The sequence below is a fragment of the Pleurodeles waltl genome, chromosome 7 (assembly GCF_031143425.1).
Source record: "Pleurodeles waltl isolate 20211129_DDA chromosome 7, aPleWal1.hap1.20221129, whole genome shotgun sequence".
NCBI classification, from domain to species: Eukaryota; Metazoa; Chordata; class Amphibia; order Caudata; family Salamandridae; genus Pleurodeles; species Pleurodeles waltl.
Window position 1 is genome coordinate 1,031,422,145 of NC_090446.1, and position 1,153,433 is coordinate 1,032,575,577.

The 1,153,433-nt window shown below is 45.0% G+C and overlaps 1 protein-coding gene across 1 annotated transcript; it reads left to right on the forward strand.

Annotated features, from left to right (window-relative positions):
- The first annotated feature begins 222,395 nt into the window (after window positions 1-222,395).
- On the forward strand, window positions 222,396-930,052 carry RGS9 (regulator of G protein signaling 9). Its single transcript, XM_069199876.1, has 19 exons — window positions 222,396-222,554; window positions 423,950-424,046; window positions 498,733-498,783; window positions 522,038-522,144; window positions 539,092-539,143; window positions 547,186-547,244; window positions 563,138-563,214; window positions 569,245-569,326; window positions 620,214-620,276; window positions 699,793-699,822; window positions 701,322-701,383; window positions 702,485-702,598; window positions 723,370-723,485; window positions 740,111-740,198; window positions 749,686-749,824; window positions 756,351-756,433; window positions 840,250-840,364; window positions 895,940-896,436; window positions 926,890-930,052. Exons 1-19 carry the CDS (start codon window positions 222,492-222,494, stop codon window positions 927,044-927,046), a joined length of 2,052 nt encoding a protein of 683 aa, XP_069055977.1. The 5' UTR covers window positions 222,396-222,491; the 3' UTR covers window positions 927,047-930,052.
- The last annotated feature ends 223,381 nt before the right edge of the window (window positions 930,053-1,153,433 follow it).

Here is a 1,153,433-nt window from a genome sequence, read left to right on the forward strand (position 1 = left end):
TGCGAGCTTAGTGACATGCTTACAAAGCAGCTGCAGCGCAATGCATCGTCCCTTTAGAAGAAAACATTCTGCTCCGGTGCTGAGCTTGTCTCTCACTTTCCACAGGAGTGTCATCATTAGTCTGTCTCCTCTTCTTGGAGTCTCTGAAAAAATCCTTCAGTTGGTGATGCTGTATAGCCTCCATGGCCTTCAGTATTCACCCATCCTCTCAGGATGCTGCCTTGATCTGTTCCTGATCCATCACTTTTGGGCATGCTCCCGGCATGTTCAAACAAACAAAGCCTTCAGTGTGAGCGACCCACTCAGTCACTTCTCTGCTTCCAAGTTGAAGGTGCCTTGACAAAAGATTTGCAGTGTTTAGACAAAATACCAAGTTTTAAATATCTTTGGATATAAATATTGTTACTACCAAACTATCATGGGATACAATATCATTGACAAGAATATCATTTTTTTGGTATTTACTATATTTTCAAGAATATTGTTGTTTTAATATTTTCTTTAATATAGTTGTAATAGTATTGTTTTTTAATTAAATTATTATGTTTGAATATATCTATTTTATGTGATAGTATGGTTAGAATTGTTATTAATGTTTTAAAATATAGTTTGTAATTTTAACTGTTTTAGTAATTTATTTTTAAACTTAACTAGTTATTTATAATGCATAGAGGGTTGTTAGCAGTGTAGGGGAATACATTGGGAAGTTCATTAATTTATAAATAATATAAATGTAATGGTAATTAGTTTTCTATGGTAAATTAAACATTTGTTTAATTATGTTAATTGTTTAATTGCTATATTAAATAAGGTGGGAAATTAATTAAAATACATTTAAATTTCATAATAACTTTTTATGCTAATTAAATATTTAATTATATTAATTATGTAAAGCACTTGTAATATTTTATAGAGTGCTTTATTTTTTAATTTGTATTTTTGTTATTAATATGCACTTTTTTTTTTTAATACTGTGCTCTTTTTTCAAAGTAGAGTGGGAATATTGTCAGGCTTGCTGGTGAGTGACCCCGGCCTGCGCACACACCAAGGGCGTGGCTGGGGTCTCCGTCAGCGGTGGGGGGAGTACGCACTGTCTATGAGACCCGTGCCATCCTCCAGGAAGTTGCTTGCCATTCTAATCTTTTGCCTGCAGCTTCCTGGCATCACATCACTTACCCTTTTCCTCCCATTCTCCTACCTTTTCCTTCAGCATCCTCATCGGCGGCACATCTCGGCATCAGATCTTCTTCGTTGCTCCTCGATTGCACAGATTCCTGTACTTTAATCTTGACTTCAACCCGCAGAGAGGTGATTTGACTCTAAAACAAAAAGACAAAACAAGAGTCAGTGCTCACCCTGAAATCAACTAATGGTAACAAGCCCCGTGCTAAGTCAAATGTCCACAATTACAAATAGATACTCATCTGATTGATGAATACTTTGGGGGTTTCCAGCCCTGTGTACATATGGAAGGATCTTGGACCTGACGGTCTGTGAAGAAAAGTATAGGTGTATTTAGTGCCATGCAAAAACTTACATTGGATATATATATATATATATATATATATATATATATATATATTATAATTATTCAACTGCTTAATAAGCCTAATTAACTTCTGTTATTGTTTCTTTGGAAGAAACTCTTTCAAGAAAGGAACATTGTTGTGTTGGCGCATGTTGTTAATTCATTCTGAGAATCAGTTGTGTTGTGTTTTAGTTGTCATTTACAGCGTGCAGTTGCTGGAAAATGGCCCTCTCTGAAGGGTCTCCCCAAACTTTGTGCCTTCCTCCTCTTTTTCGTTGGCTTTAGGACTCTGGACTGTTTACCACTGCTAACCACTCTAAAGTGCATGTGTGCTCTCCCTACAAACATGGTAACATTGGCTCATACCCAACTGGCATATTTATTTAATTTACCTATAAGTCCCTAGTAAAGTGCATTACTTGTGCTCAGGGCCTGTAAATGTAAATGCGTCTAGTGGGCCTGCAACACTCATTGTGCCACCCACATAAGTAGTCCCTTAACCATGTCTCAGGCCTGCCATTGTACAGCCTGTGTATGCAGTATCACTGCCACTTCGACTTGGCATTTAAAACTTCTTGCCAAACCTTAAATTCCCCTTTTTCTGCATATGTCACCCCTCAGATAGGCCGTAGGTAACCTACAGGGCAGGGTGCAATGTAAGTAAAAGGCAGGACATGTACTTATGTGTTTTGAAAAACTTACCAATTTGATTTCCATTACTGTGAGGTCTGCTTCTCCTGTAGACTGGCATTAGAACTACCCTTATATACTTTTTTTGGCTTTGCAATTCTTTATTAAGCATAAGACAAAGGTTAGGGTCAAACATGAATGGTACAACAGAGGGCCTTGAGATAGGAGGCACCCTATCGGGAATACCAGTACATTGTGATATAATCAGATCCAAAGTATAGAACATGATATTGCATTGACATTCCATGTGTGGTTGATAGGTGTAGGTGAAAAACCCTGGTCTGCAGAACACCGTAGATTATAGTCTAAGCATGGGTGGAAGCGTGGCTGCTGGTTTGTGGGGGACAGGCTGCGAGGTTGGAGTGACGGTATTTACATTTCCCCAGCGTAGAGGGGGTGCATATCATGTGTATCTAGATCTCCGGGTGGGGTGGGATCACCCCTCTATCCCGCCGGACTAAGGTGATGAGTGTAGGTGTGGATTGTGTTGTGTGCCTGCGAGTCTGGGGGATAGGGGTCCAGAGCGGTGGGTGGTCCCTTGTTGGCACTAATGCCCCATATAGGGCAGTTTCAGGGATGGGGGAGTATGCCAGAGAGGAACAGGATACTATCTGTTCACTCTTTTGGCCTGTTACTAACAGCATAGGTATAGAGAGATCAGAAGGGGCCAATGTATCGAAGGGTCAGTGATGCTAAAAGGGGGGAGGGGACACTCAGGGGGGCGGGATGGCATGTGTGATGAAGCTAAGGGGGGGGTCTGGAAAGTTCGGCTGGCGAGGTGTGTGAGTGGTTGTGATGGGATTGGTCAGGATGAGTGGAGGTTGGGCATGTGTGGGCAAATAAAAGAGCCTGAGGGTATTAATACGCCATGCCATCTTGCTCAGTCTCTGATGGCTTTAAAAATGGTTCCCAGCTGTTTAAGAAGGCATTGAGATTGTCTTGTAGGCTATAGATAGTGCGTTTGAATGTTGCCGTCTGGTACATTGTTCTGAGCCATTTGTCATGAGTAGGGGAATTCAGGGAGGGCCAGTGGCACAAGACGCAGAGTTTTGCTGTGACGAGAGCGGTATGCAGCAAGCGGGCTTGTGGGCGAGTCAGTGTAGGGATGTTCCTAGTTTCATGTAAGAAGTTTAAGGAGTGCAAGAGTGGGATTTGTGGAGGGAAAGTCGCTTGTAGTGTTTGTCCCACATCTCCCCAGTAGGTTGCTACAGAGGGTCACTCACAGATGAGGTGTATCCAGTTGCAGTGGATGACTGGACATCGCCAGCACTTGGCATGGTGTATTAGTCCTGCGGCTCTGTTTGGTTGGGGTCCAGTACCAGTCATGTAATGTTTTCAATATGCAGAATTTCATATGTGCCTCCCTGGCCCCTCGGTCGCTTGCCTTTATGAGTTCTGCCCAGTCGTCTGGGTCGAATTCTGTTTGGAGTTTTGTTTGCCATGTGACACGGAGGCTATTTAGGAGGGGAAGAGAGAAGAGATGGCGTATGAAGAGCTTGTGTAACCCCGAAATAACACCACAATGTTTGCCCCATACTCGTAGATACGATAGCGCCGGGGAAGACGGTATTGCCATGGGCGAGGTCCCAGGCTTTGAGTAAGGCTGTGTCATAATTGCGTGTATTTCCAGGCTTGATGGGAGGAGAGGCGGAATTCTGCCTCCAGTATATCAAAAGGTTTGAGGGACCCAGCAGCTACGATCTGTCCCAAGTGTGTGATACCTATGTCCCGCCATTCCCTCCAGTCCAGCGTTTTGCCTTCTATGCGGAGCCTGGCGTTACCCCAGAGTGGTGCATGTTCGTGTAGGTGTGTATCCACACTGAATAGAGGGTGGGCGCGTTGCCCGGATTTTGTCATGGCTTGCATGATCGGGTTGGAAGTCCAAATCCTGGCCTTGTCTGTGCCATATATCAAGCCTGTGCCCTGCGAACTACCCATGAGGTTGCATTCTATTTGGATCCATTGTGGCGGGTTTACTGTCCCCGGCATCAAGTAACTGAGTTGTGACAAATGTAGGGCCAGCACGTGGTGTTCCACTGAGGGTAGGCCAAGACCTACGCAGGAGCTGTGCACAATCAGTTTACCATTAGAGAGGCGGGGTCTCGCCGTGCCCCAGACAAATGAGCGTATACTTCGGTAGATGTTGCGTAACAGGGGGGACCAGAGTGAGCAGGGGCAGCATGCCTAGGACATAGGTAAAGCAGGGCAGGGTCACCATGTGCACCGCCTGCACCCTGCCCCAGAGGGAAAGACCGAGATGTGTCCATTCCGCAAAGTCCTTCTGGGTGCTTTTTAGCAGCTGGTCTAAGTTTTAAGCCACAACCCGTTCCAGGCCATTATTTAGGTATACACCCAGATACTTCAGGCGGGACAGTGTACACCGGATGGGAAGCGTCGCAACTGCCACTTTGGTAGTGTGACGCAACAGTGGTAGTGTCTTGCTTTTTTCCCAGTTGATCCAATAACCTGAGAACGATGCAAAGTCAAAAAGAAGATCCCATAGCCTTGGGAGAAAGTGCTGGGGATCTGTACGGGTAAATAAGATAACGTCTGCGTAGAGATATATCTTGGACATGCCCCCTGGTATTGGGACCACTGGGAGAGACGGCTCCTGCCATATGGTCAGCTGAAGTGGTTCCATGGGTAGAAGAAACAAAAGCAGGGATAGAGGGCATCCCTGCCAGGTACGTCACCTGACGGGAAAAGGATCAGGCGCGAAAACCCCACAGTTCACTTGTGCCGTGGGAGACTCATACATCCAGCTCACTTTATCAATGAATTTGTTGCTGTAGGAAGCTGGCTCTTTATATACTATATGAAAATGAGATAAAGGTGGTCATTTTGACATTGGTGGTAAAAAATGCCTACCGCCAGAGTGATGGCGCCAAAATACCGTCACCGTGGCTACCATCCATCTGCCATATTATGATCACTGCTGGACTTCCGCCACAAGAAGGGCAGAAATCCAGCAGTGACGGCAGACGGTGGTAAGCTGGCACTGCTACCACCAGCACCGCCTCGCCAGTTGAACGCCGCCAGCCGTATCATGGCCTGTGCTATGGCTTAGTGGTGTTCTGCTGGCGGGGCACTGCTGATGGTAGCAGTGCCCCTTCCCGTTCCCTGCCAAAGACCTCCTCGACACAGGTAAGTCGGGCTTCCAACAGGGGAGAGGGGTGGGAGGTGTTGTATGTGTCTGGTTGTGTGCATGAATGTGTGAGCGTGTGTGTGAATGCGTCTGTGTTAGTTGTGGTGTATGCGTGGTTGTATGCGTGAGTGAATGCGTGTAAGAACGGTGAAGGAGTGCATGTCTGCATGTCAGTGTGATTGTGTGTAAGAATGTGTGCGCGCATGTCTGGAAGTATGCATGTATGAATGCTTGTATGCCAGTGTGAGTGACTGGGTGTATGCGTGGTGCGTGTCTGTGTGCATGTATAGGGGTAGGAGGGTGTTTGTGTTGATCAGAGGGGGTAGGGGAGTTTGGATAGAGGGGGTTGGGGGGCGTCTGGTGAATATTGGGGGGTGGGGGAGCCGCTTACCGGTGACATGGAAGGAATTCCCTGTCACCGGTAGTGACTACCACCATGGTTTTCATGGCGTTTTTGTGGCGTTGCTAACGCCACAATAACCATGGTGGTAGGCAGGCCCATAATGCCGCCGGCGGTACTGTGCCGGCCTCAGGGCTGGAGATTGACAGCTCCGGTCCGGCGGCTGATACTGCCATGGCCGTATCCAACCCACCATTCTCATAATGTGGCGGTATGTACTGCCAGCTTGTTGGCGGTACTACCGCCACATTAACACTCACCTCCAGGGTCATAATGATCCCCATAGTGTGCGGAGAGTCCAGAGGTTCCCCAAGAGGCTTACAGAAGCAATAATAGATAATACTAATGCTCTATTTGTGGTAGTGTGGCCGAGCTGTTAGGTTTCTCAGAGGGTAGTGTTAAGCATTTGTTGTACACACACAAGCAATAAGTGAAAACACACACTCAATGACTTAACTCCAGGCCAATAGGTTTTTATATAGAAAAATATTATTTTGTTAATTTATTTCTAGAACCACAGGATTCATTTAGCAGGCAAGTACATTAAATGAAAGGTACTTTACACATTAATACTCATAACTTTGAATGGAATCAACAATGTACACAGTTTTCTTTAAAATGGCAAAAAGCTATTTTAAAAGTGAAAACAGTGCAATTTTTAACAGTTCCTGTGGGAGGTAGGTGAAGTACAGTTTTTGATGTAAGTAACATACTTACAGGTTCAATCTCCTGGGCATAGGTAGCCCACCGTTGGGGGCTCAAGATAACCCTAAACACCCAGCACCAGCAACACAGGGCCGGTTAGGTGCAGAGGTCAAAAAGGAGCCAAAATAACGTGGGCCCCTATGGAGACAGGGGGTACTCCGGCCTGCTTGCAGGTACGTACCTGCGTTGTCGGAGGGCAGACCAGGGGGTTTGGAGGAGTACTGGAGGGGCCCCAAGTAGGCACAAAAACCACATCCTCAGCACCAAGGGGCGGCCGGGTGCAGTGTGCAAAAATGGCATTGGTTCTCAATAAAACTCTATGGAGGGACACGGGGGTCACTTAGGCGCTGCAGGCAGGGCACAGGGGGGCCTCTCGGGCAAACCACCAACTGGGCAAGGGTGAGGGCTGCCTGCTGGTCGTTGCTGCACTAGTGGACGGTTTCTCTCTGGCCTGGGGGCTGCGGGTGTAGTGCTTCTCCGGGCATCTGATATCTTCGTCCTGGGCAGTCGCGGTAAGGGGGTCCTCAGGATTACCTCTGTAGGCGTTGTTGTGTGGGTGCAGAGAGGTCAGCCAAGGGTGAACACGTCGTCTGAGTCGCCTGGGGGTCTTCTCTGGATAGTTGGTTTCTCTGGACACGGGCCGGGGGCGTCGGGTGCAGAGTAGTTAAACTCACGCTTCTGGAGTGAGGTGAGAGTCCCTTTAAAGATGGTTTCTTGGTCTTTCTTTTTGGACAGGTCCGCTGTCCATAGGAGTTTCTTGGTCTTCGGTGATGCAGGCAGTCTCCTGGAAGTTTTTCAGGGGTTGCTGGTCCTGTAGAAAGCGTTGCTTCTTTTCTTGCAGCTTTTCGAAGTAAGAGATAGGCCGGTAGGGCTGGGGCAGAGTCAGTTGTTGTCTCCTCTTCTCTGCGGGGTTTTCAGCTCAGCAGTCCTTCTTTCTTGAGGTCATCTGGAATCAAAATAGCTGGGTTCAGGGTCGCCCCTAAATACTAAATGTAGGGGTGTGTTAGGGTCAGAGGGCAGTAGCCTATGGCTACTGTCCCTGAGGATGGCTACACCCTCCTTGTGCCCACTCCCTCTGGGGAGAATATCACATCCCTATCTCTATTGGTCCTAATCCTCCAAAGCAAGATGGAGGATTTCTCAAGGAGGGTGTCACTTCAACTCTGGACACCTTAGGGGTGGTCTTGGCTGAGGGGGTGACTTCTCTTTGTTTGTATCATTATCCCTCTGGACTTGCCACCAAAAGTGGGGACTCGTCCAGGTGGCGGGCATTTCCACTAGCTGGAGTGCCCTGGAGCACTGTAACACCAGGCTTGAGCCTTTGAGGCTCACCGCCAAGTGTTACAGTTCCTGCAGGGAAAGGTGTGAAGCACCTCCACCCACCCAGGACAGGCTTTGTTTCTGACCACAGAGCACAAAGGCATGTGGTCAGAAACTCGTCTGGAAGTGGCAGGCTGGCATAGACAGGTGAGCCTTGCACTAGCAGTTGTGCTACCATACAGGGGGCATCTCCAAGATGCCCTCTGTGTGCATTTGTCAATAAATCCTACATTGGCATCTGTGTGGGTTAATTGTGCTGAGAAGTTTAATACCAAACTTCCCAGTATTCAGTGTAGCCATTATGGTGCAGTGGAGTTCGTAATGACAAACTCCCAGACCATATACTCAGTATGGCTACCCTGCACTTACAATGTCTAAGAATCGACTTAGACACTGTAGGGGCAAAGTGCTCATGCAGCAATGCCCTCACCTGTGGTATAGTGCACCCTGCCTTAGGGCTGTACAGCATGCTAGAGGGGTGACTTTCCTATGCCACAGGCAGTGGTTTGTGGGCATGGCACTCTGAGGGGAGTGCCATGTTGACTTTGTCTTTTCTCACTACTAGCACACACAAGCTGCAAAGCAGTGTGCATGTACTGAGTGAGGGGTCCCTGAGGGTGGCATAATAAATGCTGCAGCACTTAGGGACCTTCCTTGGCCACAGGGCCCTTGGTACCAGGGGTACCTTTTACAAGGGACTTAACTGTTGCCAGGGTGGTGCCAATTGTGGAAACAAAGGTACAGTTTTAGGGAAAGAACACTGATGCTGGGGCCTGGTTAGCAGAATCCCAGCATACTTCCAATCAAAGCTGGCATCAATAGGCAAAAAGTGGGGGGTGACCATGCCAACAGTGGCATTTTCCTACACAATCCCCCACTCCCTAACGAAAGAGGGTGAGACTGACCTTTCCCAAGAGAGTCTTCATGTTCTAAGTTGAAGAACCTAGAAAGGCCATCTGCATTGGCCAGGTCTGTGTTCCACTACAAAGTCCATTCCCTGTAGGGATATGGACCACCTCAAAAGTTTAGGGTTCTCTCCTTTCATTTGCATGAGCCATCTGAGAGGTCTGTGGTCAGTATGAACAATAAAGTGAGTACCAAACGCGTATGGTCTCCACTTTTTCAGTGACCAAACCACAGCAAAGGCCTCCCTCTCAATGGCACTCCAACGCTGCTCCCTGGGGAGTAACCTCCTGCTAATGAAAGCAACAGGCTCGCTAAGGCCATCATCATTGGTTTGGGATAGGACTGCTCCTATCCCATGTTCAGAGGCATCTGCCTGCACAATGAACTGCTTAGAATAATCTGGAGCTTTTAGAACTGGTGCTGAGCACATAGCTTCTTTTAGGGTGTCAAAGGCCTTTTGAAGGTCTAGGGTCCAGTTTATCTTCGTGGGCATTTTCTTAGAGGTTAGTTCTGTGGGGCGGCAGGGGTCATAATAGACCCAAATCCCTTAACAAACCTCCTGTAATACCCAGTCAAGCCAAGGAATGCCCTGACTTGAGTCTGGGTTTTTGGAGCATCCCAGTCCAGAATTGTCTGGATCGTGGTTTGTAAAGGTTGCACTTGGCCTCCACCTACCAGGTGGCCCAAGTTTGCAACTGTTCCCTGCCCTATCTGGCATTTGGATGCCTTGATAGAGAGGCCTGCTGCTTGCACGGCCTGCAAAACCGTATTCAAGTGGACCAGGTGATCCTGCCAGTTGGAACTAAAGACAGCAATATCTAGATATGCTGGACTAAAGGACTCCAAACCAGCAAGGACTTGATTCACCAACCTGTGGAAGGTAGTAGGGGCATTCCTTAAGCCAAAGGGAATAACAGTAAACTAATAATGCCCATCAGGTGTTGAGAATGCGGTCTTCTCTTTTGCTCCAGGTGCCATCCTAATTTGCCAGTTCCCTGCAGTTAAGTCAAAGGTACTCAGAAGTTTGGCTGCACCTAACTTGTCAATCAGCTCATCTGCTCTGGGTATGGGGTGAGCATCTGTCTTAGTGACAGAATTGAGTCCTCTGTAATCCACACAAAACCTCATTTCTCTCTTTCCATCCTTGGTATGAGGTTTGGGGACTAAGACTACTGGGCTAGCCCAGGGGCTGTCAGAGTGCTCTATTACCCCTAACTTCAGCATCTTGTGGACCTCCACTTTGATGCTCTCTTTGACTTGGTCAGACTGTCTGAATATTTTGTTTTTGACAGGTAAACTGTCTCCTGTGTCCACATCATGGGTACACAGATGTGTCTGACCAGGTGTCAAAGAGAAGAGCTCACCATACTGTTGCAGGACTTGCCTGCAGTCAGCTAGCTGTTGGGCAGAGAGGGTTTCTCAATAGACCACTCCATCTACTGTCCCATCTTTAAGGTCAGTTGCGAGGAGGTCAGGGAGAGGTTCACTCTCGCTTCCTCATCAGTAACCACCAGCATGGTTATATCTGCCCTATCATTATAGAACTTAAGGCGGGTAACATGGATCATCCTCTTTGGTGTCCTGCTAGTACCCAGGTCTAACAAGTAAGTGACCTGGCACTTTTTCTCAAGAACTGGATAAGGGCCACTCCATGGGTCCTGAAGTGCAGTGGGAGCCACAGGTTCCAGAACCCAGACTTTCTGCCCTGGTTGGAATTCAACCATTGCAGCCTTTTGGTCATAACCACAACTTCTGGAGTTGTTGGCTGACCTCAAGGTTTTTGGATGCCTTTTCCATGTACTCAGGCATCGTTGAGCGGAGGCCAAGCACATAGTCCACCACATCTTGTTTAGGCTCATGGTGAGGTCTCTCCCAGCCCTCTTTAACAAGTGTCAGTGGTCCCCTTACAGGGTAGCCAAACAGAAGCTCAAAGGGGGAAAACCCTACTCCCTTCTATGGCACCACTCTGTAGGTGAAAAGCAAGCATGGCAGGAGGACATCCCATCTCCTTTTGAGTTTTTCAGGGAGCCCCTTGATCGTGCTCTTCAATGTCTTGTTAAACCTTTCAACAAGGCCATTGGTTTGTGGATGATGTGGTGTGGTGAACTTATAAGTCACCCAACACTCATTCCACATGTGATTGAGGTAAGCGGACATGAAGTTGGTAGCTATGTCAGAACCCAGCTCCTTAGGGAAACCCACTCTGGTAAAGATACCAATTAGGGCCTTGGCTACTGCAGGGGCAGTAGTTGACCTAAGGGGAATTGCTTCAGGATATCTGGTAGCATGATCCACTACTGCCAGTATGTATTGGTTCCCTGAGGTTGTGGGAGGTTCAAGTGGACCCACAATGTCCACACCAACCCTTTCAAAGGGGACCCCAACCACTGGAAGTGGAATGAGGGGGGCCTTTGGATGGCCACCTGTCTTGCCACTTGCATGACAGGTGACACAGGAGCTTCAAAACTCCCTTACCTTCTGGGACATATTGGGCCAATAGAAATGGCTCACTAATCTGTCCCATGTCTTGGTTTGTCCCAAATGCCCAGCTAAGGGGATGTCATGGATCAAAGTGAGGATAGACTCTCCAAACTCCTGAGGCACTACCACTCTCCTAGTGGCACCAGGTTTGGGGTCTCTTACCTCAGTGTAAAGGAGTCTATCGTCCCAATAGACCCTGTGGGAGCCAATGACATCTCCATTCTCCTGTTCAGATGCTTGCTGCTTAGGCCTTCAAGAATGGGACACGTCCTTTGTCCCTGGCACAGCTGTTCCCTTTAGGGTCCTGCTGGGCCCAAGAGCTCTACCTGGTAAGTCTCCAGCTCCATGGACTCAGTTCGCTTAGGGAATAGGACATGTTCCTGGGAAGAGAGGCCCTGTTTCTTATGCTGTACAGAGGCCGGTCCCCCAGCCCTCTTACCTTTACTCTTGGAAGGTTGGGCCATTATTCCAGGCAGTAACACTTCTTTTTCACCCGGTGCTCTGCTTTGTGCTTTTGTTTTTACACACACCAGTTCAGAGATACCCAGCATGGCTGCATGGGTCTTGAGTTCTACCTCAGCCCATGCTGAGGACTCCAAATCATTCCCTAGCAAACATTCTACTGGGATTGCAGAAGAGACCACTACCTGTTTCAGGGCAGTAACCCCTCCCCATCTAAAGTCACCATTGCCATGGGTGAACTTTAGTTTCATTGTTAGCATTGGTAAGTGGATATGTTTGTCCAACCAAATACTGTGATGGGAAAACCAGCTTTTCTGTCACCATGATGACACTGGCACCTGTACCCTTAGGGTTTCTACTTTTGCCCCATTTATCAAGAGCTGCAGCCTGTTTTTTTGCATGTTAGGCAGACAGGCAGCTAGTGTGGTTATATCCACCCCACCCTCAGAGACTAAAGTAGCCTCAGTGTGAACCCTGATTTGCTCTGGGCACACTGTTGATCCCACCTGGAGACTGGCTATTCCAGTGCTAACTGGAGTAGAAGTTGTGGGACTTTTGTTGGGACAGGCCTTGTCTCCAGTTTGGTGTCCATGCTGTCTACAGGTGTGACACCCAGCCTTCTCGGGATCAAACATTTTACCCTTTTACCCATTTGTGGACTGTGAAGAGGCTCTGGCCCACCCTCCTGAGCAAGTTTTTGGGGCCCTTGAGAAGACTCTTTAGTGTTGTCCTTGGATGTCTCACCACCCTTCCCCTGGGGAGGCTTTGTGACCCCTTTCTTTTGGTCACCCCCTGCGGAAGTCTTGGTCACCCTTGTCTTGGCCCACTGGTCTGCCTTCTTTTCCAATTCTTTCGGAGAAATTGGACCTAGGTCTACCAGATGTTGATGCAACTTGTCATTGAAGCAGTTACTTAACAGATGTTCTTTCGTAAATAAAATATACAGACCATTATAGTCATGCACTCCACTGACAGTTATCCAACCATCTAGTGTTTTGACTGAGTAATCAACAAAATCAACCCAGGACTTGTTCAATGTTTTGTGAGCCCCCCTGAACCTAATTCTGTACTCCTCAATTGAGAATACAAAGCCCTCAATCAGGGTAGCCTTCATGAGGTCATAGGATTCTGCAAAGTTACCAGAGAGTGTGAGGAGTCTATCCCTAGTGAGATCTGTTTAGCTTTCTGATTGCACAAGCCCTCTCAAAAGTTGTCAACCACTTGGAGATGTCATCAGCTTCTTCATATTTTGCAACAATCCCTTTGGGGATTTTTTAGGAGGTCAGTATTCTCTCTGACTCTATTTATGTTGCTGCCACCATGTATGGGTGTTACACCGATTTCTGCTCTCTCCCTTTCTCTAGCTAGGAGCTGTTTCTCCAAAGCTAGTCTTTTGGCCATCCTTGCTAAAAGGATGTCCTCCTCATTGAGGCTGCCCTTAATGTTCACAGAGGGACTGGACTCCCCTGTGGAAGAACCAGAGTTTCTGAGTCTGATTTGTGGAGACAGGGGTCTTAGAACCCTGGTCTCCCTAGTTAGGGTAGGAGGGGAGGGAATTCTACCTTCTGATCCCCAACTTCATTCCCATCTGAGGAGAGGTCTTCCCAATCAGTATGGTGGTCCCTGGTGTACTCTGCCAAGAGACCTTGAGCTTGACCTTGGTAGGGTTGAAACCAGTTTTAATTTTTCTTAGCTTATAGAGAGACCTTAGCTCTGTCATTCATATATGAAGGTAAGGGGTGAGGTTGAGTTCGATCACCATATCCTCTGAGCTACTCATTATGTTTCAAAAAGTTGGGATTACTTTTTAGGAAACTAAAAACTACCTTTAGTATTTAAATCCTAACTTTTACAAAACTTTTAAACTTAAAAAAGAGATGCTAATAGGGATTTCCACAAGGCCCTAGCAAATTGGAAAAATAGTCAAAATTAAAAAATCAATTGTAGGAAGTTGGCTCTGTATATACTATCTCAAAGTGAGAGATAGTGTGCAAAGAGTCCAAGGGTTCCCCGTAGAGGTTGATAGTGGCAGAATTGGATAATACTATTGCTCTATTTTCTGGTAGTGTGGTCGAGCAGTAGGCTTATCAGAGGGTAGTGTTAAGCATTTGTTGTACACACACAGGCAATAAATGAGAACACACACTCAAAGACAACTCCAGGCCAATAGGTTTTTATATAGAAAAACAGTCTTTTCTTAATCTGTTTTAGAACCACTAAATTCAGAATTTAGGTAAGTACATAAATTGTAAGGTACTTCACATAGGTAAGTATAGAACTTTGATTTAAAACAGTAGCATACACAGTTTTGGTAAAAATGGCACATAGCTATTTTAAAAGTGGACACTGCAAAAATCAACAGTTCCTGGGGGAGGTGAGTATTGGTTCGTTTTTCAGGTAAATAAAGCACTTACAAGTTCAGTCTCCTGGGCATAGGCAGCCCACGGTTGGGGGTTCAACGCAACCCCAAAGCCACTGCACCAGCAACACAGGGGCGGTCAGGTGCAGAGGTCAAAGGAGGGCCCAAATAACATAGGCGCCTATGGAGAACAGGGGTGCTCCGGTTCCAGGCTGCTAGCAGCTAAGTACCTGCGTCCTCCGGGAGCAGACCAGGGGGGTTTTGTAGAGCACTGGGGGGGACACACACAAGCACACAAAACACACCCTCAGTGGCACAGGGGTGGCCGGGTGCAGTGTGCAAAGTAGATGTCGGATTTGTTGTTGAAACCAATGGAGGGACCCGGGAGTCACTCTGGCGATGCAGGCAGGGCACAGGGGGGCTTCTCGGGCCAGCCACTGACTGGGCTAGGATGAGGGCCACCTGATGGTCACTCGTGCACTGGTAGGTGGTTCTTCTCGGTCCTGGGGCTGCGGGTGCAGTGCTTGGTCCAGGCGTCGGGTTCCTTTGTTACCAGGCAGTCACTGTCAGGGGAAGCCTCTGGATCCTCTCTGTAGGCATCACTGTGGGGGTGCGGGGAGGTCGACTCAGGGTGTCCACATCATGGGAGTCCTTTCTGCAGTGTTGGCTGTCCTGAACTCGAGCCGGGGGCATCGGGTGCAGAGTGTGAAAACTCACGCTTCTGGCGGGAAATTAGAGTCTCTTTAAAGTTGCTTTCTTTCTTGTTGTTTCTGGACAGAGCTGCTGTCCTCAGGAGGTTCTTGGTCCTTTAGGTGCAGGTCAGTCCTCAGAGGTCGCTGATCTCGCTGGATGTGTCGCTGTGCAGGTTCTTTGAGTCTGGAGACAGGCCTGTAGAGCTGGGGCCAAGTCAGTTGTTGTCTCCGTCGTCTCTGCGGGGCTTTCAGGTCAGCAGTCCTTCTTCTTTCTTTAGGTTGCAGGAATCTGATTTCCTGGGTTCAGGGTTGCCCCTAAATACTCAATTTAGGGGTGTGTTTAGGTCTGGGGGCAGTAGCAAATGGCTACTGTCCTGGAGGGTGGCTATACCCTCTTTGTGCCTCCTTCCTGAGGGGAGGGGAGCACATCCCTATTCCTATTGGGGGAATCCTCCAAAACCAAGATGGAGGATTTCTTAAGGCAGGGGTCACCTCAGCTCAGGGCACCTTAGGGGCTGTCCTGACTGGTGGGTGACTCCTCCTTGTTCTTCTCACTATCTCCTCCAGACTTGCCTCCAAAAGTGGGGGCTGTGTCCGGAGGGGCAGGCACCTCCACTAGCTGGGATGCCCTGGGGCGTTGTAACAACAGGCATGAGCCTTTGAGGCTCACTGCCAGGTGTTAGTTCCTGCAGTGGGAGGTGAGAAGCACCTCCACCCAGTGCAGGCTTTGTTCCTGGCCACAGAGTGATAAAGGCACTCACCCCATGTGACCAGAAACCCATCTGGTTGGGCAGGCTGGCAGGAGCTGGTCTGCCTAACACTGGTGTTTGGACTGGCATACAGGGGGCATCTCTAAGATGCCCTCTGTGTGCATTGTTCAATAAATCCCACACTGGCATCAGTGTGGATTTAATGTGCTGAGAAGTTTGATACCAAACTTCCCAGATTTCAGTGAAGCCATTATGGAACTGTGAAGTTCGTGTTTGACAAACTCCCAGACCATACACTCTTTATGGCTACCCTGCATTTACAATGTCTAAGATTAGACACTGTAGGGGTATAGTGCTCATGCAACTATGCCCTCATCTGTGGTATATTGCACCCTGCTTTGGGGCTGTAAGGCCTGCTAGAGGGGTGACTTACCTATGCCACAGGCAGTGGGTTGGGGGCATGTCACTCTGAGGGGAGTGCCATGTCGACGTAGTCATCTTCTCCCCACCAGCACACACAAACTGTGAGGCAGTGTGCATGTGCTGAGTGAGGGGTCCACAGGGTGGCATAATACATGCTGCAGCCCTTAGAGACCTTCCCTGGCCACAGGGCCCTTGGTACCAGGGGTACCAGCTACAAGGGACTTATCTGTGTGCCAGGGCTGTGCCAATTGTGGGATCAAAGGTTCAGTTTAGGGAAAGAACACTAGTGCTGTAGTCTGGTTAGCAGGATACCAGCACACTTTTAATCATAACTACCATCAACAAAAGGCAAAAAGTTAGAGGGTACCATGCCAAAGGAGGCATTTCCCTACATTAATTTTCTAAGGACCATTTTAGAATTTCATCGTGTGATCAGGTATTAGCTGAGTAGGCCAGCAAAATGCAAAGTCTTAGACCGCACCGCTGACCCACCAATGTAGAAAGCTTGCTCTTTATATACTATATCAAAATGATATATAGTGTGTACAGAGTCCAGGGATTCCCCAAGAGGCTTGACAGAGGCAATAATAGATCATACTAATGCTCTATTTGTGGTAGTGTGGTCGAGGAGTTAGGCTTATCAGAGGGTAGTGTTAAGCATTTGCTGTACACACACAAGCAGTAAGTGAAAACACAAACTCAATGACTTAACTCCAGGCCAATAGGTTTTTATATAGAAAAAAAATATTTTGTTATTTTATTTCTAGACCACAGGATTCATTTAGCAGTTAAGTACATTAAATGAAAGGTACTTTACACAGTAATACTCAGAACTTTGAATGGAATCAACAATGTACACAGTTTTCTTTAAAATGGCAAAAAGCTATTTTAAAAGTGGACACTGCAATTTTCAACAGTTCCTGGGGGAGGTAAGTAAAGTACAGTTTTTGAGGTAAGTAACAAACTTCATGGTTCAATCTCCTGGGCATTTGTAGCCCACCGTTGGGGGTTCAAGATAACCCCAAACACCCATCACCAGCAACACAGGGCCGTTTAGTTGCAGAGGTCAAACAGGAGCCAAAATAACGTGGGCCCCTATGGAGACAGGGGGTACTCTGGTTCCGGCCTGCTTGCAGGTACGTACCAGCGTTGTCGGAGGGCAGACCAGGGGGGTTTGGAGGAGTAATGGAGGGGCCCCAAGTAGGCACAAAAACCACACCCTCAGCAGCATGGGGGCAGCCAGGTACAGTGTGCAACCAGGGTGTCAGGTTCTCAATAGAACTCCTTCGAGAGATCCGGGGGTCACTTGTGCGCTGCAGGCAGGGCACAGGGGTGGGGCCCTCGGGCAAGCCACTGACTGGGCAAGGACCGCCTGCTGGTCTTTGCTGCACTGGTGGTCGTTTTCTCTCGGGCCTGGGGGCTGCGGGTGCAGTGCTTCTCCAGGTGTCGTATATCTTTGTCCTGGGCAGTCGCGGTCAGGGAGTCCTCGGGATTCCCTCTGCAGGCGTCATCGTGGGGGTGCCGAGAGGTCAGCCCAGGGTGGACACGTCATTGGAGTCGCCTGGGCATCCTCTCCGGATAGTTGGTTTCTCTGGACACAGACCAGGGCGTCGGGTGCAGAGTAGTTGGACTCCCGCTTCTGGAGTAAGGTGAGAGTCCCTTTAAAGTTGGTTTCTTGGTCATTCTTTTTGGACAGGTCTGCTATACACTGGAGTTTCTTGGTCCTCAGTGATGCAGGCAGTCCCCTGGAGGCTTTTCAGGGGCCGCTGGTCCTGTAGAATGCGTTGCTTCTTTTCGAGGTAGGAGATGGGCCGGTAGGGCTGGGACCGGGTCAGTTGTTGTCTCCTTCTCTTCTCTGCGGGGTTTTCAGCTCAGCAGTCCTTCTTCTTTCTTGAGGTCATCAGGAATCTGAAGAGCTGGGCTCAGGGTCGCCCCTAAATTTAGGGCTGTGTTGGGGTCAGTGGGCAGTAGCCAATGGCTACTGTCCCTGAGGGTGGCTACACCCTCCTTGTGCCCACTCTCTCTGGGGAGGGTGACATCCCTATTAGTTCTCATCCTCCCAAGCAAGATGGAGGATTTCTCAAGTAGGGGGTCACTTCAGCTCTTAACACCTTAGTGGTGGTCCTGGCTGAGGGGGTGACTCCTCCTTGTTTTTCTCATTATCCCTCCGGACTTGCCGCCAAAAGTGGAGCCTCATCCGTGGGGCAGGCATCTCCACTAGCTGGAGTGCCCTGGGGTACTGTAACACCAGGCTTGAGCCTTTAAGGCTCACTGCCAAGTGTTACAATTCCTCTGGGGGGGGGTGTGAAGCACCTCCACCCAGGATCAGGCATTGTTTCTGACCACAGAGTGCACAAAGGCACTCACCCCATGTGGTCAGAAACCCATCTAGAATTGGGAGGCTGGCACAGACCGGTCAGCCTTGCACTAGCAGTTGGCCTAACATACAGGGGGGTATCTCTAAGATGCCCTCTGTATGCATTATTCAATAAATCCTACACTAGCATCAGTGTGGGTTTATTGTGCTGAGACGTTTGATACCAAATTTCCCAGTATTCAGTGTAGCCATTATGGTGCTGTGGAGTTCGTAATGACAAACTCCCAGACCATATACTCAGTATGGCTACCCTGCACTCACAATGTCTAAGAAGTCTAAGATTTGACTTAGGCACTGTAGGGCCATAGTGCTCATGCAGCTATGCCCTCACCTGTGGTATAGTGCAGCCTGCCTTAGGGCTGTACAGCCTGCTAGAGGGGTGACTTACCTATGCCACAGGCAGTGGTTTGTGGGCATGGCACCCTGAGGGGAGTGCCCATGTCGACTTTGTCTGTTCTCCCCACTAGCACACACAAGCTGCAAAGCAGCGTGCATGTACTGAGTCAGGGGGTCCCTGAGGGTGGCATAATACATGCTGCAGCCCTTAAGGACCTTCCCTGGCCACAGGGGGACCTTTCACAAGGGACTTAACTGTGTGCCAGGGTTGTGCCAATTGTGGAAACGGAGGTACAGTTTTAGGGAAAGAACACTGGTGCTGGGGTCTGGTTAGCAGCGTCCCAGCACAGTTCCAATCAAAGCTGGCATCAACACTAGGCAAAAAGTGGGGAGTGACCATACCAACAGTGGCATTTTCCTACAGTCGCCCAGTCCGAAATGATGTAACATTCGAAAGAGGTACCGCCACTCTATTCTATCGAACGCCTTTTCCGCATTCAGAGGCAGGTTGATAGCTTTGGTAGGTAGGTCTTTTGCAGACCATAAAGTGTGTGCAAGCGTTCGCAGATGACTCCTGGATGAACGACCCGGTATGACCCCCACCTGAGAGTGATGAATAAGGGGTGGGATAACTTTCCACAATCGGTTAGCTAGGACTGCAGCCAGTATTTTAATATCCCCGTTCAAGAGGTAAATTGTCTTTTAACTGCAGATAATAAGGGGTTTCTGTCTTGTTTGGGTAGGACTGCTGTGGAAGCCCTGTTGGAAACGGGCCCAAGGGTGCCAGTCAAGGATGCTTCTTGAAAGGCCTCTTACAGGGAGTCCACCACTTCTGCGCCTGTCCATTTAAAGAATTCCGCTGGGAATCCATCCTCACCTGGTGCTTTATGGTATGGGAGTTTAGTGATGGCCTGTGCAATTTCTTCCTTGCAGATTTCTCCCTTTAAGAGTTCTCTGCCCTGCGCCGTGAGTGTGGGTAACCGGAAAGCCATTAAGAATGCGGTAAGGTGCTGAGGATCTTCCACTGTTTCAGGGGTATATAGTTCTTGCTAGATGTTAGCAAACTCATAGGCAATGTCCTGGGGGCGAGTAATGATATTGCCGGTAGGGTCTTGTATAGCTGGGATGGCAAGCACCGCTTCCTGCTGGCATAACTGTGCTGCCAGGGGGTGGCCTGCCTTTTCCCCGTGTTCATAATGACGCCTGCTCATCCTCTGAAGAGGATATCCAGCCTTAGATGTGTACAAGGCGTTGAGGGCCATCTTGGCCTGTTCCAGTTTTCTGCGGTTCTGTGGGGAGGGGTCAGTGGTATGCAGGTGTGTGTAATTTGCTACCTGCATTTCCAGTTCTGTTTCTTGTAAGCGGCATCTGACGTTGGCAAGAGCTGCATCTCTCATAAGTTGGCCCCATAGAGTTGTCTTCGCTGCTGCCCATAGCATGCCTGGAGAGGAGACAGAACCTTTATTGTCGGCAAGATAGGTAGAGATATGGGACCTTAGTTGGGTTTTGCTCTGGGGGGTCCAGTAGCGGGGGACATTTAGTCACCACGGTTTGCGTCCCGGGGAGGTGAGAACTAGACCCAGAGCGGGAAGCACTGGTGAGTGGTTGGAGAGTGCAGCCGGCAGAAGGCGAGAGTCGCCAGCTAGAGTAACTGTCCTATGTGGGGTCAGGAAGTAATCTATCTTGCATTGGAAGCCATGGACTGCTGAAATGAAGGAGTATTCCTTGTCTTGTGGATGGGCCATGAATCAGTTAGTCCGTGGCCCGCTAGGATGTCACGTAGGAGGGCTCTGTCCGCCTGATTGGAGTGATCTAAGGGGCACGTGCCATGTATCGTTCTTCCCACCCAGTCCGGGCGTAGTTTATCAGATTCGAGTTGGGATAGGTGTGTCTCCTGTAGTAGGGCTATATCTGCTCTTTGGGACTGCAAATAGGCCACTATCTTCTCCCATTTAATGTAGTGAGTTAGGCCGTGGACATTCCACAAAATAGCCGTCAGGTTAGAGGGGAGGTTGGTTGTGTTCTGTGACATACTGTCAATGGGGTGTGTAGTCTGAGATGTTGAGGATGTCCCGGTGGAAGGTTGTGGAGTATGGGGGCTGGTGGAGAAGGGGTGAAGGAGGACAACTGGGTAGTATTTGGGGAGGGTTCTAAGTCTTTGAGGGGGAGAGAGCTAGTGCTGCAGGAACTGTGGGGTAAGGTGGTCGTTCCCTGATATGTCAGCCGGGGGTGTAGAGTGCCGGGTAGGAGGGGGAAGTGAGGGGTGGGGGGCTTGGGTGAGTAGAGCGAAGAGGTCAAGGGAGATCGGGAGGGGAGGGAGGGTGAGCAGGGGAGGGGGTGTCACGAAGGGGGGTGATCCAGAGAACAAAGGAGCTCCGGTGTCAATCAGAAGTTGTAGACTGCGGACCTAAGCTTGTGACAACGAGGGGGGGTGAGGCGAGGAGGGTATGACAGTATGTGCCTTACTGTTGGTTTGAGGTTGAGGGCCGGAGGAGGTTATTGTTGGGGAGGGTGAGCACGGGGTGAGTGCTAGATGGCTGAAAGAGGGGGAGGAGAATGACGTGTTGGGGGCGATATTCTTGGGGGTAGGGAAACAGTGCTGAGCCTGTTGTGGGGCCGTAAGGCAGCAGTGCTCCACTCACGGACCCCGGGGGTGAGGGGTCGTCGAGGATGGTTCATCTCAGCGGAGTTCTGGTGGAGGTGAGTCCCGTGTAAGGGGAAGGTCAATAAGCAGTGGTGCATGGTCATATCGGTTGACTTTTTTGTTTGGGGGGGAGTGAGTCAGCGAGTAATGGGAAAAGGGTGGCACCCCAGCCTGGGAGTGGAGGCAGGTGTTGTGTGTCATAGTACGTTATACTTCGTGGTCCGGTCAAAACCAATATAAACAGTAACAATAACAGCACACATAGGGCTAAGCTCTCTATGTATTAGTGAAGGATACTGTCTCAGGGTCTCTGGATCATAGTGCCAGTCGCTGGTTTGCATTGTACACAACAATTCCAAAGAGATGATAGAGATAAAGTTGTCTTGCCCTGGCGTATTCTGTTGCAACATGAACGAGGACTGTTGGGGCCTATACTCAGTCCCCCTCAGGCACGGGTTTCAGTGGGGACCTGGATTTGTCTCTGCCATGGCCGTGGGTAAAATCTGCCACCACTTGGAGAGCTGTTTCCCTGTCTTTGTGTGATAGGAGGGTCAATTGTTGGGTTTATTTCTCCTGGGAGACAGCGGCCAGAAGAACCCCGTCCAGTCGTATTGTGCCGGGGATGTGAAGATGTTTCTTGTGGGCCAAGCGTAGTCCAGCCAGAGGCGGTTGAGGAATCCATGGGTTGCGGTAGCAAGTTATCTAGGAATTGGCATAACGCTTGGGGGTCAAGGAAGTCTTTGGATTTGCCGTCTTTTGTGACCATCATACGTGCAGGTTCAAACAGGCCAAACTTTATGTCCAGTTGGCGGATTTGGGGGTGCATCGCCAGGAACTCTCTCCGCTTTTTGTTGGTGTCTCTGAAGAAATCTGGGGCCATTCTCAGCTCTCGATCTTCATGTCTGTACGACCCATGAGTGCGAGGTGAGGTTAGTAGTTGTCGGGCTTGATCATGTTGGAGAAAGCAGGCTATGATGGGGTGTGGTTTGTCCTCCTGGCCTTAGCGCACAGGGCCTAGGTGATGTGCCCTCTGTAATTCCAGCGGGGGAGTGGGGGAATGCGAGGCCTGTAAAAGTGGGGATGTTGTTAATAAGAAAGGCCTTGACATCCATACCTTCCACCCGTTCCGGGATCCCGAAGAAGCAGACATTGTCCCTGCGACCCCAGTCTTCCAGGTCCGTGATTTTGTTCCTGAGGTACAGAAGTTCATGGTCTCTGTTGGGGGAGGGGTTGAGTTTGTCTTCCACTACGGAAAGACGGTGATCAATGTTCATCACCCTATCCTGAAAGCTGGCAATGTCATTGCGGATGGACCTGCACTCTGCTGCTAGATCTGAGATCTTAGTGTCCATACCCTCCAGCCTCCTGCCAACCACAGTGATTTCCTGTAGGATGCGTTCCATGGAAATGTCTGATTTGGGTGTCTGCATGGTCCCTGGCGGGTCGGTCATTGGGGGCACCATTGTCACTGGTACTGACCAATGTTGGGCGAGGGCCTCCGAAAAGAGTAGCTGGCAGGCTGGCTTGCTAGACGGTTTGTCCTCAGGCATAATTGTTGAATTTGGCAGGGCTGACGGAGGGAGGGGGTCCCTTTCTGGCATGCAGAGCTATGGCTCTGAGTGCTACTGGGGTCTGGGGCAGCACTGGGGGGGCAGGGTGTGTTGTCACTACGATGCCGCAAGAGCCCCGTAGCTGGAGATCGCAATGTTGGGATGGAGAGGTTGCAGCCAGTAATTCAAGTCAGTGGTTGAATCCTTGCAGCCCACGTGGGAGTGAATGCACGGGAGGGGAGCAAGGTCGTGAAGCGTTGGAGCAGGCCCCCCTTGAGGGGGTGCGTATTGTCAGGTAAGACTTCGCTCCACCAGCTGTAGTAGGCTTAGCCCCACCGCTGTGTCCAAGGTTTGAGTGCTGCAGTGTGGTGAGGCTGTGTGGTTCCCTTCGGGTGCCTCGTAGCAATCGTGGCAGGGTGGAGGCTCTCAAGTTCCTGGGCGCAGGGTCTGTCGGATATCGTGGGTTGTTCCACACCCTGCGTGTTGGGCCGATCCTGCGGCCCATCTTCTGCACAGGTGGCAGGTGCGCTGTTTTGTCAGGGCTCCTGGTGTGGGCACCCCTTAGCGAGGGTCCGATAGGGGGTGTCACATTTTTCTTGGGCCCTCTTGCTATATGCTGCTGTCCCCTGGTCAGCTGTGGTTGAGGGTGAGGGGGTAGGGTGAGAAGGGGACGGAGGGTGTGGGTTACCCTCACCTTCGACTCGTTCACCTGTGATTCTTGTCTCCGCCGTCTCGCCGGGTCATCTGCAGTCTAAACCGGTCCCCCGGGTGCAGTTCCAGAATTGGGCCCGCTGCTCCAAACAGGATTTCAGGATATCAGGCTCCACCCCCATCAGGCAGCATGGTGGCACATCCTGGGTCGTAGCAATGTTCAGGCCACTGTGTCTACTTTGGATCTGATCCCACCCCCAGGAGTAGAGTGGTGACCGGGCCTCACTCCACCAGAGCGCACAGGCCCACCCTTGCTGCACGGAAGCTCCCCTGATGTGTGTGGTTGAGGGTGGAGAGGACGGAGCGGGTGGGTGGGAAGGGGTGCCACCGCCCCGCTTACCTGCGGCTCTGGCCTTCCTATCCTCGACAGGTCGTTCGCGGTCTCGGACAGTCCCCCGGGTGCAGCTCCGAAATCGAGCCTGCGGCTCCAGACATGGTGCTAGACCCCAAACTCATCTGGCTGCAGGCCGTCACGTCCCGGGTCTTCGGCTGTGCTGACGCTCGGGACACAGGGGCTGCATCGGTTCCGGTCCTGTTCCCAGAAGCAGAGCTATGTCTGGCTGTCACTCCTCCGGTGCTGCAAGCTTCCTCGTCGCCATCACAGGTCTCCGGCGCGTGAAGCTCCTCAAGCGGCCCTCTCTATTGGCGGCCTGCCATGCCCCCTACCCTCATATACTTTTAAGTAGTAGATTCTGATCTGAAAGGAGTAGCCATGTCATGTTTAGTATGACCAAAGAGATAATAGAAAATCCTGCTTACTGGTGTAGTTGGATTTAATGTAACTACTTTAGAAATGCCACTTTTGGAAAGTGGGCATTTCTCTGCCCTTACTACCATCAGTGCCTTACAGCTTGTCTCCAATCCACGTCTGGTCTGTGCTGGTTGACAGCTCCCCTTGTGCATTCCACCCAGACAATCATAAACACAGGACAGTCAGTCACATCTGCTTTCATCTGCATATTGAATGGGTCTCCCTGGGCAGGAAGGGTGGAGGGGCTCTCTCTTATACTTCAAAGGCCTATGGCCTGCCCTCACACAAAGGACTGATAACCCCCCACATGGATCCTGGCACACATGAGTGGGCTCAAATGGGAACTTGTGCACTTCAAAACCACACTTTGAAGTTTCCCCCACTTCAAAGGCAATTTGGGGTGTATATATACTTGGTCTCTGACCCCACCAAGTCAGACACTTCTGGATTTACACCTGGACTCTGTCAGGGGGGGGACTGCCTGACTGCTCAAATGACTCATCTGAACTGTTTTGCTAAGAAGGACTACTGCCTTGCTTGTTGTCCTGCTGGTTGCTGACCTCTGACTCTGCTGGAAGGACTCTGCCTTCCCCACAAGTGATCTTCAAGGGCTTAGATTGTGCTTGCCTCTTGTTCTGAAGTTTCAGGGCCAACAAAGATTTCATCTACTAGCTTCTAACTAGTTCACTGACTTCAACGACCCCAGCACCGATACCACTGCCCAACGCCACACTATTGCTGGCTCTGTGGTGCTTGCTGCATGCAACAACTGCGACCTGCAAGACAAGTCCGATGTTGCAGGGACGCCACTGACCTCCCGCAGTGTGATAGCGGCACTGCAAAGTCGACTCACCACGTCTTGACCGACAGGATTTATAGACCCCCGCCGGGTCACAAGGAACCGACACCGCATCAGCTCCCCTGTAAACGGACGGAACTGACGCCTTGTCTCCCATGCCTCGCAGTACAGAACCATTGCCTCCCCTCCCCGGATGCTGTAAGGGACTGGGGCTGCACCGACTCCTGCGAAACATCACCTGAATGATACAGTACAACAGCTTTGTTTCTTCATTTTCAGAAGTACTGTGCCTGGGGGTCCAAGCGACTCTGTGGGTGGTGCCTGTGGCATGGGACTATTGGGAACGACTCTGTCAACGACGTTGTGATAGCCCCAGTTTGGTCTATTGTTTTCTAAGTGCTTTTATTGGGATTTAATCTTTAAAAAATAATGTCTTGGCTTGTATACGTTGGATATTTGACATTTTGACCCTATTTTATTCAGATAAATATTTTCTCTTTTCTCTTTTTCTAAACCTGTGTGGTGTATTTTTGTGGTGTTTTCACTGTGTTATTCTATGAGTTAATTCACAAATACTTAACACATTGCCTTCTAAGTTAAGCTTGCCTGCTCTGTGCCAAGCTACCAGAGGTTGAGCAGGGGATAATTTGGATTGTGTTGTGACTTACCCTGACTAGGATTGTGGTCCCTACTTGGGCAAGGGTGTATACCTCTGCTAACTAGAGACCCAATTTATAACAGTAGTCATCTGTACAAGGATTCCACATAGAAGATTTCTGAGACACCTAGGTAGGCCTTAGGAAGTGTGTGTGTGTGTGTATATATATATATATATATATATATATATACACATGTCTGTCATTATCATTATTGAATTGAATGAACATTTATAATTATTCCTTTGCATCATTACATGCTGTGTCATTATTGATCACATCATCATATTATAAAGGAAAAGGGGAGTCTACAACTACTTATTGTTGTCATTGTCACACACAATTATAGGGAAGTTTAAAGGCCAGGAATTAATGGAATTGATTACCCTAATGTAGTTTTATATTTTACTGCAGAGAGAAAAGCACGTAGACTAATCCTAGACTGAAGTATCTTAGACAGCGCTACCTCCTCATGGGCCTTTCTTGTTTGTTTATTCTCTATCTCCCGTCCCCTTTTTCCTGTCGGTCTGATATTGGCTTTGACCTAGTTGGGCCTTTCCGATCAATAGGGAGGTGGGGAGTTTTTCATTGTGTCTTCTGCCTTCGCTCATGGGGAAAGATCAGGTGAGATTGTGTCAGAACAACAAGCCCGAACAAAATTTTCCACCTGAGTGAAAATGGAGGCACAAAAACGTTAGCAGACTTGGCTCATATGCTAGGCAACCTACAGAAGGAGACACAGGTTCTGTCTCAAAGGGTTGATGCCTTGCAGGGGTAAGTGGCATCAGTGGTTAGTGCTCCGTCCACTGGACCAGGGGTCAAAGGCACAGAAGGTACTTTTCCTACTACCTTGGCTACAGGAAGTAGTCATGGAACAGGAGCCCCAGTCGTCCAGGTCTCTAGCCCATCTGTTATTCCACTGGCCCCACCTGACAGGTTTTTTAGGGACCCAACTAATTTTATTTATTTATTTTATTAATCAGTGTCCGTTGCATTTCATGTGTAAAGCAGCCTGTTTTCCCAATCAACAATCAAAGGTGGCCTTTGTATTATCATACGTAGGAGGCACTGCAGCCATGTGGTCCATCCCATTAGTAACAACCCGCTGTTGTATTATCATACTGCATTCAAAGCTGAATTAAAATGGTTGTTTGAATGCCATTCTTTCATGCAGTCGGTTGACACAGAGCTCTTGAATTTGCAACAAGGCAATAAACATCTCATCACATACATTTCCACCTTCAAACGATTAGTGGCTGAGGCAGGGTAGCCAGGAAGTAAAAGAAGTTCTTCATTTTACCGGTGTTTGAGAGATGAGTTAAAGGACTTATTGGCTCAAGTCATAGATTCCCCGAAACTTGTAGTAATCTGATCTATCATGTGGGAAGCTTGATCACCCCCTCACAGAAAAGTGTCAAAATAGGGGACGCACAGAATCTAAACTAATGGTATATAAAGACAAGAAACCAGAATCTGATAAAGAATCTCAACCTATGCCAATAGGTAGTTTAAAAGGCCCATTAGAAGAGGAAGAAAGACAAAGTTGTGGGGACCTAAAGCTATGTCTGTACCTTCACCAAAGGGGCACTTTCTGCAGAATTGTACAGTAAAACCTAGAAAGGGTGAACTAGAATCCCCAAGGCCTGCTGAGTCTCACAAGTATTAGCATAAATCATCTCTGTGCAGGTATCCCAACATTTCTTTGTCACCACTCAAGTAATGTGGGAAGACAGATCGGTACATCTACAAGTGTTAATAGGCTCAGGGGCAACAAAGAATTTCATGGATTTAATTTTAGCAGCTCAGTATGGTATTCCTACGTTGTCTGAAGATCTAGTGGATGAAGTAAAGACCATATATAGCAGTGCTAAATTACTCATTCAGCAAAATCATAGAGAGGTGGTGCATTTTGATTTAATTCAAGCCCCTAGGTTTCAGGTAGTTTTATGAATACACTGGCTAGAAAAACATAACCCTGACATTGATTGGTCCAAACATACATTGACTTTTCGCTCCAATTTCTGTGCTGAGCATTGTTTAGTGACCGTTTACGAATCCGCTTCTCAGAAAAAAACTGCCTACAATTACTGAGTTTGCGCCTTCTGTTATACCTTCATGTTACCAAGATTGCGCAGATGTCTTTGATAAACCTAAGGCTTCTGTTCTTCCCTCGCATCAGCCATTTGACTGCTGAATTGACCTCATTCCAGGGGCTAAGATTCCTTGTAGCCGGATCACTATGCTAACGGAGAAAGAAAACGTTCATCTTTGTGGTTACCTGGATGAGATGCTTCAGATAGATTTAATTAGACCATCTGATTCCCCGACCCTTTTCCTATATTTTTGTATTAAAAAAAGGGGGAGAACTTTGTCTATGTAATGACTACAGGGCCTTTAAAGAAGTAACTATTAAGAATCATTATCCTTTGCCTTTAATACCAACACTGGTAGATCAAGCTAAGAACACAAAGGTGTTCACCAAGTTAGATCTGAGAGGCGCATGCTATTTGATGCGAGTTAAAGAGGGAGACGAGAGGAAAACTGCCTTTTGTACGAGGTATGGCCTATATGAATATTTGGTAATGCCTATTGGCTTATGTAATGCCCTGGCTGCATTTCAAATTCTTTTCAACTGAAGCATTAAGAGTCTATTTGGATGTATGTGCTGTGGCATATATAGGTGATATCCTTGTCTACTCTTCAAATGTGCAGGATCATAGGATCCATATTTGAGACTCTTCAGGAACACAACTTGTTTGTAAGATTGGAAAAATACGAATTCCATGTGTCTAACATTTCCTTTTTGGATTATGTACTGTCTGTACAGGGAATTGGCATGGATCCACAAAAAGGTCTCAGCTATTACACAGTGGAAATCACCCCAGACAGTTAAAGAAGTACAAAGCTTTCTGTGGTTTGCTAACTTCTATTGCAAGTTTATTGACAATTTTTCCACCCTGGTCTCCCCAATGACCAGGTTGTTCCTTAAAGGTGTGAAATACCACTTGAGAGATGAGGCTGAAAAGGCCTTTCAGTTGCTAAAACATGCTATCACCAGTGCTCCTATTTTACGACATCTAGATCCCACAAAACCATTTATTGTCGAGGCAGCTGATTCTCATGTAGCAGTAGATGGGTGCTCTCTCAAAAAGACAAGACTAAAGGGAGGCTTCATCCTGTAGCTTTCTACTCACATATTTTAAGCCCAGCTGAAAGGAATTATACAATGCAAGACATATGTAGAAAGCTGGCCTGGTGTGTAGTGAGCACCTATGTTGTTATCACCTTATACTAGACTAGGTCCAGGTATCCCCTATTAATTAGGTGTAGGCAGTGCCTAGAAAGCCAAGGCTCTCTAGGGGTAGCTGTGGATGAGCAGCCAAGACGTATCCAGGGGACATGCAAAGCATATGCAATACCACTATAGTCACACATCACTTACACACATGAAAGAACCACACAGTGTTACAAAAATAAAGGTACTTTATTACGGTAACACAAATACTAAAATAGTGTGTAGGCAATGCCCCAACTAGAGGTAAGTAAACACACTATTATGTACACATTAGAAGGCAGTAATTATCATAGAAAGCAATAGCAAATAGTAAAAACAATAGCAAGTAGTGAAACTCCTATGGGGAGACCAAACCATATACTAAGTAAGTGGAATGTGAAAAGCAATCCCCCACCCAAGGAAGTGGAATCAGTAGAGGGGAGCTGGAGGAACCAGGAACCCCAATCGGTAAGTACCAGGCTGCCCAGCGACCAGGAGAGAAGAGGTAAGTACCTGGTTTTCCTCCAAACCCACAGGAGGACTTTGAAAAAGGACTTTGCAAGACCCAGACAAGACTGAAAGAAAAAAAAAGGTGGCTCCTGACAGAAGAGGACCTACAAAGGAAGGACACCAAGTCCAGTTCAAGTTGGAGTGTCCAGCTGTGGCAGGAGCCATCACTCACCTTTCTGTGGATGCAGACGGTGGATGAAGAAAGTCCGCAGTGCAGCACAGGAGCAGAAGGGGAGTTCCAGAAGTGATGCAAGTGATGTCCCACGTCAGTGGTCATGAAGCAGTTTGTGAAGCAGTCGGTCAGTGGTGCTGGAAAACCACCAAAAAGCCTTGGCAAATGCAAGAGTCTGAGAAGAAGGTTTTGCAAGGCTGAAGAGGACTAGCCAGATCCAGGGAACTCGACCCAAGGAGTGTAGTCCCAGGTGACCCTCAGCAGCTGGGAGAGTCACAACAAGAGGAGGCAGGTCCCACAGGCGATGCACGGGTAGCAGGCACAGCAGTCGTGGTGAGGGCCACTCAGCACACCTGAAGAGGAGTCCCACATCGCTGGAGTAGCAGGCAGGAAACTGTGCTTTGCAGGGAACAGTGCTGGAGGCTGGGGCTACAAGGAGCCTCACAATCCCTTGGAGGAGCAACAAACAAGCCTCCGTAGCTGCAAGAGATGCTGTGCATAGTGGTACTGTCCTGCAAGGAGAGGCAAGGCTTACCGTCTCCCAAGGTGGACAGCTGGTAAAGAGGACTAAGGGGATCACTCCAGACCACCACATGTGATGCAGGATCCACGCAGCTCTGGAGGAGAGAAGATCCACGCAGCTGGTCTTTGTTGCAGTTGGTGCCTGCAGATGCGGGGGAGTGGCTCCTTCACTCCAAGGAAGATTCCTTCTTGCTTCTTGTGGAGGCTGAAGACTCACCACCCTCAGGGGATGCACAGCTAGGAAAATGTTGCAGTTGCTGGAAGGAGCCGGAGAAGCAATGTTGCAGTGCAGAGTTGTTGCTGGAGTTGCAGATTGTCGGTTCCTGGAGGGTCTAGTTGCAGTCCCGGTGGCCAGAAGATGAAGTAAACAATGCAGATGAGTCCTCCAGGTATCTTGTATGTCAAATCTGAGGACCCACCCAAGAGGGAGACCCTTAATAGCCCAGGAAGGGGGATTGGTTACCTATCAGGGTGACCACCTATCAGGCTGCGACATCACCGGCCTGACCGGACCACTCGGATGCTCCCGGGGGCCTCTACCCACCTTAGAGTCAAGATGGCAGAATCCAATGGCCACCTGGAGGAGCTCTGGGCACCACCCCTGGGGTGGTGATGGACAAGGGATTAGTCACTCCCATTTCCGTTGTCCAGTTTTGTGGCACAGCAGGGACCAGGGGACCCTAGACTGGTGCAAACTGGTTTACGCAAGGAGGGCACCAAATGTGCCCTTTAAAGCGTACCGGTGGCTTGGGGAGGCTACCCCTCCCAAGCCATGTAACACCTATTTCCAAAGGGAGAGAGTGTTGCCTCACTCTCCCAAAGGAAATCCTTTGTTCAGCCTTCCTCTGCTTGGACTGGTCAAGTAGCAGGAGGGCAGAAACCTGCCTGAGGGGTGGCAGTAGCGAGGGCTGCCCCGGAAAACTCCAGAAGAGTGGTAGAGCAATGCGGAGGGTCCTCTAAGGAACCCCAAGAGTGCATAGAATCATACAACCGATACTGGCAACAGTATTGGGGTATGATTCTGACATGTTTGATACCAAACATGCCCAGGTTCAGAGTTACCATTATGTAGCTGGACATAGGTAGTGACCTCTGTCCTGTACATGCGTAAAATGGCTTCCCCGCACTTACGAAGTCCAGTGTAATGGAGCTGGAGTTCATAGGGGCACCTCTGCTCATATAGGGGTGCCTTCGCACACAGATACCTGCACCCTGCCCTCTAGGGTAGGAGGGACTACCATAGGGGTGATTACATTGACCTTTTGCAGTGACCTGTAGTAAAAGGGTTCATGCACCTTTTCACACAAGCTGCAATGGAAGGACTGCAGACACATTTTGCATGGGCTCCCATGAGTGGCACAATACATGCTGCAGCCCTTGGGGAACCCCTGGTGCCCCAATGCCCTGGGTACGTAAGTACCATATACTAGGGACTTATATGGTGGCATCAGTATGCCAAATGTGGGGTGAGTAAAGTCACAAGCAACCAAATTTAGAGGGAGAGAGCACAGTCACTGGGGTCCAAGTTAGCAGGATCCCAGGGAACACAGTCAAAACACACTGATAGCAGGCAAAAAGTCGGGGTAAACTTGCCAAAAAAAGGCTACCTTCCTATAACATAAAATTGTTAGCTATTACAAGAGCTTTTAAAGAATGGAGACACTACTTGCTGGGCTCTTTACATACAGTATTCACAGAATTTTTTTTTTAAATCAGGACGAGCCTTGTCCATGCCTCAGTTAGGCTGGACTCAGTTTTTAAATTATTTTGACTTGGTAAAACAGTTCCAGTCAGATAGGCAGCATGGAAAGTCCGATGCCCTTTTTCATTTGGGTTATGAAACACAGGAACCCATGACAGAACACCCACACATTATCCCTACTGAACGTCTCTTGTGTGCTTTATATTCTGAAGAGGAGTTTCAATTAACTATAGCTGAGGCCCAGAAATCCTAGGAAGCACAAGACATAGCCCAGTTACTAAAATAGCCAAAAAGTACACAATCTTATCTACAGTCACTGGAGTTTATATGTCCCTGCCAAGTCATTACAACAACACGCAGTGGTGTCATACGCATGTAATGGCAGGGCATCCAGGTGAGAAAAAGACCTTGGACTTACGCAAGAGACACTTTTGGTGGCCCACACTTGTTCAAGATGTTAAACAATATGTGCACCAGTGTGGCATTTGTGCCCAAAGTAAAAGTTCCCATCAAGCACACACAGGGCTTTAACACCTCTACCCGTTCCTCCCCCTCCTTGGCATGCTGCTTCTATGGATTTTATCATGGAATTGCCTAAAACTGAACAAGTTAATACCACAGTTCCCGTCATGGTGGATTTATTAACTAAAATGTCCCATTTCATACCCTTGGAAGTTCTACCCACATATAAGAAATTTGCAGGTGTAGTTTTATAGTCAATAATGGGTCTTCATGGACCCTCCTTTTGTGATATCAGGCCGTGACTCCCAGTCTGTCCTCAAGTCAACATTCCAAGACAGATGGTCTGACGGAAAGAGTAAACCAGTGTCTATAACAGTATTTACGAAGCTAACTGTTACATAACGCAGCAGACAGGGATGAGTATTTATGCACAGGAGCTTTTGCATACAGTAATGTGATGCATGGTTCTGAGAGAGCATAGCTTATATAATCAATATTAACATGAAATGTTTATTAACTAATGTGTAATAATGCTGCATAGAAAATGTATTAATGTATTTTGCTGTAATGTGCGCTTAAAATGTGCCCATGGGGAGTGGCCGTCAATATATTTGGGGACTAATGAAACTGACTAATAATTATAAAATGTTATATTAAGAGATGATTTGAACTAATAATAATAAGTTATACATTAAGGTTTTGCTAATAAGTCATTAGGCCTTAGTTAGCATGAGTCGAGGCCTAGCTACCTGGTTTTCATATTAAATGTGTTTTTCAAACGTGCAGTGTGCTGACTTGCTGAAGGACATGAACTCTTGTTTTCTTACAACTAGAAGCTGAATGTAACTGTAGTAGATCTGTTCTCATGAAATTCGACTTGCTTGTAGAAACATTTTAGCTGAATGCAACAGTGTAGATTAATACCAGGTCCAAGGTCGCCTGAACTGGTACAGACAATGGAGCCACTGACTGAAGATGTGCAAAGGACCACAAGAGTATGAGGTCATACTGGACATTCCACCCGCTAAAGACGTCAATCATAAGGACCAATAAAATACGTGTGAACTGTTATAGGTGACATATTTGATGAAGTAATCGGAACTCTATTGGAGGGAGATAGTGGAGTGCAACCCCTTATCCAACCAAATTTTAGGGGAATGTACATCAAAAATGGGATAAAAACCCTTGACACCAGGAAGTAAAACAGAACAGAAGTGAACAGGAGAGAACAGGACAGAATTAGAGAGAACAGGAGAGGATAGGAGAGAGTTAGGGGAGATGCTGATGCGATTTTCTACGACCCAGACACTTTGTCACTCTGAATAAGAGACTTTGCTGTTTGGTTCTTAAAACCATTCTTGCCTTATATTGCCCGTTTACACTTTACCTCCTTATGGGGAAAGTGCCCCCTTTTACCCGATTGCTGAATTCCTGGCTGATGGCGAATCAACTGATGTCCTGAGGACAAAGACCGAACCTGAGTGCTGACCCAAATATGGAGGGTAACTATATGACAATGAAATTGTAATTGTCTGTTTGCTTTTCCTTTCTAGGTACCAACTGCTTCTTTTGACAGAGACCTTAGTTAGATGTTTTCCGAATTGGTGTTACTAAATTGTTTTGCATGAAGCCCAACATGCCAATGCTAATTCGAGGTTAGGAGAGGGATTCACTAAACTGACGCAAATAGACATATGACCAAATCTATGCTTTGTTGAATAACGTGATGATGATACTCTGCTAAAGTGAATCTATGTTGACGTTGTGTTATGTTCTAATAATCGTGATTCTTGCTTTGATGAAATCTTATCAGAGTTGCCATATTGTGACTATGCTAATGTGTTTCTTGGTTTTGAGATTAATAAACTTGCTAGTAGAATTGTAATCAATAGGGAATAAACTTCACAAAATTATATTAAACTGGTGTGGTTATTCATGACTGAAAGGTCATGGTGGTTTGCGAATTCTATTAAATGTCCTTGATTAATTTGAATTGTCGTATTACTGTGAACTTTGATGACATTATTGACATATTGATTGACATGCTGATTAGCTATATCTTCCTAAGGTGTCTTCAATCAGGGTCAAAAGATTAATTGGCCTAAAACGAGTCCCAAAGTTAGTAAATTAGTCATAAAGGAACGCGGTAACAGTTCTGGTAGCAGAGGATGGTTTAGGCCCTTTGGGGCCCTAGGACAGAGGACTATTGTTTAAATTGTTTTTTGAGATCATGCAAATTGGAGGTATGATGTGTTTCTAAATTCCCCATGACTTTCCCGGAATCTCGGAGCTCCCCTAATTGAGTTGGGAATGTTCTCGGCGTTTTAGCATGTGTGGTAGAGAAATTGCGCTTGCTCAGCTTATGCATATTGCAGGTGTTTTGTGAAGTTTGTGTGGATTTAGGCCAGGCGTACTCCGCAGTATGAGAGTTGGGAAGTCAGCGAACTTCATGTGAGTGTGGCGCTTTGTGCTCAAAATTATCCACGTGGTTGTTGGTGATGTACGGACCCGTCATGGTCTAAGACTCCGGAGTATATAGACAAGTGTAGGAGACACTTAGGTTTATGTTGTAATTTGTGCGGTTTAATAGGTCAATCGGGCGTGGTTGACAAGTCAAGATTGAGTCAAATTGTGTGAGTGAAACCTTCGATGGAGATTTGGCAAGTTCTAAAGTGCAATAGAACGAACCATTGACAAGTCGAGAGTAGGATTTGCGGGTTGAATTCTGCTTGTGAATGCGGGAGCTGAAAAGGAGAGAGTAGCGGCCGAGGCTTCAAGAGAAATCTCTGTAAAGTTCTGAAGCGAATGTGTTACCCTTCCTGTAGTAAACCAGCAAATTTGTTTTTTTTGTTGTTAAAGGTGATCGCAATATATTGCATTAGTTTTGTGTGAGGAGGACAAGCCGCAAGACTTTGTCAGCTGCAGTGTGTGTGAGTGTGACGTAAGTAGTGCCGCGCTGGGATAGGTCAGTTGCTGAGAAGGGTCGGTAACGGATTGGCAGCCGTCCGTGAGAGGCAATAGGTTGAGAAAAGTGGGTGAAGAGTGTTCTGGGAATTAAAGTCACTTTCGGATCAGATTCTAAACAAAATGAAAGATGCAAAAATGAAGTTTTTCAAGGCTCTAAAGAGTGCTTGGAAGGGAGATGCATATATTAAAGCGAGTGTGGGAGAGCCTACACCGCCTGAGGGTACTCCAGCTTATATTGTAATGGAGGAAAAAGGAGTCGCGCCATATCTTTGGATGAAGCAGTGGCAAAAATTAACAGAGAAGGAGGGGTGTTTAGCGTTTCCAGAGTATGGAACGTTTAATACAAAGATTTTAGAGAACTTGAGGTGGATGTTAAGTGTGCAAAAACCGCCTCCAAGACCAGCTCAGTATGAGGCATTAGCAATCTGGGAATTGATGGCCATACGACAGAGACAGCAGAAATTTGAAAGGAGAATGTAAAGAGCAGAAAAGACTTTAGCTGAGGCTAGATGGGATAATGAGACCAAGATGTGGAGAAGGGGAATAGTTGACGGACTTAAATTGTTTCCGGCAATAACACAAGAAGATGAGACACAGGGAAAGAAAGCCACTTGTAAGACAGACAAAGGCTCTAGTAAGCCAAAAGAGACTCAGAGGTCTTGGGTAGATGAAGATGACTCAGAGGATGAAGAGTTTCTTAATCAGTTGTTACATGATCGTCCGCCACCATATGCCATAAATGATAACGCACAGAGCACTAGTGTAAGTTCTGAAGAACTAGCGCAGAGTAAGGGCGTCTCAAGTGCAGTGCAGACAAGTGATACAGTTATGATACAGAATGGTGTCAGTGTACCCACTGCGCCAGAGACACAGATACAGTTGCAACCACCACAGATTCAAAGGATTTATTAAGATGTCCCAGTACTGGAGACAAATACGAGTCTGATGGTGCCGCCTGATCCGATATGTACGAGATCAAAATTAATGCAGATTGAGCCAACTCCGCAATTGCTGCCCCAGCCGCAGCAACAGCTAGTTCCAAGTTACACTTCAGTCGCAGGACCGCAGTCAGTAGCTACAGCACCTATGATGAATCAAGCTACGGGAGTTAATACTCCACAGGGTTTGGGACTTGGACAGTCACCAGCTGCCATATCATTGCCAATTACTGTGGGTCCACCAGAACCGCTGTATGCGCAAGGTAAGCCTGGCGTATGTGATCAGAGAGTAATGACCCAAGAGGCGACAAGAGGAGGGTCTACAGGAACTTCTCAAGAAATGACACAGACAGCTGAAGGTTCTAGGTCTCTATTAGACTTTAGTCCGATTGGGGTTCCTTTGGAGACAATGAGGCAAGCAGGGTTGGGAATGCTAACCCCACAGGTAATGAGTACAAATACGACACAGACACCAATGGTGCAGTCTGGAAACATTTCGTTGCAGGGCTTAACAGCGCAACAACTGAACGAGTGGTTGGACAAGCTCAACACTCTGCAGACTACTACAGTGACCGCAGAGAGGTCAGAAAGGGAAGAATACCTGAACTTTGTGAGACTAGGTGTGGAAGCCATGGAACTAGTGGAAGGGACAATGGGGGTGAACAGATTAGAGTCGTACACAGAAGCAGAATTGAGGTATCTGTGCCCCAAAATAACTAGAGAAGTGGGCAAGGTGCATCAGAGGTTGGCAAACCTGGCAGATAAATACGGCATAGACATTGAAAATACTAAACATTTGAAAAGAAGCTACAGATTAGATTTTGAGTCTAAGGACTTCGAGCACATGAGATCTACTGGGATGAAAGCGCATCTTAAAGAAAGACTGCAGAGTGCTCAAATTTGGGGAGCCTTAGAGAAGTGGGAAGGCAGATGGGCAAAGAAGAGAGATAAAGAGAAAGGCGAAAGTCCAGAACCAAGACAGGCTAAAGCTGCACCGGACACAGGGACAATAAAATTTTTACCAATGAGAGAAACAGCCGGAGGGGTTTTAGTCCATGTACCGTGGTCTAGGGGTGACATCCTGTCCTTCACAAATGACTATCCCAGGTTGAGGGGGAAGCCGATAGAGTGGTACCAGCAGACGGACAGGTTTGTGAAGCTTGCGAAATGTCTCTGGGAGGACTTAAATACCCTGTTTGAGATTATAGTTCCACCTGACTTATGGCTTGAGTGCAAGAGGGGTGTGGACTGGCCGACAGAGGAGCCGGCAAGGGATAAGGTGACTGGAGCACCATCCGCAGAAGTGATGAGGTATTATCATAAAGTGATTGGGCAACACTTTCTGCTTCAAAAACTCAAAGTGACTGATTGGCAGAAAATCGATCGAACATCACAGGAAGCCAAAGAGTCGATTCATGCTTACTATAAGAGATTGTTGAAAGCATTCAAACATTACAGTGGCACTGAGGTCATTGAGCCGAAAGACATGAATCATCTTGTGTTCAGGTTTGTTGAAGGGCTGAGACCAGAGATTAGCCAGATGATTAAGAATCATTTGATCTGTTGGCAAGCGAAGCCAATTGATGAGGTGTTGCAGTATGCGAAATACTGTAGTGACGACATTGAGTTGAAGCAAAGAAAGTTAAAAGAGAAGGTGGTGGTGATGCAGATTAAGGCAGCGCAAGCAGGGATACAGGGAAATGGAGTACAGCAGGTGATACAGCCTCAACTGCAGGCGAATGGAGTGTTTCAGGCACAACCGAGAGGTCGAGGAGGTTTTGTGAACCGTGGTCCAGACTTGAATACTGTTGTGGTTCAAAATGATGTGCAGGGAATGAAAAAGGTGTCCCCATGTCACGCGTGGGGCATTGAAAGCGGGAATGCCCAATGGTGGTGCAGGATGGTGTTGTTCAACGAAGCAATGATGTTGGTACTTTTCAAAATGTGAGGGGTCCAAAGATGAGGGGCCAAAATCAGAACTTCCAGAATAACATGGTTCAGATGCAGGGGTTACAGCCCGTGCAGCAAACGCAAATGCCGCGTGTTCAACCAGCACAAATGCAACAAGTACAACAGCAGGTTCCCATGGTACCTAGACAGCAAATGCAGTTACTATTAGCTCCAATAGGACAGCAACAGGTGATGCTTCCTCAACAGGTCACAGGCCAAACAATGAGTCAAAATAACACAGTACAACAGTTCCCATTGCGTGGTGAGGGTGGAATAAATGATGAATGGTCGGATGATTGTTCAGACAGTGAGGAGTGCAGGCTTGCAGTGTCCCTAGAGGTAGATCAGAGGGGTCCCTATGTAGAGGGAAAGGTGATGGGTCATAAGGTCTCTTTCCTAGTCGATACAGGAGCTACACGCTCTACGGTCAGAAGTGCAGAGGTTCCGAAATTGCCACTTTCAGGGCGTACCATAAGAGTGGTAGGAGTAGCAAATCAGTTCTTGACAAACCCGATTACAGACCCGGTCCAAGTTGAAATTGGCAACTTCCAGGGAATACATAAATTTGTAGTCTGTGATTCGAGTCCCGTATCTCTACTGGGAAGGGACTTACTGTGTGAAATGAGGTGTTCGATTACCTGTTCCAATGAAGGGATTGAGGTCCAGACAAACAGTGATGATGAAGGGGACGATGGTCAGTTTCCAGAGTTAGAGACAGAGATTGCAAATGAAGAATACCCTTTAATAAACGTATTCCCAATGCTTACAGCAACAGATTTGCCACCCGAGTTGCAGGGAACAGTGACAGAGAAAGGGCGGGACCTGACAGGAAAGGAAGTGGGACTAATAAAAGGAGTAGAACTGGTCAAAGTGCAGGTAAAGCCGAATGCAGTGTTTCCTCAGGTACCACAGTACCACATGGCACAAGATGTCCTCATTCAAGTAGCACAGATAATTGCGGACTTTGTGAAACAAGGGGTTCTGAAAGAAGTGCTGAGTAGCCTGTGTAATTCACCAATAATAGGTTTGAAAAAGCCTTGTGGGAAGGTCTGCATTGTGCAAGACTTGAGGAAAATAAACAAGGTTGTGGTAAAATGTTGCCCCATAGTGCCAAATCCAGCTGTGATCATGTTTCAGGTTCCATGTGATGCAGAGTGGTTCACAGTTGTGGACCTGCCTCAAGCATTCTTTTCGGTGCCTCTTCATGAGGACAGCCAATTTCTCTTCAGTTTCAAATTCTTGGATAAGGTGTACAGTTGGTGCAGAAATCCTCAAGGGTTTTCTGAGTCGCCTTCCATCTTCAATCAGATATTGAAGAAGGACTTGGAGTCATTAGAACTGCCTTTCAGTTCGACTCTAGTACAGTACATTGATGATTTGTTAATCGCGTCCAGAACAAAAGATGACTGCAGGAATGACACAATTGCCTTACTGAACCATTTGAGAAAGAATGGACATAAAGTGTCCCCAAAGAAGCTGCAATACTGTCAGAAAGAGGTGAAGTACTTAGGTCACTTGATTGAGAAAGGGTCAAGGACAATATCCAAAGAACGAGTGACAGCCATACTGCAGATAAATCCCCCGACAACTAAGAGAGATGTCAGAATGTTTTTTGGAATGGTGGTCTACTGTCGTCAGTGGATTCCCAATTTCTCGATTATCTCTAAACCTTTGGTGAAATTGACAGTTAAGGAAGTCCAGGATGACCTGGGTACCATAACCGGGTCCGAGAAAGAGATGGAGGCATTCATGGAATTGAGGGAAAGCCTGTGCAGGGCACCAGCTTTAGGTATGCCTGATTACACGAAGCCTTTCATACTGTTTTGTCATGAACGTGATGCTTGCTCTTTGTCTGTCTTAACACAGGTCCATGGAGGTGCAAACCGCCCAGTAGCATATTTTTCAGCTACTTTGGACCCAGTCGCAGCAGCCTTACCGGGTTGTTTGCGTGCAGTTGCAGCAGTTGGTCAAAGCCTCACTCTGTGTGAAGGCATAGTGATGGGACATCCTTTAACAGTAATGGTCCCCCATTCAGTTGAAATTCTGTTAGCCCGAACTAAGACACAGCACATGACAAATGCCCGTCTTACAAGGTACGAGACCATTATACTGGGGTCTCCGAATGTTTCCCTTAAGAGATGTACTGTATTGAACCCGGCAACTTTACTTCCCATTGATAATGCAGACATTGATGATGCTGAGGAAGTAGAACATGATTGTCTTGAGGTAACAGAACTATGCACCAAACCAAGACCTGACATTAAAGATACCCAATTGGAAGAAAATGATTACATTATGTTTGTTGATGGTTCATGCTTGAGAGACTCAGTAGGAGTACTGAGAGCTGGTTATGCCGTGTGTACAATCACCGGTATTTTAGAAGCTTCCTGGCTCGAAAGGGTGTACTCTGCTCAAGTGGCTGAATTAATTGCCCTTACTAAGGCATACCACGCAGCTGAAAATCGGAAAGTCACTATCTATACTGACAGCAGATACGGATTTGGAATTGTACATGACTTTGGCCAGTTATGGTCACAAAGGGGTTTCATGACCTCTTCTGGTTCACCAGTGAAAAATGGTGAAAAGATTAAGGATTTGTTGCATGCGATTCAGTTACCTCTCGAAATTGCCATGGTGAAATGCAATGCTCATGTTAATTCACAAGACTTTGTGTCAATGGGAAATGGATATGCAGATCAAGTCACAAGGTTTTGCGCATTGAACTGTATATCGTTCCGAGATCAGTGGGAGTTGTTACCGGAAACTGAGAATGAAACCTGCTTAAACTTTGCATTAAGAGTGGTTGACGCATTAGATGAGCTAAGATCATTGCAAGGACGTGCCGGCAAAGAGGAGAAACGCTACTGGCAGAGAATGCAATGTGTGCAGAGAGCTGATGACTTATGGGTCTCAGAGGAGGGAAAAATGGTTTTGCCAAACAGTTTTCTGTCACAGTTCGTGAGGTTTTATCATGGCCAAGCCCATATAGGGAGAGAAGCAATGATCAGGTTGTTCAAAATCGATTGGTTCAATCCAAAATTCAAACAAGCTGCAGAGGTTATTTGTCACAGGTGCATCATCTGTCAACAGATGAATGCAGGGAAAGGGACTGTGGTGAATATGAGCCACGTTGGGAGAGCTGGTGGTCCATTTCGCAGGATGCAGATGGACTTCATTGAAATGCCTGTGTGTGGAGGACTGAGGTATGTATTGGTGATTGTGTGCGTTTTCAGTCATTGGATTGAAGCTTACCCTACACGTATAAATGACAGCCTCACAGTAGCAAAGCTGTTGCTTAGGGAGTTAATACCACGTTTCGGATTCCCGATCTCTTTAGAATCAGATAGGTGCAGACACTTCGACAATGAGGTGATTAAGCTCTTATGTGCTGCATTGAACATTGAGCAGAAGCTGCATTGTAGCTATCACCCTGAAGCATCAGGACTAGTGGAACAAATGAATGGTACCTTGAAGTCGAGAATGGCAAAAATATGCACAGCTACCAATTTGAAATGGCCTGATGTATTGCCCTTAGTACTGATGTCAATGAGAAATACACCTGACAAGAAAACAGGACTATCTCCACATGAGATTCTGATGGGTTGAGCTATGCGATTGCCCGCAGTGCCTGCAAATGCTCTTGTGAATATCACGGATGATATGGTGTTGGACTACTGCAAGGGTTTGGCTGATGTGGTCCGCTCTTTTTCTCACCAGGTGGAGTCTACCACATTGCCACCGATAAGTGATCCAGGTCACACCCTGAAAGCAGGTGACTGGGTGGTTGTTAAGAAACACGTGAGGAAATCGTGTTTGGAGCCGCGTTGGAAGGGGCCATATCAATTAGTACTGACAACAACTACTGCTGTGAAATGTGCAGGCCTTCCGAATTGGATACATGCCAGTCACACAAAGAAGGTTACGTGTCCAACTGATGAGGAGCTTGAAGTATCCAAAACAACAGCTGCGGAGAAGGAAGTCTCAGGGCCGGAGAGTATTCAAAGGGGAACTGAGACTGAAGGAGAGCCCGCTGAGGATGGCTTAGTCACTCAAAATGAGTTCCAGAGGGGTGACAGTGAGCCTATCTCAGCTGAGGTAACAGGGGAACCGACACAGAGGTTCTCCCAGAAGCAAACGGATATGGGTTTGAAATTGAGCCAGTAACAGACCCTGAAGGCGAAGGGAGTGAGACAGAAGTAAGTCGAGGTGTTCTGACTCATCCTGAGCCGCTTGCAAGTCCATCAAGAGAAAACACCATAGCACAAGAGGAGGGTGCTGTTCAACGTTCTGAAAGGACAAGCAGGAAGAAAACACATAAGGGAGATAACTGGCTGAAGCCACAAGCTGCAGGAGAGAAAGTCGTCCCTAGTGAAACAATAGAGGAAAAAGTTGACACAACCAGAAAAGAGGATCTCAGTGAATGAGAGTTGCAAAGTGAACGAAAACTGAAAAGAAAGAGAGTTGCAAACAGAAGGTACGCAGGTCCTGAATGGGCGTATGCAACATCAGCTGAATGGCAACAAGAATTATTGGCGTTCTGTTTTGATCGGGAGGTTCCAGGTCAATACTACGGCACCTGAATTCAACTCTAGAAAGAGACTGTCTTAAATTGAAATTAAAATGGAAAGCTGAAAAGCTGAGAAAAGAGATTGATAAATTACCGGATGTGACACTGATAACCTGAATTGACTTTGAAAAACCGATTATGACAAGCTGCTAACCTGATTTGACAAAGGGGTCCTGGAGTGAGTGAAATGCTGTAAATACTCGCAGAGAGAGAGACTTTGCACAGAAGAAAAGAAAAAAAAAAGGAGCTTTACATCGTCCTCAAGTTGATTGTTTGTTTTGTATTATTCTGCTATCTGATTCTTTACAGATCATGAGTTACTCTAGGGGTAATAGTAATAAGGGTAGGACTTGTGGTTGGTTGAGTGCTGTTTTAGCTATTGTATGTGCAATAATAATTATAGGTGTGATTGTGGGAATGCCATTGATGGATAAGAAAGTGACTAACAATGCTTCAAATCCTGAGACCGCTACATTAACACCATGGGAGAAGTTTAAGCAGGATGCAAAATACTTGCATGAGGGAACTAATCCAAAAGGGGGACTATCTACTAATGTCTTCTATTGCTTGCTGAATGAGTATGTTGACACAATGGATGCAAAGAATTGTTATGTGTGCACAAAGATTCCTTCGTCAGTACAAGAAGGGGTTACTTATCATAGTCTGCCACTAACATACAGGATAAGTTGTAGTTTGCTGTTAACAAGATTCTATGATCAGGAACATGTGCAATACTTCTACTCTGACTTAGATGTAGTATTCTCCTTTGTGCCTGTGATTGAGTTTCTAAACAAATTAGCTAAAGAACATAGCATAAAATTAGTTAGGGGTTTCGTTGAGTCGACACTGACATTTGGGACAGCTTATGTGCACCACAATAACCTAACCTGCTTACTAACACCTGTAGAAAAGAGCTTATTAGATCACACTGATCATAGATGAAAAGCATTAAAGGAAAGGCTAGAAAAGGGATTAGAAAAACGCACGCTTGCAAATGATTATGCTTACACCGCAATAAAGACACAGGGTATATTAGCTATAGATGCATTACATGTAGGTAGGCTTTGTGTATATATAGGCCAAAATCTGACCATGACACTTTATTTGTGGGAACGAGTGAATGCAGGCATGTGTTTTTGTTTCAGAGTAAATGGACATTCATGTTAAATGGACAGGATCCAGCGATCCCTGGGATCTATTATATATGTGGACTCAATGCTTATTACCGTCTTCCAAAGGGATGGTATGGGACATGTTATTTGGGAATAGTTTTCCCAAAGATCTACCAGATTGATGACCTAAAGCAAATTCCTAAAATGTCTGAATTACAACATGCTAGACAAAAGAGAGAGACAGCGGCTGCTGTCGTTGGTGACATATTTGGAGCCATAATTCCTTCAGTAGGGGTTATTCTAAACTCCATAACGATTCAAAAGTTGTCTACTATTGTGGATAACATGCTGACAAATTTCACAGGGGCTATACTCCTGATGGATACCGAACTTGCTGCAGAAAGAGCTATGGCTCTTCAAAACCGGCTTGCTTTAGACATTCTTTTAGCGAAGAGTGGCGGAGTCTGTAAAATGCTTAATGAGCGCCATTGTTGTGCATTCATTCCCGATGACAGCAAAAAGATTAGAGGTATGCTTACTAACCTAACAAGAGATAGTGCAGATTTGAAAGTGCTGAAGGAATCTGGAGTTTGGGAAAGAGTTGGGAAAGGAATTACAAAAGTAGGGAATTGGTTTAGTAGTATTTGGAACGGGGTTCTTGCAAAAATATTAGGGGGTCTATTGATTGTCCTGATATGTTTATTGGGATTATGGTTATCATGCAAAGTTAATGAAAGAATTAAAAGAAATTTGGTAAAACTAAACAAAAGAAATGAAGAAAGAGAAAAGGAGAAAATGTTCAAAGAAATTTGGGAAAAATCACACGGGGGGACGATGTTGAAATGCGCATATTGAGAAAAATGAAAGGTTGAGAAGGGAAAGGTTTGTGTCATGACAAGTGTCATTAGAGGAGGGACTGACAGGGCGTAGCTTATATAATCAATTTTAACATGAAATGTTTATGAACTAATGTGTAATTATGCCGCATAGAAAATGTATTAATGTATTTTGCTGTAACGTGCGCTTGAAATGTGCCCATGGGGAGTGGCCGTCAATATATATGGGGACTAATGAAACTGGCTAATAATTATAAAATGTTATATTAAGAGATGATTTGAACTAATAATAATAAGTTATACGTTAAGGTTTTGCTAATAAGTCATTAGGCCTTAGTTAGTATGAGTCGAGGCCCAGCTGCCTGGTTTTCATATTAAATGTGTTTTTCTAACGTGCAGTGTGCTGACTTGCTGAAGGACATGAACTCTTGTTTTCTTCCAACTAGAAGCTGAATGTAACTGTAGTAGATCCGTTCTCATGAAATTCGACTTGCTTGTAGAAACATTTTAGCTGAATGCAACAGTGTAGATTAATACCAGGTCCAAGGTCGTCTGAACCGGTACAGACAATGGAGCCACTGACTGAAGATGTGCAAAGGACCACAAGAGTATGAGGTCATACCAGACATTCCACCTGCTAAAGACGTCAATCATAAGGACCAATAAAATACGTGAGAACTGTTATAGGTGACATATTTGATGAAGTAATCGGAACTCTATTGGAGGGAGATAGTGGGGTGCAACCCCTTATCCAACCAAATTTTAGGGGAATGTACAACAAAAATGGGATAAAAACCCTTGACACCAGGAAGTAAAGCAGAACAGGAGAGAACAGGACAGAATTAAAGAGAACAGAAGAGAATAGGAGAGAGTTAGGGGAGATGCTGATGTGATTTGTTACGACCCAGACACTTTGTCACTCTGCATAAGAGACTTTGCTGTTTGGTTCTTAAAACCATTCTTGCCTTATATTGCCCATTTACACTTTACCTCCTTATGAGGGAAGTGCCCCCTTTTACTCGATTGCTGAATTCCTGGCTGATGGCGAATCAACTGATGTCCTGAGGACGAAGACCGAACCTGAGTGCTGACCCAAATACGGAGGGTAACTATATGACAATGAAATTGTAATTGTCTGTTTGCTTTTCCTTTCTAGGTACCAACTGCTTCTTTTGACAGAGACCTTAGTTAGATGTTTTCCGAATTGGTGTTACTAAATTGTTTTGCATGAAGCCCAACATGCCAATGCTAATTCGAGGTTAGGAGAGGGATTCACTAAACTGACGCAAATAGACAAATGACCAAATCTATGCTTTGTTGAATAACGTGATGATGATACTCTGCTAAAGTGAATCTATGTTGACGTCGTGTTATGTTCTAATATTCGTGATTCTTGCTTTGATGAAATCTTATCAGAGTTGCCATATTGTGACTATGCTAATGTGTTTCTTGGTTTTGAGATTAATAAACTTGCTAGTAGAATTGTAATCAATAGGGAATAAACTTCACAAAATTATATTAAACTGGTGTGGTTATTCATGACTGAAAGGTCATGGTGGTTTGCGAATTCTATTAAATGTCCTTGATTAATTTGAATTGTCGTATTACTGTGAACTTTGATGACATTATTGATATATTGATTGACATGCTGATTAGCTATATCTTCCTAAGGTGTCTTCAATCAGGGTCAAAAGATTAATTGGCCTAAAACGAGTCCCAAAGTGAGTAAATTAGTCATAAAGGGACGCGGTAACAGTTCTGGTACCAAAGGATGGATTAGGCCGTTTGGGGCCCTAGGACAGAGGACTATTGTTTAAATTGTTTTTTGAGATCATGCAAATTGGAGGTATGATGTGTTTCTAAATTCCCCATGACTTTCCCAGAATCTCGGAGCTCGCCTAATTGAGTTGGGAATGTTCTCGGCGTTTTAGCATGTGTGGTATAGAAATTGCGCTTGCTCAGCTTATGCATATTGCAGGTGTTTTGTAAAGTTTGTGTGGTTTTAGGCCAGGTAATGTTGTTTTAGTAGGAGTGGGCGTACTCCGCAGTATGAGAGTAGGGAAGTCAGCGAACTTCATGTGAGTGTGGCGCTTTGTGCTCAAAATTATCCACGTGTTCTAATATTCGTGATTCTTGCTTTGATGAAATCTTATCAGTTGCCATATTGTGACTATGCTAATGTTTTTCTTGGTTTTGAGATTAATAAACTTGCTAGTAGAATTGTAATCAATAGGGAATAAACTTCACAAAATTATATTAAACTGGTGTGGTTATTCATGACTGAAAGGTCATGGTGGTTTGCGAATTCTATTAAATCTTTGATTAATTTGAATTGTATTACTGTGAACTTTGATGACATTATTGACATATTGATTGACATGCTGATTAGCTATCTCGTCCTAAGGTGTCTTCAATCAGGGTCAAAAGATTCATTGGCCTAAAACGAGTAACAAAGTGAGTAAATTAGTCAAAAAGGGACGCGTTAACAGTTCCATTAAGTGCTCCCCTTTCTATTGTAATACTGGTTTTCACCCTCACCTTGTTTTGTTCCCAACATCATCCTCAACGGAGGTTCCAGCAGTACAAGACTTTGTAAATCATATACTGGATGAACAGCTCAGAAGAACCTAGAACAAGTTAAAGAGGAGTTTAAAAAGGCTGCAGATAAACATCATCGGCCCACTACTGTCTTCCAAGTAGGAGATGAGGTATGATTATCCACACATCAAATGGTTTTAAAAGGACAATACAAATCCCTGCTCGATACATTGGGCCATACTATATCATTGAGAAAGTGAATGATGTTATTATGAAACTAGATCTACCCTCCACTCTATGGAGTCATCCTGTATTCTACTTCTCTTTGCTGAAAACTGTTGCTCCTGGAACTCAGCAACTTTCCAAGCCATTACCATGGTAAATTACAATACTTGAGTCATTGGAAAGGCTATGGGCAGGAGGATCGTACTTTAGAGCCTGCGGGTCATGCCCATGCCCCTCGTCCACCTCGACAATTCCATTGGCGATATCCTGACAAACCCAAACCGGTAGGAAATTTTGTGGGAGGGGTGAACTGTCAGGTTTACTGACGAGTGACCCCTGCAAGCACGCACAACAAGGGCTTGGCCGGGCTCTCAGTCAGCGGTGAGGGCGGTATACGCTGTCCGTAAGACACGCGCCATCTCCCAGGCAGCTGCTTGCCGTTCTAGTCTTTCGGCTGCAGCTACCTGGCCTCAGGTCACTTCCCCTTTTCCCTCCCGTTGACCTACCTGTTTGTACGGTGCTCATCGTCCCGTCGGCGGCTTGTCTTTGGCAGTGTGTCTCAGCGTTGGATCGTCTTTATTGCTCTTCAATTCCCCGGATTCCCGTACCCTAATCTCGAATTCATCCCCTGGAGAGGTGATTTGACTCTAAAACAAAAGGACAAAACAAGAATTAGAGCTCACCTGAAATCAACTAATGGTAACGCGCTCCGCCCTGAAGTCAAATGTCAAAGATTACAAATAGATACTTATCTGACTCGATGAAGAATTTGGGGGTTTTCAGCCCTGTATAAATAAGGAGGGTTCTTGCACATGACAATCTGTGAACTAAAGTACATGTGTATTTAGTGCCATGTAAATTACTTAGATTGGAGAATATAATTATTCAACTTATTAATAAGCCGAATTACATTCATTTATTGTTTGTTTGGAAGAAACTCTTTCCGTAAAGGAACATTGTTATGTTAGTGCATGATGTCGATGCATTCTGAGAATTAGTTGTGTTGTGTTTTAGTTTGTCATTTACAGTGCAGTCATCTGTACAAGGATTCCAAATAGAAGATTTCTGAGACATCTACGTAGTCCTTAGCAAATGCTAAGTCGGTCATTCCATTATTGAATTGAATGAGCATTTATAATTATTCATTTACATTCCCTATCATTACATGCCATGTCATTATTGATCTCATCGTCATATTACACAGAAAAGGGGAGTCTACAGGTACTTATTGCAGTCATTCTCACGCACAATTAGAGTAAAGGTTAAAGGGCGGAGACTAATGGAATTGATTACCATAATGTTTTATTTTTTTACTACGTGGAGAAAAGCACGTAGACGAATCCTAGTCTGAAGTATTTTGGACAGCGCCACCTCCTCGTGGGCATTTCTTGTTTGCTTATTCTCTGTCTTTGCCCCAACGGTCGAATCTTGGCTTTGACATAGTTGTGCTCTTCCGATCGATAGGTAATACAGGTGATAGGAATTTTTTCATTGTGTCCTCTGTATTCACTCCTGCGGAAAGACCAGCTGAGATTGTGTCAAATATATTAAAGTTATAATATTTTGTGTATTCATTGTTTTGCTATATTTAATAGATTAATTGATTATGTATAATTAGTTATTATGTGTATGTGAATTATTTCTTTAATAAAATGTGTTTTTGTTGCTTTTTTGAGATAGAATAGTGCAAAGGAAAACTAATGTGCCATAAAGCAGTACATTTCTTTTCTGAGTAATTAGTCATATTACGCGTGATGGTACAGTCCAGTCAGATAGCTTCGGCTCATCCTAGGTTGGCAGCCAACTGGATCCAGGGTTCCCAAATGTATTCATATTTCTTGTGAGCCCTTTGGGCTTTGTACACCAGTTTCTCCATTGAGGCACATAGGTTCATCCCATTAGTCCAATCTTTAAGAGCTAGAACACTGGTGTCTCACTAGTGGCACGCAATATCTCTCTTCACCACCAAGTAGCCCATAGCCACCAGTGCTTGGGTGCTCTAAGGCCCCTCCAGATTGTCCATGGTGCCCATCAGTGTGATTTTAGTGTGTATTTGGAATTGACAGTTTATGGTGCTGCTCAGGGCTCTAATAATAGCTAAAAAAATAAGCACAGATTGTTGGGCATTCCCAGATCATGTGGTCGAAGGAGCCCAGCGAGACCCCACATCGAAGTCAAGCTGGCCCACTGGCACATCACACCCGCCATTGGTGGGGATGGTGAATAGTAGAATTTGAGAACTATTTTAAACTGAATGAGAAGAAAACACAATTAAATGGCCAACAGCTTGGGCACCATCTTTATCATTCATCGGCATCTAGACTGCCTAGATCTGCTTACCACTTTGCCCTGAGCATTATTGGTCAGTGATTTGTATAACTGAGAGGTACCTTCTTTGGCCAGGTTGTCTGGTGTTAGGTTACGTTCAATTGGGGCTGTACCCGGGGACCGAGGTGGGTTTTAAGTGCGTGTCTCAGCTGTAGGTATTGATAGCATTGCCGGAGTGAAGTTGGAACTCTGAGCTAACTCTTGGAAGGACCAAATGGGGCTGCTCTTTCAGACGTCTCAAGGGGTAGAAATACCTATTAGATCCCAGCTCGCGAACTTAGAGAAGTACGTCATTTCCGGTGTGCCATTTGATTGTGCCAGTAGAGGATGGGGAGGTGTGAGACCGGGTGCAGAAAGTGTGGTGCAGTCTTACTATAGAGAAAGTAGAGAATTGTTGGGGATGTATGAGGTCGAGTTCTAATCTCATGACAGTGTCATCTCTGTCCTTGTGTAGCCAGTCGTTTGTAGGAATCATTGTGAGGCACACAATAAAATAGCCGGACATCGGTCTAGCCCAGTCGCGTCTCATACTGCATTTGGTGGCATTTTTTGATGGAGACCCGCGGAGTTTTGCCTGCAAAGAGTAATGTGTTGATTTGGCCTGTATCTCCGTAAAGAATGTGGGCAGCAGGACATACAGATAGTGTTACAGGGCAAAATCGAAATTGAAGAAAGCCACTATTTTAAATTAAGCCACCCAGCTTGCCATAGATAGCGAAAGAGACACTCGGATTTCAAAATAATTTTTTGTCTTTGACCGTAGTGGCAATATATTTAGCTCCCAATATTTTTGTTAGGAGAGGGCACTTGTCATATCGAAGTAACTGAAGCTGTCTTCTGCTATCTGAAGCCTTGCTTTCGCAGACGACATCCATCCACCCCCTTTAATTGGGACCAGAATAGATTTTCCTTAGTTCCCCCTAAGTACCAAAGCATCTCCATAAAAACAGAGGTGTTCTATTAAGAGACGAATTGTGGTGTGGAGTTCCTGGACTTATGAGAGCATATCTTCTGTGTAGTGAGAGCATCCTTATGTCCCCATTTCCATTGAAAACCATGCACCTGAGTGACCACGCGGATCAGCTCTCTGAAGGGCTCCATTTCCAGGAACAATACCAAAGGGGACAATGGGTAGCCTTTGGCAGGTGCCTTTCTCTACGGGAAAAGTTGGGTACAGGATACAATTGACGTGAACTTGGGTACACCGGTCATTGTATAGAGTTTCAACCCAATGGAGGAATCAAAGTCAGAAGAGCATATTCCAGAGAACCGCCATTAAAAAAGGCCAGTGCGCTGTGTCGAAGGTGCACTGTATGCTCACCATGAGAAGGGTGCTATCATTCACAAGTTAACACAGGTCAGGGCCAGGTATAAACGAAGGAGGCAATGCCTAGTGCTTCTGTTTGGCATAAATCTATTCTGGTCCTTGTGAATCAGGGAGCATAACACCCCAGCTAGGCGGGTGGCCAGTATTTTGCCAAGAATTTTAGATTCTATGTTGACCAGACAGATGGAGCCACATGAGGAACACTCCACAGGGGTTTATAAGGTTTGAGGATGGCCATTAGGGTCCTCCCTCTTAGGTTGTAAGGAGGCGTTCGCTTGTCCAAGGCATCTTATAATGGCTGCAGATGTGGAACAAGAAGAGAAGAATACAGTTCAAAAAGCTCCAGAGAGAAGCCATTGGGGCTCAGAGTTTTAACCGAGTGCCTCGCTGTGGTGGCCTGCTGGATCTCCCTTTCAGAGAGAGGACGATCTAGTTCCGCCTTGCCCACCAGTGAGAGAAAGCACACCCGAAGATTGCTTATTATGGGGTTCTTCTTTGGTGGGGGGGGACCAATTTTTGATGTATAAGTCACCATAGTAAGCAGTGGACTCAGCTGCTATGTGAATCACAGCCCAAACCATCTCTGCCACGGAAGTGCTCAATTCATGGGCAAAGCTGCCAACACTGTGTACATTCGCGAGCCAATGGAGGAACTTTGCTGCCTTGTCAATCATCTTGTAAACCCTTCTCTGTGAATGGAGCCAGCCCAAGTGGGCTGTCTAGCAGTCATTGTCTGAATGCTTTTCAGGCTGAGTGAAGTTCCTGCCAGGTGGCCTCCGAGGAGTGGGCTGCTTGTGTAGCCTCAAGATGGCTAATGTCCTATTTCAATCGCAAGAGTTCTGCCTTAGGGCCCCTAGTTTTACCGAATATATGGGATAGAACCCTCCCCATATCACTGTTTTTAACTCTTCCCACAGCGTGGTTGGGGTGCCGTGCCCTTGGTTGGGGGGGGGGGGAGACCGTGCACCCATTAAGAGCAAAGTAATTAGTAATGGCATCCTGGATATAGTCGGAAAAAGACTTGTCTTGAAGCCTGTTAGACCGGTCAGCCTCAGAGTGGTTACCCCCCCAAACTTTTTGCCTCTCCTCCTCCATGTTGCTGAACCTATTTTTGTTGGCCTTAGAATTCTGTGCTCTTTGCCACTGCTAACCAGTGCTGAAATGCCTATGTTCTCTGCGTAAAGCATGGTATCATTGGCTTATACCCATTTTGACATATTCAATTTACTTATAAATCCCTAATACAGTTGTGCTACCTGTACCAAGGGCATGTAACTCAAATGCCACTAGTGGGCATGCAGCACTGATTGCGCCACCCACTTAAGTACCCACTTAATGTCTCACGCTTGCCATTGCAGAGCCTGTGTGTGTAGTTATAAACTGCCATTTTGACCTGGCAAAATAAACCTTTTCCCAGGTCCAATTCTTCCTTCTTAATACATATGTCACCCTTAATGTAGGCCCTGGATGGCCCAGAGGACGGGCTGTAATGTATTTAAAAAGTAGGACGTGTACTTTTAAGTTTTACATGTCCTGGTAGTGAAAAACCCTTACATTAGTTTTTCACTACTGCAAGGCCTAGCTCTCCCATAGGATAACATTGCAGTAGCTCTATTACATTTTCTAAGTGTATTTTCCAAATGGAGAGAAATAACCAGTTCATGTTTGATGTTTTTAGATTAGGGGTGAAAGCTCTGTTTAGTGGCAAAGCTGGGTTTTGATCACAATTTAAAAAATGCCAATTTTGAAACTTTTGCATTTTTCTGCCCTTGTCTCTTTCATCCCTATAGCCTGGCCTGGGACACATGACTGGGCGCAAGTGGCCATTATACTATAGAGGGATTAGGTGTACCTGAGAGGGCCATCTGCTGGCATGATGGGGGCAGAGCTGAGCTCAGCCCTACTTACAGCTGAACAGCCTGTGCTCTGCCTTCACACAAAGTGCCTAATGACTCTGCATTGTCACTTCAACCAGCTTGGAGCCAGGGCAGAGGAGGCAGGAAATTCCATGCACTTCAAAGCCACTGTCTAAAAGTTTCTTCCACCTTCTAGAAGTAGGGGACCAGTGTATAAAAGATGAACCTCAGACACCACCACTTCAATAAACTTCTGGACATTTGGATACTCTATCAGGAAGAAGAACTGCTGTGCTGCTGTAAGAACTGCCACTCTGCTGGACTCATTCTCTAAAAGAACCACTGCCTTGCTGTGCTGACCTGCTGCCCTCTTGCATGGGAAAGAAGAACTAGGCCTGCAAATTCATCTTGAACCCAGGACACCAAAGTGACTCAATGGCTAGTCTGCTGGCCTCCTGATCCGAGCCTCACGGACATAAATGGCTCCCCCACAGCTCCTAGGCCCATCTTCAATGAGTTCCTGACCCCCTAAGTGGTGCCTCTCAAGTCCTGGATCCTTGGTGTGGTTCACAGGCTCTTTAAATCAAGCTTCTGGGGTGTTCACAACCATGAATGGGTCCATTTGCACCAAAACTGAACTGCTTACCAGGAAATTCAGCGCAACCTGCCACCAGCCCATCTCTTTACACGGCAAGCATTAATCACCCTTGGAGGACCACCAACACACGGCTCCAGCCTGCCTGTTTGTGACACCTGTTCTGCTCTTCGCGCCATGCCAACCACCGCTCATGATGCTTTCCTTGCTCCCTGTGACCCTCTCCCCCACAAATGGGAATCTTGGCACAAAACTTGAGAAGCTAAAGCTTCAGCTGGGCTAATCTGGGACTGTATCTGACCCGCACTCCACTGCAGTCAGCCTGGTTTTTTGACTTTGATTTGATCCAGGACAACCAGATAGCCACGTCTGGCGCTATATGGTTTTAGGCACTATTTTACACTTTAGTCCTAAAAAAAAAGTCATAGTTCTGGTTCTACTGATTGGATGTTTGCTTTGGTCTTGTTTTGTTTATTAAATTAAGTTCTATTTTTCTAACCTGATGTGAGATATTTTTCTGTAGTGTTTTTACTGTTTTTTTGTTTGATGTGGTGCACAAATACTTTACACATTGCCTCTAAATTAAGCCTGAACGTTCTTTGCAAAGCCACCAGGAGAATGAGCACAGATTCATTTGGGGCTTGCTTGTGCCTTACCCTGACTTGCACTGTGATTGCTGCCTTACCAGGGCTCATACCCCAATCAACCAGTAACCCAGTTTCTAATAGAGCCACCATGTAGGAAATGCAACATGGACTGTTCAGTCCGTCATATGTCCTGCCAATTGTCAACACCACTGGGGAGTGATTTGAAAGTTCCCTCTGGAGTAAACCTGTGCAGGAGATATTACTGACCTCTGTGGAGGGAGTGAAAAAGTAAGTACAGGAGGAGGTGTCTTGAAGGGGAGAGTAGTGGGTGTATTGTCTATCACCAACATGGTGTAACCGCCAAAGGTTAACCAGTCCCAGGGCCTTCAACGATAAATGCAGGTGCTTGGGGGTGACAACGGAGTTGGAGTCCGTGTCACATTGGGCATCCATCACAGCTTTAAAGTTGTCTACTATGATAGTCAGGCCCAGGGCAGAATTAGCCAGGAGTTGTGAGATTGCCTCCAGTGTGGTGTCCAGTAACTGAAGGGGTTCATGTATGCTGTGGAGTGACCAGGTATGATCCTCTCAGAGTCCCAAGACCAGTATGAAGACATCTGAGGGGCCCGAGGATACTTTGTCTAGTAATAGTGGGGACGTTTTCTTTAAGGGGATGACCACTCCTCTGGTGCCCCTAGTGTACCCTGATTGATATACTGTGGAGTACCCATGTTACCCAAGTAAAGAACAATTTGTTTCAATTATGTGTGTCTTTGAAACATCAGGATCCCATGGTGAATTGTATTGACATATTGCATGACTGCCCCCCTTTTAATTTTGTTGTTAAATGTGTTAAGATTCTAGGACTTTATGTTGTAACCCTTAGGGGGGCTAGGATTCAAATGTTCGACAATCGGGGTTGATAGGGACTAAAAGGTACATCAGTGGAGGGCTCAGATCACTCTGGCACCAGAACAGGAATGGGGAAAAAAACAGTAACACAAAAATTGGCCACAGCATGTAGCTGGCATACTCTCATCCCTCCGTTCAATTCTCCCCGTGAAGCATCTGTCGCTCTCACTATACAGTTTAATGTAGGTAATCCAAGCCTGTAAATAAACAATACAAACTAACTATAGATGGAGGAGGCTATGCAAGCCAGCTAGTCTATTAGTGCATATAGGCCCTCATTACGACATTGGCGGCAAATGCCGCCTACTCCCATGACGACGGCCTCCAACATACCGTCGCCGTGGCTACAGACCGTCCATGCCATTATGACTGTAGATGGAATACCGCCAGAAGGCTGTGGGAATTCCGTCAACGGTCATAGCAGCGGACAGCGGTAAGGCGGCACTGCAGCCAGCAGCAGCGCCACGCCAGCAAAACACCGCCTATTGTATCATGTTCCATGATATGGCCTGGTGGTGTTTTGCTGGCGGCCGCTTCCCGTCTCCTGCCGGAGGACCCCCTGCAAGCAGGTAAGTCGGTTCTTCGAAAGGAGAGGGGGGTGGGGGTTGTTGTGGGTGGGTGTGTGTGTGTGTGAATGCGTGTGTGCATGAGAGGGTGTGAGTGCACATGCATGTTGTGTTGTGTAATTGCGTGTATGCCTGGATGTATGTATGAATGCGTGGGTGAATGTTTGCGTGTGTGTATGGGTGTGCGTGTATGTGTGTAAATGTTCAGGGGGGTCGAGAGTGGGAGGGTGGAGGAGGACTTTGGGGAGGGGGCAGGGGGACCCCTATCAGTGCCAGGGAAGGAATTCCCTGGTACTGATAGTGCCTACCGCCATGGTTTTAGTGGCAGTACAAAAACCACGGAAACCATGGAGGTGGGCGGGGTCATAATGCCATGGGCAGCATGGTGACAGCTGCTGGGCTGGAGACTGTAGTCTCCAGCCCGGTGGTCGTTACCGCCGTGGCGATCGGTGTGGTACATTGGTGGTTTGGCCAAACCGCCAATGTCATAATAGTGGAGGTAGGTACCGCCAGCCTGTTGGCGGTAATACCTCCACTATTCCACCAACTGCCATGGTTGTAATGAGGGCCATAGTGTTTTGGCCAGAGAACCTTCCATGTGCAGGGACTCCCATCAGTTCCCTATGAATTAGGTTATCTATGTCTCAGTTTCAGTTTTGTGAGTCTGCCGCTGCTCCAGTATGTAGGTGCTTCTGCTGAGCGTTGTCTCCATCTGCTGTTCTGCGCACAGTGTGGCAGCTCTTTCCTAATGTTCCCTGGTGGACAAATCTGTGGGGGGAGGAATGGAGAGCTTAAACTTCAAAGATCTGGGCGCTCCTCTACCCAGCACCAGGCCCTCTCAGGTGTGTCGAAGAAAGGGACTTGTCTTTGTAGATAACTTTAAGGCGAGCTGGAAACTGTACCATGTACTATATTTATTCTTCATGGCCCGGAGTTTCTCTTTAACAGTGAGGAATGATCAATGTTGTTTCTGGACTTTAACAGTGTAGTTCGGAGATAGCATGCCAGAGGTTGATCCACAGTATAGCTTTCTCTCTTTTTGGGATTCACATAGGATTACATCCCTACCCACAAAATCCAAAAGTCTTAGTCATTGGTCATGGGGGATCCTGAGGGACGGTTGCAAAACAGGACAACAGCTCCGCTGAAAGTAGTCGTGACTGAAGCCACTCCGTAATGAAGCAATGCAAGCTGAGGCCCCTTTACCCCCTCCAAGATCCACACAATGCAGATTTTTTTTCCTTCTAAATGTACCCTACATTTTTTGCTCTTGCCTCCAGGACACATACCTGCTTTCAACCAAGTCCAACGCTCTCTTTGGCATGGAGCCTCCAGTGTGGCCACAGTGTCAGGCCCTTCTGCAACCAGCAGGCAGGCCAGCCAGTCTTCCCTGCTGATATAGTGTCACAGAGAAGACAGGCCTTGTGGGGCCATGACCAGAGGTCAAGCTGCACACCAGTGGGTCGATCATGGTATCCCCAGCCACTATGAGAAACGGAGCAGGCACTCCAATGCCTCAATCCTGGTAGCAACAACCATTATCGGCTGATGTGCCGGATCGTGTCAGATCAGAGCATGGAGCTCAGTTACGAGCCTCCATCATCTTCGGCTGTATGTTTACTTGAATTATTAATTCAAATTCTGTCTGTGGAAGGATTTTGTATTTATATGTTATTTGTTTTTTAGCATTGATTTAAATTAAATAATTTAGAATTTATTTTAAAGTTATGTTGTTTTTGTTTTTATGCAAATTAATATTATAAGTAGCTTTTTTTTATATATTTTTTTTAACTTTATATTTTTTTATATTTTCTTAAATAATCTAGGCTCTCATTATGAGGCTGGCAGTCTCCCTACTGCAGTCCCGGCGGTTAAGACCGCCTCAATATGAGATAGGTGGTTTGGCTGCAGCCGAACGGCCATAATGCCGCCTGGCCGCCGGCACAGTCGTATTACGAGGCTGCAGATCACCAGGCTTTTTGCAGCAGTAACCCCGCATGAAAAACCTGGCGGCCACGTACCCAACGAAAGGAATCCCCATTCCTGTCACCGGCACATACACACACACATGTCCACAAAGCCCCCATGCACCCCCCCACTCATCAACATATATGCACACACCCCCTCTCCAAATTCACACTCATGCACACCCCCCTTCATCCACACACACCCCCACCCTTTCACCCACACTCATCCACACCCCCCCTTATCCACACTCATCCACACACCCCTTCATCCACACTCATCCACCCCCTTCATCCACACTCATCCACCCCCTTCATCCACACTCATCCACCTCCCCTTCATCCACACACATGCGCACACACACACACCCACCCTTTCACCCACACTCATCCACACCCCCCTTATCGACACTCATCCACACCCCCCCTTCATCCACACTCATCCACCCCCCTTCATCCACACACATGCACACACACACACGCCCTCCACACACAGACATGTACTCCCGCACCCATTCAGGTACACATACATACATACATACATACATACACACACACACACACACACACACACACCACACCACACACATGCACCCAACACTTCCCTCCCCTCTTTCGGACGATCGGATTACCTTTTCCGGCGAGATGGTTGTCCAGGAGGGGATGGGTCCTGGCATTTTCCACCGCCAGCACCAAACCGCCGTACAGGACTATGCCACGATGTATTACGTACAACTCCATAAGCCAGGCCGCCTGAGTCGGATTTCTGCCCGTAAACGGGCGGAAGCTGTTTCAGGGCTCGTAATATGGCAGTCATCAGACCACCAACACTGACGGTCTGCTGGCTGCAGCGACTTCAGCGGTCTTCAAAAAAGACCTTCAAAGTCGTAATGACGGCCATAGTATTAATTTTTCTGTGTACTATAATTGAGCATTTTTTTTTTATTAGGTATTGAAATATTTTTTAAATATAACAACTTCGAAGTCCAGAACTTTACATACTGTTGGTTAAACTGGAGTGGGAATAGTAGATGTAATCCCTCCTTAGTCCAATGCTTTCCCTACTGTTGCTTAGACTGAGGTAAGAATAGTAAATATAACCCTTCAGAAGTCCAGCTCTTTACCTACTGTTGCGTAGACTCAGCCAATCAATAAGTACTTCTAGAGCACGGCTTATCACCCATGGGGTCTCAAGGCGCTGTTGTGGGCATGCTGATCACTTAAAGAGCCAGGTCTTGAGATGCTTCCTGAATTGCTTCAGTGATGCAGCCTGTCTGAGGTAAAGTGGGAGATTATTCCAAGTCTGGACTGCGAGGTAGGAGAAGGATCTGCCTCCAGCTGTGTTTTTCCTGATTCTGGGGATGGTGGCGAGAGTGAGGTGGGAAGTCAGAGTTGCCTGGCGGGAGTGTAGAAGGTCAGATGGTGGTTGAGGTATTCTGGTCCGATGTTGTGAAGTGCCTTATAAGTGTGAGTAAGTAGCTTGAAGGTGATGCGTTTGTTAACCAGGAGCCAGTGGAGGCATCTGAGATGGGTGGAGATGTGGCTGTGGTGGGGTTTGTCCAGGATGAGTCTGGCTGCTGTGTTCTGGATTCTCTGTTGCCTTGCATGTAGCTTCTTTGTGATGCCTGCGTAGAGGGCATTGCCATAGTCCAATTTGCTGTTGACAAGGGAGTGGGTGACCATCCTAGTCTCTGTGGGAATCCACTTGAAGATCTTCTGAAGGAGACGCATGGTGTGGAAGCAGGCTGATGAGACCGTGTTGAATTGACAGGTCATGGTGAGTGTGGAGTCCAGGATGATGCCCAGGTCGTGGTCGGTGGGGGCATTTCCTAGGGCGGCTGGCCACCAGAAGTCGTCCTGGATGCAGGGGGTGGAGCCAAATATGGGTATCTCTGTCTTGTCCAAGTTGAGCCTGAGGCAGCTGGGTTCCATCCAGGCAGCGACTGCACTCCCACCGTTGTGGAGGTTTATCTTGGCTGTTGATGGGTTGTCAGTCAGGGAGAGGATCAGTTGGGTATTGTTGCCATAGGAAACAATGTGTAGTCCATGCTGTCTGACGATTTTGGCAAACGGGGCCATATAGATGTTGAAGAGGGTCGGGCTTAGTAAGGATCCCTGGGGTACTCCGCAGCAGGTTTCTTTGGGCACCTAAGTGTACTGTGGGAGTCTGACGCTCTGGGCCCTTCTGGTTAGGAAGGAACAAATCCATTCCAGTGCTTTGCCACGGATGCTGGTGTCGAGAAGTCTGGTGCAAAGGGTGAAGTGAGAGACTGTGTTGAATGCGGCAGAGAGATCCAGGAGGAAGAGGGCGGCTGTGTCACTGTGGTCCACTATGGTGCGGATATTATGAGTGGCTGCGAGGAGGGCTGTTTCAGTGGTGTGGTTGCTTCTGAAACCGGACTGTGAGGGATCTAGGATGTGATTTGACTCCCGGAACTCTGTCAGTTGCATGTTGATAGCCTTTTCTGTTACCTTGGCTGGAAAGGGGAGCAGAGAGATGAGTCTGTAGTTTTTAATCTCCCTTGGGTTGGAGGGTTTCTTTAGGAGCAGGTTGATCTTTGCGTCTTTCCAGTTGGATGGGAAGGTAGTGGTATCGATGGAGTGGTTGATAATCCAGCAGACCTCTTGTGCAATGGTGGCAGTGGCCAGGTTGAAGATGTGATGTGGTTACAGGTTCGAGGGGGGCCCTGAATGGATGAAGTTCATGAGTTTCCAGGTGTCTTCTGTCGAGATAGGGGTCCAGTGGTTCAGGGTCTGTGGTGTGGGGTCCGTGGTGATGCTGGTGGGTGGTGGGTTTTGGTTCTTTTATCCTTTGTAGATGTCCTGGATTTTCCAAAGGAAAAAGGTGGCAATGTTGTTGCAGAGATCTTGAGAGGGGGTGAGAGGTGTCCATGGTGTCTAATCTGGGTTTCGTGAATTTCTTGACAAGGGGGGTAGCTCCTTCCTGTTGTGTGCCATGGTGCTGATTTGTTCTTGAATGGCAGCTTTCTTGGAGGCTCTGATTCGCTCGTGTAGCGTGGTGACTGTGTCTTTGTAGCCCGTACGGTCTGCAGTTTTTTTGCTGTTCCTCGATTTTCGTTCCAGTCGTCTGCAGTTGCGTTTTGGATTCTTGGAGTTCTGTCATTAACCAGTTTGGTTTCCTCTGGTGCTGGATTCTGGCTGGTTTTCTGAAGGGGGCTATGGTGTTGGTGCATTCTGTAAGCCAGAGGTGCAGGTTGCACACTGAGTCATTTGCGTTTGTGGCCTCCAGTTAGGGGGAGTGGCTGAGGGCATCAGTGAGTTGGGCTTTGGTGACTTTGCTCCAGTTTCTGCTTGGGGGTTGGGGGAAGTGGTGGCGTGCGGTAGTCTGCGTAAAGGTGAAGTGGGCTCATCGGTGGTTGGTCTAATGGGTGTGCAATATGGTAATGTTGAGTGGGTGGGGAGGTCGACTATCTGCTTGGGACTAAGGGTGGTGAGGTTGTCCAGGACGGATGTTGTGTTAAGGTTATTGTGGTTTTGAAGGTGAAAGTTGAGGTCGCCGAGTAGGATGTAGGATGTAGTAGGTAGAGGCAAGTGCTTAGGGGGAGGGGAGGTTGGCAAAGGTTTTGCTGAACTGGGGTCGTGGTCCGGGTGGTCTGTAGACGAGCATGCCATGAAGGGAGGTGTTTGGGTTGGTCTGAATTTGGAAGTGTAGGTGTTCAGTGGTGGTTAGCTGATTCTGTGTTTCGATGGTGGTTGAGAGGCGGAGGGTGTTCCTTTAGACTATGGCGATGCCTCCTCCTGGTCGATTGACTCCGTCTTTGTGGACAATTTTGTAGCCCTCGAGAATGGTGGTGGTGATGTCCGGGGCTGAGGTGGGGGTGATCCAGGCCTCTGTGGGGAAAGCAACATCAGGGTCAATTGAGTCAAGGAGGTCCCAGACTTCTGCTGCATGTTTGGCGAGGGAGCGGGTGTTGAGGAGTAAGCACTTGTGGTGTCTGTCTGGACTGTGGGCAGGACGGTGTGGCATGCGGCGGCAGGTAATTGAGCAAAAGCGGCAAGAGAATGGTCCATGAATGTTCTTTGGATCAGCTTGGTGGCAGGCTGAGGATCTATCTGTGTTGAGGGCGTGCAGAGTGCGTGCGTTGTACCGGTGGGTGGTGGGGGAACCAGGGTCTTTTGTGCTGGGCGCGGCTCAGGTGCAGACGGCTTGCCTTCGGTGCTCCAGTGGAGCGGCCACCACTAAGAAGGGGAGGGAGGTGGGAGGGTCTGGTCAGTTTGCCACACTCCATTCCAAGACAATCTGCCCCACTCCAATCCTCTCCACTCCAATCTAACCTACTTGAATCCAAAACAATCTGCCCCACACCAAAAGGCCCCACTCCAATCCACCCCACTCCATCCACTTTACTCCAATCCATTCCACGTCACTCAATTCCAGTCGCTCCACTTCACCCCAGTCAACTCCACTCCAATCCAATCCCCAAAAATCTACTGCAGTCCAATCCAAAACAATCTGCCCCATTCCAGTCTTCCCCAGTTCAGTCCAAAACAATCAGCCCCACTCCAAACCAAAACAACCTCAATCCGCCCCACTCCAAAACCATCCGCCTCACTCCAATCCAAAAACATCTGCCCCACTTTAATCCAAAGCAATCTGCCCCACTCCAATCTGCACCACTCAATCCAACCAATGAGCCCCACTCCATTCTGTCCCACTTGGGTCTAAAACAATCTACCCCACTCCAGTCTGCCCCACAGCAGTCCACTCCAGTCTGCCTTCTCCAATCTGCCCAACTTCAGTCCAAAACAATCTGCCCCACTCCAATCCGCCCCACTCGAATCTGACCCACTCCAATCCAATCTACCTCACCCCAATCCAATTCACCCACTCCAATACACCCCAAAACAATCTAATCCAGTCCACTTCACACCAATCCAATACTCACCCCACTCCACCCCAATCCACCCACTCAATCCAATCCACCCCATACTAATCCAGCTCACCCCACTCAGTCCAGTCCACCCCAATCCAACCTCATTCCATTCCCATTCCAGTCCAACCCAACCGTTCTCTATTCCAATCCAAACCACCCACTCAAGTACAATCCAACCCACAAACTCAAATCCATTCCATCCCATTCCAATCCAATCCACCTCACTCCAGTCCAATCCACTGCAACCCAATCCACCCACTCCAATCCATTCCACTCCAATCCACGTCACCTTAATCCACCCCACCCTGCTCCAATCCAAACCACTCATGCCAAACTACCTTAATCCAACCCACTTGATTCAAATCCATCCCACAACAATCCAATTCATCCCACTCCAATCCACCCCACTCCAAAAAGTTCACCCCACTGCAAAATGTCCACCTTTCTCCAATCCACGCCACAGCAATCCAATTCATCCCACTCTACTCCAGTTCAATCTATTCTCAATCCATCCCATTCAAATCCAGTCTATCCCACTTCAAATGAATCCAGCCCACCCCAATCAACCTCACCCTACTCCAACCCCATTCAAATCCAGTCTAACCCACTACAAATGAAGCCACCCAACTCCAATCAACCTCACCTTACTCCAAACCAATCCACCCCACTCAATCCAATCCACCCCACCCAAATCTAAACCATCCTAATCTATTCCACGCCACTCATTCCACCCCACCCCAATTCAATCCACCCACCCCATTTTAATCTACCCCATCCAATCCACCCTGTCCACCTCACCCCACTCCAATCTACCCCACTCCACTCCAATCTACTACACTCCACTCCAATCCAACATTCTCCAATCCATCCCACTCTACCCCCAATCCAATCCACTCCACTCCAATCCAATCCAGGCCTCCTCACTCCTATCAAGGCCACCCCACTCCTATCCAATCCACCCACAGCAGTCCAATCCACACCACCCTAGTCCAGTCCACCTCACTCCAGTCTAGTCAACCCCACTCCAATCCAATAAATCCAATCCACCCTACTGCAGTCCAATAAATCCAGTCCACCCCAATCCAATCCACCCCACTCCTGTTATATCTAATCCACCCACTCCACTCAACTCCACCCATCTCCAATTCACCCCACTCCAAACCACCCCCTCCAATCTCGGCCACCCTACCCAAATCCAATCCACCCCACCCCACCCCCAGTCCTTTCAACCCAATTCAATCCACCCAACCCAATCTAAACTGACCCCCCACTCCAATCCACCTTACCCTATTTCCATCCACCCCACTCCAATCCACCCCAGCCCAGTCAATCGACCTCACTCTACCTCAATCCAGTCCACCCCACTCTACTCCAATCCAATGTAGCCGACTACCTCTATCCACTCCAGCCACCTCCGCCCTAGTCTCCACTCCACCTCACACTACACTACTCCACTCTACAACACTGCACTCTGTGACACTATCTGCCTCTGAATCACAGAACTCTACTCTCCCTTACTCAACTCTACGACACTCAACTCCCTGTACTCCAACAAATCCACTCTACAACACTACTGCCCCACTCCACATCACTAACTTTTAGCCATGCTGAACAGCAGCCACACTGGTGTACAACGTGGCAAAAACATATTGCCAAGCCAAAAACTCTTGTACAGGTGAGACCTATTGGCTTTGCCAATGCTTGTTGCTAAACGGTTCTTCTTTAGCGGTGCGTGACACGAGGATCATCACCATCCTTTGTATCATTGCCCCCTGGGCCCCAGACTCCAATGCTATGAACAGTGCTCCAACACTTCAGTTATGTTCTGGGAATGACCCCGAATGGTCGAGTCAAAGTCTCTGCAGTGGCGACAAGGAGTCTTTGAACTCACATGTGTTAGCCATCTGCTTAGCTCTCCTACATTAATGTTTCCAACAGTTTCCAGCTCTAGATCATGTCATCTTCTGAGGAAGAAAGGCTAAAAATCAAGGGGCAGAATTAAGAGCCCTTAGTGCCTCCGTGCGCCACATCATTTTTTTACAGTAATGTGGCCCAATGAGGCCAAATTCACAGCGCTAGATTTACAAAGTGATGCAATGCATGCATTGCATCACTTTGTAACCCTTTGTGCTACATTATGCCTGCGCCAGGCACAATGTATGCAAAGGAGGCATTCCTCCATTAGGGGGGCCAAAAAAAGGGCGCAAAGAAATCTAAGAGATTTCTTTGCGTCATTTTCTTTGACACTTTTAATGCCTGCTCAGAGCAAGTGTTTAAAAGGAGGCACACCATTGATTACAATGGGTCTCAATGGCTTTTGCAGGATTAGTGTCAACATTTTTTACGCTAATCCTGCAAAGCTCTGAACTAACATAAAAAATGTTGACGCTAGTTCCCCTAACTACTGCCATGGTGCACTGTATCTTAGATACGGCGGACACATGGTAGCATTGGGGGGGGGGGGTGCTAAGGGGCGCAAGAAAATTGGCGCTGCTTTTTCCACCACTTTTCTTAAATCAGTCCCTAAGAGTGTCTACTTTTGCCATGGTGCAACCTGTTGCCTACAACAATGGTTCCCAACCTTTTGACTTCTGTGGACCCACACTTTATCATTACTGGAACCCCGGGACCCCCACTGAATCATAATTTGAATCCGGGGACCTCCCACTGAGTCATTGCTGAAAGCTGGGGACCTAATCCGGTAATATTATTTAATTTTCTAAGCAGTCGCGGACCCCTTGATGAGGTTTTGCGGACCCCCACGGGTCCCAGGACCACAGGTTGGGAACCACTGGCCTACAATATCCCAGCCGCCATAGACTTGCAGTTTCTAAGTACTTTGCCATGTTTCAGTCTTTAAGGCACTCACAATCTGGGTCCCAAGTGGTGAAGCTGGATAAAAGACTTTGAGATTTATGCAAGCACACTCGGCATTGAAAACTCCATGAACTAGATCTGGTGCCTCATGTACTCACGTATGGAAGTGGCCATATTCTCTTAGGGTTGGTGTTCTCATAGTTTTTTGATTTTGCATAATTGATTCCCATGCTTTAAAAAAATCAAAAGTTACTCATGGACACAGGATTGCATTTTTATGGTCCATGATCGCTCCTTAAAGAAGGGATTCAGTTAATATGATGTCCATCTGGACAGCTACGTCCGTTTCGTTTACCTGACATTTGCCTGCAGCCCACGCGGGGTGTTATTCGGGCATACAGGTAGGTGTGTGTGTGTGTCAAGAATCGAGTGCCATTAAATAGTCTCTCTCCTTTCCAGTGCCACACACATCAAGTTGCAGTAAAATCACAAAAGCATGTCAATTATGTCATTTTTCTCTAAGTAGTACTAATTGGATGACTGTGATTAGCTAGATAAAGGATTGCTCAGGGAGAGACATGTGAAGACTGTCAAAGCACATAAGATAATACTGCAAGCAGATAAAGCCAAAGAGAATTTGGATAGAGTCAGAACAGGTCAGAGACAAAGAGGAATCAATATACACACAATTAAGGGTTTAGATACAGAGAGAAAAGGAACAAAACACGTAACACAATGAGAGGGATAAAAAAATATGGAAAGAGGCAGAGAGGACATAGGTAGAACACAGATGAATAGGGATAGTGACTGCCATGGCAGATACACATTGGACGCATGCAGGAAGGGACAGACTAAAACGGACAACTGCAAACATACAAGAAGAAAAGGAGAAAGGGATAACACAAAACAAAAACAATCTCTAAGCCGCTTCGTTCAAAAGATCAAAACTGCCTAGGATCAAGATTGATCTGTACTTTTAATACTACCATCTGCATTAGCCACCTTGTTTGTTTGCCCACTTACTTTTTGCAAGTTGCTAGTTTGTGTCTTAAACTTTGAGGAATTACAGTCGAAAATTGAATGCAAACGTTTTTAATCTCTTTTTATTTTTTGTATTTTTTCTATCTTTATTACGTTTTTTATGTATTCAATATTTTGTTGATGAATTTAATGAATTTGAACTTACAAAAAAATATATAGAGCAAAAAAGGGAGGGGATGTGCATGGAAAGATGGACAGACAGTGATGCAGAAAGAGAGATGCGAAGAGTCAGGTACCCGCAGAAAGGAACATGGGCAAGGAAGAGACAACCCTGGAAATTAGGCAGACGGCAATCTACAGAAAAGTCCAAGCCCTTAGAGATGGTAAGGCATGCTATAAAAAGGCAAGCAAAGACTAACAGGAGTCCAGTTACTTCAGCAGAGCTACTTTCCTCACACTTGTGTGTGTCCACCACACTGTGTGGACTTTACCCACAGGATGCTGGAGCTGGAATATACATGGCCTCTGTTTCAGAGCCATTGCAAACACATACAAAGTTGTGCCAAAGATGGGCAGACAACAACATAGAAACATTACAGGACAGCGAGAGCAAGAGGAAGGAACATTGAGGGGAAGATAACTTTTCCTGTAGCTGGCTCGTCTGAGTCGCTCTTTGCCGGGTATTATCTGCATTTCTTTATCTAGACTGTGCTGTGTCAACAATAACGATTGTGTCTGATCACAGGTGCTTTTTGGTATGCTGACAGTGACAGCAATCGTTGTTGAAAAAATAGATGATCCAAAGCACAGAATCTGCTCTAGTTCTCAGTACTTCTCTGTGCACATTCTGCATTTAAGTACAGTAAGAAATGGCTTCTAAAATCATTTCTTACTGTACTTATATGTTCACAGACTGGCATTGTATGGTCAACAAGGGTACTTTGCAATCATTCATTCACACTTATATTGTATGCAGTTGCTTGATACATTAATTCAGCCATTGTGGATTGCTTACGAAGTACATGCTCACGACATCTGCATGTCTGTTCAAATGTTCCTTTTAATTTTACTCTGAGATGTTGCCGCTAATTTAATGTTGGCCACAAGGGCTTTCTCAGAAGTGTCCTTGGTAGATTGCTGTTCTCTTTTTCTCCCTTGAGTAGCTGCTCCCCTTTCCTCTCTTAGCTTGCTGCTCCTGTTCCACCTTCTGACTGATTTCTGGAATCCTAAATAGGGAAGTTGAGGCTGTTGCCATCACCGGATGTCTTCTGCATGAGAATCTTAGGATTCATAAACCTTACATATACTCTCATTCCTCATAGCTGGCCTTGAGAGCAACATATTCAGTACCCAAAAGTATTATTATTTGTTTTTTAATGAGTATAAACAAGCTTTGAACTTTTACTGTAAGATCGTATTTGTGATGTTGAGCGCCATTTGGGGGCTAATTCAATAAACCCATTTCTGAAAAGTAAGAAATTCACTATTAGGTTGCCCCCATGGGTATGAAGTGATTTGTTTATTATTTCATAAATATCCCAAGAGCATTAAAATCTATGAATGTTATAGATTTCCATGTGTATGCCAAACCATAATGTGTTACCAAAAATCCGTTGGTTTAGAGTTAGTTTGGAGGTGCAACCCCTCCATGACATTTTTTTACTTCTTTTCTCCAGTAGAGTTTTCTTTATTTTCCTTACACTTTACGCCCTAGATCAAATTTGCAGAGTTATGGCATGCTTGCTTGGCATGTACAGCAGTATTTAAGGTGTGCCATAAGGCTGGAGGAGCAGTCTCTGCCACAACCAGGTCTCCAGATTTAAAGGTGTCTGCTACTTGTAAATGCAAGACAACATGCCTGCTAAAATAAAGTGTGTAGAAATTGTGGGCATGCGAGTCACTTTCCATTTTTGTATGTGTATACATGAAAATATGGAGGTGAAAGAAAATATGTTCAGTAGTAGTAGTACAAACTTTATTCAACTTTCAGCAAGTCATAAAAGTGTCAATTAAAACACATCTATATATAATAACACAATAAATAAGATAAAATAGTAAAAAGAATAAATAACAGAGATAAAATACATATAAATGAATAGTTCATTTACAAATGTCTGGATGACCTTATTTGGTTTGCACCAGTGCCCCCATAGACCTTCTTGCAGTTAATACAGAACATGAAAAATTTGCCAAGGTTCCACACATTTCAATAGAGGATAAAACCTGTAGGCTGACATACGCACTACGGCACTGACGCAAATGAATCGATCTTAAAAGAGGGACTAAAAAACGCTTTCTCTGTTTTATATAAAATTTACAAAATAGGACCACATGGTTCGTAGATTGAGATGCCGTTGCGTCACAGGGGCATACCCTTAGGGTTGTGCTCCAATCATTCATAGTCGGGAAAGTTACTAGACGATGGAAGGTATCTAACCTTAGTCTCGTAAGAACAAAACGGTTCCGAGAGTTTACCACAATTGCCAAGTAGGGCTGTATACCCTCCACAGACAGACTTAGTTGGTTAGACATTACACTGGACTTTTTTGATTCTACTTCCCATCGGCGTTCTTCTAGATGCTTCAATGTTGAGGCCCTCAGTTCCTTCCTAGTGATTCTTTCCAATGAATCTGGGTTTGTATAATATTCTTTACTGCCCATGTTTTCAAAAAAAGTCATGATATATCTCAACCAAGGGACTCTTAACGAATATGTTGAAGCAATACAATCAGATAAAATAGCCTTGTTTAATCCAGTGTGCTCAGAGGTCCAAACTTTATGCCATAGTAGCAATGGCTGTATCTTTATCAGATCTGATAAAAATGAAACCCCTAACTCTGCATGGCTTATAGACGATGATGTGCCATTTGGTACCATTAGCAGGTATCTGAGGAAATCATTTTCCACCGCCTGGATCGGTTTACAATTAATATAACTCCAAATACCTGATCCATACATGGCGGCTGGAGTGCACTTGGCTCTGTAGATTTTTACCATATTCGACGGGGTAATCCCCCCTAGCTTTTTTGACAAAATTTTCAGAGCCACCGTTGTCTTAATGATCTGATCTTTTTTCGTTTTCATACAGTGTGCCCAGGAACCCTTTTTGTGAAAGATTATGCCCAGGTATGAGAATGTTCGAGCTATGTTGACCTTCCCCCCCCCCCCCTGGATAGCAATGTTATTGATCTTGCCCTGTTTCCTACCGCAGTTCATTATAAAAGTTTTGGAACGATTAACAGTAAGACCCAAGTCTGTCATAAAAGTTATACAGTTAGTTAAAAGTTTTTGGAGGGCTAGTGGTGTCCTGGCCATAAGAACTGCATCATCTGCGTAGAGTAGCACCGGGACAGGACGATTACCTATTTGGGGAAGATCTTTACATCTACTTATCAGTTCACATTCTAAATTGTTTATGTATAATGCGAACAAGAGAGGAGCGAGTACGCAGCCTTGGCGAACTCCTCTGTATATGCCAAAAGGCCTAGTGCATTCCCCTCTTATCCCGTACCTTACTCTTGCTTTGCACCCTGTATACAGGTCCCGTATGAACTGAATTATTGTTGGTTCTGCCCCCATTCTGCTTAAAATATCCCATAGCTTCTCATGTAATACACAATCAAATGCTGAAGTTAAGTCTATGAAGGTCAAATACAGGTTACTTTCTCTGGTCCTTGTGTACTTTCCGATTATAATGCTCAAATTCAAACCCTGCTCCACCGTTCCTATTCCTGTGCGAAAACCATACTGTACTGGAGATAAAATACCATTTTCTTCTGCCCATGTTTGAAGTCTATTTAGGATAATTCTCCCTGCTATTTTAGCTGATGTATCAAGTAGGGAGATTGGCCTATAGCAAGCTGGGTTGAGGCGGTAACCTTTTTTTTTTATATATAGGGACAACGATAGAATCTCGCCACGATGATGGGGGGCCTTGTATACAAAGAGCCCTCAGTGTCTGCGTCAATAAAGGGCCCCATAGCTGCGTATTGGTCTTGTATAGATCTATCGGGACACCATCAGAACCTGGCGCTTTCCCCGCTTTGCTTGAATTTATGGCTTCCACTACCTCCTCTAGACTAAACTGGGGTGTTACATTCGGACGTGGGCCTTCCTGGGCATCTGAGTCTTTTATGGAATCTGTTTGTTCTTGATCGCTAGGCTGAGAGTAGATCTTAGAAATATATGCAATCCAGTCTTCTTCAGAAATTGCAATTTCCATCCTAGGGATATCTCTATCCCCTAACACTGGAGTGTTTATTGTTTTCCAGAAGAGGATGTTGTCCTTCATACGACTAGCTTCATGTAAAGTTTCCCTCAAATTTCCTTTCAAAATGGATTTCTTTTTTTTATGTCTGTCTTGTATTCCTGTCTGTACATGCGTATTTCAGTCTGGCACATTATTGGGGAACTTAAAGCCTTTTTTAGTCTCTTATGTGCTTTCGTGCAGTCATGATCAAACTAGCCCATTTTCCTTCTCTGTCCTGCCTTTCCCGTTCTAATGGTGAGAGCTTCTTTCGCGCCTTGCGTAATCTGCGAGAAGGCGCTTAAAGATTTTCCTGGATCAATGTTCTCACTTGGACAGTCTACAAAGGCTTGGTTATGGTCGCATATTAACTGCTTCAGTAAACTCTTTGGGTCCAACTGGGACCATCGCAATGTATATCCATTGCGCAGAGCTAATTCGATGTCATTTACCAATGTGACCTTATCAACTTTGGCCGATGTAGAAGGGGTTAGTGAGAAGTTCAAACTCTGAGGAAAGTGATCACTTATTGCAATATCATGTAATATGTAGTTAGTGAGATAATGTGCAAAATGGGTTGGCATTATAACATAATCGATCACCGTATCTGCACCCCTTCCATTAAAAGTTGGTTTAAACTGAGGTACTTCAGAATATAATTTGTTTACAAAAGACAGATTGCATATTTGAATCATTAGGTTCATTGCGTCTCCTTGAATACTATGAGAGAAGTGAGGCTTTAGGCCAGTGTCTTCAGTGTCCCAGCCGCATACCTTCTCCGAGAGTTCTTTACAAAGGTGAACATTAAAATCACCACCCCATATGATGAGAGTCTCACGTCTATTGTTTGCACATATTTTCTCTAAGTCCTCTCCCATCTCCATTAGGATCTTGGGGACTTCCTCTGGTGGTGCATTATTATAAAAATGAATGATCACTAACTGAATCTTCTGGTCCAAATTGCTTTCTATCATTTGGTAATATGGTCTCGTAGTTTGCACCTTTCAATTCTGTAACCATAATTTATTGGAAATATATGTGCATAGGCCTCCTTTTGGCCTGCCATGTTTGGTCTGCACAGCTGGAGTATGGAATGTCTTATAACCATTTATGTGAACAGGGTTTAATAACCAGGTCTCCTGGACACATAAGCATGAGAAATCTTCTATAAAGTTCACCCAAAGTGCGTTATTAATCTTATTAGTTAGGCCTGCCAAGTTCCAATAAAGGAGGGTTATTTCAGATTTCTGTTGAGTTTGATAATGCACATTATTTATAGTTGGGAAGGGTATGCCTCCATCTATTGAGTGAGTTACTGTTAAAGGGAAATTTCTCTGGTTTAACTGGGTTCCTGCTATATTCCTTTTGGGTTCCGCTTCATCAGGTAAATCTTCCTTATTAATGGGAAGCCCTTCTGTGTTCAATTCTGGGGCCAGTTCATTAGAAGGGTCTTTCTTGTTCATACTGAGTCACTCTAAACCTTCTAAAGTTGTGAGAGGTTGGAATCTGTTAGAAGAAAGAATAGGATCTGGAATGATTAAAGGTGTTTTACTTATTGGTTGTAAAATCTCGATATTATGCCCCACCAGTCTTTGATAGAAAAATCCCAAGGGTAATAAAGAAATTCCTTGGGGGGTAACTTCCCTGGGTCCTAATTTGCGGATAATTCCATCCACCAAATCTGGAGATTTAAATGAAAGAACCACACCGTCTCCCTCGAGTACTTTCTTACTACTTCCTAACCACTTAACTCTTCTAATCATTTTTATATCATCAAAAAGGACCCCCGCCATTCCAGGGCTCAGACGAGTACCTATCCAATTAAGTGCCTTATTCCTCAGTGCCGTCCTTGATTCCCGCTGTTGGTCTTCTGCAGGTGGAACATTAGCCAGGACCACTCCATATGGAGTTGCCTCTGGAGGGAGATGTAAAAAATTGCTTGGGATATATATAGGCTTCGAGGGTCTTATTCCACTGCGATAACTCCCTCCTGAGTTTAACTGAGGCTGATCTGTCCTGGTCATAAGTAGGAAATTATTTGCTGTCTTTGATGGAATATGACTAATGTTTGATACTGATGGGAGTGGTTGTAATTTGGTCAGAGGTTTTGAAGCCAAGTGTAGTTGCCTAGTATTTAATGCTGTTGGTGGTGGTTGTAATTTTCTCAGGGGCTTTGCATTCAAATATAAATCGTCTACCCTCTCTTTCGTGGCAGGTTGAGTATTACTCTCATAATTTGAAGTCAGCAGTGGTGTACTAAAAACTTTCTGCGCATCATGTAAATCCTCTGATTGTAGGGACTTTATGATTCCTAGGCCTGCCTCAAGATTACTTTCCACCACTTTTAGGCGCTCTGACAAAGCGTCCAATGAGGCCCCAATTGATGATTTCAGAGTGTTTACTAGCTCGTGAAGGTTTGTAGGGAGAGTTCGGGTCGTGCCTACTGTATTATTTGGGATTTTCTTTCAAGATGGTTTCTTTAATGGCTGTCTGCCAAGGGTAATTACTGAATTACTTGGTATCCCAATATACTTCGGTGGTTGAGTAGTATGTTCTTTAGGTGTCAGCAGTTTTCCCTCCACATTAGCAATTTGTTTATCTATCATCCCCATCGCCCCTGAGATGTATTTTAATATAGATGTACTATCTTTTAAGTTTGCGGGGTGATTCAATGTTGAATGCTTTCTTTTACCCATGTCTTATACACTATCGGGCTTGTTCCAATCTAGAGGAAAAACTGAGAGGGTGAGGACGAATTAAATGAGCTTACCAACCAACCCTCCACTACACACTACCCCAATTAAATAGCTTAACTAAGGTATTGAAATACACGATCAATAAACACTGGTTATCAAGCTGCTCAAAGAGTCAAATATCTTATAAAGAACATTCTCACTTGTGTGTTCAGTGTACGAAAGAGTCTTGAAGTGCTCTTAGGGCTAGATATCCTTCCGAATTTAAGACGACTCTTTCTCCTCCTCGTCGAATCCCCTATACAGTTAGCGTTGTTATGAAGGGCTGTCCAAAAGGCTCCCCCCAAAAAAACAAATTAAAGAGGGGGGGCCCAGCCTCTTCCTGGCAAAGGACGGGCCTGCCCTTGGCCCGGGCTTTGTCTGGGCGCCGCCTGCAAAGCGGGCGCGCTCCAGAAAGTTAAAGGGTCCTTGGTTGCCCCCAGCAACACACAGCGCGTCCCGCGAGGCGGGAGCGCTCCGGAAGTGAGAAGGGCCTCCTCCGCCCTTCCCCAGCAGCAGCGGCAACAAACAGCGCGTCCCCATATTTTCAGTATGTTATTAACAGTTCATGAGCACAATGTAGAGTTACCCCAATACTGCTGCTTCTGCACCTTTTGGAGGGTGCAATTTCAAGGCAGAGGACAGGATGTGATGGCAGATCCTCAAAAACATTCATGCAGGGCAGATCTAGCTTCACTTACGCTTAGGTCTTGTGCTTACCAGGGCCTTTTCATGTTACAATAATTATATGCGTTATGCTCTTATAGGGGCTTCCAGCTAACCCTCTACCTCTATTGGTCTGTTATTGCATTATTTATATTTTTCTAGCCATTTTGTTTTTCTTGCCCACTACAGCACACAGCATGGGGCAATAGTTCGGCCCACTTCAGCTATTGGTTAACCTCATTGTGAGTGATGGCATTCTGCCTTTTCCCAAGGAGCACATCCATACACTAAGTAATTCTCTTAAGTGCCAGGGATTACTGTAGCAATGTGTGTTTGTCGTGAACAAAAACTGCTTTTGATTTTTTAGCCAACTTTTTTTTTTATAAGATAGATGGGGGCCATCCGATCTCTCCAACAAAAAGGTCTGCCAAAACCATGACAAAGCATGCATTGACAAAGCCAAAAGGGTAGTGAACAACACCGGATCTATTGACTTTGTCAATACTTTTTTATGAATACAGACTCTCACTCTCAACTTATCCCCCAACAAAAGCACAGGTCTTTTTTCAGAAATAAATTGCTAATGTCCCTTACGAAATGAGATGAGGACTTCCTCAGTGAAGAGGCCAGATGGCAGGACTTCAAGTCTCAGCTTGCATCACTCCATAGGGGTGGGGGTCTGTTCAGTACACCATTGGGCGCATTTAGGAAATCCTTGTTACCCGCAACATAGGACTCGCTCAGTAAAGGGCCAGGTGAAAGGACTTCAAGCCCCCGCTTGCATCACCCCCTAAGGGCTGGGCTCTGCTCAGCATGTCATTGGGCATACTTAAGGAAACCTTGTTCCCTGCAGCGCGGGACACGCTCAATGAAGGGTCCAGGTGCCAGGACTTCAAGACCCAGCTTACGACACTCCATTGGGGCAGGGCTGTGCTCGGCACACCATCAGGCACATTTAAGGAATCTGTGATCTCCGCAGCGCGGGGTGCATGCGGGTGCACCCAGGTGACACCCAGGCCAAGGGCAGGCCCGTCCATGCCCGGAAGAGGCTCGGCTGGACTACCCCTCTTGGTTTAACACCTCTGGAAGGTATGTTGCACTCCGTGATTCCCAAGTTTTTCTCTTTTTCTTTTGCTTTGTGACAAGCCCTCTCAAGTTCCTGTGGTTGCTTGCCTCTTTCTTTTCTTATTAGTCCCAACATAGATGCTGTTCTAATTACTGATCACAGTAATAAGGTGTCTCCTTTTCTTTGTGATCTCCTGTTAATCCTCCTCTTTTTGCAGCAGTGTGCCACTTCTGCTCCCTTCTCTGCACTAACTACTGTTTGCCAAGGTAAAATGAGAAAACAAAAGGCAACCGACAAAATAACAGAACTGGGGAACGTAAAAACAACTGAGGCATTAACCTGAAAATTGTGCCCTTGATGAAATTGATATTTTGGTCGAGGTGGTTGAAGACCTCCTGTCTACCAAAAAAAGGGGAAGAGGTGGAAATGATTTGCATATGGCTGGGTCCAAACTTGGGTGACGTGCTGAGCAAAATAACGATGGATTAAACCCAGATCTGTGACTTGGGGTGAGTGTTTGAAAAGTTTCAACACTCTGTCCATCATTTTATTTTGTTTTGTGATGTTGCTTGATCTTGCTAGCCTATCCATATTCACTGTAGTTCAGCTTAAGGGACTGTGTAAGGCCAGGGGATTACCAGCAGCTACTAACCTTAGAAATACAGAACTGGGTAAGTCCCTTGAGGCCTGGGCAGAGTCCCTGCAAGATGGCACAGATGAAGTCCTAAAGATGGGAGGGGTGGGAGAGGATGACCCTATCGACAGCCAGGAGAAGGAAGAACCCTTAGACCTCAGTAAAGATGAGGAAGAATGTTTGTCCACTCATACAGTAACCAAAGCCCTGCCTGGAGCTAGTGGGGTGAGAAAATCCACCACAGAAGGAGTAGTCGGTCTATTTCTCGGTGAAAGAAAGCCTGATGCCCAGTTAGCCTACCCAGCCTTAGAGGGAGAGGAGTTGGTCCTGGAGAAGAAGACGTGGGCAGAGGAAGAAAAGAGAGAGGTTGGCAGTAAAGTTTGAGGTGTCCATGGGTGGTGGGTGTGACCCAAGACTATCAAAGGGGATTGTCCTTAAGTACCAAGAGGGAGATGACATAGATACCTGGCTGACAGCATTTGAGAGGGTCTTTAGAATGAGAAGGGTTAGCCCTTAGTATTGGGGTCCACTTCTGTGGGAACTCATATTAGTAGTTGGTAGGGATAGGCTCCTGACCCTAAAGGGGGATGATGTAGAATCCTACCCACACATAAAGAGATGCCTAATCAGGAAGTTTGGTCTCACCCCAGAGCAGTATATGATGAAGTATAGGGACTCCCAGAAAGGCAGCACCCAGTCCTGGGTGGACTTTATAGACACCACGGTTAAAGCACTAGAAGGCTGGATACAGGGAAACAAGGTAAGTACCTATAAGGGGCCATACAATTTAGTCATGAAGGAGCACATCTTGAGGAACTGTACTTCAAATAAGTTATCCCAGTATCTGGTTGACTCTGAGCTCTCTGGCCCTAGGGAACTGGGCAAGACAGCTGCTCAGTGGATGAGAACCAGGGTTTCCAAGGAACACCAACCAGAGGGGTGATCAGAAGAAAGGAGGATAGGTCCTCTCCCAGAGGAAAGCCCTGCGTTACCAAGATAAAAAAAGCAAACGTAGTCCTCTAAAGATCCACAAACACCTGCTCAAGGAGGGGACGGGGCCTGAGCCATTCCACTTCCAAGGGGAGAGGGTGTCAGAGAGAGCACTTTGATCCTGCAAAGGCAGGGAAGTACTTTGACCCTCCAAAGGAAGGGAAGTGTTTTGATTGCTTGCAGCTAGGATGCAAAAGAGGAGATGCTGTCTGCTCCAAGAAGCCTGGCATTGGTGTGCAGTCCCCAGGGACTGCTAGTTTAGGTATGGGGGTGAAGGTTGTCCCAGAGATGAGAACAGGATATACAGAGGTAAGCTTAGTGTCTGTGGGTAAGGTGGAAGTTGAAGACCTAGTAGCATTACCCGTAAGCGTGGTGAAGTACAGTCAGAGGCCTAAAATCAACAGGACTGTGGTTGAGGCTTTGAGAGATACAGGTTCCAGTGTGACTATGGTCATAGACAAACTGGTTTTTCCAGAGCAGATCTGGCCCAGTGTATTTCACCAGGTGACTAATGCAGACAGCAGAGCCAAGCTCCATCTCACAGCAATGGTGAGTTTGGAATGGGGTGGTGTGACAGGCCCTAAGAAGGCAGCTGTGTGTCCTGCCTTCCCAGTAGTGTCTACTGGGAAATGATCTTGAAGTATCTGAATGGTCAGAGGTGAAAAGAAAGGTCCATGCACAGATGCTGGACCTCCCTGATTCACAAACTGCACAACAGAGAAGTGTGGACACATGGACCATGGAACAATGGGCCAAACCTCCAGAAAGAAGAGGAAGGGCACCTGATCTGGTGAGCCAGCTTAAGGAACTTTAGAGGTGCAGGAGGAATCTAACCCCGAGGGAGAGGATCTCCCTGTGGTAGGGACTCCACCCCTTCCGACTTTGCAGAATTGCAACGAGCTGGTAGACCCACCAGGGAAGAATTGTCAGGGGACAAAGAGTGCCTCACTCTTGAGAGACAGAGGCAGATTGCCTCCAGGCAAGAGCAGGGTGATGTAAGTGGATTCCACAGGGTCTACTAGGAGGCTGAAGTCCTCTATACTTAGGCAAGGGACCCCAAACAAAGGGCAACCAGCAGAGTGATAGTCCCGCAGATGTATAGGGAATTTCTCCTCTCTTTGAGCCATGACATCCCCTTGACAGGACACTTAGGTCAGACCAAGACCTGGATTAGGCTAGTTAACCATTTCTTTTGGCCCAACATGTCTGCAAAAGTGAAAGAGCTTTGTAGCGCCTGTGTCACCTATCAGACAAGTGGCAAGATAGGGGGCAGGCCAAAGGCTCCCTTAATACCACTGCCAGTGGTTGGGACTCCCTTTGAGAGGGTGAGGATTGATATTATAGGTCCACTAAACCCACCAATTGCCTGAGGAAACAGATCTATCTTGTTGTGGACCATGCCACCAGCTACCCTGAGGCAATACCTCTCAGGACACTCATGGCTTCCACAGTGGCTAGGGCCCTACTTGGTGTGTTCACCAGAGTGGGTTTCCCAAAGGAGGTGGTCTTAGATAGTGGCACAAACTTTGTGTGCCTATCTGAAGGTGATGTGGCATGAAAGTGGTGTTACTCATAAGTTCACCTCCTCATATCATCCCCAGACCAATGGTCTGGTGGAAAGATTTAATAAGACCCTGAAGGGCATGGTAATGGGTTTGTATGACAAACCCAGGAGGAGATGGGGTGTTCTCCTCCCATGCCTGCTGTTTGCCTACAGAGAAGTGCCATAAAAGGGGATTGGCTTTAGCCCCTTTGACTTACTTTTTGAGCACCCTGTAAGAGGGCCATTGTGCTTGGTGCAAGAGTCTTGGGAGAAGCCTCTTAAGAAGTCCAATACTAAAACCCTACCAAGGTAGGGCAGACATTACCATGCTGATGGTCACAGATGAAGGAAGAGAGGAAGAGAGTGGGTCTTTTCCCGATCGCCTCTCTACCAATGTGCAAGATGGGTCAGTGGAGGGAGTGCTACTTTCTCCCAAGCTGACAGACCAGCAGCAAAAACACTGAAAGCAAATGTTGCAGCCGGTTGCTGGGCTGTTCTTCCTGACCCCTGGACTCGCCAGTTGGTGTGTCCATGACATTGACACTGGACACAGCCTACCTGTCAAAAACAAGTTGTACAAGTTGCCTGACCAGGATCCTTGACCATCAAGGATGAAGTAGCCAAGATACTGGAGCTAAAGGTAATTGAGCCCTCTGATAGTCCCTTGGCCAGTCCATTGGTAATGGTACCGAAGCCTAATCCTCAAGGGTGAGACAAAGGAGTTAAGGTTCTGTGTGGACTACAGAGGTTTGAATGCAGTCACCAAGACTGACGCTCACCCCATACCTAGAGCAGATGAGCGCATTGATAGGTTGGGGGCTGAAAAATACCTGATTACATTTGATCTGACCTCAAGTTACTGGCAGATTGCCCTAAGACCAGGAGGGCCACTTTCAATTCAAGGTGACACCCTTTGGTTTGAAGAATACGCCTGCCACCCTCCAAAGGATGGTGGCCCTTTCTAGGTTTCTGTCTGGGTTGGAATTCTTTAGTGAGGCTTATCTTGATGACATAGTTGTATTCAGTTCCACCTGGGAGGACCAACTGTTCACCAGACGGAGGTGCTTCAGGCCCTGCAACAAGCAGCCTGACTTTTAAGGCAAGCAAATGCCAGATAGGGCAGAGTTATGTTATGTTATGTTATGTTATTTTTATTTGTACCGCGCACAGCTGCCCCAGCAAAGGGGCGTCCCGGCGCTTTGAGAAGGTAAACACAACACAGCACTAAAAGCGGGCAAAAGAAGACAAAACACAACAGATAAGCTTAAACAAATAAAAAGGTCTTAATAGCCCGCCTAAACTGAAGGAGCTCATCAATGGCCCGGATTTGTGGAGGAAGAGAATTCCACCAACTCGCTGCCAGGACTCGAAAGGAGCGGCCCCCAATTCTGCTCAGCTTAAAGCGCGGAACCACTGCTAAGTTCTGGCCTAACAATCTAAGAGTGCGAGAGGGAACATAAGGAATCAGCAATTTCTCCATGATTTGCGGGGAAGTACCCTTTAAGATTTTAAATGCAAAACAGAGACCCTTAAATCTAATCCTCTGCTGCACAGGGAGCCAGTGGAGAGAGCGCAGAGTATTGGACACCGAACATCGCCTGGGGAGACCAGTCACCAGTCGGGCCGCAGCGTTTTGAACCCGCTGGAGCCGCCGAAATTCTGACTGGTTTATCCCCGCCAGTAGGGAGTTGGCATAGTCCAACCTAGACAGCACTGATGCTTGAACCACCAGCTGTCTTGTAGGTGCATCAAAGAATTTGAGGATAGGTCGAAGTCCTCTGATGATGCCATAGCAAGAAGCCGCCACCTTCTTGGTATGACAGATGAAACTCAGAGAAGAATCAAACCATACCCCCAAGTTTTTTTATCTCTGCCGCTGGGAGGGGAGTCACACCCAACTCCGAAGGCCACCATTTATCATCCCACAAAACCACCTGTTTACCAACCACCATAATCTCCGTCTTTTTGGTGTTTAACTGGAGACAGTTGGATTTCATCCAGTTAGCCACTTCCCGCAGACCATCACAAAACCTGGGAGCCTCCAGGTCTGAGTCCCCACTCAGTGTGACCGCCAGCTGCGTATCATCTGCGTAGGATACCATGGTTAGGCCCCACCGCTTGACGACCGCAGCCAACGGTCTCACATACAGATTGAAAAGGGTGGGACTCAGTGAAGACCCCTGTGGGACTCCCTGGTCTAACGGGTAGAGTGACGACTTACCGGGCGGGATCGCCACCTGGAATGACCTATCCATAAGGAAGGAACGAAACCAGTGCAAGGCGGAGCCAGAAACGCCCACCTCCTCAAGACGGCGAATCAGGATTCCGTGCGAGACCGTGTCGAAGGTGGCACTAAGATCTAATAACAACAGTGCCGCCGTCCGACCGGAATCCATCACGGAGCGCAGATGCTCGACCATCGAGAGGAGGGCCGTCTCCGTACTATGACCCGCGCGGAACCCGTTCTGGGTAGGATCAAGAATGTTAAACCTACCAAGGTGGTCTGTAAGAGTGGCATTCACATGGGCCTCTGCTATTTTCGTGGCCCAAGGAAGAAGGGAGATAGGGCGGTAGCTTTCAGGTTTAAGGGGGTCAAGGGTCGCCTTCTTCAGAATTGGCGTAACTACTGCCTGCTTCCATCTAACGGGAACCACTCCAGAAGAAAGAGACAGGTTGATCAAGGACAGTACCGGGGAGCGGCAAACCGGTGCCAGAGTCTTAAGTTGGGCCGGTTTCAACGGGTCAGCCGGAGAGCCAGACTTAATTTTGGCGCTGAGATAGTCAAACATCTCCAGAGATAAGGGGGGTAAGATGGAAAGACATTCCCCCTCACCTAAGGTGCGACCAACCTGCTCTAGCATCAGGGAACCCGTTGGGAAAGTGCGATAGATGGCTTGCACTTTTTCATGAAAGAAAGAGGCCAAACCCTCACAATGTGAATCCGAGCATATTTCCCCTGCAATTACTCTCTTCGCCATCAGGTCCTTTAATACTTTAAAAATAAGTTTCGATGGATTGGTAGAATTCTGAAACTGTTGAGCATAAAAGGAGGCATGAGTTTGACACACTGCCCTGTGATAAATCTTGATTTTAGCAAGATAACATATTTTCAGATCAGAGTCATATGACTTCCTCCATAATCTTTCGGCCTGTCTACAGACCCTCTTAAGAGATGCCAAGGAAGTGTCATACCAAGGGCTCGGCTCCTTCCGGTGACACTTAGACCAACACATAGGAATCAGAGAATCAAGGGCACCAGAAATCCACTCACAGAAGGAGTCGTATCCACAGTCGACCTCGGTGAGCGGACCTAAAGGAGCCTTCTCGAGCTGATGATAAAAATCCTCCAGACTTAATTTGTTCCAGTGTCGTTTAAGAACAAATCTATCCTGAGATACAAAAGGAGAGTCAGACAGAGAGCATGCCATTTTCACCAGCATGTGGTCTGTCCAGACCAACTGAGAGGAACGAAGAACTCTGAGACCTTCTAAATTTGTGAAGAACGGGTCAAGAATATGACCACCTTTATGTGTGGGGAAGGTAATCATCTGCGAGAGCTGTAAAGCCTCAAGATCCGCCAGGGTAAGGAAGGACAGTCCAAATGGAGATTAAGATCTCCCACAACATTAAAATTTGCGCATCCTAGTGCCTCTATGCTGATATACTCAGGAAGAGTAGCCCTAAAAACAGAATCACAGCCCGGAGGCCGGTAAATTAATAACCCAGAGAAGGTAAACTGATGACTAAACGCTATTTTAAATAGGGCACCCTCACACCCCAAAAGTTCAGCGGCTTTCCACTGACAGGGATAACACCGTTTGGTGACCATCGCAATACCTCCACCTCTAGTCGTACGATTTAAAGTAAAAATAGCATATTCTGGGGGAAAAGCTAAGTTAGTTATCGAGGAGTCAGAGTCCTGGAGCCACGTTTCCGGCAGAAAAAGCACATCCGGCGAACCATCAGCAAGAAGGTCGTAAATCTCCTGATAGTGCTTTACCACAGATCTGACGTTTAAGCTCCAGATACTCAAGTCCCGTTGTCCTATCCTCTTTACAGCAGGCCCTAAGGAGCGTATAAGGGAGGGGGGTTCCAATGACCATACACCGCACCTACAGTGATATGGGCCACACAACGGGCCTACAGGCGAACACTCGCAACGTGTACATTGACCCCGAAGGGCCAGTAAATCGGACCTACTATAGGTTCTCAAACGAACAGTCATGATTACCAGGTCCAGAGTTCTGCCACGAGCCGCGCTTCCTTAGCACAGACGGGCGCAGACGGGCGCAGACGGGCAGGACTCTGGCACGACTCCGGCACAGCAAAGGCACACCCGCTGCGCGTATCCGCTGCGCGTTGGGGGGAGCTTTAAATAGGCGTCCCTCCACTCAGCCGGAGCGCTAGACCGCTCGTCAGCAACCCCACCCAGAGTGATCACCACTCCAAGATGGCGCCCAAAGTGACCACCACTCCAAGATGGCGCCCAAAGTGACCACCACTCCAAGATGGCGCCCAAAGTGACCACCACTCCAAGATGGCACCCAAAATCAATACCCCAGAGACCGGACCCGCCAAACAGCGGTGGGAGAACCGATTAGAGTGCAGGTAAGGGGGTTACAATAAGTCCTATAAAATCAGGGCAATAAACAACTAAAAAAGAACACAAATAGTTATAAAGGTAGCTTTTAAAATAATATCGCAGTATAGAGGCGCATAACGCGATGCAAAGCGCGAGTACCTTCTCAGGGCAGCCCCCAGGGCAGGTCGCCTTAAATAGGCGTCCCTCCACTCAGCCGGAGCGCTAGACCGCTCGTCAGCAACCCCACCCAGAGTGATCACCACTCCAAGATGGCGCCCAAAGTGACCACCACTCCAAGATGGCGCCCAAAGTGACCACCACTCCAAGATGGCGCCCAAAGTGACCACCACTCCAAGATGGCACCCAAAATCAATACCCCAGAGACCGGACCCGCCAAACAGCGGTGGGAGAACCGATTAGAGTGCAGGTAAGGGGGTTACAATAAGTCCTATAAAATCAGGGCAATAAACAACTAAAAAAGAACACAAATAGTTATAAAGGTAGCTTTTAAAATAATATCGCAGTATAGAGGCGCATAACGCGATGCAAAGCGCGAGTACCTTCTCAGGGTGGCTCAGTTCAGTGGTGTACATGGGCCACCTTGTTGGTGGAGGCCATTTAGGCCTCTTCATTCCCAAATCCAAACCATCCTGGACTGGGGGGGGTTCCTAAAACCCAAACTCAGAAGAGGGCCTTTCTTGTGCTGACTGGGTATTACAAATGATTTGTAGGGAATGATGGGACCACTGTGGCTCCTCTGACAGAACTCAACTAAAAAAAGCAGCCAAACAAGGTCAAACAAGGTCAATTGGACCACAGAGTGTCAGAAGAGCTTTAACATTCTGAAGTTCAGTTCAGTGATATGTGTTCAGCACCAGTGTTACTGGCTCCTGACTACACTAAGCAGTTTATTGTACAAACAGATGCTCTCTTTGCTTTGCAACACTTCCCTTGGTGGTGATCACATTCTGGCTTTTTTTCCTCTGATTTCAGTTTTTGTTCCTGCTTTTTCAGCTTTTCCTGTTATTCTTTTTCTGACATTGGAGTTCTGATTTTTGTTGTGTCCTTTTTTCTGTTCCAGGGAGTTCCTGTCAAGGAGGTTTTATCCCTTAGGGGTTTTTCCTCTGGGACTCCTTCTGGAGGGCACGGACTGTTGTGGGGTACCATTGTCAGCAGCATCGTGGCTACCAGAAGGAGTTTCCCTCACCTCGATCAGAGCAGGACCTACAAGAACCGAAGTCGCACTTCAGCTCCATCTGACTGGGCGGTAAGCAGAAGGTAGATTGCTGCAGTTGTGGGTGGAGAGGGAGGGTTTTCTAGTTGTATATAATAAAGGGGATAATGTTGTTTACTTTATTTGCATCTCAGATCTTTAGTTAGGTGTTTTAGACTTTTAATTTGCACTGCTGCTAGTGTAGCCTGTTATTTTTAATCTGCTAAAAAAAGTGATTGCCATTTACTTAGACCCTTGCTCTATTGCCCTCTGCAATAAAAAAATATTGACCCCTACAGGATGATTGCCCTTGCCTATTTTGCCTACAAAAACCCAGTACACACAGACAACATCTTCTTCAGTAGGTGTTAATTACTAACTAAAGAAGTTCACTTCAATCCATATTTTTTCTCTTACCTGAATAGATGAAGCAAGGGAGTCCTCTTACTGCAGGTTTTCTTTCCTGAGGTGGCATCTTAAGGGGGAGGTAGGGGTAATAGCAGGTTAGCGCGCCAACAGGGAAGGCAGAAGGTGCAGCACCCACCTATGCCAACTCCAACTGCAGGATTAACTAAAGGGTTATCCATCTCTGCCAATTAGATTGAAAGAAAAAAGTTATGCTGTGGTTCATATGTCATAACCTTAGGAAGACGGAGACCAGACTACCACAATGACAGCATTAGACACACAACAAAGAAGACCATATGATAATAAAATCTAGCAATATCAATTTCTTCTGAGCAATGGTGCTCATAAACGTAGGAAATGAAATCATGGAGTCAGGAGAAGTGGGCTCAGCCTCAAGAGTGTTTGGACCAGGTTAAGTGTTTATTGAACACACACACAAGGCATGAATAAAGATGTTGATGGGGCTGGTGTGGAATATTGCTCAGGTAATGGATGGCAGAAGGTCATGCAGTGAGTTGGTGTTGCTTTCACCACATCTGCCCCAGCAAGTGTGTAATTCATTTATGGTGTAAAATTAGGTCACACCTCAATAAATCTTACAGCCTGGGGGAAGAGAATAGATGAATAGATGGGAAACTTGTGACAAAGGCAAACACTACACAAAAGAAACCACAACAATATTCACTCAGGCGATGAGCAGCACACCATCATCAATCTGTTGTGGAAGTAAACGAAGGGTAAGTATGACACAGTTCAGTAAATTCATTGGAAACAGTCTTCTGCCCCAGGGAGACCCCAGATAGGATATCCTAAGTGTTATGTCTTCTAGTTTGAAAATATGGAAGACTGAATGTAACCAACCCAGTCCTAAACATTATGATTGTTAAAAGGAAAATGATACTGGATTGCCAAACTGGGTGATGCCTCTTCATTCTTCTTGGAATATCTATCACTCCGGTGCCTGTCTGAACTTGTTTGGTAGGTAAGATGGAGTCTTGAGCTTTCCAAGTTTCGTTCATGTAGGAGAGGACTAGGAAAACACCTCTGTATTGAAAACAATAGTATCTGCATTATAGAGTAAATGAAAAGAACAAAATAAAGCAAGGTAAGCTTCATGAGGAGTTAGGAGTGTACCAAGAAGATTCAGAGGCAGAGCAAGAACATAAGGGGAGTTTCACGTTTGAGCTAGTAATGCAGCAAACACATACTCAGCAGCATTTACAAGGCAACACACCTCTCTCCAGTTCACAGAGCTGAGTAAGTACTAGGCCTCAGAGTCTTCGCTATCATTATGGGTTCTCTTTGTAGTCAGTAACTTTCTCCTTTGTAGCTGTTGAGGTAGTCTGACCCTGAAGCCTTCCATCTTCCTCCTCCAGATTCAGAGTAACTGTGTCCCGGTCCCAAACTGTGCAAGGTAGACCTGTGAAGTGTACTGATATTGAAGAACAAACAGAGAAACAGAAATGGAGTATTTTTTGAATAGATTTGTGTTTGGTAACTAAAGTGGCTGATTATGAGGAACCAAAAAAAGGAGCAGATTCTGCAGGAATTTCACTACTTTGAAAGGGCAATCACTTTCATGAAAAAATGATCTTGCATCAGCCCTCAAACATTGCAATGCATCGGAAACAAGTTCAAAATTTTGTTGAACTCCCTCCCTCACTGTCAGCCACCACATACATCAGTCATCACTCACAAATTCCCAACCACAATCAATCAATATATCTCCACTCATTGGTGCAATATTTTCTTAGTTACCTCTTCCAATCCAAGCACGGAGGTTGAACAAAATATCTCCCGTTTGATGGTATCCACACATTGGCATTAGTTTTCAAAGGATCTGTTGGCCCACTGTTAGTTGACCTTGTGACTCAAGGATTGCTCACATATTCCTTCAGAAGTCACATTTATGCACTGAGTTGGACTTCTGACATTTCATGTGTAGCGATCACTAATCTACTAATTTGGATGATTTATTATGCATCGTTTTTTTCTCTTTATTTAGCCAGCAAAGAGACAATTTTTCTAATGCTAGTAGTTTGGGTTAGCTTACTAACATATGGCACAGAAAATGCTGCTGTTCATTGAAACGACTGGTAATTTGTCAACTTGCAAAATTATATAGGATGCTACAGCAGTATGTTTTACCTAAAAGTGAAAATGCCCGCAAATGTAATGAATTAGTTTTGCCAACCAGCATTAAGAATCTTCATGGTAGGAACTCATTCCAGTATAAAATATCCCCTGCAGGTTTAAATTTCACATAGTACAATATGGCCTTGGTCCTAAACGAAATTCTACTAAACAAATGCAGCGTTTCATTTTGGCTGCCTCTTGTGTACACCAGAAGCAGCAGTTTTGATTGTAAATACTCCCTATAACTACAGCTGACATTTATTTACAGGCTGTCCTTGAGTTGTGATGTTACAGGACCTACATTAACCCTGTATATGTTTGCATAGGTGGTTGGTTAATTGAGTTCTAGTAGAAAAGTCTTTGTCTTTATGTTTAACTAAGTGAAACCCTATTTGTAAAATTAAAAAGGGATAATTTATGGCCCTGATGTTTGAGCTGCGGGTCAAGAGGTGGGACTATCGGCATCTTCAGCATGCCATTCTTCCTCATTTAAAACCAGCCCTCCCACCACCCAGGTGGAAGATCTGAGGATGCGGGAGTGCCGATTTTTAGAGTGGCAGGAATCTTTCAGGAAGGGATGACCTATGAAGTGGAGGATTGTTCATGTATATCAGTATGAGGAGAAGAGGGGCCACGTGACTTACTTCTAGTCTTAGCTGACAGAACAGGTTGGACGACAGTGGATGACTTGGAGCCCTCTCAAACTAAATGCCTCAAACGGAAATACTCATATGTAGTGACTGGAAAAGTTATGGCCCACTGTGCGCCTAGCCTGACGATCTCGGACCACCTCCTCAACTAGCCGAGGAAGTTAAAAACCTTGGAATTACCATGTACTCCAAGTTAACAATGAATGTCCAAGTGGACAAATTAGCACGAACAAGCTTCATCACCTTGAAGACTCTGCAACGTATCTTCCCCCACTTCAAATTTCCACACAAGGTGCAGGCTACTATCCCTCTATCACTATCCAAACTGGATTATGCCAATGGCCTCTACCATGGATCATCTCCATCTGTTATGAAAAAACTACAACGTATTCAGAACTCTGCTGCCAGGCTACTATTGCATGTAAAGCCACAACCCCACATCTCCCCTGCCTTGAGAGCACTACGCTGGTTACCCATTGCCAGAAGAGCCTCCTTCAAGCTGCTTTGTATCACCCACAGAGCTATACATGGGACAGGGCAGTTTTTTATCAGAAACAAAATAACCAAATACATTCAACAAAGAAACCTCCGCTCAAGATTGGCACATCGCCTTAGAACACCACCATACAAGAAAAAGACTATAGGTGGTAAATCCTTCTCCGTTCAAGCAGCCAAACTATGGAATTAATTACCTCCACATGTAAGATCTACAGATAACTATCTTGTCTTCAGAAGACTACTTCCTTCATAACCACCATATTCAAACAGCAATAACTGCATATGTCTGTGTTGATAAATATTTTAATCTGATTCTGTGTATATTCTAGGTATGTTTAGTTCTTTAGGAAATATGTATCGCTACTATGTCATAACAATAAATTACACACATACTCATTAAACCTGTTAAATGTATATTTTCTCATGATTAAATATGTATATGAATGTGAAAATATATATATATATATACATTCATATGTGTGTGTATATGTATGTATATGTGTATATACATATATGTGTGTGTGTGTGTGTAATTTTATGCTTAACATGTTAATAGGTCATTGCATAGCTCCTAGATAAGTTGGTATATTAGACACTTATCAATCCCTGATCTTGCTTTTATATTACACTGATCAAATGTTCTATTATCATAAGCATTTCACTATTCAAAAATTGAGGAAAGAAATACATGTTAGAAAAGTACACTTATGGAAAGATCGCGCACCGGAGCAGCTAAGATGGCCGCTCAGTAATGAAACTCCCGAGCTGCGGAGGACGTTTTTTTTATTGGAGGGAGGCGCTTTTGACAGCTGGCCACTTCTTTTTCCAGAATTTGATGTTGGAACAAACAGGGAGCAGTATGGTAAGTTTTTTTTTTTTTTTTTTTTTTTTTTAAACTCTGGTATTTTACAGAGCTTGATCTTTTCAACCTACTGCTCCCTTTCTGACAGGAATGCGGCCGCCATTTTAAGAGGATTATTTTTTTATTCCTTAAAAATATTTTCTTTTTTTGTCTTTGGCTACTTTAATCAATATGGAGAACTTAATATCTTTATCAGTGACATACAAGATACTGCTACTAAAGTTGATAACTTGACTAAGGAAGTCATACTACTTAAAAAACAGACAGAAGATTTGGAAAATCGCAATCGGCAAAATAATCTTCGCATTTATGGCATTCCGGAAGGGTCAGAAGGCCAAGATTTGATAACATTCCTGCAGTACTCAGATTTAATGACTGTTGTGAATACCGCCAAACAACGTAAACAAATGTTGTGGTTGGGCCAAAAGATTTTCTTTAGCCAGGATGTAGCCACAGCGACCGCCAAACAAAGGAAGGAATTTCTGGAGCTCCCACCAACCTTAAGATCTATGAATGCTAGATTTGGCCTTATTCACCCCTAGGGTCACCTTCAGGGACAGAACAACTACTTTTGAAAATCCCTCCGATCTGAAACAGTTTATATATACTCACAGAGGGGAGGTAATGGAACTAAGCAAGACTTGATTGGTTAATGTGAAATTCTTCAATTATTTATTTCTTCTTTACAGATATTGAAACCGTTGAAATCTCAGGTTGAGAAAATCCCCTTTCCGATTGTGTCTATATTCCTGTATATCTCAACATCATAGTGTTTTTTCCCTTGTTGGTAAGTCACGTTGTCAGTTGTTCATATTGTAATGTATTTATTCTGTTTCCTAGTTTCTCCTCTCTCTTGTTATCCAATCATTGTAGTTCCTCGGGGTACTGTTGCTGATTGGCCTCTTTTTCTTTTCTTGCTCCTCCCTTTCTCCCATGCAAAGTATTTTTCTTTTCTTTAAGACAATTATGACTGAAGCCTCTTGGCTTTTTGTCATTTTTTCTTTCTTTTATCAATGGGGTGCTTTTGCTACCCCTTTCTTTTTCTCTCTCTGGTTTTTTTCTCTTTCTACTTTTCTTTCTTTTATTATTTTTCATGTCTTACAATACAAGATTGGCATAACCACGTAACCTCACTTAGATATATGTTCATCCGTTTCCTTTTCACCTTCTTCTATGATTCACATGTTGTTTGTCTCTTAGGTTTTGGCAAGGTTCTGTAGTCTAAATGTCTTCTACTAGCTAAATGACCAGTCTTCGTATTATCTCATGGAATGTTAAGGGTTTACGTAATCCAGTTAAGAAACAAAGAGTGCTTCAACATCTCTCTAAATTGAATTGTCAAGTTGCTCTTGTACAAGAAACCCATCTTAAAGAGCAGGACTTTAAAAGTTTGAATAGAAATTGGGTTGGTCATGTTTTTGGTTCCTCTGCAGCTCATAATAAGAATGGGGTAATAATATTGTTTCATAGATCTTTACAAATACAAGTTGTGGAGGAGATTAAGGATGATATAGGAAGATGGATTTTACTGACATTTAAGATTAATGGTATACTGTTTTCCATTTGCAATGTTTATGGTCCAACTGGAGTAGAGCCTCAATTTTGGGTTAACTTTTCTTCTTTATTATTATCATGCAACTCTGACAATCTTGTGGTAGGAGGTGATTGCAATCAATTTATGGATCCTTTTGTAGATCGTCGCTCTCAAACTCGTTATATCCCTAATAAAATGCAGAAAACATTTTATCAAGCAATCTCCTCCAGAGGTTTACGTGATGTATGGAGAATTGCTCACCCAGATGTATTAGAATTCACTTTTTATTCTCCAGTACACCACTCATATTCTAGAATAGATTATATATATATATGCTACACAAAGTGTTATACAAACAGTCTCACATGCTGATATTGGGTATATTCTTTTATCAGATCATGCCCCAGTAATAATTGATATGAGCCTTCCAGGAAATTCCTCCTTTTCTAATCGCTGGAGGTTTAATAACACTTTATTGCAAGATCACTTATTTATTGAACAATTTACAAAGTTTTCTAAAGATTTTTTTATGCACAATCTACCTTCTGATACTCAGATGAACTTTATATGGGATGCATCTAAAGCTACTGCTCGAGGCTTTATTATAGATTATGTTGACATTAAAAAGAAAGAAAAATCTAAAGTTTCCTCTCAACTGCTCACACAAATAAAATGTCTTGAGCATGAATATTTATCATCTAACAAACCAGACACCTTATCCAGGTTGATTGATGCTAAATTACAATGCAATAAGCATTCCTTGGAAAGTGCATGTGGAACTTTACTCAAAATAAATTCCAAATTTTACGGGGGGAAAAATAAAGCGGGTAAACTATTGGCAAATTATTTAAAGATCAAAAAACAAAAGTCTAAAATTACTGTTATCACAGACACATTTGGAAACAGACATACTAAAGATTCAAAAATCCTGGACTGCTTTACCGATTGTTATACCACATTATGTACTCCCGAAAAAACTCCTAATATGACTGAAGTAGATACCTTCTTCCACTCTATTCCTTTGAAGCAAAAAGTAAATTTGTCACCATTAGACTCGGACCTATCTGAAACAGAAATCAAAAATGCCATTACCAAGCTTCCTAAGGATAAGGCTCCTGGCCCAGATGGCTTTTCAATAGAATTTGACTCCACTTTTGCATCTATTTTAGTTCCGAAGCTATTAACACTTATACAGTATTTCATATCAAAAGATCAAGCAAAGGGCTCTTTTTCTAAAGCACTGTTGTGTTTGATTCCTAAAAGGGATAAGGATTTATCCAAATGCGGTAATTACAGACCTATATCCCTTATTAATGTCAACTGTAAAATCTTTGCAAAAATTCTGGCCTTACGGATTAATCATTTTATCCCAGATTTAATAGACATTCATCAGTCAGGTTTTGTTAAGGGGTGAAACATATCGGATAATTCTAGAACTTTTCTCAAAATTATCCATCTTGCCTCTAAATCCAGGGATCCTATAGCTGCCATAACTCTAGATGCTGAAAAAGCCTTTGATCGAGTATGTTGGGACTTTATGTTTGGAGCATTAAAATGGCATGGTTTTAGTCCTCATATTATTAAGCTTATTAGACTTTTATACTCTTCAACCTCTACATCAATTTTAGTCAATGGTAAACAATCCCATTACTTCCCCCTGCACAGAGGTACTAGACAAGGTTGTCCTCTATCACCTCTGTTATTTATATTAGCCCTTGAGCCCCTCCTCGAGAAAATACATAGGTCATCTGATTTACATGGTTTTAAGCATAAAGACACAGGTTAAATTCACAGCTTACGCTGATGATATTTTACTTTTTATCTCTAATCCTCAAAAGACTATTCCGGATTTTTTTTTAATTATTACAAGAATACTCAAGTGTCTCAGGTTATAAGCTTAATGTAGATAAATAAGAGGTTTTGCCATTAAATGCTTACTGTCTACCAGACATGTTTAAAGATACTGGGTTTATGTAGAATTCTAAGCATATCAAATGCCTGGGCATATTCTATTCCAACTCGCTTAAATACACTATTCAAACTAATCTCAAAGAGGTAGAGTCAAGGATTTTGAAATTACTTGACAGATGGTATCCTCTTTATTTAACTTGGTGGGGAAGACTGGCCACAATTAAAATGATGTTGTTGCCCATTTAAAATTTGTATTTATCTATGCTCCCAGTTAAACTTCCTTCTAGTTTTTTAAAAACTATAAATGTATTATTTATGAAATTATTAAGGAACAAACGTAAATCTCCTATATCTCTAGTTAAACTGCAGGAATCTAGAGATAATGGAGGTGTAAATTTTCCATGCCTTAGAAGATATCACTCTGCATTTGTTTTAAAACAACTATGGTTGTCCCTCTATCCCACTTTTCATAAAAGGGACCTCTCTACGGAGTCAATTGGAACACTCACAAATTACACCATTTACATTTAGAGATGCAGTTCGGCTCTCAAAACCTCCTAAATCTCTTTTCTGTCCGATAATAACTCATTCTGTTTCTATTGCCAGGCTATTACTTCTTGCCTCTCACTCCTCATACGAGAACCTTAGGCAAACTCGTATATGGTACAATAATGTTATTAAATTTCACAATAGAATTTTGGTATGGAAAGAGTGGATGCATAAAGGCATTATAACTTTAGATCATTTAATTCTAGACAATGCTGTACTTGACTTTCAAGATATTCAACGGACATTTAATATCTCCTCTTATTACGCTGTGCAATATCAAACTCTTTTTGCTATCCTCTAAAACTTATTGTCTCAATCTTTGGATGCTTCCTCTTCTACACAGCCTAATTCCCAACCTTATAATTTTTCCTCAAAAGTCCCAGCGTCTTTTATATACAGAACCCTTACACAAACCAGTCTTGGGAGACCAAAATCTAAAATAGAATTAGCATGGGAACAGGATTTCAATCAAAACATTCCTATATCTACATGGAAAAAAATATGGTCCAAACTCCATACAACATCCCGTTCAGCATCTACAACCCAAACGTTATTTACTTTTATAATAGGCTGTATTATACTCCTGTAGACCTTTATAAATTTAAACTTACCACAGATAGCAAGTGTTGGTCGTGCTCTAAAGAACACAGTCATTATATGCACATGTTTTTTGAGTGCTCTGCAGTTCATACTTTTTGGGAACAAGTTTGGGATAAAGTTAATCAGATTTTCTCCATCAATGTACCTTTCAATATATTAAATATTTTTTTGGGTAGTACTTCATCTATTTGGTATTCCCAACCACTGCTTTGTAAATTGGCTGATTTGCTCATTGCTAGTGCACTGCAAATTATAACTTCTAATTGGAAAGATACTATGAAAATATCTGTTGTAACTTGGTGGAATCTGATCTGTTATAATCACAGAATGGATCTAGCAAATGCTAATACTACTCAACTGTTAATTAAAAGAGACTTGCTTTGGCTTCCTCTCACCTCTTTCCTTTCGCAACACCAGACCTTTCATACTACTGTTAATACTTAATGGTTGCTCTTTTGTAATTATGTGATTTATAATTTGCATTGTTTTCATCTTTCTTTTCTTTTCTTTCCTTTTTCTCTTTTCTTTCTTACCTTACTAAAACATAACAAAAAATGCTATTATTCTACGGTACAATATTTATATTATAGTCTGGTTGTGTATGCAAATTGTTTCTTATAGATATAATTATCATTATGATTTTTATTGTTTTTTCTTCTAGTTACAATGTATTTATTCTTTTGTACCAGTGTATGCTAATTTATTCAATAAAGCATTATTAAACAAAAAAAAAGAAAAGTACACTTATTAATTAACTTCAAATATTAAAAGTCTGTGTTAATACAATACTCCTTTTATTCTCATATTATTTTACCCATTATTATATTCCTTGAACTTATATTCCCTTACTACATATTTACATATCTATTTATTACTCTAGTCCTACTGTACTAGAGAAAAATTATATAAAATTAAAATCTAGAAATAAAATTCAAATGATAAGTAAATTAAAGTTAAAAAAAGAAAATAATATTAATGAATAAATACATTAAAGAAAAACAAAAATAATGATAAGTGTGTGTATGTATCTATATATATATATATATATATATATATATAAATAAATAAAAATAATATAAATTTACCATTTGTCATGTCTCTATCAATCTATCCTCCATCCCCACTCTGACTCATCCCAAACCCATTCTACTACTTTCATCTCTAAAATAACCCTGCCTACGTTCCTCCCTCTTCTTTCACATCTAGCTCACCCAAACCTCAGTTTACTACCATGATACCATGATCTCCCACACAACCCTACTAAATTCCCCCTCATTATCTCACCTTTGACTCATCCAAAAACCCTCCTGCTCCTATGATCTCCCTAACGCTTTCCACAGACTCCTCCCAAGCCTCATCCTATTACTACAAACTCCCAATTCACACTTCTGGATTCTTCCCTCCTCTATCCCTCCATTACTCTAGTCAATCAAACTAACAAACTCACATATCCTCTGCTCAAATTACCTCATAATAATACTAAAACTGTACTCATATTTCCCTATACTAATCTACCACTAATTCCTTTTGGGTTCTGGAGTAGCGTGCTACTCGCCAAAAAGTGCTTCGAAGTCTCGTCAGGGGTAGTAAGTGCTATATAGATACTATTACATTGGCACTGGCAGTCTTTTAATCAACGATCTTCTAGGCCAGCTCTGCTAGGTGATGTAAAAAAAAAAATAGGATAGGTAATGGCATGTGAGGGAGGCAGGCATCATCCCCAACTTCCTGAAGGGTATGTGGAGGCTTCTGCACTGCACATGGGTCCAAATCCAATCCAGGCTTATATGTGACTATAAAATCAATTGTGGGGCAACATAAATCTGACACACACATAATGTTGCACTAGCATATTTTTCTTTTTTTTTAAATGTATTATAATTTTTTTTTGTAAAGAAAGAGTAAAAGAAGCTGAACGAGAAATAATTAAAAAGTTCTATGGTGGCACTGGCATACTGAATCCAGGGAGTAGATTGCGTCCTCAAACTCTGGTGGTTCTCTCAGAAGTTGGTCAGCTAACATACTTGATTCTGACCAATCATCCTCTTCCTCCTCAGGTGGTATAAAATGCTGGTTCATTTTGATCATGGTCAATCTCTCCACATTTTGAGGTGAGACACTGGTCCTTCTCACTGTAACAACTACACCAGCTGCACTGAACACACATTCAGCAGACACCCTGGCTCCAGGACAAGCCAGAAACTTTATTGCAAGCCCGCTGAGCTCTGGCCATTGGTGCATCTTCCCATACAATTACACCAATGGGTTTTGATCCACATACATCTCTTTCTGGTCATTCAGATACTCCTGGAACATCCTCTGAATGGTCATTGGTGCTGCCACCTGCTTGACCACTTTTTCCTTTGCCTCTGCACTGGACTTAAGACCTGTCTCTTGAAACCAAGCCAATGCAGAGGTTGCTGTTGTCACTGGTTTTGTTGTTGCTGGTGGGGTTGGCGGATGTGAGACAAGACTGCCCTCTCTGGAAGTTGAAGGAAGCACCCCAGAACTGCGGAGAGGGACTCCAAGTTCCAGCTGTTTTTCTTCCAGTTCTCCTGCTTGTTCAACAATCCACCTCTTGTATTCTCAAACATTTCCTTCAGAAAAGGAATGAAACCATAAATAATTTATTTGTAGTGTGGATCAAGTAGGTTGGCACAGATGTACTCTTTGGACAAGATGATGTCATTTTGCAGCCTTTCATTACAGGTCAAGCAATAGCTTAGGCTATTAACGAAGGCATGTGCTTATGGGTTTTTGTTCGCACCCCCGAATGCGAACCTTTCAGACACTTACTTTAGCTGCTCCTGTAGCAGAGGCAATAACAGGATAGCTTTGCCCATTGTACTGTCCTCCTTGCTAACTTCACATGTGAAAACCTCAAAAGGCCGTAGCATCTGTGTGAGGCATTTGACTAGGCCACATTTGCCCGCATCCATGGTCATAGCTTTCCCAATTGCACCAGCTCCTCTTTGAATGACAGTCGTAGATCTGTTTGTACTGCTCAAACAGACGTTGCAACATATATTAGGATGAGTTCCAACGTGTTGGCACCTCCTGTATCAGGGCTGTAACTGGTACTCTGTGATCACATTGAATAATCCACAGCTGTTTCCAGGCTTTAAATGAATGTGTGAAATGAGTGCAGATGCATCTGCAGGTGGTCAGTATGTTGCTGACTATGTCTTCTTTTTTAAGAAAGTGTTGCACAACCAGGTTGAAGCAGTGCGCCACACACAGGACCCTGAAATATCCACTGTCTGTCATGACCTTGAGTATGTTACTGCCATTTTCAGTGGCAACAAATCCAACTCGAAGACCTCTGGGTCGCAGCTATTCAGACATCTTGCTATTAAATTCCTCCAAGATGTTTGCAGCTGTGTGTGGTTTCTCCATGGCAAACATACTGCTGAATGCTCTTAAAACCTTCTTCAGGGCCAAGACCTATCGATAGCTTTTGCATTACCCCCAGAAAAGAGATCAAGTGTGCAGTGATGCACATGTAATCAGTCACCTTACAACTGGTCCACATGTCTGTCATTAGATGGATAGTGTGGACAACACTTTGCTGCAAAGCATGTCCAACCAATTACAGCACCTCATGATGTAGCACTGGAACAGCAACTCTGGCAAAATAGGTCCAGCTTGGAACCTCCCATTTTGGGCATAGGGCTGCCACAAACTCTAAGAATCCCACTGCTTCCACAAAAGAAAAAGGAAGGAGGGCCAATGCTAACATTTTTTGCCAGCTTCCCATGGTACAGACATGCCATTGGGTAGTTGTGATCAAAGGGCTCCTTGTACCTAAACATGCCCGTAATTGTAGCCTGGATTTTCTTCTTTTGTCGGGCCACTGACACAGGTGACTTTTGAGATGTAGTTGGTGGTAGACTCAATGCTGTCATGGTGCCATCACTGTATGCTGTGGTGTCTCCATCTGACTCTGAGTCAAGGTGAGTGAACGCATCATCTCATGTGCTCACTAGCAGCCTGGGAGTATCCTTGCGCTCGCTCTCTCTCTATCTCTCTCTCTCTCTCTCTCTCTCTCACCTAATCTCGTGAGTGCAAACAAACTCCACTCTGTGCTGGAGTATGGAATTTGTGAACTCCACACGTATTGTATCGTGAAGTGCCCAAATTCCGCAAACCTCCCAGGTGGAGTTCTACACTCAGGCCTAGTCTGGTCCCTGAAGAAGTTGAGATCATTCCTGTTTGGTACTCACTTCAGTGTTTAGACTCATCACAGACTCAGACGGCTAATGCAGATGAGGGGGGGAAATCTAAAACTGTTGAGGTGGTCCATTTCCCTACGGGGATGGACTTTGCAGTGGATCACAAACCTGGGAGTGCTCATGCCAGTGCAGATGGACTTTCCAGGTTTTTCCACTTAGCTGATGAGGACTACCAGGGTGTAGGTTAGTTACCCATCACCTTTTGTCTGGGGGAGAAAGTTATCATTTTTTCCCTGATCACCCCCATTGTTTGACAAATACTGGTGGTTACTGACTCTGCCCTGAGCTCTGCTCACAAGTCCCACAGCTAGTGCTCTGTTTAAAAGATATATGGTAATTATACATAATTCTAATTGGCTCTGGCAACCTACCTGCAAGTCCCTAGTATATTTTGGAGCTTGTAGGTTTAGGGACTCCAGTGGAGTTAGGGCACTTATGGGTGCACTGCTGTGGTGTCTGATGTCATTGTAAAGGAAGCTCTGCCTTGCTGGCTGCTTTTAAAATAAACTTAAGCCCAAATTTGACTTTCAAATTAAAAAAAACTTCCTAAGTTTTAAACTACCTTATTTTCAAATATTTCATCCCTAAGGTCTACTCTAGGTGCCTCAAGTGTAGGGTGCAGTGTAACCATAAACTGGGACATTATAAATGTTGTTTTATAACCCTTGGTGAGGGAAAAACTGTTATTTCCCCCCCCGTGATGCATTAGCTCCTTTGGCGAAAATGGGAAAGCTTTATATTAAATTAATAAAGTCTTACCTTTGATGGGAGTGAGCTAAACATTTCATTCAAGGTATCAAATTAATAGAATAAATCCAACAACTTGCCAATGTTAGATTTGTTATAACTTTTACAGGGAAATAGTTTTAGAACTCTTTCTTAAAGTTACCTAAAATCAGCCCTGTGATAGCCTTTCCTAGTTGGTCAACCTTTGACTGGCTGAGCCAAGCTACCTTAATGAGGTGCAAAGTGGCCTGGGCTGAGGCAAAGGAACGATCTGTTGGGCTGAGAACTACAGAAACAGATGCCAAAGCAGGAGGGGGGCTAGGTGGCCAAACTGGTCTTTAAAGGAGGGAAAGACATGTGGGACAGAAACCAGACCTCCCCCATTGGCTGCATCCCCAGCCAGATGGGAGCTCCTGTAATTAGATTAGGAAAGGGGATGAATTTTTGAGGACCATTGCTTTCTGAGAGTGAAATGTGCCACACATTGCAGAAAGTGGCCATCACAGAAGGTGGCACTCTTGCCAGCCCAGAAACCTGGATAAAATTGGAAGAGCTGCCCAGTGACTTGAATCCCTGCTGGAAGAAATCAGAAGAATGACTGCCCTGCTGAACCTCCTGATCTGCACCAAGAAACACTGCACCCAAAAATACTGCACCTGCTGGGAACTCTGGCCTCCAGCATAAAAAGGACTTTGCCTTGCTTCTGAAGATTCAATAGTGGACTCTCTGTAAGCAACAGAGCCCCTACATCAAGTCCTGCAAGAAGAGCCCAGCTGACCAGTGTCGGTGGACGTTTAAGGCTGTGACCTGGTGCATTGTGGGGATAGTCTCAACTCCGGAGAAGTGCAACTCTTAGCTTCTGGAACCTTGGATCAAGTTTGTGGACACTTCAAGACCCCAAAAGGACCTTCTGGAAGGAGATCCAGGTGGTTGGAGAAGTTTGGAGCAATTTTGGAAATTAGCTCTACGAGGTGACTGACCCATTGTCAAGAGCCAAGCTTGCGGCATTAAACCGCGAGCCGGCCTAAATTTCAGGTTTGTCGACTGAAGCTCTGGAGCTTTTTGCTGTTGATAAGACCTCCAGGAGTTGAGTGGGGGCCTCGTCAAACCGTAAGCCGGCCTGAGGACGACACCCGCTCGACATTGAAAGAAAAAGCTCTGAAAAAATTAATTAGGGCCTTATTTACGGGTTTGGCAGTCTGACCGCTTGACTGCCATGGTGGCGGCCGCCAAAAGACCACCATGTTGGCGGTCTCACAGACCGCCGTATTACGAGTTGAACAGCCAGGAGCACCAAAACACAGGCAAAAAACAGACACAACCAGGACTCTGGAGGGTGGGAAATAAGCGGTCCAACCACTAGCACCGCCAGCCCGTCAACCAACACCAAACTTATTACGACTCACAAATGGTGGTTCTTCCATGGCGGTGCGAACCGTGGAGGTCAGCGGTCACCACAGTAACACAACACCACATTGGATAGATTCAAAAGCCACACAGCTGACATACATTTACACACACAACGTACCTACAAACTGCACTATAAAACACACTCCTTCACACACCATAATCCTTTGCATCTACAATGCCACACATAGAAACCAGAGCCCAAAGTCAAATACGCAGTACTATCGATTAGGCCCCCTTCCAACTTACAAGTATCAACTATCCCACACCCGCACGCCACATCCACCAATGTAAAATAGCACCTCTACACATCGTTTACTAACCGTTACCCCCTCACCACACAGCACCTACACCCCATCATCCTTTTTCATTCTGTTGCGCACCACCACCATGTCACTACAAAAGCATCCTTATTCCACAGACAATGAGTTAAGAGTTCATGGTGGATGAAATTAACAGAGAAGAGCCACACTTATTTGGAGCCTAAGTCCAGCAGACCACAATTGTGAGGAAAATGGAAATGTGGCAAAGAATAGTCGACAGGGTGAATTCTGTAGGCAGCTACCTGCGCACAAGGGACAACATCAGGAAGAGGTGGAACGACCTCAGGGGGAAGGTGCATTCCATGTCAGCTAGGCACCAGCTGCCGGACCTCAAGACTGCGGTAGTTCCCCACCTCCACCTCCACAGTTCACATCATGGGAAGAGAAGGTCTTGGCCATTCTGCATTCTGGGGCATTGGCAGGAATACCTGGGGGAATGGAGTTGGGTAAGTCACTACACCAATTAAGCCACCAAAATGTATTTTCATGCATGGTCACTGATCACCTTTTGCCACCTTAACAGTAAACCCACTCACCACCCCTGTGTCCAACTGTCTGAATACCACTGTCTGGCATTTCACATGTGAGGTTAACTCACCTGGTGGCACAGTATCAGTGTATGGTGTGGGTAATACAGGGACTGACAGCACTACAACTCCCAGCAGGCACAGTTCTACCATTAAGAAAACCAGAACAGTGTACCATATTTAAAATAGCCTTGCATGTAAACTGAACAATGGAGTATACTCACCTGAATGCTCCACAATTGTGCAGCCTGTGGGAATAACATCAATGCTAAATACATCTTCTAGTACAAAAACACTAACACACAGCTACAACTGTGTCCTCTACTAAACTGTCACTACTACATCCCATTACCTATAGAATTACACCAGTATAGTATAGGCTGTTTCCATAGGACAGCTATTGACAGGATTGTCAAGTACAGCTGCCAGTGACATACCCAACACACACAGCTACAAGAGTGTCCTCTGCCACTCTTTTCCTCCTACCACCCATCACATGTTGGACTCTACTCCCCTGGGGGGATCTCACATATATGCAGTGTGCTGTACCTTATGTAACCTGTCACATATGGCCAGGTAGAATGGTTACACCAAATCTGATGGGCAGGTCAGTGTCCACATGACATTGTGCGGCTGTCTCAACAATGAAGTATTGCTAACTGGGAGATACCATGAAACATATAATGGTGCACTGCTGCCAATATATGAGTCAATGAACAGACATCCAAGTGCCAAGATACTCTGACATCCTCTAGAAAGGTGTCTCAAAAAAGGAAATGTATGTACCCCAAATGTCAGGTCTTTGTAATTGAAAGCAGGTGTCACTGTCACCTAAGGGGATCAAGCAAAGCCAATCTGTGCATGGCCCAAAGCATATCTACCTGTCACATTTGGTGCTACATGTCACATAACAACCCGTACCTGTCTGCTTCCCATTTTCAACAGGTCTACCTGCCTCTGGGACTACGGAAAGCACTCCTGAGACAGCCACTTCCCCCCTGGATGAAGCCCTTAGTGAGGAGAGCACTCCTCGATGTGTTAACGTTGAGGATGGCTCTGGTCCATCTGGGCAACCTGGTCAGATGACAACTGTCAACCTCACCCTGTGCACATTGACTCCTCCCAGCCCTGTTGCATCTACATCCCAGGCTACCAGTCGCCCCCAAAACTGTGTCCCAAGGACAGTATCGACCATCATGTGCTCCCAGTCCAGCTACTTGAGTCATAACTCAAAATCGTTGACAATGATGGACCCTGCACCAGTGGCAGTGGGCAAACTGTACCAAGGGCACAGGCACATGGGGTGTGTGGGAGGGATGATGTGGGCCAACAGCATGAGGCTGTTAGGGATACTTCTGGCCAGGGCACCATCTCCCAGGTCTTGGGAGCCTACCAACAATCCCAAGGTGTGATGGGCCAGGTACTTGCCATGATGGGGAGTTCAAGCAGCTGCAGAGGGACAACCACTAGGAAGTCATGCAACAGTGGGAGGCCCTCAATGCCCGCATGGTCTCCCTAACAAGGGTGCTGAGAGACATCAACATCACCCTGAGCAGGAAACATCCACAACACCAGACCCCTTCCTTCGGCCAAGTTATACCAGCCCCTTCAACATCTGTGGCAGCCAGTGGAATAGAGGCCCTGCCAGGGGAAGGACATGCCTCAGACACCCCTGCTTCTGTAGCTGAAGAACACCCCCCCCTCCAAACGTGGACATCAACCCAAACAACAAGGAGGTTACAAACAGTAACCCCTGCCAGGAAATAACCCACAACTGATAGATTCCCGTTTTTATGCCTCTGATACACCCTGTTGACTTTTCTATAACCACTTTCCAATTTCCCAGGATCGTAGGACACTGGACTTGGGACTTAAGATGTTATGGCAGCTATTCAAACATTATTTCTTTGCTCACATATATCCTATTATCCTGTGCACGACAATAAACACAATTAATACACCATCTTTGTTTGCTAACCATTTTTTATCTTTGTGAGTAGTTTAGTCAGAAATATATTTCATGTTTATGATTAACTCATAGAAAGGAAATGTGAGGAGGGACATGTCACAGGTAGTTTATGTTGGGGTTCACTACCAACACAATGACACAAGTGGACAGTCAGCAATCTCTATTTATTACCCTGTGCAGCACATAGGCTGACCAAATATCAGGACTTTCATAGTCAAGTAATTCTAAACATTTATAGCTCCTGCCTAGGTGTCAGTAAGTAACATCCTGCTGACCACTGAAGTAAGGGACATGTCAGACTGTGTCCCTGCAAATAGCCTAAAAGATTGGTGGAAATTGGCATTAGTTGAACCCTAATCACATACCTCTGCCATGCCTACCAAATCAACATACCCCATAATACAGACAGTGGACAGTACATCAGTCCCTAGTCAGAGAAACTTACAATGGTTAGGGATCTGTAGACATGTTGATCTATGTCAGTGTTGACACACATGCACAGTGGCCTATAATGAGGATACACAATGACGTCTAAATACAAGTCAAACAGTGAAGGTTGAGTGAATTGATTGCACAGGATGACGTGTCAAAGAGACATGACACAATTGGACCCACATACCATGACCAACCGGTTTATTTTGCACCACAGATCTCTGCCATCCCAGTGTCCTGGCGGCCTGGGCATGGAACTCATACTGCCCAAAAATATGTAACACAGCACCTGGATCAATCCATGTCCACCTCACATGTCAGACCAGCTAAAGCCAACTGCCATTGACACAACTCAGGAATGTCCACATGAGGATGGTATTGTGCAGAGACCTGGAAGGACAAAGTGGTAAACAAGGAGTTTAGGCAGGTAAAGGCTTACATGAGCCTGAAAAATTTCTTCCAAAATATTGTTGTTTCTCAGATTGTGCATTTTGACTGCCCCAAACTAAGGAGATACTCACGAGAGTCACAACTCCAGGTCTAAACTTGCCTGAAAACCTGAGCTGTATACTGCAAAGCATCAAATGACCTGTCCGATGGTCACACAGAGGCCCTTCTCAGTCAATCCTGACCCCACACTACCCCACAGAGTCAGTGAAATTGCAGATTATCACACACTTACACTAAGGTGAAGTACTGATTGATGAGATTAGTCTGCCTGCCTGTCTCTACCTTTATCCTCATCACTGCCATCCTCACCTATTAATTTCTGCATTCTCACCCAGTGGAACTGCTGCTCCCCCTCATTTGGGATGTATGGGATATGTCACCTGAGGGCAAGGTTGTGGAGCATGCAGCAAGCTACAATGATCTGACACCCTTTAGCGGGTGAGTAGAGGAGTGGCTCCCCCAGTCTTATCAGTGCTGCAGAATCTTGCCATCAGGAGCCCAAAAGCCCGCTCCACGACACAATGTGTCCTTCCATGGGCCTCGTAGAAGCGGACTTCCCTTGGCATGGTTGGGTTCCTAACTGGTGTCAACAACCAGGGACGGTTTTGTTAGGCAGAGTCCCCTGTAAAGAATCGTGACATGTGTGCAAACATGAGTCCAGGGTATCATCACATTTGGCAGCAGACATAGCAAACAAACACACATGACATATGTAACATGCCAACTATCCAGGCCCTCTCTGGGTACTGTCATGTCATCAGCTGTGGGATAGCACTGTTAGCATGATGAAAGCATCATGGGCTGAACGTGGGTACCGTGCACATTGTTTGGGAAATGTAGCTGTCCACCAAACAGATTACTTGGACACTTATGAAGTGGAAATCTTCCTGTTCTGTTAGACCTGTTCATTGCAATGTGGGGAAACCAAGGCTACATGTGTACCATCAGTGGCTCCCACTACATGTGGAATGTGTGCCAAACAATAAATCTGAGGAAATCGGATGTAGCCGTCCAGGTGTTTCAACCTTGCGGACTGTACAGTCTTCAAGACCAGACTGAAAGTAGGCTGGGAGATCCCTGCAGTTAGGGTCACTGTATTTTGGAAGGAGCCTGTGGCCAGGAAGTGCAGCACTGACATGACTTGTACAATGGGTGGTATGCTATTTGGATGACTGATGGCAGGCATCAGATCTCCCTCCAACTGATGACCGAGATCCTTGATTGTCTGTCTATCCAGGCAGTAAATTTGTATGACATGTCTATTCTCCATGGTCTGCACGTCTGCTAGTGGACGGTATACAGGAGGTTGTCTGACCCTTTTTATTCCAGGGTAACTATGTAAGAGAAAATAAGAAGGTATGTCAATCACTCATTGTGTCCCTTGTAAGTGACACTACGTATATCACATAAAAAATGTGACATGCCAGGAAACACAGCACATACCAATGGTAAAAGTGTCACATTACTTACGTCACCCCCTTAAGATCTATGTATATATAAATGTATGCGTCACCGTGACCAAGTGATACTGACAACAAACACTGCCTGTGATAAAAAGCCCCAAAAAAGTTTTTGGGAATGGCCAAGAGGTTGGTAACTTTGCCACAAAAGATTTGTTAAATTTAGCAGGACAACATGTTCCGTCAATCTGGACAAATATACATCTTTGAACAATGCCAGCACTGAAGATTATGTGGCAGAAATGTTTCCCACATTGTGATGCATCAAAAATTAACTTTTACGACCATTGAAAGGCTTTAAAAACGCGACTGCCTGACCTACTCCACTGGATAATAAGAAACGACTGCGGCCGCCGGCGGAAGTCGTCATGGTGGTAGGTGGATGCCACTGTGGCGGATATTGCCATTGGAATACATTGCTGCCTGTGGCAGTCTTGGGTCAATGGAATTGTCCGCCAACGGTGACAGTTGTGTACATGGTCTCCTGATTAATCTCTCACTTGACTCCTGACACTGCTGCCAGCAAGACCTCCACAACCTGAGCAGCTGTGTACCGCCCCTGTGAGCAATCATGCCATGTCCTGCAGGTGATAGGGCCCCTGTCTTCTCACCAGAAGAACTTAAGAAACTTGTGGAGGAGGTCCTACCCCTGTATGAACAGCTCTATGGTGCACCACAGGAGCAGGTAAGAGCACCATGTGCACATATGTTTCTGTAGCTCTACTAAGCTTTGATCTAGTTATCCCAGGCTTATAGGCAATATGTCAGAATGTGTTCTTGAAGCCGTGTAGGTGCTATCAGTTTGCTTAAATAGTCGAGTTCCTGGGCATGTACCTATGTGAAGTAACAGGCTTGAAGTCCTGAGACATTGTGGTGAGTTTGCAATGAATGTTCCCTGACCCACCTTGTGACTGTTGCATATGGCAAGCTGAAGAGTCATGACAGCCATCACCAGGTAAATCCCATCATCAGATGTGCTTGATGTGTGGTCATATGTGCTAACATGACAGCAGGAGTTGTTGCTTGCAGGTTTCTCACCATACTTACGCCCTTTCTGTATCTCCACATACATCTGTGGCCACATCTGACATTGTTATAGTGTTGTACTTAAGCCAGCTAACGCCACTCTGTGGCAATAAGATCTGCATATTGACAGCCATTGGGAATTGGCTATGGGTTACATGGAGTATTGTGATGCATCTAACCTTTTGGGACATGGAGTTTTGTGTTGATTTGTGTGGTCTGCCTGCAGAGAAAGTTGCATTTCAGTTGCCACTTTCTGGAAATATTGCCATCTGGACTATTAATGTATAGCTTTTGCACTGCAAGTGTGAGCCTGTAGCCATACCCTGTATCCATAAACAGCACATGAAGGTTAAAAATTATGCATCACTACTAAGGTTTGTCGACTTCAGCCTATGCCCACTGTATACCATTATGATGGCATTGGGGGCATGGTGGAGAGCTGTGACAGATGTCCTCAGTACAACTCGTCCATTTGTACTACATATCCTTGAAAGGTCCCAAGATCCCACTGCCCTGTTGGCTCCTTAATCTGGCTCTGATGCGTACTGTGCATGTTCCTAGTTCATTGGGCATTGAACTTCTGCAAGCAGTGTGTTGTGAACTGATGTTCCATAATATTTGACCAAATGTTTTCGACATGATGTGGGACATGCCAAATTCTAAGCTAGGTGTATCTTTATGTAACATAGTTTTTGTGTGCACACATGTTTTTGGAAATATAATTCAACATTTTTGGACTGATACAAAGACTCCACCTTCCTGAAGTAGCAGGTGGGTGCATGTGTATATGCATAGGTGTACACATGTAGAGGCTTGCATCTTTCTGTGCTCAACATGTGACTCCTTTGTCCTGGCAACATGGGCCTGTCTGTAGCCTGACCTGTGGGGACCATATGCAGCTTGTGATCATCAGGGGTTGTGGATGTATGTGTGCAATGTTTGCTATTTGGCGTACCTGTCACTTTCCATTTTGTGTGATATGTTCTATTGTGTTCCCAGTCAATGTCATGTGGATTGCTTATGTCAAATATAACACACTGCCTTACTAACTGCCAGTGCAGGGGCTGAGCTGGTGGTTTTAATGGGTACCCTGGTGGGGAGTGTTAGCAGTAATGTCCCCCTATCCAATGTCTGCTGTGTGCCATAGGTGGACAGGATGGTCAAGACAGGTTGTCATTGGATTACTGGACTGACTTGTAGTTAACTCTGCCTGTTCTGGTGTGGGACTTGTGGACATGATTTTCTTTCTTGTCTTTAGCATCCATGCAGGTCAGCACCCATCAGAAGAAGAAGATGTGGTGTGCCATCGCCAAGAAGGTGCAGACCCTGGAGGTCCACAGCCGGCAGAGGTGTGTGTCTTTCAGAGCTGGCTGGTGTCTTGTATGTTGTTTGGAGTAGTGTATGTTTGCAGCCTTAACCGTCACCCATATGTGTGACTGTGCATTACATTTGTTATTGGTATTGCTTGTCCACGCAATCTGAATGGGGCCTGTTAATGTGGGCATGTTTTTGTGGGCCTTATTCAACATGAGATGTGTCCCAGTACGTCCTCCTTCCTTGTATGGTTTTGCTGCTCCCATCCCTGCTGTGCCGGTGTTGTTGTGATGTGTTGCTTTGTGTGTTTTGACTGTTTGCGTCTCTGTGTATTGGGCATGGCATATTAGGTTTGATGTGCTGTATGTGCGTGATGTGTGTGTTGATTTGTATGATGGTGTTGCTGTGTGTGTTCCACTATACATGGATGTCCATGTATGTTGTATGTGTGTCCAGTCCCTGGCCAGCGTTGGGTGTGAGTGTATGACATGTATTTGTGCAGTTGTAGTGTTGTCGTTAAGAGTTTGTATGTTGTATGGGAATCTGTGACCCTGGCCCTGGGCTGTGTGGCCGTGCGTAAATGTGTGATATTGACGTGTTGTGTGTGTGTGTTCTGGCTGAAGTGTGTGTGATGTGTATGTGTGGGTTTCCTTGATGCAGTGTCTGAGTGTGTGTGTCACTATGTTGTTACGTGTGAGTGCAGCCCTTTTCAACCCCCTCCTTATGATATGTTATGTAACTGTACAAATGTATAAATTTTACATAGGTAACAGGTGAGTGTGTGTACTTACGGTTATGGTCGTCCTCGTCGGCGAAGATTAGATTGTCTGTCGAGGAGCAGGAGCAAAGGGATGAGGTCTAGTTCTGGTTCCAAGGTGGGTTCCTGGAGGTGAATGTCTCATTTTATACTGTTCATTCCGCCTGGTGCTCCGTGGTGGTTGAACCGCAGTGGTCACCTTGGCAGTGTGCAACCTCCTAATGGGTCTGGCGGTAACATGGTTTCTGCCAGACTGTTTGCACCGTAGTCTGTAGTGCCTGGCGGTTCCGGCAGACCACTGGCGGTCTTCTGTGTGCACCATGGCCAAATTCATAATTTGGCAGACCGCTCTGCCAGCCAAACTCATAATGAGGCCCTAAGTCCAAAGGTAAAATTTTGACAGAGGCCTACCGTTTGGTGTATCCAACTTGGTCTCCATCGCATTAAGCCCCAAACTTTGACTTAGACCCGGTCAGGTGCAACCAGATGTCTGCGGTTGGCGCTTTTTTCTTTTAAGCACTAGAAAGTACACTTTTTGATTTAATCTTTAAAAACTCATCTCTCTGGTTCCCGTGGATTTTTGTCATTTGTTGTCATTCTAAAGATAAACATATTCCTATTTTAGAAATTGGTGTTGGAATTTTATTGTGTGTTGTGTCTTTCTTATTTACTGTTTTGTTGATACTAAATGCTTTACACACCTGTCTCCTAAGTTATGCCTAAGTGCTTGTGGGCCAAGCAACGAAGGGTTGAGCAGACATTGACTGGACCTTATTTGTGATTGTGGCCTTATTACTAGGTGTAGCTACCTACCTTCCCTTACTAATAAATCACTTGTCAACATAGCCTTATTAAGTGCAGCTAAATTTGGTGACAGAAGCAAAATGAGGGCAGCGAGGAAAAGCTATAGGGCAACTTTGAGTGCCAATAGACAATCATGGGAGGACACAGTGGGATGATTTGACAAATTCCCTCCAATCCAAAAACCAGAGGGCATTCTGGAAAATATTTGCCAATAAGGGTTGATCAGCTGACCTCCAACCAGATGGTGCCGAGAAACTAGAGATGTGGATAGGATTAGAACCAGTTAAGCGTAAAACTTACATATAAAATTCTGAATTGGATCTTACCCCTCAACACACTCACCGCTAGATGGTCTAAAGATGCCGGTTTGTCTGCTTGCTGCCCCTTTTGTCCTCCTATACCAGAGACAGAAGAACACTTTTAATTCTTCTGTCCTACCTACATTACCATGAGAAAAAGATGGACAGCCCCTTTATGCAGACTTCCAGGCATCCAACACTTTTGAGAGGCCCAGCAATTATTGAGATGTGACACTATAGAGATTGTTAATTTTGCCATCTTGGGGTACTTTAGATCCAATGAAGCTGTCAAGAGTGATAAGTAGCATGGGCTCAGACAAAGTACATATATATATATCATAACTGTAAGAGTGGGGTCAACAAATGACTGTTGTAATATAAATGACCCTTTGGGCTGCTTATCTAGGACATTCATATATATATACATATATATACATATATATATATGAATGTCCTAGATAAGCAGCCCAAAGGGTCATTTATATTACAACAGTCTTTTGTTGACCCCACTCTTACAGTGGATAGTTATGGGCTTTTTCTTTTAATCTTGCAAGCTGTAAAATCTTTGCTGCTGTTCAAAAGATATTAGCTAGTATGAAAAACATTAAATCACTATCATTGTATTGAATGTTCTGAATGAATGTGTGTCCATTTCAGGAAATCCTTGTTATTTGCACTTTATAGCCAAATATTTTCCCTCTCATTCACAAAGATCAGTTATTAACTGTTCTCTTTTAATCGAAGGATTTCATTATGCATTTTAATCATGTATTTATGCTTTTTACAAACCGAAATAAAGTTAATATTTGATTTGTTTTGAGTTGAGATGAGTTCTATTCCAGCACATTTTTAAAATGTTTCTGCCCAGTACTGCTGTGGCTGACATAGCATTCCAAACGTAAATGGAAGCAAGCAGGAATGGCTTTTGAGGAACAGACAACAATAAATCAGTCCCTTCTGCACACTTCCTGTTGGCATCTGGTCTGCTGCAAAAGATTTGCTAACAGCACAGCCAGCAACTACACCCGAAATCGGGAGTACTGTGTTCCGCTAACTGCTATATGAGATAGGGGAACTAATAAGAGGCCAGACAGAAAATCTTTCAATTTTTGGTAGATGCCCTGTTACTTCACTCTTAAAAATGATGACTAAGTGTAGATGCACCAACTGAGTGTAAAAACACGTAGTAAGTTTTGAAACTAATCCTAAAGCTATGATTTTGTAAGTGTTCCCACTGCTCACAACTTATCTCATTTCTAGAGACAACCGTCTTTCCCAAGGCCAGATTGGCTGTACCGGGCAACGGGTGTTTTTCCAGGAGGCTGGAAGGCTGGTTTTATTACTGGTGGCCAGTTTAGTTGCAGTGCAGCAGTTTTAAAAGCACTGCAGACTTTCTTGTATATCCAACAGTTTTTAGGCAACAATAAAAGTGCCAAGATAACTCTAGTGATATGTACCTGATGGAGAGAGATTGGGGTTTTGTCTAGTGGCAGTTTTGACTCATCTAAGGTGGCACAGAGGATTAACATGCCTGCTGCAAAGAACACATAGGCCCTCATTATGACATTGGTGGTAAGTGCCGCTTATCGCCATGCTGACTGCCGCCAACATACCGCGACCGCAGTGGTATACCACTACGGGTATTATAACCCACACATAGAAATCCGCCACTATACAGACACACACACACACACACACACACACACACACACACACACAAGTCCTCCAGCCCAAAGGTCAGTGATAAACTGGCGGTACCAAAACCTACACTGTTACGCCAACTGAAATACGCCCACAGCATCATGGCCCACGAATCACCGCGGTGGTCATTCAACCGCGGTAAACCATTGGTGGTACACACCACTGTGCTCAAAATACACACACACACTAACAAAACTACACCACATTGGACAATTCAAACTACACACACCGGACACATACACACACTACACCCACACAACCCACAACCCGTTACGACTCCAAAGAAATCTACAACAGAGAGAGAGAGAGACACCAACAGCAACCACAGAACCAGAGCCACAGAACACCATCACCCATACACCATCCATGCACCTCACAGCACACACCCCAACACATCACCCCACACACCTTCACACACACCACTCACACTACACCTATGGCACCACAAAGACACCCCAGGTTCTCTGAGGAGGAGATAAGTGCCATGGTGGAGGAAATCATCCGGATAGAGCCACAGCTATTCGGATCACAGGTGCAGCAGACATCTATTGCAAGGAAGATGGAGCTATGGCGGAGAGTCGTGGACAGGGTCAACGCCGTGGGACAGCACCCCAGAACTAGGGATGACATCAGGAACAGGTGGAATGACCTATGGGGGAAGATGCGTTCCATGGTAGCTGTACAGAGGACTAGCGGTGGACCCAAACCTCCTCCCCCACAACTAACAACATGGGAGGAACAAGTCTTGGCGATCATGCATCCTGAGGGCCTAGCAGGAGGACTGGACTCTGGTAAGTCTAATCTATATCACTATCACCCCCCTACCTGCATGCCATCACATACCCCCACCCCTGCCCTCACCTCCATCACTTCACCACCTCACATACACCCCACCATCACAACCCACCCATCCCAATACCAAGCCCTGAATCACAGACCTGCATGGACACCCATCACCACAGCATGCACACTAGTGACAATCACTTAGCCAACAAATCACAACTCACACAAGCCAAAGCTGCCTTGCTAATAACAACCATAGAGGAAAACATACTCATGCACAAGATGACACGCGCAGAAACAATAACCCTGCATTTACATCCCCACAGGACCCCACAAAACATCACTGGAGAGGAGGTGCCAGCAACATCCACCCCCCCCCCCCAGAAGAGGCCCACAGTGATGACAGTAGCTCTGCACGCCTGGATCAGGATGACCAACCTGGCCCATCAGGGACCTCTGAACAGTCAGTGACCCAGCCACATTACAAAACAACCACAGAGCCTTCCCCCTCAGGAAACACCAGCACTGCACCCACCCAGCGGGCCCATCCCTCTGTCCCCAGGACATGTCAAACAGCAGTGTGTCCACCACTACAGGCACCACAGGCAACCCCACAAACACAGGACGATCAGGGACCTGGGGTCAGTGGCAGTGGGCACACAGTTCAGGGGACAGAGGCACAGGACAACAGGGAAGCTGGGAGGACTGCTGTGCGACGGGGAGGACAGACCCAGGGAACTGACTCTCCTTGGGGTACTCACCAACATCCTGGGAGCATACCACCTTTCCCAGGAGACGATGGGCCAGATACTGGCCAAGCTGCAGGGGACCCAGTGGCTGCAGGAGGGACAGTACCTGGGGTTCAGGAAGGACCTGAGGGACATCAACACCACCCTGGTCACCATTGCAGGGGTGCTGACAGACATGGCCAACACTATGAGGGAGGCAGTGGCACACCAACGGGCCCCTGATACTTGCCACACCGAAAAACAGCCATCCACCTCTGCCGACAGGAGGCCCCGCCACAGGAACAACAGGCCACCAGCACCCCACCCTTTGCAGAAGGAGAACCACCACGCAAAAGGTCCCTGCGATCCAGGCAGAAGCCAGCAAAAATTGCCAAGACCCCCACCAGGAAACAGGACTCCCCTGATTGTCACCCTTGTCACCCTGTCACCCTGTTCACCTTTAACTGACATTGCTCCACTTCCTATGCCCCCTTGGACAATTCATCTGTGGTACCAATAGACTGGACTCTATACTGGACAGTTCTCCACCATCAACCCAACCCTTTGCACATCCCCATTTACTTCTCAGCACTGAAATAAACACCCTTGGAACTAGTACAAGTATGGAGTCTGTCAATTGATTGAAATATGTATTATTTCAACAAGCTGTAAATATTGCAATTCAAATGTACTGTTATATTTACATAGGTATGACCTGTAATGGGCAGCAGTAAACACACTAGGAGCCAGAGTGGGGTACAGATATCTGAAAATAGAGATGCCAAAGGGTACAGTAAGTGGCCATAGAACTAGGGAAATCAAGCTGCCATGTTCAATGTCCAACACAAAACTGCAATAGAAGGTGAAGTTACGGTGTCTTACCTGTGTGTCACTGGAAGTACTGTTGAATTATTGTACTTCTGTTGTCAACATCCTCTTCCTCTGCCTCCTCTTCATCACTGTCTACAGGCTCCACCGCTGCCACATGACTATTCCCAGGCTCATCCTCCTGCAGAAAAGGCACCAGGCATCTCAAGCCCAGGTTGTGCAACATGCAACATGCAATGATGATCTGGCACACCTTCTTGGGTGTGTAGTACAGGGATCTACCTGTCAGATGGAGGCACCGGAATCTGGCCTTCAGGAGGCCAAAGATACATTCAATGATCAAAAAGAAAAAAGGGAGCACACTGCTTCACACTCCAGCAAAAAGTTAGCCCCAATGCATCATGGTAAATGCAGTCACTTTGTTTTGTGTTGAAAAAGTAATCAAAAGTCTTTCACCTAAGTAGGTGCAGCAAGTGCTGTGTATCTCTGGACACGTGTTTCTAGGTTTAGCCCGTCATCAGGAGAGAGCAGCCAAGTCTGTGGGGTTGCTTGAAATGGCGCCAAAAGTCTTCTCAGGTTTATGTACCACTCACTGGCGCACAGGTGCCTCACCAGAGCTCGTCAGCCCGTTAGCTCAAGGGAGCAGTCATTGGACACAAAGAAAAAAGGGAGCACACTGCTTCACACTCCAGCAAAAAGTTAGCCCCAATGCATCATGGTAAATGCAGTCACTTTGTTTTGTGTTGAAAAAGTAATCAAAAGTCTTTCACCTAAGTAGGTGCAGCAAGTGCTGTGTATCTCTGGACACGTGTTTCTAGGTTTAGCCCGTCATCAGCAGAGAGCAGCCAAGTCTGTGGGGTTGCTTGAAATGCCGCCAAAAGTCTTCTCAGGTTTATGTACCACTCACTGGCGCACAGGTGCCTCACCAGAGCTCGTCAGCCCGTTAGCTCAAGGGAGCAGTCATTGGACAAAAAGAAAAAAGGGAGCACACTGCTTCACACTCCAGCAAAAAGTTAGCCCCATGATAAACCAACTTATGGTGAAAAACTTTCAAAACTCTATTTAAATTTGTGCTAATGACTGCATTTACCATGATGCCTTGGGTTCACAAATGCTGGAATGGAAGACAGGGTGCTCCCCGTTTTGACTGTTGTAATTAAGGCTCCCGTGAGCCTCTGAACTGACGAGCTCGGGTGAAGCACCTGTGCGCCTTCTTGAGTGGTACTTAAACCTGTGAATACTTTCAAGGCGGCATTTCAAGCAACCCCGCCAGCTACACGTTGCCCTTCGTTGATGACGGCCAAATAGCCAGAAACACGTGTCCGAAGATACGGCACTTGCCACACCAACTTATTGTGAAAAACTTTCAAAACTCTATTTAAATTCGTGCTAATGACTGCATTTACCATGATGCCTTGGGGTCACAAATGCTGGAATGGAAGACAGGGTGCTCCCCGTTTTGACTGTTGTAATTAAGGCTCCCGTGAGCCTCTGAGCTGACGAGCTCGGGTGAAGCACCTGTGCGCCTTCTTGAGTGGTACTTAAACCTGTGAATACTTTCAAGGTGGCATTTCAAGCAACCCCGCCAGCTACACGTTGCTCTTCGCTGATGACGGCCAAATAGCCAGAAACACGTGTCCGAAGATACAGCACTTGCCGCACCAACTTATGGTGAAAAACTTTCAAAACTCTATTTAAATTCGTGCTAATGACTGCATTTACCATGATGCCTTGGGGTCACAAATGCTGGAATGGAAGACAGGGTGCTCCCCGTTTTGACTGTTGTAATTAAGGCTCCCGTGAGCCTCTGAGCTGATGAGCTCGGGTGAAGCACCTGTGCGCCTTCTTGAGTGGTACTTAAACCTGTGAATACTTTCAAGGCGGCATTTCAAGCAAGCCCGCCAGCTACACATTGCTCTTCGCTGATGACGGCCAAATAGCCAGAAACACGTGTCCGAAGATACGACACTTGCCGCACCAACTATGGTGAAAAACTTTCAAAACTCTATTTAAATTCGTGCTAATGACTGCATTTACCATGATGACTTGGGGTCACAAATGCTGGAATGGAAGACAGGGTGCTCCCCGTTTTGACTGTTGTAATTAAGGCTCCCGTGAGCCTCTGAGCTGACGAGCTCGGGTGAAGCACCTGTGCGCCTTTTTGAGTGGTACTTAAACCTGTGAATACTTTCAAGGCGGCATTTCAAGCAACCCCACCAGCTACACGTTGCTCTTCGCTGATGACGGCCAAATAGCCAGAAACACGTGTCCGAAGATACGACACTTGCTGCACCAACTTATGGTGAAAAACTTTCAAAACTCTATTTAAATTCGTGCTAATGACTGCATTTACTATGATGCCTTGGGGTCACAAATGCTGGAATGGAAGACAGGGTGCTCCCCGTTTTGACTGTTGTAATTAAGGCTCCCGTGAGCCTCTGAGCTGATGAGCTCGGGTGAAGCACCTGTGCGCCTTCTTGAGTGGTACTTAAACCTGTGAATACTTTCAAGGCGGCATTTCAAGCAACCCCGCCAGCTACACGTTGCTCTTCGCTGATGACGGCCAAATAGCCAGAAACACGTGTCCGAAAATACGACACTTGCCGCACCAACTTATAGTGAAAAACTTTCAAAACTCTATTTAAACTCGTGCTAATGACTGCATTTACCATGATGCCTCGGGGTCACAAATGCTGGAATGGAAGACAGGGTGCTCCCCGTTTTGACTGTTGTAATTAAGGCTCCCGTGAGCCTCTGAGCTGACGAGCTCGGGTGAAGCACCTGTGCGCCTTCTTGAGTGGTACTTAAACCTGTGAATACTTTCAAGGCGGCATTTCAAGCAACCCCGCCAGAAACACGTTGCTCTTCGCTGATGACGGCCAAATAGCCAGAAACACGTGTCCGAAGATACGGCACTTGCCGCACCAACTTATGGTGAAAAACTTTCAAAACTCTATTTAAATTCGTGCTAATGACTGCATTTACCATGATGCCTTGGGGTCACAAATGCTGGAATGGAAGACAGGGTGCTCCCCGTTTTGACTGTTGTAATTAAGGCTCCCGTGAGCCTCTCAGCTGACGAGCTCGGGTGAAGCACCTGCGCGCCTTCTTGAGTGGTACTTAAACCTGTGAATGCTTTCAAGGCGGCATTTCAAGCAACCCCGCCAGCTACACGTTGCTCTTCGTTGATGACGGCCAAATAGCCAGAAACACGTGTCCGAAGATACGGCACTTGCCGCACCAACTTATGGTGAAAAACTTTCAAAACTCTATTTAAATTTGTGCTAATGACTGCATTTACCATGATGCCTTGGGGTCACAAATGCTGGAATGGAAGACAGAGTGCTCCCCGTTTTGACTGTTGTACATTCAATGATCCTCCCTGTTCGCCCATGTGCCTTATTGTAAAGTTCCTCTGCCCTTGTCCTGGCATTCCTCACTGGGGTCAGTAGCCATGAGAGGTTGGGGTAGCCAGAGTCACCTGTAAATATCGAGGGATACCTGTTAGCCACACACTCACCCTTAGGGCCAACACAACGCCCATATACCTACATCAACTGGGTGGGGACCATGGGCTCACCTATTAGCCACACCCAGTGCCTCTGGAGTTGAGACATCACATATGGGATGCTGCTATTCCTCAAGATAAAGGCATCATGCACAGAGCCAGGATACTTTGCATTGACATGGGAGATGTACTGGTCCGCCAAACACACCATCTGCACATTCCGAGAGTGAAAGCTTTTTTGATTCTGAACACCTGTTCATTTCTCTGGGGGGGGGGGGGGGGGGGCGAGGGGACAAAGGCAATATGTGTACCGTCAGTGGCACCAATGATGTTGGGGATATGTCCCATTGCATAGAAGCCAGCCTTCACTGTGGCCAAATCCCCACCTGGGGGAAAACGATATAGCTGCGCATGTGTATCGTCAGGGCAGACAACACTCTGGTCAGCACGTTTGAGAACATAGGCTGTGACATCCCTGATGCCATGGCTACTGTCACTTGGAAGGAACCACTTGCCAGGAAATGGAGCACTGACAGGACCTGCACTAGAGGGGAGATACCTGTGGGATGGTGGATAGCTCCAATTGGGCATACAGTTCTTGGATTGTGGCCCTATTAATGCTGTAGGTTAGGATAATGTGCCTGTCCTCCATTGTCGCCAGGTCCACCAGGGGTCTGTACACGGGGATGTCTCCATCTCCTATTCATCCTCAGTGGTTGAACTCTAGGGTGAAAAACGTGAGCAGAACTTCATATCCAAACATATACTCTGATTAATATGCAATTTTTGTTTTACAGAAACAGTATGTGAAATTGTAAGTGAGTTGATGTGCCTATGTCTGCTGTGACGCAGTTAGGTGCCATGGCCTGTGCCCCCCTGAAATGGTGGCTGCCTGACCTGTGAGGAGGGACAAGTGGAAATTAGGTAATTCGGCTAGCGTTGTGCGCCGTTGTGGTCGGCGGTCAATGACCGCCGTGCAAAACCGCATTGGTTACCATTGGGGCCTATGAGTTCCAGGAGGCAATGGTGGTGACGCCATTTTCTATCTGTTCACTCACTTGCTACCTGATCTTCAACAGGAGAGGACCTACACTGCAAGTGCTGCTGTGATCTGTGTCTGGAAGTGACCATGGCTCAAGTGTCTGGGGAAAGGGCCCCTGCGTTCACTTCAGAGGAGTTGGCGAGACTGGTGGATGGGGTCCTACCCCAGTACCCTTTACTTTATGGTCCTCCAGACCAACAGGTGGGTACACTGTGAGCATGATGCGTGGGGCATAAATGTATGGAGTGCTGTGTGTGTAAGACTCATGTAGGGGCTGAGGGGTCCTGGGCAGAGAGCTGCATGTATGGTGGTCAATGTATGTGCGTAAGGGGATGAGGGGATATGATGGGCCATGAGTATAACAGTCCGGAAGGTATGACTAATACCTTTTTCTATGTCTCTTTTTCTGCAGGTCAGCACCCATCAGAAAAAGGGTATTTGGCGTGCCATCGCCTGGGGGTCTTTGACAGGCGGATCACCCACTGCTGCAAACAGTGGGTGGACCTGCGCCACTGGGCCAGGAAGACGGTGGAGGCCGAGCTGGGGCTGGCCTCCCAACGAGGAAGGGGTGCCCGTCGAACCCTGACTCCCTTGATGTTCTGCATCCTGGCGGTGGCCTATCCTGGGTTGTATGGGCACTTGAAGGCATCACAGCAGCCACAAGGGGGTGAGTACAGATTCAGAATCATGATTTTGCTTGCGTTAAGGTATTACCTGGGTGGGGGATGTGGGCTGTGGGTGCCCCTAGGCCAGGGCGAACATGGCAGGGTAGGTTCCATGATGTGCAAGCTCAGATGCACTCCAACTACAATTATGTTAGTGGACATCTACTACTGGGCAGGGTCCTGTGGGTTTCAGGTGTGCAGCTAATGGCGTTCGGCATTGTACACCATGGCCTGATGACTAGCATTGTAACTGGTAGTGCATGGCCTAGTGCATAGGGCTGTTCCCTGTGAGTTGTGTACGCCAACGGTAGTGTTGTTACTGGCATTGACCAAGTGTATCCTCTGTCTCTTCCCCCCTTTTTGTTTTGTCACCCTGTCCTTGTGTGCATCAGTATCATCTGGCGGAGGAGCAGAGGCACCGGCGACGGAGGGAGCTGCATCCCACATGGGCCTGGAGGCCGACTCCACTGACGGTGAGGGCACCAGTGGGACGGAGGGTGAGGGGAGCACCATGACAGAGACAGGAGAGGACAGTACCAACAGCGACTTCTCCTCCGATGGAAGCTCCCTCGCGGTGGCAGACACCTCTGTGGCCACCCCAACTACAGGTACAGCTGCCACCCCTGTACCAGCACCGCCCTTCCCAGCAGCCCCTCAGCGTGTTTCCCGTGCCCGCTCACCCGGGAGGGTGGGCATCTCCTTCGCCCCAGGCACCTCAGGCCCTGCCCCAGTTAGCCCTGCTGCCCTCAGTGTGGACGCTATTGACCTCCAGAGATCCCTCTCTGTTGGGCAGTGAACCATACTGAATGCCATCCAGGGTCTAGCAGGGCATTTGCAACAAACAAATGCATATCTGGAGGGCATTCACTCTGGCGTGGCGGCCCAAAAGAGAGCATTCCAGGCTCTGGCCAACTCACTGAGGGCAGCCATTGTCCCTGTCTCCAGCCTTCCCCCTCCAACTTCCTCTACCCAGTCTCAACCCCAGCCTATCCCAAGCACACCTTCAGACCACCATGCACCAAAATCAACACACAGAAGTGGCTCAGGCAAACACAAGCACCACACTTCATCCTACAGGCACTCACACAAGCACCATCCAGATGCAGACACACCAACATCCACTGCCTCCACTGTGTCCCCCTCCTCCTCATCATCCACCTCCCTCCCAGTAGCGTCTCCACTCCCACCTGCATGCACTACATCCTCATCCACTACCTCCATCACCAGCACACCTATCACTACCCGCCCCTCACTGGCAGTCATCACCCCCACATCCATGCACACGTCCCCTGTGTCCTCTCCCACTGTGTCTGTGACCCCCCCTCCCAAAGTACACAAACGCAAGCACTCAGACACCCAACAGCCATCCACCTCACAACAGCATCCAGTCCATGCACCTGTACCCAAACACAGCAGACAGACACCTCCTACAACCACTCCCTCTTCCTCCACTCCCAAACCTTCACCCTCTTCCCACCCCAGTGTCCCTAAGAAGCTTTTCCTCACCAACATTGACCTATTCCCTACCCCTCCCCCCGTCCGTCACTTTGGGCCAGGGTGTCCAGAGCCCGGCCCAGCACCTCAGCCACCAAGTCCACAGCCACTGTGGTTTCTGCAGCTACTGCAGGTGTGAGAGGCTCCAAGGAGGCACCCGTCAGCACAGCCAGTGTGCCAGCACCACCTGCCAAGGGCAAGAAGGGGACACCAGCCAGCAAGGGGAAGGAGGCACCACCAGCCAGCAAGGGCAGGAAAGGAACACCAGCTTGCAGAAGCAAGGAGGCACTATCATCTACCAAGGGCAGGAAGGGGCACACAACACCAGCCATGGCACTGCAGCCGTCCGAGGCTGCAGGGGAAGGGCTGGAGCCTCTCCCACCACCGACCGCACCGCCAGCAGCACCACTGCCAGCAGCAGCAGCCCCTGTGGGCAGCCGTCCGAGGCTGCAGGGGAAGGGCTGGAGCCTCCAACCACCACTGCCAGCACCGCCACCTGCCTCGCCGCCAGCAGCAGCAGCCCCAGTGGGCAGCCGTCCAAGGCTGTAGGGGAAGGGCTGGAGCCTCCCGCCACCACTGACAGCACCACCACCTGTACCGCAGCCAGCACTGCCACCTGCCCCGCCGCCAGCAGCACCACTGTCAGCAGCAGCAGCCCCAGTGGGCAGCCATCCGAGGCTGCAGGGGAAGGGCTGGAGCCTCCCACCACCACTGACAGCATCGCCACCTGCAGGCAACTGCCATCCACTGAGCAGCTGTCACCGCCGGCGAGCAGTGTGTAGTCGTGACTACATGGGCTGCAGTGCGTCCTGGCCCCTGAAACACCTGTAGGTGTGACACCCAAGTGAGAGACTGGGACCTTGCACCATCCAGGATGAAGCACACTGGGCACAAAGCCCTCTCCAAAACCAGTGGAAGAAGGCATTCACTCACCCCCTCCTTGGCAGGATCAAGCACACTGGGCACAAGGCTTCCTCCAGAACCAGCGGAGAAACCATCCACTCCAGAGACTGTGGCTTTGCACTCCCCAGGACCAAGCAGTGGGCAAACCACCCACTTGAGAGACTGTGGCCTTGCACTCTCCAGGAGCTAGCAGTGGGCAAACCACCCACTTGAGAGACTGTGGCCTTGCACTCTCCAGGACCAAGCATTGGACAAACCACCCACTTGAGAGACTGTGTCCTTGCACTCCCTAGGACCAAGCAGTGGGCAAACCATCCACTAGAGAGACTGTGGCTTTGCACTCCCTAGGACCAAGCAGTGGGCAAACTACCCACTAGAGAGACTGTGCCCTTGCACTCCCCAGGACCAAGCAGTAGGCATGGAGCCCCCTCCAGGCCAGTGGCGTTGTACCATCTTCTGGCTGAAGTGCCCCCCATTCCCCGTCCCCCTGAGGTGCCTGTGTCAAGTGTGGCCTTGGTCTATGTGTCATGGCCCCGTGGGCCACCGACATTTTGGAGTGGGCATTGTCCCTCCTTTTGTATATATTGTACATACTGTTTATTGATTTAAGTACGTGATTATCTAAAATTGTACTATTACACTCATTTTAATCCATTCCTTTTGTCCTTGCGTTATTCCTGAGGGTTACGGGGTGTGTATGTAATGTTGTTACATCTGTGTGTATGGTGTTGGGGGTGAGGGTGTTTGTGTGTGTGTGTGTGTGTGTGTGTCACTCTCTTTTTCCTCCCTCCCTCCCTTGTGTGCTAGGTGCAGTACTCACTGTGGTCGTCTTCGCCGGCGTTCATGTTCCTGGTGTATGAGGAGGTACACCAGCATTGGAAAAATGTGCAGCTCGGGCTCCATGGCGTCGTGGTTCTTCCTTGAGTGTCGAGAGGTGAGTCGTTTCCCTTCAGTGTACTGTTTCCGCCGTGCTTTTGATGGCGTTGGTACAGCCCCGGAAAACTGGCGGATAGGCCTGTAGTAATGCTGTGGGTGGTACATTGTCTTCCGTCTGGCTGTTGGCGGTTACCGCCGTGGTGTTTGTTGCTACCGCCGTGGTGGTCGGAGTGTTAAAGTGGCTGTCTGTGTTGGTGGTTTCCGCCGTGGTCATAATTCAATTTTTTTTTACCGCCGGCCTGTTGGAGGTATTATTGCCGCGTGATCACTGACCGCCAGGGTTGTAATGAGGGCCATAGTGTGTAGATCACAGAACAGTATTTTATGTGCATAGCTCAGTGGTATACTGCTTCTGTCACAGAGAGTCTTCGGTTACTGTGCAGTTCATAAATTACAATCATAATCTAGCATAGTGAGTTATGAACTTCCATCAAAGAGTGTAGTGGATACTATTTAGTTTTAATAGGAATCAGGAGTTCAGCTTAGCCTTCTGGCTTGCAGGCCTGTGCCCCCGTGACCCAGTTTAACCTACTTAGCTTGCTCTGTTTTAGCACATTTATTTAATTATTTCTTCCAAGATGGCTGCTATGTTTATAGATTAGGAAGATGTTTGAGTTTCACAATATCAGTGCCACTCTCTAAAAGCGTCACTATCAACGCCAAAGATAAATGAGATACTTAGGTATTCACATCATGTACTTGCCCACTTTCATGTGACAGTAACATAATGTACCTTTTCAGGGAATTGTTTATATAATAGCTGACACAAGCATGCCTTCATATCTATTGTTTGGGAACATACCTGCGTCAGGGCTCTCATAAAATCTGTATAAATACATCTCACACAGACAAGATTATCAGAGGGATTCCTACCAGAGGCCATAAATACTATCTATGCTACATGTCGCCTTGATATAGATCAAGCCTTCATGTCCCCACGGAGTCTGACCTAGAGACGTAATTCTAAGGTAACGAGTGTTTGGGGAGCTCATCTCACGGACATGGTACTGGCAGATTAGGTTTAACACACCTAGCACTCTTTAGGTTAGAGATTAGGTTCATCATGCTAGGTATTAGGGTTTATTTCATAACTACTTTACAAATATGTTATTGCAAGATGGTGGGGGTCTTTGCATTCATGACTCTAGTTTTTACAATTCTGTTTCTTGCATTGTTCATTATCTTAATGACTGCAGCCCATGCAATTTACAATAGATTCCAATAGGTTTTATTAACAAGACTGCAAACTTCACTGCATCTCTTTCATTGCCGGTGTGTGACTGAGACATGTTGCTCATGTAAGAAAAGGGTAATCTCCGTTTAACCTCTACTCCCTGAGATGTCACACTCTAGAGTCCATGCATAGAGAATGCCACAAATGACTTTTCACTGTTTGGGTTTTTGGTGAGGTACTGCTTGTGAGCCAGGAGGGTTGGGCCAACAATTGCGAGTTGTTGTAGGATTGGCCTAGTGTTGCGTTTAGCGTGTGAAGACACAAGAAGTCTGAAGTCATTGTAAACGTTTATTCTCCCAAAGTTCCAGGACAGCAAACGGCCTTCGCACCGTACGCAGCTCAGTCCGGCAGCAACTGCTGTAACTCGAATGTGCCGGTGGAATGTCGTGTGTTGCAATACAGACTTGAGCTTACAATAAAATCATTACACATTCCAACATAACACATCCTCCTCCCCCCCCCCCAATATGTAACAAAACAATCTAGAAGTGGAATAGAGATAATCATAAATAGAACAACGTAAAATAACAGATAATAAAAAAAGGGCGCAAATACAACTAGCAGAGTTCAAACCCTGTTCTAACATGCAATATACCTTAATTCAGCATGTAGTCATCGAAACGTTTTGGTAACCTGATGTTTCTTCTACTTAATATTTTACAATTATCAGGATGTGATATTTTGTCATCTTTAGTTTGTGACAACTGTGCAAAGCCAAACCTTCCAACATCTGTACTGCGTGACTGCTCCAACATATCATTGTCAACATTGCCATCAACAAAATCTAGATTCCCAGAAACAAGACTGGAATCATTCGAAACACTCCCCAAACCATCTCCACCCAACCACCAATTAGAAACTTGATCTGCCTGGCATGGAGACGACGTGATGTCACTGCTGTTCTCGACAATGTCTGGAACATTAACTAGTGCTGTGTTCCTTTTGCTCCACCATTTACCGTTTTCTGCCATAATGGAATGTCTGGAAACCTTACCAACTCTAGTGGTAGGAAAAAGCTTAGAACTACCTTCCTTCAACCCTTTAGGCCTTCTTATCTTTACTAAATGACCAATATTGAATGATATATCCTGCGTTTTATGCAGCGCATCAGCAGGTCATCATAACTGATCTGTTAATTTGATGCTGCAATACTGTATTCCTTATTACACTTACATCAGGTAATCTATTACCAGCTCCAGTTTTATCTAATACCCACTTGGGAGAAAGATCACAAGAAGAATGTCTGCCCTTCATCAAAATGAACGGAGGCACACCCGTGGTAGAGTGAGGAGTGTTGTGGTAACATCATAATCTATCATTAGCCATTTTCATAATTCCTTTTTTAGCGGCAATCACCAACTGAATGGTCTCCTTAAGCCTTCTATTCACTCTTTCTACAATACTATTCCCTTGCAGACTATACAAGGCCACAGTTTTTTGTTGATTTGGTGTTTGATTCCATGCAAGTTAAGAAACTGCTGCATGACCCCCGATTTAAACTGTACACCGTTGTCTGTGACTAATGTTTGGGGATAACCTTCTCTATAAAACAAAGATGAGAGTAAATTAATGACAACCTCTGTATTAGGCTCTCGCAAAAAATTGCACTCCAACCATTTATAATAATAGTCAACCACAACAAGGGCATACCTCATCGTTGTAGGTAATTCCCACATGGGCCCCATAAAATCCATTCCCAGCTTCTCCCATGGGTCCTTTGGCAACTCAAATGGACATAAAGGAGTATTAAAGACCCTAAGAGATTTGTCAGCATGATTACAATCTGGACAGGCACCAACCCACACATTAACTTCATCATCCATCCCTGGTCACCAATAAAACTGTCAAATAACATGCAACCACGTAACACTAAATCATCTAAATTGTGTGGAAGGTTTTTGGCAGACATATTTTGGGAAGATTAGTTAAAAACAAGCCTGATTTCCTGCAGAATTAAACAAATGTGTTTGGTAGCCATATTTTGGGAACTATTTAAAAAAAGAAAATAAGAAGAAATTATTTTGCAATTTTCAAATTAGTTTTATTGTCAACTCTTACAACATGCAAAATGCTAATTTACCACCACCATTTTTATCAGAACCAGGCATTAGGAAATTAAAATGGTTACACTGGTTCCAAAATTTTGATAGTTATTTAACAGCTATTGAGGGTGAAAATTGTACACCTAAAAGAAAATTTGCATTGCTCTACATTTTTCCCTCCTAATCATACCATGACTCTCCAACACATTCAAAACATCTTCCAACACCTTTATATCATCTTGGTCATCTTTTGTAAAAACAAGAATGTCATCCCGATAAGCCAGAACATGCTTATTCTCCCCAAACAACTGAAACATTAGTCTCAAAAACCGATGCAGCCAAGGCTAGCCCAAACGGCAACCATAAAAATTCAAATGCACCAAATGGAGTATTAAATGTGGTTAACTTCCTTGAATCAGTGCACAATTCTATTTAATGGTAAGCTGCGCGTAAGTCTAGGATGGAAACATTTATGATTATCTCTATTTCACTTCTAGATTGTTTTGTTTTGTTATTTATTGGGTGGGAAATGTGATATGTTGGAATGTGTCATGTTTTTATTGTAAGCTCAGTCTGTATTGGAACGCACACGACATTCCACCGGCGCGGACTCGAGCTTACAATAAAAACATTACATATTCCAACTTAACACCTAGTCACCTACAAACAAAATTGCTGTCATCCCTAAACCAGCAGTCTTGCCTAGAGCAAGATTCCAACTTTGACAAGAGCTGCATGCAAACTGCATGATCCAAATTAGAAAAGTATGTTTCTTTCCAAGTCTTTAAATTACCCTAATTTTGCTAAAATTATTTGCTTTAATAAAGTCAACCCTACCCACTGTGATACAATCTGAGTTTATTGCTGTATCCTGGTGCACTGTATGGTCAACATTTACTATGCTTCGAAAACGAATGCAATCGAATATTTAATGAAAAATGTGTTGCAGAATGCAATGTTTTGCCATTTTCCCCAAATTTCTTGGGGGCGGAAGACCCCCGCCCCATTGCAGTGGTCAGGCTCACTCGCTATGCACCCCCTTGGGGGCTGGTCTGACCAAATTTGCCAGGACTGCTTTGGTTTGCCAGTCCGGCTCTGGTCTATCCTCGCCTCCTGTAATGCAGATTGGCTGTGGAGCTAACTTCCATCAGTGAGTGAAAATGTCTTCAGCTTTGGATTCTGAGATTCAGAACTTTGGAACGACACCATCAGATGGTATTTTTGCCCCTAAATTGTACTTGAGCTTGCTAAAACTTTTGTGAATCGGGCCGTAGTTTTCTTCTCACTCTTTCTCTCCTTAACACCATTAAGTCATCCTTCTTTCCCCTATCCAATTTTGAGCAATATAGTATTTCATTTGGTTTGATCTGCCAATGCATTTCACTTCAATCCTTAATTGTTGTATTCAAGTGTATGATGCAAACTATAGAACTGATATTCACCTCTTCCTGATAGGATTATTTTAGTAGCCCAGCACGATGTAAAGAACTGAGTTGTTTTCGGACCATAAAAAAACTTCTATTAGATCCGTTTATGAGCCTCAAGGTTGCGGTGTCCTTGGAGAGGGGCAAACGTTCATTAGGGAAATCCGATCACGCTCCAACCGCAAATATTTCTCAATAACTGCAGCAGAAGAGTCCAGGTAAGGGGACTATTTTGTCCTAAATATGCAAAGTAATTTGCTTCGGTTTGCTGAATTACGCCCCCTTTCGTTCGATCCATTAAATATTACCACTAAACACCAGAGAGTACGAAGGAAGAAGCGCCCAGCAGTTCTCGTGAAAGAGTCGTGTTTCTGTTTGTTTCTATTTGCCAATGCCTTCTGTTTCAAACTCATTTTGCAGCTCGGGTTGCTACGGAGCCTCCTCAGCCAGGTGCAGTTTTGTAATCTGAAGTCCCAATCTCCAGGATATCAGGTTACCTCTGGAGTATTAAAGACACACTCATCCCTTTCGAACCACGAGTATGATGCGGAATCTGGGACGTACCAGGAAGCAAATGAGAGCAGAAGCAACACTGCAGAGGCAGGGACAGCTCAGCATCTTCGATTTTGTAGCCCAAAAGAAAGAAATGCAATAGTTGCCAGAAGTGAGCTGATTAGTGCCAGGCCGTGAAAATACAACATGGACTCCAATCTCAGAATGCAAATGATAAACTTCCTAGATGACAGACGTCCTTGGTGCAGATCGGAAAACAGTCATTTAAAGGATGAACGAAGAAGACAGTATGCAGGCAATGAATAGCCAACGTGTAAGAAGTCACGAGGAGGAGGTCTAACCCAAGAATGTATTCATTGCTAGGAACAATCAAATACACCATAGACACACAGGAGTTCTTAAAGGGATATCTTTAATTTGTGCCTGTCCAAGTTATTATATGCATACACAAATTGTCAGGTCTGCATTGAGTTTTTATGCAGAAAAAGCAAATGCACAAGTAATGTTTGCTGAGGCACAAAAAGGGAGCAAAGGCTCTGTTCCAGTTTTTGCTCACTGCCAACTGGCCAGTTCTAAACAGGAGCAAAGCTGTACATTTACTAGGGAATTATTTTAGAATGTTTTACGCTGCTAATAAGCAATATTGTTGAAAATAAATTTAAAAGTGGGAATTATTTGGCAAAAAATATAATTAGCAAAAGAACACATTATAAATGTTGATGGTCTACAGAAAGTTCTTGCCATTATCTTCAACCGATTTAAGGCAACATTGATGTGGCTCCTTTTGTACCCATGGGCAACACATTCAAGAAGTATTAAGCGAGTTGCACATTGATGCCATAGAAATGAACAAGTTGCACAAGGGAATGCTACCTTACACACCATGGACACGATGCAATTGAGCGAGCTTGCATGGTGCCCTTGAGCAGGTTTCTTAGGTCACCTTTCCTAAGTGGACTATGCACCAAACATTGGCATTTTGCACAAAACATGCATATGTTGTAGCCATATTGAAGAGTGGCTGCCCAATTAGCTCGAAACTTGTTTTGCCAATTACATTATAAATTGGATAAAGGTGACAGGGAACAGTTAGTTTAGTATTTCTTAAAACTCTAAGGATAAGTATAAGAGGAATATATGGAAGAGGACGAGGCAACAGGGAGGAATCAAAGGACTACTCACTGCTGCATTATAGAACTTTCTGGCTTTCTTTGTTTACATCACTCTTTTTGTGAAGGAAGTAGAAGGTAAAATGTGGTGAAAAGATCAATAGTACTGGTGACAAAGGTAGTAAGTTGATGCAGAATAGGCTGTGCTAATGGAGTCGTGCAGTGACACCAAGAAGTAAATTCTGCCTAATAATAGATTTGTTGCAAGGTAAAGTTGGCATTGGATAAAATAACTTCCGGGGTAACTAGCTCAACGTGATGTATAAAATGTTCCTATATTTGCTGTGGGTCTGATTTTGTACATTATGTGTTGATGGACTTCCTGTAATGTGTGTATTTATGGTAATGTGGTTGTAAGGAAAGGCCTTCCTTGGCATGGTTATCCCCTGACATTTTGCCTTTTGTTGATGCCAATTATGATTGAAAGTGTGCTGGGACCCTGCTAACCAGGCCCCAGCACCAGTGTTCTTTCCATAAACTGTACTTTTGATCCCACAATTGGCACATCCCTGGCACACAGAAAGTCCCTTGTAAATGGTACCCCTGGTACCAAGGGCCCTGTTGCCAGGGAAGGTCTCTAAGGGCTGCAGCATGTCTTATGCCACCCTGGGGACCCCTCACTCAGCACATACACCCTGCCTCACAGCTTGTGTGTGCTAGTGGGGAGAAAATTACTAAGTTGACATGGCACTCCCCTTAGAGTGCCATGCCCACCTCTCACTGCCTGTGGCATGGGTAAGTCACCCCTCTAGCAGGCCTTACAGCCCTAAGACAGGGTGCACTATACCACAGGTGAGGGCATAAGTGCATGAGCACTACGCCCCTACAGTGTCTAACAAAACCTTAGATATTGTAAGTGCACGGTAGCCATAAAGAGTATATGGTCTGGGAGTTTGTCAAACACGAACTCCACAGTTCCATAATGGCTACACTGAAATCTGGGAAGTTTGGTATCAAACTTCTCAGCACAATAAATGCACACTGATGCCAGTGTGGGATTTATTGTGAAATGCACCCAGAGGGCATCTTAGAGATGCCCCCTGAATACCAGTCCGACTCCTAGTGCTAGGCTGACCAGTTTCTGCCAGTCTGCCACAACCAGACGAGTTTCTGGCCACATGGGGTGAGTGCCTTTGTCACTCTGTGGCCAGGAACAAAGCCTGTACTGGGTGGAGGTGCTTCTCAGCTCCCTCTGCAGAAACTCTAACACCTGGTGGTGAGCCTCAAAGGCTCATGCCTTTTGTTACAGCACCCCAGGACATCCCAGCTAGTGGAGATGCCCGCCCCTCTGCCCACTGCCCCCACCTTTGGTGGAAAGGCTGGAGGAGATAATGAGGAAAACAAGGAGGAGCCACCCACCATTCAGGACAGCCCCTAAGGTGCCCTGAGCTGAGGTGACTCCTACCTATAGAAATCCTCCATCTTGAGATTGGAGGATTCCCCCAAAAGGAATAGGGATCTGCCCCCTCCCCTCAAGGAGGGGGCACAAAGAGGGTGTAGCCACCCTCCAGGAGAGTAGCCATTGGCTACTGCCCTCCAGACCTAAACACCCCCCTAAATTTAGTATTTAGAGGCGACCCTGAACCCAGGATATCTGATTCCTGCAACCTGAAGAAAGAAGGACTGCTGACCTGAAAGCCCCGCAGAGACGACGGAGACAACAACTGACTTGGCCCCTGCCCTCCCGCCTGTCTCCAGTCTCAAAGAATCTGCACAACGGCACATCCGACAGGGACCAGCGACCTCTGAGGACTCAGAGGACTGCCCTGAGCCCGAAGGACCAAGAAACCCCAGAGAACTGCGGCACTGTTCAAAAACTGTAACAACTTTGCAACTTTAAAGCAGCTTTCAAAGAACTCTCTCTTCCCGCCGGAAGCGTGAGACTTCGCCCTATGCACCCGACGCCCCCGTCTCGAGCTCCAGAGAACTAACACTGCAGAGAGGACTCCCAGGCAATTATGACGACATGAGTAGCCTGAGGCGACCCCCCACAGCGACGCCTGCAGAGAGGATCCAGAGGCTCCCCTGACTGCGAATGCCTGATAACAAGGGACCCGACGCCTGGACCAAGCACTGCACCCACAGACCCCAGGACAGAGAGGAACCACCTTCCAGTGCAGGAGTGACCAGCAGGAGGCCCTCTTCCTAGCCCAGTCGGTGGCTAGCCCGAGAAGCTACCCTGTGCCCTGCCTGCATCTCCTAAGTGACCCCAGGTGCCTCCATTGCTTTCAATAGCACATCCGACACCTACTTTGCACACTGCACCCGGCCGCCCCTGTGCCACTGAGGGTGTGTTTTGTGTGCCTGTTTGTGTGTCCACCAGTGCTCTACAAACCCCCTGGTCTGCTCCCCGAGGACGCAGGTACTTACCTGCTAGCAGACTGGAACCGGAGCACCCCTGTTCTTCGTAGGCGCCTATGTGTTTTGGGCCCTTCTTTGACCTCTGCACCTGACCGGCCCTGTGTTGCTGCTGCAGTGACTTTGGGGTTGCCTTGAACCCCCAACGGTGGGCTGCCCATGCCCAGGAGGCTGACTGTGTAAGTGCTTTACTTACCTGAGAAAACTAACCAAACTTACCTCCCCCTGGAACTGTTGATTTTTGCAGTGTCCACTTTTAAAATAGCTTATGGCCATTTTAACCTAAACTGTGTGTGTTACTGTTTTAAATCAAAGTTCTATACTTACCTGTGTGAAGTACCTTGCATTTTATGTACCTACCTCAAATATTGACTCTTGTGGTTCTAAAATAAATTAAGAAAAAATATTTTTCTATATAAAAACTATTGGCCTGGAGTTAAGTCTTTGACTGTGTGTTCCTCATTTATTGCCTGTGTGTGTACAACAAGTGCTTAACACTACCCTCTAATAAGCCTACTGCTCTACTGCACTACCTCAAAATAGAGCATTTGTATTATCTAATTTTGCCACTATCAACCTCTAAGGGGAACCCTTGGACTCTGTGCACATTATCTCTCACTTTGAGATAGTATATACAGAGCCAACTTCCTAAAGTGGTTTTATCTGAATTCCCTCGGATGTTAATGTTTATTGCTATTATGGGTGTGGTATGGCGCCCGATTTTGTTGTTTGCACACACAAACCCAATAAACATATTTAGAAAAATATGAATGTCAACATATTAAACTGTGCAACACATTAAAATTATATAAAACATTTTTTAGTTTAACATTTAGCATTGGTGCTCCTGGCATTTTGCTGAATTTAACAACTCCCTTTTCTTAGTTGATTTATTGCCAGTTTGAGACTTCAAAGAGGTTATAAATCTGTTCAGTATCAGTATGGTTTAACATCCATATTGTACTGCAGTTAGTTTCATTTTTTGTTTACAACACACAGCACAAAACCCTATATATTTGAATGCAGTTCCTACTGGCTGGACAGAAGATACATGCTTTGACGTGATTTTTTTGTTTTATTGTTGATACCAATTCTTACATATATCATAATGCTCTTAAGACAACAGGCATCTTCAAAGGGCAGTAGACCTTTGGCAGCTCGATTTTAATTTAATCAATGTGAGTTCATCTGAGTCTCCCCTCAAGTGCCCTGGGTTAGTGTGTCCCTACCCCACTTTCTTATACACTTTTTAAAATCTTTTTCAGGACATGGGTACTCAGTCCTCCAGTTCCTGTAATGATTTCAAAACCATTTCATCACAGTTACAGGCAATCAATCAGATTGCATGGTCTTATAGTTCCAAAATGGTTGTATGACACAACCCCGCATGTCCAAACCACACCGTGACGCTTACCACGCATGCCTTTATCACACATGACTTTACACTGAATTTCATTGTAAAAGCATGTTTGGTAAAGGAATATGCCTGGTAAATTGCACCCCCGCCCCTGTCCTAACCCTAACGCCCGATACCCCAGCTCAGCAAACCACTTTGCCACAGAACTTAAAACTACCCTGACCCCCCCCGACCTGAGCCCTGAAACAGACACCGCCCTACCCGTAAATGTACCCCAAACCCCTGTCCTGAGCTCTAAAACTGACCCGGCCCTGCCCTTAAAACTACACCGACCCCCTACCACCCGCCATCCTGAGCCCTAAAGCTGACTTTGCTCTGCCCTTAAAACTACCCGACCTCCCCTCCCTGAATCCTAAAACCCTGCCCCCTGTCAAAAAAAACTACCCCGAACACCCTAACCCCCGCCCTGAGACCTAAAACCCTCCCCAACCCTCCCAAACTACCCCCTCAAAGCAGGCTCCAGCCCCACTTACCTCTCCAGATTCTTCCTCTTCTCTTCTTCTCCGCCCATCTGTACAGCTAGACTGCAGACCATTCTCTGCCTTAACCACGTATATACGTGGTTTAGGCACATGGGTGGTTAAGGCAGAGAACAGGAGATTTGTGGTTCAGGCAAGCACTGTTATGCTTGTGTTGAACCGCCACACTTGGTTTAGCCTGCATTGTTTAGGCCATTTCCCACCAAAATGGCTCATGGTAGAAAAAGGTCCCCGTACCAACCATCCAGATATGCCTATTTAACCTTTTCATGCCCGACATGAACCCATCTTTAAATGCAAATTTCTTGAAAATGTCTGAATGGATTTACATCAAATCACAAAGTGCATTCTTTCTGACTAAAGCTCTGATTGTTTGCCAAAATTAGTGTTATTCTTTTCAGACGATTTTTCTGTATTGGAGAGCAAAGTTTCCCACGGGAACTGACATGGGGAAACCAATGTTTTTGGATCCCCCTTTTTTGGCCTCTGCTTAATGGAATTGGGCAAAACTTTTCATAAAGAGATTTTTGTAGTATACAGGAAATACTCCGAACTGGCAATAAACTGGAGAAATCCCAATCCCAGCTATTCCAGACGGGTAGCTGGGTAATAACCATACACCTCCCGATGCTGCTAAAGATTGCAAACCACCACTTCAAAGACCTGGGAATGTGCATATCCAAAGACAACAGAGCACATTATGAAGAAAACCTGGTCCCACTATTCCATGGGTTGGCGATGGACGTAAAGCACTGGAGAATGCTACTGCTCTTACTTATGGAAAGGGCATCCATCTGTAAAATGATTGCACTACCCCAATTCGCCTGCATACTGCAGAACAGCCCATACGCCTTACCAAATACATTCTTCATGGCAATAAATAGATTACTAGATATGGCTAGATGGTCTGCCCTGGATAGCACTCACTACCCTCCAAGGATCTACATACGAAGGAGGGATAGCATTTCCAAACATATGTAAATACTACAAAGCAGTCCAGGTCAGTCCAGTAAACAAATCGATGTGCATATTCACTAGATTATACCACATTTAGGTTAGACCGGCCAGCAGTGGGTGAGAAAGGCTACCTCCACATATTATATGGAGGCAATATAGTGACCAGCACCCTGACAGCGACCGTAACAGTGCTGTCCATTTGGCACAAGCTGCAAAGGCAGATGGGATAGGAGAAGAGACTGACACCAAAGACCACTCCCTTGGTTGGATATGAGACTAATCCCATTGATTACATTATTGGGTTTCAAGGAGTGGGACAATATTGGCCTTTCCATGCAAGAAGATATGTCGAATGCCAATGGTATTTTACCATTTGAGTATCTCAGGGCCGAATATGACATGGCACCCACACAAATATTTAAATATTCACAACTATGCCATACATTGCAAGCAGGGATGCCATCAGGAGAGGAGACCAAAGAGGACTCTCCCCTGGAAAGAAGATTACTAGGTAGCCACATGACTACAAAGGCAATCTCCCTCACATACAATACACTAATGAAAAAAAAACAGGGTGAACTATTCCCATTGCAGAAAAATTGGCATACTGACATAGGGGAAATAAATAAATCCAGGATTTGTAAAGCGCTGTAAATCACCCGTGAGGATCTCAAGGTGCTGAATGGTAGGCAACAAGGAGATTAAGTGATTCGCCCCAAATCACAGTATGTTGAGCCGACACCGAGTCTTGAACTTGATTCCCGTAGCTCAGAAGTTGGCAGCACAGGCTGTTAGGCTACATCCTCCATAGATGATGATGATTGGAGGTAAAGAAGCAGTAATAAAGGCATGTTTTCTCCTGATCCAACTGAAAGCACTACATAGAATATATTACACTAGTGTCCTGATACATAAAATAGGTAGGGCCAGGAATGATAAGTGCCTACGTGCCTGTGGCTAGAAGGGTTCCTTTATCCATACACTATTGAAATGGCCAAAGCTCCAAGCTTTTTTGGATAGAGTAAAAACAGATTGGAAGATGCCACTGGAGCACATATTGATGGGCTGGCACTCCGAGACTAGGAATATGGAGAGATTCAGATGTAACATCACATAAGACACTGCTGGTTAACCTAGGCTTTCTACTGGCAAAAAAAAGAAAATGCACAAAAACGGGGAAGTACATTGCACCCAAGATTGCAAGACTGGGAGCAAGAAATAAATTTATGTGACACAATACAAAAAATGATACACGAGGGTAGAGGGTGCCCTAAGAAGTCTGACATAATATAGGAAGGATGGTCCCCTGGGAGTAAAAGGTACAGGGACTTTGGAAAGGAGAGTCAGAATCAGAGAACGAGGGAAACCTGTACTACAGCAATGTAGACCAAGGAAAGAATGGAAGGTAATAAGCTATATGGAATAAATAATCAGAAATGAAACAGACTCACCATACTGAACTATGCGTGTTGTAATATATATCCACAAGGACAGGGTGGGTGGTTGGAGGGGCATGCAGTAATGTGCGGGTATTGTTGCAATTGTTTACCTGTTTGATAACTTTATGTCTACTTAAAATTCAAATAAAATGCGTTATAAAAAATAAACTTTCCATAAAGAAGCAAGGTGGATCAACTTTCTTTTGGAAAGATTCATACTAATTTGTCAAATGGCACCAACATTATTAGTGAAACAAAAATGCTCTTCTTATAGACATTTTAATATTAATTACTATGGGGGTCATTACGATTGTGGCGGTCTATAGACCGCCACACTCACGGTGGTGGTCCTACCATCACAGTAAAACCCTGGTTGTTGGGCTGCCAGGGAACCGCTAGGATCTTGGATCCCAGTGATCTGGAGGTGGCAGAGAGGTAACACCACCATGAAAAGGCTGGCGGAGAGCAAGTGCAGGGGCCTCCCTTACCAGCACCATCTCAATGTTCACTGTCTGCTTTGCAGAACATTGCACATTGAATATTGCGAGAGTGCTGGTGCACCCTGCGGGCTACAGCATTGCCGCCGGCTCAATTTTGAGCCCGTTATAATGCTGTAACCTATTTCCTGCTAACTAAAGTTTCTGCCCACCAGCCTAGCAGGAAACTCTTAATGGGGCCGGCGGGGAGGTAGCCTGTGTGGCGGCATCCTCCCTGTCGGAAGTGTGGCGAATCGTGAAATCCGTCTGCTGAACTTATAATTACCCCCTATGTGTCTTTAAATGCTATTGCACCCAAATAAATGGTCTCTATAATGTGCTACATAAGAGACATTGTGTATCAGAATTCTGTCAAATCTGGTGTATAATTTGTCCCTACACTGCTTAATGATTTCAATGGACTTCGGCTTGAGGTCCAGCATAATGATATACACCCTGTGACAAATGAAAGCCCTTTCTGATGATCCTCATTTCTCACCACTCCATTTGTGATTGGGGGTGTTGTGGAAAAGAGAGTTGATCAGAGACAAAACCAGCTGCAAGAGCAGGAGGAAGCAGTTACATATGTCTGACTCTATCTAGGACCAATGACCAGAAAAAAAGCAATTGATTCACTGCATTAAATGCTACAAAGGTATGCTATAAAGTCCATAGCAAAACTCATGTGAAAACACAGGTCGTCCAGGTGAGAAGCAATATCAAAATCCAAAAGTTTGATTTCCAATGCAAAAATAAGTCTCAAGCAAGTCAAGAATAATTTTTTGACACAGCAACTTGTAGATCACTGGAAGGGATGGAATAATCACACAGGTAGCTTGATGGGGAGATGGCCATAAAAAGCCTTGGAAGTAAGGCAATACCAAGATCAGTGATCAACACGTCACTACTGTTGTGTTTCTTTCTGGAATTGTGAGTGTTATAGTGTGATCAATGTGAAGAAGACCATGCACGGCCCAAGGATGATAGAGCAAGACCTATGATTATGCATTACCACCTGTGACATTAATTGTGTACCATTAGTATTGATGAATATGGAAGGATATTTGTTCCACTACTGTGGCCGTGCAGCACATTATTGTGGATGAGGGTCCTTGGACTGCCCAGACACGTGTACCAGTGATACACATACGTAAACCTGGATCAAGAAGAGTCCAAGTCTTGTATGCATGTCAGCCGAGTGCAGATAGTGCACTAAAGACACAGTTGTTGATTGTGTATCATTTATCCAGAGCTATATATGCTCCAAGAGCTACAGGTACATGAACTGAGATTTTCTGTGGTTAGAGAGGGTGGTGCAGTTGCTAGATTTTGTCAAATGTCAGTGGCCTTTGCACTAGCATTGAGCTGGTCTAAACTTTGGTAGCTTCATATTGGATTACATCAGTTTACATTTATCAATTTGAGATAGAAAGAGAGGGGGTATGTCTCCAATGAATGGGAATGATGAGATCTCCCAGGAATGCATGTGCCACAATGGGAAAATATTGATGTCTGCATGGGCAGGTTTGCTTGTTGTATTAGATGGCATAAGACATATTTACACTGATGACATGACCCAGATTCCACCCTTTGTGGGTTCCATTTTTAATGAACATTGCCAACTAAGATTTTTCAGGATAGGAGAAACTTTTACCTTTTCTTAATATTTAACCATTGTATACCACCTTTTAGGTGTACTGATGTGGGGAACTTGGTGGGAAATTAATGAGAAATGTAATCCAATGTGTGGTCACCAACGAGTAAACAGAGGCCCAGTCCTGGGCCAGTAACCTTTTATTTTATCAGGGAGGGTCAGCCGGCAGCATCCCTTTGCCTTCCTTTAGTGAGAATCAGCATGTTTTCACACAAATGGCCAGGCCCAGGCTCTCTGTGCTTCTTCAGCACATCCTCCATCAAGCATCCATCTTCTTTAGTATGCGTCTAGGCTGTCAAAGATTCACCACCAGCCACTCCACAGCAAAACACCAGATCCAGCTAGTTTTAGATTTGTTCAGCTGTGACTTCACCAGCTGCCGCCACACCAGCTGTGACTTCAGCGGCTGCCACCACTGTAGTTCACTTTAGGTGGTTCACAGCGTCCAAAAAGCAGCACCAGCGAGAGGGATCAGCAGTAGGAGCCTCATGCAGAAGTGACCATGCTTGCTGCTTGGTCTTGCCCAACTCCTAGCCATAAATTTCATGATATTTTCCCAGGTGGCTGTCAAGGAAGGCTTTGTATCCCAACATGATTGACAACCATCTTGTTAGGCTAGCAGTTGGTTTTGTTGGTTAAATTGGGAAAGCTGTAGCCTCAGCACTTTTTTATTTAGTTTGTCCAATAATCTGCCTTTTGCCGTTTGTCATGAAACATAAGGGCCCAGTCTTTGTTTTGTGAGCAACATTTTACATAGAAAATCTGCCCTGGATGCCTTTATCCCAGCCAGGCAGGTCTCTGTGAAAAAGAGTCTTGATGCCCCCTGGTTTACGGAGGCCCTTATTGCAGAGAAAAAGCATTGTAAAACTCTATAACGCTCTTGGAGGAGATCATATGACCCCACTCTAAAAGCAGCTCATGAATCAGCTAATAAATCCTACCACAAATCTATCATGAAACCCAAGGAAAAATACTACACTAGTAAAATAAATGGCAGCAAGAACCCTGCCAAAGAAATGTTCAGCTTGGTGAATGGCCTCACAAAGTTTCGGCTCCCAGCCGACCAGACTGTATCCTCCAGTGCACTGTGTGATAAATTAGCCAATAGTTTTTAAAATAAGATCGAGGACAACTATTCACACTTTCCCCCAGCTTGTTCCAGGACCAGGGTGGAGACCAGGACGTCGGCAGGAGGCATGGTTTTGATGGCTGCAGTACAGGTTGCGGACATGGCTGCAACAGCTCTGCTCAGCTTGTTTCCTCCTCTAGGTCTCCCTACCTTTTGTACTCTTTGTATCCAAGTGAATTCTGGATCTCCGGTCGATCTTTTTAAACCAGATATTTTTATTAAACTTCAGGAACAGCTTTTCCCTCCAAGTCTAGAACTGGTCAATCTCTCTTTGTCTACTGCCTCTGTACGTAGTCCTTGGAAGCATGCTTAAGTTATTCAGTCATTTAAGAGACCGTCTTTAGATGCTTCTAAGCCTGAAGATTTTCACCCTATCTTGCTTTTACTTTTTCTGGCTACAGTACAGAGTGGTATGTTAACAGTATTTTACTGAGCTTCTTAGAGGAGAATCGCATCCTGGATCTTTCTCAAAATGGCTTTCGACTGATGCATAGCATGGAATCTGCACTTCTGGCAGTCTCTGAGCATCTCTGTAGTGCCACGGATGAAGGCAGATCATCAGCCTTGATTCTACTTGATCTTAGCGTTCCATTTGATACGATGTCCCATCAAATCTTACTTGCTCAGCTACAGAACATTGGCATAAGAGGCACTGCGCTTTCTTGGTTTTCCTCCTTTCTTTCCCAGCATTCTTTCCAGGTTATTTCTCCTTCATACAGCTCTCAATCTCATGTGCTCCAGTATGGCGCCCTGAGGGTTCGTCATTATGTCCCACATTGTGTAATGTATATATTCAGCCTTAAGCTCCGGTGGTGAAATCTGTTGGGCTCACACTGTATGCAGATGATACGTAGCTTGTACTTTCTAGATCAGACAATCCTTCGCAAGATAGGGCCAAATTCCATAAAGGTATAGTTGCAGTGGCTGATTCTTCTCCTAGGCAAACACTCTCTTGCTGGGATGACCAATGGTGCCCCTCTTGTCTTGGGCCTCCACCAAAACCCAAGTCTTGTATCAAAAACCTTGGTGAATGGATGGATAACACCCTGGCTTTTGAGGCTCAAGACAAACCTGTTTTGGCCTTCTAAGATGCCTCAAACCCATTCTGTTTTATTTTTTATTTTTGCACCAGTCAAACCATCATCCATGCGGTCATACTGTCTTGTCTGGATTACTGTAATATTATTTTCTTGGGTGCTAACAGATCTGTTATTAAAAAATTACAACTTGCTCAAATGCAGCTGCTAGGCTGCTCTTTTCTCTCCCTAAAGTATACTCTGCTTCCGGCCTTCTGTGCGGGTTTCACTGGCTCCCAGTGGAGGAGCAAATCCATTTTAAAACTCTGCACTGCTCATAAGATCCTCTACTCTCAGGCAGCTCCCATTTTGAGCCACCTTATTTGAACTTATTGTCCCACTCATCCCCTTTGTTCTGCCAACCTCAGCCTGGCTTCAGCTCCTCCAGTGAGGAGAACCAAGTGGGTGGGGGGTTGGTCCTTTCATTCTTTGGCTCCTTCGCTCTGGAATGCTCTTCCTCTGCCTGTGAGAAATACTCAGAATCACACTCTTTACAGGAAGTCCCTCAAGACTTGGCTGTGTTCCATCTAGTCTCCCCCTCTGGTTTGTATGTCCTGCAGTGTGTGTGTTTTTTAGGGCAGTGCTGGGAAGCCCTTTTGTTTGGGCAGCTATGAGCTTTACAAATCTGTTAACATAACATAACAAATTATGGGATTGTGTAGAAAAAGAATCTCATTTCTAGAGATCTAATTGCCTGGCAGGAGCCATAACAAATGTGGATCGAAAAGGATCTTGAAGATCCCTGGCATCACAGGGTCAAGTGGTGATTCTGCATTGCTGCAAGATGCTACGGGCTTTGAAAAGTTCAGCTCGAAGAGTGAATATGGAGCAGCTACTATTATGAATGACGGGGTAACCTCCCTTTGCCCTCCCCATATACTGAATCATTTCAGAGAATTTTGTTAGTCCAATTAGTTTATCATCGTCCCATACTTTGTACAAGAAATGGTGGAATAGCGAGTTACACAGCTTTTTGGGATTGTCTGATCTTTTCTTTAGGATTTCTGACGTCAAAGATGATTTTTAGAAGCGTCTTAGATGTACTTGTCACATACTGAGCTTTATATAAATCATCTCCAAAATCTGACAGTTTAGAGAATGATAGATCTTCCCAGGCATGAGTGGGTAATTTTGGTTTTGTTTCTGGAGAAATGTCTAATATTGTTTTGTAATGGGATCTCAACTGCAATAGAAAAATGATCTGTTCACATGAGTATAAATACTCCAGCAATGCATACAGCCCCTTGTCTTGTAAACATGGTGTCCAAGCTATGCTAAGCAGAATGCATGGGTCTCGATATGTGTTTTGGTGCTACATCTCTAAATTGCACGTCAAACCCGCACACGTCAAAACCAAGTATTGAAGATTTTTAGAAGGCAGAAATTAGGATGATTGGGTATAAGGAAGGTGATCAAGTCAAGAACGGTTCCATAAATAATGTTTGATAGGATTGGGAACCCGTAGGTTAGCAGGGAGCAGTATCAAACTTTAGAAGATAGGTTACATCAGTGGTTAATTGGTGCTGGTGAGATCAGCTATCACTTATTATAGGGGACCTGGACTCTTTTACTCCCTCCTGTGGAGATTGGCTTTTTTGACAGCCTATTACTATTCTCTAATAGTACAGCAAGAGCCCTTTAGGCATCATTAATGGACTGCCATTCCCAACTGTGGCCTTCCACTCCCCTTCAGGCTTTTGTCAGCCTCGAGTTCTACCTGTTCTGGCCAGACCTCAGTCTCTCCTGTGTCTTCTCCTGCTGCAGTGCGCTGCTGCTCAACTCTGGTGCTGGGCATTTTGAAGGTAGAGTGTCACCTGCGCAACACTACTCAGACAGGCCAAGAAGCACCACGAGCAGGCGGATGCCAGGGCACACAACACTCCTCCTTCAGCGCACTGCCCCGTCAATAAATTGGCTATGTGGGAGCAGGCTTGGGAAAGGCAGGTGGTAGCGTTGGTCTGGTGCTACAGGGACCGCTGTGTCTCTGGATATTTCTCACTTCACAGCCCTGCAAATTGCAGTATGAGGAAGTTGCTTTTTTCAAATTAAGTGTGGCATAGTAGCTGCTGAGTGAGCAATAATGTCAGATTTTGTTGTTGTTGTGTGTACTGTGACCTCATTCTGTGTGTTAGATAGAGTCAAGAATCACAAGGGTTGTATGTCATACAGACAGCCATTCAATCTTCTGTGCTTTGTAATTAGAATTAAATTATCCTGTCAAATTCACCACTCTGGGGGCATGGCAATCTCATGCCAAAATATGGACACTCTTTGCAGAGTTCCGGCCACCTTAAACCCATCCTTACTTAATTCTGATACTACTGGGGCCCATTTGGTGCTCCTGAGCTCCTTTATGCAGCTCTGATAAGGCTGGGTTCCAAACGGATGCCTCTCCTGGCCTGAAGGGGAAGAACAGAGCAACTGATTCAAGATGGTGACCAGGATCTGAGTCAGAGTAGTGGAGGTGCTTGTGTCACGCGTGGCTGCCTGAAACAGCAGGGGGAAGGCTCCTGGAGACGCCATGACCCCTGGAGCCATGCAGACCGTAGAAATTGCAAGAGACTGACAGACAGCTGAGACCTGCTGGCCCTGTCTGGGAATTAGCTGCAGAGGCTTGGATGCTCCCTGAACTGTTGGTGGACTCCTCACCTCTTACCCCCCCCGGGTGTGTGAGGGCTGGAGTTCACTTTCCCTTTGTGCATGGACTTGAGGCACACGGTGGGGGCCTTACCAAGTGTGCATACAAATTCCAAAGGGACCTTGCGGCTCCCTCCCCATGAGACTTTCCTGCTATGGGCCACACCAGATCGACCAAAGGCCATGGCAGTGGCAACCAGTCGGGCCCAGACAGCCTCCCTCTTCATCTAGGGGAGATGCAGCATGATAGTGAGGGGTTGTACGGGCGGAAGGCAGGTATGGATAAACTGGACTGTTTTCTGGAGTGCCACAAGGCAGGTCCTTGAGGCAAAAATAGATGGTGTAGCAACTGACAGCAAACTTTCAGACAAAATGAAATCTAACGAAACCACCCTGACCAGTGTGTGTGAATGGTAGATGAGATGATAACTCATGCACCTTCTCTTATGGAAAATATAGACATAGTGGACAAAATAGCAGAGGGTAGTTGAAGGCACAATAATGTACGTGTGGTGGGGCTCCCTTAAGGAGTTGAAAGCAAAAACCTGGTGGCCAACCTTGAAATGTTGATTCGAGATGTAGGTCTTTGTCTTTGAGAAGGCACATAGGGTGCTGGCGAGGCCCCCACCTCTGGGGGCAATGATGCACCCTGTGGTGGCCAGACTAATTAATTATAGAGACAGGGACACACTGCTGCAAAAGGCATACTCTTCAGTCCCCTGCAAGTCAAAAATGGTCCAGTAGCCATTTTCCTCGACTATACTCTGACTGTTCAATGTACGTAAGTGAAGAGGGTACTCACAGAACTTAGTCTCCAAAAAACGCTCTTATTCCTAGCATGACTCAAGCTCATTGTGAATGACCACTCGCTCTTCTTTGATAACCTCACAGGTGTGTAGGAATGGGTCAAGCAACACCGAAATGGAATGGATGGAATCGAAGGTCAGTGTTTTCCCTGGCTGCAGAGGTGCAGGTGGAGCTGCAGAAAAAGATCCAAGGGGGGTCACCAATTTAAGTGGCAGGGGAATCTGGGGAGACTATTGCAGCAGCAAGCCAAAAGAGCATCTTGCAACAACTGTAACAAAGAGGGCACCTGTCGGACTCGTCTGGTGAACGCTTGGTTTTGGCTTCAGAGGATCCTACCTGGTGCCCGCACCTGACACCACACACAGATGATGATCTTTAATTTATTCCCTACTAATTTTATTTATAATTGCCGCTGTGGTTCTAAAAATTCTGGACCCATGTAAATTACTTTGCCACAGCAGTACGATTTTAGTATCAAAAGACCGATAATGACTAGTACACTAAGCATGAGCATTTTCGCTCAATTCCAGCAGCGTTTTCACCTCGAAATCGCCATTTTCGTCCTGCACTCGTGGCTCCCATTTTATACATGGCAGCCATTTTTAAAAGTTGCCCTCACATAGGCTTATAATACAGTCAGATTTGATTCCAAGGACACGTACACCTTGATTGACTTTTCTCTGACCTGGGCAAGCTGGAACCATTGCCTCAGGCCAAACCTGTTTGGTCAGTCCCTCTCCCAGTGGCCGAATCAGATAGCATCAAGGCACACCATGCCATAAAACCCTTATTATCGCTCACACACCCTGCCTAATCTTGCTCACACCTGCACCTGCTCTTTTCGTCTTCTTACTTTACGAGGGGGAGGTGCCCGTTTTTATTGGGGGTCCACACTTATCTGATGTAAAATACTAGGCCTTGCCGGGTAATTTATTATGATTTGGATGACATAAAATATGAGGTTTCATCATGACACTGTTTTTTCCTTTGTAGTGAAAACATGTGAATGACCAACCAAAATGTCAAGAATGTTTGCCTGAAGCTTAAAAAACTGTATATAAGGAAACCTGACTTTGCATTGAAACACAGTCTCCTGAGAACATACAAACCGTGCTGTTGTACTTCTAGGACGCTTGTTACTTGGTTGCAGCCAATAAATTTGATCTTTGACTTCACCTAGAAGACTCTGAGTTTCTGTGGTCTGAATCAGGAAAGTACCCAAGGTCTTTGGGTGCACCCTGGCACCACTGGGTTACCGGATCAGTACCGGTTCTGAAAAACCCAGTACCTCAGTTGGCGCCCAACGTGGGGCGATACCAGCGGTACCGGTCCAAGCCTGAGGTCCGTGAGGAGCTTTGTGTGAAAATTCTGGAGGAAGGCCGCCACTTCATCGACCCCTGCATGTCGACGTGGTCCGAAAGTCTTTGCTGCGAGGTTCCCCGCTTCCCGACGGCTACGAAGGACAGCTGCCCTGGCTATCGCCCTGATTTGGACCCTTGATGTTTGGTAGAGCGAAACGATAAGACGAGTCCTCTGGTGACGTCATCGATATTTTCAGTTAAGTATAAGTGGAGCGTCTCCCAGTCCTTAGTTGGACACTTGGTTTGGTCCTTAGTTGGACATTTGGTTTGGTATCCCTTCGGGATCACTTTGATTTGGAACTTGCAAGTACCAAAGCCGAAGGACTCGTGTATTCACGAGACTATCGTAAACGATAATCCTTTGAAGTTTGAAGCTAGACTAGTGAGCGAAGATGCCTGGTCTTACCAGACTTGGAAATTTGTTTTGTCTTGGTTGTAAAAGGGACTCCCGGTTGGAGGACTCATGTCCGGTTCCTCCGATTGGAACTCCAACCTATGAACTATATGTGAAGCACGGAGTAGGCCCCATCACATATAATGAAGTATGGATCCGTTACACCAGAAAAGATGGTGTTTTAAAATGGCCCCAAAATGGTAGCTTTGACACAGAAATCTTAGATAACCTCGAAGTTAGACTTTTTAAGAAGAAAGCCCGGCCGGCAATGTTTGATTCTTTCCGCTTATGGCGTAAGGAAGCCAAGCAAAAGGAAATTAAATTAGCTAAGAAAAATAAGAGAGAAAAAGGTATTTCGATTATGCAAGCTGCTATACAGTTTAAAGATAACGAAGTAGAACAGTTGAATGAGCAGTTGCATAGGCGACATAAAATGACAGTAGATAAATGCTATCCAGTTTTGCCGCCTCTTCAGCAAGATGCAGCAAAAGACTCTGAAAAAGATCCCCTAATGTCGCATTTGCTAAGTTCGCCACCACCCTATGCGCAGAATGCCACGGAACCTCCGCAACCTCTAGTTGCACAACCAGTGGTTGCATTGCCTCCTGCTCCTCCACAGCACCCACCAGCTATTCTTCAGTTGGTTCCTATTCCTCCGGTGCAGCCTCCTCAAGGGCCACCGGCTTTGACATCTGCTCTGCCTTTACTTCCTACAACTTTGACTACTATAGCGAATACCACTCCTGGTATTGTTTCTGACACTGCTTCTGTCTCTGCCTTGTCTCATTCTGTTTTTCCTCCTGTTCATTTGTCAACCTCTCCCTCTATCCGTCAGAGAATGACAAACACTGTGACTAGTCTTTTTTCCCCTCTCTTTGGGTCATTAGCTACGACCCCAGTTTCAGAGCGTAAACAATTGCGTAGCCAATTGCCTGATGGTAGGGAGAAAGAGACACTGAATTATTTGGCGCATAAATGGGTTACTGAACCAGCGAGATATGAACTAGAGTCTGTTATGGATGTCTTCCATCAGTGGGAAGAACCGAAACAGAGATACGTTTTTGAGAAAATGTGTACTTTTCTTTCTGAGGATTTAGAGGAAAATGGCTTGGAGCCCAATCCGCCTAAGTTGTGTCGTGTACGGTTCGATTTTGCGACAGGTTTGATTGTGGGTTCAGATGTCGAGAAAGCAGTTGCGATGTTATTGTCGTTTAGGACTGAAGGTGTTTCCAGGTTATTGTTTAAATATGATTCTTCTGCTAAAAAGAAAGGGAAACAGTACCCCATGAGAGAAGTTCCCCCACAATGGAGGGAAGGGGACCCAAATGCTAATCCACCTGTCCTGCCTCATTTCCAGCGTGTATGGGTACACGTTCCATGGAAACGAGCTGGAGTTTTAGCCCTTAAGCAGACATTGCCTGATCCCCGTAAGAATCCTACAGGGTATTACAAGGAATTGTCACAGACTGCGGGGTCTTGCATTATGAATTTAGCTGACATAGACATGTTGTTTGGGAATGTTGTTCCACAGCCTTTATGGGGAAAGATTCGCCATACAGACCATGCTCAAGAGTTAGGTGACACATGGGCTAATATTGCTGCTGCAGATGCCCGACAAATTGGTGGTGCTAAACCTGAGCCTTTAGTGACAGAGCTTCCTGGTAGGATTATTGATTACATGAAAACTATAATGCCTGCGATGCGTGTAAACTGGGATAAATTGTCTGCATGTAAGCAAAAGAAAGAAGAAACAGTATCAGATTTCTTCACCAGGTTTGAAGAAACGTTTGTGGACCACAGTGGTCAAGATATGAGCACGGAAGGTGGTCAACGTTTGTTCGTCGATAAATTTGTGCATAATCTGCTTCCTGAGTTGTGTAAAAAGTTAAAAGACTCAGAAAGTTCTTGGGCAGTTTCCTCTTCAGCGCAGATATTTGCTACTGCACAGTACTACAAAAATAGAGATAAAGATGAGAGAGATAGAGTAGAGAAGAAAACTAAAGAATTGAAAACGAAGGTTCTGTTACAACAAGCGTACCCGCCACGTGGTGGTCAAAATAGTGGTGCACAGAGTAACTATCAGAACAACTATCAGAATAACTATCAGCCCCAACCGTTTCAGAGAAACTCGCAAAGAGACGAGTATGCTCAACCACGTATCCCAGTAGGTCCCAATCAGTGTTCATATTGCAAGGAAGAGGGTCATTTCAAGTATAGTTGCCCTGCTTTGCTACAGCGCGCAAATGGTACTTCTGGTTTAAGAGGTCGAGGTGTTCCACAAGCACCTAGAGGAAGAGGACGTGGATATGTTCCCCAGAGCGCGCGCCCATTCCTCCCTCAAAACTCAATGAACAGATTTGATCAACAGGTTAATGCATCTGGTAGGACGGCTCAGTACTATACTGATGATTACTATACAGAGGATGAGCATTTGGACAGTAATGATTGCTAGGACAGCCATAGACAAAGAGAGGGAGTTGTTTCAGTTCCAGTAGATCAGAGTGGGCCTTATGTTAAGGTGATTGCATCAGGTGTGTCAGAACCTTTTCTGTTGGATACTGGTGCTACCAAGAGTTCTATTATGCCCTCAAAACTCCCTGGTGCACCTTTGTCTGGCGAAACAAATGTATCAGTAGGGTTTTCCAGCGCCCCAGTTAGAAATCTGATTTCTAACCCTATATCTCTTTCTGTTTGACCGTGTAAATTTGAAACACCCCTTATTTTGACGACAGGTTGTGGCGAGAACTTGTTAGGATTAGATCTGTTAAAGAGATTGTATGCGACATTGTATTGCTCTCCTTCTGGAGTGCAACTCACATTGGGTAAGAAAGTGGTTTCACCAATGTATTTGTCAAAGGACAGATTTCCACCAGAATTTTTGTCTCTTCCTAATACTCTTTGGGCTACTGGACCTAATGATGTAGGTCTTTTGGAAATTCAGCCATATGTGATAACATTAAAAGCCAATGTTAAAATGCCACGTATTCCCCAATACAAGATCTCTAGTGAAGGGGAAAAAGCGTTGTTAGCAATTATTTGTGATCTGATTGAGAAGGATGTAATTGAAGAGACAAGAGGCAACGTTTGCAATAGTCCTGTTTTGCCTGTCTTGAAGCATACTGACCCTACTCAGCCACATGTTTATAGGTTTGTAATTGATCTTAGAGAGGTGAACAAAATAGTTGTGCCACAGTTTCCAGTCGTCCCCGATATCACTGCATTGTTGACAATGATTCCAGCTTCAGCCACTTGGTTTTCAGTGATAGACCTGAAAAATGCTTTCTTCAGCATCCCTATTGCAGAAGAGAGCAGGGACATTTTTGGCTTCAATTTGGGAGGACGAAGCTTCAGATTTAAGAGAGCTCCTCAAGGCTATTGTGAAAGTCCATCTATCTATAGTCAGGCTTTGAAAGCACAACTTGACACTCTTATGTTACCTGATGGCGCCACTCTCATTCAATATGTCGATGATTTGCTAGTTGCTGCAGATACTAAGGAGATCTGCAAAGAAGCAACATTGTCATTATTGCGTCATTTGTCTGATTTACACCACAAAGTGTCCCTTTCAAAGTTACAGTATTGTCAAAAAGAAGTGACCTATTTAGGTCATCTCTTTTCTAAGGAGGGAAGGCAACTGACCCCAGAGAGAATCAGGGCTGTTGCAGCAATGAGTGTGCCAAGAACACAGAGAGAAGTGCGTGCTTTCTTGGGTATTACATCATATTGCAGACAATGGATACCTAATTTTTCGTTAATAGCCAAACCCTTGGTGGCATTAACTTGTAAAGATACACCAAATCCCGTCCCATGGTCTGAAGATTGTCAGAAAAGTTTTGTCGAATTACGTGATGCATTATGTTCAGCTCCTGTGTTGGGTACCCCCAACTACAGCAAGCCTTTTACATTGTATGTCCATGAGAAAGAAGGTTGTGCGTTAGCAGTTTTGACACAACAGTTTGGAGACAGGGAGCGTCCATGCGCCTATTTCTCTTCAACCTTAGACCCAGTAGCTAAGGCACTACCAAGCTGCTTAAGAGCGGCAGCGGCAATTGCTGTTTCTATCCGACAGTCTGCTGGTTTAGTGATGAATAACACATTAATCGTAATGGTTCCACATGCAGTGGACACGTTGTTAAACAGAACCAAGACACAGCATTTAACTAGTGCTCGATTGTCAGGTTACGAGTTGACATTGTTAGCAAGCCATGTACATATAAAAAGATGCACTACACTTAACCCAGCTATGTTATTGCCAATTGTGACGGAGTTAGATACTTCTGAACAACATGATTGTCTCCATAGAACAGAAGAAGAAACGAAAGGGAGAATAGACCTTCTGGACACTCCCCTTGCAAAGAGTGATGGTACTTTGTGGGTGGATGGTTCATGCTTTAAGCTCACGAATGGTGACACGACTGCAGCGTATGCTGTGACAACTTTGTGTACGATTGTTGAAGCTGCACGTATCCCACACAATTCAGCCCAAGCAGCTGAGTTAATAGCCCTAACAAGAGCATGTACAGTATCAAAAGGAATGAAAGTGACTATCTATACCGATAGCCAATATGCGTTTGGTGTGGCCCATAGTTTTGGGCGTTTGTGGAAGGAACCTCGCATGGAACTAAAATACAGAATGGTCAGTTGGTAAATGAGCTCCTTGATTCACTTACTTTACCGTTGCAAGTTGCGATTGTGAAGTGTAGCGCACATAAAAAGGTGACTGATGATGTTGGTCGTGGGAATGCATTTGCTGACGAGGTCGCAAAAGAAACGGCAAGGAATGTGATGAGCCGAATGTATGTCGCGGGCCCTGCAAGATGGATTGGTGATGTTGGAATGTGTGAAGACACGATAGAAAGCGTGAAATCGATTCAAGCTGAAGCCACAGAGAGAGAATTGAGTGTGTGGAGAGAACGTACGGGTAAATTGGATGCGAATGGTTGTTGGGTCGAGTTGTCAGAATATCAAAGATGTTTGCTACCCGATGCGTATGTGCTTGCAGTAGTTACAATGGCTCATGGAATGGCTCACATCAGTGTGAAAGGGATTTGTAAATTGTTGGCCCCAGTATGGCAAAATGCAGGAATTCCCAAATGCGCAGAAAATATGGTTAAAAATTGCATGGTATGCCTGAAACACAACCCTGGTAGAGGAACCCCAACTCCAGCTGGTCATTTTGCACCTCCTACGTATCCGTTTGAGGTTTTGCAGCTAGATTTCATCCACATGGAGAGGTGCAACAACTTAAAATACGTACTCGTTGTTGTTTGTGCCTTTTCAAGATGGGTGGAAGCCTATCCCCTAAAAGACAATACTGCGCTATCCACAGCCAAAGCCCTTGTGAAAGAGTTCTTCCCTAGATTCGGAATGCCGAGAATGATCTGGAGTGACAATGGAAGTGAATTTGTGGGTCAAGTGATGAAGAAAGTATGCGAAGGGCTAGGCATAAACCAAAAGTTTCACGCTGCAAATCACCCCCAATCAGCTGGATTAGTGGAGTGCTATAATGGCACTCTAAAGCTAAAATTGGCCAAGATACAAGCGAGCTCTGGTCTTAAATGGCCTGACGCTCTACCCCTAGCACTCCTATCAACCAGAATGACTGTGCATTCACGAGTGAAACTTAGTCCTTATGAAATAGTCTTTGGCCGCCCGGCCAACATATGGGGAGTGCCCAGGCCCAAGAAGTTTAGCGAGATAGAGCATCCTGTTTTGCTTGACTATCTGTATGAATTGACGGCTAAATTGCGTGTTTTACATCAACAGGTCCACGACACCCTGCCTCTGAATCTCCAGGTCATCCCATTGAGCCTGGATCCTGGGTTTTAATAAAGAACTTTCAGCGAACCAAAAACGAGCAGCCCAGGTGGACCGGACCGCACCTCGTTCTTCTCTCCACAAGATCAGCTGTTCGAGTAGAAGGGAAGAAACACTGGATCCATGGGACCCATTGCAAAAGGGTACCCCTGCCTCTGCCATATGACCGGTGGGTCCAGGAAGGTGTCGCCGACTCAGAGACTGAAACCGTGCCACGTTTTCTGCCTTTCAGCGATGCACGAATAAAAGGAACACTCACTGAGAAAGAAAGTGATGACATTTTACAATCAGCAGTATCACCGTCAGTTCGATTGGACACTACAGAACCTGAACTCCTTTTTCAGGACCACACGATACCTGGGACTAACCGTTATAATCTACGACCAAGAATAAAGGACAAATAAAACAGTTTACTTTTCTTCCCTTTAGCAAAGTTCTCCAATATGGAAAATTATTTTTGAATGACTTTTTTGTTGTTGTTGTGTTTTTCGAACCTCCATCCGGGTTCAGCTGTAGGATCGTGGCTGAAAAGACTTAGGGGGGTAGCCTGTGGACACAAGGTGTACAAGTCTGGTTTGTTCTAGGGCGGCCTGGAACATTCAGAACACTCCTAAGTGAAGTAAACCAACCGCCACGAACGGCAACGGTTAGAGGATGGAATCTTTCCAAAATGGAGAACATGTTGAAAGACTGAGTTTCAAGAAGAGAATATGTGAAACGATAACCAGGAAACGGTTTTTGCTGCTGTGCATTTTTATGTTATTTAGTATACTTATGTTTTTTATGGGATATGTTTTATTCTGTTTTAACGTGATATTGGCACCCACTACCTCGTCTACACCTCCTCCTTCCACTGTTTCCCCACATTCTTTTCAACTCCTCCCTAAACATGAATCTGCTAGGAGACTAGAGTTCATTAATAACTCCTTCATCCAGCTTTTGCACCAACACCAACTAGTGATAAATACAACTAACTGTTGGGTGTGTGGCCTTATGCCTCACACAGCAGATAAAGGTATCCCTTATCTGATCCTGCCTTTCAGCCACAATGGTTCCGTGTGGGCATTCAGAAAGATATTCATCTATGCACACTACCCCCTACGTTTTGCAGAAGACAACCCTAAGAAAAATGCTTTAGTTAAAGGTATCATAGACATGATGAAGGACAATATCTTCTACGAGACTATCCCCAGAGATGAGACAATAGCATATATAGGATGGAACATGACCGGATATGAAGCCACAATGAGTGAGAAACAGCAAGCTAAGATATCTTCCCTGATTTGGGTTGTACCCCATCAGGGTCACCTGTGTCTGCAAGGTACTGGCAAGAATCCCAGAGCTCAGCTAGGGGAAAGCGTCTGCACTGAGACATATGTCTTCGCATCTCAGACCTCCCCTCCGCTCTTGGCAGCTAAGGGTACCTATTTCATCTGCCATGATAGAGCCTTTACATGGTTGCCCCCTGACTTTTCGGGCACATGCTTCGTTTCGTTCCTGTTGCCCCCTACCTACACAGCAGCGGCAGATTACCACAAGACAAGGATAGTTAGAGGCGTCTTCAGTGAAGAAGACACTGCAGGACAAGAATTTGGGGACTTCGTAAAGGGTTTTCTGCCGTTCTGGGGACAAATAGGTAACAGCAGGAGCATAAGGCAATTGATAAGAGTGGTTGAATCCACCGTGGCTGAAACCGCTGGTGCCCTTGGTAACTTGACTGCTGAGCTCCAGTCGGATCGTCTTATGACCCTTCAGAACAGGGTCGCATTAGATGTCATACTTGCAGACCGGGGTGGAGTATGTACATTGATCCAATCGAGTTGCTGTGTTTTTGTCCCAGATAACGCTCCAACAGTATACCAGGCCATCTCCAAACTGCATAGAATTTCCGAATCTATTCATTTAGATAGAGGAGATTGGTCATTAATGGGATGGTTCTGGGAACTGATATCAGCATGGGGATGGAAGATACTGATGGTCATTGGGATGATCTTGGCCATTCTTTTCCTGTTCTGTCTATGCGTGCAGTGTGCTCCTGCGATATGTGGCCTCTGTGTTACATCATGCATAAGGAAACCTGCACCAAGAGACGAGCTAAATACTAGGATGATGTTACAGCAACATCTCAACGACTTTAGAAACATAGACCTGGACTCAGATTAGCATGAGAATAGGTTTATTGCCTATGTAAGGGCAAAAGGAGGGTTTGTGGTTCTAAAAATTCTGGACCCATGTAATTTACTTTGCCACAGCAGTACGATTTTAGTATCAAAAGACCGATAATGACTAGTACACTAAGCATGAGCATTTTCACTCAATTCCAGCAGCGTTTTCACCTCGAAATCGCCATTTTCGTCCTGCACTCGTGGCTCCCATTTTATACACGGCAGCCATTTTTAAAAGTTGCCCTCACATAGGCTTATAATACAGTCAGATTTGATTCCAAGGACACGTACACCTTGATTGACTTTTCTCTGACCTGGGCAAGCTGGAACCATTGCCTCAGGCCAAACCTGTTTGGTCAGTCCCTCTCCCACTGGCCGAATCAGATAGCATCAAGGCACACCATGCCATAAAACCCTTATTATCGCTCACACACCCTGCCTAATCTTGCTCACACCTGCACCTGCTCTTTTCTTCTTCTTACTTTACGAGGGGGAGGGGCCCGTTTTTATTGGGGGTCCACACTTATCTGATGTAAAATACTAGGCCTTGCCGGGTAATTTATTATGAGTTGGATGACATGAAATATGAGGTTTCATCATGACACTGTTTTTTCCTTTGTAGTGAAAACATGTGAATGACCAACCAAAATGTCAAGAATGTTTGCCTGAAGCTTAAAAAACTGTATATAAGGAAACCTGACTTTGCATTGAAACACAGTCTCCTGAGAACATACAAACCGTGCTGTTGTACTTCTAGGACGCTTGTTACTTGGTTGCAGCCAATAAATTCGATCTTTGACTTCACCTAGAAGACTCTGAGTTTCTGTGGTCTGAATCAGGAAAGTACCCAAGGTCTTTGGGTGTACCTTGGCACCACTGGGTTACCGGATCAGTACCGGTTCTGAAAAACCCAGTACCTCACCGCCTAGGGTCCTGTGGAGCTGGAAAATGTCTGTGAGCCTGCCGTGCTAACTATGCGAGACCGAAGATGGAACAGGTGGGGGCTGCTTGGCTGGATATGGATCTGCAATGGGAAATGTATGGAGGCTGCATGTACTGCTATGTGAAGGCCCACTACCCCCTACCAGTGTTTTTGCTGTTAGAGCAGAGTTGATATCATGTTTGTGATTATTTGAGTTCTGGGTACCTGACTGTTGACACAGCGCCTTGGGAAGAGGATGCTGGAGATAATTTGACCATGTTAACTGGGTACAGTACATTCAGGACATGGCATCATGGGTGGATACTCATACGAGCAGGGCTGCCATGGACGCAGGTTGACAGACCTATAAGAACCACAATGCCTCACATGTGAGGCTGGCAGCTAGATTTCTTGAGAATTTATCGGCTATCAAATGGCTCCTTTATTACCTAAATATACCATTGTCACATCGAATGATAGGGGCATAAATTCTGCCACCTAATGGCACCAGGTACATTCGTATTTAAAACATAGAGGAGTGGACTTTGTCCTCCTTCAAGAAACACACTTGGTAGGGTGCGATATCTCAAGTCTCCAATGGAGATGGAGGGGCAGGGCTTTGCTACAAAATATTCGTCATTTCCAGAGGAGCACTCATTTGGATTTAGCGGATTTCCCTTTCGGGTGCACTTTAGATGATAGACAAAAAAGGCAGGTACACTATTGTAGGAAAATGCCTCTCATGGCATGGTTACCCCCTAACTTTTTGCCTTTTTTATGCTACATATGGTTGAAAGTGTGCTGGGATCCTGCTAACCAGGCCCCAGCACCAACGTTCTTTCCCTAAACTGTACCTTGTTCCCACAACTGACACAGCCCAGGCACACAGATAAGTCCCTTGTAACTGTTACCCCTGGTACCAAGGGCACTGTGGCCAGGGAAGGTCTCTAAGGGCTGCAGCATGTATTATGCCACCCTGAGGACCCCTCACTCAGCACATGCACACTGCCTCACAGCTTGTGTATGCTGGTGGGGAGAAAATGACTAAGTCGACATGGCATTGTCCTCAGAGTGCCATGCCCACAACCCACTGCCTGTGGCATAGGTAAGTCATCCCTCTAGCAGGCCTTACAGCCCTACGTGAGGGTGCACTATACTACAGTTGAGGGCATAGTTGCATGAGCACTATGCCCCTACATTGTAAAAGCCAAATCTTAAACATTGTAAGTGCAGGGTAGCCATTAAGAGTATTTGGTCTGGGACTTTGTCAAACACGAACTCCAGAGTTCCATAATGGCTACACTGAATTCTGGTAAGTTTGGTATCAAACTTCTCAGCACAATAAAATTCCACACTGATGCCAGTGTGGGATTTATTGAAAAATACACACAGAGGACATCTTAGAGATGCTCCATGTATACTAGTCCAAACACCAGTGTTAGGCTGACCAGTTCCTGCCAGCCTGCCACAACCAGACAGGTTTCTGGCCTCATGGGGTGAGTGCCTTTGTCACTCTCTGGCCAGGAACAAACATGCACTGGGTGGAGGTGCTTCTCACTTCCCCCTGCAGGAACTGTAACACTGGCGGTGAGCCTCAAAGGCTCATGCCTGTTGTTACAGCACCCCAGGGCATCCCAGCTAGTGGAGATGCTTGCCCCTCCGGATACAGCCAACACCTTTGGCTGCAAGTACGGAGGAGATAATGAGAAAAACAAGAAGGAGTCACCCACCAGTCAGGACAGCCCCTAAGGTGTCCTGAGCTGAGGTGACCCCTGCCTGAAGAAATCCTCCATCTTGGTTTTGGAGGATTACCCCAATAGGAATAGGGATGTACTCCCCTCCCCTCAGGGAGGAGGCACAAAGAGGCACATTGGCTACTGCCCGCCAGACCTAAACACACCCCTAAATTAAGTGTTTAGGGGTGACCCTGAACCCAGGAAATTAGATTCCTGTAACCTGAAGGAATAAGAAGGACTGCTGACCGAAAAGCCCCGCAGAGACGATGGAGACAACAACTGACTTGGCCCCTGCCCTACTGGCCTGTCTCCAGACTCAAAGAACCTGCACAGCGACGCATCCAGCGGGACCGGCGACCTCTGCCGACTCGGAGGACTGACCTGCACCTAAACGACCAAGAACCTCCAGAGGACAGCGGCTCTGTCCAGAAACAACAGCAAAGAAAGCAACTTTAAAGAAACTCCAACTTCCCACCAGAAGCGTGAATCTTCCCACTCTGCACCCGACGCCCCCGGCTAGGGTTCAGGACAACCAAATTGGCCTGGAGTTAAGTCTTTGAGTGTGTGTTTTCATTTATTGCCTGTGTGTGTACAACAAATTCTTAACACTACCCTCTGATAAGCCTACTGCTCGACCACACTACCACAAAATAGAGCATTAGTATTATCTAATTTTGTCACTATCAACCTCTAAGGGTAACCTTTGGTCTCTGTGCACACTATCTCTCACTTTGAGACAGTATATACAGAGCCAACTTCCTGCAACTATCATAAAGGGGGTACTTGATGGGCCACCATTAGTACTTGGAAATACATAAGTCCATAATGTGAACCAAATACCATTCCTAGACTTTTAGCGCCACATTTAAGTGATTCCCCCCTGATGGCCAGACTACTGGCAGATATCTCACTGGACCGTTCTAACCCACCCCTTACTGGATTTTCTGACACCTAGAGTAGCTCTTTTTTTCTGGGAATGGTGAAAGAGAAATAGGTTAGAGTGGGAATATTCATGTTACTCCTTGGTACACGACTTACAGGTCTGACAGCACAAACTTTTGGTTTCCCTACTGATAGAGGGAATAGCTGCACAGGTAGAATACTTAGTCTGCACATTCTCAGGCCACAACCCACTACTGATGCAACTGGGATGGGGGCAAAAGACTGTTTCCAATCCCCACTTGAAGACTACTCCCTGAATGACTACAAGATGCCATATTCAAGGACACTTTAGGGTGTATAGTTAGGGAATACTTCCGATACAACAGTCATACCACACATGGGCACACACACACGCGTCTAAGGCGGTGGTCAGAGGTCATTGTATGAGTTAACTAGTCTGAGTCCACAAGGCTCACCGAGCTGGAAAGAACCCTTCAAGAACTAGAGGACTGCACACTTGTGGACCAATCCTGACATCCAGACCTACTACTGATATTTTGCTTTATCCCCAAGGTGCATAAGACCCTGGATGCATCCCCGGGCAGACCAATAATTTCAGCCCAAAAGGAACTTTTTGAAAATATTTCGAAGTATTTGGATTACATTTTGAGACCATATGAGACAAATTTGATGTTGTACATTAAAGACATGTCAGATTTCTTGGAACACATATTTGATGTGAGCTGGGAAGAAGAAATGCTATTAATACTCTTGATGTAGCCACCCTATATACTAGCATACATTATGAAGATGATATAAGGGTGGTTAAACACTGTCTTAGATCGAGACCCATTAAATATTTTCAACATACAGAGATGCTGTTGAGAATGCTACACTGGTGCTTGAGGAGGTATATCTTTTTGTTCAATGATCAACTGTATGAGCAATTGAGAGAAACCACAATGGCCACTTCCTTCACCACCAGCTGTACGAATTTGCATTTGGGCTGGTGGGAGAAGCAGGTGCTACATGGGTCTGGCAAAGAAAGATGGGATGAGTACATAATTTTTTGAGTTCATTTCATAGATGTTATCTTCGTGAGTTGGAAGGAAGTGAAAAATTGGCGAAGGAAGTGAAAAATTGGCGAAGGAGTGTGTGGCTGAGCTTATAAACAATGAGCTTTATCTTAAGTTTACTACCAAGATCAGTAAGGAAGACATTGATTTCCTGGATGTGAGATTGGTAGTAAGACAAGGGCAGTTGACATCTGCCTTCTATAGGAAACCCACTGCTGTCAATAGCACTTTCCATGCTAAGAGTTTTCACCCTGAACATGTATAGGCCAGTATACCCTACGGAGCACTTGTTAGGCGCCAAAGAATCTGTAGTTCCCAAGAAGCTAATGAAATAGTGCAGAAAGAGAAGGTTGCAAGATTCAAAGAAGGAATATAATGAAAATATATTGAAGGTGACAAAAAACAGAGTGTTGGAGGTACAAAGGGAGCAAGCCCCTTTTTAGGGACCCCAAGAAGCTAGTGCAAGAAGATTTGGTTGAAGCCATGTGAGGGGTTCACCAACTGTTTTGTCAGGTGGGGGGAAATCCAAAGAGCATACAACTCGCCAACAATGAAAGTCAGAAAATAAAGGGTCACTTAACCTGAACAACAGATTATGCAGTTTATGTCCTTAAATGTCTATACCTCAAATTGTATGTGGGCAGTACCATGCTTCAGGCGCACAAAAGGATTCTACAACACTTGCAAGTGATAAGCAATAAAGATACGAGCACCGAGTGGCCTGACATGTTCATTCACACCAAGGTGGAGACCAGAATGTAATGAGATATACGGTGATTGATACCACAGACCTAATTCAAGGAGGGGAGACAGAGAAATAGAGTTACATAGACTGAAGTTCAGGTATATCCTAGTTCTAAATAGTAAAGAACCTTATTGATTGAACATTGATGAGGAGACACATGCCCATTTGTAGATGTAAGAATATGGCAAGCTGGGTAAGGTGATTGCTGTTTGGAAACATATGTCTTTGAAATATAGGGCCTGATTACAACTTTGGAGGGGGTGTTAATCCGTCCCAAAAGTGACGGTAAAGTGACGGATATACCACCAGCCATATTACGAGTCCATTATATCCTATGGAACTCGTAATACGGCTGGTGGTATATCCGTCACTTTACCGTCACTTTTGGGATGGATTAACACCTCCTCCAAAGTTGTAATCAGGCCCATAATGTTTTAATGGTGATTGTGACATTATTTACAGACAACTCTGGGAGTTGAAAACCTTTATGATGTACCTGAGAATCTCTTGAAGTGTATAATTGCAACAAGACGAATAACAGCGCCTTCATGAAGATATGATGTTATTGTGCAAATTGTTAAGCCAATGATGTGTACACTTCGGGATTTCCAATAAACAATATTTTTCAGACTCGTCCGTGAGGGCGAGATCTGGTGGAATATATATATATGTATATATTTAACCTACTGGCAGTTGCATTAGGTAGTTATAATTAGGACCATGTTTCCATAGAGAAACCACGCTTTGCATTGCCTATATCTTTGGCACCGTTTGGCGAATCTTCCCGAAATTTTCCAAACAAAAGTGTGCCAGTGAATCTTGTTGTACATGCAAAGTTTGCTTGGGGTAGTCCGTCAAGTGGGGCTGAGAAAAAAGGGGTGGGGGTCAAAAAAAGTTGTGTTTCCCAGGTCAATTCCCATAGGACATTTAAACACGACTACAGCCCGAACCACTGGATGGAAATACACAAAATTTGGCAGAAAGCTAGTTTTGGTATGGAGATTGTGCTTTTGCTTATCTGGTGTAAATCTGTCCAGTAGTTTTGGAGATATTGAAGAGAAAATACATTTGCAGATCTCTGGTTGTGAATAAATCGTGAATCGTGAATTTTTGTGCATGCTTGTGCAAATAGAAGAGCTGTAATTGGCTGGCCACAAACTAACTAGAAAGTTGCAGCCACCATTTTGTGTTATTGGAGAGGGTCCCCGGGGGCTGAAAATAGAAAAGATAAGTGATATAAGGGGCAAGGGTGGAGATACCCTGACCCCAGGGGTGTGATATAGGAGTGTCCTAGGTTCAAATTATGGGTTTAAAATTACTTTTGTTCATCATGTGCGATATCCTCGAATATTCTTAAATATTTGAGGATATTCGAGAATATTTGAGGATATGAAAAAAAAATAGACTTATTCATACACTAATTTATTCACTCATACAATGCACTCAGAGACTTGTGTGCCCACTCACACACCCACTCAGACACTTATGCACCCACTCAGACCCGCTCATAGACACACACACACACTTTCAGCATGCAGCACGTGGGTTGGGTAGTTATAAGGGCTTGGCTGCAGGGCTTGGCCGCAGGCCAAATGCTGTGCACGGCAGTCATTGGATTAACCTATAGTAATTAAAATGACTTTACATTTAAAAAAGGCATATAAATTCACTGAAAAAACGAATGTAACTTTAACTCACGCCTTTGCCATGCACAGAAAATTACTTCACATATTATATCATTGATGACATCTTCTATGGCATCTTTGATGTTATCACTGCAACATTTGCAATAAAGTTATTGATTAGAACACTGTGCATGGCAAGGCTGCGAGTTATAGTTATCTTCAGGCATGAGTTATAGTTACTTAAAATAACTCTAACTATAACTGCTGAATTTCTGTGGTTTTGTACGAGTAAATTCAGAACCTAACTATAACTTCCCTGTAACCCATGGTTTTTTCAATGAATATATATGTTTGTGTGTGTGCGCATGTGTGTGCGCATGTGTGTATTGTGTACGTATATATATATATATGTGTGTGTATATATATATATATATATATATATTTTATATATATATATATATATTTTTTTCAACCTCAACGCAGTCTTCGAAGCAAAGCACTCTGGCTGCTGGTGCTGGTGTAAGGGTCAAGACCACGACCCTTAATATAGAATCACACAAGAGAAAAACACTGCACTCCCAGGGAATTCTTTAGCAAATTGATTTAATGACAGGCAGAATTTCTTAAGCAGCATAAATCAATCTCCATGACGCGTTTCGACATCTCGTCTTTATCAAATGGTTTAAAGTCTTTTTCAATGCTGTTTTAAAACGTCTGTCTTTAGTGCGCAGAGGCATTGTGGGATTTATACCTTCATATCCCTCACCTGTGAACTTCATTGTTCTGTGAGCAGTTGAAAAGACAAGGCAGGTGGCACGAATAATGCTGGTGCAGTAACAAGTAAGTAGTTTGTACCATTAATCTTCCCAAAATCTGTTCACATTTTCATTATTTCAATAATTCAACTCTCCGCACTTCAACATTCGTGCATATGCTCCAATACCTGCACTGTTATTTCACAGAAATCCATTTCGTGTCTTATTTAACCACTGTGCACAATAACTGTTGGTGTTGAAATGCTTTATCCCCGGACCCTCTATGTAGTTAAAAGGGTCGCATCGGTGCTGTGAATCATGAAATGAAGAGACATATGCTCACCATAATTTAGATAAGTCCATCTCTTCCACAAACAAGTTGGCGCAAAGGCGCTTTGGAAGTTATTAATTACACAGTCTGTTCCAATCTTCCAAGTACAGTACACACGCAGGGGAAATGTTTCTCCTCGCCAATTTTGTTGTAAATTATATCCTCCTTTCACAGAACCGGGTGCTCCTGTTTATAAATATTTTCAACCTCAACGCAGTCTTCGAAGCAAAGCACTCTGGCTGCTGGTGCTGGTGTAAGGGTCAAGACCACGACCCTTAATATAGAATCACACAAGAGAAAAACACTGCACTCCCAGGGAATTCTTTAGCAAGTTGATTTAATGACAGGCAGAATTTCTTAAGCAGCATAAATCAAGCTCCATGACGCGTTTCGACATCTCGTCTTTATCAAATGGTTTAAAGTCTTTTTCAATGCTGTTTTAAAACGTCTGTCTTTAGTGCGCAGAGGCATTGTGGGATTTATACCTTCATATCCCACACCTGTGAACTTCATTGTTCTGTGAGCAGTTGAAAAGACAAGGCAGGTGGCACGAATAATGCTGGTGCAGTAACAAGTAAGTAGTTTGTACCATTAATCTTCCCAAAATCTGTTCACATTTTCATTATTTCAATAATTCAACTCTCCGCACGACTGACAATATTACCACATCTCCTGAATCCAAAATGGGCTGAGCTATCTGATTTGTTTATTCATTATAAAACACGACTAAAAGTCCCAGAATTAAAAGAAAATAACCTGGGCTGGAGTAGCACATCACACAGGGAGCTGAGAAACTTGGCAGCTATGTATAAGTATCCATGAATACATTAAGACTTTAGAATTTCAATACGGCTTCCAGACCGCCTTCCGGTTACTCTCAAAGGAAGACAGCATCACATTCTTGATACTAGGCATTCACCTAACTTCTCATGCTGAGGGCACTTGTTACGCATTTGTCCTCCTGCCTACCATAGCCGAGGGACAAAGTTTTTTAGTAGCTTAGACCGAACAAATTTTCCTTCAACAATTGGATTAGTGGTACGTCTTTATCCTTGTAGGCTTTAATCATAGACTCTTTTAAGGTAAACCTCCCTTAACTAACTTCCTGTTTTTCAGTACATTCTTACACACTCTTAGGCTGTGAAACCCAAACGTGTATTCTAATTCTTTTGGCAGTATGTCTCAATTTACCCACAACATTACTGCTTGTTTACCAACTTACACCCCCTGAATGACTTCATCCTGATTTCTAAAGAGGTATTTGTAACTGCATATATGCTGTCCTTTATTTAAAGTACCCACTCTCCTCTTTATGGATTCTACCCTGTCCCTTACTTACCGTAATTGCAAGAAACTAGGTTACTAGTTGGGAGGTAAGCACCCATCTGAAGTAATAATCAAAATCCTTGTCAGGGTGAACCACTAAAGTCACTAAACAAACCCAGTGCCTAGTTGGTAAAAGAGTGAGTACTGGTGCCCAAAGCTCTGCTCAGACGTCTGTGTCTGGTTCAGTTTAATGTTGGTGCACCAAATAGTAAGCCTGTGTAGTCTTAAATCCAGCTCATGCTTCTTTATTCCACTACCAGACACACTCTTCCCCTTTAACTCATTTTTGCAGGTTCTTGGTATCCACCTTTGTGACTTTTTCCCTGTACTTCTTTTCCTTCATCTTTTTGCTTTGTGTGTTTTCCCTCTCTTGTTCTTGGTAATTGTCTGATCTGCAAAAATAATGTCTGGTCCACAAAAATGAGTGGCCGTGGCCTCTACCACCAAACACCAACTCAAGTTAAGCATTGAATAAACCTGAATAAAACCGGTAGAAATGGCACAGAGCAAGACAGGAGTACACTTCTAAAGATCCTCTAGACCCAGTTGCCTTAATATTTCTTTCTAGAAACTGCAAGTCTTTTATGTTACCACCTAACTCATTCCCTGAATTCTGATAGCAGTCTGTACTACCTTTTAAGAAACACTTCCCTGTCAAAGAAAATTAATCTGCACCATAATGTAGAAAGTAATAGATTTTGCTAATTGACTATTTACATTTGAAATACTTCTATTTGCTAATGCTGTGGCAAACGTAAATACTAATTGTAAACTGTATGCATCGTTGGATTATTTAGTTGATAATGAATGCTTAAAATGTGAATTTTTATGTTGCAGTTCCCTGTCAACTACATTGGAAACAAAAAGATGGAGAATACATTTGTATATAGTATCCAATCTTTTTGTTGTCATAAAGGCTACTGATCTGAATTTGATGACAGCCTCGCTGTGTGATTATTGCAAAGGATCGGGCAGTTAGGGTCTTGCGTCCGGTTCAACAGATGTTATACCCCACAAAAGCGATATAGACATATAAATACTTTAGTTCAATTTAAAGCCAACCTAGTTGTTTTTAATAATTTTAGATTAACCATAAAACAAGAATTTGTGGCATCAAGGGAACAATGGTGGAAACCTCTGGCATAAATCCTGCTCTAGCACATGGATGATAATTCCTAACGTATCGTGGGTATCCATGGGACGATGTTTCTCACCCCAAGCATAATGCTGGATTCAAATACTTGAAATGCAATTGACATTCCGTTTATGTGATGTTGATACTTGTTCATGTAAGACAGATTCTGTCCATGTGTGTCACATTGACATTATCAACAATGTATTTACTAAAAATAAGAACCTAGTATTTCAGGACAAAAATGATGTTCTTTTCACGAAAATGACATGCTTTTTTGGTGACCTTTAAGTTTACTGATCCAAATGGAAAAACGTGTTTGATAGAATAGTGTATATATTACCAGAAAATGACCAGCTGACATTTGAGGACAAACCAATTGAATTCATGCTGAGCTTGGAAGACCTATTGCTGATGATTACTTGGTCCCAGAGGGCTCTATCTACTGTGGCTTTTGTTTCATGACTTAGTAGATGCATTTCATTATTTATATTGAGTACCCCATAGTGATACAACGAGCATTGCTGTTTATCGCGTGTGTTTTAATATTTGAAGAAGTAAATCTGCTGTCAGAATCTTTACGATTGCTCTGTCTCTGTGTTTTTTTGCGTTGTGCATAACTTTTAATTTTTCCACCCTGTCCCTTTTAACTACATTGCCAGTTACCAATATGACAACTGATAATCTACTTGGAAAGGTTAGAATGGAAAAAATAGAAGAGAGCGCAATGTAGAAATTAAAGAAGAGATTACATATATACCTGTGTTAAACACTAATAGGCAAAGTGAAATTGCATACCTAGATTTTTTTAACTGCCTCTAATATTCATGATTTATTTTTAGAAAATATTTTGAGAAATGTGTTGAAAAGTGCAGGTTTACAATAATTTTCAAAGCTTTCTGTGGAAGGCCACGCATCAAACATCACCAATTAGTGTTAGGCTTGCTTGGCATACAAGGTTTTGAATGATTTGTGGTGTGGCACTTAAGAATATATACATTTTGTAACAATTTATAAACACAGGGGGCTAAATTGTGTTGGCTTACATGTCTTCACCACTTGAAAAGGAGGTAGAGTCACATTTAGGAGTGTAAGTTACTACTGCCAAAAAGAAACAGTAGTAAGTCAAGCAACACACATGGCTAACTGCTGATCTTGCAAAACCCTCCCTTAGAAAATAATGGAGATAGGGACATAAAATAAAATCCATAGGTAATACTGGAAAAATAAATTAAATTATTCAAAATAGTTCAAATATGAATAAATATAATTTAATGTTAAAAACATGTCTGAAAAATAGCTGTTTTTAAATTACTAAATATTTTCACACCTTTTTTGAAGTGAAAGTTAATGTAACATGTTTGTTTAAATATAATTAAGCTACTTTTAATTAATTCTATACATCACTTTTAATAATTTATAGTACATGATTTTTTTTTATCCTTAGATGGGAATTTATTTTTTTGTTTTCACATTCAGAAGAATATTTTTTGTTTAATATAATAAAAATATTTTAAATTAATGAGCGTTAATTCACAATTAAGTTAATACTGCTGCAGCATTTCTTTTATTTTGTTCTACATTTTAATATATACAATTCATTTACATTAATATTTAAACATCTGCAATGAAATTTGCTGTTTCCAGAGTGCTAGTGTATTACATAAAGAAACTTATCTGAAGAAACTATAACTTGTGCCGGAAAATAACTTTGGGCAACAAGTTATGGTTTCCTAACATAAGTATAACTACAACTGCTAAATTTTTATGATTTTGTGTGAGTAAAAGGTCAACCTAACTATAACGTCCCTGTAACCTTTGTTTTTTTTCAGTGAATATATATATGATTTAGCATAGTGCCTTCCATGGCAAGCTGGAAAATTACAAACACCTTTGTAAGGGCTTGCTTTTATTCATTGTGGTTGTCTTGGATGTTGTTTTACTAATCCAAAGCTGTAATACTGTGCCTGGAGTCGTAAAAGGCTTTTGTCACAAGTTATGTGGCACTCTAAGCCTGGAAGGGGATTGTCTTTAGTTATCCTGGATTGCTCCCTTGTGTCTGGACAAAGCTATACCTCACTAATGAGCTCTAACTAGCACGCAATACATGCCAGGGATTGCTTCTATTCATTCCACGTTGGTTTAATGGTGTTTTCACAATCCAAAGCTGTAATACTGTGCCTGGAGTGGTAAAAGGCTAAAACAAATATTTCTTTTGAAAAACCACTTGCTCAGAATCTGGCCAAAGTGTCTGTGTACAAAAGGCCATTCCTCAGTGATAGAAAGGGGGTCTTTAGTTAGCAATCAGTTTGCACCCTGTCCAAGTAGGGACCCTCACTAGTCAGGGTAAGGGCGATACACAGCTCAGATTTCTCCTGCTTACCCCCTTGGTAGCTTGGCACAAGCACTCAGGCTTATTTTAGAGGCAATGTGTAAAGTATTTGCACAAACACATACAGTAACACAGTGAAAATGCCACAAAAAGGACTCCACACCAGTTTAGAAAAATAGCCAATATTTGTCTAAAGCAAACAAGACCAAAACAAAAAAAATCCAACATACACAAAAAGAGATATCAAATTTGAAAGTAAAAAGAGTCTTAATCCATTGGAATCAAAGTATGCGTTGTTTTAGGAAAAAGTACCTGGTTTGCGTTAAAAATAAAGCTGCAGGGGCAAGGTTGCGTCAGGAAAGCAAGTGATGTATCAATTCCTTACTCGCAGGGAAAGGGATGCATCGATTTCCGGATGAGCAGCCTCCGGTCCGTGCGGTGATGTTGAAGGTTTTGATGCGTGGAAAATCCAGATGCACGGCAACGGTGAAGTCGCTCTGAGCTGGCGATCATTGATTTCTGCAGCTGTGAGGCAGGTGCTGCATCAATTTTACATATATGAGGCTGGAACTTAATCGATTTTTCTGCTGCTCAGCTCTGGTGCGTGGATTTTCGCTCAGGTTCTACCAGCTTCTCCTTCCAGTGGCCCAGGGACTGGATGTGGCACCACTTGGCAAGTCAGGGGTTCTCAGCAAGAGAGCCCAGGTGCTGGCAGGTGAAGTCTTTGATGTCCCTGAGACTTCTTAACTGTAGGCAAGCTCAGTCCAAGCCCTTGGAGAAACTTCACAAGCAGGATACACAGCAAAATCGAGTCTTTGTCCTCTCTATTGCAGGCCAACCCAGCAAAGCACACACAGCAAATAGACAGTACTACTTACAGCTCTTCTCCTTGGCAGAGGTTACTCTGATCCAGAAGTGTTCTAACGTTGTGCCTTTAAAGCAGGCAAACTTCCAAGGAAAATCTTTGTAGTGCACAAGACACTGCCTCTTCATTGCCTTTCCCCACGTACACTCTAGGGGGGTTAGAGATTGTACTGTGTGAGGTCAGGCACAGTCCTTTGAAGTGCAAGTGTCAGTTCCACCCTCCCACTCTAGCCCAGGAAGACTCATCAGGTTATGCAGGACACACCTCAGCTCCCTTTGTGTCACTGCCTAGAGGGAATTCACAAAAATCCCAACTCTTAGTCTGACCCAGACATGGATTCAGCAGCCAAGGAGAGGCCCAGAATGGTTAAGCAAGAAAATGCCCACTTTCTAAAAGTGGCATTTTCAAACAGACAATCTAAAAACCAATTTCACCAAAAGATGTATTTTTAAATTGTGAATTCAGGGACCCCAAATCCAGATCTCGGTCTGCTACCAAAAGGAAACTGCACGTAAAAGGTATTTAAAGGCAATCCCTGTGTTAACCTATGGGAAAGATAGGCCTAGTAATAGTGAAAAACAAATTTAGCAGTATTTCACTATCATGACATGTAAAACACATCAGTACATGTTCTTCCTTTTAAATACACTGCACCCTGCCCATGGGGCTACCTATGACGTAACTTAGGGGTGCCTTACATGTACTAAAAGGGAACGTTTGGGCCTGTCTAGTGGGTGCATTGCCAAGTCAGCATGGCAGTTTAAAACTGCACATACAGACACTTCAATGGGAGGTCTGAGACAAGGTTACAGGACTGCTCATGTGGGTGGCATAATCAGTACTGCAGGCCCACTAGTAGCATTTGATTTACTGGCCCTGGGCACCTCTAGTGCCCTCTACTAGGGACTTACTAGTAAATCAGAAATGCCAATCAGGGATAACCAGTCACAATCACAATTTAGATTAAGAGCACTTGTAGCACTGGTCAGCAGTGGTAAAGTGCCCAGGGTGTTAAAACCAGCAAAAACGAAATCCAGCACACAGTCAAAAATACAGCAAGCAGAAGCATAAAGACATGGGAAACCACGCCAAGGATGCCAAGTTTAACAATCAGCTGTGGAATAAAGGTTTTAGACTGTGTATCAGAAACCAGGCCCTAAGGATATATATAGAGAGCCTTTGTAAGATAAAGCCTCCCGTCCACTGTGACCGGTCATGTCATCAAGTTGATACCATCATGTGGCACGTCTAGCATTTGAAAATGCGCTGTTTCCCCCCATAACACTCACCGTTCAAGGGCTGGAGAAGGAAACTAGGTGGACCAGAGTGTGCTATCCTTTGACAAATTGAGTAAAGAAAAACTTGTGATGATTTCCCTTACAGAACTTGTCTTTTTGCTAAATACACTTATTGGAGTTTGTCTATCTTTTTCTTTGATTACTCAACAGTGTGACTACAAGGCACACCCCCTCCGGCACACTAAGCGGTGAGAAAGTGCTATTGATCTCGTAGGAATCTCATATACCGGGAGAGAGTGTGGGGTTGATATGGATCTGCCTGACTCTAGTAATCATTAAAATTGCCAGTACTGATCTCTTGAAGAGTGCAACAAGTACCCACTGTCAGTGAAGAGGTTCACAATCAGTGGGGATGATTTGAAAGGAATGAGAGGCGTGGTCTGGGTGTACACTACCTCCTCTGAACATGCAGGATTGCCTGACACTGGAATGACTGCACACATTGTGAATATGAAAAAGTGTACAGCAAAATAAAAAGTAATGTAAAAACCATGAGAACAATGATGTACATACAAACGCATTTGAATTCTTCCTCTCTTTTCCTACACACAGAATACTGAAAAGTCCTTCCGGAATGTTTTGAGTGAATAAGACTAGGCAAAATGTGCTTAGTAGAATAAGCTATTAGTATAAGATTCTGGGGACTCTCAGGATCTGAATTGGCCTTGAGAAAAGACATGTGACCATTTTATCGCTGTAAAGGTGGCTAAAACATGTAGACCAAAGTAGATACTCGAGTTATAGGAAGTCCGATGCGTTTCCTCCCGTTTTTAATCTTGCCACGTGGACCCATGAATCAGGGTAGCACGCCCTGATACAGCTTGTTAAGGGAAGAACTCTAAGACAAAGAATGCCTTTGTAGTGAGTAGTGGGTGAGAGTTCTTTTTCATAAAGATAATTTTTCCCTGGGTGGATTTAGGGCGTTCTTTTTGCCAAAATTAGTGGGTTGACTCTCTCTTGATTACTTGAAACATTGAGAAGCTGAATCGACCCATGCATACAAATGCTTCTCTGCTCTCTCAAACTAATTTACCATAACTGAGAGGCAGGTGGGTGCCCACACTGCAGTTCTGCTTAATTTTCAAAGACAGAAATATGTTGCTTTCGAGACAGTAATGTAAAGTAATGTAGCATCTAGCTGTGCAGAGCGCACTGTATGAAACTTCTCGTCAGAAAATATTCACACACTTATAATCCATCTCTGTGACTGGTACTCGTATTATGATCTATTTATCTTGTCAAGGGATAGTGTGAATATTCAAAGTAAAGTCAGTGTGGTCACGTTTATAATATAACAACAAAGCATATAGCTGCAAGAAGTGATGTACATACTCTGGTGTGGGTTCCAGAAAATCACCAAAGGGTGACACAATTGGGCAGGCTTGTGTACTATTGCCATTCTGTGCACCTATGGTAAGAATTATATGGTAGGTGTCACAGGAGGGTCTTTTCTCTGATACGGATACGGATCTTAATGTTCCATTAGACCATGACTGCACCAGTCTAATATGCATAAAGGTACTACCTAATGAATTGTTTGTACTGCGCAAAATTAAAAGGTTCATAGCAATGATTGTCTTGCAATTGATACTACGTCATACTACTCATGTACTACAAAATGCAATTTGCAAACCTATGTGTAAAGACCTCTGCCTTTCCTATCTTTTCTCTGCGGGGATCTCCCCCACAAGTGATGAAACCTCTGCACATGTAGGTCCACCATTTTAGTTGTAAATGTGAGAGTTACAGGGAGGTAGCTAGAAAATGGGGAATGCTTTACACCTTACTGGCAGGGGTCTATGGAGGGATAAGGAGGGGTGTAGGGAAGGACAAGCAAAAACAAACCACCCACCCAAACAAGAGGCCAATTGCTTTTCACAAACTGCACTTCTGAAGTTATTACAACTAAAAAGGTCCCAAAACAGTTGGAAATGTACTTCTGCCTTCCTGAGAGAAGGCTCAGCACCACACTTGGGCACTAATACCCTCGCAACACACTTGCATAGAAAATAATGGTGGTAGGGACTTTAAGTAACTTCCCATATGAACTATTTCCACTTTTAAAATAAATCTATATATTTTGTTTCATTTTAAAATGTGATACAATATATTGCATCTCATTGCGTCCACATAGTGACTACTTCCACCTATCGGACTTGATGCTTGGTGATAGATGTGACTTGTGTTTTATGTGCAACCAGAAATTCCTAAGAAGAAAATTATACTGGCACTCAAGGAATCACAATAGTCCTTCATTGTAAGAACAGCTGTGATGCATTTCAGCTGTAGCCTTTGTCAAATAAAAAACATGTGGTACACGTCCCTACTACTTCGTAAGTGTCTGCACTGGCAACACTGTCTGCTATATCATTTATAAATTTGTCACAGGCTTCTATTGCAAGACACAGCTGCACTGCCACGAGATAGTTCAAACATTGTGATATTGAGAGAAAAAAACAAAGGTTACAAGGACGTTATAGTCACAGTTAAGTTCTGAATTAGAGTTCTTTCAAGTAACTATAGCTTGCGCCCTAAGGTAACTATAACTCACACCCTTGCCATGCACAGTTTTCTTATCAATAATGTTATTACAATTGTTGCAGTGATATCAAAGATGCCATACAAGATCTCATCAATGACATAATATGTGGAGTAATTAGAAGTGCATGGCGAAGGCACGAGTTATGCCTGCAATTAAATCTGCTGAACAGCCAGGCAGTTGGCTTTTGAAAAAGGAAGGAAATGTTTGTTCTCTGCTGATGAAGGGATTAACCCAGAAACACGTGTCCAGAGATGTTTGTAAATACAAGGCCTGAAATAATGAAAATGCCAAAGAATTCTCTGTAGGTTGCTGACTTTGTTACATTCTATAATGACCAGTTGCGAGTGCGCTTTTGTTCAGGACAACTCTCTCTTGTATAAATTTAACGGCCTGTCCAGCCGTGAAGGCAGCACCACTGCATAAAGGAGAAGTTCTATGTGTGACTGTATGGATGGTCACTTTCAGAGCAGCAGGTTGGAACATTGGCAGCAAAAATGAATTTCTTACCTTGAATTTGCCCACTGGGGTAATGAACTGTGTTTTATTATTTTGTTTGGCTTCAGCAACCCACTTGGGACATAATTTTAAAATGTGCAGGACTACCTTTACCAGGATGCACTTTGCAGCTCACTTGAGGTCCACTGGGAAAAAAACTGGTATTCAACTGATATCAGGTGCCTGAAATTAAATCTGCTGAGCAGCCAGGCAGTTGGCTTTTGAAAAAGGAAGGAAATGTTTGTTCTCTGCTGATGAAGGGATTAACCCAGAAACACGTGTCCAGAGATGTTTGTAAATACAAGGCCTGAAATAATGAAAATGCCAAAGAATTCTCTGTAAATTGCTGGCTTTGTTACATTCTATAATGACCAGTTGCGAGTGCGCTTTTGTTCAGGACAACTCTCTTTTGTGTATATATATATATATATATATATATATATATATATATGTGTATATATATATATATATATATATATATACACACACACACACATATATACATTTAAGTTAATGTGTTGTAAACATTTATTTGATTAATACCAGATTAAAACAAATATATAAGATTATTTCAAATTAATCAGCACATACCAGTAATTTTACAATCTGAAAGGATGAATAGTAAAAAAGTGTAAATCTGCTACTTGATGAAGTAATAGAACTACATATTACATGGCTACATTTACCTTTGTAACTAGGACGCTATGTTGCCTCCCTTGTCTGAAGGCATAGTGGTCAAGTTAGCATTCTCCTTTGGGCTGTTAGCTGTCATTTGTCTTTGTATTTCATTTTTGCTATATTGCCTCTTCTGATTTCTCCTTAGCTTTATGAGCTCCATAGTGAGTGTCACCTAAATTATGAAGTTTGTATCATTATAATTTCAAAGGTACTCAAAGAGGTGAGTAATATGGTGCAATACTGCATGCAAGGGGTTCTGGTGTCAGCATAAAAACTATGAGGCTGAAGGCTGGGATGTTGAATGGTATGTAAAAATCACCAAAACCCCAAGATGACCGATAAAAGCATATTATACATGATACCCATTAAGTATATTTTATATCAATCAATCAATCAATCAGTTCAGTCATTTGTAGAGTGCATTGCTGTTACCCCTGGAGTATCTAGGCACTGGAGTGCGACGTCTGTCGAAGAGTCAGGTCTTGAGACTCTTCCTGAAGTCTGCCAGTGAGGGTGCAGTTCGGAAGGGGAGAGGTAGGTCGCTCCAGGCATTGGCAACTATGTAGGAAATAGAATGGCCACCACTTTGGTTGTGCCGGATTCTTGAGGTGCATGCGAGGGCCAGAGAGGAAGAGCGCAGGTATCTGGTGGGTTGGTGGAAGTGTAGAAGGTGGTTGATATAGTCTGGTACTTGATTATGTAGGGCTTTGTAGGCATGAAATGACATTTCTTCTGGATGAGGAGCCAGTGGAATTTTCTGAGGTGGGGGGGTGATGTGGATGCTCCTCTGAAGGTCCAGGATGAGTCTGGCAGCAGTGCCCTGTATTGTCTGGAGTCTCTTTAGGAGCTGGGAGGCTATGCCGGCATAGAGAGCCTTGCCGTAGTCGAGGCGACTGGAGACAAGGGCCTGGGTGACAAATGTCCTGGTGTTGGCTGGGACCAAGTGTTGTAGATATAACAAACGATGTTAGAGTTTATAACATATTTATGTGAAATTTGTCAATTTCTGGTCCGGGTCCAGGCATAATAGATTCAATTGTCTGACAAAAGCTGCTTAAGAACGGAGTGGAACATGTGATCCTGTGTCAGCAGTTGAGTTAGTGTTTACTGATCTATTGTTTATGTTTGCATACTGAGAGTTTCTCCATTGCTGACTCTTATAAAACTCAAACAAAATCATTGTCACCATCCTATCAATCTTTTTTCTGCAAGTATGCTCCATATCTATTTTGCAAGTCACCATTATAGGCTGAGATGAATCAGATGTTAGTAGTGCAACGTAGAGAGTCGCCTTATGAACCTCAGCCATTAGGAATGTTAGTAACTTCAACCACTAGTGCATCTTCTAAAAGAAAGCTTCCCATGTGGGCCTTCTAAAAGAGGTAATAGGGAGTGGTTTGTTATTAGTTTGTGAATTACGGGCGTCACAAAATTAACCTGCTAAGGTTTACTCTCCAATGACGGCAACTCCCCTCCACTGACCCATCATTGTCATTATGTCTTGTGTTTTTCATCTTGATTGTGCCATTAAGTACAGCATGGAATGCTCCTCTCTGCATGCCCTGTCCAATGACACCCTTCCCATTCTTTATCCCCCATTGCCTGACCTACAGGAGCCCACAGCTCCCCACTCTGAGCAGGTGGTAAAGTTGAGTTAAGTTTTCCTTGGAATGTGAAACACGTATGGGGAAAAGGACCCCGGTAAATTAGGGTCTGCTTGTTATTCCCCATTCCAGGGACAATAATTCACAATATCTGGATTTTAGTTGTGGGAATATCAGCAAGAAGTTTTAGGTCCAGCAACTCAGTATTCCAGTACCTACATCGGCCTCACTTGTAAGTAAGAAGGCCCCTAGAAGCAGCATTCAAGTCAGAAGCTATCAATGCGGAAGCTGCCCAATTCCCATTCAGAGTTGGCAGGCTTGTGGGCAAACCTTGAAGGAACTCACGCATGTGTGGATGCTGCTGAAGGGCCCTGCCTCACAACCATAAATAATGGGCTAGTGGTAATCGATTCTTCAAATCTGGCAACTACAACCTTTGTAGAGACGTAAATAAAAAAAGGAGTCACTTATGTGCATGGTATGCCCAGTTGGGCCCAGGGCATGAAATAACAATATAGGTATCAGACAACGGTGAGGCTGACAAAGAAGTGGATGTCATCTTTGCCAAACGAAAGCAGGAGTCAACCAAGAAGAGTCACCCTTGGTTCAACATCTTTATTCGAAGGCACAGTTATCAGCCCCCTTTGATATTGACACAGCCATAGGGATCATGGCCACCAAATAATTCAAAGACGTTCGCCCCTACAGTCATTCTCTGCCACAAGGATGAGGATCTTTCTGTGCTGGGTTCAAGATCCCCTAAAAGAACATTTACACAGATCTATTGTTCATCGAGGATGACATGCGACGGTCAATATCTGTGTCACCGACATGGAAAATGGAATACTGATCAGTTGTGGCATGTCAAACGTTTTCCATATCATCACTCAAGACCTTACTGGCATCCAAATACACTTACATATGGATGACACCATTTAACCAGTCACCCTGAGACATTGCTGAGTGGCATTACACGTCTGGTAGCAGGTTAAAGAAAACTGGAAACACTTAGAAGAGGCTGGTGTAATAGAGAAGGTACATGGGTAGATCCTATTGGTCACCACATTTGTGGAAAGACAAGCATCTGGACAAAAAGAAATATGTTTCAACATGAGAATACTACACAGGCTACCCAGAGGGAGAGGCATATCACAACCTCAGTGTAAGGAAATGCCTCCTTGACATGGTTACCCCCTGACATTTTGCCTTTTGCTGATGCCAGTTATGATTGAAAGTGTGCTGGGACCCTGCTAACCAGGCCCCAACACCAGTGTTCTTTCCCTAAACTGTACCTTTGTTTCCACAATTGGCACATCCTCGGCACCCAGATAAGTCCATTGTAAATGGTACCCCTGGTACCAAGGACCTTGATGCCAGGGAAGGTATCTAAGGGCGGCAGCATGTATTATGCCACCCTGGAGACCCCGTACTCTGCACATGCACACTGCCTCACAGCTTGTTTGTGCTGGTGGGGAGAAAATTACTAAGTCAACATGGCACTCCCCTCAGTGTGCCATGCCCACCTCACACTGGCTGGGCATAGGTAAGTCACCCCTCTAGCAGGTCTTACAGCCCTAAGGCAGGGTGCACTATACCACAGGTGAGGGCATATGTGCATGAGCCCTATGCCCCTACAGTGTCTAAGCAAAACCTTAGACATTGTAAGTGCAGGGTAGCCATAAAGAGTATATGGTCTGGGAGTTTGTCAAACACAAACTCCACAGTTCCATAATGGCTACACTGAAATCTGGGAAGTTTGGTATCAAACTTCTCAGCACAATAAATGCACACTGATGCCAGTGTGTGATTTATTGTAAAATGCACCCAGAGGGCATCTTAGAGATGCCCCCTGAATACCAGTCTAACTCCTAGTGCTAGGCTGACCAGTTTCTGCCCGCCTGCCACAACCAGATGAGTTGCTGGCCACATGAGGAGAGTGCCTTGGTCACTCTGTGGCCAGGAACAAAGCCTGTACTGGGTGGAGGTGCTTCTCACCTCCTCCTGCAGGAACTGTAACACCTGGTGGTGAGCCTCAAAGGCTCATGCCTTTTGTTACAGCACCCCAGGATATCCCAGCTAGTGGAGATGCCCGCCCCTCCGGCCACTGCCCCCACTTTTAGTGGCAAGGCTGGAGGAGATAATGAGAAAAACAAGGATCCCTATGGTGTCCTGAGCTGAGGTGACCCCTGTCTTTAGAAATCCTCCATCTTGAGATTGGAGGATTCCCCCAATAGGATTTGGGATGTGCCCTATCCCCTCAGGGAGGAGGCACAAAGAGGGTGTAGCCACCCTCAAGGACAGTAGCCATTGGCTACTGCCCCCCAGACCTAAACACACCCCTAAATTCAGTATTTAGGGGTGCCCCAGAACCCAGGAAATCAGATTCCTGCAACCTACAAGAAGAAGAAGGACTGCTGACCTGAAAGCCCTGCAGAGACGACGGAGACAACATCTGACTTGGCCCCAGTCCTACCGGCCTGTCTCCAGACACAAAGAACCTGCACAGCGATGCATCCAACGGGGACCAGCGACCTCTGAAGCCTCAGAGGACTGCCCTGAACCAAAGGACCAAGAAACTCCTGGGAACAGCGGCTCTGTTCAAAAACAGTGTGAGACTTCACTCTCTGCACCCGACGCCCCTGGCTCGAGCTCCAGAGAACCAACACCACAGCGAGGACTCCCAGGCGACTAGCCTGAGACCACCCCCCCGGACACCCACAGCAACGCATGCAGAGAGGATCCAGAGGCTCCCCTGACCGCGACTGTCTGGAACAAAGAACCCGATGCCTGGACCAAGCACTGCACCCGCAGTGACCCTCAGGCAACCCTCTGCCTAGCCCAGTTGGTGGCTGGCCCGAGAAGCCCCCCTGTGCCCTGCCTGCACCGCTAGAGTGACCCCCGGGTCCCTCCATTGATTCCTATTCGAAACCTGACGCCTGCTAAGCACACTGCACCCAGCCGCCCCTGTGCCGCTGAGGGTGTGTTTTTTATGTCTAATTGTGTTCCCTCCGGTGCTCTACAAAACCTCCCTAGTCTGCCCTCCAAAGACGCAGGTACTTACCTGTTGGCAGACTGGAACCGGAGCACCCCTGTTCTACCTAGGCGCCTATGTGTTTTGGGCCCTCCTTTGACCTCTGCACCTGACTGGCCCTGTGTTGCTGGTGCAGTAACTTCGGGGTTGCCTTGAACCCCCAATGGTGGGCTGCCTATGTCCAGGAACTTGAACTTGTAAGTGCCTTACTTACCTGAAAAACTAACCAATACTTACCTCCCCCAGGAACTGTTGATTTGTGCACAGTGTCCACTTTTAAAATAGCTTATTGCCATTTTTAACTAAAACTGTGTATGTTACTGCTCTAATTCAAAGTTCCTTACTTACCTATGTGGAGTACCTTGCATTTTATGTATTTACTTCAAATCATGAATCTAGTGGTTCTAAAATGAATTAAGAACTATTGGCCTGGAGTTAAGTCTTTGAGTGTGTGTTCCTCATTTATTGTCTGTGTGTGTACAACAAATGCTTAACACTACCCTCTGATAAGCCTACTGCTCAACCACACTACCACAAAATAGAGCATTAACAGTATCTAATTTTGCCACTATCTTACCTCTAAGGGGAACCCTTGGACTCTGTGCACATTATCTCTTACTTTGAGATAGTATATACAGAGCCAACTTCCTACACTCAGTACAAGAACTCATCAACCAGGTTCATTGGTTCTTAAATATAGAGCTACGGAAAGTTACCTCCAAATGCACTCTGGCTCACGCAGCATAACCAGCTCAAGAATACCCTTGACATTTGCTACTACTAGTGCCAGAGTTCTGGAATTTCATAAGTGGCAAAAAACTAATGGGGCGTCCTGTGCTCCTAAATGTTAATATTTACACCAGCACCTGCCAGGATCACCACAGCCCGCTGAGGACATCGCTGCAGAGGCTGAGAGAACACCAAACCAGTGCAAATTCCTGAAAAAACACATGGATTTCTCTGGCAATGTCTTCTCCGCTAAAGGAATCCATGGGTTTCACCATAAAGTAAGCTTTCTGCCATCTGTCTTGACTCTTAGTGCCAAAAGTCCCACAAGTGTTTGCTCTCACTCTGAAAATAAAGAAATAAACAAATAAAAGTAAACTAAATAGGATGCTGACCCACCACAAAACGTATCAGAGGTCAGGAGCTTTCTGGTACTACTGATGTTGAGTATTTTCCAACATTGTAACCATTGTAGTCCCGTGAGGAAGCTCATTCACAGGTAGGGCGAATGGACAATGGCAACACCACAAACAGAGGCATTCTTGCAAATAAAGGATGCCTTCAAAGGTCATGCAACTATGAGATATGTTGATGCTTACTTGACACTTTAACACAGAACTACCAGTGAACATTCATCCATCACTTCAGACTCAGTGCCATTCTTATTCAGGCACAACAATCACCCATTTCTGCAGAGCCCTGAGAGAGTCCAAGCAAATCACTATTGAATAGAAATAGAGGCCACTGCCATTCACTAGAGATGTCAGCATTCACACTTCTGCTTACACAGAGACCCCTTAAGCGTGGTTACAGACCAGTAGACTGTGGTTGCTGTTTTTCAAGGGAGTTTTCAATCACTATCTTCACCAAATGGAAAAATTGACTTGATGGAGTACAACTGTGGAATGTAAGTTGAGAAGCAGCAATCTAGCCAGCTACATGTCCTGCCACTTATGGCATGAAACGCCCCAGCAGCAGCAGGAAGCTCAAACTACTGAGGAGCCCCAATGGAAGGCAGACGCGGTCTAGCCTCTCCACTTGAGCTTTTGGGACCGGAAGAGGCAGGTAAGGACAGGGATTGGTGGAGGGGTATGTGGGGGAGGGTATATTAAGGGATTTAGGGGAGGGATCGGCCTCTTCCGCGCCAGCCCACCGCGTTTGGCTGGGTAGGTAGCTTAGGTTAAGCAGGAGAAGAATACACGCAACAGCGGCATGGCTTCAGGCCATGACGCTGAAGCGTGTGGGCCATACTTCGTGTTTTGGGCAAAGCCAGCCGGGCCGACCTGCTCAGACCTGGTGTATTAGACTAGGCCTGGATAGGTGTGGTGTGCCCTACGTGCTGCAGCACGGGGCAGAGCGGCAGCGGTCGCTGCCTGTCAGTCGCCAGGAGAGGCCAAAGGAAGAAGTCAGTGGGGGGGAAGGGGCGCAGCCTGTCTGCCCCACCAAATCAGAAATTGGACACTGTTGCTGTGCCTTTAGGGGCAGTCGACGCTGGGATGGCAGGGATGGGGCCCCAAGTTGAGAGAGGACCGTGGGGCCCCAGGGAGACCCCAAAGTTTGATGGCATGGTTGAACAGCTGAGGCAAGAGCAGGGAGAGGAGGCAGGGCCCTGTGGAGAGTCTGGTCTGCCACTGGATCCATCTGCTGGTAGGAGGACAAGGGGAGCAGGGCTCCTGGGCAAAAAAGGAGCAGGGGAAAGGCCAAACAGGGCCTGGGGCAGGCGCAGCCTAGGTCACAGATTGGGGACATCAAGGAAGACAGTGAGGATCCAGAGGGGCAGAAGAGGCCAGCTGGGGCCATGTTTGGGCATGTAGGCGGTGGCAAAAAGAGTGGCAAGGTAGGGCAGGCAGGACTCCGATTGATCTGCAGTAGATATAGAGGCCACGATCAGGGAACAAAGGAGATTGGTAGCAGAATCAGAGGAGAGGTGTGCTCAGCTATGCAGAGAGAGGGAAGTTGCAATTGGGCAAGAGATGCAGACAAAAAGAAAGTCAGGTGGGGGTGGTCCAGAGGAGACAGAGGACTCCGGGGCAAGCTAAGGTAGCTGGGTATGGGTCCCACATGTGGAGGCAAGAAAGGGTCAGGAGGCCTGTGCGGCCGCTGGGTCCAGCAGTGCGAGGGACACGAGTGGCACATATTGCCAGGAGAGGCACGGAGAGTCAAAGTCAGTGACGGAGTCTGGCAGAAAGTCGGCAATGCCAATGGGGCGCAACACAGCCCTAGGACGTTGGTCTGAAGCACTAGAGGGGCCTTTGGCGGACTTCTCTATGGCACAGGAACGTGGCATTCACAAATATGGCAAATGCCATGGGGCACAGGCACCGGAGGATTGGCGTGAGGTAGTGGATGCTGTGGGTGACGCTGACAAGTGTTGGATGGAAGACGAGGATGTGGTGGAATTTGACTATGAGGATGAATTGGATGAATGAGTAGGTGGTGAGATTCACGAAAGCGAGGTGAGCGGGGAGAAGGGAACGGGGGTGCAGGAGCGGCGCAACCCCCTCTTCACTTTCTGGTTTCCAGGAGCATAAGACAAATGTACAGACACTGGAACCATCACACAAAGAGGATCGTGGTCACAGGACAATGAAAGAAACCGGAGCCTCAGAATCAAGTTTAAAAGGTAAGAGTGAATGGTGGTCTGCGTGGGGTGACCTACAAGGCAATTCCAGAGCTCCTAACTACAAGTCAATAGGGGTTGGAGATCAATCAATACATGAGGTGCATGGAGCAAGTCTGGCACAGGAAGGGGACAGTAATACGGCAAATGATAGGGGGACGACAACTGCAGTGTGTGGAAAGGGAAAAGCACAAGTAGAAGGGACGGAGGTAGAAGACAAAACGGGGGGCATATGAAACGGCTACCATACATGGGCTTAGCGATGCCTTTAGGATTTTATGTAGCAGAGAAAACAAAGGCAAGGATCTGGCGGCACGAATACGTAGATGTTTCCAAGGTTCTTCATAGGGACATACAGGCAAAAGAGGAAGAATGGGAACTGGCACGTAAGCCCAGGGTACCAAAGAATATGGACAACTGGACCACAGCTTTTCTCATATATGCTAGTATTTATTGCGAAAAATATCCAGACAGGGCCATTGCAATGTTTAAATATATGGACATTATACACAAGGCTCAAATGCATCTTGGGGGTTTTGTGTGGCTGAGCTATGATGAGGAGTTCAGGGTTAGAGTGAGTGTAAATCCAGAAAAGCCTTGGGGTGACGTGGATCAAGGATTGTGGATGCACTGGATGACATTGTCACATTCCGCAGCATTGATGCACACTGCTAGCGATCTGCAGGGGTGTATAAGCCTTTTCAGTCGCGTCCCGCCCAAGTGGGGCCGGGTACTATTCAGCGATCCCACACACCTAGTTCATGAGCCTGTTGGAATTTCAACAAGGGGTTTTGTTCTAGACATCCATGCAAATTCAAGCACGAGTGTTCAGAATGTGGGGAGAGACACCCGGTTATGCAATGCTTTTCGCTTGCCAGCCCAGCTGAGCAGTGGAGATCTACCAGAGGCAGAGGGATGCAGGGCGCTCCTGGGCCAAAGGGCTCCTGCGCCAATTAAGTTGGAGAGGTTATTGTCTTGGCTGCGCATGTACCCGGATGTCGACATAGCTCGTAAATTGAAATGTGGTTTCAAAGAAGGGTTTTGGGTAGGTTACCTAGGGCTGAGAGCGAAAAGATGGGAGGACAAGAAAAGCCACAGGTGGTGGTAGCAAAATTGAGTGAAGAAGTGTCAGATGGCAAAATTGCGGGTCCATTTTATGACTTGCCCATGAAGGACCTGATGATTTCACCTTTGGGTGTGGTCCCAAAAAAGAGTAAAGGAGGGTTCCACATCACACACCATTTGTCATGGCTGGAGGGGTTATCAGTGAATGGTAGTGTACGAGTCAATGGATGATGCTATTCAGCTCATCTGTGGGTGTGGCAGGGAATCTGAATTGGGCAAGTGTGACATTAAAGCAGCTTTTCGGCTTCTGCCCATCCATCCTGATGACTGCGCCCTGCTGGGTATGCAACTGGATGGGGCCATATATGTGGACAGAGTGCTACGTATGGGTTGCACCATCTCATGTGTGCTGTTCGAGGCTTTTAGTACTTTCATACAATGGGTTTTCATAAAGGTGAGTGGGCATCCGGAGGTGATGCGATACTTGGACGATTTCCTGTTTGTGGGTAAGTTAGGATCGGATTCATGTAGAAAGGCTTTGAAAGGTTTTGGACAGTTGGCTCGGGAGGTAGGGGTTCCTTTGGATCCTGAAAAAACAGAGGGCCCAAACTGCATGCTGACATTCTTGGGGATCGAACTGGACACAGAGACCATAGTGGCAAGATTGCCGGCATGGAAAGTGGAAGAGATTCTGAATTTTCTGAGACACATTAGGTCATTAAATAAGATTGATTTGTGCATGGCCCAACAGCTCTTGGGTTTCCCAATTTTGCATGCAGGGTGGTTCGGGGGGGGGGGCAGGACTTTTTGGTATGGGGCTAGCAACGTCGGGTGCATCCCTCCTGCATTACAGGATCCACTTGCCAGTTGGCATGAGGGAGGACATCATTGATTGGAAGATGTTCTTGACACAGTTCAATGGGGTCTCAATGATTTTTTGGGAAGAGGACACAGTCTGGCAGGTACAGATATTCTCTGACGCAGTGGGGTCCTCTGTTTTTGGGCTTTTCTGTGATGGACGGTGGTGTACAGAGGCATGGCTGGAACAGTGTTTGATGCAGGGAAGGAGCATTGCTTTCCTGGAATTGTTTTCCGCTGCTGGTGGCTTTGACAGTGTGGGGGGACGAACTGGTCAACAGGACAGTAGTATTTCGTGTGGACAATATGACAGTGGTGGAACTGGTGAACAGACAGATGTCAAAGGATCTCAGGGTATTGAAGCTCCTGAGGAGTTCTATGCTTTGATGTTTAACTTTAAATAACATATTTCCACATTCCACATTCCACATTCCAGGGGTCAACAATGCTATTGCAGATTCCCTGTCTCGTTTACAGTGGCAACAGTTTTGCAGTTTAGCGCCAGGAGCGGAGCAGCACAAGACAGTGGTCCCAGCAGACATTTGGGAGTGTGGGGGTCACTAGCGGAATCCACTTGGAAGAGTTATCGCCTTGCATGGTTGGAGTTTTAGAATTTTTTGAAGGGGTTTGTTGGGTACAGGATAGTGGCACACTGAGTCACGTGCATTGCATTTTGTATTGTTCTTGATTCACAAAGGTTTGTCGCCGGCCACAGTTGGTGTCATGTTGGCAGGTGTTTCATTTTATGGGAAGTTGTTCTTTGGATGCAATCCAGCAAAGGATGACATCTCAGTGAAAATGTTGAAAGGATGGGGTAAAGCTAGAGTGGGGTCTGGCAAGGCTGTGAGGGAAGCCATTACGTTTGCTTTTGGAGCTGCTGCACATGTTGTCAGTTTGTTGTGCTGATGCTCACTAGGTAGCACTGTTTAGGTTGTGTATGGTACGGATGTTTTTTGGGGCATTTCGGGTGTCTGAATTATTGGGTGTGGGAAAGTCTGTGGGAGTGAAGGTGGATGAGGTGTGTTTGCAAGGGGAGCACATGGGCATATGGGTTAGAAAGTTGAAAACTGATCAGAGGGGAAGGGGAAAATGCGTGTGGTTGTGTAAAGGGGGAAATGTAGCTGCATACCCGGTTTTGGAGTGGTTCAGCTTCAGGTCGCAGAGGGTGTGCATCGGGGTAGGTGTTTTTTGTCACGCGAATGGTGAGAAACTTACAGCATTTCAGTTGTTGTAAGTATTGCGTATGGTGTTGCGATGGTTTGAGAGGCAGGTGCTTTATTTTGGAACTCATTCATTCAGAATTGGGGCAGCAACAGCAGCAGCTCGCTTAGGTTAGGACTGAGCACAGATTAGGCATATTGGGAAGCGGAGATCTAAATGCTGCGAGCAATATGTGAGGGCTTGAGTTCCGGGCACAGGCAAAGAAGTAGGGAAGATAAGAGAGGTTATTGGATTGAGGGGGAGTATGTAGAAATGTTTTCTCTTTGCAGGTTGTGTAAGTGGCCCAAGAAACTCAAAAATGGTCACACAGCTAGTCATGCACTTGTTTATGCACTTGGCAGCAAAGTCTGCGGAGAAACAAATTTATGAATGCTCACTAGAACTGTCGAGTAGCCATCACGAGATTTTGTGATGGGGAAAGAGCAGAATGAGGTGAGGTAATTTGCTTCCTTTCTTAACATATATGATTCTGAATTGGGGATGTCCTGATGTCCTGCTGTTACATAGGGGAGAGAATGACCTGGTGCGGCTCTCTGGGCTCACCCTACTGCAACACATGCAACGGGACATGGAGTTGCTCCGACAAAAGATACATGGAACTTGGTTGGTCTGGACTGAATTTGTACCCAGGAGAAAATGGAGAGGGGCAATGAAACATGGGGCTATGGAGAAGGCTCGGAGGAAGCTTAATCGGTCAATGAGGGTTTTCTGCTGGGCTCATGACATTAAGGTGCTGAAACATTAAGAGATCAAAGAGGAGGAAGCGGTGCTCTTCAGGGCTGCCAAAATGAACCTGTCTGATATGGGCAATGCATATTACATTCTGGAGTTTTATTTCTTGTTGGGGGACCTGTGGGGTGAAAAGATGTGGCTTAAAGACTCTATGTAGGGATGTGCAGTGTTGCAATGGGTTCGCTGGTGGGGCAGTAAAACGCCTAAAGGGTTTGTGCTGGGTGGCAGTAGATGGGGGAGGGTGGCGAGTCAGATGCGGGCCTGGCCACACTTCCAGGGTAGGAAGAAAAAGCAGGTGAAGGATGACAGTGTGGGGGATGCCTGAAGCAGGCAGGCGATGAAAGGAAAAGGGTTATGTGTGGGTGAACAGAAGTGGAGGCTTGGTGAACGAAGGAAGAGTGGGAGAATGAGTGAAAAGGAAGACTGGGGGAAGTTTCAAAAGGGTGTAATTTGAAAAATTGAAGCTGAATTTCAGATCTTGTTAAATGTAATGCTTATAAGATGCAATCCTGTCCTAAATAAATGGCCTTTGTGTCACTGACTATGTCCCGAAGGCCGATAGTAAAGTCAGCAGTCTGTGCCATGATAAGCACTGCAGAAGTAGTTGATCAGTGTAAAAGAGGCAAGCATGCAAGCAATTGCATGCTTGCCTCTTTTCAGGCTTTCCAAAAAAACACGGATGGAAGATCTTACCTGAAGGCCTGTAACAGTACATGAGGTCTAGGGTATGATACACATCGTCGACAAATATTTATATTGCCAGAAGAGATAGAGTTGAGAGGATGGTGCATCATCATGTCGGCAATAGTGAGGCACCCGACTGTCCAGCTGGTCCACTGAAGCCACCAGGACTATTTAGAGCAAATGGTCAACTCAGAAAGAGGATGTGGTTAACAGGAACTCGCACTAAGGTCGTACGGCAATGCCCTGGACCTGATTACCAGTGATGCGAGACTCCTGCATCAGTATTGCCAAACCAATACCACAGCGATCGAGATTTCCGGGTCAGTACAAGTTTTTCACTTGTAATTGGGAAATCAATAGTTACTCAACACTGAAAAATAAGAGCTTGTGCGAACACATCAGAAAGGCTAGGAACTTTTCTCACCAACAACTGTTCAAACGTAACCTGGAACCCTGATAAACAAACAACTTCCCATCATTCATGCAGTGCTTACATTAGTTCACTGAGCAATGAGGCCCAAAACTCATGCAGTATAGGCACATACCTTAAAAGCAGACAGCGTCATTTATCATAAACCATGTCCACATTCATTACAAACCATGTCCAATGCTAGAGTCCATCGCAGTGTATTCACGCATAGCTGTCAACTACATAAATATGTAAGAAGCTGTTTAGAGATTTAATGAATACGGTCGAAAAAAAAAGAAAAAACATTCAAGAGGATCTTGAAACAGCATCGTTTGACCAGAAGATGGCGCTACATTACACCACATTGTGTTAAAACGCGGCGAACAGCACCATTTCTTTCCCTATGATTTCATTCGTTTCATAGAAGCGGAAATGGGTCCTTCAAACTACCCTCATTACAATCTGATAGATCAAGAAATATTTCCAAGTAAGATATTTCAGTTAAAATGACTATAGTGGAATTTCGGGTAAAATGGGTTCGTTCCACATAGTATCCCGGAAAATCTTTGTGTTACTGGTGGTCTGGCCTATGACCACAAGAAGTTCGAACTAACTATTCTCTAGGCCTAACATACACAGCCGATTCAGGCGGAAGATTCACGAGTTTTCTATTATTGTTTTAGCTACCTCCCGTGGAAATTGCATTCACTTCCGTACAAGTCAATGGGAAAACATACTCTCCTATTTTTTGTTCAAAATCATCCTCTTTGCACAGAGTACGTCTATAATGAGCAAGTGAAGGATGAAGAGCATGTGCACGTTTACAGGGTCCTCTTCGCTGCAGGAAATTCATTGCACTTCACAATTCAAACTGACTAATAGAATTGTAGTTTACATTGTACTGTCTCTTTAACACTTGTTGACATCAAACACCTGCATTGACACTTCCCCAGGCACCGCATTGACAAATCCTGTCACCCACATTGGTCCTTGCCCTAGCATGTGTACCAGAATCCGAGAAAGTGACAGACTGCACGGATAGGCACACAGACACTGAAGCAGGGAGACAGAGACAGTGTGACATTGGGCCAGAGACACTGGACCACAGAACCACGGAAACTGCAAAAGTTGGACGCACACTAGGACAGAGGGCTAGGGGCACTCGGGAAGAGAGCCATTGGCTCTGGGACAGAAAAATACCTGTACTGGGACAGAGAGACATAGACACCAGGACAGAGAGCCATGGGCATTGCGACAGAGGGCTATAGATACTGGAGCAGAGAGCCACGGGCAGTGGCTCAGAGTGACAAAGAGCTATGGTTGCTAGGGCGGGAAGAGAACGTTATTGGAACAGAGAGACCCAAGCAATGGTGCATGGAGACGGTGGCCGGGAGACTCCCACACTGGGACTGGGCCCAGCAGGGGGGTATGGTAGAGAAGGACATTGGAACAGCAGATATGGGCATCCAACAGTAAGAGACAGGCACGAGACAGACAAGAGGACAGGTACACAAGGCCAGGGAGACTTAACCACCAGGACAGGAAGACCATGTGAGAAAATGACAGATTTTGGGAGAAGAGATACTGTCACTGGGAAACGAAGAAATGGACACTATGGTAGATAAACACGTACATTAGAAGAAGGGGGTACTGACAATGGCACTGGGAAACATGAGCACTTGTGTCAGGGAGGCATAGACAAGGAGTGAAAGATATATCCATCTCAACTCACCACCCATCCCTCTGACATATCTCCATGGTTAACCTCTAGATCCATTTACACCTTCCACCCTCCTCTGCAGCAGATCTTGAACCCACAACCATCCAATCCAACGCTACCCCCAAAATCGCTCAGAAACCGCACTTGCTCTGAGAGACACCACAACTTGTTTCACCTACTCGAGGTTGACCAGATCTTTGGACTCAGTGAGGAGTGTGGTAATCGGATTCATTTAACATAAACCAATAACATGAGAAACATAAAGAAATTTAAACACCATGACCAATTTAACTACAAATCAAACTCAAACTGTACATTTATTACAGCCACAAAGTCAATGTAACGTAAATGGTGCGCAAGACTAAGTTATAAACATACCTGAAAACCATAGGCAGACCAAAATGTCTATAGTGATTATGCCTACTAAACATCAATGCTATTAAACATTTCAAGAGAATAACACAAATTAACAGACTTATAATATGAACACCAAATACAGATTTCAAACAGATGATGATGACGTCAGTAAGTCATCAAAATTAATTTAATATTAATCAGTTTTCAGAACTGGCCCATCCTTATCTCAAAAACGAATTTGGACTTGCATGTGTAGGGACGGACTAACACATGCAGGCAAAACAAAAGAAGAGACAAAAATAATTGAAAAATCATCTAACTAGGATAACTCACTATAAAAATACACTGGTGTAATCATCTAAGCTGAAAAAGAAACAGGAAACCACAATTCGGAATATATACCTCTCTTCATGGGATATCAGACAGGAAAGATTTGTCCGGGAAATTAAGACATGGACACTACTGTAGATAAACACGGGTATTAGAAGATGGGGTACTGACAATGCCACTGGGAAACATGAGCACTTGTGTCAGAGAGACATAGAAAAGGAGTGAAAGATATATCCATCTCAACTCATCACCCATCCCTCTGACATATCTCCCCAGATAACCACTAACTTCATTTACAACTTCCACCCTCCTAGGCAGATGATCTTGAACCCACAACGATCCAACCCAGCTCTACCCCCAAAATCACTACATCTGCAACACCCAGGACTCCACAAGTTTCTTCACTCCTCTCGCTTATTTCAGTTCTCAGTAACAAGAGTTATGGCTTCAATGGTGGCGTTGCTTGTTATGGATGATAGAGCTAAGAATAACATGCAAATTTCAGTGTTTTAAGTTATGAACAAAACTGCCTTTTAACTGTCTTTTTTAGGGATTTTCTTTTTTAAATATTCTTCAAAGTGATATCACCAAAGCTAACCACAACTTTACGTTAACTGTGCTTTTATCAGTGAATCTATGTTTTTTTAGATCATATACCTCACTAAACTGTCTCCTGCACCCAACTCACCAACAGCAATGTACCCTGTTGGGCTTTGACTGTGTGCAGAGGGCTTTGGCCACAGAGCCTGCTTTACTTTCAGTGTTAAGGTTTTACAAACCCCAATGGAGGACAAACTAGTGTCGAAGACCCTTTTCCATGAAATTGCAGACCGCGGGACTGTACTGGGGACCACAAACCCTGCAGCAAAATCTATATTTGGTTATATCTTACAGCTGTGAGGTGGGAGTATCCCTTTGGTGCTCCCTGACCTGATATGCACAAAAGGTGACAGGAGGAGTCCTGGCAAATACCTTAACCACTGGCAAACGATGGGGTAGCATTCAAACCCATTGTTTTTCACCAACTGTGTCATTTTAGGCAAAAGCCTGCCTTATTCAAATCAGTAGTGATGCTGGTCCTCACACCTCACTGACAAGGCCTAATAAGGTTAAATCTAGTGTGGGGATACTTGTGGTCCCTTCCGCAGGGATCCCCTGCTGGCAGGTTGGAATGGACTTTTCCCATTGGGAGCAGGGTTAGTGCTGATTTGCAAAAGGGAGGCCCCTGTCCAGAGAGGCATGGGGCCAAAAACAGTGGGCTGGAATGCTACCAAAGTGATTGCCACTTGCTACACGATTTGCAAGCATTTCTCCTATAAATTACAGTGTATTTGATGTTACACCCTAACTGGCCAAGGGTATGACCAGACATTCCTTGCTGTCTGTGCCATAGGATTCAAGCTACACCTCACTGCTGAGCCCTACAAGGTCGAAACTAGCCTTCCCCTTTTTTCCCCCTGCTTGATGGATCAACATGAAAATTGCCAGGCTCAACCTAAGTCTTGGATTGGCACCGAAGTTAACCAAAAAATTGGCTTTTCATTGGAAACTCTGACCTACCCATAACTACATAAGCACAGCTGTGGCCTATTTAATATATACATTGGTCACCAAGGAAGGGCTATTGATGCTATATATATATATATATATGTATATATATATATATATATGCATATTGTTAGAAATGGGGTTTTTGGTTGGCAGTCAGGTTACCCCCTGTCCAAGCAAAAGCCCTCACTCTAGTCAGGGTAAGTCACACACAATCCAAGATTATCCTGTGCCCACCCTCTGGTAGCTTGGCACGAGCAGTCAGGCTTAACTTAGAAGGCAATGTGTAAAGTATTTGTGCAATAAATCATACAATACCACCATATAGCACCACAAAAATACACCACAGTGTTTAGAAAAATATATAATATTTATCAGGATAATTGTAGGTCAAAACGAATAAAGTTTCAATGTGAATTTGTAGAGATATCACGGTCTGTCGCCTTCGTCATCAGTTTTGGGCGTACACCACCCCACACATCACCTACACCACCCCATGTCACGCCAAAGACATCCCAGGTTTTCCGAGGAGGAGCTCAGGGTCATGGTGGAGGAAATCTTACGGGTAGAGCCACAGCTATTTGGAGCACAGGTACAGCACACCTCCATAGCCAGGAAGATGGAGCTATGGCGAAGAATCGTCAACAGGGTCAACGCTGTGGGACAGCATCCAAGAAATCGGGAGGACATCAGGAAGAGGTGGAACGACCTATGGAGGAAGGTGCGTTCCGTGGTCTCCAGGCACAACATTGCGGTTCAGCGGACTGGCGGCAGACCCCCACCTCCTCCCCCACAACTAACAATATGGGAGGAGCAGGTCTTGACCATCATGCATCCAGAGGGCCTCGGAGGAGTCGGTGGAGGAATGGACACTGGTAAGTCAAATCTTAACTATCATATCCCCCACCGTACCTGCATGCTATAACACACACCCACCCTCACCCTCACCCCCTCCCCTATCACTACAACTCCTCACTAATGTACTAATTACACAAACCACACATCCCAACAACAAGCCCTGCATGACACAACTAAGCATGGACACCCATCACTAAAGCATGCCCACTGCACATACCCAGAACAACCCCCCAACCATCATCACACAAGCCCCCAAACAGGAATGCTTGCACTGGGGTACACGCACACCCACCCATTGCACACCATGACACACACACATGCAATAATCATGCTCTTATACCCCTGCAGGACCACTACGTAACGTCACCACACAGGAGGGTCCAGACATCTCCACTCCACCCACAGAAGAGGCCCACAGTGATGACAGCAGCTCTGTCCAACTGGATCCAGATGACCAGCCCGGACCATCGTGGGCATCGGGACAGTCGGTTCCCCTTGCACAGGCACAGCCCAACACTGACCTTCCACCCTCTGGTAACACCAGCACAGCACCCACCCAGCGGGCCCATACCTCCGTACCCAGGACACGTCAATCAGCTGTGTGTCCACCACTACAGGGAACCCAGGATAACCCACCACCCCAACAACAACAGGGACCAGGGGGCAGTGGTAGTGGGCACACGGTCCAGGGGACGGAGGCACAGGAACACAGGGGAAATGGGAGGGCTGCTGTGCGACAGGGGGCGGACAGGCCAAGGGAACCCACTCTCCACGAGGCCCTCTCCTCCGTCATGGGAGCCTACCACCACTTCCAGGAGACGATGGCTACGGTCCTGGCCAAGTTTCAGGAGACCCAGCGCCTGTAGGACGAACAGTATTTGGGCTTCAGGGAGGAGCTCAGAACCATCAGCTCTGCCCTGGGCACCATCGTAGGGGTGCTGAAGGACATACAAAAGACCATGAGGGACACCGTGGCACTCCAAGGGGCCCCTGACACTAGCCTAGACGATGAACTGCCCACCACCTCCGCCGGCGCTAGTGGACAGGACGCCCCGCCACAGGACCACCACACCAGCACCCCACCCCCTGCAGACGGACAACCACCCGGCAAGCGGTCCCTGAGATCCAGGAACAGGACAGAGCACGATGGCAAGACCCCTGCCAGGAAATGAGACCACCCTGATTGGCATCCCACTGTCTCACTTTGTTACCCTGTCCAGATTGGAACTGCCCCAGCTCCACTTCCTATGCCCATATGGGCAGTGCACCTGTGAGACTAATAGACTGGACTCTGCCATGGACATTCCTCCTCCATCACCCATCACCATTTTACCACCCCCTCCAATAATTAGCACTTCAATAAACACCCTTGAACCGCAAAACAATCTGGAGTCAGTCTGTGATTTTTAAAATGTGTATTACCAATTACAGTGACAAAATGCCTTTTCAAATGTAATGCCAACATACCTATGTCACACATCACAAGTCCATGAAGGATGCAAGCAGATGACACACGTTGGTAACCACACCTGTGAAACCGTAATGGAAATGTACAACTCAGTTACCAAATACTGCTTCTAATTGACAGACAGGATAGAGGTAGAAGTGTGAAAGTGAATGTAATAGTAAAAAAAATTGTTCTCACCTGTGTGTCACTGGAAATATTGCTGTCTGACTGACTCCCTGTTGTCTATGTCTTCTTCCTCAGCTTCCTCCTCATCACTGTCCACAGGCTCCACAGCTGCCACAACACCGTCATCTGGACCATTCTCCTGCAGAAAAGGCACCTGGCGTCGCAAAGCAAGATTGTGAAGCATCGAGCAGGCGATGATGATCTGGCACACCTTCCTTGGTGAGTAGAATAGGGAACCACCGGTCATATGGAGGCACCTGAACCTGGCCTTCAGGAGGCCGAAGGTGCGTTCAATCACCCTCCTAGTCCGCCCATGGGCCTCATTGTAGCATTCCTCTGCCCTGGTCCTGGGATTCCTCACTGGGGTCAATAGACATGACAGGTTGGGGTAACCAGAGTCCCCTAATAGCCACACACGGTGCCTCTGGAGTTGACCCATCACATAAGGGATGCTGCTATTCCGCAGGATGTAGGCGTCATGCACAGAGCCAGGGAACATAGCATTTACCTGCAAGATGTACTGGTCTGCCAAACATACCATCTGTACATTCATCGAATGATAACTCTTCCGGTTCCTGTACACCACATAACACGACACCAAATACAAAACTCTTCCTGTATGTGTGTTGAGTTTAGGCCTAGGTATGTGTGACGTAGTAGTAAATGAAGCCATGTGGGCCCCTGAAATGGCGGCTGCCTGACCTCTAAACTGGGACAATGGGATGTGAGGTATCTGCGCTGGCGTTGTACACAGTCGCGGTAGGTGGTCGTAGACCGCGGCGCAATGCTGCATTGGTTAACATTGGACCCTATGGGTCCCAGGAGCCAATGATGAAGTGCGCCGGTGGTGATGATACGCACCGCCGCGGACGTCACCGCAGCGGACGTGACCGCCATTTTCTATCTGTTTAATCACTCGATACCTGATCTTCGACAGGGAAGGACCTACACTGCAAGTGCTGCTGTGACCTCGGTCTGGAAGAGACAATGGCTGCTGCGTCTGGGGAAAGGGCCCCTGCCTTCACTGCTCAGGAGTTGGAGAAGCTCGTGGACGGGGTCCTCCCCCAGTACACGCTACTCTACGGTCCTCCAGACCAACAGGTAAGTACACAGGGAGCAGGTTGTATGGGCTCTGCTGGGTGGAGAGGGCTGGATGTCAGTAGAAAAGGGGGCAGAGTTCTACGACCATGAAGGACTGTGAATGCATGTGCCACATGGCAAGGGTAGGGATGGGGGCCACTCACTTCGACGGTGCAGTTGCTAATGACTTGTCTTCTTCCCCTGTACATGTCATGTAGGTCAGCGCCCACCAGAAGAAGGACATTTGGCATGCCATCGCCAAGGACGTCCGGACCCTGGGGGTCCACCAGAGACGGGGCACCCACTGCCGTAAAAGATGGGAGGACATTCGCCGCTGGAGCAAGAAGACTGCGGAGGCTCAGCTGGGGATTGCCTCCCAACGTGGGAGGGGTGCCCGTCGCACCATAACCCCCCTGATGTTCTGGATCCTGGCGGTGGCCTACCCTGAGTTGGATGGGCGCTTGAGGGCATCACAGCAGACACAAGGGGGTGAGTACACTCTTATTCTCATGACTTTGCGTGCAGTGGAGGGGTCTGGGTGGGGGAGGAGGGCTGTGGGTTTCCCTAGGCCAGGGCGAGTTACGTAAGCTAGGCCCCTTCGTAAGGCATGGCCCTGTGGCCCTCCACCCCACCTCTGTAGAGTGGCAAGTACAGGTATAGATAACCCTGTGTCATCTATGTGGACAGATAACACTCATAGCCATGTAGGCCATATCCCAGGAATTGCATCTGTAGAGGCCAAGAGCACGGCGTAGTGCAGGGGGCTGCTGTGTCTGTATTGTCCGCCAACTGTAGCGGTAAGCCATGCACTCAACCTGTCTTTCTTCTGTCGTCCCCCACCCTTTTTGTGCTCTCCCCGTCTGTTTGTGCATCAGCATCATCAGGCGGAGGTACTGTGGCACCGGAGCACGAGGGAGCTGCATCCCACATGGCCATGGAGGGCCACACCACAGACTCCGAATACACCAGTGGGACGGAGGGCGAGGGGAGCTTCACGTCGGTCACCGGATCACCGGAAAGTGTTCTCTCCCTTTGTGGACAGGTATCTAGTGTGGGCCTCGCCCATGCATTCTGGGCCCAGTGGTCCACGGACCTTGATATGAGCATACCTGCAGTACTAATCGTGATGTATGATTTTCGGTTGTTTTTATATATCTGTATATATTTGGTTAATGTATTTTGATACATTACTATGGTTGAACTCATTTCCTTTTGTCTTTGCATTCTTCCGGGGGGGTTGGGGGTTGTTACTGTGCTGTTTGGAAATACATTGGTGTGTGTGTTGTAGTGGGTGAGGGTCGGGGTGTTGCGTGTGTGTGTCCGTGACTTTTGCCTCCCCCCTCCCCTATGTCGTAGGTGCAGTACACACCGTTGTCTTCGGCGCCTACGTTGCTGGTGTTCGTAGAGGAGCAGGAAGACAAGCGCAGGGAGTATTTGTAGTTAGGGCTCGATGTTGGCCTCCATCCTCGTGGAGTATGTTGATGTGAGCGTTTTCCCATTGCAAAAGCTGTTTCCGCCGTGTTTTTATCCACGGTGAATCCGCCCCGGAAAAGGTGGCGGATTGGCGGGTTGTGATACTGTGGGCGGTACATTGTCTTCCGCCTGTCTGTTGGCGGTGACCGCCGCGCTGCTTGTCTCGGTTTCCGCCACGGTCATAATTCCCTTTTTTTGTCCGCCGGCCTGTTTGCGGTATTACCACAGCTTTAACACCGTCCGCCAGGGTTGTAATGACCACCTATATGTTAAAAGAAACAACATAGAAATACACTGAAAAAACAAGGATTACAGTGACGTTATAGTTAGGAAATAGAATGTAAAAAAACATAAAATATTCACTTAAAAAAACAAAGGTTACAGGGACGTTATAGTTAGGCTCATATTTTAAATGCACCAAACCATAGAAATGCACCAGTTATAGTTATCTCAAGTAACTATGACTTGTGCTCTAAAGTAGCTATAACTTGCACCCTCGCCATGCACTGCTAAATACCTCCCAAATTACGGCACTCATTACATCTTTGATAACATCATTGATAATATCCATGTAACATTTGCAGTAAAATTTTTGACTAAAAAACTGTGCTGTAAACCCACTTTATGTAATATCTGAACTGTGTTGCCTATGTATCTTCCGAAAGATAAGACTAAAAACCTTCTTCCTGAACCATCCCGAACCCAACACCGGGCAGGACAGGAACACAGGTTTACGTCCCAAATCTAAGTTCACCCCCGTGTCAACAAATGCCACCCGAAGTACTGTCTTGCGAGAAATCAGTTAGCCAGAAAATAGACAATTTGCGGGCAGACCATAGTGAGGTTTTCCATAACATCAGTATGCATGAAATAGCAGCCCTCAATGACCTGAGTAATGACCCCTCGATCGTTGTGAAACCAGCCGACAAGGGAGGTGCCATAGTCATAATGCCTAGGGTCATGTATGAGGAGGAATGCTTACGCTTACTAGGAAACAACCACCACTACAAGAAACTGTCCAAGGACCCTACATCAGAAATGAAAGAAGAGATAACCTTTCTAACTAGGAAGGACCTAGAAAATGGCTGGATAACGAAGCATAAGGCAGCTTTCCTTAACCAAGCAAATCCCAAAACTCCTTACTTCTATATTTTGCCAAAGATTCATAAGAACAGGCCTCCACCACCAGGGAGACTGATAGTATCGGGGATCGGATCCATCCTGCAACCCCTGTCTCAGTTCTGCGATTGGTTCCTCCAACCATACGTGAGAAGGATCCTAACTTACCTTAAAGACACCAAAGATGTCTGGATACTATTTAAACAACTTAGAGTTTGACAAAGATCAGGAACAACTGATAACCCTGAACGTAGAATCTCTTTACACTAACATTCCACAGGAAGCAACTTTAGAAGTCATCAGCTATCTGCTGAACAATAGTGTTTGGGATTTTATTACTCCTCAAGAATTTGTCTTAGACCTTGCACATCTGGCACTAACCAGAAACTTTTTTGAGTTCAACAAAAACTTCTGTCTACAGATACAAGGCACCTCAATGGGGAGTACTTTTGCACCTAGTCTGGCCTGCCTATACATAGACCATTTCGAGAAAGAAATGGTTCTGTCAGATGACAATCCATTGTTTGGTAACATCAAGATATGGAAAAGATACATCAATTATATTTTCCTCATCTGGAAAGGCACAAAGGAGGAAGCCATCGCCTTTGTTACATGGCTTAATGCGCTGAATCCCTTTTTTAAATTCACGTCCACCATGGGGAACCCGGCCATCTCGTTTCTTGACCTTCTCATAACTGAGAAGAATGGCCTCCTTAAAACCGAGGTATACTAAAAGACAACTGACAGAAATAACCTGCTGCAATTCCGTAATTTCCACCCACGTTCCCTTAAAGAGACCCTACCAGTGGGTCCGTTCTTACGTCTGCGACGTAACTGTACAGAGCTTACTGATTATAAGAAACATACTAAAAAGCTCACTGACAAACTACAAGCTAGAGGATACCCTGCATACCTCTTGAGGAGAGCCGAAAAACATGCTTGTCTTAGCAACAGAGAAACATTACTGCAACCCACCATCAGAACCCACAAGGAAGACACTTTGATTTGTGTTACTACCTTTAACCTTGCATCCAATACGATAAAAAAGATAATTAACGAGGACTGGAAAATTCTAACCTCAGGAGGACTACCCTTCCAACCGCCCCTGAATGCCTTCAAAAAAGCAAAGAGTATCCGGGACATGATTGTCCATACCTGACCACGGGACAACCCCGTAAAAAACAGACAGGGAACCTTATGGGATCTACCACCCCCAAGAGGACATTTCCCCTGAGGCAACTGCAGCATCTGCCAGTTCACCAAAAAGACCCTTAAGGTGGAGTTGGGCTTGCAAGCACCCTGGGAGCTGAAGCATATCATAAACTGTAACAGTAAGAATGTTATTTATATGATAACATGTCCATGCGGTCTCAGGTATATTGGGATGACAACCAGAAGAGTAGGCACACGAATTTTCGAACACAGGAGCACAATCTGCTGCAAAAGAGATGCCACGAGACTGACTGAACACTATGTCACCTGCAACCACCACCCCAATGACATGGAATGGGTGGTCATAGATCAACTTAAACTCCCAACAACTAACTTGAAAAATAAGTTACTGTTCTACGAACAGAGATGGATATGGAGGCTACATACCGACATGAATGGACTTAATGACAGCATTCAATGGTCTACACTGGGCTAACAACCCCATCCTGTACCTTTCTGCATTTCTTCCTCTTATAGTGCATTTACGTCTTAACCCATAGTAGGAACACCACCTGATGGGTTTATAACATATTCATTGTGCCCTCTGCATTACCATAACTTTCCAAACCCGGCCAATCCCTCCCGGTTTGGGACCCTCTATTATTCTACCATTTTCCCCTTCTCTTCTCTTTCCCCCCTTCTCTGTTAAAAGTCTCCTTCTTCTTTTTTTCCTTTCCCCCCTTTTTTTTCCCCTTTTCTTCCACCTCCCCCTCACAATTCCCCTCTTTCTCCCCCGCTTCTTCTTCCTCTTTTTTCTTCGTCTTTTTGTCTACCTCTTGGCTTCTCTCTTTCTCTCTTCCCTTAGCCACCCCCCCACGCTCTCTCCCTCCTCCTTCTCTCTCTCGCTCTTTTTTCAAATCTCCGGTTCCTCCTCTTTTCATCCCCTCACCTTCCCCTTTCCCCCTCTCTCGCTTTTTCAAACCCTCGTCTCCTCCTCTTTTATCTCCTCACCCCCTCTCCCGCGTTTTGAAACCCTCGTCTCCTCCTCTTCTATCTCCTCACCCACCTACCCTCCCAACACCACCCCTCCCTTTTTCCCCCCTCCTCCTTCTCTGATCTTTTCTCTCCCTCTGGGATTTATTCAGTTTTCTCTGTTTTTCTTTTTTTCCCCATTTTTTCTAGAGGGCTGCTTGGCTTCAAATTGAGCCAATACTTTGGTTTTTCCTAGCGTCCTACAATCGGGGAGACTTTGACACCCTACGCACAGGGGATGGGTTGCGCTGCGCTATACCTTAACGTGCCGCACAGGTACACACTTCTCCCAGGGAGACTACACTTCCCGTCTTCCCTGGGAGCAGTGTGACGCCCTGCGGTTTCCCGCGAGGCGTCATCACCGCGTGTCCGACTGTGTTTCCACACACGAGTCGTGGCTGCACCTCATCACCGCGCGCCCGCCTGTGTTTCTACACACGAGCCCCGGCAGCGCCTCTAAAGTTTGTCATACGCCGGTAATTTCCAGCGCACTTTTCCACGGCGTGCCTAATTGACTCCATAAACATTCTTGAACACCCGGCACTCACTCGTCCCGGCACTCGATCGGTTGGGCTCGGGCTTTAGGTACACCCTCCGGTAATCCCTTTGGAGTGGTAAGTCGTGCAGAAGCCTTTTTAACACCTTGCCTTTTTTCTTTTAAGAATTACTTCTTCTTTTTCCTTTAAGCATTACTTTAAAACTGAGGCTATTCCTCTCCCCATACAATTTCTTCCTACTAGGCATTTCCCACCCTGCCTACTAGTTTGGATATTGAGCTACCACCTGGGGCACTTCCCTATGCCTACCATCACTATTACAATTTGTAGATTTCGCTTGTTCTCTTTTTTTGTCACTTTTCAATCTCCTAACAGAGTGTGACTACAAGGGATACCCTCCCTCAGGCATCTCCCAGACCAGAGGCAAATCGCCTTATCCTTCGGGGTAAGTCCCCCAATGCATGTTTGCGTGTGTTTATGTTTCTACACTGCATTTCACCACCCTGTATGCTGTGTTGTGTGTTGTGCTTTTTGACACTCATTCACCATCCTTATTATAACTACTATTTTATCCTTCCTACAGACCTACCTAAATACGAACAATCAGTTCAGCGAGGCTTACTATTCTACCTTTTACCACCCACTGAGCATGCTACAAAGCATCCACCCCTAGGGGATCCATGACCCTGACGAATGCCCCTGACCTTCCAGCACGTAGAGAGAGCAGAAACATGTTGGTCCCTGATTTTTAGACTCCGTGAGTCATTAAAACTCAACTGAGTCCCAGTCATAATTTTAACCTTACCTACATGCACCTCTATTAAAATACCCAACTAACCATGATAGGTGACGTGTATGGTAATTTTATTCCCACCTCATCTGGATCCCTGTGAAATATCCAGTTAGATTTATTTCAGCACTCCCTCTGTCATTCCTTTAACACCGAGGTTGAGTCCGCCCAGGTAGTACTATCTTAGGTGGTCAAATGATGAAGCATGACACTATTATGTGTGTGAGACCTCCTAGTCCGTAAAAGGAACTCCCTCTTGTAGACACAGCCACTACCATAGACACTCTCTACACACAGCCCCCCTATATAAATTACGTGCTGAGTCAGCACTAGTCGAGGGTCCACTAATCCAGTTTTACCCTCATTTGATCACCCCACACTTCCAGTGGTATATGGATGTGCTCATTTCTCTTGGGAGTACGTGTGGGGTTGTATTACTCCCGCCACTCTCTTTTGTGTTTTAATAAATGCCTATGTGTAGTGTTCTGTCTAGCGTTCCTCTACATCATGGCTGCTCACATTTTCCAAGGGGCCACAAAATATGGTCTGTGATGTGCCCGCGGGCCACATTGATGCCAGTGGGATGGGAGTGGAGCTTTGGGCACTGTAAAAGCAAGGCATGTACATAGTGTGGTCAGTGAGCCATGGTGCTATTTTGAGGACGTCAGTCCATACTGCCCTCTAAATTAATACCCTAATGCCTAGACAAGTCATAGATGTGACAGTACTGTGTTATGCAGTATCTGAAACGCTATCCCTTTGCCAGCCTTCTCTAATTGCCATCACTATCTCAGGATAGTCAGGTGTAAACAAATAAGTAACTTCATTATTGAAGTGGAATGAAATAGAATTACACAATGTAAAACCAAAAACCTATGATCAATCCCCACATGACCAGTTTATGTGATCCTAGGCAATTGTTTTTTTCACTTTGCCTTACTTTTCTTCATTTCACGTGAAAGAGCACCTTGAAATATCTGTGTTAAGGATATGCACAGTACAAAACCTTCTATTATGTTTGATTTAATAAACTATAATGTTGTCCAGGTATAATAAGAACCCAGGCCTCCCAGTGGGTTCGACGGGACAACTGATTTACCTTTTAGTTTACATCTGGCATTGTTGTCAGGTTGGGAGGAGGCATGAATGTTTCTACATTGATTTTTTAATAACGAATCATTGTAAAAAAATTATTCTGATATGCACTAATAAACTTTTAGAATTTTGAAAATACTTTGTCATTTTTATAGACGTTTGTTGCAAGATGTCTTCAAAAATGAATGTGTTCCGAAGGTATAGTGCTGCAACATACCTTTTTTTTTGCTTCTTTTCTTTTTATTCAGTTATCTTGTAAATGAACACGTGCACATTTATTCACCACCATTTTGATGGTTAGGATTCTCTTGAGCAAACAGCACGCCAGTGCTGCTGTTCTCCAGGGAGCCGCATGTGAAGGTCAAGAGGGCCACAAGTGGCCCGCGGGCCGTACTTTGAGTATCACTGCTTTACATGGCTCTGCAGTCCTCATACGAGCTCTTTGGTGCTCATCTTTATGGAATATCCGACCTGTATTGATGGTTGTGGCGGATGCTGTTCAAGACACAGGAGAGTGTTGTTGTGAATGTTGTAGCACGGTGACTAGGCATTGTGTTGGATGCAAGTGAGGTGCTATTTCAAATGTTTCCTGTTGGATGCAGGGTCCCATTGAGATCTGTTAGTTGTGGGAATATCTTGTTGTGATATTCAGCCATGAATGTCAGCTATAGCCACTACATCTGCTGAGACATAATCGAGTGTGTGAAAACAACTGATAATTCAGATTATGAAAACTGTTGTTGTTTACTTCTCTGGGAAACGATTTCTATCATAGGGACTTCTGGTACCCACCTCTCCTCCTCCTCTGTTTATGTGGATAGGAGTTATGGTTGGCCCACCAGTTTCCTGCCTGCTAGGCATTGCAGTAGTTGTAGCAGTTCAGCTATATTTTCTTGACCTAGTTCTGTCGTTCTCTTTCCTCTGCTCAAATGAATATTTGATTCGCTTTAAAGCTCCACCTCGACAGCTTCTGTCAATCTATCCAAGTGAGACTTTCATTACACTTGCCCTGGACTGAGGCTGACATCAAATATATGAAATCTCTTCACAGCTTCCCTGCGTTTGTTCCTATTCCATCTTCTCGAATCCACAAGGCTTCCCTCCAGCCTTGTCCCTGGGTGACAGGGCTGTGGTAATGAGCATCAAGGTATCATGTATAGTTTTCCAGACACTAAATAGAATTCTCATGACCATATATCTAAAGTAGGGATTCTGATCTTAAATCAACTGCAGACCTGAGAATAGGTAGCTGGGCTTTCGCATCCTAATCCCCACCCCTTTACGATCCCAACACAAAAAGTGCCTTGTGATTCCCATACAAACCATATGCATAATCCAATTATAGGGACACCAGTGCAAAGAGTATAGTCCCATATAGAATATATACAAAGACATCTTAAAACCTCTTTAAGTAAATATCCTTCTATAGGCTTTCCTTCTGCAAGAAAACCCAGCTGCAGAATCTACCCAACAAACAGAGGTGCTCAAGAATCCCACACTCCTGATGTGTAGATGTGTTATAGATCTAGGGGGGGTTATTCTAACTTTGGAGCAGGTGTTAATCCGTCCCAAAAGTGACGGAAAAGTGACAGATTTACCACCAGCCGTATTACGAGTCCATTATATCCTATGGAACTCGTAATACGGCTGGTGGTATATCCGTCACTTTACCGTCACTTTTGGGACGGATTAACACTCCTCCAAAGTTAGAATAACCCCCTAGGTCTCTTGTATAACCTAGGCAGTGTCTGTGAGTGTCCAAGACGTCTACTGGCCACCTGCATACGCTTCACCCATATCTATGGTCTTGAATCCGAGGCTGTCATCATTCCAGTATGCCCCCTCCATGGGTGAGAATCATGGAATGCGTAGAAAGTGTATGTAACCGCATACCACCAAAGCAGATGCAGGAAATACAGAATTAATTGCACTGTGGAGGAGGCAAACTCAGAGTGAGAGGCAAGGGGTCAAGGCTATGGATTCAGCGGTGAAGACAAAGTGAAAGAAAGTGGTTGCCCAAAGTAACGTTTTTGTTATATAATTATTGTATACAACAGACCACACAAATGAAGTGCATTTCGGAAGGAGCATATAGAGCACTCCAAATACCGAGCAGAAATGGAGGACAACAAGGACATACACACCGACAGAGCACAATTGCAGTGTAGTGGGAAGAAACGTGCATCTAAAGATCAAAAAAGACAATTCTTAATTGGAATCAGGCGGAAACCTCTGAAGACAAAGTAAAAATGCAGTCCACAGTACAACATACCAGTAGTGACAACCAGTGCCATGCAGGTAGGTGGAAGCAAGAGATCCTTCCCAACCAAGCAGAAAAGCCCCAGCAAATTTACATCCTTAGACTGTTCCCTGCACACCTTTGCAAAATGTCCTTTTTTACATCAACTTACAACTGCATTGCTGGAAATTGTTTTGCATTTTCCATATATGCTAAACTTCAAAAGCAAGAACAATTAGCAATTTTCTTTCTAAAACATTCTCACTCTTCCTGTCATTCCTTTCAGTTATAGATTTTCTTACCAGACTAACATCAGCAGTCACTTGCTCCTGTCAAACTTCTTGCACATATGTTTCAGACAATTGCCCTTGCCATACTAATCGCTTCCTTTAGCGTTGTGGCATCCATACTAGCCGATAACCTTTCCTGAACCATCTTTAACTTCGTTTTCATTAGAATTTGGTCCCTTGAAATATGTTTGTATTTAATGTGCTCAATATCACAAGGCACTGTGAGAGCCATTAACCGGGACACATATTGATCTATATCTTCACCACGTTTTTAATTCCTAGAGTAAAATTTAAATCTTTCTAAAACTACATTTGCTTTTTTGCCATATTTTTCTTGCATCTGCTTAATGCCTACTTGATACAAATTGAAGTTTGTCACAATCTACAACGGTGGCAAGTTTTTGAACTCTTTCAACCCCACTGCCCCCAATGACAACTTTATGACAACTTTAAAATGGACAAATGTAATTGTGGCGAACTCTCCTCATTTTAAAGACCTGTGCATATGTCTGGAATAGATCTATGCACATTTCCCATTCAAGATTCTTCTGGCCTAGATAACAATAGTGGTGGAGCTGGTACGTTAACAATAATAGTATCTTAAAACGTTTATATAGTTAACGAATACATGTGCACTGTTATAGAATAGGAACACATTTCCTTAAGGTTAACAGTCTCCATCGTCAATACCTGAACATGCGCCTGGAATAAATCTATGAACATGTCACATTCAAGGTTCTCCTAGCCCAGATAAAAATGGCAGTTTAGCTGATACTGTAGACATCATAATAATACAAGTATGTTAAAACGTTTATATAATTAATGAATGGATGTGTACTACTATTGACATGGTAATGTCCTAAAGCACTAATGTAGTTACACACACACATGATGTGCTTATCAAAAAATAAAAGTACTTCGACCACGAACACAAAGTTCCAATCAATAAAATATAGCACAGTTTAAATACAGGTGTGCCCAGCACCGAGTTCAAGCACGAAGGATCCTTGTCACACAGATAGTGATGACAAACGTTTTGTTCTTAAACTCAACAATTAAATATTCTAAGATTAGACTAAATTAGGACTTCACTTGTAAACATAGAGTACGCGTTTTATCACAATAATCCTTAATCGATTACATTAAATCATCCGTATTTTTATGAGAACTTTTTATCCACAACAGCATAATTATGTACCGTTACACCCGATGAAGGAAACAAAGGATGCAGGGACACACAGAGTGCCTGTCATACTAAAATAGAACGGTGGCATACATGCTGTGACGTCAGGACGTAGCATGACCCAGAATCACCTTTATTTCGCTGGTTGGTGGGCTTCTTTTGAAGCAAGAAACACGAGGCCATATGTACAAACACATTTTCCCATAGACACAGAATGGGTAAAACCCTTTGGTACATCTGGCCCACGATCATCCTCGGTGTCAGCCAAAGGCTGGAGCACTCAATAGATGTGTAGGTGTTGTTCTTATGTCAATTCACGTGCAGTCATACACTATCCAATATCTTATAAATATATATTGTTTTCCTTGTGAAGATGCCCAATACGATGGTAGAAAAATGCTCAATCGATGATACAACATTCTAAGACAGGTGCCTAAATGTCCAGACAATTCAACAACGCAGGATCGTGGTGAAAAAATGTCAGCGATTGCTCACACTTTAACTCCCGCTCGTCACCTTTGTCGTAATGAAAAACACTGTCCAGAGGAGAGTTATAAATCTTAATTTGTAATACAATTAAGAGAGCAACACAGCTAGCTCCTTGTCCTGCTTCCTTGCAGCAGTCCTCCTCCTCCATTTCCTCCACACTCAATAACATACGTTACTGACTGAGGAAGGTGAAGGCCTTCTCAAGCAGCAACCACAGTTTCTTTCAGGGTGAAGTCACAAGCAAACCATAAATTAACCTGTGTTCAACACTGGGGTAGCTTGGCACAGAGAAGTCAGGCTTAACTCAGAGGTAATACGTAAAGTATTTATGCAACACTTCAAACAGCAAAACAGTGGAAACATCCCACAAAAGAAGCCCACAACATTGTTGAATAAAACAAGACCAAAACGACCAAAAAATAAATTAGTACAACCAGAGATATTACATATCTTTTAAAAATATTCTAATGTTGCATTTTTTTGTGTTTTTCCACAAAAGAAAGAGAACAATACAGAAAGGGGGGATGAGTACGAGTCATTCTTTGCAGGCTTATTCAACATTTTGTACAGATGAGGATAGGCGTATATTTATACAAATACTTAACTCTGATATCTATACATTAAAAAAAATAACTCAGCTGGTGTTGACTACAGTCGTAGTACCACACCATCCATCGTGTTCTCAGGAGGTAATAAGTCTGAGGAAAATCGTAGAAACAGTGGTCAGAGGTCGGGGGGGGGAGGTGAGACCAGGGCGGGTCGGGGAAACATGCAGGTCGTGCCACAAAACATTGTAGAACGTATTTGCTAACAGGCCGGCCGACTCGATGTTGGTAGAGTTGTACGAAGGGAACGAAGGGATATGCTATATAGAACGTGTCACTTAGGCATGTATACGATTATACAATAGTCTATGAGGGGGTGGGTTCTGGAGGAAAGTACGGGGGGGAAGAAAGGGAAGTAGAGGGATAAATCCGTGAGAGGTCAGAGGGGGGAGGTCATGGATCAGTAGGTAGAAAGAGAAAGGTGGGGAGGGGAGGGAGTGAGGAGTGGCGAGAGGAGGGAAGAGAGAGCAGGAGTGAAATAGAGGAGATAGAGCGGGAGGGGGAAGGAGGGAGAGAGGGGAGGCAGAGGAGAGACGGGGAAGAAGAAAGGGGGAGGGAGGGAGGGAGAAAAAGAGAGAGAAGAGGCAGAGAAAGAGAGAGGGGGTAAAGAGATAGAGAGGGTCGCCCAGGAGCGTGGGGATGTCTGCTGAGGATGGAGTACCTAGCTTGAGTTGTGTTATGGGTGGGGGGAGGGGTAGACGGGGGGAGTGAGGATAGTGGGAAAAATTAAGAATTAGGAGGGAGGACGGGGGTGTGAGTCATAGTGTGTAGGGAGGAGGGGTGGGGAACAGCTATAGAGAAATGCACAATGAATAAGGGCGATAGGATATATGCATGGATGGGTCATGATAATAATTCGCATGGGAGGGAAAGGGGGAGGTGGTATGGGTGAGAATGGGTTCTGAGCCCCAAAGAGATATTACATTTTAAAGTTTTTTAGAGAAAATAGCGACAAACGGCATAAAGCGCAACTGTAGATATCTGCTGCCAGACCGGGACAGTCACAGGTTCAGGCCGACTGTTATAGAGCACGGGCTGGCTAAAGGGACCGACGAATAAGGCCTGATCAACAGAGTACCTTAAATCATGGGTTGCGGAATGTTGCGTGGATCTGTGTCAAAGATGTGCCGTGCAGCTGTGGCAGTGCGTTGGTTCCAAGATGCAGTGAGGCTGTGGTCCTGTTGAGGATATCATCAATGGGGATTGCAATGCACAGAACACCATCAGGGACTCAGCGCACAGTCGGGGCGGGGAGTTCATTCCGAAGAACTGAAAGGCTTCGATACGGAGCCCATCGTCGTCGAGGCTGCTGTTGATGAGAGATGCAAGGGCCTGCGCTTAGGATGCATCTTGCAGTGGTGCTTCCAAAGGCAATGTGAGCTAAGGCAGTGACGCAAGTCTTTGTGATGGGTCCAATCCACACAGCAGCGGAGATGCATCAGTTGTGATCGGGCTTGCGCTGCAAAGGAGAGGTGATGTGTCCGTTCTGATGGATCCACATAAGCTTGCAAAGCACCTTAGGCCTACTTTTCAAGTGTCCAGTACTGGGATGGCACCATTTGGTCATACAGACTCACAGATGGCAGAGTCCAGGTGGAGATAAAAAGTTGTTGGAACCCTGTTATGTCCTAGAGGGTTCAGATTAGGAGGCCAGCCAACCAGGCCTTTGAGTTAGTCTGGGTTCTGGGTTCAAGAGATGCAGGTCCAATCCTTCTCACCCAAGAGATGCAGGTTCAGTCCTTCTCACCCAGGCAGGAGAGCAGTAGGCAGCAGGTCCGCACAGCTAAGCAAGAGTCCACCAGGATGCAGTACAGCAGAGTGGCAGTCCTTCAGCAGTACAGCAGCCCTTCATTCTGGCCGAGTATTCCACAGGTCCAGAAGTGTACTGAAGTGGTGGTATCTGAAGTCTTTCTTTATTACACAGTTGTGCCTTTGAAATGGGGAAAAGCTTCTAGAGGCATGTCTCTGAAGTGCACAGATGTCCTGCCTTCCCTTCCCTGGCTCCAAACTAATTACAGGGGGTATGCAGCCCTTTATTTGGAGACAGGGCACAGTCTATTCATGTGCAAATGAGGCTGGGTCCAGCTCCTTCCTCCCTCCTGCGAGTAATGGTGCATTCAGTCACACCTAAGCTCCCATTGTGTGTGGCTACCTAGGAGGAATACACAACGCCTAAATGCCAACTACACCTTGTTATGTGACAAGAGACAGGTTGCAGGCACTAAATGGCTAAGGCAGGAAAATGTAAACTTTCTAAAAGTGACATTTTCAGAATTGTAATTTAAAATCAAACTTCAACATAAGTTAGGATTTTAAATTAGGATTCCAGAGATAACCAAACATACTGGTTATCTCTTTTCATTTGGAAATGCAACTCCAATGTTACCCCCTGTGGAGAGATAGGCTTTACAGTAGTGAAAAACACATTTAAATGTTTTTCACTACTAGACCATGTAAAACTTAAAAGTACATGCCCAATGTTTTACATACACTGCACTCTGCCCTTTGGGCTGTCTAGGGCCTAACCTAGGAATGACTGAAGGTTTGGACCTGGCAAAAGATTTGTTTTGCCAGGTCGACATGGCAAGGTAAAACTGCCCACACAAGCTCTGCAATATTAGGCCTGAGACATGATTAAAAGAGGGAACATCCGGAACAACGACTCCAAAACCACAATGTTGTTGTTAACGCAAGCGGAACCAGGCTTGGTTAACAACAACTCCCTTTTTCTCTGCCTTAACCTTGCATTTGCTGAATAACGCACATGCGTGGTTAAGGCAGAGAAAAAGGGAGCCAGCATCGGGAGAAGATGCCGTCAGGTACGTGAGGCTGGGGCAGGGATGGGGAGTAGTTTTTAGGGGTCAGGTGGATTAAGGGTTTGGGGTGGGGGAGGTCGGGGTAGTTTGTTTTTTTAGGGGTGGGGGGATTGGGTAGTTCTGGTTTTTAGAGGTAGTGGGATCAGGGCAGTTTTGTTTTTAGGGGTGGGGGTTGAGAGTAGTTTTGTTTTGGGGGTGGGGGTTGGAGTACTTTTGTTTTTGGGGATGGTGTGGGGGGTCGGGGTAGTTTGTATTTTGGGTGTGGTGGGGGTCATTGGTTTTTGGGGGTGGGGGGGTCAGGGTCAGGGTAGTTTGGTTTTTTGGGGGTGGGGGTTGGGGTAGTTTTGTTTTCGGGGTGGGGTCAGAGTAGTTTAGTTTTTGCGGTGGGGGATTGGGTAGTTTTGTTTTTGGGGGTGGGGGGTCAGGGTAGTTTGGTTTTGGGGGTTGGGGGATCTGGGTAGTTTCTTTTTTTGGGGGTGGGGATCAGGGTAGATTGGTTTTTAGGGGTGGGGGTCTGGTTAGTTTGGTTTTTGAGGGTGAGGGGTTGTTGGGGTATATTTGGTTTTTGGGGCGGGGTGGTTTTATTTTTGGGGTGGGGTCGGTTGTTTATAGGGTGGGTGGGGGGTTGGGGTAGGTTTTAGGGCTCAGGGTAGGTGGGGATATCGGGGTGGTTGTATTTTTAGGGCAGGTGGGGAGATGGCATGCGAAAACCACGCATGCCGTTTCACGCATGCCTTTACAACGAAAAATCATTGTAAAGGTATGCGTGGTAAAGGCATTTGTGGAAACAACGTGGTCGTTGTTCCGACCACGTTGTTCAGGCATGCATGGTTAGGGCATGCATTGTTCAATCATACATTCGATTAAAAGGCTACTTAAGTGGGTGGAACAATCAGTGCTGCAGGCCCACTAATAGTATTTAATTTACTGGCCCTGGACACATGTAGTGCTCCTTTACTAGGGACTTATAAGTAAATAAAATACGCCAATTGGGTATGAGCCAATTCTACCAGGTTTTAGGGAGCGAGCAATTTATCACTGGTTAGCAGTGCTAACGTGCGGAGTCCTAAGGGCAACAAACTTTAATTCAGCAAAAAGTACGAGGAAGAAGGCAAAATGTTTGAGGGCCACCCTGCAGAAGGGGACAGGTCCAACACCTACCATTCTACATTCATCCATTCCACTCCGATGACCTCACCCCTCACAGCACAATACAGCACCTAACACACTATACAAGAAGGTTGTGACCAGAATTAAACTTTGGGTTTTTGTGATGATATTATTATTATCTTATAGAGACATAATAAAACAATAGCAAATACAGGTAACTGTGTCTCTCCAGTCACAAGAGCCCAGTATTCTCAAATGAGGATCATTTTATCAGACAATAGCAGATGTAGATGAGTCTCCTCTCACAAATTAACCCCCTGGGTGCCCGGTACGAGCTGGTCTCATCCTCGGCCACAGTTCCCGTGTGCCGAGGACGAGACCAGCTCGTCCTGAACCAGGCCCATGGAGGGAGCACCGCCCCACAGGGGGAGCGCCAGCCCTCCCCGTGAGCCTCCTGCCCACACCCCTCTTCAGGGATGGAAGGGGAATCGCTTCACCTTCAAACCTTGCCCCTGACCCCCAGTGACATCTGATGACGTCAGCGTGCAAATCGCACCTCCCATTGCTCTGGAGGCTGAGCTTCCAGCGCGATCCGGAAGAAAAATTCTTTGCATTTCTCTTCCGACCACGAGGTGGGGGCAGGCAGAAGCATAAAAGGAAAGGCCCTTCCTTTCCTTTCATGCCTCTGTGAGCATCTCTGCAGCCCGATCGTGAAGAGATCGGGCTGCAGAAATGCACACTAGGCACCAGGGATTTTTTTTTTCTGTGTTTACACAGGAGGGAAGGGGCCTCTTGGGGGGCAATTACTTATTAGGCCTTTTCTGCCCCTCCTGGGGGCAGATCGGCCTATTTTAATTAGGCCGATCTGCCCCCAGGGAGGGCAGAACCCACTAGACACCAGGGATCTTTTTTTTCTTTTTTTTTTACAGACGGGAAGCGACCCCTTCGGCAAGGGTCACTCCCCTGGGGGCAATTTTATTTGAGGCCAATTCTGCCCACCTTGGGGGCAGATCGGCCTCTTTTTCCTAGGCCAATCTGCCCTCAAGGGGGGCAGAAACCACTAGACCACAGGGATTTTTTTTCACGTCAGTTTAACATAAGGGGATCGACCACTTAGGCAAATTGGGAGGCAAATTGATTTTAGGCCATTTCTGCCCCTGTTGGGGGCAGATTGGCTTATTTCTATAAGGCCCATCTGCCCCCAGGGGGGCCAGAAACCACCCAGGCACCAGGGATTGGTGTGTGTGTGAGTATGTGTGTTTTGTTTGGGGGGCAGCCCCTTGGGCAAGGGTCGCTCCCCATGAGGGCACATTTCTGTTGGCCATTTCTGCCTTGGGGGCAGATCGGCCTATTTTTGTAAGGCCCATCTTCACCCAAGGGGGGCACAAAGCCCACCAGAGACCATGGAAGATTTTTTTGTAAAAGAGGGTGAGGGTATGGCCATACCCCCACCCCAAATAAATGGGGACAAAGTTGTTCTGCCCACCGTTGGGCAGATGGGGCAATTACCCCTGATCCACTCCCCGGGTGCGGGAGGGGCAGAAAGCCTACTAGATGCCAGGGAATAAAAAAAAAATAGTGGGGTGGTGGCTACCAACCAGTATGGGCCAACTGAAGGAGGTAGCAGTCTTTCAGCTCTCCCCCAGCACACTAAAACATCTAATCCCACAGCAAGCAAGAGCACATTTGATTATTTTGGGTTTTGACTTTACATTTGGGCCATGAGAGCTTGTCTAACTCTCAAAATTGTCCCACTTGGAATGGCGAGGGCTACACTTTTTGGGCTTTAAGACGCTGCCATGTAGAAAAATCAACGTGACCTAGACACATCTGAAAACTAAATATCTCGGTGAGTCCAGGATGGTGTGCTTCACATGCACCCCACAAAATTTTCTTACCCACAATGCCCTGCAAACCTCCAACTTTGCTTGAAATCGCACATTTTCCCACATTTTTGTGATGGAACCTTCCAGAATCTGGAGGAATCCCCAAAATTCCTACCACCCAGCATTGTCACATCTATACCGATAAAAATTCTGCCCCTCTTGCCAGCCTTTTTTTTCAAACTGCCCTTTTGGACCCGCTTTGTTTTCCTCTCAATTTCGACATGTTTTTGGCTCTTCCCTGTCACAGGCACTTGGCCCAACTACACAAGTGAGGTATCATTTTTACCGGGTGACTGAGAGGAACGTTGGGTGGTAGGAAATTTGTGCCATGAGGTGATCCCACACAGAAATGTGGGGAAAATGTGATTTGTTAGCTAAATTTGAGGTTTGCTGAGGATTCTGGGTAAGAAAACACTGGGGGATCCATGCAAATCACACCTCCCTGGACTTTTCAGAAATGTTTGGGTTTGGTAGGTTTCTCTAGATGGCTACTGAGCACAGGACCAAAAACGCAGGTGCCCCCCTGCAAAAACAGGCAGTTTTGTATTTGATCATTTTGATGTGTCCACATAGTGTTATTGGGCATTTCCTGTTGCGGGCACTATGCCTACCCACACAAGTGAGGTACCATTTTTATCGCGAGACCTAAGGAAACACTGGGTAGATGGAAATTTGTGGCTCCCTCATATTCCAGAATTTTGCAGCACCGAAATGTGAGGAAAAAGTGTGTTTTTTGGCCAAATTGTGAGGTTTGCTAAGGATCCTGGGTAACAGAACCTGATGAGAGCACCTCAAGCCATCCCATCTTTGATTCTCCTAGGTGTCTAGTTTTCAAAAAGGCACAGGTTTGGTAGGTTTCCCTAAGTGCTGGCTGAGCTAGAGGCTAAAATCCACAGCTAGGCACTTTCCAAAAAACACGTCAGTTGTCAATGTAAAAATGTGATGTGCCCATGTTGGGTTTTGGGGCATTTCTTGTTGTGGGCACTAGGCCTACCCACACAAGTGAGGTACCATTTTTATCAGGCGACTTGGGGGAATGCTGGGTTGAAGGAAATGTGTGGCTGGCTCCTCTCAGATTCCAGAACTTTCTATCACCGAAATGTGAGGGAAAGTGTTTTTTTGCCAAATTTTGAGGTTTGCAAAGGATTCTGGATAACAGAACCTGGTGGGAGCCCCACAAGTCACCCCATCCTGGAATCCCCTGGGTGTCTAGTTTTCAAAATGCACAGGTTTGCTAGGTTTCCCTAGGTGCCGGCTGAGCTAGAGGCCAATATTCACAACTAGGCACTTATCAAAAGACACAGCAGATTTCAATGTAAAAATGTGATGTGTCGATGTTACGTTTCCTGTCACAGGCACTAGGCTTACCCACACAAGTGAGGTACCATTTTTATTGGGAGACTTGGGGGAACACAGAATAGCACAACAAGTGTTATTGCCCCTTGTCTTTCTCTACATTTTCTCCTCCCAAATGTAAGACACTATGTAAAAAAGACGTCTATTTGAGGAATGCCCTGTAATTCATATGCTAGTATTGGGACCCCAGAATTCAGAGATGTGCAAATAACCACTGCTTCTCAATACCTTATCTTGTGCCCATTTTGGGAATACAAAGGTCTCCTTGATACCTATTTTTCATTCTTTATTGTTCACCAAATGAATAGCTGTATACCGGGTATACAAGGAAAACCCATTGCAAGGTGCAGCTCATTTATTGGCTTTGGGTACCTAGGGTTCTTGATGAACCTACAAGCCCTATATATCCCTTCAACTAGAAGAGTCCAGCATACGTCACAGTATATTGCTTTTGAAAATCTGACATCACAGGAAAAGTTACAGAGTAAAACATGGAGAAAAATTGCTATTTTGTTCACCTCAATTTCAATTTTTTTTTTATTTCAGTTGTTATTTTCTGTAGGAAAACCTTGTAGGATCTACACAAATGACCCCTTGCTAAATTCGGAATTTTGTCTACTTTTCAGAAATGTTTAGCTGTCCAGGATCCAGAATTGGTTTCACACCCATTTCTGTCCCTAACTGGAAGGAGGCTAAAAGCACAAAAAAACAAAAAAATAGTAAAAATGGGGTATGTCCCAGTAAAATGCCAAAATTGTGTTGAAAAATGTGGTGTTCTGATTCAAGTCTGCCTGTTCCTGAAAGCTGGAAGATGGTGATTTTAGTACCACAAACCCTTTGTTGATGCCATTTTCAGGGAAAAAACACAAGCTTTCTTCTGCAGCCCTTTTTTCCCATTTAAAAAAACCGACATTTTCGCTGTATTTTGGCTAAAATCTTGGTCTCCTCCAGGGGAACCCACAAACTCTGGGTACCTCTAGAAGGCCCAGGATGTTGGAAAAAAGGACACAAATTTGGCATATGTAGCTTATGTGGACAAAACGTTTTGAGGGCCTAAGCGTGAACTGCCCCAAATAGCCAAAACAATTGGCCTTGGACCTGAGGGGGAAAAGGCCTGGCAGCGAAGGGGTTAAAGAGGGAATAGTTAGTTATATTATGACCTTTGATACATTTGTTTGTTAATGCCCTGTCCTACAGCCATTGTGACACCTCTAATGGGCACTCAAATTGTATTCAGTTAGGAATTTGTGTTAACAAAGACTCTGAGCATAGAACACAGCCCGTTAATCCAGTGAGAACTACTACATTTGATGGTATATGTTGAAAATGTAAATGTTGATATCAGTTTGGGGTAATCTACACCACCCACATCTGCCTGCTGTCGCTTATTTCCCTTTTGCCTGTGAACTCAGGCATCCTGGATCGGTTGGTGAGGGAACGAAATGTTGCATAAGCATTAACTATAGCACAGTTTGAGCCTAGCATCTGGTATTCTCTCTGGTCATGTGTATGTCTAATTAAAGATATCCCAGCTGCCTGTAGACTGTCTCGTAAACTTACAGACTCTTTACACCCAAACCCTTAACTCTGTGACGTGGAGTGTCTTCGCTAGTAGGTGTCTGTGTGTGGGGCCGTCTATACTAAAATAATGCCTCTGAAAAGGGTTATCTGTGTGAGGTGGGGTGTCTGTTTGAAGTGGGGGACTTGCTAAAGCTGAATAAGTTTAAATGCTTCTTGGGAAACTAGGCTATTCCAGTGCTGCGCAGGTGTACTGGCTTAGTTGACACCACTGTGGTGACCTTGAAGGTAGTTCTGCCCATGGCGTACGTGTCCAGTTAAAAAAGGGACCTCTGTATATACCAGGTACATGGTGTCCGTAGAACAAACAGGTCATATCCCTCATTGAGTATTCATTCATACACTGCAACAGATGCTTGTGAACTAGAACACAACCTTTGTGGTGAGGTATGGGCCTTGTTCGATTTACATGCAACTTTGTGTGTCTTTCTCTTCTTGCGTTGGGACATTTTCCTTTTCCGCGTGAGTCCAGAGTTTGTGCATCCTGTAGGCTCCACTGCTTGACTGGTTCTCCTCCAGGCTGATTCATCTAATTACATCCACTGACATCTACAAGGGTCTATACTTGAGAGAAGTCTTCTGGAGGATCCGGGGGCTCGCAGCACAAATCTGAGACAAGGTGCGCTCTTGAAATAAAACATGTGTACACCCTCCATCTACTGTCTTCTTTGAAGCTCAGCACCTTCCGTGGTAAGGCTCAGTTGCACCAAGCTGACCACCACATCTGACCAACGGACACTGACCAGGGATTCTGCCCAGCTTCCCTGCCACTGGCCCATTCGAAGTTGTTGGGACACTCTCCTCGCAAGCTGCAAAATGGCCCCTGTAGGTAGGAGCCGTGGCCTTGAAGACAAAGTAAGAAGGTCGTAGCTCCTCTACCTGGCAGGTGAAATGGTATTCAAATTGTCGTACTGTGCCAGAGACAGCCTGTTGTACACCTACGCGACTTTGATTGCTGCCAGAAATGCTCTTGTTGTGCTGACGGTTGACTCTGACTTCGACGACTGAAGTAAGTACACTGGCTCTTCTTGTTCTTTCCTTAAAAGTTTATTTCCAGTTATAATGTACAGACAGAGATACATGAGCTTGCCATCCCCAAACCGGCACAACTCTGACCTTTCATATGAAAACATTCCAATCCCCAGTCACAGCCTGCCCCAACATTCCACTGCCCCAACATTCCACTGCCCCTGATGTCATGGCATTCTTCTTTTACATACAAACCAATACATCACTACACATCCCCTTCCCTTAAAAAAAAAAAACACCAAAAAACAAGACAAAAATAAAATAATAATATGTATATAAATAAATATATATATTTTTATTTAATCACACACAAAATTTTCTAATACCTTAGGTTTTCTCAAAACCCTGCCGAAACAACTTTTCTTCACTTCACCACAAACTACATTTTTATTCTGTTCACGCTCATTCACATTACATTCAAATTCTCCCATATTAATACGAGTCTGGACACCTTCCTGACAGCCCCTAGCTCCCAATTCCCCAATAACTCTAGAATCTTTGTTACCATCAATATCACACTCCAACCACCAATATTTGTTATTATTACCTTCCAGCAAATCATACTGCACAAATTGTTGTTTGCAAGGCTTAGCAATAGCAACGCGACTCATGTGACATACACTGCCATCATCCAAAATGACAGTATTTCTCATCACTTTCTTAATTCTTATAGGCTCGCCAAACTTGCTCTCACCTTTAGCCACTTTCCTTACGGATTTCACTCTCACCCAATCTCCCACATTCAAATGTGCTTCTTTAGTGCCATATTTATTATTAAAATATTCCTTGTTCTTTTCTTGTGAATTCTTTATGCACTTTCTTACATGTTCCTTGCTCCAAAGTACTTGTCTGCTTCTTTGCATCCAACCAGGGTTAATATTCGAAAATGGAATTCTACCTCGCATTATATCAAACGGACTTTGACCTATTGTCTCATGAGGTGTCACTCTATAAGCCCATAACATTTTCCTTAACTCAGAATCTATATTACTTTTGTTTCCATGCTTTGCAATTTGAATGATGCCCTTGAAAATCCTATTTATACGTTCCACTACAGCATTCCCCCTGGGATGATATAAAGCTGTAAACCTTTGTTCAATACCAGTCATTTTAGCAAAAGTTTTCATTTCCTCAGATTTAAATTGAACACCATTGTCCGTCAATAAAATTCTGGGAAATCCTTCCCTCAAAAATATTTCCTCCCAAAAATTAATCACTGCCTTGGTATAAATTTTTTGTAACACAGAAAATTCAATCCACCTTGAAAACAAATCAACTAAAACCACAATAAACTTTGAAGTCCCATCATGCCACGTAACAGGACCCATAATGTCTAAAGCAACTTCTTCCCATGTGATATTAGGACAACTTGAAGAAGAAATTGGTGGGTTAAGTGTCTTTTGAGATTTGTCACTATTCTCACACTCCATGCAGTCACGTACATATCTCTCAATTTCTACATCAATTTTTGGCCACCAATAAAGTACTTTAATTCCTCTTTTGGTGCAAGATATTCCTGAATGACCTTCATGTCCAATAGCAATAAGTTTATTTCTAATACCACAGGGGGGAATAATCTTCCCACCTCTACACACAAAATCACCTTCAATGCTCAATTCATCTCTCACTTCCCAAAAAGCTCTTAACATATCACTGCTTTTGACTTTCTTGTCATTATACCAACCGAACATCACTTTGTTTTTAACTTCTTTCAACACTTCGTCTTTCTCATACTCCATGATCCATTCTTCTTTTTGCAATGAGCTTAAAGTATTCTCATCAAACACACCAGCTACACACCAGTCATTCCATGGATGTTGATCCAACTCTCTGAAAGGTAAGGACATTCTACTTAAAAAATCTGCAGTAACATTTTTTACCCCAGGAACATACTGCACTTCATATAAGAAATCTTGTAGTCTCATAGATAGTCTAGCTATTCTCGCAGATGCTCTACATAAACCTTCTGTAGTTAACAATTTAGTAAGAGGCTTATGGTCAGTCCGTATGATGCATTTTTGCCCCCAAACAAATTTCCGAAAGTGTTCTAATGCCCATACACATGCCAAAGTTTCTCTCTCTATTACAGAGTATTTTTCCTCTGTGGGAGACAAAGAACGGGATGCAAATGCAACCACATATTCTTTACCCCCATTGTCACATTGTGTTAATACACTACCAAGGCCCTTACCACTCGCATCCGTAGTGATAATAGAACAAGCTTTTGGATCGTACCCATGCAACATTGGAGCACTCACAATTGCATTCTTAATGTCCTGAAAAGCCTTCTGACAACTTACATTCCATTCAAATTTCACTTTGTTTTTTAGTAACAGTCTCATTTGGTAGGTTTTAGCTGAAAAATGTTCTACAAATTTCGAATAACACTCGGCTAGACCTAAAAAGGATCTCAAATCATCTTTAGATGTGGGGCATGGGGCATTCTTAATAGCTTCCACCAACTTTTTTTTAGGTCTTATGCCTTCATGATCAATCTCATGTCCTAAATACGTTACTTTTCTCTGTGCAAATCTACATTTACTGATCTCTGCGGTCAAACCTTTTTCTTGTAAGATGTTCAAAACATTCCTCAATTCCTTATCATGATGTTTCTTGCTACTTCCCATAACTAAAATATCATCCTGAAAGAATGTAACATTAGGCAAATGTCCAAATAACTGCGCCATCAACCTTTGAAAGACGGCAGCCGCCGACGCCAAACCAAATGGCATACGTTTGAAACGAAAACAACCCCAAGGTGTACAAAAAGTTGTAAGATGTCTGCTATGATAGTCCAACCTAACCTGGTGGTAAGCAGCCGACAAGTCCAAAGTGGAAAACCATTTAGCATCTCTCGTGGCAGACAACATCTCATCAATACGAGGCAAAGGAAACTGATCTACTATGATATTATTGTTCAAACCTCTCAAATCCACACACAAACGCACTTTGCCATTAGCTTTACGCGCAACAACCAAAGGTGAAACCCACTCAGAAGCTTCAACTGGTTCTATAATCTGTGAATTTTGTAACCTGTCCAACTCTTTTTTTACCTCTTCCCTGACAATAAACGGAATATTCCGTACCTTATGAATTTTTGGTTTGGCATCCTTTTTGAGTCTAATCTGATGTATAAAGCCTTTCAGTTGACCTACTTGCCCATTGAACACTCCTGGAAACTCTTGTGTGACCCATTTCTTTGTGTCTTCTTCATCACACATTACTAAGACTTGCTCTACACTGTTAGGATCAAGCACAATATGCAGTTTCTTTTGGTCTTTCCAGCCTAATACCGACGGACCATCCTTAGCCACATATAATTTACATACGGCTTGTCTTTGCTTAAATTTGAATACCAGCACTCTAAAACCAATAATATCTATTCTATCACCAGTGTAACTTTCAGGCGAAATGTCAGAGGTTTCTAAATGTTCCCCTAAACTATGTACAAAATGCTTTTGCCATGTGCATTCTGAAACAATACTGTATGGGGAACCAGAGTCTGCTGCCACCTGCAACATAACTCCCCCAAATGATATCCAACACAAGGGTTTGTTTGACGTTTGTCCTGAAATGTTCAAAACCACAGTTTTGTGACCCCTCAGTTCATAATTTACGTCTTCATCACTGTCATCAGAACAGTCTTCCACCACTTCCTTAATGCAGGCCACTTTACTGTTCACCTTCTTCAGTTGTTTCTTCCTGCACACCCTAGCAAAATGGCCTACAATTCCACATTCCAAACACTTAGCATTTTTAGCTGGACACCCATCAAATTTTGCAGAATGAAAGGAACTCCCGCAACGGAAACACTCATTTCTGGATCGATCAGGCATGTTAGATTTTTTATTTTTTGCAAAAGTTTGATTTTTCTCTTTTTTAAAGTCATTATCCCGCTTATCCATGGACCATTTTTTGTGCTTGCGATCACTAACTTTGGCAACAACTTCTTCAAAGTTCTTATCCTGTGCCAAAGTGATTTTCGCACATCTTTCGGATAATTCTGCTTTCTTTACTAAAGCAATAATATCCTTTAGACTGGATTTGCCTTCAATCCACAACCTCTCTTGAATAGATTTGTTTTTAGTATACATTACAATCTGGTCCCGTACCAGTTCATCATGTAGACCAGCAAACCTACATGAGCTAGCTAAATGTTTTAAAGCAGAAACGTAGCTCTCTATGTCCTCGTGTTTCTCTTGTTTCCTGTGGAAAAATGCGTGACGAGTAACCGCAATGCAAACAGCAGGAGAAAAATGATCATTTAAATCCAAAATAGCACTTTGAAACACATCTTCATCGCCTCTATCGTGTTTTTGTAGTTGATTGTAAATACGAAGACCTTCAGGGCCTAAACAGTGCATTAAGATCCTTTTTTTTCTTTCAGCAGAGATTAAACCATTGCAATCTTCTAAGTTTGCGATGTAATTCAAAAAATATTCCTTCCACTCCTTCCATTGTACAGCTGGTTCACCAGGAGACGCTAAAAATTCCTTTGGTGTACTCAACTGCAAAGAAAGCGACGTCCCTGTACCAGAAGAATCTCCACTCGAAGACATGGTGTACAAAAAATTATAGCTGTAAAATATAACTCTTTAGCTTACTTCTTCAGCAAGACATGTATCTCTGTTATAATAATTTCTGTTAGTTTTCCTTTGTGCCGGATAAACTTCAGCAATGAAGTTGCTAAAAAATGAAGAATAGTAAAAATAATACCATGTACTTGGTACTAATTAACATTAAAAGGGCGCTGTTCCAGCTCCCATGTAACTTCCAGCGCAAGAACCAGCACGTTCACAAGACATTGTTATTAAGCATTATGTTGTCCAGGCAACCAGTAACCAAGCGGGGGTGCACGCGAGGACCGAGGCGATGAAAAATCTAACGTTTGAGCAGTATACACGCGCCTCAAACAAAGTAAACAAACGGCAACTGTATTAGAGAAAGAGAAAAATAAATAAATAATAAAAAAAAAAACTTCCCTCACTTGCTTAAAATAAGTTGCCTTTAACAAAGCAGGTCCGAAAATAGCTGCTCTCCAATCCTCAGTCTGATGTCTGTAGCGTTGCCTTCCAATAATTGCAGTTTTCTCAGTCCAATGCTTGCTGCTTTACGATCCCATGCTCGTCGCCATGTGAAGTAAGTACACTGGCTCTTCTTGTTCTTTCCTTAAAAGTTTATTTCTAGTTATAATGTACAGACAGAGATACATGAGCTTGCCATCCCCAAACCAGCACAACTCTGACCTTTCATATGAAAACATTCCAATCCCCAGTCACAGCCTGCCCCAACATTCCACTGCCCCAACATTCCACTGCCCCTGATGTCATAGCATTCTTCTTTTACATACAAACCAATACATCACTACAACGACCCCTGCATCAGACGTGGGAAGAGATGGGTCTATGAATAACTTTCATGCAAGCCTAAAAGACCGGACAAGCACATGCACCTTACAGGTTGAGGCGGAAGAGATCTGTACGCAATTCATCCAAGGATGAGTCCGCTAATTTGAGATGTCTCCTCCTAGGAGAGCCTTCTCATGGCACTTCCCAGCATGCTTAGGTTAGGTCACTTATTTGAACTGTTGAATATCATGGCCTCACACATTGAATCCATGCTAAAAGGAGCTTCTATAAAACATAACCCACCAACAGGATTACCAAATCAACCACTGATCATCCAACCAAAGTGCGAATTGCTCTTATGTACCTAGCTCGTACCACCCTTATCAGCAATGACGCATCCATCAAAGAACTCTCAGCGTCACAATATCTACCAATCAACTACAACCACTTCATTCTACCACAGCTGCATTTTCTGAAACGTGGCACCCCTACCTCTCAGCGGCATGTTTGTCCCTCCTTTGGCACACAAAGACCACTGTGTGTACATTATAGTTTTCATCACTGGAAGAGACGAGACGAATGGGCGCACTGGAGAAATAAGCACACCCCAAAGGCTCAACCTCCTGGTTTCTAGTACAGGCTCCAAAACGAGACACAGTCAACTCAATGAGCCCCAATTTGAACTGTTATGCACTTGATGGGACAAGATGAACATGGGTATGACTTGAATTGCCTAAATGTCGATGCTGCATGGTTTAAGCTTGTTTGATGTTACATGCTAAAATAAATAAATATTCTTAATATATTCTTTATATATAATTTATTCTTAATAAGTTATTTCAAATACATTATAATAAATTCTTAATAAATTATTCTTAATGCATTCTTTATTTATAATTTATTCTTAATAAATGTTCTTACATTTTTCATCATTAAATCAGGATCTGGGACCGTACAGAGCTCCAACACCTCTAAGAAGCATTGCCTCGTTCAGTTTCCATTTAATGTCAGCAAATGTGAATGAAATTACATTCTCAGTGACTTTTAGGTGCGTTTCAAAGGCATAGAATGCTTCAAGAGCAAGGTGGTATTCCTACACATCAATCACATGTTTAGAATCTGTGGCCATGAGACAGAGGCCTGTTGCATTCCACGTGTGACCCAAAGGTGAGGTCGACGTTGAAAGAATCAAACAGGCCAGCATTATCAAAAAGGTTGATGGCCCGTCCCTTGGTGCTGTAGCCAGAAAACCAAAGCAACCAGATGAAGTCTGCTTCTGTGTGAATATTCACCACCATGAAGTCTGAATACCATGTGATGCCCAGCAGTGATAGTCTGTTTTTGTAGTGGTCAGCATAGCATGCTGGTCCTCCAGTTTAGGATTTCACGAGCCCATGCTTCACTCCTAGTTCAGCTATATAACTGACTGCAAATGCATGCAGGTCTTCAGTGATACAAGCGTTTACACGTCTGCATCTCCAGAACTGCTGAAGTATTCCAGAATTGCATCTGAAAGCCCAAGTCTAGGCACAGTGGAGTAATCAACATCAGTTATGGCATCTTGCTCCATTCTGGAACTATCAATGACCACCTCTCTTATCCGATAATTATGCTGAAGTGCTTAAAAGACTATGGACTCACTTTCCATGGTATGACTTCCTCAATCCCATGATTGATTTCTTTGAATTTAGATTCTCAACAGGAAATGTGTCTCTTGTCTGCTCAAAAGTACACAACATTAAATTGACTGCACCACTCTCATTGGTATCAAAATTGGATAGTTTCTCAGACACGGACAGCTACTGTGGCTGGGCCATTCAAAATATCATGTCTCACTGAAACATGAGGGACTGCCTAAAATGAGTGTCTGTCTGAGAATGGAAAAATGAACAACAGAAAACTTTTCTAGCTGCCAAAGATTTTCTCTCAGTAAATACTACAGTTCAGTACTTTGCTACCAGCAGAGACTGAACTGTCAGTTGGTGCAAATCTGCTGGAATGGGCTGTTCTCAGCAGTCATAATATAAAAACAAATGAATATTAGAAAAACCAAAAACATTTACATCACACAGCCCTATTTCACCTAATAGATCCGCCTGATCCTTACCTAACATCTATGAATACAATTACAGATGGGCAGCAGTGAATTACAGGAATGCTTTTCACCGAGGGGTTTTGAAAGTCATCAAATAGACAATGAGAGCCAAGCTTGAGTTATCTATGAAGTAACTCAGAAATGTAAAGTGAAAAACATCCCTGTAATTCACTTTGTACTCATCCACAATTATTTATGGTCCTCATCCACCCCTGCTTTCAACTGGCATGCAGAGGAGTAATGGTGGGGGTGGGAGGCCTATGTAACATTGTCTCCCCTGCCTTTTCTTAACCACACTCTGTGCCTCCCCTTCCCTCTCCCCCAGAACCTGTGCTCCCTGCTTTCCATCGCTGCTCTGACAGGCTCAAAAGGAGCCCAGCTAGTGCAGCCTGGAATTTCCTTATGACATGACCATAATGGTTAACAGGTTTTGTTACCTACTAATACTATTTCATAGCAGCGAATTACTAGGCTTCGAATCCAGTAATTCCTGCTAATAGCTCTCTATGAGAGCCATGCACAACATACTTATATATGGTACCAGAGTCATGGTTACTATCTAGACAGAGCTATTTATTAGTAATCTCCCTACCTAACTTATGCCAAGCAATGTACCCATCCTCACAGGTCTCAGAAAACTGCCAGGATTGCTGTTGAATAATGGCACTCTGGCATGTCCCCTGTGGCAATTAGTCTTCATGTCTGCCACTTTCGTTTCAATGGTTCTCTGTGGAACGGGGAGGGGAAGTGGATGTGCAGTCTCTTGAATCTGTGCAAACAATACCGCTGCTAGAGATGTGGTAGAAGGTGAGCAACTGTAATCAGTTGTGCTTCCTTTTTCCTTCCAGGCTTGTTCCCTGTGAGGCTGGATGGCCTTGCAGCGCTAATCATTTGATGCATTCCTTTGTGCATGGGGGATTCCTTTCTGTTGCATTTGTGATACTTGAATTAACGCGACTAATGTCAACTTGCAGCTAACATTATCAATAAAACACTAGCTTTCTCTAGGTCATAGGCCTTTTATATGCCCACTTCAAAGTGTCAGTTCCCCTCTTGTTACATACAATCATGACTGGCTTTCTACTTTGGATTTGAGCAGGGGAGGAAGGAGCAGGAGCTGTGGACCCCTTTGAGAGATTGGTTGAAAAGTTCGCACTATCAGTTTTTCTCCCTGGGGCCTTGATTGTCCTATGATTATCCTGCATCTGATCCTAAGTATGCTTTGTGGATCTCATGCAGCACATGCTCGGTGACTCAGTTCTGTTTTCGGGACAGGAGCCTCCGGACAGAGAGAGGCAAAGAGCGTTTGGAGGATGCCTGAGTTCTCTGGGGCCCCCTTGAGTCAGAATATGGTAAATGAGCACAAAAAAAATCATGATTGGCTTGCATGTAGGATTTATGTATTACCAGGAAGCCCTGCCACACAATACACATCACTCTGCTGCTAATGACTAGAACTATATATATGCATTTACAAGCATTTATTGAAAGATAAAGGGTAGAGGTGCCGAGAGTTTGACATTTTCTCCTGAGTGCCTTTCAATGGCCCTGTCCATTAACTTTCCCTTTGTTTGTAAACGAGGACCATCTTCTGTCACTGAACAAAAGGAGGACTTTTCACTCAACCACTGAATACATTCTACATATAGGATATGCATGTGAAAAAGGAGCAAAAACAAGTGCGACAACTCACAATATTGCCTGTCAATGCTATAAGAAATACTTTGACAGACAGGAAAAATATGTACATGTAAATCCAGATCTGACGCTTTCGAATAGAATCATCATTGGCTAGCACATAAGACACGTGAGGTAATACTAAGCTGATACATAAATAACGAGACAGCCGTCGTTTTTTCATTATTTTCCTTTCCTACTCCTTGGAATTCCTTGTTAACTGTATTCTGCCTTCCTGTGAAGTTTGTGCACAGCGTCCTCTAGTGGCAAAATATGGTGCCGCGATTCTCATTCCATTGAATCAAGCCTCTGGGAGCACTGGTCTCTGATTGGCTGTCGGAAAGGCAGCCTCCTTCTCCCAGAGCTTCACTGGATGCTACCCTCAGTGCGAGAGAAGCCTGCTCCCGGCAGCAGCAGCCAGCAGCGGCTTCCCTTTCCCCATCACTTTCCATCCTTCGTGTAAGTTCATTCACCAGGGCTGCAAAGATGACTGTGAAGGACCTGGACCAGGGCCAGCATTACCGGCCGAGCATGGCTTTCCTCAAAAAGGTAAAGTACCCCCTCCTCTATGGCAGCATGTCTTTTCCGTTTGTGATACTGCAATAGAAGAGAGTGCCTCTGGGATGTGATCCACGTGTAATGTGGCATGGTGATGAGTGGCGCTTAGTAACATATGATGACAATCTAGTAACAGTAATACTAACAATGATAACACCAACTTGTGTCACTACCAGGCGTTTTATTTACGTTTTTTTGTAATGCATCGCATTGCAGCTTAGTGGTACTCTGCCTTGAACTGATGAAAGGAGAGCGAGTCCTGCCTGGCTTGACCCTGTTTTGAGTTAAAGGAATGGATGAATGAAGTACGTGTCGTAGCTTTGTTAAATTCTGTTTAAGACAAGTGGAAGGCTGGTCTCTGACGTAGCCTAGCATAGCCTTCTTATTGATGGCAAAAGCCATAGCAGCAATAGCAGTAGATGTAATGATAACCACCATAAAAACATTCATAATTAAAACAACATTAAGGATAATAATGGCCTTGCATATATATCACAACAGAAGTGTAGTCGTCTGTCTCGTGGCGCTGAAATGACAGGTGCCGTCGAAGCCTAAATGTGCATGTAGGCAGTGGCGTAACGAAATTTAACATCCCCCCCACCCCTGGACAAAGTGCCTGCAGGAGGCCCACTCCCTCCTGGACAGAATACTGTGCTGAGGGGGCCCCATACAGCTCGCCGCTCCCCCTCACGCCCTCCCCCCCGCTCCGCAGGGGTTTTAGTTACGCCAATGCATGTAGGCACGTTTGTCTAATCTCTAATGGGATTTAAGATTAGAGCACGGATTTTAGGTGACCTCTCCGTGATCGGGACCTGCCGCTTAGTGCCCCACCACCCCGAGCAGCACACGTCTGGAGAGGAGCCTTCGCTGTGTGGCATTATTGTGTTTCCACCAGGCGCTGGGTGCCGTTGCGGTGCCCGCCAGTGGTACGGTGGCAATCTGACAGGTCTTCGATGCGGTCCATAGTCTGGATTTGTCGGAAACGTGCCCAGACTCTGCTGGTGGGGGCGCCGTGATTAATTTTACGCCACTAAGCGCCTAGAATACATAAGTGACTCCCCGTCGCTGAAATACAACTGCTTGTACACTGTATGAGAGTTCATTCAGTGCGTTCTGTTTGTGGAACTCACCACTTCGGCTTGATTTTCCCCCATTACTGTGGCAGCTGACCTGTTACACCGACGTGCACACTAACAGTGCGACCACCATCCACTCTCCCACATAGATATTTATATGGCGGTTTTCTTCAACTGCACAGCTGGGAAACCCCTCACAGCGCAAATTCGCAAGGGGTCCTCCTCTATTTACAGACCCGACACAATCGCAGTCTTGCAGCTGTAGCGTAGTGTATAAAATTCTCAATAAAATAATGTTTTTGTTGCATTCTGAAGTCATAGCGCTATCACTAATGTTCGCATGTTCGCATTACAGTTATCTATAATGAGAATACTCAGTGGTACTGACCGCGCGCGCGCGCACATACGTCGTTAATCAAGCACACAACGCGAAGTGAAGCATATGCCAGAAATATCCTCACTCCAGTATTCCTCTTTATTCTTTCTGGAGTAAACAGAGGTGGGTGCAGGCCATCACAGATCCCTCTATGTTTAAATAGTTCGCAAAAATCTTTTCTATAATCAAGGGTTTAAGTGGGATGGAAAAGTAGGACGAGGCCTATGCAAATAAGGGCGTGGCTTAAACACATAAACTAACTTTCATTGATTCCCACGTTGTGGCAGCAGACTGGTATTTTGGTTTTCCTCTGAGATTTCTGTTATTGCATTCAGATATATAACATAGAGGTGGGCGAGGCAACAAATCAACAAGGAGAGCAGAGCCAAGGGCGTGGCTTGGATCTCACAGCTAGTTCACTAGGGAGCCCTGAAAATATTTGCTAGTTCAATCATACAACAAACATCATGTGAAATAAGGTGAAGTCTTTTCGAAATGCAAAAAAGTGAGGGGCATATTTATACTCTGTTTGCGCCGGAATTGCGTAGTTTTTTTTGACGCAATTCCGACGCAAAACTAACTCCATATTTATACTTTGGCGTTAGACGCGTCTAGCGCCAAAGTCCATGGAGTTTGCGTCATTTTTTAGCATGGACACCTACTTTGCGTTAATGATATGCAAGGTAGGCGTTCCCGTCTAAAAAATTGACTCCGAGGCATGTGCGCCGTATTTACACTCCCGGGCAAAACTCACGCCCGGAGTGGGAGGGTCAAAAAAAATGACGTCCAGCCGCTTTTGCATCGTTTTTTAGCGCCTGGTCAGGGCAGGCGTTAAGGGACCCGTGGGCTCGGAAGGAGCCCAGAGGTGCCCTCCCATGCCCCCAGGGCACCCCCTGCCACCCTTACCCACCCCAGGAGGACACCCAAGGATGGAGGGACCCATCCCAGGGACATTAAGGTAAGTTCAGGTAAGTATTTCTTTTAAAAAAAATTGTGGCATAGGGGGGCCTGATTTGTGCCCCCCTACATGCCACTATGCACAATGACCATGCCCAGGGGACAGAAGTCCCCTGGGCATGGCCATTGGGCAAGGGGGCATGACTCCTGTCTTTGCTAAGACAGGAGTCATTTCAATGGGGGTTGGGAGTCGAAAAAAATGGCGCAAATCGGGTTGAGGCGAAAAATTTGCCTCAGCCTGACTTGCCCCATTTTTTGGCGCCCAAGCTCCATATTCCCCTACGCCGGCTCTGCCTGGTGTACGTCATTTGTTTTTCACGCACACCAGGCAGCGCCGGCGGCTAACGCCGGCTAATGTCATTGAATAAATACGGCGCCCGCATGGCGCTTCAGAATGGCGTTAGCCGGCGCTAATTTTTTTGACGCAAAACTGCGTTACCGCAGTTTTGCGTCAAAAAGTATAAATATAGCCCTGAATTTCTTTAACACGTGCAAGCTTTAACGTCAATAAGGCACATTACAGCAAAGCACTGAGAAGCAGTGATACTCATATAGCAGGTAGTCAAGTCATTTATCTGAAAGTGCTTTTACCATAATAAAGAAAAACTTATTCTGATTGAATAAAGTATATGCTTAAGATCACACAATTTGAGTGAGCTGCCCACAATTTAGCCAGGTTTTCTGGTTTCACTTTGTACCAATCAGCCAGGAAATGGGTCTCTATTTGTCTTTCCTTATATTAAAGCTTTGTTTCGTTCTTTTAGTTCATTTTCCATAGTTTTTAAATACTGCACAATCTCGACTTGAAGGCTAAGCTGCCTTACACGAGCACCAGTTAAATCACACAAGGTCACGTGCATTATTTATAGGCACGGGTAAAGTAACTGATGTGACAGAATCACAAGAGGCTACGCTGACACCAGGACTCAAACCTAATTCCCAGCACCACACTCGGCTGCTTTGACTGTAATGCCACAACCTGGGTGGAGGGAGGCAGGCGGAAGCCAAATGATAGCTCTGCTTGTTATGGGTTCGAGGTTCTAACAGGACGTAGAGCTGAGCCACGACCAGGCCACAGGCTGAAGTCTGGTTCGAGCTTTCAGTGGCTCGCCCGCCTCAAACTTAACACAGCAACTGGCAGACACCTAAAACCAGCCCGGACTATTGGCTTTGTCAGTGGTTGTTCGCTATTCAAGATAAATGAGCAACAGCAAAAAATTTATTGTAAATAAGTTAAATTGAAAATGTTTCAATTCTGAAATTGCGAGACTATGAATCAAACATTACTGAGGACTGTGGGAAGGTTAGCAGTCTTCAGAGTATCTCAATCACTCCTGTCGTGTTCACTCAGATATGTATGCCCTCATTCTCTCCACTTCTCGTCAATCTTCAGATCTTACACCTTATCTCTTCCTTCTTCAGCACCCTCTTTTAACTCTCCTGAATGCACTTTGCATCTCCCTCACTTCATCACCCACAAACACACAATGCACCCACTCACCTGTAAACACTACATTTTCACATTGTTAATATTTTGATAACTGTGCACCTCCTTCAAAGACCTTTGCACAGAATCACAATTACAACATGAATATGTGCCCATTGTTTTGTGCACCCTACAGAGGGGCAAAGGATTGGATTACCTTGTATACTGAACACATTTTTGACCCACTTAGAGGCACTTTTAAAAATTCATACTTCCTTCGGCCTCAACCTGAATCACAGTATGTAATACACAAGTGAAATATTCCACATGAACAAAATACAGAAACACAACTTTAAAAAATAGCTAACACTCTAGTCAAGGTCAAGTAAAATGTGAAACATAAACAGGAACCAAAGGCCAAATGAACCAAAGGGTTTTACCCATTCTGTTTCGATGGGAAAATGTTTTAGTACATACGACCCTAAATTGCTGACGTGGATTACATTATCGTTATTGCCATTAATTGTTCAGAAGGCAATCAGTTTTTTTTGTTATTTCTTCTATTTATACTAAGGATATAAATATAGGGCCCGATTGGGAACTGTTTAATGTCCATTTTTAATTGTCAGGAGCGGCTCACAGTGCGTGGCCAGGGTGGGGCAGCGCTGTTGGAATTAATAAAAAAAAAAACACAAAAAACCTTAGCTGAATCAACGTCACCACCACCACCACGCTGCTCCTATTGCCTTCGCTGTAGGCACATGCTCCTAGCCTGTTCTGCAGCCAATCTGATCGCTGATATCATGCTGGGAGCATCTGCCTGCTGTTTCCAACCTGGCAACGCAGTGCCAGATTGGAGAGAGCCTAGTGCACATGTGTGTTTGGCCGGCCCAAGACGGCCAGCCAAACATACATGCAAACTGAGCACTCCCCCTCGGTGCTGCTGGCAGGGGGTGATGCTCTTCCACCTTAGCGGAGGAGCCGCTCCTGGCTAAAGTAGCCCTAAGTAGGAAGGGTATGCCCAGACATGGGTCCCATGCTCACTGTGCCACTGGATTCAAGCTAGCTTGGCTGATTAAGGGTGATACCCTGAAACTGGTCCCAGGATGCTTGTTTCCGGTCCAGGGAGGACCTGGCCTGGCAGTTCGGGCTGGCCTGTTTCCATGGGGAACAGGGTCAAGACTGATTTGCATATGGCTGGGTCCAAACTGGGGTTGCATGGTGAGCAGAAGAAGGATGGATTAAACCCAGATCTGTGACTGGGGGTGAGTGTTTGAAAAGTTTCAGCACTCCGTCCATCATCCTTTTGTGTTGCTAAAGTTGCCCTAAGTGGGAAGGGTCTACCCAGACGTGGGTTCTCTGCTCAGTGTGCCACTGGATTCAAGTTAGCCTGGCTAATGAAGGGTGATACCCTGAAACCGGTCCCAGGATGCTTGTTTCTGGTCAATGGAGGACCTGGCCTGGCAGTTCGGGCTGGCCTGTTCAAATGGGTAACAGGGTCAAGACTGATTTGCATATGGCTGGGTCAAAACTGGGGTGGTATCGGGAGCAAAAGAAGGATAGATTAAACCTAAATCTGTGAGTGGGGGGAGTGTTTGAAAAGTTTCAACACTCTGTCCGTCATCTTTTTTTGTGTCACTTGAGGCCCTGTCAGTAGTGTTCATTCCGCTGACAGCTGGTAAGACAGCTCCATGCCTTACTGCCTCATTGGGCAATGATCCTTATACATGCGTACATCACATGCTTTAGTTTTTCATCCTTCCGTGGTGGATAAATATGTAGCGTTGAGCTGTGGAGTAAAAATGAAACCTGCTGTTCACAGTGTGATGAAGCCACAATAGTGGTAGCAAGTGCTAAACGCAATAACAGCTTATACAGGAAACCAACATGGGCTCAAATGTTTCAAAAGTTAATGATCAAGTGTTGTACAGTGCACACCAATGGATTGTCACTGGGGTAAGAACTGTTTTAAATATCACAACTGGTGCATCACCTTTTCCATTTGACCCCGATTGATGTACTGGGAATGTGTTTTCCATCCCCAGCATCTCAACATTTTATATACCTATTGAATAAAAGCACAATTTTAAGTCCTCAAGGTTGCTGGTTTGAGATTAATTACGCCCCCCAAAAGTAGTTTACATTCAAAATGTGACAGCACTAAACCCCCTTTTTCTTTGCTGAAATGTGTTGAACCTTGTGTAGGGACCAAAGTTTTTTTAAAGCTCCATGTAGTCTCTCAGTGGGATGATTCTTTCAAGGTTCATAGATGTGGAAGTTCTTGCTATCACAATATTTGTGGTAGTGGATATTCTGGCTACAATATTTTTGTAATACATTGTCATTGACATATAGCTAGATGGGCATACCTTTTGGTCATTTACACTGCAGCACTGTCAGTTTAGACCCTCTGAAATGTAACATCAGTGCAGAGACTACTGACATCAAGGCATGCCTTTTAGGTCTCATCATCATGATTGAGATTTTCCTGACAAAAACAACAATATAACTACACAAAAAAGAAAATGTATATTTTTTCCTACACTAACATTTTTAAATCTCTTAGAATTGAGCAGTTGTTCCACTCACTTGTCCATGATACTCACAAATACATATGCATCAATGATATTTTTAGTTGATGTAGTCTAGTGGTCAAGTTATAGTCTTTGAAACCGGGATGTCTGCACTCAAATTCTGTTTGAATAACTGACCGAGTTGTGTAATCCTTTGGTATCCTCTCTATGACTCAATTCCTTTATCATACAAAAATTAGGGGTGACTGCTGATGGGCTAAATGGTCGAATGGAGGGCTACGTACAATCCACAATCATTTGAAAATGTGCTTTTTTCGTCTTCTTAATTTTAACACCGGGTCAATAATATGGGGGACACCAAAGTAAATATAGACTCTTGATAAAAGTTTAAACCAAAAGTCTTAGGCCCTCATTATGGCTTTGGGGGTCTTTTTGAAAGTCTGCCTAAGCCGCTGCAGCCAATGCTGGCGGTCTGCTAACTGCCATATTAGGAATCATTGGAGGACTCCGAAGAGGCGGGTGCATCACCAACACCGCCACACCGGCAAGACTCTGCCCGTCGTATTACGAACCATAATAAGGCCTGGCAGAGTCTTGCTGGTGTGGTGGTGCTGGCGGTGCAAAACCGCCAGGACCCATCCCCTCCTGGATGACCAGTTCGCCGGATACAGTAAGGTGATCATCCGAAAGGGGTGGGGAGTGTTGGGTGCATGTGTGTGGTGTGTGCGAGTATGTGTGTGAATGGGGGTGTATGAGTGCGTGTTTGTGAGCGAGTGAATGGGGGTGTCTGTGTGCGAGTGTGCGTATGCAGAGGGGGCGTGTGTTAATTTATGCATGCGTGGAGGGGATGGGGTGTGAATGAATGTGGATGGGGTGCGTGTGTGAGCGATTGTTTGTGGATGGGGTGGGGTGAGTGAGTGTTTGTGGATGGGGAATAGAGGGTGTTTTTTGGTGCGTGTGCATGTGTTTGTGTGAGTGGACGGGGAGAGGGGTACATGTTTGTGTGAGTGAACAAGGGGAGCGGGTGAGTGTATGTATGAGGTGCAGGGGGAGGGCGAGTGGGGGTGTTTGGATGGATGTGTATGGAAGTGTGTGGATGGGTGGGGAGGTGTATGTAAGTGTGTGAGCGGGTGGGGAGTGTATGGAGGTGTGGGGACATGTGTGCATGTGTGTGCCAGCGACAGGAATGAGGATGAGGCCGCCACAGAAAGCCTGGTAGTCTGCAGCCTCGTAATCAGGCCAGCATGCTGGGGCCTGCTGCTTGGCTGGAGGTGCTCACCATCGGCCGCGACGGTGCGACTGCACCGGCAGGCCAGGCGGCGTTCTGGCGGTTTGGTTTCTGCCAAATCTGACAACTTGTAATGCGGCAGTCTTTACCACCAGGTCAGCAGCGGTAAGACCACCACAGCAAGACTGGCGGTCTGATGACTGCCAGCCTCGTAATGAGGGTCTAAGTTTCTGAGTTTTCAGTATTCCCAAAGTAAGGTACAAGTAGAGTCTTAACATCCGCATTCGGGGCAGAATCTCTGCACTTGGGTGGCGATCAACGTTAAGTGTGGAGATTCCACTCTGGTTGCAGAGAGTACATTCCGGGTGCAGAGATTATACTCCGGGTGCGCATCTCCAGGCTTTGATACTTTTTATTGGACTAATTAAACATTATAGGCTAAAATGACACAGTCCATTTTCATGCAAAAACCCAGAGTCAATATTACACATTGATGTTCTTTCCAGCCTACTCCAAAAGAAGGCCATTGTGTGTACAGTAAACATAGCACTGCGCATGCTCTGCCTCACATTACTGTAGCACTCCTCCGGTGTTGCCACACCAAATGGTCTTCAGCAGCCTGTTTATTACCTCCCTTGCATGACTTGAATGATGTCCACATTGAAAGGCTCTCTGTACTCCACATATACTTGGCAATTTACCTCAATGTACGGTAGACTTTTCTGTAACCGATTCATATAAATATTCTGAACATTTAGACATTGTTATCGGCGATGTTGGCTCAAAGATAACCACCAATTTGACTCCCATATTTGTATTCATTGCATCAGAGACATATTGGGTGATTGATACATTAATCATTGTCACATGTTGTAGATGGTCGTTGATCTTCACAATGTGATTCAGGTCAGAGCAGCATCCAAAGGCCTTTAAGCCAAAAGGGTCAAAGTGTTGGGACTCCGCTCTCTAAGAGGGCTTGACTTGTAAAGCATATTAGTCTTGGTCTATGGTTGTAAGAGGGTGTATCCTATCTGCGTTGATAGTCTGTACCTTGTCATTGTTGATGCCTTTGACTGTTCCTATTGCACCTCATGAGAGGTGATGACATCTCAGATGTTGGTGAGATGGCAACAGTTGCCGCTGGTGACTGGGCAAAGTGGCGGGCAGCCAATCATGACGCTGCGCTGAGCAGTGTTATGATTGGCTGAAGCACCATGACTGGGTGCTCCAAAGCAGACTAGGACCCTGGGCCTGCTGTCTCTAACCCAGCAACACAGTGCCGGGTTGGAGAGAGCCCTGTGCGCATGTGTTTTTGGCCGGCCATAATAGCGGAGGAGCCGTCCGTGGATGGCACTGGAGGTTGAGCACTCTAGATCGTTAGTGGTGCTTTGCTTTCAGTGCCTCATTCATCTCTGAGAACAATAGGGAACATAGGGAAGAAACATGGCAAGCACACAGATTGACTTTGCATGTGACTCTGTAGCCTGTGCAGACCTACTAGGAAACTGTACTAATAATTTATAAAGACCCCACGTCACTTGGAAACCGTTGCTTTCATTTTAGAATTAAATAACATATTGGTTTGGAAATTTGATCCATTGGGTCGTATAAGTAGCTGGATTACTGTGTTACATACAGAAATATGCCTTTGACAATCAGATGATGTAGTCACATAAATATTTAGCAAACCGTAAATTCATGAATATGAAGTGAAAATAAAATAAAATGGCAAGTAGTTTTCCATACACAAGAATGATAAGAAAATACTGTGTTTCTTTTGGAACTATAAATTGGTTGAATGTTGCAGCCCTGTAAATACACAGCTGTGTACAGTCACGTTATCCGCATGGCACCAGTGCAGAATACAATTTTGCTGTCACACTCTGCTTCAAAATCATATCTGCCTTTCCTGTTCCCTTTCCTTTTCCAATTCCCTTTCCCTTCCCCGTTGTCCTTTCCCTTTCCCTTTCCTTTTCCACTTTACCCTTTAGCCTCCCCCCTTCTCCTTTTTGCCTTTCCCTTTTCCTTTCTCCCTTTCCATTTCCCATTTCCCCTTCCCCTCGCTTTCCTTTTAGGTTGAGCTTTAGCGTACGACCTCTTGTATACTTTTAAGTATACTTCTTCTGCAGGCTTCCAGCTATTTCATTTGTTAGTTTCAGTGTCATTTAAAAATCCTTGCTTGCTAGTGGTCAGTCATGCCTCTTTGTCCCTCCTTCGTCTGTGTGGGAGCAGGGACCAACTACTGTATAATTACGCTTTGTCCTGTTTATCTGGTCTGTAGGGGACTTTTTTTGTTTGCTTTGTTTCCTGCTCCTGTCCAGGGAAGCTTCCCTTTTAATTTGCAGAGCATTCTTCCCCTGAGCTTAGCTATAAACAAGGCTATCAATCAGGCTGTTATCTTGGTCACATTTTGTCCTTATGGGCTCTCTGCACCCTCTCTCAGATGCCTGGCTCCCGCCCTTCCCTAGCTTAGATTTTCTTCACCAAGTGTGCCTGCCTTTGTGGTGAGAGCTTGTCATTGCTTATAGCCTAGGCACCCAGCTCTACCAGGGCTCTGCAATCCTTTAAGACAGTGCCCACTTTTGGTGCATAGTGGGATCCTACTCGTAGCTTCATCAGTGCACCTCAGTTCACACACTCCAACCCTTCAGTGCTGCCAGTAACCCTACACATTTTGTCTGCCAGAGCACCTCAGTTCTTGCAGTCGGTACACTCTGCTGTTCAAGTACCGGGATCTCGGGCGCAGCTCCATCAGTGCACCGCAGTTCACACACTCCAAGCTCTCAGCGGCACCAGTGCCAGGAACCTCACACACTGTCTGCCAGAGCACCTCCGTTCTTGCAGTCAGTACACTCTGCTGCTCCAGCACTGGGACTTCAGACGCAGCTTCATCAGGGCACCACAGTTCACACACTCCAAGCCCTCAGCCGTGCCAGTGCCAGGAACCCCACACACACTGTCTGGCAGAGCACCTCAGTTCTTGCAGTCAGTACACTCTGCAGCTCCAGAACTGGGACCTCGGGCACAGCTCCATCAGTGCACCTCAGTTCACACACTCCAAGCCCTCAGCTGTGCCAGGAACCCCACACGCGCTGTCTGGCAGAGCACCTCAGTTCTTACAGTCAGTACACTCTGCTGTTCCAGTACTAGGACCTTGGGCGCAGCACCATAAATGCACCTGAGTTAACACATTCCAAGCCCTCAGCCGTGCCAGAACCATACACACACCGCCTGCCAGAGCACCTCAGTTCTTACAGCCAGTACACTCTGCAGTTCCAATAACCGGACCTTGAGCGCAGCTCCATCAGTGCACCTCAGTTCCACCCCGACGAGGTCACTTCCTTTCGTATACTGGGACCCAGCTCACATAAAATCCAATTACAGCAGTTCAGTTCCAATTTTCAGTCCCACTGCCAATCCAATACTTGACCCGAAAGAGCAAAAAACTGCTCAACCAGTGCACCTCAAGTCCTACATTCAACGCCACTGTTGATGTGAACCAAAACAGCTCCGCCGGAATCCATCAATTCTAACACTCAGTACACATTTCTTCTCAGTACTAAGGTTCACACACACACACACACACGCCCTTCAGGACTCCTCGCTTCCGTGGTTCAGAGGCAATGCCACTCCCATACTGGGCCCAACTGACAGCTTCACCAAGGCACCTCCAGGCTAACACTCAGCGACATTGGCACGCCAATACTAGGTTCCACACATAGCTCCATCAACATCCTCACTTCTGACCTTGTATACCCGTTACTATTCCAGTACTGCAGCCCACATACAACTCTCTCAGTGCACCTCAACCCTAACCTGCAGCGCCCCATTATACCAATAACAGGAATTACATGGTGTTCCGTTTCTCATTCCTCACCTGCTGCCTTACTGTTGTTCCAGCACTGGGCCGGGACACAGCTCTGTCTGTACCCCCAATCCTGATTTGAAGCACCCTAATATTGCTGTATTGGGATTCACATACAACTCTGCTAATGCACCTCCTGCTGTTCTACAGTGCCCCCCGCTGTTCCACACTCTGACTTATGCCATCTTTAATTGGGAGGTTCTGTTTCAGCTATCTCACTCCCTTCTTTCCTTTACTCGGTTTACTCTCAATGTTTTCTTTCACCCCCACTTTTGTCTTTCCAGCTCTTAAAATCCACTAGTTAACAGTTTCTCTCTCTTTCGACTGTTTATTTCTACTTCTCTCCCTTTTTTATTTCCCTCTTCCTCTGCTACCTCTTCTTTCAAATTTGCAAAAACATGGTAATTCCTTTCCTTGTTTCATTCCTCTCTTTTTTCTTCATCAGGCGTTCATTCTTTCAGTATTTTTTCTCTTCCCTTATCTTTATTCTTTCTTTGTCTTTTTTATTTGCTTTTCCTCTTTTTTTCTTCATCAGGCGTTCATTCTTTCACTATTTTTTCTCTTCCCTTCATTCTTTCTTTGTCTTTTTTATTTGCTTTTTCATTTGACTCGGTATGCGTCCTTTCATTTTGTTTGTTTAGATCTTTTTTCCTTTCTTTCTCTGGTGTTTTTCTTAGCTTTATCTGTCAACTCATGTTTTACTATAAATCCCTCTTTTTCCCATCTGTTTGTGGGAGCCACAAGTTACTTGTTGGGACCCAAAGTGTCAAAGTGGTTTTCCCATTCTGTGTCTGTGGGAAATGTGTCAGTGCATACATGCCCTGGTTCTTTCTTTGCGTGTTTCTCTTGCCAATTCTCTTTTTGTTCTCTAATGTTCATTTTTCTTTTTCTTTTCACACTTTCATTATATTTTCCTCTTTATCTTTTGTTTGCTAGCTTCCTTTCCTTTTTACTTTTGCCTCACATGTTTGCTCTATTTCTTCTCTTATTTGTGTTTTCATTTTCTTGTTCTTTCTTTCTTTCCTTTCTTTCTTTTTATTTCTTTGCAACCCCTTCTCTTTCTTCCTTGTGCCTGTTGTATTCCTTTCACTTCTCTTTTTCTACCCCATTCGCTCTCTCTCTCCTCAGGCCTAGTTATCAATGGAGCAACAGGTGCAGTGGCACTGGGGCCCAGAGACCTATGGACCTCACTCAACTCTAATTACTGCTGTATTTTCATACCGAAACCATTTTACTTTCTTACTGACACTTTTTATTATGGTGTTTTGAGCATTACACTCTAATGCCAAAAGTTTATTTCTGATAAAGGCTTATATGATAATTGTTATGCTTTAATACTATCTCCTTATTACAATTATCACCATGATTCAGGCCAACTTAACATCCTTGTCACACTATTACTGTTTGAACACTCTTGCTATGTTTGGGTGACACTTCTAGTTTATTTATCCTCTGTGGCTGTCTCGTGTCTTTTTTGGGGTAATTGTGTTAGCCAGCCAGCCACTCTGATGGTGGTGTGATGAAAGTGGTATTCTATTGGAATTATCAGCATGACAGATTTAAGTTAGGTTGCTAAATGGCAACATTTACATTTTTGCTGCAGATAGAGGAAGAAGGTAAATGGAAGTGCTTCAGTTGTATGCAGGGCCGCTGGAATTATATGGCAGAAAAAGACAAAATTATGAGGCAGGGTTGACAAATTTATGTGGCAAGAAAAGTCCCTTTATCAATTTACAGTGCCAATGGCTCTAACTCAAGCAAATGTGAGACCTATTGCATTGCAAATGCTTTTTTCTTGTTCCCATGTAAATGTGTTCCTGCTTCTGGTTTGCACTACATTTTTACATACTTTTGGCAAATAAAGAACGTTTAGTGAAAATGCCTTTCAATTTCTCCTTACTGCTGACTGTTAGTTTTAGAACTTAGTTAATATTTTCAGTTGTTCCATGCTGGATGATACCTGATCACCATAAACAGCATTTGTTTCGGTTTCTGATGGTGGGTGCATTTGTTGCAAACTCAATACACACAGGGGCATAGCTTCAGGGTGGTGTTTGGGGTGCTATACCCACCTAATAAATGCATTTTCTGGAAAATAGTTGGGTACAGATGCTTTCAGTCGGTGTGGTGGGGTGTCTGTCGGATTTCACAAGAAATGTTTACATAAACACAGACAAAAACACACACACACTTCCTCCCTCTTTGCTCTGAATGTCTTAAAAAATGTTGGTTATTTTACAAAATATACAGTTTTCTTCACTTAGTACCTCTGCTAATTCACCTTCGTCTCCCTTGTCCCTGCCTCTATATCAATGCTTAATTTGTAAATGAAAATGTGCTGGTGCCCAAAGCTCTCCTTTGAAACATGCAGCTTCTGCAATTAAAGTCACGTAAGGAATACTGAGGCAGCGTAATCCTAAAACCATCCTGGGCCTTTTTCATCCATTTGTAGCCACTCCCTGCCCCTTCAGGTCGCTCTTGCAGTTTTCTTCTTTCTCCCTTTGTGACGCTTTTTCATTTTTCTCTTCTTCAGTCTTTCCCATATATGTCTTTTGCTCACAGAACATGCCTGAGGCAGGAAAATAAGTGCCGGCCCTCGGAAATAAGTGCCAGTCCCCTGCACCGGAAATCACTGGCTCAAATTAAGCACTGCTCTTTAGTTCCTCTTATGTGCCCTGCTTGTCATAAAATGTATTTTGACATTGTACACTAGGGAGATTGCTGGAAAATCTGAAGTTCACACCACGCCCTCAATCCTACGGACCAAGCTACGTCCCTGAATACACAGAGTGTGTCAAGATTAGGCGTGGGCGGTGAACTCTGCTCTGCTCAATTTGCTGAGCTTTTCCCACTCCACGCTCCCCTTAGAGCGCAGAGTTCCGAAAAACTCAGCATAGTGAAAAAAAAATCTAATTCGCGCTCTTCAACGTTAAGTTTGCGCTGAATTCTCAGCATGGTACAAACACCCGGTGCTAAAATTCAGCATGAGCGGCATGACCTAACGCACGCCACCGCTTGCGGTACTCTGTGTAGCGCAGCAGAGTTTTTTGGCTCTCATAGCGGAACTCCACCCAGACCTAGTCAAGATGATGGTCTCTTACTGTCTCATTAGACCATTACCAGTTATACCTGATTGTCTGTCTGTGTATTATAACTTGTTAGGTCTGCTTGGAAGTTAGCTTGTGCTGTACAGTTTTGGGTTACAGTCACTGTGTTTCTTAATTATGCAGTTTCCATCAACCCATTCCACCCCACAACCGTGAAACTATCTAAGAAAGCTATTTTACCTCTGAGTATTTCTTGGTGATTTTAATCCAGTGATGGAAACCCCTGTATGAATCCCCCAGTTGCAATCCAGTTCATAGTGCACATAGAAGGGTGCTCCTCTGACTTCAGCATCAGGGTTCAAGCACATATGACACATGCATTGACAAAACCAATCGGTGTCACTTGGTGTTTATAATGAACTGCCTTTGTTGAGGATGAAGATGAGTTGTTGGTGGTGAAGGCTTACTAAGGTAATTTGCAACATATACTATTGTGAACGATGGTGCACGTATTACACAGAAATAACGTGAGCATGAGCTATGTTAATAGTTGTGGCAAGAATCTGTTTATAAGCCAAATGATGACAATGGCTTGCAAAGCCGGTCATTACACTTATAACGTATAGCGTAATCTCAGACATCAGCCGTTTGCTTTACCCAGTCTTGCGCTTTCGCGCTCTTTTGCTTGTAGTTATTAGTGCACAGATCGCCAGTTGTAAACATATAATCCTCCTTTTTTCATAAACCCTAAAAACTTCACCGTATGTGCACCCTTGTTTATTTTCAGTGTGGGTAATGACCTTTAAACGTGCCACAGCCATCGAGTGTTACTCTGAACGCACGAGCAGTTTCATCCATTTGAATGTAGGTCATGCTCGTAGAGTGAGTGGGAGCTGACATCAGTCAGATTTAATGGTATGTACGTGGGCATGCCAATTTTACTAATGGCATCTGGTTTTGTTGTTATTATTGCAGCGTGAGTTTATAATATCTGGTAGCCCAGTGCCACGTTTAAACGAACGTGAAGTGAAACTGTGCTTTCCTTCCAACATTTTTTTTCATCCTGTTGGCTGGACTTTGTGGCAGGAATTGACACAGATTGGCCTAAGGTGGTTTGTTAATAACGCTCTGAAAAATAAATAAAAGTGCGCATTCAGATCTTCTTGGTGATTTTGGTAACTTGTAGACCTAAAATTATTTTACCGTGATCTAAGTTTCTAATAATATTTTTGACTACAGAAAAAAATACAGATTCAGTGAAGTCTGTTCTGTTCTAAGCTATGACTGGGTCGGACTTGACGAAAGTTACTGTATATGTATTTTAATTGACCTTCCTGGGAGATCTCAATGAGTTCCATACTTTATACCGCCTAGGACGGCCCCTGAGCCTGGTTAGGTAGTTGATACGTCATAAACCATTTGGCATCACTGGATCAGGGCAACCCTGCAACCACGCCTCTTTGTTGGGCGACATATTTCCCTTTTGAATTCTAGGCAGTGACAAACAAAGATCAACAGAGTTATTTTTCCCCTTTACCTCGTACATTGCATAGCTGTGGCCTCCACTTTGTAGCAATTTAGATCTTGAAGACTTGTCTGATTTCTGAAGTTAGAAAAAGAGAAGCCATGTTTTCGCTTAGGCCAGAGTCCCTTTTGAATGTAACCGGACAGCCAGGCTGGACCTAACAAGCGTTTCTTTGGGGCATGTGGCGTGCTCTGCATTTTACGTAGTCCGGTTGTCCGGTGCTGAAGATCCCTGAATGCCGAGAAGTCTGTGCAGCCAGACAGATGTGTAAATCTTAGTAAAACATCAGGACCAATGAGTGACAAAGACACTGCTGCGTAGTTGAGAGCCTGTGAGCCCTCATTGATGGCTGTGCACAAGGGGTGTGAGAGACTTTTTCTGAAGGTTCCTACCTGATTTGTGGGATTCAAAGTTCACCAAACACCAACTGCAAGTTCCTGCATTGAATCAGGAATTACATGTGGCTCAGCTTTCATCAACAACGTGATCTGATGGCTTTTGAATCCCTGCATTTCTCTTCATCACAATGTTATCCCAGCCTTATCACTGACGCCAACTCCCTGCTTGACCTCAGGCTGTCAGCTGTGCCCACTAGAGAGAGGGGTTTCCCGACTATTGATAATTGAGAAAAGTTGTCAATCAGAAGGCATGTAGAGCTGTTTAAAATGTTTGCATCTTGCTCTTCGTGGAAAGTTGGCCACTTTTTCTGAGATCAAATAGCCCATGCCAAATGAACCCTTGAACCCATGCCAATAGTTATGCTTCCATTTTCTTACGATAATGGCATTACTCCTAGTCCTACTCCCTCGCCTTCCTTTTAACCAATGAGGCCTCCCGCCTCCCCTCTAGACCCTCCCTTCCCCTTTCAAAAACCCCCCCCACCCTTATCCCCTCCTGTACAAAAACCAAGCCCAAGCTGCAACTCGGACAGTCCGTACCGGGAGGGTGGGAGGGAACGGAAAAGGAAGGCGAGGGAGTAGGACTAGGAGTAATGCCATTATCGTAAGAAAATGGAAGCATTACCTCCCGTCCCTCCCTCGCCTTCCTTTTAACCAATGAGACATAGCAAGAAAACACACAGGAGACGGACATCGAGTTGCAAGACCTTTATTTAATATCCTGCACCAAGAACATCCCAAACATCATCTCATAGAGGATAAGACCCGGTGACCTAACACTGACTCCAAACTACCCAAGTCCGACAGCCTATAATGACGCACAAACGTCGAAGGAGAAGCCCAAGTGGCGGCCCTGCAAATTTCCACCACGGAAGTCCCCTGAAGCTCCGCCACCGTAGCCGCCATGCCTCTGGTAGATCTCCCCTGAATCCCTTGAGGAGGAACCACCTCTTTCAAGGAATAGGCCAACAGAATTAAAGATCAAACCCACCGACTCAAGGAAGCCGTGGAAGGTTTCTCACCTTTGCGAGCCGGACCAAAATTAACAAACAGTGAATCCCCTTTACGAAAAGGAGCCACCACCCGCAGATACTCCAACAAAACCCTGCGCACATCCAACGAATGCAAACGGACCTCCTCCCTTGAGGAGGGATTCGGACAAAATGAAGGAAGGATGACCTCCTGCCGGGAATGGAACGAAGAATTGACTTTAGGAATAAAGGAAGGTACCGGAACCAGAACCACCCGATCGTGAAAAATCTTACAAAAAGGAAAGGAACAAGCCAATGCCCCCAATTCCCCCAACCGACGAGCCGAAGTAATGGCTACCAAAAAGAATGTCTTCAAAGATAGATGGCGCAAATCACAGTCCCCCAAAGGTTCAAAAGGGGGCTCCGTCAACACATCCAAAACCAAGGACAGATCCCATGAAGGAAAAGAACGTACCGGGCGAGGAAATAAATTAACAAGCCCTTGAAAAAATCTCGGCATCAAGCGCCCTTCATCCTGAAGATTACGCCATGGTCCTCTGAATGCCTGAATAGCCGCCCACTGCACCCGAAGAGATGCCACTGACAACCCTAAATGAGCACCGTCCTGCAGGAACTGCATCACCTCAAAGATAGAAGCGCAGGTAGGATCTAACTCACGACTTAAGCACCATGACGAAAACACCTTCCACTGTCTACCATAAGAAAGTAAAGTGGAACGTCTCCTCGAAGCCAGCAATGTAGAACTCAAAGCTACCGGCACCCCCAGACCTGTCAATCCCCGTCGTTCAACTTCCAGGCCGTCAAGTGCAACCTTCTCAATGACCCCAATGGGAGGCAGGGAAACTCCAGGGGAGACGGACAAAGAGGCAGAGGCCACATCCTCCCGTCCGCCATCAGCCTCAACAAGGGGAACCAATTCGCCCTCGGCCAAAGTGGCGCAATTAGGACAACCCTGGACCCCAGATCCCTCACACGTAACAGAAACGCCCTGAGTAGTTGAAAAGGAGGGAACGCATACAAAAGGCCCTGCGGCCAAGGACATGACATCCCGTCCACCTCCCATGCTTGGGGACATCGAAACCGGGAGCAGAAGCGATCCACTTTCGCATTCCCTACTGACGCAAACACATCCAGCACTGGAAGACCCCAAAGCCGAACCAGATGCTGAAACAGAGACTTCCGGAGAGAGAAAAGTTGAGAGGAAGGAATCACTCTGCTCAGCCGATCCGCCCGAACATTCACCACCCCCCGAATGTACGTAGCCCTGAGAGAAGGAACCCACTCCTGAGCCCACACAAAAATCTCCCTGACTAGATTGAACAGAGCCCTTGACCTGGTCCCTCCTTGCCGATTGACATAAGCCTTGGCCACTAAGTTGTCTGTGCGAACCAGAACCGCCGAACCCCTCAGGGAATCCTGAAAATGGACCAGAGCCAGGAATACTGCCCGCAATTCGCGCCAATTCGACGACCGACTCGCCTCCCGAGGGGACCAAAACCCCTGAATCTGAGCCGACCCCATCCATGCCCCCCAACCGGAGAGGCTGGCATCCGTCGTCACCACCACGGGTCTCAGAGGCGATAAAGAAACCCCTATCCTCAGGGGGTCTGCATCCAACCACCATTGCAACTCTCTGTGAATCAATCCGGACCCTGGAACCCTGTCCTTCAGAGAACCGGACCCAGGTGTCCACCTTCTCAAGAACCATGTCATCAAGCACAGGAGATGGAAACGTGCCCAAGGAACCAGAAATATCACCGACGCCAAATGACCCTGCAGACGCAACCATAGAAGAGCTCGGGGAGCAGACCGCAACAATACCTTCTTTACCAAAGCCTGTAGGACATCCAACCGTTTTTCTGACACAGTCACCAACCCAAGAAGAGTCTGAAACCGAGCTCCCAGAAAAACCAGATCCTGGGACGGCACTAAGTCTGACTTCTCCCAATTGATTAAAAACCCGTGGTTTTGCAGGACCCCCAGAACATGGACCACCTGCTTCTGCAAAAGGTCTCGTGATTGGGCATGAATCAAAATGTCGTCTAGATAAGGATGCAGAAATACCCCTTCTGAATGAAGCAAAGCCACTAGAGGAGCCAGCACCTTTGTGAAAATTCGAGGAGAAGATTTTAGACCGAAAGGCAGAACGCAAAACTGATAATGGTCCTGACCCACAGCAAACCTCAGGAACTTTTGAGAGGATCTTGCCACCGGTACGTGTAGGTAAGCATCCTGCAGATCCAGTGACACCAGAAAGTCCCCGTGTCTGACAAATGGCTATTCTAGCGGAACGTGGGAAATGGCCCCCTTGACCAGTAAGTCCCGCACTCCGTCCAATAATGCTCTTCTCCGTGACCCCTCTGAAGGCAGAGGTGTGGGACGTACCCCTGAATCTGGAGGAACCACCACAAAATCTATGACATAACCATTGGCCACAATGTCTAGTACCCAATGATCGTTTACACTGTCCTTCCAAGCCGAAAGAAAGTGACTCAGTCTTCCCCCAACCGGCCCTCTGCCAGGCCAACAGTGATTGTCAGGACCCCTTCTTGAAACCACCCCGGGTCGCAGGAGCAGACTTCTTAGGTGAAAAACGCGGCTGAAAACGCCGTTTCCTAAATGAAAAGGATTTAGCATCCCTAGTAGGAGAAGATCTGGAATGTTTCTTCCACCCTTTACTCGAAGAAGAACCCCCTTTATAAGGTAAGGCATGCTTCCGTTCCTTAAAAGCCTTGGAAAGCATGGATGGCAATTGTTCTCCAAACAAGGTACGATCTTCAAACGGCAGTCTCAACAAGGCCGCCTTTTCCCCCGGATCAGCCTTCCAGGAACGCAACCAGAGGGACCTACGAGCCCCAATCAAAGACCCAGATGCCAGAGCCGAAGTACGGACCACATCCGAAGACACATCAGCCAACAATCTGGCCTGCTGCTCCATACCAGCCAGGAGCTCCGAACATTCCGCCCCTTCCTGTACAGCCACCGCCAGTTTATCAAAGTCTTGAACCAATGACTGTGACGCATATGCAGAATAAATCCCTGCCCTCAGCGCCAGATTTTCCGCAGCAAAAGCCCTCTTAAGACCCGAATCCACTTTACGGTCAGTGGCATCCGTAGGCACACAATCCTCCGGATTGACTGCCGTTTTGCCAATCAGAGTAGCCAAAATAGAGTCCAGGCGTACTGAAGGAGGCAAAACCTCCTCACCCTCAAGTAAGTAAAGTTTCTGAAGGAATCGTGGAACCTGAGCCTTATCCACATCCTTCCACTCACGAAACACCATATCCCTCACAGGTCCCTGAAAAGGCATGGCAAACTTTGAAGGTGTCTTATATTGAGGAAATAAATGAGAATCCGAGTCTGCAGGTTGAAACACTGGGAAACCCAAATTGTCCCGAACATGTGCCATCACTTCCCACATATCTTCTCTGGAAACATATTTCCCCCCAGATGACGTCGATGGGGCCTCATCCTCACTCTCCGATGAGGATTTCCTAGTTGCTACCGATGAATGCTCACATTTAGACTGACCAGTCCTGGCCACGCCTGCTTGTAGTGCCCTGGTCACCGCCACCTCAATCATATCCTGAACCTCCTCTCTGGACATGAGGGGAGTACCCCTGCCAGGTACCTGTGAGTTCTCCGGAGTAGTAATGCTAGCCTCACCCCCCTCCTCCTCCGAGGAAGAAGAGACAATCCTACGTCTCTTTGCTGGAACTTTAGGCATGGTAAACAAATAATCACTGACTTGAACCCCAAAAAACTACCCTCTATATAGGCACCTGGTCCTCCCCCCAATCAGGGCTCCACCAATCCCTAAAGAGGTCACCTATTTCATCAAAATACATAAAAACCACGGGCCGAACGCCCGTCCTACCTGAGAGCATCTCAGAGTTGAAGTCCCTCGGTTCCCCGCGGCTCCGCGGCGCTGAAACCCGGAAATCAACGTCCCAGCCACAGAGGGCCGGCTGACCCCGTCAGCCGGCCTCCAGGACACGCCTCTCGAGCAACCATGCTGCTCGTTCAAGACGCGACCCAGCCGTAGCACTCCTCGCGGAGCTCCGCGTCCCGAGGAGTGCCTCCATCGACGACCTCCAGGCCCCGCCGTGCAGGTAAGAAAGGGAAAGAAAACCGTCTAGCGTGGGCTAGACAAAAGAACAGGAGGGGATAAGGGTGGGGGGGGTTTTTGAAAGGGGAAGGGAGGGTCTAGAGGGGAGGCGGGAGGCCTCATTGGTTAAAAGGAAGGCGAGGGAGGGACGGGAGGTAATGTTTTTAAACAGACTTGCTGCACATTGTTACAGTATTGGAGTAGCCAGACTGACCATTTTACTCACAAGTCATCTTAATTTTGGCTCAGGTCTAACTAAAAAGTTCATTAGAAACACATTAGTTTTAATTTTTTCACTTTTGTCTTACACCAGAAATGCATTCTATAGGCACGAGATATCAATCGTTACTTCTGCTAACTTTAATTTAAATGTATTTTCCCTACTTTTCCTTAGGGGTCATATGAATTTTGATAATTATTTAATACATTTTCTTATGTATCTATTAGATTTGAACTGCACATTCCTAACTGGTAAAACTTTATTACTAATTTAAGCTGTTGAATTTTGCACCCCAGCACTTCCCTCAGAGCAATTGTTTAGCTTGGCCCACACTCGTAAATAGAGACAAGAATAATAAAAAAAAAGCCTAGCCTTTCCCCCTGTGATCTGCTTCCAAAATTCTTGTGGATTATTAGCCTTAGCGCATGTAAACACGTTTTGTAACCCATCCTCCCAAGCATTCCAGGATAATTTCTTGCACAGTTGATGGCAAGTGAGAGGGAGGAGATCGGGAGCGAGGCTCTGAAAATCAGAAGCAAAATGGGTTTCGAAAATGTGGGTCACGCTTCTATTAGTGTTAGAGCTTGTTAAATAATTATTAGTAATGTTGCGTGTCTAATGTGGCTGTCAATCATTTGCATTGATGTATGCTAATTAATTTATTCTCTTACATAACAATTTTAAATAATGAGCCTTATGGGGTATGGGTGGACAAATTCATCTTCAATGAAGAATATATACAAAGAACGACTTTGATTAATCTACCTCAAGATATTTAGGGCCTGTAATAATTCAAGTGAGACAACAGTTATGATATAAAATAAAAATAATGAGGACATCTTTGAGTAGCCTGCACGCTGTCATTAAAACCTTAAACATATTAATATAGTGCATAAGTTGCTTTTATAACAATACTTAATTAATTAAGAATGCTAACTTTACTCTTTTGTTAAGGTTTTAAAAACAGCATGACCACTGGAATTATGCGGGAGGAGAGGGCTAAATTATGCGGCATAAAGCAACACATTTTTTAATAGTATCACTTCATTATATAGTTATTTTCAAACTTGGTAACACTCTCTGGACATTGGTTGCACTGCATTAGTACCAATTCAACAGGCAAATATAGCAATAAGCACCAGAAAGGTGACAAGTCTAGCTTTGCAGAGGGAATTCCACGGTGCTGCAACACTTGTCGAAGCATTTTTAGTAACCTTTGAACCGTTTGAACTAGAAATAATTTTTTGTGGTTACAATCTGCAGTTTATGCGCAGATAATGAATTATGTGACAAATGCGGCAAACCTCTAATTATGCGAAAATAGCCATAGCTGCACAATTGCATCATTCCAGTGGCCCTGAAAAACAGCGAAGGCAGAGCAGTGGAGAAATATGCAGGAGAACATTTACCACTGCTCTTTGAGAATGGAGGAATGAACATGAAGACAGGTACAGCATTCATAACTAACTATACTGCGCTTTATTATTTTAACAATTCTGCAATTTTTTGTGTTTTTCTTGCTTTGATAATTGTGTTATCTGATGGTATTGTTGTGAAGAGCCGTTATGGGTGAAGCTAACGTATGAGTGAAGGTAAAGTTTAAAAACACACGTAATATTGCTCAGTTGTATATAAATGACTAGAAAGGTTGTCATTTTAGTGTAATGGGGCACTTCTCCGACCTCATCTTTTCCAACAATTTATGTCGTGCAATACTGCTAACGTGGTACTGTCTGAGAAATATTACACATGGGCAAGATGGGCAGTAAATATTAACCTCTGAGCTCATTAGTACTTATTTGGCATATTTTATTTTCACAACCTGCCTGGTTGACTATTTATGGACATTTTGCATAGCATAAAGCAGTGGTTCCCAACTGTGGTCCTGGTGACTGCTTAGAAAATTAACTAATATGAACAGAATAATAAAGTGTATACAAATAAAGTGGTTAAACGTACAATTGAAAACTTTTAAATGTATTGTAAATGTCAAAGAATTTGAAATTGGAGGCTAAAAATTAAATCAGTATCATCAGATTGATTCGTGGGAGCATTGCAGATGCATCAAACACATTATAGTATGGACAATGTGTGGCTTCAATTGACTTTAGAAAAGTTCCAATCTTCCTAAGAAAATAAAAACATTTTTTTAAAATTTTGTTTGCAAATTTAATAAGATGGGTTATCATTTATGTATGTGTTTGATGAAAAATGCTTGTTTCTGTATTTTATGTGCATTGTTTCGCGCTTCAAATCATCAGCAGTGTTTAGGCCTGGTTCCCTAACTTTCAGGAATGACTCAGTGGGAGCTCCCTGGGCTCCAGTAATGATAAAGTGGGGGTACACAGCAGTCAAAAGGTTGAAAACTACTGGTATAAACTATTCTTATCCATTTGAACTTCTTATTGCTTTTACTGCTGGCTGCCTGTGAAAGTGCAGTACATTGTATTATTCAAGAAGCACATTATTTTCTGTGCTTTAGAAATTGTTAGATATTAGGACAATTCCTTAGAAAGTTAGGCAGGGAATTCTAAAAAACACGATAACTATCATGTGATCTGGGAAAGGCTTGAGAAAATGAAAGGCGAGGCACATGGTATGACATATCACTTGTGATTGTGAAGATAAAGCACTCTGCTGCCTCCGCGTACAGAGTGCAGTTATCTCTCACATACACAGGAATAATGTCTCAAGATGTGTTAATATATAGGAAAATGCTTCTTACGGTTTATGTGCCCTTCGCTACTGCAGTGAGTCTATAGACGCTCTTTACTCTTCCCTGTTAGATTCTCAGGGTTATTAATTATGTATTAAGGGGTACCAGAATTCTGTACATACTGTAATCCTTTCACAAATCCCACTAGAATCCTTATATACAGTGACATGAGCTGGTCCAATAAGCTACTGGTGCAAGATCTATGGAGAGATGATGGTAGATTACTATATTTGTGTTTTTGAAGCCGTTTTAGGTCTGGTGGAAGAAGGAAGTTCTTGATAAGTCCCCAGCAGGAACTGTTTGCTTTGGTGCATTCCAGCCACTACTTAGAGGCAGTATCAGTCATAGTTTGTATAGGGTCATGAGAGTATTTTCTCTCATTGTCATGTTATTGGTTTTTACCTTATGAAGGAGTGCATTGTTTTCAGGAGCTTCAGTAACTACGTAGTGAATGCAGAGACATCTTGAAAAGAAAAAGCAATGTGGCTTGCATGTTAACCAAGTGCTTTCTTAAAGTATGATCTGAATGCTGCATTTTGGTTGTATTTTGGGAAGAGATATTGGAGTGGCATTTTATTGCCTGGAAGCACATTTGAGCAACTACACATCAGTGAATTAACACTTCTGTTTGGATTGAATCCCTTGAATGTTTATTGGTCAGAAGAGGGAGCTCAGCTCTCCTTTTTCCTGATCCCCATATCTGCTACCTCTGAGCCCCCCTCTGCCACTAGTTGAAGAGTCTGCCACATTTGACAACTGTGGAGTTGGTGGCCGAGGGCACCTGCCTCCTGCTTCCCTTCCGTGCCACCAATGGAAACTGGGGCTACTCTTTACTGATACAGTGCGGTGCAGGACACTTCTAGACAGTGAAACAATTCCACACAATTTAACAAAACTATGCAACGCAGTACACTACAGCAATATTGTGTAGTGCATGACAATGCCATGCAATGCATTAGTACTATACAATGCAATGCAATGCTATGCAGCAATACCAAGCAACGCAATACTCTACAATAATATCATAACAACAAGGCCCACGTTGGAGTCATCCACCATGTGGAAAGCTATAAAGCAGCCTATGAGGACCAGAATGGTGAAGTCACCATCATAAGTGATAATTGAGATTTTCCTAGCCTTGGTGTCAGAGAGGCTAGATTTTATTAAAGACACGGAGGCGAGTATTATGCAGTCTTTTCTCGCTTTAATTTTTACAGCAGCCCAGAAAAACTAAATTTCCCAAGAAAAAAGTGATAAAACTACAAGTGACATCACAATGGGAACAGCCAATGGGATGTCGAGTACAAGTACTAATAAATTGACTGCGAACAACAAGTCCTCTTTTCTTGATGCAAACTAAAGAGGTGAATAAGTAACAAGCAAAACAGCATAAAATATAGTCAACATCGTGAAAAGATCCATAAAACAGTCTTGAAACTGGAGAAAATAGGAACGACTCCAGGAAGAAGACGCCTTGATGAAGGATCCCTGTTCAGATGGAAGAAAACCATGTGGATTAGGAGGAACCAACGCCAGGAGAGGGGGTTGGAACTGAAACAGAAGAAACGGTGAAGGGTTAATAAAGTGGTGGGATAGTACTCGCCTCCATGTCTTTAATAAAATCTAGCCTTTCTGACACCAAGGCGAGGAAAATCTCAATTTTATTACAAGACCAGAGGCTCATATTATGCATGTTCAAAACATAGAAACAACAGAATCAGAAACACGTGCAATTGGTTTACAATAAAAAGTTCGAAACGTGTTTTCATTAGATCAATCTGCAGACTTGAGAATATCCTATAAAGAGGCCCCAGCCCAGAAGCTGAAGAGGCCAAAGCTCTCTGGCAGAATGGGCTCCAAAGGATTGTTCATTAATCCCCACTAAGGACATGATCCATTTGACCAAACGGGCTAAGGTAGGGGAAGAAACAGGTTTATGAGGTTTTTGAAAAGAAATGAGTAATTGGGAAGACAAGGATGATCTCAAATCTGCAGTACGAGCCACATAACTCTTTAAACAATTTCCAACACACAAGTTGGGTTGAGAGGGAAAAAATGGATAATGAACAGAAGCCAGATTAGTTTTAGTGCGTCCTCAAACCTGAAAAGAAACACCCAAAGGGGAGAAGAAAAAGGAGTTAACATCTAAAGCTTTAACATCTGAAACGTGCTTGAGAGAAATCAAACATAAAAGCATAGTCAATTTCACCGAAAGTTGCTTAAGAGAAAGGAATGCATTCTCTGGCCAGGCAACAAAAATTTTTAACACCAAACTAACATCCCACAATATGTTATATTTAGGACATGGAGGAATAACAAATCTTACTCCCTTTCAAAGTTGACAAATGAGAGGATGTTCACCAATGGGTCTGCCATTGACCCTGCAATGTTCAGCTGAAATGGCTGATCTGTAAATCTTAATAGTGCGGTAAGCTTTACCCTGTGAAGCTAGAGAAGCAAGGAAATTCATAACCAACACTACATCAGCTGAAAAGGGATCTGAATTCCGGTCCATACACCAGCTGCATGCAGATTTATAGGCTCTTGTGGTACCAGGGGCTCTAGATTGTTGGATGAGTCTGACAGACTCTTCCGAAATTCCTGGGGTTCTCCAGGATGACCCAAAATCCTCCAAGCAATGAGAAACAGGGAGTTGTCGAGGACCATGTGGTGCTGTTGACCTCGGGGATCAAGCAATAAGTTGGGGAAATGAGGAAGCCAGACCGGACGGTCGGTTGCCAATTCCAAAAGAGTTGGGTACCAAGGTTGCGCTTGTCAAAACGGAGTTAAAAGAACCTGTGAAGACTGTTGCGTGCGTGCATGAGCAAGAACCCAGGGAATTAGAAGGAAAGAAGGAAAAGCATAGACAAGAGATAACGGGCAAACTTGGAGGAAAGCATCTGTGGCCAGGGCTTGTGGATCCGGTCTCCATCTGAAAAAGGAAGGAAGGTGTGAATTGAGACGAGAGGCAAAAAGGTCTATGGACATGTTGCCAAAGATGGAAAAAAGGCGATTGAACACTGAAGGGTGCAGTTGCCAATCGCTGGAGTCTTGAAGATGCCTGGAATACCAGTCTGACACTGTATTCAAACGTCCTGGTAGGTAAACTGCCTTGACAGAAATGTTCAGAGGCAGACAATATTGATAAAATCTTGGACCTGGTGCCTCCTAGATGGTTGATATATCTGACAGCAGTTAGATTGTCCATCCTGAGAAAAATGGTGGAACTTACCCTTTCTTTGGTAAAGGCTCGGATGGCAAAGGAACCTGCAAGCATCTCTAAACTGTTTATGTGCAAGAAGGACTCCTTCTGAGACCATGCGCCTCCAGTCGAGAACCGACCACACCTTGCACCCCAACTAGTTTGATTTGTATCAGATTCTAATACAAGATCTGGGGTGGCAGAGAAGATAGTTTGCCCGTTCCAGGCATCTAAGTGAGTTAGCCACCAAAGGAGTTCCTCTCTGGACTCGGGATCCAGAGAAACTGGATCGGAAGAAGCAAGCCCCTTGTGAAGATGTTGAATCTTCAAACATTTGAAGGCGCGATAATGCACAGGGCCTGCAAAGATTGCCTGAATTGAGGAAGCAAGAAACCCTACTAGGCGAGCTAGAGTTCTGAGAGAGATGTGAGGAAGAGACAAGGATTGACAAATTTCTTTCTTTATCAGAGAAACCTTGTGTTGGGGAAGTTGCAGAATGGAAAGAGTAGTATCTATGAGAAAACCTAGAAACTCCAGCTTTTGAGCTGGAACGATGGCAGATTTTTGAAAATTGATGAGAAATCCTAACTTGAGGAGAAGATTTTTACAGAAATGTAACTGGGAGAGAAGAAGATCTCTGTCCTGTCCCATAAGGAGAAAGTTGTCTAGATAAAGGATCAAACGTACTCCGTGAAATCGGAGAAAGGCCGCTACTGGCTTGAAAATTTTGATGAAACACCAAGGGGCCGAGGAGAGGTCGAAAGGGAGGACTTTGTACTGATAAAATGAATCTTCCCATTTAAATTGGAGATATTTCCTGTGAGAAGGATGAATAGGTACAGTAAGGTAAGCATCTTGGAGATCCAATCTGCCCAACCAATCGTTTTGCAGTAAAATATCTCTGAGATGGCGAATATTCTCCATCTTGAAATGGCGATAAACCACAAAGTTGTTGAAATTCTTGAGGTTGAGAACAAGCCGAAACTTCTGGTTTTTCTTCTGGACCAAGAAAATGGTGCTGAGAAAACACGAAGAATCGAACAGGATTGGCTCTATGTCCTGTTTGGAAAGGAGGGACTGAATCTCGCTGTGGAGGAAAAAAGAAGGGGAAGAGGGAAACAGGACTGAATTGGAGGTTGATAAAACTCTAGGAGGTAACCCTGAATAGACTGAATCACCCAGGGATCTGACGTGAGAAGAAACCATGAATTTACAAACAAGGCCAGGATGCCTCCTACTGAAGCTAGGCCAGAATTGAAACAACTTACCGGAAAATTGTTCTCCCTTGTTGGAATAACCTCTGCTCCGGTACCCTCTTGAGCGGCGGGGGTAGAAACGCAGCTTGTATCCTGAGTAATAAACAGGATGGTTCTGCTGGTTGTAGGAGTCTCTGTTGGGATATTGACCCCTGAGGGAGCGGCCGGCAAAGCAACTCCTGCCTTTGCCGGCCCTGGAGAAAACCTGAGATGAAAAAATCTTCTTTAGGGAAAGATGGGCCTTATCCAGAGTGGCAAAGGTAGAGACATACTTGCCGGGCTCCTTGATAAAAGAACCTCTGAATAATAAACCTTTGGCCAAGGGCCCCTCCTCCTTGGAGACAAGAGACCCGAGCTTCGGGTCAATCTTCAATAGGAGACTTTTTCTTCTCTCAATAGACAACTGAGTATTTGCATTACCAAGCATACAAATAGCCCGTTGGGCCCAATTGGAAAGCACTACAGGGTCTATCGATGACTGATCCATTTTGGCCTCTTCTGACAAATCAAAAATTCTAGTGAGAGGACCCACCAAATCCAACAATTTATCTTGGCAACTAGACCAAGCTCTATCTACATCCTTTTTAGGGTCTTTGCCGAATTTTGTAAAAAAATCATGAGCATGTTATGGTCAATAACAGGGGTAGCGGTAATGCTGTTAGGTAAGGAAGGACGGGGACACTTAGACTTTAATTTATTTCTGGTTACCTTGTCCATTGAATGACGTAAATAAAAAGAAACATAATCTGCGACATGGTCAGCAGGAAACCATTCCTTAGAATTAGGGTGTACCATAAAAGAGGGGCCGAACATAGGTTCCCCAGAATGGTCTGCTAACATTTGAGACACAGGGCGAGCGACACCACCGTCATGAGGAGAAATTTTCTGCCTTTTCTCCGGAGGCCCATAAACATAAGGATCCATAGATCCGTCTAAATCATCTGTGTGACTACAAGAGTCATCATCATCATCATTGTCTCTTAACTGTACAATGTGGAGGGGGGCAGGGGGTCCCGGCTTAGAAACCTCTCGGGTGGGAGGACCAAAAGAAACAGAAACGCCTTTAGAAAGCCCAGTTAGGGTGGCCGCACGTTTCTTGCCTTTTGCAGAAGGCACGTCATTAGTAGAAATCATTTTAGATAAAGAGGCTTCCAAATTCTTAGAAATATCCAACATAGAAACAGATACTGCCTGTTGAACAGAGTCTTTAATAAAAGTCTTTAAATTCTCCTTAAAAAGTTGAGACTCTTCTTCCTCAGACATGTTGAGAGGAAAAAACTGTGAATTTGAATGAAAAAAGGCTGTTTATGCAGTGCCACCAACTCGAAACCCGCAAAAAAGTGGTTAAAATGAAAAAGAAACAAAGGGTAGTGGCTAATAGAGGGGTGGACTTGTAAATAAACTAGCCGAGTCCTACCGCAGTAAGGAGGAGGCGGTAACCTGGTGATAACCACTCCCTAGTAGGAAAGGACTGGAAATACTCTGCGTTTTCTAAAAGAAAGCGGAGTGAAAAGCGGCGTGAAGGACTTGACAAGCTGACAGGCACAAGGAAACACGACCGCCCAGCGTGTCTCCAACGGCAGAATGATGACCGTTAGGAGACGCGCTGTCAAAAGGAAACGAGCGCACGAGGGAAATGAATCGAGGCGCCTTGCTCCCAGACATTAAAGGTCAGATAGCATTACAGTAAAACATAAACACATTAAGAAATGTGCATTATATGAAAATAAAAAACAGTGAGAGTACTTATTTTGACTGCGAGCAGCAAGAAAAAAGGACTTGTTGTTCGCAGTCAATATATTAGTACTTGTGCTCGACATCCCATTGACTGTTCCCATTGTGATGTCACTTGTAGTTTTATCACTCTTGGATGCAAGTTATATATATCGGCTTGAGGGGGGGCCAAGTGCGCTCCCCCAAAAATAAACCCCTCTTCTCCCTTGAGCCCTGATCCAAGGGGGCGGGGGAATTCACAAACAAGTGTGGGACCCTGCACTTGTTTTTTAATCTTTTGAATTTTGCCGCAGATTTGCAAATCCTCTTCAAATTTGCTGCAAAATGTAATTTGGCCCCAGGGAGGGAGGTATCCCTACCCTGCCTCCTTATGTCCTTTTTTACTTTTTTTAGGGCTTGGGACTGAGTCCTGAGTACTAAGATGGCTGCCACCTTTTCCTGGTTGTGGTGGTGGCAGCCAATTAGATCTAAGCTTGAGAACTGTCAGGATACATGGCAGCTTCGCATCCCTAGATATACATGGTTTTTGAGCATTAACTGCTCAAAAACTACTGATTGGATTTATACCAAAGCACACAAAGCACTCTTTCTGGACCAAGATCTTGCTTTCTGACAAATTTGGTGCAAATCTGTTTGGTGGTTTAGGTGGTAGCTGTGTCTAAAGTTGCTATGGGAAAATGATTGGGGAAAATGCGCTTTGGAATACCCCCTTTTTGTTCAGCCCCTGCTTAACAGATCGTCCTGAATCTTTCCATGTGCTAAGAAGTTAAAAAGTAGCACTTTTAGGGAAATTGTCATGGAGATTTGTCAAATGGCATCAAAGTTAGCAACACAAAAAATGCATTTCCTATGGAAACATGATCCTAACTGTAACTTTCCAGTGGTGCCTATGCTGATGGTCCGTCACCTCATCCCACACTTTCCAGTGCTTCTCACAAAATAAATGAAGACAGGCACTCCGTGTTGGCAGTGATCAAATTCAGTTTAATCCGCTTGCAAATTACAGGAACAGAACGTGTTTCGGCAATCTCTTGCCTTTTTCAACCTGTATACCACCATATTAATGTGACTTTCAAACCTCTCATGTGACTTCCCCACATTACGTGTAACACTCACATTAAAAGTTCATCATTGCTTTTCAGCTGGAATTATTATAACATTGATCATCATTCAGTAGCTATTGTTTATACACAGTGTCAGCCGTTGTGTATCGTTATTTCTCCATCTCATGTTACTAGGCACCCGAACTTCACATAATGAAATCAACTGGTTTACAAAGTCTCCCAATACAACCCATAACATATACCCAAGTCCTCATTACTTTACAGCTGTAACTAATTAGAACTTTCACATTTTCCATACCTGTTATTTACACTTAGTACCAAAACCTATGCTGCAATATTTCTTTTATCTCTAGGTTCTATGTACTGGTTTATAGTTCATAAAATACATTGACTATATTGCCAATACTCTCCCTCAGTACATTGCCTACTTTCTAAACAAGTCCAAGTGAGCAAAGTCCTACCACACTTTATTGACACCCACTGCAAACAGGATATAAGATAAATAGCTCCTCTGCTTCTCCAATTGCCTTCTCCAATGTTGCCAGCCCTGCAACAACAATTTAAAAACAATATTTAAAATCAGCAAAACAGCTTCCCATATTTACATCATCAATAGCAAAAAGCAATAATCTCTGAATTGAAATTGTGTTCATAAGTGTACATGCAGTTCTTTACTACAGTTTAAACCATTGGGTTCCATACAATCAAATGCTATTATGTACCTTGATTCCAAAGTTCGTAACTTCCTCTCTCTGTTACCTCTTCTCACATCCTTGGGTATGCCATCAATCACACTATACTTCATTCTCCCTGCATGCACTTCCTTAATGTGTCGGGCTGCTGGATAGGTAACATCATCAGGTAGTATCGCTTCAGATGTAGTATGGTGCTGCCTACGTATATTTGGGGCAGCTGCACATCAAAATATATACTACAAAAATCACTTTTGCAGTTGTAGTGTCCTTTAATTTTGTGTAGCACTCTACCCCCATCTCCACTCTCTTAATGTTCTCCCCATTCCTACATGCTTTGCACTTTGAAAATTTCACAAATCCGTCTCCTTATTGCAACCAAGTATCATTTCCTTTACTTTTTCTATTATCTCTCCTTACAATCATGTCCCTCATTGATTTCCCTCCACAAAATGTTACTAGAGGGCGTCTTGATATAGCTTCCCCAACCACTGGGTCACTTCTTAGGAGATGCCAATGATTGTTTAAAATTACTCTCATTTTGGCGTGTGCGCTACTATAGGTTGTTATAAACCTCTGAGGTTTTTGCAAATGTTTTCTATTTTGTTCTTTGAACAGAATCCTTTCTCTTTCCCTCATGCTCACCTTCCTGTAAGCATCCTTCAATGTATTCTATTTGTATCCCCAATTGCTCAATCTTTGCAACATATCCCTTTTAAATTCCTCAAAGCTTTTTTCAGTATAACACATTAATTTGGCTTGGAGTAATTCCCCATAAGGGATGGTCTCAATGAGAGGAAGAGGATGAAAACTTGTGGCATGGAGAATGCTATTCCCTGCGCTAGGTTTCCTAGTCACTGTTGTCTGTAATTTGTTTTCTTCAGTTTGCATAGCTAGGGGCGATAGGAACCTGCTTCGCCCCCAGCGATGCAAATTTGCATTTGGGCTGGTGGGAGGAGCAGGTACTAAGTAATCCCCTGTTGGATATGTGGAACACACATATATTGGTGCGGCTCCGCTACATAGATGACGTTTTTTTGGTATGGCGAGGGAATAGAGAAAATGCCTGGGAGCTTGAAGAGAATATAAACAAAAATATTTTAAATTTGAAGTTCACAAGCAATATCAGTGCATAGAGATTGATTATCTGGATGTAAAGCAAAATTCTAGAACAGCATGTTAATAAACACCTTTGAACTTACCTAGAAGCCCACAATATCCTGGACCCCACGGAAACTGGTTTTATGCAGGGAAGCAGTACTGAGACCGCTTTACTTGCCACCAATTAGGAGTTGAGGAGGGTCCTAGACAGGGATGGTACTGCCATCTTGATCATGATAGTCCTAAGTGCGGAGGAAGTGGGACTTGAGGACCTCACTTTAGAATGGCTTGCAGCATTTCTGACAGAAACTTTCTGGTATGCAAGGAAGACTTTTCCTCTGATGGTTTTCCCCTTACCTGCTGGGTGCCTCAAGGACCTTTCCTGAGCCCCGCGCTTTTTAACATTCATCCCCCCCCCCAGCTGAGATCGTCTGCTCATTTGGCCTGGACCTGGTGTCCTATGCAGACGACACGCAAATCATTATGGTATTAAATCCTATCCTCATCCCCCCTCCGCCTCAGCTCGGCCAGTGCCAAACGAGGGTTACTGACTCGATGGTGGCAGCTGCCTTGAACCTAAAGGCAGAAAGACAGAGGTCATGATTATGGGAAAAAAGCCCTTCTAAATGGATAGAAATTGACTGGCCAGAATACTTAGGGGACAGTCCTAAGCCAACACAGGCCTTAAAAAACCTGGGTTTCCAGATTGATGAGAAACTTAGTATGGAAACCCAGGGCCCGCAAACTATCAGGATTAGATCTTTTTTCAATGGCTTCCTCTGCCTACTACAAGAGTATTGGTGCAGAGCCTGATTTGCGTGAGGCAAGGTTTTGGTAATTCCCTGTACATTGGAAGTCCTAAATATGTTATTAAAAGACTACAGGTAGTCCAGAATGCTGCAGCTAGAACTTTACTCAAAATGCCCAAATATCAGCCAGAGGGTCTGGCTTTGCCAGCCTTTCATTGGGTGCCTGTTCATAAGAGGATTCAATTGAAAGCCTTACGCCGAGCCCACAAGATAACTCATGATAAAGGCCCTCAGATTATCTCAAAATTGATCTTGTCATATGCTCTCCATCAAACATTTCATTCACAATCTCTTGGAAACAGGGCCGGCTTTTGGGCTGTGCGAGCGGTGCGACCGCACCGGGTGCTGACCTCAGGGGGATACTGTGTTTAGCAATTAGTTACGAAACTGGTGATTTAAAAGCACCTGCTGAAACGTTCCTTGTGCGTTTAGCCTTCAAGAAACAATTAAAATGTCAAGATACCTCTTGTGATTAATATTCCTGCTAAAGAGAGAGATCAGAGTTTTGCCTAGTGGCAGCTTTGACTCAACATAAAGTAGCATAGAGGGTTAATATGCCTGCTGCAAAAAACAGAACTATGGGGCATATTCAAGGAAAGTGGCACCCCTTAGCGCCCCCTAACGCCACCATGTGTGCGTCATATTTAAAATATAGTGCACCATGGTGGTAGTTAGGGGGCTAGCGCCAGAATTTTTTATGCTAGTCCAGCGTTTTGCAAGATTAGTGTCAACATTTTTTACGCTAATCTTGCAAAGCACCCAGAGGCCCATTGTAACCAATGGAAGCCTCCTTTTAATGCCTGCTTTAAAAGTGCAGGAAAAAATGATGCAAAGAAATCTGACAGATTTCTTTGTGTAATTCTTTTGGCCCCCCTAATGGGGGAATGCCCCCTTTGCATACATTGTGTCTGGCACAGGCATAATACAGCGCAAAGGGTTACAAAGTGACGCAATGCATGCATTGCGCCTCTTTGTAAATATGGTGCAGCGTTTTTGGACTTCTAATGCCACATTAGTGTAAACAAATGACAATAATGTGGCATTAGAATGGCACTAGAGGCTCTTAAATATGCCCCTATGGCAGTGCTTAAATTGTGCTTTCTGTTCCCGGTGCAGAGAACGGCACTTATTTTTGAGGGCTTGCGCTTATTTTTCTGCCTCAAGCATTTACTGCGAGAAAAAGACACATATAGGAAAGACGGAGGAAGAGAAAAACGAAAAAGCGTCACAATGGGGAAAAAGCAGAAGTCCGCAAAAGTGAGCTGAAGGGGCAGGGAGTGCCTGTAAATGAATTGAAGAGGCCCGAGATGGCTTCAGGATTACGCTGCCTCTGTATTACGTGTTCACACATTTAATTTCAGCAGCCGCATGTTTAAGAGGAGGGCTCTGGGCACCGGCACCTTGTTATTTACAAATTAAGCACTGCCCTATGGGGCATATTTGAAAAAAGTGGTGCCGCACACAATGCTTTGACACTTTTCTTGCACCCTTAGCGCCCCCTTAACACCACCATGTGTGCACCATATTTAAAATACGGCCCACCATGGCGGTAGTTAGAGGACTAGCTTCAGAAATGTATATGCTAGTCTGCTGCTTTGCAGGATTAGCATAAAAAATGTTGATGCTAATCCTGCAAAGCACCCAGAGGCCCATTGTAACCAATGGAAGCTTCCCTTAAATGCCTGCTCTGAGCAGGCGTTAAAAGTGCTGGAAAGAAATGATGCAAAGAAATCTGTCAGATTTCTTTGCGCCATTTTGCTGGCCCTCCTAATGGGGGAATGACCCCTTTGCATACATTATGCCTGGCGCAGGATTAATGTAGCACAAAGGGTTACAAAGTGGCATAATGCATGCATTGCACCACTTTGTAAATATGGTGCAGCGTTTTTGGCCTCCTAACGCCACATTAGCTTAAAAATAATTACACTAATGTGGTATTAGAATGGCACTAGGGGCTCTTAAATATGCCCCTGTGGTCCATATTTGAAAAAAAAGTGGCACTGCACACAGTGCTGCACCACTTTCTTGCGCCCCTTAGCGCTCCCCTAATGCCACCATGTGTGCACTGTATTCAAAATACGGCGCAACATGGCGATAGTTAGGGGACTAGTGTCAGAATTTTTTACGCTAGTCCGGCGCTTTGCAGGAGTAGCGTAAAAAAATGTGATGCTAATCCTGCAAAGCACCCAGAGGCCCATTGTAACCAACAGACGCCTCCTTTTAACGGGTGCTTTGAGCAGGCGTTAAAAGTGCCAGAAAAAAATGACACAAAGAAATATGTCAGAATTCTTTGAGCCATTTTTTTGGCCTCCCCTAACGGGAGAATGCCACCTTTGTATACATAATGCCTGGTGCAGGCATAATGTAGCACAAAGGAATACAAAGTGGCGCAATGCATGCATTACACCACTTTGTAAATATGGCACAATGCTTTTGGCCTTATAACGCCACATTAGTGTAAAAAAAAATGACGCTAATGTGGCATTAGAATGGCACTAGGGCTCTTAAATATGCCCCTATGGCAGTGCTTAAATTGTGCTTGCTGTTTCCGGTGCAGAGCACGGCACTTATTTTTGAGGGCCTACGCTTATTTTTCTGCCTCAAGCATTTACTGCGAGAAAAAGACACATATAGGAAAGACGGAGGAAGAGAAAAACGAAAAAGCGTCACAATGGGGAAAAAGCAGAAGTCCGCAAAAGTGAGCTGAAGGGGCAGGGAGTGCCTGTAAATGAATTGAAGAGGCCTGAGATGGCTTCAGGATTACGCTGCCTCTGTATTACGTGTTCACACATTTAATTTCAGCAGCCGCATGTTTAAGAGGAGGGCTTTGGGCACCGGCACGTTGTTATTTACGAATTAAGCACTGCCCTATGGGGCATATTTGAAAAAAGTGATGCCACACACAGTGCTCTGCCACTTTTCTTGTACCCTTAGCGCCCCCCCAACACCACCATGTGTGCACCATATTTAAAATACAGCCCACCATGGCGGTAGTTAGAGGACTAGCTTCAGAAATGTATATGCTAGTCCGCTGCTTTGCAGGATTAGCATAAAAAATGTTGACGCTAATCCTGCAAAGCACCCAGAGGCCCATTGTAACCAATGGAAGCTTTCTTTAAATGCCTGCTCTGAGCAGGCGTTAAAAGTGCTGGAAAAAAATGATGCAAATAAATCTGTCAGATTTCTTTGCGCCATTTTGCTGGCCCTCCTAACGTGGGGATGACCCCTTTGCATACATTATGCCTGGCGCAGGCATAATGTAGCACAAAGGGTTACAAAGTGGCGTAATGCATGTATTGCACCACTTTGTAAATATGGTGCAGCGTTTTTGGCCTCCTAACGCCACATTAGCTTAAAAATAATTACACTAATGTGGTGTTAGAATGGCACTGGGGGCTCTTAAATATGACCCTGTGGTCCATAATTGAAAAAAAAGTGGCACTGCACACAGTGCTGCACCACTTTCTTGCGCCCCTTAGCGCTCCCCTAATGCCACCATGTGTGCACTGTATTCAAAATACGGCGCAACATGGCGATAGTTAGGGGACTAGTGTCAGAATTTTTTACGCTAGTCCGGCGCTTTGCAGGAGTAGCGTAAAAAAATTTGATGCTAATCCTGCAAAGCACCCAGAGGCCTATTGTAACCAACAGACGCCTCCTTTTAACGCGTGCTTTGAGCAGGCGTTAAAAGTGCCAGAAAAAAATGACACAAAGAAATATGTCAGAATTCTTTGAGCCATTTTTTTGGCCTCCCCTAACAGGAGAATGCCACCTTTGCATACATTTTGCCTGGCGCAGGCATAATGTAGCACAAAGGAATACAAAGTGGCGCAATGCATGCATTACACCACTTTGTAAATATGGCACGATGCTTTTGGCCTTATAACGCCACATTAGTGTAAAACAAATGACGCTAATGTGGCATTAGAATGGCACTAGGGGATCTTAAATATGCCCCTATATTTTATGTGACTTGCTGAGTGGATTAGTAAAGCCAGTCTTTACAAGTGCTTTAAAACACATGAATGTATGTAAAAGGGGAGCGATGGAGAGATGAGATGCACATTTGCCGGTGGTAGTGAGTGAAACTGAGGAGGAGGTCATGGGATGGAGGGGGCACCACAATAAAATGTCGCACAGGGCCCCACCAGTCCTAAAGCCGGCCTTGAGTGAAAGTCCCCATCATCAGAAGAGCAAGATATGGGGGCCGTTCATTTTCCTATTGTGTAGTTAAACTGTGGAACTGCCTCCCCACAGCACTGAAATCCCAACAGTTAGAAGCTAATTTCAGGCCGCTGCTGAAAACATACCTGTTCTAGATAGGTTGCATGTGCTGTCTCTGTCCTATGTGGTTGAGTAAGCGGTGGGTCACCTTATAGGGTAGCCATGCGTGCTACAAAAACCAAGTGGAATAGAATATATTATCTATGTAATATATGTAAATAAATATAGATATGTATATGTGTGTGTGTGAGAGAGAGAGAGAGATAGTCCTTCTTTGAAGTAAAAGTATTGTACAATTATAATTATTTCAGTTCCACTGAGATGTGCTATGATTGTCTGCTCAAATTTCAAGAAGTGCTTGCACAAAGTGCTCAACAGCATTTATCTTTTTAAAGGCACTTCCGGTGGTGAAGGGAGAAGATTCGACATTCAAATCTTATTTCCTATTTTTTATTCAAGGGTATCCAATACAGGACGGATGGTCAGGCTGTCCACATAATACACATTGGCATACAATTAATGTAACGTAGTCATTGCACTTGATCCATCCCTCCTGGACTTGTGTTGTTCACTTCATCTGTCAAGAGTCCTTCCTGCATGACTAAGGCCTCAGTGCTCCTACATTTTAATGAAATAATCCCATACTCTGTCAATACTCACTCTGCATGTTTTCGTTGTAGCCAGATTAATCTAGTAAGAGATGTAACATCATCTTTTGTCAGTTTGATCCTTCGTGGCTCTCATTTGTTTGGCATAGTTATGTACAGATTTTTCCAATTACCTTTTCATCAAGCCATACTTCACTTAAAAGGTAAGCTCAGTGCTGGTAGAAATACACAAACAGCATCAAACGTTGTGAATGGATGAGATTTCATGGAAATGATAGTGTATCCTGATCCAGCAATTCAGTGTCTGCAAACTGATTGGATGACTCATACCAGCTGCACTAAATGAGAAACACAGTGCAACTGAATGCATTAGAACAGGAGGGGGTGGCTTTCACATCTTGGTATGAACTAAACATGGTTCAGTCTGACTTAACATTCGGGCCGCAGTTTCAGATCCCAGCTTCATCATACTTTATGTCCGAATTTAAAACATACATAGGAATATTGTAGATGAGAGATTCAAAGTATTTAGGGCCTGTATTGTACTGTTGCAGTTATGTAGAACTTGGTATCACTTATTGACGACTGAATGGTTACTGCGTTCACTGTGCGTGGGTCGTAGAGTCTGGTTTTATCGAGTGGCCTATGTGGAATTAGTTTTAATGCAGTGGATGAAGCAGGCGTACTTCAAGTGCGTCGTGGCAAACATATGACTGCGCTTAAGCATGAAGGGAAACGCAGAGATAAGACAGAGTTGCATTTCGTGTACTTGCTGTCTCCAGACAGCTGGGTAAGTAGCTATCCTGGGTAGGTTCTATGGGCCTGCAAGAGTGGGACACTCGACGAGCATCTTTACTTGTGTGGGACCGCTATAGGTATCAAGTGGAAAAGGCACATCACTTTTGTTCTGAAAACTCTGACCTCCGAATTGAGAATGGTGGGTGAGGAAGTGCCAGACTGAGAGAGGACGGCAAGAAGTCACTCAATCAAGAGGGAAGAAGGCAGAGGAGGGTGGAATTAAATGAGGGTTATGGGATGGAATGCGGTCTCTTTCAGCCAGATAAACTTCATTAAACTTGGATTTCAGGGACATGAAAGGGGGTGGCGTCTTCAATGACATTAATCTGATGACTTGTCTGACTGGAGTTACCTTGAGGGAAAGAGAAGACAGATGAGAGAGATTAATGGCAGAAAACAGTTTGAGCTTGGAAATTATCAGACCGTGCAATGGCAGGTGTACCCATGTCGACTTCACATAGATCCACTTCTGTAAGTTTGTGACTACACTTTGGACTGCCCGTTCCTACATCTGGTCAGTCTCATACCTTCTGAGGCTCTCGGGCTGTACTCCATTTACACAGAGACACAAGTAACTCCGCTTGTTATAGTACGCTTTAAACTTGTCTCAGCATTAGAGCCAATATCTCCTGCACTAACTGGCAGCTCATTTTCATGCATTGGAGAGCTATGGGCAAGAGACAACTCTGCAATCCTGATGTACAAATACATTGGCATGTACTAACAATTAAGTATCGAGGGCCAAAGAGAATATACACAAACCCTGAAATACCCTTAAAGTGAGGCCTAATATGTGCATGCATGTTAACAGGGTGGGTGGGAGGACATGGGAGAGACACACATGAGGCTAAGGGGATCAGGGATGCAACCTGTTGTAATCCTCTCTGGCACTTGGAGAAACACCTCAAGATTGAAGACTGCTAAAATATCTAGCATGACCAGGGCTGAGATACAGTATATCTGCATGGTTGTCTTAGCCATGTGGACAAAGGCTGACTTCAGCCAGGTAGCTGGCTTAAATCAGTCCATTAAAGAAGTCAGCCCTTTCAGTCAGCCTGCTGGACTGGTGAATACCACCTTTTCCCAAGATGCTGCCTTAAACTGGCAGCTTTTGGCAAGAACAATAGTGAAGACATTAACATTAAGTGCCACATGTATGTAGCTTTTTTCTTGTCGCAAACGGCCCGATTTGTAGAATCGGGCCGTTTGCGACAAGAAAAAAGCATTTTGGTATGTACAGACCCTTTTTTGCGATTCAGTAATCTATTCACCAAATCGCAAAATAGGTTTGCGAGTCACAATTAGGAAGGGGAGTTCCCTTCCTAATTGCGAGTCGCAGTGCGATGTATGATTGTTTTGTGACCGTGAATGCAGTCACAAAACAATTGCAGTTAGCACCAATTTCAAATTGGTGTTAACCCATTCGCAACCAGGAAGGCCCCCATGAGACCCCTTCCCCTTTGTGAATGGTAGCAAAAATATTTTTTCAGAGCAGGCTGTGATCCCATGGATCACTGCCTAATCTGATAAAATGAAAAGAAAACATTTCATTTTTGTTTTTGAAATGCATCCCGTTTTCTATTAAGGAAAATGGGCAGCATTAAAAAAAAAACACTGCTTTATTTAAAAGCAGTCACAGAAATGGTGGTCTGCTGTCCCCAGCAGGCCACCATCCCTGTGAGTGCAGCCATCCAGAATGGGGTCGCAAATTATGACCTACCTCATGAATATTAATAAGGTAGGTCATTTGCAACCCCATTGGGAATCGCAAACAGTGTGAAGTACACTGTTGTACATATGGTTTTGCGACTCGCAATTTGCGACTCGCAAATGAGTCACAAATTGCAAGTCACAAAACTCTGGGTCGTACATCTGGCCCTTAACTCGTTCTTTTCTCTGAAGTTGCTGCACCAGTGCCTTTCTCAAAGACACTGAGATGTCTCTCGCTGAAAGGAGTTTATTGATGAGCGAGCCATCAATGACACCACTCTCACATGACTGCACTTGAAGAGCCATCTCACATCTGTAATTCCACAACCAAATTATGACACATGGATACACTACGTAAATTCCATTTTATTTTCCCTTTCAAGTCAAAAAGCACCACACAGTAACTCCTTGAATTTTTGTGGATCAGACCATCAAGGCATTCTGTTCCCCCAAACCAGGGTTCCTCAACTTAATGTACTGCCTCTCTTGAACAATAAGAGATTGTGAGAATCCAACAACATCCCATGTCTTCCTCATCTTAGCTTGAAGAGAGCACAACCTTCTTCCTCATTTGAACATCCTCATGAGATCTAAGCCTTGCCCTGTGTCTTCTACCCAACCGCCAAGGTACCAATTTCATGGTAGGTTTCCTTCCTCTCAACATTGTAAATGGAATCATTCCCGTTACAGAATTCGGAGTAATCATGTATGATTTCAACATGTCTTTCAAAGATGTTTTGCCAAGAAATACCTGATTTAAGAGCCAATTGAATTGATTCTGTCGCTACCCTATTAAAACACCCCGCTTGGTCATTAGCTTTAGGGTGACATACACCACCTTCATATGTCTAATACCACAATTCTTCAAAAATGTCTGCACTTTCTCAAATGTTAACTGCACTCCATTATCAGGCACTAATATTTCAGGAACTCCCTCTTTACAAAAAACATCTCCTAAAAACTCTATCCTAACATTTGTCCTGATAGTACCAACCATACAAACTTCCAGCCATTTTGAATAGCAGTCCACAAGCACAACAGCAGAAGATTCTCTTGATGGTAACCAAGCGAAAGGACCAATAAAATCAATGCCCACGTTACACTGTGGTCAATTTGGTAATTTAACTGTCTTTAATGGTACCCTAAGCTTTACCTGTCTTACCACTACAACAGCACTCTCTCACCCATTGTTTACCCATTCAATCAATGCCAAGCCACTAAAGATTTCCTTTTGCCTTCCTTTTAGTATTAGAGGTGTCCCCATGACCTTCATGACATATTTCACAATCACTGTACATAAACCTATTGGAGGTACAACCTTATCACTCCTCGGCATAATATCATTACACAATGTCAATTCATCCCTTACCTTCGAAAACTCGGTGCAATTACCTTTCGTTTCTTTTCTCTTGGCCCACCTGAAGCAATTTATTCCTTCACATTTCCTAGTTTAATGTGCTTTGCCATTTTTTACATCCACATCAATTAGGTCTTTCTATTGCAGTTTAATCATCTGTCCAGCTACATGATCATAAGTAAAACTACTTCTCACTCCTGATTTTCATGGCCATATATCAAATGGACGTCTGGATAAACCATCAGCTATAATATTAGATTTACCTGGAACATATTAAATCATGTAGTTGTGCATTTGTAATTTAGAAGCTAATGTCACTAAACGTCAAGTCAAATTCCTTCCACCTCTAGGGCTCAACATATTAACCAAAGGTTTAAGATCAGTCCTAATACTGAACTTCCTTCGCCACATATACATTTTGAATCTCTCCAAAGCCCATGTAGCACCCAGTAACTCTTGTTTAATCACATAATAGTTCCTCTCAGAAGTTCTCTGCATGCGAAAAGCATATGCAACAATCAATCCATCCTTGCCTCTCTTTTGGGATTATATCACATCTATACGATAACCACTTGCATCCACTGCAAACACACCTTCATTCCCCATAACAAAAGGTTTTAAACATGGAGCATGTGTAGTTTCTATTTAAACTAAAGTAAAACAAGTACTTTGCTCCTGACACCAAGCAAATTGTAAGTTTTGTTTTAAACATCGTCTTAATATTTCTATTTTCATGCATATGTTTTGACAATTCCTGAGGAAAATCTGTTAATCCTAAAAAATACATTAATTGTTGTTTCTGTACTGATTCAGCTGCATTAAAAATTGCATCAATATGACTCACTTTTAGTTGAATACCCTGACTAGATTCCTGCGGCCCAAATATTCCTCTTTGTTCAAATTTGTATTTAACATGTGCAACTGTTATTTTTTTCCAATGCCAAAAAAAACATTCTTCAAATTCATATCATGTTGGTCAACATTAGTCAAGAGGCTCATGGTGGTTACTTAAGTAAGGCACTTCATATATATATATATATATATATCTATTTTAATTAATTTCCCTTGATATAGGGTCCACTGGTACCATACCTTCTTGCTTTAGTATTACACCTCAACATATGCGGTTGTTTAGATACTGATTCAGCTGCATTCAAAATTGCATCAATATGACTCACTTTTAGTTGAATTTACTGACTAGATATCTTTTGGCCCAAATATTCCACTTCATTTTGTTCAAATTTGTAATTATCATGTATAACTGTTAATCCTTTTTTTTCAATGCCAATAAAACCTTCTTCAAATTCCTATCATGTTGGTCAACATTAGCCAACAGGTTCATGGTAGTTACTTACGTGAGGCACTTCCTATAATTTATATATATATATTTTTAATTCATTTCCCTTGATGTGGCATCACTGGTACCGTACCCTGCTGCTTTAGGATTACACCCCAACAAATGACCTAACTCTGAGTTATACCAGAGCATCACTGTGTCCTAAAACTGATGTCTGTCTTAAGGACCTTTTTAGAAGTGATTATTTGAAAGACTTTTGGGGTGGTTGACATTGAGGTTTTGTTGTTGTTGTTGACCCAATTTTAAGTGGACGGCACCCCTTTGTCTAATTATCCCTCTCCAGCTCTTATTTTTGTGCTTCCTCTATTTGGCTAGCCATGGTCACATCTGGGTCCACCAAGTACTGCTCCTTCCAGACCACCAGCTTTTCTTCCATCTCCTTTCCCTCGTTTTCCTTTCCTTCTGTTGCCCTACCACACGTACCATAATGTGACTCCTCGCTGCCATCTTGATGTTTCCCATACCGAGGTCTCTGACTTAACAGAGCCTAAGCTTTCTGCTCTGTCATGACCCAGGGGTCTAGTCTCCAGCCCTGTGGGAGTAGGCTGTGTCAATTGCATGGAAAGAGGGGAGTGATCTGAGATTTCACTCAGCAAGTAGGGAACATTATGGTATCTCCTCACCTGGCCAAGTCGGATCTAGAAGTAAGGTAGTCTGGAGAGGGATGCCAGTCAGTTAGTCGAATGGCAGTATTGTTGCTCTTTGAGGTGAGTGGTTCACCATGTGTTAGAAATGGGGTCTTTGGTTGGCAGTCAGGTTACCCCTTGTCCACGCAAGGACCCTCACTCTAGTCAGGGTAAGTCACACACAGTCCAAATTATCCTGTGCCCACCCTCTGGTAGCTTGGCACTGAGCAGTCAGGCTTAACTTAGAAGGCAATGTGTAAAGTATTTGTGCAATAAATCATACAATAACACAATATAGCACCACAAAAATACACCATACAGTGTTTAGAAAAATATATAATATTTATCTGATACGATGCAGGTCAAAACGATTAAAATGCAATAAGAATATGTTGAGATATCACTGTGAAAGTGATATAAGGGGGGTCATTACGACCCTGGTGGATGGCGGTAATTTGGGGAAAGGTACTGCCAACAGGCTGGAGGTACCTTCACCCAAATTATGACATTGGCAGTTTGGCTCAAGCCAAACCACCAATGTACCACACTGTCCGCCAGGGTGGTAACACCCTCTGGGCTGGAGACTTCGGTCTCCAGCCAGGTGGCCGTCACAATCCCACCCTCGGGATCATGACCCTGCCTACCGCCGTGGTTTTCGTGGCAATTCTACAGCCCCGAAAACCATGGCGGTAAGCACTATCAGTGCCAGGGAATTCCTTCCCTGGCACTGATAGGGGTCTCCCGCCCCCCTGCCCCTCCCCAGAGTCCTCCCCCACTCTCCCCCTCCCTCTCCTGACTCCCTGACATCCACACACCCACATGTGCACACATGCACACTCATACACACATGCATACCCACATCCACCCAAGCATGCACACATACACACCCACATCCCGCAACACACACTAACATACATTGTAGCACACATGCGTTCACAACACACAACATACACGTACACTCACATTCATTCATTCACGCATGCATTCCACGTGACTCACACCCGCATGCACGCATACAAAAACAGACACCCCCCCACACAACACCCCCCCCACACACAACAACCCGCGCCCCCCTCTGCTGTCAGAGAACCCGACTTACCTGCTTGCAGGGGGTCCTCCGGCAGGAGACGGGATGAGGCGCTGCTGCCAGCAGCAGCGTCCGCCAGCAAAACACTGCCAGGCTGTCTCATGGCTCATGATACAGTAGGTGGTGTTTTGCTGGCGTGGTGCTGCTGCTGGCAGCAGCGCCACCTTACCACCGTCCGCCGCCATGACCGTCGACGGAATACCGCCAGCCTTCTGCCAGTATTCCGTCTATGGTCATAATGCGGTTGGCGGCTGGTAGTCATGGCGACGGTATGTTGGTGGCCGTCACCGTGGCGGTAGGTGGCATTTACCCTCAATGTCATAATGAGGCCCAAAGTGTCTCAAGTCTTTGAAAAACAAATAAATGTCTTTTAAAAACAATAAAGGTCTCTTGCAAGCACAAAGTACCTGGTTTGCGTTCAAAATCTCCGCAAGGGACCGTCGTTATTTTTCACGCACAGGAAGACTTTGCGTCGATTACCGGTGCTTGGACTTGGTTCCTCTTCCGGTTGCAGGGTTTTCCGACTCCCCGGGGTCGATGCGTGGAATCCTGGGCTTGGAGAGCGAAGTCACAAGTGCTGCCTCGATTCGGTGGGCGTTGCGTGGAAATTTCGCCCACACGGCAGGCACTGGGTCGATTCCTCTCTGGAAGTCGGGCTGCGCCATTCCGGCTCGGCTGTGCGTCGATCCAGCGGGCCGTGCGTCGAATTTCCGGTTGCTACGCTGATCTTCCTGTTGCGAAGTCCGGCTGTGTTGTTCCGGTTCGGCGTGCAGTGAATTTTTCACCACGATGCAGGCTGTCCGTTGTTTTTGGCATGCGGTGTGTCGAATTGTCGCCTCACAGGGAGTCCAGTTGCAGGAGTAAAGTCTTTTTGGTCCTGTGACTTCAGGGAACAGGAGGCAAGCTCTATCCAAGCTCTTGGAGAGCACTCCTTCAGCACAGCAAGAACAAGGCAGCAGTCCTTCTCAGAAAGCAGTCAGGTGAGTCCTTTAGGCAGCCAGGCAGATCTTCTTGGCAGGTTGCAGGTTCTGGTGCAGAGTTTCTTTCCCAGGTAGTGTCTGTCTTGGTAGGGTCAGAGGCCCTGCTTAAATACCCAAATGTGCCTTTGAAGTGGGGGGAGACTTCAAAGAGTGACTTTGAAGTGCACAAGGTCCCTTTCAGTTCCATCCTGTCTGCCAGGGTCCCAATAGGGGGTGTGGCAGTCCTTTGTGTGAGGGCAGGCTACTGTCCTTTGACATGTAAGTGTCAGGCCCTCCACCCTCCCAGCCCAGGAAGACCCATTCGATAATCAGATGTATGCATGTGAGGCTGAGCATCCTGTGTTTGGGGTTTGTCTGAGTGAATGCACAAGGGAGCTGTCACTGAACCTAGCCAGACGTTGACTGTAAGGCACAGAAGGATTTAAGTGCAGAGAAATGGCCACTTTCTAAAAGTGGCATTTCTAAAATAGTAATATTAAATCCAACTTCACCAGTTAGAAGGATTTTGTATTACCATACTGGCCATACTAAATATGACCTTCCTACTCCTTTTAGATCAGAAGTTACCACTCAAACAATATCTGAGTGTAGCCCTAATGTTAGCCTATGAAAGGAGCAGGCCTCACAGCAGTGCGAAAACAAATTTAGGAGTTTTACACTACCAGGACTTATATGTAGAAAAAGGGGAGTTTGAGGCTTGACAAGTACTTTTAAATGCCAAGTCGAAGTGGTAGTGAAACTGCACACACAGGCCTTGCAATGGCAGGCCTGAGGCATGGTTAAGGGACTACTTTTGTGGGTGGCACAATCAGTGCTGCAGGCCCATAAGTAGCATTTATTCTACAGGCCGTGGCACGTGTAGTGCACTTTACTGGGGACTTATGAGTAGATTAAATAAGCCAATTGGGTGTGAACCAATGTTACCATGTTTGAAGGGAGAGAGCATATGCACTTTAGCACTGGGTAGCAGTGGTAAAGTGCGCAGAGTCATAAAACCAGCAAAAACAGTGTCCAAAAAGTGGAGGGAGGCAGGCAAAAAGTTAGGGATGACCACCCTAAGGCTGTCAGGTCTAATACCATGGGACAACAAGCCCCATGGCTTTTACAAATGTGCCTAATCTCATATCTGTCCATGGTGGAGTGTCTCCTTTAGTTACTCTTTCCAAACTCCCCTGTAAAGTTAGGTTAAGGTCTCCCCTGATCACCAGGAGTGTCTCTGATTTTCTCAGGATCCAGTCACTCATAGCTGCTAGTCCCACTGTCTGTAGCCCTGGAAGGAGGTACCAAGAGGCTACCTTCAGCTCCTCCCCCTGCTAAGTGCCCATAACCGCAACCCAGCAACCCTGGGGGTCCACCTACTTTTGCAGGACTTGGAACAGGAGGGATTTGCGGGTTATGTGCCCTGGCACCTGTAGAAAAGCCAGCATGGGCTAGCACAACAACTTTACCACTGCAACAAGAAGCCACAGTTGTTACCTGGTAACTGGGTTTCTTCTAATAAAATAAGCATGGCCAGCTATAAATTTCCATTCCACTTCTTTTTTAACTTTGTTGCCCAACCCACAATCCGAGACAGGATGGTCATTAAGGAGCTAAGGGCCTTTTGTGGCATGTATGGTGAGTCTATTTAAAGGATCAGTGGGGCTTCCCCAGCCCTGGCTCTGATCGAGGGACACCCTGACTACCACCTTAGAGTGTCACCCTCCAATCATCCCCGACTCCCCTTGCCCTATCACCTTGCATGGCAGGTTATTAACTTCCCCCCAATGCTTTAAGTACCTGTCGCCCCTCCCCCCTTAAACATGAAATACATCACCAAACAAAAGATTTAAAAGTCTAGTTGGCTTAAAGAGCGGCCTTTCTCCTGCAGGCCTATACTGTGTCCATCCAGTGGGGCCAGGACACTTATCACCCCTATGGCAGGCCCTGCCTGTATTCCTTTGCTGGTCAAGAACTATTACCCCAGTTCATCAGCAGTCATCAGGATAACCACAGAGGGGAGCTGCCTCATCCTGCTCCTCTCCGGAGGCAGCAACACTGGTACTTGGCTCTGGTGATCCCTCTCAGAGTCCATCACTTATTGTTCATGTATCAGGGGTGGGCCCTCTGGCCCTCTCGCACCACAAGGGCCCTTTCTAAAAAGGTCAGGTCCTTTGTGGGTGTTCTTGCCCTCACCATCTGGCCCTTTGTGATGGTTTTCTGGGGCACCAGTCAGCCTGCAGCACCATTTACCTGGACTCCGGTGGCAGATATTCCTGTGATTATAGCCATTCCCAGTCCTCCTCTGCCACTGCAAAGAACCAAGATTTCTCAAGGGTGGCTATCTGAAGTTTCACTGGGAAGAGCAGAGCATGCTATGAGAGTTGTCACCTGCGATTGCATCTGTAGCAGTTGAGCAGCTGTGTCTTTGACCGCCATTGTCGTTTGAGCCGACTCTCATTCATTGTCCATCACTTTCCCTGTCAGGTTTTTGTAATCAGCCCGCAGAAGGCTGACATCTAGCAATACAGTCTCAATTTCGTGTTCCAATGCCTTTGTCATTTCCTTAATGGCCGTCAAGGTACGTTCTGTGCAGGCAGCCAAATATCCTTCCCACTAGCTTTCAGTGGAGACCCCTCAACTTGTCCCATCTTTCTCTGCTTAGGGTGTACCATTGTTGGGCGCTTTCATGGTGGTCTAACCAGTCAGTGAAGGTCTCGGGCCTCACACCGGGCTACCCTCTGTCTCTGGGCCACTCTCCCTACCAGCCCCCCCAATAGGGGATCTCCATGTGTTGTAGAGAAAAGTTCAGGCTTGAATCTCGCTTACATCCCACATACTCAGGGGAGGGCCAGTAGAAAGTGAGGGGAATCTCCGCCAGCCATTTCCCAACGCTATGTCACAAAGATTCATGATGGGGCCTCAGTTGCAATGGCAGCCCTGTCGCAGTCTTCCTGTCCCCACTAGCAACTGTTTCCAAGTGTCAGGAGTGGTGACAGGGGTCATTGATCTAGCACCCTGATTGAGGTGAGATCCCACCGTCCAAAGACCTACACATGGCCAATTATTTATTTTGAGAGCTTGAGTGGTCTTCCAGGGACGCATACCCCGACCCTTCCTCGGGGTGGCTGCTCGGCTTGGTGTGCCACTCACAACCTGTTTCCCCTGGGGCTCATCCTGCCACCCTGGCTACTCAAGCCCCGCTGCTGATCATGTCATTGTAGGCCCCCTTTAGACCAGGAGGGCCAGTGTTTCTGTCAGACGAGTATCTGCCACTTGGAGTAAGTCCTGCACTCCTGCTGGTGCCCACTCCATCCTCCTGGTCACTTGAGGACTGCCTCCCGCCTCCTGTCTGCCGTCTGAACCTCTTTCACACCTCCAAGGGGTTCTCTCAGACTGAGGGAGCAGTGTGCCACACCCCGTCACTGGGCTCATGTTCAGGAAGGCTTCCCCACTCACCTCCGATACCGTCCAGGGCCTAGATGAAACTGCCTCTAGGTACCGGCCTCTTCTGTGACCCCCTCCCTGAATGGTGAAGGGAGTCACCAACCATCATCCTTGGGTCCTCGTGGCATTTTGTGGTCCTTCTCCATCTCAGAACCACAGTGACACTCCCCCACTGCCCTTGCAGGTGACATTGTCTTGAGTTTGTTATTTTTTAGCATTCATATATCTCATAGTGACATTGTTGTAGTTATTAAGGTTAAATTGTCTTTGTTTTTCAATACAAATCTACACACATAGGTGTACGGGTATATAACGTGTACGCCATGGCGGCATCCACACACTCAAGAGAGTCCTGTCACAAGAATGTGTGAATTTTGAGCAATAACATTTCTATCAACCATTAGACTTGGCTCTTTGCCAAACAATTTGACATATCTGAGCTGGGGGAAATAGACTCTTGTACCTGTAGTCACCTCTCATCTCATCTGCGTACACTGCTCCATGTTTTGGACCCAGTGTGCCACCTTAGGAATGTCAATGCTACCTCATAGCCTTACCACATCCCTCTTGGCCACATTCATGGTTGTATTCCATAACAGAAGGGCATACCTTGGAACTGTTTGCTCTCCCCTTATCCATACATACCACCCTCTAAGGCATCTACCTGTTTCTGTCTTACCCATTCTAAACAAATGTTTGCGAGTGTAGTTGGCTCGGTGCAATATTGGAATTTGTATCAGGCAAAACCCAGATCTCACAGCACCACCCATGGGTCTTTACAGGCCTCCCTCCAATCATCATCTTCCAGGATTCCCAAATCGTGCTCTCCTTAGTTTTTCTAACAGAGATTTGCAGTTATTGAGGAACGTTTTGTAGATTTGTCGAATTTCGTGCTTATGCAGGGGTGCAGCCAACAACCTATACTCTAATAGTGATTCATCTGTCATGTCTTGCAGTGAGGCAGAGTACCTGGAAAGGGCATGCTGCTGGACTTGCAAATATTTGTAACATTGGAATTTAGTTGGTTCAAACTGGTGTCTAAGTTCGCCAAACGTCAGCATGTCCTGGGGTCATCATATGTCTCCTACTTTGGATATGCCCAGGAGATCCCATTTATAGAAGTCCTCAAAATCTCATTAGGTCAGTCAGAATCCTGGAGGCCAATAGAGGTCTCTCCCGGGTAATTTTATCCCTTCATCCCATTGCTCAGTTTTCCCCCTTCCAAATCCCAGTAACCATTGTGGTTGGAGCGTGAATGACCCCAGTGACCCATTTACCACATACAATTCCCTCTGGTGTCCATACGAGGTCATCGCCCTTGTTTCAGCCAAAAGCAAATGTTATCTTTGGTCTGCATATTCCCACTCATTTATCACCAGCAGTTTTGACAATGTACCATTTACTCTCACCCGAGCAATCAGGTTAGTTTATAGCAATTAATTCCATCCCTCAAACTCGGGGCACAATTTTGTTTTTGCAACACTGCCCTTCAATATAGAAACTCAAGGGAGTCAGAAGTCTTTTTGACATTATAGGAAAGCAGAATCACTGCATCCTACACCCACTCTGTCCTGTGTAAGACCACAGGTGCCGAAGGGTGTGCTGAGTAACTCTGTTTGGCATTAGACCTGATTGATCTACAGTGACTAGTTTTTCGATAATTTGTATTAGCTGATTAGCCAACACCTTTGCCAGTATTTTGGCTTCAATATTGAGTAGTGGGTAGTGAAGTTGGCCTGTATGAGGAAAATAATCCACTGGTTGTCCACTTGGGTGTATGAGGACAATTTTAGCCGTTCTAATGTCATAGTAGTTATCACTTCCTGTCGGCCTCCAGGAACATCTGGATGAAGGGCTCACTAAGTCTTCCAATCAGTCATTTAACAAATTCAGTAGGGTATCCATTAGGCCCCAGTGTTTTTACTGACTTTTAATTGTTATTTGGTAACCTCTACCTCACGTCCTTTTCTATCTTTTTGGGTGAGACAGGGGGTGGAATGTCTTGTACAAAACCCCAGACCTCAGCTTTTGTGCCTTTGCCTCTTGGATAAAATAACTCCTTCAGATAGGCTACAAAGGCCTTTGCAATGCCATGTGCAATTTCAGCCATTCCCCCAGTTGGGGTTATAACCTTGCAAACCCATCTTTGGTCTTACTCCCTGTGAGATAGCCAGGTTAGTAGCTTACTCGCCATTTAGCTCTTGCTTCGTCTTCCAGTAGTTGGAGATATTTTTCTCTAGTAACCACTATTCGGTTGGCAAAATCTACATCAGGATTAATAATTGCCTTCCCTTTTAATCAGAGAATTTTCTAACCCTCTAGCTGTCTTTACCTACGGTTTTTATTGATTCTGTAAACGAGTTGGCCATGAATAACTGCATTGTATGCCTCCTAGATCGTCACAGCATACTACACTGGCCTATTTTCTGTCATGTATTTCTCTGTTGCCTCTCGCAAGCTTTTCTTAGTGCCCCAGTCTTTAATATTCCATGAATCAAACTGCCACTCCCCCTTGCAGCCTCATCTCTGTGCATAATCCTGTGCATATGACGGAGTGGTTGGAAATCCCTCTTGGAAGAAAGTGTGTGCCTTTATACCTCCCCACTTGAACCATGGAGACCATAAAATAGTGAAGTCTTGACATTGTCTGCATGTTATTATACATATAAGAGAATTGTTTCACATTGGGTTGTTCCTCCCTCCCGAGATCCCTCAACCCCAGGAAATTACTGAAGTCACTCACACAATTATTTGTTCTTCCGCACTTGAAAATCAGAAGTAAACCTGAGTGCCCCAGCACCTTGTTCCTACCCCATCCTATAAAATTGCATTTATTTTCCACTAAATATGTCTGTTCTGTTGTAGTAATATCAAGTCCAGGTCTTGTCTCTATAGGAATTTCTGTACAGTCCCTCTTTTAACATTATGTCACAGCTCATTGATGTTCCATGTCATTATGGCCATGCCTAAATTTATAGGCCCTTCGCTTTATGTCAGTGTTGATTTTTCCCAATCCCTCCCTTCCTGGTGTATGTCTTCCCTGCCATTCTCACAGTTGTTCAACATTCTAATTGCTAAAAGATAACCCCTGAACCCTCCAACTCCCACCACCCCACCACCTCATGCTGTTGGTTCAAAATTATGCGCCTCCCCAATGCTTGAGGCGTCTATCACCCCCCCATAACACACAGCAAACAAAAGGAATATTCTAGTTACCTACAGTAATTGTTTCAAGCAAGTTGTTTGACCTCAATGATTCCTCCAATTGTATAAGGTTCAGTGTTTCATTACACACCCTGGTCACTCTTTCAGACTGGCATGTCCACACTACTCACATGGTACCGGATTTTCCATGGTGGCATAACTCCCATGGGTATCGATCACTATTGATTCCTCTGTTTCTTGATCAGCACAGCAAATGCCTGTTTCCTTTGTCCATGTGCCCCTATGTCTCTTCCTTTCCATAGGTAACCATCCCACCAGCCACTCCCAGGCTTCATCCAATGAGGCAAAGAGCCAAAATTTCCCCTCCAACTGTACCCTCAACTTGGCTGGGAACCTCATGTTGTATTTCAGGCCTTGTGTGTGCAGCTTGACTATCACTTTGTCAAAACTGCTTTACTGAGTTAGCTTTTCTCATGTATAATCTGGAAAGACCAGAATCGACAAGCCTGTAGGCAGGCTGCCCTCAGGGTATGGTCTCAATCTCTATATTTTAATATACGTGCAATGACTGGCCACATTCTAGCCTCTGGTTTTGGTGGGAGACCATGCACTCTGTGTGTTTGTACTATGACAAAGTGAGTGGACATATTCTTGGGTTTCACAGTGGTAATCACAAAGTTCTCAGTAAAGCATACCAAATTTGTACCTTCCACTTTTACAAGGAAACCTACCAGTCTTATGTTATTGCTTTGGGATCTGCCCTCAGCATCTTCTTCCCTGGTATGTAAATGTTGCATTGTGTCTCAAAGGTGTCTAGCCTCTGAAAGCAGTGACTTAATTTTTTCAGTGGGTTCTTTCACTTCAATTTCCACCTTGGTTACCCTGGTTGTCATTTGCTTCATGCCGGTGCTAATTAAGTTGGTATCCACTGTCACTGTGTCTATTTTGTGTTCTAGAGCAGATCCAGTACTTTTAATTTCCAGTAATAGTTATTTCAACAAAGGTTCCGTTTCAGATGGAGATCCTGCTTTTCCGTATTGCTCATACCATATGGTCAGAGGATTGATGGCCCCCAGAAGTGGGGATGGCTCTCATCCCTAAAAAGGCAGTAAGAAACTTGGCTTTCCTGATAGATGACAACCTTTCTTTGAAAGAGCAGGTTAACTCCACCTATGGTACCTGTTTCAGGACCAAGCGCCTACTTCGAAAAGCTTTCCAATGGTTCCCCTCTAGACCAGAAAATCCCTTACCCAAGCACTCATTGTAAGCTGCCTAGATTACGGCAATGCTCTCATGGTAGCAGCAAATGAAGCTCTCCTAGCTAAACTTCAGGTGGTTCAGAATACAGCTGCTCACCTTGTATGCAAACTTCCACCCTGTACCCCCTCCTTACGCTCAAATCTCTGCATTGGCTACCATATAAAAAAGCGTGCCCTCTTCATACCCCCCGCCTGGTGCACAAGTTGCTATCTGGTAACAGCCTTCTCTACTTACAAAACAAGCTACAACCCTAGCTACCCATGCAGCCTAAGGTCCGGTGGAAAATCACTGCTATGCTCTCGCCGCATACGTATGGCCAGATACGGGGGAAGATCATTCTCATATCTAGCACCCCACCATTGGAACAGACTACCCGTACATATACGGTGCAGCCCCTATTTAAAAAAAACTTCTTAAAACCTGGCTTGTCTGATTCCTCCATATCCATCTTTCCTGTTAATGTGCTGTGGAGCTGAGAGACCGTCTTGGGGATGATTCATTTTTCGCTATATAAATTTAAGTAACTTAACATAACTCCCAGCCCCCTGACTTGGTTCTAGCCTGGTCAGTGCTGTTTCCAATTGCTCTGTTTCTAACTGTGTATTTCTCCAATTTGTTGGCTGCTGGACCTTGAGACCTTTATCTTGACCAATGCATCGACTTTGCAATGTCAGTATAGTGTTGGGGCAGGGAGCATTGGGTTGAGAGGAGGCAGTGTTGTTCCAACTGCTGGCAACCTACACTGTCCCATCTGGGAATCAGCTTCTCTTCTGGCCAGTCGTCTGGGAATCAGCCTCTCTTGTAGCCAATGTGCTTTCCAATATTCCCACTACGGATACAGATTCACCTTATTCCACAATCTATCTCTGCTCTTTTGCCACTGCCTGATTTGCACTTGCAGCCCCGACTCTAAGCTCTCCAGTCACCAGGGTATCTCTTGGCAATAGTGCTGTTTTGCTTTTTCTGTATAACCTACTTTTGTGACCTCTCTGCTTCGAGTGTCGGATGTGGCACTGGTTAATGTCAGATTGATTGTCATGCCCCCCACCCCCCCCAAGGGGTCACCTCGTGCCCACCTGCAACTGGTATTATTACCAATTTCTCAGGGCTCCTCCTAATATTGTGCATACAATGGTAGATGATATAGCTCGCACCATGCAGCTCACCAATTAATATGGACCCCCACCTGATCACATTAACAACTGCCCCGCTGGGCCTCCCTGTCACTTACTCAGTTAGAGCCCATATTAATGGGGTAGTATTGAGCTGAACAGTCTTCTGCACTGCCTGCTCAAATTATGTCTTTGCTATCCCTCGGCACAGGTTGGAGGGTCAACTCTGATCAGACTGCCTGTTCCTCAGCCTCCACCGACGAGTGCATTCCTTTCAGGAGAACTTCTTAGCTGCTGCTCTGACTTCAGTAGGTCAATTGAGTCCTTCCTTGCCTGCTGGGCGCCATCTTGCATGTGGCCGCCTCCATCCAGGTCTTGGCTTTCTCCACTGTCAGGATGAATTGCGGCCATCCCTCGGCTACGGCACCACCTGTGTGCATCACAACCTCATGGGCACCACTATCGGGCAGTGGCATCCAGGGAGACCTTGGATAACTGCCGGTTTTGAACTTCACCAGCTGGAGCAAGCTGCTCATGCACCATCCTCTGTCTGCATCATAGCTACACCACCCTAAATTGTCTTGTTTTATTGTAAAGGGAGGATGTGTGGTTTTCGGTTTGTGTGTGATAATGCTGGGTATGATAGATCTTAGAGTGTGGGTGGAGCATACAGTGTGTAATAAGAATGCGGTTGACTGTGTCAAGGGGTTCGGGAAGGGAGGCAGAACGAGAGGCTACTGTTGATGGTGAGTTGTATGGAAGACTCTACATTGCTCTTCTTGCTGTATACGTTTGTACTCAGAAAATACACAAGAGTAAGTTTGCCTTGTCTGTGATTTCTTCAACACCAACTTAACCGTCAACAATGAAAAAAGCATTGCCGAACTGGAATTTGAAGGAAGCTCTGGCAAATTTGTGCAGACCAGCCCCCTTACTGCATGTAACGAGCAAGTGCAGCAGTGAGAGAGCTCCAAGACATTTTTGAAACAAATGTCCAGTCATTGAATGGGTGGATGGAAATTGCATGCAGAGCTGCATGACTCACTGAATAGTTGGACGGTGAGAATTGGGTGGATGAATTAATTAAAAAATAGGTGACAATGAATAAAGACTTTTATCTACCTGGAGCAAGTGGTTGCAATGCTCTGACCAAAGCTGAGTGCTCTGGTTATCATTTTTGCTTCCACATTAAAACATCACTACTACCACCAATCATTATGAAACATGCACAGCCTGGATGTACCTACCTCTGTGCACTGATTTAGGGCCTGAAATAATTAAACACAAAGCATTAAGAAAGAATGAGATAACCATGTAGTGGCCAAATTGCTCAAAAATCTTGCATCAGTCCTGACTTCCACTTGACCACATTGTGTGATGGTAGGCAATTACTTTTTTCACAGTCGTCTTTTCCTTCATCATCGCAGGATAGCACGTTGAAATACATCAGCTCCTCAGTTCGGGGTGTACGATGCACAAAAGCAAGAGGCCACATATTGGTGGGCACAAGACAGCTTTCATCTTGGTTCACTAAAAGCATCGCCGCCAAGGTGATAACGGGGGCATGAATGTTTCTAAGTTGATAGTTATAATCTTTCAGTGTTACTAATTGCCGTAACAATTGCAAGTCAATGCAATGGTGAAATGCTGAAATGCTGAAATGCTGAGAAATCTTGTCAAAGTTGGATCATAAAGGCATACAAAATAGAATTTTAAAGAGCATCATGTATGTACTGGACTCTTTGTGCCATCAGCCTCTCCAAAGCCCTGTGGTCCAGTGTTGCTCGTGGCGACCATGCAGGAGACAGGAACCCTCACTCTAAAACTGTTTGTGTTGCATTGTTTATTTATAAGGGCTGCAGGCAGGAAATGCAGCCAGTCGAACTCCAGCAACAAAACTGGCCCCCACCGGCAGTGAAACTGGCCCCCATCCTGCCAGTCCACTGGGAAAACGCCCAGTGTTCGATAGCGCCAGCCCAGACCTTAAAAAATGGTAAATATAACAAAATACATGCATAATTTATATTCATTTTATACAACTATAGCTAAAAGACATACTTTTATTTTAATTGGAGCATAAAACATACTAAACCATTATAGTTTCAAATGTTTTCTGCGTTCATTTAAAACTGCTTTAAAATATTCATCAAGCAGTAAGTGATATAATTGTTATGGTCACAGTTGCAACGATTTCCATATTTGGTAAGAACGTATTACGCACACTACAGAGTATAAAAGAAGATTACTCAGCTTTCCCAACATGCTGTCATGCCAGCTGCATACACGGTCCTCAGCTTTAAATCCCACACAGCGACCAATCGTGGCTTGAAAAGGGACCTGGCACTAATCTCATTTGTATTAATTCACGCATGTATCGAACAGATGGTAAGCATTATAAATATTGAGGGTGCTATCTAATGGAAATCAATCTGCTTGGTTCTATGTTAGAATATTCTAGTCAAAAATATTGTTTGACCTAAACGCTGTGTCATAAATTTGTTCCCAAAATATTGTCCCTTTTGGTGTAGGTTTTCTATTATTAACCCTTTAAAATGCTTAATGTGTATAAAACACATTAAGTGCACAATATTTGTATCACACTATGGGCCAGATGTAGCAAATAAAATATTTGCGAGTTGCAAAGTGCGAGTCCATGCGACTCGCAATTTGCAACTCGCAAATTGGTATGCAGTACGGTGTCTCAGACACCGACTGCGACTCGCTATGGGGTCGCAATGACCCACCTCATGAATATTCATGAGGTGGGTCGCAAATTGCGGCCCCATAGCGAGTCTAGGCACTCGCAAACATGGAGGCCTGCTGTCGTCAGCAGACCTCCGTGTTCGTGACTGCTTTAAATAAAGCAGTTTTTTTTTTTAAAAGTGTAGCCCGTTTTCCTTAAAGGAAAACGAGCTGCACTTAAAAAAAAAACCGAAACCTTTAGTTTCGGTATTTTTTCAGGGCAGGGAGTGGTCCCTTGGACCACTCCCTGCCCTGAAAAAATAATATGGGGTCCAGTCACAAAGGGGAAGGGGTCCCATGGGGACCCCTTCCCGTTTTCGAGTGGGTTACCATCCACTTCAAGTGGATGGTAACTGCGACTCCATTTGCGACCGCGTACGCGGTCGCAAATGGAATTGCATCCCACTGCGAGTCGCAAATAGGAAGGGAACACCCCTTCCTATTTGCGAGTCGGAAATGCATTTTGCGAGTTGGTCCCGACTCGCAAAATGCATTTCTGCATAGGAAACTCACATTTGCGACTCGCAAACGGCCATTTTTGCCGTTTGCGAGTCGCAATTCGTTTCCTACATCTGGCCCTAGATTCTGTGATATTCTGTTACTGCACCACCTGCGGGTAACCATTAAATATTTTCTTGTCAGTACTGTCTCAAAATCCCTGTTTGTAGTTGCTCAGTTACCTCCTTTTTCATTTGTGTTTTTGGTATTGGGGTTGGAGCGTTCAGATCCTGTGATCTATCTGATCTTGTAATATATTCTTCAAATCCAGACTATTAAACAGCCTACCTTTGCTCTTTAGGTAGGCCCATGCTTAGAAAATGCCTTTTCATACATACAAACATACATAAAGATGGATAATCATTCTGTCCACAATACTTGTGTCGAGTGTCTCTTTTCAGCAGTTGATTTTGCATATAGGGTAACAGAAAAGAGCACTCATCTCTCACATTCGCACTCATCTCTCACACTCTGAGCATTTCCCTCAAGTATGCGCATACTGCTAACCAGTGTTCTGTAATGAGAGTTAGCTCCAGTAGAATAGACTTCAAACTGCTGAACGAATTCCTTATGGAAACAATTGTTTTTTGAGTGCTCAGTATGTAGGGCACTCCCTTAGCACTAGGCACCAGATTTAACTTTGTCTGATTGTCGGAAAAGACCTAGTTATGGCTAACTACTGTGGCTAGTGTGCAATGCTTTGGTTAAAAAGCAAAGGGGCCAACACACATCCTTGACAAGGGATTTCAACCACTAGGTGCCTTTCTTGTTCAACAATATTTGTACCTAGGTGTCAGTGAATAGTCATGAGACTGAGTTAAATGATCCCTTCGGGTGCTCCCACATTATAAGCTGAACCTTAACAGGGACTGAGCAAGCATATCAAAGGCATTTGTGAAGTTTAGGAAGGCGACCTAGGGGGCACCCGTTCTCCGGTGCTGTCTTTGCCAGTAAGGTAAGGGCTAGGCAGATAGATCTGCATAAATAAACTGTCCTTTTGAAGCCCTGGTGTACAACTTAGAATTTTTGGTGGCTCAAATTAACCAATAAAGTGGCAAAAAAGGACCTTGAAACAACTTATCGGTCTTACCTCCAACAAATCTATCAGTTGTTAATTTCTAGTCTGCCTTCAGCCTTTTTAATTAATGAGGCCAAGCATATTGGCCCATAGTGACTCATAAAGCCACCCACTTTCCAGTATTACAGAATACATGGGATACACAGCTCATGCCCAGCAATTAAGATATTTCACAAATAATGTACTTTTGTAAGTCCACTTGCCTGCAGGCATGATTTTCAATCAAGCTGTCTGGTCACAAAAGACCTATTTTGGGCTTATCAAGCGCTTAGGTGGTCTTAGAGCCTGCCCATTGCTTACCATTGCTTAACTTTATTTTTGATCTTATTTTATTGCTTCTTATTCAATGGGTTTCTGTGTTGTAGCTTGTCAAAGTCGTGTTTGTTTCTACCCTGGAACATAGCCTCTTTACTATATCTCTGACTGGCTGGCTTTTATACCTTCCATTGCTGACTTTTAGAAAACGTATTTCATTCAGCTTAAGACCTCCATATGAGATCATGTGTTTTCCACCTATCTCCCTTGTGTGCTTCTCACTACCTACCACCGTATTGCTCTTTTTTTTACATGTGCTGACATCTCTCCACACTCAACATTGCTTTCTCATGCCTGTGTGCTTCTCTCTGTCCCAGAGATCGTGTTCCTCTTTGCCTGTGTGGTTCCTTGCTCCCGCAAGCTATGTTTCTCTCTCGCCTGTGTGCTTCTCTGCTCCTACACTACTTGTTGCTCTCTCGGCTTCTCTCTACCGGTGGTCGTTTTCTACTCTCATCCAAATGGTTCTCTACATTCTGCTCTTCATGTTGCTGTCGTACTCCTATGCTTCTCCCACCACCCGTCTCCGTCTCGCCTGTGTTGTTCTCCCTTGTTTGCTTCCATCCACGTAGCTTCCTCCCTACCGCCACATAGCTCTCCTGTCTACCCGCTTGCCATTTTGCTTTTCCCCGCTGGCCTCCTGTCTGCTTTGAAAAATATACCTTTGTATTACTTTTTTTTTAAAATTACCACCCCTTCTCGAATTGGTAAGTAAAAAGAAAAAAGTTACCTGCATTATTTTGTAGGCTTGCACGTTTGCTCACCTACAAAATAACACGGTTATAGAGCCTTTTTCTTTTTTTCTTTAGCCATGTTGCACAGCATCGGCGATGATGTACAGCATTGCCAAAAACCATTGGCAAAGCCAGTAGGTCCCAAAGTTGAGACCTACTGACCTTTCCAGTGCTTGTTTATGTTGTCTCAGAAGGTTCAAGATACATTTGCTCTGTATTTGTTTTATTTTCCCTATACAGGGAGTGCAGAATTATTAGGCAAGTTGTATTTTTGAGGATTAATTTTATTATTGAACAACAACCATGTTCTCAATGAACCCAAAAAACTCATTAATATCAAAGCTGAATATTTTTGGAAGTAGTTTTTAGTTTGTTTTTAGTTTTAGCTATGTTAGGGGGATATCTGTGTGTGCAGGTGACTATTACTGTGCATAATTATTAGGCAACTTAACAAAAAAAAAAAAATACCCATTTCAATTATTTATTATTACCAGTGAAACCAATATAACATCTCAACATTCACAAATATACATTTCTGACATTCAAAAACAAAACAAAAACAAATCAGTGACCAATATAGCCACCTTTCTTTGCAAGGACACTCAAAAGCCTGCCATCCATGGATTCTGTCAGTGTTTTGATCTGTTCACCATCAACATTGCGTGCAGCAGCAACCACAGCCTCCCAGACACTGTTCAGAGAGGTGTACTGTTTTCCCTCCTTGTAAATCTCACATTTGATGATGGACCACAGGTTCTCAATGGGGTTCAGATCAGGTGAACAAGGAGGCCATGTCATTAGATTTCCTTCTTTTATACCCTTTCTTGCCAGCCACGCTGTGGAGTACTTGGACGCGTGTGATGGAGCATTGTCCTGCATGAAAATCATGTTTTTCTTGAAGGATGCAGACTTCTTCCTGTACCACTGCTTGAAGAAGGTGTCTTCCAGGAACTGGCAGTAGGACTGGGAGTTGAGCTTGACTCCATCCTCAACCCGAAAAGGCCCCACAAGCTCATCTTTGATGATACCAGCCCAAACCAGTACTCCACCTCCACCTTGCTGGCGTCTGAGTCGGACTGGAGCTCTCTGCCCTTTACCAATCCAGCCACGGGCCCATCCATCTGGCCCATCAAGACTCACTCTCATTTCATCAGTCCATAAAACCTTAGAAAAATCAGTCTTGAGATATTTCTTGGCCCAGTCTTGACGTTTCAGCTTGTGTGTCTTGTTCAGTGGTGGTCGTCTTTCAGCCTTTCTTACCTTGGCCATGTCTCTGAGTATTGCACACCTTGTGCTTTTGGGCACTCCAGTGATGTTGCAGCTCTGAAATATGGCCAAACTGGTGGCAAGAGGCATTGTGGCAGCTGCACGCTTGACTTTTCTCAGTTCATGGGCAGTTATTTTGCGCCTTGGTTTTTCCACACGCTTCTTGCGACCCTGTTGACTATTTTGAATGAAACGCTTGATTGTTCGATGATCACGCTTCAGAAGCTTTGCAATTTTAAGAGTGCTGCATCCCTCTGCAAGATATCTCACTATTTTTGACTTTTCTGAGCCTGTCAAGTCCTTCTTTTGACCCATTTTGCCAAAGGAAAGGAAGTTGCCTAATAATTATGCACACCTGATATAGGGTGTTGATGTCATTAGACCACACCCCTTCTCATTACAGAGATGCACATCACCTAATATGCTTAATTGGTAGTAGGCTTTCGAGCCTATACAGCTTGGAGTAAGACAACATGCATAAAGAGGATGATGTGGTAAAAATACTCATTTGCCTAATAATTCTGCACTCCCTGTATGTGTTACATGATCTCTGAAACCCTACTATTCTGTTTCAATCTTCCCCTTTCTGTTCTAAATTCATATATTTTCTGTTCGTCCTTGGACTGTCCCTTCATTCCTCACAGGCTTTTAACCTTCGTTCCCCTCCCACTTATTGTTTTCATCACATGTTCTCTATCTCTCCCCTTCTCAACTGGCTCTCTGTCCCTTGTTTCTGCCTCCTTCTCTCGCTACATTCATTAATCACACGCCCTCCATCGGCCTTAATCCCAGGAGACTCAGTGAACTGTAAAATCTTCTATCATAACTTTGTGCCTGTAGCAGTGTTTCATTTGTGAAAAAAATAAGTGGTTGGCCTACGTTTTTCTTAAGATCCTGCCCCTGGTGTTGTTGAATGACAGGATTTCCGAATAACATGTGTGCGTAATCTTAATTTCGCCTAATGCCTCATTCTTCCACCACAATCAACCCCCTTTGTCTTTGTAACGATTTTGCAGGTTCTTTTTCATGGCTACCCACCTTTTGTCACAGTTTTACTATGTTTCGCTTCCTCCTTCTTTATCCATTTTCTTCTTTTAGCTCTTTTGTTCTGGGTCAAAGTCCAATAATGAAAAATGAGTCCCGGTCCCCAAAACTGAGTGCTGGTGGCCACCATCGGCATAGTCTGCAACTACGTTCATCAGCATAAGAACGTTATTGGTCTGCAGACCAGCTGAAGAGTGACAGTGATGTCTTCCTGGTAATGGCCAACAAACAGATGCTGTCCAGAGCGAGGAAGAATTTGTTAGAAAACAGAAGCGAAAGTAACAACTTGGGTGTGTAGGAGTGATCTAGAGCAGCGTTCATGTTTTGTTTGGCATTTGTGTAGGTTGAACCAGGCAAGAAGGCAGCAGTGCTGAGAAAAAGATGTAGCCAAGGAATGATTGCAGGGGTAGCTGTTTTTAAGAGTAAAAATGTATTGTTACTGTGTACTGCGATGGTGTTCTGTAAAAAGGTGAGTGTTCAACTCTTTCCTAAGTTGGAGCATGGTTGTGGCAGCCTAGAAGGACACAGGGATGTCATTCCAGATAATGGGGTGCAGATGGAGAAGGCCTGCTGTTGCTTTCTTCTTGTTTCCAGCCTGATGGTGTATTGCTCATGGAGCAGGGTGGGTGTATTGTCAGCCAGATAGGCAGGGGTGCTTGATGTGATGGCTTTGTAAATAGCACAGCTGGTTTTGAAGATGGTGTGGGCCGTTTTGTGTCTGAAGTATGTATTCGAATCTCTGACTCCCAAAATACAAGAGTTTTAGACGGGTGAAACATGCCTGGAGAAAGACTGTTTACAGAGTAAGACAATAATCCAGCTTTTACTCTGCAATCATCGACGCTCATGAGAGCTTATCCTGCCAAAGGAAGTTAGCACAATCCATTTGACAAGGGCAGCTGTCCACTCCCACACAGAGTGCTTTCATGCACTCAGAGAAGACAATCTGAACACATCTAAAGCCTTAATGAACATGTGTTAAACAAAATGTAGTTGTTCCTCAGCTGTTCATTCTTTTCATAACCTTATTCAAATGCACTTCTCCAGCGTTATTAAATTATAGTCCACGTCTAAAATAAAGGCGCCACTGTCAACAAAGATTCATGTTATCAGGGATTGGAAACAAGCTGATTCTATCTACAGTAGAATTCAAGGTTGCTGCAGGTGGTGATAATGATGGAGGCAATGACTTCCTTTAAGTCGCTTATGGATCTTTCAGAATGTGCCCCATTTAAAATGGCTGAATTGGGATCAACACATCGAAAACATTTTGTTTTGGGAATGGGTGATTGGAGCAATGCCACCTATTCGAGTGTCTCCCTGTCTATTCCATATTATTTTACTACATCAGTGATCATGATGGTTCCAGGCATATTTCTGAAGAAAAAGAAAATATGGTGTATGGACGTTGGTTAATCATCATCAGCTCTGCCACTCGTCACTTGTTGCAAACATAAACTATTCTTCCTGAATAGAAAGAGAGGTTGATTAAGATGGTCACGGCTATTACTGTAAGATGGCTATAATCAGGACTCCCCCGTGTTCACCAGGTGTTATCAGCACAATCTTTTTTGTTGAAAGAAAGGCAATGCATGCAAACATCCTTGAGCCTTCTACAGGGGCTCAACCGAAGGGTTATTTATTCTCACTTCAAGGTGGATAATATTTGTTTCCTTCTGGATAGTTTCAACAGAAGAGAAATGGACCACTCATAGGAAGTCCCTGCATATCAGTGGGGCTTTAGAGCATCTCTTATCCCATAGTTTGGTTCCAGGCAAAGGGAGTTGTTGCACCTTCCTGTTTCAACAATATTTCAGTCATTCGTTATATCAACCATTTAGTGGGATTCAGTCCTGTGTCCAAGCTAAGGTAACCAGGGGTTTCCGTTTCAGTAAGAGTTCACTCTGAGCAGAGCACATCCTTGGTCTCACAGACATTTTGGCCATCTGGTATCCCACTTCCTGAAGGATAGCAGCAAGTGGATGCTGGAAAGGAAGATTTTTCGGAGCCTGCTTCAGAAACAGTGTACTTTTGTTGTAGAAGTGATGCTCATTAGTGACACCATCATCAGCTCCATTTCTTTCAACTGAAATACAGATCCTAAAGATGCTGATCTATTTCCATTTTGATGTGATTCAATGGTATCTATTTTCCCCTTTTCTGTATGTAGTCCCTCACGGTATCAGATATGTGATCTCTCACAGGATCAGATCATTTCTTTCAGTTTTATTTTTGGTGTCCTGTCTGTGAAAGTCTCAAGGCTAGTTTCCCTGGTTTCCCTTTCTCTTGGAACTTGCTGTCAATCTACCCATCTTCCAGCCTTTTTTTCTTCCCCTTCTGAGTGGCTGGAGAGTCCTATGCCCTAATTCTTCAAGGCTAACATGAGCAGTTCGTCTGGCGGGTCCACCATCTATATGGCTAAAACCAGTACCTTTGGATTCACCCCCGGAACCCATTTGTACATCCCAGGCCTTAGGAGCTCCACTGTTATTGATCTGCTAGGGAGTGCTGTGTTTGGTGGTGCATGCAAGGCGTCTGGATCTCCAGGCTCCAGCTATAGTGTTGGTCGTTAATATCCTGTCCAGATCCTTTACTCCAGAGAGTGTTCGTTTTTGTTTCACTAAATGTACTAAAACTAGGTCTTGTTTTTTTCCCAATCTTCATTGAAAAGCCAGCTTCATGCGTGGACTGGTTCGGAGGAGTCTAATAGCAAACAGTCTCTACAGTTATCCCAATTTTTGATTTCCTTATATAGCCTTCCTCACCCCCACCCCATCCCCCGACAAACTGGGTGCTCTCATACCTCTTTGGCGGATGGATGAACTCAGGCCTTCAGTTGGTGGATGTTATGAAAGGTAACTTATCATTGTATGGTATTGTAATTGGATTCATATATTGCTTGCTAGCCCTGACGAGGCACTGAAGAACTTTGCTTCAAGCAGCTTCACTTCTGCCATCGCATTAGTAAAATGAAGTGTTTTTGAACATCGATCCAGCGAGCAATCAGAGGGACTGGAACTCTATGCTTGATAATGCTTTTCGTGCCATGTGTTTCTCTAATGGATGTTTTTCTTCCTTTCTGAGTACATTTTGCACTGAAAGACATTAAGACAAGAGCACATAATGTTAATGTTTGACCAAACATACAAATTCATAAGAGGCTCAACTCTAACAAAATTACAGAATAACAGAGCCCTCCCACAATATCACGACCATATACAATCGAAAATGTTTTCCTTTTGAATGAATATTTAACAGTATATTTATATTCTTTCAGGATACACACGTTCTTCAATCATGTATTTTTAATGTTTAAAAAAATCAGGAGGAATTGTAAATGACACACACTAGAGGGTTTGGATCGGTTTCAGAGTGAACAATAGACATATAGTTAATCAATCAATCAATCAATCAGTCTTTGTAAAGCGCGCTACTCACCCGGAGGGTCTCAAGGCGCTAGGGGAAGGGGGGACCGCTACTGCTCGAATAGCCAGGTCTTGAGATGCTTCCTGAAGGAGAGGTGATCTTGGGTAAGACGGAGGTGGATGGGGAGGGAGTTCCATGTCTTGGCTGCCAGGTAGGAGAAGGATCTTCCTCCCATGGTGGCTCTTCGAATGCGTGGAACAGCGGCGAGGGCGTGGCTGGAAGAACGTAGCTGGCGGGTGGGAGTGTAGAAGGTCAGGCGGTTGTTGAGGTACCTGGGGCCCAGGTCGTGGAGGGCTTTGTGTGCGTGGGTGAGGAGTCGGAACGTGATTCTCTTGCTGACGGGGAGCCAGTGCAGGTCTTTCAGGTGTCCGGAGATGTGGCTGTGACGGGGGATGTCCAGGATGAGTCGTGCGGAGGCGTTCTGGATGCGTTGGAGTCTTTTCTGTAGTTTGACTGAGGTTCCGGTGTAGAGGGTGTTACCGTAGTCCAAACGGCTGGTGACCAGTGCCTGGGTGACCGTTTTCCTGGTTTCGGTGGGGATCCATCGGAAGATCTTTCGGAGCATGCGTAGGATGTTGAAGCATGATGATGAGACGGCGTTGACTTGTCTGGTCATCGAAAGGGAGGAGTCCAGGATGAAGCCCAGGTTGCGTGAGTGGTCTGTTGGTTTGGGCGCGCTGCCCAGGGCGGGGGGCCACCAGGAGTCGTCCCAAGCAGAGGGAGATGGTCCAAGGATGAGGACTTCCGTCTTGTCTGAGTTCAGTTTCAGGCGGCTGTTCATCATCCACTCGGCTACGTCTTTCATCCCTTCGTGGAGGTTGGTTCTGGCGGTGGCTGGGTTGTTGGTGAGGGAGAGGATCAGCTGGGTGTCATCGGCGTAGGAGATGATGTTGAGGTTGTGTTGGCGTGTGATGGCTGCGAGGGGGCTCATGTAGACGTTGAAGAGGGTGGGGCTGAGTGATGATCCTTGTGGTACGCCGCAGATGACTCCGGTGGCCTTGGATCTGAACGGGGGGAGGTGGACTCTCTGGGTTCTTCCGGCGAGGAATTAAATGATCCAATCTAGGGCCTTCTCTTGGATTCCGATGTTGCTGAGGCGCTGTACTAGGGTGTGGTGGCAGACCGTGTTGAACGCTGAGGTCTAGGAGGATGAGGGCCGCTGTTTCCCTGTTGTCGAGCAGGGCTCGGATGTCGTCAGTGGCTGCGATGAGGGCGGTCTCGGTGCTGTGGTTGGCTCGGAAGCCGGATTGCGAGTGGTCGAGGGATCCGTTCGTCTCGAGGAAGGCAGCGAGCTGTCTGTTGACGGTCTTCTCGATGACTTTGGCAGGAAACGGGAGGAGCGAGATGGGGCGGTAGTTCTTGTGGTCGGTGGGGTCTGCTGATGGTTTCTTCAGGAGGGCGCTGAGTTCGGCATGCTTCCAGCTCTCCGGTAAGGTGGCGGTGTTGAAGGAGCAGTTAATGATGTCCCGAAGTTGAGGTGCGATGACGGAGTCAGCCTTGTTGAAGACGTGGTGAGGGCATGGATCGGATGGTGATCCGGAGTGGATGGTGTTCATCGTGTGGGTGGTGTCTTCGGTGCTGACTGGGGTCCAGGCGCGGAGGGTGGTGGTGGGGGCGTCTGTTCGGTGGTTGGGTACATGGTCTGTGCGCCGAAGCTGTTGTGTATGTCGGCTATCTTGCGGTGAAAGAACGAGGCGAGTGAGTTGCAGAGTTCTTGTGAGGGAGTGATGTCATTGTTTCCGGCGCTGGGGTTGGAGAGCTCTTTGACGATGCTGAAGAGTTCCTTGCTGTTGTGTGCGTTGTTGTCTAGTCGTTCCTTGAATGCTGTCCTCTTGGTGGTGTGGATCAGCTGGTGGTGTTTGCGGGAGGCGTGTTTGAGGGTGTTCATGTTGTCGGGTTTTTTCACCAGGCTTTCTCGAGGGTGCGGCAGTTCTTTTTGGAGTTCTTGAGGTCGTCGTTGAACCAGGGGGCTGTATTGCTTTTGGGCCTGTTGGGATGGTTTTTCAGGGGTGCGAGGTCGTTGGTGCAGTTGGTGATCCACTGTGTGAGGTTGTTGGCTGCTTGGTTGGGGTCTGTTGAGTTGGCGGGAGGGTTCTGGCGCAGTGCTGTGGAAAGCTGGTCGATCGCCACCTTGTTCCAGCTCCTGCGGGGAACCTGTTGCTGGTGGTGGTGAGTTGTGGTTTTTCTGAAGCTGAAGTGGACGCAGCTGTGGTCAGTCCAGTGGAGTCCTGTGGAGTGGCTGAAGGAGATGTGCTTGCTGGAGGAGAAGACTGGGTCAAGCGTGTGTCCGGCGTAGTGGGTGGGGGTGTTCACCAGTTGCTTGAGTCCGAGGTTGGCGAGGTTGTCTAGCAGGGTGGTGGTGTTGATATCGCTGTTGCTCTCCAGGTGGAAGTTGAGGTCCCCTAGGAGGATGTAGTCAGCGGAGGGGAGGGCGTGTGGGCTGATGAAGTCTGCGATGTCTTCGCTGAATTGTGTGCGGGGTCCCGGGGGTCTGTAGATGAGGGTGCCTCTGAGTGTGGTCTTGGGGTCGGTGTGGATCTGGAAATGAAGATGTTCGGCGGCTGTGAGGGTGTCGTCCGACCTGGTCGTGATGCGGATGGTGTTCTTGTGGACGATGGCGATGCCTCCTCCTGTCTGGTTGGCGCGGTCCCTCCGGGTGATCTTGTATCCGTCCGGGATGGCGATGGCGATGTCGGGCGCTGAGGAGGCGTTCATCCAAGTTTCCGTGAGGAAGGCGACGTCTGGGGATGTGGTGTCGAGCAGGTTTCAAAGTTCCACTGCGTGTCTGTGGACGGAGCGGGTGTTGAGCAGGATGCACTTCAGGTGGTTGCTGCTGGTGCTTGGCTTGGCGGGTGCGGTCCGGGTCCGGATGCAGGAGAACTTGCAGGATTGGCAGGTGAAGGGCCCGTGGGTGCGTCTAGGGGTGGCTCTGCAGCATCCGGGGATCCGGCCGGTGTTGATTGCGATGAGAGTGGCGGCGTTGTAGGTCTTGCGGGTGGGCTGGCCTCTGTGGGGTCCAGGGGGTCTGGCGCTGGGCGTGGGCCAGGCGCGGACGGGCGCAGACAGGCTTGCCTTAGGCGCGCCTTTGGCGCGCCAGCGGCGTGCCCAATGCGCGCGGCCGCTGCACGGCCACTGCGCGGCCTCCATATGAGTGGGAGAGGGAGGGAGGAGCAGCTGGGAGGTGGGAGCGGGGCGGCCAGTGGGGTGCGAGGGGGGCAGAGCTACGGGATGCGGCGGCGGGAAACGGGCGGCGAGGGGGAGACGCGGTGCGCAGGGAAACAGAAAAATAAAGGACCACAATCTGGGCAAAAAAGGTGAGGGGAACAATTCAAGGCAGCAAAAGACACAGGTATAATGGGGGCGAAATACAGGCACTCACTCGTGGGAACAGAAGAGAAGGAGGTACAATCCAGGCAGCAAACAGACACAGGTACACTGGGGGCGAATCTAGGCACTCACTCGTGGGAACAGAAGAGAAGGAGGGCACTGGCACTCGACGCAGGCAGAAGAATACAGCAGCGGTCAGCGGTCACACAGGGGGCTGCGTGGCGGTGAGGGGAGCGACTTGCCTGGTAAACAGGGTCAGAGGTCGCTCTCTTTACCGCTGCGCGGCCTCCATATGAGTGGGAGAGGGAGGGAGGAGCAGCTGGGAGGTGGGAGCGGGGCGGCCAATGGGGTGTGAGGGGGCGGAGCTACGGGACGCGGCGGTGGGAAACGGGCAGCGAGGGGGAGACGCAGTGCGCAGGGAAACAGAAAAATAAAGGACCACAATCTGGGCAAAAAAGGTGAGGGGAACAATTCAAGGCAGCAAAAGACACAGGTATAATGGGGGCGAAATACAGGCACTCACTCGTGGGAACAGAAGAGAAGGAGGTACAATCCAGGCAGCAAACAGACACAGGTACACTGGGGGCGAATCTAGGCACTCACTCGTGGGAACAGAAGAGAAGGAGGGCACTGGCACTCGACGCAGGCAGAAGAATATAGCAGCGGTCAGCGGTCACACAGGGGGCTGCGTGGCGGTGAGGGGAGCGACCTGCCTGGTAAACAGTCAGTCATCTAGGGTCCACCCGAGACTCAAGGCAGTTCATTCGTATGACCTAAGAGTGATAATTTTTAAACAAAAACCTCCAGGTACCTAGTTTTGCACAGCCAGCAGAGTGAGGTTGAGTTAATGCCAACAAGCCTTGCTACAGATGGTCCTCCTTCTGAAATCAGAGCAAGCTAATATAGTGATATGGAACCATTACTATTTGTCCACACAGTGGCTTCCACTAAATTTCCAACAAATACCTCGTCGGTCACCCTGGTGGCAGAGGGTAAGCGTAGATACTGCACAATGCTTTTACAGTGATATAACCTGTATAGAAATGTGGAAAGTCACTGGGTTTTATTTCATATGTGAATCGAATCACATGAGAGGACTCCAAGTTATGCTAGTTGTTAGAAATTAGGTCTCTAGTTGTCAGAGGTATACACCCTTATCCAAGTAGGGACCACAGTCCTAGTCAGGGTAAGTCACACACAATCCAAACTATCCTGTGCCCACCCTCTGGTAGCTTGGCACGGAGCAGTCAAGCTTAATTTAGAAGGCAATGTGTAAAGTATTTGTGCAATAAATCCTGCAATAACACAGTGAAAACACCACAAAATACACCACACAGGTTTAGAAAAATATAATATATCTATCTTAGTAAATTAAGGTAAAAAAATCAAGATTTGATAAGCACATGTTGAAATATCACTTTTGCAATGATAAGAAGAGTCTTAAGTCTTTAAAAATCAACAAATGTCTATTGTGTGCACAAAGTACCTAGTATGCGTCAAAATTACAGGCACGAAGACCGCAGAGGGGGAGATGTGTGGAAAAAGGAAGGTGTGCATCGGAATTCCAGACATGCACAGACGATGCATCGATTCTTCCTACACTGCAAGGGCTTTGCGTTGATTTCTGGCACGCAGTCTTGGATCCTCACTGCGATGCAGGGTCTTTTGACACCCAGGGACGATGCGTAGAAATCCTGGGCATACAGGAAGAAGTCACAGGTGCTGCGTCGATCAGGTGGGCAATGGTTCATAGTTTCTGTCACACGGAAGGCACTGCATCGATTCCTCACGCAGGAAGTTGGGCTGTGTGGTTCCAGCTCGGCGATGCGTCGATCCAGTGGGCTGTGCATTGAACTTCTGGTCGCAATGCTGGTGCTGCACTGATCTCCGCTCGGGGAGCCGGGCTGCGTCATTCTGGGTCAGCGATGCAGAGATTCTTTCACCGCTACGCAGGCTGTACGTCGATTCCAGCAGGCTGTACGTTGATTTTCGCTGTACAAGAAGGTATATGTCCTGCCTTTTACCTACACAGCACCCTGACCTATGGGTTACCTAGGGCCTACTCTAGGGGTTATATGTAGGAAAAGGAGAGCTTGGCAAATACTTTTAAATGCCAAGTCGAAGTGGCAGTGAAACTGCACACACAGACCTTGCAATGGCAGGCCTGAGACATGGTTAAGCGGCTACTTATGTGGTTAGCACAACCAGTGCTGCAGGCCCACTAATAGCATTGAATCTAAAGGCCCTGGGCACATGTAGTAAACTTTATTAGGGACTTACAAGTAGATCAAATATGCCAATTGGGTATGAACCAAAGTTACCATGTTTTAAGGGAGAGAGCATATGCACTTTAGCACTGGTTGGCAGTGGTAAAGTGCGCAGAGTCCTAAGACCAGGAAAAACAGTGTCAAAAAAGTGGAGGGAGGCAGGCAAAAAGTTGGGGGTGATCGCCCTGAGTCTGTCAGGTCTAACACTAGTTCTGGGGAATTAGGTCCAAAAATAGTAAAGGTTAGCTGTCAGAACATGGAACAGCATATTAAACAACCAGTGACATTACATACCAAGTCCCTTTGTGTAGATTTGTTTTTTGGGGCTAATTAAAACTGAAACTGCTTTTGTTGGCTAGCCGATTGCACCTGCCTGCCCTCTTCTCGCACATGGATCACTGCCTGACCTACTGAATTAGGCATAAAGTATTTGGAAAATAGATGTAAAGTCCTTTTGAGAATTGCTTCTCAAATACTTAAAAAAGCAAGTGCCCAGTAGACCTGGTCTTGGATCTGTTTTTAGATTAAACTATCTATCCATGGGTAAGCAAGCTCTGACAAAGCCAATAGGTCTGGCTTGTATTGTGATTTACAAGCAAAGCCAATAGGCTTTTCATAGCAGCGCGGGTAAAGAGCTGGCTGCATGCTCATGGTGTGAGCAGCTTCCAAGCAGCTGAGAAGAGCCACTGGGTATGCTCACTCTGTGAGGAGTGTTCTGCCATTAGGGGAAAGTAGCTGCCAGGAGTGGAGCAAAGCTTATCCACAGGGCAAGCAGAAGAAGAACAGTAGAACAGTGGCCCTAGCAGTATCACACAAGCATGACAGAAGAGTTGCCAACATGGCCGACTTTAGGGCGGTTCGATAGTGCAGATGTACCTGGTGCTGGGCTCAGTGTTCTGTTTAGAAATAGCCTGTGTGTTTAATGGCACCTGCTGCACAGTTTCTTGTGTGTTCAGTAATTTTTAGACATCAATAAAGATGTCAAAATAACTCTAGTGATAATTGTTCCTATTGGAGAGAGAGGAAAGAATTGTCTACTGGCAGTTTTGACTCATCATATAGTAGTGATGTAGAATTTTTCATCCTTCACAGGAATCAAATGTTCACCGAGGTCAATTAATCGTTGGACCCAGTACATAGTGTGGTGAACCATCAAATTTTAACACCATGACCAACGTGGCCACAGAAGGATTGTAAAGATACATGATCACTATGGGTTGCCCAAGTCGTTGGAATACATTCAGGCAAACTAACAATACAAAACTCAGCATTCAAGAAGAATAAAGCATAACATAAATAAAAAAATATTTGAGACACTGCAATAATTTGTTGCTCAGAGTTAACAATCATTGTTCAATTCAAATTTAGCGTAGTAAAAAATCTTTGGCTGGGCACAGGTCAACACTTTAACTAACCAATGGAGGATAATACATATGTGGGGAGAAACACATGCGGGCAAAATACAAAAAGCATAAAAAGGACAAAACTAATTTGGAAAAAGATAATTTTGGGCTGCAGGTCAGTAACCAAGCTTAGCAAAAGATAAATAAAAAGGGGAAGCATCAGCATACTAGATGCTTGGCAGGAGTCTGTTGAATGGGGAAAATGAAAGGATTTTTAAACCTAAAAGAGCATTTCAAAGGGACAATGGTTGAGAGGGATACACCTCTCTAAGGACACAGCATTTAGGGAATCCTCATCTGCAAAGCATTCGGATCGTCTTGCATCTGCAAGTATCAGGAGCTTTCTGCAAACTGCTAGGAACTTCTCAGGACTGCTCAAGACTTTTCAAAGTTCAATTGTCCATCAGTATTTTAGAATTCACAATCCATTCTGATCCGTCAAAGGTTTCAGTTCGCGTCACGTTGAATAAGCATCATCCAATAGGAATTAATCATTTGACTCCAAATTGGATCAGTCCAATTTCTTCCCAGGTCTATCATGGGAACATCTTCCATCCGTGTGACTCCACGCACTTTTGAAACAATTGTATGCAAAACCAGTGTATTTTTCACACTGTTCTTCCATCAAGAACACTAAGCTACATTCGCTCTATGCTAAATAGAACATATTACCAACTAGCTGAGCTTCTCAACCATTAATTACCTAGAAGAAAGTTCAGGTTAGGAAATTAATTAACATTTATAACACAATCACAAATTACAAGCTTCAACAGGCCTCACTCATGCTAAGAGAACATATAAAAGGCATTTAATTATAATGTTTTAATAAAACACATGTAATATGCAAACTTATAAATTCACCATTAATAATATTTAATCAATATGAATAATGCATTTCCTATAAATGGAAAAGCTTTGTTACTGCATTTCATTAACTACAACAGAGAACTACATTTCTCTCACACATATTTTTAAATTCATAATTCATTTACTAATCATTAAAAATTAAATATTGTATCTATATGCACTGTTAGTCTAGAGTCTAAATTACATATTAATGTTAGTTTTAGCCTTCTAACATTTGATTTAATTCAAAAGCCACCTAAGTTGTAGTGTGGTTAGTTTTACGTATCCTTTGCGCATTAGCTTCAGGCTTTAGGCCTTTGTGCACTTTGCCCTGGATGTATTTTATTCATTTGCTTGCAGCTTAGAGCCTCTGTGCACTTTGCTCTAAATGCTTTTTATTAGGCTTCGTACTGTTATTTTTCAAATAGCCAGTTCTACGGTCTTGTTTTTTATTCATATCACACTGTTTAGCCTACTTCAGCACCGGAGTTCTCCATAACACATTCCTGTTCACTCTGTGCTTCAGTCAAGGATACAGTCTGGTACATTGCCGGTAGACGTGGTAGGAGTTTAGTCTTTGGCATTCCTGCGTAGGGACATTTTGTGATCACGCTGACATGTTAGTTATAAAATCACTTCCTTGTCCCAATACACGCAAGAGGGAGTTTCCGACCAGAGAACCACAACTAGACGCTGACTGCCTTGTTGCAGATGCTGAACCAAGATCACAGGCCTTTGCTCAGGTATGAGGGCTGATGTCTCCCCAGTGATTCAGAAAGGCAAGTTAGAAGCTTAACATGCTGTGCTCGAAATAGATCAAGCAGAGGGAGAGTAGAAACTAGTAGACACGAAGATATCTTTGTTCTTATGTTTTACTCTCCTGGTGAATATTTCAATCCTACTGTGTTGTATGGTTCTGGTTATTGCGGCTCACGCCTTATTATCTAAAATACAGTCGTTTTATTAAAATAGTATATAAAACTTATACTGTCTTTGTCATTTGTATATGAGATCATACTGGAAATGAGAGAGTTGGTTCGGATCTGAGTGACCACGACTTCCCTGAGAAGTTCCAAAGATGTCATGCGCTCGGCTGCCCAATCATCTCTTCCCCTTGGGAGAAATGAGGCACTGCTAGTTAGCCGGAGCAAAAAACGGATTTAGGGTGACAGCGTTCCTTACACGTGGGTCAGACTCAGTCCCCCACACCGTTATCGACCCTGCTGCCTAGAAATCCAGTAGTCTCAATTAGGATAATGAGAGCCCACGCGACATGGCGCTGCCAACGATTGGTCTGGCTCTAATATTTAGGTCAGGCTGACTCTCTCGGTCTCATATATATTTTGACTACTCGGTTCCATAAGCGGAGACGTCCGTGGGGCTGAGGATTTCCGCCGCCACGGGGTAGGTATATCCTATTGCTTAGTGGTTGGTTGTTCAAGCTTGAACTTTAAAAGGAAAACCCCGATATTGGTGTGCCTTCTCTGACCTAGTGCTATTTTTTACAAATGGCAAATCCTAATGTAGTGAATATAGCACTCAATAACCGACAACCGCTCACAGGACATCTGATTGCACATGGACTGACGGTCCAAGGGGGTCCGGTCACTTTTGTGGTGGACGCCCATGCAGCCTATAGAACAGAACTTTTTTATTCTTGGGTCGTATTTCCAGCAGTTGATGGGGGTACAAACACTTTTCACGAATACACTGTTGCGAATGTCCCTGGACAATACAGGGCTTATGCATACTTAGAGATACCTTTATCTTATCAAGAACACCATAATTGGCTTGATGGCGCCCTCCTACACACAGTAGCACAAGTTAGGTTAGGTCCACTAAGTAATGAAGGTCCTACCTGGCCTTTATTGGCTACATATACACCAGGGGCCAGATGTAGCAAATTTAAAATTTGCGAGGTGCAAAGTGCGAGTCCATGCGACTCGCACTTTGCACCTCGCAAATTGGTATGCAGTACGGTGTCTCAGACACCGACTGCAACTCGCTATGGGGTCGCAATGACCCACCTCATGAATATTCATGAGGTGGGTCGCAAATTGCGGCCCCATAGCGAGTATAGGCACTCGCAAACATGGAGGCCTGCTGTCGTCAGCAGACCTCCATGTTCGTGACTGCTTTTTAAATAAAGCAGTTTTTCTTTTTTTTTAAGTGTAGCCCGTTTTCCTTACAGGAAAACGAGCTGCACTTAAAAAAAACCCGAAACCTTTAGTTTCGGTATTTTTTCAGGGCAGGGAGTGGTCCAAGGGACCACTCCCTGCCCTGAAAAAATATTTGTGGGTCCAGTCACAAACTGGAAGGGGTCCCATGGGGACCCCTTCCAATTTGCGAGTGGGTTACCATCCACTTGAAGTGGATGGTAACTGCGATGCCATTTGCGACCGCGTACGCGGTCGCAAATGGTATTGCATACCACTCAGACTCGCAAATAGGAAGGGAACACCCCTTCCTATTTGCGAGTCGGAAATGCATATTGCGAGTCGGTACCGACTCGCAATATGCATTTCTGCATAGCAAAGAGGCATTTGCACCTCGCAAACGGCGATTTTCGCCGTTTGCGACGTGCAAATACTTTGCTACATCTGGCCCCACATCCTGTGGCTGCTCAATTGACAGTGGTTGAAGTTCGTCGTTTATATACAGACTTAACGGCTACATATAGACGATTAGTTCAGTTTGTAATGCAGACACTAAATACGAAACGCAGCGCGTGCTGCTCCGGCGCACCCACAAGCAGTGGTTCCGGGTATTATTCTGGCCACTGTGCACTCAGTTATGGGTAAAGTACCGGCTAAGCGTGAGGAGACTCCATTTTGGCTGGCGCAAAAAATTAATACACTGGAAGCAGTATTTCCCCATACGGGACCTCAGGATAAACATAGAATTTTGACGATGTGTTTGCCGTATGGGATGGTTCCTCCGGTGGACCTTTGTAATACTTGGGGCACGGTGTTTGCCGCGCTCTATGCTACGGCACACGGTACACCGACATTAGCTAATTTACCGGAAGTGTTTAAACAAATTCAAGATGAATATGGGGCTGCCCCTGCCTTAGATTTGGGCATGCAGTTAATGGGCAATTTTGCCACAGTTTCTTCTATTATTTTGAGTAATCTCAAGGGAGAGGCAGTGGCACTAGCAGTGCGTATGCGTCTTCGGGACGTTCTGCAGATAAATCAGGAGCGGGAACTTCCGAGAATAATAGCAGAAACATTTTCCAGTATTGGTCGCAATAGCCTAGGGGCTAGACCGCAAAAACCCCAATTACAGGGTAAAAATAATAAAGATAATGCTAAACGACAGCAACCTGAGTGTACCAAAAAGCGCTGGGAAAAGAAACAGCAGACACCTAAGAAAGATGGGGGACAGTCTCCGCAACCGGAGACCCCGCAGAATAGGTATAATCTCAGGAATAGGGATAATTTGAAAACGCCTGAAAGATATCAATATACTGATACACGCCAATCTCGTTCCTTTCAGGACTCCTCAGAGAAGAGAAGTGAGAGAGGTGGGCGGTCAGAGCGGAGAACTGAGTACGTGAAACCAAGACAGGATTCACAGCGCTCAACGGAGGTTTCTGTTAAACAAGAAGAGAAACCACTGCAACAGAAACAGCAATTTAAGAAGAAGAAAGTGGCAGCAGTCTCAGTTAGACCTTTCACTTAAGAAGAGAGTTCTCTTGATGAACAAGACATGGGCGTTAGCACTGTTAGACAGCGCGGCAGAGGTCACAATAGTTCGCCGGAGTCTTCTAGAGCATCTGGAGGTGAAAGCAACTGATGACTTCATACAAGTCGAAACGGCGGATATGCGAGTCTCTGATCCTGATAGAGTATATAACGTGACTCTGCAATTAGAAGGGGACATTGACCGCATTGTACACGCCATCTTTTGGGATTATATGGTGAAATCATATGACGTTCTGCTGGCCGAACAAGATTGGCCGCCTGACTTTGTTCGTGACTGTCCGGTGGGGGAAGAGGTTATTGCACCTTCCTTCTCACCACTTGTTCCGGGAGAACTAGCGGAGTCCTATAGTAAAATATGGGCTCTTGCACAGGCCCCCGCTCTATATAGAAATAATGTGGGGTGGGATAGACAATCACCTTATCATGTAATTCCAATAAAGGGCGAACCTCAGCCGCAGCCGCAGTATCCTATCAAATTTGAAGCAAGGGCATCGGTTAGGAATATTCTTACACAATTGGAGTACTAGGGTGTAATTGAGCCCTGTGTCTCGCCGATGAATAATCCCTTATTTCCGGTTGCTAAGCCGGACCATTCATATAGGATAGTGGTAGATTACAGACATTTAAATGGTCATACACGCACATATGCAATACAGAATTCACATAGCGCAGCGCTTATGAATAATATAGTGCGTAAAAAATACAAAACAACGTTAGATATCTCGAATTGATTTTTCTGCCAAAATATAGCACCCGAAAGTCGGGACTATACCAGTTTCAGTGCGTTTGGCTCTCAGAAGAAGTTTTGTCGTTTGCCTCAGGGGTATAAGAATAGCCCAGGACTGTTTTCGGCTCGTGTAACTGAAATTCTGCATGAGTTGGACCCTGAAGCGTTATCATATGTTGATGACATATATCTGACAGGCGATGAGATTCTGCAACATCTAAGGCGTGTATCACGCATTGTTGTGGGGTTTGCTGAAATTGGCTATAAGTTTAATTTTAAGAAATCGAAGATTGCTTTCCTCAGCGTCATTTTCCTGGGATATGAGTTGTCGAGAGAGGGCAAGAGCTTAGCGCCACATTTTTGGGAGAAATGTGCTTTATTGCAGCCTCCTAATACGGTTCGGAAGCTCCAGTCATTGTTGGGGTTTCTGAATTTTGGCAGAACTTACATTCCTGATTATGCTACGCGTATAAAACCCTTATACGAGTTGATTTGCCCAAATTGTTCGAGTAGATTTTGGACGATTGAGCATACATATATCCTACGAGATTTGCAGACTGATCTCTTGGCAGTTAAACACTTACACACATGGGACAATAAGACACATTTGGTCATCAGGGTGATACCTGGGGCTGTTGGGTTTACGTATGTCACCTTTAATGAGGGTGAGACAGTCCTGATTGCATACAAGTCCCACTTGTATTCTGCTGCAGAACAACGATTTGCACAGACTGAGAAAATACTCACTGCAGTACAGATGGCTGTGATTAAAGAAAGACCGCTTGCCCAGGGCCAACGCATCATTGTCGTTTCCCCGATACCGGCCTTAGAGGCTGTTACAAAATTGAGTGTTCCTAATTCGAAAGCTTTACACCCGCGATGGATTCAATGGGCTACGTCTTTGACAGCCACTGATGTAGAGTACATATTTGACCCTAAACTGCAGACTCAAGAATTTCTTCAAAATGAAATGGAGTACCCAGTTCCCGCTGGCGCATTGCCTATTGACCAATATCAGGTGGTCATGTATACCGATGGCTCTGCGCAACCAGCGGTTGGGACTAAACAACAGTATTCTGCTGCATGTGCGGTGGTGAGCGGCACTATGGAGGGGGAAGTGTTCTTCCCCCGACATACTTATACTAAAACCTTGGGAGATTGCACGGCACAGCTGACTGAGCTCAAAGCTCTATTGTTAGCATTGGAGCACGCGGATCCGGCGATTTTAACATTGCTGGTCTGTGACTCCTACTACTGTGTTCAGTCTTTCAATGAATATCTACACTATTGGAAGTTGAATGGGTTTAGAGATTCTAAGGGCAACACCATTAAACACAAATTGTTGTGGGGTAAGGTTGCGGATCTGAAAGAAACGCTTCCTAAGGTCCATGTTGTGCATACACTTGGACACCAGCGCGTTGGGATACACGTTGCTGGGAATACTTTGGCTGATGAAGCCGCAAAGTCGGCAGTGGCTGTTACCACTGTGGCTGCAGTGACTCGTTCGAGTTCCAAACCAGACACAGAGACTTCGGCTGCCATACAAGCTACGGCTGATGGTACGCCGTTTCCTAAAGGATTCCCTTCTAAATATAGTTACTGCTTGGGTAGTATGCTAAATGCTGTTGTTAATATTCCTGGCATTGGTGTGCGTGATTCACCAAATAAAATTGAGAGACCTCGATTAATTTCTGCAGCACATGAGGGGGCGGCATCTGCACATGCTGGTGTGGCTGCCACAATTTCACTTTTACAGGCTCGTTACTGGTGGCCTGGTCTCTATAAAGAGGCGAAGCAATATGTCCTTTGTTGTGACGTTTGTCAACAAATTAAAGCTTTGTCGGCTAGACGCCCGCAACAGACCCCCCTTCTAATTTCAAACAAACCTTTACAGTGTGTGTACTTGGATCATTGTGGTCCATTGACCCCAGACAATGCATACAAATATATTTTGGTTGCTGTAGATTCGTGCTCCAGATTTGTGTGGGTCTGGCCACAACGCTCGGCTGACGCTCGGACTGTTATTAAAGATTTGCGCATCTTTGTCGATACATTTGCAGTTGCGGCTTTTCATTCGGACCAGGGCCCTGCTTTTGCCTCTAAGGCATTCAGGGACACCATGGCTTCGTTGGGGGTCCAACTCCAATTCTCGTCTCCATTTCATCCCGAGGGAAATTCTGTCATGGAGCGTTTAAATCATGATTTAAAGCAATCCTTAACGGCCAGAGTTATAGGTATGGGTCGTAGTTGGTTAGCCCACCTGTATGGAGTACAGAGAGCACTTAATAACTTGCCTAGAAGGTCCCTGGGGGGTCGTACTTCATATGAGTGCCTGTTTGGAACACAAATGTATGTTCCTGATCTAGATGGTCCTGGTGTGGAGGCGGCAGATACGCCCTTTGACATAAATTATCGTGTCACTGTTTTGCAGGATTTACAACAATTCCGTGAAGATAACTCTTCTGCAAGTGCTGCCTCCTCAGGAATTAAGGATGAGCCAGTAGCTTCTACTGGTTGGATCCCCAGGATTGGGGATCTAGTGCGTGAAAAGGTTGCAGTAAAGAAAGAATTTGGTCCTTCTTATCGAGCACCTGTCCCTGTGTTAGGGATTAGCGGCACGAGAACTGTGATTTTACCGCCGCTGCAAGGGGCCAAAGGAAATCGCTTTGTTTCCATTGATAATGTCAAGTTACAACATGTGGCCGATTCTGCACAGCATACCAAGAGGGACACCCAGTAGTTCCGGAATCCCTCTCACTACTGGGGAAGAAGTCCCGCTGCAGGTGATTTACACCGATGCTGTTTCCTCTCCGAGCTTGGGGAGGGTGGAAGATGATCTTGCGATTGTTCCACAGACGACGATTACTTTGGAATCTTTTGATCAAGTTACTGTACGTTCTACTGATGTTTCTGAACATGTGGTTTATAGCGTGCCTAGGCGAGAGCCTCCATCTGCTTCTTTGTTCACAGTTGCACCTTTTGCAAGAACTGCCTCTGGCTGCTTCAACGACACTGATGATGCCGTGTCAGGCTCCTCGTCCTCCCTGTCTTCGGTCCGAGGTCCATGTAAGCTGCTGTGTTGGCTTAAACGCACATATTTTGTTTTTCCTTGGAACTATTTGTGGCTTTTTATGGCTATAATGACAATTTTTTTGTGGTTGGGATTTGTGGTTACTTTTTTTCTAGTAATACATGGTCATTTTCTTCCTGAACGATCTGATATTGAGCACGTGGAGACAGTGTTAAAACCACATTTTTTGTCTCATATGGTTCGAAGAGACTTGTCCAATGTAAACATTTCTGCAATACCGATTCCGGATGGGATTGTGTGGGATAAAGTAATGTTTGATATATATGGTCCCACTGAATTGATTCAAATACCGTATGTCCTCAAGTTATCAATGAATGATATTGTTATACCGGGCATTGTTTCTGATGATTGGGATGTGAAGACAGTAGATTCTATGCTGACAGACTTGCAATATTATACTGTCTATGACGATGAAGATGCTTACCTATTTAGAGATAATCATGGTGACATGTTTTGCTACAACTATTATGGACACCACTTTATTCATAAAGCAAGTAGCCCTAAGTCCATATTTGATTATGTCCAATGGGAACATTGCCCAACTCCTCCACAAGGGAGTTCAAAAACGTATTATGATAAATGTGCATATTTTTCCGGGCATAATCAACAAAATGCTAAGTCTTACTATTTTAAAGTTACTCCGTATGCTAATAAGCAAATGTTATTGACCGATACTAAATTACTGTATTCAAATTTGTTTGTGTCTAAACTTTCGGTTGAGGGGTATGAATATTGGTTTAAGACTGTTGATTTGAAAAGTGTCTGGGGAACGAAAAATTGGCAAATGCGAGGCAGGGACACATTATTTAGAGCATGTATTATCCCTGTGCAGATGAATTTCCTCAATGACACAGTACAACAGACTAGCTGTTTGGGCTTGGCAACGATTAGAGAGTTAAATTTGCCTAGTATACCTGTCCCTTCCAAATTGAACAATTGGCAGCGATATGTTAATGCTACGTTTAGTGAGTTTACACACTGGGTCCAGAATGGTACGCTTAACACTTCATTGGTACATCCGGGCGGGTGGTTATTGTGGCCTGTAGACACTAATAAGTGTCATCAATGTTTTGTCACCTCTTCAGGGGGGTTCAGGACTAGTAGGGCAGACCCTCGCTACATTTCGCCAGAACATGCTGATATCATAACTACATACAGCGTGGGGAAACTTTGTCAGCAATGGTTGAAGTCATCCATGCTGGATGCAGTTAAATCACATCTCACGTTACTGTCTAATGATACTGACTTACAAGATTTTTTGTCAGGGCCTAAGGTACCACGGAAGAAACGATTTTTATACGAAGTATATAATGAGATTTGGAAGCTTTCACAACAGGAGGCAGCGGCCCGGTTGAGGCAAATTGATCAGGAAAACCTGATACAGGCTTTATCTGTTGTGGATAAAGGCATGCATACCCTTTCTGACCGTGTTTACACTATTCACAGCATCGTTTCCTCTGCTATAGACATTATTAAATCAGATATGTCTTCTTTATATCATGGGCAGAGTCAGACGCGGTCCATCATGCAGCTGGGTTGGACTCTTCAGACCTTGAAGGCAGGTCGTGTTCCGTGGCAGCACATTCGTGCCAGGGAGATCTTTGTCTCCTTTAATTTAACTCGTCAACAACAGCTGATGGCTAAAAAGGAAGCGACGTATGTCATGTTGAATATTGAAAAATTGGAGAAACTGCCTTTCACAGTTGCTGAGATTCCGTCAGCTGAGTGGTTGATTCATGGGGTAATTAATCTGCCTATCTCCACTCTGCAATTTACTTCCTGTTTGAAGCACATTCCGGTGGGTAGATATGAGCGGTTGGGAGACAGTTACATACACGAAGTGTGGGAGCTTCCCTTTCTATACAGATGTATTAATGGTTTGAGGGAGGTTTTTCTTAGCGATAGTGAATGCGAAACTTCTGTCAGCCATTCCATGGTTTGTAAACAGCTGTCCTTGCACGGAGCGTGTAACGCTTCGATTGCTAACTTAGCTTGTTATCTAAAGGGAGTTCCAGTCCCGGTTATTAAAAACACTTTCCAGGTGCTTTCTAACGGCAGTTACATTGTTCTTAACAGCGAACGCTGCTGTGGCATGGGTGCCGTAATAGTTTACGTTGTCGTTGTCACCAAGGCCGTTACGTGCTGCGGGAATGTGTTGTTTCCCCCCACTCAAATTAGGGAGGTAGCGGATATCTGGCTTCATATTGCTACTTCCAAGGTTAATTTCGACAAGTTGAGTCGACTGAAGGCTTTATTGTTTCAAAAGCATGTGGCCCTTACATCTGCTAGCGAGACCTACGCACTTCAGGTGGCAAGGTCATCAGCGGAAATACAGTCCCTTTTGAATACGAACTTTCCGAGTCACTTTGGTGAACTTGTGGGACATATATTTAATGCGTCCAGCACTGCTGGAATTGCACATTTTTTCAAAGCCGTTGGTGTTGGTTTTGCTCACACCTTCTCTTCCATATTCGGTTTGATACCTTCGGTTATACACTCTATTTTCGGAAGCATTTTTGGGGGTTTCCCGATTACTTTGGCTTTATTGGCTGGGGTCTTGCTATTGTTGCTATTTTTTCGCAATGGCTGTCCCGCCACGACGTGATCCTATATTGCTGCTCCCGTCAGCGCAGCTGTGTCGTGAACGCATGATGCAGCATTTTGGAGCGACACTCCTGGGACATTTGGAGTGTGACTGGTCTCTGTCATTCCGACCAGTTTTGAATTGTGTGCAACCCGTGTTTTGGTGCCTTTGGTGCTCGTTTGAACATGCACTGGCTTTCTGTTTCTCACTGCAGTGCCCTCCGGTGGTCGAAACTGATCTGTTGATCTTCCCGATTAGGGTTCATTCCCAGACTTGTGCACTACGGTTGCGTTTACTTCGTGAGGCAGTTTATGAGATTCCCTTCCTGGAGGAAGATGGTATTGTCTCATTCATAGGCCCTGCACGGGGTGCCGCCCTGAATGGTTTAGGGGCTTTGGAACACACCTGCTCCATGGTACTTTGTGGCGTGGATCTTCCGATATTGACATATATCGAAGTGGAGGAGTTCCTACGTTCTATTGCTTCTGTCTGACAATTGGATTTTTTTCTCTCCTACAAAATTGACATTCTATTGAATTTGGCTTTATTGTCACATGTTTCCTAAATTTATGACTTTGTTGTCTTCTGACCTTGTCGAAATATATATATAGTTTTATGTATTGTTTATATTTGGGGCATACTTTTATATTATTGGAACCACTTGCTACCGACAAGGGGAGGGTGTAGTGTGGTTAGTTTTACGTATCCTTTGCGCATTAGCTTCAGGCTTTAGGCCTTTGTGTACTTTGCCCTGGATGTATTTTATTCATTTGCTTGCAGCTTAGAGCCTCTGTGCACTTTGCTCTAAATGCTTTTTATTAGGCTTCGTACTGTTATTTTTCAAATAGCCAGTTCTACGGTCTTGTTTTTTATTCATATCACACTGTTTAGCCTACTTCAGCAATGGAGTTCTCCATAACACATTCCTGTTCACTCTGTGCTTCAGTCAAGGATACAGTCTGGTACATTGCCGGTAGACGTGGTAGGAGTTTAGTCTTTGGCATTCCTGCGTAGGGACATTTTGTGATCACGCTGACATGTTAGTTATAAAATCAATTCCTTGTCCCAATACACGCAAGAGGGAGATTCCGACCAGAGAACCACAACTAGACGCTGACTGCCTTGTTGCAGATGCTGAACCAAGATCACAGGCCTTTGCTCAGGTATGAGGGCTGATGTCTCCCCAGTGATTCAGAAAGGCAAGTTAGAAGCTTAACATGCTGTGCTTGAAATAGATCAAGCAGAGGGAGAGTAGAAACTAGTAGACACGATGATATCTTTGTTCTTATGTTTTACTCTCCTGGTGAATATTTCAATCCTACTGTGTTGTATGGTTCTGGTTATGGCGGCTCACGCCTTATTATCTAAAATACAGTCGTTTTATTAAAATAGTATATAAAACTTATACTGTCTTTGTCATTTGTATATGAGATCATACTGGAAATGAGAGAGTTGGTTCGGATCTGAATGACCACGACTTCCCTGAGAAGTTCCAAAGATGTCATGCGCTCGGCTGCCCAATCATCTCTTCCCCTTGGGAGAAATGAGGAACTGCTAGTTATCCGGAGCAAAAAACGGATTTAGGTTGACAGCGTTCCTTACACGTGGGTCAGACTTAGTCCCCCACACCGTTATCGATCCTGCTGCCTAGAAATCCAGTAGTCTCATTTAGGATAATGAGAGCCCACGCGACAAAGTCGGACTCTGAAATACAAGCAATTGCACATTTAAATTGTGTGTCTGTGTAGCTTTCTAACATTAGTTTTTCACTCTTTTACTTTTATGACCTTAAATTGTCACACCCTGATGACTTATGTGACACAAGGGACACCACAAAATCTTAAGCTCTATCAGTAGCACAGAGGACTAATATGCCTACTGCAAAGAATGTGTACCATACAAATCACAGAACTGTATTTTTGTGGATAGATCTTTTTTTACTAGCGGTTCATAAATTGCACTCCTAATATAGCACAGTGACCTAGGAACTGTCATCAAAGAGCTGCATGCAAACTGCGTGGTAGGGTAAGAACATTATGTATTTTCCTTAGCCTTTCATTATCCTAATATTGCTAAAAGGGTTTGTTCATCTATAAATATATTCATATTAGTAAAACCAACCCCAACCACTGTGATAAGTTTTAAATCCTGAGTTTGTGTTTCTCCAGACCAAAACTCTTGAAATATACTGCCTACTAGTATGGATGCCAAGTGATTTCTACACATTGTAATCCCCATTGTCTGATGTAACAATTCCTATAGACTGATACACACATAAGTATGATTCATTGTCTCTGTATAACGTGTATGTGAGATGTAAAGTGCTCTGACAACCTACACTGTTATGAGTAGCACTGTAAAACAAATGAAATGCTTGTGAGAGAGGGCTATGAAGACACAGTGTCACTATTGGACGGTAATAGTGAGGGAATCCCTGGAAAAGCAGGTCATGGGGAAAATGCACTGAAAAGCGTTGTCGCACCAGGCACCACCAACATTAAAGCCGGCTTTGGTTGCCAGGCCTATTTGGCAGTGACCCAGCAGCCGGGGAGAAAGGGTGATTAAATGATAGCTGCTGGGCAGGCACAATGGATGAGATGGCCTGGTGGCTTCAAAAAGGAGCATTCCAGTTTTGAATGTGTGATGAGTGACTGCATTTTTCTGAAAAAAATAAAATTGTACTTGACGAATGACCATAACTTTCAGATCTTTCTTGTGCATTCTAACAGCGCCAACAGAAAAATGATGAGAACAAATATTGTGGTGTGCTGATCCAAGATGTGATTGACAATGTCTGATGATGAAGGATCACCGCAAATGAATCCATTGGCTAAAGAGCCTGATGTAAAGCTCACAGCTGTGCAAATGCTTTTGAATAGGGTTGCGCCTTATGTCAGACCTACAAAGAACTTGGGGAAAGGAACCAGTCCATGAAAATGCCTGAATTTTAAGTACTAAAGAGACAGAGGCTGACAGTCACTGATGAAAGCAGTAATTGGCAAAACCGAGACACAACAAGATGCAGGACAAAATAAATACTATAGAAAATTCCTCTTCGCAGCTGTACTTTTCAGTAGTTTGTGCTCTAACTAAGAAAGAAATGTTAGGTATTTCTAGTCCTGCTTCAGTGATCCTCGTCTGTCAGTGTATCATAGATGGTGTATCAGACTGTCTCTCTGATAAATCCTGAAAAACCTGACCTATTGTGGGTGAAATGATGTCTCAGCTGATGTCAGAAGACTCTGGATTAATGCCCCTGTGGGTGGTGCTGTGGGAACAGGATCCCCATCCCAAACTGGAGATTCCTGAATATTCCTAGAAACAGCTGGGTATTGTTTTGTTTATTTACCTTTAACAGTCCTTATCCTTCGATATCAAGGTTGATTTCCATCCACTTCATCGGTGTCCACTTAAGATGCAAGAATCTCTCATTCATTAGCTACAGCAGTCAAAGTGCACTAAAAAACGTATGGGAACGGTGCTGCTGCGTGCAATGGGGGCAGGGACAGATAGTGTGGAGGCAGGGTCAAAGGTGTGGCTAAAGAAACAAACAATTCAGTACGTGTTTTGGTCTTTCACTGTCATGTAGATAAATATAAAATAACACTCAGTATAAGCAAAATATTTAAAAAATAAGATGTTACTCAGTGGGAAATGCACTACAGTACATTGGGAAACCTCTATTAATGCACTGCAGAGGTCTGTGTGGAGTGACTTATGTATATTTAGTGCTACGAGGTCAGAGCCTGTGATGGAGAGCACTGTGAATATGTAAGTCATTGTTTTAAACTTGCATTACACACAGTATAAGATAGACTGCTAAAAAATGCTCAAAAAGGTTTAAGATAACATGGTATTTCCAAAATATAGAACTTAGTAATACTTAGACTGTAGGTAATGCAATTTCTAGTAATACTCAGACTGTAGGTAATGCAATTTCTTTTATATAACTGTCCCTTCAACACCTCGTCAGGGGTAGTAAGCACTATAAAAATACAACTAAAAGTATGCATTTCACAGGTCAGTTGGTAACTCTTTACACTACCACTGAAAAATAATAAATCTTTGTCATCACAAAGCTTCAAGTGATTTAATCAATTAAAACCAGTGCTGACTCCCAAGCATCCTTTATTTACATTTTTACATTTGCAGGTTAACTCATAGCGCACAATTGCATTTCTTTCAAGCAAGCAGGCATCCTGGCAGGAATGCTTGTTTAGCTGTCTGCTTGGCTTTGGTTTGACAGCACAGGAAACTCACTGAATGACACTTCAGCTAAAGCATTTACATTTTTGAAATTAACTGTCTAGTGATGGTTGTTATTTTTACAAAAAGGAGGGGAATTGTTTTTTATAAATTAAAAAGTATGGGCACGTCGTGCCCCTTTGATCCCCCTCATTTCAACCTCTGATTTGCTGCAAGCTTTCTTTGTGGCATGTGTTGAAGTTGAGCGACATCTCGTCATCGTTACAATCTGACCCAGCATGTGCTTGTTGGCCAGTGTTATGACAGTGTTATTTTCAGAATTCGCCATGCTTAGCTCCCTACAAAAACACATGCTGAAACTGTTGGGTCTATGTTCCCTTACCGCAGAACCTATGATTCATCATCCCCTCCCCATTCGCCCGTGAAAGAGTTCCAAAATCAGAAAGATGGAAACAGCAAAAAATAAAATGAATTACTTTCCAAAGTCACCATTACAATTTTCCTGTGGAAAGACGCTAGAAATGTTAAATGGCTCAAAAAAGAACCCACCCAGGCTTCCAGATTCCACTTCTGATTTTCCCCAGAGTGGCATACTTGGACACACATAGGTTTGATGAACATTGTCACCATGTCGCTATGGCTACCGAAGTGATTATCTTGGGTGGCAACTTGAAAGAAGCCTTAGAGCAGCAGACTAGTCTTGCACTAACACCTTCAAGGACCTCTAAGCAAAACCAATAGAAAGAGCATCTGTGTATTTGGTTGCAGTCCTTTGAACCTGCATAACACTAATGTATGAGCCGTAAGTAGATTTGCCCTAGTTGGGTAAAGAATAGCAACTCATAATTTTTTGAAAGACACAGAGACTAATATTGTCCTTCCCATGTGCCTACCCTAAATATTATGTAATGTCTCTTTGAACTCATTCACAGGTACTTTGGCCTAATCTCTTCTGGACTGATCCCAAGCCTTCTCTAGGCCAGGGCCGCTTTTAAACATTTTGGTCCTCTGGTGCTCCATCTGTAGCAAAAAGAAGGAATATCTCTGGTTACTATCACCTTTTATTCATATGATAGCTTGGTGATGTCTTTGTGATATTTTATAAACTCTGCTGCCGGTTGAGAGTCAATAAAGAATGCTTATTTGATATTCTTTCATAAAATCATGACTCCTGCGAAAGGCCATGCACTAGGCTGTCTTCAGTGGGTTTACGTAGCCCTTGTGGCTCAGCACGGAGCCCCTTCTTTGTTGGTTCTCTCATGATTCCCATGTGAAAGTCCCAGAAGTTGGTGCAAATGGCCAGGAATGGACTGGAATTCAAAATCATCCCTGGTAAAACTGGCCAAGCCAGCCCCACACTGCAGTAAGGGGACACTAAATTGGGGTCATGGTGGTTTCACGGTTAGACCATGGCAACTCAGCTAGCTCTGAAAGCAGCCCCCTAGCCTGCAGCCCAGTGGGAAAAACCAAGGTAGTAGGATAAACACTTCAGTCCTGCAAATAACCGAGAACACCAACTAACAACCTGAGCCCTCTGTCATTTTGACAGTAGAGCATGTTGCTTGATAGACATTCATGGCCCAAAAGTAACTATTGTAGAAGTTTTTGTGAAGTGGTCTTGTGATAAAAGAGATAGATCAATTTAGGGCCAGGTTACCTTTGGTGCACTTTAGAATACTATCAATTAAAACAGTGTTTGATTATTTGATCTTCAAGAGTTTCCTGAAAAAAGAATACGACACCTCTTCCCCAGGCACTGGAATTCACCAGAATTGTGTCAGTGACCTGCAGGAGGGGTGGAACAGGTTGAGTGCTCTGCTAGCTGCTTTGTCACACTTGCCTGCTATGGTGGATCCAATTGCCTAGATCAGTTTTTCCCAACCTTTTGACTTCTGTGGACCCCCACGTTATCATTACTGGATCCCGGGAACACCCACTGAATCATCATTGGAATCCGAGGACCCACTCACTGAGTCATTACTGAAAGTGAGGACCTAATTTGTTAATCTTATTTAATTTTCTAAGCAGTCACGGCCCCCCAGAGGAGGCTTCGCGGACCCCCAGTGGTCCCTGGACCACAGGTTCGGAACCGCTGGCCTAGATGCTCGTCTGTCTTTGCAGACACAGCAGATCTGGTCATCCCCATCGCCTGCTACGCATGGCTTGTAGACGGCAGCACTGCAGAGTGTCTGCAAGCCAACAGCAGGGCTCAACAAAACACCAAAATGTATAATTAAATAGATTGGCATATATCATAACAATTCATTCAGATGGAGTAACTACCAACGTATACTGGGCACACAAAGAAAAATATAGCGTAATGAACATGTGCCTGAAGGGCCACCGAGCCCTCGGCTTTATCTGACTGGACATGGGCGCATCTGCCAGTTTCACTCTATTTTTTTTCTTGCATTAGCATCAGGGCGAGGATGCCAGCCTTCGGTATTGCATCCTTCCCAGTACTAAGGGCCTGCGGAGGCTGCAGGTCTGCACACTCTGCTGCCATGAAATATTTGTGATAATGAAATCACTGCCTGGAGATGTTTTATTTATTGATGCAATACAAACACACTGTGTGTGCAAGAAGCGCCCTTGACAGATCAAATTGTGAAAGCAATCCTTCGCTCTGCCCCATCCATACATGTGTATTCGATATTTACGGTGCTGCTAACTAACCCGTCGTTAACATGTTTAATTAATGTTTTTTTTTATAACCTGATTGCTGGCCGGAATGCCGTGTGGGATACATGTGCAGTTTCAGCTCACTATATACTTAAAAGCAGCTGTGTCCTGAGGGCCGTTTCTTTCACAGCCCTGTCAAGTGTCATTAGAAATTGTAGGGGAGATTTACCAGGCCGAGACACCCCTGACAAGCAGCATCGCGCACTTAAAGGTAGACAAACATGTGCAGTCACGCCGTCTGGTGGGCTCGTGCGCTGGGAAATCAAAAGATCAGATGACGATATAAAACAAAACCATCAAATCGGAACTCACGAGTCAGTGGTTGAAATGATCGCCTGCTCGAGGGTCTTTATGAGACCTGGCAGCATGCGTAATCCACATGGGGCACGCTCAGCTCGGCTGCCTCTTCACTCTTGCCCTCACGGTCTTTTCAGAGCCTTTTAGTTGCATTTGATCGCTTAGATGATTTGTTGGTAATAAAATGACGATGGTGCTTTTAGGGGAACGCCAAATGCGGCGCCCTGTACTACAACACTGTTCTGATGCATAGACAAAAGCCTGTGCGCTGAGCACAGATGGACAGTGTGACATACGACAATCAGGGGCGCAGCTTGGTCAATATAATTGGGGAGGGTTAGCTTCAGATTTCCCGACATTCAGGCTGGCACATGATGTTGAAATACATGACACAACAAGCGGGGTGCACCAGAGGTGCTTAAGGGGCAGTGGAAAGGGAGACGAACGTGTATTGGTAGGTGTACTAAGTGAGAGAAAGCAAGTTATTTCGTGAAATACCCAACATTTTTTGTCTTTCCAAACAGAGAGAGTGAGAGAGTGTGTGTGCGCTTTTGTCTGTTTGTAAAAAGTCGTGGTGAAATCTGACAGACACCTCACCATACCTGACTGAAAGCACCTGCACCCAACTATTTATCACAAGATACATTTACCAGGAGGGGTTGTAAGAAACCCCTCCCCCCCACACCGAAACTTCGCCCCTGATGACATGTGCACTGTTCCCAATGCGGGGTCCTGCCTGCACTTGGAGCAGCTATCAATGTATGCTCAGTGTCGTGTGTAGATTTAAGTATAGTTAGGGGTAAGAACAGTCATCTTGCAACAAATACCATGGCAGTGTACTTAGTAAAAAGGTCAGCACTTACCTGGGCACAGTAAATGTTCTTAATCTGATGGAGATGCCAATACTATTTATGAGGCGACAATAACCATCTTGGTTATGCCTTGGGTGAAACATGCATAGTAAAACCGTGAGCATTACTATTGTGTAATTATATGTCCACCATAATATGGTATTTTGAAATGATTTATACAATTTTGCAAGTTTTTTGTTATGAAAGACAAGAAAACTCGATCTTTTAAATTCTCAATACAAAACCTACTTGATAATCCCACATAAAAATCCAGGGTGCGACATATGATCAGTAAGAGTAACGGAAGTCGGAAGAAGATCAATAACTAATTAGGTGGCGGTAAAGATGGAACTAACCAGTAATTACTGAATTACATTTTTCCAATTCATTTCAGCCTTCATTGATTTAACTGTAGTATTTGTTCCATCTACTCTTTAGCCACCTGCAAATGCCTGATAGACCACGTCTAGTCAGGACATTTATTGCTTTAATCTCCAGATATGGTTCATTTATTTCATAATTGGAGCTACCAAAGCAATGGAGCATCTGTAGTTTGGCAGCAGGTTCTGTTGTCCTGCCTATGATCTCATATTTGAGTTATTTGACCAGCATAATCAGGCTACAGGAAAAGAAAGAATATAAGACCTTTAATGTACAGTATAAGAAGAGTCCAAGAGGTTAAGGCACTGCCAAAGGGTCGTAGTAGCTAAAGCAACTGAGTTGCTAAAGCAACTGATCCAAGGAAAGTCTGGAAATCTGTAACCAGAAGCAGGGGGTAAATCCATGTAGGGATCAAGAAAAATAGAAAAAAATGAATGGGTCGACCATTTTCATATCACCTTTAAGGAAGAAGAGTCTAAGAAGGATCAGAAGATCACAGGTGCAAGAGAAACCAGGCATTAACACATTGGCTAATCCAATCAGCTCATCAAAAACTTCAACAAACAAATGGTCGAAAAAGCCCTGAGAGAGTTAATGATAGAGAAGGCAACCAATCCAAACAAGACTCCTAGAAGGTTGTATAAGTACTCGCTGTCACACTTGTCAGATATGATAGGCTCAATCTCCAAACAGTTGCTAGAAGTTGGCTAAATTCCTATAGGTCAACAGGCCTAACAGATATAGGGCCTAATTCAGAGTCTGACGGGCGGCGGAGGCCGCCCGCCAGACTTCCCCCCTCCGAAATACCGCTCCGCGGTCGAAAGACCGCGGAGGGTATTCCGAGTTTTCCCCTGGGCTGGCGGGCGGTCTTCGCAAGACCGCCCGCCAGCCCAGGGGAAAACTCCCTTCCCACGATGACGCCGGCTCGTAATAGAGCCGGCGGAGTGGGAAGGTGCGACGGGTGCAGTTGCACCCGTCGCGTATTTCAGTGTCTGCTTTGCAGACACTGAAATACTTTTAGGGGCCCTCTTACGGGGGCCCCTGCCGTGCCCATGCCATAGGCATGGGCACGGCAGGGGCCCCCAGGGGCCCCGTGACTCCCCCTCCCGCCATCCGGTTCCCGGCGGGAGAACCGCCAGGAACTGGATGGCGAGAGGGGGAGTCGGAATCCTCCATGGCTGCGGAGCGCGCTCCGCAGCCATGGAGGATTCCTACGAGCGGCGGAAAGTCAGCGGGAGACCGCTGGCTTTCCGCGTCTGACCGCGGCTAAACCGCCGCGGTCAGAATGCTCGTAGGAGCACCGCCAGCCTGTTGGCGGTGCTCCCGTGGTCGGTGGCCCTGGCGGCCACCGACCGCCAGGGTCGGAATGACCCGCATAGTCTGCAAGCTGCAAAGTAAAATATTTTAAAGGCCATGGAACAAAGGATGGAGGATGAAAGTGCATCCAATCTCATTTAGGATGGGTTTTGTCTGGGCCTCATGACCATTGACTAGATCTGTGTTATTCTCCATCTAATCTACAGAATGAGCCAGTAAGAAAATGTTTTTGCCCGATCTGGGCTCTCATTTACGTTTGACCTGTTCCCAAGGTGGACCCTTTGAAACAAATTGGGGGTTGGCCTAGGACGAATTTGTTCAACAGATGAGAATGTTAATGTATATAAAGGTACCTCTCAGCACAAGTGAAAGTTTAATGTAAGAGAAACTAAGTAGACTTTTTCTACCAAGCTTGCTGGCATCCCTCTTCTTTTCTATTTATATTAATGACAGTTACAATGGTGTCCTTGAAGATGCAGTAGCTGTTCCTACTATTTAAGGCGTTCAAGTTCCTGAGTCTCATAAAACAACACACACACAAGTACACATACACACACTATCTCACTCTCTCTCTCTCTCTCTCTCACACACTCTCTTAAAAGCTGGGGAGGATAACAGTGGTGTAAACAATCTTAAATTCCACCCAACTAAATGAAAATAAATAATGGGTTACTTAGGTGGCACCAAGGGAAAGAATGGTGAGGCAGTTTTAACCAAAAAGCAAGGTCATAGAGGAAGTACAGACTTTTACTTGTTCAGCCTTGAGAAAAAACCTTTCTTAGGTGTCACACTTAAGTGTGCTATGATAAAGGCGGAACCCACACAAAGCTCACCCCTCACGAAGAGGAACATAGATTTTCCAAACAGATTTACACCGCTGTGTAATAATAGGTGGGAATCCTATAAGACAACAGAGTTGAAGTTTGGGGCATGGATGAATCTGGGCTCCTAATTACAGTGATGGAAATGGACGAAGCTTGCTAGAGCACTGATAATAGAATCTAAGGACCTTCTCGGAGATATGTCATAAAGCGATAGGGCTTCAGTACAAACAACCTAGGTGTTGAGCCTGTAAGGAGTATTTGTAACAGGAGAAGGCAACACAATAAAAGTTATGCCGGGAGAAGCTTTAGGATAGGTAGGAATGATGCTGGATTGGACCCAGATGAATACAGTAGTAGTAGCACATGCAACTGTTAACCACCTGAAACTGCAAAAGATAACCACTGTTCCTTAGAGGTTTTCTTTTGAAAGGCCTGATCACCATGCCCTCTATCTAGCTTTTCTGCATAACCCATAAGAGAAAGGATATTTTCATCATGGCTGGAACCAACATTCTCTCACTAGCCACCGAGCTGGTCTTCTAAAATGGGAATAATGAGGCAAGATGCTTTCACAGGATGTAGATGAAGGTAAAGCTAAGATACTTTGTTTTCCTATGTTGACGGTGGCCAGTTAACTCCACCCTCAGCATTTTACAACTGTAGACGTTGATATGCTCATATCAGAAAAGGCACACCGAACTAGCAAACTGTTCTCACTGTAGCTCATTTTTATGTGATGTACTGTTGTCTTTGGTATCATCCCCTCAAATGTTGATATTGCTGATTCTATTATTATAATTCTGAGTTTCGTTTCACATTACTGTTTTTCTCAATCTTACATTTTCTTAATTTTATTAGTGTGGATTTTATTCCTGGATTTTAATACTGTGTAAAATGATAATACAGGAAATGGAATGTATGACTAAAATGTCTAATGTACCCACGTACATTTTTTATTGAAATTATACAAAATTGTAGCATGGTTACCTTCATACAGTTCAAGGCAAGTTGGGGTAGGAACAGGGCTTGCGTTAAAGAGGTTTTTTTTAATCGCCAATGATGGGCGGGTGGTCTGCCACAGGGGTGAATTAAGACTTCGGCGGTCTACAGAATAGACACCGCCGCCATATGACCCCCAGTGTTGGCGGTCTGAAGACTGCCATATTATGAATGATGGCTGCTCTCCGCCACTATTTGGAGGAGAAGCCGCCAGCAGCCATACTGGCCGTCGGTGGTCTAGTGGAACTTCCTCTGCCGCCACGTCACCACAACACCGCCTGCTGTATTACAACATTGTAAATGGCGTGGCGGTGTTGTGTTGACGGGGCGCTGGCGGCGGAGCAAGTGTCATGGACCCCGTTCCCTCCCGGATGACCACCGCGACCACGAGGTGAGGTGATCGTCTGACGGAGGGGGGTGTTGTGTGTTTGTGTGCGTGTGTGTGCAACTCTCTGTGTGCTTGTGTGAATGCATGAATGTGGGGGTGTCATGTGTGTATGTGTGTGAATGAGTGAGCATGTATGTATGTAAGTGTGGTGTGTGCGTTCATGGATCAGGGCGGGGGTGTGCGTGTGTGGATCGGGGGTAAGTATGGGGTTCAGGGGGTGGGGGGTCAGTACGGGGACCAGGGGAGGGCTTTGCTGCTTGGGGGGGTTGGGTGCTTCTGATGGGATGGGGCAGGGAGACCTCCTACATGAAGGGGAACGGTTGGGGAGTTCTGTTCTGTCGCCAGTATCCTTTCCGCCAGGGATTTTGTGGTGGGGCTGCTACCACGGAAACCCTGGCGGAAAGGATACTCATAATACTGCAGGCAGTGTTAGGTGGACCGCCGGGACGCAGGCGGTCAACCTTTGGCCAGGAGGTCCCACCGCTCTGGTGGTACCGGACGTGAACTGGCTGTGATGCAGCCAGTTCACCGCCGCGGTCATAATTTGGCAGTCCTACCCCACCACACTGTTGGCGGTCTGACCGCCACTGCCAGCGTGGCAGGCAGGACTGCCAAAGTCATTATGACCACCTAAGTCTCCACTGTCCCAGGCCCGTCAGAATCAAGGTAAGGGCTGAGCTTCTCCAGTTTTTCCAACAATCTCGCAGGCATATAATGTCAAATTAAATTATAGGACAAGCAGAGTGCATGAGAGGGACTTAAGGAGCATTGTTAAGTAAGAAGAATCCAGATTGGAAGGGTACTAAATTAGGGGGAAAAACAATATTTTGTAAACTAGGCAACATTTTCTAAGACTTTCAAAACAGTGTATGTGCCCCTTTTTCTGCATTCAAAAGTCCTGGTGAAATCCAACAGACACATCACCAACCCGACTGAAAGCACCTATACCCAACTATTTAGCAGAAACTACAATTATTACGGGGTTGTAATGCTCCAAACACCCTTCCCCCGAAGCTACGCTCCTGAATTTAAATAACCCTAAAAGGGGAAAAATGTATACACTTCATGTGCCCCCTGAGGCTAGCCCCTATTTGCACACCAGGGTCTCACCTGTAAGGCTTACATGTTGAGCAGATCTTTGCAGGACTCAAGTAGCACCCTATTAAAACTGGGCATACTCGGGAATGTGTGAGCATCAATGCTAGCAATTTTTCATGTTCATTTACATACATTTGTATGTGCTGTTAACTAGGGTAGGCACAGTGATGTGCATCATGTCGTAGCACAGTGTTTACAAAGGTGCTCCTTCACTAATGTGGGTTTTATATTTACAGTGGTTTCCATTACGAAGCTAGTATTTTGTATCACAAACCTGTCTGTTTTTTATATGCACATTACTTTTTGCAGCAGAAAAAAACATTGTTTCTGGATGCTGTGTATATCCTGGGGTATTTCAATACTCAATTCGTTGCCCTTCAAAATTGCCTGAACACACTATTGCTTTCCAGTCAGCATGGAAACTCTTCTGTAAGACGCACCTCTGGGCATAATTTTTCCATAACTCCCTTGGGATAGAATCCCTTCCTGCAACCTGCTGGAAAGGGTTGGATTCACTCACTGACTTGATGCGAACTGAGACTCGGAATGAACATTTGCCAGGGCTAGTTTATGTTCCAGGTTCAGCCCTGCTTCCTGCTATGTGAAGTGTTGCCTTACAGAACATCCTGGGGCTACATTACACCAAGTGGCCTGGGACCCAAAGGGCTTGTGTGCCCGCTGTCTGTGCGCTGCACGGTTTAGTATTACATAAGAAGCCGCAGAGATCTCAAGGAGACGTTCCTTCATTCAAATGGGGCACGGATCCGTGTAAATAAGGGAACACTTTGCCTCTGCGGCCATGCTGTTTTACAAAGGCTCGGGCAGGTGCACCACATTGAGGCGGCTCACGATCAGTGCATCCCCTGAAGGTGCTATACTGTTAGTAAGCATAAGGGCTTCCCACTGAATTTTATGTTGGACAGATTCTTGTTCTGTTCTACAATGCACTGTGTAATGGGGTTCGGTTTGAACATCTGGTTCCGAGTATCATTGCTCCCATCTGCTGCTTGTGTTACCACGGCGGCAAAAAAGGAGCTTACATTGAAGCTGGAATCCATTCCATCAGGCGTCCCTTGAGAGGGTTCAAAGGAGGTTCCAGGGAACCCCAGATATCCTGCTGCAAGTGGGTGCAGTGATTTAATGCACCCACAACGGGATCCTGGGCCCCTTTAAAACACAGGCGAGTTGCAGCCTGCACAGTGAAAGGCGGATCGATGGCTTCAAACATCTGGTCCGTCTTCAGTAATCAGCCCTTTCACTTATTGTTGGACATCTTGCATGCATGCCTTTTAAACAATATAATCTAATCGAGGCTTAGATTTTTTTGTGGGTGTGTCTCATGGTGCTTAACTGGGTACCTCGTGGTTTTACATTCTCACTTAAGTGATTTCGCTACTTGTTGACGTGTGGACAGACTGTAGTACTTAGTAATTTAAAACACAGTTCAGTTTTAGAACACAGGTGCTCGTAACGATGTGCAATCCCCGATGAAAACCTACAGTTAATTAGCCAATTGGGTGGAAACATTGATTAATCCAAATGGACCAATGAGATCACGAATTTTCTCCCACCACATGAATAGATGTATATATTCTAGTGTGTTGAAATTCGTGTAGTCAGTGTAGCATATGCATATTGTGTAAAGACATTAACCCTTCGCTGAAAACACTTGCAATTCCCAATAGTATGCTTAATTAATTTAATTATTGAGTAAATCAACCCGCCTAAAAACCTAGCAGTGTCCTACGCATCTTCATAATTTCATCTTTTACCCGACAGTTTTTCTGTTCTACAAAATCGCCCCCCGTTTACAGCACTTAACGCGATGAAGATTCTGCCAGATGCTTCATACTGTCTGTGCTAAAAATAACAATGGCATTTTAGCATTAACTGCAATTCGAGTATAATACTGCACTCTGCACATTAATCCAGTATAAATATGCATTTAAATGACACCAGACGAACAACTGATTTAGTAAACAGTACATGATATCTGTAAAATTCACCCACCTCCCATTCTCTGTGGCTTAATCACTCACACACTTTTCATAATAAACTGAATCCCGGGACAAGTCAGCGTAAGGAAATGCGACTTATTTCCACTGCACAATGTCTGTGGCTTTGAAACACATATTCAGTTCTAACTTTCCCAGCTCCAACCCAACTCCCCATTGGTGTAGCGGCCACCATCCCTCACTGTGTGTGCAAATGGTAAAAGTAATCCTGAATTGGTCCATTAATGCGTTCCTTGGAGAGAAGGTAATAGTGGACCACTATGAGAGCCTCACTGAAGCCCCACAACCCTGCTACAAATTACCCTTCGTTAGAGCAAATCATTTTTTTTTTATGGTATGGCTACAGAAGGTGATAGCTGCCTGGCAAAACCCTAATACAACACAATATACAATTTATCGCAAAAGATACAATGTAGACTAAAAGGGCTTTTGAAGCACTTTTTTTCTTTGTGTGTATGCTGCCTTCAGCTTTGACAGCATGACATGTTATTCAAGCAATGGTACTTTTATCATTATAAAGTCTTCACATAGCGAGGCACGGGTCTGGCTTTAAAACACTAACATTTCTAAATGCAGGCATGCTCAGGTGTATATTGGGCATTCATTTTTTGTATGAATTAGCTGTGGGCATTGCCAGTGATTGTTTATATGATGGGGGTTTCATTAATTAATATTAATAATCATGAAAGATGTATACATATAACAATATGTACAACTCTATTTCATTTACTACCAAGCCTTTTCAACAAGAGTTGGTTGCCCAGAAATCTATCTGAACTCACAGCCATTAAAAAACATCTACTTCGACTACAACTTTTTTGGGTTATGCCCCAGTTATGACTCTGGGACAGGTAATGGGACAGGTAAACACTGACACTGTTCATGAAGACACAGACATGGACTAAGGAACAGGGAGGCACTGACACATTATCAGTGAGGTCCTATCACTGGGAGAGGAAGATGCTGACATACAGACAGAGCGACAGACACTCAAAGAAGCACACTGACACGAATACTGGGACAACTGGATGGGGAAACATTATGGAGGGAAACAATGGAAAATAGCATCACTCACAATGAGAAACACAAATACAGAAGAACCAAAAAACAAGAAAACACTAAGGCCCAGATCTAAGAGGTCCTAGTGCCATCTAACGACACATTAGCGCTAAAACGCACCACCAGATTTACAAAGAGGCGCAATGCTTGCATTGCGCCACTTTGTAATCCCTTGCGCCACATCATGCCTGCGCCAGGCATACTGTATGCAAAGGGGGTTTCGGCATTAGGGGCTAAAAAATGGCGCAAAGAAATCTAAGAGATTTCTTTGCATCATTTTTTCTGACATTTTTAATGCCTGCTCAGAGCAGGCGTTAAAAGGAGGCTCCCACTGGTTTCAATTGGCATCAGGGTAATTTGCAGGATTAGCATCAACCTTTTTTACGCTAATCTTGAAAAGTGCCAAACTAGCATCAAAAGTTTTTATGCTAGTTCCCTAACTACCGCCATGGTGCTCTTTATATTAAATATGGCGCACACATGGTGGCGTTAGAGGGGTGCTAAGGGTCGTAAGAAAAGTGGTGCTGCACTAGGTGCAGTGCCCAATGCCACTTTTCATAAATCTGCCCCTAACTGTGTTACAGGATGACACTCACAGAGCAATAGCGAGACTCAGACACTGGTAATTGAGACAGGCAGACTTGGGTTATCGTCACTGACATGGAGCCAGAGGGATGTGCCCCCAGTGGGCTATGAGATATGAGCTCTGGCCCTGAGATAGTGCTAGAAATGGGGTTTCTGGTTGGCTAGGGTATGCACCTCAGCCAGGCAGAACTTACCCACTCTAGTCAGGGCAAGGGAGTTACACGTCCAAGATAACCCCTGCTCACCCCCTTGGTAGCTTGGCACGAGCAGTCAGGCTTAACCCAGAGGCAATGTGTAAAGCGTTTGCACAACACACGTGACGCAATATCTCAACCACAAAGGAAACACAACACCAGATTATATGAAAATATACTGTATTGTACACAAGGCAATTATCAGACCAAACATCACATATCAGTACTATCCTGCTACCTTAGCAGTTGTCAGAACGTTACACATTAGTTACTCTGCAAATTAGCAGTAGTCACACATAACACACAGGTTACTCAGTATTCTGCAACATAAGCAATAGTCAGGGAACACGTTATCACATTAGAACACTTGTCATAAGAATATCATAAAACGCCCATAGTAGGAACATTAGAAAACATATGGCAAGGTAGGGAAACATATTAGCAAGTCATGCCCATAAAAGGAAAATTTGCATACACATATGTAAAAACATCAAACGCAGGTAGGTAATATATGAATCAAACAAAAGTCTGTAGAAAGAACTTTGGATTGCAACTATATTGGTCCTTTAAACAGTACCTGGTTGGATGAAGGCACCTCCAGTGCCTAGAAGGCAAACAATGGGGCCCCCGGCGCTCCTATGCGCAAAACGGGGGCCTCCCTTATACTCTGGGGTCAGAGGAGGGCGACATGCACCTCCTTTCTTTTATAGACAGGCCCCTCTGGGGACCGTGATTACTGGGGGCCCCCCAGGGCCTCAACCGGCCCTCACGAGGGGGGCCAAAGCCAGCAAAAACAACTTAGGGCAGGAGGGGGGCACCACGCACCCCCTCCGGTTTAATGACAGGCCCCTCCCGGAAGCTTGCGATCTCTGGGGGCCTCCACTGGCCCTTCCACCAAGGGGGGGACCACAATAATGCCCATTTTACCTAACAGCAGAAAAGGAGCGTCCTGCTCCTAACGCAGAGGCCAGGGGGAAGGGGGCATTCCCCGCGCCTTCCCCTGGTCCTGCCGGGAAGCCACAAGAAGATCGGACCCCTCCTGGGGCCCGAGCAGACACTCGCCTGCACCCGATGCGGTGCGCGAGTGTTCTTCCAGCTTCCCGGGCGGCTGCAGTGATCTTATTTAAAGGGGCACAATGCAGCAAGGAGCCTACGAGCTCCCAAGGCTTCATAAGCCTGCTGCAATCAGCGCTATGGCAGCCGCAACCACGGAGAAGCACCCCTCGTGAAGAAATGGATGCAGGGGTCAGGGGCCACAGCACCCTGCCCCTGGGAAGCAGAATCTTAAGAAAAGGTCCTCAGGTGGAGGGCCCAGCTACAGGCCAGCACAAGGGAAAGGCAGCAAGTGGCAAGTCCTTCACAGTGACCAGGCAGGTCACAGGTCAGCACAGCAGCAGCAGTCCATGGCGGTTCCTGGTGAGTCCTTTCAGCCTTTGGTGTCCAGTTCCAAGATGATTCCAAGAGTCTCCAAATTGTGGGGAAAATTCCCCTGTACTTATAGTCAGTTCTTACAGTGTTTTACAATGGTAGGGAGAGGAGGTTCCAGCAAGTTACAACTGGTTCTGGGAGTGCCCCCTCTCTCCTTTCAGCACAGGATCAAAACATCAGTGGGGGGTTAACGACCCTATTGTGTGAGGCCAGGGCACAGTCTTTACAAATGCAGGTGTGCCTCGCCTCTCCCTTTTCTCAGCGCAGGAAGACTATTCAGTATGCAGATGCACCTCTGTGACACCTCCACCCTCCCTGTGTACAAGCTGTCTGAAAAGTATGCACAAAGCCCCAACTGTCACTCTGCCCAGACGTGGACTGGAGTCAAGCTGCAAAACACCAGAGTCATAAGCACAGATAAATGCGCACTTTCTAGAAGTGGCATTTCTGTGATAGTAATAAAAAATACACCCACACCAGTAAGCAGCATTTATTATCACCATCACAACCATACCAAACACGCCTACGCTACCCCTCATAAATCAGACAATACCCCTTACACATAAGGCAGGGCATTTCTAATGCAATCCTATGAGAAGGCAGCACTCACAGCAGTGAGACACCAGTTAGGCTGTTTGTCACTACCAGGACAGGCCACGCAACTTGGCACATGTCCTGCCTTTCTACATATATGGCACCCTGCCCATAGGGCTAGCTACGGCATACCTTAGGGGTGACTTACATGTAGTAAAAGGGGAGTTCTGGGCCTGGCAAGTAAGTTTAGATGCCAGGTCCCTGTGGCAGAAAACTGTGCACACAGGCCCTGCGCTAGCAGGCCTGAGACAGGTTTGAAAGTCTACTTCAGTGGGTGGCGCAAGCAACGCTGCAGGCCCACTAGTAGTATTTAATTTACAGGCCCTGGGTATAGAGATACCACTGTACAAGGGACTTATAGGTAAATTAAATATTCCAATTAGGTATAAGCCAATCATACCAACTTTAGATGGGAGAGCACCTGCACTTTAGCACTGGTCAGCAGTGATAAAGTGCTCAGAGTCCTAGAGCCAACCGCGAGAGGTCAGAAAAACCAGGAGGAAGGAGGCAAAAAGTCTGGGGATGTCCCTGCGTAAGGCAAAAAGTCCAACAGATAGGTTGGCCGAGAAGCAGGGATATTGATGTGCAGGTGCTGGGACAAGGCAATACAACACGCAGACTGAGAACCACAGACAAAGGAACATGTAGATCCCAACAGAGGAACAGAGAGAAACGAACAATTAGCCTGGGAGAGGGAGTCATAGGTGTTGTGGAAAGTCATAAGATGAGGCTTACTTACTGGAGATCCACTCTAGAACATAGTTAGCGTTCTACAAATCAAAAAATCTGGTAGCGGTAAAATGTTTTATGCATAAAAGACATTTAACGATGTATCATACAGAGGCTAAACAAATGTTTTTTAAATGATTATTACCACCATTTACTACATTCGAACAATTATCCATATATGAAGTGATCGTGAGAGGCGAAACACAGAAGAGAAGAGAGACAACTAATTTGTTCCAGCTGGGCTTCCACAGCACACAAATTCACCTATTTAAGGCTTCCTTACAGCACTCTTGATATGTTAGATTGACCAAAACATTTTGTCATGCAACTATGATCTCCTCCTTTCCACTCAGGCCTGCCCTGCTCAGCACCTGGATACCCTCACAGGTGATTAGCCGTGCGATACAAATCCACACAACAACAACACCACCATATGAGGGGTTCTAGAGGAGACAAACTTAAGCACAATGTCCTGACATAGGTAGATATGGAAATGCCAAAAAGGCAGAGGCAATGATTGAGCGAGTAGTCCAGTGCCAGGTGCTGTCTATGGTGATAGTTATCTCTCTATACTACTACATAAGGTAAAAATCAAGAAAAAGTTCTGGAAGAGACACCAATATCAGACAATCCAGAGTGTAATTGTTTTTTTGGCTCATACATGTATTAGCTTACTAGATCATATGTATCAATGCAGGTGAATCTATTCATATTTTCATTATTTTATAATATTGAATTCCATTTATCAGAACAACTCAATTTAGAACAAATGGAAAAGGCACAAAGTTAGTGTAACCATACAGCCAACATGTGTTTTGTGACTCATGTTGCTTTTCAGAACCTTAATGCAATGAAGCATCCTAGATGTTGTCAAGGCTAGAGTCTCCTAGAGAAGCTCTAAGGATGTGAATGGGTGAATGAGGATTCATTGTACCTGGTCAGCAGGATTAGAAATATTTGGTTCCTGCAGATGATCTTCGTCCAAAGGAGGACGACTACCTTGGGTAATTGCTGCAGGCATTCACCTAAACATTGGGGTTTCCCAGGTAAATTAATGGAAGAAAGTGGGTGATTCCAGGCAACGCTCGTCGTTTATGTTAATATTTAATGTTACAAATTATTGTTTTAATATCTGGTGACAGAAGAAATGCCAGATCTCAGACACATTACTAATAGGATAATGTCTACGTTCCTCAGTTAAAGTATATCTGACAATTGTTATAAAAAGATTGGGCGCAATCTTGTTAAGTGCACTAGATAGCAAACTGAAATTTAACCAGGACTCCCTCGTTGACTATGGGCTTCTTTTGGCTTTGGGGGACAGGTTCCTGTGTCACTAATGTGAGGGATATTCTGTCTGCCTCACTAGAAGTGCTTTATATGCTACAGCAGATAGGATACTTGTCATGTTTGTGAAAAAGTACCAATCAGTCCCTGCAGGAGGTGATCATAGGAGCTTAAACAGGTGTGCTGCGGCACCACAACTTTACAGTAGTACAGGGCTTTGATCTTTTATTTGTATTTTGAGGCTCGAGACGTGATCTTAGTGCCTTCCTTCCCTTTTGAGTTTATTCCATCACCAGTGAGGTAGTTGAACAAACCGCATCTCGTCTCTGCCGCCATTTCCCTGTGAAACAAAAACAACTCATTTATGTGTCTGTGCGACACCGAGCAGTGACTGCCCGTTACCTTGGTTTCACCGCCGCTTTGTACAACCTTTCGTGACAGCCACTCACCAAGAAACCCTTGCTGACATTTCACCTTCGGAAATCCCCACAGCTCTGCAGCTTGCCGAAGAAATAATTAATTCTGAGCGAAAGAAAGCCTCAGAAACCATCTTTTGTCTCATGGCCTGCCGCACCGCCCACGCTCTGTAAGATCACGTCTAATTATTGAAAGATGAATCAATTACAGATGGAAACACAGAGGAAGTATCTCATGCTTGTTATCTCTGCATTGGTATCAGTGGGTTAGCTCAGTGGGTTGCAAAGCCACCAACAGTTCGACAAGTCACAGACAGTTCGACTCAGCATTTATAACTAATAAGCCTCTCAAAGGATCCCCTGGGAGTTGCACAATATTTAACCTGCTTTGAGGTGCTTAGAAAAATCTTAATTTGTGTTGTGTGCTACGTAAATAAGCAGCGTTGTTGTCAAGTGAGAGCTCTTAGATCATCAGATGGAATAACAGGGGCGGCTCGTAACCTTTGAAAGTGGTGGGGCGAAGGAAGTGCCCCATCCAGTGCTTTAAATGGGCCGGTACTCTCCGGTACTGAGTACCGGCACTTTTTTATTTTGAGAGGGAGAGTACCGGCATATCTCAAGAAAAACGTAATACTTTTAATTGGAGAGTACCGGCACTTCTCAGAAACAAGCAGGTACTCTATTACAGAGTACCTACACTTATATTTTTCCATTTTAAGGCCCCCATCGCTTCCCAAAAACCAAAATTAAATAATCCCTCCCTCTAAAAGCCCAAAATAAAACAACCCCTTCCTCGAAAAGCCCCAAATAAAACAACAAACATCCCAAATGAAGTTAAACAAAACATGGGAAGTAAATGGTAGACAAATGCACATCCGAAAGTGTCCGCAGTGGTGATTTATATTATGAAACGGTGCACGTGGCCGAGTGCCCTACTGCCAAAACGCACAGTTTAGTGTATAAAATACACAGAATTTAATTAACAGGAAATGACCACAGCACTCAACAGGTGTACAAAAAGAGAAAAAAAAAGGAGGGAGAGAAGTATGAGAGTAAGCTTATATGTAGCTATTTGGAGACAGAATCAGTCAGTCTTCAACTCGGTGTTCCAGTAGGTCTTTTATTTGGATTATTGTTCATAGATCCTTAGGTATAACGTAACAGGTACAGCCAACACGTGTTTCGTCACGACTGTGACTTCATCAAGGCTAATTTGACAGTATGAGGTAGGAGTACCTTGAGCGTTGCATGTAAAATAGGCACCTGTATTAAAAGAAATAGTGGTGGGGATCTGATTCCGTATGTCGATCCCAGCTTGTACACATTATTAGTTAGATATGTTCTCGTCCATCATGAACAGGTAGAAACATCTTAGTACGCCATAGAATGTAAGGACCTTGGTAAAACCGTTAGCTCCAAAGTGAGTTTCCTCGTGGGAAGGCGGACTTCATAAAACAACAAACATCATGCAACACAAACACAAGCTAAATCAATACAATGACATTTATTACTTTAATGTTTGTAATAAATAAAATTAAATTTAAAGGTATTTACACATGGGCTGCGTGTCCTCCTTGGCGTTGTTCTGCATTCTGTGGCACGAAGAGCTTCCCTAACCAATCCAAATTCTGCTCTCATGCTAGTAGCAAACAGAGCATCAAGGGGTCCCCCTGCAAAGTACCTGTAGGGGACCCCTCTCACCCTGAACCCAGTCAAGGGCCTTCAGCCCATGTACGGTACTGTGCTGATGGAGTCCCCTGGAGCCCAGGGCCCCACCGCACCAAAGGGGCTGTGGGGGCCTCTGTTACACAACTGTCTCATGCTGATAACCAGCATGAAAGAACCACCGGGATTGGACGGAGTAGGTTTGCTGGATGCTCCTCCAGGCCCTGGAGGACTGTCCTTGCTCTTCAAACTGCGCATGTCAGGCTGGCCGTCATAAGACAGCTTGCCAAACTGACGTGCACTTTGGAAAGTCTGGCCAGCCAAAGCTCCAGTCCTCCTTGCTGCCAATCAGCAGCAGAGGACACGCTCTGCGATTCTCCGAGCTTGGCGCAGGCTGGCAGCTGCAGCATGCATCAGTGAAAAATAAAATAGCAATGAACTAGGTTCATTGCTATTTTATTTTTCACATTTTCGTGTTGCTCACAGTGGATGGTGGGAGGGGTGCGATGCACCCCTGCCCCCATGAAGAAACTGCTGCTGTGGAATAAGGACCTAATTAATCCAATCACTGTAGAAATAGGAAGTTCCAGTATCAATATGGTGTTTTAAGTCTGGTGTTAGTCAAGAGCTTTTGTTTTTTGAAAGGGAATGTTTTAAAAATACGTATCTATCTATCTATCTATCTATCTATCTATCTATCTATCTATCTATCTATCTATCTATCTATCTATCTATCTAGATGGCTTTCTGCCAACCCTCTTCAACAGTCTATTCATCGGTCATTCACATTTTGCCTCCGCCCTCACTAGCACAAAGCATGGGGCAAAAAGTCAGCCCACTTCAGCCACTGGATCCCTTCCACTCTGAGTGACGGCATTTTGCTTGTGCACATTGCACACATGTGCCAATAACGGTCCTCTTTAGTGCTGCTTGCTGTAATACAAGGAGATACATTTGAGGAGTGTTCCTGCATCTTCTGGCCATGATAAAATCAGAAAATATGTGCACCCATACACAACAAGTACCACAGCTCCATTAGAGATCAGTGTCATAGCTTTCAGACCAACCAAGTTCTGCCAACTTGTGCCTTCCACTAATATTTCCACTTAGTGCTTAATTTGTGCTAGTGTTTGCTCAGCACCGGTACGTATATGTGGGCAGGGCCAGCTGCAGTTGACTAGAGTCAAATACCTTTGGTCCTAGCACTCAATTTGTTTTACAAATTATGCACTGTTTCCACCCGTTCCAATCTAAATTTGGGTATCAGGTACATCCATTTACTTATCTCACAGTATTATTTATAGTATATGGTGCAGAAGGGCACTGGAGGTTCCATCTTGTGCCCAGCACCATCCAGGGCGTTCATGACACTACACACACACATGCCGCTCACAAGTAAAACCATTGTGCCAGCTTTCTATGGCTCCTGAGTGTATCCAGGAACTAAGTGAAGACAGGAAATTCTTTCCGTGCCTTCAGGTAGTCATCTAATGGCCTCAGCCTTGGGTTGCGGTATCCTTCTATCTGTGTGACTGGTTCTCTGTAGGCCATGTGTGATTTGTGAAGTGACTCGATTGTTGTTAGCCCGACATTGTTTTTTTTGTGCACATACTCGCTTTTTTATTCCCCGACTCCAAATTGAGAGGATTTATGTGATCATACTGGATACTGGGGGTAGGAAATAGTTTTTTTCTAGCACACAACAACATTTGAATGAACTGTGTGAGTATTTCAGAATATATCAGAATTATGAACGCACAAATGAAGCACATTTTTTTGTTCTTTCTGAAGTGTGTTGGAAACAAATACTTTAATATGATCAAAACAATCATTAAACTAGGTGATGCAGTTTCCACACATTTACATCTGTGCACTGTATACTTTTATTAGTAAAAACTCTATGCCTGTGCAAGTGTAATGGCCATTTCAAGTGAAAATGCTTTGTCTGTAATGGCAGTGTGCTACCACAAGATGAATATTCCACTCTACACCACTCCATGCCACTGCACTCTGCATCAGTCCACTCAATTTCACTGCCCTCTAAGCCATGTCATGCTACTCCTCTCTACTCAAAACTGAACCACTCTACTCGATTACAATGCACTCTTCACCACTCTACTCTACAGCAGAGCACTCTTTGTCACCGCACTCTACACAACTCCAGTTTAGGCCACACCAATCACCTCTGTACAACTTCACTCTACACCACTGTACTCTACAGCACTCTGAAACACTGCACCCTATGCCGCTGCACTCTATGCCAATGCACTCCACACCAATACACTCTACTCTGTAATACTCAACTCTATGCCCCTGAACTCTACACCATTCCACTGTACACCACTCTAATCTTCTCTGCACCACTGCACTCTACACCACTTTACTCTAGGCCATTACACTCTTTGCCACTCCTGCACTCTACCCTACACCACTTCACTCTACGCCACTTCACTCTACTCTGAAACAATCTGTTCTACACCGGTGCACTCTATGCTACTCCACTCGGTGCCACTGTACTCTATGCCACTGCATTCTATCCCATTCTACTGTTAACCACTGCACTCTAAGCCAATGTACTTTACACAACAGCACTCTATGTCACTGCACTCTACTCTGTGTTGTTGAAGCCTCCTTCAGAGCATGAACAAAACCAGAGACCAGCCAGCCCTTAGAGTATAAAAAAAGACAATTTATTTACATGCACAGAGACTGATGGCTTGAGAGGCCAAGTCCAACCAGTCCAAATTGCGGAACTCCAATACAATAATTTATGCATGGAAACCACAAAAATGTGAAAATACATCATCCAATCAGAACAACAGAGAGGTAATTTCTTCATCAAGTTCATGCTGTGATATTGATCAGGTGATGCATGGTGTTACACATATATTAGGCATATACCCAATCACAGTAGAACAACATTTCATGATGGCAGCATGAGACAAGATGCCCACAAGTATGACATTCACATTTCTCAGACGGTTTGGACTTTCCAAGGCATCACCAAACCTGTTTCTTCATAACCTTTCCTCAGACCCATGTGGACATCCAGATGTCTGTCTGTTGCTGGGCGAATGAAGCAATGCATGTCGCGTGAGGTGTCTCTTTGAAGCAAACCTTGCATTACAAGCTGTCTGTCAGGGTTAATTCGGTAAAGGTCATCCAACCTTTTGCATATGTTTTTCAGGCCTGATCAGCATTCAGTGCCACTCCACTCTGCACCACTCCACTCTATGCCACTCCACTATGCCCCATTCTACTGTGCACCACTGTACTCTACTATGCACCACTCTAATCTGAACCACTGCATTCTCCGACACTGCATTGTATGCCTCTGAATTGAGTGCCACTGCAATCAATGCCACTGCAGTCAATGCCACTGAACTCTATGCCACTATACTCTGCAACACTCTACGCCAGTGCACTCTAAACCAGTACACTCTATTATATGCCACTCCAGCGTATGCCACTCTACTCAACTCCATACTGTGCCACTTTAATACACAACACTCTCTGCCACTCCACACTACAACATTCTACTACACTCTTTGCTATTCCACTCTACGACACTCATGTCCCTCTCCTCAGCTATCTCTAACATTTAGCCATCCTGAACAGCAGCCACGCTGGTGAACAACACGATTAAAACACACAGCAAAGCCAATAGCTCTTTTATAGACAAGGCATATTGGCTTTGCCAATGCTTGTTTCTTTTGTTTATCTACCTTGTAGTAGCTTTCTTTTGTGGTGTCCTACCCCCGTTGGTGCATGCTTAATTTTTCAGTGAGGGCGGCAGCTGATCACACACATGGGAGTAGATGGCAGCAACTCAGCACCTCCAAGTTGGCATTGCAGTGTCCTCAGTAACACATACACTGTGATGGGCACATGCATATGTCTTCTCCACCAGGTGCCTTCTCCGCCTCGTCTCTGCAAGTTCAAATAGTCTCACCGACACTAATTATACTTAGTAATGCTGCAGTAAAATTGTAGTTTGAGGAACATACTGATTAGGCCAAGCATTGTAAGAGATGTGACAGCACTGGTCCTTGTAGTGAAGGGTATGCCACAGCTGAAGTTGTACTTGTTTGGATCAGGTTCATATCTGAATCTGTATTCATGCTTATTACTCAGAATCAACAAAGTAATTGCATTTTAGCTCTGAAATGCTCTTATTTCGAAAGGCATGCCTCAATACCCAAAAAGGTCAGGTCTTCCATCTGGAACACGAGTCCAGTCCTTACACACCAAGGTGCATCAGTGGAGAAGGTGGGCCGGATGAGAAAAGGGTGCACAAAACACAAAAGTGCCAACAGGAAGTGACACCCCTTACCTCCCCTTTTTCTTGTTGCTGGGCAGAAAAAAGGGTTGAGGACAAGAGCGCCAAATGGCCAGAGGGGCACAAAAGGAAAGGGCCAATGGGAGGCCTCTCCCCTTCACACCTTGAGGGTGAGGGACTTAAAAAGGGGCTGCTGCGGCTGGGACTCCTTTTCTGACAGTGGGGTGGCTGGGCAGCGATCAGCGACCAAACCTATCCACCCACACCAAGCACAAAGACACCCAGGAAGTTGCAGACTGCAGGGAAATGAAGGCAGCCAGAAAGGAGTGTAAGGAGGATGAGGAGGTCACCCCCAACATGGCAGGGTGGCAGGACTACTTATCTTGAGATGCCTCACGGCAGGGCTAGACAGACAAAAGGCATTCCTAGATACCCAAAAAGGTCAGGTCTTCCATCTGGAACAGCAAGTCCAGTCCTTACACACCAAGGTGTTTCAGTTGATATCGCTAGAAACAGTAACAGTGAGGCATTGGTTGAGGATTCAGGCTCTAATGTCAGAACAACATCAGTGGTCCCTGGGTACGTAAAGATTTCAAGCCAGTTGTGTACCACAACTTAGGCCATTGGTCTCAACTGTCACTGGAATATGAATGACTCATTCATGTGTCAACAGAGAAGAGATTCAGAGTAGATGGCGGGAGAGAGGTTTAACGGCAGGCAATGTGCCTGATCTCTTCTGGCATGGTGGCTCAGCCCTGGACAGCGAGCTGAGCAGGAGGAGGTGGTGGTGCTCAGCATTTGCACCTTTTGAGGCAGTAGCTTAGAGAGTACGGGAGGTGTGGATGGAGAGACAGAGATGGAGTGACCCATTGGAGTCTAGGGCGGAGGCAGGAGGCTGTGGGCTCTGCTGCTGCATTAGGGTGAAGGCCCACGCCCAGATTGGGGGCTAGAGGGGCCGGAGCAGAAACCACACTTAGGCCTGGGAGAAGGTGAGCCGGATGAGAAAAAGGCACACTAAAGACAAATGTGCCAACAGGGAGCAGCACCCCCTACCTCCCCTGTTTCTTCCTGGGTAGAAAAAAGAGTTGAGGACAAGAGCGCCAAATGGGGTGAGGGGCTTCAAAAGGGGCTGCCGTGTCTGGGACCCCCTTTCTGGCAGCGGGGCGCCAGGCAGCGATCAGCAACAAAAAACACCCACCCACACCAAGCACAAAGACACCCAGGAAGTCGCGGACTGGGGGCAAACAAAGGCAGCCAGAAAGGAGTGTAAGGAGGATGGGGAAGCTACACCCAACATGGTGGGGTGGCAGGGCTACCTACACTGGGATGCCTCACAGCAGGGTAAAACAGTCATTGGACGGGGGAACAGGAAACACAGTGCTCGCAGCCCAGGTTCACTGGAGGGCAAGATGCAATGAGTAACCAAAGGCAGCAAGTTAAGCCTAAAAAGGTCAAAGGCATACTCTTCCACAGGAAAGGACAAACGCCAGCTCTGAGATGCAATGGACTCAAAAGACAAAACGTTTGATTGATTGATGACTAAGGGTTTATGGTCATGCGATATACAAATGTCAAAATGATTTACGGTAGGCCTGTCAATAATGATCTATGACCGCTAATTCTCATAAATGTCAAAGTGAGTTGTGACAGGCCCAAATGATTTATGGCCCTAATAAAAACACACAAGGGCGGTATTGCTATAAATCAATGTTAATAAACTGTGCCCAGTATCTTCTAAACTACGTAAAGGCTTCTTGTATTGTTTTGTTCGGGAGTAGGCTGCATGCTGGAGTTTGTAGGGATGGTTTGGCTGGATTGGAAGCTGGACTGGAGCAATGCTGTGGTAGGCTTGCTGCAGAGCGGCTGCTGATAGGTGGAGGAGTGACAGATTAAAGACCACATGGGGAGAGAGAGAGTAAGATCTTCCATAGTATTTTCAAGAGGGGCTATTGAGTGCATTTTGAGGTCCGGTTAGTCACTGCTGGACATGGCCCTGCTTGTTGGGGCACTTTGATGGTTTCTCTTGGGGGGCCTGCTCTGTGCATGATAGAGCATAATACTGGCTCTCCCACTCTTGCTGTGATTATGCGTTTGTTAAAACACTTTTAGAGCAAGTGAATGAGCAAAATTCTGCATTAGGGACATTGAATGGAAAAGTATGCTTGCAACATATAGCACGATCTCTGTTGGTGTCGTACACTTTGGGATAAGAACCTGGAATTGCAAGCCCTCCTCAAGAATTATCTCCCATTGTACGATATCAGGGGCGGTGACAAATGTGAACACCTTTGCTGCAACAGGGGGCAGGTTGTGGCATTCTTGAGGCAGCTGATGGGCACCCTGAGGGGGAAGCCATACAACAGAAGAAGGAGAGGGTCTTTATTGCACTATATGAGCTAATTAACTTCTGTCAATCCTTGTGACTGTGGAAATAATTGTGAAGGCAGGTTGAAAAGGAGGATCTCTATGAAGAAAGGAAAACATTATCAAGGTAATGGCCTTGCGAAATTATGCCAATCATGCAAATTAGGCCCCTCTCTTTAATGAAACCCACAATGAGCCATTCTGAGACCTCTACGGGTTCTGAAGATATATAAAGACTAGAGAATGCAAGAGAACTTGCAAGTGTAGGGGTAAAAAGTGGGGCTGCTAAAAACAGTCTCAAAAGATACAGAAGCTTTTTCTTGCTACCCCTAAATCCAGGGCTCCTTTTAACTAGCTTCTCTGGCAAGTTTCCTGGTGAAATGGACTGCTCTTCCAGAGGGGGACTAGTTCTTACTGTAATGGAATGCCACCATGCTGGTTCACCAGGGGAATGCAGGGCAGATTATGTATGCTCTGCTATTTCTGGTTTGGAAAATTAACTCAGACAACAGTCCTGTGTTGGAACTCAAGCCTTTCAACACGTTTTTGCCCTTTCAGGTGACAGGATTGGAACATCTTTGAAGCATTCAGGGTATTTCCTTGTGTTGACCTTGGGGATGCTTATTTTCATATCCTGGTGCAGAGCAGACACCAGATGTCCTTCACTTTGCAATTTGTCATTGGCATTAGTGGTTTTAGGCGTTTCTTTCTGGTAGGCATCTGTCCCCAGTGTCACCACTGAGTATTTATCTCTTGTGGTTGCCTGTTGCATGGGAACAGCATAAAATATATTTTCTACTTAGATCAGTGTTTCCCAAACTGTGGGGTGTGAGCTGAATTTTGGTGAGTCATGAAAGTTCAAGCAATAGGTAAAGATGTCTTTAAATTCTGTGTTTATTTTGTCATATTTGTCAGTACTTCAAAGACAGAGATCAAATGTCAGGCTATGTCTTCTGGCAATTGCTGCTTATTCTTTAAACATAGTGATTAGTGTTCACTTTTCTTTCTCTGACTGCAAAGTGAGAGGAGTTTGCAACACACAACAAAATGCCAATATCTGTAAATCAACTGTATGCATTCAACAGTTGGGAAAGAAAAAATGAAGCAAATTTTTTGTAATTCTGAAGTGTGCTGGAATCAGAGATTTTAATAGGACCATAACAAATCAAGACACTACTTTGTGATGCACATTGATAAAGATTCACAGAAACCTTATTTCCAAACATTATCAATTATGTGCTATATCGTTTTATCATTAGAACTGCATGTCTTTGCAAAGTTAGTGACTATTTCAAAGGACAATGTGCTGCCTGTAAATAACAATGTGCTACCATATGATGCTTTGTCATATTCAAAAATCCGTCCACTCATGTCCATTAAAGGTAGATGGGTCCCAAAAGATTATTGTTCTAAAAGGTGGGTCATGGTTTTAAAAAGTTTGGGAATCACTGATTTAGATGATTGGTTGACTACAGCCTCTTCTTCTTCAAGACAATGGAAGATCCCCATTTGGTGTGCCAGTCGCCAAGGGGCCATTGCTCCCTGGTCAAGATAGAAACACACACAGGGTGAAGATAGTCAGTCATGGCCTAGCATTGTCTAAGGATTCAGGAATACCTGCCTCAACTCCTCGTCAAGTATAGGTTGTATAATTTCTTGAGAAAGGTGAAAATGTTTCTAATCCTTGGGCCTAAACTTAGGATCTGACCATAAGACCATTCTGTCTGGGAGAAGCTTTAGATAGGGGTAATTGACCTCCAAAGAACGTAGGGGCATGTTTAAGAGCCCCTATCACCACTGGTGTGGCACTTTTTGTGGCTTAACGCCACCTTGTAAATACGGCCCCTTCACACGCAGTACTTTGCGTTGAAGGGGCATGAAATCGGTGTTACTGTGGGCTTGCCAGTGCAACACCCATTGCATTTTGACGCTGCCCCAGATTTATGAGTTTTTGTAAACCTGAGGCAGTGCCAAAATGTAATGCCACCCCAGGGCAAATGCTTTCATTTCTCCTTGTTTTTTGCTGTTTCTATGTGTGCTGCATTTTTCAGCACACATGGAAGGAGCACATTTCCATAGTTTTTGTGCAGGAAGGTGTCCTGATTTTCACTTGAATCTGGCCCCTTGTTTACCCAAACTCTTAGTGACAATTATTACCAACAAAATGGCTACCTTCACTGATACCTATGACATGTCTGCTGTCTCAAGGGGTTTAAATGGCCTTTCTTGTAAACCCTGGAGGGCCACAAACAAGTCCAAGGAAACCTCAGGGGTATGTGCTACTGGTCTTGTCAATCAAAAGCTTTTCAGCAATCTAAATGCTAATGGCAGGTATTTAGCTATATTCCCAAATGGTTCACTGAAACCCCTAACTGCTGCCCATGAGGAGGACTGATTAAAGGGGAATAACCCCAGACAGACGGCATCCCTAAACAATTCTAGGATCAGGAATTGACTGCAAGAACTTAGCACTGCCCTCTTATCTTGACACCATGTCTTGCAATGCCTCCAGTGCCTTGAGTAAACTACCAGAGTTGATGGTTGATGGTTTCTTGGAGGCCTGAATATCGAATGTTAAGTCTTTCAAACAACTTAATACCTGGAGGGCAAGCCATTTAACTTCCATGCACTGAGACGCAAAGTCTTCAACTGAGTTGAAGATAGACTTAGAAATTCAAGAGGTGAAGGGTGTTAAGAAAGGCCTCTTTTTGCATGTTCACTCCCAGATTTTTTGACTCATGCTGTTAGTTTTTGGACTCTAAGAGTGCACTTAGGCCTACTTCTTATAAGTCCCTAGTATATGTTGGCCAGTGTCCCCTGGGCATGTAAAACAGAGCTGATGCCCAGGCTGAAAATAAGGGGCAGGAGCAGCAAATCGATACATTTCTTAAAGGTAAAAAATTACCTAGTTTGACAGAAGACTGGCCCTACCTTGACTTGCTGATCCTGCTCCTTATTTTCAGCCTGGTCATCTGAGTGCAAACCGGTGTAATACTCACTAAAGATTTGTTTAATTTCCTCTACTTTTTCTATAGACTGTCCCATCTGTGGGTTCCTCATTCTAATAACCAGATTGTGATTAACCCTCTCTTTTGCCCTGCAGGCCAAAAAATGGCTTATAAATTCCCCACCCTCACAGACGTATTGCTGAAAGGTCTGATTATTGAGCTATGCCTTTGGTAAAAAAAATGGCTGATCCTTTCTTTTGTAGACATTCACATATCCACTGAAGCGGGTGGAGCCTAGATCCTGAAATGCTCTATCTGCTTCTGCTGGCTCTTCATCATTTTGTCTCTTCATCCTATACATAAATAAAGATATAAATAAATTCATAGAAAAATAAATGACACAAAAAGGTATAGGCTCACAATGGGCTCCACTGCAAGTACAGGTTCAGATTGCCTACCTTTTGCTAGTCACGTACAATCCTAGTCTTATGACCCATTTCTAGGCTTACTACTTAGAAATGTATGTAAAGTCCCACAGTGTCCTGTTCCTGTGTGTGTAATTCTACAAAGAGTAAAATTATGCACCAGGGGAATAGAACCCCCTGTGCAAATGCACATTTTATATTTTCTCCCCAGGAAAACATGTTTCCATGGTAGAAAGTCTTTCCCTACACGCCCACCATAGGTGGGGCAATCCGTTCCTTTTCCCGTACTGGAAGGCCCGGCTGGAGTAAATCTCCAAACATTTTCAGGTTAGAAAGTACCAGGAACGAGCTTTGAAAATACTTACACAGGTTCGTTATTGGGCGATTCCAAACGTCCAAGGCAAACCACCCTGTGGATGCACACTTGCCACTCCTCAAGTGGGATTCAATACTGCAGTCAATATCAGTTGTTGCAAAGAAGTCTATAGTAGTAGGTGCGTTTCTGCCTATTAGGAATCCTTTCATTTAATCATGACAGACGTATATGAGGTCAGTTCTGCCGCAAACATAAATTATGTCCAAAAATGTCTTGTGAAAAGGGCTTGATGTTTCATTTAAACTATATGTAGAGCATTCAGCCATAAATAGCTTTCGCAGCGCTCTTGGTGTATGGAGTAACAATGTAGGAATCATACCATTGACTCAGGAGCCGAAAGCAGGAACGAAAACCGAAGACTTAGGGCCTGATTTAGAACTTAGTGGGTGAGTTACTCTGTCACAACGGTGACGAATATTCTGTCCTCTGAAATCTAAATCCCATTCTATTCTATGAGATTTAGATTTTGGCAGCTGGGATAACCGACACCTTTGTGATGGAGTAACCTGTCTGCCGAGTTCTAAATCAGGTCCCAAGGGCCTGAATTAGAGTTTGGCAGATGCGGTTACTCCATCACAAATGTAACGGATATCCTGTCTGCCATATTACGATTCAATTTTTTCCTATGGAACTCTTAATACGGCGAATGGAATAGTCGTCACATTTGTGACCTGTCTGCCAAACTCTAAATTAGGCCCTAACTCATGGAAGGAGGAGGCATATTGTAATTATAGATGGAAATGACGTGATCGTGAGAGCTGGGCATACAACGACCGGTCTTAGACTGATGATTGGCTGTTGAAGGAGTGAATAGTTTAGTGATGGCTCAGACTTCGTTAGCTAATATGGTGCTAGTTGGAACTGCCGGACAGTTCATGTTACATAACCTCTGGAATTCAAAACCAAGAAAGGAGGGATTGTTGTTATGTTTTAAATCCCAAACCTGGCTTTAAAGTTGATTTATATTTGAGTTCTTAAAATGTTTCAATGCAGAACATTACAAGCTGAATGTTGACGTGTTTGTTGTTATGGCAAATCTGCAATCAAAAAGTGCCCTCCTCCCATGGATCAGGTGACCAGATACTGAAAGCGAGAACAGGAGACGCTGGTTGGTTGAACAGCATTTTGCTGAAAGGACATTACCTCTACGTCCCTCGCCCTCTGCCCAGTCTTTACACCATGAGGTTATCCCCTATCCCGACAGGAAACACTTCAGCCCCACCCACCTTCCAGGTCAGGCATTAAACACCTACCAATAGGAGGACTTCCTATTTTGTTTTCTGTCTGTGATAGGTGCTTGCAGGTGACACTGAGGTGACTGCCGGGCTTTCACCTCCCTCTTGTTGCAGGGGTTCCCCTTTTGCTGGGCTCTAGGGGACCCTATACCCTTTGTGGGAGCAGCATGTGACGACACGACTGTGCTGGGCCTCCTGTACTGCTCTGCAGATATGTATGGACAATGTTCGGGTTGCCGCTGGGGGTATTTTCCGCTGCTGCTGGAGCATGGTGTTCCGCTTCAACAGTATTGCTGCCCACTTCCGAATTTCTGTGCTGACTTTATGCACATCAGTGGTTCTGCCTCTCCACAAGCTTAAGCGGGAGGTTGGGCGGGGTGAGTGGACCTCAGCTGTTTCCTATTGTTCGTGCATCTGTCCTGTTAAATGACTTGTGCTTGGGGCAGTCTTTTTGTATACGTTTCATGTGCATTGCTGGGCTCGTGTTGCTCCTGGTTACTATGGGGAAGCATACGGCTAAGAAGAGGCATTGCTCTCCCAGGTCGTCTGATTCCTCTTCTTTGGCAGTGGGGTTGTCTGCCTCCACTCTCTCTAGGAAGGGGAGGGTGAAAAAGGAGGAGAAGTTCAAGTGATTAATTAAGGAGACCGTGTCTTCCTTAAAGAAGAATAAGTCAGGTTCCCGGTCTTTCCAGGTGCAGAATTTGTACTCAGATATTTCTAGTTCATCTTTCTCTACGGCTCCTCCCACTGCACTGACCGTAGCCGAAGGTATATTTCTAAAGATCTGCTGCCTGCCTTACTGGGACATGTACGAGTCAATATGGGTTTTCCTGAGGACTCTGGGCCTGGTACTTCTCAGGACTCTGTGTTACCTCAGTTTAAGAAACTGCCTAGTGTGGTCCTTCCAATTCATCAGTTTGTTATGAATGTCTTGTTACAGGAACGGAAGGATCCTAACCGTATTGCTATGCCTCATTTTATGACCAAGCTTTACTCCTTGGAGGACATGGAGCAGAAATTGCCTGACTCAGTACACATGGATTCTGTGGTGGCCAGTCTGGTGGGTAGGTTATCCATGGCGGAGGAGAATATTCTGAAGGATGGGGCTGACAAGAAAGTAGACTCTTCAGTGAAGTAAGCTTATGCGGGTACACATCTTGCTTTACGGGCTGGTGTATATGGGGCTTATGTGTCTCAGTCTCTCCTATCTGACTTCAAAACCCTGTTTTCCACCATGCAGGAGGGGGGGACAGTGCATAGATCTTCTGTAGTCTATGGAGCAGCAGACTGAGTTTTTATCTGAAATTGATTTTGACTCTGTGAGGGCCTCCGCACTTTCCTGTGGTGCTTCAGTTGTAACCTGTCGTAACCTGTATTTAAAGTGTTGGAATGCAGATGCTGCACAATGCTCTATGGCCCTACGTCTGCCTTTTACGAGGTCACAGCTGTTGGGCATGAGTTGGAGAAGAAGTTGCATTGAGTGTTTGAGGAGCGTAAGCATTCTTTGTCATATCGGATGCCTCAGAAGTCCAGACCCTCCTTTGTGGGGGTCCTCCTCTAGGTCCCTTCGACAGTCTTCCCACAGACAGCCTGCAGTTGCTGGCAATCAGAAATTCCAAGCTAAAGGATTACGTGGGAAATTTCAGAAGAAATTCCACCGTGATCCAGGGACTAACTTTCAGAGGTCCTGACTATGCTGCTGACACCCCCCATGGGGTTCCATGTGTAAATGGTGGGAGGCTACAATGGTTTACGGACAATTGGCACCTTACCACATCGGACAAGTGGGTCTTGGACATTCTGGATCTGGGTTACCAGATCGAGTTCCTTTCCTGTCCTGCACCCTCGGGTGACCCTTGTACCCACAGGATCCAGTGAAACTTCAGGCCTTTATGTCGGGGATTCAGGGCCTCATAGAGAAGAGAGCTACTGTGCCCGTTCCCCCTCTCCAGAAGGACTCCAGAGTGTATTCCATCATTTTTTCTGGTGCAGAATGTGATGGGGGGTTTCAGGATCATGATCAATACAATGAGCCTGAACTCTTTTGTGAGGAAAATTCCTTTAAAAATGGAGACTCTGCAAGGTATTATTCGATCGATTCAGAAGGCTGCTGTCCTGGCCACATTGGCTGTCCAGGATGCCTACTTTCATGTCCTGGTTGCTCTGGAATCATTTTCTGAGGTTCACTGTGATGGGTCACTATTGGCAGTTGTGTGTCCCTCCCTTTGGTTTTTATCATCCCCCATGGTGTTTACAAAGGTGGTAGCCCCTCTGGTGGCTTCTCTCTATCTTCAGGGGATACCCATATGTTGTCAGCAGTGGACAGGGCCCTGCATCATTTTTGGACTTACCTGTTGGGTTGCAATGTGTTTGTTCATTCAGACAACACGGTGACAGTGGCCTACATCAACCATCCGGGCAGTATGTACAGTCGATTTCTCAATCTGGTGGCATGCTCTGTTGCGCATTGGACGGAGCTCCATCTTCAATCCCTTCACGCTCAGCACATCCGGGGGTGGACAATGTGGTGGCAGACTCTCTGATTGGGAAGTTCCCCTCTTCCCTGGACCTCTCTCCTTGGGTGTTTCACATGATTTTCAGACCGTGCCTGGATCTGTTCACATCCAGGGGAAACTCCCTTCCACCCATGTTCTGCTCCAGGAGCCTGTACGACGGTGCCTGGGTGGTGGACGCGTTGTCAATTCCATGGCCTCGGGCTCTCTTGTATGCCTTTTCTCCCTTTTGACTCATTCAATCCTTTATACTGAAAGTCTGACTGGAGGTTACTCAGTGTTGGCTGTCCTTCCTTACTGGCCCCGCCAGTCCTGGTTCCCATTACTGCAGAGCCTGGCTGTTCTTCCTCCTTGGGTGCTTACGAGGGTCCCCTCACCCTTGCTACTTCTGGTCCCCCTCTACCGACCTCCCTGATGCTTGTGGTCTGGATGTTAAATGGAGAGCATTGTTGAGGGATGACCTGCCTGCTCATCTGGTTTCATTGGTGCAAGTTTCTAGGAGGCGGTCTACTGTTTCCTCCTATTCTAAGCATTGGGCTTATTTTGCTTCTTGGTCTTACCTTCACAACATTTCTCCTGTCTCCTGTCCGGTTTCTGCTATTCTGCAGTTTTTGTGGATGGGTTTGGTAAAGGTTACGCCCTTTCCACCTTGAAGAGCCAATGGGCTGCAATCTGGGGATTTTGGGACCCTACCTCATCGTCCTCCACTGTTTTTACTTTGGTTTCTCAGTTGTTTCGGTGTACTTTTCTTTCTGCATCTGTGGTGAGGTGGTCTGTTGCTCCTTGGGACCTTTATGTGGTTCTTCAGGCACATCAGTCTGCTCCTTTTGAACCTCTGTCCTCTGTGGATCTGAAGTTTCTGTCTTGTAAGATGTCCTTTTCTAGTGGCTATTACTGTTGTGCGGCAGTTGGGGGAGCTAACTACTCTACTCCATTCCCCCCCTTTTCTGAGATTCCTGGAGGATGCTGCGGTCCTCTGTCTGGATTCTGCATTCCTTCCTAAGATTGCTTCCTGCTTCCATTCCTCTCAAGGACTGATTTTTCCTATCCTTTGTCCTTCTCCTTCTTCTCCAGAGGACGTTCTGCTCCACCCTTTGGACGTTAAACGTGCCCTTTCTGTCTATGTGGAATGCACTGCTCCTTTGAGGTCCCCCGACAGTCTTTTTGTGACTTTGGGGTTGCAGATCGGGGTAAGGCAGCATCCAAATTGGCACTCTGCCGCTGTCTTAAGGAGATGATTTCCCTGGCTTATCAAGGTATGGGGTCGCCTTGCTCTGTGTCCATCCAGGTGCACTCCACTAGGGGTCTCTCGGCCTCAGGGCTGCTTTTCAAGGAGTCTCTTTGGTGGAAGTTTTGCGGACGTACCTGGGCTTCGGACTCCACCTTTATCAGACATTATCGTTTGAGCTGTGCCCAGCTGGCTGCTGGGAATTTTAGTCATGGTGTTCTACAGGCTGTTGCAGGGAACCCTTCGATCTGACTGTTTTTGTGTCTTCATTAAATCACTGCATTTCATGTGACTGTGTGGTGTGTGCTTCTTTTCTTTCTGGGCCTACACAAAGGCCTTCTTGTGGTGTTTGCTTTGGTATGCCTCATGACGTCAGGACTGGTTCGAGGACGAGGGACGTAGATGTAATGCCCTGATTACTTACCGGTAATCCCCGTTACTCTTAGTCCTACTCATCTTTGACCCAGTCCTGTTTTGCATTTTTGGTTGTCTCTGAGTTTACCCATTGTTACTTTAAGGCGGGATCTGGCTTTGCAGGGTTACTGTTTCCTGCACCAGATCCATTAGCCCAGTGAGTCATCCTTACCATTTTTACTTCCATTTACCTATGACATATGAGCTTGCTTAGGTGTCCTGGTTAGAACCGTGTTCTTGTATTTGCAGTGAGGGGCGCAAGCTTCAAGGCAGAGAGTAGTTCAGGGACAAGCCTGGCGGACAGCAGGCGTCTTTTGCTCGTTTCCGGTGTCTGACTGTCTTTTTAACAAACCCAATGAAGACCGGAACGGAAAACGCCCACAAGTCCCAGAAAGCAAGGAAAAAAGATAGAGCTGATGACTAATTTTAGACGTCGGGCCACAGGGGTTTATATCAACATCACTGCTGAGTGCCACGGGCTCTCACTCCTTCACAACCAACGCAGAAAGCCACGAGGCAGTGGTAAAAAAAATCGTGTTTGTACTGGAGCTTGCTTTCTGCGTTTGCAGTGGAAACAGAAGCCTGAAAATAGGTGTTGGATTTAGTAAGAAAGAAGCCCGCGTTACTAAATATTGCAGGATTCACAGCTCCATCACTTTAGGTGCAGATATGTATCATGTGCCACATCAGGAAACCTTCACTGTTGCTATTCAGCTCCAGGCACCCATCCCGTGAGGGCCAGAGGCCAGTGGCGGCTGGTGAGTGCAACAAGTGGGGGGGGGGGGGGAGGGGGGTATGGGCATAAGCCCATACATGATATTGCACTCTTCAAGCAAGCATAGTAAGTGGGACCAAACCTTTCAGAGCTAGCTGCTTTTGCCCCATTAGTCACAAATTGGAAGCACAGCAGGTGAACTTTGCCTTTCATCCTCCCAAGCTTAATACAATTAGAACTACTGCACTAGCCTATCTTTCAGATCTGGCTAGAGGCAAATAGTGTGCCTGCCAGAGTTCCTTCACACATTGACCAACATTACCAGGCTTTGGCCCACCAGTCAAATTACTTTCACCTATTCACCTTATTGCTGCACACTCGCTCACCCACACTGACCAATTCTCTCACCCTGACCCTGTTTCTTCCTTCACTTAACGACTCTCGTTCACACACCTACATTACGCTTCCCACTGTATCTTCCCACCTCAAATAACCAGTCACCCATAGTTATCCACCCACTTAGGAGCCCTCTCCAAACAGCATTTTTGGACAGAGGTGTCAGGCCCTATGACTCTGAAAGATGTGCACACTTGACAGGACTACATACTGGCCCTTTAACACCTGTCCTACTGGCATTGGTAGAGTGCTTGGCAGATGAAGTGACTCGCCCATTTACACACACAATTTCCCATAAAAACAAAAAAACTACACGTTGTGGTTTTGCTAATGCTGGTTTTATTTCCTTTCAAGACAGTATTTCTTGAATGTGGAAGTGAAAAAAGTATATGCCCCCCCTCCCATTAAAGAGCTATAATATGCGGGGAAAAAACAAGCACCAGAAGCCATAACTACTAAGCAATTTACACTGACCACATTGTAGATGGAGCGAGAATATTAATTAGTTATGGAAATGGGAGAGAACAGATTTAGAGCTGAAAAATTCCAACTTACTTCCATCAGCTGTTGAACGCACAAAAGAAAATTTAACTATGACCTCAATACCAGCTTTCCTATTTTATAAGAGAATGGGGTTTGGTTAAATAATCTTGGTTCCCACCCCATCCTCCGAAAGATGGCAAAGGCGGTGGTAAAAAGGGCGCCACATGCAGGCTGAGTAGCATGTAGATTTCTCAAACACGGGCTTGAAAGTAAAACGCCCAATGCTTTCTATTATTGGAGATGCAGGAGGGAGGAGGAGTCTGACATGGGACGTCACCACGCGCACTAGAAATCCAAGGGCTGTGCATGGACGAGCCTTCTCATTGCACGAGCACCACATTCAGACATGCGCAGTTTGAAAAGCTGTCAAACTCGCTCACATCAACGGTCAAGCGTAATCAACATGTGCTCATTCTAATCTCACTTTGATTAAGTGAATGAAGCCACAAAATGCTAGGGGCGTGGCCCCAACGCCCTAATGCAAAATTCGCCACTGCCAGAGACACATGTGGCCAGGTTTACAAACATTTTGCCTTGGTTTAACCAGCGCAAATTATTTTCGTTATTTACTTTCCTGCGCTGGAAAGCTGCCGAAAAGTAAGCACTGCTTTGCTTTACTTAGTGTCAAGGATGCGTTCTATGGGTGGTAAATGGGCGTTCCCATGCAACCACCCTTGGTTTTTGCATCAAAATTAACCCCACTTGAAATCAGGTGTTAAAAGGAGAAATGGTTTCATTTCTACTTTATTTTCCGACTTTGCATGTCTGCTACACTGTACAGCACACATACAAAGTAGGAAAAGTTGTAAAAGTTCTCAAGGCATACTATTTTGTACTGGAAGATAACCCTGCATAGACTCACACACACACACATTTGCACTATGGCGCAAAGGTGTTTGGATGGTTCTTGGCAGGAAAATTGAGAGCTGGCGTTAGGAGTAGCTGAGGAGAGTGCTATATCTCAGTAAGTATGGCGCTCTCCTGCTCTGCTGTCTGCCTGTCACGCAACGCAGCATGTTTGAATGCTGCACTGAGTTGGGTGACACTTTGGTAAATCTGACCCATGGTGTGCCCCCAATGGTGGAGGTGAGAGGGAACAAGGGAAGGAGAGCCTGGAAAGACAGGTGGGGTGTTAGAAATATTGGGGCAGATTTAAGGAGGTGGCGCTGCACACAGTGCCCCTTATTGCCCCCTACCACCACCATGTGTGCGCCATATTTAAAATACGGTGCACCATGGTGCAGGGTAGGGGGCAATAGCGTCATATTTTTTGACGTTATTGATGTACTATTCAAGGTTAGCACCAAAATGTTGGCGCTAACCCTAAACAGTACATAGGGGCCCATTGTAACCAATGGTGTGCCCCTTTTAATGCCTACTCTGAGCAGGCATTAAAAATGCTGAAAATATTGGTGCAAAGAAATCTTTTAGATTTCTTTGCACCATTTTTTCACCCCCCCCAATGGGGGAACGCCCCCTTGCATACATTATGTCTGGCGCAGACATAATGCGGCACAAGGGGTTAAAAAGTGGCGCAATGCATGCATTGCGCCACTTTGTAAATATGGTGCAGAATTTTTGCCATAAAATTGCCACATTAGCGTAAAAAAAAATCGGTAATGTGGTGAAGTATGGAGCAAGGGGCTGTTAAATCTGTCCTTGTGTGCTGTGGACCTGTTGACAGAGAAGAAGGTGGAGCAGTGATAGTGGCACACAGGAAGTGACACACATATAGCACCAAAAGAGAAGATGAGTAGAAGTGTAAGAGTGACAGGAAAAGAGAGATACGGAACAAAGAATGAGGACGAAAGAAAGAGGCTGATAGGAACAGCATGTGACAAAGGAAGAGAGGCAATAGGGAAGCCATAAAAATGAAGAGTAAAGTGACAAACTGATAGTGGAGATTGTTTCACAAGGGTACTTTACTAGGTACGCCTCATTGCCCCACTTCATGTGGCCCTGGCTACTTTGCCCCTGCGCCTCTGTTTACCTATGCCCTGATGACTCCACTAACACTTGAGCATCTTTTCTGGTCTCTTTTTTTATTCCCTTTTCAGTCAGTGCCTAATTTGGGAAAGAATGGGTGCCATGCCTGAAGTTCTGCTCAGAAGCCCGTGGCTGGTGCACTTAAATGTCAGCACACCAAATACCAAGGCTGCACAGCTGTAAACCCACCTCATGCCTCTTGAATCCACTTCCCGGCACTCCCTGCCTCTTTATCTAGGGTTTTTAGGTCCCTGCTTTCACTTTCTATCTTTCTCTTCCTCCTTCGTTGGGGTTTTATGTGCTTTTCCGTCTCTTGCACTCCTAAATATGTGAGTCGGTAAAATAGGTAACAGTGGCTCCCACCTGCAACCACCGGCTCAAACTAACCACTGTGCTTAGCACCGCTCTGGTGACTTCACTCCCCACTGCACAGCTGCCCTGGTGGCTCTTCCGCATCCTACACATCTGCCCTGGTGACACTGCTACCTCTTTCACAGCTGCACATCTGCCCTGGTGATTCTTTTACCTCCTGTGCAGCGCTTCTTTGGTGAATTCACTACCTACTGCACAGCACTGACCTGGTGACTCTTCTACGTCCAGCTCAGCTGCCCTGGTGACTCCACTAACTCTTGCAAAGTTGACCTGGTGACTTTTCTACCTCGAGGACAGGTAACCTGGTGGCTTCACTACCTCTTGCAAAACAAAAGGATGATGGACGGAGTGCTGAACAATGCAAACACTCACCCCCAGTCACAGATCTGGGTTTAATCCATCGCTCTTTTGCTCATCATGTCACCCGATTTTGGACCCAGCCATATGCAAATCAGTCTTGACCCTGTTCCTCATGGGAACAGTCCAGCCCGAACTGCCAGGCCAGGTCATCCCTTGACCGGAAACAAGCATCCTGGGACCGGTTTCAGGGTATCACCCTTCATCAGCCAGACTAGCTTGAATCCAGTGGCACAGTGAGCACAGGACCCACGTCTGGGCATACCCTTGCACCGCCTGCTGTCCTGGTGACCCTTGTACCTCCAGCGCATCTGCCCTGGTGACTCTTCTACCTCCTGTGCAGGGCTGCATTGGTTAATCCATTACCTTCTCCACAGCACCACCCTGGTGGCGCTTCCACCTCCTGTGCAGCGCTGCCCTGCAAGCTTTTGTTCTTGCGTATCTCGCTGAGGGTCAATGTATAAAACAGCTTCACAATACAGATATGAAGTGAACTCATTCTGGGAATATAAAGCTGTGAAATATTTGTAATATGCTGCATTAATTGATGCTGTCTCAAATGTTGAGTAAAATGTACCAATCCATTATGTGTTTGTGTTGTCACCGCACAATGTAGTCCTGAGCTATATTTAAGCACCATAGCGGACTCAATTAAGGGAGTCAGATAACTGGATGGAGCTCCTCTTTGGCACCAGGTTGCAAATTGTTTCAGCACAAGGCCAGAAGTTCAAATCTGACCAAGGCCCTTATTGAATAATATTCAATAGGCAGAGCAAACCACGACCTGTGTAATAGGGGTTCTCCTCAGTCCAGAAGTCATTAGTCAATGACAGCTTTGTGAAATCAGTCCACCACCATCACTGGAACTAGCTGGCAGTCTTCTAGAAGTTTCCATACGGACTGTCATTGCTGGTCTACCCTGAGAAGCAAGCTTCCTGCCCACCAGTGGTCACTGGGCTGAGGCCAGGGGTCAGTATCTCGTGTTCTTCCTGTTCAGAGCACACACAACTCAAAGTCTAAAATACTGTGTCACAGGTTAGGAAAACTATGCATTTTGCACATGTTAATCTGAAAACAAATCTTTACATGTGATTACCGTGCTGTAGGCGTGCAGTTTTATTTTCTCACATTCATCTGTTGCAGTACAGGTTTTGTGCTCAGGCTCTGCCAAGCTGTGTGCCAGGAGAAGGTTTCAGTGCACCCTTATTCCTAGAGAGATGTGCTCCAATGTGTGTTTGGCGCCAATCTTTTTCCAACACAGCTGTCCTAACCTACACAGCACTGTCACAGAATGAGTCAGTGATGTGCCCTGCTCCTCTCCTTAGCAGCAGTGGAGCACAGATTTATTTGTATCCCTAATTTAAGGGTGTAAATGCTAATCCAGGCTTTCACATGTTTGGCCCTTTGTGGCCGGTCCAGTCAATGTTGCGCCAAGAGGTGATGGTTATAGAGGGGCAGGACCAGTTAACATTAGAAGACCACCTTCACCATACCTACTCAGGTCACTAGAGCCAATGAAAACCACTGGCTTGTAGTCGGTTTACACCGACTGTTTTGGTATTGATGTCTATCTAGCCTGAAAAAGTAAGGGCAGCATCTACGCTTGCTGCCTACCTCTCCCACTCGTCTGTCGTCATATTTGTGAATCAGGACCTGTGGCCAAAAAAAACCCCAAAAAACAGTTAATTTGTGACTGACATTTTGTCTGTAGGAAATGTGCTTATTAAATTTTAGGTATCTGGATCTCTATTTGCTGAAAATATACAAAGCACCAGAAGTTGCAGTCCAGGTTCGGCTGCTGGGAATTGGAAACTGTTGAGCAGAGAGAAGGAATCTTCCACGCTGTTACTTGCATCGTGCAGGTGCGTCCCATCCTCACTTCTACGCCTTGTCTTGTACTTTGTATTACAAGTGCACAAAGGGACACTAGGAATAATCATAAGCAAATTACGTCATAGCCCCGTGCCTCACTTCAATGGCAATGCATATGGAACACTGTATTTAATTATTATAGAAATAAAGAAGGGACTGCCTTGAACTCTTCCACAAGTCAGAGGCAATTTAGAACTCTTCTTCAGAAGTTCTTATTTTTTCTATAATGCTCTTTTTTTCGGCGGGAATAAAAACTCCAAAGACACTTGAAAAGTCGTATTATCTGTGTCATGAAAATTTTCCCAAGAAGGAGCATATCACGGACTAATGGAATGTACGTATGTTATTGTGAATATTTCAACCAAAGCTCATGCTGGACAATGGCAACATCAGACCTTCCTCAGTGGAGCTGGATAAGCAACCAACGAATTCCCACCCAAGGCCAACGAGAGTACACGGTGAACATCTGGATATGAGTCAGAAATCTAAAAAAAAAAACACAAAAAACAATCTACAAACGTCAATTACTTTTTCGTGAGGGATTTACGAGGTTAAAGTTCTCACTTTGAAAAAAGAAAAAATACTTCAAAAATGAGAAAGAGGCAGGTAATATGGAAACTGAAGAGTACAGAGGGCGTAGATAGGAAAGCTAAAGGGCAAAAAGAAGTATGGAGATTTCCTTCATCTTAAAAACATAGAAACACTTTATAAATAAGAGCAAACAACCTAAAAAGAAGGGACTTAATGTTTCAATTCAATATTAAAACTATCAACTTAAAATTGTTGGAACATATTTGTGGCAAAACGTAGAATCCTCTATCTGCTCTTACAAGATAAATTAAATGACGTCCTTTTATGCCTTACTAAAGGAATGTTTGAAGCATAGGATTTGAGGATTTTGTTGTTCATGCTTGGCAGTAGTACATTTATGCCTCCTTTGTATGGGGTGTGGCTCCTTAATGAGCTGCAGAAAGTGAGGCCTAAATAGTATAAAGAGTAGGGGGTAATTCAGTTACCCCAATATTGAAACATACACTTTATCTGATGAAGCTGACACATGGGTTTGACTCTCGTGCCAGAGATAACTCATCTCCACTGCTTGTCTTCCTATTTGTTAGCCAAAGCCACTTCCCAACTTGCTTTGAAATGTATTTGCTTTATTTAAATGCAACATTGACATCCGTTCGCTTGGGTTTTACATAAACAAAGATTGAGAGAGCAGAAAGCATGAAGAGTTCTTAAACACAAAAACATCCTGTGAACTACATAAAATTCCTCATTTCTTATATTGTTAAAAACTTAAGAACCAATAGTATCATCAGCAGAAGCTTCCAATGTTTGAAGGTTTGTGGACACTAATAAAGCAGTAAACCCTATTTAGGAGTTTGGACCAAAAATTCTAACTCAATATATGTGATGTTTTTTTACTGAGCAGTACAAGTGCGCACTGTAGACTACACTGGTCCATGGGACCCAACACAATTCAATGTATGCTCTGTTTTCTCGTAAATGTTCGGTTCTTTTTTTGGTCCTTATCTAGACTGAAACAACTGTTTTAATAGCATAGACCATCCATATATATATATATCGCAGACAATGTAGACTGATTTGATTGCTGGTCCATAGGGAGCAAGCATTATTAACGCATTGTATTGATGCTGAAAAGATGAAAGATGGGGCACCCCTGCGGACTGCAATCTGAAACCTACAGACCATGTTCAACTCCCGTCTCCCAGCTGTGCCTCTCAGCTGTTGGGACAATGTAGGTGCTGTATGGCAGTGGCGTAACAAGAACCTAGCGCTCCTGCCCTGCAAGATACAATGCGGGGGACTCCACCATACCCCAACTTGTCTTGTCCCCAACTCCCTCTCAGGGCCGGGCTATGCCACAAGTTACACAGACCCACAGATTATGGGTTTAGAGAACTGCTCTCTGAGGCTACGCCTCGGGTGAATCAGAAGTTACAGCCAGTGAACTCACATTCAGCCTTCATGAAAGTTACTGGCTCACACTTCGATTACATCTGTTATCTCTAATGTGACTTTCTTCTATTGCTGAATGTACTCTGCCTATTCTTCCAGTGCTGAATGTATACCCTCCTACTCTTCCTTCCAGTGCTGAATGTATACCCACTTATTCTTCCAGGGCTGAATGTATACCTGTCTATACTTCCAGTGCTGAATGTGTACCCTCCCATTCTTCCTTCCAGTGCTGAATGTATACCTACCTATTCTTCCAGTGCTGAATGTATATCCTACTATTCTTCCTTCCAGTGCTGAATGTATACCCTCCTATTCTTCTTTCCAGTGCTGAATGTATACCTGCCTATTCTTCCAGTGCTGAATGTATACCCGTCTATTCTGCCAGTGGTGAATGTATACTCCCCTATACTTCCAGTGCCCAATGTATACCCTCCTATTCTTTCTTCCAGTACTGAATGTATATCCGTCTATTCTTCCAGTGCTGAATGTATACTCTCCTATTCTTCCGGTGCTGAATGCATGCCTGTCTATTCTTCCAGTGCTGAATGTATACCTTCCTAGTCTTCCAGTGCTTGAATGTATACTCTCCTATTTTCCTTCCCGTGCTGAATGTATACACGTCTATTCGTCCAGTGCTGAATGTATACCTGTCTATTCTTCCAGTGCTGAATATATACCTTCCTATTCTTCCAGTTCTGAATGTATACTCTCCTATTTTATCTTCCAATGCTGAATGAATGCACGTCTATTGTTCCAGTGCTGAATGTATGCCCTCCTATTCTTTCTTCCAGTGCTGAATTATACCTGTCTATTCTTCCTTCCAGTGCTGAATGTATACTCGCTTCTTCGCTCAGGGCTGAATGCACACTCGTCTATTGTTCCAGTGCTGAATGTATACCCGCCTGTTCTTCCAGTGCTGAATGAATACCCGTCTATTCTTCCAGTGCTGAATGTATACCTGCCCATTCTTCCTTCCAGGGCTGAAAGTATACCCACCTATTCTTCCTTCCGGTGCTGAATGTACACTCTCCTATTCTTCCTTCCAGTGCTGAATGTATACCCTTCTATTCTTCCATCCGGTGCTGAATGTATACCCTTATATTCTTCCTTCCAGTGCTGAATGTATTCCTGCCTATTCTTCCAGGGCTGAATGTATACCAGCCTATGCTTCCTTCCAGTGCTGAATGTATACCTGCCTATTCTTCCAGGGCTGAATGTATACCCACCTAGTAAAATCATAAATGTCTCTTGCATGCTGCTGTCTCCACTAACAAGGGCAGACCCTCAATGACATGTCGTGACATGTTACTGTCTCCTGGCACTGTCTTTCTCTCGCCTTACTCTGGTCATCTTTCATCTCTTCCTTTTCATTTTTGTCTATCTCCCTCTCTGTGTCTGTGATTTTTCATTATCATCTCTATATCTCTTTTGAACACCCATCTCCTTCTATCGCCAAGATATCTCGCTCTATTACCTCTTTCTGTATATGTAGTCTCTCTGTAATGTCCTCTTACTCTGGCTCACTGGTCAACATCCCTCTCTTGCTTGTCTGTCAATCTCTCGCGTCTTAGGTATTCCTCTCATCTGTTTGTCTCACATACAGATGGGTCGGTCTGTTGTGTCCTCTCATCCGCTTAAGCCCATTTTCGCTGGTCGTCTTTTCCCTTCTGCTCTTTTTCCCACCTGTCAGCTTGCTTTCTTTCGCTTTCTCTCTTTTTCTTCTGACTCTCTCTGTCAAATGTTTCGACCTCACCAGGCTCTTCATAGCTTAATTACCTCTTTCTCCCTCTGTCTCTCCTCTGCCTGGCCTCTGTCTTTTCTCTCTGGGGTGACTTGCTCACCTTTCCTCACCTGTCTCTTGATGACCTCACCCTCTGTCTCTGCTGTCCCCTACTCTCCATACAGGCACTTTATAACCTGCAGCTTTCTCCCTCCCTGTAACTCTCGACTCTAGCATCCCTTTTTAACTTGTGGTACTTCCACTCTGATTCTGTCTGGTCTTTCTCCCCATCACATGCTCAGCACAGAGAGTGACACAGGGGTCTCCATATAGACAAATCATCATTAAAATATGTAAGTTTGTTTCTTTCTGCTCATCACCGAGCACATCCCACAGAGCGGGCTGTGGAAGGACGGCAGCAGTTGTTTTTCTTTATTTTGCCAGATAACACTGACACTGCGCGGGCGATTTCAGTGCCTAATTTGTAAAAATAATGTGCTCGTGCCCAGATTTACAGCACCACTTACCACAGCAGGAGGGGTTGTCAGACATGTTGTATCTCCTTCTGTTCCAATGCCACTCGAAGGTAATGGGGAGGCCTTGTGGTCAGGTGGCCGGATCTGAGAAATATCTAACGCCCAATGGCTTCCTGATTTTCTGCCAAAGATTGAGGGCCACCCTTTAAACATTTAGCTGGACTTTCTAAAATATTTTTTTGTTCACCAAACCTTTAGCGGAAACCTGTTGTTCCTACGTTACTAGTCTCTAAAGTTAACAGGAAGCCCCAGGTCGAGGTATCGGGGAAGTCAGAAGCATCTGACAATTCTTAATATGTAAAGCGGTACAATATATCCTCCGTTCACGCTGTGATAGACCCCCGACCTATCTCCAATCCCTGCCTTAACTTTGTCCAAGAGAGTCTTGCTGCCTTAGAAGCCCAAATAAAAGATGTTATCCTCCCTTGGATTTTCGATGTAAATTTATTAAGGAAAGAGAGGGAGGTTACTGTTGAAAACATATGTCATCTTTCAGAGGATAGACATTTTTACTAAGTCAACACAGCCATAGATTGATAACAGCAGATTCTTCCATTTAGCCAATAGATGGTCGATATCTTTCACCACCTTCCCCAGATTATATTACGGAATTTCATCCAAGGATGGGACAATGGAGATACCAAGGTGTTTAAGCTCTGTCTTAACCTCCCTGTCAATACATTGCACATTCCAACACATAGGGCCTTATTACGATCTTGACGGAGGGGTTTCCTCCATCACAAATGTGGCGGATATCCCGTCCGCCGTATTATGATCTTATTATATTCAATGGAGATCATAATATAGCGGACGGGATGTCTGTCACATTTGTGATGGAGGAAACTCCTCCATCAAGGTCGTAATAAGGTCCATGATCTCAGATTTGGTCTTATTGGTGCTGTGTCCAGAAAAGCTCCCAAACTCCCCAGTTACCTCCTCCAGTCTCTCTCAGAACGTGCTCCTATTTGGGATTCCCCAGGCCTCCCGGAGTGCCTATTAGACAACTTAAATCTACCACTGAAAGACACTGATATCACCCTTTGGATGAAACTTCAGAGAGCGCAAGGACTGGTAGCATGGGAGGAGCTGAATACGATGACTGGTGGGAATCTCTCCAGATTTAAATATCTCTAACTGGCCTCTTTGTATGCCGTGGAAAGGCAGGACATTGGAGGCTTCTGGAACTTTGAAATGAAAGCACGCGATTCGCACCCTTTGAAGACAGAGGTGACCATCTGGTACTTGGAGCTCCTTGACGGTGAGGAGGGAAAGTCGAAGGCTGCGCACCAGATCGGGGAGGGTTTGATGCCAGAGACTCAGTTACAGCACTTATGGCAAGTATCTTTGAAACTTAATATAGTGCAGTGAAATCTGCCTTAATAAACAGAAACCACTTCTACACCCTTCACAGGATTTATTGGACTCCTCAGAAGATTGTGAAGTTTGCAAAAAAACAGGTGCCATGCTGCAGATGGTGTGGCTGCTCCAAGGCCAAAGACGTGCACATGTTTGCATCTTGCCCTTCTCTTTCTGCCTTTTGGGGCACCGTGAGTACTATCACATCAGAAGTCCTGTCTATCAAAATAGAAGTAAGCCCCATCCTTGTCATTTTTGGCTCGTATATGACATCATACATCCTCCTTGAGCCCCCTCGGAGGAGTTTGTTATTTTACTTGATACTACTTGCTAGAAGGGAGGTTTTAAAAACTGGCCAAGCCGTACTCCTCCTTCCCCTCAGACATGGTTGGAAGCCGTAGAATGTACTTGCAGATTTGATGTTGAATGTTCAGCTAGTAGAAAGAAAGAAGACGTATGGGCTTGTTTCCTATCCTGGAAAAGTAAGTTGAATCCTCCATATTGAAGCACAGTCCTATGATTAAATCACAGTGGCCAAAGTAGTTTGGGCTGCACTCGCCTGAAACATCCAGACTTGACAAATCTTTCACATGAGGCAAATTGTCTTCCTCTCCCTGTGGTTCCACACGGAAACCTTTGCTTGGTGATATGAGGATGAAAAAAACAAGCATTTGCAATGCAAAGGGTCTTGCGTTACGTCGAGTTAGAGCTATTAGCGTTGTAAACTCCTAACCAGACTTTTCTTGCCACATTAAATGAAAAAAAATAAAAAAATGAGTGCGATCGCATCGCGCTGCAAAATAAAGAGAAAAAGTAGTCCAGAAACCATATGGAAGACATGGAGCCTCGTATGTTTTCAGTAGTATACCGGTGCTGTGTAGGTGGGCTAAACACTGGAAAAGGCATGACATATGCATGCCTTTCACAAATGATAACAAGCGGATTTTAAAAGGCAAGTCCACAAACCATTGAAAGTGACTGACGTAACATGGGCGTGGTTAATATCCCCCTATAAAGAGATTAGAAGAGGGACGGAGCGGTAGTAGAACCGGTGGGCCTCGGAAGCAGAGAAGTGCCAGCGCTGCACCAAAAAGGCACCATTACAAGTGGACTATGCGCAAAGCTGATGGTGAACTAAGCAAGTGAACAGCCATGGCTTGCCCCGCCAAGTTGAGCCGTCCCATCTGACCGTCACTGTGCTATCAGGAGTGCCTCTACCAGCCAGGTGTGGAGGGATAGGTGGACAGGACGGACAAATGCATTTTCTCGCAGGGCTTGACCAGACACTGTAGGAGGAGGTGAAAAGAGGTCCAGTCCTCCAAAAAGGTGCCAGTAGTGCCCACCGTCAACCAATGACATACACGAGGTGTTGTGCCAGGTGAACAAATGCCCAGTGGCTGCTAGTGACACCAGTAGCATAACGAAACTTGAGGGGGGGCATGCAAAGTACCTGGAGGGCCCCCCTTTCCCCCTGGACTGAGTCAGGGGACTGCTACCCATGCACACTGCTCTGTACTGACGGGGGCTCTTGCGCCAGCCGCAGATCCCCCCCTGCACCGCGGGGGCTGCAGGGACCTTTGTTACATCACTGAGTGACACCCCAAGGTTAGCTGAGGACAGAAGAGGGCGTCGTGGAAAAGCCGGTTTACGAAACGGAGTTAAATGCGCACATGCGCTACTTTCATAAATGAGCTGCTTTGACGTGTTTGTTCCCAGCTAGAGCTTCAGAATGGAGGCAAAGCCCCTGAACAATAGTAGGAATGTATTTGCATGCATGCAGGATTAAAACATGAAATCATAAAAACGGCGTCATTATAAGGAGAGACATAAAAATAAAAGCCTAAAATGCAGCCTATACAGTGATACAGGGGGATTCCCATGTCTTTACAGGTTTATTGATCTATAATGTCCGAAGGACAAAGCTGAGGCGAGGCTGAGCTTATCTGAAGGACACAACCCCCTCCCTGCTACTGTGTACTTCAACTACAGGCTGGTGATGCACAGGGCGATGGTAACACAAACATCTTTCAGTATTCATCACTCGTTCTTCCATGTTGATCATTTCATGCAAATGTGTTCGAGAAACCACACCCAGGTCTACACACTGCACCCCAACTCCTAAAAAACACAGAACCAGAAAATGAGCGTGTCCGAGTGTAACACTTGAGTGACTGTAAGTATTTTACTCCTCCCTCTCACCTTCACGGTACCCTTAACTGACTCTTCCTCCTTGCAAGGCCACCTCAACCATCCATCCTTCCGGGTTTAGTAAACTGAGCATTAATAAAAAAAAAATGAACATGTAGCTCTTGTTTTTACAGTGCTTAGAAATATCAAAAGGAGGCATAAAGTGCTGTATAAAAATAAGTGTGATTTTTGGACTATTTTCTGTTTAGTAGCGCAGCAAATATCTGGTATCAGTACTACATCCCATGACACATGACCATGGTACTTGGCACATCTCATGTTAATATGACACACTACGTTTACATAACAGGACCAGTCAAGGTGTTCTTTTGAAAATTCCTCCGGTTTATCTACTGTGCGCATACAGAAACATTTGGAGTCACATTCATCTCAGATTATTAGATGTGGGGAGGCAAAATATTAGGCGAACTGGAAGCTACTCCTCGCAGCTTGTTTGTAACATCGAACAATGATGTAGAGGGGGGCGAGCAACTGAAGGCTCGATCCAGATGCCTGGGTTTGTCTCCGCTCAAAGTCCTTATGAGCCCGAAAGCCCAAAATGAGCCGAGCTTTCATGTGGCTTCTGCCTGCACCCTTGTTTGATTTAGTGGATTATAATGTTGTTCCATGCATAATAAGAATCTATGCCCCATGTAGCTTACACATTATAAATCACTTTCCTCTTATTTCACTAATGCCATTGTTTTGGAGGGGGGAATGAATGCTTTTAAACTAAAGTCTAACAAGCATTTGCAATGCAATGGGTCTCTGATTTGCTCGACTTAGAGCTATTAGCATTGTAAAGTCCTAACTGGACTTTTATTGCCACATAAAATGAAAAGTAATACAGTTTTACATAAGTGACACGATTTAAGGTGCCACTCCATGAGCGTGAAGGAGCACACAAAGTGAAACAGAAGTTCGCTCGCAGTCAAATGTATTGGCAAATGTGCAGCGAGATCGCGCTGCGTAGGAAATAAAAATAAAAAGTAGTCCAGAAATCATACTGAAAACATGAAGCCTCGTATGTTTTCAGTAGTTGGCTGGTGCGCTCAAACAGGGCTAAACATTGGAAAAGGCATGACATATGCATGCATTTCACAAATAAAATCAAGCGATTTTTAAAAGGCAAGCCCACGAACCAACGAAATTCATGGGCGTGCGGTGTGGGTGGTTAAAAGCCCACAGAGAGATTACAGCAGGATACAGCGGTAACACACTCGACCCTAAAAATCAGAAGTTTTTTTACTAAATGCCTTTCAAAATAGTGATTTAATCTCTTCTACTTTCACATGTTAAAGAAATACACTCTTTTTCTATTTTGAAGGAGACTTTCGCATATTTTTTACATGTTTGTTGCACAAATTACACGCTGAATCATTTTTATGGATTGAAGCACGTGCACAAGCAGAATCCTTGGCTTGGCTCTACTTGATAGTCTACTGGCTCACCAACATCTACAATTAGACCACAAAAAGTGTTTTTTCCACAACTTACCTTCAGCAGGTGCAGGCTTCTCTTGCCTTTTGGGTCAGCGCAGCGCTCGGATATTCAATGCACTTCGGTGCATGAAAAGCGAGATGCTTGGCAGAAGCCCAGTAGCAGGTGACACCTTTTCCACTCTGATCTGGCCAGACAGGGTCCCTCATGAACAACAATGACAAGTTCCCTCTATGGCGGGTGCTCGCGCAAATGCAGTCATTAACATCACGTGCCTCAGTGACTGCCTGACGGGGGCAACTTGAACCCCCTACTTTAGGATGGGGTTCTTTATGGGCCTCTTTTACTTGCAACTTGTTGGATGAAAGCTCATAATTAACGCTAAAAGAAATAATGAAAGGTTGACGGAAAATGGAAAGCAAAATGTATGCGTGGGTGAAAGGATGGATGGATGAATGGGGTGAAAAATTGGTGGGTGGAAGTATGGATAGATGAGTTGCTGAAAGGATGGATGGATGAGTGGCTGAAAGGATTGATGGGGGACTTTGGAACTGGAGAACCAGGTTGGAGCCCGTCCTTGTCTCAACAGCCTGTGATTTCAGGTTAATCCCTTAATCTCTCCCTGCCTAAGAAATGTCCAGGCCACTTTCACGCTATAACAAAAAAGGTCAAAAGATAAAAACGTGACAGCTCCCTCAAGGTGATGGCTAGCTTATGGGCTGCATGGCTATGTGTCTCCTGCTGGCCTGGTAAGAAACACAATGAGCACACACTAACCAGTGGGTGATTGAGGGCCCCCCTGCAGGGTGTGTGGGGGCCTACCAACACCACAAGGCTGCAGGGTCCTTTGCTAAGTGGCTAACACTTGGTGCTACTGGAATATTAAAAAATGTGTCCTCCTTCTGGTGTTGGAAGTACCCAAAATGTACTCTAGAAATCGGTAAATTGGGATGAAGGTGGTGGTAAAAAAATGGAATTTATCATGAGGGGCGCAGGAAATACAGGTAACTTCAAGAGTAGCTGAAGTCATTGACAGCCTACCTATGATTTAAATACTCTGACCACAACGAAATTTCCGATAGTGAAAAATGTGATAGGAAAGCTGTTAGGGCTTACTTAAATGGTCACAAACAAGCTACATTTTAAAGTAGCTTAATTAGTTATGGCACCTAAAATGTGTCATGTATGAGACAATTCTAGTGGTTAATGCATGTGCTAGAGGGGTTACTTTGCAATGTCCGGTTACAGGTTTGCATTATACAGTCCTCAGATGGTTAATGTGCCTGTTGCAGAGCATAGCATGTAACATTTACGTCACAGATGTATATTTATTTTAGGGAAGAAAGATTGGTGGGTTAATGTTTTTATTGCAGAGAGCCTTGTGTTACCTTCATGCCAAGTTGTAATCCTAGTAAAACAGCTCAGTGAGCTATGCACCCGGTTCAAACAACTCTACATACATGCAAGGCAAAGGTTTGAAAGCGTACACATTTTTAAACTATGTTTGATTATTATGTGACTGATAACATGCACTGTTGGGTAGTAACAAACACTTAGGTCCTGATTTAGAGTTTGCGGAGGGGGTTAATCCATTACTAATGTGACAGATATCCCGTCCACCCTATTACGATCCCATTATAGCCTTTAGAGATCGTAATACGGCAGATGGGTTATCAGTTACGTTTGTGATGGAGTAACCCGTCTGCCAAACTCTAAATCAGGCCATTACTGTTAAATGCCAAAAACATAGTTTGTATTGTATGCTAAATAAAATATGATTATTAGTATAACGGTAAGCATGGAAAGGCGTACCTACCACTCTAAATCTTTTTATGCACATGATCTTGTTCACAATTCATTGATATGGTCTGGCTGTCCCTCTGTATTCATTTTAGATATTAATAATAAAATTACTTTTTTTGAGCTTTGACTAACTCATCGTCTCCTTTTCTATCAGTCCTACCACATATAACAATGTTAGAAACGTACACAATTAAATTAACTTCAAATATTGCAAATCTTGAAAGTCTGTGTTTATATAGCTTTAAATCTCAAAATATTATATCCATTGTTATATTCCTTGCACATATATTCGCTTATTATGTATTTAAGTATCAATGTATTTATTTATTACTTTAGCCCTAGTGTACAAGAGAAAAAAATACCCTCTCGTAAACTTTACTCTGTCTCCCCGTCACCCTATACCTCTATCAATCTGTCCTCTATCCCCACTCTCTGACTCATCCCAAACCTATTCTACTGCTATAATCTCCAAAATAACCCTAATTGAGTTCTTTAATCCTCTACCGCTCCTGACTCACCCCAAATTTCAGTTTACTACTACAATCTCCCAAACAACCCTACTAAATTCTCCTCAGTTATCTCACCTTTAACTCATCCAAAACCCCTTCTACTAATATGGTCTCCCTAAACACTTTCTACAGATCCTTCCCTCCTCCCTCTCTCCTTTAATCATCAAAAGCCTCATCCTATTACTATAAACTCCCAATTAACACTTCTGGATTCTTCCCTCCTCTATCCCTCCATTAATCTCTTCAGTCTAACAAACTCACATTTCCTCTGCTCATATTAACTCATACTAATACTTTACTCATATTTCCCACTAAGCCGTTTGGGTTCCAGAATAGCACGCTACTCGCCAGAAAGTGCTTTGACACCTCGTCAGGGGTAGTAAGCGCTATATGAGTACAATTACAATTACGATGTGAGCCAACTTTTCAATGTATGGCATACTAATTCCAGCTGTTTTATTTTTGTACTCTGGTCCACATCCTTATATTACGTATTGTGTGCCAGGCCTTCCTAAAACTCTCAATAAATATTCTAACATTATATTACATTACTTATCGATCATACACAAACCTACACATCTTACGTAGTTAAAATGACTTCTTTTGTTTTGGAAATTTGTTAAGTGGCACTGCTTGGAGTTTTATTGTTTCCACCTATGGGTTTCTGAGTCTGACGGCCATTTGCAAGATTATAATTTCGAGCTCTGCTCAATTTATCAATAGGAATTAGATGTTAGTTGCAGATAGGAATTATGCAGCCGCTGGGCTGGAAAAGAAAACATGGCCTCCCACTGCGAAGGCCCGATGACTGTCGCAGTCTCGCGGTCAGCAAAATTCTCTAGGGCCCCCAGCACTGGCGTAACGAAATTTTAGCGCCCCCCTGCAAAGTAGATTGAGCCTCCCACCTCCCCGGACCCAGTCACGGGCCTACCGTCGGTGGACAGTGTACTGTGCTGAGCGGGGGCGTGAGGGGGAGGGGGGACGGCGGAGTTCGTGCCCTACCCCCCACCCCCGCACCTTCGGGGCTGCGGGGCCTTTGTTGCGCCACTGACCCCCAGGGATACAAGTTCCAGTTTAAAGATAGTTGCCGAAACCGGAATCTAGTTCGTTACCCCTTCATTCCATCTCTGAACCTTCTGAAGTAATAGCACCAAAACCGAGCTCACACACAGTTTAAAGATATCCATACAATTCATGGGCACAGCTGATCCTCTTGTACAAACAAGTTCTATAATTAAACATTTTCTTAAATTGTTTTAAGTCCAATTAAAGATTATCCAACTCAGACGTTACGCGCAGCCTTACTTAAAAGAAAGAAAAAAGAAAAAAAACTCAAGGAACTCTTTAAATAACGTTTTTTTTACACCAAAAGCCTGGATGTGTGACTGATCTTCTGATACTCATTGAACTGTGCATGACGTCGTTTGCTACAACGAACCAAAGACCACGAGCAGATCTCTGCAGCTGGTGATCAACTCAGTGAACCTTCACGTAGGTGTCTATTGGGCTCAGCTAATTTCGTTGTATGTGGTTTTGCACCATTTGTGCCCCTTGGGAGCTTTCTAAAATGTGTCAGACTCGTGCTCTCGGGATCTCGTTAGTCCGGACACTGCAACTGGAAGCTCATGTGGAAGTAGGACACCAGCTAATGAACATCGTGCAGGAGCTTTGTACCACCAATTCACAAAAATAATGCTTCCATTTTCTTACGATAATGGCATTACTCCTAGTCCTACTCCCTCGCCTTCCTTTTAACCAATGAGGCCTCCTGCCTCCCCCCTAGACCCTCCCTTCCCCTTTCAAAACCCCCCCCCACCCTTATCCCCTCCTGTACAAAAACCAAGCCCAAGCCGCAACTCGGACAGTCCGTACCGGGAGGGTGGGAGGGAACGGAAAAGGAAGGCGAGGGAGTAGGACTAGGAGTAATGCCATTATCGTAAGAAAATGGAAGCATTACCTCCTGTCCCTCCCTCGCCTTCCTTTTAACCAATGAGACATAGCAAGAAAAACACACAGGAGACGGACATCGAGTTGCAAGACCCTTAGTTAATATCCTGCACCAAGAACATCCCAAACATTATCTCATAGAGGATAAGACCCGGTGACCAAACACCGACTCCAAACCACCCAAGTCCGACAGCCTATAATGACGCACAAACGCCGAAGGAGAAGCCCAAGTGGCGGCCCTGCAAATCTCCACCACTGAAGTCCCCTGAAGCTCTGCCACCGTCGCCGCCATGCCTCTGGAAGACCTCCCCTGAATCCCTAGAGGAGGAACCACCTCTTTCAAGGAATAGGCCAACAGAATCAAAGATCGAACCCACCGACTCAAGGAAGCCGTGGAAGGTTTCTCACCTTAGCGCGCCGGACCAAAAGTAACAAACAGTGAATCCCCTGTACGAAAAGGAGCCACCACCCGCAGATACTCCAACAAAACCCTACGTACATCCAACAAATGCAAACGGACCTCCTCCCCTGATGAGGGATCCGGACAAAATGAAGGAAGGATGACCGCCTGCCTGGAATGGAACGAAGAATTGACTTTTGGAATAAAGGAAGGCACCGGAACCAGAACCACCCTATCGGGAAAAATCTTACAAAAAAGGAAAGGAACATGCCAATGCCCCCAATTCCCCCAACCGACGAGCCGAAGTAATGGCGACCAAAAAGAACGTCTTCAAAGATAGACGTCGCAAATCATAGTCCCCCAATGGGTCAAAAGGGGCCCCCGTCAACACATCCAAAACCAAGGACAGATCCCATGAGGGAAAAGAACGTACCGGGCGAGGAAATAAATTAATAAGCCCTTGAAAAAATCCAGGCATCAATCGCCCTTCAACTTGAAGATTACGCCATGGTCCCTAAATGCCTGAATAGCCGCCCACTGTACCCGAAGAGAAGCCACTGACAACCCTAAACGAGCACCGTCCTGCAGGAACTGCATCACCTCAAAGAGAGAAGCGCAGGAAGGATCCAACTCACGACTTAAGCACCAAGACGAAAACACCTTCCACTGTCTACCATAAGAAAGCAAAGTTGAACGTCTCCATGAAGCCAGCAAGGTAGAACTCAAAACCACTGGCACCTAACAGAAACGCCCTGAATAGTTGAAACGGAGGGAACGCATATAAAAGGCCCTGCGGCCAAGGACATGACATCCCGTCCACCTCCCATGCTTGGGGACACCGAAACCGGGAGCAGAAGCACTCCACTATCGCATTCTCTACTGACGCAAACACATCCAGCACTGGAAGACCCCAAAGCCGAACCAGATGCCGAAACAGAGACCTCCGGAGAGAGAAAAGTTGAGAGGAAGGAATCACTCTGCTCAGTAGATCCGCCCGAACATTTACCACTCTCGCCGAATGACATAAGCCTCGGCCACTAAGTCGTCTGTGCGAACCAGAACCGCCAACCCCCTCAGGGAATCCTGGAAATGGACCAGAGCCAGGAATATAGCCCGCAATTCTCGCCAATTAGATGACCGACTCGCCTCCCGAGGGGACCAAAACCCCCGAATCTGAGCTGACCCCATCCATGCCCCCCAACCGGAGAGGCTGGCATCCGTCGTCACCACCACGGGTCTCAGAGGTGACAAAGACACCCCTACCCTCAGGTGGTCTGCATCCAACCACCATTGCAACTCTCTGTGAATCAATCCGGACCCTGGAACCCCGTCCTTCAGAGAACCGGACCCTGGATCCCACCTACTCAAGAACCACGTCATCAAGCACAGGGGATGGAAACGTGCCCAAGAACCCAAAATATCACTGACGCCAAATGTGCAGTCGCAACCATGGAAGAGCTCGGGGAGCAGACAGTAACCATACCTTCTTTACCAAAGCCTGGAGAGCATCCAACCTTTTTTCCGGACACAGTCACCAACCCTAGAATAGGCTGAAACCGAGCCCCTAGAAAAACCAGATCCTGGGACGGCACAAAGTCTGATTACACCCAATTGATCAAAAACCCGTGTTATTGCAGGACCCCCAGAACTTGGGCCACCTGCCTCTGCAAAAGGTCTCGTGAATGGGCATGAATCAAAATGTCGACTAGATAAGGGTGCAGAAACACCCCTTCTGAATGAAGCAAAGCCACTAGAGGAGCCAGCATATTCGTGAAAATTCGGGGAGAAGATTTCAGACCGAAAGGCAGAACGCAAAACTGGAAATGATCCTGCCCCACAGCAAACCTCAGGAACTTTTGAGAGGACCATGCCCCCGGTACGTGTGGGTAAGCATCCGGCAGATCCAGTGACACCAGAAAATCCCCTTGCCTGACCAATGGAAAAATATTCCGAATGGACAGCATGCGGAAATGCACTGTCCTGATCCAGGTATTCACCTCCTTCAGATTGAGCACCGGTTGAAAATCCCCCTGAAACTTTCCGCACAAGAAACAAGACCGCATAAGTGCCCTGACCTCGGTCGTCTAGCGGAACATGGGAAATGGCCCCCATGACCAGTAAGTCCCGCACTCCGTCCAATAATGCTCCACTCCAAGACCCCTCTGAAGGCAGAGGTGTGGGATGCACCCCGGAATCTGGAGGAACCGCCACAAAATCTATGACATAACCATTGGTCACCATGTCTAGTACCCAATGATCGGTTACACTGTCCTCCCAAGCTGAAAGAAAGTGACACAGTCATCCCCCAACCGGCCCTCTGCCAGGCCCACAGCGAATGCCAGGACCCCTTCTTGAAACCACCCCGGGTCTCAGGAGTAGACTTCTTAGGTGAAAAACGCGGATGAAAACGCCGTCTCCTAAACGAAAAGGATTTAGCAACCCTAGTAGGAGAAGATCTGGAAAGCTTCTTGAACCCTTTACCCGAAGAAGAAACCCCTTTATAAGGTAAGGCATGCTTCCGCTCCTTAAATGCCTTGGAAAGTATGGATGGTAATAGTTCTCCAAACAAGTTACAACCCTCAAACGGCAGTCTCAACAAGGCCGCCGTTTCCCCTGGATCAGCCTTCCATGAACGCAACCAGAGGGACCTACGAGCCCCAATCAACGACCCAGATGCCAGAGCCGAAGTACGGACTATATCTGAAGACACATCCGCCAATAATCTGGCCAGCTGTTCCAAACCAGCCAGGAGCTCCGAACACTCCGCCCCTTCCTGTACAGCCACCGCCAGTTTATCAAAGTCTTGAACCAATGATTGTGACGCATAAGCAGAATAAATCCCTGCCTTCAGCGCCAGATTCTCCGCCGCAAAAACCCTCTTAAGACCTGAATCCACTTTACGGTCTGTGGCATACGTAGGCACACAATCCTCCGGATTGACTGCCGTTTTGCCAATTAGAGTAGCCAGAATAGAGTCCAGGCGTATTGAAGGAGGAAAAACCCCCTCACCCTCAAGTAAGTAAAGTTTCTGAAGGAATCGTGGAACCTGAGCCTTCTCCACATCCTTCCACTCACGAAACACTATATCCTTCACAGGTCCCTGGAAAGGCATGGCAGACATAAAAGGCGTCTGATATTTGAGGAAATAAATGAGACTCTGAGTTTGTAGGTTGAAACACAGGGAAACCTAAACTGTCCCGAACATGTGTCATCACTTCCCACATTACCTCTTCTGGAAACCTATTTCCCCCCAGATGACGTTGATGGGGCCTCATCCTCACTCTCCGATGAGGATTTCCTTGCCGCTACCGATGAGTGCGCACGCTTAGACTGATCAGTCCTGGCCACGCCAGCTTGCAGTGCCCTGGTGACAGCCATTTCACCCATATCCTGCACTTCCTCACTAGACATGAGGGGAGTACCCCTGCCAGGTACCTGTGGGTTCTCAGGAAGAGCAATGCTACCCTCCCCTCCCACCTCCGAGGAGGAAGAAGAGACAACCACGTCTCTTTGCTGGAGCTTTAGGCATGGTAACCAAAATAACACTGCCTTTTATTCCAAAACACTACCCTACATATAGGACCCTGGTCCTCCCTAACAGGGCTCCACCAAACCCTAAAAAGGTCATAATCCTTGTAAAAATCCCAAAAACCACGGGCAGAACGCCCGTCCTACCTGACCAGCATCCAAAAATTGAAGTTCCTCGGTCCTCGCGGCTCCGCGGCGCGGAAACCCGGAAACTAACGCCCCAGCCACAGAGGGCCGGCTGACCCCGTCAGCCGGCCCCCAGTACACGCCTCTCGAGCAGCCATGCCGTTCGCTCAAGACGTGACCCAGCCGTAGCACTCCTCGCGGAGCACCGCGTCCCGAGGAGTGCCTCCATCGACGACCTCCAGGCCCCGCCGTGCAGGTAAGAAAGGGAAAGAAAACCGTCTAGCGTGGGCTAGACAAAAGAACAGGAGGGGATAAGGGTGGGGGGGGGGTTTGAAAGGGGAAGGGAGGGTCTAGGGGGGAGGCAGGAGGCCTCATTGGTTAAAAGGAAGGCGAGGGAGGGACGGGAGGTAATGAGAATGACATGGTACCAGAATATTGTGGCTTCACTTATCATTTAACAAAAATACAGTTCCTTACATGTTAATTACAAAATTATCTCCTACTGGAGTTATTTATAGAAATTCCACATGCAATGCAACAATATTTTTGTATATATTTAGGCCACTATATATATGTCAGATGTATCATTCGTCTGACATACAACCATGTAGATGCAGAATTATCATGTTAAGTGCATGGGTATAATCAACGTAGACAAAGAACCCTCGTAAATCATTTTGACACGGTAGACCTACTTGAGCAATATGAACAGAAAGTAGCATGTACATTGTGACTGTCAAAACAAAAGAGCATTTGTGATGTGTGTGACTTAAGAAATTCTGAACTGAGCGCATGAATTTAACTGGCCCTTACCAACTATGTGCTCACTTACATAAGAAATATCATGGGAAAAAGCTGTGCCGAAATGAGTCATGGAGAAATTATTCAGACACTTTGTAGCTGTGCAGAAGACCATCTACTTAAAAGGGGAGGGGGGACATTACATATGCCTAAAAGGAATAATTTTAAGAGTGAATTTGCTAACATGTCGCCGGTCAAACCAAGGCTACTGGATGCTAGTTGCCTTCGCTGAAGAAACTGAAATGGTTCCTGAAGCCCTTGTAATCTCCTATCTGAAAGGTAGCACTGCCCTTCTCCACAGTCTCCTAGAATCCACGCTGGCCCAACTAAGGGCATCTTAAAAGCTGCAGCATTCTTATTATGGGCTGAGGAAGCATGGCCACATTACCTCTATTCTTATTTTCTTATTGGGCTCCAGGGATTCCCGTTGACAGCCCACACCATTTTCAAAAACAGCAGCATCATCTACAATGACCAGCAGTCCTGCTTCCCCGGCTGACATGGTCAGCATCTCCAGGGGCCCTTGGAGCACCACAGCCAATTCACCATCAGAGTGGAGCCTGTTAACTGCTAACAATTAAAAATAAGCTAACAGGGCATCTCCATCTATGCACCTATACAAGCATACTTTACCTGGGCTTGTCAACCGCATCCATAGCCAAGCACAACTTCTCTATGTGGATATGAAATGTGCATGCTAAGTAATATGTAAAAATCAGTGCATGTGTGCCCCGTTCATACATTCACAAATGTTTCCCATGCAGCTGTGATGTTAGCTGCGCACAGCCTTAATGAAACATTGACCACAAGGGGCGTAAGGCAGGCTCCTGCATCCACTGTGGTGCAGGTGGAGACCCAGCTCTCCGGAGGGCACCAACCCTTCAAGGGGGGCCGATTCAGCCCACGGCCAATAAATATATGTGAGATGTGGGAGACATTCTGCAGGTGGTACCCATCATTTTGCACTACACCACTGTCGACAAGTGATGGTTGACTGGTCTAGCAAAGCTAGAATCCTTTGGTCATGCAGATATCCATCAGACCTCAGGGTGACTCAGGGGCGGTATATGAGAGTCACAAGTCTGCTTTGAAAGAGAGAGTAGCTACAACCGCTGGGTCAATCATAGAAAGGGGTGCAAACTGTCCGATTAGTCTGCCCTACTGTCACATATGGAAGAAACATTAATCACAGTGCACATCTAAGCAGCTTGTGCCTGCAACTCAGGATCCCCTTGTGATACCACCTTTGCTTCATTTGGAGATGGAGTTTTTGCAGCTAACAACTCCACCCACTCACCCCACCAACCAGCATTCCTGAGTCATAAGATACACAAACACGTTTTAAAAGTCACAAACCGAGTTGTTACTTCATATTCAAAATATTTAGATTTCAATGTAATTTCCTGAAGGAAGAAAGGATTCGCAGTGTAAGGTTTACGGTGGGAAATTGTCAACAGAAAAAAATGCATCAATGTCAGTTTTAGGAATTGTGTAGATTTGAGGGTCCCACAAATGCATTTTTGAACCAGATTTTGCCTCACGGAGACTAAAGTCCTACGCAAAAGCCGTTCCTCAAAAAAGCGTCATCTCTAGTTTGGTTGGGGTTGTGGTGCTGTAAATACTGCCATTTGCATGGGATTGTGATCGGTGAACACCTTCTGACACAGCTATTGAGTGAGTCATGCTCATAGCAGTCTGCGCCTAGTGACATGGCATATTTCTCAGCTTCTTTCTGTGCAATGTTACATATCACATTGCAATTTACAAAAATTATCTCACAGCTGACATGATGTATGGTGTTAGATTATGAATGAGAAAATTGTGAATCTCTTTCGGCATCGGTTATTATTTAACAATGTTGTTTTTAAGGAGTTCTTATAATGGTGTATATTTTATGAGCTCATGAGCATTACATTCGAAGTGTATAATGGTTTGCTTGGATGGTTTTCGTTTTCAGTCATAGCTGTAACTGTACATTAATTGTGGTTTTTGAAGTGAGATTCATTTTTATGATGTGCGTTTAATGCTAAGAATAAAGGAAGATATAACTTCACTTTAAACGTGGTCTTCCCATGAAATTTTGGGAGTTTCTGAATATAGCTAAGCCCCGACCAAACCCCCATATGTGCACAAAACCTGATGTGTACAAGATTTAGGATGAACAGAATCCTGTGCTGGATTCACCAATCCTGAGATCTTCAGGCAGGTCCATGAGGTCCCGGGAGGATCCATGATCTACAAATTCCCTAAGGGATTGACACATACTGCAGCAAAGTCCACTTTTATAAATTTAAAGTTAAGGTTAAATAGACAAAACAAATCACTGCTGCCTTGGATATTGGTTTGCTGGGAGGGTTCTCATGAATTTATATCTGAAATAGCATTTTTTAATTTTCCCCACATATGATGTTCCTACTATTAATTCTTCGCTAATCATGATTTTTTTTTTTATGAAAAGGAGCTGCGCGGAATGTGGTGGGAGAGCTCCAGTCCTCCATATCAGCCCAAACGATGCTTTGGCTCTCATTAGTAGTGGCCTGGTGAACAGTGTGATAGTATATCACCCAATAAAATCGATTTTGCTGTGTTGGATTTCATCACGAATGTTTGGATGCTGGTGCTTATAGCATCAAAATCCACATGTTCCGGTATTTTTCTGGAATAGATATCAGAAGTTAATGCACATATTACAATTATCCAGATGGCTCATAGTCATGACCTTTGTTTCTGTTCATCTGGAATGACCTGACCCCATACCTATTCCTTTGTCTATACCCTTCCCAAAGCTGAACCCTCTCCCATTAAAAAAAAACAAAAAACCATGCACAGATTGGTGAGCGACAGGTGCGCTGTGGAAGAGTAAGTGTGCCACATAATCGTGGAAGAGGACTGTGATCCACAATCGAAACTAGGACTGGGCTGCATCCTTCATCAATGTCTGTGCAACCCGCTTCCTGTTCCATCACTCACGACGGAAGCACTCATCTTTTTACCTGTTATGATTTGAAGATGGCGTGCCTCTTAATACCCCACCTGTCTTCTACCCTTACCCATATTCCCTGCTGGCACCCACCCTAACGCTTGTGTCTGTAGTTAAGTGCACCAGAAGGAAAATACATAAGTTCCTGTGCCTGGTTAGAATTTGACTTAGTATTTGTTGATTTGTTAGCATGCAAACTGGCGATGTGTCTATAAATGGTTTCTAGACTGATTAAGTAGCGAGATGTCAGGTGGTTGCTCTGGGGTTTGGTTGTTGAATGGTTTTTAATTGCTACAGTAATGGCTCGATGTCGGCAACTCAAGAAGTTATCCGAGAGAGCCAAGCCAGGGCTAAACCAAGGGTCTGGATTGGCTCTGAGCGTCCGTGCACAAGCCCGAGACATGAAAATATTTGGCATGTAAATTATGCAAAAATGTCATTAAAATATGACAGATTCTATTCAAATTAAAAAATATATATATTTCTTCAACACGTGGAAGCATTTACCTTTAATGCATCGGACTATATGAGTGCATTGAGAGGTGTTTATTAAAAGTGATAGTTTTGAAACAATAACTTAGAAACATCCCTGCCCCTCTCGCACACTGACGACAATGCCATTAGTGAATTTAAAAGCAAAGTTAGGATGACCAGATTTTGAGGGGCAAAGAAATGGGACAGGTCAGACATAAAAGAGGGACTGCCGACTTTACACTCACTTTTATATCTGGCATGTCCCGTTTTTTTGCGTAGCTTTGTGAATGTGTGCTTATACATGTGTGCGTTTACATATATGTATGTATGTGTATATATGTATGTATATATATATATATATATATATATATATATATATATATATACACACACTGACATTTACAAAACTACACATATAAAATTAACTATGCCTTGACCTCCCACCCTGCACCCCCAACCTGCCCCCACCCACCTCTCTCTGCTCCCCACTCCTCTCTCTGCTGGGAGCAGACAGGGGACTGTGTTGCCTGACTGTAACAGATGAATTACTTTCAATTTTGCATACCTTCTTTTAAAGGAGAGCATACCTTGAATTTATACTTCCCTAGATAATCTGACTTTTGTCCCAAAAACCGGGACATTTATGTAATGATCTGGCCTTTGTCCCAAAAACCGGGACATTTGTTTAAAATTAAGAGAAGCGTCGGGACACCGGGACAGACCTCTAAAAACCGGAACTGTCCGGGGAATTCCGGGACGTCTGGTCACCCCAAGCTAAGTAGCAGCTTGTTTCACTGTCCCTGCTGCCGCAGCTGACATTCGCATGTGCCCTTCAGCGGCTCCGGTCCGAAGACTGGAAAACGCGGACGTCCAGAAGCAGGACGGAGGTTTCTTTTAGAACTGGAGAGTACAGGCCCCTGACGCACATCATGGCGTCCCTGAAAGGATCCTAACCTCTGTTCCTAGAATAAGGTGCCTCCCAGTAACTGTAGCTATGTTTTTTTTTTACTACACATATTTCAGCTCTGGACAGATATCAGAGCTCTGCAGCTGAGCTCATAACCTTATTAAAACTTATACTAAATACGTTATGTTAAAAACATTACATTTCACATTTGAACCCCACTAGTGTAACACAGGCGAGCGGGGTCGCGTGCACACAAACAAAACACATCACGAGTATCACATTCATCAAAGTCTGCCTTTGAAACCAACATAACTTGGATTTCTAGCACCAGCAGTTTTGATTTCATCATGATTAACTTCAGTTTAAAAGCCAGCAGACATCTGTTGGTTATACACCCAGGAAGGGCACCTGACATTATGCGACTTGACAACTGTGCACACCGCCCCATTCACTCCTTCCCCGGGTGTAGCTGTTCTGTGCGTGAGGGGGTGTTGAGCCTTTAGCACTTTTGTGTGGGGCTAAAGTTTACTCAGCTACTGCCTGCGGTCCACCTGTTCCCGTACAGACAAATTAGTATTCATTTATTATTCATCGGCTGAAAAAATCCATTACCCTCCTCAGCTTCATAAATAGGGGAGAAGAAGAATCTGTCTGTTCAAGGCTGAAGGGAAGGGTTGACAGTGAACTAAGTAACAAGACAGGGAAAGGCAAATAATGGAAAACTAGACAGAAAAAATGGAGTTTTGGATAGAGGTAGAACGAGGGAGATAAAATGGATGAATATTAGAAGGGATGAAAACAACGAAAGGCAGAGCGAGTGAGTATTATACTTGTAAAGTTCAACACCTACCATAAGGCGACTTGGTGCAATGAACTGTGATGCAAGGGAACTGGAGTTGTGTTTCACATTACAAGTGGGTCTCAGTGCTTCTTTCAAGGTGCAGTGGTTGTTAATCTGTCACAGATGGGGAGGAAGACTGCTGAAAGAGCAGAAATCACAGAGAAAGACATCCACCAACCCTGGATTGCTGAAAGCACGAGACAATTAAAACAGAGAGGAAGCAGAGTGGATGTGGCAAGTGGAAAATCAGTTTCCTAAAGGCTTCCAAAATTCTATCAAACTTTGTGAAGTTGTGAACCCGGTGCAATGTGGCCTTTGAAATGAGCAGATGGGCAAGCCTAAATAACATGCATTGGAATAGTCTGGCTGTCAGAGCATTGCAGCGCTCACAGATTTACGCAAATGACGCGAGGAAAGTTCTACTTACATGCTAAGTTTGGCACAGTTTCGTTCCGCCGTTTTTTCTCTATCAACAGAGTGCTATGGGACTTAACATAGGAAATGTCACTTTTGGATCCTCTCTCTTTTTGGCCCCATCTTCACATATCAAAACGTGGCGCGAAGTACACAACCTGAATGTTCTTTGTATTTGAAAAGGTTTGTGCAGATTCAATGAATGGCTTTAAAACGATTGCGAAAACAATAAGACCCATATTTAAAGAAAAATAATGGAGCGTGACGCTGCGCCAAAATTGCCGCGCTCTGTCATTTTCACAATGCAGGGATGCGCTGTCCCTGTGTTGTCTGCTGCGCTGGCACTAAATTTAGTTGCCAGCGCCAATGCAGGCATCCTTGCACTACAGTGCAAGGATGTCTGTGTTGAGGGGTTTGATTGTTTATGTTTGGGAAGGTGTCCGATCCTGCACATAAACAATCACTAATGGCGTAATTTTGAAATTATTGTTTATGCACAGGAAGGGACACCTTCCCGCACATAAACAATAACTTCTGCCATTTTGCTCTTTCTGTGTGTGCTGCAGAATACAGCACATATAGAAAAAGCAAAAAATGAGGAGGAAGAAAAGTATCCTCCTCGTTACGCCTTGGTAACACCACCCAATAGGTGGCGTTAGATTTTTGGTGCTGCCTCAGGTTTACGAAAACTCGTAAATCTGAGGCAGCGTCAAAATGCAATGGGTGTAGCTGTGGCATGCCAAAAGTGACACCCATTTCACACCCCTTCCACGCAAAGGGCTGCCTGTGAAGGGGCCGTATTTACAAGGTGGCGTTAAGCCTCAAAAAGTGGCTTAAAACCACCTTGTAAATACAGTGCAGGGCATAGCGCCACCAGAGCGTCACGCAAAGTAATGCTCCGGTGGCGCTAGGGGCTAGCAAATATGCCCCCAAATGCCTGTGCTGTGAAATGGAACCTTTCACCTAATCGTACGTACACAGGCACTATTAATATCTATCTATCTATCTATCTATCTATCTATCTATCTATCTATCTATCTATCTATCTATCTATCTCACTTCTTTTTTTGACATTGCTGGTCAGCACCAAAGCGTCGATGGTGACCATGTACCACAGTGTCCAATATACAACACTTTCTCCTCCCAGTCCCAGAGAAAACAGGAACTCTGTGTGAGCACTAGGCAATAGATTTATTGCATCCTTGAAAGAACAAAAAGCATTTCGGCACTCAGTGCCTTAGTCAAAATGCAATCTGCCATTTTTCCTGCCCTTTTAAACTCAACATGTGACCCCCCCTCCAACCTGTGAAAATGTGCAATGTTACCAAACAAGCATTTTTTTTTACCAACTAAAGAATTGTAAACCTGCTTTGTTAGGGAAAACTGTCTTGATCAGAACAGACAATCAGGTGTCAAAGTCATACATTCACACATGGGGGGCACAAAATCTCAAACCTTGGCGCTATTGGCATTAGAGATCTAGGGTTGGGCAAATACCAATCTATACTCTTTGAAGGATATGTACATTCTGGGGGTGATGAATGTTAAGGCAGCAGACAGTCTAAGTCGGAACATTGCTTCCTGAATCAATTTACATCTCAGTCAACAGGCTTTTCAGTGGGTGGTAGACACAATGGGTCACCCAACGCTGGTTCTCTTTGCATCCCCGGAGGATGCTCTTTTCCCTCGTTTCAGTACAGAGTCAATGGTCCCGGGTGCATGGGGGGTGGACGCACTATCAATACCTTCGCTCCAGAAAACTTTATATGCATTTCCTCAATTTCCCCTTCTCAAGAAGCTGCTTCAGAGGATTCAGAGGGAATCCACAAAGTGATCCGGATTGCCCCGTTCTGGCCATGCTGGATTTAGTTTCTGCTACTGATGGAGGTGGCCATTGTTCCCTCATTGACTCTTCCTTACAGTCAGAGTCCTCTCCATTTCCCAAGTCTGTCTACATTTGATGGCTTGGAAATTGAAAGGGAAGGGTTCTAGTGAGGTTGCTACAGATATTCAAGCATTGTAAAAAGACTCTACTCTTTATGCGTATGCCAAGCATTGGAAGAATTTTATTTCTTGGTGTGTGGTTTGTGTGGTGAATACAGTATCTGGGGATCCATTTAAGATATTGGATTTTCTTTTTATGATGCACATGCAAAAGGGTTGGCTCCCTCTACTTTGTCATCTCAATGGGCTGTTATTTAGTCTTGTCAAGAATCACGAGGTAACCTACAACTTATTCTTGGTCAGGAAACTCCTGAAAAGCTTCTGAAATTGCAAACTGGTGGTGACCCCTCCAATTCTGTCTTGGGATCTTCCCACAGTTTTGGAGGGTTTGGTTAGGCCTACTTTTGAGCCATTGGAAGTTGCTGACATCTCTTGGATTTCAGAAAAGGTTGCCTTCCTTGTTGCCATCACATCGGCATAGGCGATTGGGGAAATTATCTTTGCTTTTGATATCTTTTCCCGATTTTAGGTTTTTTCCAAATAGGTTAGTTCTTCAACCTGATCCAAAGTTCAGACCAAAGGTTCAATCTTTTTTTTTTTATACCTCTCAGGAAATTATTTTACTGGTTTTGGAGACTGAAGTTAAGGTTCCTTCCCCTTTAAATGTTCGAAGGGTCTTTTGATATTCCTCGACAAAGCTAAGGAGTTTAGAGTTTCTCAATCACTTTTTGTGTCCTATGGTTCCATGAATAAGAGTAAGAAAGTTTCTATTCTTACTCCTAGCAGATGGGTCAGGCAAGCTATTTCCTAAACTTACCATTCAGTGGGCAAGGTGATTTCTAGACATGTGATGGCGTGCTTGACTAGAGCAGTTGCAACTTCATGGGAAGAGGCTGGAGGAGTCTCATTTCAGTAAACATGTCAGGCTGAAGCGTGGGCCAGTTCTCACACTTTTCTTTCCCATTATAAGCTGGACTTGTTTTCCACCATTTCTGACAATTTTGGAAACTGCTATGAAATAAAAGTTTATAGTTTGATACAGCATATAATAGTGTCTGATTGAATTATTGCTTGTGTGTTGGGTATATATTCAGTTCGTTTTTACTATGACGAGGAGGACTGTGTGGGGACATTAATTTTTCACTTACTGGTAATCTTCATTACCCTTAGGAGTCCTCCTTGTTATAGTAAGTCCCCTCCCTCACTCCCTTCCTACAAAGTTATGTGCTTGGTACTTAAAGGAACTGCAGGAGGAGGGAGGGTCCTTTAAGAGGATGCTACACATTTGTGCAGCAATAAAAAAAGGATTTGGTAGTGTCTGTCAGGGGCTGTGCAAGCCCTGGAGATCACCACTTACCTGGGGCACATCTCTCAATCTAATGCAGGGGGGTCTCCACAGCCCCCCACAGCTCAGAGACCACCACCTTCCGGGGGCACACCTCTCAATATAATGTGAGGGGCCATGCGACCCCCCTGCAGCCCCAGGGACCACCACCTCCTTAGGGCACATCTCTCAATCTGAACCGGGTGACTGCCCAGTCCCTCACAGCCCTGGGGACTGCCAGCTCCCAGGGACACAAATTAAACTTGAATGCCGAGGGCTGTGTGCCCCCCGCAGCTCCAGGGTCTGCCACCTCCTTAGGCCACATCTTTTAAAACAGACAGGGAGTCTGTTGTAGACCCCTCGGGTCTCGGGGACCATCCAACTCCCTGGGGCTATTTTCATTGGCTGGGGGCCACTATTGGCCCTGTGGACTGCCACCCACCCCCGGGCCAGCTCCTGCTATGTTTCGGGGGGGCACCCCAGGAACATAGCTGTTTGCTGTGACTTGGAGAGAGCTTTGACAGCTCCCGCCAAGTCAGAGCAAACACTCCGCTCACAGTGAGGGAGAGCTGTCAAACAGCTCTTCCTCACTGCAAGCAGAGGTTTCCTCTGTTTCCCTGCTTCGGAAATGCAGACAGGGAAACAGAGGAAACATTGCTTTCACAGAACGGGAGCTTCCTGTGACAGCAATGCCAGCTCCCACAGGATTTGAGGAGCTGGCTGGGACTGTGGGGGCCCTCAGGCTCTCCCCGTGGTCCCCAACATTGTGAATGGGTGCCCTTGTGGGCAACCAGGTAACATTGCCAGGCCCTGGGAATGGGGTCCTCAGGGATGAGATATGGCCCCCCTTCCTCCAAAAAATTAAATAATTAGGCTGGGTCCCAGGGGTTGGGCTCCCCTGGGGCCAAGATCAGCCTGAGTAGGGAGACCGCATAACCCCCTTCCCACCCCATAAATTATTTAGCCCTGGCCTCTGGGGATGGAAACCGCTGGGGGACCGCTGGGCTGAGATTGGCCTGGGAAGAAGGGCCCCACTTTGCAAATTAAAATTAAATATTTAGGCCTGGCCCTGGGGGATGGCGAAGGTGCAAGTTATATTCACCTCAGGGCGCAAGATATAGTTACTTGAAATAACTAATTATAACAGGTGAATTTCTATGGTTGTGTACTTTTAAAATGTGAGCCTAACTATAACATCACTATAACCTTTGTAAATGAACAAAGTGGGGCTAGAGAGAAAAAGCTCAGCCAATTGGAATCAGGACATATAATGGAGATTCGATCTCTTGCTCCTCTTGGTTTGAACTTGGATGAGGAATTATTTGTACATTTCTTATGAGGAAGTGCCGGATTTAGTGTTGATTGAATATGAATTGACAGGGGTGAGGTACATTCTTCAAAGAATGATTTCTTCACAGCATTCCATTTTCATAGAAAGAAATGACTTTCATTAAAGGATAGGTGAAAAGTGTTGTGCTTTCCTAAAAAAAAAATTGGTGTTTGTTTTTCATAAAATATTTTTTCACATTATTTTTCCCTTTTCTTTTTACTTTATAGTAATGGAAATGTTTTACTTAGATGGGTGGGCATGACGATAAATAATGAAGGCAGCACATATATTAAAAAGATTACTCTCTTAAATTTACAAACATTGGTTGATAACGAAATTGATATAATGTACAAGAAAGGAAGGAAGTATAAGACAGCCAGTATAAGAATGGGTGTGTTAATGTGATTGTAATTGTGATTGTAATTGAATAGATTAAGTGCGTACACCACAATATTGAATTACAAAATTGTGATATTGTAATGTCAGACCTATAGGTAAAATGGTGACTAGTTGGCACTTAAGTCTTCATACTCCAACCTAAATGGAAAATTTGAACACATATTAAGAAACTGGGCACAAGTACACGAGATTTATAAGTGTAATGTTTTAATCATCAGATGTGTTCAAGTTTAATAGTTAAGGTAATCCACAATTGACAATCATATAATTGATAGGTCTTGCACCCAAGAGAGATATATAAATTTGGCAGTCAGTAAAACTTCCTTGCAGGACGCACATAAAGAAATATATAGTTTGCAAATTATGATTACAAATACCACAATGCCATGTGGAATGGTTTTGTGGAATACACAAACGTAGCGAGAGAATTGAGATCATAAGATTTTGTAAAAATCATATGAACAACAGTCATGCTCTTTTTGTAATGCACACAGGTGAATGGCACATAGGTAATCAGTTTTGGAATATCAAATTGATATTTAGATGAATGTTGAGTAAAATAGCACATGCACATTTTGCACTTTGTATATGAACACTAAAAAGGGACCAAGAGGAGATGCTTGTGAACAAAGCCCGGGTGACGAAACTCATCGGGCATTTTTTTTTAGCTGGAACACAGAGCTTTATGATGAAAGACGAGAGTTTGCAGCTACCTCGGAGTGCGGTTTGTTTCTGCACAAAGCCAAGGAAAAGTGTAATTATATTTATGGCCAGCCCAGCCGAAGACTGGCACCACCGAAAATCCAGCAAGTGCGCAGGAGGTTCCCCCGAAGTGGGGCAACGGTAGTTACATTTTTTTTTAATAAAAAAAAAAATATATATATATATATATATATATATCACCTGGTGGTCGCAGTATGTGGGCAGTAGTTATAGTTAGGGCCTAGTTTCCATAGAAAAAGCTTTTTTTGACTCTGGGTGATTCGTCAAGCGGGGGTTGAGAAAAAGGGAGGTGGGGGAAGTGTGTTTCCCATGTTAAGCCTCATAGGAATTTCTAACATGACTACAACTCAAACTGCTGGACGGAATTACACCAATTTTGGCAGAAAGGTAGCTCTTGGTCCACAAAGACCTGTTTTAATTAGTTGGTGTAAGTCTGTTCAGTGGGTGTTGAGATATTAAAGGAAAAATAAATTTGTGTGTCTGGAAAGTTGATGTTCAGATATGCTCTGATTGGCCAATTTAAAGGAGACTATTCAATCCTGAGTGGATGGTGACAACCTGAACAGACTTGGTCCCTGTGTCCTGAAAATGAATTAAAACAAATACCTAAATTGACAGGGTGAGCACACCCATACCCCAAACGGCAGATATGTGGATGCCAAATGGACCCTTCCCCCCCATTTTATTGTTCAGCCTCAACATGGACAACGTTCTGTGGCAGCATTGATATGACTCTGGACTCTGAGGTATGGTCCTCATTGAAATGCATTGCTGAGAACAGCAGGTTTTGAGTATTAGTTACACTATAAATATTTGTTGATGGTACCTTACTAATTTTAGGAATTGTGGTGTGTTCTAAAGTGATTTTACCATGTGAAAATCCTTCTGCAGCGATTTCATAAAGCATGTTTGAGAGAAAAATGTTTTCTCATGATCCTCCGATAGAGTTTATGGAAGGTGCTCCAGAAGCTAAAATGAGACCATACTTTCTGTAAATTCACACTTTCTCAGCCATATGAGAAAGAAGTCTGACATTCTCAGTAAAACATGTAGTTCCAACAGGAGCAGCCTGTCATCTGATTCCCTTGTGTTCGATTGCAGCCTACCAGAGTGTTCTAAAGAACAATTAAAGCGCTAACAGTCTTATCTATGACAAATGTGTGGCACACCTGAAGCCATCATGATGGAATCAAACTTGTAAAACTTAAAACATTTACTTTAGAAAGGAACAAAATGAGAGGGGTTCATTTTGACATAAAAAATTATGGTTAGTGCTTTAGAAAAAATAAGACGTTTTAAGTGAGTTCTCAAATATCTTCCTCTTCTACTTCATTATTAAAACATTCTGACATGCAGACTGAAACATGCACTTTGAGCACCAGCAGCAGACTGCCAGTCAACTCCCTGGTGACTAGCAGCTTTACTACAGTGTCCAATGAACAACTAAAATGCTAACATTCTGAATTTATGCCAAAAGTGTGGCACATCTGAACACCATCTATATGGAATAAAAGTGAAAAACTGAAAGTATTTTCTACTGAGGATCCTGCAGTAAATTATGAGATTAGGGAGCTGCTTAACAAAAAACTCTCCTAGAATAGCCCCCCGAGGAAAAAATAGCCCAAACATAGCACAAATATCACCCAAAGTAGCCCAAGAATAACACAATGACAGAACTGTGCAAAACAGTTAATTGTTTAGTTTTTTTGCAGTTTTATATAGCACAGGCTTGACTTGAAGGTATTAGAGTGCATGAATATCAGATACATTACACAAGGACACGTTCATTTTGGTTTTAGGCATGTTAAGATTAAGTGATTTGCCCAAAATCACAGGATATCAAGCTGACGCGAAACCTGAACCTGGTCCCCCATTGCAAAGTCTGCCACTCTGGCCATAACGCCACATTATATTCCCTAAGTGTAACATATAATCATGTGATCAACTGGATAAACAACCCATCAAGATAGGAAATAAGTTAAAAGTGCTCTGTCATTATTTGAGATCTCAGAAAATATTTCCTTGTTTTAGTTTTTTAGAGCACTAACCATAATTTCTAGGGGAATAAGACTCTCTCATTATTATAATTTTTAATGGAAATGCTTGAGGTATTACAGTTTTGATTACATCAAGCTGACATCAGGCGTGTCACACTTTTGTAATAAATATAGAATGTTAGAAATTTAGTTGTTTATTAGAATACTGTGGGGATGCAGAGGTCAGGGGCATCGACTCGGTTAATTGAATGTAGGGAGGAGGGTGCAGAGGCAGCACAATGGACCATGGAGGGCAGGAGAAAGGGGGCAGAGGCAACAAATCAACCATGCAGGACAGGCAAGAAAGTTTGTGGCAATAAAATAGACCACTGAGGGCAGATGGAAGAGGCAGTGGCAGTACAACCATACATGACTACAGTCCCGTTTGAGGCATGAGACTCCCAATGTTTTTAAGTCCATAAGGGCTTTATTTTTTTCTGTCTCCTCCCTAAAATCTCCTCTTTTGCAATGCAAATCAATAGGGAAAATCAATTCCCCCGGTTTGTTTTTCAAAATCGCCTTCTTACAAAGTTCAAAACATTGGCAAGTATGGTATATTGGATTACGGGGGCAGGTGGAATGGGGTAGGGTCATGGACTCAGAAAAACAGAGGGCAAGAGGGAGATTGTCAGGGGCACCAAACTGACCTTACAGGGCAGGCGTCAGGGATTGCAGAAGCACAATACACCACACAGGGCAAGTGGGACAGCAGTGCAGCACAATGGACCATAGAAAGCACTAGGGAGGGGACAGGGTCATGCACATGGGAGAACAGAGAGCAGAGAGGAAAGAGGCAATACCGCAAGCTGACCATACTGGACAGATAGGAGGGACAGTTGCAGCATAATGGACCATGATGGGCAGGAAGGAGTGGAGCAGGGGCATGACAACGGACCAGAGAAGGCAGGAGGGAGGGGATAGGTGCCAGCACATGGAAAATAGAGGACAAAGGGGGCAGGAGCAGTAAGCTGGCCATGGAGGGCAAGCAGAATGGGCTATGCACATGGACAACAGAGAGCAGATAGGAAAGAGGCAAGGGCAGCAACTGACTATACTAGAAAGACAGGAGAGACAGTTTTAGCAAGAGGGAGGGCAAGAGGGAGGGGGATCAGGGACATGACAATGGACCAGAAAAGGCAGGATGGTGAGGATAGGACCCTGCACATGGAAATCAGAGGTCAAAGGGGCAGGAGCAGCAAGCTGCCCATATAGGGCAAGTGGGATGGGCAATGGAAACACAACACATCCTGGAGGGCAACAGTGAGACTATAATGGCATACACCTAGGCAACGAAGGGAAGATGGGGGTCAGGGGCATCAAGCTGAAGGGCAAGCTGGAGGGTTAGTGGCAGCACAACGGCCATGGTGGGCAAGAGGGAGGGGGCAGAGATGCACAAAGGCCCAGGGAGGACAGAAGGGAGGGGTAGGGGATAGACACAGTCAAGATGTCAAGAGAGGGAAGGTAAATGGGCTTCACAACAGACCATGGAAGGCAGGCAGGAGGAGCAGTTGCAGCACAACAGAGCATGGAGGGCAGAAAGGAGTGGCAGAAAATTGGACCATGGGGGACAGGCGGGAGGGCGTAGGGGCGTGGAACTCATACAGGCAGGGTAGAGGTGGAGGGGCAGGAGGCAGACATCTGACCAGTGGCGTGGCGTGGGTTGTCAGCACCCGGGGCAAGGCAAGTAATTTGCGCCCCCTAACCCGTGGATTTTAGCACTCGCGAGTGCGAGCGCGCCCCCCCCAGATGTTGCGCCCGGTGCGGCCGGCCCCCCCTGCACCCCCCACGTTACGCCACTGCATCTGACCATGCTAAGCAGGTGGAGGGGCAGTGGCAGCTCAACAGAATACTCACTGAAGATAGGACCGGCAGTGGCAGGTCCATGGAACATGGTGTGCAAAAAGGAAGGAGCAGGGGAATGCACACAGACATCAGAGGGCAATGGGAAGGAGGGTAGGGGCAGTAAACTAAGCACAGAGAATAGGCAGGAGGGCAATGATGAGACATAGAATTGGGCAAAGGAGAGCAGGAGGAGTGGGCATGGACAGTGCTAAAAGGAGGACAGTGACAGCACATCATTTGATGGAGGAGAGGAGCGAGGGGGCTGGTGCTTTGCCTCAGACAATAGAGGATAGGAAGGAGATGGATCGGGCAACAAGCTAACCGTTCAGGGCATGTGGAACGGGCAGTGGCAGAAAAATGGCCACACAGGGTTGTAATGAGGGAGCAGGGGCATTTACTTGTACAATGGATGGCATTGAGAAGAGGCCAGGAGCAGCAAGCTGGGGGATGGGGGAGCAGCACAATGCTAGGCCAGGTCCTGCATCCAACCCCCCTCCCACTGTGCATTGAGATGTGCACCTTACCTAACATTACAAAAAAAACCTACACATTCACTGAAAAAACAAGGCTTACAGGGACATTATAGTTAGGGAATAAAATTGTAGAAAAACCTTAGTAATTCAATAAAAAAACAAAGATTACAGGGACATTATAGTTAGGTTCTGAACTTACATGCACAAAACTGTGGACATTCAGCTGTTATACTGTAGTTAGAGTTATAAAAAGTAACTATAACTCATGCCCTAAGGTAGCTGTAACACGTGACCTCACCATGCACTACTAATTACCCCAAATATTACAACACTCATGACTTCTTCTATGACATCTTTGATAATATCACTGTAACATTTCTAGTAAAAGTATTGGTGAGAAAAGTGTGCAACGCGAGTGCACAAGTTATGGCTACCTTGGGACACGGGTTATAGTTACTTGAAATAACTCTAAACATACCAGCTGAATTTCTATGGTTTTGTGCGTGCGATTTCAGAACCTAACTATTACTAGATATATTCAATAAAAAAAACAAAGGTTACAGGAAAGTTATAGTTAAATCCTGTATTTACTCGCACATAACCAGAGAAATTCAGCAGTTATAGTTGCCCCCATAATGCACAGTTTTATCATCAATAATTTAACTTCCAATGTTTCATTGATATTTGTATTGATGTTATAAAAGTTGTCATGAGTGCTATAATATCAGTGGTAATTATCAGTGCATGCCAAGGGCGCGAATTATAGTTGCTTAGGGCAGGAGCTATAGTTACTTGCGATAACACTAACTATAACAGGGGAATGTATATGGTTTGCTACGTTTAAAATTTGAGCCTAACTGTAACGTCCCTGTAACTTTGTTTTTTTAAATGAAGTTCTACGTTTTTTAAAATTCTATTTCCTAACTATGATGTCCCTGCAACCTTTGTTTTTTTCAGTGAATTACTATGTTTTTTTAAAAATAAAGTAATTTTCAGTACTATATGTTAATCCAACCACAACAGTGCACAGCTGGCAGTTAACCGCAGAGCTTTCGGCCAACCCCTATAAGCACCCAACCCTGTGGCCGCAGGGCCTAGCCTGCAGCTAGCCCCGGCACCCGACCCCTATGACAACCCAATCCCATACGACTCCTCCTTCCCTGGCCGATCTCGGCCCCGAGGACCCCATCCCCTGGGGCCCTGCCTAAAAATTAATAATTTTTTGGGGGAGGGTGGCTGTGCAGCCTCCCTCCCGTGCCGATCTTGGCCCCAGGGACCCTATCGCCGGAGTCCAGACAAAACATTTTTTTTTTCCATAAATAGGGTGCTGCGCTGCTCCCCTCCCCAGGCCTAACTATTATTATTTTTTGGGGGAGGGGTAGTCTGTGTGGCCCCCTTCCCAGGTCAATCTCGGCCCTGGGGACCTCATCCCCCAGGGCCTGGCCTTGTGACCTGGGTACCACCTAGGGGACCAAGTCACAATGTTGGGGACCGTGGGGGGAGCCTGAAAGATTCCCGGTCCCAGATGGTCCCCTGTCTCCTGCAGGAGCCAGCATTGCTGTCACAGAGAGGGAGCTGCTGTGAGACAAATTGTTTCCTCTGTCTCCCTGCCTGCATCTTTGCAGGCAGGGAGACAGAGGAAACCTATGATTGATCACAGCGAGGGAGATGGGGGGAATGTGAAGGACCAATCTCTATTAGCCTATTTTGGTTAAGAGTGGAAAGCCAGTTCGGCTGTCTCCTACATGGACATGGGTCACCGCAGTAGCAGTTAAGTGAATTGAGAGGTAGATAAGGGAGTTCCCTTTACGGACTAGGTGGTCTCACACACATTATAGAGTGATGCTTCATCATATGACCACCTAGCCCCTCCCAGGTAAGATGATACTACTTGGGCAGACTCAACCACATTGGTAAATGAACTCTGAGGGAGTGCTGAAATTTATCTGTCTGGAGAAATCGAGGGACCCAGTTGAAAGATTGAAAAAGATGCTAAAATTACCTAACAAATCACCTATTTGATGTAGTACTTTAATGGAGGTGTTTGTTGGTAAGATTAAAAGGAACAATTAGAGACATATTCAAATACAATGATTCAAAATGTCTTAGGGGGAAAATGGGACCAACATGTTTCTGCCCTCTCTAAGAGCCGTGAACGGTCTGGGGCATTCTTCAGGGTCAGGGATCCCTAATATTTACGAGGCTAGTAGGGAGTGCTACTCAGTGAGCAAATATATTAAAATGCACACGGTGCCTACCTGGATGTACTGATAGGTAAAGCCTAAAGTAAGAGAAAAAATGTGTTCCCAAGAATCATGTTGTACATGGGAAGTTTGGGGGTGATCCGTCAAGCGGGGGCTAAGAAAACGGGAGGGGGGGTCTCAAAAAGTGTATTTCCCATTATAATTCCCATAGGGTTTCGAACATGACTACAGCCCAAACTGCTGGACAGAATTATGCCAAATTTGTCAGAAAGAAAGCTTTTGGTCCAGAAAGAAGCCTTTTTGTTATTTGGTGTAGATCTGTTCAGTAGTTTTTTAAAGAAAACGAAATATAGATATCTAGAGGCGTGAACGATTTGTGAATATACTTGCGTCATATTCGCAAACCCTCAAGCCAAAGGAATGCTCTCATTGGCTGGCCACAACCTCATCTGAAAGCTGCCATTTTGTAAAATGGGGAATGGTCTCTGGGGCTGAAATGACGTGGAAAAAATGGGCCAGGGGGTATCACAGGTCAGGGTAGAAGTACTCTGGCCCGATTAATGAAATGGGAAAGTGACATTGTGACAGGTTATGTGTTTTAAAAACACAAAGGTGTTTTTTTCTCACAACGTAGATATCCACAAATGCGGCGTGACGCCTGGCGGGGGCCCCTTTGTGGCATTGTGGTGAATTTGTGAATATCAGAAGCACACAAACAACACACACATTGGCACACTGACCCACCCACTGAAACACTGACCCACTCAGACACTCATGCACCAACTGATAGATCAACTCAAAGATTCACGCACCCTGTGAGAGACCCACTCGGACACTGACGCACCAACTCACAGACCCACTCAGACATATACACCCAGTCACAGACCCACTCAGACACTGACACACCCACTCACAGACCCACTCAGACACTCATACACCCACTCACAGATCCACTTGGAGAGTCATGCACCCACTCACAGACCCACTCAGACAATCATGCACTGACTCATAGACACACTCAGATACTCACACGCCCATTCACAGACCCACTCGGCGACGCATGCACCCACTCACAGAGCTGCTCAAAGACTCATGCACCCACTCACGAAACCACTCAAAGACTCATGCACCCACTCACAGACCCATTCAAACACTAATGCACCAACTATCACAGGCCCCCTCAGACACTGATGCACCCACTCAAAGACCCACTCAGACACATACGCACCCTCTCACAGACCCACTCAGACACTCATTCACCCACTCACAGACTCACTCAAACACTGATGCACCCACTCACTGATCCACTCAGACACTCATGCACGCACTCACAGTCTAACTTAGAGACTCATGCACCCACTCACAGACCCACTCAGACACTAATGCACCCACTCACAGATCCCCTAAGACTCTCCTGCACCCACTTACAGACCCACTGATATTCAGGCACCCAATCACAGACCCACTCAGACACTGACATACCCACTCACAAACCCACTGAGACACGATGGTTGGAAAAAAACATCCAGCTCTAATTGAGCCAATCATAGTTTGCATTTTTTTTTAAATATGATTGACATGGTTTACAAATTCATAATTTGCAAGTTAAAATGGCAGAAATAAACAAAAGAGTTAACACTTTAAGTCCTGCTCGACAACTTTTAAAAGAAAACTAATATCTCAAAAACTATTGAACGGATTTGCATGAAATTAAACAAAGCCCGATTTACAAGTAACGTTCTACTCTCATTCTATGTTTGGTATAGATCAGTTCAGCAGGTTTTGCGATGTCTTTCAGAAAAATTACCTATGGGACCTAAAGTGGTAAATCACTGTTTCTTCACCACCCCTTAACATTTCCATAGATGTATCTTCATGAAACTCGGCATGCCACGACTTAGCTGACTGAGTAAGTAGAATGCCTAAATGAGTAGACTGCCAAGTTTCATGCATATCTGTTCCCCGGGTTCAAAGTTGTATGCAAATCAAAACATGCCTTTTCTAACATCACCTGAACCTTAACCACACAGGAGCTACTGCACTGTGTATTACATATGTTAATTGATTTGCATGTTGAACTCATTTGTGCACCTACAAAATGATATGCAGGTCTTTGTTTTTAGCCATTCTGCACCCCAGCCTCAGGGCTGTACAGCCTGGATAAAAAACTTTGGCAAAGCCGATAACTCTTATAGGCAAGACCTGCTGGCTTTGCCAATGCTTGTTATCATAAGCAGATAGGATGTTGTACTGTCTAAATATCAGACAGGTGCAACTGACCCCTAACCGTAGTGTTTATAGTGATTTGACGCAGGTGTCCTGGGGTCAATCGTACTATTGCTTTTGCAAACTAGGCTAAGTGCACCCTTTCTGCACTTGACATTCAGGGTAATGAGGGTGGGCACACCCTCAGGGAGGTAGTTTGATGGTCAAGAGCTTAGAACTCGACAGTCAACCAAGATGCACAACAATGTATAGCCCATAGCAGTGCCTGTCATTTGGGGTAAAGGTTAAAGGAAAGTGCTTTAATCACACAACATAAAGTAATAATACACAACACAATTAGGGGATTGGGATCCAGGGCTATAATCCTCATTGTGATTCTCACTGAGGTGCTACGCCCTTTCAGTATCCTACATGGCTAGTGGAGTTCCCTATTCTACAATCCATGGTGTGTAACTTGGGACAAGGCACAGTTGCAGTTTACTATACCTCCAACATATTGATGTGCACACCAGTCCAATTAAATGTCACCACTTAGGTTCACCTGATAAAATTCTTACACTTGTATAGCAGAACTCTGTCTGTTTCCTCAGTCTCTCATTCCACTTACAGTCTAGGCCCAACAATTACATTTGCTTTTTCTTTCAGTCCTGGTGGGATGGGTGCATGCAGTGGTCCTGCTCCTGCAGATACAATTCTTTTACAACAAAAGCCGCCACCTCGCTTTTAACTTTTCTCCTCCTCCTCCTCAGCATGGCAGCTCACATGGCAGCACTCGCCTTTGGCAGCTTCAATCAAGGGAGGTAGTGTGAGTGCAGGTGGGGCACTTGGACGAAGGGGGTGCCTTTTGGAGGTGCGGCCTCCAGCCTGATCAGTGTTCAAACCTCAGTGGTGACAAAAAATTTCAACTTCGATGTTGGTAGTGGTTTCATCAGTCTCTTAATCACAGGGCGAGCTGATGATCACACAAGATGCTTTGCAATTTTAATAGCGTTGGTACAGTTCAGAGCAAGAAATGCTCAAGAAGACCGGGGGACTCCTCCAACCATGTCCTTCTCCTCCTAAAACTCCCTAGTAGTTGTCTGAATTTTCTGGCTGTTCCCTATGCCATGAGCACTCTGGGCTCAGTGCTTAAACTGAACCAATGGTTTCTGGCGGGGGCACTGGCACTCATTTTTGGGAATCAACACTTACTTAGCCTCTTCAGACATTTCCAGAGAGCAAGAGAAGGAAAAACGCCCTAAGGGGAAAGAAGGAGAAAGATGAGAAGAACTTGCACAAAAGGTGAAAGCAGGAACTTCTTAAAGTTAGATAAAGGGTCAGGGAGTGTCTGATAGTGGATTAAAGAGGCATGGGATGGATTCAAGACTACCAGCTTTGGTATTTGCTGCGCTGGCATTAAAAAGTACCAGCTGTGGGAGTCTGAGGGAAATGGGAAATGGCACTTATTATTTCACAAATTGAGCACAGTCCGGGCTTCTTCTCTTGAACAGCTTCTCTTCCTGCATGGCCAAGCACAGCACTTCCCTCTCTGCGAAGTCAGGCAGGCTTCTGGGCTCCAGAGAGAATCTCAGCTCCTAAAGCAGAAAGTGTAGGCTTCAGTTTATATAATTTCACCTCTGGCAGACAGGCTGTCTTGCAGCCACCGTCTTGGTCACACCAGTCGCTCCAGTACTCTGCAGAGCATTCTGTTTCATGATCATGAAAACTTGGAAGTGAATCAAAGTTTGGATCCCACTTTTATACACATTTTTCCACTATCGATTGTGGAACCACTGTCTAAGATTTCAGAACTTGTTTGGATTGGTTCTGTTTCAAATATAATTTTCTGACTGTTCATCTGACATAGCCATGTGCAAAGTTATGACAAATTGTGGTGGTACTAGCTTCCAACGGTGTTATCCAAGTCAAGGACACAAGGAAGTGTGAGATCTCTGCACCTGACTGCCATCAGCCTCTGAATGGTAGTGCAAGGATTTGGGGTTCACATATCAGGGGAACTTTACATGATAGGGATCAGTAGATCCCACTCTTCTAACCTATTAAAATTAAGGGGTGGTCACACTAATAATGCACAAGATTGACAACCTTGGTGTGTGCCTACAGGTTATATAAAGTACATTACCAGGGACAGGCTTAGGCTCCTGTGTCCATGCTAGATTAGCGTGACACAAGGGCCAACAAACAGCCAGAATATCCAGTTCAGATGCAATCTGGCACTGGGGGCAGGGTTACATGTCCATTTGCTATGCAGGGGACATTCCTGTGCCAACGTATATTCTTAGTACAAGTAGCTACTTGATATGTAAAATAAGTGAAAATTCATCTATTCCTTTAAATCTGCATCAAATCGTTTGCATGTATGGAGGGCATATATTTTTGCTGAGTAGGGCTTGATAGTTGACTCTGTTTAAGGCAGTGGCGGGGTTAGAGAGAACAAAATGACAGAGAGTTCTGTTGCTGATGAAGACCTGAGCATCATTAACAATTGGATGATTGACATCTCCGTTCTGCATTGTACCCTGCATCTTAGGGCCAGATGTAGCAAAAATAAAAATTGCGACTCGCATTTTGCGAGTTGATGCAACTCGCAAAATGCGAGTCGCAAATTGGAATGCCAGAAAAAAAAGCGATCCGATTTTGCGACTCGCAGCCGGACTCGCAATGCTGTGTGCGAGTCCGCAGTTTGCGAGGTCGCTGTTTGCGAGTGTGCAAAAAACGAACTCGCAATTAGCGAGTGGGTGTCGCAAATTGCGAATACCTTCAAAATTGCTTGCAGATGCAGCAGAACACTCCAGAAAGCATACCAGAACACCCTGGAAACACTTCCTGGCACATGATGATGACATCACAGCCAGGAAGTTAACAAATACACCTGGGAGGAGGGCTCAACAGTGAGCAGTGTCTCTGCCACTCACAGTAGGGTGCTGAGGAGTGGTAGGCACAGCACCATGGACGCAGCAGGGACCAGCCAGGCTGGCAGGAGGGGCAGGAGATCATAGATAACAGCCAGGACAGATTAATGTGGCACATGGCGTTAATGTGCCACATGACTGGTTGGCATTTTCCTGCCCATGGACAATTTCAACTTGTATATAGTTTCTTCATGACATTAATAAAACAGTTATTTTTGTTCCACTTAAGAAATAGTTAATAGGTGAGTATGGTGGGAGTTGACACGTACCGTCCAAAATATTGCGTTGCAATGTGGTCCCGTCTCAGTCTGCCTTGATTAGTTATACTCCTATCCCCATGATGGCGATGTGGTTGTTCTTGCTCTTCATCATCAGGATCTGGGTCTGCAGGGGTGAGAGGTAGCCCACGTCGGGTGGCTATGTTGTGGAGGATGGAGCATGCGACCACAATTTTGAAAGCGGTAATGGGGGTGTATTGGAGGGCGCCTCCACTGCGGTGGAGGCATCTGAATCTTGCCTTCAGCAGTCCGAAGGTGCGCTCGATCAGGTTCCTGGTCCTCTTATGCGCACTGTTGTATTGCCTCTCTGATTCAGTTCTGGGTGTTAAAAACGGAGTCATGATCCAAGGCCTGAGAGCATATGCACTGTCACCTGTTGGGCACAAAAGTACACGGTTAGGAAGTCCAGATTGTCGTGCACAGTGACCTGTGTGTATGTCTGCAAGTATCTGTGGCTCTACCTAGGAGGTAACCGTCTCCAAATTCCCCACGTTCCAGACGTTGATGTATCCCACTATGCCTAAAAATGTATGAGTCATGGGTACTGCCAGGAAACTTAGCTACGATGTCCGTGATGACATAATGGGCATCACAAACAACCTGTATGTTGAGTGAGTGGGTACACTTCCTGTTGCGGAAAATGTGTTCCAGATTAGCAGGGGGGCATATTTGAATGTGTGTCCCATCTACACACCCTATGACATGAGGAAAGTGGGCAATGCGGTAAAAGTCCAGCTTGGTGCTGTTAATTTCTGCCTCATTCCTTGGTAAGTATATGAAGTGAGACATGTGCGTGACTAAGGCATCTAGGAATGCCCTGAGGAACCTTGACACTGCACTTTGGGATACCCCACCTGCCACGGCAATGACCCCCTGATAGCTCCCTGAGGCCAAGAGGTGCAGTGTGCATAGCACTTGCACATGCGTAGGGATGGCGCAGCCACGCAGAGTCTTGTGTTCTAGCTGTGGTTTCAGTAAATCTATTAATTCTAGAATGGCTGCGCTGCTAAGGCGGTATTTGTCATAGATCTCCTCTTCAGTTTGCTGAAAAAGAGTCTGCCTGGTTCTATATATCTTCTCCTGTCTGTGGCCCCTCCTCCTCCTCTGCTGGGCTGCGTAGACTCTCCTCCTCACTGCTATCAGGTATATCTCCGCCATCTTGAGTAACCCAGATGCCTTCTGGGTCCCCTTTTATACTTTGGTAATGGTTACCACCTGCTCTGAGTTAGTGGTAAATGGGACATGCAAACTGGGCTTTTTGCGACTAGTCTCAATTTGCGAGTTGCAATTGCATGAGGTTTGCGACTCGCAAATTGCGATTTGCAATTTGCGGGTCGCAAAACGGGGTCGCAACGGATGCGACTCGCAAACGGGTCCCATCGCTTTTTGCGAGTCGGAAATGGGCTTTTTGCATCCCATTTCTGATTTTGCACTGTCGCAAATTGCGAATCGGCCCGTTTGCGAGTCGCCAACGTTTGCTACATCTGGCCCCAAGTGTCACATTCTTTGAGTAACTATTTTTTTCCCTACCCATAAATACTAAGTAAATACCTTCCACATAAATACTAAGGAAATACTTTTTTCTCCACCCATTCCCATCTCCACCACTTAATTATATTAATATGATGGCTTCTGTGTATCAAATCTACTTCTTGGCACTTCCTCCTACCTGTCTGAGCTAAAGGAGTTCTGTGTTTGCAGATGTAAATAGATTTTTACTATTTGGGTTTTAAAACTCGCCTCCTTATTCCTGATTTCCCTATCTTCTGATCCCTCTTCTACTCTCTTTCTGGCTTCGTTCTCCTTATGGAAACATTAGGTTACTGCAAACACTATTAAAGTATTCCTAAAGAGTATTAGAAAATGTGAAGTTCAATTCATTGCAACAAGTTTTTGATTTAACATTTAAAAATAATTATGCAGTGATTTGTTTGAAGTAATTTGTAAACCATTGCAGAAAACAGCAAATACAATTATTACGAATTTGAGCACAGCTTTTTGAAAGACTGTCAGAATAACATGGCAGTTTTATGTTTGAAGCTGAAATCATTTTTAAGAATCCGATATCTGGAAAGAATTTTCAGTGAATAGAGTATGTAGGAGTGTAGACTTCTGCTCTGGTGAGGTGGAATTTAATTGATGAGTGGGAATTCTCTTTTGGAGTACGAAATTTGAACTGACTCCATTGAGTTTTAGCTTGAGTCATTTCTAACTTTATTGTTTAGTTCAAAGGTGGAGAATTAAACAATCATTTAAAAGTAATCACTCAAACGGTTTGTTTTGCCCAAAAAATAGTATTTATTGTTTAATAGCTTTACACCAAATCAGGCATGTTGCTTAAAGAGGCACAAATCTCACCTCAGTTTTATTTTTCCTTTAGTCTTTCGAGCATAGGCTATCTAGACATGGAAATCCCACTGAAGAGGGTAATTCAGGCTTTTGTCTGTAGCTTACTACAGATCAGATATAATAGCCCCAAAATTATGATTCTTTTAAGGCGGCATCAGACCAGACAGCAAACCAAATTCTAGATACCAGCTTTTATCATAGCAGTACTAAAGATTTCCCTCTACTTGGGATTAAAGATAAGCAGTGTTGGCTGGAAAACTCACATCCTTTCCGTACTTAATAATGCAGAATGAACAAAAAGACCGTAAGCCCCCTCAAAGTAAGACACATCAACATCTTCTCATCAGAGACTGACAAGATTCTCGAAGCCAAATATTCATGTATTGTGGTCTCTGGAAGACACGTGTGGGATCTAAATAGGATCCGTACAGAAAATGGAATTAGAGAATACATTTTCTGAAATAACCTGATGTTGCACCTCAGAGACTTTACAACCATTGCTTAAGACTTAGATCTAACAGCATAACGTTCCATTTTGTCCCAGAGCCAGAAAAGCCCTGCAGGATATTCTATTGGGAGATTCACATATTACAACACAACATGGGGGACCAGAATGGTCAGAATATTTGAGTCTCAAAAAGACACCCAGATGCTAGGTAGCCATGAAACAAATCCCCTGTAAGCTACAGATGGAAGCCAGCATGACTCCTTCAGTGAGTACAAAACGTATAGGCAGCATATGTTGAAACAGCTAAACAAGAAACAACAACTAGATTTTCCTTTGCACAGAATTCTGTCGCAGAAACACTTTTTATCCAATCCTAGAACCCCATGTTTCAGATTTGGGATGCTAGCTGCTAGTTATCTCTCTTTCTAACGTTTTATGAACCCTCCCTACTTAGTGATTTTTGTATGTAGATATACATATATAAAACTTATCAATGCCCTTCCTCTGTTCAGTGCATCAGGTGCAGTGGCGTAGCGTGGGTTGTCAGCACCCGGGGCAAGGCAAGTAATTTGCGCCCCCTAACCCGGGGCAAGGCAAGTAATTTGCGCCCCCTAACCCGTGGATCTAGGGCCAGATGTAGGAAGCACTTTGCGAGTCGCAAACGGCAAAATTTGCCGTTTGCGACTCGCAAATGCGTGATTCCTATGCAGAAATGCATTTTGCGAGTCGGGACCGACTCGCAAAATGCATTTCCGAACCGCAAATAGGAAGGGGTGTTCCCTTCCTATTTGCGATTCGCAATGGTATGCAATTCCATTTGCGACCGCGTATGCGGTCGCAAATGGAGTCGCAGTTACCATCCACTTGAAGTGGATGGTAACCCATTCGCAAACGGGAAGGGGTCCCCATGGGACCCCTTCCCCTTTGTGAATGGACCCCATATTATTTTTTCAGGGCAGGGAGTGGTCCAACTCCCTGCCCTGAAAATTCAGAAACTAAAGGTTTCGGAATTTTTTGAAATGCAGCTCGTTTTCCTGTGAGGAAAACGGGCTGCATTTCAAAAAAAAAAAAAACCTTTATTTAAAAGGCAGGTCGCTAACATGGAGGCCTGCTGACGTCAGCAGGCCTCCATGTTAGCGAGTGCCTATACTCGCAATGGGGTCGCAAACTGCGACCCACCTCATAAATATTTATGAGGTGGGTCTTTGCGATCCCATTGCGAGTTGCAGAAGGTGTCTGAGACACCTTTCTGCATGTCAAATTGCGACTTGCAATTTGCGAGTCGCACAGACTCGCAAATTGCAAGTCGCAATTTGATTTTTTCCTACATCTGGCCCCTAGTCTCTTCCAAGATGATGCGCCCGGTGCGGCCGGCCCCCCCTGCACCCCCCACGCTACGCCACTGATCAGGTGTATCTCTCCAGTATTCAAAGTCTTTGGTCTTTCGTTATCTGGCATCGATGTTCATTATCGGCAACCTTGAATCATCCAGATGAGTAAGATTTGCCAAAAGAACTGTTTCCTTCCACTCTGTATTCTTACTTGTACACTTTGGCGGTATGATTTTCGAAACTCCAGACCTCTGGAAAGTCCTCTCAATATCAAGAGTCGAGTTTCCTGCTGAATGATAGCTTCAAAAGGTCAATGTGACCAAAACCTCCGAAGGACCCTTGCTAAGTTTAATGATATGAAATGGTTGAGTGCACAGGGTATTGGCAATGTTTGCGATTAACCCAAGTTCAATTTCTTCCAAATGTGCATTTCTTTTTAGATGAATGTTTTGATTACAGTTACATTATTAAAACATTTTCTTTTGATAATAGGACCAGATGGCTTTCCTTGATTTGCCAATAGTTTCGCATCCAGTAACTCTTTCAGTTCTCACTCAATGTCTCAATGTCATTATGATATATATTTAGCCTGATATACCTCTTAGAAGTCCTGCTTCCCCATATAGTGAGTATTTCTTTATTTGCTCATGACGTCTCAGGTCATATAAGTAATTATTAATTTGCAACCGCTGATGAATTTATGTTCTTTATCGTACAACGTGTGTTACATATATCATAGACTCTGGTAGTATGCAAGCCCATATATTCATGTTTTCATTAAAATGGTTGCTGTCTAGAAAAGGCATGGTGGCTTTTGGCTTTAATATGATTATTTATGTAAATTGTCATGTTATTTCTCGAACCTGCCTTCATGGGTTACAAGGTCTTATTTTTCTCTCAAGAAATGGTTTGTGTGGTATAAATTAGCCGTTCACAGCCCTGACAGGGAAAGAGTGGAATTTAATTCCACAATAAGGGCCAGATGTAGCAAAGGTTTAGCGACTCGCAAACGGCGAAAAACGCCGTTTGCAAGTTGCTAAAGCCACTTTGCTATGTTGAAATTCATTTTGCGAGTCGGAACCGACTCGCAAAATGCATTTCCGAATCGCAAATAGGAAGGGGTGTCCCCTTCCTATTTGCGAGTCGCAATGCGATGTAATTCCATTTGCGACCGCGAATGCGGTCGCAAATGGACTCTCAGTTACCATCCACTTGAAGTGGATGGTAACCCAGTCGCAAACGGGAAGGGGTCCACATGGGACCCCTTCCCCTTTGTGTCTGGCATAAAAAATAATTTTTCAGAGCAGGCAGTGGTCCAATGGACCACTACCTGCCCTGAAAAATACCGAAACTAAAGGTTTCGGTTTATTTTTCAAAGTGCAGCTCTTTTTCCTTTAAGGAAAACGGGTTGCACTTTGAAAAAAAAACTGCTTTATTTAAAAGCAGTCACGGACATGGAGGTCTGCTGACTACAGCAGGCCACCATCCCCGTGAGTGCCCAGACTCGCTATGGGGTCGCAAATTGCGACCCACCTCATTAATATTAATGAGGTGGGTCTTTGCGACCCCATAGCGAGTCGCAGACGGTGTCTGAGACACCTTTCTGCATCCCAAATTGCGACCCACCTCATTAATATTAATGAGGTGGGTCTTTGCGACCCCATAGCGACTCGCAGACGGTGTCTGAGACACCGTTCTGAATAGCAAATTGCGAGTTGCAATTCGCGAGTCGGAAGGACTCGCAAATTGCAACTCGCAATTTGCCTTCTTGCTACATCTGGCCCTAAGCAGATAACAGATAGTTTCTTGTGAAACTGTACCCCAGCGACCATCCCACAATAATCTTTTCACAGAGACATGATTTGGCTTTATCTTAGAGACACGCAGGCTGTGCACTCAAAAAGAGATAACGTTTAGTTCCACGTGTGTTGACAATTTCTAAATACTGGACTTGCATGATCCGAAAACGTTTGGTTACTGTGTTTAGGTATTCAGGGGTCCTTGAAAATGCACCACATGCTGTGATGTCTGTTTTTTTATCATTTTCACAGGATGTGCTTTTGTATTCACTACAATTGTTTTGATATTTGAAATTATACTCTTGCATTTACTCTGCAGTAAAGCTGGCTTAAAATAAAACCCTAAAAATAACAGTGGAGATTTCATGCACGTGTGCCCTCAGGGCAAAAAGATGCTAGAGCGCAGTCTGTGGCAAGTTCTGTTGTGCACCTTTCATACACTTTCTCCAGGTAAAGTCAGAGAGATGAGTGGGCTATAACTACTCCCCGCTCAGGCTGGTAGGTTGGTACTTACCTGTGCTTGCCTGATGGCCATTGAGAGCAAACCGGCGCATGATCAAGGGAAGTCCCAAATATGGTACACAAAGGTGCCCAGATGTATCATTCATATTTCACGAGCTCCAATATCAGACGAGAATGTGGAAAATTTTACTGACTACCAATATATATGTTGGCCGTCCTTAGAAAACTTTGTTTTGTTAGTCATATCCGCCACGTGGCCCCTTTATGTGTGTCACCATCAGCAGTTCTATGCTTTTAGCCAACCGTGCTTTTCCTGCTTGTATTTATGAGCCAATACTAAAAACGTTGAAAATTAAACTACAACCCTAAAGTATAATCTGAAAGGAATGGCTGAATCAGTCATTTGGCAGAGGGATGCTTGGCAGCTATGCTCTGCTATTCAAAGCTACCCCTTGCTGTGAACCCCTGGACTATTTGATTTACGTTGATGATGTCACCAGCCCTTTAAGGACAGTGGCAGAAACAGCCAGGCCTGAAGCCACATAAGGGTTCACCATGTCAACATTCCGTTGCTGCTTAAGAGTCATTTGATCTGAGCTGAGCACAGGCCCTCCAGGCTGCATTTTGCCAATTTATAGTTCTCAATTTCTTGTTCTCTCAATAAGTACAAAATGATAAGCACTATTGACATGTGGAAGTGGTATTGAAGGTGCTGCAGGCTGTGAACAGAAACACAATCGTTGTAAGAAGTGGAGCTCATACTTCTCAAATCCTAGGTCCATACTTCTAAATACGACTCTCAAATTCTAATGCTGTTTGTTTAGGTCTTTTCCATCTCTGTTTAAGGGCCAGTGGCATGAACTGCAGTGCTTTAATGATCCACATGTTTCACATTAAGGGAGAGCCTCAGGGGGATTCATGGAATGTAATGAGCATAGTTCCCTCCTAGGCAGCAGCAGCACTACTGAATGTTGGCGGGGCAGACATGCAATGTGAACACAGACTGCAATGGACTGGCAGCGCAGGGGCGGGATGAGCAGTACAGGAGTGTGGCGATCAGCAGTAGCTCTCTTGCGTGGAGCCCGGACCAGGAGATTCTAAAATCATCCAAAAATGCCCATTGCTGGGCTCAGGTGCTGGAGTCTGTCAGCCATGTTGGAACGACTACTTGGGTAATGGAGTCTGAAAACAGCAACGAGACGCTCTGTGGTGGCAGCAGAGGTGGTGGTGATGTTGTTATGAGGCGCAGGATCAAGGAGAGAAAAGGGCATACCTTGCAGAGGCAAGCCCGTGGTGCAGGAAGTGACATTATTTTTTGTTTACATTGTAACCTATTAAAATAAAATAATATTGCCCTAAAGAAAAAGAGTCCTACTGCCAGTGAAAGCCTGTGTGGGTAAGATGAACGGTTTGTGTTCTATGGGATGAGGGAATAGGCACAGTGATAAAAAAAGGGCAAATCTTTTTTTAGGATTTTGAAAAGTAAAAAAGTAATAATGAGTAGGCGGCTAAAATGTTGTATTACAACATAACAGAGCTGACTTTCAAAGGAATAAGATTATTCTACTGAGAACAGCTGCCATAAGAGTGAATTGCAAGGCAAAAAAATGGCTTATGTCACTATAATGAAGTTGACAGTATTGCAATGCAAAATTGTCGCCTCTGTTACGTCTGTTCTCACAATATCATCAAGGTAACTACATATGTGCTATTATTAATTCCATATCTTTTTACATTGTGATGTAATGGTTAGGTCGATATACTGGATTAAATTAATTTTTTCAAGTGTTATCACATACAATACAGAGAAGGTTTACCAAAAACAGGCAATAACACTCTTATCTATATATGATTATGTGAAACCTGACGCCATAGTTTGTTTTAAATTACAATAGAATAATAATAATAACAACAGTGCTATTGATGATATATTATAACAATTGCTCATGGTTGTCAAGCAGCAGACATGTTAAACTACATGCAGGAGAACTATGTTTTCTGGCATAGGCCAAACTAGGCCTCAGCTCCATTCATCGTGTGTTTATTTTTTATTGACACCGCGTCAATGAATGTGCACCATTGTTTTGTGAGGATATGTTGTTCTCAAGGAACGCGTTGTTTATGTAACCATTTGTTCTGACACCTTTAATGACATTAGGTCAGAGAGATCACATTATTATTCAATGAGAGGGACAGTTCTAGTATACTGAATTGTGATTTGACAATGTATTGCTACAGATGCTCACCCCACGATGACTGCGTGGTTTCCATTGCTTTTCATTTTAAAATGTATTACAAAAAGCCTTGATTTTGGGAGCAGGGGGGTGTCAGCGATTCTTTTGGGTCTCTATTAACGATGCTGGCCATTTCTCTATTGATTTAGTGGATAATCTGGACTTAGGGCCTGATTTAGATATCGGCGGAGGAGTTACTCTGTCACAACAGTGACGGATATCCCATCCACCGAAATATAAATCCCATTATGTCCTATGGGATTTAGATTTTGGTGGACGGGATATCCATTGTGACAGAGTAACCCCTCTGCCAATATCTAAATCAGGCTCTATGCCTATTTTTCAGATTTTGCTAAACGCTGCAGCTATTCTAAATGCAAAGAGCCTATATGGTACTTAAATTCTGAGCCTTATGATTGACGTATTGAGACTGACTATATCTTTGTCTTCTGTATTGCACAAAACTATTTTAATAAACATTCACAGTATTCTGATTTACTGATCTTGAACCTTTTTGAGTCAATCCTTAACCTTTAAGGGCACATTTCCTCTTCTATTCTTGAGGACAACACCTTACCTGATTTTACATTGGCGCTATGAATATCCTGTAGATTATCTGACAGATAGCACCAACACATGTAAAACAAAGGTTTAAGACTTGGCCAATGTTTACTACTCATTACCACTTATTTCAACTTGTATTTATCTCAGACATCTACTTACACCATCTGCACATACTGGACTTCCCACCATACCTAACCTTGCATAGCTGTCGACCTACCATGCTTATCTAACTCACCTAACCTACTACACCTATCTACAATCCCTTCCATACCTAGATACAATACTTAGCCTACCTACCATACCAACCTTGTTTACCACACCTACCATAGCTAACACATACCATACCTAACCCCTATGCCTATACTTCTAACCACATATATCTACCTATCCTACCTGTAATACCTAACAGTATTTCATACATAACCTCCCGTACCTAAACTACCTACCATAGCTAAGAATAAATAAAAGATGGCAGCGGGTTAAAAAATGGAGAAAAGGAAATGCACCTATTCCAATCACCAGTTTACGTATAATCCTTGTAATCGGAAAATATTGATAATGGAATGTGTGCACTGAACACAGTACCTGCTGCCAAGGTACTTTCTAAATATATATATGTCATGTTTGTCTGTGTATATATATTTAGATTATTTTGTTTGTGTTCTTATCATGTTTGCAGCCCTGAAGAAGTCCTTTAACAAGGACGAAACTCGTTGGCTGTTTTGTTTTTACATCCATGGACACTTTAATAAAGAGAAATTACTCTTGTCACAATATGGACTAAGTGAATTTGATTACTTTGTTCTTTGTGGTGCACGTTCAAAATTTTCTAGATTCGAAACTACCTACAATAGCTACCAAACGTATCTCTCATACCATGGATCAAGTTTAAATGCAATGTACAATTGGTTTAAAAATATAAACAATCTTTCTCTTGCAACAACACGTTCAACAATAGTAAGTGTTACTACATACATAAATACAAATCAAGAACTATTGGCATTGCCAATGTTTGTTGCTTTCTGCTTTTATACTGCATTTTCTAATGAAAATACATCTCTGTGTTTCTCTGCCACAAACAGTACTCTGTACCTGTTCTCTGTGTTAGCTTCCCAAGATATTTACATTTCATGTGGGTGCCAAAAGTATATACCAGCAAATGTTATACACTTTTTAATTTGTCAGGAAGGTTTATCAGCAACAATGAAAGAGCATCACATGAACATTTTTTTCCATTAGTGGATCCATGGGGTTTCACTGTCAGGGAAGCAAAGATGACTGGAGAGTCAGGAATGTTTACAGTTGATGAAGAATCAGCTTGGCCATGTTCTTCTATGCTTTGTTTTGCCAGGCTAAGTTAGAATGCTTCTGGTAGGGGCAAGGTGTTTTTCCTCTGGCCTCAGTCCTTGAACTTGCCCCGCCCTATCATCCTGGAAGAGTCTGTGAGATCCTGCAAGTTCCCTTTGGAAAAACCTCCCTGTTAAAGGGCGAATTGAAGAAAGTCCCTAGTGTGGCCTGTAGTCTAGAAGCAGCAGCAGTTGACTCATTTGCACAAAGAGCCCCCAAATTCATATTGTGGATCACTCCCCTACCTCATGCCTAATGCTCCTGTGGAGACACATTTATAATATCAGTGTGCAGGACATGCTGCAAGCAGTGCTACCAGTGTATGGTGCAGGAATTAGTCACAGATTGTACTGTAATTGGATTTATAAATAGCCCTTTACCCCTGGCAAGACTCCAAATCACTTTGCAGACAGACAGCATGTTACTTTGTGGGAGTGCCATGGATAGAGGAGTGTGTGTGCTACATGGACAGTATGGCTAGTGGTGTGCCATGGGTGAGAAAGAAGCATAGACATTAAGACTTGAATTGCATGTATATGTCATTTATTACCCCTGACAAGGTGTTGAAGTCCTTTACGGTGAGTAGCACTTTAGCCGGGAGCCCAAAGTTAGTTGTCTATCCATTGGTTATTGTGATTAGTCTTGTACTCTCAAAGAAACAGTTCCATGCATTTACTCCAATTTCTTTGTGATACACTAGTGACTTAAGTGTGTTCATTAGAGGAGGTATTGTGAGAAGCAATTGTTAATGTGAATGAATAAATTAATAGATGTTCGTTTGCAGGGATATGGTTTCAAAGAAAGAGAGATTAAGAGTAGTCTACATATAAAAGGCAAAGGATTGCAGAAGGTTGAAGGAAAGGCAAGAGGCGTTCATAATAAATAAGAGAGGGAAGAATTGAAAGTCTTAGTCAAGGTCAAGCTTTCATGCAGGGGTTTAGTAATGTAGTAGGTAGACGTTATTGTGATAGATTGCAATCTATGACTGTAAACCTGTAGAAGCATTATTTAAATTGTCCTATAAAACAATGTGGCATCTAGCAGTCTTTCTAGAAACACTATAACTTTTGAGAGGTGGAATATACTTGCCTCGCTGTAAAAAGAAACCCCATTGCATGTCAAGACTATTTTACAAGTGAATGTTAAGCAGTGACATTTAAGTCTATTCTAGTACCCGTGATAACCATTTCACCTTGACAACAACATTGAGAAAGCTCTTGTGCGCATCATCTTACTGTAGGTGCAATTTAAATACTTGCAAACCAAACAAGCATTGGCATAGCCAATTGGTCTCACCTTTGGGACCTTATAAGTGTTTAATTATGCAGCACATTATAAACAGGCTATGCTTCATAGGAGAGACAAAGACATACTGGACAGCCTAATTAAATAAAGACAGCAAACAGAAATTAAGTAATTGTGAGTTACAAAAACAAAGCCAATAGTAAACAATGGGCAGAATACATTCCCAGGAAGGCTTTAAGAATTAACCAAGGACGTCTGTTGCAACCAGACAGCTGCACTGTCTGGTAGACTTTCACCTAAAAAGAGATATGGTGGTTAGAGACACATGGTCCCAATGTTATTAGCAAGGTATGTGGTGCTGGGGTAAATCAAGCCAAGACAGCAGACAACACTTTTGAGACCTCACTATGATGAGGTGAGGTTCTCACTGGTAGACTGTTCTACCCATTCTTAGGAAATGGTTTTCACATGCTATTGTAACTCAGGATTTTTGTAAGTTAATCTTAATTATTTAGGTATATCATAGAACTGGAGAAGAGGAGAAGGCTGGTGAGCAAAAGCAGATAAAGTAACTTGCCCAGGATCACTCAATGTCTTCGAGTGTGAAGCCAGGATTACAACTCTGGTTTCCATGTTTCACAGTAAACAACTTAATCATTGAAGCGCAACTCCTCTCACACAGGGCATGTTTTCCGTCTGCTCTTTCTTTACTGTTATGCCTTGTATGGTAGGTGTCAAGGAAGACAAAATAAAACATTTACTGATGTGCTCAAAGTTATATTTGGCAAATTGGTCGGAGAAAGGGGGGAAGGGAGTTGGTGGGCAAAAATATTATACTTCTCAGACACAAACTCCGAGATTGCAGTGCATGTCTAACAAATAAACTGTTTTTCACAGAGATGTGACGTTTCTAAGGGGAAGGTGTGAAAGCTGGGTTAACATTAAAAAATAGAAAACATGGACATAAAACCATGAATGTTGTAGGGAAGGGTAGATGCTGGCGATGTATGTCCAACTTTCTGAATAAAGTGAAACACACAGGGGCTGCTCCTCCATAAGGGCGGATGAGCGTTACCACCCTCCCCTCCCCGCCAGCATTTCCAGCTGCAAACCTTTTCCGCAAAAACGATAATGAACTGTGTTTATTATCATTTGTGGGGAGAAGGGTGGGGCCACGGGGGTGATTAGCAATGAGGGGGAGTGCTCAGCACTCCCCCTCACTGCGCATGTATGTTTGGCCAGCCGTCTCGGGCCAGCCAAACACACATGCGCATGAGAGTCTCTCCAGCCCAGCAAATCAGTTGCCGGGCTGGAGAGAGGCTGCACAGGCTCCCAGTCTGCCTGGGCGCACCCTGGCTGGATGCTCCCAGCCAATCCTGACACTGCTCTGAGCAGCATCACCTTTGGCTGCAGGGCAGGCTGGGAGCCTTTACCTGCAGCGTCAACGAGATGGAGGAGCAGGGGAGCGGCGGGGTGTGGGAGCAGTGGTAAGTGATTTTTTTTAAAAATATTTTTTTATTGTAATGTCCCCCATCCTGTGCGCCGCCCCACCCCCTCTGCAACCCATGAGCCGCGACTGGAAACACATCTTTGCAAATGAAAACATTTCCAGGGCTGGGCATTGCTGGATAGCCATCACACTGTGAGACATATGTATGGAGTACAAGGGATGCACATAGTAATGTCTACGGCATGCAGCGCTCAGATCAGCATACGTGTGTCATCCTTAAAAGGTTGTTTAGGGTAAGGGAATGAGATGGGGAAGGGTTTCATCAAGGGTCTTGTTTCACTGTGAGCAGTCCGTAATGATCACAAGTATGGTGAGCCCAAAGGAGAGGGATTTATTTGTTTTCCTTGTGAATAATTAAAAAACAATTCTTTTAATCAAATATGACACAGTTCAATTGCAACAATAATTTTTTATAAGGGGATTCTTTAAGGGGCCAGACTGAGTTAAAAAATTAGATACCTATAGGTAACAAAGTGGAAACTGAAGAAAACAAACACCCGCAGCTGATGCCCTGTTACCGTAAGTAAAGCAGGACTGCACTATCTTCACACCGAGCACGAGGATTGCTGTGCCTTTTTAAGAGAGGGAGACCAATGTTGATATGTGAGTTGTTGGCACTATCAGTGCCAACACGCTTGCAGTTTAAATCTAAACTGACCAATTCAGGCAGTGACTACGTTTGTCACGAGAAAAGCATCCGTCATTATGAGGTAGGAGGAAAGGAAAATAAGCAAGCGTTCACACTGTTTGTGCCATTAGGCAACACAGAGAAAGCCAGGAGGTGCTGTGTATGTTTGGTGAGTAAGAGATAGAGACAGGGAACAATAGGATGGCTTTTGTTTCCAAAATACTAACGAGGGGGTGGGAGGGCTAAAAAGAGAAATAAGGCACCTTGTAAAGCAACACGCACATGCACATTCCCACAAAGTTTATTATAAATGAACTAAAATCTTCCCCCAAAACCTTGCAGTGAGATTAACCACTTGTTTAAAAAGACCCAGCACACCCATCACTCTCTTAACTGCCTAAAGCAGCAAGCGGGCGCCGTGCTGATAAAAGAAAGGGGCAGCCGCCATGCTGAAAGGTGATGAGTGGTGACCGTGAAGCAGCCACGTAGCTTTCTTTCATCAACACGGCAGTAGCTTCACAGCCGATGCGCATCATGAAACTTGAAATTAATAAGCGCTTTATCGATATACATAATGAAAGTGAATGCGGGCTGAATGGAAAATGAATTTCTGCAGAGAGGTGCAATCTCAAGTTTCCCCATGTTAAGTATGAGAAGCCAAAGGATTTCTAGCTTTTACTTGCATTCACGTTTTGTTTGTCCTGCTTGTAAAAACATAAAAACAAGCGCTATCCACAGGCCGAGAATTGGCTTGAAAAGAAAACACCTACACACGAGGTGCCAAGACCAAAGGGGCGTGTGTCATATAGCAAGGGAGGTGTGAGGGAACCCACACAGGGAAATGCATGTGCATAGGCTCTTGGGGCCGAGGCCACCAATAAACACAACAGTCCTAAGCCAGAAGATGAGAAAAAAGAAAAACGTTTTGCGCCAAAACTAATGTATATAGCCGATTGTGAGATGATCCATGGAACAGGGGCAGTCTGCAAGGCATGACCAAAACAGCAAAAGGAGGGACAAATGTAACCTATTCACCAATGAAATCAGGGGAATTTTGAAAAGCACATGAAGCAGCCAATCACAAGCGATGAGGCGTGCTGAACCCAATACAGTAGATACAGCATGTAGAGAGACAGCACATGTACTGCCTAGGCTTGACCTAAAAAGGACACCTGTGTATACTTACTACAGCAGTACATTAAATACTATGAAGTATTGTTACAGTTTATGCATGCAAATAATTTTACACTGCACAAACTACACATATTGACATGTAAATACTCACTAACTTAGTATATAACAAGGCAGTTGATAAACATGTTCAGTAATCATCATTATTAGTGAATTCAGTGCATTCTTTATATGACCCATTCAATACATGGTTGGGAAGAGCGTGGGTAAGTACTGCACACTCTTTTTCTCCCCCACCACCATGGATCAGCTCCGTGCCCCATAGACCAGACACACCATTGAAAGTAAACAAAAACTCTGCCTACCCATAGCTGACTTTTATAACTATTTTCAAATTAGAGAATATAGTGAAGATGGAACATGATGCAAAAAGCAATTTGGGAAGGTTAGGCAATTGGAAAAGCAATAAGTGAACACCCCCCACCTCCCTCAAATGGTCTAAGAATAGGGGATTTGATGGTGGCCTTCATTGGAGTTGGTAACATTTAGTTCGATTGTTGAGTATCCGTACTTTCTTTCTAAGTGCATTCTTTACCTCGTGTGTTTGGGGGTCTCCACTCTAATGATATGTGTCTTTCTCAAAGTGAGCACTCACTCATAAATCTCTAGAGAGGAGAATCAGCTGCCTCTTCCCCGCTATATAAGTACGAGCATTGCAAAGGCAATAGGTCTGCCTTTAGTGTTCCAAGCATTCATAAATCCTTTTTATATGAGAACAAATGTGTTTACCCATTAAAGTATTGATTGCTGAACAGATAGAATGCATACAGGAGATGAAGAAATGACTGGAGGAAAGCTTTCTTCTTGCAAGGACCAGCACTTCCACCAATTCCTCGATGCTGGTCAAGGAGGGGGGGTGGAGGTGGTGATAAAGGAAGTAGAAGTGACTGAGGGGGCCCGAAATACACATAGTATAGACGTGCTCAGGAGTAACACGTTCACAGAAAAGATGGTGAATGCACAAAATGCCTTCTTGGAGGAGGCCTGCAGGAAGCTTTAAGCTGGCGATCAACGACCAACTCTTGGGTTGGATGACACACATGCATGGGGTGGGCTCCTTCAACAGAAAGAAAACAAAATGGTAGGCGGGAGTCATGCCACACAAGCACTCACGTACTTCTCATCTGTGACCATGTCCATGTAGGCAAGCGTACTGCTGTCCTTTGCGTACAACTCGTGGCTCTATTCATGTAACCTTCAAAATAAAATTCCTCCAGTTGCTTCAATCGTAGTCTTTTTTGTTGTAATTGTGCACATAAAACTCACAATATTTCCTGAAATATAACTAATATGTAATATTTTCTTTAAGAAAAATGAGCATTCTAGTTTGTTTACAAAGTACCTTTAGCTTCATGAAGGCCACATAAGTTTTGGTAAACCAGCGCACCTGAAGCACAATAAACTGAATTTTCAGTGGTACCATTTTGATTGACATTTAAATTCTTGAAGCCGGTTATGTCTATTCTTGTCTAACTATCTGCATTTTCCTTCTCAAGTTTTGTTACAGCAGACAACAGTGAGTGTTTTCGCTACTGCATGTCTCCTGCTACAGTTGAAGGAAACGTTCTTCATTCATCAGTAATCACTTCACAAACAAATTACTCGCAATTAACAAATGCAGTTCTAATGATGACTTATTATCTACTTAGTGGTTTTATTTAGCACGGAAAAGCCTCAGAAGGAAGAAGCACTTAAAAACAGAGTTGTGATCAACAAAAGATAAAAAACGGCAGACAATAAACAGGACATTTGGCCTTTATGTCTAAAGAGAGTACAACATTTTCCAGCTTTGCATTAAGAATTTTAGATTCCATAAAGGACAAGGAGATGAGGCGAGGATAATGTTTCTCAAATTTTACTACTCCAAAAAGAGCAGCCAATAAAAAAACTAATAAGCACAGAAAATACACTATAACATGAGGCTTTGAACCACGCCCCTCGTATAACCTTCAAATAGAAGTCCATCACAGTCTATAAACTAGAGAGGCACCAAATGACTTCCTCTTTCTTTGAGAAAGTCCAATATTACTCTCAGATAAACAGTTCCAGAAAGGTCCATCTGAAAAACTTAAACACCAAAACTAATCGATAATCTAGCAAACAATGAAACACAGAAGATGCACAAAACGTATGTCTGCTTGCGGTCTAGAACACCCAGGATGTAAATAGGCCCATCCAAACTGCACCGATTCCAGTGATCCGCATAGCCCAGGAAGTCCACAAAGCATTCCGTCTGCTAAGGATCAGCTCCTCAAAAGAAAGAAAAAATGTGTTCCACTTCTCCCAAAACGGTAGATCAACGGAGGGCAATATCCATCATAACAATCAATGTAATACAATCATGTTACACTCTGCAGGAATATTTTACCTGAAGAGTGGGATAATCATCGCGTCCGTGTCCTTAATAGAATCTAAAATTCTTAACGCAAAGATAGAAAATTTTGTATTCTATGTCAGGACTGGAGGCTCCAATTATGCTGGGTCAAAGGTGATGAACAACCAAAGAAGAAACATGAACAATAGGTTTATAATAAAACATTTCAAACATAGAATCACTAGACCAGTCTGCCGCACGAAGAATATCTTCCAACCTAGAACCCAAGGTAAACTCTTTAGAAGCCATAGCCCCCCTGGTGGAATGTGCACCATAAACAGAAACATCAATGCCTGCTTCTGACATGATCCTGCGGACCCAACAGGCCAAAGGAGCAGCAGACACGGAACAAAAGGGTTTCTGAATCGCAATCAGAAGAGAACCCAAAGGATCACTCCTGTGACCAGCAGTATGTTCCTCATATACTTTCAAACATTTAACAACACAAAGGTAATCATTAGGTGATCAACTGAAGAAGACATACATTTAGGGCCACATGTACAAAAATCCGGTTTTGCAACTCGTAAACTGCGAGTCTTAGCGGCTCGCAATTTGCGAGTCTCAAAACCAGATGTACAACAGTGTACTTTACACTGTTTGCAATTCCCAATGGGGTTGCAAATGACCTAAACTTGTAGTGTGGATTTTCACAATTTTTATTAATATGCACACCACAAACAAAGCATAAAGATTTGCAATTTTTAAAAACTTTGCAGCAGTGCTTTTTGTGCAGTAAGCTTGCTGCTGGCAATGGCGCTTTATGTAGACCATGCAACCAACAGCACAGAAACTTTTCTTTTTAATTTTAATATTTTCTATTTGTATTTTTCCTCATATTTTGCAGCCTACTTAGCTTGGCATTCTAGGCACCTGGCTTTCTTACCTACATCTTGTACGGGCACTTCTAAACATCTGCTGATTGAATGTGGAGATTATAAAAGGCTCAGAAAAAGAGAAGGAATTCTGTTGCCTGTGGATTCGTTTTAAGGCGGATATACAACCTAGAGTTTGTTTTCTCGGATGTGTGGCAGTTGTAGAATATCAGATTTTGACAAAACCTTAATGCACTACCTCCTGTCATTTTGGTGACTAGATATGTTGAAATCGTGCATTAAGGTATAACATGATCCCATATATAGATAAAATAGCACTGCAGAAAGATTGGCACCTTGCGAAAAGGCACAGAAAGAGACTGAGAAAGAGAAAGTGTAAGGGAAAGAGAGGCTGGGAGACACGGAAAGAGAATTTTAGAACTGTACTTGTTGAGAGTGATTATTTAGAAGATAATAATATAATACTTGCGTGGGTTTTGAGCCTGTCAAAAAGTAGTCTACTTTACCCAAGGCTGCAGACAAATTGTGAAGAATCAATATTCAGCAGTCAGGAATTGTGCCTTAAATGTGAAGAGCGTCATCTACAATTTGTAGCATGGTACTAGAACCATGCATGCCACCTGGTTGGAAGTCATTCAGAACGGTATCTGATGTGATGTATACATGGCACGATTGAAATGGCTGGAATAAGGCCAGAAAAGTAGCTATACATCTGTGCTATTGTATAGATCAGAACAGTGGGTCTACCCATATGTGCTAGAGGACATTTTCCTGGAAAGTGTATGCAGATGGACAGACGTAAGAGGGCGTGGCATTCCTAATCCCAAATTTCTAACTTTAGTAGCAAAGACATTATGGTAATTTGCAGTTGGGTAAACAGAAAAGTCTATGGGAGTAGACATTGTTCAGGCTGATCATTAGCAATGCCACTTTTGTGTTTAAAAATTAGACTTTAGCATCATCATTTCTTTTATAAATCTTTCTGATGGCACACTAGGTGGACATAAGATTGGGGAGGCGCCAGGGCTACATTTCTATGTGACTGCTTTTCTAACTTTCTTTCCTTCATTCAGTTCTGCAGAAAACGGTTGAGCTAATTTCTTTGTTTTTATTTTCGAAATCTGCAATTTAATATCAGATATGACATTACTGCTGGTGATGAGTTACTTAATATCCATGGGAATATCACAGCAAGGTTTACCCTGTGAGACACAATTCATGGAGAAAGTGAAATTGAACTGATAAGGGCATTAACTCTTATGGGTTAATCCATTTGAGGTGCTATCCTCAAACACACCAGATTCCGGCTATTCCGACTATTTGGAGGAGTATTAGGTATGGCTACTATCATTTAGGAAAGAGGCCATCTCAGAGACAACACCATCTGATATATCTTATATATAAGTAAGGTCACATAGAGATATGGAAGTTGATTGGATGATCTGCGTGGTCATATGATCCATGAATTGCTCAGCAAAGCACCTATTATCACCTGGAGAACCAAGTCTATGTGAGGATCATATATATAATAAATTTGGAAATTAAGGAAAAAGGGATATTCAGAAGTCTGGAGCTGTCATGAAGAATACGCATTTCTGGACATATATGAGCATTTCTCTGTTATCTTTGCAACTAGAAGACCATCCATGTCTTTCCACTCTAGCTGGAAATATGTTTTAAATTTGTGACAGCTCAGAAAAAGATTGGACCCTCATAAAATATTGACAGTCGGATGAAAGAAGAATCCCATGACTTCATTAACTAATTAAGTTTATTCACCTGAATGCACTGACACATTTCTTCAAAATATTGAGGCTGCGGCTCGCCTTTAACTAAGATCCATTTACAAATGTTCCACAGTAAAACACCTCTAAGATTTTAAAGCAACATATATTTTGTACATAAAGAATCTAAATTTTCGAGTCGCACTTCACAAAAGTATTCACTAATTGTTTTCAGGGCCAGTTCTAGGATTTGTGGGGCCCTGGGCAAAATAGGAATATGTGAGGCCTTTCTAAGATGTAACATCACAGGAAGTGGCATCAATTAACCATTACGTTTCTTCCACTGTTGAAGCAGCTTTGCACTAAGACTCTCCGAAACTGATATGATTACTCCGCTTTCATTAATTATTTCCAGATTAGTGTATTATAAAAATTCCAAGACAGGTTGTGCCAGAGCTATATAGCAGGACTTATATTTCTCCGTTCACACCAGTGAAGTTCGAGATAAGGCAATTAATTTTCAGCAGGGATTGATCATCAACAGAAAAGGATACATGATGAGGGGCCTGCAAGTGCTGCATCAAGCAACAGAAACAGGAATTGCAAAAGATAAGGAGACAACATAAACATCATGCACAGGTATGGTGGCTAATATGTTGGCAATCAGAAGAACCAATGTCTGGACCATACCTGCACACTAAGGGGGTCATTCTGACCCCGGCGGTCTTAGACCGCCGGGGCCAGGGTCGGCGGGAGCACCGCCGACAGGCCGGCGGTGCCCCGCAGGGCATTCTGACCGCGGCAGAAAAGCCGCGGTCAGACCGGCAACACTGGCGGTCTCCCGCCAGTGTACCGCCGCCCTTCTGAATCCTCCAAGGCGGCGCAGCTAGCTGCGCCGCCGAGGGGATTCCGACCCCCCCCTACCGCCATCCAGTTCCCGGCGGTCCGCCCGCCAGGAACCGGATGGCGGTAGGGGGGGTCGCGGGGCCCCTGGGGGCCCCTGCAGTGCCCATGCCACTGGCATGGGCACTGGCATGGGCACTGCAGGGGCCCCCGTAAGAGGGCCCCTACAAGTATTTCACTGTCTGCTTGGCAGACAGTGAAATACGCGACGGGTGCAACAGCACCCGTCGCACCTTCCCACTCCGCCGGCTCGATTACGAGCCGGCATCCTCGTGGGAAGGGAGTTTTTCCCTGGGCTGGCGGGCGGTCTTTTGGCGACCGCCCGCCAGCCCAGGGAAAAACTTAGAATACCCTCCGCGGTCTTTCGATCGCGGAGCGGTATTTCGGAGGGGGAAGTCTGGCGGGCGGCCTCTGCCGCCCGCCAGACTTAGAATGACCCCCTAAGTGCTTAAACACAGCAATTACTTTCAAACCCCATTTTTAACAGATGCAAAGAGCTGTACTAATGTACATATTACTTGTACATATAAAGAAGAGATGGCTAAAAAGGGACAACAGTATGTGGCCAGGGAAAAGGACTACCAAAAGGTACATGGGGAGCCTGTCACAAAAGCATATTACATCACATAAAACAAAAGGGACTTACTAAGTAGACTATGTGAAGTTTACACCTAAATGAAAAATAATTTTAGCAGTGTAAATTAGGTAGGTAGAGGGAGGTGGTGCTTGACTTGCAATGTTGAAGTAACCCCAGAGACTTATTGTTAAAAACATTGAGTCACATGCCCCTATTATCTCAGAAGACATATTGCAGAAATACCAGAACCATGCCACTCTTCTTATAATTAACTTCAGAAGTAATAACCAAGTTGCTCTTGCCCTCAGGTAAATCAATTGGAGATAGATTGCAAGACTATGCCATCATCCACAAGTCACTCAAGTCACGTCCCAGGCAACTTAAAAAAAAGATTTTGTTTTTCCAACCTCCAATGCAAGATCTTACTTTCTTAACCTACTGGTTCTCACATCGACTCAATGATTGGCAGATCAGTCCATGTGCATTGATATACTCAGCTGACCCCACCCACTGCAGCCTTTTCAGTCCCTCTTCTTTTCCTCATCTCCCACAGGAGGCCAATTCTAACTGTGCTCCTCAAAATCAGCTATTATCCGGGCCTCATTGTCACTTACTGAGGTGTGAGACTATTTGTTGTGGGATGAGGTGCACATCATACTGTGTTTGCCGAGGAGGGCCCATTTTCAATCTGTGTGTGACAATGAGGTAGTTGGCTTTTTGAGCACAGTCAGACTGACTCTGTGCACACCAACCCTAAGGCTGCAGCATACTTTTCGGTTGCTCACCAGCGACTAAGCCAGCAACGTTTTTTGCAGTAATAAAAAACCCTTCCCTCCTGCTGGTCCCAGCCATAGGTCTATTGATCAACTGTGGATTCTCCATCTTTCCTATCTGAGCCAAGCCCCTTCCCTGGGCCTCACAGCACTTGAGTCTTGGAGGCTGGACTACTGTCTGTGTTGGGACAATTTGCATGCACAGAGACATCAGAAGAGGTCTGTTGGATATTGGGGGACTATTAGCCACATAACACATTTTTGGGTGTGTCATATCTACCATCTCTAAATCAGTCCCTCCCTTTTAAAAGACATAGGGCCATATGTACAAACACATTTTCCCATAGACACAGAATGGGCAAAACTGCTTGCTACGTTTGGCCCATAGTTAGGCTGACTGGATAAGGTGCTTATCGAGTAAGATTAAAATTACATACTATTTTTGAGTTCCATACTTTTACCTCTTCCTGGAGTAAGCCCTGATTGCTCGCTATTGCCACCTTTTGTGAGACAAGTTTGTAAAGGGAATAACTCTTATCCAAATGAAATGAAATCATCAGTTCTAAAAAAGCAATTGTAAACAATCATAGAGGCTGTCAATGAATCATCTATTGTCCCGGCCCCAAAGTAAGGGTCTCACAATGATCGTCAGTCTTTTTCCTGCTACATATTACTGTGACACTTTTGAGAAAAAGGTAGAAGATAGAGGTCAGAAGATGCTGAGATGTTTTGAGCCTGATGAAGAATTTTTAAGCAGAGGAAGAGGAACAACCACTGCTTTTTAAAGTTGTTTTTTACAATGGCAAGAACTGATGACGAGGCAAACATGATATTGCAAAGTGGAGTCAGATCAAGAGCTCTGATCTCTAGATTTCAGTTTAAAATAGGGGCAGAAAGGGTCCACTGAGAGCAGGATTTATTAGAAACGTCAAGGGGAGCAAAGAGTACACAGAGAACAGGCTGACATTCAGCAAACACATTGAGGATGGTTCAAGATCACAACTTTTGGGGAAGGATTACACATGCATCTCAAAGCTAAGACAATTTCTAAAAAAAAAACAAATCGATGGAAAATAGAGATAGGAAATCGAAAACTTTGGGAAAAGGCTTAACAACACACCTCTTTTCCATGCTATTGTTTGTTGATTCTGCCCACTTGGATCCACCTCTCCCCTCCATGCTCTCCTTTTCACCTTATCTCTTGTCCAGCATGTTAGCTAATCTTGCTGAATCAGCATATCAGCCCCCCTTATATCCACTTCACCCCTTCATTATCTCTATCTTTCACCCATAAACCTACCTTCTCTTTCTTATTCTGCCACTCTAACATCCATCTTTTCTCTAAATGCTCTACTTACGACCTTGGATCATTCCACTGAGCCCCAGATTGACTCTTTTGACATCCATCTCTCTTCTACATGTGTCCCTTCTTTCTGGTTCTGCTTCTCGTATATCCACCTCTCTCCTCCAAGCTCTATACTTCATCTCGGCTATCTTACCTTTCTCACTTATAATGTCCTTCTACATCCACCTCTCATCGTTCCCTGTCTCTCCTCTCTGCTTCATTTCTCCTGCTGTTTATGCCTCTCTTACATCTCCCTTCCATGTATTGCTCTTCACCTCTCATCTCTCTCTCCAACCTCCTATTTGTTTTGCTGGTATGCCCCCTTTACATCCACCTCTCCTCTTTTATACTCCTCTCCCAGGCTCTTTCCTCATTTTTCGCTCTTCTTACATCCACCTCTCCCTTCCATGCTCTCAACTACTTCTCATGTCTCCCCGATCTCTTACCTTTCTCACTGATTCTGTCCCTATTACATACATCTCTCAGCTCCTTGCTGTAGTCGTTACCTCTCTCTCTAGCCTCTGACGTTTTCTCGCTGGTTCTGCCCCTCTAACATCTAGCTCTTCTGTCTTCTCCCCCTCAGCCTCTTACCTGCTCTTGGTGGTCGTGCCGCTTAAATCCACCTCTCTCCATTCCATCTCCCCAATCCCTTTATATCAGCAACTCCCTTTTCCCCAGCCTCTCTGACATCTACATCTCTCCTCCATGCTCTACGCTTCATGATTCATCACTGTTCCGCCTCTACCCTCCTTTTGCTGGTTCTGGCCCATGCTTTCACTGGAGACAATCTGGTCTAGTGGCTATAGCTGCCCACAGTGCACCATGCAGAGCCAGGCTCAAATCCTGTGAATCCAGGCAAATGTCCCTGTTCCAGAAAAAATGTGTTTAACCTAGCCTGTTTCTATTGTGAAGCACTCATATGTTCACAGGCAAAATCTGTGCTGTGTAAAACTGCCAAAAATACAACGTTCACACTCTAGTCTATTCCTCCAAGAATTAAAGACAAATCATGAGGCTTTAATGTCATAAAATGATACCATTTAAGTGACTTAATTACACAGTCAGAAACTAATTGGAAAATCTAGGATCAATCCTGGCTTTCCTGCATGACCAAATCGTATGATCCTAAGCTAATGCTTTATTTTGCAAGCCTCCGTGTGATAGACTGTAATTTTGCTCTATATTTAAGAATCAAGACCACTCATTGGGTAGACATCTCATGCACTCTATGTTGCTATAGTACGTGTTAGCAAAATGCTGAGCCACAGGGTAGTGGGACTTTTTGTGCCTTTTGGCCCTCAAGTGATATAAGATCCCTTTTTTTGCCTTGTGTACAGTACTGCCCACGGACATCAAATTGCGCAGTCATACACAACAAGAAACACAAAACTCTGTGTTGCAGGTCGTGAACTTGTGAATTGTAAACAAACTCTTGGTACTGGGGATCACAAATTCCATTGTATCATAACTGGCTTTACAACAAAAGAAACTTGAATTCTGTTTCCTGGGGATGCCATTTTTGATGTGATTCTTCCTGAGTACATCTTTTAAAGACTGGCTTCTCCTAAATGTGACTTACGGAACTACACTAAGATGTTTCCTGAGGTTATCATCCTTGTGTAAAACATGCCAATGCTTCTTGAGAATGCTTCTGGCCCTTTCTGCTTGTGCAGAGTATTTGGTTATGAATCAAACTTCCTCATCATTCTCTTCCTGGTCAAGTCTCTGCCCATAGAGCAAACTCTGCATGGAAACTATATCATCTCTTTCAATCGCTCTTTTTATAACCCCTTTGGGGTAGCCTCTATCCTCGAAACTCTTGACCATGATTTTCTTTTCTCAAGTAAAAGCCCCTATTGTGCTGCAAAACCCCTTATCTCTCACTAGCTCACCATATGGGATACTGTACACCAGACTCACAGGATGAGCACTATCAGCATGCAAGATGCTGTTGCCTGCAGTGAATTTTCTGAAAAACTTTGTTTCTAACTGGAGGAATATTCTTTTCTAAGGTGTGACAAAGATAGGATTGCCATTTTATATCTGCTCCCCAAGCTACATAAGGGTGCTAAGAACACACCAGAGAGACCTATTGTGTTGGGGAGAAGGCCTTCATTAAAGCACTTTCGAGCAGTCTCTGCAGTGTCCAGGCAGATCTGTGACTACCGGATACTGTGTGTTTACACAAATATATATATATCTGCACATCATGTGGCGTGCTCTTCTGCACCAGAACGCCGGGGGTGCTGAATGTAACGCGCGCCACCGCGTCTATAATTGCCACTTGCCTCCAGGGTCCTCAAAAAGGAAACGGCACTGCAAGAATACTGAGAATCAGTTTATTGACTCACAACGGAACACGTTTCGGCGTTTTCCGCCTTTGTCAACATTATATTATACCTTGATATTTTGATATTTTGTGTATATTACGTTTTGCTGAATAGTGTGCATTGATACTTTTTTAATATCTCAAGCTTGTTTTTTTGCCACTTTGTCCAATTCCTCTTTTACTTGTCTTTTTAATTATGAAATCCATTTACACCTGAGCATCCTGATATGTTTCAATTTCCATATATTCTTGAAGTACAAATTTATGTAAACTAGATGCTGTTAGTCCCTTCATGAAATATCCAGTCCAGCCTGTCTGTATACAAACATATAGGGCCCTATTTCGAGTTTGGAGGACGGGAAAAGCCTGCAGTGACCTCCACGCTGGAGTTAATAAGAGTTTCTTGCTAGGTCGGCGGGCAGAAACCTGAGTGTCCAGCCGCTGGCCTGGTGGGAAACAGGCTACAGCATTGTCTCAGGCTCATAATCGAGCCGGCAGCAATGCTGTAGCCTGCAGGGTGCACTAGCACCCTCGCAATGTTCAATGTCTGCAAGCAGATTGCACATTGCAAGAGTGCTGGCCATTGGGGGGCCCTCCAAGGCCCATGCCAAGTGCATGGGCAGTTTAAGGGCCACCCTGGTGCCCCCCTAGGACCTCGTGCACCCATTCTCTGCAAGCCTTTTCATGGCAGTGCTACTGCCATGAAACCGCTGGTGGAGAAGGGTGTTGTAATCCTGAGGGCAGCGCTGCTTGGATTAGGACCACCACCATCCTCTGGACCGCTGGGATCTGAGATCCTGTTGGAGCTGGCCTTCTGACCACCAGGGTTGTAATGTGGCAGCTGGACCGCCGCACTGACGGAGGTCCAGACCACCACCATGAGTGTGGTGTCCTACAGGCTCATCATCAAGCCCCAAATTGTTGTTCAATTTTCTTAGGTAGCTATGTTTTAGAGTAAAGAGATTCATCATTTAAATATAGTAAGGGGCTACATCATATCGTTGTCTGTTGAACTGTTAGTCAATCCAGGTTTCTTTTGGTACTCTACTAATACATTATATAACCAAATTCTAATTGGAAAGAGGACTATTTCTAAAATAATTATCACGTTTATGTTGTAAGGGACAACCCTCTTGAGTTTATAAGGATTTATAATACCATTCAAGTTCCTCAAAAATGTGCCCATTTGCTACTAAAACAATATTACCAAGATTCCTAAAAACAACTGTAACCATTCCATTCTATTTTTCACATTTTTAAATAAACAGCAACATGTAATCAGATTTCATTTGCTTTCCAAAATATGTAATACTTGGACTTAACTGTAAGGACAATATTATTATCATTACATGTAACAATTGTATTTAAACCCATTTAAGCATTAATGAAGGCAGGCAGCATGGTGGAAGGGTTTGAAGCAGAGCTTAAGTGCTCTAAGTACTACAACTGTGATAAAGAAACATAGGAGGCATTAGGCAAAGTACTTTTCTAAGCAACATATAAAATAATAAACATTATCACTGTAGTTTTAAATGACTCCCTATTGTTGAAATGGAGGAATCTCGGGGTTCTTAGAAACAAAAGCAATTAGTAAATTAAATCAAAAATGTAGTGACAGAAACAACTGATGGATGGAATCATGATCTACCATTGGGTTTCCCAGTACAATTGTAATCTGTAATTGGTGAATGATCAGAGATGAAATATATATGTATAATAATTTCTGACTTTATTAGATCAGCATTAATGAACATACTAGTAAATATCTAATCAATTATTTGCAAAGAGCAGAAACAAATACACATTATTTTAACATTGGATTGCAAATGCACCAGGTGTCAGATAAAGCTCTAGAATTAATATCATGTTTTAAAAGCTTAACAAGTTTTGTTAGGATGAATTATATATTTAAGTTTTCTGTTGTGAAAATGCTGACATTTATAACTGTAAACAAATAATCATTTTTATTAATGGCCAACTTCAACTTACTTTTACTCCAGAAAATCTGATTACACTGCCCCATATACATTTAGCATAGCTATGTCATTTAAAAAAAAATAATCTAAGGAGATCCAGCTGCCCTCCTTGTCATGCTCCGGAGATATCATCTCAATATATATAGATGTATGGCATAGCATTACAGTTCCATCCTTATACGTGACAGCAGACGAAAATACATTATCAAGAAGATGCTTCTTAACTGTTGAATTGCAGCTTCATTAGTGTGTGGGTCTTGTAAATGGGGCGGGAGTGTTAAGCTTAGACAAAAAGATCAAACCTTTCTACCTTTCATTAGGATTGCCCAAATTCCTTAGGCTACAAGACACAATATTAAACATAGCAACATGAAATATATGTAAATTACATGTCACCACCCTCTGATAGAAAAATGATAGAGGAGGACAGAGAACATAATAGAGTTTGGAAAGGTAGCATAAATCTAAGGTACAATTAAGACAATAGAATCAACATGAACAACAAGCTGATTAAACTGTGGATTTTCTATATTACAATATAAATGTAAACTATAGGTCACTTTTTGGAATGATTGGAATAAAAAGGTTAATCCTGAGTGCAGAGTTACTTAAATATAATGACCTTGTTTCTTTTTCTTGATCATATTCTTTCATCAAATTACATAACAATGCCTTGTCAAGATACCTACAACTTAAAAATTCTGTAACAAATTTGAATACCTAAAAGTGTGTTTCTGTGTTAACCAAATTCTAATTTCCATCAATCTCTTTGTAATCTCATTTGGGGCATGCCACTTCTAAAGTGTATACACAATTTAAAGGAATTGTATTAAAACGTGTTTTCAAGAGCAGGCTCCCAGAATCAACTACAATGGGAAAATGATTTGTCTGTGAACCGGTCTACTGAGGTATGACATAATCCGATCACAATGTTTTACATAGTAAGGTCGATAAAAGAGATTAAGGAATATTTCAATAGGTGTCTCTAACATCAATGAAATGTTAATAGCATTTAGATATGCTGTCCACTTCACAGAAGATGTGCTCTTTTCTTGTTATTTGAAGAGTAGCATGTGAAAATAAACATAGATGGAACAGACATAGGCTGCAGAAACATAAACTCTAAAGCATCTATCATTAAAAAATGCAGCCCATAAAAATGTTGGCTTGCATGTTAACCCACCTGCCCACAAATATGCCAGCACTGTTGACGCAACAGTAAAGTCAGCTTTTCAAACAGTAGGTGGCATTTGTTTTATTCAAATCTAGGAATGTAAAACAGATTGGACGTTTTGAAGGAAGATACTTATACATGAAAGACGGTTTGCAGTCTATATTTTTGAGGCTGTTTTTCTCATGTAACCTTATGAAGAGAGTTTGGTCCTGACTGGGAGCTAGGACAGGCTTTAGGTGCTTATGTAGTTGTCTTAATGTTGTAACAACTGAATTTTTAAGTGGCATAAAGGCAATAAATATATTTTGTGTGAAAGAGACTTGCCCATGAAACATTATAACAGCCGACTCTTGCTCCAAAGATGAAACCCTAAATGGATTTTTCCTAGTTAATGATCACCATCAAAACATATGCATTTCTTCCCCTTGTGATACATTGTTTATGACAGCACCTGATCAGGCTTGGTCTCGCTATAAAGATTCTCATTTATCTGTATTGCAGATTGAAGCCCTCATCATAGAGATGCAAGATGCAGATTCAGGGATAAGGACGCACACCCAACGCCTGATGATCACCACCATTCCTCACGCCATAACAGGTAAGAGACTCAGAGAAGAGAGCACGTAAGGAGTGAGGCATGTGTGTGAGTGTCAAGAGGAGATGAGGGTTTTCACTGCAGATAGCAGAACTAATGAAAATACACATTTTGCATGGAGCACATTTCACAGCAAATCATTTCAAGGAATATGTGGTAATGTTTGTATGAAATTATAGTAAATTATATATTTTTTAATGTTTACCTCTACCATTAACTTAAATTCTACAGTTTCATAGTGTGTATGAGTCCTGACATTCATCCTACAGTGTTATTTTTCCTGTGGTAGGAGTCACTTAGGTAGACGTTTGGGCTGGGCTGTGTATAGGGTTGCCACCTGGCTGGTTTTCTACTGGCATCACTGGTGTTTTGATGTCCGACCAGTGCAAGCATAAGACAAATCACCCAAAGCCAGTATTTTTAGCCCTTATCTGTACATATTTCAAACAATAACTATAAACAGAAAGCACTTTCAAATGTGTTCTAGAGCTGCGTTAATGATCTTTGACTAATAATTAAAGTAAACAAAGCCAAAAAAGTAATGTTTCAAACTAAAACATACCATTGTGTTTAAAGTCCTTTTTAGTATCACACCAGGCCCTTGTAGACTCTTAAAACAAGAAATGGCCAGTAATTTTATTTTGGAAATGTGGCAACTCTACTTTTGTACCTTGCCTGAATACCCATGTAACGGTCTAGATGGTGGTGTGCTCTGTTGCTATGGACTTCCATATGGTAGAGTCCAATTTCAGATATTGCAGCCTACTCCAATACATTTTTAAGCCCTGAACCATCACGGACTGCCTTAAGGTAGAGCCTCGAATGAGGGCGTGGTGAATCAGGTTTGCTATCTTCCCCATCACTCCGTTCAGTGGCTTATGTGAGCATTGCTTGCTTGTTGTGGATTTCTCTACCATTGGGTCATGCCAGGGGTGTAGGTTTTTGCCCTTGTCACCTCTGTGTTTGTACTCAGTCATTGTGGTTTCCCCCTGATAGAGTCCCAAGAGGGCTTTAGACTGATGATCTCCCTATCACCAGTGTGAGTATGTACAGTCGGTTGGTGTTGTCAGTCACTTTACGTGTCTTCTTGCCAGTGTGGGATTCTCCTTGTGCCAGTAATTCCCTGTGTCAAAGTTATTGTTTTCAATTACAGTCCCAGATTCCCTTTTCTAATACCTATGTCTGTGTGTCCCCTATTTAAGTGCCTCGGTGTCAACAATTTCTAATCTAAATATCAATGTGTCTTTGAGTCAGTAGCATGGTGTCCCTACGAAACTGTATTTGTCTTTTTGCTTAGTTTTAGATTCCCCTTGTATCTGTGATATCCTGCTCTCATGTCATTGTGTGCCAGTCTTAGGATGTCCCTGTAACACTGATGAAGACTATATCTCGCCTTCTGTATCTCTCTATCCTTGAGTGTCATGCCAGCATCTATGTCTCTTTCCACATGTCTGTGTATCTGTGACTCACCTTTGGTGTGTCCATAATCCAATATCTATGTCAATGTCTTCATGGAACAATGTAAGATTTTCCCTTTGTAACTAATCTTCTGTGAAAAAGTCAGTCTGTCTCTTCCAATGTCAGCATCAGCTAATAAAAGTGAATTATTACAGTTGTGTTTTCTATGTTTTCCATGTCCACAGTGTAAGCGTAACCCTGTTGCAGTGTTGGTATGTCTCTGCCTGTCCCAATATCAATAGGTATTGATTGCAATTTGATGTTCGCATTTTCTGTGTACCACTGAAAGTGGCTCTTGGTCCCTGTGACATGTCCATCTTCCCAGTGCATGTCTGCCTATAAAGGGATCAGTGCTGGAGTCTCTGTAGAATCACTGCGCACTCCAAACTTGCTTCCTCTCTACGAGCATTAACTTGCATTGTACCTCTCGTCATATGTAGGTCTGGTTTGAGACTGTAGTTTTAGTCAATTTCTATGAAGTTCTTGGCTGCTTTCCTGGCCATGCTAAGAAAGGTGGACATGTCTACATCATTGTGATGGTGGTTTTCGCTAAATACCAAATGGCGTGAAGTCACTAGTTGACTGAACCTTAGTTAAATAAAAATGTGACCATCATTAACAAAGTGCACTTCTGTAGGATTGGAAGGAGAAGCACATGCTTAAAAGTTTTCCATTAGTAAACCTTCCAACATACTTAATGGATAATTAAGGAGACGTTCAGATCTATGAGCTCTGTTTTTGTGAGAACAGTCTCCATTGGGAAACTGTTCAACTCCACTAAAATCTAACTTACCAGGTTTAAGGTGCGATAACAACCTTCAACAAACTGTAATAGTAGGTCATTCTTACATTCCCTCAGACTCCAGGCAGTAGGAGAAGTTGGTAAAGAACGGTTTATATTAATTTGTGAGGGCAGTTTGAAATATTAATAGCTCTTGCTACTGGCAGATATCCACTCTGGTCCAGTGCAACTTAAATTCACCGTAATCTCCACAAAACTATGCCATCTTGCTTCTTCAATCATGTGATTCATGGGAGACGCATTCAGGATAGCATCCAATGCTACTTAGACTCATTTCGACTATCTGACTTACTGTTATTCCTGGACCAATCCTCATTCAACATCACCTGCCTTTTACTGTCAGACCTGCAATCACTCCACCATCGAACATGGTTTTGTGCTGCTTGTTCCGTTATGAAATTTTCTCCCATGCCCTATAGCCCAACTCTGAGACAACCACCAGCTTTTCCAAAAAATAAATAAAGAAACTTGCCCAACCAAAGGCAAAGAAGAAAATGAGGAAGCCATCCAGACCATGGTTTCCGTCTTCTAAAATATTGAAAGAGCAATGCGGATGGAAGATAGACATTGGCACAATAGAACGTCAATGCACCTGCGTCAATAAAGGAAAAGAACACAAGAATAACATCAGTGACGTTGAAGGTATGTATGTCAAGGTTCAAACAGAGTGGCTAGTGGTTGCCCAAACAAACTCCATGAAAATCCTTTAGGCAACCACTACGCCTATCCTCCATTAACATGACACTCCCACAGTGAGACTCTACTAGGATGGAAAATACTTAGAACAACCTTGTGACTGAATGTTAAGTGGGCCAATTAGTAGACTCCTACAAAGTGTTGAGGTCAGTCTTCTACTTCAATCATTTCTACTTCTTTACTTGGCACCTTCAATGGCATTTGACACAGTCAATCACAAGACCCTCTGCAATATAGGCTTCTTAACATGAATCTTTTATTGGAGGGTAAATTGCTACTGGGGCGTGTCTGTTGGGGGATAGGCTGTAATGAGCCGGGGATACTTACACAGCATGCAGAGGTCTCAAGTTGGAAGTCCAAGCCTACATAGACGAAGCAGTCAAGCTTTTCTTGCTTTGCATTCTGGAACTCAAAGTGCAGTTAGAAATGAGGACTACAAGTCAAAGAAAGCCAAAAAAACACTGGGCTGGATGCGCTACTCACACATGGACCTGGGAATCTTAAGAGCTCTACATCACATCTTTTCTAGGAAGCTCACCATTTGTTGTCACTCGACATCTTCTTTTTCCTGTAGTAGAAACATGCTTGATGCTGTCTGTCATTAATGTGATTGATTGCAGAAGGCATGCTCATGCGCTAATTGTCACAAACATGAAGGACTTTCACCATCTACATATTTCAGGTTTTAGACACGTGTTAAAATATTTCCCCCTTGAAATTTGAAAACATTTCTACAGATTTTCACTCATTTGTCGGTATATTTTGCCTGCCCTCCGATGTTAAGTGCAAATTATTTGTTAATATTTACAGCTAGTTTAATCAAGACAGTTCAGCTAAAATATGTGTTCTATTTCAGACCCTCAAATAGTGCTAAAGAAATACTCACAAATAAATGAGTTAATAATGTGCTTTATGTTACCCATTGATTACTGGGGCAGGCAGTTACACACCAATACTCCAAAAGGCAGTGGCGGCCGGCAGCTTTAGGAGGGAGGGGGGCGGGCGGGGCACACACACACACACTCATTCTTTCACACACAGACACGCACGCACGCACATCCGCATGCACCAAACATTAATTTTAAAACATCACACACACTCATTCTTTCACACACGCACGCACATCCATTAACAAAATTCATACCATTCAAACATGCACACACGCACCAAACATTCAATTTGAAACATCACACACATACACACACACACTTACCTTCGGCCTCCAGGTCCCAGGAGGGTTGGGACTGCTGCCTTCCCTCATTGGCTGACCTTAGGTCAGCCAATGAGGGAAGGCAGCAGTCCCAGCCTCGTCACAGAGTGGGATGGGGTCAATGAGACTCCTGACCCCACCCCACTCTGTGACGAAGTGTCACTGATTGACACTCGCCCTGGGCACTTCAGGGCTTAAACTGAAGCGCCCAGGGAGAGTGTCAATTGGTGATGCTTTCCTCGTCACCCAGGGGAGGACCTCTAGGCACCTTTGCTGGGCTGAGGAGGTCACGCCCATAGGAGCTGTGATCTCCTCAGCCCAGCAAAGTTCAGCTCAGGCAGCCAGGAGTCTGCGCAAATCGCACACGTCTGATCCTGGCTGCCTGACCTGAACATGAAGAGTGTCTGTCAGGCTGACCTTTGTTCAGTCTGACAGACACTCTTCATGGGGGAAAAAGGTGGGGGGGCGTGGCCCCTCCGCCCTAAAGGACGGGCCGCCACTGCCAAAAGGCCTACCCTAACTTTGTGGACATGGAAAACACAGAGAACCACACTGCACTAAGAATAGTGCTAAAGAAAACCTCGTGAATGAATGAGCTAATACAACATGGGCTTCATGCAGATCATGGAGTCACAGGGCAATAACTGACTCACCACATTTGAATGCGGCTTCAGAGGAGCTGTAAATTGAAGGTAGGTATGGGCGGCATTGCATCTTTTTGACACACTATGCTGGTCATTATGACCCTGGCAGCCTTCAGACCGCCAGGGCCGCAGTGGCAGTCATACCGCCGCCGACAGTACGGCTGCCACATTACGACCATGGCAGTTGCGCCATGGTTGGACCGCCAGCACTGCCAATTTTCGACCGCCCGATGGCCTGGTGGTGCTGGTGGTCCCTATCCTCCAGGGCAACGCTGTAAGCAAGCAGCGCAGCCCTGGGGATTACAAACTCCCTTCTCTGCCGGTGTTTACATGGCAGTTGCCCCGCCATGCAAATGCTGGAGGAGACAGGGTGCAGGGGGCCACATGGCCAGCCCCGTTACGCTTTTCACTGTCTGCTCTGCAGACAATGAAAAGCGCAATGGCTGCTGGCGCACCCTATGTACAGCTACATTGCTGCTGGCTCAATTAGGAGCCTGCGTCAATGTTGTGGGCTATTTCACACTGGGCCAGTGGACGGAAACTCTGTTCTCGTAAAGGGGCCCATGGGAAGGGGACCACACTGGTGGTAACCTGACCACGGGAGATTGGCGGACGGCCTTTTCCATCCGCCAAGCTCTTAATGACCCCCTATGTGTGTAATTTAGATAAAATAATGAAGTGAATAGGTAGTTTGCTCTTGTTACAAAAAATCACCTGAGAAACCTGTTCAATGTATTTTCCATATTATTTCTAGGGACATGCAGTGTGGTCGGTATCACAGCACCTGCAGCAACGACCCACAATCAATTGCAGTGCTCCTGTGAGATAATTGTCTTCAAACCAATCTGCCGCGAGCAGAAAAATACCCAAAATGCATTAGAAAAACAATTGTGCAAGAGTCAAGAAACCCAATTATTGAGCTGGCGTGAAACTAACCTTACTTAAAATATATTCACCCATGCCTTGTTGCAATGAAAAATGTTTGTTGCCTGCCTGTGACCCTTAGTTATATAGATTGTCTGTGTCAGTCGAGTAGTCCTGGATTCATGTCAGCTTGTCAGGCTTACCACCGACAGACGGAAAGATGCCTGTGCTTATTTTTCTTGGATGGAGATACAGCATGACACTCCCTCTGCAGCTCTGTACCACCGAGTAGTAGAAGTGATCTAGATTACCCCGCTTGAATGCCTAGAGTAAAAAGTGCTAGCTATAAACCGAGCTGTCATGGTATGACTGACAGGCTCATCTTTTAATTTCATTTATTTAAGGAAGCCTTCCGTGGATTGAAAGCCCAGGCTTTTCTCACAAGGCTCTGCAATCACTGATATGACATGAAAGGTCATGGTTAATGTCTGCACACCCCTTGACATTTAAAAAGAACAGAGGACAGTAATTGCTTGAGAAACCTTATCTGGGACTGGAGTTTTGGTCGACAGTACTACAATAGAAGCACAATGATTTGTGTATCCGGGTAATAAGCTGCTGCCAATCCACCCCTCTGCTGGTCACAGCGTTAGGAGGATGTGGTAAGTTTTTATTGTTATCCAGAGTTTTGTATTACTAGATATGGATCCAGATCTGTTTCAGTAGGGTGTAAGACACAGTTAACTCCCTGAGGTCCCACCTTACTCATCTAATGGGGTACTTTCTAGTACCAGAGGCTAAATACTAACAGGAAGCAGTAGGCATAAGTGGCACCACGCCAAGAGACAACAGAAAAACATATTCGGTACCACCACCTTTTACTGAGGCGATGTATTTAGTGTAGATTACAAATTAACAATTCACCCCTTTGCTGCAGTCAGAGATCAGGTCTATTGATTTGATCGTCCATGGGCATGAGTGAAACTTATACTATTAACCACCATTGGTGTTTTGTCACCTCATGGTCACCATGGGCAATGCTGGCAAGTAAAGCCTGTTCATAGATGCTTTGGTTTCTGGCATGGGTGAGTCTACCTCAAGATTTCAATCAGAGGACACACATGCTGAGTGTGAGTTGCTAAAATGTTGCTCCGGAAGTGTCCCCTGGCAAGCCATGAATAAATAGCTGAGTAGCACACTGTTATGGTGATATGCCGAAAAGGAGCCACTCCTCTGCACCTGCAGCCTCGTTCTTCTTTATGCCATCATGAGAGAGGTGAAGTCACATAGATATTACGTAAGACTGAAACATTTAAGAATATAATAGGGCCAGCTGTATGTACGTTAGGAATTGTGATTCCCTTATTGCGATTCCATGTCTGAATGTACAAAATTCCCCTGGGCACCCCTTCTCTTTTGCAAATGGGTTAGCACCATTTGTACATACCTTTCAGATTTGGTATTAGGAAGGGACGCCCTCAACACACCCCTTCCTAATACCAACTCGCAAACCTAAATTGCGATTCAGTAACAAATTACCAAATTGCAGTTTGGGCTTCATATATCCCAAATTGCTTTTTTCCAGTCACAAACGATTCTGCAAATTGGCCCATTTGCAACTGGACAAAGGCGTTTTACATGTGGCCATAATTATCATAGTGAATGATCTAATAAAAAACTCTAGGCCTTTTTGGCGAGTGTGGGACATCCACTCAGAAATGTTAGTGGTCCTGTCTGCCCCATTTTCAGTGCACAGGGCCTCTATGAACAATCAACATGGCTGAAGGGGCAGATGTCTCTCATTCTCTAAACTCCAAATGAGGCCCCAAGTCTTTAATAGCTTCCTGAAAGTGCAATTCTATGATAATGAGACAACTCGTTCCTGAGAGTTAGACTAGAAATATCATTTTTATCAAAGCACCTTAAAGGATTATTTTTTTTCTAGCATACACCTGGACATATACCCTGGGAAATAGAAATACTCTTTTTAGCATTTGTTCTTTAACTGGACACCAAAGCAGACTAATGCGTGAAAATGTACTCTTTATATCTAATTTTCTTGAGGCCTTTTCCAGCGTAGCTGAGTGTGAATTTCATGCGTGTACCTGTCATTTATGGAGCCACAGGCTTGTAACTCTGTGTCCATTGTTAGTAAGATAGCAAATACTTTGTACTCAATGATACCTTACCATTCCACTTTGACCTCATAGTAGGTAGGAAGATTCTAATGGTTATTATTCTTAATTTGTTGTGTTTGGTCTAGCAGATCTAAAAATAGCCTCTAGCAATGCCTTCTCCCACGCCCTGAGGGGCATCTGATTTTGTGACCCTTCATCTAGAATCTGTAACTACAGACACCCCTTATCTGTTTCCTGTGACATTCCTGTTTCACTTGGGATAAATTACAGGAATAAATATCTCTAGCAGCTGGTGTTCGACCACTACAGATGTGTTCCTTCTGTCCTTCAATTCAGTGCTTCTCCATTTTTTTAATTAATTATATATATATATATATATATATATATATATATATATATATATATATATATATATATATATATATACTGGAAGATGAAGGATCACAAGAAAACAACAGCCAGCCAGGCAAAAATCTGGATCCCAAAGGATACAATGAGTCACAAGAAAATGTAATATCCAAAAAAGACGTGACTCGAACAGATGATCTCATTAAAGAACAAAAATATATTTCTACTACAACGAGGAATGCAGAAGCTGAAACGTTGTAGTAGAATATATATGAAATATATTTTTGTTCTTTAGTGAGATCATCTGTTCGAGTCACTTGTTTATATATATTTATATATATATATATATATATATATATATATATATATATATTATGATTGTAAGATTGTGGTAGGTGCATATCTGTATTTTACAAACTTTAGCAGCACCCTGTTGCAAATTTTGGATTATAGAGGCAGGCAAGTCAGACTGCAGGACCATGGTACAGAAACTGTATTCACAATTAGAAGACAACCTTTACACTCAGCAATGTTCTCCAATTTATAAATAGTTAATCAAATTTCACTGGTTAATGTGCCTGTGGGTAACACCCTCTGCTCAAAGTCAAATACCATTTTGCACATATAGAAAGCTACATGCGCCCCCTTAAGCACTACTTAAGGTACTGCGAGGAGTCCCCTCTCTTAATCAATATAAATCAATGTTATCGTAGTTTCATTCCATCCGTCTTAGCAAAAAAGTTCCAGTTTTCATGAATCATTCATTTTATTAGTGTTTCCAAATACCTGGACACAGGTGTTTTAGCAGGTAATTTGAAGCCTACTTGTTGGCTACACTTTCCCACTGAAGAAAGGCCTCCTACCCATGAAATGCACTGGGGATTGGGGGAGCATGGGATAGTAAAGCCATCTGTTAATGATGGAAATTAAGGAGTGATGTAGTTACACACATGGAAGTTAGTCACACTGTGAAAACGAAACACTAATAAAATGAATGATTCGAGAAAACTGGAACTTTTTTGTTAAGACGGATGGATTGAAACTACGAAAACATTGATTTATATTGATCAAGAGTGGAGACTCCTTGCAGTGCCTGAAGTAGTGCCTTTAAGGGGACGCAGGTAGTTTTCTATACGTGCATATGGTGTTTAACATAAATTGTTCTGTCAGTTTAGAACATTGATAAGGAGGAGTGAATGTTATATCCAGGTAGTGGAATGTCCTTGTGATCCTCTTTACATGAGCATTAGTTTTGGATTAAGAAAAACAGGGAAAGCCAGAATATGCAACAATACTATGCTCGCTTCTTGTCATGAGTAGGCTACTGTTCTCTATCCAGCAGGGACTTTTTCTGCCTGAGACTAGTTAAACCCGAGCTCTACAGATGCAGACAGTGCTTTGAGTGTAAGCATGTAGATAATGGGCTACCAGTCACTGTGTGGGATAGCAGCTGCTTGCGTTTGGGCACTTAAGTGTGTGGGCCCTGGATGGCTTCATATCCGTGTGCCTGCTGCCAATGAGGGGCTTGTTAGGTATCGCCTAGGAAAGCACATGCAATGTCTGTTGTGAGACCTACTTTGGGCTTAGAGCCCACCCATTGCTTACCATTGGTTGGCTTCATTGTCATTCTTATCTGTCAGCTGGGCTGGCTTTTTTCCTCTTCTTATGTTTGTCTCTCCCCTGGAGCATGAATGCATTACTCTGTCCTTCGGCTTCTCGCTTTTTAGTGTGCTACTGTTTTCTTTTTATTTAAGCACTCTGTGGTAGTGTATGTGGTTTACCATTTTCTCCCTCATGAGCTTCTCTACCCCTCCTTCTCAATCTGTGTTCTCCTTCCACCCTCATTGCTCCGTGATGCTGCTTCCGCTCCTCGCCCCATGTTACTTTTGCCCCTACCGTGCCCTCATGTTGATTTTCTTCCCCAGTGTTGCTTTCCCCAACCACTTCAAAAACCCGTTTCCCTGTGTTGCTTACGCGCCTTTTCTCCAATGGTATTTCTGCCCCCACCCACTGAGGAGACCTATTGGCTTCGCCAGTGCTTATTCTTTAAAGTAGCCTAGTTACAAAGTAGAAAGGGATAACTGTGCCATAGCCTAGATATGTGTCTGATTACAGCCTGAAAGATACTTTCAGAACTGATTCAACAAAAAAATGATTCTGCAAATCACCCAGCAGATGGCACGTAACAACAGCATACAATTCTTTCAAATTCAAACAGAGTTTGTTATTGTCATGGTCTAGTTTGACAGTGCAGCTGTCACCAATCATGGAAGCATCACTAGAAAGGGGCTTTAGATTCACCCACAAATTGGGAACAAGGCGCACGTTTTGATTAGACAGAAGTTGTCTGCTTCCACAAAAAACTGCTTGGTGTCCATACAACTGTGATTAATTTGTTTATTTATCCAGCTGCCTAATCTCGAACTTTCAAGAGCACCCACTTAAAATTAAAATGCTAATATCATGTCTTAGATCTGTAGAAAATGTATATTGTTTTTCTGTGACAGCAGCACAGATGGAAGTAAGGCAGTCGTTAACCTACATGCATTGTAAAATCTGGCTTGACACTGCAACTTTCACCTGATCTTTTAACCTATGGTAGACATGGGGTCTCTAGTTGGTAGAAGTATACACCTTTGTCCAAGTATGGACCACAATCCTAGACAGGGTAGCTCACACCCAATCCAAATTTTCCTGTGCCTGCCGTCTGGTTGCTTTGCAGTGAGCAGTCAGGCTTAACTTAAAAGGCAATGTGTAAACTATTTGTGCAATAAATTATACAGTAACACAGTGAAAACACCACAAAAATACATCACACAGGTTTAGAAATGATAAAGGTCAAAACGATAAAGATTCAACAGGCACAAGCTAAATATCACTTTTGCAGGTTTAAAAAGAGCCTTAAATCTTAGAAATCAACAGTTGTCTCTTGATTACACAAAGTACCTGGTTTATGTAAAACAATACCACACACAGAGACCACAGAGGAAGAGAAGTGTGGAAAAATAGGGTGTGCATCAGATTTTCTTATGCAGCACAGACGATGCGTTGTTTCTTTCCACACTGCGCAGCCTTAGTTTCTCACCTCGATGCGGAGGTCTTTGTTGCACCCAGGGACGAAGCGGGGAAATCATGGGCATGCAGGAAGAAGTCACAGGTGTTGCGTCAATCCGGTATGGCAATGCGTAGAATTTTCTGTTGCACGGCAGGCACTGTGTCGATTTTCCACTCAGGGAATCTGCTGTGTTGTTCCGGTTCGACTCTGCGTAGAATAGGCCTCACAGTAGTTGAAAATGAATTTAGGAGTTTTCCACTACCAGGATATTTAAAACACACATGTTCATGTTGCCTTTTGCCTACATAGCATCCTGCCCTATGGGTTATCTATGGCCTACCTTAGGGGTGACATATGTGGAAAAAGGAGAGTTTAAGGATTGGCAAGTACTTGTAAATGCTAAGTCGAAGTGTCTGTGAAACTGCACCAACAGGCCCTGCAATGGCAGGCCTGAGACATGGTTAAGGGGCTACTTATGTGGGTGGCACAATCAGTGCTGTAGGGCCAATTAGTAGCATTTAATTTACAGGCAAATGTAGTGCACTTTACTAGGGACTCACAAGTAAATTAAAAATGCTGATTGGGTATAAGACAATATTACCATGATTTTAGGGAGAGAACCTGCACTTTAGCACTGGTTAACAGTGGTAAAGTGTCCAGAGTCCTAAAGCCAGCAAAAATAAGGTCAGAAAAAGAAGAGAAGGAATGCAAAAAGTTTTGCGATGACCCTTCAAAGAGGCCATTTCCAACAACCTACATCAATATTATTTTACAGTTCTTTGCTTCCCTACAAATAAATATTTATTCCCATGCTATTTAATTGTAATGCTTCCCATTGTATACAACATTGCTTTAATGCTGCTCTCTCTCGCTCGTGTGATTTTCCTCGCCTCTTCGTGATATGCTCACCCTTGTGTGCGTTCCCCATGTTAATGTCTTGCTCTGTGTGTGGTGCTCACCCGTGTGTGCTTCCCCATTAGCTTCAGGCTCCTCTCTCCAGTCTGTGTGCCTCTCTTCCTCCAGTGATTGGTGTTCCGGTCTGTTGCTTCCCCCGCCCTCTGTAATGCTAACCCCACGAATGTCCTCTGTGTTTCTTCCATCACTCCGCCCTCCGGTTGCTTCTGCCCAACTGAACTGCTTCGTCTCCTCAGCACTGTGTCCTTCCACACCTGACCCTCTGTTTGTTCCCCCTACCAGTACCATCTATGTTGCTTCTCCCCAACCGCACCTCAAAAAACAAAACAATTCCTTCCTCGCTACTTCTTTTTTTTATTTACTGATCCATCTCCAGTCAGTAAATAAAATGAGGAACAAAAACGCAAGCATCATTTTGTAGGTGTGCGCATCCACCTACAATATGAGGTGGGCAGACAAGTCAGAGAACCTTTTTTCTTTTTTACTTTTTTGTTTTGCTGCACAACATCAGAAATGCTGTACAACCTTGTTAAGAACCATTGGCAAAGCAAATAGGTCCCGAAAGTGAGGCAAATTGACTTTGCCAATGCATGTTAATTTTCCATTCTAACCTGGCGGATGGACATTTTAGAACAGAGAGTAAAATGTTTAAAAAGTGAAAAAGCAATACACACATGAAGCAGAAAATGAAACGGGTGGCTGGGCAGCACTTTGCTTTTGTGGACTCTTTAAAAGAATGAAACAAATAAAAATAATGTAAGGTAAGGAGCGGAATGGTAAAAGAGATGAGGAGTCTCAAGGAAGGGAGGGAAGCAAAAGTGGAGCACCCCGGGTGGAAAAATAGTGGAACCCAAGCAAGCAAGCAAGGACATGCTGTGAAAGACCCAGAAATATAATCAAATATAGGCTACCAGGTTTGCAATCCACTTATAGCCAAATAGGCTTTAGTGATCTATTTTTAAATTTGCCTGGATTAACATATAAGGAAAACACTTTTGTGAGCTCACATGAATCCATTAGGCCAAGCATACCTTGAAAACTCTGTTTTCAAATGAATTACTATGGCTTTTCAGCACGTCCTTGTTTGGCATTTAAAATCAGTCAACCATGTTTACTTTTGGTTAGTGTTGTTTTTCTTCTTGAGACTTCGAAATGAGATGAGTTTCATAAAATTGTTTTGCTACAAATTACCGTTGTCTTCCTTGTCAACACTTTAAACAATATAATGAGTTCAAATTAACTTTGTTTTTGATTACTGTTGCTTTCCGCCTTAACATTTCCAAAAAAAATAGGAACATACTTAGCCAGTTCTGAAATGAGCATGGATTGAGGTAGAAGTGACTGTGCAGCGACTTTCTTTGTGGTCGTAGGAATTAATTGTGTAGGCTATGGACTGGACAGTAGCAGCAGAACAGTGTGGTTCTCAAGCAGACAACATACAAGCTGGGCCAGGTCTATGCTGACAGATAGTGGAAATTAAAATAAGGAACGGAGGCAAGAAAATTAAAGCACGAGATGAAATGAGACTAAACGCAGCAATAGGGGAAAACACTCACATTTAGCAGAAGGTGGAGGCAAGGCAGGAGAAAATAAACAAAGGGGCAACACTAACTGCATTTTGTAGCATGTAAAGTAATACTAAAGTAAACACAATTCACAAATCCGTCGGTGGTGATCTCCGCCTCTACCTCTCCTATCTTTTCTGTGACTAGATTGTTGCATATATAAATTTACTACTTGGCAATAAATGTGGCATGGGTTGGAAAATCTCATCTATTCAAGTCAGCCTTAGAGTAAGTCTAGCACCACACATGGGCACTAGTAGTAAGAAGGGATACCTTTCCTCATCAACTGGAAAGTGACAGTTGTCCCACCCCCTCGGAAATGACGTCACACCCGTTACCGGGACTTCCGGTGCCCCAGAGAGCCCGCCCGGAACTGACATAGGGGTAGGTGGGTGTCATGTGGGTTGTTACATCATGGGGTCATGTGTTAGTCAAGTGCCAAGGTCCCTAGCCCCTGTGTCTATGTCTACGGGCTGCGTAAAATGAGGGCCCTGCTGGTGTGGAACCTGTTTCAGAGCCTAAGAGTACAAGTCTGGACATGTCAGACATTCAGGACCAAGTGGCTGCTTGGGGGGCCTCCTCACAGGGTGGAGCATTGGGAATGTGTTGCCACACCTCCACACTGCTGGCTAATCCAAAAAGAGGGGCTGGGCAAATGCTTCAAAGGTCGTGACATATGGTTAGCATTACGTGTAACTCCTGAACGTATCAGAGCCATCACGGAGAGCATGTGACCGCTCTGTGTTGTAGAGGCGTACGCCCTTTTTGAACCATTGAAAACATATAAGGAGCCGGCTAGAGCAGCATGCCAAACCATGAACCATTGCTGAAATAGGTTGTCAAGGCATTATGAAGACATACAATCTGCTCACCAGAAAAGCCGCCTCCTCAGGGGCCCAGAACACTATCAACAGATATTATAGGACTCTAACTCCTCTGGTGTTGGATGAGAATGCACAGCCGGCTGCCCCTAAAGATGGGGCTTCTGATGTTACCGGTTTTCAAGAGGAACTTTGCCAGTGGCTTGGAAAGCTCAGCCTCAAGGATTTGCCACAACTGATATCCCCTATTAAGGTTGACATCAGCGACAGCGAAGCCTCGAAAGACAAATTAAATTAAACAATCAACTTTATCGACACTGAAGATGATGAAGAAGGTATAGTACCACCGAATTCACCAGTCTATGAAGATATGGGCTTTCAGGAGGACCCTGATCCAGGGGCAGTCGTCATACAGCTGGCAAGTCTAAACTCCGAAGCCGCTTATACACCAATGGACTTATGCGACTAGCAAGATTTCACAGCATCCGCTGAGTGTAGCGAAAATGCTGAGGTTAGTAAAAAAAACCTCTATAGACAATTATGATGTATACACTGATATCGTACTTTTAACAAATAGTTTCTCTTTTGCTTTCTTTTTGAACCGTAGAAAACAACCGCAAAAAGAGATGCTTTAGAGGGGTCTATGCCGAAGGTTAACAAATGTAAATTTTTTACTGCTTATGCTGTTCCAGACAGTCTGAAAGTATTACATGCCAGAACAAAGAGCCGTGTAAGAAATGTGTTTGCACATACAATAGCACCGATTTTGAAAAGGAAACTCCAGGCGTACCCTATGATGCCATATGGCCTGTTAAAGGTTTTGCGCCGACCGTTGTGAACACGTGTTAAACTTGACTATTAAGACCTATGTTCTGGGCATAAAATTAACGAGCCACAGCAGGAAGCTCACAACTGTCTATACTAGTGGTACACTGCAAGAACAATTCAGCACATATGTAGCCGGTTAGACCCTCACAAGATATATAAGTTGTTAAGGGTGGAGTACGGGTTGCCAGCTGTGAAGAAATGTGTCCACGCTGATATGATTAAGGTCTTGACAGCAGTGGTCAATGAGATCTGATACTCGGCTGCGCCCTCCTCAAAACTCGAACGTATGCAGGGGCTGTGTACCTATTTTGACAAAAGATTGATAGAAAGGGTGATAGAAAGACGAATGTGTGATATTTATCATAAAAATAGAAGAATGGGGTCTTTCGGCCCACGAAAGTTGTTTTAAAAATACAGAGGTTGCGGACAGTGGACCATAACTGTGTTATTTAACGCTACATACTTGCTCACTTTTAGGACGAGAATCAGAGTGTTGCGGTGCAAGATGTCTATGAGTTACACCCAGGATACATCTGTATTGGGAGATTGATTTATGTGCTGGTTAAAGAAAGAATAGCTGAAATACACCTTGTGAACCTGCGTTGTCTGAACATTTCGGAACCTCCTGCTACGTTGCAGTGCGACAGTCTTGTGTGTATCGCCAACTGGTTTATCAATGCATGGCTACCCACAACGGATAAATACTGGAGCGTGTACAAAGACCGTGTGTGTGTGAGTTAAGACTTTCACCATTGACTGGGCTACGCCGTGCTTTGGAACTTATGACTGAAGATTATTTCACAAATAAAGGTTCTGTATTGTCCGACCTAGAACTGTATGAACTCTTGAATGCTGTCAGTATCATGAGCGTCCAGAGTTATAGGTGGGGGGGAGCAGGAAGTCATGTCTAGAGCTATTGAGTGTATAGCTATAAAAATATCAAAGCTTATGACGCTGAGACCTAGTCAAAGGAATGGCTCTGAATAATAAGTGTAACATGTGTTGTACTATGTAGACGCAGTCAAAAGGCCTCTCAGTGTCCAGCAGCATTGACAGCGATATGCTATGTACTGTGAAATGTCAAGTACACTGTGTTTATGTTGTGCTTACACACATTTTTTAAAAAATATAATGTTCTACCACAAAACAGTTGTCTTTCACTTCATGGGTTGAAGCAATAGCTATCATGTCAAAGGACGTGCTAAGGAAACTTTATTACGATACAAGCGATGTTGGTAGCTTTGGGGGCACCAAAGCATTATTTACAAGGGCTGTAGTTGAAAATGAACTGGTGAAGACCTGGTTATCAGGGGAAGAGGTGTACTCACTCCATAAACCCGCCCGGAAGCTGTTTAAGAGAAGACCTACTATCGTTAATGTGCAAATAGATTATCAGTGGACATAATCAATCTTCAAGATTTAGCAAAACACAATAATGGTGCTCGATATATATTAGCGGTCATACATGTCTTATCTAAGTACGTCTACGCAGAAGCCTTATTCGATAAAAGTGGGAGCAGTGTGACCGACGCCTTTAAAGCCATCTTGAGGAAAGGCCGAACACCTCAAAAACTACAAACAGATGCTGGAAAAGAGTTTTTAAACAGAACGATTCAGAAATAACTAAAACAGCACAATTCTTAAACATTTTGTAATGCACACTGAGGTAAAAGCTGCTGTTATAGAATGTTTTACCAGAATCTTAAAGTCGAAGATGTGGAGATATTTTACGGCCTATAACACTTACCGATACGTGGATGTTCAACAGGCTTTTATAGACGTTTATAACGCCACTTACCACAGAACCATCAAAACGGCACCCATAAATGTAACAGAAGATAACTCATTAAAGGTGTGGAGAACCGTGTACGGGAATCGGATCTCTGCCATTTTTAAAAGAAGGCTTTCAAAGTTAAAAGAAGTCTTCACGAAGGGTTACCATGAGACTTTTAGTGACGAGATATTTATAGTGGAAAGTGTGGAGCTTAAAGAGGATGTATATAATTACAGGCTAAAGGACTATGATGGGGAAAGGTATCGGGTGTCTTTTACAAGGAGGAGCTTCAGAAGGTACCTAATGATCCACAAAAGGTGTATAGGGTTGAAAAGATTCTGAAAAGGAAAGGTAGTGGCGCTAATCAGCAGGTTTTTATCAAATGGTGTGGGTGGCCCGAGAAATGTAACAGTTGGGTGTTGGCTAGTTCTGTGCAGGTTGTGTGAGTATGACGGGGTGTTGTTGTAGACGCCGAGATGGAGATATCATCATTTTATATTACGCTGCCTTTCAACGCCTCACAGGACATGTTCCCTGACAATCGAATTTCTAATTATACAGTGAAATTGGCTAAACCTGTAGACCTGAAAGGGGTTAGGAAGGTGGCTCTGACGGAGATACAGTACCCTAGAACGTGGAATACATTTACAAAGCACAAGGCAAAATTTATCATAAAGTGCTCTCAGGACTTCTTGAGCCTCCCGGTGGGTTTCCGGCACGGGTATTACACCACCGTCGTGGCGGTGGTCGCCGCCATCGACAAAGCCATAGCCGGCATTGAAGAGTATGCGAATATACATCTGGTGTCGTATAACGTCAGAAGAAAAGTGTTTCTTAAAGCCCCGGAGCTCAATACCAGGTTTACCTGTACTGGTAAATTTCAAAGGGTTTTAGGGACTGTGCAACATGTGAAAAGACAGGTGGATCCAGACCCTAAGTGTACTGATATTAACTGCAGATTTTATATACTTTAAGTGTATAGCGACATTGTAGAACCTCAGAGGATAGGGGATAGTTATTTGCTGTTGTTGAGATGGGTCCCGGTGAACGGAGAAAATAACACAATGGTTAATATACAACATCACAAACTTGACTACGAGGCAATTTCGAAAACAATTTTGACACTATAAACATCATGGTCTACGACGATCAGTCAGAGCCGGTGGCCTTTAAATATGGGAAAGTTATTGTTAAGCTTCTTTTAAGGCCACAACGCAACAGCAACTATTAACGAGTCATCATGGTGATTATGAAAACATATTGCGACTCTTCTATGTATAGGGATTATTACAGAAACCAGGCTGGATATGGAGCCCCACCGCTGTACTTTCAACGGGCCCCTGTTCTGTACTGGGCCGGTTTGGTGGGTTTCATCCGCAGTTTGTTTAGAAGAGCCATGCCATTCTTAAGAAGAGGCTATAAAATTGCAAAACCACACGTCAAAGCGCGGCTACGAACATTGCGCAGGACGTTGTGGGGTCCGTGACGTCTGCGGTTGTCAAACGTTTGAATAAACAGCATCAAGAAGTAGCGGGTTTGGTGTACAAGTCTCGCACACGCTTTAAAAGGAAGTGTGCTGTTTCAAAGCGCAGGGGTCTGCGAGCCCCCCTATAAAAAAAGACGCCGTTCTTCAAAAAGCGCTCACAAAATGAAAATCTGTAAGTCGGAAGAGAGCTACGAAGAAGAGGAAGAGAAGGGGCACTAGTGTAAATATTTTTTTTAAAGCTGAACACTGTGCAAACATGGCCTTTGTACACTGTGCTTCGTGTGAATGTGCTAAATCGAAGTTAGAGCTGTTTTCCCTAAAAAACAGGCAGATTAGCATAGAAAACAGTTTTTTCATGGAGGTATCACCTCTAGCCACTTTAACGCCTTTGGCGCCGATAGAGATTTATGTGTCAGGGTCCACGGATATGTATCTGGATCTCAACAATATGCTGCTGCACCTCATCTGTAAAATTGTAAAAGTGGATGGCTCCAACATAGCAAACAACGCTAAAGTGGTGTTGATCGCTTACCCCACAGCAACCATGTTTAATCAGGTGGACATCACCCTTGGGGATCAACTTAATATGCAGAGTGATAACATGTAAGCGTATAGGGCATACCTTGAGAGTATTCTGAATTACAGCTGTGATGCCCTGGACACCCCGCTTTCAGCAGGACTCTTCTACAAAGATCTTATGGTCATTTCGAAGCTACAGTGCTGGATGTGCACAGTCAGGGTTTTGTAAAAAGAGCAAACTTTGATGCCGGCAGTAGACAGTTTGACCTCTTAGGGTGCATACATTCAGACCTCTTCTACCAAGATAAGCTACTAGTCAACGGCATCAATCTTAAGATCAAACTAACCCGCCTCAAGGACTTGTTCTGTCTCATCAGTGGGGATGCGGAACAGTATAAACTTGTTATACTTCTGCCAGTTTGTTTTTAAAGAGAGTGAAAGTGTCACCAAGCGTCAGACTGGCTCATGCAGAGGCCCTACAGCTATCAAACGCCAAGTATGCCATGGAAAGAGTGGCTCTGAAGATATTCAGCATACCCACAGGTACCCGCTTAACCCAATAGCAAAATTTATTTCTGGGTCAACTGCCAAAACGTATTATCATAGGGTTTGAGGACAACACCGCTTTTAGTGGGCTGGCAATTTCAAACACTGCGACATTGACTATGCAGCGCTGGTACATGAGGGTGCTGTGATTCCTGCAAAGCCGTACACGCTGAGTTTTGGAACATCTAATTTTATCAGGGAATATCTCGGCCTGGTGTCGATAACAGGAAAACATCTGAGGGACTCGGGAGTTGCCGTATCAAGAGAAGGGAATGGGGCAGGTTACATCCTTTTCGTTTTTGATCTGACGCCCGACATGGAAGATGGGGATCACTATAATCTAAGAAAACACTGAAATCTAAAAGCTGAAATACGTTTTAGTCAACCCCTGGCTACCAATGTGAACATGGTTGTATTTGCGGTGTTTGACAGTGTCATTCAAGTCAACCACGCTCAGCAGATTATGTTTGACTATCTTTAAAACATTGTACAATGGACACTGTATAGATATGTGAGTTCTTAAGCAGGCATAAATATGCGAAGAAATACTTTTTAGATGTTTTCCCAAGCGATGGGCTCCCCACGGAGATTGGCGTAGAAAGACCACGATTGCTAGTCTTTAACACAGATCCACATTATCAGGGTAGAACACACTGGGTGGGAGTGTTTCAGGATAACAACATGGTTACAGTGTTTGACAGTTCAGCACCATTCCCAGAGCATAGCATTTATACAAATTATATTCAAGTATCTAAAGAAAGTGCCTGTTAGAATCGAGTACAACAAGATGTGGGTGCAGGATCCTCTAGCCAGCACATGTGGGGAGCACTGTATATATTTTATTAGTAAAATGTCTGAGGGTATGACGTTTAGAAATTTTCTAAATTTGTATTTGAACGATTTAGTAAACAACTATAGTATTGTTGTGAAATATACAAAAGAAAACGCTAGGGTTACGTTGCGCACTGTTCAAACAGAATCCGCCATTTGTCAAAAGTGTAAGACCTTGTAATGCATATGTACGTGTAACGTTAAATGACTACAATAAAAGAATTTAAGCTCAATACTAGACTGTACATTTTTATTCAACCGTCATGACATACATTAAAAAAATAAATGCTAAAATAGGACCTAAGAGTGAAGAAAAGGTTAAAAATGGTTTATTACACATAATTTTAGTACAATCAATAAGTATCTAAGCATACTAAGGAAAATAAATGCTGAAAGAAAAGCATTCAATATATTAAGATTTGTAAAACTATACACACGGACACTGTAAAACAAAATACACATGATCACAAGTATTGCACATTTAACCACGATTTATTTTCTGACGACGACTTTTTAGCTGCAGAAGGTAGGGGTTCGGTGTTCCATGAGGGGGATAATTGGGGGGTAGACGAGTGTTGCAAAACAGATGCTGATGGTGTACTTGGAGGGCGGTAAGTAGGATCTTTCAAACTTTCAAACAGCCTCCGGTGTTTGTTATTACCAACAAGCGTAGAAGGAACGTTGAGTTCAGCAGTGGCCTGTAGAAACTGGACCCATCCGCTAAGCACTTTCTGGGGCGGTAGGTTTTTGGGGTGTGTGTAACCTCTGACAAGGTCATACATATGAGACCCCGCAATTGGTTGACCCTTGTAGAGGAATTTACCCCATTCATTCCAAGAGGTTAGATCTTTAGAAGCAGCCATTGTACTTGATAACATTTGCGTTGCACCTCTGGACCTCTGACTTACATTTTTTTAAAGTTCTTCAACAAAGAGGTCTGATGCCGAGGGTGTTGAGGTCGATGGGTATTGGGGCTGTTAATCCTGAAGCATTGCAGGGGCTGGGGGTGGCGGCTCAGAGTCTTGGGAATATGGATTTAAGGTTTTTTTTCCAGAAGTCCATTGCTTATAGGTCTGTATGAAGTTTTGAAGAGCTCTGTAGTAAAGATCGGCTTTGCCGTAAGGTTTTAAATGACTCCTGTTCAAAATGTTTTTAATTTTGGCATCTAGGCGTAGTGTTTTATATTTTTTTACATCCCAAGTGTCACTCGCAGATGGGCACAACTGCTCCACTTGTTGACGCAGCATCAGGTACATCTTTTGGGCATAATCCATCAGTTACTGGTTAGGAGGTTTGTAATTAAAGGTAGCGCTATGCCCAGGAGCGCTCCTATAAAGCCGCCCAACTGTTTTACAAGTTTCTTCCTAGAAATGAGGGATGTCCTTTTATTACTAAGCTTTTTGATAAGGGCATGCCTCTTCTTCAGCACGTGGAACTGACTCTCGGATATAGGGACGTTGCCTTTTAGGGTGTTTAGTGCTATTTATGAAAGGGCTGACACTAAGTCATCCGAAGCCGAGCAAAGGATGGCTTTTCTTTGTTGGGGGCTAGCTGTGACCAGCATTTTTAGGAGTGCTAAGTTACGGCGTACTCGTGCAGACATGGTCAACACTTTATTATTTATTTTTTAAGGTTTAGAAAGTAAATGTTACAAAAGTCTTTTTAGCGAGTCTTTTTATACACCCTGGGTCTGGTTTTAGGGGTGTAAGCTACAGGGAGATCTGGGGGGAAAATATATCAGCACGTAGTCTGTGTCTTCTAGAGTCTTGGGTTTTAAGTCGACCAGCAGGTACCCGTGAGGTTTAGTGGTGGCGTTGTTAAAGGTATGAGGTGTTCAGAGTTACAGAACGACTGCTCTTACCCTTGTAAAACATGTTTTGCACAATGTAACATATGCTCAGGTTATGATGGTGTGAATATTGGGTAAAAGCTTTTTCTATCTCTGGATGACCCCCACCCTCACCCATGAGATCGTCTAGAATCACCATGTTTACAAGGTGTGTAGGTAACAGTGCATCATCATTGAGATTTTCCAGGTATGCCTTCTATAAATTTGATGTTCTGTATAAAGATCTTGCCAGCATGAATAAAGCCATGCAGTGTTGTTTGGATTTTGGGATAGAACATGGGGGGGGGCATTTTCTAGCAACTTCTTTATATATTAACTTTTACCACAATTTGAAGGGCCTGCTAGAACGCGGGAGAACGGATGTTGCAAATGGGTGTCCATAGTCATGGGAATTCTAGAGTCCAATGTCTTTTTAATAACCATACAGCAGTGTTTTGTAGTCCTTAGTGAGGACCCTTTTATCAAACACTACACGTAAGGTTTTATGTAAAGGCTGGGTTGTGATTTCCCACTGTTTTTTGGACTGCAATATGCTCGGCTGATGTACAACAATTGTTTTATTATTTTCACTTTCATACACACGCCGTTATTTGCTGTTTTGTAGGAATAGGTCTTGGGGCCCGATGAACTGTATTCTACTGTATAGTCGTCCTTATCTAATTCGCTGGTCAAATCTCCTAGATAGTCATCTGGGGGTGGGTCTTTGTCGCCATTCTTACTCTCAAAAATAACAGAGTCTGTATCATGATACAGACACCTGTCCTGCAGTTTATCTAACACTCTGTAAAGCTCTAAACATGCATGAGTGGTTGTAAAACATGCTATGAAGATGTTTATATTATTACATGTTGTGGCATACTCTTTAGTGTACTTCCAACACAGAGCGGCTGTCTCATCATCGATAAACTCACAACTGGACACCTCATAACTGGGGGCAAAAAGGTACTTAAACAACTCATCAGGATCTGTTATTATGGTCATGTTTGACAAGTTTGTACACTGTGCAAATTTCCCACATAATGAGTTTAGGCACAGTTTGGCTAACTGGCTGCAGGCAGGGTTGACCTCGATCAATTTGGGTCTCAGGCGTATACCTTCATAAGTGTAATAGTCATCTTTGTACTTTTGTTTAGAGGCCTCATCAACACACCACTCTGGAAACCCCAAAGCCTCCTGTTTGTCTCTTAGAAACAGGTTGATATAGTTAGAAAAGAGCTGTGTGGCTGTCCTTTCAAAGTGCCATATTTCCACTATTTTACCAAGCCTGTATCCTTTCTCTAGAGCCTTGTGTACCTCAATGCTACACCATGTCCTGGTCAGCATCCTTTGTTCTTCACTGTAACTACACAAGTTAGTCCCTTTACTTTCAGCACATGTACGGCATAGTGGGAATATCAGCTTATCGTCGACTCTGTACGGTAGTACAGGGAAGTACAGACGGCGGGTGGGTAGATTTGGCATTTAATGAGCCCAAAGTATTTGCCAATGGGCTTAAAGTCCCTGTAGTGATGGTTGGGTGGCCTACAGGGTATAACTTATGCTTGTTCACAAACTGATACAGACTTGTGAAGTCATAATAGTGTATTTTCTTACAAGCGCCCACAGACCTGTAAAGCTTTATAGCGTTAGTACGCCCCCCCAAATAATGTGTTGCGGGGTTCCATAGGCTATAGTAACTGGCAACTCTTAATGAAAGACACAAGCTCAAAATTTGTTGTTAACATATCTAACCATTCATGCTCCCAAAGGGTTCTCAAGACAAAGCTGTGGTTTTTAGCATATTGCACCTTCATCAGAGTGTGACGGTGTGGGTGCACAAACCTGGTGCCCAACAGCCTTTTAAACTCATGGGGTTTGTAACAACGAAGACAACCGTGGTAAAAACACCTGTTGTATTCAAAGGCAGTTGGCATGTCATTAGTCATGGCATATCCGTCAAGATAATAAGGCCCCAAGAGGTACTCACCACCCTGTAATGCATGATGAATGGCTATATTTTCCATGTCTGAGATATACATGAGCCATTGGATCGAAGGGGTTGAATAGCGCTTCTGTTTACCATTATACAGGTCTAGCGGTACTAGGGCGATGCTGTACGGTTTCAAAAACATATGTTTGTAGATAGACATACACATGGAAGCCAGAGTGATATTCTGGAAGGGGGCTATGTATTATACAGTCTATGTCATCTGGGATGTGTTGGGCTTCAAAACCTTCACCTTTTTGGTCATCTCCACCACTACATCTCTGAAAAGGTTGCAGGCTTTTCGCAAGATCATTACATCGGCCTGACAGTACACTTTCAACTCGGTATGAAAATGAAAGTTATTTTCACGGTTTTCACAGTACCATTGTAGAAAGCTCTCTTTCTCAGCAGGCATCATATACTCGACACCGTAGCTGGAGGGTAGAGGCATGCGACCCTCCTAATTCTGGATGGCCCAATTGTTGAAAAAGTGGGGGAAATAACCTTTACAACCTGTAAAGCCAAAGGGTTTGGGTAATTTACTTAATTTCATGGGTAGAAAATGTAAGGTATCGATGAACCTTATTTGAAAACGCACCGCTGTTAACAGCATCAATTTGGAGCCCTGGGTTATGAGTTCTACAGCCATCTTATCACCAATCATGGTCTGTAACATAAATAAAGAGTTGTATACTTTAGAGTTATGAGCCAGCATAGAATACCCTTTGAATTTAGGCTGCATGAAAGTGGAGAGGAAGTCACTCACGCATGTGCACCCGTCAAACTCCCAGATGTCGTTGGAAGTTAGATGATGAGCATAAATATAATTAGGCTGGTGTACACCTGTCTCCTGTGTACAAACTATATCAAACACAATGTAGTTTTCAGTGTTGGTCTGAGGGAGCCCTTTAACCATGTAACACTTGTTCACTGTCCCTGCCTGAAGTACACCTTACAACTGGGACATTTCATACCTTCACATTTATGCTCATAGGTGGTGTAAGCCCTGCAGTCTGTTTTAAGTATGCAACGCGCAAGTCTGGTGTGTATGCTCAACCAGTTTTGCGAGCGACAAAACAGATTACACGTGCGACACTGGACCTTCTGCTCAACGACATCAATACAACCATCCCGCTGACACATTTTACAGTGTATTTTACACTGATGAGTTGTCTGGGTGTTGTAGATATGGTCGCAGTGGGGCCATACGTACTTGGCTCCTAGAAAACCCCTGTGGTTCAAAAAACCATAAAAGTGGTTTTCATGATGGAGAACATAAACAGCCTTGTTTTTCGCATGCTCCCCTGTTGTGAAGTATTCCAGGAACCGTTGTGGTAAAGAACTTTCACCTTAATGGCAAAATAGTTCTCAAAAAGCCCTAGGCCCCCAAAACCGACGATTCTGTTGTGAGGAATTTCAAGAGCTCTGTGGGCTTCAACAGCTCTTGACATAATATGAGCATCGGCCATAGTTCGGTCCAACAGTAAACCCACTATGCTGGCTGCCAGACAGGTGTTGGTTGCTTCTGTGGTAAAAATGAGCAGACATTGTTGTTTCTTACCAATGATTTGGCTATACAAGATACTCTTTAAAGGTCTGGAAACATGAACCTCACGGCCCCTGACAATGAGGGCAATAACTCTAAAGGTACCGTATGCTACTATTTCTGCCTTACTCTGCAGCAGTTTACACAGATTATCTAGAAATTCCAGTGTCAAACACATCCCGGGAGTTCTACGTGTGAACAAAGGACTGTCAATACCCTGCCCCTGGAAACGGTGTTGGAAGTAATCATTAGTGCCCACATCGTGTAACAACCTTTCTATTAGTGTTTGTAAAGATTGATGGATGGATAAAACACCATGATCAGAAGAATTTATGCGGTCTAGGTTAACAAACCGGAATTCCTCGTAGTGTTCTGTAGTGCTAAACCGTCCTACAGTACGACTGTACCGTCTAACACTTTCTAAAAACACAGGTACTGAATCCTCAGCTTGAGGATCACTACTAGCAGGTATGGCATCTTGAGTGTCATTCGGGGTAGGCTTTGTGCTGAAGTGTTTTTAAGCCTCCCTGTAACACATTGTTTGGCTTTCTTTAATTTCCTTACTAGACACCTACAGTATCTAGCGCTACTAGCCCACTTCTGCTTATTACAAGACCACTTGTTTATAGGCAAGCGCCCATAGCCTATTTGAACAGCTGTTGGTGTATTTACGGGCTGTGTGCCCGCAACTTTACCTGTGGTAATTATTGCTAAGGACCCATCAGGGTGCTGGGGTACTAACGGGCTATGAACAACAGCCCTTGAGGGCCTAAAACAGCCAGTGTTTGGGCTGTTCCTTGCGGTCTTTATGTCTTGAGACCTACAAGGTATCATTATATATATCAAGGTATTGGATTTTGAGGCTTTCAAGGATTTGTTAGAGGGTTCCACCGTCCTTTTTCTTTTGAGTGTGCGTAAGACCCGTAGAGCCTTAGTGAGTATGTCTAGGGTTTTGTTTTTATATTTAGACCTATGGACACCTTTTTTACAAAAAGCAGATAGTGCACTTCTTAGGGGTACACGGTTGCCTAGACACACCAATATATATCCGTGGCTGATTCACAAGCTATAACCACCTCCCTTCTCCACCTTGCTAATTGCAGGATTAACGCTCTCTGGGATGGTCTGGAGGACCCAGTATCAACACCTGATTTCCCCAGTTTTGAGGTCTTGGGTTCAGGCGTGATTTTAGTTTCCTAACGGCCTGTTGTATTTCTTTCAGGTATGTTTCCAAAACCCTGTTGGGGGTCAGGGTGTCACATTTTGTTCCGCTACGTGTGTCATTAGCAGTGTGCTGTATATTACCCATAGCCACCCCGGAGGCCAGATCACTGTTAACTGCAATAAGCCCTTTTTGAACGGGTGGGTCGGGACGGGTCAAAAGAACAGGACCCCAGTGTGAACACCCCGGTGCTTGGGAGGCCTGATCATCGCTAGACGGCGTTCCAAAACAGAGCTGGTACTGCTATCAGGGTATATTGAGGAGGATGGTGAAGACCATTGCATGCAGGCACTTGGCAACGGGCTGGTGGGGCCGTACGCTCCAGGGGGTATAATTGGTGACATCAGACATGGGGAAGTTAAATGTTGGTCATAATAACTCAAGGCCTCTGATGCATATGAAGTGTTGTGGCCTGGTGTGGGTGATTGAGACCCAGGTGATTGCAACCCGTCGGGGGTGCATTAGAAGGGTCACAGGGCGCTGCTGTGGCTTCAGAACTCTCTACCAGACCACCTAGTGCCTTTAGAAGTCCTATACGTGAGAATATGTATCCTCTATAGGACTATCTGTTTTCAGGCGTGTGCCATGTAAACTGGGAGGGCTAGTTATGCTGGCTGACAGACACAACTATATTAGACTCCTCAAGTGTTGAACATTTAGAACGCGGTGGGCTAGGTGGAACAGTCTGAGCCTTAACAACATTTTTTAAAGACAGGTCTAAAGGCAAGGCTTGTACCTCAGGGTCTGCAGCTTCTTCTTGTGGTTTTTTAAGGACAACCGATTTGTTTTAGGCTTGTTGCACTGGTTAGGTTCTTAACCATAGGTTCTACAATGTACAGGATGGAGTGCTTCTGAGGCTGTAGGCGCTACGCTGTCAGATTGTCCAAACCTTTGTACATAGGTAGTTACTGTAGAAGTGTTTGCGGTACTGGGCATAGCCTTTATTACCGTTGATGTGGTGTAGTTAAGGGCTATACCTGGGCCATGACGTCTGTCTGTAGAGCCAATGCACGGATTGTCCTGGTGTCCTGCGTTGTTCACAGATGCTGCTGGTGCCATGGGGTTTTGAAGGGTCACGTTATTGTCCTTTAAAGACGATATCGTCTGCTTTGCCTGATGGCCGACTCCTCCAGAGTTCTTTTGTGATGACTCTAGGATGTAAAGATAACAAAATACATATATTCGGGATTGAGATAGCCACTATATCTTGGGGTGAAAGAGGTTTGAGACACACTAAGGATTGAATTCATCTAGCTCTACAGTTTCTAAAAACTCACCTGAGGTGTTCTGATGTGAGGGGCCTTTCTTTACAGGTGGATCTTCCTTAGATGCTGGGGACTTCCATTTGTGGGCCATCTTTTTAATGCCCCCTACCACATTCTAGGTCGTTACCATGGGAGTCACTTGTACCCCAGGGGGGGCCCGGGGTTTAAAAAAAAAAGAATAAAATGTAATATTTACAATATAATACACTAACTGTACATGATCTGTGAGGGTTCCTTCTATGCTGTTTTTATGGGGGCTTTTTAGGTTTTCACTGCGTTTACACAAGGACTCCTTTGATTTACCCACCAAAGCTGCATCCTGAGACACTGTGCTTGGACCATCTTGAGCCTGGAGGATTTGCCGTAGAGCACCAACAGCCAGCTTTAGTTCATGATTGCAAGGTAGCCGCGCAAATAAATATTAGTTGAAGCGTTACCAATCCTTTACGACTGTAAGCCTTATTAATTATCAAGTATACACACACTTTTAGAGGTATATACTAGTACATATGTCACATTCAAGATTTTTTACATATACAATTAAAAATACAATTCATTTTAAGCATTCTCGCTCATGATGCTAGCCTTTAAGTATCCTCGCAATCCATACATAGGTCCTGAAAGTACAATACAGAAAAAAAAGCCTATTGTTCACATTTCTCAAACACCCTAGCTGTTTATCCCAATAAATAAATAAATAAAAAATAAAAAAATACAGCTAATTTACATACACATATATATATATGTGTGTATGTAGATTGGATTGGCTACTAGAGCCAGGTTTTTACCCTCACTCTCAAAGCTCTTAACCGTGTGCATGGGGTGGGGCTACCTTGCGAGGAAGAAGGGTGGAGCCAACTTAGGGACTGCCATTCTCCCTCCCAAGCACATGGAGTTCCTGATGGCCTCTCCCAGCCCCTTGGAGAATGCTAGGGCCCCCACGTTTGGAGGTCCTGTTTTTGAACCCCTGTACCACAGGTATGTAAAGGTCCCCCATCTAGGGTTACTTTTAAAAAAATTGATATTTTTTTATTTATTTATTTTAAAATGTAATTTTTAAACCCCCACTCGTCAGGGGGGCTATATGGGGACCTAAACAACGCTTCAGGCGCTGTGCAGGCCCCTCCTAGGGTTGAACAGCACCTCAAGCGCTGTTCATGCCCCTCCTTGGGGCTTCAGGGGTGCATGTTGTTGGTTGTGGGGCCCCCTGTTCATGTATGGCCTGGGGGGGCCTGTGTAATCCATATACCCTGCTCGTTTTGTTTTTTTAAATGGCCATGGACTTGGGCCGCTCGCTGGCTAGATCCCCGACCGTCATATACAGCGTTGTTAGAACCACATGGTCCTAATAACGAGGGATATAATGGAGGCTGGAGACTCTGGCCGCGCGCGGCCCTGATCCCCGACAACCATTAAATACAGTGCTGTTAGGACTGCATGGTCCTAACAATACTGTATATAATGGAGACCAGGGCCACGCACAGCCAGGGTCCCCGGCTTCCATTATATACAGCGTTGTTAGGACCATGCGATCCTAACAGTAATGTATATAATGAATGTATGTAATGTTAGGACCCTGTGGTCCTAACAACGTTATATGTAACGGAGGCAGAGGACCTAGGTTGCACTCGACCCGGGTCCCCAGACCTCCATTACAGATAACGTTGTTAGGACTGACCGGTCCTAGAAATATTATGTGAAATGGTGGTCTGTGGACCCCTGCCGCGCTCGGTCCGGATCCCCAGACTGCCATTACGCATAATATTGTTAGGAAAGCGCAAGCCTAACACCTATGTCTGTAATGACGGTTGGGGACCCCGTCCTGTGTGCGGCCCAGGTCCCCGACCGCATTTACAAACATTGATGTTAGGGCCCGCATGACCCTAACAGCGATATGTGTAATGCAGGCCGGGGCTACAGGTCTGCTTTACAAACATCTATGTTAGAGCCATGTGAGCTCTAACACTGACATGTGTAATACAGGCCTGTGGACCTGGACTGTGCACAGGCCGGAGTCCCGGCCTGCTTTACAGACAATGATGTTAGGGACCCCCGAGACAACCATACCAGTCACCAGCACCTTAACAGTAACAGGGGGCAAAGGTGCATAACATATCTCCAAAGCCCCAACATTTCACAAACAATCATTTGTTTTACAGCGTTTGTCATGGATGGTTTTACTAGGCCACACATTTGTCCACATAAAAATATCATTCTGCACTTTACAGTCGGCATAATAACCCTCTGTACTTTATAGGGAATCATAGCTGCCTCTAGACAATACTCCTGCATGAACGTTAATTACAAGCGGTATCTTGACATTATAAATGTTTCCTGAAAGCAGGATACCCAAGGAACTTTTCAATAGTTGTTTTTAAATTGCTAGTTTCATAAGTTATTGCTAAACATCGTGCCCCCATGAGACCTGCGCCACCCAAACCACATCATCATCAACCCTAAAGCAGACCCTTCTAATAACTTTTTTTTTAAAAATACTATGTTCATAAACCTTTAAAAAAAAAAAAAACAGCATAGTAGTAAAATTGTAGGGCCCTAACTATATATCTAGGGCTTTCAATATAAAAAAAAACACTTATGTATCATGTATATTGTGCTATAAGTTTAGACACTTCTATTTTTACCACAACCCTGTTTTTGTTTTGCACCTTTGAACATACTGTACCCCTCTACAAATTAAACAACTGTTTCAACACCTTAGAAACGTATAGCTCAGATAACTCTTAGTAAAGACATCGGCGTTATGCTCTCATGGTACATAGTTGGAAAGGTGGTGGGTGTAATGTCTAGTTTAAACTACAATAGAACATACATGCAACACTTAATTACAGACCTTAAGTAGAAGAGGGTTGCATCACCAGTCTGTGTTCTGCCCTTCATGTTTTCAGCCTTGAGGTCCTGATGGTACCTGCTCTCCGCAAACTTCAAATATGTAGTTCAGAAAAAAAGAGGTCTGTGAATGTGGGGGCTTTTATACCAGCCTCATTGTGCTAATAGTACCTAGGCTTTGTGTTGAGTGGGGCTGAGAAATAGACATCTGTTTTAGGGGGGCACTGGCTATCCACTGTTTGTTTCAAACTTTTAATTGCATGGATAGTTTATAATTTAACCTCTTCTGAGACCTCTTTGATGTCTGTCCTGGAAGGTCCTGGGGTATACATATGTTTTAGATTTGTATTGCTTCTCTATTTCAAAACTTTTTTTAAATTGCCTGGACACTTTATACTATTACATCTGCTGAGCACCTTTGAACCCATGCCTGGGAACTCTTAGGGCTACATCTGTTTTTAGGTTTGCACTGCTTGCCTTCTGTCTATTTCAAGACTTTGTTTAAAATTGCCTGGTCACTTTATACTTTGACATCTGCTGAACACCTTTGAACCCATGCCTGGGAACTCTTAGGGCTACATCTGTTTTAGGTTTGCACTGCTTGTCTTCTATTTCAAAACTTTTTTTAAATTGTCTGGTCACTCTATACTTTGACATCTGCGGAACACCTTTGAACCATGGCCTGGGAACACCTAGGGCTATATCTATGTTAGGTTTGCACTGCTTGTCTTCTGTCTATTTCAAAACATTTTTTAACTGCCTGGTCACTTTATACTTTGACATCTACTGAGCACCTTTAAGTCCTATTCCTGGGAATTTTGGAGCAAGCATCTGTTTTAGGTTTACATTTCTAAATTGATTGGCTGGCTGTAACAAAAGCAACATTTGCCTAGCCCCTCTTTTTGGATTAGCCAGCAGTGTGGAGGTTTGGCCTTACATTCCCAATGCTCTGCCCTGTGAGGAGCCTCCCAAACAGCCTCTTGGTCCTGAATGTCTGACATGTCCAGACTTGTACTCTTGGGCTCTGAAACAGGTTGCACACCAGCAGGGCCCTCATTTTACACAGCCCATAGACTTAGACACAGGGGCTAGAACCCTGGCACATGACTAACACGCCCCCCCATGATGTCACAACCCACGTGACACCCCCTACACCTACGTCAGTTCCGGGGCGGGCTCTCAGGGGCACCGGAAGTCCCGGTAACAGATGTGACGTCATTTACGAGAGGGCGGGACACCTGTCACTTTCCAGTTGATGAGGAAAGGTATCCCTTCTTACTACTGGCGCTCACTGGTATTGCAACACATTCCCATGGAAAACAGTGGAGGCAGGGACTTAATGTAACACCTCATGGGAACCAATGTTAAAATAGTCATTTTGATTTTTAAACTATCTATCTATCTATCTATCTATCTATCTATCTATCTATCTATCTATCTATCCATCTATATATCTATAGATAAACAGAAATACAAGGAAGACGGAAATACAATCCTAGCTATAACTACCCAGTGGTGACTGCAACTAGGGTATTTGTCTAGCTATCTATCTACTGATCTATCTATCTATCTATCTATCTATGTATCTATCTGTCTATCTGTCTGTCTGACAGTTGTCACTGGGTCGTTATGGTTAGGATCGTATTCCTGTCTTACTTGTGCTGCTAAAAATGTTGACACATCTTAATGACTCTTTATGAAACTTTCTAAAAAAGTGGTACATTTTGACTAGTTTACGCATGGAAAATTTCAGGGTGAACCATTAAGCAGAGGATCCATGGACTCGACAGATCTCAAGCTGAGAGCTGATTGGCTGCACCTCATCAACAATGATGTAGCGGCAGCCATTTTACGGCTCGGGTCTCAGCCTGGAGCCCGGAGTCATAACAAAAAAAGAAAGAAAAGACATAATGGGGCAGGATAGGGGTACCCTGAACTCCTAAGCCTGGATTCATGGAGGATTCTTTGTGTGCCCAAAATTTTTAAAAAACAAACATGTTGGCTTTTGCGCTACTCTTTCAGAAACCCTCGGGGTGGGCTAGGGTGTGGAGTAGTGGCACCAAATATTTATTTTGGGGAGAGGGTGCTGGGCTCCCCTCCCCGAACCTCTCTGAGGCCCCAGCGACACCATTCCCCAGGGCAGTTGTATGATATGGGAGGAAGGGGCATACCCCAAACCTTATTAGGCCCGGAGGACACTATCTCAGAGTCTCTGTCCCAAGGAGCCCTCCCGAGACACAGTAGTTCCCCTGCTGGCATCATTGTGGGCAGAAAAACATATATTTGCTTCTGCCCTGTGGGATCATTTTTAAATCTCCCACTGGGAGGGAGCAAACATGCCTTCCCTACCTGCAGGAGTGTGGGCAGGCAAGTCATGTCAGTTCTCACTCAGCAGGAACTTTAAAAATGCTTTACGAGGATTTTTTAATAATATTTTTGAATCTTAGTGGTGCCCCCAGAAGGGCAGGGGCACCACCAAGAATTTTTCTTAAGGTTGGGGTGACTGCATGGACTATAGCAGTCCCAGAGCAACATTAAAAAAAGCACACAAACACTCCAAAGTCATTAAATCCATGACCTCAGGAGAGCCTGTCATATTTTTTAAAGCACTCCAAGCTGGAGCTATATGCTCTTCAACTGGAATTCGGAGACCTCCAGTGGCCTATTTTATAGCTGCACTTTGTGGCATGAAAATGTTAAAAGAAAGAGTCCAAGCAAAGTTACTTTTTAAATAAGGCTTTATTCAAATATTTTACAGATCACCACTTTTTATTAAACATTTCGAAGTGTGAATTTATTTAATATACTTTTGATTACAATTATTTCTGACTTCTTAACAAAGACAACAGGTCTATTGTATACATGTTGTTATGCTGACCTCTTTATAATGCTAACAGGCCCACATTTTATACTTTGGTGTTCTGACACTTTGATAAAGTCAATAGGTCTGCCTTACTTAAAAATTACACCCTTTGCACCATGTAGTCAGCTGTACATGCCCGTACATATTTATGCATATGACCAAGTAGTTGCCGCTGGGTAATTATAGTCAGGTGACGTTAACCTAGAAAATTGATTTTTTTGGTTTGCTAATAACTGTGGCACTGTTTGATGAATCTTCATGAAACTGTCAAAAAAAGTCTCATTCATTTCAGCGCATTCCTAAAAGGTTTCAGGGTAATCGGTCAAGCTTGGGCTAATAAAAAGGGGCGGATCTCAAAAAAACAATTTTTTCCCCGCTGGCATCTCGTGGAAGCAAATAACTCCCACGAGTCCCAAAAGATCTCTTGCTCTGTTTGGCTGACTACAACACAAACAGAAATGTTGCAGCTGCTTTTACAGGTCTCAGGGACTCAATCTCCATGTCCTGAAAATTACAAATAATTGAGTTAGAAGGGGGAAGGGTAACGATACCCTGAGCCTCTAGTCCTTGTAGGGGAGGTCCATGAGTGACCTCCTCTGAGGTCAAGTTTGAGAAAATGTTTTGTTAGGGCACCGTGACCCCGAAAGACTCCCTCAGGGGCCAGTGCTACCCCTTGTGCTCCTGGGAGAGACTTGCAGGAGTACAGGCAGATGTGCTGGCTCCTGAGAGAATCCCGACAGGATTGACATCATTTTTAAAAAAAGAACCTTGCACTGCAGGGTTTGGCTGACCATGGGTGGTTGGGCACAGTCACATCTGAAGGCAGTTGGCCACCCTCCAGGCCATTAGGCTCAACATATGGCCGACAAAGGCTGTGTGTGGTGGGGGGCCTCGGAGTGGGGTTGGAATAGTATATGGTAATAAAATCTTACTTCATGTTAAAAAAGTAGAAATTCACTGACAGAGGTTTAAGTGATGTTATAGTTAAGAGAAAATATCAGTTAAAATGTAACATTTTAATTTAAAAAATACACTGCAATTCACCAATTATAATTACCTGAGGAATCTATAATTCATATCCTTGCCATGTATTGCTTATGACCTCACATATTATATCACTCATTGGAATGTTCTATGACATTATTGATAATAGTACTGATGACATCTGAAATTACTTCCTTAATAACAACACTGTGCATGGAGTGACATAAGTTATAGTTTCTTCAATTAACTATGAGTGACGAATTTCAGAGTTTTTTTATTTTAAAATCTTATGTTTTGACTGACATGTTTGACATAACTATCACATTATTTTCACCTTTGTTATTTTATATTTGTAATATATATATATTTTTTTCACTGAAAAAAATCATAGGTTACAGGGACAGTTATAGTTATACTTATGTATCTAAGTAGCTATAAATCGTAGCTTAAAGTTACTTTCTGGCATGAGTCATAGATTTTTCAGATACGTATAGTATTTCTAGGGTTTTGTGTGGCTTTGTGTGGGTAAAACATGAACCTAACTATAACATACCTGTAACCTTTGTATTTTTAGTGAATTTCTATATTTTATTTAACCTAAAGTAATATATAAATACTGTATGGTAATACATCACTGGTCGCCAGTAGGTAGTTATAATAAGGACCTAGTTTCCATTGAAAAGCGTTTTTTGACTTGCCTGTATCTTCGGCACAGTTTGACGAATCTTCACAAAAATTCCCCAAAAGTGCTCCCTAGAATCTTGTTGTGCATTTAAAGTTTCAGGTGATCCGTCAAGAGGGGCTGAAAAAAGGGAGGGGGAAGGGTGAAAAACATATGTTTCTCATGCTAATTACCATAGACTCTTTAGACACGCCTGAAGCCCAAACTGCTGGACAGAATTACACGAAATTTGGCATAAAGGTAGCTCTTGGTCCACAGATTAGTTTTTTCTTATTTGGTGTAAATCCATTCAGTAGTTAAGAAAAAATTAAAGGACATCCAAATTTGTATATCTAGGGTCATGACAACTTTATGAATACTCCTGATCTCGTGCAAAGATCTGATTGGCTGCCAACACTTCCACCTGGGAGTGTTGGCAGCCATTTTGAGACTCGTCAGCCAAGACTCAGACAAAATGTTTAAAAAAAAGGGGCAGAGTACCGTTACCCTACTTCCCTAGCCTTGGTACAGAGGTCCTCTTGGGACTCCTGAGGGATCAAAAACATTTTTATTTAAAAAATTGCAGTGAAAATCAGGACTATTTGTGAATTTCACTGTGATTTAAAAACAAAAAAAAGCAAGAATGGCCTCCACCTTTGATTTTACTTTTGCTCCCTGGGTGGACCAGGTCCCAGTGGCGTTGCCAAAATATAGGAGGGACAGCACACAGGAAACCCCTCCTAGAGCTTATGAAACCCCCGGAGACTGCCACTTCCCTGGGGCACTGCAAATTAAATATGCGGGCTGGTCCACTCAGCCTGCTAGTGCCCTGGGGACCACCACCTCCCGGGGACAATAGTTCTTTAATGAATGCAGGGGGCCTGCTTGACCCTACAGTAGCCCTGGGGGTCGCCACCTCCCCGGGGTACTGTCAATTATGAATGCGAGCAGGCTCAGTGGGCCACGGCCTCTCCAGGGCAAAAGTTCCTTTATGAATGCAGGAGGGGCACCGCGTGCCCCCCAGCAGCCCTAGGGACCACCACCTTCCCAGAGCTCAAAAACGTAATGTAGGGGGTCCGTTGCAGACCCCTCACCCCAGGGACCACCAACTCCCCGGGTCACTAGTAACTATGCTTGGGGGCCCACATGGACTCCTGCAGCCCTGGATACCACCACTTGCCCGGACCATAAGTATAATATATGGGGAGGCAACCCCCTTGCCCTGGGGACAGCCACCTCCCCAGGGCAATTCATACAATTTATGCGGGGGGCACTATAACTCGTGCCCTAACACAACTATAACTCATGCCCTCGCCATGCACTGCTAATTACCCCACAAATTACAGCACTCAGGACGTCTTGGATAACATCATTAATAATATCAATGCACTGTATGGCAAGGGCGAAAGGTACAATTACCTTAGGGCACAAGTTATTGTTACTTGAGATTACTCTAACTACAGCAGGTGAATTTCTATGGTTTTGTACGTTTAAAATGTGAACCAAACTATGACGTCCCTGTAACCTTTGGTTTTTTAAGTTAATTTCAATGATCTTTTTTAATTCTATTACCTAACTATAACATATATATTTATTGTCCATAATGTATCATTGTTTTACCATTTTAGGACGGCTAACGTTGTGTCTAAACATAGCAGCCATGTTGGAACTTAAAAGCAGTGATTCAACATATACAATACCAATGCAAGATGGATTCTTGCAGCTATATTTCATTTTGGTATTTCAAGAACATAGATGCCGCATTTTGACCGGGCCATGTTTTCCTTTTATACTGTTATTATTTTGATTTACCTGCCATATGCTTTTGAGTTTGTGTGTGTGTGTAATTTGTTGTGGGCGAGTAAGTGGGTGAATGCAAGAATGAGTTAGTGGGTGAATTAATGGATGCTTCATTTCAAGGATGTGTGACAGAGTGGATGTACGATGATTTACTGCATGCCTAAACCCACCAGTGACTGAAGATATACTTTCAGTTATAGAGGCAGATCCAATGGCTTTGGCAGTACTTCTTCTGACTGCACTTTCTTCTTTGGCCCATTTTGTCTTTAGGTTTTTGTTCATTTCTGTCTTTTTATTGCTTTCCTTTACTACATTGTTAATTTCTGTTCCATTTGCCTAGTTATGGCTCCTTCGTTAAGCAGTTTTTCTGTTCCACTTGCCTAGTTATGGCTCCTTTGGGAAGCAGTTTCTTTTCCTTGTCTTCTCTCAACCGCTGTGTGTTTCTGCTGTATTTTCTTCACACTTTCTCTTTTTCTGTCTTCCTTTTTTTCTAGCTTATTTCTTTTCCATTGGCTTCTTTTCATTTACTTTCCTCTACTTTGCAGTCAGTGCTTGCTCTTGACATTCTTTCACTTCTCTTTTTCTATTATTTTATTTTCCCATCCACCTTCTTCTATCTTATTCTTTCTAGTTCCTTGTGCGACAAGCGTAAATGAGCAGCTTCATTTGAAGACATACGAGTGGCAGCTGGATAATGCAGCTACCTGCAGCAGTGACAGGCCCAGAGTAGCAAAGAACTCAAATAGGAGGGGCTGGTGGAGTAGGTCGCATCACCAGGCCTGGTCGTCCTTTGATTTTAGGCTATGGCTATCAGTAGAGTATTGCAGTCGCAAAGACACTACTAAAATTACTGGGATGCAGTACTATGCAGTCCCAAACAAAGAACAAATAGTTGGGCCAATGTATTTGTAATGTATGTTTCCCAGCGAAAGATCAGTTCACATTTGGCTTCAGAAACGTAAGACTGTATTTCACCCACCGATGTGGGAAAGGGTTAACTAAGGTCAAAGCGGTCCCCGCTAAACAACACAGAAAAGCAGCATCAAGGGTCTCGAGAGAAGAATTAACGGGAATATCGTGGCATAAATGCAAATGGTTACGAGGTAGATGGCTAATAAATATTTTAAAAGCAACAAAAAATAAAGATTTTAGTTCCACCTTTAGTCATTATATACGCCATCTCGCTTCTAGCACATAAAATCGGCTCCATTTCATGCAAGGCTCTGAATGCGAAAGCCTCTGACTAAGACAACGCAGGGCAGACAAGAATGGTGCTGTATGAAGACCGCTGCAGGCAGCTGCCTTACGACTTCATTACATGAGGGCCTCAAATTGCATTCTATGTTTTCATTTTTTTCGCTTGATTTGACTCACTTCCGAGTCTGCAGTTGTGAATTGTTGGATTGTGCTGTCGTCCTAGTCCGTCTGAGCAGCCATTTCAGTGCCATTAATCCTTTTTGCAACTGTGCGCTGTTCAAATAAAAATAAATAAACAAATCAATAAATACGTAATTTTGCCAGGGGCTCTGCAAAATCCTTACCCCAGATTTAAGTACATTGCCAACTCAAACATACCTCGGTGCACTTCTCTACCCCGAAATCTTCTTACAACTTGTTACCTGAACACCACAACATGATCGAGGGGGTTATTGTGGGTGCAGGCATGCTAGTGGTCACGCATGTGGTGGCCTGTCTGACTGTGGATCTCCTGACAGCTTGTGGCTACCCGAGGCCTGTGCAAAGCAGTTGACCGCCCACACAGCTGTACTTGGTCGTTTTTCTGCTGCAAACCTGTTTCCCCTCATTCCTGCTTCCATGACCACAGATGGCGTTGGCAGGGAGACCGCCTGTGAAAGAGCGAGCATCACAGGGGCGTCTTGGTAGTTAAAGAACCTCAGTGAGTTCGGGGTACACCTCTTCAGCAGAAGCTGTGCAGTACTATGTCTATGAGTCACTGAAGAGTCACCTGCCTAGAGTGAGAGAGTGGTGGAGAGTTTGTGTTGAGCCGACTGTTCTTAGATTTTGGGTTCACCCCTGTGGGAACAACACTATAACCCCAAAATTTGGACACCCTAAAAGTTACCTCATTCGGTTCTCTTACAGTTACTGAATGGAGCTAGTATTAAACCTCATTTTCATCAGGCAACAGGTGCCCGCAATGAGACACCTCCCAGATCATGAAATTAGAAGAGTAAAAACAGTTCGATAAGGAATGGGGCCCAATCAATAACAGTTCTAGATAAATGAAAAGTTAAAGGGTTTTAATATAAAAATTCAAAATAAGTGGTACAGAGTCAATGCCATAACAGCGCTGAGATTCAAAGTTGTACAGAGTATGTAAAAATCAGAAAATTATCAAAGTCCGAAATGAGCAGCAAAATCAGAAAGAATTTGGGCATCATCTCTAGTAGAACAGGTAAGTATTCTGGCTTACCCTCAAAACCAAGGGGTTGATATATACATGCATAGAAAATTAGTAATTTTAAAAAATCATCACGCTACAAGCAAACGTCCTTCTTTAGCCATTAGAACATAAGACTAATACAAGTCCTAACTTTAACACATAAACACCATCCCCATTCTTAAAAAATGATTGAACACTCTCTTTGCTAATTTCATCTGGAGATGTTCGAACAAGTATTAAACATTAGCCAGTAAGACCTCTCAGTGAATTAATCATGTAAAGAAAAAATTATATAGATACTTGTTGCAATCTTAAATCTGCACCATAGAAAGTTCATCTTGAGCAAAACAATACAGCAATGAAATAAACTAATATGACCTTGGTTTCAACTGTGTGCTCTGGAGCTTGTTGGGAGAGTATCTATGTGGGGGGAAAGCAGGAGGGGGTGACAGAGATGCCATCCATTTTGTCTAAAATGGCATTTAAGAGAAAGGAGGCATAACCGAAACACATTACTAAACACACTTCTACAAATCATAGGACTTTGTTATTAATTGCACTTAAGTTAAATCAGTCTGTAGCTGTAAAATCAAGTGTTAAAGGAATAATGTACAAAATATAAATCCAGAAAACTATTCCACACCCATCCCATGCGTTGTGGGTTTTATCGAATTACGCCCCCTTTTCCTCTTATCCATGCTCCCTCGCCTATCACTTGTTAGTGATTGTGCACATATTATTATACCTTTTTTGCAACTCTTGCTACATGTTGAAATTTTCAAGTCTCCCAGCTATTATTATTGTTCTGTTATTGCCCTGCTTAGGTCTGCCTCATTTTCACAACCCCTTATCAAAATGGCCTCTGTGGGTGCATGTGGATCAGCGGTGGCTATTTTGACTGAGACTTGTTAAAATAAAACAAACCCACTTCAAGATGTCTGCCACACATATGAGCACATGGACACATGCAAGGGACCATATCGGAATGGTCACAAAACCATTTCAAGATAGCTACCTGACAGTAGTACGGTGCTTGGTAAAACATATTAAAAAAATAGACAGAGTGGACACACAATCTGAAGAGGAGGCGGCAGGCAGTGGATGAGGAGGAGTGGACTGAGTGAAAGAATTCGACAGAGAGAAAGAAAGATAGAAAATAGTCCCTACAATGCACTGCAAGCGGGGTTTGACATCAACACTGAATGAATACCCCTCCCATTCAGAACACTGTCAGGTCTGAATGCATTTAGACACAACAAACACAAGAATAGGGAGCAAAACCATTTACTTAGTAGCAAAGAAGCAAGATAGACATCAAATCTAATCTAATCACTAATGAGCAAGGGACAGACCATAAGCCCATCCTAAGAAAATGTAAAGTATTGGAATAAATAGATCTGGCCAACAGACAGCAAAAGGTGCCTGTTTCAGAGGTCTAAAAATATTTGCTGAATATCCCGGAGGGGGCATTTGTTGTGAGATGCATATGATTAGGGGCTCACCCAATTCACACCCTCTATTGCTTCCATTGTAAAGGCTGATGAAAGCTCACCTTGGGTCCAGCTGTACTTGGGTCCAAGTGCAGTTGTACACTGCCGAGCTATTTGCCAGTCCAGGCTCACAAAAATTGTGAAGAGAGTGGGCCAATCTGCATCCCCTCTTTCAAGCATCCTGACTAGGCAGTCATGGGAGGACCAAAGAGACAGTCAATACAATGGGCCTCATCCCCATTGCTTCTATCACTTACTCGCCCCAGCAGTCTGAGTCAGAAAATCCTGGATAGAACCAACTGGAGAAGAAGGAGAGACTGAAAGAGAAGATGATGAAAGGCTAGAGCTGAAAGCCTTACTCAAGAGCTTTGAGGATTGCATGGGTGATGGTATTCACTTATGTCTGAAATGTCCTCTCACACCACCCTCAAGATGATAACATCTTTGACTCTAAGGGGAAAGGGAAGGACTGAGCTTAACTGCACTGCCAGAGATCTTAAAAGAGGCTGGTTCTCCCTAAAATAGATCATGGAGGACTCCATTCACACACCAATTGTAAAAAATGAGTGTGTATTGCAGGAAGGTCAGTAGCAAGACTCCCAGATATGAACTAGAGGCTTGATGTTGTTGGCCAGTGGCTTGGTCGACAACAGACTAGAGGAGATTTCCAGTACAAGAGGCCTAAATTTCACAGCCATCCCTCTCACCATAGAGGCCCAGGTCTTCGTTCCATGGTGACTCATTGTCATTAGTAAAAATACAAAAGCAAACAATCACAAGCCTTGGTGAGGAGATCAAATTATTCATGGAAAAATATTAATGGACGCAGGTGAGCTCAATTATTAGCATGTTAGTGATGCCATGGCAGCACTGCTTCATCCCTGGGAGGGATACAACAGATCATATCCGCCATGTGATAACCCTTTCTGATACAGCGTCAATGTCACGATCCCCCATGGCCTTAATCCTGCTTGATTAAGAAAATGCCTTCGATAGTGTCACCTGGGCCTACCTATCGTATATCATGGGGCGGTATGCTATTGGTGCAGGATATATTGGGGCCTTGCAGGCTTTATACCAAAACCCAAATGCCAGGGTGCTTTTGCGAGGGGGGCAGTCTAGTCTAATACGGATTTAAAGAGGTGTAGGCAGGGGTGCTCCTGCTCCCTGCTGCTATTTGCATTGTACATTGTTCCATTTATTTGGAAACTTGCAGTGGTTCCAGGTATAGCCCCTATGCAGTACCCCGGTTGGGATACCAAAGTTCTTACTTATGCGGATGATGTGGCCGTGGTCACCTCTAGGTGGGCAGAAGCATTAGCCCAGATAAAAGGAGTGGCACAAGCATTTGAACAGATTTCGGGCTATTTGCTTAATTAGAGTAAGACCCATTGGTGGTATGCAATCATGTAGTCCGGTTGAGTGATGATAGGGTAACAATGGAAGCAACCTATCTGGGTGCCACTATCACAGCAGACCTGGATAAGTTGGTGGAAATGAATCTCGCACTGATATTGAAACACTCAGCCAGTAACTTAAATAGGCTGAACAATATGCATCTTTCTATTATGGGGTGGTGTAACATCATTAAGATGATCTTGTTGCACAAACAACTTTAATATTTTTGGGCTATCCCACTTGAGATTAAAATATTGCTGGCTGCAGGCCATGAATAGAGTGACAACACAATTTATTTGGGCCTCTTTTAGGCCTAGACAAGCACTTAGGTATTTAACTCTACCTAGGGAGTGAGGAGGCTGGGCTGTTCCACATTTTAAGTTATACTATTGGGCTGGAGCACTCCAATATATGGGGCCTCTGTTTAGGGAGTCGGGAGGACAGCGGTACATATCCTCTATATACGAGCTTCTGCTGGAGAATGTGCCTAGAGGGAGTCTTTTGAGACAGTAGGAATCCAGTTACTTCACGAAAGTCCAGTTTAAGACATTACAGGTGGCCCACAAGGTTTGAGCTCCAATTTGTAAGAAGCTGGGGCGCTATCATTATTATATACTAATCCGGACCAATCCACTTTTACCAGATGTTTTTGGGGGATACCCAGTAATGGACTGGGTGGCCAGTGGCATTGGGAGATTGGGGGACTTTTTTCTCTTGATGGAATTGTCTCTTTTAAAACAGTACAGGACAATTTTGGGATTCCCCGTAAGGATTTCTTTTAAGTTCTTACAGATAAGAGACTTTTTGAGTTAAAAGGCGGGTGGGGTTGGTGGTTTCCGGAAGTGAATAATGTTAGATTATCTGGTTAAAGGGGAATCCTGCACTATCAGTCAGCTTTATGGATATCTGAGTTCATAGATGGCGGATGACTTTGGTAAATACACTGAGAAGTTGCATGGTGTGTTAGGGGCATCAGAACAGGCTTTTTTGACTCAGTGGAACTTGGGCGTACAGTCTTAATTTCCGCTAATTTACAGGTATAGCATTTTAAGACCATTTTTGATCTGTACCATACTCCCTGAAAAAGTTTCTAGCTGGGGTAGGCATATTGTCCCATATGTCAATATTTAATGGCTGTTGCCTCCCACATGTTTAGTTGTGGGTGGGACCTCATACCCTTTTGGGGGGGGATTGCAAAGTTCTTGTATGCAAGACTCAAACTCAATATTGATCTGACCCCACATCTTATTCTATTGGGAATTGGTGATGACAGGGTACCTGTGGAAGCACAAAGATTTGCATTTAAAGTCAGGGCTGTGACACGCCTCAGTATAGCGTCTTGTTGGCTTGGTATTAATCCCCCTACCTTCCAGCAATTGTTTTCCTGATTCCTGGCTAATTTTAATCTTGAAAGAGCGATTTATAAGAAGAGATGCCATAGGGAACTTAAAAAGGGTAAAAAGATTTGGACGCCATTCTGGGATTGGCATTGGAGTTTGGTACCCTGTATGAATAGGGTTTAGCATTAGTCTGGCCCGAGCAGGATTAGTAGGGATGGGACGAGCAGCTTTAGGTGGTCATTCTGACCCTGGCGGTCTTTGACCGCCAGGGCGGAGGACCGCGGGAGCACCGCCGACAGGCCGGCGGTGCTCCAATGGGGATTCCGACCGCGGCGGTAAAGCCGCGGTCGGACCGGCACCACTGGCGGGGTCCCGCCAGTGTACCGCGGCCCCATTGAATCCTCCGCGGCGGCGCAGCTTGCTGCACCGCCGCGGGGATTCCGACCCCCCCTACCGCCATCCAGATCCCGGCGGTCGGACCGCCGAGATCCGGATGGCGGTAGGGGGGGTCGTGGGGCCCCTGGGGGCCCCTGCAGTGCCCATGCCACTGGCATGGGCATTGCAGGGGCCCCCGTAAGAGGGCCCCTACAAGTATTTCACTGTCTGCTGCGCAGACAGTGAAATACGCGACGGGTGCAACTGCACCCGTCGCACAGCTTCCACTCCGCCGGCTCGATTCCGAGCCGGCTTCCTCGTGGAAGCCTCTTTCCCGCTGGGCTGGCTGGCGGTCTGAAGGCGACCGCCCGCCAGCCCAGCGGGAAAGTCAGAATTACCGCTGCGGTCTTTCGACCGCGGAACGGTAACCTGACGGCGGGACTTTGGCGGGCGGCCTCCGCCGCCCGCCAAGGTCAGAATGAGGGCCTTAGAATTTGAAATCCGGGCTATTGAAGTTGCAGTCTAAATTCAGATGATGGCAGGGCACACTCTCCAATATAAAGGTTAGGAACATGTTATTAAGGACAGTTCACTGTCAGGAACACAAAGTGTAGTTGGGATGGTCATAAGTGGTGAAGGAGAGTTTGCTATTGTCTTTGATATTTTTGTCATTTGATGAATTTCTATGATGCTGTAAATGTGCTGCTTTTATTTTTTCAAAAATACAAAAATAATAAAAAAGGAAAACATCAAATACATGTCTTGCAGAAGAGATCAAAGTATTAAAGAAAGAAATCTACTGTATGAGCCCTGAAAAACGTATGTTGATAATTGGTGGATCATAGATTAAGCTCACTCTGTCAGTATCATCCATGGATAACTAGAAACACCCAGTCCATCAACCAAGGGGAGCACTAGAATTTACATGAAGGTCTTTAAAAGAAAAGCCAAGTTACTGTACCCCACCCCCCATCAGCCTCCCCAGTGGTTTCCTCCAGTAGATTTCTAACCCTGTTTTTGTTGTCACAACAGAACTACACCAACACTCAGACAAGGCAGTTGGACCAGTGAAGAATATGCCCTTCATCTGCATTATCACAAGTAATATAAATAAACATTTAAGCAGGGCAGTAAGACCAAAGAGAGACGTTCACCTATGAAAGAAGCTGTCCTCTACAGGCATTGACATCTCAAGTTCAACCATGAAAATGACTAAATTTTGCCTTTTCAGCAATTAAATTAGGGTTGCAGCGTGAAAGTCATCTATCTATCAGATCAGGAACAGGAACACTTTGCTCCTATTAAATGATACAAGGAAATTAGTGCTTATCAATGTGGCCACACAACCAATAAGGGAACCTTCAGATGAACTCTGGAGTAGAATTCTGTTCTGGCTTAAAAAGATGGTGGCCAACACGTATTTGGGTGAAGGATTTGAAATATGCAAATAGTGTGAAACTGGCAAATTGTTACTAATGCAGCATGATAAGCTATGGGAATAGCAAACTTCCAGTTTTCCTGAAAAGGAGAAAGATACCCTGTTGGGACAGGAATGTTCCCTGCATGGTGTACAGTTATGTCCCCCCTGACCTGTGAGTCCAACTGCATGAGGTTGGTATCCTGTTTTTTTAATTTAATGCCTGGCTCCATGCTAATCTATGCATGTACACGGTGTCCTACACAAGTCTCTTCACATAATTAAGGTTCTGGGTCTATCTTGTGACCTGGAAGGGAATACCTAGCACACCCTTCATTGACAATGGACTACGGTCCCTACCCTGGGTTTAGCACATAGAGCGGCAGTGGCAGGCATTCATTTTTTTGTGAATCCATAGTTGTAGCTACATCTTTTTAGCTGCGTTACTGGAGTGGAGGCCTTCTAGCCACTTGCATGTACATTTCTGCTTCTTAACCAATGCCTAACTCCTAACGCTGACTATCAAAGTGTTTGCCTGTGTAGCTTGCATGGTGTATGAGTGAACCCAAATAATGGAGGACTGGGGGGATCCTCTCATGCAGTGAAAGTATATTGCCAACTTTTCAAAGCTAGAGGGAGAGGACTTAGACTCTGACCAGAGGGAACAAGAGACAAGGTTCCTTTAGAAATTCAGTTAGGCATTTTACTGAGCAAGAGACTGCTAGTTAGTCTTCCCGAAGCCCTGCAGGTTGGCCAATGGCAGCAGGAAGGATGGGATTGCACAGTCTGTTGTGAAAAGTGCAGGGGACCCTTTTGGTGAGGCCCTGCTTTTTTCCATTCTCAGATCAGTCTTTCTGTTTGACTGCTGACAGCCAGGTGAAGAAAGCTCAAACCTCTTTGCGTCTCTGTTGTGGGTGCTCCAGATGGGAGACATCTCTACTATCTGAAGCATCACTCTACATAAAGGCTTTGCCTGGAGAGCAGCCTGGAGAGTACACTTGTAGGGAGAATCACTGCAGACTGTTCTGAAAGTGCATTGGAACGTATCTATCTGTTGTTGCTGTATTAAATGGGGCTAGTTGTCCCAAGTTCTCTATGACCAAAGAGTGTGCTTTACATAGTACTCAATGACTTCAGTGCAACCAGACCTGGTGTCTGTCTTATAGATAGCAAGTTTCCAAAATCCGAGGGCACTTCACACTGGAATTGAAAAAAAGCTACAGCTAGTGCTAAGACCTTTGTAAACACTCTCGGTGACGATGACAGGCTGAAGTGGAGTATATTGAATTAGAAATGTTGTTCCTAAATCAGACACCTGAGATATTGCTGACTGTCTTTCTTTACTGGGACATTAAAATTTTCATCTTTTAAATCCAATGTTGCAGGAAGTTCTGTTTTGACAGCATTTGGAGAACATTTAAGACCATATTTATGGCCTGATTTGTTTTGGTGTTGCACCACGTAACATTGTGCAAGAGCAACGCAAACCTTAAGTGAGTTGTATGAAACCACGCAAGGCCACCTTGTGTGGCACTGTATGGCTGCAGAAATCTCGAGTAATGTAACCCAGTGCAAATGGCTGTGTTACAGTACTCTGCACCAGGGAGGCGTTTCCATTGGTGTATGGGTGTTCCCACCCAACATCCATGGATTTTGACGCATTCCCAGATTTACAAGAAGTTGTAAACCTGGGAATGTGCCAAAAAGATACGCCTCCTCAGGTGAGGCATAACGAGGCGAAATATCTTTATTTCTCTGCAGTTTTTCTTCTTTGTATGTGTGCTGCATTTTGCAGCACACATACAAAGAGCAAGAAGCCTCTCAGGATTATTTTTGTGCAGGAAGGTGTCCCTTTCTGCTCAAAAACAACCCTGCAAGCAACACAGGCACCCTTGCACCATGGTGCAAGGGTGGCTGCATCGGTGCTAGGCTGTCAAAAGGGTGCCAGCCCAGTGAGAAAGGACAGGAATGCGCGGTATTGGGTAAATATGGTGCTTTCCTGCCCTTTCCCTGTGACACGGTGCAGTGCAGAAAGATGACTTGCTGCACTGCCCTGTGCCACAAAGTACATAAATATGGGCCTTAGATCACAAATGTGAACACTCTGAAGGGTGTGTCGCAACCAAATTTGTTGGATATTTTCAAATCTAGCACAGGTCTGAACTTTCCGCCTAGCTTTGGTAATAAGAAAATAATCAAATACACTCCACTGCCACTCTGCCAATCTGGTACTGAGACTATGGCAAATGTCTGCAAAAGAGTCTGTACCTCCAATCCTTGCTTCTTGACAGGGTCTTTTGGTATCAGAGTAGCTCAAAAGTAATGCTCCACAGGATGATTTGAGAACTCTATGGAATAGACTTCCTATGCCAATTGATTCGTCACAATTCAAACTCACTCTGCACGGAATTCCTTCAGATCGGCTCCTATGATCCCTCCAAATAGCAAGGATTTATGGATTGCTGGGTGTCAGACTATGGTCGGGATTTGTAGAAGAGTGGGGCTCTTCATCATGGAGTCCTGCCATGAAAGGGACATTTCTTCTCCTGAGGTGCTTGCAAATGATTTATCTGGAGAAACAATTTCTTTGCAGGAGGGGCTCAAAATGGAAAAAAACATTTTTCTCTCTTCAGTTGCATCTCATACAACCTTTGCGACTGTTTCACAGTGGTGGCCGGCAATTTTAGGAGGGAGGGGGGCGGGCGGGAAGTACACTCACACTCATTCATTCACACACGCACGCACACACATCCATTCATAACACTCATCAACATTCAAACATACACGCACGCACCAAACATTCATATAAAAAGAAAAACACACACACACTTACCTGCAGCTGGGAGGTCCCAGGAGGGTTCTGCTTTATGGGAAGGCAGCAGTCCCAACTTAGTCACTGAGTGGGATGGGGTCAGTGAGACTGCTGAACCCACCCCACTCTGTGATGAGGTGTCATTAATTGACACTCACCCTGGGCGCTTCAGGGCTTAAGCCTGAACCGCCCAGGTCGGAGTCAATGGGTGACGCTTCCCTCGTCACCAAGGGGGAGGTCCTTGAGGCACCTTTACTGAGCCGATGAGGTCATGCCCATAGGAGCTGTGACCTCTTCAGCTCAGGCAGCCAGGAGTCTGCACAAATTGCGCATGTCTCGCTCCTGGCTGCCTGAGCTGAACATGAAGAGTGTCTGTCAGGCTGACCTTTCCTCAGCCTGACAGGCACTCTTCGTGAGGGGCAAAAGGTGGGGGGGCATGGCCCACCCGCCCTAAAAGGCGGGCCGCACCTGCTGTTTCAATATCCAGAGCTCGAGCCACAGTAGCCTCCTATCAGCCGTTATTATCTCCACTGATGTTGCTGCTACCTGTAAGGAGTCAAAATCTGTAATTGAGCTAGAGGTTCTGTTGTTCCTAGTACTTCGGTAGGGTATTTACCCTCTTGCAAACAGTCAAATAATATCTGGAGCCTACGAGGCATATGATGTGAAGGTGTTAACTCTCAAAGCAAAATACAGTGCTGAATATCCTCTTTTAAAGGCACTTTTTACCTTTCTTTCTACACCACCTGGAAGAGAAAACTCCCTGACACTAGAGAAGGAAGGGGATGCCATATTGGTCAATATAGTATTTACTTTTGGAAGCTGAGAAAAATTTACATCAAATTGTTCCAGTGAATATCTTTTTGCAGGAAATTTAGGAAAAGTCAATTTTTCCAAAACATTCCACTCCTTCAGGACCATGCTCTTTACTACTTCATGTAAAGGCAGAGCAACAACCTTCGGAGTCGTGTACAGTGCAAAAAAGGCTCTTCTTTGTCTGCTGAGGTTTCTTGGAGGTTTAGTGTATCTCTATGTGGTCACTTGCATCAACTTCTGTCCTTGGATGTATTTCCCTTCTGGGCCCCTTATGTCTTCCTCAGAATCCAGCATTTGTGTTTTCTTATACAGGTCGGCCAAAGCTGAGTTTACTGCTTCCTTGATCAGAATTTCTGACTCTGGCTTAGTAATTCGAAACGCTTCCTCCAGCTCTGTATCGGTGGCTGGTCCTGATGGTGCCTCTTTTGAGTGGTTTTCTTAAGATCCATAGTATTACCCAGAACAAGAGCCACATCTGAAATTCTGCGCCAGTTTGACCCCAGTTATCTTCTTGCTTTAGATTGTTGGCTTATTTTAAGGGGCCAATAATTGACAAATTTGTGAAAAATAACAGTACGATCATTATTATGTAATTATTATTATTCGTTTTTAAAGATATTTTATTAGTTTGTGCATAACAAACAAACATCATGCCAAATCAGTTAACGTATCCGTACCCTCCAATGGTACATTATATTTTAATTGTACAATATATGTCAGGTTCAATTGAGTTTGCCACCCTTTTATATCTTCGAACAAGTCTCCAGCAGCTGTCATGTCCAGCCCTTGAGTGCCCTTCCCCGGCTGCATGCGCTCCACCAAAGGAAACATGCACACCCACTGTAAATGTCCATACTACCCCATCTCTTTGTCTCCGTTGCCCCATATTTTCTTGTATCTCCGTTCAAAGCCTCTTTCCTGATATACTTCTCTTTCCAGTATTCGACACTGGTCCATGACATCTAACCACTCTTGATGTTGAGGAATTGTTCCCGAGCCCCAGTTCATAGCAATATCTTGTTTGGCTACCATACAGCCTAGGTTAACCAATAATTTATGATATCATGGGTGGTCTGTTTGCTCCTAGATTCCCAACAGTGCCAGACCTGACTGAAGTTTCGGTGCAATCCGGGTAGCAGCCTCTACATCTCTCTCACCGCCCCGAGAAAGGCTCAGTCTTGGGCAAATCAGCATTGGTTTCCCTACCCAGCATATAAGTAATGTGCGGGTGTAATAGACCCGATGTAGAATTTTACACTGAATGAGTATGAGAGATGCAGGTATGGCCAACTCTGCCGGAAACATAAGTGCCTCTCTCTAGTCGTCCTCATCAAGTTCTCCACAATTTTGTGTCCATTTTTCACATAGGTCATTTCGGAGGGTTGCATGTTTCTCATCAGTGTACCATATGTCAGGAATATCAAATGTTCCTTCACTACCCCATCCATTAATCTCATCTCCAGTAGAGAATCCTCCTGTGTCTCTGCATCTGCTGGGAAACTGAGCTGGAGGGCGGCCCTCAACTGAGCATATCATAACCACTGCGTGCTGGGCATCTGATATTACTTCTGTAGGTGGGCAAAGGGGACCACGCCTTCAACATCCCACACCTCGGCCAGAGTGGAAATGCCTATGGTGTCCCAGACTCGAAATCAGGGCTGCTACCTTTGGGAGTCTAGACCACTACCACAGTGGTGTTCTTGGGGTCAATCGGATTTCCCTTCCATTTCCCTAGTTAGCTTCTTCCAAGTCTGAACAACTAGCTCCATTTACGGGCATAGTGTGGAGTCTATTTTACCCCTGTATAGCCAGTGTAAATAGCTTTTATTGCCTAAGGCTTGATGGTCGGCCTGAAATGCCGGGTCCTCCCAGGGGAGCAAACACCCCCTGGGTAACCACACAGGCTTGCGCTGGTTCATAATATTTGTGGATATTCAGGAGTGCAATTCCCACTTCATACTTGGACCTCTGAAGGGTATGGAGAGCCACCCTCGGGTGCCCACCAACTCAGATCAGGGTGCTTACCAACGCTGCGACTCTTGTAAAAAATTAATCTGGGATTCTATAGGGTATTTTGGAAGCAGGGGAGGGCTAGCATCTTAAACATAACCAATTTTCCCATCAGGGAAATCAGTAGTGACTGCCAGTGCCTGACATCTCACTTGAAGCGCGCCAGTGAGGGGGTCCGGGGGGGCAGATTACTATCATAACACTGGTCTGAGTGCCTTGTGATCCAAATCCCCAGATATTTGAATTTGTCCAGCTCCAATCTGAGTGGTAGGACCAGGGTTTGATTCCAGTCCCAGTTGTCTAGTGGAAACAGTTAAGATTTGTCCCAGTTAACAGCAAATCCCCAGACCTCCCGAAATGCCTGAAAGATATCTTTCAGGCATTAAATTGATGAGGGTCAAGTATAGCAAAATATCATCTGCATATAAAGAAATTCGTTCCTCGCTACCTGAGCTGTCCGGCCATCCCCAGATCTGCGCATCCACTTGTATCCATTTTGTCAGCCCCTCTATTGCCAGTGCAAACAACATTGGGGACAAAGGGCAACCTTTTCTCGTGCCCCCATATAACCTGAACTTCTGGGAAGTGCACCCATTAGCCATCACTTTTGTACTGGGTCTCTCACAAAGCAAGCTGACCCATCTCCGATATTTAGGGCCAAAGCCCGTTTTCTCAAGTGCCTCAAACAGGAATGGCTTTCTACTGAATCAAACACCCTATTCTCATCTAGTGAAACTGTACCTCAGCCAATATAGGAAGATTCCACCAGCGCCAGGTCATTATGGAGCCTTCAAAGATTCAATGCAGTTGAAAACCAGGGATAAACCCATTCTGGTCTAGATGCACCGAAGTTGTCATGACTTTTTAAAGTCTATTAGCCAGTAGTTTGACTAGGATTTTAAAGTCCACGTTCAACAGTGAGTTTGAGCGATAAGATCCACACCTATTTCTGGGTTTGTCAGGCTCAGGGACAAGGATAATCATTGCGCAGCTCATGTCTGTAGGGAGCTCTTCTGTCATATTACTCTCTGAAGACACAGGTGGGGGGCTGCCCATTTATTAAGTTTATGAAAGAATTCCGCTGAGAATCCGTTTGGGCCTGGGGACTTCCCTGCTTGTAATTGACCCCCATGGTATTCTTCCTTGTTTGGGTCAACGCTCTTTTCCCTTCAGGAGTTAGGGAGGTCATGTATTCTTTTCTAATGTCAACAGTTCATCCTCCAGTTTAGTCAGCCTCTATTGCTGTTTTCTCCAGCCGCCAACCTCCCCCGCAATGAGGACGCCTCTTGTAGTAGCCTTGTATGCCTCTCAGAGAATAACTCGGCTGTGTACCTTCCCCTTGATATTGTTCATATTCCAACTTCCCCTGGGTGCGCCAGCCCCATTGATCAGTCACACTGTGAGTGGGGAGTGGTCGCTAATAGCTCAGGCTAGATACTCTGCCTCCCCAAAACTAGGCATTAGATCCGTTGTTGTGGAGAAATAGTCTAATCTGGAGTGGACATCATGTGAGCCAGAATAAAAGGAATGCCGCCTATCCTGCCCATGCAATGCTCGCAACACATCCCAGAGTCCCAGTACCTGTGCAAAACTCTCCAGTTTACCTCTTGTGGAGCTCCCTTTTGTCTTAATACTGGTCCTGTTCAGGTGGGAGTCCATTACCAAATTAAAGTCCCCTCACACTATTGTGTGAGTGTGTGGTGTCTCTGTCAGCACAGCCCCCACCTGCTGAAGCATGTTCTCCTGTAGCTTAGGAGGTGCATAGACATTAAATATTAGCAAAGGTGTACTGTCATTTGCACCCAAGGTCGCCATATAGCACCCTTGCGGGTCTGCTGAAGTGCGAATTGTTGGAACTGGAGAGACCTACGAGTGAGCACCATAACACCCCTGGAGCCAGATGTGTGCTGGACATGGCCAATTAAGTTATATTTCCCTTGTTCCATACCACGGTGTTGCACATCCACAAGGTGGGTCTTTTGTAGGTAGACTATATCAGGTTGGTAACTAGATAGCGTCTTGTGGACCAACCATCCTTTTACCTTATTCCACAACCTGTTTGCATTCCATGTCCCTACGAACAACTACATAGGTTGGGTCCTTTTTGTTCTCCAACCCCTCTGTCCACTTATGACCCATGACCAAATGAACCCATCTTGCATCAGTACCATATTGTAAGTTCACACAAAGGAATAAAGATAGAAACAAAAACCCACAACAATCCCCCTCCCTACCTTACTGTGTTGTGATTGTCTAATGAATCACCTCCTAAACTCATGATATGTACAATCCCCAAACCTAAGAAACAAATCAGCAGTGCAGGAGTGTCTCCAGCGTGTGTCCTGTTGCCATCATTATGAAAATAGTGCCAATAAGTATCAAGTTCCCGGGTCATGAAGGGCTGCAAGATCTCTCCCCATTGGAGGGCAACTCCAGTTCCAAGTTGCCCTCATGGATTTCTTTCTCATGACAACCTTGTTTTAGCCCAATTGGTCCACCGCCATCAGTATCACCACTGGCAGTTCTTCTTCCTCGGAGCCTCGAGCCATCACTGAATGTTCTGATCTGCTGCCGCTGCCCTCCGATTTCAGACCTTTCTATCTATTACTGCTTAAGGTATCTCTGTTGTGTTTAATTTCCTGCAAAGTTTTCACTTGTGCAGCTTTTATCTGCTCCTGCATCAGGGCAACTCTATTTCTCCTTTTAGTGGCCTTGCGCTTACTGGTCTGCTTCTTCCACCTTTGCTATCAATCTGCTCCTGACGACTGATCATGACAAAGTCCTTGTGTGTCGAGCCATTCCGAAGTTTCCTGGGGTGTTGTCATAAAATGGGCTTTTCTCCTGTGCTCTACCCTCAGTTTTGCTGGGTAGAGGAGTGCATATTTCAAGTTTAGCTGAAGCATGCCTCTTTTTACCGGGACATAGGCTCCCCTCTGTTGCCGGACCAAGGCTGTGTAATCAGGATATATGTTGATGTCTTGGCCGTTGATCGTCCAAAGGCCATGTTTTCTTTGTGCTTGGAGAATCACATCCTGGTCTCGAAAGTTCATCAATCATGCAAAATTGGGTGAGGGGGGTGCCTCAGGTGGTGGAAGGGTTGCCAGAATTCTGTGGGCGCTTTCCAGAGAAAAGAATTTCAAGGGGTGCCCTACAGCACTCTGCCACTCAACCACTCAATATAGAGTTCCAATGTTGGGCCCTCTACTTTTTCTTGAACCCCTACCAGGCACATGTTATGATGCCATGGTCTGCCTTCTGCGTCTTCAGGTTTGATGGCCAGAGGCCTCAGTTCTTTGCCCATTGCAGTAACTCTCTGGCCAAAGTCCTTCACTTGTGGCACTGTGGTCTCTAGGGTATCCACTGTTTCTTTCATGCTGGCTGCCAGATTTCGTTGATCCTCTCTGAGGAACCACATGACTCCCACTATTGTCGTGATCTGTGCTTCCAGTGTTGTTTTGGTGTCCCTGATCACCTTCAAGATTGCAGCCATGTGAGTCTGCGGAGGCTTCTACTCTCTCTCATGGGGATCCTCGGGGCACACCCTCTGAGGCTATCTCCTTGTCCCCTCATTGCTTAACTATGTTTGCTGGCATGTCTCCCCACCTCAAGGATTCCTGGGGGGTCTCCAGGGCTGCGGGTTAACCAGTGCAATGTTCAGTTCCTCCATTGAGACCCACTGCTCAGTAGTGCCCTGGCCGGGTGTGTCCCCTCTCTCAGCAGTGCCTCCCAGAGCTTTCCCCCCTGAAAAATGCATTTTTAAAGTGCACAACTGCAGCGCACTTCATATATTCTATGTTCATTCAGCCCCCACCTTGGAGGGGGAGAGAGAGGAGGGAGTGTTTGCTCCAACATATAATGTTCAGGGGCATGTTAGCTGTGAGGGCTACAGCAGGCATTTGCTCTGATCTTTATTGGTTCTCCAACCAGCCCCAGTAGCACATCAGGACCCCCTGCCCAGACACTGCACTTCCACAGTACCTCTATCGGGGTACACCCCCCACCAGGCAGCAGCAGGCCCGCCTCCGCAGGGTAGTCGAGGTCTTGGTCTTCTCAAAGACCCCGGGTGACTGTAATCTTGCCCCTGCAGGACGTAGGAGCCACTGTGCAAGGGGTGTGCCAGGGTTTCATTAAGCAGGGGGGAGGGCATGTTGCGACCCCCCCTTGGTTTGCAGTACAATTGCAGGGGGGAGCAGTTTCAGAAGTGGAGTCTGACCCTCCAGTATGGCTTGTGCGCCGTCTCTCCTCCTCCGATGCCCCGCTCCTGTCAGGGTCTTTGCTGGGTGAGAGCAGTCTACTGAGGTCTCCTGTGCCCAGCCACCAGCCCAGGTAAGCCATGGTTGTATAGTTGCAAAGCCTCTGGGGCCGGCAGCACGTTGCTGGTAGCCCAGTAGTTCTCTCTGTCTGTCAGTCAGTAGCTGTGGCGGGCACCATGTTGAGGCGCCCGCGTCCGATCCTTCCTGGAATGGTCTTCCCACAGATTCTACCAGTTGGGATGTCCTTAAGTTGTCCTGTTCTTAGGACTGGGAGCTTGGTGGGGAGGGCAACGCTGGAAAGCCCGTTATCAACATTTTTGCCCTCAGTTGCGTCACTTGTACTGGGAACTCTGGATTATGTCTCCGACTCCATTACTGGCTTGGCCACCCCCCCAATTATGTAATTATTGTCATCCCCTCCTCAGCTGTTTGCTTCATAAGAGCAGGTGCTCGGATAGAACAACATGCAGAGACCAGGAGCCAACATGGACGTGGTTCTCACATGGTGTGGAGCTCGTTGCTGCTGGATCACTCCTTAGCCCAACACAAGAGCAGGGAGCATGACAGGCTTCACTTTGCCACATGCCCTCGTTTGCTTGTTTCTGGTCCAGGGAAGACCTTGCCTGGCAGTTGGTCTGGACAGTTCCCATGGGGAGCAGAGTTAAGACTGATTTGCATATGGCTTGGTCCAAACTGGAATGGCCTGGCAGGAAAATAAATGATGGATTTAATCCAGATCTATGACTAGAGGTGTATGTTTGATTTGTTCAGCATTGCTTTCATCATCTGACCTTTTTGCACTTCACTTTGCCAAAGACAAGGCCAACCCTTCTAGTCACATTACATCAACAAAACATTTATTTTGCTTAGCAATTTATCTGTGGCCACAGACGCTGAGGCCAATACAGGGGATGAACATATGGTAGTGTGAAAGAGAAGTAGGACTACTATCAGAACTCAAAATGGATATTGGGGGGCAGATCCTCAATTGTCATGACTAGGATGTGGAGTGACGGTGAGAAGGTAATAACCATTTATATAAAAATCAATCAACAAATGAGAGTTGCCAATCCACTTTATCCTGGGTGAACGAGGCCCCTCATAGGCAGTTAATTTGAAGGTGAAGGGCTACTACAATGTTCCTGTGGATTTGAAACTCGGACCAGAAACCGCCATCCCATTACATTTCATTAGAAGACTGGACATCCAAACCATTCTAGCGTCTTACTCACTTTCAACTACAACATAATTTATTTAAGCAAATACTCATTTGAAATTTCAACTCGAACCAAGACAATAAATGTATTAAACTCATCATTAACAATACCATTTCATATTCTAGATCACAGCATAGTTATACCAAACAGAATAAGTGATTAAAAAAATATTATTCTTTGGTGACAAAGTTAATATCACCTAAAAACCTGGCCTTAGATTGCTATAAAGATATAAAATACACCAAACTAGGACTCCAGAGGTAAACATTCCATACCATTCGAGGCCACTGATGGAATCTGTTTTTATATACGTTTATTATGGCCTGTATGTATACTCCTATTTCCCATTGATGCATGCAATACCAACATGTCTTTTTCAAAAGAAGTTCTCTACTGATTCTGGATATGAGCAGCTCCAGCTAAACTACTTGAAAACTAAGGGGCATATTTAAGAGCACCTAGCTCCTCCTTGCACCACACTTGGGTCATTTTGTTGGCACAAATGTAGCCCAACGAGGCCAAAAACACTGCGCCATATTTACAAGGTGGTGCAATGCGTGTATTGCGTCACTTTGTAACCCATTGTGCTACATTATGCTTGCTACAGGCATAATGTATGCAAAGGGAGCGTTCCCCGTTAGGGGGGGTCAAAAAAATGGCGCAAGGAAATCTAAGAGATTTCCTTACACCATTTTTTTCAGCACTTTTAACCCTTGCTCAGAGCAGGCGTTAAAAGGAGGCTTCCATTGCTTACAATGGGCCTCTTGGTGCTTTGCAGAATTAGCGTCAGAATTTTTTATGCTAATCCTGCAAAGCCCCAGACTAGCATAAAAAATTCTGATACTAGTCCTCTAACTACCGCCATGGTGCACCGTATTTAAATGCGGCGCACGCATGGGGGCGCTAAGGGGGGTTCTAAGGGGCATAAGAAAATGGGCGCTGCACTGTGTGCACCACCATTTGTCTTAAATATGGCCCTAAATTCTTAGATATTTATACTTCTTTTCGATCTCCAGCAGACCTAGTTCAGTTTCCACCTATACTTGGTCCTCAGTTGGCCTTCTGAGTAGATCATATTTTGCTCAGGTGATTATCCCTGCCACACTTGGCAAATTTATCCAGTTTTGCTGAAAAGGCCATTAGTGGTTTTTTTGGGTGTAACACAATGAAATTGCCTACATACATATGACAAGTATTCACAATTTTCTAATTGGGGACAGTAGGGTTGGCACTGCTGTACCACCAAGTCACCTATATTAAGGTTAAACACTGAGGGAACAGTTGTTTAATTATGTTGAACAATTGCAATGGTGTGGAATATTTCTTGTAACAATGAAATGTGTACTCAGGTAGAGGTATAAAGTTTGATCTCTAAATCTAGTAACTGGTGAGGGATGCCTAACTGATACAGGTATCATAGAACAAGAAGGCTTTACATGTGATCATACATCAATGTCATCAATTTTCAAATTCTGGGCCTGATTAATAGCGTCCCAGAAGGATAGTCAGAATTTATCGCACCTGAAAAAATCTGACAACCAGGAGTTTGGAATTTATCAAGTATGATAAATTGTACCTATGCTAAGTTTTTGGGGAGTAACATGTGGACATTAGTGTTTACCGAAATCCATCAGGGGCGACCCCTCCACGAGAGCAGAGGAGTGATGCCCCGCTAAAGAAATTCCGCCAGGACTGAAAAATAAAATGATAAACTTTATTTATTACCACTTTATTTTTCAGCACCCTGTCCTGAACTGAGTGTCAGGACGGGGCAAGGCAATTGCTGCTGAGTGGCAGCACGGAGCTGTGCGCTATGTTTAAAGTGTACATGTCCCTTTGGCTGGCTGTTCTACGACAGCTAGCCTGACATCCGCACTTTAAACTTCCCTAACCCACCTGTCTTAAGACAGCTAGGTTAGAGAAAGCACAGGCCTCCAGTGCTCTTGTGAGCGCTGGGAGAGGCTGCTCCCTCCAATCCTGACTCTTCTTTCATACTGGTTACCAGCATGAATGCAGTGCCAGGATTGGTTAGTGCAGTTTCCTGGGTCCCTCGTTGGAGCTTTTCAGGAGAGAAGGAGAGACAAGGAGAGCCATAAGGTAAGTGTGTTTTTTTATTATTATTATTGTAGCCCCACCCCCCATTGTAAATACAAGCCAGCCGCCACTGAAATCCGAAGGTGCCAATAAATGCCAAGCCTTTTTCACTTGCTGATTCTGACAGATTTAACCTGTCGAAATGTCGTGGAGAATGGAAACTTTACTGCACCTGCTAATTACTGGGTGTGATAAACATCGCACCACATAATGGCGATCACAATTTTACGAGTCAGTTGTGATCACACCCCATTTGTTTACTTCTAGGCAGCAGTAGAAAATAACAATAAATTGATTTTAAATGGCATTTAATACCGCAGTTAAAACATAATAAATGAAGGTGTGCCTATTGCGTAACTTAAGCTATTGTTCAGCGTCTTTAGGGACTTATACTGCTCTGGGAAATACATGTACCACAACTTACATGTTTCTCATAGCAATTTTATCTCCTGGATCTGAGTTCTGCAGGTCGAAATCATGGATAAGACAGTTTGTTTTCACTGGGATGTAAACCCATGTTTCCCTTGTCCTGACCTGCAAAACTCCCAATCAGCAGCTATTACTCCAGTGTGACCTTCACCAGATACTACCTGGCACAATTTGTGCAAAGAAAAATGACATTGCTTAGGATTCAGAATGTCAAATTGGGAGCAAATACCTGTTGTCACCTGGGTTTTATTTTACCCTCAATACTCAGAATAAGACCCCTACCAATTAATACTCCGTTGAGCAATCCTGAAAGTATGAAAGGCTGATTTTGCCTTGCTGGAATTTAAAGTTTGGTCCTGCAATGCACAGTCCGAATCAATAGCGTATTCACCCAGCTATCTTGCCACTGAATTATTAAAATATTATTTCAATAGTTCAGGGCGGGCTGAAACGTCGAGTGGGAGAAAGGTGAAGCAAATCTTGGAGCATTTTACCTAAATATTACCATCCAAATTCGGATTTCCTCTTCCTAAACACTGCCAGAGCCCAACATCATTATAATATAGAACACACCGGAAGATATGACTTTCTTTCCTAGCCAGTGCTGCTTTATGCAACTAACAATCCATGCCAATGGTATAAACTATTTTTTTGCTATTATCTAATATATGGGGGGGGGGCTTCAATGAAAGGCCTCGATTTTCACCGAAATACCTTACAAGTTAGGAGAGGATGTGGCGTAATGGCCAGAGCTATTGACTTTGGAGCTAGGAAACCAGGTTCAACAGTCATGTCTGCACATCTGGGCAAACCACTTAATTTCCCTATGCCTACCAAAAAAGTGAATGGTCCTAATGTAACTGGTGCTCATGTCTAGCGCTCCAATACCTTCGGGAGAGTTCGCGCTCTATGAAAACTGCAAAGATATGTTAGGCTTTTTGGTTCGTAGATTTCAGATTTTTGGATTATAAAGTTCACATGTAGGGGTTCAGCGCAGGAACAAATAATCTTCCCTTAGGTAATTGTGCTACATAAGCGAGTATTTAGTATTACATTGGTCGCAGTGGGAGACACCCCATTGCCTAACATTAGCCCCCACGGTGCCGAGGGGGGGGGGGGGGGGGGGAGCTGTGAGCTCCAGGGGTCACCTCAGCACAGCACACTGTGCATGAGCGGAAGGTCCCTGACTGGGTCCTGGGGGCAAGGTGGGCTTCCATGTGCTTTGCAGCCACCCCCCGCAACGCCCCCGTTAAAGTTTGGTTACGCTACCACGCCTCTCCTAGTGGGATGCGGCACGATAACGTTTTTTTCTAGCAGGAATATCACAGCGCTGCTGCTAGAACGGTTGTTGAATCATTCATTGAATTAGTTGAATTATAGATGTCTTCTTGATGTTTCAGGAGAGGAATCTCCATCCTGTCTGAATAGCCACGTCAGCTCTACTGACCCTTACCCGCGCTGCGAGAGAGGCTGTGTCGTCGACGCACATTCATGCGTTGGAAACGGGAGGATTGAGACTTAAACAAGGCAGCATTCAGATCTAGCAACGTCATGGTCTACCCATATTTTAATTTAACAAAAATATTCTTGTCATTGGAGGGAGTGTGAATGGGATCTAAGGGGCTCTACTTGAATCTTCAGTCGACGTAAATATTCGGATTCGTCATTCTTGCGGATCTTCTAAAGCAACAGGGCGCGAACACATCTGTAATGGAGAAATCAGTCATTTTCAAGAGGCTCAGCTGTGGCAGGGTTCTCCAAGCCTGTGCAGAAATCGCTCAGCCGGGAACATTTTGCCTGGATGGCAAGACGTGGGTAGAAGCCTGCTGCTGGCAGATAGTTTATTGTTGAAATGAATCATACATTGAATTGCCAACAAACTCGAACCAGTCACCACCCCACGCTGCAAACACTGAGCCAAACTGATATTGTACTGACCATCACGCTTACCATCAGTCTTGTCATTCTGCAGCCCAAACTGTTACCTTCTGTTTGTTGCTGAAGCGGTAGTTACAACTTAATTCTCAGCCTAATTAAAAACGAATACTTTCCCACTGATTCTCGGTCTTAAGACCTTGGTGAGGCATTATTGAACATGATGGAACCCCCTTTTAACATGTGCCTTCATACTTCTAGATTAGGCACTTACATCTCTACCGGATGCAGTGTTTGTTATAAAAGATGTTGTGTTTCAATGATTCATATCATTCCTTTGGGAATGCCCCATCAGCTAAAGATTTGTCCATTCGTTGTACACAACCATTCATGTGACTTGTGCCGGGCTAGAAGGATCCGACAGCTTCTGCAACCCTGCATGGCCCCACATGCAGCAGCCATCAAAATCCACACCCGCTACTACTTCATATATGCTGACAATACTCAAATACAAAATATTATACAGAAAGAACAAAGAGCAAGAAACTCTGCGTTATATGAGAGTGGGGTACCAATCCGCCTGATTGCGACTGGCCCAGTGTTCCCATACACGATTTTTCCTAAAGCTGGAACTCCAGGTCTGATTTTACTGGGCCATTAATCCTGGGTGATAAAATCGTAAATGCAGCCAAGCCCCTGTACCGATCTTCTCCAAGCATGTTTATTTTCAGCAAAGAGGGAGCAGATATTGTTTCAACCTACTAGGGCACCTTTTTCTCCTTCCCTCCACTCACCACCCCGTCCCCCATCCCCCTAGCACCTACCCCCCAGCTCACATTTACCACCTGCACAGAGAAAATCCATGTGGAATTCCACTGAGAAAAAACAGTATTGTCTAGGAACCTAAGAGGAGCAGAGAGGAATTTCGGTCCAGAAGACGTCCTCACTTCATAAACAATTTCAGGCAAAAAAGGTGTGCCGTTCGTTAACAAAAAGTGGCGTTCCATATGGATTTGGGTCTGTTAGGTCATCAGAGGCTGCTCCTTTTAGGAGCACAAGCCCTCAATTACCAGTGGCTGCAGACTTCATCAGCAGCTTCTGCTCCTTGTTGGGTCGGTGCTGCAACGCCCAACAACCCCCTTGAGGGGGCACTTTGCCGGAGATCTTCTCATATTGTCTCTAGGCCAGGATTAATAGTCTTGGTGAGCAGTGAGTCTAAAATAATTTCACACTATATGTAGATCGGTATGAAACTGTTAAAATTAACTAGAGATCCCCTTTGTGCAAATTTTATTCCTGGCGTCCCTGTTAAGCATTAAAAACACTTAACAGGATCAACTTTTCCTAGAACACTACAAATATGGTCAACATACATCAAGCCTAGTCTGTCCCAAAGCACATCAACGGCATTTCATCATGACCTGCCTTAAACCTAATTTACACAAGTAGGCAACTGTAAGGTATGTGAGTGATATTGTCCTACTGTTCTACCTAATCAACTCCCTTAATCTATTGAAGATTAGTGCATATAAACTTGCACCCTAAGTATGGATGGATTTCTTTTGTACCATGCTGATGACCTGAAAATTAAAAAAACATAAAACAACATTCATAAGACACAGTACTGGGATTCCTGAACCCATTGTACTACATACCCATAGTATATTACAGGATTGCTTTTCTTGTGTGGGTGGCAGACAGTTTTTCACTATGTCTATTTTCTCCACGGAAAGTAGAAAAATGTTTTTTTCCTATTTGGTTGTTTTATTGGAAATGGGGGTACTGTTTTTTAAATGGGTGCCATGTTAGGTGGAATAGTTCCATTTAAAATAGTGGTATCCCTAAGTATATATATATATATATATATATATATATATATATATATATATATATATATATATATACATACAATAATGATTAGTATTGTTCCCGAAAGCAGATCAGGAGAGAATCTTTTTGAGAAAAGAATAAAAGCAATTGGAAGTTATTACCAAATGGAAGTGTAGTTTTTTGGTTATAACAGACACCCACTTGAGCACCTTATAAGTCCATGGTTAAAACAGGAAAATCACAGCATTTAATCTGAAGGATACAACAGAGTGAGAAATTTCAAGTGCAGTAAAATGGAAACGAGAGTGGCCAAGAGACTACGGAGAGCGGAATGTTTGTTCTCAAAAGAGAAAAAGACAATAACAGGGACAACTAAAATATTAAAAACGACTGTTACAGAGAATTATTTAAAATATTTGTATATCCAACTGGAACATCTATTGAAGAAGGAAATCACAAAAAGCTGGGAGATCTTAACACTGGAAAAATACATACAAGTTGTTAGGGTTCCAAGAGGGCTAAGGATCTTCACGTTACCAAATCATCCTGATACAAAATCGGAAATGTTTGAAGAATGGGGTGCAAACAGTATGGAATGCTCAAAGAACATGATGCGCATTAACATTAAATATGCCAGGAAGGATTTAGAATCAATCCTGAAGGAAGTAAAGGAAATACAGGAAAAAATTGGAGCCCTAAATAAAGAAGAGGAAAGTATCAATCAATCAATCAATCAGCAAAATGTATAGAGCGTGCTACTCACCCGTGAGGGTCTCAAGACGCTGGGAGGGGGGGATCAAGGGGGGGAGCAGGGAGGGTCACTGTTCGAACAACCATGTCCTGAGGTTCTTTCTGAAGAGCAGGAAGTCTTTGGTTTTGCGAAGGCTGGTGGGGAGGGAGTTCCAGGTTTTGGGGCGAGGTAGGAGAAGGACCTGCCTCCTGTGGTGGTGCATTGGATGCGGGGGACTGTGGCTAGGGCGAGGTCGGCTGATTGGAAGTTGCGTGTGGGAGTGTGGAAGTTCACTCTTTCGTTGAGGTAGGTTGGGCCGGTGTTGTGGAGGGATTTGTGTGCGTGGAAGAGGATCTTGAATGTGATTCTCTTGTCTATGGGGAGCCAGTGAAGGGATTTGAGGTGTGGTGAGATTCGTTTGTGGCAGGGGAGGCCAAGGACGAGGTGTGCAGCTGTGTTCTGGATTCTCTGGAGTTTGCGTTTGAGTTTGAGTGTGGTGCCGGCGTAGAGGACGTTACCGTAGTCTAGTCTGCTGATGATGAGTGCATGGGTGACTGTCTTCCTGGTCTCTGGGGGAATCCATTTGAAGGATTTTTTTGGAGTGCGGAGTGTGTGGAAGCAGGAGGAGGTTAGAGCATTGATTTGCTGTGTCATGGAGAGGGAGGGGTCCAGGATGATGCCGAGGTTGCGTGCGTGGTTTGCGGGGGTGGGTGCGGGGCCTAGGGCGGTGGGCCACCAGGAGTCGTCCCATGTGGTTTTGTTGGGGCCGAAGATGATGATCTCGGTTTTGTTGGAGTTAAGCTTGAGGTAGTTAGTAGTCATCCAGTTGGCGGTGTCGAGGAGAGCAGCATGTAGGTTGGTTTTGGTGGTGGTGGGGATGCGGGCGAGGGAGAGGATGAGTTGGGTGTCATCTGCGTATGTGAAGATAGTGATTCCGTGTGCTCGGTGGATGTTGGCTAGGGGGATCATGTAGATGTTGAAGAGTGTGGGGCTGGGGGAGGACCCTTGGGGGATTCCGCAGATGATCTTGGCAGCGGTGGAGTGGAATGGTGGAAGGCTGACTCTCTGGGTCCGGTCGGTGAGGAAGGAGGTGAGCCAGTCTAAGGCTTTGTGGTGAGTAACACGTTAAGGCAAATTATGGATGTCACTCTGGAAAAATGTGAAAAAATTATTGAAGAGCGAAAACAAAGAAAGTTTCGAAGAGATGAGATTGATTATGAAACTGGAAGGATTTTAACATTTGCAAAAAGATTTGACATGTTGAAACAATAAAATCCGAATATTTCAGATAAGAAGATACAATCTCTGGAAATGTCTATTAGTGAATCAGATGTGGAAGTAAGTTAAGGAGAGGAAATAGCAGCTCCAGTTAGAAAGATTACTTTTTTAGACTAAATTAAACTAGTCTATATGGATCAAAGAACACTAATGGGAGGAGGACGGGGCCAAACACGAGATCGAGGAAGAAAACTCACATGGGATCGAGGAAGTATCGGAAAACAAGAAGGGGGTCTGGAAAGAGTAAAAGACTGTCCCGTGAGAAGTAAACAAATACACAAAACCAAGTAATGGAAAACAATTCAAGTGAGAATTTAATTGTAAATCTTTCAAATCATGAATTGACGCAACAAGAAATGACTCTCCGTAGTAAAGGCCTGCCCTTCTGTCCGGAGATGCACTTTGATCATGTTGAAACAAGGATTGATCTATACAAATTTGTACGTAAACTAAAACTGGCCAAATTTTTCTCTAAACAAACATCATTAGAACAACCACAAGATGAATGAAGCATGCCATCAATCAATTTAACTATTGAACAGAAATCTGATGTTAAAACAGCATACAACTTAATGTATAATCTTGAGGATCAAGAACTGTCTGAGACACAAGTACTGGAAGAATTAGACATTAATATTAGTACACATTGTTGCACAAATTTGAAACCAAAATTGAAATTCTGTCCAACACTATCGCTAGGAAATAGGATGGATATAATCCATGATCTGGTGGTTGAAGATCTAGAAAAATTGAATTAAATCAAACATACAACAAGGGAAAATATTACCAAACAGGAACGTGAGCCACATTGATTGAAAATCAAAGTCTGGAAATTAAACCTGCAGATAAAGGGGGAAATATAGTGGTTATGGAAAAACAAGACTAAATGAAAGAAGCATATAAACAATTGAATATTAAAAATCACCATTCAAAATTTGAGGGGAATCCAATTAACCAATTAATCATGCAATTAAATCATTTGCTGGATAGTTGGTATGATGAGGGCTTGCTAAATAAGGAGGAGAGATCTTTCTTGAGCAATGACAATCCAATCATGCCTACAATTTATTTTCTCCCCAAAATTCATAAAAGATTGGAAAAGCCACCTGGCCGTCCTATAATTTCCAGTTGTGACTCATTATATGAGAACCTATCAACATATGTGGATTTTCTTTTTAGCCCCCATTGTAATGAGCTTAAGCTCTTATGTCAAAGATACAGGGGACTTTCTAAGAGCACTTTCGGGAATTGACTGGGAACCAGAATATAAACTTGTCACCATAGAGGTAGTATCGCTATACACCTCAATCAGGCATAAAATGGGCTTGATGGCAGTGCAGTATTGTTTACAACAATGGGATATTAAGTATTTGAAACACTCAGAGATGCTAATGAAGATGATTGACTTGTGCCTAAGGAACAATATATTTCTCTTTAACCATCAGCTATATGCCCAAGTCTGTGGGACAGTAATGGGAGTTTCCTTCCCACCGAGTTATGCGAACTTGATGATGGGATGGTGGGAAAAACATGTAGCATGGAGTGAAGAGAATGAGGAATTTGCAGCAAAGGCCGTCATGTGGCTGAGATATATTGATGATTTATTCATCATTTGGAATGGAACAGAGAAGGAGTTTGTACATTATTTTGAACGTTTGAATAGGAATTAAGTGGGTTTACAATTTACCCATAACATTAGCTCTCAATTCGTTCAATTTCTGGATGTCCAAGTATACATTGAAAATAATAAAATTTAAACTACATTACATCGGAAAGCCACTTCTACAAATAGTATACTACATGGAGATAGGTTTCACCCGGCATCTCTGAGGAAAAGTATACCATAAGGAGAGTTATTAGAATTTAATACAATTGCTCCACAGCACACGAAATGGAACTGAAATTTAGAGAAACTAGACAAAGATTTATTCAAAGAAAATATAAACTAAGAGACATTAATCTGGGTGAATGTAAAGCAAGATCCAGAACGAGAGCAGAAACATTGAACAAACCTAAATGGAACAAGGATAACAAAGATTCTAGTATAAGAATGATCATGACATTTAGCAAGGAAAATCATGTGATCCTGAAGATACTCAATAAATATTGGGATATCATAAGAAAAGATCCCGATATTGGAAAATTGGTAGGAGAAAGACCGTTGGTGACATATAGGAAGGTGTCATCTATACAAGATCTTCTGGTGAACAGTCACTTCCAGATAACCAAGCCTTTGAATTGGTTACAGACTCAAGACGGTTGGTTTCACATGCTGTGGCAAATGTAAGGCCTGTCGGATAGGTGTAAATACAAGAGAATACTTAGATTTTAAGGGCAAATCAATAAAAATCTTGAAGAGAATTACATGTAACACCACCCATGTAGTTTACATAATTGATTGCGATTGTAGATTACGGTACGTGGGGAGTACAATTTGTCCTTTAAAAAAACGTATACTAGAACATATCAGAGCCGTGCAGAATAATGATGGAAATTATGTCGTGGCAAAACACCTAACCAGGCATAAGGATAAAAAGTGGACAAATATGACGTTTTTCGGCAATGCAACTGTAGAGCATAATAAAAGAGGAGGTAATCGAGAGCTTAGGTTGAGACGCTTGGAATCACGACTAATAATACATCTTAAAACCAAGGCCCCGAGGGGACTCAATGCTGATGAAGAACTTCATTTTCATTTATGATGAAAATTATGCTGTAGTTATAAACAATAAGATCTATAATTTGGTGTCAAGGTGGGGAATAAATAGGTACAGAGAATGATAGTGTCAGGGGAATAGGTACGAAGTGGCTATGCGAAATTGGTATCATGGCTACCAGATTATCAAGGAAGGCCGAGGACATAGAAATGAAATCCACTCACAAGAAGTAAGGAGAGTACTATGCGTATAGAGGTCCGCATATATACTCAGAGATAGAGAGTTATATGAAATAAAAACCAAGATCTTTCACTGATAACTGTTGTAACTATACAGAGTAGACTGACTCATATAAAGCTGCACCTTTTAATAATGTACTATGCATTATTAATACCAAATATCCCTCAAATGAACCAAATATTATAACTACCATTTCAGGTTCTGAGAAAACATATTTTTGCCTGCACACATGTGAAAAATGATTGTTATGAATCTCTGCATATATAATTTTAGATATAAAGCTAAATGCTGAAATTGCCTTTTAAAAGAAGAAACAAAGATGGGTTTGGGTTGTTCACATTTCTTGGCCGTTAGTAGTTTTTTAGGGGACTATGGGCCTCATTATGACCCTGGCGGGCGGCGGAGGCCGCCCGCCAGGATCCCGCCCTCCAAATTACCGCGCCGCGGTCAAAAGACCGCGGCGGGTATTACGAGTTTTCCCCTGGGCTGGCGGGCGGTTCCAGTAAAACCGCCCGCCAGCCCAGGGGAAAACGACCTTCCCACGAGGATGCCGGCTCGTAATCGAGCCGGCGGATGGGAAGGTGCGACGGGTGCAGTGGCACCCGTCGCGTATTTCAGTGTCTGCAAGGCAGACACTGAAATACTTTTCGGGGCCCTCTTACGGGGGCCCCTGCCGTGCCCATGCCATTGGCATGGGCACGGCAGGGGCCCCCAGGGGCCCCCAGGGGCCCCCCCTACCGCCATCCTGTTCATGGCGGCTTTCCCGCCATGAACTGGATGGCGGTAGGGGGGGTCAGAATCCTCATGGCTGCGGAGCGCGCTCCGCAGCCATGGAGGATTCCAAAGAGCAGCGGAAAATCAGCGGGAGACCGCTGACTTTCCGCTTCTGACCGCGGCTGAACCGCCGCGGTCAGAATGCTCATTGGAGCACCGCCAGCCTGTTGGCGGTGCTCCCGTGGTCGGTGGCCCTGGCGGCCACCGGCCGCCAGGGTCAGAATGACCCTCTATATGTCCCACAGTGCACTTGTGTGGTAGTAGGAAAATAACAATATAAATGGAGACTTATATTAAGGTATATTTTTTGTAAACTGTGAACAAGACCGAGAGGTTGAAACGCATTGGTGGTGTCTTTCTGTAAATTCTTTGGATATAAGAAATTAAACTCCTGGAGTGCAACAAATCAAATGTTTTACAATTGTTTGTTTTGGATATATATATATCTATCTATCTATATATATCTATATATATATATATATATATATATATATATATATATATATATATATATATATAGATAGATAGATAGATAGATATAGATATAGATATAGATAGATATAGATATATATAGTATATTTATTGCATATTTCTGACACATATAAGGATTATAATCCCAGGTGGTGAAACACGTTTCCATGGTGTTGTTTTCAGTATCTAGGGAGAACTTGGTATCACACAATATTATATAAATTATCCGTTTGTCAGTTACAGATGAGCCTCATTTTCTACTAGTAGCCTTTGTTAGAAACAGAAGGCCTACTCTGATCATATTACACTCTGCTGTTGCTAATAGTTATGTACCTAGGAAACCTGGACACACAGAGTCCTGTTGGAAAGGGAACAATGATGGGTGTTTAGATTGAAACACATATAACAGGATTAAATGATGACATTCCCTGTCCTTACTGGCAACATGTGGATGAAATAAGAATAAGGGGGAGAAGACTTCGAATATATCTCTGGAGGGCACTAGTAATACTCATATATATTAGGAAGTTTTTTCTTATGGAATGACACACCTTTTTTGCTTGCTACCGGCTTTGCTCAGTTATTTCCCATTATGAGGAGATTCACTCATAATTACATGGTACTGGTGGGTTGTTACTTTGAGGTAATGTTAATTTCGTTCAAAGAGTTTACACTCAGGCAGTACGGCGCTACTCCCAATGAGTGACTAAATGCTATGTGGACGTCAAATTATTGATGTTGACGTTAATAGCACAAAGTGCCTGAGTGATTTTGAAAATAAAGAATTTGTATGTATGCTCTTCCTTTACACCAAGGATACCCTTGGAACACCTGCAATATTATGCCATTTATTCATTGCTCATTTGTGTAAGTCTCTTTTTGCGTTTCCCATCTTAAGCTGGATCATGACATTACTACATGTGTAGTCCAGCCTGTGCTCTCCATTTACCCCCAGGTTTCCCAGTGCCTTCACTGCTGGTCCGTTCTGCCATTTCTTCAAGCTTACTGTTTTGTGGACCCATCTTTAGTTTCTGTCCTCTTATGGTTGTTCTCCACCACTCTTCTGATCACACTTCCTTGCAGCTGTTAGCTGAAAAGTGCACAAGTCACCGTGTGCCAGTTTTGACAGACGCAAGTCTCACAATACTCAATTACCTGAAAGGGTCAAGAAAGTTGCAGGAAGATCCATTAGAAAGAATCTTGCAAATATGGTTGACTAGACCTTGGACATACACCATATCTCAAAACATTAGCTTCTTCTCTTGCCTCCGTTTTAACTTTCAGCTTGTTTTTTTGCTGTCCATCTAAAATTGCCTTTCCAGAAAGAAGTATGGAGTGAATTCTCTGATAAACTCCTTCTCGACACAAGTGGCAACATGGGCAGTGTTGAGTCCAGTGGTATGTCTTTTTGTTTATAGTAGAGCTTCCCTTAATATCAATGGAGTCAGAAGAAGGCTCACTGTCAAGTGTGTTATGACAAAATCTGTTATGTGAAGCTATATACAAAAAATGTGTTATTTTTTGCAGGTCGGTGCCACTGGGTACTGTTTGGTGAGAAGACAAATTCATGAGATAGATCCACACCCAGAATGTAACCTTAAAAATCTCTCTAGTTTGACAGGAAGAGCTGCAATGGGAGTTTCTGCCATCCCTAGTGGAATGCGGGTTCAAAATTCAGTTTTTGGCAAGAGCCAGAAACAACCCCTGTCTATATCTCTGTAGCTCTAGTTCATTTCCACTGTCTGATCCTGACAGTGTGCCCTATTAGTCAAGTGTTCACCTATTGTTTGAGGCTTTGATTTGGGTGCGTGTTCTTGCTCTCGTTTTCAGTGTGCTCCCTGTCTCCTTAACTGCTAACTTATTGCTGAGGTTGGATACCACCACATAAGTGTCCACAGGGGAACAGGAGAATTGTTCTTGCAGTTTACCTCAAACCTGGAGTAAATTTCAGTGATGGTGACTGCATGTTGTACCCAAGGCTTTATCATTGGGAGGTGCTGTTATCTGACAGACACCCTTCATCTAAGTGTGCTGAACAACTTATTTTCGATTGTGAGAGGTAGAATGCAGTAACGTGTTTCTATGAACATCCTGAGTCTTTGGTGGTTGGGTCAAATTCATTAGGAGGCCAGTAAAGAGTCAATATTGAGCATTTTTTGACTGTCCAAAAACCTGGAACTGATTTCCCTCTAGGCAGTTGTATGAACTAAGTGTTTTTGGAAGGTGATTGATTTGGGCTATTAGATATTGTAGTCCACCTTGAGCATGCCTCGGACTTTCAGAGGAGGGAGAAACAATATGTGTTGGCTTAGGCCCACTTTTTTCTTAGCCTCTCTTCAGAGTCTGTACGATTAAGAGAGATTGCCTCTTATCATCTAATCATACGTGAATCTTGGAGTTGACAGGCCTTAGATGGACAGTAGATGCCCTTCATCCCATTGATCTGCAGTGCTGTCCCTGTCTTGTTTTTGCGAGTCTCCTTCACGGTGGATGCAAAAGTGACTCTTGTCAGGATAAAGAATGACTATTTCACGGTTTTTAACATGCCCCAAAAAGCAGCATCTTAGACGGCCACACACGGCATTAAAATGAAAATATGGAGACCTGTGGGCCAGTAATCAAGGAGTATAAAACTGCCTTCCTCTCGAGCAGTGCTTTAAATGGAAATATAACACTGCAGGTACTCAATATTTAGCGTACCTGTTTGCTCCTGAGAAGTGCCGGTAATCTCCTAATAAATGTTTTGCAATAGTGCTGGAAAGTGCAGGCGCGCTCCCCCTCAACTTGAAGAAGTGCGGGTACCGAGTACCGGACAGTACCTGCCCATTTAAAGCACTGCTCCCGAGGGGAAGGAAGGAGAAACATAAGCCACCGATCCTGTTCCCCGTCTACAGAACACTACTGCCAGACTTATTGGCACACACAATGGTCACATCCACTCGGGGGTTTATAATGATCAATGCACATGCATGTGCAATGAGATTCGTTACTTGTAAAGTATTTTTTTCACAATAGTGTGTCCGAATGTCTTGTCCCATTATCATGATAGCCACACCAAAAAAAAGCCGTATATACTGTAACTCTTAATGGAACAATATTTTTTGAAAATCTGGCATGCACCTCGCCTTCCTGTCTCACTAAAGAGGAGCCAGAAAAATACACCACCTCAACGGAACCATACTGCAAATGGGAACAACTGAGCGAGTGTGATGAGCGAGGCCAGTAATTGCTTCCTCTAGGAACTTCTTTATTTTCCTTTCTTCCCGGCATACTCCTTTCAGTTGTTTCAATCGCCCACATCTTTCATTTTTTTCCTGTCGTTTTTACATTATCTATCCTTTTTTGCTCACACCACTTTCTTTTTCAATTCTTCCTTTCTTCATCCATCCCTATAAGCATCCTTTTGCCCTTACCCCTCTTCATCCATCCATTCGTCCATCTTTCTTTCTACATTCTTCAAATGCATCTTTTCCTTCATACATTTATCCTCCTCTGCATTCATCCACTATGTTTCTATCCATTCTCTCATCCATCACCCATCATTCTTTCCCATCTATCTCTACAGCCATCTTTCATCCTCTCCTCCATCCATCGCTCAATCCACCCATTCTTCCATACATTATTCTTCCCCTCCTCCTTACTTCTCTTCCTGTCCTTCATGCTCTCTTGTTTCATTAGTTCCCCCACCCCACTGGCCCATCAAACTATCCACTTATAGCTGCATGTATGAGCTATAGTCTAGGAAAAGGAGGTAAAAACAAAAAAGTCAAACGCTTTATGATAGTCAGAACTGCCCCGTGAGACCTACCCCTGCCCAAGCTACTGAAGTGTTGGTGGGGCGAGGGGCAGAGCTTTGAGGGCCGTCCATAACGCCCCTGATGTCTCGCATATTTGTTATGGATTCCCCAGACAACTGACTGTCGCTGGCCAATAAGCCCTGCCCTAAATATAGGTTGCCGTCTTTCCCAGTGAAAACTACATGCAATTTGTCCTCGTTTTAAGATTCGGCAAAGGACCGGACATAGGACCAGATGTAGCATTTTCCGATTTTGCGAATCGGAAATTGCGAGTCGGTGCGACTCGCAATTTCCGATTCGCAAAATCAGATGCAGAACGGTGTCTCAGACACCGTCGGCGAGTCGCTATGGGGTGGCAAAGACTCACCTCATTAATATTAATGAGGTGGGTCGCATTTTGTGACACCATAGCGAGTCCCTGCACTCACAGGGATGGTGGCCTGCTGAAGACAGCAGACCTCCATGTCTGTGACTGCTTTTTAAATAAAGCAGTTTTTTATTTTTTATTTTGCAGCCCGTTGCAAAATAAAAAAAATAACGAAACCATTTGGTTTCGGTTTTTCAGAGTAGGCAGTGGTTCATTGGACCACTGCCTGCTCTAAAAAACCCTTTTTGGCAACATTCACAAAGGGGAAGGGGTCCCATAGGTGTGACACTGGTGGTAACTGCGAATTGCTTTGCGACCGCATTCGTGGTCACAAAGCAATTTAGCATAGCGATGCGAGTCGCAAATAGGAAGGGGACACCCCTTCCTATTTGCGAGTCGCATTCACAATTTGCAAATCAGTACCGACTTGCAAATTGTGAATGAGCATCGCAATCGGCATTTTGCATGGCACAAATTTCGATTTTCGCAGTTTGCACCATGCAAAATGCTTGCTACATCTGGCCCTTAATCCTTAAACAGAATTCAGTATATAATCTGTATCCATGTTTAACATGGCTTTAGTTTCTTTGTTTACTTTAACTATTAGCCAGAGATCATTAATAGATCTCTAGAATAGTTTAAAAAGTGTTTTCTCATATATATTGTTTAAGGTATGTACTGATAAAGGAAAAATATATTTTTTCCTAATTTTGTACGGGTTTGGGCATTAAATACCGGTAAAAATTCAGGTCGTTGGTAAATGCACATTAGCTATTGAGCTTCTTTGTTGTACATGTTTCATAATTTCGTATCCTGGTGTTTGGTGTACAAATCTCATATTTTCTGATCCCAGACAGTAAAACGCCTTGCAGGTGGTGCCATGCACAGGGTGCACCCCTGCATAACTGTGTTATGTGTTTGTGTTACACAAAGGGTATTCAAATATAATTCAGAAATCAATTATTTTTCTTGAGGTAATTGATGCACGTGTACGTAATAGAACTATTTTAATGAAATCTTTGATTGGGGTGTTCTATTACAGTGAATGCATGTGTTGATGATGCTTGTTTTCATTTTTCTCTTCTTAACCAAAACCTTGCTTTTGCTTTCAGGTCATGACATACTCGAGTGGATTATTCAACGTCTACAAATTACTGATGAAGGTAAATTCTTGATGAAGTTTTCTTCTTTGTTTTAATATCTTTGAGAAAACTTTTAAAGCACATATATGAAAACATATTAAGGGATCTTGCACGCTCCCTCGCCATCCTAGGTGTAAACACATTACTTAACACTTAGGAGAAAAATCAGAATTTCATCAGTCAGAGATGCTTACAGTCGTGGCTGGCAACTGAGCGGGGGAATAAACAAAAATAAAATAAAAATGTAAAACAAATAACTTACCTGAACCTTGTCGCCGCACCGCTGCACTCAAGGCACAGGCTCTCAGCCGGCCCTGCGGCGAATCATGACGCTGCTCAGAGCAGCGTTAGGATTGGCTGGGAGCACCCAATTAGGGTGCTCCAATACAGACTAGGAGCCTGGGCCTGCTTTCTCCAACTCGGCAACACAGTGCCGGGTTGGAGAGAGCCCTGTGAGTGTGTGTGTTTGGCCGGCCTAAGACGGATGGCCATACATACATGCGCACTGAGGGGAGTGCTGTGTGCAGTGCTTGTCACCCTCATGGCCCCGCCCCTTTAAAAATAAAACAATAATAAACATCATTCATTTTCATTTTCATTTTATTTTAAAGGTGTGCAGCTCCTGCTGCTGAAGAGGGGGTGACGCTCCTCTGCCATAGCGGAGGAGCCACATCTGGATGCTTAAGGACACTTTTACAGGTTTTGGTTCTGACATAAGGGATCACTGACACACAATCGAGGTAAACAATATGATCTGACATAGATATTGTGTCAAAAATATCATTTACCAAAATATCATGTTCTTGTCCTTCTAACGGTCAGTAAAAAAATAACGTAAATAAAATATTGTTTAACACTAATATCATCCAAAAACATACAACAAATTATTTTTTTAAAATATACAGTTTAAAATAGTAATCCTTAAATATTTTAGTATATAGCATTAACATAATGTAAATTACATGAATTATAGTCATATCTAACACCATATATAAATATACACTTAAATAAACACATACACATATGAGTATTTGTGTTTATATATATATGTATATATATAGTGTAACACAATTATAAAAAATATATATTATACATTATAATAAATATATTTTGTTAAATGTTTCAAATTTAGTACAATGAAAAACGTATTTATGATACCTACTTGCGATAGACAGTAGGTAGTTATAGTTAGGACCAACTTTTCGCATAGACAAAGTGATTTTTTTGCTAATAACTTTGACGCCATTTGACGAATCTTCACTAAATTTTCAAAAGTAGTTTGCCATTCACTTTAGGTGATATGTGGAAAGCTTTGGGCTGATTCGTCAAGTGAGGGCTGAGAAAAAGCGGGATCCCAAAACACTTCTTTCCCATGCAATGTCTGTGGAGATTTTGAAATTATTAGGCACAGCTACAGCCCGAACCGCTGGACGGAATTACACCAAATTTAGCAGAAACCTAGATTTGGTCCAGAAAGGTCTATTTTTGTAATTTAGTGTTAATCTGTTCAGTGGTTTCAGGGTTATGAAAGGAAAAAATAGAAAATATAGGAACATGGATCCTTCGTGGATTCTTCACGGATCCTCGGGTGACCGCGAGTGTCCACGGATCCAAACCCAAAAGCAAGACCCTGATTGGCTGGTCGCACCCTGAAAGGAAAGTTGTGGCCGACATTTTGTTTCTCGGCTTGGCCCTGGGGAGAAATTGTATAAATAAAAAAATCACATAAGCGGTCAGGATAGAGAGATCCTGCGTCAGTATGCCCATTGTTGGGTAGCGATTTGTGCTTTATAAGATGATTTAACATAACATAGAAAACATGGAGGATTCTCTAAGGGATCCCTTATGGGCAACAAATTGTCCAAATATTTGTTCTGCAGATCTACCTTGGCACTCAGACCGACCCCCAGTGCAAAATCATTAAGGATCCGCCCCAATGAAAAAACATGGTGGTGGTATTAACGTTTAACATTTGGTAATTATATATTACTTTATGTTAAAACATGGTAGAATTTCACTGAAAAAAAACAAAGGTTACAGGGATGTTATAGTTAGGGTCACGTTTTACACACACAAAACCATAGAAATTCAGCAGTCAGTGTTATATTTATACTTGTCTGAAGAAAGGCTGCAGAACTTTTCCAAGACGTCATACGACGCATCATACAACCTGTTGTGAATGCATTTAACTATAGCAATGACATACTGCTTTTTGGAGCTACACAGAAGGAGCATGATAGAACCCTCTCCCAAGTATGTCAATTACACAATGATGCAGGCTTGACTTTAAACGCAGACATGTGTGAGTTCAGTAATACAAAACTGAAATCCTTTGGCCATATAATTTCTGATGGGGACATTGTGGCGTCGAGTGTGGAATGTGGAATGGTGAGTGTGGACTGGGAGACAGAATGTTGGGGGCGATGGTTGATGAGAGACGAAGGCGGAGGTGGACGCGTCTGGGGTGGTCGGCACCGCTTATGTGTATGCTGCTAGCGATTGAATAAATGCATCATCGCAGCCTTACTGTGTCTGAGGATTATTCCAACAGGCATGATGCCTGATCCTGCAAAAGTACAACCTTTGACAAATGCTGAACGACCACAAGATGTTTCAATGGTACGTTCTTTTCTTGGAACGGTTAGCTACAGTTCATGATACATAAATGACATTTCCATTGTTAGTGCTCCATTACGAGAACTAACAAAGGAAAGTGTTGCTTTAAACGGTCACAAGAATGTGAAAAGAGTTTCAAGAGAATCAATTATGCCACAGAAAATGCTACAGAAATGGTGTATTTTAATCCAAAACTCCATACCAAGATTGTAGTTGACTCTAACCCATTGGGTTAGGTGCTATACTTGCACAGCATAGTGGACTCCTGTAGGAAAATGGCTCCCTGTTGCAGTTACCTCCCACTTTTTTCACTAAAAAATGTACCATTGTTTCCACAATTGGCACACCCCTGGCACACAGATAAGTCCCTTGTAAAAGGTACCAGTGGTACCAAGGGCCCTGTGACCAGGGAAGGTCCCTAAGGGCTTCAGCATGTGTTGTGCTACCCTAAGGGACCCCTCACCTAACACATGCACACTGCCATTGCAGATTGTGTGTGTTGTTGGGGAGAAAAAGGCAAAGTCAACATGGCACCCCCCTCAGGATGCCATGCACACAAAATACTGCCTGTGGCATAGGTAAGTCACCCCCCTAGCAGGCCTTACAGCCCTAAGGCAGGGTGCACTATACCACAGGTGAGGGCATAGCTGCATGAGCAATATGCCCCTACAGTGTCTAAGTCTATTTTAGACATTGTAAGTACAGTGTGGCCATATTAAGTATATGGTCTGGGAGTTTGTCAAAACGAACTCCACAGCTCCATAATGGCTACACTGAATACTGGGAAGTCTGGTATCAAACTTCTCAGAATAATAAACCCACACTGATGCCAGTGCTGTTTTATAAAAAAATGCACCCAGAGGGCATCTTAGAAGATGCCCCCTGTATTTTACCCAATCCTTCAATGCAGGACTGACTGGTCTGTGCCAGCCTGCCACTGAGATGAGTTTCTGACCCCTGGGGGGAGAGCCTTTGTGCTCTCTGGGGCCAGAAACAAAGCCTGCACTGAGTGGAGGTGCTTAACACCTCCCCCTGCAGCAACTGTAACACCTAGCACTGAGCCTCAAAGGCTCAGGCTTCATGTTACAGTGCCCCAGGGCACTCACTCTAGTGGAGATGCCCACCCCCCGGGACACAGCCCCCACTTTTGGCTGCAAGTGCAGAGGAGATAATGAGAAAAACAAGGAGGCGTCACCTACCAGTCAGGACAGCCCCTAAGGTGCCCTGAGCTGAGGTGACCCTTGCCTTTAGAAATCCTCCATCTTGGTTTTGGAGGATTCCCCCAATAGGAATAGGGATGTGTCCCCCTCCCCTCAAGTAGGAGGCACAAAGAGGGTGTTGCCATCCTCCAGGACAGTAGCCATTGGCTACTGCCCCCCAGACCTAAACACACCCCTAAATTGAGTATTTAGGGGCAACCCCGAACCCAGGAAATCATATTCCTGCAACCTACAACAAGAAGAAGGACTGCTGACCTGAAAGCCCCGCAGAGACGACAAACCAACTGACTTGGCCCCAGCCCAAACGGCCTGTCTTCAGACTCAAAGAACCTGCACAGCGACACATCCGACAGGGACCAGCGACCTCTGAGGACTCAGAGGACTGCCCTGAACCCAAACGACCTAGAAACTCCCAATAACAGTGGCACTGTTCAAAAACTGCAACATCTTTGCAACTTTAAAGCAACTTTCAAAGAACTCTCTCTTCCCGCCTGAAGCGTGAGACTTCTCAATCTGCACCTGACGGCTCGGCTCGAGCTCCAGAGAACAAACACTGCAGAGAGGACTCCTAGGCGACTACGATGACGTTAGTACCCTGAGTCGACCCCCCTGCACCCACACAGCGACACCTGCAGAGAGGATCCAGAGGCTCCCCCTGACCGCGACAGCCTGGTAACAAGGAACCCAATGCCTGGACTAAGCACTGCACCCGCAGTCCTCAGGACTTAGAGGAACCACCTTCCAGTGCAGGAGTGACCAGAAGGTGGCCCTCTTCCTAGCCCAGTCGGTGGCTGTCCAGAGAAGCCCCCCTGTGCCCTGCCTGCATCACCTAAGTGACCCCCAAGTCCCTCCATTCCTTCCTATAGCAAACCCGACGCCTACTTTGCACACTGCACCCGGCCACCCCTGTGCCGCTGAGGATGTGTTTTGTTTGCCTGCTTGTGTCCCCCCCAGTGCGCTACAAAACCCCCCTGGTCTGCTCCCTGAGGATGCAGGTACTTACCTGCCAGCAGACCGGAACTGGAGCACCCCTGTTCTCCATAGGCACCTATGTGTTTTGGGCACTCCTTTGGCCTCTGCACCTGACCGACCCTGTGTTGCTGGTGCGGTGAATTTGGGGTTGCCTCAAACCCCCGACAGTGGGCTGCCTATGCCCATGAGGCTGACTGTGTAAGTGGTTTACTACCTGAGAAACTTAACAAAACTTACCTCCCCGGGAACTGTTGATTTTTGCAGTGTGTCCACTTTTAAAATAGCTTATTGCCATTTTAACCTAAACTGTGTGTACTACTGCTTTAATTCAAAGTTCCATACTTACCTGTGTGAAGTACCTTGCCTTTTATGTACTTACCTCAAATCTTGAATCTTGTGGTTCTAAAATAAATTAAAGAAAATATATTTTTCTATATAAAACATTTTGGCCTGGTGTTAAGTCTTTGATTGTGTGTTCCTCATTTATTGCCTGTGAGTGTAAAACAAATGCTTAACACTACCCTCTGATAAGCCTATTGCTCGACCACACTACCACAAAATAAAGCATTAGTATTATCTAATTTTGCCACTATCAACCTCTACGGGGAACCCTTGGACTCTGTGCACACTATCTCTCATTTTGAGATGGTATATACAGAGCCAACTTCCTACAACTCCCAAATGCAAGAAAAAATATTGTGGCCTGTGCTAGTAGACGTTTATCCGAAACAGAACATGTTTACTTGCAGCCTGAAAAGGAAGTTTGGCAGTAGTATGGGTTTATGAAAATTTCCTTGTATTGTGTCCGGAATGCATTTTACCCTGGTGACTGATCATCAAGCCTTGCTGACCGTCTTCAGCAATCCAAAAGCCAAGATGCCTCCTCAAATTGAATGATGGGGACTACGATTGCAAGAGTACGAATTGTGCATTGCCCGGAAAACGATCAAAATCCTGCTGACTACTTTTCAAGAGTGCCTATTGAAGGTCATGGCAGTCCATCCAAAACAGCTAAGGTCTACATAATATCATTGTCAAGTCAAGTACCACAGCTGCTGTATGATTAGTCCAGATTGTAACTGCTATGAGCCATGATAGTGACATGCTCAAGTTGAAAGACATAATTACACATCACTCGTGGAACCAAAACGTTCAACCTCTCAGTAATGATGGTGAATATCAAAAGTACAAGAATGTCAAAGATGAAGAGTCCATAACTTAGGAAGGAGTTACTCTGCGAGGATGGAAGATCCTGATTCCAGAGAGTTGATGACCAAAGATGTTATAAGTGGCTCATGAAGGTCATTGCAGTATTGTTGCTACAAAGAGATCTCTCCGACACCACATTTGTTTTTTATACTTAGATGAAAGAGTTGAAAAGGAACACAAGGCCTGTCACATATGCAATGACCTGTCAACCAAAGTCGCCGAACATGCTCTAAATATGTCTTATCTCCCTATACATGCCTGGGAGAGAAAAGTCATAATTTGCTTTTGGTCTACTTGACAATATACATCATTCAATGGTGATAATAGATGAATATTCACCTTTTCTGTTGGTGGAAGATCTCTCATCCATAATAAATGAGTGTGCAATTGACAAACTTGATGGCATATTTGCAACATAGGGTTTGCCAGCCATTGTGATGTCTGACAATGGTCCACCTTTCAAATGCAGATCATTTAAAGAACCTCTCAAGGTTCTGAATGTAAAACATCAAAAGATCACATCATTGTGGCCACAGGCCAAATTACTTGTTGAGTATTTTGTGAGTACGCAAAAAAGCAGTAAAGTGTGCAACTCTTGGAAAGCTCAGTCTAAAAACAGTACTGAACTCTAATTTCTGAGCTTATTGCTCAACATCCCACTCTACCACAGATTTAAGTTGTGCTACTTTGAAGTTCGGGAGAGCAATGGCAACCAATATACCCCAGTGGACCCCACACAGAGAGATACCAATGAAAACCTAATTTGTACAAGGGACTTGGTTCAAAAACAGAAAATGAAAATGCATACAGACAAGAGGAGGCATGCATAAGACCTCCCATTCTGAAAAGGAGATTTGGTGATCACTCAAAAGCTATGGAAAAGAACATTTGATGCTCCTTACGATGATGAACCTTTTCAAGTAGTGTCTTCCAAAGGACACATGGTGACTGCCCGCTGACCTGGAAAGTCCCTTACCAGAGATTCATCTCACTTCAGGCCTGTGTTTCAAAGAAAAGAAAAGAGTGTATGAAAGCTTGCTATAGAATGTTGCAGTTCCCAGGTATACATAGAGGTATAAAGACATGTGAATTACAGCTTCCGGTGTGGCATAGTAATTCAACAGGTATCAGGCTGGGGGAGACGCTTCACCAGACATCTAGGTCTTTAGCCAGTTTGCCATTGCATCTTCACTTTTTTAATCTCAATTCATCAGCTACAGCCCATTATACTGCATCCAACTTTCAGCGCCCCAAGTCGGGCCCTTCACACCTAACCAAGTGATCATAACCCACCACTTGGCGAGAAAAAGCAGTAAATGGAGGAATTTAAAAGCCATTTTCTGACCTTTTTTTACAGCTGATGTCCCCCAAAAGCAGGTCAGTGGCTCAGCTGGACAGGGGATTGTCACCATTGCAGCCACACTCTCAACCAGTTTCAATCAGAAGTTGTGAACCAATGGACAGTACCAAGTGAGGTGTAACAAAAAGGCTGTCGGATGGTGACAGCGGGGGGAGTGCTGGCATTTGGCAGGGTCTATTCTATATGAGTGGTGTTATATAGGTGTGATACAAAAAGTGGAAGTGTATGCGTTTAAACCTGGTGTTGCTGGAAACAGAATGTACCAGGCCACAGATTCTCACCCATTGTGCATCCTCAATGTGCAACCCAAGTTCTCTGTCCCAAGCTCCTCTTGAGTGGGGTGGTAAAATTGGTTTGTTCTTTGACAGGGCCTTGTAAAATTGTGTGACTAGGTGTCACCCTCCCCCCAGCTTCAGAAGAGCCTGAAAGGTTTGTGAAGTCGGAGGTGCTGCTGGGAATGAAGGCCATATATCTGTAATAATAGCCATAAGGCTGGTGTGTTCGCGGAGGTGTCCCATCCCCAACTTAAAGCTAAGTTGGGCAGCTTCAAAGGATACTACTTTGGGGAAGAGGTCTCCTTAGGTTTTGCACCCACCTTCCCGTCACTGGGACATATTCACTGAGTCTGCGAGGTCCCTAAATACTGGTAAGTCCCAGAACACAAATTCCGTGGCAAAGGGGCATTTTTCAGGATCTGTTGGGCAGTTAGTTTCCATATCAGCACCATGTGCCTCACCAGGAATGGAGCATAACCTCTCCCGCCATCATTATCTGACATAGTAGTAGAGGTACTGGTGGTGTCCATTAGCAACTACTTCTCCCAGTCATCCTCATCTTTAAGCCAGTGTGCTGCATGTTTCATTTGTGAGGCCAGGTACCTTTGCTCCAGATTCGGAACTGCCAGCACCCCCTCTGCCAACTGGCAGAACAGAAAGTTCAGAGCTACCCTGCTGCATCCTCCTACCCAGATCAGAGAGGTAATTACGGTCTTCAGTTGTCAAAAGACAAACTGGGGGTCGGGGTGGGGGGGGGGCAGTCAAAAGCATGCTGAATACTATAGAGGCACAGTGGCAGCAGGCCCATTCTTGAGTTAGCAAAGGTCCCCATAATGGAAAGCGGAAGAGTGTTCAAAAATTAGATAGAGGAGCAGAGGCCCTCAATGACCCTGTAAATATTGTGTTGTCGGCGTTTCTCTGTAGTAGGTGCTAACATCATAACTAAGGAACAAAATCTGTCAACCTCCCACCTGAGAGGGAGGACCGGCAATGCCATGGGAGCCAGTGATGGCAGGGCACCCTGTAGGAAGAGTAGAGATTTCGGATAATTAATCCGCAGGCCGGATATCTTCCTAAACTTATCTAAGTGCTCTAGCAGTGGTGGGAGCGAGTGTTGCGGTTTTCCTTAGTAAAAAAGGAAGTCAGCAGCGTAAAGAGACACCAAGTGGGTGGTATTCCCAACAGTAATCCCCTGGGTGAAATCTCTCACATAATGCAAATGGCCATGGGCTCTAAAGCAAGGGCAAAAAGGAGTGGAGACAAGGGCAGCCCTGTTGTGTACATCTGCCAATGGCCAGTTCTCAGAACATAGTCTACCTAGCCTTACCCTGGTGATAGAGTTTATGTACAATAGAGAAATCTAGGACCGATCCCCATAGCACCCAGTACCTGCATAAGGTATTGCCAGTTCACCATAGCGATGGCTTTGGCAATGTCTATAGAAATGCTGGTGAGTTTGTCATCTCTACCATTCACTTTGTGTAAAATATGTGTCAGCCTCCAGAGATTCATAGTAGTGTCGCGACCAGGGATGAATCCACATTAATCCTCGTGGACAAACTGTTGAATTATTGGGCATAACTAAAGAGCAAGAGTTTTACAGATCATGTTGATCATGGATAAAGGTCTGTATGAGGAGGGATTTGAGTTATCGGACCCAGGTTTGAGCATCATGGAAATGCAGCACTCTCACATGTATTCAGAAAGGACCCCTGAGTTATAAGCTTCCAAGTATATTTCAAATTAATGTTGAGTAAGGGAGTGGGAGAAGGCCTGATAAAAATCCGCAGGGAGGCTGTTGCAACCTGGGGCAACATTTCAAAGCGCCACCCAGACCTCCTCCAAATAGAGGTCAACCTTTTAGTCCAGGCTTGCCCCCTTGTCTAGTTGAAGTAGGGGATCTATGTTTAAGAAATTGGCAATGCGATCTGGATCTGAGGGGCGAGGGTTGAGATAGACAGGCTAGAGGTGAGTTTTGAATGTGTCCACTATGCCACACTTTAGTATTCATCCTGCCCCAGAGAATCTCAGAGATGGAGTATAGGGAAGTGAGGGTTCTCCCGTCTAAAGATCCAAGCTAACAATCGTCCAGAGACATCTCCCTCCCTGTGGAAGAGCTGGCAGTGTGATTTTAGAGTACATTTCTCCAGTCTGTTTCTCGCCTCTGTGACATAATGCTATGCGGCCATCTCCCTGGGGGCACAGGGCCAGTGCCCGGTGACAGGTGCTGCAAGCATACCAGTTCTACTTCATCCCTTTATAGTTCGACCTGCATTGAATGCCGTACCCAACAACAGACAGACTAGTATTCTCAAATCACTGCTTTCACCGCTTCCCATTTCAGTTGCTCGACAGAGTGTGGTGGACAAGTTTATCTCGAAGTACTCCGAGAGAGCCCCTGCAACAATCTTCTGCCCTTCTGAGTCCTGAAAAATCTCTGGAGCAATTCTCCATCCAAAGGGCAAGTGGTGTGCCACTCCCCATTTAATCTCACAGAGCACTGGGGCATGGGCAGAGAGGTACCGTGACAGATGAGTGACCAATTGTACTTTCCTTCCCATAGTGTCCAACACTAAAATGTGATGTAAGCTAGTGTGTATGTGGGGAGGAGGGAAATAGCAGGGCGTCGTAGGGTGTGTGGCCTGCCATATATCACAGAGACCCAGATTAGTGACTGCCTCCTGTAAAGAAAGTTTCATTTTGGTGTGTAGGCAGGGAGGAGATCTATCCAGCTTATCATCAAAGACACAATTGATGTCACCAGCCTAGACAACTGGGCCCTCAAAAGCCAGTGAAGCAACATTCTGGAGTTTGAGGAAGAACAGCCCATCATCTATGTTAGGTGCATAAGTATAGTTGTAGTTCATGATGCTGGTGATGTGCGCCCGTGGCGTGACCCCAAGTGGCTGCAAGGGGACCAAGGCACAATTAGCTTGCTCCACTGTGAAGAAATCTGAGAGACCCCTGGGACGTAGAGTCTGCCTCACCATTACTCAAGGAAGATCCCTGTTGACTGGCTCTCAACCCGTTCAGGAAATCCGAAGGAGTCGCACATTATTGCATTGTAAGTGGCCTTCAGCATCCTCCATACGGTGTTCCAGGGAACTGATAACAATGACATGTGTTGCTTGAGCAGACGGACCTCCATTTGTAGGGTGGTTATATTGGTTTCTGCAGTGTCCACTTTAAGTGCCTCCTTGCATAAATCTGCATGCATTAAGGTAACTTCAATGGAGACGTCTGCAATCTGTCCCTTCAATGCCTCACTGGAGCTCTGTATAGCTGCCAATACAACCACCCTAAATGGTTCTGCCCCGTGCTCTGGGGATTGCTGTGGTGACTGTTCCACATCTCGGACCTCTCCGGTTAGTAGCAGGAAAAGGGCCACAGATGTGACGCCGTACCCAGCTTCCCGGCCCTCACCCAAGCCCCCCGCGGAAGAAGATGCGAGTCTGAGCCAGTTCCCGGCCTATTGAAGCAGGGGGGTGGCAGGCACTCAGCCGACCACCAGGGTCTCAAGAGACAGTAGTATGTCCATGGAGGTTGGAATCCCCTACCACTGAGCCCCAGCCGCTGAACGAAAGGGACAGTCAGACAAGTAGGCCCAGCATGCTGCAGGCCCTCAAAATGATTGGTATGTAAGTCGAGTGCCAGGATTTCCTAAATATTTGCCCAAAGCCACTCAGGGTCAAGCCATCAGGCAAACACAAGTTGAATAGGGTGGATGGAGCAGGATTGCAGAATAGGTTGTTGTGGAGATGGAGCTCCCTAAGGGCACATCCTGTTGGCCATCTTACCTCGCCACGCCCTCTGGAGGTAATTGTTATCATATAGACGGCACTCAGCGCAACTTTTAAAAACAATGATGTAAATGTGTGGCAAATATTATTACCACCTTCAGTAATCACCAGCTGCCACTGATAGCCGGGCAACTGCTACAGCTGCGATTATTGGTATGCCAGTGGGAGCCAATCAGTCATGCTTCAAAAGTGCCCCGGTAACCTTGATGAGTTTATTTTAACTGGTTCCCAGGCTAGAACATTGGCTGCTCTAGTTGTAAATCTCTGGTGGACAGACCACATCACAAGGGTTAACTGCTTCTGTCTACACCAGCAGTGAGCTTCTTCCATAAGGGTGGCTGATTCCTTTCCTCTCAGAGGAGAAACACCTCATGTTCCTAGGACATGGCAGGTAGTTCTTCATACGGATCAGACTCCAGGTGATGTCCTGTCACCTTTGGGAAGCTACCTGTCAGACAGATGCCAGCTCTAGTTGCTCAGTAGTCCTCTAGGTTCTCTTTGAAGTACCCCCTTCTTGGTCAGAGAGAACTTGGAACTGGAAAAACCAGTGGGTCAGGAGTTCCCACTCTTATACACGGATGACAGGCAAGGGATGTGGATTCTCTAACCGCCCTTTCAGAACCAGTTTGTATTGGTTCTTATTTCACGTGTTCTCCTGAGGTTGTCCAGACTCAGACTTTATCTTGAGTAACTGTCTTCACAACAGGGTTGTCTCGATTCTGGAGCACCCACAACAGAGGCACAAAGAGCTGTCAGCAGTCTGCAGCCAACTATCAATAGCCGCACCTTACAGTAAACAGGAAGAGAGATGAAGGACTGGCCTCCTTTCAGAGGATCCTTCAAATTCTGACAACAGGATCTGCAATATCATTCTTCACCATTGCAATCAACTCCATGTCAAAAGGACATAATTGAATATCAAAGGGGAAGCCTGTCTTCTCTTTCCCGACTTCAGTGTCTGGGTCCCCTGCTGCCAGACTCAGGAATGTCAGCAATACACTTTCAGTGGCTCAGAATGCAACCTCCCTCCTCCACCCCTCTTTATCTGGTGCTCATGACCAGGTCAGGGGTTTCCAAAATGGAACCCACACACCTGTGTCACTCTGCTTCACTCATACACTAGTGCAGTATGTAACACACTTCGTGCACACAATTTGCATTCCTCTATGCACTAGGGATCTTGGTGCTAGGATTCCAGGTTCGCCATTAGCAGCAGAAATTTACATGAGTGAACCAGTAGGCTTTCACTCCTGTGACACAGGTAAAAGGCACGTCATGATAAGGTCACAACAAAACACGATGCACTGCCACCATACGGTATATGCATAAATCTGTGACAGGGACAGTACAGTCTGTCCCTACTGAGCACTCTCCTGGTGCACCCCTGTAAGGCTAGGACAAGTCTAGCACCAGGCTAATGTCAAAGGCAGGCTAAGACGTTTGTGCATACTAAAAGTTACAGTGAGGCTTGGGCCAAAAAAACAAAAATTAGGATACTATATAATCGCACTTGGGCTCACAGAGTGGGCGACATGACTGTACACCATGAAGGGACATTCTCTTCCCAAAACTAGTGTCACCAACATCCCCTATGATTGCAGGCCACTTCTACAACTGGTGCAGCAGCGACATGTTCACTCTTCTCCCTAATCCTCTGAACCTCAAGAACACACCATGCTAACTAGGCCCCTCCGAGCACATCACTGTGGAAAAAGGCTTCACTCAAGAGGGGCAAAGTTTGGGAGCATATGCGCCTCCACACAAACACAGGAAAGAGGGTGAGGGGCAGATGTTTCTGTGCTGCAGAGTCGATGTTGGTGTATCAGCACTGTGGGAAACTCGCCTGCTTTTGCTCCAGAGTTGCTGTTAACATCCTGTGCCCAGTGCTTTCCCTGCTGCCATTGCCAGACAACGGAAAAAGAAAGGCAGTGCACCATACAGGTTTACACCATACCTTTAACGCACCCACCGATTGTAGTAAAGCTTGTAACTGAAAATGCAAATTAGACCTATTTGCTAGTACTTGTTATGAATTATAAATCATTAACAAACTTCCATGACCTATAGTAATCTGCACATCACACTGTTTCCCAGTATTGGTGGAGGAATGTTACACTACAATCAAAGAACAAGAATAACCTATTGCCATGAAAACTAGAACTAGGAAACAATTGCTTGTGCAAGTTATCATCATCATCATTTAACTTTATTTCGGTAAGTAAAAACATACCATAAAAGTACAATACAAGCATCATAAATTGTTAATTTTTGAAATTGGTAGAGCACTAAAAATTATAAGCACAGTAAAAATATAAAAGAGATAATAAAGAGTTGCTTGTGCAAGTACTCTAAGTTAAATACCTTTTGAAACAAGCAGTGCAAGCCAATATGTGTCACCTGTGAGAAAGCTATTGACTTTGCCAGTGTTTTTAGCCATGTTGCACAGCAGAGTGGAGGTGATTAGAGTAGATTGGTGTGGAGTGGAGTGGAGTAGAGTGGCAGGAAATGGAGTGGAGTGGAGTGCCGTAGAGTGTAGTGGCATGGAGTGAAGTAGAGTGGCTTGGAGTGCTGTAGAGGTAGGTGTGTACAGTGATGTACAGTGGAGTGGCGTACCGTGAACTGGTACAGAGTAGAGTGGACTAGTTTAGGGTAGAGTAGAGTGGCATAGATTGCAGTTACATAGAGTAAAATTGCATAGCGGCGAGTTGCAAGAGTGGAGTGGGATAGAGCGAAGTGGCATGAAGCCGCATAGAATGAAGTTAAGTAGAGTTGAGTTGAATGGAGTGGAATGGTGTAGAGAGATTTCAAGTAGAGTGGAGTAGAGTGGTGTAGAGTGAAGTAGAGTGGCATAGAGTAAAGTGGCGTGGAGTGAAATGGTGTGGAGTGAAGTGGCGTAGAGTAGAATTGCATTGTGTAGAGTGAAGTGGGGTAGAGTGGCTTAGAGTGGCACTGTGTTGAGTGGAGCAAAGTGGAGTGGTGTAGAGTGGAGTAGCATAGAGTGGTGAACAGTGAAGTGGCATAGAGTAGAGTGGCACAGAGAAGAGTGGAGTGTCATAGAGAAGAGTTGAGTGGCATAGAGTAGAGTAGAATGAACTGGCTTAGAGTGCAGTGGTGTAGGGTATAGTAGGGGTAGAGCAGTGCAGAGTAGAGTACCATAGAGTGCAATGACAGAGACTGGAGTGGTCTAGAGTTGAGTAGAGTGGCGCAGAGTACAGTTCCATAGAGTAGACATTTGCTGAGCAGAGTGGTGTAGAGTGCAGTGATGTAGAGTTCAGTAGCACAGAGTGCAGTGGCATAGAGTAGAGTGGTGCAGTGTAGAGTAGAATGGCATAGACTGCAGTGGCGTAGAGTGCAGTGGAGTCGAGTGGTGCAGAATAGAGCGCCGTAGAGGGCAGTGGCATAGAGTGCAGTGGCATAGAGTGCAGTGGCATAGAGTAGATGGGTGCAGAGTAGACTCAATCAATCAATGCTTATAAAGCATGGCTACTCACCTGTGAGGATCTCAAGGCGCTGGGTGGTGGGAGGGACCTCAACCGAAGCCAACAGGGTTGCTGGTGCTGGGTGTGGTCCAGGCACAGACACGTGCGGATGGGCTTGGCTTTGGCGCAGACGCCAATAAGAAGGGGAGGGGTGGGGGGAGCAGTCAGCTGGGAGATGGGAGGAGGGAAAGGTGCTTCGCGGGGTCAGGGGGGCATAGATTTCAGAGACATAGAGTGGACTTGAGTAGAGTAGATTGGCATAGAGTGCAGTAACATAGAGTGCAGTGACTTAGAGTAGAGTGGTGCAGAGTAGAGTGGGGTACAGCATAGTGGCATACATTGTAGTAACATAGAGAAGAGTGGTGCAGAGTAGAGAGAATGGCATAGAGTGCAGTGGCATACAGTGCAGTGGCATAGTGAGAGTAGAGTAGAGTGGCATAGAGTGCAGTGGCATAGAGTGCAGTGGTGTAGAGTTGCAAAGTAGAGCACATTGTTGTAAAGTGCAGTGGCAAAGAGTGCAGTGACATAGAGTAGAGTGGTGCACAGTAGAGTAGAGTGGTGTAAAGTGCAGTGGCATAGAGTAGAGTGGTGCACAGTAGAGTACAGTGATGTAGAATGCAGTGGTATAGGGCTCAGTGGCATACAGTGCAGTGGCATACAGTAGAGTGGTGTAGAGTAAAGTAGAATGGCATAGAGTGCAGTGGTGCATAGTGCAGTGGCTTAGAGTAGAGTGGCACAGAGTAGAGTGGCATAAACTGCAGTGCCGTATACTGCAGTGATGTAGAATTAAGTGGTGTAGTATAAAGTAGAGTGAAATAGAGTGCAGTGGCATAGAGTGGAGTAGCATGGTATAGAGTGGTGCAAAGTAAAGTGGCATAGAGTAGAGTGGTGCAGAGTAGAGTAGAATCGAATAAAGTGCAGTGGCATAGAGTAGAGTGGTGCAGAGTAGAGTAACATAGAGTGTAGTGCCATAGAGTACAGTGGCGTAGAGTGGAGTGGTGTAAAGTAGAGTGACATAAAGTGCAGTGGTGTAGAGTGGAGTGGTGCAGAGCAGAGTACAATGGCGTAGATAGCAGTGCCATAGAATACAATGGCATTGAGTAGAGTATTACACAGTATAATAGAGTGCAGTATGGTGCAGTTGCGCAGAGTAGAGTAGTGCAGAGTACTGTAGAGTAGACTGCAGTGACATAGAGTGCAGTGGGGTAGAGAGTGGTCCAGAATGGAGTAGAGTGGCATAGAGTGCAGTGGCATAGAGTGCAGTGGTGCAGAGTAGAGTGGCATAAAGTTGAGTGGCATATTGTGAGTAGCGTAAAGTGGAGTAGCATAGAATGGAGTGGCATAGAGTGTAGTCATGCAGAGGCGAGTAGAGTAAAGTGCCATAGAGTGCAGTGATGTAAAGTGGTGTGGTGTAGAGAACAGTGGCATAGAGTGGAGTAGTGCATAGTGGAGTAAAGTGGCATAGAGTGCAGTGGCATAGAGAACAGTAGTGTAGAGTGGAGTGCTGCTTAGTAGAGTAGGGCGGCATAGAGTGTGGTAACATAGAGTGCAGTGGCATTGAGTACAGTGGCATAGAGTGGTGTAGAGTGCAGCGGTATAGAGTGAAGTGGCATATATTGGAGTGATGGGGAGTAGAGTACAGTGGAATAGAGTACAGCTGCAGAGAGTGGACTGGTACAGATTGGAGTGGCGTAGAGTGCAATGGCATAGAGTGGAGTGGTGCAGAGTAGAGTAGACTGGCTTAGGGTGTCATGGTATAAAGTGCAGTTGTGTAGTGTAGAGTGGCATATATTGCAGTAGCATTGAGTGGAGAGGTGCAGAGTAGAGTAGAGTGGCATGGAGTGCAGTAGCAAATGTTCTGTGGTGTGAGTGCAGTGACAGATTGGACTTGTGTAGAATAGAGTGGAGTGGCATGGAGTAGAGTAGAATGGCATAGAGTGCAGTGACAGAGTACAGTGGCATAGAGTGGAGTAGTGTAGAGCATTCCAATATAGGGTGCAATAGCACAGAGTGCAGCAGTCTACAGGAATTCAGTCAAATGCCTATGTCAGAGCCTTAGTTCAAGGTCCTTAATCTCTGAAAAAAAGCCACTTCACAGGTTTTGCTAGCGCTTCACAGATGCACTGCACTGGTGAGCACCAGTGTGGGCTGGTGGATTCTAAAAGTGGTGGGGCAGAAAGGTAAGTCTTGGGTTGAAAATGCGAGCAAGCCTAAACTGAAAGGGAGGTATGGGAAGTGCATTCCCCCATACTAGAAATGTTGAAAACATGGGCTTAAATGGTTTATTTTGAGGTTCGTACCAACAAATTATGCTGGACTATGTCTCCCCTGGCCATTTGGTATAAAACCAATGACCAAGGAGGCGACAAACATCCCTGAACAATGCAGCTTTCTTCTATCCAACACTTCATGGGCCACCTTAGCTGCCTATCATGGCCTAAGTGTAGCAAAGCCTTGTGTACGAGTCGCAGCTCATGGCCCCAGTGATTAAAACTCTAAACAGACGCTAAGAGACAGGTTGGGCGAGTCACAGACCCCCTTGGGAACCCTCCACTGCTTCCACTGCCTCTCCTGCTCCCTCTTTGCCTCTAGTGTTTCCATTTTTTCTACTGACACTTGTTTGAAGTTCTCTGTCTCCATAACTGGGCTATGTGTTCTTATTATTCATATTCTTCGTAGAGTTAGAGGGAGCTTGAGGCCATGGTTGCCGCATTTTCCATACACTGCACTCCCCATAGGCCAACTACGGTCTGTCACCCTGACCCCTCACTGCCTGCCTTGTGGAAGCTGTGTTCCGTTTTAGGGGTCGCCCTGCAACGCCTTTTGACTTGACCCCTCTTGGGGGCTCTAGAGTTTGGTGGGATGCAGTGTATGTATTGCTGTGTGGCCTGGCGCTGCTGCTTTCTTCACCTGCCATACAGTGCCCTTTTAAAAACGATTAGCAGCCTCATCACCTCATGCCCCTTTCCCTCCACCTGTGTATGCTGTCACATGGCTTTAAACAGTATTACCTGTGCCCCTGTTACCACGGCTTCCCTCCAACTCCCTGCATTCTGTGTCTGCAACAGAGAGGGGTTCATGGGGCAGCTGGCTCCTCCCATTTCAATGCTTTTTGGACAAGCACCTCATTCATGTCTTTGGTCATTAAAGCAAAAATGGATGGGGGACCTCAGGCGAGAGGGACCTGAGGAGAAGCCTCCGCCTCCAGACTGCAGCAGGCGTAGCTGATGCTGACCATGGTCAATTGGCAGAGGATTAGAGCTGTCCTATTCTTTAGGCTAGGTTTTTCTTTCTGCAATTTTTATACAGCACTAACTCGACCTGAAGGAATTGGAGCTCTTTACATAAGCAGCAGTTACATTTCACAAAGACACATTAATTTCTTTTTGGGCACAATGAGAATAAGTAATTTGCCCAGGATCACAGGATAATGAGCAGAGGCCAAGACTTGCACCTGGTTTCCCCAGATCCAAAGTCAGTAGCTCCGGCTGTAACACCACATCTTCAGTCTGAACGTCAAATTCAATCTGAAAGCAAAAAGCAGGACTGCACTGGCCCAAAACAGGAACTGAAAGGCAGAAATGGCACACTCGCCAGTTACACAATCAGTGCTCCTCTGAAAGTTCAGTGGCCAGCTGGTACTGCCTGCACGTGGCCTGCACGGAGGAAGTCCAGAAATAATGTTGCTGCTGGACTCCTCTCCAGCACTCAACCTCACTGCCTGCCACCATTCACAACTTAGTACTGCTCATCTTCTCCCACTTTATCATCCCGTCCCGCCCTCGCTTGTGCAATCTGCTACGGTGCTCTACAGTGTGGACTTCACCCTGGGCTAAAGGGCTAAACGCCCCAAGGCATGCATTACCCACGGCATTGTAGAATGACCACACCCACTAGGCACTCGGGCCTTTTCCTCTATGGCGAGTGAAACCTCGCCCAGGCATGCGTAACTGAAACACCAAACACCAAATCCATTCCAAGTACACAATCTACATCCTGTTCCATCACCAAGCAGCCAGCGCTTTGTGCGTGATGCTCATGTGTTTTTTTAACCACCACGCACATTTGGCCCATGCATACCAGTCACCCCTGGTGAGCACCGTATTTCGTCAAACTAGAAGAATACAGCAGAAACTATGTTTTACTTTGTAAGTTTCATTTGGGGGCAAGAAATAATGTTGCAGTTATTCTTTATTTGTAAGGCACACAGAATCACAGTCACGCTTTGAAGTGCAAGGTGCACATCCTGTGCCACAACAACAGACCTATTCGCTGTCACAGATAGGCTAGTTTGCGTACATTGTTGGGTAGCGTGGTGGGAGGCAAAAGTAGCAACAGGGAAGGAGGTGGTTGGGAAGGAAAAGAAGCTACATGGATGGGGATATGGAAGATGGGCTGAAAACACAAGCACTCATAAGGAATGCTAGAAAACAACAAACAAAAATGTAATTCCAAAAACTTGAGCAAGTCCTTGGTCCATGCTCCTGTGGAGGGCCAAACACAAGAAGAGGGCATGACACCGGCATGCAGTGACAAATGGGATCGAAGCAAATGAGAGCAACACTAAAGCTAACCAATTGTAAGCTATGGTCTAGCTGTAAGTCCACTGAATGTAAACAAAATGCATCACAGACAGTGCATGCACAATCTATGTGAAATATAAAAAGGGCTGCCCAATGTGAAGGTTATGTCTGTCGATGTAGGAAATTCATGGACTTTGAAGAAAGTAATTTTAGGGCTTTGCGAAGTTGCAAAGGCTGACGATTCACACTTCCACGCAGTGCTTTCTAAGCTCATCAGATCAGGGGCGTAGCTTGGTCAGTAAGATTGGGGTGTGCGAGCTTCAGATTTTCTGACAATCAGGCTGGCGTACAATGTTTAAATACATTCTATGACAAGCAGGGTGCATGAGAGGGATCCAAGGGGCAGAGGAAAGGGTGAAGAATGTGAATTGGTAAGGGTAATAAACATTATTTTGTTCAAAACGGGGAGTAAGAAAGTGTGTGAGCTTTTTTGTCTGTGTGTATGTAAACATTCCTGGGTAAATCCGACTGATATCTCACAATACCAGACTGAAAGCACCTGTACCAAACTATAAAAAAACACAGTTATGGGTGGGGAGTGTAGCACCTCAAACACCCCCTCCAAAGCTATGCCCCTGCATCATATCTACATATTGTGAGGCTAATGCAGCTTTAAAAGGGATATAAAAGATGGGGACCTGTGTATCACCTGTGTTTCACCGGGCTGTACCGAGCTGACGGTGGCAGCAATATACCTTGCTTTCAGCAGTGCCCCTCTCCTGCTCACCTTCCCATCAGGGGGGACTCCTCCGTTAGGGTGGAGGAGCGTTGCTTCCCTGCCAGCAGCGGCAGCTGCTAAACCTTTACCAGAAAACAATAATAAACTGGGTTTATTATTGTTTTCTGATAAAGGGGTGGAGCAACGGGGTGATGAGCAGCGAGGGGGAGTGCTCAGCACTCCCCTTCTGCGCATGTATGTATGGCCAGGCATCTTGGCTGGCCAAAACACATGCGCAGTAGGGTCTCTCCAGCCTGGCAACACAGTTGCTGTGCTGAAGAGAGCCTGCACAGGCTCCCAGTCTGCCTGGGAGTGCTCTGGCTGGGCGCTCCCAGCAAATCCTGACTCTGCTCTGAGCAGCGTCAGGATTGGCCACAGGGCAGGCTGAGAGCCTGTGCCTTTCTGCACTGACGGAGGAGAGGTGCAGCGGTGATGGAAAGTAGATGTTTTTTTTCCAATTAAACAAATGTTTATTCTCCCTTCTCCCCCCAGCCCCGCGCCACCCTCCCCCTTCTGCACCCTGCAAGCGGGTCTGGGTAAAAGATAACATGGCCGAGCAGGAGCCATTTTGTTTTCCCTCTGTCAGTTGAATGGAAGTGGTAAAACACAATGACAACATTACTGTGCTATGTAATGGTTGATATCAGTGAGAGAAGGTTTAGAATTACATATGAGCTCTGTAATGAGTGCTACCCCAGGAAAATTATAGTACTGTTAAAATGTTGATGGTATTATTAGTTTGCTAGTTAATGGGTGCTGCCAACAGCATTGGAATTCTGTTTGTGTGGTGCTGCCAGTGAACAGTGCAGATTACTGGGTGGTGCTTAATGTTACTGAGAATGGACAACCCAGCAATGCACCAATGTTATAGCTAGCACACACAATACGGCATCTTTTCTTAGTGTAAATAGCACTGAGCAGCTCCTGAAAGTTGCTCAAGCTGCATGCTGCTCAGTGTTACTGGCATGCAGCGGAAGCCGCTGCACGTGTCAAGGAGTGGGGCATAAGGGGGTGGCGTTGGACAATGGGGGAAACATTTAAAAAAAAAAAAAAAAAGAAAAGAAACTACTTACCTTTTGCCACCCTTCTCCTGTTGCCGTCTCCTGCATCCTCGCTTCTCTGCTCCTGATGGTGTCCCAGCATTCGGTGGGACACCTGCACAGGCTCCCCAGCAATCTTGGTGCTGTTTACATGCTGGACATAGCATCTAAGCAGTACCAGGATTGGTCTGAGTAGCAGTTGATGCCGGTCCGGCGCAAGCCTGGGGTCTGTGCAGTTTCTCCGGCCCAGCTGCGTCACATTTGGAGTCTGCGAGGAGACCTCAGTTCTAATTCCTGCTTTCCCTGATTTTTGTTATGTTGGTCCACTTTCTCTCTCTCCCTATATTCCTCTTCCATTAGCTGTCACACAGTGCACTCATAGTGCTTAGTGATATGACAACAATACCAAATGTCATCCGCTTGTTAGGGTTTCTCTCCTATTTATCAGCAATAAAGAAATAACAAACAACATAGAGTGGTGTAAAGGGAGTAATCATCCTATGCCCACGCCCAGTAAGAACAGAGGGCATTATTCAGAGACTGGATAGCTGGCAGTAGAGGCACCACCTTCACCACCCCATATGTGGTTGGTCTGCAGCCCAATCTAGAGCCTTACGCTGGGCCTCCAGATGGGACACACTCCAGAACAAAAAACTGTGACAGCAGGTCTATCCAGCTGTTTTCACATACAGCAGCTGATAGCACCTTGTTTTAACTGAAAACAGACCTTCCCAAAAATATATTTCTTTGGAGAACTCTAAACTAAAGTCCTTCAGGCACTGGTAGTTTTCCAGCACATGAGGACATTTGTGGATCTTTTGTGTCCAGAACCACTGTGGTGATGGAGGTCTTTGACATGAAAGATGCCTATCAGAACGACATCAGAAGGTTTACCTCTAATACGTTAGTGCTTCCATTGCTGTTTTCATCAGTTGTCTGCTATGTGCAATGGTATCCCTGATGGAAGAGCCGACTATGGCTCTACCATTGGAAAGCCCGTGAAACCAAGCAGTCGCTGGATGGGAGATTTACACTTTTTGGCATATATACTGTTACCTATAAACAATCCGTTATGTCAGTTTCTTGTGCTTCATGTATTACTTGGGAGTCTCCTGTGAGAAATGGGCCACATACGTATGGAATCAGGTGCACTCTGAAATCTGTCACCTTAGCTGGAGAATTGGGTGATAGGGTGAAGGGCAGGGTGAATATTGTCCTTCAGACTCTGCATGCTTAAGTTCTCGATGTAGCCTAGGCTGTGCTGTCCAATGATTGCTTCACACACACACCAACACACACACACACACATGCACGCATGCACACACACTAGCATGTGAGAGCACACACACACACGTCTGTGTCTCTCTCTTTTTCTATGTCTCTCTCTCTCTGTATAGAGAATCGGTTGTCATGAAACACAGTCTGCAGCGCTGCCTAGGGTTCTGATCTATCAGCCTCTTGTTCTACGACCAATACTCACACAGGGCATTGTAGGGGACTTTTGTTATCCAGAGACATATACAGGGTTGGTGACGCTATTCTGATGAACCTATATGTTTGCCCTCAATCTGACATCTGTTGGGCCTTATTGTTGTCGTAATGTAGGCCCAGGTCGTCCACTGAAGCAGTAGAGGATCATGACACCTATTGGAACGACCATCAATGACTTAAGAAGGACCAGGTGCCCATTTGTACAGGTCTTGGGCTAACCATGTCCTGACCCTGACTGACCATGTAAATCACTACCATAAACAGGAGCTTGCCTACAAATCATTTACCTTTCTAATAATGGCAATCACTCTGGTGCCTGATCACAGCATTCAACTGTCAGTGTTTTTGTTGGGAGGGACTTCTACATTCCTCTGCTGATCTAATATTTTGAGCTGTGCATTTTTTAAATATTGTCTTATGAAAATGTAAACCTTTGTGAACAGGGATCAGTCGGTATATCAAATGTATTGATGTTTCAAACTCAGACACCTATATGCTCTTTTTTCTTTCAGAAGGGCAGCACATTGGGAACCTGATGACCAAATATGGATATTTTTACCCACTGCAGGAACCAAAGAACCTTATTCTCAAAGCAGACAACAGTCTATACCGCTTTCAGGTGAGCAAACAAGTCCAAATTCCTGGACGGGCATGTGTACAAACAGGAGCATTTTGAAGTTTGCTAATAGGCAGGTCCTGCTGAATCATTGGTAGATGCTGGGTTGCAGAACTGGAGTATAGATGATTAAAATAATGGAGAGCTACATTATTTATGCAGGATCTACAAATGTGCATATACTTACTCAGCCGCCAACCCAGTCTAAGGCTTTTTCACTTTTAGGAGCATTGTAGGGGTCTTGTTGATCCCAAGACAAATGGAAGCCTTTGTGAGGTTAGTGATACTGGGGATGCTTTGTTATCTGTTCATGAGGACGAGGGAGTTCAAAATGGCAACTTTAGTTGAACAGTCAAGCTGACAAGTCATCATTTCATTGCCCTTGGTCAGGAAATTCTCCAAAACATATATTCTATTGAGCACCTTAAATCAAAAGGAATTTGAAAATATGAACATATTGGGCATGAATTCCTGCATACAGAATGCACATAAAAATGCGCTGGGCTGATTATATTTTTAATGAGTAGTAACAAATACATTTAAATGCAAAAGATGAGCAAAGTCTGTGTCACACCTGGTAGATCTCCTGAGCTCCAAAAGATAAGTCCTCCCGTTTAGGAGGAAAGGACTGATGGGGTTCTCTCACTCTGCCTCCACTGAGTTGGCTTGAGTAGAAAAGAATGTTGGGAGTCAGACAGCTCTGTCAGAGAAGCTCTCATTCACAGGTAGCATACACAGACTCCCCCATCCCCCTGAAAATTAGTATGCAAGTCAATCGTGGGTACTTCACTAAATTATATGTTGTTATACACTATTTGTCTACATATCATGTGTCATAGAATGATTATAAATGTTGTAAACAGTTTAGCAGCACATATACAAATGAGGTTAAAGGTTAACCATGCTTTAATGATATTTCATCACACACGTATTCTGTTAGTTTTACCTCAGTTGAGTTATATGCTCACATGCCAAGTCATGCAATGCCTCTCTGCATACCTTAGGGTGCATTGAGTCTTGAAGTCAGAGCTCCTTGGTATAGCTCTCTCTAGCACCCAGTGAGTATGTCTCACCCCACCATTGCATCAACACCTTATAGACCTTTCCTAAGCATGGTGAATAATGGAGCAGGTAGGGGTCGGCTCAGCTTCTGCATCATTATACAGGGTTATTTGAACAATGTTTTAGTTTAAAAGGTATATGTGGAAAACCGCTGTTACTTTCCTTCATTCTTCGAATGGGATGGAAGTACCACAAGGTCATCTACCTCGCTGCTATATTTTCACCTGCACCATTTACAAGCAAAGTGTGCACCCGAGAGAGGAAATTTTATTGGTCTTCTTAGCATGAGTTATGAAAAACATGGCAATCCAAGCACAGGCATTTTTTCTCGGTTCTGTTAGAATGAATTATGAAAAACATGGCAATCCAAGCACACATATTTTTTTGGTCTGGTTCGCATAAGTTATTTAGAACATGAGAATTGAAACACACACATTTTAGCTGCATAAAACAAAGTGACAACTTGGCCTGCATTTCTACGCCTTTAACGTGCACCACTCGTACTTCACATACTACACAAGCAGTGGAGGTTTTACTCTGTTTTGTGAACTGGAGTTCACTATTGCCTCAAACCACAGGCAGTTTGAAGGTTAATACAACAAGGCAACCCCCTAACAACCATGAAGTGTTTGTGCCTAAAAAGAAGCAAGGCTGATGTCCTAAAATAAAGTTCTGTTTGCTGCCCCTTGATAAAAGAAGGGACAATGAGGCACATCTAAGTTGAGCAGAAAGGTAAATGAAAAAAGCCTTTCTGCAGACAGAAGATTGCTAAAAAACATAGGGCCAGATGTAGCAAGGGTTTTGCGAGTCGCAAACGGCGAAAAACGCCGTTTGCGACTCGCAAAAGCCACTTTGCTATGTTGAAATGCATTTTGCGAGTCGGATCTGACTCGCAAAATGCATTTCCGAATCGCAAATAGGAAGGGGTGTTCCCTTCCTATTTGCGATTCGCAATGGTATGCAATTCCATTTGTGACCGCGTATGCGGTCGCAAATGGAGTCGCAGTTACCATCCACTTGAAGTGGATGGTAACCCATTCGCAAACGGGAAGGGGTCCCCATGGGACCCCTTCCCCTTTGTGAATGGACCCCAAAACATTTTTTCAGGGAAGGGAGTGGTCCAAGGGACCACTCCCTGCCCTGAAAAAACCGAAACAAAAGGTTTCGGATTTTTTGAAATGCAGCTCGTTTTCCCTTAGGGAAAACGGGCTACATTTAAAAAAAAAAAAAACTGCTTTATTTAAAAGCAGGTCGCTAACATGGAGGCCTGCTGACTACAGCAGGCCTCCATGTTAGTGAGTGCCCATAGTCGGTATGGGGCCGCAATTTGCGACCCACCTCATTAATATTAATGAGGTGGGTCTTTGCGACCCCATACCGACTCGCAGAAGGTGTCTGAGACACCTTTCTGCGTGACATTTTGCGACTTGCAAATTGCGAGTCGCTAGTACTCGCAATTTGCAATTCGCAAAATGTCATTTTGCTACATCTGGCCCATAGATCAGCCATGTACATTCATTTTTCTGAGCTGGCTTTCCATTGTCCTCAGTTGTACAGAATGGATGTCATGGACAGAGTGATAAACTGACAGTGGTATAAAAGAGAGAAGAAGGTGGAAAATAAAGCTGATGATGGGACCCTCATGTGAGGTTCAGCTGCTAAGTGACATTAGGATTTTATTGAGATGTGTTGTGCGTGTTTTGGGGTGTGCTTGTAAAGCTCTGTTCGCAGTGTAGGGCACAACTGATTGTGGTTTTGTTTTGGCTCCTGTTTGTTTCTTTATGATTCTTATTTATGTGTTTTATGTGTAAGGAAACTGTTTGATCCTCACACATTTCTAATGCCTCTGTGAAGTGCACGTGCCAGGTGTAAATATGCCTATTGTGGGAATACCTGGGGCATGTCTCGAAAGAAGTTTGGTTGTCAGTAAATTGATGAGAGACCGAGCTGTGATTCCTTTATGCTTGCGCTAGAAACATTGGGACATTTTTTAAATGTAAATGTGGCTCAAGGAGGCAATTTTCCCAATGCCACGCATTGCGCCACTTTGCAACCCGTTGCACCACATTATGCCTACGTCAGGCATAATGTATGCAAGAGGGGCGTTCTGGGGTTAGGAGGCCCGCAAAAAAGGTGCCGTGAAATCTACATGATTTCACTACACCATTTTTGGTGGCATTTTTAGAACCTGCTCAGAGCAGGGGTTAAATTACGCATCCATATGAACCTATGGGCCTTCTTGTGCTTTGCTCCAGTAGCATCAGAATATTTTACGCTAGTCGAGCAAAGCGCCACAATAGCGTAAACAATTATGACGCTATTGGCCTAACGACCGCCATGGTGCGCTGTATTATAAATATGGCGTTCTTTCCTTTTTCTCTGAGGGCCCAGCTGTTCCACTACACGTTGATTCCTGTAACTTCCTACTTTCCCACTGGGAACTGAGTAGTGAATTGTATAGCTTTTATTGGGGCATCTCCCTGAGTGATTATTCTGTCCCTGCCTGATTTAAAAGCAAAGCCCCTAGAAAAATTCAACAGTGTCTTGTGCACCACGCAGTTCTTTGCTACCGCAGTACAAATTCTCCATTTTACGAGGTTGTATGCTACTTTCACAGGTATATATCGAGTAATACTAGTTGTGTTATCATCGACCAGACCATGCTTATTATGCATATGAGAATTCTAATTTTTGTGGACTAGGATTCCAAGAGAAACTCCTTAACTCAAATTAAAACCTGTCTGGCTTATCAAGGGCCCTTCTATTGATAAGCCATAGACATGCTGTTATGTTATGTTATGCTATGCAATGCTGTGCTATGTGATGTTATGTTAGCTATGATATGTCATGTTATGTTTATTTGTAAAGAACACTATCACCCAGGGGGGCAGGGGGCATTTTTAAGCTGAGTAGGTTTGAAGGATAGCCTCACCAAGGGTAGGCAAAGGGACTATTCTAAGAGCCATGTCTTCAGTTTGCTGTTGAATATGAACCTGAGGTTCTTAGCATGGGTGCTGGTGGTTCTAGTTCACCTGGCCACCAGGTGGCGTCCCATGGCTAGGCGTTCTTGCCGAAGATCATAACTTGTGTCTTGTGGGTGTTGAGTTTGAGACAGTTGATCTTCATCCAGTCAGCAACTTTGATTATGCAGGCAGTGGACCTGTTCCGGGTGTTGGGAGTCTTGTCCGAGAGCTCAAGTATGAGCTGAGTTCATCTGAGTGCCATTGGCACAGGAGAGGACATTGCTGCCATGGGCGTAAATCATGCTGACCTGAGGAATCATGTAAGTGTTGAAGAGGGTTGGAATGAGACTCATGCCTTGGGGGACTCCACAGATGAGGTTGCGGGTCTCTGAAGAGCAAGGGGTCCTGGCTGACTGCTTATGTTCTGTCCACCAGAAAGGAGCAGATCCAGCATAGACCAGGTCCTTGGATTCCAATCTTGTATATGCACCGGATGAAGATAAGGTGGGAGAGAGTGTCAAAAGTTACAGAGAGGTCCAGTGGGATGAGGGCCTCCATGCCTCCACTGTCTAGGATTAAGCAGATGCTGTCTGTGGCTGCAATGAGGGCAGTTTTTGTGCTGTGTTTGGGTCTGAAAGCCGGACTGTGTGAGGTTGAGGAGCTGGTGATTGCTGAGATGAATGATGAGGCTATAGCAGGAAGATCAGTCTGTAGTTAGTGAGTGTAGATGAGACCTCAGAGGGTTTCTTGAGTACAGGGAGGACTGTGGTAGGTTCCAAGTGCCCAGGAAAGTAGCTGAGGGTATGAAGGTGTTAAGGATTGGTGTGAGCGCTTCACTGATGGGTTGGAGTACTTTGGTGAAGGCATGACGGGACAGGGGTTTAAAGGTGCTTGGAATTGAGAGACTTCATAATGGCAGCAGCCTCATCCATGGTGATGGCGGGCCATGAGACCAAGGTCACTTCTTTGGTCGAGATAAGGAGATGAGTTATGAGGTCAGTGGTGTCCGATTGAGGGTTGAAGTTGCTGTGCATGGAGGTTAATTTGCTGCAAAATAATTCTGAGAGCTTGTTGTAGAGGTCCTGTGATGAAGTGATGCTTGGAGTCAGCCACTGGCTAGGTGAAATCTTTCACAATGGCGAAGCCCTCTTTGTTGGCATCAATGTGTTCTGCATTGCAGTGTGCTTGGTGTTCCGGATCTGTTGGTGGTAGTGTCTCAGGGCAGATTTTAAGGTGTTTTTGTCTGCGATGTCTTGGGTCATTCTCTATATGTTCTCCAGTTGTTTTTAGTGGCGTATTTCCATCCTGGGATCCTCTGTGTACCTGCTGGTTTCCAGCCTGGATCTTTTGGCTTTGCCTCACTGGAGTGGAGCAAGGGGGTTGGTACAGGCAGTGATCCAGCTGTTGACTATTGAAGTTGTTGATGGTTACTGGCAAGCTGCTGATGTGTTCGGGCTAGTGTGCAGAGAGAGTGATTGTCCAGTTCTCCTTTAGGATGTTTTTCGAGTGTCGGTGGCAGGTCCAGCTATGGCTGGTCTGTGGTGGTGCAGGAATGCATAATCTGACTAGGGTTTGGTCTTTCCCAGTGATCAATGTAGACCTGTTCACTGAGATGTTGTTGAAGGAGGTGAAGATCGGGTCCAGGAGGGGGACCAGGTGAGTATGTGGGTTCTGTCAAGCTTTGAGTGAGGCTTTACAGTAGAGCTTTTGAGTTTAGGTTGGCACAGTCTTCCAGTTGGAAGTTCAGCTCTCATAGTAGGATGAAGGTATTGGAGTCAAGGGTGAGGGGTGTGATGAAGTCTGTGTTGGTGCTGGTGAAATTGAGGCATGGTCTTGGTGGTCTGTAGAGGAGGGTTCGGCTTAGGGTGAAGTTGGCTGTGAAATGAAGTTTGTACATGAAGTGTTCGATGTTGCTGGAGGATATGCCTGTGAGGGTAGTACAGCTGATGGCACCCTTGAAGATTTTGGCAACTCCGCCTTTGGGCTTCTGTTCATGGGCCTGACTGATGATCTTGTAGTCAGTGGGGATGGCTGTGGTGGTGTTGAGTGTATCCAGTTTTTTTGTGAGGACCAGCAGCTCTGGGGTGTGATAGTGCATCTAGTCCCTTATCTCCATGGCGTGTTTGGTGAGTGAGCAGATATTGAGGATAACTTTACAAGATCCCTTCATCTCATCTCAGGCACTCTATTGCAGAAGAAAAATATTTAGCTTCTTCCTTGTTCTCATTTACAATATATTTCATATAGATTCATTGCATATCCTGCTATCCATTAACCACTACCGAAAGATAGCCACCACAATAAATAACATTAAGGAGTCTGTTTCGTAATGGGAAGACTTTAGATAGAAATGCAGTCAAAGACTTTTCATTTAAGTTTTCAATGTGATTCCACATCTGTGAAGAAAAATACTTGTGCTTCATTGTATTGCAACCATAATTCATTTTTTCAAAACACATGCACTCTCATAAAGTGACTAGATCACGACCTGCTCATCGCACATCATGCTTTGGATGCAGCGTGCTACCCTACGAGACAGACTTCTCGTGTGATTCATTTTCACACCTCATTCCAGACTAGTTTTCCTTTCTTCAAATGATTGTATGGTGGAAATATGAACCTTATGGTCCTCTTGAAGTAAACTAGGACTACGACTCCCAAAATGCAAAGCTTTATCAAATGAAAGCCCATCATTGGAGAACCGTGTCGGGGTGAAATGCAGTTATCTGGTGACCTTACTTTCCGAGTCTGTACTTTTATCAGCATAACATTTTAACTTACAAACGAGGGGCCTATGTGAAGCAAATTAAATGTGTTCTCGCAGGTGGGTGAAATGCACGTTTTAAGTACTGCTCAGACAGCGTTTTGCAAAGAGTCTATTTCCAAGCATTTATCAGTGTTTTTAATCTTAATGTGGCATAATGGCTAATATACTACTAACCATGGATAATATCACAAACAGCACAATGCCTCGTTCTCATTGTATGTTTTTAAGGTGTGGTCTCATCTCCAACAGATAGTTGTTATTACAATACAAGCATATAATATGTTTAAGACAGTAAGGTACATAATAAGACTACCATACTTTGAGGGCATCTACTACTTTGTAACTTATTTAGCTACAGCAAAAACTAACAGACTGAAGCCGAAGCTGAGAGTCCCTGATCAGTTAAAAAACTATATGGGGTTTTTAAGTCTCGGCTGCTGCTTTCCTATAGGTCTGGTTAGAATTCCTTATACCTCTGTAAACCTTTGACCTTTATGTAAGCATCCAAAATATTGGATCTCACCAGTTTCCTTCTATTTCTAAATCTAAACCCCTTTTAAAATGAATGCATTCTACATCCTTCCTCAATTTTGCATATCAATATGCAAAATAAATGTAGTTCACCATCGTACTCCTATACTGTTTAGTCTCTGTTTTAATCATATATTCTCTGACCCCTTTTTCTTCTATCCAGTCATCTCTACCTGATAATTATTTGCATTGAAATGTATCTTCTTTCTCTATTCTTCTTTATTTATCTTGTTTCTCACCCGGGTTGCACCTTAGCTGCTCATGGTTGATAACACAGACCCACTACTTTAGTATCTACATCAAAATACTTAGGATTTAGCTTCAGTGGTTACTTAACTGAGTCCACAAATCGTCTACTGTGGTGTCTATCAAATGTTTCCAGGGTTTGCCTTAGCAGCCTCTGAACTGACTCGAAAGAACCCACAGTCCCTTGACTACGGTGTTTATTTAAAATGATTTGTGACATTGGCGGATTACATATTTTGGGAATGTGCACGTGGGTGGGGCCACTGGTGGCTTAACAGTGCTTCTGTTGCACATGGTTGGGCTCATACCACAACCCACATTGGTGGGAGCTCCTCTACCGTCCTGACATGCAATCCCTTGAATGTTCCCAAGGAGAATAAGGACCATCAAAAGCTGTCAGGAGTACTGTCTGTTTCCAAAATCAGGACTCTCAGTATACTCTCAGATTCCAAGTGATTTGTGTACACAGGCTGTGAAGCTGTCCCTCACATTGAATTGGCTTGGCGCCCCATGACTAAGATGCTGCTACATGGTGAAGCTCCAAGTCTGTAGCGCAGTTCGGCCTCAAGCATGTCTCCAAGATGCACTACTCTTAGCTGACACCTCATCCAATAACCTTCTCAGACTATCCATAACAAAGTAGCTACTTACCCTCGACTAACCAGGAAGAACCTTGGGCCCACGTCAAGAGTAATGAAACAATATCAGCAAAATACACTCTGTTCCCGGTCTCTCCAATTAATTTTTCCTATCTCACAATCAGGAAACCAACCGTTCCGAAGACAGCTATCCCTTCAGTGGCTACAACTTATTCTCTCCAAACTCCATTCAGTGCATCTAACATCTTGTACTTCTTCGTCTGAATGTTTTTTCATATATTATGTTGGAAGTTAAGTGGTTAAGTGGTTGTAAGAGGGCTTTGTTCCATCCTAAGAGTTCTTTGCACTGACCGAGTATGATCTTGCAGTGACCAAAGATACATGTTATTTTTAAGAATGCATTTCAAGGGGAATGAGTCACGTCTTCGACGTGTTCCTTTGAGTACAGGTGGTTTTCTGTCTTTCATTGGCTTTATTTGAAAGTAGTAGAGAGTCAGACAGTTTTCAGAAAAACCTAAGGAAAGAGCCGGCACTTCGTGTTCCTAGTGGCGAAGTCTCAAAAAGACCCTGAACGGAAGGGGCTCCAGAGTGTCCTTAAACTAAACCTCTGTTTCAAGAGGAGCCAGGCGGGGTGTGTTGCCCCTTCTGAATGACCAGTCATGCAGCGAGATTCAGGAGACACTGAGGGGGTCCTTCCGACCTTGGCGGGCGGCTACCGCCGCCCGCCAGGCGGAAACCGCCATGCGGCTGCCAATGCGGCCGCACTCACGCGGCCCCCATTCTGACATTCCCGCTGGGCCGGCAGACGCAAACCAAGTTTGCGCCCGCCGGCCCAGCGGGAATGAGGCCGCAACACAGGAGCCGGCTCCGAATGGAGCTGGCGGTGTTGCGGCCGTGCGACGGGTGCAGTTGCACCCGTTGCGCTTTTCACTGTCTGCTAAGCAGACAGTGAAAAGCTGGCCGGGGCCCTGTTAGGGGGCCCCTGCACTGCCCATGCCAGTGGCATGGGCAGTGCAGGGGCCCCCAGGGGCCTCAAGACACCCCTTACCGCCATCCTCTTCCTGGCGGTGAAAACCGCCAGAAACAGGCTGGCGGTAAGGGGGTCATAATACCCAGGGCAGCGCTGCCCTGGCGGATTATAGCCGCCAGGGCAGAAAGGGCGGGTTTACCGCCGCGGTCGGAATGGAGAAAAAAGCACCTCCAGCCTGTTGGCGGTGCTTGCGGTCATAATGGCCCTGGCGGTCTCGAACCGCCAGGGTCAGAATGACCCCCTGAATGTCTTTATCAAATATTTATTAATTTGAGGAAGAAAGAAAGCTGAACACAACATAAGTTTTATAATTACTTCGGTTCAATGCTTAAATTGTGAAAACAAAAGCAAAGAGAACCAACATTTTTCTTACCTGCCCGAGGCCGGTGTTTCCAAATGCCGGATTTGTTAACATTGAGGGTTCTAGCCTCGATTCCATCTTATGCTGCTTACTTCCACAATCTTAAAATTCCTGTGTCTTTTTTACTCTTGCAGGTACTTTTTCATCCCTGATTTCTTCCTCCATCAAAGTTTCTTTTATTGCTTCTTACTGCTAAATTCCGTCTATTCTGTCTTTCTCTCTATTGCACTGGTTCAAAGCCTTATGATGAAAATTAAGTCACTCTTCCCAACAGTGATTGTTGTATGATAATTTCCATTTAAGGAAAAACGCCCTCACCACACCGAAAAGGTGGCGTGCTTCAATATAAGGCCTCTTCCTCACACTGATAAAGGCTATCATACATTTAGGATTCAAATCCTTGTTGCTGATGGGGAGATCTGACGGTATCAAGAGAGGAGACCTATTGCATGCTTGTCTGCCTTTTTTTCACAGTTTTTTTGTTTCAGTTTTTTTCTATTAATGGATCTCCTTATGCATTCATATGCTGATAGACTGTAAAGAGTTCTGATGACCACGGGTCGTAACTACTCCATGTAAATTAAATACGTAAACAAATAAAATAATTCAGATCAAAATTGACATTATCTCTAGCTGATTTTCTTTCTGCTGATTTTGATGCTTTTTGGCTCTTTATTACTCCTGCCGTCAAAGCAACAGTGGTATTTGTGGCTTCACATTGTTGCTTGTGGGCACATAGACTCTAGTATAAACAAGCATTGGCAAAGGTGATAGGTCTCGCCTATACAAGAGCTATTGGCTTAGGCAATGTGTTTTGCCTTGTTTTACGCCAGTGTGGCTGCTGTCCTGTATGCCTAAAAGTTAGTGGCGTGTAGTATCAGAGTGGAGTGGGGAAGTAGAGTGTCATGGGGTGAATTTGTTGGAGTGTTGTAGAATGGAGTAGGGAGAGTAGAGTTGAGTAGAGAGGAGTAGAGTTCAGTTGTTCAGTGACAGAGAGTGTCTTAGAGTGAAGTGGGGAGGAACAGGGTAGAGTGGGTTGGAGTGGATTGAGGTAGTGGAGTGGATTGGACTGCAGTAGAGTGGGGTGGTTAGGTGTGGAGTGGTTTGGATTGGGGTTTGAGTGGGGTGGATTGGATTGGATTGGGGTGGGTGGTTTGGATTGAGTGATAGGGCTGAAGTGGGATGGTTTGAATTGGAGTGGGGTGGGGTGGGGTGGATTAGATTGGATTGGAGTGGGGTGTATTGGATTCACTGGTTTGGAGTGGGGTGGAATGGACTGGAGTGGGGTGGATTGGATTGGAGTTGGGTGGATTGGAGGGGTGGATTGGAGGGGTGGATTGGAAGGGAGGGGGATAAATGGAATGGATTGGAGTGAGGGGGACAGGACTGGGATGGGGTAGGGTGGAATGGAGTAGAGTGTGGTGAATTGGAATAGAGTGGGGGATTGGAGTGAGTGGGGTGGATTAGAGTGGAGTGAGGTGGGGTAGATTGGATTTGAGTGGGGTGGACTGAACTGGGATGGGTGGGGTGGAGTGCATTGGATTGGGATACAGTGGGGAGGACTGGAGTAGAGTGTGATGGATTGCAGTGGAGTGGGGTGGATTGGATTGGGTTGTGATGGGCTGCCAATGATGTAATCTCTATTAATTAATGCATTTTTGTCTGAGGAAAAAATAATCCCCACTGGATTGGAGTGGGGTGTGTTGGATTGGGATGCATTGAATTGGGGTGGATTGGAGTGGGGTGGATTGGAGTGAGGTGGATTGCATTGAGGTGGGTTGGATTGGAGTGGGTGGGGTAGATGGATTGGATTGGAGTGGGATGGACTGAACTGGGATGGGGTGGGGTGGATTGGATTGGGGTAGGGTGGGTTGTAGTAGGGTGGATTTAGGTGGATTGGATTGGCATGGTGTGGATTGGATTTGAGTGGGGTGAAGTGGAGTGGGGTAGAGTGGATGGATTGGATTGGAGTGTGATGGACTGAACTTGGATGGGGTGGGGTGGATTAGATTAGGGTAGAGTGGGGTGGATTGGAGTATAGTAGAGTGGTTTGGAGAGTGGTAGATTGGTGTGGGGTGGGGTGGAGTGAATTGAAATGGGGTGGAGTGGGGTCTCGAGTGAGTGGATTGGATTAGTGTAGGCAGGGGAGTATTGGATTGGGGTGGCGTGGGGTGAAGTGGATTAGAGTAGGGTGGACTGGAGTGGGTTGGATTTGGGGTGGGCTGGATTGGAGTGAGGTGGATCAAATTGAGTGGGGTGAGCATTATTGAGTGAGTTGAATTAGGGTGGGGTTGGGTGGATTAGGGTGGGTTGGATTGAATTCAATGTGGTGGATTAGATTGAGTATGTTGGGTTGGATCAGGATGGATTGGATATGGGTGTAGTGGAATTGGATTGGGTGGGTAGATTGGGTAGGGTTGGGGTAGATTGGATGCGTGGGTAGACTGGATTGGTGTGGGATGATTGGGGTGGGGTGGAGTGGATTGGACTAAAGTGAGGTGGATTTGGTTGGGGAGGGGTGGATGGGATTGGGGTGGGGTGGATTGGAGTGGAGTGGATTGAGGTGGATTGGATTGGAGTGGGGTGGATTTGATTGGGACGGATTGGAATGAATTCCAGTGGAGTGGAGTGGTTTGGATTGGTGTGGGGTGGATTAATTGGAGAGGGGTGGACTGGATTGGAGGGGGTAGATTGAAGTAGTTTGTAGTGGAGTGGATTGGACTGGAGTAGGGTGGATTAATGTGGACTGGATTGGACTGGAGTGGTGTAGATTAAAGTGGATTGTATTGGACTGTGATTATTGGGGTGGTGTGGGTGGATTGGTTTGGGGTGGATTGGGTAGCAGTGGACATGATTGGAGTGGGGTGGATTGGAGTTGGTGGATGTTTAATTGGATTGGAGTGTTGTGGTTGTATTGGGGTAGGGTGGGTTGGATTGGAGCGGGATGAGATGGATTGTAGTGGAGTGGGTTGGATTGGAGTGGGTTGGATTGGAGTGAGGTGTATTGGACGTGAGTGGGGTGGATTGGACTGGAGTGGAATGGGGTGGATTGCATTGGTGTGAGGTGTATTGGATTGAAGTGGGGTAGATTGGACTGGCCTGGATTGGGGTGGACTGTATTGGTTGGGGTGGACTGGATTGTAGTAGGATGAATTGGGATTAAGTAGGGTGTATTGGATTGGAGTGGGGACAATTAGAGTAGGGACAGATTGTTTTGGATTGGAGTGGGTTGTTTCGGATTGGAGTGGGGCAGGGTGGAGTGGGGCAGGTTGGAGTGGAGCAGATTGTTTTGGATTAAAGTGGAGCAGATTGGAGTTGGGCTGAATGAAATGGATTGGAGTGGGGTAGATTGGAGTGGGGCAGTTTGAAGTGGGACAGATTGTTTTAGATTGAAGTGGGGCAGATTTGAGTGGGGCAGATTGTACTAGGGTGGACTGTAGTATGTTGGATTACCCTGGAGTAGGATGAATTGGATTGGGTGGGTGTGGGGTGGATTGGATGGGAGTGGGGTGTATAAGAGTGGGGTGAATTGGGATGGACTGGATTGGGGTGAGGTGGATTGTACTGGAGTGGGGCATGTTGTTTTGGATTGGAGTGGGACAGATTGGAGTAGGGCAAATTTGAGTGGGACAGATTGTTTTGGATTGGAGTGGGGCAGATTGGAGTGGTGTGGATTGGAGTGGTGTGGATTAGAGTGGGGCAGGTTATTTTTTATTTAAAGTGGGGCAGATTAGAGTGAGGGGGATTGAGTAGGTCAGATTGTTTTGAATTGGAGTGAGGCAGATTATTTTGGATTGCAGTGGGGTAGATTGGAGTGGGGCAGATTATTTTGGATTGGAGTGCAGCAGATCGCACTGGGAAGTTTATTTTGGATTGGGCAGATTGGAGTGGGGCAGATTGTTTTGGGTTGGAGTGGGGCTGATTGTTTTGGAGTGGTGTTTTGGATTGGAGTGGGGTGAACTGGAGTGGGACAGATTAGATTGGGGTGGGATGGGAATATTGGAGTGGGGTGGATTGTGGTGTGGTGGGGTGGATTGAATCAATCAGTGCTTGGTCCCTGCTCCACACAGAGGAATGGAAATGATGCCAGGCATACAATGACGATTTACAAAGGTGTAATCAGAGGGCCACACAAGCCAACAAATGATATGCAGCAGGTGGGCTCCAAGCCCTCTAGTGTACACAAGAGATTCTCGCAAGCGAGATGCATGCGCAAGTGCATGCACTTGCAGACTCAACCTTAAAAAGATGGAAACATGTTCCTATATCCCACCGAAATGCAGTGTGCAGGATGATTTGTTAAGGGGTAGGTTGAGAGGAGAGTTAAGAATTAAGGGCCATATGTACGAACACTTTTTCCCATAGAGACAGAATGGGTAAAAACCTTTACTACATCTGGCCCTAAGTCACTTGATGTGCAGAACATGACAATCTAACCAACAGACTATGCTTGTGTCGACTGAAACGAAAACCACATTCAACAGACCAACGCCTTCTCCTGTCCTGCCTGGGAGGTTAGGCTTTCAGGGAGCAAGTGGTGGAACGTGGAACTCCCCAGCTCCAGCTTGACGAAGTAGACCATACCTCAATTCCATGAAAAATGAGCGACCTAGCTAATTCCTGCTAACTCTTAACCCTTTGCTTAATTATCTTTAATCTACACTGAATAGTAGATTGCTGGGAGTTGAGGAGAACATCGAAAATAAATTAAACAAGCATTTACAATGCAACGGGTCTCGCGTTTGTTCATGTTAGAGCTGATCGCGTTGTAAACTCCTAACCCGACTTTTCACCTATCGGGCAAAAGTGCATTTATGTACATAACCCGAAAAAGTGAAATGAACTATGTAAAGTGCTCGACTTCTGCCAAGCGAGATCACGCTAATAAATTAGAGAAAAAGAAGTCCACGAGCCCGATGGAAAACAGCGAGCCTCGCATGTTTTCTGTACTTGGTCACTGCGCTCGAGGAGGGCTAGCCACCGGAAAAGGCATGAGGTATGCGTGCCTTCGACTAATGAAAGCAAGCAGATTTTATTAGGCAAGCCCACGAACCAATAAAAAACACTGACGTGAAGTTGACAGGGCTCTGAGCCCTTTTCTAAATACTAAAGCGTAGTCGATGCTGGTGAGAAAAAGGAGGGACAAATAATAGAAATCAATAATATATGAATGATTTATAGATCTCAAAATCTAGGTTCAACCCCTAAAAATGGACATATGGGAAATGTTGCTGTATTTCAGAGGTGGTCTGTGAGAAGATACAAATGTGCAAATGTTGGCTCTTTCATTCTTGTAGAGCAACATTGATAGACTGAACTTTAAAGAACAGGGTTGTGGAAGTAGGATGTGCCAAAGGGTGGATGAGGTAAATACACAGAAACATGACCCTGATCTTCCTGTCCTATTGGTGGCTCTGGGCACCAGATTTTCTGACTGTGGTCATTAAGCAGTTTATTTACGAGCACTGTGCACTTCCAGTGTGTCACTTATTGTGATGTGCCAGCAGTGCATTGTGCAGGCTCATATCTACAAGGCCACGTAAAGCCACATTGTGTGAGTTTCATTGCCTTGTATATATGGTGTAAGGCAACTCAGTGCAAGTCGCTGCATTGCCTTACACTGCATCAGGGAGGCATTCCATGGGCATTGCGATGAGTTTTCCCACGCAACACCCATGAGTTTTGGCGCATTCCCAGATTTACAAGGCATTGCAAACCTGTGAATGTGTCCAAATCCTGCATTACATGGATAAATAACTTGATTTCTCCTTGTTCGGTCCTCTTTCTATTTGTGCTGCATTCTGCAGCACACAAAGAGAGAGGAAAAAGCCTCAGTGGATTCTTCTTGTGCAGGAAGATGTCCCTTCCTGCACAAAAACATTTCTGACTGGGTCCCAGGTATCCTTACACCATGGTGAAGGGTGCCTGTGCTGGTGCTAGACAGCCCATTGTGCACCAGCGCCAGGATGAAAATGCGCTGTATTTTGTAGATAGGGCATATTTCTACCCTTTCACCTGTGGCAAAGTACAGAGCAGCAAAGCTGCTTGTAAATAAGCCCTAAAGTCTTATTTTTCTTTGGAAGAAGAGGAGAGTCATTACAAACCAGATGACATTTTAGCTTTTTGTTTTTCTAGCCTATGAAATTTTGCAGCTTAGTTGAACTAGTTCAACTAATGTGAACAAAGAGTATTACTACAATCAAATGCATAGTGTCTCCAATGACCTGCAGTAATCTGGTAACCCTAGCAAGGTGTCTCCTGTGGCTCGAGACCCCACACCATGGGTACTGAAAAACATTTTCCCAGGGGCCATAGGGTGTGGTGGTCTGTGACATGTTCACATTGATGCCAGCGGGGTGTGGTTGGGCCAGGGGTGTGTGGGGGCATTGGTGGTAAAGTGGGAGAAGGGGGGGCAAAGCATATACATGTAGTTGCTGATAAGGTGGGAGAAGGGGAAGCAAAGCATATACATGTAGTTGCTGATAAGGTGGGAGAAGGGAAACAAAGCATATGCATGAAGTTGCTGCATTACACAATGTGAAACCAGAAAACCTTGGATTAATCCTGCCTTCCCCACTTTACTAAATTGTGAGATCATAGGCATTAGTTTTGTTTCACTTCTCTTCATTAGCACATAAACAGGACCTAAGAAACATATGACTTCAGGATGTCCGGGATACAAAACTTCCTATGTTTCATTTAAATAAAAAAAACTATAATCTTTTACTTTTATAATAGGAACTGAGGTTACCCAAAGGATGCACATGACAACCTACTTGCCACGTTTCACTATTGGCATTGTTGTCAATTTATGAGGAAGAATTGATGTTTCTTAATCCATGTTTGAAAACTATCACTTTTAAAATAATACTTCTCAATGTGCTGATATTATCTTATGTACTCAAGTGAAAAGGTTCTGCATAATAATTAAATACACCTTTTGAATTTTGGAGAGAGTTTATCATATGTTTACACTTTGCTGCAAGATGGCTTTAAAATGAAGGAGCTCCTAAAGTTAAGTGATGCAGGACTCAACAGTTACTTCTTTCTTCAACAGTGATTATCCTTTAAATAAATGCTTGCCTGTTTCTCCTTTTTATTGTTAGCATCTCTCTGAGTAAACAGCAGCAGAGTACTGCTGTACACCAGGGGGCCACATGTAAAGGTCAGGAGGGCCTGTGGCCCCGGGGCCCTACCTTGAGTATCAGTGCGCCACACCAACCTATGAAGATTAGGAAACATCTAGAGCTTTGTTAAATTCCATCTCAGCTGTACAGTTGTGCAAATTCTGCAGCGGCAAGAAGCTTTTACGATTGCTGAGCTAAAAAAGGTTTAACATAACTGCTGTGCATTAAAATATTTTTTTGATTTTGTTTTCCTTCATTTTATAGACACCCTATTTCTGGCCAACACAGCAGTGGCCAGCGGAGGACACAGACTATGGTGAGTAAGAAAAGTGGCAGAGAAACTATGTTAAACGTTGATGAAGAAATTAAGGATCATATTGTGTATTGCTTAAGAGTCTGGGGCAAAACAGCATGCCCATACCCCACCTTGCCTGATACACAGACACTACGTGGTGTTACCTTCGCTTTCCTGTAATAACTACTCCAGAATCATTGTCCCTGGCCTGCTTATACTCCTTGTGCCAGCTTGGTGCCTGCCGCATTTGTTGGGGCACTTGCTTTATGCATTCACTGCCAGTTCTATGAAAATAAAACTGCTCCGGGCCACCTCCTTCCTTTGAATTTAAAATGTCCACCATATTTCGTTTGTCCTTCGTTGTGGTCAAGCTAGGACCATTACGGCTTGGCTAGGGCCATCCAAACGTTGGTGCCCCAATCCAGGCCTGTGTCCAGTCTGTCTTTAGCTTCTGCTGTGTTAAGACCTGAGGAGGGATGTATACAATCAGCGATGGCACTACCCTAAGGCACTTTTTGGCAGCTGCCTAATTGTGTTACCTGGGAGAGGCAGCAGATTGTACTGGATTGCAGCAGTGAGTTGAAAATGCAACTCTTATTGTAGGTAAGAAAGCATGAAGGCATCAAACCTCTGTTTTGCCCATGGCATCTAAAACGCTTGTAGCTTTTCTTTACACAATAGTCATCCGATCCCCTCATTTTTTGTTGGTAATGCCTTTTCCTATGCACACAAATATTACTATGTACTACCCTTACTGTTTAGTCAGAGATAATACTCCGAAATCCGTCTTCTGGATAGTGACATTTATGACCTCACGGCAACCCATAGTAAGACCGTCCCCAGTTTTTCAAAGATTTGAAGAGTAATGGCAGTTCCATCTTCTGTTGCAAACTTATTTCATTCAATAAATGCTCCCAGTGGGCTTTGGATTAGGCTTCTTCAGACACTGTCGTCTTTGGTTCAAGAGTTTTCAACCACTGCCTTGATTCATTGTCACTCACATATTGGGTCAGCCCACAAACGTTTTATAATTCTTACCTTCTTTCTGATGGCAGTTATATCCTTCCCACTCCACTGGAATACTTGAGGGACTATTTTACATATCAAAAGTACACAAACATGTAGTTCTTTATCTCCTCTGTGTATCATATACACAAAGCAGCCATTATTTGATCTGGCTTCATGGAAAACCTCATGATTTAAAACAAAATCTTAATAAAAATAAACGAAAACATATAGCCATGAATGTATCTCCGTCAGCCATCTTCGTCCATTAGTTTGTTTGTCATTCATACTTTACCTCCACCCTCTACACCATACAGCTTGGGCAGTTTGCCAGTCAACTTCAACCATAGGCTTTCCTCAGTGTGACCGACTATAGTTTGTTGGTGCACATCGGCCTAAACATTAACCTACTTCAGTGCCAAGGATAGTAGGCCAATCTCTAGTTTTAATTTTGCTTTCAGTTCATATTTTATTTATTTTTGCAATGGCTCATTTGTTTGTGCTGTTGCAGTTTAAACCAGCCAGATTAGTAACACAGCATCGTATTTGGCATTCATTTTTCACATTGAATGCCGTTTGCATGAACAAATTACGAGTGTCAGACCCAATGGTTTGCCAGTGCTTGTTGTATGTGTTTTGCTTTGCACCATGCCTTTTGCATTGCTTTTGTCAGTGCTCGAGAGCGAGCTCCCAACCCTTTGACTTTGCCATTGCTTCGTTTCGATAAGCAGTGTTCTACCAAGGAAATGCCAGTCTGCTATACAATAAGATTATTATCCTCCTTTTCTCGACTATGGAGCTAGACGGGGTTGGATATATCAGGTCATGTGACTCGGTGAAGTAGTCGATGCTGGTGAGAAAGCTACATAATTTCCTCAGAAAAAAATACATTAATAGGAGATGACATAATTGGCAGTGACAGTCGCAGTCAGTTGCATTGACCTTTGACCTTGAACTGACACGTTTGCAAATAATAGTCCAAAACAACTTAAAGCGCCTATTATTTCTCAGTTTAACCACCGTTTTCACACACTCTTTGTGGAAAACAAATTGGCAGGAGTTTGGAGAACAGGGCCGCAGTCAGTCGTGATCTGAGCTGTGACTGAGCTCCCTCACTACACCAACAAAGGAATGCAATGAGGCAAACTAGTTTAAAAGACGGTGGCCTTGGCTCACTTTGTGATCCTAGCAGTTTAGCAATCTGCAGGCAAAATGGCAGTGAAAGAGATTACAACGTCAAAAGTTAACCCTAACTTTAAGAAAAAAGAGACAAGGGAAAGTAAAATGAGAAAATGTAAGACAAGGGCTTCAGCATGTTAAGGTTGGTCTGGCAGGAAATCTCCATGAATGTGTAAAGCAGGAAACAAAGTCTCAGACTGGTATGAAGCCATAGGGTCATGCAACGAAGACGCACCTTTGCTGGTGGATGTTCTGACTTCATCTTGATCTTCTGGAACTTTCGATCTTGGAGTGAGGGTCACTGGGCTTTTTCAATTCTCCTTAATATTAAGCTGTCAAGAGACAAGTACCTCCAGTAGGCAGGAGCTATGCCTAGCAGGGTTTATGGCGGTCATTCTGAGACCGCCAGAGTCGCGGATGACGGAAGCACCGCGGAATGGCGGTGCTTCATAGCCCATTCTGACGCCGCGGTCAGAAAACCGGGGCCGGCGGTTTACCGCCGTTTATGCCCCGGCTGGGCGAATCCGCCATGGCAGCGCTGCAAGCAGCGCTGCCATGGGGATTCTGACCCCCTTACCGCCAGCCTGTTTCTGGCGGTTGTCACCGCCAGGAAGAGGCTGGCGGTAACGGGTGTCTTGGGGCCCCTGGGGGCCCCTGCACCACCCATGCCACTGGCATGGGCAGTGCAGGGGCCCCCAAACAGGGCCCCGGCCGGCTTTTCACTGTCTGCCTAGCAGACAGTGAAAAGCGCGACGGGTGCAACTGCACCCGTCGCACGGCCGCAACACCGCCGGCTCCATTCGGAGCCGGCTTCTGTGTTGCAGGCCTCCTTCCCACTTAGAATGCCGGCAGCAGTCTTTTGGCCGCGTAGCAGGCAAATGGCGGTTCCCGCCTGGCGGGCGGCTACCGCCGCCCGCCAGACTTGGAATGACCGCCTATGTTTTTTGACATTTTTTAAATAGTCCTGAAGGAAAAAGATACAAGTAGAGCTAGACACAACTTTTCCAATGATTCTCGTAGGGGCAGGCAAGGATTTGCTAGCATAGCGGCTAGACAGGACAAGTTGTATCTTTTTTCTGTTCTATGCTGGTTCTCAAGTGCCAGTGGGCCAAATATAAAGGGACAAATCATGTACCATAGGTAGGTGATCCTAAACCAATCTCTAAAAACCTCCCCACAACCTAAATGTCCACCATTATTACTGTGTGATATCATTTGTGCTTTAAGAAACTATTGGCTGAGGCTAAAATTCTCATAAAAGCTGAAAGTTCTAAATTATTGTAACATCTTCTGCTGGCACTTTTCTATAATGTTCCACAGAGCACCAGAGATGTAGATTCCAGGACGGACCTCTTTGAAAAGAGCTAGATGATGGCAGAGCTACTCGCTGGCAAATATCATGACAACAAGCTAAGGCCAGTCTGCACCTTTGCCCCCTGGGTATTGAGTGTATTTCCTTTAGTTCTCAGGGAGGAACATGGCTTAGACAGGGTCATTGAGAAGTGTGACTAAGTCTGAAATATTCTGTTCACAAAAGTGAATACCTTAATAATTACTTAATATGGGTGAGGCATTTGTTTTATGTACCAAAGATGAAACAGGTGTCAAGATGTCTGGCTACAAATTAATTATTTGCCAGGCCAAACTATAGAATTCAAATTGAATGAACTGCAAATGATTACTTCTACCAATCTTGTGACCAAAATTCAGTATCCTCCAATATTCATTTATGTTTATCTGTGTGAGAGATGAGTCTCACATAAAGGCTTTAAGGGGTCAGTCCAGCCTTTTTGAACGTCTGGCCACTCATTTTTAATTATGTGAAAATGTCTTGTAACAATTCTAAATTGGGGGAGAAAGAAGTTTAAGCTCCCCTACTCTGCTTCCTATCTATTATATCTATAAATCCAAGATAGGGAACATGCTTATATTTTTTTTTTACAAAGTTTTCCTTGAAGACAAAGTAGGAACATCCACATTTTGTTGGAAGTATCCTCGTCAACTAGGGTTAGTAGTGGGGTGGAAACGGGAACTAAAACTGACTTTAGGAAACCAGTATGTTCTAATCCTTTATACCTTTCTGGATCCTTTGGCAAAATTAAAAATAAGTGGTTCAATGTATATGGAGTCTTTATGGTCTTCTACATCAACAAAGGTCTACTTGTTTCTGCCACTTATTTAATGCCTTCTGATCAAATGGCTGTCTTCCGGAGCAACAAATTAGTAGGTCCCTACTACTACTGGCTAATTAAGGTTTTGATTTCTCTAAATCATGCGCTTTTTCTGCTTGATATGAATTAAATCTCATTCATGCCTCATTCATACTTTCCTTGGTTATTGGCCATAGTGCATATTCTCGTCAGCTGGTAAGTTTCTGAGGGCTTATATCCAGGCCTCATTGAACCTTAGAGGTGGACATACCCTGTAGTCACACATTTGTCAAGGGTACACACCCACCCGGAACCTATTTGCAGCCTCCTGACTCTGCATGTTTGATATGAAAATATCTTGCTCAACTATTCAATAACAGAACTGATGGAATAGGTAGAGTGGTCTGTACGTTTATTGTTGTCTTACCAGGGGATATTTTTATGAATATTTGAACATTCCCCTGGGTCAATACCTCTCTTGCCTGTGTGACACCAATGGAAATGCACTTGGAGAAAAAATACACTACATTTTGTCAAGGTTCATGTGACTGAAACTTGTTTAGGAGGACTCAATCCACAGCATAGGACCAGTGCCTAAAATGAAAGTAACAGAGGGAAACTTACTATGCAGTTTGAATGCTTTATAACAATGTTTCTCACATGCGGTTATTTCCTGTTGTTGTGTATTTTACCTATGTAGAGCAAGATTTGACATAATATACCCAGGACTCAGAGATGATATGCATTTTTGTAGAGGACCAGGAAAGAAAAACATGCAAAAAAACTCTGATTCACACAATAGAACTTCCAAAATACATTCAGTGGTAGGGTACATTTTGGGAGATGTATCGTTATAACATTGCTCCCTCAACCATCACTAGATGTAAATGTTTATATTTTAGCTATTTAAATAAAATGACATATCTTATCTAATTCCCTTCCTGTCCCACCACTGCTCTTTCTGAGATATAGGTCTGTCTACTGAATCGCAAACTTCATGAATCTTGTTAAAAGTATCTTCGTTTCTTGATTATGTGAGTCAATCAGAGGCAACAAACCTCCAGTTGAGATTCAGCATTAAGTGGAATAAGTGGATATAGAATTACTGCTGAGAGATTCAGACATTATACTTGTGGTTGTCAGTTACATCTCTAAAGCAGTAGAGCTGTTGGTGTTACATCACATGAGTAATTGACAATTGGTGGCAAGAAAGCATGAGGTCAAGCACACGACTTACTGATGTTAAAACATGGAAAACAGGGTTCTAGATTTGGCTTGCCTGAGAATAAAATTATGACTTGTGGCAAAAAATGTTTTGTCCAGCACTCAGAGACTTGTGCTGGTAATGTCGCCTGCAGACATACTATTTTACAGTTGTTTGACATATCATTGCATGCTGTATCCACATTGTTGGGAATACGCATTCACAAGAAGTTACTCATTTGCATACACCTGGAATTATTCTATAGGAAGCTTTGGGACCTTTTGTTTTTTTACTATATACTTCGGCCCTCATTTACAGATTGACAAGTGTCCTGCCATGTGCCATCAGCCCAGCAGTTCTTCTGAAGTCACTGAAAATTTGCAAGCGTTGTTGTTGAGTAAGGTTAAGTGCTGAGTGTTTTATGTGGCTGCTCAGCAATGTTTGTTTTACTAAAAGGAAACTCTCACAGTGTGAGTTTATTTTTGTAAAATAAAACAAAAAACATAATGACCCTGAGACATTGAAAGTTTTGTCACAGGGTGTTGGGGTCATTTTTTTCCCTTTGGGGCCTTTTGGCCTTTCCTGGCTGTCCTGGCCACACAAACGTACTCCAGAAGGACTGCAGTGCTTAAACCGATGGCCACAAATCTGTCAGGCAATCCATGAAAGGTTTCTGCTGGCGGAGCCCGTAAAACACTGCCAGCGGTAACATAATGGTGCCCCCTTTAAACAGAGCGGGTGGACCGTCAGTCCGGCAGAGAGAGCACATTTTGGCATTAGTCTGTACTCAAAACACTGAAGGAGGGCATTAGATTGACATTACTACCAGGATTCTACAGTCACCATGCTATCCATCCAATCAGCTAGATCTCACGCTGAGTCATGAACCCACTCTCCAAGAGATTTTCTTGACATGCAGCTGCTATGCAAACGTGAAAAATGATGGAGATGGAGGTCCACTTGTTACCAGCACGTCACGAACAGGGGAATGTGTTCAAAATATCTGGTACGTGGATTAGATAATTAACTTTCTTTTCAAACAGTTTCTAATTCAGTACTTGAACTTCTGGGTGCTTCTGGTGGAACCTGCACATTGGCTAACAGAGTGAAATGGACATAGCTGTACAGTGAAACATGAATCCTACACGGGCTTCAATTATCCACACAAGTCAGTCCCTGGTGATAAGAAAAGTGTAAGCACCTCTGGTATGGGTATCTGGTAGAATCTTCCATTAGTTCATTTAGAATGATTATTTGTGTAGTGATACTCTCAATGCACTGTGCCACACAGTAGAGGTGGAGGCAGAGGTTCCTTGATAGTGGAAAAGGGGGACAAGACAGAGGCGATACAGTTGTCTGCCCTCCAAACACTAGCATCTCATTGGCCTATCAATAGTGGATTCGGGGTATGTGGCTTTCAGCGTTTGGTTAGCAGGTAACTAGGGAGGGGGGAGCAGGAGAAGTAAGGGAATACTAGGAGATCCAGCAAAAATGATGCCACATCCTCTGAGGTAAACTTAGTAGAGCTGATTGAAATCAGGAGCTGCCCCTTCACTATGGCGAAGGAGTGTTGCCCCTCCCCCCGGCTGAGCAAGTAGCAGAAAAACAAAACCACTATTGTTTTCTTTATCTGCTGCTGGCTCAGCCAGCAGTGCAGGTAGGGGCGGGGCTGGATCACGGGAGGTGAGAGGGGGAAGGAGGAGGGAGTGCACCTAAGTGCACATGTGTGCTTGGCCAGCCGTCTCAGGTGCACTGTGTTTAATAGCCGGGCTGGAGAAACTGCACAGACCCCAGGGTTGTGTCTGAGCGGCAGTCCGAGCCTCCCAAACCAATCCTGGTGCTGCTTTCATGCTACGTTTAGCATGAAAGCAGCGTCAGAATTTCCATGGAGCCTGTGCTGATGTCCCAGTGAATGCTGGGACACCGCATCAAGGGAACAGGAGTGAGGTGGCAGGAAAGGGCGGGAGAAGGCGGTAAAGTAAGTTTATTTTTTATTTTTTTCTGTTCTTTATTCCCCCCCTCCATCTCTGATCCGTACCCCCACTCCCCACCCCTCCTCTTCAGATTTGCGGTGGCCTCCACTGCTTGAAATGTTCTGCATGGAAACATAATGGACTTAGGGGCAGATGTACGCAAGGATTTTACCCATTTTGTGTCCATGGGAAAAAGCTTTCGTACATATGGCCCTTATTTCCATTCTACCTGCATCTGAGGAACACACACAAAAATTACCCATCAAGTTGGCAGAATTACAGTCTTCTGTGCTTCTCCTCGTTTGCAGAAATACAGTGCAGTGATTATGCTCATCTGGTGAAATTATGGATTTTACAAAGTTTCGAAGATTTAACATCAAACTAACATTGCCTACTCAATGAAATGCGAGTCCCTTTTCAGAGTATCCACTTACTATTGCAATAAATTGTCTTATAAGGTTTGGCCACAGAGTTTAGTATGTGATTAAATGAGAGCCAGCAGCTTATGTTCACTTTTACAACATTTGAAACTTGTCGTTTTTCCTTCTCCAGCAATTTACTTGGCGAAGAAAAATATTCGGAAAAAAGGAGTTTTAGAAGAATATGAAAAGGTACAGTAAAAGCACACTCATTTTTAGTCTTTACAGTGTAACATTTATATTTATGCAGCAGTTATTAGTGGTCAGTTCCCTGTAGTAAAAATGATTCACCTATGTTCATAATGGTAACAGAATATTGAGTCCTACCTATTGTGCTCCGAAAGATGTGCACCAAAAATATAGACAACAAACATATTGAGAAGTTGAGTTTATAAAGGTAAGTATAGATTTAAAATACCTAACTCCATATGTGCGTACCTCGAAGTTGAAGACATATTTAATGTACGTAGAGGTGGAGTTATGAATACTTAATAAATACTAATCATCATGATGTTTGTTGATATTTAGATTGTTGCTACAATATTTTTGTAGCGAGGTATTTTTGTTTTTGACATTCTGGCATGCAACTTCTGTTTCCCATCGTTATTTGGATACTTACACTGGATTATTTGCTCTCATCCAGGCCCGGTGGAGTGAGTGTGAACTCAGCACCCTCTCTCCATCCAGTCAAGCTAAGCTTTACCTATATTATGAATTCCACTTCTAAGTATCAGACTATGGGGGTCATTACAACCCTGGCGGACGGTGTTAAAGCGGTGGTAAGACCGCCAACAGGCTGGCGGTCTTATTTTTGGTATCATGATCATGGTGGTTACCGCCATGGTCATCCGCCGCTTCCCCGTTCCGCCCGCCAGGGTGGTGACGACCTCCGGGCTGGAGACCTGGGTCTCCAGCCCGGTGGGCGTCACTATACCGCCGGCGGTATTATGACCCGGCTTACCGCTGTGGATTTCCAGCGGTTTGAACCGCCATGAAATCAATGGCGGTAAGCACTATCAGTGCCAGGGAATTCCTTCCTTGGCACTGATAGGGGTCTCCCCTACCCCCCCCACCCCCACCCCGACTCCCTCCCCTAGACCCCCCACCACCCCTGCCACCCCCCAAAGGTGGCAGGACCCCCCTTCCAACCCCGACACCCAACATCACATCACTCATACACACACGACATGCACGCAGGCACCACCAACACACATACACGCACACACACCGACATACATGCATACATCCACACACACAGTCAGACACGCACACCCACATTCAAACATACACGCACACATCCATACAGACATACCCACAGACATACAGGCACCCATTCCCAAACATGCAACACCCCCGCAAGCATACATGCACTCACACCCCCCTCTACATACACATACGCACACCCCCATGCACCCACACAACACACAACACCCCCCCCCTAACGGACGATCGACTTACCTGTTTCGCCGATCCTCCGGGAGGGGACGGGATCCATGGGGGCTGCTCCGCCAACACCACACCGCCATCAGAACACCACCACACCGAATCACAGGACGTGATTCGGTGGGCGGTGTTCTGTTGGCGTGGCGGTGGAGGTGGAGCAACCTCCACTTCCCCGCCGGCCGCCAGTATGGCTGTTGGCGGCTCCCCGTCGGAAAAGAGACGGTGAGCAGCCAACAGTCATAATACGCCGAGCGGCAAACCGCCACTACTGACGGTCTTCCACACGGCGGTCCCTCTGCGGTCTTGTGAAAAGACCGCTGAGGTTGTAATGACCACCTATGTATAGTGCCAAGCTTAAGACAAAGTGTTAAGCCTGATGTCCTAAATAGTGTGTTGTTGCTTCCTCTAGATTTTCAAGTAAATTATTAACCCTCACATTGATTTCTTAGGTTCAACGATTCATAATAAGCTCAGATCTCTCACACACCAAGTTTAAAAAATAGTTCTGCTCTTTTTAGGGATTCCTTCGCGTGCACTAGGAAGAAACTGACTAAGGATGAATCCAAAGGACTGCTGCACCTCTCCACTGACATTAGCACTTGTTTTCCATTTTCCATGTAGCAATTTCAACTTATTATCTTAATTTAACACTGATTGATGTGGGTACCCCTACAGGTTAAAGCGCTCCGACGCCTCGACAGGGGTAGCAAGCGCTATATAAATACATTTACAATTACAATCACAAGGAACTTTGTGCTACCAACTCCAGTGCTAGTTTGCTTAAGAAGTAAGACAAAAGACAATTCCGTTTTCAGAATGTGACAAGTTGGGGGTGATAATTTTGTTGGGGAGGGGGGTTCATCCCAATAGACTTGTGAATACACCTGCTGTAAACCAATCAACAAAACTCGGATAATTCACCAACCAGATAAACCACCTACCTTAATCAGGATTTCATTTTATCTCCCATCATGGCTTTCATATTAGCAGTTACTTCTGAAAGGAATGGCTCTGGAATGAGGCGGCCCATCTGCCCATATTAACGGATGCGGATAGCCTGCCATCTCCAACCTAGAGAAGTTCCGTTGGCCGTTGGTGATGGCGGGATCTCAGTTGAACAGGCTTTCACGCTACGCATTTCCGCAGTTGCGTCAACATGAATAACGGTGTTTTGTTGTACTAACAACTGCAATTAGACTACTTTATTTGATACACAGGTTACTGCTGGTTTACTGTATTGTTGACTATAAGGTTAGAATCCGGCCTTTCTATACCTCTAAGGTGTGCACAGGTTTTTGTGGTAATATAAATATTTATCATGTTTCAGCAGACAACTCAGTGATTGAAGACTTGTTTTCTGAAATCTGCAATGTTGTGTTCCTTTCATGCGCAAACAAATGGCTCGTGCATAAACTGAAAACCACAGGTGTCATTAGTATGAGTCAGAAATCGGCAGGCATCACTGATAACGGTGATAGCGGAGGAACATGTACACACAGAATTAATTGTGTCAATGCTATTTGTCCATTTAACTCAACCATTTGACTCAACACATATGTTGGTCGTTTGATTTATTACGAAGTTTGCTCATTTTAAGGTTGCTGGAGTATGGTTCTGGTTTGAGCTCTGATTTCAGCTGGTATTCCCGAAAGAAATCAGGAATTATATATGTCACTTGAATAGGGTGTAACAAGTAGGACTCTGGAAAACTGAGGTCCTCATTTACAAGAATCTGATGCATCGGCATTGACGCGTCAACTCTCTTGTGCCTGCCGCAAATGCCCAAACGACGCCATGAATGCACTGTATTTACAATATAGAGCTCCATGGTTCAAGTTTTAAGGGTGCATCAGAAATCCTGACGCATCTGTTGGCGCTAAAGTGAGGTATTGCTGGAGGTGCATCATAACTAGTCAAGTCCAGCAATGCATCAGAACACAGAGGAGAGTCCTATGTTAAAAGCCATGCGTCAATACAGTACGTATGCCTGGTCTGAGCAGGAGTAAGAATTTTGATGTAATCAAGTCACAGAGTAACAAAGTGAAAAGTTGTAAATTTCACTGCGTCGGTTCTGCGTGACTTTTCACCTGGGAACGCCTACCCTGCACACATTATACCTGGTGCAAGTGTAATGTGGCGCGGCCTCTCCAAACTCATGCATTGGGCCCAATGCATCAGTTTGTAGATGTGGAGCAGTGTGGAGCAGATTGCGCTGCTGCTGCACAAAAAAATGATGTAACCGTGGCACAGGCTCCTTGTAAATGAGTCTCTGGGTTCTTTTCTGCTGATTTCTTCCCGATAATGGGGACAAGTTCACCAATATTTTCCACCTGCTCAAAGCACGTGGACAATGACAGCTGGAGGGCTAGAAGGGGAGAGGGAAGTACTGTTTTCAGACAGGCAAGGGCAAAAGATAAGGGTAGTCTGGGGGAGCTTTGTCTGCTTTCCCTTGTTGCACCAGGGTCGACCTGGGGAAACTGTGCTCCTCCACGCAGCCCCTTCAACTGTAGTGGTTTCATTAGGTGCAGATCTTCACCCAGTGTCTTGAGACACCAGGCTACCTGTATCCCAACTGGATCCCAACTGGAATTAACTCTCTGTTCATACTCAGGTCCTTTGTCTAAAATGCTCAGCCAGTTATTTTTTGCAACATTCAGTGCCCAACTAAACAATATTTGTCAGTTCCTAACCATGAAAACAAGCCCTGCATGTAGAAACAAGTATGTGAATGTATCTTGAAATAGAAAGTGCTGCAGGCCGCCAATTCTGTCATTTACAAAAACAACCCAAACATCCTACTGTTAGATTTTCACTTCCTCTGTATTCATCTTACCCCTAGGATCAGACTGGCCCATAGAGCAATCAGGCAGTTCCCGATGTGCTTGTCTGAAAGGTCAGTGTATGGAACGTGTTTTGACTTTTTACTGGCCAGTTTTATGGTCTGCTGGGCCAGTGTTTACTGTTGATTTCCTTAATATTGAAACAAACACTGCCTGCAGCAAGCTCAAATCCATGCAGTCTTCTATACCTTGCATAATACCAATACATCTCGTTTTTACAAGTTGAAAACTGCCCGATTAGTAAACATGGCCAATTTGTTTAGCTTTCTAGTCCGCTAATTGGGATCACTTTTGTTTTAGTGCCCAGGTCTGTTTTCTCTCCCAACCGACCCTGCTAATCCCTTCCACCCCAGCTAAGCCTATAGTTGGTTCCTATGACCTATCCCAACCTCATGATTTTGATATTTCACAGTGAGTTCCAGGTGAGGGGAGAAGGGCAGTTGGGTTTAAGTTCTTGACAGTGAGATGACCTAGGTTCTAATATCTCCTGTGTGTTTGAATATTTGGTATAGGTTGTAGTGAGGTTTTATTATGTTTGTGCCTGTTTGTTGTTACAAAACAGGTCATTTTGAGTTTGGCTTATGCTGGTATAAGGGTATAAGAAATTGGGTTATTAGTTGAGTTAGGTGACAACTTACCTCAAGTAATATTAACAACCCTTGTTGAGGTGAACCCTCAAAGTCACTAAATTACCCTGAGTGCAACCCCAGGTAGCTGTTGTACAGAGCAGAGAGATTTACCTTCAGTGGGTACAGTATTTATACAGCATTGATTCAGTAATTATATCAAAATACAAAACAATAGAAATCCCAAACCAAATTAGAAATTTAGAACAAAATTAATTACCAAAATACCATGAAAATGACAAAATCCAATAAGGAGAACCGGTGGTATGATTTTTTAAAAGTTTTAAGTAGGAATAGTGCCAAGGAGCATAAAGTACCAATGATAGTTAATAGTTTCAGTAGATCGGGAGCTAAGCACAATTTTAGGCTGGCCACAGGGGATTGTGGGTTGGATACAGGAACCAGATTTGTCCTGGTCAAAGATCTTACCTTCTGACATAGGGCCTGGTTTAGATCTTGGTGGAATCGGTCCCAGCATTGTTTTTCCATCGGATGATCCATCCTCTGACTAGGCGGACTGCCCGCATTATTAAGATGCTGATGGGCCCATAGACAAAAGTCTGCCAGTGAACTGCTATCACCACCAGAATTTTACAGCCTCATCGTCAGTGCGGTAGGCAAAACTGGCTGTCGGTGGGACCACTGCCAGTATTACCACTGGGCCAATCAAGATGGACTTTCCCCGCCGACATAAATGTGGCGACTAAACCTCGACATTTGAGTTGGCGGAATCAAAAGCAAATAAGTTTGAAACTTATCTTTTTTCTGCTTTTCACTTCCCTTGCCACCATGTACCTGATCGTACAAGTCATATCTTTTCTGCTGCTACTGGACCAGGATAAAACTCAACCCAGTCATCACCGGAACCGAAGGTAAGTGACTTTTTTATATGTTCCCATCAGAGTTATGAGTATACATTAGCTCTGGGCTTGTGCTTTTTAAAAAAATACTTGCAAGCAATAGTACAAAAATGACCAAAGTGTGTAATGTGGTAGTTTAAGAAATTTAAAGAAACACACCTAAACATTTTATTTACATTCACTAATTTGGTCCACACTGCCCTCATGCTAATAGACACCTACACAAAAAGTCACATTAATCCTGAAATCAAAATGCGTCCATACAAGTGTGTTTAATCATTTTCCCTAAACTACAAAATTAGAATCACAGACATAACACATTATTTGAACTACATAAATCTAATAAAATGTAGTAATTGCACTACACAATGCAACAAGTGGGTTTACAAGAAATGCACATTCAATGTCTCCCCTAAACTTAAAACATTTCATTAATGTATCAATGTCACATTGATTTTCTGTTGCATTTTCTGTTAATCATTAAAAATAATTTAACTCAAAAGTGGTTTTATGTGTAATGTATAAGTGTTTATCATCAACACTTATCATTCTTAAATAAACACACCTGCATATACAAGTTACAGAAATATAACATGTTTAATTTTGATGTAAGTGTCCATTATCACGATGAATGCTTGCACCAGAATTAACATGTCCATTACAATTATTCATCACTAATGTAAGCACTATACAAATGCTCCAAAAATAAAACCAGTGTCATAGGTCCTCCCACCTTTTACAGCAGGGAAGGCCGCTTGTAGACCCCCAGGGCCCACACCTTCTTGGCGATGGCCTTCCCTACCACCTTTTTCTGATGAGCATGGACCTGTATGGGTACGAAAAAAGAAATTAAAAATGTTTTGTGAGGTTTTGTTTGTTTTTGTCGCTGTAATACACTTTTGTAAAACCTGTCACAAGCATTTCTGAAACGTTAGTACAGATTATTTTCTAAAATATATTATGTCCTAGGAAACACTAATTTGTAGAGACTTGTTGAGTACCCTCATCACTTTTCATGTCCTCATTTTACAAATCCAGGCCCCAAACATCATCTAGGACAGGGGTCTGAAACTTTTCCTGCAGGAAGAGCTACTTCTGATCAGTACAAATCATTGCGAGATACTGGAGGCTAAACAACTTGTACATTGTTGGCACACACACCCACGCCCAGCTTCATTGTCTTAATGACTAATGTTTTTAGAGCTAGATATATGGTTAGACCCAAATACTATGACTAAGGGCAGTCTGGAAGGGCTGTCATGTGTATCAGTGAGAGCACATTTTTGGGGATGTATGAACATGTGTGTGTAGAAATTGGACATATTTGTATGGGTGACTGAGACCGTGTGTCATATGTACTTGCAGCTCAGGACATACATTTCCCCATATGTGGCACCATTCCATGTCTAAAACATACAGATACTCATTACTCAGACAATGGGATACATTTAATGTGGAAAAAAGATTCAGACAAGTTCAGAACTTGAAAATGTTTTTCTGAACTTTACATTTCTCTAATTTCGACATATGGCTGTAATTTTCAATTATACTTAAGGCACATTTTCTACTGGCTACAGAAATTAGGAGGAATGCAGTTTGTAAATGGAAAATTTTGAATTGTGAGTACATTGAAATGAAAAGTCTCCTTATTCATCCAGAGAACTTTTTATTTCAATTTACAGACATTCAAAAACTTTGTTAAACATCATTTTGTTCTCAGCTAAATTATTGAGTTGAACACACTCCAATAACAAAACTTCACTCAAGAACTAAGTTGGACAATGTAGCCTCTGTTTTAAAAGAACTAGTTAGTTAGAAATACATTTTCCATTCAAAATGTACCTGTTCCTCTGGGTTCCCATGTTACTGGCTGTACAGGGACAAGACCTCCATGGTCAGCAGTTCCAACTCCTCAGCGGAGAAGTTAGGGGCTCTGTCACCTGCTTTTCCTGGAACAGTCATTCCCAGAAGTCAACAACAGCAGCATAAGTGGAGAAGGTATTGTTGGCTGCAATGTTAGGAGGTAAGTGAGCTTTTTGCATAACCCTGTGTACATGTACATGACAAATGCGATTGTCAACGGAGGCCGACACAGCCATTGGGTTTTGTACGTTGCTGTCACACATGATAGCCTATGGCTATGTCCATCATGGAGTTTTGCATACACTACGCTGGCAATTTCTGCCATTGGATTGCAAATGTCCTGGTGGCAAGGTCAGGCGTCAGCCATTTTAGAATGTGAACTAGTATGTTTTCAAATGTTAAGTCCGTCACCACCACTCAAAATGGTGACTAGTTTGTTTACACATTAAAAAGGTGTACATTCCTGTTTTATGATACATTTGAAAAAGTATATGTAACGTGTCACGGTGTTTAAATGCAATAATGACACAGTTTATTTTATACTTCCATTGACGTAATTTGGTGAAAAATATAAAACACTTGTAAAAAATAAATTTTAAATGTATTATTTACACATTATTTGAAAAAAAAATCAGACATGTAAACCATTGTTATTCTAAGATGCAACATCACTAAAAAAGGATATTTACATATCTGTCACAAGAACATGTGGAATTTTACAAAGACATGAGATGTGTGTGATTATCAAAGTACTGTTTGCCCATTTAAAGTGATTTGTCTTTTTTGTCATAAATGCAAACATATGAACCCAGAGAGAGGTAGAAGACGACAGCTTCAAGTCTTCACCATGGAATAGAGCAATATTATCCAAAAATTCAGATTGAATAGGCAAACTATTCTTGATTGATATCATGCCTCACAATAGGAATCCTACCTCAATAACACCAATAGTGAAAATCATGGCAGTACTCCATTTTGTGGCCACATGATCCTTCCAATACACTGTGGCAGTATCAGGAAGCATGTCACAATTAACTATCAGTAGTGTGCTACAAGAAGTCCTTTCTTCAATGATGAGACACACCAACAGCTTCATCCAGTTTCCACAAAATTAGTATTTTGCAAATGTGAAATGAGATTTTTATGCTTTGGGTGGCATATCACATGTGGTTGGAGCAATTAATGGCACACAAATTGCCTTAGTGCCACCACAAGCAATGGAACAGGTAAACCGCAATCGGAAGAACTTCCATCCAGTCAATGTACAAGTTGCCTGCTTACCTGATTTGTACATCTCAAGCATGTGTGCCCATTTCCCAGGTTCAAAACATGATTCATTTGTACTACATAACAGCAGCATACCCCTGCAAATGTAACAACTTGGACCTAAGAGGGCCTGGCTTGTTGGTAAATTCAATCTGTCAATATGATTATTTGCTTGATTTCGAGTTTAAGAATGTACAATGGAATTAGATATTTTTGCTCAATATATTTTTTACTGCATAAAGAAGACTCAGCTTATCCTGACCAACCATGGTTGGTAACATCGCTGAAGAATTCAACAAGGCCAGGGGAAGTCTGCTTCATTGAGGCCCATGGAAGAACAGAGAGAGGCCAGTGGAGCAAGCTTTTGGATTCCTAAAGGCCAGATTTTGCGGTCTGGATAAAATTGGTGGTGCCCTTCTCTACTCACCCATTAAGATGTGCAAGATCACTATTGCCTGCTGCATGTTGCACAACATAGCCCTGCGATGGAATATCCGATACGATGCAGAGGATGGAGACCATGATGAGCCACCCAGTGAGGATGTTGAAATGCCAAATTAAGATGATAGTGGTGAAGAAGAAAGAATTGATGTACTTCAGGATGTCATTGACAACTTCTTCACGTGAATGTAAGTATAGCTTTACCTAACATTACATTCAATGTCCAAAAAAACTTGCAATATTACAAGCATATCAGTCTGTTCAGGACATGTTTTTAGGAATGGGTAGTTTGGGAAATTCCAGGGCAAAAATGTTTGTTGATGAAATTTCTGATACATTGACTACTGTTTTAATTTTCATTGTTTATTTTTGATTGTTCTAAGTAAATGTGCCCTTATTATTTGTTATTTCTAATGTGTCTATTTTGTCATGTAAATTAGTTATTTTTTCCCTGTTATTCTGTTTTGGGATCCGTTACCATGTCATCTTCATTTGGACATTTCAAAGTTTTGGCATTTGCTGCCACATGCTAATGTTGCAAAGTACAAAGGGAACATAGGTTGATTTATGAAAAACACATACGCTTTGGATTTACATATCTTGTACAAAGACAAATTGCACAGTGATTGAATAGAAGTTTATGAGATTGTATTAGACTTGTTTCCTGTTGAATGTTGCCACAAAAGCAGTATGTGCTGCTTAACGTGCCCTGCCCACATGTGTAAGTAGACCCATAGCATACTCATCTCCCTTCACATTTGAAAAATCCTCATTTTGTGTTACATGTATGAAACTGTTGATGTGTCTCATTATTGTATGAAGATTATGTTTGCAGCACACCACTTGAAGTTGATTGTGACATACCACCAGATTCTGCCACAATGTATTGGAATGATCCTGTGGTCACAAAACTATGTACTGCAATGGTTTTGACTATTGGTGTTTTTGATGTGGGATCCTAGGAGGTCTTGCTCCAGCTGATGACATGAATCAATAATAGTTTGCCTATTGAATCTGTTTTATATGATTATATTCTGTTCTTCCATGGTGTCAAGGTCTGGAAATGTAACAAAAATGAGACAGACTATTTTGTTTATGCATGTGTTAATTTTTTTTTTTCATTTTGCAAACTATTCTTACTAATGTATGAGATTTCTACATTATGATGTGTAGTGTTTGTTATGTTTTTTTTAACATGGGAGAAGCATTATCTAAATATAACATTTTTTGTTGAAAAATTATTTTGATTATTTTCATTTTTAAAATAATGACGGAAGGAAGAAAGAAAAAAGCAATTACTACAAGAAATACAACCTGAGTCATACAGGATGAAAACCAAATGACAAAGTGGAAAACCACGAAAAAGAGCCAATCATGGTGAATTAAACTATGATTTTAGAAGCAAAATTGTTTGAAGTCCAATGTACAAAATACAACTGGCATCTAAAAAGGTAAATGTGTACAGAATCTATTCCACAGAATGAATGGTAGTCACACACAGAAGGAAATTAGGTTCTTCATCTCTTGCTGGTGGTAGTGGATGTCTTGCCATCCTCTCCTGGTGGTTCGGATGAATGTCCCCTTCAAATGAAGCGGGTCCCAGTTGTAGGGGCTAAGGTGGTTGCAGGTGTTTCTGCTTGTGACAGGGCCTCCCTGTCTGTGGCTGAAGCAGGTGTAGTGGGCCCAGATGTCATAGGGTTACAGACATGGTTAGATGTTCCTGGGAAAGCCCAGCACATATGGTGGTAAATGTCAAACAGCACCCTATTCAGGTAGCTCAAATTTAAGTTTAGAGTTTGCATCTCTAGATTGTGCTCCCTCTGCAACTGCTTAATGTTCCGGTGCTCTGTAAGGACTTGGCCCATTATGTCTTGGGACTGATGTGGGGATCCCAAGACTTGATGAATGGTGGTCTGGGTGACAGTGAACCTGGTGGCCACACTTTGCTGGCCCACAGATTCCCTCCCATGTACCCTACCCCCACTATACTGTGCCCCTGAGCCAGTGTGCCACATCCCACTGGGGCCTGGCTGAGCTGGAGGTGGTGGTGGTATTGGCGCAACAGTAGCCAGAACTGGGGGAGGTGGGGCACAATATTGGGGTGACGCTCCTTTGGACACAGGAAGTGAAGATCTCCATTGGCTGAGTTGTTGTAACAGCTGGGGTGGGAGGTGTAGGTGAGGGTTGAGTGAGACTCACTGGAGCTGTCTGCCCAGACAGACCAGATGGGCCAAGTTGCTCCACATCACCTGGACTTGCAGGAGTGGAGTCCTCCCCTAAGGCTTGATACTCATCTGGAGTCGAGGTATCCTCAGTGGCAGATGGTTGTCCACGTACTCTAGGTGTAAGACCTAATATGAAATCCAAGGATTTTTTTTTGTAAGAGTCTGGATTATGCATCAAATGTATTTTGAGCTACAAATGAAGCAAACTAACATTAATAAATTGGTATTTATAGTATGTTTAGACCTTTCCGTGGTTTTTGATATTTATCCAAACATTCTAAATTACACACATTCAAACCTCAAAAAAAGGCATATGAAGAAATGTCCTGAAAAGAAAAAGATTACTTAGGAAGTGTACATAAACAATACTACATATTCAACCCAGTTCAGTGTGGGAGAGAAATGAGAGGGTAGCCATTCCAAGGTCTAGCAGCAAAAATTCAGATTATTACATAATTTAGTAGGATTAATGACATTGGTCATCATCTGAACTTTTCTAAGTAAAGTGATTGGAATTACTACTTATATTCTGCATACAACATTACATGATATAAAACCTTTAAGTTAACATACTCTGAGTTGTGAAACCAATTACATCACTTCAATGAAATGACAAGAAAGTGACAACAGAAAAAATACATGAAATAATCCACTTTGAATTCATTGCATAAAATGTGGTTTGAACAATGTCTGATATCTGTGCATATATGGAAGTAAAGAGAAAACGACCAACATCACATTGCCAACATATTTTCTAGATACAAAAACAAGGCATCATGGTAGTTGTAGTCCTTTCAATTTGACATTGCCAACACTTGGAAAATTGAAAGTTGAACATTCCTATGCAGTGAAGGTGTACACACATTTACAAAATAATGACATATGGGAAATGTGTTAATAGGTGAACAAAGTTTTGAACCTTGTAGTAGGAAAACCACAGGTGTCATGCAGGAAAATGGCTCCTTGTTGCAGTTCCCTCCTTTTTTTCCCTGATATTGATGCTGACTTGAGTGAGAGTGTGCTGGGACCCTGCTAACCAAGCCCCAGCACCAGTGTTCTTTCACTAAAAATGTACCATTGTTTCCACAATTGGCACATCCCGGGCACACAGATAAGTCCCTTGTAAAAGGTACCTGTGGTACCAAGGGCCCTGTGACCAGGGAAGGTCCTTAAAGGCTGCAACATGAGTTGTGCCACCCTAAGGGACCCCTCACCTAACACATTCACACTGCCATTGCAGATTGTGTGTATTGGTGGGGAGAAAAAGGCAAAGTCGACATGGTATCCCCCTCAGGGTGCCATGCACACCAAACACTGCATGTGGCATAGGTGAGTCACCCCTCTAGCAGGCCTTAAAGCCCTAAGGCAGGGTGCACTATACCACAGGTGAGGGCATAGCTGCATGAGCAAAATACTCCTACAGTGTCTAAGTCTATTCTAAGACATTGTAAGTACAGTGTGGCTATAGTAAGTATATGGTCTGCAAATTTGTCAAAACAAACTCCACAGTTCCATAATGGCTACATTGAATACTGGGAAGTTTGGTATCACACTTCTAAGAATAATAAACCCACACTGAAGCCAGTGTTGGATTTATTACAAAATGCACACAGAGGGCATCTTAGAGATTCCCCCTGTATTTTACCCAATCCTCCAGAGTAGGACTGACTGGTCTGTGCCAGCCTGCCACTGAGAGATGAGTTTCTGACCCCCTGGGTGAGAGCCTTTGTGCTCTCTGTGGCCATAAACAGAGCCTGCACTGGGTGGAGGTGCTTCACACCTCCCCCCTTCAGGAACTGTGACACCTGGAGGTGAGCCTCAAAGGCTCAGGCCTGGTGTTGCAATGCCCCCGGGGCACGCCAGCCAGTGGAGATGCCCGCCCCCAGACGAGTTCCCACATTTGTCGGCAAGTCTAGAGGGATAATGAGAAAAACAAGGAGGAGTCACCCCCTCAGCTAGGACCATCCCTAAGGTGTCCAGAGCTGAAGTGACCCCCTCCTTGAGAAATCCTCCATCTTGCTTTGGAGGATTAGGACCAATAGGGATAGGAATGTGCCCCACTCCCCAGATGCTAGATGCAAATTGGCATCTAGGAACTTCAGTAAGGAAAAGATAACTTTCTAAAAGGTACATTTCCTTAATATTAATTAAAATCAGATTTCACCATTAAATTTAATTTGTAATAACTGATAAAAATACTTGTTTAATTAGTTTTGTAGCTAGTTCCTTTCCCAAGATACAGAATTACAATGTTAACCTGTAATCTGGTTCTCTATGCGGGACAGACACAGTGAAAAATAGGCGTTGGGTGCTAGTCACTGTAAGGACATATTAACAATAAATGTCTGCATGTCCTATGTTTAAATACCATGAAAATGCCTCCCACTTTAGGAGTTTAGGATTTTAAATCAAAGACTTTTCTCAGTGGGCCCATTAAGCAAGGTGCCAACCTGGCAAGATTGTAGCGCCCACACTGCAGTAGTTATGGCAGTGGTTCGGTGGAAAACACCAAGATCCCTGCCTTCCTAGAGGGAGTCTGTGAATATGGTGGGCCATCTCCCTTCAGAGAAGCCGATGCTATAGCCTTTCCCAGGTTGACCTGTTGTCCATCTGCCAAGCTTTAAATCAGGCCTAAGATTTCTTGATATTTCGATATTGTGATTTTGAATCTCTTTCCGAAACAAACCTCAACGTTAAGTAACATATTGAAATGCCTCATCTAATAAAGTGATGCATATTGACACTAATGCTCCGGACAAACAGCAGGACTTTTATAATAACTTATGGGACCCGATCCCTTAGGGTCACGTGCTATTCCCAATGCTTCCTAGTGGGTACGAAAGGCTACTTTCCCTATTGAACAAATTGGGAAATTTCTGGTTAATTACAGTATTATTTTTCTAATCTGTCATAAAAAGTGGGAATAGTGCGACGGAAAAACTAGTCTTTTATATTTGTTCTCAAGCAGAGAGAATACAGAAAGTGTCGCTCTGATAACCGAGGTTAATTTAGTTCATGAGCCAGAGAACAAAACTGTGATGGAAGAAATGTAATCACCACAGAGCTCTAGAACAGGAAGCACTGACACCAATCATACTACGTTACTGTCCAACATTTTAAGAAATTTCGATATCGCTATCGGACTCTTCATAGCTCTACAACCAGTCTACATCTGCGATTTATAACACTTGCAATATTTTTAAAACTCCGTAGAGGAAAATGCCCAGTTGGCTTAGAGGTGGCGTTTCCCCAATCTCAACACCTCTCACTGTTTGGCAATAAGGACACTGAGATAAATAGAGATGAGCCCGTGTGCTGAGCCCGGGTTAACACAATGTTGTCGAGGTGAAGGGACAAAGTCTGGATTGAGTCCGCCTGGTTCGGCGACCGTGAATTCTTCCAAAAGACAACATATCCCGCGGCTGCAATACATAAACCTAAACGTACATTTAGTAGCCTTGACATGGGAAGTCAAGGGATAGAACGATTCTCGAGACAGGAAGGAGTTCAAGGAAAGCAGCAGTATGAGGATTTTAAAGGGAAGAAGAAATTGAAGGCAAATGGACTTGTCATCCTGACCCCCTAATTCGGACTTGGTGAACTCGAAACCATGTGAAATAGGTTAGAGTTCAGTGCAGCCTTTCTGGTCTGGGTATGGAGGCCAAACATGCCATCCTGGCCCTGGTTGTGATGCCGTTTATTAATATAGATCGTGCTACAGCATATGAGCCTGCAGGACCTTCCAGACAACATACCAAAGTTATCTTTATGTTTATATCTAGTGGGTTGTGAACGCCGCATACTTTGCAATAATTGGTACATGCTGAAAGAATGCCACCAACAGAAGGTGCCTGCACAAAAGCTCAAATCTTTACACTCTTTATGTTGGTCCAACATACGCTAACTAACGAGAAGGTAGATGGGTCCTTACCACAGCATTCTGATCAGCATGTAAGCAGCAGATCAAAATGTGGATTATATTGCAGAATATCAAAGGTAGAAAAATATCGAGGGGACAGACATCATTACAAGATTACTGAGGAACAAAATATCTAAGAGGTAAGCCCCACAGAGGGAGGTAAGTGTTTACTATTCATAACTCCACATCTACGTACCTTGAAGACATATATATATATGTTTGTGTATATATATATATATATGTATGTATATATATATATATATATTTATATATATATATATATATATACATACATACAGATAACCAAGGTATGTGTATGTGGAGCTATATGCAGAAAATGTATAGAAACTTACCTTTCGATATTTGTTCCCTTGATATTCTTGTCACGACATTCTGTCCCATTGATACTCTGCCTGCAATATCCCGAACTTGGGAAAAAGCCCGTTAGTTAAAAGATGTTCTAATAAGGTATCACAGCATACAACAAAGTTCATTTCTATAACCAACTCGTATACACCCAGCCTTTTGCCTAAAACATTATTACATTATTCCCTTCAGTGTGCACAGGCATCAGTTTCATTATGTCTTTTTTTCTTCTTTAGGAAAATTACAGCTTTCTAAATACAAAGATCAACCACAAGTGGGATTTCGTTGTCATGCAGGCGAAAGAGCAGTACAAGTAAGTTTATTCCCATCGTAGGTAAGGTAACTGTGCTCTCTAACAAGCATCAACTTAAATGACTAGAGATTACTGATAGTAAGAAACAAACATACTAGTATACTAGATCACTGGTGAAACCTATCACATGAATGGTTGACCAGATAAGGGGATAGAATGGTTACACATAGGGCCATATTTATACTTTTTGCGTAAAAAAAATTAGCGCCGGCTAACGCCATTCTGAAGCGCCATGCGGGTGCCGTATTTATTCAATGACGTTAGCCGGCGTTAGCCGCCGGCGCTGCCTGGTGTGCGTGAAAAAAAATGACGTACACCAGGCAGCGCCGGCGTAGGGGAATATGGAGCTTGGGCGCCAAAAAATGGGGCAAGTCAGGCTGAGGCAAATTTTTCGCCTCAACCCGATTTGCGCCATTTTTTTCGACTCCCAACCCCCATTGAAATGACTCCTGTCTTAGCAAAGACAGGAGTCATGCCCCCTTGCCCAATGGCCATGCCCAGGGGACTTCTGTCCCCTGGGCATGGTCATTGGGCATAGTGGCATGTGGCATGTAGGGGGGCCCAAATCAGGCTCCCCTATGCCACAAAAATAAAAATAAAAAAAACTTACCTGAACTTACCTTAATGTCCCTGGAATGGGTCCCTCCATCCTTGGGTGTCCTCCTGGGGTGGGCAAGGGTGGCAGGGGACGTCCCTGGGGGCATGGGAGGGCACCTCTGGGCTCCTTCCGAGCCCACAGGTCCCTTAACGCCTGCCTTGTCCAGGCGCTAAAAAACGGCGCAAAAGCAGCTGGACATAATTTTTTTTTTACCCGCCCACTCCCGGGCGTGAGTTTTGCCCGGGAGTGTAAATACGGCGCACATGCCTCGGAGTCAATTTTTTAGACGGGAACGCCTACCTTGCATATCATTAACGCAAAGTAGGTGTCCACGTTAAAAAATTACGCAAACTCCATGGACTTTGGCGCTAGACGCGTCTAACGCCAAAGTATAAATATGGAGTTCGTTTTGCGTCAGAATTGCGTAAAAAAAAAACGGCGCAATTCCGGCGCAAACAGAGTATAAATATGCCCCATAGTGTTTATTTAATGGGCGAAAACTACCATGGCACACAAAACGATGAAACAGAACGGCCACATATAGATTCTGAACTTCTAAGAAAAGGTGGAGCCTATATCACACGTCTTTATTTGCATCAGAGATATATATAGACTCATTATGCTTTGTGAATGAATTGTCTCACAGAATGGTTCATTTTGATTTTTCCAAACTTCACCCGATTTTTCGAACCATGGTGATTAGCGAGTTGCAATATGCAATAGTCATCAGTAAATAAGTGAAGATGTTTTAAGCAGCAAAGTGATTTTATATCAAAGATAGTAATCGAATAATATTATGCGAATTCATGAATAATTTTATAATAATATGACCAAGCACTTTTGAACTTAATGAAGTACAAACTGAACAAGTAGACTCATATGTTTGATGAATATGTTTAGAACATTGTGACACCATGTATCTGTTTTCTATATCAAACTCAGGATGAATTCTTTCTTCAGCATCGCTGAAATTACTTTGAGACTTTCTCTGTTTCTATAGCACAGAAATGTAGTGCACTCTAGTTCGATGATGAAGACATTTTACAGACCGAAATGCATTACTTCCTTTTCTACACCGAACTCTCTTTTTTATCATCACTGGAATGTAATAAAAGTCTATCAATTTTCATCCATACTGTTGTTCCCGAATGCTGATGTAACGTATCTGACTTTATGCAAAGTCCTTTGCAGCACAAATGATAACCATCGCCCTGTGGTCTTCACAGGGCACGAACAAGTAAAGAAAATACTCATTCTGTAAGGGCAGTGACAGAGGCACACTGTTTAGTGTCCTCCATTAGAGCTTCAGTATTTTCTTGTCCTTGTCCCTGGTCCCCATTCTCTTTCCATGTGTTTTCTCCAAGCTTTGATCATGTGTGTATCATATTGGTAGGCTGTCGCGCGATATGCTGTAGACGGTGCCCCTTTGTAAGCCTGTCTTCGGGTAGGGAAGAGTTAAATAAAATCAATTTGAATGCAAATTAAGCACTATACTCTTAAGTAACCTGGCACCACTAAACACTTTCAGTTGCTACCTAGTTAATATAATCATGATGACATGTTCAATGGTTGTTTGCAATAGGTCGGAAAAAGCATTGCCCTTAAATACGTTTTTGGACGCCTGTCACCCATGCCAGCCCCAGGTTACAGGCAGAATTATAATTTTCGTTAAGCAGCCTCTCCCAGAAAGGATGCTCAAGTTTAAATTACTGTCTGAGCAATTATAATTAGCCTGATCAGATGCTAGGCTTGAGCTCCCTGTCTCGATGTCCTTGAGTGACCTATGAAGACTAATCTCCAGCTCCCAATGAGAATTCCTGCTGCGGAATAATGACGTGCTGCTGGAACGTTGGACCAGGCAGCAGCATGGAAGCCAATAACTGATGTCAGAAACCACCAACTCCGGTGTTACCATAACCAGAGTGCCTGGGTGTTATAGTAACGCAATTTTTGACATTTAATGTGAAATTATATATTCAATATTTCAATCTTGGAGTTTTGCCTAAGACTATTTAAATACTTTGCTGCTACTATGTGAATTTTTGCATCGGCCATGTGTTCGCTGTACCCCAGTGAAAGGATCTGAAAGGATCGGTATTTGGTTCTCTCTGAGGGTCAGGGAGAGTTTGAATCAAGCAACATTTTAATAGTGTTTGTTGGATGAAGGATCTTACATCAGTTAATAAAGTGTTTAACCTGACGCCTAGAGAAGATGCACTTAAAACGTAGCATCCGCAAGTGCATGCCGACAGCACATAGGGATCACCTTTGACCACTGTCACTCTTCTTCTTATTATTATATAATATAATTATTATTAGTAATAACAATAATAATAGTAATAATAATAAATAATAATAATAATAATACTTATTATTATTATTGGACTGGCCTAACAGATTTCCATAACCTTCCTCAGGCAGGGAAGACACAATATAGGATAAAAGTTGCGGAGATCATCCATGTAACCTCTCGAGGCAGTCAGAACATTGCCTTGGGCTTGTTTTGGAGTTCACAACTTTTGTCCAATGGAGAGCAATACGGTGTTTATGCCCTTGACAAGCACTGCAGTGACAGAGCTGGTGAAACAACTGGAAAGACTGAACCCACCAGTGGTCTGGGTGATCTCAGCCTAACAAACCTCATCAAAGCAAGTCATCTGTACAACAGTTTTCTGCAGTACGCCGGGCAAGGATTGGAGTGGGAGGAAAGCATGGTCAAGTTCATGTTTCTCACCTTTTTTTTTTTTTTAAAGTGTATGAATGCCTCGTTCTTTGTCACTGATTCAGGAATAGTAATGGCATGAGTGTATTATTCACCTTTTTAATAATGTGAAGTTAGATTCTGAGGAAGGAAGCCTTGAGCTCAAAAATGTGTTTTTGAAAGTTTTTCTTCTATTCTCGTAGGTCCTGTACTTGTTGAGCTCAGCCATTTTGTCACCGCATTTGCACAATTTTTCTATCCTCAGCTCAACAGAAAGCCATTACTAAGATTTCTTTAACTTCGCCCTTATTTGCTTTAAAGTGGGCAAGGTCATAAATGTGATCGGGATAGTCTCTTCGTGGAGAGAGGGAAGGCTGGTGACATTCTGATTTGAGACTGGACATGGCAAAAGAGCAGTAATGTGGCAGCCCAGCTCGGTGAGTTTTTCTTGGTGTTGGATAGTAGTAGATATTCTGAAAAAGTCTTGCATCTCATGCCACATCCTTCATATTATCACCCACCCCTCCCCAACGATGGGAGGTGTTTCTTCTTGCATTTAATTGTTGATAGAAGCTTACATCATCCACCTTCCTGTGTCCACAGTAACTTAACATCCTTTGGGTCTTTCCCTCTATCAATGACTGGAAATTCTTGGGGCTCCGGGTTTCTCCATCATAGATGTGTGGTGCTTTCTTCCTCCTGTGGCACAGAACTTAAAAAATGACGGAGAACTGGTTACCCTCCAGATCTTCTGTTAGTCCTATACTTCTTTTAACACTCCTGTTGTTCCTTTCTCTGCAACATTGCTTTGCAATTGGTTGCAAGTATTGACCCTCTCTGAGACTTATCTATACCTTAATTGGTTCCTCTACAGAGGCCCCCAACCTCGGTCCACCCATCCAGTGCCCTGGTACAGCCCTATCCTTTATCTTGTTTGGAATCCATGTGACCACCATGGCTGTCTTTGGTTAGTGCTTTGATTTCTGGACTCACCCAAGCCAGAAGTCTAAGTATTTCCTCATTAACATGCCACTGGACCATTGTTGCGGCTATCAGACATTGTGTTTTACCTTCATGTCATTTTTATCCTTCTGCGCTGCTACTGCTGTTACTCAGTCCTGGCATAGCTATAACAGCTGGCAGCCCTGGCTGCTCACAGGGGCTCTGCATGCCATGCACCAGTGTCCTTTAGGGGAAACCTAGGGTCGCAGCTGCAACCTCTGGCTTCTTTTTTGTGACCACTGTCACTATCCTTGCGACCCCTGACTCAGCTCTCATCATGAACACATTACTAAAGGATCTAAATGAGCCTTGTTTTTTTCTATTGCTCCAGCCTCTTGACCTCGTTAATTGTTTGTCTTCGTTTTTTCAGGTGCATTTCATTTTTAATTATGAAAGCGTCCATATGTGAGATACTTTCAATATAAAAAAAAAAAAACTACACATCTCCAATACAAATGTGAAAACTGACAGAGGTAAAAGGATCTTCAGAAATCACATTAGATGCCCCAATAAGGCATTTTAGCTATTAATTTAAGGTCTAGGTGAAAGCTGACAGCACAATCCATACAGCGCATTGGGTATTAATGACCCAGCAGCATAACTCTTGTGCAGTTTCCAGCATTTTTCCATGCAAAACAAAATATGATTGCATTCATATTTTTGTAGGATTTTGCAAATAGTATTTGTCTGTCATTTACCATAAAGGAGCATACAGTGAACAGAAAAACATTGTCTCTCTCTTACCCAGCCCTATATCACTAACATTAATCAACGGTTAGCATTCTAGAATGTTGCTTTGTTTGATGACATCTGTGGGGTTTTAAGATCTGTTGTATACCATTCACTGAAGCCCCCTTAATATTTCTAAGGGTCAGTGTGCTGATCACTGCACAATACAACAAGCATTTAAAATGCACTAGGGTCTCGCAACCGGATTTTACTTCCATTAAAAGAAAAAAACAGCGCAATCGCGCTGCTACAGTTCAAACGTAATAATACCTATCAACAGAGAAAAAGTAGTCCACAAACCCAGCGAGCCTCGCATGTTTTCTGTACTTGGTCGCTGCGCTCGAGGAGGGCTAACCACCGGAAAAGGCATGACGTATGCGTGCCTTCTACTAATCAAAAGAAGCGGATTCTAACAGGCAAGCCAACGTGCCAATGAAAGACACTGACGTGACGTCGACGGGGCTCCGAGCCCTTTTCTGATACCTAAAGCGTCTCGCTAGCGATACGCATGCGCTAGCAGGCTCGACCCTAAAAAAGTGCACTGCAGAGGCAAAGAATATGTGGCGTCATTTCCCATTATGCCACCAAGGTGAGAAGATGGATGATGTCACTTCCTGTAGTGTTGTTGCCACCTAAGGTAATGCAAGTTCACTTTCTGTGATGTAATAGGGGGTCATGTGACCTGTGATGTAATTTCTGCCACTCTTGGCATTTTGGTGAATTGACGTGCAGGCGCCATGCTGGCCCAGCTGAGTTTTAACCACCATATTGCTACTCCTTTTCTCTTTCGTTTAGTTAGCGACCATTTTTGTCAGGTCCAATGGATGTTGTGTTGTGATTCCTGGGTATTTCGCATTTAACTGCATAGCACCGATCAGTATCCATCAGTGAAATAAATAATCATTGAAAATTGCATAGCTTCTGTTCATCGCATTTAGACTTGTCTTTAACATTATTAAAGATGACAAAATCTAATTGGAGTGCATTTCTGATCTTACAGGGCTGGAAAAGAGAGAAAGAAAGCTGACAAGTTTGTCCTAGAATGTCAGGAAAAAGCGTATTGGCTCGTTCACAGGCCACCTGTAAGTATTACTGAGGCCTTAACACCGAAGGGCCTTCTTACTCTTGTGGATGATATCGGAAAGTGTAAAATAAGTCTAAAATAATGACAGATGAATTGTTGGTCGAAGTTTAGAGAAGAACGCTGTGTTTTCTCATAACTGGAGACATCTGTTGTGGTTGACTTCTTCAAAAAGGGGACAACAGAAACACAACCTCCTGTTACACCTCATGGTGTTCTGAATTCATGAAATGAGCTTCTTAAGACAATTTTTAAGATGGTTTTCTGAAAACACCAAACAATACACATGGAGAGAGTATAAGGGAGAAGGAGGGGCGTTTTTGAGGGAACACCACCGTACTTAGCTCCCTATTTCTATAACCAAAAGCACACAAAGAAGTACGGGGTTCTATAGGGAAGACCTTAGGGGCACAATTGTTGCCCTTGGTTGTACGTGTTCCTATTTGGATAGGTAAGGTCAGTGAGAGGTCAGTAAGTAGCTGAGAGGTGTGGGGGGGAAAAAAGGGGGAAGTTTCCTTTACGGACTAGGTGGTCTCACACACTATATAGTGTCATGCTTCATCATTTGACCACCTAGCCCCACCCAAACCAGCTGACAAAGGTGGAGCAACGGTAATTTCTCCACAAAGAATGTACTTCTAGCTGATGATAAGGCTCAACTTGTGATATGCATGAAGCGGAGTGGCATTTGTTGAGGCGTTCTTGTAGCGTGCAGGAGGGGGAGGGAGGCCTGAGGTCAGGACCAGAATAGATGAAAGTAAGGGCCTCTGTTCAGACAGTTAAACCTCACTTGAAGAACGTGTTAACAAAGGCTCCCCACCCCAAAAAACACGCCGAAGTCACCTGTAACGAGAGTGGCAGAAGAGAAATCCCTAACGGAGGATAAGAGTTTGTTAATTAAAAATTCAAAGAGAATAACGCCTTCCTTAAAGTCGTATTTCAAATCTCGGGCAAAGATGAGTGATCTTCCTACAGAAGGTAAGAGGAAGCAGCTAAGTTTAACCGAGTGTGAAAGTGAGGTAAGGAGGTTGAATTTGGAGAATGTAGCTTTGACGGAGTTACCTATTTGTGCCCCCAGCTTACGACTTTAATGCTGCATGAGGGTCCCGCAGACATTGGTGTGGTTCCCTCTAACTTGTGTGATGGGACGGCACTTGAAGGGGGCAGTGGAATACCTCAAAGGCCCCAGAAGCCCAGAGAGTTGGAAAATTCGGGAGCACTGGCTAGCAGGCCTGGGGTTTGGGATTTGCTTCAAACAACTCTCGCTCAATTGTCTCAGGAGATCAAGGATCATTTTGCAATTTCTGAGGAAAATCAGAGTAGGATCCAAATCACCTGCTCCAGTTTAGAAATCAAATTGAGAATTTGGCTCAGCGTACACAGGACTTAGAGGAGGTATTTGAGACGTTCCAAACAGTGGTCCAGGAAAATTCTCAGGCGGTAACACATTTTAAGGCTAAACTTGAGATAATTGAAAATAATGGCAGATGAAATTATGTTAGGATTCTAAGCAGGAAGGAGGGCTTGGAAGGTTCGGATATTAAAACAGTTGTGATTAACCTTCTGAAAAATTATTTTCAGTATGATAACTGGATGGATAATCTTGAAGTGGAAATCCAGCGAGCGCACAGGGATCCGTTTAAGCAACATCCTGGGCGGAAGAGCCCTCAGAAGATCATAGTGAATTTTCTCTCACACTCCGTGAAAGAGAAGTTATTGGGGCTGGCCCTAAAAGCTGGCTTGTTACACACTCTAGGTGCTTCATTCAGGATTAGATCTGATGTCTCTAACGAGACGTAGATAGGCAGTGGGAATTGGGGAAGAGGTTGGAGGAATTGAGGAAACTGGGTGCTACATCGCAATTGAGGTTCCTGGCTATTATTAAAGTTATGTGGCAAAACAAGATGTACAATTTTTCGGAACCTGTGGAGGTGGATAGTTTTATCTATTAGATAGCGAAGGAGGGGTGCCCTAGTAGTAATTAAGTTTAAAGATTTGATGTAGACTGTCCCATGGGGGTTGGGTGGAATGGGCATTAGGATATGCCTAATATGAGATGGGAGGGTTCCCCTGGGGTGGGTACTTGTGGTGGGATGCAGTGGGAAAAAAGGAACAAAAAATTGAATGTCCTCAATTTAAGGCAGGTGACCGGTCAGATATTTATAGGGTGATCAGTGGCCCGACTAAAGTATTATTATGTAGTTTTTTTGGCAATAGGGCCCAGTGGATGTTAGGCTGGACTGAATGGGTTTGGGTCAGGAAAACCTGATGAAACCGTGGGAAATTCTCTATTGGAATGTTAACGGCTTCAGGGTTGTCAGGAGATGTCGATTGATTCTGCAATACTTAAAAGATAGTGAAGCTCAGATTTTGATGCTACAAGAGACTCACCTTTTGAGGCAGGAGTGTAAAGATCTCTTTTCCAAGCTAGGATGGGTGGAAACTATAATAGCAACAGACCAATCGTGCTGCTCCAAAGGATTGGCCCTGGGCCTTAAAACAAATTCAGGAGCAAGCTTAGTTTGGTGTAAGAAAGATGAGGAAGGGCGATGGATAACTGCAGAGATAAAAGTCCACAAGGTTATATACACTTTAGTCAGTTATTATGGGCCAAATGTGGACTTACTACTTCATTGTCCCAGTTGTTTGACAACCTTCGTGCGTTTTAAGCTCCAATTATTTTTGGGGGGGATCTAAACGTCTTATTGGATAATGCGTTAGATGAGTTGTCAGAAAGAATATTAATTAATTCACCAAAAATGAGAAGTTATTGGTTGGATATGATGGATAATTTTGACTTATGTGATGTTTTGCGAGGATTAGGAGGGAATAGTAGGGAATATAATTTTCACAGTAAAAAGAACGGTCATTACTCCAGGCTCAACTACTTTCTTGTAGGACGAAAGGTGATGGAGAGAGACACCGAACTGGACCAGATGCCCATCCATTTATCAGACCACTCAGCCTTACTGTTAAAAATCGAGCAGAAGGAGGGATGGGCAGAAAGGAGATGGAGAATAGATAGAAGAATGATGGGGCAGTCACAGTTAGTTTATAGGACATCCCAGCAGTCGCATGAGTTTGTCTCCTGGAATATGGCATCAGCTCCACTTTGTGTAGTATGGGACACTTATAAGGCCTGGCTAGGGGGGACGATATCTAACTTAGTGGTTCATTGGGTGAGGCAGGAAAAGTTGTAACAAGTTGAATTGGAGGGGGAGATTGCAAAGGTAGAAGAGGATTTAAGAGCAGACGCACTTATTGAGGCAGGGAAGGGTGTAGCACTTGAGTATCTAGAAGAATTACAGTTAAAATTCTGCACTATGCTTGAGGATAAGGTGGCTCAGCAGTGGGAAGCCAGCAGAGCGTGTGACATCATTCACGGGTAAAGTTGTGGTAAGCTGCTGGCTTGGAAGAGTAGATTGGAGGTGCACCAGAATAGCATCAAGAAGGTCATGAATCACAGTGTGGGTGTGGTGGTTGAGGACAACCCCAAAATAATTGCTGCATTTAAATCTTTTTTTCGGGAATTATATAAAGAAGATTTAGATCCAGATTTAGGGGCAATAGAGGCATGGCTTGGGCAGAAGCATCTCCCAAGATTATTGAGTGAGGATGCCCAATTTGTGAGTCAAGAAATATTGGGCGGTGAGAACAAAGAAAAGGAAAGCAGCGGGTCCTGACAGAATCCCTAGTGAGCTATATGTAGTAATGGAAGAAGTCATCAGTCCAGTATGGTTGCAGTTGTTTAACGCTATACTGGTGGGGGGCTCCCCCGTCCTGAATTCCTGGAATGATGCAATAATTCCTCTGTTGTTGAAACCTGGCAAGAATCCTCTGGAATGTCAGTCTTATCGCCCAATATCATTACTTAACTGCGACTATAAGGTCTTCACCAGTATTTTAGCAGGGCGCTTGAATAAAGTGGCTGGACATTTGACACATCAGGACCAACAGGGATTTCTGCCGGGCAGAAATATGAGATATCTTAATCATTCCTTGATTGGTTCCATTGATTTGGCTATAGCTTTAAATATCTCCCTGGCTGTCGTAACAGTGGATGCCTCTAAAGCATTTGACCGTGTGAACTGGAAATATCTCAGGGTGGTTTTAGCTCACTTTGGAATCGGCGAGTCCCTAATTAATGTCCTGACAAAGATATACAATGCTCCATCTGTGAAAAGATTAGTCAATGGCTTTCTATCGCCGAAAGTGGAGATAGGAAGAGGGACCAGACAAGGGTGTCCTCTCTCCCCGATCCTTTTTGATCTATATATTGAACCCTTTTCGGAGAACTTGAGGTCAAATTAATGTATTAGACCTTTTGTGGTTGGACATTTTTATAGGAAAGTGGTCCTGTATGCCGATGACTTGATGATAAACACCTCTGATGTCATTTCAGTGATCCCTAACCTTGTGAAGGAAGTAAGGATCTTCTCAAAATTAGCTGGTTACGAGGGGAATGAAGAAAAAACTGAGATAATGTCCTGGAACCAAGTCTGTGAGGATCCTAGAAAGGTCCCTGAGATAAGGTGTTTGGGCATAAAGATAATGCAAGATCTAGGAGAGCTAGCTTTTAAGAATTTACAAAAGGTGGTTAAGGAGGTTGGGGCTCTCCTAAGAAAGTGGGGAAATTTGTTGCTTTAGATTTTTGGTCTTCTTAACCTGATGAAGATGTCTATACTTCCAAAGATTACTTTCTTATTTGATAATATTCCCCTACATTTTGATAAAGAGGTTATCCTAAAACTGCAGGTGAAGATCTCATCATTTATTTGGTCCAGCAAAGGTATTCGTCTTTCCTGGAAAAAATTGAGGAGGAAGGTCGATGTTGGGGGTTTGGCCCTTCCTGATTTACAGTTGTATTATTGGGCTTATCAATTAAAGAATAACAGGATGCTGTTGTTGACTCCAGAGGGCTCAATAATGGGTTCTATGTTCAGGGCAATGTTGAAAGGCTATCCTGTAAGTGGCTTCTGCTATAAGTTTGGGGCTCCAAAATTTTTCAAAAAAGTTAGACTGAAATGTCCACGAGCAGCTGCTGTTGGTGCAAAATTAGATCCTTTCTTGGTATATGTTACTTTAGCAAATTAGCCCCCAACTGGGATTCCCCAGGGACCCTGGAGTGCCTATTGGATAGCCTGATGTAGCCCCTCAAACATAGTGGAGTTACTAGATGGGAACAGTTAACGGAAGATGGACCAAATTTGAGCTGGGAGTTTTGGAACAATAAGACACAAGGGACTAAGGGGGTCATTACGACCTTGGCGGGCGGCTACCTCCGTCCGCCAATCGGTAACCGCTGTGCGGCCGCCAATGCTGCCGCACTCCCGCGGCCGCCATTACGACATTCCCGCTGGGCCGGCGGGCGCAAACCAAGTTTGCGCCCGCCGGCCCAGCGGGAATGAGGCCGCAACATAGGAGCCGGCTCCTAAAGCAGCCGGCGGTGTTGCGGCCGTGCGACGGGTGCAGTTGCACCCGTCGCGCTTTTCACTGTCTGCTATGCAGACAGTGAAAAGCTGGCCGGGGCCCTGTTAGGGGGCCCCTGCACTGCCCATGCCAGTGGCATGGGCAGTGCAGGGGCCCCCAGGGGCCCCAGGACACCCCTTACCGCCAGCCTCTTCCTGGCGGTGCAAACCGCCAGAAACAGGCTGGCGGTAGGGGTGTCATAATCCCCAGGGCAGCGCTGCCCTGGCGGATTATCACCGCCGGGGCTAAAACGGCGGGAAACTGCCGGCCCCGGCGGTGCGACCACGGCGCTACCGCCGCGGTCGTAATAGACCAGGAAGCACCGCCAGCCTGTTGGCTGTGCTTCCGTCATTTTAGCCCTGGCGGTCTCGGACCGCCAGGGTCAAAATGACCCCCGAAATCTAGATTCAAGATTTTTCAGGTGAATGGGTGGCTTAAAAGTCAGGGGGTCCTAGCCCAGACCCCAGCCAAATGGAGTAGGAATTGCAGGTAGCTGTCGACAAAAAGAAAGAAGTCTCTCGATGGTATCAACATCTTCTATCAAGAGTAGAGAGTGTGGGTCACATCCATGTTATAAGAAATGGATTGGACTTCTGCCGGAGGAGGAGTTGGAACAGTTATGGCAAGTATCCTTGGCTACATTATATTCAGTGTTCAAATCAGCAGCGTTAAGAAGGAACCACCTTTTTACCCTTCACACAGTGTTTTGGACTCCTGGGAGGTTGGCGAAGATAAAGAGAGGCGGCTCAGCATCAGAGTGTAAATGGTGTGGTAACTTTTTTAGGCAGACGATCTTCACATGTTTGCCGTTTGCCCGAAATTAAAAGGATCCTGGTTGGCGGTGGGTAAGACAATCTTTGACTCTCTGGGTTTCACAGTTGAAATGACCCCCGCCTAATTATGTTTGGGATTTTTACCTTGGGCACTGATCCTCACTCCTCTTTTCCTTTTTCTCTTCCTTTCCCCAAGTTACATCAAAGAAAACTGGTGTTTTATCTAATATTACTTGCAAGAAGGGAAGTTTGTAAAAGTTGGGTTCAATCGTCCCCCACTAATTGGAGGGAATGGAGAAGGTCTGTTCTTTTCTTTAAGGAAGTAGATAGAAGAGAATCAAGTAGGTTTGGGAATCAGATTTGGGAGCTTTTAAAGATCTGAGGGGTTTATTATGCATATTGGCCTGATGATTATGTACCCCTGACGTGGCTAGGTTGGAAACTGGTCTCTTCATATGAACCAGAGGGTAGTGTCTTCCTGAGCTCTTGAGGCTGGCGGCCCTTAACCAGAGTTCAATGGCAACATTTTTATGAGAACAAAAAAAAAAAAGGGTCATGCAAATTCGTGTTAGTTGCGGATCACGTCTTGAGGAGTGCTTTCTCCTTTTGGTCCCTGCTTTGGAATTATTTGCATATGTACACATATTACGGTTGCTAAAATGTGAGAAAATCAGCAGTGTGATCGAAATAATCCTTGTGGGGAAACATTTCTGGTGAAGTGACCTATGTGCAGTGGGCACGGCAGCTAAAAGCATGAAATTCTACTAGCCATAGGTGATCATTCTCTGAATAAAAACACTCTCGCATAGAAATGTAGCGACGTATATACTTTTGTTGTGGCTACTGTAGGACCATTCGAATAACGACACAGTAAATGCAATGTGTTTTTTTGTAGCCGCTGCTTGTGACGTGCCTAACACACTGATTGGTGCCTGGTAGATCTTACTATTGCTTCTAGTGCTGTATTTCTTCCTGGTATATTCCAGCAGTATGTGTATGATGGCTGTGGCAAGACTGTGGGCTCCTGCAGTGTCTCCCTGTTTTGTAGTGAGTGGCTAGTTTACAGCCCGTGTGTGAAGTGGTTCATAACATTTTAGGAATTCGCAGTATGCCAAGGGGCGTAGCTTGGTCAGAAAGACTGGGGGGGGGTCGGGCTTTCAGTTTTTCAGGCTAGCATGTAATGTTAACATTTATTATACGACAAGCAGGGAGCATGGGAGGAGCTAAGGAGGCAGTGAAAAGGTAAATGAATAAGATTGGTAGAGGTTATCACCATATTTTGTAAAATAACCAAAATTTTTGAAGACTTTCAAAACCGAGAGAGAGAGAGAGGTTGTGTGTCTTTTTGTCTGTGTGTATGTAAAAATTCCTGGTGAAATCCAACTGACACCTCACCATAACCCACACCTCACCATAACCCACTGAAAGCACCTGTAACAAACCGTTTACCAGAAAATAGATTTATTATGGGGATGAAAACCCCAAACACCCCACCTGAAGCTACGCCCCTGAGAATGCTTTTGCTTGATCATAACTCCACAATTGTTGCTCATTGCGCATGGTTTCCTGAGCGCTCATTTTATGACGTTAATGGACACAGTCAACATACATATACTTCTTCACTAATGATGTTATAGTTTTGCCAATATTGCCATCTCTAATGCTCCCTGCCTTACAAATATAGTCTTATGCCATTTAATGGATGTCTCTCTGTCCTGCTGTGCCTTGTTTTTAATGATAAGGGCATTATGTTCCCTACCTTAGATTAAGCATCCAATGATTTAAATAAAACATTCTAAATGCTGATTGCTATTTATGCAAATGGATCTGCACAAGTGGATCCCGTCAAGGTGATTTATACAAAGGGATCTTGAGTCAGGCAAGAGCCACATCCCTTATGACAGCTGCTTGAACTAAGAAGATGGATCCTGTATGACCTTTACTTTCATTCCAATTCAAATTGAGGGGTACACAGGTTCTGACATCATTGCAAAAGGAGTGGAGGCAGGAATGGGACAGGACTAACTCAGTACCCCCTAACCATAATCAGTAGAAGCACACATATTAAAAACATTGACATGTGGGACAATTCACTTGAATTTGAAATATGTTCCCCTTATTCTGTATTTAAATCAAGAGAGACAAATTGTTTTCTAGCTTTGGGTTTACCAATTCAATCCTCTTCCTTGGTGAGATCCTGGGATTTTTAGGTGTGAGTAGTCTACAGAGACCTGCCCACTGACAGAGCTCTCCACCTCCTGGGTCAAGCTGCTAGTGAGCTGGCACAAAAACATTGCTCCTGGCTGGCATGGCCCGTATATGTAGGCTTCCACTTGTTTGGATGCGCAACACATAGCTTTCCCCATCAGATACTAAACAGAACAGGTGACCTAACAGATGATGCGACCAGGGGCAGGCTGCATCACACTACACACCCACAGAGTCGGAACAGTGCCCGTTCACTCTGTAAGTCAACCACGTAGCATGGTTCCACGTGTACACACGAGAAACCCATGCAGCCTTGTGAACATTGGTCGCATGGGTACACAAGGCCCAAACATAACATTAAGCACAAACTAACAACCCATAGTAAACAATGGTGTACAGTGGAGTTGGAAGGTGTAGTGAGGAGTGGTAAAGTGTAATGCAAAGCAGCCTCGTGAAGTGTGCTATCCAGTGGTGCAGTGTGGCATGGGAAAGGATGCCACTGCATGTTTTGGTACAATATGTTGTAAGTTATGGTCTGATTTGAGTAGTGTGGTATAGCTTATGTGAACTACTCTACATTGTGATGTGACTTGGTTTGATGAATTGCTGAAAGGTGTGCGATTGTGCTGTGGATGTAATGTACTGAAGTCTATTTTAAATTGTGGGAGGGTGGTTGGGCACAGTTTGATGAGACATTGGATCTTGTAGCGTGACGTGGTAAAATGTGGTGTACCAGGGTATGAGAATGTGCTGTAGTAAGGTGTGATATGGTGTGATGTTGTGTATGACATGGTGTGATGTGGCACGGTGTATTGAAGGCACAGTGATGATACCTGGGATGGTGTGATGTCATGTGGTTTGTTGAGCTGTGATGTAAAAGGCTGTAGAAGAATATTGCAGAGGAAGTTAAGATGTGTTATGAAACATTTAATGGTGTTGAAAAGTTACAGTTTTTTGTTTGGTGGTGTATAGTGTTGCTGCAAAGAAATGTGAGGCATGATGTGTTGATGCACAGTGCAGTACAGCACAATGATTTGTGGAAGGGTATGTTGGAGTTTGATTGCATGGCGTGGAATGTGGTTGTGTAGTGCTGCTAAGCAAGCTGAGCACTGCTACCTCCATTGCATCACTAGGGCTTTCAGACTCGGCATTGCCATGCTGTACTCACAAATGATGGGACAGCACAGCCTTGTGTTGGCTCATGTGCATTGGCAGGCCTGCACCTCTGCTCTCCTTCCCACCCATTGGGCCCCACCTAGGCCTCACTTAACTTGTTCTTAACTGCCAACTTACTTCTCAATGCATCCAGAGGCAGGGCAAAGCTCCACAGTCATTAGTCCAACTGTGCTCTGAGCACTAGTGAGTTTACTGTGCTTAGAAAGTATTAAGTAGATAGGGATTGTTTCCCCACCATCACTATACTGCAGTGACAGCAGTGAGTTACAGACCCAGAAAGGCACTGTAGTTTCTTTACAACCCAGAAGTAATTATAGAAAGCTGGTGTGTTTAGTGGTTGATTTGTAATAACAATATAAATGTCTAATCTATGTATACCTTTAACTCAAGCTAACTTGCTGCATTCCAACAAACTGAATGAGTTTTCAATTTAATGTTGGACCTGATTTGGGCTAAATATTGGTCCCAGCTTTTCAGCTGATCAAGTTTCTTAATCCATTACAAATCACATTGTCTTCCAGAGTCCCATTCCCTATAGCAAACACTCCACACAGACAACACAAGCTCGAAAAAGAAGAGGCACCCTCCTCAATGCAATCAATGAGATACAGCATGTCACCCAGCTAATACACTCCAAAGGTCACCTTCTCGGTCTCATTTTTTCAGCAGTACCAACAATCCAATGCAAACCATCCATCCTTCTGGACTGAACCAGCCAGCTCACCCTCTCTGTCTCCCTTCTCAGCACCCTACCAACAAACTGAGGTGAACCCAAAAAAGAACAGACCTACAGATCCTACAAAGATCTCTCTTTTGACTTCCTAATGCGTACATTCTTTTCTTGCCCTGCCCACCCCAGGTCCAATTTCAACACCCTTGTAAATTAGTTCAAAGCATTTTTAATGGGGAAACTTTGTAACATCTGTGTGCCAACAGAAACACACAAATGCAAGTCAGTTACCTTTAGCACTATGGTACTTGAAAGACCTCCATTACAATAAACACCACATCTGTAGACAGGTAAGAAAATGGAAGAAAATCAGTAATTCCTATGACCTTATCATACTGAAATCCCTTTGCACACTACAGCTCTTCACATCAGCCCAAACAAACTACTGTAACCATACCATTCATGAACAGAAGTTGAACACTTTTCAAGACAATCAAGTACTCCATTAATCCCATACCTAACCAACTGATTCCCCACTTCACAGACAAGTGTGATGCCATCAACCTCTTCTTCAAATAAAAAAATAAAGGAGACCTGACAGTACATCAACAACTCGAAGCCTTGTTCTCCTCTTATTCCCACCCCTTCTCATAAAATCCCACAAGGGTCATCCTTCAAAGTCCTTCTATTGCAGACCTTGTCAACAAACTCAATTCAACTCACTCAAAGCCACCTTCTATGAAGATGATATTTCACTTTTGTCCTTCACCAAAACTGTCTCCGGGGAACACCAGTACCCCTTCTCACCATTGTCAATGCCTTCCTCATTGGAGGAATCTTCTCAGAAGCTCTCAACATATGCTTTATGCTCCCACGCCTAAAGAAACCTACACTACACTCAAATGACCTCACTAACTACTGGCTCATCTCTCACCTACCCTTCATCAGGAAGATCATAGGAAGTTCATTGAAAATGTGGTCCATGCTCAACTTCAAAATCACATCAGCGCTAATGATCTTCCAGTCTGGCTTCAGATCACACTGCAGCATGGAGACCACTAACTTGCACATCATAGATGGTGCTCTCCGGATGACAGATGAAGATGACCCCTGCCCCTGATATTGCTGGACTGTTGGAGGTGGCATGTTCTGGTTGGCTGAGGCAAGGCACTAGCCAGGCAGAACCTACCACTCCCATCAGGGGTGGGTAATTACACTCACTGTATAACCTGCGCTCATCCTTTGGTGGCTTGGCACATAGCAGTCATAACCTGCGCTCATCCTTGGGTAGCTTGGCACATAGCAGTCAGGCTTATAAGAGAGGCAATGTGTAAAGCATTGGCACAGCACGTCTACGCAATAAGTACATGAGCATCACAAACAAGAATTCACATGAGGTGTATGTAAAGAAAATTTGTATTCTTCACACGCATTAATTAACACCACATGAACATCATACAAATTTGTGCAGAAAACACATTCAAAAAGATTACTAGTAGTACGAGGCCCAACAGTGTTAATACGACATCAGCAGTACATACAAGTGAGAAAAAACAATGCTTTCCCTCCCCCCACCCACATGCGGTACTACCGTATTTGAGAGCACGAGGCCCACCCCAACGATTACCCAAATTCAATATAAAATAGTCATAGGATGCATCCCACTTTCCAAAGAAAGCACCAATGTATATATACAGAGAACTACAGCACTTTTGAAATAGCTCTGCGGCCTATGCCACACCAGTTAGCGCCAATGCCAACCGCTATTGCCATGCAGTGAAATCAATCCCAGACACCGGCTTCCTCATTCTCAATCCGCACCGCTACTCGGTGCCACAGACATCAGTCATGCTAGCATACACGCACTCGCACACACTCACTTCCAGCACCCTAATACAGTGCTCTGACAGACAGCAGGTGAGGTTTAAATGAGTTTACATCCCCTGCTTGGACCTAAACCTTCCTACACCCTCCAACCAATTCCTGCCCCTGCCCAAAGTTAGAAATGAAGCAGCCTTTTCCCAGATACTAGGCTGCTCGCGGCCGGTGGTTACACTTGGTCATGATCCACAGCAAAGGTACAGGGGAAGAAAGAGAGGAAGGCTGATCAGGCAACAGACATCAAATGGAGTTATGGTTTCCATTCAAGAAGTTTACTCAGGGGTCCCCACACTGGCCTTCCGGCATGGACCCCGGTCTGCAGAGCACAGGGTAAGGGGCGCCTTGGGACACCCTGTTCATAGTGGCTCCCAGCCAAGCCAGACACTCTATTTTACAGATTGTTACCAATCCGGCACCTCCCAGGACAGCAGACACCACATCTGGGGCACAATGACCTGGACCACCCCAGGCGTCCCTGTTGCACACAAAGAGTTTACCAAATTCTCTGCCCTTCTGTTATGGGCATAAGGGCTTATGTGCGATGACCTGAGTTGCACCAGACACTTCGGAACGCACACGTAAAGTGCTCAATGCAGGGCCTCCCTGGGATGAGGCCCAACATCTGGTGCACAATGACTTGAGTCGCACCAGACAATTCCACTCGTACACTAAAGGTCACCAATCCAGTGCCTTCCTGGAATGAGGCACAACGTCTGGTGCATGATGACTTGAGATGCACCATACAATCCCACTTGCACACAAAAAGTTACCAATGCAATTCCTCCCTGGAATGAGGCGCTGTGCCTCATTCACAATGATTGAGTCTCACCAGGCACTTCTGACCACACAATAAGTTCCTGTTCCATGCCTTCCTGGAATGAGGCACAACATCTGGTGCTCAATGACTTGAGCTGCCCCAAACACACAGAGAGACCAGTTTAGTGGTACTGCATGAGGTAGAATGCAACACTGCTCTGGGTATGCCCCCACCTCCAAGGGTTGCATCCAGTGAAACGGACACTGCATGCAACAAGTATGCAGTTGGGTGTCACACACTTAACAACAGCTCGCCAAGCGGGATCCCGCAACCAGTAATCCATTCACTACAAACTGAACGCTTATGCGTGACATGGCCCCAAGATAAAGGGTCACACTCCTTGAACGCGGACAGTACTTAGCAGGCTCAGCACCAGGCAAATCCAGTCTCCAGGCACAATTCTTAGTTTTATGCCCATATCGCTGCTTCCCTGTGGACTCCAGAAGATAACGTAGACGCAATGACACAGTAGAAGGTGTGGATTCCTCAAAGGAGGTATTTGATGTTCCTGAGACCTACCCACAGAACAGGGGGCAAGCCAACAAGCCCTTGAAGAGCACAATTCAGAATGTCACACTGTAGCAAGCAGTGTGCCCAGGCCAGCCACAATGCAGGAAAGGTGTGTGATCCCTTCTCAGGACAGTTCATACTCCTGCGCACAACAGATTTCTCTGGCAGTGTGCACCATGCAATTCTGGGACTCTGTCTAGCATTCCTGCAAGTGTATCTCTCAATTGCTGACGTGTGTTGCTTGTAGTTATACTCTAGTGTGCCTTTGAAGTTGGGGGTGGTTCAAAGGGGTCCCCTTTGAACCACAGATGTCTCCCTTAGATGTTTCCCCTAGATTTCAGTCCTGTTTGCCATGATCTGGCTCTGAGAGCCCACGTGTCAGAACCTCTCCCTTCATTCTATCCAGCCAGGCCCTCAAATGGCAGAGGTCTGTTGTTCCAGTTGCCTAAGTTTCATATCTGTTGTTGGGGAATGCACAGATGTGTTTTCCCCCAGCCCTGAGTGGAATGAAGCTTGAATTTAAAAAGGCACACAAAAGTGATTTTAGGACATAGAAATGCCCACTTTCTAGAGGTGGCCTTTCCAATGTATTACTGACAAAACCACCTTTACACCAATGGAAAGGGTATGTCTTCAAAAAATCTAATGATAGTAAACGTTATGAGGCTGCTCCACTGCAATCCACTATAGCAGCTAGGATTAATTATAAAATTTCCCCCATATCAACTTATGGGCAGGGCAGCTCTCAATGTTAGTGAAAACACACATGGGCATTCTTCACTCAGTGGGCACATATGCCCTGGCGCACGCACAAGCCTGCAGGGAAAGGCTGGACAAAAGCTTTGAGAACACCACTAGGGTGCAAGTGCACCCATACAGGCGTGCTGTGTCAGGCTCCAATATATATATATATATATATATATATATATATATATATATATATATATACACACTCTAATGTGCAAGTATGCATGTACTGGCAAGTTGTGCCAGGCGCAGTATACATATGAAAACACTAATGTGCAAGTGCACACATACTGGTAGCCATGCTAGGCCCAGTATATACCTACAACGTTCCATGTGGAAGAGTGAACCTTTGGGGAAGCCATGCCATGTTCAGTATATACATGAAACCACCAATGTGCAAGTGTGCACATATAGGCCAGCCAGGCCAGGCTCAGTATAAATGTGGAAAACACCAATATGCAAGTGTGCACATATATGTAAGCCATGCCAGGCTCAGTATATACATGGAAACACCAATGTGCAATTGTGTGCACGTAAAGGTAAGCCATGACAGGCTCAGTATACACATGAAGACACCAATGTGCAAGTGTGCACATATCAGTAAGCCATGCCATGCTCAGTATATACATGGAAAACTCCCATGTGCAGGTGTGCACATATAGGTAAGCTATGCCAGGCTCACTATATATATGGAAACACTGATGTGCATGTGTACACACATTGGTAAGCCATGCCAGGCTCATTATATACATGAAAGCACCAATTTGCAAGTATGAACATATGGGTATTTGTATTTGTGAGTGCTTTGTACACATGGGCATCTCCAGGTTCTATAATATCCATATCACCTGCAGAGTCACTGCAGGGTTTCGTGCTATCACCTGTCATCTTTAACCTTTAAATGGAGCCCCTCTGGGCTCTACTTACAGATGAAATAATCAAGATTCACCAGTTTACCAAAGATGCCCAACTCTACCTGAAAGTCTACTCTTCTCAAGACATATAATGCTTCAAACACTACCTGCACCTCATGCAAACCTGGGTGTCCAACACCCATCTGAAGTTCAACCCATCCATGACATAATTCTTGCTATTTGCCAAGACCAGCAAGCAAGAAAAACTACAAACCTTGCTCAGTGATATGATCCTTAATTGCTTAGAATCCTAGCTTTCATTGAATGCAAACTCTCTAGGATTCACGTTGGACATCCATCTGACCCTCATGGAACACATTGCCAAAAACACAAAGGCAGCCTTGTACTAACTCTCTCTTCTAAAGAAAGTGAAACTGATTCTTCAAGAAAGTGATTTCAGAATTGCTGTTGAAGCCCTTCTCCTCATGCATCTGGTAGGTGGTAACAAACTACTCGGAGTTGCTACATTGGCAGACCATGAGGGCATACTACTTGCTGTAACATGTCTCGTACAGGACTAGAAATATGATCACATCACTTCCAATGCTGTTCCAATTTAGGGAAAAGTTGAAGCCACACCTCTTTAAAGAACACTACATCACAATGCAGTAACCATCCAATAACTAATTACCTCACATAGCAGTTGTTGACTGCATGCTTGCCTTTGATCCTTTACAGAGCTGCACTGTGTTTTGGCTAGATGTGGGCTATACAAATATCCCATATATTCATACATACATACACAGCAACGCAACATTGGAACTGTTTACAAAAATGATATTCCCCCAGTCACAATGGAGCCCCTATGTACAAAGCCTTTTTATAGCTGAGAAGCCTGTAATTCACCAAATTTAACATGCTTTGCGATTGCAGAAAGTTAAGTCACAATAAACATTGCAAGTCGAACTTAACTTTCTGACTGTGTGACTCATTGAGATTCCGAAGGATGAGGGGACAGAAAAGGGACATCCTTCTAAATTGCTATGCAATGCATCACTGATTTTCAACAGTACTTAATTTGTAAAACAATAAGTGGCATGGCCCTCGTGAGGATTCCACTGCAGTTTACACCACCCATTGTCCCTGCCTGTGCTGCCGATGACAGTACCAACACAACTACTAAGGATCACACTCCCACAATTGTGACAATTCACACTCTTCCAGGCCAACCCAACATCATAGCAACGGCTTAGGCGGCAGCTGTTGTTAGGCTTATCTCTAAATTAGACAAACAGCACCACCATGTGGCAGACTGGCATATGTGCTGGGGTTGACAATTAGGTGCCAGTGCTGAGCAATGGAAAGCACCGGCTCAAATTAAGCACTGATTTTCAACTGAAGGAGGTTTTTGCGGTTGCAAACCATTGGTTGGACACCAAAACAGGGTTAGGAACAGCTTCTCCTGGCATTCTGCATATCTGTTAACAGAGGTGTGCTGTTTCTCTCAGTCGACCATCCGTGCATTTGAAACCTTTTTGGCATGAGTCAATTTGAATGGTCACTGTAAACTGTGACAGGGTTGTGCATCCACCACAGCACAAAACGAATGTAGGGTTAAAAACCCCATCAAATTTGCTGCCTGTACTTTGTTCGATTATAAGCTGAATGTACATTAACAAAAGGCATGGAAGCCCTAAGATTTTCCAAGCGGCTGATGACCTCCATCCACTGGTGAAGCCAGGCTGCTCTTAGTCAAGCCGGCCTTCCAGGCTCACAAATCTGTTCATTTTCTATTTTAGGTCGACCGCGCAAGAGCTTTGACCTGTTGTAAGTATTGTGGGCTTTTAAACACGCCCATCACTTTCACTTGTTTGTGGGCTTGCCTTTCAACAGTCCTTTGTGAACATTGGCAAATGCTTTACGTTTGTCCCTCCTTGGGGCGGGTTTGTTATCACCTTGCAGACTGCCCCTGTTACATGGATAATTGCACGATTGCCGATACTTTTGACTGTGAGCGAAATTATTTTTCCTTTGGAGTCTCTCCTTTGGGCTCAGGCTCATGGTGCTTTGAAACGGCTCGCTTATATCAACTGTTTTACTTTTCATTTCAATTTATGTGGCAAGAAAAGTCCTGTTAGAAATGTACAACACTAATAGCTCTACCTCGAGCAAATGCGAGACCCATTGTATTGCAAATTTCATATGCAGTAGCCATATATATATATTTTTCCATTCGGCACATCGCACCCGGTATCATTTTGCGCGCATTAGGAATGTTCCACTAGGGTGTATGTAGTGAGTTTCCACCATGAATCCCTGAAATCCTTTCTGCATCTGATTGGGTCTGCCTGTCACTTCAGATGCTATCTGTTAGTCTTGAACACCAGAGGCCTACAAATGGCTTCTTTTGATTCCTGGAGTGTACGTCTGAAGGCATCTCCAGAAACAGCTCTAGCGGATTTCTGTCGGGAAAACAGTCATTAAAACGGTAATTAAAAGTGCCTCCAGTCATTTGGGCAGTGTGCCCAGCAGCTAATAAAGGAAATCAGCCAATCTGCAGATCCGTGAGCGGAAATATTGACCTGGCGTCTGTTCTCGCTCATTACAGCTTTGTGTTTAGATCTCTGACAGCAGGAAGGAGATTCAGAGGCACCGGAATCTGTTCTGCGAGACCTCAGCTGAGTGGCTAATTAAGCGCAGGAAGTACTTATGCCGAAGTTGCAAAGTGTGGGGGGGGGGGGGGGGAGGTTAATATTATGCAAAGCAGAGCTTTTACTTGAACTAGTACCTGGCATCCAGTGCATTCAAACGGTGATTATGATATAATTATACCGACTGCCAGTGTATGCAAGTACAAGTAGGCCTGCACACAATTTTAATTACTCAATAAACGTCCGCTAATTTGATATTATGTAACATTTAGCATTTTTTTTCCAGACACAGACTGGTTTGACATAAAACACGTCTTGCAGAAGACATGTACTCAAGCCATGCCTAGGACATGCATTTAATGTGACTTTTGAACATAAGGTATTCGTTTTTTTTTTTTCAAGCGAGATCCTTCAAATTAATTTATGTGAAATGTTATGTTATTTCATGTCATTTTCATAATTTCGGACACCTCTATATCAGCACATCTTAAATGTTCGATTATAGCCTAGTTGGACATTGGTGACATCACCTATTCCACCCGCAGCCCATGCAGGAGGTATTCCACCTGAAAACATCATTTTCAGAACTAAACAGACCACCGCTGTGTCTTTCCTATAGCCAATAACACTGCATCACTGCACTGTGTGCACTTTACTGTTCCCCAGTCGGATTCAATACCGGGTGCTCCATAGATTCCAATTCACCGCCAGAATCTTCTAAAAAAGTCACGTGCAAATGTCATACCAGTGTCATTTGAATAGTACATTCCTTTTACGTACAACTTAAGGATGAAGAAGTCATCGCTGTGCTCCGTGACTTCTCAGTGCGCAAGTATGTCCATATATTGTACAATATTTGTCCATGTCTATTGTATTTCCACACTATTACAACCTTTCATCCTGCTCGTGGCTTGTGCTTGTGTTTGTTCTTCTTCAAGTGCTATTGGATGTCTTATAGCAGGAGGGTTTTGTAATTCCTTTGATTGTTTTGCAGTTGGTACCATCTGCCTCTGAAGAGAGCAGAATTTTCAGAAGTGAAGACATTAAGGTTTCTTGTCCCTGTGTTCTAATGTCCTCCAGCTCCAGGATGCAGGATAAAAAAAGAAACACACAAACAGAAAAAAAGCATTTTAGTTAGGGAAAGACGTGCTGTTTTAAGATGCATTTCCAGGTTTGTTAATAAATACAAATTCTAAAAGACAAACTAGGGAGTACCATGGGTTGTATAATAAGTGATCAGCTACATCCCAAAAGGACTGACTGGAGACATTGGCTCAGCAACATGGAGGGAAGGCCAAAATAACTATTAACTCTTTCAGCTTCTGTGGCTTAGTCCTTCCCTAAGAGGCAACCCTCCATTTGCACAAACTTAACTGGCTGAAAAAAAGATAACAAACCTCCACGCCATTTTAACTAAAGTATCTGATTTTTATGCGAAGAAAGATAGACCAGTCGATTAAAAAAGTGGAAAACTTTCTGAAAGATCAATTAAACTAAGGCATAAGGTATTGTGGCATATTTTGACATTCAGAAGAAATATGGGCAACCAAATAGCATTGTGAAATGAAGTCACACTCCATTACAGTGAGGGTTAATGGCAAAGTGTGGATGAAGTCCAGATACAGGTGGTGGGAACAGGTAGCTGAGAATCCAAGAAGGTGTCATGACCCCTATTGCATACTAGGTGTATAGACCCTGTTGACTTAAGTTTGGTAGTAAAAAACTACCTTAGGTGGGATGCTGTTGGTACCAATGCCTGTTCAACTGTACAATAATGATAACTGCGCTCTTGCTGAACAGGAGCTAAAGGCACCTCTGAGCATCAAAAAAGAAGGGCCACAGATGCTGGCTTGGTAAGACAGGGAAGGAAGTGGAAAGGCAACAGCATATCCAGGTTTCTCCCCACTTAACTATGCACCCAAGCTCAATTAGGGGCAATACAAAATTGAAGGAGAGAGGATGGAATGCCACATGCTTCACATTTTATTCCAAAAGCAGATTGGCTTGTTTATTTATCATTAGTTAAATTTGAGCAGTCCCTTTTTTAGACCACACACTTTTCTTGGTTCATTCCACCTGGACTACTTGTCTACTCTCTGGCATCCCTAATAACCACTGTGCTCTACAGAAGTGCGTCCTGCATAAACTGCTGACTCACCAAAGACCTAAAACTATACAAATCTGTCATACCTGGTGAACTTCTCAACCTGCTACATCAGTTACAGGACAGTAACAACAAACACTACCTGAAATACTCACCACCTGAGGCGACCAGCTCAACACATGAAGCATTAAAATTGGCAACTTGGAAATTAGGAAGTGAAAAAAAGGAAAGGCGAGGAAGCCAACCAAGGCTGTGGAACCACATCACACCATAAGGCAGACTTGTCAGTTAATTTTTCTTTCAATTCATGAAGATGCAAAAACATACCTTGTCAGGGAGAAACTACCACTGATAAATACTCTAAAGTTCTATGTGGCCTCGGTGTGGTGGGGTTCATCCTGTAGAGACCTCCCTCCATACTTGTAAATGATCTTGAATCACCCCTTCCCCATTACTCTTTCAACATTCTAATGTGTATCAGGTTGACTTGCACTATACCAATCATTACACATACATGCATTTCAGCCAAACAAATTTGAGTGGATGTTCTACATCCAATTTTGAGGTCTACCTATATGCTTTTCATATGCAGATTAGGGGATTCTGACTGGGCATAGGTGGTCATGGGTTGAATAAAATTTTCGATTAGCTGAAGCAGACATTTTTTCAATATTAATGACCTCTTTGATTTGTAGGAGGAGCTTGGGTTTGTATCTGTCTAGATCTAGGGAATAACGTTGTTTCTTTTTTCCCTTTGCACTGCTTGGTTGATCTCTCTCTGGCTCTCTCTTTCTGGCTTTGACCATGCCTTGACTGGGGCACAAAGCCTTCATTCAGGGGTGGAAATTTGCTTTGTGAAGGATGCTTCCTGGCCTCTTTAACACCTGCCTCTTGGGTTTGCCTCTGTTACATGTCTTTTGGTGTTGTTACCTTCTGCTCAACGAGAGGCAAGTGGTGAGATGCTGGAAATGAGGATGACGAAGCAAAAACAATGTAAGTGTAACAGGAGTTTCTCAAGGAGTAAGTCATGTCTGGCATTTCCTGACATTATGCATGCATATCAGCTCTCACAATAAACCAGGCAGCAGCAACAGGTTTACAGATATTCAGGAATGAATATCGCTTTCTGTGCCATGGGAGCAAGCAGTATTCCCTTCATCAGAGAAATTGCTTATGGTGCATGCGGAACAATATCCTAGAACAACAATACGTTTAAGAAATAAAACATTTAAACAATCCAAACGAAGGTAGTTGAACAGTGAGAAACGTTCAATGAGTAAAATGTCACAAAAAGAAAAAAAGGCTATAAAAATGAAAAGTTATAGCAAACGTGTACATTTCCCATTCAAATCAATAGAAAATAAAAAAATCTGGGTGAGGTCAGCCATTCGATAGACACACTTTACAGTATGTTTGCAAAGTGCCACAGCTGGGTAAAAGTTGTTGCTTCCTCATAATCAAAAGTTTGTTTGATTAAGAAACATTTTTGTGAATCAAAGTTCTTTAGCGGGCCAAGGATCTAATCTGTAGCAAGGGAAAGTTTCTACAGAGCTAGTTGTGGTGTAGGCTCAAACTTTACGCTTTCAATGGGAAAAACAACTTAGATGAAGCCGTTGAGGATGTATCTCTACCAGATAGGAATGGCACCTTGTCTAGATCTTCCAGCAATGAGAACTCCCAACTTTTAGAAGAATGTTCTGTAGCACTGATACCTTGATGGGATGGGGTCTGACATTTATGACTAGCCCCAGTCTAAAGTGTCCATTTATCAGAGCGCTGGTACAACTCTAATTCAGGCCCACAGCAAAGTGCTATGGTCCAACTGATGCTCTAAATTTCTCAGCAGCAGAAACAGCTTCCACTGTTATTGGATCTTTTACACCCTCCAGCTGAGAGAAGTTCCACAGATCACTGGCAGGGCATTGACATCTTCAGCCTTATCGGTTAACAGGAAGCCAGTGTGACTATCGCCCTCATTATGACCTCGGCGGTCTTCTATGAAGACCGCCAAAGTCCCGCCACACCAAAGACGGTCAGTGTTGGCAGGCTTCCGCCAACCATATTATTACTGCTGGCGACCCTCTGCCATAATTTGGGTGGAGAGCCGCAGGTTATTACCGCCGTGGCGGACGGTGTGGTACATTGGCAGTTTGGCATGAGCCAAATCGCCAATGTCATAATTTGGCGGTAATTACCCCCAGCCTGTTGGCAGTTCTACCGCCAAGTTAACACTGTCCGCCAGGGTTGTAATGAGGGCCTGCGTCTGAAGACAATTGCAAGAAAAGAAAAAATCATGACAGTTGGAGACAACTCTTTCTATAGTACTTTGTCAGGCAGACATGAACTCCTTAATGCAATAAACAGGGAAGACTTCTTATAATCCTCTCTGCTGTTTATTACAGTGGGTCAACCAGGATATAATAAATGGCATAACTATTAACATAGCCATCATGCCAGATGCAATGCTGTTCCTTTTAAATGGATATGTTTTATGGCGGAAAAATCCTCTCTCGTAGGTCCAGGCACCACAGAATTCTACATGGTGCATTATTTGTTCAACTGTGCTACAGTATCTCTGCTTAATAACTCCTCCCTTGATCTTCCCAATTCACCCATTAAATTTAAACGAAATCTCTGTTCTTCCCACAGTTCTGTCCCTGCCTTACCAACTACCAGGCAAGTGGCACTGGAAGTGCTGTTCAGTGGCAGATGTAGCAAGTAAGACCCAGGATCAATCTTTTATTCACATTCTACCTTCAAATAACTTTCCTTTGTACTGCTGATTGATGGCTGTTAGAAATGGGGTCTTTGGTTGACAGTCAGGTTACCCCCTGTTCAAGCAAGGACCCTCACTCTAGTCAGGGTAAAAGAGAATCACCCTCAGCTAACCCCTGCTTACCCCTTTGGTAGCTTGGCAGAGCAGTAGGCTTAACTTCAGAGCGCTAGGTGTAAAGTATTTGTACCAACACACACAGTAACTTAATGAAAACACTACAAAATGACACAACACCGGTTTAGAGAAATAGGAAATATTTATCTAAACAAAACAAGACCAAAACGACAAAAATCCGACATACACAAGTCCAGTTATGAATTTTTAGAGATTAAACTCAAAAATAGCGCTTAGAAACAAAAATGCTTCGATGAGATGTTAACACGGTGTCGTGACGGAGTCGTTCCCAACAAGCCGACACCAGCGGCGGCGGACACGGAGTCGTGTAGACCCCCAAGTACAGTACCTTTGGTGAAGAGTGAAAACAAGCCGATGCGCGGAGTCGGGGAACGCGGCGTCTGTGCGAAACGTTTAATCCGTGCACTTCGAGCGGCTTCGGTCACGACGTGGTGCGGCGACTTCCACGGAGTCGCGGACTTCAGCGGGGCTGCTGCGGCGTCGGGCCTTCGAAGAGCGTTGCGTTCCAACGAAGGTCACGGCGTCGGGTGCAGGCGGCTTTACCGGATTCAGCAGCGGCGTCGGTCCGGAGTCGTCCGAAGTCGATTTCCTTGGATTTCCACCAGCTTTCCTTTCAAGGGCCCAGGGACTGGATAGGGCACCACTTGTCAGAGCAGGAGTCTCTCCAGAGACACCAGGTGCTGGCAGAGAGAAGTCTTTGCTGTCCCTGAGACTTCAAACAACAGGAGGCAAGCTCTAACTCAAGCCCTTGGAGATTTCTTCACAAGCTGGAAGGCACACAAAGTCCAGTCTTTGCCCTCTTACTCTGGCAGAAGCAGCACTGCAGAAAAGCTCCACAAAGCACAATCACAGGCAGGGCAGCACTTCTTCCGCAGCTATCAGCTCTTCTCCAGGCAGAGGTTCCTCTTGGTTCCAGAAGTGTTTCTCAAGTCTGTAGATTTGGGTGCCCTTCTTATACCCATTTTAGTCTTTGAAGTCACCTTTCTTCAAAGGGGACTCACACCTACTTGTGAAATCCTGCCTTGCCCAGGCAAGGCCTCAGACACACACCAGGGGGTTGGAGTCTGCATTGTCAGAGGCAGGCACAGTCCTTTCAGATGAGAGTGACCACTCCACCCCTCCCTCCTAGCAGAGATGGCTAATCAGGAAATGCAGGTTACACCCCAGCACCCTTTGTGCCACTGTCTAGTGTGAGGTGAAAAACAACCCAACTGTCAAACTGACCCAGACAGGGAATCCACAAACACGGCAGAGTCACAGAATGGTTTAAGCAAGAAAATGCTCACTTTCTAAAAGTGGCATTTTCAAACGCACAATCTTAAAATCATCTTTACTAAAAGATGTATTTTTAAATTGTGAGTTCAGGGACCCCAAACTCCACATGTCCATCTACTCTCTAGGGGAATCTACACTTTAATCATATTTAAAGGTAGCCCCCATATTATCCTATGAGAGAGACAGGCCTTGCCACAGTGAAAAACGAAGTTGGCAGTATTTCACTGTCAGGACATATAAACCACATTACTATATGTCCTACCTTATCCATACACTGCACCCTGCCCTTGGGGCTACCTAGGGCCTACCTTAGGGGTGCCTTACATGTAAGAAAAGGAAAGGTTTAGGCCTGGCAAGTGGGTACAGTTTTACAGTGTAAAAATACACACACAGACACTGCAGTGGAGGTCTGAGACATGATTACAGGGTTACTTGTGTGGGTGGCACAACCAGTGCTGCAGGCCCACTAGTAACATTTGATTTACAGGCCCTGGGCACCTCTAGTGCACTTTACTAGGGACTACTTAACAGTAAAACAAATATGCCAATCATGGAAAACCAATTACGTACACATTTTAAACAGGAGCACTTGCACTTTAGCACTGGTTAGCAGCGGTAAAGTGCCCAGAGTAATAAAAACAGTAAAATCAGAGTCCAGTACACATCAACAACCTGGGGAACAGAGGCAAAAAGTTAAGGGAGACCACACCAAGGATGAAAAGTCTAACAATGGCTTTGACTGAGCAGTAGTTAAGTGATAGAGACTCATCCAAGGCTGTGCCTTGGGTGGAATATATCCCATATCCCCAAGCTGGTAAAAGATTTTAAGGTTAGCCATACATGACAGTACCAGTTGCCCACTTAGGACAGCTAGTGGGCTACAGTATCACGTTCATACCAATAGCTAATTCATGTTATACATTCTGAACATGTCTTGCCTCTGGTTGCAGAGCAATCAAATAATAAAGGAACATGACATTTCTAGCTGTAGGTGGGGAAGATATTTTCTTCACAATGACCCCTTTGTCTTCACCCTTCAACCACACAGGAACTCTGTGCACAATGAGGTAATTTACCAGTGTAGTTATTGCAGCAAAACCACTTTAATGTTTAAATAACATGTGGCTGAATTATAATTAAGAGCCCTTCTACCACTACACAGGTCTAAAACAGAAGATGACATAAATAAAGGTTTTCCGAGTGGTGTCACAGGAGGGTGGTTCCACAGTCATGTTCTCCTTCTTCTCTTAAACCCTTACTTTAAGATAGGATGGCGTGCATACTCAGTCTGGCAATTACAATCTCTCAGAGGAGCCAAATTATATCACTTGTTAAATCCTGGTGAAGAAGCAGCATGTCTCTTGTGCTGCTGAGCACAAAGGCTGCAGATGGGTGCTTTCATCTTCCTCCTATTTATTCAAATGCTACATTTGTTTTGTGTCACTTGCTGAGTAAATTGTTGATCAGACACAAGATCATGGACCAGGGCAGATAGATGTTTTTTTAGATCAAATCAAGCACTTTGGAAAATCCTGAATTTTTCGCAGCAGGGATTTCTCAAGGGCCACTCTTCTGTTGTACACACGGAGTGGAATGCATTTAACTCATTGGCGGTGCACAAGTGGAAGTGTTAAATATAGGTTAATGATTCAACAGAGATTATGCTAGCTGGGACATTTCAGGGGAATCCTTTTGTTTGCAGACTGGTGGATAAGCCATCAGTGTTTTCAGGGGGCTCCTCAAATGCCCACCTAAATGAAAAGAGGATAAAGAAAATAGTTGGAAATCATCTTGAAGCTTACTCTGGTACTCAAAATTAGCACATATGCCAGTACACTTTGTCGTCTGTCAACGAAGACTTTTACTCTTTGGGTTGAGCTACGGATTAGATCAACAAAATTCTGCACAACATGAAAGCAATATATCTTGTGTTTTTTTACTTAGTAGTTGAAAGGCTCTGAATGAAAATGTAATTAAACAAGCTTGCATTTCATCCTTGGGAGTACTATGTGCTGTACATATATTAGTGTGAGTTACAAAATATTATGGGAGCAACACACAAAAAGTGGTAAATCTGCACCCTAAAGGTACTGCTATAAATGGCTGCACTACTTTTTGAAATTCACAAACATTCCTGTTAGCGCACATAGAAGCCTCCATTAGGGAGTGTCTTATGATTTATTTCCTGAGATTCCATTTCCCTAATGTGCAAAGGCAGAAGCTTATTTTTAGGGGGGCTTGGTCCTCAACTGTGACCAAACATTAAAGATATGCACTATAGATGCTTTCGTTCCCCAATACTGGTTATATATAAAAAATTGACTCCTAGAATATTGTGGCACAAGAATATCGAGGACAGAATATAGAAAGATAAGTGCATTTAGGAAAGTATAGATGCACTATTTCTAACTCCACATCTACATACTTTGAAGATACAAATATCACATATGTACATATATGTGGAGTAATTATATGTGGAGTAAGGTATAGAAAATCTATACTTATGTCAATATTTTGGATTCAATATTGTCTTTAATATTCTGTGCTATCAATATTCTGTTTTTAAAATTTAGGGTGCACACCATGTGATTCTATGTGAAGGAATATGTGGAATTGTTTACATATTAAAGCACATTCAATCAACTTTCCAAAATCTAACTTTAAATCCCATCATTTAGATGAGATTTAAAGCAGAGGGGTGTAAAGTTGTAAAGTAGTCTGGCTCTCAGCTTTGTGTCATTTCCAAACTACTCAAGCTTTGTGAGGTACAAAGCTTATAAAGTTCTTCTAAAAACATAAGGTGGCATCATCTCACAACCCTCACTCCAACACCTATTACTTCAAGTGATGGATTTCCAGCCTCCACACTCAACCTTTTTTTGCTGGAGGATCACCTAACCGGGACATTCTACATCAGGAAATTATCACACCTGAAAGTCCCAAAAGGAAAAACCTTACCTCATGTAAAGTTAGGAAACTTCATCTCCTTTGTAAAGTGTGGAGTGTCCTTATTCCATCCTACTTCATAAGTGAAGTTTTAATATAATTTTCCACTAATTTAAAATGACTTTCCAGAGAGCTTGGCGCATATACATCAGGAACATTTCAGGAAATCAGTGGTGACCAGTACATTTTAAACAGTTTAGGCCTGAAAAAACTCAATAGAATTTGTATATCATTTTATCTTATGGAGGACGTTGAGAAAGTCCCACAATGAAAAGTTGTGACAAAAGAGACATAGGCGGTCATTCTGGCCGCGGCGGGCGACGGTAGCCGCCCGCCATGCTGTCACCGCCATTTGGCCGCTCCGCGGTCAAAAGACCGCGGAGGCCATTCTGGCTTTCCCGCTGGGCCCAGCGGGAAAGGCCCTGCAACCCAGAAGCTGGCTCCGAATGGAGCTGGCGGTGTTGCAGGGGTGCGACGGGTGCAGTTGCACCCGTCGCGATTTTCACTGTCTGCTAGGCAGACAGTGAAAATCAGGCTGGGGCCCTGTTAGGGGGCCCCACGACACCCGTTCCCGCCATCCTGTTCCTGGCGGTAAAAACCGCCAGAAACAGGGTGGCGGGAAGGGGGTCGGAATCTCCATGGCGGCGCTGCTTGCAGCGCCGCCATGGAGATTCAGCCCAGACAGGGGAAAGCCGGCGGGAAACCGCGGATCCCCTTTTCTGACCGCGGCTTTACCGCCGCGGTCAGAATGGGCAGGGAAGCACCGCCAGCCTGTTGGCGGTGCTTCCGTGGTCATCCACCCTGTCGGTCGATGACCGCCAGGGTTGGAATGACCCCCATAGTGTAATTACATTTGGTGAAAAGCACCAGTCAGACCTGCATGGTCTTTTAAGCAGTTTTAGACATTTGCATACATTTCTCATAGTTATAGGCAGGTTGTATAAAAGAAGTTATACAAAAGGAAACATTTGTTAGACATTGACTAGCAAGACATGTAGGCTTGGTAAAGGATAGGTGACTGTGTGATCCCGGGATGGGTCCTTTTGTGGTCTGTGGCCTGGCTGGGACACTAGTTTCATTTCTAGTTTGATGAGCTGTAGATAAGTAGGCAACAGCACTGCCTCTAAGGCTCAGAGTGGTTGTTTCATAACTTTCCTCTAGGTTTCTGCTCCGTGATAATATTTATCTGTGATGCTGCTTGCATAGTGCCTCCCATTGTTATGCTACAGAGTCCTCCACTTCTAGAATTATGGACACTCTCTAGTCTTCCACATGCAGTAGACTCCTGGCATAGAATCCTCAAGGTGCCACTGTCTATGTGGGTAATATGGCTTGGAGGACCATGCACTTTTCTGAGTGGTGAATATAGAAAGCATAGAAGCCTGCCAGGTGTTCTGGCTGATATGTATGAAAAGAAAAGGCGTCAGCACTTCGAAGCAAGAGCATACAGTAGCAAATAACAGGGGAATGCCATTGTTAAGCAGTTTGCAAAATGCAATGAGGCTCAAGTAATGAAGGTTAGACCTTATTAGGACTTTAAAGACCACTATGTAAGGAGATTCTCTTAGAAAATAAAGTGCAAAATGGTGCACTGAAATCACATTCATCCAGGTGTATTGGCCAAAACATGATACGCTCTAAATGCCACTTAAAAATGCAAATCAGCTTTTCTCCACATGTATCTAGCTCTCGTTTTGATCCTTTGGGCTCTCGCTAACGTTCTTTATATTCTCCCCACCTACTAATTTCTGTTGTCTCTGCCTGTCTCAACTTTTTGCCCTTGCCCCTTTTTGTTGCTGCTGCCATTATCTTCCCAATCCTCTCTCCTTCTCTCTCTCTTGCCTTTTCTGTTTATCGTTCTGTCTTTGCCTCAATCGTCTCTCCTTTCTAGAACCTCTTCTCTCTAGTGCGTCTTCCATCTTCTTTGTACTTTTCAATATTTTTTCTCTCTAGCCCTTTTCTCCATAGACCACTTATGGCAACTGAAACTTTCTCTTGGCTGTGCATAGCCATTAGCAGCACTTACCACCTTTCTTTGATCACTGTGCTTTTTGCTGTTCCCCAGTCCCAGAAGCCTACCATCCTCTAGGCACTGGAGAACTTCCCTGCAATCATGGAACAAAGAAGTTAGTGTAACTTGGTCGTCATATTCCTGCAGCTTGTTGTCAATTTTCATTCTACAAGATATCAGGCTGCATTGATTTAGTGTTTTTTTATTGTTTTAGGGCAAATGACAACTCGTTGATGTCCACCACACTACATTCTTGGTGTGGTGAACTTTACTGGGTATGGTACAATATTGGAAAAGAAAATGTTTCTGGGAAAAACACCAAAAATATTTTCTTTTCCAGAATCAGTCAGGAGGCAAGGGAAATGCTTCCCACAAGTCCTGAGTTTGATTTTTCATTCTGCTATATCGAGCATCACACTGTGAGCGCTGATGTGACACAGCAATACAAAAGTGAAAGCAGACTGTGCTAGTATAATCTGTGGGGATCCACAACTGTCCACAGCACACATTCCTACACTTCTTCAGATAACAATACTACTATACCTGTGTGACTGGATTATCAACCAAGGAAATATAGGCTCCCTAAGCCCCTTAAGAAACAAAGAAACATCACAATTTTCCTTATGAATTGACCATTTCAAGATATATGGAGAGCTGTGGTATTTAGGCCAGGGCTCTGCCAGAACCCAGGAAATCCTGCCAGGGCCAGACTTTTATGAAAACAAGGCACCTAGGGTAGTCTGGGGTTGTGTGGTTTGCATGGATTCCAACATATTTTCTTACTCAGAATGCCCTGCAAACACCAAACTATGGCTAAATCACAGATTTTCCTCATGCCAGAATCTTTAAATATCCATAAAATTCCGACCACCCAGTGTTCCCACGCTTATCCCAATAAACACCCCATCCCCAATGTTTACCAAGTATTATGCATTTAATATATTGTCAGATAGGACCTCATAAGAGCAATTTGTTTGCAATTACCATAAATTAAATAAAACAGAATTTCAAAGATGTCAATACATTTCAAAAAGGAGATTCATACTACACAGATAGTAAATCACAATATATAAAAATATTAGTCAATGTTCTGTGGAGATGTCTAGAGAGGTAAATTCTAATACAAATGCTTTCTGCCTCACATGCCCTGATTTTGGTTTTCACAATATTTGGTCCAAGGAGAACAATCCTCAGCATGTTAACTCTGGCAGCGTTAGCTAGATATTAAACCTTTTTTGAAAGGTAGTCGGTTATAGCAGCCGGGTGTGACATGGTAGGCTATATTGGGTAATTACAGATTCAAACTAGCTAGTTAGGGTATTTGCATCATTCGACCGTAAGTGAATTACTCTACAAAAACGATCTGACTCCTACAAACAAAATAAAGATCTCTAGAGCAGATACATTAGAGCACCAGGCTATATTTCACAAAAGGCTGGTATAGGATGCAGCAATGACAGTCAATTGTAAGTCGTACCTGACTCTGTATCAGAACAATAGACTAATCACAGCACTATGTCATATTGAAATTTGGAGTTTCCTGATTGGAAAATATATCTGAATGGCTAGTAGGTTTAGGTAGTGACAGCCACTTAAGTATCAGGAATAGGACACAACATGAAAATTGCTGCCTTAAGAACAACATAATAACATCAATGTCCTGTATGGCTGTACAATCTTTTCACAAAGCAAATTATTGTTTGACATACCATATGTGAAATCTAAGAAGGGAGTGCAGTTAATGCCCATTGAATTCTTGGCCTCTCAGATGTGAATGTTAACTTGTGTTGGTACCAACTTTCACATCAACTCCTCACACACAACACCGTGGCATTTCTCAGGGGTCCATCTTATTCCCTCTATTATTCGACATCTACCTAACACTCTTATCAAACCTGATTAAATCATTCAGCTTACCCTGTTACAACTATACAGATGAATCCCAAATCATTTTTTAAAATGGATGGTCTGAATAACCTCTACAATATAAAAGTTGATGCCTGCCCCAGGGCCAGAAATACATGGATGATTAATACCGACCTAAAGCTAAATGCAACAAAGACAGAGAATATGGTCTACAAACAGTGGTAAAAATTCCAGCCTACAGTCATATGACTTAAGGAACATGGGTTCCCCCCAAAAATATCAAGAGGAGTCAGAAACCTAGTGGTAACCATGGATTCAGACCGACCAATATTTAATACCACATGTTAATAGCATCAAACAGAGGGCCTTATACTATGGTGCATCCTCCCACACCTTGGCTTCCAACAGAAACTGTAAACTATCCTCACACTTGTAATCTCCAAGATTGAGTAGCCAACAGCCTATATCTTGGTGCACCCGCATTCATCATACACAAAATACAGCTTATCCAAAATGCTGCTCCAAGACTTCTTTACCTTCACTCAAGAGAACACAGGACTCCAGTCTTGCAATCACTCCACTGGCTACCCATAGCAAGAAGGGCAATGCTCAAGGTGCTTTTAATTGTCCACAACGCCTCCAAAGAAAAGGACCACTACACCTATAAGCTAATTTCAAGCTCTCCAGACTTGCACCACTTATCACAATTCACAAAGAAAGAGAATGAGTCTTGTTCAAGTCGCCACAAGAAGATTCTCCAATTACTGGGGGGGGGGGCGCAAATGTAGGCAGCCCACTGGTTCTTCTATTTCCCGTGACCCTTTGCACTACTTTTCACCATACCACCTTACCATAAGAAATCTGCAGGAAGGCACTGCTTTTTCAGTGCGAGCCGCCATGATCTGGAACTCACTACATGCCTGCATTCGAAGCATCCAGGAGCATATACATGTCCAGTCCACAGTAGAAGCAACCCAATCAGCAAACTACGTTTGATAGACAGGTAAGTTAAGGAAGGCTGACATATGGTTTGCCAGGGGACAATATAGTTATCTAAACTCATACATAAAACTTATAGCCCACACTAATACTAATACCAATACCCCTCAGCAATCGGCATCCAACTATAACTTACACATCTTATATTCAGATAAGACATATCTGCTTTGAGGACTGTCCATCATCAGTACTGTGCAGCCGCCAATCAACCAGTCATCAGTAAATGAATAGGCATGGAATAACTGAAGAGATCTGTCACACACTGCGGGTCAATGAGAGGACTTTAATGTAGTCCAGCACTGCAGGCCCCAAATAAAACTACACTATGGCTCCTTTTTGAAACTCACCATGATATAAAGATATGGGATGATGTTAACAATGCACATCCTAGCAGATCTCTCCACTTCTCTCTCCCTTCAGCCATGCCAGTCAGGTCCACAACTACATTAAAAATTTCTGATCAGACAACCCAGAGCAATAACAAGCTTAGCGAACTATAATCATAAGAAATATCATAAATGGGCCTAAGAGATGTTAAAAAACCATAAACTGTACATGTGTCTCTCATCATTCTTCACACTGCTACGCGCTGTGTCCCATAACATGATAAACACATCTTGTGGCCGTCACGCATGACTTGGAAGCACTTCCCACATATAATCATAAAACAAAGACAACACCCTTCCAACCAAATATCACTCAATATGGCATAGCTTGCTGCCCATGTACATAACCACTTCAGTGTCACACATAGGGGTAGTAATTGCTACGCAAATGCTGCAATACAATACAATATTTACACATGTGCATCACCAAGAATTGTTTTGATCCTGTTAAAATCTTTGGTTCTGTCACACTTCAGAATTACAAAACAGAATGTGCTTTACTTCTGTTTTCATAATTGCTGATATATGTTGACATATGTGTACAGTTTATTTATAGGCAGTTTTTGTGCATTAAAAACAAATTGACATCCTGCAGTCTTTTTTTTCGCACTTCCTGTATGCAGGGCCACTGGAATTATGTGATTCTGCAGCCATGTAGTTTGCCGGATGATTATAAATTTTCTGCATTTACCACAAAATCCTTCATCTGCTGCATTATCTACAAATGTTAACAAAATAAATTGTTTCTAGATCAAAAGAATCAAAAGGTACAAAAACTGCAGAATCAGGTGGTGCCACTTAGTGTAAGGTCAATTGCAAAGTTTGACCCGTCACCTTTTAGGTACTGATAGTAGTATTTGGATGTGGAGCTGGTTCTAATGATGTCAAACCTTTTCCCATACGTCTCTAACATGCGTAAAAATGGCATAAGAATGAATACAACTAACACAAAATGTGCTGCATAATTAGTGTTTTTGTTTGATGCATAATTATTGAACCTTACTGCATAATTATAATTTAGGCCTCCCCTGCAGCATAAGTCCATTGGCCCTGCCTGTACCGCAGCAAGATTGTCACATAATTAATTTTCTAAACTCCTCTCACTTTGCAGTCAGAGAAAAAAAGAAAACAACATCTTCACCTTAAAAGAGTAATCAGCAATTTGTTAAAAGACATAGGCCCACATTACAACCCTGACGGTAAATGCCGGCCGCCAAGAAACCGTGAGCGCGGTGGTATACCGCTACGGGTATTATGACCCACACAGAGAAATCCGCCACTATACAGACACCCACACAAGTCCGCCAGACCAAAGGTCATTAATAAATTGGCGGTACCAAAACCTACACCGTTACGCCAACAGTAGTACGCCCACAGTATCAGGACCCACGAATCACCGTGGCGGTCTTTCAACCGTGGTAAACCATTATCAGTACACACCGCTGCGCTCAAAATACCCACACATTTACAAAACACCACCACATTGGACAATTCAAACTACACACACCTGACACACATACACACACCACACACTCACACCACTATAAAACACCCACCCACATTACCCACAACCCTTTCAATAAAAAAAAGATTGCCAACAGAGAGAGACACAAGCCAGGAGCACCCACTCAATCTGAGCCACAGAACACCATCACCCATACACCTCCCACGCACCTCACAGCACACACCACAACACATCACCCCACACATCACCCCACACATCCTCACAAATATCACTCACACCACATCCATGGCACCCCAAAGACACCCCAGGTTTTCAGAGGAGTAGCTAAGAGTCATGGTGGAGGAAATCATCTGGGTAGAGCCACAGCTATTCGGATCACAGGTGCAGAAGACGTCCATTGCTAGGAAGATGGAGCTATGGTGGAGAATCGTGGACAGGGTCAACGTTGTGGGACAGCACCCAAGAACAAGGGATGACATCAGGAAGAGGTGGAACGACCTACGGGGAAGGTGCGTTCCGTGGTTGCAAGACACAAAATAGCTGTACAGAGGAATGGCGGTGGATCCCCACCTCCTCCCCGACAACTAACAACATGGGAGGAGCAAGTCTTGGCGATCATGCATCCTGAGGGCCTCGCAGGAGTAGCAGGAGGACTGGACTGAAGTAATATCTTTACTACTATATCCTCCACCCTACCTGCGTGCCAACACAAACTCCTACCCCCATCCCATCACTCCACTACCTCACATATACCCCACTATCACAACCCACCCATCCCAAAACCAAGCCCTGCATGTAACACCAATCCATGGTCCCCCATCACAGACCTGCATGGACACTCATCACCGCAGCATGCCCATTATAGAGAATCACGTAGCCCACAAAATCACCACGCACACAAGGCAAAGCTGACAGGGCAATCCAACCATACAGGGAAACACACCCATGCACAAGATGGCACACCAGATACAATAACACTGCATTTGCATCCCCACAGGACCCCTACTCAATGTCACCGGAGAGGAGTTGCTAGCAACATCCAGTCCCCCCCAGAGAAGGCCCACAGTGATGACAGCAGCTCTGCACGCCTGGATCACGATTACCAACCTGGCCCATCAGGGACCTCTGGGCAGTCGGTTACCCTGCCACAGTCCCAACCCGCCACAGACCCTCCCCCCTCAGGAAACACCAGCACAGCACCCACCCAGCGGGCCCATGCCACTGTCCCCAGGACACGTCAATCAGCAGTGTGTCCACCACTACAGGGACCCCAGGCAACCCCACAAACACAGGTCGATCAGGGACCTGGGGTCAGTGGCAGTGGGCACACGGTTCAGAGGACAGAGGCAAAGGACAACAGAGTAGCTGGGAGGACTGCTGTGAGGCAGGGGGAGGACAGGGCCAGGGAACCCACTCTCCAAGAGGCACTCACCAACATCCTGGGAGCATACCACCATTCCCAGGAGACCATGGGCCAGATACTCGCCATGTTGCAGGAGACCCAGCCGCTGCAGGAGGGACAGTACCTGGGGATCAGGGAGGACCTAAAAAACATCTACACCATCCTGGTCACCATTGCAGGGGTGCTGGCTGATATGGGCAACACCATGAGGGAGGCAGTGGCACAACAACGGGCCCCTGACACTAGCCACACCAAAGAACAGCCCTCCACCTCTGCCGGCGATAGTGGACAGGAGGCCCCGCCACAGGAACATCAGGCCACCAGCACCCCAACCCCGGTAGAAGGAGAACCACCCCGCAAATGGTCCCTGTGATCCAGGCAGAAGCCAGAGAACATTGCCAAGACTCCCGCCAGGAAATAGGACTCTCCTGATTGTCACCCTTCTGTCCCACTCTGTCACCCTGTCCACCTTGAACTGCCATTACTCCCCTTCCTATGCCCCATTGGACAATGCACCTGGGATACCAAGAGACTGGACTCTAACTGGACATTCCTCCACCATCACCCCAGCCCATTACACATCCCCCTCTACGTATGAGCGCTTAAATAAACACCCTTGGAACAAATACAAATATTGAGTCTGTCAAATAATTGAAATATCTATTAGTACAACATTCTGAAAACATTGCAAGTCATATGTACAGTTATGACCTTTAGTGGGCAGCAGTAAACGTACCAGGAGCCAGAGTGGGCCACAGAGATCTGAAAATAGAGATGCCAAAGGGTACAGTAAGTTGCCAAAGACATAGGGAAATCAGGCTGCCATGTACAATGTCCAACACAAAACTGAAAAGTAAAGTGAAGTTACAGTGTCTTACTTGTGTGTCACTGGAAGTACTGCAGTATGATATTACTTCTGTTGTCCACATCTTCTTCCTTTGCCTCCTCTTCCTCATTGTCTACAGGCTCCTCCGCTGCCACAAGACCATCTTCAGGCTCATCCTCCTGCAGAAAAGGCACCTGGCGTCTCAAGGCCAGGTTGTGCAACATGCAACATGCAACGATGATCTGGCACACCTTCTTGGGTGAGTTGTACAGGGATCCACCTGTCAGATGGAGGCACCGGAACCTGGCCTTCAGGAGGCCGAAGGTCCTCTCAATTATCCTCCTTGTTCGCCCATGTGCCTCATTGTAACATTCCTCTGCCCTTGTCCTGGCATTCCTCACTGGGGTCAGTAGCCATGAGAGGTTTGGGTAACCAGAGTCACCTGCAAATATTGAGGGACAACTGTCAGACACACACTAACCCTTAGGGAAAACCCCGTACCCAGACACCAATATGTACTGGGTGGGGACCTTGGGCTCACCTATTAGCCACACCCGGTGCCTCTGGAGTTGGCCAATCACATATTGGATGCTGCTATTCCTGAAGGTAAAGCTGTCATGCACAGAGCCAGGATACTTGGCATTCACATGGGAGATGTACTGGTCCGCCAAATACACCATCTGCACATTCATAGAGTGATAGCTTTCTCTCTTCCTGAACACTTGTTCATTTCTCTGGGGGAGGGGGCAAGTGCTACATGTGTACTATCTATGGCATCAATGATGTTGGGGATATGTCCCAGGGCATAAAAGTCAGCTTTCACTGTGGCCAGATCCTCCACCTGGGGTAATACAATGTAGCTGCGCATGTGTTTAAGCAGGACTGGCAACACTCTGGTCAACACGTTGGAGAACATTGGCTGAGACATCCCTGATGCCATGGCCACTGTTGTTTGGAAGGAACCACTTGCCAGGAAATGGAGCACTGACAGGACCTGCACTAGAGGGGGGATACCTGTGGGCTGGCGGATAGCTGACATCAGGTCTGGCTCCAATTGGGCACACAGTTCTTGGATTGTGGCCTGATCAAGTCTGTATGTTAGTATAATGTGTCTGTCCTTTATTGTCGCAAGGTCTGCCAGGGGTCTGTACACAGGAGGATGTCTTCATCTCATATTCATTCTCAGTGGTTGAAGCCTAGGGAGGAAAACGTGAGCAGAGGGTCATAGTCACACATCAATTGCAATAATGATGCATTTCTACATTTACAGAACCAGTATGTGAATCCGAGAGTCAGTTGCTGTGCCAATGTCTGCTGTGACGCAGTTAGGTGCCATGGCCTATGCCCCCCTGAAATGGCAGCTGTCGGACCTGTGAGGAGGGACAAATGGAAATGAGGTAATTCCACTGGCGTTGTGTGCCGTTGCAGTGGGCGGTCAATGACGCAGAGCAACTTTTCATTGCTTATCATTGGGCCCTATGGGTTCCAGGAGCCAATGGCGATGTACGCCGGCGGTGACTGTACACACCGCCGTGGACGTGACCGCCATTTTCCATCTGTTTACTTACTTGCTACCTGACCTTCAACAGTAGAGGACCTACACTGCAAGTGCTGCTGTGACCTGTGCCTGGAAGCGATAATGGCTCATGTGTCTGGGGAAAGGGTCCCTGCCTTCACTGCAGAGGAGTTGGAGAGACTGGTGGATGGGGTCCTGCCCCAGTACATGTTACTCTACCGTCCTTTAGACAAACAGGTGAGTACACTGTGAGCATGATGTGTGAGCCATGAATGTATGGAGTGCTGTGTATCTAAGCCACATGTAGGCGGGGGCTGAGGCGTCCTGGCCAGAGTGCTGCATGTACGGTGGTCAATGTATATGCGTCAGAGGATGGGAGGGATATGGTGGGCCATGAGTGTGACGGTCCGGACAGTTAACTAATTCCCTTATCTGCTGTCTTTTTCCTGCAGGTCAGCCCCATCAGAAAAAGAGTATTTAGCGTGCCATCCCCAAGGAGGTGCGGACCAGGGGTTTTTTGACAGGCAGAGCACCCACTGCCGCAAACGGTGGGAGGACCTGCGCCGCTGGACAAGGAAGACGGCGGAAGCCCAGCTGGGGCTGGCCTCCCAATGAGAAAGGGGCGCCCATCGTATCCTGACCCCCCCTGATGTTCCGCATCCTGGCGGTGGCCTATCCGGAGTTGGATGGGCGCTTGAGGGCATCACAGCAGCCACAAGAGGGTGAGTACAAAGTCTGATTCAGTACTTTGCACGCGTTAAGCCTTTACCTGGGTGGGGGATGTGGACTGTGGGTGCCCCTAGGCCAGGGCGAACTGGCAGGGTAGGTCCCTTGTTGGGCAGGCTCTGAAGCATTCCTACCCCCAATAGTGTTAGTGGGCATCTACTACTGGGCAGGGTCCTGTTGGTTTCAGGTGTGCAGCTAATGGCGTTAGGCAATGTACCTCATGGGTTGGTGACTAGCTTTGTAACTGGTAGTGCCTGGCGTAGTGCATAGGGCTTATCCCTGTGTGTTGTGTACGCCAACGGTAGTGTTGTTGCTGGCATTGACCATGTGTATCCTCTGTCTCTCCCCCCATTTTTGTTTTGTCACCCTGTCCTTGTGTGCATTAGCATCATCTGGCGGAGGAGCGGAGGCACCGGCGACGGAGGGATCTGCATCCCACATGGGCCTGGAGGCCGAATTCACCGACGGGGAGGGCACCAGTGGGACGGAAGGCGAGGGGAGCACCACGACAGGGACAGGAGGGGACACCACAGACAGCGACTGCTCCTCCGAAGGAAGCTCCCTGCCGGTGGCAGACACCTCTGTGCCCACCCCAACAACAGGTACAGCCACCACCAACCTACCAGCACCGCCCTCCCAGCACCCCTCAGCGTGTTTCCCCTGCCCGCTCACCCAGGAGGGTGGGCATCTCCTTCGCCCCAGGCACCTCAGGCCCTGCCCCCGTCAGCCCTGCTGCCTTCATTGAGGAGGCTATTGACCTCCTGAGATCCCGCACTGTTGGTCAGTCAACCATTCTGAATGCCATCCAGGGTGTCGAGAGGCAGTTGCAACAAACAAATGCATACCTGGAGGGCATTCACTCTGGTGTGGCGGCCGAACAGAGAGCATTTCAGGTTCTGGCCTCCTCACTGATGGCAGCCATTGTCCCTGTACCTAGCCTCCCCTCTCAAACTTCCTCTACCCAGTCCCAATCCCCTCAACACCAGCCTATCCCAAGCACACCTTCAGACCAGCATTCACCCAAATCAACACACAGAAGTGGCTCAGGCAAACACAAGCACCACACCTCATCTCACAGGCACTCACACAAGCACCGTCCCCATGCAGACACACCAACATCCACTGCCTCCACTGTGTCCCCCCCTCCTCTTCGTCCACCTCCCTTCCCGTAGCGTCTCCACTAACACTTGCATGCACTACATCCTCATCCACTACCTCCATCACCAGCACTCCCATCACTACACACCCCTCACTGGCAGTCACCACCCCCACATCCATGCACACGTCCCCTGTGTCCTCTCCCAGTGTCTGTGACCTCTCCTCCTGAAGTACACAAACGCAAGCACCCACCCACCAAAAAGCCATCCACTTCACAACAGCATCCAGCCCATGCACCTGCACCCAAACTTGGCAGACAGACACCTCCTACAACCACTCACTCTTCCTCCACTCCCAGACCTTCTCCCTCTTCCCGCCCCAGTGTCCCTAAGAGGATTTTCTTGGCAAACATTGACCTCTTCCACACTTTGACCTCCCCACTGTCCTTCCCCTCGGGCCAGAGTGGCCAAAACCCAGCCCAGCACCTCAGCCACCAAGTCACTGTGGTTCCTGCAGCTGTCAGAGGATCAAAGGGGCACCTGTCAGGCCAGCCAGTGTGCCACCAACCCCTGCCAAGGCAAAATCCATTCCGCCACCTGGCAAGGTGAAGAAGGGGTCAGCATCTAGCAAGGGGAAGGAGCCACAATGACCCAGCAAGGCCACCTCAAAGACTCCAGCTGCCAGACCCAAAGTGACACCAACATCTGCCAAGGTGAGGAAGGGACACAAAACACCAGGCAAGGCACTTCAGCCGTCCGAGGCTGCAGGTGAAGGCCTGGTGGCTACCAGCACAGCTGCCAGCACGGCCACCTGCACCGCGGCCAGCACCGCCAGCAGCCCAGCTGCTAGCACTACTGCAAGCACTGCCACCTGCACCACCACCTGCACTGTCGCAAGCACGACTACTGTGAGCAGCAGCAGCCCCAGTGGGCAGCCGTCCGAGGCTGCAGGAGAAGGGCTGGAGCCTTCCCCCACCACTGGCAGCACTGGCACCTGCACCACGGCCTGCACCTCCACCTGCACCGCTGCAAGCCCCGCCGCAAGCACCGCCACCTGCACCACTGACAGTAGCACCACTGCCATCAGCAGCAGCCCCAGTGGGCAGCCGTCCGAGGATGCAGGAGAGGGGCTGGAGCCTCCCTCCACCACTGGCAGCACCCCCACCAGCACTACCACCACTGTGCAGCTGTAGCCGGCGCCGGATGGACTCTAGCCCTGCCTCCATGGACTATCATGCATCCTGGTCACTGCAAATCTTGTGGCTCAGACACCCAGGTGAGGGACTGTGAACTGCCACACCCCTAGTGTTGCATCACTGGGCACAGAGCCCCCTCCAGAACCAGTGGAGAGATGCATCCACTCACCCTATCCTTGGCAGGATGAAGCACACTGGGCACAAAGTTCCCTCCAGAACCAGTGGAGAAATGCATCCACTCACCCTATCCTTGGCAGGATGAAGCACACTGGGCACCAAGCCCCCTACAGAATCAGTGGAGAAAGGCCTCCACTCATCCTATCCTTAGCAGGATGAAGCACACTGGACACAAAACCCCCTCCAGAATCAGTGGAGAGATGCATCAGCTCACCCTATCCTTGGCAGGATGAAGCACACTGGGCACCAAGCCCACTCCAGAACCAGTGGAGAAAGGCACCCACTCACCCTATCCTTGGCAGGATGAAGCACACTGGGCACAAAGCCCCCTCCAGAACCAGTGGAGAAAGGCATCCACTTGAGAGACTGTGGATTTGAACTCCCCAGGACCAGGCAGTGGGCAAACCACCCACTTGAGAGACTTGAGAGACTGTGGCTTTGAACTCCCCAGGACCAGGCAGTGGGCAAACCACCCACTTGAGAGACTTGAGAGACTGTGGCTTTGCACTTCCCAGGACATCGTTGTGGGCATGGAGCCCCTTCCAGGATCAGTGGCGTTGTCCCATCTTCCATCTGAAGTGCCCCCCCTTCCCGTCCCCCTGAGGTGCCTTTGTGTTTTCGACCTGATGCCCCTGCAGTGTTCTCTCTGTATTGAGGCAGGAGTCAAGAGTGGGCTTGACCTATGCGATATAGCCCTGTGGCACACAGACATTTTGAGTGGACAATGTACCGCTTTATGTACATATTGTATATATTGTAAATGCTGTTTTTGAATTTGTAACATATATCTGACTATTTCTAATATGACACTCATTTGACTCAATTCCTTTTGTCCTTGCGTTCTTCCAGAAGATTACAGGGTGTATATGTAATGTTGTTGCATGTGTTTGTGTGTATGGTGGGGGTGAGGGTGGGGGTGTTGCATGGTACGTGTGTGTGTCACTCTCTTTTTCCTACCCCCATACCCTGTGTGCTAGGTGCAGTACTCAACGTGGTCGTCACCGCCGCCGTTTGTACTCCTGGTAGATGAGAAGATATACCAACATCGATAACACCTGTAGTTCGGGCTCCATGGCGTCCTAGTTCTTTGTTGAGTGACGAGAGGTTTCCCTTCTGTGTACTGTTTCCGCTGTGCTTTTGATGGCGTTGGTACCACCCTGGAAAAGCTGGCGGATAGGCGGGTTGTAATGTCGTGGGCGGTACATTTTCTTCCACCTGGCTGTTGGCGGCGACTGTCGCGGTGTTTGTTGCTACTGCCGTGGCGGTCGGAGTGTTAAAGTGGCTGTCTGTGTTGGCGGTTTCCGCCGTGGTCGTGATTCCATTTTTTTTACCGCCTGCCTGTTGGCGGTGTTACCGCCGCTTTAACACCGACTGCCAGGGTTGTAAAGAGGGCCATAGTCTGACATTTAAGCTCTGTCTTTGAATTGGCAGTAACAAGATAAAACCATGCATTTCATTTCTAATTTACCTTCTGAACTGCAACATTTAGAGGATTTTATCAGTTGAACTGTATGTATTCAAAAGTGAATGCAGTTTGTTAAGACTGATTTTAAACTGAGTTTTCCATAAATACTGTGTGAGCTGCCTAATTCATTTGGTGGGGCCAAAGATTAATATAGGCTGACCCAGCCCTCAAATACCCCTGTTGGCTACAGCCGTGGGGAAGACAGTGTTTCCCGAGGAGAAGCCCCTTCCTGTGCATCTCACCCAAGTTTAGGGGATCTGTACTCCTTCCTATCCTGAAGGTATGCTACCCTTCAGTGGAGTACATATCTGAACATTTCTAGAGTGGAAAAGAGTATGCTTGGAGCTTGCTAACGCCCACATTCGTACAAGCTTGTGATCATTTTGTTATATTTGTGCTGGCAGCTTACCAGAGATTGCAAGTGCTTGGGAAAAGATGGCAACCTTCTTAAGCAGTTTGGCAGCATGTTATGGGCCAGCATGCTCACTGTGTGGTTAGGCATCCTTGCTGCTTAGACTGCAGTGTGGATTCTGTGCTCACAGTCAACCAAGGGGTTTCCTATGAGCCATGTGGAGCATGAATTGAGTCAATGGTAGGACCACATATTTCAGCAATAGGCGAAGGATGTTAAACTTGGGCTTTCTCTTTTTGTTCCAAACAAACGGTGTGAGTTTCTGGAAAGGGGCTTGGCAAGCTGTATAAACTACCCTTTTTAATATGGTCATCTGTCAAGAGAAATCTAGCAAAGGTTCTCAATCCAAGATGAAGTAGAGTGTCCTGTAGACGGATCCTGTGGTCAACTCCTGTTTGAATCATATATAAAGAGACATCTAAGTGATGGATGTGTTGTGATGTGTTAGTTTCTGTACTTTTTGTCATGTCTTTACCCAGTTGCTACTACTTCTGTTTCTGATTTTTGCTTCTTGCAGGTGGAAGTACTACTGGATGTACTTCTGGATGCCCCTGCTTCGTTTCTTGTCTCCTTCCACTTCCTTGATGTCAGAATGAGTTTGGTGCCTTGATATTGATTTCTGTGATAATCCTCTACTTTATCTTTTTTTCCTCTTATCTGTGATCCTCTGAAGGAGCCACTTGACATTTGCCATGAGTATTATTAAGTACAGCGTAGCAACATGATTAGTGGAGGAGGTGGACATGTTTCAATTTCCTCGGGTAATCAAGAGGGAAATTCAACAGATCTTCATAATGTACAGTCCTTGACACATTGTAACACCAATGACTCCTTGGGTTTGATTATTCTATGGAGCCTTCTAGAGCTTTGTACAAGAGTTACAATTATGGATTAAAATGTTGGTATCAAGCATACCTTGGTATTCCAAACTTTACATGACCCAGATTTTCCTGGAATTAAAATGATCTTAAGAGAATTTTTGTATTTCCTTAAAATGCATTTTGTCTTTCAGCTTGCACAGTTTAGTCAAGATCGATTAATGGTGGTTTAATGAATTGGTTGCCTTACACTGGCTGTACCCTGATGGGCTTTTCTGGCGCAGACCTGTACTGAGTAGAGGGCTCAGTTTAAGCACCTGCAGAGAGTAAAGTGAATTCATTTGACCTAATTTTTCTCTGAGTTGGTGGTTTATTTTCAGACAGTAAAGCTTAGAAACAGAAAGAGGCAACCTTGCTCAATGTTTATGAGCAATATAATTTGGACATAAAGCACTAAGAGAAATATCAGGTTAAATGAATTCATATTATGCACTGCATGCACACAAAACAGACACTTGGCTCAGCCCTGCATCAGCAAAATCCCATCATGATAATGCCCCTGGTTCTGTATTGACTTGAGCAGCGTCTCTAGTAACACATTCAGATGTTTGCTTAGAGGCAAATGATACTTTACTGCTAGAATTTAAGATGTGTGAACATCCTAACTTTGTATTTGACTGGGAATGGTTTGTATAATGTTTGGCAAGGTGGAATGCATATTTTGATGAATATATGACTTGCTTTCATCAATAGGCAGCTGAAACTACCTTGGTTGAAATTACTCAAATTACCCTTTTCAATGCGGTTTGAAAGGAGAAATTGAGGACAAATTAATCAGTTCGTAATGTCCTACTTCATTTTCTGAAAATATTAATTTAATGATGTTGATTGAGCACAGATTACAAGAGTGACGAAGGAAAGAAAGAAGGTTTCATTAGAATTCTTGTCTCAAGAAGAACCTTTGCAGGTAGGGACAGCTAGGTCTTCTGTAACAGTCAATGAGAAAGAGCATGAGTGAAAGGATGGACCGCATCTATGATGTGGTGATGCTGGACATACTGTATAATTCAGAGTTGTGCTGCACGAGCTCAGAAGAATGTCGGATGAAGCCAATCATCACCTGAAAATGACAAGAAAACAGGAGTATATTAGTTTCCTTATATGAGATCTCCCATGAATATTACTGATAAGTATTTTTACCTCCTACTGACTGTGATAAGAACAGAAAAGGAAAGGTCGTTATACCTATACCTCTGCACTGTTGGATTGTGGTGTCTGTTGAATGTTCATAGATCAGGACTGGGATACTAAAATTACTGTTTCAAAGAAAGTTAAGAAGACTTCTGGAGTGATTCAAACTGCTAGTGGCTTTCCTTTATTTTCAAGTCTGATATGACACGGGCCTTTCACATTGCTCATCGCATTTATAGACCATACTAAAGTATTATTTTTGTCATTATTACCTCTTCCCATTATTCTGTAATTTTTTTAATTCTTCGAATGAGCTGATTGTTAGTTGGCCTTCTCGAACAATAACTGTGTCATCATATTCGTGGCACGTTCCCTGTTATACTTCAAGAACCTATCGGTCACCCAGTGACAAGACAGAGGGCTCCATCAAATTTAGTTCAGGCCAATCTTTCTTTGGTGGCACTACTACTTGTTTAGTCCAGTTTTTGCTAGACCTAAAGTCTGTTGACTTCCCCCTCATAAGGATTTGATTACATCATACAAATCAAACCTAGTGCTGTTGTTACTTTTGGACATATTTGTTCCCTAAAAGAGAAAGGGTAGGAGATTCAGGATTTGCAGGAGAATTTGCAAAACAGTTTATTTGTACTATCTTTTTCAACTTGCTGCAGTACCATAGCTCTTTGCACCAAAGAAAAAGAGCAAGCCTTGTATTGATTGCAGAGGTTTAAATCAGATTCCCATCATAGTTATCTTCTACCTCTTTTAAAGGGCATCTTGGCGTCAATTGAGAAAGAACAAGTCTTTACTATATGATTTACAAAGTGCTTATTATCTGTTGCACATAAAGGAAGGTAAAAGTGGAAAATGACTTTCCACAGACAATTTGAGCATTTTTAATATTGTGTAATACTGTTTTGATTGGGCAACGCACCCACCATTTTTTAAACATTTTATCAGAGTATCCAGCAGTTCACAATTTTGCGATTCACAAAATAATTGCAAAATCAATTAAGGAGTGCGAAGACCACAAGATTTAATACACTGGCCGCAAAAAAAGAAAACTAGTTTCTCTGCAGTGAAAACTAAATGTTTCACACTCTCAGAGAACTTTGTATACTTCAGTTAGTTAATGACTCTTGACAGAATTACCGCCTGGATCCAGCCATGAATAATAAATAGCTGCTTCCTTTTTCAGAGCATTTGAACCAAGCAGAGAGCCAGGAGCACGACAAGAGGGTTTAAAAGGTCACCCTCAGGACAAACAAGCATTTGCAGTGCAATGGGTCTCGCATTTCGTCGAGTTACAGCTATTAGCATTGTAAACTCCTAACCGGGCTTTTCTTGCCACATTAAATGAAAACAAAATGAGCGTGATCATGCTGTGTAAAACCCAATGCTATCGCGCTGCAAAATAAAGAGACAAAGTAGTCCAGAAACCATACGGAAAACATGGGGCCTCGTATGTTTCCAGTAGTTTACCAGTGCCCTCGAGGAGGGATAAACACCGGAAAAGGCATGACGTATGCATGCCTTTCAACAAATTAAAACACACAGATTTTAAAAGGCAAGTCCATGAGCCAATGAAAGTTACTGACGTAACATGGGTGTGGTTAAAATCCCCCTAAAGAGAGATTAGAAGAGGGACGGAGCACTTTGCGCTCGCCCCTAAAAAATAAAGGACTTGAGGCTTAATAGAACAGCACAGTGCTGAGAAAGGAACAGCACTTAATGTTAACATGTGAATGCTTTGACATTAATACTTCACATTATAGCACTGCACAGAGAATATTTATTAAAAGTGACTTTTTAAACACGAATGTAGAACTATTCCTGCTCTAGCACCCCCCATGATGACAGTGTCATTAGTGAACTAAGAGGCAGGACAGATTTCATGTGAATTCTGCATGTGGCCCAGATTCTTGTAGACAAAGCAACATTACAATCTATCAGTGGCGGCCTGCTGTTTTAACAGGGAGGGGGGGCGGGCGGTAAGCACACTCACACTTTCACACACACGCATGCACGCACATCCATTAACAACACTAATCAACATTCAAACATACACGCACGCACCAAACATTCATTTAAAACAATCACACACACACACACACACTTACCTTCAGCCTCAGAGGTCCTAGGAAGGTTGGGACTGCTGCCTTCCCTCATTGGCTGACCTTAGGTCAGCCAATGAGGGAAGGCAGCAGTCCAAGACTCGTCAAAGAGTGGGATGGGGTCAGTGAGATTGCTGACCCCATCCCACTCTGTGATGAAGTGTCACTGATTGACACTCGCCCTGGGCGCTTCAGGGCTTAAACCTGAAGCGCCCAGGTCGAAGTCAATGGATGACGCTTCCCTCGTCACCCGGGGGAGGGCCTGGACGCACCTTTGCTGAGCCGAGGAGGTCACGCACATTGGAGCTGTGACCTCTTCAGCCCAGCAAAGTTCAGCTCAGGCAGCCAGGAGTCTGCGCAAATCGCGCATGTCTGCTCCTGGCTGCCTTACCGGAACATGAAGAGTGCTAGTCAGGCTGACCTTTGCTAAGCCTGACAGACACTCTTAATGAGGGCAAAAGGTGGGGGGCGTGGCCCCTCCGCCCTAAAGGACAGGCTGTTTCTGCAATATATTAAATCAAGCACAATAGTTTTTTCTACAGCTGGTATTCTGAACTCATATATTTGATGGTGCTTTGATTTCTGAAAGTGAAGAAATAGGAGAATCAGTCAAATAAAATATTTGCCTAAGATCACACAATTTGGTTAAGCGAGGAAGCCGCAATTAGTCCAGATATTTTGGTTCCACCTTGTACAAATTTGCTACTAAATGTCTCTCCTTTTCATTTCAAAGGTTACTGTTCTGTTTTACTCCTTGGTGCATGAGGATAGACGCAAGTGGTGGGTAGACGCAAGTGGTAGGCAGAAGACATGTGAAAGCTTGGCTTGTCATTGGGCTTGAGGTTTGAACAGGACCTTGAACCAGAGCCAGGCTTCAGGCTCGATCCCGGTTTGAACTTTCAGTGGCTCAACCACCTCTATACGTAGGTATCAGTCTGTTGTGGGAGAGAATGAGTAATCAAAGCGGGAAATGAGTGACCAAGACAAGGGTCACTGCACCAGAGCCCTCTCCTCCTGCAGAGAGGGCTCTGAGAGGTGTTGGGAGGAGAACGAGGGATGCTGCAAGAGTGTAAGTGCACCTTTACTTCTACTCATGCATGGACAAGTGCAAGGAATGTAATGAGCTCCTACGGGAAAGCAGGGGGTGCTATGAGTGCAGGGAAGTAACTGAGGGATGCAGGGTGCTCCTCATTGGAGTGTTGTGTGCTTGCATAGAATTAATGGAGAGATGAGAGTGAGGGGCTTAGGGAACTCCTGTAGTGAGTGTTGTGATGGGTTCATGGAGCTCCTGGAGGGAGAGAGGGATGGTTGCAGAGTGCTGCTTCTGAGAGGTGAGCGAGTGGTGCAAGGAGCACCTTTAGTGAGGTTGTGATGTGTGCAGGGAGCTCGTGCAGTGAAGGAGTGTTGTAAGTCTTTGCAGGGAGGAGAGTGAGGAGTGCAGTGCCTGCTGTACAGTGGAGAGTGAAGTGGTGTGAGCTCTTGCAGGGAACACTTTGAGCATGCAGTAGAGTCCCTGAGGGGTGTAGTTATGATTTTGAGCCAGTTATGTGCTGAAAAAGTAACACAAACCTGGTCTAAGACCCATATAGATCTAGGCCCAGGTGTTTTAGCACACAGTAACTTGAGAAGTTAAGCACTTGTGGCTTAATTTTTAGGTTTTCTAGCAGGTTATCAGCTTAAATCTTAGCAGAATCAGTTCAGGTTTTCACCATCCTGATGTGGATAAAATAAACGACAACAGCAAACAAACACTATCAGATATATTAAACATGCCCATACCAAGGTGGAATCGTCTGATGAAATAGTGTCCAATAATTTAAGGTTGAAAAGCAATGATTGCAAGTTAAATATATTGGCAGAATAATGCTGCAAGAAGTGCAATTGTGTGCTGCACAATTTACATTTTTGTGCTGCAATATTTGCTAATCTATGCGGCAAAATCCTGAGGGGTATGTTTTATGGATTAAATGTTTTCTGATATCTTGAATCAAGTTTACATTGCTGTATTGTGATTTTTTAGCCTAAGGTATTCTGGGTGTTGTAGTCTTGTGGTGCATTCATTGAACTAATTAGACTAACACCTGACATCAGTGATTTTTAGGTGAAAAGTTTAGGACTGGAGGCAGTGTCTGTACTCTCCTGAGCAGAATGGTCACCGAGTTTTTCGATCTGGCACAGGATTATTTTCAGAATTCACACAAATGTTTCTGCTGCCTTTCCCTCATGGTAAAAAATGGATAACAATAGCATGATCAGGAGTAAGGGTCTATAACAATCTTCAACTATTGACTGCAACAACTTTCTATGATAAGTATTAAAGTAATACAACCATCACATTGGAGTTCTGTCACCTGTTGGCTGTTTTTGACAGGAGACACCTTTATATGTCAAAATTAGGCATGTAGTGTGTGTATAAAGTTGCTGTGAGTTTATAGTCACATTAAGTGAAGCATGTTGTGTTTAGGTGGTCAACAGCATTTCAAGTACTAACACCTTAGATGAAACATAAAAACTAAGAGTGGGCGTAGCTGATGTAATTCAGTGTAGCTTAACCATGCAGAATTACATAAGAATTCTGCAAGATTACGCATAATAGCACAAGAAGAGTCATTCTACATTTAGCAAAAACCCTTTGCATTCAAAATGGATGTGAGGATGCATTTTGCACAAGGAAATAGCTCTAAATGCAAAAGAACATGAATAGGGAGTGCGAGCAGCCGCTCATGCTCGCAAATGTGCTCTTGGGGGTAGGAATTTTCCACCAATTTACTCCCAGCATTTAGTGCTATTTTCTTAACAGAAACTGCACCCTCGCCTCCAAAATGTACACGAGGATGCATTTCACACTAAGAAATATTGGTAAATGTAGCAGAACACAAATACCAAGGGTGAGCGTCCACTCATGCTTGCTAAATGTGCTCTTGTGCTAAGATTTTCCCCCAACTTACTCTTAATTACGTGAGCAGGAATAATCAAGAAATTACTGAAAGTACTCTGATTACTCAGGAGTAATTGATATTCCACATGGGCCTAATAAAAACAGCATTCAAGAAGTATTTTGTTATTGTTTCACCTATTATTTTGAAATCTTGCTATCATTGTTCACATGTGATGAATAATTTTTCTCATAAAGCTTGCTTGGGAGCTCTCAGCAGAGGCATGCGCTGCAATGCAAATAGCACTTCTTTTCAGAAACAATACAGAAGCAGAGAGCGACACTGGCAGAATCACTGTGCATGCTAAGTGGCACCATGAGATATGCATGAGGATCATCGCTTGCTGCATGAAGAAGCCGATTTGTGCTCATCTGGGGACAATTCCTCATCTGGGTCTCGCCGCTCCACACACAGCCTCCCTGATTCTTGGCAGAAAGTCAGGCTTGCATGATTGATAGCAAATGATACCCTTGTATTCGGTTGGCAAAAGGTAGATTGGTTGGCAAGTTTGGGGTGTTACAGTGACATCAGCATTGACTGGTCATCCATGATGGACACCTGCTTATCTAACTGAAAGCCAGGAGACATGGCACCTAATACAGGCTGTGTGATCCTGGAAAAGTCAGTTTATCTATATGCACGACATTTTCCATAGATGCCACAACTGGGCGTGGTTAGAGGTTGCTGAGCTCCAGTAACAGTTCTATAGTAATCAAAACTGGTTAGGGCATTAGATTCTCATTTTGTTCAGAGTTTGTTGTCAAGCTGAATGCCATACTACTTCTCTCATTCATTTAACGATCTCCTCCTATGCCACTCGCCAGGCCATCGCAAGACTTGGTCAGTGACTAGATGGTCATTTTGAAATTCACCACAGAAGCAGCACTGCAGTACACGTGTTTGGAAACCCTCTCTAAAAGAGTATCTTGACGCAGGACCCGTATGTAGCCTTAGGGTGACCTGCCAGTGATAGATCATCGTTTATCTGTTGTCCCCGTAGAGATCACACTGGTGTATGTAAGCAGTGGAGCAAGTTTAGGTACCCAAGAGGAGGCTGCAGTTCAGAACAGCGCCTCATACCCGAAAGGTGCCTCTGAAAGCCTTTCCGGACTAACAGATACCCACATACATTAGGTTGTCCTGTAGTTTCCCACTTCGCCTCCCCAACTCAAAAACTCCTTAAATGCACCCTTGTCATTGCAGGATCCAGGATAGAAAAGATCAATCATCTCTGAATTTACTGTGTCATTGGAAAAGGTGGAATATGTCACTAATCTGACCTTCTGTCCACAGCCGGGAACATTCGATATTCTTGACTATGGGATGAACCGCGCAACAGATCCCAACCTGATTAAGGTAAACAGGTAAGTCACAATGTTTTTCATGATTTTAATCCTCAATTTCACTGTTTTGAACCAATTTTTGCACGTTGGATTGCTTTTTGAATGTTCTTACTGCACTTAAAGACGCATTTATCTGATATATTTGCAACGTCAACGATTGATAATGTGATATTAGTGTCTATGCCACGTGAAGTTATAAAGCTAATACACTGTCAAGATTATTCACCAGATTCTGTTCCTTGTAGGGGGTGCTCTGCAGTTCTCAGGTGCTGATTCTCCTTGTGAACCATGATTCAGTAAACTAGGACTATAGTGATAAAACAAGACCGGAAGCAGCTTTGACGCTGCGGGATAGCTCTGGTCAAGCACTGATGGCCAAGTTTGTGGGAGGTGGTATCAGCATGTGTTTCAGATACAATCTGCAGCGATTGCAAACGTAATCAATGATGGATAAAGTCCAGTCGGAGTTTTTGGTTTTTTTAATGCTTCTTAATTACACATTTACAAAGATAGAAGAATTAATATTACAAAAGACATTGAAAATCAGAAGCCTTTAGCTCAAAATAAGAAATGACTTCAACAGAGTTAACTCTCCCGCTCTCCTAAAAAAGCATAGACAAGTGTTAAAAATAAGCCACTCTGATAACTATATAGAGTTGCTTATATATAGAAAGCAATGCCTCGTTGTTATTCTAGAGGCCTTTCTTTGTCCTTTGGCATTGTTTGTAATTCTCGCAGACTGGCAGTGCAGAGAAAGGAGTGGTCCAATGTCTTCCAATAGTGCCGTGTTGGGCTGCGACGTAGAGCACCAGGTGTAGCTCCTCCTGTTACCGGTGCTGATATTCTTTAAAATGGGAGACTAAGGGGAGGTAGAAATGGAATACTAAATGATGCCTCTTGTGGGGTCACGCAGATCGCTGCCAGCGCAGAATGCTCGTTCATGCTCTTCCCAAGTTGTTTGGTGCCACAGTTGCTGCCACAACCTTGCTGTTGGTAAAATAACACCAAGGCTTTGAAATCAAACATGCCGGAAGTTTGTCAGAATGGGCTAGTCTGCTATCAGCATTACTGGAAACCAGTAGTTTGTGTAATTTATATTCCACAAGTGCAACCGGTTACCAGTAGATTGCGTCATTTCCTCTTTTCCCTACGCCTGTCATGTAGCTTTCTAACTTGCAAGACATGATGGACCTGTAGGAACTTGAGCACTTGAGGTACCTGTGAAAGATGTGTGCCTCAGCCGCGTGTCAGGCACTAGCAATACTCACTGTGTGATCTACAGCAGTTGCATGCGTACACCTTGCACCCGATGCAGCAGGAGCCTTTTGTACCTCTTCAGCTCAGATTTTGAATCGGGGTTGCATCACATTTTTGGCGCACCCCTAACGCAAAATCTATTTTGGTATTTACAAAGCCACGCGAAGTTTGAGTTGTGTGGCTTTGCGTGACGTTTTATAAAAATCGAACAGGGGACTTTTACACGAAGTCATTTATACTTGCGAATGGATGATTAAAATGAGGGACTCACAATGAAAGAGCTGCAACAGTCCTCATTTTCAGGCATATGCCTGACCCAGTGCTTAATTTGTAAATAAAAACGTGCTGGTGCCCAAAGACCTCCTCTTAAACACGCGGCTGCTGCAATTAAATGTAGGAGCACGGAATAGTGAGGCAACGTAATCCTGAAGCCATCTGGGGCATCTTCAATCCATTTGCAGCCACTCTCTGCCCCTTCAGCTCACTCTAGCGCTTTCTACTTCCTCCCTTTTGGACGCCTTTTCGTTTTTCCCTTCTTTCGTCTTTCCAATATGTGTCTTTTGCTCGCAGCAAATGCTTGAGGCAGAAGAATAAGCCCCGGCTCTCAAAAATAAGTGCCGGTGCTCAGCACCGGAAGCAACAAGCACAAATTAAGCACTGGCCTGACCTCGGGTAGCACATATAAAATCAACAGTTCTCGAGCAAAATACGAGTGCTGCATGAGGACATTTTATGTCAGTTCATCAACCCCTGTCAGAAACTACTTTCCAGCAAATTATACATTTTGCCTGAAGTTTTTATGCCAGTTGTTAGTACAAATTCCCCGGAAAAACTTTGCCAAAGCCTGCTGGAGACAAGTTTTTTTGTGGAAATTATTTAAAGGTTTGCCTAGTACTAGCCCACCTCTTGTTGTCACCAAAAATATTTGAATTGGTGTGAAGGGTAAAAATTGTCTCCAAAGAAAATTACCCTAGCACCAAATTACGCAAGCAGTATTACCAGAATGTTTGACCCAAGGGAAAGGTCTGTAATTAAAAGGGGTGCATGGGGACCCTGACATCTCACTGTTGGAGTTAAGGCTCACTGAACTACGAGATGGGCCCGTGTCTCTGCGTTTTATGGGTTTCTGCAGTTTCAGGCTGGCACTTGGGACCATGTACTACAGGGAGGCAGGTGACCTCAATAGCTATTCACAAAGGCAGTCACGTGTTCATGCTATGAGTCCTGGTGCAAAGAGATGTTAGTGCTGCACCTCAGTATGTCCCAGAGGAGGTTAAGTGTGAATACAATGTAACCCGGAAGATGCTGGTGACAGATATATAGAAGGGGGCTCACCTCAGCACCTGACTCCGTGTGGATTTGGGTGTCCTTGTAAGGCTATCCTTTTTGGAAGGAGTTGGACACATCACTGAGCAGGATCACCAGAGAGGCGGCTCATGGTCACTTGTAGTTTTCAATGTGCTTAATGATCTCAATGGACCGCCTCCAGTTCGGTGCACCTGGTCTGGTCCAATGGGCAGCTCCTCAGAATTTTGAGAAGGACAGACACAGAGTACCTACATTAAAGTTGTTGTTGCCTTTCCCTGGTCTGCGTCACAGGTTGATTTCAGAAAGATAGACCGGTCTAGTTCCTGGAGTAAAGTTTATCCCAGCCCTAAAGGGGAACAAACACTGTGCTGAGTCTACACTCTGGAAAACCTTGTGTACTTGTCCCAAAAGTAAACCTGAAACGAATGTGACGTACTGGCTTGAGGGATTCACAAATAATACTGTACTGGTGAACTGGGCACTTGTCCAGCACCAAGTATCAAGTGGCATTACAAGAATATTGAAAGTCTCTTGCAGTTCAGGAAGCATTAGTCTTATTGGTTGCTTCCTTGGCTAACTGGAAGGGAGCAGGCATTGCAAGGATTGCAAGGACTGAGTATTCAGGCATGGATGTTATCAGTGGTTCTGAGGGAGAAGGGACTTACACAGAAGACTCACCATCCATGGGTGCACGGCACGGTTGTGTTTACGAACAACCATGATATGGTGTATTTAGTAGGATTTACTTTAATTTAGAAAAACAGCATTAAACATCCATTATAACAAACACAATAACTGTCACATTTATGAAACAAAAAACAATTATGTACACAATTATAATAAATGTATGCAAACAGAATCCTTGGTGCACATACACTTGCACAGTGACAGAATAATCAGAATAATATGCATGTAAACCAGTGTATGGACATACCAGAAATAGGCAAAAAGAAAATATAAAATCTGTAATGTTGATACCAAGTTACTTTAATGATTGTCTGGTGTAATTGCCTGTTGTGATTACAACTTTTGAACCCTGAGTTGATTAGGGGTCATCACCAGGACAAGAAGTTTAGGAGTAAAAAACAAGAAACATGGAAAACCTAGAAATCCCTTGTGCAAACAGGAAACATGCCTAGCGAGACCCCACTATCTGAGCTACTGAGTTTGTAAAGTGAAAAGAAGTTCAACATTGAGTTGCACTCTAATTTAGGGATATGCAGAGAAAAAGCAAAGGGTTGGCTTAGACAAAAAGATTTAAGCCAGAGCAGAACTGGGTCCATCATTTTCCGCATCAGTAGTCAGATGAACGCTCTGTTTACCTGACATTTATCCGATACTTAGATTGGACTCCCTTCTCCCTTTTACAAGTAACCTCTTAGCATTAGCATAAGGTTGTCCAGTGATTTAACACAAAAACCCATACTGCATGTGGCCTGGTAAAAGAGGTTGGACATTCTGCACGCAGAATTAGTAGTGGCAGGGGAATCAGTGTTTATTTACAGTGGGGGCACAACGTGATTTCCTATGCATGTAGTATTGATATGGTGATCACCTATAGACTCCTTTGAAATGGGGAATAACGTGATTTCTGAAATCTACGTTCGTAATCTAACTAGGGACAAAGATATGGCCTTGAAGATTTGTCCCCAATAAAACAAGGAGTATTGTCACGTCTGAGAATACCAAATGTGATAATCATGCACCACCAATGTTTCCTGTCAGGAATGACAGCCACTTGTAATGAGGGCCAAAGCCTGTCGAACACCCTCTCGAGCAATGCAGTCACAGAGATGATGTTTGATGGTCTTGTCCCTTCAAGGCCACCAGTACTAATTGATTGTGGTGGTTTTCAACCTTAGGCTATTCAAGAGGTTGTTTGATAATAAGTTCCTTTCATAAATGCTTCCTTATATTTGCTGATGGAACAAGTTAGTATTCTTATTAATATTTTGTGTCACTTATTCGTTTCTATGTCTACTTACACTTGGGGCTTTTCTTCTTGTCATTGCTGTTTCATCTGCCGTCCTTCAGTGATTTCACATTTTATAATACTACATCTGCTTTACCCAGCACCGTAAATTCCATTTATTATTTGTGCTGCTACCCAGACGTGTGGCTCATTTTGCAAATACTTTTTCTCTTTGCTCTCCTGAGGTAGTACCACTGATGCAATAGTTTTTATTAAAAAAATACGTGTTCATGAGCTGCAGAGCGGTCCCTGGTTCTAAACTTCTTTATAAGTAGAATCTTTAAGGAGACTAGAGACCTAAAGTACGAAAGTATTCAGTGGTTGAAAGTCCCATGATTCGGAAAATCCCAGGTTTTGAAACCGCAAAATTTCATTTTAGTGTGTACTAAACATTTAGAAAAGCCTTTCCGATTTGCCAAAGGAGGTTTACATTACATTCGCAGGAGCGCAGTTTTGACAGTAAGATTGGGGGGTGCGGTTGAGGGGAGTTAGGTTGAGCTTCAGGTTTTCCAACAATCATATCATGTTAACATACATTACATGACAAGTAGGACGCATGAGAGGGGCTTAAGTGGCCGTGGAAAGGAAGAGGAATGCAGATTGGTAGGCTACTAAGTACAGGAAAAAACAATATTTTGTAAATTAACCAACATTTCTAAAGACTTCTAAAACAGTGAGTATGCGTTTTTGTCTGTATACATGGTCAAATTCCTGGTGAAATCCTGACAGACACATCACCATACCTGACAGAAAGCACGTGCACCCAACTATTTAGTAGAAATTACATTTATTGGGGGGGGGAGTGTAACACCTCAAACACCCCCTGCCCCTCAAGCTACGCCCCTGTACATTCTGAATTGCAGTTAGTAGGGGACACGAAGGGGCACCCCTTCCTAATAGCGAATCACAATGAGATGTGTAAGGGGAAAAGAGATACAATATCCAATTACTCATTTAACTGAATATTAGTTCTGATACCTCAGGAATTATTGAAACAGGTTACTAGTGTCAGGCTCACACTTCCCCTGCAGGAGATATGGATTTCAGTGCTGCTCCATCTTACCCACGCTGTACTACAAGGAGTCTAAAAAGCACTCCAGAGAACACAGGGGGATTAAAATACATCAATACACTAGGTGATGACATTTGCACACATTATTGTTTGTGTGCAGTAAAACCATACTTCGGTGCAGATATAATGGTCATTCCAATTGAAAATGTGTTGCCTGTAATATCAGTGCACCACACACCATGCATTCTCCACACCATGCCACTCCAGTTTTACCCTTCCACTCTAAGCCATGTTACTCCATTTTTCAACACTCCATTCTTCTCTCCGACATGCCACCCCACTCTATGCCCCTCCACTCTGAGAAATTCAGCGACATGCATGCCACTCGACTCCACACCACTCCAATCTACTCCATGACACAACCTGCCACTCCACTCTATGCATTTCCCTTCCACACCACTTACCCAGCTCCACTCTACCCCACTCCAATCTACCACACACCACTCCACCCCACCCCACCCCACCCCACCCCACCCCACCCCACTTGGCTACAATCTACCCCAATCTACTCCACTCCAGTCTTCCTCACCCCATTTCACTCCACTCAACCCAACCTTCCCTACTCTTCTCTAAGCTAACCCACTCCAGTCTGATCTGCCACACTCAAATTTACCCATGCCACCCTAATCTACCCCACACCACTTCAATTTACCCCACTCTAACCCAGTCTACCCCACTCACTCCATTCCATTCTACCCAACTCTAATTCACCCAATCTACCCCACTCCAATCTACCCCAACCAGCCCACTCCACTCCAATCTACCCCACTCCACTCTACCCTACTCCACTCCAATGTACCCCAGTCCAATTTACCCCACTCAATTCCAATTTACCTCACTCCACTCCAAACTCCATTACAATCTATCCCACTCTTCTCCACTCTAATCTAGCACACTCCAATCTACAGAAATCTACTGTACAATCTACCGCAATCTACCCCACTCCACTCCAATCTAGCACACTCCAATCTATGCTCCTCTGATCTACACCACTTCAGTCTGTCACACTCCACTCCCCTCTACCCAAACATACCCCACCACACTTCACTCCAATCTACCCCACTCCATTCTACTCCACTCGACTCAAATCTACCCCACCTCACTCCAATCTAACCCACCCCAACCCACCCCACTCCAGTCTACCCCATTCCACTCTAGTCCAATCTACCCCTCCCCAATCTACCTCACTTCAATCTACCCACCCCAATCTAACCCATTTACTTCACGCAAATCTACTCCACTCCACTCTAATGTACCCCACTCTATCCCAATCTACCCCACCAACTTTATCCCACTGCAATCTACCCCACCCTACTCTACTCTAGTCCACCCCACCCCACTCCACTCAACTCTACTCCACTACAATGTACCTCAGTCCAATTTACCCCAGTCAATTCCAATTTATCTCACTCCACTACAAACTCCATTACAATCTATCCCACTCCACTCCAATCTACCCCACTCCAGTCTACAGCAGTCTACCCTACAATCTTCCACAATCTACCCCCACTCCACTCCAATCTAGCACACTCCAATCTATACTCTGATCTAAACCACTTCAGTCTATCACACTCTCCCCAAACCTACACCACCCCACTTCACTCCAATCCACCCCACTCCAATCTACTACACTCCACTCAAATCTACCCCACTCCATTCCAATCTAACCCACCCCAACTCACCCCACTCCAATCTACCCCATCCTACTCTAGTCCAATCTACCCATTCCCACTATACCCCACCTCAATCTGCCCACCCTAATCTACCCCATCTACTTCATTCAAATCTACTCCACTCCACTCCAGTGTACCCCACTCTATCCCAATCTACCCCACCCACTTTATCCCACTGCAATCTACCCCAAACCACTCTACTCTAGTCCACCCCACCCCACTCCATTCTAGCCCACTCCACTCTGCCCCATTCCAAACTCCTCCACTCCAGTCATCCCTTTTCAATCTACCCCACTCCTTTACAATCTGCTCTACTCTAATCCTCCAAATCTACTCCACTCTAATCTACCCCACTACACTTCACTCCAATGTACCCCCTCCACTCTTTCCCAATCTATCTCTCTCCGATCCAATCTTGATTCCACGCTAATGTACCTAAGTACTCTACACACCATGCCACTCCAATCTACCCCATGTCCTCTACCACACTTAACTCCACCCTACACAAATCTACTCTACTCCACTTCACTCCAATTTACCCCACTCCAGTCTACCACACCCCAGTCAAATCAACCCCACTCCACTCCAGTCTAGCCACTCCCCCCATTCCACCCCATTCCAAACTATTCCACCACAGTGTACCTCAATCTACGCTACTCTAAACTACCCTCCCCAGTCTACCCCACCCCAAACTACCCCACTCCAATTGACCCCTATCTTCTCCATTCCAATCTACTCCATTTCACTCCAATCTACCCACTCAACACACTCTAATTTATCCCACTCAACTCTAATCTTCCCCACTCCATTCCAATCTACATCACTCCAGTCATCTGTCTTCAATCTACCTACTTGAATCTACACCATTCCAATCTGCACCACTTAATTTCAATTTACCTTTCTCTAATCCACCCAATCTATTCCACTTCGCTCCACCCTAATCTACCCCTCTCCACTCTACTGCAATCTACCCCACTCAACTCTTCCCTAATCAATCTCACTCCACTCCAATCTCAACTCCATTCCAATCTATCCAACTCCACACCACTCTAATATACCCCACTCTACTCTACCGCAATCTACCCTACTCCATTCTACCGCACGCCACTCTAATCTGCCCCAAACTCCAAACTACCCATTCCAGTCTACCATACTCCACTCTACCCAAATCTACCACACATCACTTCACTCCAATTTACCTCATTCCAATCTACTACATTCAACTCACATCAGCCTCACTCCACTCCAATCTAACTGACTCTACCCAACTCCAATTTACCCTACCCAACTCCACCCCAGTTTACCCTACTCCAATCTACCGCCCCCCAATCTACTGTACTGTCTACTCCAATCTACCCCATGCAACCCCAATCTAACCCAATTTAATCTACCCCACTCCAATTTACCACGCTAATTTAACCAACACCCCCTCCAATCTACCCCACTCCACCCAACTTCAATGTACCCAGTACACCCCACTCCATTCTACCCCACTCTATCCCCACTCCACTCTATGCCGATTTACCCCACTCCACTTTACCCCAATCTACCCCATTCTACTGTACCCCAATCTAACCAACTCTACTCTACCCCACCCCACCCCACTAACTTTTAGCCAAGCTGAACAACATCTAATTGGTATACAGCATGGCTAAAACACATTGCCAATGCTAATAACTCTCACATGGGCGAAACCTTTTGGCTTTTCCATTGCTTCTTTTCTTTAATTGTTAGTAAGCTATTATTATCTTACATAATTATAATATCACTTAAACCTTAGTTTTTTTCAGTGAATTTCTAGCTTTTTTTTAAACTAGAAGTAATATTATATTACTATATGTAACATCACCCCGTGTCACGCCTGGCGAGGTGTTACCAGCAGGACTTGGCCTGTGGACCCAACCACCTGCAAGAGTGCCCTATCCTCTGCTGTGTACAACCTTCGGAAGTGTGTGGAGTGGGGTAGGATGCAAGGACTGGCCTGTGACCAGGCCCTGCAACCAACCCCTTACAAGCACCCTACCTCCTGTAGTGAACAGCCTTCTGGCATGTGCAACGTGTGGATGGTCTGGAAGGTCTTGGCTGCCCTGAGGCAGATTTACTGACTTTTTCAAAGAGTCACAAAACCAAAATATATAAAAAGAGCCTATTGGCTTTATCAAGGGGTGAGCATATCAATATACCATCATTGCCCAAAAATCACCAATATTTTTGATCAAATGTATATTTTAGTAATTCACACAATGCAATGTTTATTTATAGTGATTATTACAAAAAAAGTAATACAAGTGTAATAGAAAAATAAAATCAATATGCCTGTGAGTCTTTTCTTTTAGCATGAATTTATGATTGCATTTTGTGGGTCTGAAAAATGTTAAAAGAAAGACTCAGAGACGTCTTTTTTTTAATGAAGCCAACACATCTTTCTTGTAACATTTTTCAGCCCATAAAATACAATAATTAAAACCACTGCAAGAAGGCCTTGGACTCCAGTTGAAGAGCATAGAGCTTGAGCTAGGACTGTTTTCTGAAAATATGCTGAGTTATTCTGGGGTCATTCATTCAATGACCCAGGAAACCTAGGACCATATTTATACTTTTTTAGTGCGGCATTTGTGCCGCTTTTTGACGCAAAAACGGTGCAAACTTACAAAATATAATTGTATTTTGACAGTTTGCGCCGCTTTTGCATCAAAAAATGACTCAAATGTGGCACAAAAAAAGTATAAATATGGGCCTTACTATTTTTTAATGTTGCTGAGGGACTGCTGCACTCCAAGCAGCCCCGCCCCAAAATGTTATAAAAATGTTTGGTGATGCCCCTGACCTTTTTAGGGACATCACCATGCTGTAACACAATTGTAAAGAGCCCTCACAGAGCATTATGCTGTGCTCCTTCAAGGTGTAGTGATTAATAAACCAGTGGCTCCTGCGGCACACTCATTATTCACTTGTCCTTCAAAAAAACATTTTTGTCAGTGTCCTTGTGCCCACACCAGGACACCCATGTTTAAAATTTTGTTTGGGTCCCTCATGACTCCAACCAGCTCCCTAGTGGAAGCCTTCTCTTTTTAAAATGTCTGATGGATGCCCTGGTGCCAGCCTGGGGCACCAACATGGCTGGGACTGTTGGGGCTGTGGGTCTCAAGGCCCAGTGGCCCCAGCTGGCTCCCCAGCCAGCACCTTTCCTTGATGCGCCCCAGGAGAGAGTAGCATTTTTTTAACTGCTCCTGCTAGGTGGCTGCAAAGGTACGTTCACTGCCTCTGCAAAGTTCTGTACATAGAGTCTGGACAGAGTATGTCTGCACTCTCCTAGGCATGGAACCACAATGTCCTAGGGGTGGGCTTTCTGTGACACTTTTAAGTTTCAGTCTATGGAGGGTTGGGGGCCCCAAGGCCGATATTGGTTCGTGGAGGTAAGCACATGGCACCCCCCCCCTTTTAAAATAAACTTAGCACTCTGGACAAGGTTCCCAGGGTCTAAACAGAGTCAGGGGGGTCATGTCCCCTCTCCTTTAAAAAAAAAAAAGACCCCAGGGGAAAGGGTATCAACCCTGGGGCCTTTAAGGGCTCATGGAGGGAGGCAGCAGACCCTCTTCTCCTGAGGAATGATAACAGCCCAGGAGATGATGGTCCCTGGGGCCTGAATAAGCTCGTGGAGAGGGACACTTTTCCTCCTCCTGTTCAAGTTAACTTGCACCACCCTTCAGGGCCATGGCCCACCAAGGAGGGTTATTTTTTTAAATGCGTGGGGCCACCACTTTTCTTAAAAGAAATTTGCAGCTGTATCGCAAAGTTTTTAAAATATATGTTTTTGGCCCTGGGGAAGGGTGGTCCTTCCATTATGCTGAGGGGGCATGGTATCACTATCCAGACCTCACAAGTCAATTTTTATACATTTTTGTAGGTTGAGGCCTAAGTTCTGAGATGGCTGCCACCACATCGTTGTTGATTTGGTGGCAGCCAATAACATCATTTTTGGAGATCTGTCACCCTTGCAGATCTTCTGCAGCAGGACATATCTGTGTTTTTAGAGCCTTAATTGCTCAAACACTACTGTACAGATTTACACCAGATAACAAAGAGCAGGCTTTTTTGAACAAGACCTTGCTTTCTGCCAATAGGGAAAACATGTTTTGGAACTCCTCTCTTTTTCTCATTCCCCCACTTCATGGATCACCCCGAAACTTTCCAGGAAGGAGCTGTGGTGCAAGACATTTTTTTGGAGAGTTTCATGAACATTCATCAAATGGCGCCAAGGTTATTAGCAAAAATGCTTTTCCTGTGGAAAAAATCAGCTTAACTATAACTACTTAGTGTTGACTGCCACTGAGTGTTATATATTTGCTCAAAAACTACTGAAACGATTAACACCAAATCACCAAAAGTACTCTTTCTGGATCAAATTCAGTTCCTGTCAAACAAGAATGTGGTGGCAGCTATCTTAGGACGCAGTCCTAGAAGAAAATTAAAAAAACAGAACATAAGGGGGCAGGGTAGGGATACCCTGACCTCCTAGGGCTGGGGCCTAAAATGATTTTTTTTGGTTAATTTTGTAGTGAATTTGCAGAGTATCCACAAATCCACTGCAATTTTTTTTAAAAAGTATAGACTCCAACACGACTCTGGTTAGGCCAGGGCCCGGGGAGCAGTGTGAAATAATTCTTTTTTGTAGTGTGGTGCATGGCCTCCCTCTCCCTGAGCCTCTGTGTGGCCCTTGGGGCTGATGTGTAAAATAAGACTGAGTAAAAGAAGGTCCCCCGATCCTTAATACTCTCCCGGGCAGAATTCCATAATGAAAGGGGAGATGTCTCATGGCTCCCCTCCCTGAGCTTTAAAAGGCCCCGGGGACCCTATCCTGGGCCGAACTGAACTTAAAAGGGAAGGGGCCATGCAGCCCCCACCCTGAGCCCGTTAAGCCCATGGGGACCCTGTCCCCCGGGATCAGCTCAATTACTGTGTTCCAGGGAACACACCTCCTGGTACAAAGTAGTTTCGCTGCCACCATTAGTACCGGCAGGGAAACATATGTCTGCTCCAACCAGGTGTGAGCATTTTTATCTCGTGCTGGGTGGGAGTAGACTAGCCATCCATGCCTGCTGGAGCATGGACAGGGTAGGCAAATGTGCTGTCACTCGGTGTGAGCTTTATAAATGCACCCCCAGCCCTTCAGGCAAACAAACACACATTGCTCCCATCTGGCAAGAGCCGAGAAACAAAATGGCAGCTGCAACTGGACATGACCAATGTCAGCTCAAACAGCATGCAGGGAGCTAGCTGTGGCTGCTGGGGCTTTGGTGATTTCCCCCTGTGACCCCCAACTTGTTGTTTGGTATGCACTGTGCAACCCTTCCCCTTAAAGGCTCAGGGGCTGAGTCCTGGAGCACCTTGTGACTCGAAGAGTTGGGACTGTGTGTCCCCTCTTTAAAGGCCTTGGGGATGGGGTTCCCGGGGCCCTGTGGCTCGGAAGAGGGGGCCATGTCCTCCTCCTCCTGTTAACAAATGTGTTTTTGCCCCAAGGGATGAGGTCTCCGGGGACTGAAGTGGCTGCACACCCCATCCCCTTTAAAAACAAGCATTTGCAGTGCAATAGGTCTTTCATTGTGAGAGTTAGAGCTAATGGTGTTGTAAATGACAATGGGGGTTATTACAACTTTGGAGGAGGTGTTAATCCATCCCAAATGTGGCGGATATACCACCAGCCGTACTACGAGTTCCATAGGATATAATGGACTCGTAATACGGCTGGTGGTATGTCCGTCACTTTACCGTCACTTTTGGGACGGATTAACACCTCCTCCAAAGTTGTAATAACCCTCAATGTCTTTTATTTATGTGTTTTGGTTTGGAGTGTAGGAGATGTATGTGGTGTGGATTGAAAATTTGTGGTTTTAATTTTAATTGTTACAAGTGGAGTTGTGCGGTGTGGAATTGTATAGTACTGAGTGTATTTGTGTAATGGAATTATGTGGCATGGTGAACATATATATAGGTGAGAGCTGCATAGAATAGATAGATAAGGTTATTCATAACATGTGAAAAAGACGGATAAGGGTCTTGCAGAGGGTCTTGTTTCACTCTCAACAGTGTGTAATGATCACAAGTATGGTGAGGCCAAAACAGAGGGATTTATTCACTTGCCTTGTTAAATCAAATCATTAACATTTATAAAGCGCGCTACTCACCCGTGCGGGTCTCAAGGCGCTGGGGGGAAGGGGGGGGGTTACTGCTGCTCGAAAAGCCAGGTTTTGAGGAGTCTCCGGAATGTGGAGTGGTCCTGGGTGGTCCTGGGGCTGGTGGGGAGGGTGTTCCAGGTCTTGGTTGCCAGGAAGGAGAAGGACCTCCCACCCGCCGTGGAGCGGCGGATGCGAGGGACGGCAGCAAGCGCGAGGCCAGAGGAACGGAGGAGACGGGTGGGGGCGTAGAAGCTGAGGCGACGGTTGAGGTATTCCGGTCCCTTGTTGTGGAGGGCTTTGTGTGCGTGGGTGAGAAGTCGGAAGGTGATCCTTTTGCTGACTGGGAGCCAATGCAGGTGTCTCAGGTGTGCGGAGATGTGGCTGTTGCGGGGTACGTCGAAGATGAGGCGGGCCGAGGCGTTTTGAATACGTTGCAGGCGTTTTTGGAGTTTAGCGGTGGTCCCAGCATAGAGGGTGTTGCCGTAGTCCAGGCGGCTCGTGACGAGGGCGTGGGTCACGGTTTTTCTAGTGTCGGCAGGGATCCAGCGGAAGATCTTGCGGAGCATGCGGGGGGTGTGGAAGCAGGCGGAGGACACGGCGTTGACTTGCTTGGTCATGGTGAGAAGAGGGTCCAAGATGAAGCCGAGGTTGCGGGCGTGGTCTGAGGGGGTCGGTGCGGTGCCAAGGGCCGTGGGCCACCAGGAGTCGTCCCAAGCGGACCGGGGGTTTCCGAGGATGAGGACTTCCGTTTTGTCAGAGTTCAGCTTTAGGTGGCTGAGCCTCATCCAATCTGCGACGTCCTTCATGCCCTCTTGTAGGTTGGTCTTGGCGCTGGCGGGGTCCTTAGTGAGGGAGAGTATAAGTTGGGTGTCGTCGGCGTAGGAGGTGATGATGATGTCGTGCTTGCATACGATGTCGGCGAGGGGGCTCATGTAGACATTGAAGAGTGTCGGGCTGAGCGATGAGCCTTGAGGTACGCCGCAGATGATCTCGGTGGGGTCTGAGCGAAACGGTGGGAGGTAAACTCTTTGAGAGCGGTTTGAGAGGAAGGAGGCAATCCAGTCCAGGGCCTGGCCTTGGATCCCGGTGGAGCGGAGGCGGGTTATTAGGGTGCGGTGACAGACGGTGTCGAAGGCAGCCGAGAGGTCGAGGAGGATGAGGGCGACTGTTTCACCGTTGTCCATCAGGGTTCTGATGTCGTCTGTGACTGAGATGAGGGCGGTTTCAGTGCTGTGGTTGGTTCGGAATCCGGTTTGTGAAGGGTCGAGCAGGTTGTTGTCTTCCAGGAAGGTGGTAAGCTGTTTGTTGGCGGTCTTCTCTATTACCTTGGCAGGGAAGGGGAGGAGCGAGATGGGGCGGAAGTTTTTCAGGTCGCTAGGGTCAGCCGTAGGTTTCTTTAGTAGGGCGTTGACTTCGGCGTGTTTCCAGCTTTCGGGGAAGGTAGCAGAAGAAAATGAAGAGTTGATGACGGCCTGGAGGTGCGGGGCGATGATGTCGTCGGCTTTATTGAAGACAGAGCAACAAGTTAACAATGAAAGGTGCACATCTTTTAATCAAACATGGCTTAAGGGGCGAGACTGAGTTAAAAAAATTAGATAACTATAGATTACAAGGCAGAAACTGAAGAAAACAAATGCCCACAGCTGTTGCTCTGTTACCGTAAGCAGAGAAAAACGTCATGCTCTTTGCACCGAGCACCAAGACTGATGGACCTTTTAAAGAGAGGGAGACCAATGTTAATATGTGCGTTTTTGGTACTATCAGTGCCAACATGCTAGCAGTTTAAATTTAAACTGACGGATGCAGGCAGTGACCATGTTTGTCACGTGAAAAACAGCTGTCATTATGAGGAACAGTGAGGGGAAAATAAACAAGCATTCACACTGTTTGTGCCATTAGGCAACACAGAGCAAGCCCAGAGACTCTGTGTGAGTTTGGCGAGTAACCGATTAAGACAGGGTACAGCAGCATGGCTTTTGTTTCCAAATACTCACAGGGGTGGGAGGGTTAAAAAGGCACACCGCACATTCCCACAAAGGTTATTGTGAATGAATCAAAGACTTCCCCAGAGACCAAGTGCACCCATCACTCTTATCTCTTAACTGCCTAGAGCAACAAGTGGGTGTTGTGCTGATAAAACCAAGTTGTGGCCGCCATGCTGAAAAATGAAGAGTGGCGCCTGTGAAGCAGCCGCAAAATTTTATTTTATAAACACTTCGCCCGATTCACACCCCTTGCGCTTTATGAAATGTGAAATTAATAAGTGCTTTATCGACATGCACAATGAAAGTGAACATGGGCTGTATGCTTCCACATACAAATTCTAAGCAGTGTCACAATACACATAAATGCACTTAGTAAATATAAACCAGTGCTTCCACATACAAATCCTCAACAGCACCACAACAGAAATATACTCACTTGGTAAATAGCCACAAAAAATTAAATGGGACAGACCTCAAAAATTAAATGCCATCACAAACGTGCAACTAAAAACAGTAATCCAAGCATGTTTTACTAAAAATAAATTAAATGAGCCGGACCTCGAAAACAAAATGCCATCGGAAAAGTTTGCAAGTCAGAAAGCAAAAAGAAACCCAGGGTGTTGTACTAAAATAAAAATTAAATCAGCCAAACCTCAAAAACGAAATGCCATTGTAAAAGCGTGCTAATCAAAAAGCAAAATAAAAACACTACTACTCAAACAGAAGGTAACCCAAGCACGTTTTAGTTGATTATTAAAAAACACAACACTACTCAAACACGAGCTAAACCATAAGAAAAAAAGAGTGCACCAAAGAAACCCTAAATAAACAAAGTTGGGAGAAGACATGTAACAGGGGCAGTCTCTGGGAGAGGAAACCAAACAACAAAAGGAGGGCCCCCTAAAAAACTCATCATTTATTAGAAAGAATTTATGAAGGCCACTACAAACTACAGATCACAAGAGAAGGGCATGAAAGGGCGTGATCAAAGCCCACAGACTGAACACAGCATGTCTCGAAGAGACAGCACATGCACTGCTTGGACGAGACCTTAAAAAGGTCTCAGGTGATGGGTCCCTGGGGCCCCCATACCCTGTGGCCCAAAGCACTGATTAAGGGGGTGTGGGCTGTACAGCTCTCCTCCCTGAGCCTATAAAAGGCTCTGGGGACCCCAGCCCCCAGGCTGTGTCTTTTAAAGAAAGGGAGGGGGTGCATGGCCATCCTGGCTGAGCCTTTAATGGCTCATGGGACACCACTTCCGAGACACAGCAGTTTCCCTGCCCACACCGGCATGGGCAGGAAAACAGAACAAGATATTACTCTCACCCGGAGGGAGCAGCAAAAATAACATCTGGGCGGGAGCAGTACTGGCTCTTACACCATGCTGGGAGCTGCTGGAGAGGCAATGGAGCTCCCCCTGTAGCCCCGAACGTGTTGTTTGTGAGTGCCCCAGTTGGGCACCGGGGCACCCACCTATATTAAAATCAGGCCTTGGGGAATGTGGTTCCTGGAACCTTAATAGGCTCAGGGAGGGGGAGTTACACTGCCCCCTCCCCTTTAAAATAAAAAGGCCCTGGAAGATGGGGTCCTCTGGGCCTAATAAGACTGGGGAGTACATGGCCCTCTCTCCTTTAAAAAAAATACGGACCTGAGTGATGGGTCCCAAGGACCTAATGGAGCTTGGGGAGGGGGGGGTCATGTGGATCCCTCCCATTTCATTTAAATTTCAGCCGTGGGGATTGAGTCCCTAGGGCATAATTAGGCTCATGGAGTGGGGCCACATGGTGCACTCCCCTTTTAAAACTAGATGGCCCTGGAGTATGGGATCCCTGGGGCCTGAGAAGGTTCGGGGTCATGTGGCCTCTGCCTTTTAATATTATTAACAGCCCCAGAAAATGAGGTCCCAGGTGCCCCACCAAGGCTTGGATAAGGTGCCACATGGCCCCCTCCATGAGGATGGGGTCCCCGGAGCATAGTTAGGCACAGGAAGGGAGCGTGTCCCTATCCCTTTATTAATCACTCAACTCTAGGAGATGGGGTTTCCAAGGCTTAATAATGCTTGGGGAGGGGAGGGCCACGCGGCCCCCTGCCCTTTGTAATGTAATGTGGCCCTGAGGGATGGGGTTTCCGGGGCCGAATAAGGTTTAGGAAGGCAAGGCATGTGCCTCCCCTTGTCTTTTAAAAACTAGACGAATCCAGGAGATGGAGTCCCGGGGGGCCAATAAGGCTTGTAGAGAGGGGTGCATGGTCCCCTCCCATTTTTTATTATATTTGACACCAGGAGATGGGGCCCTCAAGAACTATTAGGGCTCAGGGAGGGGGCTGCATGTTCCTGTTCCCTTGGATTTTGACCCCAGGGTGGGATCCCTGGGACCAACAAGGCTTGGGGAATGAGGTCACACGGCCCCCTCCCCTTTTTATTGTAACTGGCCCCAGAGGTGTGGTCTCTTGTGCCTATTAAGGCTTGGGGAGGGGGACTGCATGCCCTATTCCCCAGTTTAATTGCATTTGGCCCCAGGGGATAGGGTCCCCATGGCCTTTTAAGGCTTGGGCAGGGAGGCCACCCAACCCCTCTCCCAATTTTATTGGAACTGGCCCCCTGGACAGTGGCAATTAAGGGTCTGCCTTCCTCTTATTATATATGTTTTGTGCCAGGGGATGGGTTCCTCAGGCCAAAGGCCAACCCTATCCTGTCCACACCAAAGGCTGTGCACGGTGTGGGGTCAGCAGCCTGCTGCGAGTTTGGCTATAGGACCTGGCGGCAAGCCATGGCCTGTTGCCAGCCCTTTGCTGTGCTGTGTGGGATTGGCCGCCTGTGAGAGGTGTGCTGCAGGGTCTGGTCAACACCCACCTATGCATGGTCAAAGGCCATGCACAGCGAATCAAAATAATATGATTTAACATTAAAAAAATCCTAGAAATTTTCTGGAAAAAAATAACTGTTAAAGTAATGTTATATTTAGATCTGATAAAAAAAATGTTTTTCTTTCTTTTAAAATGTAGATATTCACTGGAAAAAAGGTTAAAGTATCATCATAGTTAGGTGAATATGTCAGTTAAAACATTAATGAAATTCACCAGTTACATTTAGCACAGCGAACTATAACTTGCCCTCCCGCCATGCACTGCATCTGACCTCACATATTACATCACTCATGACATGTTCACATCATATACGAAATCACTGATGACATATAAAATCATATCATATACAGGCACAAACTAAGCACTGGAATTTTTATTAGCTGTACTTAACATCTTGGCCAGGAGTTTGTGCAAAGTCAAGAAAATGGCCAAATAAGACAAAGTTGCCCTGTGTTCTGAGCAGAACCACCTCATATTTCCTTTAGTCTAAATAGATCATACTGGCGTTCAGTATTTAGCATCCCTGTTGCAAAATTAATCACAAAAAAGTTATTTATTGAACAGCCAATCTTTGAGGGTGAAGGAAATCTCCACTCAATGGATGCCGTGTTTAAATCAGGTTTCTGATACTCTATCTTGCTTCCCAGCTAGCTCTGTGTCATGCTAGTACAATTAAATAGACACACGCCTACAATTCAATACACACATACATGCATGCATTTATACGTTTTCATCAGAGTGTTGTCACTTTCATCACAATCATTGGCGACCGTGTTTCTTCAATTTCCTTAGCAGTTCAGCATTTATCTACCGATGCTTAATCTTGAACCAACATATAGGGGGTCATTCCGACCCTGGCGGTTGCCTACCTCCAGGGCCGGGGACCGCGGATGCACCGCCAACAGGCTGGCGGTGCATCCATGGGCATTAAACGGGAAACCGGCGGTGTCCCGCCGGTTTCCCGCTGCCCAAGGGAATCCTATATGGCGGCGCTGCAGGCAGCGCCGCCATGTGGATTCCGACCCCCTTACCGCCAGCCTGGTTCTGGCGGTTTTGACCGCCAGAACCTGGCTGGCGGTAACGGGTGTCGTGGGGCCCCCTAACAGGGCCCCACCAAGATTTTCAGTGTCTGCCAAGCAGACACTGAAAATCGCGACGGGTGCAACTGCACCCGTCGCACCCCTTCCACTCCGCCGGCTCCATTCGGAGCCGGCATCCTCATGGAAGGGGGTTTCCCGCTGGGCAGCCCAGCTGGAAACTCAGAATTACCGCGGCGGTCTTCTGACCGCGCAGCGGTATTCTGACGGCAGGACTTTGGCGGGCGGCCTCCGCCGCCCGCCAAAGTCAGAATGACCGACATAATCTTTGTTTCTTTATCTCCCTTCCTAATGATAAAATCCCATCATAAGGGGCAATCTATTCTCTAAATAATTCTATTTTCTAAAAAAATGTGACCGATAAACAGGTGCCATCCCGGTTTGCATTCCAGGCAGCACTCCTGAGACTTGAAGTTGAGGTAGTGCCGATGGCAAGAAAAGATTAGGCCACGGATGAGATCAGAAGTAGAAACCAGTGGCAGAGCTCTAGATCAGCTGAGAACGCCTTGTCTCTCTGTGCCCAGGTTCCAATGAAGATTAAGTAATAGTGAAGGTTACAGTAGGCCCTTGGTTTTCTGGGATTCACATATGGTAATCTGTGTGATATGGAAATAGCTATTACTGAAAAGGTTTCTGAAAATGAAGAATAATCTTAATTTTGATCCTGGTGGTTAGTGGAGCCATTGCATCTACTTTTGTGTGCATTGGATGAGTTAATTCCCATTCATGTATTTTGCCCGTTAAGGGGACAGGCTCATCATAGGTTAAAGTCATTCAGACTGAAGTAGCTGGCATTCAGTTGAACTTTTTTTTTTTTTTTAAAGACTGCCCCTAGGCTTCCACTCTGAGTGTCAGAAGCTGGTCATCATAATTAACTAACTCTCTGAATGAATAGATGGATACATGTAGTAGCACATGTATTAGCAAAAGAATGTATGAATATATGAATGACTGAATTGAGGTATGAATAATTCCGACATGTGCCCCAATAGTGCCTCTCTAAAGGCAAATCAATGTCTAGGTGCTAAAGTCCTCGTAGAGTAGGTTTGAGTTGTGTAGATGTCTAGCTGGGATTGGAGACCCCCTAAACCTACTTACATTTCGAAAAGTCTTGCGTGCCTAGCAAGCTCTCTGGCAGCTGACGCAGGCTGCACCTGAATTCCACTTTCCTGGGAGCAACACGTTAGCCCTAGGTGTTACCAGAAGAGATGTGATCCTCATATATGCCGTGCTCACTTTGATGATTCCTATTGGGAAAGACGTGGAGTGGTTTCAATGTACACTTTGATTCTGCACACACTACAATTAGATCTACCAGGAAGGGACCGGCTGCAACTGTTACTATCCTGCTAATACTAAGAAAAAAAATCTTTCCGACAATTAAGTAACGTGTCGCATTAACTATGTATTTTCTATTTGGTGGCAACGCAGGCAACACCGCAAGTTGTCACCAAACGTTAGCGTCGTGCGCCATACTTTGCTGAGCTCATTCTCGTCTTTTCTCGGCAGACTCACGAGTCACGACACACATTCATGACACAACATGCTTTTAGAAAGCAACAGGCAGCCCTCAAGTAGAGCATTTCCTCTCCCTGTGCGAAGTCAAATCTCTGCTGAAAATGCCACAGGCTGCAGTTATGGTACTTTGATAAGACCGTATCGCCAATAAACACTCATTCTCATAAAGGTCCTTCAGCGTATCAGTTGTCAGACAGAACTGATTGCCCTGGTCTTGTGGGCCACGTTGCTGTGGAAACAGAAGGAGCGAAAACGCCAGGTGCTTAGAATTTCCTGTGCTAAGTGGCAGCTGCTGAAATAGCTGTAAATTGTGTTTGTTGGCCACGGGCTGTGGCATAAGCGGAATAAAAGGGGTAAAAAAAAACATGCATAGTTTTTCTGTTAGGTACAGCCGTGTCTCAAACGCTTTGGGATGCGCGCCTGGGTTTATGTAAAATTTACTTTTTACACTACACAGGAAAATAGTCAATAACTCCATTGTCACATGTAAGAGCCCAGTTGACAAAGGGTGGTGTCGTCAAAATCGAACACTAGATTTCGTGGCAAAGGGTACTGAGAAATCTACAGAAGGTGGCGACTATCATTTTAGAGACAACTTCAAACTCCATCGACACGAACAAACTCTTGGATGCAACATCAAGGAATAAGATGATAACTATGCCATTTTCACTAGGATGATCATCTGAAAAGGCAAGTAACAAAATGGTCAAGGGAAGAAGTTTTGACCTGCGCACAGACACCCAAACCACATTTGATCTCTTACCACAGACAGATGCTAATGCTAAGCGTATCTATAAGAAAGAGTGTGCCTGAGCTGCAGCAGTAATTGAAGCTAGGGAAATTCGAGTTTGCACAAAATTAGAAAAATATAAATAACTGGCAGCATTATAGAGAGAAACATGAGAAAAGATCATGCATTTATCTGAAGGGGCCCAGATAAAAAAATGCAATAATGAACAAGTGTAACACTTGCACATAATAGAAGTGGAATACAGCACCTGTAGTGAATCCTATCTTGTAATGGGAAGCAGGAGTTAGCCGAGCCTTTTTGCTTGCCCTGTGCCCCCCGTCACCCAGTGACTTTTACCCTACTTAACTTGCTCTGTTTTAGTTAAAATATTTAATTATATCCTTCCAAGATGGCTCCATTGTTTTTAGTTAGGACAATGTTTTAGTTTTGTGCTATCAGTGCCACTCTGCTAAGGTGTCACTATCAGCGCCAGAGATAGATAAGATGTAGATATTCACATAAGGTACTTTACAACTTTGTGCTTGTGAGGGAATTGTTTACGTAATTGCTGCCCCAAGCATGTCATGTTACCTATTGTTTGGGAACCGACCTACGTCAGGAGCCCGAACAGATCGGTATAAATGCACCTCACATAGACAGATAGTCAGAGGGATTCCTACCAGATGCCGTCAATGCTATCCATGCTGCTTGTCACCTTGACGCTGACCCAGTCTTCGTGTCCCTACGGAGCTAGAGACCTCAATCCAGGGTAACAAGGGTTGGGGGCTCTTTTCTTGGCATTGGAAGATTAGGTTTCACACCTTGCTCTGTTTAGGTTAGAAGATTAGGTTCATCATGATAGGGTATTAGGACATTTTTCATATCTCATGTCAGTTTATTTTATTGCAAGATGGTGGGGGTCTTTGTATTAATGACTCTCGTTTTCACAATTCTGTTTCTTGCATTATTTGATATCCTTTTCATTGCAGCCCATGCAACTTATTGTAGATTGCAGTTTTGTTAATAAAACCTTTTGAAAACTTTAATACATCTCCTTCATTGCCTGTGTTTGTCTGAGAAATGTTGTTCAGGTGAGAAAGGGGTCATTTCTGTTTAACCACAACACTTCCTGAGATGTTGCACTCTTGAGTCCATGTGTAAAGGCTGCCACAAATCACCTATTACTGTTTGGGTTTTTGGTGAGGTGCTGTTTGTGACCTGGGAGGGTTGGGAAGACAGTTGCGACTTGTTGTAGGATTGGCATAGTCGCCTACATACATAAGTACTGTCTTCCTAAAACCAGCAGACTTGCCTAAAGCAAGAGTCAAACTACGACATGGCGCCACCAACGATAGTGTTTAGGCACTAATTTACAGATACCCTGACTATCACTGTCTCACATACAACAGGTACCCTAAGTACCATTATATGGAGACATCCGTGGTCTTGGGGAAGATCTTCCTCAGCTGAACAGGGAGCACCTAATTAGGCTGTAGGTTGTTCGAGCTCGAACCATTAAAAGGACTTTTCTCCCAACTTGGTGTTCCATCTCTTTACCTATTACACAATATGGCTAACGCCATAGGCATTCCTGAGAACGCTAGACAGGCATTAACTCTACACTTAGTAGCGCATGGCTTGACAGATGAGGGCGGGGATGTCACTTTCATAGTAGAAGCTAATGAAGCTTATAAAACAGAAACATTGTACTCTTGGGTCACCTTCCTGAGGAAGATCAAAGATCATTCACATTCCACACATACAGAATTGCGATTAAAATGTATTCCATGTGATACCGTGGCAATAGAACCTCATTATGAGATTCTATGATGCTTTGAAATGTAGAGTTCCACCGGTGGTCAGTTGTGCAGGTCAGCTGGGGACGTGGTCATTCTTCCTATCAGCTCAAATAAATATTAACATGTCTACTCTATTTCTTGTACCAGCGTCAATATCTACAACATGTTAGTAGAGTTCCATGCAGAGATTGTCTACTAGGAGGTGTCCCTATCCAAGATGTATAGTCAGACCACTCCAAAATTCCCTTATCCATATTCGTCTTTAATTCTACAATGAATGACCCACAAAAATCACAGAAATGTGAATTCAGCGCAAAAGAAATCTTAAAAAATCCTAATAACTTTGCCTCATGCATTTAATCTCCCCTCTGGCATTTCAGCCAGTCTTACCTACCATGCAAAGTATTATGTAGTACCGCTAATCAGGTACAGTTTGCAATCCAGTTCCCTCTTAATTAGGTTCCTGTATTGTGAATGTGTTTTCCAGTGTTACTAGGGTCTCTCATGAAAACACAATTTTTCTGAAATTATTATGATGCATTGATTATTTCGATTCATGCCCAAACATTGAAAAAAGGGATGTGGAATCCCATAATTTGAAAACAGATTTAGAGGTTGTCTCTTCTAATATTACCTAAAGATAGAGGCCCGCTAATGAGGGAAAAGTTACTGTAATAAGGTTAGTGAGAAGTTTCAATAAAAAGGTTTCAGACTCTTAAGGAAAACCTCTCAGTCCACGTTCCAGGTTTAAGCCTTGAATACTAGCAAACAGAGACAATTGTAAGGCTTTTTTCAGACATTTCACACTTCAAGTTTGCAGGATTGGGGATACAATCTAGTATAAATTCTTCACAGCCAAACAGAGCAATTGGGGTAATTTTGTGCTTGTAAGATTTAACGAGTGGTTTTCCGAAACAGCCAATTTAGAGAAGATTAAATATCCTCTGACTCATAGTGTATGGAAAACAGTTTTGCACTTGTTTCCCAGTGAGATTTCCAATTTAGGTTGCCTTTAATTAAGTTTCCTTAACTTCATTAACTGCTTGACTACTGAGAGCGTACAGTCACCCAGGGACAATGAAAATGTAGAAGATATGTTACAAAACACAACAACAAGATGTTTAACAGAATTGGTTGTTGATCAGTTTTGCAGTTGGTGGTTGGAACATTGAGTTGTGTGTTTAGAGCTGTCTGGACAAGCAGCATGAGGCCATAGGTATAACAAAATGCTGATAAATCGATCGCTAACCCTTGCAGGAAAAGCTCTTGCACGAATATATATTTTAGGTAAATTAGACAAAACAGCACAAACAAAAAGGGGCAACAGTACAGCTTTGCGTAAGCCTATTGCTAGTCATGGTTTTATCTGCCAAATGAAGCCCAGTCCATGTAGATATATGCAAGGTCTAGACTAAAAATACAATTAATGCCCACAGAAAACCCCAGCCCCTTTTATGAAAAGTTGTGTGGAAGTAAACAGAAGAGGTATTCAAGTTTCCTCTCTGCTTTATCATCTCGGCACTTCACAGGGCAAAGACCTAGTGAACGCAGTAAGACCTGTGCAGAATCCAGATTGCATGAGCCAGACAGTGTTATATTTCAGCTTTTTATTTCAGACACTTGGGCAGAAGTTTAGAAAAAGAATCCAGAAGAGAGACTTAGGGTCAGCTCTTTGATCCTGCTTACATATTAGTTTTTTACACTATCCATGACATCAAGTGATACTTTTGCCTGAAAGCGAACTATCCTTAAAGAGGAGTAAAAATATAGCTGCCCAGAATTCCGGAGCCATTTTTCTTACCTTGCTTGGCCCGTCTCTCAAGGCTAGGGGATTCACTGGCCTTCCGCCATGTTACCAGCAAAGCTCCTAGAGAACTGATGCTCATGTGTGCATGGATCGGAATCAAATCGTCCCTGAAATTTTCGACATGGGACCGCGGCTTAAGAGATTAATATCCACTGCCATCAAGGACGAAAATAGAAGGGATTTATTTGTGGCAATGACTTTTTTCATTTTTAATCAGGCTTTTGGCATGAAAAGTCACTTTTTAGTCTTAACACAGCTTATATTTTTCTCACACCAAACTGTTGATTTTGGCCCTCAAAAAATACTTGCATAAATCCTCGTATTTTAATTGGCATTCTTCACCATACCGGAAATTGTTGTGCTTCTTTGCTGTGTTGACTGGGCACTTTTATTGTATCTACCACAGTTTTCTTGTTTTTTAAACAAGAAGAGAAAAAGCAAAGCCAAGTGCCAAGTTTCACCATCACTTACCCAGAATAAAATAACGAATTTCTTCTATATATTCTATATTACTGACGTTCCTCTTGTTAATGTCGCACCACTTGAGAACCAGGGAGCAAATGCAAGTTTAACCTGGTTCAAACACAGACTGAATGGAAAATTGTCACTGACGGTCCATGGCAAAAAATTAAAATGTACAGATGCCTGGCAGTTTTTAGCTAGATAATCAATGGAAGCTTCCTGGTTGCTCCTAATGACATATCTGCTAACATGTTGACATATCTGCGGCAAAACACCTATTTGAGTTGCACAAGGCACTTTCCAACATGATGGCCTCTGGAATCCAGTACCTAACGACCTATTCCTTGTGCAGAAAAACTATCACCATAAGGTGGGATATCCAGATTTCTTGCGGTAAAGTCCCCACTGAATGGTGTAGCTGTGTGGGGAAATCTTTAGTGGCTTTGCTTGATGTCATCATCTAATATTTCAAACTCTTTAGTAAGCTCGAAGGCATCCCTTCGTGGCTTGAAATAAACTTTAAAAAAAAGTCATGCTTACAGCCTGGGCAATCTAAATTAATACAAATAGCAGAGGCAACATAACCTTTAAGCACAATATATCTAATATTAGCATTTCTGGAGGAATTATTCAGAATTGCAACGCCTCCTCCTGGGCCACCCACAATAGACTTCTCTTCCAGAGCTGCGTAGGAATTAAATCCGTTTAGATGTGAGCGTCAACCAGCCATGTCTCCTGGAGCATCAGAGGCGTACAGGGCTCAACAAACAATCACCCCTTGCATATCACATGCTGAACCCAAAATCATTCCAGGAGATTGGAACCATGGAATATACTTCTCAGTAATTTCCAAAATCAATGTATGTGCTCATGGGAATTCACGTGAATCTGATGTAGTAAGGGTGGAGCTCTACTATGCATGGAATCCCCTTCTGATTTAAACACACATTAAATATCAAGATAAACTCTATAGAGCTCTATAGAACAACTTTAAGAAGAGATTGAGGACATTTAGGAGTGTATGAGCAATGAAGATAGGCCCATATTTATATTTTTTGATGCAAAACTGTGCAAACGCAGTTTTGAGTCAAAACGTATAGTGCCGGCTTGCGCCATTCCAGGAGGCCAGCTGGGCGACAAATTTATGTAATGGCTCAATCCAGCACAAAGGATGGGCTAACGTCATGGAAAATGACATTAGCCGGGTGGGGGTGGCGGTATGGGAGAAGGGGGTTTTGCACCAAAAAATGACGTTAGGCTGGTTAGAGAAAAAAAAAAGACTCTAACCATCCTAGCCTCATTTCTTGATGCAAATCCATCCATACCACATTAATTCTGCCTTATAAAAGACAGGAGTCATGCCAAACTACCCCAATGCCCAGCACAGGGGACAAGGGTTCCCTGGGCATTGCCACTGCACCTGGTACCATGTAGGGGGGCCCAATTCAGGGCCCCCAATGTCACTTAAAAAAAAAAATAAAAAAAAAAAATACTTACCTCTACTCACTCTACTTATCTGTGATGGGGTCACCCATCGTGTGGTGTCCCTCTGGTTTGGATGGGGGTGTTCCTGGGGCTTGGCGGTGGGCACCTGTGGGCTCCTTCCATGTTGTTTGACCATGGAAATGTTTCCACAGGTCCCCTAACGCCTGCCCTGATCCAGGCTTTAAATAATGGCGCTAAGCATGCTTAGCACCATTATTTAGGCCCACCACCCTCCCGTGCACCATTTTTGCACGGGAGGATAAATAAGGCGCTAGGGCCTTAGAGTAAGTTTTTGGATGGGAACAGCCACCCTGCATCTCATTGACTCAAGGTGGGTTCATGCATCAAAAAAATGAATTAACTACAATATTTTACTGATAGAGTAGTCTAGCGTCAAAATATAAACATGGAGTTAAGTTTGCGCTGAATTAGCATAAAAAAAACAATGACGCTAATTCAGCGCAAGCAGAGTATAAATCTGAGCCATAGTCTTTTAATCTGTTAAACACACAAAAAACAGATTTATCTGACCTGTCCATATACATTAGCTTTAGCTTCATGTAAATGGGAAGCGCTTGTACTTAATATATATGCATTTGAAACACATTATAGCTATTTTTACCACTTCCCCACATCGTGTGCGTACAGAGCACGTTGTGTGAGATACATATTATGCAAATTATGTATCCCTCAAACACACAGTCGGGTCTTACCCCTTCACTCCCATCATAATTGTCCTTAATGTTGGGTTAATTTGACTATCTCCCTGTCCCCGGTACACCTCAGTGCACGTTACATAGGAGCTATGTATTAAAGCACATTTAAAGATTCACCCCTTCTCAAAGCTAGAAACGGTACACAGTGTTTAGTTGCTTTGCCTTTCTAAAATGTGTACAGTATAGGCATACGCCAATTCTTGTGCTTTCCTAACACACACACACTCCGCATTGGAAATTATACACAGTCATATAATGACATCACAGATGCTGCTATTGAAGATGGCGTATGTGGTCTCATCACAGATGTCATCAATTGTGCCATTTCAGATGTTATCAGTAATGTCATTCATAATATCGTTAATGATGCCATGTGTGAGGACAAGGCAGGGGTGCAAATTGCAGATTGCGTGGCATACTATAACTGGTGAACTTTAATGGTTTTTAGGTTTTATTGTAGACTTCACTATGACTAAGTGTTTGTTACATTGATTTTCTGAGTTCATTTAAAACATAGATGAATGTCTTATGAGCTGAGGTAACCAACACTTACCTTTATTAATGTTTTCCCAGTGAATATTCGCTGATGTTTTTATGCCAGACTGTATCAATGTAATTTACTCTACAGTGCATGCAGCCATGGATAGGGTGTTCTGGGCTCAGAATGTGGTCTGTAGCCACAGAGTGAACTGAAACACTCTGCCAGTGCCCACACCAATGCTCCTGCTGTGCCTGGCTTCAGCTAACACAAAAGGCTCTGAGCAAATGTAAGGTCAATTTCAATTCAAGATATGTTGCCTGTAATTGCAGTGCTCTACCACACCATGCACACTCCACTTTACCACACTCTGCTCTACTCTGTACCACCCAACACTACTGCACTCTACCATGCTCCCCACCACGCCACTCCACACTGCATTACTGCACTCTACTCTGCACCATCCCACTCTCTGACATTTCACTTGACACCTCTGTACTCTACATCCCTCTATGCCAATTCACTCTATCTCACATCACTCTACTATGCACCACTGCACTCTTCGCCTCTGCACTCTATGCCAATTCACTCTAATCCACTCTAACCTATTCTGCACCACTGCACTCTATGACACTCTATGACACTGCACTCTACAGTGAAACAATCTACTCTACACCACAGCACTCTACTCCACTGCAATCTACCCTGCACCACTCCTCTTTCTCCCACTAAACTCTATGCCACTCTATTCTATGCTTCTGCCACTTTACTCAAAACCAACACACTTTATACCACTGCACTCTACGGCAATCTACTCTGCACTACTGCACTCTACACTAGTGTACTGTACCCTGCAACACTCTGTGTCACTTCACTCTGCCTCATTATAGACAATTGCAATCTACATCACTTTACTCTGTACTACTCAATGTCATTGCTCTCTACACTAAAGCACTCAATGCCACTCTCCTCCACACCACTGCACTCTATGACACTCTACTCTGTAACACTGCACTTTCTGCCACTGTACTCTAGGTCACTCTACTGTGCACCACTGCACTCTATTCTACACCACTCTACCCCACTCTAGTGCAATCTACACCAATGCACTGTATGCCACTACACTCTATGCCAATTCACTCAATGCCACTCTAATCTACAGTGCAGCATTGCACTTTTTGACACTGCACTCTCTGCCACCTCAATCTAAGCCTCTCTAATCTACTCTGCAGCACTCTACCATATGACAGTGCACTCTACCCCACTCTACTATGCACCACTGCACTCTTCGCGACTGCACCACTGTACTCTGCACCACTGTACTCTGTACCACTCTATGCCACTGCACTCCATGGCACTGCACTCTACAACACTCCACTCTGCAAGACTTCACTCTCCGCCACTGAACATAATGCCAGTATGCTCTGCACCTCTGCACCCATTGCCACTGCATTCTACTTTGCACCACTCAGGTCTATACCACTCTACTGCACTCTGCGCCAGTTCACTCTTTGCCACTGTACTCTGCATCATGGTGCTCTGCATGACTCTAATGTGTTCTGCACCACTGCACTCCATGCACTGCAATCAACCAATAAATCATTTAGGATTCTTAGAGAGCGCAGCTAATCACCTGTTCAGGTCTCAAGGCGCTGAGGGGGGCAGGTGGTACTGCAGCTCAGTCGACGCTCTGGATGGTCGGTTCAGTTGAAGAGCCAGGTCTTTGAGGTCCTTCCTGAATTGAGACAGAGATGAGAGATTGCCTGAGATGAAGAGGAAGAGAGTTCCAGGTTTTAACAGCGAAGTAGGAGAAGAATCTTCCTCAGACTGTAGTCTTGCTGACTCGTGGGATGGTGGTCAGGTCCAGGTGAGTGGGACATAGTAGTCAGGTGGGCGTGTGGAAGGCGAGACGGTGGTTGAGGTACGCAAGTCCGATGTTGTAGAGTGCCTTGTAGGCGAGCATGAGGAGTGTGAAGGTGATTCTTTTGTTGATCGAGAGCCAGTGGGGGTCTTTCAAGTGCCCGGAGATGTGGCTGCGGCAAGGGATGTCCAGGATAAGTTTAGTGGCGGATTCTTTGCAGCTTCTTTTGGAGCTTCTGGGAGGTGCCTGCGTAGAGCTTGCTGCTGATGAGCGCCTGGGTGACTGTACTTCTTGATTCATCTGGGATCCACTTGAAGATCTGTAGAAGCTGATGGAGAGTGTGGAAGCAGGAGGACAAGACTGTGTTGACTTAGTGGTTCACAGAGAGCCGAGGATGATTCTAAGGTTGACTGCACTCTACACCACTCTACTTTATGCCACTGCACTTTACAACACTGTACTCTGCACCTCTGAACTGTACCCTGCACCACTCCACACTACCCTGTACCGCTGCACTGTACACCACTTCACACTACTCTGTAACAATGCACTCTACGTCACTTTACTCTACTCCACTTCACTCTACTCCACTCTACTGCACCATTGCACTCTATACCACTGCAATGTACACTGCACTAGTCTGTCACCGCACTCTATGCAAATGCACTTTATATAACTTTACTGAAAACCGGTGCACTCTACGCCAATCTACTCTTCACTGCTGTACATTATGTTGCTTCACTCTAGTCCACTTTACTCCACTCAGACACTACATTCTACAACACTCCACTCTATGGGGCTCCACTCCATTAATTTCAACCTAACTCTATGATACTTTACTCCACTCTATGCAACACTATTACACTACTCCACTCTGCGCCACTCTATGCTGCTTTACTCCACTCTATTCTACAAGACACTCCTCCACTCTACTCCACTTTGCTATTGCACTCTACGCCACTCCACTCTGACACTCTATGCCACTAATCTTTGCGCCATTAAACTCAACACTCTACTACGCTCCATGCCATTCCACTCTCCTGCACTACTCTACTGTGCTGTATTTAACTCTTCTCTGCAACAATCTGCAGGATGAGACAAATAATCTGTGAGGGCCTTTCTGTGTGAAGTGGACCATTGGCTCTGTACAAGTTAATTTGGGCATAAGAAGGAAGTTAAAATTATCAGCCATGTTCCCTACTGACCAAGTGTATTCGTAATTTCACAAACAGTTCTCTGAGGGATTCAATCTGTAAAAACTAGGCTTAAAAGACTGGGGCCCAGATTTACTAAATAGTCACTCAGTGCAGTGCAGCAGTGATTTGACACTCTCCTCCCCTCTCCCTAGCACCGGTGCTGATTTTAGCTGCCATGCGGCACTCACTCACCTTTGCACCAAAGTGCAAGAGGGTGTGCGTGAGCCTAACATAGGTTTTGTACTGGAAGGGTACCCTTCAGGTACAAAATACTATGCTTAGACACACTGTGCAGCACACAAGCAAAGTCAGAAAAGAAAGGAGAAATGAAAACATTTCCCCTTTTAACACCTCAGTTTCAAATGGCATAAACGTTTGCACAAAACCCTGTCTATTATTGTTTGTAGATAGAGTTTTGCATCAAAAGGCATGGGGGGGTTACATGGGAATGCCAATGTACCACCCATGTAACGTCCTGTTCGCGCTAATTAACGCAAAGCAGTGGAATTCTGTGGAGGAGGAGTTCAGTGAGTGGTGGAGTGCCACTGCCGCCTGCACCTTGCCCTGAGTACGCCTGATCTCGTAAGCATTAAGCAGGGTCGGGCCTGACCCTGCTTAGCACTCCCGAAATCGGGCACATTCAGGACAGGGCCATAGGCAGCAAGAGCTGCCGTTTCAGACTTCTTGTGCACCAGCCTGTCCAGTGTGCACTGCACACGGGGCTGGCGAGTGCTCAAGAGGCCTGGGCAGGCCAGTGAAGAAGAGGCCTGAAATGGCAGCTTTTGCTGCCTACGGCCCTGGTCTGAACTCAGGCCAGGGCCGTAGGCAGCAAAAGCTGCCATTTCAGGCCTCTTGTGCACCAGTATGCACAAAAGGAAAAAAGAAACGGGGCCTTACTTGGGTCCTCCAGGGGGTTCTCGTCACCCTTGATGTTCCCAGCAGCCTTGCTCTCTGCCTCCCTCTGCCTGCTGCTCCTGGCAGAGGGAGGCCTGGATCCGTCACCGGTGCGCACTGCAGCCCAGTAATGGGACACATCGCAACCGCGCAGACTGTCTGCACTTGTGTTGTGAGGCCCATAATTGGGTTGCAGTGAACATGTGGTGAGCTCTGATCCGCTGGTGGAGCTAACAGATTTTTGGGTCCAACTCTGCACTCCAAGTGGACCGTGGAGTGCCAAAAACTCTGTTAGCTTCACCAGCGGAGCGGAGCTCACCACCCACCCCTAATTAACACAATGGACCCCAGGGGATGGGGTCCCCTCCCCTTTAAAATATATAGGGCCCTGGGGTCCCCAGGGTCTAATAAGGCTCAGAGAGGATGGCCATGAGCCCCCCAACTTAAAAATTCAAAAGGCCCTGTTGAGTGAGGTTCCCAAGGCCTAATGAGGCTCAGGAAGCTGCCACTAGGCCGCCCTCACCTGTAAAGTAGACAAGGCCCTGTGGAATGAGGCTCCCAGTGCTTAATAAGGCTCAAGGAAGAGGGCCTTGTGGTTCCCTCCCATTTAATATACACAAGGCTCTGGGGGATGGGGTCCCCTGGACCTAGTGAGGGATGAGGAGTTGGGGCCACACAGCCTCCCTCCCCTTCAAAAAGAATATATGACCTTGGTGGATGATGTCCCCAGTGCTTGAGAAATCTCGGGGAGAGAGGCCGCACAACTTTTTAAAGTTGAGAGGGGCTGTCCTCCTTGAACTTATTATGGCCCTGGGGACCCCATCCCCACCGGGCCCTGTATATTTTAAAGGAGAGCGGGACACATGGTCCCCTTGCCCAAGCCTCTTTAGGGCCAGACGACTGGATCCCCCAGAGCCTTTTTTTATGGCCCTGGGGTTTTAAGGTTAAGCCTTGCAAGCTTCATGGGGACCCTATCCCCCAGACTGTGTATTTTTTTAAAGTGAGGGGGGCTGTATGGCTTATTTAAGCTTATTTTAGCCCCTTGGACTCCGTCCCCCAGAGCCTGTGCTTAAAAGGGTGGGTACTTTGGTGCCACCCAAGGCACCCAACATATCCAAAGGTATGCAAAGATGGGGCCATGTGTCTCCAGCCAGCTCCCTGCATATTACAGTAACCAGTATTGCTCTCGTCCGCAGAGATCAGCTATTTATGCTGTTCCCTCCGGGCAGAGCAGTCTCTTGATCTGTTCTCTGCCTGCATCAGTACTCCCATCCCCTTATGAAATGCGGCCCTAGGGCTGCCCCTCCCAGGCCTATAACTGAAGAATTCAGCCCAGGCCGCCATTTTGGTTTTTTTCCACAATCCAGTGGGAGCCCTGTGGGATTGCAGCAAAATATGTTGTTTTGGCCCCAGGGGTGGGTCCCTGTGGGTCACCCAGGGTCCCCCTCTGGGACCTGGAGGGCAGGGTATCCCTATCCTGCCTCTTTATGTTGTTTTTTTTAAACCTCAGGAAAAGGGACTAGGGCCCATATTTATACTTTTTTAGCACCGCTTTTGTGTCACTTTTTGATGCAAAAGCAGCTCAAACTTACAAAATACAATTGCATTTTGCGTAAAAAAGTGAAAGTTTGCGCTGCTTTTGCGTCAAAAAGTGACGCAAAAGCGGCGCAAAAAAAGTATAAATACGGTCCTAAGGGCCAGATGTAGCAAGACGTTTGCATGTCGCAAACTGCGAAAAACACAGTTTGCGCCACGCAAACGGCCTCCCGCGATGCTCATTCCAAAATTGCGAGTCGGTACCGACTCGCAATTTGGGAATGCGACTCGCAAATAGGAAGGGGTGTTCCCTTCCTATTTGCGACTCGCATTGCAATTCAGACTTGCCTTGTGACCGCGAATGCGGTCGCAAAGCAACTCGCAGTTACCACCAGTGTTACACTGGTGGTAACTCATTCGCAAAAGGGAAGGGGTCCCCACGGGACCCCTTCCCCTTTGTGAATGTCGACAAAAATATTTTTTCAGAGCAGGCAGTGGTCCTATGGACCACTGCCTACTCTGAAAAACAAAACCAAATGGTTTCGGTATTTTTTTCATTTTGCAACTCGTTTTCCTTTAAGGAAAACGGGCTGCAAAATGAAAAAAACAAACTGCTTTATTTAAAAAGCAGTCACAGACATGGAGGTCTGCTGACTTCAGCAGGCCACCATCCCTGTGAGTGCAGGGACTCGCTATGGGGTCGCAAAAAGCGACCCACCTCATTTATATTAATGAGGTTTGTCTTTGCGACCCCATAGCGAGTCGCAGAAGGTGTCTGACACACCATTCTGCATATGCTTTTGCGAGTCTGAAATTGCGAGTCGCACTGACTCGCAATTTCAGACTCGCAAAAGCATATCTTGCTACATCTGGCCTTAAGTCCCTGAGTCCTGCAATGGCTAGCAGCAAAATGTTTCGCATGTTGTTGGCAGCCAATTAGATCGCTTGCTCCTGTGAGAGTCTGATTCCCGCTGGAGCAATTGGCCCGAGGGCTCTCTTGGTCACTCAGAATGTGAGAGTCCCTCGAACCCAACTGTCTAGATATCTATATTTTTTAACCCTTTTTTAACCTTAATTGCTCAAATCACAAAAAGCACAATCTGCATACCAAGATCTAGCTTCCCATCAAATTTGGTGTTATATGTATATATAGATATATATATTCACCAAAAAAAAATAAAGGTTACAAGGACGTTATAGTTAGGAACATAATTTACACACACAAAACCATTAAAATTCAGCTGTTATAGTTAGTTTTTTCAAGTAACTATAACTTGTGCCCTAATGTAATTATAATCCATGCCTTCACCATGCAGTTTTCAGATCAATAATTTTACTGCAAATGTTGCAATGATATTATCACTAATGTCATAGAAGATGCAATTACTGATGTAATATGTGGGGTGTTTAGCAGTGCATGACAAGGGTGTGAGTTACAGGTGAAATAAGTAAGGTGGAAGCTGTAAGAACAATGGAAAAGCAAGGTGAGGACACTCTAAAAAGGGATGGGAAAACAAGGAGAAAGCAGTGAGAATGAGGGAAAAGCAAGCAGAAGGCACACAAAATACTGGGAAAATCCACAAGAAAGCAGTGAGAACAAGGGAAAAGCAAGGAGAATCCGATAAAAAAAAAAGGGTAAAAAGCAAGGAGAAAGCAATAAAAATGAGGGAAAAGCAAGGAGAGGGCACCCAAAACGTGTCAAAAAGCAAGGTGAAGGCTGTTAAAAAAGAGGGAAAAGCAAGGAAAAGGCACTTAACAAAGGGGGAAAACAAGGAGAAAGCAGTGAAAATGAGATAAAAGCAAGGAGAGGGCACACAAAAACAAGTGAAAAGCCAGGTGAAAGCAGTGAGAATGAGGGAAAAGCAAGGAGAAGGCACTCAAAAAATAGGGAAAAAAAGCAAGGCGAATGCTGTGAAAACAACGGAAAAGCAAGGAGAAGGCACACAAAATACAGGGAAAAAGCAAGGAGAAGACAGTGAGAACAAGGGGAAAGCAAGGAGAAGGCAATCAAAAAATGGGTTAAAAAGCAAGGAGAAAGCAGTGACAGCAAGGGAAAAGTGAGGAGAAGACATACAAAATACTGGGGGAAGCAAGGAGAAAACAGTGAAAATGAGGGGAAGGCAAAGAGAGGGCACACAAAATACAACGGAAAAAAACAAGGAGAAATCAGTGAAATCAAGGGAAAAGCAAAAAAGGGCACACAAAAATGAGTGAAAAAGCAAGGTGAAAGCAGTGAGAACAAGGGAAAAGCAAGGAAAAGGAATTAAAAAACAGGGGAAAAGGGAAGGAGAATGCAAGGAAAACAAGAGAAAAACAAGGAGAAGGCACACAAAATACATGGAAAAAGCAAGGAGAAAACAATGAGAATAAGGGAAAAGCAAGGAGAAGGCACTGAAAAAATGGGGGAAACAGCAAGGAGAAAGCAGTGACAGTGAGGGAGAAGCAAGGAGAAGGCATACAAAATACAGTGGGAAGCTAGGAGAAAGCAGTGAAAATGAAGGGAAGGCAAGGAGAGGGCACACCACAAAAAACAAAGGAAAAAGCAAGGAGAAATGAGTGAAAACAAGGGAAAAGCAAGAAGAGGGCACAGCAAAAAATGGGGGAAAAACAAGGTCAAAGCAGTGAGAATGAAGAAAAATCATAAAGTAGGCATGCAAAAAATGAGGGAACAAACAAGGTGAAAGCAGAGAATGAGGGAAAAAAAGGAGAAGGCTCACAAAAAATGGGGATAAAAGCAAGGAAAAAACAGGAGCAAGAGCAATGCAGTAGCAGAGGGAGAATTAAAAAAAATGTTTTTGGCCCCTGCGGGATCCCTGTGAGACCCACTCATGACGAAAAGGCATGAACCAAACTTATGCAGAATGTGGCAAATATCCTATGCCCTGGACATACCATAAGTCCAATGTATCTCATGTATAAAAAAAGCGTAAATATGCTCAGAATCACGTGCAAAGCTACGACCTTGATAAGTCGTCATGACCTTCCGTCGATGCCTTGAAAAAGTCTTTGAGACGAAACACATGCCGGCTGTTTGGCTGTCTTTTCCATTGGACTTACCGTTGCTTTGGTTTAAATCTCTTGCCAACGAACGAATACAATTCTCATGATGCACCACATACTTGTGTTACATGCTGATTCGCAAGCACAGTAAAGTTTGGACTTCTTGGACTTTTAGGTGTGCCCCGGTGCATATTCTCTCCATTGTTATTTCAAGTAACTGTAACTCATGCCCTGAGGTAACTGTAACTCGGGACCCACCACACTCAGTTTTTTTCTGAATAATTTTACAACAAATGTTACAGTGATATTATCAATGATGTTATAAAAGATGTCACGATTGCTGTAATATCTGGGGTAATTAGCAGTCCTTTAGCTGTGCGCATTACGGTTTTGCTCAGGGCCTGGCCTTTGGACAGGCCCTGCGGCCAATCCCCTATAGCCACTCAACCCTAAGGGAGAGAAAGAGAAAGAGAAAGAAAGTGGGAGATTGAGAGAGGGAGAGAGGGAGAGTGATTTAGAGAAAGAATTGACTGAGAGAAATTGAAAGAGAGAGTGAAGAAGGGTTTAGAATTAGATATTTCCAGACAAATTGAAATGAAAAAATGTTGTCAATTAAAAAGAGTGAGATCACCTTTCAATATGCAATTTAAATATTTATATTTGAAAATAATCTAAAGCAGAAAATGACCACAGACTCACCTAGACTAGAACCCTTAATCTTCAGTATGCAGGTTTGAGACCTCAACCACTAGGCCAGAAGTAACTCTTTTCTGTATGGTGTCCAGGCTTAGCTATGAGATTCAGCCCATGGATTTTGAGGGTCAAAAGACTTTAATGTTCCATCACTAGGAAAGTTTAACAGTCAAAACACTAGAAAATAAACAGACACACTGTCATGAGATACTAGGATTTGAACCTTCAACCTACTGACTGTCCAAGAGCTTTACCATTAGGCTAGAAGTGACGCTGGTCTGCTGTCCATCAAAATGTAAGTATAACATTTGTGTCAAACATCTAGTTTGACGCTTTGAAGTCATTGCGTGGAGTGATCATTGCAATAACAATCTCCCACAGCCCTAGCCGGTTCCCCACTTCCTAGGGGAGCCGAATTGCTCCCAGAAGCAGCGAGGTGCTTTAAATAGCAGCCCCTCCTTGTGGGTGCAATGTTTTCATCTGTTTCCCTGCAAGCATATTGCGTGCAGGGAAACAGATAAAACTCTGCTTTCTGACGGCAGGAGCTGTTTAACAGCTCCCGCTGTCAGAATGCGAACATTGTTTGCAATGCAAAGCAAACAAACAAAACAAAAGCAAACATCTATGCCCCTGGGCAGGGCACCCTGGGACATAGCAGGAGCTGACCCTAGGGTGGCAGTCCCCAGGACCATCATTGGCTTGCCGAGGGGGGCTGCGCGGCCCCCTCCAATGAATATTGCCCCATGGAGGTGGTAGTCCCCAGGGCTCAGGGGTCCGAAACAGACCACTTTCACTCTTTTGTTTTATCCCTGGGGAGGTAGTGGTTCCTGGGGCTGTGTGGGGGGGGCTGCGAGTGCACTCTGCATCCATTTTAAATTTCATTCCTGGGGATGCAGGGGGCCATGTGGCCCCCCTGCATTAGATACAGAGATGTGCCTGGTGAGGTGGTGGTCCCCGGGGTGGGGGGGTGGCAGGCTGCCCCCCCGCATTAAAATTTCAATGCCTCCGGCACCTGGCCCAGCTGTGAAAATTGAAAAAACAAATGTTTAGCTCAAGGTGTGGGGGGTTTCTCTTTGGGACCCCAGCACCAGAGCTAAGGGCATCAGGGTGTACCCACCCTTGCCCCTCTTGTTTTTTCCATCTTTTGTTTCTGGGACTCGGCTGAAGCCAAGTCCCAACATGGCTGCCAATACTTCCTTGTTGAAGTGCTGGCAGCCAATCAGATCTCAGCACAAGATCGGGAGGGTTTTGCAAAGCCTTCGCATCCCTAGATATACAAATTTGAATTTTCATTAATTTCTCAAAGAATTTCTCAAAAACTAGTGAATGGATTTAAGCCAAATAACAAAAGGCCTCTTTGTGGACCAAAAGCTACCTTTCTGCCAAATATGGTGTAATTCCGTCCACCAGTTCGAGCGCTATTACTGTTCAAAATCCCTTATGGAAAATAAATGAATGAGGAAAATGCATTTTGGGACCCCCCCCCTTTTTCTCGACCTCCGCTTGACAGATCCACCCAAAACTGTCCAGACAGCAGCTGAATTGAACACTTGGAAAAGTCTGTTGAGATTTATCAAACAGTACCAAACTTATTAGCAAAACAAAAAACACTTTTTCTATAGAAACTAGGTCCTAACTATAACTACCTAACATGAACCTATTTTGAAAGTACATTTCAAGTTTCATTTAACGTTTGGTGTGATGTATAGGACAGCAAAATGTTACATGTTCTTCAAAATGGAATATCATTATGGTCAGCCTTCTCAATTTATATTCAGGTAGACCGTAATTTGATGACAGGGAAGGATACTCCGTCTTTGCTGTATTCAAACTGCTCCAAAGGCCTAATAAAGTAAGGGCCATCAGAGATTTGGCTGTATGTCTGCCCGCCTAATTTAGGAAAAGACTGTTGGCAAAGGGCATTAAAAAGTGCTCAGCCCCATTGTTTTTTTATTTTCCAAAAGAAAATCCCACTTTGGGAGAAAAAAAAGTTGTAGGTTTGATGATGTAGCCGTCAAACTTACAATGCATTCCCAGGAGCCGCTGTTATGGTGTTTACTGCCAATGCTAGAAATGTCTGAAGGGCTGGCAGACATTTTTTAAATTTGGCAGGCGGTGACAGCGCAACGGAGTAATATGCTCTGTCATCCTGATGCAATTAACCATGTCTGCCAAGATTTAAATGAAGCCTATTATCTCCACTTAAACAATCTACATGGAATTTAGAATGAAGTACCCAAAATATCATGCAGGTTCTTGAAAAGGCATTAAAATATGTAACAAATTTAACAAATACATTATTTTGTGCAAGTCTCAAGCCAACTGTACTTACATAGTGACTATTGCTGACTCTATCATTGAACTACGCCACACAAATCTCACCTGCAACACTTATGTTACTAAGGGCGTTATTTAGATCTTGGTGGAAGGAATACTTTGTCACAAACATGACTAATGTAGTGATGCCGTATTACGATCCACATAGAATATAATGGAATAGTAATACGGCAGACAGATATCCGTCACATTTGTGATGGAGTATTCCCCCTCCTCCAAGGTCTAAATCAGGCCCTGAGTCTTATGATTGAATTATACAAGCTAAAAAAAACTCAGAAATTGGCAAATTATGAGACAAACATAATCAAAATGTATCCTCAGTGAAATGTTGGTCAACTGAGAACCAATGAAAAAGTTCTAGTTTATGTTTATTATGTCTACTATATTTCGATATTTTGTGTGATCTTCAGATTTTTTAATTTTCACATTATATCCTGTAGTTTGTAGGCCTGTGCAAAATTTTGAAATGTATGGGAAAAATTTCCGAATGTACCGACTTTTCACTTTACACAAATTTAATGACATTTCTTGAAATTTCGCACTTTGGGAGTTTAAAGAGGTGTCGTGAGACAGCAGTGGAGACTGGCTCACACAGAAAATATCTTGCAAAGAGACCTTTTCTACTCAAACTACTCTCATTTCAATATTGTGTGAGATTTTTTCATGTGAGGTGAAAAAAAATAGTCCCAACATACCAGCAAGAGACATCTCACTACAAAAGCGTAATTTCATGAGTTTTGTGAAACTTTACAAGACAAAGTTACAAGATTTTTTAAAGGTTTTAGTACATTATGCTCATTTTTTACTACAAATGTATTTTTGTTTAGTTTTTTTTTGTTTCAAGAACAGTTTGAGAGTGTGATTGTGGTTCTCACACCCCACAGTCAATTATTGATCATTCAAGTGAGTGAAAGACTGGGGCAGATATCTGGTTGTACCATAAATGAAACTCTGGACTGCCCTTCCCCCGAACCTTTAGAATCAAACTCAACCACATGAGGTTCAGGAAACTCCTGAAAAATAAACTTTTCCGGCTTGCCTTCAACTCATATTTCCTAGGAACAAATCCACTTCGCTCTATAGTATGCAAATGTGTCCTTCAAACAACAATTTGCATCTACTGCTTGCAATTGTTCTAAAGTTAGAAAGGCAACACATAGAACTACACAAATGACACAATAAATAAATGAATGTCCCAACACTTTATTTCAAAACAAGGTTCAGGAGCAAACAGAGCTGGTTTGAAGATGTGATATAGTCATGTGAAAGTGTTTTTTTGTTGAAACAGCCTTTTTTTAACCAATGAAAAACACCTTTGGAATCACAGTAGTTAGCATGTAAGGAAAGTTTTATCTGAGTAAATTTGCTTCCATGGTCCGGGAGTGGGCGTTCTATAGCTCAAATGTCCTCTGAGTGTGAATTCTGTATTGTATCTCTAATGTCCTCTGAGTTTGTGCATACACACAAACACGCATTTATGGGCATTTACATACTAGTATACTACCCAGACACTCATGCTTCCCGACCAACAAGTACTGGTTAGTGCACCGCTCCCCTCCCAGTACCCTAAGAAAGTTATGTAATGCTGTTGCTGCATGGTTCCTAAGCCATATCTGCCCTATACTTAAACAATAATGACACATAGTACACATATTAGATTATTAGAAATGATAGTCGTGCCATTTGATTCATGTAACTTGGATAAAATATTGTGAGATGTAGTTCATCGTTTGTTGTGTTTATTAAATGACTCAGACAGTTTTTAGGATGACATACACCAACTATTTAAATGATTTTCAAGTACTTTTTACATTAAACTAAACACTTTAAACGAGAAGTGAAGTGGCTTTTCATAGAGTGGTCATAGTGAGGAGGAAGCTGGTGTAGGCCTAAACCTTAGAGATGAATGAAATGATATTGAAGAGTCTAACATAGCAGCATCTACAACCTTGCTAGACACTGCTCTGTCTGTACCTCTGCCACCAAGGGTATACCATACACCAAGCGTAGCTTCACAACCACACCAAACTGCGCCTGCAAAGCCTCAGACACCTTTAGATACTTGGGGGCATATTTAAGAGCCCCTAGCGCCACCCGGGCGTCACTTTTCATGACACTCTGGTGGCTCTATGCCCTGTGTTGTATTTACAAGGCAGCGTTAAGCCACTTTCTGTGGCTTAACTGCACCTTGTAAATATGCCTATTTACACGCAGCACTTTGTGTGGAAGGGGCGTGCAATGGGTGTTGCTGTGGGTGTGCCACAGCAACACCCATTGTATTTTGACACTGCCCCAGAATTATGGGTTTTCATAAATGTGAGGGAGCGCCAAAATCTAACGCCACACTAGGGGTGGCGTTAGAGTAGAACAATGAGAAATGCTTTCATTTCTCCTTGTTTTTTGCTCCCTCTATGAGTGCTGCATTTTGCAGCACACATAGAAAGAGCAAATTGCCATATCAGATTGTTTTTGTGCAGGAAGGTGTTCCTTCGTGCACAAAAACAACCACCCCTTCAACGCAGCCATCCTTGCACTATGGTTCAAGGGTGGCTGCATTGGCACATGGCAACAAATTTAGGTGGTCATTACGACCTCGGCGGTCTTTTCCGAAGACCGCCGAGGGACCGCCGTACAGAAGACCACCAGTGCTGGCGGTCTTCCGCAGGGGCCATTATGACCGTTGGCAGCGCTCCGTCCTTTTACGGACGGAGAGCCGCCAACAGCCATACTGGCGGCAGGCGGGGAAGTGGAGGTAGCTCCACCTCCACCGCCACGCCAACATAAAACCGCCCAGCGAATCACGTCCTGTGATTCGCTGTGGCGGTGTTCTGTTGGCGTGGCGGTGTCGGCGGAGCTGCCCCCATGGGTCCCGTTCCCTCCCGGAGGACCACCGGAACAGGTAAGGTGATCGTCCATTAGGGAAGGGGGTGGGGGGTGTTGTGTGCATGCATGGGGGTGTGCGTGTGTGAATGTTGAGGGGGCGTGTGAGTGCGTGCATGAATGCGGGGTGTTGTGTGTATGTGAATGAGTTCGTGCATGAATGCGGGTGTGTTGTGTGTATGTGAATGAGTGCGTGCATGAATGTGGGGGTGTTGTGTGTATGTGTGTAGAAATGTTGGGGATCGGGGTGGGGAGGGGGGTCCTGCCACCTTTGGGGGGTGGCAGGGGTGGTGGGGGGGTAGGGGAGGGGTTCGGTGTGGGGGTGACCCCTGTCAGTGCCAGGGAAGGGATTCCCTGGCACTGATAGAGCTTACCGCCATGGATTTCATGGCGGTCCCAAACCGCATGAAATCCATGGCGGTAAGCCGGGTCAGGTGAGTTGTGATACCGCCGGCAGTATAGTGACGACCGCCGGGCTGGAGACCCAGGTCTCCAGCCCGGCGGTCGTCTCCGCCCTGGCGGGCGGAACGGTGAAGCGGCAGTTGGCCATGGCGGTAACCGCCATGGTCAAAATCTCATTTTTTAGACCGCCAGCCTGTTGGCGGTCTTACCGCCGCTTCACCGCCGTCCGCCAGGGTCGAAATGACCCCTTTAGTACCAGCGCAGGGGGAAACACAGGGGTTTTGGCGTGGTGCCCCGCACCATCATTCTCCATTAAATATGCCCCTTGATTCCAAGAAAAGAGACTTTTAAGAAGGTGGGGGGCTGCCACTAGAGCAAGGTCCACAAGTTGAGATAAGGGTCATGAGTGCATACCATCAACCCAAGAACTTAGGTCATTGGAGGGTTCCATTCTCTCTGTCTGCCTATATCTGGTAAAAGCTGTGCATGTTTTAGGAATGTGAGTCGGGCCTAGAAAAAGTATAAAGGAAGGATTTATGTCAATAACAGGGTCAGAAACGACAATGTCTACACATATGATAACATTAATGGAGGTGGTAACTCTACAATGTACATCCGTCCATGATGATATTACTACACATAGATGCAGACATAGGCAGCTGTGTAATACATGGGTTTGCAAGAGCCGTGGACCGACTTGCCTCTGTGACAGGTGTCCGATCAAGGCAAACCCTTAACCTGCAGGTTGAGATGAGTCACTTTATTTAGTACATTGCAGAATCTTTGGGGCAAGTAACAAATGCCTTAGAAGAGCTACAAATAGGTCATGTTACTAAAACGGAACAAACACAGCCTGCTGAAAGTGGCGAGGTTTCGAGCCTCAGCACTGAAAAGGAACAGGTGTAGGATCAGGAGTATAGAGAGTGCTTCAGTAGGGAGAGGGCAAATGAGGCAGAGGGGGTGACAAGTATACACTGTTTATAATTAGTATATACTTTATTGAATTTTCATTGTTATGTTGTAATTGCCAGGTCCAGTTGACTTCTTCTTTTGATCATGTAAGATTTATGAACACACTTATTTTTTATAGTGCACATTTGGACTGTGTTAAATTTGTATGTATGGCTCAAGGCATGGTAGTCTACACACCTTAATATGTCCATGTCTGCCTTGTGTGTATATCCTTCTGCTGCCATGTTGGCATCCAAGTGTCTGTTTGTTTGACAAGGTGGGAGATTTTCCTTCTCAGAGCTATTGTAATCTGGATCTATGGGTAGTCCTCGCCTCACACAATGCTATGCAGAATAGCACAACATGCAGCAGGTCTAAGATGCATACTGCTTCACCAGTTTATGAAAGCAATGGAACCTTCCCTTAAGTAGTTCTGTATGTTCAAATACAGATCATGTCTTTTGTAAGCAATGTTGCCTCTATGATCCTATGCTGAATGGGGATGCAGGAATGACGTTATGAGTTATGGTCTAATGACATATACACTGCCTCCCAGGGGAAAAAAAGCATTACATATAACATATACTTGATATAGTTATGTATGAGATATTCTGGATGTACAAATCAATAACCTACCCAATTGATAGCCATCTCCAAACTCTGTTTTAACCAAACGATCATGCAGTGCGCAGTGTTGGAACATGAAGAAATCATATGCACAGTCAGGGTAATGGACCACCACGACTATTATAAGCCAATCTGAATTACATACCAATATTATATTCAGTGAATGTTAATATGCCCCGTTTTTGTGGCATTCTGTGTCAGGCGGAAAGCATCTAAATATATGGGTTCCATCAGTGCAACCAATGACTTTTGAAAACTGTACAATGCGCTAAAATGTAACCATAGTGGCCTCGAAGTCCTGTTGTATATTTAGAAAAGCAGCGCTTATTTAAATCCTTGTAAAAGTGCATCAAGGAAAGATCTAAAATGCATTTGAAAGTGCATTTTGTGATGTCCCACCTGCTACGGTAACTATGCTATGGTAACTCCCTTAGGCAAGTAGGTGTAAGGAACACACGGCCTGTACATGAGCAGGTGTAGCCTCACTCCGCAGTTTTCTGCTCAAAATTAGGCTTTGTCTATTAAGTCCAATGAGACTTGTCTGCTTAACATATACTTCCATATATTATCTCCTTTATTGAAAAAGAGGAACATGCCAAGTACTCTCTCCTTTCTCCTCATTGCCCTTTGTTGGGCTCCGACAACTTGCATTCTCTTCACTTTAGCATATAGGGCTTCAATTCTGAAAAGTGTATAATATTCTGGGTCTTCTTTTATAGTATGCAGCTAATTACCATCTGCTTCCAGATGGTGGTAAATTGCATGTGAAGATGGCCGCTTTGAAACTTATTGGTAATTGCTAGTCGTTTGTGCATTTACAAAGCAATTTCTTATTTGGGAATCACACATATAAAATTACTATTTGGAGTTTGTACATTAACGAAGAGCAATGTGTTCCATTTGCTAATTTTTCTCTCACAATGGGCTTTTGTACATAGCAAAAGCCCATTTTAGCAGTCGTTAATCATTTTACGACTGGTTAGCCAATTATAATCCTCTTGTACATCTAGCCCTAGATGTCTTTCGGCCAGTTATAAAACTATTTTTTTTGCTATGAATTGAGCATGTAATAAAGCTAATAATCTATGAACTATATAGTTAACTTCGATTTTATTAACTTATTTAAAAAAATATTTAGTCATTAAGTGAAATATAATGTTTTACTTTTATGGTGTTTTTAAAACAGTAGAGTCTGCAAATTCATTAATGAAGCTGGAGCATTTCCAAATGTACATGCTTCCATGGACAAATCTTGAATGTCATTCCAGTCTTGAGAAGCTGATGAAATTTGACCATGAGGCCACCAGGTCCTGAAGAGTTCCTATTTTTCACCAATCTATGGCATTATTATGCTTATGTCATAAACCACATCATTTTGAGCGTTAATGGGTATTATTATCTTAACATTATCCTTCATTATTTTTTTTATTTTGAGGTAAACCTTCCTAAGCCAGAGTCATTCAAATGCCTTATACATAGTGAAGCTTAGTTATAGTACCCAGTGTAGATATTACTGCTGAGCCATCTTTATCATGGACTCTTGTAATGCATTATCCTCCGCTGGTTTCATAATCAATGTTTTCCTGCTTTACCTCTGAAGCTAATAGCCAGCCAAGGCTCATGGAATGAAGCGAGGTGTGGTAGATGTTTAACAGATGTCATTATCTGTGCTCTAGCACAGTTTATTTCTGCTACGAATGTGGTATGTGTTTTATAATTACATGCAAGTGGTATTAGTAAGCTTTGCATCTAGACATTGAAGTCATGGGAGGTTGTGCTACCATGTTTTGTTTGATTTTACGATATGCTTCATTGTGATGTCATCTTGACTGTTTCTTTTGGTTATACAATCTTTAAACGAATCTTTATGAAGTGTTATTGCAGGATGTCTTGTGATTGGTAGCTATATTCGTGTGCAGAAAATCTAAATGGATGTGCTGTTCAGTTAAGTTTCATTGGTTGGCTGGTCTTGCAGTTATTTTCAGTATTCGTTCTTATCTGCTGCACTACTTGGAAGTGTGCAAGCTGTGACCTTGGTTACAGTCTCTAGCTATGCTCTTGAGGAAGTCTTTCTGAATGGTGGTGACAGGGTGCAAAATGGTAACAGTGTTGGTAAATTCTGGATCTGATGGATGTTAGCTGGTGGGTGGATCTCCTCATACGTTTATGCCCCCCATTGTGTTAGTGTCTATGGAAGTTGCAGCAATCCTTGTGAGGAGATTGGTTGTTCTTTTCTTTATGGTTTAACATTTACAATTGATTAACTGGAATTGTGATGTGATGGGTCTTGTGTGGTGTGCTGTTGGTGTATGGAGGTGTTGGTTGTTGTCTCCTTTTAATTCTTGTGAATATAGGGAAAATGTTGTGTCATGCTTACTGTTATATTTCTTCTTAGTGTTCCTGTTGTCATGCGCGTGTCCTTCAAGTGAATTTGTAAGGGTGCACTGCAGTATTCGATTTGTGTTAGCTGGGAACTGAGCTAGCAACATCAACTTCCTAGTAAAGCATGTACTAAAAGCACCTATTTATCCTGTAACCCTGCCATGCATCAGCTACAATGAATGTGTCTTCATGTATTTTTCTTGACCCTAGTTATCGTTACTTGTGGCTACAAAATATCAAGCCTTTTACCAAAGGTTTGTCATGGGCGTTCAGTTCTCTGAATTTAGCAGAACACCTATTGTCTCTACAGGGTTTTTAAAACAGTCCATCTACTCTGATGCGAAGTAGCCCTAGATTTATTTTCCACAAAAAACAACATATTATTAGGGGAAATCAATGTGTCTCTCTAGCAATGTTACACATTTTAATTTTAAAGGACACCAGAAAATGACCCTTAATATTACATATCAGTACTTCAGTTTATTTGGTCATAAAGAAATTCATAAAGAAATGTCACGCTTGAAAAAAATGCTGGGAAAATAAAGAAAGATGTGTTTTATTGTTGGTCTGAAAAGCATGCTATCGGTCACTAAATACTAAATCAAAAGTTTAAATAATTGAATGTAATGCTATTAAACCCTCGTTAAGAGGAATGTATGCATGCAAATGGCCAAGTTCATTTTAATGCCAGGCTAAAATTACCTCTGTGCCTTATGATATCATTTTCTAACAGCATGAATTCAGCCAGTTCTAAAAACTAATAGTATAATTTAAGGCAATTGTTTGCCATACCAATGATTTTTCCTCAGACAATAAACCAAGACTGTGGAATGTGTTCCACCCATTCTAGTGTGTGTTTTGCACTGAGGAATCCTTAAGGTTTGACACAGTAACTAATTTGAAATCTTTCTGATAAATCATTTTCCGTACTGAGATTTATACCATTTGAAAATGAACAATTCTGGAAGAAGTTTTCATTTGTCTTGACACGTTCTTACCCTCTCTTGTTAATGCTTGTAGAGCCTTGTTTTTTTATACATTTGACCTGATATACTTATTTCATTCATGTTGGTACCATACATAGGTTTTATAGCCTGCCAAGTTCATATTTTGTCGTACCTTGTCCATTTAACTTCAAGATAACTTCTATTGATTGTAATGCCCTACCCTGAGCTAAAAGCAATTTATTTTCTTCTAAGACCATAGTGACAATATATTTCATGTCATGCTCCACTAACAAAGGGTTGTAGGCTTTCCTTCATCATTACATTGAAGGTTGAGGCCCTCAATGAGGAGTTGAGCAGCTAGAGTAGGTCGGAGATGTACTGTGCATAATCTGTCCGGTTTTCCGGGCCATTATTGACAGCATTAACATCAGAATATGATCTTAGACCAATTGTGAATCATCGTTGAAGGACAGCATGTATATAACGTCCCAAGATTTAAAGAAATATTCACTATCAATGTCTTTGCCTTTATAACACTTCTTATCTGCTTCTGAGCGAAGCTGCAGAATGACTTGAAGAAAAATATCTAAATTCACAGAAAATGATTGGTCTAGTAGCACCATGTGTCACTATAATCAGCTCTCGAATTCAGGACAGTTCAGAGATCTCTGCAGTTGCCCGTTAACTACTCTCAAATAAGACTGAGTAGAAGTCTGTATGACAGCATAAAAGAGTAAGGTGCACTTAAATGCATCATAAAGTTTCAGCTGTGCAGATATGTACCTGTGGCTTCACTGCTATTTCATTGTTATTCATAAACAGTGGTTGAAGTGCATAAATGAAAGTATGGCAACTATGATCCTGAGTGCAATGGACTTGGGGCTGGGGTCAAAGGTGAGGCTAAAAGGGCAAAATATTGTGTAACTATTTTGTGCGCCTTTTTCCCACAGGTAACTGCAGTTCTATGTTGTTTTACCCACTACACAATTAGCATATTGTAAATATTGGTGTTTAATTTCTAAGGCATGGATTGTTGACATTTATACATATGCCCAAAATGTGAGAAGCTTGGAATGTGAGAGAAAGAGTGACTTCAGAAATACGAAGCGCCATGGCAATGGAACTACTCTTGCAGGGAGCTCCACCACCATAAACCTCTTGATCGTAGTAAGTAGTGCAGTGCTATGGTTAAGACATTGTTCATACAGTTCAGTTCAGTGTTGAAGACACATGAATTTAGGATGGTGGAGTAGGAATCCACTGTGAATCTTTTCTTGAACACATCCTTCATGAATTCTAGAAAGGAATATAAATTGTCTCAAACATGCGAATATTTCAACAGAACTCAAAAAAGAGTAAAACTGTGCAAACGATACCATAATCTCAGAAATTGTGGTTTGCTATGAAGATTGTTCCACTGAATAATTAATATTTAATTCAGGGGTACCATGCATCAAATTAACCTTAACATGGGCGATGGATGGGATAAACAGACAATCACACACATTCTGTTGCAGTTATTTCACTGTGTCAATAGTTGGGATAGAGGCAGAAGTTGAGAGGGGAAAGGAGGAGTGGCGAGTTGGAGAAAAAAACACACATTTTGCTCTCATTTGTATATTTTAGGCGTGGAGTTTCCAGGCTCTTAGCTCTAGGTTCCCACATGACTTAAAAGAACTCCAAGGGACATTTCTTTGCCACCAAATGCAGACATCCATGCATTTCTTGATCCCTCTCCCGGCAAAGGGCTCTCAGTCTTGCACTATACCTAAACTGTCCAAATAGGCCAAATATGTGATTCAAAATATCTGCAGGAAAAGTATGCTGTACATTAAAATGGTGCAATGAACTTCCATGGACTCCACAGAGGAGGTGTGTTTTGCTGTTTATTCGCTTCTTATCACAATTGTATATTCTGATGTGTTCTTCTCCACTGAGGAGGTGTATTTTTCTGTTTATTTGTTTTTTATCACAATTCTATATTCTGATGTGTTCTTCTTTTCGTCCACAGCTTTTCTTTCTATTGCCCATGACACATCATCCCTGTCATCACCTCACTGCAGAAGAACGATGAGGAATGGTTTCTGTGAAATCAGAGGCTCTCTATATCAGCTCCTTACCACGGGTTCCAGTTCCCCTATGGCATCACATGGAAAATCCTTTTTGTCTACCTTCAATTTGCACTGTCCCTTCCCTCCTTCCTCTTTCTACCAGCTTTTTCCATTTTGCCCTGGTGGATAATAGAACATGTTTTCCTCTGCCCATGCCAATGGGAAACATGCTTCCTCCCCCTCGTCTCTCCATCCTGTCAAATTTCACCTTGAGATCTGTTGCACAGTATGTATTCTGAGTAGGTTTAAAATTTGATGCAAGAAGAGTGAGTGATAAGATTAGTTCATTTTGGTAGCATTAACACTAATCACTTAATAGACAATTTAAGTTTCTGATGTGTACCTCTGAATGTGAATGATGATTTTAATTCAGCTGGGATCAAAGAGTTCAAATTATTATTATTTTTACATAAATGCATTTGTGAATACAGACCCATCCATCATCTCGGCCACCTTCCCAGATGAGTGGAAACACCCTGAAGTCAAACGCCTCCTCAAGAAACCGTCCGCTGATCCCAATGAACTCAAAAGCTATTGGCCTATCTCCATGTTCCCCTTTTCTGCCAAAGTCCTTGAAAAGGCTCTTAACTGCCAACTCACGGAATACCTTATGAACAATGATCTTCTGGATTCATCCCAATCCAGATTCCGCATGAACCACAGTACCGAAACTGCTCTAATCGCAGCCACTGGCGACATCAGAACCCTTCTAGACTGGGGAGAAGCAGCTGCCCTAATCCTCATCGACCTCTCAGCGGCCTTTAACACTGTGTCTTACCACACCCTGATCAGGAAACTTCACCAGATTGGAATCCAAGATGATGCTCTCAAATGGATTGCATCCTTCCTCACCTAAAGAACACAGAGAATCCACCTTGCACTATTCACCTCGGAGCCCAAGAACATTATCTATGGCATCCCTCAAAGTTCCTCCTTCAGCCCTACTCTGTTCAACACCTACATGATCCCCCTAGCCAGCACCGTCAGAAACCACGGATTGAATATTATCTCCTTCGAAGATGACACGCAGATTCCTAGTCATGCCTACAAAACCCTGCATAACAAATTACTAGCCTACATCAACCACCGACTGAGCTTCCACCAAATCCTCCAAACTCTGCAATCTGTCTCCCTCTTCTTTCGCTCACACCCCCAGCATCCACTGAAGCAACCATGGAGATTGCTCCTTCTTTTACCTCACTGTTAAGTCCTGGAACAGCCTTCCTCTCCATCTCCTGACTTCACCCTCTCTTCAGGAGTTCAGAAGGAGACTCAAGGCCTGGCTATTCAATTGATGCTCCCAAGCAGCTTCGATCTCAGTGCATAAATACCCTCGCTGCTGATTAGCCATGCTTTATAAATCATGTTTGATTGATTGAGATGAAAAGATACATGAGAGCTAAAAGATATAGAAAGACCCATAAACGTACAGGTTGAATCATAAACTGCCCATCCACAGAGAGTTGCAAAATTACCAGCCTGATGAATATTCATTAGACAATCTGCTGTGATTGGCTATGAATCCCCTGGTAGGTGGCCTTTAAGGAACAGCAGTCCTCAATTCCTGCTTTTTCAAAGGGACATGTGCTGCTTTGGGAAAAAAAATCAGTTCATCAGTGTCAGCATGCGACGGTTCCCTGGACCTCTGTCTGCTCTTCCCAGCCTGCCTGACACAATTCTTTAAGGGGAAGCAGCAGCACAGACACAGCAAATCAGATATCACCTCAACTGAGGTGTCAGTATCTGTTCAATGGTTGCAACTGCAATTCTGGTCACAAACCAGTGATACACTTCATTGCAACTTTAAGATAGAAGGAAACAACACCCTTTTTACCACACCTCCTCATTGCAATTTGAAATGAGGTGCAGAAACTCTTTTGCAAGTTGCAAATACTTTTTCAACAACCAAATGGGTTTTGCACATCACAGTACATTTTATGGGTACAAGCCCTGTGATTTTGCGAATCGTAGCCATTATGATCACAGACTTGTTTTGTAATGCATTCCACTTGACAAACACTGAGAGAGGGCCCTATAGCGTCACTTGCGAGTGTTCCAAAAACAGCTGTGCTCTCTTATGGCCTACTTCGTGAGAGGCAATACTATGCAAAATCAATTTACTTCTTCTTAAGCCTATGTGAAGATTTCTTCCTAGAAAGGAGACCCACTTTAGATAATGCGTCCTTGGTTACTGAAGAGGAAATGTGAGTTTGCACTCAGGACGAATGGCTGCAAATAAAGAGCAATTGTGAGGATTAGGCCCATATTTATACTTTTTTACCTGGTTTGCTTCAAAAATGTTACCGCCGGCTAACGCCATTCCTATGCGCCATGCAGGCGCCTTATTTGAGGAATGATGTTAGCCGGCGCTGCGGACTGTTCAGAGTAAAAAAAATGACTTAAACCAGGCAGCGCCGGCGTAGGGGAAAATGGGGATTGTGCGTCAAAAAATGGTGCAAGTCAGGTTTGAGGCAACAATCATGCCTCAAACCGGACTGTGCCATTTTTTGATGCACAACCCCCATTGAAATGACTCCTGTCTTAGCAAAGACAGGAGTCATGCCCCCTTTGCCCAATGGCTATGCCCAGGTGACTTCTGTCCCCTGGGCATGGTCATTGGGCACAGTGGCATGTAGGGGGGCCCAAATTAGGCCCCCCATACTTACTTCAACTTGCCTGTACTTACTTGGGATGGGTCCCCCCCATCCATTGGTGTCCTCCAGGGGTGGGTGATGGAGGCAGGGGGTGTCCCTGGGGGAAGGGAAGGGCACCTCTGGACTCCTTCCATGGTCAGAGACCATGGAAGTGAGCCTACAGGTCCCTTAACGCCTGTCCTCACTCAGGCGTTAAAAAACGGCGCACATCATGCTGTGTGCCGTTTTTTAAGGCCCGCCCCCCTCTGTGCGTCAAAGTGACACAAGAGTATAAATAAGGTGCACAGGCCTTAAAGTCATTTTTTGGGTGGGAACGCCTACCTTGCATGTCATTAACACAAGGCAGTTTCCCGCAACCAAAAAATGACGCACACTGAGGAATTTTGAAGTCCGTGGGCTCGGGCGTCAAAGTTTAAATATGGTGCACAGTTTGCGCCGAATGTGCGTCAAAGTTTTTGACGCACATTCGGTGCAAACAGAGTATAAATATGCCCCTTAGTTTGCATACCAGTGATTTCTCTTTAGGGACTGCAATTCTCTGAAATCCCCATTCTTGTGACACCCCCAATGGGGCTTCATCTACTGGTAGGTAAAAAGGCAGAGCTTAGTCATGCACTTTCCTCAAATATGGAATTTTCATTTTTTAAATTCAAATCATGTTAATAGTAAAAAAAAAATCTGCTTATAAGGGGATCTCTTGTTTCAACAGTAAATCTCTCATTCGAAAACTATAACAGGGAAATTATCTCCAAATATATTTTTTAGAAAATGCATTTTTTGATCATGCGGAAGTGCTACTTCCTTCACGCTGCGGACATCTTTCTGGTATCCAAAGCGCCCCCCAGAATCCATTATGGGCAGCTCCTCTCCTCACTGCTGCAGGGAGGGTCTCATGTGACTTCATGGTTAGAGGCGAATGGCTCGCCTCCTCCAGCATTACAGGGGCCGTGGGCGCCCGCGTCTGTAAGTAGCAGGCCGCCAGAATTAGAAGACTATTCTTCTCCTGTTAATCAGGAATAAGGGGCCGCGCGCTCCACGCTGGATAATAGTTCATCCTGCACTTAACATGGGTGAAGATGTCGGCTCCACTTCTTCCCTCAGGAGATAATGAGAGCTCATTATGCCGCAGACAGCCTCAGACTGCCTGCGCTGGCTTTTGCTGAATGAGCTGTCACGCTGGCGGGTCCAAGCGCAGTGTGTATTTTTACTAAACGTCAAGGATCACGGCGCGCAGATGCATGATTATAGCTATAACTGACAGGCATGACTCAGACTTAGCGGCTAGGGCAAAACACTGATTAACAGGAATAGAATTTAAGTATTTAAGCTTGATCTCGCAGTAGGTTGCGCGCTGTATGTTCCTTTAATGTGATCTGAGCCCCAATAAAAAGGTAGAACATGCTGTTTGTGATTTGATGCTTGGGTGGGGAAGTATGAGACTGAGGGGTCATTCAAAGTTATTGCTTGGGTACATGTTAGTATCCAATTTCTTAAACGCGTGTTCCTTTTTAGAAGGTAAAGGCTGTGGCCCCCACGTTTAAACCTCATTGACATTCAAGGCAGGCTGTCATACAGCCACACCTGCCTCCAAAAATTGCGAAAGTTGTCGTTTGCTTCCGTGAACCGATAAATGCTATTCTGATGAAGGCCTCATAATCTTTATGCCAAAAATATCTTGTTTCCACGATATGTCAACTTTTTTGATAAAAAACCAAGTCCATCTTTCTAATTGCTACATATTGAAGATTTTCTCTTGCTTTGACTGGCCTACATTTTCTGATCTGCTTTGAATCCATAAAACAGGAAGTGGCATAAGCGGTGGACAGGAAGCGTAACAACCATAGCAGCCCAAAAGGTGCGAAATAAAAAGTCACATTTGCTCGTGAGTGGAAACCAGAAGAAAATAATGCAACCTGCTGTGGGTATTGCTCTGAGAACTGCACACTCTGCCACCCCCTGATGCCTTTTCCTGTTTTTAAAAGTCAAAGGCAGTGGAGAAAACGGACAACAACCAGTTTAAGAATAAATAGTTTGAAACTTAAAAATTAGATTGATGAGTCGAGCAGAAGTTATGCAATTAATAGCAGGAAACAAAATATATATTTTGTAAAGTGTAGTTAGCTTCTTTTCTGAAGTAGAACTGTGTTCATAGCATTCTAGAAGTTCGGAATCCACAAAAAAGTTTGATAGGACAAAGCATCATGTTTTGTTCTGCAATTATTAAATAAAATGATTTTCGGTTTTAAATTATAAAATTAAGGGCTGACTTTTTACAATGTATGAAAATGGCATTTTTTCTGTCATTCAACTTCTTTTGTACTGATAGGTGTTGTATAGATATATAGCACAGGGAATATGACAAAGTAGGACACCTACACCTAACAATGGAAACTCATGGCTGTCCCCGAGCTTGCATATGTTTCAGAGACTGAATTCTAAGTTCAAGCAGTGGTGGCCCGTCCTTTAGGGTGGAGGGGCAATGCCCCCCACCTTTTGCCCCTCATGAAGAGTGTCTGTCAGGCTGAACAAAGGCCAGCCTGACAGACACTTAATTTTCAGCTCAGACAGCCAGGAGTGATCCATGCATGATTTGTGCAGACTCCTGGCTGCCTGAGCTGAACTTTGCTGGGCTGAGGAGGTCACAGCTCCTATGGGCATGACCTCCTCGGCTCAGAAAAGGTGCCTCAAGACCCTCCCCTGAATGACGAGGAAAGCGTCACCCATTGACACTCGCCCTGGGCCCTTCAGGTTTAAGCCCTGAAGCGCCCAGGGTGAGTGTCAATCAGTGACACTTCGTCACAGAGTGGGGTGGGGTCAGCAGTCTCACTGCCCCATCCCACTCTGTGACGAGGCTAGGACTGCTGCCTTCCCTCATTAGCTGACCTTAGGTCAGCCAATGAGGGAAGGCAGCAGTCCCAACCCTCCTGGGACCTGGAGGCTGAAGGTAAGTGTGTGTGTGTGTGTGTGTGTGTATGTGTGTGATGTTTTAAATTGAATGTTTGGTGAGCGCTTGCATGTTTGAGTGTTATTAATGGATGTGCGTGCGTGCGTGCGTGCGTGTGTGAAAGAATGAGTGTGTGCGATCTTTTAAAATGAATGTTTGGTGCATGCGTGCATGTTTGAATGGTATGAATGTTGTTAATGGATGTGCGTGCGTGCGTGTGTGAAAGAATGAGTGTGTGTGATGTTTTAAAATGAATGTTTGGTGCGTGCATGTTTGAATGGTATGAGTGTTGTTAATGAATGTGCATGCATGCGTGTCTGTGTGTGAAAGAATGAGTGTGTGTGTGTGTGTGTGCCCCACCCGCCCCCCTCCCTCCTAAAGCTGCCGGCCGCCACTGAGTTGAAGTATCAACCTCGAGCTGTATTCTATGTATGGTGCACTTTCCCTGTTTGCTCCACGGCACACCTTTCAAAAGATTCTCTGGGCACAAACATGAAAAGTTCTCCCTATTATGCAGAATCTGCTGCCCCAAGGGAAGGCCCAAATGTTTGCTGCCCTCTGGGCAGTGCATTCAGTGTGATGCAGAGTGGCTGCTTCAAAGCTGCTCTGTGTTTCACAGTGCAGGTGGCATGCCGCTTGCACTTACTTCGGAGAGGGGCGAGAGATCCCCTGGCAGGCAAGTGCAGTGAGTGAATTCACACACCTGCAGTGGGACAATGGGTGGGGTCAATGGGACCCACGTCCTTCCCCCTGACCACCACAGAGCTTTCTTTAGGAGGCGCACTGAATGTGCACCACCTTTTTGTGGTGTACTTTCAGTGCACCTCCTAATGGCATGTTTGCCTATGTGCCCTCATTGTAATTCGGTGCAGAGGCAAAGCGATTCCCTCATTTGCATAGGGTCATGCTCCCATACAAGTGAAGGAACACCCTCTCATGATTGTGCTGGTGCTACATGTGCATCAACAATATCAATATTACAGAAGGGGATGTACGAGCGTCTGTGGTCCTTTCTTTAATACCATTGTGCTCAGGGAAGCATAAAGCTGGCTTGCATGCCCATTGTGCCCCTAAAGCACAATGTATAATACAGACCCTGGTGTATTTTTGTGATGTGCAAACTATTCAGTACAAACCGACCTCTAAGATAAACGTAAAAAATAAAGTATTTTAAGATCTTCCCCGACCACTGCTACACCATATGACTCAATGTTTCTTGGACACTTTGGGTCTGATAAAGTTTGGCGGAAGGGTTACTCTATCACAATCTTGACAGATATCCCATCTGCATAATTACAAGTGTATTGTGACCCAATGCCCTTATGTTTAGAAGGAAGGGCTATCTGTCATGTTTGTGATGCAGTACCTACCTGTCTGACATACTCCAAATCAGGCCTTTTGATTCCAATTCCTGAGCTTTCCTTTTCTAGATCATTATTTTCAGATGTGATACCTCAGCGGGTTGAACTGAAATAAACTCAAATTATCAGCCTCAGAATGCACTAATCTAGAAATAAATGTCTAGGATTACAAAGAAAGTGTAGTCATGGCATATATTCACATGGTGACACTAGTTCAACACTAGGCACATTTTTTCCATAATCAAAATGTCCTTGAACCTTAGGTGAAGCTGATGTCATTTAAATGGAATAGGCATCTGGGATAAAAATCCTCATTGATCTTGGGCAAGCTCACTATTTCCAGTCATCCTCCATGGAGGTATAAATAAGCCGGCCTTGTACCTGTGCTCAAGATCAGAACAGCTCCTCATTTGTAGAACCCATCAGCATGCCAGGATTTAGGGCAGGATGCAGGAAACGTTTAGCGAGTCGCAAACGGCAAAAATTGCCGTTTGCGACTCGCTAAACGCATTTCCCTATGCAGAAATGCATATTGCGAGTCGGGGAATATGCATTTCAGAATCGCAAATAGGAAGGGGTGTTCCCTTCCTATTTGCGATTCGGAGTGGAAAGTGGATTCGGAGTTCGAAAGTGGATGGTAACCCACTCGCAAATTGGAAGGGGTCCCCATGGGACCCCTTCCACTTTGTGAATGGATCCAAAATTATTTTTTCAGGGCAGGTAGTGGTCCAAGGGACCACAACCTGCCCTGAAAAAATACAGAAACTAAAGGTTTCGTTTTTTTTTTTAAGTGCAGCTCGTTTTCCTTTAAGGAAAACGGGCTACACTTAAAAAAAAAAAACTGCTTTATTTATAAAGCAGTCACGAACATGGAGGTCTGCTGACGACAGCAGGCCTCCATGTTTGCGAGTGCCTAGACTCGCTATGGGGCCGCAATTTGCGACCCACCTCATTAATATTAATGAGGTGGGTCATTGCGACCCCATAGCGAGTCGCAGACGGTGTCTGAGACACCGTTCTGCATTGGAAATTGCGACTTGCAATTTGCGAGTCGCTCCGACTCGCAAATTGCAAGTCGCAATTTCCAAATTTGCTACATCTGGCCCTTACTGCTGTAAACTTGTTAGCAAGTAGCTCGGGTCCATAATTTACATTTTGGCAAACAGCACGTTTGCAATTATCCCATGAGCTAATGATACAGCTGACTTGGAATCCTGTTTAGGTGCAAACAGGAGTTTGAAGTAAAAAAGGAATTAGTGGTGCAGTTGTAATTATGGCCCATAGTTCTGAGCTCTACCCTCTGATTCTTAATTCTGTTGTTCCAATGCTACTACTTCAACTTGATTGGAAAACAAATTGAAATTTTTCCATCAGATTCTCATCTAGTGTATAGTGTACATCTGTTTGGATTCCATCATATGTGTGATTTGTACCATGAAGTGTCCTTTTCAACCTGACACAATCCCCATAACCCCAAAGCAGCCCAGTTTACAATGCCACGGTTGTGCTATTTTGTGTTCCTGTAAAGCATCAATTAAGTCACTGCAGTTCTAATACACCGAAGAGAATCAAAACGTTATACCATGAAAGAGACTCAGCTAATTTTAACAATGACAATATATATTTTTATTTTTTGAAAATGATTTTCTATAGTGATGAATTATTCTAGTTTACTAAGCAACTAAAGCTACCATTCATTATTTGAATACAATTTATGTATAAGACATACTTAAGCTTTTCACAATATTGGTCTTGCATTCTTACTCGCCTTTGGGACCATACATGGCACATTTCATTCACTATTCACAGAATTCGTAAAAATATATCATTCATCTTAAGCAGTCCTTGTAGTTCATTTCTTAAAAAATTGTAAATTGTAAATGTGTCCAATTCTGCGTAATATCTAAGGTATCCCTAGGAATGTATCTACTGGTATATTCCATAAAGACTAATATTGTTTTATAGTCTCATCTTTTATTATTCTATTCTGGAGAATTTGTAAAGTGAATAGCTACACAACAGGTCTCCTAGTGGTGAAGACAACATATCTGCTAGATAACTCGTGTGCACTTTGAGGTAGATATTATAAAAAAGAAAAGTTTTTAGGTTTTTTCTAAAGCTGAATTCTGACTGGTTCTTTCTAAGATGTTCCAGAGTTTGGATCCAAGTAAGAGTGCCCTCCCTCTTCTTGCCTTTTTTTTTTATCCCTGCGTGCTGTCAGCAACTTTAGATTCCCTAACTGTAGAGATCTCCTGGGAATATAAGGGTTGAGAAGTCACTGTACAAGTTGTGGGTCTCTCCCATGCATAGCAGGATGGACAAAGGAAAGTGCCTTAAAGTGAATTATTTTCTGCACCGGGCACTGGGCCGCAGCGTTCTTAGCAACTTGCAGCCTCTTTATAACAGACTTAGTACTTCCCAGATAAAGGGAATTTCCATAGTCTAGGCAAGAATTCACCAGTCCGTACACGACCACTCTCCTCGAGGAGAGCTGTAGCCAGCATAGCAGTTTTCTCAGAACTCTCAAAATTCCAAAGTAGCTACCAGCAAGTTTTCTGGCTTGTATTCCCATGTAAAGTTTATTAGTGATCCAAAAGCCTAGGCCTTTAACTGCTAGAATAGGGGGAGCGTGTTCACTAAGGTTGTCCTGCCTCAAAAGTTCTAGTAGGGCTGTCAGGTGCCCCCAGACTAACTGACAGAGACCCAGTGTCTATGGAGTTCTTTGAGAATGTCTGGGGAATGGACCAAAATGCCCCAGGTTATTTATAGGACGTGTTGGCAATCCTTTGCACTTTATTGCAGTCTGTTCTTGCACTGGGGCTTAGCACTTTGTACAGCTATTGACTTTTTGGTCATTCCAACATGGATTAAGGACTTTATGGATTATTTGAGGGAAGACATTAATTGAGCTCATTTTTTTTCAAAAAGGCCAAAATTCTGCCAAAAAACATACCTGAGCTGGATATGTCTGTATTGCTGCTCGGTTTTGGATTTCATTGTTTGGCCATTGGATTGGAACGCTCCTGTCCTATGCAGAAAGCGGATGCTTCTGCAGTCTTTGGCAGTTGTTGTGGCAGGTGTCTTTATTTTCATATCTGAGCTCCCTACCCCTTTCAGTGGCGTTCCTAATACTATTTCACGCTTCATAAAAGTATGTCTTATTTGCCCATGCAAGAAATAGACAGATAAGCAGATAGACAGCCAGACAAGAATACGTGATAGGGTAGGCACAGAGAGATAGGAGGATATCCGGTTAGCGATAGGAACTGCACAGATTGATGAAACAATAGGCAGTACTAGAGGGTGGACACTGAGGCAGCCGGGATTCAAGTAGATACACCGAGAGAGACAGAAGGGCTGAACATCTTCTGCTGTATGGACTGTAGCTAGTTTTGATAAGACCCTGGGATAGATGAGTGAGTGCCTTGACATTCACGCTGCAGGGTGGTTGTGGAGCAGCGAGTCAGAGGCTGCAGAAAGGACTGGCACGAGGCCCTAGCCTGACCCATGGTGCAAGGGAGGGCCCCACAGCTCCCTCCCCAACATTTATCAGAGCTGTAATTACTGCGGGAACAGCTCAGACTCGGACGTCAGGGACTCATCCAACAGCTATGCTTCCGATGGAGGTAATTGTTTTGTTTACATTCTGCAAGGTGCTCGTTCTGATTCTTAGTCTTTCTGGCGAGCGTGTGCTAAGTGCATCTATTTTTGGTCAATGCAGAGAGCATCGTAACTATCCGCACAACAGCGGGCGCGCAAGGCGAACTTACAGCTAAAAGGGTCAGGTCCGTTTGCATTTTTTATTTATTTATTGAGAGTTTTATAAAGCATGTACATGCCCCGGGGATATCAGAGCACGGTATAGAACGAAATGTAACAACAGGTTACAGGGAGAATAGCTTTGGAGTTATATGCAACTAGGGAGACTATATACAATGATAATTATATACAGGAGAGAAAAAAAGGGAGAAACGCAATTCATCTACCTGGAGGGATTCAATGTACTACCTTCAGTTCCTACCGACAGGTTAGTTCCTTAGATATCTTTCCAGCAGAAGGGATTTAAAACTCTTCTTAGAGGATGCCAGGGAGAGGCTTGTGTGAATCTCCAGAGTTTCAAATCCTTGGAGCATTTCCAGTGAAGAAGTCTGAATGGAATCTCTCTTTCTTAAACATATGCAGCTCAAGAAGTAGTGTGCTTAAGCTTCGCAGGGACTGACTGCCTCCGAAATGAGTGAGTTTGCAGGCCAGGTATTTAGGGGACCAAAAGTGAAGTTCTTTGTGAGTAATGCAAGTCACTTTTGAAAATGCAGTTGGCCTTAATCAGGAGCCACATGATAGTGAACAGTAAATGAGTAATGTGGTCAAAGTGTCTGGCTCCCACGGATAGCACGCAATTGCACTTAGCTGGCCTTCAAAGGTGCTAGGTAAGAACTTGTTGTGTCAGCTAGAATTCCCCTACCATAGTCAAAGCCAGTGGCGGCCCGTCGTTTAGGGCGGAGGGGCCACGCCCCCCCATCCCATGAAGAGTGTCTGTCAGGCTGAACAAAGGCCAGCCTGACAGACACTCTTCATGTTCAGGTCAGGCAGCCAGGAGTGAGCCATGCGCGATTTGCGCAGACTCCTGGCTGCCTGAGCTGAACTTTGCTGGGCTGATGAGATCACAACCCCTATGGGCGTGACCTCCTCGGCCCAGCAAAGGTGCCTCGAGGCCCTCCCCTGGGTGACGAGGAAAGCGTCACCCATTGACACTCTCCCTGGGCGCTTCAGGTTTAAGCCCTGAAGCGCCCAGGGCGAGTGTCAATCAGTGACACCTCGTCACAGAGTGGGGTGGGGTCAGCAGTCTCACTGACCCCATCCCACTCTGTGACGAGGCTGGGACTGCTGTCTTCCCTCATTGGCTGACCTCAGGTCAGCCAATGAGGGAAGGCAGCAGTCCCAACCCTCCTGGGACCTGGAGGCTAAAGGTAAGTGTGTGTGTGTGTGTATGTATGTGTGATATGTTTTACATTGAATGTTTGGTGCGCGCGTGCATGTTTGAGTGTTATGAGTGGTGTCAATGGATGTGAGTGCGTGCGTGTGTGTGTGAAAGAATGAATGTGTGTGATCTTGTAAAATGAATGTTTGGTGCGTGCGTGCATGTTTGAATGGAATGAGTGTTATTAATGGATGAGCGTGCGTGCGTGCGTGTCTGTGTGTGAAAGAATGAGTTTGTGTGTGTGTGTGTGCCCCGCCCGCCCCCCTCCCAAAGCTGCCGGCCGCCACTGGTCAAAGCTAAAGATTAAAAGCGCATGCACGACATTTTGGAAATAGTGGGATTAAAGGTTTGAATTTTTTAGAAGTCTAAATTTGTAAAAGGCACTTTTGGACATTGAGTTGGTATGAGTAAGCATGTTTAGATTTTTGTCCAGTGTTATTTCACGGTATGTAGTGTCGTCAATGATTTTGTAAGTGCAATTGAGTGCATCTAGGCACCTGAGCCAGTCTTCGATATGGAGAGTATTGTGCAGAGAGAAATGAGAGGGAAGTCTATCTTCAAGGTTTAACTTTAAGTGAGTGACTGATAACCAGGATTAAACATATTTTAGAGTTCTATTTAAGTGAAGTACATCATCTAGAGATAACACTATTAGTTAAAGCTGCATGTGATCGGCATACAGACGATATGCAGTATTGACTTGTTGAAGGATTCATGTAGGGGGCTACATATAAAGGTTGAAGAGCACAGTGGCAAGAATGGAGCCCTGTAGAGCACCTTGACTGACTGGGGCAGGGATTGACTGGGAGTTCTTTAGTTTACTTTGTTGGCAACATTTATTAAGATATGGAGAAAACCCATTCAGGACTATGGGCCTCATTCTGACCTTGGCGGTCCTAAACCGCCAGGGCCACGGGCAACGGAAGCACCGCCAACAGGCTGGCGGTGCTTCAGTGCCCATTCTGACCGCGGCGGTAAAGCCGCGGTCAGAAAAGGGGATCCCGCCGGATTTCCCATGGCTGGGCTGAACCTCCATGGCGGCGCTGCAAGCAGCGCCGCCATGGAGATTCCGACCCACTTCCCGCCACCCTGTTTCTAGCGGTTTTGACCGCCAGGAATAGGATGGCGGGAACGGGTGTCGTGGGGTCCCTGGGGGCCCCTGCACTGCCCATGCCACTGGCATGGGCAGTGCAGGGGCCCCCTAACAGGGCCCCAGCATGATTTTCACTGTCTGCATAGCAGACAGTGAAAATCGCGACGGGTGCAACTGCACCCGTCGCACCCCTGCAACACCGCCGGCTCCATTCGGAGCCGGCCTCTGTGTTGCAGGGCCTTTCCCGCTGGGCCGGCGGGCGCTCCCTTGTCGGGCGCCCGCCGGCCCAGCTGGAAAGTCACAATGGCCTCCGCGGTCTTCTGACCGCGGAGCGGCCATTTGGCGGTTCCCGCCAGGCGGGCGGCTTCCACCGCCCGCCCGGGTCAGAATGACCCCTATGTCTTAAATGTCCATATGTGAATTTGGGTCTTGAAAAGAAGATCATGCTTGACTGTATCCAAGGCAGAGGAAAGATCGAGGAGAACAAAGAGACATGATTCCCTTTTGTATGGAGTGGAGAGAGAGCCTTCCAATATAGTAAGTATGGCAGTTTCCGTACTGCTCCCAGCCCTGAAATCCAAATGGAATTTGTCAAGTAGAGCAAAGTCATCAATGTGCTGAGTGAGTTGAGACAGCACACTTTTTTCTAGTTCTTTGGCCAGAGAAGGGAAGTTCGTCAACAGGTGGAAGTTGTCCATGTCTTCAGAGTCAGCTCCATTTTTCTTGAAGAGTGGAGTGACCTGACCTAACTTCAGGCAGTCTGGAACTACATATTATGACAGTGAGGAGTTGAATATTGAAGTCCAGAGAGGGGAGATGAGTAGAAGACCGATCTCTTTGATTAGGGAGAAAGAGATATGATCAGAGAAGTGTGCAGCATGCTTCATACTAAATATGATTTGGTGAATTAATTTGTCTACAATTAGCACCCTAAATTCGCTCCAGGTAGCATAGAGTTTTGGGTTCAGTGGTCTTTTCGTTAGAGACTGTTCTAGCTTATTCATCTTGTCAGTGAAGAAATTAAAGGACTCCTCACATCACTTAGGTGAGGAGTCCATGTCAGTTTATGTGGAAGGATTTGTTTGCTGTTTGATGATGCTGAAAAGTTGGACTGCTTCTTACCTTATCTAGTTGAGGGACGAGGTCTTTTACTTTGAATTTTATTTTTGTACCTTATTCTTTCATTTCGTAGGAGAGTTAGATGAAGGATTGTAGCCTCAAGCCCCATCTTCTTTTTATCATTCTGAGCTGTATCCTCTCTTAAAGTTGTACTCTTGACAAAACCAGATGCGCTGCCTAAGTGTGGACCATGACAAAGGAGACCACGTTAATTATAGAGTACCCATTGTAGGCTTCACTTTTTTAAACAAACAACCCAGTGCAAAGAGGAATAGCATTTAAACAGTCAAGCACTGGGCAGGTACCGCCAGTAATCACCACAGCAACTTTATTTTAAAGTTACATGTCCAGCTGCATTTTCATGTACTCAAAAAATAAAAGCTGTGTTCAAGAAGAGAAGGCCAAAATAAAAGATAATTAACTGGAAAGAACTCTAAAAAATGCACTTCAAATGTGTTCAATTTGCCCAGTTTTCTGACTTCAAATACAATTGATACATGGTGTATCATAGGCCGCCTCCAGGCAGAAGCCATTAAAACTTTACATCTCATAGCACTAATATATAACAAAAATCCACCCCTTGTGTTCGAGTGGTCCAGACAAGTGTAGGGCACACAATGCTCACAGGCTGCATTTGGATGTGTGTTGGTTATTTATATTGAGCTTAGTACACTGCAAGTGAATACATTTAATTTATTTTTTGTTTGGGTGTAATTAATTGGTTTGTGTGGCTCCTTCAAGCTTGGGTCCCAGACCTCTTGGGTAGCATGCAACAACTCAGGCACACTTTCACAAAGGTCATATGGATGGATGCAAGATCCATCCCCTTGACGAAAACGTCAGCGAAGGCAACCACACACAACACTGCCCAGGTTTAAAAGGGTTAGGTGAAAGAGCATAGAAAATTAACCCTATCCAATGGGGTACCTTTTAAGAGGACCTTCAAAACTGAACAACATAGGCCTCATTCAAATGTTGTAGGTTCCAGGATTCACACCTCCTCACCTCCCCCAGGTTGCACCTGTCACACTCACTCAAACACTCTGTTCTGAAAAAACAGCAGCCATGAGTTTGTACTTCCAAATCTCCCAGCAGTACCAATAACCTAAAGAATTGGTGAAGGCTGATAAAAATATATCATATTATCATGTAGATAATATTAATGTACCTAGTAATCTACAAGGAGTGATTAGGGCCAGGTGTATCGTGCTTTTTTGCGGTTGCAAACAAACTGTTAGTGACCGCAAAATGCATTTTGGTATGTATGAATCCCAATTTGCAATTCAGTAACTTGTAACCGAATCGCACATTGGAATTCCAACTTCATACTGATTCGGTATTAGGAAGGAGCATGTCAAGGGCGATACTTCCTAATACCGAATCACAGCGTTATGCAGGAATGTTTTGTAACCGCAATGCAGTCGCAAAACATTCACATTTTACCACCTACTTCAAGTAGGTGGTAACTCATTCACAAGCGTGAAGGGGTCCCCTTTGTGAATGGTAGCAAAAACATTTCTTAAGAGCAGGCAGTGGTCGCACGGACCACTGCCTTCTCTTGAACAAAATGAAAAGAAAACTTTTCATTTTTCTTTTTTAAACGCATCCCGTTTTCCTCTAAGGAAAATGGGCTGCATTTGAAAAAATATTGCTTTATTTAAAAGCAATCACAGACATGGTGGTCTGCTGAGCCCAGCTGGCCACCATCCCTGTGATGGTAGCCATTCAGAATGGGTTGCAAATTGTGACCTACCTTATGAATATTAATGAGATAGATCGATTTGTGAGCCATTGGGAATCGCTAAATAAAACTCATGGAGTTTCATACATTCAAATAGCAATTACCTAATTGCGATTCGTAGAAAATCGCAATTAGGTCATCACAATCCATGTAAATGATACATCTGGCCCTTAGTGTTTTTAAAGTTTTTATCTTGTTTCATTAAATTTAGTGATAGTCCTGCTGCATTGTTCAGAATTCCTTGTTGCTTAGTCCTAAGACCTTTGAACTGTCCTGTACTCTGCAGTAATAATGGCACACCAGGCTACAGCACCTATAGAAGACCGCAACATTTTTCTTGTACTCCCTGATGTGGATCATATGTCCCCAGCCATCAGTTCATGACACTGGCTGTCACTGATGAATAGGGTCCACAGCTCAAGAGGGGTGCAAGAAATCCCTCAAATCCTTTATCATGTTTCCCTGCAGCCTTGGAGACTAATGGAGTAGAAAAAGGCATGTTATTGTTATCTTGGAATGTTGCAGGCCTCCGGTATAAGATGGAAAATGTAGACTGGCTGTCTTTTATTGGGACGTATGACATGATCTTTTGCCAAGAAACCTGGGCTTTTATTGCGGTTGTTATAGATGGATTTAAGTATTTTTGTGTCAGTGCAACCCCCTCTGCAGCTGGGAGAGGGAAAAGGAGTTTAGCGGTCTTTGTGGCTAATCATATTAGGAACCTTGAATTTAAGCCAGTAGAATCGAGAACTTGTTTTCAAATTTTAAATCTCTGTGCCCCTAGACAGTTTCATGTTGTTTTAATCAATTTTTATTTTTATTTTTTCATTTCACCGCCAATTTGGATTTTAGAGTAATTGGGCAGAATAATCAGGAGATGGGTTGATCATGAGAATACTCCATGTTCTATTATTTGGGCTGGGGACTTTAATGTTTGGGAATGCCCACATGTGGGAGATATCATATGTGGCTTTATGGACAATCAGGCCACAGATCTGGGTCATTTTACATATACCACGTATGGAGAAACTCTAAATGAATTGGCTGTATCTCTATCCCTGATTTTCCCCATGCCAACCAAGAATAGTGAGAAGCAAAACTTACCCACATTCATGGGCAGAGGTAAGGGTTCTATTACTTATTTTTATGGTATTGAGGGATCTGGCCCAGTACCCATTTGATTGTGAAATTCATCCTCTCCCATTCAGTGATCACAACCTGGTGAGTCTAATGGATAGGCCATCACTAAAAAGGGTGGACCCTGTATTACAGTCAGCAAGAAAGGGGATTCATCTGCGGTGGGATCCCATTGATCAGATGCAATTTTCAGAAAATGTGATTACTAAAAAACAGAAGGAGCTTCTGGGTTGTCTTTTGCTGTCTTGTGATCCTGCCAACATTATATCTAATTTTAGAATTTTATGTGATGCTAATGCATATCAGCGCCGTTTAAGTAAGCCTACAAAAGTTTGACAGGGTCAGTCCTGGTTTTCTAAAGATTGTGCAGCTGCCCTTCAGGTGTCAAAATCAGCTACTAATGCCAAGCCATGTGATGTCTTAAAAATTAGATTGGCAAGATCCAATTATAAACAGGCCCTAAATCGGAGGAAGAAGGAACTTAGGTCAAGAGTGTGGGAGGATCTCCAAAAGGCTTTGCAGCTTAAAGATTCATCCCTATTTTGGAGTATGGTCAATCACCCCTTTTTTCAGGAAAGCCCCCTTAGTGAGATCACTTGCAACATTACTGAGCATGAGTGGATTGATCATGTTTCCAAAATGTTTAATCCAGAGCAAAAAGTTAGATTGGGGGAATCTAAACAAGGGTCCGTTTTTTATGAAACCTGGGTTGCTGAGTTAGTGGATTTAGCAACTGTGACAAATGCTATAAATAGCTCTTCTAGTGGTAAAGCCCCAGGGCCGGATGGGCTGCCTGATGATTTGTATAAAGCTAACCTAGGACTATGGGCTCCCCGATCGTAAATGTAATACAGGCTGCAATACGGGGGGCTGTTACCATCCTGGAAAGAATCACCAATAATACCAATCTTTAAAAAGGACTACAGGCACATGCCTGCCTTTTATTGCCCTATTTTGTTGACTGACTCACCTGCGGAAATCCTGGGTAGAGTTATTCTGGGGAAGGTGGAGTCCTGGGTGGAGGAAAACATGTTTTTTAACCCCTTGCAATATGGTTTCCGACCAGGTCTGGGGACATCTGAGCAGGCACTCAACCGTATACTTATTTTAGACAAGTATGTGACGGCCAGGAGAGGTGTTGTACATATGGCCTTTATAGACCTCTCCTGTGCTTTCAACATGGTAGATAGGGACCTCTTGTGGGGGCTGATGGGACAGGCAGGGATAGACAACCAACTCTTGACCCTTATAAGACAATTGCATCAGGATACTATTTTAGCCCCCTTTCTATTTTTATTTTACATAAACTCATTGGGTTCCTTTTTTACAAAGTGCACTGAAGATGTTTAAAAAATAGGTACCCTTTTGGTATCAGTTCTGTTGTAAGCAGACAACGCTGTTTTGCTGGTGCGTACAGCAAACTGCTTCCTGAAACTCCTTGAAGGATTTAATGAGTTCATGAGAAATCTTTAACTTAAAGTACATCTGCAGTTTGTCATGTCTTGTGGTCCAAATAATCTTAAATTATCTTAAATCAAGATCCTTTCACTTAGGAGGTACGTTGATTGAAAAAGTTCGCACTTTTAATTATTTGGGATTTCTTTTTGATAAAAGTAGAAAATGGGACAGGTTAATTATTGCACGAGTGCAAAAAATGGGAGCCGTGGTTGAGGCTGTTTTGTGGTTTGCCTCAAGTCTGGGACAGAAGACGGTTCATGAGCTTCTTCGAATCTATAATAGTAAATGTGCCCAAATAGGCACTTATGGTGTAGGAATTTGGGGATTTGCTGATGTAGGGAAGCTTCAGACTGTGGAAAACAGATTTATGGGGAGACCTATTGCTGCACCCAGAAATACAGCGAGTTTAATTTTGCACACATAATTAGGAGCTGCCTACATAGAAGACTGTATTAAGTTGGCACCCCTGTGCTTATGGCTAAAGATATGGAGGACCCCACAAGCATATTTTTCTAGACAAATTTTGAGGGGTTGTCCTAGCCAGGATAATGTGACTTTAGTTTCTTGGCTCGCTTATATAAAGGCCACCTTTTATGGTGTTGAGTGTAGTCATTCCTTTGACAACTATGAACAGATGACTCCAACAGGTAGCTCGGGAGCTACTGGTAGCTCACCAGTACCCTGAAAGTAGCTCCCTGATGTGCAACTCAGCCCAGTATGTAATTTAGAGGGTCCGGCCACATTGAAGAATGCAGCTGAATACATCTCCAGACTTCACACTGGCACATCCTGCAGGACTTGAACTATAATCACTTGTCTCCTCTTTCTATTTACAAAGTCACATGGAGATTTGTGATTCTGTTAGCCCCACTCTATCAGTCATACAGTGTTCTTGGGGTGTTTTACTTAAAATGAAAAGGGTATATTTGAAAGAAAACTGTTTAATTTGAGAGAATGGCATGCTTAAGTTAAACAAACACGTTTAAATTTAAAGCTGCTGTTTGAATGATAATTCTTGTGTGGTTGGGATATTTATAGCTGTTAGTATTTATTTTGTGCCAGTGGACACTTGTTTCTGTACCCGTTATTTCAGTAATCATGTGGAAGCTTTTAAGTTGATGACGTTTGTCCCAACAGTGCTGTTGGTAACCCTGCCTTATGTGTTGGGTTGGTTGGTGTTCTATCATAATATATCCAGGTATCCAGCACTACATCATAAAGGAACGTGTATATATTTAAGTATAATTTAGTTTGTGATATACATCCAGGTGGTTGCTACCATGATCCTGCAAGGTGTGGTCACTATTGTGATTCTACCTGATGTTGTCACTACTATAACAATGATCAAAGTCATTAGTGATCTTTACATATTACTTCTGGACTATTTTCATTGGTCAGACGTAGCTCTCACTAAAGAAAAGATTGCTGCTCTAGAATAAGGCTGAACCAGACATATGGTTCCTATATAGAGGACTCAAGATTAGTGGATATTTTGGACAAGACAATGGTTATACACTATCTGCAAATTAGTATTACCAAGGGGATGGCATTATATCTGTCATGGATTATAAACCCTGAGCATAGATTTTATCTGACTAGATTGAGGCTGAGCTTGTCCATATTTTGGTGGCCTTTCCCACTGTTTGCACATGGCATCCTGCTTTGCCACCTTGCCCCTGTGATGGGCATACTGCCAAGTCCACAGTGCACTCTATGCTTTTTTTACACCCTGTAAAATCACCTAAGTTTCAGTTTTTACATCTGGTTTCAGCTAAGCAACATTTTAAATCATACAAGGAGGGTTTATTATATTTGCAAGATTTGCCATCTGCTGAAATGTGTTTTTCCATACTCAGGTATATAATTGCTCCTATCTCCGTAAGGAGTGAGATCTCTCTGCTCAGCCATTCTACTCTGTACCCATGCCTATATTTGGTATGACCCGTTTTGAAGATTGAGCCTTTTCTGCGCATGCTGGGCAGCTGTTGCACCCACTGCTAGCCCTGCTACAAATCAGGGGTTGGATTAATGCCTTTTAGTGTTGGTGTCAGCTTCACTGCACTAAAATGAATTAGTTACGCATCATTACCACTGCTCAGGACTTCAGTATGCAATGAAATGGATCATTGACAGGATATCGGAACCAAAAATGTCATGTGGACAGAATATTGTGTCAAAAATATCGAGAACCAAAATATCAGGAAGTTAAGTGCAAATAGGTAAGAATAGATTTACAATTCTCAACTCCACATCTGCGTACCTTTGAAGATAAATATATTGTCAAAGTACATATATGTGGATTTACCCATAGTAAAACTTTACTTACCTATAGAAACTTACCTTCACAATATTTTTGTCCTCGACATTCTTTTTTTTTATATGTATTTTTATTGTGATCCAGCACGAGAACATATCATTCATACTTCGCCAGTAATATACAAAAGTATAACATCTATAGATCATGTTTCATTACAAAGTGCCTACACATAGCAGCAATAACATTTACATTTCATAATATTAGCAGCAATATCTGTATAAAACAATTTTCCCTGCCAGCCCTACCAACTTCTTTTAATATCCTATTGTGTCTCCATAAACATCCCCCAAATTTTAAAGAATGTGTTAATCCCCTCACATCTCAATGCATATAGCTGCTCCCGGTTCCTTACTTTTTTTATTTTGGCAATACATTCCTCTATGGTGGGGATTAACAAGGATTTGTAATAAAAGAGGTCTAGCTACTGCCAAAGCAATATAAAATAACTTTACCAATCTGGGAGTGAACCTTCTCACTGGATCAGAACCCAAGACTACCAACCAGACACTGGGAACTATGGTCCTGATTTATACTTTTTGGTGCAAAACTGCACTAACGCAGTTTTGCTCCAAAACGTTTAGCACCGGCTTGAACCATTTCTGTAAACTAGCCAGGCACCATATTTATGGAATGGTGCAAGCCGGTGCAATGGGTGGGCTGGCGTAAAAACAAATTATGTTAGTCGGGTGGGGCTGGTGCTATGGAAGAAGGGGGTTTTGCACAAAATAATGATGTTAGGAAGGTTAGAGTGAAAACACAATGACGCTAGCCTGCCTAGAGTCATTTTCTGGTGCAAAATCATCCATACCACATGACTCCTGTCTTAGAAAAGACAAGGGTCATGCCCACCATTCCAATGGCTAGCACAGGGGCCAGGCGCCCCTGGGCATGGCCATAACACCCAGTGCCATGTAGGGGCCCCATTTCAGGGCCTCCTATGGCACTTTAGAAAATAAAATGCAATACTTACCTGTACTTACCTGGGATGGGGTCCAACAGCCTCTGCATTCCCTCGGGTGTGTAGGTGGGCGGGTGTCCCTGGGGCCTGGGGAGGGCACCTGTGGGCTTATTCCATGGTGTTTCACCATAGAAATAGGCCCACAGGTCCCCTAACGCCTCCCCTGTCCCAGGCATTGACAAAATGGGGGAAACCAAACTTTGAACCATTTTTTGACCCCGCCTCCCTTCCGTGCACCATTTTTGCACAGGAGTATAATTATGGAGTTAAGGCTATAGAGTCATTTTTTGCACGGGAACGCCTACCTTCCTTCTCATTAAGGCAAGGTAGGTTTCCACATCCAAACAATGACTTTAACTCCATAAATTTGGCGCTAGATAGGTCTAGTACTAAAGTATAAATATGGAGTTAGTTTTGTACCGAATTAGAGTAAAAGAAATGACGCTAATTCAGTGCAAACAGAGTATAAATATGCCCCTATGTTTATCTGGAGGGCCTTCTCTAAATATGTGAATATTTTGTCTCAGAATTCTTGAATGAGGACACACCTACCTATGACGTGTCTAGTTTGCAACTACCCCCGCTTTACCTCAAAAACAGGGGCCGGGCCAGTGGAGATAACCTGGGCTAAAAATTGCGGGGTAGGATAAAGAAGCCATTTACTAAAATAGAGCATTCTGTGCCAGTTGGCACCTCTCAAGACATTGAAATTCAAACACTTTAATTTCTTCCCATTTTGTTTTGTTAATTCTGTCCCTTTGTATTTCTCCCATTCGTTGATATTCTTGAAACTATATTTTGTTTCCCGATATTGCTGGTTTCAATATTCTGTCTAAACACCCAATGGGGTACTGCAGTTAACAAAAACAGCTTAGACCATGTCAGTGTGGTGGTAGCGTCAACAGCAAGTGCCAGGCCCAGCCTCACATGGATCTGGCACTGTGTTTGTCCGAGCGTACACAGCATAACAATTGACTTGGTGATTGTTCTTTGCTGATGCTCTACCATGTGCCTGTGCTCTTCAAGACAGGGTAGTGTCACTGTGCGACCCCTTACTGTGGACTGTGGGAGTTGAGTAGGCGATGGTGCAGGATGCTTTTGCAGCCACTAGAGGGAGTGCTGTGACTCACATGGCTCTCTCGACTCTATCCCCAGCCCCCTCCAGACATGTAATCATCACCAGCCACCCAGAGTGTGTTGTTGACCCTTGAGTGACAGCATCAACTACTTTGATCTTTAGTGTGGCCCTCATCTCTGGGCACATGTGCTGGAGGAGGTTTCTTGCCTCCAGTCCGCCAGGCTGCTGAGTGCAGCATGCACACTTAAAGTGCTAGCCTGCCCACACTAGTCACACAGTGACATTCCTTCAGAGCTGAGCCCAGCTGCCTGTCTGGGACCGATGTTGAGGGGAGTCCAGGACATGTTACATGTGCCTAGCGCACTGCCCAGCCATGGTAAGTACCAACCCCGCATCAGCACCAGAGCAGCGCATCCCAGGTGAGCCATTCAGTTGTTTCTGCAGCAAACTCCAAAAAAAACTTGGATCACCACACTTATTTTTTTGTCAAATTAAACACTGGGCCCCCAGCATGCAGCTATGTTTAAAAATGTGGTGATAAAATGTATCTTTATATTTTGGTTGCTTGTTTCTATGTCAGGATACACAAACGGGTAAATCTGTAATTATTTCTTCTAAAACCTGTCAAATGAATGCAAGTCTGGAACAGTCACAGCGACCGCATTCATTTATTTACCTAGTAGCATCTTCTTTGGGTTGCTCTAATGGCGTCTAGCCCAGGTATTGTTATAACGATGTCAGTTGTTGCCACTGTACAGATGGTGTGTGGAAGAAAAATGGCTACGTACATACTTAAAGTCAAAAACATGTTTATTATTCACAAGCAAGAAAAAATAGCAATATTGCACAGACAGAGGCAAAGCTTCACCTCCACGAGCATTTGAGCATCCAATGCTAGCTCCTCCACAAATTTCTCAAACATTTATACATTTTCTTCACATAGTGTATTGATGGAGGATGCACTTGACAGAATCCAACACTTCAGATCCTATTGTTAGCAGGACCATGGCTTTATCATGAGAAGAGTGCAAAAAGACCTTCAAAAGATACAATAAAGGAGCTTGAAAGATGCTGAGCTAGCTCAATTGAGAATTATTGATTTTCTCTTCTAGGCAAGAAATTATGGCTATGTACATCAGACTTAAGAGGACCCAAATGGCTTAGCTCGGCCTAGGCATACAAAATGGCTGCAAGTTAAGCAACACGACATTGAGTAAATACGCTATAAGTCAACAAGCATTGCAAAAAATCACTGGCTCAGCTAATCAAAGGTTTGTGACCTATGCTGTGCGCTGTATACCAGTTCACGTTTTAGCAAGTCCAACAAATCCTTGTTCCGTTCTTTAGTGTCCAGAACGCTGAATAAAATCGTTAATAGCACACCTGATAATTACAGTGCTTAAGTGCGGAAATAGAGCTGGATAAAACACCAAGGTATTTTTTCACTCCACGGTTTCTCTTTTTCATCATATGAACGCAGCTTTGTAGGTTTGTTAGCCTGTTGCAGGCATTTATAGTTAAGGGCCTTGTCTTTCAAACCATGCTTTTAGCTCCATTGGCTTCAGAAAAGGATCCACTCTTTTGAGGCTTCTCATCTGGTTAAATCTGCAAAAGCATGTCTGGTGACAGTGTCTCGACGTCACTACTTTCAGTCCTCTGACTAGGCGACCTTTACTGTTACAGGATACAGTCGTCTGTAGCTAAGAACCATTTTGAAGCAGTTATTACAACAAAGTCTTTTTTTCTCAACAACCACTACATCCATTACAGATTTTCTTTGCCTGTCAGCCAAAGAATCCAGCCTAAAAATACAGTGTTTGGATTGTATCGACCAGCAGCACTGGATAAGCAGAAATCTGGGTATCATTTGTTTTGCAGAATCGAAAGCACATACATTTAGCTTGGAATTCCTCTGAATTAATGCATGACAGCAAAGCTCGAAAAGAGAGAGAGGTAATCACAGCTCACTGTGTGTAGATGAGTTATAAATAAATTGAAGACAGAAAATGGTTACAGTTTGTCAAACATGTGGTGCCATTCAGTCTAGGGTGTAGCTCCCAATTATATTTATTTAGACCCAGATTTACTAGAAAATGATGGATCATGGCGCTAAACCAAATTTGGCAGCTCTGAGCTCCATCATTTTCAAAACGCAGGGATGCGCTGTATTTAGAAGAATACAGCGCACCCCTGTGTTTTCCCCTGCACTGGTGCTAAAATTGCTTTTGAGCTCCAACCCAGCCACCCTTGTGCCATGGTGCAAGGATGGCTGTGTTGCAGGGGAGATTGTTTTTGTGCAGTAAGGGACACATTCTTGCACAAAAACAACCTTAAATGGTAATTTGCTCTTTCTATGTGTGCTGCAAAATGCAGCAACATAGAAAGAGCAAAAAACTAGGAGAAATGAAAGCATTTCACCTAATTGCATCACTCTAATGCCACTCATGGATGGCATTAGATTTTGGCGCTGCCTCAGGTTTGCGAAAACTCATAAATCTGGGCAGCGTCAAAATGCAATCTGTGTTGCTGTGGCATGCCCACAGCAACACCCATTGCACAACTCTTCCATGTAAAGTGCTTCGTGTGAAGGGGCCCTATTTACAAGGTGGCGTTAAGCCACAAAAAGTGGCTTAACGCCACCTTGAAACTGCAGCGCAGTGCATAGAGCCACCAGAGCATCACTAAAAGTGATGTTCTGGTGGCGATAGGGCCTTGTAAATCTGGCCCTTAGTATTCTTGCATAGTGCACTGGCACTTGTGAGTAGTTAGCCTCTTTACATTTAACAAGGAACCATGCAATGAGCTAAAACAACGGGAAGGAGAGTAAAACTGATTAACAGCAAGTCAATGGAGTATCAAAAACAGTGACAGGAGAGACAGGAAAATGTTAAGGGATGCAGTCTGGAAAGTAATAACATAGTGGAAGAGTTTTCGAGATGCAGGAAAGGAATTCGTTTGGTGTGCGAAGAAAGATAGGACAGTAGAGGATTTATAAAACAGATAATTTCTGCTCCGAGTAGGAATATATTTCAGCTCCGGATGAACACATAGGAGGGTTTGTGGGATTTAATCGAAAAAGGGTCATGCGAGATGTGTTTTCAGATGTTTCTTGAATATAAGGAAGGCAGCTTGGGTTCTTATGTTTCATAGAAGTGAGTTGGAGGCAGCTGGTTCATCTCCAGATGTGGATCTACTGTGGGAAAGTGAGGTCTTGAGTTTTGCAACAACACTTATGAGGCCATTTTGACTTTGAAGAATTCTTTGGCCTCTTGAGACGTCAATGGTGCAGCAGCTGCACGGACACTGGGGCGTGAGAGTCTAAGACAGTTAAGGCTGTCTTTAACTATCAGACTGGAGGTCAGGGAGGGGTATTTTTCTTGATTACATTAGGGCTTATGACACTGTTGCTGTGCAACTGCCTCCAACATGATGACAAGTGACAATGCTGCCTTTAGAGAGCGCTAAAATGGCTGTGACAAAAACAGTGGCAGGATAAAGTTATGAGTAAGGAGGGATGAAGTCTGAGAGAAGTGTAGGGTCTTCAGGCCTGATTTATACTTTTTTAGCGCCGCATTTGCGTCATTTTTTTATGGAAATGTGGCATAAACTTACAAAATTCAATAATATTTTGTAAATTTGCATCGCTTTTGCATCAAGAAATGATGCAAATGCGGCACTAAAAAAGTATAAATCAGGCCCTTCTTGTCCACAGCAAGTATTAACTGGGTTGGTTAGCTCAGCCTTAGCTAGCAAAGTAGCACCGTAAGCTGAAGGGATGAGTGGGTTATTTCCAGGCCAATGGAAAGGGAGGGGCTGATGCCGCCAGGGGTCGATAAAATGTCGGTCACCAAAACTAACAAAAGATGGTTGTGCACTAACAAATGTTCCGTGTTATATTAGTAGTTATATTTTCTTAAAATTTGGTCAGTGGTGCTGGAACAATTTTCCAAGTGATGGTGCTGCCATCAATGTTATGTCAGTTGTAGGGATTGTGAAAAATCCAAGCATCACACTAAGGGCAAGTTTAACAAATGAGCCATGCACATTCAGCAGGAGGGTGGTAAGGTTGAGGTGTATAGCTTGTGGTTTCTTTTGGCTCACACTGTCATATAATATATATATATATATATCATCACTAAGCCATGGAGTTGTAGCACACAGTTATTTAAAGACAGCACATTTTCCTTTGAAATAGCCACTAAATTTGCTCAAACATGCAGTTTTACTAATAAAAGTACATAGCACGCAAACGATAATGTGTGGTAATCAGATTTCATAAATAAATGTCATATGCCCATCATTAAATGAACTGCCTTGATTTCTTTTGATCTTATGAGGTTTCCTAACTGCTGGTATATGTTGAATAATGTATACAGGTATTCAAATGTTGTGTTAAATTGGCATCGTACGGCCTTTTCTTTCACACTCCCTGTACCAGAGCACCGAGAAAGATTGGCACAAAGTTTACTTCCCCAAATGCTCTCACTTAGCAGTCAGAGAAAGAAAGGTAAAAAACAATCTCATGTTAAAAAAATATGCAGCAATGTGACAAAGCCTGTCATTTGACCTCTGATTTTGAACGCACAGCAGATGGGAGATTATAAAAACAAAATGTAAAGGCATCTTTATTGGCATCTTCGTTGCTCATTCACCTTCTGAAATACAGAATGGTTATGTTGGATGTGCTGCACCACCCTTACTCTCAGTGCCTATGAAGCTGATTAGAGTGCGCAAAGAAACAGGGCAGTAAGTGATGCACTAGCGCCACCCACTGACCATACGTATATGCTTTTTAAATGGATTGATATAAACATTATCAACAAAAAAAAGCAAAAACAGTTAAATTATCCATAGAGAAGAAACCGAAAAAGAAAAGTGTCACGTAAAAATCGTTATTTTGGTATGTATGAAAACTGCTCACAAGTGTGTAAATAAGAAACTAGCCCGTATTTATACTTTTTTTGCGCCGCATTTGCGTCGTTTTTTGACGCAAAAACGGCGCAAACTTGCAAAATGCCGTTGTATTTTGCAGGTTTGCGCCGTTTTGCGCCAAAAAGCGGCGCAAATGCGGCGCTAAAAAAAGTATAAATACGGTAGATGTTTCTGTACTAAACCAGCTGAATGTAAAGAGGCTCCATGTATGGAGGTCAGGAAGTACTCTCATAGCCCTGTGCGTGTATAAGGCGGACAGGAGCCTGTGGCGTAACAAAGGTCCCCGCAGGACCGCCACTCTCCCCCCAGTGCAGGGGGGTCCCCAAGCTCCAGGGTACCACTCAGTACAAAGCCTGAAAGATTCTGGAGGAGGGCCCCTCATTGTTCTCCTCCCGTCTCGTTACTGGCAGGAGCATGTCTGTGTATGAAAGGCCAGCGGTACAGATCAATTGCTTGGATTCTTATGTTAGTTGAGGCTTCCCCGTTACACAGGAGACTCTCCCTCGTGATGCCGTTACCCACGCTGCAAATCTCAAGGAGAGGGGTTGGGGGGTGCGGAGTGTGGACTGGGAGGGGGCGTGGGCTGGGAGGTAATAAAAAATATTTGAAGAAATAAGTTACCTCTTTCTGTCATCGCCACATACCATCACGAGTCTCTTCTGGTGTCCCAGCATTCACTTGGACACCATCGCAGGCTCCCCAGCAATTTGGTCCAGACACAGCCTTGGTGTCTGTGCAGTTTCTCCATCCTGCCTATTAAACATAACCGGTCTGGAGAAACCTAAGTGTGCATGTGTGTTTGGTCTGTCTCAGACGGCCGGCCAAACACACATGCGCAATTGGTGCACTCTCTCCTCCTCACCCCTCCCATGGCCCAGCCCCGCCCTTCCCTGCACTGCTGTGCCTGAAGCAGAAAAATAAAACGATAGAAAACTATCAATTAATTTTTCTGCTTCTGGCACAGCCAGTGGGGCAGTGCTCCTTTGCCATAGCAAAGGATCCGCCCCTGGATTAAAGATCTGTTCTCAGACAATGGCACAGCAAGGAATACTCACAATTTCCACGTACGCGAGTCTGACTGCAGTCGACGTGCTCTAACTGCCAGGCCTGAACAGACCAGTCAGTAATGGTCAGTGCCACCCCCAGTCTAGGCTTCATGGTTAGTGTGGGGTAGGGAGGTGAAGCTGGATCCGGGGAAGTTGTTAAAGCAGTACCTTGCTCAGTGCTGACAAAGGACTAAAGAAGATGCTTATTTGTGCCAAACTGTGGTCAGCCGTCTCAAAATTTCAATTTAGGAAGTGCATCACAGGGTAATAAGTTGATTTTCCCACACTCAAAAATGTGGTTAAGGCAGCCAGGATTTGAACTCGCAGCTTACGTCTTCGCAAGTTAACCCCATAGAGTACAGATTCCATGGTAGACCTGGGTACACAGAAATGTATTAAACAAGAAACACTGCATGGTGGTGTACAGAGTAAAAATAGGTTATCTGATGGTGCACATAAAGTCTAATCAAACTAACTTATCTTCTCTGTCTTGCAGAAAAAAACAGTTGACTATTACAGACGACAGGTAAGTGCTAAAGAATGGTCATACATTTGTGCCAGTTTATGTGACATGACATGCAACATGCATCACACAAATTAAATGTAGCAACATGGAAAAGAAACGTGTATTCTTAAGGGCCCAGGGATAGTCGCCTAAACAGTCTCCTCACAAACAAGGCTCCCATTTTAACTCATATTGAGCTATTTTTTACTGTCTAAACTGAACTGTAAAAATCTTGTCAGACTTGGGTACCATAAAACATCTCTACTGTCCTCGCAAGTACTAGCGACATCCCTTCCCTTCCCCTACATCTGTGTCTCGCTAGTAATTTAATGCACTCTCTTTCTAGGTTTTGCTCACAGGAGCATCAATCAAGTTTATGTCCCCTTTTTTTGTTTCCAGACTTCCTACCCATGTTTCCACGAAATCCCCTTTTATTTGAGAAAGATAAACATAGAGGGTGCGTCTTAACTTATAATATAGTGTACTCGGTGGAGAGAAAGGAACTCTATATGTGAAGGAGGCCGTCTCACTTATCTGTCTCAGTTAATATAGCATCCCATGTTTTTGAGCAACGTGTTTCAGTTTTTCAATGTGCTTTCAGAATTCTATGTTCAATTCTAAATTGTTTCCAGCTACAGAAACCATATTACAAATGATTTTAAATACATGCATTTTTCTCAGTTATTGTTTATGTTTAACACGATTTGTTTACACTAAAGGCACGTTAGTTATTTTGCCTAGTTTTGTCCATCTGGTTTACTTGCAGCCAAACGAGGACACCTTGGAGTGGCGTTCACTGTCTTCTCTGGCGTTTTTTAGGTCTGGGGTTTAACAGCGCAGCTGTCTACACAGACCTCTTGTTTCCAGAATGCTTACTGGGGGGTTTAGCTTCACCTATTTCAACCATGTATTTAACCAGCTTCTTTCAGCCCCTGGCTTGAGGCTTGGTCAATCGTATTTTGGCTTGGTCCAGGGCAGTATAGCTCTCTTGCCTAATACTCTTGACTGCTTCGATGTATCCTTCTGCCTCCGGTAGATCACAGACTGTTTTATATCTACTTCTCTCCGTCTGTCAGCTCCACATTATTAAGGCAGGCGTGAATCCACACTTAGGAATACCTGGCATTTTATGCATTAGCAAATTAACCCCAGATTTATTGGCTTTGCCAGTGCTTGCTAGCTATTATGTTGAGGCCTGTGGAAGCCACCACAAGCATCTGAAAAGTGCTCGATCTTCTTGGGTACTGGTGTACTGTGGTGGCAGAGCTTCATGTGTGGTACGGCAGTGCCACTGATGCTGAGGATTACTATGACTTCAATCACTGAGGGCATCGCTGATGCTCTGCCCCGTCGGTTCTACCGGGCAGCATAGGAGGTCCAACCTCACACACTTCTAAACTCCCATCAGACAACTTTTAAAGGGTAGATTGCCAGAGCATGTCACTAAGGTCTTCAGGCCTTGACAATTGGAACCATCGTGAGAATGAAGGATCCTAATTGTGTTTCTCTTTCTTCCCTAGATTATGTACTGCCAGCATTCCCTCATGCGGTCCACGGTGAAGTCCTCCGTCTCTCTTGGAGGGTAAGTATTTATCAATTATAATTTCACATACAGAGTATGCCCATCAGGTTTGCATACACTAGGTAGCTTGGAGGCAGTACTCACATATGATGAAAGAGGGACATGGTATCATCGAGTGGAGTCAATAAAGCGTTTACAGAATACCTATCTGGTATGTAAATTCTACATGTCACACTGGGGTGAAGGGTTGTGTTCATTTATATGCTATACGGAGGCTTTGGTACATCACAGAGGGGTTACAAAATGTAAATATATAGGAGTACTAGCCACTGTTTTAACTGCATAAGCATTAGGAATAACAGCAAGGCACAAGCAGATGTGGTATTTTACACAAGAGCACTAGGCATATAGATTGAAACAAGAACTAGAAATATTACACAATACTTTAGTACACTTGACAGGCACATATTGTCTTTGTTAAGTTACTTGATATAATTCCTAGATCACAAAGCACCAGCTTTGAAATATATCTTCCCCTCTTGTCATGCAAAACTTTAATTGAAATCAGTTCTTAGGTACATGTAATGAAGTCATGCTAAAGCTAGAGTATGGGGGCGGGATGTGAATAGCTTCCAATGACATATGCAGCTGTGCTCATGGGAGATCTATAAATCACATATTAACACAGGTGCATCTTAACTTCTCTACTGAGACTTTAATCTCCTGGATATATTAGCCAATGACTCCATTCTTTGGGTGAAGGCATAGATCCATACGAAAGTGTTGATATCATGGGCCTTCAACAGTGAGCTGTTGGTCAATGACCAATGCTTTGAACTCTTTTCTGAAGTGTTAGAGATGGGAGGCTACCTTAAGAGCAGATGGGTGTGTGGGAAGGACTGAACTACAGGTTATGCTGCTTGAAATTGCTACACATAAGCAGATCAAGGCAGGTGGAGCGGTATCCAGGTCAGGGTGATGCACCGTAAGATCACAACTAAAATGGCATACCTTCAGGCAGTGACCCCAGTCCATCCACTGCTTGACCCCTCCTACAGGATAGGGAAGCGAGCCTCAATCTGATCTGATTCATTGGGTGTAGAACAAGCAAGCAATCTGTACATGTGACATGTGCCTGTTCTGTTTGTTGTCTTTTGACAGTATACTAAAGTACAGTGAGCAGTATTACGGCCACGACCCCATTATGTCAGGATCCCTCCCGAGCAACCCCTGGATCACCGATGACTGCACGTTCTGGGAGCTCAACGCCAAGCTGTGAGTAAAGTCAAAGAAAAAACTAATTGCTGCATGTCCACAGGAAAGACATCTGCATACAACTCGGCAGCCAGTCATTTTCCTTCACGCGTTCTTATTTCAATATAGTCTCTTCCTTGGATTTTCTCATGTACTTTAACCAGGTGCAGAGGGTTTACTGGAAGTCCTAGATGGACGAATCAATGCCATATTTTCTATATGTTCTAGATATGAGCGTAAGATAAGTTTAGATATACTGAAACTAAATGAAAATTATTCACATAGTTATCTTGAACATCTGACATGGATCTGACTGTTCTGGACCATCTCTGGATTATAAGTGGTCTTTTTTACATGTATGGCTTACCTCCATGCTTACCAGTAAGGCCACACTTCTCTTGTAGCATACCTAAATGCTATGTGATATTTTTGAAGCGACAGTATACCAAGGGAAATGATGTAAATAATTATTTAGGAAAGTAGACTTCCACAGTGCACTAATAATGAAATAATAAGATAAAAACTGAAAATTCTTAAATCTGAAGACGCGTGAATACACAGAGTAAAAAAAATATGGTATAATTAATCTTAACTACTCGTGCACTTCCTCACATCTGGTACTGGGGTACTCATCCACTCTTTAACTACTTAATAAATAAATCAGACCTGGGACACAGACTGCTTTGTTTGTTGCACTGCATACAATGGGGTATCTAATATAAAAGTGCAAGGACTGAGAAATCTAATTTCATAACAATGCGTTTCACTAAAAGCAATTACAGGGACACAGTTTGTTATTTCTTGTTAATTCAACGAAATAGGCAAACATGTACAATATGTGCCCTGGCAGCAAAGCATATCGAAAAAGCTATACATGTGTCAGAAAGGCTCATGAATGCCTCTTCACCACTCATTATGCATAGAGCCATTTTCTCACTACTCAAACGCTATCAACATTTGACAATGGGAACCTAACATTCGTGATCATTTAAAAAGAAAAGCATGGCAGTGGAACTACTGAAATAACCTAGGTTGCAAGAAAAACAATCAGTGTTAAAGCGAATGATTCTGGCTTTAATGTTCAATTTTATGAACACATAGGATGCAGAAGTGCTCTAAGATCACGTGTGCCATATTTCGGAGCAACCTGCATCATTCGCTGCCTCCTGTGGCTGTGACATAGTTTTCGTGACTCATGAATGCAGCGCTGCATGGCACTAGCACTGCGCAAGCCAGGGGGACTGAAAAAAACATAGCAGCGTCACAAGCTTGGGGGATTAAAAGTGGGCATAGGTAGAAGATGCACAAAACGATACAGGATGAACGGAGACATGGCACATATGTTCTCTGCACAATTGTGCATGTGTGTGTTTGCATTACAGCGAGTTTATTTACCTCTTGTCAGTGCTGATTGTCAAAGTGTTTGTACTCTCTTCACTTGCATTTTCAGTTTAACATGGGAAGGGTGCATTCAGGTAAGGACTTTAAAGGAATAAAGAAGTGGTCTGACCAATACAATCAGCATGGGTTAGAGATTTGTATGTGGTGTTTCTCTAACAATTTCTATCGTGGGGTCCATATTGTAGGTGGGAAAGGCACAATGTTGTTGTAGGTTCCTTTCTAGTAGGACAGAGTGGAAAAGAAATGCGTGGGTGTCCATGTCTTTGTCTAGTGGAGTGTGAAATATTCCGGGACAACTTGGTTAGAAGAGGAGCTGAGTTGATCGGTGCTATAATTTGTAAAACCAAAAATAAAGCACTTGTTATCAGGTTCGATCAGCTTCAGTGGATTAGAAGTCTCTACTTTCCATAATAAGGCTTTGGAATCGGTAGTTTACGGAGTTAGTTAGTTTGCATTTAAGTAACTTTGGTGTATAGGAAGCCTGGCTGCTCATTGGAACGAATTCCTGTACCGCCATGCAAAGCTACCTCCTGGTCAGGCAAACACAATTTCTGTTTGAGACCCACTCACATCACTTAGTAGTGCAGAACTGAGATGGACCGCTACTTCAGGGCAAGTGTGCTAAAGTTAGCAGTACCAGCACAACACCTGGATGCCGAAACCACTCAGTAAAGATCCAAGGCTAATTTAGTAAAATTAAAAGGTATTTTACGATTGAAATAAGGCAAAAATGACAAAAATTACATCAGTCACTGCAAAGTTAGAACGTCTGAAAATAACAGTTCCATTTCACATGGCTTCTTTAGTCTGCATGGACAGTGGGTGAAGGTGTCTGAGCGCTACTCATAAGTGGCCACTGGCGGCTTCTGGCCACTCTAGTAGCACAACATGACTCCAAGCTTTAGGTGCCTCTTGCCTTCAGTTAGGCTGGAGGGACTGAATGATAGCCGGTCAGCGTATGAAGTTCACAGCTTGCCAGACTTTACAGAGATTATGTGGAGATATAGCTGACCTACATCTTTATGACAAATAGAGTCTTTCTTGTCTTTCTAAGTCAGCCATACCCCCTACCTCTCACTTGGAAGTTCGGTGTTGATACCAAAGCCCTTGCCTTCCCCTGAAGAGTCATCTTCCTGGATACCACCTCACAGTGAGTGAAAGCTGATGTTATCACTCACCTCCCATTTCCAACAAAGCATTTTCAGAAAGTCCTGTGCCAACTGCTCTGTGTAACATGAAGTCCTTTGGGTGTATGTGGTGTTTTGGGAGTTGCAAGATATCAGTCCACCCTCATCCTTGCTCCAATAAAACACATTGTTCTTGGTTGGGTTGGAGTTGCATTCCCACCCTAAATTCCGTCTCACAGTTCACAACAGTGTGTGACTTATAATAGAAACTGTGATAAATGATTGGTCAGTTTGAAGCTTTCAAAAGGTTACAATAACCATATTCAAAAACTGGGGTGTCCTTGCATAATCCATTTACATTGATTCCCTCTTTTGGAAAACCAAAGCTGACCTTTACCCAGACTGGTTTGGTGACCCGTTGGCCGCTCATGAAGAAACGGACCAGAACTATATTTCTTTCCATGGAGCTGAAAACTGGAGACCCCTTTGACTTCATGCAAGGGTAATCAGCCCTTCTGCGACTCTCTTGTGCAAAAACAGGCAGGTTTGCACTACCTTCGGCTGAGAAACTGAGTGTAATGAACTTGCATGCCAGAATGAAAACACAGATTTCTCAGTGTGTTGACTTAAGCTGGACCAGGTTTCTGAGACTGCAATAGCATCAGGGTCACAGTTTTGAGAGTGGGAAGATACAGAAGTTACATTATTAACTGCAGACCTGTAGTTTTGTAAGACAGCTTTAATGCATGTGTGGAATATGTATTGTTGGATTAAAGAAGTCAATTCTTATGAGGTTAGTTAGGAAAATTGATCGTTGATTGTAATTAGGATAAATAGGTTTAGAAATTGTGGTAATAGGATGTGTTGTAGGATCTGTGGGCAAGTAGTGAGGGGTGTCTTAGAGGTAATGTGTGCTAAGGACTGCTCTAACGTGTTGTGGTTGGTGTGTGTTGGGGTTTTCATTCATAGATATTTCGAGTGAAGTGTAAAGTGGTGGGGTGAAGAGAGCATTTACTTGGAGGAGAGTGCATGGGGAATGTTGAAATCAAAGATTCATTCTTGGTAAGTAGGAGTCAGGTAGACAGTTCACGTAGAATAGAGGTTGCAGATTTATTTAAAAGGTTACTGGATAAGTTACAAGTTACTTGTTAAGGAAACTCCATCAGGAGCAGCATCCTCTCTGCCCAGTCTACTCTCTTTAGCTGTCCAGTCACTCACCAATATTCCATGACATCACACACTGGCTGAGCAGAGCAGAGAACAATGGAGATGTGCACAGAATGCATCACAAGCATAGCAGATTATAAAAGGGAAGAGTGAGGTTATCTGATTTTCTATCATCTAATCCAGGTGATCCACCTTCAGTTGTTGCCCAAACGTTCAATTTGTGGAGTAGAAAAAGGAGATATGCTCCGCTGAGAACTAAGTAGCTGTAATGAAATATGAGGCAAGTGGCTGCATGTCTCACATGAATCATGCCTATAGGTGGCGTAGTCTTTCTATGGAGGGTAAATTTGTTTGCTGGTGTTTTTACTGTTGCTTTTGTAGCTTGTCTAGACCAGACATTGGTAGACAGAGGAAGGTTGTATCAAGGAGTGGTGTCCCTCAAAGGGAGGATTAAGTATTTTCTCATTAAAAGCATTTTGCCCGTGTCAGTGTAGGCATAGCTGTGTTCCAGGGCATTGTCCTGAATACCTTAATTCATGTTGAAATATTTTGGAAGGGGTGTGTGGACGTGAATGGGGACATTGGAAAGCAGAGAGGAGTGACATTGTGGTTTCATAATCAGGCAGACATTCATCCCTATCCAGGTGTAAATGTAATATTAGAAACCAGATCAAACCACGATGTATCCCATAAATTGAATATAAAATCCTACACTAACCATCTGTACTGGTAGATTTTGCATCACGAGTACACTTGATTTCCCCCCTCCCCTAAAGTGGGTCTGAATAGTAAGTGCTGACATACCTAATACCCAGAACATGTTCAGGTATTTCCCAGAATACCAAAGGATCTACTGTTAGTGAAATTCCGCCACTATTTCTAATGGTAGCTGGCTGATTAGTCTCTCTAGATTGTGCCACGTTTGCTGTCAGCTACCTTCTGTCCTTGGCAGAGCAGAGAGTGAGGTAGGAGGAGGTACTAGTAACAAGATAGCAGCCATCAATGGGACTCTGCATTGGTAGATAGCCTTCCATTGAATGTAACCATAAAATAGACTGTCTTTGGCAGATTTACTGTTACTCCAAATCATACTGAAAGTTAGACTATTAAACAGAGTTTACAAGCGCAATCATAAAGCACAGATCTAAGAAATATAATTTTTGTGGATATGTAGGTGGATAAAAACAGTCTGTTTTAAAATGAAACTCTTAAGAGTCAGGAAATTCATAAAGCTTTTTTGTGCCAACACCTACAGGTGAGGAGTTTGTTTCAAGGACTGATTTACAGATAATGCAGGGAAGTCCACTGCAGTTGCCAATACATGTAGGTGAATTACACAGAAGAGTATTTTTCTAATGAAAGGGCGAGAGTATGAGATAGTGAGATAGGTGAGAGAGAGAAGTAGAATGGGGTGAAGAAGTGAGAGTTTGAGAGTGTGAGTACCAGGTAGGGAAAGAGCCTAACAGACAGCGTTATCTAGCGACAGAAAGACACTAAGTGAGTGTGTAATGTTCTATTTTGAGAATTTGTATAGTGCACTGTCACCCCAGAGGGTATCCTGGCACCAAGCAGGGGTGAGGTCAGCCATGCCTACGGCAGAAGGGGAACCATTCTAGCATCCAGGTCTTCAGCTTCTTGCAGACCTCAAGATTCAAGGAGGAGGCTCTGATTGATAACGGCAGTCGCTCCATGCTTTAGGAACAATATAGGTTAAAAGCTCGACCACCATATCTGGTTTTCCATATACGTGGGATATGTTATAGTAGGAGTTTGGTGGAGCAGAGGTGTCTGGGTGGTTTGGGAATTGAGGTGTGGTTATTGATAAATGCTAGGCCAGTGTTGTGTAGTCAGAGAGAATGAGGACTGGACAAGAGAAAAATAGAGGGAGGGAGTGACTGAGATGGAGGTGCAAAGAAAGTATGGAAAAGGAGAAAGAGATAACAATAGTGAAATAGAGAGGGATATGGTGGACAGACAATGGGGAGGGGAGATGAGCAAGAAGATGAAGAGTAGGAGAGAGGCAGGAAAGGAGAAAAGAGTGACGTATAGCTGCAGAGGAATAGGAAGCAAGATAATGGGCACAACTAAAGGAGAAAGGGAGTTAAAGAAATGAGAGGAGAAGAAAGGAAAAGCATGGGAGAAACCCAGGGAGAGAAAGAGAGAGGCACACAAAGAGGTTGAAGTGAGAGTAACGGAGAGAACGAGAGAGAGAGAAAGATGAAGTTTGCTGTAGAAGAGAGAGGAAGGAAGAGGGAGAAAAAGAGAGAGAGCAGGATGGATGAATAGCCAGTTAGAGAGAGAAATAAACAGAAGGATAAACAGAGAAAAATAGAGGTGTAGGAAAGCAGAACGAAGGGGGTGGGGTGATTGAGGGAGAGCAAGACCAACAGGCATATGGAAATAGGAGGAACGCCACCAGTATCTGCTGATGAAACAAGAAGAACAAGAGTACATAATCCACTGGAAAGCCCAAAGGCAGAGTCAGAAACAAGTCTACAAACGCCTAAACAGGAGCTACTCCCTAGTAGGATATTTACTTACTGTGAAAAGGACAAACCAATATATATAACGTTTATTTAAGCTTCAGTGAGAAACAGAAAAGTAACCACAAATGCACACTTTCTCCATGCACAGAACAGGCGCGCGCACGCTCGCACACACACACGTCCTCAGCGTGGGCTATACATGCCCACACACGCTATGATATATACACCAATGGTGCAGACTCTGCTGACACATGGTGAAAACGCACAGCGTGAGCAGCAGTGCAAACTTTGCTCTAGCATAGAGTACAGGTACATCACTCACATTGCATGTGCAACGTCTGGGCAGCTAAGCTCTGTACAACATTGTGAACGGATAACCTAATTCAGAGAAAACTGAGTTTCTCAGGTTGCCTAAAAGAAAGATTTTTTCGGTCTGAGTTGATTCCAGAGATGGCAGGCATGGACACTGAAAGCTTTTCCACTGATATGGCACACAACACTTGGAGTACCACTATGCAGTATGATCCTCAGGAACAAACCACCCTTGAAGAGGTGCATATTTCAAACTGTCTTTAAGGTTCTGTGAATGGGTCCCAAACACAGTTTTATGAGTCAAGGACAAAGCCTTAAATGTTATTCTGTCAGTGATTGGAAGCCAAGGAAGCTATCAAGGGCTGGGAGTGATAATATCTCTTTTCGATGTTAGAATCAGCAGACAGGTTTGAAAGCACCTGGAGAACGTATATCAATTTCTTGGTTGCACTAATGAATATGATGGTAGAGGTTGCCAATTTTTGAGCCAAATAATGGCCCAAACAGTCGAGGCTCCATGTTTTAAAACCAATCAAGGTCACATTTTATGCAAAACTTTAATTTAGTAACTAAACACTGCCACCACCACATTGGTATGGCACTCCATAGACATGGTGGAGTAACAAACATCAGCCAAGGTTTTAACATTATTATATGGGAGAGTGGTAAATTAACCGACCTTAATGACCTGATGTTCAGATAAAACTGTATTGAATGTTTGCTGGCATTTTATTGCAGAGAATCTAGCCCATTTTCGGTAATTCAGGCCTGGGTTTCTGAAAAGATGAACTGGATGAAAGCAAGGTAATTCCTCAGTAAGTGAGTACTTGGAAGTAATGTGAATTCAGTCTGCGTAGTTATGGAATTACATCTGGAGGTCCTACCTAAGATAGTGTAGAGGCCGGACAAGTATGTGAAAATGAACAAGGGACAGACATGGCCCTTGCGGAGCGGGTAACCGGGTGGTGAGAAGACATTGGACCACCACACTAAATATGTGTTTAAAAAATATTAGAACCAGTTCCTGGCCGGATTCAGCAGCTTTCCTCCTCAGCCTTGGATAACAGGGCGAGGTGGTTGAGAGCGCTGCAGTCAGTGACAGGGCCAGCATCATTGAGAGGGCTGCTGAGTCATCGTAGAAGATGCCCGTATTGTGTATTAAAGTCAGGATGGACTATTCCCAGCCCTCTGATTGGTCTAAGACGTGTTTCTCAGTGAGAAAGGATGTGCGGACCGGATTGCAGTTCACCCACAGAGGCTTCACACTGCAATACCAGAGGCAGAGGAACGTTTGAGATAGTCGCTGCAGTTCAGAGGCAATGGTATCACTTGTGCGTTTCTTAATGCATCTGGAATTTGCTGTGGTTGAAAGGAGCAGTTGATGAAATGTGTAATGAAAAGAAGAAACTATCGAATGTACTCAGTGATCAAAGGAGAGGGCGAGGGGTCACCAGGAAGTGCGTTAAATTCAAGTGTTTGATAATAACCTAATTCTGGGCCAATTTCGCTGAATGTAAATAACGTCCATTATGGAAAGTAACGCTATCAGGTCGAGGAAGGTTGTTGAAAGCATCAGAATATTTTCATACCGGTACACGACTGGGCAGGGACGGTGAATGCTTCTTTCAAGAAAACGCTGGTCACAAAGCAGTGCGCCAGTAATGCTCTCAGCCCTCGCGCACACTGAATAGGTAAAGCAGCCAGCAACAAAGAAGGATTCACTCTCAGGCAGAGCAGAGCATGGGGAGCCGCAGCACAAGCTTCACCAGCACAAAAAATAGGTGCAGCACAAACATGTGCAGCTGCTGCGTACTGTGCATTGGAAGCAGGAATAAAGGTTCTGTCACGTAACACAGGCATGGCACGGGAAGCAGCAGTGCAATGTTATCACCCACAGCACAGTACTGGTCGAAACACTGCGATCTTCCATCCCGTGCAGACCGGATGCAGCCGAAGCTTCCCTCGGGGTGAGCTGATACAGCACAGGTGGCGACAGCGCGCGCTTCACCACAACACCGATTAGAAACGGCTTGGTTAGAAGCAGTGCAGTATTCCCTCGCTAACAAAACGTTTACATGACGGGTCGCAGCAGGGCAAGTGATGCGAGCACAAATACAGCAGTGTAACAAACACACAGTCTCTCTCTCTCTCTCTCTCTCTCTCAAGGCATACAGCGCAAGATGCATCATGGGTACCAGCCTTGGAGGCTTCCGTCGCCCAGAGGACTGGCACAGCATGATCATGAGCGGTGTACGTTTCCTTCACCCACAGAACAGGTGCAGCACATGAACCAGAAGTGCAAGCTTCCCTCCTACCAACGCAGAAGGGCACTGACCCAGTACTGGGCAAACCTATGGGCCTAAGGGGCATATTTAAGAGCCCCTAGTGCCAACAGAGAGTCACTTTTCGTGATGCTCCGGTGGCACAATGCCCTGCGCCGTATATACAAGGTGGCGTTAAGCTACTTTTTGTGGCTTAACTGCACCTTGTAAATACGGCCCCTTCACATGCAACACTTTGCATGAAAGGGGCGTGCAATGGGTGTTGCTATGGGGTTGTATGATGGAACCACGCATGCGGCAACCACGCATGCCTGAACAACGCGGTCGGAACAACGATTGCGTTGTTTCCACGCATGCCTTTACCACGCATGCCTTTAAAACGATTTTTCGTTGTAAAGGCATGCCTAGTAATACATGGTTGTCTCATGCCAACTCCCCACCCTAAAAAAAACAAAAGTATCCCCACCCCCCACCTTTGAAAACTACCCCGATCCCCCCACCCACCCTGAGCCCTAAAACTGACCCCCACCCCAAAAATAAAACAACCGAACCCCTAAATACAAAATTAACCTGAACCCCCCACCCTGCCCCTAAAAACCAGACCCCGCCTGCCCTGAATACAAAATTGCCCCCACCCTTGCCCTTAAAAACCCGACCCCCCCACCTGCCCTAAATACAAAATTACCCTGGTCCCCCTCCTATACCCCTAATGACCCGCCGACACCCGCCCTAAATACAAAATTACCCCAACACCCCACCCCACACCTACGAACCCGACCTCCCACATGCCCTGAATACAAAATGACCCCAACCCCCCACTCCCGCCCCAAAAAACCCGACCCCCAACCTGCCCTGAATACAAAACTCCCCAACCCCCCCACCCGGCCCCTAAAAGCCCACCGCCACCCATCCTAAATACAAAATTACTACAAACTCCCTCCCCTAAAACCCTCCTCTGCCCTAAATACAAAATTACACCGACTCTCCATCCCCATCCCTAATAACCTGCCCCCACCTGCCCTAAATACAAAATTACCTACACCCATCCCTAAAAACCCGCCCACACCCTCCCTAAAAATATAATTACTGCAAACCCCAAATACAAAATTACCCTGACCCCCCACCCCGCCCCTAAAAGCCCGACCCCCCCACCAGCCCTAAATACAAAATTGCCCCGACCCCCCGCCCCTAAAAACCCGACCCCCACCCCAATACAAAATTACCCCGACCCCCTCACCCCGCCCCTAAAAACAAAATAACTACCCCACTACCCCCACCCACCCTGAGCCCTAAAACCGGCGCCACCCCAAATAATAAAACTACCCAATCCCTAAAAACAAAATGAACCTGACCCCCCACCCGCCCTAAAAACCATAGTACCGACCCCCCACTCTGCCCCTTAAAAAAAAATAACCTAACCACCCCAACCCCTTCACCCTGCCCCACCCCTAAAAACTACCCCCAACCCTGCCCCACTTACCTGACTGCGTCCTCTTCTGATGGATCTTCCTTTTTCTCTGCCTTAACCACACATGTGCGTTGTTCAGCACATGCGTGGTTAAGACAGAGAAAAAAACCTACATTGTTCAGGCAAGCATCGTTTCGCTTGCGTGAACAGCGCAGGTGTGGTTCCGGATGCATTGTTCTGGATCTGTCCCTTGCTGTGGGCGTGCCACAGCAACACCCATTGTATTTTGATGCTGCCTCAGATTTACGAGTTTTCATAAACCTCACCATGGTGCAACAAGGAGAAATACTTTAATTTCTTCTAGTTCTTTGCTCTTTCTATATGTGCTGCATCTTGCAGCACACATAGAAAGAGCAAATCACCATTTAAGATCGTTTTTGCGCCCCAAGGTGTTCCTTCCTGCACAAATACAATCTCCCCCTCTATGGTGCAAGGATTGCTGCATTGGCGCATGGCAGCAAATTTAGTGCCGGCGCAGGGGGAAACACATTAAATCTGGCCCTTAGTTTTTACTTAGGCTACCTCAGTACCTTTGTAAGTAAAAGAAATGCTCAGGCAAACATCATCCTCTCCCTCCATTGTAAGCACTACTGCTGACACTGCTATCGAAACTTTAAGTGAGCACAGCATGGAGAACCAGCATAAGCACAAATGACTTAAAGAAATAAAACGAACCACATACGCACAATGCTATGGATTGGTTATAACACCAACCATGAAAACTGAAACATGAATTGGGGATTTAAGAATTTGTTGAGGTGCTAAATTCAATCACCTAGCCCACAGTTCCAATAGTAACATCACTGTGGCCTTCGCACTCTGATTACATAGCCTTATGCAGTTTTCCTGGTGGTGAGACTAACATCTAAAACACACAAGTGACTAAAAAAGCCTAAGATGTAAAACTCATCCAGTGACAAACGCTGCTTACAAACCTGAACTCTAAAAACCATAGCATTTCATTTGTGTTCAAGAAGTTGTCCTAACTCCAGGGCACATGACACTCCTGTAACAAAATTGTTCACCATTTTACCACCGATGTCCACTATGGCATGACACACACCAATGAGAAATTGCTGTACAGAGGGCAGGAAGCAGCGACGCGCAACTACGTGATGTGTTTAGTTACTTTAGTCCCTAGCTCTAAGGCTGCAGGAAGCATTGTTCCAAAGCGGTGCCAAAACATGACATTTCCAAAGATTGAAAACATGTATACTATAGCCTTAGAACCCGCCGTAGCAGGCTCTACCGACTATTAAAGGCCCGCTCCCCGCGTTAAATGCCCGAGCCGAAGGCGAGGGCATTTAACAAGGTTGAGGGACTTTAATAGCCGGTAGAGCCCGCTACGGCGGGTTCTAAGGCTATTAGAACATTCTGCCACACAGGGCAGAATGTTCTATTAAAAAAAAAAAAATCACGGAGCCCGAGGGGATTTAAATCCCCTTGGGCTTCGTGAGGCTTTGTTCACAGCTGTTGCTGTGAACAAAGCGAACATTGGAATGTTGGCGCTGCGGGCTTTTGCCGGCCAGTAAAAGCCCGCAGCACTCCATTGTTTTCAATGGAGCCTCCAGCATTCCAATGTTCTAATAAGAGATAAAGCCATGATTCCCTGACGGTCGGCCACTCCCTCGTGAATGCTGTAGTCTAATGTATGAGGCCAAGTTGCAATCTCACGGCCAGAATTTGCTTTTTAAAAGGGTATGTATTTTTTCTACTCGAAAAAGGTCCCTCGATTCTATGGAAGATTTCAAACCTTAATGTTTGTGTCCTTTTCTTTGTATAGATGCCTGTTACGTTGTCAGTCGGGTAAATGGTAACGACATGACCTTAACTGTTCAGCGAATTCTTCAAAATATTAAAAACACACTAAACAAAAAATCTAATTGCGTGATACCGAGACAGCTATGGTAGGCCTTCCTCTCACAAAAATATAAGAATGCATTAAATAAACATTCCTAGACTTTCTGCAATGTGAAAAAATGTGTTGTCGATGTGTTCAGGTACAGCACCGAGGGAGTGTATTTGTGGTTACAGGTTACATAAGTTTCAATTACTTAGGTAACAAACACTACACCCAAACAAGAGCTATTGATGGTTCCAGCTTAGCCTCAGAGTCCTCTCGCATTATCAAATCAAATCAAATGTATTTCCAAAGTGCATAGTTAAATAAAACCATTGCACCGACAAAACATCAAGACAGTAGTAAAATTGATAAAAAGTAAAATGGTGTTAGAATTACAATTGTGCAAGATAACCATGATCAGATGGATTGTGATTATTCTTTCATTTAATTTTGAGAGCCTTAAAATGCATTTTAAAATAGGTCAAAAGTAAATCATGGACATAGCTGTGCGGAGAAACTCAGAGTGTCAGTGCATGGCCCAGAGGGTGACTGAGGGAGCTTTGCTAGATTATCTCCCTTCGGTAGGGCATGAGAGTACTCGGCCATCCTTGTATGTTCGACAGCAGTGTTCAGCTCTTGCCGAACTTCGTGCTCTACATCCTTAACAGCTGCCACACCTCTATCTAGCTTAGTTGTGTGTTTGGCATGGCTGCTATGTTGTACGTTTTATTAAAATGTCTTTAATTCTGATGGCTCATGGTATTTAAACTATTTGCCAGTGCTTCGGACAACCTTCATTACTTGATCACTGTCCACTGCATGGTAGATCTCTTTTCTTTCCTTAGCCCTAGACATTGTCTCATTTTCAGGACACTTCGGGGGACTCTGTAACTCAGTATTCACTCCATTCTGTGGACATTTGTTGGTGCCCATCCTCCCCACTGGGCTCCTCCTGCCCAGGAGCCTGTGCTAACACCAGTTGTCGGTGTATTTGAGGGTGAGTGGCTCCCAGCTGCTTCTGAGGATCAGAGGCCTTCTCCTCATGTCGAGATATGTCCCCTCCTCTGTCAGAAAAGGCTCCCTGCCGCTGCAAGAGTCCGTGATTTAATGCACTTGTGATGCGTGGGCTGAGGGCACACGCTATAGTGCCTAGTGTGGAGCTGTGAGAATGCAATGGCACAGGAAATGGTGGTATCCATCTGTTTTGGTGGGAGCCTGGAAGCTACGTCCAGAGGGAGAGAGGACAGAACCCTTAAAGGTCGCTCGGCTCTATGGTGGCTGGGGCTGTGCTTCCGGATCTTTGGCTCGCGTTTGCTGGGCTGATGTGCCGGTTGTGTTTTTTGCGTTTTGAACGGTAGGACGGGCGTTTCTGCCCGCGTTTTTTATAGTTTTGTGATAATTGTTGCCCTTTTTTCATTTGCTGCTGTTGTATGAGGTGGGGGTGCTTTCTCCATTATTTTAATGGGTGCTGTGGCCTCTTGGGTGCATTTCTTGTTGGGATAATGTCGAGGCAGGTTCCTTCAAACCGGCGCAGGATTGTTTCCTCTTCTTCTTCTTCTTCTTCGGGGGAGGATGTTGCAGGTCCCCTCCCCGCTCCTGGGGGACACCCCCTGGAGCGGTAGGGGTTCCTGCGCCTCTCATGTCCAGAGAGGAGGTTCAGGACATGATTGAGGTGGCTGTGTCTCGTGCTCTGCAGGCTGGAGCATCCAGGCCTTGACGTTCTACGGCAGCCCATCCTTCAGGGGCTGCGGAGGGGCCCACTTCATCAGATGATGACGCTCCTTCTACTTCTTCTGGTGGGAAATATATCTCGAGGGAAGAGATGTGGGAGGTTCTGACGCATGTTTGGGACAATTTAGGTTTTCCTGTTTTTCAACCTACGGCGACTGATTCACACTTGTTCCCTCAATATCAAACGCCTTCAAGGTTTGCCATGCCTTTTTAGGGCCCTGTTAAGGATATGGTGCTACGGGAGTGGAAGGATGTGGACAAGTATCAGGTTCCGTGTTTCCTTCAGAAGCTGTATTTACTGGAAGGGGAAGATGTGTTGCCACCTTCCGTTAAGCTGGATTCCATTTTGGCAACTTTAATTGGCAAGACAGCGGTCAATCCGAAGGATTGTGTTCCTGCTGATGCCACTGACAGAAAGGTGGATTCGGGTCTGAAGAGGGCGTTTGCGGCAGATAATTTGGCCCTCAGAGCGGGTATTTTTTTTGCTTATTCTGGCCAATCCTTGGTGCAGGATTTTGACAAACTGGTGGTAGCTGTTCAGGAGGGTTCGGAGTGTTCGGAACTGCTGGCAGTTATGGAACAACAGGCCAGGTTGATGGCGGACATATCATCTGATGTTGTCCGCCCTTCGGCTCTGGCTTCGGGAGCTTTGATTGGGGCTCGTAGGTCCCTCTGGTTAAGGATGTGGAAGGCGGTTCCTGGGGAGAAGCCTGCTCTTCTGAGACTGCCTTTTGAGGGGCGCAATTTATTTGGGGATCAGTTGCCTTCCATGCTTTCAAAATCTTTTAAGGAGAGGAAACACACCTTGCCTTACAAAGGTGATTCTTCTTCTGGCAAGGGTTGGCGGAAGCATTCTTGGTCTTCTCCCAAAGTTGATTCCAAGTCTTTTTCTTTCAGGAAGCGTCGTTTTCAGCCCTATTTTCTCCTAAAAAGTCTGCTCCTTCAGAGCGGGGAGGATTCAAGAAGAGTTCCTGAAAATCATTGTGGGACTGCCGGAGGACGGGTTGGAGGGTGGTTGAGGCACTTTCTTCCCATTTGGCAAGAGGATGTGAACGATCGCTGGGTGCTGGACATTGTAAACAATGGCTACGCCATAGACTTCGACGTAGTACCTCCAGATACCGGGGTTCGTCCTACTCCACTGCCTGCGAACGGGGCCCAGAGGCAGGCGTTGTTGGAAGGGGTCCGGGACTTACTTCTCAAGAGGGCCATATCCCATGTTTCGTTGGGGGAGAGAGGTCTGGGCACTTATTCCATCTTGTTCCTGGTTCCAAAGGTGTTAGGGGGCTTTCGTCCTGTCCTCAATCTCAAGGGTGTGAATTCCTGGATCAAGACTGTACATTTCCATATGCTTTCCATTCAGTCGATTTTTCCTCTGGTCGGTCCAGGAGATTTCCTGGGGTCTCTGGATCTGCAGGATGCTTACCTGCATGTTCCAGTGGCTTTGTCTTCTCAGAGGTTCCTACGCTTTGCGGTGGGCCAGGACCATTTTCAGTTTTGTGTTCTGCCATTTGGCCTCAAGTCCTCTCCATGGATTTTCACCAAGGTGCTGGCCCCTCTGGTGGCTCTTCTACATTCTGAGGGGGTGTTTGTCCATCCTTATTTGGACGATATTCTGATTCAAGCGCCCACTCAGGTTCTGTTAAGGAGGCATGTGGCCCGGGTTCTGTTGGTCCTGCAAAACCACGGTTTTTTGGTCAACTGGAGGAAGTCAGATTTGGTTCCTTCCCAGGATCTGTTTGTTCTTGGGGCCCGATTTCTGACTCTTCAGGGCTTGGTGACTGTGTCGGAGAAGCGGTTGGTGTGCCAGCAGTCACAGGTGTTGTCGATCTTGTTGCAGCCGGCTCCCAGAGCCCTTCAGTGGTTACGTCTGTAGGGTCATTTGGTGTTGATGGTTTTTCTGGTACCGTGGGCACGGTTTCATCTTCTTTGCCTGATGAACTGGTTTCTCGTTCGTTGGTCTCCGGGGTCGAGTTCTCTTCGGACAAGGATTCCTGTGTCGGGGTTTGTTCGCAGGGAGTTGGGTTGGTGGCTGGTGCCGGCTCATCTTCGTGCGGGATGTCTTTATCTCCTCCTCGCCCGGTGGTAGTGACGACCGATGCCAGCCTCTCCGGTTGGGGGGCTTGGATGGGGTCGGCTCAGGTCCAGGGGTTTTGGTCGCCTCTGGAGGCCAGACACTCCTCGAATTGGCGGGAGTTGAAGGCGGTGCTTCTTGCTATGATTCATTTTCAGGAATCCCTGAAGGGTTTGGACGTTCTTATTCAGACAGACAACTTGGTGACCAAAGCTTACGCGAACAGGCAGGGAGGGACCAGGTCGCGGTCGCTGTTCCGCATTGCGAGGGACATTTTTGTTTGGGCGCAAAGGTGGGTTCTATCCCTGCGAGCCACCTACATTCAGGGGGTGGTCAATGTTCGGGTGGATCTTCTGAGCCGGGTCATTCCTTCGTCTCAGCTTTTCTCCCTCTGATTGTCTTTGTTTCGTCGCCTGGTTCACCTGTGGGGTCTTCCGGTGTTGGATGTGTTTGCCTCCCCAGAGAATGCGAAAGTAAGGCGCTTTTGCTCCTGGTTTTGTTGTCCTCAGGCTTGGGAAGTGGACCGGATGTCGTGTCCTTGGCCTCAGGATCTTTTGTACGCATTTCCACCCTTCCAGTTGCTCCGTGCATTTCTGGTGAGGGTATGTCTTCTGAAGGCAGGGTTCTCTTGATCGCGCCCCATTGGCCACGGGCGAATTGGTTTCCGTTGCTTCGGTTGATGGCTTCCGGTCACATGTGGACTCTCCCTCTCTGTCCCTCGCCTCTGGCGTTTTCTTGCCTCCCGATGGGGTCGTTGAGGCAGTTGCACTTGACGGCTTGGAAGTTGAGCAGAAGGGATTGACGTGCTTAGGGGTTCCGGTCGCTTTGAGTTCCACGTTACTGGCTTCGCGGCGTCGTTCCACTTTACTGTCTTATGGTCGGCAGTGGAAGGTTTTTTCTTCCTGGTGTTTGCGGCATAGGTTGGATCCTACGGCTGCTTCTCTGTTTGAGGTGAATGCCGTTTTTACAGGATGGGGCCCAGTTGGGTTTGTCTGTGGCTTCCCTACGGGTGCAGTGGGCTGCGATTCAGGCTTTTAGGGGCCCGTGGAGTAATCTGTCTGATGAAGGTCATTTGATGCCTCGGTTTTTCCAGGGCCTTCTTAACTTGTTTCCTCATCCGGTGTGGACCTTTTCTTCATGGGATCTTTCTTTGGTGTTGGATGCTTTGACTGTTCCTCCCTTTGAACCTCTGGATTCATGTGACTTACGTCATCTTTCTTTGAAGACTTTTTTTCTGGTGGCCATTACTTCAGCCCGTCGTTTGGGGGAGTTTGGGGGAGTTGGGGGCCTTGGCCTGCTCTTTTCCTTTTTGTAAGGTTTTTCCTGATCGGGTGGTGCTTATTCTGGTTCTTTCGTTTGTTCCCAAAGTGAATTCGTCTTTCCATGCTCACCAGGAGGTTATCCTTCCTGCTTTTTGTCCCGATCCTTCCTCGGATGAAGAGGTTCGGTTGCATTGGTTGGATGTACGTCGGGCTTTGTTGCTCCTTTCCGGAAAGGTGATTCTCTGTTTGTTAATTTCGGTCCGGCTCGGAAGGGGGAGAAGCTGTCCACTGCTTCCTTGAGTCGTTGGGTTCGCTCTCTGATTTTGATGGCTTATTCTTTGATAGGGGTTGTTCTGCCCCAGGGGATACAGGCCCGTTCTACCAGGGGTATGGCTGCTACAGTGGCAGAGCTGCAGGGCGATTCTGTGGTGGAAATTTGCAGGGCCGCTACTTGGGCCTCACCTTCTACCTTTGTTCGTCATTACAGACTGGCGGACTTGGGCAGTTTGGAGTCGGTATTGGGTCACTGTGTCTTGTCCTCTATGATGTAATAGGAGGGTGATTGTCCTGTGTCCTTTTTTGGTTGTGATTAAACTTGTTGCAACTCAGTGTCCGTCTCCTGTTTTTCTCTTGGTATGTCTCATTGGTGGAAAGGAAGGCGAGGGAGGGACGGGAGGTAATGCGTCCATTACTTACAATAATGGCATTAGTCCTAGTCCTACTCCCTCGCCTTCCTTTCCGTTCCCTCCTGCCCTCCCGGTACGGACCGCCTGAGTTGCTGTTTGGGCTTGTTTCTGTACAGGAGGTGGTGGGGGTTTAAGGGGAAGGGAGGGTTCTAGGGGGAGGCAGGGAGCCTCAGTGGTCGAAAGGAAGGCGAGGGAGTAGGACTAGGAGTAATGCCATTATCGTAAGTAATGGACGCATAACCAGACAAATAAATTGAGGTAACCAAAGCATAAATGATTATAATGGTCACTGATAAAGTAAATTAAAAGCACAAACAGAAATAGATACATTTAGGGGTGCAACATTTGATTACATCACTCAAAAGAAGTATTAACTATTCACCTTTTTCATACACATGTGTTACCAGGGTTTAGAAGGAACAAGAGTTTAATGTTATATAAGGTACTAGGGTCCATATTTATGGGCTTTTGATGCAGGGCAGCGCAGTAAGTCACCTTGCTGCGCTGCGCTGTCCTGCATCAAAGAGACAGGACAGGAATGCGCTGTACCTATCCAATTCGGCGCATTCCTATCCTTTTCCTTGCCGTTTTGGCAGCCTATCGCCAAAGTAGGCACTCGTAAACCACAGTGCAAGAGTGCCTGCATTACATACAGGGTTGTATTTGTACAGGAAAGGGACACCTTCCAATTCAAAAACAATCCTGGGAGGCTTTTTCCTCTTTCTATGTGTGCTGCAAAATGAAAAAAAGAGAAACAAACGAGGAGAAATATAAATATTTCACTTTAGGTTTTGGCGCATCCCCAGGTTAACGAGCTCTTGTAAATCTGGGGATGCGTCAGAATCCATGGTTGTTGCATGGGAATATCTAACGCAATGCCCATGGAACGTCTCCCTTGTGCAGAGTATGTCAATGCAGCAATTTCTGCTGCATTGCCTTACTCCACATCTATGAGGCCATTCAAAGCCACGCAAAGTGGCTTTGCGTGGCCTGATATGAGTTCAAGGTCAGCGCCGCTATTGCATCACAAAAAGTGACGCAGTGGCGGTGCAAAGGGCTCATAAAAATGCCCCTAGGTTGGTAAACTGAAGTATGAAGGGACAGAATGATAGGTTTTAGGGAACACTGGTAAACAGACCACTGTAGGGAAGTAGTAAGAGAATGGGAGCAGCAAGACATCTGATGAGATTCAGAGAATGAAAGAATTGTTGTGTCCTTCAAAGTAATCTTGGGAGCAGAGCCTTGGACCTCGCATAGATGACCGCTAGGCAGTAATGCAGACCACAGCATGGGAATGTTAGTAACAGTACTGGAAGGGTTCCAGGTGAGCAAAGGAGGCTGCCTTATATACTGCAGAGTCAGCGGAGCAGCAGAGCAGAATCAGTGGTGCAGCTCTCTGGGCCCCTCCGCGCTGCAGAGCCCCAATTTCCTGGGACTTCGCTTTTCTTTTATTCAAACAGAGGGAAGGAGTATGAAAGTGGAATTATCTGCCTTTTGGTGCGGGACTGGACTTCTCAGTATATAGTGAGGCAAAGCTACCAAACATGCCTAGAAGTGGTTGTGTTACATACAACCTGCAAACAACATCTTGCTGCTATTCTGAAGATGCACACTCCATGGCTAAGATTGCACCTGCCAAACTAAAGCACCTCAATCAAAACAAACTTAATGCTTGCGTTGACAGCTCATGCAGATCTCCTGCCCACGGTGGTGTCAATGACTTGTACTCAACTACATGTCTGCTCGCAGGAAATGATGGTTGACAGGAAGAACCAGTCAGAGATCTGGAACAGTCTGCTACGGACTTCTGCCTCTGTTTATACGTGAAGGAAAGGGCATCAGGGCATAGTCACAGGCTTTCCAGGGGCTCAGATGTGAGATGTGGAGATTAGAGGGACAGCACAATGGTGCCCCACAAACAGTCACCTATGGTAGACAGCTTAAAAATGTGTGTTGGAAAGCCAATAATCCTGGTGTTGACCTCCAGCCTTTTGATTGTTGGAGAAGCTGCTGGGCTCTCATCAATTGTGTAAAGGCGAAAATCGTTTTTTTTGGTCTCAAAAAGCACACTTTGCCATAGCAGTCTACACCATTTAAGGAAATTACTTTGTGTGTGAAAGAACAGAATTCACTCACAGTGAAATTAGCCAGTTGCTAAAATAGGATGACCCATTTCCCCATGCTGTATGCTGTAGTGGGCGGCAAAAAAATTTGACTAGCACTATAAAAGGCCAATGGAAGAAAAGAGCTGCTTGAAAGTCCCTATAAATAAGTATATTGTGCATGTAATTTTAATTAAATCAAAAGGTCTTGGCTTAATGCCAGGTGTAATTAAGTTGCACTCAAAACATTATATTACCTAACTGCAAAAGTACTCCCAGTTTCTTATTCATCAAGGCTTTCTCCATTTGCCTCTATTTTCTTTTCTTTCTATTCTGCCTTATTTATTCCCTTCCTGCCTTTCTCTATCTTGCTGTAGGCCAAAATTTTATGTGGACAAATAGTTCACACTCTGCAAAAAGGAGTGCCGTGGCTCACCACCTGCATTGTTAGCACAACTTAACCAGTGCCTATACTTAAGCTTGACACCACACCGTCTTTTCTGGCACAATATGTCCTTTCACATGCCAGAAATGCAGACTTTCTTACAAAGAGGGAAGGAACTCTAATCATTTTCTGTTTATCTACTACTCTGTGTACCCATGCATGGATTTCTTGCAGCTCTAGAGTACAAATAGACTTTATTTTTAAATCTCTGTTCTCATGACGCAGTCAGCCATCTTGATAAGGCAACCACACTGAGATGGCGTATCCCACTGCATCACAGTGGGAGGCAGAGTCAGGGAATTGCACATTCTATACACATTTTGGCTCTGACTGTAAATTGTAGCACGCATATTGCAGAGTAGGTAATTATGGCATTGAAATAATCTTCTTGCAATTCGCTTTTCAGTGTGGAAGTTCCAACAAAGCTGCGTGTGGAACGCTGGGCCTTCAACTTCAGTGAGCTGATTCGAGATCCGAAGGGGCGGCAGAGTTTCCAGCTCTTCCTCAAGAAAGAGTTCAGCGGTGGGTTGGCCTTCTTCAGGATAACCGAGGAACACGCTGTGAAAATATGTTTAGAGTGTGTATGGGCTAGAGAAAGAGGCTATTAAAAAAGAGACTCCCCTCAGACTACACAACCATTACCAGCCTAATGATTTTACATGGGATAACGTTTCACCCCCTAAAGGATGGTGCAAGTAACAGAAGAGTACCGGGGTAACTTGACCATGCAAAGCATGTCCACAAGCCAGTGGCCTTTAAAGTTCATGCACTTCGAGAAGACTTGCAGTTTCCCTTTCAATGAGCATTTAGCAACACTATTCCAGAAATAGTCGTAGCAGGAATAGGTTCAATGCCGTTTGTAATACCTTTAGTCAGTGTTTGACATTCATAGAAAGAATTGAGGCATATTTAAAAAGCCCCTATCGCCACCTTGTGCTGCCCTAGTGTCATTTTGTTGACACCAAGGCAGCGCTAAGGAGACCATTCCCTCTGATTAAATGTTCTGGAATCTGTGGGGAGCTACAAACCTGCTTCCACCCGGCATTCCCCCAGGTCTCCCATCGTACCTTACTTGTGTGGGTAGACCTAGTGTCTGTGACAGGAAACGTTCCAAAACACAACATGGATCCATCACATTTTTGCACCGAAAACTGGTGATTTGTTTTCAAAGTAGGTAGCTTGAGATTTTGGACTCTAGCTCAGGCACCACCTAGGGAATCCTAGCCAAACTGTACATTTTTGAAAACTATACACCTAGGGGTATCCAGAGTTGGCTGTCTTGCGTGGCTCACATCACTTTTTCTTTACCCAGAATCCTTTGCAATCCTCAAACTTTGGCCAAAAACACATTTTCCTCACATTTCTGTGATGAAAAGTTCTGGAATCTGTGGGGAGCCACAAACGTCCTTCCACCCATGACCCCCCCAAGTCTCCCAATAAAAATTGTACCTCACTTGTGTGGGTAGACCTAGTACATGTGACTGAAAATGACCCAAAACACTACATGGACGCATCACATTTTTCCACCGAAAACTGTTCATTTTTTTACAAAGCAGATAGCTCGCGATTTTGGACCCTTGTTCAGTCAGCATCTAGGGAAACCTAGCCAACCTTTACATTTTTGAAAACTAGTTACCTAGGTGTATCCAGGATGGGCTGACTTGGATGACTCTCGCCTTGTTTAGTTACCCAGAATCACTTGCAAAGCTCAAACTTTGACTAAAAAACACATTTTCCCCACATTTCTGTGATGGAAAGTTGTGAACTCTGTAGGCAGTCACAAATTTCCTAACACTCAGCATTTCACCAAGTCTCCCAATAAAAAAGGTACCTCACTTGTGTGGGTGCTCCAAGTGCTCACGTCAGGGAGGAGTCCAAAACATTGTGGCGATTATGATAAAAATGGTGGGTGTACTAATTAGCCCTGGGATGGGCAACCATGTAGGGAAACCTATCAAATCCAGACATTTCCGAAAAGTAGACATCACGGGGAGTCCAAGGAGGTATTGCTTGTGTGGATCCAGCAAAGTTTTCATTTCCAGAAAACCCTTCAAAGGTGAAACATTGAATAAAAATACTATTTTTCCTTTCATTTCTGTAACATAAACTACAGGAATGTGCAGGGATCCTTTCTACCACCCAGGGTTCCCCAACTCGTCCCAATGAAAATGCTACTCCACTGGTGTTCCTGGGCCTAGTGCCACAACATGAATAGATCACACAAGGGTCAACAGGAATCCTCGCATGAGGACTACTAATGACCCTGGGTGTGGGAAGCAGGGGCTGGATGCAGTGTTGGCAGCCACTGAGAGATGTAGATTTTGCTGCATGAGCTTGTCATTATTCGCAAATACATCACAAAGGATACATGACCCTAGCCATACAAAGTAATTTCCCTTTAATATCTCAAAAACGACTGAACTGATTTGCACCAAAGAAGCAAAATTGTAATCTGTGTGCCGAAAGCAGTCACAGAGACAGAGGTCAAAAGGGCTGGTAAAGAATTATTCTGGAATGATTTATTCTGAACAGTGTGCCTGCAGAGAATGCTTTACTGAAATGTTCAAACACACTTCTGCTAATGAATTAACTCTATGTGAATGTTATCTTTATTAAAGGAAGTACGAGCATAAGAGCACTGAGCATAAAAAACACAGAGACTGTTATGACTTCTCATAGCTTGTGTACTTGTGAAAGAAGCAGAACACAAATACAGTTAAAGAAGGACTCTGAAAGTGGCACTTTGAACTATAACTCTCAGAATGCCCCTGTGTCTATATAAGGCAGGTAAATGAGATCCATGTGTGCCTATAAACTAAAACCACCTGAGGAAGACAAAATGTTGAAACGTGCAGTGGTGTTTGAAGATCTGCTCTGTAAATAAATTGAATCTGCTAACCTTTACCTCTTGGAGTGCAGCAATTTTTATTGATATATATATATGCCTATATTTGCAAGGTTACATAAAAATATCTGTGTAAATATGTTTAGGTATATATATATATATATATATATATATATATATATATATATATTTAAATGTATATATAAGCACACACTCACACCCACAGAAAAATACCCACATTTACAGGGTTACATAAAAAAAGTGCATCCCAGGTCTAGAAGTAAAACTGTAAGACTAAAGGCTGTCCTCCTACTTTTATGTCTGGCCTGTCTCTGTTTTTCTGTAATTAAAGACAATGGGGCTCATTTAAGGAAAATGGCGGTGCACCCAGTGCAGTGCCACTTTTCTTGAGCCCTGGTGGCGGCCACCTACGGCCACCATGTGTGCCTCGTATTTAAAATGAGGCGCCCCATGGCGCAGGGTAGGGGACAAAAACGTCATTATTCTTGATGCTACTGATGTACTCTGCAGGATAAATTTTGGTGCTACTCCTGCAGAGTACATAGAGGCCCATTGTATTGAATGGCATGCCCCCTTTTAATGCCTGCTCTGAGCAGGTGTTAAAAGTACCACAAAAAAAATGGCGCACGAAAATCTCTTAGATTTCCTTGACTCATTTTTTTCAGCCCCCCTAAAGGGGGGACCACCCCCTTTGCATAAATTATGCCTGGTGCAGGCATAATGTAGCACGAAGGGTTACAAAGTGGCGCAATGCATGCACTGCGCCACTTTGTAAATATGGCACAGCGTTTGTGGCCATCTGATGCCACATTAGCGTAAAAAATATTACGCTAATGTGTCCTTAGGATGGCGGTAGGAGCTCTTAAATCAAGCTCAATGTTTTTTCACCAGACAAGGAGGCCTGCGAGACAGAGGTTACAAACTGGACGTTTTTCTTGTTGCTAAAGCCTTTGTGTATACTGCCATCTTGTGCCCATATTCAGAAATAGCATCTAATTTTTCTATTAAAAGAATAAAACTAGTAAAATGAATGACACAATCACACACTCGCAGAGACTCTTTCCCTTTCTCTCCCCTCTCTCTATTTCTCTCGCTGTGTCTGATTATCCCACAGTCATAATGCTTTGATCTGTGACATCGTGTGAGGGCCTTTTAATTCTATCGCTGTCAGTTGCCCAAATGTACGTCAAACACGTGTCTTTCATTCCCCTGGAGCATGGGAAAGAAGGTGATGCTTGGACACTGCGCATCATCTAAAATGGAATTAACGCTGCAAGTAAATATCCAACAAAAAAAGAGACTTTGGTCGAACCATGTGGTTGATACTTGTAACAAAGTATCGGGCAGTGGCAGGGTACCTTCCCGTGTGATAGTGCGCTCTACATAGCTACATAATAAACCCACAGAGGCTTCATTAAACAGGCAGGTTGGTTGCTCCGTTTAATATGTCAATTGTATTGGGCTAGGCTACGTCCTAGTCTTTCAAAAACTGTATTGAATGCATATCACTACTAGATTATAGTTGTTCATAAATTATACAAATGCTCCCATCTGTCCCAAAGCAGCTTGTTATTGATATCAAGTGATATGAGGTCGCTCTATGTCCTATGGCTTAAGTGATGCCCTTGAGCGATTCTGACATCAGTCGTCTATGGTTAAGTATGAAAGCAAAGCAAGTGTACTGAGAAATACAAGCTACGCCTGTCCCACTTCCCCAAACAAAACATACAGTTTGGCTCAAAGGGAGCTTTGGGGCATGCTTACAAGAAAGTGGTGTATCGGTCATGATGCGCTACTTTCCTTGCGTTCCCCTACCGCCACCTAACGATACCATAGTTGTGTGGTATTTATAATATGGTGCACCATGGTGGTCATTAGCGCAATAGCATCAAAATTCTTGACGCTATTGTGGCGCTTTGCTGCACTGGCATCACAAGTTTTAACTCTGGTGCAATAAAGCACATGGAGGCCTATAGGTCACTATGGGTGGGTCATTGTAACGCCTACCTTGAGCAGGCATTAAAAATGATGGAAAAAATGGCAAGGTGAAATGTAAATTTCAATGCGCTATTTTTTCAGGCCTCTCTGCGTCAGACCACCCCTTCCTGCCATTTATTGTGGGTTGTTTGCTCTCACTATTTTATTTATTTGTTCTTGTATTAGATAGTTTCTTCATTATAACTTGTAAATTGGCCTCATGAGAAGAGTGTCACCCTCTGGATCAAGCCTGCATTATAAAATTGTCAATCAATAAATAAATGCACAACATAGCAATGCACAACAAAATGCCACATCCCTACAAGCAGAGCAAAATAAAATTATGGAACAGTGGTAGATTTTCCAACGAAAGATTGAAGCATAACATACATTTTCTACTGGGACCTTATGTTTGTGGTAGCAATTAAGGGCCTCATTTGCAAAGTTTTGGCAGAGGGCAGTGTTGCAAGCATTTTTGCTGCACTGCCCTGCGTCAAAACAAAAGGACAGGATATGGTGCATTCCTGTAAGTGTCCCCTGCTGACACGCACGTTGCTGCCATGCACCAAGACAGGCACCCTTACACCATAGTGTAAGGATGGCTGTGTTGCGAAGATGATTGCTTTTGTGCAAAAAGGGACACCTTCCTATACAAAAACAACCACAAGAGGCATTTTCCTCCTTCTGTGTGTGCTGCAGAGGTAAGTTCCACTGATCCCTTTCACAGGTAGGGTGACTCTTGTTCAGGGTACTATACTTCAGTCAGGGCTCGTGCACCTACAGGTCACTATGGCCTTCCCTCTTGGCATCAGCAAAACAAAAGTGATGACACTTGCTCTTCATGAGCACCCCACTGGCGTACGGGGTCACTGACCTTACTCCGCACACGGCCTAAGGCCTGATCAGTACAACATTAATTTGCTCTTCATGATGGCCTCTGCTGGATAAGAGGTTGCCAATTTTACTCTGGCTTGATCAGCATAGCAGTATTGTACTCCTTGTGGTGGCCCCGTCTGGCATCTGGGTCATTGACTTGAGTCTGCACACAGGTGTCAACCTGATCGGTGAAGTAGCCGCTTTCTCACACCTTGCAAAAGGGGTCCACTTTCCAGGATCCTCCACTGGTCCCGTTCCCTCAAAGCGCTCTCCTGTTCCTCACAGGGTACACTGGTCTTGGCAAGCATGCAGGGACTAGTTCTTCAAGCTCCAGAGCAGGTAGTCTTGGATTTCCCTGGATGATGTCCTGTAAGGAGATGCCTCTTTTTACATGTTCACTCCCACATTTTTTGACTGATGCTCCTGGTTTTTCAACTCTGAGAGTGCACTGAGGCCCGCTAACCATACCTCAGAGCCAGTGTTCTAACCCCACACAAAATACATGTCAAATTGGATACAGCCAATTGCATGGCCCTAGTATATGGTACCCAGGGCACCTGGGGCATGTAAGACAGAGGCCCATATTTATACTTTTTTAGCGCCGCATTTGCGCCGCTTTTTAACGTAAAAGCGGCGCAAACTTACAAAGTACAATTGTATTTTGTAAGTTTGCGCCGCTTTTGCGTCAAAAAATTATGCAAATGCGGCACTAAAAAAGTATAAATATGGGCCAGAGTGTCTACTCAGGGCTGCAGCACTGTTTCTGTCACTCTTTGTGTATCAAGGAACAAAATGGTCCCCATTCTTCCACTGCAGACTGGAAGGACAGTGTTTTCACTGCCAGTTCAATTTTGGCAATGCAACCAATGGCAAAGCCACCCTATTCCCCTAAGATTATATGTAAGTCTTCCCTAAGGAAGGCCTAGAGAGTCCTATGGCATGGAGCTATATTTTGTAAAGTAAGACATATGTTTTTCAATATGTCTTAACAGCAACACTTCCAAATTGTCATTTTAGAGGGGATAAAGTTGGTAGCCCTATTAGCTGATACAGAGTTACTGGGTTGCATCCCAACCTGGCAAACATCTGACTGGGCCTACCAAACCCGGTCGTGTAAGGTATCAAATAATTGTGGCATTAAATGTGACCTGATGGCCAGGTCAAGATTAATGCCACTATTAAAGGGAGACAACTTTTAGAAATTTGCCACTCTGTGTTCTGCTCGTCCAGTAGCCTCAAAAAGGCACATACACACAGATAGCTTTATAACCACCTGGCAAACCTGTGATTTACTCCCACTCTCAGGAACAAAGGCAGTGCTGAAGCAGCAGGGTGTCACCTCAATTCCCCGGATGGCCACTCAGGGGGGTTAGACCAGAGGCAAGCTTCAAAGGGGAAGCTGCATTTGAAGGGCTGCCCAGCCCAACACCCTTGAGCAGGATGCCTTTTGTTCCTGTAGACAGCCTGGAGAGAGGGACAGATAGAGTACTCTTGCCCCTAATCTGGTTTTACCATGGGCATGTTGCCCTCAGGTCGCCACACCTCTAGGGTGGGTTAGCTTGGTACTGGCAAACAAGAAAGGGTCATGCCATCATGAAGGGGGCACTAATTTGGCATTGTGGAATAGCCAGATGCCACACATCACAGGAACTTTGTCACTAAGTAGGAGGGGACCCAGTAGCCCATTGGCTAGTGACCGTATGCTCCCCAATGGGAACTTTCCTGGGTTAAATATGGCACACCTGGCACGTTCACCTTCAGTACACACCAGACTTGGAAGGAGTACAAGAAGTAGACCACTTTGCAGCCACTGGAAGCGCACAAAGAGAGACTACAACGCCAGGGTGACTGCACCTGCTGCAGTTTGGGCTAGCAGAGTTTGGACCCTGTTCTGTGTGCCATTCTTGGGGAAAAGCTGATTCCTGGCCTCAGTCCGAAGCAGAGACTTCAAGGATCAGCTAGCTGACCTCTAAGAATGGCACTGTGGACAGTAAAGCTGAAAGAGCCCAAATGTCCTCTCTGGTAGCCACTGCAGAGGTTTTGCTGCTATCAGACACCAGGCACCTGAACGGCAATTCGGAGACAGCCAAAAGGTGCTGGGGCTGTGGGTGTTGGGTGTTACCAGAATCATCAACCAAGAGGAACACTAGCTCCCACCAAAGACTTGCATCATGGCTATTGTTTTGCAAAAGTACAAGTTATGCTTTGGCAGGCCTTGGAACCCTGCATAGAGGACTTTGTGAGACCCCAAGATCTGTGGACAGAGTTGCCCTCAATCATCTGTGGACTGAGCATTCAACCGGACTTCATTCCCATCCACGGCTCAGGCTCAGGAGCATCCTTGAGCATCTTTAGCCTGAATCTCTCAGCATCAGGACCATGCCATTGTTGTCTGTGGTGGTCATCATGTAAAGTTTAGATCGTGCACTAAAACAAAATACTCTGGTCGGCAAGTAACTGCCCAAATTATCCCTTCTGAACCCCTAGACCTCTGTCTTACCAGACTTGGTCACCCAATTTCGGCCAGAGTTGTCAAACTAACATTTCCAAACTTTTAAAAAGTTTTCAATCTTTTTGGAGGCCAATGCTTTTTTGCAGTTGATATAAAAGTTATTTATTCTATTTAAAATATGTATCTCCTGAACCCTCTGGTGAATTTTGATGCTTATGGTCTCTAAAAATGTTTAAAATCTGTTCTATTTTTCTAAATTGGTGTCTTGTTTCTTTCATATCGTTTTGTTCATATCCACAGCTACACAGGGGTGAGCTTAAGGTTAAGTAAACTTACCTGACTGGACCCAAGACGGTATTATCGAGTATACTGCATGGTAGGACTTCCTAGCCATACCATATTGTACACCCAAATCCTCACATGTTCCCTCACCCAGCTGGAAGACTAGCAGACCTTATCCCCTAGTCTTGGTCACATGCAGACGTCGTGCAGAGCTTCTCCTCCTCTACCTACAGCCTGACTTGCTGCTTGGCAGTTCAAAATTTGGGGATCCCGAGCTTATAGTCCATTTCCAAACACAACATATGAGTTAGAGTCTGAGTGTTTGAAGTTTATTTTAGAGCCCTGACTCCTTTTGAAGTGCCCACTCCTCTGTCCTGACCTTCCTGCAGAAAGCAATCTGTCACAGAAAGAGCAGCTCCAAATCTGACAGGCCCACAACACAGGCCATGGGAAGGACTAGAGGTCCACACCTGGATGTCAGCTCCAGTTATATATGCATCAAAGTCTTATCAAAGTGCCCCAGCCCCACTCTTTATGATTCTCTTCTCAGCTCCATCTCCTTCATAAAATATGTCCAAGCTGCATTCCAGTGACATCTCTCAACACCAAAGAGCACCTTTTGTAGTGTACAAAAGAGCATGGCTCATCTTTCCTCCAGTGGGTGTCTCAGGAATTCAGCAATTCACAAATGTGTCTGGGGGTAGGGTTGTGGGCGAGAATCCTCTACCTCCTCTTGCTCCTCTAATCAGCCCGGAATCTCTAAAAATGGAACCCAGAGACTTCCATGTATTGTACCACTCACAGGCACCCATACACCCAGCACACACATGCAACCACATGCGTGCTGCATAGCACTACATACTAATCTAATGTAAGCCAAGTGTGAGGTAAGCACACAGTAGTGGAATTTTACACAAGTGTACCTGTAGTCCTCACTCCAGTGACACAAGTAAAAAGGCCTATTCACTCCTATTGATCACTAAACAATATGCTGCCACCACCACACTTGTACTCCGTAACTCCTGCAAAAGGCTATAACCTTTCACACACCATGAGGATAGCACTTTGGACACCCCTCCTGGTCCAACAGGATCACAATCCATGAGGCAGGCCCTTGTCAAGGTGATTCACGTGATAAATGTTTACCCATGAGTAAATAAGTCTACAGCAAAGGTCTAGATATCGTTTCAGCTGGTGCACTCAGGGCAGAGGTGCACGTCCGTCACCATGCGTGGGAGTTCTTCCATCTCAACACTGAGGGACATATTTACAATCATTTGATGCAGGGCAGTGCCACAGGCCTTCTTGCTGTGCTGCCCTGCATCAAAAGTAAAGGGATGGGACTGCACCGTATCTACAAGATATGGTGCATTCCTGTCCTTTTCCCCTGCACTGGCACACAATGAGGCGCCCTGTACCAACACTGGGACTCTTGCGTCTGCGTTGCAGTGATGGTTGTTTTTGTACAGGAAGTGGTACCTTCCTGCACAAAAACCATCATCAGAGGCATTTTCCTCTTTCTATGTGTGCTGTAGAATGCAGCAGACACAGAAAAAGGAATAAACAAGGAGAAATAAAGGTATTTCTCCTCATTGCACCTCTCTTATGCCTTCCGTAGGGAAGGCATACATTTTTTATGTATTCCCATGTTTACAAGTCCGTGGAAATCTGGTAATGCGTCAAAATCCATGGGTGTTGCATGGGAACACCCACTGCAACACCCATGGAACGCCTCTTTGACACAGAGTAAAGCAACGCAGCGACTTGTGTTGTGTTGCCTTACTCCATCTCTACAAGGCCATTAAAAGCCATGCACAGTGGTTTTGTGTGGCCTTGTAGATATGGGCCTGCAGCCTGCACCATTTGTGTGTCAATGTGTGAAGAACCAGTGGTGCAAGCCACTTGTAAATATGGCCTTAAAATAAAAAAGATATTGTAACTCCTATTACAATCCCCTACTCTAACAATGTTCCTGAGCCTCACACAAGTATACCTTTCCTCTTGTCACCTTTTTGTGTCATTTTGTTGCTGTGTATAATTTTGGAGTGATGGAAGGTGCATTCCATCCTTGAATGTAGGGTATAGTGTATCGTGAGTGCTGAAATATTTGTTGTGAAAGTGTTTCTTGAGTGAGAGGGATCCACCAGGAGATGGGGGAGGTGAAATAGGGACATTCACTGAACTGTACTTATTACAGAAGAACAGTATTAATTACAGAAGAAATAATTATTAAAGAAGCACCAAGTATTGACAGTGATCTTTACAACCCGACATCTCTTTCAGCCTACCTCCTACCTTTGTCCTTGTCCCTTTGAAATATAAAAAACATATATCATCTGGCTTAACTCCTCCATTTCTCTTAGCACCTCCTCCTTGTATTCAAAATAAATCTGGCCACCTTCCACACACAGTTTCTCCTCCCTCTCCATTCTCCTGGACATTCTGTGGTGTCATAGAGGAATATGATCCGTTGCATTGTCCAATATTAGGACATCATATCAGTTGACAACTATACTAGAATCTGCCCTTTTGTAAGTGCCTGCCTAAGAATGCTTATTAGAGCAATTAGGGGCAAATTCTAACTCCTATAGTCTTTTGGAGCACCAATGCGGATTCATTGGTGTGCGACATTTAACCAGTTGTGTATTGCTGCATTACCCCAGATTTTTTACTTTGGTAGGGAGCATTCTATGGGAAGAGTGCATACTTTTCCATGTTTTGTGTTGTAATGATGCAGGTAACGTCACGCTCGCTATTTATGACATTGATGAGGTGTCACATGCAGTGTTAGGTCTAGTTCTGGAGGGCAAATATCCAGAGACCTAGAGTTTCCTACTTGTTTCACTGTAGAATTCTTCCCTGTGGCAGAGCCCTTGAAACAAGTGTTTTCATCTCTCTCTGTATGCCTTTAGGACTGTTTTTCAAAACTGGTAGTGACAGGGTCTGTCCCTGAGATCTGTAAGAACGCTTCAAACCAACAAATGACAAAAGCTTTTGTGTTGGAGGTTCTTGGTCCAAGAAACTTAGGAGTTGCAAGCTGAGAGGAGATTTTTGCCTGGAAGATGCTGTCTTCCCTAGGATAAACATGGCCTGTAGAACTTAGTGCTAAGTGAGTCAAAAAATACTTATGGGAGAATGGGCCACTGAGACAAAATGCTAAATGGGTCCTGCTGCTCATCAATATTCTATGATTGAAAGAGATAGCATTTTACATGTTTATTTGCATGATCAAATCACTGGACATTATTAGTCACGCACTAAGAGAAAGAAAATAGGAACATACAGTTTCAGCAACAGGATTGCAGGCAGCAATCGATAGGCTGCAGTGCTACTTAAAAGATGTACTTTATCACTTAAATCAGAAGGGTTGTTATTTACGGGTTCAGTGGAAGCAGGCATCAATAACCTGCCTCTTGGATAGTGGATTTTACACCTCATCCTGAAGAATAGATATTACCTTCACATGATCTAAGCCAATACAGTTGAACCTTCATTGAAGAGCAGCCCCAAGAGGTACCATCACCTGTCTGGAGACTTGCATACAGCATTTCCTAGAGCACTGTGCCTTTGAGCCACCTGTACCCTGCCTCGACTAGCTGCTACCTAGACTTTTTGTTTAACACTGACTTGCTGCAGCTTCCCCACATCCATGCTGTTTCAAGCCAGAGATTCAACAGGCACCCTTGTTCAAGTATCTCACTAATCAACTTGATCCCTCTCGAGTCGGCTGTTATATTTTTTTGAGTTGGAGCTCCAAAGCTGCAACCCGCACCTTCGAGTCATCAAGCTAGCTACACTGTTGCAATGGGCATAGCGGTGGCACAACCCACCTGGTCACCCTCCCGGATCACACAAACTCAAACCACACAATTTAATATTTATGGAAGACTTGGGGCTGCAGTTTATTAAGCAATTTTCCAGGTTACAAGTGATCCTTCAACTGCCATTTCTTTCTTTATTGAACAAACCTGTGTACTCCTTACCTGAGCCACAAGTACTGTTCCCTACTTTCAGTGCCGGCCAGTCTGCCCAGGTTACCTTTCACCTTGGGTGTAACCATTCACTCACATTTCGGGTAAGTGTCTGTTTCCAGACCAAGTGGGTGACCTTTCACTTCGGGTGCAACCACACATTTCCTTCCAGGCAAGCATCTGCTTCCAACCCAGCCACTGCCTAATAACCTCCCTGCCTTACTTTATCCCTCTCATTACCCCTGTTCAGTCTAGGTTCTGCTACCTGGGGCGGCCTCCACTAAGACCCATGGTCTAACCATATCCCCAACTTTTGGAATGGGGTGGCCGAACCAAGGGACATGAGAGTCTGGTTTGATCCTTTGATTTGAATTCAAACTCTACATCAAATTAAATCAAGCAATTTCGACCCTTTTCATGTGTGATTATTCTTGATCCTTCTACAATATTCATGCAACATAATTTTTGCCACTTTTTCCCTAGCATTTGATTTAACTTATTTTAATATTCTTTTTAATCTTTTTAGCTAATTTCCTATGACCTTTACGTTTTTTGTATCCTAACTGTACTATTGTTTAGTTATTGGTCAAACGTCACACACTCTGTCCCTGAGGAAAGCATTGTTGCTCGACACGTGCTCTTAAAGTTGAGCCAACAACATGTTACAGAAACCATACTCCATGGGACAGATTGTTTGGACTGTGGGTAATCAGTCAGGGCTCATGTGAAGACTGCGACCTCTCTTTTCCAAAGCCCAACATTCCAATTTCTTAAATCCATTCTGAGCAGCAATGCTGGGTGGCCTAGCTCAAGGGGCTCTTTTAGCACAGTACCCTGACCTGAGAGCTCCTGACTGAGTCTGGAGAGGGGGCCCTCCATGTACTTTTTTAGGGGACCCCTAAAGTTTCAATACTCTACTGATTCTGAGGTAGAATCGAATGCTCTCTACGTATTTGCAGTAGTCTTTAAGAGATAGAATATTATTTAAAGAAGAACCATTGCGTTTATGAGAAACATGTAAAATCTTTTCAAAATTTTTAAATGACACAACCTATTTCCTATTGGGGTGTTATTACAAGCATCCATCATCTATGACCTAATAATGATTTGACAAACCTTATACCATAGAAATTATAAGCTTGCAAGAGGACACATTTTTTTAAAGTAAGGGGCATATTTATACTTTGTTTGCACCACATTTGTGTCTTTTTGTATGCAGATGCAGCACAAACTTAACTCCATATTTATATTTTGATGCTAGACAAGTCTAGCGTCAAAATAATGGAGTTTGCACCATTTCTTGGATGCGTGAACCCACCTTGCGTCAATGAGATGCAAGGTAGGCGTTTCCATCAAAAAAATTATGCTATCCATTAGCGCTATATTTATCCCACATGCTTAAATGATGCATGGGTGGGAGGCGGACATAAATAATGGCACTAAGTTTGGGTCAGACCAGGCATTAGGGGGACCGGTGAACCAATTTCCATGGCTAAACGACATGGAATGGACCCACAAGGCCCACTGCAAGCCCCAGGAACACCCCCACCCACACCAGAGGGACACCAGAGGATGGGGGACCCAATCCCAGGTAGTAGGGTAAGTATAGGTAAGTAATTGGAAGATATTTTTTTAAGAGCCATTGGGGACCCTGACATGGGGCTCCCTGCATGGCACTGGGAGCAATGGCAATGCCAGGGGACACCGATCGCCTGTGCTGGCCATTGGGGTGGTGGGAATGACTCCTGCCTTTTATGAGACAGGAGTCATGTGTTATGGATGGTTGGGCATCAGGAAATGATGCTAGGCTGGTTAGCGGCATATTTTGCCTCTAACCAGCCTAGCGTAATTTTTTGATGCTCAACCTGCATCTCCACTTCCGTCATCCCAACCCGGCTAATGTATACATATGGGCCTAAGTATCCATATGCTGATTCTAATTATATTTTCATTTTGTGCTGGGATCTAAGTATTGAATATTTGTGACGCAAATTTCCGACATTTGTTTGGCCTTGTTATAATCTTACAGTATGGAGGGTGCTTTTCTGTGCACCATTCTCGTTGATCTCAGTAACAAAATCCTTCATGATATTTGTTAATAAACTAATTTGAAGGTAAGTAAGTAACTCTTTAAATTCAGAAGAGCGGGCTTATAGCCACATTTTTAACCTCACATGATCTTTGAGACTAACATCTGCTTGTCAGATTTCCACCGGTACTTATCAAGTAGAGAAAACATGAATATTCAGCCACAGTCTGGACCTCATTTACAAGCCCCTTGTGCCGCTGCTGAGCACATTTTTTTAATACTGAAACAGCGCAATCAGTGCACTACACTGCTCCTTATTTACAAACTGTTGCATTGTGCCAGATGCATCAGTTTGTAAAGCCCTGCATGCAGGGCAGACGTTTCCACAGAAAAACCCACATAGAACTGACAGTGAAATTTACAACTTTTCACTGCTTCACTCTACGACTTCACAGACTCAAAATATTACTTGCCTGCTCATATCAGGCCTAAATTGACACAGTCTTTTTCCAATAGGACTGTCCCTGCATTGCTGGAGTTGCGTGAGTTGAAGGACGCACTTCCAGCAATGCATCACTTAAGCGCCAACAGATGTGTCAGAATTTCTGAAGCATCTGTGAAAATGGGCGCCATGGAGCTCTGTATTGTAAATACAGTGCATCCATGGCATCGTTAGGGAGAATGCGGCAGGCGCATGAAATCTAACGCATCGATGGCAATGCATCACTTTCTTGTAAATGAGGCTCGGTTTTTCTAGAATAAAAGGTGACAAGTACTACTTGTCTAGAGATGCTCATAAATAAAGTAATTGCTTTCTTCAAAGAAAAGATTATAAATGTAAAGAATTGACTGGCAGAAGTGATTGGTTCAAAATCAAAAGAGTAATTTACCAAAGTTATCTCTAGAAATGGTCATAGTCTGTGAGCTTCAACAGTGCTGGATAATGAGCACTGGTTACTGTCAGCTAATACATTCCGGGGCAGTTTTATGAAAAGTGGCGCTGCACCTAACGCCCCCATGTGTGAGCCATATTTAAAATATGGAGCACCATGGCGGTAGTCCGGGGTACTAGTGACATGATATTTTACGCTAGTCCGGCGCTTTGCAGGATTAGCTTAAAAAATGTTGACGCTAATCCTGCACAGTACCCCTGAAGACCATTGAAAACAATGGGAGACTCCCTTTAACGCCTGCTCTGAGCATGCATTAAAAAGGCAATAAAAATGACGCACAGAAATTTGTTAAGTTTCTTAGCGCCATTTTTTCAGGTCACCCTAGCGCCACTATGCCCCCTTTGCATACATTATGCCTGGCTCAGGCATAACATGGCACAAGGGGTTACAAAGTGTAATCATTGCCTCACTTTGTAAATATGGCACGGCGTTTTTGGCCTTCCAATGCCACACTGGAGTCAAGAAAATTATGCTAATGTGGCATTGGGACCTTACTAGGCCCTCTTAAATTTCGACTTAATTTTCTTGGGATTGTATAGAACCTTCCTACTTCTTCCCAGGACTAAGCACTGCTTGGATGCACAAGTAAGCAGCTACTTCATTTGTATTATTTAAATGGCAGATGATGTTGAGAAGCCTTCAGAGTGCATGGTTGAATGGTTGTAGGCTGTAGTTTTACAAGTGGGATGTGTTGATTGAGGGATGTGTGGTCTGAGGACGTGATTTAAGCATGGGTTGTGTGAGAATAAACACAATTCCACATAGGCAAGAAATGGACATGGTTGATAGGCCTGGCATTTCCAAAAAATGTCCCCGTTGTCAATGGGCCTGATTATGAGCCTGGCCGCCAGACTCACAATGAGGAGACTGCTGTGGAGCTTGCGGTCTTCCCACCAGACTCAACCAAGGTTTCCGCCGGTCAGCCCTGTGGAAACTGTGTGACGGCATTGCACTCTGCTCCACATGGAGCTGAGCCCAATGCTGTCACATCGAGGGGGGGGGAGGTGTTCAGCACCCTCGGGCTTTGCTGTCACTGCAAAGCAGACAGTGCGCATTCTGGCGGTGCTGGGCAGGGGGGCCCCTGCACTGCCCATGCCCTGGGACCCCACTGCCGCCCTTGGCACTGGCTTTCCGCTAGCTTTTTCATGGAGTGGTCCTCACCATGAAAAGGCTGACGGAAAGTGGGGTTGTAATCAGCTAGGTGGTGCTGAGTTCAGTGCCACCATGGCCGGTTACAAGCCCGACCGCCGTCACACTGCCAGGATTCATGATCCTGGCAGTGACAGTGGTCCCCTGATGGTCTGACTCCCGGGGTTGTAATCTGGCAGTCGGACTACCAGGAGTGCGGCGGTCCAACCGTCACAGTGGGTCCTCATACTGCCAAACTCGTAATAGGGCCCTAAATATCTAGGAGACAGAAGGATAAACACAGGATTTGTCAGAAAGTGACTAAACCCAGTTTGTCAAAATGCACATGACTGGTCAAAACTACTCAGCATGGCACGTATTGAGTTGGTGGCACAAGTGTCAATCAAGAATAATCAATGCATCACAATTTCAAAATGACACCCTAGACTTTAAATGTTGCAGGTAATCTCATGTGCATCGCAAAATTAATAATAATGTTTAAAGTAGAATAGCACTAATGCGGATAAGGATTTTTTTTTGCTTCTTCTGTATTGGTGTTAATATACTTTGCTGGGAAATACCCATATGACTTTGCTCTGTATTTCTTAATTAGGTGAGAACATGGGCTTCTGGGAAGCATGTGAAGATCTCAAATATGGCGACCAGTCAAAGGTCAGGGAGAAAGCAGAAGACATTTATAAGTGAGTCTCACGCAGACTGTGTGTTTCATCCATGCCTTACTATGTCTTGCCACTGGTAACTGCTTCTGACATCTCATTGTTGCCAGATGAATTTGCTTTTTGGTGCTCTGTGTGTGCAGGTTTGCTGCATTGTGCAAGTGATGGTAAACTGCACCTGCACGCATATTTCTATTTTTCACCTGCAAATCATTTGATTATTTTGATCTTTGAACGCACAAGAGGTGATGGGAGGAATGCTTGACATTTGTCTAATCACTGGCAACCGCTTGTGGTAGCATTCCAACCCATCATTCTTTTGCTCACCATGCCATTTCAGTTTGGATCCAGACATATGCAAATTAGTCTTTACCCTTCTCCTCATGGGAACAGTCAAGCCCAAACTGCCAGGCTAGGCCCTCCCTGAACTGAAACACAAGCAATCTAAGACCGGTTTCTCAAATGATTAGCGCTCATCAGTCGGTAAGGCTTGGTTTCAGTGGCACAGTGGGCAAGAGATCCACGCCTGGGCATGCCGTTGCCACTTTCTGAGAAAATACACATTTCTTAATGGTTCAGGGAGATCACAGAGATTATGAGTTTCATGATTCAGGGTCACATTTGTTTTATAAGAGATATTTGGCCAAAGCTGGGCATGTGAATTCCTTGTGTGAATCAAAATATAGGACTTCCAAATATAGAAGCCTTTCTCTCCCTCTCTCTCTCTTTCTTTCTTTATGAAGTACCCTCTAACCTAGACATGTGCTTGGGGAAAGCGTGAAATGAACTAGGTTTTGGAGGCAAGAAATTACCGATCCAGTTTACCTTCTTGATACACTGTGAACCTATAGCTGATCTTGCACTCTGGATGTAATGGTGTTTTCTTCCATAAACAGGTATCTCTGCCTTGTGCCACTCTACACAAGTTTGATGACATAGCAGTGCCAACAGCCTTATTCACTCTTACCTTACATATGATAGAAAATAGGGGGCTCCAGTTATCAATTTGTCTGCAAGAGTTCCAATAGAAGCATGTACATCTACATGCAATAGTGGGTCTGATGACCCCATGTTGCTACTAGACAGGTCTGTGTGAACTTTGAGGTGGATGATGGTGCTGTCAGTGGGCACACTCTGAAGAGAGTTTGTTAAAGACACAGGGACCAGTCTTTCCTTTCAACTGCGAGGAGATAGGTATTAGCGGCACAAATCTTCAGGAAAGATGGAGAGCAGATTACAGAAGAGATAATTTCCCACAAATAGTCCCCGAAGAAAGAACAGTGCTGAACAAGAGATAAACAAGGCCTAAAGAATGTAAAATAAAGAATGCAGACCTTCTATACCCAGAGGCCACCAAGAGTTCCACTGAAGTTTTCCTAGCAAAACCCTGAACCTTTTGAACGTACTGAAGTGTCTTCAGTGAAAAACACCCACAGTCATGAGACTTGGGGCCAGATTTAGTCTTTGGTGAATGGATTACGAAGGTACTCCCTCACCAAATGTAGAGGTGTCCTCCAGCCCAGCTGACATCTCCTGCATTTTCTGGATCCAACCTCACAGTGGTTTCTGTAAACGTATTGGAAGGTTGACAGATGGCAACATGACGCAGTCATGAGTCAAACTTTCTACTTTTTTATTTTCAAAAACAAAATCCTTAAGTGGAGGGGGGATATTTATCAATTTTCACTGCCCCTTAGATGGACAGTGAAAACTTGCCATTTGTCCACCCACTCAAAATAGAGCAGGTGGACAAAATGGCAAAACCTCTAGTGGCCATTACTGTGTTTGGCTGTTGGAAGTGTATGTCTGCAACAGAGCCACAGTGTCTTGGCTATCGATATACTGAAGGCCAGCCCAAGTCAAAATGAGGCTGGTGACCCTTCAATTTCATGGAGAGGGTACTCCATCCTCCATTTTCTCCTTCTTCTTTCTTGATTTCCATTTCTGTGCAATGACTCTCGGATCTGCATCACCTTCTCATCTTTCGATTCTAAACCTCATATCACTATCTTTGAGTTGCTATCCACAATCCACTTTTGGGTTTCTTTTTATTCACAATACCTCAGTCTGTGTGAAACTGAAATCATGTTCTTTCTTGTGTCCTCATCGCATGCTTATGCTTTCTCTTAATTGATTTCTTTTCCCCTTATGTCTTCCCGCATTCTTTTGTCACTCGTGACCTAGGTGTTATCCTTGTTCCTTCACTCTTGGTCTGTAATCACACGCTTCTATTGCGATGAGCAGTGCAATATCTGGAAGAGCTGTAAAGTACTCCTCGTTCATACTTTTAAGATTCTCATCCTCACACTTTCCTTTTCAATTGCTCATGCCATGTTTTTGGTCCCCCTTAGTGGTTCCTTTCCCATGTTCAGTATATATTTATCCCCTTTATTTGCCTTATTCACAGACTCTGATCAACTGTCCACTTATGTGTTTTTCTTGTTTTGCTTCATTTACGACCCTTTCACTCATGACAATCATTTCAAATCCTCCATTATCTGCAAATGTATTCATGGCCTTGTGCCTCCCTATCGCTGAACCTGTCTTGCCATCTACACTCAGCCCATCATCCTACCTATTTACCCTCACCCTCATTCCCTTCTTGTACTCCATCCTGTTCAAGCCCATTGTCTTTACTGGATTGAAACACTCTCACAATCTCTGCACTGCTTTGATTCTTTGGTCTATGTAGCCTTCTTAAGGACCATCCTATTTCTTCTGTCCTTAGCTCTTGATCCCCTGTAATGCTGCATAATACTTCACACTTACCTGTATTACCGTTCCTTTTATAATCTGCACAGCTTCTGGCAGTATGAGAAAGAGGTACATTTGAGCTGCAGAGCAGCTGTGCAGTTGTCAAACTAAACCTTCTACATTTCTTTTTCAATCTCCAAAGGCATGTCAGATGTACAATATCAAACAAGTTTAAGTATTTATGGGATAAACCATAAATACTTTTTTTCTTGTAGATTTGATGTGTTTTGTGTTGTAACAGAGGGTGGCATTTAAACCACTTCAGAGAGCATAGACTCATCATACAGGTTCAAGTTTTCTATGTAATGTAATGTAAGGTGGATTTGTTGAACGCTGCTTGTCACCTGTGAAGGTGCAGAGTAAGTAAATGGTGAGGCTGGGCCGGAATAGTCAGTCTTGATGGTCCTGCAAAAAGAATAATTGAATAGCCAGGTCTAAGAAAACTAATTTAATAGCCAGTATTAAGGTTCTTGTGAAGTTCAAGAAGTGAGAAGGAGGCACTTGGGGGAGGTTGTTCCATGATTTGGCAGCTTGATAGCAGAATAATCGACCTCCCATTCTGCTTCTGTGAATGCAAGGTGTGTGTGCGAGTGAGAGTGATGCTGAGCAAAGTTGTTTGGTTGATTGGTGGAAGTGAAGCCGGTGAGTGAGGTTTGAGGGTCCCATGTTTTGTAGTGACTTGAATGGATGTGTGAGAAGTTTGAACTGGCAACACTTCTGGATGAGGGCCAGTGGAGTTCTCTGAGGAGTGGTATGGTGTGGGTTTGGCGTGTGAGGATGAGTCTGGTGGTGGCGTTATGGATGGTTTGATGTCTGTGAAGGAGAAGGGTTGGGATGCCGGTGTAGAGTGCATTACCATAGTCCAATCTGCTTGTGATTAGTGCCTGGCTGATGGTACGTCTGATACCCAGTTGGAGCCACTGGAAGATTTTGTGTAAAATGCAGAGGATGCAATAGCATAAGAAGGTGACAGCACTGACCTGGGACTTCATGGTGAGGTTGGTGTCCAGGATAAGGCCTATATTGCTAGCGTGGTTGGTTCAGTGGGTGTGGGTTGAAAATCAGCAGGCCACCAGATAGACTCCCAAGGTGAGCTCTTATTCCTCAAGCTTAGCACTTCAGTTTTGTTGGTATTGAGCTTGAAGTAGTTTCCTTTATCCAATTGACCATGCTGATTATAGATTGTTTGAAGATTGTTTTGGTGGTGACTGTGTCGTCACAGAGGCAAAAAATGAGCTGGGTGTATCGGCGTAGGAAATTATGTTGATTCCGTGGGATCTGATTATGTTTTCCATAGGAGTCATGTACATGTTGAAAAGTGTGGGGCTGAGTGATGATCCCTGTGGGACTCCACAAATGAGGTCCCTAGGTTCATAAGTGAATGGTGAGAGCCTGACTCAATGTGTTCTTCTGGAGAGGAAGGAATCTATTCATGTGAGTGCTGGTCTTTGTATTCCTGCTGTATGTAGTCTGGAGACAAGTGTGTGCTGGGACACATTGTGGAAAGTGGCAGAGAGTTTGAGGAGGATGAGGTCAGTGGTCTGTCCAATGTCAAGGATAGTGTGTATGCTGACTTTGGCAGCAATGAGGGTTGTTTTGGTGTTGTGGTTGTTTCAGAATCCTGATCACGAGTAATCCAGGAGTTTGCAGCATTCTAGGTGATCAGAGAGTTGCTGTTGATGCTCTTCTCAATTACTTTGGCTAGAAAGGGAAGCAGCAAGATGGGTTGGTAGTTGCTAAGGGTTTTTTGGGGAAGGTGGTGACTTTGATGTGCTTCCAGCTGTATGAGAAGGTGGCTGTTTTGAGGGAGGTGTTGATCATTGAAGCGAGTGCATTGCCGATTGTGTCTCTTTCTAGGTTGTAGGAATGGTGGGGGCAGGGGTCTGTAGGAGCCCCTGAGTGGACAGTTTTCATTATTTCTGCAGTTTCCTCGTTGGATAGAGGGTTCCATGCTGTCAGTTGGAGTCATTGGTTGATGAGGTTAGCAGGCTTGGAAGGTTGATAAGCGGTGGCTGGGGTTTAAAGTTGCTGTGGATCTTGGTGATCTTTTTTTGTGGAAGAAGTCAGAGAGGTTGTTGCAGAGTTCTTGTGTAGGATTGATTGTTTGGGTTGTGACTGTTGGATTTGTGAATTCCTTGACGATGGTGAAAAGTTTCTTGTAGTTGTAGTTGGCCTTTTTCTTGGTCTCTTTTAAATGATGATGATAGTGTTAAGGGAGGCCTCTTAGGTGTTTCTTCTGGTGTTTCCTCAAGTGCTTCTCAATTTCCTTTCGAGTTGTTTGCAAACTCTCTTGGATTCTCTGAAGTCAGCCAGAGTACCAGCTAATTTTTTTTAATGGGCATTAGGGTCTTGATGCAGGTGGTTATCCAGTTGTTAAAATTGTTTGTTTATTGATGAGGTCGCTGGTGGGAACTGGGTAGTTTAGTTGGAGATCATTGGGCCATTCCGTTTCTGTAACTTCCAGCAGCGGCTTAGGGTAATGCTAGACTCTGAAGGGGAGATTGGTGGTCCTATTATGTGGAAGTGGACAATGGAGTGGTCTGTCTATGTGAGTGGAGTGATGCAGCTGACTTTAACCTGGTCTCCAGAGGAGAAGATGGGTGCCAGGGTGTGTTCGGCAATGTGGGCAGGGCCTTGTATAAGCTAGGCGAAGACAATGTTCTGTAGACTTTTGAGCAAATCCATGGAGTCTATGGGATCATTGAGATGAAAGTTGAGATTGCCAAGGAGGATGAACTTCTTGGTGTCCTTGGCTAGGGGTGGTGAGAGGTCGGTGAGGAGGTTGCTGAAGTGGGTGGGAGATCCTGCGGGCAGGTAGGTGAGGGTGCCTTAGATAGTGGTTTTACTGTCCGTCTGAATCTTGAAGTGCATGTGTTCCATAAAAGTGGCTTCTGGGTCAGAGTAAGAGGTACACTTGATAATATCTCTATTGATGATGGTGAGTCCTCCTCCTGGTTTGTGGGGTTGGTCCTAGTGCAGGATTTTGTATCCAGTAGGTATGGCAGAGGCGATGTTCAGCGCAGATGTGGGTTTGAGCCAGGTTTCAGTGAGGAAGAGGAGGTCCAGTGTGTTTCAGTCAATGAGGTCCCAAATCCTGGTGGAGTGCTTGCCAAGTGAACGTTTGTTGAGGAGCATAAATGCAAGTGAGCGTTGTTGTGCTGAGTGGGTGTGTGGTGCTGAGAGCAGATCTTGAGTTCTGACTTGGTGAAGGATGCGTTGCGTGTGCGATCGGAGCGGGTGTGTGGAGGCAGTTGAAGTGCTAATGCAAGCAGGAAAAGGGGCCCATCATGGTCTGAGGTGTGGCTCAGCAACAGGATTTGTAGTGGTGTCCAGGGTTGAGCAGGTGGAGTTCATCCACAGTGTAGCTGCGGGAGGCATTTGGACCAGGGTTCCTGGCACTGGGCTCAGTCCAGATATGAACAGGTGCAGGTGGGCTTGTCTTTGGCTCACCTTCAGCATGCCAGCGGGGCATCCACAATGCAACCTGCATCAAGATTAGTTGTGGACGGTGGGAGGAGTACGGGAGACAGTGGTTGGGCTAAGCAAGTTTGGGAAAGTCCAGCAAGGAGAGCGGGAAAGTCAGGAAGGAGCAACAAAGTGGGAAAAATCTATTGGTGGAAAAAGTTGGGGGGCAAAAACTGATGAAAGAGACCAAGATGGAAGGTGGAGAAGTAAGAGGAGCAAAATATTCAAAATGTTCCAGTTAAGAGGAACAAAGGATGCAAAATTGGTGAGTTAAACAGAGAAGGGCAGATAGAAGAGACAGCACAAACAAGATAGTTCAGTAACTGAGTTGGTGGCAGAGCAAGCAACTAACAAGAAAACCAGCATGAGACAGATATCAACACAAGTCAGAAGAACAAGATGAAGTCAAGGTCACAGTGAAGCAGAAGAGAGATGCCTCAGGACCTACTCATTGGGGTCATGTTGCAGCTTCCATTAAGTGGGCCCTTGGAGAGCAGGAAGAACACGAGGGGTCAGTGGGTGGGTGCAGCAGGAACAGGAATGTCCGGCTAGGGGAGCGAGAAAGTCCAGCTAGGGGAGCAAAAAAGGATCAAGGGGGAGAGAAGCGATGGTTTGAGCAAGTCGGGGGACAAAAACAGAAGAGACCAAGATACAAGAAGGAGCAGTAAGAGGAGCAAAAGGTGCAAAAAGGGGCAGTTAAGTATCACAAACTATGGTAAAAGGAGCAGTCAAACACAGACGGGGAAGATAGAATAGAATGCACAAATAAGACAGAGCAATTACCAAGTCGGGAGCAGAACGAGCAGCTATCAAGAACAAGCATTTTCAGTGCAAAGGGCCTCGCATTTGTCCGAATTAGAGCTACTAGCGTTGTAAAGCAAATAAAAAACGCAGCGCGATCACATTATGTAAAATTCAGCGCGATCGCGCTGTGTGGAAAATAAATAGATAAAGTAGTCCGGACTGCAGGCTGAAAACTTTGAGCATCGTATGTTTTTGGTTCTTTACCGGTGCTGTGTAGGTGGGCTAAACACCGAAAAAGGCATGACGTATGCATGCCTTTCACAAATGAAAGCAAGCGAATTTTAAAAGGCAAGCCCACGAACCAATGTAAGTGGCTGACGTGGCATGGGCATGGTTTCAAGCCCAAAGAGAGATTACAGAATGGAGGAGCACTTTGTGCTCGCCCACAAAAACGGCAGGAGGCAGGCACCAGCACGAGTCAAAAGGTCAAGGCAAGGTCAAGCTCGCACTGAAGCAAAGAGAGATGTCTGACCTGTGAGCAGGTTGACCAAATAATCTGCAGGTAAAACAGAAACCCTGATTTAAAAAAAGAGTCATGATTTTCCTGCTGAAATCCACATATGCATGGGAAAAGCCACCCTATGCAGGGCAGCATTACTTCACGGATTATATCAGGGTTGAGGGTAAGGAAAGGGCGAGAATAAGTGTGCATCCAAGCTAATTTCTCAATTTGGAAACGTAGAGAAAAGTACTACTACAGAAGGGAGAGGTAAGTGTCTTTTTGGGGAGCGAGACAAAATGGTATACAAATATTTCAAATAGGAATAGGGCAAGGAGTTTCTTCACAGGAGCACATATTTTCTGAGTGTATTAGTGAACATTACACTGTGTATAGTCCGTCTGGAAATTTACGAAAATCATAGATTGCCAATCACATCCCTGGGAATTTTGGGAGTCATCAAAAATGTGTATGCCAAGGGCAGCCTTATGTTACACACAATGTGTTATCTTTATTGGCACATTCACAGAGCCAGTTACGCTCTCATTTGATAGACATTAAACAACAAACAGTAGGCACTCTCAGATGCATTTCCCAATGTACATGTGCTCACATACAGCATTGGAAGCAAAGATCACCTATCCCCTGTCACGCGACGATTTTGCTACCCATTCTAGGGTTATCAAAATCTCCTTTTTTAATTTGATGTTTTGATTAGAATAAAAAGGATATATTGACAAAACGCTCTCAAATGCAGATTATTGTGTTTAAACCGTTGTAATCCGAAATACCGTTGTAATACATATAAATGTAAAGACTTTTGTTATGAAACCTATAATAACATACAATCTAAAAAATACCTACCACCATAAAAATATGCAAATATTCCGAATAAATGAGAATTTTTAAGTATAAAGAGAGAAAAGGAGAAATAGAAATAGTAGATTGTAAGGAGAAGGAGAAAGAAGGAAGGAGATTAAGAAAGAGGTAAAATAGGAATAAAAGAAACAAAAAGAGAAAATAAAGCCTGGTTAGAAAGACCAAAATTAATATAACTTCAAACATGGGACAGTTATAAGAACGATATAAAGAAGAGATCGGAATTATCAGACCATCTTTCGTTTCCAACGTTCTCCTGGCTATTACAAGACTTTAACTGCACAATGGGGATCACCGAGTTTCTACCATTCTCTCTCTTTGCTCCTCACCACTTTTATCTGCTTCATAATCTACTGTCAGTTTCTGATTTATAGAAACTTGGGCCCGTATTTTTACTTTTTTAGCGCCGCATTTGCGCCGCTTTTTGACGCAAAAGCGACGCAAACTTACAAAATCCAATTGTATTTTGTACATTTGCGCCGCTTTTGCGTTAAAAAGCGGCGCAAATGCGGCGCTAAAAAAGTAAAAATACGGGCCTTGATTCCTAAACCCTCACATACCTCAACCAGTGATGCTGGATGTAAGCACACGAGCGGTGGGTGAACAGCATCCACTATAACTTTCACTCAGAAACATATCTTTATGGAAACAACCTCATCACTGACAGTTTTGTTTAACACTTTACCTATCAGTGTTTATCCGAAAGGCATTGTGTTACCTTGTAGTAATGTCGGTTTGCGAGGTAGATAGATTTTGTGAGACAAAGTGAAACTGAACTAAGTTCCTTCCTTGGCAAGGAATTTGGGCCACACTGCCCTGTATGAGCTGTTCTGCTTCAATCAAACCTGTATTTAAAGCTTTTCCTTTAAAGACCTGAGCAAATGCGAACTCTTCCTTTGGTAAAGATGTCTTTAAAAACTAATTGTTGTACAATTTCAATTTACAGTAATGAGCCACATCCTCTCAAATACATTTTTCCATAAGCCGTTTGCACAGTATCTAGGTGGGCAAATTTCCCAAAGGCAGTTATTACAGTGTCGCACAGAACCACTATAACGCGCCTCTTGCAGAGGGGGAGCATTATTTGGCAGGATATGGGGTCATTCACAGCAAAAACTTGATGGCTGATGTGGTTTTTGCTGAATCAAGTTACTGTTTCTCTCATTTCAGACTCTTCCTGGCTCCTGGGGCAAGGCGCTGGATCAACATTGATGGCAAAACCATGGACATCACAGTGAAGGGCCTAAAGCACCCACACCGCTACGTCCTTGACGCCGCTCAGACGCACATCTATATGCTGATGAAGAAGGTCTGTGGTACACTTACTAAAAGACCAAGGAGCACATTTATTATTATTTCATGCAAAGTGTGGTGCCGCAAAGGAGCTAGTTGCACTCTGTTGCATGAACGGGAGAGATCGGTAGGAAACTTGCCAACTCACACAATGCCACAGTTTTTCACACAATAACATAACACATGTATTTGTAAAGTGCACGTTCACCCGTAGGCCTCTTGGCGCTGAATAACAGAAGTTTATTGTTACCCAACTCAATGGTACTCATTTTATCGACCTCAGAATTTCTGATAAAAGGCTGAGCGGACCCCCCCCCCCCGGGATTTGAACCTGTGACCATGAGGTCAAACACAGGCCCCTACAGTGGACACATTAGTCCATAAAGCCACCAGACCCAGCAATATCCACCCGATGAGGAGCTGATATCACACGGTGTAAGACAATGTTAGTTGGAAACCCCAGTGGAGAGTGTTCCCAACACACCTTGTCTGGAGTCTGAAAACAGCAGATGTCCATCTGGGTTTTGCAAACTCCCTGGGACATCAGCTGCATCCTTTGATGCATCTTTCTGTTTTTTTGGGGGGAGGCTTTAGAGTAGATCACGGACATTGACTGGCACAAAACCCTGACCCCCTCAATGGCCATGCCACCTCCATAGTACTTTCATGGCAGCAGTGTCAATGGGCTTAAGGTTCTGCCCACTCCCCAGGCACTGCCCCCACATGGTCCTGTCCCCTCACAATGTGAGATCTTCTTGGAGGTTGGCAGGTTTCCAGAAATATGCCATATTTACACAGATCTGGAGCATTTCTGCTCTCTCATTGTGCTGGTGCACTGTGTGCTGCATAGTGCCAACACAGGCACTCTTCCAGCTGGTGCAAGGGTGCCTGCGTTGTGGGCAGTATGGTTTTTGTGGAGGAAAGAAAACCTTCCTGCACAAAAACAATCTGAAGTTGCGTATTCCTCTTTCGATGTGTGCTGCAGAATGCATACATAGAAAGAGGAAGTGACAAGAGAAATAAAGGGATTTCTTCTCGTCATGCTCTGTTGCGTAGGTGAGCCATTTTGATGCAAACCCAGGTATACAAATGTAGGAAGCTGGCTGGGTGGGTACCTATGGTACTTATACCTCATACCAGGTATCCCCTCTTAGTGAAGTGTAGGCAGTGTCTATAAGCCAGGCTCTCTAGAGGTAGCTGTGGATGAGCAGCCAAGGCTTATCTGGGAGACATGCAAAGCTCATGCAATACCACTGCAGTCACACGGTGCTTACACACAAGAAAGAAACACTTGGTTGTACAAAAATAAAGGGACTTTATTTTTGGCACACAGTATCAGAAAATACTAGAGAGGCAACCAGCCAATAGGAGGTAAGTAAATACACTATATATAAACCATATACACTAATGAACAGTAAGAGGCATAAAAAGGTTAGAAAACAGTGTAAAATAGCAATAAGCAATAGTGACTCTAGGGGGAGCCCAATCCATATAATAAGAAAGTGGAATGCGATCCCAGGGCCCCCAACTAGTTCAGTAAATCGTTTAGAGGAGAGCTAGGAGTACTAGGAAACCACACAGGCAAGTAATGCAGTACCCCCCAGCAACCAGGAATGCAGGAGTAAAACACTGGATTTCGCCAAAACCACCCCAAAGGTTGAAAAGAAGAAAAAGAAGACACCCAGAACAGCCTGCAAGAAACCAGCAATGGATTACTGAAGAAAGAGACCTGTGTAGAGAGCGGACCAAGTCCAGAAGTGTGCGTGGAGTCCAGGGGAGTAGGAACTACTACCCACCCATAGGTACCTTTTGGAGTTGGTTGACGAAGAAGGAAGACAGGTCAGCACTGCTGCCCAGAAGCTGGAGAAGAGTTCCTAGTGAGTGCAAAAGGTGTCCCACGCTAGAAGCTGGATTGCAGATGGGTGTCGGTGAAGGACTTTCCCCAACAAGCCTTTGCAAAGGCATATTCGCAGTTGGAGGAAAAGAGGTGCTGTAGGAGACCGGCAAGGTCAAGGAGACTCTACCCAGAAGGGGGAGTCACAGGGGACCCTCTGCGTTGCAGAAGGCTCATAGGAGCAGAGGCAGCACCAATAGGTGTCCCACAGGACAGGGACACAGAAGTTCCTGAAGCAGCCCATGCAGCACCACAGAAGTTGCTCCCACGTCGCCGGAAGACCACACAGACGCCCAGGAGTTGCATGAGGGAGTGCTGGGGGCCGGAGCCACACGTTGCCTGAAGTTGCCCTTGGAGGTGAAGCAAACAGGCCTTGGCAGCTGGAAAGGACACCGTACATGGGGTTACTGTCTTGCGTGGAGTGGAGAGGACTTACCACCAGCAAAGTGCGATAGTTGGTAGAAAGGACCAAGGGAACCCCTCTGGACCACTACCCGTGATGCAGGACCCATGCCACTCAGGATGAGGGGAGATCCAATCAGCCGGTCGTTGTTTCAGCCAGGTATCTGCGGATGCAGGGGAGTGATGCCTTCACCCCAAGAGATATTCCTTCTACTTCCTGTGCAGGCTAAAGAGTTACAGTCTTCTGAGGATGCATGGCCGGGAAAACATTGCAAAGCTGGCAGGAATTCTGGATACAATGTTGCAGAAGAGTCTTCCTCATAGATCTGCAGCTTGTAGGTTTCTAGAGGGTCCAGTCGCAGTTCTGGAAGCCAGAAGTCAAAGCAGAGATTGCAGAGGAGCCCTACTGGAGACCTGCAATCCGAATCTGAGGACCCACCCCAGAGGAAAACCCTATGTAGCCCAAAGAGGGGGCTTGGTCACCTAACCAGATAACTACCTATCAGAGGGTGCCTCTGACGTCACCTGCCTGGTATGGCCACTCAGGTGCTCCCAGAGTTCCCTACCAACCTTGGAATCAAGATGGCAGAACCCAGGGGCCCCCTGGAGGAGTTCTGGGCACCACCCCTGGGGTGGTGATGGACAGGAGAGTGGTCACTCCCTTTTCCATTGTCCAGTGTCAAACCAGAGCAGGGACTGAGGGTCATTGAACCGGTGTGGACTGGTTTATGCATGGAGGGTACCAAATGCGCTCCAGTGGCTTAGGGAGGCTACCCTTCCCAAACTAGTCACACCAATTTCCAAAGGGAGAGGGTGTTACCTCCCTCTCCCAAAGGAAATCCTCTTTTCTGCCTTCCTGGGCCTGATCAGATCATGCAGCAGGAGGGTAGAAACCTGTGTGAGGGGTGGCAGCAGCTGGGCTGCCCGGAAAATCCTGTAAGACTGGTGGTAACATCGCTGGTGGTCCTCTAAGAAGACCCCAGAGTGCATGGAATCATACTTCCAATACTTACAACAGTATTGGGGTATGATTCTAACATGTTTGATGCGAAACATGCCCAGTTTTGGAGTTACCATTATGTATCTGGACATAGGTAGTGACCTATGTCCAGTACACATAAAATGGCGTCCCCGCACTCACGAAGTCCAGTAAAATGGGGTTGGAGTTCATGGGGGCACTTCTGCTAGTGCAGGGGTACCCTCACACATAGGTACCTGAACCCTGCCCTTTGGGCTGTGACGTACAGTGACCTGGTGCAGTGACCTGTAGTGAATCCTGGTGCGTGCACCCGGTTCATGCAGACTACAATGGCAGGCACGCAGAACCCTTTGAATGGGCTCCCTTTGGATGGCAGAATAACTGCTGTGGCCCATAGGGATCCCCTGGAACCCCAATGCCCTGGGTACCTAGGTACCATATACTAGGGACTTACATGGGGGCACCAGTATGCCAATTGTGGGGCTAAAAAGTTACCGTCAACCAAATTTAGAGGAGTGAGCACAATCACTGGGTCCCTGGTTAGCAGGATCCCAGTGAACACAGTCAAACACACTGACAAACAGCCAAAAGTGGGGATAACCACGCTAGAAAGAGGCTACTTTCCTACAACAAATCTTTGTAAATCTCGGTTTAGGGCACAATACATGGGTAGATGCATGAGAACAGCCATGCTACATCCATGTAACAACTGCCCAATGCAGTGTAGCACAACTTTTGCGTGGTTTACTCAATGCCAAAAATGATTTTCTGTTGGTCTTTACCTCAAAAGTGATGTAACCCAGATGCAAAATCGTAGAAATTCTGGGCTCAAGGGGTTCATAAACATATGAAAATAGAATATAGTACCTACTTATAGGAAAATCTTTGTGAATCAGGCCCTCAGCGTTGATTCAGGAGTTTATTGGCAGTGCACGAATTTCAACTGTGCTAGGAGTGTAACCTACTAACTGCATACACAGTAAGGAGTGAAAATTACAAAGAGAATGAAACAAAATCTTCAAGAATAATACATTATACAGAGACGAGCTTTGAATCAGGCTGGTAAAATAGATTGGGCTGCTGTGTATTGATTTTCACGTTGAAGGGGTCATGTGAGCATGCAGAAGATCACGGGGGGGGGGGAGTTCATTTCTTTCTTAGGTTACTGTATATTAATTGTGGTTTGATTTACGTTTACATTTTCATTATTTTAAATAGAGGCTCCTCAAAGAGGACGGGTGAGACAGACCGATTGGTAAACATCTCATAGTCCCTAATTATATTACCTGCGTGGAGCAGAGTTACTGTGTGAAATTCTATTTCATGTAATTATAAGATGTCCAGTGTCCCCATTCTCAGATCTGCCAAGTCTAAGAACACTGAACTCCAATTTACCAACTGGAAAATATAGCCAATAAAATCCCTTGAGGCTTTGCCTGCAACCGCAGCCAAGCTTCAGAACCTGTTCCTGTCTGACCTGTTTCTCTGGCAAGGGGGTGAGCATGCGATGCTCCCTCTTGCCAGAAGTATTCTTCTTCTTCCCCCATCAACCCTGTCTACCACTCTCCTTCCAGCCCCGCCCCACACAGAAGCACCGACACACAGGGTCAGACTGGTACAGAAAATAGGCCCTGGACCAAGTGGCCCCAGAAGTGAATAAGATAGCTAAAAAGTGTCCCATATCTGCAGATTGGGGCAGTTTCGAACATGTAAAGACTTGCTCTGTGAGTGTTGTGCAGGGTATGGGCGACTAAATGTATTTGCACTTGCTGTAGGTACTGTTTTTAATATCAGCGAAAAACAACAGACTATAAAACAGACCCACAAAAAGCCACAAATCTGGTCCACACAGTGACCTAACAGACCAGTCCATCAGGCACTGCGTGATTGCCCTATACACCAGCCCGACCCTGCCTTAAAGCCGGTAGTAAATGTGTACCTTAAACCCCCCGGAACATGGAATATGATTCGGAATTCTGCACAGTAATTCCTTGCCCCCGCAGTTATTCACCATTCTGAGGGGATCAACTTGTAATTGCGCATTACTGATGGGGTGTTACCACACCATAATTGTAATTACATGCCCCGAGTTTGTGCCCTATAAGTACCATGCGACCATAATTGTGGCCACCCTGTTGAAAATACTTCCTTGTACCTGCTATAAGTGTCTGTGAGCAACCTGCATTACCAACTGCGACCACCCATTCAGACTTTCCTCAGTACAATGAGTCCTACGATTTGAACAAGACCAACAACTGCCAGTAATTGCCCGCTACTAGATCACCAATGACCAAACATCAATCTTTTTTATATCACATGTACAAAAAAGGTATTCCAGTTTGGCCAACGTTTCTGAATCGTAGGCTCCAAAAAAAATAAACTGTTCATTAGAGCTCCATTATCATTTGCTTGTTTGAATGGCTCGGTAGTTATATCAATCACAGTTCTAACAAAGAGGAAAAGTTACATGTGTGTATACTGTGGGACACAAAGTCCTTGGACCCTGTTCTGTCACCAAGCTCTAGGAACAGGTCTTGCTGCACAATGCCAAAAGGCTTCTGCAAGCAGGAATAGAAGAGAATTGAATCGAAGAGCAAGAATTGATGAAAAGGTGAATACAAGTGGAGTCAGAGAGTTTGCCTGAACTGCCTCGAATCTGAGAGGGCCAGGGTGGATCTCAGATCTTCACCATGGCTATTCCAAATTGATGTTACGCCAGTTCAGAAACCACCTGTAAGATAGGATGGAAATTAGAGATAGAGAACTTAGACCACATAGATAGAATGAAAGTCCATTGGCTAAGGGGTGACCACCGTGACTCATACCGTCCAGCCACTATGGTTCAAACCCTTTCACAAACCACAGCATTTAGTTACATGTTGTCTAATTGGTATTATGTTGAAGGAAAGTTCAACCTAAAACAATGGTGTCCCATTGGCACTCTACACAAGTGGTCAACCAACGTTTGGCATGTGTGAAAAGAGATGAAAAGGCAAAAACAGTTGGCCTTAGACATAACAAGCTATGTCTTACACATCGAGGCGACACAGTGCCAATAACAGGAGAGTTGTTATTCCCACTATGAATTATGAAACAAATAAATCCACTGCATGTATGCTTATAATTTCTGCTCAAGTGATTGTGTACATTTGTGTTTAAAGATATTTTTTTAAAAACACCTATAATAAGGGTCACAGAGTACAAACATCAAACCTCCTTTGAACTTCCTCCATGGTGTATGTCACATTTTCTGTTTCCACCCAACAGGATTCTTATGCTCGCTACTTAAAGTCACCGATATACAAAGAAATGCTCGCGAAGGCCATGGTACCCCAAGAGACCAAGAAAAGGTAAGTCAGATCGAACATAACTAATAGCATTTCTGGGTGCATCACTCACTTCAATCCCCCACTTAGCTGTTACCGTGGATATGTAATTAAGGTATATTTTGCTTTAGAAGCAGCATTTCATCTTTAGCATATCTTACCGAGACTGCTTTTTGAAACCCATGAAGAGGATAGAGCGTGATTGATTCGCGGGCTGTAATAACTTCAGGATCAACATTCAGCTTGTGATTGCCTTCTTTCATGTCTTAACGACGGCAATAAAGTGATATGCAAATCACTCTGACATCGTAAGAAAGGTGCTTTGAAGTGCTAAGCCAGATATGCAATTTCTGCAAGTATGCCTCGAGTTGTTTTGCAGTGGACTCTATATAGTGTTTCATACCTCCGATGAAGCCCCTCTATACTGCATTTGATGGACCGGCAGCTCTCTACTCCGCCAGGTGTGAGTCACCTTTGAGAACTCACTGGGTTGGATTTAAAATTTGTGTCTCTTCCACAGTGACAACAAAAAAATGGCATCTCAGTCCCCTCCGTGCCCAGTGACCTGGTGATCACAGGAGAACTCCCCCCTTTAATCTCTTATTGATCTTTTGTCGTCTATTTTTAGCAGCATAACTTAGCTTTAGTTCAATTTTCCATTCCCAAGTCTAGGATGAGTTTAAATATGGTGTCTTCTGCAGTTTTGTAATTGGGTGCAGGTCACATTCATGCTTCATAGATGGTTTACTTACGCACTCTAATCAGGGAATTTCAAACATTTTGACCTATTCTGTGTCTTCTGGGAGCAATGATTCACACGTTTTGATCTTTTCCTGTCTACAATGACCATCAAAATGTCGTGGCCTGTAGTGCCTCTGAGATTGTGTACAATAATCGTTTAGCTTCTCTTTAGTTGCTTTTCCCTCAAATATGTGTTACTTGCTTGTTTTGAGTTGCGTTTCCACAGTACCTACTAAAATGCAATTGTCATTAAGCCATGCCTGATTAGTGGCTGTTACACTCCCATTTGAGATCTCCAAGCTATAGCTTAAATTTGGCTTTGTATGTGGGGGGCTACCTTGGACCAATCCATGCTTTATGTCAACAGCAATCTGAGTCCAATCTGAATCTTGGACAAGTAGACACAAACAAAATTTAAAGAACCAGATGGCCATGTGCTGTTGGCTAAACAATAAGAGCAGGGTGAACGTGAGTTGAACGACCCTAGGGCAACAACATTAAGCTTCTATCACCCTACAGTAACCTTACTTCTGCACCTCATGGAAATTAAGGTGCTATTAATTTGTTCTCATTTCTGACAGACTGTTCTCCCAGACAATTCTCAAACCTGAAAATTCACTGGATTTACCACCATGCTGCCATATGGTATTTCAATAACAGGTGATCTCTTGATCAAAGCTGCTTACCCCCGAAGGCTTAGGAAGGCAAACAGACATGAGCATCACATAAGGTGTTAAAAGGAATCCCCAATATTTTCAGGCCTGTAATTGGTATTAAGCGATTTTTACCAAGCCTCAAAAAAAGTATAACTTCATTGCTGTTGTGTGTATCTAAGGCAAACCCAGTTTAAAGGCCCCACAACAGCAACAGACCAATTCAGCTTCATAGGAGTTGCAAAGCTGAGAGGAGTGAGCTTGACTTTGGAAATTTAAAAGGAGAACTGGGGTTCTGCTAATTATAGTGCAGAGCATTGGCTTAGTATTACCATTACTCAGAGGCAGTGTTCAGTCCAGTCATATCAAGCATGCAAAAACATATTATGCCTGGAAACACGAAGCCCGAAAGATGACACCATTATTAGCAAGCTCTGTTTTCATTCCAAGTTTCGAAGGGTCTTATGATTACTGAGGTCAATGGAGGCTGAGTGCATTGGAGGAAGTCAAATTCCTCAAGTTCATAAATACATATCAGAGGCATTCCATTTTGAGAAGGAAGGTCGTTTTTCAAGAAGACAGAGGGGCCATGATGAGTGAGTGGGTGAACCTGTTACTTAATAAGTACTTGAGCTTGGCTTGATCCACCTCCTAACATTCATTGACACTCAGGCCCGTATTTATACTTTTTTTAGCGCCGCATTTGTGCCGCTTTTTGACGCAAAACGGCGCAAACCTGCAAGGTTGCTGTTTGATTTAAGGGATATTTATGTATGCAGTGAGGGATGAGCTGACAGCTCTAAAGGGCATGTGGGTGAGCAATTAAAGTTCATTTTATAGTGATAAGTAATGGACTCAACTGTCATAAAGTGCTAATATGTTGGTATTTCATTTCTAACGTGTGCTACTGCCTTAGCAGATGTCCTGGTTCTAGGTAATAGAGAAAAAAGGAGAACCATATTGAGTGATAATCTAACAATATAGCCAGGTTTTGAGGGGCTTGTGAAAATATGTGACCAGAATTTTTTCACAAGCTCATGGGATGTGTACAGGGGCGGGTCCTCCATAAGGGCAGAGGAGTGTCACCCTCCTGCCAGCAGCGGCAGCTGCAATCCTTTTCCACAAAAATTATAATAAACTTTGTTTATTATCGTTTTTGTGGAAAAGGGGCGGGCCTTGGGGGTGAAGCGTGTGAGGGAGAGTGCACAGCACTCCCCCTAAGAGCGTATGTATGTTTGGCCGGCCGTCTTGGGCCGGCCAAACACGCATGCGCAGTAGGCTCTCTCCAGCCCAGCAAGATAGCCTGCAGAGGCTCCCAGTCCGCCTGGGAGCACCATGCCTGGGCGCTCCCAGCCAGTCCTGATGCTGCTCTGAGCAGTGTCAGGATTGGCGCAGGGCAGGCTGGGAGCCCGTGCCTGCAGGGAGAGGAGAGGAGCAGCACGGCGGTGAAGGCAGCGGAGGTGGCACAGGTAAGTGGATTTTTTGGATTTGTATTTTTAATTTGATTCCCCCCTTCACCCCACCCTCCTTTAATTCCCCCACGCGCCACCCCACCCCTTCATTGTCATGTGAGCTGCGACTGGACGTGTAATCCACATATTTGCTGCTACCACTGAGAAAGCCATACCACCCATCCAAGCCTGTTTAAATTTAGAGACTGCCACCAGCACAGTGTCCATGGATCTCAACTAGCAGGTAGGAACATAGGTAGGAAATTTGTTTTTAATATAACATATGTGTTTTAATGAGCCAGACCAAGATATAGGTATATGGAGAAGACATATAAATTTAAAGTTATTTTACCTGACCACAGGAAGCCAATGCAAGGTGTTAGGTGCACCTGAGGTGCAAGAGAGTCAGGGCAATCACAGCACTAGCCTTGCCACTGCGTTTTGAATCCTTTGTAGTCGTATAAGTGATCTGGCAGGCAGGCCCTTGGAGTAGATGAGGCAGCTAAGAATAGTTGCCTGGACCACCATAGGACGAGCTTCGCTTGGGTGCAAGGTAAGAATTCTTTGCAGTATCACGCAACAGGATTACAGGTGACAAAGGCTATCACGGGATTCATAGCAAAGGTTTAGCAAATTTGTACAATTGGTAAGAACCACACATCCAATGTAAACTGTGTCTATAATGTGTGGTTGTCAAGGAAACTATGCATTTAAGCATTGTAGACAATGTTTGAAAATCCTCAGTGCAGAAGATTAGGTGGTGTGCATTCTAATCAGACAAAGAACAACTGCTTCATTGATCAATTGATTTTTTAGCCCAAGAAGACAAGGTAATATTTTAAAAAGTCTAAGTCAGTGTGACAAGTCAGCATCCATGCTGCAAAAGTCAGTGTCAGATGCAGCATGACCTTAAGAGTAATCAATAACAAATCCAAAATATATGCATTTTTCTAAGTGAAATGCTTCTTCATTGATTGGCGACTTTGTGTGTGTATTATTGTAAGAATCATGTTGGCTGAATGGACGGATGACTAAGTACATAGATGGATGACTGAGTAAATGTATGCAAGGATGGGTGACTGCATATATAGAAGGATGGATGGACACACTGTCAGTGGGTTTATAAATAAATCGCTGGGAGACTGGGTGACAGCATGGATAGATGAAGGGGCAAGGACAGTGCACAGGAGATAAACACGGTGGGGCTTATTTACAAACCCCCATGTGCCACCAAAGCATCCATTTTTTGATGCTCTGGTTGCGGACACTGCAGAGCCATATCTACAAGGCCACAGAAAGCACCCTTTGTGGCTTTTCTGGGCCTTTTAGCTATGGAGAGATGCAATGCAGCACAAGTCACTGTGATGCTCACACTGCAATAGGGAGGTGTGCCATGGGCGTTACAGTGGGTGTTCCTAAGTAAAGCCCATGGCAATTGTCACATTCTCAGATTCACAACATGCTATAAACCTGGGAATGTGTCAAAGGCCTACGCCTCCCCAGGGGAGGCATAATGGAGGCACAACGAGGAGGAATAACATTTTTTCTCGTAGTTTTTCGTCTTTGTATGTGAGCTGCATCCTGAACCACACATAGAAAGAGGAAAAAGCCTCCATTGATTGTTTTTGTGTGGGAAGGTGTTTCCTGCACAAAAACAATAATTCCTACAATTCCTACCCTTGCACCATAGTGCAAGGGTGCCTGCATTTGCGCATCGCAGTCAATTGTGCACCAGCACAGTAGAAGAGAACAGAAATGCACTGTATCTCATAGATACAGCACTTTCCTGCCCTTTTCTTTTGATGCAGGGCAGCACAGCAAGAAGGCTTGCAGCGCTGCTCTATGTCAAATGATTGTAAATGAGGCCAAATGTGTGGTGCAAAGGCAGTGAACGAGTGTAATTACAGTTTGGGGAGGGGCCAAGGAAGTGACTAGGGCAAAGAACAGAGCTTGGGGCCTTCGAAGGGGCAAGGCAGGTAGTGGGGACAAGAGCAGAGCCTGGGAAAATGTAGAGTAGTTGTTGAGGAAAAGGACAGTATGTGGTGAGGCGTATCCAGCATTGGTGCAGTGTGTGTTGGAGAGGAGCATTATATGGGGAAAGGGCTGTACATGGGTAGGTGCAATGATAATCACTTGAGCAATGTGCCCAGAGGTTTTGAAAATACAGAGGCAGTGCAACCCAGTCATCCAAAAGAAAGCATTCCATAATTTTCAGGATGTCTTTCCCATTACTTTCTTTGACCCCAGTGACATCTTGATCATATGGTCAAGAAGCCAGCCATTTTATATTTTTTATAAGAGATAGCCCAAAAAGAGTCCACAGGCCGAGAGGCCCCTTTTCCTTATTTTCTCTCTATTGCGGATTTTAGAGGAGAGAGGCAGGTGGGCCTTCTTGAAAACTGTGATGGTTGTGGTATGCCTATTTGTAGCGTGCGCATCTCACCTGGGACGGCATCCAGGCGTTTGCTAAGGAAGGTGCTTCACTGGCTGGTGTGCAGGTAAAGAACCATGTCTTCAGTTTCTTGCAGAATTCAAGGACTGAGGAGGTGGCTATGATGTGCAGGAAGTTGTCACTCCAGGCCTCGGGTGCAAGGTACAAGAAGGTACACCCATCGGCTCTGTGGCGCATGTGAGCGAACAGAAGGCTACCCGAATGTAGATTTCAGGTCGAGGTGTGGAAATTGATGTGGCTGTTGAAATGTAGGGATCTAGATTATGCAAGTCTTTGCACATGTGGGTGCAGAGTTTAAAGAGTGCCCATTTGGTTAGAGGGAGTCAGTGAAGCTCTTGAAGATGTGAGGTGATGTGTGTGTGGTTATGGAGTCTGAATGTGAGTCTGGCTATTGCTTTTTGTATGACTAGAAGTCTTCTCGTCAGTTGGTCAGCAATGCCAACAATAAGTTCATTGCTGTAGTCCAGTTCTCTGGTGATGAGGGCCCTCATGATGTTTCTGGTTATGTTGAGTGGGAGACATTTGAAAACTTTTCTAAGGATACTTAGAGTGTAGAAATAGGATGAGGTGACTGCATTGACTTGGCTGGTCATCAAGAGTTAGTTGTCCACTATTATGCCCAGGATCTTGGCTTGATTGGGCAGGTTGTTTGTCCCAGGTCTGCTAGCCACCAGGTAGAATTCCATAGGAAAGTGTTCTTGCTGAAGAGTACCAATTCTGTTTTGTCTGTGCTGAGTTTCAGGCAGTTGGCCTTCATCCAGCTGGTGACTTCCGACATGCATGAAATGAAGCTGGTCTGGGTGTTGGATGTTTCGTCATTGAGGAAAAAGATTACCTAGGTATCGTCAACAAAGGAGATAATGTTGGTTCCCTGGGATCAGATGATTCTGAAGAGCTGTGAAGTGTAGGTGTTGGGCAGCGTGAGACTGAGAGATGAACCTTGGTAAATTCCATTGATGAGGTTGGTAGTTACTGAGGTGTAGGGGGCCAGGCTGACCAACTGGGTGTGTTTGATGAAGAAGAAACAGATTTAGCGGATAGTGTATGCTGGCTTTGTGGAGGCATTGAATCAATATGGTGAAGAAGACAGTATCGAAGGTGGCAGAAAGGTCGAGTAAGAGGAGGGCTGTGGTATCTGTTTTTTCTGTTGATGATAAGTTGAATGTCATCTGGTGACAATGAGAGTGGTCTTGGTTCTGTGGTTGGCTCTGAATCCTGATTAGGAGGGGCTGATGAGGTGGTTGTTGTTCAGGTGGCAGGGCCAGTCATTTGTTGATTACCTTCTCCAGTATTTTGAAAGGTAAGAGCAGCAAAGAGATCAGTTGGTAGTTAGTCAGAGTTTTGGGGTCTCCTGATGGTTTACTCATAAGCAGGAGAATAGTTGTGTGTTTCCAAGCATCCAGGAAGGTGGCTGTGTCAATGGATTTGTTGAGTATAGGAATCAAGGCTGTGCAAATGGGGTCCAATCCTTTGGTGAAGAAGTGTGGGCAGGGATATGACAGAGCTCTTGAGTAAATGGATTGCATGGTTGGTGCGGTTTCTGCCATGATGATGATGGGCTAGGAGGTCATGAGGGTGTCCGGATGGTTCGCTTTGTCAGACAGGAGGGCAGCGATGGTGGATGGGTCTGGCTGGGGATCGAACATTTTTTGTTGCTGTTCTTGTTGCTGAAATAGTGGGAAAGCTGGGCAGAGAGGTTCTGAGATGGAGTGACGTTGTGTGGCTGATGATGGGTTTGTTGATGCCAATTAGTAATTACATTACTAGATTCCTAGTATTACTAGAGCAGTTTTTATGTCGAGGGCACTCTGGACTAATGCTGTGTGTGTCTCTTTCCCCACCATTGAAGTTTTTTGCCATTCCTAACTTTTCAGCATTGTGACCTTGCAACTCTTGTGGATTTTCCACAATGGAGCCGGATTGTGCCTGTCCTGTGTGGGTGTGACTGTTATTCGTGTCTGTACCAGTCCTGCAATGACCTGTTGATGTTCTGTCGGCCAAGGCAAGGAGTTCTTAAATTATGTACAGCGTTTTATACTAAGGTAAAACGCAAGAAACCACAACCAAAAAGGATTTAAACAAGCATTCATTAATATAATCTATTGATATCGCAATTTTAAAAAGTGCATTCTGTAAATATTTGCATAAGAAATGAAGTATAGCAAGAATATGATCAGAAAAACAACCCTGAGACGTCCCATTGCACTTGCTTGGGCGATCCCAGAAAGTTTGAAAGATCCTTTGGCCACACATCGGAAGAGCGGTTTGGCTTTTGTACAGTGCTTTGGCTAATTCATGTACATGAATGTCAAGTCAATGCCAAAACACAGCCTTAAATATCGGAAAGCTGACGTTCTTTCGTTTGGCAACCTGCTAGGCTCTGGTGTTCTGACCGTTAGGTGCCCGACTTTGCAATGTAGGTTTGTTTGGTCGTCTCCTAGAAAACTACAAGTGCTGGGGTGCATGGCGTTTCCCAGTCAATACGCTATATGCATGATTCTCCACTTTCATACCGCAGCTCTCATTCCCTAGCTCGTGTTCTCTTTATAAAACACCATTTATTTTCTCAACATCGTGAGGTCTTCTTCTCAGATCATGTTTTCTGTATTCATAATGAGTCAAATACCAAGCAGAGCTTGAAAAGTTTTCATATTTATACTCTGTCCTCGGCTTCTGCACCCATCTTCGTACAAAAAGTTGTAACTTCTTTGTTGCTCTGATTCGAGAAAATACACCAAGACTGTGCTGAGTAAATGAACTAGTCTAGTATACTTCTAAATGCTTTTAAGGGCTTCTAGGCACTATCCCTACACATCGAAATTTACAGCAAAAATACTTTATCATGTTATTCAGCCAAAATAAATATTTTAGAATTATCCTATTGAATGTAGGGTTTTTTGTGGTTTTTCGAATGTAGTATTAAAATTCTGCAGTTTTTTTCATCCTGATGTTTTAAAAACAAAAATGGATGGAGGCAACCTTTCGAAACCTCTCACACTCTTTCATTTAATTTAGAAAAGTGCCAAACCTGTTGCATTTTTTTTGTAAAGTTTTATTTTTTGCATGCAAAATCATGCACCTACTCAGTGACATATAGTTTAGAGTCCTGTTCTGCAGTGCTGTTTCTTGTTAGACAGGGTGTCCGGAAGCTCGATAGTGTGAACACAGAATACACCTCAGCAAGAACCTATGAAGATAACATTTGGATAGCATTGTGTCACATGGTATTTTACCTGGAATTTAAGGAGAATATAGGCTATTCCAGTGGTTCCCAACCTGTGGTCCAGGGACCCCTGGGGGTCCGCGAAGCCTTCTTAGGGGGTTCGCCAGAGCCTAGAAAATTAAAACATATTAACAAATATTGACAAATTAGGTCCCCAGCTTCTAGTAATGACTCAGGCGGGGGGTCCCCGGATTCCCATGATGATTCAGTGGGGGTCCCTGGGTTCCATTAATGTTAAAGTGGGGGTCCACAGAAGTCAAAAGGTTGGGAACCACTGGGCAAATCCATTTGAATATGTTGTTTGTGAGGAAGATGCGAACCAATTGAGGACTGTATTGGATATCCATCTATGTGTGGAAATGATGTTAAGTACCACTTGATGACCGATAATGTCAGGGTCGCAGAAATATCAATAAGGACTTGAACGCAGGCATCTAATTTATCCAACTTAGTTTGTTAACAATAGGTTATTTTTTGATAATATATCATAGGAGCTGAAGTGCCATTGTTGTTATCTAAAATCAAGAAGATGGGGTGAGTGAGAGGACAGTATTGTACAGAGTCACTTCAGTCCAGATTAGGATGTTTTCAACGGGAGGAGTACTTATCTGAATTATAGAGATTTGGGGAAAGGTCGGGCGCCTACGTCAGGAACCGCTGGTGGATTGCTAGCAGAGGATGTAGGTGGGTTTGATGGTATTGATGATGGAGGGGTGACAATTTCATCAAAAGTTGTGGCTTTTAGATACGATCATTGTGAATTGCTAAGATATACTAGTCTCATATTGTGGTCAACTGCACTGAAGGTGGAAGAAAGGTCAAGGAGGATACGTATTGGGTAGAAGTGGATGAGGGGGCTTTGGCTAGGAAGGCTTTCACATTAGCAAACCTTCTGTGGGTTGCTTCTCATATCTTCTCTAGCTTTTCATAATATCTTGATTTACTGCTCCCCTCCAGTTTTGGTGATGATTCCTACATTGTATCCTCCTGTTACATCTTGACCAGGCCCTTGTCATGTGGATGTGGTGGCTCGTCTAATTTCTCCATATGAATGATAGCTTTCCTGTTGTCACACTGCAAAAAGACTTAGGTCCTTGCTCTATGCTTGCATCTCTAGAAAAAAAAAATATTTTTCTGTCTCCTTCCACCTTGGTGTTACATAACTCTGTCTCATTTAAGCCTAAAGCATAACTTGGAATCATATAGGACATGCAGGTTCATCTCATTATAAATAATTTCCCTCTGTAACCTTACATCTAGTCAATCCATCACCCAAGGAAACAAAGTTGTGAATGCTTGTGGCATCACTCATTTTAAATCAAATTAACTTGGTCATCCACTTCCATTCATGCACCTTCATTCATGCAGGTGAATGATCATGTACATGCACAAGAGCTCATTCTTAAATGAACAGTAGTCATTACATTACTAATGATGGCACGTTGGTACTTACACCTTAATCTTTAGTACAGTCAGCAAAGATATTTCCCCATTGGTTATATGGATCTTTGTTGGTTAACTTAAAGCGCTGTAAGGGAGAAGACATCAGCAATACAGTTTCGGCTTGTGAAGCAAACATGACTCCATAATAAAAGCCAGGAATCACCATTATGATTGAATAGTTTTTATTTTAGGATACTAATCAGTCCAGTATTCAAGCAGAATACAAATATGTTCAAGAGATACAACAATGCAGCTGGTAAGCTGAATTATCTCAATATATCAAGCCATAATAAGATGAGAAACAGAATAGTGATAGCCGTAAGAATAATGGAATAAATTGTTGTAAATAGTTGTAAATAGTTGTTCCATTAAAAAAGACTCCCCTTCCCTCTTCTAAACTAGGCCTGGGCGTAGCTCGCGAAGTTTCACTCCACAGAATTACGCGCAGTTACCAAAAAACTCTACAGACTCCATCGGGTACAGGTCAGTGGAAGCTTCCCTTATTTCCACATACCCTAGGGGAGTGAGTATATGCTCATCTGGGCCTCTCTCCTGATCAATAGAGCCTTCTGTACCTGTCTCTTCCAGGTGCTCTCAGGAGCCCAGAACCTCAGAACATTGTCCCACTATCAGATGTCTCCGGACCCCCCTAGCCTCCTCCGGGAGCTGTGCCCTTTCCACAGCCCTAGCCCGCTGAGTAACATCTCCCATCCAGGTCCCCACCTCCGGTCCCATCCTGGATTTCCAAGCCATGGCAATTTACCACTTGGCTAACACCAGAGTGAGATCAAGAAATCGGGTGCCCACTCTGAGTTTGGCAGTCTATCAAACAGCCCCAGCAGACAGACCTCCAGAGAGGGCCAAAGAGAGCGGCTCAGGGTGTTATCCAGTGTGTCCATTACCCTATTCCAGAAAAAACGGAGTCCAGGGCAGTCCCAGGCCATGTGTATAAAATCAGCATCCAGGTGATTGCATCTGGGACAACTGTGTGGTTCTCAACCATACACTACTCAAAGTCTATATGTCATATGTACATAATTTAATTGTATGTATTTTAACCTTGTGTTCCGCAGGACTTTTTTAAGGGTAGGCTAGAATTTTTGCAACACTCAGAGTCAGAAAGTTCCAGTTCAAATAAACCTTCCCTTCGTCTCCACAGTTTCAGTAAATAAAGGCCTTTGGGTCATCTCGGACAGCGATACATAAATCCATGTCTCTAGGCGTCTGGAGTTACCATAGGACACCAAGAGTTGAAGAACCGTGTGGGTGGTCTGCTCTTCGTGGCCTCTGGTTCATAAGTCTCTGAAAGTATGGGTCAACCCTTCATATAGGAGGAACTGCCCCATGGCAAGCCGTAGTCAGAAACCTAGTCTTCAAAAAGAGTCCCCAGTTTGAAGCAGTCACCTACAGTCACAATGCCTGCATCCGTCCAAGTTAATTATCTATCTGTAAAAAAGATTAAAGAGTCTCCATGTGGGAGGCCTACTAATGACAGCACTGGGATGTAAAGCAGCACCCCAGATGTCTTCTGCACGCAGTGCCTCCAGCAATGTATGGCCACTTTCAGTAGAACACCCGGATTGAGAATTCCAGTTGTTGGATGGAGCAGTTGGGACAGCAAGGCAGCCTGGTGGTGCACCCACTTCCTCCAAGTGTGTTCCATCAAGCCATAGTGTGATCCATTGAAGTTGGGAGGCTAGGAAATATAACTCAAAGTTTGGGCCTGTAGGACCCCTTCATCTATTGGGTGCTGGGGGGTCTCCAAGGAGACACTCTTGCGACCATGTCCCAAATGAGGTTCCTCAGAAGATTGTTCAGCTGGTGAAACCAAGACACCGGATCCGCAACCGGGAGGCTTCTGAAAAAATAAAGCAGTTTTGGTAACATGACCATCTTGGATAGGGCAATCCTGGCCATAATTGGCAGTTGAGAGATCGCCAGAAGGGTACACAGGATTTGAGAGACCGGACAGCTTTTCTGAGATTACCCTCCCATAAATCTTCCAGTGAATGGAAGATCTGGATACCTAAGCACCGGAAGGAAGACTGGGACCACCCTAACTCTGGGGGAGGTCCCAAGGCCATTAGGCATTCGTAGACATAGGGAACAGATGTGTCTTGGTCTTGTTATCACAAAGCCCAGAGACTGACTCATAGTCTCGAAGGACAGTAAATGCCAATGATGAGCCCACAGTCCCACTGGACAAATACAGTAGAAGATCGTTGGCATTGGATGATGTGTTCATATCCTTTTATCGTCAGGTCTCTGCCCATGCCTTTGAGGTGTAAAAGTTCAGCAAGCGGTTCTATAGCTAGTGCAAACAGCAGTGGTGAGAGAGGGCACCTCGGCCTGGTACCCTGATGAATCCTGTATTGAGGTGAGACAACCTTTCCTGTCTGGACCCAGGCTGTCAGGCGGTATAAAGGAGTCAGACCCAACTGATCCAGAGTTCTCCCAGTCCCATCCGTCCCATCATTGCAAGCAGGAAATCCCAACGAACTGTGTCAAAGGCCTTTTCAAGGTCTTTTGACATTAGCACCACAAAGGGAGAGAAGCGTGCCTCCGGGTGATAAAGTACTTGGTAGAGCCTCCTGAGATTAAGGGAGGTATTCCGGGTGTGGATGAACCCCTTTTGTTCCATATGAATTAGGGCTGCAATATGAAGGCGTAGTCTAAAACAAGGAATTTGCTAAGTGTTTTAAAATCCATGTTTATCATGGAAAGGGGTCTAAAATCGAATGTTTGGGTCCCCAGGGTACAGGTCTTGTGGAGTGGGATCACAACCGCATCGCAAACAGTGGTGGGCAACTCTACCAGCCCAAAGGACTCCACATACATGGCTTCAAGACGGTGGAAACCTAACAGAAGATGGCTGTGGTCGGACACTGTGCGTCCCAGGTATTTAGCATTTGCAATGGAGTAGCTAGGTCTTTGAGAGCACACAAAGTAATATATCCGAGTGTGGAGTTTGTAAAATGGGGACTAGAATGAATAATCGTGAGTGTCCCCATGATGACCCCTGCAGACATCTGCTGGATTCCAGTGTCCCATCCATTCTCTAAAGTTCTCTGCAATCCTATGTGCTGCGGTGCCTGGCAAAAGGGGTCAGGGTAGAGTGGTCAAGAAGTGTGTCAGTAACGCAATTAAAGTCCCCTCCAAGGAGAAGGTTGTCTGATATCAATGGTGCCCGTCTGGTCGAGAGGATCAGGAGAAAGGCCAAGTGGTCATGGTTTGGGGTTTAAACACATCCCAAGGAAATGTCACAGCCCAGTAGTCTCCCTTGAATAAAAAGGTATCGGCCTTCTTTATCTACAGAGGTGTTTATGGGTTCAAAAAAAGTCCCCTTCGTGATCCATTTCAATACCCACCGGGCAAAAGCAGAGTAGGATGGAGCAAACAACTAACCCCACCACCTATGGCGCAAACGATCCATCTCAGTCAGGTGTGTCTCCTGGAGTAGAGCCACCTGCACTTCCCGTCTCCCCAGGTACCTGTGTATATTGTGTTGCTTAGCTGCTGAAACAATCCCCCGACTAATCCAAGATATACACTTTAGTATAGGACGTTAGTGTGGCATAAGAGTTCGGGATGCAGTTTGTCCCTTCCACCCATACGGGTCCACCCCACCACTGGCCTATCATGTGTGTGATCTTCTGTGATCCCTGCAATTATCCCCAACAATAAATTATCTTTACCCAGGGCAGTCTGGCACTGGCAGCTGTCCAGACTGAAAGCGCATAAACATCAAGTCGAAGCATCTCCTCGAACCTCTCTGTAAGAGGTTGTCTGGAGAGGAGGTGATGTTATCAGGGGAAGGACAGCGTGTTCTGCCAGCTCCGTGCCAGCTCTGACTATCTGACATGCCCAAACATCATATGTACCCCTCAGGTATCTTGTGCAGGACTCCGGTATATGTCCAAACGCAAAGAAGAAGTGTGTGTCACAGTCTCTGAGGGACATATCATCGGTGTAAGGTGCCAGAGGGTTCTTCAGGTACCCATCTAGGTGACCCAGGTCTCAGAGCATATAGGTTCAAAGATCAAATTATTTCTGGTGTAATTACAGGTATTTTTATGCTGTCCACCCGGGATGATGTAGAGTCAGCTAGAGTTGAGTTAGGGTCTGAAAGAGTGCCAGCTTCAGAGGTTGTTTTTTGAGTTGTCACAGTTTCAGCCACAGCCTGAAGAGTTGCTGCCCATTCCCTCACCAGCTGGGAGGGGGTCAGCCTCTTTGCCAGTACCCCATAGGGGGTCGTCCAGGGTCTCCTTCTCGCCTTCCATCGGGAGTCTCCAGAGGCATGCCCCTTCTTCCTGGGCACAGCTTGAGCCTTGTAGGTTTCCATCCATTCCCAAGCTGCATTCGGTTCATCACAGAAGTGCGTGGTGCTATCCAGTATTATGCAGAGCCTGGCAGGGAGGAGCAGGGAGTATTGCAGGCCCTCATTGCAGAGCTCCTTTTTGACCTCCAAAAAAGAGGCCCTTTTGGCCTGTACTGCTGCAGTGAAATCTGGGAACAACAAGACCTTGCCATTTTCCACTAGGAAGGGTCTGCCAGAGTGTGCCTACTGGAGGATCATGTCCCTGACTCTGTAGTGCAACAGGCGTGCCGCCACTGGGAAGGGAGGGGGACCCAGCACTGGGAGTAACACCGGCACCCGGTGGGCACATTCCAGTGCAAAGATTGTGGTCAGGCCCATCAGGGAAACTTCAGTTTGAAGCTAGCATTCAAGAAATGCCACCATATCATTCCCTTCAACTCCTTCATGCTGGCCTACCACCCGGATGTTATTTCATCTATTGTGACCTTCGGCGTCTTTGGCTCCGTGCTTCAGGATGCGGACCCTATCAGTCAGCTCTTTCATTTGAAGTCAGCTTCTAGTGCTCTGATGCCAGGTCTGCCACTGAGGTTTAAACTTCCTTAACCCTATCATCTAGACTGTGGTGCTCTGCTTGTTGTAGGCCCAAACTTGCTGAGATGGAGTCAATGTCTTTTTGCAACATGGCGTTAGTGTCTGAAATGGCAGCAAGAATTTCCTCCAGTAGGGCATGTATTGGCATGTATTGGATCTTGGTAGGGCCCTAGGGGTATCAACTCTACAGCTGGAGTCTGAGGGTGGGTCTCAGTGTCCGGCAGGACCCCCATCTGTCTTGCCTTGGATTTTCCCTTGGCTGAAAGCCTGGCAGGTAGACATTTAAGGGCACAGCAACTGTATCAAATGTCTTCTAGAGCAATAGCCGGGACCCCAGTGCGAAGAGCAAGTTAGGAAGACCAGGAGGGGGTAAGTAGGTATCAGGTGAGCTCCAAAAGGCCAGCATCTTAAGGGTGGGTCTAGCTAGTATGTGGGATGTAGTGCCCGCAGGGGAGAAGACGATAGCTGGTCTCAATTGAGAGTATCACAGTTCGTCCCCCATGCACCTGTCAGTTATGGCAGTGTGGCCCCTGGTAGGTCAGGCCAACAAAGCATGTTCACATCCACTTCGAGTAGAAAGGCCCAGGCAGGGTGCAACAGCCAGGTACAGCTGGGCCCTTCAGTTGACCCAAAAAATAAAGCTGTGCAGGCCACACTAGTTGTTGATAAACCCTTTCAAGTGTTCACCGTCTCTGTGTCTCGTCACTGGCCTCAGGCCCCCAATCCCTGGTTTAGGTGGGCTGCAGTAAATAAGTGGCCCCAGGCTCTGGCCCTTTGCACTCCTTTGCAGTCGTGCCAGGACCCAGACTAGGCTTCGAGGCTCCCACACATTTCACCAATCATGGCAAGCTTGTGACGTTTTCCTGGTGGAGTCCAATCCCTGTGCTCCTCCCATGGGCTCCTGTCAATGCCAGCCCCTCAAGAGGGATGCACCATCCTCTTCTGGGTCAATAGGTTCTTCTCCTCTTTTCACTGGGGCCTCCTCCTTTCCTAGGGTCTCCGGTTCCCTCCACAGCAGCACTGCCGCACACCCACCGGTGCCAGTGGGCTGCACTCTGACGTCCAGTGTTCTACCGCTGCGACAGGAGCCTTGAACCTTGGGTTGCGGTCCAGGCCCCAGGAAATCGTCAGGCCGCGGGTGCCACTGAGGCCTCCGCCAGGCCAGGATTCCAGTCCGCTCCCTTCTGGGAGCGTTCAGCACCTCACAGTCCACAGCAAACAGGTAGGTCATGGTGGGTCTCGTCAGTGGGTCAGGGCAGCACAGGAATGCGGTTTTCAATGCAAGAACATTTTCAGGGCCGGAGGCTGCATCCACCTGAGGGCTTCTTCAGCCACATCCTCTTCCTCTCCGGAGCTCCCCAGGGGAACTGCAGCACTCTGAGGGTCACAGATTCTGTATTGGGGTTGTATGGGATCTCAGATGGTGCAGGATATTGTAAGGGATGGTGCAGAGCAACAGGCTCACATGTCCGCTATCTTGGGCTCAGCAGCCACACTCCCTTTAAGGATCTCCTAGATGATGTAAAATTAGGCTCCCCCTCAATCCTGGTCTTCTCCACATAATTTGCCAGGGAGATAACTGTATTGCCTCAACCTTGGTCAATTTGTTGGATCTCTCCCTCTCCAGTGGAGATGTCCTGCTGCCATGGAAAAAAGCGATCATAAAACCTTTATTAAAAAACATCTGAATTCAACCCACTCTGTCTCAGCAACTACAGGTCAACCTCACTTTTACCTGGCCCGGCCAAACTTCTCGAGAAACATGTCAATAAACATCTCTCTGCAATCCTGGAGTCCAGTGAAACTCTGCACCCCTCTCAAATTGGGTTTAGACCTAAGCACAACACAGAAACAGCCTTGCTGGCTGTGGTCGAGAAACTGAAAATCATTCTGGACCAAGGAGGCACGGCAACCATTATTTTATTAGATCTAAACACAACCTTCAATCCAGTCGATCATTCCATGCTTATCCACAGGATTTCTGAAGTGGGTGTCGAAGGCCAAACATTGAAATGTCTATCTTCATTCTTGAAGAATAGGACCTTCCAGGTACTCCATCATTCCTGGTACTCTGACATTCTCCCATTGAGCTGTGGTGTGCAAAGGAGTTCTTCTCTGCGCATCATCTTTTTCAGTTTTTACACGCTCCCCCAGGCAGAAATTGTTTACTCTTTTGGGTTGTCTTTGGTCTCATATGTGGACAACTGCCTGGCCCCCTGTCTTCAGGAAGTGACAGCTGGATGGCTAAATGTAAGTTCAAGCTCAATGAGGACAAGACCGAGGTCATGGTACTGGGCAACTACATCAACAGGAAGGCTCCTGCCCTTCCTCTTGATTGTTTGGCAGGCCTTCCTCATCCAAAAGAGGTAATAAAGAGTCTTGGGGCTTGACTGGATATCAGCCTGACCATGGAACTCCCAGCCAATGAATTGTCTGCCACCTGCTTTGGTGTCTTAAGACTCCTGAGAAAGGTCTTAAATCTGCTACCTGTCCTAGCAAGAAGACTTATTGTCCAGGCCTTGTTTATCTCCCGCCTTGACTATGGTAATGGCCTTTACCTTAGCTTCCCCCGAAATGTGTTGAAATGGCTTGAAATGATCCAGAATGTCTCTACTCAACTTCTTATGAATCTCCAAAGCAGTCAATCAGCTAAGTGGGCTTTACTGGTTGCCAGTTGAACAGCAAATTCAATTCTAGGCACTCTGCATTTTGCACAAGTCTTGTTATAATAGAGGCCCTATTCTATTGAAATCGTTGGCTACCCCCTACATCCCAGGCAGAGCACTCACATCCTCTATTGCTCACTTGCTGCAAGTGCGCTGAGTTATTTGAGTCCTCTGGTGGGAAAGGGATGGTTGTTTTCATACGAGGCCCCTAGATCTGAACCTCCCTTCTGTAGAAATGTGTCTGCTGTCCAATGAATTGTCCTTTTGTAAGGCTGTTAAAACCTGGCTCTACTCCTTTTAGCATCTAGGTTTATTCCCCTTGCTTGCTCTCTGTTCTAGCGCTGGCCGGCCTGAGTAGCCATGCGCTCTACAAGAACTCATAGAATAGAACAGAGACTCATACACATTGACCTCTTACTGTTCAAATGGTTTTCCCAGAAAACATTTATCTTCCAAAGCCTTTGTTTCTGCTCTCTGTGGTGTTTCAGTACTACTTCCATCTGCAATGTCTACAAATACAGCCTTTTTTTCTAAAATCAGTTTCAGTGACTAGGATGAAATGTGATCTAGTGGCGAAGCTGCAGACTTGGGAATTCTAGATTCAATCCTGACCTTGAGACTGAACTGAAAATCGTGTAATGCAAACCCACCGGCTGCATTTCAACATCCCGGTCCAGCGGGGATGTCGGCCATAACACTGCAGCCGGCTCCTAATGGAGCTGGCGGTGTTGCGGCCACGCGACGGGTGCAGCTGTACCCGTCGCGCTTTTCACTGCCTGCTGTGCAGACAGTGAAAAGCAGGGTGGGGCTGTGCCTGGGGGCCCCTGCACTGCCCATGCCAAGTCTCTATCGCCATGGACAGGCTGGCGTGAAGGGGAGTCATAATCCCCAGGGCAGCGTTGGAAGCAGCGCTGCCCTTGCGGATTATAACCACCGGGACAATGATGGTGGAAAACCGCCAGTCCCCGGTCAAAATATGGCGAATTGTACCGACAGCCTGTTGGCGGTACGATCGCCAATTGAACCATGGCGGTCTTTGACCGCAGGGTTCTAATGAGGGCCTTAATCTCCTAATTTGTACCATCCAGAGTAATTTAAAGATGTTAAATCTAGGATTACCACTACAGGTATGTGACTTTTTTCTAATTTGCTCTTGCAAAATTTCACAACAATTAGGCTACATTACATGAAATTACTCAAAATGAAAAACTGACATTCAGTGCTATATTTTACCATGAACTGATTTGTCATGTCCATCATGGACGCAAGAACGCATTTCAATCTAAAACAAGCAATTTGTAGTGCAATGGGTCTTGCATTTGCTCGAGTTAGAGCTGTACATTCCTAACACGACTGTTCTTGCCACATAAATTGAACTGAGAAGTAAAACAGTTGACATAAGCGACCCTATTCAAAGCGCTGTGAGCATGAGCGCGAAGGAGAGACACAAAAGGAAAAAGAAGCTCACTCACGGTCAATCAATCAATCAATCAGTACTCTTGTAGAACGCGCTACACACCTGTGAGGGTCCCAAGGTGCTGAGGGGGGGTACTGCTACTGCTCGAACAGCCAGGTTTTGAGAAGCCTCCTGAATGTCAGCAGGTCTTTGGTCTGTCGTAGGAGCAATGGGAGGGTGTTCCAGGTCTTGGTGGCGAGGTGGGAGAAGGATCTGCCTCCGGTGGGCACTCTTTGAATGCGAGGGACAGTGGCGAGAGCGAGGTCGGCTGAGCGGAGCTGGCGGTTAGGTGTGTAGAAGGTGAGTCGTCTGTTGAGGTTAGCTGGACCGGTGTTGTGGAGTGCCTTGTGTGCATGGGTGAGGAGCTTGAAGGTTATCCTTTTGTTGATGGGGAGTCAGTGTAGGTCTCTCAGGTGGGGAGTGATGTGGCTGTGGTGGGGTACGTCGAGGATCAGGCGTGCAGAGGCGTTTTGTATATGTTGCAGTCGTTTGAGGAGTTTGGCCGGGGCTCCTGCTTAGAGGGCGTTTCCGTAGTCAAGCCTGCTGCTGACGAGGGCCTGGGTGACTTCTTCTTGTTTCTGTGGCGATCCACCTTTGGATCTTACATAGCATGCGGAAGGTGTTGAAGCAGGAGGAGGAGACAGCGTTGACTTGCTTGGTCATGGAGAGTGTTGCGTTGAGGATGATGCCCAGGTTGCGTGAGTGGTCTGTGGGTGTCGGGGCTGCTCCCAGTGTGGTCGGTCACCAGGAGTCATCCCAGGCTGAGGGATTGGCGCTGAGGATAGGGACCTCTGTCTTATCCAAGTTCAGCTTCAGTCTGCTGTTATTCATCCATTCGGTGACGGCCTTCATTCCTTCATAGAGGTTGGATTTGGCGGTGAGTGGGTCCTTGGTGTGGGAGAGGACCAGTTGGGTGTCGTCGGCATAGGAGATGATATTGAGGTTGTGCAGCCGGGCGACGTGGGCGAGTGGGCCATGTAGACATTGAATAGTGTTGGGCTGAGGGACGATCCTTGGGTACGCTGCAGATGATCTTGGAGGCTTCGGATCGGAATAGGGAGAGGCAGACGCTCTGGGTTCTGCCGGAGAGGAAAGAGGTGGTCCATTTCGGAGCTTTGTCCCGGATCCCTGCATTGTGGAGGCGTGCGCGTAGGGTGCGGTGGCAGACGGTGTTGAAGGCGGCAGAGAGGTCCAGGAGGATAAGGGCCGCGGTTTCACCGTTGTCAAGCAGGTCCCTGATGTCATCGGTGGCGGCGATGAGGGCAGTTTCGGTACTGTGGTTGCTGCGGAACCCTGACTGGATTGGGTCCAGGATGTTGTTCTCTTCGAGGTAGTGGGTCAGTTATCTGTTGACGATCTTCTCAATGACCTTAGCTGGGAATGGGAGCAGGGAGATGGGACAGAAATTCTTGAGGTCTCTTGGGTCCGCCTTGGGTTTCTTGAGTGTCAAACATATCGGCAATCGTGCAATTATCCAGGGGCAGTCTCAAGACGGTAACAAAACCGCCCCAAGAAGGGACAAACCTAAAGCATTTACCAATGATAAAGGAGTTTTGAAAGGCAAGCCCACGAATGAGGGAAAGTGATGGGCGTGCGGTGGGCCTTGTTGAAAGCAGACAATACTTACAACAGGTTAAAGTTCTTGTGCGCTTGACCTAAAAAAAAAGGTGCAAAAACCCCAAGTTTCGTGAACAACAGTCACTGTGTTCTAGTCGTGTTCGTTGCTTCCATGCTAACATTTTGACAGGAAGACGGTGTAATTGCACCACATGATGCAATGACTATAAAGACCTGCAAGAGGGTAATAAGGCAGGCCTAGGTGAAATTTCTGTTACACCGGCGTAATATCGCATAATTTCGGGAATTTTACTTTATGGGTATGGCCGAAATTATTCCATTCTCCGCCGCAGTTGTGGAGACACAAAGACCTCTGCTCACACCTTAGCTGAGATGAACTCTCCTCTCCACAATTTTCCAATCCTTTTTGAAGACGAATATTTTCTATTCTGATGCCCCATTGGGATGGCAGGGTGTTTTATGAATACATGAATGGGGAGCTAACGAGGGAGATGTAACTGCATAGTGAACGAGTGGCCGACAAAGACAAGTTACCAGGAGATTGATGTAAAAGAAAAGGTTTCTGGAAAAGAAAGACAAGACAAGGCACCGCAGTCAACAGGTGGCTCTGACCTCCACGGAGTCCAGCCAAAGGCACCAAGAGGCTCCGCTCCCTTTGTGTTCAGCACTCGTCAGAGGCTCGGCGGGGTGTCTCAGAGGATGCGGGCGCCATGCTGAACCAAAACGCCTGGGCAAGGAGAGAGACTCGGACATGAAGGACGGCTTTCCAGCAGAATCAGAGAAGCGGGCTAGTGCGCGCGGTCTCCAGCACTTCAGAGAAACGCAACTGCTCGTCTCCGAGTACATGCAGTTCTTCGAGAGCTGCCTTTATTAAGGCGATAAAACAGGCACCTCGACTCTTAATAGGGCCTTCAGATCTCCCCGGTATTCTGCAGAAAGGCGGTTACTCTAAAGTACAGCGAAAACTGAAATACCTCTTGAGAAACCGGAAGGCCTGCGATCGACAAGAGCGGGTCAAAACTGTGTTAAGCAACACGCAGAGCTTTTATTTATTAGTCATATTTCGGCATGAATAACCAACTAGACAACCAATCTGTTCTGCATCAAAGGATACCGATACTAGAAACGGAGCAGTTGTTGCGTTCTTCCAAATGCTTCTTTTTACACATTCTGTAAGTGTGTTTTTTAAGCCATGCAGTTTTCTTATATCAACGCAACTAATACTGGTGTCACTGTATTTTGCAGTAGGAAATGGTGCACGTCACATGCAGTAAGTAATCGTTCTTTTCATGCATTGCCTCGTTGGAGTCGAATGTACTTTGAGCGCTTGGGCGTTAGCACTTATGAAAGATAATTGATGAACAACAAAGCTAGTGCGCTCAAAAGGCGAGGAAGCTTAACTAAACAAGTGGAAGCTTAACTAAACAAGCATTTTCAATGCAAAGGGTTTCGCATTTGCTCGAGTTAGAGCTATTAGCGTTGCAAAGAAAAAAAAACGCAGCGCGATCGCACTGCGTGGAAAATAAACAGATCAAGTAGTCCAGACCCCAGGCTGAAAACATTGAGCCTCGCATGTTTATAGTAGTTTACCGGTGCTGTGTAGGTGGGCTAAACACCGGAAAAGGAAAGAGTATGCATTCTTTTCACAAATGAAAGCAAGCGGATTTTAAAATGCAAGCCTACAAACCAATGTAAGTGACTGACGTGACATGGGCGTGGTTTGAAGCCCAAAGAGAGATTACAGAATGGACGGAGCGCTTTGCGCTTGCACATAAAAATGAAGGAAAGGGGCAAAATTTGAATTTGACTTTAATGTGGATTTAAATAATTTAAAAAAGGGGGCAATCATGAGGGCGAGTTCTCTGGGATTGCTTTTGTCAGCAATCCTCCTGACATCAATCACGAGGGTGCTCAGTTTTTTATAATAGAACATTTCCACTTCAACTCAGTGCTTGAATGGAAAAATAGAAGTGCAGGTACTCTGTATCAGAGTACCTGCTTGTTTCTGAGAAGTGCCGGTACGCTCCAATGAAAAGTATTACGTTTTTCTTGAGGAGTGCATGTACTCTCCCTCCCAAAATAAAAAAAGTGCTGGTATTCAGTACCGAACAGTACCGGCCCATTTGAAGCACTGCTCCAAACGTAAAACCCTATTCACAGTAACCAAGGCCACAAGTCAAATAAGCACTGACAGTGTGGCTGTTGTGCAGCATGTTGAGAAATTACTAAAAAAAGTGTTATAAGCATTTTTGTTACTTCATATACAACCAAGAAGACATTGGCCCACATTACAACAATGGTGGTAAAAACCACCTCACATTGTCCTGAGGATGGTTTCATGGACAGTTTGAGCCTTGGGAGACCGAAACATCGACCTTATACTATTCATGATGCGATTCATCGCATGAGCTTCTGGTGCCCATTAGGAGTGAGTTCTGATTATTTGAAAGACTGCATATAGGACTCAAACCTTTTGTGGTTGGAGAGTCAAGAGGGCTGGTTCTCTCCTTCTGTCCCTCAGATGTAAAGAGATTGTGGACTAGAGGGGTTACCACTGCATTTGTATAAAAACACAAAAAAATCTATTTGTTGCTTTGCTATATTGATGAGTATATTATTAGTGAATATATAAAAAAATCTTATTTTTTCCAGAAACTAATTACACACTGTTTGAAGATTTATTAATCTATGGAATTTGATCTATGGTTAATTACAACATTAATAGTATTTAATATTGCTTAAATATTTGTATGCAAATGATTCCTACATGAACATTGTGTGCTTTACAGTTTATATGACCCAGTCCTGTGGGGAATAATGGGTTACCCTGTTTATTTGTACCAGTGCATTCCTGGCACTAAAGCAGCTGAAGTGTTAAACATTTCAAAGAGCCAAGTTTTCAGTTTTATTAGTGAAGGAAATGATTGTTGGAGCTGAAGTAAGTTCCTGAGGAAGAAGGTGTCAGTGTTTGGTTGCGAGCAAGAGAAGGCTTGACCACCTTTCTGGTATCTTAGATATTGAGAAGAATGAGCTTATTTATTGAATGCTATTCACCAAAGGATAAAGGAAGAATTGTAGATTGGAATTTTGTTTCTCAGATACACAGATAGTCATGTTATAAATAATTTAAATAGAGGATGTCTATGAATAGAAGTCAATGCAAGTTTTTTCAGATGAAAGAATGTTAGGGTGCAAGGTGAAAAATTAGGTTGAGGCCTTGCTGTGAGTTTTACACCACTTGAAGACATTGCAGAATATTTTGAGGTGCATCCAGATAGACTGAATAAAATAACCCACGCTGAAATTATTAAAGATTGGTCTTTTGTTTTCCGACAAGCCACTGGTAGAAGAACAATATTCTTACATAGCATCCTGCGATAATAGAAGTAAATAGCTGCAATATGATTGATATGCTTCTCGAAGGAGAATTTGGCATTCATAATAATGCCTAGATGACATGTAGAACTGATAAGACAGTGGCACAGACCTAATCTAGGGAGCCACCATTCAGAATTCCAGTTAGGTTCCTGACAAAACAAGAGCTCCTCCATCTTGTCTCCATTTAACTTTAAAAAGTTGGAGCACATCCAGTTAGCCACAGTTTCCACACAGGATTAAAACAAATTCCTGGGAATCTTTGAAATGATATGATTCTAGTGGAGAGAATTTGTCTGTCATCAGTGTTTCATGACTGTATCACAGCCAAAGCTTCTAATTAAGGTGGCCAGCGGGAAAACATTTATATTAAGAAAGGTGGGGCCCAGTGGTGATTTTTGAGGGACTCCATAATTAAGAGAAGTGGCTGAGGAATTAATAGACAGAAGATGTATTGTAGAGGTGTGATCAGAAAGAGAAGTGCCCGGAGTGCGTCATCCTGCCAAGGATTGGGTGAGTGGATGCCTTTCCCCACTGGTTCTGGAGGGGGCTTTGTGCCCAGAGTGCTTCATCCTGACAAGGATTAGGTAAGTGGATGCCTTTCTCCACTGGTTCTGGAGGGGGCTTTGTGCCCAAAGTGCTTCATTCTGCCAAGGATTGGGGGAGCGGATGCCTTTCTCTACTGGTTCTGGAGGGGGCTTTGTGCCCAGTGATGCTGCACCTGCGGAGTGGCAGTTAACATCCTCTCACCTGGGTGTCTGAGCCACAAGATGTACATGGAACAGGTAGCATGATACTTCATGGAGGCAGGTGGTGACTGTGGTACAGGTCGCTGGCATCCCTGAGGAAATGGTGGTCACCAGCCCCTCACCAGGAGGCATTGTGCCCTGAGCTGACTTGCCCTTTATCTTGTGTCCCTTCCCCACCTTGGCAGTCGCTGCCGGGACCTTGGCACTGTCCTTTCTGTGTTTGGGTGAGGCCTTGCTAGGTGGGTGGTGTGACCTTCCCCTGCTTTAAGCCGGCCTCTTTTTTACCTTGGCAGGTATTAGAATCAGATGGTCCTTCACATCTGTAGGTGGCACACTGGCAGCTCTGACGGGTGCCCCCTTCGATCCACCCCGACTTGCACAGATCACAGCAGACGCAGATGTAGTGGCTGAGGTGCTGGTCTGGGATCTAGACGCCGTGGCCCTAGGGGACAGACGGGGGGGAGGTGTAGGGAAGAGGTTCAAGTTAGCTAGGAAAAGTTTTGTAGACACACTGGGATGGGAAGATGGAGGGGGTGTGGGAGTGGAGGAAGAGGTAGTGGTTATAGGAGGTGTACGTCTGCTGAGTTTGGGTGAAGGTGCATGGGCTGGAGGCTGTTGTGAGGTGGATGGCTCATGAGTGGGTGTGTGCCTGTGTTTGTGAACTTTGGGAGGAGGGCTCACAGACACACTGGGAGAGGGCACATGGGATGTGTGAATGGTAGTGAGGGTTGTGATTACACGTGAGCGGTGTGTTGTGATGGGCATGCTGGTGATGGAGGCAGTGGCTGATGATGTAGTGCATGCAGGTGTGAGTGGAGAGGAGACTGGGAGGGAGGTGGAGGACGTGGAGGAGTGGGACACAGTGGAGGAAGTGGATGTTGGTATGTGTGCATGGGTATGGTGCTTGTGTGAGTGCCTGTGTGATGTGTGGTGCTTATGTTTTCCTGAGCCACTTATGTGTGTTGATGTGTGTGCATGCTGGTCTGAAGGTGTGCTTGAGATAGGCTGAGGTAGAGGGTATTGGGTCTGGGTAGTAGAAGTTGGAGGGGGAGGCTGGACACAGGGACAATGGCTGCCATCAGTGCTGAGGCCAGAGCCAGAAATGCTCTCTGTTGGGCCGCCTCGCCAGAATGAATGCCCTCCAGATATGCATTTGCTTGCTGCAAATGCCTCTCGACACCCTGGATAGCATTCAGAATGGTTGACTGCCCAACAGTGAGGGATTTCAGGAGGTCAATAGCCTCGTCACTGAGGGCAGCAGGGCTGACTGGGGCAGGGCCTGAGGTGCCGGGGCGAAGGAGATGCCCACCCTCCTGGGTGAGCGGGCACAGGAAACACGCTGAGGGGCTGCTGGGAGGGCGGTGCTGGTAGGAGGGTGGCGGCTGTACCTGTAGTTGGGGTGGGCACAGAGGTGTCCACCACCGCCAGGGAGCTTCCATCAGAGGAGGAGTCGCTGTCGCTGGTATCCCTTCCTGTCCCCGTCGTGGCACTCCCCTCACCCTCCGTCCCACTGGTGCCTTCACCCTCCGTGGATTCACCCTCATGGGCCATGTGGGATGCAGCCCCCTCCGTCGCCGGTGCCTCTGCTCCTCCTCCAGATGATGTTAATGCACACAAGGACAGAGTTACAAAACACAAAGGGGGGGGAGACAGACAACACACATGGTCAATTCCAGCAACACCACTACCGTTGGCGGACACAACACACACTGAGCTGCCCTGTACACTAGGCCTTGCCCAACCAGTCACTATGGTAGTCACCACCCCATGGGGTACAATGCCTTAGGCCAACACATGCACACCTGACACCCACAGGACCCTGCACACTAGTAGCTGCCCAATTGTAACATTGGGGTAGGGGTGCTTCTGAGCCTGCAAACAAGGGACCTACCCTGGCATTACCGCCCTGGTCTAGGGGCACCCACAGACCACATCCCCCACCCAGATCCCTCCTAAACCGCGCAGAGTCAGCTTTATGACACTGTACTCACCCCCTTGTGGCTGCGGTGATGCCCTCAAGCGCCCATCCAACTCCAGATAGGCTACCGCCAGGATGCGGAACATCAGGGGGGTGATTGTGCGACGGGCACCCCTTCCACATTGGGAGGCCAGCCCCAGCTGGGCCTCTGCCATCTTCTTGCCCCAGCGGCATAGGTCCTCCCATCTCTTGCGGCAGTGGGTGCTCCATCTGTGATAAATCCCCAGGGTCCGCACTTCCTTGGCGATGGCACGCCAAATACCCTTGTTCTGGTGGGTGCTGACCAAGAGGGAAAGTACAGGAGGAAAGGAAATTACTCACCCTTCCAGACCGTCATACTCATTGCCCACCAGTTCCCACCCATGCCCTGACACACATACACTGACCTGCCTCACATGCAGCACTCAGCCCCCCCAACATGTGGCTTACATCCACACCACTCCAAACAGGCATTGCCCACGCATCATGCTCACAGTGTACTCACCTGTTTGTCTGGAGGACCGTAGGGTAGCGTGTACTGGGGGAGGACCCCATCCACCAGTTTGTCCAACTCCTCCGCAGTGAAGGCAGGGGCCCTTTCCCCAGACACTGTAGCCATTGTCGCTTCAAGACTCAGGTCACAGCAGCACTTGCAGTGTAGGTCCTCTCCTGTTGATGGTCAGGTATCAAGTGAGTGAACAGATAGAAAATGGTGGTCACGTCTACGGCGGTGTGTACCGTCACCACTGGCATACATGGCCATTGGCTCCTAGAACCCATAGGGGCCAATGATAACCAATGCTGAGTTGCGTGGCGGTCTTCGACTGCGTACCGCGACGCTGCACAACGCCAGCGCAGTTACCTCATTTCCCCTTGTCCCTCCTCACAAGTCAGGCAGGCGCCATTTCAGGGGTGCACATGGCATGGCACCTAACTGCGTCACAGCACATATTGGCACATATACGGGCTAACTATTTCACACACGGATTCACTAACATTACTGCAGACACAGTTGTGCTACCTATGTGGTATATTACCCTCTGTTCACCGCTCTCCTCCATAGGCTACAACCGCTGGGGAAGATGATGAGATGGCGGCATCCTCCGGTGTACAGACCCCTGGTGGACCTGTCGACGATGGAAGACAGACACATCATTATCACATACAGACTTGATCATGCCACAATCCATGAACTGTGTGCCCAATTGGAGCCAGACCTGATGTCAGCTATCTGCCAGCTCACATGTATACCCCCTCTAGTGCAGGTCCTGTCAGTGCTCCATTTCCTGGCAAGTGGCTCCTTTCAAACTACAGTGGCCATGGCATCTGGGATGTCTCAGCCAATGTTTTCTAACATGTTGACCAGAGTTTTGGCTACCCTGCTGAAACACATGCACAGCTACATCGTGTTCCCCCAGGTGGAGGATTTGGCCACAGTGAAAGCTGACTTTTATGCCTTGGGACATAGCCCCAACATCATTGGTGCCATTGATGGTACATATGTGGCATTTGTCCCCCCGCAGAAAAGAACAAGTGTACAAAAATAGAAAAAGCTACCATTCAATGAATGTGCAAATGGTGTGTTTGGCGGACCAGTACATCTCCCATGTGAATGCCAAGTATCCTGGCTCTGTGCATGACACCTATATCTTGCGGAGGCTAATAGGTGAGCCCAAGGTCCCCACACAGTATGTTAGACACACACTAACCTAAGGGTTAGTGTGTGTCTAACAAGTATCCGTCGAAATTTGCAGGTGACTCTGGTTACCCCAACCTCTCATGGCTACTGACCCCAGTGAGGAATGCCAGGACAAGGGCAGAGAACAGATACAATGAGGCACATGGCCGAACTAGGCATATTATTGAGAGGACGTTCGGCCTCCTTTAGGACAGATTCTGGTGCCGCCATCTAACAGGTGGCTCCCTATACTACTCACCGAAGAAGGTGTGCCAGATAATCGTGGCATGCTGTATGTTGCACAACCTAGCATTGAGACGCCAGGTGCTTTTTCTGCTGGAGGATGAGCCTGGTGATGGTCTTGTGGCAGAGGTGGAGCTTGTGGACAGTGAGGAAGAGGAGGCAGAGGAAGAAGATATTGACAACAGAACGAACATCATCATACAGTACTTCCAGTGACACACAGGTAAGAGACTGTAACTCCTCCTCACATTTCAGTATATTTTAGGACATTGTTCATGTCAGCCTCTTAACCTCTGTCTATGGACACTGACTGTTCCCTTTGGATTTCCTTTTTGCAGATCTGGGTACCCCATTCTGCCTTCTGCTGTATGTACTGCTGCCCAACAACTGTCATACATTGGTATGAGTAAATGAACATTTACATTGCTATTTGTTGCTAATGTTGTAATAATACATTTGTGAAAGATCAGACTGACTCCAGATTGTTTTTTCAATAAAGTGTGTTTATTTAGGTGCTAATGGGTATAGGGGTATGTGCAAGGGGCTGGGGTGATGGCGGAGGAAGGTCCATGTTAGAGTCCCATCTATTTGTATTACAGGTGCATTGTCCAGTGGGGCATAAGAAGGGGAGTAATGGCAGTTCAAGTTGGACAGGGTGACATAAGGGTGACAATCAGTAGAGTCTTATTTCCTGGCGGGGGTCTTGGCAATGTTCTCTGGCTTCTGCCTGGATCGCAGGGACCGTTTGCAGGGTGGTTCTCCCTCTGCAGGGGGTTGGGTGCTGGTGGCCTGTTGTTCCTGTGACAGGACCTCCTGTCCGCTAGCGCCTGAGGAGGTGGAAGGCTGTTCCTCGGTTGGCTAGTGTCAGGGGCCCTTTGTTGAGCCACTGCCTCCCTCATGGTCTTGTCCATATCAGTCAGCACCCCTGCTATGCTGATCAGGATGGTGTAGATTTTGGTGAGGTCATCCCTGATCCACATGTAGTGTCCGTCCTGCAGCTGCTGGTTCTCCTGAAACTTGGCCAGTACCGTGCCCATGGTCTCCTGGGAATAGTGGTATGCTCCCATGATGTTGGAAAGTGCCTTGTGGAGAGTGGGTTCCCTGGGCCTATCCTCCCCCTGTCACACAACAGTCCTCCCAGCTTCACTGTTGTCCTGTGCCTCTGTCCCCTGAACTGTGCGCCCTCTGTCACTGACCCCAGGTACCTGATCGCCCTGGGTTAGTGGGGTTGCCTGGGGTCCCTGTAGTGGTGGACACACTGCTGATTGACGTGTCCTGGGGACAGTGGCATGGGCCCGCTGGGGGGAGGTTCTGTGATGTTTGGGACTGTGCCAGAGGTCCCAGATGGGCCAGGCTGGTCATCCTGACCCAGGTGTGCAGAGCTGCTGACATCACTGTGTGCCTCTTCTGTGGGGGACTGGATATGGCTGGCACCTCCTGTCCAGTGACGTTGGGTAGTGGTCTTGTTGGGATGCAAATGCATTGTTATTGTATCTGTGTGTGCCATCTTGTGCAATGGGTGTGTTTCCCTGTATAAATGTGCTTTCCCTGTCACTTTGGCCTTGTGTGATTGGTGATTATGTGGGCTGGGTGAGTCTATCGAGTGTGCATGCTGTGGTGATGGGTGTCCATGCAGGTCTGTGATGGGTGTCCAAGCATTGTTGTTGCATGCAGGGCTTGGTATTGGGAGAAGTGGGTTGTGATAGTGAGGTATATGTCAGGTGTTGGAGTGATGGGGGTGAGGGTAGGGGTGGGAGTTTGTGTTGGCATGCAGGTATGGTGGGGGGGTTAAAGTAGTACAGATTTGCCTTACCAGAGTCCAGTCCTCCTGCTACTGCTGCAAGCCCCTCAGGATGCATGATCGCCAAGACTTGCTCCTCCTATGTTGTTAGTTGTGGGGGAGGAGGTGGGGGTCCACCGCCGGTCCTCTGTACAGCAATCTGGTGTCTTGAAACCACGGAACGTACCTTCCCCCGTAGGTTGTTCCACCTCTTCCTGATGTCATCCCTGGTTCTTGGATGCTGTCCCATGGCGTTTACCCTGTCCACGATCCTCCGCCATAGCTCCATCTTCCTTGCAATGGAGGTCTGCTGCACCTGTGATCCGAATAGCCGTGGCTCTACCCGGATGACTTCCTCCACCATGACCCTTAGCTCCTCCTCAGAAAACCTGGGGTGTCTTTGAGGTGCCATGATGTGGTGTGAGTGATGTGTGAGGTGATGTGTGGGGTGCTGTGTTGTAATGTATTATTTGATGTGCCTGGATGGTGTATGTGTGATGGTGTCCTGTGCCTCTGGATGATAGTGTGGTCTTTGCTTTTTGCTCTCTGCTTGTTCAAATTTGTTAGTTGAAAGGGTTGTGGGAAATGTGGGTGTGTGTTTTAAAGTGGTGTGAGTGTGTGCGTGTGGTGTGTGTATATGTGTCAGGTGTGTGTAGTTTCAATAGTCCAATGTGGTGGTGTTTTGTAAATGTGTGTGTATTTTGAGCACGGCGGTGTGTACCGCCAATGGTTTACTGTGGTTGTAAGACTGCCGCGGTGATTCGTGGGTCGTGATACTGTGGGCGTATTCCTGTTGGCGTGACGGTGTGGGTTTTGCTATCGCCAGTTTATCACTGACCGTTGATGTGGCTGACTTGTGTGGGTGTCTGTATAGTGGCGGATTTCTCTGTGTGGGTCATAATACCCATATCAGAATTCCACCGCGATCACGGTATGTTGGCGGCCGTCGGCACGGCAGTAGGTGGGATTTACCACCAGGGTTGTAATGAGGGCCTATATGTCCACCCACCTTATTTAGATGGGCAAACATATAGCCGTTTTTAAATTGCTATTAATACCAGAAAAATCCTAGTGGTAGGGGGCACTAGAAAGTGCTCAATGGCTCCCTCGCCATGGGAGGGAACTCCCATGGCAAGGGGTAATTTCTTTTTATTTTCAGAAAAAAAATTACCCTTTGAGATTTTCTTTTTGAAAATAAAAAAAGAATAACTTGGCTTTAGGGCTCCATCATGTTTGATGGAGGTGTATGCCAGAGTTACAGTACATTGTCATGAACCTCCCTGAAAGCGGTTCCTCAATGCTTGAAATGCTTGCTGGCCTTATGGACATTTCATAATTTGATAGTCAGAAACTCCGCTAGAGTGACAGAATAATTTACTCTGTCGTAATTTACTCTGCCGCTCTGGCAGAGGATGGCCCACTGCCAAATAATAAATCGGGCCTAATGTTTTTTCCTATGAAAAATGTTTTCTAAGACAATTGTTTAGAGTTGTCAAATTCAATGGCATACTATGGGATGCCAGTGGAGATGATGAGATTTTTATATTTGTTGAAGTGTTGTTTATAGACAATTTTATCGGAGTCTGTATAGTTTTTCCTTCAAATGCGTTCAAGGTATTTACAGGTGCGTTTAGCTTCTTTCAGTTCATTACTGTGCCAGGTGGCAGGAGGTACATAGTAATGGTTTTGAAGGGAACTGTAGGGTCGAGTGACTTGGTTAGCACACTGGCCTTAGTGCCGAAGGCTTTAGATGATGGTTTTGGAAGTGGTATTATAGCATGAGAAAATGTAGGTTGAGTGTTGTTGAGTATGCTGGACCCAAGGGCCGCTTATAAACTGTTTGAATTGTTAACAAGGAAAAGTCACATTCTGAAGTAAAATGGGACAGCAAAATGATCAGACCAGGCTAAATCTAATGGGGATGCAAATTGACGGTGAGAGTAATTGCCAAAAATAGGATTTAAAATATGTCCTACTCTATAACTGGGAGCAGATAATAACATTTGGAACCCAATTACTGGTAAGGCACTCAACACACAAGTGGTTTCCGTCAAGGTGAGATTATCCTGCTGGCATTTTAAATCCCCTAACACAGTTAAATTAGCTCTTTGTAAACGAAAATGGATTAAAAAGTATGATATTGGCTGAAAAAATTGGATTGAGGTCCAGGCAAACAGTAGCAAAATGCTCCTGAAAAGGAGAGTGAGGAATTGAGTTTTATTGAAAAGAGCAAATCGTGCACAGCTTTGTGTCTAAGAAAGAGCATATAATGGAGGAAAGGTTACCCCAATCACTTGTTTTATCTTTGGGGTCTTGATCAATCAGTCAATCAATCAATCAGTCTTCCTGTAGAGTGTGGCTAATCACCCCTAAGAGTCTCAAGACACTTTGTGGGATAGGAGTTCAGCCAAAGAGCCAGGTCTTGAGGTCCTTTCTGAATTGGGGTTGTGAAGGTGATTGACTGAGGTGTAGTGGCAGAGCATTCCAGGTCTTTGTGGAAAGGTAAGAGAAGGATCTTCAACCAGCCTAGTCAGTGCATATCCGTGGGGTTGTGGTGAGAGCCAGATGGGTGGAGCAGAGATGTCTGGTGGGTGTGGGGAAGGTCAGGCAGTGGTTGAGGTATGCGGGTCCGATGTTGTGGAGGGCTTTGTAAGTGTGCATGAGGAGCTTGAAGGTGACTCTCTGTTTGGGAGCCAGTGAAGGTCACTCAGGTGACAGGAGATGTGGTTTCAGTGGGGGATGTCCAGGATGGGTCTGGCCGAGGCTTTCTGGAGTCTCTGAAGTTTCTTTTCGAGTGTTTGGGTGGCGCCGACATAGAGTGTGTTGCCATAGTCTAATTTGCTGCTGACAAGCACCTGAGTGACTGTACTCCTGGCCTCATTCGGGATCCATATGAAGATCTTTCAGAGCAGACAGAGTGTGAGGAAACACAAGAATGAGAAAGCATAGACTTGGCCGTTTATTGAGAGTGAGGAGTCAAGGATGATGCTGAGGTTGCGTGCATGGTCGGTGGGTTTGGGGGGGTTCGGAGAGCTGAGGGCCACCAGGAGTTGGCCCAGGTGGAGGGGGTGGACCCAGGATGAGGACATTGGTTTTGTCAGAGCTGAGTTTTAGGCAACTGTCTTTCATCCAGGTGGCCACTTCCTTCATTCCATTATGGAAGTTGTTTTTTTTGGTTATAGGCTCATCGGTGAGGGAGAAGATCAGCTGGGTGTCTGCGACGTAGGAGACTATGTTGAGTCCCTGGTTTCTGCCAATATTAGCAAGCGGGGCCATGAGGTGTTGAAGAGGGTGGGGCTCAGGGAGGAGCCCTGAGGAACTAAACAGCGGATCTCTGTTGGTTTAGAGGAGAATGGTGGGTAACCTCCGGGAGCACGTCCAAGGGTAGGTTTAGCCGCCCTCCGCCAGGTCCATACAATGTGTTATGCGAATCTGGCCTATGGCCCGCGTGATCCCATGAAGCCCTGACTCAATTTGGGAGGGGTGACGAATAGGAACTAAATACAGGGTCATAATGGACTCGTGTAAGTGACTGACGATACCTTTTTTTGACTGTCAGCCTTGATATGTAATAGCTAACTTAGCTTAGGAGTTGGAGAAGTTTTTTACACTAGGTCCTGAAGAAGCGTCATTGGATCCTTATGGACCACTGAGACGCGAAACATGTCGACCCGATTCTGAGGTGGGTCTTGTAGTTTCCTGACCCCCCGTTATTAGACATACAGTTAGAGAGTGGTTGAGCATCCTCTCTATCTCACTCTCTTGATTAATATTTTAACCTTGGCCTTCACCCCACACAGACAGAATAAATTTAGTACGCAGTAAGGGTCCTGAGCCAATTTTATTTTCTTTCCTTCTTTGAACTCTCCCCATTTTCTTCCTCCCTACTCATTTGCGGGATAGTGTGGCATCATCGAGAAAAGATCTCCGGCAAAGAGCCCCCCGATGGGTGGTGCCCGTCAGACATTGCAGCGCCGGTCTGACGAGGAGCTCGTCCGATGATGAAGCATGACACCCAACTGGGTGTGTGAGGACTCTTGCTGCTACCAAATAGGATCCTAGAGTACTCACCCTGTCTCCCCTTGGTCTCTTAGGAACAGTGTATTGCAATAATAGTAACTTTCATTGGAGGGTATACACTGGACCTTTAATCCTCCTAATCCCCTGTATTTTTGATGACAATGGTGGGAGCCTGACTCTCTGGGTTCGGCCAGCAGCAAGATGGGTCTGTGGTTCTTGAGGTCCATCGGGTCGGCAGAGGGTGTCTTCATCAGTGGGTTGATTTCTGCATGCTTCTAGTCTTCCGGGAAGGTGGCTGACTCAATGGTGCAGTTGATGGTGCAGCATAGCTCGGGGCAATGGTGGCGCTGGCTCGGTTGAAGATGTGGTCGGGCATGGGTCAGAGGGGGTTCCTGAGTGGATGGTTTTCAAGATCACAAAGGTGGTTGTGAGTGTGGCTTAATGGATGTTTAGTGGGCTAGCGTACACTGTTGAAATAAAATATATGCACAAAACATTTGCAATTGTAGATTTAATTGTGAATTTCTGTATTCACAACTGGCATTCTCAATGCAATGATGAAAATGAAAGCACTGCTTTGAGGATTTTTACAATTCTCTCAAGTGAAATCTGATAATTTGCTCCATATTTATGTTCCCCTTTACTGCCCCTCCCCCTCCTATTCTATGTATAATACATTGGACTGGCAGTGACCCCTAGCTTTGCTGATCAAGAGAAATGAGACAGGGTAGTAGAGAAGAGAAGGACAGAAGGTTATTAAGACTGGCACAGCAAGAGAGGTGAAGTAGAAAGAGAAGTGAAATATATCCAGAGAAAAGGGTATCCATATAAGTGAGGTATGCTGAGACATAAGGTAAAGAGAGAAATGTTAGGTACCAGGAAAGTAAAATACACAGCAGTTGAAAGAGGAAGCAGTAGGTACAGAAATAGAGTACAGAGATAGGTAAGAATATAGTGTGAGGTAGGGAGAGCTAGAGATAGGGAGAGCACATGTAGTGATGGAGAGTGATGGGATTCACAAAGGGGTGAGGCATTGAGAGAGAAGATATATGAGTTAGAGCAAGATGCACAGAGAAGTATACGTATACATTTAGAAAGGTGTGGTAGTCAAATATCTACAGAGAAATGTAAGGTAGAGATGGTATGGTGAAGTAGAGAGAGTGGCAAAATGAGCAGTGCTGTCTAGAAAGACAGGTGTGCTGAGAAGAGCAGTGAGGCTATGAGAAAGGTGGAGCAAGAGGGCTGAGCCATAGAAAGAAAGATGAGGTGAAGTAGAGAGACAGAAACGAGGTAGAGAAACAGAGGTGATTTTTATACAGAGATAAAACGAGATGGTTCAGAAGAGAGAGAGAGAGTGTTTAGGAAGATACTGAGAGAAAAAGGCAGAGAGATGCATAAAGCGATAGAGAGACAGGTAGAAGAGACAGAAAGGGGGTGAGTTGAAATACAGGCAGAAGAGTGAGAAAGTGACATAGACATAGCAAGAAGGAAAGAGATGGATTTATAGCAGCAAGGGAGTTATGATAATGAGAAAGGTGAGGTAGAGGGAACAGTAAAGAAGGTGAAGTAGAAAATGAGTACTGAGGCAAGTGAAGATATTAGGTATAAACCGAGAGAGAAGTGGGATAGAAAGATTTGAGATAGTGAGTGAAATGTGATGTAGAGAGAAATCAAGTAGACAGAAAGGTGAGGAAGAGCGGTGAGGTAGAGAGACTAAGAGAGATAGAGAGATGTAGAATGTTAGAGAGCTGGGATAAATAGATGAGAATGAGTGAGGTGAATTAATGAGTAGTGAGGTAGGGAGAGGGAAACAGCAGTGAGTTGAAGACAGAAGGACGATGGAGACCAAGAGAAGAGATGGAGAGAGGGGGGCACAGAGGTAAAGATGCAGAAGGTGGTAGATAGATACATATGAATGTGAGGGAGAAGTAGTTATAGGTCAAGTAGAAAGGGGTGCATTTGAGGGAAATTTGTGAGTAAACAGACGAAGGTGAGGTGAAGTCTAAGGTTACAGGGAGGTAGAACTGGGAAATAGAGATAAAGGTAAAGAGTGGGACATCAGGAATGGAGCGCGAGAGAAACCAGCAAGAGCTACACAAGGGAAGAAAGAGATAAATAGAACAGTAGAGAGTTGGGCAGGTAGAGAGACCAGGTCAGCGGTAGAGATCGGCAGTGAGGTGTTAAAATTGAGACAGCTCCCTAAAATGTGGGGGCTCTGGACATTTACCTACCTTACCCATGTCTTAAAATGGCTCTGACCACTCTGAAGCACTCATACTATTTCTCAACATAATGAACAGCTAATTTAGACAAGGAGTCTCTCTAGGTATCCTGGAAATATGCCAAATCATTCCACTCCTAATGAAATCTAATATTGACTCTGATGACCTAGCCAACCACTGACCCATTTCGTGAATAAGACTCATTGGAATAATAGAAGAATCAGATGCGTTTCAATTACAAAAACAGACCTACCCAAATGTGTATAGATCTTTAGACCACACTGACTCATTCAGACAGATAGCTTTCAAGGTGTGAATGATGGTTCTCTAATCACAGTCAAGGGTGACCCCTACTTGCTCATTCATTCGACATGAACACCATTGACTATCATGCCTCATCTACATCCTCTTAATAGGCAAGAAGTTCATCAACATCACATTTTGATGGTTATTGTACTGCCTAGCCATTCAACATACACTCCTCCACATCGGCACCTCTTAATCCCAGCTGCTACAGTGACCTGTGGAGTCCCACAAAGAATCATCATTTAACCTCTGATCTCCAAAGTATACATGGGCCCTCCCACAGTCTCCACTGCCAATCACTCAAAATGTGCTTCAACAAGTTGTGATGAATGACTTGTAGTAACATTGTGCCCTAAATGTAATTTTCAATAGTATTGCCCCACTGGATTCGATCTGCACCCAGTGGTACAATACGCTTGTAAACAATATTTAGGACACAATGTATGTGTATATGATAACGTAGCATACAACCTTCCACAATTAAGAGCATGTACTTCCCTAAATACTGCCCTACAGGAGCAAGGAATGGAATTCAACAGCCTTCCTAAAGTTTAATCCTCACTAGATGGAATCTGCCCTCATTGCCAATAGAATCATACATGCCTAGATCAATAACTGGAAACTAAATGATCGCAATCACAAATCCCCAGTAATAAAAAAATACACCACAAAGACAAAACCACTAGTACTGGTTACCAATTTCCTTTCAATACACATATTTACAAGAAAGACACATAGGCGGTCATTCTGACCCTGGCGGTCATGGACCGCCAGGGCCGGGGTCCGCGGGAGCACCGCCAACAGGCTGGCGGTGCTCCCAAGGGCATTCTGACTGCGGCGGTATGGCCGTGGTCAGAAACGGAAAACCGGTGGTCTCCCGACGGTTTTCCGCTGCCCTGAGGAATCCTCCATGGCGGCGCAGCTTGCTGCGCCGCCATGGGGATTCCGACCCCCTCACCGCCATCCTGTTCCTGGCGGTTTTGACCGCCAGGAACAGGATGGCGGTGAGGGGTGTTGTGGGGCCCCTGGGGGCCCCTGCAGTGCCCATGCCAATGGCATGGGCACTGCAGGGGCCCCCGTAAGAGGGCACCTAAAAGATTTTCAGTGTCTGCTATGCAGACACTGAAAATCGAGACGGGTGCTACTGCACCCGTCGCACCCTTCCCACTCCACCTACTCCATTCGGAGCCGGCTTCCTCGTGGGAAGGGGTTTCCCGCTGGGCTGGCGGGCGGCCTTCTGGCGGTCGCCCACCAGCCCAGTGGGAAACACAGAATAACCGCGGCGGTCTTCTGACCGCGCAGCGGTATTCTGGCGGCTCCCGCCGGCACCGCGGTTACCGCGGCCGGCGGGAGTCAGAATGAACCCCATAGGTTGTTATCAGCTATGAATCCTTACGAAATCAAAGCATGCCTCTCAGAAGAGTATTTCAGAAACATTTTCTGTTTCTTCTGTATATAGGAAACTATTCCTGCTGCCAACATTTCCAAAACCATTCTGCCCACACTGAAGAATGCTGTTGATTGTCCTCCATATTTCATCAGATGAAGAAGTACAATAATAATTGTGTCACCATAGTTTTTGTATGCTGACTGCATCCTAGTCCAGCATCAGTTCGTTCAAGAAGCATTACATCACCTACAAACCATTTATCATTCGTGACCCTCTCTACCTCATAGAAAAATAATATACCCGGTGGTCAATTCATCACATCTGTACATCGCCAGACTGGAAGTCAAGGAATGGAGAAAAAAAAAACGAGAAACACACTGGGGCATGCCTTCCTAATCTATGTATCCAAAACCTGCAACACAGTTCCTTCACACATCAGAAGACAGATCCCTTTAAACATGAATGATAAAGAAGTTTCCAGATCCCACAGTCCACTGGGGCCTAAGAAGGAAGAGCTTTAACTACCCTCTTCTCATCCTTAATTGATGTAGAGCATCTCAAGGCATTTAGCAGTAAACTCCATGTGTAGCAGTTATTGCTGGTTTCCCGATTTATGAACACAGGTACTTATTGACCTTTGCACGTACAGACACATTAATCCATCAGAAAGTGCATTGTTCCTGCCCAAGTACCTTTACTCTGGTCAATTCCCTTACCATTTCACCAACTACTGTTCATGTGAAGCCAAAGCATTGCACAAGCAGTGTGTTACAATGCTGCTAAGGAACTATGGCATTTGGATTAGTAAAGTACAGTCTTACCTATACTAAAAACAATAATTTTCAACTTTCACTATAGCTCACCAGAGGAGGACAATTCAGTGTAGACATGAGCAAACCCTGGGTCCAGTCAGTCAAAGCTGTTAAAAAGCAGAGGTGTGCGGAGTGCAGTTGGGTAGCAAGAGTAATTTCAGCACTCATGGGTGCAGTGGCTATGTGGCATAAAACAAGAGTGCTGAAATGTACTTATCAAACACCTTGGTGCTGGTCTCGCGATACATATTACATGGATGCCATTCCCAGTGGATGAAAGAATGTAGGCACCATTGTATAGAAGATAAAACGATGCCCAATGCATCCTACACTGCAGACTTAGAAATTAACAGTTCCTCTGTTTCGCAAAAAAGATCTTGTGCATGACACCATTGCTAATGTCAGATTACATCAGTGGGTGATGCTAAATGTGATTTAATCACTGAATCATTGGTGATGCCATGCTTTTTCATTAAATATGTTTGTGAGGTTTCTTCAGTTCTGTCAATCGTTTACTCCTGAGCAGGGCATCAATGGCTAACTTAAAGTTTGTTGGAAATCTCAGCTTTCTCATTTTCTTACTCTTTATCTGACACAAAAAGGAACCACTGTAAACTGGCAGTGCTCCCGCTCTGCGAAACTCGCAGTTTGTTTTCCATACTTAAGAGACAGGGGAATCGATGTATTTCTGATGGCAGAGCCTCTGCTGACTCCACTGTCGGAAACCTCTGACCTTGTGGCCTCCCCACAAAAAGCCACAGGCCAAAGTGACTTATTTACACTACCTGTGCAATGCATCGCAGACACAGGCAGGAAAAATGTAGAATGCCCCCATACTGGGTCCAGTAATTTTTTATAGGGAGAAACCAAACTCTTGCTTCGGGAGTTTATTTTCTCAATACAAAAAATGTTTGCAGAACAGGCATTTTAAACGTAGTGCCTGCTCGGCAAACGTCCATGGCTATGAAGTTAGCTATTGCAGCAGCAGCTCTCTTCACAGCACAGAGATCTCTTTGAGGCAGATAGGGATCTCTAAATGGGGCAGATAGTCCTCCATTAGAGTGATGGATTTCATGAGCTTTTGCGTACCAGACCAGCCCTGGTCAAACCTGGTAAATTTATCTTGGGCCTCAGGCTGCAAAGTTTATCAACTTATCTTGTGGAGTAGGGAAAATAAACTGGTGTCCCATGACCCTCCCTCCAGTTTACCTGGAAGTGATCCAAGTTAGGAAAGAACATTAACTGCTAGAGACTAGAGGTGTTGTCTTAATTCCCCCCTCACTTTTTCCCCAAAGCTAGCACACACGCCAGACAACTAGACTTGTATTGTTAGAGACTTTTCTTAAAAGGTAAAATGGTGCACAATATGCGCAAAGTTCCAGGTAGTAAATATCACAGTTTCCCTCTTTTTTGTTCTAATAAAAATAGTGCACACATGCACCACCAGGCGTTGGCACAATTACAGCTTGGTATGAAACTTCTGACAGAGTCTACAGAGCACGCAGAACACACATGCATCCTACATTCTCAAACCAACACACCTAACTACAGCATCGCTTACTCTGATAGCACATGATACTTATACTTGTTACCTTAGTGCAGAAATAACATAATCCCAACATTTTGTCTACTTCACACAAATTCTCAAGTAAACAGCTTGGGATGCCAAGCCAAACAGTTCATACATAAAGTGCCAATGAAAGCAGTTGACAACATTTAATGTAAAATGCATTATTTATGGATAATGAAGATTGGATCTCCTGTCTGATTCTACTAGTGACAGAACACTGCATCACTCACCACAACAACAGTACACATATTTTACAACCCTAACCCCTTGACATCTCAGTGCTTGGATTTGAAATCCAAGCTTAAAAAGTTTAATGTCCGAGAATGGAGTCATATCCACATTGGAAGTAAAAGTCAGGCAAGACATAAAGTGAAAGAGACCTTACACGAACGGAAACGTCTCAATTTTCTTTCAACCAGGAATACCAGTTCGAATAAGCCTGTGTTCTAAGATTTAGTTGATACATCAGCAATATTATGCATGTGGATATTTGCTTACAACCAGTACAAGAGTGTTACGGTTCTATAACACAGTCCAACATATTTTTATTCTAGGCACATTCTCACATGAGAACACACCTTTAATACGAAAATAACATTACTACTTGCAATAACTAATGACAAGTATGTAGTCATTAGACACTGTTCCACTTTTGGCCTGCATGTGTCACGAGCTACCCACTTATATCACATCAAACCATTTGCTTCTGCAGTGTGATGTGCTTATGGTGGATGCACATGGAACCTAAGGTTGAACATGTCATAGGTACATTATTAGGCTATTGCAGGCTATCTGGAGTTTCATGCCCTTGTTAAAAGACTCAGGGCCCGATTTAGAGTCTGATGGAGAGGGTACTCTGTTGCAAAAGAGAAGGAGAACCCTCTCCGCCAAGCTGCCTGATTTACAGATGGCAGACCTGTAGTATATAGACGGCAGAGACTTCTCAGTCACCAGTGCCCACATACCCCTCCAGTTGCCCAACAGAGTTTGGCAATGTACCTGTTAGTAAAAAACTTTTCAAAGACCCCTATGTAATGGGAGAAAACTCCCATTCCAAATGGACCATTGCTTTATTTTATTTTCAAAAACAAAATCCCGCTTTGGGATTTTGTTTAAAAAAAAAAAATAATTGAAAATGAAAGTGTGACAGTGCAGTGCCGTCATGTTGATGGAGCTGCAGAGCAAACTTTCAATGCATTTACAGGAACTGTCATGACGGCGGTTCCTGTAAATGCAAGACATACCCACTAGGCCGGCGAACATCTCTAAATTTGGCCGTCGGAGAACTCTCATCATGTTGGGAGTAAAATACTTTGGGGCATATTTATACTCTGTTTGCGCTGAATGTGCGTCAAAAATTTTGACGCACAATCGGCGCAAACCCTGCCACATATTTATACTTTGACGCCCGACCCCGCGGGCGTCAAAATTCCACCATGTGCGTCATTTTTTGGAAGGGGGAACCAGCCTTGCGTTAATTATATGCAAGGTAGGCGTTCCCTTCCAAAAAATGACTTTAAGGCCTGTTCCCCTTATTTATACTCTGGCGTCATTTTGACGCACAGGAGGGGGTGGGCCTTAAAAAACGGCGCACAGCCTGATGTGCGCCGTTTTTTAACGCCTGGGTCAGGGCAGGCGTTAAGGGATCTGTGGGCTCGGAAGGAGCCCGAGGTGCCCTCCCCTGCCCCCAGGGACACCCCCTGCCACCCTTGCCCACCCCAGGAGGACACCCAAGGATGGAGGGACCCATCCCAGGGAAGTAAAGGTAAGTTCGGGTAAGTATTTTTTTCTGATTTTTTTTGTGGCATAGGGGGGCCTGATTTGGGCCCCCCTACATGCCACTATGCCCAATGACCATGCCCAGGGGACATAAGTCCCCTGGGCATGGCCATTGGGCAAGGGGGCATGACTCCTGTCTTTGCTAAGACAGGAGTCATGTCAATGGAGGTTGAGCGTAAAAAAAAATGGCGCAAATCCGGTTTGGGCCTGAATTTTGCCTCAGACCTGACTTGCACCATTTTTTGACGCACAACCCCCATTTTCCCATACGCCGGCGCTGCCTGGTGTGAGTCATTTTTTTTGACGCACACCAGTCCGCAGCGCTGGCTAACGCATTCCATTAATAAGGCGCCCGCATGGCGCGTTGGAATGGCGTTAGCCGTCGGTAAAACTTTTGACGCACAGCTGCGTTGGCGCAGTTGTGCATCAAAAAGTATAAATATGGGCCTTTGTAATGGCAACGGTGCTAACTCTGTCCCCGAGACTCTTGAAATCAGGCCCTCAGTCTTTATCTCATGCCTCTATATGCAGTTTATTTTTCAATCTAGAATAGGTCTGCTTAAGACTCTCACTTACTGTGAGTTTGTTATATCTTCAGAAAGGTTCTTCAAGAATGAGTCAGGAGGGTATCTTCTTTATTTACCTGTTAGACCCTTAGATATAGCATCAAGTACAAAGCGGTAATGGTGCGGCATGGCCAAGATGGTGGCCAGAAAAGACGTGCTGCACGGAGCTCTGCAGCTGAGCAGGAGTAATCCTTCAGTATCCTGATCCCCCCTTGCTGCAAGGACTTCACTAGCGACCCATGCAGGAGGGGGCCCCCTCGCACTGATCCGTGCAGTGCTCTGACCTGAGGTTGATTGTCGGCAGTGGGCATAGCTAGTGGAGCGGCAACCGCACAACACCAAAGAGAGGGCCTTCAGCTTCTAACAAGTAGCGCAGGAGAGCACAGCTTATGACCTGCTCAGCCAGGCCCATAAACCAGTCCCTGGACTGGATTGGTGAGTGGTATTGCACCCGCCTGCTGGGGTACTGAAGAAGATGGTGGGGGATCTGGATGGAAGCAGACCAGCAACCCTAGTTCTGCATGGGAAACTAAGTGCAGGCCACAGAGTTCCAAGACCTGTGAGGCCCAATGAAAGATTTTCATGAGGTATGGCCCTGCTATATAGGACCACTGCACGGGGGTCGGGCACAGACTAGCAGAGAATGCTGCAGCCTTTACACCCGTGACAGGAGTCCCTTCGCCCGGTGGAGGCATTATTTGGTGGAGCACCACCAGGGTGCTGCACTTTGGAAATATTGGAGGGGAGAGCAATAGGTGCCAGTAGCTGAGCGCAAAGAGAGAAACCCCAAAAGATGGAACATGAACCAGGGCACCTACCCAGCTACCATGCCATACCACCTTGGCAGCCCTCTATATTTCGGGGAGGAAATTGAAGGCACTCATCAGCACCCGATTAGAGTGGTGTCTCTGAATTGGCATAAGTGGGCCAGGAAGGTGAAACCTAAGGTGGCCAAATTGTTACTCCCCACATTCCATGACAATGGAGTCGCTCCAGTGTCGAATGCTTCAGGTGAAGACCTGTTGAGCCAACTGGATCATATGTTGGAAAAGCATTCCAAATAGTTTCAACGGATCTTGTTGGGTATTCAGTAGATTAAAACCGTGCCGGAAGCAAAGGTTGATGCTGGTGTTAGAAATGTCCCTGCTACATGCAGATCATAAAAAGTTGTCAGAAAGGGTTGAAGATGTGGAGCCACCACTTGGGTAATTAAGCCCATTGGTGCAGAAAATGCAAGAGGAAGTGCAACAGCTCAGCATGACGTATAACACCTACAGGATCGTGCAGAATATGCCAGAGTCCACTTAAGGCATAATAACATCCATCTACAGGGGATCCTGGAGTGAGCAGAAGATCCAAGCACAGAATTATTCCTGGAAAACTGGCCCAAGTGCACAGTACCAGCAGACAAACTCCCCAGATTTTTCCCCATTGAACGTGCACACCGCAACCCGGGGTGGCCAATACAACAGGGGGCAATATTGCATCTGATCAATGCGCTGCTACTGAATTATAGGGATAGAGATTTGATTTTACAACTATTCCACATCATAGGGCCATGGAATGTACAGAGCTTAACAGTCATGGCCTACCCGGATTACATGGAGAAGGTTAAAAAGCTATGTTCCTCCTACACAGTGGTGAAACAGCTTTTGCGCACAATACGGCCTTCTGTTCCTGGCCAAGCTCTCTGTGATAGACTGTGACTTCACCCAATTTTTCAGTACCCTTGAGGAGGCCTGGTAATGGCTCCTCTCTCAAGACATTGACATAACCCCAGGGAATGGGACAACAAACAAAACCTGTGAGTGCAAGAAACCGAGAAAATGAAAAAAGCAGCAGTCACGTAATCATCCCCTGAAAGGAACAGGTGGCTAGGGCAGAGGTGCAAGTGGTGGCCAAGGAGTCATATTATCATAAAAATTCCTTTGACTTTCTGGCAGAGGAACAAAGCTCTGACCCCAAAATGAGCATCAGCTGGCCCGGCATGTCAGATGGACCTCAACAACAGGGACCGGCATTGACTCTTCACCTGGCAGACGACTTATAGGAATAAAGGTTAAGCAGCGACTGACAACCCTGCCAGTACCAGGTATAGCAGGGTAATGGGGTCAGGGAGAGGGGGAAGAAGCAAATAAGAGCCTATGTTCCTGGACTTCTGAACTATGCAACTTTCAGACACTACTTTTGGATGACTGCTGGCCTGACCCCCATAGCAAACGAGGACAGGGCCTTTCCTGCAGCACGCTGCAGGCGATCCCAACTCTGGTCACACCACTAAGGCATATGTTGCTTGTTTAGATTGAGTGGTTTGGCTCCTCAGTCCTGGGTGTGGGCATTGGGGATTTTATAATTAAAATGGTTTTACTATTGCCCATATTACAATGGTAAGAGCCTGTGTCATTAATACTTGGTAGGATAAAGTCTGAGGTATTGTGGTATGGGAGAGACCGTAGGCTAAAGACAACTGAGTATGAAAGTTCTAACATAGAATGTACAGGACTTAACTCCCCAGCAAAAGATATAATGGATAGGCCTACTGGAAGAGGAGTAAGGTACAATTGGGCCTACAGAAGGAGACCCACATTACTAAATCAGAGGGGCTGACGTTGCAAAAAAACATTGGAGGGGTAGAGTATACTACACAAGATACTCTGCATATGCAAGGGGAGTACTAATATGGGTGTAATGGGCATCCCCTTCTGCCACTGCATAGAGATGGTGGACCTGGAGGGTCGATAAATACTTCTGGTGGGTCAGTTGGATTGGAAAGATGTGGTGTGTCTGTATGTGTATGCACCCAATGTGGATCAATGTGCCTTCCTGGGCTTCCTGGCCCAACTGCTTGCTAGAGTTACTAACTACCCCCTTCTAGTGGGCGGAGACTTTAACTTCATAGCTGACACCCTTCATGGTCAATCTCATCCTTCTCTGCCCAATGCCCCAACACATACAACTGTTAAGGGATTCTGTAACTGGATGAACCACTGGGAACTGGTAGACACCTGGAGATTCCAACGCACCTTAGAGAGTGAATAATCATACTATTCTGGGGTACATTCGCTATATATTCTCCTAAATAATATCCTTTGCACCGCAACCCCACAGTGCAAGGCCACCTCAGTGGAATACCTAGCAAGAACACATCCGGATCACAAGCCACTGATTGAAGCCTTTGCTTGGGACATGATTAGGCCCTCCATGCCAACTTGGAAACTTAGGTCCAGAGTTATGTTAAAGTGGCACAGCTCAGTGCTGCGCCAAAAATAGCAGCGCTGCAGTGCGCCACTTTAGAAATGCAGAGGTGTGCCGTATTTAGAAGAATACAGCGCACCCCTGTGTTTCCCCCTGCGCTGGTGCTGAATTATGATGCCTAGCACCAACGCAGGTATCCTTGCACCATAGTGCAAGGGTGTCTGCGTTGAGCAGACAGATTGTTTATGTGCAGGAAGGTGTTCCTTCCTGCACATAAACAATCGATAATGTGATGTGCTGCAAAATGCAGTATACATAGAAGTACCAAAGCATCATTTTGAATGATTGCTTATGTGCAGGAAGGTGTCCCTTCCTTCACGAAAACAATAGTCCATGGCATTTTGCTTCTGCTATGTGTGCTGCAGAAACACTGCTACCCTGAATAGAACATCTGCAGGTATGTGACTACTGCACCTAAGATGCCAAAGCACACGATGAATGGGACAAAATGGGCGACTAATTAGCTTAGCTTGTCAACTCCGTTAAGCAGAGTACAGCCAGATGTTCCTCTTATACTATAAGTACCCTTAGGGGGGCACTAAGAGACGCAAGAAAAGTGACACTGCACTCAGTGCAGTGCCACTTTTCTTAAAACAGGGCCTAAATCTGATGGCATTCAAATCTAATGTGGGCTATCCCATGTGCATTGAAGTTAATGCTGCATTCCTCCATATGGTTTGGGAGCACCTGGACCTCACCCCCTCTGGTGCAGGGTAAGGGAGGCATTAACAATGGCCATAGAACACAGGTTCAATCAATCAAATGGCACTTGATGAAGCGCACAGCTGCTTCAACAGAAGCGTCCTGGTGCTCTAGCAGACAATATAAGATGAGCCAGAATAACAGGGGACTAAACAGGATCAAATAGCCAGGTTTTGAGTTGCTTTTTGTAGGCTGACAGAGACTCAACCTGCAGTAGATTAAAAAGAATACTATTCCATAATTTAATTGTGCAAACAGTACAGGAACTGCAACCATGACAAGACTTCAAAAATTTGCGGATCCGCAGGAGGCGACTACTGTTGGATCTAAGTACCCTCGTTTGCTTTCCTAGAGACAGTCTATTTAACAGATAGCGTAGTACCTCGCCATGAAAAGCTCTGAAAGCCAACGTAAGGGCTTTAAAATGAACAGGCTGTTCCAATGAGAGCCAATGAAAGTGTGTCAGATGTGGAGAGATATGATGGCGCCTCAGGACTCTCCTGAATAGTCTTGCCACTGCATTCTGAATTAATTGAAGTCTGCGTATCAAATACGCAAGAAGACCAAGTTAGAGAATTTTTGAGTAGTTCACGTGGGATGTAACCAAAGAATGAACTACTGTTTTCCTTGTCTCGTCAGGGAACAGGTCAAAAAACGTCTTTATAGTTTTCATCTTCTGAAAAACGACAGACAAAATGTGTTTAATTTGTGCTGCAATGGAGAGAGTAGAATCAAAGATAATGTCCCAATTTCTAACCACCCAGGTAGGATTAGGGTGGAGTGTTGAGTTCAGCAGGCCACCAGAGGTAGGGTGGCGGGGGTCCATTTGGTCAAAAATAAAAACTGCACTTTTGTCAGAATTTAGTTGTAAACAATTTGCATCCATCCACGCCACAACCCCTCTAAGGCAGTCTTTAAAATTATGAAAAGCTGCCTATCTTGGAAGGAGAAAAGCTGTTGGGTGTCATTAGTGTAAGACACTACTGTGACACCCCAAAATTCGAAAAGATTTGGCAAAGCGGCAAGGTAAAGATTGAAAAAAAGCGGGCTCCAAGCAGAACCCTGTGGAACACCACATGCCAATGGTTTAGGAAATGAAAAATGTGGGCATAAATACACCCTTTGGGATCTGGCCTCCAGAAAAGATTTGACCCATAAAAGAGCCTTTCCTTGAATGTCATGATAGCTAAGTCTGTTCAACAAATAGCATGGGAAACAGTGCTGAATGATGCAGAGAAATCAAGGAGCAACACCATCACAGCTGTGCTGTTGGCCAAATTCTCTCTGACAAACTCTGCCACCTCCAAAAGGGCTGTCTCTGTACTGTAACCTGTCCGAAAACCTGACTGCAAATCATGGAGAATAGAATTGGCCTCCACAAAAGTGGACAGTTGTTGACTGGGCAATTTCTCCAGAATTTTTGCAGGAGCTGGGTCAAGAGGTGTGGGCCTATAATTGCTCATCACCCTTATGTCAGCATTAGGCTTTTTTAGCAACGGCAAAAGAAATGACTGTTTCCAACACACGGGAAATACTCCGGACGTTAGCTATGCATTCCATATTTCATTGAGCAGAGGGTTAATGTGCGGTGTCGTGAGTCTGAAGATATGTGGGGTGCAGACATCTTCTGAAGAATGGGACTTGCATTTTAATAACTTCTTCAAAGAGCATTTTACAGATATAGGTGTAAATTCATTAAAGATTGGCTTATGACAGGGCAAAACAAAAGGAATGGTTTCTATGTTCCCCATATCGAGTGAACTGATGGCTAAAGCCACCGAAGGAGACAAAGGAAAAGAAGAGTAAAAACTTTGAATCTTCCTGTCGAAAAAAAAATGATCGCTTTTTCCAAAGTTCAGCAGAAGGGGTGATGGCTGTTTTTGTCTCATGAGGTGACACAACCAAATTCAGAATTTTAAACACTTCCTTTGGCAATTTGCTGCCGCTTTGCTTTGATGTGCAAATTATTCAAAATATAAATATTTTTGTGGAAGTTCTTAAGTGCTATTTTGTAGAGAATCTTAGCATTGGGGTCATATGATTTTCTCCAATTGCTCTCTAATTTTTTGCACCCACTTTTCTCCGTTCTAAGAAGTGGAGAAAATGAGGGTGCGGACGGACTCAATTTTTTGCCTCATATTATTTTAAGGGGGCAAGGCAATCTAATAAATTGGAATTAGAAATCTAAGTGTTGGATTCAACTGCTCCTTGTAAAATCAGATTAGCAGAACTAAGGGACTTACCCAGAGCTTCCTTCATCACGTTCTGCCACTTTCTTTTCCTCACCTGAGTAGGGGCACTCCTAGTCTGTGCAGAGGGACTAGAAAACACAAAAGAATACTAAAATGAACTGTCCAAATCAACCGTTCTGGATCATGAACATGCAGACTAGAGGCATTTGGTAAAAATCAAATGAAGCATATGGGCTGCCCGATGACTGGACCTGGACCTGTTGAATTAGATTAAAACCTTCCAAAGTTTGAACAACCTGGGTAGCTATATTGTAAGTGGGGTCACCTGCATGGATTTTAAAATCAACCAAAACGGTCAGATTAGCGTATTGGAGAAAAGTTAGTGCAATACTATCATAGAAAGCAGGGAAGCAGCTACTCAGGCAGTTGGGAGGTCTGTACAACAACATTCCCGAAAAAGAAAAGGAGGGGGTGAGTTTAAAGCTAAAGACCAAACCCTCAATATTTCCGCATTGGCTTATGGGAGTAGTAAAAGCCTCAAGAGAATCTCTGAAGGTAATAGCCACTCCCCCGTCAGCCTTATTCCCACCTTGGTTTGCCGTCAAAATGTGATAACCAGGTGGTTTTGCAAAAGCAAGACCAGGTTTAGAACTGTCTTTCATTCAAGTTTCCATATGGAAAAAAAGTCCCAAGCATTGTCAGCCAAGAGGAAAAAGATTTCAAAAGAATGTTGACGTAAGGATCTACAGTTGATAGGGCAAGTCTTATAGCTCCCAATACTTTGACCTGAGTAAGCCACTGTTTTCGGTAGCGATGAATGCACGCTCAACTCAGGAGGTGTCTACCCTCGTTCAGGAATAGCATTTTTAGACAAGGCTAGCCTATCTGTTCCTTGGTGACACTTGCAACCTGCCTATTGGGCTGGTTTCCCCACCCTAAGACAAGTGCAGCCACAACCAGATCTGCATACTTTTGCTAAGCACCAGGAGCCAGATGTAGCAAAGGGTTTTTCCCATTCTGTGTCAATAGGAAAATGTGTTCGTACATATGGCCCAAGGTCACAATGGCCTTGAAGGCCCCGGAGGAACCTAGAATTCAGAGCTCTCTAACTGAACTCTGAAAATGGGCTAGTTGTGAAATTTAGTACTGAAAAGAGAAGCAGAAAGAGGGTTGCGACCTGGAAGCTGGGCGGAGACTTGGACGCAGATATTGGACGATTTGCCTATCGTGGGGCGGGATGGACAAATAATGAGGCGAGACTCTAACCAACCAGTGATAATTCCTGGCCACAATACACACCACTTACAAATACATGCTTCATGCGATCGGACTTCTCACGGTCACCCTCGAGCACTGCACAGGTTCTCATATAACTACTTGGTTTGTGAGTTTACGTAGTCACTCGCAAGTTGTTATGCCAACACATTCCAGGATGATTTGCTTAGTCAAAGTTGAATTGTGCACCTCCATAGCATGCAGAGAAATGGATGCTGGCAGGTTTTTCTGGGATGTGAGCGCCTGTTGTATTTGTGAGAATGTGTAACTCGTCTGGAGTTGAATGGGAGGGCAGTTTATCATCGGAAATATTTCTGTAATGCAAAATTTTAATCAAACACATCTTTAAAAAAAAGGACATAGCTGTAATAAGCGTGTTCCCCATCAAATATAACTATCTAGAATCTTTCCATCTAGGTACATAAATAAACATTGTACTATATAATTATTCACTCTCAGCCGCTAGCTAAAAGATACAGGGAATGAGGACACTACAGTGTAATGACGGGGGATGTTGATTGTAATGTAAATAATTTTTGTTTCATACTATACATATAATTCAAAGAAGAGTGATAAGCTATTGTGCTCATGTTCAGGGTAAATGCATGGTAGCAACCTATGGAGGGATGTCACTTGCAGACATGTTAACTAAATCAAAGGAAAAGGCTGGTACCATAGATAGACAAACAGTGATGAAATCAGAAGATTAGGAGGCCCGGCTGATAAAGATGGAAAATCTAGAGCAAGAGCTGGTAGTATTAGGCAAACAAGACTTCAGAACATACACCTAGCTGCTACATGAACAAGAGGATAACGCTGGTTGCCTGCTGGCATGGCTGCTGAATAGAAGAAGGGGCAATAAGACGGTGGTAACAATCAAGCACAAGCAGAGGTACACGCTTAAGAATCAGGACTGTATCCTTCAATGATTTGAGAGATTTTATGAGGCATTTTATGAGATGCAGACAGTGGAGAATAATTAGGCCATATGGCCATACTGGAAGAGGCCCAGTTACCCTCATGGACGGAGGAGATGAGAAAGAATATTGAAATGCCAATAGATGTTGGAGATATTAAATGGGTGATACAGGATTTGAAGACCGGGGAAACACCTGTAAATGGTGGCCTCCTGGTCGAATTTCATCGATGTTGCCATCCCCACTGATAGATATATTCAAAGAGGCTTTAAAGAAGAGGGCAGTGACGAAATAGTTAAGACAGGCTCAAATGATGGTTCTGCCAAAGCCTAGAAAAAATCCATTGATTTGAGAGTCATACAGATTGCTATCTATGGTCAATGTAGATGCTACAATAATGGGGAAAGTACTGGTTAAATAGTTAGCCAAAGCAGCTGACACCCTAGTTTACAATGATCTAGCTGGATTTGTGGGATTACCCATAACAACTTCAAATATCCAGAAAGCATTTGTGATCATGGAACATGGTGCAAAAACAGGTGAACAAAGTGCTATTGGTAGTTTGGATGTGCATAAAACATCGGACACAATAGATTGGATGTTTATGTATAAAACACCTAAGAAGTACAATTTAACTAAAGGATTTTAGGGTCAAACCTGTGATAGAGTGCACTAACGCTTACGTGTTGCTTGCGAGACTCTGTAGTTAACTAAAAAGGGATTGGAGCCTGTCCATTGTTTACCATTTGACAAAAAGAAAAAAGGGAGCACACTGCCTCACACTCAAGCAAAAAGTTAGCCCCAATGCATCATGGTAAATGCAGTCACTTCGTTTTGTGCTGAAAAAGTAATCAAAAGTCTTTCACCTAAGTAGGTGCAGCAAGTGCTGTGTATCTCTGGACACGTGTTTCTAGGTTTAGCCCGTCATCAGCAGAGAGCAGCCAAGTCTGTGGGGTTGCTTGAAATGCCGCCAAAAGTCTTCTCAGGTTTTTGTACCACTCGCTGGCGCACAGGTGCCTCTCCAGAGCTCGTCAGCTCGTTAGCTCAAGGGAGCAGTCATTGGACAAAAAGAAAAAAGGGAGCACACTGCCTCACACTCAAGCAAAAAGTTAGCCCCAATGCATCATGGTAAATGCAGTCACTTCGTTTTGTGCTGAAAAAGTAATCAAAAGTCTTTCACCTAAGTAGGTGCAGCAAGTGCTGTGTATCTCTGGACACGTGTTTCTAGGTTTAGCCCGTCATCAGCAGAGAGCAGCCAAGTCTGTGGGGTTGCTTGAAATGCCGCCAAAAGTCTTCTCAGGTTTTTGTACCACTCGCTGGCACACAGGTGCCTCTCCAGAGCTCGTCAGCTCGTTAGCTCAAGGGAGCAGTCATTGGACAAAAAGAAAAAAGGGAGCACACTGCCTCACACTCAAGCAAAAAGTTAGCCCCAATGCATCATGGTAAATGCAGTCACTTCGTTTTGTGCTGAAAAAGTAATCAAAAGTCTTTCACCTAAGTAGGTGCAGCAAGTGCTGTGTATCTCTGGACACGTGTTTCTAGGTTTAGCCCGTCATCAGCAGAGAGCAGCCAAGTCTGTGGGGTTGCTTGAAATGCCGCCAAAAGTCTTCTCAGGTTTTTGTACCACTCGCTGGCGCACAGGTGCCTCTCCAGAGCTCGTCAGCTCGTTAGCTCAAGGGAGCAGTCATTGGACAAAAAGAAAAAAGGGAGCACACTGCCTCACACTCAAGCAAAAAGTTAGCCCCAATGCATCATGGTAAATGCAGTCACTTCGTTTTGTGCTGAAAAAGTAATCAAAAGTCTTTCACCTAAGTAGGTGCAGCAAGTGCTGTGTATCTCTGGACACGTGTTTCTAGGTTTAGCCCGTCATCAGCAGAGAGCAGCCAAGTCTGTGGGGTTGCTTGAAATGCCGCCAAAAGTCTTCTCGGGTTTTTGTACCACTCGCTGGCGCACAGGTGCCTCTCCAGAGCTCGTCAGCTCGTTAGCTCAAGGGAGCAGTCATTGGACAAAAAGAAAAAAGGGAGCACACTGCCTCACACTCAAGCAAAAAGTTAGCCCCAATGCATCATGGTCATACACAGCACTTGCTGCACCTACTTAGGTGAAAGACTTTTGATTACTTTTTCAGCACAAAACGAAGTGACTGCATTTACCATGATGCATTGGGGCTAACTTTTTGCTTGAGTGTGAGGCAGTGTGCTCCCTTTTTTCTTTTTGTCCAATGACTGCTCCCTTGAGCTAACGAGCTGACGAGCTCTGGAGAGGCACCTGTGCGCCAGTGAGTGGTACATAAACCCGAGAAGACTTTTGGCGGCATTTCAAGCAACCCCACAGACTTGGCTGCTCTCTGCTGATGACGGGCTAAACCTAGAAACACGTGTCCAGAGATACACAGCACTTGCTGCACCTACTTAGGTGAAAGACTTTTGATTACTTTTTCAGCACAAAACGAAGTGACTGCATTTACCATGATGCATTGGGGCTAACTTTTTGCTTGAGTGTGAGGCAGTGTGCTCCCTTTTTTCTTTTTGTCCAATGACTGCTCCCTTGAGCTAACGAGCTGACGAGCTCTGGAGAGGCACCTGTGCGCCAGCGAGTGGTACAAAAACCTGAGAAGACTTTTGGCGGCATTTCAAGCAACCCCACAGACTTGGCTGCTCTCTGCTGATGACGGGCTAAACCTAGAAACACGTGTCCAGAGATACACAGCACTTGCTGCACCTACTTAGGTGAAAGACTTTTGATTACTTTTTCAGCACAAAACGAAGTGACTGCATTTACCATGATGCATTGGGGCTAACTTTTTGCTTGAGTGTGAGGCAGTGTGCTCCCTTTTTTCTTTTTGTCCAATGACTGCTCCCTTGAGCTAACGAGCTGACGAGCTCTGGAGAGGCACCTGTGCGCCAGCGAGTGGTACAAAAACCTGAGAAGACTTTTGGCGGCATTTCAAGCAACCCCACAGACTTGGCTGCTCTCTGCTGATGACGGGCTAAACCTAGAAACACGTGTCCAGAGATACACAGCACTTGCTGCACCTACTTAGGTGAAAGACTTTTGATTACTTTTTCAGCACAAAACGAAGTGACTGCATTTACCATGATGCATTGGGGCTAACTTTTTGCTTGAGTGTGAGGCAGTGTGCTCCCTTTTTTCTTTTTGTCCAATGACTGCTCCCTTGAGCTAACGAGCTGACGAGCTCTGGAGAGGCACCTGTGCGCCAGCGAGTGGTACAAAAACCTGAGAAGACTTTTGGCGGCATTTCAAGCAACCCCACAGACTTGGCTGCTCTCTGCTGATGACGGGCTAAACCTAGAAACACGTGTCCAGAGATACACAGCACTTGCTGCACCTACTTAGGTGAAAGACTTTTGATTACTTTTTCAGCACAAAACGAAGTGACTGCATTTACCATGATGCATTGGGGCTAACTTTTTGCTTGAGTGTGAGGCAGTGTGCTCCCTTTTTTCTTTTTGTCCAATGACTGCTCCCTTGAGCTAACGAGCTGACGAGCTCTGGAGAGGCACCTGTGCGCCAGTGAGTCGTACATAAACCCGAGAAGACTTTTGGCGGCATTTCAAGCAACCCCACAGACTTGGCTGCTCTCTGCTGATGACGGGCTAAACCTAGAAACACGTGTCCAGAGATACACAGCACTTGCTGCACCTACTTAGGTGAAAGACTTTTGATTACTTTTTCAGCACAAAACGAAGTGACTGCATTTACCATGATGCATTGGGGCTAACTTTTTGCTTGAGTGTGAGGCAGTGTGCTCCCTTTTTTCTTTTTGTCCAATGACTACTCCCTTGAGCTAACGAGCTGACGAGCTCTGGAGAGGCACCTGTTCGCCAGTGAGTGGTACATAAACCCGAGAAGACTTTTGGCGGCATTTCAAGCAACCCCACAGACTTGGCTGCTCTCTGCTGATGACGGGCTAAACCTAGAAACACGTGTCCAGAGATACACAGCACTTGCTGCACCTACTTAGGTGAAAGACTTTTGATTACTTTTTCAGCACAAAACGAAGTGACTGCATTTACCATGATGCATTGGGGCTAACTTTTTGCTTGAGTGTGAGGCAGTGTGCTCCCTTTTTTCTTTTTGTCCAATGACTGCTCCCTTGAGCTAACGAGCTGACGAGCTCTGGAGAGGCACCTGTGCGCCAGTGAGTGGTACATAAACCCGAGAAGACTTTTGGCGGCATTTCAAGCAACCCCACAGACTTGGCTGCTCTCTGCTGATGACGGGCTAAACCTAGAAACACGTGTCCAGAGATACACAGCACTTGCTGCACCTACTTAGGTGAAAGACTTTTGATTACTTTTTCAGCACAAAACGAAGTGACTGCATTTACCATGATGCATTGGGGCTAACTTTTTGCTTGAGTGTGAGGCAGTGTGCTCCCTTTTTTCTTATTGTTTACCATTTGTTGGCTTGCCTGGCACTTTTCTTTAAAGCCTCCTAATTTGTCACTGCAGGCCAAGCATCACTCCTGTTCCTGTCTGCAGAGCAGGGACCAATCACTGGTTGATTCAGTTTAATCAGTACCTGTCCGCTGCTCTCAATGAGATTGAGGTACTTCGTTTTAATTGTAAGGGCCCTGCAAACAGAAGGCATGTGACTGGCAAAAATGTGCCCAGCAGGAGAAACAAAACTGTAAAATTGTATTTGCTATAGTTAACTCTTTTCTAATATTTTGCCAAGTCTTCCTTTCTCATCTTGCACTCATGTTTTGCTTTGTTTTTGCTCGTGGACGCTGTTCTCAAAAGATGACGATTGTCTTGTTCTAAAAATTGCAAAGTGGCATTGTTTCTTTCTTATGTGTAATTTTAGAAATTATGCTTTCACACATAACTGTGCAGTATACCACAATCCATCCCATTCCAAATCCATGCCAATTCACGCCACCTCACTGTAAGGAAATGCCTCCTTGGCATGGTTGCCCCCTGACTTTTTGCCTTTGCTGATGCTATGTTTACAATTGAAAGTGTGCTGAGGCCTGCTAACCAGGCCCCAGCACCAGTGTTCTTTCCCTAACCTGTACTTTTGTATCCACAATTGGCAGACCCTGGCATCCAGATAAGTCCCTTGTAACTGGTACTTCTAGTACCAAGGGCCCTGATGCCAAGGAAGGTCTCTAAGGGCTGCAGCATGTCTTATGCCACCCTGGAGACCTCTCACTCAGCACAGACACACTGCTTGCCAGCTTGTGTGTGCTAGTGAGGACAAAACGAGTAAGTCGACATGGCACTCCCCTCAGGGTGCCATGCCAGCCTCTCACTGCCTATGCAGTATAGGTAAGACACCCCTCTAGCAGGCCTTACAGCCCTAAGGCAGGGTGCACTATACCATAGGTGAGGGTACCCGTGCATGAGCATGGTACCCCTACAGTGTCTAAACAAAACCTTAGACATTGTAAGTGCAGGGTAGCCATAAGAGTATATGGTCTGGGAGTTTGTCAAACACGAACTCCACAGCACCATAATGGCTACACTGAAAACTGGGAAGTTTGGTATCAAACTTCTCAGCACAATAAATGCACACTGATGCCAGTGTACATTTTATTGTAAAATACACCCCAGAGGGCACCTTAGAGGTGCCCCCTGAAACTTAACCGACTGTCTGTGTAGGCTGACTAGTTCCAGCAGCCTGCCACACTAGAGACATGTTGCTGGCCCCATGGGGAGAGTGCCTTTGTCACTCTGAGGCCAGTAACAAAGCCTGCACTGGGTGGAGATGCTAACACCTCCCCCAGGCAGGAGCTGTAACACCTGGCGGTGAGCCTCAAAGGCTCACCCCTTTGTCACAGCCCAGCAGGGCACTCCAGCTTAGTGGAGTTGCCCGCCCCCTCCGGCCACGGCCCCCACTTTTGGCGGCAAGGCTGGAGGGAACAAAGAAAGCAACAAGGAGGAGTCACTGGCCAGTCAGGACAGCCCCTAAGGTGTCCTGAGCTGAAGTGACTCTAACTTTTAGAAATCCTCCATCTTGCAGATGGAGGATTCCCCCAATAGGGTTAGGATTGTGACCCCCTCCCCTTGGGAGGAGGCACAAAGAGGGTGTACCCACCCTCAGGGCTAGTAGCCATTGGCTACTAACCCCCCAGACCTAAACACGCCCTTAAATTTAGTATTTAAGGGCTACCCTGAACCCTAGAAAATTAGATTCCTGCGACAACAAGAAGAAGGACTGCCCAGCTGAAAACCCCTGCAGAGGAAGATCAGAAGACAACAACTGCCTTGGCTCCAGAAACTCACCGGCCTGTCTCCTGCCTTCCAAAGAACTCTGCTCCAGCGACGCCTTCCAAAGGGACCAGCGACCTCTGAATCCTCTGAGGACTGCCCTGCTTCGACGACGACAAGAAACTCCCGAGGACAGCGGACCTGCTCCAAAAAGACTGCAACTTTGTTTCAAGAAGCAGCTTTAAAGAACCCTGCAACTCCCCGCAAGAAGCGTGAGACTTGCAACACTGCACCCGGCGACCCCGACTCGGCTGGTGGAGAACCAACACCTCAGGGAGGACCCCCGGACTACTCTCCGACTGTGAGTACCAAAACCTGTCCCCCCTGAGCCCCCACAGCGCCGCCTGCAGAGGGAATCCCGAGGCTTCCCCTGACCGCGACTCTCTGAAACCTAAGTCCCGACGCCTGGAAAAGACCCTGCACCCGCAGCCCCCAGGACCTGAAGGACCGGACTTTCACTGGAGAAGTGACCCCCAGGAGTCCCTCTCCCTTGCCCAAGTGGAGGTTTCCCCGAGGAAGCCCCCCCCTTGCCTGCCTGCAGCGCTGAAGAGATCCGTTGATCTCTCATAGACTAACATTGCAAACCCGACGCTTGTTTCTACACTGCACCCGGCCGCCCCCGCGCTGCTGAGGGTGAAATTTCTGTGTGGGCTTGTGTCCCCCCCGGTGCCCTACAAAACCCCCCTGGTCTGCCCTCCGAAGACGCGGGTACTTACCTGCAAGCAGACCGGAACCGGGGCACCCCCTTCTCTCCATTCTAGCCTATGCGTTTTGGGCACCACTTTGAACTCTGCACCTGACCGGCCCTGAGCTGCTGGTGTGGTGACTTTGGGGTTGCTCTGAACCCCCTACGGTGGGCTACCTTGGACCAAGAACTGAACCCTGTAAGTGTCTAACTTACCTGGTAAAACTAACAAAAACTTACCTCCCCCAGGAACTGTGAAAATTGCACTAAGTGTCCACTTTTAAAGTAGCTATTTGTCAATAACTTGAAAAGTATACATGCAATTGAAATGATTCAAAGTTCCTAATGTACTTACCTGCAATACCTTTCAAACAAGATATTACATGTTAAATTTGAACCTGTGGTTCTTAAAATAAACTAAGAAAAGATATTTTTCTATAACAAAACCTATTGGCTGGATTTGTCTCTGAGTGTGTGTACCTCATTTATTGTCTATGTGTATGTACAACAAATGCTTAACACTACTCCTTGGATAAGCCTACTGCTCGACCACACTACCACAAAATAGAGCATTAGTATTATCTCTTTTTACCACTATTTTACCTCTAAGGGGAACCCTTGGACTCTGTGCATGCTATTCCTTACCTTGAAATAGCACATACAGAGCCAACTTCCTACACTCACTCTACAGCAATCCACCCTTCTCAATCTGGTTGACCCCAGACCAATCCAATCCATCCCACTCCAAAGCAACCCCACTCACACCAATCCACTCCACTCCAAATCACCCAACCACCCCACCCCAATCTGCCCCATCTGCTTCACTCCAATCCAAAACAATCTGCCCCATTCCAATAAAAAACAATCTGCCCCACTTTAATCCAAAACACACTCCCTCCACTTCAATCCCAAACAATTTGCCCCACTCCAATCTGCCCCACACCAATCCAAAACAGTCTGTCCCACTTCAATCTAAAACAAGCACCACTACAATCTGCCCCATGCCAATGTAAAAAAATCTGTGCCACTCCAATCCAAAAGAATCAGCTCCACTCCAATCCAAAACAATCAGCCCCACTCAAATCCAAAACAATCTTCCCCACTTCAATCTGCCCACTCCAAACCAACATACTCTGCCCCAATCCAATCCAAAACAATCTTCCAAGCTCCAGTCTGCCCCACTCCAATCCAAAACAATCTTCCCCACTCCAATCTGCCCCAATCTAATTAAAAATAAACTGCCCCATTCCAATCTGCCCCATTCTAATCCAAAACAATCTGTCCATTCCAATCTACTACAATCTGCCCCACACCAACCCAAAACAATCTGCTCCATTCCAATCTAAAGCAATCTTCCACACAACTGTCTGCCCCATTCCAGTCTAAAACAATCTGCCCCACTTGTATCTGCCCCATTCCAATCCAAAACAATCTGCACCACTCCAATCCAAAACAATTTACCACACTCCAATCAGCACCACTTCCATCCAAAACAATCTGGCCCACTCCAGTCTGCACCACTCCAATCCAAAATAACCTGCACCACTCCAATCCAAAACAATCTTCCACACTCCAATCTGTCCCACTCCAATCCAAAACAATCTGCCCCACTCCAAAACAAAACAATCTGGCCCACTCCAATCCCAAAAAATCAGCCCCACTCCATCCTTCCCCATGCCAGTCCAAAACAACCTGCAATACTCCAGTCTGCCCCACTTCAATCTAAAACAATGTGTCCTACACCAATGTGCTCCACTCCAATTCCAACAGTCTGCCCCACTGCAATCTGCCGACGCCAATCCAAAACAATCTCCCCCACTCCAATCTAAAACAATCTGCCTCACTGCAATCTGCCACACTCCATTCCATAAAATCTGCCCCACTTCAGTCTGCCCCACTCTAATCAAAAACAATCAGCCCCACTGAAATCTAAAAGAATCTGCACCACTTTGGTTGCCCCCACTCCAATCTGCCCCCTCAATCCAAAACAATCTGCCCCACTCCAATCCAAAACAATCTGCCCCACTCCAATCTGTCACATTTGAATCCACAACAATGTGCCCCACCCCAATATGCTCCACTCCTATCCCAAACAATCTGCCAAACTCTATTCGTAAAAAGACAATCTGCCCCACGCCAATCCAAAATAATTTTCCCCACTCCAATCTAAAAAATCTGCCCCACTCCAGTCCAAAACAACATGCCCCACTCCAATTCAAAACAATCTGCACCACTCCAATCTGTCATCCTCCAATCTGTCCCACTGAAATCCAGAGTAATCTGCTACATGCCAATCTGCCTTACTCCAATCCGAGACAATCTGCCCCACTCCAATCCAAAACAATCTGCTCCACTCCAATTTAAAAAACCTGCCCTACTCCAATACTAAAGTATGCCGCACTCTAATCCAAAACAATCTGCCCCACTCCAATCCAAACCAATCTGCACCACTCCAATCTGCCCATTGTTTAATTCACAAGAGTCTGCCTCTCTCCAGTCTGCCAACTCCAATCCAAAACAACATACCATATTCCAGTCCAAAACAATTTACCCCACTCCAATCCAAAACAATCTTCCCCACTTCAATCTGTCCCACCACAATTCAAAACAATCTGCCCCACTCCAATGTGCCCCACTCAACTCTATAATAATCTGCCCCACTCCAACCCACTCTAATCTGCCCCACTCCAAAACAAAACAATCTGCCCCATCTAATCTGCCCCACACCAATCCAAAACAACCTGCCCTACTCGTGTCTGCCTCCTTCCAATCTGCCCCACTCCAATCCAGATCAATGTGCCCCACTCCAATCCCAACAATCTGCCCCACGCCAATCCAAAACAATCTTCCCACTACAGTCTGTCCCACTCCAATCTACTCAATTTGCCCCATTCTAATCTGTCCTACGTCAATCCAAAACAATCTGCCCCACTCCAATCTAAAAAATCTGCCCACTTCAATTCAAAACAATCTGCCCTACTCTGATTTGCCACCCTCCAATCTGCACCACTACAATTCAGAATAATCTGTTGCATGCCACTCTGCCTCACTCCCATACAAATCAATGTGCCCCACTCCAATATGCTCCAGTCCCAACAATCTGCCTGACTCCAATCCAAGACAATCTGCCCCACTCCAATCCAAAACAGTCTGTCTCACTCTAGTTGGCCCCACACCAATCTGCCCTACTCCAGTTCACCCCACTCGAATCTGTCTCTCTCCAATCTCCCCCACTCTAATCCAAATCAATCTGCCCCACTCCAATCCAAAAACATCTGTCTCACTTTTGTCTGCCCCACTCCAATCTGTCCCACTCCAGTTCACCCCACTCCAATCTGTCACTCTCCAATCTGCCTCACTCCAATCCAAAACAGTCTGCCCCACACCAATGTACTGTACTCCAGTCCAAAACATTCTGCCCAACTCCAATCTGCTCCCGTCCAATCTGACCCACTTGAATCCAAAACATTCTGCCCCACCTCAACCTTCCCAACTTTAATTCACCCCAATCCAATGTGGCTCAATGGAATTCAAGCCACCTGACCACAATCTAATCCACCCCACTGCACCCCATTCAACCCCACTCCACACCAATCCACCCCATTCAATCCAACATAATCTGCCCCACTCCAATCTGTCTCACCCCAATCCAAACAATCTGCCCCACTCCAACTAAAAAATAACGCCACACTCCAATACAAAACCGTCTGCCGCATTCCAATCCAAAATAATCTCCCCCACTCCAATTTACCCCACTCCAATCCACACCACTCCAGTCTGCCACTCTCCAATTCAAAACAATCTGCCTCTCTCCAGTATGCCCACTCCAATTCAAAACAACATGCCCCACTCCAATCCAGAGCAATTTACCCCACTTCCATCCAAAACAACCGTTCCCACTTCAATCTGTCCCACTACAATTCAAAACAATCTGCCCCACTTCAATGTGCCCCACTCAGATCTAAAATAATCTGCCCCACTCCAGTCTGCTCCACTCCAAGATAAAACAATCTGCCCCACTCTAATCTGCCCCTCTCCAATCCAAATCAATGTGCCCACTCCAATCCCCCATCCAATCCCAACAATCTGCCCCACTCTAATCCAAACCAATCTGCCCCACTCCAATCTGTTCCACTCCAATCTAAACATCTGCCCCACTCCAATCCACTCACTCTGCCCCATTTTAATCTGTCTCATGGCAATCCAAAATAACCTGCCCCACTCCAATTCGAAACAATCTGCCCCTCTTCGATCTGCCAACCTCCAATCTGCACCACTGCAATTCAGAATCTGCTGCGTGCCAATCTGCCTCACTCCAATCCAAGACGATCTGTCCCACTCCAATCCAAAACAATCTGCCCACTCCAATCTGTCCTATTCCAGTCTACCCTACTCTAATTCAATCCAATCGGCCCCACTTTAATCCAAAAACACTCTGACTCACTCTAGTCCACCCCACTCCAATCTACCCCACTCCAATTAGCCCCATTCCAGTCTGTCACTCTCCAATCTCTCCCACTCTAATCCAAACCAATCTGCCACCACTCCAATCCAAAACAGTCTGTATCACTCTAGGACGCCCCAATCCAACCTGCCCCATTCCAGTTTGCCCCACTCCAATCTGTCACTCTCCAATCTGCACCACTCCAATCCAAAACAGTCTGCCCCACTCCAATGTACCATACTACAATCCAAAACAGTCTGCCCAACTCCAATCTGCTCCCCTCCAATCTGACCCACTTGAATCTAAGACATTCTGCCCCACTGCAATATGCCCCACTCTAATTCACCCCAACCCAACCTGCCTCAATGGAATTCAATACACCTCACCACAATCCAATCCACCCCACTGCACCCCAATTCACTCCACTCCACCCTAATCCACCCCAACCCAATCCAAAACAATCTGCTCCACTCCAATCTGCCTCACCACAGTCCAAAACAATTTGCCCCACTCCAATTAAAACAAATCTGCCTCACTCCAATCTAAAACAGACTGCCGCACTCCAATCCAAATCAATCTGCCCCACTCCAAATTGCCCCACTCTAATCCAAAACAGTCTGCCCCACTCCAATCTGCCCCTCTCCAGTCCAAAACAATTTGCCCCACTGCAATCCAAAACTATCTTCCCCACTTTAATCTGCCCCACTCCAATTCAAAACAATCTGCCCTACTCAAATCTAGAATAATCTGCCCCACTCCAACCTACTCCAATCTGCTCCACTGCAAAAGAAAACAATCTGCCCACTCTAATCTGCCCCATGCCAATTCAAAACAACCTGCCCCACTCCAGTCCACCCCACTCCAATACAAATCAATGTGGCCCACTCCAATCTGCTCCAATCCCAACAACCTGGCCTCTCCAATCTAAAAAATCTGCCCCACCCCAATCTGCCCTACCCCAATCTGCCTCACTCCAATCCAAATAATCTGCCCCACACCAATCTGTACTACTCCAAGCTGCCTCACTCCAATCCAATTCGAAACAATATGCCCTCTTCAATCTGCCACCCTCCAATCTGCACCACTGCAATTCAGAATAATCTGCTGCATGCCAATCTGACTCACTCCATTCCAAGACAATCTGTCCCACTCCAATCCAAATAATCTGCCCCACTCCAATCTAAAAAATCGGCCCCACTTCAATTCAAAACAATCTGCCCTACTCCGTTTTGCCACCCTCCAATCTGCACCACTGCAATTCAGAATAATCTGTTGCATGCCAATCTGCCTCACTCCCATACAAATCAATGTGCCCCACTTCAATATGCTCCAGTCCCAACAATCTGCCTGACTCCATTCCAAGACAATCTGCCCCACTCCAATCCAAAACAGTCTGTCCCACTCTAGTTGGCCCCACACCAATCTGCCCTACTCCAGTTCACCCCACTCAAATCTGTCTCTCTCCAATCTCCCCCACTCTAATCCAAATCAATCTGCCACACTCCAAATCATAAAAGTCTGTCTCACTCTTGTCTGCCCCACTCCAATCTGTCCCACTCCAGCTCACCCCACTCCAATCTGTCACTCTCCAATCTGCACCACTCCAATCCAAAACAGTCTGCCCCACACCAATGTACTCTACTCCAGCCCAAAACAGTCTGCCCAACTCCAATGTGCTCCCATCCAATCTGACCCACTTGAATCCAAAACATTCTGCCCCACCACAATCTTCCCAACTTTAATTCACCCCAATCCAATGTGGCTCAATGGAATTCAATCCACCTCACCCCAATCTAATCCACCCCACTGCACCCCAATTAACCCCACTCCACACCAATCCACCACGCTCAATCCAAAATAATCTGCCCCACTCCAATCTGTCTCACCCCAATCCAAACAATCTGCCCACTCCAATTAAAAAAAACCTCCCCACTCCAATACAAAACCGTCTGCCGCACTCCAATCCAAAACAATCTGCCCCACTCCAATTTACCCCACTCCAATCCCCTCCAATCCACACCACTCCAGTCTGCCCCTCTCCAATTCAAAACAATCCGCGTCCCTCCAGTATGCCCACTCCAATTCAAAACAACATGCCCCACTCTAATCCAAAGCAATTTACCCCACTTCAGTCCAAAACAACCGTACCCACTTCAATCTGTCCCACTACAATTCAAAACAATCTGCCCCACTCCAATGTGCCCCACTCAGATCTAAAATAATCTGCCCCACTCTAACCCACTCCAGTCTGCTCCACTCCAAGATAAAACAATCTGCCCCACTCTAATCTGCCCCACTCCAATCCAAATCAATGTGCCCACTCCAATCCCCATCAAATCCTAACAATCTGCCCCTCTCCAATCCAAAACAATCTGCCCCACTACAATCTGTTCCACTCCAATCTAAATAGTCTGCCCCACTACAATCCACTCAATCTGCCCCATTCTAATCTGTCCCATGCCAGTCCAAAACAATCTGCCCCACTCCAATCTAAAAATTCTGCCCCACCCCAATCTGTACTACTCCAAGCTGCCTCACTCCAATCCAATTCGAAACAATCTGCCCTCTTCAATCTGCCACACTCCAATCTGCACCACTGCAATTCAGAATAATCTGCTGCATGCCAATCTGACTCACTCCATTCCAAGACAATCTGTCCCACTCCAATCCAAAACAATCTGCCCCACTCCAATCTGTCCCACTACATTTCAAAACAATCTGCCCCACTCCAATGTGCCCCACTCAGATCTAAATAATCTGCCCCACTCCAACCCACTCCAATCTGCCCAAATCCAAAACAAAACAATCTGCCCTGCTCTAATCTGCCCCACGCCAATCCAAAACAACCTGCCCTACTCTAGTCTGTCCTACTCTAATCTGCCCCACTCCAATCCAAATCAATGTGCCCACTCCAATCCCCATCCAATCCCAACAATCTACCCCACTCCAATCCAAAACAATCTGCCCCACTCCAATCTGTTCCACTCCAATCTAAACATCTGCCCCACTCCAATCCCAACAATCTGCCCCATTTTAATCTGTCCCATGCCAATCCAAAACAATCTGCCCCACTCCAATCTAAAATATCTGCCCCACCCCAATCTGCCCTACTCCAATCTGCCTCACTCCAATCCAAAATAACCTGCCCCACTCCAATTCGAAACAATCTGCCCCTCTTCGATCTGCCAACCTCCAATCTGCACCACTGCAATTCAGAATCTGCTGCGTGCCAATCTGCCTCGCTCCAATCCAAGACGATCTGTCCCACTCCAATCCAAAACAATCTGCCACACTCCAATCTGTCCTATTCCAGTCTACCCTACTCTAATTCAATCCAATCTGCCCCACTTTAATCCAAAACACTCTGTCTCACTCTAGTCCACCCCACTCCAATCTGCCCCACTCCAGTTTGTCACTCTCCAATCTCCCCCACTCTAATCCAAACCAATCTGCCCCACTCCATTCCAAAACAGTCTGTATCACTCTAGGCTGCCCCACTCCAATCTGCCCCATTCCAGTTTGCCCCACTCCAATCTGTCACTTCGAATCTGCACCACTCCAATCCAAAACAGTCTGCCCACTCCAATCCAAAACAGTCTGCCCCACTCCAATGTACCATACTACAATCCAAAACAGTCTGCCCAACTCCAGTCTGCTCCCCTCCAATCTGACCCACTTGAATCTAAGACATTCTGCCCCACTGCAATATGCCCCACTCCAATTCACCCCAATCCAACCTGCCTTAATGGAATTCAATCCACCTCACCACAATCCAATCCACCCCACTGCACCCCAATTCACTCCACTCCACCCTAATCCACCCCAACCCAATCCAGAACAATCTGCTCCACTCCAATCTGCTTCACCACAGTCCAAAACAATTTGCCCCACTCCAATTCAAACAAATCTGCCTCGCTCCAATCTAAAACAGTCTGCCACACTCCAATCCAAATCAATCTGCCCCACTCCAATTTGCCCCACTCTAATCCAAAACAGTCTGCCCCACTCCAATCTGCCCCTCTCCAATCCAAAACAATTTGCCCCACTGCAATCCAAAACTATCTTCCACACTTTAATCTGCCCCACTCCACTTCAAAACAATCTGCCCTACTCAAATCTAGAATAATCTGCCCCACTCCAACCTACTCCAATCTGCCCCACTCCAAAAGAAAACAATCTGCCCCGCTCTAATCTGCCCCTTGCCAATTCAAAACAACCTGCCCCACTCCAGTCCGCCCCACTCCAATACAAATCAATGTGGCCCACTCCAATCTGCTCCAATCCCAACGACCTGTCCTCTACAATCTAAAAAATCTGCCCCAACCCAATCTGCCCTACTCCAATCTGCCTCACTCCAATCCAAAACAACCTGCCCCACTCCAGTTTAAAACAATCTGTCCCACTCTAATCTGCCACCCCCAATCTGCACCACTGCAATCCAGAAAAATCTGCAACACCAATCTGCCTCACTCCAATCCAAGACAATCTGCCCCACTCCGATCCAAAGCAATCTGTCTGACTCTAATCTGTCCCATTCCAATCTGCCCTACTCTAATCCAAACCAATCTGTTCCACTCCAATCCAAAACAGCCTGTCTCACTCTAGTCCCCCCATCCCAATCTGCCCCACTCCAGTTCACCCCAGTACAATCTGTCACTCTCCAATCTCCCCCACTCCAATCAAAATCAATCTGGCCCAGTCCAATCCAAAACAGTCTATCTCACTCTAGTGTGCCCCCCTCCAATCTGCCCCACTCCAGTTCGCCCCACTACAATCTGTCACTCTCCAATCTACCCCACACCAATCCAAAACAGTCTTCACCACTCCAATGTGCCCTACTCCAAAACAGTCTGCCCAACTCCAATCCCCTCCCCTCCAGTCTGACCCACTTGAATCCAAAACATTCTGCCCCACTGCAATCTGACCCACTCCAAACCACCCCAATCCAGTCTGCCTCAATGGAATTCAGTTCACCTCACCACAACCCAATCCAGCCCATTGTACCCCAATTCACTCCAATCCACCCCAATCCACCCCACCCCAATCCACAACAATCTGCCCCACTCTAATCTGCCCCACCCCAGTCCAAAACAAGCTGCCCCACTCCAATTTGCGCCACTCCAATCTAAAACAATCCGCACCACTCCAATCTGCTCCTCTCCAGTCCAAAATATTCTACCTCTCTCCAATCTGCCCACTCCAATCCAAAACAACATGCCCCAATCCAATCTGTCCCACTCCAATCCAAAACTATTTGCACCACTCAAACCCAAAACAATCTTCCCCACTCCAATCTGCCCCACTCCAATCGGAAACAATCAGCCCCACTCCAATGTGCCCCACTCAAATCTAGAATAATCTGCCCCAATCCAACCCACTCCAATCTGCCCCACTCCAAAACAAAACAATCTGCCCCACTCTAGTCTGCCCCACGCCAATTGAAAACAATATGCCCCACTCCAATCTGCCCCACTCCAATCCAAAACAATTTGCCCCGCTCCAATCCAAAACAATCTTTCGCACTTCAATCTGCCCCACTCCAATTTGAAACAATCAGCCACATTCCAAAGTGTCCCACTCCAAAACAAAACACTCTGCCCCACTCTAATCTGCCCACACCAATCCAAAACAATCTGCCGCACTCCAGTCGGCCCCACTCCAATCCAAATCAATCTTTCCCATTCTAATCTGTCCCATGCCAATCCAAAACAATCTGCCCCTCTCCAGTCTAAAAAGTCTCCCCACCCCAATCTGCCCTACTCTAATCTGCCTCGCTCCAATCCAAAACAACCTGCCCCACTCCAATTCAAAACAGTCTGTCCCACTCTAATCTGCCACCCACAATCTGCACCACTGTTATCCAGAAAAATCTGTAACACCAATCTGCCTCACTCCAATCCAAGACAATCTGCCCCACTCCAATCCAAAGCAAACTGTCTGACTCTAATCTGTCCCATTCCAATCTGCCCTACTCTAATCCAAACCAATCTGCTCTACTCCAATCCAAAACAATCTGTCTCACTCTAGTCCCCCATCTCAATCTGCCCCACTCCAGTTCGCCCCACTACAATCTGTCACTCTCCAATCTACCCCACACCAATCCAAAACAGTCTTCACCACTCCAATGTGCACTACTCCAAAACAGTCTGCCCAACTCCAATCCCCTCCCCTCCAGTCTGACCCACTTGAATCCAAAACATTCTGCCCCACTGCAATCTGACCCACTCCAAACCACCCCAATCCAGTTTGCCTCAATGGAATTCAGTTCACTTCACCACAACCCAATCCAGCCCATTGTACCCCAATTCACTCCAATCCACCCCAATCGACCCCACCCCAATCCACAACAATCTGCCCCACTCTAATCTGCCCCACCCCAGTCCAAAACAAGCTGCCCCACTCCAATTTGCGCCACTCCAATCTAAAACAATCCGCACCACTCCAATCTGCTCCTCTCCAGTCCAAAATAATCTACCTCTCTCCAATCTGCCCACTCCAATCCAAAACAACATGCCCCAATCCAATCTGTCCCACTCCAATCCAAAACTATTTGCACCACTCAAACCCAAAACAATCTTCCCCACTTCAATCTACCCCACTCCAATCGGAAACAATCAGCCCCACTCCAATGTGCCCCATTCAAATCTAGAATAATCTGCCCCAATCCAACCCACTCCAATCTGCCCCACTCCAAAACAAAACAATCTGCCCCACTCTAGTCTGCCCCACGCCAATTGTAAACAATATGCCCCACTCCAATCTGCCCCACTCCAATCCAAAACAATTTGCCCCGCTCCAATCCAAAACAATCTTTCCCACTTCAATCTGCCCCACTCCAATTTGAAACAATCAGCCACATTCCAAAGTGTCCCACTCCAAAACAAAACACTCTGCCCCACTCTAATCTGCCCACGCCAATCCAAAACAATCTGCCGCACTCCAGTCGGCCCCACTCCAATCCAAATCAATCTTTCCCATTCTAATCTGTCCCATGCCAATCCAAAACAATCTGCCCCTCTCCAGTCTAAAAAGTCTCCCCACCCCAATCTGCCCTACTCTAATCTGCCTCGCTCCAATCCAAAACAACCTGCCCCACTCCAATTCAAAACAGTCTGTCCCACTCTAATCTGCCACCCACAATCTGCACCACTGTTACCCAGAAAAATCTGCAACACCAATCTGCCTCACTCCAATCTAAGACAATCTGCACCACTCCAATCCAAAGCAAACTGTCTGACTCTAATCTGTCCCATTCCAATCTGCCCTACTCTAATCCAAACCAATCTGCTCTACTCCAATCCAAAACAATCTGTCTCACTCTAGTCCCCCATCTCAATCTGCCCCACTCCAGTTCACCACACTCCAATCTGTCACTTTCCAATCTCCCCCACTCCAATCCAAATCAATCTGACCCACTCCAATCCAAAACAGTCTATCTCACTCTAGTCTGCCCCACTCCAATCTGCCCCACTCCAGTTCGCCCCACTACAATCTGTCACTCTCCAATCTACCCCACACCAATCCAAAACAGTCTTCACCACTCCAATGTGCCCTACTCCAAACAGTCTGCCCAACTCCAATCCCCTCGCCTCCAGTCTGACCCACTTGAATTCAAAACATTCTGCCCCACTGCAATCTGCCCCACTCCAATCCACCCCAATCCAATCTGCCTCAATGGAATTCAGTTCACCTCACCACAATCCAATCCAGCCCACTGTACCCCAATTCACTCCAACCAATCCACCCCAATCCACCCCACCCCAATCCACAACAATCTACCCCACTCCAATCTGCCCCACCCCAGTCCAAAACAATCTGCCCCACTCCAATTTGCGCCACTCCAATCTAAAACAATCTGCACCACTCCAATCTGCTCCTCTCCAGTCCAAAATAATCTACCTCTCTCCAATCTGCCCACCCCAATCCAAAACAACATGCCCCAATCCAATCTGTCCCACTCCAATCCAAAACTATTTGCACCACTCAAACCCAAAACAATCTTCCCCACTTCAATCTGCCCCACTCCAATCGGAAACAATCAGCCCCACTCCAATGTGCCCCACTCAAATCTAGAATAATCTGCCCCACACCAACCCACTCCAATCTGCCCCACTTCAAAACAAAACAATCTGCCCCACTCTTGTCTGCCCCACACCAATTGAAAACAATATGCCCCACTCCAATCTGCCCCACTCCAATCCAAAACAATCTTTCCCACTTCAATCTGCCCAACTCCAATTTGAAACAATCAGCCACATTCCAAAGTGTCCCACTCCAAAACAAAACACTCTGCCCCACTCTAATCTGCCCCACGCCAATCCAAAACAATCTGCCGCACTCCAGTCGGCCCCACTCCAATCCAAATCAATCTTTCCCATTCTAATCTGTCCCATGCCAATCCAAAACAATCTGCCACTCTCCAGTCTAAAAAGTCTCCCCACCCCAATCTGTCCTACTCCAATCTGCCTCACTCCAATCCAAAACAACCTGCCCCACTCCAATTCAAAACAATCTGTCCCACTCTAATCTGCCACCCACAATCTGCACCACTGCTATCCAGAAAAATCTGCAACACCAATCTGCCTCACTCCAATCCAAGACAATCTGCCCCACTCCAATCCAAAGCAAACTGTCTGACTCTAATCTGTCCCATTCCAATCTGCCCTACTCTAATCCAAACCAATCTGCTCTACTCCAATCCAAAACAGTCTGTCACACTCTAGTTCCCCCATCTCAATCTGCCCCACTCCAGTTCACCCCACTCCGATCTGTCACTCTCCAATCTCCCCCACTCCAATCCAAATCAATCTGACCCACTCCAATCCAAAACAGTCTATCTCACTCTAGTCTGCCCCACTCCAATCTGCCCCACTCCAGTTCGCCCCACTACAATCTGTCCCTCTCCAATCTACCCCACACCAATCCAAAACAGTCTTCACCACTCCAATGTGCCCTACTCCAAATAGTCTGCCCAACTCCAATCCCCTCCCCTCCAGTCTGACCCACTTGAATTCAAAACATTCTGCCCCACTGCAATCTGCCCCACTCCAATCCACCCCAATCCAATCTGCCTCAATGGAATTCAGTTCACCTCACCACAATCCAATCCAGCCCACTGTACCCCAATTCACTCCAATCCACCCCAATCTACCCCACCCCAATCCACAACAATCTGCCCCACTCCAATCTGCCCCACCCCAGTCCAAAACAAGCTGCCCCACTCCAATTTGCGCCACTCCAATCTAAAACAATCCGCACCACTCCAATCTGCTCCTCTCCAGTCCAAAATAATCTACCTCTCTCCAATCTGCCCACTCCAATCCAAACCAACATGCCCCAATCCAATCTGTCCCACTCCAATCTAAAACTATTTGCACCACTCAAACCCAAAACAATCTTCCCCACTTCAATCTGCCCCACTCCAATCGGAAAGAATCAGCCCCACTCCAATGTGCCCCACTCAAATCTAGAATAATCTGCCCCACTCCAACCCACTCCAATCTGCCCCACTCCAAAACAAAACAATCTGCCCCACTCTAGTCTGCCCCACGCCAATTGAAAACAATATGCCCCACTCCAATCTGCCCCACTCCAATCCAAAACAATTTGCCCCGCTCCAATCCAAAACAATCTTCCCCAGTTCAGTCTGCCCCACTCCGATTTGAAACAATCAGCCACATTCCAAAGTGTCCCACTCCAAAACAAAACACTCTGCCCCACTCTAATCTGCCCCACACCAATCCAAAACAAACTGCCGCACTCCAGTCGGACCCACTCCAATCCAAATCAATGTTCCCCACTCCAATCTGCTCCATTCCCAACAATCTGCCCACTCCAAACCAAAACAATGTGCCCCACTACAATCTGTCCCACTCCAATCTAAACAATCTGCCCCACTCCAGTCTGCCCCCTCTAATCCAAAACATCTGGACAACTCCAATCTGCCCCACTTCACTCCAAAACAATCTGCCCACTCCAATATGCCTCGCTCAATCCAGAACAATCTGCCCCACTCCAATCTGCCCAAGCCAATCCAAAACAATCTGCCTCAGTCCTATCAAAACAAACTTCCCCGCTCCAATGTGCCCCATTCCAATCTCAAACATCTCCCCCACTACAGTCCAGATCAATCTACACACTCCAGTCTGCCTCACTGAATCCAAAGCAACCTGCCTCACTCCAATCTGCCCCCTCATTCCAAAACAATCTGCCCCTCTCTAATCGAAAAACAATCTACCCCACTCCCATCTGCCCCACTCCAATCCAAAACACCCTGACCCACTCCAATCCAAAACAATCTGTCCCACTCCACTCTAGGATAATCTGCCACACTCCAATCTGCTCCACTTAACTCCAAAACAATCCGCCCCATTCCAATCTAAAACAATCTGCCGTATTGCAATCTGCCTCACTCTAATCCAAAATAATGTGCCGGTGTCAAATCCGAAACTATCTGCCCCACTGCAATCCAAAACAATCTGCCCCACTCTAGTCCACCCACCTCAATCTGTCACTCTCCAATTTCCCTCACTCCAATCTGAAACAATCTGCCCCACTCAAATTGGCCCCACTCCAATCCAAAACAATCTGCCCCACTCCTATTTACCCCACTACAATACAGCCCACTCCAGTCCGCCCACTCCACTTCAAAACATTCTGCTCCACAGCAATCTTCCCCAATCCAATTAACCCCAATCAATCTACACCAATTGAATTCAATCCACCCCCAATCCAGTGCACCCCACTGCATCACAATCCACTCCACTCCACCCCTATTGCCCCACTCCACCCAATCCATCCCACTCCAATCCAAAACAATCTGCCCCACTCCAATCTGCCCCACTCCAGTCCAAAACAATCTGCCCCACTTTAATTAAAAAAAGTGCCCTACTCCAATCCAAAACAATCTGCCTCACTCCACTCTAAAACAATCCACACCACTCCAATCTGCCCCACTCCAAACCAAAACAATCTGCCCCACTCCAATCAAAAACAATCTACCCACTGCAATCTGCCTCTCTCCAATCTGCCCTACTCCATTCCATCCCACTCCAATCCAATCCACCTCACTCCTGTCCAATCTACCCCACTCCATCCCATTTCACCGCACTCCAATCTACCTCAGTCCACCCCAATCCAGTCTACCCCACAACAATCCAATACAGCCCAATCAAATCTACGCTACTCCAGTACAATCGAATTCACACCTATCCAATCCACCCCTCCACACTCCACTCCAATACAATACACCATAATCCACCTCACTCCAATCCAATCCATCCTACTTCAGTCCAGTCCACCAAACACAAATCCAACCCAATCCATTCCAATCCAACCTAGTCCACCAACTCAAATCAATTCCAGTCCAATCCATCCACCTCTCTTCAATCAATCGCTCTCCAATCCAGTTCACCTTAATCCACCCCACTCCAGTCCAATCCAGTCCACTTGAATCCACCCCACTCCAATCCATTTCACCCCACCTCTAACCACCGTAATCCAGCCCACTCCAATCCAATCCACCCCACTCCAATCCACCTCACACCAGTCCAATTCACCACACTTCAATCCAGCTCACTCCAATCCATCCCACTCCAAAACGTTCACCCATCCCACTTCAATCCAATCTCCCCAGATAAATCCAATCTACCTCACACCAATCCAATTTACTCCACTCCAATCCACACTATTCCACTTGAGTCCAATCCACCACAATCATCCCCACTCAAAATTCACCCCACTCCAATCCACCCCACTGCAATCGATTCTACCCCACCCCATTTTCAATCTACCCCATCCAGTCCACCCCACTCCTATCCATCCTACCCCATACAGTCCACCCCACTCCAATCCACCCCACTCCACTTCAATCCACCTCACTCCACTCCAATCCAATCTACTTCAGTCTACCTCACTCTACCCCAATCCAATCCACCTCACTCCAATCCAGTCCATCCAGCCCAGTCCACCCCAATCCAATCTAATTCAATTCACCCACTCTAATCCACCCCTCTCTTCTCCAATCCAATCCACCTAAATCTAGTTGAATCCACCCACTCCAATTCAATGAATCCAGTCCACCCCACATAAATCCAATCCACCCCACACCAATCCAATTTACCCTACTCTTCTTAAATCCAATCCCCCACAATCAACCCCACTCACATTCACCCCACTCCACCCCACTCCAGTTCACTTACTCCCATCAAACACACTCCAGTTCAATCTCACCCACTCCAATCCACCCCAACTCAATCGAATCCACCCCACCCTATTTTCAATCTACCCCATCCAGTCCACCCCACCGTAATCCATCCCCCCAGCCAGTCCACCCCACTCCAATCCATCCCAATCCACTCCAGTCTACCCCATTCCACGTCAATCTACCCCACTGCACTCCAATCCACCCCACTTCAATCTACCCCACTCCTCTTCAATCCACCTCACTCCACTCCAATCCAAACCACTCCAGTCCACCCTACTCTACCTTGATCCAATCCACCTCACTCCAATCGAATACATCCAGTCCACCCCAATCCAATTCAATCCAATTCACTCCACTCTAATCGACCCATCTCTAGTCCAGTCTATCCCAATTTAGTTCCATCCACCCCACTCCAATTCAAAGAATCCAATCCACACCACATAAATCCAGTTTTCCCCACTCTAATCCACCCTTCTCCACTTCAGTCCAATCCACCACAATCAACCCCACTCAAATTCACCCACTCCAATCCACAGCACTCCAGTCAAACACACCCCAGTCCCATTCATCCCACTCTAATCCACCCCACTGCACCCCAATCAAATCCACCACCCCATTTTCAATCCACCCCGTCCAGTCCACCCCACCACAATTCATCCCACCCCAGCCAGTCCACCTTACTCCAATCCTCCCCACTCCTGTCCAGTCTACCCTACGCCATGTCAATCTACCCCACTGCACTCCAATCCACCCCACTCTACTCCAATCTACCCCACTCCACTTCAATCCACCTCACTCCACTCCAATCCAATCTACTCCAGTCCACCCCACTCTACCTTAATCCAATCCACCTCACCTCACTCCAGTCCAATACAACCAGCCCAGTCCACTCCAGTCCAATCCAATCCAGTTCAGTCAAATCCAATTCACCCCACTCTAATCCACCCCTCTCTAGTCCAATCCACCCCAATCTAGTGCAATCCACCCCACTCCAATTCAATGAATCCAATCCACCCTACTCTGATCCACCCCAGTCTAATCCAATCCACTCCTGTCCAATCCAATCTACCCCACTCCAGTTCAGTCTAACCCACCCCACTCCAGTCCAATCTAATCCACCCACTTCACCCCATCCCACTCCAATTCATCCCACTGCAAGCGACCCTATTCCAATCCAATCCACCACTCCCCATCCCAATCCAATCCACCACACTCCAATCAGATCCACTTCTCCCCAGGCCTATCACGCCAATTCAAACCACCTACCCTAGTCCAATCTAATCTACCCCACTGCAGTTCACTCCACTGCACTCCACCCCAGTCCAATCCACCTCACCCCATTTCAATATACACCCCACCAATTCACCCACTGTAATCCACCCCACTCCCACTAATCCACCCCACTCTATCCCAATCCAATCCACCCCACTCTGCACCAACCCAATCCAGCAAATACTTAAGTCCTCTTCAACCTACTCCACCCTATTCCACCCCACTCTACAGTACTCCACTCTATGACACTGCACTCTACGACACTCCTGACACTGAACCACTGAACTCTACTTCCCTCTACTCAACTCTACAACTCTCTACTGCCACTACTTAGCTCTACGACACTCTACTCCAACAAATCCACTCTACAGCACTCCTCCGTCACTCCACCTGACACTCATTGCCACTAGCGTTTAGCCATGTTGAACAGCAGCCACACTGGTGTACAACATGGCAAAAACACATTACCAAGCCAACAGCTTTCGTATAAGTGAGACCTATTGGCTTTGCCGATGCTTGTTGGAGATGGGTAATCCTTCTGTACACAAGGAGCACGGGACATGTATGGGTGAGCAACACAGTTTCCTGGAGGTGAGAGGTCCAGAAAAGGACTGGACAGGAGTGCACTCTCTTACCAATGATTTTTGCACTCATAATTAAGCCCCTCGCACTACTGATAAGGCAGAGGCATGCCGACGATGGTGTACTATTAAAATGTACATGTACGATAATATCAATATATGCTGATGATATTTTGTTAACGCCAGGAATCCAGTGGATACGTGGGAAGGAATAGAGAACACAATGAACGAGGTGGGCCACTTGTTGGGTTTCATACGTTAATATATAATATATAGTTTATCATTTTTATCTCAAATGGCAGGCAGATTTGGAGGGGTTGTATGACACAACCACACATCCAAAAACAACGCATGCCTGAACAACACGGTCAGAACAACCACTGCGTCTTTACCACTCATGGCTTTACCATGGATGCCTTTACAACTAAATTTGTTGTAAAAGCATATGTGGTAAAGAAGTATGCGTGATAAATTCCCTCCTCCCCTGCACCCTAACACGCCCCTGTACTTAAAACTACCCTGCCCTAGACCCTGAGCCCTAAACCTAAAAAACTACCCCAAACCTCCCACCCCCCGCCCGACCTCCCCTGCTCTTAAAACTATCCCAAGGCCTAAATCCTCAAAATTACCTCGACCCACAGCCCTCCTACCCTTAAAATCTACCTGCGCCCTGAGCCCTAAAATACACCAGCCATCCACCCGCCCCTGCCCATACAACTACCCCTCGCAAACCCACAAAACGACCCCTACCCCCGCCCTGAGCCTTAAAACCACCCATGCACCCCTCAATACCGTCCCAAACTCTCCCAACCCTACTTACCTCAACCGATCCGTTTTCCTGCTCCTTCCTGCTTCCTCAGCTAGACCGCCGTTTGAACAACCCGTATGTGATGCGTCCTTAAGACATATGCATTGTTCAGGCAAGCTTTGTTTAGCTTGCGGCCTTCTGCTACGCGTGGCTATGCCTGCGTAGTTTAGGCTGTTTCCTGGATTTAATCTTTATCTTTCATCATTCTGAATGTCTGTCTCCAGCAGGGATTGTTTCTACAATCCCTTTAAGGCTCTTGTGTGCTAATGCAGACTATAAGGTAAACCACAAAATCTCTAGTCAGTGAAAATATATTTTGGAAACTTCTTGCCATAATGAACACAATTTCAACTCAAATGTATCAAGGTAAATGAGCATCTGGTGTCCATTGACCCCGATAGGCATTATCTGGGCAGAGGTGCTCCCTGGATTCAGTTACACCAACAGCCGAGCTGCTTTAAGGTGCCATCCAGTGACCATTATGATATATATAAAAATAATAAGCCTATCATGTACCCAGGGAATGATAGGGACCTAGGAGATGAGAGAAACATATAATTACGGACACAAATCTCTTGGTTTAGATACATAGGGCTATTAAGGGGTGCAGATTGGGAGAATGGGTACAAATCTAATGTTAATGACACTTGGAAAAAAGCATAAAGAAATGGTTACAATTGCCGATGTCACTGACGGGTTGCATCGCTCTCAGTATAACGATCACGCTCCCAAGGGTGCTGTATATCTTGCAACATATGAACATGCACATAATGGAATCCTCTTTCCCTAAGTTAGATGAGTTATTGTGGCTACTAATGTGGGATAGCGGCAGGACAAAAGTAGCTCTGGACGTTACAGAGTTTCCATGGGAAAAAGGTTATATAATGATCCCTAATTTTAGGATGTACTGTCAGACGCAGGACTACAATATTGTTCGTTTCCTGGATGGAAGATAACTCAAGATCTGGTATGTGGTGCACCACAACAGATTTTACAACCTACAGCGGTAATGGCGGTTCCCCTGATGCTTCTGAGAATGCCCAGACACTTACCAATGCATTACAGGCCATTATGGCAGCATGGAAAGATGCGGTCATGCTGGAGAAACAGAGATGTACCAACCGCTGCGCACACGGCGGTGTGTTCGCATCTCTCAGGATTTATAACAGAAAATGACTGTAGATGGGAATTGCAATTCATAGGAAATGTATGCGAGGAGGGTAGATTGTTGGGGATTGCAGCCTTTTGTAGAAAAAAAAGAGGGATTGAGATAAAAAAAAGGGAAAATATGGCCCGATTTCCCTGAGAAGCCCGACATTCATATTCTAAAACGATCATTGATGGGCATGCAACGGGGTGGGAGGGGTTGGAATTATTTCAAGGCTTTATGTGGTGCTTCTGTCACAAGAAGTCAAAAACATGGAAAAGATTAGGCTGCATCGGGGCAGTGCTATGGAAGAGGAGTTGGAGGGAAGAAGCTGGTATACAGGTTTTTAGAACTGCAACAAAGTCAGCCGCAAGGGCTGGTTAAAGCTGATTAATTCAATATGTATTCATGGGGTATATATGATCCTGCAACTGTTACATAGGATGAATCGGAGTAACACAGAAGTATGCTCTAAATATAATGTAGTGGGTGCATATATATATACGTGGTAGGAATGTCCGAGGATAAAGCTTCTGGATAGAAGCAGTTGACAAACTGCAGAATATCGATCTGCAGCCAACAACACAAATGGCTCGTGTTATTCCCCAGATGTGAAAGTGTCAAAGTAATGTGGAAAATAGTGGACCTGGGACTTGTAACGAGTAAACGTATTGACTCAGATGGATCAGGGGCTTGGCCCCAACAATACAGCAATGGGAGAAAATCATGATTAAGTAGGTATTCGGAATAACTAATGCAGAATGGATTCGCCTGATGCATAATTGTGAAACAGGACAACAGAGAGCAAGATTTAATTGTAAGTGAGCTCTTGCTGTAAGGAGATGCGGGGTGGGTCGGAATCTGGGTGTTTTATGCTATTTGCAAATCAATAAAGAGTACTGAAAAAAAACTGGGTGAAATCAGGGCATGTTTCAGAGCGATGCAACCCTTGTGGCCGTCCTGGGCGCTGATCTGGGGAGGGGGTGCTCCGACCACAGGTGGTCGCTGTGTTTAGTAATAACTTACACTTTAAAAGCACCTGCTTCAGAATTTCTTGTGCATCCAGTTTTCAGGCAGCAATAAAAATGTCAAGATGACTTTTGTGATTAATGTTCCTGCTAGAGAGAGATATCAGCGTTTTGTCTAGAGTCAATTTTTGAGTCCCCATAAAGTAGCACAGAAGGTTAACATGTCTGGCCTCAAATAAGGTGCACTATGCAGATCACAGCTGGTATTTTATGTGAAGGGCTGTGTGGATTACTGCTTTTGTCACAGAGATCCTTTTGCTACCGCAGTTCATAAGGTACAACCCTAACACCGAACAGTGACTGTTGTGAACTGTTATGTGTCGTCCCCCCAATCTTTCATTATCTATTCCGAATATTGCTGAAAAGGGTTCGTTTGGATACATATGCATTCCTATAGGAAGGCCAGCCGTTACCAGTGCTTTAATAACAAATGCAATGTATGTGAGAGAGGGGCTATGGAGAGTTGAGGGGCACTTTGCCCTAGTGGTAGTAAGGGAATACGAGGGGGAGGTCATATCGAGCGTGCCAAAAATGATTGTCGCACTTGGCGCCACCAGCGCTAAAGCCGACCCTGGGTGAAATATTTGGCATCATTTCAATTTCAGTTCTCGGTTAAGATTCAAAGTGGATATGCCAGTACTATTTTTACATACACACAGAGACAAAAACACACGCACTGTTTTAAAGGTCTTAAAAATGGTTTGTTTTACATGTTGAGTTTTAAGTACCCTTAACAATCCACACTCCTCTCCCTTTCTACTGCTCCTTAGGCCCTCTTCATGCCCTGCTTCTCATATATGGGGGCATATTTACAACCCCTAGCTCCACTGGAGCATCACTTTTTGTGATGCTCTAGTGGAGTTGTGCACAGTGCCATATTTACAAAGTGGCGCTAAACCACTTTTTGTGGCTTAAGATCTACGAGAAATCATACATCTGCCTTTTAAATATGGGCCTCCTGACGCAGTTTTCTGCAGCAGAATGGCATGTAGTGGGTGTTGCTGTGGGTGTTCCACCTCATCATCCATTGCTTTTGACACTGCCCCAGCTCTACGAGAAATCATACATCTGCGGCAGCGTTAAAACTAATGACACCCCATGGGTGGCGTTAGCATGGCGCAACAAGGAGAACTACTTGTATTTCACCTCTTTTTTGCTTCTTCTGTGTGCGGCATTCTGCAGCACTCATACAAAGAACAAAAGGCCATTCGTGACTGTTTATGTGCATGAAGGTGTTCCTTCCTGCACATAAAAAAATCATTCAATATTGACAATTTATTACTCCTATGTGTGCTGCATTCTGCAGCACACATAGAATTGTCAAATCGCCATTGTAGATTGTTTATGTGCATGTAGGGACACCTTCCTGCACATAAACAATAATTCCTTTCAATGCAGACACCCTTGCACTATAGTGCAGGAGTACTTGCATTCGTTCTAGGCAACTAAATGTAGTACCAGTGCTAGGGGAAACATAGGGGTGCACTGTATTTTTGTAAATACTGTATGTTGGACTTTTGCTTATGCAGGGTCATCCCCAGTCTTTTTGCCTCCTGCCTCCTATTTTTTTCTGACCTGTCGCTGTTGGCTTTTGAACTCTGAGCACTTTCCCACTGCTAACCAGTGCTAAAGTGCATATGCTCTCTGTGTGAAATTGTATGTGATTGGTTTATCCATGATTGGCATATTTGATTTACTAGTAAGTCCCTAGTAAGGTGCACTAGAGGTGCCAGGGCCTGTAAATCAAATGCTACTAGTGGGCCTGCAGCACTGGTTGTGCCACCCACATAAGTAGCTCTGTAATCATGTCTCAGACCTGCCACTGCAGTGTCTGTGTGTGTATTTTTACACTGTAAATTCGACTTGGCAAGTGTACCCACTTGCCAGGCCTAAACCTTCCCTTTTCTTACATGTAAGGCACCCCTAAGGTAGGCCCTAGGTAGCCCCAAGGGCAGGGTACAGTGTATGGATAAGGTAGGACATATAGTAATGTGGTTTATATGTCCTGAGTGAAATACTGCTAAATTCGTTTTTCACTGTTGCAAGGACTGTCTCTCTCATAGGATAATATGGGGGCTACCTTTAAATATGATTAAAGCGTAGATTCCCCTAGAGAGTAGATGGACATGTGGAGTTTGGGGTCCCTGAGCTCACAATTTAAAAATACATCTTTTAGTAAAGTTGATTTTAAGATTGTGCGTTTGAAAATGCCACTTTTAGAAAGTGAGCATTTTCTTGCTTAAACCATTCTGTGACTCTGCCTTGTTTGTGGATTCCCTGTCTGGGTCAGTTTGACAGTTGGGTTGTTTTTCACCTCACACCAGACAGTGACACAAAGGGAGCTGGGGTGTAACCTGCATTTCCTGATTAGCCATCTCTGCTAGGAGGGAGGGGTGGAGTGGTCACTCTCATCTGAAAGGACTGTGCCTGCCTCTAACAATGCCGGCTCCAACCCCCTGGTGTGTGTCTGAGGCCTTGCCTGGGCAAGGCAGGATTTCACAAGTAGGTGTGAGTCCCTTTTGAAGAAAGGTGACTTCAAAGACTAAAATGGGTATAAGAAGGGCACCCAAATCTACAGACTTTAGAAACACTTCTGGAACCAAGAGGAACCTCTGCCTGGAGAAGAGCTGTTAACTGAGGAAGGAGTGCTGCCCTGCCTGTGACTGTGCTTTGTGGAGCTTTCCTGCAGTGCTGCTTCTGCCAGAGTAAGAGGGCAAAGACTGGACTTTGTGTGCCTTCCATCTTGAGAAGAAATCTCCAAGGGCTTGATCTAGAGCTTGCCTCCTGTTGTTTGAAGTCTCAGGGACAGCAAAGACTTCTCTCTGCCAGCACCTGGAGTCTCTGGAGAGACTCCTACTCTGCCCTGTGGTGCCCATCCAGTTCCTGGGACCCTGAAAGGAGAAGCTGGCAGCCTAAGGACAAGAAAATCCACGCACAGAGCGCTGTGCGGGGAAAAGATCGACGCGAATCCGATCTGCGGCTGAAAAACGACGCGCTGCCAGCTCCACAGCTGAGAAACGACGCTCGCCGGAAACGCGACCGAAGAATCGACGCACGGAGCAGGAGAAACGACGCGCAGCATCGCTGACGGAGGCTGGGAGATCGCAACCGGCGCGGCGGGATCTTCAACTCATCGTGCGGCTGGATTTTTGACTCGAGTACCGCCGTGCGGAGTTATTTTCGACGCACGCCCGCCCGTGCGGGGTTATTTTTGACGCACACCAGGTACATTTTCACTCTAGCAGCGCTAGTGTGTTTTTAAAACTACTTAAAGACTCTTTTTGATTTTTAATTAATAACTTGACTTGTGTATGGTGGATTTTTGTCGTTTTGGTCTTGTTTTGTTTAGATAAATATTTCCTATTTTTCTAAACCTGTGTTGTGTCATTTTGTAGTGTTTTCATTGAGTTACTGTGTGTGTTGGTACAAATACTTTACGCCTAGCACTCTGAGGTTAAGCCTACTGCTCTGCCAAGCTACCAAGGGGGTAAGCAGGGGTTAGCTGAGGGTGATTCTCTTTTACCCTGACTAGAGTGAGGGTCTTTGCTTGAACAGGGGGTAACCTGACTGTCAACCAAGGACCCCATTTCTAACACTGTATATCCATGCGTTTCTAAAGTGACACAGCGTGGCGCTGCCATTTTTGGCGCAGCACCACTTTCTAGTAAATATGCCCCATTTTGACTTTTAGAGTGATTTGTGGAAAATCTGAAGCTCATCCCCCCACCCAATCTTACTGCCCAAGCTACCCCTGCCAACTGAGAGGGATTGGTTAACATCTGGTCTTTGAAATTCAGCTGCTGAACATCAGATTGTGGTGAATGGTAAGCCGAAGGGAATGATCACAGGATATTCACGCTTCTGACTAAAATTAGGAAAACTGTTTGCTCCTATACGGTTATACTTTGAACTAATTTTCCAGTAGTCATCTCGAGCCATATGCTTCTGCTTATAGAACACCATTATGTGTAGAGGCACTGATGCCTAACTAAGGGCAGTGTGGGAGATTGATTTTCTGAATATCAAACATACCCTGCGTGTTTCAATTAATTCTTGGTTGTTTTTCTTTTGCAGTAATTTCCCCTTCATGCGTCGCCACCGCCGTTCCAGTCCCAGTCCGGTGATCCTGAGACAGCTGGAAGAAGAGGCCAGGGCCAAGGAAGCTGCCAACACGGTGGACATTACCCAGGTTATGAGCAAGCTAGACCGCAGGAGCGCCCTCAAGCAAGATCCCCCAAAACAGGCACCATAGCACCCACTATTGTAGAAGTGAAGGGCAACCCAAGAATTGTATGGAGGCCTGGGGTGGAAGGCAATGGGGAGAGCAGAGAAGGGCAATTACCTGAGTAAGTTGAGGAAACCAGGCTATTGGGTCTGCTTCCCTCTGTTGCACCTGCACCACAGACGTCATGATCATCAGATGTGAAAGGGGGGGCCTATCTGTAACCAGAGAGATGCCTTAGTATTGTATTAGGTTGGCCAATAGTGTAGTTACTGCTCAGAGGCAGGAGGTACAATGCATGTTTTCCACACTGTACAAATCAGTGGGCATATGAAACAATAAACGAAGGTATACTTCCTGAGGAGGAACAGATGGGGTCGAGGAGGAAGGGTCCTATAAACAGGCCTGTTGGTTGGATTCAAGTAGGCACTAGTTTGGATCATAAAGAACTGATATCAAGTACTTGAAGAGCAAAGTGAAGCTGAGAGGAATGGCGGGAAAGAGCCCCCCAGCTGGTATAGATAATGTGATAAAATGCTTCTGTTAATGAATAACCTCTATATAACTCAAGTCTGCTGTCTTTTGTGATATACATCTTTCTTGATAGCAGACGTTACATAAACTAGGAAGTGGGGGAGTAGAGTTATCCTGGGCACTGTACGAAATTGATGTCATTTGAGGGAGTTGAAGCTCTTTCAGAGATCCACCAGGAGAGTTTTACTTTGGCTATATTGCTGCAAAAAGGGCTAAGCATATAATCAGTACATCCTAAAAGCCAGTATCTGCTGGACGGTGACAGCATCTAATCAAAAACGATCCCTATAACTGCAGCACAACTGCACAAATCTTAGAATTAATCAGAGAAGAGACAATACATCTTTGTAATGGTAAGGGATCATGTGCCTGTGGTCATGTAATGACAAAGTTCATAAGCCATCCTGTTACGCAAGACTATACCGTTTAATATCTTGAGTTTTTATAGGTCAAAGTGTTCTGAAATAGATTCTCTGTCACACTTCTCACCATCTCTTGGATTGCCCCTAATGATGAAAGGTCTTGTTCCATTTTCATTCTGACCCTGTAAGAGGCTATTACATTGCTTTCACCTTTTGCATTGTCTCACTCCCTCATTTACTTGTCCTCTTTGATTCTAGCAATGCAGAGCAGTGTCCCTTTCTTTCACTACTCTAGTGATGGGGAGTGAGTTCCCGGTCCTCATTAGTGCAGATAAGCACTTGGCCTTTGCACGGATAAGGGGCCTTGTTTACAGTTTGGAGAACAGGATGCTCTGTCAAAATGTGACAGACATCTCGTCTGCTGTATTACAAGTCCCATAGGATAGTTAACACTTCAAAATGATGGATGTGGTATCTGTCAAGTTTGTGAGGGAGTATCTATCTTTTAAACTCTAAATCAGGCCACTAGTTTCTGTTCAAAGACTTCCAGATGAAAAATAATGTATTCTTGGTGTAGACAATCTGGTTCACCGTAGGGAAACCAGTTGCACTAAGGTACCACAAAGTACAATGTGTTGTGAAAGGAAATCCCATTTGGTGTTAATATGGTGTCCAGGTGATACACAGTCAAATTGTCTCCTTTGTTTTGCCTCTAGTGAAAAGGAGGACGTTCACTGCAACCTTTGTATGAGCTTTAGGCAGATACAGATACAAATGGAAACATCTCATTAACACTCTGTCTCCCCAGTATTCAGAGTGGCGATGGAGTTGGTGGGGGATCCATGAAAGCAGATCATTGCCCTAATGGTCCTCGATAGGACCCCATTTATAAACTAAAAGTAGGCCTTTAATTGGTATTGAACATGAGGACTCTGATTTACTACTGATGCCCAGAGAGAGAAGAAAGGAACGTCCTAATACACACAAGCACTTATTGGTCTGCATATGCCAGCCTCCTTCTTTCCACATGCCCTTTCCACTCACCTTTTCATGCTCAGTCACTTATATCATTAAGACCTCCGATTTGCCAGAAAGCGGCACCAGGCTTGGCAAGAGTGGAGAATACAATCACTTAAGAAGAGACATGCCAGAGACATCCCAAACGTTCCATCCAGGGAACTTAAGTGAGTGTTTGAGCTCACTTTACTGTTATATATGTTTGGTGAATTTTGTTCCAACTTTAATTGGATAATAAATATAATTAACCAATTGGCAGTCCTGGGGAAGAGTATACAGCATTACAGGGTATTGCCGGAATAGTTTATTTCTCCAGATTGAGTTAGTGCTGCTGATAAAACAAAGATGTGATCAACTTTTGAGGTGTCCCATACATTCTCAAACTGAAGTCTGCAGACTAAGGGTAGACTTGATGGGCTTTGGTCTTTCGTAAAACTTTGCGGCATAGTTACAAGCCCCAAGCCCCATTGGTGCATCACTTTTTTGTGACGCTCCGGTGGCGCTGTTCACTGCGCCGTATTTACAGGCTGGCGTTAAGCCACTTATTGTAGCTTATGGCCACCTTGTAAATATGGACCCTTTACAAGCAGCACTTTGCGTGGAAGGGGGGTGCAATTTGTGTTGCTGTGGGCGTTCCACAGCGACACCCATTTCATTTTGACGCTGCCCCAGATTTCCAAGAACTCTTAAATCTGTGGCAGCGCCAAAATCTAGCACCACACCATGGGTGGCATTAGCATGGTGCAACAAGGAGAAATGCTTTCATTTCTCCTGGTTCTTTGCTCTTTCTATGTATGCTGCATTCTACCATTGAATATTGTTTTTGTGCAAGAAGGCATCCCTTCATGCACAAAAGCAATCTCCCTCACAACGCAGCCATCCTTGCACCATGGTATAATGGTGGATGTTCTGCCGCTAGGCAGCTAATTTAGCACAGGCACGGGGGAAACACAGGGATGTGCCATATTTTCGTAAGTACGGCACATCCCTGCATTTTAGAACAGACGCAACGAGACGCTGCCAATTTTGGCGCAGCGCCACGCTGCACCAGTTCTTTGCTAATATGCCCCTTTGTATCTATCTGCAGGAGTGTCTAACGTAGGACCATCAGTGCAGATCCATTGTGAACGTTAAGGATAATCACCGACTATTATAAATTAAAAAAAATAGGTTCAATTAATGTACATTTAAAACATTTGGCTAGGATCCAGGCTTCCTGGTCCTACGATGAATGCCACTGTCACAGGATTCAGTGATCATATGAGGAGAATAGATAGTTGATGTTTCCATAACTATACTTGAGTGCTCTAAGTAGACTGTTACTTCTTATTACTTCTGTCACTAATAGCGGGGCTCCCATCTACCGATCTGTAACATTCATAATGTTGCCCCTTTTTGCATCAGTTCACCAAGTTAAAACAGGACGAATGTAAATCTGCAGGAAATGTCTGCATTCGAGCTGAAAGTCTTTTCAATATGTCTTTTCAATGTGAACACCACTGAAGTTACCTTTTGTCTCACTATGTTCCTGGCATACATTTTGCACGTAAGAAAACGCTTTGTAAAACACCAGTGTAACAGTGTGTTCCTGGGCAATGGATATTTCCATTTGATAATTAGTCAGTTGCACATTTAGAAAGACATCTAATTCCATGTTTCTTAGACAGACTAGTCCCCAGGGCAGTATGGGAAGATATGTAACTATGCAAGAATGGTATTCTGCACATTGCAGCCATATGCCAGAGTGCACCAGGTTGGTCACAGGCAGCTTTAATGAGGAGGACACCTGAATGCACGGGACTGGTCCCATGCCCACTGTTGGATGATGCCTGAGACTAGTGGATGCTCCTATGGATATTTTAATCCCTGTGCTGCTGATTGGGTCCCTGTCCACTGTAGGAGGAAGGCTGAATACCCTGTCCCCTTGACCATTATAAAAGGAGGTTTAAATCTGTAGTTTGCCCCCTGGACATTGTATGAGAAGATCTAAATGCTGTAGATTTCCCCCAGGGTATTGTGGGAGAAAGTCAAAGGAGCATATTTAAAAGAAAGTGGTGCATCATAGATGATGCGCCACTTTTCGTGCACCCCCCTAACGGCACCTAACAAAAGCATGTGTAAATACATTGCACCATGGCAGTCGTTAGCACAATAGCGTGAACGTTTTTGATGCTACTGTGGCGCTTTGCTACAATAGCATAAAAAATGTTGACGCTAGTGCAGCAAAGCACAGAGAGGCCCTTTGAATAGAATGGGTGTGTCAAGGCAGGCGTTAAAAATGACGGAAAAAATGGCACAGTGAAATGTTGCAAATTTCACTGCACCATTTTGCCGGGCCTCCCTGCACCGGATTGCCCCCTCATATACATTATGCCTGAGGCAGGCATAATGTGGCGCAGGGGTTACAAAGTGGTGCAATGCAAGCATTGCTCCACTTTGTAAACATGGCACAGCAGAAAAGCCGCATCAGTGTAAAAAAAATGACACTATGGCGGTGCTATGGCATTGCTATGGCGGCGCTAAGGTGGCACAAATGGCTTGTAAATATGCCCCTTAATGCTTTGGATTGCCCCTCCATATTTTACGAGGAGATATGAATGTACTGATTCACCCCCTGCACATTTTAGGATTAGAAGTAAAGGCACATGATTGCCCCCAACACATTGGAGGAGGAGATGTAAATACACTAGACTGCCCCTGGCACATAAATGGAGGAGATATAAATGCACCTGGGTGCTCCCTGCACATTGTAGGAGGACACATCAATACACTAGACTGCCCCTGGCACATAAATGGAGGAGATATAAATGCACCTGGGTGCTCCCGGCACATTGTAGGAGGACACATAAATACACTGGCCTGCCCCTGGCACATTGTTGGAGGAGATATAAATGCCCTGAGTTGCACATCTGTACATTGTGGAAGGAGGTGTAAATGCACTGGATTGCTCGCTGACACATTGTAGGAGAAGAGATAAATGCACTAGGTTGCCCGATCCCTGCACATTGTAGGAGATAGAAATGCACTGGAGTGTTCTCTGGTACAACGTAGGAGATCTAAATGCTCTGGATTGCCACTTGTACTTTGTGGGAGGAGGTCTAAATGCTCTTTATTGGCTCCCAGCACATTGTTGAATGACACATGAGAGCAAGTCTTTTTTGGCTGGATTAGTTCCATGAACATGGTAGAACATGAATGCCCCAATCTTTAATTAGAATAAGACCCTGCACACCCGGGAAAATATCTTCCTGCATTATTTTGCACTGGTCATTGTAAGAGACATTTAAAATACCAACGTCTGTTAGGTGGAGCATCTACCCACTTCTGGATCATTAGAGGCATGGGCCTGTGTTTCTCCTCTCCTCCAGGATAAGAACTGGAGGTGTCATCCTCTTAAGTAGTTTTAATAACTTCTCACAAGAAAACCCTATCTTTGCACCAAAGTAGGATAGAATGCGAAAATGTAGACTACAAAAAATAAAGACAATGAAAAGACTGCAAAAATAACTGTCACCCAATCTTATCCAGCTGAAGAAATGTTCTCTGCACCTAATCCCACCGTGAAGTGCTTTCATCAATCTGTGCTAGGGCTGCAGTTAGAATATTGCTTTGACACAGTCGTAGAAGAGTTAGAATGTGACTTTGGGTTTGACTTACATCTTGGATGGATGCTGGCAACAAAGTATCTATACTGCCAAGATAATGGTCCGCCTGCCAAATTTATATGGTGGCGGACCTTAGGTTTGATCATGGTGTGGACTGCACCATCTCTGCTGTGAGTAAACCCCTCTGACTGCCCTACAGCAGACCTCTTATTTCACCAAACCTAATTTAGATGGGTAGAATTAGAGATCTGTATTTTTGCATTCTACAACATGCAGTATTAATTGTTGCAGTCTACAACCTGCAGTTTTTATTGTTGCAGTCTACCACATGCAGTCTTTGCATTTGCAGTCTGTATTTTCACGTGGTACCTGCAGAGATGCCCAGAGCTCCCAGATGCACAGTATTCCTCAGAGATTGTTGTCTCCCCTGGAAGGTGGTAGATTAATGAGCTTCCTATGCCCCCCTCCTATCGCTGTAACAATAATTAAAATGTATTATAGGGAATAATCTGAAATGAGCGAGCACCCCACCTATAAATAATACACCACTAAATGTTTATTGTCCAGAGTTGTGAAAGTAGTTTTAGAGAGTTAAAAGACAGCATGCTAATAATTAGCTCTCGGTCCCTGTGGGATCTGTGCTCACTTCCCATCTTGCTTTTAGTGCAGGCCAGATTCCTGTAAACGTGATGATGTCAGTAACAATACACTGTTCTCCGGAAGAAAGAGGGTCTTCCCCTTTGACCTAAGCTCTTCAGATGATTCTGTAACACCTAGAATACTGCTCTATTTATAGGCTATTATTTTACAAATAATTATTTTCAACTGTTCGTTTAATTGAATCAACTGAAATCCCATTCACATATGGAAGTCCATTGTGGAAGCCACTCATGGTCTGCAATGGGTCTGACCTCTGGACTGCTGAATTCCTACCCATAGCGAAATCATGCACTATGCAGTGAAAGGGGCATCAAGCTGTACCCGGTCTGTCATATCACTAGGTTTTATTTTATCATTGCATCCTGGTTCTTGCCGTGAGGGCCATGGATTCATAAGGTGCAATCCCAAAGAACTAGAGTGCACAGATAACAAGAGGAATGTGATCTACTAACATCTCACAACTCGAGACTGTTCCACATTTTAGAGCGAATGACATGTGACATCAATTCCACGGGACACCTTTGAAGGAAAAGTTGGATACCTTTGGCTAGTAGCGATAAGACTGACTCTTGCTCGGCTCAGTTGGCATATCAGAGGGACCACATCAGCCTGGGGGCCAAATCAGCCTCTGAACAATCACCTGCCACTGCAAACCACAAGCATCCTGCTTTGTTGAGTAGAAAGCATGGCATGTGGAATTTTGTAAACACTTTAAGCACAGTCCTGGCTGACACAACACTAGGATTTCCTCCGTTTCATCCCAACATCTCCAAAATTGATGGTCATCACCCTTTAGTTATTAGCAATGGCCCCAATGCGGTGTTTTCTTAGTGTTTGTACATGCAAAACCTACTACTTCTTATAGTTGAGATGCAATTTCTATACTGTACCTCTTGTCGATGCTGATGCCCCATCTTCCTGTATGATATTGATTTCACAGTTTTTTCTTGTTTTGTTTTAAACCATTCACCAAATAAAATCCATTAAGTACACCATCTCGTTTGTCTTTCATTTACTTGTCGTTTATCCATTTGAAGCATGGTGTTTTATTCATTCACATTCTTTATTTTCTAACATGTCCTTCGACTGCATCGTTTAATTCTGACTAGTGAAAGCAAGAATAGGTCCAAAGGGCGGGGCTGGCCACTGAAGCCCTTCCAGGGAACGTCGACAGCCCCTACTTATGCCCTCATTGGTGTCTTTAGCAATTTTGATCCCTTTCCAAATTCATTAAGATACTCCAACATTGATTACATTCATTTCAGTTGAACAGAAAGTTCACATAATGACGTCTTTCTACACAGATTTTTTGATGGATATTTGACATAAAATGAAGCAGGCTAGATATGCGGATTCTGCACTGCTATTGGGCACATTACACCTAAGAGCACTGCCCTCCTATCCCTGTGCTTGACCGCTTTTAAGTTCCAAGCGCAATAGTTTCCTAGCAGACTCCGAAAATCATGCGCTTTGATTTTGAGTATCACGTTTGTAGCAGCCTCGGCTCCTCGTCAGCCTCTTTGACTCCCGAGAGTTAGATCACATAAAGTGACACTGCAAGTGCTAATTTAAGACGCCGATATCAGCCATAGTTTTAGGCTGATTGGTTTCTTAACTAGTTATAGAACTGTAGCAGCGCTATTTTACCACCTTAGATGATCAATGTTTGCCTGTCCTCAGAGCTATAAAGAAAACTGCTGCATTTGGATAGAAATTTAGCAGAATGATTACAATGTCGAAAGAAAAACATAACACAATAGCACATAGAAAGCAGCATAACTACACATAACACGGCACAGTAGAAACAAGCATTGGTAAAAGCATTAGGTTTTGCCTATGTGATTAACATTATTTTTTTGTTGTAAGATTTAGCTTGGGGAGTAGTTGTGAAATACAAGTTACTGAAACCACATAAAAGTGTTATGACTTGTTTACTGAAAAAGGCAATATATTGTGCAGTAACTGGTGGTAATGTAATGCAGGGAGTGTTAATTAAAGATACCAATATTGCTTGGCCCATTGCTTCACGTGTGATATAATGCAGAATTTGGCAAAACGCAATACCAGAGCCGTCAAACCTGAAGAGATGAGGATGTCCTTCTCACAGCTACAGCAATACTCAGCAAATAGCCTTCACTAAGCATGATGCAAATGGACTTTTTTAGGGCTGCGTATTTTATTGCAGCAAATTTCTGATTTCTAGTGCTGTAACATAGCTCACATTATTTTTTGCTGCCTTCTTCCAGTTTTTGTTTTTATTTTTATTGTATTCATCTTAAAGTCAAGCCCAGGACACAGAAAAGTAAAGAGAGCCTTCTTTGGTATGCTTGCATTTATTATTTATTTAGCTAGTAATACTTATCCTTAGCTCTGCCAATGAGAATTCAAGTAGAAGGTGAGCCTTGGTATGGAGAATGGTCCAAAAGATGGGCTTACAGCTGTCTACGCAAGTATTTACTGGTGTACAGAATACCAGAACACTACGCTGCGCACTTGTGTGAGCCTGGGCCATTGCAATACAATAGATTTTACAAGCACAGCGCAAGCGCTGGGTAGGCAAAACCTAACCAGCATCCTGATCCAACACAGGACCAAAATGAGCATTAACCCCAAGCTGGGATTCATAAAAGGTGCTTAGTGTTTTGGTTTGTTGCTACAACAACAAACACGTGTTCCTATTACCAAGCGTGATGGAGGCCATTTTTAAGAGCTCAGAAGAACTAAAGTCTAAAGCACCTCACTTCAGTTCAGATCTGTGGTGTACAGGTGTACACCAATCTCTGAGATATACATTAACTTTTTGAGTTATCTTACTGGTTTCATAAACGTACAGTCTAAAAATATAAAGCTTCATGAATAAGCCTCATTTATACAGAAAAGAAACACCAAATACTGAATTGCAACTCTCTTTTCATAGTTCACTGAAGCATGCATTGTTTTGCCGCTTATCTAATTTAATACTTACAATGATGCTCAAATAATTAACTAGGAGTGCAGTTGACCCCAGGGAAATATTCAAACGCACTTTATTTCTGCTCGTATAAGTATGGAGACAACGTCTGCTGACAAGTTGTGGGTCCTAGAACCCAGGATCCGGGCTGTAATTTTGCCTTTAACATATCATCACACTGTGCAACTCTGGATAAATCACATAGGGGGTCATTCTGACATTGGCGGGCGGCGGAGGCCGTCAGAATACCGCTGCACGGTCAAAAGACCACCGCAGTAATTCTGAGTTTCCCACTGGGCTGGCAGGCGACCGCCAGAAGGCCGCCCGCCAGCCCAGCGGGAAACCCCCTTCCATGAGGATGCCGGCTCCGAATGGAGCCGGCGGAGTGGAAGGGGTGCGACGGGTGCAGTTGCACCCGTCGTGATTCTCAGTGTCTGCTTGGCAGACACTGAAAAATTTTGGTGGGGCCCTGTTAGGGGGCCCCTGCACTGCCCATGCCATTGGCATGGGCAGTGCAGGGGCCCCACGACACCCGTTACCGCCAGCCAGGTTCTGGCGGTCAAAACCGCCAGAACCAGGCTGGCGGTAAGGGGGTCGGAATCCCCATGGTGGCGCTGCCTGCAGCGCCGCCATAGAGGATTCCCAAGGGCAGCAGGAAACCGGCGGGACACCGCCGGTTTCCCGTTTCTGACCGCGGCTGTACCGCCGCGGTCAGAATGCCCATGGATGCACCGCCAGCCTGTTGGCGGTGCATCCGCGGTCCCCGGCCCTGGGGTTAGTCAACCGCCAGGGTCAGAATGACCGCCATAATGTCCATGTGCCTAGCAACTGCAAAAATGGGCAAATCAAACTATGTTAACTATTGTCACCGTATTCACCAACAATCCATGCAACGGATCAGCCACCTGTGCTCTACATGTCCAGGATGCTAAAAAGCTGGCAGATAAATACTAGGATATCCCACATTTCTGTCAGCTATCTCTCATGCCTCTTAAGTCCCTTCTTCGCTTGGATCATTAACAGAACGTTTTGTGTTAGCCCCGGAGGAGGAAAGTGCTGCAGGCGCCGTCATGCAGACACAAGATCCACAAAACCATTTCTTGGTCAGAGGTTGTAAATACCTTACCGCCTGCTCCCTCGCCCTTGACGTTACAGAAGGAGGAGACAATCAGATTGCTTAAAAATAGTTTTTTTGCCTGCACAGCTAAAGTTTCAGCCAATGTCAGGCATGCGCGTTTTGCATAATATTTGAGACATAAGCACGGTCTCACCAACAGAGTGTATACAAATGGGCCTCAGGAGGGAAGTCAAAGAGCACTAACCAACAAAACCAACACGTTTAAATTGCAGGCCTAAAGGACAAAGGCAGAGGAAGGAAGCTATAGGGCGTTTAAAACACAGACAATATGACAACAGCATTAACATTTGAAATCAGTGTCTGGTATGACCAACATCATTTGGATGACATAGGTATTTTATTTAAACCCAGCCAGTGCATAATTTGTAATAAAAACGTGCCGGTGCTCAAAGTGCTCCTCTTAAACACGGGGCTGCTGAAATTAAATGTGCGAACACGGAATAATGAGGCAGCGGAATACTGAAGTCACCTTGGGCCTCTTTAATCCATTTACAGCCAACCCCTGCCCGTTCAGCTCACTCTTGCAGCTTTCTGCTTTCTCCCATTGTGACGCTTTTCGTTTTTCTCTTACTCTGTCTTTCCCATATGGGTCTTTTGCTTGCAGTAAATGCTTGAGGCAGAAAATTAAGTTCCGGCCTTCAAAAATAAGTGCCGGTGCCCAGCACCGGAAACAACAGGCACAAATTAAGCACTGCACCCAGCACGAGGAAAACTACAAAGAAAAACTAAGAGTCGTAACAACTGAGACAAGCCTTTGAAAACAAACATAATCATGGTGCTCAAAGGCAAAGGGGTAACCACACAACTAACATGGGCCAGATGTATGTAAGACTTGCCATACCAGCTCACCTAAAATTGCTTCAAAAACAGGTCTGAAACAGCGCTGGCTTTGCAACAAAGGGGAACACTAGAGTGAGTGCCTGCTGCGGCCCCAGGCGCACTGGTGAATGCATGTTGCCCTGGGGGGACTGGTGAGTGCCGAAACCAAAGAAGATGACCACAGTACTTGGGCCTTGGGACGCTGATAACAGAAACACACGAGGAACAAGCATTGGTAAATGGAAAAAAATAGTGTGACAGCCAATAGAAACAGAGGAAAAGTAAGTGACAAGCACAGGTACCAATGAAAGCAAGGAAAGCAAGGGGACAGGATCTAAGTCCCCCTTTTAAGATTGATATTAAATACAATAGATTTCAAAAGCACAGCGCAAGCGCTGTGCAGGCAAAACCTAAAAACGGTCAAACAGAATGCAACACAACAACAGTACAACACAACATTAGTTTGCAGTAATTCTGCAGAAAAACAAAACAAGCAGAAAACAAAACACCTCACCACCACAACAAATTCCACATAACAAATATGCAAAAGTTTTCTTCTCAGTTATTTCCAGACACAAAAACCATAATTTTTTGTCCACAAAAGCAATCCATGCCAAATTTGCGTCCTTTTTTTCCAACATCCTAAGGATTCTAAAGGTACCCAGAGTTTGTGGGTTCCCCTGGAGGAGACCAAGAAATTAGCCAAAATACAGCAACATTTTTGTGTTTTTTTCAGAAAAATTGGAAGAAGGGCTGTAGAAGAAAGCATGTGTTTTTTTCCTTGAAAGTGGCATCAACAAAGGGTTTGCGGTGCTAAAATCACCATTTTCCCAGCTTTCAGGAACAGGAAGACTTGAATCAGAAAACCACATTTTTCAACACAATTTTGGTTTTTTACTGGGACATACCCCATTTTCACTATTTTTTGTGCTTTCAGCCTCTTTCCAGTTAGTGACAGAAATGAGTGTGAAACCAATGCTGGATCTCGGACAGCTAAACATTTCTGAAAAAAGTAGACACAATTCTGAATTCAGCAAGGAGTCATTTGTGTAGATCCTACAAAGTTTTCCTACAGAAATTAACAGCTGTAATACAAAAAATATTGAAATTGAGGTGACAAAAACAGCCATTTTTCTCCACGTTTTACTCTGTAACGTTTTCCTGCGATGTCATATTTTCAAAAGTAATCTACCGTTACATCTGCTGGACTTTTCTGGTTACAGGAATATATAGGGCTTGTAGGTTCATCAAGAACCTTAGGTACCCAGAGCCAATAAAGGAGCTGCACCATGCAATAGGTTTTCATTCTATACCGGGTGTACAGCAATTCATTTGCTGAAACAAAAAGACTGAAAAATAGGTACCAAGGAAACCTTTGTACTTCCAAAATGGGCACCAGATAAGGTGTTGAGAAGCAGTGGTTATCTGTGCACCTCTGAATTCTGGGGTGCCCATACTAGCATGTGAATTACAGGACATTTCTCAAATAGACGTCTTTTTTACACACTGCCTCACATTTGGAATGAAAACATGTAGAGAAAGACAAGGGGCAATAACACTTGTTCTGCTATTCTGTTTTCCCTGAAGTCTCCCGATACAAATGGTACCTCACTTGCGTGGGTAGGCCTAATGCCCCCGACAGGAAATGCAACATGGACACATCACATTTGTACATTGAAATCTGACTTGTTTTTTGGAAAGTGCCTAGCTGTGGCTTTTCGACTCTAGCTCAGCCGGCACCTAGGGAAACCTAGCAAACCTGTGCATGTTTGAAATCTAGACACCTAGGGGTATCCAGGATGTGCTGACTTGTGGGGCTCTCACCAGGTTCTGTTACCCAGAATCCTTTGCAAACCTCAAAATTTGGCAAAAAATACCTTTTCCTCAGATTTCAGTGATGGAAAGTTCTGGAATCTGAGAGAAGCCACAAATTTTCTTCCACCCAGCATTCCCTCAAGTCTCCCAATAAAAATGGTACATAACTTGTGTGGGTAGACCTAGTGCCTGTGAGAGGAATAGATCACGCAACGGTCAATGTTGGTCCTTACATGAGGGCAACTGTTGACCCTGGGGTGATCCATTTCTGATGCAGGTAATAGGTACAGGCACTCAAGTGGGGTAGCGTTTTTATCAGGACAGGTGTGGAAACACTAAGTGTGTGGATTTTGTTGATCCCAGCATATTCCTGTAGTTTGTATTCAACATTTCGCCTTTGCAGGGTATTCTAGGTAAGAAAACTTTGGGGAATCCAAACAAGACACACTTCTCTGGACTCCCCCGGATGTCTAGTTTCCAGAAATGTCTGGGTTTGGTCAGTTTCCCTATATGGCCGCCGTGCCCAGGACCAAAAATGCAGGTGCCTGGCTCATAAAACCAGGTTGTTTTGTGATAGATAATTTTGATGTCTCCACAATGCGATTTGGGCGGTAGAATTTGGGGCTGAACTTAATTGGGGAGCTCCCAAGAGAGAATTCTCTCTGTTCTTGCTGCAGCATGCACCTGCTCTCTGGGTTGGGCTAACCCGCTATTGTCCCATTGCACAGATTGTGCTTGAGAAGGGACAGTAGGACTGTCCTCATCACGTCCCTCAAAATCCATGGAAGAGGAGTTATCCAATGGTACGACTCCAACTGAAAAATCACTCCCAAAGTCTGTGCCATTGTCCTATCCCTTAGATGCTGTCTCAGGATCTGCTATCTCGGTCTCTGATCCTATGTCAGAGCTGTCCTCTATAACCCGAGTGAGGGCTTGAGCAGCAGTCATCCAACAAGACGCCATCTCTGCTACTCGCTAAACTGTTGCTCTAAAACACTAGCCTACGTAGCCAGTCACAAAATTGCTGGTGGGTGTGTGTGTGATACGTGCAACAGTAGAGGTCACCTTACCTTTGTTTCTTCCCTCAATCAGCAGGTTCTTTTAAGACACTCAAAAAAAGACACACTATTACTTCACCTTGACACATACCAATCGTCGCAGTCTTTAGTGTCTCTAGCACCCAGTCCAACAATCTTTATTGGTGCTCCCACTCCCATGACCTCCTCCTCGGATTCCCTCACTACCACCCAGAAAAAGTGCCTTTCATCTCTCCAAAGCACCCCCCCACATACATTTAATTTGTATTATAGCACAGGTAATGGCTGACTTTACTCAGCTATTTACATAAAATACAGATTTGATCTTTACGCAGTAGACATATAAAGCTTCTGGGCTGTTTTATGGCATCCAAACTGCCACTAGACAAAAGTCAGTTCCTTTTGTAGCAGAAACATAATCACAAGACTTACGTGACTTTTTTATTGTTGCCTAAAAGCTACAGATGAAACGCGTCAGTTGAAGAATGTGCATTGCTTTGAAGATGCAAGCTGCAACTGCTAGCGAACTGGCAAATATATATATATTTCTCTCTCTCTCTCTATAGATATATATATATATCTATAGAGAGAGAGATAGAGAGAGAGAGAGATCACTTTTATATGTGGGTGTGGTTTTCCTGGGGGCTGATCGCAGCCCCCAGGGAAACCACGCACGCGTTGACAAAAGTGATCACGCCATATATATATAGATCTATGTATTGACATCTATGATATATCTACATAGATATGTCTATATATAGATCTATATGTATGTATATATATATATATATATATATATATATATATATATATATATATATACATATATATATTTTTTTTTTTAATAGCTGCATGGTTTCCTTAGGGGCCATAGTGGCCCCCAGGGAAACCATACACTATTAAAAAAATTATTGCCCACGGGCGTCCCCCTCCCAATTTCATTTTTTTTTTTTTTTTACATTTTTAAACCCCTGGGGGGCCCTTCTTTATTCAAAGAAAATGTTGGTGTCTAGTGGGGGTTTCCAGCACCTGCGATCGAGGGCCAGGAAACCCATTCAGGAAGGCCTTGTTTGAAAGGGGAGAATCTCCCCTTTCAAACAAGGCCTTCCTGAATGTAAGGAAGGCCTTTTGGACCTGTTTCCCCCCCGGAGTAGGAAGCCGCCACAAGGCGCCTTCCTGCGTCGGTGGGGAAAACAGATAGTGACATCAGCATGCCTCATGGCGTGCTGATGTCACAAAGGAGAAGGTGAGGAGGTTGGGGGAGACACGGAAGGGCGTCCGTGTCTCCCTGGGTTTTTTTAATCAAAAGAAAATCCTGGGGTGTGATACACCAGAGGATTTTTTAACGCCCTCTGTGGTGTCGGCCACTGGTCATGACCTGCACCAGGGAGGTAGTGCTGCCGACACCCACACTGAAGCGGTTAACTAAACATTGTGTTGACTCAGCATATTAGCTCTGCAACTGTCTTGATCTGACTGTTGTCTTAAATAGTTGAAGAGTTGGAGCAGCATTATTTTATCACTATAGAAAGTTGGAAATGTTTATTTATCACATGATGTTTGAAGATGTGTTGCTTATGTCAGGAAATGTAATAACATTTCTAATTTAAACAACAGAACATAACACAATTACATGCACAAGCCAACATAACAAGATCATTAAAGCATAACATAACAGTCAAAACAGAACGAAGCACATTAACCATAGAATAACATCACGTTGCAATATTGTAACACAAAACACAGCAGAACACATCACAAAAAATTTCACACATCAAATATTTACATTCTTGTCTCACATTACCACCTCCAAAACCTGCATTCATATTCCATTGACACAAGTTGTACCACTCACTGTGTTAACTCACCACCCAGAATGTGAAATAGAGAAAATGTGTATGATCTGGTCACTATATGTTAATTAAATATCACACTTAAGAAACACACATTTTCTGAGGAGCTAAAAGGCCCATATTTATACTTTTTTTAGTGCTGCATTTGCGTCATTTTCTGATGCAAAAGCGGCGCAAACTTACAAAATACAATCGTATTTTGTAAGTTTGTGCCGATTTTGCGTCAAAAAGCGGAGCAAATGTGGAGCTAAAAAAGTATAAATATGGGCCACAGTTTCTTGCATAAAACCATCAAATTTCTGAATAAGAGCACTTGGAACGCCTGATTCCTGAGTAAATAAATATTACTGGCCTTTGCTTTAATATGACACTTGTTACTTGGGGGTGAACCAATGTCTCTCATGAGTCATGGTCCCTTACCTTCCCACTTAACAATGTGAATTGTATTGCACCACTTGCTTCTATATATATATGCTGGGCTCAGCAGGCACAAGAAGCATGAGTCTCAACATAGGACATAATCAAAGGACATACCTTATATGGTGTGGTCAATGAGATGACCAAGGATGGCACTCTGTGGACACTGTGCACATGGGGGTATTTGGTACTTGTGCCATTGTGAATGTATGTGAGAATTTAGTGGTACACAGCAATCGGTACGAGCAAGGTCTACACCCCTTAACCAAAAGGCACCATGTGCAGAAGTTATTGGACAAAGGGCATGGCTGTGCACTGCGCCAAAGTGTACTGTGGGCAGGGATACTGGACATACAATATGACTAATGTTAAACCTTGTGCCAATGTGTTATGTGCACGGATATCAAAGGCATAACAACCTGCTTTCTGGACATGGCCTATGTTGAATTGACACTGCTGGCAGAGGCCAAAATCGAATCATTACAAAACCTAAGGAATTGACTGAAGAAAGCAAAGGGATGTTATGGGTAAGACCCAGCACCTAAAAATCGGAATGATTAGCTTGGCAACAATAATTCATCCCCAATGCATCGTTCATGGACATCCCACCACATGTGTCACTATCAAGGACCTAACCAGTGTTACCACCTGACATCACTGATAACATCCTCGATAACAATAAGGATAGGTCCTTTCATATAGTATGGCATTGGGGTGAAAGATACAGGTTCAATGACAAATAACAGATGACTGCAAAAGAATTGCACAGAAACACATCCACAGTTTCAATGACAGTTAACCAACATCCTTGCAAACACCATATGAAGAGGCAGGGCTAGAGTTCCAACGAGGTTCAGGTCATAGATGTTGTCGTGAAGATTGCATATAGAATAAATGCTGCAATATTTGTTGAAGGTAATAAATGTCCTCATAACCATGATAATAGAGAGATAATAGATATTCTTCTAAATATTATTGGGAAGAAATGCTGCATTACAGCTAAATATTTATATTTGTCAAAGTTAAATGACGTAGATAAAACGCTGGAATATGGTAGTCTAGAAATCATCATACAATAAAGATATCTGGGTCTGAAAGCTCAGTGAACTAATGCACCCACCTCATGAAATCTGTGTTCGGCCTCATGGTTTGTTGGTCAAATCCTGGTTGGTCCACTCAACCTTTTGTCCTTCGAGGTTGATGAATGAGGACCATTGAGTTGGGTAACAATATTCATCTCTTAGTTCAGCACCAAGATACCTTTGAGGGTGAAAATGTGCTTTACAAATACAAATTATGTTATATCCAGTTAACAGACTGCGGTTCAAATAACACAACAATGACTTTATGGATGATATTACTGATTAGGCATATAATTGTATGTTTTCAAATATGTCATATTCTAAACCCACAGTGGATCCGACCTATCAATACACTTTTGATTGGCATTATTCCACTTTAAGTGAACATGATGCAATGTCTTATCTTATCTTTCCCTTCTAACATCTAGTAGCCTCTGGCCTTCAAACTGGATGTTGGCTTTTAAACTGTGGAGGAAACTGGAAACTGTTAGTTGTGTTGCTTCTTCTCTCTGGATTTTAACACCTCTTTTCTAGCCCTCTCAATCAATTTCCAATGTTATCTATATCCTCCCTCTGACCTCTCCAGAACCAACATATGGTTTAAAAATAATTCTACAATTGCTTCCCCATCTTTCAGCTTCCCCTTCTGAAAAAGTCGTGTCAGGGCTGAAGCCATCGTTTTCAACACTTCGTTTCACATTCATTGCCACCAATCTTTCCAGGGCTTTTACTTTGAGTTCCACTCTAACTAAAGTATTAAAATGTTTACTTACTAGTCAACCACACCCTATCATTATTTGAAAGCACTGATGAATGCCATTGAGTGCTCCCACACCTATCAGGAGCATTTGGCACCGTCAACCATAAGGGTCTAACAGTGTCTCCTCTAAATGGGCATCACACATGCTGGACTAGCCCACCCTTTCCTTACTTATCAACACCAACTCTGCACATGGCTTCTGAATAACTCTTCCCCTCACAGTTATATGTGGCATCCAATAAGACTCTTCACTTACTTAAATGATGTTCATTTTGTACATGGAGCCTCTGGTTGTCAGGCTACTGAGGCAATGTAGCTCATTGCTAAATTACACCCTCTGTCACCCAATGCTTCCACACCAAACACGCCTTGATTTCCATGGTTACTGTGTGTTTTTTGATCGAAACTCCAACGCATGCTTCAGGACTAGTACCAAGCATGGTTGTCAAACATGCGGTTTGACAGTTTCTCTCTATGCCTTACCCCCTGTGCCAATTGAATGAGCTTCCACAAACAAACTTCCCCCCTTTTTCAAGGTCCAGGTGAGGAAAAACACACACAGATAACTAGTGCCATGTTGAACATCCTCCTTAGAATCAAACAATTCCTACTCAAACAGCTTCGCTTTAGCATGAAAGACCTTGTCATGTATCAGGGTCCAAAGCCTACTCATCAATGAAGCAGCTCACCTCATCATAAACTAAAGGATTTTTTCAATATCCTCTCATCTCTTAAGCAACTCCATTCAAATTCAGGAACTGCTGTGTGATGTATGAAGCCATCCTGACAATAATGCCAGATTACTTTGTGGGGAAGGTAATTCCTGGCACTCTTTGCACAATGCTCCCATGTCCATGGCAAATAGGCTAAGTGGGAGAAGATGTGTTGGGTGGAAATGATTTAACAGCAACAACTTTCCACAATTTGTGAAGCAGATAATGGAAAGACTACTACCATCCATATGTACTAAAATAAAGAAAAAAGAGGCCTTTGTTTGAGCAAAGGGAAAACATTTATCTGCTCTACAACTCCGCCTTGTGGTCAAATCTGCATGAGGAGGAATTCTGCAATGTGGCACAAGCCTGTACTATGGATGGAGAGCTGCAGGAAGGTAGAATTAGGAGCAAATGTCTACACTGTATATGGATCCTGACCTCACCCAACACAAAGCGATCGTAGCAATATAAGGAAAATGCGGCCCCATTACCTATGTCTATAGACAATACGCCCACATTTGTGTGCCTAATATGGCAAATGTCCCTTACAATGGCTGAGCCTGCCGTACAATACATATTTCCTATTCCTTTCCTTAGTCCTAACATTATGAATGGGAAGCTCTTAGTCCTGTACCCTGAAAGTGTTTTGATTTTTATTTTTTCTTCTGAAAATTAGCCTCTCCATCTTTGGCCCTTTCAGCTCTCGTCTACAAAGAATTCTCTGCTCTGTGATAAGACAAGATCTTTGTCCATTAAAATGATAGACAGGGTGTGCACCCTGAATCTCGAGTCCATAATAACTTTGGGACAGAATAACAAGAGAAAAATATCAAAAACAAAATCTCAACAGGTAAGTCTAGATTTTCTATACCTAACTCCACATATATCTATCTATGTAGTACATATATCATCAAGGTATCATCAAGCTACTCCTAACGCCATAGATGTGGCGTTAGGAGTAGTAAATCTAAATTTCCCTAAATGCCCTTGCCGTGCGAAAGTTTGACCCTCGATATTCTGTCCTCGATAGTCTTGTACCACAATATTATTAGTGTGGATATTCGGTAGTACAATCATAGACAGTATATCTACTTTTGACTCTTTGTTCTTCACTGAATGTGCATTTTTATGTAAATCCATACATACAACACACATTCTCTTGAGTGAATGGATGTACGAAAACAGACCTAGGGGTAACCTATAGCATGTGCTTGGTCAAAACTTTGCAGGTTCTTGCATCCTCTAGGACACTCTTGAGAGCCCTGGAAAAGCACTTGTGGATGTGTGTACTTCCATTGTTTAATTTAATTGGCTTGGCAACTTGTGTGGCTCCTACCAGGTTTTCTCACCCAGAAATCTTAGCAAACCTCAAACTTTGACTACAAAACACATTCTTTTCACATTTCTGTGATGGAAAGTTCTGGAATCTATGGGGAACCACAAATTTCCAACCACATATCATTCCCCATCATCCCCATGTCTTGATAAAAATGGTACCTCACTTGTGTGGGTAGATCAAGTGCTTGCAACAGAAAAGGCCCTAAAACGCAATATGGACACATGGCATTTTCCACTAAAAACCAACCCTTTTTTGCAATGGGGCTATGTGTGGATTTTGGGCCCTACCTCACCCGGCATCTAGGAAAACCAAGCAAAACTGCACAATTCTGAAAACTAGACACCTAGGACAATTCAGGGTGAGGTGACTCGTTGGATCTCACCAGTTTTTCTTATCCACAGCTCTTGCAAACCTCAAACGTCGACTAAAAACACATTTCCTCACCTTTCTGTGATTGACAGTTCTGGAATCTGCAGTGAGCCACAAATTACCTACCACCTACTACTTCCCTATATCTCCCAATAAAAATGTAATCTCACTTGTGTGGGTAGGCCTAGTGTTCGCAACAGGAATGGCCCCCAAATACAATGTGGAGACATCAACATTTCCTGTCACAAAAATGATCTGATTTGGCAATGGGTTAGCAGCTCTTTTTGGCAATGGATTGATGTCTACCCAGAGAAGCATACCAAACCTAGACATTTTTTAAACAAATACATCCAGGGGAGTCCAGAGTGGTATGCCTTGCAAGGATCCCACAAGGTTTTCCTACCCAAATTGCTCTGCAAACCTCAAACTATGCCCAAAACTGCCCATTTTCTTTGCATTTCTGTGACGTAAACATCCGGAGGCAACAGGAATCCACAAAATTGCTATCACTCAGTGTTCTCCCACTTATCCTGATGAAAATGCTACCTGACTTGTGTGGCTGGGTTTAGTGTGCGCGACAGACATGCATCAAACCAAGGTCAATGGAAGTTTTGTTGATCAATTCCCATTGACTCGTGGTTTGATTTGTGCCTGTCGGAGGCACTAGACCAAGTCACACAAGTAGGGTAGTATTTTTATCAGTGGGGGACACTGGGTGGGAGGATGTTTGTGGATCCCTTAGGTTTGTGGAAATTTATGCCACAGAAATGCAAGGAAAATGTGCAATTTTAGTAAATTTTTGAGATCCAACCCAGGTTGTGCACAGATCCTGCACCCAACTCCATACCAAGCATGTCTAAAAGCTGTGGCCGGTGAGGGGCTTGGCCGACCATGGAGGTTTGGGTGCAGGGCTGGCTGGAGGCACAGAATTTGTGTAGTAAAGTATGATTAAAAAAATTACTTTGGGTTAAAAAAAAAACTGAAATTTAGTGAAAAATCAAAGGTTAAAAATGACACTAAAGTTCGGTATGGTAATAATATTGTATTTATATATTTTTTAAACTTAGAAATTCTTTGCAATTCACAGAGAAAACTAATGCCTGTGTAAAAAACTGGAAAACAGTTGGAGAAGATCCTATAACCCTATGGCTAAACTCTTATATAAAACAGCTCTCTAATTTCTAATTTCTAATTTCTAAAACGTTCACGAAAAACTGTGAGAGAGCATTTTTTGTCATGTATTAAGGATGCCTCTAATACCTCCAAGAAAGTATCGAATATTGTAAAGTCCTTCCTTTCCCCAGATGCTGCTAAAAGTGCCTCAACACTTCACCGGAACTCTGTAACAAGCTGTTTTTTTAATGAGAAAATTCATAATTTGTATTTTACCCTCCCTGTTGTAGCCAGTGTGGAAATGACAATAGCTTCTCTATCTAGTTATAAGTCGTTCCGCTCCGAGTTTTGCACTATTTTGGAAGAGGACTCATTAGGTGAGCGTAAGAAATGCAAGCATGGTTCTCCTGAGGATCCTTGCCTTCCTCAAATAATCAGGATGAAGGTTCAGCATGTTAACTCGGTCCTCAATAAAACTTGGGACACCTCATTGAAATCTGGCAGATTTCTTGCTACTTGGCAACATGCGTTCCTTTTACTGCTACTCAAGAAACCGAATGCTGACCCATGTGTCTTAAGCAATTTTAGGCCTTTTTCACTGCTACCTGCCCTGCAAAAATTCTAGAGAAACCGGTAAAACATCAGATATCTTTCGTTGTAGAGGCAAACATCTTCTCCATGATTCTCAATCAGGATTCCGAGCACGATATAGCACTGAAAACTGCATTTTTGAAGGTGCCTGAGTTTATAAAGAAACATTTAGATAGAGACACTTCAGCCATGGTGATATTATTAGACCTGTCAGCAGCATTTGCCATGGTATCTCACACCAGTCTCCTGAACAGGCTAAGTCAATATGGCTTTCGGGGCAAGGTCCTATCTTGGCTTAAATCATTCTTGGAAGATAGATCCCAATGAGTTGTAGTGAATATGCCATACTCAAGATTTGTCTGAAGTCGAGTTTATTGCATTTACTCTAGCACGATAAGGAACTGCATCTACAATTTGAATTGCTCCTCTAACGTCCCACTTCATTCTTTGTGATAATCCATATTCTCTCCTACCTCACTACATTCTATGATTCTCCCAGTGCCGCATTTCAGCAAAGACAAACTTCATAACAGTTCTATACATTACCTCATAACACATCTCCCCTTATATTAAAAATTCGAATGAAATAAAAAAAATAAAAAAATAAAAACAATTAAAATAAAGATTGAATATATATTCAATAATACAGTGAATAGCTACATTCCACATCACATGCTTAATCCTTAACACAAACGTGCCGGTTATAACCATCCGCCATAATACGATCCCATAATAGCCTAAAGATAATATGGCAGACAGGGTATCTGTCACATTTGTGATGGAGTAACCCATTCGCCAAACTCTAAATCAGATCTATAATCTTTAAGGTTGGATTTTACTTCCAAACCTACTCCTTGTTTAACTAGGGGTGGGCGGAACTGGCAGAGTTCTGCTGCGTGGAATTCCACGGAGTGACCCAAAAACTCTGGGTGATTCCACGGAGTTCCGCTCAACACTGGAATTGCTACTTTCAGAGTCTTCTCCCCAACAGAGCTCACAGTAAACGTACCTACTGCAAAAGTCCACAAAATATAACCCCAGTTTAAAACTAAGCAAACTTCAGTCACCAGACTTCATGAAGTCTCCAGCCCCATTACACTCACAGGGTTGGTTCTGATGCCCATAGTCTGGGTGAGCTAGAAGTCCTGCTGCTGGTTCCTCCACAGGAAGACTGAGCTTGGCCAGGCCAGCCCATCCATATGCGGCATTGCCCCAGCTGGGGGAGACCCGATCAGTGCCCCGTTGATTATGAGAGAAGAACATGCTTTGCGAAGGCTGAAAAATGATGACAATAGAAAAGAGACGGCATATGGGAATGTGACAGAAACACTAAAGCTACCCTGTACCTCATTAGGGATGACGTCACAAGCAACAGCTGGATGTAGCAGAGGAGAATGAAGAGTTTGAGTGTTCTGTGCGCTCCCGCTGTCGACCCTCAGATGACTTCAGTGACTCCACAGGCTGCAGCAGTGCGAGCGAGCAGCTCGCTAGGGTGTAGCAAAACACAGTGTTAATTTAAAGTATATTTACATTCTGAGTCAAATGCCACAGCTATGTGTTTCTTTTTGCTTCACAAAAGTACATTATTTTACATGCCATCTGACAACCAAACCCTAAAGTAAATGTAGGAATAGTCACTACTGGAAGCCTGGAAGAGTCTTGCCGCAGCAGAACCTGGCAAGGGTGTGTGTAGGGGTGCTGGTAAAATCTGCCACGTGGCGCTGGCAGAGTTTTTGAGTTTTTGGCAGAGTGGCAAACCTCTGCGAACTCCCTCGGTGGAGCAGAGTTTACCGCTAACCCCTAGTTTTAACTTTGCTTGCCCCATTTATGTCACTACTCCTTGGCAAGTGTAGAAGTGTAGTGTTGGATGTAGAAACACCATCATTATGATCTCCCCTTCTGCATGTGCTTAAACTGAATTTTTTCCCTTAAACCTCTCCAATTTCTTCTTCCTTGAACCTCTCCAATTTCTTCTTCTATAAACCAAGTTGGATGATCAATCGTATTCACTTTTGTTTTCCCATTGTTTGGGGCAATACGACCCAAATGCCACTCTTTTCCATCACGTAGTAAAACAGTGTTGCATGACCTTTACCACTCTTAAAGGATGGGAGAATTTCCCTTTATTTTCCTGGTGATCCCTGGCCTTTTGACTCTTATTAAATCTCCAATGTGTATATCAACATACTTACATTTGTGTTTATTATCACAAAAATCCGAAGTACGCTCCTGTGATTTATTTAAGTTCTCTTTAACTGACTCCAGTTTCCACTCACTCTTCTTGGTATTGCATCTCCACCCTACATTATTTTTTTTAATGGTATTGTGCCCCTTATTAGTTCAAATGGGCTATGTCCCATAGTTCCATTTGGCGTGACTCTGTTGAACCACACTGTCTTTAACAAATCTGTTTCCCATTGCAACATTGCATCTCTAGCCAATTGTATTGTGTTCTTCAACACTCTGTTAAAGCACCCAGCAGCACCATTTCCCGCTGGATGGTATACAGATGTAGTGTTATGCTTCATACCATTTCTTTTTAAATATGCCTTGAACACGTCTGATGTAAATTGGGTTCCGTTATCTGTCAATATGGTTTCTGGTAACCTGTCCCTCAAAACTATTTTATCCAAACAACTCACTATAGCCTGGGAATCTTCTCTCGGCATGATACTTCTCTCTGGCTACTTAGTGAAACGATCAATCAATACTACTATACATTTTGACATACTTTCCTCATATATTGGCCTAGCTATATCCACTCCTGTTCTTTCCCATGGCATATCTGGACACTTAATGGGGCACAATGAGGGCTTGAAAGTTGTTAACATTTTTTCAGACTTTTTATATAGTGTGCACTCTGTTACTTTCCCCTCAAATGCTCTATCAGTTCCTGGCCACAAATACAGTTCCTTAAGACAACTGTTGGTCTTTCAAATCCCTAGATATCCCTCGTGACAAATGTTCAGTGTCATGTCTCTGAGCACATTCAGGGAAATTACCCTGCCACTGCGTAAGATCATATCATTTTCTTTGACAGCTCATGCTTCAGTTCCCAAAGGGTGTGCAAATAACATGCCGCTTCATTCGTAGTTAGACATCCCTCAGATAAACATCTCCGTACTTCTGTTCAAAATATATCTTTATTTGAAGCCTCACCCCATTCTTCTTCTGTAATGACTTGAATTCTTTCTGCAATTTCTGCTACACAATACTTCTCTAGTTCACATTCCTTGGGCCTTGCAAGGAGCGGCAACCTAATTAGGAAATCTGAAATTTTGTTCTTTGCACCTGGAACATATTGAACTTCATATTTGTAATCTAGCAATTTGATTGACATCCTAGCTATTCGTGGGGATGCATTAAATAATCACCTGTGATGAGCACTTTTTATTGGGTCTACGGAATGTTATCAACATTCCCCATATGAATGGTCTATAGTGCTCCGATCCCCAAACACATGCAAGTTCTTCCCGCTCAATAAATAATATTTCTCTTCAGTGTTTGTTATGACGGAAGCAAACACAACTAAACATACCTTTCCCTGCTTATCTTATATTGCTTGCATCTGTAATACTGCTCCAATACCTATATTGCTTGCATCTGTATTAACAATGCACCTTAAATTTGGATTAAACCCCTGCAAAGCTGGTGCACACAAGATATTCTTTTCAATTAGCATGAAAGCATCTTGACATTCTTCAGACCAGTTAAACTTGCATTTGTTTTTAAACACTTGGCTTATGTGATATGTTTTGCTAGATAAATTGTTTACATATTTGGCATAGAATTCCACCAGCCCCAAGAATGCTCTGACTTATTCCTTACAAGTAAGAGATTCCAAATTGTTACTGTCACAACCAATCCTGCTCTGCCTTCTATACCTCTTCCACTGATTTTGTGTCCTAAAAACATAACTGTCCTTTTTGCAATCTTGCTTTTCGGGTATTCTGCTGTAAGGCTGTGATTGTTTAGAATTTGCATAACTTTTTCTAGCTTGGAATGATGTTCTTTCTTGGGTTTTCGCATAATCAAGATATCATCTTGAAACGAAAACTCTTTATGGATCTCTTTGAAAAGCTTATAAATTAGTCTCTGAAACATAGTTGCCTCAGGCGCTAAACCAAAAGGGACTCTTCTGAATTAGTTGCATCCAAAAAGTATGATGAAGGCATTCATCAACATTTTTTTATTTATTTTTGCTCGTAGAACCATAAAAGGTACAAAATAAAACAAGTCTTTAAAAATAGCATTAAAACGTACATATTTGTTAAAAGGGAATATGTCATTTCAATGTAATTTCATTAAAGCTTTAAAAACCTCCACACAGTTCTGAAACAAGAATAAAATGTGATACAATTGGCATACATACTAAAACGACTACCCACAAACCCCAAGAAACGGATTCCTAATGAACATTGATAAATCCACTAATGCATACAAATTAGATGCTGAAAACGGAACAATATTTTAAAAAGACCCAGACTAATTTCCCAAATCGAGACAAACAACATAATATGACCAGTGGGCAAAACGTACCCATACATCTTGATCCCTATGGGCCTAAATGCCTTCTGCCTAAAATGCCATATTGAGGGCAAAATAATTGAGATTGGGAAAACAGTACATTCTCTGGTGTTTGTCTTGCATAATCTTAAGGCATTATGACAATCACCAATACCAAGAAGACGAGAAAGGGAAATAATCCAGAATGAACCCTGATTTGAGTAAGCACTGCAAAAAAGCAGTATATGTTCATGGTTTTCATCTACCGGGCAACCTATAGAACACGAGTTGGATGCATTTAAATTTTTAACCCAAGAACAAGTAAAGGAAGACAAAGGTAAGATTCACAGCCTGATTTTTATAAAAAGTGCTTGTGCATGCTAGGCTGGTTAACAGCATTTTCTTTTGCCTCCAACCAGCCTAGCATCTTTTACTGAAACCCCCCCGGCTAACGTCATTTGTTCTGACGCTAGCACAATCTGAGTGCCGGCTTGCAGCATTCCATAAATTTGGCACCCGGCTGGAGCTTTGGAATGATGCAAGTCGGCGCTATACTTTTTGCCACAAAACTGGGCCTAAATCAGCTGGAATTCAATCCAAGCCAGGGGCTTTCTCAAGTTTCTGGACCTGAATGTCACTGGCTCCCCTCCAGAAAATTCGATAGAGCCAGGTAGCAAAGTGTCTATTTTACATTCATATGGAATTGCATCTGCACAGAGAGTTGAGAAATGCTCAACCCAGTCCCCGTGGCAAAATGGAATTAAGGGCGGGCAAAGTCTCTACGTCCTTTGTGCGTGACCAAGTGCCAAACATGCCTACAGTCGTTTTATTTTGTCGAAACTAACAAATCTTCCCAATTTCTAACCTCCCACTGAACTTTGCTAATCTTAATAGCCTTGGTGAATTTCCTTCTCGCTTCAGTAATCTCTTTTCTCTGTTTGTTCTTTAACACATTCGTCAAACCCTTTCCTGCATTTTTACAAAAGTTGCTAAACCATTCATTCACTTTTGGGAAGCTTTGCAGTTATTAACAACTTTCTCAAACAACTTCCCTAGCTTTGGTAAAAAGTTTTGATGTAGCTTCATAATCGGTAACGGAGCCGGAGCTTAGTTTTCCAGAACATGCAGTTCATTGGAGAAAATTCTATAAATTTCTTTTAAGACCCTTTCAGATTTGAATATAACTGCCCATCTCACATTTCATTTGTTGTTGATCAGCACAATAATGTTAAATGCTAGACACACTTAGGGGCATATTTAAAAGCCCCTAGCGCCACCTTGCCCCGACCTAACATCTTTTTTTTACGCTGAAGCGGCATTAAGGAGTCCTTTCTCCCGTGCCTTATTTACAAATTGGTGCAATGCTGTAAACTCTTGTGCTACATTATGCCGGCGCCAGGCATAATGTATGCAAGGGAGGTGTTTCAACAAAGGGAGGCCTGAAAAAAAAATGGTTCAGTGAAACTTACAACATTTCACTGCACCATTTTTGTAGTCATTTTTAACTCCTGCTCAGAGCAGACATTAAGATGACGCACCCATTTTAATCAATGGGCCTTCCTGTGCTTTGTTGCACTAGCATCAAAAGTTTTGACTTTAGTGCAGGACAGCGCCACAATAGCATCAACAAAGTTTGACACTACTATCCTAATGACTGCCATGGTCTAGTGAAGTACAGCGCAACAATAACGTCAGGAAAGTTTGATGTTATTTTCCTAACGACCACCATGATGTGCCGTATTGTAAATATGGCGCAACCATGGTGTTTTTAGGTGGGGCAGGGGCGATGCAAGATAAGTGGCGCATCGGGACCAATGTGCCACTTTCTTGTAAATATGCCCCACAGTCCCTTATCCAAAGCCCTTTCCAGTTAAGTGTAATAGGGATATGATCACAAACTCAGCAGTCAATAACCTCCATATCTACCATTTCATGCCAAATCCGAACAATAAAATATAATCAATATTGCTTTTGCAACTTTCCCTCTCAAAAGTCTCAGGCCATGAAAAACCACTACATGTACAATCTGGAGGGCAGTGGCACTCATTCTAGGTTCTGTCCTAGGGCCAGAAAAGGAAGGGATTCCCCAATATTCATCTTCATCCCTAGTCAACTCAAATAAGTGCATATAGGGCTCTAAAAAAATGTTAAAGTCACCTGTAATAGCATCATAGTGACTGCAGCTAAGATCTACTAGAAAGTCATTCAGAGCTCCGAAATTCTGGGAGCGTTTATTAAAAGGCGATGACCTGTTGTTGATGTTAATCAACAGGTATGGAGTCCCCGACTTGGGAGACATACTAAGTACTGGAAGGTCTGGGGAATCAGTGTCAATTATTTTAATAGAAATATCAAGTGACACTTTAGTCAATATAATAAGCCCTCCCAATGACCTTCCTGCTTTCGAGGGCATAGCTTCAATGCTATATGTTTGAAATCCCTGCCTACGGATTTTTGTAAGTGTCCAAGTCTCTTGAAAATAACAAATATGGAACTTATTTATAAATGAGCCCGGTCCTTCTTCCTGAGTTTGGATCGAATCCCTGCAATGTATCAGTTCACTAGGTACAAGGAGGAATCGGAAATGCTGGCATTATATTTTGTATTCAAGAGGGCGTTCAATGGCATCAGAGGGCTAGGTGCAACTGAGCTGTTATTACTTGTTACATACAAATCGTTAGGGTCCATCTTCCTACCTGGACATGAAATATGTTCCCCTAACCCAGATCTCAACTGATTATCACTTTCGTCTAAACAGGTCGCTTGGGTATTTGCAACAATGGGGAAAAGAAATGGGATTTTCAGTCAGTCGATCTCTGGCAGACTCCTCTCCTAGGAGTGGGCAGAGCTGGCACCATCTTTCTGTCCAGTGTCACTCTTATTCATGGCAGAGTTACCCCACCCATCCTTGGACTCGACGAGACCAACTTCAAGACTTCAACTTAAATGGAATATCAGATCCATTTAGAGGAGAGGCACGTTGATCTAATAAGATTAAGCCTTCAGCCAGTTCAGGGGTGGCTGATTTCAATTCAATCGAGCCCCAGGGTCCAGTAGGCCGTATTAGGCATTTGGTATAAACAATGTCTGAGTAGACTTTCGAAAAACAATGTCTAGTGTGCCTAATCTAACGTAGGGCCTTGTTTTTCAAAGAGTCACTATCTTCAGTAGAGCCTGGCAATGGCTTTCGGACTTTTACCATAAATACCGGATGACTCGCTGTAGAGAAAAAGGCTTCTCTACATTCTACTGGCAGAAACTGTGTCTAATGGACATAATTACGATTCCCACAGGCTACACCACTTGACCTTGGAGAAATAGGTTGGCTGAATGGTGCTGGGGGCATTCTCCAGCACACAAGGGGAAAGTTTAGGCTGGTGACATAAAGATGAAAAAGAACAACTTTGATTTCAGAGCGCGGGCCAGAGCTGGCATCATGGTTACAATGATGCCTTAAAGGGTCGACACATTGAGATCACAAATATGAGCTGCAATGTTCTTCAGACGTGGCTGGTAAGCTCTTCATATCCCTTAATCCCGGGGGCAGATAAATTCTGTTTTCTATGAGGCAACTGTAGCGGAAGAATTGAAGCCCTGAGAATTTGCTTAGGGTGTTCAACATGCCCACTAATATTTGCTTCAAATTATCAACTTCACCCTGCAAAGCGCAGATTAGACCAACTGCTACATCAAGGATAGAAGGGTCCTGGGTATAAGGAGTGGGGAGTGGGGGGTGTGTGGACACTTTCTGTGAATGAGTAACTGAAGGAAGATCCTCTTGCAGGGGATCATATCTATTGGAGCATTCAATATTATTATGAACTTGAGTTTAGCCCTTTGGGTCGAAGGTCAAAATAGCTTTTTTTTGTGAGTCCAAAATGGAAGGTTGCACCTTGCTATGAAGGGAATCAGAGCTCTTAGGGACCCTCAACCTTGTCTTGAATATTTCAGGACCCTTCCCCTGTTAGCAGCTTTTTCTCCATAAAGGGCTCCGGTTTTTAAGATGATCTCCACTTGTTCAATTAAGGTGTTAATCTTGTTTTCCACACTGATCACGGCAGTATGTTTTGATTGTTTGGAAACTTTTTTCTGAGCAGTCACATCCACAGGACTCTTTAGTGCCGTCATCTTCCTTGTTCTCGAAACACAGCAAGAGTATTAAAGTAATAAGGTCTACAGTGCCTTCAGATTTCCAGAATGTGGCAGCTGTAAACTAGGCCCAGGGGGTAAAATTCACTCTGTTTACAGACTTTGCAGAACGTGGGCACTCCAAGCTATGCAGTGTATTGAGGAGTTCCCACAATTACACCATCCTGTGCGTGGTGGAATTTTTTATTTTGTTAGCACATGCAAGAATTCTCTCAAGTCTCAGACTGTTTGCGAGCATGTGCACGATTTTGTACCCACTCATGCGGCTTTCGATCACAGTGGCACCGTGCGTGCACCTAAATCTACTCAAAAAGATCTTTCAATTTCAATTTTCTACTCCAACTTCCTGTTCCTGTCCAGCAGGCTCCTCCCAGTGCCTTGTCCATCTCCTAGTCACTTTTCACTTAAATTTCAAGTTGGAAGGATCACTCTCTTTGTCTGCTGAATATATACTTTTGGAGATAAGGACTTTGTTTTTGTGATATCACACAGGTAAGTTCAAAAACTATTGTATAAAGGTGTTGGTTGCTCGATAGGGCATGCACCAGTATTTCTTTGTACTTTTATTTGATTTTTAAATTTCATTGTGGTGGGTGACCTGGAGTTTCAGTAGTGGCCTAGTTATTTTTTTGCATTTCATTTCTCACCGTTTAAAAAGAAAAAATGTTGCACAGTTAAGTACCTTTTCTTCTCATGTTTGTTACATTTGTAATATTGGTTTCAAGTGGCAGGTTTTACATCCAATGCAGAGGCGAAGGCAAAGAAGGTAAAGCAAGCGTTAGCACCAATGAACATTTAGAGGATGTTCCAGGAGTATGACCCAAAAGAGGTCTATGCAGATCTAAACCCATTGGTGCATTGGTATGGGAAGATGCACCAATTGCCAGTACTCAGGAGGCTGGCAATAAAGTATCTGGCTTGTCCTCTAGCCAATGTGTCTGCTGAGTGTGTGTTCAGTGCAAATGGCACAGTTGTCTCAGTGGGAAGGACCAGTCTCTCGCCTCAAAACGTAGAGAGATTGACCATGATCAAAACAAACCATTTCATACTACATGATTACACCTTTCCTGAAACAGCACAGGAGGAGGAGGATGATTGCTAAGAATTAAATGTATTAGCTGACCAACCACCTGAGTTTGAGGGCAAACTCTACTTCCCTGACTAAGTATGCTACCATAGTGCTTTTTAACTATTTATCATAGAATGTTTATCTTGCCAAAGAAAATGATATAGCTAGTGGAATATTATGTTTGTGTTCTGATTTATGCTGCCCCGCCATTAGTCACATGTGTTACAGGATTGGAGTTGGACGAGTGTGCAGTGAAGAAGCCTCCACATTCCCTTCAGGACATTGGAGACAATGCAGGCCTCTCTCGCATACCTATCTTTTTTTGCATCACTTAGTGGGGCTGCCCCAGAAGATCAGTGATTTACAAGACTGCCAATGGCAAATTCCAATGTGTTGCTTACATCAAAGGGGAGATACAACTGTGTACCTACAACTGTGGTTGGATTGAAAGAGGTAACTACTAATTATTGCACCAATTGATGACATATTATTGGGTGATTGTGAGTGATGATTGATGATTTACGTGGTGTCAGCCAGTGAGGGAGGTTTTTCAACTAATTAGTAAACTTGATTTCGATGATGTGCAATGTTTGGGGCCTGATGGATGGTCATTTTTCCTAAAGGTGATTGGCTCTTTCAAACTTAGTGAAATTTACCTGCAGAGTCCACTCCTTTTTTCTGGTTCTTCAGAGACCCAATCAGTCAATTTAATTAACAAACACAAACCTACTATATAACAAAATACTCCAGTTCTGTTTCTCTACTTGTTCTTCAACCTCGGTACACTACAGGTCTATTTCGCATGGGTCAGGACTGGGATGTAGTTACTTGTAATCAGGAGGCAGATGGAACGGCTCATGATAGGACTACCTCAATAGCCAGAAGAATACATTTATTGACTTCAAAGGGAAACCATGATGATGACTCTGAGGCCTAGAACTCAGCTCCGTGGACTGGAGAGAGGTGCACTGATTTGGGAAATGCTGCTGAGTGTGTGCGCCCGCACTGCTGGCTCAAATGTGAAACGTCTCTCACATTTTTGCTCTGCCTCTGAGTCTTCTTAGTAAACTCTTCACGAAGCTTATCATCCTTCTGTCCTCCATGAGTCTACAATACAGTTTCTGCTTTACAATCCCCAACCCTTCTCCTCTCCTGCACAAACAAAAGACAAAAGCTCAACACTCCTGCTTTCCTGCAGGACATGTTCAACCAGACACCCAAGAGTGACAGACATTCCACTTTGGCAATACAGTATAATTTTTCTTTAAACAATCATAATGTTGAGAACTGGCTGGGTTCACTTCACTCCTCCATAATTTTTGTTTTGAAACCTAGCTGACAGAACATATAGATGTACACTATCTTGAGTCTCAGTAACTGAAGGACTGTTTGTAATGCATTTATCTGAACTGTCATACTCATTCCTTCATTTGCTCATCAGCACCCTGATGAATATTGTAGTGTAGTGTTTGTCTTAGTCACACGTTTCCCCAAATCCCTTTTCCCATCCCTTCATTGACCCCCCCAACCCTCTTTCCCCGGCATGTGTGATTCATTGAGGTGTGACTTAATTTTGCACCATAAATGGATTACACACTTGGATAGACGGATGTGGTGAAAGTGACACCAACTCACTGCAGGATATCTATAACTTGAGCAATAGCCCACACTCGCTGCATATACCCACCCACACATCGTTTGTCAGCATTATCATTCAGCCCTTGTGTTGTGTTATGTAAATGCTTAACCTTCTCCACTCCACTCCTGACTCTGAGTTGACTTCTTCTGACTCGAGGATTTCATAAGTTTAGTTCTAATTAAACCCTAGCTTCCCATTGCTCTGAAGAAGTTACTATTGCTAGTTTTTGTTATCTTATCAGGTCTTCTTTATTGTGCCATGCTGGTAGTCTGGTGTCAGTCATTTAAAGTTATGATATGAACAATATAACCTGCTAACTCTGTGTTTTCTTGAAATCTAGCTTCATGTGATGGATAATCCTTTGATTAATTCTACAGTTGAAGTTCTCCTAGGTGGGAGTAGAACCACGAATGTGATGTCTTCCCTGTTAGCATGCTAGCCTGTTGCTACTACTACCACCAAGATGGCACCTTGGGAAACCCTGCCGTCAGAAGACTGAGAGAGGTAGCAGCCCTTGCTTCATCTATTCAGGTAAGAGAACTATGGAGTGAAGTGAATTAATTTAGTTAGTAACTAACTTCTACTGAAGATGTGTGCATGTAGGTTGTTCTAGGCAATATAGACAATGGCAATTTCCTTCTAGTGGTCAATATAATTACAGAGGGTAGTAGGACAAGGGTATTACTAACTAGTGTACACTTTTGTAAGCAGATGTAAAAAAAACAGGCTAAACTAAAAGACAGCAGTGCAAAGTAAATCACTAAAATAAAGATTTAAGGCATAAATAATGTAAAATGAATGATTCCCCTTTTATTTTTTAACAATTATAAAACCCACCCTTTCCACCCACAGCAGGCCCATCCCTCTCCCTACACAAATCATCCCATCCTCAACCATTGTCCAAAGAAAACTTAAGAGTCCAAAGTCCTAATTAGTCCATACCACAATCCCAACCTCCTTCCCCCCTCTCCACCCACAACAAATATCCTCCCACCAAAAAATAAAAATGAAAAAGGGGTAAAATAGGGCATTTTCCATGTGGGTCCGGAGATATTTGAGGATTCCTCCAAGATGTGCCACCCTGTGGTCCAGGCACTCCAAATGCTGCAGGACACAGTGCAGGGACGTTGACTTGGATCTGTTCCTGTATTGCTGAAGTACTAGGAGGTGACTGAGTGGGCAAGGAAGGGAAACACACCTTGTTTTTGGTTTGCAAAGCACTGAAAACTTTGTGACTGAAGCAGACGCACATTGCACAGAAAGCACTATTGTGCTGCAAAATTGAACCATGCTGCAGTTAGGTCATGGCATTGGTGACTAAATGCCATGGTCAGGGAGGTGATTAATGACGATGGGTGGGCTGATACATATCTGCCTTGCTTAACAAATAAATTAAGTGAAGGTAGTAGATAGAAAATTAAAATACCCCCCACTTTGAACCAAACCTTTGATTACCAGTTAAAGCAATCAAAGTATGTGAACATATCCCTTTCAAGAAGAGCGTCTTTAGTTCTTCATCCAAGCAACTATCAATTCATCTTTTCATTGTTCTATTCATCCTTTGATACCCACCATTTAAACTTTACATTTTCTTTTCCAGTCTTTCACCGAACCGATCCATCCATCCATATAGCCACCCATCCATCCATACATTCACCTATCCACCCTGTCAACCATCCTTTCACCCATCCATCCATTTACCCACACATCTTTATCAATTCCCATCCTTGCTCCCGCCGGTCCCCCCCCCTACAACCTCTGCCACGTCTGGCATACTGATGCTGCCATTGGCCCCGATACTGGTGGTTTGTGCAGCTGGAAAAAACATTACACATTTTAGATGTCAGATACACCTCCCCTTGTTATTTTTTAAGAACAAATATAACAAAATACAACTGCAATAGATCACTACAGTTCTACCTTCTATCATTCACTTTGGGATTTTTCTTGGTTAACTATGTTAGAAAAGCCAAGTAGTCAAGTCAAGCCAACTGCAAACATTTTGCAACAGAGGGGCATGGCTAAGTCACTGCAGCACAATGAAGGGTGGAATAATTGGCCAGGCAAGGACATATGGTATGATCTTGGTGGGCAAATGCAATGGGACCATCCTTATACTACTTTCCAGCCATGCTGCCCTGTCATCAACAATGCTGGCATGGTATACTACTGTATAAATGAATAATATATACAGCACAACATTGGTCGGGTCCACCATGACCATGGGCCCTCTACGTTTTACTATTTGAGCATTAGCAAGAAAAAGAAAGCTTTCTCAACAAACAGATATACAAGCTTACTTGAGCATTTAATCTTCACTGTAGAGAACCTGTCCTGAAATCCGTTCTCTTGGTCTTCCATTACCAGTCCACAAGATATATAAGGGGAGAGGGAAAGCTTACTAACAAGCAGAAGAAAGCTACAGACTAGTACAGACAGGAGGAAGTCAGTTACAGAAACATGAAATATGGATAAAACCAGTTTAATGCAGGAAAAACAAGAATTTAACAAACCCTGGATAGAAAGAAGATTGTTAGGAAAACAAGGAGACAGGCAAAGTAAAAAAAGGAAAAATTATTCTAAATGGGGTGAGGTAAAAGTTAGGGAAATAATAATAATATAACAGGAGGACTTACTGGGACCAGCAGATCCGCCAGCTGCTGCACTGGTGCTGGCACCCCTGTCGCACTGACCTGCCTCCGAGCCTCCTCTCGACCTCCAGTGCTGAGGTAAGAAATAAAGAAGATAAAAATATAGATTAGTGGTACAGTTAATCTCCCCAAAAATATTTTGACATGCAACGGCAAACACAGTTTCTAAATAAGATCGCCTATAGTATTAGTCTAGTTGACCTATTCTAAATTTCCAAAACCTAAGCCCTATTTCAAACTTCCTAAATCTAAACTGCATTTGGAACTACTAATGCATTGCAACAAATTGCTTTTCAACCACCTTTGATGGGCCACCTCAGTCTCCCTTTTCAATGCATAAATGCACACTACACGTTACTGGGAAATTGCGACTGGGAGTGTACGAGCTACATAAAGAAAGGCACAGACAACACAAACTCACTGATATTACTTACTACTACTACCGCTATCTTATTGACAGGACAGAGGAGTCTGCATGGCTTCTTAAATATTCAGCCGAAGTGAGTTCCGATGAGTAGGATTAGGTAGTGCAGAGTACCTGGCTAGTTCAAACTGGATCACAGAATATTAGTTTTAACATAAACTTAACTTACATCTGAGTGACAGAAGCATGCAATTTGAAAAAAAAGCACTGTAGAACACAACAAATAAATAATTACTCACGGATCACCCAGCAAGTCGAGCAGGTTCTGCTCGCGGTCCAGTATGCCTGCCCAGCCCTGTGTTAACTCCTGCTGGGTGTGCTAGACCTCAGTGTGGCAACACATACAATGATGCATCCTCCCCCCACAGCAATCGACGCTTCCGCAGAGTGTAATTGAGAGTGTAGCTGATTCCAGGCCTGCTGCCAGCATGGAGGCGAGGTGGTGCTGCACATAAAATACAAGTGCTGCCACCTCCGCCTCTGAAAAGTCAAGTGGGGCTCCATCACTTGAAGGCGCTGATGGCTGCAAGGTGTGCTGCTAGCAGCTGTACTGCCACCACTACGCCTTCTTTCGCCCTGTTCTGCCATGGTGTTGGGAGGTAAAAAAAAAGAGAAAAAGTAGAAGTAGGAAGGAAGAAAGGAAAAAACTAAAGAAGCAAAGCGAAAGCCAAAAACAGAACCAAAAGTAATGAAAAACACAAAAATATGACTAAACCGTAAAATACACAAAGACACACACTGATACATTAAAAGAAAATGAGGGGTGGAGGAAGCATATAGGAGAGGGTTGAAAAGAATAAGGCCCATATTTATACTCTTTTAGCGCCTCATTTGCGTAATTTTTTTACTCAAAATTGCCGCAAACTTACAAAATACTACTGTATTTTGTTAGTTTGCGCTGCTTTTGCGTCAAACAATTACGCAAATGCAGCGCTAAATACGTATAAATATGGGCCTAAGGGTGGATTCAAAACCGGGCCCAGCCAAACGCATAGAACAAAAGAAAAGAAAATGTCTGCATACATGCAAACTGCATGGTGCCATTCATTTGCAGTTTCCAGTGCGAGAATGGGCATTATACTCCTAAAAGTCAAAAACATAGTGCGAACAGCCATGTTGAGTAGCTCTGCCTGCTCACAGCATTCCATGGAATCTCGCAGAGTTTTGGGCATCCTGAAAAATCCAAAACCAAGGCGGGTGGCCCTGTCCTGGCTCCTCTTTGTGCTGACAGGTGCAGGACGGGCCAACCCTTGGCCCGGGCACATCCAGGGCTCATCTCACGCTCCGACATTGCAGGACAGTTTTTATGCACCCGATGATGAGAGTCCCTGCCTCCAGGCAAAGTGGTACTGTCTGGGACCTGGTGTCCCTGTGAAGCCCATCCTGTACTGTGGCAATGAAGGGCTGTTTTCATGCACCCAAGGGCCCAATGAAGAGAGCACAGACCTCCAGGCAAAGTGATGCTGTCTTGGACCTAGAGTCCCTGTAAAGGCAGTCTGTCTGTGGCTGTAAAGCCACCTTATGGTATTCTGACATTCGGTCAATGGTGGTGACTCATTCCATCCTCTCAGTTAGTGATATCATCTCGTTAATTTTTGGCAAGGAAATTTGATCCACCATTATGTTCTTATTTAGATGTCTTAAATCTATGCATAACTTCAGCTTCCCATTTGCACGCCTCACAATCACCAGTGGTGTGACCCGGTCAGATGACTCAATTGTCTCCTTAAATCGTGCCGTTTGTAGCTAATTCTCTTGCTACCTCATCCTAAATGCCCATCGGATTATTTCTGGCCTTGTGAACACAAGGCACTGCATTAACCTCCAACACTATTCTATGTTGAAAACCTTTCAGTTCACCAATGGTGCCAGAAAAAAACCCTTGGATAAGTGTCTGTGATATTGACCTCATTCTTTACTTTATTTTGGACCAATGAGACAGGTTCAGGGCTGTTAGGGTCAAAGATTATATCTAACTCACTCTGCTCCCCCATCTAAGCACCGAAGGGCACATCTGGGGCCAGATATACTAAGCCATTTTGCATTCTTAAAGTTCAGAATTGCTATTTCGGGCCCTTCACAAATGCAAAACAGCCTTTTCAGATATTCAAAGCCCTTTAGGGAATCTCAAATTGTGATTTCTACCCTGTGGAAATCACAATTTAAGATCCTCTGAATAGGAAATCGCAAATAGGGATTACCTATTTGCGATTCCTGTTCAGATGTAGAAAGCATTTCATAAATGCGAATTGGGTATTTAGGAAATGCAATTACCATCGACTTCAAGTCGATTGGTAACCATGTGCAATTTTAAAAAGGCACCCAAAATGCTTTTTTAAAAGTGCAATAGAGGACACACATGCCCCTTGGGCATATGTGTACTCTACATGTGAACCACTTTTTTGGGGTGCATTTCGGGGGGCCTTTTGCCCATACCCATCCTTGGTTTTGCATTTCCCAAATAGCGATTACCTTATAGGACTTCTAGGGCATTTAAGAAAACATCACCTTTAACATGTAGTCTTTGTTTCTTCCCCATGAGAATATATGTTTTATGTGCCAGAGGCCCAAGGCAATGTATTAGGATTTATCTCTTTTTTTCAGGTGTAAAATCCTCATCCTCATCATAGGTAGATAAGTAATTTAAAAAATATTTGCACCACTCCTGGCACATAAATGCATTGTGTTGGTGTGAATAGGTTGTGGAGAAGGCAGGTTTGAAGCATTACCAGAAGCCATTACCTCCTCATCTTCCTTCCTCGTCTCATTCCTAACGAATGGAGTGGATGTGCCCATTCACTCCCCACGTCACCTCTAGAAAGCTACTTCTTCCCTTTCTTTTAAAGGGGAGAAGAACAAGGAGCATATAGCCCCTCCTCTCCCCCAGAACTACCTGTTCTTTCTTTGTGCCCACACGTGTTCCGTTGGGCTGTAAGGGCTGACTGGGCCCCCTTAGGAGTTTCTTCTCTTCATGTTTGCGGTAAGGGCGGTTGCGTGGGTGCTGCTTTATTCCATTAAAGTTATGTTTGTGGCTACTTTGGCTGTGTTTCTACTTTGCCGGTTGCAGTGGATCTGGCATACTGCGGTGCTTCCCGGTTCTGCTTTGGCCCAGGTGCCTTCTTGTTGGCTGCACAAGCACCACCTCTCCTGTTTGGACTGCGGTGGCACCTTGGTTTCTATGACCTGTGTGGTGGGGGGAAGTCCTGTGCATTTTGCACAAACTTCCCCTGTGGCTTGCTGACGGCTGCGCCTGCCGGTGCCTGTCCAATTTCCCTGTCCTCCTGCATGTGCAGTCAGGGACTTCCTCCCACCTGCAGCATGGGTGTGACGGTCAGGCCATGATGGACATGTGGCACCCCTTATCGTCCGGGCAGGTGGGGCCTATGTCTGCATTTTTCTGCAGCTCTACAGTTGCCTGTGACCTGTGGAAAAATGGGTTGTCACGGACTGTTACAGAACCCCTGTGCATGGCAGTAGGGCCACTCTTTGCACTGGAAACTGTTGGTTCTCACCTAGGTGTGTCTGCAGTCCTTCCCCTGTTTTGTGCTGGCCCTTGGCATTCAATTCTGAAGCTTGTAATGGCTGCCTGCTGCTATGGATCAGCGGGTTGGGTGCATTCCATTGTGGAGGGTCCCCCCTTTATGCCTATCTCTGCATTTCTCCTTAGTTAACAAAGGGAGGATTAAGGCCTGGTTGCCCTGATCCTTGTTTTTGACAAGTCACCTGATGGTGTATTGGCATTTCTAGATTCTGGCTCTTGGCCAGCCTTACCTGGTGGCTTTGGTGAGTCTAGGAGTGGGGGCTGGTTACAGACGCCGCCCCTTGCCCTTTTTCTCCGCCTTCCTGGGTGGCTTTTACAACTGCCCTGGGGTCCTTTCTTTTTTTTCTGGGCTTTTTGGGGGTTGTCTGGGGTCCTCGTTGCTATATATTCCTTTTCCTGTGTTTGTTGTCTTCTCATTTTTGCTTCTGTTCAAAACGCTGGCAACATGAGAAAACACACTTGGAAGAATCACCATCTTTCTCCTGGCTTACCCATAAGGGGGAGAGTGATGGTGCCGAGCCCCGGTTCCTCAAGCCCAGATCCAGGACATGGTTTGTCAGCTGTAGGATGCTTATAATCTGCTGCAGGGTAAGTCTTTTCCTGTTTCTCAAGCACCTTCTTCTGGTTCAGCCTGGTCTGTTTCTTCCCTTACTCAGTGTCCTCCTGGTTGTCGCCTAATTATGATGAGGGCGATCTAGGGTTCCTGTCTGGTATCTCTGCTAACGAGAATTATATTCTGAAGGAGGTCTTGGAGGCGGTAGTCTCTTATTTGTTGTCCAATGTCCAGGTCCCTTTGGATTTAGACCAACTTTGCACTAATGGGGAATGGTTCCGTCAGTTCCAGCGTCCTTCCATTCCCAAGCTTCCTGTTATCATTGCTGTTCAATCCTTACTGCAACGTGAATGTCTGCATCCTGATAGAGTCTCTGTTCCTCGCTTCAAGGACCGCCTTTATCCTTTGGCCCAAGGGGAAACTTCCGTTCCTTAGGTTCTCACTTTGGATCCTTTGATTTCTATCCTCACGTGGAAACCTTCCTAACTTTCAGGTTGTTCTCCATGTGCTGCCTCTGGAGGCCTTGGTCTATGACCCTTCCTTGTCTCTTTTGGACATAGTCCGTGCTTTGAATACCTATTTGTCTAGGTCTTCTGAGTTTTGACTCTCTGGCCACCTTTTTGTCACTTTTGGACCTGTGAGGAAGGGCGGACGGCCTTTTTCTTCCACCTTGTCTCGTTGGATTAAGTCTATTATCTCTTCCGTTTACCAGGCCCTGGGCAAGGTGATTCCGGCTGGGGTCATGGACCACTCCACATGAGGTATGGGCTGAATGGTCTGGTGTTCCCCTCTGGGATATTTGCAAGGCTGACAGTTGGTCCTCTCCTTCCACTTTCATTACCCATTACAGGTTACACATTGCTCAGGGTTCTGAATTGTCCTTTGGTTCTGAACTCCTGGTGGCTGTGTCTTCCTCCTCCTGAAAAGGCTTCTTGGTTGGGGACTGTTCATGTCACTGGATTATATTCTATTGTGTTCCCTGGCTTATTTTCTTTGTGCCTCATTAAAGTTTGCATTGAACTGTTTGTGTTCCTTGTGGTTCCTTTGTGTAGCTTCTGAAAGTGGTCTTGCTTGGGCATTCCTCCATTCATTAGGAATGGGGAGAGGAAGGACGAAGAGGAGGTAGTGCTTGGATTACTTACTGTTAATCTTCATTACTCCAATTCTTCCTCCTGTGTCCCATTCCATACGTCCCTCTCTCCCCATTCTTTCATCAACCAGTGTTGTGGTGCTTGGTGATACACAGGAGGTCCTGGGGAAGAGGAGAGGCTATATGCTTGTTGTCGTTCTTCTCTTTCAATGAAAAGGAAGAAGCAGCTTTCTAGAGGTGACATGGGGAGTGAATGGGCACATCCACTCCATTCATTAGGAATGGGACGAGGAAGGAAGAATCAGAGTACTGAAGATTACTGGTAAGTAGTCAGAGCATTGTGCACAGCAAACACGTTCATAACTAGACACATTAATATACATATAAATTGCCAAAAGATACCTCAAATACACCCAAAATTCCCCAACTGCACCTCTCAATCTTTCCTTCAGTTTGGAATAGTAGCATGTAAATCTTTTGTTCCTCCTTATTTTTATTTTTCATGATAGGAGCCGTTCAGTTTCGTGCTGCGTTCCAGTACTACTTTCCACCACAAGATGGTAGCACACATATGAGCGTAATATGCAGAGCATCTGCATGCATGTGTGACATGAATAGGGTGCTTGAAGGAGAAGACTATCACAAGTGTTCATGGGGGACATTGCTTTTCATGAGGCTCACCGGTTTGTATTCAAGTTGCTATGGCGTTCAAATGGGGTCGCAATTAAAAAATATATATTTCCAGCGCTACTCACTTAGTTAATGTTACTGGCATGAATCCTGCTCGTTTCTGTCTGTAGTGAAGTTGGTATTTCTGTCCATATTCCACTTGAACTGCCCGTAGTTTGAATAGTGCTTGTACCTTTTTCAACAGAAAATCATAGGCTAATGTACTAGGGCACTCCTCGTCATTTTCCGTAGTAAAAAGGCTACACTCAAGACTTGGCTGAAGTTGAGTTTATTGCCATTTACACCTGCACGATAAGGAGCTGCTTCTACAATCTTATTTGTTCCTCTACATCCCATTTCATCCTTTGCCACATTCCATATGTTCTCTTACCTTACTACATTCTATGATTCTCCCAGTACAGTATCACAGCCAAGACAAACTTCATAAGATTTCTATACATTACCTCATAACAAAAGTGTATCTCCTTCCCTTTTCTTCATCACCCAAACCTCTTGTTTGCAGGGTGCCACAGAGATCAGCCTTGAGCGTGCTGCTGTTTAATCCATGTCTTGCCCCACCGCCTGTCCTGATTGAAACCTGGGGTGTGAAGGCGGTCTTCTACGCAGATGACACCCAACTTCTGTTTTCCTTTCATGGATGCTTGAAGGTGGCACTTCAGAAATTTAAGGAGTGCCTGAGAGGGGTAGCTGTTTGGATGTAGTAAAATTTCCTCAAACTAAACGCTGATAAAATGGAAGTTCTTTACTTCATCCAATGTGATCCCCCTGCCTCCCATCGACCTGGTTGCCTGAAGAATTAAACCCTCCCCGGACTCCTACCACCTCTGCTAGTAATCTGGTTGTTATGTTTGACTCTGCCTTCTCCTTTTCAGCTCAGACTGCTTCTTGAAACTTAGAACCTTAAGGAAGCTGCTGCACATGGTCCTATAGGAGACCCGTAAAATTGTAGTTCATACAATGGTAACCTCTTGTTTGGACTATGCCAAAAGCCTTTATCTGGGTCTGCCTGCTTTTCCAACATATAGACTCCAGATCATTCAGAATGCTGTGGCTAGACTGATTCTGTGAGTTCCTTTACTTCAGCATATCTCATCCCATCTAAAGCTGCTACACTTGCTTACATTGGTAAAGCATGTTATATTTAAAGCCCTCACACTGGCTTTTAGAGCACTCACAGGAAAAGGCCCTCTTTACCTGAGGAATAGATTGGACCTTTACAAGCAAGAGAGAGTGCTGACCTCTACCTGATGCAGATTCCTAATTTGTTTAAGGCCCAATGTGGAGGTAGCTTCTTCACAGTATTTACAGACAAGCTTTGGAATGCCATGTTGCCTAAGCTTTGCAGGGCTGAGTAAGTAGGCATTTTTAAAAGAGAGTTAAAAACTTGGCTGTTTGATGTAGATTCATTTCTGGATGATGCTGTGTGATATAAGTTTTCGTTTTGAGTGCTGACACATTTCATCTGGAGCATCCATGTGCTTGAGAAATGCTTTTGATTGATTTTGAAAGTTTGAAATGGCGTTATAGTTAGGTGGAAATGTCAGTTACAACATTTAAACAAAAAAGCACTGAAATTGACAATATATAGTTAACTGAAGTAACTATAACTTGAGCCATTAAGTAACTACAACTCATGCCCTCTCCATGCACTAGAATAACATATCACCCATGACATGTTCAATGGCATTATTGATAACATCACTGATGATATCTGAAATTACATCATTTATGACACCACTGTGCATGGCTGGGCGCAAGTTATAATTACTTCATGGCACAAGTTGTATTTCAATTAACTATAACTGGTGAATTTTTAATTTAAAATGTTATGTTGTAACTGATATTTTCACCTGACTTTACCATCATTTTAATTTTTGCTTTTTTTCAGTGAAATATAATATACACACAAAATATAGCTTACATAACTATACTTATGACATCTCAATGGAGGTGATTTATTAGAACACTGTGCTTGGTAGAGTCGTGAGTCAAAGTTTATGTAGTATGACGAGTGAGGTGAGAACAGTGCACAAAGCTGGGCGACTTATGGTAATTTAAAGGTGGTGTGTTAAGTTAGCATGTAAGTTATAAGTAACACTTTGCATGTAGGTGGGTGACTTATAGTAATATGTAAGCTGAAAATGTAAGTTATAACTTTAGAATTTGCAATGTTTGTGTAGTTTAAGTATGGTTTGTATGGAAAGAATAAAAAAAGTTGTCCTAACTATATCTTATCTGTAACCTTTGTTTTTTTCATGGAATTTAAATAACTTTTATGTTTTAATAAAAATGTGTTTTAAGTTGTAGTATTGAGTGTTATTTATTAAGGTATCATTCATTGTAGCGTTGTACAGTAGAATGAAGGTGAGTGTCGTATGGTTAAGTGTCATAGAGTGCAGTATTGTATAGTGGAATTGAGTGCAGTGTGGTAGAATGTGGTGGGGTACAGTGGGAAACAGTGTAGTAGAGTGTTGTAGAGTTGTACAGAGTACAGTAGTGTGCTGCATAGAGGAGCTGCGTAGAGAGGATGATTGGACAGTGGCGCACAATGAGGTAAAGTCTCATATAGAGGAATAGAGTGGAGTAGAGTTCAGTGGAGTTAATTAAAGTAGTGTGGAGTATAGTTTAATACAGTGTATTAGCGTGTCTTAGAACAGAGTGGCATGTAGCTGTGTAGAGTATAGTCGAGTAAACTCTTATAAGTTGGAGTGGTGTCCCATACAGTAGAGTGGAAAGCTGTGTCATACAGTATTAAAAAGAATTATTTAGTGGAATAGATTGTTGTACAATGAAGTACACAGGCATAGATCGGATTGAAGAGTTAGTCAGTGGAATGTACATGGATCGAGTGAAGTAAGTCATGTACAGTGCCATAAAGTGCAATATACTTTTATGGCGTACAGTTCTAGAGAGGGGACCAGAATTTCCTGCAATGGAGCTGCTTAGCGTGCAGTGACATACACTGTAGTGGCATAAAGTACCATATAGTAGAAAAGTGTACAGTGGAATACCATACAGTCTAATAGTGTACAGTAAAGTGTAAAAGAGTGGATTGTTGGAAAGTCAAATAGCGTACTCTGGAGTGTTGTACAGTGGAGTGCCATTCACTGGAATAGCGTACAGTGCGGTTGAGTACAGTAGGGTGGCGTACAATGGATTAATGCATAGTGGAGTAGCATACAGTGGAGTGGTGTACAGTGACGCGGTGTACACTGAAGCAGCATACAGTGCAGCATAATAAACTTGAATACCATATAGTGGAGTGGAGTACAAAGAAGTGGTGTCCAATGGAATTGCATACAATGGAGTGTCACAGAGTGGTTTAGTGTACATTAGAGAGGCATACAGTGGAGTGCCATACAGAAGAATAATGTAGACTGCCATGGTGTACAGTGGACTGGGTTACAGTGGAATAGTATATAGTCGAGTAACGTGCAGTGGAGTTGGGCACAGAGTAGTGGCATAGACTGGATTGCATCCAGTGTAGTGTGTACGGGGGAGTTGCATACAGGAGGTTGCAAATAGTGCAGGGGCGTACACTGGAGTAGGGTACAGTGGACTAGCATATAGTGGAGTATTGCAGAGAGTAGTGTGATCCAAGTGACTAGTGTAGAATCAAATGGCATACAGTGGAATGGCATACCATATAGTAGTGTACATTGACATGCCAGACATTGAAATGGCATAGAGTGGAGTGTTGGAGAGGGCAGTGACATATAGTGGAATAGTATACAGTGGAGTGGCATAGAGTGGAATAGTGTATAACGGAGTCACGTACAGTGGAATTGCGTATAGTGGAGTGTGTACAGTGCAGTGGCACACAGTGGAATAGAGTAAATTGGAATGGTGTACAGTGTAGTGCAATACAGTGCAGTGGGTTATGGAGGTAGTTGAAATTTTGGAGGACTGTAGCTTATGGTGTGCAAAGTAACGCAAGGTAGCGACATGTGCTGCACTGCATTTCTGCACATGTACCAAGTAAAGCGGGGTGATGTATGGTGGTTTTGCTTAATTTTGTAAATATTATGTAAGTATTGTGCTGCCCGTGCAACAGTATGTGTAATACAAGGATAACACAATAAAATCCCAAATTTGTCCCCTAGTGATATATTGTGCCACAGTATTCTGCAGTAAGTTAGTGGTATACCGTGGTGCATAGCGATAACAAGGCAGTGTATAACTGGCTAATGTCTGCCTTTACAAATTTAAAAGGCAGCCATAATCCTTTCAGTTGACTTTTGGATTGTTGTTGCATGTGTAAGTAGTAGTTTATATTGTTGTTCCCAACATATTACCATGTTCTTAAAGTGGGAATAGGTATGGGATTTTTTGTATAATTTTCTATATATTTACTTAGCCAGTTTAGCAGTACTGTGGTACTAGCTAGCATATATTGTGTGTTTTACCAAATACAAATTTTTTAAGTCATTTTTTTAAAGCAACACAGTAAACTTTAGGTACTACTGTGATATTTTGTAGACTTTTGTGGACATAATTAAATATGTTTAAAACCTCTAAAGACACTATAGTACACCATAGTTATGAAATATTGTGTATTACAGTGTTTTTTCAATTCTTATACATATTGTTTTTTTAAGGTACCACAGTACCACCTAGGTAGTACCTTGGGAGTACCTTGGTACTCCATAATATTTTTCTTAAATATATAGAAACGCATAATTATATATCCCTACCTATAACCACTAACAGTATGTGGTAATCAGTAGGAAAACATATTAAACCTAAAAATTATATTTGAGGCCCTAAGCTAAGCTAGAACACCAGCAAAGTGTACTTAACAACATGGCTGCTTGCAAGTTTTGTAGAGACAGCCATTAGCCAATCAGATAAAGCCTTGTCATCGCTATGTACCACAGTACTACCTCAAAACTACCTTGAAACTACTGCGGCCACAGATATAACTAAAACAAACACCTTATAACTTAAAATTTACTTACTGTACTTGCCTCCACTGCCCCCAAAGAATCATCTACACCCTATACTATGCAATACTGCCAAATTTCAGAAAAATCCAGCTGACGTTTTTCACACTACATGAAATACAAAAGTCTATGGAAAAAGCATTGAATTTCAAGCCTGTTTTGGGACCTCCCTTTGTTAAACTTTCAGGACTCTGACAATCAAATGGGGGCAGCAGGTCTGCAATTTTTTACAGACATTCTTCAAAAGGGTACAAAGTTATTTATTGGGATATATATATATATATGTGTATGTGTAAAGTTTACTGCGAATTTTTAAAAACAAAAAAATCAAATTCACCAGTTATAATTTACTAAGCCAACTATAACTTGCGCCCCTGTAATTCACTGCTTGTGACCTCACCAATGACGTTAAATTACATCATTTTTGACATCACTGATATCTCAAATGACATCAATAACGACTTCACTGATCACATCAGCAATGACATCGCCCAATGAATATGACAATGCTGTAAGTTTTTTCGTACTGATAGGTGTTCAGCAAGGTACACATAGACCTGATTTCTATAAAATCTGTTGTACTAATGGGCGTATCCTTTCACCATTGGCGTAACAAAGGCCCCCGCAGCCCCTCTCATAGGGGGAGGCGAGTTTCAGGGAGCCCCCTCAGTACAGTACTCTGACCTCAGAGCTCCTGAATGAGTACGGATGGGCGCTCCTCCATGTACTGTGCAGGGGGGGGGCACTCAAGTTTCTTATGCCACTGCCTACACAACAGAATTTTTTAAAATAGTTCGCCAATGGATAAGGCGTCTCAGGGGACATGTTAATCTAGTTCCGAAGAATAGATTTGAATCTATTTTCTGGGTCAGAACACAGCGAGTTACAAACACATACAAACTGCGACATCACCTTCTCCAGCTGAGAATAAGCACGTTCTGTGACAGGCAGGCTTCGACTGTCATAGGCCACAAAGTGTCTCTCAGCATTTGGATGATCAGTATGTTGAACAAGGATTGTCACGAGCCCCACTAGGCTCTCATCTACTGTGATTTCTGTATGTAACTTTGGGTCAAAATAGGCCATCTCGATTGCATTCTCAATCACATGTTTTATTCTTGTGAAACTTAGATCTCATTCAGCAGATGACTGGAAAGGGACATTTCGTTTTGCCAAGACTCTCAGGGGGGCACAATCTATCTTGAGCAATAGCTGGCCATACTTAAGAGTGATCGCAGCATGGTGACGTCTTGTGGGGAGCAAGTAGCTGACAGTGCTTATATTTTATCTGGATCAGGAGTCATTCCTCTATCAGAGAATATATGCCCAAAGAATTCAAGTTTGGTCTTATGGAACGTACACTTTGCTGCATTCCGATTGAGACCTGCATCAGCAAGCAACTGGCACACCTGTGTAAGAGTCTTGTAATGTTCCTTTTGCATTGCTCCAAATACCAATATCTCACCAATGTATTTAAAAGCATGCTTGACAGGTTGAATTATTTTACGTTTAACACCCTGAACTATTACTGCAGCTAATGACACTTCAAAATTCATACTCTTGTATCTGAACAAACCAAGATAAGTCACAAAAGTAGTGATGTACCTGCAGATCTCTTCCAACTCAAGTTCATGGTATCCCTTGATTAGGTCAATACTGGAGAAGACATTGGCATTGTTCAGATCATGTCGACTATGTGTGGACCAGGGTGTCTTTCTCTCTCAATTGCTGTGTTGGCCTGTCGCATATGAACACAGATAGATGTGCACTGCACCTCCCCTGTCCTTTTTTGGCACCGCCAATATGGGCGAAATCCATGGTGCAGGGCCTGTGGAGTACTCAATGATGTCATGTTTCAACAGCATTTCTTTCTCAACAGCTTCTTGCAAGTGAAAACCAACTCTGCAGTGCCACTGAACAACAGGGCGGATGTCCTCATTAATGTGAAGTTTCACTTTCATTTTCTTGAGTCTTTCTAGGCCATGAAATAATGACGGAAACTGACTCACAATTTCAGATTGAGAAGGGTGTAATTGAGAGATATCAGTCCCATGTGAGCAGCAGTGGCAAAACTGAGTAGGCATGCACTGGATGTAGTTCCTTGAAGAACGTGTATTGGTGTTTGCACGGACCCTGCTTCGTGTTGCATTGTCGCTGTTAATAACCTTTGACTCGGCAACGGTTTTAAAGCTGCCCATGTGTATATCTTTGTGTTGATAGGTTCAGGCGTGGCACAGGAGACAGGCTATTGAACTTCTCGACTGGCTTGATGTTAATGGATACACCACTGTCTATGAGAAAGGTTATGTAACAACCATTGGGCTTTAGTGAAATCGTGGGGAAGTGTCCAAATCAATTTGGTTGTTTCGTTTGATGGTTTGCCTTTGTCTTTTGTTTTTCCTTTCCAGCAGCAAAACTGACATGCAGCTGTCGTTCCTTGGTCAATACCATCACCGCACATCCATCTTCTTCACTGGTGCTTGATAATGACGTTGAAGAGCATTTGTAGGATGCACTTGATGGCGATCAATTTTGTCTGGTTTCTAATTGTAACTGATGTTGCTTTTAGCTTTGTGGGCATGGCGAGAATGCTTTTGGAACCTTCTGGGGTACATTTTCTCTACTCACTGTTACCTGTTTGGTTTCTCTTTCACTTTTCAAACAGTTATGAAGTAGTTTTCTTTTCGGCAACCTCTTCACGTCTGTTCTATGGCTGGACATTTACTTTCTAGAGGAAATGAAAACCCACATTGGAAACTACTTTTTGTTCTTTGAAGACGTTGACTAGTGTGCATCTACCTTCTGTTTGTGGTTGCTTTTCATGAACAACGCTGATTCAATGTTTGATGTTCCAGCTGCCCTATCAGAGGCTTGTCAAATCTACTCTTTTATCAGCTCTTGCAGCCATTAGTATTTTCTCTAAACTGAGCATCTCTCTCAACATGCTTCTTCTAAAAGAGTCTGAAAGACAGCCATTGATGACTTTGAGGCTTATGGCTTCTTCATCATTAAATTCACTAAACTTACAGTGTTTGATAAGCCCATCAAGTCTTTCAACAAACTCATCCATCATTTCACCAGCTTGCTTGCAGTCTCGCTTGATTGAAAATATACCTTCCTTAGTGAACATTTAGCATCGGATTGTACTTGGCACCCAGTGCTTCATTGATTTGATGGCACAATATTGCAGCAGTCTAGAAGATTTTCTTCAACACTTCTTTTACTCGGTTACTCGCAAGGTTCTTTAAATACTTAATGATTTTCTTATCATCTACTTCTTGTAGGGCATCTATGAAGTAATCTAATGTCTTGATCCATGCAGTCCACCTGGCACCAATATTCTGCTTCTTTGCAATGTTGAATGGCAATGGTGGCTTCAGAAACACAGCTGCATCATACTTCATGCTCTTTTCAACTACCGTTGAGAGTATATGCTGTTCAAGTGACTGCCACCTGGACCTGCAGCTTCTACAAGCACTGGCCGTGGGCTCACACTTGGGTCATCACACCCGATCTGGAGTCATAGATTATCATCTTCTTTTTTGACAGTGGGTAACCGTTCCATTTCTTTCACTTGATCACTGTTGCATTTGGCTTTTTGCATTGTACTTGGTTGTCACTGTCTTTAGAATTTCTCTTTGTACCGATAATGGCTATGTATTATGAAGTGGCGCAGTATTTCTTCTTTTGGCCTTACCAGTTGGTTTCTGGCAGGCATTTCGGATTTGCTTCTCTGGAGGACCTTCAACTTCTTCAAGGGCCGTATATGGACTGAAGAGGGGCTTCAACTACACACATGCCAACTTCAAACTACTTCTCATCGCTTTGTGCATGTGGCATGCATGAGCAGTTTGCTGTATCGGTGCAAACTCAGAGAGAGCAGTCTTGTTTCTTTGGGCACGTGTCCTCTACTCGTCACCAGCTGTAGCATTCTGCCCAGTATGGGAGCATGGAAGTGAACACGCCACACACGAAGCTCTATGACAGACGCTTTTATTCCTCAGCATACAATCACACACTGCACTCTGATTACGTCATAAGTATTAATCACTACACCTTAACAACTCCCAGCAAGTTATGTAGTTTCTCTGTTGACTCCGCCCAGAACCGCAAAGGTCTTAGCACACAAAGCCTCACGACATTACAGCCATGTTATTGTCCAATGGGCATCTATTGAGGCTAAATCCAGTTTGCTTATTGTGAATTGGTTTGGCACAACATCGGCAAGCCACCAACTCTTTTAGTAGCAATCAGGCACAGTATTAGGATTCAACTTCCACACACCCTACCATTTTATAGTTGGAAGCTGGGATGGATCACCCTTTTAAAAACTGTTTGAAGGATTGGCTCTCATATGATGTAAGGATTATTTAGAGCTCGATTTCTGTTGTGAGTCAGAGGCTTAACCATCTTGACCAGTAGGCGAGTTTGGGCTTCAAATTCATATTTGGAATACTATTTGGGCATGGAGCATTGTTCGATTTTGATGACCTAATGATCTTTACAATCCTACCAGGTGTTAATATATCCTTCTTTAAATTTGGATGTTAAAGGGGCATCCCAAGTGACATTTTCATCAACATAATATCCACGTATGAGATTCACACTATACACTGTGGATGGAATTACCAATTAAAGTCCTATGATCTGTGTCTTAGTTGTTAACAAAGAGCTGAAACTTGCTCAAACAACCTTACTTTTAAACTGCCTCCATTTATAACTGTTGCTTTTGTTAGTAAGAGCACTTGAGTTTCCAAAGATTACATTTTTAAGTTTTCGTCAACTTTTTCTTATTATCTAAGACATTAAGGGAGGTAAATTATCTACCTGTATCCTTAATTCTCTAGTCATTGCTCTTCTCGGTGATTTCAGATGTGTAATAATCCATCAGTGCCTTAGGTCACGCTCTTAAAGTGAGTGGTTTGAGAGGACGCCGACATTTACCTGAAAATGTGGCTCAAAAACAAGGACCTACTTTTACACTTCAAAAAGGATAGTTGTGCAGAGTCAAATTACTGTCAAGTAACATCTTTGAATTAGCTGAGGACAGCCATCCGGCCAGGTAGCTCTGAGGGATTCTCATCCTAGTCACTGTCACAGCGTGGGCAACATGATCACTTTCAATACTGTGGGATCTTTAAAAAATTGGAAAAATAGGAGAAAGCTGAGACTGACATAAAGATATAATCCTGGTGACACGTGTATAATTAATTGGGACATTAGGCCCATCGTTACATTCAAGGCACGTAGCTTTAATGAATGGAGGAGCTTTACCAGATGAACTGCTGCAATTCTTTGCACTGAACAGAGAGAGAAAGTAGGGCGATACCATATGCAATGTCTGCCCATGTCACTTTTCATCCTCTATGGAACTGTAGGTGAGTTTTAGATTAAAATCACCAACTAATATAATACAGGGGTTAATGGAACCGTTGGAAAAGTGAAGCAGCGTCTCTGTAATTCTTTTAAACTTAGTTCTTTTTTATAATCAACTGGAAACACATATATGTTTAACAGCAGGGTGTTGAATATACCATTGCCCCACCGTCCTAATTCAACGGCTTAAATAGATGTACTGGGAGTATTATTAGACCTCCATTAGCACTCAAGGGAATTAACAACGTACTTGATTAGGCCCTAATTATCCTTCCTTTGATTTTCCACTTTTAGGAAGTGATAAAGAGAGCTCTAAAACTAGGTCAAGGACGGGCTCATAAGCCTAATGGTCCTGTAGACATATCATTTCATGGTTCTGAGCGGAAGTAATGACCTCTTTCTATTTGAAAGCACTGACTAAACCTGGTGCACTCCAAGACATCAACGTAAGGTCGGAAATCTGTTTGTATTTGCCGATTTAAGTTTAAATTAGTGTTAGGCAGAAGTTGAGGACTCAGCCCTCAGTGATTTGGATTGCCGGGACCAGGACTCAAGTTTATCCCCAGGTTGCCATTTATAACAAGTTTACAAGATGATTTTCCTGTCTGGGTTAGGTTCAGAGAGAATTTGTCAGGTTCCTACATTTCCATACCAGGTGACCACCACCATTCGCACCTTTTAAATTAGTTGATGCTTTATTCTCAATGCTTGTACTAACCTCTAGTTTGGAATAATGTAAATTAAATAGAACAATGGGGGTGTTTTGGTGGCAAACTGCTACTAAGTACACCCAATAGTTCAAAAAACGTTTCTGAGCCCCTTCTTATTCCAGTGTCAATGCAGGTTACCTTAGGAGATTCAGTCCAAGACCAGTCATGACACTTACTATATTTGTTAGACTCAATATCTGTAGATGAAAGTGTTTAAGTAGCCTCGAGGTACTAAAACAGCCATCCAACATCCCCCCCTTTTTAATACATCAAAAACCTCCTTGAGGCATATTCTGATGTAAAAATCAAGAGTTATGCACATAGGGGGTGATTCTAACTTCGGCGGGCGGCGGAGGCCGCCCGCCAAAGTTCCCCCACCAAAATACCGCTCCGCGGTCGAAAGACCGCTGAGGGTATTTTGGGATTTGCCCTGGGCTGGCGGGTGGCCGCCAAAAGGCCGCCCGCCAGCCCAGGGCAAATCAACCTTCCCACGAGGACGCCGGCTCAGAATTGAGCCGGCGTAGTGGGAAGGTGCGACGGGTGCAGTGGCACCCATCGCGTATTTCAGTGTCTGCATAGCAGACACTGAAATACTTTGTGGGGCCCTCTTACGGGGGCCCCGCAGCACCTCCTACCGCCATCCTGTTCCTGGCGGGAGACCCGCCAGGAACATGATGGTGGTAGGGGGTGTCAGAATCCTCCGCCGCCATGGAGGATTCTGCAGGGCAGCGGGAAACCAGCGGGAGACGGCCGGTTTCCCGCATCTGACCGCGGCCGAACCGCCGCGGTCAGAATGCCCTGCGGGGCACCGCCGGTCTGTCGGCGGTGCTCCCGCCGACCCTGGCCCCGGCGCTCTCTGACCGCCGGTGTCAGAATGACCCCCATAGTATGTTGGAGAACAGTTTCCCAGGGTTCAGGATCCACTTGCACCAAGACTGATTTTGGTGTAATTGTCTACGCTGTCTAACATAGGCCGATCAGGATTAAACTCATTATCAACAGGGTTGAAAATGTTAAATGTAGAAGGGTACTCAGAGATGTTTATTTTTAAAAGGTACTTTATCACTACTTAAGATCCAGGTATAACGTTTCAGGAGCACAGAGGTTGCGGCATATTCCATATGTTTGCATGCAGGGCTACTATTCAAATTGGAAGGAAAAAATGTGTGTTTTTTTCCTCAACACTTACGTGTTGGTAGTGCACACTATCTGGAGTTGAGCATAGGGCATTATTATAATCCTTGCTTACTTCTTCCACCCCTGGCAAAGTTCCTTTGTCAGTTCAGTGGTGGGCATGCCAGATATTCAAAGTTACCACTGGATTGTACTTCTGAGGAAGCTGTTCTTTCCCACTGTTTGTTAACCATAGTGGATAAAATCAAACGAGAATACCAAAGTCAAAGTATGCAATCTGCAGTGAATTTTCTAAATGATTTATCCATACTATTTACAATTCCTATACCCTGTTGCTCACTACAAAAATAAAGTTCTTTTTTTATAAGCAAAAACTCCTAGGTTTAAAACTGGAACAGAGGTTAATTCAGGGAATTTAGATACACCCCGATAGATTGCAGGTAGAATAATGCTGCATTTTTAACTGCATATTAAAACAAAAGGACGAATGACAAAAGTGTAAAGTTGATGTGAGCTAGGCTGATGGAAGTGGGTATAAAGGATCATCTTTACTGATGACGCGGCAGCAATGCCCTCCAGCACATATATCTTTGCAAAGTCCTTGGCAGGCATTTCCAAGCAAAGAATTGTAGGTAACACGTGGCTCTCATTGCTTTCGTGAAGGAATCAGAAATTATTTGATCCATGTGATACGGAACCACTCCAAGTTTCGTCTACTGACTTAGAGTACTTGTTCATGCCTTCGAAGGGGAACCCGTTCACCATTTCTTTAACAAATATTATTTTCTAATAGTTCATTCAGATCATATTGTTTTATTTTTTCCTAAAGTGTTCCTTAATCAACGTTGTACGCACTTGCTGTAAAAATATCTCATTTTCTTTCCCTACAGTTGTGCCAGTACACAGCTCCAATGCCCCACCTGACTGTGTACAGTGGTTCAGGTGCCCCTCCTTCTCCTTCCAGTCTGTTCCTAGCCTGCTATCTCTCGAGTGACCAACCTTCGCAGTCACCAGGACGCGCCACATTGCCAAACAGCGCTGTCTGCCCATCACCCATTAGTGTAGCCTTGGACAGCACCCCGGGCATGGAGCGGAGATGGGAAGCCAATGGCGATAGCTCCAACCAGGTTCCATCAAATAGTGAGAGCACTGACATTTCCATGGGATCGGAGTCAGGAACATGCAACCATCTGACTGTCCCCACAGAAGCCAAGTTGAGCCACAAATCCAAGGTATCACTCTCTTTTAGCAAGTTCTTGAAACGAGGGTGCTCCAATTCACCGGTCTTCGCAACCCTCTCACCCAAGTGCCCAGCAGTGAATCATGGAAAGATTCAGCCTTTAGATGACCTGGAAGAGCAGCTGCAAAAGACCAAACAAGTGACCAAGTAAGACTTATTTACTTTATCCTAAGTGGAATTCCACTGAGGACTCGTATCTTGAAATGATGAATGAATGATTAATCGTTTTGGATTATATTTCCTATTCTTCACCTTTTTTATTACCTACATTTTCACTTTGATTAGATGAAAAGAAGTTCACTAAGTAACACATAGGTTAAAAAAATCTACTTCAGTGTATGTATCGTGTTTATAGCATTACAGCCACTAAGTGAAGAACACACCCCAACTGTATACGTAAATGTTGCATACATGTATACTAGTGTTTTCTGAACTACTCTAATGGACGATCATTTACAGCCATGTGGCATCTTTACATAAGCATCTGTTATTTAAATCTGCTTTGGGAATCGGGTTGTATACTGACAATTGCTTGACATTAAAATGATGGCTTGTAAATAAAAATATCCCATTGTCCTATTCCGCATATCAACAAACCAATTAGAAATATCAACTGCCTCTACAATCCTAATCTTTACCAATTAATAATGAAGAGTATGTAATACAGTTATCAGCTATATCTGCTGTGTAAACGTATACACTACACAACGCAGAAAGCTAGCATCTTTAAGTATTGTTTGGTAAACATATCTAAGTGCTATTTGAAAAAAATGCTTTAATCATAATGTACATACATTGCCATCAATCGATGCATTATGATCTCTAATATTTAGCCAGTAACAGTTTTATATCTTACTGTATTATCCTCGGTCACTAGGTGTTATAATTTTAAATTATCCCTCAAAATAACAATGCCAAAATTGAGGCATAAAACCATGCCCCCATAGATGAGTAAAATTCCCAAATAATTGCATTAAATCTTATGTTTGTTAATATGAAAATAATTCGCAAAACACATACACCAGAGAAAATTCTGAAATCATAAAAACGACAGATCACTTCAATGAAAGTGTTCCCAGCTTCCTCTCAAAGCCAAACCCCAAACCTGATCCCAATAGCTAACTTTAGGGCTTGGATTTGGACAAGTCCAATGACCAATGCTGGGGCGAATCAGCAGCGTGCAGAGGTCAGGCACCATGCCATCCCTCCTCCTTCACATAAGAGAACTAGCAATGGTGTGCAGACTGGCAACTGGTAAAGGTAGGAACTGGTGACTGGGATGTGGCAAGTGCACCCCAACTCGGGATTTTAATGGAACCATTCATGAAGGGCATTGATTGAAAGGAAGAAAATGATATATCAGGATGGCCAGGGTGAGAATTCCAACTCCATCTCCAGATTCTTCAAAGGAGGATCAGTGTATAATAATAGTCAGGTGAGTGCCTGGAACAGTGACCACTGTTCCATGGACTTCCTCGACCATTCATAGCAGCTGAGCCTCGTGTTGTGGCTGGCGTGGAAAGTGAGTTTGGAGGGAAAGGGAGATGGCTGCCATGCCTCTCTTACTCACCCTCTGACCATTGCTTCTCACCACAGTTACAGACGTAGGGACTGGAACTAAAAATCAAATGACTGGGACAGTCCATAGTTCGTTCACGTCTTACCACCCGTCTCTGTGCTTTCAAATAGTTTGGTGGAGTATCCGGAGGCAGAGAAGGGAGTTTTGAAGAGACTGCAATTCCAACCTTCCTTGCCACATAAAAGAAATCAGAGTGAAGAGAGGTAAGAAAAAAGATGGGTTAGTGTTCAGTGGTCCAAGCGCCTTCCTCTACCATCAATAATCTCGAAAAAACAATCCAGTATAAAAGGAACGCCTTCCATGGCCTGCCATATGTGGCTAAGATAAGCAGTGATGTAAACGGCCTATAAATGAGCCACTCAAGTCATAAACATTCCAGCCTGACTTAGAATTTGTCAGGGTTCTCAATCGTGCACTTACATCCTTTAGATACCAGAGATCTTTCTCAAGCAGGGATCTAGTACTGATAGATTGCTGAGGCGTGACTGATGATCCAATAGCAGCCTGCAAAGATATTTGTATGCCCAGCAATTTTAAAGAGAATGGCAAGATAACTATGCTAGTTAATAATTGTGATGGCGGAATCTGTGTTTTGTCTATTTGCAGTTTTAACTCCTCATTTTGTAACACAGAGGCTTATGTGTCTTCTGAAAAGCACAGTGCGTAACACACAAATCTCAGATTTGTATTTTAGGTAGAGAGCTCAGTGGGTTAATGCTTTTCTCTCAGATAATATTTTGTTACTTGCAGTTTAGATGTTTCAATCCATCTAACATAGGACAGTAAGATACGAACCATCGTTAAAGAGCTGCATGCAAACTGGAAGGCATTGGTTGAGAACCTTATTTTCTTCTTTCAATCTTTTGTTATGTTAAGGTTGCTTAAAATATTATTTTGGCTACTAATACATTCTAATTAGTATTGACAAACCCCCACTGCTTTACGTTTTAAATCTCAGCTTTAGGCAAAACTACTGCGGTGGCGGCTGCCAAAAGACCACCATGTTGGTAGTCATCCAACCGCTGTATTACAACCCACACCATGAAGACTGCCAAAAAACAGCGACATTTCAGAAACTACCAGGACACTTACTGGTGGGCGGGAAAGAGGCGGTCCCACCACCAGCACTGCCAACCCAACACAAATCCACCCACCAGATTACGTCCCACAAATCAGCACAGCAGTTCATCCATGTCGGTAAAACATTGGCAATGCGAGCCGCCACAGTCAGAAACCACCACTGACAGAAGACAACACGACATAGGACAGTTTGAATTTTGAATTTTGAATACCCCACACCTGACACACACCCACACACTCAACACACTCGACACATCCACACACTGCACTATATAACACCCCTCCACACAACCCACAATCCTCTGTAACTAAAACACCGTACAGAGACACTGGAAGCAGGCACATACACAGAGAGAGCACCCTAACACTATAGGCACACACACATCACATGCATCACACATCTAATAAACAAGTACAACGCACACACATTCCACTACAACCGTCCATCCCTCACAATGCACCACCCACACCCCATCATTCACCAAACACTGAACCCTTTCATACACAACACCCCACCCCACACAGTAGACACAATCTCAAACATGTCCCCACAAAAGCACCCATGGATCTCTGACGATGAGTTGTGGATCATGGTGGATGAAATTGCCAGGGTAAAGCCACAGCTGTTTGGAGCACAGGTCCAGCTAACATCAATTGCCAGGAAAAAGGAGTTATGGCAAAAATAGTCGACACGGTCAACTCAGTGGGCAGCCATCCACGCACAAGGGATGACATCAGGAAGAGGTGGAACAACCTATGGGGAAAGGTTTGTTTAATAGTCTCGAGACACCAAATAGCTGTGCAGAAGACTGGCGGTGGGCCCTCACCTCCTCCCCCACAGTTCACATCTTGGGAGGAGAAGGTCTTGGAGATACTGCATCCTGAGGGCCTGACTGGAATACCTGGGGGACTGGAGTCTGGTAAGTACCCATATCAGTGTAACACAATTGTCATGTCCTGCAAGCTTCCTCATCACCCATCATGCAGCAGTGGCAGGCACACAATGCCACCCTGGCCTCCATCGCAGGGGTGCTGAGGAACATCAAACCTACCCTGATAGCATGATATAGCTAATCACCATCAGCCCCCTTCTACTAGCAATGTTATATCTCACCTCTCTACATCAGCTGCAGCTACTGGAATGGAGGCCCTGCCCGGGGTACTCCAAGCCTCAGACAACCCTCCCTCTGTAGCAGAAGAACCCCTCCGCAAATGTGGGTGTCCATCCAGCTGCAGCAGATGCCAAGACCAAACCCACTGCCAGGAAGTGAACCTCTCCTGCTTTGGTACCCTAGTGTGCCACTGACACACCCTGTTGACTGTTGAATTCTTACTCCATTCCCCCATGGCACAAGGACACAGGACCTGTGTGACCAAATGTTGTAGCAGCTACTCTGATCAATCCATATCCCATGATTCCACTCATCACCTGTTTGTTATGTTGGTCACCTTTATTTGACTTCTCACAAAACTGATATGCACAATAAATCACTTATGGACACAGCTACCGTATATGTGTGTTTAATCGTACTGCAACGTATGCCCATCAGCAAAAATGTGGTCTGTTAATGGCGCCCTGATTCCAACAGGCAATGTAATGGCAACGACTGACGCCCCCTCAGCAGGACACACATGACAACAGTAATGTCACGGTACAGATGTCACAGTATGATTGTGAAATCCACAGCAACACCAGGTCATAGACCATTGAGCCATTTCCAATTAAAGCAAGACAGAGAGTATCATCAGGATGGAAGGCATGAGTCCCCAGTAAGCACATATACAGGTAATCGACTGTGTGCCTGTTGTAGTATTACTCCAAATCATGGGCATTTATACAGGACCTATACACCACAAGGTTCAGGGCCTTAATATTATCCTTTTAAACAAGCTATCTGTCCTGAACACATTTCAGAACTGTACTCTTTAACCATTGACTACTGACTATGTGTACCCTAGACCCACAGATGATATCCACATCCTGTTGGTGGGAGGAGATGGCAATAGGAGAATACATGAAATCCAGCTCTGAACTGGTCAGTCCATGAGAGAAGTGAATGTCTGAATCAGTTGCTACCCTACATGTTAGGGCAGAACCACTAATACTGTACAACTACCATTCCCTGTGTCTGCTACAACAACTCACACACATGCACTGGAAATTATAACACCATCACATTTGTCAAAGGTCAGGTGGTGTAATGGCAGCTATCCACTTCTGATTGTGCACTGACAAGACATGAAATGGTCAACCTCACCTACCTGTATGTCACTGGAAGTACTGAGTGATGAGCTCAGTCTTACAATCAGCAGCTCCTTCACCCTCTGGCTCTTCATCACATTCCAAATCACCAATTGCAGGAACAGGTACCGCTGCCACACCCTCATCAGCTAGTAATGGTATCCAACGTCTCAGGGCTAGATTGTGGAGCATGCAGCAGGCAATGATGATTTGACAAATCTTGTGGGGCGAGTGGAGGAGGGCACCTCCTGACAGGTCCTGCACCTGAATCTTGCATTCAGGAGGCCGAAGGTGTGCTCTATTGCATGGCCTTGTCCTCCTGTGGGCCTCATTGAAACGGAGATCCCCTGGTGTTGCTGGGTCCCTCTCAGGTGTCAACAACAAAGGAAGGTTTGGATAGCCAGAGTCACCCATGAACACAATGGTAGAACAAAATCAAATCAGGTACTGCTATTGTGCAGATTGTGATGACGGGTCACATTACAATTAAAAACATAACAATGCATTCCCACCAACCAGCCAGGCCCTCTCTGTGTGTAGTCATGGCATCATGGTTGTGACATTGCTTTTCCGAATAATGTTGGAAATCCAGGAAACTTGGCAGATATATACTCGTCTGCCAGACACACCACCTGTATGTTGATTGAGTGGTAGTTCTTCCTGTTTACAGTGGGAGGGACCAGGGATACATGGGTGCCATCAATGGCCCCTACCATGAAGAATCAATCACATCTGATAAAAGTCACCCTTCACATTGGCAATATCTTTGGGGAAACCTGATGTAGCTGTCCAGGTGCTGCAGGAAAGCACACAGTACATCCCTCAAAACATGAATGAACATGGGCTGAGACATCCATGCTGTTAAGGTGACTGTATGCTGGAATGAGTCTGTGACCAGGAAGTGTAGCACTGACAATGCTTGAACGATAGGAGTTATGCAGTAGGCATTGCGATTGCCTGACATCAGATCTGGCTCCAGCTGTCTACATAGATCCATGATGGTCTGGCAATTCAAGTCTGAATGACATGCCTGTCCTCCATGGTTGCCAGGTCTACCAGTGGACGTACACTGGTGGTTGTCTCATTTCCCTCATTGTATGATATCTAATTTATGAGGAGAAAATTTACATTAAGTCATGCAGTTGGCACACGACAGCATCATATTGTATACTTGCATCCCCTATACATGTGTAGGGGATGCGGTGCAGTGCTTACATAAACATTACAGTCCATAGAAATGCACATCATTCACCCTCGTTGCAGCACATTGGCTGGAATGTCAGTCGGATAGGATATTGGACACATATGTATGTATGTATGTAAAAATGTGTGGGTGACTGTGCAGTCCTGAACTGATGACACATATCTAACCAAATTAACCTATATCAATCAGACGCCTATGTACCTCAGAGTAGCTACACAGAACTATCCACATGTACAGAGGTGCAACATGTCATTTCTTCATGATTGCCCCATTATGTAGCACAATCATGAAGTCACAACATTGGGTGACATAGATTTCTGGTCGATCAGGTGTCTGACCCACGGTTGTAAGCACATGCATTGAGTAAATGTGCCCAAAATGGCAGGTGCATGACCTACTGTTCTGGACAGTTGGAAGTGACATAAGTCCACCAGCGGAAGTCGTCATGGCGGTAGGTAGTCGCAAACACCATGTAACTTGTCATAGGTTAACATTGCTGCCTATGGCGGACTTGGGCCAATGGTGATGACCGCTGGCTGTGTAAGTCCTGTACGTGGCGGCCATGACCGCCATTTTTTGCAATCTTGCTCACTTGACATGCAGCACTGTTGCTAGCAAAACCTCCACTACGTGAGCTGCTGTGTACTGCCTCTGGGAGCCATCATACCACGTCCTGCAGGTGATAGGGCCCCTGCCTTCACACAGGAATAGCTGGAGAAGCTGGTGGTGCCCCGTATGGACAGCTATGTGGGGCACCAGAGGAACAGGTGAGTCCAATTCCCCAGCCATGTGTGATTGGTGTTGTGTGTGATGGTGAGTTGGCCATGTGAACTGTTGTTGGTGTAGATGTATGCATGCTCTATGCCGTACAGGCTTGTGGGCAGGGAGGATGGGTATGTGTGCTTACTTTCTGTTGCAGTTGTGTTGTGTCATCTAAGGTTGGTATGGTGCATGTGTATATGACTTTCTCCTTTTATCTGTATCATCCATGCAGGTGAATGCCCATCAGAAGAAAGGGATCTGGCGTGCCTCCGCTAAGCAAGTGCGGACCCTGGGGATCGACAGCCAGCGGAGCACCCATTGTTGCAAGTGGTGGGAGGACCTGAGGCGCTGGGCCCAGAAGGCCATGGAGGCTGAGCTGGGGAAGTCCTCCCAATGAGGGAGGGGTGCCTGTCAGATCCTGACCCCCCCCAATGGCCCACATTTTGCCAGTGGCCCACCCTGAGATGGATGGGCTTTTGAGGCCAGCACAGCAGCCACAAGGGGGTAAGTACTGACTGTTACCTGGGACTTGGCTCTGGTTGAATGGTATTTGCTGTCTCACTGTACCTTCAGTGATGATGTAGTAGCTGACAAATGTTTATGGACTAGTGGTAATTAGTTGGTTGCCATTGTATGGGATGTGGAGCTGCCATCATGGTTTGCTATGTGTGAGTTTTGGAATCATGTATTAAGCAATAATTCTTACTGCATGTGAAAATGCTCTAATGTCAATGGCACATGTGTTGCATATCCTGCATTCCTATGCTTGTGAGCTGGTGTTTCACCATACCCTTTTCGCCTATCCCGGACCATCCCTCTGCGTATGGGCGTCAGTGGCTCTGAGGTGTCTGACCACTCCCATCTGTGCTGATTACCTGTTATAGCAACAGGTTGAGTCACTTATTTGGTACAGGCTCCACACATTACTTTTAACTGGTACAGATCTAGACTCCATGTGAGGCTGCCATCTCATGTACAACACAGTTATGGCCTGTCTAGGCCATTATATCTGTGTTTGTCGTTGTAACTCCATTGTCCATTCATCTCCATTCAATGGGGTATGTGAAGGAAGGAACGATGGGACATTCTACTTTGGTGATCTGCTCTGTGATTCGTAATACAATTGCTTTTCCATATGATTGACATGTAGGCATTTCTTCTCTGTCCCAATGTGTGGGTTATAGAGAAGGTAAGTGGTTTGGGAGAGTCAGCCTTATACAATATGCGATGTCAATGGTATGTGTGCAAATGCCCTATAAATTACTTTGTGACCTTGGTAATATGCTGCCTACATCATGTCTCAATGGCTAATTTGGGGCACACCTTGTGGAGCAGGACAAACTACAAACTATGTCACCCTTGGCCTAGCTGATGTGTCCAGTCAGGTGAGGATTATGTATTGCATCACTTATGTGGTCATGAAGTGATGGTCTGGCTGTACCACTAGTCAGAAACAGGTTTGTGTTGTAATGGAAGATGTTTTTAATGCACTGGCAGTCATGTAGGGCCATGTGTAAATCATGTGTACATGTGAGTTCCATGTGACATTTGTGTAGTCTTGAGTTAGAAACATGTAATAACATGAGTTATGGTGTGAGTGATGTCGGTGTACTCATGTTGCCAAGTCCTAGAACTTTAACTGCATGTCAGGTGGAATGGCAGGTGGCCTATGATGTCTATAGTGGCTGCCTGTAGTGTAGTTGTTGTGACAGTGACAGTGCACACAGTGATTGCCTATTGATGTATAATGGGTGCCATGTAGGCCGTTGCAGCCACACATGCAATAATGAAGTGATATGGTGTATCTGTGTTTAGTGTGTGCAGATATTCCTCTGTGATTGTGTGAATGTCATGCCATTGCTGTTCTCTGGAAATGTTTTCTACACATCAGTTGTCACATGCATGGGAGTGCCACATGTCGTGGCTTGATCAGTTCAGACACCTCTGTTGACATTTATGTATGTGAGTCATACAGCAATGTGTTATGTATGGCCTGTGCTGTGTGGGATGTGAATTGGGTAGTCTACACTTTCAACAGACATTAGTAATTGAGATGAACTGGTCAGGTGTAGTTTCAGGACATGCATGGATATGTTGGGATCACTCACCTGCTCTTCCAATAGGTGATAGGAGTATGGAGAGATAGGATCTGGAATGTGCATGATGTATCTACTTCTGCAAGGGCATGAGTAGCATGTTGACATGGCTTGATGGATGGATTAATCAAGTCATGCTAACTTACTCTAAATGTGATGTGGGTGAGAGGGATGACCTGAAAGGGTAGATAGTATTAACATGATGTGACATGTTGTAGGATATGTGTCATGCTAACATAGGTAGCCTAGCCTGGACATGTTCAACTGCAGTACTGCATGTGCCCATGAGTGAACGTAAGGAATGTGATAACCCTTTCTCTCCCTCTCTGTCTCTCCCTCCCTCTCTCTCTATTTGTGTGCATCAGCATTGGCAGGCGAAACAGACGGGGCACATGCGAGTGTGGATGCTGCTGGCCATGGGACCAGAGTGCTGCGACCAGTGACAGCGAGGGACCCAGTGGCCCAGAGGGTGAGGGGAGTGCCATGGAGGAGACTGGAACATCATCATCATCTTCGGAATCCTCCTCCAGTGAACACTCCCTGGCGGTGGTGGACCCACCTGGGACAAACCCTGCACCATCTTTGTCCGCCACCCCCCTTACTACCACCGCCCTTCCTGTAGTTCCCCACCCAGCTGTCTCACCCTGGAGGGAGAGTGTCTCCTTCACCACAGGCAACTCTGCCCCAGTCAACCCTGCTGCCCTCAGTGAGGAGGCTAGTGACCTCCTGAGTTCGATCTCTGTGGGTCGATCATTGTGAATGCCATCCAGGGACTTGCAACTCAAGTCCAATAGAGCAAAGCATTCCTGGAGGGCATTCGCGGTGCACTGGCTGGCTTCCAGAGATCCTTTCAGGCTCTGGGCTCTGCACTGATGGCAGCCAGTCACCCTTTGTCTTCCATCCCCCCTCCATCTTCCTCTACCCTAATCCCACAGTCTTATTACCCGTCCCATCCAGACCACACAGACAGACAAGCATGCATCCACCTCAACAGACAAGGATACCGCAGTCAAACACAAGCACCACAAAACCCACCACCTGCATGCACACAGACAACATCCACCTGCAGATACATCAACAGCCACTACCTGCACAGACACCCCCATCACCCCACCTTCTCTCACACTAAACCTGACACACCAGCAGACACCACACCAACATTCACAGATCCAGCCACAACTTCAATCCTACCCACAGTCAGCCCAAAAACAGATTCACAGACATCCACCCCAGTCACCACATCTGCAGCCACTACATGCAGCACATCCACCATACCTGCAGTCACCACCCCAACAGACACTCACCCATCCACCACGGCATCCCCATCTCCTTCAAAGACACAAAAAACACCCACACTCACCTAACCAAAAGACACCCAGCACAAACAAGCATTCCTGTCACACACCTGCACTCAAATCATCCACCAAGACACCTACTAAAAGCATTCCCTTTCCCTCCACTCCCAAATCCTCTTGCCATGACCATCCCCATGTGTCTTAAAGGTTTTTCCTTTCGGAGTCAAACCTTTTCCCTACTCCTTCCCCATCCTGTGTGACCCCCAAAAGATCAGTTTCCCTCTCCAAGTCCAGCCCTACCACCTCCAAGTCTTCCCCTGCCCTCCTGCACGTTCCCATGCCCCTCCCCACCAAGACATCTACCCCTCCTAAGTGTTCCCAGTCCTCCCTTAAGCCCTGTCCGAAGCCTCCACCTCCCAACCCCAAGCCTAAATATCCCTCTCCAATACCTAGCCTGAAACTCCCACCTCTGCCCCCCTAATCCCTGAGGTGCCTGCCTGTCCCCTTCATGCCCCTACCCATGGTGGTAATTTAGCAGTCAGGAGTCAAGTTGGGGCAGTCTGACATGCCAGCTGTGCATGTTGCACTTTCGATTTTGGAACTGGCCTAAGGCCTTTTATATTTGTAAATACTGATATCTGAAATGTTTTTAACATTATTTGTATACATACATCTGGACCAACCAGTTGTTGGTTCCAACGTTATCATCTTTGTCCTGCCTTTCATTTCTCATTACTGTTATGTTTTTGCCTGCTTCATATTGTGAGTGAGTATGTTATGTGTGTGTGGTAGTTGTGCTACCTGTGGTATCTGAGCTGCTTGTGTGGGTGGGTGCTTTGCAGTTCTCCCGCAGTGATGGCTGGGTATGGTGTGTTGGGCATGTATGTGTGTGGGACAGGACATACATTTAGGTTGATATTGTGTGGATTGATTGTGTTGGCTGTTGTGATTTGGAGTGTGGTTGGCCTTGTGTAGTTGTACTGTTTGTGTGCATGTGTGTGGTAATTGGTATGTCCGAACTGCTGTGTGGTGTGTTTGCATGGTCTGAGGTATGCCTCGTTGTATGACTATGTGATTGCATGTCTTGGTACAATGGTGTTGTTACGTTGTGTTGTATATTTTTATTGTCAGGTGGGGGTGTGAGTTGTGGCGTATTGACGGTGCATTTGAGGTGTTGCAGTTGTTGTGGAGTTTGCTGGTGTTGTGTGTTGTTATGTTTGACAGTGCCTGTGCTGTGTGTCTGCGGCTCAGAACCTGTTTTGGTAGCGTATGTTGGCCATGGTGTGTGTCCTGAGTCAGTGTGTATGTGTGTATATGGCTGTGTGTGAATGTGTGTGTCAGTGTAGGACAGAGGTCTTCAATCTGTGGGTCGCGACCCCCAGGGGGGCCATGGAGTCCTAGAAAGGGGGTCGCGCATTTCCCCAGCTGATCATTAAAATGCTTCAGTTGAACTTTAATTGATGAGTCTCCTGTGCTGTGAAATGAAGCTGCACAGACAGCTGAAGAAGCCATCGTGCCAGGGTCCTGCTTCCTGAATGAAATGAAAAATGTGAGCTACGAGTTGATCTGCAAATAGTGAAATATACAAACATAAAGGATGCTTTGGAGCTGGTTCTGGCTGTAATTGATGGATTCACTCAAAGCTTTGTGATGACAAAGATTTGTTCTTTTTGAGTGGCAGTGCAAAGAGTTAACAACTGGGCTGTGGAGTGTTTGCTTTTAATTGTAATTGTATATACATAGTGCTTACTACCCCCGAGGAGGTGTTGAACGGACAGCTATTAAAAATGTATTAAATATATTGTCTGGTAGTACTTAAATCTACCTTTTGGAAACACCATTTTATCTTAAAACTTTATCTGCATTTTGCAGTGGCCTATCTTATACTGTGTGTAATGCAAATATAAAATAATGACTTACATTTTCACAGTGCTTTCTGTCACAGGCTGTTACCTCGTGACACTAAAAATACATAAGTCACTATTCTCCACTGCACCAACCAAGATTTAATTCTGTGGCTGTCTGGATACACACAGACCTCTGCAGTGCATTAACTAATAGAGGTTTCATAATGCACTACAGTGCATTTCCCAATGAGTAACCACTTTTTAAATGTATTTTTCTTTTAAGCTGCCTGTTATTTTATATGTAGCTGCCTGACGATGAAAGACCTAAAAAAAAATGTACAGAATATTTTTGGTCATATTTATTAGAGGCTTGCGACACCAGAGTATCACTTTTATTGACGCTCCGGCCACACAAGCCTCTCAGTCATACCTAGGAGGCGACGCACAGCCACCCTACACGGCTTTGCTTGGCCTCATAGATATGGAGTAAGGCAAAGCAGTGCAAGCCGCTGTGTTGCCTTAATTTGCGTCAAGGAGGCGTTCCATGGGCGTTGTGGTGGGGGTTCCCACACAACACCCTTGGATTTTGACGCTGCCCCAGAGTTACAAAATCACGTAAACCGGAGAAGGGCCAAAACCTTACGCAGGCATAATGAGGAGAAATATTTTCATTTTTCCTCAATTTTTCCTCTTTCCATGTGTGCTGCATTCTGCTGCACACATGGAAAGAGGAAAATACCTCTCAGGACTGTATTTGTTCCGGAAGGTGCCCCTTCCTGCACAAAAGCAATCCTGCCTACGTTGGCGCTAGGCAGCAATTTGTGTGCCAGCGCAGGGGAAAAGGACAGGAATGCATTGTATTTCATAAATATGGTGCATTCCTGCCCTTTTATGTTGAGGTAGGGCAGTGTAGCAAGAAGACTTGCGGTGCTGCCCCATGCCAATTCCTCATAAATGAGGACCTTTGTTTTTAGCCAAACTCTTGACCACGCCCCCACACTCACTGACCCTTGGTTTGCTAAACACTGTTTCATATTATTTCCTCATCGTAAAAATGATTTGCAGTGGGAATTAGGGATGCCTATGATTGTCAACAATGAGGATTACCAGGTTCTAGAATTTTTTGTCCAGAGGGGGTCCTTACGGCAAAAAAACTTTTGAGAGGGGGTCCCGGCATCAAAAAGTTTGAAGACCTCTGGTGTAGGAGTACATGTATGTGTCACCCTCACCACCTGTTCCGGATGTGTATGTTTTTGTGTGCGTCGTGACCTTGCCATTATGCAACAGTGACAGATAAGTATATGTACTCACGGTTGCTGCCGTTGTCGTCGTCGCTGGTCCTGGAGTCATTGGGCGAGCAGGAGCAGCAGGAAGACGTGTAGTTCAGGTTCCATGGCGGCTTAAACTGGTGTGTCTTCCTGAAGGTGGGTGTCTCCTTTTATACTGTTGGTTTCCGCCAGGGTTTCTGTGGTGGTGCGACAGCGGTGGAAACCTTGGTTGTGTCTAATTTCATAATTTGTCCATGGTGACATGGTTTCTGCCGGACTAAAGGTGACTCCCGCCATCCATGAAGGTCTGAGCACACTGGCGGTGGCGGCCGTGGACTCGCTGTATTCTCTTGTAAATACCGCCATGGTCATAATTTAGCGGTCTTCTCCTCCAGCCTGTTGGCGGTACGACCTCCAACATGGTGGTCATGAAACTGCCAACATCGTACTGACCCCCATCATGTCTTCCAGTATGTGTGACATGTGACTCGTACACCTTGTAGCCCTCATTATCTTATGTAATATTTCCTATACATTCATTTACACACTTGTATGACTCATTATCCCTGTATAATATATGTGTGGTGTAAAGTGCTGTGACACCCTACACTGGGATGAGTAGCACTTCAAAAGAAATTTTATGTGAGAAGGGGGTTCAGGAGAAATGAGGGGTATTGCTGGATGGTAGTAGTGGAGGAATCTGTGGAGAAAGAGAAAAAAATCACAACTGGAGACGCTGAGGCCACTGCCTCTTTCTCCACAACGATAAAATGGGGAGCACACGAGGAGCCACAGATAAAACTGGAGGGGGCACCTTAAACAGATGTTCCCATTTGGGAATGGCTTACCACTACATGTTTGCGGGGATACCCTTCTGATTCATCATATGAAAGGGATCATAGGGAAAATTTTATCTCTCATCCTGGAACGAACTCAGGAGCCAATAGTACTCTGATTAATCACAAACTAGACTATGTATTGCACTTCATTTTACCAGTATCACCACTCCTAAACCCATTGCTGTAAGCACGTCAATAATTAATGTCTACTTCAGAGAAAAAAGTGTAAGTCCCAGACTACGGGGCACCATGCAGATATGAGAGAGCATGAATAAATGAATGTGGATTATTGGTATTTAAATCTTACATTTTCATGTAAAACAGGAGATTATGACTTCTGTAGAAGGGGAATGTGTCTTGTCTTGAGTGGCTTGCTAATCGTTCTTTATGAAATCTATTTATGTAAAAGTATTCTGCAGTATAGGTATGTTTAATTTTTCTGTACAATTTGAAAATATGTTTTGTTCTATTTTTTTCCAGTGGGAGGTGGTCTCTAGAATAATACTGTGAGGGTGGAGGGCAAAAACTTTGGGAAAAAGCTTTCATGAATAATAAGACATAAAGCCTAGAATTAACAGAAGTGTCTGATAATAAACATAACATGATGATTCAGCTTCTAGTGAGCAAGATTCAAATGAACTGCCAAATTTACATCAATAAAAATACACAACTTGCAAATCCAATATACTGCCTTATGGGTATAATTTATGTCAGTGGTATCCTGCATTGATTTTGACAGAATTCACTCACTGGCATAGCAGGTATCAAGTGATCAAGGAGGAATACTGCCCAAATCAGAGCTGGGCAAGCAGTATTCATATCATGGTGTGTTCAACAAAACAGTCTCTTATAATGCGTATTGCTCTAGGAAGGAGCATGGTTTGCACCTCCTTCATGACTCCTGCCATGATCAGCAAAGTTGGGATAAAGGTATTTGTATTACGACCCATAGCAGACAAATTAAAGTCACTGACAGTATCCTGACCTGATATGAGCTGTACTAAAATTTCTTATGTCACTTGCAGGACTGCTACATTGTTGGTATACCTGCTTTGGAGTACGGCACGTCTTGAGTCGAGGTCTTATGTATCATGCACAAATCCCAATCTCATCAAGCCAGGGGAAATTAAGGGCCAGATGTAGCAAGCGTTTTGCATGGTGCAAACAGCGAATTTAGGTGTTTGCGCCATGCAAAACGCACATCGCAATTCTCATTCCCATTTTGCGAGTCGGTAACCTGGTTACCGACTCGCAAAATGGGAATGCGACTCGCAAATAGGAAGGGGTGTTCCCCTTCCTATTTGCGATTCGCATCGCGATGTAGTATTGCTTTGTGACCGCGGTCGCAAAGCAATTCGCAGTTAGCACCCATTTCAACTTCCTCTTTGTGAATGGCTCTGAAAAAAATGAAACAAAAACGTTTCATTTTTTCGTGTGTATTGCAACTCGTTTTCCTTTAAGGAAAAAGTGCTGCAATACAAAAAAAAAAAAGAAAACTGCTTTATTAAAAAGCAGTCACAGACATGGTGGTCTGCTGTCTCCAGCAGGCCACCATCCCTGTGAGTGCTGCGAATCGCAAGGGGGACCTCATTAATATTAATGAGGTGGGTCTTTGCGACCCCCTTGCGATTCGCAGATGGTGTCAGGGACACCATTCTGCATCTGGGTTTGCGAATTGCAAATTGCAAGTCGCTCAGACTCGCAATTTGCAAGTCGCAAACTCAGACTTACCTACATCTGGCCCTAAGTCCTTTATCCCAAGCTGAGACATTTGCTCCACATCCCGACTCCTAACATAGACAATTGAATTCTACATGGCTCTCAAAGGAGGTTGCACATTTCCCTTACCAGATCCTGCAATGCTGAGTACTTCACATGCTTGTGTTATGAGGTTCCTCCTTTGGTAATAGGACTGCATGTTTAGGACAACAGCACTGTAGAGTGTGGAAGACTGAGTGCAATCCACACGTATAGTAGCTGTCGGCCTAACTCATGCCTAGCTCACAATGCCTTTCTAACACCTCCAAACTCGCAGGGATAAAAGGTGATCATGGCAACCTGAACATGACACCCTGACTCCCAAGCGAATCTAGAGATTCCTACTTAACCCTATGTCTACAACTGAAAGCATAGTGGTTGAAACCCTCTGCCTGGCCTGATCTAATGGATTAGCCCGAGTCCCATACATGGATAAAGTATCATGAATCAGCCTGTCATGTAGACAGCAATTCTCTTGGGAAGTTGACAGACTAGTGCCAGCCAAGCTACGTGTCACACAGCATGTGTCCCAGGATCGTCGTGGCCAGACTGCCCTATACTCTCCTTGGGTCAGTGTGTGCTTCATATAATAAACCTATACCACATTTGTACTAAAGTTCTGATGTAATGTGTCAGGTGATAGAAGTTGTCTCCTAGACTTGCAACACTAGTTGGCATATCATGTACCACGTTCCATAGCCTTGATCAGAAAATACTGATATATCATGCAAAGGCTAAGCTAAATGAGCATCATGTTCTATGTGTTCCTGGAAAAAATCAAACCAGTAAAATGTGTAAAAAGCCATTGCTAAAAAGCAGCCTTGCTAACATGAATCAAATGTGAATAAAAATATGAACTGTAAAACTAAGCTAAAAGAGGGGTGACCAAACCGGATCCTAAAAGGGTCCTCATGTCACCCTCCTTGCTAGGAATGAAGAGCATATTATGTAACACATCTAAAATAGGAAATCATTAAAAAACTATAAGGCTTAAGAATGTCCACATCACCAAGCAGGGAATGCTGATCAAAGGGCAGCCAATTAAAATATCAGATTTTAAAAGTGGACTGAATTAAAAGTCAATGGAGTTCAACATGAGGCCATCAAAAACATCAGTCGAGCTAGAGTCCAAGAGCGACCCTGCTTTCGCAGATGATATTACCACCAAAGCCTCACCCAGATGGTCAAAGGAACAAACATGATCCGAGGCCTCTGCTGCAGCTGAGGAGGCAGCATTCCATGCTAGGCCCATAGAAAGGACTCCTTGAGCCGTAGCATCCATGATTCTGTAAGGTGGATCATAGAAGGCGTCACAAAGAAACCGTATTCTCATAGGACAACTCCGGGGATGAAACCTCAATGGGAACATTAGCAGATTCATGTCTGTAGGAAGTACCTGTAGCTTAGCAAGACACACTTCCACTGTGCTCTTGAAAGGGCACCACACACATTGGAACACAGGCTGCATACAATAGAATACTGGCCAAAAAGGCAGTGATCAGTCCTTGTTTAGTTTCTCCAACATTTGTGCTCCGAAGTACTGTATCATGCGATTACAACACATTTGGGTCAGTGCTAGCTCCATCACCCTTTGGCTTTGAGATGGGACATCCATAAGGAAGTAAAAAGAGCAATAGCAAGATACCACTAATTAACACCATTTCCAGTGGTGTGCCTCCAAAACACTTGAAAATAGCAAGTGGATTGCTGATGGTAATATTCCAAAAATAGTCTGGAATGTACTTACAAAACCAGTCCTTATTGCCTTAAAAAAGTGTACAACCCCATGGTGTCTGAAGCTTTGAAAATGCGACTCACAAGTTCACTGAAGCACCCTGGAAAGTTGCCATTTAGGAGAGATATCCGCTGATGACCTCACTATTTGTAGGTCATAGGTTTCATAGGCAGAAGTTAGTGCCAAGTGTTTTTGAAACAAAAATGTTTTTAGGCTGCTCAGCTTGTCGAAGTTGCATTGAAAATAACAATAGACGGCCACATATTTGCTACTTTCATCTCGTGCATGAGACGAGGGTCCGCAGCAGTTCACTATTTGAGAAACAGAAATCATATATGAGACACCTGCTCTATTCCCACAACAGCCTTGTTCACTCAGCATCAAGTAACTTCCATTTGAAAATAACTGAAATACTTTACAAATCGTAGGGACAGGAATACCCTTGAAGTAGTAAACTAAATTAGCTATGATGCATTATATGCAAAGTGAAATACCACTTGTTTACAACTCATTGAATGGCTCACTGAAGTTTCACACTCGCTGCCACTAAGAAAAAATTCCTTTTCCCTGCTCATACACTTGTAACCAAAAGGCAGTTCCCAAACCTCATAAATAAAACTCACCCCTAAACCTTCAAACCTGTCCACAGAAAGTGCTTCAAACACGAAATGAAATGAAAGGTCGATATTGACAGGGATATTACTCCATGTGCTAATCAGACTGATGATGGTGTCTCAGCCACTGTAAAAAGCAATTTTTCGAACTTTTCTATGTTAATGAAGGTGTGTGTATGTTACAGCTTTCTTTGCCATTATGTGTTGTCTACATGTCAGCTTAAATGGTGAAAATAACTCTTTTGAGTCACATGCTTCCATGGCAGGCGGTTCGATTTTAGAACCTGCAAATTCCAACTTAACCACATAATAGACCTAAGTTGACTCTGTCCATGCTGAAAGAATGATGTCATTTTCCATAGTGTATATGGCAGAAGACACAATGTTGTTTATTGTGTGAATGTTAATAGACAATGTATTCATACCATTATCAACAATGGCTAATTCTTTCTCTAAGTTTGCCTGATCAATTTGCTTTAAATGAGCAGCAGTTTCCATTTGAGAAAGCTTCCAAATGTTGTTGTATATTGCCCACAATACCTTTTTTGAGCATGGTTTCTAAGGTCCTAACCAGAAATCCTGCAAATCCAAGTCCTTGGAGAGGAGAGAGAGGTGTTTTGTTTTTACAGCTACCAAGGTAGAATGTTGAAGCCATTGCTGACATAACTTGCCCATGCTGTATGTAGTTACTATACTTGTATGTTGTATAGTAATATAACAAGGCTCTGGTCTGCTTGCTTTAAAGATCTGTGTAGAATTTATAAAATGTGTTTGACAACCATATGTGCCCACTGGCCACAGAAACCCCACATTGGGACCTGACAGTGTAGAATTAAATGCACCATTTTTAACCATATCATGGAGTTGATCCTCTATATAATTCTAAATACTTTAAAAAGTGTCAAATTTTACAATTGAGGGAATACTAGGCACATTCATATCTTTGAATTTTTCTAAACCTAGACAAGTTGTTTGTTGAAACGTGTAGTTCAGAATAATGATCTGTAATGGAATAAAACATGCTTTAAATAAGGCATCCCTACTCTGTACTTGCCAATTTGTTACTCCCCAAACTGACTTCACATCAACAGTTTCCTTTCCATAATTGAAGCCTTTTATAGCTGGTTGAGAAATGAATGAACCTGAATAAGTTACCTTAGTATCTGTCAGCAAACCTTTCCTTGCTTTTGTTGTTAGTAATTTGAAATATTATGACACAGGATCAGTAGCATCATGCCCAGAAAAATATGTGAATTTGTCTATATACTGGTGGAGTCGGACAATGTTCCCATTATGTGTAATTAAAAGTTGGACGTGATGTACTATCTCTCTGTAGGTAATGCTGTTCATAATAATGACAGAACATTTCACCATAATTAGCTGAGTTCATTTACATACCTTCATTTTCAAAAACAGTATAATATTTGAGCTCAGAGACTGTGGAATCAACCATTTTAACATCCCAGTCAATACACAAAACCACGTGTGATGATATAATTCATTGACATTTTGAAAATGTATGGATTGTGAATAGTTTCAGTAGGACCAAATATAACATATGGGGCCAGATGTAGCAAATCTGGAAATTGCGACTTGCAATTTGCGAGTCGGGGCGACTCGCAAATTGCAAGTCGCAATTTCCAAAACAGAACGGTGTCTCAGACACCGTCTGCGACTCGCTATGGGGTCGCAATGACCCACCTCATTAATATTAATGAGGTGGGTCACTAATTGCGGCCCCATAGCGAGTCTAGGCACTCGCAAACATGGAGGCCTGCTGTCGTCAGCAGACCTCCATGTTCGTGACTGCTTTATCAATAAAGCTGTTTTTTTTTTTAAGTGTAGCCCATTTTCCTTAAAGGGAAAACCTTTAGTTTCGGTATTTTTTCAGGGCAGGTAGACCACTACCTGCCCTGAAAAAATAATTTTGGGTCCATTCACAAAGTGGAAGGGGTCCCATAGGGACCCCTTCCAATTTGCGAGTGGGTTACCATCCACTTGAAGTGGATGGTAACTGCGATACCCTTTGCGACCGCATATGCGGTCGCAAATAGTATTGCATGCCACTCCGAATCGCAAATAGGAAGGGAACACCTCTTCCTATTTGCGATTCTGAAATGCATATTGCGAGTCGGTCCCGACTCGCAATATGCATTTCTGCATAGGGAAATGCGTTTAGCGAGTTGCAAACTGCACTTTTTGCCGTTTGCGACTCGCTAAACGTTTCCTGCATCTGGCCCATGGTACTTTATCCAAAACAATCCCATCAGGAACTGGAACAGCAGGAAATATTCAGAAGGGGCAAGTCTCTTCGCACGTTCAGGAAGATAGTGCCCACATATAAACAGAAAGAAGACAATCACAAATCCAATCCACAGGAAGAAAGCAAGCAAAGTCAATATAATCCACAAATAGGACCATGGACGGATCAGATAAGTGTGTTTAAGCCAGGTAAAAAGGTTACATATACCATGAAGTGATGGTGTTGATGAGATTAAAAGTCGTCAATGTCGACAAAATATCCAGAAGCAGTCTGTGTGAAGACAGCAGCCACTAAAGGTGAAAGAGAACTGGTAGATGCCTCTAGAGGTGGATCATCGTAAACAACTCTGTTGCACTGTTTTGTAATAGAGGACTATAGACTTATGAATTGTGCATTTCTGGTACTTGTAGCAGTAATTGGAATCAACAAAAGTTCATTCTCTGTCCTCCCCAACATAGGGCAAACAATTTTAGCATTGTTTAATGTTTGAAGAGGTATCTCCTGTACGGTAATGAGAGGGGATAGAGAATTACCCAGGAATCCTCTAGATCTACTGTGCAGGATCTGCTACATGGTGCAATTTAACTTGATGAATGGAGACAAAGTATTTGTCCTTATAGCCTTCAAGTGGTGGTAGAATCACAATTCTGGTATCTTGGATTCCAAGAACTGGAAGAGGTGCATGGTACGATGGGCCAAACTCTTTTTACAACAATATTTTCAAGAACCAGATCCCCATCTTTTGGAATCTAGCTGGTAGATGTTGATGAATCCCTTATTCCAAAAGTGGTGGCATTTGTAGTAGAACAATCATCTCAGAAATGTTATAATTCCAGCAAGATAGTGAGACTTTAATTTATGTCAAAAGGAGTTTCTGCCGCCATTTGCCAGGACAATGAAGATCTGGGACAAACGTGGAATGCCAAACAGGACCTCGTAAGGGGTGCAGCCTCCCAAAGATCTTCTAGGCAGATTATTTAATGATCTCTGGACCCTATATAGGTGATGGATCCAACTACAATACTCTAGCTGTTAAGGATTGCTTTAAGTCTCGGTTTTTCCTTTCAACTATTGAATTTCCCCCAGGTTGATAGGGGGAACAATAATACACCCAATATTCCCATGATATCCCTGCAAGCCTTTGAGGCATGGGCCGGGCCCTTGTCCAAGTGGAATGCAGCAACTGCATATATCATGATAAAGACTTGCAAATCTTTAATAACAGTGCAAGCGTCAGCCATTCATTATGGCGACACCCAAAGAAATCTGGAGCAGGAATCTACTGCAAGTAGAATGTATTTGTATGCACCATCTGAGACCACACTTTCGGACCCTGAAAGTGTAGAATTAAATGCACCATTTTTAACCATATCATTGAGCAGAACCTCTATATAATTCAGAATATGTTGCCAATTGTCAAATTGTGCAAATGAGGGAATACTGGGCACGTTCATATCTTTGAATTATACTAAACCTAGACAAGTTGTTTGTTAAAAAGTGTAGTTCAGGAAAATGATCTGTAATGGAATAAGACATGCTTTAAATAAGACATCCATGCCCTGTTCCTGTCAATCTTCATCTCCCCCAAAATGACTTCACATCAAAAGTTTCCTTTCTTTAATCGTAGCCTTTGATGGCTGGTTGAATGAATAAATCTGAATAATTTAATTTAGTATCAGTCAACAAAGTTTTAATGCTTTTGTTGTTAGTGTATGCAATGTGTATGCAGTGTGTGTACCTGGACACCGGTCCAGGCACACATACTGCATATGCTTGTTAGACACCAAGGTCCATATTTATACTTTTTGTCGCAAATCAGCGCTAGGGCAGATTTGCTTCAAAAAGTTTACCACTGGCTAACGCCATTCCAACGCACCAGCCGGGCGCCTTATTTATGGAATGACGTTAGCCGGCGCTGCGGCCGGGTTAGCGTCAAAATAAATTACGGTAACCGGGCAGCGGAGGCAAAGGGAAGACTGGGGGTTGTGCGTCAAAGAATGGTGCAAGTCAGGTTAGAGTCAAAAATATTGGCTCTATCCTGACTAGTGACATTTTTTGACGCACAACCCCCATGGAAATGACTCCTGTCTTAAGACAGGAGTCATGCCCCCCTGCCCAATGGCCATGCCCAGGGGACTTCTGTCCCCTGGGCATGGCCATTGGGCACAGTGGCATGTAGTGGGGCCCAAGTTAGGCCCCTTATGCTACTTAAAAAAAAAAAGATACTTACCTGCACTTACCTGCACTCACCATAGATGGGTCCCCCCATCCATTGGTGTCTTCCAGGGGTGGGCGAGGGTGGCAGGGGGTGTCCCTGGGTGCAGGAAGGGGCACCTGTGGACTGCTTCCATGGTCTCCCACCATGGAAATGAGCCCACAGGTCCATTAACGCCTGCCCTGACCCAGTCATTAACAAACGGCGTAAATCTGGCTGGGTGCCTTGTTTTAAGGCCCTCCTCCTCCTGTGCGTCATTTTGATGCCGGAGGATAAATAAGGCGCACATGCTTTAGAGTAATTTTTTGCACGGGAATGCCTACCTTGCATGTCATTAGCGCACAGTAGGTTTTTACGTACAAAACATGACTCAAACTCCATAACTTTGGCGCTAGACGGGTCTAGCGCCAAAGTATAAATATGGAGTTAGGTTTGCACCGAATTTGTGCCAAAATAAATGACGTAAAATTGCGCAAACAGAGTATAAATATGGGCCTAAGAGGGGTGTCTGCAGTGGGTGCTTGATGGTGGAACCTTTAATTTTCTGGCAGGTGTCACAACTAAGGACATACTGCTTTGTCTGTTTATACAGACCATTCTACCATTCTACCAGTAGCGATTGTGTAGTAATTAAATAGTAGCTGCCACACCAGCATGGGTAGAACCAAATCGATATGAGCTCCCTGAATTAATTCTAGCCAATGGTCTTGGTTGAGGATAACACAATCACCCACCTCCAGAACTGTCACATAAGGAATGTTTTGGGCACTTAACTGGCAGGATTATTTTGCTGGATATGTTTTGGGTAAAGGGGTGCAATCAGCTGAAGCTTTCACAGCAGCCTATATTTCTTCATCCATCCTCATATGAGAATGAATAATCACAGCAATAGGTGCAGTTATGACTGCAGATTTGGCTGCTTCATCAGCCAGTGAATCCTCTACAATCTGTATTCCAACACGTTGTTGGCCAAATGCATGTATTACATGAGCCTGTGGCAGTTTGACTTTAAACTCTGTCGCCTTCCCCCGGAGCATTATATACTTGATGGTGTTTACTTTGGAGTCTCTGAATCCATTAAGGTGCACATTTTCATTGAAAGACTGGACACAGTAGGACGAATCATACACAATAAGTATCAGGAATTCAGGATTTGTGTGTTCCACTGCTAGAATCAATATTTTGTGTTCAGACAGCTGTTCTGTGCAGTCCCCAAGGGACTGTGTAAAGATCTTTTGATGGTGGAATTCTCCATCCCTTATAACTCCATAAACAGCTGTGCAAGTCGTGGAGAATTGATGCTTGGCACCTACAACAGGTTGTGCTGTACCATCAGTAAAATAATATATTTATACAGATCTAGAGGCATGATGTTAGTGGGTGAGGGGTACTCCAGTTTGTATTGGAGAAATTCTTAAGCATGCAATTTGGGGTCAAACACATAATCTACATCAGTGGCAGTCAAGGAAGTGGCCCATGGCATCAGGGATGTAATGCTTTTGTATTTGGAACGCTAGCTGTTGTGACTGCCTCTAAGGCAGGAATTGGGGTTATGACAATGATGTGTTTTCCCTGAGCTAGAGGTCTTTCTATAATGAAAGCCATCAGAACTACAGTCAGTATTTTTTCAGTGGAGGCAAAACGCATTTCAGCATTAGAATATAAATGCGATTTATATGCAATCAGCACTGTGTCACCTTTGTTGAATGTGACATAGGTAAAGTGAATAGCATCCGGAATTATCCAGATGACCAAATGTGTTTTGTTTTCATGTGTAAGTGTTTTGCTTCAAGCATGTTAGTCTGTAATGATGTGAGAACATGTGTGTGAAGTGGTGTCCAATGTTTGCTTGGAAAATCTGGACTATTAAATCATAAAGTGAGATTAGCCATTGTGCATAATCACGGATGTAAGTTATGCCAAAGTTAAAGAATCCTAAAAATGATTGCAGTTACTTAATGGTATTTGGTGGTTTTAGTTGTGAATACCTCTCTAGGAAGTGTGGTGCCCGATTCTTCTCCTCATTTGAAAGCTCATATCTCAAAAACAGGACAGTGAGAAAAGCATTTTTTGTTTTCTTAGAGTTGATTTTGTAACCATGTGCAGCAAATTCCAATACAATGCAATCTACACTCTCCAAGTGTGTGTCCAAGTCATCATCATTTAGATATACAAAATCTACGTAGGACAATGCCTCTGGATAAATTTCATGCAATACTGATGTCACAATTTCACAGCCCTGGACTGTCCCTATACCCTTGGGGAAGTCGACAAAATCGGCGATGAGAGCTGAGCATGGAAAAAGCAGTTAGATCTCTACTTTCAGGTGCTATGTTTTGGCAGAAAAAAACATTAGATATATCTAAGGTTCTTTTGTATTTTTTGTGAACAATGTTGTTCATCAGGTCTGTACTGCGTGAATTTTGTATTGCAAATGTGCGTGTATGACTATTTAAATGTCTTTAAACTAAGACTATTCTATATGGATAATCTGGCTCAGCTACGGGGAACAAAGGATTGTTCATGGAAGAAACCCAGGGTTCAATTACTCGCTAGTATTCGAGTTGTAGGAGAATCTCCCTCACAGTAGCTTTTGCTTCTTGTTTTATAGGGTGCTGTGGTTGTACTTGCAGGCTGGACCTTGTGGGTATTACATGATAAGGACAATCCCTATTTCAGCCCACATGGTTGCCGTACAGCACTGGGTCTGGTCAGCTTGCCAAAGTTCCATGGAAAGTAGCAATTTAGCATATGCTTCAGCAGATGCTTGCTTTACTTGCTCTGGCACTAGGATTAAGAACAATGGTAAAATCACATCTTCCCCTTGTGAAAGGGTTCTAACAAACACTGGTGGCCAATCCTTTTCTGCCAAGAGAATCTCATTAGTAAGTGTTAATCTTTCCCAGAAAATTACTTTAATCATGCGCATTATGTTCCCCTCAATTTGTATGTTTAATTTATAAATGTGATCTGGAGGGGTGACTGACCTGTCTGGGGTTTTGACTTCAATGTAGTTGTTGCTCTCACACCTAGAAACTCTTGATTCTGGTGAACTATCATGACCTCTGCCACTCTGTCTAACAGAGTCACTGCCCACATCCTATTCCTCAGTAACATTCAGAATATGTGTGGCACATGTTGCTGAAACTCCTGCAACCTTCTTTTTAAAATTGGGGTTTTTGTTAAGAACGTTTCTCTTCCTTTTTTATTATTATGTCAGCGTGTTATGAGTCCTTTTTTGGTTTCACGTACTATTCTTGTCTGTGCTCTGACCATCCACCTCTCTTAGCTGTTTGTCATGTCAGTCCTGAAAGAAACGAGAAGAGCATGTGTCAATATATTGATACCTTTCGGGTTGTTTCAAATTATCACAGTTATGTAGGTTGTAACGTTTTTTAGAGCTATCCATATGCAGAGATTCTCCCCATGATTTGACTATATCCTTGTTTGATTTTTGTTTCTCCCTGCATTTTTTGGAAGACTCCTGTACTTTCTTGGTATTATCCTTCTCAGGACTACCTTTAAGTTGTGGCTTATTTGGACCGACACCCAAATTATCAAGACCCATTTACGTATGAGTGTTGGCTGCTATTTTTGGTAACTCCTGCTCCATTAAAGCAACTTGTGCATGTTGTTGTTGAACTGCCAATGCTGCTGCTTCCCCTTTTATGTTACTTAAAATAATTGAGGATACTGTGGCAAAATTGCCCATTAACTTCATCCCCAAGTCCGTGGCAGGGGCAGACCCATGTTCATTTTGTATTTGTTTTAATACTTCTAGTAAGACAACAAGTCATGGTGCACTATGTGTTATAGCATATATTGCAGCACAAACTGTGTCCTAAGTTGCACAGTCTTCTATTGAGGGTACCATCCCAAGTGGAAAGCATATTGTGAGAATTCTATGTTTATCTGGGTGTCCCATATGGGGAAATATTGTTGGGTTAATTCCTGGTGTATCCAATTGTTGTTGGGCAGCTCAAACTAGCAGTATTTCATTTTTGCATTATAAATTATATTAAGCATCTCTATATTCTGACTATATTATTGTATAATGGGCGCAGATCCCCTGCATGTACATTTCGTAAATTTTGGATATGGTGTGTAGGCAGCTAGAACTGGACATCTAGCCCTGTCATTACTGAGGTGGCCCATTCTAACATTTTCAATGTGTGGAAGGACACTTTGGAACCAATTCTGATGTTCCTAATATGTCAAAGGTATTTCTAAATAAGTGTATGTTCTATATTGTGCTAGTGGGTTAGCCACCATTTATGTCTGAAATGTATTTGAATTTGCATCGACTGCAGGTAAATTGACCCATTAAATAAAATGTTCCTCTTCTGTATCCATCAAGGGCCTCAACCACGTATGTAACATCTCCTCCCCATTAGCTAGCCCATTTAATTGTAAATGTTGTGTGAGAAAGTCATCCTTTTAGCATTTTCACCCCAATGTTTCTGACTGAACCTGGTGGTAACTGACCCTGACTGTGCCCTGGGCCCTGCGAAACAGGCCCAGGGCGAGTGCTCTGAAAAAAAGGTACATGGTAAAATGGTACAATTACAATTGGCAATGACAGACCCCTGTAAGTCCCTAGTAGATAATAGGGCAAGGGGGATTGAAACTACTTTTAAGTCCCAGGTATATAATAGAGCAAAAGAGTTTAGAGGCCAAGTAGATTTCCTGCACTGAAATGTGCACTGTTGTGTTGCCTGCTGTCATTTTTAAAGACACCCTGCCTGACAGACTGTCTTTAAAAAGTCAAATGTGTGCAAATTCGACTTTGGAATTAAAGGTACTTCCAAAGTGATAGTCTATCTTATTTTTACATACAAGTCACTCTTAAGGTCTCCCTTAGGTGCCCCAGGGATGGGGTGCCATGCAACTATAACCAGGGACATTATCAAATATGTTTCACATGCCCTGGTGAGGGAAAAACTGCACCTTTCATTTTCCTCATAGCAGATACTTAGCTCCATAGGCTAAAGTGTGAATATTTTCCATAAGCATAAGTATTGCTAGGCAGGAGCTAAATGTGTCATGAAATGACTCAAAAGATTGGTAATGATACATCCAACAACTTGTTACTGTTGCATATATCATAACTAATGGAGCAAAGAAGTTATAAGATTTTCTTTTCTGTAAGACACATTCCAACCTGCTAGTGGCTTCTCCGGATTGGTCAGTCTTAACAGGATTAGCCAGGCTGCTTTGATGACTGAGCAGAGGTTATCTGATGGGGGAAGTTGGCAGATGCTGAGGCCAGGCCAGGAAGGGGCTGGGTAAACTAAACTGGGCTTACAAATGAACCAGGCAGGACAGAAAGGAATGCCAGCCAGACCTGCCCTCTCACCCTGTACCCACAGATAGATAGCAGTCACAGAAAAATAATTTGTACATGTCCAGAGGGGGAGTGTGAATGGAAATGAGCCACACCAGTAGGTTGGTTTAACCAGGTCTTCCTTACAACAACAGCCCTAACAACTTTGTCTTGCTTCAAAAAGTACTCAGGAGTGGGCTCCCTGAAAGCAACAGGTTAACAGAGCTTGCCTGCACAAACTATCACAAAAATCCCCAGCCTGGAGTGTGTCCAGTGGACCTTTAAGGATTTGATCAGGTGCATTGTGGGAATTGTTGTCCTAAAGTTCAAAGGACCATCTCAGAGCTTCTAGACCCTTGGAGCCCTCAAGAGGAACTTCCAGAAAAAGTTCCTGAAGTTTGGAGCACATTTTGTAAAAAGCTCCATAAGTGATCCGAGTCACTATCATGACTCAAGCCGATTACCTTCAACCGCACCTCGGCCAGGATTTCAGGTTCATCCCGCTGAGAGCTCTAGAGCTCCAGGCTTCTAGAATTTGACCGGGGTCTTGCGGAAAAACAGTCAGACAACGTCACTTTGAAATAGACTTGCTGAGGAGGACTGCATGATGTAGAGAGAGAAAAGCTCCAGAAAAGTTTCCAAGAGCGAAGGTAAAATTTTGACTAAGGCCTCTCGCTTAGTGTATCCGAGCAGGACTCCATTGCGGTCACCCTCAAACTTTCATTTTGTCCCTGTCAAGCATGACCAGATGTCCCCTGTTGTCACTATTGATTTCTAAGCACTAGAGAGCACTTTTTTTATTCAAACTCTAAAGATCATATCTCCAGTTCCCTATATGGGATTTTTCTCATTTAGGTGCAATTTCAAAGATTCAAATATTTACTATATTTATAATTTGTTGTGGGGTTTTTATTTTGTGTTGTGTCTTACTTATTTACTGTATTGGTGTATTTAAATGCTTTACATATCTGTCTGCTAAGTTAAGCCTGTCTGCTCGGTGCCAAGCTACCAGAGGTTGATCAAGGAGCTAATGTCTTGAGACCTTGACTGGACCTAACACTGTTTGTGGACATTACTGCTAGTGTTAGGCTACTAATAACCAGCCTCCAATATGTTGTGTGACAGCATGTCTTCAATTTACTAGAATAACTACTGAGTCCTCCATTTGTATAAACAGAATTCAGAGATTTGAAACACCAAGTAGGTTACCCTTCTAAGAGTTTAAGCTTGACCAACCTACAGACAAATATAGGTGCTACCTATTCAGTTGAGAAAGATATTTTCCCTAACACCACGGACGTCTCTGTATGAGTATGAATAGAGCATCTTTGGCATACAAGAGAGAACTACTCAGGAGATCCATGTTTTGGGGTTCGTACCTTGGTACTAGGATTGCATGTTTAGGATGGCATCACTGTAAAGTGTGGGAGACTGAGTGCAATCCACACCTGTAGTAGCTGTCGGCCTAACTTCTGGTTATCTCACAGTACCTCACCCAAGCCTCAAGTCTTGCCGGTGTAAAAGGTGATTATGACAACCGGAACATGACAATCTGAGTCCAGAGGGAAGCCATGGAAACAGATCATACCCCTTTAACTCAGTTAATCACGCATGCCAAGGTGAGACACAAAGATGCGAGATAAGTTTTCAATGCATTTATTTGAACAATTGCAATCTAATATGTAAATGGTGAACTGCAAAAGTTAGGCAGATAAAACAAAGGAAGGCAATCACCTTTACGATCAGGGTAAAGAAGGTAAACAATCCAACTATGATGTTTTGTGGTTCTAAATGTTCTAGAGATTTCATACCTGGATAAAGTATCAGGAATCAGACTGTCATGGAGATGGCAATCCTCTCTGGAAGCTGGCAGATCAGTGCCAGCCGAACTGTGTGTCGCACAGCACGTGTCCCAGGATTGTCGTGACCTGAATGCCTCTACCCGCCTTGGGTCAGTATGCAGTTTGTATAATAAACCTGAACCACATTGGGACTACATTTCTGATATAATGCTGTGTCTTGACAATAGAAGCTATCTCCTGGATTGGCAACACTTAGTTAGCATATTGTGTACCACCTTCTATAGCCTTGGACAGAAAGTACTGATAATATGTTTCGGAAAAGTTAAGCTAAACAAACAGCATGTTCCTTGTGCTTCTGGAGTAAAAGCACATCGAAAAATGTGCAAAAAGTCATTGCTAAAAAGCAGCCTTGCTAACATGAACAAAATGTGAAGGAAAACATGAGCTGGAAAACGAAGCTAAAACCGGGGTGACCAACTCGGGTCCTAAATGGGTTCTCCTGACACTTGTCTTAGGCCACATATCAGACAGCTATACTTTTAAAAAGCCAACATAATTTATGTATTTATTTAGTGTAAATGAGTCCTTTTGCCGAAACATGTACAATGGTTAAAAATAAGAATAAATAAATAAGATATCATCTTGTATATTTTCTTAATTTTTTGTTTTTTAATATAGTTTCTTCCAGATCAAAGTTGACATTCCAGTGGAGTGTCGAATTTACCCTATCGACTCAGAGGAGGAAGAGGACAGATGTCATGTCTCCTGCAAGGACTCGGTGAAAGAAGTCATCTGCCCATGGGAGAACCTGACGGCAGAAGGCAAAGCTGGATAACACGGAGCGGCTTGAGACTTGTTGACAACTGTTGGCAGGTCAATACATTACAGGTCTACACACCACCTGAGTGCAAACTCAGAAATCACTCCACGCAGGATCGAGCACTGTTAGGATTGGTAAGGACAACGGGAGGTTGACTCAAAGAACTGGACGCTAGCTCGAGTGAACCAGTCGATTTGACATGTCCGAGTACGCGTGTGAATGGATCTATCGGTACTGATGCATGGAAATTTAAGAACCCAGAAGGATATTGACCTCCTATAGATATTTTAAAAGAACAGTTTCATTGCCTTGGTGAATAAGTGACGTTTAACAAACTATTCTTTTTATACATATGCACCTAACCATTCGTGCCAAACACGATGTGTTCATCAATGCCTTTACAGCATTCTGGATTTGCACACAGAACATTATTTTGGGTACAACTTCCAACCGGCATAGTCTTATAATACCACCTCAGAAGAAGCACACTGTATTCCCTAAAACCATTGCAACCTTTTTGATTTCAGTATTGTTTTGACGTGCCAAAGGTGCCAATAACTTGCTCTGACTCTCTGGAAATAATAGTGAAATAGATGGCACAATGAGCAAGAGTGGAGTCTGATTTCAGATGTCTAAAAGAGATTATCTCTACATCTAACTTGCATTGACAAACATAATGTCAAGGCACATATTTTATGACACCGACCTAAACATGATAGGCCTAAAAGTTTAACATTTGAGATTGCTTGCAATTTTACATCATACGACGCTACATAAGGCAGGATACTTTACCTGATGTACATGACGGAGTATGCAGCACAGAGGGCTACCAACCCCATAGGCCAAAAGAAGGACATTAATGACATTTCCACATGTTATCGAAGACCTGCTCTAAATGCCCTGCTCTCTATGAATGAACTTTTCAGAAAGTCAGACACAAATGGAGTTGCCATAATCACATCATTGCAGAAAAGAAGACAGATACTTTCAGCAGACTGAGATGGAACAATCTGGACTTTGAGGTATAATGGTACTGGAGCATGAGTAAAGAGGCAATTAAGGGTCTTCTAAACTCTCCACATGCTTGCACCTTGAACTGAAGTAGCAACAGTTAAGTAAATCAGAAACCAGTGATAATCAAAGTGGGTTGCAATCAAATGACCTAATTTTAGTAGTGACGATTAGCCTGTGTGTTTTTCAATTTAGGAATCAGCATTCTCGGTAGAGTTCATGAGTACCAGCAGTTGAAGAAGTTTGCTCATGGGCATGCTCGAGTACAGCATCTCATAATATGTTAGAGGAATCCATGCACATGTGGTCTAAAAAGATCGCATATTGACTTTATAAGAAGCAGTGTGTGGTGAATACAGTAAGATACACATCAGAGACCGCAATAATGTGATCAGATGAAATATGACCTAGTACACGCTCTGAATGCTCATGGGGACTGTCCTAAAGCACCAGATAGTCGATAGTGGCCAAAACAGATTGCGAGAATGGCCATGGCATGATCGGTAATGGGTTCAGTTTTGTGCCTCAAAGGTAGGAATCCTGCCAGAGCCTTTCATTTTTCTAAAGTCCATTAAATGAGTACTGTTGTGAAGGGTAATAAATTACAATATATCTTTAGAAGTACAAAATTATAATTCAATTTGTGATACGATATAAACAAACAAAATATTAATGCTTCTTTCAAAGCTGCTTCCTTTAAGTAGCTATAGTGAAGAGCAATTAGCCATGTTGTCAAATCCACCTTGTTCCTGAACTAAATTTAATACCAACACTGAGTTCTCAAAAAATGGACGTAAGTACAATTTTCCCATTTAGCCATTTAAGACAAGAGAGAATAGCAGAGATTCTGTCCAATGCACCTGCACTTATTGGATAAAGACTCAAGGCCACATTATGAGCCTGGCGATCTGATGACTGCGGTGGTAGCGCTGCAGTCGGACCACCAGCGCCACCAGATTATGACCTCACGTCAGTCTGGCGGTGCTGGCAATCCTAATCTGCCAGGGCAGGGCTGTCCTGGAGATCACAACCCCCTTCTCTGCCCGTGGTTTCATGGCGGTAGCACTGCCATGAAAAGGCTGGCAGAGATTGGGTGCAGGGGTCTCCAGGGGGGCCCCTGCACTTCCCATGCACTTGGCATGGGCAGTGCTTGGGCCCTGCTGGCCAGCCCCGTCACAATGTTCACTGTCAGCATTGCTGCCTGCTCTATTATGAGCTGGATACAATACTGTAGGTTGTTTCCCGCTGGGCCAGCGTGCAGAAACTGAGTTTTCGGCCACTGACCCAGCGGAAAACTCATAATGGCCGTGGCGGGGAGATTGCCATACTGACTGCAAACTACCCGGAACGGGCTTTTCTGTCCCCTGAAGCCATAATGAGGGCCTAAATGCCATGTTGATGGTCCCACGCCTAAATTCAATGAAACTCATCTGATTTATTAATGTCACTTTTAATCCATCCTTTCCCAGATAAAAAGTCAGCCCTATTTCTAGAATTTAATAGTCTGTAAATGAAACAGCAGGGTGAATCTACGTGAAGAACCCAATATGGTAATTTATTTCCATATTTTAAATTGGTATCTGAACATGCAACAATGTCAGGAGATAGAGTTTATCATCAATACAACATTACAAAACATGATCACATTAAATGCTGTAACATTTATGTAATGCTTGTAAACATGATATATTAATAACCATTGAAAAGTCCACTTCTTTGAAAGTATGCCATTAATAGCTTCAGCATATGGCAATGGGATTATCTGTTCTTTGACCATTTCCTTGTCTTCTATTGTAAGGGAAATAAATGAGATGAAACTATTGTAACTTATAAAGGTCTTTCCACTCTACTCTTTCAAATTTTCACTGTATGCTTGTAAACAGAGAGATTTGTGACAGTGTTATCCTATCTGTGTGCCTACACTCTTCCCATGTGTTACTTATTTGCTCTATGAATCTTTTCATATAATACTAGAAAAGTAAAATTAAATCACATTTCCATTTTTGCTGTAACGTTTGCCATAATGTAATTCCTTGGAAGTAGGGCCTCACCAAAGACTCTATCACCAGTCTATCTGATGGCCTTATTTGAAATTCCAACACTCTGCTCCTTAATTCAGTTGTCATATTTTGCTAACTCTCTTTGCCTTCACCATAAGGTATCCTTTAACCATTGCTTAACAGTCTCTCATAAACTGTAGAGTGGTCACTCCTTTCAATCAACAGAATCAAAAAAGTATGAGTGTTTTTGGTGAGTGTACTCAAATGTAAATTACCTCTAAGCGCAAGTCATTTCAGACCCATAACCTCATGTGCGAGGCAATAAGAAGTTTATCATCTGTCAAGTGTGGGAGCCAATAGAATGCATGGAAGCATAAGGCCACATTAAAGCCCCATGGGTGGAGTAATGTGACCTCACTAGACCTTCAAACTCACCTTCATAACATTGTCCAAACTTACACTTGCACTCCTGTATCTTTTGAGTATAACAAAAAGTCCAAAAAAGATTAATGTTCTGGTAGGTTTCATTTATTCTAAACTTCACATCATTATAGTAATTCCAATTCCAAATTCCATTCAGAGAAGACATCCAGCTAACATGTGTCTTGTCATGTGCATATTAAACACTTAGGGCCCCATTATAAGTTTAGCAGGTGGAGGAGGCGCATCCATGGTGTTAATGTTCATGTGCTTGAGGTGCGAAGATATCAGATATTGTTCAAAATCATTCACCCAAGAAACACTGGTATTTGTGAATATTGTTAATTCCATTCTCTACCACCCTAAGTCTTAAAGTTTATGTAGCTTCACCCTTGCAGAATCCTAATTCTGTGTCTCCACCTCTTGGATCAAAGCTGATATGTTGTATGCCTTGAAACCTTCAACTGATATCCAAAGTTTCATTTTATACACTCTTTAAAATATAAAGTGAGAGGATAATGGTAGTCAACTTGTTTGACTGCCATTACATGTTGCATGACTTGTTCCCTAGGTGGCCTAACAATAAACCCTATATTAATCAAGCAACAATTACAAATTATCACATAAATCATATATTTTGCATGACATGGAAAGTACATATTAATTCAATATTTATTGAATGCATTGTACCGAAATTGTTACTAACCACCTACTATGAATGGGGAAAGGAAAAAGAGGAAAAATAAGTACAGAAAGAAAAGAAATGCAAATGAGATATTGGAACAAAAACAAAGAAATAACCTGTAAACGAGTAACTAGGAATACAAAATGAGGGGTGTAATGTGCAACCAAGGTAAACTGATGTGAATCAACAAGATATTGCAATGATCAGCATTTCTGATAAAAGATTGAAATATATGGTTTGAGATCCTCTTTCTACAATGATTTGTGAAATGAAAAAAATCAAAGAGGGTATCTATGAATGCATTTGAAAGCTTAAACTGAGAAAGTATTTCTCACAAAGACTAAATCGGACATGAGGATATTCTCAGTGACTACACAACACACGATGCACAGGGCACTCTGACACTACTTTCTATCACAGAACAGGATAGGGACCCTCTTACTATGATGCAACTACTCAGAAATTTGAATGTTTCCCGTGATATCAGTATAGACAGAGATTAAATTTAAAAACACAAACTCACCCCACAACTAACCATAGACAATTCTCTGAATGATCTCCTGCAAGCTCACAACAGACTCTGAGAAATGGCAAAATGGGAAGACCAAGTGCACATGAAACCAGAATACAAAAGGATAGGTAGCCTTACCAAATCAGATAGAACTGTACTTCATGATGTATAAAATGAAACCATTGTAACTGTAAGAGAGGCTGACAAAGGAGGCAACATTTTCTCGCAAGTTCTAAGTTCCTTCTCCCGTTTATCAAGGGATGGCGGGGAAGTTGATGGTTTGATAAACACCGAACGGAGCCTCCGATAGTAGGCTCCGAGACTATTTTTCAATTATCCTTAATACAGGAGGTGAGTGGGAGTTTGTATTTGTTTCATGCGCTGAGTGCGCTAATAAGGCTTTTTATGGCACTGTGGTGGTGATATGGTAATCCGGTAATAATAATTTTGTCATTAACAGTACTATAGGTGTTGATGCAGACGGAGCCATTCGTTGGTAGGTGTTTTGGTTATAATTTCGGGTGGACCGCACGAGGGGTGACATGCTTATTTCTCTTTTCGTTTCTAGTTTGGGTATTGATAAACAATTTTTTTTAAAATCACAGTCTTTGCCTTATACATCAGTTGGTTTCTCTGTGCAGGAAACCCCTGATATTATGGTGTTTTCGCGATTTTATCTTTTGAGGTATGTTATCCTCATCTTAATGATCACTGAGGCTAGCACTTTATGTTTATCTTGCTATATGGTTTCTTCATGACATTTCTCCTTGTGGTGGGGTTGCACCAGGTTGTGCCTGGATTTTTTCACCTGGATTGGTTTTTATTTAGCTATTTGTTTGATTTTAGGGTTTCTTTTATTTTTCTTTCCTTTCTCTTTTTTCTCCCCACGCGTTGTTGTCCTGGTCACTCTTTTTCTTCTCCAAATTGGATGTCAATATTTTGGGGCCTATTTTGGTATGATTTGAATACATAGAGCTTGTCACTTGTTTTTACTGGAATGATAGGCTGTTTTGTGTCCCATTAAAAGATGAACATTCCATCCAAAGGACTACATTGAAACTTTGTTTTCTTATATATGTCTTATTTTGAATATAGTTATTATCTCGCTATTATTATACTCATGAAGTATTGATTTTACATCTGTAAATCACGTGTGCCTTCGTCTCTATATCAATTTTGTTTGAGTCTTTGTTGACACATTTTGGAGGAAAGGGAAGATCCTCCTAGGCCTGGAGCACCGTGCCTGTAATTGGTTATATTTACTACTACTAAGGAGGGGGACGTTGGGAGCGCTTCTTTTTCCCTTAAATGTTTCTTCCCTATGTTTTTTGAAAGGAGGCAACATAGTTAGAATGAATAATGTTGACTATAATAAAGAAATGTCTACCCAATTGAATGATTCCACCAGCTACCATAGAGCTGACAACAACGATTCAGCAAAAAATCAATGGTACATTCAAGTACTAGTTTGACAAGGTCTACTTAATGAAGATGAATACATATATCTCAAGATTAACAAACTCATCTTTCCGTGTATATGTACATTACCTAAGGTACATAAGGATGCCCTTTTCCTTGTCAGGACACCAATTATATCAGGCATTAATTCCACAACAGAAAACAATCTCCCCACATGCTGATTATTTTGGACGTGCCTTTGCAACCAATTTGCTGCCCTACTTCAGGGATACCCAGCATGTCTTTAACCTGCCGAGCGATATTGTCTGGGATGATTATAAGACATTTGTAACATTTCATGTAGTATCTCTCCTTAATAATATAACACAATGAAAGTGGACTACACTTCTTGCAACACGATTTAAATGGACAGACAGCCAGTTGTTTTTTTTACATGAAGATACCAGGTGATTGTGATGGGCTCCATATTTGCACATTCCCATGCTTAAATCTTTATGTGGTAGGGTTGCATGTCTGGAGTCCAGTGCACAGTTTGGAATGGCATTTACTGTCGGGGAGGATTATTGATGACATTTTGATGAAATGGACAGGAACTTTCCAAGAACTGGAGTAATTTCACCTATTCTTAAAGTAGAATAAACACAATTTACTCTTAGTCATGTTAGAGAAAGAATGACCTTTCTGTGTGTAGAATTGGACTGTAAATTTAGTAGAAATTAAAGCAGGATATATCACATAAATACAGCTTGTAACTCTCGTTTTGTTGCTACCAGTTTTCATCTGCCATGACAGCTTAATGTCACGCCTTAAAAGGAAATGATGAGGGCTTCGAGGAATTGTCGCAAGTGCGATGAGTTTGTCAGTAATATTTCTGATAAGAATACGATCTGAATCTAGGGGTTTACAACAGGCAGATTGTTCATTTCAAGAATTGTTAAAGTGGACAGAAGCACCAGCTGTACTAGGAGTAAATCTTACAGTGAAAAACAGCTCACTAGACTAATAATATTTTAAGAGGCCAGTATAAAGAGGTTCAATCACATTTTAAACATTGGCCGTTGCTAACAAATGACTCAACGATTTCCGAGCGGGTCACCCCACAACCAAGGGTCACATGTCACAGAGGAAACACAACCTGAAACATTTTCATGCCTAGGTATCTCACAATGTACTGTGAGGAAAATTGTCTGCAAATGCACAAAAATAGATTCTTCAGACATGACAACTGCTTGATGTGCAAAATTGCGCTGGATGGTTGCTGACAACTGATAGTATGCACTGTAACGATGTGACGTTTCAATGGTATTTTAGCAATTCAAACTTGTAATACTGTGTCTGGCATAATAAAATGCCTTTTTTACTTTCAGCCCTTGATGATTTTATGCTTAAAGTCGTTGCTGCAAAAATGGCAAAAGACTTTGTCATTTTTGTAGCTTGGCATGGATGCCAATGTGCTATTCCTCTGAAACGCAAACAGAGTAGGTGAGGAGATTTAGGGCCAGATGTAGGAACCGGTTTGCATGTCGCAAACTGCGAAAAACGCAGTTTGCGACATGCAAAACGGCCATCGCGATGCTGATTCACATTTTGCGAAACGGTACCGACTCGCAAAATGTGAATCCGACTCGCAAATAGGAAGGGGTTCCTATTTGCGACTCGCACCGCGATGCAGAATTGCTTTGTGACTGCGAAAGCGGTCGCAAAGCAATTCGCAGTTAACACCTACTTGAAGTGGGTGGTAACTCATTCGCAAACGGGAAGGGGTTCCCCATGGCTGCCCCTTCCCCTTTGTGAACGTCGCTGAAAATATTTTTTCAGAGCAGGCAGGGGTCCAATGGACCACTGTCTACTCTGAAAAAATGAAACCAAATGGTTTCATTATTTTTTTTAATTGAAACTAGTTTTCCTTTAAGGAAAACGGGCTGCAATTAAAAAAAAAAAACTGTTTTATTAAAAAAGCAGTCACAGACATGGAGGTCTGCTGTCTCCAGCAGGCCACCATCCCTGTGAGTGCAGGGACTCGCTATGGGGTCGCAATTTGCGACCCACCTCACTAATATTCATGAAGTGGGTCTTTGCGACCCCATAGCGAGTCGCAGAAGGTGTCTGAGAACCTTTCTGCATACAGTTTTGCGAGTTGCAAATTGCGCGTCGGTCTGACTCGCAATTTGCAACTCGCAAAATTGTCTTTTGCTACATCTGGCCCTTAGAGTGTTTATGGTGCTGCAGAGAGTTTAATATAAATTAGCTGCTCTACAACTACAACTACTGGCTCTACAACCTTTGGGAAGGCACAGGGTTCCTATTTTTATATACACACACATAAAACTAATTTACAGTTTATAATTACATTTTAATTAAAAAATTATATTTAAAAAATACCTAATTATACCTCTGAAAGATAAGGTAATTTGCAATTAAATCTGAACAGAATTTGAAAGTAATGCTTAATTTAAAAATAAAATAATTGTAAAATGATATCTACCTAACTCTCTATCTGTCTATCTATCTATCTATCTATCTATCTATCTATCTATCTATCTATCTATCTATTCACTTAAAAAAATGTTAAAGGGAAGTCATAGTTAGGCTCACATTTTAAACATACCAAACCATAGAAATTCCCCATTTATAGTTAGAGTTATCTCAAGTAACTATAACTTGTGTCCTAAGTAACTATAACTTGCGCTTCCACCATGCACAGTTATCTGAGCAATAATTTCACTGCAGACGTTACAGTGACATTATCAATGATGTTATCAAAGATGTCATGAGTGCCGTAACTTGTGGGGTTATTAGCAGCACATATCGGGGGCCATGCACTCCATGCTGAAAAATTACAAAATCCTTTTACCACTCCAGCCACAGTATTCCAGCTTTTGATTGGTAAAATACCATCCAATCCAACCTAGAATGAATATGTGTTTCACTCTGATTAGAGCTAGTCAGAGAGGTATAGCTTTGTCCAGACACAAGTGAACTCCCAATATGTCAAGATAACAACTTTTCAGGTTTAGAGTGCTGTATAAATTATGCAAAAAAGGAAGCAGGGAACTTTTGGTAGTTTCCAAGTTTTAGGTGGAAAGCTCCATTCAACACCACCAACAATCTGAATCTGTTCACCTCAAACGCCTGCATTACTTTTCAACATAGGATTAGCTCAGTGCCATCCACGCTGAGCTAGAAAGTGACAAATCCTTTTGCCATTTTTACGACAAAGTCTATATATATGTATGCATATATATTCATTAAAATATGCTTACTTTCAATGATATAAACTAAAAGGACTTTGATGTAATAATACTCCAAATATAAAGACTCTTGATGTCATAACCACAATGTAATGGCTCCTGATGTAAATGTATATAAAGTAAAAACGGACTTTCTCACAACAACATAGTGAAACATCAAAAACAATTAACATACTGTAACAACATTTAACATCACCACAAACAATATAACATGCTCCACATACCACATAACAAAACTTGTATTTTCTTTGGGTTTTTTGCCAATATGCAGTGTCGTAGATGACATTATATGGCCAATAGGTCAGTTTCTATGTTTCAACATTTCAACGTCCCCCTCAGATTAGCAGTGGTAAAAGAATTAATGGAAATGGAAACCTCAACACTCATCTATCTGTGTGCCGCACAGGATCTGCACAATACTATTTTAAATTCACTCTCTATTTTTATGAGCATATATACATATAGGCCCTCATTCTGACCTTGGCGGGCGGCGGAGGCCGCCCGCCAAAGTCCCGCCGTCAGGTTACCGTTCCGCGGTCGAAAGACCGCGGCGGTAATTCTGACTTTCCCGCTGGGCTGGCGGGCGGTCGCCTTCAGACCGCCAGCCAGCCCAGCGGGAAAGAGGCTTCCACAATGAAGCCGGCTCGGAATCGAGCCGGCGGAGTGGAAGCTGTGCGACGGGTGCAGTTGCACCCGTCGCGTATTTCACTGTCTGCGCAGCAGACAGTGAAATACTGTACATGTAGGGGCCCTCTTACGGGGGCCCCTGCAATGCCCATGCCAGTGGCATGGGCACTGCAGGGGCCCCCAGGGGCCCCGCGACCCCCCCTACCGCCATCCGGATCTCGGCGGTCCGACCGCCGGGATCTGGATGGCGGTAGGGGGGGTCGGAATCCCCGCGGCGGTGCAGCAAGCTGCGCCGCCGCGGAGGATTCAATGGGGCCGCGGTACACTGGCGGGACCCCGCCAGTGGTGCCGGTCAGACCGCGGCTTTACCGCCGCGGTCGGAATCCCCATTGGAGCACCGCCGGCCTGTCGGCGGTGCTCCCGCGGTCCTCCGCCCTGGCGGTCAAAGACCGCCAGGGTCAGAATGACCACCATAGTAACTTAATATTTCAGTCATTTGCAGAATTATTTAAAATATGTAAATATTGTAAATACCTGTTTGTGATTTTATATGAAAACGGGCACCCACATATATGGTTCCCAAAAATCTGAGAGGCATGTCCTCTTCAAGACTGTTTGATGAAAATCTTTTGATTCCACATGTGAGTATGTTTAAAATAAAATAGGAAACGTTTGTGTGTCGTTATTTTACTAAAAGAACATTTCTGTATTACAAAACCCCATCCAGGTAAGTCATTTGGTGAGATGACACATCCTTACCACTGGCGTCAGATGCACACAGGCAAATATATAAGTTAACAAAATGTTAAATACTAGGGCCCTCATTACGAGCCTGGTGGTCATCCGACTGTCACATTACAAGTTGTGGGGTTTGGCAGGAGCCAAACCTCCACAACGCCACCTGGCCCGCTGGTGAGCACCTCCAGTCTGGCGGCAGGCCTCAGCCTGCCAACTGTATTACAAGGCTGCAGACTGCCAGGCTTTCTGTGGTGGTCATCCCACCACGAAAACCCTGGCGGTAATACACCCGGTGACAGGAATCCCCCTTCTGCAGGTATGCAAACATATGTGCTGCAAAGTTTATAAAGGTATTTTCAGTGTTTTGATTTATGTAATAAATGCTGAAATGTTCCCTAAAAAAATTCTCAAAAATAGTATGAAAGTTGGTTCACATGAAGCAAATCTCTGCAAAACCTTTTGTCATTCATGTTTTTGTTAGCAGATATAGGTGGTCATTCTGACCCTGGCGGTCTTTGACCGCCAGGGCGGAGGACCGCGGGAGCACCGCCGACAGGCCGGCGGTGCTCCAATGGGGATTCCGACCGCGGCGGTAAAGCCGCGGTCGGACCGGCACCACTGGCGGGGTCCCGCCAGTGTACCGCGGCCCCATTGAATCCTCCGCGGCGGCGCAGCTTGCTGCACCGCCGCGGGGATTCCGACCCCCCCTACCGCCATCCAGATCCCGGCGGTCGGACCGCCGAGATCCGGATGGCGGTAGGGGGGGTCGCGGGGCCCCTGGGGGCCCCTGCAGTGCCCATGCCACTGGCATGGGCATTGCAGGGGCCCCCGTAAGAGGGCCCCTACATGTATTTCACTGTCTGCTGCGCAGACAGTGAAATACGCGACGGGTGCAACTGCACCCGTCGCACAGCTTCCACTCCGCCGGCTCGATTCCGAGCCGGCTTCATCGTGGAAGCCTCTTTCCCGCTGGGCTGGCTGGCGGTCTGAAGGCGACCGCCCGCCAGCCCAGCGGGAAAGTCAGAATTACCGCCGCGGTCTTTCGACCGCGGAACGGTAACCTGACGGCGGGACTTTGGCGGGCGGCCTCCGCCGCCCGCCAAGGTCAGAATGAGGGCCATAGTTGCCAAATTTTGCAAACTTCATGAACTTTGATGTTTGTCAAATGCTCAAAGTTTTGAAGGCAAAATTCACATTTTGCACAACCTCTGTTAACACCTGTTGGTAGTTCTGATAACCCTGCTATTCTGTTGCTGTTGACACGTACATAGAAGGCCACTAGTCTTAAGAACATTGAAGTGTTGAGATTTCTATGCTATGTGCCACAAAGGGTGAAGACCCAACAAGGCCATATGATGTTCAACAGGAACATGTGAGACCAGCAACATGATCACTAAACTAGCTTGCCACTGAAAGGTATTTCTCATCTTGTGGCCATTTCACAAGTCCTCCTGAGACAGATCATTGAAATATCTGTAAAAAGTGAGATACCTGTTCATTCTCTAACAATTTGCTGAGGAAAAAACAAATGGACAGGCTACAGTGGCAGATTCAATGCATAGGTGCTGGAAGTATGGGTGTGCCAGAGCTGCAGCACCCCCAGAATTACCAAGGTGTAGTGCATAATGTGAATGAGCAATAGAGGTGACTTTAAATTTAGTGTTTATATAATTGCAATTACTATCAGCTCAAGTGTTGTGTAGCCATTATTAGTTGTAAGCTTCATGCACGTTATTTTAGCATACTAGGCTTGCCACTGTACACTTTCCCCTTGATATGCTTTTTCGGCTTCGCTTTATTATTTTTACAGTAGTCACTTTTACGGTCTTGTTTTATTTTCTTCTATCTGACTGTTTTTGCCTAGGACAGCACTCTGTTGTCAAACAAGACATTCTTGCTCACTCTGTGCTTCTTCCAAGGCTATAGAAAGATATGTTGCGGGTGAACGTGGTATGAGTTTAGTCTCTGACATTCATAGAAAACACACATCCTTACGTAGGGACAGTTTCTCAGAACATCAGTTGTTTTATTATAAAAACTCTTCCCTGTCTTTTACACGTTAGAGGGAGATTCCAGCCAGAGAACCACGACTGCATGCTGATTGCCGAATGCTTCACTACAGATGATAATGCAGAATTCAGGCCTTTGCTCAGGTATGGGGGATGATGTCTTCCCCGGGGAACCTGAAGGGCAGATTTGGAGCTTAAAACTCTGTGCTCCTTTATAACCTAGGTACGAATGTCTATTGACTTTAGTGACAATATGGTAGCGTTATTTTTATGCTTTACTCTCTTTGTCACAATTCTAATCTTGTTATGTTGTGTCATCACGCTTTGCTAAATAAGATGCAGTCGCTTCATTAAAATCTTACTGAAACATATACTGCCTCTGTTTGTCATTATGTATATGAGACTAATGTAACTTAGAGAAACGGATGTCACCTGAGTGACCATGGCTTCCCTGAGAAACCATTTACGTCATGCGCTCGGCTGCCCAATCATCCCTGCCCCTGGGTAGAGATGAGGCACTGCTAGTTGGCTGGAGCAAAACCCGATTGGAGTGACAGGTGTCACCCGCAGTGGGTTAGACTCAGTCTCTCACACCACAGGTGATTTTGCAGCTCGAAACCCAATAGTCTCATTACAATAATGAGAGCCTACAGGTCTAATGTCAGGACATGTCTTTTGGCAAATTACTGATTATTTTAATTTGGGATGTACTGTTTACTTTTCTGTTTCTGACTGCAAAGTGAGAACTGTACAAACACTTAAAAATATATCAGCATTTAGGAAAGTACAACTGAAGCACAATTTTTGTAATTCTGAAGTGTGATGACAACAAAGATTTTAATAGGGTTCAAATAAATCAACACACTTTACTTGGTGATGTGCAAATGACACACATTCACTGAAACCAGATTTCCATACATTATAATTTGTGTGATACATAGTTTCATCAATAAAACTAAATGTCTGGACAAATTCTGTGGACATTTAAAGGGGAAAATGTGTTGTCTGTAAACGATAGTGCACTACCACATTATACTTCGGTAATAAATGTGTAACAATGTGCTCCAAAATGCTTACCATGCTCCTGCTGAATCAGCATGGCTCATTTGTGACAACTTGTGTGATGCTTGGATTGTCACAGTCCTTATGACTTCCGCGATGTAACACCCCCAACTCTGAAATTTGTTCCAGCCCTACAGAGTCAATGATCAAGTGGGTCCAATAATGATGATGGCTAATCGTTCTGAATCCCAGCTTATGAGTACAATCAGGAGAGTTTCTGCTTTTCAGAAAAAACTATTTGAAGCACACATATAGTGCCCTGAGCAATCCAAAAGCAGTTCCTGGTAACTGTTACTCTAATGTGTATCCAAAATCTGCCAAAGCACACATTGATCACAGGTAAAATATCATAAACAAAAATATTGTGTGGACAGAATATTGTGTCAAGAATATGAAGGATCAAAATACTGAGAAAGTAAGTGCAAAGAGGTAAGTCTAGATTTACTATTCTTAACTCCACATCTGCGTATCTTGATATATATAATGTCAAGGTACATATATGTAGAGTTATAGATAGTAAAGCTTTGCTTACCTATAGAAACTTACCTTCACAATATTTTTGTCCTCGATATTCTTCACTCAATATTTTGTCCCATGTTTTTTCTGTTTCCTATTTTCTGTCTAACCACCCTTGTAAGTGTTACTCTTAGTATATCTAAAGTGTACCAAAGCACTAACATATACACTTTGCAGCTACACTACAGTGCATGTGCCTCATGGCACAAGTTAATCTAAAGCATGCAATAAGTTATTTCCTAAAATTGAACTGTCAGAAGCAGCCTGCTTTCTACCATCACAGTGCAGGTCAGGCAGGCTTCAATCAGACCCCAATTATTCCCAACATTAACCCCTCCCCACCTTCTCCTGAAATGTTGAGTGTACAAAAGAAATTCCCCTTTTTCCTGCATCAGTGGAGCATCTGTGTGATGTCTACAGTCATAGTGAAGGGACTTAATTAGGCCAGCACGCATGTGTTTTTGCCAAGTGAAACACTCAAAACGGTTATGGTTTAAGTGTTTGTATATGGCAAAAGGGTGAATATAGTGACATAGACTCATTGAACCTAATTCACAAAGGTAAATTTAAAGGTCTAGATTTACTCAGTGTGTATCTACTATTGCATTTAGGTGTTAATCTACAACAGTGGTTTTCAAACTTTTTAATGCCGCGTCCCCCTCCACCCCACGGTGGAACAAAAAGTTATTGGGCCCCCCCTCAAAATGTTTTACAATTATTCTAATACGCTGGCAATGTTTAAATATGTCTAGGCTTATTTTAACATTGCAGTTTAGTTCGGTTACCTTTTTATAAATAAAATACATTCTTTTCTGCTCAAAACAAAGCACTGTTAACTGCACAATGCTTCTTTTGGTCAGAACCTGGCACCCTCCATGGGATCACTTGCGGCCCCCCAGTTTGAAGACCTCTGATCTACACTGTTGTTCTACCCATTTCTAAGCGCAGATTTACACCCAATTGTAGACTTTTATCTCTCCAACCCCTGATAGAGCCTCCTACAACAAGACAAACAAACTTAACATTACTACTGGGGCACATTCACACATAGGTAGACATCTCTGTCACTGTGGTGGGGAGCTCCCTAAGGAAAGCAGTAGGGGAAATATTAATGTGTATTATTCTTTAAAATAAATGTTTGAAATATTTTAACATAAAATATAAATATAAAATAATTTATAATATGTATAATGAACCAAGAACTGTTAAATAAATGTCACAGAGCGTTAATGATTTAATATCACAGAAATAATTCATTAAAACATATTAATTGAATTTATGATTAAACATTGTGAATGAAAAATTTGAAAAAATCACCCACATTAACATTTTTATTGTTATTTTCTATGCTTTAAATGTTGTTCAAAGATATGTGCAGAATTTATTTTAACTGTTTTTAATTTTTCAACAAAAGTTTAGATTTTAATTTACTTTGTTACATTTTAAAATAATAAAATGATACCTATATATAGTTTTAACATTAAACAAAGTATATATGTGCATATTGTTAAAGTTATATTGATTATATTCATTTAACATTATTTCTCACATTGAGGATATTTTAAGTCCCTGTACCCATTGTCTTATATGGGAGTGTGTTACAGCTCTTACGAGTGGCCATGTGTGGTTTTTGAGCTATTATAAATCTGGGCTAGAGTACATTTACTACTATTTTGTCACCTTTAGGGCTGTAGTAAGTTAAGAAGTGTGGTTTGTGAATAACAATGGGCTTACTCTTTTGTGGCTCAGTGTTTGTAGTAGCCTGGCCTGCCTCAACTCTCCTCCTTACTTTCCTTAAACCCCTTTTTTGTAGTTAATATTTTCCATTTTCCAGTCACTTCCCTGTAACCTTCAACATTTACAAGAACATAGGCTTACAAGTGCTGAGATCTCTGCCACTGCTGTGAGGATCCTGACACAGAAAAGAAAGGAGAGACAAAGGCAGAGTTCTCCATATGTAGGTTATTGAACAGCATATATACATCAGTAGAACCTGTAGTACTACTTCACGTACTACACAATGGTGTTTGTGAAAAGCCACCAGTGTGTTCTTATTGTCCTCATGTGTATGTGTTAATACATAACTTAAATGTTTACTTCTTAAGGCTATAGCTAATTAGGGTTTTGTTGGACTGGTTTGTGTGCAGGTATATATATATATTCACTTAAAAATCCAAGGCTTACAGGGACGCTATAGTTAGGCTTACATTTTAAATGTACCAAACCATAGACATTCACCAGTTATAGTTAGAATTGTCTCAAGTAACTGTAGCTCATTCCCTAAGATAATTACAATTCTTGCCCCCGCCATGCACAGTTTTTTCTTCAAAACATTTACTGCAAATATCACATTGATATTATCAATGATGTTATTAAAGATATCATGAGTGCCATAATTTGTGGGGTAATTAGCAATGCATGGCGAGGGCCTTAAGTTACCTTAACCGGCTTTCTGGGACAACAGGGGAAGCCTCAAGGTCTCCCCCGCAGTCTCACTGCTCCAGCAACCAAAGAGCTGCTTTAAGTAGCAACTCTCTGGTTGCTGAAGCAAAGCTTTCATCTCTGTTCCTTTTTGACGGCAAGACCTGTTTAACAGGTCCCATTGTTAAAAGGTGGAGTTTTTGCTGTGACTTGGCGGCAGCTGTCAAAGCTGCAGCTAAGCCACAGCAAACAGCTATGTCCCAGGGGTGGGCACCCTGGGACGTAGCAGTAGCCAGCCATGGGGGGTGGCGGTACCCAGGGCCATCAGTGGCCCCTTGAGGAGGACTGCACGGCCTCCCTCCAATGTGCATAACCACGAAAATTACCTCCTTTCTTTCTTTTACTATTGGCCCCTGGAGGCGGTGGTCCCCAGCACTTTGGGGGGGCCATGCCCCTACATATTATTTGTACACAGTCCCGGGGAGGTGGTGGTCCCCAGGACAGTGGGGGGGGGGCCTGTGGCCTCCCCACACCATATATAATAAAAGTCCCAGGGGTAGGTGGTCCCCGTGGCAGCAGGGGGCTCATGTCTTCACTCATGTTAGTTATAAGCCCTGGGGAGGTGACGGTCCCCGGGGCAGTGGGAGGGGGCCAGGCAGCATTCTCATATTGTGAAATGAATGCCCCCGGGACTTGGCCAACCCAGGGGCTTTAAAAAGACAAAGCACGGAGCCCGCTAACAATATGGGACACACCACCAGAGCTAAGGGGTCTGGGTGTCTGCACCCCAGCCCCCTTTTATTTTATTTTTTTTACGCTTTTTTCTGCGACTCAACTGTGGAGTCCCTGTATGGCTACCAAAACTTCCTGGGTGAGGTGTTGACAGCCAATCACATCTCAGCACCAGATCCGGAAGGGAAGGGAATCCTTTGTGTTTTTTTATACACAAATTTGTTTTCTCCTTAATTTCTCAATAACTACAGAACGGACTTACATCCAAAAAAAAAGTGGAACTTACCTTTCTGCCAAATTTGGTGCAATTCCATCCAGTAGTTTTGGCGCTATCGCTGTTCAATTTTAACTATGGAAAATGAATGGGGAAAAAGTGTTTTGGGACACCCCTTTGTTTGGTCCCCCTGGACGGATCATCCCGAAGCTTTTCAGACGGTCGCTGATGTGACTGGGAAACATTTTTTGGATAGTTTTGTGAAGATTTGTCAAGCGGTGCCAAAGGTATAGGCAAGTTAAAAAACACTTTTTATACAGAAACAAGGTCCTAACTATAGCTACCTAGTGGTGCCCCCCTAGGTAATATATATATATACCTATACAAAATGCATTTTCCCAAATGCAATCTCCCATAGGGATTTTTGGCACAACTACAGCCCGAACTGCTGAACGGAATTACACCAACTTTAGCAGAAAGCTAGATCATGTCCAGAAAGAGTGCGTTTTGTAATTTCTTGTAACTCCATTCAGTAGTTTTTGAGTTGTTAAAGAAAAACAGATTTACATATATCTAGAGACTCAGAGTGTCCGCAGATCTCGAAATGAGATCTGATTGGCTGACACCACTTCAACCAGGAAGTGGTGGCAACCATCTTATGATAAAGTCGGATTTTAAATTACAGTTTTGAAAATGCATCTTTTAGAAAGTTGGCATTTTCCTGTCTTAGCCATTTAGTGCCTGCAGCCAGTCTCTTTGTCTCATAGACTGCGTGTAATTGGCAGTTGGGCTTTGTGTATTCCTTCTAAGTAGCCACACACAATGGGGAACTTAGGTGTGACTGGACTGGTCATCACTGGCAGGTTGGGATAGAGGAGCAGAGCACAGCATTACTTATTCTTGAATAGATTGTGTGTTCTGCCTCCACACAAAGGACTCCCTGTAGTTAGCCTGGAGACAGGGAAGGCTGAAAACCAGTGCAGTTTAAAGGTAAAGCTCTACAAGCTTCTCCTACTTCAAAGACAGACCATGGCATAAATATTGGACCTCTGACACCAACTCTTTGGCACACTTCTGGACCTGTGCTGATGAAAGGACTGTCATTCTGCTGGAAAGCCACCCTTCTGAACCGCTGTCTTGCTGGAATACTGCCTTGCTGGATTGTTGCGCTGCTGCACTGCTGCACTGCTGCCCTTCTGCCTGAGTCAGGTGGATTTAGACTTGAACCAGGAACTCCCAGAATGACCCCAAGGTCTAGTCTTCTGGCCTCCTGTTAAGAGCAATGGGGACATAACAGGCTCACAATCATCTGAACCAATTCCCATATCCAGTCCTGGACCCTTGATGTAGCCTCAGAGAGGTTGAATTGATGTTTTTGGGCTTGTTGGAATGAATCTGTTGTCACCTAATACCTGCCATTCGCACAGCCTGCTAACACGAAGTTCCATCAGCCTGACTCCTCACGCTACAGCATTGACTGCTCATGGGAAGTGCCACTGTGATACTCCAGCCCGCCTACCTGCTCATGACGACAACAGGATCTTCATGCTACAGCAACAACCATCCGCAATGCCAGGCCTGGTCTTTGCGCTACACTGATTACTGTCCTCAACACTTCTATCCTCTTTGTGTCATCCTCAAATTTGAATGGAACTCTTTACACTGGACTGAGAAGGTAACTTTTCAGCAGAAATGAGGGGTGCCAGAGAGCCTGACCGCAAAATGGCTGCACCCTGCAGAGGCTCTGCGGACTCTTCCGGCCGAAGGCAGTTCTTTATCCTGCTAGTTAAGGGACATCGAATGTCCCAGGCTCATTATATACTTCCCCATTGCACGCTGCAGTGAACACATCCTGTTTTCAGTCGTTTAGCAAGATAGCGGTGATACGAGAACTGCCGCGTGGTGTGGCCTGGGCCTGGACGCCGCTGCTACTGTGACTGTTGGCACCCCCTAGACATGAGCATTGAGGAGACTAGCTCACACTGTGCTAGGATTTGCAGGCCCCTCCCCTGCTATATTCTGGAGTTGGACATCCTGCATCATTCGAACCTGTGTGTGCTCCTCGGCCTGGTCATGAACTGTCCGTCAAGGAGCGCTGCCTGGTGCCGCCATGGTAGAGGTTAGTGTGTCGTGGCTGTGTGTTGGGCAGGCTGACCCACGGTGATCCCCGGGTATGGATTGCACTGTTGTCCCACAAGTGCTGATTCCAGTGGCAGCCAATGGGGGCCTCCTGTCATGCTCGGTGAAGGGGCTCTGTGGTGATGCCTACCAGTGAAGTGCAGGGACGAGCTGCAGCCTGTGCACCACAGTCTTCAGGTGTTGTATCATGTTACTGTCTACTATCTCGGTCCTATGTACAAACAAGTGGGAAAAGTGCTATCTAACACAGTACAGTACAGTGCTCCCATAAAGTTGCAAGGGAATAATATTAACAGTGATCCATGTTGAAGAGTTAGAGTCCCTGAGAGCTGCTTGGTAGAGACAATGTATAACGTAAATGATTGCACCCTCGACTGTATTTGAAATGTCTGCTGGATCCATCATTCATGAGCCAGAATGCATCAGAGCACAAGCTAGCAGGCCAGACAGCGAGAGCCCATGTGAGTTATTTACTTATTGAGGTTCTGGGTATGATGTGCTAAGAGCAGGTGCTCAGAGACAAATGTGCAACCTTCTCCGCTGGTTAACGGCAGTTATATACATTGTACTGGCTAAAGCTGCTCGCTAGACCCATCTGCTTACCAACTGTTCAACAACAAGTGTTCAACAGTGGCTTGCAGCACAATCCTCCCAACCCTACATTTCATCCTTCAGGCTGGTGGTCTGTCCCTCTCGACACCCGAAGAGATGGTAGGACCTGCTTGTGTCCACTGGTGGCTAGAGTGTGGTGGGGTCCAGACCACCCTAGAGGGGCCTGTGTTGGTGGTGACCTCCTTGCAATCCACCTGAACTTAGCACTTGGGCATCCTCTACACCTACACTGGCTGGCCCCCCTCACATGCTTGCATCAAACAGTGGTGCCTCTCTGACCTGCTCATGCCCCAGTGATTGCTCAGGGTGTGGCAGGGCCTGAAGTGATTGTTCAGGGTGTGGCAGGGCCTGTGGGTGGCCCAGGACATCTGGGATGCTTGGCCGTGACAATGCTGGGGATGACAGCTGGCGAGACCCTGCCTAGTTTGAAGAGGGGGTCTTTCTTTGTGCCTGACAGTGCTCTAGCTCTTCAAGCCTAGGGTTCAACCCCCTTCACTGCTAATATTGTGGTTGGAACTGATGATCTGGGGGCTGGCTAGCCCAGCTGAGCAGTGAACACCCACTCCAAAGAGGATGGGAAAAGGCAACACAATACAATTCCAACTTTACTTTGATAAACGCACACACGCCATGGAGTCCCTGCACTGGGATGTGCAAGAGGCGCTGCTTGAGACTGCAGGTGCCCTCCTCATCCCCTAATATTCACACCATGTTTATGAATCTAAAGCGGAGTTTGATTGAGATCGATAACAAAATTGACCTCCTTGCTGACCACTTTGACCAGCTGAAAGTAAAGATTGACAAGGACGATGATCACCTGGACCAACTGGATCCACGTACATCTGAAGCGGAAGATGTTCACTTAGTGGATGGGGAAAAGCTTTTGCACATGGAAAAGGTACTAGAAGGTACTAGAAGTAATACGGAATAAGAATGAAGATTTAAAAGCTTGCACTCGGTGGAACAATCTGCGCATATTGGGGTGCCAGAGTCGATGGAAATGGGCAGAATGGAAGACTTTGTGGAGGTTATTCTGCGCACACTCTTCGTTAATTCTTTTCTCCCCTATTCTCAGCGGAGCTGGCCCACAGGTCCCTCGGCCCCCAGCCACCTCCTGGGGTCCCACCCTACCCCATCATTGCCCCTGTCTTTAATTATCAGGACCGTGATACGGCCCTGTGCCTCACGAGGGAGTGGAGGCCTCTCCAGTACAGGGGATCTGAGATCTTTGTTTTACCAGATTTTACATTGTCAGTACAGTCAGTGCACAGAGATTTCCTGCTGGTTAAGAAAGCCCTCCAGCGCACAGATGCCAGTTACTGGCTTTTACATCCTGCGAAGCTATGAATCACTTATGCTGGCAAAACACTTATTTTTACGGACCCTAAGAAAGCTACCAAGTTTGCCAAGACTATTTCACTGAAAACAGATGAGACTCACAGGGAGGGCAAGGAGAGTGATAAAGCACATCTTAGCGACACAGATTGATTGGTCTTTAATCTCCTAGAGGCCAAGGGAGATATGATTGGCTCTTTTCTGATGCTGTAGAACTGGTCTCCTCCTCCACCTTGACATGTATGTCCGCAAGGGACTCTCCTTGGGAACTGGAAGGGAAGACTGGGAGGAATGAAGATGTGGGGCCCTACACTGCTATGCAGCACTCTGTCTCCTTGTTTATGTTGCAGAGCGGTCAGCAATACCAAGCCCTGGTGATTCTAGATGTCCCCACAAATGACCTCTCTGGCCACCCAGCTGTTGGAGCTGGGAATAGTCAGTCGCCCTGGCCAGCCCCTTCGGATGAGTCCCACAACTGTCTATTTTTACTGTTGGTAGGGGTCTCTGCTAGGGTGAGAAATATATACTTAGCCCATCTGGGGGGGGGGGGCAAAGTGGGTGATGAGTGGGAAATTACTCTATGAGTGTTCAATGTATCCATGTGGCTGCTATTTTTTTTTTTACTGTTTTACCCTTCGTTGTCACTCATCACCTGTGTCCAACAATCTTTATATATACATACACAACAGGTATACAACGCGTCAACTATCTAGTAATACCTGATCATGCGTTGCATTAAAGCCCTTACCTAGAAAAGTTGTGGCTTAAATGACCGCCGCAAAGCATGTCAGGTCTTTGCCTACCTGCAACGGCATGCTCTTAACCAAGGAAACACATGTGCGATTGCACTCTGGGTGGAATGGGGAATGACATGTAGCTTATTATTCCAATTATGGGTGTGGGGTAGTGATCCTTTCCAGAAAAGGCTTACCATGGTGCACACGATAAGTTATTTGTGGGTCACAGGGCAGATTTGTTCTTCTGTCAAGTATCTTGCTAGACCACACTGTTACACTTATCTCTGTCTATTGTCTCAACTCTGACAACCTTCAATTCTTTCTTGACGTCTAGCAGCTAACTGGGACACTCCATACCAGGGCGACTCTGTGGGGGAGGGGAGATTTCAGCATAGTGCTGAATTCGGATTTAGACAGATCCAATGATACCAGGCATCCTCATCCCCAAGCAGCGGCACAGCTATGCACAATTATGGATGACCTTGCCCTTACTGACCTCTGGCAGTCCCAGCACCCTGATCAGAAGGATGCATCACTATGGCGCATTCTGCGTGGTCCCGTATAGACTTCTGACTGGCATCGAAGGATGCTGTAGCCTGGACAGTCCACATCTCCGATATACCCAGGACGCTCTTGGACCATGTTCCTGTTCTTCAGGTGTTTCGGGAAGACATCAGGAATGCAATAGTGGAATTTAGTGAGCACAATGACAATGAGGAGACCTCCAGGTTGGCCCTTTGGGAAGCCTTCAAGGCTGTGATGAGAGGAACATGCATAGCAGAGCAAGCAGACATGCTCCAATCTCTGAAAGCCGAATTTAAGCATTTGGAGAAGGAAATAAGGGAGCTAGAACTTATGTTCTTTAAAGATCACCATGCTGCTACACTTGCATCCATCTATAGCAAGTTATCGGAATGCGAGGAAGCAGCACAGCCAGAGACACGCTATTTGGTAGAGAGGCTTGTGCCAGGCGCTTTTGAGAAGGGCAGACCGGGCAGATCGATGGCACAACTGCTATGCAAGCCTTGGGTGAGTGTCTATGTTACAGAACTTCATGATGATCAGGCTAACATGCACATAGGCACGGAACCTGTACAAACAGTCATGATTGATTTTTTCTCATCTTTGTATTGAACTCATAATGGCCCAAAGTCCCTGGACTTCTCTGCTTATTCAGTTCCATTCAACTCTTATAACTTGACGAGGGCCATCAGAGGTATTTAGATGAACCCTTCACAGTAGAATAAATAATCAAAATTATTTACGCCATGCCTGCGGGAAAGGCTTGACTGCTGGGGTTTACAAGGAGTATGCCCCCCTGATTGTTCTGTATCTGTTAGCCATGCACGAGGAATCACTGTCCACCAGCATTTTATCGCATCCTTGTGCAGAGCCCTCATTGTGACCATTCTCAAACCGGCAAGAACACTCACCACTGCAACTCCTATCACCCGCTGTCTTTGATACATATAGATGACAAAATTCTTGCCAAACGTCTTGCCTCACATCTCCTCCCACTATTGCAGGCCATAGTGTGACCAGACCAGGCTGGTTTTGTGCTGTATAGATCCACAACACACAAGCTATATACATTCTTTGCTTTGTTCTACAATATTGATTCCAATCTCTCTGCCGAGGCGGTCTTCCTGGACGCCACCAAGGCATTCAGCCCGCTCGAATGGCCATGTCTCTTCTCCTTGCTTACGCGCACAGGCTTTAGCCCCACCTTCATTAAATACATTTTTCTGTTTTATACCCGCCCGGTGGCTCCCCCATGTGTCAAAAGCAGCATCACTGCACCCTTTGAGGTGACAAGGGGCACACAACAGGGTTGCTCCTTGTCTCCCATTCTTTTTGCTATTGCTTCCCCGCTTAGTAAACCCCATGCTCACCGATGCCTCGCCTTCACTTCGTGCAAGATCCTAGCCTCACTTTACGCAGACGATGTTACACTATATGTTAGAGATTTACAAGTACATCTACACCTCTTATCAGAGAATTTATCAGCTTTGGTGGGCTGTCAGGTATATAGATAAATTGGGCGAAGTTGATCATCTTCCCACTAACTGACACAACACTCCCTTTCACTTCAGACTTCCCACTTACCTGGGCAGACGGTCCTGTCAAGTATCTCAGTGTGTGGCTTAGCAAAGACATTGATGATTTCTGGAAAGGCAATTACAGATGACTGCTCACATGATTGGACGAGAAACTTGAGTGCTGGATACGGCTCCCGTTGTCACTGACTGCCCGCTCGTAGGTGATTCATCCTACGTTTTTATATCTCTTCATTAATCTCCCACTTCTATTGCCTTCACATTTCAGTCACCAACTCAAATTGTTCTTCATTTCACTGGGTTGGACACGAGGGCAGCTGTGTATTGCTTCATACGTCCTGACACTGCCATTTGAGCAGGGGGGGTCTGGGCGCTCAGATATAGATCTTTATTACTTCTGCGCTCAGGCTCACTTTGTGCACTACTGGCTCTTCCTCAATTCAGTTCCTTGCTCACGTGGCTCCTGAGACTGACCATGCTGCACCCTAACCCTTCCGGACCACAATGTTCATGACCAACCGCGGGCACAGATTGATATGGTGGCTTGTACAGTGTGGGAGTGGAGTCAGTTCTGACGCAGAGCACATCTAAAGTATTTTTCCCCCATCTGTGCCGATCATTTGACCTCCTACCTCCCCATCGATCTGGGAACGCGCTCCCGACTGCATAAACTGAACCTTACATCTATGGGTGACATATACCCTGGTGGCACCTTTCTCTCACCACAGCAGACTCTTCTGGAATGAGATAGCAACCTACTTGACACATTCACATGCTATCAATTACGAGCAGTGCATCAAGCGCTTTATACTTTGTTTACTGCCTCCCCACCCTCGTTTAAAGTGCTTGAGGCAACTCTAACCACCCCAACCCGTTGCAAGTTGATAATGTGGCTCTGTGCCAGAATGCAGACCCCAGCACCAATATGAACTCCGAAGAGCAAGTTGGAATGGGACTTAGAAATAGCGCCACCTCTCACTGATGAACAATGGCACTATTTCTGTGCACAGGCACGCGCCCTTTCCCCACAATTATAGGTTTCACCTTATTCATTTCAAAATACATAAATCGGCTGTATTACACTCCTGTGCGCCTGTTAGACTTGTCATCCTTGACGTGGTCTCCCTTAACTTTTTGCCTCTGTTTCCGAGGTTGTTGATGTGTGCTGGACTCTGTTTTTGCTGTTTTTGTTACTCTGGGCACTTTACCACTGCTAACCAGTGCTAAAGTGCAAGTGCTCCTATACAAAATGTGTATGTAATTGGTTTATCCATGATTGGCATATTTGATTTACTAGTAAGTCCCTTGTAAAGTGCAGTAGAGGTGCCCAGGGACTGTTAACCAAATGATACTAGTGGACCTGCAGCACTGGTTGTGCCACCTACCTAAGTAGCTCTGTAACCATGTCTCAGACCTGTCACTGCAGTGTTTGTGTGTGCAGTTTTTAACTCTAAATTTGACTTGGCCAGTCTACCCACTTGCCAGGCCTAAACCTTCCTTTTTCTTACATGTAAGGCACCCTTAAGGTAGGCCCTAGGTAGCCCCAGGGGCAGGGTGCAGTGTATGGTTAAGGTAGCACATATAGGGGGTCATTCCGACCCTGGCGGTAAAACCCGCCAGGGCCGGGGACCGCGGATGCACCGCCAACAGGCTGGCGGTGCATCCCTGGGCATTCTGCCGCCGCCAAAGTCAGAATGACCCCCATAGTAATGTGTTTTATATGTCCTGACAGTGAAATATTGCTACATTTGTTTTTCACTGTTGCAAGGCCTGTCCCTCTCATAGGTTAACACGGGGGCCACCTTTAAATATGATTAAAGTGTAGATTCCCTTTGGGAGCGGATAGACATGAGGAGTTTGGGGTCTCTGAGCTCGCAATTAAAAAATACATCTTTTATTAAAGTTGATTTTCAGATTGTGTGTTTGAAAATGCCACATTTTCAGAAAGTGAGCATTTTCTTGCTTAAACCATTTCTGCCTGTTTGTGGATTCTCTGTCTGGGTCAGTTTGACAGTTGGGCTGCTTACACCTCTCACTAGACAGTGACACAAAGGGAGCTGGGGTGTAGTCTGCATTTCCTGACGAGCCATCTGTGCTAGATGGGAGGGGAGGAGTGGTCACTCACACCTGAAAGGGCTGTGCCCGCCATCACACAATGGAGTCTCCAACCCCCTGGTGTGTGTCTGGGGCCTGGCCTGTACAAGGCAGGATTTCACAATCAAGAGAGACTTTTCTTTGAAGTAAGCCTACTTGAAAGGGCAAAATGGTTATAAGTAGGGCACCCAAAACCACAGACTTTAGAACACTTCTGGAAACCAAGAGGAACCTCTGCTTGGAGAAGAGCTGAAAAGCTGAGGAAGAATAGCTGCCCTGCCTGTGACTGTGCTTTGTGGAGCTATCCTGGAGTTGCTGCTTTTGCCTGTGCTAAAGGACAAAATCTGGACTTTGTGTTGCCTTCCTTCTTGGGAAGATCTCCAAGGGCTTGATTTAGAGCTTGCCTCCTGTTGTTTGAAGTCTCAGGGAAAGCAAAGACTTCTCTCTGCCAGCACCTGGAGCCTCTGGAGAGACTCCTACTCTGCCAGGTGGTGCCCATCTAGTTCCTGGGGCCCTGAGAAGAGAAGCTGGTAGCCCAAGAGTGAGAAATCCACACACAGACTGCCGTGCAGGGAAAATATCGGCGAGACTCTGATCTGCGGCTGAAAAGTCAATGCGCCACTGGCTTCGCGGCTGAAAATCAACGCTTGACTGCAACACGACCAGAAGATCGACACCCGCGGCTGGAGAACCGACATGCACCGCTGACAGAGGCTGGTGAGATCGCAACCCGCTCTGCATGGTTTTCAGACCATTGTGCAGCTGAATTTCTGACACAAACATCGCTGGGCATGTAAAACCGACGCAAAGCCTGCCCGGACCCGAGAGTGCTGACCGGATCGACGCATCGCTCTCCTGCAGAGAGAAGAAACGATGCACACCGACCCGACTAAAGGAGAAGCGGCGCAAGGTCTCGCTTGTGAGTGAAATCGACATTTCAAGCCCTTTTTGACGCACACTCACCCATGCAGGGTTATTTTTGATGCACCCAAGGTAACTTTTTACGCTAACAGTGTTAGCGTTATGTTTAAAATTACACGAAGACTCTTTTTGCATTATTAGTGATAACTTGACTTGTGTATTGTGGATTTTTGTCATTTTGGTCTTATTTTGTTTAGATAAATATTTTCTATTTTTCTAAACCTGTGTTGTGTCATTTTGTAGTGTTTTCATTGTTACTGTGTGTGTTGGTACAAATACTTTACACCAAGCACTCTGAAGTTAAGCGTACTGCTCGTGCCAAGCTACCAAGAGGGTAAACAGGGGTTAGTTGAGGGTGATTCTCTTTTACCCTGACTAGAGTGAGGGTCCTTGCTTGGGCAAGGGGTAACCTGACTACCAACCAAAGATCCCATTTCTAACAGCGCCTGTTTTGAATGGGCCTAGCTGCTGATACGAGATGCATGCAATGCTTCTATCGCATTTCCGATTTTCTGCACCTTGTCTGGAAGTTTCTAGGAATCTTTGCTTACTGGGCTGAAATATTTGTAAGAATTCATGACATCCCGGGACACCCAGTTAAGGTCACACCTCAGTGGTACTGTTGGGTTGGGTCAAGAGTGTCCCTTTTGAACTGCGTCAACTAACAGCGATTATCCTTGTAATTGCTAAGTGCAGATTGGCAATGCGATGGAGTAGGCGAACATTGTCACTCGCAGAGGATTGGCTCACTGATGCTGTGTACTGCCAGAAGCAGCTGGCTGCCTTCTGGGATCTCATGCCTCTGAGTTCTCGATCCAAAGATATTTGGCTCGCCCTTGAATGATACCTTCATAGCCACTCAGACAGAACAGATGCTGGGCGAGATTAATCAAACAATGCACCACCAGCTTCATTATCAGCAGTAAATGTAAGCTTTGGTGTCAATGCTTCCTCAACTGCTCATCCCTGCAAACTATCACATGACGCGAGCCCCCCACCCTACCATCACAACCATATCCACTAGCACATGTGCACGCTGAGTGTCTGGCTTTTGTTCCTTCTCATTCTTCTATTGGTTCTTCTTTCCTGATGTTCCTTTAGGACTGTGAAAGATATAGACCTTTGCTCACATATATTATGCATACATTTGGATTACTACTGTCTTTGATGGCTATCCATATCTGCATGCTTTACTCTGTTTGCATTTGCATTTCCAATAATTTAGTGAAAAACAAACAAAAAAATGCCCTAAAAGAAAAAACAACAAACCTCTTTTCAGCTGTACTTACTTAGTCCCTGTATCCGACTTGGGTTTCATCGCAGTCAGTCTGAAATTGTGACTTTCTGCTGGTCTTGCATTACCAGATAGCTGCAAGTAGCGCTTTCAGCTTTTTGGGCAATATTTCCACTCAAATCTTTAAAATTGCATATCTCCTGGTTCTACTGATTGGATTTTTGACATTTGGGTCTTGATTTATTTATTACGTTTTGCACTATTTTTCAAAGTTGGTGTGGGATTTTTCTTGAGTTGTGTTTTCTCCTTATTACTGTTTGAAGTGCTGCATATATGTTTTAAATATTGCCTCCAAGTTAAGCCCAACTGCTCTGTGCCAAGCTACCAGAGGGTTGAGCACAGGTAAATTTGGGGTTTGCTTGTGCCTCATGCTGACATGGATTGTGGTTGCTGCTTCAGTAGGGTTTCACCCTCCTAAACCAATAACCCAATTTCTCACATACCGAAAGATTATGTACATGGACCTCGTTCATATTAATTGTGTGCATTTATCCTATGTGAATATAAAGAAACTTTGGAATGAATTCAGACCTTGTGGGTCAACACTGACATGCATACTCTACAGATTCTTGTTTGCCCATACGTACTTAACTGAACACAGCATACAATCTACAGAACAATGTAATTCATATCAATTGCCTTGAGCCCTCCAGCTTTGAACTCTCCGTATCACAAAAGTACAAATTACACTCCAGCAATGGAACCTACAGCCCAGGCCCCCCAAATTTTACCATGTTTGCCGGGGCAGCCCATGGCTTTATAGACATAGGCCCTCATTTTGACATTGGCGGTAAATCCCACTTACCACCACAGTGACGCCCGCCAACATACCGCCGCGTTGGCGAATATCCGTTCCTCATATTATGACACACACACACACACCAATCCGACAGAATACTGCCACATCCACAAATCCGTCAGCCCAAAAGTCAGTGTCAAACTGTCGTTACTAACACCCATACTGTTACGCCAACAAAACAACACCCACCCCATCATGACCCACGAATCACCCCGGCAGACATTGAATGGCAGTAAACCATTGGCGGTACATACCAACGCGCTCAGAATGGACACCTAAATACAAAACAATATACATTGGCAGACACCAAAAACACACACCTGACACTCATACACCCACCACACCCACCCACCCACAGCACCATAAAACACACACCCACAACCCTTTCCGAACAACAATTACTGCCAGGAGATTGACACGAACAGCACAGAGACAACTAGACACACACACCACATACACACCACATCCACCACATTACTCAATACACTCTCACCAGGAGGAAAAAGTCAGGGCAGAGCCACAGCTGTTTGGAGTACAGGTTCAGCAGATAACCAGGAAGATGGAGCTATGGCAGAGAATCATGGACAGGGTGAACGCCGTGGGACAGCACCCAAGAATAAGGGACGACATCAGTAAGAGGTGGAAGGTGCGTTCCATGGCAGCAAGGCACCATCTCGCTAAACAGAGGACTGACGTTGGACCCCGACCTCCTCCCCACAGCTCACAGCATGGGAGGAGCAAGTCTTGGCATTACTGCATCCTAAGGGACTCGCTGGAGTAGCCGGAGGACTGGACACTGGTGAGTCAATATTTATTACTTATCACCCCCATACTTGCACGCCATCACACCCCCTCACTCCCATCACTCCACTCCATTCCACACACTGCACCTACACAAATGACTAACCCCAATGCCAAACCCTGCATGCCATACCAATGCATGGACAGCCCTCCCAGCCCTGCATGGACACTCATCTCTAAAGCATGCACAGCATAGGGAAACTTACAATCCCACAATACATCATCATACACAAACAAAGGTGGCAGGGCAACAGCAACGATAGAGGGGAAGCCAGGGATGTACAATATGTCACAGACATGAAGCATAATACATCAATTATTTCCCCACATGTGCCCCAGCCAATGTCAGAGGAGGTGCCACGACTATCCAGTCCCCCAGCAGAAGATGCCCCCAGTGATGACAGTAACTCTGTCTTCAGGATCTGGATCAACAACCTGGCCCATCAGGGACCACTGGACAGTCGGTCACCTCAGCCTACTCACAGTCCACCACAGAGCCTCCCCATCAGTATCCAACACTATTGCACCCACACCAACCCAGCGTACCCACACCTCTGTCCCAGGACACACCAATCAGAGGCCTGGGGTCAGTGGCAATGGGCACACCGTTCAGGGGACAGAGGCACAGGGCAACAGGGACACTGGAAAGACGGCTGTGCGCCAGGGGGAGGACAGGCCCAGGGAACTCACTCTCCAGGAGGTATTCACCGAGATCCTGGGAGCCTACCAACATTCCCAGGACACGATGGGCCAGATCCTTAACAACGTGCATGAGAACAGGCAGCTGCAGGAGGAACAGTATCAGGGCATCAGGGAGGACTTGCAGGCCATCAACACCAACTTGATCTCCATAGCAGGGGTGCTGGCAGACATAGCCAACATCATGAGGGAAGCAACAGCAGAGCAGCAGGCTCCCATCGCTAGCCAGTCCATTGACCAGCCTACCACTTCCCCGGCAGCTAGTGGGCAAAAAGCCCTGACACAGGACCCAAAAGACACCAGCACCCCTCCCCCTGCAGAAGGTGAACCACCCCGCAAACGTTCCCTGCGACCCAGACAGAAGCCAGAGACACTTGCCAAGACCACCGCCAGGAAATGAGACTCTCCTGATTGTCTCCCTCATCTCCCACACTGTCACCTTGTCTACTTTGAACTGCCTTTGCTCCCCTTCCTATGACCTCTTGGACACTGAACCTGTGCTACAAACAGACTGGAACAATACCCTGGACTTTCCTCCACCATCATCCCATTCCATTGGACTTATCCTTCAATTTCATAGCACTACAATATACACCCTTGAACACAACTTGACTACTAGTATTTTATGTGTTGAAAATGTGCATTTATGGAAACGGTCACATCTAGTGCAAATGATCTGAACACTCTGAGAGCATAGAAATAACGACCTGTAGCTGTCTGTAGTCATCACATCAGTACACAGTTGTTATATCACCAAAATCTGTAAAATGACAAGCCATAGGTGACAGTAAGTTGAGATGCAATGGAAGTCAATGCCATCATGCTACAGCCACACAGAAAACATCAATAGTCAGAGGAATGGTCAGTTGCATTGTCTCACCTGTGTGTCATTGGAATTATTGATGTATACCTGATGTTCTGTTGTCCTCATCCTCATCCTCTGCCTCCTCATCCTCACTGTCCTCAGGGTCCACTGCTGCCACAGGGGCATCTCCAGTCTCCTCCTCCTGCAGAAAAGGTACATGCTGTCTGAAGGCCAGGGTGTGCAACATGCAGCATGCCACTGCTATCTAGCAGACCTTCCGCGGTGAGTAGCACAGGGATCCACCTGTCAGATGGAGGCACCTGAACCTGGCCTTCAGGAGCCTGAAGGTCCTCCCAGTGATCCTTCTGGTTCGCCCGTGTGCTTCATTGGAACGATTCTCAGCCCCTGTCCTAGCATTCCTCTCAGGGGTCAGGAGCCACAATAGGTTTGGGTAGCCAGAGTCACCTGCAAGTATTGATGGACAGCATTTAGCCTCACACAATGCTATGGGGATGACACCTGAAGGCATACACTAACATACAGCGGGTGGGGACCCTGGCTCACCTATTAGCCACACCCTGTGCCTCTGTAGTTGGGCCATCAGGTTTGGGATGCTGCTATTCCTCAGGACAAAGGCGTCATGCACCGACCCAGGATAGTTGGCAGTGACGTGGGAGATGTACTGGTCCACCAGGCACACCATTTGTACATTCATTGAGTGGAAACTCTTACAATTCCTGAACATGTGTTCATTCTGACAGGGAGGGGGGGACAAACGCTATTTGTGTCCCATCAACCGCCCCAACAATATTGGGGATATGTCTCATTGCATGGAATCCGGCCTTCACAGTGGGCAAATCTTCCACCTGGGGTAAAGCTACGTAACTGCACATGTGTTTCACCAGGGCAGACAAAACTCTTGCCAGTACGATTGAAAACATTGGCTATGACATTCCTGCTGCCAAGCCCACTGTCACTTGGAGAGAACCAGTTGCCAGGAAATGGAGCACTGATAGCACTTGCACAAGAGGGGGGATCCCAGTCGGATGATGGATAGCTGAGATCAGATCAGGCTCCAATTGGGCACACAGCTCTGTGATTGTGGCCCTGTCCAGTCTATAGGTGAGTATAATGTGCCTGTCCTCCAGTGTAGCCAAGTCCACAAGGGGTCTGTACACAGGGGGTTGTCTCCTCCTCCTATTCATCCACAGCTGTAGGTATCTAAGGGACACAAGAGTGAGTAGGCTGTCACAATTTGAACAATGGAACCACCACCTCAGTGCACATAGTGCATTTATGTGATGGGACAGTGGGAATGGTGAGGTATGTGCTAATCTAGGCTGTGACGCAGTTAAGGTTGATATGATTGGTGTCCACCACCATGAAATGGCGACCGCCTGTCCTGTATGTAGGGACAGGTGGAAGTGATGTAACCCCTCCGACGCTGGGCACGTGGCGGAAGACGGTCTTACACCACCATGCAATTCCTCATTGGACAATATGAGGCTCTATGGAGTACAGTGGCCAATGGGGATCAGCACCAGCGGTGACGGTGTACACCGCCGCGGAAGTGACCGCCATTTTCCATCAGATTCCTCACTCGTTTCCTATCCTTCAACAGGAGAACACCTACACTGCGTGTACTGCTGTGACCTGTGTCTCAAACCCACCATGGCCCGTGTGACCAGGAAAAGGGCCCCTGCCTTCACTGCGGAGGAGTTGGAACAATTGGTGGATGGGTCCTACCCCAGTACAGACTGCTGTATGGGCCTCCAGACCAACAGGTGAGTACACCTTGGACACGATACATGTGTGAAGGATACATGGAGATGTGTGTGCAAGCATTGTGTCATCTGGGGGTATGTCTTGTGGTGGTGTACATAATGTGCGTCGGGTGATGTGTGTGTCAAAGGTGATGGAAACGGGATTGGTGGGCCATATGTGTGACAGGCTGGATTGTATGTGTATTGGTGTCCTCCTGTCTGTATTACCTCTGCAGGTCAGTGCCCATCAAAAGAAAGGATTATTGCGTGCCATTGCCAAGGACGTGTGGACCCTGGGGGTCTATGGCAGCAGAGCACCCACTGTCAGAAACAGTGGCAGGACCTGAGATACTGAGCCCGGAAGACCGTGGAGGCAAAGCTGGGGATGGCCTCCCAACGAGGAAGGGGTGCCCATCGCAACCTGACACCCCTGATGGCCCGCATACTGGCGGTGGTCTACCCAGAGGTGGATGGGTGCCTGAGGGCATCACAGCAGCCACAAGGGGGTGAGTACAGTGGGCGTTACAATTATAATTGGTAGGTAGCATGGGATCCGGGTGGTGGGTGTAAGTTAGTGTGTGCCCCTTAATGCCAGGTCAGATATTGCAGCGTGATCCAGCTCAAGGGTAATGGATGTATGGCAAATGCTGTAACGCCGCGCTCAGATGCAGCGCCTCTTTCTGTCCTCGCGGATGGAACGCGCTATCGATATTCGGAGCGCCGTTCCCTGCATTTTTTGACTACACATTCTGGGAAGCATATATTTAGCTCCCGGTCGCGCTACACTTACCTGTAGCCCTTTTTTCTTCCTTTTTTGTTGTTAGTGGGTTTGTCCGGTCTTTTTACCTGTCTCCGTCCATGTTGTGTCCATCTTGTCTTCTTCGTGTTTTTGTCCCAGCATGCTCTGTTTTTCTTTTATACTACTTCCTTTTTCCTATACTGGTCTATGGGCTCTTCCCAATTCAAGATGGTGCTCTTTCCTTTTCCTGTGATGTCACTTCCCTTTTCTCAGTATATAAGTCAGTCAGTCTTGTTCCACCTTGCGTTGCAAACACTTCCTTCTGGTTGTGCTATTCGCTCCTGTTCTTTGTTCCTGCTTTTTGCCTTGGGAGATTTTTGCCTATTCTTTTTTCCTGCTTTTTGCCTTTGGAGATTTTTGCCAGTTCTTTGTTCCTGCTTTTTGCTTTGGGAGATTTTTGCCTATTTTTGTTTCCTGTTGTTTAGGCCTGTTTTTTCTTGTTTTTTCTTCAGGAGTTCCTGTTTTAGGTTTTTGTCCCCAGTATTGTTTTTTTTTCCCTCTGGGACTCCTTCTGGAGGGTACGGTCTGCTTTGGCGTAGCCTGTCAAGCGGCACCATGGCTACTAAAAGGGGTCGCCCTTATCTGGGAGTATCCAGAACCTGTAAAAGACTTGGGGGGTCATTCCGACCCTGACGGTCATGGACCGCCAGGGCCGGGGACGGAGGAAGCACCTCCAACAGTCTGGCGGTGCTTCAGGGGCAATTCTGACCGCGGCAGTAAAGCCGCGGTCAGAAAAGGGGAACCGGCGGTTTCCCGCCGGTTTTCCCCTGCCCCAGGGAATCCTCCACGGCGGCGCTGCAAGCAGCGCCACCATGGGGATTCCGACCCCCTTCCTGCCAGCCTGTTCCTGGCGGTTTACACCGCCAGGAAGAGGCTGGCAGGAACGGGTGTCGTGGGGCCCCTGGGGGCACCTGCAGTGCCCATGCCACTGGCATGGGCACTGCAGGGGCCCCCTAACAGGGCCCCACTAAGATTTTCAGTGTCTGCAAAGCAGACACTGAAAATCGCGACGGGTGCCACTGCACCCGTCGCACACCAGCAACTCCGCCGGCTCCATTCGGAGCCGGCTTCATCATTGCTGGGGCTTTCCCGCTGGGCGGGCGGCCTTTTGGCGGTCGCCCGCCCGCCCAGCGGGAAAGTCAGAATGACCGCCGCGGTCATTTGACCGCGGTATGGTCTTCTGGCGGGGGAACTTTGGCGGGCGGCCTCCGCCGCCCGCCGAAGTTGGAATGACCCCCTTTGTGTATTCGTCAACCCGGTATCCAGAGGTGAGAAGTCCAGCGCAGTACGTAACAAATGCAGGTAACCTAGCTTGTTAGCATTTCATGTCAGTCAGGGTTTTGTGGGTCCCAGGAGGGGTGCAGTTGGCGGTGTGTGGCCCTCATCTCACCGTGGCATCTAGCCAAATCATTGGCAGTGCAATGCATAGTGATCAATCTTGATCCTTGTGTGTGACGGTGCTGTGTATGCCAACTGTGGTGTTGGTGCAGTTATTCCCCCTGTGTTTCCTTTCTCTCTCTCCCCCCTTTTTTCGTCTGTCATCCTGTCCATGTGTGCATTAGCATCATCTGGCTGAGGATCAGGGGCACTGGTGACAAAGATTGCTGCAACCCACAGGACCCTGGAGGAAGAGCCCACTGATGCCGAGGGAACCAGTGGGATGGAGGGTGAGGGGAGAGCCACAGTGGAGACAGGAGGTGACAACACAGACTCAAATACCTCCTCTGATGGAAGCTCCCTGGTAGTGGCGGACACCTCTGAGACCATCCCAGCTGCAGGTGCAGCCGCCAAGCCTGTACCAGCACTGCGCTCCCAGTAGCCCCTCTGTGAGTTGCCTGTGGCCGCCCACCTAGGAGGGTGGGCATCTCCTTCACTCGAGGCAACTCAGGCCCTGCCCCAGTCAGCCCTGCTGCCCTGAGTGAAGAGGCTATTGACCTCCTGAGATCCATCTCTGTAGGGCAGTCAACCATTGTGAATGCCACTCAGGGGTTGGCTTCCCAGATGCAGCAATGCAGTGGAGGCACCTCCTAGTCGTGGTGGCATGACAGTGAAGGATCCCACTCCACCAGCCACGAAGGTTAAGGATCCCACACCTCCTGCCATGAAGGGGAAGGAGCCCGCACCTCCTGCCATAAAGGGGAAGACACCCTCGACTCCTGCCAGGAAAGGTAAGGAGCCCACACATCCTACCATGAAGGGGAAGAAGCCCTCAGCCCTTGCTAGGAAGGGTAACGGTCCCACACCTCTTGCTATGAAGGGGAATACGCCCTCGAATCCAGCAGAGGCTGTCAGAGTGACATCACCACCACCACCAGTGGTCACAGAGCCCTCACCGCCAGCTACGGAAGTGCAGCCCACTCCTCCTGCAGAGGCTGCCCTGGAGGCCCCTTCACCTGCTGACACAGTGCAGCCCTCACTTCCAGCAGAGGATGTCAGGGTGACACCACCACCACAAGTGGTCACGGAGCCTCACCACCAGCTGAGGCTACCCAGGAGGCACATTCACCTGCTGAGACAGTGCAGCCCTCACCTCCAGATGAGACAGTGCTGTCATCACCACCAGCGAAGGGCATGTAGGCCACCCTCCAGGGACTGCTGTACAAGGGGCCCCCTCCAGAAGCAGTGGGCATGTTTCCCACCTGAGAGACTGTAACCTTGCACTCCCCAGCAGGGAGAAATAGGCATGGAGCCCCCTCCAGAAGCAATGGGCAAGTCACCCACCTGAGAGACTGTGTCCTTGCAGTCCCCAGCAGAGAGGAATGGGCATGGAGCCCCCCCCCCCCAGAAGCAGTGGGTAAGTCACCCCTCTCAGGGACTGTGACCTTGCACTCCCCAGCAGAGAGAAATGGACATGGAGCCTCCTCCAGAACCAGTGGGCAAGTCACCCACCTGAGAGACTGTGACCTTGCACTCCAAAGCAGAGGGAAATGGGCATGTAGCCCCCTCCAGAACCATTGGGCATGTTCCCATATGCGGCTAAGGTGGCCCCCAGCCCCCATTCCCCTGAGGTGCCTGCCTACTTTCAAACTGATGCCCCTGCAGATTTCTATCTGGATGATGTCAGGATTCGAGTTGGGCCTTGGACTGTGCCCTGTGGCCATGTGGGCCCTTAGTACTTTGCACTGGGCATTGGCCCTTTGTGTACATTCGTACTTATCTGTTTTTTGTACAATTGGTTCATTTGGTAGTTGTTCGCATGGTGAGTGTCCCTGGCGGTTGGTGTGGTACATTGCTGTCTATGGGAGTTATCTCTGCCAAGGTCATAATTTGGCGGTAATTACCACCAGCCTGTTGGCAGTGTTACCGTCACTTTAACAGTCACTGCCAATGTCATAATGAGGGCCATAGTGTTCTGCCTTGCACAATAGTCCATTCTGCTTGTCCATTAGTCCAGCGTGGGAGGTCTCTCCAGTGGCGGGCACTTTTAGCTTTGGCCAAGAGGAGGCTCAGCACAACCAGTAGCCGATTGCCCTCATCACCCATAAGCCCCAGCAGAATTTTGGGCTTGGGCGCCAGTACGTTCTGATGACTTGAAATTGAGTCTTGTATATGGTGCACCAATAATTTGTATAGAAGGACATTCCCAGATTGTGTATTTAAAGGTGCCTAACGGTATTTTGTAACATAGTCAGTGGGGGTCTAGGGTGTAGTTCATCTTGTGCAGCCTAGTTTGGCTATAATACACCCTATTCAGATATTTGAGTTGGACTAGCCTAAGGCACATGGATATCATGCAGGGCCAACCTGGCTTCCACCCAGCTTTCTTCCGCTAGTGTTCCCACATCCCGTCCCAACCATCCTTGAAATGTGACCATGGGATCTGGGGTACTGTTGACTAGGGAACCATATATCTTGGAGATGCCTTTGGCTCCCATGAGGGAGATCGGAATCGGGTCGCATTCTGGGACCACCCAAGGATCCCCTCAATGCTGTTTTAGTGCATGCCTGAGTTATAAGTACTGGTAAAATTACGACCTGTGCACAGCATACACATCAACATGGTGTTGGGAGGTACATAGTGTGTCACTCTCCCAGGCGTTGTCCGACTTCGAAATAGCAATGGTATCCCAGGTAGGAAAGCCATGCAGGGAGGCCGTGTGGGGAGCCAACTGCTAGCTCACAGAGGAGTTTCATTGGTCAGGGTCCTATGCCAGCGAATCCACTGCAATTTTTGATGCTAGAAGTGATTGATACTCAATTTGCTGGAGGGAAGCAGGCTTGCTGGGTGGGCCCGTAGAGTAATTTGAAGATTCTGTATCATTCCAAGGCCTGGAGATCCATAGCCATTGATGGGTCCACCTGGTATCCAATATCCAGTTGTGAATCGACACAATGTGGCTAGCCCAATAATATAGTCTAATGTCCCCTTGTAGGGTCCCAGCATGCATTTGTGGTAAGCTATGCGGGGTTGTTCCCCCTTCCAGAGGAACTTTGTGAGTGCTTTTTGCAAGGTGGGGAAGAAGGCTGGCAGTATTTCATAGGGGTGATTTGCCAGGGTGTATAGCAGCTTCAGCAATGTGATAATTTTGAACAAGGTTCCCGTGCCAGCTACTGTCAAGCGGAGGCCCTCCCATCTGTCCATGTCTCGTCTGTCCTGAGCAACCATGGGCTTAATGTTGGTCGTACAAGTCCTATGTTTGGTGCTTGTGATATATATAAACCCTGAGGTACTTAAAACGGCATTCGGCCCATTGCAGGGTGGTGGCAGTGAGGATATCATCATGTGTCCCCGATGGAGGAAAGTAGATGGACTTGTTCCAATTGACTTGTAGCCCGTAGCATTCTGCATATATTTTCAGGAGGTGGATTAAGTGCAATAGGAATTGCTCTGGGCTGCTGAGTTGGAAGTCCCTTTATATCTACTTGGCTTGTGGCTCTATTACCAGAGCAAAAATGAGAAAAGATAATGGGCAACCCTGTTGTGTGCCATGGATGATGTTGAATACCTGAGAAAGTGCCTCAGACTCTTGCCCAAGGTTGGTAGTATAAGACTGCCATTTACCGATGGAAGCAGGGGCTAAAATGAATGCGTGTTAGCAGCCTGAACATGAAGTGCCATCGTATGGCCTTTTCAAAATGAATAGACACCAAGACCCTATGATCCCCGGTGGGGGTCGGTGAGAGCCATTGCACTGTGAAGCCATTGGAGGCAGTGGTGCATGCTGCGTCCTGGCATAAAGACATTCTGGTCTGGGTGTGTCACTGAGCTTATTGTGCAAAGCAGTCTATTCACCAGGACCTGGGCCAGGAGTTTCATTTCCAAGAACAAAGAAGGAGGGTGGCCTGTAGGAGTCACATTCGTCCTTCAGTTTGCTGAGTTTTAGAATCACAGAAATGTATCACCCCTTAGATTGTCGGGCTACTCGCCCTGTTCCAGATCCTCAGAGTATAGCCCCAGCAGTAGTAGAGCTAGGCAGGAGGTGTATTATTTCTAGAATTCAAGTGGTTAGCTATTGATGCCGGGGAGTTTACTGTTGGAAGGGACTGTAATGGGAAGGGACTATAATGCAGCGTGTAATTCCTCCTTGGTGAGAGGTTCATCCAATGTGAAAGCGCTCAAGATCTGAGAATCTGGAGGCTATCCGGTCTTCAACATTTGAATGCCTGCATTCCACTGGAGTCACTGGAGGTTCTGCAGAGAGGTGGGTGTAGTAGTCTGCAAGTGTTCGCTATCGCCTGAGGGTCAGTCACTCTGCCTTGTGTGGATGTTTCAAAAATCAAATCAAATCAGGGTTTATAAAGCACAACTACTCAACAGTAAGGGTCATCAAGGTGCTAAGGAGGTTTGTCCTCTGAGCTTCAGTCAAAGAGCCAGGTTTTAAGGTCCTTCCTGAATTGGGGTAGCAGTGTTGACTGTCTGAGGTGCAAGGGTAAGGTGTTCCGGATCTTTGCCGCAAGGTATGCGAAGTATCTTCCACCAGCCGGGGTCTTTCTTATGCGGGATACAGTGGCTAGTGCTAGTTGAGCGGAGCAGAGAAGTCTGGTGGGGCAGTAGAAGGTGATGCGATGGTTGAGGTAGTCGGGCCTAGGTCGTGGAGGGCCTTGTAGGTGTGGACATGGAGCTTGAAATTAATTCTCTTCTTCCTAGGGAGCCAGTGGTGGTCTCTTAGGTGATTGGAGATATGTTCGTAGCGAGGAATGACCAGGTGTTTGAATGAGTGACACTAGCTGGAGAGCCGTGTCCCTGTTTGCGAGCCAGTATAGCAGCTTTCTCGCTTTATCGCCCATGTCATAGATTTTGTATTGGGTTGGAGCATAGGACAGACTGACCAAGTCTAGGAGCAACTGTCTTAGAGCCTGACACAACATGTCTAGTTTGTGTTGTGGGTGTGCAACTGGTCTGGTTCCCTTTCAGACTCTGCAATTGCCTCCTTGAGTGCCACAAGTTCCCTAATCTTTTGGAGCTTATGTGCCATTTGGAAGGAGATGATCTGACCTCTAGGAATTGCCTTTAGGGCCTTCCAAAGCATACGTGAGACTGGACAGTGCGTTTTGTTTTTAGTTAGACAAATCACCAGAGGCTGCAAGAAGCCCCTGAATGTGGCGTCACCAGGTGCTTAACCTCCACATATGGGGGCACCGGGAGGCAGGTTGCCTAAACAAACTCTTGTTTGTTCTTGTAGTGAAATGTGTCTCTGTTTAGTTTAAAGGCATTGTCAGGCCTGTGAAACTGAGAGTTTGCCTAACTGTCTATTAACAAGCAATCACAGCCAATGATGTGATTCTAGACACATAGGCCCATATTAATACTTTTTGGTGCAAACTGCGCTAACACAGTTTTGGGTCAAAAGGTTTACCGCCGGCTTGCGTCATTCCAAAGCAGGATACCGGTGCCAAATTTATGGAATGCCGCAAGCCAGCACTAAACTTGGGCTTGCGTTGAAAAAAAAGACGCTAGCCAGGTGGGGGTGGCAGTAGAGGAGATAGAGGTCGAACATAAAAAAATGACTGTAGGCAGGTTAGAGGCAAAAAAATGCTGCTAACCAGCCTAGTGTAATTTCCTGATGCTCAACCATCCATAATGCATGATTCCTGTCTTATAAAAGACAGGAGTCATGCCCACCACCCCAATGGCCAGCACAGGGGACCAGTGTCCCCTGGGCATGGCCATTGCACCCAGTGCCATGCAGGGCGGCCCATTTCAGGGCCCCCAATGGCACTTAAAAAAACATTTCCAAATACTTACCTATACTTACCCTACTTACTGGGGATTGGGTCCCCCATCCTCTGGTGTCCCTCTGGTGTGGGTGGTGGTGTTCCTGGGGATTGGGGTGGATACCTGTGGGCCCATTCCATGGTGTTTATCCATGGAAATGGGTCCACAGGTCCCCTAACGCCTGGTCTGACCCAGGCATTAAATAATGGCGCGGAGCAAGCTTAGCACCATTATTTGGGTATGCCTCCCACACGTGCGTAATTTTAGCATGGGGTACAAAAATATGGCGCTATGGGGATAGTGTCATTTTTTGGATGGGAACGTCTGCCTTGCATCTCATTGACTCAAGGTGGGTTCATGCATCCAAAAAATGGCCTAACTCCAATATTTTGACGCTAGATGTGTCTAGTGTCAAAATATAAATATGGGGTTAAGTTTGAGCCACATTTGTGTGAAAACAAATGACGCAAATGCAGCACAAAGTATAAATATGCCCCATACATTCATAATGGGTGGTTCGGTTTCACAAGTTGCATGTGGTATTAATGGAGGAACTTTATATACAGTAAATACGGTTTATTCTGTAATTCAGGATAGCAGAAACGGAGATTATCATGAAGAAACATTCCAAAAACTTCACTGGGAGGAGTGAAGTTTCAATCTCGGCATATCTCCTCTTGCACTGTAAATCTTGACCTCTGCATTGCTACGCTGTAAAGCGATTCCGTGCTCAGAACAAGCAGACATTTCAGACTAAAATCTAATATTTAAGTGAATTAAGTAACTTAAATATTCAAGTTTAGCTCAAACAGGGTGGAAAAAATAATTCTCCCTTCTGTTTGAATTCCCAGGGCAGACACGGTTCTCAAAGTAGCAGTTATCATGGGGTCGTTTCTTGAATGAAGAAATGCCTCCGATTGGGACAGATATCTAATAACCATGCGTGCATTTTACTGTTCAGCAGCACTGTTTCTCAGTTGAAAGAGGTACTTGAAGAAATATTTTAGAAGGCCCCGTAGTGTGAACGAAATGTACACCCAAAACCCAAGACAATTTTTAGAACATAACCGTGATCTCCATAATAAATGATGCACACATTTCATTACAAGAGGCGTGCGTGTACATGTATGCCTGTTTCCTTCTCACTGCCAGGTTGTATATGTTTACACTGTTTTACTCCTAGAAACTTCAGAAAGAACAGTTGGAATAAATGGCAGTCATAAGCTTACAAGCAAAAAATTATCTATTTTTGGTGAATTACAATTTGGATTGGATCTGCTAAACTTTCATATTTTTTCTCAAGAAACCTATATATTTTTGACACTAGAAGCACTTTTGTAAAACGTCAACATAGCTAGACAACGATGCAAGAATGCAACAAATTTGACTTTAATTTTATCCTATGCTGCACCATTTCCCTTCCTTTGCTGCCTAATTTATTCAACTCTCCCGCAAAGTGGGGTGCTTCACTGCCATACGATTCCAGTGTCCCTGCATGTAAGTAATTCTGTCTCTTGTTTTCTTGATAAGTAAAAGTTTCATGTGTGATCTCCAATTGGCGTCAGTCTCGGGGGATACAATTTAGGTATTATGTAGACGGCTTATTCACTGATGCGACCATTCACGTTTGCTCACTGCAAGGGTCACTTTGTTAAAAAGCTTTGCAGGGCTAGTTAACTGAGCTAAGGGTCTGATTGCGAGTTGCTTGTAATATTCCGGCTCTTGCGTTTATAGCATTGGTCAGAATTACGAGTCTGAAGGTATTTAACGCCTCCAATATTTCACGGATGCGTTAAACAACTCAAACTTCGTTAAATTTCGGCAGGTCTGACCTACCGAAATTTACTAGGGGGAAACATACAGGGCCATATTTACAAGGCCACCGGAACGTCACTTTTAGTGATGGTCTGGTGGTGCTCACTGCAGGGACATATTTACAAGGGCACGTAAAGGCACCCTGCGTGACATTTTTCATGGCCTTGTAAATATGAACTGTGTCAACCCAGCACAAGTCTCTGTGTTGACTCATCCTGGGACAGGGAGGCATGCCACTGGTGTTTTGGTAGGTGTTCCCACATAACACCCATGGCATTTGACACATTCTCAGATTTACAAGGTTTTGTAAACCTGGGAATGGGCCAAAAGCTAACGCCTTCCCATTCTGCAGCACACATAGAAAGAACAAGCATTTTCAATGCAACGGGTTTTGCATTTGTTTGAGTTAGAGCTAATAGCGTTGTAAAGCAAAAAAAAAATGCAGCGCGATTGCGCTATGTAAAATGCAGCGTGATCGCGCTGTGTGGAAAATAAACAGATAAAGTAGTCCGAACTACAGGCTGAAAACATCGAGCCTCGTATGTTTTTGGTACTTTACCGGTGCTGTGTAGGTGGGCTAAACACTGGAAAAGGCATGATGTATGCATGCCTTTCACAAATGAAAGCAAGCAGATTTTTAAAAGGTAAGCCCGCGAATCAGTGTAAGTGACTGACGTGGCATGGGCGTGGTTGCAAGCCCAAAGAGAGATTACAGAATGGACGGAGCACTTTGTGCTCGCCCATAAAAAGGAAAACTCCTCTTGTGATTGTTTTTGTGCAGATAGATGTCCCTTCCTGCACAAATACAATCATCCCCGCAATGCAGGCACCCTTGCAGAATGGTGCAAGGGTGCCTGCATTGGCCAATGGCAGCCCATTGTGCTCCAGCACAGGGGATAAGGACAGGAGTGCACCGTATTCTGTAGATACAGCGCATTCCTGCCCTTTTCTTTTGACGCAGGGCAGCACAGAAAGAAGGCTTGAGGCGCTGCCCTGTGTCAAAAGTTTTTAAATATGGCCCACAGTATTTACAGTATCATGTGGATCTTGGTGCATTAAATACCAAAATCTGCATGTTATTTTCCATAAACTTGTAATAGATGTTATATCTGGATATTCTTGCCCTATTTTTAAGTATTTCACTACAGGCTGCCAGTGGTAATAAGTAGGAGGCAGGGTGAGGATGCTTGTTTTGTTGTTGATGATAAGATGAGTTATAAGTTTGTTGGGTGAGGCTGCAGAGGTCAAGGTATGGTGTTCACATGCTGAGTAGGTCATTTGGATTGTGCAGTTTCATCAGGATTGAATGTGTGTGAATTAACTGGATGAATTAGGCGGTGCTGTCGATGAAAAATGTTTGCAGTTTGAGATTGAGATTTACAACTCCTCGACATGATTCTCAACACCTCCATTTTTGGGTTCAATGAGATTAATAGGTAGAAGGACTGTGCTTAATGCTGACTTCATAAAATCCAGTTTCACGCTTAGAAGTATCTGAACCATTAAGCTGGTAAAGTTTGGTCCACGGATGACCAGCGGTGCTCAGTTTATCACACATTTCAACCCAAACCTTAGGGTGTAATCCAAGAAGAACCGAATTCAGAGAATCAGATTCCTTGGGCGAAAGGTGGCCTTCTGCAGATACATGTGCAAGACAGATTTTCACACTCTGCTGGTGGTTGACCTGCATTTAAAAATATTGTTCCAGATGTTGCTTCTGGGCTGAAACAACTGGGCAGCATTTTCTGAGGTCACAGCAAATGGTGGCCCACCCTGTGACAAGAGGCAGAACGGAAAACGCGTTCTAAGTGCAGTGAGTTTAGGGGCTGTCTTGTCCCATGACCCAGGCAGGGGCGACTCCTGTCAGGGCAAAGCGGCAGGCGGGGGAAACAAAACAAAGACAATATTACAAATAAAAAATAATCATAAAAAACTTACCTGACCTACTGCCTCACCGCTGCTCTGCACTTCTGCCTCCACTCACTGCAGGCACAGGCTCCTAGCCTGTCCTGCGGCAAATCCTAACTCTGCCCTCATGCTGCTGGCAGTATGACAGCAGCATTAGGATTGGCCTGAGCGCCCTGACTATGTGCTCACATGCGGAAGGAGGGAGTGCAGGTGAGGGGCAAGCACCAATGGAATGAGGGATGGAAGGAGGGCAGGCAAGGTTTCATTTTAGTGAATTGAAAAGAAAGCAAAAGTATTTGTTTGGTTTCATAAAGCACACATTTTCACAATAGTCTCTGGCACGGAAGGGAAATACTATGTGTGTGGATGTGTTCCTTGCAAAATGGCAGAATGCCATCACTCACAGTGAAGTTAGCTAATGGCTGAAGTGGGCTGATCAAATGCCCCATCTGTATGCTGTAAAGGGTAGAAGAAAATTGTGAATGGGTCAACAGACCAATGGGTAAAGTGGGGTGTCTGAAAATTTCTATAAGTATATTAGATATATAATCTTATTGCAATTAAAATGTCTTGGCTGATGCCAGACCTCAACAAAATGGTAAAATGCAAGAATATATTTTGGTCTTAAATAGCACACATTGCCATAGTCGCCCCTGGCACACATATGTTTTGTGTGTATGAGCAGAATGCTGTCACTCACAGTGAAGTTAATCAATGCCTGAAGTGGGCTGACTAGGTGTCCCACCTGTATGATGCAGTGGGTGGAAGAAAAATGTGAATGATCCAAAAACAGACCTTAGGAAGAATAGGGCTACTTGAAAGCCCCTAACAGTAAGAATATTATAAATATCATATTAGCAAAATCAAAAGGTCTTGGTTAATTGCAGACTCAGAAACCAGAGGACATTGCAAATATCTGCTCTGTCAACTCTACAAAACTTTGTGTAATGTATAATGTGCCCTCCTGAAGAAGAGTCATTAAAATGAGTGTTATAACTTTGTACTGATTGTCTTTAAACATGTTTAATTAGTGAACAGACTATGGTAAGGTGTGTTCGGGACTCTTTTACTTAATTTGCATTATCTCTAGTTATCCGGGCCAGTTAGCCCAGAGTACACCAATTCCATGAGGCATCATGTAAAACCACCGTAGCTTGAGGTCAATTAAATAAACAGTAGTAAGGCACTGTGTTTTAAGAGCTATAGTCCGCATAAGAAGTCTTGCGTTGTAAGTAAGCATCAGCTTCCTGGACAGAGTACTGCAAAGTAGCTTTTCTTTAATACCATTTTAAAGATAGTCTTTGTGCTCGAGCAATTATCCAGTAATAACATCACATCTTTCACATGAATCCACTCGGTCGTATTTCATCCCCAAATAATGGCCCGATACAATAGATAAGGAAGATGGTTTGCTCTGTAAGTCACCAATTATGGTAGCAACAAACAGAATTTAGCAACCTTTCAAAATGGATTTGGCCATTGAGTCGTATGCATAAACATTAAAACCATAAAAAAATCTGTGACCGTTTCAAATCTTTAAAATCAATATCAAATTATTACAAATTCATAACAAACGTATAGATTCCTCGACCAAGTATCCAGGCTATAAAATATTCTAGTCGGTGGCATTAATACATTGCACGGTACATACAGCACCACTACCTTATTTCCCTCGATGAGTGATTAATTGTTGTCTGACTTTCCACATCGACATCAAGAATCAGGAAACCGCTAAGACCATCAATTGGTTAGAGTCTGATTTCATATTTCTTAGAGCCTCTTTGTGCTCCCTAACACACAGATTACGGCAATGCTTTTATCCAACTCTTCCTACTGCCTGGTACCCCGGGCAAAATAATGTAACATGTTTAAGTGTTTTTCTAGTGTTGCCCCATGATGGACATGCCAGTCCTCTACCCTGGGAACATGTGCCCATATTGCAATGAAAGAATGGAGGGGCAGTGTCCCATAGCAAAACTGTAGAAACGGCCTCCTGGCTCGTACAGGCTCCATCTCATCCAGGAGGAGATACTCTAAAAGGAGTCCTTCATTGTGAGAAAAGCGTCGGTTAGGGTGCCCAATTTTGTCTGGGTGTATAGAAGTCTCTCTTTGTGCTGCCAACAGATGTTCTTAATATTCATCATGAAGGTCGCCTCAGCCTTCTCTGGGGTGTTCCAGAATCTCTCACTTCCAATCTATGCAAGGGTTGCTTTTATATTTCTTAGCCAGGGTATATCACAATGACCAGATGGTCTTCCACAAGCCGATTAACACAAATCCGGCTGGCAACAAGAACACAATTCAGGGCTAGTTCATATTCTCCTCCCATATATGATAGATCTAAGCCCTAGATGTAATCTAAGGTGTACCAGGGGATGCTAATAGGTAGGCCTGTCCACTGCCACACAAATCGAATTTCAGCTGTTATTAAAGTAGTCACATCCCTATGTCCCCACAGTTCTGTGGCATCTAAGGCTGCTCCTAGGGCCCGATGATTATAGATATGAATAGCTGGGGAGTTGGATTAGAACTTGTCCCATGAGACATTTTTACTATTCATCTGGCTACTTGTTCCATTTTAAGCCTATGCTGGGTTGTACATGTATGCCATTCAAGCTCTTCCGTTAATGTAATACCCAGCTAATCAAAGGTGCGCACATGTTCCAGGGGGGTTCCCATTAACATAGGATTAGATCTGGTTGTATTACAAGGGTTAAAAACCATATACTTTGTTTCCCTACATTAAGTGCCAAACCATTTTGCTTACAAAAGCATTCAAAGCGATCCAATAGTTTTTGGAGTGCCATAGGTGATTTGAAAAGAAGTAAACTATCATCAGCAAACATGTGAGCAGAAACCCTCATGTTTGCAAGGATATGTGTGTCATTAACACATTGATCCAGAAAGGAAACTAAACCAGTGATATACAATGTGAACACTGTGGGAGCGAGCCAGTCGACAAATTAATATAGCTACTCTTCAATCTCGCTTCTTAGATAGATTCTTAGGATTTGGGATATCATTATTTTTTTAAATGCATATTAAGATTATATTAATCAATTATTGATGTTATGTACTGCATATCTAAGAAGCGAGATTGAAGAGTAGCTATATTTATTTGTCAACTGTTAGTTACCCTGGTTTAGCTACTTCATTAGTACAGGGACCCTCTCATTTGTTCAAATTACATTGTGGGAGCAAGTACACAACCCTGTCTGGCTCCGCTGTTGACGGGGATTGGATCAGTCAATTTGCCCATTTGACTGCATCTACTCTGTGCATAGTTGTTTTCATTCAGTCTTAGCATGATGTCCAGTAGGCACTTGGGCACCTCCATTTCAAATAGTACCTGTCAGAGGGAGGTTCTTGGCACTAACTCAAATGCAGAATGCAAATCCACAAAAATTTACATAAAGATGACCACCACCCAAGGTAACTGTTTTCCAAAACAATAACTGGAGACAAAACACTTGATCAATACTACTTGTGCGTTCTTGGAAACCATTCTTGGAGTCTATCCAGAATTATCTTGCTGAACAACTTCTGGGGATAATTTCTGTTCCTGCCCATGTTGGTGCGATGGGTGACCCTTTCATTGCCATTAAAAATCATAGCCTTACTTATTTCAAGAGCTGATATGTCCAGAACATCATTCTGATCGCTTTGTTCTCTAAGCCTATCATGAAGTTGGAGTACTCAACTGCTTTACCTTCACAGTGTTGTCAGGTGATCGCCGCACCGGCCCAATCAAATTTGAGGGTCCGTTAATTCTTCTGACTGTGACTATAAACTAGAGGAATGGGCAACCCAATCACTTGCTGGAATATTGTTTTCTATGGGGCAAAAACCATCTTTGCTTCCGGTAGAAACTATTCCAGAAGAAACAGCAATCCTTCCTCCTAGCAGCAGCCAACAGACTGTCCCATTTCCCTCATCTCCATTCTCTTTTTGCCTCAATAATGATGTTTTTAAGACCCCCTGGTGACTTGAATCTGCAACACATCTTGCTCCTTTATTACATCAGCCATTGCTATCCTATTGGCTCTGCATTGTTTATTGAACCAGGAGAGAGAGCTCTTTCTCTCTACTCCCTGCTTAGTCTGAATGAAAAATTGATTCCTTAGTTTTGAGACATCTGGTTATGTACAATACAGACCCCTCCCAGAGACTCCCACAGTTACCTTAGACAGATCCAACGATAGCAAACCCTCAATGCTGTCGGCTACAAGCCTATAAATCTCCCCTACATATTCCTTGGAGTGCTTTATAGTGCTCCATTTAACTCTGCTTCTAGCCTTCTATCAAATGGCTCTGCATGGTTGTGAGGTGAAAGGTGAAGTAATATCCGAAGGGCGAGAACAAGGGCATTGTGGTCACTATCATTGTGAGGTGTTCCATGTCAGTCATTAACAGCAAGACTAGTGTTATGTATGTGGTTGAATGAATGGTTACCATCTTTATTTTTATTTTTTTTATTTATTTATTTATGCTTTTAAACACTTTCACATACAGTAAGTGGGAAAAAGTAAGGACAAGTGCATCCATACATAGTATGGCTGGTCATTATACAAGTTTCAACCATTTCATTAGCATACAGACATGTCCGATGAGAAGTTGCACGTCACTATTAATATCCATATTTATTCAGAAACCCTCCCCGACCCATTACCACTGTCCTCACGGGTAGCAATACATGCATCTTCTGACTCACCAGCTTCTTTACCTATTAAATATTGTTTGTATGTGTCCCAATAGTTCGTACATTTATGAGTTGGTGGCAGTAATTCGCTATATACATCTGTTTGCGTGTTGCAATATACCATGTCTCTGTGCCAGTCTACAATTGTCGGCACTGGGCCACGATCCCACCTCATAGCGATTCGTCGCTTGGCTAACAATAAGCCAATGGCCACCAACCGTCGAATTGATTTTGGTATGTCTCCGTCTCACCGCAAAAGCGCCAGAACAGGCTCACAGCTAAGTCTTTGCTCACATATTGCCTCCAGTGCCTTAAAAACCAACACCCAGAATCATGCACCCCGCACACACCCAGGACATGTGAAGAAAGTCCACGTGGTCTGCACTACACCTGGGACAGGCCGGGCTGGCGCGCAATCCATGCCCATAAAGTTTTAGGGGAGTATAGTATACTCTGTTAAGGTATTTAAAGTGGATCAGGCGATGTCGACCATTTAGGCAACAGAGTGAGTCAATTCGCAACAGTGATGCCATTGCACATCTGTAAGCTGTATCCCCAAATCCCTCTGCCACGCAAGCTGGGCTGTGTTTAGATCGTTAAGACGTGCTGTCTGCATATGTGCATATAAGCATGATATCAGTCTCAGGGGCTGATTGCGTACCAACACCGCAGATAAAGCCAGCATATCTTCCCCTAGGTGCACTGCCATGGCATGTCTCGCCCCGGAAGTATTGATATTGGAGCAGCGTAGACGGTCCGGGGACCCGGTCACGCAACTCCTCCCATAGCCTCATGATCCAGTTGTCAAAGAGATACCCCATATTGACAACTCCTAAAGTATCCAGGGCTCGCACCAAGCTCCTATCCTGCCACAGCGCAAACCAGGGGCACCACCCCAAGGGCACATGCGGAGAGTACAACAGAGCCAGACTCTGCACATATAACAAGGAATGCCAAGTGCGAGTAACTGAATTCAGAGATGCCAGCTCTTCGCATCGCCTATCCAGAGCGTGGAATAACCTACTCTGCAACGGTAACGGGGATGCCAGCTCACGTTCTATGGGCAAAAAATGGAGGTCACCTGACCCATGGATCCAAGCATGTGTAGCAGCTGCCTGTGCAACCATGTGGTAAGTTTCCAAGTCTGGGGCTCCAGGCCACCCAGCTCGTATGGGAGTGTCAGAGTTTGCCACTTAACTCGGGGCTGCTTACCTGCCCATGCCAACTTTATAAGTAACTTTCTCAAGGCCACAAAGTATGTTTCGGCAGGGCCATAGGGATGTTTTGAAATAGGAAAAAAAATCAAGGGAGAACTACCATCTTCATATGTGCCACGCGGCTCATCAATGAGAGTGGAAGTCTAATCCACCTCTCGATGGCACTGGCTAGGGTCTCTATGGCGGACATGTAGTTATCAGACAGTACCACCTGTGGGTCTGTATGGACCTCAATGCCCAGATATCTAACTGAGCCTGCCTCCCAGAGGAGAGGGAAACCCACCTCCACCCGCAATGTCACTGGCGTCAGGGGGAACATAATGGATTTGCTCCAGTGTATTCTAAGACCAAAATAGGTACCATACCGCACTATCTCACGCAGAATTGGTGCAACATTACGTTGTGGGTTTTTAATATATAATAACGTGTTATCAGCATAGGTAGAGACCAAAAGGGTGCAGTCAGAAAAGCGTAGATCCTGATGACTATGGTATTCTCGCAGAGCACAAGCCAAAGGCTCTGGTACAATAGCGTATAGTAGGGGGGACAGTGGACATCCTTGTCTAGTGCTTCTGGTAATAGGGAACGCAGCTGTGACCGTCCCATTTATTCTCACTCTGGCTGATGGGTCTCTATATAAAGTAGACACCAAACGCATAAATATATCTCCCACTGCATTCCACCGAGTCAAATGCCTTTTCTGCGTCTAAAAACCACCACAACGGCCCTCAATTCTGGGTTTATATTTTGTATGGTGCCGAACAGTGTTCGGAGGTTCGTGGTAAAATTGCAACCCGGCACGAACCCCGATTGCTCCGGCTGTACCATTTTTGGCAGCAATGTGGCCAACCGATCCGCCAATATTTTTGCGTATATTTTAACATCTACATTTAATAAAGATAGCGGATGATAAAATGAGCATTGTACCTTGGGTTTGCCCAGCTTATGTAGCGCGGTTAGCATTGCCTCACGCATGGAGGGGGGCATAATGCCATTCTCCACCATTTCCTCAAAAACCTCTTTGAGATGAGGGAATATTAAGTGTTTATAGGCTTTATAAAACTTTACAGTGAGTCCATCCGGGCCCGGAGCTTTCCCGTTTGCTATGCCCCCTATGGCTTTATTCATTTCTTCTAGCGTCAGAGGTGCGCTGAGAGACTCTCTCTCTGCCTCTGCTAATCTCGGCATCCCGATGTGTGTTAAGTAGTCCAGTAGCCCCTCCGGGTCCTGAACAATCTTAGTGGCATAAAGTGACTGATAATACTCACAAAATCTATTAGGTATCAATTCTGGTTCCCGGATTTCACTACAATCTTCTGCCTGTATTACTGTAATCAGATTATTATCTCTATATGAACAAATTACTTTCACCAAGGTTGATCCCGGCCTCTCCCCTTCTTCATACACCCGAGCCGTAGCATATTTCCCCATTGTTACCATCTTTATTGGAGGTTGATCTACCGTTACAGGCACAAAGTCCCTGGTTGAAAGGCAATTTGTTTATTTGGACTGCCAAGGATGTCCATTTCTTAATGGGGGACTTACTAACCCCGGAATTGACCAAACATTGTCCTCTTCTACTGTAAGGGCCTCACTATCTGCATCCAATGATTCAAATTGACAACTGAAGTAATCCCCCACAATTTTGACTCACCATTGCAGGTGGAGCGGCTTAATGTGTATTTAAATGATCTATAACCAGGAACTCAGTTTTATTCCCAGCTGATCTGCAATACACATTATATATACATGATAGACTACATTCTGGGAAAAAGTCAGGCTGATACACAATACGTATCAATGACATTTAATGCAGTGTCAAGCAGAGATCCACTATCTATAGAGTGAGAAGTAGTAGGTGAATGCACAGGTGTATTGGTTGGTGAAAAAGCTGTAGCTGTGTCTAGGTCTGAGGTTGCACCTGAATGTAAAGAAAGTCTCCTCTCTATAAGTTCTATTTCTGTACTAATTACCCCCTAGCCCTCTGGAGCATCCTGTAAACTGAGGTACATTTCCCATGGGGGCAGGGGATTAAAAATGGATTGAGTTTCTACAATTTTCCTTTTGCCCATCTCACCAAACACAAAAAGTCACACATCATATATAAAGTGAAAAAAGAAAGTACGCAATATGCACAATATACACAATAACAATGAAGAGAGGCACCTCCAGAAACATGGGCCACAGAGGAGTGGCCCAGAACTGCCTTCTCTGAGTACATGGAAGCACACCCACAAGGCTGCATCAGAGCTATAAGTGTAGTATAGGTAAGACTGCATCTGGAATTTATGGGAAACATAAGCAATGACAGAAGCAATGTCAGAGGCTTGTTATGCGGTTCCCATTTTGGTGATAGGAATGCATGTTTAGGACAGCACCACCACCAAGTGTGGGGGACTGAGTGCACCCCATGTCATTTGGCAGCTGTTGGCCTAACTCCTGGCTAGCTCAAAGTGCCTCACACTGACCACCAAACCTGTTGGGGCAAAAGGTGATTACAGCAACCTCAGCATGATACTCTTGCTTCTCAGGGATGTCAATGAAACAGATCGTACCCTTTTCGCTCAGTTAGTCATGCACACCAAGGTGAACCACAAAATGCAAAATGGATTTCAACGTAGTCATTGAAATAATTGCATTCAAGTATAAAAGGCATATGCTGTGATAATTAGGCAGATGTAGCAAAGCACAGGAAGCAACATGACAGCAAGAATGAAGAAGATGCACCATATTGCATGTTTCTAGAGAGTCTAGATGTTCCTACCAAAACCATATGTCTAAATCTGAGAGCATAGTGGTTGTAACCCTCTGCCTGGCCTGACACACGGGATTAGCCCCAATCCCATACTTGAATAGAAGAGCATGGGTCTGCCTGTGAAACAGATGGCAATCTCTTCAGGAGGCTGAGATAGCAGTGCCAACGCTGGTGAAGCTGTAATTCAAAAGAAAAGTGTCTCATGATGGTCATGACCCAAGTGCCCTGCCTTGTAAATCTTTAATAACAATGTGAGTGTCAGCAGATCGCTGTGGCCACACCCAAAGAAATCTGGACCAAGAATCTACAGCTACTAGAATATATTTGTATGCATTATCTGAATTTAAGGGACTTCATTGGTCCTGGTACACACACTGCAGAGGGTTGTTCGACACTAAGAGGGGTGTCTGTGGTGGGGGCTTGATAGTGGAACCTTTTATTTGTTGACAGATGTCACAACTAAGGACATAGGGCCTCATTATGACTTCAGCGGTCTTCATAGAAGACCGCTGAAGCCGCTGCAGCCAGCATACCGCCAGACCTGGAGGTATGCTTGCCTCCCTATTAGGAGTTTTCTGCTGGGCCAGCTGGCAAAAACAGCATTCCCGACTGCTGGCCCAGTGGAAAACTCACCACAATATTGATGCTGGCCGGCAGCAATGTTGTGGTGCGTCGGGTGGGACAGCACCCGTCGCACATTTCACTGCCCGTAATTCAGGAAGTGAAATGCAGATGGAGCTGTGCATGGGCAGTGCAGGGGCCCCCATGGGGCCTCCACACCCCCTTTCTGCCAGCCTTTGCATGGAGGTGAGACTGCCTTGCAAAGGCTGGCGGAAAGGGGACTTGTAATCCCCAGGGTAGCGCTGCTTGAAGCATTGCCCTGGCGGATTACAACCGCTGAGACCGCTAGGCTGCTGACAGGCGGAAACCTGGCAGTGCCGGCAGTTGGACCGTGGCACATCTGCCACGGTCATAATAGGGTGGTCAGACCACCCTGTCTGCGGCGTCCGACCACCATCGTGAGTGCGGCGGGCTTGAGACCGTAACACTCGTAATGAGGGCCATAGTGTTTGGTCTGTTTCTATAGACAATGCCACTAGTAACATATTTGTAAAAATGAGATAGTAGCGGCTACACCAGCATGGGCAGAAGCAACTCCCTCTTGCGCTGCTTTATTGAGTTCCAGCCTACGATGTTGGTTGGGTATCACACTGTCACCCACTCCTGGTATTGTTAAATAAAGAATGTTTTGGGCACTCAAGTGGTAGGAATATTTTGTTGGGCATGCTTTTGGTAGTGGCTTGCCCTCAATGGAAGTACTTACAACAGCCTAAATTTCCATAACAACTACAGACGTAGCCACTTCATCAGCCAAAGAATTCCCAACAATGTGTATTCCAATTTATTGATGAGCTAGTGTATGTATCACATGAGCCAGTGGCAGTTTATCTTACAGCTCTGCGACCTTCCCCCAGAGCATTTTTTGCTTGATGTTGCTTCCTTTAGAATCTTTAAATCCATTTAGGTGCTTGAAGTGTAATTTTCAATGAAGGGCTAAGCACAATCATATACAAGTGTGGTGGATTCAGGAATCATATGTTCGAGTGCCAGAATCAATGTTTTGAGCTCAGCAAGTTGAACTGTGCAGTCTCAAAGGGACTGTGTGTAGGTTTGTTAAGAGTGGAACTCCCTGTCCTTCGTGACTCCATAAACGGCTGCACAATTCACAGACTGCTGCTGTTTGGTACCTACTGCAAGTTGAGTCAAATATCAGTGTAAATTATGTATTTGTAGTTTTCTAGGCATGACATTGATGGGTATGGGGTACTCAAGTTCATATTGGAGATATTATTGGGTTTTTAGTTTTTGATCAAAAACATAATCAACATCAGTGGCAGTCAAGGAGATAGTCCACTGTATCCATCGTGGATGTAATGCTTTTGCAGTTGGAATGCTGGCTTTTGTAACAGTCTCAAATGCTGGGACTGGGGTAATAACAATAATGTGTTTGCCCTGGGCCAATGGTCTCTCCCTAATGACGGCCATCTAAAGTGCAGTCAGTATTTTATCAGTGGATGTGAAACACATTTCTGCGTTACAATATGAATGTGGTTTATATGCAATCTGTACTGTGTCACCTTCATTGAAAGTTGCATATGGGAATCCAGTGGCACCCAGAATTATCCAGATTGCCAAATTTGTTTAATCTTCACATGTATGTAAGTGGTTTCCTTCAAGCATGCCAGTCTGTAATGATTTGAGTATTTATGTGTGTTGTGGTGTCCAATGTTTACTGAAAAAATCCGGATGTTTGAAATCATAATGTGGTTTTATGCACTGTCCATAATCTGGTATATATGTTGTGTCAAAATTGAGGAATCCTAACAAGGATTGCAATTTTTTTTAATGGTATTTGGTGATTGTAATTGTTCACACCTCGCTAAGAAGTGAGCTGCCAGACTCTTCCCTTTATTTGAAAGTACGTATCCCAAGATTAGGACTCTGAGAACAGCAATCTTTGTTTTCTCAAAGTAACATTTGTAGCCGTGTTCTGCAAGTCCCAATACAGTGTGATCTAATCTTGCCAAATGTGTACTGAGGTAATCATCTGTTAGATGAATGTCATCAACATAAGACAACACCTCATGATCAATATCATGCACTACTGATGTTACACGGGCTGAGAACAATCCAGAACTGTTCTCATACCCTTATGGTAGTCGGGATTGTTAGCTGAGCATGGAAGAAGTGGTTAGATTCCTGCTTTCAGGTGCTATATTCTGTCAGAGAAACCCATTGGAAATATCCAAGGTTGTTTTGTATTATTCACGGAAAATGTTGTTAATTAAAGCTGTGCTATGTGAATTTTATATTGCAAATGTGCGAGTTGGGCTATTTAAATGTTTGTAATCTAAAACTATTCTATAAGAATGGTCCGTCTTAGCTACTGGAAACAAAGCATTGTTCATTGGAGATACCCAGGGTTCAATTAGTCCCTGGTACTCAAGTTGTGACAGAGTTCCCTGACAGAGACTTTTGCATCAGTCTTTATTAGGTACTGTGGTTAAACTTGTGGGATGGACCGTATAGGTCCAACATGGTAGGGAGAGTCCCTACCCCAGCCCACGTGGTTGTGGTACATTGCCGGAGTCTGTGTCTCAGAGACCAATCAGTGGCATAGTTTTCTTTTACTGGCTCTGGAACTGGGACTGAAAAAGATGGCAAAATGACATCTTCCCCTTGTGGGATCGTTCTGACAAAGTCTGTCAGCCAATCATTTTTTGCCAGAAGAATATCATAGCTGGGTGTTAATCTTTCCCAGAATATTACTCTAATTGTGCGCATTATGCCCCCCTCAATTTGTGTGTTTATTTATAAACATGATTGGGAGGGGCAACCCACCTATCTGGGGATTCGACTTGAATGTGGTTGTTAGTTGCTTTCACATCTAGAAACTCTTGAAGATTCTGGTAAACTACCGTGACCTCTGCTGCGCTGTCTATCAGAGTCATTGCCCACGACCTATTCTTCAGTAATGTCCTCAATATGTGTGGCATACTCTGCCGGAATCCCTGTTACCTCTCCTTTCCAAACTGTGGTTTTTATTGTGGATGTTTCTCTTCCTTGCTTATTGTGACGTCAAATGAGTGCTGTAAGTCCTTTTTTGGTTCCACGTATTCTACTTTTCTACATAATGACCACCCACCTCTCTAGGTCTGTTTGTAGGATGAGTCCTGAATGGAACAAGAAGGGTGTGTCAGAATACTGATACCCGTCAGCTTGTTTCAAGTTGTCACGATTTTTCAAATTATATCTTTTCTTTTCTCTGAGGTCTCCAAATGCGGAGATTCTCCCCATTGTTTTACTTTTTCTTTTTTAGGCTTTGGTTTGTCCCAGCTTTTTTTTAGAAGACTCCTGTGCTTGCTTGGTACTATCATTTTTGGAGCTCCACTTTAGTTGTCGTTTATTTGGTCTGGCCCCCAAATTATTCTGACCTATGCTTGTATACGTCTTGGAAATTATTTTTGGTAGCTTGTGTTACTGGTCTATTTGAGGAACCTGTGTGAGCCGTTGGCGTACTGCCAATGCTGCTGCCTCCCCTTTAAAGTTTCCTAAAATAATTTAGGGGACTATCCATTCAATCCTTGAGAATGCTATAAAGATTGGAAACAAATAGGCTGTGTAAAAGACACACCAGGAGGCAATATTGTTTAACACTTAAGCATGTTTTAATTCTCTATGTCAGACTGCATCCGTACGGCAACCCACATACTTTTGTAAAGACACATGATATGCCTTTAAGGATGTTACACATTTTCCTGAAAAGCAATAGATGATTTTCTGTTTGAAATGTGTGTTCTGCCATGTCTGAGACTTCTACCTCTTTTAGCAGTACAGGTGCAGGATCCTCACAGCCCAGTACATTCTGCTGTAAGCACACTGGGACAAAATTCAATGTGATACATAAATATTCATAGGTACTCCATCCTAGTAAAAGGAGTCCAGGAAACCTTCCAATGAGCCTCTATGAAGGTTCAATGAAGATGCAAATTGACCTCAAATACAAGTTGTGTTTAGAGCTGCTGAGACACTCATGGAAGTCTTCTTCCCACCTTGGGTTTAGAAACCCAATAGTATCTGGTGAGATACTACCACTATTCTCACCAATAGAGGTCAACTGGATCTTTAGACTTGGTGAAGAATGTAGTAGTCAAATTCATTCAATCACAAATGAATGGCATTATGCCATAAACAACTATAAAAACCATGAACAATTTTAACCTAAATCAAACTCCAAACTGAATAAAGTTTCATAGCTTTATTACAATCACAAAATCAAAGTCACGTGTATGGTGTGCGAAACTAAGTTATAAACATGCATGAAATCCATAGGCTGACCGTAACATCTGAAAAGATTTAACCTGCTAAACATCAATACTATTAAATACTCCAAAAGAACAACGTAGATTAGCAATAACACACTAGGCGCATTACTATCAGATTTCAAAACAGATGATGGTGGCATCAGTAAATCATCAAAATACATTCAATAACATTCAGATTTCAGGGCTGGGCAATTCCTGTCACTGGCACAAATTCAGACTTGCATGTGTGGGAATGGGCTAACACATGAGGGCAAAGCAAAAGATAAAAGAAAGACAAAAATAATTTGGAAAAATCATCTAGCTAGTACGACTCTATAAAAATATGCTTGTGTAAATCTCTAAGCTGAAAAGGAAACAAGAAACCACATTTATTTATACCTCTCTCAACATAAACTTACTCTAAGTTCCTTACTAATAGAAATATTTTTGGTCTGTTGATTGGTCCTCCAGGTGGGCTCATTCTTTCGTATAAGATTCAGCATCCAATGGCTGCTGGTGGCACCATCAGGTTTGCAACTATTTCATATTTTCTCAGCAAAAGCGCATTGTCACTTCAATGATTTCATACAGTTCCAACAAAATATTACATTATCTAATTGTTTGTTACTTTCCTTTCTAATGAAACACAAAATAAACTAACACATTTCACATGGGAATCATAAGTTTCCTATCTTGTTTGACAGCTAGAAGAAATATTGTACATAGTTAATTCAGGAACATGTTCTTCACCTTCAATACAATAGCACATTCAAATTTACATCAGCAAACTAAGGAAAGAATTCAGGTCAGAGAGAACAAAATAAGCAGATAATTTTCCTCTACTGCTGCAAAATGAATGTTACAGGTCTAGTCAAGCTCACAAAAGCCTTGTTACACATTAATACAAATAAATGCATTAATAAAACCTATTGTACACCTTACAATTTAATTCAAATATGCAAAGCAAAATATTTAATTGCAAACATTATTTATGACATGGTAGAACTATCTTAAATATTCATTTATTTTTCTGCACACATGTAACTCATGCTAATATATTCATTTAAATCAATAAAAGTACGATTCATTCAAATTCATTTAATACTTTCATTATAATATTCATCTTAATAAGAACACTTTTTATGTTAACTCATGTTAGTACTTCATTTAATTTAATGTAAAATATCTTTTATGTTAAAACGTAGTGTCAAATACGAATGCCAGCCACATGGTCCACCATAATTCAAACATGCACATTTTACGTTTCCATGTTACTTTCTCTGTCAGGACTTTAAATGTATGTTAATTAGTCCTCATATGCTAACTTCTATGCTATTAACATTCTAATAAAATTTGATCCCTCTCAGTCCCTCCTCTGATGGCTATCCATGCCGTCACAAAATAACTCTTCAAAACCTTGTAGTCTGATAATGCATAGATCTATTTTTGCGATAATTGTCAATTCTCTTCATCGTCTGATAATGCCTGTTTCACATATTCTCTATTTCCAGTTCTTCCCTCCTCTGTTTATTCTGTTCTCTTTGTCCTTTCCAGAAATTGTAAGCCTTGTAAGCCTTGTAAAATCCAATTGCACAAATTATGCACACTGTCACTGTTAGAAATGGGGTCTTTGGTTAACAGTCAGGTTACCCCCTCTCCAAGCACAGACCCTCACTCTAGTCAGGGTAAGTCACACAGAATCCAAATTATCCTGTGTCCACCCTCTGGTAGCTTGTCACTAAGCAGTCAGGCTTAACTTACAAGGCAATGTGTAAAGTATTTGTGCAATAAATCATACAATACCACCATATAGCACCACAAAAATACACCACACAGTGTTTAGAAAAATATGTAATATTTATCTGGACAAATGCAGGTCAAAACGATCAAAGATGCAATAAGTAAATGTAGAGATATCACTGAAAAGTGATATAAAGTGTCTTAAGTCTTTTAAAAGCAAACAAAGGGGGTCATTCTGACCCTGGCGGTAAAAGGCTGTTACCGCCGGTCAGAAGACCGCCATCATCCCGCCGCGGCCGCGGTAAACCGCCACGGTCATTCTGACCCACAACTGCCAAACCGCCAAAAACCCGACATCCACTGAAGGCCGCCTCATCAGCGGTCAGCGATAAACTGGAGATGACCAAACCTCCACCGTCACGCCAACACAAACACGCCCATGCCATTACGACCCACGAATCCACGCGGCGGTCTTTCAACCGCGGTATTCCATTGGCGGTACACACCGCCGCGCTCCAAATACACACACCTTTACAAAACGCAGGCACATTGGACAATTCGAAATACACACACCTGAGACACATACACACACCACTCCCACACACCCATCACCATATAAAACACACACCCACATCACCCACAAACCCCCACAAATCGAAATTCAGAGACAAGGCGCAATACACAGAGAGAGAGCACAGGGAACGCAAACCACAACACACACAGGAACCCAACATCATCACCCACACCACATCTACGCACAAAACACCACACACCACCACACTCATCACCACAAACACCACCCCACACCTCATCCACACCACCCCATGGCACCCCAAAGACACCCCAGGTTCTCGGACCAAGAACTCAGGGTCATGGTGGAGGAAATAATCAGGGTAGAGCCCCAGCTCTTCGGCACACAGGTGCAGCACACCACAATAGCCAGGAAGGCGGAGCTATGGCAAAGGATCGTCAACAGGGTCAACGCTGTGGGACAGCATCCCAGAAATCGGGAAGACATCCGAAAGCGCTGGAACGACCTACGGGGGAAGGTGCGGTCGATGGTGTCAAGATACAACATCGCTGTGCAGAAGACTGGCGGCGGAACCCCACCCACTCCACCCGAATTCACAGCATGGGAGCAAGAGGTCTTGAACATCCTGCATCCTGAGGGCCTCGCTGGAGTAGGCGGAGGAATGGACTCTGATAAGTCTAATCTCAACTACTTAACCCCCCCCAACCACCAGCATGCCAACCCACACCCCCACCCTCACCCCTAACCCCCCAGCACACATACTCCCTGTTAAGGTCTCACCAGCACAACCCACCCAACCCAACCCAAACCCCTGAATGCCAACACAAACCATGGACACCCATCACCTAAGCATGACCACTGCACATACCCATCCCCCCCCCACAAACCACCCTCACAACTCCTCCCACATGGGACTGCCAGCACTGGGGAACAAGGGCACCCACAAATCGCACGCCACGGCACAAACAAAATCAATAACCATATTCTTTTACCCCTGCAGGGCCCGAACGCCAACACACCGGTCAGGAGGGTCCAGATTTGTCCATCCCAGCCCCAGAAGAGGCCCCCAGTGATGACAGCAGCTCTGTCGACCTAGAACCTGATGACCAGCCCGGACCATCGGGGACCTCTGGACAGTCGGTTACCCTCAGTCAGCCCCAGGCCACAGCAGACCTACCCCCCTCAGGAAACACCAGCACAGCACCCACCCAGCGGGCCCATGCTTCAAAACGCCTCAGCCCGCCTCATCCTCGACGTACCCCGCAACAGCCACATCTCCGCACACCTGAGACACCTGCATTGGCTCCCAGTCAGCAAAAGGATCACCTTCCGACTTCTCACTCACGCACACAAAGCCCTCCACGACAAGGGACCGGAATACCTCAACAGACGGCTCAACTTCTACGTCCCCACCCGCCCCCTCCGCTCCTCTGGCCTCGCACTCGCCGCCGTCCCTCGCATCCGACGCTCCACGGCGGGTGGGAGATCTTTCTCCTTCCTGGCGGCCAAGACCTGGAACTCCCTCCCCACCAGCCTCAGGACCACCCAGGACCACTCCGCTTTCCGGAGACTCCTAAAGACCTGGCTGTTCGAGCAGCGATAACCACCCCCTTTGTCCCTAGCGCCTTGAGACCCGCACGGGTGAGTAGCGCGCTTTATAAATGCTAATGATTTGATTTGATTTGATATGCTTCTGTCTCCAGGACAGGTCAAGCAGCGGTGTGTCTACCAGTACAGGGCACCCAGGGTAACCCACAACCCCAACAACAACAGGGACCTGGGGGCACTGGTAGTGGGCACACCGTCCAGGGGACAGAGGCCCAGGAACAAAGAGGAACTGGGAGGGCTGCTGTGCGACAGAGGGAGGACAGGCCTAGGGAACCCACTGTCCAAGAGGCCCTCACCACCATCATGGGAGCGTACCACCACTCCCAAGAGACGATGGTGACGGTCCTGGCCAGGTTCCAGGAGATCCAGGCCATGCAGGAGGGCCAGTACATGGGGTTCCGGGAAGAACTGCGCAGCATCAGTTCCGCAATGGGTACAATCGTGGTGGCACTCAACCAGATTGTCACCACATTGCGGGACCATGTGGCCCCCCAAAGGGCCCCTGCCACTAGCATGGAGGAAGAACAGCCCACCACCTCTGCCGGCGCTAGTGGTCAGGAGGCCCCGACACAACAGCAACGGCCCTCCCGGACCCCACCCCCTGCAGAACAAGAACCACCCCGCAAGAAAGGCCTGAGATCGAGGAAGAAGACAGAGTAGGATGTCAAGACCCCCGCCATGCACGGAAAACCCCAGATGTCATCCCACTGTCCCACTTGTTTACCCTGTCCAACCTTGAACTGCCCCTGCTCCACCTTCCACAGGCATATGGACAATGGACCTGTAGGAACAACAGTCTAGACACTGCCATGGACATGCCTCCATCATCACCCTTTTTGAACTATACACCTATTTTAAAACTTCAATAAACACAAGTATTGCACATTAACCAACTGGATTCTGCTATCTATTTATTTAAACCAAATGTATTCGATATCACCAACTAATCATTTCTAGTTACACTGTGATGACAACATACCAGTGTCACACAGCGGTAGTCCATGGGGAAAAAAACAGAGGGCACTCCGTGGGGATCAGATCACTGAAATAGGAAGTGATATACACAACTAAGTTACCATACATTGGGGTGAAAGGTCAGACAGTAGAGAGCCACTACAGTTACAGATATAATACAATGCAGAAGTAGATTATTACCTGTGTGTCACTGGAAATACTGCAGTATCACTCTGTCCCTGTTGTCTGTGTTGTCCTCTTCGTCTTCCTCCTCTTCACTCTCCGCAGGCTCCACAGCGGCCACAACACCACCATCTGGACCATCCTCCTGCAGGAAAGGCACCTGGCGTCGCAAAGCCAGGCTGTGAAGCATGCAGCAGGCCACAATGATATGACACACCTTCCTTGGTGAGTACATTAGGGATCCACCAGTCATATGCAGGCACCTAAACCTGGCCTTCAGGAGGCCGAAGGTCCGCTCAATCACCCTCCTGGTACGCCCATGGGCCTCATTGTACCGTTCCTCTGCCCTGGTCCTGGGATTCCTCACTGGGGTCAATAGCCAAGGCAGGTTTGGGTAACCAGAGTCACCAATTAGCCACACACGGTGTCTCTGTAGCTGTTCCATCACATAAGGGATGCTGCTATTTCGCATGATGTACGCGTCATGCACTGACCCTGGGAACTTGGCATTTAAATGGGAGATGTACTGGTCAGCCAAACAGACCACCTGGACATTCATCGAATGATAATTTTTACGGTTCCTGTACACCTGCTCATCGTCTTTTGGGGGAACCAAAGCCACATGGGTCCCATCAATGGCACCAATGATATTGGGAATGTGTCCAAGGGCATAGAAATCACCCTTCACTGTAGGCAAGTCACCCACCTCAGGGAAAATGATGTATCTCCGCATGTATTTCATCAGGGCAGACAACACTCTGGACAACACCTTTGAAAACATAGGCTGAGACATCCCAGATGAAATGGCCACGGTAGTTTGAAATGATCCACTGGCCAAAAAATGCAGTACTGACAGCACCTGCACTAGAGGCGGAATCCCTGTGGGTTGGCGGATGGGTGACATCAGGTCTGGCTCCAGCTGGGCACACAGTTCCTGTATAGTGGCACGGTTCAGTCTGTAGGTGAGTATGACGTGTCTTTCTTCCATTGTCGACAGGTCCACCAGCGGTCTGTACACGGGAAGATTCCTCCGTCTCCTCGCAAGTCCCAGCGGACGATGCCTAGGAAGGAAAACATGGAGCACAGAGTTAAGCAACCCACAGGTAAGTGCCCACAGCATGCCCAGTACACGAATCTCTAGGGATTGAATGGCTAGTATGATTGTCGGTGCAAGGCCTAGCCATGTGTGACGCAGTAGGAATTAAGCCATGTGGGCCCTTGAAATGGCGGCTGCCTGACCTGTGAAGTGTGACAATGTGAAGTGAGGTCATAGCGCAAGCGTGGCACACTGTGGCGGTAGGCGGTCGCAGTCCGCGGCGCAAAGCCGCATTGGACAACATTGAACCCTATGGGTTTCAGGAGCCAATGGCGGTGAGCGCCGGCGGTCGCGATACGCACCACCGCGGCACGCACCGCCGCAGCCGTAACCGCCATTTTCTCTCTGCTTGATCACACGAGCCCTGAGCATCCACAGGAGAGGACCTATACTGCAAGTGCTGCTGTGACCTCGGTCTGGAAGTGACAATGGCTGCTGCGACTGGGGAAAGGGCCCCTGCCTTCAGTTCCGAGGAGTTGGAGAAGCTCGTGTACGGGGTCCTCCCCCAGTATGCGCTACTCTACGGGCCTCCAGACCAACAGGTGAGTACACGGGGGGCAATGCATAGTGCCCAATGCCTGGGCTGAGTGGGGAGGATGTACGATGGAGGGGAGGGCAGCGAATGACAAATGCATGGCACGACAGATGAGAGCATGTGCCACATGGCAAGGTTGGGGAGGGGGGGCCACTCACATCGAGCATGCAGAAAAGTGATGATGTTTCTCTTCCCCCCCTGTACATGTCACATAGGTCAGCGCCCATCAGAAGATTGACATTTGGCGTGCCATCGCCAAGGACGTCCGGGCCCTGGGGGTCCACACCAGAAGGGGCACCCACTGCCGCAAGAGGTGGGAGGACATCCGCCGCGGGAGCAGGAAGACCGCGGAGGCTCTGCTGGGGATGGCCTCCCAACCTAGGAGGAGTGCCAGTCGTACCTTGACCCCCCTGATGTCCCGGATCCTGGCGGTGGCCTACCCCGATTTAGATGGGCGCTTGAGGACATCACAGCAGACACAAGGGGGTGAGTACCAGCACATTCAGCTATTTTGCGCGCAGTGGAGGTGCCTGGGTGGGGGAGGAGGGCTGTGGGTATCCCTAGGCCAAGGCGATTTCTGTAGGATAGGCCCGTCCGTGAAGTATGGTCCTGTGCCCCCGCCCCCCACCTCTGTAGGGTGCCTAGTGACGCGATTCATGGACCAGTGTATACTGTGTGGGCAGTTGTCGCCCATAGGCTTGTAGGGCATGTCCCAGTGAATGAGTAGTGTACCCCAAGTGCGCAGCGTAGTGCAGGGGGCTTCTGTGTCTGTCCTCTCCGCCAACGGTGTCCCCAATGCATGCACTCAACTTGTCTTTATGTCTTCCGCCCCTTCCCCCTTTTCTTTGTTTTTCTGTGAATGTGTGCTTTAGCATCATCAGGCGGAGGAGAAGTGGCATCGGCGCAAGAGGGAGCTGCATCTCACATGGCCCCGGAGGGCCATGCAACGGACTCCGACATGACCAGTGAGACGGAGGGCGAGGGGGGCTCCACCACGGGGACCCGTGGAGACGGCAGTCTACACCAACACGTCCTCGGAAGGGAGCTCCCTTGCGGTGGCGGCAACATCCGTGCCCACCGATCCTACAGGTACAGCCGCCACCCAGCGCACCAGCTCCGCCCTCAGAGCAGCCTCTCGGCCTTCGGCCCGTGCCCGCAAGGCCAGGAAGCCGGCCATCTCCTTCGCCCCAGGCACCTCAGGCCCTGCCCCAGTCACCCCTGCTGCCCTCAGTGAGGAGGTCATTGACCTCCTGAGGACCATCATTGTTGGGCAGTCTACCCTTTTGAATGTCATCCAGGGTGTGGAGAGGGAGGTGCATCAAAGCAATGCATACCTGGAGGGCCTTCATTCGGGTCAGGTTGCCCATCAACGATCGTTCAACGCTCTGGCCTCAGCACTGACGGCAGCGATTGTCCCTGTCTCCAGCCTCCCTCTTCTGACTCCCTCCACCCAGTCCCACTCCCCTGTTCCTCTGCCTATCCCATCCACACCTACAGACCAGCCTGCACACACCTCAACACCCAAGGCCAGCTCATCCAGACATAAGCACCACAGGACACACAAGCATTCACCCAAGCAACATCCAGATGCAGACATGCCAACAGCCACTACCTCCTCTGTGTCCCCCACCTCCTCGTCTCCCTCCTCCCTCCCTGTGACGTCTCCACACACACCTGCAAGCACACCACCATCAGCCATTGCACCCATCACCAGCACACCCTCCACACCAGTCCGCACACGTGCAGTCACCACCCCCACTGCCATGTACACGTCCCCTGTGTCCTCTCCCAGTGTGTCTGTCACCCCCGCTTCCCAACCACACAAACGCAGGCAGGCACCCAAACAACAGCCATCCACCTCACGTCAGCCTCCTGCCCAAGCACCTGCACCCAAAGACAGCACACTTGACTCTCCTACAACCACATCTTCTTCCTCCACTCCCATACCCACTCCAGCCACCCTTCCCATGGCTCCAAAGAAAATTTTCCTCTCTAAGGTGGACCTCTTTTCCTCACCTGACCCACCCCCTCCATCCCGTAAGAGTTCCATAAACACCTCAGCCACCACCAGCCCAGCAACTCCAAAGAACGTCGTGCCTGGTTTTTGGAGTCCACCCTTTCCTTGGGCTGGGACATCGTCCAGCAGCAAAGGCACAGCCAGCCCCCCCCCCTGGGAAGAGGACCAAAAAACTGAAGGGCAGGCGCGACAGGCCTGATACGCCTGCCCCCAAGGAGGGTAGCCTTGCACCGTCACCTGCCACATCGGGTAAGGGAGCCAAGGGCCACGGACAGTCTGCCAAGGAGGGCAAGGGCAGCAAGGAGCAAAAGGCAGGGAGCAGCCGACCTGGCCATGAGGGCCCCACCAGCCCAATTCCGGGGGTATCGAAGGAGAGCCAGGGCCCCAGGACTCCATCACAGGAGGGCCCCGCAACGGAAAGGTCCGATGCAGACTGAGCGGCAAGTATTGGCCAGGTGTGGTGCACTGGAAACACAAGACAGGCACCGCTGAACAGGGCCCCGCCGTGAGGAGCACCACTGAACAGGGCCCCGCCGTGAGGAGCACCGCTGAATAGGGCCCCGCCGTGAGGAGCACCGCTGAACAGGGCCCCGCCGTGACCAGAACCGTTGAACAGGGCCCCGCCGTGAGAAGCACCGCTGAACAGGGCCCCGCCGTGACCAGAACTGCTGAACAGGGCCCCGCCGTGAGAAGCACCGCTGAACAGGGCCCCGCCGTGAGGAGCACCGCTGAACAGGGCCCCGCCGTGAGGAGCACCGCTGAACAGGGCCCCGCCGTGACCAGAACCGCTGAACAGGGCCCTTCCTGTCAAGTACCGCTCCGCTGGGCCCTTCCTGTCAAGCACCGCTCCGCTGGGCCCTTCATCTCAAGCACCGCTCCGCTGGGCCCTTCATCTCAAGCACCGCTCCGCTGGGCCCTTCCTGTCAAGCACCGCTCCGCTGGGCCCTTCATCTCAAGCACCGCTCCGCTGGGCCCTTCATCTCAAGCACCGCTCCGCTGGGCCCTTCCTGTCAAGCACCGCTCCGCTGGGCCCTTCCTGTCAAGCACCGCTCCGCTGGGCCCTTCATCTCAAGCACCGCTCCGCTGGGCCCTTCATCTCAAGCACCGCTCCGCTGGGCCCTTCATCTCAAGCACCGCTCCGCTGGGCCCTTCATCTCAAGCACCGCTCCGCTGGGCCCTTCCTGTCAAGCACCGCTCCGCTGGACCCTTCATCTCAAGCACCGCTCCGCTGGGCCCTTCATCTCATGCACCGCTCCGCTGGGCCCTTCCTGTCAAGCACTGCTCTGCTGGGCCCTTCATCTCAAGCACCGCTCCGCTGGGCCCTTCATCTCATGCACCGCTCCGCTGGGCCCTTCCTGTCAAGCACCGCTCTGCTGGGCCCTTCCTGTCAAGCACCGCTCTGCTGGGCCCTTCCTGTCAAGCACCGCTCCGCTGGGCCCTTCATCTCAAGCACCGCTCCGCTGGGCCCTTCATCTCAAGCACAGCTCCGCTGGGCCCTTCCTGTCAAGCACCGCTCCGCTGGGCCCTTCCTGTCAAGCACCGCCCCGCTGGGCCTTTCATCTCAAGCACCGCTCCGCTGGGCCCTTCATCTCAAGCACCGCTCCGCTGGGCCCTTCATCTCAAGCACCGCTCCGCTGGGCCATTCATCTCAAGCACCGCTCCGCTGGGCCCTTCCTGTCAAGCACCGCTCCGCTGGGCCCTTCATCTCAAGCACCGCTCCGCTGGGCCCTCCATCTCAAGCACCGCTCTGCTGGGCCCTTCCTATCAAGCACCGCTCCGCTGGGCCCTTCCTGTCAAGCACCGCTCCGCTGGGCCCTTCCTGTCAAGCACCGCTCCGCTGGGCCCTTCCTGTCAAGCACCGCTCCGCTGGGCCCTTCATCTCAAGCACCGCTCCGCTGGGCCCCTCATCTCAAGCACCGCTCCGCTGGGCCCTTCCTGTCAAGCACCGCTCCGCTGGGCCCTTCATCTCAAGCACCGCTGGCCCATTGGCAGTCCCGGTTCTGTGTCGGGCAGGCCTTCACGACGCACTCTGCCCACCATGCCTCCTCCATGACCAGTGGTCTCTGTAATCCACCTGATGGACTGTGGCTTTGCACTCCCTAGGATGCCACAGTGGGCAATCCACCCACTGTAGAGACTTGTGAGACTGTGGCTTTGCACTCCCCAGGATGGCACAGTGGGCATGGAGGCCCTTCGTGGATCTGGCGTCGTGGACTCATGTGGCTGAGGTGCCCCCCCTTCACTTCCCCCTGAGGTGCCTGTCTTTTTATTTTAGTGATGCCCCAGCAGTGTTCTCTCCAATGGACTCGATCTCGTGTGTGGGCTTTGCCCATGTGCTGCTGCACATTGGCCCACGGACATTTGGACTTTGGATGACTGGTCCGGACTTTTGCTACTTGTATGGATAGAGTTCTAGATGTGTATTCATTCTTCATATATTGCTAAGGTCGCTATACTTTGTTGTTGCAATAATATGGTTCTACTTTTACATTCATTGCCTTTTGTCTTTGTTTTTTGGGGGGGGGTTGGGGGTGTCACTCTGACTTTTTTAGCTGCATAGGTGTGTAGGTATTTCGGTGGGGGTGAGGGTGGGGGTGGGGGGGGTGGCGTATGTGTGTGCCCTTAACCTTTCCTCCTCCCCCCTCCCCTGTGTCGTAGGTGCAGTACTCACCGTTGTTGTCTGCGGCGAGGTTCGTGATCCTGGAAGAAGAGCAGGAAGGCAATGGCTGGGAGGATGTGGAGTTCGGGTTCCATGCTGTTCCGATTCCGCGTGGAGTGTGTCGAGGTAAGCGTTTTCCATTGGAGATGTCTGTTTTCGCCGTGTTTTTATCGGCGGGGCTCCCGCCCCGGAAAAGGTGGCGGATTGGTGGGTCGTGATAGGGTGGGCGGTACATTGTCTGCCGCCTGCCTGTTGGCGGTGACCGCCGCGCTGTTTGTTTGTACCGCCGTGGCGGTCGGAGTGTTAAAGCGGCGGCCTGTGTTGGCGGTTCCCGCCAGGGTCTGAATTCATATGTTTAGGCTGGCAGCCTGTTGGCGGGTTGGCCGCCGCTTTTACACTGACCGCCAGGGTCATAATTACCCCCAAAGTCTCTTTCAAGCACAAAGTACCTGGTTTGCGTGAAAAATCTCCGCAAAGAACCTCAGAGGAGGAGATGCGTGGAAACAAAAGGGTGTGCGTAGATTTCTCGGGCCGCACACAGCGATGCGTTGTTTAGTTTTTACATAGGGACAGCTGTGCGTCGATTTCTGGCATTCAGTCATGGATCCTCTTCAGGTTGCGGGGTTTTCAGACACCCGGGGATGGTACGTGGCTTCCCTGTGCTGGCAGGACGAAGTCACAAGAACTGCGCCGATCCGGTCAGCATTGCGCAAAGTTTTCTACCGCAAGGCAGACGCTGCCTCGATGCCTCTCTGGAAGCCGGGCTGCGTTGTACCGGCTTAGCTGTGCGTTGATCCAGTGGGCCATAAGTCGAATTTCTGGTCACTATGCTGGTGCTGCGCCGATCTTTTCGTTGCGAAGTCGTGCTGGTCTTTCCGGTTCGGAGTGCGGTGAACTTTTCACAGCGGTGACGGTTGTGTGTCGTTTCTGGCAGGCTGTGCGTCGACTTTCGCCACACAAGGAGTCCTTCTTGCAGAGATAAAGGCCCTCATTTCGACCTCGGTGGTCTTTTTTAAAGACCACCGAGCTGAAGACCACCAGTGCAGGCGGTTTTCCGTGCAGCGTCTTATGACTCATCCTGAGAGCCACCAGCAGCCATACTAGCGGTCGGCAGGGAAGTGGAGGCTGCTCCACCTCCACCCCCCATCATCAGAACACCGCCTACCGAATCACATCCCATGATTCGGTGTGGCGGTGTTCTGGTGACGGGGAGCTGGCGGCAGAGCAGCCCCCATGGATCCCGTCCCCTCCCGAAGGATCAACGGACAAGGTAAGTTGATCATCCGTTAGGGGAGGGGGCGGGGGGGCGTTGTGTGTTGTGTGCGTGCATGGGGGTGTGCGTGTGAGTATGTAGAGGAGGTGTGTCAGTGCGTGTATGCATGTGGGGGGTGTGTTGTGTGTATGGGAAATACACACAACGTGTGCGGGTCGGTCTGTGTGCATGTCTGTATGTGTGCAGGTATGTGTTGTTGTAGTGTATGTGTGCGTGTAGGGGTGTGTGTATGTGCATGTTGGGGGTGGGGAGGGGGTGTGTGTATGTGCATGTTGGGGGTGGGGAGGGGGTCCTGCCACCTTTGGGGTTTGGCAGGCGGGTGTGGGGGGCGGACTCTGGGGTGGGGAGTGGGGATGGGGGAGAACCCTATCAGTGCCAGGGAAGGAATTCCCTGGCACTGATAGTGCGTACCGCCATGGATTTCGTGGCGGTTCCAAACCACCTAAAATCCATGGCGGTCTGCAGGGTCCTGATACATCCGGCGATCTGGTGACGGCCGCCGGGGTGGAGACCGAAGTCTCCAGCTCAGCGGTCCTCACCGCCCTGGCAGTCGGAGTGGAGAAGTGGTGGATGACCATGGCGGTAACCGCCATGGTCATCATTCCATTTTATTTTCCGCCGGCCTGTTGGCGGTTTTACCACCACTTCTCCCCCATCCGCCAGGGTCGTAATGAGGGACAAAGTCTTTTTGGTCCTGAGACTTCAGGGAAGAGGAGGCATGATCTATCCAAGCCCTTGGAGAGCACTTATTCATCTCAGCCAGAGAGCAGCAAGGCAGCATGGCAACAGCAAGACAGCAGTCCTTCACAGAAAGCAGTCAGGTGAGTCCTTTGGGCAGCCAGGCAGTTCTTTTGGCAGGATGCAGGTTTTGGTTACAAGTTTCTTCTCCAGGAACTGTCTGAGTTGGTAGGGGGAGAGGCCCTGTTTATATACCTAAATGTGCATTTGAAGTGGGGGAGACTTCAAAGAGTGGCTTAGAAGTGCACCAGGTCCCCTTTCAGTTCAATCCTGTCTGCCAGGGTCCCAGTAGGGGGTGTGGCAGTCTTTTGTGTGAGGGCAGGCCCCCCACCCTCCCAGCCCAGGAAGACCCATTCAACATGCAGATGTATGCAAGTGAGGATGAGTATCCTGTGTTTGGGGTGTGGGGAGTGAATGCATAAGGGAGCTGTCAACTGAACACAGCCAGACGTGGATTGTAAGGCACAGAAGGATTTAAGTGCAGAGAAATGCTCACTTTCTAACAGTGGCATTTCTAAATCAGAAATATTAAATCCAACTTCACCAGTCAGCAGGATTTTATATCACCATTCTGGCCATACTAAATATGACCTTCCTACTCCTTTCAGGTCAGCAGCTACCACTCAAACAATGTATGAGGGCAGCCCCAATGTTAGCCTATAAAGGGAGCAGGCCTCACAGCAGTGTAAAAACAAATTTAGGAGATTTACACTACCAGGACAAGTAAACTACATATGTACATGTCCTGCCTTTTGCCTACACAGCACCCTACCCTATGGGTTACCTAGGGCATACCTTAAGAGTGTCCTATATGTAGAAAAAGGGTCGTTTTAGGCTTTGCAAGTACTTTTAAATGCCAAGTTGAATTGGCAGTGAAACTGCTCACACAGGCCTTGCAATGGCAGGCCTGCGTCAAGGTTAAGGGACCACTGAAGTGGGTGGCACAATCAGTGCTGCAGGCTCACCAGTAGCATTTAATCTACAGGCCCTGGGCACATAGAGTGCACTGTACTAGGGACTTATAAGTAAATTAAATAGCCCAATTAGGTATGATCCAATGTTACCATGTTGAAATGGAGAGAGCATATGCACTTTAGCACTGGTTAGCAGTGGTAAAGTGCACAGAGTCTTAAAACCAGCAAAAACAGTATCTAAAAAGTGGAGGGAGGCAGGCAAAAAGTTAGAGGTGACCACCCTAAGGCTGTCAGGTCTAACAGTCACAATCAATAAAGGTTTCAGGATCATTCTCACAAATCCATTTCCCAAATCTCCAAACCAAGATCCTACCTTTGAGACTCCTTCACCTATTGTCTCCCAAACATTTGTCTGATCAGGTCATTTAAGTAATTTTTTCAGGTTCGTCAGATTAGATAGATATCTCCTTAACTCCTTACTGTTGTCTGGAATATAAGTGCAGCAGTAGTGTGAATTTAAAACTCGACAAACTCCGCCTTTCTTTGCTAAAAGATGTTTAACGCAAGACGATTCTGCAAAATCATAGACCTTGACACAACCATTTCTGTATCTAATAGGAGCATTGCACCTGAAAAATCATTTGCAATCATTGATAATTTCCTTATCTTTATGTCATGCAAGATCCCCCCCACTGAGAGAATAAAAGCTCCAAAAATATCTCCTGTAATCTTTGAATTACTTGCTCCTCTGTTAAATCTCATTTTAAGTCTTTCAATCCCTGCTGGATTGTCAGTGTTTTCTACTTGATAGATTTTCGGAAAAAACATTCCTACTTATTTGATAACTTGTAATAAGAGTGCTTACCACAGATGTAATATACAACAGGCACAGGGGGATCTTGTCCATTTAGAATAAAATCCCATATATTCTTAAACAAGAACACATTGATTTGTTCCCACAAATTTATAGTCAGTTTTCAATTGCGGCCTATGTATACAAAGCTTCCCTACATGTTGCCAAGCTAAAGCTAAGGGTATCAGGTGTGTTGTGGACCTCATCTATCTTTTCTTTTATTGCTTTTCTTCTGTCATCAACTTGATTAACTCCTGTTCTACATGTGTAAGAAGACATGTTGTTATTCCAGTGTGTATATGCCGTGCCAAATGTTAATGTAGATTCAGAAAACCCACCTACTAAATCTATATTCTTAGCTTTTACAATGCTGCTCAAATGCTGGTTAATGGGAACAAAAGAGAAAATGAAATTGAAGTTAGAATAGAAGAACTGAATGTACTCTTGACTGTATGAGCATGTTAATAATGAACTGCAGCTTACGCCATATTTCAATGGTAAGCTGTGATAAGTGGTCCCCTCTTGTACTGATGAAGGAAGTTGTGTAGAGACATAACAATCATGCACATTCATTGTGTCCACATGCTCATGCAACAAACTATAGTAAACATTGGAAGACAAATCTCCCTTTGTGACATCTAGATGAAGCAATCACTCATCCTTATAAATCTTATCCTGCTTAGATGTTGTCATTCTTTGCACTAAAGTTGCTGTACTTTGCATCTCTCCTTTCATTGAAACACTCACTCCTACAATCAATAAAATGCATGCAATTATACATACTATAATCAAACCAATACACGCATATGTACATTTACTGCATTTATCCTGTCCTGAGTTCATGGCTTCCATAGATTCAGAAGAGAAAAAAAAAGAAAAATATAAAAAAAAAAACTTTTCAAAATCTTTTGTACTATTTACAGCAGTTCTCAATGTTCAAAAAGTTCATCAAATTCAACTAAAAGTTCTCAAAATAGTTCAAATGTTTGTTTTCAATAAACCACAGTCTGATGATCACTTATGGTTACTACCTTCATTAGCAAGGTTATTTCAAAACTCAGGGTAGAAGACCAATGGGGTTCCCTGACCTAATTACCGTAGATCAATCAGGGAAATATATACTGTAAAGTAAATCAAAATTATGAGCTACTATGAATACGACTGAGTAGATATTCCTAAAAAACAACATTACAATTTGTATTAATATTAACCCCTTCGCTGCCAGGCCTTTTCCCCCTCCTGTGCCGAGCCTTTTTTTGGCTATTTGGAGCAGTTCGCGCTTAGGCCCTCATAACTTTTTGTTCACATAAGCTACCCACGCCAAATTTGCGTCCTTTTTTTCCAACATCCTAGGGATTCTAGAGGTACCCAGACTTTGTGGGTTCCCCAGAAGGAGGCCAAGAAATTAGCCAAAAAACAGTGAAAATTTCGTTTTTTTCAAAAAAATTGGAAAAATGGGCTGCAGAAGAAGGCTTGTGGTTTTTCCCCTGAAAAGGGCATCAACAAAGGGTTTGCGGTGATAAAATCACCAGCTTCCCAGCTTTCAGGAACAGGCAGACTTGAATCAGAAAACCCAATTTTTCAACACAATTGTGGCATTTTACGGGGACATACCCCATTTTTACGATTTTTTGTGCTTTCAGCCTCCTTCCAGTCAGTGACAGAAATCGGCATGAAACCAACGCTGGATCCCAAAAACCGCAACATTTTTGAAAAGTAGACAAAAATCTGAATTCAGCAAGGGGTAATTTGTGTAGATCCTACAAGGGTTTCCTACAGAAAATAACAACTGAAAAAGAAACATATTGAAATTGAGGTGAAAAAAACATCAATTTTTCTCTACGTTTTACTCTGTAACTTTTACCAGCAATGTCAGATTTTTGAAAGCAATATACCGTTACGTCTGCTGGACTCTTCTGGTTGCGGGGATATATAGGGCTTATAGGTTCATCAAGAACTCTGGGTACCCAGAGCCAATAAATGACCTGCACCATGCAGTGGGTTTTCAATCTATGCCGGGTATACAGCAATTCATTAGCTGAAATATAAAGAGTAAAAAATAGCTATCAAGAAAACCTTTGTATTTCCAAAATGGGCACAAGATAAGGTGTTGAGAAGCAGTGGTTATTTGCACATCTCTGAATTCGGGGGTGCCCATACTAGCATGTGAATTACAGGGCATTTCTCAAATAGACGTCTTTTTTACACACTGTCTTACATTTGGAAGGAAAAAATGTAGAGAAAGACAAGGGGAAATAACACTTGTTTTGCTATTCTATGTTCCCCCAAGTCTCCCGATAAAAATGATACCTCAATTGTGTGGGTAGGCCTAGCGCCCGTGACAGGAAATGCCCCAAAGCGCAACGTGGACACAGCCAAATTGGTGAAGGAAAACAGAGGTGTTTCCTTCCACCCAGCGTTCCCCCACGTCTCCTGATAAAAATGATACCTCACTTGTGTGGGTAGGCCTAGCGCCCGTGACAGGAAATGCCCCAAAGCGCAACGTGGACACAGCCAAATTGGTGAAGGAAAACAGAGGTGTTTTTTGCAAAGTGCCTACCTGTAGATTTTGGCCTGTAGCTCAGCCGCCACATAGGGAAACCTACCAAACCTGTGCATTTCTGAAAACTAGAGACCTAGGGGAATCCAAGATGGGGTGACTTGTGTGGCTCGGACCAGGTTCTGTTACCCAGAATCCTTTGCAAACCTCAAAATGTGGCTAAAAAAACACATGTTCCTCACATTTCTGTGGCAGAAAGTTCTGGAATCTGAGAGGAGCCACGAATTTCCTTCTACCCAGCGTTCCCCCACGTCTCCCGATAAAAATGATACCTCACTTGCGTGGGTAGGCCTAGCGCCCGTGACAGGAAACGCCCCAAAGCGCAACGTGGACACAGCCAAATTGGTGAAGGAAAACAGAGGTGTTTTTTGCAAAGTGCCTACCTGTAGGTTTTGGCCTGTAGCTCAGCCGCCACATAGGGAAACCTACCAAACCTGTGCATTTCTGAAAACTAAAGACCTAGGGGAATCCAAGATGGGGTGACTTGAGTGGCTCGAACCAGGTTCTGTTACCCAGAATCCTTTGCAAACCTCAAAATTTGGCTAAAAAAACACATGTTCCTCACATTTCTGTGGCAGAAAGTTCTGGAATCTGAGAGGAGCCACGAATTTCCTTCCACCCAGCGTTCCCCCACGTCTCCCGATAAAAATGATACCTCACTTGTGTGGGTAGGCCTAGCGCCCGTGACAGGAAATGCCCCAAAGCGCAACGTGGACACATCACAGAAAACAGACCTGTTTTTAGCAAAGTGCCTACCTGCAGATTTTGGCCTGTAGCTCAGCCGCCACCTAGGGAAACCTACCAAACCTGTGCATTTCTGAAAACTAGAGACCTAGGGGAATCCAAGATGGGGTGACTTGTGTGGCTCGGACCAGGTTCTGTTACCCAGAATCCTTTGCAAACCTCAAAATTTGGCTAAAAAAAACCATGTTCCTCACATTTCTGTGGCAGAAAGTTCTGGAATCTGAAAGGAGCCACAAATTTCCTTCCACCCAGCGTTCCCCCACGTCTCCCGATAAAAATGATACCTCACTTGTGTGGGTAGGCCTAGCGCCCGTGACAGGAAATGCCCCAAAGCGCAACGTGGACACATCACAGAAAACAGCCCTGTTTTTAGCAAAGTGCCTACCTGCAGATTTTGGCCTGTAGCTCAGCCGCCACCTAGGGAAACCTACCAAACCTGTGCATTTCTGAAAACTAGAGACGTAGGGGAATCCAAGATGGGGTGACTTGTGTGGCTCGGACCAGGTTCTGTTACCCAGAATCCTTTGCAAACCTCAAAATTTGGCTAAAAAAACACATGTTCCTCACATTTCTGTGGCAGAAAGTTCTGGAATCTGAGAGGAGCCACAAATTTCCTTCCACCCAGCGTTCCCCCACGTCTCCCGATAAAAATGATACCTCACTTGTGTGGGTAGGCCTAGCGCCCGTGACAGGAAATGCCCCAAAGCGCAACGTGGACACAGCCAAATTGGTGAAGGAAAACAGAGGTGTTTTTTGCAAAGTGCCTACCTGTAGATTTTGGCCTGTAGCTCAGCCGCCACATAGGGAAACCTACCAAACCTGTGCATTTCTGAAAACTAGAGACGTAGGGGAATCCAAGATGGGGTGACTTGTGTGGCTCGGACCAGGTTCTGTTACCCAGAATCCTTTGCAAACCTCAAAATTTGGATAAACAAACACATGTTCCTCACATTTCTGTGGCAGAAAGTTCTGCAATCTGAGAGGAGCCACAAATTTCCATCCACCCAGCGTTCCCCCACGTCTCCCGATAAAAATGATACCTCACTTGTGTGGGTAGGCCTAGCGCCCGTGACAGGAAATGCCCCAAAGCGCAACGTGGACACAGCCAAATTGGTGAAGGAAAACAGAGGTGTTTTTTGCAAAGTGCCTACCTGTAGATTTTGGCCTGTAGCTCAGCCGCCACATAGGGAAACCTACCAAACCTGTGCATTTCTGAAAACTAGAGACCTAGGGAAATCCAAGATGGGGTGACTTGTGTGGCTCGGACCAGGTTCTGTTACCCAGAATCCTTTGCAAACCTCAAAATTTGGCTAAAAAAACACATGTTCCTCACATTTCTGTGGCATAAAGTTCTGGAATCTGAGAGAAGCCACAAATTTCCTTCCATCCAGCGTTCCCCCACGTCTCCCGATAAAAATGATACCTCACTTGTGTGGGTAGGCCTAGCGCCCGTGACAGGAAATGCCCCAAAGCGCAACGTGGACACAGCCAAATTGGTGAAGGAAAACAGGGGTGTTTTTTGCAAAGTGCCTACCTGTAGATTTTGGCCTGTAGCTCAGCCGCCACATAGGGAAACCTACCAAACCTGTGTTTTTCTGAAAACTAGAGACCTAGGGGAATCCAAGATGGGGTGACTTGTGTGGCTCGGACCAGGTTCTGTTACCCAGAATCCTTTGCAAACCTCAAAATTTGGCTAAAAAAACACATGTTCCTCACATTTCTGTGGCAGAAAGTTCTGGAATCTGAGAGGAGCCACGAATTTCCTTCCACCCAGCGTTCCCCCACATCTCCCGATAAAAATGATACCTCACTTGTGTGGGTAGGCCTAGCGCCCGTGACAGGAAATGCCCCAAAGCGCAACGTGGACACATCACAGAAAACAGACCTGATTTTAGCAAAGTGCCTACCTGCAGATTTTGGCCTGTAGCTCAGCCGCCACCTAGGGAAACCTACCAAACCTGTGCATTTCTGAAAACTAGAGACCTAGGGGAATCCAAGATGGGGCTACTTGTGTGGCTCGGACCAGGTTCTGTTACCCAGAAACCTTTGCAAACCTCAAAATCTGGCTAAAAAAACACATGTTCCTCACATTTCTGTGGCAGAAAGTTCTGCAATCTGAGAGGAGCCACGAATTTCCTTCCACCCAGCGTTCCCCCACGTCTCCCGATAAAAATGATACCTCACTTGTGTGGGTAGGCCTAGCGCCTGTGACAGGAAATGCCCCAAAGCGCAACGTGGACACATCACAGAAAACAGACCTGTTTTTAGCAAAGTGCCTACCTGCAGATTTTGGCCTGTAGCTCAGCCGCCACCTAGGGAAACCTACCAAACATGTGCATTTCTGAAAACTAGAGACATAGGGGAATCCAAGATGGGGTGACTTGTGTGGCTCGGACCAGGTTCTGTTACCCAGAATCCTTTGCAAACCTCAAAATTTGGCTAAAAAAACACATGTTCCTCACATTTCTGTGGCAGAAAGTTCTGCAATCTGAGAGGAGCCACAAATTTCCTTCCACCCAGCGTTCCCCCACGTCTCCCGATAAAAATGATACCTCACTTGTGTGGGTAGGCCTAGCGCCCGTGACAGGAAATGCCCCAAAGCGCAACGTGGACACAGCCAAATTGGTGAAGGAAAACAGAGGTGTTTTTTGCAAAGTGCCTACCTGTAGATTTTGGCCTGTAGCTCAGCCGCCACATAGGGAAACCTACCAAACCTGTATTTTTCTGAAAACTAGAGACCTAGGGGAATCCAAGATGGGGTGACTTGTGTGGCTCGGACCAGGTTCTGTTACCCAGAATCCTTTGCAAACCTCAAAATTTGGCTAAAAAAACACATGTTCCTCACATTTCTGTGGCAGAAAGTTCTGGAATCTGAGAGGAGCCACAAATTTCCTTCCATCCAGCGTTCCCCCACGTCTCCCGATAAAAATGATACCTCACTTGTGTGGGTAGGCCTAGCGCCCGTGACAGGAAATGCCCCAAAGCGCAACGTGGACACAGCCAAATTGGTGAAGGAAAACAGAGGTGTTTTTTGCAAAGTGCCTACCTGTAGATTTTGGCCTGTAGCTCAGCCGCCACATAGGGAAACCTACCAAACCTGTATTTTTCTGAAAACTAGAGACCTAGGGGAATCCAAGATGGGGTGACTTGTGTGGCTCGGACCAGGTTCTGTTACCCAGAATCCTTTGCAAACTTCAAAATTTGGCTAAAAAAACACATGTTCCTCACATTTCTGTGGCAGAAAGTTCTGGAATCTGAGAGGAGCCACGAATTTCCTTCCACCCAGCGTTCCCCCACATCTCCCGATAAAAATGATACCTCACTTGTGTGGGTAGGCCTAGCGCCCGTGACAGGAAATGCCCCAAAGCGCAACGTGGACACATCACAGAAAACAGACCTGATTTTAGCAAAGTGCCTACCTGCAGATTTTGGCCTGTAGCTCAGCCGCCACCTAGGGAAACCTACCAAACCTGTGCATTTCTGAAAACTAGAGACCTAGGGGAATCCAAGATGGGGCTACTTGTGTGGCTCGGACCAGGTTCTGTTACCCAGAAACCTTTGCAAACCTCAAAATCTGGCTAAAAAAACACATGTTCCTCACATTTCTGTGGCAGAAAGTTCTGGAATCTGAGAGGAGCCACGAATTTCCTTCCACCCAGCGTTCCCCCACGTCTCCCGATAAAAATGATACCTCACTTGTGTGGGTAGGCCTAGCGCCTGTGACAGGAAATGCCCCAAAGCGCAACGTGGACACATCACAGAAAACAGACCTGTTTTTAGCAAAGTGCCTACCTGCAGATTTTGGCCAGTAGCTCAGCCGCCACCTAGGGAAACCTACCAAACCTGTGCATTTCTGAAAACTAGAGACGTAGGGGAATCCAAGATGGGGTGACTTGTGTGGCTCGGACCAGGTTCTGTTACCCAGAATCCTTTGCAAACCTCAAAATTTGGCTAAAAAAACACATGTTCCTCACATTTCTGTGGCAGAAAGTTCTGGAATCTGAGAGGAGCCACAAATTTCCTTCCACCCAGCGTTCCCCCACGTCTCCCGATAAAAATGATACCTCACTTGTGTGGGTAGGCCTAGCGCCCGTGACAGGAAATTCCCCAAAGCGCAACGTGGACACAGCCAAATTGGTGAAGGAAAACAGAGGTGTTTTTTGCAAAGTGCCTACCTGTAGATTTTGGCCTGTAGCTCAGCCGCCACATAGGGAAACCTACCAAACCTGTGCATTTCTGAAAACTAGAGACCTAGGGGAATCCAAGATGGGGTGACTTGTGTGGCTCGGACCAGGTTCTGTTACCCAGAATCCTTTGCAAACCTCAAAATTTGGCTAAAAAAACACATGTTCCTCACATTTCTGTGGCAGAAAGTTCTGGAATCTGAGAGGAGCCACGAATTTCCTTCCACCCAGCGTTCCCCCACATCTCCCGATAAAAATGATACCTCACTTGTGTGGGTAGGCCTAGCGCCCGTGACAGGAAATGCCCTAAAGCGCAACGTGGACACATCACAGAAAACAGACCTGATTTTAGCAAAGTGCCTACCTGCAGATTTTGGCCTGTAGCTCAGCCGCCACCTCGGGAAACCTACCAAACCTGTGCATTTCTGAAAACTAGAGACCTAGGGAAATCCAAGATGGGGCGACTTGTGTGGCTCGGACCAGGTTCTGTTACCCAGAATCCTTTGCAAACCTCAAAATTTGGCTAAAAAAACACATGTTCCTCACATTTCTGTGGCAGAAAGTTCTGGAATCTGAGAGGAGCCACGATTTTCCTTCCACCCAGTGTTCCCCCATATCTCCCGATAAAAATGATACCTCACTTGTGTGGGTAGGCCTAGCGCCCGTGACAGGAAATGCCCCAAAGCGCAACGTGGACACATCACAGAAAACAGACCTGATTTTAGCAAAGTGCCTACCTGCAGATTTTGGCCTGTAGCTCAGCCGCCACCTAGGGAAACCTACCAAACCTGTGCATTTCTGAAAACTAGAGACCTAGGGCAAACCAAGATGGGGCGACTTGTGTGGCTCGGACCAGGTTCTGTTACCCAGAATCCTTTGCAAATCTCAAAATTTGGCTAAAAAAACACATGTTCCTCACATTTCTGTGGCAGAAAGTTCTGGAATCTGAGAGGAGCCACGAGTTTCCTTCCACCCAGCGTTCCCCCACGTCTCCCGATAAAAATGATACCTCACTTGTGTGGGTAGGCCTAGCGCCCGTGACAGGAAACGCCCCAAAGCGCAACGTGGACACAGCCAAATTGGTGGAGGAAAACAGAGGTGTTTTTTGCAAAGTGCCTACCTGTAGATTTTGGCCTGTAGCTCAGCCGCCACATAGGGAAACCTACCAAACCTGTGCATTTCTGAAAACTAGAGACCTAGGGGAATCCAAGATGGGGTGACTTGTGTGGCTCGGACCAGGTTCTGTTACCCAGAATCCTTTGCAAACCTCAAAATTTGGCTAAAAAAACACATGTTCCTCACATTTCTGTGGCAGAAAGTTCTGGAATCTGAGAGGAGCCACGAATTTCCTTCCAACCAGAGTTCCCCCATGTCTCCCGATACAAAGGATACCTCACTTGTGTGGGTAGGCCTAGCGCCCGTGACAGGAAATGCCCCAAAGCGCAACGTGGACACATCACAGAAAACAGACCTGTTTTTAGCAAAGTGCCTACCTGATAAATTTTGGCCTGTAGCTCAGCTGCCACCTAGGGAAACCTACCAAACCTGTGCATTTCTGAAAACTAGAGACCTAGGGAAATCCAAGATGGGGTGACTTGTGTGGCTCGGACCAGGTTCTGTTACCCAGAATCCTTTGCAAACGTCAATATTTGGCTAAAAAAACACATGTTCCTCACATTTCTGTGGCAGAAAGTTCTGGAATCTGAGAGGAGCCACGAATTTCCTTCCACCCAGCGTTCCCCCACGTCTCCCGATAAAAATGATACCTCACTTGTGTGGGTAGGCCTAGCGCCCGTGACAGGATATGCCCCAAAACGCAACGTGGACACATCACATTTTTTCATTGAAAACAGAGCCTACCTGTAGATTTTGGCCTCTAGCTCAGCCGGCACCTAGGGAAACCTACCAAACCTGTGCATTTCTGAAAACTAGAGACCTAGGGGAATCCAAGATGGGGTGACTTGTGTGGCTCGGACCAGGTTCTGTTACCCAGAATCCTTTGCAAACCTCAAAATTTGGCTAAAAAAATACATGTTCCTAACATTTCTGTGGCAGAAAGTTCTGGAATCTGAGAGGAGCCACGAATTTCCTTCCACCCAGCGTTCCCCCACGTCTCCCGATAAAAATGATACCTCACTTGTGTGGGTAGGCCTAGCGCCCGCGACAGGTAACGCCCCAAACCGCAACGTGGACACATCCAAATTTGTGAAGGAAAACAGAGGTGTTTTTTGCAAAGTGCCTACCTGTAGATTTTGGCCTGTAGCTCAGCCGCCACCTAGGGAAACCTACCAAACCTGTGCATTTCTGAAAACTAGAGACCTAGGGGAATCCAAGATGGGGTGACTTGTGTGGCTCGGACCAGGTTCTGTTACCCAGAATCCTTTGCAAACCTCAAAATTTGGCTAAAAAAACACATGTTCCTCACATTTCTGTGGCAGAAAGTTCTGGAATCTGAGAGGAGCCACAAATTTCCTTCCACCCAGCGTTCCCCCACGTCTCCCGATAAAAATGATACCTCACTTGTGTGGGTAGGCCTAGCGCCCGTGACAGGAAATGCCCCAAAGCGCAACGTGGACACAGCCAAATTGGTGAAGGAAAACAGAGGTGTTTTTTGCAAAGTGCCTACCTGTAGATTTTGGCCTGTAGCTCAGCCGCCACATAGGGAAACCTACCAATCCTGTGCATTTCTGAAAACTAGAGACGTAGGGGAATCCAAGATGGGGTGACTTGTGTGGCTCGGACCAGGTTCTGTTACCCAGAATCCTTTGCAAACCTCAAAATTTGGCTAAAAAAACACATGTTCCTCACATTTCTGTGGCAGAAAGTTCTGCAATCTGAGAGGAGCCACAAATTTCCTTCCACCCAGCGTTCCCCCACGTCTCCCGATAAAAATGATACCTCACTTGTGTGGGTAGGCCTAGCGCCCGTGACAGGAAATGCCCCAAAGCGCAACGTGGACACAGCCAAATTGGTGAAGGAAAACAGAGGTGTTTTTTGCAAAGTGCCTACCTGTAGATTTTGGCCTGTAGCTCAGCCGCCACATAGGGAAACCTACCAAACCTGTGTTTTTCTGAAAACTAGAGACCTAGGGGAATCCAAGATGGGGTGACTTGTGTGGCTCGGACCAGGTTCTGTTACCCAGAATCCTTTGCAAACCTCAAAATTTGGCTAAAAAAACACATGTTCCTCACATTTCTGTGGCAGAAAGTTCTGGAATCTGAGAGGAGCCAAGAATTTCCTTCCACCCAGCGTTCCCCCACATCTCCCGATAAAAATGATACCTCACTTGTGTGGGTAGGCCTAGCGCCCGTGACAGGAAATGCCCCAAAGCGCAACGTGGACACATCACAGAAAACAGACCTGATTTTAGCAAAGTGCCTACCTGCAGATTTTGGCCTGTAGCTCAGCCGCCACCTAGGGAAACCTACCAAAGCTGTGCATTTCTGAAAACTAGAGACCTAGGGAAATCCAAGATGGGGCGACTTGTGTGGCTCGGACCAGGTTCTGTTACCCAGAATCCTTTGCAAACCTCAAAATTTGGCTAAAAAAACACATGTTCCTCACATTTCTGTGGCAGAAAGTTCTGGAATCTGAGAGCAGCCACGAATTTCCTTCCACCCAGCGTTCCCCCACGTCTCCCGATAAAAATGATACCTCACTTGTGTGGGTAGGCCTAGCGCCTGTGACAGGAAATGCCCCAAAGCGCAACGTGGACACATCACAGAAAACAGACCTGTTTTTAGCAAAGTGCCTACCTGCAGATTTTGGCCTGTAGCTCAGCCGCCACCTAGGGAAACCTACCAAACCTGTGCATTTCTGAAAACTAGAGACGTAGGGGAATCCAAGATGGGGTGACTTGTGTGGCTCGGACCAGGTTCTGTTACCCAGAATCCTTTGCAAACCTCAAAATTTGGCTAAAAAAACACATGTTCCTCACATTTCTGTGGCAGAAAGTTCTGGAATCTGAGAGGAGCCACAAATTTCCTTCCACCCAGCGTTCCCCCACGTCTCCCGATAAAAATGATACCTCACTTGTGTGGGTAGGCCTAGCGCCCGTGACAGGAAATGCCCCAAAGCGCAACGTGGACACAGCCAAATTGGTGAAGGAAAACAGAGGTGTTTTTTGCAAAGTGCCTACCTGTAGATTTTGGCCTGTAGCTCAGCCGCCACATAGGGAAACCTACCAAACCTGTGCATTTCTGAAAACTAGAGACCTAGGGAAATCCAAGATGGGGTGACTTGTGTGGCTCGGACCAGGTTCTGTTACCCAGAATCCTTTGCAAACCTCAAAATTTGGTTAAAAAAACACATGTTCCTCACATTTCTGTGGCAGAAAGTTCTGGAATCTGAGAGGAGCCACAAATTTCCTTCCACCCAGCGTTCCCCCACGTCTCCCGATAAAAATGATACCTCACTTGTGTGGGTAGGCCTAGCGCCCGTGACAGGAAATTCCCCAAAGCGCAACGTGGACACAGCCAAATTGGTGAAGGAAAACAGAGGTGTTTTTTGCAAAGTGCCTACCTGTAGATTTTGGCCTGTAGCTCAGCCGCCACATAGGGAAACCTACCAAACCTGTGCATTTCTGAAAACTAGAGACCTAGGGGAATCCAAGATGGGGTGACTTGTGTGGCTCGGACCAGGTTCTGTTACCCAGAATCCTTTGCAAACCTCAAAATTTGGCTAAAAAAACACATGTTCCTCACATTTCTGTGGCAGAAAGTTCTGGAATCTGAGAGGAGCCACGAATTTCCTTCCACCCAGCGTTCCCCCACATCTCCCGATAAAAATGATACCTCACTTGTGTGGGTAGGCCTAGCGCCCGTGACAGGAAATGCCCCAAAGCGCAACGTGGACACATCACAGAAAACAGACCTGATTTTAGCAAAGTGCCTACCTGCAGATTTTGGCCTGTAGCTCAGCCGCCACCTCGGGAAACCTACCAAACCTGTGCATTTCTGAAAACTAGAGACCTAGGGAAATCCAAGATGGGGCGACTTGTGTGGCTCGGACCAGGTTCTGTTACCCAGAATCCTTTGCAAACCTCAAAATTTGGCTAAAAAAACACATGTTCCTCACATTTCTGTGGCAGAAAGTTCTGGAATCTGAGAGGAGCCACGATTTTCCTTCCACCCAGCGTTCCCCCACATCTCCCGATAAAAATGATACCTCACTTGTGTGGGTAGGCCTGGCGCCCGTGACAGGAAATGCCCCAAAGCGCAACGTGGACACATCACAGAAAACAGACCTGATTTTAGCAAAGTGCCTACCTGCAGATTTTGGCCTGTAGCTCAGCCGCCACCTAGGGAAACCTACCAAACCTGTGCATTTCTGAAAACTAGAGACCTAGGGCAAACCAAGATGGGGCGACTTGTGTGGCTCGGACCAGGTTCTGTTACCCAGAATCCTTTGCAAACCTCAAAATTTGGCTAAAAAAACACATGTTCCTCACATTTCTGTGGCAGAAAGTTCTGGAATCTGAGAGGAGCCACGAGTTTCCTTCCACCCAGCGTTCCCCCACGTCTCCCGATAAAAATGATACCTCACTTGTGTGGGTAGGCCTAGCGCCCGTGACAGGAAACGCCCCAAAGCGCAACGTGGACACTGCCAAATTGGTGGAGGAAAACAGAGGTGTTTTTTGCAAAGTGCCTACCTGTAGATTTTGGCCTGTAGCTCAGCCGCCACATAGGGAAACCTACCAAACCTGTGCATTTCTGAAAACTAGAGACCTAGGGGAATCCAAGATGGGGTGACTTGTGTGGCTCGGACCAGGTTCTGTTACCCAGAATCCTTTGCAAACCTCAAAATTTGGCTAAAAAAACACATGTTCCTCACATTTCTGTGGCAGAAAGTTCTGGAATCTGAGAGGAGCCACGAATTTCCTTCCAACCAGAGTTCCCCCATGTCTCCCGATACAAATGATACCTCACTTGTGTGGGTAGGCCTAGCGCCCGTGACAGGAAATGCCCCAAAGCGCAACGTGGACACATCACAGAAAACAGACCTGTTTTTAGCAAAGTGCCTACCTGATAAATTTTGGCCTGTAGCTCAGCTGCCACCTAGGGAAACCTACCAAACCTGTGCATTTCTGAAAACTAGAGACCTAGGGAAATCCAAGATGGGGTGACTTGTGTGGCTCGGACCAGGTTCTGTTACCCAGAATCCTTTGCAAACGTCAACATTTGGCTAAAAAAACACATGTTCCTCACATTTCTGTGGCAGAAAGTTCTGGAATCTGAGAGGAGCCACGAATTTCCTTCCACCCAGCGTTCCCCCACGTCTCCCGATAAAAATTATACCTCACTTGTGTGGGTAGGCCTAGCGCCCGTGACAGGATATGCCCCAAAACGCAACGTGGACACATCACATTTTTTCATTGAAAACAGAGCCTACCTGTAGATTTTGGCCTCTAGCTCAGCCGGCACCTAGGGAAACCTACCAAACCTGTGCATTTCTGAAAACTAGAGACCTAGGGGAATCCAAGATGGGGTGACTTGTGTGGCTCGGACCAGGTTCTGTTACCCAGAATCCTTTGCAAACCTCAAAATTTGGCTAAAAAAATACATGTTCCTAACATTTCTGTGGCAGAAAGTTCTGGAATCTGAGAGGAGCCACGAATTTCCTTCCACCCAGCGTTCCCCCACGTCTCCCGATAAAAATGATACCTCACTTGTGTGGGTAGGCCTAGCGCCCGCGACAGGAAACGCCCCAAACCGCAACGTGGACACATCCAAATTTGTGAAGGAAAACAGAGGTGTTTTTTGCAAAGTGCCTACCTGTAGATTTTGGCCTGTAGCTCAGCCGCCACCTAGGGAAACCTACCAAACCTGTGCATTTCTGAAAACTAGAGACCTAGGGGAATCCAAGATGGGGTGACTTGTGTGGCTCGGACCAGGTTCTGTTACCCAGAATCCTTTGCAAACCTCAAAATTTGGCTAAAAAAACACATGTTCCTCACATTTCTGTGGCAGAAAGTTCTGGAATCTGAGAGGAGCCACAAATTTCCTTCCACCCAGCGTTCCCCCACGTCTCCCGATCAAAATGATACCTCACTTGTGTGGGTAGGCCTAGCGCCCGTGACAGGAAATGCCCCAAAGCGCAACGTGGACACAGCCAAATTGGTGAAGGAAAACAGAGGTGTTTTTTGCAAAGTGCCTACCTGTAGATTTTGGCCTGTAGCTCAGCCGCCACATAGGGAAACCTACCAAACCTGTGCATTTCTGAAAACTAGAGACGTAGGGGAATCCAAGATGGGGTGACTTGTGTGGCTCGGACCAGGTTCTGTTACCCAGAATCCTTTGCAAACCTCAAAATTTGGCTAAAAAAACACATGTTCCTCACATTTCTGTGGCAGAAAGTTCTGCAATCTGAGAGGAGCCACAAATTTCCTTCCACCCAGCGTTCCCCCACGTCTCCCGATAAAAATGATACCTCACTTGTGTGGGTAGGCCTAGCGCCCGTGACAGGAAATGCCCCAAAGCGCAACGTGGACACAGCCAAATTGGTGAAGGAAAACAGAGGTGTTTTTTGCAAAGTGCCTACCTGTAGATTTTGGCCTGTAGCTCAGCCGCCACATAGGGAAACCTACCAAACCTGTGCATTTCTGAAAACTAGAGACCTAGGGAAATCCAAGATGGGGTGACTTGTGTGGCTCGGACCAGGTTCTGTTACCCAGAATCCTTTGCAAACCTCAAAATTTGGTTAAAAAAACACATGTTCCTCACATTTCTGTGGCAGAAAGTTCTGGAATCTGAGAGGAGCCACAAATTTCCTTCCACCCAGCGTTCCCCCACGTCTCCCGATAAAAATGATACCTCACTTGTGTGGGTAGGCCTAGCGCCCGTGACAGGAAATTCCCCAAAGCGCAACGTGGACACAGCCAAATTGGTGAAGGAAAACAGAGGTGTTTTTTGCAAAGTGCCTACCTGTAGATTTTGGCCTGTAGCTCAGCCGCCACATAGGGAAACCTACCAAACCTGTGCATTTCTGAAAACTAGAGACCTAGGGGAATCCAAGATGGGGTGACTTGTGTGGCTCGGACCAGGTTCTGTTACCCAGAATCCTTTGCAAACCTCAAAATTTGGCTAAAAAAACACATGTTCCTCACATTTTTGTGGCAGAAAGTTCTGGAATCTGAGAGGAGCCACGAATTTCCTTCCACCCAGCGTTCCCCCACATCTCCCGATAAAAATGATACCTCACTTGTGTGGGTAGGCCTAGCGCCCGTGACAGGAAATGCCCCAAAGCGCAACGTGGACACATCACAGAAAACAGACCTGATTTTAGCAAAGTGCCTACCTGCAGATTTTGGCCTGTAGCTCAGCCGCCACCTCGGGAAACCTACCAAACCTGTGCATTTCTGAAAACTAGAGACCTAGGGAAATCCAAGATGGGGCGACTTGTGTGGCTCGGACCAGGTTCTGTTACCCAGAATCCTTTGCAAACCTCAAAATTTGGCTAAAAAAACACATGTTCCTCACATTTCTGTGGCAGAAAGTTCTGGAATCTGAGAGGAGCCACGATTTTCCTTCCACCCAGCGTTCCCCCACATCTCCCGATAAAAATGATACCTCACTTGTGTGGGTAGGCCTGGCGCCCGTGACAGGAAATGCCCCAAAGCGCAACGTGGACACATCACAGAAAACAGACCTGATTTTAGCAAAGTGCCTACCTGCAGATTTTGGCCTGTAGCTCAGCCGCCACCTAGGGAAACCTACCAAACCTGTGCATTTCTGAAAACTAGAGACCTAGGGCAAACCAAGATGGGGCGACTTGTGTGGCTCGGACCAGGTTCTGTTACCCAGAATCCTTTGCAAACCTCAAAATTTGGCTAAAAAAACACATGTTCCTCACATTTCTGTGGCAGAAAGTTGTGGAATCTGAGAGGAGCCACGAGTTTCCTTCCACCCAGCGTTCCCCCACGTCTCCCGATAAAAATGATACCTCACTTGTGTGGGTAGGCCTAGCGCCCGTGACAGGAAACGCCCCAAAGCGCAACGTGGACACTGCCAAATTGGTGGAGGAAAACAGAGGTGTTTTTTGCAAAGTGCCTACCTGTAGATTTTGGCCTGTAGCTCAGCCGCCACATAGGGAAACCTACCAAACCTGTGCATTTCTGAAAACTAGAGACCTAGGGCAAACCAAGATGGGGCGACTTGTGTGGCTCGGACCAGGTTCTGTTACCCAGAATCCTTTGCAAACCTCAAAATTTGGCTAAAAAAACACATGTTCCTCACATTTCTGTGGCAGAAAGTTGTGGAATCTGAGAGGAGCCACGATTTTCCTTCCACCCAGCGTTCCCCCACGTCTCCCGATAAAAATGATACCTCACTTGTGTGGGTAGGCCTAGCGCCTGTGACAGGAAATGCCCCAAAGCGCAACGTGGACACATCACAGAAAACAGACCTGTTTTTAGCAAAGTGCCTACCTGCAGATTTTGGCCTGTAGCTCAGCCGCCACCTAGGGAAACCTACCAAACCTGTGCATTTCTGAAAACTAGAGACGTAGGGGAATCCAAGATGGGGTGACTTGTGTGGCTCGGACCAGGTTCTGTTACCCAGAATCCTTTGCAAACCTCAAAATTTGGCTAAAAAAACACATGTTCCTCACATTTCTGTGGCAGAAAGTTCTGGAATCTGAGAGGAGCCACAAATTTCCTTCCACCCAGCGTTCCCCCACGTCTCCCGATAAAAATGATACCTCACTTGTGTGGGTAGGCCTAGCGCCCGTGACAGGAAATGCCCCAAAGCGCAACGTGGACACAGCCAAATTGGTGAAGGAAAACAGAGGTGTTTTTTGCAAAGTGCCTACCTGTAGATTTTGGCCTGTAGCTCAGCCGCCACATAGGGAAACCTACCAAACCTGTGCATTTCTGAAAACTAGAGACCTAGGGAAATCCAAGATGGGGTGACTTGTGTGGCTCGGACCAGGTTCTGTTACCCAGAATCCTTTGCAAACCTCAAAATTTGGCTAAAAAAACACATGTTCCTCACATTTCTGTGGCAGAAAGTTCTGGAATCTGAGAGGAGCCACAAATTTCCTTCCACCCAGCGTTCCCCCACGTCTCCCGATAAAAATGATACCTCACTTGTGTGGGTAGGCCTAGCGCCCGTGACAGGAAATTCCCCAAAGCGCAACGTGGACACAGCCAAATTGGTGAAGGAAAACAGAGGTGTTTTTTGCAAAGTGCCTACCTGTAGATTTTGGCCTGTAGCTCAGCCGCCACATAGGGAAACCTACCAAACCTGTGCATTTCTGAAAACTAGAGACCTAGGGGAATCCAAGATGGGGTGACTTGTGTGGCTCGGACCAGGTTCTGTTACCCAGAATCCTTTGCAAACCTCAAAATTTGGCTAAAAAAACACATGTTCCTCACATTTCTGTGGCAGAAAGTTCTGGAATCTGAGAGGAGCCACGAATTTCCTTCCACCCAGCGTTCCCCCACATCTCCCGATAAAAATGATACCTCACTTGTGTGGGTAGGCCTAGCGCCCGTGACAGGAAATGCCCCAAAGCGCAACGTGGACACATCACAGAAAACAGACCTGATTTTAGCAAAGTGCCTACCTGCAGATTTTGGCCTGTAGCTCAGCCGCCACCTCGGGAAACCTACCAAACCTGTGCATTTCTGAAAACTAGAGACCTAGGGAAATCCAAGATGGGGCGACTTGTGTGGCTCGGACCAGGTTTTGTTACCCAGAATCCTTTGCAAACCTCAAAATTTGGCTAAAAAAACACATGTTCCTCACATTTCTGTGGCAGAAAGTTCTGGAATCTGAGAGGAGCCACGATTTTCCTTCCACCCAGCGTTCCCCCACATCTCCCGATAAAAATGATACCTCACTTGTGTGGGTAGGCCTAGCGCCCGTGACAGGAAATGCCCCAAAGCGCAACGTGGACACATCACAGAAAACAGACCTGATTTTAGCAAAGTGCCTACCTGCAGATTTTGGCCTGTAGCTCAGCCGCCACCTAGGGAAACCTACCAAACCTGTGCATTTCTGAAAACTAGAGACCTAGGGCAAACCAAGATGGGGCGACTTGTGTGGCTCGGACCAGGTTCTGTTACCCAGAATCCTTTGCAAACCTCAAAATGTGGCTAAAAAAACACATGTTCCTCACATTTCTGTGGCAGAAAGTTCTGGAATCTGAGAGGAGCCACAAATTTCCTTCCACCCAGCGTTCCCCCACGTCTCCCGATAAAAATTATACCTCACTTGTGTGGGTAGGCCTAGCGCCCGTGACAGGAAATCCCCCAAAGCGCAACGTGGACACAGCCAAATTGGTGAAGGAAAACAGAGGTGTTTTTTGCAAAGTGCCTACCTGTAGATTTTGGCCTGTAGCTCAGCCGCCACATAGGGAAACCTACCAAACCTGTGCATTTCTGAAAACTAGAGACCTAGGGGAATCCAAGATGGGGTGACTTGTGTGGCTCGGACCAGGTTCTGTTACCCAGAATCCTTTGCAAACCTCAAAATTTGGCTAAAAAAACACATGTTCCTCACATTTCTGTGGCAGAAAGTTCTGGAATCTGAGAGGAGCCACGAGTTTCCTTCCACCCAGCGTTCCCCCACGTCTCCCGATAAAAATGATACCTCACTTGTGTGGGTAGGCCTAGCGCCCGTGACAGGAAACGCCCCAAAGCGCAACGTGGACACAGCCAAATTGGTGGAGGAAAACAGAGGTGTTTTTTGCAAAGTGCCTACCTGTAGATTTTGGCCTGTAGCTCAGCCGCCACATAGGGAAACCTACCAAACCTGTGCATTTCTGAAAACTAGAGACCTAGGGGAATCCAAGATGGGGTGACTTGTGTGGCTCGGACCAGGTTCTGTTACCCAGAATCCTTTGCAAACCTCAAAATTTGGCTAAAAAAACACATGTTCCTCACATTTCTGTGGCAGAAAGTTCTGGAATCTGAGAGGAGCCACGAATTTCCTTCCAACCAGAGTTCCCCCACGTCTCCCGATACAAATGATACCTCACTTGTGTGGGTAGGCCTAGCGCCCGTGACACGAAATGCCCCAAAGCGCAACGTGGACACATCACAGAAAACAGACCTGTTTTTAGCAAAGTGCCTACCTGCAGATTTTGGCCTGTAGCTCAGCTGCCACCTAGGGAAACCTACCAAACCTGTGCATTTCTGAAAACTAGAGACCTAGGGAAATCCAAGATGGGGTGACTTGTGTGGCTCGGACCAGGTTCTGTTACCCAGAATCCTTTGCAAACGTCAACATTTGGCTAAAAAAACACATGTTCCTCACATTTCTGTGGCAGAAAGTTCTGGAATCTGAGAGGAGCCACGAATTTCCTTCCACCCAGCGTTCCCCCACGTCTCCCGATAAAAATGATACCTCACTTGTGTGGGTAGGCCTAGCGCCCGTGACAGGATATGCCCCAAAACGCAACGTGGACACATCACATTTTTTCATTGAAAACAGAGCCTACCTGTAGATTTTGGCCTCTAGCTCAGCCGGCACCTAGGGAAACCTACCAAACCTGTGCATTTCTGAAAACTAGAGACCTAGGGGAATCCAAGATGGGGTGACTTGTGTGGCTCGGACCAGGTTCTGTTACCCAGAATCCTTTGCAAACCTCAAAATTTGGCTAAAAAAATACATGTTCCTAACATTTCTGTGGCAGAAAGTTCTGGAATCTGAGAGGAGCCACGAATTTTTTTCCACCCAGCGTTCCCCCACGTCTCCCGATAAAAATGATACCTCACTTGTGTGGGTAGGCCTAGCGCCCGCGACAGGAAACGCCCCAAACCGCAACGTGGACACATCCAAATTTGTGAAGGAAAACAGAGGTGTTTTTTGCAAAGTGCCTACCTGTAGATTTTGGCCTGTAGCTCAGCCGCCACCTAGGGAAACCTACCAAACCTGTGCATTTCTGAAAACTAGAGACCTAGGGGAATCCAAGATGGGGTGACTTGTGTGGCTCGGACCAGGTTCTGTTACCCAGAATCCTTTGCAAACCTCAAATTCTGTCTAAAAAAACACATTTTCCACACATTTCGGTGACAGAAAGTTCTGGAATCTGAGTGGAGCCACAAATTTCCTTCCACCCAGCGTTCCCCCAAGTCTCCCGATAAAAATGATACCTCACTTGTGTGGGTGGGCCAGGTGCCTGCAACAGAATATGGCCCAAAACTTGTAGAGATAGAGGGGATAGCACAGCAAGTTTATAAGGACATATTCTTTTATACATCATTAGACTGACTCTGCTTTGGGGACCCACATAAGTGAGGTGTCATTTTACTTGGGAGGCTGAGGGGAACACTGGGGAGTAGGAATTTTGTGCTGGAGTGGTGATCCTACGAAGAAAAGTAAGGAAAATATGCTTTTTTAAGCACATTTTGAGGTTTACAGAGGAGTCTGGGTAAGACAATGTTCGGGGATTCACGCAAGCCACACCTCCCTGGACTCCTTGGGGTGTCTAGTTTTATAAAATGTCTGGGTTTGGTAGGTTTCTCTAGATGAAGGCCGCACACAGGACCAAAAACATAGGTGCCCTCTCCCCCCCAAACACAGGTAGTTTTGTAATATATCGTTTTGATGTGCCCACATACGTCCGTGATGTGCCAAACACTAAAATTTTGAAAAGAAACACAGTTAGGTTATGTGAAAAAGACCCCTCACCCACCAACCAAGTTGGTGGCATGCTTCATCATTGGGGTCCCACCTGAGGCACCTAGCGTGTCACAGGTGTGCTGCGACGCCTGATTACAGCGGAGCAGGTTTTGTCATTTTTACCACACATACTGGTTGGATTTGGCACGAGGGTGAGTGATGGTTCAGTGGATCAAATTTTACTAACAAGAGCTTTCACAAAAATGAAATGCACTGTTAGTAACTGAAAGGCAAAAAACTGAACCAATGACTCACAGCTCGTGAGCTGTAAAGCCGCGACAAGGCACCAACCGCTTTACAGTCCATTCACACAAGTTTCATACATGACACACACAAGGCCATTCACACCGCCAGCCACGGGCCCAGCACATTACAACACTCACATCGACAGACAGCGCCACTCAAGGGCCCATCACTTACATACGCCCACATGCCTGATACAACAATCACACCAGCTGATGGGAGTGTGTGGACTGGTGTTTGGCTGGCAGTGTGTTGCAGTAGCCAACAGCAAGTCAATATGTACACTCTCAGCCAAGCCCCACTCCACCCACAATGGCATCATTTTTTTTTTTTTTAACAGAGGAACCCCTAACTAAGTAGAAAGAATCACAAAACTACAAACACAAAAGCTCTAACTAAGAACATGACAGAAATGCTAACCATGAAACTAAACACATGAAAATACAAAACAGACATGAGTTTACACTCTTCTGGGTGTGGTAATTCTTAAAACAAGCACCGACACACAGCCCAGGCTTTGAAGGACAATCTGGGCAGTACATTCGAGTCTCCCTCCGGATACCTCTTCGAAAACACACTCTACATTTCTTAGCTGGAAAGTCTTTTTTGGGTGTGGGAGGAATGTGCTCAGCAAAGTGGCGATCTTTCAATCTAGCCACATCCTCCACCACTGCTCCTCTAGGAACTCTGGCCTGTTCCACCACAATAAGGCTCTCTATCACTGACTCCTGAAATTTCACAAATGTCATCTTTGACTCTGGAGACCTATCCCTAAACACAATAAAAGCATTGAAGGTTGCTAAGTGGAAGAGGTGAAGTGCTAACTTCTTATACCAAACGTAAGACTTACGAATAGCAGTATAAGGTTCCAACCTCTGGTCAACTCTATCTACACCTCCCATGTGCTTATTATAATCTAAAATGCACACAGGTTTGCGCACTTCAGCAACCTGGCCCCAAACAGTCACAGGGGAAGTACTCTCATCATGGATGGTACTTAGCATGTAGACATCCCTCTTGTCTGAAAATTTCAAAGCTAGCAGCTCCTCGTTCCGCAAGGCAGAGCACTGTCCTCTCTCAAGTTTTTTACAGACAAGCTCCCTTGGATAGCCTTTCCGGTTAGAACGGATTGTGCCACAAGCAACTGTGTCCACTCTAAACAATTCCTTGAACAATTGCACACCAGTGTAGAAGTTATCTACATACAAATGGTGACCTTTGTTGAACAGTCGTCTACCAAGATCCCACACAATTTTCTCAGTAACTCCAAAAGTGGGAGGACAACCAGGGGGGTCAATATTGGAATCCCTACCAGTGTACACACGGAAACTATACACATATCCTGTCCTACTTTCAGACAGCATATACAATTTATTTCCATATCGTGCCCTTTTGCTAGGAATGTACTGCCTAAAAACCAAACGACCCTTGAAGAGGACCAAAGACTCGTCCACACTTAACTCTTTGCCTGGAACATAGACCTCCGAAAACCGATCTACAAAATGATCAAGGACAGGCCTAATCTTAAAAAGACGGTCAGAATCTGGGTGATCTCGTGGCAAGGCTAAAGCATTGTCAACAAAATGCAGCATCCTAAGAAGAAGCAAATACCGATTACGACTCATGGTCGCTGGAAATATAGCTGTTGCCATCAAGGGACTAGTAGACCAATAAGAAGCCAGTGACGGCTTCCTTATCAAACCCATCAAAAAAGTCAAACCCAAAAACTTTTTTAACTCCTCCAAATTTGTGGGAATCCACTGGGCAGCTCTAGAGTGTGGCCTAAGTCTAGCAGCGTTGTCCCTCAAATGCTGCTCCGCATACAAATTAGTCTGCTCAACAATCTCTTCCAAAAACACATCATCCATGAATAACTCAAAGAAATTGATAGGCATAAAGTTCTCTGTATTGGCGTTACACCCCGGGAGACCAGTAAAGGCAGGCAACTCTGGCTGCTCCATGTTTGGGGCAACCCAGACATCAGGTCTTATAAGGGGAAACCTTTCAGCCCCAGGTTGCTGCACTATTGGCACATCAATGTCCTCCTCTAAAACAGGCCCTTCATCTGCACTGAGTGTGCCTTCATCATCAGAAGATTCCCCTCCAAGAGAAACATCACTGCCAGAATCTCTGACTTCCTCCTCTGCCTCAGATGCAGAGTCCGTCTCATAGTCATTATCAGACTGTGACTCAAAAAGCATACCAACCACCTGCTGAGCGGTCATCCTGCGGCTAGCCATGATCTCTCCTGCTAAAATTAACTGGACAAATTCACCACCAACAACCAGCACTGTGTAAGACAAGTAACAAAGTGTAGCTTTGTTAGTAAGAGTTATAAACTCAAAAACTATACCGCTCACTTGCCTGAAAAAGCTTGATTCACCAGCTACTACACAGCAATCACCAATGATATCCCACTAAAAATAAATAAAGAAAGGCAAATTAGAAATAAGACAAAACAAATATCATTGTGCACAAACCTAAGGACAATTTCACACACAATCCTGCATTTAGTACACCCCCTACAAACATGTCATTCATGCATGGCAACAATACTCCTTTGGAGAAAATTGTTTTTACTTACCTAAAACATGCAACTGTGCAAACTGCAGGTCAACCACGCCAAAACCGCAAGGAGCCACAGCAAATAAAGCAAAAGCTTTGAACTAGAACAAAAAGGAGGAAAACATTTTTTATCACAAATGCAAAGACTTCTTCAGTTGACAAACACCCCACCATCAAACATTTAGAAATTGGTGCCTAAGTGGATTCTGCCATAGGGGCAGATGGGCCTACTAATAAAATAGGCCTGTCTACCCCAAGGAAGCCAGAAAATACCTTTAGTAGTGTGTCCCCATGGAGAGCGACCCTTGCCAAAGGGGACAGCCCTAAAAAAAAAAAAAAAAAACACACACAACACTATACCTGGTGCCTAAGTGGCTTCTACCCGCCTTGGGGGCAGGTGGGCCTAACAAAATAGGCCCATCTGCCCCCAGGGGGTGTAGAAATGGGCAACAGGTCAATGCCCCCCTTGGGGGGGGGCGCCCCGTGACCAAGGGGACGCCCCCCCACAAAAATAAAAAAATAAAAAAAATCCCTGGCGTTCTAGTGGTTTCTGCCCCCCTTGGGGGCAGACCAGCCTAAAAATAATAGGCTGATCTGTCTCCAAGGGGTGCAGAAATGGCCTGGGTACATGTGCCCCCAAAGTGGGGGGCGACCCTTGCCCAAGGCCCCCCCCATCCACTAACACACACACACACACACACTATCCCTGGTGTCTAAGTGACTTCTGCCCCCCTTGGGGGCAGGTGGGCCTAACATAATAGGCCCATCTGCCCCCAGGGGGTGTAGAAATGGCCAACAGGTCAATGCCACCCTTGGGGGGGGGCGCCCCGTGACCAAGGGGACGCCCCCCCACAAAAATAAACACATTAAAAAAAATCCCTGGCGTTCTAGTGGTTTCTGCCCCCCTTGGGGCAGATCAGCCTAAAAATAATAGGCTGATCTGCCCTCAAGGGGGGCAGAAATGGCCCTAACAGACATGCCCCCCAAAGGGGAGCGACCCTTGCCCAAGGGGGCGCCCCCCATCCACTACACACACAATCCCTGGTGCCTAAGTGGCTCCTGCCCTAAAAAAAATAGGCCGATCTGCCCCCAAGGGGGGCAGAAAAGGCCAACAGTTCTCTGCCCCCTTGGGGGGGGCGCCCCTTGCCCAAGGGGGCACCCCCCCACACATAAATGCACACACCAATATAAATCCCTGGTGATCTAGTGTTTTCTGCCCCCCTTGGGGGCAGACCAGCCTAAAAATAATAGGCTGATCTGTCTCCAAGGGGTGCAGAAATGGCCTGGGTACATGTGCCCCCAAAGTGGGGGGGCGACCCTTGCCCAAGGCCCCCCCCCATCCACTAACACACACACACACACTATCCCTGGTGTCTACATGGCTTCTGCCCCCCTTGGGGGCAGGTGGGTCTAAAAAAATAAGCCCATCTGCCCCCAGGGGGTGTAGAAATGGCCAACAGGTCAATGCCCCCCTTGGGGGGGCGCCCCGTGACCAAGGGGACGCCCCCCCCACAAAAATAAACAAATAAAAAAAAATCCCTGGCGTTCTAGTGGTTTCTGCCCCCCTTGGGGGCAGACCAGCCTAAAAATAATAGGCTGATCTGTCTCCAAGGGGTGCAGAAATGGCCTGGGTACATGTGCCCCAAAAGTGGGGGGGGCGACCCTTGCCCAAGGCCCCCCCCCATCCACTAACACACACACACACTATCCCTGGTGTCTACATGGCTTCTGCCCCCCTTGGGGGCAGGTGGGTCTAAAAATATAGGCCCATCTGCCCCCAGGGGGTGTAGAAATGGCCAACAGGTCAATGCCCCCCTTGGGGGGCGCCCCGTGACCAAGGGGATGCCCCCCCACAAAAATAAACAAATAAAAAAAAATCCCTGGCGTTCTAGTGGTTTCTGCCCCCCTTGGGGGCAGACCAGCCTATAAATAATAGGCTGATCTGTCTCCAAGGGGTGCAGAAATGGCCTGGGTACATGTGCCCCCAAAGTGGGGGGGCGACCCTTGCCCAAGGCCCCCCCCCCATCCACTAACACACACACACACTATCCCTGGTGTCTACATGGCTTCTGCCCCCCTTGGGGGCAGGTGGGTCTAAAAAAATAGGCCCATCTGCCCCCAGGGGGTGTAGAAATGGCCAACAGGTCAATGGCCCCCTTGGGGGGGCGCCCCGTGACCTAGGGGACGCCCCCCCACAAAAATAAACAAATAAAACAAAATCCCTGGCGTTCTAGTGGTTTCTGCCCCCCTTGGGGGCAGACCAGCCTAAAAATAATAGGCTGATCTGTCTCCAAGGGGTGCAGAAATGGCCTGGGTACATGTGCCCCCAAAGTGGGGGGGCGACCCTTGCCCAAGGCCCCCCCCCCATCCACTAACACACACACACACACACACTATCCCTGGTGTCTACATGGCTTCTGCCCCCCTTGGGGGCAGGTGGGTCTAAAAAAATAGGCCCATCTGCCCCCAGGGGGTGTAGAACTGGCCAACAGGTCAATGGCCCCCTTGGGGGGGCGCCCCGTGACCAATGGGACGCCCCCCCACAAAAATAAACAAATAAAAAAAAATCCCTGGCGTTCTAGTGGTTTCTGTCCCCCTTGGGGGCAGACCAGCCTAAAAATAATAGGCTGATCTGTCTCCAAGGGGTGCAGAAATGGCCTGGGTACATGTGCCCCCAAAGTGGGGGGGGCGACCCTTGCCCAAGCCCCCCCCCATCCACTAACACACACACACACTATCCCTGGTGTCTACATGGCTTCTGCCCCCCTTGGGGGCAGGTGGGTCTAAAAAAATAGGCCCATCTGCCCCCAGGGGGTGTAGAAATGGACAACAGGTCAATGGCCCCCTTGGGGGGGCGCCCCGTGACCAAGGGGAAGCCCCCCCACAAAAATAAAAAAATAAAAATAAATCCCTGGCGTTCTAGTGGTTTCTGCCCCCCTTGGGGGCAGACCAGCCTAAAAATAATAGGCTGATCTGTCTCCAAGGGGTGCAGAAATGGCCTGGGTACATGTGCCCCCAAAGTGGGGGGGCGACCCTTGCCCAAGGCCCCCCCCATCCACTTACACACACACACTATCCCTGGTGTCTACATGGCTTCTCCCCCCCTTGGGGGCAGGTGGGTCTAAAAAAATAGGCCCATCTGCCCCCAGGGGGTGTAGAAATGGCCAACAGGTCAATGGCCCCCTTGGGGGGTTGCCCCGTGACCAAGGGGACGCCCCCCCACAAAAATAAACAAATACAAAAAAAATCCCTGGCGTTCTAGTGGTTTCTGCCCCCTTGGGGCAGATCAGCCTAAAAATAATAGGCTGATCTGCCCTCAAGGGGGGCAGAAATGGCCCTAAAAGACATGCCCCCCAAAGGGGAGCGACCCTTGCCCAAGGGGGCGCCCCCCCATCCACTACACACACAATCCCTGGTGCCTAAGTGGCTTCTGCCCCCCTTGGGGGCAGATGGACCTAAAAAAAATAGGCCGATCTGCCCCCAAGGGGGGCAGAAAAGGCCAACAGTTCTCTGCCCCCTTGGGGGGGGCGCCCCTTGCCCAAGGGGGCACCCCCCCACACATAAATGCACATAACAATATACATCCTGGTGATCTAGTGTTTTCTGCCCCCCTTGGGGGCAGATCTGGCTAAAAAGTAGCCAGATCTGCCCCCAAGGGGGGCAGAAATGGCCGTAACTAATTGCCCCCCAAAGGGGAGCGACCCTTGCCCAAGGGGCCGCTCCCCGCGTGCCAGAAACAGGTAAGTAAACAAAAAAAAAAATCCCTGGTGTCTAGTGGGCATTCCTGCTGCCCGATCGCAATGCGATCGGGTAGCAGGAATGCTCAAAGAGACACCGGGGAAAAGGAAAAGCCTTTCCTTTTCCCCGGTGCCTCTTTAGCCCCAACCCCCCACCCACCGGGAAGAGATTCTTACCTCTTCTCTCGTCGCCGCACAGGAAGCAAATGGCTTCCTGTGCGGCGAGGATCCCATAATGAAGTCAGCGCGCGATCGCGCGCTGATGTCATTATGGGGGGGTGGGGGGTAGGGGGTGGAAGGGGAAGGGCTTCCCCTTCCATCCCCGACTTTGGGGGGTGGGAGGGAAGCACACAGAGGGAGCGAGAGCGCTCCCTCTGGGCTGTGTGCCGAGGACGTAGTGGTTACGTCCTCGGCACAGCAGCACTGTGCCGCGGGACGTAACCACTACGTCCGCGGCACAGAAGGGGTTAAATAATTACATATGTCTTCACCAACATATATACATTAAATCGTAAATAAAGAACACCTCGGTGTTCGGTCTTGGACTAAATTAATATCTTAATGTAAATCTTCATCAATATATAACATCTCAAGTTTTGAATTATATCAACAATACATTATTTTATTTAATTAATTTACAAAATACACAGGGGGTCATTACAACATTGGCGGTAAAAGCTGCTTACCGCCGAGCAGAAGACCGCCAACACTCTGCCGCGGCCGCGGAATTCCGCCACAGCTATTATGACCCACAGCTCGGAATCCGACAAAATCCAGACACCCACACAAGACCGCCACACCAAAGGTCAGTGATAAACTGGCGAAAATAAAACTTCCACCGTCACGCCAACAGAAATACGCCCACACTATCACGACCCATGAATCCACGCGGCAGTCTTTCAACCGCGGTATTCCATTGGCGGTACACCCCGCCGCGCTCAAAATACACACACATTTACAAAACACAGCCACATTGGACAATTCCAAATACACACACCTTATACACATACACACACCATTCCCACACACCCATTACAATATAAAACACACACCCACATCACCCACAAACCCCTACGACCACCATTACAGAGAGAAGGCCAGAGAGAGACACCACAAACTAGCAGCCACAGGCACTCAACACCATCACCCACACTACTTCCACGCACAAAACACCACACACCACTACACATCACCACACTTATCACCACATACACCACCCCACACATCACCTACACCAACCCATGGCACGGCAAAGACACCCCAGGTTCTCGGAGGAGGAGCTCAGGGTCATGGTGGAGTAAATCGTACGGGTAGAGCCACAGCTATTTGGAGCACAGGTGCAGCACACCTCAATTGCAAGGAAGATGGAGCTATGGAGAAGAATAGTCGACAGGGTCAACGCAGTGGGACAGCACCCAAGAAATCGGGACGACATCAGGAAGAGGTGGAACGACCTACGGGGGAAGGTGCGTTCCGTGGTCTCAAGACACCACATCGCGATACAGCGGACTGGCGGCGGACCCCCACCTCCTCCTCCACAACTAACAACATGGGAGGAGCAGGTCTTGGAGATTCTGCATCCTGAGGGCCTCGCAGGAGTCGGTGGAGGAATGGACTCTGGTAAGTCAAATCTTAACTTTCATATCCCCCAACCTACCTGCATGCTATCACAGACCCCCACCCTCGCCCCCTCCCCTATCACTCCAACTCCTCACAAATGTCCCAACATCACAAACCACACATCCCAACACCAAGCCCTGCATGCAGCAATAAAGCATGGACACCCATCACTAAAGCATGCCCACTGCACATACCCATAACACCCCCCTCAACCATCATCACACAAGCCCCCACACAGGAATGCTAGCACTGGGGTACACGCTCACCCACCCATTGCACACCATGACACACACAGATGCAATAATCATGCTTTTACACCCCTTCAGGACCACTACCCAACATCACCAGACAGGAGGGTCCAGACATCTCCACCTCACCCACTGAAGAGGCCCACAGTGATGACAGCAACTCTGTCCAACTGGATCCAGATGCCCAGGCTGGACCATCGTGGGCCTCGGGACAGTCGGTTACCCATACCAAGTCACAGGCCACCACAGACCTTCCACCCTCTGGTAACACCAGCACAGCACCCACCCAGCGGGCCCATACCTCCGTCCCCAGGACACGTCAATCAGCTGGGTGTCCACCACTACAGGGAACCCAGGATAAACCACCATCCCAACAACAACAGGGACCTGGGGGCAGTGGTAGTGGGCACACGGTCCAGGGGACGGAGGCCCAGGAACACAGGGGAACTGGGAGGGCTGCTGTGCGACAGGGGGTGGACAGGCCAAGGGAACCCACTCTCCACGAGGCCCTCTCCTCCATCATGGGAGCATACCACCACTCCCAGGAGACGATGGCAACGGTCCTGGCCAAGTTTCAGGAACCCAGCGCATGCAGGAGGAACAGTATTTGGGCTTCAGGGAGGAACTCAGAACCATCAGCTCTGCCCTGGGCACCATCGTAGGGGTGCTGAAGGAAATACTTAACACCAGGAGGGACACTGTGGCACTACAAGGGGCCTGTGACACTAGCATGGATGATGAACTGCCCACCACCTCCGCCCGGCGCTAGTGGACAGGAGGCACCGCCACAGGACCACCACACCAGCACCCCACCCCCTGCAGATGGAGAACCACCCCGCAAATGGTCCCTGAGATCCAGGAACAGGACAGAGCATGATGCCAAGACCCCCGCCAAGAAATGAGACCACCCTGATTGTCATCCCACTGTCCCACTTTGTAACCCTGTCCATATTGAAACTGCCCCAGCTCCACTTCCTATGCCCATATGGGCAACGCACCTGTGAGACTAATAGACTGGACTCTGCCATGGACATTCCTCCGCCATCACCCCTCACCATTTAACTTCCCCCTCCAATATTTTGTATTTAAATAAACACCCTTGAATCACAAAACAATCTGGAGTCAGTCTGTGATTTCGAAAATGTGTATTAGCAATTACAGTGGCAAAATGCTCTTTCAAATGTAATGTCAACATACCTATGTCACACATCTCAAGTCCTTGAGGAATGTAATCAGATGACACACATTGGAAACCACACCTGTGGAACCGTAAGGGAAATGTACAACTCAGTTACCATATACTAGTAGAAATCGACAGACAGGATAGAGGTAGAAGTGTGAAAGTACTTGTAGTAGGCAGGAATGTGTTCTCACCTGTGTGTCACTGGAAATATTGCTGGATAACTGAGTCCCTGCTCCACAGCTGCCACAACACTGTCATCTGGACCATCCTCCTGCAGAAAAGGCCCCTGTTGTTGCAAAGCCAAGTTGTGAAGCATACAGCAGGCCACGATGATCTGGCACACCTTCTTTGGTGAGTAGAATAGGGAACCACCTGTCATATGGAGGCAACTGAACCTGGCCTTCAGGAGGCCGAAGGTCCATTCGATCACCCTCCTAGTCCGCCCATGTGCCTCATTGTAGCGTTCCTCTGCCCTTGTCCTGGGATTCCTCACTGGGGTCAGTAGCCATGACAGGTTGGGGTAACCAGAGTCCCCTAATAGCCACACCCTGTGCCTCTGGAGTTGACCCATCACATAAGGGATGCTGCTATTCCGCAGGATGTAGGCATCATGCACTGAACTAGGGAACATAGCATTTACCTGGGATATGTACTGGTCTGCCAAACATACCATCTGTACATTCATCGAATGATAACTCTTCTGGTTCCTGTACACCTGTTCACTCCTGTGGGGGGGACCAGAGCTACATGGGTCCCATCAATGGCACCGATGATGTTGGGGATATGTCCAAGGGCATAGAAGTCACCTTTAACTGTAGCCAAATCCTCCACCTGAGGGAAAACGATGTAGCTCTGCATGTGTTTCAGAAGGGCAGGCAACACTCTGGACAACACGTTGGAAAACATAGGCTGGGACATCCCTGATGCCATGGCCACTGTTGTTTGAAATGACCCACTTGTGAGGAAATGGAGCACTGATAGCACCTGCACTTGAGGGGGGATCCCTGTGGGATGGCGGATTGCTGACATCAGGTCAGGCTCCAACTGGGCACACAGTTCCTGGATAGTGGCACGGTCAAACCTGTAGGTGATGATCAAATGTCTTTCCTCCATTGTCGACAGGTCCACCAGCGGTCGGTACACTGGAGGATTCCGCCATCTCCTCACATGTCCCAGCAGATGGTGCCTAGGAATGACAACAGCGACCACAGAGTCAAACAACTCAGAGGTATGTACCCAGTCTACACAGAACACCATTCATACACAAAATCTGGCCTGTATTTGTGTTGTGCGACAAGGCCTAGGTATGTGTGACGCAGTTGGTAATTAGGGCATGTGGGCCCTTGAAATGGCGGCTGCCTGACCTGTAAAGTGGTACAATGGGATGTGAGGTAACTGCGCTGGCGTTGTACACCGTCGCGGTAGGCGGTCGAAGACCGCGGCGCAATGCTGCATTGGTTAATATTGGAGCCTATGGGTCCCAGGAGCCAATGACGAAGTATGCCGGCGGTGATGTTACGCACCGCTGCGGACGTGACCGCCGCGGACGTGACCACCATTTTCTATCTGTTCAATCACTCAATACCTGATCTTCGACAGGAGAGGACCTACACTGCAAGTGCTGCCGTGACCTCGGTCTGGAAGAGACAATGGCTCGTGCGTCTGGGGAAAGGGCCCCTGCCTTCACTGCAGAGGAGTTGGAGAAGCTCGTGGACGGGGTCCTCCCCCAGTACACGCTACTCTACGGTCCTCCAGACCAACAGGTAAGTACACAGGGAGCATGTTGTATGGGCAATGCCTGTGTGGAGAGGGCTGGTTGTAAGAAGGAAGGGGGCACAGTTCTGCATGCATGATGGAATCTGCCACATGGCAAGGGTAGGGATGGGGGCCACTCACTTAGATGGTGCAGTTGTTAATGACTTCACTTCTTCCCCTGTACATTTTATGTAGGTTAGCGCCCACCAGAAGAAGGATATTTGGCGTGCCATCGCCAAGGACGTCCGGACCCTGGGGGTCCACCACAGACGGAGCACCCACTGCCGGAAGAGATGGGAGGACATTCGCCGGAGGAGCAAGAAGACGGCGGAGGCTCAGCTGGGGATGGCCTCCCAACGTGGGAGGGGTGCCCGTCGAACCATGACCCCCCTGATGTTCCGGATCCTGGCGGTGGCCTACCCTGAGTTGGATGGGCGCTTGAGGGCATCACAGCAGACACAAGGGTGTGAGTACAACATCATTCAGCGGACTTTGCGCGCAGAGAAGGTGTCTGGGTGGGGGAGGAGGGCTGTGGGTTTCCCTAGGCCAGGGCGAGTTCCGTAGGCTAGGCCCCTCAGTAATGCAGGCCATGTGGCACCCCAGCCCACCTCTGTAGAGTGCCAAGTACAGGTATTCATGCCCCTGTGTCATCTATGTGTGCAGATGTCGTCCATAGCCTTGTAGGCCATATCCCAGGAATTGCATCTGTAGAGCCCAACAGCGCGACGTAGTGCAGGGGGCTGCTGTGTCTGTATTGTCCACCAACGGTAGCGGTAAGCCATGCACTCAACCTGTCTTTCTTCTGTCGTCCACCCCCTTTTTTGTGGTCTCCCTGTTCTTGTGTGCATCAGCATCATCAGGCGGAGATACAGTGGCACCGGAGCACGAGGGAGCTGCATCCCACATGGCCATGGAGGGCCACACCACGGACTCAGAATACACCAGTGGGACGGAGGGCGAGGGGAGCACCACGGTGGTCACAGGATCTGCAACCAGCGACACTGACTCGTCCTCCGATGGGAGCTCCCTTGTGGTGGCGGCAACATCTGTGCCCTCCACTTCTACAGGTACAGCCGCCACCCACCCTACCAGCACCGCCCTCCCAGCAGCCCCTCAGCGTGTGCCCCATGCCCGTTCACCCAGGAGGGTGGGCATCAAATTCGCCCCAGGCACCTCAGCCCCTGCCCCTGTCACCTCTGCTTCCCTCAGTGAGGAGGCCATTGACATGCTCAGGTCCCTCACTGTTGGGCAGTCTACCATTTTGAATGCCATCCAGGTTGTAGAAAGGGAATTACAACACACTAATGCATTCCTGGAGGGCATTCATTCTGGTCAGGCTGCCCTTCATCGAACCCTGCAAACTCTGGCATCAGCACTGATGGCAGCCATTGTCCCTGTCTCTAGCCTCCCCCCCCAACTTCCTCCACCCCAACCCAATCCCCTGTACCTCTGCCTATCCCAAGCACACCATCAGACCAGCCTGCACACACCTCACCACACAAGGGAAGCTCAGGCAAACATAAGCACCACACATCCCACAGGCACTCACGCAAGCATCACCCACATACAGACACACCAACATCTACTGCCTCCACTGTGTCCCCATCCTCCTCGTCTCCCTCCTCCCTCCCACTCTCGTCTACACTCACACCTGCATGCACTACCACTACAGCCACTACGTCCCGCACCAGCACACCCACCACCACACCCCGCTCACGTGCAGTCACCACCCCCACTACCATTTACACGTCCCCTGTGTCCTCTCCCAGTGTGTCTGTGACGCCCCCTCCGAAGATACACAAACGCAGGCACACACCCACCAAACAGCCATCCACCTCACGAACAGCCTCCAGCCCATGCACCTGCACCCAAATCCACAAAACTTACACCTCCTACAACCACCACCTCTTCCCCCAACTCCCAAACCCCCTCCATCTCCCAGTCCCAGTGTCTCCAAACAACTTTTCCTGGCCCCCCTTAACATATTTCCCACCACCTCCCCCCCTCCAACACATAGGTCCCGTACTAGCACCCCAGCCAAGAAATCTCCGGGACCAGTGGTGCCTGTTGTTACAGGTATGTGGAGTGCACCGGCCACCAGGCCAGCCAGTGTGGCACAGAGCCAGAGCACAGCCAGTCCCCCCCCCTGTGAAGCACCAGAAGTTGGACAGTGCCCAGCGGGAGAAGGGGAAGACTCCAGCCAGCAAAGCCGGGGGGAGTGTCGACTCAGCTGTGACTCATCCCACGGTGGGGAAGGGGCAGAAGAAATCTCCAAAGTCTGGGAGGAGCAGCACGGCGGAGAGGACCGCCATCATCCCCGCTGCCCAGGAGGCCACCGCCAGCCCCATCGTCACTGGCCAGGAGGCCACTGCCAGAGTCACTGCCCAAGAGGCCAGCCCCATCATCACTGGCCAGGAGGCCACCGCCAGAGTCACTGCCCAAGAGGCCAGCCCCATCGTCACTGGCCAGGAGGCCACCGCCAGCCACAGCCCAGCTGGCCAGGAGGGCCGGCAAGCCACAGCCCAGTTGACCCATGAAGGACCACCAGCCACAGCCCTGCTGGGCGATGAAGGACCGCCTTCGCAAGCACTGCTGAACAGGCCAGGGACCACTGCATAGGGCATAGACCGCCATGGAATGCACCGCTGAACAGGTCTGACACTGGCAATGCAAGCACCTCTGAACAGGCCATGGACCGCTGAACAGGGCAAAGACCGCCATGGAATGCACCGCTGAACAGGTCTGACACTGGCAACGCAAGCACCGCTGAACAGGCCAGGGACCGCTGAACAGGGCAAAGACCGCCATGGAATGCACCGCTAGCCCATTTGCGGCAGGGGCAGTGACGCAATTGGGACCGTCACGGGGTGTGTGCTGCACTCTGGGCACTAGTCCCCCTCCAGCACCAGTGGAGACTGTTATCCACTTGAGAGACTGTGGCTTTGCACTCCCCAGGATGTAACAGTGCGCAACCCACCCACTGTAGAGACTTGAGAGACTGTGGCTTTGCACTCCCCAGGATTGAACAGTGGGCAACCCACCCACTGTAGAGACTTGAGAGACTGTGGCTTTGCACTCCCCAGGATACATCAATGGGCACGGAGCCCCCTCGTGGATCTGGCGTGGTGCACTCATCCGGCTGAGGTGCCCCCACTTCCCTTCCCCCTGAGGTGCCTGTTGTATTTCTATCTGATGCCCAAGCAGTGTTCTCTCCATTTTGATCAGGTATCTTGTGTGGGCCTCGCCCATGCATTTTGGGCCCAGTGGTCCACGGACAATAAATGGTGCATTACCTGCACTACTAATCGTGGTGTATAATTTGTTTAATGTGTATATATATCTGTGTATATTTGCTGGTTCCACTAATTTCCTTTTGTCGTTGCAGTCTTCCAGGGGGATTGGGGGGTGTTACTGTAATGTATAGATAAGCATTGGTGTGTGTGTTGTAATGGGTGAGGTTGTGGGTGGGGGTTGGGATGTTGGTTGTGTGTGTCCCTGTGTTTTTGCCTCCCCCTCCCCTATGTCGTAGGTACAGCACTCACCGTGCTCTTCGCCGCCGGCGTTGATGATCCTCGTAGAGGAGCAGGAAGACTATCGCTGGCAGAATATGGAGTTCCGGCTCCATGGTGTCCTGATTCCTCGTGGGATGTGTAGAGGTGAGCGTTTTCCCTTTGAAATGGCTGTTTCTGCCCTGTTTTTATCTGCGGTGAATCCGCCATGGAAAAGGTGGCGGATTGGTAGGTTGTGATACTGTGGGTGGTACATTGTCCTCCGCCTGTCTGTTGGCGGTGACTGCTGCGCTGTTTGTCTGTACCGCCGTGGCGGTCGGAGTGTTAAAGTGGCTGTCTTTGTTGGCGTTTTCCGCCACAGTCATAATTCCCAAAATTTTACCGCCGGCCTGTTGGTGGTGTTACCGCCGCTTTAACACCGTCCGCCAGGGTTGTAATGACCACCACAGTGATTAAAACCCAACACAAAAAATACTATAAAAATAATTCAAACACCCCACATTCACATCAAGCTGGGACATTCTTGAAATACAATACAAAAAACCTAGTACTTCTAAAAACAAAACAATTTCTGAAAATATAAGTACAATTAGTCTTGATATATATGCGGATACATGTCGCTGAAGATTTAATTTACAAAAGTCAAGTATTAATAATACAATGATCTCAGACCTGATTACAAAAGGAACCTATAGCCTATATTGATGGAGAATTACATTAAGATATTAAGGGGCATATTTATACTCCGTTTGCGCCGAATTTGCATCGTTTTTTTTTACGCAAATTCGACGCAAAACTAACTCCATATTTATACTTTGGCGTTAGATGCGTCTAGCGCCAAAGTTCATGGAGTTAGCGTCATTTTTTTGCGTGAACACCTTCCTTGCGTTAATGATATGCAAGGTAGGCGTTCCCGTCTAAAAAAATGACTGCGATGCTATTGCGTCAGATTTATACTCCCGGGCAAAAATGACGCCCGGGAGTGGGCGGGACTAAAAAACCTGCATTTGCGCCGGATTTTTACGCCTGGGTCAGGGCTGGCGTTAAGGGACCTGTGGGCTCAGAATGAGCCCAGAGGTGCCCTCCCAAGCCCCCAGGGACACCCCCTGCCACCCTTGCCCACCCCAGGAGGACACCCAAGGATGGAGGGACCCACCCCAGGGGAGAGAAGGTAAGTTGTGGTAAGTATTTTTATTTTTATTTTTTTGGGCATAGGGGGGCCTGATTTGTGCCCCCCTACATGCCACTATGCCCAATGACCATGCCCAGGGGACAGAAGTCCCCTGGGCATGGCCATTGGGCAAGGGGGCATGACTCCTGTCTTTGCTAAGACAGGAGTCATGTTAATGGCGTCTGGGCACCAACAAAAATATCGCAAATCGGGTTAAGACGTTTTTTTTGCCTCAGCCTGACTTGCCCCATTTTTGGACGCCCAAACGCCATTTTTCCCTACGCCGGCGCTGCCTGGTGTACGTGGTTTTTTTTCACGCACACCAGGCAGCGCCGATCGGCTAACGCCGGCTAACGCCATTCAATAAATACGGCGCCCGCATGGCTCTTCAGAATGGCGTTAGCCGGCGCTAATTATTTTGGCGCTAAACTGCGTTAGCGAGTTTTGCGTCAAAAAGTATAAATATGGGCCTAAATGCAGTGCACTTTTTTGCTTAATGTTCAGTGCAACACAGAACAACTTTGTGCTCTCACTATTAAAATGTGTTCCTCAATTTGATTCCAAAGAAGTCGAGAACCCAAATCTAGGTATCAGTTCCCTTAGCAGCAGTTTAGCTACAGTAAGGCTGTCCTTCCTACGTGTTGGATATGCTTTGATCAAGTGGGAAAACACACACACAACAATCAGTATATACTTCAATCCATTACAAGTGCGCATCTAAATGAAATCAAGTTACATTCTGTTAAATGGACCTCCTGATCTACCTATGTGGCTCAAATTAACCACTGTATGTTTCCCTTCATTTGTTGATAAATAGTACATCTGTGACAGATTGCTTCTGCAATCAATCTAAATCTGGGGTTGCACCATGTCTGTTTGAATGTGCGAATCATTGCATCTTTGCCGAGATGAACCTGAACATGGTTTCAACAAATAATCTGGCAGCACAACTTTCCCTTCATTTGAAATCTGGACATTATCTTCCTCACTTTGAACACAGCCTGCTTTTGTCCAGCCCTTGTGTTCTTCCTCTGTTGACTCTTCCTGCAACCTCTTAATTTCATCCCAGGTATCAACAGCTGACAGAAAAAAAACATTGACTTGTCTTACCGGTGTCACTTCCACCACTCCACTCTTTATTGAAGGAAACCCAATGGAGTGCACAATATCTGGCAATTTGTTCAGCATACACATTGCCCAATAATACATAATCATTTGACTTCTGATGGGTTGTACACATTACAACCGCAATCCACTTAGGTAACTGCAAGGCATTTAACAAACTATGAATTATTTCACCATTTCGAATAGATGTTCTAGATGAGGTTATAAAACCTCTGTGGTGCCATAACCGCATGAAGTCATGCATAATACCAAATCCGTATTAACGATCTATGAATACTGTCACCTTGAGCTGCTCTGAAACGCAGCATGCTCTTGTAAGAGCAACCAATTTGGCCACTTGGGCAAAAATGACTCCTTGAAGCCATGAAGCTTTGACTAGTCCTGAGATTGTGCAAACTGCCTAACTAAACTCACAGAGTACCTTCGCTGTCTCTTAAACAGGAGCCAGAAACAAAGACAACTTGATCATTTTTCTCTAAAGCAGTATCCTGAATATCAGGTCTGGGTTAGGTGCAGGGTTCAGTGGCATCGAGGCAGTCATGTTCCATTTCATTATCATCATTTGAATCATTAACATTAACAGGCAATATTGTGGCAGAGTTTAAGACAGCACACCTCTTTTTCTTATAACTCTTTTTATTGAAGCAATGCTCAGCATACAATGCGCTAATCAGATGGTGCAGAATACATTCATTACAGCCAGAGAATCTGCTATCCATGACACATATAGCAGTGTGAGATTTCAGAGGCACATGAAACTTTCCAACAAGTATCCTAGACACTATATCCACCTGCCCCCCCTTCTTTCACCGCTCTGGGCCCTCACGACCTCCCTCCCACACTTAATCTTCCGCATCTCTGAATGTCGACCACCGTGACCATATTTTCTCATATTTCCTCAGGCAGCCGTGGCTCTTATAGACCACTTTCTCTGCCCACTGGCACTAGTCCAGATCTCTCTTCCAGTCCGGGATCCCTCGTGTCCCATTCGCCCACCAAAGTCACGCTATGTTCTGTTTAGCCACCCCAGCCGCCACATTCAGCCAGGTTTTCAGATGTTTGGGCCATACTTCCTCCCCTCGATGCGTAGTAGGAGCCATCTAGGATCCAACAGTATTGTATGTCACCTTGAACATAATTTGTGTTATCTCCCTCCAGTAATCATGCACCTTCAGACACTCCCATGTGATATGAAAAAAGGATCCCGTCATGCCACAGCCCCTGACGTTGCGCACTTCCCCAACTGGTGTAGTAGTGACCTGGAATAATATGCCCTGTGTAGGATTTTAAGTTGTATTAGCTGCCCTTATGGTGATCTCCCTGAGGCTCTGAATTGCCACCGTCCATTTGTCATCTTCAAACAGCTCAATGTTGACCTCCCATGCTATCTGGAGGTTTTGCAGGAGGTCAGGAGAGTTATTGAGTTATTGAGTAACTTCCTATATATTAGGGAAATAGCTTTAGCCAGCATTACTTCTAGCAGGAGCCTATCCTCTATCTGCGTCACCTCCGGGGGTTGCTCCCCCTCAGGGACATGGCATCTCAATGCATGTCTCAGCTGGACATATCTAAACTGTTCCGCGTTGGCCAAGTCATACTCCTCCACCAGGTCTGCAAAAGGCACAAATGACCCCCCTCTCCAGCTGTGTCCCAAATATTCAGTTCCAATCAGCCTCCATTGTCTAAATCCCTGCAATTCCCTAACCTTGTGGAGCAATGTGCTATTCCAAAGAGGTGTCCAGTTTGTCAGTCTGTCGACCCATCCAAGAAATTTGCAAGCTTCCTTCCGGGCTCGGACCACCGACTGGGTGTGTTGCGGCATCCGTCCCTCCCACCCAGCCCCATAAGGGAGTGACAGATGTCCCTTGTCTCCTATATCCACCCTGTCTACCCGATATGTTGGGTCGTTCCAGGCCGCCAATACTCATTCTTTTATTATACTTAATTGAGCTGCCCAGTAGTAGAGGTACATGTCTGGTACCGCCAGTCCCCCTTCGAATACTCCATGCTGGAGTTGGGCAAGAATATACGGGAGCTACACAGCACATCTCTTGACAATCACATTGGCTGATCCAAGGAACAGGAACTCATAACAGGTGAGATGGGCACTGGTCAAATATTGGGTTTTGGTCCTTGTTAAAAGAACCTCAACTGAATGTGGGACATAAACAGTTAAAGGGTGTCCTATCGCAATGTCTTCACATTGACCTATGCTTACATCAGCAGCAGCCACGGCTTTTAAACAGCCAGACAAAGCAGCAGTGACAGGATCCAATGTAGCGGAAAATATGTCACAGGTCTTTTTGTTCCTCAATGTTACTGTGTCAAAACAGAAAGAGCAAAACCACATTCATGACAAAACAGTAAAAAGCCTTTTGTGTAATAAAGCATTCCCAAGGCTGGAGTTCTGTATAAACTCTCTCTCAACTCATTGAAAGCTTTCGTGCATTCTTCACTGAAGGGGACTGGGTCTGTAACTTCTTTGTGTATTAACTTCTGCAGTGATTTAGAAATTACTGAAAACTTTGGGATCCACTGGTGACCATAGCCCACCATGTCCAAAGACATTCTGACATCTCTCTGTGTAACTATACGATTAATTTGCACAATTACTGCAATTCTATCTCTGGACACTTTCCTTGCACATCTCTCAATTTGGTGACCATAATACTTTACTTTCTTCTGGCAATACTGCAATTTTGTAAGGGAAACCTTATATCTGTTTTTGCCCAAATTATTCTGTAATGCTATGGTATCTTGTCTCATGCTTCTCGAGTAGTGGACGCAACCATCAGGTCATCAATGTACTGCACCAAAGCAGACAGAAATGGCATTTTCAAAGACTCTTAATTCTTTTTCAGGATCTGGTTAAAAATGGACAGAGATTCTGAAAACCTCTGTTGAGTACGGCACCATGAATACACACAGTTGGTGAATCAGGATGAGAAAAGGAATTGACTATCCTCATGCAAAGGCACTGAGAAAAATGCCTGTGATGAGTCGATAACTGAAAACCATTCTGCTTCACATGGAATTTGAAATAAGATTAATGCTGGGTTTGGCACTATGGGACAACAGGATACCACAATTTCGTTCACCTTTCTCAAATCCTAAACTCTGCGATATTTCCCACTTGGCTTTCTCAGTACCATAATTGGAGAATTACATGGGCTGCCTGTTCTTTTAACACTCCCTGCTCAACAAAGTATGCAATTACTGGTGTAATTCCCAAAGGACCACCTTTCTGTGATCCTGTTATATTCTGACGTTCTGGGTAAGACTGCATTTGGCTTAACAGTCACTTTGACTGGTTCAACACCTTGTGTAATTCCAATATCTTTTGCAAAGAGATCCCAAACTCTCAACGCTACTGTCTCTTGTAATTCATCGGGAAAGTCTTTAAAACAGACATCGGGCAGAAAACAGCATAATGAGAGAATGCATCTCAACAGTTTGTCTTGAAGACTTATCATCACTATTTGTTTGAATTGCTGCCCCTTCATGAGTACAAATACTGGAGCATCTTCATTTACATAGCACGTCTCTCCCTAATAGACACACAAGACTTGATTCGCAGACTACAAATGGATGCAGATCTTCAAATGTTCCTATCTTAACTTTAATGGTGCTCTGCAATGTGGTTCACCAAATTCTGGTTTGCTACTCCTACAACCTGAAATGTCCTTCCTGAAAGGGGCACATTAGGGACTTCTGCAGATCTGACAGTGGAACCAGCTGCTCCAGTGTCAACCAAGAATGAATCATCATGACCCATAACACTTGCATTCACATGAGGACCTCACTGATCTACCTCCAGTGATGCAGCCAACACACATTCTTCCTCTTCTGAACTCTCACTCATACATTCTTCACTCATTTAATCATCACTGAAATCATTCAGTGGGTATTGTGTGATTAACTGACTTACATTTGTATTTGCTCTTTAGTTCACATTTTGCTGAGGAACCATTACCTGTTGCTGTGCCATTGGAGCATGTGGAATCTGCATTTTCTGTGGGCTTGAATTTGCTGTTGGGGAAAGTGTACTTGTTGTTGGGAAACCTGCATTTGTACTGCTCCAGAAAGAACATTCATGTTTTGATTTCAGGGCCTTTGAACTCTTGGATTTTGAAATTGACTAATATCAACCATCTACGCAACACGACCACCTTGTACCAAATTATTTACTTTATTAAATGGACACTCCTGTTTCCAACATTGCTGCACGCATGAAAAGGAAGCATTTTCTTCAGCCACAATCGCATTCAGATCTACTTGAATGCCACAATCTCTACCTCTCTCCTGAGGCACCATATTTCCTTGCTGCTGTGTTCCCTGCATTCCTCCTGCACTCAACATCCCTTGAGATCCTTTTCTGCTTCAATTCAATTTCGTCACTACAATATTTTGCATAATGTAATACTTTAACAGTCAGCTTTCCTTGCCAACAAATCAAATGATTCTGCATCATGTTACTAATTTCAGGCTTCAATACTTGAACAAATCTAAACAAAAAAATATTCATGTCTCTTGGTTCAATAATTTCTGTGCCCCTTTATTGCTAAAATGCTTGCAACAATCTCTCATAATAAGCATAAACAGACACTTTTGTCTCCTGAGATGTCCTGTCAAATCTATACCAATCAATATATTTAGGGGAAACTCTAGTTTTAAAAAAACTCAATCTCCTTGTAATAGGTTTTCATCACCTCCTCAGACGGCACGCGTGTTACATGCCGCTTACACTCACGCCTTAAATCTCCTGGAACCACAATCTCAAACAAAGGGTTCAGATTTTCCCACAAACACTTTGCAAGCTTGACAAACCCCTCTGTTTGCTGGTACCATTCTACTGGTTTCTCTCTCACCTTCAGGTGATCATTTGTAAATGACAGTATGTCACTTCTGCTTAAGGGACATTAATAAAATTCCCTCCCAGGATTTCTCTCATTGGCATCATTTTAACAGCTTCCTCAGCCTGCTGTACATCATTTGAAGATGCAGTCAGCTTTTTCTTCTGATCTCTTTTCTTTGCCATCTGCCTTCCCATTTATATAATGCTCCCCATGTTTGAATGCTTTGAATCAACTCCTTAATGTGAATTTTCATTCCAGGTGATCTCATATTCACAATGTCTCTCAAATTGATTTCTAATCTGTAACTTTTCTTCGATTGTTTGGACTTATTCATTTTGATTTCACATTACTCAGCTAAATTCGTTAATGTATTTGCACATGAAGCGCAATTTGTTTTCACTGTAGGAATTTAATCTGTCCAATTCAAGTGTTCCCCCAATCATTTAATTTAATTCCAATTTTAATCTAGCCATGTTCAATGTCCTTTCTCCTTCAGGCGTGTTTCCTGAAACTGATGCTCCGCAGAAATTGTCTAACCATTCAGTCAATTGCTGTGCTGATAACTCTTGTAAACTAATGTTATTATCTCAAGATGGGGCTGTGGATGAATTTAGGATATTCTCATAGCCTACTCCTGGGCTAATACAGATGAGCCTGTAGAACATGGGGGACATGTCACATCAATCAGTGGACCTACTCTATCATAGGTCTGATTCAAACCAAAAGCATTCATAGGGGGCATAGCTGTCACAGTTGTGCTCAGACTGTCCATTTCTGTATTACTTCCAAAAGGTGAATTCATTACTGATAATGAATTTGGAATCTGGGGACCACTCTCGTTCTTACCCTGGGCAAACAGCAAGACTACCGGACTGCACGTTCCTGCACAAAAACAATCACAAGAGGTGTTTTCCTCTTTCTATGTGTGCTGCAGAATACATCACATATAGAAAAGAGAACAAACAAAGAGAAATAAAGGTATTTATCCTCATTGTGCCTCCCTTATGCCTCCCCTGGGGAGGTGTAGGCTTTTGAAGCATTCCCTGGTTCACAAATCCTTGTAAATTTGGGAATGCCTCAAAATCCCTGCAACACCCATGGAATGCCTCATTGATGCAGAATAAGGCACTGCAGCCACTTGTGCTGCGTTGCCTTACTCCATATCTCACAAGGCCATTAAAAGCCATGCAAAGTGGCTTTGCGTGGCCTGCAGTTATAGGCCTGCACCCTACACTGTCAGTGCATCACAAAAAGTGATGCACCAGCAATGCAAGTTGCTTGTAAATATGACCCTTAGTGCATTACAAAAATAAATCTTGACTCTAGCTTCTATTTTCTCTTTACAAGCCTGATGATGTCATGACATGTATTGATACATTGTCCAGCTGATGGAGTTTGTGTTTTGGCAGGTGAGCTGGTGAGGCCATTCTTGGTGCTTTGTAGCTGATATGGCATGATCAGAAGAAAATACAATTCTGGAGGGCTAACCAATGAAAGCCCTTCAATATGAGGGGTATGTGTGTTTCGTCAGTTTGAGCAGGTAGGATGACACTTAGGGCGGGCAGTATGAAGGTCGAGATACTGCTGAGCCGGGCATAAATTATGCTGCGTAAATATATGGAGAAGCATGGCATAGGCCTGTATTGTTAACAAATACATATTGGATCGACTTGGGATTTTTGGAACAAAGAAGCATTTCCACTTATAAAACAAGGTTAAGTTGGGGTTTAAAGGGCCCCATTATTCACTCTACTTTTTAGTTTTTGTACATAAATTGAATTCATTTTAGAGGTTATTAGAAGGGTTTGAACAGCATTAGGAGTATCTGCAAATTTTAAAGTTGCGAGCAACTCGTCAATACCAGCTTCTAGCTTGCCTTCAATCATCAATACACAACAAGTACTAGAAGGCAAAGTAAGGGACATGAATAGACCTGTCAGTATTAAATAAAGAGCATTAACAAACCTACACTGACAGCTCCATTACCCCACAAATCTCCTCCAGTATGTGCTTTGCTAAATGGTTCTCTATGGCTTCCCGTGGCGTTAGCACCAACAAATTTCAGAGGTGAAAAAGTGGCCACATTACTTAATGGTGCTTTCATTTAATAGATCAATGTTTTCAGACAGACAGTATCTTGGCTCTCTACAACAGTGAGATTCATCAAACGTAATAAGTAAAAGGAACGCTCAGTAACAAGACTAAAAAGAGGTATGCAGGTGACACTGATCACACTGGCCACATTTTTCTTGAGTGTCCTTAAAGACGGCTGACAGAAGATCCAGAATCTCATGATCACCCTTTCTCAACTTTCAATCAAGGGATATCATGTTTTCTCGTATGAGTCTGGCATAACTCACTAAGTACTGTATTTTCCTTTCCATTCTGTGATTTACAGCCATTCATGATAGGGAACAAACCTTTAACCACTAGAATGCATCAAACAATGCCAGGACTGTATATGCTGCTCAGATCAAAAATGTTAAAACTTAGGAGCGCTCTACCTTCCCATCCTCCCTGCAGATATTTGCCTGTGCAGAGAAGGTGCCGTGAATGCTGGCCTTGTGCAGCAGCCAAAGGTTGGCCTATTCTGGGGAGCCTCCACTCATTTGCCACTTTCCTCTGCGTGCATTGATTGCTGATCCCCATAGCCCACTAGTGCTGTCCCCCTAAGGCTGATGATTTTGCGGCATGGTTTCTGGGTCCTCTCTGCCACTCGTCAGTGAAGTGCAGGATTTGAAGCCTTCAGCTAGCCAGTTGATGCTCTCTTCCAGGGGCAGATGTTGTGCGCTGAACAGAATAACGCTTCAGTTTCACCAGGGCCTATGGATGGGACCACATGATCTCTCTTTACTTTGCCATCGCCAAGTTAGTCAATGACTAAACACAACATTTCCACCAACCCCATAGCAGCATAGCGGGGGCCCTACCTCTGATCTCACCCTCAGGCTTCTTCTACATCTAACATGGAATCTTATAAAATGAAGTCAGGAATTCACCTTCCCAAGCAGAGCAAGGTGAATGACAGACAGTGCGCCTCCTTGCCCAGCACTCCTGTGCCCTTTGTGAAAATGCCACCCTGCTTCAAGATGTGTGAATGGTCTGGAGAGCAAGATACCTGTGCCTCGTACATTGCATCTCTGGTTCCACCATCATGCCCAGTTCAATCTAACCTTTGATTAGACTTATAACATACTAGGGATTTCCTGGGGGCTGCCACATCTTTTGTCTCCACTCTTCCTTAGCTGACATTTGTCGAAAAAGTGTGGCTAGAGGAAAATTTATGATGTACTCCATTGTCCCCTACAATCAAGTTCTGTTGTTATGCATGGTGTTTTTGTAGTACCTTAAGGAATGATAGATCATTGAATTGCTGCACATTATTTTATTAATTCTTGCCCTAATGAATGTCTGAATCACTAAGTGGCCTTTTTTAGTGTTTGGCGAATGATCGTATGCTGCATTTGATTTAAACAGGTGCCCCTTGGAGGTGGTGGCCCCCAGGGCTGTGGAACCCACTGCATTAAAAATGTCAATGCCCCTGGAACCTGGCCCAATGAGCGGCTACTTAAAAATAAGCATGGAAGCCTGAGTGTGTTTTTTTGTTTTATTTTCCTGCGAATTTGTGACTTCATCATGCTTAATCCGGGGGGGGGCACAGCACCAGATCTAAGGGGTCAGGGTGATTCTACTCTGGCCCCTTGGCTTCTTTTTTTAATCTTTTTTTTGTGGGACCTAACTGGAGCAGTATCCAAGATGGCTGCCAACACTTTCTGGTTGAAGTGTTGGCAGCCAATCAAAGCTCTGCATTTCCCTGCACATGCTCGTCATTATTCGCACAATCATTGGGCCAGAGATATACAAATTTGGATTTCCTTTAATATCTCGAAAACTCTTGAACTGATTTTTACAAAATAACTGAAAACACAATCTGCGTACCCACTGCTGCCTTTTTGCCACATTTTGGCACATTTTATGCAGTCTTTTCTTGCTTTAATTTTTACAGCAGCCAAGGAAGAACTACATTTCCCAAAGAAAAAATAACAAAACTACTAAGTGACATCATAAAGGGAACAACCAATAGGACGTCGAGTATAACCATAACTATGTTGACTGCGAACAACAAGTCCTCTTTTCATGATGTGAGAACTAAAGAGGTGTATAAGTAACTAACATAACAGCATAAAAAATAGTCAACATAGTGAAAAAGTCCATAAAACAGTCTTTAAACTGATGAGATGAAGGCCGATTCCAGAGAGAAGATCCATTGAGGAAGGATTCTTGTGCGGATGGAAGAGAACCATGTGAACTAGGAGGAGCCAAAGCTGGGAGAGGGAGTTGGAACACAAACAGAAGAAACAGGGAAGGGTTAATAATAGTGGTGGGATAATACATGCCCCCAAGTCTTTAATAAAATCTAGCCTTTCTGACACCAAGGCTAGGAAAATCTCAATTTTATTACAAGACTGGAGGCTCATATTATGCACATTCAAAGCAGAGAAACAACATAATCAGAAACATGTGAAATCGGTTTACAATAAAAAGTTCTAAATGTGTTTTCAATAGACAAATCTGCAGATTTGAGAATCTCCTGCAAAGAAACCCCAGCCCAGAAAGCCCAAGAGGCCATCGCCCCTCTGGCTGAATGGGCACCAAAAGAGTCTACGTTAATCCCCGCTAGGGACATGATCCATTTGACCCAACAGGCCAAGGTAGGGGAGGAAACAGTTTTGTGGGGTTTTTGGAAAGAAGTTAGTAATTGGAAAGACGAGGATGATCTCAAATCTGCAGTATGAGCTACATAACTCTTTAAGCAATTTCCAACACACAACTTTGGGTTGAGAGGGAAAAAACGAATAATGAATAGAAGCTAAGTTAGTTTTGGTGTGTCTCTGAACCTGAAAAGAAACACCCAAAGGAGAGAAGGAGAAAGATGTAACATTCAAAGCTTTAACATCTGAAACGCGTTTTAGAGCTGTCAAACATAAAAGCATAGTTAATTGTGCAGAAAGTTGCTTAAGAGAAAATAATGCATTTTCTGGCCAAGCAATGAAAAATGTCCACACCAAATTAACATCCCACATTATATTATATTTAGGAGATGGAGGAATAACATATTTTACTCCCTTTAATAGCTGGCAAATCAGAAGATGTTCAGCAATAGGTCTGCTGTTGACTCTGTAATATTCAGCTGAAATTGCTGATCTTTAAGTATTGATAGTGCAGTAAGCTTTACCCTGTGATGCCAAGGAAAAAAGGAAGTTTGCTACCAAAATTACATCAGCTAAAAAGAGATCTGAATTCCTGTCCATACACCAGCTGCACCAAGCGACCCATGCAGATTTATAGGCCCTTGTGGTACCAGGGACTCTAGACTGTTGGATTGATAGCATCTTCCGAAATTCCTGGGGTTCTCCAGGACGACCTGAAATCTTCCAAGCAATGAGAAAAAGGGATTTGTCGAGAACCATGTAGTGTGGCTGACCCTGAGGAACCAGCAGTAAGTCAGGAAAATGAGGAAGCCAGACAGGACGATCTGTTGCCAATTCCAACAGAGTTGGATATCAAGGTTGAGCTTACCAAAATGGTGTTATAAGAACTAGTGAAGATGTGTGTCTGCGTGCTTGAGCAAGGACCGGAGGAATGAGAAGGAAAGGAGGAAAAGCGTAAAGAAGAGTTAGCGGCCAATTTTGGAGGAAAGCGTCTGTAGCTAGGGCTTGAGGATCCGGTCTCCAACTGAAAAAGGAAGGAAGGTGAGAATTGAGGTGAGAGGCAAAGAGATCAATTGACATGCTGCCAAAGATGGAAGTAAGATGATTGAACACTGAAGGATGCAGTTGCCAATCGCTTGAGTCCTGAAGATGTCTGGAGTACCAATCTACCACTGTATTTAATCTTCCTGGTAGGTAAACTGCTCTGACTGAGATCTTACGATGTAAACAATATTCCCAAAGATGTTTACCAGGGTTGTTAAAATCTTGGATCTGGTGCCTCAGAGATGGTTAATATATCTGACAGCAGTTAAGTTGTCCATCCCGAGAAGAATGGTGCAACTTACTCTTTCTTTTGTAAAGGATCGGATGGCAAAGGAACCTGCAAGCATCTCTAAACTGTTTATGTGCAAGAAGGACTCCCTCTGAGACCATGCACCTGCAGTCGAGAACTGACCACACCTTGCGTCCCAACCAGTCCGACTTGCATCAGATTCTAATGCAAGATCTGGGGCGGCAGAGAAGATTGTTCTCCTGTTCCAGGCATCTAAGTGGGTCAACCACTACAGGAGCTCTTCTCTGGACTCCGAATCTAGAGAAACTACATCAGAATAGGAAAGACCTTTATGAAGATGTCAAATCTTTAAACATTGAAAAGCACGATAATGAAGAGGGCCTGGAAAGATGGCATGAATTGAAGATGCAAGAATCCACACCAGACGGGCTAGAGTCCTGAGTGAGATGTGAGGAATGGATTATAATTTACGAATTTCCTTCTTTATAAGAGTGACCTTGTGTTGAGGAAGTTGAAGAAAAGATTGAGTATTGTCTATGAGAAAATCTAGAAATTCAAGCTTTTGAGTTGGAACGATGGTGGATTTTTGGAAATTGATTAGAAATCTTAATTTGAGGAGAAGATTTTGACAAAGATGGAACTTAGAAAGAAGAAGATCTCTGTCCTGGGCCATAAGGAGAAAGTCGTCTAGATAAAGGATCAAACGTACACCGTGAGAATCTGGCTTGAGAATCTTGGTGAAACACCAAGGAGCCGAGTACTGATAAAAAGGATCTCCCCATTGAAATTGGAGATATTTCCTGTGAGAATTATGAATTGGTACAGTAAGATAAGGGTCTTGAAAATCTAATCTGACCAACCAATCGTTTTGTAGTAAGATGTCTCTGAGATGCAGAATAGTCTCCATCTTGAAATGGTTGTTGAAGTTCTATAGGTTCAGAACAAGTCGAAACTTTTAGTTCTTTATCTGAACTAAGAAGATGGTGCTGAGAAAACCTGAAGAGTTGAACAGGACTGGTTCTATGGCACGTTTGATGAGAAGAGACCAGATCTCACTGTGGAGGAGGTGTTGTTGATCTTGAGAAAAAACAAGGGGAAGAGGAAAACGGGATTGTATTGGAGGTTGATAAAACTCTAAGAGGTAACCTTGAATAGATTGAATCACCCAGGGATGTGTCCTGAGAGGAAACCATGAGTCTACAAATAAGGCCAGTCTGCCTCCTACGGGAGGAGGGCCAGAATTGAAAACACTTACTGAAAAATTGTTCTCTTTTGTTAGAATAATCTCTGGTCCGGTATCCTCTTGATCAGCGGGGATAGAAGCGAGGCTTGTATTCTGAGTGGGTATCAGGCTGATTCTGCTGAATGAAGGAGTGTCTGTTGAGGTATTGACCCCTCACGAAGTGGCCGGCAAAGCGACTCCTGCCTTTGCCGGCCCTGGAAAAACCCTGTGAAGAAAAAATATTTTTTAACAAAAGTTGGGCCTTATCCAAGGTGGCAAAGGTAGAGACATATTTGCCTAGATCCTTAATAAATGAGTCTCTGAATAATAAACCTTTAGCCAAAGGGCCCTCTTCTTTAGAAGCCAAAGACACCAGTTTCAGGTCAATTCTCAGTAGGAGACTTTTCCTTATTTTGATAGATAATTGAGTATTCGCATTGCCCAGCATACAAATAGCACGTTGGGCCCGATTTGAAAGTACGACAGTATCTATAGTTGATTGTTCCATTTTGGCCTCTTCTGCCAAATCAAAAATCCTAGTGAGTGGACCCACCAAGTCCAACAGTTTATCTTGGCAATTAGACCTGGCTCTATTCACCCCTTTTTTGGGGTCTTTTCCGAATATCGTGAAAAACAGGAGCATGTTTGGGTCAATAACTGGGGTAACCGTGATGTTGTTGGGTAAGAAGGGACGGGGACCTTCCGACTTCAACTTATTTCTAGTAACCTTATCGATTGCGTTGCGTAAATAAAAGGAAACATATCATGATCAGCGGGAAACCATTCTTTAGAATTAGGGTGTATCATGAAAGAAGGGTTGAACATAGGTTCACCTAAATGGTCCACTAAATCTTGAGACACAGGGTGAACGACACCACCATCAGGAGGAGAAATTCTTTGCCTTTTCTCCGGAGGCCCATAAATATATGGATCCGTAGATCCGTCTAAGTCATCTGTGTGACTAAAAGAATCATCTTCATCATCAGTGTTTCTAAACTGCATAATGTGAAGGGGGGAGAAAGAGGACCCCAAGTTAGAAATCTCTTGGGTGGGAGGACCAAATGTAACAGAAACACCTTTAGAGGACCCAGAAAGGGTGGCAGCACGTTTCCTGCCCCTGGCAGAGGGCAAATCATTGGCAGAAATCATCTTAGTCAGAGAGGCTTCTAAATTCTTGGAAATGTCCAACATAGAAACAGATACAGCCTATTGAACAGAGTCTTTGATAAAAGACTTCAAATTCTCCTTAAATAATTGAGATTCTTCTTCTTCAGACATACTGAGAGGGAACAAAAATAGCAAAATTGAAGTGAAAACTGTAACTGAATAAATTATCTAATTTTCTGCCAGCAAAAAAGGGGTTAAAAAAGTAGAATGATAGAAAGGGGAGTGGCTTTGGAGAAGAGGCGTGTAAACAAAAAACAGAGTTCTACCTCTGTAATGGTAGGAAGGCGGTATCTAAAGGAGGCCACTCCTATGGGGGAGTAACCCAAGGGAAATCTCTGTGTCGAGAAATATCGACCAGAGCGGAGCGGCAAAAACCTGAAGAGAAAAGGCAGGAACAAATTATAGCACAGCAGCACAGCAGCACAGCACGTCTCCCCATAGCAGAATGACGACCGTTATGAGGCACGCTGCAACCCCCAAAGCGTTAGAGCACATGATGACAATAAAGGTACAGAGAGCAATACGAGCAATATTATATCAAAATCAACATGTAATTGAAAACAAATGCATTGTAACATCAAATAAACGGACAAAAGGTGAAAGTAATTATCTTGACTACGAGCAGCACTTGTTTGCAGTCAACATAGCTATGGTTATACTCGACGTCCTATTGGTTGTTCCCTTTATGATGTCACTTAGTAGTTTTGTCATTTTTTCTTTGGGAAATGTAGTTCTTCCTTGGCTGTTGTTAAAAACTAAAGAAAGAAAAGAATGCATTATTTGAGACTATGGTCTTGTAATAAAATTCCTTCTGGTGGTTTGGGCTGTAGTCGTGTACAATGATTCTATAGGAATTAACATGGTAAACTCATGGTTTTTACCCCCCCCCTTTTTCTCTGCCCCCGCTTGACCGATTACCCTGAAACTTGCCATGCACAACCAGAATCACCGGCACACTTTTTGTGGGAAACTTTTGTGTAGATTCGTCAAACGGTGCCAAAGATATCTGCAAGTCAAAAAATGCTTTTTCTATGGAAACATGGTCCTAACTATAAGTACCTACTGCCAAACACTAGTAGGTAATATGTATATATATCCATCAATCCTGGTGCCAATAGCTATTCCTTTGTTTCATATAGGCTACTAGACACAGTACATATAGGCATCATTTCAATTGTTTGTCTAATGAAAGTCACTCAACAGCTCGTGACAGGACATATAGAGGCATTAACTGTGTCATTCTGCTCATATATAATTAAGAACAGTTCAAAGTCACTCCTAATAGTTATGTGATCAATCTTGTTTTTGCTCTCTATCCCATAATTACTTTTGTTCGTGGGTCAATTTAGTATATCATTCGACATGACAGCTCAGTGCTCAGTCCACTATAGAATATTGTCTAGTTGGCACTTGGAGGTCAAATATAGTGTGGTTCATATTCATGCTCGCATATTACTACCCAGCAGTTACATTACAAATCAATTATTCTATAGCACTTAGTGGCTACATGTAATCTAACCAATTCGACCTATAGGACACCACTAATTCCTGCCTTTTTTATATGTCAAAAAGAGACAATGCACAGTCCAGCAGTGCGCAGAGATTTATTTCATAATTCCAACCACAAAATCTAACATAATCTGTTTAGAGAAAGAGAGAGAGAGAGTGTGTGTGTGTGTGTTTTGGTGCCTCCATCCCCATAGATTATGGCACATCTCCGGGTGTGGGAACCTGATAAATCCAACATACACTTCATCAGTGCAGAAGTAAATCATGCGTACTCCAGAGAAAATGTTCCACTGAATATTTAATTTGTTTGACCAACATACCAAACTCATTTAATGAACCTCTGTTCTATTGATCCCGAGTCAACACTAGTCATTGAAGAAGTACATATAAACAAAATGAGTGCTGTGAAAATGAACAAAGGACTATGAATGTAATATAATTATATCAGTGCCATATTGGAGGGTGTTTGCAATCATAGTAGTAGCCTTAATATAAATCAATACTTGGGCCAAAATGTTCTCCTATGCAGAAGATATGTGACAACACAGATTATTAATTGATACTTTCCTCAATTCAGTCATGTTGTATATCCCATGCATTAAACCATCATGCCCTAGTGGGCTTACATTCCTATAAGAATAAAGACATTTTCATAATCAAAATTATTTAGTAAATGATTCCCATATACACCGGCTTCAAGGCTCTAAACTATGTCAAGGCTTAATAGTCCAACTTGAAATTAGGCATACATGATACCTGCTTCCAATGATACCCAATTGGGTATTAGGCCCCCAATTATGAGCAAATTTGTGAAAAAATAACAGTGTTTTCTGCATAGTAAAATGGAAAAGATACTCAAATTGATACTACAGATTAAGTACTCCAAACCATGTCAGGGCATAAATGCGCTGTTTGCAATAAGACATAAAAAGTAAAATGTTCCAATGATACCCAAGTGGGTAATAGCCCCCCAAAGAGTGTAAGATAGTTAGGGCTGTGAGAACTGTGCAAAATAGTCAAATGTAAAAGATTTGGAGGATAATCCTACAGGCATAGCCCTGTTAGGAAACAGAAACATATGACACAAGCTCAGATATTCTAGAGTAACTATTCATATGCCACCCTGCTTAATCTCCAGTCCATAATCAAATGCTAGCCCCAATGAAGTGTAAGGAGATTCAGGCGGTCATTCCAACTTCAGCGGTCCTTTCTTTAGACTGCCAAAGTCGCAAGCGTCAGGAGACCGCCAGCGCTAGCAGACTTGCAACCGCCATATTATGAGTACTGAAGGATTTCCACCACAATTTGGGGGGAAATCCTCCATTAGTCATGCTGGTGGTTGGAGGTGCACAGGCAGTTCCACCACCAGCCCTGTCCCGTCAAAAGGACTCCTCCCGCCATATTACAACCTGTAATATGGCCTGGTGGTGTCCTGATGGCGGGGCGCTGCTGGAGGTGGGAGTGCCGGGTCCCATCCCCTCAGGGAGGAGCACCTTGTCGGATGAGGAAAGTGTCCTCTGCAAGGGGAGAGGGACCCCTCTGGTGTGTGAATGGATGTGTGTATATGGCATGGGGGGGGAGTGTCTGTGCGTGCATGTGTGTCTGTGTGTAAATGTGGTGATGGTGATGAGTGTGTGGGTGAATGTGGGTGAATGTGAATGCTGGGACGGAGTTGTGTGTATGTATGCTAAGGAAAGGAGGGGGTGGGGAATGGACTGAGTATGCATGTCAATGGGGGTGAATGTAGTGACTATGTTTGAGTGGGGGTGTTGTGCGTGTGTGCGTGTATGTCTGTATGGATTTGGGGGTTTTGCGTGTGTGTGTGTGTGCGCATGAGTGTAAGGGTGTTGTGAGTGCGAGTGAGTGTCAGGTTGTGCACGTCTGTGGGTGCGTGTGGGTGCGTGCATGTATGCGGGGGTAAGTACGGGGATCGGGAGGAGTGGGCGGTCAGTACTGGGAGCAGGGGTGAGCGGGTCACTACTAGGAGTGGCGGTTGAGGGGGTTCCTGGTGGGGTTTGGGGAGGTGGGAATGTTATAAGGGAAGGGGGGTGAGGGCCTCTTGGGTAGATGCGGGGAGTGGGGGAGTCATCTACCGCTGACAGGAATGCAAATTCCTGTCGCCGGTAGCCTTTCCACCAGGGATTTCGTGGCAGTGCTACCGCCATTAAATCCCTGGGAGAAAGGGGACTCGTGATACTGCCGGTGGTATTGGGCGGACCTCCGGGTTGGAGACGCTCATCTCCAACCTCCCTGGCAGAAGGAACGGGTAAGTGGCAGTTTGGCACAGGCCACTCCTCCACACTCATCATGTGGCAGTCTTCACCACCGGCCCATCAGCAGTGAGACCGCCACCGTGGCCCTGGTGGTCTTCGGACCGCCAGAGGCAGAATGACCACCTGAGTCTCAAAATGAGGGGAGTAGAAACAAGAAAAAGTCTTGCGTAGTATAAGCAGTCGCCTATTTGACTTTGTAGTCTTCGCCATTGTCACCTGTGTGAAAAAATAGAAAATACCACATTAAAACCTTTACATTTAAAAACTTAAGGAGAGAGTTTTCTGAAAAGCCTAGAATATTACTCAATGAAGCAGTTTAACCAATACCGACATTAGTCCAAATGTATTGCCAATTATTCATCTCTAGGGGGTACATTGTGCTGAAGTTAATTATATAGTGGGGTTCCAGCCTCCTGAGTGATAACACTCTAATGCCACGCCGGATGTTGACCAGGATCTGATCAAACACAAAACATTGCAATAGGCCTGTGTAACTTGATTCCCTGAAATGTCTTGCAACCGGGTAGTGTTTGTCACAGTGAATGATGGCTCTCAAGTATTCCAACACACTATTTTTACCTTATTGATGGTGCTGCCGATATAGTATAGGTTGCAAGGACATTTCAGGGAATATATACGGAAGTCAGAATTGCACAACAAACCCTCACTGATTTTAAACTCCTGGGTAGCATTGGAAATTATAAAATGATTGTACATTTTTGCTAGATTTACATGCCTTACAATTTTTGCATGTCACAAACCCAGCTGTTCTTATCAGTCCACAGGTGTCCTGTTGGCTTGAAAGCATGTTCCTCCATAACCAGTCCTTAAGAGATTTACTCCTTCTGACGGAGATTTTAGGATGGGTTGCCACATAATTGTAGATAATATCATCTGTGTGCAACACGTGCCAGAGTTTATGTAATACCTCTCAGACTTTGTTGGTTTGTTTACTGTACATGGTGATGAACCTAATAGTTTTATTTTCACTCGAAGTGTTGTCCCTTAGTGAAATGTGTTCCACACAGATCATATTGTCTCTATTTATATATAAAACTTTGCTAGAAAAACAGACATTTGAAGTGAGCAAGTTTAGAGTGTCACTGGTTTTGTAGGGTGCTCTGTACAGAAGCTGCTCTCCACCAAAACTTGGGAACTACCCAGAGTTCTCTGCTTCTTTTTTGTGTATTTTATGCATTACTCTAAGCCTGCAAGTGAAACATGTGTCAGGGGTTTATTTCCAAGTTGTCTTGGATGGTATTTTACCAGCCCAAAGCTGTAAACTGTCCCTGGAGTGGTAAACGGCTTTTGTCATTTTACAGTTCTGTGCTAATTCTATGCTTAAGGACTTTGCTGTATACATGGCAACAGACTTTGGCCCTCATTAGGAGTCTGGCGGTCCTTGGACTCATGGTGATGGTTGGACCGCTGCATTCCAGGCGGTCCAACCGCCACATTACGACCCTGGCAGTCAGACCACCAGGGGACTGCCATCACCGCTGGGAACATGGTTCCCGATGGGCTAATGGCAGTCGGGGTGGTGCTCAGCCACAGCGGCACTGAATTCAGTGCTGCCATGATGATCACAACCCCAGTTACCGCCAGCCTATCCATGGTGGGGACCATGCCATGGAAAGACTGGTGGTAAGCCAGTGCTGGGGGCCAGAGGGGGACCCCTGCACTGCCCATGTCCAAACCATGGGCAGTGCAGGGGAACACTATCCCTGCACCATCGGAATCTGCACAGTCTGCTTATCAGAAATTGTGCATTCCGAGGGTGCTGGGGTGCTACGGTATTTGCTCCAGCCGAGGCCAATAGGGTAGCACTGAGCCCGACAGTCAGCCCAGCGGGAACATCGTAGTTCAATGTTCCCGCCGGCAGGAAACATTGTAATATGACCGGGGGTGCCACCTGCATTTTGGTAACATCCTCCCCATGGCTTTGACGGTACTGTGGTGTGACCGCCAAAGTAGTAATGAGGCCCCATATCCCTTTTTAGCACAGCGTGGATGGCACTTTGCTAATCCTATCTTTAAAAACTTTGCTAGAAAAATAGACTTTGAGGTCAGCAATTTAAAGTGTTGCTTTTGATGCACAGTGCTGTACACAGGAACTGCTCTCCGCCTAAACTTGTGAAATACATATATATATATTATATATATATATATTATACACATATATAAGTATATATACATATATATTCATATATGTAGTTTAAAAGTAAAAAGTAAAGAAATATAAGAAATAAATGTATCTAAATATTATTTTCCCTCCAGTATGTGCAACAGTAAGGAAAAAGTTGGACTTCAGAGGGGTAAAATTTACTATTCCCACACCAGTCTGTGTAAAGTAGGGAAAGCGCTGAACTTCGGAGGAGTACAATTTACTATTCCCACTCCAGTCTGTGGAATAATAAGGAAAGTGTTGGGCTTTGAGGTATTAAATTTACTGTTGCACTCCAGTTTGGGCAACAGTAGGGAAAGCGTTGCACTTCGAAGGGGTAAAATTTACTTCTCCCAATCCAGTCTATGCAACAGTAAGGAAAGTTCTTCACTTTAAGCACAAAACATATCTAAATCACCCTAATAATTTATAACAAATCTAAAACTCTTAATGCGGAAATTATTAGTTAATCAAAAATAAATTATGTATAAAAATAAATAAAACAATTAAAATATTTACACGATTACTAAACAATGTAATCATTAATTATTAATATAAAATGTATTACTTAATTACCCTCTCACAATATATCCCCACAAAAGCAGCAGCCCACACTTAAAATATTACTGAAATAAATAGGTATAGCACAATTAACATAATTAATAATCAATTAAATAATTATCAATAAATTAATAATTAATTGTGAAGTAATACTTTAAGAATTTCCCAGTCTATGCCCCTACAACTCCAGCAGCCTGCACCTATTATATAACTTAAAAATATAATTATCACACAATTTACATCTTTAATAATCGATTAAATAGTTAATAGTAAATTAATAGTTAATTATTAATTAGTACTTCATTATCTGTCCACTCTACAACGCTATACCCGTGCAAATCCAGCAACTTACACTTAATATATAACTAAAAATAAAATTATTACACACTTTACATAATGAATGATCAAATAAATGAATATGAATAAATTAATAATTTACTGGTTACTAATTATTACTTAACTTCCCACCACACACCCCTACGAACCCAGCAGCCTGCATCTAACATATAACTTCCCAAATATTTTAATGCACAATTTAGATAGTTAATAATCAATTAAATAATTAAATATTCATTAATTATTAATTAATTATTGGTTAATTAGCTCCCACACTATACCACTCTAACCCCAGCAACCCACACCTAATATACAACTAAAAATATAATTATTACACAATATACATAATGAATATTCAATTAAATAAGGAAAAAGAAATTGAAAATTGTGTTCATTAATTATTACTTAACTATCTTCTCACCCTTTCCTACAAACCCAGCAGCCCACACTTAATATATAAGTTAAAAAATAATTATTGCACAATTTGCACAATTATTAATTGATTAGATAATTTATAATAAATATAAAAATAAATTAATCATACCTAATTAACTTCCCACCTTATACCCAAACAAACATAGCAACCCACTACAATACTTTAAATTGCTAGTACTAATTAAATTAAAAATTATGTCACCTAAAATAATAAACTATATTAAAAATATTATTAGCAAGTATACAAACAATAACACATAAAAATAATATATGCATTAAAATGCATCAAAATAATTTTTAAAACTATTTTTGGCAACAATATTATTGAAAATGATATTAACAACAAAGATATTCTTGAAAATTATAGTACTTAGCTAAAAAATCTATGTACTTGACAACAATTGTTCTGCATCACAATGTTTTGTATCACATAAATTTTTTCTGATATTTCTGTAACTCGATATGTACAACTCAATGTTTTGTCTAAATACCACTCCATCCACCACACACGTCTCACCCCGCCTGACATGCATGCCTGTCAACACCAGATCTCTCTGCGAAAACACCACTGAGGTCTGGGACATCATTAACACATGCTCCCGTAACAGTCTCTTTCTCATTCGAAATCTGGCTCAACCCCTTATCCACACCCACCACAGCCATTGCCATCCCCTGAAGAAAAAAGAGTTCCCACCAGGACTGTGGTTCTAAAAATTCTGGACCCATGTAATTTACTTTGCCACAACAGTACGATTTTAGTATCAAAAGACCGATAATGACTAGTACACTAAGCATGAGCATTTTCGCTCAATTCCAGCAGCGTTTTCACCTCGAAATCGCCATTTTCGTCCTGCACTCGTGGCTCCCATTTTATACACGGCAGCCATTTTAAAAGTTGCCCTCACATAGGCTTATAATACAGTCGGATTTGATTCCAAGGACACGTACACCTTGATTGACTTTTCTCTTACCTGGGCAAGCTGGAACCATTGCCTCAGGCCAAACCTGTTTGGTCAGTCCCTCTCCCAGTGGCCGAATCAGATAGCATCAAGGCACACCATGCCATAAAACCCTTATTATCGCTCACACACCCTGCCTAATCTTTCTCACACCTGCACCTGCTCTTTTCTTCTTCCTACTTTACGAGGGGGAGGTGCCCGTTTTTATTGGGGGTCCACACTTATCTGATGTGAAATTCTAGGCCTTGCCGGGTAATTTATTATGGGTTGGATGACATGAAATATGAGGTTTCATCATGACACTGTTTTTTCCTTTGTAGTGAAAACATGTGAATGACCAACCAAAATGTCAAGAATGTTTGCCTGAAGCTTAAAAAACTGTATATAAGGAAACCTGATTTTGCATTGACACACAGTCTCCTGAGAACATACAAACCGTGCTGTTGTACTTCTAGGACGCTTGTTACTTGGCTGCAGCCAATAAATTCGATCTTTGACTTCACCTAGAAGACTCTGAGTTTCTGTGGTCTGAATCAGGAAAGTACCCGAGGGCTTTGGGTGTACCCTGGCACCGCTGGGTTACCGGATCAGTACCGGTTCTGAAAAACCCAGTACCTCAGTTGGCGCCCAACGTGGGGCGATACCAGCGGTACCGGTCCAAGCCTGAGGTCCGTGGGGAGCTTCGTGTGAAAATTCTGGAGGAAGGCCGCCACTTCATCGACCCCAGCATGTCGACGTGGTCCGAAAGTCTTTGCTGCGAGGTTCCCCGCTTCCCGACGGCTACGAAGGACTGCTGCCCTGGCTATCGCCCTGATTTGGACCCTTGATGTTTGGTAGAGCGAAACGATAAGACGAGTCTTCTGGTGACGTCATCGATATTTTCAGTTAAGTATAAGTGGAGCGTCTCCCAGTCCTTAGTTGGACACTTGGTTTGGTCCTTAAGTTGGACATTTGATTTGGTATCCCTTTGGGATCACTTTGATTTGGAACTTGCAAGTACCAAAGCCGAAGGACTCGTGTATTCACGAGACTATCGTAAACGATAATCCTTTGAAGTTTGAAGCTAGACTAGTGAGCGAAGATGCCTGGTCTTAGCAGACTTGGAAATTTGTTTTGTCTTGGTTGTAAAAGGGACTCCCGGTTGGAGGACTCATGTCCGGTTCCTCCGATTGGAACTCCAACCTATGAACTATATGTGAAGCACGGAGTAGGCCCCATCACGTTTAATAAAGTATGGATCCGCTATTCTTGGAAATAATTGAAAAAAGTTTTCTTTTTTTCTTGTGAATATGACTTACAACTAGGATCTGCAAACGGTTCTGTAAGTAAATTGCGACGGCGCTATTTATGAAAAATGGCTAAAGCACGCTGTATTGTGTGTCCTGAGTGTTTTCTGTTTATATCTGAAATGAGCTCATTGTGTGTTTGTGGGTCAGTTTGTTAAGTAAAATGTTGGTTAATTAATATTAAGTAGAAACTTAGAAAAAATCCAGAAATGAACCATGTGATGTGCTAACATAGCTATATGTTGCTCTTTAATTTATAGAATGAGCAATTGTGCACATATACAAAACTGCTGTTAAATGCTTAATAAATTAGAAAACACATTCAATAGATATAAATAGGGCCCCAAAAAAAAAAAAGAAATTATCTATTTTTGCAAAAAAATAAATAAATTTACAGCATTTTTCTTAGATGCATTGTATTAGATGTTCACAGGCAAACTTTTCAGCTGCAGTATATTTGATAGGAATGTTCAATTCAGCCAGCACTTTCCCAGTTAAACATGGGTGGAATTTTGCATAACCTTCCTTTTAAATGAAAGTGGCGCAAAAATGTGACGCATTTCAAGTTAGGCTTATGCGCTTAGGCTTGTGAGTTAATGTATCCCAAATAATAGGCAAGGGATGCAGCTTGCTTTTATATGTGGAATTATCACAAACAAAAGAATCATTGGGTTTTTATTTTATTTTTTAAAGAAAATTATTAATTATGGAAAAATTATTTAAAAAATAAGTGCCTTTCAAAATCGTTTTTTAATATTTATAAAGCTTAATACCTATACTATGACCTCCTAACATTAAAATTTAATTTAAGTTATGTTGCACCGCTAAAATAACATTTGTATGTGCAATTTTCCCTTGGCGCAGGAGCAAACAAGCTCATTTCTATAAAGTATAAGTTAATATTTTCAATGGCTGACTCATGGATTGTGTAATAGACATTCTGGTAATGCATATTATGCAAGAAAATTGTAGGATATTGATTTTTTAATGCCTAAAATATCAAAGTCGATTTTGGGCAAAAGCACTGTTTAAACTGCATTTTCTTTCATTCAGAGTACTTTTTAAAGTGTCTCAGGCTTCAGTAAATGCATACATTTAGGTTTGATATATATTTGCAGGTTGTGCCTTCTTATGATTCAATGAGTCAATGTGCCAGTACAAAGGCTTGTTTTAATATCAAGGTTGAAGGTTCTAACTTCAGCTGGGCCTACTGAGACGTTCATTCATTTGAGGTTGATGAAATATGTACCATTGCATGGGATTGCAACAAGCATTTATTCTAACAACTGGTATGTGTGTTATTAAGGTTTGTGAATTATTCACAGTAAATGTAGTTTAATAATCTGGAAATAGAGAGAATTTTTTTTAGCGCCTAAAAAGGAAAAAAAGATTTTTTTAAATAGAGTGAATTATTGCAGGTTAGAAGGAAAATAGGAAGGCCTACTGTCTTTGACAGATTCAGAGTGGCAGAAGCTAGGAGAGCTACAGAGGCTGGCTCAACTCACGCTGCTGAGATGCTATCTTTAGTTTTCCCATAAACAATGGAGGAGGCTGTCATGTTGACACTTGTGACCTTTTAAATTAGGGCCTTGTCTCTGTGAAATGCAGAATGACCCTACGGGCCTCTAAAAGTGGGATTTTTGGTTTCTCCAGAAGAACATCAATACAATTAAAGAACTTAATTCCAAAGGGAAAATATAAAAAAAAAGGGGTTTCTTCGAAAGTCCCAACATCATGTTAAATGCTCTGCAGAACTGATACATTTGTGTCTCCGCTCTAAAAAAATTAAATGATGCCTGCTAGTTGCTTTTATTTGACAGAAAACGAAGTGTTGCATTAAGTCTTAGACAGAAAATAAGATGCAGCCCTTTTCTAAAATTTTGAAGGCTACATGCCTTAATGAGAACGATTTACCAATTAAGACTTATTTTTCACAGTGGAAATTGTAGGTGCCAAATTAATATGGAGTGTCAGTGTAACAATTTTTACTTTTAGAAAGGTAAAACTAAGGTGGCTTGATGTTGCGAAGTAACTGACAAGAGGGTAACAGTTAAGTAATGGAAATTTATTTTTGTGTATTTGGTCCTATCATGAATTGTTCTTGCTGGTCCTGTATGTTAGAAGAGAAACAGTAAAGTTATATTTGACAGCAAATTTCCATTGCCTGGTGATCTACTGTCAAAAGGAGGGTAAGGATTTTAAACCTGACAAATTAAACAGGCCCAAATATTGGGTTTTGGGCTGCAGGTTTACAGTGCATAAAGTACATGACATGGTGTTGTGTGTCACCGCTTATTCACACATGCTATTGTTTTGTCTATGCTTTTTGTGCTTGATACACAGCAAGTATATCTGATGGCTTGACGTTTTGTGCGTTTTTATTATTTTTTATTTGTTTTTTGCATGTTTGTTGCTGCTTTTGATACTATTACAAGCTCCCCTGTGTTGTGAGGGGATGGTCATGACGATGCCCATCGCTACGCAACAGTTGGTTGAACTTGTTCTGGTTACTAAATTCCACAGATAATGATATTTCATGCTGTGAACATAAAAGACAACACTTCACCAGTGCATGTCTATTTGGCTATAATGGTATTGAAGGAACATAAAAAGAGATATACAGGATCAAAGTGTGTCACCTGCAGTTAGTCACGTTACTGCCCCTTCCCTTAAAGGAACAGGCAGCCCTACATTTATGTAGCCTTGATTGGACCTAAGGATGAAATTATAGATCTGTGGCTCAAGGTGGCCTAATTTCTATATTACATTAGTTAATGATGTTCTGTTTCCTAAGTAGCATATGGCTTTCGTTCCTTAAAAGAAAACCAGGTTTTCATTTTTTCCTGAAGAAGGAACTGAAACATTAGCTAGGAGTACCGTATATGGTGTAGTCGCCAACGGTAGAGTTAAAATTTGTGTAACTTTGGCCTTTGTGTATCACCCGTACTCTCGGTGTTGTGTCACATGCCTGACTATCATCCAAATAATTTTTTTTGTTCTTCCTATAGATTTTTTCTTTTGTTACTTCCCCTGACCAATGTCGCATCATGCTTAGTTATTGAGATTTTAGCTATGTCCTAGTCCCATTTCTCTTTTTCGAATTCCTTTCACCAGTCAGCCCTTTTATTATTATTGATGTATTGTTCAGGTTCACATTTCCAGACTGCAGTGATGTACCAGGGACCCCCATGTTATGTATAATTCCCTTTGGTATAACCAGACTGGTTTTCAAGAATTTGCCTTAGGCCTGATTCAATGTTTTCCAGCCTGACTGTCAGGGTAGCGATAGACTGGTTAACTGACTCAATATTATAGTAAGACAAGTTTTCCATTTCAATAGGAGATATCTTATGTTTACCTTTTTGAACATGACGAATTTTCAATGTCTATTTTAATTTGGTTTTCGGTTCCCTTCTGTTCCTGCTACTTTAATTTTTGGTGGGATCAGATGTGTCCTAATCATGCAAATATCAGGACCCTCTAGTTCTTGTCTTTTTGTTTGCACATTTGACTATTAGCCTGTGTATTGCATAGTGCACCTGATGCACAGTTTTTAAAGGAAGGTTTCTACATGTCCCTGATAATCGGTATCATGTGATTTCTCTATTGAGATGTTCTAAGATAAGGAGGAACACCTAGACTTAATCATTGAGGAAAATATGTGTTTACCCCATTAGACAATGCCACTGTGTGAGGAAATCCATTCAGATAGAATTCTCATGTAGCTATAGATGGCAGAGAATAATGGAGAGAACCCAATTAAAGATGCTAGAGACCCTGTTTTGCCCTTCTGCCTTTGTCTTTTATGCCCATGGTGTATGGCTACTCCTTTGAAGATTGCAGACCACCTGCTTGCAGTCCCCTTGTTAAAAACCATGAACTGTTTTTGTACTAAATTGAAGGGAACTAACAACTGTGGCACATTTCCTACGTCACTAGATTCTGCGGGTATCAAGTCATAATAACCTGCAGGACATCGATTTAAGCCTAATTCCCATCAGTGACAGCTACAGATGAAAGACGGACGTTTTGGCCCTACAGTCTCAGCACCCAGAAAGTAGCAAAGCTGGACAGCGATCGGCAGCGCATGGTATCGTACTTGCTCCATCAGACGGCGTTGGACATCACAAAACCAAAATTTCAGTGTAAAAGAGCTAAAGAGAAGGATTCCTGTTGTTGATGGCAGAGCTGTTTTGAGGTTTCATTTCTCTACCTGTCATGTGCTGGTAACCTCTGACAGTGTGCAATCCCTTGAGCCCCTTGGCCTGAGTTTTGGCCACACACCCCCTTTTCTTTGCTCCAACGGAAGAAGGGCAGTGCACTGGAGATTTCAAGTTTGGAAAAAGGCACTATATTGTGGTGCCCATGAAAGAGCAGCTTGAGCGTCCTCTGACACTAAATAATGAGTGTTGGAGTCTGAAAGTGCTGCTGAGCTTGAGCTATTTCCCAATTAATGGTGCTTGGGTCTGCACGAGATGATTTGTGCCCTTGATCAATGAAGAGCACATTGTTTGTAGTGTCTGCCACAGAGGAGAGACACTGGTGCATTGCTTTAAGACATTGAGACTTTCGAGTGAGCTGTGGGTGTTTGCCAGGAGGGCACTCCAACTAAGCAGTACTTTTCTCACGAAGAGGCCTGAATTGAGAGGCCCATGCGAAACAAAACAACAAAAGAAAATTTGATGGACAATAGAAGCCTGCCAGAGAGGCTTTTTGAACGGACTCTGGGCATAGTTGGTTTCACAAGAGGTTTCTGTGTGATTGTATAGACTAGGTGTTAGGAGACTGATTGTTTTGCTGGCATTGTTTTAAAGTACTATTCTGTTTAGTAAAAGCAGAATAAAGTCCATTTTCTGTGGAAAGAGTACCCCCTTTTCACCTTAGAGCATTGATGAGAGTCACCACTGTTCCACCTGAACATACCAAAATTACTGAAATGCAGAGGAGCCCTAAAAATGTTACTAGATAATTTTAGGATTTGCTTTTTGGTTAGGGTTGTGAAAAATTATGATTTCATTTGTAATAGTGGTCACTACTTTCTCCCGTTGTCTATATGTTCTTAATAACGTGTTTTCTAGTGTCTTTTAAACATGACGTTGTCATTTATGGGTGGGATTGTTTTTCTCTACTCAATTGACTTCTGCACCCACTTCCCAACCTATGTCTTTTCCTACTATTGTTTCTTTGCACTCTTTTCACCCTTTTCTTGAACATGAGCAGGTTAGAAGATCAGAATTCGTAAGCAATTCTTTTGTACAGCTTCTGCATCAACACTAGTTAGTAGTGAACATCACTAATTGTTGGGTGTGTGATCTTATGCCACCTACTGCAGATAGAGGTATTCCTTATTTTTGTCCTGCCATATGTGGCCTTTTGTGCTACTTCATGTTCGAGGAGACCTGTCCAGAGAGAGTTACCAAGTACTAGAATTTTGCTCCAGCAACATCTCCATGGCCTTATAAACATAGACCTGGACTCAGATTAGCATGAGAATAGGTTTATTGCCTATGTAAGGGCAAAAGGAGGGTTTGTGGTTCTAAAAATTCTGGACCCATGTAATTTACTTTGCCACAACAGTACGATTTTAGTATCAAAAGACCGATAATGACTAGTACACTAAGCATGAGCATTTTCGCTCAATTCCAGCAGCGTTTTCACCTCGAAATCGCCATTTTCATCCTGCACTCGTGGCTCCCATTTTATACACGGCAGCCATTTTAAAAGTTGCCCTCACATAGGCTTATAATACAGTCAGATTTGATTCAAGGACACGTACACCTTGATTGACTTTTCTCTGACCTGGGCAAGCTGGAACCATTGCCTCAGGCCAAACCTGTTTGGTCAGTCCCTCTCCCAGTGGCCGAATCAGATAGCATCAAGGCACACCATGCCATAAAACCCTTATTATCGCTCACACACCCTGCCTAATCTTGCTCACGCCTGCACCTGCTCTTTTCTTCTTCCTACTTTACGAGGGGGAGGTGCCCGTTTTTATTGGGGGTCCACACTTATCTGATGTGAAATTCTAGGCCTTGCCGGGTAATTTATTATGGGTTGGATGACATGAAATATGAGGTTTCATCATGACACTGTTTTTTCCTTTGTAGTGAAAACATGTGAATGACCAACCAAAATGTCAAGAATGTTTGCCTGAAGCTTAAAAAACTGTATATAAGGAAACCTGATTTTGCATTGACACCCAGTCTCCTGAGAACATACAAACCGTGCTGTTGTACTTCTAGGACGCTTGTTACTTGGCTGCAGCCAATAAATTCGATCTTTGACTTCACCTAGAAGACTCTGAGTTTCTGTGGTCTGAATCAGGAAAGTACCCGAGGTCTTTGGGTGTACCCTGGCACCGCTGGGTTACCGGATCAGTACCGGTTCTGAAAAACCCAGTACCTCAGTACAGGTCCAATGGAGGAGGCCTTGGTATCCTCAACAAGGACTCCAACATCTGCACCACCTTCACCGACGAGAACACCCCATTCATGGAAAACATGCACTAGAAGTCAGTGACCACACCAACATCACCCTTGACCCTAGAAGCAAGGTTAAATATTGCCACTTCACTTTGCTCACAAAGCCTGACTATTCCATTATTAACTTCTACATCAACACACCCAAACTCCCCACACCAAAGCCAAATAGTAACCCCAGATGCAGCTGGAAAAGATAGCAGAAGCAAACAGCACCAACATCCTCAGAGCCAACCACCAGACCTCACCTGAGACCTTCAGACTGACATGAGAACTTTCAACAACTGGATCACAGGCTGCATGGACATCCTAGTCTCACTGAAGGACATCGGACAGTCAAGAACTGACGCACAAGCCACCTGGTACGCTGAATACCTAAGAGACATTAATGCAAACAGCTGAAGAGGAGATGGAGAACTAGCTGCGACACCAACACAAGAAGCACCTTCAAATCCGAACTTAGAAAATATCACACCCAAATCAAAGAGGCCAGGAAAGCAACCCTTGCACTGAGACTAGAAAGCAGCTTCAACAATTGCAAAGAGCTCCTCAACATTGTCAAAGAATTCTCCGACCCCTTAGCAGCCACTATCACCCCATCATAGGACCTCTGCGACAACCTCTCCTAATTCTTTCGAAACAGAATTATCAGCAACTTCAACCCCCAACACATGACACAAGACATCACCAACCAGTTGCCCACCGCCACCAAGTTTGACCAACAGCTTAGAAGACACCATAGAAATCATGAAAACAATCCACTTAGGGGCCTTCACTGACCCATGCCCCTACCAAATCTACTACTGAGGAGGAACCCTGATCAGCTCCAACCTCACCACCATCATCAATGCCTCCATCCACAGCAGAACAATCCTAGACAACTGGAAACCTGCAGAGGTCACAACTCTCCAGATGAAACCTTCCCCAGACTCAGAAGAGCTCAGAAACTGCAGACACATCTCACTCCTGCTCTTCCCAATCAAAGTCATGGAGAAAGCAATCAACAGGCAACTGTCCAACCATCTAGAACAGCACCACCTCCTGAGCATCACTCAATTAGATGTCTGCAGGATCCACAGCATGGAAATCACCCTCTGTAAGGAAATGCCTCCTTGGCATGGTTGCCCCCTGACTTTTTGCCTTTGCTGATGCTATGTTTACAATTGAAAGTGTGCGGAGGCCTGCTAACCAGGCCCCAGCACCAGTGTTCTTTCCCTAACCTGTACTTTTGTATCCACAATTGGCAGACCCTGGCATCCAGATAAGTCCCTTGTAACTGGTACCTCTAGTACCAAGGGCCCTGATGCCAAGGAAGGTCTCTAAGGGCTGCAGCATGTCTTATGCCACCCTGGAGACCTCTCACTCAGCACAGACACACTGCTTACCAGCTTGTGTGTCCTAGTGAGGACAAAACGAGTAAGTCGACATGGCACTCCCCTCAGGGTGCCATGCCAGCCTCTCACTGCCTATGCAGTATAGGTAAGACACCCCTCTAGCAGGCCTTACAGCCCTAAGGCAGGGTGCACTATACCATAGGTGAGGGTACCAGTGCATGAGCATGGTACCCCTACAGTGTCTAAACAAAACCTTAGACATTGTAAGTGCAGGGTAGCCATAAGAGTATATGGTCTGGGAGTCTGTCAAACCCGAACTCCACAGCACCATAATGGCTACACTGAAAACTGGGAAGTTTGGTATCAAACTTCTCAGCACAATAAATGCACACTGATGCCAGTGTACATTTTATTGTAAAATACACCACAGAGGGCACCTTAGAGGTGCCCCCTGAAACTTAACCGACTATCTGTGTAGGCTGACTAGTTTTAGCAGCCTGCCACAAACCGAGACATGTTGCTGGCCCCATGGGGAGAGTGCCTTTGTCACTCTGAGGCCAGTAACAAAGCCTGCACTGGGTGGAGATGCTAACACCTCTCCCAGGCAGGAATTGTCACACCTGGCGGTGAGCCTCAAAGGCTCACCTCCTTTGTGCCAACCCAGCAGGACACTCCAGCTAGTGGAGTTGCCCGCCCCCTCCGGCCAGGCCCCACTTTTGGCGGCAAGGCCGGAGAAAATAATGAGAAAAACAAGGAGGAGTCACTGGCCAGTCAGGACAGCCCCTAAGGTGTCCTGAGCTGAGGTGACTCTAACTTTTAGAAATCCTCCATCTTGCAGATGGAGGATTCCCCCAATAGGGTTAGGATTGTGACCCCCTCCCCTTGGGAGGAGGCACAAAGAGGGTGTACCCACCCTCAGGGCTAGTAGCCATTGGCTACTAACCCCCCAGACCTAAACACGCCCTTAAATTTAGTATTTAAGGGCTACCCTGAACCCTAGAAAATTAGATTCCTGCAACAAGAAGAAGGACTGCCCAGCTGAAAACCCCTGCAGCGGAAGACCAGAAGACGACAACTGCCTTGGCTCCAGAAACTCACCGGCCTGTCTCCTGCCTTCCAAAGATCCTGCTCCAGCGACGCCTTCCGAAGGGACCAGCGACCTCGACATCCTCTGAGGACTGCCCCTGCTTCGAAAAGACAAGAAACTCCCGAGGACAGCGGACCTGCTCCAAGAAAAGCTGCAACTTTGTTTCCAGCAGCTTTAAAGAACCCTGCAAGCTCCCCGCAAGAAGCGTGAGACTTGCAACACTGCACCCGGCGACCCCGACTCGGCTGGTGGAGACCCGACACCTCAGGAGGGACCCCAGGACTACTCTGATACTGTGAGTACCAAAACCTGTCCCCCCTGAGCCCCCACAGCGCCGCCTGCAGAGGGAATCCCGAGGCTTCCCCTGACCGCGACTCTTTGAATCTAAAGTCCCGACGCCTGGGAGAGACCCTGCACCCGCAGCCCCCAGGACCTGAAGGACCGGACTTTCACTGGAGAAGTGACCCCCAGGAGTCCCTCTCCCTTGCCCAAGTGGAGGTTTCCCCGAGGAACCCCCCCCTTGCCTGCCTGCAGCGCTGAAGAGATCCCGAGATCTCTCATAGACTAACATTGCGAACCCGACGCTTGTTTCTACACTGCACCCGGCCGCCCCCGCGCCGCTGAGGGTGAAATTTCTGTGTGGACTTGTGTCCCTCCCGGTGCCCTACAAAACCCCCCTGGTCTGCCCTCCGAAGACGCGGGTACTTACCTGCAAGCAGACCGGAACCGGGGCACCCCCTTCTCTCCATTCTAGCCTATGTGTTTTGGGCACCACTTTGAACTCTGCACCTGACCGGCCCTGAGCTGCTGGTGTGGTGACTTTGGGGTTGCTCTGAACCCCCAACGGTGGGCTACCTTGGACCAAGAACTGAACCCTGTAAGTGTCTTACTTACCTGGTAAAACTAACAAATACTTACCTCCCCTAGGAACTGTGAAAATTGCACTGTGTCCACTTTTAAAACAGCTATTTGTGAATAACTTGAAAAGTATACATGCAATTTTGATGATTTGAAGTTCCTAAAGTACTTACCTGCAATACCTTTCGAATGAGCTATTACATGTAGAATTTGAACCTGTGGTTCTTAAAATAAACTAAGAAAAGATATTTTTCTATATAAAAACCTATTGGCTGGATTTGTCTCTGAGTGTGTGTACCTCATTTATTGTCTATGTGTATGTACAACAAATGCTTAACACTACTCCTTGGATAAGCCTACTGCTCGACCACACTACCACAAAATAGAGCATTAGTATTATCTCTTATTACCACTATTTTACCTCTAAGGGGAACCCTTGGACTCTGTGCATGCTATTCCTTACTTTGAAATAGCACATACAGAGCCAACTTCCTACATTGGTGGATCAGCGGTGGGGTACAAGACTTTGCATTTGCTGGACTACTCAGCCAATACCTGATCACACGACAAATTCCAAAATTGTCATTAGAAATTGATTTTTGCAATTTGAAAAGTTTTCTAAATTCTTAAAAGACCTGCTAGGGCCTTGTGTTAGATCCTGTTTAGCATTTCTTTTAGAGTTTAAAAGTTTGTTAAAAGTTTGAATTAGATTCTAGAACCAGTTTTAGTTTCTTAAAAAGTATTCCAACTTTTAGAAGCATAATGTCTAGCACAGATGTGAATGTGGTGGAACTCGACACCACACCTTACCTCCATCTACAGATGAGAGAGCTAAGGTCACTCTGTAAACTAAAGAAAATAGCAATGGGCCCCAAACCTACCAAAGTACAGCTCCAGGAGCTTTTGGCAGAGTTTGAAAAGGCCAACCCCTCTGAGGATGGCAACTCAGAGGATGAAGATAGTGACTTGGAGGGAAATTCCCCCCCTCCAGTCCTACTTAGGGAGAGCAGGGCTTCTCAAGCCCTGACTCCACAAATAATAGTCAGAGATGCTGGTTCCCTCACAGGAGGGACCAACAACTCTGAAATCACTGAGGATAACTCCAGTGAAGAGGACATCCAGTTAGCCAGGATGGCCAAAAGGTTGGCTTTGGAAAGACAGATCCTAGCCATAGAGAGGGAAAGACAAGAGATGGGCCTAGGACCCATCAATGGTGGCAGCAACATAAATAGGGTCAGAGATTCTCCTGACATGTTGAAAATCCCCAAAGGGATTGTAACTAAATATGAAGATGGTGATGACATCACCAAATGGTTCACAGCTTTTGAGAGGGCTTGTGTAACCAGAAAAGTGAACAGATCTCACTGGGGTGCTCTCCTTTGGGAAATGTTCACAGGAAAGTGTAGGGATAGACTCCTCACACTCTCTGGACAAGATGCAGAATCTTATGACCTCATGAAGGGTACCCTGATTGAGGGCTTTGGATTCTCCACTGAGGAGTACAGGATTAGGTTCAGGGGGGCTCAAAAATCCTCGAGCCAGACCTGGGTTGACTTTGTTGACTACTCAGTGAAAACACTAGATGGTTGGATTCAAGGCAGTGGTGTAAGTAATTATGATGGGCTGTACAATTTATTTGTGAAAGAACACCTGTTAAGTAATTGTTTCAATGATAAACTGCATCAGCATCTGGTAGACCTAGGACCAATTTCTCCCCAAGAATTGGGAAAGAAGGCGGACCATTGGGTCAAGACAAGGGTGTCCAAGACTTCAACAGGGGGTGACCAAAAGAAAGGGGTCACAAAGACTCCCCAGCAGAAGGGTGATGAGACAACCAAAACTAAAAATAGTAAAGAGTCTTCTACAGGCCCCCAAAAACCTGCACAGGAGGGTGGGCCCAGAGCCTCTTCACAAAACAATGGGTACAAGGGTAAAAACTTTGATCCCAAAAAGGCCTGGTGTCATAGCTGTAAACAGCATGGACACCAAACTGGAGACAAGGCCTGTCCCAAGAAAGGTTCCACTCCAAACTCCCATCCAGGTAACACTGGTATGGCTAGTCTCCAAGTGGGATCAACAGTGTGCCCAGAGCAAATCAGGGTCCACACTGAAGCTACTCTAGTTTCTGAGGGTGGGGTGGATTTAGCCACACTAGCTGTCTGGCCGCCTAACATGCAAAAATACAGACAGCAACTCTTAATTAATGGGACTAGAATAGAGGGCCTGAGGGATACAGGTGCCAGTGTCACCATGGTGACAGAGAAACTGGTTTCCCCTGGCCAATACCTGACTGGAAAAACTTACACAGTCACCAACGCTGACAATCAGAGAAAAGTACATCCCATGGCAATGGTTACTTTAGAATGGGGAGGGGTCAATGGCCTGAAACAGGTGGTGGTCTCCTCAAATATCCCAGTGGACTGTCTGCTTGGAAATGACCTGGAGTCCTCAGCATGGGCTGAGGTAGAGCTAAAAACCCATGCAGCAATGCTGGGTATCCCTGAACTGGTGTGTGTGAAAACAAGAGCACAATGCAAGGCACAGGGTGAAAAAGTAGAGCTGGAGTCTGGAAAAATGGCCCAGCCTACCAAGAGAACAGGAAAGTCAGTTGGGAAACCAACTGCAACACAGCAAAAGAAAGGGAACCTCTCTTCTCAGGAAGAAGTTCTGCCCTCTGAGGGAACTGAGCCTTTGGAGCTTGAACCTTATCAGGTTGAGCTCTTAGGCCCAGGGGGACCCTCAAGGGAAGAGCTGTGTAAGGGACAAGAAACCTGTCCCTCTCTTGAAGGCCTTAGGCAGCAAGCTGCTGAAGAGTCCAAAGGCAAGAAAAATGGAACACATAGGGTCTATTGGGAAGATGGGCTCCTGTACACTGAGGCCAGAGACCCCAAACCTGGTGCCACTAGGAGAGTGGTAGTGCCTCAGCTGTTCAGAGAGTTCATCCTAACATTGGCCCATGACATTCCCCTTGCTGGACATTTGGGACAAACCAAGACGTGGGAGAGGTTAGTCAACCACTTCTACTGGCCCAATATGTCCAACATGGTTAAGGAGTTTTGCCTCTCCTGCCCCACCTGTCAAGCCAGTGGTAAGACAGGTGGGCATCCAAAGGCCCCCCTCATTCCACTTCCAGTGGTGGGGGTGCCCTTTGAAAGAGTGGGTGTGGACATAGTTGGTCCACTGGAACCTCCCACAGCCTCAGGAAATATGTATATCCTGGTAGTAGTGGATCATGCTACCAGGTATCCTGAAGCTATTCCCCTTAGGTCGACTACTGCCCCTGCAGTAGCCAAGGCCCTCATTGGTATCTTTACCAGAGTGGGTTTCCCTAAGGAGGTGGTGTCTGACAGAGGTACCAACTTCATGTCAGCATACCTAAAGCACATGTGGAATGAGTGTGGAGTGACTTATAAATTCACTACACCATACCATCCACAAACTAATGGCTTGGTTGAGAGATTCAACAAGACATTAAAGGGCATGATCATGGGGCTCCCAGAAAAACTCAAAAGGAGATGGGATGTCCTCCTGCCATGTCTGCTTTTCGCTTACAGGGAGGTACCACAGAAGGGAGTAGGGTTCTCACCCTTTGAACTTCTGTTTGGTCATCCTGTAAGGGGACCACTTGCCCTTGTTAAAGAAGGCTGGGAGAGACCTCTCCATGAGCCTAAACAGGACATAGTGGACTATGTACTTGGCCTTCGCTCTAGAATGGCAGAGTACATGGAAAAGGCAACCAAAAACCTTGAGGCCAGCCAACAGCTCCAGAAGTTTTGGTATGACCAAAAGGCTGCACTGGTTGAGTTCCAACCAGGGCAGAAAGTCTGGGTTCTGGAGCCTGTGGCTCCCAGGGCACTCCAGGACAAATGGAGTGGCCCTTACCCAGTACTAGAGAGGAAGAGTCAGGTCACCTACTTGGTGGACCTGGGCACAAGCAGGAGCCCCAAGAGGGTGATCCATGTAAACCGCCTTAAACTCTTCCACGACAGGGCTGATGTCAATCTGTTGATGGTAACAGATGAGGATCAGGAGGCAGAGAGTGAACCTCTCCCTGATCTTCTGTCATCAGACCCAAAAGATGGTACAGTAGATGGAGTGATCTACTCAGACACCCTCTCTGGCCAACAGCAAGCTGATTGTAGGAGAGTCCTACAACAGTTTCCTGAACTCTTCTCCTTAACCCCTGGTCAGACACACCTGTGTACCCATGATGTGGACACAGGAGACAGCATGCCTGTCAAGAACAAAATCTTTAGACAGTCTGACCGTGTTAAGGAAAGCATCAAGGTGGAAGTCCACAAGATGCTGGAATTGGGAGTCATTGAGCGCTCTGACAGCCCCTGGGCTAGCCCAGTGGTCTTAGTCCCCAAACCTCACACCACAGATGGAAAGAAAGAGATGAGGTTTTGTGTGGACTACAGAGGGCTCAATTCTGTCACCAAGACAGATGCTCATCCAATTCCAAGAGCTGATGAGCTCATTGATAAATTAGGTGCTGCCAAATTTCTAAGTACCTTTGACTTGACAGCAGGGTACTGGCAAATAAAAATGGCACCTGGAGCAAAAGAAAAGACAGCATTCTCCACACCTGATGGGCATTATCAGTTTACTGTTATGCCCTTTGGTTTAAAGAATGCCCCTGCCACCTTCCAAAGGTTGGTGAATCAAGTCCTTGCTGGCTTGGAGTCCTTTAGCACAGCTTATCTTGATGATATTGCTGTCTTTAGCTCCACCTGGCAGGATCACCTGGTCCACCTGAGGAAGGTTTTGAAGGCTCTGCAATCTGCAGGCCTCTCTATCAAGGCATCCAAATGCCAGATAGGGCAGGGAACTGTGGTTTACTTGGGACACCTTGTAGGTGGAGGCCAAGTTCAGCCACTCCAACCCAAGATCCAGACTATTCTGGACTGGGTAGCTCCAAAAACCCAGACTCAAGTCAGGGCATTCCTTGGCTTGACTGGGTACTACAGGAGGTTTGTGAAGGGATATGGATCCATTGTGACAGCCCTCACTGAACTCACCTCCAAGAAAATGCCCAAGAAAGTAAACTGGACTGTGGACTGCCAACAGGCCTTTGACACCCTGAAACAGGCAATGTGCTCAGCACCAGTTCTCAAAGCTCCAGATTATTCTAAGCAGTTCATTGTGCAGACTGATGCCTCTGAACATGGGATAGGGGCAGTTTTGTCCCAAACAAACGATGATGGCCTTGACCAGCCTGTTGCTTTCATTAGCAGGAGGTTACTCCCCAGGGAGCAGCGTTGGAGTGCCATTGAGAGGGAGGCCTTTGCTGTGGTTTGGTCCCTGAAGAAGCTGAGACCATACCTCTTTGGGACTCACTTCCTAGTTCAAACTGACCACAGACCTCTCAAATGGCTGATGCAAATGAAAGGTGAAAATCCTAAACTGTTGAGGTGGTCCATCTCCCTACAGGGAATGGACTTTATAGTGGAACACAGACCTGGGACTGCCCATGCCAATGCAGATGGCCTTTCCAGGTTCTTCCACTTAGAAAATGAAGACTCTCTTGGGAAAGGTTAGTCTCATCCTCTTTCGTTTGGGGGGGGGGTTGTGTAAGGAAATGCCTCCTTGGCATGGTTGCCCCCTGACTTTTTGCCTTTGCTGATGCTATGTTTACAATTGAAAGTGTGCGGAGGCCTGCTAACCAGGCCCCAGCACCAGTGTTCTTTCCCTAACCTGTACTTTTGTATCCACAATTGGCAGACCCTGGCATCCAGATAAGTCCCTTGTAACTGGTACCTCTAGTACCAAGGGCCCTGATGCCAAGGAAGGTCTCTAAGGGCTGCAGCATGTCTTATGCCACCCTGGAGACCTCTCACTCAGCACAGACACACTGCTTACCAGCTTGTGTGTCCTAGTGAGGACAAAACGAGTAAGTCGACATGGCACTCCCCTCAGGGTGCCATGCCAGCCTCTCACTGCCTATGCAGTATAGGTAAGACACCCCTCTAGCAGGCCTTACAGCCCTAAGGCAGGGTGCACTATACCATAGGTGAGGGTACCAGTGCATGAGCATGGTACCCCTACAGTGTCTAAACAAAACCTTAGACATTGTAAGTGCAGGGTAGCCATAAGAGTATATGGTCTGGGAGTCTGTCAAACACGAACTCCACAGCACCATAATGGCTACACTGAAAACTGGGAAGTTTGGTATCAAACTTCTCAGCACAATAAATGCACACTGATGCCAGTGTACATTTTATTGTAAAATACACCACAGAGGGCACCTTAGAGGTGCCCCCTGAAACTTAACCGACTATCTGTGTAGGCTGACTAGTTTTAGCAGCCTGCCACAAACCGAGACATGTTGCTGGCCCCATGGGGAGAGTGCCTTTGTCACTCTGAGGCCAGTAACAAAGCCTGCACTGGGTGGAGATGCTAACACCTCTCCCAGGCAGGAATTGTCACACCTGGCGGTGAGCCTCAAAGGCTCACCTCCTTTGTGCCAACCCAGCAGGACACTCCAGCTAGTGGAGTTGCCCGCCCCCTCCGGCCAGGCCCCACTTTTGGCGGCAAGGCCGGAGAAAATAATGAGAAAAACAAGGAGGAGTCACTGGCCAGTCAGGACAGCCCCTAAGGTGTCCTGAGCTGAGGTGACTCTAACTTTTAGAAATCCTCCATCTTGCAGATGGAGGATTCCCCCAATAGGGTTAGGATTGTGACCCCCTCCCCTTGGGAGGAGGCACAAAGAGGGTGTACCCACCCTCAGGGCTAGTAGCCATTGGCTACTAACCCCCCAGACCTAAACACGCCCTTAAATTTAGTATTTAAGGGCTACCCTGAACCCTAGAAAATTAGATTCCTGCAACAAGAAGAAGGACTGCCCAGCTGAAAACCCCTGCAGCGGAAGACCAGAAGACGACAACTGCCTTGGCTCCAGAAACTCACCGGCCTGTCTCCTGCCTTCCAAAGATCCTGCTCCAGCGACGCCTTCCGAAGGGACCAGCGACCTCGACATCCTCTGAGGACTGCCCCTGCTTCGAAAAGACAAGAAACTCCCGAGGACAGCGGACCTGCTCCAAGAAAAGCTGCAACTTTGTTTCCAGCAGCTTTAAAGAACCCTGCAAGCTCCCCGCAAGAAGCGTGAGACTTGCAACACTGCACCCGGCGACCCCGACTCGGCTGGTGGAGACCCGACACCTCAGGAGGGACCCCAGGACTACTCTGATACTGTGAGTACCAAAACCTGTCCCCCCTGAGCCCCCACAGCGCCGCCTGCAGAGGGAATCCCGAGGCTTCCCCTGACCGCGACTCTTTGAATCTAAAGTCCCGACGCCTGGGAGAGACCCTGCACCCGCAGCCCCCAGGACCTGAAGGACCGGACTTTCACTGGAGAAGTGACCCCCAGGAGTCCCTCTCCCTTGCCCAAGTGGAGGTTTCCCCGAGGAACCCCCCCCTTGCCTGCCTGCAGCGCTGAAGAGATCCCGAGATCTCTCATAGACTAACATTGCGAACCCGACGCTTGTTTCTACACTGCACCCGGCCGCCCCCGCGCCGCTGAGGGTGAAATTTCTGTGTGGACTTGTGTCCCCCCCGGTGCCCTACAAAACCCCCCTGGTCTGCCCTCCGAAGACGCGGGTACTTACCTGCAAGCAGACCGGAACCGGGGCACCCCCTTCTCTCCATTCTAGCCTATGTGTTTTGGGCACCACTTTGAACTCTGCACCTGACCGGCCCTGAGCTGCTGGTGTGGTGACTTTGGGGTTGCTCTGAACCCCCAACGGTGGGCTACCTTGGACCAAGAACTGAACCCTGTAAGTGTCTTACTTACCTGGTAAAACTAACAAATACTTACCTCCCCTAGGAACTGTGAAAATTGCACTGTGTCCACTTTTAAAACAGCTATTTGTGAATAACTTGAAAAGTATACATGCAATTTTGATGATTTGAAGTTCCTAAAGTACTTACCTGCAATACCTTTCGAATGAGCTATTACATGTAGAATTTGAACCTGTGGTTCTTAAAATAAACTAAGAAAAGATATTTTTCTATATAAAAACCTATTGGCTGGATTTGTCTCTGAGTGTGTGTACCTCATTTATTGTCTATGTGTATGTACAACAAATGCTTAACACTACTCCTTGGATAAGCCTACTGCTCGACCACACTACCACAAAATAGAGCATTAGTATTATCTCTTATTACCACTATTTTACCTCTAAGGGGAACCCTTGGACTCTGTGCATGCTATTCCTTACTTTGAAATAGCACATACAGAGCCAACTTCCTACACCCTCATCACAGTACCTGATGTCATCTGGACCATCATGGACAAAGGGGAAACCGAGGCTCTCACCCTTCTCGACCCCTCTGTGGACTTTGACACCGTCTCCCATGATACCACACTCTGCAAAACAAGGACCTGCCCTGAAATGGCTTGCCTCCTTCCTCTCCAACAGAACCCAATGAGCCAGACTCCCACTGTGCACCTCCGAATGCAAGAACCTCATCTGCGGAGTCACTGCTGAGCCCTACCCTCTTCACCGTCTACATGGCACCACTCGCTCACGTCATAAGAGCCCACGGTATCAACATTGTCTCCTAAGCATATAGGGCCATATTTATACTTTTTGATGCAAAACTGCGCTAACACAGTTTTGCGTCAAAAACATTAGCGCCGGCTAACGCCATTCTGAAGCGCCATGCGGGCGCCGTATTTATTCAATGACGTTAGCCGGCGTTAGCCGCCGGCGCTGCCTGATGTGCGTGAAAAAAAATGACGTACACCAGGCAGCGCCGGCGTAGGGTAATATGGAGTTTGGGCGCCAAAAAATGGGGCAAGTCAGGCTGAGGCAAATTTTTCGCCTCAACCCGATTTGCGCCATTTTTTTCGACTCCCAACCCCCATTGAAATGACTCCTGTCTTAGCAAAGACAGGAGTCATGCCCCCTTGCCCAATGGCCATGCCCAGGGGACTTCTGTCCCCTGGGCATGGTCATTGGGCATAGTGGCATGTAGGGGGCACAAATCAGGCCCCCCTATGCCACAAAAAAATAAAAAATAAAATACTTACCTGAACTTACCTTAAGTTCCCTGGGATGGGTCCCTCCATCCTTGGATGTCCTCCTGGGGTGGGCAAGGGTGGCAGGGGGTGTCCCTGGGGGCATGGGAGGGCACCTCTGGGCTCCTTCCGAGCCCACAGGTCCCTTAACGCCTGCCTTGTCCAGGCGCTAAAAAACAGTGCAAAAGCGGCTGGACGTCATTTTTTTTGACCCGCCCACTCCCGGGCGTGAATTTTGCCCGGGAGTGTAAATACGGCGCACATGCCTCGGAGTCACTTTTTTAGACGGGAACGCCTACCTTGCATATCATTAACGCAAAGTAGGTGTCCACGCTAAAAAATGACGCTAACTCCATGGACTTTGGCGCTAGACGCGTCTAACGCCAAAGTATAAATATGGAGTTCGTTTTGAGTCAGAATTGGGTCAAAAAAAACGACGCAATTCCGGCGCAAACAGAGTATAAATATGCCCCATAACATTCAGCTCATTCTCTTTCTCACAGAAAACAACCACACCACCCTGACCGACTTCACAATGTGCATGTCAAGTGTGGCAAACTGGATGAAACAGACACTCAACTTAAAACTCAACACTGACAAAACAGTAGTCCTGATTTTTGGGGACAAGAGCTCTCTGTGGGACTCCTCAAGTTGACCACCAAAACTTGGACCCATGTCCACCCTCACAGACCGCTCCAGAACTCTCAGAATCATCTTGGATGATAAACTCACTATGATCAAGCAGGTGAACATCGTAAACTCTTCCTGGTTCCTCATTCTACTTATGCTCCGCAAGATATTCAAATGGCCCCCAACAAATACCATATACACAATCATCCAGGCCCTCATCATCAGCAGACTGAGCTTTGGCAAAGCATTCTATGCTAGCGTCTCGAACCAACTCATACAAAGACTCCAGACTACACAGAACACTGCTGCCAGACTCATTCTCAACAGCCCCGCCCCAGTGCACACAATACATCCCACTTTAGAGAGCTACACTAGTTATTCATCTGGAAGCAATGACAATTCAAACTGCTCATCCATGACCAGAAGGCCTGCCACAACACCGGACCTGCCTTCATCAACTACTGCCTCAATTTCAACCATCTAACTAGGCAACTGCACTCAGCCACACTGTGCCTTGCATAGATACCATGCCTCTGTAGAAGCAAAACAGGAGGATGCCCTTTTTTCTACACCACCACAAAAACCTGGAACAACCTTCCCCATCACATCAGGACCTCCCCATCTCTACTCAAGTTTCTCAAGAAACTGAAGACCTGGCTGGTCAACTAGACATTCCGATCAGCCTACACATTTGCTCTAGCACCTGGATATCCCGTCAAAGGATAAGAGCACTAGCCAAACCTACATAACATAACATAGCAGAACATAACTTTAGGGTGTGCTCAGATTATATTATTTTTAACGTTTTGTGTGCAATATATGTTTTTGGGCATTATTAATAACGTGCAGAAGATGAATTGATTCTTGAATTTATATGTGCCCAGTGACCCAATGCTATTGCACTTGGAACTAATTTCATATGACATAAGGAAGTGTGTCTTCCTACCCAAATTTCATTTTGCCTAAAATGGAAGCCTCCTTCAGCATTTACACTGTTCATTATTTCCGCAGCACACAGTCAAGCAGAGTCATGTTTGTTTATTTCTGTGGTTCTTGCTGTTCACAATGAGACCTTTTCAGTGTAGTTACAATAATGTTTTTTTTCAAGGTCTTTCTGCTAGCACACTGTACCTTATTCATTCACAATAGTTTGCGGTTGTTCATTTACCTAATTTGTTCCTCAATCTCTGGATTACTTAGTACTGAATGGGTAGAATCAATATTCATGCAGTGGGATAGTGTGATGGTGCTAAGAATGTAATGTTTTGCTGACAACACGATGATTCTGCTGAATTAATGTTAGTCTTTGAGAAGATTTCCTGTATAATCCCCTGATTTTGGAGGAGAGCCAGAAGACTTTTCAATGCTACTGAGGATGCTGTCCTTTTCTCTATTGACTCACCTGGGACTTAGATTTTTTCTCTGATTTGCACATTATCGTGTACTATTCTGTGGCCCTATTCTAGGAGCCTTTTATAGCACTGACTTTATACTTATGTATGTATGACCTCTGTGCCGTACGTTTTGAAATTTTTAAATAAATCATTTAAATGTTATTCCTGATCCAGAACTCAATCAATGAGTGGGTCGTTACTTAACTGACTGTGTTTTATATCTCGTGGGTTGCCTTATCTCGGGGATACATTGTTTCATGAAACTAAGGTTTAAGACCTTCTCCAATTCATCAACCTGTGGGAAAGTATTTGAGGTAAACTATTTGGGGTGCTTAATTTATAGTCTCCCCGTGCCCATGAAATCTTGTTGCTATAAGTAATGGTCCACGGCCCATGAACACAGCAATTAATACATCAACTATTTAGATCTTGTGTGCTTCTGGAGTGGAGAGAGGTAGAAGAAAGAGATCCACCTAGATGGTCTGCAAATATTGTCATCCTTAAGGGCAAAGGTAGGATCTTCTGAACCTGCAGGGACTGGCCTCCAGGACAGCAGTGACGTGTGGCTGATCTCTCCATGCATTTGGGTGTATGTCATCTTTGGTACTGAGTGACTTGGTTTTAGTGAATTCGTGGTAGTTCTTTGACAGTACGGGTATGTCCTATTGCAGTGCCGTTCCATTGTGGTAATAGCCAGGAAGACAAAAAATGTTATTAGGACAGCCAAGTTGATTATATCCAGCATTGCTAAGGTCCAATTGTAAATATATGAGACATTTGGTGCCATCTGTCTTAAGTCTGCACAGCATGCTGTCGGCCTTCGAAGGGTCAGGTTGCAGTGATTCCTCAGGAGTTTGGACACAGTTCTTATCCAACCCATGACAATCAGCAATCATTGATCCTGGTGTTTCTGTGACTTTGTGTACTCATGGGCTGAATGTTTTATTATGAACTCGAATATTAATCATTTTGATGCCACATCCTGATTGTTCTGCACCTTTACGTTGGAAAGGGTCACGTTTTTACTTCCTTTTATTAATTCTAAAGTTGTATTCCCTGTGCTGAGAATAATGTTCCACCAATGGTCTTTTTCTTATGAGATGAAGCAATGAGTCCAAGCGCTGTGTGGTGCAGTCTTCTATTCCTGGAGAGTCGTTGGAATTTTGCTTGCAAGTCCTTCAGGTCTGTGTCTTGGAAAAAACGGTGGCGCAGTGCTCTAAAGGCCAAACATCTGACTATTGGCATCCAGTGTAGTGCTTGAAGCATCGGTGTGATGCGGTCCTTCGGAAGGATGTGTAGTGGAAGACGTGCTGCAGTGTTTTGATCCTAGGTACAAGCCATGTGTGCAGTGTACCTGTGATATGAAGATGTGAATGGTTGGAATTGGCTGAATGTATACAAGATAGGGAAGATGTGTCTTAGTACATCGTGCAGAAACCGCTCTTGGTGATGTCATCGACCTATGGCATCAATAATTTTTTATGATCCATAGAACTCCAAGGTTTTTCATTGTCAGTGGACCCTCCGGGTCTTTGGCCAAATCCACGCAGGAAGATAGTTGTTTACAACTGTGGAATTGAGTTTGAGATATGTGTCTTCACCTGTTTATCAGTGGCATGAAGCATTCTTCAAGTCTAGAGGTGCCAGTCTCCTTAGAATTTGCCAGTTTTCGGATGATTTGTGCGTAACACGTGACATTGATATGACTTGACGCAGTAAGGCGTGAGATAAAGGGCGAACATGAGTGGTACAATGAGTTAGCCCTATGCGACGTCACATCGCGGGTTGTGATTAGATGAGATGAGGTAAACGGCAGTATTGTTACAAGGTTTTGTCTGCCTTTGATGCGGGAAATCCATTTTAGAGGATTGCCTCCTAACCTATGCTTTTCTAGGCTCGTTGGTAGCGTCTTATGGTAGACAATGTCAAAGTCGGCTGATAAGTCCAAAAAATGCTGCAACTCCACTGGAGTTATGTTGTATGCACTATGTGCCCATTAACAATTGAGGTATTTCATGTTTTCTGAATCACTAGCTGAGAACTACTGTACACCAGTAATGTGTTCTAACAGCTTGGAGGCCAGTTTCACAGGTGTGTATCTAACAGAACACAAATAAGTTTACTTGTGCCTAGATTTCTGAATTTTTGAATGCTCACAGAAGAGGAATACGTGATGCCTTGAAAACTAAAATGTGCATACTTTCCAATCATACATCTGTTCGCATGTCTCTTTTTCGGATGGATTGTTCCTCGGCAGTAAGTTTGCCAAGTTTAGTAAAAAAGCATGGTTTGCATTTTATTTCAGCGCCCTTTTTCTTTACCACAAAAACGTGTTCCTTTTTCTGACCATGAAAACATACACCAGTATTTTGCAAGTGAACATTCATAGGTGAAATTTGGGGAAATACGTTTAATGGTTTTGTGAACCATATAGCTGTTTCTAAATAAAAATATCCCAAACCTTTGCATCTTCTTCATCTAGCTCTCATTCACCCTCTCTTTTTCCACACCATTCTCATACTTTCTGAAAAAACATGTCAGCAGGTAACGGTCCACTTGAATAAGGGGATCTCTGTATAGCAATCCTGATAATGCATAGATTAACTTTTAACGTCCATAAATTTCCACCTTATGCTCAAAAATGTGAATACTTCCCCGGCTTGCCATGTGGAAAAATAGAAGTCAATTGAATAACTTGTGCAGTCATAAGAACATCTCCTTTTCTCTCTGTGCCACATCCCCAATCTAAAATGCCAGCCCCCTTAATTAAGCATTACATAAAACGGATGCACGCATTTAGAGAAATTATGCTGTCAACAGTTGGCTGCTAGCTGTCAGTTTACAAACTGTTCAGATACGATGCAGAAGACTAATTATTTCGACAGCCCAATGTCGAGTTATCATATAATTTGACAGTCCTGTTCTGGCTGAGTGCCTTCACCCACCCAGCAGCATCATCCCATCTGGCTGTAATCATGAGTTTACAGAGTGAAACTGATCGTCAGATGACAGTCGGCTCGCATCATAACATTCATGGCAGAAAGTCACACTCGGGTCTGTTCCTCTATAAGCCTGAAGATGGCGCGCCCAGCCCACAATCAGGAGTGAACAGCTAAATCATGTCCCTTGTATCCTACCGCATCAGTTTTAATTTTACAAGTAGAGGGACGCTGTCATGTGTTATTTTTAGTCCTAGGTCGGGAAAGGCAAATTAAAAGATGCTTTGCGGCCACAGTCAGTGTCTACGAAGCCGTATCAGGGCATCCTTTGCTCAGAATATAAATAAATAGTGGAGGCATCTTTGGCCCTGCCCACCATTGAACAAAAGACTTTTGGTAAGCCCTCAAATGACAGAACTATGAATGCATTTTTTACAATATATTTTTAAATCGTTATATATGTGAAGACAATTAAGAACCAAGCTTTCGTTTTCTTGAGAGAGAGAACATGACCCTCGAAAAACGTAGAAAAAAGCAGGTTCAGTGGAGCTTAATTCTTGATAAAACATGTACAGACAGCGGGGTATAACGGCGAGCAAGAGACTCATATGATTGTTTGAGCCCTTGGTGGTTGGCAGTAGGGATGTCCTGCAAAAATGTAACTAAAAGCGCTGTATGCTCATTATTTATTTACAATACATGAGACCTTTAAAACATTATGGGTGAGCGAATTATACGAGAGGGTCGGAAATTGTGGGTTACTAACTGGGAAAGTGAGACCTCATCCATTTAATAATGCAAGGCTACGGCGGGTCAACGCGACAGTTTCAATAACACAGCCTAGACTTAAACCTTGGCCAAAAGCAGCTGGCTTTTCCCCCATGGAAATGCGTGTTACATGTTTAAAGCAGAACAGATCTATTTTAGAACAAAGCTATATCAAAGTTAGAAAACTAAAGAGAAAAGTTCCTCAAAATAATTTAATAAAAAAAGGTAAATATGTAACAAACAAATGGTGAAAATCAGATGATGGGAGCAGGAAATATTTGTTTTAAAAATTTAGATGCAAAAAGCGCCAGGAATACACAAGCCTGCTTAAAGTATATGGTTGTGGTTGGCCACGACGTGGGAGAAATGTTCCACTAATTGTTATGTAGCAGGGGACAGGTAAGCCTACTGGAACGCACTGATCTGTCTGGTCTGAGATTGTACCTTAGCAGTATGCTGTTTGCTGGCGAGGGTCCCTCGAAATCGTGTATAACAACTCCGGGATCCAGCCAAAGGCTTTATCTTTGGGACCACAAGCTTACAGCAACACAAAGCTGGTGTCTATAGCTGCCAAGGTCATGTCACCACGGGGGTGACTTTACTACCTTGTTCTGGTCTCATGATAGTCACTTTTGTTTTTTCAAAGTCATCTAGTAGGTCAAGGCAAGATTGTGTAGCTTGCAAGCAGGGCTGGATTGGGGCCACAATTAGGCCCGGGCAGTCAAAAAAAGGAGGCCAACATTCACAGATCCCAACCTTTCGCAAAACACAGTTTAGTTCGGGGGCATGGGCCTAATGTTCGTAAACATGTGCGGTACTAAAAGTATTTTAAACCTTATAGGGCCTGTAACTTTTGTCAAGACTGGAAAAAAAATGATTCCACATTATTCTCTTGGGTGTTTTTGGAATATTTCTCACCCTGAGATTCCCTTAGAGTCCTCTTCATCCTTAGGCCTTTTACACTCACCCATGGCTTTTTAGATATGCACAGTACTTTTACACTAATTATGAGAGGTCCTGTAGTGTATTGTGGAGAGACTGGCAAAAGGCACATCGTTACATTTTTTTTACTTCAGGTAGCAATATGCGTAAGTTCTAACAAATGAAATGATGCTAGTGTGTAAATGCAAAAATAGATATACATAGCGTCACTTTCCTCACAGTTTTATATAGCATAAACTTGACACAGGAGTGTCGGAGAGCTTTACAAGAGCACCAGATAACAATAGAGAAGGTCAGATTCATTCCTTTGGAGGCTCAGGTGAATTATGTGATTTGCCCAGGATCACAGGATGCTGAGCTGATTCTGGGACTTAAACATGGTTTCTCAGTTTAAAAGTCTGCTAAGGCCACAACCTCTCTCTGTTGATTGCAGAAATGGATATGTGGCAGACAAAGAAGAACAGCAGAGAGTAATTTATCCCACCCTGTTCCATGGAGGGGAGGGGACAAAAATCAGCTGTAGAGTTCCCTCTCTGCCTCTCATACCTCCACTACCAAACTCTCAGGTCCTCTCCCCTGCCCCAGTCCTCTGCAAAGCAAGTGGTAACTGCTTCCCATCAGGAGCTCTGTCACACCTGGAGAAAGTCGGAGGGGGCATGCTGTGACAGCCGGAGCAGCCCATTGTTATTCTGCCTATGACAAGTAGCTGGCTGCTTTGACTTAATTTGATGGCGACAGGTTCAGTATTTGTATGTAAAAGCTAGTATAACAGGCTTTAACGTTGTGAACTTGGTGGTGCCGGAGAAGGCCAAAGCAGGTTGCACTGTTTAACAGACTGAAAAACTGGCCCATTAACTGGCTTCAGGCACAGGCCCATTGGCCGATGCCCGATTGCCTGCCTTGCCAATCCGAGGCTGCTTGCAAGGGCTCCATGAGGACGAATGCTTGTTTTCGGCTGTCCTGGGATAGCCTCAGACTTTGCTTGAAAAAAGTTCTAGTGGAACACATTGGCAGTTCATTGCGGCCCAAGGCACATACTTTTAGGGAGTGTTAGTGCTTACGTCCTTCAGACATCCAGAAAATGATCAAATCCCTCTTTCTGTAGAAGCTGGAAAACCTACTCCTCGTCTATCATACAGCTACCAGACTTCCAGGTAGGATATATTCCTAGAGCCTAGGATCTTCTCCAGCCACTGCTCCAGATGCATCTAGTGTAGAGCCCTCCCAACCAGGCAGCTAGTCCTTCCACATAGTCTGAAGTCCTTCTTCAGTCATTTCTGTTCCTGTGGCTAGCAGAAGATCTGCCAACTGGCCCTTGGAGATCTCTTGCAGTCCGTGGCTACAAGTGAAGAGTAAGTAGGTCCTCTTTACAGACCGGTCCGGATAGAACTATTTTATTCTGAGACTGCTGCAGGTCTAGTTGTTTTTGGGGGTGGTGTGAAGCAGGTTCTATTTTGCACACCATCTGTTTATTGTTGACAACCTCTTTTGCAATCCAAAGCTATTTCTGACAGCCCTGCCTTCTTTTTAGCAGTTTCTGTTCTCTTTCCCACTGTCTATTGCCATGTCCCCTGCTCTGGAGTCTTTCAAGATGACATAGCACTGTTCCTCTGTCTAGAGTTCCTAAACTCTACCCAGGGACTGTCCTTCTCAAGACCTCTCCCAAAACTCTCCTTACTATTTATAGAATCAGTGCATCCAAACTGTGTGCACAGATAGGATGTCTGCGGTGGTCCACAGTTCAAAAGCTTTACACACGCTCGGCCCTGTTGAGAGTAAATATATCAGAAAGGCCAGACCCAGTGCGATCTTTTGTGATACCTTCCGCGTTTCAGCTACCTTCTTGTTTTCCATGTTCAGGGATCAGTGGCCAGTGGTTACTCCTCCTACCCTCCCTGCTGCCTGCGCCACTTTAGGGTCTGTGGGTAGGGAGATTTTTCACACCTCATCAAAAAACCTAATCACCGTCAGAAGGGAGAGCCCAGCAAAACTTAATTAATTTCTGCAAAAACTTGCACTTTGAGCAAAGTAGGCTTTTCTAATGTGACATTTACATTATAGCTAGAAAAAAATACTTTCACCAATTAACTGGATTTCTAATGAATACTAAAATAAATTTTCCAAACCTAATTTATGAAAAAGTGCCATTTAATAAGAAGACGGTGTTACAAATGGAAAAGCCACATTATCCCATACTGTGAAAGTCATTTTAGCTAAAGGATTGCCCTGTTCATAAAATGTAGCAGGCCCCACTGTTATACATGAAGCGCACAGCCTTGGGAAGAATAAGGTACACTCAGGGCTACTTAGCAAATGTGTACTTTTTTCTACATGTCAAAATGTTTTTTTCTTTGACTTGAGATGCTGCAGTGTTTCAGCTGCAACTAGTCAGGCCACAATGGAAGTCCTCGAGCTACTATTTTACACTCATCCATGTAGGTGGGGTTAATGTATACTGCAATCCATTTATAAGATATACCTTTTATGACACGTGCGTCTCCAGCATATAATGTTTTTTTTGGCTTTGTGGGAAAGTTACAAATAGTCAATTGATTTTAGCCAATTTTACACCATATAAAGAAGGGCTTAGAGCACAGTTCCCAGAGTCAAACATCCAACGAACTCTAGCCAAAAACAAGTACTGGCAAAGCTAAAACACCTGCCTTTATTGTGGCAACACATGCGAACACAGGTATTCACAAATGTGGTTTATGTGCAATGCTTGAGCAAATGCGGCTTATCACCTTACTCCTGCTGGTTTGGCTAGTTCTGGGGACAAATAGCAAACAACCGAATGTTTTCTGCAAATAATGCATATAGGAGAGAGTGTTTAACCAGTTTGGAGTGTTTTGTTATGGTGGCCGGATGGCTCAATCAGTAAAATACTGTGTCTTCAGTTTGAATCCCATTAAGTGCCACTGAGTCGTCCATTTGATCTGAGGTAGGTAGAGCGCCATTAAATGAAGGAATCGCAAAGGACACCTACTTTTAAAGTACATAGAAATGGCAAAGGTGTAGTTTCAAAACCACTGACCCAGAGGCCATTTGGTAGATATTTCCACACCAGTTAAAACATTTTGATAGATAAGTGCTAGAATTATGCATCCGTATTCCCTAAAATGGATTCTGAGGTAGGATGGATGGGTTGCAATTGATCGAAGTCCAATAACAGACAAAAGCAGCTCTAGTGTAGAAGGCATGCCGAGACCCCCACCCACGCACATAAAATGAAAGACTATAATCTTAGACAATAAATAATTGTGAACAAATTTATTTCAGCCAAATATGAGGTTAGTATCAGCTTACTAATAAATGAGTGCCCTTCCTAGCCGTCAGGATGGCGGGCTCTCGCTGCCTATATTTAGATGTTATAGTTCTGCAGGTGGTGTACTGGAGGCGGATTGCTGACTGAGGGACCCAATGGACATCGTAGAATGGCGGTGGCTATGAAATATAGGTAAGACACATACACACACACACACACACACTTTAGTCATATGTTTCCACTTGCACAACACACTACACAATATACAACATATACACTATTATCCCCTGCCATTCCACCACAACACTACATGTACATACCGAAAACACACATTGGCATACATCCATTACACAACATACATACACTATTGACATCAAACTCGCATACAACACAACCATAATAACCAACACAATTACACACAACTACACAAACACGCTTGCAGTAAAGCTCAACCATAAATATCATAACAACGACCACAACAACACTCACCTGAATGATGAATACAGCAACACAACACAGTAATATACATGTACTGATTTGCATTCACAGCTGGAAGCTTTTTATGTATTTATTTATTTATTTACTATACTTCCAGGTCCCACTGTGAAGTGAAAACATGGAAGCATTTACAATTGTGATGCGCAGTGTATTTGGTCAAGCATTCATGTGCTCATGAATACTTCCACCAAAATAATATTTTTGTAATGCAGCAGATATTTGAAAAGCAGGTGTGTCTCCAATGATGTTTTGCAGACATGTACACGTCACAAGTTGTCAAGATAAAATAATTCTGTGACATGTATTTGACTTCACTGGTTCCTAGATGATGTCAAATGCTAACACAACCTTCACAAGTGATATATAATGTTTACTTTTGAGTCCGGTGACAGTGGGGTCATGTGTCCTCCGTGGTCCAGTGGCAGCAGCAACAGCGGGTATTGTCCAGTCCGGTCCAGTCGGAAATGGAAATTGGAAAAAGGTAGATTTTTACCTCATTTCCTTTCCGATCCACCAACTAACGTAAGGAGGCATTCCCACCACAGTTTTCCCGGTGGGAAGGCACATACATATCTCCTTGGTGGGAAGACTGGCTGGAGTCCCCCCATCAGTCGCTTTCTCCTATGGTGCTGTCAAAGCGGCTGGGAAGTTCTAAAGGAGAAGGCAGGACTTGAGCGGGTTATCGGCTATGGCCCCACCAACATCTAAATAGGGCAGATGGGCCGCCTTGTAGGCGGACGAGTTTTCTGTCAAAAAATCGACAGCAGGGCCCTTACCACCAAGATCTAAATCAGGCCCTAAGTGTTCAAAAACATATGCATCTAGTGGTGGTTGGGCTTAGCACGGATGTTGCAGATCCTGACTACAGAGGATAGAACTATATTGCCGGCTTTTCAAATCATACAGATTCAATTTGTTAAGATCATTACATAATTGTTAATTCAGGCCCATATTGCACAAGTTCATGCAACAGTTTCCCCAATGAGAGATGAACTATAGACTCTGTATTCTGCATTGTCCCTCTTAATACAGGGACTGTTTGGGGATAGCATTAGACAGTAGATCTATCACAAGCATTACTCAGATTCCAAGTCTGTAACCTTTGGACAGCATTGATCACACATATCTCACAGACCCTGCCATCTGATAGCAAAGCTGTCCCCTACAGTACAAATATCTCACAGACCCTGCCATCTGATAGCAAAGTTATCCCATACATTACACATATCTCAAAGACCCCGTCATCTGACAGCAACCGTATCCCTTAGGTTACACATATCTCATAGACCTCCCCTTCTGACAACAAAGCTATTCAAAGTCCCACATTTGTCACAGCTCTCATTCAAATTAATGCATTTTGATATTATAAATTATATTGATTGGAATAAGACATCTATCACATTTTCCTTAATAAAAATACAGTTATGCTCAGTAATATGTGGCTTTCTCTCACTTGTCAAACTGTTGCATGCATCTCTTTGCTAGGGTAAAACCAGCATTTGCTATACCTCGGACAACATGGACTGCGCTGATAAAAATAAGACCACAGACAGTTCGAAGAGGAGATAAGCTATTTCAGGGTCAACATCCCTGCTGGGAGAAGACTGTACATGAGGTCTTGCACAACAACTCCAGGAAAACTATCCTGGGTGGTCAAGTTAGCTTTCAGCATGCATAGAGGGTTTGGTCTGGGTATCTTCTGTGACTTTCTGTTCTTGTAGAGGACCACCATGAACTGACCCCTCACAACACTCATCCATGTCAAGAATAAACAGTGACATGTCAGTGCTCCAGTGAACTTGTGGCAGTAGTCAGGGTTTCGGGCTTATTAGCTCCTGGAGTGATTGTGTATTCCTTATCTATAATGTATGCTCTTTGTGGTAACCTGGCACCAGTTCTGTGTCCCTTCCTGAGAAGGAAATAGCAAAATTATGCTGCTAGAAGTCTTGACAACTTGACCCTTGTGGCTTGCTAAGCACCGTTCTCCTTGTGGTGGAGGGTGTAGTCTAAGTTAGACTCCCGAGAAGGTTCAGAGAACGTTCCAGAACACTTGAACCAGAAGCTATCAGCATTACACATGGTGAAGATTGCCTTTTTTATAAATCAGGAAAACTAGAGCAAACATGACATGCTTTAGTATTTAGTTGTATCTTGACTTGGCAAATTCCATATTAATATAAGAGAGCAAGCAGTTCATATTTCCTTCACAGAACAGGCAGCGAACAAGGAGCAGTACTGAAAGTGTTACCATTACAGAGGCATGGTGCAGACAGCAGCAAAACAAGCTTAATGCAACACATGACAGATAGCAGCAGTGACAACTTCCACTGCAGGTATGCAAGCTTCCACAAAGCTCTGAAATGGCAGCAATATTGCAAGTTTCTAACTCCAGAACAAGCACGGGACAGAAGGCATCCACTTAGCAAGTACTTGGCAAGCACATAACAGGCATCAAACTTCCATTGTACAGCTGAAGTAAGAAAACAAAGTGCCAGCTTTCTGAATGTACATGACAGGAAGCAGTAGTGCACACTTCCCTGCAAACAGAGAAAAGGCAACAACAGTGCAACATTTAATAGCACAAAGAGCAGGTGTCAGCACTGCAATCTTTAACCACACACACAACAGGCAGCAGCAGGAGTGCAAGCCTAACTCACACAGAGATCAATACAGTCCCTGGGTAAACTGAGCAGCACCGCATTTGAGACTGGACTCCTCAGTCTCTGGGTAAACTGAGCAGCACAGCATTTGAGACTGGACTCCTCAGTCTGGGTAAACTGAGAAGCACAGCATTTGAGACTGGACTCCTCAGTCTCTGGGTAAACTGAGCAGCACAGCATTTGAGACTGGACTCCTCAGTCTGGGTAAACTGAGAAGCACAGCATTTGAGACTGGACTCCTCAGTCTCTGGGTAAACTGAGCAGCACAGCATTTGAGACTGGACTCCTCAGTCTGGGTAAACTGAGAAGCACAGCATTTGAGACGGGACTCGTCAGTCTCTGGGTAAACTGAGAAGCACAGCATTTGAGACTGGACTCCTCAGTCTCTGGGTAAACTGAGCAGCACAGCATTTGAGACTGGACTCCTCAGTGTGGGTAAACGGAGAAGCACAGCATTTGAGACTGGACTCGTCAGTCTCTGGGTAAACTGAGAAGCACAGCATTTGAGACTGGACTCGTCAGTCTCTGGGTAAACTGAGAAGCACAGCATTTGAGACTGGACTCCTCAGTCTCTGGGTAAACTGAGCAGCACAGCATTTGAGACTGGACTCCTCAGTCTGGGTAAACTGAGAAGCACAGCATTTGAGACGGGACTCGTCAGTCTCTGGGTAAACTGAGAAGCACAGCATTTGAGACTGGACTCCTCATTCTCTGGGTAAACTGAGCAGCACAGCATTTGAGACTGGACTCCTCAGTGTGGGTAAACGGAGAAGCACAGCATTTGAGACTGGACTCGTCAGTCTCTGGGTAAACTGAGAAGCACAGCATTTGAGACTGGACTCCTCAGTCTCTGGGTAAACTGAGCAGCACAGCATTTGAAGCTGGACTTCTTAGCAGTTGTGTATGTTGTCTGTCTTTTCTTACACAAATTTGATAACGGAATATGTAAGATGTAAAGACAAATCTATTTTCCCTTCACAGTGAGTGATGTTCACTTAGGTGCTTTTATAGGCAATGTTTAACTCATTATTAATCCTTCCACTGTGCACACCTCTGTGCCAGAGCTCTTTTTCTAAACAAAATAAAAAGTGACTGTTGTGTATACATATGCACCTCTTTTACTAACTTTTTCCACGTTTAATAAAAAATTTTAATTGTCCCCATATTTTACCAAACAGAGTTAGAAAAAGTATTTCTATGTTAAATAGCATTATACAGTTAGTTTATGTAAGTATTTTAGATGCAGACCAAAAGAAAGAAAAGCTAAACTTGATTTGGAAATACATTTTAATTACTTTAAATATATTACATTAAATGAAATAGTTTTTAAGTTTCTGAAGTGTAAGTTAGAAAATACATTCACAGCCAAAGTAAAAGGTAACATTTTTGATGCATCAATAATTATTAAAGTGATGTATAGAATTAATTAAAGGTACTTTAATAATTTTTTATTATAATTTAATTTTACGCTCATGTTTACATTAAAAAATGTTCTTAAAATATTTTTTTTAATAGATTTTTAACATTAAATTATGTGAATTTATATTTGTAACTATTTTAAACAATGTAATTTCATTTAACAAAGTTTCCTATACAGTTTCATTTTAAGTCCCTACCACCATTATTTTCAATAAAGGGTGTTGCAGTACCAGTGTTTGACCATATGTGGTGCCAGACTTACTTAAGCTCTGAGCTGTAGTGATTTACTACTGTTTTTTGTCCTTTTTGTCTGTAGTAACTCGAGAAATGCAGTTAGTGAACAGCAATAGGCTTACTTTTTTGTGGGTGACAGCTTGTCCCACCCCAAAAGACATCCCTAGTCTTCCCTAAACCCCCCTGTACTCCTCCATAACCCCATGCCATTTAGAAGTAAGTATGCCCCTTTTTTCTGTCACTCTTCCTGTACCTTCAATATTTGCTACTAAGTAGTACATTTACAAGTGCAAGGGTTTCTCCAGAGAGAAGATAGTAGAGGTGGAGGTTGGGATTTAAACTTAGTTTGTGATTAGCATTTTGCAGTACTTTAGGCGCCTATATGTTTCTTTCTTCAGCACAATCAATTCCAATGTATTGCTGCAAACTCCAATATATTGCATCAACATCTCATTGTAGACTGAATGCAGTTGCAGCTCGGAGCTCCTAAAAGGGGCGGGCGCAGCACGATGGGAAGCGGTAGGGGGGACAGGGGTAGGTGGGAGCAGCGGGGAGGGTAGTGGGGGTGGAATACATAAAAAAAAACATTTTTTAACAACTTACCTTAACTCGTCGAGTGCCGCTCCTCCAGCTCTGTTGCCTTCTGCTGCAGGCACAGGCTCCCAGCCTGTATCACTCCTGACGCTGCTCAGAGCAGCGTCAGGATTGGCTGCTAGCACGCAGCCAGGGTGCTGCCAGGCAGACTGGGAGCCTATGTAGGCTCTCTCGACAGCCTACTTCTCATGTGTGTTTGGCCGGCCCAAGATGGCTGGCCAAACACACATGCGCTCTGACGGAGAGTGCTGAGCACTCTCTCTCAGTGCACTTCACCCCCAATGCCCCACCCCTTTCAGAATGAAAGGATGATAAATTTACTTTATCATCCTTTCATTCTAAAAAGTTTGAAGCTTCTGCTTTTGGTGGGGGGCTACCCTCCACCGCCCATATGGAGGAGCCGCCCCTGACTGAATGTTAAATAAAAAACGGTGAAATACTTAAATTTAACGTTTAACAAATGTGCTTAGTAGTTCCTTTTCTGAAATGGACACACATAAATCCTTGAACATTAACCAAGGGCATGCTGCCTTGAATGTCTGGAGTCCAGCAATAGCAAATATGTTTGGGTTTCCCATTGAATGTAGTCTACACTATTAAGTATGTTGTACTAGCACAAATTCCTGAATTATGTGAGAATCCATAATTATGATTCACTGTTTATTTCATGAAACTCAGGACCATTCAGAAAGTATAAAAGCAGTCTACTTTTTAATTCTGTACAACTTACAACATCTATTGGTTTAATCCAGACCTCCCTTTCCCTTGCCAACATACTGAGTATGGCTTTTGACAGAGTTTTAGTATTTCTTTCTAAAACATGGCAATTTCCTTCTGGCTCCTGGGGAATATATCTCTTACATGGTTTGTTCACCGTATGTGTTCTTCAGAATATCCAGGGCATGAAGATACTAGAGACAGACTAGAAGTGACTGACCAGTCACCTTATTCAGGAGTTTTCTTGTGCCTCAAAAAGTTCAGAAAATGGTGAACTGTTTACCACCACCTTCAGCATGAGGGAGAGTTGGTCCTCCATCCAAGGGACAATAACAAAAAAAGAAAACAGACTGCCAGATGCACAGTGCCTAGAACTATTGATGTATATCTACATCATAACGGTGTCCTGCAGTACCCCCTTTCATGCCATTTGCTAACAGTGTTGATCCTGGATTATGATACATGGCAATTCGTTTGTGAGTTTCTGTCCCATAATTATAATAGGGTGTCAGATAGAGTTTGTGTATTCCAAGAATCCATCTCTGAGATCGGTTTTAGGCAGTTCATTCATTTTTCTTATTACTTTCAGGCTGGTCCAGCTACAGAGTTTGAGTCGAGTCTGCAGAAAAGGGGGTTGTACATGGAAGTCTCTTGTGAAAAGAGACCCAAAAAAAGGGTAAAAAGATTGAGAGGCTGCCCCAGCTAAATATTTGTAAACCTGTGGGGGTAATCCTTCTAAGGAACAAGAGAGCAGGGAAGGGCAGATACATATCCCTATACCTCAAAAGGATCTTCTATGTCCTCTTCTCATCCACATCCTAGAGTCAGGTTCACTACAAAGGACCTCAGGAATGTCCAAGACGAGCCCTGCAATTTGTTTGCTGTTTGGGGCTTCTCTTATGCCCGGGCAGGGAAAGGCATGGTCTTGTGCAAAGACTTCTCTTTGAAGGTTGCCTACTTCAAAGACAGAAATGGGTATAAGTACTGGACCTCTGACACCACAAAGTTAGAACACTTCTAGATTGAGGACATTCTGCCAGGAAGAAGAGCTGAATGCTGTGGGAGGGACTGCTACTCTGCCTGTTGCTTTGTTCTGCTGGTCTGCTGCTTGCTGCATCTGTCCTGGTAGTGAAAGGACTGGACTTGGCTTTCTACATCCTGCTTCCAAAGGTTCTCCGAGGGCTTAACTGGGCTTGCCTCCTGTTAAGACATCTCAGGGACATCAAAGACTTCATCTGCCAATGCCTGGACTCTTCTGCTGAGAGTCCTAACTTGCAAAGTGGTGCCAACTTCAGTGCCTGGGCCCTTGGAAGTGCAAGCCGGTGAGCTGAAGGAGAAAATCCATGCATCAATGTCCAGTGCCATAAGAATTGACGCAGCACCTGTCTTGTGGCTGAAGAATCAGTGCAGGACCTGCCTCTGAGCTGGAGAATAGACACAGCACCTGTCTAGTGGCTGCAGAATCGACACAGAGCCTATTTTCATTGCGATCGCAACAACACAGCGCATCAGGATTTTCCCTGCATCGTCCCTGGGAGAAACTTTTTCATACACCCTGCATCACAGTAAGGAACCGAGGCTACGTGTCTGGGAATCAACGCATCACTTTTCCTGCAATGAAAGAAGTGATGCATCACCTCCCCTGCCAATAAGGAACCAATGGATTGTCTCACCTCTGAGGAAAGAATCCATGCATCAACTCCCCTGCGCAGTAAGGAACCAATGCAACACTTTGCTTTTCCAGCCCCTCATCTCCCTTGTGGCCCGCATCATCTTTGTTTTTGACTCATCTCAGGTACTTTGTGCTAAAGAGAGATACATCCATTTATTCCTATGGATGAAGACTTGCTTAAACATTTAAAGAGAGATATTTTGACTTGTGTATGCTGGATTTTTGTCATTTTGGTCTTGTTTAAGTCAAATAAGCATTTACTTTTTTCTTTGCTATGGAGTCTTTTTGTAGACTTTTCACTGTGTTACTGTGTGTGTGTGTGTGTGTTTGTGTGTGTGTGTGTACAAATACTTTACACATTTCCTCTGACATAAGCCAGACTACTCATACCAAGCTACCAAGGGAGTAAGCAGGGGTTATCTTAGCTATGTGACTCCCTTACCCTGACTAGAGTGAGGGTCCCTACTTGTACAGGGTGCAAACCACTGCCAACTATAGACCCCATTTCCAACGTTGGTGATCAGCGGTGAGGCTAGGACTTGCATTCATACTTTACATAAAGTGATTGGTGTACACTAATTCCATATCACAGTCCGTTACACCCCAACATACTGGTTTGATTTTTTTCTCTCTTTCAAACTTTTGAGTTTTTTTATGCATACATGTCTCAAACATGATTCACTCTTCCCACCCACCTGCGCCAGAACAAAGACCTCCTTACCTTCAGGAAACTTCTCGAGACCTGGCTGTTCGAGCAGGAGCAGCACCTTTCCCCCCCCTCCTCAGCGCCTTTAGACCCTCACGGGTGAGTAGTGCGCTTTACAAATTCCTGATTGATTGAATCTGGTGAGACATCAGTTGGAGCTGCAGATTTGGTGTTTGAGCTGGAGGGGTTGGAGACCTATTTGGTACCTCAGCTCAAAAAGTTCTGAAAGGCATTCAAATGTCCTATTAAAGGCCTCACTAGGAGGGGGGAGCTGCAAAAGGCGCAGAGGGCCTGGTTGTCAGCAATGGAGCCAGGAAGCTTGAGTTGGAGGATGTAAAGCTCAGGTTGAAGCAGGAGAGAGACAAAGAGCTTTGGAGGTAATTAGGAGGCCTGGGTACAAAACTCTGCTCTGCTTGCAGAGTTTGCAGAATGCAGCAACTCTGTGTTCCATGGAGAACGCGGAGTTACCGATGTACTCCACACTCCGCAACGGAGTGGAGTTTATTCCCCTATTGGTGCACGCTAGGTGTAATTTGCGTGCACGGGAAGCACTGCGAAAGGTGTGCCGGGCGCTCATGAGAGCAAACGAGATTTTCTAACCGCCTTCGAGTTTCTGCCAGATTTTGCACAACGCCAGCGACTTCCGGCACTTCTTTTTGTGCCGTAGGTGAGCGAGAGTGAGCACGATCAACTGTGGCTGCAACCTGGCGAAGCTCAATGCAAAAATAACAGAATGTAGACCAATCAAACATTCACCCCCAGTCACAGATCAGGGTTTAATCCATCAGTTTTTTTGCTCACCATGCCGTTCCAGTTTGGACCCAGCCATATGCAAATCAGTCTTGACTCTGTTCCCCATGGGAACAGTCAAGCCCGAACTGCTAGGCCAGGTCCTCCTGGTGAAGCTCAAGCAGATAAATCTTCGCAATATGACAACTTCGAGTTAAAAACCTTCTCTAATGGACGATTCGCGTTGTATTTTGTATGCGAGGGGACTTTTTTAATTTACTTTTTTCTTTAACAAGAGGTAGTGCCCCAGAGATTCCAACTTTCTGTCCAGCAGGCTGATCCCAGTGCTTTCTCCATCTCCTGGTCACTTTTCACTTGGATTTGGAGCTGAAAGCATCACTTTTTTTGTCTCCTGGATGTATCATTGGATTTAAGGACTTTGTTGTATTTGGGATTTCACAAGTAAGTTCAAAAACACGAGTATAAGGGTGTTGTAAAACGTTTTTGTTTGCCAGAGGACATGCACCAGGACTTATCTGTGCTTTTATTTGATTTTTTAAATTTATTGTGGTGTGTGGCCTGCATTTGGGGCCTAGTTATAGTTTTACTTGTAATGTTTCTTCTATAAAGGAAAAATGTTCACTACATTTTCTCCATGTTTTGTTTTGTAAATTTGCAATATTCATTTACTTCACTATGTTAATGTTAAGTGGTCTAGTCTGCTAATGGAATAGGCCTTCCAGCTGGAGGCCCAGTATTAGTCAGGGGTGCATGATGAAACAACTGTTTGTGGTGTCTATTGAACTGAAACACCATGAATGGCATTTGACTAAATATAACAAAATGTTGTTTGGTGGTATTTCATGTTACAGTGTATGGTGGTATAATAGTATATATTTGATGCCTTTTTATGATGTGTGTTGTTATTGTAAAATGTTTAGACCTTTTATTTTTATTTTTTGGAATTAATGACTTAACGCTATTTTGTTCTTCTGTGCCAATACCTTCTTTGTCTGGCCAGTGCATGAGAGTATTTGTCCTAGGCCACCATTTCTCTTTGTTCCCCATGCAAGATGGCCATGGGCCATTTTTATATAGTCAATTATAGTCCTATACCTATATGTGTTTTTTGTTTTCTATTCATCCTGCTTGTTGTTTGACCATGTAGGCAGCCAGCATGCTTTTAGGTCTGCATGTGTTCTTTTTTGTTGTGGTGGCCATGCCTCCTTTCCCCTAGTTGTTTGACCATGTAGCTGGAGGTCATTTTACGTGTTATGCTTGAGGCCTAGAAGGTCAATGCTTATTACTAAATGTAGTGTATAAACAGTGTTTTATATTTTATTATATACTTTTTTCTCATTATTTTAAAGTAATTTGTTTTACAAACTTTATTTTCTTTAACCCCTTTGGTGCGGGCGTCAGCCACTGGCCGACGCCCACACTACCTCCCTGGTGCGGGTCACGACCAGTGGCCGACACCATGGAGGGGGTTAATAAATCGCACCCGAGGATTATTATATATTTTCTTTAAGCCCCGGGAGACATGGAAGCTTTTCCGTGTCTCCCTCCACCCGCCCCTTTGTGACGTCTGACGTCACCTTGTTGATTTCCTCATCGGAGCAGGAATCCGATGGGGAAAACAGTCCCAAACGGCCTTCCCCACGTTCGGGAAGGCCTCGTAAGAAAGGGGAGACTCTCCCCTTTCTTACGAGGCCTTCCTGAAAGTGTTTCCTGGCCTCTGATCGCAGCACAGCTGCGATCGGGGGCCAGGAAACACCACTAGACACCAGGGATTTCACTTGGGGGGGTCTACCCCCTCAGAAAACGGGCCGCCCCCCGGGGCATATTTTTTTAAAAAAAGATAGGTGGGGGCAATTTTTTTTTTTTTAGTTGTTGTAGGGTTTCCCTGGGGGCCATTTTGGCCCCCAAGGAAAATATATAACTAGTAAAAAAATATAGATCTCTATATATATATATCTATATATAGATATATCTATCTATCTACATGGATGTATCTATAGATAGATATATCTATATATATAGATCTATCTATAGATATATCCATGTAGATAGATATATCTATATAGAGATAGATCTATATATATATAGATCACTTTTGTCAATACATGTGTGGCTTCCCTGGGGGCTGCGATCGGCCCCCAGGAAAACCAGACCCACATATAAAAGTGATATATATATATATATATATATATATATATATATATATATATATATATAAATATATATATATATTTGCTACCAGTTGTCTTGCAATTGCAGCTTGCGTCTTCAAAGCAATGCACATACTTCAACTGACGTATTTCAACTGTAGCTTTTAGGCAGCAATTAAAAAGTCAAGTAAGTGTTGTGATTATGTTTCTGCTACAAAAGGATCAGACTTTTGTCTAGTGGCAGTTTTAGTGCCATAAAGAAGCGCAGAAGGTTTATATGCCTACTGCAAAGAGCAAATCTGTATTTTATGTAAATAGCTGAGTACATTAGTAAAGTCAGCCATTACCTGCGCTATAATACAAATGAAATGTATGTGCGGGGTGGGGGGCGGCTATGGAGAGATGAAGGGCACGTTTGCTGGGTGGTAATGAGGGAATCCGAGGAGGAGGGAGTGGGAGCACCAATCATGATTGTTGGACTGGGCGCAAGAGGTGCTAAAGACTGTGACGAATGGTATGTGACAAGGTGTTTTTTGAGTGTCTTGAAAGAACGTGCTTATTGATGGAAGAAGCGCAGGTAAGGTGGCCTCTACTGCTGCACGTATCTCACACACACCATCGATTTTGTGACTGTCTATGTAGGCTAGTGTTTTAGAGCAACAGTTTAGCCAATAGCAGAGATGGCATCTTGATGGATGACTGCTGCCGTCACTCGGGTTATAGAGGACAGCTCTGACATAGGATCATAGACTGAGACATCAGATACTGAGACAGCATCTGAGGGATAGGACAATGGCGCAGACTCTGGGAGTGATTTTTCAGTCGGAGGAGTCCCATTCAATAACTCCTCTTACAGTAAATTATGAGGGAGGTGATGAGTTCAGTCCTGCTGTCCCTTCGCAAGCACAGTCTGTGCAACGGGGTAATAGTGGGTTAGCACAACCCAGAGAGCAGGTGAATGTGGCGGCAAGCAGAGAGAGAGAGTGCTCTCTTGGGAGCTCCCCAATTTAGTTCAGCCCCAAATTCCACCGCCCAAATCGTATTGTGGAGACATCAAAATTATCTATCACAAAACAAACTGGTTTTGTAAGGCAGGCACCTGTGTTTTTGGTCCATGGTTCGGCGGCCATAGAGAGAAACATACTAAACCTAAACATTTCTGAAAACTAGACATCCAGGGGAGTCCACAGAGGTGTGACTTGTGTGGATTCCCCAAAGTCTTCTTACCCAGAATACTCTGCAAAGCTGAAATCTTGAATAAAAACTCTATTTGTTTCGCATTTCTGTCACACAAACTACAGGAATATGCTGGGATCCACAAAATTCCTACCACCCAGTAATTCCTCACCTGTCCTGATAAAAACACTACCCCATTTCAGTGCCTATACCTAGTGCCTGCTTCAAGAATGGATCACCCCAGGGTCAACAGCTGCCTCATCTAAGGACCAACATTGACCGTTGTGTGATCTATTCCTGTCACGGGCACCAGGCCTACCCACACAAGTGAGGTAACATTTTTATCGGGAGACTTGGGGGAATGCTGGGTGGAAGGAAATTTGTGGCTCCTCTCAGATTCCAGAACTTTCTGTCACCGAAATGTGAGGAAAAAGTGTTTTTTTAGCCCCATTTTGAGGTTTGCAAAGGATTCTGGGTAACAGAACCTGGTCAGAGCCCCACAAGTCACCCCATCTTGGATTCCTCTAGGTGTCTAGTTTTAAAAAATGCCAAGGTTTGCTAGGTTTCCCTAGGTGCCGGCTGAGCTAGAGGCCAAAATCCACAGCTCGGCACCTTGCTAAAACAGGTCTGTTTTCTTTGGGAAAATGTGATGTGTCCACGTTGTGTTTTGGGGCATAACCTGTCGCGGGCGCTAGGCCTACCCACACAAGTGAGGTACCATTTTTATCGGGAGACTTGGGGGAACGCTGGGTTGAAGGAAATTTGTGGCTCTTCTCAGATTCCAGAACTTTCTGTCACCGAAATGTGAGGAAAAGGTGTTTTTTTGGCCAAATTTTTAGGTTTGCAAAGGATTCTGGGTAACAGAACCTGGTGAGAGCCCCAAAAGTCACCCCATCCTGGATTCCCCTAGGTGTCTAGTTTTAAAAAATGCACAGGTTTGGTAGGCTTCCCTAGGTGCCGGCTAGGCTAGAGGCCAAAATCTACAGCTAGGCACTTTGCAAAAAACATGTCAGATTTCAATGTAAAAATGTGTTGTGTCCATGTTGCGTTTCCTGTCGCGAGCATTAGGCCTACCCATGCAAGTGAGGTACCATTTTTATAGGGAGACTTGGGGAACACAACTACATTTTTTCCTTCCAAATGTAAGACAGTGTGTAAAAAAGACGTCTATTTGAGAAATGGCCTGTAATTCACATGCTAGTATGGATACCCCGGAATTCAGAGATGTGCAAATAACCACTGCTTCTCAACACCTTTTCTTATGCCCATTTTGGAAATACAAAGGTTTTCTTCATACCTATTTTTCACTCTTTATATTTCAGCAAATAAATTGTTGTATACCCGGTATAGAATGAAAACCCATTGCAAGGTGCACCTCATTTATTGGCTCTGGGTACCTAGGGATCTCGATGAACCTACAAGCCCTCTATATCCTCGCAACCAGAAGAGTCCAGCACACGTACCGGTATATTGCTCTAAAAAATCTGACATTGTAGGAAAAAGTTACAGAGTAAAACGTGGAGAAAAATTGCTGTTTTTTTCAGCTCACTTTAAATATTTTTTTATTTCAGCTGTTATTTTCTGTAGGAAAACCTTGTAGGATCTACACAAATGACCCCTTGCTGAATTCAAAATGTTGTCTACTTTTCAGAAATGTTTAGCTTTCTGAGATCCAGCATTGGTTTCACACCCATTCCTGTCACTAACTGGAAGGAGGCTGAAAGCACCAAAAATAGTAAAAATGGGGTATGTCCCAGTAAATTGCCAAAATTGTGTTGAAAAATGTGGTTTTCTGATTCAGGTCTGCCCGTTCCTGAAAGGTGGGAAGATGGTGATTTTAGCACCAGAAACCCTTTGTTGATGCCATTTTCAGGGAAAAAACCAAAAGCCTTCATCGGCAGCCCTTTATTCGATTTAAAAAAAAAAAAAAACATTTCACTGTATTTTGGCTATTTTCTTGGTCTCCTCCAGGGGAAACCACAAACTCTGGGTACCATTAGAATCCCTAGGATGTTGGAAAAAAGGATGCAAATTTGGCATGGATAGCTTATGTGGACAAAAAGTTATCAAGGCCTAAGCGCAAACTACCCCAAATAGCCAAAAAAGGGCTCAGCACTAGGGGGACGGGGGGGGGGCAGCAGCTAAGAGGTTAATTTAGTACTAATAATAATCAATACTTATTTTTTTATTGATTTTAGAGTTTTAAAAAAAATTAAAATTTTTTAATGTCATTTTTTATTATTTTATTTTTATTTTTTCCGTTTTCCCCAGTAGCCCAATGTCTGACAAAGGTGTACAGTTGCACAACATTATATTATTCAAGGATTATTCCATTTGTCACCAGCACCTTCCTAAGTGCCACATGCCAACATGAGACACATAAATCTAACAGTTACATTCTGTGTATCGTAGTTGTTGCTCCTTTTTGTCCTTCCTGGGTGTGCATGATGATGAAAGTTAATGTTGGTGTGGTTTTCAAATGGATACCCTGTATTATTTAATCATTGTTTATAATTTAAGAAACCACTAAATGATATTGTTTCTACTATTAATTTAACTGCAACAATGCCACATTTCACTGATATCCTTCCTGCATATTTGCTTTTAGGTGGACGAAGCGAAAGACACATCACCCACAGTACTGCCAGACAGAAGGGCTGTGCACAACGTGACCTGTGACCACACTCACGACCACACGGACATCTCTTCAGCTTGTGAAGCTAAGTGTTACTGGCAACTGACAGCTTCAAGATAGCCCCAAATAAAGGTGCTAACAAGAAAGAGGCCAGTAATAAGAAGGAGCTTTCCACCACTGGTATGTCACCCCAGATATTTTTGGGGCAAAAACGTGTGCCTGCTGCACCGGCCTCGAGGGGCAAGCTGGGAGAAGCAGTCCCGCATCCGCAGCCCCACTTCAAACTAGGTCCAATCCCATGTCTGGCACAGAGGCAGCCTCTCTAGTCATGGCAATGCTGACAAGCAGTGACGTTGAATTGGACTTGTCTCTTTCTCAAACTAGTACCCAATCATTGCCGGAAACTCAGCTCTGTGGACAACAACAGCTACAGCAAAAAATAGTAGGTCCTCCTGAAGTAGAAGCACATCAGGACATTGAGCTTGATGCTGAGGAAGTCTAAGAAGCCACTCTTTCACAAGATCCACTGTCTTCCAGATCTCTGCCATCTTCTTCTTCAGTCTCCCCTTTTGATGATCAAGACTCCACTTGGATGCCACCTCAGTCTGAGACATGCCAAGTGAGGCAAGGAAGGTTCCTGAAAGCCTTAGAGTTATGGATGAAGAAAAGGAGGATGACGAGTCTGACGACAAGCCAGTCATCATGGATGTTAGCCCAGCCCTGTGGAATCCAACACTACCCCATCTTCTCACCCTGCTCTGAGGGATGTGGCACAGATACCATCTGCTTTCATATTTACAAGGCCCCGGCTGTGACCTACAGCCACCTCAGCAGAAGTAGACACTGCAGAGCGGCAGACATCATCAAAACAACACCCACCTACCTCCACTTCTTCCAAAATTGGCAGTGATACCAGTGTTAGAAAGCTGACCTTCCCAGTATGGGACTTCTTTACAGTTAGTGAAAAGGAGCCAAACATTGCCGTATGCTACATTTGCCGACCAAGCGTTAGTCGGGGTAAGCTTGGTATAAACTATGGTACCGGAGGCCAAACAACCCATTTGAGAAAACACCACGCAATCAGCTGGGAGGCGCATGTTAGCGGCCAAAAACCTACAAGTGGTGTTGGTGAAGGTGATGAAAGCAGGGAATCTGATCCAATCATGGTGGAAGGTGAAGAAGAGGGTGACATTTTCATTACACAAATCAGCCCCGTCCCCAACAATGCAGTGTTATTATTGTCCACATCAGCAGCATCGCAATGGCACAAAAGCCTCAGATTCAGGTCGAAACACCAAAGCAAGAAAATACAGTGGATGCTTTGCTGAGAGACACATTGAGCCTACCACCACCTTCTGCTTTGAAGTCGCCTGCATCAGTGGCACCAGTAAAGAAAAAAAATCCAGGATACTGTTACTAGCATGTTTAGGCAGCAGGGCCAGTATGAACACAACCACCCAATGGCACATTTGTACAATGGAAAGCTGGATAAAATGCTAGTGTTGAACCGCCACCCTTTTTCTTTTGTGGAAGGAGTGAGTTTTCTAGACTTTTGAGGTGGCCATTTGCCCAAAATGGAAAGCTCCCAGTTGGACCTATTTTGCAAGAGTTGTTGTTCCAGTGCTACATCACGATGTGCTGGAATTGGTTGGACAAGCTTTGCAGCAGAGTGCTGTCCATACAATCCACCTGACGACAGACATGTGAACCAGTTGCCAAGCCATGGTGCTTGGGAGCATGCAATGGTAGCTATGTTCACCCTGGAGAAATCCCATACATCTGCAAACATATTTGATGACTTTAACAACAAGGTCTTTGAATGGCTTCAGAGTGTTTAATATTGGATTTGGTGCCACAGACAATGGCAGTAATATCGTTAAGGCCATGTCAGATAGTGGCTATTTCAGGGTCCTGTGTTTGGTGCATTGCATAAACACTGTTGTACAGGACTTTCTAAAAAAAGAACCCAGAGTCAGCAACTTACTGTGCACATGCAGAAGAATCTGAATTCATTGTAGCCATTATTTTTAAGCCCGCAAGCTGTTGAGGATTATCCAGCGTAATCATAGAATGCCAGTTAAAGCAGACGGTGTCAACACGTTGGAATTCAACTTATTACATGTTGCAACGTCTGTTTGAGCAGTACAGACCAATCATTGAATATGTCATACAAAGAGGGGATAGAACTGTGAAACGCATGATCACTGAGATGGACCAATGGGGCATGGTCAAATGTCTGACAGAGATGCTGAATCCTTTTGAAATTTTCACACTGGAAGTCATCAAGGAGGATTGTACCATGGGCCAAGCTATCCCATTGGTGCATATGCTGCAGAAACAGTGAAAGGAGGTGTCTGAAACATACAAGGGTATGGATGAAAAACAGATGTGCAGGAGTTGGCAGAGAGCTTAATCCTTTGCTTATCTGTCAATGCAAGGCTGCAAAGAGACATTGTGTCATCCGAAAATTGCATCTGTGCCACAGTTCTTGACCCACAGTACAAACAATTACTGGCCACTTTCATACCTTTTTCAGATGGGGATGTTTCAACCTACAAGACGTGGATTGCTGAGCAAGCCAGGGACCTAAAAAAAGAACGGCTGGGAATTAGAGGCCCACTCATGGACAGAAGTTCTGGGGTGCAGCCTAAAACTTCCATAGAGACTGTGGACAGTGCTGTTGGTTCACAGCAGCCAAAACCAGCACCTGCAACAACAACAGGAGCAGCAGCCCCAAAATCTGCATTTGATTGGTTTCCAAAGGCAGGGTTTAAGTCCACTGCAGAGGCAAGGGCAAAAGAGATTGAGCAAGGTGGAGCACCAATGACTAGTGAGAGGATGTTTCAGGCCTACCTGGATGACCCAACAGAGGTCTATCTGGATCAAAACCCATTGGTGTTTTGGGATAGGAAGGGGCGACAATGGAGAGTGCTCAGCAGGCTGGCAATAAAAGTATCTGGCTTGCTCTGTAGCCAGTGTGTCTGCTGAGTGTGTGTTCAGTGCAGCTAGTGCGGTTGTCACAGTGAGAAGGACCAGTCTTTTTCCCCAAAACATCGAGAGAATGGCCATGATCAAAATAAATCAGCACTTTATACCCCCGAATTACAGCATACCTGAAGTATAACAGGAGGTAGATGAAGGTGATTGGTCAGACTCAGGTCTTGGTAATGTGTTAGCTGACCAACTTCTGGGTGAACCACCTGAGTTTGAGGACGAACTCCACTTCTCTTACTATTGAGTAGACCTGGGCCAACATAGAAATTTCTTCTTTCTTCTATTGACTAACTGCTTTAAGGAAAAAAGGATATAGCTAGCTTGGGGAACATTATTATTTTATATTGTTTGTTTCTGTCTAAATCACTACTGAACCGCAACCATTTTAGGCACATGTATGGCTGGATTGGAGTACGACCAGTGAGCAGTGAAGAAGCCCACCCCCCAAATCACTTCAAGGAGATTTGAGAGACAATGCCTGTCTCCATCCTGTGCCTATCCTTCCTTTCATCCTCTAGCAGGACTGCCCCAGATATTTGATTTACAACTTACTTGTCAATGTGTGTTTCATTTTGAGGATCAGCAATGTACCACCATGCTTGATTGGAACATATAATTAATGCAATATGCCCCAACGAGTGATATGAAGGATTGTTGTTTCAGTGTTGAGATGGTTCATGTGACTCATGTCTAGTGGTGGCAGATAGTGAGAGTGGATGTTTATTGTTTAACTATAATTATTACGCTTCATTGTGTTTGTGTCATACTTGATTTACAATGTTGGTGGCCTAATAATGGGCGAAGGTGTTTTGTTTTCCTTCACCTATGACACTTAGCAAGATTTGCTTGCCGGCGCGTTCACACTGCTTTGTTTTCTGGTGCTTTGTTTGCTGGTTCACATTTGTCAAAGACCCGACCAGTCCATTTAGCTAATAAACACAAATCTAGTCTACACAAAAACCCTACTCAATGTTTCTCTTGTTGTTAAACACAGCTGTGAATTGATAACTTAACCAAATGCCAGAAGAAGGAAGTTATCAACTTCATGGAAATCAACGTGGATTATGATGAGTCTAAGAGGCCTACTCCAATCTGTGGACTGGTGGTGAGAGGTACATTTTGATTACTTGATTTGGGAAATTAGATGCTGCTGCATGTGTTTGCTGGCTGGCTCGAATTTGAAACCACGTGGTTGGGTGGGGGGGCCTGTTGTTGGAGGTAACTTGAGGAGGCAGACATGTAATGGATGATGTCACATTATGCATGCACCCTAGGCTAAATGTTATGATGATAATGACAGTTGCAAGTTTGATTATCCCGATACATGCAGCCACTTGTCTGTGATTGTTGGTTGTTGTAATTGCTCTCACTTAATTGATTGAACATCGGTCATAAAATGAATGATTGCAAAGGACTTTGCTCTTGCTCTGCCACCTCTGAGTTTTCTTGGTACACTATTCCTCGTGAAGCTTACCTTCCATTATCCTTCTTGATTCTGCAATATCATGATAATCATTTCTGTTTTACAATACGCAGGCCTTATCTTCTCCTGCACCATAACACTCATGCTTACGTTATCAGATCCCTTCAGGTAGGCACTCAAGGAGATTGATGTGGCAATCTAAGAACAGTGCAGATGCACCACTCAATTTGGCAATACAGACTAGTATAATTTTTCTTTCAATAATCTGTTTTTTAGAACTGTTTGTGTTAGCTACGCCCCAACATTAATTATATTTATTATTTTGCAAACGTATGTGACAGGTCATTTTTAGATATATAGGCCCTCATTATGAACATGGTGGTTATCACTGCCGTGTTCAGGCTGGTGGTTATTCTACTGAACACCAGCCCCCCCGGGACCCCACCGGCCGTATAATAAACATTCTGCTGGGCCGGCGGCTGGAAACATTGTTTCCGCCCGCTGGCCCAGCTGAATGCCTGGCCGGGACATTGCCGGTGGCTCCACATAGAGTCACCGTCAATGCCTCTGTGCGGCGGGTGCTGCTCACCCAGCACAGATCACTACCCGTAGATCGGGCAGTGACCTGCACGATGGGGCACTGCACAGGGGCCCCTGCACTGCCCATGCCGAGTGCCTTTCAGCTGGAGGAAATGCGATCATTATCCGAGGGGCAGCAGCGCTGCCCTGTCGGATAATGATGCCGTCCACCGTCAGGCTGCCTGTCGGAGACAGCCTGGTGGTGGGTGCCCTCATGCTGTTTATTATATGGCGGTTCAGCTCGCCATGCCAGTGGCGGGCTTTTCAGCCGCCGCTGGCATGGTGGGCTGAACCGCTGGGGTTCGTAATGACCCCCATAATAACTTGGGTCTCTCTGGTGTAAATTTGTTTTTTTTTTAAATCTGTTTATTAAGTTTTCACACTCCAATCCGGATATGCTACTGGGTACAATATCAACACTTGTGACAGTACACCAACATGAATTAAACCACTTAGTATAAGCAGAATGACTGTTATCAAAGATTTGTAAAGAAAAAGAAAAGAAAAGATGTAAAGAACTAACAAGGTAATATAGAACTGCTCGAGAAGGACCCAAAAGGGAAGTGGGGTGGAAAAAGGAGAGCAGAAGGGGGAGAAAAGGTGGGTGGGGGGCTGCCTCACAGGAGGGGGGGATGTGAGGGGGACCCAGAAAAAGTTCAGCCTCAGAGAACAGTGAGGCGGGTGTGGCCCATATGCTCATGTGGGTTCTAGATCCGGCTCCGTGAGTGGGGCTGGTGGGGGGTACATATTTGCATCAGTTGCACTGGATCCCACCGCACAAAATGTAGGGACAATTCTGCGTGACACTAAGGCAGCAGTCTGACCGTTCCCGGCTTCTGCCTCGTAAGCCCCATGTTTACAACATGTAAGGACATAGTTGCTGCGATTTCAAGGTGGAGGAGTGTCATCCTTGTTCTCCAGTTGAATAATAAAAGAATCCCAAGTGTCCGCCCCCTTGACTATCACCCCTCTGTTGAGTAGGGGTGATAGTCCTGCACCTCTGCTCTAGCCCAATGCAACAATTCGTGTGACCAGCGGTTAGTGTCTGGCGCGCTCTGTGACTTCCACTGCATCACCAGGAGGCGCTTAAATAACACGAACGTTAAGTCAACGCACCCTTACACCTGCTTCCCCCTCTGCGCCTCAAGCGGATCCCAGTAAACAGGATTCGGGTGTAGGGGATAAGGAGAGTCCCGACCATTCAGCTGTCAGTGAGGTAACATCATGCCATGCGCAGCACCGGGGGACAATCCCACGTCATATGAAAGAAAATGGCATCTTGGACATTCCAAGGTAACTTGTGGGAACATACGTTTAAGCCGGTGTGGGGATAAATAAGTTTGGTATAAATAATTGAATTGCGTGTATCGGAATTGAGAATGACGTGATATTTCATGTGTCGAAGTGAGTGGTGTGAGCCATGCACGCTTTGTCAGTGGTGCGGACAGAACCACGTCCCACCTAGACTTTGCCTGTGTCTTTATCTCCTCAGGACAAGCAAGCAGTGTTTTATATATCCAGGATATGTTAAACTGTGTGCCCACACCAGCTAGTAATTCATGTAAGACAGGGGCCGTCGGTGGTTCGTATTCCCCACTTCCCCATGTGCCATGTACCAGCCGATGTAACGAACCAACCCTGTCCCAGGTCGTGAGCACTCGCCAGCGCTTCACATCTCAAGAAGCACCCCTCTTAAAAAATGTCACCTATTGTTTGTATGCGTTTCGTGGGCCAAACAGCCAATCTGTGTTGTCCAGCTACCCTCTCTATGTCCGGGATGGCTAGCAGGGGAATCCTAGGTGAATAGGACAGGGCACGATTTCTCCTCAGTACATACAGGCGCCAGTTCCACCGAGCCGCATTCATCAGGATATTCCGCAGGCGCAGTGGCCCATCCTGATCGAAAAGCCATCTCAGCACATTTGTGTGGTCCAGGGATGCATTCACCATCCGACCCTCTGAGCTGAGGGGGTCCTGCAGCCAGTGCAAGAGCCAGTGTATCTGTTCCGCTCGATAGTACAGCTCGTACTGCGGGGCACCCAGTCCCCCCTGCGCAAGTGGTAAAGAAATCTTGGTCAGTGCCACCTGTCAGCGTCCATTGCCCCACACCAGGTCGGTCAGCAGACTGGACAGAGTCCCAAAGAAAGCCCGAGGGAGTGTCAGTGGCAGGGCGGAGAACTGATATAATAACCGTGGGAGAATAATCGTCTTTGTAATCGCCACTCTCCCCAACGGAGACAGCGGGAGTGAACACCAGAAGAGCAGGGAGCCTCTAATGGACCTGATTGCTTGACCCAGATTCCCCTCTCTAAGGTCTGTGGTGTCATGGTATATGTGTATCCCTAGGTATTTGAAAGTGGTGTAGCACCACGGCAAGGCATAAGGCGAGGCCGTGGTGCGCTGAGGTCCGGGCACCAAACGCATCGTGAACAGACAGGACTTCGTCCAGTTCACTCGCAGACCAGATAGATCTCTAAATGAATCCAGCAGACTCAGTAAATCCGAGAGGGATTCAGATTGATTACGCAAGTATATCAGTGCGTTGTCTGCATATAGGGAGATGATCTGATACTCGTCCCCATCCAGTATGCCCCAATGTGGAGCCATACTCTGTAGCTGCGCAGCCAGTGGTTCAATTGCCAATGCAAACAGAATCGGCGATAAAGGACAGCCCTGTCTCATGCCCCTGCCAACAGCGAATCCGTCTGAGATGACCCCGCCTGTCTTAACTCTTGCCTTCGGGTAAGAGTATCATACAGTTATCCAACGCATAAATATATTGCCAAAACCCATGCGCCTCAGTGCCTCCATTAAGAAGGGCCAGCCTAGTGTATTGAATGCCTTTTCTATGTCCAAGGAGACCGCTATCCGTCTGTAGTCTAGCTCCGGGGTCTCCGTCATGAGCCTCAGCAGGCACCGAATAGTAATAAAGGTGTAGCTGCCAGGTATGAAACCAGATTGATCTGAGTGGACTAGAGATGACATTAGCGGAAGAAGGTGATTCGCCAGCACTTTCCCCAATAATTTACAATCTGAATTCAGCAGTGATAATGGGAGATACGACCGGACGTCTAGGGGAACGCGACCCTTCTTATGGAGGACCACTATCACCACCTCACGCTGCGACTCTGGGAGCCGACCCACACTAAAAGCCTCTGTTAACATTTCCAAATATGGTTTAAGCATCTGTGCAGAAAAAGCCTGATAATACTGATAATGAAGCACCTTGAAAAAGTCCTACAACCACCCTGGAGATGGAGGGGGATGTGCCATGTACAAAGCACTATAATACTGTCTGAAAGCCTAGTTAATTTCTAATTGTGTGTTAACTATGCCCCCGAATCCTAATCGGATGGCACCTATAGGGGTATACTGTTGTTCACCTCCTATTAGCCAGGCCAATAACCTGCTAGAGCGGTCCCCCTCAGAATGTATCCGAGCTATGTAGTGGCGGTAGTCAAACTGTCTCAAGAGCGAGTCAACCTCGGCCCAATTCCCTCTTAACTCAACCAATTTCCCCCAATCCACTGCACCTGATGCTTTGTAAATCACGTGCTAACGTGCGGAGCACCCCACCTGCCATTGACACACATAAACCCCTAACCACCACTTTGTGTGCATCCCACTCAATTGCCTGTGAGGACGCCATTTTTCATTTAGTGTAAAGTAGGTATCGATATGCTCTGCTAGTTCTGTGTGAAACAGGGGATCAAGTAGTAGATTTGGTTGTAGGCGTCAGGAGGGGACGGGTGTGGGCATAGTTTTTGCTAGATATGAAGCCCCGGTAAAGTTATGAGTCAGCCTGTAAGAGCTGAGCAGTAAGTCTATTTGGGTGTCGAGGCAATGGACTGGGGGAAGATCGAGTATTCCCTATCCAGGGGGTTTAAGCCTCTCAACACATCATTGAGTCTCCTCTCCAGCACCCAAGATTATAGTGCTTGGGAGATTCTCCTACTAGAGGCACCTGCAAGTGGTGGGTGAGATCTGTCCATATCTACGTTTGGAACACAGTTAAAGTCCCCACCCCAAATGCTGGGTAGCGAGGGGTCTCGTAATAAGTTGTGAGGAGGTGGATAAGAGAAAGTCCCCCTGTTTAGTATTAGGTGCGTAAAGACCTATCATAACTAGTTGTCTCCCGTCCAGTGCCCCCTCCAGTTCGACATACCTACCCTCTTCGTCAATTTTGTGCACCACAGTATAAGGGACCCTGGGAGCAATCAATATCAGCACCCCCACGTGAATGCCGATGTCTTAGTACCATATACCGACCCTGACCACCTCCACCTGAGATTACTTAAGTCTCCTGCTGTGAGGTGTGTCTCCTGTAATATAGCTATATGTATCTTATGGCGCTTGAGATATGCATATATCCTGCAGCTCTTAGAGGCACCAGCCATGCCCCGCACATTCCATGTTAAAATATTATATGTAGTCATAATGGCTTGGGTGTTAGATACCGTGGTGTTGCATTCACCGCTTTGAAACAGTTCCAGAGTGGAAATCTCTCAATTGTCTTCCTCCCCCGCCCCTCACCCACCCCACAACACCCTCCCACCCAGCGAGCATGAAAAGAATCTGTGATTATAAAAGGAGTAAGGAAAAGGAAAAAACATACAAAACCCAAAACAACCAATAACGTTTTGGCACAACCGGTGCGGTCAAGTACACTTGTCCAAACTAGTTCCTTTCGGAGATCCATACAGGTGTGGGGAGGCGCAGTTAAGGAAGATGTGCGGATCACTGCTCACAGCCCTTTTCGGATGTTCGTCTTCCTGCGTGGTCTCGGGTGCTCCGCCGCCCATGCAGAGCCTCACGACCAGGCCGAGGTCAAGCGTGGCGACCACTCAAGCCCGCACTAATGTTCTGAAGAACTCGTGCCCACCAGGGCCGGGAGTGCCAGTCAGCAAGTTCGAAGGCGGGCCCACGTCGGTCCCTATGCACACCATGACACTTTGCTATGCAGTGCAGTTCTCAGCTGAATCACCCCGTGATTACTGTTGTATGTAGCTTTAAATATCATCGGCTGCGCGCAGGGTGAGTTCGGGGCCGAAAATCAACGGAGATGAGGGGGGGCTAGAGCGACTCTGTGGCGAGCTTGAGTCAGTGTGTAGGAAGTTGGCTCTGTATATACTATTTCAAAGTAAGAAATAGTGTGCACAGAGTCCAAGGGTTTCCCCTAGAGGTAAGATAGTGGCAAAAGTAGATAATTCTAATGCTCTATTTTGTGGTAGAGTGGTCGAGCAGTAGGCTTATCAGAGGGTAGTGTTAAGCATTTGTTATACACACACAGGCAATAAATGAGGAACAAACACTCAAAGACTTACTCCAGGCCAATCGTTTTTTATATTGAAAAATATATTTTCTTAGTTTATTTTAAGAACCACAGGTTCAAGATTTACATCAAACACTTTAAATGTAAGGTACTTCACTTAGATACTTTAGAAACTTTGACTGAAAACAATATCATGTACAGTCTTTGTAAAAATGGCAATAAGCTATTTTCCAAGTTCCTGGGGGAGGCAAGTAAAGGTTAGATTAGGAGGTAAGTAAAACACTTACAAGTCTCAGTCCTGGGGCATAGGCAGCCCACCGTTGGGGGTTCAAGGCAACCCCAAAGTTACCACACCAGCAGCTCAGGGCCGGTCAGGTGCAGAGGTCAAATAGGTGCCAAAAACACATAGGCGCATATGGAGAACAGGGGTGCTCCGGTTCCAGTCTGCCAGCAGGTAAGTACCTGCGTCCTCGGGGGCAGACCAGGGGGGTTTTGTAGAGCACTTGGGGGGACACAAGTAGGCACACAAAACACACCCTCAGCGGCACAGGGGCGGCCAGGTGCAGTGTGCAAAGCAGGCGTTGGGTTTTGTATAGGTTTCAATGGAGGGACCCGGGGGTCACTCTAGCGGTGCAGGCAGGCACGGGGGGCTTCTCGGGACAGCCACCACCTGGGCAGGGCAGAGAGTCGCCTGGGGGTCACTCCTGCGTCAAAGTTCAGTTCCTTCAGGTCCTGGGGGCTGCGGGTGCAGTGTTGGTTCCAGCCGTCGGGTCCCTTGTTACAGGCAGTCGCGGTCAGGGGGAGCCTCTGGATTCTCTCTGCAGGTGTCGCTGTGAGGTCTCAGGGGGGTCGTCTCTGGTTACTCACGGGCTCGCAGTCGCTGGGGAGTCCTCCCTGAGGTGTTGGTTTTCTGCAGGTCGAGCCGGGGGGCGTCGGGTGCAGAGTGTAGAGTCTCACGCTCCCGGCGGGAAACGTGAAGTCTTTGGAAGTTGCTTCTTTGTTGCAAAGAAGTAGCTGGTTTTGAACAGGGCCGCTGTTCACGGGAGTTTATTGGTCCTGTAGCTAAGGGCAGTCCTATGAGGCTTCAGAGGTCGCTGGTCCCTGTCGGATGCGTTGCTGGAGCAGGTTTTCGAAGTTGGAGACAGGCCGTTAGGGCTGGGGATAAATCAGTTGTCATCTTCCTCCTTCTCTGCAGGCTTGTAGGTCAGCAGTCCTTCTTCTTTCTTCAGGTTGCAGGAATCTGATTTCCTGGGATCTGGGGAGCCCCTAAATACTGAATGTAGGGGTGTGTGTAGGTCTGGGAGGGAAGTAGCCAATGGCTTCTGTCCTTGAGGGTGGCTACACCCTCTTTGTGCCTCCTCCCTGTGGGGAGGGGGGCACATCCTTAATTCTATTGGGGGAATCCTCCAAACTCAAGATGGAGGATTTCTCAAGGCAGGGGTCTCCTCAGCTCAGGACACCTTAGGGGCTGTCCTGACTGGTGGGTGACTCCTCCTTGCTTTTCTCATTATCTCCTCCAGCCTTGCCGCCAAAAGTGGGGGCAGTGGCCGGAGGGGCGGGCATCTCCACTAGGTGGGATGCCCTGGCCACTGTAACAAAAGGGGTGAACCTTTGAGGCTCACCGCCAGGTGTTACAGTTCCTGCAAGGGGAGGTGAGAAGCACCTCCACCCAGTACAGGCTTTGTTCCTGGCCACAGAGTGACAAAGGCACTCTCCCCATGTGGCCAGCAACATGTCTGGTGTGTGGCAGACTGGCCGAAACTGGTCAGCCTACACTAGAAGTTGGGTAGGTATTCACAGGGCACCTCTAAGAAGCCCTCTAGGTGTATGTTACAATAAATTGCACACTGGCATCAGTGTGCATTTATTGTGTTGAGAAGTTTGATACCAAACTTCCCAGTTTTCAGTGTAGCCATTATGGAACTGTCGAGTTCGTGTTTGACAAACTCCCAGACCATATACTCTTATGGCTACCCTGCACTTACAATGTCTAAGGTTTTGCTTAGACACTGTAGGGGCATAGTGCTCATGCACTTATGCCCTCACCTGTGGTATAGTGCACCCTGCCTTAGGGCCGTAAGGCCTGCTAGAGGGGTGACTTTACCTATGCCACAAGCAGGGTGAGGTTGGCATGGCACTCTGAGGGGAGTGCCATGTTGACTTAGTCATTTTCTCCCCACCAGCACACACAAGCTGTAAGGCAGTGTGCATGTGCTGAGTGAGGGGTCCCTAGGGTGGCATAAGACATGCTGCAGCCCTTAGAGACCTTCCCTGGCATCAGGGCCCTTGGTACCAGGGGTACCAGTTACAAGGGACTTACCTGAGTGCCAGGGTTGTGCTAATTGTGGAGACAAAGGTACAGTTTAGGGAAAGAACACTGGTGCTGGTCCTGGTTAGCAGGGTCCCAGCACACTTTCAAATCATAACTTAGCATCAGCAAAGGCAAAACGTTAGGGGGTAACCATGCCAAGGAGGCGTTTCCTTACACAGTGATTCTAACCTCACTTCGGGTTGGAGTTTGTGCCGCCACAAACATATTGGCTTCTTTTAGGGCTTGTGCTTGGCCAACTGCCACTTGCAATGTTGACGGGCGTGTCTCAACCCCGACTCCAGCCCTTTTTTCCCTCCGGGGATGGGGGGTGAGCCAGCCCTCCCGCCCGATGTCCTCCTTTATTGAGTCCACCAGGCCCTTGGCATGCAGCCACATCCATGCATCCTCTGGGGTCGGGAAGATCAGGGTCCTCTCCCAGTCCACCACTCGGAGTCGGGCCGGGAACATAAGTGAGCAAGTGATGTTTTTGTCGCGCAGCAGTTGTTTCACTTTCGTGAACGAAGCTCGTTTACACTGTACCTCCCCAGTGTAGTCCGGATAGGCTGTGATAACAGTGTTTTCCATTCGGATGGGGCTTTAAGTTCTGAAGCATTGGAGGACCTGATCTCTGTCATGATAATTGAGAAAGCATGCAATTAGAGGTCGAGGGGGAGCCCCCGGATGCGGCGGCCCGCCGGGAATCCGGTGGGCCCACTCCACCGCCAGCAAAGAGAGCTCATTATGCATCAGCACTGTGTCTTTCAGCCATCTTTCCAAAAACACTTCAGAGTTGGGTGTCTATCTGGGAAGCCCAGAAATCTGACGTTGTTCCAATGCGAAAGGCCTTCTGCGTCTTCTGCCCTGCACTGTAGTTGGGAGATTTCAGCCTCCTCTCGTTGAATTTGGGCTTTGATTTCGACAATATCAGGTTGGGCTATACGAAGCGCTGATTCAGTAATGGTGACTCTATCCACCAGTTTGCAGTGGTCCGTTCTGAGGAGGTATACCTCCAACACCACTGAGTCAATTTTCCCTTCCAACGAGGTTTTAATGTCCAACACCGCCTGCAGTGGTTTGTCGAACTGTGCTGAGTGAGTGCGCAATGTTTCAGACACCCGGTGAAGAGCGCCGGTCTGGTCGTCTGTGGTCCCCGCGAGGGGTGGGGCATCTCCCTTGACACTGAGCTGCGTCTTAGACGATTTTGGCTTAACCATGATGACATGCAGTGCCAAACCATCAGCAAGTCCGCACGCCGCCCCAGATTCCACCCTGAAGGTCAGCCCCTTTGTTAGACGCTGCGGTAAATGATGTGCTAGCGTGCAATCTTATAGCAGGTCAAGCCTCCCCCCAACTGGCCAACCTAGGGTGGTACCAAGATTCTTTACTCCTGTGCTCAGCTCAGACTGCCCCAATAAGTGGCCCCCTATATTGAGTGATGTCAGGGAGGGCTGTACCAGTTGCGCTGTGCAATTGATTAGTACCTGGACGTGGAGAGGTAGTGATTATGCACACAGCCAGCCCTTTAGCCACATATGCAGAGTCTTAATGTCTTTCTGCACATTGCGCCTGTTTCGTATTCACATCGATGACCGTGGTCCATCCACCCTGTGTTGCAGGCACGGTATCGAATCAAAAGAAGAAGGGGGAGAGGTGAGGTCCATTAACTACATGCCATTGCTGCTCCTGTGTTTTTGGCCGGGGAGACGTGTAACCAGAAGTCCCCAGAGAGGGCTGCTTTGTTGCCAATCTCGTTGGTGCTCCAGCTGAGCACTGGAAAGTCTGGCCTGCCCGGCCATCTGATGTACTCCGAATGGGCACCCCCACTGCGAGGCGGGCCGCCCGCCGCCCTCTGATTCGGTAATTCAGCACCCTGGCCACTCTGCAGCCATTCTGCAGCCGGCCAGCATTCGGCACACCCACGGTGTTTCCTGCCGTCTAGGCACAGCCACCATGCGCGCCCAGGGGCCAGCCGGCCTGATCTCCGGTGAGCAGCACTGAGCCCACCACACTCACTGGCAGGGGCTACCTCTGCAGCCACTGCCCCCCCCCCCAGCTCCAATCAGGGCCCAGTCAGCTTTGTCGTCCTCACCAACTCAGGTGGCAGCCTCCCCCGTTCGGCCGAGTCCTGTAGCTGTGCAGGAGGACGCATGGAGGACGCGCCGACACACAGCAACGGCCGATGGATCTGCCCCCTCCCGAGGGCGATCCTCCCGCTTCCGATCATCCTCAGGCCCTCCTCCATCACGGGGGACACCGGACACTTCCAGGGGGCGCCGGGACCCCACAGGGCCAGATGAGTGCTGAATAGTTGGTGGGCTGCGAGGGGAGCTGTTTACGAAGCGTCCGCTCCGGCCGCCATCTTGGCCACGCCCCCACAGAATGTAAAGTTAACAGTGTCATATATACTCATTCATTTTTTCTATTCCTCCGACAACATGCTGCTGATCATTGCCTAGATGAATATTGTGTTTGTGTAGTGTTTGTCCCTTTGTCATACCTTTCCCTAAATCCCTTTCCCATCCATTCTTCAAATCCCCTTGGCTGTGTGATTTATTGAGGTGGTACTCAATAATTTACACCATTGATTAATCACACACTTTGTGGGGCAGATGTGCTGAGAGCAACGCCAACTCAATGTGAGTTCACCTAGGTGGAGTGGGAACTCACTTCCGATGCCTTCACTGTTAGGGTGCTAGCATGCTACAAGTACACCACCATGGCACCTTGGGAAACCATGCAGCCCTCGCTTCATTTATTCAGGTAAGAGACCTATGGAGCATTGTTGTACTTTTAGTTAAGGCAATATGATAGGCAATGGCAAATCCCCCCCACTCCTTATGGGACACATACAGTTGTAGAATGCAGTGCAGAGACTAGGAGAGTAGTAGGGCAAGGGTTCCCAAACCACATAATTAATTGCTATACACTATCAGTTGGTCTTAAAACATGCTGTGCTAAAAGGAATATACTAGCAGCAGAATTTAAAAACACACTGCGCTAAAAGGCAGCAGTGTGAAGTACAACAACCCAAAAATGATTTTAGGCATTAATAAAAATAAATCAATATTTATTAACCCCGTCCTTAACAACAGGAATAGAAACCCACCCTTTCCACCCACAACTGGCCCACTTCTAGCCCAAACAAATCTCCCTTTCCCCAATCAATGTCCCACAAAACTGCATGCCCAATTGGCAATGAGTGAAAGAAAACAAGGTGCACAAGTCCCGGTCCCTAAAACCCATTCCTATCCTCTCTGCCCACAACAAGTCCCACCCACCAAAATAAAAGGTTATAAAATGGAAATGGGCAGAAGAGGGCAGTTTCGGCCAGGAGTTGTTTGAGGAGCCCTTCCATGTGTGCCAGCCTGGATTCTATTTGTGCCAGCATTCTAAGGGTGTGGTGTTGGACAGCGGTGTCTTGGGGGGGCAGCAGCGATGGCATGGCGGCGGGTGGCTGCCCTGGAACTGCGGTGCTGATGTTGAGCATGGCTGTAGGCACTGGGGCTGGCTGGGGCCTGAACCATTGGCAGCGGCTGCTGCTACCTCCTCCTCTGTCTCATCCTTGAGGACCACCAGCCACCGATATTCTGCCCTGATGGCCTCCAGCTTCTGCTGCAGCAGCCAGGCTGCTAATCCCTGCTGTGATGGTGGATCAGCAGGAATAGCTATATCAAGAAAGAAAAAAGAGGCATTGTAAATCATGCTCTGATCAAAACACTTGTTTAAAATCATGTAGTGACACAGTAGCAGTACATTTGCTGGTCACCTTGGGCCATTTGATTTTGAGGTGACTAGAGTCACAGCCATTATGCCATGGTGCAAGGATGCCTGTGTTGCAGGGAGATTGGTCTTGTGCAGGAGGGGACACCTTCCTGCACAAAACAACCTTTAATGGTGGTTTTCTCTGTGAGTGCTGCAGAGTGCAGCACACATAGAAAGAGCAAAAAAACTAGGAGAAATGAAAGCATGTGTCCTAGTTGACCCATACTAATGCCACCCCTGCAGTGGCATAGTTTTTGGCGCTTCCTCAGATTTACAAAATCTCGTAAATCTGAGGCAGCGTCAAAAGGCAATGGGTGTTGCTGTGAAACGCCTACAGCAACACCCATTGCAATTGTGATTGTGATAAAGAAAATAAAGTTGTGAAGTATTGACTAAAATAGAGATTCTGATGTTGGCAGCAGTGAGTTGAGGACATGTACCTCCAGCCTCCTCATCAACACTTAGGCCCTCATTACAACCCTGGCGGTAAAGGCTACTGACCGCCTTGCTGACGGCCGCCAACATAAGGTGCCCACGGCGGAAATCCGCTACAGGTATTATGACCTACAGTTAGAAATCCTCCACATTACAGACACTCACCCAAATCCGCCACACCAAAGTTCAGTGATGAACTGGCGATAGCAAAATCCACACCGTTACGCCAACAGGAATACGCCCACAGCATCACGACCCAAGAATCAACGCGGCGGTCATTAAACCGCAGTAATCCATTAGCGGTAAAGACTGCTGCGCTCAAAATACACACACACTTACAAAACACAGGCACATTGGACAAATAAAAATGCACACACCTGATACACATACACACACCACACCCACACACTCACACCACCATAAAACACACACCCACATAATCCACAACCCCTTACAGCGACATTTTTGGAAGAAGCAGAGAGACAGAAAAGCAAACACAACACCAGCATCCAGAGGCACACAACACCATCCCCATACACCATCCACGCACATCAAAGAACTCACCCCAACACATCACACCACACATCACATCAACCATCACCTCACACATCACCCACACCACATCATGGCACCTCAACGACACCCCAGGTTTTCTGAGGAGGAGCTCAGGGTCATGGTGGAGGAAATCATCCGGGTAGAGCCACAGCTATTCGGATCACAGGTGCAGCAGACGTCCATTGCAAGGAAGATGGAGCTATGGCGGAGAATTGTCGACAGGGTCAATACAGTGGGACAGCATCCAAGAACACGGGATGACATCAGGAAGAGGTGGAACGACCTACGGGGGAAGGTGCGTTCCGTGGTATCTAGACACCAGATAGCCGTACAGAGGACTGGCGGTAGAACCCCACCTCCTCCCCCACAACTAACAACATGGGAGGAGCAAGTCTTGGTGATCATGCATCCTGACGGCCTTGCAGGAGCAGCAGGAGGACTGGACTCTGGTAAGTCATATCTCTACTAATATATCCCCCACCCTACATGCATGCCATCACAAACCCCAACCCCTACCCTCACACCCATCACTCCAACACCTCACATATACCCCACTATCACAACCCACACATCCCAATACCAAGCTCTGCATGTGACAACAATGCATGGACACCCATCACAGACCTGCATGGACACCGAACACCAAAGCATGTCCAGTAGAGAGACTCAGCCAGGGCACACAATCACCAATCACACAAGGGCCAAGGCGATAATGCAAGCACAGGAGTAGAGGGAAACTCACCCATTGCACAAAATGGCACGCACAGATACAATAACTATGTTACACCCCAACAGGACCCTACCCAAAGTCACCGGACAGGAGGTGCCAGCCATGTCCAGTCCCCCCACAGAAGAAGCCCACAGTGACGACAGCAGCTCTGCACGCCTGGATCAAGATGACCAGCCCCACCCATCAGGGACCTCTGGACAGTCGGTTCCACTGCCACAGTCCCAAACCACCACTGAACCTCCCCCCTCAGGAAACAACACCACAGCACCCACCCAGCGGGCCCATGCCACTGTCCCCAAGACACGTCGTCAGCAGTGTGTCCACCACTCCAGGGACCACAGGCAAACCCACTAACCCAGGATGATCAGGGTCCTGGGGTAAGTGGCAGTGGGCACACGGTTCAGGGGACAGAGGCACAGGACAACAGGGAAGCTGGGAGGACTGCTGTGCGACAGGCGGAGGAGAGGCCCAGGGAACCCACTCTCCACGAGGCACTCTCCAACATCATGGGAGCATACCACCATTCCCAGGAGACCATGGGCATGGTACTGGTCAAGTTTCAGGAGACCCAGCGGCTGCAGGAGGAACAGTACCTGGTGATCAGGGAGGACTTGAAGTCCATTAACACCACCCTGGTCACCATTGCAGGGGTGCTGGCAGACATGGCCAACACCATGAGGGAGACAGTGGCATACCACCGGGCCACTGACACTAGCCCGAACGATGAACAGCCCTCCACGTCCACCGGCGCTATTGAACAGGAGGTCCCGCAACAGGACCAACTGACCACCAGCACCCCACCCCCTGCAGAAGGAGAACCACCCCGCAAACGGTCCCTGCGATCCAGGCACAAGACAGAGAACATTTCCAAAACCCCCGCCAGGAAATAAGACTCTCATGATTGTCACCATTCTGTCCCACTATGTCACCCTGACCACCTTGAACTGCCATTGCTCCACTTCCTATGCCCCATTGGACAATGCACCTGTGATCCAAAGAGACTGGACTCTACCATGGATATTCCTCCACCATCACCCCAGCCCATTGCACATCCCCTCCACTTATTAGCACTTAAATAAACACCCTTGAATCACAATACAATCTGGAGTCAGTCTGTACTTTCACAAATGTGTTATTACAACCTCTTTGACAAATAACATAGTAAATGTTCATTTGCACATACTAAAGTATGACAGTTGTTGGACAGCAGTGAACATAGCAGAAGGCAGAATGTGGTACCCAGATCTGTGAAAAGGAAAGCCAATGTGAACTGTCAGGGTCCATGCACAGAGGTAATAAAGAAGACTTATGCAATGCCCCACTGTATTCTGATATGAGATGAGCAGTGCCACTGGAAGTACTGCATGATGATGTTGTTTCGGTTGTCAATATCTTCTTCTTCTGCCTCCTCTTCCTCACTGTCCACAGGCTCCACAGCTGCCACAAGACCAACATCAGGCTCATCCTCCTGCAGAAAAGGCACCTGGCATCGCAAAGCCAGGTTGTGCAACATACAGCATGCCACGATGATCTGGCGCATCTTCTTCGGTGAGTAGTATAGGGAGCCACCTGTTAGATGGAGGCACCGGAATCTGGCCTTCAGGGAGCCGAAAGCCCGTTCTATAATCCTCCTAGTTCGCCCATGTGCCTCATTGTAGCGTTCCTCTGCCCTTGTCCTGGCTTTCCTCACTGGGGTCAGTAGCCATTACAGGTTGGGGTAACCAGAGTCACCTGCAAATGTCGAGGGATATCTGTTAGACATACACCAACCCTTAGGGGCTATCCCATACCCAGACACCTATTCATACTGTGTGTGGACCTTGGGCTCACCTATTAGCCATACACGGTGCCTCTGGAGTTGGCCCATCACATAAGGGATGCTGCTATTCCTCAAAATTTAAGCGTCATGCACAGAGCCAGGATACTTGGCATTCACATGAGAGATGTACTGGTCTGCCAAACACACCATCTGCACATTCATTGAATAGTAGCTTTTACGATTTCTGTACACCTGTTCATTCCTGTGGGGGGGACAAATGCCACAAGTGTGCCATCAATGGCACCAATGATGTTGGGGATATGTCCGAGGGCATAGAAGTCAGCTTTCACTGTGTGCAAATCCTCCACCTGGGGGAAAACGATGTAGCTGCGCATGTGTTTCAGCAGGGCAGATAACACTCTGGACAACACATTAGAGAACATTGGCTGTGACATCCCAGATGCCATGGCCACTGTTGTTTGAAAGGAACCACTGGTCAGGAAATGGAGTACTGACAGGACCTGCACTAGAGGGGGGGATACCTGTGGGATGGCAGATAGCTGACAACAGGTCTGGCTCCAATTGGGAACACAGTTCTTGGATTGTGGCACGATCAAGTCTGTAGGTGATAATGATGTGTCTGTCTTCCATTGTCAACAAGTCCACCAGGGGTCTGTACACCAGAGGATGGTGCCATCTCATCATCTGCCCCAGCGGATGTGCCCTATGGAGGAGAATGGTGAGCAGAGGGTCATGTACCACATACGTTTGACAAGGGTGTTTTGCACTAATGTGATTTAATCGGTGTGTGGCTCTGTCTGTCCGTATTCCTGCCCAAATGTGCTGTGATGCAGTTAGGTGCCCTGCCATGTGCCCACCTGAAATTGCGGATGCCTGACCTGTAAGGAGGGACAAGGGGAAATGAGGTAACTGCGCTGGTGTTGTGCAGCATCGCGGTAGGCGGTCGAAGACTGCAGCGCAACTCAGCATCGGTTATCATTGGGCCCTATGGGTTCCAGGAGCCAATGACGATGTACGCCGGCGGTGACGGTATGCAACGCCGCGGACGTGACCGCCATTTTCTAGCTGTTCACTCACTTGATACCTGACCTTCAACAGGAGAGGACCTACATTGCAAGTGCTGCTGTGACCTCAGTCTGGCAGCGACAATGGCTCGAGTGTCTAGGGAAAGGGCCCCTGCCTTCACTTCAGAGGAGTTGGAGAGACTAGTTGATGGGGTCCTCCCCCAGTACACGCTACTCTAAGTTCCTCCAGACAAACAGGTGAGTAAACTGTGAGCATGATGCATGGGACATGAATGTATGGAGTGGTCTGGATGGAAGATACATGTTGTGCGGGAGGAGCTGAGGCTTGCATGTGAAGATGGTCAGTGTATGGGTTTCAGGTCATGGGTGGGAACTGGTGGCTAATGAGTATGAAGAACCGGACGGGGGAGTAAGTTCCATTCTTACTTTACCTTTCCTCTAGGTCAGTGCCCACCAGAAGAAGGCTATTTGGCGTGCCATCGCCAAGGAAGCGCAGACCCTGGGGGTCTATCATAGACGGAGCACCCACTGCAGCAAGAGATGGGAGCTCCTGCGCCGCTGGAGCAAGAAGACGGCGGAGGCCCAGCAGGGGATGGCCTCCCAATGTGGAAGGGGTGCCCGTTGCACCATGACCCCCCCCCCTGATGTTCCGGATCCTGGCGGTGGCATATCCGGACTTGGATGGGCGCTTGAGGGCATCACAGCAGCCACAAGGGGGTGAGTACAGTCTCATTCAGCTGACTCTGCGCGCTTTACGAGGTGTCTGGGTGGGGATGTGGGCTGTGGGTTCCCCTAGGCCAGGGCGAACTTGGTGGGTAAGTCCCTTGTTAGGCAGACTCTGTGGCACTCCAACCCCAATAGTGCTAGTGGCCATCTACAACTAGTCAGCCTCCTGTGGGTTCCAGGTGTGCAGCAAATAGGGTTAGGCATAGTCCCCCATGGGCAGGTGATTTTCCTAAGACCTGTTAGTGCATGGGCTAGTGCATAGGGCTGCTCCCTGTGTGTTGTGTCCGCCAACGGTAGTGGTGTTGCTGGCATTGACCATGTGTCCCTCTGTCTTTCCCCCCCTTTTTGTTTTGTCACCCTGTCCTTGTATGCATTAGCACCATCTGGTGGAGGAGCAGTGGCACCGGAGCAGGAGGGAGCTGCAACCCACATGGCCCAGGAGGGTAAATGTACGGAGTCTGAAGGCACCAGTGGAACAGAAGGCGAGGGGAGGTCCACGACAGGGACAGGAGGGGACACCAGCGACTCCTCCTCTGATGGGAGTTCCCTTGTGGTGGCGGGCACCTCTGTGCCCACCGCAACAACAGGTACAGCCGCCACCACCCCCGCCAGCACCGCCCTCCCAGCAGCCCCTCAGCATGTTTCATGTGCCCGCTCACCCAGGAGGGTGGGCATCTCCTTCACCCCAGGTGTCGAAGTAAGCCTCAGCAAGGCCTACTAGTGCAAGGGGTTCGCCCTTCTCTGCACAAAGTCCTCAGACCATATAGGAAGAAGTTGGCACAGAAACTGAAATAAAAGACAAAGTTTATTAAACCTCATGAGGTGGTACTACAGTTCAAACAGCACCCTTCGGTAATGTGTGAAGTAGCACACTGAACTAAGAGAGCATGGTCCTTTTATACCCACGCAGAAGGTGGTACAATTATAGAAGCAATACTTATATATATATATAAGGTCATATGGAAATGCACAGTCAACAGGTAGGAGGGGCTAACAGTTTACAAGGACTAGTTGACACATTACTGTCTGTTACTAATTACTAACAGCTGCAGATCTTACTGGGCATGTGCAAAAGTGGGAGATGCTAAATATAACTTGTCACTAGACAGATTTTCAAGAGTAGTTAACAGGAAGGTAGGACAGAGCACATGGCGAGCACATGGCAGCATGTGGCAGAGATAATGGCTGACATGAATGCAAAATGGATTCCGCGAAATGTTCACAATAGTTGCTAAATACAAGATGTCTTCTGCTAATGCTTAATCTAATCACTACTAAATTACAACAGACGATCCTTTCAGCATTAGCTGAAGACATTCGTCTTTCTGGGATAATCTAAATATTCATCTTATATATATATGCGCATCATTTCATCTATTTCCTTATCTAACATGTGTTGTGCTTTCATTTCTGTAATATCTCTTTTGGTAGGCATACAAGCAGTAATACACATGGAGCAGAACATTGGACCACACTGAATACAGATACAGCATGTGAAAAATATTGCAATCATTCCACACAGGATAGTCAGTAGTTTCCAACCCCAAGCGGAAATAAGAGCCCAAAACCATCCAGAAAAAGTCCAAGTACCAGCCTCAGTGTGAATTTCTGCAGCAATTTTATGCAATTTAGATATTGCATCATATACTGAAGGTGAGTGATCTGGAATAAAAATGCAGCAACTACTACTGATGATGCGACATGCACCACCTCGATCAGCTAATATCACGACTAATACCATACGATTTTGGAGCGCTACAATCCTCGCAATTTGGAGCTCCTCTGTAATATTCCCAAGTGCCAGAGCTGCTTGATTGGTAACAGCTTCCACAACCCTAGTCAATTGTCTCACTTTCCTACTGTTTAACGCAGCACCCACATAGGAGAACAACCCTAAATTAAAATCAACATATTGTTGCAGTCTAGTGTCCGTTTGGTCTACCTCATTTGTACTTATTGTCCATTTATATCTATTTTTAATGATGTCATTAAACAGTTTAAAATCTCGGTGATATGATGCAGGTGCCAAAAACACAGGGGGTAATAGAAAAGATACATAACACACACCTGACCACCCAACAGGTAGTTGGTAATATCCATAGTTACCACAAACAAAATATGTATTATGTGAAGCTGTAAAACTACTATTATTTATACCCTCAATAGTTAAAATCAAGGTGCAATCGCTTGTCCCCACTGGAATTCGCCCAATGCTACGTATACATAAATCTGCTTTAGTTTTTGTAAAAGAAATCACAAATTGTTCTTTCTTGTCAGAGTCTCTTATATTTGTGAAGAAATGTGATATTGAAACATTGTCCGGTTGATACTCTTCCCATTCCCATTTAGTTCCTTTGGCATGGGGATACCAATCTTTGTCTTGGTAGCATACTTTATTAGGGCGAAAAAGAAGTCCACCCTCTGTACGTTTTCCAGATGCAAACAAAAGCGTATACCAAGCTTGACAAGAACCATTGTGTGAAAAAGGAAGAGGAATGAAAGGTGTTCCTCCTTTCTTTTGATGCGCAGGTATCATTCCACATACCCAACAGTTAGTAGTATTTGTAGCATTATGAGTATGATGCAACATCTGAATGAAAGTATTATTGAAGTACGATTGATGGTGCTTCTGCTCATGATAGGGAAGCGTAAAGTAATAGTGATCCTCTGGTACTGGAGTAGTGGCAACAAAAAACTCACGAGCAGGAGCCATCTTTTCAACAAACCAGGTGATTATTGCCATAACCACCAAAACAACAACAAACCCCATAGTACTAATGATCACTTTGTTATTCATTTTAGCAACAGTGATAATCGACCCTTCCAGAAATTAATTAAAAACAATCATTGGAGCTCTCCTCCCTGGGCAGCCGCTGATTTCTTCACCATGGGCCAAGACGGGTGTCACTACTCTAATGCATGGCTGATCCCCCCCCCCCCTTGCCACATTGGCTCTCCGTTTCACTAACCCAGGGCGGTAGCTCAACCAGTTTTTTCAGCACTATAGATTATTTCCTCTGTCTCAAATTGTGTCGCGACCCTCCAGAAATCGTATGGTCCGGGAAGAACTCCGCAGATTTTTCAGGTGATATAGCACGGCCTTTCTCCATAGTCAAGATCTCTCGATGATCGGTCAGCACAGCAGTTTCCACCATGGTAGGTAACACTCTCTGGCAGTCAGTACTATGGACCCAATTCTTTCGGTTCGTCACTCGAACTGCTGTCCTTGTCGCAAGGAGCACCTGTGCTGGGCCTCGCCACCTTGGTTCCAAGCTGCTTGATCTTTCAAAGGACTTAATCATCACCTGGTCACCAGGTCGGAGTACATGGCCTTCACCTGTAGATCTGTCAGGAAGTGCTTCTCGAACCTGTTGATGAATAGAAACCAAATTGTCGGTTAACTGTGCCAAATAATCATTCATCAGGACACAAGGTACATCATATAGAGAATTTGGCTTAGGAACTCCCCAAATATTAATTGGCCTCCCAAATACTATTTCATAGGGGGTAAGGCCTGTTCAAGAGTGTGGCACTGACCTAATAGACAATAATACCAACTGTAATGCATCCGGCCAAGTTAAAGATGTGGAAGCTAGTATCTTCGCTAACTTCAGCTTCAAAGTAGCATTATACCTTTCCACCCTGCTGATTGTGGGTGGAAAACCGCATGGAACTTCTGTTTGATCCCTAATCCTTTTAGGACAAACTTAATAACTTCCCCAACAAAATGAGGTCCGTCATCATTCCATAAAAGTCTGCAAACACCAAACCTAGGGAAACATTCTTTCAAAAGCACCTTCGCTGTGGTAATGACAGTATTATTCTTTGTGGGGTATGCCTCTATCCATTTACTAAAGGCACATACCACCACCAAGACATACTTTAAATTGTTGCAGCGTTCAAGCTGAATATAATCCATTTGTAGAACTTTGAAAGGTGCAGTTGGTGTAGCAAACCCTCTCGCTGGAGTTTGTGTCCCTTTTCCAGGATTGTATTGTAAACAGATCAAATAAGACTGTACTACTCTCTTAGCTGTACTGGAAATTTCTGGATGCTCCCAAACTTGCGTAAGCAACTTCATTATTGTTGAAGCTCCAACATGTGCCAGTCCATGTGCCATCTGAACCATAGGTTGTACAAAAGCTATGGGCAATTTCCATTTATCCATCTGCTTATTCCGCCAACAGCCCTCATCATCCAATTCTCCTTCTTCAGACCATTGCTCACGTTCTTTCACAGAAGCAGATTTCTGTATATCTAATACGTCCTGTCTAGCATTATGCCAACGTTCAGCTTGTGACTTCACTACATACATAGAAGTAGTACTTCGCTGCATCGCAGTCTCACGTGTTACGCGGTCTGCAAGGGCATTACCGTGCCCTATCTTATCGATCACTTTCTTGTGTGCACTACATTTCACAATAGTTATTTTCTTTGGATATGTCAATGCAGTCAAGAGGTTATGCACTAATTCTCGGTGCATTATCTGCATCCCGTGGGATGTGAGAAAGCCTCTCTCCTTCCAAAGCAAACGAAAATCATGAGCCACTCCAAAAGCATAGCGGCTGTCTGTATAAATATTCACAAATAAGTCAGTACTAAGCTCACATGCTCGTGTCAAAGCTATTAGTTCAGCTGCTTGAGCTGACTTCTGTGGTATACGAGCTGTCTCCACTACCATGTGTATTGTGGTGATTGCATATGCAGCTGAGGTTGTACCGTCTGGCAACTTCAAACAAGACCCATCAACCCACAATTCCCCGTCTACATCTGGAAGGGGCGTATCTTGCAAATCAATACGACCCTTTGTCTGTTCTTCGGTAAGGAATATACAATCATGTGTTTCCTGTGACTGAGGCTGAGTCACCAGATATGGCAACAAAGTGGCTGGATTTAATGTTGCACATCTCTTCAGTGTAATGTGAGGAGCCAGCAATGTCAATTCATATCCTGTCAGGCGAGCGCTCGTTAAATGTTGCGTCTTTGTTTGAGTTAAAAGAGCATCAACCGCATGGGGTACCAACACCAACAGCTTATGTGACAAAACTATCCCTTCACTCTGACATATTGACACAGCTGTTGCCGCAACTGAACGAAAACACCCAGGCAACGCTTGAGCGACAGGATCAAGTACTGCTGAAAAATATGCACAGGGACGCTGCTTATCGCCATGTGTCTGTACTAAAACTGACAATGCACATCCATCTTTCTCATGTACGTAGAGTGCAAAAGGCTTCCTGTAATCTGGAGTACCAAACACTGGTGCTGAACAAAGGGCTTGTCGTAGCTGCCGGAAAGCAGTCTCACATTCATCTGTCCATGGGAGGGGCATTGGAGTATCTTTAGTCAAAAGTGATAGCAAAGGTTTGACAATGTGTGAAAACCCTAAGATCCATTGCCTACAAAACAAAGTAAGACCAAGGAATGCACAAACATCTGTCTGAGTAGAGGGTACTGGTGTGTCTAAAATTGCTTGAATACGATCTGATGTAAGTGCACGGCCCTCCTTAGACAAAAGGTGACCTAAATAGGTTACCTTTGGTCTACAATATTGCAATTTCTTTCGTGACACTTTATGATGGTGTGAAGCAAGAAAAGAAAGTAAGCACAAAGTGCACTTTTCACATTGCTCAGGGGTATCAGCTGCCAACAAAATATTATCGACATATTGTATGAGAGCCACACCTTCAGGCAACACAAAAGAATCAAGTTGTCGTTTTAACGCTTGACTATAAATACTAGGACTCTCAGTATAGCCTTGAGGAACTCTGCAAAATCTATAAGATCGTTTATTCAAAGTAAACCAAACAAATATCGGCTGTCAGGATGAATAGGAATCGAAAAGAAAGCATTCTTCAAGTCTATCACAGAGAACGTAGTTGCTGTCAGGGGAACCAAAGTAAGAAGTGTTGTGATGTCAGATACCATAGGATATTGTGGTACCACAATCTTATTCACTTCTCGTAAATCAATAATGAATCAGTAAATCCTAGTATCAGTATCCTTTTTCAGAATAGGAAGAATCGGACTGTTACAAACATTATACGGAACTTCCTCAACAACTCCAACTGCAATAAGATAATGCACAATTTGTGTGAGTGCTTCTTCGCCCTCCTGTGAAATTTTGTATTGAGGCAAACATGGCAATACAACTCCCTCCTTGACACTAATATGTGGAATAATCATTTGTCCCACATCAGTATCTGAAGTAGCCCACAAAGTACTAGGGAGTGAAGCTAATGCAATATCCTCTTTAACAAAACAAACTCTTTCCATCATAGGATGATTATCATTCAAAATAACATGCACCCCATCAGGAGAGCATCGTATTGTAGCCCTGAAATACTTGAGCATATCAAGACCCACAATATTGTCTGGTGTATTTGGAGAAAGCAAAAACGGACATGGAGCAGTAAATTTATCAACATGGAATGCAAGTGGTTGTGACAATGGGCTAGGGGAAGGTGTTCCATCAAAACCTATCGATGTAATGGTTAAGCCAGACAGGGGAGCCCTGGGAATCAATTGTTTAGACAAGGCGCTATGAGTAGCTCCTGTATCAACCAGAAACTGATCAGTAAAACCCAAAACATGTGCTGTAACATAGGGACCCCTCTGATCTACTGGAACTTCAACTGATTCCTTACCCCATCCTAGGCAATCCTGTGCATAAGCAGAATCTTCTTAATCAGGCTGCATATAGTTAGACATTTGGTATTGGTTCCGTCTATCAAAAGTGTTAAACCCACCCTGCCCTCGTACATTAGCATCAACCCTAGCATGATCATTCGTGCTTCTTCTAGGCCCTGAATATCCTGAGCGATTTCTCATTTGTCCCCAACCAAGAAGACAGAGTAGGATTGCAAGACCCCCGCCAGCCTAAGATACCCCCTGATGTCATCCCACTGTCCCACATTGTCACCCTGTCCAACCTTGAACTGCCCCTGCTCCATCCTTCCACAGGCATATGGATAATGCACCTGTGCGACTGAGAACTGGACTCTGCCATGGACATTACTCCACCCCCACCCATCCCCGCTTCCCAATCATTTACCTATATGTAGCACTTAAAATAAATCACTTATTCCACTTAAATAAACAGGAGTCTGCTTGTATTCTTAACAAATGTATTACACATAACGGTTCAATAATGTCCAGTTACTTTGTGATGACAACATACCAATTTCAATAAGCTTTAGTCCATGGGCAAACAAAGCTGAAGTCAGGCAGTGGGTCATACAGCTCTGAAAAGGGAAGGGAAAGTCACAAATCAGTTAACAGGAACTGGGGGGAAACACAGACAGTGGATACGCATGAGGCCTCAAGTAAATGTAAATTGGGGTGGCTGTTTCTTACCTGTGTGCTACTGAAAGTATTGTTGTATGACTGTATCCCTGTTGTCCGTGTCGTCCCCATCGTCTTCCTCCTCCTCACTCTCCACAGGCTCCACAGCTGCAACAACACCACCATCTGGACCATCCTCCTGCAGAAAAGGCACCTGGCGTCGCAATGCAAGATTGTGAAGCATACAGCATGCCACAATGATCTGGCACACCTTCTTTGGTGAGTACATGAGGGATCCCCCTGTCATATGCAGGCACCTAAACCTGGCCTTCAGGACCCCGAAGGTCCTTTCTATGATCCTCCTAGATCGCCCATGGGCCTCATTGTACCGTTCCTCTGCCCTGGTCCGGGGATTCCTCACTGGGGTCAGTAGCCACGACAGGTTGGGGTAACCAGAGTCACCAATTAGCCACACACGGTGTCTCTGTAGCTGTTCCATCACATAAGGGATGATGCTATTTCGCATGACATACGCGTCATGCACTGACCCAGGGAACTTGGCATTTACATGGGAGATGTACTGGTCAGCCAAACAGACCACCTGGACATTCATCGAATGATAACTTTTTCTGTTTCGGTACACCTGCTCACTTTCTTTGGGGGGAACCAAAGCCACATGGGTCCCATCAATGGCACCAATGATGTTGGGGATATGTCCAAGGGCATAGAAATCACCCTTCACTGTAGCCAATTCGCCCACCTCAGGGAAAATAATGTAGCTCTGCATGTATTTCATCAGGGCAGACAACACTCTGGACAAAACCTTAGAAAACATAGGCTGAGACATCCCAGATGATATGGCCACTGTTGTCTGGAAAGACCCACTTGACAAAAAATGGAGTACTGACAGAACCTGCACCAGAGGGGGAATCCCTGTGGGTTGGCGGATGGGGGACATCAGGTCTGGCTCCAGCTGGGCACATAGTTCATGTATAGTTGCTCTGTCAAGCCGGTATGTAAGTATGATATGTCGTTCTTCCATTGTCGACAGGTCCACCAGCGGTCGGTACACGGGAGGATTCATCCTTCTCCTCGCAAGTCCCAGCGGACGGTGCCTAGGAAGGACAACATGGAGCACAGAGTCAAGCAACCCTCAGGTTCGTTCCCACAGCTTGCACAGTACACGAATCGCTATGCATGGAACGGCTTGTATGAGTGGCAATGCAAGGCCTAGGCCTGTGTGACGCAGTAGAAATCATGCCATGTGGGCCCTTGAAATGGCGGCTGCCTGACCTGTGAAGTGTGACAGTGGGATGTGAGGTCACTGCGCTGGCGTGGCACACCGTGGCGGTAGGCGGTCGAAGACCGCGGCGCAAAGCAGCATTGGTTAACATTGAACCCTATGGGTCTCAGGAGCCAATGACGATGTGCGCCGGCGGTCGCGGTACGCACCGCCGCGGTACGCACCGTCGCGGGCGTGGCCGCCATTTTCTATCTGATTAATCACTCGAGACCTGATCATCCACAGGAGAGGACCTATACTGCAAGTGCTGCTGTGACCTCGGTCTGGGAGATACAATGGCTGCTGCGACTGGGGAAAGGGCCCCTGCCTTCACTGCCGAAGAATTGGAGAAACTTGTTGATGGGGTCCTCCCCCAGTATGCGCTACTCTACGGTCCTCCAGACCAACAGGTTAGTACACAGGGTGCACGTTGAATGGGCTATGCCTGTGTTGAGTGGGGTGTATGTAAGATGGTGGGGAGGGGAGCGAATGAGGAGTGCAACGCACGAAAGATGAGAGCATGTGCCACATGGCAAGGTTGGGGTGGGGGGGGCCACTCACATTGACCAGGCAGAAAACTGATGCGATTTTCTTTACCACCCTGTACATGTCACATAGGTCAGCGCCCATCAGAAGATCGACATTTGGCGTGCCATCGCCAAGGACGTCCGGGCCCTGGGGGTCCACAACAGACGGGGCACCCACTGCCGAAAGAGGTAGGAGAACATCCGCCGCGGGACCAGAAAGACCGCCGAGTTTCTGCTGGGGATGGCCTCCGAACGTAGGAGGGGTGCCAGCCGGCAATTGACCCCCCTGATGTCCCGGATCCTGGCGGTGGCCTACCCCGATTTGGATGGGCGCGTGAGGACATCACAGCAGACACAAGGGGGTGAGTATCAGCACATTCTGCTATCTTTGCGCGCAGTGAAGGTGTCTGGGTGGGGGAGGAGGGCTGTGGCTATCTCCAGGCCAGGGCGCATTCTGTAGGCTAGGCCCCTCCGTTAGACACGGCCCTGTGCCCCCGCCCCCCACCTCTGTAGGGTGCCAAGTACAGCTAGCCATGGTCTGCCCCCACCCATGTGTGCATTTGTCGTCCATAGACCCGTAGGCCTAGTCACAATAACTGAGTCGGGTACCCCCATTGCGCGGCCTAGTTCAGGGGGCTTCTGTGTCTGTCCTCTCCGCCAACGGTGTTGCCAATGCATGCACTCAACCTGTCTTCATTTCTCCCCCCCCACCCCATTTTCTTTGTCTTCCTGTTCATGTGTGCATTATCATCATCAGGCGGAGGAGAAGTGGCATCGGCGCACGAGGGAGCTGCATCTCACATGGCCCCGGAGGGCCATACAACAGACTCCGAGTACACCAGTGAGACGGAGGGCGAGTGGAGCTCCACAACGGGGACCCGTGGAGACGTCAGCGACACCGACACGTCCTCGGAAGGGAGCTCCCTAGCGGTGGCGGCAACATCCGTGCCCACCGCCACAACAGGTACAGCCGCCACCCAGCGCACCAGCCCCGCCTTCCCAGCAGCCCCTCAGCCTTCGCTCCGTGCCCGCTCGCCCAGGAAGGCGGGCATCTCCTTCGCCCCAGGCACCTCAGGTCCTGCCCCAGTTACCCCTGCTGCCCTCAGTGAGGAGGTCATTGACCTCCTCAGGACACTCATTGTTGGGCAGTCTACCCTTTTGAATGCCATCCAGGGTGTAGAAAGGGAGGTGCATCGGAGCAATGCATACCTGGAGGGCATTCATTCGGGTCAGGCTGCCCATCAGCGATCGTTCAACGCTCTGGCCTCAGCACTGACGTCAGCCATTGTCCCTGTCTCCAGCCTCCCTCTTCTGACTCTCTCCACCCAGTCCCAGTCTCCTGTTCCTCTGCCTATCCCATCCACACCATCAGACCAGCCTGCACACACCTCTACACCCAAGGGCAGCTCATCCAGACATAAGCACCACAGATCCCACAAGCATTCACCCAAGCAACATCCAGATGCAGACATGCCAACAGTCACTACCACCTCTGTGTCCCCCACCTCCTCATCTCCCTCCTCCCTCCCTGTGACATCTCCACTCACACCTGCATGCACACCACCATCAGCCAGTACTTCCATCACCAGCACACCCTCCATTACAGTCCGCACACGTGCAGTCACCACCCCAACTGCCATTTACACGTCCCCTGTGTCCTCTCCCAGTGTGTCTGTCACCCCCTCTTCCAAAGCACACAAACGCAGGCAGCCACCCACCCAACAGCCATCCACCTCACGACAGCCTCCGTCACAAGCACCTGCACCCAAAGACAGCACACTTGACTCTCCTACAACCACATCCTCTTCCTCCACTCCCATACCCACTACAGCTACCCGTCCCTGTCCTTCCCAAGTCGTTTTCCTTTCCAACCTTGAGCTCATTCCAATCCCTGACCCACCCCCTCCATCTGGTAAGAGTAAAAAAAGCACCTCAGCCACCACCAGCCCTGCATCTACTGTGACCATAGTGCAGGGCTATTGGAGTCCACCAGATCCTAGGGCAGGAACATCGGCCAGCAGCAAGGGGACAGCCAGCCCCCCTCCATGGGAAGAGGACAAAAAAGAAGAAGGCCCGGTGCGACAAGCCTGAGACGGCTGCCACCAAGGACAGTAGCATTGCCCCGTCACCTGCCACATCATCCAAGGGAGGCAAGGGCCACAGAGCTCCAGCAAAGGAGGGCAAGGGCAGCAGGGCGGAGAAGTCAGGCAGCAGGCGAGCTGCCCAGGAGGGCCCCACCAGCCCCATTCCGGGTCTGACGGACGACACCCACGGGCCCAGGACTCCATCACAGGAGGGCGCCGCGACCGCAAGTTCGGATGGTGAATGAGCGGGAAGTCTTGCCCAGGTCTGGCTCCCTAGACACACAGGACAAGCACCGCTGAACAGGGCCCCGCCGGGAGGAGCACCGCTGAACAGGGCCCCGCCGGGAGGAGCACCGCTGAACAGGGCCCCGCCGGGACAAGAACCGCTGAACAGGGCCCCGGCGGGACAAGAACCGCACCGCTGGGCCCTTCCTGTCAAGCACCGCACTGCTGGGCCCTTCCTGTCAAGCACCGCTCCGCTGGGCCCTTCCTGTCAAGCACCGCTCCGCTGGGCCCTTCATCTCAAGCACCGCTCCGCTGGGCCCTTCCTGTCAAGCACCGCTCCGCTGGGCCCCGCTGTCTCAAGCACCGCTCCGCTGGGCCCTTCATCTCAAGCACCGCACCGCTGGGCCCCGCCGTCTCAAGCACCGCTCCGCTGGGCCCTTCCTGTCAAGCACCGCTCAGCTGGGCCCTTCATCTCAAGCACCGCACCGCTGGGCCCCCCCGTCTCAAGCACCGCTCCGCTGGGCCCTTCATCTCAAGCACCGCTCCGCTGGGCCCTTCCTGTCAAGCACCGCTCCGCTGGGCCCTTCATCTCAAGCACCGCACCGCTGGGCCCCGCCGTCTCAAGCACCGCTCCGCTGGGCCCTTCCTGTCAAGCACCGCTCCGCTGGGCCCCGCCGTCTCAAGCACCGCTCCGCTGGGCCCTTCATCTCAAGCACCGTACGGCTGGGCCCCGCCGTCTCAAGCACCGCTCCGCTGGGCCCTTCCTGTCAAGCACCGCTCCGCTGGGCCCTTCATCTCAAGCACCGCTCTGCTGGGCCCCGCCGTCTCAAGCACCGCTCCGCTGGGCCCTTCATCTCAAGCACCGCTCCGCTGGGCCCTTCCTGTCAAGCACCGCTCCGCTGGGCCCTTCATCTCAAGCAACGCTCCGCTGGGCCCCGCCGTCTCAAGCACCGCTTCGCTGGGCCCTTCATCTCAAGCACCGCACCACTGGGCCCCGCCGTCTCAAGCACCGCTCCGCTGGGCCCTTCCTGTCAAGCACCGCTCCGCTGGGCCCTTCATCTCAAGCACCGCTGGCCCATTGACAGTGCCGGTTCTGTGTCGAGCAGGGCTTCAGGAAGCACTCTGGGCACCATGCCTCCTCCAATAACAGTGGAGTCGGTAATCCATCTGATGGACTGTGGCTTTGCACTCCCCAGGATGGTCCAGTGGGCAAGCCTCCCACTGTAGACACTTGAAAGACTGTGGCTTTGCACTCCCCAGGATGGTCCAGTGGGCAAGCCTCCCACTGTAGACACTTGAGAGACTGTGGCTTTGCACTCCCCAGGATGGTACAGTGGGCAAGCCTCCCACTGTAGGGACTTGTGAGACTGTGGCTTTGCACTCCCCAGGATGGTACAATGGGCAAGCCTCCCACTGTAGGGACTTGTGAGACTGTGGCTTTGCACTCCCCAGGATGGTACAGTGGGCAAGCCTCCCACTGTAGGGACTTGTGAGACTGTGGCTTTGCACTCCCCAGGATGGGACAGTGGGCATGGAGGCCCCTCGTGGATCTGGCGTTGTGGACTCATGTGGCTGAGGTGCCCCCCCTTCCCTTCCCCCTGAGGTGCCTGTAGTTTTATCATCTGATGCCCCTGCAGTGTTCTCTCCAATGGTATCTGGTCTCCTGTGTGGGCTTTGCCCATGTGTTTGTGCACATTGGCCCACAGACTATGGAACTTTGACGGAATGTGCTGGACTTTTTGACCAAGGATATATTGTTGCCTATGTTCATTCCTTATTTTTGTATCTTTTATATGGCATATTTGCCATTCCTTCAATGGAGCTATTTATACATATATTTTATAGATAATTTAAATTATGTCTTTGCATTATTCCGGGGGGTTTGTGTGGTGTCACTCTGACTTGTTGCTCGGCATTGGGGTGTAGGTATTTGTGGTGGGGGGGTGGGTGTATGGCGCATGTGTGTGCCCGTAGGCTTTCCTCCTCCCCCCTCGCCTGTGTCGTAGGTGCAGTACTCACCGTTGTCGTCTGCGCCGGCGTTCGTACTCCTGGTAGATGAGCAGGTAGACAATAGCTGGTAGGATGTGTAATTCGGGCTCCATGCTGTCCTCCTTCCTCGTGGAGTGTGTAGAGGTGAGCGTTTTCCCGTTCGTAGTCTGTTTCCGCCGTGTTTTTATCGGCGGGGCTCCCGCCCCGGAAAAGGTGGCGGATTGGTGAGTTGTGATAGGGTGGGCGGTACATTGTCTGCCGCCTGCCTGTTGGTGGTGACCGCTGCGCTGTTTGTCGGTCCCGCCGTGGCTGTCGGAGTGTTAAAGTGGCGGCCTGTGCTGGCGGTTCCCGCCAGGGTTAGAATTCCACTTTTTTTACCGCCGGCCTGTTTGCGGGTTAGCCGCCGCTTTTTCACCGACCGCCAGGGTCAGAATGACCCCCAAAGTTTATTAAACCTCATGAGGTGGTACTACAGTTCAAACAGCACCCTTCGGTAATGTTTGAAGTAGCACACTGAACTAAGAGAGCATGGTCCTTTTATACCCACGCAGGGGCTAAAAGAAGGTGGTACAATTATAGAACCTAGACACATACATATATGGTCATATGGAAATGCACAGTCAACAGGAAGGAGGGGCTAACAGTTTTCAAGGACTAGTTGACACATTACTGTCTGTTACTAATTACTAACAGCTGCAGATCTTACTGGGCATGTGCGAAACTGGGAGATGCTAAATATAACTTGTCACTAGATACATTTTCAAGAGTAGTTAACAGGAAGGTGGGACAGAGTATATGGCGAGCACATGGCCGCATGTGGCAGAGATAATGGCTGACATGAATACAAAATGGATTCCGTGAAATGTTCACAATAGTTGCTAAATACAAGATGTCTTCTGCTAATGCTTAATCTATTCGCTACTAAATTACAACAAAGGAACCTCTGGCCCTGCCCCAGTCAACCCTGCTACCCTCAGTGAGAATGATATTGACCTCCTGAGATCCCTTACTTTTGGGAAGTCAACCATTTTGAATGCCATCCAGGGTGTCGAGAGGCATTTGCAGCAAACAAATGCATACCTGGAGGGCATTCATTCTGGCGTGGCAGCCCAAAAGAGAGCATTTCAGGCTCTGGCCTCAGCACTGATGGCAGCCATTGTCCCTGGGTCCAGCCTCCCCCATCCAACCTCCACTACCCCTACCCAATCCCCTAAACCTCAGCCTATCCCAAGCACACCATCAGATCAGCATGCACACACATCAACACACAAAAGTGGCTCAGGCAAACATAAGCACCACACATCCACAGGCACTCACACAAGCACCATACCCATGCAGACACACCAACATCCATCACCTCCACTGTGTCCCCCTCCTCCACATCCTCCACCACCCTCCCAGTCTCATCTCCACTCACACCTGCATGAACTATATCCTCAGCCACTACCTCCATCACCAGCACGCCCATCACCACACACCGCTCACGTGAAATCACCACCCCCACTACCATTCAGATGTCCCCTGTGACGTCCCCTGTGTCTGTAAGCCCTCCTAACAAAGTAAACAAATGCCGGCACACACCCACTCAACAGCCATCCACCTCACAACAGCCTCCAACCCATGCACCTTCACCCAAACTCAGCAGACGTACACCTCCTACAGCCACTACCTCTTCCTCCACTCCCAAACCCCCTCCATCTTCCCATCCCAGTGTGTCTAAGAAACTTTTCCTGGCTACTATTGACCTCTTCCCTACACCTCCCCCCCCATCCTTCCCCTAGGGCCAGGTTGTCTAGAGCCCTGAACAGCACCTCAGCCACCAAATCCTTGTCCAGTGTGATCCCTGCAAGTCCGGGAACATCCAAGGGGGCACCCATCAGGGCTGCCAGTGTGCCACCTAGTGAAGACAAGGACCACCCTATTCCGCCACCTGCCAAGGTAAAGAAGGGGCCAGCGTGCAGAAGAGAAAAGCCGCCCCAACCACCCAGCAAGGCCTCATCCAGAACCAAAGAGGACAGTGCCAAGGTCCCAGCAGTGAGTTCCAAGGTGGGGAAGGGACACAAGAGCAAAGGGAAGTCACCTCAGAGCACGGAGCCTTCGGGTGAGGGACTGGTGTCTCCCCTTTCGCAAGACAGCCCAGCAACCTGTACCGTGGTGATCACCGCTGCAACAACCGCCACCTGCACCGCCAGCTGCACCGCCACCTGCATGGCAGCTGCCTCAACTACAGTCACCAGCATCATCCCCAGTGGGCAGCCTTCCGAGGCTGCAGGAGACGGCCTGGTGTCTCCCTCCACAAGTGCAGACACCTGCACCACCGGCAGCATCTCCGCCGCAGCCACCGCCGCAGCAACCGCCACCTGCCCCGCGACGTGCCCAGCCAGTGCCACTACAGCAGACATCAGCAGCATCCCCACTGGGCAGCCTTCCCAGGCTGCAGGAGACGTCCTGGTGTCTCCCTCCACAAGTGCAGACACCTGCACCACCAGCAGCATCTCCACTGCAGCCACCACCGCAGCCACCGCCACCTGCCCCGCGACATGCCCAGCCAGTGCCACTACAGCGGTCAACAGCATCATCCCCAGTGGGCAGCCGTCCGAGGATGCAGGAGACGTCCTGGACCCTGCACACACTACATGAGGCACCACCACCAGCACTGGCACCACCAGCAGTTTGCAGCCTCAGTCGTCGCAAGGAGGAGTGTGGCTCTGCCTCCATGGAGTATCATGCTACCTGCTACCAGGAAATCTTGTGGCTCAGACACCCATGTGAGGCAATGGGAACTGCCACACCCCTGGTGCAGCATCACTAGGCACCAAGCCCCCTCCAGAACCAGTGGAGAACAGCATCCACTCACCCAGTCCTTGGCAGGATGAAGCACTCTGGGCACCAAGCCCCCTCCAGAACCAGTGGAGAACAGCATCCACTCGTGAGACTGTGGCTTTGCACTCACCAGGACCAGGCAGTGGGCATGGAGCCCCCTTGAGGAGCAGTGGTGTCGTCCCATCATCCGGCTGAGGTGCCCCCCCTCCCCTTCACCCTGAGGTGCCTGTTTTTTTCCACCTGATGCCCCTGCAGTGCTCTCTCCGTTTTGAGGCAGGTGTGATGTGTGGGCTTCACCCATGCTTTCTGAGACCACTGGTCCACGGACATTTAATGGGACAGTGTACGGACTTGTGTACTTGCTGTAAATATTTGTATATATTGATGATTTAAAGTTATCTTGGGCTATCTGATTGTTCGATTATTACACTCGATAAAATCATTTCATTTGGTCCTTGCGTTCTTCCAGGGGGGTGACTGGGAGTATCTGTGATGTTATTGGATATGTGTGTGTGTATGTTGTTGTGGGTGGGGGGTGGGGATGTTGCGTGCCATGTGTGTGTGTCACTCTTTTTTTCTCCCCCCCTCCCCTGTGTACTAGGTGCAGTAGTCACCGTCGTCGCCGCCGTCTTTGATGTTCCTGGTAGATGAGGAGGTAAACCAACATGGGCAGGACTTGTAACTCGGGCTCCATGGCGTCCTGGTTCCTCGTTGGGTGTCGAGAGGTGAGTGGTTTCCCTTCCAAAGACTGTTTCCGCTGTGCTTTTGATGGCGTTGGTACCACCCCGGAAAAGCTGGTGGATTGGTGCCTTGTAATAGTGTGTGCGGTTACCGCCGCGGTGTTTGTTTCTACCACCGTGGAGGTCGGAGTGTTAAAGTGGCTGTCTGTGTTGGCGGTTTCCGCCATGGTCGTGATTTCATTTTTTTTTACCGCTGGCCTGTTGGCGGTATCACCGACCGCCAGAGTTGTAATGAGGGCCTTAGTGACAATATTAAAAAATCTGGGCAGGAAATGTGATTCTTACATTAACATAGGATTGTACATCATAATTTTACCAAGTTAAGCTCTTGAAAAGAGTGCTGGCATGACTCACACACTCTGAAAAGGTGTCCGCAGACATCACATTAGTTAGCGCCAGACCTGACTACTGTATTTTTTTCCAGTTTGGTAGCCCACAAATCACATCCAGCACCTTAGCATCTAATGTGGTCTTAGGCCTGCTCATTTTGGAGTAGGTAATTTCCTCTCAGCTGGTCCTCTCTTAAGAGTGCGCCATAGCTCTCAGCTCCTGCCTGAGTCTCCCTGATTGTCTGATGCATTGACCGTCTAATCTTTTAGGCCTGGGTGCTGGATTTATTAAGAACGGCCTGCCGCTATATTCCCAGTTGTCCCGTGCTGTGGTGATGCCGAGCTTCCTTCTGTTCCCATTTTCAGGGAGATGTGGAATGGGAACGCTCGTTGTTGGTGTTGGTTCCAGGCCTACAGAAAAGGCCTTCTTTGCAAGATGTGTAAATTTTCCAGCCATTTTGAGGATTAACAAAAACACCTCAGTAAACAACTCGTTTAAGACCTAAGGCTCTTGGCTGTTCTTCATATCTCTTTTGCTTTTTTTCCAGCGCCTGGAAACAGATTGGGAGTGTATGTGCTCTACAAGAGCTTCGCCTCACTGAGCCTCACCTGCCCTATACCAGTATCTTTTCATATTAGCCATATCCTCTGTTTGTTGAGACACCAAACACAATTGGATGAGATGTAAAACAATACCAACAATAATAATAGGCAGGGGCAAGTGGTACAATTGCAACTCTAAATGTAGCTCATTTCATTAAGCACTAACTTCAGGGATGTCTGCACATTCTAATTATTAGGAGGGTCAACTCGGCGTTTGATCCTTCTAAACATAGTAAAAATGAGTAGATGGATTATCAAGGGAAGGGTCCCTACTCAATGGTCAGTGAGAGTCTTAAAGAGCCGTGTGGACTCCCTTTAACTATTTTATTATTTATATAGCACTTAAAACTGGATGTAGCTCATTCTTTTAGATGCCCTCGTTTTCAAGGGACCTGATTACAGTGAGGTAAAGTGATCTGCTAAAGATCACACGTTTTGGTGAAATGTAAAAGCATGCACCTACGTCTTCTGCTTCTTAAACTGTCGGGGGCATCACAGACCACATTAGATTGCAAAAAAATCAATAGCAAGGAACACAACAGTACAATATATGCCTCAGCTGCAGAGGGATCGGGGTTAATGAAGGAAAAGGTGCACTCTCTGCCCCCACTGCTCCGAAGCTGAGGGTAGCTCTTGGCAAAGGGGGAGACCACACTAGCCGAAGAAGATGCTCTGTGGAAAAGTTGACACGATTAGGTTTATTAGACCAGGTACCACTTCATCTACAACCCTATGCAATCTGTGCCGATCAGACAGCACAGCGCTCAGCGCTCCACGGGAACCAAGTATGATGAAAATTAAAGCCAATACCAATTTAGTGTATAAAGAGCACCCTGTCTGCACCATGTTAGGGCAGAGAAAAATGTGCGCTAGTGGACTGCAGGCTACGTGCTGATCACACGGCTGCGACGTGATCACGACGTACCTTTCAAGAGAGTCGTGTGCAATTGTGCAACAGGTGCACTTAATGGCGCAAAGGACGTGCAAATTGTTCTTAACACCTGAAACACCATATTAAAAAACTGCCGTATGAGACATTTATATTTTTATTGACATACTGCATGCTTACATTCACGGAGAAAGGGCCACAGTCAGAGAGAGTAAGATGGAGAGAGAGGGACCTATAAACAAAGGGGAGAAGACAGGTCTGCAGGCGGACATAGGGATGGATGGATGTTGTTACAAGTGATTGCACGAATTTCAGGTTTAAATGTCATTTTTCTGTTAATTATACTGTTCGAAATTGCAGTATCTTTACCATCTCCTCATTAAATATGACACAAATGTTTGCGAAAGTCCCTTTGTTCTAAATCCCCTCCAGGTCGCTAGCTATGGTGTTGATTAGATCGGCTGTCAGTTTTTTTACTAGGCACCCAGCAAGTATTGTTTCTCAGTGGTTCTGGCTGAAGAATTTCACTGCCATGTTCTGCAGATGTATATTTTGACTGAATTGATTGAAAGGCTTAGATCGATTCTAAGAATCCCCTACTCCCCAACACACCCCCAGGAGCTCGCGGCCCACTGCACAAAGGGCTTTGTGGATGTGGTACCTCTCCATGGGGCCCATGGACTTGCGAGTGCCTCCTGTTACATACGGAACAGGTCACCCCCGAAAGATATGGGCTCCTACCTCACACTGCCCTGGCACAGATCCGCAATACAGAGGAAGGCCCTCTGTCTCTGAAGAACGGGAAGGAGATTACAGCAATCGTGCTGATGTTGATTTTGGGGTCAGCTGGACAATGGTCCCTATAGACTGTTGTTGTGCTGACATCTCTCAATAGACAGCAGTCTCACAGTAGCTTTTTGAGAAACTGGACCTCAGCAGTCCTTCAGGTCAATTCAGGCAGCTCCTCTGCCCACTAGTCAGTCTGCCTCATCTCTTCAGATGAGACACGGCATAGCGAGCTTCTCTACATATGCCGTGGATTATACTCTACTCCTTTGCAGGCAGCAGAGATCACATACTTTCCTGTGGGCTTCTGTATTAGCCGCAGACATCGTTCAGCTGATCAGGTACAGTTGCAGTGTTCACCTCTCCTTGCCATAGCTGTCAAAGTTGGTCACAGCATACAGGGATGGGCAGGCAACACACATTCTCCGTGCATTTGTTGTACAGTTGCCATGCCCTTGGGCACAGTTTTGTGCTTCTGTCTACCCTCTCTCATGCCAGAAGCTGACCTGCTGGCATGAGCTGCAGAGATGATCAGAGTGAAATCTGCCTTCTCCATTAAATCAGATGCGGATCGAGAACCAGACCACCAACGCCTTGTTTAGAATGACTGATGCAGGGAAGAGGAGAAGAAAGCAATGAAGGTTGGCATGCAGCAAGGGGTAGACAGCACACTCTCTGACAGCCGCTTACCCTGACAGACCTGGGGCTACATACTCTGTTTGCACCCCAGAGGAAAGAATACAACAAACAGAAGAATGTAGAGACATTTACGACTTGTGTAGATTTTCACACCAACTCCAGATTACTTCACCAGACCCCACAAAAAGTCAGAAACGAACTCAAATCACAGAATTATACAGTAAGTAGATTTCTAACTTTTCTTTAAAACGTGTATGCGTCAGACCAACATGTTAAAGACTCTATTCTCCAAGCCTTGATGTAGAGGGGTCCACCAAGGGCTCAGTGGATCGCCCTGGTGTAAACAGGGAACCTTCAAGTCAGGCAGGTTGTTTTAGACGCTTCTGTGTAGACTTCATTTTCATGGGAATGCGGTTCTACTGTTGGTGGTCACGAGAGAGAAGGACTGAGATCGGGATGTTTTGAAGAGGTTTATCAGACCTTCAAGCATTGCAAAGAAATTACAGATTGCAAAGCAATTGGTCTAAAAGCAAGGAGCGGTTTGACAAAACAAGCATAAAACCAGCAACTCGCCCCTGTGGAAAAAGGCTCAATAAACGATGCAGCCGCTACGCCGACGGTAGGTCACCTGCTCCAGCTGTCCGCAGTCGGTCAAGCAATGATTGACATCAAAGTGCCGAACGCACGCGCCCTTATCCCGCCAGCCTCTGAGCTAAAAGGCCAACCCTGCAGCAGCCCCGCCCGCACCTTCACAATGTCGTCTTTATGTAGTTAATAAACTGCACACTTCAGTCAAGCTACATCATTAGACAAGACTTAGGGAGCCAATAATTTGAAAGTAAAAGAATAAACCTTGTTCTCCCTTTGAACTAAACAGCATTCTGTTGAATGAGGAGGGGGCAAGGCGGGACATCAAAGGTTTGTCACTATTGCCAGTGTTTCTGGAGCGCGAGGCCTCGTGGAGTGTGCGCTTCATTCAGCGAGAAACAAAAGATAAAAGATATTGGCTTATCAACCCAGAGGCAGTAGCAGGTGTTTTACAGTTTTTTTCGGCGTAGGAAACATCAGGTGGTTTGCTCACCAGTGCTTTGCTTTGTTAAACTGCATGGACATGAAAGGGAGGCTCGATTAGCGCCTTTCCCTTTTCCCCAAATCTGGCCGTATGGTGCTGCCCTATCGTCCGGGTTGCCCCTGTGAGCGTCTCTTTACAGAAAGGAACTGGGACAGGGCCCACAAAATGGCTCGATTAATACAGAATAGACAGAGGATTTTTAATTTTTAGGACAGTAAAACTGCAAAATTCCGCCGTAAAGTTTTGACATTAGGCCAGACTACACATGCACAGTACATATGAATTCTGGCTGACTGGCCCTCAAGCAAAACGAAGACCGCTCTAAAGAATAGTACCAGTGAGGGGCTGTGGGTCTGAGGCAGAAGCAGGCGAAGTCACGAAACGGATCCTTAGACGACGGAGATCCCTTGCTCCAATTTTATTGCCAATTACAGTTTTTTTAACAATATATACATTTTCAGACTCAACGGAAACCTGAAGCCGCAGTTTACTTTCACACCCGCCTGACTTGTGATGCGTGCAAGCATTAGTAGTTACAAGTTCACACCATTTTCAGGGTGATAGTAGCACACAGGGGAGCATGCCATTCAATACACAATTCAACACGGAATAGCCGAGCAGGTAGCACCTCTAGAGACCACGCCTTTACTCAGCCGTCATGGACACACACAGTTTGGGGCAACTGCAAAAACATCAGAATGCAGGTACAAAGTAGGACATCCATGTCCATATTTATCATTATTTGACACAGGCAACCTACTGCACTGTACAAATGGAGAGGGCAGGAATGCACAATATGTACAATATATGGCACTTTCCGCTCTCTCTCTTTGCACTGCTGCCTTGGTGCAAGGGTGCCTGCGTTGCAGGGAGGACTGTTTTTGTGCATAAAGGAGCACCTTCCTGCACAAAAGCAATCCTTAGAGGCTTTTTTCATATTTCTAAGTTTGCTGCAGATTAGAACACACTTAGAAAGAGGAAATAACGAGGAAAAATAAAGATATTTTCCCTTGTTTCATCTCTATCTGGAATGTATACGAGTTGGGCGCATTCCCAAGTTTACCAGTCTTGTTAACTCTGGGAATAATCCAAAATCCATGGGTGGATGCATGGGAACACCCATAGTCCATCCATAACACGTCTCTATGGCAGGGTAACGCAAGACAGCTACTTGTGCTGCCTTGCGTTACTCCACGTTTACCAAGCAAAGCAGGGCCAAACAAGGTGGCCTGGCATTGCTTGATAAGTCTGACTTTAGTATTGTGTTGCCCTTGCAACACCATGCGTAACACAAGGGCAACACAAGACTATAATAAATCTGGTCTCATGTATCTTTACATCATCGCACTTGCAGCATTATAAAATATTGTCTCTACTGGTCTTTTCTTGTACAGGAGCAACTGCAGTTTGTTCAGATTGATAGGCCAATATAGTGTTCAAGAGCCATTTCAATCCAACATTCTTCAGCTCATCTGAGCCTTGATTGGCATGGATCAATAAAAATGCAAATCAGTGTTGGTCCATCCCGAAAAGGATAGTCCAGCAAGAACTGCTGGGCCATGCCCCTTCTATGTGAAGCACAAGAGATCCCAGAGTAATTTCCATCCTTTCAGATTAATTCATTAATTTCCTACCATCACTTTTGTTGCTGTATATTTTAAGTGGAATTGGTTTAAATGTTTATTGGTAGCTGGAGTTCGATGGAGGAGGAGACCTCTGCCAGAGAGCTTGGAAAATTCTCCATGCCTGATTTTCCTTCTACAATAGGATTGTAAATTGGGTTGTATTGTTAAGCCTGTCCCCAGAAGAAGATCCACATAGTATCAAAGGTCAAGTATAGACTGTGGGAATATTTAGAGGATCAGGTTAAGTCACCGACCCATGACATTCAGGAGAACACTTTGAAATCCTTGCCCAGCCTTTTAGCTCTCCAGTACCAACTGGAACCGGAAAGAGCAGGAAGACTTCTGTTCTGGTTGTAAGAAAGAGCATCATAGGGAACCCCCTGCTTTAGCAGCTTAAGGGGCGGAAGCCATTGCCACCCATGGCCCTGTAACCTGGGTCCCACTAGATATTGGCAAGTTTCATATTTGGTCTCTTACATCTGCAGCCAAAGGCTCATAAAACGATCTAAGAGAAGAGCAGGGTAGGGCTTAGAGGTGGAGATCAAGAGCTGCTAAGTTAGCCAAGTTCAGGCAAGGAGAGAGAACAAAATATGCAAATACATATCTAAAAAGAACACAGTGACCAGAAACAGGGTGAGTAGTGTGGAGGATAGTGGGGATAATAAGATAAAAATAGTTTTGGAAAATAAATAGATATTGTTGCTAGAAACTTGAAAGGAGGAAGACCAGAAGGGTGAAATGAAAGATGAAGGGAAGAAAGTAAGGGAGGAAATATGAAAGAAAGTAAGAAAAGGTGAAAGGGGGAGTGAAAGGAAAGAAGGGTGAAAACAACAAAGTAAGGGTGTAAGGCTGAGTGGTTGGAAGGATGAAAGGTTGGATAAGTGGGTGAAAGGATCAATCAATGAAAGATTGGAAGGAAGGGTGAAACAATGGATGTAAGTTTAGAAGAAAGACTTATTACAAATGGTTGGCAGAGTGAAAGCATAGATAATCGATGAGTGAATGGAATGGTCATCGAATGGATGGAATGCTGAAAGGATGGCTGGCTAGATGACCAAAAGAGTGGATGGATGACTGAAAGGAAGGATCAATGAATACATGCACCAATGGATGAAAGGAAATTCAATGAATGGTTGAAATACTGAAGGATGGGATCAAAGATCAAAGAATGGTTGGGCGGAAGGGTGAGAGGATGAACGGATGGCTCAATGGACTTACAGGTGAAGAGAACTAATCTAGTAAGTGTCTGTCTGTTTCTCTCTCTTCCGTGCCATTAGAATGTTGGTTCAAAGTGTAGGGTATTTTATTTTCTGGGAACCCCCTTAGCAAGTAATCTGCATTTTTTGAACATATTCAAGAAGGCATTTAAACATCTCTCTGCTGGTGACAGAAGCTGCCTGTCAGGGGTCTTTGTTCCAGAAGGAGCCAGAAAGACAGAGGGCCTGGGAAGGTCTGAGGAACTGAAAGACTAGCTCTCAGAAGCTAAGCTAAATGGTGAGCTGCTTGGAGAGCTTCTGAGGCATGTACAATCACACGAGCATTTCCAGACAAACTGGTCACTGGAAATGAGTCAAGACTCAACCAGCAAAAATAAATGCTAAAAACTACTGTTACAACTGAAGTACCAGTATATACATCCAAACAACAAGATTTTCAATGTATGCCGAGGACTCATAGATAGCAATGAAGATCAAAACATACATTGATTCCATCATAACCAATTTACCAAACTGTATGTAGGGGGTCCAATCCAACACTCACACTCCCACCCCTAAAGCTTGGTGACCGGCTCACGCGGCATTTGCCTGCGAAGTTCCACCAAGGATCTCAGGTGTGTCTACGCTATGCTTAAACTGAAGGCAACTTAGGTTCCAAAGAGCCACTTCCACGGCCAAAGCTGACCGTGTCTCCACACAAGTCGGCCCTCGACCAACCGACCCCACCACCCCTCCACCTAGCAGTCTCCCTGACCATACACCCTTACATTATGAGGGATAGTGGACCCTCAAGCAACTGCCTCTCCCGTGTTAAAACCTACTCACACGCATTTCTCAACCACCCCCCGGTCCATCTTTTTGCCCCCCCCCCCTCTATGATCCCAGGCTGGCCCCCTTTTTGAACCTAAAGTGAGCACTGACACTACAGTAGGACCAACATTAAATCGCCAACGGGCAATCAACACAAAAGTAGGACCACCCAATCCAACCTGCGCTACCATTAACCCCCTCCCCAACTATAAAAGCCTAAGATGTTGATCCCCGCAGAACCCACTAACTCACCCATCTCCACCTTTCTGAAACCCTGCGATCCCAACTCTTTCTCCATAACCCCTCCCACAGCGTTTAAAAACTTTAAGCACAAACTGATCAGGCAACACCCTGAGTTGCTAATTGTGGACACCTACTTCAATGCCCATAAAGGTCCTAAAAGGACAGACCTTATCTTCTTCACTAAGCGCCCAGCTAGATGGAACACTTTCCTTACCAGCTACCTCCTCACCTCCAAATCCACCAATATCCCCTATGGCTGCAAACTTACAATCTCCAGCTCGCCCACATTCCAGGGGAACACCATTATCTCCATCTTCAGAAATGGAACCATCATGATACAAGCCAATTACACTAACCTCTGAGCTTTCAAATCCATATTCCCCACACTAAAATCAGCCATCTCACAACCTCTATCCCCCAACACACGAACCCCCCTAAGATCCCCAACCTCATAGAATTACACTCTACCCCCACTACCAACCCCCCTTCCAACACAACCCTCATTACCCCCTCCCCTCCAAAGGACAATCTCTACTACTTGAACGGCTCACTCCTTGTCACAAACCCCTCACCCCCTGACCCAGCCCTCAACTCCCTATACCCAACAACCATCAATCCCAACATCCTGAAAGGCTCACAAGACTACACCACCACAATCCACTTGCACAAAACCACCCCTCTCC

What these genes read in the sequence shown, in the direction of transcription:
- RGS9 (XM_069199876.1), top strand. Translation starts at nt 222,492, where the DNA reads ATGACTGTGAAGGACCTGGACCAGGGCCAGCATTACCGGCCGAGCATG. An exon ending in CATTCCTCACGCCATAACAG is followed by an intron (nt 424,047 to 498,732) that starts GTAAGAGACTCA and finishes TTTTGCTTTCAG; the next exon opens with GTCATGACATACTCGAGTGG. An exon ending in AAAGCAGAAGACATTTATAA is followed by an intron (nt 740,199 to 749,685) that starts GTGAGTCTCACG and finishes CTCTCATTTCAG; the next exon opens with ACTCTTCCTGGCTCCTGGGG.